Source organism: Salvelinus alpinus, chromosome 18 (assembly GCF_045679555.1).
Source record: "Salvelinus alpinus chromosome 18, SLU_Salpinus.1, whole genome shotgun sequence".
Classification (NCBI taxonomy): Eukaryota; Metazoa; Chordata; class Actinopteri; order Salmoniformes; family Salmonidae; genus Salvelinus; species Salvelinus alpinus.
Window position 1 is genome coordinate 45,186,162 of NC_092103.1, and position 902,500 is coordinate 46,088,661.

At 45.5% G+C, this 902,500-nt stretch overlaps 12 protein-coding genes across 25 annotated transcripts in view; 7 read left to right on the forward strand and 5 right to left on the reverse strand.

The window, feature by feature from the left end:
• The window catches only part of LOC139544403 (ras-specific guanine nucleotide-releasing factor RalGPS1), a 287,070-nt gene extending 202,831 nt beyond the window's left edge, over positions 1–84,239 (forward strand). For 2 of the 3 annotated variants that reach the window (XM_071351449.1, XM_071351450.1), the window contains 12 exons: positions 17,966–18,103; positions 26,335–26,428; positions 44,378–44,445; positions 68,506–68,635; positions 69,052–69,200; positions 71,906–71,954; positions 72,699–72,779; positions 75,312–75,417; positions 75,914–76,006; positions 76,450–76,555; positions 78,684–78,775; positions 79,013–84,239. In XM_071351449.1, coding sequence (XP_071207550.1) covers positions 17,966–18,103; positions 26,335–26,428; positions 44,378–44,445; positions 68,506–68,635; positions 69,052–69,200; positions 71,906–71,954; positions 72,699–72,779; positions 75,312–75,417; positions 75,914–76,006; positions 76,450–76,555; positions 78,684–78,775; positions 79,013–79,042 — 1,136 coding nt within the window. In that variant the 3' untranslated portion in view covers positions 79,043–84,239. The remainder of the gene's footprint in view (positions 1–17,965; positions 18,104–26,334; positions 26,429–44,377; positions 44,446–68,505; positions 68,636–69,051; positions 69,201–71,905; positions 71,955–72,698; positions 72,780–75,311; positions 75,418–75,913; positions 76,007–76,449; positions 76,556–78,683; positions 78,776–79,012) is intronic. The other variant, XM_071351451.1, reaches the window with a different exon arrangement.
• A 4,043-nt stretch (positions 84,240–88,282) lies between these two features.
• LOC139544396 (E3 ubiquitin-protein ligase rnf213-alpha-like) lies at positions 88,283–185,356 on the forward strand. The gene is made up of 68 exons (XM_071351435.1): positions 88,283–88,468; positions 95,682–96,242; positions 96,399–96,521; positions 96,696–96,859; positions 97,001–97,022; positions 104,534–104,670; positions 105,444–105,614; positions 107,431–107,615; positions 108,275–108,525; positions 108,726–108,985; positions 113,863–114,066; positions 114,397–114,589; positions 114,690–114,745; positions 114,836–114,989; positions 116,786–116,914; positions 117,504–117,602; positions 117,698–117,820; positions 118,602–118,776; positions 118,876–119,049; positions 119,394–119,546; positions 120,005–120,588; positions 122,019–122,178; positions 122,501–122,718; positions 122,823–122,960; positions 123,612–123,770; positions 124,013–125,285; positions 125,793–125,974; positions 126,963–127,118; positions 127,226–130,801; positions 130,885–131,009; positions 131,101–131,202; positions 131,323–131,447; positions 131,563–131,685; positions 133,264–133,322; positions 133,437–133,590; positions 133,691–133,832; positions 134,001–134,192; positions 135,905–136,035; positions 136,154–136,311; positions 138,194–138,400; positions 138,997–139,184; positions 139,734–139,854; positions 139,965–140,062; positions 140,567–140,721; positions 140,958–141,119; positions 141,205–141,307; positions 141,418–141,532; positions 148,312–148,525; positions 149,947–150,116; positions 150,552–150,674; positions 150,793–150,903; positions 151,003–151,245; positions 151,347–151,422; positions 151,703–151,737; positions 151,847–151,947; positions 158,648–158,804; positions 159,461–159,632; positions 160,986–161,074; positions 161,523–161,774; positions 162,663–162,795; positions 163,593–163,676; positions 164,389–164,569; positions 165,108–165,309; positions 165,631–165,708; positions 166,263–166,460; positions 169,914–170,003; positions 182,874–183,052; positions 183,472–185,356. The coding sequence occupies exons 2-68, from the start codon at positions 95,859–95,861 to the stop codon at positions 183,623–183,625; spliced, it is 15,105 nt and encodes a 5,034-aa protein (XP_071207536.1). The 5' UTR covers positions 88,283–88,468; positions 95,682–95,858; the 3' UTR covers positions 183,626–185,356.
• A 2,957-nt stretch (positions 185,357–188,313) lies between these two features.
• LOC139544397 (protein clarinet-like) lies at positions 188,314–196,064 on the forward strand. Its single transcript, XM_071351436.1, has 2 exons — positions 188,314–188,760; positions 191,482–196,064. The coding sequence occupies exons 1-2, from the start codon at positions 188,358–188,360 to the stop codon at positions 194,157–194,159; spliced, it is 3,081 nt and encodes a 1,026-aa protein (XP_071207537.1). The 5' UTR covers positions 188,314–188,357; the 3' UTR covers positions 194,160–196,064.
• A 38,540-nt stretch (positions 196,065–234,604) lies between these two features.
• On the forward strand, positions 234,605–397,149 carry LOC139544405 (protein Shroom3-like). 3 transcript variants are annotated; one of them, XR_011668863.1, is made up of 17 exons: positions 234,605–235,510; positions 258,921–259,075; positions 330,975–331,133; positions 358,586–358,717; positions 368,867–368,986; positions 369,271–370,011; positions 370,626–372,182; positions 372,315–373,005; positions 373,318–374,112; positions 378,792–378,874; positions 379,580–379,820; positions 380,063–380,631; positions 380,837–381,244; positions 387,641–387,746; positions 388,882–389,166; positions 394,783–396,811; positions 396,924–397,149. XR_011668863.1 is itself a non-coding variant. In XM_071351452.1 (16 exons), exons 1-16 carry the CDS (start codon positions 235,367–235,369, stop codon positions 395,149–395,151), a joined length of 6,555 nt encoding a protein of 2,184 aa, XP_071207553.1. In that variant the 5' UTR covers positions 234,605–235,366; the 3' UTR covers positions 395,152–397,149. The 3 variants fall into 3 exon arrangements, 2 of the variants coding, with proteins under 2 accessions (XP_071207553.1, XP_071207554.1); XM_071351452.1 differs by having other exon boundaries at positions 394,783–397,149; XM_071351453.1 differs by lacking the exons at positions 234,605–235,510; positions 258,921–259,075; positions 330,975–331,133 and adding an exon at positions 343,637–344,005 and having other exon boundaries at positions 394,783–397,149.
• LOC139544406 (coiled-coil domain-containing protein 15-like) lies at positions 381,396–391,623 on the reverse strand. Its single transcript, XM_071351454.1, has 3 exons — positions 391,516–391,623; positions 389,412–391,049; positions 381,396–387,677 (listed from the first exon to the last, which is right to left on the reverse strand). Exon 3 carries the CDS (start codon positions 386,683–386,685, stop codon positions 386,008–386,010), a length of 678 nt encoding a protein of 225 aa, XP_071207555.1. The 5' UTR covers positions 386,686–387,677; positions 389,412–391,049; positions 391,516–391,623; the 3' UTR covers positions 381,396–386,007.
• A 3,579-nt stretch (positions 397,150–400,728) lies between the features above and the next one.
• On the reverse strand, positions 400,729–403,185 carry LOC139543465 (ankyrin repeat domain-containing protein SOWAHB-like). The gene has a single exon (XM_071349564.1). It carries the CDS (start codon positions 403,183–403,185, stop codon positions 400,729–400,731), a length of 2,457 nt encoding a protein of 818 aa, XP_071205665.1.
• A 1,373-nt stretch (positions 403,186–404,558) lies between these two features.
• Positions 404,559–448,389, reverse strand: LOC139544407 (cyclin-I-like). Of its 7 annotated transcripts, XM_071351457.1 has the most exons (12): positions 447,954–448,389; positions 447,702–447,810; positions 441,680–441,811; positions 436,629–436,767; positions 433,701–434,621; positions 418,665–418,827; positions 415,973–416,107; positions 414,339–414,413; positions 413,083–413,223; positions 410,047–410,283; positions 407,692–408,015; positions 404,559–405,669 (listed from the first exon to the last, which is right to left on the reverse strand). In XM_071351457.1, exons 6-12 carry the CDS (start codon positions 418,782–418,784, stop codon positions 405,481–405,483), a joined length of 1,221 nt encoding a protein of 406 aa, XP_071207558.1. In that variant the 5' UTR covers positions 418,785–418,827; positions 433,701–434,621; positions 436,629–436,767; positions 441,680–441,811; positions 447,702–447,810; positions 447,954–448,389; the 3' UTR covers positions 404,559–405,480. The 7 variants fall into 7 exon arrangements, with proteins under 7 accessions (XP_071207558.1, XP_071207559.1, XP_071207557.1 ...); XM_071351458.1 differs by lacking the exon at positions 441,680–441,811; XM_071351456.1 differs by lacking the exons at positions 433,701–434,621; positions 436,629–436,767; positions 441,680–441,811; positions 447,702–447,810; positions 447,954–448,389 and adding an exon at positions 424,533–424,793.
• On the forward strand, positions 428,573–433,318 carry LOC139544408 (cyclin-G2-like). The gene is made up of 8 exons (XM_071351463.1): positions 428,573–428,709; positions 429,521–429,661; positions 429,843–429,983; positions 430,197–430,447; positions 430,739–430,817; positions 430,918–431,016; positions 431,386–431,588; positions 432,262–433,318. Exons 2-8 carry the CDS (start codon positions 429,557–429,559, stop codon positions 432,395–432,397), a joined length of 1,014 nt encoding a protein of 337 aa, XP_071207564.1. The 5' UTR covers positions 428,573–428,709; positions 429,521–429,556; the 3' UTR covers positions 432,398–433,318.
• A 4,438-nt stretch (positions 448,390–452,827) lies between the features above and the next one.
• On the forward strand, positions 452,828–498,837 carry LOC139544409 (phospholipid-transporting ATPase IC-like). The gene is made up of 28 exons (XM_071351464.1): positions 452,828–453,091; positions 467,193–467,373; positions 467,778–467,875; positions 470,717–470,830; positions 473,131–473,229; positions 473,772–473,833; positions 474,391–474,463; positions 474,667–474,737; positions 475,291–475,373; positions 476,194–476,352; positions 476,468–476,556; positions 478,221–478,411; positions 478,868–479,076; positions 479,351–479,394; positions 479,697–479,853; positions 480,197–480,385; positions 480,725–480,837; positions 481,105–481,269; positions 486,577–486,688; positions 487,874–487,949; positions 488,952–489,084; positions 489,819–490,107; positions 490,335–490,558; positions 491,196–491,279; positions 492,019–492,264; positions 492,509–492,647; positions 496,512–496,642; positions 496,920–498,837. The coding sequence occupies exons 2-28, from the start codon at positions 467,220–467,222 to the stop codon at positions 497,142–497,144; spliced, it is 3,729 nt and encodes a 1,242-aa protein (XP_071207565.1). The 5' UTR covers positions 452,828–453,091; positions 467,193–467,219; the 3' UTR covers positions 497,145–498,837.
• A 413-nt stretch (positions 498,838–499,250) lies between these two features.
• On the forward strand, positions 499,251–870,483 carry LOC139544398 (WD repeat-containing protein 7-like). 2 transcript variants are annotated; one of them, XM_071351437.1, is made up of 30 exons: positions 499,251–499,390; positions 515,368–515,539; positions 519,201–519,307; positions 521,603–521,681; positions 521,849–522,023; positions 523,557–523,633; positions 523,923–524,042; positions 524,306–524,451; positions 530,153–530,255; positions 538,518–538,665; positions 538,945–539,193; positions 540,921–541,141; positions 575,375–575,570; positions 594,794–595,008; positions 619,242–619,475; positions 620,367–620,660; positions 620,771–620,967; positions 633,600–633,691; positions 648,899–648,994; positions 651,491–651,609; positions 654,438–654,561; positions 677,407–677,523; positions 762,500–762,724; positions 803,103–803,289; positions 822,964–823,081; positions 823,496–823,645; positions 823,866–823,948; positions 826,410–826,509; positions 859,556–859,660; positions 865,505–870,483. In XM_071351437.1, the coding sequence occupies exons 2-30, from the start codon at positions 515,381–515,383 to the stop codon at positions 865,706–865,708; spliced, it is 4,440 nt and encodes a 1,479-aa protein (XP_071207538.1). In that variant the 5' UTR covers positions 499,251–499,390; positions 515,368–515,380; the 3' UTR covers positions 865,709–870,483. The 2 variants fall into 2 exon arrangements, with proteins under 2 accessions (XP_071207538.1, XP_071207539.1); XM_071351438.1 differs by lacking the exon at positions 648,899–648,994.
• On the reverse strand, positions 584,933–588,701 carry LOC139544399 (putative nuclease HARBI1). Of its 3 annotated transcripts, XM_071351441.1 has the most exons (11): positions 587,917–588,701; positions 587,653–587,829; positions 587,501–587,562; positions 587,332–587,418; positions 587,203–587,244; positions 586,961–587,134; positions 586,846–586,881; positions 586,193–586,747; positions 586,008–586,123; positions 585,800–585,911; positions 584,933–585,705 (listed from the first exon to the last, which is right to left on the reverse strand). In XM_071351441.1, exons 8-11 carry the CDS (start codon positions 586,662–586,664, stop codon positions 585,335–585,337), a joined length of 1,071 nt encoding a protein of 356 aa, XP_071207542.1. In that variant the 5' UTR covers positions 586,665–586,747; positions 586,846–586,881; positions 586,961–587,134; positions 587,203–587,244; positions 587,332–587,418; positions 587,501–587,562; positions 587,653–587,829; positions 587,917–588,701; the 3' UTR covers positions 584,933–585,334. The 3 variants fall into 3 exon arrangements, with proteins under 3 accessions (XP_071207542.1, XP_071207540.1, XP_071207541.1); XM_071351439.1 differs by having other exon boundaries at positions 586,961–587,244; XM_071351440.1 differs by having other exon boundaries at positions 586,193–587,244.
• A 15,795-nt stretch (positions 870,484–886,278) lies between the features above and the next one.
• On the reverse strand, positions 886,279–888,007 carry LOC139543466 (uncharacterized). The gene is made up of 2 exons (XM_071349565.1): positions 887,971–888,007; positions 886,279–887,042 (listed from the first exon to the last, which is right to left on the reverse strand). The coding sequence occupies exons 1-2, from the start codon at positions 888,005–888,007 to the stop codon at positions 886,279–886,281; spliced, it is 801 nt and encodes a 266-aa protein (XP_071205666.1).
• Positions 888,008–902,500: the final 14,493 nt, after the last annotated feature.

Here is a 902,500-nt window from a genome sequence, read left to right on the forward strand (position 1 = left end):
ACACATTGACTAGGTACTCATTGTATATAGCCTTGTTATTACCTGGTATCTCTACACATTGACTAGGTACTCATTGTATATAGCCTTGTTATTACCTGGTATCTCTACACATTGACTAGGTACTCATTGTATATAGCCTTGTTATTACCTGGTATCTCTACACATTGACTAGGTACTCATTGTATATAGCCTTGTTATTACCTGGTATCTCTACACATTGACTAGGTACTCATTGTATATAGCCTTGTTATTGTTTTTATTGTGTTTCTATTTTCTTACTTTTTAACTCTGCGTTGTTGGGAAAGGGCTCATAAGTAAACATTTCCCGATAAAGTCTACACCCGTTGTGTTCGGCGAATGTGACTTGATAACACAGTCACACCGTACATGAAGACAGACACACGTTGACTGGAGTGAACACACTCACAGGAGACATAACAAATGTTATTCCTTTGACGGCCATAAAAAATGACAGTGGATTATTTTATTTTATTTAACCTTTTATTTAACTAGGCAAGTCAGTTAAGAACAAATTCTTATTTACAATGACGGCCCTACCCCGTCCAAACCCGGACGACACTGGGGCCAATTGTGCGCCGCCCTATGGGACTCCCAATCACGGCCGGTTGTGATACAGCCTAGAATCGAACCAGGGTCTGTAGTGACACCTCTAGCGCTGAGATGCAGTGCCCTTAGACCGCTGCGCCACTCGAGGAGCCCGATGAAGCTGAGATGAAACCAAGGATAAACACCAATCGTCAGCACAACAGCAACAAAAAAAACACAACACTTGCATGGCCTCAAACACAAGCACACAAACACACAAACACATTCTCACAACCATGTGTTCTTACAGTTAGCTCATCCAGTTGAGAGCACGGATGCCTCTGCCTGTTTCCCCCCCTTTTCTCTTAAGTGGTAAATCTCTCTATTTAATACTGATTAGGTTTAAAGTTCTCTCTCCAGAATCCTTCCATGAGTAGGTCATGGTAAATGGTCATGTGGTGTCTCCCAGTGTGATTTTGAATATTCCTAAACGTGATAGATGGCTTTTAAAGGGGGTGGGAGGTGGAGGGGAGGTGGGGGATTGGGAAACATGCCTCCCACTCCACAGGGCTACAGGGCTCTGCACGTCATTATCATCTGGGACAAGTTACTGGCCTGGAGAGAAAGAGAGAGATATATATATATTAGCGGTAATCATAGTACAAATGATTGCCGTTGTCTTGGAGACCATCCCCTCAGGATGTCATTCTGATTCATCTGGATCATGATGTCATCATCGCGTTCCCTTGACTTCTGTTTTTGATCCAGATTAAGGTAGCATGTGTAAAGTTTTACTTGGACTTTATTCCTTTTTAAAGGTGATATGTAGTTTTTTTTGTTACCTGTTTTAGGTTTTGTTATCAGAATCCTTGCTACAGTATCACCATGATCAGCACTGCATCAACATGAAGGCGAATGTGGTAGTACAGTAGGGGCGTCGCCCACCCGTGTAGGGGCGGCGCTCACCCGCGTAGGGGCGCTGCTCACCCGCGTAGGGGCGCTGCTCACGCGCGTAGGGGCGGCGCTCACGCGCGTAGGGGCGGCGCTCACGCGCGTAGGGGCGGCGCTCACGCGCGTAGGGGCGGCGCTGCTCACCCGCGTAGGGGCGGCGCTGCTCACCCGCGTAGGGGCGGCGCTGCTCACCCGCGTAGGGGCGGCGCTGCTCACCCGCGTAGGGGCGCTGCTCACCCGCGTAGGGGCACTGCTCACCCGCGTAGGGGCTCCCTTTTGACCTCAATTTCAACTCTCTTGTCCTTTCTTTCTCCGATTACCTGGCCTACAACTCAACCTTTTCAACGACACTGCAGCATGTGATTTACACAGAAACACGTCCATTCACACTAGTGAAACAATGGTCCACACTCCACCTCCAGACAGAGACATCATTTGGTTTAGTTTGAAGAACCATCAACTACTGTACCAAATGTACGGAACCTTTTATTTCATCTGCCAGAGTAATGAACCGTAATCATTACCAGCACACAACTGTTAAGACTTGACTGTGAGCAATATGTCAGCCATTCGGTTGTATAATATATCGCTCTGTTTGTGATGTTTTATGTTTTAAGTACTTTCCCTGGCAGCTTTGAGTCTAGTCATGTGGTTATTTTAAAAAGAAAACATCACTTGACCAGAAACCTTTTTGTAAAAATGGAGACAGTAAGATCTCACTGTTCCTGGACCTGAACTATGTGACCTGAATGTGTTTTATTTCAAGGGGTGCCAGAAATCACTGTTCCTAGATGTGTGTTTCAGGTGCTGTTCATGAAGTTCGATTTTTAGGGTTAATTCTTGTCAATTATCCCTTCTTTTTGTCAATTAAGGTAGTCCAGGAACTGCCTGAAGATGTTGAAACCTCAGGCAAAATAGGGACCCGAGCTAGATTGACCCTAGCACTTTTCAAATCTACACCCCCAAACCATTCCTCTCATTTCTCCTGGTCTTTTTAGAACTGCGATGGGAGGAGGCCAGGTGAAAGTTAGTAATTACTCAATGGAACTCATCTTTCCAGATTCTATAGTCAATTATTTTTCCATGCACGCCTCCCCCTACTACTGGCTAACTTCTAGATTTGTCTTGCTTTTTGTTTTTTCAGGGCCGTTGAAGCTAAACAGACCATTTGTTGAAATGCAGGTTTGCTTGTTTTGTTTTTTGTTAAAGGGAATACGGGGTAAGGTCAGGAAAGGGGTTGGTTTTGAATTTGTAATTAGAAGAAAAAAAAATTAATTCCCTTTGCGAATGGTGAATATTATTCAGTTTTTCATTACGTATAATGCATTGTGTAGATGGTCAGCAGGCTGAGCTGGCGTAGCTATAAAGAAGAAAATAGTAATTTGAATCAAAACAATGTATCTCAACGTTCTGTTTGACACTAGCGTCTCATAAATGTGGAAAATCGACGTTGTCTGAAGTGAACTTCCTCCTTAGCTCTGTCTCATGCAGAAACTTTGCAGACGGGATATTTTACAGTCTGGCCACGTATACAAACTGAGCATGCTGCTTTCTGGGGACATTCGTCTACTATTCCATTTTGGTCATTTAGCAGACACCCTTATCCAGAACGACTTAGTCTGGGAATTCAACATCTTTTCTGTTTTTACGTTTTTATTCGACCTGAACTAACTTACCTTAGCAGGTGTAGAATAAATGCCTGGGCTGAATTTCTTTCTGGTCCTGACGAAAGAAAGAAATCAACTGTCGGTGAAAGTTCTCTTCTGCGCTGTTCAACCCATCCAGTAAATGTGAAGGAGGACTTAAGATGGAGTGTTGCGTTCTCAACATCTAAATGTGAAAGTCGTGTTACAGGCTCTCTATTCCATTTCACCCTGGGGAAAACCGGACTTATCCAGTTGTTTCTGACCCTGCTGAGTGTAGCTGACAACCGATATATAATGATGATGATTTCCACAACTTTCTCACTACCATACTGGGGGTTGTGATTTGGTCATGTATTTTTCTCCATTTTAGGACACTAGTGGTGTCAACACCAGCCCCCTGTGTTGAAGGCCTCAGGGTTAAGCCACACAGGAACGTCTGGGGCTTGTGTTGACCACCCATACTGCACCCTGGGATTTATTTGGTCCCCTGCAGTAAAATGAGCCTTGTCAACCCACTTTTAAGACATGCTTTTAAAACGATAATGTTTACAGGTGATATGCATTTACTGCCTTGAGTTTTAATTGTCCTTTCCTGTTGGGCGTTTGGTCTCACCAGCGGGCAGGGCAGGTCGCTACTCCAGTGACAGTGGGCAGGGCAGGTCACTACTCCTGTGACAGTGGACAGGGTACATTGTGTGATGTTAATATTGGACTCCATGAGTGTTAGCTGTGGTAATATCAGTCAGTGTTTAATATCAAAATGAGTTCCCCACTTGTTGTTGCAGCCTGATAGGCTACCATCATCATGTTCTCCCTGTGATTTACAACCTTTTAAAGCTGCACCATAAAACACATAGACTGTCAGGGGTTGGACTCCAGTGGGATGAAATGTAGTTTTGTCCTTGAAATACTCAATGGTCCCATATTCTCCTGAAGTCCTAAATGGACACCATGTTCCCTTTATAGTGCACTACTTTTGACCAGGGCCCATAGCGCTCTGGTCAAAAGTAGTGCATTAAAATAGGGAATAGGGTGCTATTTGGAATGCCTCCACCGTAGACATCATAGAACTCATAAGGGCGGTAGGTAGCCTAGTGGTTAGAGCGTTGGTCCACATACCGAATGGTGGCTAGTTCAAATCCCCGATCTGACGAGGTGAAATATCTGTCTGTGCTCCAGGGTCGCCGTCAATTGCTCCAACAGTTGCTGTTGATAATGTGTGACCCTGACCGTGACCCCACCCTCGGAGGGTGTCTCGGGGGGAGTTGGGATTTGCACAAAAAAAAAAACATTTCCAAAATCACAGCTGCACATGTGGTGTTGAAATCATTGTAGACTATTATTATTATCATAAATCATTGTATGCTCGTTTTCCAGTAACCCATGTTCCTAAATGTTATAAAATCTCACTTTGGTTTTCTTCGTCAGCTTCTTGGCTCACTGTATAGTAGATTACATCGCTGTATAGTAGATTACATCGCTGTATAGTAGATTACATCGCTGTATAGTAGATTACATCGCTGTATAGTAGATTATATCACTGTATAGTAGATTACATCGCTGTATAGTAGATTACATCGCTGTATAGTAGATTACATCACTGTATAGTAGATTACATCGCTGTATAGTAGATTACATCGCTGTATAGTAGATTACATCGCTGTATAGTAGATTACATCGCTGTATAGTAGATTACATCGCTGTATAGTAGATTACATCGCTGTATAGTAGATTACATCACTGTATAGTAGATTACATCGCTGTATAGTAGATTACATCGCTGTATAGTAGATTACATCGCTGTATAGTAGATTACATCACTGTATAGTAGATTACATCGCTGTATAGTAGATTACATCGCTGTATAGTAGATTACATCACTGTATAGTAGATTACATCGCTGTATAGTAGATTACATCGCTGTATAGTAGATTACATCGCTGTATAGTAGATTATATCGCTGTATAGTAGATTACATCGCTGTATAGTAGATTACATCGCTGTATAGTAGATTACATCACTGTATAGTAGATTACATGACTGTATAGTAGATTACATCGCTGTATAGTAGATTACATCGCTGTATAGTAGATTACATCGCTGTATAGTAGATTACATCACTGTATAGTAGATTACATCACTGTATAGTAGATTACATCACTGTATAGTAGATTACATCACTGTATAGTAGATTACATCGCTATATAGTAGATTACATCGCTGTATAGTAGATTACATCGCTGTATAGTAGATTACATCACTGTATAGTAGATTACATCGCTGTATAGTAGATTACATCACTGTATAGTAGATTACATCGCTATATAGTAGATTACATCGCTGTATAGTAGATTACATCGCTGTATAGTAGATTACATCGCTGTATAGTAGATTACATCGCTGTACATCGCTGTATAGTAGATTACATCGCTGTATAGTAGATTATATCACTGTATAGTAGATTACATCACTGTATAGTAGATTACATCACTGTATAGTAGATTACATCACTGTATAGTAGATTACATCACTGTATAGTAGATTACATCGCTATATAGTAGATTACATCGCTGTATAGTAGATTACATCGCTGTATAGTAGATTACATCACTGTATAGTAGATTACATCGCTGTATAGTAGATTACATCACTGTATAGTAGATTACATCGCTGTATAGTAGATTACATCGCTGTATAGTAGATTACATCACTGTATAGTAGATTACATCGCTATATAGTAGATTACATCGCTGTATAGTAGATTACATCGCTGTATAGTAGATTACATCGCTGTATAGTAGATTACATCGCTGTACATCGCTGTATAGTAGATTACATCGCTGTATAGTAGATTACATGACTGTATAGTAGATTACATCGCTGTATAGTAGATTACATCGCTGTATAGTAGATTACATCGCTGTATAGTAGATTACATCGCTGTATAGTAGATTACATCGCTGTATAGTAGATTACATGACTGTATAGTAGATTACATCGCTATATAGTAGATTACATCGCTGTATAGTAGATTACATCGCTGTATAGTAGATTACATCGCTGTATAGTAGATTACATCGCTGTATAGTAGATTACATCGCTGTATAGTAGATTATATAATTTTGTGTTTAAAGAGCAACTGAAGGCAATAAACAACTTATCTGGTAGAAAACATTCTATATGGCATCCATATTAGTAAAACATTATAGAATACAGTGTCAAAATTGACTACAAAGTGTAAATGGGATAATTTTGGTCTTAAATTCAGTCTCGTCCAAAACTGAGATTTGCGAGATACAGTAATTAGTTTAAAAAATGGTATGTCACAGAATGAAGGGTTACCGTAACAGTTTTCCTTGGGTTGGGTTTATTTCAATAATGCTAGTTAGGGACCATCAGTAAAGGACACAATGTACATGGGCTAGTTAGGGACCATCAGTAAAGGACACAATGTACATGGGCTAGTTAGGGACCATCAGTAAATTACACAATGTACATGGGCTAGTTAGGGACCATCAGTAAATTACACAATGTACATGGGCTAGTTAGGGACCATCAGTAAATTACACAATGTACATGGGCTAGTTAGGGACCATCAGTAAAAAGGACACAATGTACATGGGAAAATATTTGTAGATGTCAATACCTCCAAATTTCAATAACATAGCCCCTTTACATGGCAGATTTGGGCACTGTGATAAGTGGCTGTACAGTAACATACTATAAATGACGTCAGAGCTCAGGCTCTGCTAATTGGGCGACTTGCAAATGTTTTGTTGTCTGAGTGAGGGAAATGCTGTCAATTTTGTTAATGTATGTAATTTATCAGATACTCTCATCCAGAGAGACTTACAAGAGCAATTAGTGTTAAGTGCCTTGCTGAAGGGCACATCGGCAGATTGCACCTAATCGGTGGCTTGGGGATTCAAACCGCGACCTTTCGGTTACTGTCCCAACGTTCTTAACCACTAGGCTACCTGCTGTAAATTAAGAAGACTCGATGTAGTCCAAATGTGCACTTCACACTTCCATATCATAAAACTGATGGAATATATAGTTCAACGCTTATGATCACTATGGTTGTTGTACAGTTACCAGATGACATGGCGTCATACCCTGGGTCGTTATGAACAGAATGAGCCTGTTTGATGTACAGTTACCAGATGACATGGTGTCATACCCTGGGTCGTTCTGAACAGAATGAGCCTGTTTGATGTACAGTTACCAGATGACATGGTGTCATACCCTGGGTCGTTCTGAACAGAATGAGCCTGGTTGATGTACAGTTACCAGATGACATGGTGTCATACCCTGGGTCGTTCTGAACAGAATGAGCCTGTTTGATGTACAGTTACCAGATGACATGGCGTCATACCCTGGGTCGTTCTGAACAGAATGAGCCTGGTTGATGTACAGTTACCAGATGACATGGCGTCATACCCTGGGTCGTTCTGAACAGAATGAGCCTGTTTGATGTACAGTTACCAGATGACATGGTGTCATACCCTGGGTCGTTCTGAACAGAATGAGCCTGTTTGATGTACAGTTACCAGATGACATGGTGTCATACCCTGGGTCGTTCTGAACAGAAGGAGCCTGGTTGATGTACAGTTACCAGATGACATGGTGTCATACCCTGGGTCGTTCTGAACAGAATGAGCCTGGTTGATGTACAGTTACCAGATGACATGGTGTCATACCCTGGGTCGTTCTGAACAGAATGAGCCTGTTTGATGTACAGTTACCAGATGACATGGTGTCATACCCTGGGTCGTTCTGAAAAGAATGAGCCTGTTTGATGTACAGTTACCAGATGACATGGTGTCATACCCTGGGTCGTTCTGAACAGAATGAGCCTGGTTGATGTACAGTTACCAGATGACATGGCGTCATACCCTGGGTCGTTCTGAACAGAATGAGCCTGGTTGATGTATTGTGATAAATTCACTGTGGAACACGGCACCTGAATGCTCTCATGACCTCTTTCTATGCTCATCAAAATTACAATCTGTTTCTCTGAACTGCATTGTGAAAGCCTAACACTGTAACATCGTATTTCAGAACTTAGCTTGTCATGTTGGCAGCAGAACAAACTTTTAAAACGATGCCCACCTGACCCAGATTGTGATTTATAATGGGCCGTTCTGGGATTGAGTATAAACACCAGTAATTGTGTGATGACGGGGATGCAGAGTTGTGATCAAAACACCTGGACGTGTGCTTGCTGTAGCTCCTCAACGGCACAGCTAGGAGAGCTCAAATAACCACCTTATAGTTGAACAGTCTTCTTTGAGTCATATAAACTCATTGAAATGACTTAGGAACTGTGCCCACTTTGGAGAGGTGTGTGTCCACTTGGAAACACTAGTTTAGTCCTCTCACTCAAACCCTTGTCATTTGTCTTGTCTTATGTTGCACCTACCACACATTTATCATGTCCCAATGTATCCAGAGTATTTTCAGGTTTCATTATCGACAAATGTGGCAAAAAGTACAGTAAATGTAAAATGCACATAAAATCAACAGTGTAATGTTTAGATTCAGTCTTGTGTCAGGGTAACTGTTGTCGTCAACTTTGGTCTAATAATTTTTCCCATGATCGCCAAACTGTTCCCTACCATGCTTATGCATATGTATTTCATATTTCTTCTGTAAGAAACATTTAAATGTAGCCCTATCCATAATAGGCCAATTCCCACCAGTGTAAAGTATTAAAAACCTCTAACCAACTATAAATTGTAGAAATGCTTATGCAAATATTGAAAGCATTTAATGAGACAACTCAAAGATGTGCAAAATGAAAATATTGTTCCATTTACATTGTGTAATATATTGACGGTCCCTAACTATCCCGAGATAGGCTATCCAAAGTCAAGCGAACTTTGCCACGGTCGCACACCAGCCGGCTGAAGCTAATAGATGAAAGAAGTCGGCTAATACTAGTTAGCCTAGGTGACTTCAAGACAGAGTGAATGTAAAAACTCTTCCCACGTGCGAACACACACACACACACACACACACACACACACACACACACACACACACACACACACACACACACACACACACACACACACACACACACACACGAGTCACCCACATTAAACCATAGCCCCGAAGACAACTCTCGTTAGGCTTCAGCAATGACCGCTGCATTTGTTAATGAACAAGCTAAAACAAAACGAGGGCAAATCAGTAAGTTCAGCCCCCGCTTTAAGCTGCTCTGTCGTTCTCACCGTGAAGTGGTTGTTTTTCCACGTTAGCTGGGTTTGTTTTTTGCCTGTTGTCCATTTTTCTACGCATGGATTTTAGCATGCCACATTCTGAGCAGGTCTACATCCTCCCCAAAAGGGACGGCTAAGGTTTCAGGGCTGTAGCTCAAAGCAACCTTTGACCCCAGTCCCTGCTCAATACATCTCAATCTGCTCTCCTCTTCTCTTCTCATCACATTCGTCTGACGAGGTCGCCAACAGAGGTGACAAAGTCGCCAACAGACACTTTGCACATTTTGACACTAATCAAAAATGTCTTCTACTCCGCTTCGATGGTAGAGCCCCTGTTTAAACCAATTATGGGGGGGTATGGCAACATGTGGAATATATTGTTGGGGCAAATGAACCGCAGCTGCTGAAGTGGTCTAGTTATGTGTGTGTAGATGGGTGACGTCTCGTTTCTATACAAAATGTCTTCCAGAAAGGTTTGGAAAGATGATGCCAACCACCTCTCCTCCCTCTTTCCCCTGGGTCCTGGCCAAGTATCGGCCTGCTCCCCCAATCACCCTGAAAATACAACTGAACCATTCTCCTCTGTTCTCCTCCACTACTCTCTATACCTCCACTGACAGGCCCATTCTCCTCTGTTCTCCTCCACTACTCTCTATACCTCCACTGACAGGCCCATTATCCTCTGTTCTCCTCCACTACTCTCTATACCTCCACTGACAGGCCCATTCTCCTCTGTTCTCCTCCACTACTCTCTATACCTCCACTGACAGGCCCATTCTCCTCTGTTCTCCTCCACTACTCTCTATACCTCCACTGACAGGCCCGTTCTCCTCTGTTCTCCTCCACTACTCTCTATACCTCCACTGACAGGCCCATTCTCCTCTGTTCTCCTCCACTACTCTCTATACCTCCACTGACAGGCCCATTCTCCTCTGTTCTCCTCCACTACTCTCTATACCTCCACTGACAGGCCCGTTCTCCTTTGTTCTCCTCCACTACTCTCTATACCTCCACTGACAGGCCTGTTCTCCTCCACTACTCTCTATACCTCCACTGACAGGCCCATTCTCCTCTGTTCTCATCTACTACTCTCTATACCTCCACTGACAGGCCCATTCTCCTCTGTTCTCCTCCACTACTCTCTATACCTCCACTGACAGGCCCATTCTCCTCCACTACTCTCTATACCTCCACTGACAGGCCCATTCTCCTCTGTTCTCATCTACTACTCTCTATACCTCCACTGACAGGCCCATTCTCCTCTGTTCTCCTCCACTACTCTCTATACCTCCACTGACAGGCCCATTATCCTCTGTTCTCCTCCACTACTCTCTATACCTCCACTGACAGGCCCATTCTCCTCTGTTCTCCTCTACTACTCTCTATACCTCCACTGACAGGCCCGTTCTCCTCTGTTCTCCTCCACTACTCTCTATACCTCCACTGACAGACCCATTCTCCTCTGTTCTCCTCCACTACTCTCTATACCTCCACTGACAGGCCCATTCTCCTCTGTTCTCCTCCACTACTCTCTATACCTCCACTGACAGGCCCATTCTCCTCTGTTCTCCTCCACTACTCTCTATACCTCCACTGACAGGCCCATTCTCCTCTGTTCTCCTCCACTACTCTCTATACCTCCACTGACAGGCCCATTCTCCTCTGTTCTCCTCCACTACTCTCTATACCTCCACTGACAGGCCCGTTCTCCTCTGTTCTCCTCCACTACTCTCTATACCTCCACTGACAGGCCCATTCTCCTCTGTTCTCCTCTACTACTCTCTATACCTCCACTGACAGGCCCATTCTCCTCTGTTCTCCTCCACTACTCTCTATACCTCCACTGACAGGCCCATTCTCCTCCACTACTCTCTATACCTCCACTGACAGGCCCATTCTCCTCTGTTCTCCTCCACTACTCTCTATACCTCCACTGACAGGCCCATTCTCCTCTGTTCTCCTCCACTACTCTCTATACCTCCACTGACAGGCCCATTCTCCTCTGTTCTCCTCCACTACTCTCTATACCTCCACTGACAGGCCCATTCTCCTCTGTTCTCCTCCACTACTCTCTATACCTCCACTGACAGGCCCATTCTCCTCTGTTCTCCTCTACTACTCTCTATACCTCCACTGACAGGCCCATTCTCCTCTGTTCTCCTCCACTACTCTCTATACCCCCACTGACAGGCCCATTCTCCTCTGTTCTCCTCTACTACTCTCTATACCTCCACTGTCAGGCCCATTCTCCTCTGTTCTCCTCCACTACTCTCTATACCTCCACTGACAGGCCCGTTCTCCTCTGTTCTCATCCACTACTCTCTCCTCCTCCACTGACAGGCCCATTCTCCTCTGTTCTCCTCTACTACTCTCTATACCTCCACTGACAGGCCCATTCTCCTCTGTTCTCATCCACTACTCTCTCCTCCTCCACTGACAGGCCCATTCTCCTCTGTTCTCCTCTACTACTCTCTATACCTCCACTGACAGGCCCATTCTCCTCTGTTCTCCTCCACTACTCTCTATACCTCCACTGACAGGCCCATTCTCCTCTGTTCTCCTCCACTACTCTCTATACCTCCACTGACAGGCCCATTCTCCTCTGTTCTCCTCCACTACTCTCTATACCTCCACTGACAGGCCCATTCTCCTCTGTTCTCCTCCACTACTCTCTATACCTCCACTGACAGGCCCATTCTCCTCTGTTCTCCTCCACTACTCTCTATACCTCCACTGACAGGCCCATTCTCCTCTGTTCTCCTCCACTACTCTCTATACCTCCACTGACAGGCCCATTCTCCTCTGTTCTCCTCTACTACTCTCTATACCTCCACTGACAGGCCCATTCTCCTCTGTTCTCCTCCACTACTCTCTATACCCCCACTGACAGGCCCATTCTCCTCTGTTCTCCTCTACTACTCTCTATACCTCCACTGTCAGGCCCATTCTCCTCTGTTCTCCTCCACTACTCTCTATACCTCCACTGACAGGCCCGTTCTCCTCTGTTCTCATCCACTACTCTCTCCTCCTCCACTGACAGGCCCATTCTCCTCTGTTCTCCTCTACTACTCTCTATACCTCCACTGACAGGCCCATTCTCCTCTGTTCTCATCCACTACTCTCTCCTCCTCCACTGACAGGCCCATTCTCCTCTGTTCTCCTCTACTACTCTCTATACCTCCACTGACAGGCCCATTCTCCTCTGTTCTCCTCCACTACTCTCTATACCTCCACTGACAGGCCCATTCTCCTCTGTTCTCCTCCACTACTCTCTATACCTCCACTGACAGGCCCATTCTCCTCTGTTCTCCTCCACTACTCTCTATACCTCCACTGACAGGCCCATTCTCCTCTGTTCTCCTCCACTACTCTCTATACCTCCACTGACAGGCCCATTCTCCTCTGTTCTCCTCCACTACTCTCTATACCTCCACTGACAGGCCCATTCTCCTCTGTTCTCCTCCACTACTCTCTCCTCCTCCACTGACAGGCCCATTCTCCTCTGTTCTCATCCACTACTCTCTCCTCCTCCACTGACAGGCCCATTCTCCTCTGTTCTCCTCTACTACTCTCTATACCTCCACTGACAGGCCCATTCTCCTCTGTTCTCATCCACTACTCTCTCCTCCTCCACTGACAGGCCCATTCTCCTCTGTTCTCCTCTACTACTCTCTATACCTCCACTGACAGGCCCATTCTCCTCTGTTCTCCTCCACTACTCTCTATACCTCCACTGACAGGCCCATTCTCCTCTGTTCTCCTCCACTACTCTCTATACCTCCACTGACAGGCCCATTCTCCTCTGTTCTCCTCCACTACTCTCTATACCTCCACTGACAGGCCCATTCTCCTCTGTTCTCCTCCACTACTCTCTATACCTCCACTGACAGGCCCATTCTCCTCTGTTCTCCTCCACTACTCTCTATACCTCCACTGACAGGCCCATTCTCCTCTGTTCTCCTCCACTACTCTCTCCTCCTCCACTGACAGGCCCATTCTCCTCTGTTCTCATCCACTACTCTCTCCTCCTCCACTGACAGGCCCATTCTCCTCTGTTCTCATCCACTACTCTCTATACCTCCACTGACAGGCCCACAGTCTGACTCGAAAAACAATGGTCTTTTTTGCCTTGTTGTTCCTTCCAGAAAGATGTGGAAAGATGATTCCAACCCCCTTGCAATTTGAGGGACAACAAACAAAGACTCACCGGCTTCGCTGCCCACATGTAAACGCAGTGTGACAATGTATACACATGCCTTATGGGTGAAAGTAGATGGTTAGGATACAGAGTCGAATGGTAGGAAAAGTCTGACATCCATTCTATAAAAATGTCAGCAGATGTTTTTCCAGGTTGCGTTTCATGCGTGCCATGTTTTTCCTCTGCACAGAATAAGGGCAGGAAATGGGGAACAGTTCTTGCCGCTTCTCTGCTAGTTTTGACTGTTTGACACATTGCAGAGCATGGTGTGTTTTGACTGTTTGACACATTGCAGGGCATGGTGTGTTTTGCCTGTTTGACACATTGCAGAGCATGGTGTGTTTTGACTGTTTGACACATTGCAGGGCATGGTGTGTTTTGACTGTTTGACACATTGCAGAGCATGGTGTGTTTTGACTGTTTGACACATTGCAGGGCATGGTGTGTTTTGACTGTTTGACTTTCTGTGACACCATTTTTTTTTTCATTCAAACATATGAAGAGCATATTATATAAATAAATGTATAATGCCTTCAGAAAGTATTCACGCGCAGAGAGTGTACGGATATGCCCACTTTGTCATACGTCAGACTGAGAACTGGTGACAGTATGTGGAATACATTCGGCAAGGCAACCTACTAGTGTTCTGTTGTGGTTTAATGTTTAGAATTACCGTGTTAGAGAATAGAGGGGTGAAGAACTTTGCAGCATTTCGTGAGTGTAAAATCCTAGGCCTCCAGCCTGTAAAACAATAGCTGGCTGTACAGGAGGATTAAACAGGAGGATTGTGAGACAACACATGCTCAACAACAAAGACTAGGACAGCCTGAACTCCAACACAACAGTAAAACTCAGCATTGTGCTAAGAATCTCTCGTCTTAATTTCCTACCGCGTTGTATATACGATCAAACAGACATCTGTTCTGCTGTAGATTCACACACAGGCAGCATTCAGATCTGGGTTCTGTATCACTGTCTCTTTTATGAAACGGTTTCATCTTAAGACCTTTGTGCAAACTGTATATGTTTCCAAGATGCATGACAATCGTAGCGGCGGGAAAAAACAGACACGTCTGGAACAAAGAGTCTATAAGAACTAAAGGTTAACAACAGACACGTCTGGAACAAAGAGTCTATATGAACTAAAGGTTAACAACAGACACGTCTGGAACAAAGAGTCTATAAGAACTAAAGGTTAACAACAGACACGTCTGGAACAAAGAGTCTATATGAACTAAAGGTTAACAACAGATACGTCTGGAACAAAGAGTCTATATGAACTAAAGGTTAACAACAGACACGTCTGGAACAAAGAGTCTATAAGAACTAAAGGTTAACAACAGACACGTCTGGAACAAAGAGTCTATAAGAACTAAAGGTTAACAACAGACACGTCTGGAACAAAGAGTCTATAAGAACTAAAGGTTAACAACAGACTAATCTGGAACAAAGAGTCTATATGAACTAAAGGTTAACAACAGACACGTCTGGAACAAAGAGTCTATATGAACTAAAGGTTAACAACAGACACGTCTGGAACAAAGAGTCTATATGAACTAAAGGTTAACAACAGACACGTCTGGAACAAAGAGTCTATATGAACTAAAGGTTAACAACAGACACGTCTGGAACAAAGAGTCTATATGAACTAAAGGTTAACAACAGATACGTCTGGAACAAAGAGTCTATATGAACTAAAGGTTAACAACAGACACGTCTGGAACAAAGAGTCTATAAGAACTAAAGGTTAACAACAGACACGTCTGGAACAAAGAGTCTATAAGAACTAAAGGTTAACAACAGACACGTCTGGAACAAAGAGTCTATATGAACTAAAGGTTAACAACAGACACGTCTGGAACAAAGAGTCTATATGAACTAAAGGTTAACAACAGACACGTCTGGAACAAAGAGTCTATATGAACTAAAGGTTAACAACAGACACGTCTGGAACAAAGAGTCTATAAGAACTAAAGGTTAACAACAGATACGTCTGGAACAAAGAGCCTATATGAACTAAAGGTTAACAACAGACACGTCTGGAACAAAGAGTCTATAAGAACTAAAGGTTAACAACAGACACGTCTGGAACAAAGAGTCTATATGAACTAAAGGTTAACAACAGACTAATCTGGAACAAAGAGTCTATATGAACTAAAGGTTAACAACAGACACGTCTGGAACAAAGAGTCTATATGAACTAAAGGTTAACAACAGACACGTCTGGAACAAAGAGTCTATATGAACTAAAGGTTAACAACAGACACGTCTGGAACAAAGAGTCTATAAGAACTAAAGGTTAACAACAGATACGTCTGGAACAAAGAGTCTATAAGAACTAAAGGTTAACAACAGACACGTCTGGAACAAAGAGTCTATAAGAACTAAAGGTTAACAACAGACACGTCTGGAACAAAGAGTCTATAAGAACTAAAGGTTAACAACAGACACGTCTGGAACAAAGAGTCTATAAGAACTAAAGGTTAACAACAGACACGTCTGGAACAAAGAGTCTATAAGAACTAAAGGTTAACAACAGACACGTCTGGAACAAAGAGTCTATAAGAACTAAAGGTTAACAACAGACACGTCTGGAACAAAGAGTCTATATGAACTAAAGGTTAACAACAGACACGTCTGGAACAAAGAGTCTATATGAACTAAAGGTTGACAACAGACACGTCTGGAACAAAGAGCCTATATGAACTAAAGGTTAACAACAGACACGTCTGGAACAAAGAGTCTATATGAACTAAAGGTTAACAACAGACACGTCTGGAACAAAGAGTCTATAAGAACTAAAGGTTAACAACAGATACGTCTGGAACAAAGAGTCTATATGAACTAAAGGTTAACAACAGACACGTCTGGAACAAAGAGTCTATATGAACTAAAGGTTAACAACAGACACGTCTGGAACAAAGAGTCTATATGAACTAAAGGTTGACAACAGACACGTCTGGAACAAAGAGCCTATATGAACTAAAGGTATGTAAAGGTAGCCAACAGTCTCACAAGACTAAAGAGTACTGTACACAACAGTATGTGATGTCCACGGACAGCTTAAGATAGCCTGGTTAAAGCTCTGTGAGCACAGGGTTTCAGTCTGGTTCAACCAGGTTAAGATAGCCTGGTTAAAGCACTGAGCACAGCGTTTCAGTCTGGTTCAACCAGGTTAAGATAGCCTGGTTAAAGCACTGTGAGCACAGGGTTTCAGTCTGGTTCAACCAGGTTAAGATAGCCTGGTTAAAGCACTGAGCACAGCGTTTCAGTCTGGTTCAACCAGGTTAAGTTTAGGAGGAAAGTTGAATGGAAAACCAAGCAGCCGTACAACATAAGACTTTAGTGGAATAATGTGGTTTGAGCTGGACTAAGAGGAGTGACACGCCCCAGTAGTCAACACAGCTCCTCAATATGGTTGGGTGGTATGAAGATGTTCATACCGTTTCTGTACCATACCGGGTTATACGGTATTACCGAATGTGCACAGAAGGGGGCGCTATTTCATAATTGATTTATTTTTTATTATAAAATAAATATTCTTTATTGGTGCAGTTGTTAATTGTATTATGTGGATGGTATCAATTCACCCAGTCATTACAAAGATACCGGTGTCCTTCCTAACTCAGTTCCTGGAGAGGAAGGAAATCGCTCAGGGATTTCACCATGAGGCCAATGGTGATTTTTTTTTAAAAGCGGTTACAGAGTTTAATGGCTGTGATAGGAGAAATCGGAGGATGGATCAACAACATTGTAGTTACTCTACAATACTAACCTAATTTACCGAGTGAAAAGAAGGAACCCTGTACAGAATAACAAATATTAAAAAACATGCATCCTGTTTGCAATAAGGCATTAAAGTAATACTGCAAAAAAATGTGTCAAAGAAATTCACTTTGTCCTGAATACAAAGCGTTATGTTTGGGGCAAATCCAACACATCATATCACTGAGTACCACTCTTCATATTTTCAAGAATGGTGGTGGCTGGAGATTAATTCACATTTCAGCAGGACAATAACCTAAAACACAAGGCCAAATATACACTGGAGTTGCTTACCAAGACAACATTGAATATCCCTAAGTGGCCTAGTTACCGTTTTGACTTAAATCGGCTTGAAAATCTGTGGCAATACTTGAAAATGTCTGTCTAGCAATGATCAACAACCAACTTGACAGAGCTTGAAGAATTTTAAATATTGTACAATCCAGGTGTGCAAAGCTCTTAGACTTACCCAGAAAGACTCACAGCTGTAATCGCTGCCAAAGGTGATTCAAACATGTATGAATACTTATCTAACCAAGATACTGTATGTCTGTCACAATTAATATTAATGAAGCTGGGCACAGGATCTGACTAACTCCTTCCCTTCCTCTGGTCCCTCCCCTCTCCCCCTTCAGGCATCTACCTATTGGACATGATCTACATCGACTCGGCCTATCCGGCGTCGGATAGCATCATCGAGACCGAGCAGAGGACCAATCAGATGAACAATTTGCTGAGGGTGATCTCTGACCTGCAGATGTCCTGTAAATATGGTAAGAGTACAACATTTCCCTCATTTTTACAGACAAGTCAGCTTCGCCACGCAAAAATATATTGTTGTGCTCAACGGATGCCAGGTTAAGTAATACATGGTGAAAAGAAGGAAAGCCCGCTATATGGTATGTTAGATCAGTTATTCTATGCATGTTAGCAGCAGCAGAGGTGAAACCAACAGACTTGTTTCAGCGACAGAAGGCTATATAAACTCACCACAAAAAAGAAACGTCCTCTCACTATCAACTCTGTTTATAGTTCAGCAAACTTAAATATTTGTATGAACATAACAAGATTCGACAACCGAACCGTAAACTGAACAAGTGCCATGGACATGTGACTAAGATAAATTGAATAATGTGTCCCTGAACAAAGGGGGGTTCAAAATCAAAAGTAACAGTCAGTATCTGGTGTGGCCACCAGCTGCATTAAGTACTGCAGTGCATCTCCTCCTCATGGACTGCACCAGATTTGCCAGTTCTTGCTGTGAGATGTTACCCCACCCTTCCTCCAAGGCACCTGCAAGTTCCCGGACATTGCTGGGGGGAATGGCCCTAGCCCTCACCCTCTGATCCAACAGGTCCCAGACGTGCTCAGTGGGATTGAGATCCGGGCTCTTTGCTGGCCATGGCTAAACACTGACATTCCTGTCTTGCAGGAAATCACGCATAGAACGAGCAGTATGGCTGGTGGCATTGTCATGCTGGAGGGTCATGTCAGGATGAGCCTGCAGGAAGGGTACCACATGAGGGAGGAGGATGTCTACCCTGTAACGCACAGTGTTGAGATTGCCTGCAATGACAACAAGCTCAGTCCGATGATGCTGTTACACACCACCCCAGACCATGACGGACCCTCAACCTCCAAATCGATCCCGCTCCAGAGTACAGACCTCGGTGTAACGCTCATTAGTTTCGACAATAAATGCGAATCCGACCATCACCCCATGTGAGACAAAACCGCGACTCGTCAGTGAAGAGCACTTTTTGCCAGTCCCGTCTGGTCCAGCGACGGTGGGTTTGTGCCCATAGGCGACGTTGTTGCCGGTGATGTCTGGTGAGGACCTGCCTTACAACAGGCCTACAAGCCCTCAGTCCAGCCTCTCTCAGCCTATTGCGGACAGTCTGAGCATTGATGGAGGGATTGTGCGTTCCTGGTGTAACTAGGGCAGTTGTTGTTGCCATCCTGTACCTGTCCCGCAGGTGTGATGTTCGGATGTACCGATCCTGTGTAGGTGTTGTTACACGTGGTCTGCCACTGCGAGGACGATCAGCTGTCCGTCCTGTCTCCCTGTAGCGCTGTCTTCGGCATCTCACAGTACAGACATTGCAATTTATTGCCCTGGCCACATCTGCAGTCCTCGTGCCTCCTTGCACCATGCCTTGCATTCACGCAGATGAGCAGGGACCATGGGCATCTTTCTTTTGGTGTTTTTCAGAGTCAGTGGAAAGGCCTCTTTAGTGTCCTAAGTCTTAGGCGTCTCAGACCGTCGTGTCTTTGGCATCATTTAAAGTGAAGACTGTTATTTTATCAAAATCAATTCTCTGTTATTATTATTACGTGATTAAACTAATCATGTAAATGTAATTTAACTAGGAAGTCGAGGCACCAAGGATAATCTTCAGATTACAAAGTTATAATTTTCCTAATATAACTTTCAGATATTTTAATATCTGATCAATTAGTATTTTTATTAATGAATTATCCTTTACATCACGTCAGTCTCATTCCAAATGTCGTAAATTGTTGGTTATCTGCACGAACCCAGCCTTTACTATTTTTCTTTCGATGACGTGTGATCATGTCTGTGCTCACGGGGGCGGGCCAATGACTTAGTTCAACTTTAAAGGGAATTATAATTATCTCCCATTAAAGGTTTAATATTACATAATTTCACAAATTGTTTCATCTTTACTCATTCATTGTATACAATAATTAGATGCAAACCTCATAACGGAGGCACCTGTATAAACAGAGTTAGGGTAATGTGGCTGTTTTATCTTTCATGAGGTCACAAACATGAAACAAAACGGACCGGGTCGTAGATGGCTTCTCCACCGACCATTTACACATTCTCCAAAATATGGATATTTTTCCAGTCTCAAATTCTGTAATGTAGTAGAATTTGGCGGGAGTTCCTTTTGTTCTACTCTCTCTCCATACTGCATGAAAAGGGGGAGAGAATCTCCGCCAGGAATTTAGATAACAGAGCCTGGGTGTAGGAGAGAGTGAGAAGCTATGATCTATACCCAGAAAGGGCCACATCATGACAGGACATTGCAATTTATTGCCCTGGCCACGTCTGCAGTCCTCATGCCTCCTTGCAGCATGCCTAAGGCACATTCACGCAGATGAGCAGGGACCCTGGGCATCTTTCTTTTGGTGTTTTTCAGAGTCAGTAGAAAGGCTTCTTTAGTGTCCTAAGTTAAGCTGTTAGTGTCTTAATGACCGTTCCACAGGTGCATGTTCATTAATTGTTTATGGTTCATTGAACAAGCATGGGAAACAGTGTTTAAACCCTTTAAAATTAAGATCTGTGAAGTTATTTGGATTTTTACGAATTATCTTTGAAAGACGTCCTGAAAAAGGGACGTATCTTTTTTTGCTGTGTTTAGTATATACCAGTTAGTGAAGGGTTTCCTTATTGTCAGCTTCACCCCCTCAGCCACAATCACCCACAGACACCCTCAAATCTAAAATAATCTCTTATCGATTAAGGGTTTTTCAAACTACTGAGCCCAACTGAGGTAAACTGTACTGCACTGGCCTGGATGCATCCGCCGTAGTTGCTGGAAAGGACGTATCAGATCCAGCACAGTTTGATTCGGGTCAGCATAATAGTGTTAACACTAGAACCGCCAACTGCCACTGACGTTTGATTTTGTAAAGAAAAGAATCCTGAGTGCCGCAGCGGTCTAAGGCACTGCATCGCAGTGTTGTGGCATCACTACAGCCTGGGGTTCAATCCCGGCCGTGACCAGGAGTCCCATAGGGTGGCGCACAATTGGCCCAGCATCGTCCGTGTTAGGGGAGGGTTTGACCGGGGGGCTTTACTTGGCTCATCGCACTCTAGTGACTCCTTGTGGCGGGCCAGGCGCCTGCGGGCTGACTTCCGGTCATTAGTTGAACAGTGTTTCCTCTGACACATTGGTGCAGTTGGCTTCCGGGTTAAGCTTGCGGGTGCTAAAAAGAGCAGTTTGGCGGGTCATGTTTCGGAGGACGCATGACTCAACCTTCGCCTCCCGAGCCCATTGGGGAGTTGCAGTGATGAGACAAGATTGTAATCACAAAGTTGGGGAGAAAAACTGGGTTAAAATTACCCCCCAAAAATCTGTCCTGCTCCTTCCCTGCCTTTCCCTAAATGTTTGTATTTTACACATCTCATTTGTCAGATTTTTTTTATTACTAACTGAAAAGTATTTAGAGCCTTTTTACAGTTTTTTCCCGCACCCATTTCCAATTTAACACCGCCAAGACAATGTGCTGTAGTACGTTGGTACCCAGCCAGGCTCCAAGACAATGTGCTGTAGGACGTTGATACCCAGCCAGGCTTCAAGACAATGTGCTGTAGGACGTTGGTACCCAGCCAGGCTCCAAGACAATGTGCTGTAGGATGTTGGTACCCAGCCAGACTCCAAGACAATGTGCTGTAGGACGTTGGTACCCAGCCAGGCTCCGAGACAATGTGCTGTAGGATGTTGGTACCCAGCCAATGTGGCGCTAATGAGTCTCTCTCTCCTCACTGAATGAATGACAAATGGATGAATGGTGATAATTGTGCACATTACTTCACAAATTAATTCAAATTACTGAACTGAAAATATGGAGGGTGACGAGGTTGATTTAATTTTGAGACGCAATAGTGTAATGATGAGTTTGTTATGCCTATTTATAAGCAGCAAATAATTTGACTGCACACCTTTGTAAACAGAAGCTGTTATAGGACTGTTTGATTTACTATAACTCTATTACTAATCAAATGTATTGTAAGGGAAACGAAACTATGCTAAATGTTGCAATAGTCCTTTAGAATAACTAAACTACACCCAAACAACACCGAAACTACACTGAAACTACACCCAAACAACACCGAAACTACACCGAAACTACACCGAAACTACACCGAAACTACACTGAAACTACACCCAAACTACACCGAAACTACACTGAAACTACACCGAAACTACACCCAAACAACACCGAAACTACACCGAAACTACACCGAAACTACACCGAAACTACACTGAAACTACACCCAAACAACACCGAAACTACACTGAAACTACACCCAAACAACACCGAAACTACACTGAAACTACACCCAAACAACACCGAAACTACACTGAAACTACACCCAAACAACACCGAAACTACACTGAAACTACACCCAAACAACACCGAAACTACACTGAAACTACACCCAAACAACACCGAAACTACACTGAAACTACACCCAAACTACACCGAAACTACACTGAAACTACACCCAAACAACACCGAAACTACACCGAAACTAGAATAATGCAAAAGATCTCCTTGACTCTATACAGGGAAGCAAACAATGACAGCCCACTGAATGAATGACACATGGATGACAAACTACACCCTAACTAAACCAAAACGAACTTTACACATAATAAGAGATATAGACAATATATACAGTGGGGAGAACAAGTATTTGATACACTGCCGATTTTGCAGGTTTTCCTACTTACAAAGCATGTAGAGGTCTGTAATATTTATCATAGGTACACTTCAACTGTGAGACACGGAATCTAAAACAAAAATCCAGAAAATCACATTGTATGATTTTTAAGTAATTAATTTGCATTTTATTGCATGACATAAGTATTTGATACATCAGAAAAGCAGAACTTAATATTTGGTACAGAAACCTTTGTTTGCAATTACAGAGATCATACGTTTCCTGTAGTTCTTGACCAGGTTTGCACACACTGCAGCAGGGATTTTGGCCCACTCCTCCATACAGACCTTCTCCAGATCCTTCAGGTTTCGGGGCTGTCGCTGGGCAATACGGACTTTCAGCGCCCTCCAAAGATTTTCTATTGGGTTCAGGTCTGGAGACTGGCTAGGCCACTCCAGGACCTTGAGATGCTTCTTACTGAGCCACTCCTTAGTTTCCCTGGCTGTGTGTTTCGTGTCGTTGTCATGCTGGAAGACCCAGCCACGACCCATCTTCAATGCTCTTACTGAGGGAAGGAGGTCGTTGGCCAAGATCTCGCGATACATGGCCCCATCCATCCTCCCCTCAATACGGTGCAGTCGTCCTGTCCCCTTTGCAGAAAAGCATCCCCAAAGAATGATGTTTCCACCTCCATGCTTCACGGTTGGGATGGTGTTCTTGGGGTTGTACTCATCCTTCTTCTTCCTCCAAACACGTCGAGTGGAGTTTAGACCAAAAAGCTCAATTTTTGTCTCATCAGACCACATGACCTTCTCCCATTCTTCCTCTGGATCATCCAGATGGTCATTGGCAAACTTCAGACGGGCCTGGACATGCCCTGGCTTGAGCAGGGGGACCTTGCGTGCGCTGCAGTATTTTAATCCATGACGGCATAGTGTGTTACTAATGGTTTTCTTTGAGACTGTGGTCCCAGCTCTCTTCAGGTCATTGACCAGGTCCTGCCGTGTAGTTCTGGGCTGATCCCTCACCTTCCTCATGATCATTGATGCCCCACGAGGTGAGATCTTGCATGGAGCCCCAGACCGAGGATGATTGACCGTCATCTTGAACTTCTTCCATTTTCTAATAATTGCGCCAACAGTTGTTGCCTTCTCACCAAGCTGCTTGCCTATTGTCCTGTAGCCCATCCCAGCCTTGTGCAGGTCTACAATTTTATCCCTGATGTCCTTACACAGCTCTCTGGTCTTGGCCATTGTGGAGAGGTTGGAGTCTGTTTGATTGAGTGTGTGGACAGGTGTCTTTTATACAGGTAACGAGTTCAAACAGGTGCAGTTAATACAGGTAATGAGTGGAGAACAGGAGGGCTTCTTAAAGAAAAACTAACAGGTCTGTGAGAGCCGGAATTCTTACTGGTTGGAAGGTGATCAAATACTTATGTCTTGCAATAAAATGCAAATTAATTACTTAAAAATCATACAATGTGATTTTCTGGATTTTTGTTTTAGATTCCGTCTCTCACAGTTGAAGTGTACCTATGATAAAAATTACAGACCTCTACATGCTTTGTAAGTAGGAAAACCTGCAAAATCGGCAGTGTATCAAATACTTGTTCTCCCCACTGTATATATATATAGACAAGATTAAATTGACAATCTGGTGAGTGACAATATTAGGCCTAGCAGTTGTCAAATTGTACATGAGGAGATGGGCGGCATCTTGTAATTGACAGAGGCAGGGAAAGGAGCATCACTTTATCAAATCCTCCTTCAAAGTCAAATATTTAGATTTCTAAATAGTAGCTGAAAGAGCATGTTCTGCAGTTTCTATGACACTTACCTTTGTCAAATAACTCTCAAAATTCATGAAAACTGTGTGCAGTACAACCAATTTGTTTGTGGGGCTTGCTCGCACAAAGCGCCGACGATGTGTGATGACTGTGGACCCAAAAAGCGTAAAGAAAGACTAGATTTGATTAATTCGTGAAGACACTGGGTATAATAGCACAATGGTGTCTGATACAGTCAACAAATTACTTTTTATATCTTGTCATGAATATATTTCCACAAATATTTATTTATGATATTCATAATTTACAATTGTTTATGCACTGGTGCTTCTCTTTAGGAATACTGGAAATAATTTCACCTGCACACCTGACGGGTTATATTATCTTTTTAGTTTCTACTTTGTCAAAAGAAGCTGTAACTGGACTTTATTAGTTACTAGAACTCTCTTACTAATCAAATCTACAAGTAAAGTTGATCAAATGGACTACACTGTGATGTTTTTATCATAATAGAAACGAAACTAAGTTATAGGCCTACGCTTTTTCTGTGACTTTGTAGAATTATACAAAACATATCCTCGACTCTATGTAAACAAATAACTATTGTTATTTTTTTATATTGATATCTGATGCATATGCTAAAGGAACGCCCGGCAACTTTCTCAACATTCTCTAGAGGGTACTGATAGACCGAAAGGCCAGGCGCGGGTTCTAGTGTTAAACGATATGAATGTTCCCTCAAGCCTGTATGATGGTAGTCCTGCTGTCCTTGCATGTACATCATCTGTAGTTTGCCTGCTTTGAAGATACTTTTAGTTAGGCAACACTGGCAAGAGCAAGCACATGTTTACTCCTCATTTCTACATTGGAACTGCGGATCAGATCTCAGATCCAAGATGTCTCTTCTACTGCAACAAGACTGAGCTCATGAACCCTGAAAGTGTTGCAATAATGTTTATGAAAGCCCATCAAATCCTGGCCTGGCATAAGACTTTTACAGTGTATATGAAATGTTGTGCAGAGTAAAGAACAAGCACAGTGAAACGAAGGGCAGGTTATTAATTCCAGTTGTAGTTGGCCTCGCTGCCATGGCAGCATTGTTAGCGGAGTTGGTTTAAATAAAGTAAATCCCTCATCGACGCACACAGAGATGAGCGGCAAGGCCAATGCCAGCGAGGTTCCGAGAACTTCCCCAGGGCCCGAACAAGATGGCAACCGCATGGGGCTGAAATGCACACATGTACAACCTTAACTCCCTACGACAGCTGGTAACAGCATTAAAATGCAACAACCAAACCGCTCAGTGTTCGCCCCCAGAGCTTACACGTCATGTCTCTCACGTACTGCCGGCTAGGCGCTAGCCATTTGCTTCACTCGGACCAGACTTTGAGGAGAGAACGGGGGAAGGATTACCCAGACTTCTCAGATGTTAATTTGCGTTAGAAGTAGAGTGCTGCTGATTAGAGGAATTAGGAGACTGTTGCCGATGGGAGGGGTTAGGAGACTGTTGCCGATGGGAGGGGTTAGGAGACTGTTGCCGATGGGAGGGGTTAGGAGACTGTTGCCGATGGGAGGGGTTAGGAGACTGTTGCCGATGGGAGGGGTTAGGAGGAGATACTGCTATCCGTGTTGCAGTAAATGTAGCTCAACAAATAACACATAAGAGGAAGACAATGAAGTGTTCCAAACCGTCTCTCTCTCACTGTCTGTCTCTCTCTTGGTCTCTCTGGTCTTACTGTCTGTTTTTTGTCTTCCTGCTACCCTCTCTCCCTCCCCCATACCACTTCCCCCCTTCACAGATCACCTGGTGACCCTCCCCCACGTTCAGAAGTATTTAATGTCCGTGCGCTATATCGAGGAGCTTCAGAAGTTCGTAGAGGACGACAACTTCAAGTAAGTGGGAGTCCGCCCCCCCGTCACGCCCACCAACATACCTTTCTCACACACACACACACACACACACACACACACACGCGCGCGGGGGGGGGGCTGTGCATCATGACAGGGGAGCTCATTCCTCCAGTGGCTCTAATGAGTTCTTCAGGCAAGGTTGTAGATACAGAGTCTGCCTTGAGGGAGCGCGACCAAGCGTGGGCCCGGAAGCGCAGCACTTCTAACGGGGGCTTGATTTAAAGCCGGAGCCGGGCTCCATGAGCTCAACTGTGAAAGACATGCACTGCTGGGACTGACCGGGGGAGTCCCAAGATGGAATATTATGGATCGTTTCGTTTTGGAGCCAGTCTTTTTTTTGCGACTGAATTTTTCGGTGGTCGGCAGTCTGCTCGCTCAGAATTTGTTGTAATTATATCAACACAGTGTAACGTCAACGTGTCCTCCAGACATTTTAATTAGGCTAGTAAATATTAGGGCTAATAAAACCTGCTGGAAATTGTTTTCATTGATAACATTGGATTTACTTCGAGGGTTGCAGGATTAGGTTTATTTTCGTCATAAAATGAAAAGCCGTAACAAAAAGCATGTGGGATCTGAACTACTGAAGCCTATGTTAGCTGCTGCTTCTCTCTGTTTATCTTATATGCATAGTCACTTTATGCATAGTCACATAGTCACATTCATTTACATACTACCTCAATTGGGCCAGACCAACCAGTGCTCCCGCACATTGGCTAACTGGGCTATCTGCATTGTGTCCCACCAACCACCAACCACCACCCGCCAACTCCTCTTTTTACGCTACTGCTACTCTCTGTTCATCATATATGCATAGTCACTTTAACCATATCTACATGTACATACTACCTCAATAAGCCTGACTAACCGGTGTCTGTATATAGCCTTGCTACTGTTATTTTCAAATGTCTTTTTACTGTTTTATTTCTTTACTTACCCACACACACACCTTTTTTTTCGCACTATTGGTTAGAGCCTGTAAGTAAGCATTTCACTGTAAGGTCTACACCTGTTGTATTTGGCGCACGTGACAAATAAACTTTGATTTGATCTGTTACTACGTGAAGGACTGCAGTACAAGGGACAGTTTCATTGAAATTCTTACCACCATGAAGTGATCACTATGAACTATGAAGTCTTCATCTCCAAGTCCTTTATTAGGGTAGTATGGGACCATTGTTTGGTTTTTCAGAAGTGATGACATTAGTGTGTCCTGGGCAGAAGGAGTTGGCATGACCCAGTAATGATGACAAAGTGGTCTGAGAAGTAATCTAACCCCACACAACCAGGTTTCTAAATCAATATTCTGCTCCCTTTGTGTCCAGAACACTAACACTGTACTGTACAATAAAACTAGTGTCCAGATTATGAACACTGTACAATAAAACTAGTGTCCAGAATATGAACACTGTACAATAAAACTAGTGTCCAGATTATGAACACTGTACAATAAAACTAGTGTCCAGAATATGAACACTGTACAAATGAAACTAGTGTCCAGAATATGATCACTGTACAATAAAACTAGTGTCCAGAATATGAACACTGTACAATAAAACTAGTGTCCAGAATATGAACACTGTACAAATGAAACCAGTGTCCAGAATATGAACACTGTACAATAAAACTAGTGTCCAGAATATGAACACTGTACAAATGAAACTAGTGAACATTCACTGTGGTCTACTGCACTGTAGACAATCTAGCATGACAGTCTCTGTCTCACTCTCTGTTCTAGACGTCAAAGAGATGGAGAGGCCGCCGCTCCTCTCTATACAAAAGGGATGATTTAAAGGGGCAATCAGAAGTTTAAACGATAACACAGCATTTCCCCCCCACCCCTGTTTCTGTAAAAAGCTGTTGATGAGGCTGGAGAAACCACTCTCAAATTCATAGACAGAGCTATGGATGCAAGGACTGACCATACATGATATCAAAATTATAGTTTGAACCATGTTATGAGGCTACATAGTGTTTGTAATGTAGCAACTGCAGATGGCAGCTTTAAATGATTACAGCTCATTAGACTAGAGGACGGTGTTTAGATCCCCGGCATTAGTGATTAGCCAAGAGAAGATGTCCTCCGCCAGGGTGATGACAGCGTACGTTAACATTGGCGCCCGCCAGGCACAGCGCTCTCCCGCTACATTTGAGTTAAGTACGATATGTTTGTGGAGAAAATGTAAAGCACATGTCACGAAACGTTTTTTTTTTACTCCCAGCCGTGTTTTCTAGTAAAGATAAATATTATTGCGAGCATAAACCTCATCCCCGTGCCATAGAAAACAAGCGTAGTTCAACAGCTGTGTCATCTCACAGCTGTTGAAAAGAAAAGTCACCGTCAGAGCTCAGCCTCATATGCACTCCTGATGATGTGAGTTAAATATGAAGTCCGGCTTGCTTTGAGAGACTCTCTCTTGGTAGGTGTCTTTGAGCTGTAAAGGCCTTACATTCCTACTGTAACCAACCTGTCGTTGATAAGACTGATTAGAGCCCCCTGGAGCGTGTGGTAACACGTCTATCTCTATTGCCCTTAGGATGCCAAGTTCGATTCTCGCTCAAGAACCTTGCAATGGTACACCCGAAACGCCACAACACTTTGATATGGCCGCTAGGGTCTTTACAAAAGTAACATCTTATGTAATCGGATTGCTTTTTTGTTGTTGAGTAACTAGTAATGTAACGTGTTACTTTTTAAAACTGGGTAATATAAAAATAGTTACTTTGTGTACATGTGGGTCCGTGTACGTGCGGTCTAACCAGAACTGGCGGTTCGAGAGAAAGATTTTGAATGGAAAGATAGGATATCTGTACAGATGTTTGACTTGCAGTGTACACTGAGTGGACAAAACATTAGGAGAATCTTCCTAATATTGAGTTGCACCCCCTTTTGCCCTCAGAACAGACTTAATTCGTCAGAGCATGGACTCTACTAGGTTTTGTAAGCCTTCCATAGGGATGCTGGCCCATGTTGACTCCAATGCTTCCTGCATTATTATTATTATTATGTCAGTTGACTAACTAAAATTATTGTCTGCCTCCTCTGTCCTCTTTCATCAATGACCTGTTTTCGACCACTGGCCTGCCGTTGGCTGGATGTCCTTTGGGTGGTGGACCATTCTTAATACACACGGGAAACTGTTGAGCGAGAAATCCCCAGCAGCATTGCAGTGACACACTGTAAACGGTGCGCCTGGCACCTACTACCATACCCAGTTCAAAGGCACTTACATATCTTGTCTTGCCCATTCACCCTCGGAATTGCACACACACACACAATCCATGTCTCAATTTTCTCGAGGTTTAAAAATCCTTCTTTAACCTCTCTCCTCCCCTCCATCTACACTGACATCAATGTGACATCAATAAGGGATCATACCTTTCACCTGGTCAGTCTGTCATGGAAAGTGCAGGTGTTCCTAATGTTTTGTTCACTCAGTGTATTTGGCTAATTTAAGCACAGATGAAAAGAGAAACTAGTGAATGTATCGTGAAAGTAACGCAAAATAACATAACGAGTGTTATATAAGGCGTTACAATGCAAAGTAATATTGTAAATTAACACGTTACTTTTGTTAAATGTAACACTGGGCACAATGCACACGGACCCCAGCAGGTCTGTTGGCCTTCAGATTCTGAGAGCAGCTTGGACCCCAGCAGATCTGTTGGCCTTCAGATTCTGAGAGCAGCTTGGACCCCAGCAGATCTGTTGGCTTTCAGATTCTGAGAGCAGCTTGGACCCCAGCAGATCTGTTGGCCTTCAGATTCTGAGAGCAGCTTGGACCCCAGCAGATCTGTTGGCCTTCAGATTCTGAGGGCTGTTTCACATATCCTAACATGAGCTACTATTGCGGTGTCATGACAACCTTATATCTGTCTGTTTGCAATATGGACTCAATGAAAAACACATGGCAATAGTATTACTATTTTAATGTGAAGAGTATTTATTACCTACGGCTATGTTGTTCTTTTATCCATTTTTCTGTGTTGCAACTTTTGAAGGGTCTGTCGTTGAAATTACCACCAGGGACACCTGACGTCAATATTAAATGAATCATTCTTTATTATCAGCAAGCTGGAGAGGTTCCAACAAACGTAATGCACTATAGTACACGTCGGTCGGGAGCTCTGCCGGGGCAGTCCCGTTAGTTCTCTTATACACTGCTTACACAGACAAGTTATATTTGCATGATTTACATTTATTCATAATTAATTAATCATTAACTTTTGGTTCATGCATGTGACCGACCAATACCTCACGAGGCCTCTTTTCCTCAAGCTGAGACCTTGAAACTGAGATATCCCTTTCCGTTCTCAAAACAATGTTCTGGGCGTACTTCCAAATTGCTTATACTGATGGTGAGGATTCCTCCCAGGCATGATCAATCAGTCACTTGCATGAACCCAGTCGAATTGGTTATTAGAAAAGCACAAATATAAAATGTTCCTTCACAGGTCACTCAAATTATCGCATTTCAGAGCATCAAACTACTGCATTAAAACTGTTTTTTTCTCTGGAGAATGCAAGCTGTGGGTGTAGATTCTACAACACGTTTGCACACTTTTTTAGGAGCACGGCTCAAAATATACAACTATACTGAACATAAATATAAATGCAATATGTAGTGTTGGTCCAATTTTTCATGAGCTGAAATAAAAAATCCTCCAAATTTTCTATACGCACAAAAAAAAAAAAAAAATCAAATGTTGTGCACAAATGAGTTTACATCCCTGTTAGTGAGCATTTCTCCTTTGCCAAGATAATCCATCCACCTGACAGATGTGGCATATCAAGAAGCTAATTAAACAGCATGATCATTACACAGGTGCACCTTGTGCTGGGGACAATAAAAGGCCATTTTAAAATGTGCAGTTTTGTCACCCAACACAATGCCACAGATGTCTCAAGTTTTGAGGGAGCATGCAATTGGCATGCTAAAATGCAGAAATGTCCACCAGAGCTGTTGCCAGATAACTGAATGCTGCCTCCAACATCGTTTTAGAGAATTTGGCAGTACGTCCAACCGTCCTCACAACCGCAGACCATGTGTAACCACGCCAGCCCAGGACCTCCACATCTGGCTTCTTCACCTGCGGGATCATCTGAGACCAGCCACCCGGACAGCTAATGAAACTGAGGAGTATTTTTGTCTGTAATAAAGACTTTTTGTGGGGAAAAACGAATTCTGATTGACTGGGCCTGGGCCTGGCTCCCCAGCCAGGGTGGGCCTGGGAATGCATTGGGCCCACCCATTGCTGCACCCCTGCCAAGTTATATAAAATACATAGATTAGGGCCTAATGAGTTTATTTCAATTGACAGATGTCCTTATATGAACTGTAACTCAGTAAAATCATTGAAATTGTTACATATTACGTTTTATTTTTGTTCAGTATATAATGTTGATATTGTGGGGAAAGTCAGTCCTTGCATCCATGGCTCTATGAATTAGTGTTTTAACATTTTCCAGCCCAATCTCTCAGCTTTTTACAGAAACAGTGGCGGGATTTGGCTTTGTTATTGTTTAAAAAGCTGATTGCCCCTTTTGATGTATACGGTGCATATAGCTGTATTTTGCTGCAAGGAACACATCTGGTTCATGTTCTTTTTCCCAATGTTTTTTTTGCTGTGGTGCGCCGTGAACTTTTTATGTGTAGCAGAATATGTATTTTTTTTAATCAAAATATTTTGTTTCCCACAACCTTTTCCATGGTCTCCTGTGTACAGTACACAATATAAATCTTTCTATTGACCTGTTTTCCAATTATATGGTTATGACATGTTAATGTTTCTCAGCCTTCATGAGGTTATCATGGATAGAACCACAGCTCGAAGTGATATTACTGAAAACCAACATGGATAGAACCACAGCTCGAAGTGATATTACTGAAAACCCGCATGGATAGAACCACAGCTCGAAGCGCAGACAGCGCCAATATGACAAACCAACATGGATAGAACCACAGCTCGAAGTGATATTACTGAAAACCCGCATGGATAGAACCACAGCTCGAAGCGCAGGCAGCGCCAATATGACAAACCAACATGGATAGAACCACAGCTCGAAGCGCAGGCAGCGCCAATATGACAAACCAACATGGATAGAACCACAGCTCGAAGTGCCAATAAAACAAACATCAGAAGCCCAGTGGTACAAAACTTCAGGCCACTGTATGACGAGCAGTCGATCAGTAAAATAACACAGTGTCGGTAGCAGGCTTCACTGTTTGAACACCTTGTCGGTAGCAGGCTTCACCACTGTTTTAACACCTTGTCGGTAGCAGGCTTCACCACTGTTTTAACACCGTGTTAGTAGCAGGCTTCACCACTGTTTTAACACCGTGTTAGTAGCAGGCTTCACCACTGTTTTAACACCTTGTCGGTAGCAGGCTTCACCACTGTTTTAACACCGTGTTAGTAGCAGGCTTCACCACTGTTTTAACACCGTGTCGGTAGCAGGCTTCACCACTGTTTTAACACCGTGTTAGTAGCAGGCTTCACCACTGTTTTAACACCTTGTCGGTAGCAGGCTTCACCACTGTTTTAACACCGTGTCGGTAGCAGGCTTCACCACTGTTTTAACACCGTGTTAGTAGCAGGCTTCACCACTGTTTTAACACCGTGTCGGTAGCAGGCTTCACCACTGTTTTAACACCGTGTCGGTAGCAGGCTTCACCACTGTTTTAACACCGTGTTAGTAGCAGGCTTCACCACTGTTTTAACACCGTGTCGGTAGCAGGCTTCACTGTTTTAACACCGTGTCGGTTCAGGCTTCACCACTGTTTTAACACCGTGTTAGTAGCAGGCTTCACCACTGTTTTAACACCGTGTTAGTAGCAGGCTTCACCACTGTTTTAACACCGTGTCGGTAGCAGGCTTCACTGTTTTAACACCGTGTCGGTTCAGGCTTCACCACTGTTTTAACACCGTGTTAGTAGCAGGCTTCACCACTGTTTGAACACCGTGTCGGTAGCAGGCTTCACTGTTTTAACACCTTGTCGGTAGCAGGCTTCACTGTTTTAACACCGTGTTAGTAGCAGGCTTCACCACTGCTTTAACACCGTGTCGGTAGCAGGCTTCACCACTGTTTTAACACCGTGTCGGTAGCAGGCTTCACCACTGTTTTAAAGGGACTTCTATTTCTTTCACGGCTTCCTCTAACTCTGCCTCCGTAGCTGTTGGAAACACACACACCTGGTTCCCATATCCACCACTGCAGTACAGCTTGTCTATGTTTCTGTTAAGTGTGACCTGGGGAGGTTTCAGACACTCTCCTGGCGTGTGAGAGAGATGTTGGTGGAATTGGAACAGTGGATGAAGGGGGCCAGATAGAACGGGATGGCCCCATTCCAAAACATTGAGGGAGGGAGGGGAGGAGACCGGTGGGTTTGGGGGGGGGCGGCAGTTTCGTGGTGACGGTTGTGGTAACCATCCGGACCCGGTGGAGGGGGTTCCAATGTGGTAACCATAGTGACGGTTGTCTGCGATCCTCCAAGGTGAAGTGACCCCGACTCAGCCTCAAAGTCCCTTAGCAACCAGAGAGAGACAAGGAGTGCAAGAGAGAGCCCTTGACCTTTGTCCAGATGCCTTCATCCTTCCCTCAGCCTGCTGCTTTCCTCAGTACTGACCAACCTGGACCCTCCCTCCCTCTCTCCATCCCTCAGCCTGCTGCTTTCCTCAGTACTGACCAACCTGGACCCTCCCTCCCTCTCTCCATCCCTCAGCCTGCTGCTTTCCTCAGTACTGACCAACCTGGACCCTCCCACCCTCTCTCCATCCCTCAGCCTGCTGCTTTCCTCAGTACTGACCAACCTGGACCCTCCCTCCCTCTCTCCATCCCTCAGCCTGCTGCTTTCCTCAGTACTGACCAACCTGGACCCTCCCTCCCTCTCTCCATCCCTCAGCCTGCTGCTTTCCTCAGTACTGACCAACCTGGACCCTCCCTCCCTCTCTCCATCCCTCAGCCTGCTGCTTTCCTCAGTACTGACCAACCTGGACCCTCCCTCCCTCTCTCCATCCCGCAGCCTGCTGCTTTCCTCAGTACTGACCAACCTGGACCCTCCCTCCCTCTCTCCATCCCTCTCTCCCTTTCTTTCCATCCCTCCCTCCATCCCTCCCTCCCTCTGTCTGTTCTTTGAATGCATTTTAACTTTCCATCCTGAGGGAGAGAAAAAAGACTGTCTGGGTCTGCTTTCCTTTGGAAAGTTACAGTGGTCTGGTTCAGACTGTACCCAGGGCAGGTTACAGTGGTCTGGTTCAGACTGGACCCAGGGCTGGTTACAGTGGTCTGGTTCAGACTGGACCCAGGGCTGGTTACAGTGGTCTGGTTCAGACTGGACCCAGGGCAGGTTACAGTGGTCTGGTTCAGACTGGACCCAGGGCAGGTTACAGTGGTCTGGTTCAGACTGGACCCAGGGCTGGTTACAGTGGTCTGGTTCAGACTGGACCCAGGGCAGGTTACAGTGGTCTGGTTCAGACTGGACACAGGGCAGGTTACAGTGGTCTGGTTCAGACTGGACCCAGGGCAGGTTACAGTGGTCTGGTTCAGACTGGACCCAGGGCAGGTTACAGTGGTCTGGTTCAGACTGGACTCAGGGCAGGTTACAGTGGTCTGGTTCAGACTGGACCCAGGGCTGGTTACAGTGGTCTGGTTCAGACTGTGAAAATGAAAGAAAAACCCTTGAATGAGTAGGTTTGTCCAAAAATTTGATATTTCATTTATTTTTTATACATTTGCAAACATTTCTCAAAACCTGTTTTTACTTTGTCATTATGGGGAATTGTGTGTAGATTGAGGGGAGGAAATACTATTTGATCAATTTTAGAATAACATTTTGTAACGTAACAAAATGTGGAAAAAGTCAAGGGGCCTGAATATTTTCCCAACGCGTTGTTCGTCACAACTTTGTGAGCATTAACTATAATACAATGTTTTATGGAGGAGAATTCCTTTGAACTATTCGTCATGACCCACTTTCAAAAACAACCTGATTGAAATGATTTTATTTTCCAGAAGAGCTGGGTCCTACGGTAATACGCCCACGCCCGTGTTTAATTACATTACTGTGTGTTTGTGTTTGTGTGAATATGTGCTTTTGACAAAACTACATCCAGTGAGTTATGAGTTCTTCAGTCAGCCCAAAATACTTTTTGAAGATAGTTTTTGGGGTTAAACCTTGACAATACAGTAGTTAGTCTTTGTCTGTTGTTTAGTCTGTCAGTTGGTCTTTGTCTGTTATTTAGTCTGTCTGTCAGTTAGTCTTTGTCTGTTATTTAGTCTGTCAGTTGGTCTTTGTCTGTTATTTAGTCTGTCAGTTGGTCTTTGTCTGTTATTTAGTCTGTCTGTCAGTTAGTCTTTGTCTGTTATTTAGTCTGTCTGTCAGTTGGTCTTTGTCTTATTTAGTCTGTCTGTCAGTTAGTCTTTGTCTGTTATTTAGTCTGTCTGTCAGTTGGTCTTTGTCTGTTATTTAGTCTGTCTGTCAGTTAGTCTTTGTCTGTTATTTAGTCTGTCTGTCAGTTGGTCTTTGTCTGTTATTTAGTCTGTCTGTCAGTTAGTCTTTGTCTGTTGTTTAGTCTGTCAGTCAGTTGGTCTTTGTCTGTTATTTAGTCTGTCAGTTGGTCTTTGTCTGTTATTTAGTCTGTCAGTTGGTCTTTGTCTGTTATTTAGTCTGTCTGTTAGTCTTTGTCTGTTATTTAGTCTGTCAGTTGGTCTTTGTCTGTTATTTAGTCTGTCTGTCAGTTAGTCTTTGTCTGTTGTTTAGTCTGTCAGTCAGTTGGTCTTTGTCTGTTATTTAGTCTGTCAGTTAGTCTTTGTCTGTTATTTAGTCTGTCAGTTGGTCTTTGTCTGTTATTTAGTCTGTCAGTTAGTCTTTGTCTGTTATTTAGTCTGTCTGTCAGTTGGTCTTTGTCTGTTATTTAGTCTGTCAGTTAGTCTTTGTCTGTTATTTAGTCTGTCAGTTGGGGTTTGTCTGTTATTTAGTCTGTCAGTTAGTCTTTGTCTGTTATTTAGTCTGTCTGTCAGTTAGTCTTTGTCTGTTATTTAGTCTGTCAGTTGGTCTTTGTCTGTTATTTAGTCTGTCTGTCAGTTGGTCTTTGTCTGTTGTTTAGTCTGTCTGTCAGTTAGTCTTTGTCTGTTGTTTAGTCTGTCAGTTGGTCTTTGTCTGTTGTTTAGTCTGTCAGTTGGTCTTTGTCTGTTGTTTAGTCTGTCAGTTGGTCTTTGTCTGTTGTTTAGTCTGTCAGTTGGTCTTTGTCTGTTGTTTAGTCTGTCAGTTGGTCTTTGTCTGTTGTTTAGTCTGTCAGTTAGTCTTTGTCTGTTGTTTAGTCTGTCAGTTGGTCTTTGTCTGTTATTTAGTCTGTCAGTTAGTCTTTGTCTGCTGTTTAGTCTGTCAGTTAGTCTTTGTCTGTTGTTTAGTCTGTCAGTTGGTCTTTGTCTGTTGTTTAGTCTGTCAGTTGGTCTTTGTCTGTTGTTTAGTCTGTCTCTCAGTTGGTCTTTGTCTGTTATTTAGTCTGTCAGTTAGTCTTTGTCTGTTGTTTAGTCTGTCAGTTAGTCTTTGTCTGTTGTTTAGTCTGTCAGTTGGTCTTTGTCTGTTGTTTAGTCTGTCTCTCAGTTGGTCTTTGTCTGTTATTTAGTCTGTCAGTTAGTCTTTGTCTGTTATTTAGTCTGTCTGTCAGTTAGTCTTTGTCTGTTGTTTAGTCTGTCAGTTAGTCTTTGTCTGTTATTTAGTCTGTCTGTCAGTTAGTCTTTGTCTGTTATTTAGTCTGTCAGTTGGTCTTTGTCTGTTATTTAGTCTGTCTGTCAGTTGGTCTTTGTCTGTTATTTAGTCTGTCTCTCAGTTAGTCTTTGTCTGTTATTTAGTCTGTCAGTTGGTCTTTGTCTGTTATTTAGTCTGTCTGTCAGTTGGTCTTTGTCTGTTATTTAGTCTGTCTCTCAGTTAGTCTTTGTCTGTTATTTAGTCTGTCAGTTGGTCTTTGTCTGTTATTTAGTCTGTCAGTTGGTCTTTGTCTGTTATTTAGTCTGTCTCTCAGTTAGTCTTTGTCTGTTATTTAGTCTGTCTGTCAGTTAGTCTTTGTCTGTTATTTAGTCTGTCTGTCAGTTGGTCTTTGTCTGTTATTTAGTCTGTCTGTCAGTTAGTCTTTGTCTGTTATTTAGTCTGTCTGTCAGTTAGTCTTTGTCTGTTATTTAGTCTGTCTGTCAGTTGGTCTTTGTCTGTTATTTAGTCTGTCAGTCAGTTGGTCTTTGTCTGTTATTTAGTCTGTCAGTTGGTCTTTGTCTGTTATTTAGTCTGTCAGTTGGTCTTTGTCTGTTATTTAGTCTGTCTGTTAGTCTTTGTCTGTTATTTAGTCTGTCAGTTGGTCTTTGTCTGTTATTTAGTCTGTCTGTCAGTTAGTCTTTGTCTGTTGTTTAGTCTGTCAGTCAGTTGGTCTTTGTCTGTTATTTAGTCTGTCAGTTAGTCTTTGTCTGTTATTTAGTCTGTCAGTTGGTCTTTGTCTGTTATTTAGTCTGTCAGTTAGTCTTTGTCTGTTATTTAGTCTGTCTGTCAGTTGGTCTTTGTCTGTTATTTAGTCTGTCAGTTAGTCTTTGTCTGTTATTTAGTCTGTCAGTTGGTCTTTGTCTGTTATTTAGTCTGTCTGTCAGTTGGTCTTTGTCTGTTATTTAGTCTGTCTCTCAGTTAGTCTTTGTCTGTTATTTAGTCTGTCAGTTGGTCTTTGTCTGTTATTTAGTCTGTCAGTTGGTCTTTGTCTGTTATTTAGTCTGTCTCTCAGTTAGTCTTTGTCTGTTATTTAGTCTGTCTGTCAGTTAGTCTTTGTCTGTTATTTAGTCTGTCTGTCAGTTGGTCTTTGTCTGTTATTTAGTCTGTCTGTCAGTTAGTCTTTGTCTGTTATTTAGTCTGTCTGTCAGTTAGTCTTTGTCTGTTATTTAGTCTGTCTGTCAGTTGGTCTTTGTCTGTTATTTAGTCTGTCTGTCAGTTAGTCTTTGTCTGTTGTTTAGTCTGTCAGTCAGTTGGTCTTTGTCTGTTATTTAGTCTGTCAGTTGGTCTTTGTCTGTTATTTAGTCTGTCAGTTGGTCTTTGTCTGTTATTTAGTCTGTCTGTTAGTCTTTGTCTGTTATTTAGTCTGTCAGTTGGTCTTTGTCTGTTATTTAGTCTGTCTGTCAGTTAGTCTTTGTCTGTTGTTTAGTCTGTCAGTCAGTTGGTCTTTGTCTGTTATTTAGTCTGTCAGTTAGTCTTTGTCTGTTATTTAGTCTGTCAGTTGGTCTTTGTCTGTTATTTAGTCTGTCAGTTAGTCTTTGTCTGTTATTTAGTCTGTCTGTCAGTTGGTCTTTGTCTGTTATTTAGTCTGTCAGTTAGTCTTTGTCTGTTATTTAGTCTGTCAGTTGGGGTTTGTCTGTTATTTAGTCTGTCAGTTAGTCTTTGTCTGTTATTTAGTCTGTCTGTCAGTTAGTCTTTGTCTGTTATTTAGTCTGTCAGTTGGTCTTTGTCTGTTATTTAGTCTGTCTGTCAGTTGGTCTTTGTCTGTTGTTTAGTCTGTCTGTCAGTTAGTCTTTGTCTGTTGTTTAGTCTGTCAGTTGGTCTTTGTCTGTTGTTTAGTCTGTCAGTTGGTCTTTGTCTGTTGTTTAGTCTGTCAGTTGGTCTTTGTCTGTTGTTTAGTCTGTCAGTTGGTCTTTGTCTGTTGTTTAGTCTGTCAGTTGGTCTTTGTCTGTTGTTTAGTCTGTCAGTTGGTCTTTGTCTGTTGTTTAGTCTGTCAGTTAGTCTTTGTCTGTTGTTTAGTCTGTCAGTTGGTCTTTGTCTGTTATTTAGTCTGTCAGTTAGTCTTTGTCTGCTGTTTAGTCTGTCAGTTAGTCTTTGTCTGTTGTTTAGTCTGTCAGTTGGTCTTTGTCTGTTGTTTAGTCTGTCAGTTGGTCTTTGTCTGTTGTTTAGTCTGTCAGTTAGTCTTTGTCTGTTGTTTAGTCTGTCAGTTAGTCTTTGTCTGTTGTTTAGTCTGTCAGTTGGTCTTTGTCTGTTGTTTAGTCTGTCTCTCAGTTGGTCTTTGTCTGTTATTTAGTCTGTCAGTTAGTCTTTGTCTGTTATTTAGTCTGTCTGTCAGTTAGTCTTTGTCTGTTGTTTAGTCTGTCAGTTAGTCTTTGTCTGTTATTTAGTCTGTCTGTCAGTTAGTCTTTGTCTGTTATTTAGTCTGTCTGTCAGTTGGTCTTTGTCTGTTATTTAGTCTGTCTCTCAGTTAGTCTTTGTCTGTTATTTAGTCTGTCAGTTGGTCTTTGTCTGTTATTTAGTCTGTCTGTCAGTTGGTCTTTGTCTGTTATTTAGTCTGTCTCTCAGTTAGTCTTTGTCTGTTATTTAGTCTGTCAGTTGGTCTTTGTCTGTTATTTAGTCTGTCAGTTGGTCTTTGTCTGTTATTTAGTCTGTCTCTCAGTTAGTCTTTGTCTGTTATTTAGTCTGTCTGTCAGTTGGTCTTTGTCTGTTGTTTAGTCTGTCAGTTAGTCTGTGTCTGTTATTTAGTCTGTCAGTTGGTCTTTGTCTGTTATTTAGTCTGTCAGTTGGTCTTTGTCTGTTATTTAGTCTGTCTCTCAGTTAGTCTTTGTCTGTTATTTAGTCTGTCTCTCAGTTGGTCTTTGTCTGTTATTTAGTCTGTCTGTTAGTCTTTGTCTGTTATTTAGTCTATCAGTTAGTCTTTGTTATTTAGTCTGTCTGTCAGTTAGTCTGTCTGTCAGTTAGTCTAACTGACTGACAGACTGACAGACAAAGACTTTAGTTAGTTAGTGTTTGTCAGTTAGTGTTTGTCTGTCATTTAGTCTTTGTCTGTTATCAGCATGCTTTGTTTTGGTTTTATTTAATATATACAAATGCATTTGTTGTCAGAAATGTACTGTTTACTCCGGCAGAAACTGCATGGATAGTTTTGATATTTGTGTGATTTATAAAGCGCCAATCAGCAGTTGAAACGATAACAAAGCCCTCCCCGCCATTGTTCCGGGTTAAAAGCTGAGGGATGGGACCGGAGAAATGTCACCACTCTCAAATTCATGGATAGAGGTATGAATGCAAGGACTGACCATCCTTGAGATCAACATTTTAGTTTTAACAATGTTTTGACCCTATACGTTGTTTGTTTACATTTACTTGATAACAAGCTTATATTTTACCTTCTGATGGGGTACGACAGTTGAACTCATAAGTTATATTCTTCAAGAACCAATGGGTACGTACTGTATCATTTTAATTTATAAGCCCAAAAAAATGATTGTTCCTTTTTAAGAGCTGCTTTTTCAAACCTTCCTCATTTGAACCCGTGTTACTATTAGTTCTTCACTGAAATGTCCCTAACCAGGAATTCATCTGCACTAACAGTTATTTATCTGTATTTCTGGACCTATCAATATCAACACCATTCCAGGTTGGCAGAAACCAACTCAAAGAATGCATTTTGATCCGATTACAATGAGGACAGTAGTGATAATCTAGTAGAGTTGTAAACGTCAGATATGCGGTGGAAAGCTCTGAATTTAGTTTCCGGTGCACCCTTTGGCTAGGTCGGTGCGTTGTAACAGAAGAGCCTGTGGTGTCACCGCTCAACCACGGGTTGGCTACACGTGTTGTTATTTATACCCACGACATAGACTGACTGTCCATCTCGATATCTTCTGTCCGACAAACATCTGAGTTGTGCCCCTCAGGCCTTCCTATCAAGGTGTTTATGCTTTGCTTGCCATACGATCATCATTGAATTCCCTTGACATGTGCTTTTAGTTCTACCATTTACCCCTGTGGGGGAGCTTTTAGTTCAACCATTTACCCCTGTGAGGGAGTGTTTAGTTCTACCATTTACCCCTGTGAGGGAGTGTTTAGTTCTACCATTTACCCCTGTGGGGGAGTGTTTAGTTCTACCATTTACCCCTGTGAGGGAGTGTTTAGTTCTACCATTTACCCCTGTGGGGGAGCTTTTAGTTCTACCATTTACCCCTGTGAGGGAGTGTTTAGTTCTACCATTTACCCCTGTGAGGGAGTGTTTAGTTCTACCATTTACCCCTGTGAGGGAGTGTTTAGTTCTACCATTTACCCCTGTGAGGGAGCGTTTAGTTCTACCATTTACCCCTGTGAAGGAGCGTTTAGTTCTACCATTTACCCCTGTGAGGGAGTGTTTTGGGCTACCATTTACCCCTGTGAGGGAGCGTTTAGTTCTACCATTTACCCCTGTGGGGGAGCTTTTAGTTCTACCATTTACCCCTGTGGGGGAGCTTTTAGTTCTACCATTTACCCCTGTGAGGGAGTGTTTAGTTCTACCATTTACCCCTGTGAGGGAGTGTTTAGTTCTACCATTTACCCCTGTGAGGGAGTGTTTAGTTCTACCATTTACCCCTGTGAGGGAGCGTTTAGTTCTACCATTTACCCCTGTGAAGGAGCGTTTAGTTCTACCATTTACCCCTGTGAGGGAATGTTTTGGGCTACCATTTACCCCTGTGAGGGAGGGTTTAGTTCTACCATTTACCCCTGTGAGGGAGCGTTTAGTTCTACCATTTACCCCTGTGAGGGAGCGTTTAGTTCTACCATTTACCCCTGTGAGGGAGTGTTTAGTTCTGCCATTTACCCCTGTGAGGGAGTGTTTAGTTCTACCATTTACCCCTGTGAGGGAGCGTTTCGTTCTTCCATTTACCCCTGTGAGGGAGCGTTTAGCTCCAGCTATGACGAAGGGTAATGTATCTTGAACCACTGTGGAACATTTTGTAAATCGCCCGAAAGGGGAGTCAAAAGCAGCAATGTTTACGCCATTTCCCCTCTAGCTTTGTTATGCTGCTGTTACCTGTGATAGAACCCTAACATGGTCTAATGGCTCAGGAAGTCCTTTAAACACCTCCCAAGTGGATATATAGGATTGGTAGCAAATGATCTTCTGTATACCCACCGAGTGAACATGTTAACCCTCATACTACCGACCTGGGTCATTTTGACCCCAGAGTCATATTTTTAATTTTTATTATCATAGCCCAAAGGTGGTTTATTCAAATTGTTCATTACTTTGTCAATCAACTTCTTCACAAATCTAAATATTAGTATTGTGTTTCTGTATCAATATGGACTTAAAAAAAAAAAAAAATGCAAGTCCTTTGGCGTCATTTTAATAGCAGACAAAAACACCTAATTCCGCCTACAGTCATTTGATAAATAGGACCTTTATTTGAATCAAGGTTTCTCTGGAGACGTGATAACCTATCCATGCCACCCCAGGGTGGAGGGGAACCTGTATCAGTGCTGTTGACCAGTTAGACAGATCACCTGAAGAGGTGGCGCGTCTTATCTACTCGTCTATGGTTATAACTGGTTATAACTGGTTATCGCTGTGTACAAAATAAAAGATGACCTTACAGATATGCTTAGTTACAGTCAAAACCGCTCATAAAAGTCAGTCAGTGGTATGAATACTTGGTAGATTTATAATCCAGAAACCAGCTACCCTTAATGTATACATTGTGCTGTATTGGTGGGTATTCCCAGAAAAAAAATATTATTCTACAGGAAATATTATATAAATACCAGATTTCCTATAATGTCCTCCAATAATCTATATGTGCAACTTGTTATGGTATTTGTATTGCTATAACATTTGGTTTAAAGTGACTTTGAGGATTATTTGGGCATGATTTTTGAGCCATCCTGCCATAGACCCTACCAATCAAATCAAATCGACTTTTATTTGTCACATACACATGGTTAGCAGATGTTAATGCGAGTGTAGCGAAATGCTTGTGCTTCTAGTTCCGACCGTGCAGTAATATCTAACAAGTAATCTAACCTAACAATCCCATTGTTTCACTAGTGGGTTAAGTAAATAAAGAAAACTAAGCCATATTTTTGGTCATTGTCTCCCAGGATCAATGCATTGAATCACTTTTTGTGTATTTCAAATATTGCTGGAAATATGACCAAATTAGTATTTACTTCAAAATTCTAAAAACTAAATGATACTGTGTATTGTACTTTCTGCACATTAAAGTAAACATTTGTTTGTTTTACAGAATATGCTAATTAACAATAATTTTGCTAAATCGTTTTATTTATTTATATATCTCATGATGTTTTGATAAGAATCAAGTTTATATTCTTCTATGATTGTTGCTTTTTCCAATAGTTTCTTTTTGGGGTCAAAATGACCCCAGTTTTAGTATTTCATGTATGTAAAAATATGTTGGTAGTATGAAGATTAAGTACCCTCTGTGCGTCGTATATAAAATCAATTTCCAGAAGTGATAGGATCAACTTTTTTTGTTGAGGTCACTTGATCAAAACATTTAATTGAAGCGTCCCGTCACAGTTACAGGCTTCACATGTGGCAAAGAGGGTTTTCTTCTGACAGAGACACTACTTGTTTAGTTTTTTTATAGCAAACTCCAAACATTTCATTTGTTTTCAGATTTGTATAATAGAATAAAACACAAGCTTTGCTTTGACTTTTACCATCCATTTCCCCCTGGCAAGGATTTCTGTCACACGTATTAAATCAATACTCCTACTAAAAAGGGAGACATTGTTATCCATTGCTATGGGCTTATAAATAGGGCTCATTCAAAAGCTATGATATCACAAGCTATGATATCACAAGGTATGATATCACAAGCTATGATATCACAAGCTATGATATCACAAGCTATGATATCACAAGCTATGATATCACAAGGTATGATATCACAAGCTATGATTTCACAAGCTATGATTTCACAAGCTTTGATATCACAAGCTTTGATTTCACAAGCTATGATTTCTCAAGGTATGATTTCACAAGGTATGATTTCACAAGGTATGATTTCACACAGTATGATGTCACAAGGTATGATGTCACAAGCTATGATGTCACAAGGTATGGTGAGTGAGTCAAGCAGTGGATTTGAGGTATATGAATAGTGAGTGTCCTCCGGTTGCTGACCACATGGTTGTGTTGTTGCAGGCTTTCTCTGAAGATCGAACCTATGCACGGCTCCCCGCGCATGGCTTCATCCAAGGAAGACCTAGCAGGTAAGACCTGTGTGTGTGTATATCTGTGTTTGTGTGTCGTCCGTTGAAATACTATTGGGTTTTAGAGCCTTGTACGCACATTCCTTTCCTTCTGGCCAACCCTTCACGTCCCTTTCCTTCTGACCAACCTTTCACGTCCCTTTCCTTCTAGCCAACCTTTCACGTCCCCTTTCCTTCTAGCCAACCTTTCACGTCCCTTTCCTTCTGGCCAACCTTTCACGTCCCTTTCCTTCTAGCCAACCTTTCACGTCCCTTTCCTTCTGGCCAACCTTTCACGTCCCTTTCCTTCTGGCCAACCCTTCACGTCCCTTTCCTTCTAGCCAACCTTTCACGTCCCTTTCCTTCTGGCCAACCTTTCACGTCCCTTTCCTTCTGGCCAACCTTTCACGTCCCTTTCCTTCTAGCCAACCTTTCACGTCCCTTTCCTTCTGGCCAACCTTTCACGTCCCTTTCCTTCTGGCCAACCCTTCACGTCCCTTTCCTTCTAGCCAACCTTTCACGCCCCTTTCCTTCTGGCCAACCTTTCACGTCCCTTTCCTTCTGACCAACCCTTCACGTCCCTTTCCTTCTAGCCAACCTTTCACGTCCCTTTCCTTCTAGCCAACCTTTCACGTCCCTTTCCTTCTAGCCAACCCTTCACGTCCCTTTCCTTCTAGCCAACCTTTCACGCCCCTTTCCTTCTGGCCAACCTTTCACGTCCCTTTCCTTCTGACCAACCCTTCACGTCCCTTTCCTTCTAGCCAACCTTTCACGTCCCTTTCCTTCTGGCCAACCTTTCACGTCCCTTTCCTTCTGGCCAACCTTTCACGTCCCTTTCCTTCTGGCCAACCCTTCACGTCCCTTTCCTTCTGGCCAACCTTTCACGTCCCTTTCCTTCTAGCCAACCTTTCACGTCCCTTTCCTTCTGGCCAACCTTTCACGTCCCTTTCCTTCTGGCCAACCTTTCACGTCCCCTTTCCTTCTAGCCAACCTTTCACGTCCCTTTCCTTCTGGCCAACCCTTCACGTCCCTTTCCTTCTGGCCAACCTTTCACGTCCCTTTCCTTCTAGCCAACCTTTCACGTCCCTTTCCTTCTAGCCAACCTTTCACGTCCCTTTCCTTCTGGCCAACCTTTCACGTCCCCTTTCCTTCTAGCCAACCTTTCACGTCCCTTTCCTTCTAGCCAACCTTTCACGTCCCTTTCCTTCTAGCCAACCTTTCACGTCCCTTTCCTTCTAGCCAACCTTTCACGTCCCTTTCCTTCTAGCCAACCTTTCACGTCCCTTTCCTTCTAGCCAACCTTTCACGTCCCTTTCCTTCTGGCCAACCTTTCACGTCCCTTTCCTTCTAGCCAACCTTTCACATCCCTTTCCTTCTAGCCAACCTTTCACGTCCCCTTTCCTTCTAGCCAACCTTTCACGTCCCTTTCCTTCTAGCCAACCTTTCACGTCCCTTTCCTTCTAGCCAACCTTTCACGTCCCTTTCCTTCTAGCCAACCTTTCACGTCCCTTTCCTTCTAGCCAACCTTTCACGTCCCCTTTCCTTCTAGCCAACCTTTCACGTCCCCTTTCCTTCTAGCCAACCTTTCACGTCCCTTTCCTTCTGGCCAACCTTTCACGTCCCTTTCCTTCTGACCAACCCTTCACGTCCCTTTCCTTCTAGCCAACCTTTCACGTCCCTTTCCTTCTAGCCAACCTTTCACGTCCCTTTCCTTCTAGCCAACCTTTCACGTCCCTTTCCTTCTAGCCAACCTTTCACGTCCCTTTCCTTCTGGCCAACCTTTCACGTCCCTTTCCTTCTGACCAACCTTTCACGTCCCTTTCCTTCTGGCCAACCTTTCACGTCCCTTTCCTTCTAGCCAACCTTTCACGTCCCTTTCCTTCTAGCCAACCTTTCACGTCCCTTTCCTTCTAGCCAACCTTTCACGTCCCCTTTCCTTCTGGCCAACCTTTCACATCCCTTTCCTTCTGGCCAACCTTTCACGTCCCCTTTCCTTCTAGCCAACCTTTCACGTCCCCTTTCCTTCTGGCCAACCTTTCACGTCCCCTTTCCTTCTAGCCAACCTTTCACGTCCCCTTTCCTTCTAGCCAACCTTTCACGTCCCTTTCCTTCTAGCCAACCTTTCACGTCCCCTTTCCTTCTAGCCAACCTTTCACGTCCCTTTCCTTCTAGCCAACCTTTCACGTCCCTTTCCTTCTAGCCAACCTTTCACGTCCCCTTTCCTTCTAGCCAACCTTTCACATCCCTTTCCTTCTGGCCAACCTTTCACGTCCCTTTCCTTCTGGCCAACCTTTCACGTCCCTTTCCTTCTAGCCAACCTTTCACGTCCCTTTCCTTCTAGCCAACCTTTCACGTCCCTTTCCTTCTAGCCAACCTTTCACGTCCCTTTCCTTCTAGCCAACCTTTCACGTCCCTTTCCTTCTAGCCAACCTTTCACGTCCCTTTCCTTCTGGCCAACCTTTCACGTCCCTTTCCTTCTGGCCAACCTTTCACGTCCCTTTCCTTCTAGCCAACCTTTCACGTCCCTTTCCTTCTAGCCAACCTTTCACGTCCCTTTCCTTCTGGCCAACCTTTCACGTCCCTTTCCTTCTGGCCAACCTTTCACGTCCCTTTCCTTCTAGCCAACCTTTCACGTCCCTTTCCTTCTGGCCAACCTTTCACGTCCCTTTCCTTCTGGCCAACCTTTCACGTCCCTTTCCTTCTAGCCAACCTTTCACGTCCCTTTCCTTCTGGCCAACCTTTCACGTCCCTTTCCTTCTGACCAACCCTTCACGTCCCTTTCCTTCTAGCCAACCTTTCACGTCCCTTTCCTTCTAGCCAACCTTTCACGTCCCTTTCCTTCTAGCCAACCTTTCACGTCCCTTTCCTTCTAGCCAACCTTTCACGTCCCTTTCCTTCTAGCCAACCTTTCACGTCCCTTTCCTTCTGGCCAACCTTTCACGTCCCTTTCCTTCTAGCCAACCTTTCACGTCCCTTTCCTTCTAGCCAACCTTTCACGTCCCTTTCCTTCTAGCCAACCTTTCACGTCCCTTTCCTTCTAGCCAACCTTTCACGTCCCTTTCCTTCTAGCCAACCTTTCACGTCCCTTTCCTTCTAGCCAACCCTTCACGTCCCTTTCCTTCTAGCCAACCTTTCACGTCCCTTTCCTTCTAGCCAACCTTTCACGTCCCTTTCCTTCTAGCCAACCTTTCACGTCCCTTTCCTTCTAGCCAACCTTTCACGTCCCTTTCCTTCTAGCCAACCTTTCACGTCCCTTTCCTTCTGGCCAACCTTTCACGTCCCTTTCCTTCTAGCCAACCTTTCACGTCCCTTTCCTTCTAGCCAACCTTTCACATCCCTTTCCTTCTAGCCAACCTTTCACGTCCCTTTCCTTCTAGCCAACCTTTCACGTCCCTTTCCTTCTAGCCAACCTTTCACGTCCCCTTTCCTTCTAGCCAACCTTTCACGTCCCTTTCCTTCTAGCCAACCTTTCACGTCCCTTTCCTTCTAGCCAACCTTTCACGTCCCTTTCCTTCTAGCCAACCTTTCACGTCCCCTTTCCTTCTAGCCAACCTTTCACGTCCCTTTCCTTCTAGCCAACCTTTCACGTCCCTTTCCTTCTAGCCAACCTTTCACGTCCCTTTCCTTCTGGCCAACCTTTCACGTCCCTTTCCTTCTGGCCAACCTTTCACGTCCCTTTCCTTCTAGCCAACCTTTCACGTCCCCTTTCCTTCTGGCCAACCTTTCACGTCCCTTTCCTTCTGGCCAACCTTTCACGTCCCTTTCCTTCTGGCCAACCTTTCGGGAAGAATGCCTTGAAAAAGAAATGGAAAAAAAAGCAATGTTAAGCACCGAGCAAACTCAAAAGAATAAAGTTTCATTAACTTTCCCCATCCCATCTCAATACATTTGGGGTTGGCTGTGCCCTGCAGATGACCCTCAAACTATGAGTTGGGGGGGGGGGCGAGACCCTGTCCCAGCATGCAACGAGGTTTTCAGCTTGGCCCCACCTGAGTGTTTACGCCATGGCAGAATGAGATCACTGGCTACCAATCCCGGCAAACCTCTCAGGGTTGAGTTATTGCGGGGCCCTGGAGTGCCGGCGAGGGCCAGCCCTGGTTGAGTCATTCCATTTGGATTGGAGGGAGAAGGGAAACAAGCGCAGCACTGGCCTGGCTGCTCCAGAGTGGGCTGAAACAACACAAGCAGGCCCCCCCCCCCCCCCCACCTCCACGCCGACCCATTCAGAGCCTTCCTCTTTTTCTCTTTTCACTCTTTCTTGTACAACCTCTGTCTCTTGGCTTCTATCTCCGCCCCTCTGTTGTCTTTCCCACTGTACTCTGAGGTCATCTATAGAGAGTCAGGGTGTTACAACAATTAGCCCGCATGCTATCTGAGTTTAATCCACGTCAAGGGCAGCAGACAAAAAGAAGCAGTGATTTTGAAATGCTCCATGTGGACAGATGTTACAGGGAATGGGTTCCTTTACCTTGTTTTCCTGACCTTCCTTTACTTTCCTCTGTCTGTTGACCGGGAGAGTGTTAAGGGTGATGTAATGTGGTTGGAATTGCTCCAGAGGGATGTGGGTTGGAGGAATAGAGAGAGCACGGAATGGTGGGGGGGGGAAAAGAAAGGTTGCAGGGGGAGTGTGCGTGTGAGATGACTCTTCATTCACAGGGAGTAGACAGTGATTGCGTATAGGCTAAACAATGGCAACATTAAATCAATTGACGGCTTCCTTCTGTTATGAAGGCACGGTGTGTGTGTGTGTGTGTGTGTGTGTGTGTGTGTGTGTGTGTGTGTGTGTGTGTGTGTGTGTGTGTGTGTGTGTGTGTGTGTGTGTGTGTGTGTGTGTGTGTGTGTGTGTGTGTGTGTGTGTGTGCGCGCAGTACCGTGAAAAAGTATTTGCTCCCTTTCAGATGTTCACCCAAAACCTAATATTATATACATGGAACATTTTTTATTTATTTCACCTTTATTTAACCAGGTAGGCTAGTTGAGAACAAGTTCTCATTTGCAACTGCGACCTGGCCAAGATAAAGCATAGCAGTGTGAACAGACAACACAGAGTTACACATGGAGTAAACAATAAACAAGTCAATAACATGGTAGAAAAAAAAGAGAATCTATATACAATGTGTGCAAAAGGCATGAGGTAGGCAATAAATCGAATAATTACAATTTAGCAGATTAACACTGGAGTGATAAATCATCAGATGATCATGTGCAAGAAGAGATACTGGTGTGCAAAGAGCAGAAAAGTAAATAAATAAAAGCAGTATGGGGGGTGAGGTAGGTAAATTGGGTGGGTAGTTTACAGATGGACTATGTACAGCTGCAGCGATCGGTTAGCTGCTCGGATAGCAGATTTTTAAAGTTGTTGAGGGAGATAAAAGTCTCCAACTTCAGAGATTTTTGCAATTCGTTCCAGTTGCAGGCAGCAGAGAACTGGAAGGAAAGGCGTCCAAATGAGGTTTTGGCTTTAGGGATGATCAGTGAGATACACCTGCTGGAGCGCGTGCTGCGGGTGGGTGTAGCCATCGTGACCAGTGAACTGAGATAAGGCGGCACTTTACCTAGCATAGCCTTGTAGATGACCTGGAGCCAGTGGGTCTGACGACGAACATGTAGCGAGGGCCAGCCGACTAGGGCATACAGGTCGCAGTGGTGGGTCGTATAAGGTGCTTTAGTAACAAAACGAATGGCACTGTGATAAACTGCATCCAGTTTGCTGAGTAGAGTATTGGAAGCTATTTTGTAGATGACATCGCCGAAGTCGAGGATCGGTAGGATAGTCAGTTTTACTAGGGTAAGTTTGGCGGCGTGAGTGAAGGAGGCTTTGTTGCGGAATAGAAAGCCGATTCTTGATTTGATTTTGGATTGGAGATGTTTGATATGAGTCTGGAAGGAGAGTTTGCAGTCTAGCCAGACACCTAGGTACTTATAGATGTCCACATATTCTAGGTCGGAACCGTCCAGGGTGGTGATGCTAGTCGGGCGTGCGGGTGCAGGCAGCGAACGGTTGAAAAGCATGCATTTGGTTTTACTAGCGTTTAAGAGCAGTTGGAGGCCACGGAAGGAGTGTTGTATGGCATTGAAGCTCGTTTGGAGGTTAGATAGCACAGTGTCCAAGGAAGGGCCGGAAGTATATAGAATGGTGTCGTCTGCGTAGAGGTGGATCAGGGAATCGCCCGCAGCAAGAGCAACATCATTGATGTATACAGAGAAAAGAGTCGGCCCGAGAATTGAACCCTGTGGTACCCCCATAGAGACTGCCAGAGGACCGGACAACATGCCCTCCGATTTGACACACTGAACTCTGTCTGCAAAGTAGTTGGTGAACCAGGCAAGGCAGTCATTAGAAAAACCGAGGCTACTGAGTCTGCCGATAAGAATATGGTGATTGACAGAGTCGAAAGCCTTGGCCAGGTCGATGAAGACGGCTGCACAGTAATGTCTTTTATCGATGGCGGTTATGATATCGTTTAGTACCTTGAGCGTGGCTGAGGTGCACCCGTGACCGGCTCGGAAACCGGATTGCACAGCGGAGAAGGTACGGTGGGATTCGAGATGGTCAGTGATCTGTTTGTTGACTTGGCTTTCGAAGACCTTAGATAGGCAGGGCAGGATGGATATAGGTCTGTAACAGTTTGGGTCCAGGGTGTCTCCCCCTTTGAAGAGGGGGATGACCGCGGCAGCTTTCCAATCCTTGGGGATCTCAGATGATACGAAGGAGAGGTTGAACAGGCTGGTAATAGGGGGTGCGACAATGGCGGCGGACAGTTTCAGAAATAGGGGGTCCAGATTGTCAAGCCCAGCTGATTTGTATGGGTCCAGGTTTTCCAGCTCTTTCAGAACATCTGCTATCTGGATTTGGGTAAAGGAGAAGCTGGGGAGGCTTGGGCGAGTAGCAGCGGGGGGGGCGGGGCTGTTGGCCAAGGTTGGAGTCGCCAGGAGGAAGGCATGGCCAGCCATTGAGAAATGCTTGTTGAAGTCTTCGATTATCACGGATTTATCGGTGGTGACCGTGTTACCTAGCCTCAGTGCAGTGGGCAGCTGGGAGGAGGTGCTCTTGTTCTCCATGGACTTTACAGTATCCCAGAACTTTTTGGAGTTAGAGCTACAGGATGCAAATTTCTGCTTGAAAAAGCTGGCCTTTGCTTTCCTGACTGACTGCGTGTATTGGTTCCTGACTTCCCTGAACAGTTGCATATCGCGGGGGCTCTTCGATGCTATTGCAGTTCGCCACAGGATGTTTTTGTGCTGGTCGAGGGCAGTCAGGTCTGGAGTGAACCAAGGGCTATATCTGTTCTTGGTTCTGCATTTTTTGAACGGAGCATGCTTGTCTAATATGGTGAGGAAGTAACTTTTAAAGAATGACCAGGCATCCTCAACTGACGGGATGAGGTCAATATCCTTCCAGGGTACCCGGGCCAGGTCGATTAGAAAGGCCTGCTCGCAGAAGTGTTTTAGGGAGCGTTTGACAGTGATGAGGGGTGGTCGTTTGACCGCGGACCCGTGGCGGATACAGGCAATGAGGCAGTGATCGCTGAGATCTTGATTGAAGACAGCAGAGGTGTATTTGGAGGGCAGGTTGGTCAGGATAATGTCTATTAGGGTGCCCATGTTTACGGATTTAGGGTTGTACCTGGTGGGTTCCTTGATGATTTGTGTGAGATTGAGGGCATCAAGCTTGGATTGTAGGACTGCCGGGGTGTTAAGCATATCCCAGTTTAGGTCACCTAACAGAACAAACTCTGAAGCTAGATGGGGAGCGATCAATTCACAGATGGTGTCCAGGGCACAGCTGGGAGCTGAGGGGGGTCGGTAGCAGGCGGCAACAGTGAGAGACTTATTTCTGGAGAGATTAATTTTTAAAATTAGAAGTTCGAACTGTTTGGGCATAGACCTGGAAAGTATGACAGAACTTTGCAGGCTATCTCTGCAGTAGATTGCAACTCCTCCCCCTTTGGCAGTTCTATCTTGACGGAAAGTGTTATAGTTGGGTATGGAAATCCCAGAATTTTTGGTGGCCTTCCTAAGCCAGGATTCGGACACGGCAAGGACATCAGGGTTGGCAGAGTGTGCTAAAGCGGTGAGTAAGGCAAACTTAGGGAGGAGGCTTCTGATGTTGACATGCATGAGGCCAAGGCTTTTTCGATCACAGAAGTCAACAAATGAGGGTGACTGGGGACATGCAGGGCCTGGGTTTACCTCCACATCACCCGAACATGAGTAGACAAATAACACAACATTTTCATACTTTTTTTCATTTATTTAAAAAGCAAAGTTATGCAATAACCAATACTCAATAACTGGGTGTTCTACTTTTAGCTGTAACGACTCCAACCAAACGCTTCCTGTAGTTGTTGATCAGACACTCACGTCGCTGTGGAGGAATTTTGGCCCACTCTTCCATGCAGAACTGCTTTAACTCAGAAACATTTTTGTGGATTTTTGACCATGAACTGCTAATTTCAGGTCCTGCCACAACATCTCAATCAGGTTTAGATCTGGACTTTGACTAGGCCATTCCAGAACTTTATTTTCAGCCATTCTGATGTAGACTAGGATCTATTTAACCGGTCGTAAGCTGTTTTTTTTGTCACTCTTGGTGAACATAACTAAGAGGAAATGCATATCACATGTGGCGTTCCACAAGGTTCCATTTTGGGTCCGGTACTGTTCAGTTTATATATGTTTATATATACCCCTTGGCGGCGTTTTTAGAAAGCACAGCTTTGATTTTCACTGCTACGCAGACGATACTCAACTTTACATTTCTGTGTCAGCAGAGGATTTTAGCTCCACTGAGAAATTATTTGACTGTATTAGTGATTTTAAATACTTGGGATGGCTCACAACTTCCTCCAGCTAAATCAAGACAAGACTGAGGTACTTATTGTTGGAGCCAAAGCACAGAGAGAGAGAATTAGGCCTCACATTTTAATTCACGGGTAATAAAGATAAAACACCAGGTAAAAAAAACGAGCTGTTATTTCAGATTCTTAACTCAATTTCGAATCACACATTAGGAATGTGAACAAAATAGCTTTTTACCACCTGAGGAACATTGCCACGGTGCGGACATTTCTCTCTCAGGCTGATAGAATTCATTTTTAGATTCTTCTATTGGTTTATAAATCAACCCACGATTGTGCACCCCAATACATGTCAGGCATCCTTTTAAGTGATGTACTCAGTAGATTCCTCAGGTCCTCTGGCACTGGCCTTTTAACTATCCCAAAACCTAAGACCAAGAGACATGGAAAGGCAGCCTTTAGTTACTATGACCCCAGCCTCTGGAATAGCCTGCCAGAGAACCTGAGGGGGCCCAAAACTGTGGACATTTTTAAGAGATCTTTTATGTTTATTCCTGATTTAAATATTTCACTTTTTATTTTCATTGTTTTTATTAGGTTTTTTCCTGTGAAGCACATTGTGTTGTCCGTCTCTGAAATGTGCTATATAAATAAAGCTTGATGTGATGTGATTAGTGTGTTCTGGATCATTGTCTTGCTGCATGACCCAGCTGCTCTTCAGCTCACGGATGACTAGCCTGACATTCCCCTTTAGAATTCTCTGATACTGAGCAGAATCCATTATTGTGAGAGACGGATCAACAACAGCAGGAAGCGTTTGGTTGGAGCCATTGCAGCTACAAATGGCACAACCAGTTATTGAGTGTAAAGGGGGCAATTACTTTTTTGGGGTGTGGCATAACTTTGTTACTTTAATCATTTATTTAATTATCAACATTTTGTGTTATTTGTTCACTCAGGTTCCCTTTATCTAATATTATGTTTTGATTGAAGATCTGACCATATTCAGTGTCAGAAATACGCAAAAATAGAGAATATGAAAGGGTGAAAAGTTTGTGTGTGAGGGGGTATATGGTGGGGATATAAGGGGGCGTGTGTGTATGGGGGGGGGGGGGGGTGTATAGGGGGGTGTAGGGAATGTGTATGGGGGGGGGGGGGGGGGGGGTGTAGACGAGCTATATTGAAACAGGTGAGTCTATAAGGACTACATTCTGTCCTGGGATAATGGGCCCTTACCAGGACTACATTCTGTCCTGGGATAATGGGCCCTTATCAGGACTACATTCTGTCCTGGGATAATGGGCCCTTATCAGGACTACATTCGGTCCTGAGATAATGGGCCCTTACCAGGACTACATTCTGTCCTGGGATAATGGGCCCTTACCGGGACTGCATTCTGTCCTGGGATAATGGGCCCTTACCAGGACTACATTCTGTCCTGGGATAATGGGCCCTTATCAGGACTACATTCGGTCCTGAGATAATGGGCCCTTACCAGGACTACATTCTGTCCTGGGATAATGGGCCCTTATCAGGACTACATTCTGTCCTGGGATAATGGGCCTTTACCGGGACTACATTCTGTCCTGGGATAATGGGCCCTTACCAGGACTACATTCTGTCCTGAGATAATGGGCCTTTACCGGGACTACATTCTGTCCTGGGATAATGGGCCCTTACCAGGACTGCATTCTGTCCTGAGATAATGGGCCCTTACCAGAACTACATTCTGTCCTGGGATAATGGGCCCTTACCAGAACTACATTCTGTCCTGGGATAATGGGCCCTTACCAGGACTACATTCTGTCCTGGGATAATGGGCCCTTACCAGGACTACATTCTGTCCTGAGATAATGGGCCCTTACCAGAACTACATTCTGTCCTGGGATAATGGGCCCTTACCAGGACTACATTCTGTCCTGGGATAATGGGCCTTTACCGGGACTACATTCTGTCCTGGGATAATGGGCCCTTACCAGGACTGCATTCTGTCCTGGGATAATGGGCCCTTAGCAGAACTACATTCTGTCCTGGGATAATGGGCCCTTAGCAGGACTACATTCTGTCCTGGGATAATGGGCCCTTACCAGGAATACATTCTGTCCTGGGATAATGGGCCCTTGCCAGGAATACATTCTGTCCTGGGATAATGGGCCCTTACCAGGAATACATTCTGTCCTGGGATAATGGGCCCTTGCCAGGAATACATTCTGTCCTGGGATAATGGGCCCTTACCAGGACTACATTCTGTCCTGGGATAATGGGCCCTTACCAGGAATACATTCTGTCCTGGGATAATGGGCCCTTACCAGGAATACATTCTGTCCTGGGATAATGGGCCCTTACCAGGAATACATTCTGTCCTGGGATAATGGGCCCTTGCCAGGAATACATTCTGTCCTGGGATAATGGGCCCTTACCAGGACTACATTCTGTCCTGGGATAATGGGCCCTTACCAGGAATACATTCTGTCCTGGGATAATGGGCCCTTACCAGGAATACATTCTGTCCTGGGATAATGGGCCCTTACCAGGACTACATTCTGTCCTGGGATAATGGGCCCTTACCAGGACTACATTCTGTCCTGGGATAATGGGCCCTTACCAGGACTACATTCTGTCCTGGGATAATGGGCCCTTGCCAGTCTTCCCAAAGAGGAAAAAGAGGGCTAAAGGAATGGGGACAATGCATTATGGGTAGGGATAAGTATGGTACAGCATGCATTTAATACAAACAAAAGTAAAAGGGAATGTTTAAGTCAATGTCTAAAGTGTTTTATGTGGGAACTTTTACTATGTTTTATTCTATTTATATCAACTGATGGAAAAGTTTGAGAGGATTCAGAGAACGTTTGGTATGGAAGCATACTGAGGCTGTACACGTGCTGTAGAAATAGCCTTGTGTAATCCACAGTCGGTTAATTCCAGAGAATTCCGTATTATTTTTGAGTTGTATTATTACGTTTTATTTGCGCTCACTGTCACACAATGAACCCGGACGGGGACAGCCGATGGTGAGACATTTCCTTCTGCGCTCACTGTCACACAATGAACCCGGACGGGGACAGCCGATGGTGAGACATTTCCTTCTGCGCTCACTGTCACACAATGAACCCGGACGGGGACAGCCGATGGTGAGACATTTCCTTCTACGCTCATTAAGGAAACAGCTAAAAGTAGTCTAATAGCACTGTTGCCGTCACTCAGCGACCAGACCCCAGGAATGTAACAAAAGGGTATCTTTTTTTCCCTTGTCCCAGTGGTCTAATCTCAGCGGTCAGGGACCAAGTTATGGAGATGTATTTATCAGGGTTGCCACGGTAACCTGCAACTTCTGTTTTCTCCCTCTCTTTTTATTTTTTATTTTTTAGTTCTAACACATTTTTATTTTCATTACAAGGCCAGAAAGAAATGTGCAGGATATTCAGATTTTATAGCTTGATTACCACATCGACACAGACAAGTAGGAGCAACCGATGCTGTTGTTTCTGAACAGGACTGTAAGACTGTGGTAGCACACTGAACTCAAAGCCTATTCATTTTTGCTTAGGAAGCTAATGCAAGCCTTCAGATTTCAGGCAAGGTTAGTCATTATCACATAAGCAGCATGGTTCACTGAACAGACTCTGTAACATGAGTGAAAAGAAACACTGTGCCACAAAATCAAATAGTAACGTTACCATCTTGCCTTTGTAAAAAAAAAGCCGGACATTATGTATAGTATGTTGTTAAGCAGGCAAAACGCAGGAGGACTTGGAGAGCGTTTGTTACCTAAACCCTTTCCCCTATTGTTGACACCTTTTATAGATTACTGGAATTGTTTTGTGATATCGATATTCAAAAAAGGGGAAATTAATGAATTGCCAAAGGGACTGGAAACCATACCTGACAGGCAACGTGAAAAGATATAATCACGGATCAAGTGGCCGTGCCCCATCAATGAAGGGTTTCCCATCGAGGGAGAATGAGGATTTCCCATCGAGGAAAGGTTGGGGGATTTCCCATCGAGGAAAGGTTGGGGGGGGGTTCCCATCGAGCAAGGCTTGGGGGGGGTTCCCATCGAGGAAGCCACTAGGTGACATAAGAAGGAGCCATATGATAATTTCATGATGGTGGTAATACTAGCCATTCCCATCGGAAGTTTAGGGGGTTCCCATCGAGGAAGTTTAGGGGTTTCCCATCTAGGAAGTTTAGGAGTTTCCCATCGAGGAAAGCTTGTGGGTGTTCCCATCAAGGAAGTTTAGGGGGTTCCCTTCGAGGAAGTTTAGGGGGTTCCCTTCGAGGAAGTTTAGGTGGTTCCCATCGAGGAAGGGTTGGGGGGGTTCCCATCGAGGAAGTTTAGGGGGTTTCCCATCGAGGAAATTTAGGGGGTTCCCATCAAGGAAGTTTAGGGGTTTCCCATCGAGGAAGTTTAGGGGTTTCCCATCAAGGAAGTTTAGGGGGTTCCCATCGAGGAAGTTTAGGGGTTTCCCATCGAAGAAGGGTTGGGGGTTCCCATCGAGGAAGTTTAGGGGGTTCCCATCGAGGAAGTTTAGGGGGTTCCCATCGAGGAAGTTTAGGGGGTTCCCATCGAGAAAGTTTAGGGGTTTCCCATCGAGGAAGTTTAGGGGGTTCCCATCGAGGAAGTGTAGGCGTTTCCCATCGGAAGTTTAGGGGGTTCCCATCGAGGAAGTGTAGGGGTTTCCCCATCGAGGAAGTTTAGGGGTTTCCATCGAGGAAGTGTAGGGGGTTCCCATCGAGGAAGGCTTGGGGGGTTCCCATCGAGGAAGTTTAGGGGGTTCCCATCGAGGAAGGGTTGGGGGGGTTCCCATCGAGGAAGTTTAGGGGGTTCCCATCGAGGAAGGGTTGGGGGGGGTTCCCATCGAGGAAGTTTAGGGGTTTCCCATCGAGGAAGTTTAGAGGTTTCCCATCGAGGAAGTTTAGGGGTTTCCCATCGAGGAAGTTTAGAGGTTTCCCATCGAGGAAGTTTAGGGGGTTCCCATCGAGGAAGTGTAGGGGTTTCCCATCGAGGAAGTTTAGGGGTTTCCATCGAGGAAGTGTAGGGGTTTCCCATCGAGGAAGGCTTGGGGGGTTCCCATCGAGGAAGTTTAGGGGGTTCCCATCGAGGAAGGGTTGGGGGGGTTCCCATCGAGGAAGTTTAGGGGGTTCCCATCGAGGAAGGGTTGGGGGGGTTCCCATCGAGGAAGTTTAGGGGTTTCCCATCAAGGAAGTTTAGGGGTTTCCCATCGAGGAAGTTTAGAGGTTTCCCATCGAGGAAGTTTAGGGGTTTCCCATCGAGGAAGTTTAGGGGTTTCCCATCGAGGAAGTTTAGGGGGTTCCCATCGAGGAAGTTTAGGTTTTTCCCATCGAGGAAGTTTAGGGGGTTCCCATCGAGGAAGGGTTGGGGGGATTCCCATCGAGGAAGTTTAGGGGGTTCCCATCGAGGAAGGGTTGGGGGGATTCCCTTCGAGGAAGTTTAGGGGGTTCCCATCGAGGAAGGGTTGGGGGGATTCCCATCGAGGAAGTTTAGGGTTTTCCCATCGGAAGTTTAGGGGTTTCCCATCGAGGAAGGGTTGGGGGGATTCCCATCGAGGAAGTTTAGGGGTTTCCCATCGAGGAAGGGTTGGGGGGTTTCCCATCGAGGAAGTTTAGGGGTTTCCCATCGAGGAAGGGTTGGGGGGTTTCCCATCGAGGAAGTTTAGGGGTTTCCCATCGAGGAAGTTTAGGGGTTTCCCATCGAGGAAGTTTAGGGGATTCCCATCGAGGAAGTTTAGGGGTTTCCCATCGAGGAAGTTTAGGGTTTTCCCATCGAGGAAGGATTGGGGGGATTCCCATCGAGGAAGTTTAGGCGTTTCCCATCGAGGAAGTGTTGGGGTTTCCCATCGAGGAAGTTTAGGGGGTTCCCATCGGAAGTTTAGGGGTTTCCCATCGAGGAAGGGTTGGGGGGATTCCCATCAAGGAAGTTTAGGGGTTTCCCATCGAGGAAGTGTTGGGGTTTCCCATCGAGGAAGTGTTGGAGTTTCCCATCGGAAGGGTAGGGGAAGTTCCCATTGAGGAAGTTTAGGGGTTTCCCATCGAGGAAGTGTTGGAGTTTCCCATCGAGGAAGTTTAGGGGGTTCCCATCGGAAGTTTAGGGGTTTCCCATCGAGGAAGGGTTGGGGGGATTCCCATCAAGGAAGTTTAGGGGTTTCCCATCGAGGAAGTGTTGGAGTTTCCCATCGGAAGGGTAGGGGAAGTTCCCATTGAGGAAGTTTAGGGGTTTCCCATCGAGGAAGGGTTGGGGTGATTCCCATCGAGGAAGTTTAGGGGTTTCCCATCGAGGAAGGGTTCGGGGGTTCCCATCGAGGAAGTTTAGGGGTTTCCCATTGAGGAAGTGTTGGGGTTTCCCATTGAGGAAGTTTAGGGGTTTCCCATTGAGGAAGTGTTGGGGTTTCCCATCGAGGAATGGTTGGGGGGTTTCCCATCGAGGAAGTTTAGGGGTTTCCCATCGAGGAAGGGTTGGGGGGGTTCCCATCGAGGAAGTTTAGGGGTTTCCCATCGAGGAAGTTTAGGGGTTTCCCATCGGAAGGGTTGGGGGGGTTCCCATCGAGGAAGTTTAGGGGTTTCCCATCGAGGAAGTTTAGGGGTTTCCCATCGAGGAAGGGTTGGGGGGGTTCCCATCGAGGAAGTTTAGGGGTTTCCCATCGAGGAATTTTAGGGGTTTCCCATCGAGGAAGTTTAGGGGTTTCCCATCGAGGAAGAGTCGGGGGGGTTCCCATCGAGGAAGGTTTGGGGGGGTTCCCATCGAGGAAGGGTTGGGGGGGTTCCCATCAAGGAAGGGTTTCCTATCGAGCAAGGCTTTGGGGGCGGGGGGGGGTTCCCCATTGAGCAAGGGTTACGTGTTTCCTATCGAGGAAGCCACTAGGTGACATCAGAAGTAGCCATGTGATAATTTCATGATGGTGGTAATACTAGCCACCACATGGACTAGGGATGTATCCTCCACTGTCCCCTGATTTAGTTTGGAATTACATAACATGTCAGAGAAAGTCTCTGGTTCCTGGGCCAGTTCTCCATTTTGTCAACAAGCCCGATACACCAACAGCATACAAGCCCTGCACGCCCAGAGCCAATGGGATGAGGTATAGCGTTACTCAATCGCTCCGTACACAACAAGGGCAAAACAACATGACAGAATCCAGAAGAGACCGCTGCACGCACACACACACTCACAGGCTCAAAAACATATACTCACATTGGACAAAGTATCTCGTGATTATCCAAAATAACATGCAGCACACATTCTTGAAATGGTTTAAAACTAGCTTAATTTATATAATGCATGCCAGCTGTTACATGGCATGAAACCCACAGAACATCACATCTTCCTATCAGCAACAACTGTACACACACACACACACACACACACACACACACACACACACACACACACACACACACACACACACAGAGACAGCAACAACTGTACACACACACACACACACACACAGAGAGAGAGACTTGTACAAATACCTCTAAAACATGAGCGAACACACATGCTTTGAATATACCAAACAGACACTCACACAGAGTGTAATATATTGAACATTCTAGGGACTGGTCCAAACACAGAGGGTATTGTATTGAACACTCTACTAACTGGCCCTCACACAGAGGGTATTATATTGAACACTCTACTAACTGGCCCTCACACAGAGGGTATTATGTTGAACCCTCCACTAAATGGCCCTCACACAGTGTATTATGTTGAACACTCCACTAACTGGCCCTCACACAGTGTATTATGTTGAACCCTCCACTAAATGGCCCTCACACAGTGTATTATGTTGAACCCTCCACTAAATGGCCCTCACACAGTGTATTATGTTGAACACTCCACTAACTGGCCCTCACACAGTGTATTATGTTGAACACTCCACTAACTGGCACTCACACAGTGTATTATGTTGAACACTCCACTAAATGGCCCTCACACAGTGTATTATGTTGAACACTCCACTAACTGGCCCTCACACAGAGTATTATATTGAACACTCCACTAACTGGCCCTCACACAGAGTATTATGTTGAACCCTCCACTAAATGGCCCTCACACAGTGTATTATATTGAACACTCCACTAACTGGCCCTCACACAGTGTATTATGTTGACTACTCCACTAACTGGCCCTCACACAGTGTATTATGTTGAACACTCCACTAACTGGCCCTCACACAGAGTATTATATTGAACACTCCACTAACTGGCCCTCACACATTGTATTATGTTGAACACTCCACTAAATGGCCCTCACACAGTGTATTATATTGAACACTCCACTAACTGGCCCTCACACAGAGTATTATATTGAACACTCCACTAACTGGCCCTCACACAGTGTATTATATTGAACACTCTACTAACTGGCCCTCACACAGAGTGTATTATATTGAACACTCCACTAACTGGCCCTCACACAGAGTATTATATTGAACACTCCACTAACTGGCCCTCACACAGTGTATTATATTGAACACTCTACTAACTGGCCCTCACACACAGTGTATTATATTGAACACTCTACTAACTGGCCCTCACACAGTGTATTATGTTGAACACTCTACTAACTGGCCCTCACACAGAGGGTATTATATTGAACACTCCACTAATTGGCCCTCACACAGAGTGTATTATATTGGACACTCCACTAACTGGCCCTCACACAGTGTATTATATTGAACACTCCACTAACTGGCACTCACACAGTGTATTATGTTGAACACTCCACTAAATGGCCCTCACACAGTGTATTATGTTGAACACTCCACTAACTGGCCCTCACACAGAGTATTATATTGAACACTCCACTAACTGGCCCTCACACAGAGTATTATGTTGAACCCTCCACTAAATGGCCCTCACACAGTGTATTATATTGAACACTCCACTAACTGGCCCTCACACAGTGTATTATGTTGACTACTCCACTAACTGGCCCTCACACAGTGTATTATGTTGAACACTCCACTAACTGGCCCTCACACAGAGTATTATATTGAACACTCCACTAACTGGCCCTCACACAGTGTATTATGTTGAACACTCCACTAAATGGCCCTCACACAGTGTATTATATTGAACACTCCACTAACTGGCCCTCACACAGTGTATTATATTGAACACTCCACTAACTGGCCCTCACACAGTGTATTATATTGAACACTCTACTAACTGGCCCTCACACAGAGTGTATTATATTGAACACTCCACTAACTGGCCCTCACACAGAGTATTATATTGAACACTCCACTAACTGGCCCTCACACAGTGTATTATATTGAACACTCTACTAACTGGCCCTCACACACAGTGTATTATATTGAACACTCTACTAACTGGCCCTCACACAGTGTATTATGTTGAACACTCTACTAACTGGCCCTCACACAGAGGGTATTATATTGAACACTCCACTAATTGGCCCTCACACAGAGTGTATTATATTGGACACTCCACTAACTGGCCCTCACACAGTGTATTATATTGAACACTCTACTAACTGGCCCTCACACAGAGTGTATTATATTGACCACTCCACTAACTGGCACTCACACAGTGTATTATATTGAACACTACTAACTGGCCCTCACACAGTGTATTATGTTGAACACTCCACTAACTGGCCCTCACACAGTGTATTATATTGAACACTACTAACTGGCCCTCACACAGTGTATTATATTGAACACTATACTAACTGGCCCTCACACAGAGTGTATTATATTGAACACTCCACTAACTGGCCCTCACACAGAGTATTATATTGAACACTCCACTAACTGGCCCTCACACAGAGTATTATATTGAACACTCCACTAACTGGCCCTCACACAGTGTATTATATTGACCACTCCACTAACTGGCCCTCACACAGAGTATTATATTGAACACTCCACTAACTGGCCCTCACACAGTGTATTATATTGACCACTCCACTAACTGGCCCCCACACAGTGTATTATATTGACCACTCCACTAACTGGCCCTCACACAGTGTATTATATTGACCACTCCACTAACTGGCCCTCACACAGTGTATTATATTGAACACTCCACTAACTGGCCCTCACACAGTGTATTATGTTGAACACTCCACTAACTGGCCCCCACACAGTGTATTATATTGACCACTCCACTAACTGGCCCTCACACAGTGTATTATATTGACCACTCCACTAACTGGCCCTCACACAGTGTATTATGTTGAACACTCCACTAACTGGCCCTCACACAGTGTATTATGTTGAACACTCCACTAACTGGCCCTCACACAGTGTATTATATTGACCACTCCACTAACTGGCCCTCACACAGTGTATTATGTTGAACACTCCACTAACTGGCCCTCACACAGTGTATTATGTTGAACACTCCACTAACTGGCCCTCACACAGTGTATTATATTGACCACTCCACTAACTGGCCCTCACACAGAGTATTATGTTGAACACTCCACTAACTGGCCCTCTCACAGTGTATTATATTGAACACTCCACTAACTGGCCCTCACACAGTGTATTATGTTGAACACTCCACTAACTGGCCCTCACACAGTGTATTATATTGAACACTCCACTAACTGGCCCTCATTGTGTCTTCTACTTCCAGTGAACGTCCTCTAATAACAAACAGACATCGGACGTATTTGGAGACGAGAGACTCAGCCAAGGCCTAAGCACATGCCTCTCATTAACACGATTCTGCAGCCAGTTAGCCTCCACCACAAGGGGAAAACGTATGAGGGACACACGTGAAGTCCACATAGTCCCCTTGAGTCTGCCTAAAACCAGCTGACCGTCCAGACCGACTACGGTCCCCATGCGGCCACAGTAGAGTTTACGAGTTGAAGACGGAGCCGGGTACACGTGGCAAGGCATGCCTTCAGGATAACTTGTTAGACTGAGCGCTGCCCACACAGAAGCAGCTCTTCAAGTCTTAATTTGGGCAGTTGGAGGAAGTAGGAAGTAGATTGCTCCATTATGTGGAATCTGTATTTATTGTCGGATCCTTACTTTATGTACCGTAGGCTGCTACTTCTACAAGGGAATCTTTGCTTTGACCTGGTGTCCCTGATTTCATATAATTTCACAAAGCTTGCCTTGACTTTTTTCACAGTTTGTTACATTTCAGCCTTATTCTAAAATTGATTAATTTTTTACTTTTTTTATCCACAGCACTCTTCACACAATACCCCATAATGACAGTGAAAAAAGGGTTTTAGAGATTTTTGAAAATCTATAAAAAAAATATTTAAAAAAGATACCTTATTTACATAAGTATTCAGCCTCTTTGCTATGAGACTCAATATTTAGCTCAGGTGCATCCTGTTTCCATTGATCATCCTTGAGATGTTTCTACAACTTGATTGGAGTCCATCTGTGGTAAATTCAATTGATTGGACATGATTTGGAAAGACACACACCTGTCTATATAAGGTCCCACAGTTGACAGTGCATGTCAGAGCAAAAACCAAGCCGTGAGGTCGAAGGAATTGTACGTAGAGCTCCGAGACGACAGGTTTGTTCGAGGCATAGATCTGGTGAAGGGTACCAAAACATGTCTGCAGTATTTAAAGTCCCCAAGAACACATTGGCCTCCATCATTCTTAAATGGAAGATGTTTGGAACCACAAAGACTCTTCCTAGAGCTGGCCGCCTGGCCAAACTGAGCAATCGGGGGAGAAGTGCCTTGGTCAGGGAGATGACCAAGAACCTGATGGTCACTCTGACCGAGCTCCAGAGTTCCTCTGTGGAGATGGGAGAACCTTCCAGAAGGACAACCATCTCTGCAGCACTCTACCATAAAGGCCTGATTGGTGGAGTGACCAGACGGAAGCCACTCCTCAGTAAAAGGCACATGACAGCCCACTTGCACGTAAAGGACTCTGACCATGAGGAACACGATTCTCTGGTCTGATGAAACCAAGATTGAATTCTTTGCTCTGAAAGCCAAGCGTCACGTCTGGAGGAAACCTGGCACCATCCCTACGGTAAAGCATGGTGGTGGCAGCATCATGCTGTGGGGATGTTTTTCAGCGGCAGGGACTGGGAGACTAGTCAGGATCGAGGGAAAGATGAACAGAGCAAAGTACAGAGATCAAAGTACAGAGATCATTGATGAAAACCTACTCCAGAGCTCTCAGGACCTCAGAATGGGGTGAAGGTTCACCTTCAAACAGGACAACGACCCTAAGCACACAGCCAAGACAACGCAGGAGTGGCTTTGGGTCAAGTCTCTGAATGTCCTTGAGTCGCCCAGACATGATTCCAATCGAACATCTCAGGAGAGAGCTGAAAATAGCTGTGCAGCAACGCTCCCCATCCAACCTGACAGAGCTGGAGGGGATCTGCAGAGAAGAGTAGGAGACACTCATCTCTGTGTGGCCATACCCTTTTACTTGAAGTCTTACATTGGCCATAAGACCAGCAGGAGAATGGTATTGTCTATAGCAGGAGAGTAGTCTGTGTGTGTGGTTGTGGCTGATTTGAATGTATTCTACCGATTTGCAGGAACAGACTTCCAACATGAAAGACTAGATAAGTGGGGTACGTTAACGTGATTCACACTCGTTCAGACCGGTACCTGATTCACACTCGTTCAGACCGGTACCTGATTCACTCCCGTTCAGACCAGTACCTGATTCACACACTCGTTCAGACCAGTACCTGATTCACTCCCGTTCAGACCAGTACCTGATTCACACACTCGTTCAGACCAGTACCTGATTCACTCCCGTTCAGACCAGTACCTGATTCACACACTCGTTCAGACCAGTACCTGATTCACACACTCGTTCAGACCAGTACCTGATTCACACTCCCGTTCAGACCAGTACCTGATTCACACTCCCGTTCAGACCAGTACCTGATTCACACTCCCGTTCAGACCAGTACCTGATTCACACTCCCGTTCAGACCAGTACCTGATTCACACTCCCGTTCAGACCAGTACCTGATTCACACTGTCATTCAGACCAGTACCTGATTCACACACTCATTCAGACCAGTACCTAATTCACACTCGTTCAGACCAGTACCTGATTCACACACTCGTTCAGACCGGTACCTGATTCACTCCCGTTCAGACCAGTACCTGATTCACACACTCGTTCAGACCAGTACCTGATTCACACTCCCGTTCAGACCAGTACCTGATTCACACACTCGTTCAGACCAGTACCTGATTCACACTGTCGTTCAGACCAGTACCTAATTCACACTCGTTCAGACCAGTACCTGATTCACACACTCGTTCAGACCAGTACCTGATTCACACTCGTTCAGACCAGTACCTGATTCACACACTCGTTCAGACCAGTACCTGATTCACACACTCGTTCAGACCAGTACCTGATTCACACTGTCGTTCAGACCAGTACCTGATTCACACTCGTTCAGACCAGTACCTGATTCACACTGTCATTCAGACCAGTACCTGATTCACACTTGTTCAGACCAGTACCTGATTCACACTCGTTCAGACCAGTACCTGATTCACACTGTCGTTCAGACCAGTACCTAATTCACACTCGTTCAGACCAGTACCTGATTCACACTCGTTCAGACCAGTACCTGATTCACTCCTGTTCAGACCAGTACCTGATTCACTCCTGTTCAGACCAGTACCTGATTCACTCCTGTTCAGACTGCATCACACTGTGCTGGAGTTTATTCATTTGGCCCTAATACCAAGTTCAGCTGCAGGTACTTAGTCAAGACCAGTTAGCCTTTAAAAAGGAGATATAATGGGCCACACATGGAGAGCATTTAGCTCATTTAGCTGTGGGTCGGGAAGTATTTATTGACAAACAGAGCGTGGGATAGCAGGAAGGCTCTCATTTGTTGCTGCAGTTTGTTTACCATGGAATGTCATTAGAACCGGTAGGAGACGTAGCGAGATGAGATTTACCATGAAAACATCATTAGAACCGGTAGGAGACGTAGCAAGATGAGATTTACCATGAAAACATCATTAGAACCGGTAGGAGACGTAGCGAGATGAGACGCCCTCGACAGGCTGCATGGTGGTAAACCCAGAACCCTTCTCTACATGAACACGGGTCATTAACGTTTCCCTATGACAGCCTGTGTCTAGACCTCTTTACTCCTCCAGACAGACTGATTGGCCAGACATATATATGGCTCTGTGATTGGTCATTGTTTTTTCTCTCATCTTTGCGTGAGACGAATCAAGACCAAAGTGAGCCGTGAAGTCGACACTGACCCCTCAGAGTTTGGGGTCACTGAAAATCACAACAAATTGGAAGAAGTCCAGTCTTTTTTAAGGATGGTTTTTCGCTTCACTCATTGACTTTGAACCATGTTCTTGTAAATTTAAGTTCCAAACAGCATATATTGTTGGCCGTTTTATCGTCCTTGTTTTGTAAATGTAAAACAGGCTCAAGTATGTGTGTGGAGTTCTCTCCGACTGCAGTGCTGAGTTTAATCTGGTGATTTCATGACTAATTGAATGGCCCCTAGTGGGCTTTAGTGCGAAGCGCCACACAGAGGGGAAACGAGACTTGAGTCATAGGTTCCACTGGCAGAGAAAGCACATGGCAACACCACATGTCGTCGCCAAGCCCACAAAGTCCCAGCAAGAGTGAAAACGTGGATAGGCTCATTATACAGCTGTTATCATACATGCAGTACATGGAAGGATACTACACTCATCACATGTGGATAGAGGCTAATTAAAACAGCAAACAATGTCTACGTGCTCAAACTACAACCCACTGACCCCACCTAGTGGGCCGATTCTGAATAACGTCAATGGTCTCTGCTCAGCACACTGGACTACAGTAGTTCAATCTAAAGATACAGTCTTCAAAATGGTTTGCGTGCACCCACAGCCTTAGTCCTCTAGCACATACAGCCATCAATCATTTCATGAATGGAATTCATTTTCCAGGGTCAGAAGGTCAAATGGCAAGGGTTTCTGAGAATTGTTGTCTACTCTTTGAACTGAGAGCAGAGTCCCCAACAACCGGTTGTGTTATTGGTTTTTTTCTAAATAGAGGTGTTTCTGTCCCATGTCTCAGGTTCAGTGGGGGGGGGGGGGGGGGTATGGGATAGTGTTAGCTCGAGAACCATTCACTGTTTTTATCTCTGTGCGTATTAGCGGATAACAGCTGATTTGCCAAAAAAAGTGGGGCCAAGCTTTGTGCTTAATGACCAATGGTGGAGACTTGAGGGATTCTGACTTGTAAATACAACTGGGACTCATTTTTACTGATGGCCTCTCGTTTTGCTCCTCCTCTCAGGTCCGTCTGATGTGTCTGCCTCTGTGAGGTACAACTACCGGCGACCCACCTGTCCCGACGCCTCGGTGATGGTGCACATGCCCACCCCTCCACCCTCTCGCCACAGGAAGAGCCACAGCCTGGGCAACAAGTGAGTGTCTGTGTACCGTACTTGTGTTTCAGTTCACTGAATATAATAAGATATCACAGTACGTCTCCAATAGAGTGCAATGATTTGCCACATCACTACCATCTTTTCTCCTCTCTCTGTTACTCTCACTCTATCTCTCTCTCTCCCTCTGTTACTCTCTCTCTCTCCCTCTGTTACTCTCTCTCTCTCCCTCTGTTACTCTCTCCCTCTGTTACTCTCTCTCTCTCCCTCCCTCTGTTACTCTCTCTCTCTCTCCCTCTGTTACTCTCTCTCTCTCTCCCTCTGTTACTCTCCCTGTCTCTCTCCCTCTGTTACTCTCCCTCTCCCTCTGTTACTCTCTCTCTCCCTCTGTTACTCTCTCTCCCCTCTCTCTCCCTGACTCTCCTTCTCCCCTATATTGCTCCATCTCCCCTTAGTATGATGGCGTACGGCATGGTGGAGAGTAAGAGCGCCACATTCCCCATTGAGAAGCCACGCCACCTGCTGGATGACAGCTTCCTGGAGTCCCAGAGCCCAGCTCGAAATGACCCACACAGCATGGCCGTATCTAACGGCATGTCTTTAGGTACCCCCCCCCACCTCATACAACCTCAATACCACATGTTGAAAGATGTCCACAAAGCCTCACTTTTTAATTGCGCTTTTCTTGAAGTCTTGTCTGCAACATCTATTTTATGCCTCGATAGCAGGGTATGCAGTCACCGAGTTAAATCTATATTTCCACATTAAATTGTATTTCATGTTTTTGTCCTTACTTCAGCTTTTTCTTCTAGGCCCATCTTTTGTATTAAGTTTCCCTCGGGGGGGGGGGGGGGGGGAAATCTGATGCAAACTTTGTATTGATGCAAACACTTAGTTTAATATGATGATGGTTCACTCCAAAGTCGAAGTTTGTCCGACATTTCTCCAGAACTCAAAAGGAGTCTAATGGGTCTAAACAAGACCAAAACCAGTGGAAACAATAGACCTATGTCCGCTTTATAGAAATATGTGTGTTTATACCGCACAAGATCAAACACTACAGCAGAGTCACATGTGCATAATGATTACTAGTACCATCATGAGGCTCCTGAGTGGAGCAGCGGTTTAAGACACTGCATCTCAGTGGGCTCCCGAGTGGAGCAGCGGTCTAAGACACTGCATCTCAGTGAGCTCCCAAGTGGAGCAGCATCTCAGTGGGCTCCCGAGTGGAGCAGCGGTCTAAGACACTGCATCTCAGTTAGCTCCCGAGTGGAGCAGCGGTCTAAGACACTGCATCTCAGTGAGCTCCCGAGTGGAGCAGCGGTCTAAGACACTGCATCTCAGTGGGCTCCCGAGTGGAGCAGCGGTCTAAGACACTGCATCTCAGTGGGCTCCCGAGTGGAGCAGCGGTCTAAGGCACTGCATCTCAGTGGGCTCCCGAGTGGAGCAGCGGTCTAAGACACTGCATCTCAGTGGGCTCCCGAGTGGAGCAGCGGTCTAAGACACTGCATCTCAGTGAGCTCCCAAGTGGAGCAGCATCTCAGTGGGCTCCCGAGTGGAGCAGCGGTCTAAGACACTGCATCTCAGTTAGCTCCCGAGTGGAGCAGCGGTCTAAGACACTGCATCTCAGTGAGCTCCCGAGTGGAGCAGCGGTCTAAGACACTGCATCTCAGTGGGCTCCCGAGTGGAGCAGCGGTCTAAGACACTGCATCTCAGTGGGCTCCCGAGTGGAGCAGCGGTCTAAGGCACTGCATCTCAGTGGGCTCCCGAGTGGAGCAGCGGTCTAAGGCACTGCATCTCAGTGGGCTCCCGAGTGGAGCAGCGGTCTAAGGCACTGCATCTCAGTGGGCTCCCGAGTGGAGCAGCGGTCTAAGACACTGCATCTCAGTGGGCTCCCGAGTGGAGCAACGGTTTAAGACACTGCATCTCAGTGGGCTCCCGAGTGGAGCAGCGGTCTAAGGCACTGCATCTCAGTGGGCTCCCGAGTGGAGCAGCGGTCTAAGGCACTGCATCTCAGTGGGCTCCCGAGTGGAGCAGCGGTCTAAGACACTGCATCTCAGTGGGCTCCCGAGTGGAGCAGCGGTCTAAGGCACTGCATCTCAGTGGGCTCCCGAGTGGAGCAGCGGTCTAAGACACTGCATCTCAGTGGGCTCCCGAGTGGAGCAACGGTTTAAGACACTGCATCTCAGTGGGCTCCCGAGTGGAGCAGCGGTCTAAGACACTGCATCTCAGTGGGCTCCCGAGTGGAGCAGCGGTCTAAGACACTGCATCTCAGTGAGCTCCCGAGTGGAGCAGCGGTCTAAGACACTGCATCTCAGTGGGCTCCCGAGTGGAGCAGCGGTCTAAGGCACTGCATCTCAGTGGGCTCCCGAGTGGAGCAGCGGTCTAAGACACTGCATCTCAGTGGGCTCCCGAGTGGAGCAACGGTTTAAGACACTGCATCTCAGTGGGCTCCCGAGTGGAGCAGCGGTCTAAGGCACTGCATCTCAGTGAGCTCCCGAGTGGAGCAGCGGTCTAAGACACTGCATCTCAGTGGGCTCCCGAGTGGAGCAGCGGTCTAAGACACTGCATCTCAGTGGGCTCCCGAGTGGAGCAGCGGTCTAAGGCACTGCATCTCAGTGGGCTCCCGAGTGGAGCAGCGGTCTAAGACACTGCATCTCAGTGAGCTCCCGAGTGGAGCAGCATCTCAGTGGGCTCCCGAGTGGAGCAGCGGTCTAAGACACTGCATCTCAGTGGGCTCCCGAGTGGAGCAGCGGTCTAAGGAACTGCATCTCAGTGGGCTCCCGAGTGGAGCAGCGGTCTAAGGCACTACATCTCAGTGGGCTCCCGAGTGGAGCAACGGTCTAAGACACTGCATCTCAGTGAGCTCCCGAGTGGAGCAGCGGTCTAAGACACTGTATCTCAGTGGGCTCCCGAGTGGTGCCCACAGCGGTGCTGGCCATGCGGTCCCTACCGCGGTGCTGGCCATGCCGACCCTACCGCGGTGCTGGCCATGCCGACCCTACCGAGGTGCTGGCCATGTCGTCCCTACTGCTCTCTCACCATACAGGCTTCATCTTGCACCTGCTTCAGACGCTCCCCAATTTTTACTGTTTGCTCGGGTTCGTCATCAACCGTGTGTAGTTCACGGCAGTGAATGCGTAGTTCACGGCAGTGTGAACTCATCTGAAATTGTCTGACAAACATTGATTTTGGAGTGAACTTTCACTTTAAGCTGTGTAATGCTCAGAATTCGGGTATTGGGTACTCTGAGGTTGCCAGTTAGCAGTGTCTGTCCGTGACAGCAGTATTTCCCTGTCTCCTCTTTAGGCAGCAGTGAAAGCTCATTCGGCGAGGAACTCTCGCCAGGGATGGAAAGGTTGGTACCATCTGCCGTTTTCTTTAACGTGGCAACCCAACCCAGCGCTTAACCTTACCCGGTTTTTGTTTTATCACTTTGAAATGGGTCTCTATTTGCACACTATTAGTGAATGACATAGTCGTAGATAAGCAGAGATACTTACAATGTTTTGATTGGCTGTTTTGCGTAATACTTTCCGATTTTGAACTGTACCTCCTTGAATGATTTACTAATAGTGTTTACGTAGTCGCTCATGTTTATCATCTCAAAGGGATTACAAGCCTCATACTAACGTTTCACGCTGTTATGAAATTGTTGCAAATGAGTCTTTAAGCGTGTCAAATCGACCTCACTGAATAAAAGTCACTAAAGAACAATATCATTGCTCTAAAAGGTCCCAGCGTTGAGTGTCGACCAACGTTCTCATGTTATCTCGGTTTCCACGTCCGACAAGATGTGCAATTATTCTCAAACCCTATTTCTCATCTTTAATTCCAATCACTGAATGAATCAGACCTGGGTCAAATACACTGCACTTCATTTAGCTTGAAGTTTGTGCTATGGGGACTATTTAATTGGGTTCATTGCGCCGTAAAAATTAAATCAAGTGCTCCTCAAGTATTTTCCGTATTTGTCCCAGGTCTGGTTTAAACATCAGAACTATTACGTACACTTGTGAAAAAGGGGTTGGGGGTATTGTAAACCAAATAGCAGTGACCCTCCTGGCAACTCAGACTGACTGTTGACAATGTGCAAACACAGGGGACGCATGTATGCCACACTGGGTCCCAACTGGAAGGTCCCTCTACGTAATTCACCCCGGAGCCGCAGCTATGTTTACAGGTACAGTGGTGGTGGTGGTGGTGGTGGTGGTGGGGTCGGGTTATGTCACATGTTCTAGGGTCATAGGTCATTCATCTCTGGGAAAAGAAGGGTGAGGGTCACGCTGTCACCTCTTGTCACTGCATGCAGCGTCCGTCTCACTCAGTCTCTTCACACTGTTGGTGGAAGTTGCCCCTAACCCCTGGTCTACGGTCAGTCTCTTCACAGTTTTGGTGGGTTTAATGGTTAAAGGGGAAGTTCAGTATTTTACAATTTATTGTTAGATGGTTTCCTCACCTTGCTAGTAGTTTATGGGCCAGGAGAAACTGGAATCCATGGTTTGAGTTTAACTTTAAACAGCACAACAAACTTTGGCCACTGCTAGCTTAAAAATGTATGGGCGTGATAGGGCAATGTGGAGCATATTAAGAATGTAATGGTCAAATGTATGGGCGTGACAGGGATATGTGGAGCATATTAAGAATGTAATGGTCAATTGTATGGGCGTGACAGGGATATGTGGAGCATATTAAGAATGTAATGGCCAATTGTATGGGCGTGACAGGGATATGTGGAGCATATTAAGAATGTAATGGCCAATTGTATGGGCGTGACAGGGATATGTGGAGCATATTAAGAATGTAATGGCCAATTGTATGGGCGTGACAGGGATATGTGGAGCATATTAAGAATGTAATGGCCAATTGTATGGGCGTGACAGGGATATGTGGAGCATATTAAGAATGTAATGGCCAATTGTATGGGCGTGACAGGGATATGTGGAGCATATTAAGAATGTAATGGCCAATTGTATGGGCGTGACAGGGATATGTGGAGCATATTAAGAATGTAATGGCCAATTGTATGGGCGTGACAGGGATATGTGGAGCATATTAAGAATGTAATGGCCAATTGTATGGGCGTGACAGGGATATGTGGAGCATATTAAGAATGTAATGGCCAATTGTATGGGCGTGACAGGGATATGTGGAGCATATTAAGAAACTATTTTCCCTTTCTGTTTTTACATATTCCGTATGGTTTTAAGATGGCGCAGGCTAGAGTTTGTAGTGGCTGTTTAAAGAAAAACAAACTACGGATTACATTTTGTCTTTGCGCATAGACACATTTTAGGGTGAAGAACTATCACAGCGTTATATTGTAAAATCCTGAACTTCCCCTTTTAAGGTTGGGGTTTCAGGGGTTGTGGTTTGGGGAAGATGTAGTGAGCTTGGAGTAGGGGAAACTTCTACCCGGGGCATCCTTCCTTCTCTGTGTATCACGGTCACAGCCTTTTGAGTCCCTCGTCTCCACACTCCAGGGGTAAGGGACAAAGGACTTGGACAAATGCTACATAGTTCCTCGACTGTTTCTGATTTCCTTTACTTTGGGGCCCGTTTGACCCTGAGCTGTCTGTTTGTCTTCGGGGGGGGGGGGGGGGGTGTTTCACTGAGAATTTAAATGAGAACCATTGTGGCGAGAGGAATGTAAAGGATGCTTCTTCAGGGTTCTCGTGAAAATGTTCTACTGTAATTTATACATTATACCTGGGCCAAATCCTAACTTTTTACACATGTGCATACGTGCGATTCTTCCACTGATATCAACGCACACGGTTTTACACAAAACCTCGAAAAGGTATGCGCATATTATCTCAAGTTAGCTTTTGTCCCACTGTTCCAATGTCAACTCTCTGCTACAGAGGGATCAGAATGTGGTCTGAACGTGGTCAAGATCAGGCTAACGTTTATCGTCATCAGCTTGTCCCCTTTTGGTTGGCATGGCGATCCCATGCTTCACCCTCTTCCAGCTCCCTAGAAAGTCTGAATAGCTAAATCGCCTGTGAACAGTGGGCAAAATTGGTTTTATTACATCATTCCTGTTGTATACGGATTATATAAGGAAGGTGTCATTTTGGAACTTGTAAAACAACACGTCTTAAAGTCGTTATTTGGTTGTTATCCGACCAGATATCAAAAATATCAAGGCTTTCCCTGACGTCTTGATAATGTAACGAAGACATCTTGTCTTGATCTGGTTCCCTGACCACTCTGCAACCAGAAAACCCGTTTTTACAACATAACAATGACGTAATTATGACATTCCCGGTCTAATTTTGCCCGCCGGGTACCTACTGCTCTCCTGGTCTGGTTTATTAAGACTGAGGGTTTCAGATAGCCTTCCTTTGGTCATCCACCTTGTTCTACTCTTAGCTTTAGTGGAACTTAATTTTTTTTAAAGCATGCAAACCCCAATTGACATCTGTCACATCCCGTTATCACACAACACCATATCTGATCATTTTGAGGAGCTCTGCCAAAGAGACGAGCGGTGTCAGAGACCTATACCCTTTTCACACTATCATGTTCTGGTTATATGGTTCGTTCCAGAACAGTTCCAGCGACTATGGTGGATGCAAAACCGGGGCCGGCTCAGTACGGCTTGGCTTGGTTCGGTAGTGTGAAAAGGGTACTAGAGAAGCCACAGTCTCTTCTACTACTGTTCATACAACTTTGGTTTTGACCCCTTCCTCCATCCTCATCCCTCCCCCAGCCCCTCAGGTGCCAACCCGTGCCACGGGTGCAGCGAGGTGGGCAGTGTTACTATCGAGGGGCCCCTTCGGAGGAAGACCCTGCTGAAAGAGGGCCGAAAACCCAAGGTAAGGAGTGATGTGTCCACTCTCTGACTCCTGGTCCAAGGTAAGGATGGATGTGTCCTCTGTCTGACTCCTGGTCCAAGGTAAGGAGTGATGTGTCCACTCTCTGACTCCTGGTCCAAGGTAAGGATGGATGTGTCCTCTGTCTGACTCCTGGTCCAAGGTAAGGAGGGATGTGTCCACTGTCTGACTCCTGGTCCAAGGTAAGGAGGGATTTGTTCTCTGTCTGACTCCTGGTCCAAAGTAAGGAGGGATGTGTCCACTGTCTGACTCCTGGTCCAAGGTAAGGAGGGATGTGTTTTCTGTCTGACTCCTGGTACAAGTTGTTGTTTCTACAGTGTTTTCTTACCCACTCGCTCCTCCTTTTCTCTGTAATTGAACATTTTCTTACTGTTATACCATACTGTAGTGATCAAGGAACAAGTTGTTCATTGTAAGTTATTCTTATAGTCAAAACTGTCATGTTATATATATGTGTGTGTGTGTGTTTGTGCTCCAGTTGTCATCGTGGACACGCTTTTGGATCACTCTCTCTGGTTCGACGCTGACGTTCTACGGGGCCAAGGCCTTGAGGGCCTCCGAGAGGAAGCATGTGAGTGAGACCATTGGTGTATTCACTAGGAAGCAAACGAACAGGGAGAGACCAAGTTGAACTAGTCCAATAAGAAACTTCAGTTTTTGTTGCCCAACAGTTTTTCAGTTGCAAAATGTTTTGCTACGGGTGTGCACTAATGAATACACTCCTGAAGAACCTGTCTACTGCAGGTTTTTTCTCTCAACACAAACTAAATAGTGGTCCTAATAGTGACAATGTTCAGTTTACTAGAAAGAAATGTAGGGAAAACAATGTTCAGTTTACTAGAAAGAAATGTAGGGGAAACAATTGATGAGTAGCAAATAACTAAAAGTGGAGAAAGACATTTGGATCAACATCCAAACAAACGCCCGTCCTCTAGAGGCAGAAGGCTGTGTTGTTTTCATTACACACTTGCGATGCCGTTCATCTGATCCAGTGTGGTCACATCTTCCCTGCAGTACAAATCTTCAGCCTGTAAGAAGGTGTGTGTAACGGGCTGGATGGTGGTCCTGCCTGACGACCCGGCTAGACCGAACATCTTCCACCTCAACGACCCGGATAAAGGTGAGCCTTGGAGACAATTTTTTTGGAATGTTGTACAGGAGAAATTGTATTAGTATAAAATATATTTTCCCCCAAAAAAATTGGCAGCTCAGTATTTTGTATGATTTATTTTATACTTCTCTTTAACAAGGGATCCAATAATTCTGGATGTGACTGTATATTAATATATTTGTTGATCCCAGGACATATTGCTGGATGTCTGAGGCATATAAGGTTTGGTTTTCTAGCGCACATTAGCGAAAGGACACCTGTGTCAGAGGAGGAAGTGAAGCACACTGTCACTGCAAATGAACGGGGGTTGAACGTAAACACTTTTTTAAAAACGAGTCTCGAATCCAGACTTGTCTGTGAACATGAACTGTACAGTAGTTGTCCATGGTTTTTTGTCGGTATGGGCGAGGGTAAAGATAGTCCTAATGGTTGAGGTACTTTTATTTTGCTCACCAAACCAACATGATTTTTGTCACTCGGGACAACTTTCTCTTCAGTTGAGTTTTTTTTGCACCAGTAGCTAGGTTTCCATCCAATTGGCGACAGATTTTCATGTGAATATTCTAAAAATATACATTAAATAAAATGTGCATTTTCCCACCAGAGATGTTTCCATCAAATTGACTTGTTGCAGATAAATTACGTAGTGCACATGAAAATACCTTATGCGGGTAAAATCCTATGTACCGAAAACATATACAAGTTAAATGCATTTTCTTTTTCTTTTTTCTTTTTTTTATTTTTTAAAATGTTTTATCCCCTTTTCTCCCCAATTTTCGTGGTATCCAATCGCTAGTAATTACTATCTTGTCTCATCGCTACAACTCCCGTACGGGCTCGGGAGAGACGAAGGTCGAAAGCCATGCGTCCTCCGAAGCACAACCCAACCAAGCCGCACTGCTTCTTAACACAGCGCGCCTCCAACCCGGAAGCCAGCCGCACCAATGTGTCGGAGGAAACACCGTGTACCTGGCCCCCTTGGTTAGCGCGCACTGCGCCCGGCCCGCCACAGGAGTCGCTGGAGCGCGATGAGACAAGGATATCCCTACCGGCCAAACCCTCCTTAACCCGGATGACGCTAGGCCAATTGTGCGTCGCCCCACGGACCTCCCGGTCGCGGCCGGCTGCGACAGAGCCTGGGCGTGAACCCAGAGACTCTGGTGGCGCAGCTCTAGACCACTGCGCCACCCGGGATTGCATTTTCAACTCTACTGATGGTTTTCTCACAACAACAAAAGTGTTTTGTTATATTGCGAATGTGACCACTCTGGTAATGGTACGTGCTGTCTAGCTAACAGCTTGCAGATACAGTGCGGATATAGCTTGCATCAGGGACTCCCAAACTTTTTCACTCAGGGCCCCCCCCCCCCCTTCTTGCATTGGGGAACACCCCGTGCCTGCGCCCACCACGTCTTTTTCTATTGGCACATGACACAAACTGTTCACACCCCTCTTGTTGGTGGAGAGAAAATAGTTGCAGTTTTAAAGCAAATTTTCTTGCAATTCTTTACAAAATCTATGGACTAAAAAACCTAGCAAAAAAACCAAAACGTTAGCTGATATTGGCTAGTTGATCTGGACATTTCTGACAAGTTTTAAATAGCTCTCCTAAGGGGCAGGGTTTCACAAATTCGGTCCTGCATCGATCATCACGTCACCAGAATAAGACCCTGGATATGTATTGGAAAGGAGCATCAAGATCACTGCATTTTCACCACCCTGTGAAGTTCATAACTTATTTAATCTGTAGCCTAATAAACTGTATACTTTCCCAGTGGGAGGACCACACATGTCATTGCGTGACTTCAAATTTATTTCAATAATAATGGTTATTATATCAGTATTTGCGCATTAAAAGCGTTTCCACTGAGATTTCTCGCCTAATTAATTTTACAGACACAAAAAATATCCCACCTTGTCGAGCGTATTTTAATTTTGTCGACAAATGTTCCGTGTTCATCAGGCCTATCATGACATGTTTCATCTGACATGTACTTTACTCGCGTAAAAATGTTGGATGGAAACCTGGTAACTGCTGGAGGGGGGGTGCTATTCGGTCTGACCTTAATTAGCTCAAGCAAATGGTTAGGTTGTTTTAGGTCAAGCTCCAAAGCCCTCTTGTCTTGTTGCTTCACAGGTAATGTTTACAAGTTCCAGACGGGATCCAGATTCTCTGCGATCATCTGGCACAAAAACCTGGAGGAGGCTTGCAGGAGCTGTAGACCTCAGGTAGTAATGTTGTCTTTATAATCGATTGAATTGATTTCAATTATTTATTTATCTTGTAAATATATACACAGACACAACGTCAATTCAATGGTAGTACATGCATTTTTTTTTTAATGATTGATTTTTCTTTCAATCTCTTGGGGAAAATGTGCCATTTCATTCTGACCACAGCTGACCACACCTAATTCCTTCTTTCTTCATTAATGTACTTCATGTATTCTGCTTGTCCCTTACCAGATACCAACCAACCTAATGTCATTTGAGTAGTGGACAACCAGTCAGCTTGCCCAGTGGGGAGTTAGTGCCAAGCCCATTTCTATGAGAGTCTAACAAACTCTGATAAAATGGTGGAACGGAGGAATTGATTGGAATCCTAAGAAGTGAGGGGTGAGGAAGTGTGTCCTGTGTCCGATTCTACAGACTGGAGCAGATGCTCTTTACCACTGGACACACACACACAGCAGCGTTTTAGCCAAGGACTACATGCGATGTCTCTCTTTCCAGAGAAAGGAAAAACACATATTTAAGCCCTTTGTTTCGTGTCAAAGCTTTCTCGCTTGTCGTCGTTTGTTCTGCTGCTATAAACGTGTGAGCAAGCTCATATGTCTTTGGCCCATGTTGGGTTTTGCTTAGAAGAAAGGATTAAAAAAAAATACCTGTAAATGCACAAAGAAGACTGACAGTGTTAAGAGACTGTGAGAAGTAGGCTCGGGGACCAGTGACTTGGGCCCTTGGAGATCAGCACTGCCATTGCCCCCTTAACTATTTCAGCCAATGTTTCAGACCACTGTTGACTGGACACCTTGCAAAACACACGCTAGACTGATGCTCATCGTCGACCCTGGTCCTTGCAAAACACACGCTAGATTGATGCTCATCGTCCACCCTGGTCCTTGCATCATGCAGCCGGACTGATACTCATCGTCGACCCTGGTCCTTGCATCATGCAGCCGGACTGATGCTCATCGTCGACCCTGGTCCTTGCGTCATGCAGTGGACTTTACAGCAGAAGTCATGACTCTTTGAGTTTTCAAATAAGGGAGAAAGCACTTGGCTTTCTAAATAACTAGTTATTTAACATACAAAGGCTCAGCCAAACCTTAACCCCCCCCCCCCCCCCCCTGCTCTGTCAGACCATACTATTTATTATAGCCATACAAACAATGTCTGCCGATTTAAAGACCAATTTTTTTAAACTCCAAGTAGGTTGAGAAAGAAAAGTCTTTATTGGTTCGGATGAGATGACAAATGGTGATAGACTTTTCTACCAGTCAGAAATGAAACAAACACACAGAACATTTTTTTTATGTTGCACTTTTGTCATAACATTTTAAGTTTGATTCACAACTTTATTGTCCATCGAGGGGAAATGTATTTGGTCACTTGCAATGACATTCGTCATCATATAGAAAAGACATCACTGATTTTTGTTCCTCTTGTATACGAACCAGCTTGAAACTTCACTACCAGATAAAGGCCAGCTTAGAGAAGGGTCAAGAAGACACTAGATCAGCCAAGGGCTTCAGTTCTCTTGTGATATTAATCTGGTTGAGATTTCAGACAAGTCAGTGGGTTTCAGCACCATCAGTGAGTTAATTGTAAATATTTAAAAAATATATATATATTTTTGTATTTATTTTCTCTTTAGTTGTCAATGGGAAATGATAGCACGGTATGATTTCAAGGGGGACAGTTCACCCATATTACAAAATTACACCCTGTGAACAAGTTATGACAGCAATCCATGCTGTGGTTTAGTTTCCTTGGAACGGTTTCCACATGCTAACGATTTAGCAGTTGTGGCACAAATCCCATTCAAGTCATGGGACTGATATTAGCATTTTTAGCACATGATTTACAAATTATCCAAAAGTATCTAAAATTGTTTGTGAAGCTCAAAAAAAAGTAACTTATTCATGATTTGAAAATGATGCACAGAAAATGCTAATATCGGTCCAATGACGTGAATGGGATTTGTGCCACAACTGCTAAATCGTTAGCATGTGGAAACCGTTCCAAGGAAACTAAACCACAGCATTGATTGCTGTCCATAGACTGCTTACAGTGTAAGGAAGCCAATATACCATTTTGTAATTTGGGTGAACTATCCCTTTAAACGACCCACAGTAAGAATGTGGTAAGAGTGCACGACAGGGCTCCCGAGTGGCGCAGCAGTCTAAGTCACTGCATCTCAGTGCAAGAGGTGTCACTACAGTCCCTGGTTCAAATCCAGGCTGTATCACATCCGGCCGTGATTGGGAGTCCCATAGGGTGGCGCACAATTGGCCCAGCGTCGTTAGGGTTGGGGTAGGCCGTTATTGTAAATAAGAATTTGTTCTTAACTGACTTGCCTAGTTAAATATAAAGGTTAAATAAATAAATATAAATAAAACAATGAGCAGTGAGGACCTTACCCTAGGGCTTACACCAACAAACCCGGTTTCCTGTAATTGTGGGGAATTAAAAAAGGGATGTCGATGCCATAAATACAAGCCAAATGTGTTGCTTCAGAAGCACAACAAAGTTACAATTTAAAACATTATCTGTGTGTGGACTTATGTTTGTTTGGACATTTGAAACACATTAAGACATGATATCATATCATGTATGGCTGGAAAATAAGAACTCAAATTATTTAATGAATGAACTGATTTTATTGAAGCCATAGTCCCAAATGCATCCTCTATAAGTATGCTGAATGCCAATCATCTATGATGTGACAATCACAAGGGTGAGATTTTACCCGGGTCAAAACGGTTACCTGTGGTTTAACACACGTTTGGTACTAAAAATTAAGCATCTCTGTAAAAAGTGGTTAGGACATCAACCTTTAATTTGTATTTAAAGAAAATGTTTATTTTTCTGTATTAATTAGCACCCACCAAAGTGTGTATGACTGAGCCAATCAATGAGTTGTTTGAAATATATATAATGTATTGTTGTTTTTTTTAATGAAGGACTGCATTCTGAACAAAAGAGAGATACGGGTAACTGCCAAAATAAAGGAAACACCAACATAAAGTGTCTCAATAGGGGGTTGTGCCACCACGAGCCAGAACAGCTTCAATACGCCCTGGCATAGATTCTACAAGTGTCTGGAACTCTATTGGAGGGATGCGACGCCATTCTTCCACGGGAAATTCCACCATTTGGTGTTTTGTTGATGGTGGTGGAAAACGCTGTCTCAGACGCCACTCCAGAATCTCCCAGAAGTGTTCAATTGGGTTGAGATCTGGTGACTGAGACACACCCTCTTTCAACCCCCTGTTCTCCTTGGAGACCCCCTCTTTCAACCCCCTGTTCTCCTTGGAGACCCCCTCTTTCAACCCCCTGTTCTCCTTGGAGACACCCTCTTTCAAAGTCTTCTTCTAGCCATGGTAGCCAAAAATAATGGGCAACTGGGCATTTTTATATCCATGACCCTAAGCATGATGGGGAAACCCTGCTTTAAGGTAGGCAATGACTAACATGACAAGAGGAACTGATGATGCACTACCCAATTTTGACATGGTACCTTGTGCATTCTACTATTACGATTAACTCAGAAAACCACACCTGTTTGGAAGCACTAGAATACTTTGTATTCCTCATTTACTCAAGTGTTTCCTTTATTTTGGCAGTTACGTGTAGGTGTTTGGTGTAGTAGTAATGCCTCTATGCTATTGTGTTCCATAGTTCCACTTGAAATCTAAATCCCTTTCTTTTGAAACCAGAGAGTTAATTTAATGTTTGACTTAGAACTATCTGTGTAGTTGCTACAATTACCGTCCAAGTTTCAGATTTGTAATTGTTTCACGTGCATATTGAAATGTCCATAAATGTGAACGTTTATGTGCTTACACAAACTGAGTTACAATTGACTTGCATTGCTTTCACGGACTTACAGTTCTTATTCTGCCAGCTCAATGGAAAATACTTGTTTTATACTGTTGTCGTCATGAAGTTATCATATTGTACATGTCTGAAAGTTGCACATGTAATTTACTATTACTTTACATTGAAACATAGGCCAGTGAGGGATTTGGAGTTTGTGTGGCAATGATACAAATGTTTTGTAAAGCCGGTATATAACTTAAATTATTAGAAGATTATTCAAAAAGACAGATGTTCATTTTCATAAAGACTTTTGCAAAGTAGATTGGGATGTTTCGCTCTAGGTCCTCCTCCTCTCACACCTGTATCGGTGGACCAGAACTAAATTATGGGAGGGGGCACCCCAAATGAATGATTAGAGGGGTGGGGCGGCACCCCAGATGGATTAGAGGGAGAGGGGGGGGCACCCCAAATTAAGGTTTAGAGGGAGGGGGGGGGGGGCACCCAAAATGAAGGATTAGAGGGGGGGGCACCCCAAATGAAGGATTAGAGAGATGGGGCACCCCAAATGAAGGATTAGGATGGGGCACCCCAAATGAAGGATTAGGGTGGGGCACCCCAAATGAAGGATTAGGATGGGGCACCCCAAATGAAGGATTAGGGTGGGGCACCCCAAATGAAGGATTAGAGGGATGGGGCACCCCAAATGAAGGATTAGAGAGATGGGGCACCCCAAATGAAGGATTAGAGAGATGGGGCACCCCAAATGAAGGATTAGAGAGATGGGGCACCCCAAATGAAGGATTAGAGGGGGGGGGCACCCCAAATGAAGGATTAGAGGGATGGGGCACCCCAAATGAAGGATTAGGGTGGGGCACCCCAAATGAAGGATTAGAAATGTACATCTGTATTTGATTTCTTACTTGGTTTCAAACACCTGAACACCTGAAATGCTAAAACACATCACTGTTTCTCTGCGTGTGCAGAGGGTACTTGTTTTCTTCAGACAGAATTAGCTGTCAATAAAATCAATAGAATTTGACGGTTCGTTATATTGAAGCAGATTCAATACACATCCTCAATCATCAGTCAAATGGAACATGTGTGTGACATCCTGTTTGGCTGGCTCAATACCCAAAGTCTAGCCCCTGTTGAACTTGATGTAAAGCCTCTAAGGCTGGGGTTAACAGTTAGTTTAGCATGTATAGCTTACTTGCAGCATTCTCACATTACAAATATTACTGTAGCCTTTTCTCCTCAAATGTCAGATACATACCATTAAGCATACATGTATTTGTGTCATGTACATAATACCTTTTGAAGTCAGTTTTTTGGGGTTTACTATCATGTGTTGACGTTTTATTTAGTCTGCTTTCTTCTTTTGGTGATTTTCTTTTAATTTGATACTTGTATCGGCCAGATTTTCTGTTTTGTAAAAAAACGTAGATATGTAATATGGGACGTTGCATGTATTTTGTGTACAAAGTTTTCTGGTGTCTGTAGTGACTGTGAAAAATGACAACCACTCACTTGTATTGCCCTGTGAATATTTTGCTAAGTTATTTCTAACCTTGGCATTGATGTACGTTGCTGTATTTTTCAGCTTTAAACGTTGACACCAATCATGAATTAAAACCATTCTGGAAACTGAGCCGGCGATTTCTTAATGATGACAAAACCTTTTACACTAATTGTCTTTAGCACATTTTGCACTCGAAAAGAGCGTATTGATTAAACTGGAAATATTGACATGCGTTAAATACGAGTGTTTGTTTGTGTGGTTGGGTGCGTTTTCACATGAGTATAACGCTACAAGCTTGGCACACCTGTATTTGGGGAGTTTCTCCCATTCCTCTCTGCAGATCTTCTCAAGCTCTGTCAGGTTGGAGGGGAGCTTCACTGCACAGCTATGTTCAGGTCTCTCCAGATATGTTTGATCAGGTTCAAGTCCAGGCTCTGGCTGGGCCACTCAAGGACATTCAGAGACTTGTCCCGAAGCCACCGGCTGTGTGCTTAGGGTCGTTGTCCTGTTGGAAGGTGAATCTTTACCCCAGTCTGAGGTCCAGAGCAGATTTTCATCAAGAATCCCTCTGTACTTTGCATCTTTCCCTCGATTCTGACTAGTCTCCCAGTCTCTGCCGCTGAAAAACATCCCCACAACATGATGCTGCACCGTAGGGATGGTGCCAGGTTTCCTCCAGACGTGACGCTTGGCATTCAGGCCAAAGAGTTCAATCTTGGTTTCTGCTACCCCCTGCTAACTCAACCCTGCACTATAGACATGGAATCACTGGCCACTTCAATAATGGAACACTAGTCACTTTAATAATGTTTACGTACTGCTTTACTCATCTCATATGTATATACTGTATTCTATTTTACTGTATTTTAGTCAGTGCCACTGTAAAGGGTTGCGTCAATCGAATCTGGTATCAGGATAAAATGTGATTCATAGTCACTGAATATACTTTAAGTATTTTTATTTAACACAAGCGATAAATGGGAAATGCAATTTTCGTATATACGGGTTCACTGTATCACCACGCAGTGTAAAGCAGAGAACTGACTGAAATAGTACAGACATCTTCTTTTATACTGTGACAGAGGTAGTTCCAACTTTAGAGTTGGCCTGTCACAGTAGAGGCTTAGCGTGGTTTAAACTTGCTAGCCTATCGGTGGTGCCCAGGCTGGTCCCAGCCTCACAGCACACAGGATCCAGATATCCGGAAGTGTTTGTTGTGAAGTTTGAGCTGAGTTGTCGGTGGCTACACATTCCTCAGTTCCTGTTTTCTTGTTATTCAGCATTTTTCCATCTTGTCTCAACCTTGTGGTTTGCACAGTCGACACCCCAGATTAACAACAGCTTTTCTGCAGTCACCCTATGTTTTGTGATTAACATGTCCTATTTCTATAAGGAATATATTTTTGTTAAAAAGAGAACAAAACCATCCTTCACACCACTGGGACAGTACACGTCCTAATATTTATGTATTTCTTAATACCATTCTTTTATCTTTTAGTATGAATTGTTAGATATTACTGCACTGTTGGAGCTAGGAACATGTTACTACACCTGCAATAACATCTGCTAAATATGTGTATGTGACCAATACAATTTGATTTGATTTGATGAGGCGACCCAAGCAGGACACTTCATGCTGCGGAGTAAGTTTCACACATCCCCAAGCAGGACACTTCACGCTGAGGAGTAAGTTTCACACATCCCCAAGCAGGACACTTCAGGCCGAGGAGTAAGTTTCACACATCCCCAAGCAGGACACTTCACGCCGAGGAGTAAGTTTCACACATCACCAAGCAGGACACTTCACGCTGAGGAGTAAGTTTCACACATCCCCAAGCAGGACACTTCATGCTGAGGAGTAAGTTTCACACATCCCCAAGCAGGACACTTCACGCTGAGGAGTAAGTTTCACACATCCCCAAGCAGGACACTTCACGCTGAGGAGTAAGTTTCACACATCCCCAAGCAGGACACTTTACGCTGAGGAGTAAGTTTCACACATCCCCAAGCAGGACACTTCACGCTGAGGAGTAAGTTTCACACATCCCCAAGCAGGACACTTCATGCTGAGGAGTAAGTTCCACACATCCCCAAGCAGGACACTTCATGCTGAGGAGTAAGTTTCACACATCCCCAAGCAGGACACTTCATGCTGAGGAGTAAGTTTCACACATCCCCAAGCAGGACACTTCACGCTGAGGAGTAAGTTTCACACATCCCCAAGCAGGACACTTCACGCTGAGGAGTAAGTTTCACACATCCCCAAGCAGGACACTTCACGCTGAGGAGTAAGTTTCACACATCCCCAAGCAGGACACTTCATGCTGAGGAGTAAGTCTCACACATCCCCCACATTCACTAAAATAACATGGTCACTGCGGTAGAATGTTTATTTTGATTGGAGATTTTCTGCATTTATCAGAGTGTCATCAGGGTAGCCTGATTTCAGATGTGTCCATGTAAACAGGATTATTAGGGAAATTGTTCTATCCACAATAATCTCATTATTTTGTGCATGTAACTGTGCTCTCTGACTGTCCAAACATTTGTGTGTGTGTGTGTGTGTGTGTGTGTTCAGGCAGCGGTCATTTGCTGACATGGTTATGCTAGTTGTCATAGTAACAACGGGTGTATGCACAGTGGTGTAAACTGATTGGTGGTGATGCTGCTTCCAGTCACTCAGAAGTTATGTAGCAAGCTTAAGGTGACAACAATGCCTGCCATGGATGTTTCCCCAGTTGCTTTGAATGTGCTAAATCATAGTGCAAGAACACATTTAAAGCCTCAAAGGATAAGATGATTCAACTTTCAAAACGCGTCCATTTTGGCTAGTCGCGTCAGTCAACTAGCTAGCTAGGTGTCTGTTCAGCTTTCTAGTACATTCACTAATTTGTTTGTAAACAAGTAACACGCTGGTTAGCTAACCACATGTAATTGTCGAACTGTCAACCGAGTAGCTAGCCAGCAACGAAGGTATGCCAAATGACGGTCTAAAGACCACTTGAGGGCAAATAAGTCAGATTTCACCGTTCAGACACATGACCAGGAATCAGATTTGTATCTGACTTCAAACCACCTACGAAATTCCTTTTAAAATTCCTGTTATTTTTTTCAAAGATTTCTCACAAAAACAAGCATATACCAAGCCATTTATTTTCAAAGCCTTTTACATTTAATTCAGCTCGTGTCATGCTAATCTAGCTTTTTGGCAACCCGCGGAAACAACTTTGAAGACAACTGACCACAAAATGTAAAATCCTCAAAACAGCCTAGCAGGTAAGAGCGTTGGGCTAGTAACCAAAATGTCACTGGTTTGAATCCTCTTGCCGAATAAGTGAAAAAAAAATCGGTGCCCTTGAGCAGGGCATTTAACCATAATTGCTCCTGTAAATCACGCTGGATAAGTGCGTCTGCTAAATGACTACAATGTAAACCTGCTCTGCTGTCAACAGAGCTCTGTGCTTATTGTCCGATGTATTAGGCTACGAAATCCAACTTTTTGGATATAATATTAAATTATATGTTAAAGACCTCACTGACTGATTTAGAACATGAATAATCATCTTTCATAACAATAGGAAGTTAATATTCATCACCAAAGGGCATTTTCACCCACTCTGTACAGAGTCCATGGGCTAAAAACCTACAACCTGTTAGGCACCTGTAAATCATTAATATAAATAGGCAACTTTTGCTTCATCTCATTTCGAAAGAAAAACCATTTTCCAACACAAGACATAATGCTCTGAGTTGGATCATCTCAATGTGCACTGACTTGGCTCCTCTAGTTTGGAATGGTTGAAAAACGAAACCTTAGGCAACTAAATCTAGTGCACCTTTGGCATCTCACTGGGTGATGGGTGGATGCGAGCTTTGTTAATAGGTATTTTCTTAACTGCATTGTTGGTTAAGGACTTGTAAGTAAGCATTTCACTGTAAGGTCTACACATGTTGTATTCGGGTACATGTGACAAATAACATTTTATTTAATAAGAAGAATATGCATATCCTTGATTCAGGTCCTGAGCTACAGGCAGTTAGATTTGTGTATATCATTTTAGGCGAAAATTGGGGAAAAGAGGCGAATCCTTAAGAGGTTTTAATCACATTTCGAAAGTAAAACCATTTTCCAACACTTGACAATAACGCCCTGAGTCGCTTCATCTCATTTCGAAAGTTAAAGGATTTTCTTATCAACAGGACCTAAGAGGCGGAGGACACACTATTTTCCTTAGTAAGTGGTTCCTTCCATTTAGGCTACGGAGCAAAGATGTGCTACGTCAGTGGAGGAGAGAGTGTCGAGTGACACACCGTTTTATTTCATTTTAGCTGCCGGTGACAGGCGGGACTCGCAGGAGGTATGTGTGTTAATGAATTTGATCAAGCTATGTAGCTAATTTATTGCTTCTTGATGAAATAAATACGACTTTGTTTTGTTACTAGCCACCTAGTAATTTTCTGATGTTGGTTTCAGCTAGCCAGCTAGATAGGTTCCCGATCTCCCAACTAGATACCAAGCCATTTCAGGCAATCAATCAAGTTAGAGTAGCTTGTCTTCATTATTTTAGTGCTGGCAAGGTTGCTAGACTTTTAAATTGCTTAAATTAACGGGTTGTGATACTATATACCAATGTGGGAGCTAAACTCCGAAGGCAGGTAGCTTAGTAGTTAGAGCGTTGGGCCAGTAACAGAAAGGTTGCTGGATCGAATCCCTGAGCTGACAAGGTAAAAATGTGTCATTCTGCCCCCTGAACAAGGCAGTTAACCCACTGTTCCCCGGTAGGCCGTCATTGTAAATAAGAATTTGTTCTTAACTGACTTGCCTAGTTAAATGTATTTATCAAGTCTTCCCCCTCAAAGATAAATCCGACTATATAGGCTACATTTGTAAAAGTGGAAGCTAATAAAAGCAATGTTTTTGTGAAATATGCACCGCAATAGGCCTATGCGTCAGTGTTATTTTTACCATTTGATATTTACTCTTCCTTCCTTAACTTTGTCAATACCACCAACGTTATGTGACATGAACAATTGGAATGTGAAACTGAAAGTACTAGACCATTAAGGCACCTAGTTGATCATTCACAGCAAATAAAGTGCCTATAGAAAATCTACACCCCAGTTGAATTTCTTAACATTTTATTGTTACAACGTAGGATTAAAATTTGTTCAATTGTCTTTTTTTTTGTTGTCAATTGATCTCTACAAAAATACTCTGTCAAAGTGGAAGAAAAATATTAACCTTTTTTAAAGATTAATGAAAAATAAAATACTAATATACCTTGAATTAGATAAGTATTAACCCCACTGAGTCAATACATGTTAGAAAAACCTTTGGCCGTGGTTACAGCTGTGAGTCTTCTTGGCTAAATCTCAGATATTTGCACACCTGTATTGTGCACTATTTGCCCATTTATTCTTTTCACAATTATTCCTGCTCGGTTGGGGATCATGGCTAGACAGCCATTTTCTAATCTTGCCATATATTTTCAAGCAGATTTAAGTCGAAACTGTAACTGACCACTCAAGAAGATATACTGTTTCTTGGTAAGCAACTGGTTAGACTGTTCCAAGTTATCTAGAAGGGTGTGTGGCTGTAACTGTGTACTGTTTTGGCAGAGTGAAAGTACAAACGCTTCCCACATTCGAACATGCACACAGAAGACACACACAACAAAGCACATTCTTGTTCTCAGTCACATTTCGTAACCAGTTACATTGCTATAATAACCATTGTTTCTCTTTCAGTCAGTTCACTTGGTACAACACAGCTATGGGGGGAGTCGCGCCCTCGCTAACTCATCTGAATAACCTTTCAATCACGTCTGACCGTCTGAGGCCAATGAGACTGTGCCCCATGGGAGGCCCCGCCCTCCCACAGGTGATAGAATCGGGGTGCAGCCTCGCCAGAGTTGGGACTACAGTTGAAGTCAGGAAGTTTACGTACACTTAGGTTGGAGTCATTAAAACTCGCTTTTCAACCACTCCACACATTTCTTGTTAACAAACTATAGTTTTGGCAAGTCGGTTAGGACATCTACTTTGTTTATGACACAAGTCATTTTTCCAACAATTGTTTACAGACAGATTATTTCACTTATAATTCACTGTATCACAATTCCAGTGGGTCAAAAGTTTACATACACTAAGTTGACCACAGTATAAACAGCTTGGACAATTATGTCATGGCTTTAGAAGCTCTGATAGGCTAATTGACATAATTTGAGCCAATTGGAGGAGTACCTGTGGATGTATTTCAAGGCCTACTTTCAAACTCAGTGCCTCTTTGCTTGACATCATAGGAAAATAAAAAAAAATCAGCCAAGACCTCAGAAAAGAAATTGTACACCTCCACAAGCCTGGTTCATCCTTGGGAGCAATTTCCAAATGCCTGAAGGTACCACGTTCATCTGTACAAACAATAGTAAAGTATAAACACCATGGGACCACGTAGCCGCCATACCGCTCAGAAAGGAGACGCGTTCTGTCTCCTAGAGAAGAACGTACTTGGTGCGAAAAGTGCAAATCAATCCCAGAACAACAGCAAAGGACCTTGTGAAGATGCTGGAGGAAACGGGTACAAAAGTATCTATATCCACAGTAAAACAAGTCCTATATCGACATAACCTGAAAGGCCGATCAGCAAAGAAGAAGCCACTGCTCCAAAACCACCATAAGAAAAGCCAGACTACGGTTTGCAACTGCACATGGGGACAAAGATCGTACCTTTTGGAGAAATGTCCTCTGGTCTGATGAAACAAAAATAGAACTGTTTGGCCATAATGACCATCATTATGTTTGGGGGAAAAAGGGGGAGGCTTGAAGCCGAAGAGCACCATCCCAACCGTGAAGCACAGGGGTGGCAGCATCATGTTGTGGGGGTGCTTTGCTGCAGGAGGGACTCGTGCACTTCACAAAATAGATGGCATCATGAGGAAAGAAAATTATGTGGATATATTGAAGCAACATCAAGATATCAGTCAGGAAGTTAAAGCTTGGTCACAAATGGGTCTTCCAAATGGACAACGACCCAAAGCATACTTCCAAAGTTGTGGCAAAATCGCTTAAGGACAACAAAGTCAAGGTATTGAGTGGCCATCACAAAGCTCTGACCTCAATCCAATAGAACATTTGTGGGCAGAACTGAAAAAGCGTGTGCGAGCAAGGAGGCCTACAAACCTGACTCAGTTACACCAGCTCTGTCAGGAGAAATGGGCCAAAAGTCACCCAACTTACTGTGGGAAGCTTGTGGAAGGCTACTCAAAATGTTTAATCCAAGTTAAACAATTGAAAGGCAATGCTACCAAATACTAATTGAGTGTACCTCTGACCCACTGGAAATGTAAAGTAAGAAATAAAAGCTGAAATAAATCATTCTCTCCACTATTATTCTGACATTTCACATTCTTAGAATAAAGTGGTGATCCTAACTGACCTAAGACAGGGAAATTTTACTGATATTAAATTTCAGGAATTGTGAAACTGAATTTAAATGTATTTGGCTAAAGTGTATGTAAACTTCTGACTTCAACTGTATATGGTCAGACTACATGGAGTTAGTAGCCTCCCATCTTTGTGTCGAGTCAGCTGATGTTTCTGCTACCCTCTGCAGCATGGGGGATCCGCGTTCGGAGGACGACACGGTGGATTCTCAGACATTGATGTGGAGGAGAAGGATTTGGCACCAGGGCAGCCAAAAGCCTCCCGGCTATGGAGGTTGCAGGGGACACCCAGGGGGATAATGCGTCCTTCATTGGACGGTGTCACAGAGTGGCCGGTCATGTGGCCTGATCCCCTCCCGTTTGTAAGTCGCTCTGGATAAGAGCGTCTGCTAAATGACTTAAATGTAATGTAAATGTAACAGAGGGCGACCAGGTTCTGTGGGATCTTCCTGCCTCCTGTGCCTACCTTAGTCTGGCACGCCTGGCCTCTCTTCCCAGACATTGAAGACGAGCTGAAGGCAAGCTGTGACAAGCCTCGTTCAGGTCGACTATTCCTGGATGTGGAGGGAATGAAGGAAGCTTGTGCATGCACCCCCGGTGGAGGAAAAGCTGGCTAGCAACCTGCCCTCGTCGACAAATGGGAGTGGGGCTAATGCCAACTCCACTCTCCCTTCTGGGCAGTGTCACTTCTCAAGCTGCCCAGCTGGACAGATTGTACTGTGCTGAGGGACAAGTTCCCCAGTCGCTGAGCTCGGTCACCATGCTACAAGTCTATCACCGTGCGCGCACTCAGGAACAGCATGATCGCTACAGTAGTGGCCCAGCGCCATCTCTAGCTAACACTCTCTCTGAGATGTCGGAGGAGGACCAGCAGCTCTACCTGGGTGAGCCGATCTCTCCTGGTGGGTTATTTGGCGCGGCATTCTAGTCGCTGCAGTTACGTTTCGAAGCTAAGAAAAAGTAAGACGAGGCGTTGCAAGTCATCCTTCCGCGTAGGTCCTTTGCGTCCATCTGCAACGACTTTGGGCCCCTGGCACCTAGCTCGGGTAAGGTAGCTCGGGTAAGGTAGCTCGGGTAAGGTAGCTCGGGTAAGGTAGCTCGGGTAACCTAGCTCGGGGAACCTAGCTCGGGTAAGGTAGCTCGGGTAAGGTAGCTCGGGTAAGGTAGCTCGGGTAAGGTAGCTCGGGTAAGCTAGCTCGGGTAACCTAGCTCGGGTAACCTAGCTCGGGGGGTGTTGACACAGGGTTTGAGACACCTGTTGCGCCCTCCACTAAAGTTTACTGTGAAAACAGTGCATCACCATTGACTGGAGCCCCTTTGACTAGAACCCCTGTACCCAAGGGGGTCCGTGCTCCATATCTGCAGTCACGAAACCACAATGTATGTTGGAAGCATATCATATATCCACTGCAATAATGCCCCTTCTTTTACCCCTTAGTTCCACAGTGTTCAAGGAGTTCAACTGGTCTTGTCTTTTGTTTTTTTTTCAGTATTAAAGTAATACAATTAGTTCACCTCCATATTCAGACACGTTGTGTTAAGAGTGGTGAAGGTAAATAAACATTTAAAAAAGGGCAACTCGCCCATAAGGGGCCACCCCTCCCCTACAAATGGCTCTTTGCTGGGTGATCGTCGCCGATTCTGGACGTGACGTGCACTCACACTAGTCCCTTTAAGGTGTCTAGTTCGGCGGGTTATGGTCTCCGTAGGCGATTGATTGGTGGTAGCGGCGCCTAGGGAAACAAGCAGCGTTGAATACTCCTGTACTATTATTTCACGCACAGTTTAAATTATAAATTGTTTCTACAGAGGGTGTCTGTATTTAAAAGCCATCTGTCCTGTTTCCAGCCAGGTTACAGCGTTTTTCGCCAGTACCTAGGTCTGTTGGGTATGATAATCACCGTGGTAATGTTTTTTTCCCCTGGGTGTTTTTCAAATGCGTGCACTCCAGCGTTGGGTTCTAGCCAAGTTACCTGGACACGTCGCATCTAACCACCTAAACGGGGTGCTTCAGGTTTCACCTTCTTACCTACAGGCCCTGTCTCTGTGGCGAGACCCTCTGCTTCGTCACAGGGTGGTCCCATGGGCAGGACTGTATCAGGAGATATGATAACGTCATACGCACCCATCCAGTGAGGGGCGTAGTAGATCGATACGGGGATGTGGAGAGCTTACTCCATATATAATGCCTGATGGTGTTCTCGCTCTCAAACGACAAGGAGAGGGACTCTGTTCTCTCCCTCTCAATGTGGGCTTGTGGTGAATGCCACAAACTTTACTCAGTTCCTCCTCTGGGGCTGATTCAGCACTGGGTAGGGTGCGTCTGAAGGTCTTTAGTTCTTGTGGCTCCCTAATAGACCATGGCTTGCGGATATCACTCGCCTGGTTTGCGAAGATCCGTGGCTTCTCCCAATGCGCGGGGACGTATTGTCTCGAGCACACAGGGAGAGTTGGGTTCTATTGTGGACATTTTGATGTTCTACAGGAACTGTTAGGGCAGGGTCGTTCATTCTCCACTTTGAAAGTATTTATGCTTTACTGCCCCTGGTTTTAGCTTCGGCTTAGCACATTGGGTTTCTCCATGCAAGAGCCGTGCACTCTTCTGTACTCAGTTCGACCCTGGCGAGTCTAGGTGACGTTGCGTCCTAATGCAGACTATGTGCTGAAGTCCTACAGGTCTTTTAGCCTACCAGCTATTCCCATTTTGGCCCCTCTGTTGCGTCGGAGGCGCTAGTGTGACCAGCTTTTTGTCTGTATTGCTAGTCCAAACCGTGGTAGAGAGCTTTATAAGCAAACTCTCTTCCACAGGATTATGGAGGCTATCTTCTTGGCATGTAACAACGAGCGGCAGGGGTTACCTAGTGGTACACACCGTCGTGAGTGTCTTGTACGGGATTGAGTGTTAGTGATGGCTGTGTGGCAGCCAGTTGGGCATTGGCCCACACGTTTGAGGTTTTATCGCTTGGATGTCACTCGTCTCTCTGTGGCTTGCAGTGTTCTTACTGCAGGGACAGTAGAGCGTCGCTAGGCAGCGTGTCGTTATGCGCCATATCCAGGTCACCACATTTTATGCGGATTAGAGTGATGGGTGGTCTGCTGTGGACCGTTCTCAATTGCTATTCGCTGGCGTCAGCTTGTGTGGGGGGGGTGATTGTATCTATGTGTTGTACAAACTGAACTGACTGAAAGGGGACTTAAAGTTATGAATATAACTACTGTTCCCTGAAGGAAGGGAACGAGGTAAAACAAAGTAGAAGAACTTGGTCTTGGTAGGAGGAGCTCTGTTCTATCCATTTTCTCTTGTTTGGATTGGTCGCCTTTTTTTAGGGGAGGAGTGAAGTGAGCAGGGAATTTGTGTGAGGTAAGAAAAGTCCATGGTAAGATAAAATGGGCATAAAAAGGGTTTAAGTAATAAAGTAAAAGACCATAGAGTAGAATTTGTGTATTAAAACCCGGTTTGGATGGGCCTCCCGAGTGGCGCAGAGGGCTAAGGCACTGCATCAGTGCTTGAGGCATCACTACATACCCGGGTTTGATCCCATGCTGTGTCACAGCCGGCTGTGATCGGGAGACCCATGAGGCGGTTCACAATTGGCCCATCGTTGTCCGGGTTAGGGGAGGGTTAGGGATTTCCTGGGCCGGGCGCCTGCAAGATGACTTCGGTCGCCACCTGTACGGTGTTTCCTCCGACACATTGGTGCGGCTGGCTTCCGGGTTAAGCGAAGAAGTGTGTCAAGAAGCAGTGCTTGACAGCATCGTGTTTTGGAGGACGCATGGCTCTCGCCTTTGCTTCTCCTGAATCCGTACGGGAGTTGCAGCAATGGGACAAGACTAACTACCAATTGGAAATTGGGGCGGGAACTTTTCTTATTTTTTTTTAACGGTTTGGGGTAGGCTAGTAATGTTCAGTATGGTGGAGAGAGGAGTGTCCTTGAGGGAATGAGGCTGCACCCCTTGATTTTATCACCTTTTGAAGCGCAGTGTCTTTGTCCTTGTCCGGCGTGATTGAAAGGTTCTTCAGACAACTAGCAAGGGTTGCGACTCCCCCATAGTGTGTCGTACCTATTTCCTTCAGTGAACAGTAGTTGTAGTCATAACTTTACATGTTGTGTACTCTTATTTTCTGTAGCTCTATCAGATAAAAAAAGAGCCAGAGGACCAAAAGAAGAAACGTGGGAAAGAAGCCTGCATCTTTGGTTCTGATGAACCCTCGTAAACAGGATGAAACCGCTCAGCAACTTCATCATGTGTCTACGCTGCTTGATTAACTGATGAATTAGCCTGTACAGTCAGATCATCTTTAAACATGTCTGATAACATAAGTCCACAAACCTTAACAGAGGCCATGGCAGAGACACAGTTGACAGTGGAGCAAGGTGACAAGAACATTGGGCAGAGTAATGTTCTTCAATCGCCTACGAAACAGACATTCAAGTCAGCTCCAAATGGCACTACTGCCGTTATACCAGACTCAGGGGACAAGTTCTCCAGCTCCTCTCATCAGTCCCTTTCAGAGGAAGGAACAAAGATCGCTGGTCAAAAGGCTGATGCTAAAAAAACTAAAAGCAAGAAAAATATGGCAACATTGGACAAGAATGCTGAAGACCAGAATAGGCAACCCGACCTACAAGACCAGGACTCTGCACAGACTACTACTGTTGTTAAGGATATCTGTTTTGGTTCTCAAAAGGTATCGTAGCTTTTTTGATTTCAAGAGGATTTTGTTTGATCAAGTAAAAATATGTAATTTTCAGTTATATAGTGAGGGCCATCTGTGGCCGTTTTTGGTTTCTTGTTGAGGTTTTTGAGTGTTACATTTTTTTTATTTATTTACTTCACTGAACAGACCGAGACCATAGGTTCCAGTGTTGACCCACCGGAAGTGGAGCCTATGGAGATTGAGCAGTCTTCACCAACTAGTCCAGATTTTAAGATGGAACCAAAGGACAACACAATAGTTGGATCTGAGGTATCGTAGCTACTTGAATTTTTTTAAAGAGGATTTTGCTGTTTGAACAATTTTAAACTGATGGACCCAATACAATTTGTCATAAGAATTGGGGGATCTATTTTGGCCATTTTGTTTCATTTTGAGGGGCTGTTAAGTGTTAATGTGTATTACATGTTTTACTTTACTGAACAGACGGAGGGCGAAGGTGCCAGTGGTGACCGACACGTGGAGCCTATGGAGGTTGAGCAGTCTGCCCATGGGAAAGAAGATTCCTCCCTTTCACCAACTAGTCCAGATTTTAAGAGGGACAACACAAGTGATGCCTCTGAAAGTCCGGCTGGACCACCGCCAGAAAGGTATCCCAACATTTTCTTCTAGTCAGAAGTCACTCAATACTCATACTTATTTTTAAATGACCTTAACCAATACCAATTCCTGCTCACTTCATCTTAAGACAATATTCATCTGATTTTGTTTTTTCTTTGTTCCAATTCCAGCACAGCCATGGTTGGATCAGAGGTATCGTAGCTTCTTGATTTTTAACCCTTTACACTGGTACCCGTAGGCGGGTTGAAAATGGCAGATTTGGGCACTGATAGGCACCTAAATTGGATCGCAGTGGCTGCAGGGCCGTAACTAGGGTTTTAGTGCAGTCCGTAAGGATGCTGTGGACAGCCGATCTACAAAAAACACAGCCGATCTACCAAAAAACACAGTCGATCTATTAGCTGTACAATTGTAATGTTATACACCTGAAATGGGGGGAAATATGAGAAATGATCCACACTGACATGTAGCATCAGTAGCAAAACAAAAAATGTAGGACATTTTTTATAGCTGTATTGTTTGCATTTTAATGTCAGCCTATAGGGAAGATAGGTCCTGTGGAGGTGTTCATATTGAAACATACAATAGTTATATTTTAATGTCAGCCTATAGGGAAGATAGGTCCTGTGGAGGTGTTCATATTGATACATACAATAGTTATATTTTAATGTCAGCCTATAGGGAAGATAGGTCCTGTGGAGGTGTTCATATTGAAACATACAATAGTTATATTTTAATGTCAGCCTATAGGGAAGATAGGTCCTGTGGAGGTGTTCATATTGAAACATACAATAGTTATATTTTAATGTCAGCCTATAGGGAAGATAGGTCCTGTGGACGTGTTCATATTGAAACATACAATAGTTATATTTTAATGTCAGCCTATAGGGAAGATAGGTCCTGTGGACGTGTTCATATTGAAACATACAATAGTTATATTTTAATGTCAGCCTATAGGGAAGATAGGTCCTGTGGAGGTGTTCATATTGATACATACAATAGTTATATTTTAATGTCAGCCTATAGGGAAGATAGGTCCTGTGGAGGTGTTCATATTGAAACATACAATAGTTATATTTTAATGTCAGCCTATAGGGAAGATAGGTCCTGTGGACGTGTTCATATTGAAACATACAATAGTTATATTTTAATGTCAGCCTATAGGGAAGATAGGTCCTGTGGACGTGTTCATATTGAAACATACAATAGTTATATTTTAATGTCAGCCTATAGGGAAGATAGGTCCTGTGGACGTGTTCATATTGAAACATATTTTTTTAAGTTCCTAATTCCTTTGATAAGTATAGTACAGGTTATTTTAGGGGACCCCATATGGGTTCCTGACCCCATGTTTGGGAACCACTGTACAAACCTCTTTCTGCTTGCTTCCTCCCTCTCTCTGTCTCCTCTGCTTCCTCCTGCATGCATTGCAGCCTGCCAAAGCCTCACCACTGAGCTCCACTTCACTGTCTGTCTCCGTAGCAGAGCATGTGAGCGGAGTTGAGCGGTTGGAAATTCCGCTCATCGCTCATGGAGCTCGGGCGCTCCATGTCCTTTCCTGCTGCTCTGCTAAAAACCGCTCACTGCTTACAGGATCACAGGGGGGGAAACTGCAGCTCCAAATTCGTTCTATTCATTAAAATCGCAATTTAACCAACACCCATCTATTTTTGTTACTACCTGGACCTACCAATTGGTTTATATTTATTGAAACCAAACCATATGGATTTGAATGAAAAGTATTTGAAAAATAATGGAGAGGTGAATGTAAGAAGCGAACATAATTTCAAATAGGCTACATGTCATATTAAACAGCATATACAGTGTATTCGGAAAGTATTCAGACCCTTTGACTTTTTCCACATTTTGTTACGTTACATCCTTATTCTAAAATGAATTTAAATTTTATTTTAAAAATCCTCATCAATCTACACACCATAACTCATAATCACAAAGCAAAAACAGGTTTTTTGATTTTTTTACAATAAATAAGATGGGTTGGATGGGGAGCGTCGCTGCACAGCTATTTTCAGGTCTCTGCAGAGATGTTCGAGCGGGTTCAAGTCCGGGCTCTGGCCTGGCCACTCAAGGACATTCGGAGACTTGTGCATCCATCCTCCCAGTCTCTGCCGCTGAAAAACACTCCCACAACATGATGCTGTCACCACCATGCTTCACCGTAGGGATGGTGACAGGTTTCCTCCAGCCTTGACACTTGGCATTCAGGCCAAAGAGTTCAATCTTGGTTTCATCAGACCAGAGAATCTTGTTTCTCATGGTCAGAGTCCTTTAGATGCCTTTTGGCAAACTCTAAGCGGGCTGTCATGCTTTTTACTGAGGAGTGGCTTCCGTCTGGCCACTCTACCATAAAGGCCTGATTGGTGGAGTGCTGCAGAGATGGTTGTCCTTCTGGAAGGTTCTCCCATCTCCACAGAGAAACTCTGGAGCTCGGTCAGAGAGACCATTGGGTACTTGGTCACCTCCCTGACCCAAGGCCCTTCTCCACCGATTTCTCAGTTTGGCGGCCAGCTCTAGGTGAAGTCTTGGTGGTTCCAAACTTCTTCCATTTAATAATGATGGAGGCCACTGTGTTCTGGGGACCTTCAATGCTGCAGAAATGTTTTGGTACCCTTCCCCCAGGTCTCTGCCTCAACACAATCCTGTCTCGGAACTCTACGGACAATTCCTTCGATCTCATGGCTTGGTTTTTGCTCTGACATGCACTGTCAACTGTGGGACATTATATAGACAGGTGGGTGCCTTTCCAAATCATGTCCAGTCAATTGAATTTACCACAGGTGGACTCCAATCAAGTTGTAGAAACCTCTCAAGGATGATCAATGGAAACAGGATGCACCTGAACTCAATTTCAAGTCTCATAGCAAAGGGTCTGAATACTTATGTAAATAAATAATTTCTGTTCTTTATTTTTAATACATTTGCAAAAAATAAATAAGCTGTTATCACTTTCTCATGATGGCGTATTGTGTGTAGATTGAGGACAAATATTAATTTAATACATTTTAGAGAATGAGGCTGTAACGTAACTTGGAAAAGGGAAGGGGTCTGAATACTTTCCGAATGCACTCTAAATAGGTCAGGAGCCAAACAGGGAGCCTAAGATGGAACCGATAATGAATTATTTAGCTATATTATTTCAATTACTTCAAGGCTATAGCCTACAAAGAAATGCGTTGTGACAAATTTGCTAGTGTGACACAATAGGCTGGTAGGGACATAAAAACGCTCAGCATTTAAACAACATTTCATTGTATTGAATCATTATAGTTTATAAATTGTGCGTTTAGGCTGTGACTTACTTAGAATGAAATTCTTTTATTTTTATTTTTAAGAAACACGAGTTTGGTCATCTGTGGCTCATGTAATGGTGCCTGGAGAGCTGACCAGCTGACCATATCCTCTCCACACGTGTAGAGCCATTGGGGACGCTAGACACCCTTTTGGCCACTCCTGTCAGACAATAGTCTATGTGAAATAGTTAACAACATAATAAAGAAATAAGACGCTGATGAGATTGGTAACTACATAATATACTTATACCAACCTAATCTGTATATTTCTCAGAAGAATGTATCTTATTCAGGATTGCTCTGTCTTTGGCCAGCTTCTCCATGAACTCCTGGCAGGGGAGGTTGAAGTTTGTCTTCACAATAAGCATGGCCTTGATGGTAGGAACAGTGACCCTATTTCTTGCTGCTGTCCCATAGATCATTCATTAGGGAGAACACTCTCTCGACTGGTGCATTACTTCCAGGTAAGCACATGACAACAGACGCTAATCTAGCCAGGTTAGTGTGTGGGATGTCGTTCTCTTTGAAGTGGATAACTCCATCTCTGACTAAGCGGTGTCTCAGATGTTTTCCATTCTTCAAGCGATCCCCCCCTTTAGGAACTCTTGCAGGCCAGTAACCTCGTCACACAATGCATCCTCATTGATGGTCACATTGGGGCATTTATCCTGCAGTGTGGCTGCTGCCTTCTGGATCTCTTCATGCTGAGGTTGCCTTTTTAAAAGGAGACAATGTAAACTGTGTGCTTTCCCCATGCTTGCAAGTAGTTCACAGCCGTAGTGAAGAATGATTGGGATGTTTTGAGAAAGCTCTCTTTAGACATGGCTCCATTTTCCTCAAGCTCTCTCAGAAGTCCTCTGACCAAAACTGGAATGAAGTTGTCATCACGTCTTGCAGTCAATTTTGCCTCAACGTTTCTCAGAATTGCAGCGGACTCCACATCACAGTGGTCCTGGCCTCCAAGCATCTTGATCGTGTCAGTGAATACGGTCAAGTTTCCACGGACAAGTTCAGTCAGTGGATCTTCGAACATTGTTCACAGGACAACAGGGCATTTGTCTTCAGAAATAAAAAAGGATTTCAATTGCACATACATTTTCAGCACTCTTTCTAGAGCAGGGAGCATGGACAGCCAGCGAACATTGCTGTGTCTTAAAATGTTATGGTTCTCCTGGCCAACAAACTCACAAAAGCCCTTCAGTCTTTCTACTCTGACGGTGAAAATATGAACATATTCAAATATCTTTGTGAGCAGGTACTCAACATCATATCCAAAGCTGTTCTGGCCGTGTTATGAATGATGTGGGCAGGACAACCTAAGCCAATCACCTCCCGCTGCAGAGCATTTTTAACTTTGGTCTGGACATTGACCCTCCCCAGCCTCTTCAGTCCTCTAAAGTTGGTATTTGTTGTCGGCAGAGAATGTTTTCCAGGTTACATTTTTGGATGACCACCAGGACCTCAGCTGCAATCTCCTCTGCTGTTTCTCCATTCAATTCAACAAAATCAAGCAGTTTTGTTTCCACAGATGTGCTGCCATCATATATCTTACAATATCTGACTACTATTAGCAGCAGCTTTACATGTCCATGATTGGACGCATCAATGGACAGGGACACAAATTCAACCTGGTCTAGGTCCTGTGTTACCAAAGTAGTTGTCCATGGTGCTAACACGTTACTCACTGTGGCGTCACATTTTGTCCTAGCACATGTAAACTTTGTCTCACAAAGCTTCCGTGTCAGTTGTGCTGTGCAGTCCATAGATCTGTAATTATGATTGTGTCACATAGTGTGGTATGCAAAGACACCCTCCTGCACAGCTAAATCATATTCTTCTTGGGAAGGCTCTACCTTCTTGAAGAATGTGGTGACAGAGGGCACACCAACACAGCCAATCAGAGAGGCTTTATGCTTTTTCGTCTGCTGATCTTCTACCACTGCCGTTCTTCTCCGGCTGCCAATTGAAAGAGAGGAATTACAAAGGGTGCAGTGAACCATTCTATCGTCTTGACCTGAGCGTATAAATGGACATTCTCTCATCATGTTTTTCATAAAAAGCGCATTTCCGTTTCTTGGTAAGAGTCATTGTATCTCCTCTGTCTGTTCTTCTTCACTCTCCTTGTGTCACTCTTCTTACTCTCATAACTTTTTCTTCTCCTCCTCTTTTCTTCACTCATCTTCCTTTCCTTCTCTTCACCTTTCCACCTCACTCTTCTACACTCTCCTTGCTTCACTCTTTTTACTCCCTTCATTTTTCCTTCTCCTTCTCCTTCCTCTCCAATCTGTATTAATAAACGGCATACTATTAGATGAAATACTTTGGTTAACAGATTCCCATTGCTTGCCTAATTTTTGTATTTTATCTCAAAAACATTGTTTGGAATAATAAATTGGCAGGCTCTGTAACCATATCTTTACCTTTCCTCCTCTGTCTCCTTCACTCTTCTTCCTATCCAGTCTTCCTTCCTCTCCACTACTAATGTTATCCATGAACATTTCTAAATATATTTTCACACTACAATGCCAAACCATTAAAATTGTAATCTACAAAAATATTCTCAGAATTAATTGTGCATTAATTTAATATAATCATTTTCAGAATCGCCCGTCCACTGCATGTTTACATGTGAACATTTCTTAACCTAGCTACCATAACAGTAGCTAGCTAATTTAGTCTACATAGCTAACGTTAGCTAGCATAACCTATTTAAAACCTTATAGAGCAGATCATCTATCTAATATAATAAATTGTGACATAACATCACTAGCAATCTCAAACGATTGTAACCTGGCTTGAAAAGACGTTTGTGGTGATGTTGTTGATTCACCTGACACTTGCTAGCTTCTGGATGAGTTTTCTACAGCAGTTTTCTCCAAAACTATCACGAGCAAGTAGTTAGTAGAAGTATGGTGAATGAAGCTGCTATAGCGAGCAACCCCATCTGCTGGACAAAACAAGCGCAACGCGGTTGAGACGTCAACCGGTAGGCTCTGCTGCCCGGTCTTTCTTGCCAAGTAAAATATTTCACTTTGCGGTCTGTTTTTAACGCACAGTTAAAAACGGGGACATTTCTGGGGACAGCTCCAGCCGGGGACAGGCCACCAAAAACGGGGACGTCTGGTCACCCTAATCTATAAGCGACTATTTAATGGTCGACTTTGGGCGCGAAAAACGGCCCAACTCCTCGTCTTTCTGAACTTTTAAAGAGAAATGGGGTGTGCTTTTGGTGGTTCATCTGTTTCATTCTGGTCATGCGTCGTAGCTAGTTCGTTAGCTAATGGTTCTTTCAATACAACTGGGAACAAAAACAAAAATGAGGTCAAATCACAAGTTTCTTCAAGTGGAACTCAGATCTGGGAAATATCCAACGTCCGATTTCAGTGCGTTCAAGACAACTGGGAATTCTGGGGGAAAAATTACTCCGACTAGGAACATTTGTTTTGTTCGTTCATCCCAACTCAGAATTCCAAGTCGGGAACAGGGGCCTCTTTCTAGAGCTCTCCTCTTTCAGAGCTCTAGAAAGGGGGCCCTGTTCCCGACTTGGAATGTTTAAAATGTGTTTAAATGCAGGAAGTTAGCTGTTTGGAGGGGGTCCCACTTTCCACTTATGTGTTTTCAAAATACCCCTCCCTATAGCCTTCTCTATAGCCCTCTCTATCCGCCTCCAAATAGCCCTCCCCTAATTGTGTGATGACGGGGATGCAGAGTTGTGATCAAAACAACAGGAAGTGTGCTTGCTGTAGCTCCTCTACGGCACAGCTAGGAGAGCTCAAATAACCACCTTATAGTTGAACAGTCTTCTTTGAGTCATAAACTCATTGAAATGACTTAGGAACTGTGCCCACTTTGGAGACCTGTGTGTCCACTTGGAAACACTAGTTTAGTCCTCTCACTCAAACCCTTGTCATTTGTCTTGTCTTATGTTGCACCTACCACACATTTATCATGTCCCAATGTATTCAGAGTATTTTCAGGTTTCATAATCGACAAATGTGGCAAAAAGTTCATGTAAATGTAAAATGCACATAAAATCAACAGTGTAATGATTCAGTCTTGTCAGGTGAACTGTTGTTGTGTCCTTAACTTTGGTCTAATCATTTTCCCATAATCCACAAACTGTTCACTTTCAATTGCTACCATGCTACACATATGCTCTTCATATTTCTTCTGTAAGAAACATTTAAATTTAGCCCTATCCATATCATTATATATTATATATATATCCTATCCATATTGGCCAATTCCAATGAGTGTAAAGGGTTAAAAGGATTTGCTGTTTGAGCAATTGAAACTAATGAACCCAATAAAAGTTATGAGAGGTCTATTTGGTCATTTTCATTTGAGGGACAGTTAAGCGTTAACACGTGTTTTGTATGACTTGTTTAACAGACAGGCAGCATCCCCTCCAGTGTTGGCCTACAGGAGGATGCCATGGACGTCGAGCAGTCTGACCAAAGCAAAGGAGACACGAAAAGTGATGACTCTGGAACTATGGAAGAAAAGTATCCTTGTCCACCTCCAAAAAGGTATCCATTCCAAAACGTTCTGCTAAACAGATGTCATTCAGTGCTCATGGTTATTTAAATCCCCTTCCCCAATACAAATCCTGCATACCTGCATATGTTTAGACCAAGGCTCTCCAACCATCCTGTAGGTTTTTCACTCCAACGCAAATTTAGCACACCTGATTCTAATAATTAGCTGGTTGATAAGCTGAACCATGTTAGATCAAATCAAATGTTATTGGTCACATACACATGGTTAGCAAATGTTAATGTTAAAGTGTAGCGAAATGCTTGTGCTTCTAGTTCCAACCATGCAGTAATATCTAACAATTCCCCAACAACTACCTAATACACACAAACCTAAAGGGGTGAATGAAAATATGTACATATAAATATATGAGCGATGGCCGAGTGGCATAGGCAAGATGCAATAAAACACAGTATACACATACGATATGAGTAATATAAGATATGTAAACATTATTAAAGTGGCATTATTTAAAGTGGCATTGTTTTAAAGTGACTCGTGATCTATTCATTAAAGTGTCCAGTGATTGGGCCTCAGTGTTGGCAGCAGTCTCTCTGAGTTAGTGATGACTATTGAACAGTCTGGTTGGCCTTGAGATAGAAGCTGTTTTTCAAACTCTCAGTCCCAGCTTTAATGCACCTGTACCCCATTTTACAACTGGAGTTGGACCAAAACGTTACAGGAGGGTAGCGCTCCAGGAACAGGGTTGTAAGACCCCAGGTTTAGACAATACTCATCTGATTATTGTTGTTTGTTTTCATTTCAGGACAGCCACAGGGAATTCACAGGTGACGGCAAAAGAGAGACTTAAAATATATTTCCACGCAATCCTCTCAAAGGACTTCAATCTTGACCAGAATGAGGATCGCCTTTTCATATGGGCAGGGGAGGAAACGGGGAGCTGGGAATCCAATGCAGTTGAGCTAACCGTGACAAAGTGGGTTTGCTTCACGTGTGTGTCTACTGTATGTTCAACCGGGAATTTAGTGGTTTGTCCCATTTGTGTGTTGCCATAAAAAGTAATCCTATAAGTAATGTCATTCTACATAAAGAATGATGTAACACATCCTAACGTTATAACCCTTGTTATGTTTAAAGCCACAAACTAAATAGAAGTAGTCAGGTTTCCATTGACTCGAGTTTACTCCACACGCAATGTCGGCCCCCAACAAAAATATTTTTGACGTGTGTAATAGAAACGGCAGATGTAGGAGAAATCTTCTAAAGATCAACACAAATTTGATCTGTTCGACGGGTGGGTTTTTCTTTTGTCTTAACTTAATTTTCAGCAACACATTATGGTGTTTTTCAAATAAATGTTGATTGACGAATCATTTTTGAAGGTACAGCGGGGCAAGTGATGTCATCATGTAACTATAAAACAATCCGCTCCACATTAAATTCTAAAGGTTTACTGCTCGCAATTTTTTTTTTTTTTTATCTATATTTTTTTTTAGCTATAAAAATTATGTTTCTTTGCAGGACAACGATGCCTGAATTGCTCACCTTGCTTGGTGAAACTGTCTGGTTGCAAGTTTCACCATCCCAATTGTTTCAGATCTATAGGAGTGTACGTTTCACCATGGCACGAACGGGGCTAAAAGTTGGCACATGAGTATTGTTAGAATATGGCAAATATTATTAAATTCTATCCATGCTGGCTATTGCGGGCTACCTGAGACATGACAAATATAGGTCACAGCCTGCTCACCTATTTATTAAGGCTCAATTTGCTTAATTGGATAATGGAAACACTTTCAACCGCATCTTTGTTCGACATTCTAGGTTTTGGTGAAAATATTTTTATTTTTTAGGTGTGACTCATTACGTCCAGCTGTTTTTATCAACGCGACAGTTCGATGGGAACGCAGCGTGGCAATCCACTGGGCGGGCACAGACGTCAGCTCAACGTCTAGCTTTGATTTACATTCGGTTGAGTTGTCAACTAACGTGAATTCATTGGATTTAGGTTGAGTGAAATAGATCAAATTCCCTTAACATTGATGACTTTTTAGCAAATCCAATCCGTTTTCTACGTTGATTCAATGTCATCACATGGAATTTTTGTTGTTTTTGAAATGTGTTGATTCAACCAGTTTTTTCCCAGTGAGAAGCAAATCTATTATCTATGCAAACGTTCTAAATGTCGACAAAACAATCCCTGGACAAGTTCATGGAAACCTATTGAACTCGTATTTCTCCAACACTCGCTGCCTCGGGTCTGCGTTGAAACAGAGGCAACAGGGCGTTCAGTGTCGTTACTCCTGACCCGTGGACTGCCCTTTTGTCACGGCCGTTGAATGAAGAGGACCAAGGTACAGCGTGGTGAGCGTACATATTCCGTTTTATTAGGTGATGACGCCGACAAAACAATAAACAATACCAAACAACCGTGAAGCTTAAGGCTAAGTGCCACAAACAAAGTTAACCTCCCACAAAGACAGGTGGGGGAAAAAGGGCTACCTAAGTATGGTTCTCAATCAGAGACAACGATAGACAGCTGTCCCTGATTGAGAACCCTACCCGGCCAAAACATAGAAATACAAAAAACATAGAAAATAAAACATAGAATGCCCACCCCAAATCACACCCTGACCAAACCAAATAGAGACATAATAAAGGCTCTCTAAGGTCAGGGCGTGACACCTTTCTAGGGTAATCAGGGTGGCACATATCGGAAAATACATCAGTTTAATCAAATATGATTTTAAAGTTTTTTAATGTTTTTACATGTTTACTCACAATCTCTGCAGGGAACTGGGAGTACATGGATTGTTAGTTGAAGGAATCCTGGTCACTGACCAAGCTGTGTCCATACCATACCATTATCTTGTCTACAGTTCCAAAAAGGCAACGTATGAGTATGAGTACAGTGATTCTACACATCCCACCAGAAGAAGAACTCTTTCTGTAAAGACCAAACTACTCGATGAAGAAGGTAGGAGTTTTGTAGAATTTCTACAACTGTTTTTAATTGCAATGGATGCATTTAATTGGAACTCATGAGATGACAGCTTTTGGGTGATGCTCATCCCATTTTAGAACACTTTTTTTTAGCTTTGTCTTTATGGGGTATTGTGTGACGATTGATGAGGGAAAAACAAACAATTGAATCAATTTTAAAATAAGGTTGTAACATAACAAAATGTGGATAAAGTCAAGGGGTCTGAAAACTTTCCGAGTGCACTGTAGATTCAGCTTTGATCTGACTTTATTAAGCAAGCACCATTCTCCATTCATCACTGAACATCGCCAGAGTAGCCTGTTCTTTGGGCAGCTGAACAGGTAGAGCAGAGATTGTGCGTAAAGAACAAAATCCCACTCATACGCATAAGCTTCAGACTTTAAAAGAAAAATCTAAATCAACTATTTTAGGTCAAACTTGACTGTAAACCAAGTTGAAATTAGTTTTGAATCAAGTGCATAGTATTCCATTTTTTTATTTATTTTTAGCAACATATCAAATTATTTGTGCTGTCAAAATGTTTCTTTCCTGCTTTGCCAAGAACATCACATAAACCGGCTAAAGTGGCATCTTTTTTTTGTGTCCACTCCACCACACCCCTCCTCCACCCCTCCCCTCCTCCCCCACCACAGGGGCTTGGCATCAGTATGATGACATTATCTGTGCCTCGCCATCCAAGGATGTGTCCAAAAGAATAATCCAAGGCAGAGAAATCGCAGGGAAGATAATGCTTCAGACTATTTTTGAACTCCTTCACAGCTGGAATGACATTCAACTCAACTGTTTCATGAAACGACTGATTCAATTTGAACAGATTTACAGGAAACGGTCATTGTATGCAGGCACCAACAAGAATATGAAAAAACAAGAAACAAATAAAGATGTGAGTTATTTTTAAATAATTGTTAAATAAACATAATGGCATTCAGATAATGCATAGATGTGCGATAATGCATAGACGTTATGCCAAATTATTAATAGAAAAATATATGCTGTTTTACAGTGATTAAATAGATGAGAAAGAAATGCATTGCCGTTTACAAATGTCTTAAACAGTCTTCTAACATTCTGTTTTACTCCAAGGTTCAAAAGCTGCTGAAACAGTTCATTCTGGAGAGTGTGCTTCCTCAGCTGGTGAAGAAGGGAGAGGGAAAGAGTCCCACTATTCAGGACCAAATGAAGGCCGCTGTGATTGTACTGTATATGTGTAAACATTATGAGATCCAACTAGACAAAGCAGAAATCGCTGGTCTATGCTTTGCTCTCTGCCTGCCCAACCTGCCTAAAGACGAGTTCCTGCAGTATTGGACAGATTTTACACAACCCGTCGTACTTCTCAAAAAGTGAGTACATTGTTTTAACATTACAGTTTCTCAGCTATTGGCCGAAACCAAAGATGGGAGGCTTCACATACAATTCAATAACTCAGTGGTAGTTGCATTTCCCTACAGGTTATATAGAGGCGGACGGACCAGAAGGCTGTTGGTTTAATGCTGCATTCATAACCAAATGGAAAGGTGGTAATTACCAGTTGTTAAGTTGGATGCATTCACATGCTTTCAACTCATTGAGAAACACGACTCCAATCGAGTTGTAGAATCATCTCATCTCAAACATCTCAAGGATGATCAATGGAAACAGGAAGTACCTGAGCTCCATTTTCGAGTCTCATAGCAAAGGGTCTGAATACTGATGTAAATGTGATATTTAATTGTTTTATTTTATACATTTCCAAACGTTTCTAAAAACCATTTTTTCCTTTGTCATTATGGGGTATTCCAAATCAAAGTTTATTTGTGACGTGCGCCGAATACAACAGGTCTACACACCTTACAGTGAAATGCTTACTTACAGGCTCTAACCAATAGTGCAAAAAAGGTATTAGGTGAACAATAGGTAAGTAAAGAAATAAAAACAACAGTAAAAAGACAGTGAAAAATAACAGTAGTGAGGCTACATACAGACACTGGTTAGTCAGGCTGATTGAGGTAGTATGTACATGTAGATATGGTTAAAGTGACTATGCATATATGACAGTGGTTCTTAACCTTGTTGGAGGTACTGAACCCCACCAGTTTCATATCACCGAACCCTTCTTAATTGGAAAAATAAAATATGATTTTTTCAAATTCAAAACATAGGTATATATTTTACTGGTGCACAAAATGAACCGTGCATCAACATCAACACTGTGTGTTCAAAGAACAAAATCATCAAAACATGATTTTCACACAAAAACAAAAACATAATAATGAATATTTACTGCAAATCAGTGTGACTTCTGCTGTTGCCTTTCAGAGACCAGTTCAGAAATGCGCGGCTTCACCTTGGCAAGTGCCACTCTCATGTCATTTTCGCAACAAAGTCTGTTCCTTTTCTTCGTTTTTATGTCCAGCATCCTCGAAAAGGATTGCTCGCAAAGATATGTTGTAACAAACGGTATGAAAATCTCCAGAGCTTTCTTAGCAATAACAGGGTACGTTACCATTTGTTGACACCAAAACGTTGAAAGCGTTGTTGTTCTGAAGAGTTGCTGTTGAACCTGGCTCTGCTGAATTTCAATGATTTCATCGAGGTATTCATCATTGACATCTGTTGTCTCAACACTAAACGTGACCGGCTGTCTCACCCATGCTGGATATGACTCTCTTGTAGGGAAGTATCCGTCGAGAGACTTTGCAAGCTCATCTAAGTGCGTGGCAATTGCTTGCTTCAGTTCCGCGGGTACAGAAATGTCTCCGATTCCAGATACATCTTCGATCTTACTTACACAGTCGTCCAGCAGGGGAAAGTTTGCGAAGTTATCGTTCTCTGTTCGTCGTTTCCATAACGGTAGCTTTTTTTAAAAAGCCTTCAGGTTTTCCTCCGCTTCGATGATGTTGACTCCACTGCCCTGCATCTTTTGATTGAGATGATTGAGAGCTGCGAAGATATCAGCCATGTACGCTAAAATGAGAATGAACTCAGAATTTTTTAAGCAATCTGCATGACAATGTTGGTGCTCTTGCAAAAACAGGGCTAATTCCACACGCACGGCAAAAACACGATTCAGCACCTGTCCGCGGGATAACCACCAAACGTTAGAATGGTACAGAAGTACCTCGAATTCAGAGCCCATTTCCTTACACAGCTCACTGAAGATGCGGTGCCTCAGAGCACTAGTTCGCACATAGTTCACGCATTCCACTACAATTTTTTATTCTTCTGCCAGTTTTGGAGGCAAGGTTTTTGTTGCCAACGCATGCCTGTGCAGAATACAATGCGTAACAATGATGTGTGGTGCATCGGCTTTCACTAGCGCACCAAAACCAGACTTTCTTCCCAGCATGACTGGAGCGCCGTCTGAACAGACTGCAGAAACCATATCCCACGAAAGATTGTTGTCTTTGAAGAAGTCATCCACAAGTTTCTTCACATCGGCTGCCTTAGTTGTTGTTGTAAGAGGCTTACAAAATAAAAAATCTTCCTTTATCACGTCGTCTTTCACATAGCGCACCAAGCTGGCTTAGATTGGAAACGTCTGTGGTCTCGTCGAGTTGAAGGCTGAATTTTGCCGGGCTTGAAATCAGATCTGCAACTACTTGAGCCAAGATGTCTTTGCTCATGTCCTCTATTCTGTCGCTGATGGTGTCATTTGAAAGAGGAATTTGGGATAACTTAACTTCAGCCTCTTTTCCCAGCATGATATTCGCCATCTTCAACACAGCTGGTTTTATGAGTGTTTCACCAATGGTGTGTGGTTTGCCCTGCTTTGCGATCAGGTAAGCAACTTCGTACGATGCTGTGAGGATCGGTTTGTTGATGGGTACAAAGCCGAGAACAGGCAGAGTAGCCTTTTCATCGAATCTGGCTCTCTTCACCTTGAATTCAGCGAGCGTTGTGTTCTTGTATTCTCCATCTCCATGCAGCTTAAGGAAGTGTTCTCTTAGTTTTGCCGGTGCTAAACTAGAATTGCTCAACTTGGCATTGCAAATCATGCAGTTAGGACGCTGACTCCCATCACGTTCCGTTATACATGTGAATCCATATTGTACATATACGTAAGTATGAAGGGATTAAAATATTAAGAAAGAAATCACAAAACGTACCATCACGACAGTCACAAGTCGACTACTGAGCGCACCAAATTCCCTGCAGCACAGATAGGCCAAGCGATGTAGCGTGATCACCTGCAGCCAATGATGGCCAAGCGGGGCGTGTCATCACGAATCATATGAGTCGGATGTGTGTCTTGACCTCCGCCGAACCCCTGAGACTGACTCCCCGAACCCCTGGGGTTCGATCGAACCCAGGTTAAGAACCACTGATATATGATGAACAGAGAGTAGCAGTAGTGTAAAAGAGGGGTTGACGGGTGGTGGGTGGCGGGACACAATGCAGTGTGTAGATAGCAGTGTGGTGGGACACAATGCACTATTGTGTGTAGATTGATGAGGGGGAAAAAACGATTAAATCCATTTCTGAATAAGGCTACAAAATGTGGAACAAGTCAAGGGGTCTCATTACTTTCTGGGATGCTGGCCTTCTAGGCAGAGTTCTTCTGTCCATTGTCTGTGTTCTTTTGCCCATCTTAATCTTTTTATTGGCCAGTCTGAGATATGGCTTTTTCTTTGCAACTCTGCCTAGAAGGCCAGCATTCCGGAGTCGCCTCTTCACTGTTGACGTTGAGACTGGTGTTTTGCGGGTACTATTTAATGAAGCTGCCAGTTGAGGACTTGTGAGGCGTCTGTTTCTCAAACTAGACACTCTACTGTACTTGTCCTCCTGCTCATTTGTGCACCGGGGTCTCCCACTCCTCTTTCTATTCTGGTTAGAGCCGGTTTGCGCTGTTCTGTGAAGGGAGTAGTACACAGCATTGTACGAGATCTTCAGTTTCTTGGCAATTTCTCGCATGGAATAGCCTTCATTTCTCTGTGCCATTGGAACACAGGAGTGATGGTTGGTGATAATGGGCCTCTGTACGCCTATCTAGATATTCCATGAAAAAATCTGCCGTTTCCAGCTACAATAGTCATTTACAACATTAACAATGTCTACACTGTATTTCTGATCAATTTGATGTTTTAATGGACAATTTTATTATTTTTTCTTTCAAAAACAAGGACATTTCTAAGTGACCCCAAACTTTTGAACGTTAGTGTTTTATTTTTTAATTTTCCCTTTGATACTGGGGTTAGCGATTCAGGTCCAGGAGTGTCAGATATATTTGAGATATTTTCACAGTGAGAATCATGGGCGGAATAGCTGCCGGCGGCATGACAAGGTTTTGATGAATAAATAAGTTGAAGGTGTGATGAGGGCTTGACCACTCACTGACCAATCATAAGTTGTAAGTGTGATGAGGGCCTGACCACTCACTGACCAATCATAAGTTGTAGGTGTGATGAGAGCTTGACCACTCACTGACCAATCATAAGTTGTAAGTGTGATGAGGGCCTGACCACTCACTGACCAATCATAAGTTGTAGGTGTGATGAGAGCTTGACCACTCACTGACCAATCATAAGTTGTAGGTGTGATGAGGGCTTGACCACTCACTGACCAATCATAAGTTGTAGGTGTGATGAGGGCTTGACCACTCACTGACCAATCATATGTTGTAGGTGTGATGAGGGCTTGACCACTCACTGACCAATCATAAGTTGTAGGTGTGATGAGGGCTTGACCACTCACTGACCAATCATATGTTGTAGGTGTGATGAGGGCTTGACCACTCACTGACCAATCATAAGTTGTAGGTGTGATGAGGGCTTGACCACTCACTGACCAATCATATGTTGTAGGTGTGATGAGGGCTTGACCACTCACTGACCAATCATAAGTTGTAGGTGTGATGAGGGCTTGACCACTCACTGACCAATCATAAGTTGTAGGTGTGATGAGGGCCTGACCACTCACTGACCAATCAACGTTCCCTATTGTTCCCTATTGCTTAATACTGTTTAATACTGCTTGCCGTTGTATCAAAATGTGTAGATTATTGACAGTCTTTGATTGGCTGGAGGGTAAGCATTATTCTCGTCCTAGTCCAGTGTGAATTGATAGGCAAATTTTTAAATAGCATCATGCTAAATAGGTTTTGCGTGTTTCTAGTCCACATTGTTGTAATTGGCTTCAACATGTAGTCTAGGCATAAATGTCTTTACGTGTCACATAGACATTACTTCTCTCCTAAACAGATTGCCAGATCTGTTGTTGACATTACTTCTCTCCTAAACAGATTGCCAGAGCTGTTGGAGAAACTGATAGACATTGCGAAGGAGGAGGGGATTCTAGTGATTCCCATGCTCCATCTCCTCAAAGGTTCCTCAAAACCCTTTGAACCAATCCCTGTCACAATTACACCAAGTTGCAAGACTTGGGCAGGTCTGCAAAATACTTGGGCAGGTCTGCAAAAAGTGACCAACACCAGCAAGGACAGCAGGTACCATATTTCTCTCCCATTTTACGTAGGCAAATATTTGTGACTATCGGGGTTGGGGTCTGTTCCATTTCAATTCGGTGAATTCAGGCTGTAAACTGAAATTCTCATTTAAAAAAAAATCTCATATAAAAGCATTGAGGAAAATTTGAATTAGAATCTGTTTAGGCCTAGTGAATTCACTGAATTGAAATGGAATTAGCCCCAACCCTGGTGACTATATCACCAGATAAAAGTGAATCCTTTACTTAGCTTAGTTTAGTCCTCTTAAAAAAAACATTTTGGGGGGGTGGGGAACGTTGCTAATAACCCTTAAAACTCCTCCATTTTTAGAACAATGTTGAATCTCATTAAAGCCAATGGACATTTAGTGGAGATGGACAGACTAGCGAGCCGTTCCTGGATGTGTCTACTGACCGTAGACGATCTGGCAGAGTTCAGCTCTATCGTCAGAGTTGAGCTCCTGGACATGCTTGTTGTTTTTACTGTGAAGGCTCCCGTGAGTGTATCCAGCAGCAACAACAGGGTGAGTTAAAATCACTACTGTGAGTTGAAGACATTTGTATTGTACTAAGGTAACGCACCAAGAATGGTACTAACTTAAATGTTATTTTCATGCCTTACAGAATTTCACTGCCACTCTTTCACATATTCAAAAGCATCTTAAAGAGCAAAAGTACAGGTGATTGGACTTGTCTCATGAGTTTGTTTCAATATTGTCCGTTTTGTTTCTTTGATGACAGTTAAACTATACATATTTTTTTTTTTGCAGTTGTTTCAATGATGGTTATGGGAGTGAGTGCTTGGCAACAACAGTGGAACTGCTTAAGAAGATATGCAATGGAGGCCGATCCTCCAAATTCACAGCCGTCCCTGTAGACTGCGTGAGCTTGTTAGTCTCAGTATCAAACTTTTCCCAGTCCAAGGTATGTAGAAAGGATATTACTGTTACCATTATTTAATCAGGAAGGTTATGGAGAACACATTCTCTGTGACAAAAACAACCTGATGATCTGACCGTTCTCTTTCACAACAATATATAAAGCAATGCTGGCAATATACTGTCCGGTATTAGAATGATTTTGAACAATTCACTTGTTGAAGAACCTAATGTCAGGCAGTGTCCATGTTATGGTTACATGGCTGTGTGACACCGTATGTAATAATATCATTAAAAATATATATTATAAACTGGGTGGTTCCAGTCCTGAATGCTGATTGGCTGACAGTCGTGGTATATCAGACCATATACCACGGGTATGACAAAACATTTGTACTGCTCTAATTTATGTTGGTAACCCGTTTATAATAGCAATAAGGCACCTCGGGGATTTGCGATATATGGCCAGTATACCACGGCTAAGGGCTGTGTCCAGGCACTCTGCGCTGTGTTGTGCGTAAGAACAGCCCTTAGCCGTGGTATATTGGCCATATACCACACCCCTCAGGAGCTTATTGCTTAAATAAATACTAGGATATATCCTCAGCAGTCTTGACTCTGAGGTAATGGAACCAGTGTCTTTAAACCTAAACCATTGGCACCAGTGTCTTTAAAATCATACTAGTTCCTAGTATTAGACTTAATGGGATGTAGACTATGGCCGTGTCCGAATACTCATACTAGCCTTCTAAGGTATGGATTTTAGGTATGCGAAAACAGAAAGTTTTGTGTGCTTTAAATGCTAGGATGTCATATTCATTTCGGTTTTTCATCTAGTAGAATTCACTGCACACTATTGAGGATGACGATCGTCTTTTTCCAGATTCACATGTTTATCAACAGCTGATAATCAAATAATGAGATAAGGGGGACATGCTGTACCCAAAATGTACGAATGGTGGGAATCAACACAGTTCTGCATTAGATGAGGAATTCTCAGGATGCCAGTGTGTTATGTGTTGCTTACTGCATTCGTTTTTACTGAACAGTAAGTATGTACTGTAGTGTAATGTAGTAGTAGGCAAGACAGATTTCGGACCCAGCCGTTAGATTTCCTACTGCCAAACAATAATTACCAGACTTTATGTAGACTATAGATTAATAAATCAAATTCAAATCAAATTTATTTATATAGCCCTTCTTACATCAGCTGATATCTCAAAGTGCTGTACAGAAACCCAGCCTAAAACCCCAAATAGCAAGCAATGCAGGTGTAGAAGCACGGTGGCTAGGAAAAACTCCCTAGAAAGGCCAAAACCTCGGAAGAAACCTAGAGAGGAACCAGGCTATGAGGGGTGGCCAGTCCTCTTCTGGCTCTGCCGGGTGGAGATTATAACAGAACATGGCCAAGATGTTCAAATGTTCATAAATGACCAGCATGGTCAAATAATAATAATCACAGTAATAATAGATTTGGTTTGACATGTACTAGAAGCACGGGGGGGGGGGGGGCTTGTTCATGTAACCTGGTTGTCATATTTATTGGTGGCTTGTATACAAGGATACCATACAATCGATCAAATATCGAAATCTTAATCACATTTTCTTATCACTTTTTATAAACAAATGGATGTGATTTACTTGTTTTGAACTAATCCTTATGGGTTCTGTATTTCCTAAGAGTAAAATCCTAACCTGATATCTATGATCCCTCAGACGATTGTACGAGTCATGCAATCATTTTCAGAGATATATGTGATTTAAGATTTTAAAAAACTGTTCATTTTTCTAACTAAAACAAATTTAAAAAATTGTCATTTTGAAAATGTCATTTTTTTTAAGACATGTGACGTGGGAGAAGACGCTATCCGTTCAAAGAATCTGAGGCTGCTGTCCGAGTCGATCGACATCGTCAGATCCTGGATCAACACGACCTTCAAAGACAAGTTACGCGATACCTCAGAGATCAAGGTGAGGGAATTACTTAACTTTTTAATTGCACGTATTATGGGCCACGCATTTTTTAAGCTACATTTAAGCTACAATGTACATTTAAGCTACATTGTTAATGGGGTAACATTTTACTTGCATGCAGGTGTGTCCATGTTATGTTTACATGGCTGTGTTACATCGCATGTAATAATATCATTAAAAATAATATATTATAAACTGGGTGGTTCGAGCCCTGAATGCTGATAGGCTGTCAGCCGTGGTATATCAGACCATATACCACGGGTATGACCAAACATTGTATGCATGTATGAGCCTTTTATATTGTATTATAATAAGGATTACGTCTGTCTTTGTGGTAACATTTCAACTGACTCAAAACAGCTGCTATTTAAGTCAGGATTTCTCTTATAAGACATTATAAAGGGGTCATACATCACAAGTTTCATAATGTATCGTACATGCTAAATAAATATATAAATAAATAGTTCATGTCAGATTCATTAATGCCGTATGTTGTCTTATAGCAGTTTTTAAAATTTAATTTAAAAAGTATTATTGTACGTTAATTTGTTAACCACCTGCTCTCCTTATTGGTTATGATTCACAGATGTGGAATAGCATCATCTCTCTCAGTTTTGTAAATGTGGATTTCACCAAGAAATGGAGACAAACTTTCTGTACGGATTTAGAGGGCAAACTTAAACAGGTGTGGAACTGCTACAAAGAGCACTGATTTTAACTCTCTTATTATTATTTGTGTCCGGTGGAAATGTTTTTGATTTGTTAAAAACACGTTTTCAGATCTCCTCTCTGGATCAAATAGAGATATACTGCTCCAAGATGGAGGAACTGGATAACTGTCATCCTAATGTGACTTGTAGTATTGAGAAATGTGCTCTTGAAGCTGTCCCCTCGTTGTGCCAGGTATGAGTACTCCTCAAGTAGTCCAAATGGAAACTTTTTTAAATCCTCATATTTCCGCATCCACTTTTTAAATGAACAGGAAAAATGTGTTTAAGATGTTTGTTGGGGCCTAATGCTTACAGGAATACTTTTTGTTGGTAATAAATACAGGTAACTGCCAAAATAATGGAAACACTTGAGTAAATTAGGTTTTCTGGCGGCTCTGTTGTGGTGTGGAGTGCATTTTCCTGGCATGGTTTAGCTCCACTCAACCCCTTAGAGGTCAAGGTAAATGCCAATAAATACACAGTGATCATTTTCAGCCTATGGTGAATCATCTCTATCCTGACGGGAGTGGTCTCTTCCAGGATGACAACGCCCCCATCGACAGGGCACGAGGGGGTCAATGAATGGTTTGTTGAGCATGAAAACGATGTAAATCATATGCCATGGCCGTCTCAGTCTTCAGATCGCAACCCCAATTTAACACTTATGAGAGATTTTGAAGTGGGGCCTGAGACAGCGTTTTCCACCATCAAAACACCAAATTATGGAATTTCTCGAGGAAGAATGGTGTCACATCCCTCCAATAGAGTTCCAGACACTTGTAGAATCTATGCCGAGTGCTTTGAAGCTGTTCTGGTGGCTGGTGGCGGCCCAACACCCTATTAAACACTATGTTGGGGGGGTTCCTTTATTTTGGCAGTTACTTGAATGATTCAGCGTAGGCATATGCACGTGCTGCATTACAAATGGAAAACAATCTTGAACTAATGTAATTTTGAATGATTTTTTCTCACAGAGTAAATCAGAGGGGAAACTCTTTGAGCGGTTTCAGATTAACAGGAAGTTTGGGAAACTCATCACGGCCATAATCCAGAAAACCTGGCCAAGTGATAACCATGGAAACAAGGACGAGGTGGTCTTCCAACACCTCATGACTTGGACCGTAGCCAAGAATATATTTGAACTACATGGTACTTACACTTTTCTATTAAGCGTTGTGTAGCTCAAAACACTTCATCCATTCAAACACTTAAAATGTACCGTGTGTCGTTCTTTGCGTGTCGTTTTAGGTGCTGATGACAAGCTGATCGAGCAACTCTCTAAAGAGGCCACGGTCAAAATTACTGAAGCAATCTCATCCTTCAAAGTCATTTGTAACCGGCTGATCGACGGAAGCATCAAGATCAAACTGCTCAACGACATCTTAGGAAAGACAGATACTTTCACAGAGCTGATGGCGATAGGTAATGGAAGGTTGTGTGTTCTATCTGGGAGCGGCAGGTAGCCTAGTGGTTAGAGCGTTGGGCCAGTAACTGAAAGATTGCTGGATCGAATCCCCGAGCCGACAAGGTAAAAATGTGTCGTTCTGCCCCTGAACAAGGCAGTTAAACCCACTGTTCCCCGGTAGGCCGTCATTGTAAATAATAATTTATTCTTAACTGACTTGCCTAGTAAAATAAAGGTTAAATAAATAAATAAATATTTATTTTTAAGGCTTGTGATTGGCTCTGTTTTTCTGCTCATGAGGAAATGGGTAAGTTATAATGACATTAACGGCTGTGATATGCTTGTTTGGATCTCAATGCAGATTGTCTGTCTTTGAATGAGAAGTGCAAGAGCCGTGCCTCTGTGGAGACGCTCCTCAACCTGAGGTCTGAGGAGGCTAGAGCTGTCAGCCATGAGAAGGAGCTGGTGGACATCTTGCTCACCATGAGCCGCAAACTAAACGAACACATCACAGGTGTGTGTGTGTGTGTGTGTGGACGTGTTTAACTATTCTTGTGGGGACCAGAAGTCCCTACAAGAATAGTAAACAAAGTAAAAATTGACCAGCTGGGGACATTTTGTTAGTCCCCACAAGGTCAAATGCTATTTCTAGGGGGTTTAGGGTTAAGGTTAGAATTAGTGTTAGGGTTAGAATTAAGTTAAATATTAAGGTTAGGAGCTAGGGTTAGTTGTAGGGTTAGGTTTAGGGTTAGGATAAAGTTTAGGTTTTTGGGTTAGGGTTAAGGTTAGGGTTAGGGTAAGAGTACGGGTTAGGGTTAGGGGTTAGGGAAAATAGGATTTTGAATGGGACTGAATTGTATGTCCCCACAAGGTTAGCTGTACAAGACTGTGTGTGTGTGTGTGTGTGTGTGTGACTGGGAGAATCTGATTGTAATAGCAACATTTTGTACTGTTTTTATGTGCCATTTGCAGTTCATTTTGGGGACATGGAAGAGAGACAACTGACCAACATTGAGGACATGACCTTGGACCAGTTCATGAAGGTTCACCCGTTTGACCAGCCCTCCTCTGGAATGCATGGTGTGGTTACGTACTTTGATCTTGATCAGAGCATGCGAGAGATGGCAGATGTTTGGCACATGTTTGGAGACAGCCACATATTCAAGATGTTGTGGGAGAAACAGACCAAAGACTTTGCTTCTGAATTTGATTCCTTGGTAACACCAAAGGAGGTAACCAATGGTATTTTTAGACCTTGCTACACTAAATACAAGAATAACTACGAAGGCCTGAAGAATGGCAGTCTCAAGCTTAAAAAGGTTGATATCCTCTTCAATGACTACAAGGGCAAATATGAAAAGCTGGCAATGGATTTGGACATTATGTGCAGACTTAACAAGTCAGATAACAAACACTGGATCAAGGAAAGGGTCCAGCAGATTGAGCAGTACCATGGCCTTCACTTGGCTGTGAAGTCTGCTCAAGTTATTATGAAGGTCAAGGAGACCCTAAATCTTCAAGGCGACTTCAAGGCCCTACAGACACTGCTAGACATTGTAAGGAGCTGATTTCTGAATTTAAATTGTCTACATTTTTGTGAAAAACTCCCATTTTTTGTTTTTGCATGATTTTACTCAAAACCCATAGTGAAATAGATTTACTCCTAAGCGTGAAATAAGGGATAATCAACGAGGGCAGGGGGAGTCCTGGGTAAATAACCCTTGATGAGAAGCGCTCCCCGACACGCAGCGGAGGGGCTGACCTAGCGGGTTAGTTCCGCAGGACTCAACAGAGCTCTAAGTTATATAATGCGTACACCATGGCTGTTGCCACAGAAAACAATACTAACGCACACATTTGCCAGTAGAAAAGTATTCAATTTAAATAATTAATTGTCTCCTTACTCCCGAAGTGGCACTGCATCTCAGTGCAAGAGGCGTCACTGCAGTCCCTGGTTCAAATCCAGGCTGCATCACATTTGGCCGTGATTGAGAGTCCCATAGGGTGGCGCACAATTGGCCCAGCGACGTCTGGGTTTGGCCAGGGTAGGCGGTTACTGAAAATAAGAATTTGGTTCTTCACTAACTTGCCTAGTTGAATAAAGGTTAAATAATAAAAAAGATTCTGTGAACATCCACTGAAGCTAGCTAGCGAACTAGTTATCTAGGTTACAAAAACCTATTTTAACAATGCCAATTACGTTTTTGTTTATTAACTTTTGAAACAGCAGATCAGAGGGAACATGTGGTAATGTTTGACGTTCAGTTTCACCTCTTGGCAACATTGTAGTTGTCTAGACCGAGGTGATTTCATATGGCTCCTGGACCACAAACCAAATGTGGCAAAAAACATGACAGAGCTTGTCAAAAGTAAATGAATGCTAGCTAGCTAAATTCATCTGCCTCCTCTGTCCACATTGGTCTTGTATTTAAAATATTTGGTTTGTGTAGATAGCAAAGTCGTTTGTAGCTAACATTGATGCCAATGAATATAAAGTCAAATCAAATGTTATTGGTCACATACACATGGTTAGCAGATGTTAATGCGAGTGTAGCGAAATGCTTGTGCTTCTAGTTCCGACCATGCAGTAATAACCAACAAGTAATCTAACCTAACAATTTCACAATTAAGGTGGGTTTTGTGAATGGATATTGTACGTACATTATTTAGGTACTTTTTTTGGTTGGAATTTCTTCTTAGCTGTGGAATATAATTTTTTTTGCCGGGTGTTTATTTGATAATAATCAACACCGGCCAATCCTAATAGAATATTCCCGCCAAGCTGTGGGAAATGCACATTACTCAAATCAAGCTAGGATTAAGTGTGTATAAAGTGATCATTTTGACTTTTAATCTAACAGTTTGCTGCATTCACTTTTATTTAATTGCTTTTAGTAGTTGTACACCACGACATAAACCAGTGGTAACTGAACAACAATGGATCCAGGTACATTTCTCAGGTTTTCTTTTCTTCTTCTGTTCTCAGATGAGTACAGATTTGAATGAAGAGCACCTTGATCGGATTGACAACGACCTAATGCAGGCCAAGACAGATCTGGTGGACGTCACAGAGTCTCGCAGACTATGCCTCTTGGAACTTGGCCACGCAAAAGATTTTGTCATCTGGGTTAAAGAGGCCCTGAAAGGTAAAAGGGCTTAATGGTTAAACATTTTCGTTACTCTAATATAGAGTTTCCTAACGTGCGGCCATCTTGAACTAGGGTCACTGGATCCAAAGGGGTGACCGTTTTGGGGTTTTTGCCCTAGCACTACACAGTTGATTCAAATAATCAACTAATCATCGAGTTTTGATCATTTTGAATCAGCTGTTTAGTGCAAGAACAAACAAAAAAACGTGCACCGCTTGAGGTCCAGAGGACTGAGTTTAGGAAACGCTGCTTTAACACATAAAAATCTGTAAAATAAATCTGCATTGATTTATATATATATATATATATTTTTTTACAGATATCAATGAGCTGAAAGTGTTTGTTGACCTGGCCTCCATCTCTGCCGGGGAGAATGATCTTGATGTGGACCGTGTGGCCTGTTTCCACGACGCCGTTCACGGATACTCCTCACTGCTCTTCGAACTGAAGCAAGATTCCGGTTTTCAGACCGTTAAAGAGGTGATGAAGAAGCTCTGGAGAACATTGGATAATGATTGCAACCTCCCAAAAAAGCTGGTGAGATGAACATTTAACATAACATTTTTTTTTTTTTACGACCGTTTTAATAATCCGTTTTAAATTAAGCAGTCATTGTCCGACACTTCATTCTCTGTTTGAAGCATGACACAGCACGACACTTGGAGTGGTTGAAAACTGTGAAGGATTTCCACGGGTCTGTGGAGCTGTCCTCCATCTCCTTAGCAACCGCCATCAACAAAAAGGGCATCTACACCATCAGTGCACAGAACCAAAAGAAGGTAGACAATATTACCATGTAATATATACTGTATGGATAACATTTTCGTCAACAACAAAAAAAGATACAGATCTGCAATGTGATTTAGGTTCTATCTTAAAGAACGTGCGTGGAGGCCATTGCATGATGCCATTACCATGTGAAGTATTAGGAACTACCTGCTATCAGACGGGCAAAATGTTGTACCCCCTATATGTTGTAGTACCACAAGGGGTTCTAGTCCTGTAGACTGTTTTTTTGTGTAATTAAGTTTCACAGATAAGATGATATGCACAAATAAAATGCCCAACGGACCAATGAGCGTACATCTGACTTTCCCCTGAAGCGTAAAGAAACGTCCATTTTAAGAATGTTGTGTGAAAGTAACACGGATACATTATTCTGTGTTCATTCTGAAACATTAAAGGAATATTATGTGCATTTTTTATTTTTTATTAACATTGTTTAAATATCATAACAACTGGACAGATGTTGTGTTTTAAAGAAACCGGTCTTATGTAATGACCCACATCCTAATTAATGTGTCCACAATCTACTTACATGTTTTGGGAATGTTTAGAGAACACAAAACATTTAGTCAACATACCCAAGTTTTTCAAATCAATAAGAACTTTAAAATGTATCTCTGTGTGTTGCTTTATTCTCAATCAAGTTGAGTCTTGAGACTGCCCTGAAGTTACACATCTCTGAGGAACATGGTGAGGAACAGGAGATGCGTTCCTACTCACTGGAGGACCTGAGGGAGCTGCAGAACAAACTGATGCTCATGTCTGGCAAAGGGGACCAGTCTGAGGTGAACCACTTTTCAGAGGTAAATCTCTCAGTATTTCAAAATGTTTTCAGATACTACTTGAGTTTGAGTTTATTTTATTTTTACAGGGACAGTGCACTTTAATCAACGTTTCAGTAAAAGTGCCGGTTTTAGCCAGCCGGCTAATTTTCAACCGCAGTCCCTGGGCAGGTTATTTGTAATGTTGTTGTGCCTTAGTTTAACTACAAGGAACATTTGATATTTTCAGTTATAATTAAGCACTTTTGTGTTCATTTTCTTAGGTTTTTGCCAGTGTCCAGAGATTGGCTGTGGCATTCCTTGCCCTGTTTACAGCTGGGAACCCCCTGTTCCGGAACTGGAAAGCCAACATCAACTGTAGTTCACTCAGTGAGGAGGCTGACATCCTCATGGACTTTAACCTGGGCAGTGTTGTCAGTGTGATTACGGTGGAGGGCAACATCGTGGATCAGCTTCCGGAGCTGTGCAGGAAGCTGGAGAAGTGTCTGAAGTACTGGAATGACTTTATGGACAAACAGAGATCCCACCATTACTACCTGAACTACTACAATGCAGAGCAGATAGTCTACCTGTGCAGTAAGCTGACTCAGCAAAATGATTTTGAAGACCAAGTTCTCATGATGCTGTCGTTCGTCAAACCCAACTGCACAGCCTCTGATCTGAGACAGTCTCTCCATGCACTGCAAAGTGAGATCCTCACCATACAATCGGAGCAAAATGAGGAAATTGAATTTCATACCTTTGTTGAAGTGTCAAGCAGCAGAGAGAGAAGTCCAGATTTTATGGTGAAGTTGGGTGCTCTATCCGATAACCTGCCGAGTCTCATCGAACAAGAAATTGGCTCAGGAAAAGTTAATCTGATTTGGAATGCTTACATGAGAGACATGAAGAACTTTCTTCCAGACACTCTTGATGTCAGAAGCTTTGGACGATTTTTAGAAATATTGGCCAACAAAAAGGAATATAAATATTTGCCAAAAAAATGGAACGAAAAACCTATTCAAAGGGATCTGCCCAGGGGCCTAGCTATTGGGAGCCCAAACCTTATTGTTTGCCCTCACGACGAGATCCTGGCATCTTGCATCTCCGTTTACATGAGCAGTGAATGTCAGCCATTGCCTACGTATGATGAGGTGCTACTGTGTAACTCTACCACACCTTTTGAGCAAGTGGAGCTGTTCCTCAGACGCTGCCTCACCCCAGGCTACAGAGGACAGAAGATCTACACCATGCTCTACGGGGATCAGCTGAGTTATGAAGTGAGCTCCAAAACGGAGAGATTTTTCAAGAGTATCGCAATGCAGTGCCGGAAAGACTACAGGCTTGTGATCATCTGCAGTTTGGATCGAGAGCACACCTACCTTCCCTCAGCCTTCAGCCAGTACAGGTTACACATGGTACCCCAGGAACCCTTGGTCATGATTCAGCGTTACCTGAGCAGACACTATACAGTCCCAGCAGATCAGACCAGTGCTGCTGCTGTGTTCAAAGACCGACAGTTTGTTGGAGTTGTGTCGTCCGAAAGAGCAGGAGTTGGTCAGTATATTTTGTCGACATTTCCTGCCTGTAAATTAGTACAAATATGTAGATAATGTCTGCAGAAGTAAATCATGTATTGAAGTGACTTTAACCCAACGTCTAGCGACCTCATCAAGAGGTTTAGACGGTTAAGGTGTTGGCTTGGCAGTTGTTGGACCAGGGTTTAAGTCCCGGTTGGGACTACCCCCCCAGAATTTTGTTAAAAGTTTAATTTTCTGAACATCATTTGACACTAATAAGTAATACAAAAACAATTATTTCAAACACATCCCTTTACAGATGTTTGTTTTAGGGTTATGATAAAGTAAGGAACTAGTGCTAAGCTAGGTCAGATAGTTATAAGCTGTTTGGTTTTTTTTAACAACAAGGGAATTGAAACGGTCACTAAATTGCTACATGTTGCTCCTGAATATGTTTGTTTGACTAATTTGTCTTTATTTAAAATGCCTCACTCTTCAGCTTGTTTGGTTCCTCTCAATAATAACGTGTTGTTGACCCTTTCAGGTAAATCCCTTTATATCAAGAGGCTGTTTGAAAAACTGAAGGACGTCTTCATGAAGGCTACAGTGCTGAAATGCGTTCGCTTGATCAAGCCAACGGTTGATGAAAATGTCATTCTTCAGTCTCTTCTCAACAACCCTGGGAAGAAAGAGCTAACCATCTTCCATTTTGATGTCACATCTACGGTAATTATATTGGGGTGTATTTATTAAAGCTAGTTAGGTTTTCTCATGTGGGGGGGGGGGGAATTGTGCCTCTGAAATTGATTATTATAACATTATTGATTAACATTATTGATCATGTTTATTGCAGACAATAACACTTTTCCTAGTTATAATCTTCTTTTGAAAAAGCCGTTTACGTGCACCATTAAAATCAACAACCGCCAATATTCCTGTTTAAATGATGAACAGAATACCCCTAATAAATTCTGTAACCTAAGTCCACAGCAAATGAATCCCCGGTAGTGGTTCAACAGGCACCTGAGACTTTGCCTTGTAGGCTTTAGGAAATAATTTTCCTGGCGATTTCCCACAACAATCATTTGTGCGAATTACCTGCGAGCCTTTAGTTTTGAGCTATGATGTTTTCACATCAAACACTTACTTAATACAAACAGTGACTTGTAAAAGATGTTGAACTACAATAAATCGTACTTCCTGGACAGACAAAAGCTGAGCAACTGATAGGTAAGGAGTTTTGATGACCCTCTGAACTGCTGTACCGTGTGCTGAGCAGCAAGGCAAAACACACAATTGGTTGACTTGTCATTCTCACAGTTACTGGTCCTAATGGCCATGGCTGGCGCTGAATACGCTCTGTGTGAGGTCATGAGTCAACTACCGAAACTGTGGATTATGATTGGAGGATTTGGTAGGAATAGGCGTGACTCTCGCTCACACTTAAAAATCTTGATGCTTCATATATATCCGATTCGAGTTAAAATCGTTTCGGACGTCAATGTCCTTCATCTGATTGCAATAACATCTCAACCCGACACTATGATTATAGGACTTCACAACAAACATGAAAGTTTGTCTACAAAAATAATCGGAGTGAAATCAAAAACAACAGAAATGATTGATATGCTTGAATCTACTTTGAACTTAATTACATTTAGTCTTTTTTTGTAAATTCCTTTACCCTCATTGTTTTTAATGCAACGTTTAACAGGTACAGAAGGGTCTTGATGAATGTCTGTTTAAACTGCTGGTCCTGGGCTATTTGATGGACTCTGAGGGAAGGATGTGGAAATGCAGCAACAAGCAGTTGTATGTGATTGAGATTCTACAGTCTACTGTAAACCAGCACAGAAATGAACCAACACTGGTATGCTTTTTTTTAAAGACTATCCAATGTTAATTTGTTATCAGAGCCTGTAATCAATGTATATGTATTTCTTGATTTTCTTCATCACACTTCTCTTCTCTTTACAGAAAGCACCTGTCAACTTTACCTTCCCGGCTGTGTTCCCAAACGTCTTCTGCCGCCCACCCAATGAGATTCTAGAGCAGGAAATGAGGATGCAACAGGATCCCTCCATTACGAAGCCTGAAGACCCACTTATGGATGACCAGGAGTTCAAGAGTGACGCTTACCAACGACCATACCAATATCTGACACGATCTCATAATCACATCAACTTGGACAGTTTTATGTACAGTGGAGTTGAAGGGAGCCATGTCAAATGTCTCCAGTTGCTCCTTCTGTACTGTGGAATTAAGGACCCCTCGTGGGCGGAGTTGAGGAATTTCACATGGTTCCTTAACCTTCAGCTGCGAGACTGTGAAACGTCCGTCTTCTGCGATGCCTCTATCACCGGGGACACTCTTCAGGGATTCAAGAACTTTGTGGTGGACTTCATGATTCTGATGGCCAAAGATTTCGCTACTCCTTCACTCAGCATCTCTGACCAGAGCCCTGGGAAACAGCAGATAACCGGAATACGAGAGGAAGACTTGGCACCCTTCCGGATCAGAAAGAGATGGGAGTCAGAACCACATCCTTACATCTTCTTCAATGATGACCACATGTCAATGACCTTCATCGGCTTTCACCTTCGGCCCAATAAAGAAAACTGGGTAGACGCCATTGATCCATCCACAGGGAGTGTGATCAAAAGAAACATCATGACCAAAAAACTGTTTGACGGCCTGACGCTACAGAGAGTCCCTTTCAACATTGATTTCGATGAACTGTCGAGACAGGATAAAATCGAATGTATTTGCAATGTTATGGGAATCCAGCAGCATCTTGATCCTGATGAAACATATGAGCTTACGACTGACAATATATTGAAGATGCTGGCAATTCTCATGCGGTTCAGGTGCAGCATCCCTGTTGTGATCATGGGGGAGACGGGGTGTGGGAAAACGAGGCTCATCAACTTCCTCTGTGAACTACAGAAGAGAGCCGTGACCACTCAGAATATGAAGCTAGTCAAAGTGCACGGAGGAACTAGCTCAGACATGATCTACACCAATGTCAGAGAGGCGGAAGCCATTGCTCATCACAACAAACAAAGCTACGGCTTTGATTCTGTTCTCTTCTTTGATGAAGCCAACACAACAGACGCCCTCAGCAGTATTAAGGAGGTCATATGTGATCATACTGTAGAAGGAGAACCTTTGCGATCCCAATGTGGCTTGCAAATCATTGCTGCATGCAACCCTTACAGAAAACACACAGATGAGATGATTCACAGATTGGAGTCAGCTGGCCTAGGATACAGAGTCCGAGCTGAAGAGACAGATGAAAAGCTGGGGTCCATCCCTCTCCGCCAGTTGGTGTACCGAGTCCAGGCCTTGCCCCCGAGCATGATCCCTCTGGTGTGGGACTTCGGACAGCTCAATGATCACACTGAAAATATGTACATCAAGAAAATTGTCAAGAGGGTGGTTCAGACCAACACGATCAATGTGACATACGCAAGTTGGATCACGAATGTGCTGTCGGCTTCACAGAGGTACATGCGGAAAAGGAAAGATGAATGTAGCTTTGTAAGTCTCAGGGATGTGGAGCGTTGCATGCAAGCTTTTGTCTGGTTTTACAAAAACCATAAGATGCTACTTGCTGATCTGTGGGAGTTTGAGAGAAATCAAAATGCGGAGAGGCGTGAACAAATCCGAAGAGATCCAGTCTTGTGGTCTCTGGTGATGGCAGTGGGCGTGTGTTACCACGCCTGCTTGGAAAACAAAGAAGAGTACAGACAAACTATCTGCAAGTATCTCACTGGAATATACACCCCATTGAAGGTGATGCAGGAAATCTCACTCATGCAGGATCTTTTCCTGAGTGGAGTGCCGCTGGGGGAAACAATTGCACGAAACAATGCTCTGAAAGAGAACGTCTTCATGATTGTCATCTGCATTGAGCTAAGAATCCCTCTCTTCTTGGTAGGGAAACCTGGGAGTTCTAAATCGCTGTCTAAAACCTTGGTGGCAGACGCCATGCAGGGTCAAGCTGCACACTCTGACCTCTACAAAAGGCTGAAGCAGATTCACCTGGTGTCCTTCCAGTGCAGCCCTCACTCCACACCAGCGGGCATCATCAACACGTTCAAGCAATGTGCTCGTTTCCAGGAGGGAAAGAACCTGAAGGAGTACATATCTGTGGTGGTGCTGGATGAAATTGGATTGGCTGAGGACTCCCCCAAAATGCCCCTGAAAACCCTCCATCCTCTGCTAGAAGAGGGATGCATTGATGATGAGCCATTACCACACAAGAAGGTTGGATTCATTGCCATTTCCAACTGGGCTTTGGACCCCGCGAAGATGAACAGAGGGATCTTTGTTTCACGCGGTGACCCTGACGAGAAGGAGCTGATTGAGAGTGCGAAAGGCATATGCTCGTCTGACACAATGATTTTGGAGAAAGTCAGAGATTTCTTTCAACCCTTTGCCAGGGCCTTCCTGAACATCAGTCCAGAAAAAGGCAAAGGTTTCTTTGGTTTGCGTGACTACTACAGCTTAATCAAGATGCTTTTCGCAATTACCAAGGCCTCAGAGCAGATCCCTAGTGCAGAGAAGATTGTGGAGGCGGTACTGAGGAACTTCAGTGGAAGAGATGATGTGGACGCGGTCACAGTCTTCACCGAAACACTTAAGATCAATCCAAATCTGGAGAGGATCAGTGCCATTGAGCTTGTGAGACAAAACCTCTCAGCTCAGGAGGAAGACTGCCGCTATTTGCTGCTACTGACCAAAAACTACGCCGCTTTACAGATCCTCCAGCAGACCTTTTTCTCAGAGAGCTGCCAGCCTGAGATTATCTTTGGGTCCAGCTTCCCCAAGGACCAAGAGTACACCCAGATCTGCCGCAACATCAACCGAATCAAGATCTGCATGGAAACCGGTCGAACCGTCGTGCTCTTGAACTTGCAGAACCTCTACGAAAGTCTCTACGATGCTCTCAACCAATACTACGTCTGCTTAGGGGGACAAAAGTACGTTGACCTGGGACTGGGAACACATCGTGTCAAATGCAGAGTTCACAAAGACTTCAGGCTCATTGTCATTGAGGATAAAGAAGTGGTCTACAACCAGTTTCCAATCCCTCTCATCAACAGGCTTGAGAAACATTACCTGGATATCCATACTGTCCTCAGTAAAGAACAAAGGGAAATTGTTGCGGACTTGGAGAGATGGGTTGGGCAGTTTGTAGATCTTCAACAAAGCTCACCTGCACCACAGACCTACAAGTACCAACCTCCTGATGTTTTCATTGGCTTCCATGCGGACACGTGTGCCTCGGTGGTTCGTCAAGTGACAGAGAAACAGAGGGGAGACATGGACATCCCAGACCAACAAAGAAGAGTACTAGATGAGGCCAAACTCATCCTGGTGAACTGTGCCACTCCAGACTCTGTGGCTCGGCTGGACTGCACAGGACTCTCTAAAGTGGAGATCGACCATCTGACCAGGTTCTACTATGAAGAGAGAAAGCACAGCTCTTTGGCTGACTTTGTCTGTCACACACAACAGGTGGAGCAGAGCCCTTCCTGCTTCATAGAGGTAATTTAGTCGTAGTTGAATTCGAACAGTACATTTTACTTCTTATTTCTCCACCCCTTAATTTTATATCTTAACTTCCCCAGGTGACGACATTTTCCAGACTGTTGACAGAATCGGATATTGGACCGCTGAAGGAGGTGGTGCATAATGTAGAGCTCCTGTCACTACAGCAGTTTGACACAGAGCTCTCTTTCCGCAAGAAGATCAGGTTGACTTATTTTCAATGTTTTAGGTCTGTAAATCCTATATTTAGTGTTGGTTTTTTTCTCTAGTTAACATAGTTGTTTTTCCCCACCTAGGGAGTTTCTGACACCTGGAGATGCATCTAGCAACAAACTCCTCATTATTCAGTCAGATTTGGATGAAGCATCCCACAATGCAAGTGTCATTGCATCTGCAAAGTAAAGTCAATATAGTTTCATAAATATCTGCAAATAAATGAAAACTAGGGTCGATCTAATTTCATAAATATCTGTAAACTAAATGAGATACTGTCTGAGAAAATGTTTCGTTGTTTTCAGGTACTCTGCCATTAATGAAATCAACAAATCAAAACATGAGGAGATTGAAGGCAAGGTGTTTGTCTACTTCATCACCAAACTGTTAAGATTGGACAGCGGCACTTCCTTTGTTGGATTTCATGGAGGTGAGATGATCTTATCAATACCGTTTTAAAGCCTGTTGTGATAAAAAAAAATGCAATTTATAACATGGAATCAGAAAGTGTCAATAAAAGTCTATTGGTCATTTTCTACCAATAGGCCCCTGGAGGTCCGTTCACATTGATGACCTCAGAAGATCCAAAGATATTGTGTCAGATATCAGAGTCTTGCGGAACCTTGCCATCTGTCAACTGTTTGAGGAAAAGCAGGATCAGCCTCAAGGTAAAAAATAAAAAATAAAAAAAGAAGCTGTGTGTGATTATGTAAATGACCTGCTATGAAAATCCTTCTGACACTGAGTGTATGAGATTATTGTGGATAGTCAGATTAATATAATAGTTTGTCTATCCTGTTTAGATGGATACATCTGAAATCAGGCTACCTGATGACACTGATAAATGCAGAAAATCGTCAATCAAAATAAACGTTCTACCTCAGCGACTGTTATTCTTTGGGAAGCATATTTTATTCTGAGTTCGGACATGAAGTTTATATATGAAAACTACTTCTAAGACATACATTTTGTTGTTTCCGAGAACACACCACTCGCGCTATAGAGGGAGGCTCTCGGCTGGTGCTAGCACATGCGCAGATCAAATGCACCGCTGGAATGCAGATTTAAGGTGTTAATATGTCCTAATAGTTCTAAAGATTGCTCAGAAAACCAGGGCTTTTAATCAGCGTATGTTTACTTCGATTTTGACCTTTCACCGATTTTAAGATAAGCAGAGTTAAGGTTGTTCACATGACTGTTGCGTAATCTACCTACTGCCAATAGCAGTTTAATATCAAATGATTGGTGTGCATGTAAATGTACTCATTGACTCCTAAGGTGATGACCTGTTGCACCCTCTATACCAGGCTCAGATAATAACCATATTATGCTGGTCATCGCTGATCGTCTTGAATGTGTTGAATAACGATAAGGCCTTAATGGCCACACGTACTCTTTTTAAATGTATTTTCTCCCCAATTTCGTGGAATCCAATTGGTAGTTTACAGTCTTGTCCCATCGCTGCAACTCCCGTACGGACTCGGGAGAGGCGAAGGTCGAGAGCCGGGCGTCCTTCCGAAACACAACCCAGCCAGGCCGCACTGCTTCTTGACACAATGCCCGCTTAACCCGGAAGCCATCTGCACCAATGTGTCGGAGGAAACACCGTACACCTGGCGACCGTGTCAGTGTACATTCCGCCCGGCCTGCCACAGGAGTCGCTAGTGCACGATGGGATAAGAACATACCTGCTGGCCAAACCCTCCCCTAACCCGTGACGACACTGGGCCAATTGTGCGCCGCCCCATGGGTCTCCCAGTCTTGGCCGGCTGCGACAGAGCCTGGACTCGAACCAGGATCTCTAGCTAGCACTGCGATGCAGTCCTTTAGACCACTGCTCCACTCAGGAGGCCCAAGGCCACATGTACTCTTAAATCTCCACCCAGCACAGCCGGACGAGGACTGCCCCCACCCCCTCGGAGCCTGGTTCCTCTCTAGGTTTCTCTCTTAGGTTCCTGCCTTCTAGGGAGTTTTTCCTAGCCACTGTGCTTCTGCATCTGCATTGCTTGCTCTTTAGGGTTTTAGGCTGGGTATCTGGATAAGCACTTTGTGCTTTACAACTGTTGATGTAAAAAGGACTTCATAAAATAGATGTGATTGATGGAAATGCAGAGCGAAGTAGACAAAGTATAATTTCATGATCTCATCCCATGTCAGGAAGTACTAACTGAAATCTGTAAAACACTTCCCCTAAAAAAAAGTTTGTTTGACTTACAATTACAAAAACGTTCTTACATTTTGGGCAGGTTTGGATGACATATATACTGGGACAGATAAACATGACATGGAATGTGAAGGCCAAACCGTGAGTAATATCCAAATTCATCTGCAATTTGATCGACTGATCACGCACAAATATATTTAGTTTTTTTTTTTTTTAGCATTTTCATTTTCCTTGGGCTCTCTCTACCTTCCGCAGGGCTGGAAGGATGTCCTGGACACCACACTGTTGCTGCGTAGCTGTGTGCAGAGCGCCGTGGGCATGCTCAGAGACGAGATGGAGGGTGGGTTCCGTAACACCAGGAGAGTGGAGATCCTGCTGACTCTCCTGACCGACAACGAAGAAAAACAAGGTAGTAGAGCTGAGTAACAGTTATTCCGTTTAAAAAAAAAAAAAAAATAGTAATGCTATCCGTTCACATTTAATCCGACTGTTTCTAATTCACGTTTAAGGAACAGCTGGATTTCTGAGCATTCTTAAGAGACGTCTCCACTCCTTACTGGAAACTCGGGAAAAAAACACTAACTTAACAAAAAACTGGGTCATTAGTGAAGCGTCCAACATTGATGCCTTGCATGAGGGAGGGACATTTAGGTGAGTGAGCACTCTTCACCAATGAATTGAGAGACAAACCCTATCCATATGCTTGTGAAAGATGTCGAAATATTGACAGAATTTTTTTTTTTTTATCTAGATTTCAATAACACAATGTAGCTGTTTTACTCAGTGCCTTACTAAGCTAGTTTTGTGCTTTATTAACAGACAAACCCTATGGAAACGAGTTCAGACGGTGGTCATTCCACTTTTGGCACAGCTGGTCTCAGTCATTGACCGTGACGGTAATCTAGACCTCCTGCTGGACACCAACTCTGAAGAGCCAATTCAAACGTTGTGGTTAGACATCTTTGGGGACGATAAACTACTTGATGTTCCCTTTCCCTATTCCAGTTCCATGTTCCCTTTCCCTATTCCAGTGTGGACAACAAGTAAGTGGCCTCAGTGACGAGGAGCATTGTCTTCTGTATGGTCTTATTCATTGTGAAAATGTAACATGTTTTCTTTTTAATATATTTTTTTAATTGGACGATATATTAATCACGTACAGTTGTATGGTCTTCGTCTCGGCACCCAGAACCAAATCTTGTGAGAGCCTGCCTCTGCTACTTAGAAATGTTTATTTCGCTTATTCTAGATCTTCTATGCAGTATATTGGCTATTGACATTTGTTTACTCACCATGGCTGGTCTATAACCTAAATTAAAGGACAAGTTAGCTTTCTTTTCTTTCTTTTTTACCAAGTGTCACTTAGTTTTGAGAAACTTTGAGAAACTTAACCCACCAGCGATAGACTTCCTCAGGTTTATTTTGCAGTTTGGATAAAACATGAACAAAGGCTCCAGAAACACAGAAATACGTCCTTTTTAGAAACATCAAAGCTCTCAGTATCGTGACGCAGGTCTTTTAAACGTTGTATACATTAAATTGTGTCATTCCTAACTTTATCCGCATCGTTATATTCCATTTTGTTTTCCGTGTTTGAGCCATACACATGCCTTCTCGTTCCCATTGAGGTGATGGTAATTTGAGGTGATGGTAATATGGAAAATGTTGAATTGGAATTTGGTTTACTTTCTGAATTTAAATGGAATTGGAATCCCAACTCTCTGGAATGCATTAGCCTGGGTTCTATTCCTGCTATGTCTGAAACAGAATCAGACTGGCACCAAGGCTAGACGTCTCAGTGCCCCATTCTTAGGGTTCTTAATATCCAGAAATATTTAAGCGATTCCAAGAGTTGATTTCTGGATTTGGAAATCGATTCCAAGAGTTGATTCCTGGATTTGGAAATCGATTCCAAGAGTTGATTCCTGGATTTGGAAATCGATTCCAAGAGTTGATTCCTGGATTTGGAAATCGATTCCAAGAGTTGATTTCTGGATTTGGAAATCGATTCCAAGAGTTGATTTCTGGATTTGGAAATCGATTCCAAGAGTTGATTTCTGGATTTGGAAATCGATTCCAAGAGTTGATTTCTGGATTTGGAAATCGATTCCAAGAGTTGATTTCTGGATTTGGAAATCGATTCCAAGAGTTGATTTCTGGATTTGGAAATCGATTCCAAGAGTTGATTTCTGGATTTGGAAATCGATTCCAAGAGTTGATTTCTGGATTTGGAAATCGATTCCAAGAGTTGATTTCTGGATTTGGAAATCGATTCCAAGAGTTGATTTCTGGATTTGGAAATCGATTCCAAGAGTTGATTCCTGGATTTGGAAATCGATTCCAAGAGTTGATTCCATAGCAAAAGTGGTACAAAACACGTTCACACAAGTATAATAATATGTATTTGCTATTTATAGCTATTTAAAGCAATTTTAGAATGGAAAATATACATTTTTTACCTGAACCATGTGCCATTATCAAAATTGCACAAAACCAACAAAAAATAATAATACTCACAAAACCTGAAATTTGATGGAAAGTACCATTTTTAAAGTGGCAGGAATCGATTCTTGAAAAATAATCGATTCTTCATGAAGGAATCTATTCTGATTCCCACTACTGATAGGAATTGGGAATCGACAATTTTCTGGGGGAAATGACTCCCCTGCATTACATTTTTTTTAAATGTAATTCCATTGTAAATCAAACTCCCCTTGTCCCAGTGCTACGTCCAAGACCTTCCTGGTCCAGAATAACATCCCAATAGACAAGAATATCAGCTGCATCATGCCCTTCAGCTGGAGGATCAAGGACTACCTGAATGAGCTCTGGATTTATGCTCTTCAACATGAAGGTAGTAGCTTATCAGAACACATCTGCGGGGGGGGGGGGGGGGGGTCGTCGTCGTCATAGTGTAACCTATGCATTGCACTGTTAACAATTTCATTTTTGTTTCCCTAATTGTTTGACAGGCCAAAGTCAGAGGCAGTTGGAGGAGTTTTTTGGGAAGACTCCTCTGGGCCGCTACATTGCGATAGCGGACAATGAGATCCAGACAGAGCTTTTCCACAGATACCTGCAGGATTTCATTACCATGACCATGAATGTGACTTGTGAAGAGGACCTACAGGTTGGATTTCTCTTTGCACTTTCGCCATGATTCAGTGTTTCCCCTATGATTATTTTCAGCAGCGGTGGCAAAGTTAGCATAGAGCGAGGGGGTGGGACATTTTACAGTTTCTGCAATTCTACCAATTTTGTTATTGCTTATGCCGTGTTCTTATGCTATTTAAGTGACTCAAAAAATTATAACAAAATGAGTGGGGGCCCTGTGCATCTACTCATTCAATGATTTTTCTTTATTTTTACTATTTTCTACATTGTAGAATAATAGTGAAGACATTGAAACTATGAAATAACGCATATGGAATCATGTAGTAACCAAAAGAAAAGTGTTAAACAAATCAAAATATGTTTTATATTTGAGAATCTTCAAAGTAGCCATCCTTTGCCTTGATGACAGCTTTGCACATGCTTGGCATTCTCTCAACCAGCTTCACCTGGAATGCTTTTCCAACAGTCTTGAAGGAGTTCCCACATATGCGGAGAACTTGTTGGGTGCTTTTCATTCACTCTGCGGTACACCTCATCCCAAACCATCTCAATTTGGTTGAGGTCCGGTGAATGTGGAGGCCAGGTCATCTGATGCAGCACTCCATCACTCTCCTTCTTGGTCAAATAGCCCTTACACAGCCTGGAGGTGTGTTTTGGGTCATTGTCCTGTTGAAAAACAAATGATAGTCCCACTAAGCACAAACCAGATGGGATGGCGTAAGACTGCAGAATGCTGTGGTAGCCATGCTGGTTAAGTGTGCCTTGAATTCTAAATAAATCACAGACGGTGTCATCAGAAAAGCACCATCACACCACCACCTCCGTACTTGACGGTGTGAACCACACATGCAGAGATCATCCATTCACCTACTATGCGTCTCACAAAGACACAGCGGTTGGAACCAAAAATCTCAATTTTGGACCGGTCTAATGTCCATTGCTCGTGTTTCTTGGCCCAAGCAAGTAACTTCTTCTTATTGGTGTCCTTTAGTAGTGGTTTCTTTGCAGCAATTTGACCATGAAGGCCTGATTCACACAGTCTCCTTTGAACAGTTGATGTTGAGATGTGTCTGTTACTTGAACTCTGAAGCATTTATTTGGGCTGCAATCTGAGGCTGATAACTCGAATGAACTTATCCTCTGCAGCAGAAGTAACTCTGGGTCTTCCTTTCCTGTGCCGGTCCTCATGAGAGCCAGTTTCATTATGGCGCTTGATGGTTTTTGCGGCTGTACTTGAAGTTATTGACCTTCATGTCTTAAAGTAATGATGGACTGTAATTTCTCTTTGCTCATTTGAGCTGTTCTTGCCATAATATGGACTTGGTCTTTTACCAAATAGGGGCTATCTTCTGTATTCCACCCCTACCTTGTCACAACACACCTGATTGGCTAAAACGCATTAAGAAATTCCACAAATTAACTTTGAACAAGGCACACCTGTTAATTGAAATGCATTCCAGGTGACTACGTCATGAAGCTGGTTGAGAGAATGCCAAGAGTGTGCAAAGCTGTCATCAAGGCAAAGGGTGGCTACTTTGAAGAATCTCAAATATAAAATATATTTTGATTTGTTTACCCCTTTTTTTGGTTACTACATGATTCCATATGTGTTATTTCATACTTTTGATGTCTTCACTATTATTCTACAATGTAGAAAATTGTAAAACAAAAACAACAAAAAAACACTGGAATGAGGAGTTGTGTCCAAACTTTTGACTGGTACTGTATATCTATAATTTTTTCAAAGCTCATTCCAGGTTGTCAGAGGGATGTGTAATATCTTGAGGTGTGTGTGTGTGTGTGTGTGTGTGTGTGTGTGTGTGTGTGTGTGTGTGTGTGTGTGTGTGTGTGTGTGTGTGTGTGTGTGTGTGTGTGTGTGCGCGTACGCAACCATGCAGCTCCTTTGTGGCGCCTTGACCTGTTGTGTGAACGAGCTGCGACTAGGTCATGATGCTATGTGTACGGAGGTGGCCTCTCTGCCTTGGGTCCATGCTGCCTACAACCAGTTTAAGAACCGCCTACAGAACCTGTCCAGAATGATCAGCATCCCCCGAGTGGGTCAGGGCCTCCTGGCAAACACACACATCAGAGAGGGGATGGAGCTGGTGAGTATATACTAGGCTACTACATTCTCATGTAAAGGGAAAAAAAGCCCCAATTGATATTAATGCAAGTACGGTGAAAGTAAGGGGGGGGAGGGGGAAAGACTGTTTCTTTGCTTAGCCAACTCTTATTGTTAACGGTCACTGTTTGCATAAAGGACGTCAATAGTTGCTCAAATAATGTACATGATGCTGTGAGTTTATACAAGTATATCTAAAGGGTGTTTTTTCAGCATTATCCTCTATCCCTCACTATCTAAAGGGTTTTTCCAGCATTATCCTCTATCACTCATTATATCTAAAGGGTGTTTTTCAGCATTATCATCTATCCCTCACTATCTAAAGGTTGTTTGGCATTATCCTCTATCCCTCACTCTATCTAAAGGGTGGTTTACAGGATTATCCTCTATCCCTCACTCTATCTAAAGGGTGTTTTTCAGCATTATCCTCTATCCCTCACTCTATCTAAAGAGTGTTTTTCAGAATTATCCTCTATCAGTCGCTATATCTAAAGGGTGTTTTTCAGCATTATCCTCTATCCCTCACTCTATCTAAAGGGTGTTTTTCAGCATTATCCTCTATTCCTCACTGCTCGCCAGGTCCTGGACGTGTATGCAGCCTTGGCCTGTGTGGAACACCTGGAGCCCCAGGCTCTGGACACAGATGCCCAGCGGCTACACTGGCTCAGGCAGGTCAAGAGACTCCAGGTACCCATAGAGCTGGTCTGCTCTGAGGAGAGTCGTAGACACTATGGGGAGAGAAGCAAGGCCATGGTTTGCAGAGTCCAGTGAGTTCAACGGGATTAGAATAAGAATTAATAATTGTCCATCCGAAGATGTAAATTTCGGCATCCTTAGGCATCGCCTTACATAAATGACACAAACAACACATCATACCCGTTGTTACACGTTACAAACAGGATGGACGGCGAGGATGACACGCCAGACCTACTATACATTTGAAATACAATATTTATATTATTTAATATATTTATATTTAATCCCATAGGACGTTATGCTTTACACAAACATGTAAACCTGCCTTCTATTGCATTTACACTATCGAGCTAAGTAACTGTTAACTACTGTTCTGTACATGAATATATATATAGGTAACTGTTAACTACTGTTCTGTACATGAATATATATATAGGTAACTGTTAACTACTGTTCTGTACATGAATATATAGGTAACTGTCAACTACTGTTCTGTACATGAATATATAGGAAACTGTTAACTCTTGTTACATATATGGAAAAAGTCCCATTCCAGTACATGTACATACGATTCCTTAGTTGCTGCTACTACATGAGTGGTTGTTTTCTGGTTCCTGTAGGAGCAGATGGAATCGTATCTTTGTCCTGTCTCTATTTGTGGAGCACTTGTTGCTGGGCGTCGAGAAAGTGGACAAGAGGCTGAAGCCTTTCGTTTTGGCATCCGTACGACGGTTGTGCAACGTGAGATTCATCTTATCATCCTCTCTGTTATATTTAATATAATGTAGAGAAATTGCATAACATTAAAAAATATATATATATATTTTTAACTCTTTTTTTAATTAATCAAGGTACTGGAGAGGGATGCAGACGTTAAAATGAAGCAGGCGTTTGAGGAAGTGCTCAATATACTTAAGGCCTGCAGAGAAGAAGCAGTTGAAAACAGATGGTGGGGAAACTCATGTTTATATTTAAATCGTTAAGGTTACGTTTCAGCTTGTCAAATACTGTTTGATTTTACCACTGACAATTCTAAATGTAATTACCATAATGCCAATTATCACTCTAATATCCATGCAAACCACTGTGTGCTAGCGTCAGAGAAGCTTGAAAGTCAATGATTAATCAACCAGTCAGATGACTTCCTGTGTGTACTGTACAAGGTAGATTTAGACAGAAGTCTACGGGAGAGTGGAATGTTCTTAGTACATCTTAGTAATCGCGTGTTGAATCAATTCAATTGATTTTCAAGATTCTCTGTCGCTATTGGCAACACAGATATATATTGATAATGGGTGAGGGGCTATTGGTGACATCAGTAAGGTCATTCAGAATTGAAGTACCAATTCAAAACATTTTAAATGTCACTCTTCACACAACACGTACTTTCGGTTTATCCTGAAGTGAAATGGAAATTTGGACAACCCTGTCTTTTCATTGTTTTATTGTGCAGGAATGCCAAGCGGTTCAAGAAGAAGTGCAGTGCTTTCTTCATTGACCTGGTCTCTACGGTGTGCTTCAAGGACAACTCTCCGCCCTGTACGGCCATCATCCTCCACCTGTTGTCCTTCCTCACAGTGGAGGCTCAATCTAGTCCTATCATCAGAGGTACCCTCCTTCCAGCTGACGGATTGTCCCAGGCAAAAACAAGCCCCCTAAATTCTATGTGTTTTCGGATCTGAAAGAATGGGATAAGTGTAAACAATATGGCAAAAGTTCCACAAATTCCATCAGATCTTCAAACCCAGAAGGCCAATGGGGCTTTGTTTTTGGACAGGCCATTGTGTCCCTTCAGTGTTTGCAAATCTGATGTTTGTGTGTGTTTTTGTTTCCCTCTTGGCCAGGACATCGACAGATTCAGAGGCGCTCTCGCTTTGATCAGTCTGTGGACAACATCCAGTGGTTCATTGGATCGGTTTGGTTGTTATTCATCAAACTGCTTCACCTACTCTTCCACCTGCTGAACTTACTCATGGTGGAGGCTCAGTCTGCCCTCAATATCAGAGGTACCCTCCTGCTGTCTGACAGCTTGTATCAGCATGATATAGAAATGTGAGTTTTTGTATTTCTTACAACCGTTTTCTTTACCAGGACCTTTTCACAGACCAACCAAAGCAATCTCTCCCTTTGGTGTTGATGTGGACAATAGTCCAGTGGTTTGGTCAGTAGTGCTGAAACTCCTGCTCAAGTACAGGTAAGGTGCTGGTTGTCTACTCTTTATATCGTGGGGTTAAAAGTTTATCAAGATATCCGCCAAAAAAAAATGTTTTATTGAATTGTTTTTGTATGTTTTTTTCTTGGAAGCTTTGATGATGTCAAAGGCCACCTGCAGCAGCATCTGACACAAGTTGAGAAGAGTGATATCTTGGAGGAATCAAGAAAAACGGAACTTTATTCCTTATACATAAACTGCATGGAGGTATGAACACAATTTCACATTTAACTTTGCAATAGAAGTCAGCATTTATCTAATTGTGAATGTGAAGATTATTATGCACTGTTGATTAAAATGTTAGAGCCATTGATTAGGACACATGTTCCCAAACAGTGGATCGTGGGAACAACTGTTAAAAATCACTTTAAAAGGGGGCTGTACAGCAGTCTAATTTCTATATCAAATCATTCAGGGTAACAATGAGGTTACTTACAATAATTGTTATCAATTCAAAATGAGCAAAAAATAAACCACAATATAATTTTGGGGCAAATCATAATTTCTCAATTAAGCATTTTTCCAGGATGCTTGGGCATAATTGAATTATGGCATAATACACATCAGCTAATTATGAATTGCGTTCTGCGAATAGGAAAGTCAATAAAACAAACTACATAAAACATCTGGAGGAGCAATTCAATGTTAAACGTGACATTTCAGTGTAACGGTAGTTGGAAGGAGAGGAGCAAGGTGCAGCGTGGTATGTGTCCATATTTCTTTAATGAACACTGAAATAACAAAAATAATAAAGAGAACGACCGAAACAGTTCTGGCTGGTGCAGACACACAACACAGAAAACAACTACCCACAAACACAGGTGGGAAAAGGCTACCTAAGTATGGTTCTCAATCAGAGACAACGATTGACAGCTGCCTCTGATTGGGAACCATACCAGGCCAAACACACAAAAGGACAACATAGAACAAAACATAGAATACCCACCCCAACTCACGCCCCGACCAAACCAAAATAGAGACATAAACAAGGAACTAAGGTCAGGGCGTGACATTCAGGTCATCTGCGTTGTTTAAATACGGTCATAAATAAATAATACAATATTTTATATAGCGCTTTTCATTACTTTCAGAATCTCAAAGTCACTTTAGAAACCAAACTAATGTAGATATGTGGCAGTTCTTGGGCAATGGTATTCCACAGATTCAGATAATGCATATAAACAAATATGGCTATTTTAATTTAGTCATATTGGTGAGGTTCCTGCAATGTTAAACACTACTTCCGTATTGGATAGATTTGAGACCAATCAGATCTGTATCAGATCTCTGGAAATGAGAAAGTCGTTTTTACAACCACCAAGTCAATCTCTGTGATTGGTCAGGTTATTTACCAAGACCAGATGACGTCAACTGACCCTATGATAAAACCAAGAAGAAAATATACATCCTCAGACTGCTACTGTATGTGTTCCTATAGTATACACTGAATGACAAAACATTAACAACACCTTCCTAACATTGAGCTGCACCCCTTTTTGCCTTCAGAACAGCCTCAGTTCATCGGGGCATGGGCTCTACAAGGTGTTGAAAGCGTTCCACAGGGATGCTGGCCCATGTTGACTCCAATGCTTCCCACAGTTGTGTCAAGTTGGCTGGAGGTCCTTTGGGTGGTGGACCATTCTAGATACACACGGGGAAACTGTTGAGTGTGAAAAACCCAGCAGTGTTGCAATTCTTGACATTCTCAAACCGGTGCGCCTGGTACCTACTACCATAACCGGTTTAAAGGCACTTACATATTTTGTCTTGCCGATTCACTCTCTGAATGGCACACATACACAATCCATGTCTCAATTGTCTCCAGGCTTAAAAATATTTATTTTAACTGTCTCCTCCCCTTCATCTACACTGATTTGAAGTGGATTTAACAAGTGACATCAGGGATCATAGCTATCACCTGTTTTTATATATGTATACTGTATATATAGTATAGTTTAATATAGTACACTATATATACATAAAGGACACCCTTTCAAACAGTTGTGGAAAAAGTACCCAATTGTCATACTTGAGTAAAAGTAAAGATACCTTTTAAAAGAAAATGACTCAAGTAAAACTGAGTCACCTAGTAAAATACTACTTGAGTAAAAGTCTAAAAGTATTTCGTTTTAAATGTACTTAAGTATCAAAAGTAAATGTAATCGCTAAATTATACTTAACTATCAAAAGTATAAATAATTTCAAATTCCTTATATTAAGCAAACGAGACAGCCCAATTTTTTTTTTTTTTGTACATTTACTAATAGCCAGGGGCACACTTCAACACTCAAACATAATTTACAAAACAAAGCATTTGTGCTCATTGAGTCTGCCGGATCAGAGGCATTAGGGATGACCAGGGATGTTCTCTTGATAAGTGTGTGAATTAGACCATTTCTGTCCTGCTAAGCATTCAAAATCTAACTCGTACTTTTAGGTGTCTGGGAAAATGTAAGGAGTAAAAATAACATGTATTTTCATTAGGAATGTAGTGAAGTAAAAGTAAAACTAAAAATGTTGTCAAAAATGTAAATAGTAAAGTACAGATACCCCAAAAAAACAACTTAAGTGGTACTTTAAAGTATTTTTACTTAAGTACTTTACACCACTGCTTTCAAATGAGTGGTTTCGGCTATTACAGCCATTGCTGACAGGTGTATAAAATCGAGCACACAGCCATGCAATCTCCAGAGACAAACATTGGCTGTAGAATGGCCTTAGTGCAGAGCTCAGTGACTTTCAACGTGGCACTGTCATAGGATGCCACCTTTCCAACAAGTCAGTTCGTCAAATTTCTTCCCTGCTAGAGCTGCCCCGGTCAACTGTAAGTGCTGTTATTGTGAAGTGGAAACGTCTAGGAGCAACAATGGCCCTGACCTCAAAGCCCTGACCTCAAACCCATGAAACACCTTTGGGATGAATTGAAACGCAGACTGCGAGCATTTCAATTAGCAGGTGTTCCTTGTTAATTTGTGGAATTTCTTTCCTTCTTAATGCATTTGAGCCAATCAGTTGTGTTATGACAAGGTAGGGATGGTATACAGAAGATAGGCCTATTTGGTAAAAGTCCATATTATGGGAAAAACAACTGCTCAAATAAGCAAAGAGAAATGACAGTCCATAATTATTTTAAGACATGAAGGTCAGTCAATCCTGAACATTTCAAGAACTTTGAAAGTTTCTTCAAGTGCATTCGCAAAAAGTGAAGCCAAGTTAAATGTTATTTGTCTCATGTGCCGAATACAACAGGTGTAGTGACAAGCAGTTGTTGTGACAAGGTAGGGGTGGTATACAGAAGATATATATATATATATATATCTCTATGTAGGACTCCAAGTCAGTCCCCTCTCTATATACAGTATGTACAGTTGAAGTCGGAAGTTTACATACACTTAGGTTGGAGTCATTAAAACTCGTTTTTCAACCACTCCACAAATGTCTTGTTAACAAACTATAGTTTTGGCAAGTCAGTTAGGACATCTACTTTGTGCATGACACAAGTCATTTTTCCAACAATTGTTTACAGACAGATTATTTCACAATTCCAGTGGATCAGAAGTTTACATACACTAAGTTGACTGTGCCTTTAAACAGCTTGGAAAATTCCAGAAAATTATGTCATGGCTTTAAAAGCTTCTGATAGGCTAATTGACATCATTTGAGTCAATTGGAGGTGTACCTGTGGATGTATTTCAAGGCCTACCTTCAAACTCAGTGCCTCTTTGCTTGACATCATAGGAAAATCAAAAGAAATCAGCCAAGACCTCAGAAAAAAAATGTGGACCTCCACAAGTCTGGTTCATCCTTGGGAGCAATTTCCAAATGCCTGAAGGAACCACGTTCATCTGTACAAACAATAGTACGCAAGTATAAACACCATGGGACCACGCAGTCGTCATACCGCTCAGGATGGAGACGCGTTCTGTCTCCTAGAGATGAATGTACTTTGGTGTGAAAATCAATCACAGAACAACAGCAAAGGACCTTGTGAAGATGCTGGAAGAAACGGGTATAAAAGTATCTATATACACAGTAAAACGAGTCTTATATTGACATAACCTGAAAGGCCGCTCAGCAAGGAAGAAGCCACTGCTCCAAAATCGCCATTAAAAAGACAGACTACGGTTTGCAACTACACATGGGGACAAAGATTGTACTTTTTGGAGAAATGTCCTCTGATCTGATGAAACAAAAATAGAACTGTTTGGCCATAATGACCATCGTTATGTTTGGAGGAAAAAGGGGGAGGCTTGCAAGCTTAAGAACACCATCCCAACCGTGAAGGACGGGGGTGGCAGCATCATGTTGTGGGGGTGCTTTGCTGCAGGAGGGACTGGCGCATTTCACAAAATAGATGGCTTCATGAGAGGGAAAATGATGTGGATATATTGAAGCAACATCTCAAGACATCAGTCAAGAAGTTAAAGCTTGGTCGCAAATGGGTCTCCAAATGGACAATGACCACAAGCATACTTCCAAAGTTGTGGCAAAATGGCTTAAGGACAACAAAGGTAAGGTATTGGAGTGGCCATCACAAAGACCTGACCTCAATCCTATAGAAATTTGTGGGCAGATTTGAAAAAGCGTGTGCGAGCAAGGAGGCCCACAAACCTGACTGAGTTACACCACGTCTGTCAGGAGGAATGGGCAAAAATTCACCCAACTTATTGTGGGAAGCTTGTGGAAGGCTACCCAAAACGTTTGACCCAAGTTAAACTATTTGAAGGCAATGCTACCAAATACTAATTGAGTGTATGTACAGTCGTGGCCAAAGGTTTTGAGAATGACACAAATATCAATTTTCACAAAGTCTGCTGCCTCAGTTTGTATGATGGCAATTTGCATATACTCCAGAATGTTATGAAGAGTGATCAGATGAATTGCAATTAATTGCAAAGTCCCTCTTTGCCATGCAAATGAATTGAATCCCCCAAAAACATTTCCACTGCATTTCAGCCCTGCCACAAAAAGACCAGCTGACATCATGTCAGTGATTCTCTCGTTAACACAGGTGTGAGTGTTGACGAGGACAAGGCTGGAGATCACTCTGTCATGCTGATTGAGTTCGAATAACAGACCGGAAGCTTCAAAAGGAGGGTGGTGCTTGGAATCATTGTTCTTCCTCTGTCAAGCATGGTTACCTGCAAGGAAACACGTGCCGTCATCATTGCTTTGCACAAAAAGGGCTTCACAGGCAAGGATATAGCTGCCAGTAAGATTGCACCTAAATCAACCATTTATCGGATCATCAATAACTTCAAGGAGAGCGGTTCAATTGTTGTGAAGAAGGCTTCAGGGCGCCCCAGAAACTCCAGCAAGCGCCAAGATTGTCTCCTAAAGTTGATTCAGCTGCGGCATCGGGGCACCACCAGTACAGAGCTTGCTCAGGAATGGCAGCAGGCAGGTGTGAGTGCATCTGCACGCACAGTGAGGCAAAGACTTTTGGAGGATGGCCTGGTGTCAAGATGGGCAACAAAGAAGCCAATTCTCTCCCGGAAAAAGGGGGACAGACTGATATTCTGCAAAAGGTACAGGGATTGGACTGCTGAGGACTGGAGTCATTTTCTCTGAATCCCCTTTCCGATTGTTTGGGGCATCCGGAAAAAAGCTTGTCCGGAGAAGACAAGGTGAGCACTACCATCAGTCCTGTGTCATGCCAACATTTAAGCATCCTGAGACCATTCATGTGTGGGGTTGCTTCTCAGCCAAGGGAGTAGGTTCACTCACAATTTTGCCTAAGAACACAGCCATGAATAAAGAATGGTACCAACACATCCTCCGAGAGCAACTTCTCCCAACCATCCAGGAACAGTTTGGTGACGAACAATGCCTTTTCCTGCATGATGGAGCACCTTGCCTCAAGCCAAAAGTGATAACTAAGTGGCTCGTAGAACAAAACATCGATATTTTGGGTCCATGGCCAGGAAACTCCCCAAACCTTAATCCCATTGAGAACTTGTGGTCAATCCTCAAGAGGCGGGTGGACAAACAAAAACCCACAAATTCTGACACACTCCAAGCATTGATTATGCAAGAATGGGCTGCCATCAGTCAGGATGTGGCCCAGAAGTTAATTGACAGCATGCCAGGGCAGATTGCAGAGGTCTTGTAAAAGAAGGGTCAACAATGCAAATATTGACTCTTTGCATCAACTTCATGTAATTGTCAATAAAAGCCTTTGACACTTATGAAATGCTTGTAATTATATTTCAGTATTCCATAGTAACATCTGACAAAAATATCTAAAGACACTGAAGCAGTGAACTTTGTGGAAATTAATATTTGTGTCATTCTCAAAACTTTTGGCCACGACTGTAAACGTCTGACCCACTGGGAATGTGATGAAAGAAAATAAAACCTGTAATAAATCATTCTCTACTATTATCTTGATATTTCACATTCTTAAAATAAAGTGGTGATCTTAACTGACCTAAGACAGGGAAATTTTACTAGGATTAAATGTCAGGAATTGTGAAAAACTGAGTTTAAATGTATTTGGCTCAGGTGTATGTAAACTTCCGACTTCAACTGTATTTGGCTAAGGTGTATGTGAACTTCCGACTTCAACTGTAGGTAGTAGAGTAGCCCTTTGATTAGCTGTTCTGGAGTCTTATGGCTTGGGGGTAGAAGCTGTTAAGAAGCCTTTTGGTCCTAGACTTGGTGCTCCTGTACCGCTTGCTGTGCGGTAGCAGAGAGAACAGTCCATGACTCGGGTGGCCGGAGTCTTTTACAATTTTGATTCCTTTTGGGGCATTAATAGATTAATAGAAATGTATACACTTTGGATAAAAGTGTCTGTTAAATTGCGTATATTAACTGAAAATACCATACCCGTCATTGCCCAGGTTTTTTAGCTCATCGAGGGTCTGGAATAACGTCACCCATAGTGCATGGAATATGGAATAACGCATGGAGTAACGTCACCCATAGTGGCATAATCTGATTTATTTTACTGATATCATCTGATATCCCCATTGTTCCTCCAGGACTCCATGCATGAGAAGATGCAGTGTTGCACAACGGTGGAGCAGCAGGAGTGTCTACAGAATGAGAGCGCCTTCCTGAGTGACTTCCTGCGCTCAGGCGCTGCATCTAGACAGATGGCCACTATAGAGTGCTTCCAGCAGGTGGCCAGGATACGCATGTGTCTGGATATGGCTGGGAATCTGTTGGTAGACAAACAACAGTTGGGTGCCACAGGTACTTAATTCAATTTTTGCCCAAAATGATACATGACCATAGCGATTAATAACAAATACTGTGTATATAGTAGTTTTTTTTTTGTAACCAGTTATTCCAAAAGTTATTTATTGTCTCCAGGTTTAATGTCTACACTTGTTTATTAATGTATACATATATTACTGTCTACAGTATCAATTTATTTAAAATATATATTTTACATTCATTTAACTAGGCAAGTCAGTTAATTAAGAACAAATTATTATTTACAATGACGGCCTAGCAACACTGGGTTAACTGCCTTGTTCATGGGGCAGAACGACATATTTTTACCTTGTCAGCTCGGGGATACGATCCAGCAACCTTTCGGTTACTGGCCCAACGCTCTAACCACTAGGCTACCTGCCTCCCCCCTCTAACCACTAGGCTACCTGCCACCTCTACACTCTAACCACTAGGCTACCTGCCTCCTCTACACTCTAACCACTAGGCTACCTGCCACCTCTACACTCTAACCACTAGGCTACCTGCCACCTGCCACCTCTACACTCTAACCACTAGGCTACCTGCCACCTCTACACTCTAACCACTAGGCTACCTGCCACCTCTACACTCTAACCACTAGGCTACCTGCCTCCTCTACACTCTAACCACTAGGCTACCTGCCACCTCTACACTCTAACCACTAGGCTACCTGCCACCTCTACACTCTAGGCTACCTGCCGCCACAATCAATGACATGACCAGCATTCTTTCAGTCATTTCTGCTGCCCATGGTACCTTTTTGTCTCAACCTGCACGAACGTGAACTTATTTTATGATCTGTCCCTTGATGAGCCCTTGTCTACGTGTCACTCATAGATAAAGGTGGCACACAGATAAACGTCTAAAATAACTTAAGTAGAAATTCCTACGGTTTCCATAGATTTACCAAAATGACCTGGTAATTACCTACTTATTTCTAAAATCCTTGGGAATATAGGGTTATGCAACCCTATCTAGATTAAGTAAAAAACGGTCTATACTGTAAGTGCATCTGATGCAATCACATGCTCTACCCAATCTGTGTGAAATTTCACATGACAGAAGGTATTAACAATTTAATCATGAGAGGTTGGCTGGTACTTGGTGATCTATGCAAACAGTGAGGATTTACATCATTGATCTGGTTCATATTGTATTTTCATTCAGGCATTGGGTATCATTGATCTGGTTCATATAGTATTTTCATTCAGGCATTGGGTATCATTGATCTGGTTTATATAGTATTTTCATTCAGGCATTGGGCATCATTGATCTGGTTTATATAGTATTTTCATTCAGGCATTGGGCATCATTGACCTGCTTTATATAGTATTTTCATTCAGGCATTGGGTAAAATGTGCATATATTTTCAAGTAAGTTGCACTTTTTATTTTTTTAAACTTATTATGGTCCAACAGAGAGAGAATTCCTGACCAGCGTGGGAGAACTGTGTCAGCACAGTGGGAATGACTGGTATCGGGTCTACCTGATCCGTAAGATCTGCAACCAGCACGGAGTGGAGTATGTCCAACACTTCCTGACAGTGGCAGATATGCAGTGGCTGTTCCCACACGAGGTCCTGCAGAAGGTACTGGTTTGTATTCAGATGCGCCGTACTACTATGGCTGACCCTGTAAGAGAACACACGTCACCTCACCTCTCCGGTGTATGTGACAATATAAACGATCTACCTATAAGAAGATAAACTTCTACGTGCTTCTACACCTGCATTGCTTGCTGTTTAGGGGTTTTAGGCTGGGTTTCTGTACAGCACTTTGTGACATCAGCTGATGTAAGAAGGGCTATATAAATACATTTGATTTGATTTGATAAACCTTGTATGTAGCACTCAATTCATTTGATTATATAACACATTGTTCATGTGTAATTAACTGATTGCATTTCCAGAAAGCTTTTCCAGGTTTTCTGTGCTTTAAATAAAGGTTAAATACAATATATAAATACAATTTTAAAATGGTGGAGGGGAACTCATCTCATCCACATTCATTTCACTGTCTTTCAGAATCAAGATGGCAGCCAGATTGACCAGTATCTTGTGTGTGGAGGGGACTACAAGACTATCCGAGATGTGGTTGCCAAAGCAATACTGGAGGGCAAAATTAAGGAAATAGATCGTGCTTGTAAGGTATTGAAAGGCTCATAAGAGATAGCAAATTGAAGTCAGTGATTTTACGTGTTTGAATAATTTTTCTATTCTTTTTACAAAGCATAAGCATTATTTATTTGGTCCGGTATGTGTGTAGGGTTCTTCGTGTCCAAAAAATAAGAGGGCAATGTACCTGCTTTTGGCTCTGTTCAGAGAAGTCACCTGTCTCTATAGAGCAGCCAATCCCAACCTTCATCCTAACTCTGAGGTAAGAAGAGCCCATGGAGATAATACTGTAACAAAGTTCATCTCATATACGGCTTGTCTCTACATACAGCATCTTTTAATGTTCCGGTTTATTTCCTAGTTTTGTCAAGCACTGGTGGATTTCATCCAGGCCTCAAAGGTTCTTGCAAGCCAAAATGTGAAGGAATTCGCCCTGGACCTGGTAGCCAACCGGCTGGGTCCCCTGACTGTCCAGACTGGGGCCTCTGGTGCCCAGTGGGTTGTGGTGGAGCTGGCCATCCACTTGTCTGCAGTGCTGCTCTGTGGGAACCAGGGCCTACTGGGACCCCTCCAGCAGCTGGCGCTTTTCCCTGCTAACATGCAGGTGTGCCCCCCCCCCCCGTCTGCACCCTACAGTCAGCAGTGAACCTATTGTTCTTCAGCATAAATCACTCAATTAAATATATGTATTACTTTTAATAACAGAGAGCCTTCATACCCACCATGCCGGAGGATATGCTTGCAGTTGTACGCCAAGCCATTACAGGGATGACGTGGTACAGTAAGTATTGTTTCAGTCAATTAAAAAAATACTTTAAAAAGTAACTTCTATAACTAGAATGCAAAAAGTTATAATGGGTAAATGCCTGTTACAAAATTCAAAAGTCCCAGAGAAACAGAGTAACAAAATGACTATTTTGTTATTCATTAAACCTTTTATGCATTCTAGTTTTTTGTGTGTTTTTTTGTTCCATGAACCCATGAAGAACCCCCCCCCCCCCCCCCTTTATTTTTCCTTGCTAAAAATGATCCGTCATTGTGCTCACTTCTACACCCCACAGATTGTCCGAATGGTCACCCTTGCGCCATTGGTGAGGTATGTAGAATTGTGTTGATTCTGGGTTAAGAAGTGTGGCCTGTCATGACTCTAGTTACATTTCCTTCAATCATGTCCCACCTGCTCTCCTCTCTAACCCCCACCTCAGTGTGGCAGGCCCATGGAGACGAGCCGTTGTGTGGACTGTGGAGCTGAGATCGGAGGGCACAGACACAATCCTGTCACGGGCTTCACTACTGCTCGGATCCGGTAAGTGGGCAATTCTATACGAGATTGGCCCATAGATATTTATGATTTTTTTTTTTTTTTAAATGAAATGAAATCCATAGAAAGGTCCTTTGGAGGAAGGATGATTTTGAAATCTGTATCCAAAATGATTGTTGAAAATGAATTAATTATATATTTTTCCTGGTGATGGCTTGGAATTTGAAAGGTCTAAACTGCCCTATTAAACGTTTCAGCTGTCTTGATATCCTAGCAAGAAACCTTGTTGATACAGTAATGCTCCAAAAAACACATCTGCTCCAAAAGGACTCACTTAGAATAGAGAACCGTTTGTACACACTGGTTGATTTTTCATCAGCCCCAAACAAAACTACACAAATTACACAAGTATATACAAATAAGCAAACAGTATTTATACACAAATAATACATTATTTGATGAAATTGAAAGAAAAAAAATTTAACACTCAAATCTCAGGATATAAAATAATGTGATTTTCTTAAATTAATAATGTCAAAAAAATATATCATAATAACTCATGATCTACAGCTGTCCTTTAAGTGGACCACAACACATGAAATACTTAGGATGCTTAGTAAGTGACAACAAACAACAAATATTTAAAGATAACTTTATCCCATTACTGAACAACATGAAAGCAGATCCAATGAAATGGATCAATCTTCCCATAGATCTTAGTTAGAATAAACCTATTCAGAATGGCATGGCTCCCAAAGTTTTTATATTTGTAGGTAATACCAATTACCCCACCGAAGACATTCTTTAAAGTATACTTGGTCATGACAAACTTTATATGGGCAAATTAATATGAATAGGATATATTTTACACCTAAGTCAGAGGGTGATTTTAACCTTCCAGACTTAAATGCACTAAAGATAATAATAATAATTAATAATGTCAAAAATATATATAATAATAACTCATGATCTACAGCTGTCCTTTAAGTGGACCACAACACATGAATAAACACATGAATAAACCTATTCAGAATGGCATGGCTCCCAAAGTTTTTATATTTGTAGGTAATACCAATTACCCATACAATAAATTACATGGGTGGTAATGGTAATGATAGCAGTTTAATGATGGTAGTGGTGCATTACACCATACATTACATTCGACTATTGACTGTTACCATTTTATTGTTACTATTTTTATATTTAATTTTGTATTATTATTTACTGCCATTCTATATTATTGTTTGTCATTGTTTGTAATTTTATTACAATGTATATTGTATACATTGTTGCTTTGGCAATATTGACACAATGTTTTTCATGCCAATAAAGCAGCTTGAATTTAAAGAGGAACAATGGGTACATATTCAAGATGTGCATGCTCATCCCCAGAATCTTTTTACGTGTCTATTATCAAAAGATAAAGCTAACAACATGAATAACTTCATAGTTAAGAACACTATAACAATATAGAACACTATAACATTATATAACACTATAACAACATAGAACACTAAAACAATATAGAACACTACAACAATATAGAACACTATAACAATATAGAACAATATAACAATATAGAACACTACAACAATATAGAACACTACAACAATATAGAACACTACAACAATATGGAACACTATAACAATATAGAACACTACAACAATATGGAACACTATAACAATATAGAACACTACAACAATATAGAACACTACAACAATATAGAACACTACAACAATATAGAACACTACAACAATATAGAACACTATAACAATATAGAACACTATAACAATATAGAACACTATAACAATATAGAACAATATAACAATATGGAACACTATAACAATATAGAACAATATAACAATATGGAACAATATAACAATATGAAACACTATAACAATATGAAACACTATAACAATATGGAACACTATAACAATATGGAACACTATAACAATATGGAACACTATAACAATATGGAACACTATAACAAAATAGAACACTATAAAACAATATAACAATATAGAACACTATAACACTATAAAACAATATAACAATATAGAACACTATAACACTATAAAACAATATAACAATATAGAACACTATAACAATATAGAACACTACAACAATATGGAAGAAAATGAAAATGTATTCTACAAGAACCAATATCACTCGCTAAAAACAACAGTATGAAACAATCCTTGGATAGCTTTTCATGATTTTGTATTTAAATTGAACCTCTATTTAACTAGGCAAGTAAGTTAAGAACAAATTCTTATTTACAATGATGGCCTACCCTGGACAAACCCGGACGACGCTGAGCCAATTGTGCGCCACCCTATGGGACTCCCAATCACGGCCGGATGTGATACAGCCTGGATTCGAACCAGGATGTCTGTAGTGACGCCACAAGCACTGAGATGCAGTGCCTTAGACTTCTGTTCCACTTGAGCAGCCTAAAACACACTTGCTTCACACTTGCTTCAAGTCCACATGGAAAACTTAAGGTATAGCAACTGTAAATGACTTGGTAAGAGGAAATAAATGTCTTTCCAATAAATAATTCAAAAGCAATTTTAGACTGACCAATGTAGATATTTTCAAATACATGCAACTTACAAGTTTCATATCAAGACATTTCGATTTGAAATCTTTTGGACATCAGAGAAATCTTGAGGGAACCCTATTTGAGTCAAAAAATATATTTTCATATGATCGGTAAAATATAGAAAATCTTGCAGAGAGCCTATCCAACTGACTATCTCTTTAGAAAAAAATATAAACTACTGGAACCAAAACTTAAAAACAACTGATATTGGTACAAGATGGAGGGAATGTTGGAACATAACTAATGAAATTACAGTTATCGAAGATGTACGCTTTATCAAATCAAATTTTATTGGTCACATACACACGGTTAGCAGATGTTATTGCGAGTGTAGCGAAATGCTTGTGCAAAGTTTCCTAAGAACTAGAAGCGAGGCAGCCCTCTCTGTCGGCGCCATCTAATCCAGTATAAACTAATGTATAGAATTTATTACACGAGACAAAATTCACAAATTCAAAAGCACAACGACAGAGTCATGTCTTAAGTGTAAAACCAGCAATGACTCAATAATCCATGCCTTCTGGGAATGTTATAAAGTCCGGGAGTTGTGGGCGGAGTTGGAAAGTTGTCTCTCAGAAGTATTACAATGTACTATTCATCTGTATGTCTGCATATTTCAAGACCTGGCATATGAGGGAGTCAGTGAGATACCAATGAGTTGGACGATTCTTTTCTCATCAATCATCTTGAAAAAAGGGTACACTTAAAAACTGGAAATCAATCGGTCCTCCATCGTTAACACAATGGAAAGGCCAAATGCTTTATTATCTAATTGTTGAAAGTGAGTGGGTGATGGAGAGAAACAAAATGGTGCAGTTTGAGGCCATGTGGCGGAGAGTGATGTGGGCGCTGGAGATGGGAGTGTGAGCAGGTGGGTTTGGGCAGGGGTGATGTTATGGATGTTGGGTGTGCATATCTGTATGTGTATGTTTTGTATTGTGTATATATAGTTTTTTTCTCAAGGTGAAGGACCAAGAATGCACAATCACTTTCATTACATGTATCCATAATGGAAAGAAAATTGCCTTTATTAATGTGTACGCTCCAAATTCAAATGATCATACGTTTTTTGATTTTCTGAACAGCATATACTGCATGTTGGAATTAACGGAATTAAATCTTGTTATTGAGACAGACATTAATGCCATTTTAAACATGATGAATCTAATGAGACCTACTACAATCCACACGCAACCAAGGCTCTCCAGCCATATAGTCTCTGATTACAACCTCATTGATTCCTGACGAGTATATAATCCTAAAGAAAAAGAGTACACTTTCTACTCACAGGCAATCATTCTCACGAATCGATTTCATACTATTATCTACACCAAATTTGACATGCAGTGCCTTCGTTAAGTATTCAGACCCCTTGACTTTTCCACATTTTGTTACGTTACAGCCTTATTCTAAAATTGAATAAATAACAAGAAATCCTCAGCAATCTACACACAATACCCCATAGTGACATCACAATACCCCATAGTGATGAAGCACCTTATTTACATAAGTATTCAGACCCTTTGCTATGAGACTCAAAATGGAGCTCAGGTACTTCCTGTTTCATTTGATCATCCTTGAGATGTTTCTACAACTTGATTGGAGTCCACCTGTAGTAAATTCAATTGATTGGACATGATTTGGAAAGACACATACTGTACATAAGCTCCCACAGTTGACAGTGCATGTCAGAGCAAAAACCAAGCCATGAGGTTGAAGGAATTGTCCGTAGAGCTCCGAGAGGATTGTGTCGAGGCACAGATCTGGGGAAGGGTACCAAAACATTTCTGCAGCATTGAAGGCCCCAAGAAAAGAGTGGCCTCCATCATTCTTAAATGGAAGAAGTTTGGAACCACCAACACTCTTCCTAGAGCTGGCCGCCCGGCCAAACTGAGCAATCGGGGGAGAAGGGCCTCGGTCAGGAAGGTGACCAAGAACCCGATGGTCCCTCTGACAGAGCTCCAGAGTTCCTTTGTGGAGATGGGAGAACCTTCCAGAAGGACAACCATCTCTGCAGCACTCCACCAATCAGGCCTTTATGGTAGAGTGGCCAGACGGAAGCCACTCCTCAGTAAAAGGCACACGACAGCCCGCTTGGAGTTTGCCAAAAGTCGCCTAAAGACTCTCAGACCATGAGAAACAAGATTCTCTGGTATGATGAAACTAAGATTGAACTCTTTGGCCTGAATGCCAAGCGTCATGTCTGGAGGAAAGCTTCACCACCTACAGTGAAGCATGGTGGTGGCAGCATCATGCTGTGGGGATGTTTTTCAGCAGCAGGGACTGGGTGACTAGTCAGGATCGAGGGAAAGATGAACGGAGCAAAGTACAGAGATCCTTAATGAAAACCTGCTCCAGCGTGCTCAGGACCTCAGACTGGGGCGAAGGTTCACCTTTCAACAGGACAACGACCCTAAGCACACAGCCAAGACAAAGCAGAAGTGCCTTTATTAATGTATCCTTGAGTGACCCAGCCAGAGCCTGGACTTGAACCCGATCGAACATCTCTGGAGAGATCTGAAAATAGCTGTACAGCAACACTCCCAATTTAATTAATTTTAGAATAAGGCTGTAATGTAACAAAATGTGGAAAAAGTCCAGGTGTCTGAATACTTTCCAAATGCACTGTATCTACCTCTATCACTCCAGTATTCTGGCACATTTTAAATATGGTATTAGAACTGACCCTGTATAACTTCTTACTTTCTCGTGTTCTTATTTTAGTTTTTTGTGTTGTTTCTTGTTTTGTTCAACCTTATGTTAGTTTTAGTGCTACATTGATATTCATTACTGCATTGTTGGTTTTTGAGCTTGCAAGTTAGGCATTTCACTGTACTTGAGCAAGTGACATTAACAACTTGAAACTTAAGCCCCTCTTTTCTATATTTACAATTTAAGTCAGCTATGCTGGCCTAGGGTTTCCCAAGGCACTCAAAACTACCCAACCATCTAAATAGGGATTTATAAATAAATTACCTGCGCTCCCAAAAGGACTGATCTGTACAATATATAAACAACTTTTGGAAAGCTCATATTCTGAGCTAGCCATTAAAAAGTATGGTCTACAGATCTAATTTAATGTGAACAATCCTTTAACTGGAACAGAATATGAAAAATATGACCATGGCATCCCATAATCCAAACCATCAATTTATACTGTACACTGTACATTTTTTCACAGACTGTATTTAACACCAAGGAAACGTTTTACTATTAAATTGGCCCCAATTCCCAACTGTTCACTGTGTCCCCTAAAATCAGGTAGGCACATTCCTTCATATGATGTTGGAGTATCCTGCAGTTAAATGCTTCTGGAGCAAAGTTACAGAATTAATTTTGAAGTGCATGAATTGAAATATTCAATGTTTTGCATCTATTATGTTACTTAACAATGATAGCCCCTTGAATCTCTCAATCGATCAAAAAAACAAGGCTTTCGGGAAGGATTGCGGGCAGGTGGATGGGGACTGACAGAGGGAATGGATTGGGGTTATCTTTGTATGCATTTCATTTATTGTTTTTATTTTATTTATTTTTTTGTACTTGTAACCACCCTTCTGAGAATGACTAAAGAGTTGGTCACAAACATGTTTTTTAAATTAAAGTTAGAAAATGTGTAATATTTATGCACATGCTACAAAGCCAGTCTTAGTCTCATTTTAAAACTTACTTTGTGCTATGAATTATGAGTAGTATTTAGATTGAGAATACCATGTATTTACGTTCATTTATGGATAATAAAAAATTGGCTCTTTTTTACTTTTGAAGATATGCTGAATTTTATTCATAGAAATTGACATTATAGGGCAGGCTAATCACCATCATAACCAATCACAGTCCTCCTTTTAGGATTTAGCAAGTCACCAGCAGAGGGAGTTCCCTTTTTGAATCTAATTTCCCATTCACAATGTTGGTGGTTCTCACAGCACACTATAAAGTTTCAAATTACACTTTTAAATGACATTCAAAAATAAGTTTGGATACAGATTTCAAAGGTGTGCCGAACATCCTTCCCCTAAAGGACCTTTCATTTCAGGGAAACCCAAAACATCATAAATATCTATGTGATTTCCCAAGTGAGGCTTTTAATGAGTCACAGTACTGAAGAATGAAAACATTTTTTTCTTGTCTTTTCATAAGGGGTGACAGTACTGAGACTGGCCACGTCCTGGGAGACCCTGGGCGGAGGGACCACCCAGACATGCAGGACACAAAGAGCATGTCCTCTGCTCCTTTCAACCTGGTCCGGCTTCTCACCCACATAGCCATGCTACTAGGAGCCAGAAGTAACCCACAGGTACAACACAGCAAATCATACCAGAGGGACCTATGGATTTGTGTGATTTAAAGGGACAGTTCCCTCATATGTTTCCTTGAAAGCAGTCTATGGACAAGGAGAGACAGCAGATACTTTTTTCTCTCTCATTTCTGTCCATAGACTTCAATGAAGAAATTATCCCTGGCTTTAAGTTGATAGCCAGCAGATTTGTTTAGCTGTGACGTGACATTTTGCTTCTTACAGTACACTTACCTTAGTGGCAGGGGCCTGTTCAGAAACCCCTAGCTCTTTCCCGTAGTCCCGACCCTATTCAGTGGATAAGGAGCTAGTCCCGACCCTATTCAGTGGATAAGGAGCTAGTCCCTACCCTATTCAGTGGATAAGGAGCTAGTCCCTACCCTATTCAGTGGATAAGGAGCTAGTCCCTACCCTATTCAGTGGATAAGGAGCAAGGAGAAAGAGCTAGACCCTACCCTATTCAGTGGATAAGGAGCTAGACCCTACCCTATTCAGTGGATAAGGAGCTAGTCCCTACCCTATTCAGTGGATAAGGAGCTAGTCCCTACCCTATTCAGTGGATAAGGAGCTAGTCCCTACCCTATTCAGTGGATAAGGAGCTAGGAGAAGGAGTTGGTTCCTAGTGTCTTATCTCTGTCTTTCTTTGTCTTTGATAGGCCATTGCTGCTATCATCAAGCCCCAAGTCCCTGACCCCCCCAGTTTGTTCCTCATGGGTCACCTGCTGAAAGACATGGAACACGTGACTAGGTTTATAGGGAAGGGGAGAGATGACACAGTCAATGCCATCCACCTGATGATCAGTAGCCTACTGAAGCCTCAGCGTCGTGGTAAGGCCCAGTACAAATACATAAGAGACGTAACGGTTTTAAGGACTTTTAGAACTAAGTTTGTTTGATCTGAAAGGTCTAGTTTTAGAACGTCTCAAGTCGTAGGCTGCAGTTTCCGATATTCAACATGTCAAATCTTTAGCTAAAGTCTTGCGACGAGACAAATCGATTTAGCCCATCAGAGAATAGTGCGCTAAGGTTCTGTGTTCAGCCAAGCAGAGAGCTAGCCAAGCAGAGAGCTAGCCAAGCAGAGAGCTAGCCAAGCAGAGAGCTAGCCAAGCAGAGAGCTAGCCAAGCAGAGGGCTAGCTAGCTATTTTGCTGCACATAGCTAGTTTAGCTTGCTGATATTTATCTGACAAGTCACAAAGTATACCCTGTTTCTGAGAGCTCTATTTTCATGTCATCTGACCATAGTACCGCCTGGATATTGATAGATGGCATTGGAACTAGTGCTGTGGTCAGATGACATGAAAATAGAGCTCTTTGGCCACTCACACCAGTGTTGAAAAACGGAAGCATTTGCAGAAAAGTGCCTCATACCTACTGTAAAATATGGTGGTAGATATTTGATGTTATGGGGGCTATTTTGCTTCCACTGGTCCTGGGGCCCTTGTTAAGGTCAACGGCATCATGAACTGTACCACGTTAAAATGTATATGTTTTTATTGTCATTTACACCGGATAGGTGCAGGTGAAATGTGTTGTTTTACAAGGTCAGACATAGTAGCACAGTGCCCCAGGAGCAAATTAGGGTTAAGCTCCTTGATCAAGGGCACATTTTTCACCTTTCGGTTACTGGCCCAGCGCTCGAACCGCTAGGCTACCTGCTGCCATGACATTTTAGCCAAATCAACATTTTGCAATGACCATCTCCAGTCTCTGGGACTTGAGCCCCGTTGAAACCCTGTGGTTTATGGGGCAGCGAGGTCAGGAAAGGATATGAAGGATCTGGAGAGATTCTGTATGGAGGAACGGTCTAAAATCCCTTCCAATGTGTTCTGCAACTTCATACCGTTTTAGAAAAATGCTCAGTGTCAGGGGGGTGGGTGCTGGAGTATTGAAAACAGGGGTACCAATCCTTTTTACCCTTATCTTTTTTAGATTTGATTTTATTACTTTTTTTTTTTTTTAAATAAGCTTTTTCTTTGAGCAATTGTGTTAGTATAAAATATAATTTTCCCCGCAAAAAGAATGTGTATAATATAGCTTAGTATTTATTTTCTACAATCTTTTCTTGCTGATGTTTATTAAGGGACGGGATATTAGGTGAAGATGTGTCCGTTGGTTCTGTTCTTGTTGTCAGTGTTTGTACCTGGAATCAGATTATATACAGTTTAAACTTCTCTCCTCAGGTTGTGATGATAATCATCTCTCTACCAAAGAGGCCAGAAATGACTGGGAGATTACAGTCGGTAATGAAATAATCTCCCCTCAGCTGAAGGTAAAAAATAAAACATGATACCAGAAAAAAACACAGTTTTTACTGCCTTTTAATGATCTGACCATCTAGGACAATAAAACCTGAATATTTGCATACAGGTTTTGTTTGTCCTGAAAATCAATTGTTTCAACAATATTTTATATGCGTGTATAAACGACCTGTTGGTGTTTTATGTATATTTGTATACACCTAATATAAAATAGAACAGGCATTTGAATTTCACTGAATGCAATTAATTTTCCTTTAATTCAAATTCAAATTGCAATTCTATATCCTGTTTACTACTTCAATTCAAATTCAATACAATAATTACATTTTAATTCATGAGGCATTCTCAATTCAATTCTGAATTGAGCCCAACCCTGCTAGAAGTACCTAGGAGACACGTGTCAATTTGGAATTGTAGTTTAATTACCCCGCTGGCTGTCTCCTCCTATCACGTCTCCAGGACCTGGACCGGCGGCTGCAAGAGGTGAATGCCTTTATCAGGGACGACTCAAGGTTGTCCTCCAACCCTATCATGAGGGTGTTGTCTCCGGAGCCACGCCTGTTCCTGACCTCGCTGCCCCACAACTCCCAGATCCACAGCCCAGCGGTGTGGAACTGCAGGGAGAGGGTGTCCCTGCTCAGCCTCACCCGCATTGTGGAGCAGAATGACGGAGGAAACACATTGCCAGTGCTCTGGAGGTTCCTGCACAAGGTTAGAGGTTTATTTCAACTTTATTTAACTAGGCAAGTCAGTTAAAAACAAATTCTGATTTACAATGACGGCCTACCCCCCCCCGGCCAAATCCTCCTCTAACCCGGACGACACTTGGCCAATTGTGCGCCACCCTATGGGACTCCCGATCACGGCCGGGTTGTGTTACAGCCCGGATCGAATCCGGGTCTGTAGTGACGCCTCTAGCACTGCGATGCAGTGCCTTAGACTGATGCATCACTCGGGAGGCCCGGCTATGTTATGTCATTTAGAGCAAATGAACAATGAAATAAGGAAAAGCTTGCTCAGTGATGACAGATAAAAAGCCTTCCGAGTTTAAATGTGAACAGGCCTCATTTGTATTATTGGGCTCTGACTTTCTTTTCAATCGTAACCTTAGCTGCTCAGCATGTATAGACCTTATACGGTTTACCAGTCAGTAGTTCTATGCCTTGTGATTGGTTGCCTGCTGTCAGCAGATACTTTACTGAACCCTGTGATTGGTTGCCTGCTGTCAGCAGATACTTTACTGAACCCTGTGATTGGTTGCCTGCTGTCAGCAGATACTTTACTGAACCCTGTGATTGGTTGCCTACTGTCAGCAGATACTTTACTGAACCCTGTGATTGGTTGCCTGCTGTCAGCAGATATTTTACTGAACCCTGTGATTGGTTGCAGTCTGTCAGCAGATATTTTACTGAACCCTGTGATTGGTTGCAGTCTGTCAGCAGATACTTTACTGAACCCTGTGATTGGTTGCCTACTGTCAGCAGATATTTTACTGAACCCTGTGATTGGTTGCCTGCTGTCAGCAGATACTTTACTGAACCCTGTGATTGGTTGCATGCTGTCAGCAGATCTTTTACTGAACCCTGTGATTGGTTGCAGGAGGCAGAGCTGCGGTTGTTGAAGTTCATCACTGACATCCTGGAACTGCAGAGAAATCTGGTGAAGACGTGTCGGAACGTGACTGATCTGTCCCACGGCACCATTGCCAAATTCCTCCAGAGACAGGAATCAGGTACTATAAACACAGGTGTCAAACTCATTCCATGGAGGACCGAGTGTCTGCCCGGCTTTCACTTCTCGCTTGTACTTGATTGATCAATGAAGGTCACTGATGAGTTAGGAACTCCCCTCACCTGGTTGTCTAGCTCTTAATTGGACAACCTCACCTGGTTGTCTAGCTCTTAATTGGACACTAATTGAAAGGAAATAACAGAAACTAACAGACTGCCCTCCAGGATTGGAATGAGTGTGCTGTATCTTCTGATGCAGTATTTCCCAGTCCTAGTCCTTGGGACCCAAAGGGGTGCACCTATTTGGTTTGGCCCTGACACATCCTGATTCAACTTATCAAAGGCTTGAGGAGTTGAATGAGTTGTGTTAGTGCTAGGACTAAACCAAAACCACTAGGCTCCAAAGGACCAGGAAACACGGAATTAGTGGCATTGAGACAAATCTTAACTTTAGATGTTTGCGAATTACTCCTCTTCGTTTGCAAATATCCTATGTACATTATTTCAAAATCTACGTGAAAGTTTAAGTAAGCCAGGCTTATCAACTATTCTGTAAGCATTCCGTAAAACGTGTCATAAAATAATTGGAGGAGATTTAAGGCTGCATTCAATCCGTATCGCGGAAGATCTGCGCTACAATTTGAAGGTCCTATGCAAGTTTACAGTGAATGAAGTCTCCGCGACCACTGGAACATTGCCTTTAATTGTTAATCACGCTACTAGAGCAGATCTTCAGCACCACGGATTGAATAGAGGCCAAAGTTTGTAACTGGTTATGTCTTTGTCCATCTATCCACAGTTCCACTTAGAGCCTGGCATGAGAAACGGATCAACATCTTCCTGACAACATGGAATCAGCTTCGGGGCTCGCTGGCAACCAATGGTAATAGCACAGATAAAGTATCATATACCATTTGTGGTCTAATAAGCACAGATAAGGTATCATATACCATTTGTGGTCTAATAAGCACAGATAAAGTAGCATATACCATTTGGGTTCTAATAAGCACAGATACAGTATCATATACCATTTGAGGTCTAATAAGCACAGATAAAGTATCATATACCATTTGAGGTTCAATAGTGATCTGGTACCCCCTGTATATAGCCTCACTACTGTTATTTTATTGTTGCTCTTTAATTATTAGTTATTTTTATATTTTCTTTTTTAAATGTTATTTATATTTTACTTCAGTTTATTTTAGTAAATACTTAACACTTATTTTTCTTAAAACTTAATTGTTGGTTAAGGGCTTGTAAAGTAAGCATTTCACCTGTTGTATTCGGCCCTGGCCGTGCTAACAAATACAATTTGATTTGATATTTAATTACTCGCGCACACGCATTTTCAGTATATATTTGTTGACATTTTTTGTCAAACAACGGCAACCTTAAAATAAACAATGTGTTGGGCTCTCAGAGATCCTAGGGCACAACTTCCTAGTGAACCCAAGCATGTGAAATATTCCCACTTCCCACTCTCCTAAATATCTAAATAATTCAATGGCTCTGCTGCTGCTATACAGATGAAAAGCCAAATCGTGTTCCTGTGTTCCCATAACATCAGAAACCATGTGTTTTGTTTGGTTCTGTAGGAGAGATTAAGATCCCTGTTGAGTTCTGCCGGAAGGATCTGGACATGACCAGTGACTTCCAGGTCCTGTTGCCACGGCGTCACGGTCCTGGTCTCTGCTCCACAGCCCTGGTCAGCTACCTCATCGCCCTGCAGAACGAGCTGGTCTACTGTGTGGACAAGCACCTTGGAGAGGAGACTAGGTGGATGCGTGTTTACTTGGACTAATGTGGTGTGAAATAGGGGTCGGCAACATGCATGATTAAAAAAAATATTTATTTTTAAATCTCAAGTTTTTAGGTAAAAAAGACTAAAATCACCAGGAATTCAGCTAAGAATTTGTTTAATTTAGGAATTCTCTTCCCAAGTATTCCCACAAATATAAAAAGAGACATGACCGTGTCTCAATGTAATCAAGATATGAAATTATTGTTTTATTCAAATGCAATCTCTTATTGCACTTAGCGTTGGTCAATTTGGAGTGCACTAATTATTATAATTATGCTCCGTTCCCCCAACCATCCGCCTCGACAAAAATCGTCCTTACTACCCCTGATGTAGTCCCAGCACACATCCTGGCTTTATGTCAAGGAATATCTGTTTTGAAATATCCTAGTGTTGCATTTGAGTGAGGAAAATATATAGAGAGAAAACAGCACATTGAGACGGAAGCAGAAACGGTTGATTCCACAGCCCCGTCGTTTCAGGCCATTTTGTTGACTTCCATTTTTCGTTCCCCAGCTTTAAAGTGAGCCCGGCGGACCTAACGGACCTGCATGTGATCCAATATGATCTGGAGAGGGACCTGCTGCCGCTAATCCTGTCCAACTGTCAGTACAGCATGAAGCAAGGCAAGGAGACCCTGCACGAGTACGACCTGCCCAAGATCCAGCAGCAGATCCTCTCCCGCTTCTTGCAGGGCAGGCCCATCATCACCCTCAATGTGAGTGCCAATCGCTCAGTTGGTAGGAGCATGGTGCATCCAGCTCTAGTGTGGTGGGTTTGATTCCTGAATGGACGAGGTATACTGACAATATACTGTATGTTAACTGTAAGTCAGTTTGGATAGAAGGAATGTTAAATGACCATATGACCACCAGCGTTGGTGTCAATTCAATTCATTAATTTAAAAAAGTACCTAATATAGTATCTAATAGACACAATTAGCATTATTTGACATTTCAATTGGAATTCACCCCAACCTTGATGCCATAAGTATTTACTTTCATCAGCTATTCATGATGTCCGTTATTGGTTTCTACAGGGAATCCCAACACTGGTGAACAGACATGATCGAATTCATGAAATTATTCTGAAGGACATGAGAGGAAAGATTGAACAAGTAAGTTACGTTAAAATCTAAAAACAATATGTTAGCCCTGTCTTCTTCCCCCAAAACATTCACAAATGATGAATCACCATTTTCAGATGATTTTATTTATTTAAACTTTATTTAATAACTAGGCATGAACTTTATTTACTTGTTAATTACATTTTCTGCAGGTCTGAAGGAACCAGATAGACTTCAGTAATATGGTGATGGCTCCACGTAGCCACAAATACTGGATTTGGGGGGAGCCACTGTCATATTCTGTCTAGTTCTTTCAGATCTAAAAACACTGGGAAAGAGCTTGGGCTTTGTCCTCTCTGCTTTGGAGATAGGGAGGTTGACCTCTCTACTTTGGAGATAGGGAGGTTGACCTCTCTACTTTGGAGATAGGGAGGTTGACCTCTCTACTTTGGAGGTGGGGAGGTTGACCTCTCTACTTTGGAGATAGGGGGGTTGACCTCTCTACTTTGGAGATAGGGAGGTTGACCTCTCTACTTTGGCGATAGGGAGGTTGACCTCTACTTTGGAGATAGGGAGGTTGACCTCTCTCTGCTTTGTGTCTCTAGGTGCCTCTGCCCTCGCGGGCCCTGTCGACGCTAGTTGGGGAGCTGAAGTCGTACAATGAGGTGTGTGAGGCCCTCTCGACCGTGGAGGTGGCCCTGGGGTTCCTGGCTATGACCGGGGGAGAACCACACATGCAGCTGGGCAGCTACCTGGAGGAGGTGCTGCAGATGGGAGATCAAACAGCTCCACACATCCTAACGGTCAGCCTTGTGATTCTGGACTTTAACACTAGCTTCCATGTCAAGTCGTCTCCAATAGGCGCCGATCTTTCATAATAGCTAGGGCACGCTTTACATTTTACAAATTGACGTCTGTAATTAATGTGATTTCGTGTGCACGCAAGCTTGCCGCTCTGCTCATTTCACAACAGTCAAAGACACAAGTCTGTCCCTTTTATTATAAACGTAGCCAGTGAAATCAATCAATGAGTAAGATTTTTATTTTAAGAACAAATTCTTATTTACAATGACGGCCTACCAAAAGGCCTCCTGCGGGGACGGAGTCTGGGATTTTAAAAAAAGTTTTTTTTTTTTTATAATAATAATATATGACAAAACACACATCACCTTAAAATGAATTGTAAACAGAGTTGACCTTAAAATGAATTGTAAACAGAGTTGACCTTTAAAATGAATTGTAAACAGAGTTGACCTTAAAATGAATTGTAAACAGAGTTGACCTTAAAATGAATTGTAAACAGAGTTGACCTTAAAATGAATTGTAAACAGAGTTGACCTTAAAATGAATTGTAAACAGAGTTGACCTTAAAATGAATTGTAAACAGAGTTGACCTTAAAATGAATTGTAAACAGAGTTGACCTTAAAATGAATTGTAAACAGAGTTGACCTTAAAATGAATTGTAAACAGAGTTGACCTTAAAATGAATTGTAAACAGAGTTGACCTTAAAATGAATTGTAAACAGAGTTGACCTTAAAATGAATTGTAAACAGAGTTGACCTTAAAATGAATTGTAAACAGAGTTGACCTTAAAATGAATTGTAAACAGAGTTGACCTTAAAATGAATTGTAAACAGAGTTGACCTTAAAATGAATTGTAAACAGAGTTGACCTTAAAATGAATTGTAAACAGAGTTGACCTTAAAATGAATTGTAAACAGAGTTGACCTTAAAATGAATTGTAAACAGAGTTGACCTTAAAATGAATTGTAAACAGAGTTGACCTTAAAATGAATTGTAAACAGAGTTGACCTTAAAATGAATTGTAAACAGAGTTGACCTTAAAATGAATTGTAAACAGAGTTGACCTTAAAATGAATTGTAAACAGAGTTGACCTTAAAATGAATTGTAAACAGTTGACCTTAAAATGAGGTACAGATGTAAATGAATCACATCAGATACATAATATTCTTCAGACATGACTTTGTCAAGAAACAAAAATAACCCGGGCTTTATAATATTGGAGAAATGTTGGAGTTACGTGGGTAAAATGACGAGGGACATGTGGAAAATGCTGATTTAAAAAAAAAAAAAATCATCTGTTTAATATAACAGGCTTTTAATTCAATATTAATTTACATTTTCCACTTAAAATATCAAAGGCACGCAAAAGGCAATCTATTCGTGAAACAACACATTTATGTAATCATAAACATGTTATCATAAAAGGGTGAGGTGGGATGTCCACACCTCAAAACGGTACAAACTATATGCTCCAATACATGCCTTTCTCCAACAAACACCAGGGGTGTAGTCTGATCAGGGGTGTAGTCTGATCAGGGGTGTAGTCTGAGCCCGGGGGTGTAGTCTGAGCCCGGGGGTGTAGTCTGAGCCCGGGGTGTCGTCTGAGCCGGGGGTGTAGTCTGAGCCAGGGGGTGTAGTCTGAGCCAGGGGGTGTAGTCTGAGCCAGGGGGTGTAGTCTGAGCCAGGGGGTGTCGTCTGAGCCAGGGGGTGTCGTCTGAGCCGGGGGTGTAGTCTGAGCCCAGGGGGTGTAGTCTGAGCCGGGGGTGTCGTCTGAGCCGGGGGTGTCGTCTGAGCCAGGGGGTGTCGTCTGAGCCAGGGGGTGTAGTCTGAGCCAGGGGGTGTAGTCTGAGCCGGGGGTGTAGTCTGAGCCAGGGGGTGTAGTCTGAGCCAGGGGGTGTAGTCTGAGCCAGGGGGTGTAGTCTGAGCCGGGGGTGTAGTCTGAGCCGGGGGGTGTAGTCTGAGCCAGGGGGTGTCGTCTGAGCCAGGGGGTGTAGTCTGAGCCAGGGGGTGTCGTCTGAGCCAGGGGGTGTCGTCTGAGCCACGGGTGTCGTCTGAGCCGCGGGTGTCGTCTGAGCCACGGGGGGTGTCGTCTGAGCCGGGGGTGTCGTCTGAGCCGGGGGTGTCGTCTGAGCCAGGGGGTGTCGTCTGAGCCAGGGGGTGTAGTCTGAGCCCAGGGGGTGTAGTCTGAGCCCAGGGGGTGTAGTCTGAGCCACGGGTGTCGTCTGAGCCAGGGGGTGTAGTCTGAGCCAGGGGGTGTAGTCTGAGCCAGGGGGTGTAGTCTGAGCCAGGGGGTGTAGTCTGAGCCAGGGGGTGTAGTCTGAGCCAGGGGGTGTAGTCTGAGCCAGGGGGTGTAGTCTGAGCCAGGGGGTGTAGTCTGAGCCAGGGGGTGTAGTCTGAGCCGGGGGGTGTCGTCTGAGCCGGGGGGTGTCGTCTGAGCCGGGGGGTGTCGTCTGAGCCGGGGGGTGTAGTCTGAGCCGGGGGGTGTAGTCTGAGCCGGGGGGTGTAGTCTGAGCCGGGGGTGGTAGTCTGAGCCGGGGGTGGTAGTCTGAGCCGGGGGGTGTCGTCTGAGCCGGGGGGTGTCGTCTGAGCCGGGGGGTGTCGTCTGAGCCCAGGGGGTGTCGTCTGAGCCCAGGGGGTGTCGTCTGAGCCAGGGGGTGTCGTCTGAGCCAGGGGGTGTCGTCTGAGCCAGGGGGTGTCGTCTGAGCCAGGGGTGTAGTCTGAGCCAGGGGGTGTAGTCTGAGCCAGGGGGTGTAGTCTGAGCCAGGGGGTGTAGTCTGAGCCAGGGGGTGTAGTCTGATCAGGGGTGTAGTCTGAGCCAGGGGGTGTAGTCTGAGCCAGGGGGTGTAGTCTGAGCCAGGGGGTGTAGTCTGAGCCAGGGTGTGTCGTCTGAGCCAGGGGGTGTAGTCTGTAACCAGGGGGTGTAGTCTGAGCCGGGGGTGTAGTCTGAACCAGGGGTTTATTCAATATTGGTATCTCTGATGCGAGACCACTGAGAGTCAACTTGTTACCAATTATGTCATGTTTATACAAGAGATTTGCTCACCACTATTATAGATCTGAAAGGAAGCGATGTATAGTTATAGCCTTCTGATAGGCCAGAGGGAATTATTGTCATATTTCTGTGCACCTATCCAGTTAATTCATACACAAGTGCTTAGTTATTTAAAGCAGGGGTAGTTTGTGTGTAAGATGGAGGCGAACCTCAGGTGTTGTCGGCCCTGGGCAGATACTATCTGAAGCATGACTAACCTCAGGTCTTCTATTGTCCTCAGGCCCTGGGCAGATACTATCTGAAGCATGACTAACCTCAGGTCTTCTCCTATTGTCCTCAGGCCCTGGGCAGATACTATCTGAAGCATGACTAACCTCAGGTCTTCTTCTATTGTCCTCAGGCCCTGGGCAGATACTATCTGAAGCATGACTAACCTCAGGTCTTCTATTGTCCTCAGGCCCTGGGCAGATACTATCTGAAGCACTGTTTGGCACTGTGGCAGCTCCTGACATCACTCAAATCAGAAAACATGCTGTGGCTCAAGAGGGTAAGACACCTACTCAAATTGCTGGCTAGGGAGCCTTTTGGATGTTTTAATATGGTAAAATGTGCCACAGGGCCTCAAATGCGGTAGTCCGGCGCTGGGCATGGGTTAAAATCGAGGGTAGGGGAGAGAGCAAGCCTGCTACAGCTGTATTAGATGGGACTTGAAAATCGTCAACAACAATAAAATGTTCTATCATAGCGACCATATTTTTGGGAAGCCCAAATGATTCTGAGTTTGGGCATATAAAGTTTATATGTTAAAACTAGTTTCACACAATAAACTTCACATACTTTCCGATTTTTCCGAACTCACTTCCTTGTTTAGCCTAAATCACTTGCACTGCTCGTGCTTTGTGTTTTCCACAATGTAGAGGGGAGGTCCTATGGGTCATGCTAGATGGTGATGGACTGAGCGAGATCAGCCAATGAAATTCCAGTGGGAGTTTTTTCCCTCTCTTGCCATAGGTTCCATTCAAGTCCCTTTCTGAGGCGCTGTGAACGAGATTAACCCCTTACCCGCTTGGCACTTAAGCTATAAGAGGGCGCCTAAAGGTGCTTCCACGTTACAGAGCACAAGAGGGCATTGATCCAATGTGTGCTTGTGTCTATAATGGTATTGAGCGGAGAGCAAGAGGGCATTGATCCAATGTGTGCTTGTGTCTATAATGGTATTGAGCAGAGAGCAAGAGGGCATTGATCCAATGTGTGCTTGTGTCTATAATGGTATTGAGCAGAGAGCAAGAGGGCATTGATCCAATGTGTGCTTGTGTCTATAATGGTATTGAGCAGAGAGCAAGAGGGCATTGATCCAATGTGTGCTTGTGTCTGTAATGGTATTGAGCAGAGAGCAAGAGGGCATTGATCCAATGTGTGCTTGTGTCTATAATGGTATTGAGCAGAGAGCAAGAGGGCATTGATCCAATGTGTGCTTGTGTCTGTAATGGTATTGAGCAGAGAGCAAGAGGGCATTGATCCAATGTGTGCTTGTGTCTATAATGGTATTGAGCAGAGAGCAAGAGGGTATTGATCCAATGTGTGCTTGTGTCTGTAATGGTATTGAGCAGAGAGCAAGAGGGTATTGATCCAATGTGTGCTTGTGTCTGTAATGGTATTGAGCAGAGAGCAAGAGGGCATTGATCCAATGTGTGCTTGTGTCTGTAATGGTATTGAGCAGAGAGCAAGAGGGCATTGATCCAATGTGTGCTTGTGTCTGTAATGGTATTGAGCAGAGAGCAAGAGGGCATTGATCCAATGTGTGCTTGTGTCTATAATGGTATTGAGCAGAGAGCAAGAGGGTATTGATCCAATGTGTGCTTGTGTCTGTAATGGTATTGAGCAGAGAGCAAGAGGGTATTGATCCAATGTGTGCTTGTGTCTGTAATGGTATTGAGCAGAGAGCAAGAGGGCATTGATCCAATGTGTGCTTGTGTCTGTAATGGTATTGAGCAGAGAGCAAGAGGGTATTGATCCAATGTGTGCTTGTGTCTGTAATGGTATTGAGCAGAGAGCAAGAGGGTATTGATCCAATGTGTGCTTGTGTCTGTAATGGTATTGAGCAGAGAGCAAGAGGGCATTGATCCAATGTGTGCTTGTGTCTGTAATGGTATTGAGCAGAGAGCAAGAGGGTATTGATCCAATGTGTGCTTGTGTCTGTAATGGTATTGAGCAGAGAGCAAGAGGGTATTGATCCAATGTGTGCTTGTGTCTGTAATGGTATTGAGCAGAGAGCAAGAGGGTATTGATCCAATGTGTGCTTGTGTCTGTAATGGTATTGAGCAGAGAGCAAGAGGGTATTGATCCAATGTGTGCTTGTGTCTGTAATGGTATTGAGCAGAGAGCAAGAGGGTATTGATCCAATGTGTGCTTGTGTCTGTAATGGTATTGAGCAGAGAGCAAGAGGGCATTGATCCAATGTGTGCTTGTGTCTATAATGGTATTGAGCAGAGAGCAAGAGGGTATTGATCCAATGTGTGCTTGTGTCTGTAATGGTATTGAGCAGAGAGCAAGAGGGTATTGATCCAATGTGTGCTTGTGTCTGTAATGGTATTGAGCAGAGAGCAAGAGGGCATTGATCCAATGTGTGCTTGTGTCTGTAATGGTATTGAGCAGAGAGCAAGAGGGTATTGATCCAATGTGTGCTTGTGTCTGTAATGGTATTGAGCAGAGAGCAAGAGGGTATTGATCCAATGTGTGCTTGTGTCTGTAATGGTATTGAGCAGAGAGCAAGAGGGCATTGATCCAATGTGTGCTTGTGTCTGTAATGGTATTGAGCAGAGAGCAAGAGGGTATTGATCCAATGTGTGCTTGTGTCTGTAATGGTATTGAGCAGAGAGCAAGAGGGTATTGATCCAATGTGTGCTTGTGTCTGTAATGGTATTGAGCAGAGAGCAAGAGGGTATTGATCCAATGTGTGCTTGTGTCTGTAATGGTATTGAGCAGAGAGCAAGAGGGTATTGATCCAATGTGTGCTTGTGTCTGTAATGGTATTGAGCAGTAGGGCAAGAGGGTATTGATCCAATGTGTGCTTGTGTCTGTAATGGTATTGAGCAGAGAGCAAGAGGGTATTGATCCAATGTGTGCTTGTGTCTGTAATGGTATTGAGCAGAGAGCAAGAGGGTATTGATCCAATGTGTGCTTGTGTCTATAATGGTATTGAGCAGAGAGCAAGAGGGTATTGATCCAATGTGTGCTTGTGTCTATAATGGTATTGAGCAGAGAGCAAGAGGGCAGCAGGGAAGCGCTGACTTACTAACGCAGTGAAGAAGAATATATCATTTTGTTGTTGCTGCGCTTGGCTTTTCAGCACATAGAAGACGTAGTGTGGACATAGCATAAATGTAACTACTAGGGGTTGTCTCTCTCTCTCTTACCCTACCTGTTAGGGGTTGACTCTCTCTCTCTCTCTTACCCTACCTGTTAGGGGTTGACTCTCTCTCTTACCCTACCTGTTAGGGGTTGACTCTCTCTCTCTCTCTTACCCTACCTGTTAGGGGTTGACTCTCTCTCTCTCTCTTACCCTACCTGTTAGGGGTTGACTCTCTCTCTTACCCTACCTGTTAGGGGTTGACTCTCTCTCTCTCTCTTACCCTACCTGTTAGGGGTTGACTCTCTCTCTCTCTCTTACCCTACCTGTTAGGGGTTAACTCTCTCTCTCTCTCTTACCCTACCTGTTAGGGGTTGACTCTCTCTCTCTCTCTTACCCTACCTGTTAGGGGTTGACTCTCTCTCTTACCCTACCTGTTAGGGGTTGACTCTCTCTCTCTCTCTTACCCTACCTGTTAGGGGTTAACTCTCTCTCTCTCTTACCCTACCTGTTAGGGGTTGACTCTCTCTCTCTCTCTTACCCTACCTGTTAGGGGTTGACTCTCTCTCTCTCTCTTACCCTACCTGTTAGGGGTTAACTCTCTCTCTCTCTCTTACCCTACCTGTTAGGGGTTGACTCTCTCTCTCTCTCTTACCCTACCTGTTAGGGGTTGACTCTCTCTCTCTCTCTTACCCTACCTGTTAGGGGTTGACTCTCTCTCTCTCTCTTACCCTACCTGTTAGGGGTTGACTCTCTCTCTCTTACCCTACCTGTTAGGGGTTGACTCTCTCTCTCTCTCTTACCCTACCTGTTAGGGGTTGACTCTCTCTCTTACCCTACCTGTTAGGGGTTGACTCTCTCTCTCTCTCTTACCCTACCTGTTAGGGGTTGACTCTCTCTCTCTTACCCTACCTGTTAGGGGTTGATTCTCTCTCTCTCTCTTACCCTACCTGTTAGGGGTTAACTCTCTCTCTCTCTCTTACCCTACCTGTTAGGGGTTAACTCTCTCTCTCTTTCTTACCCTACCCGTTAGGGGTTAACTCTCTCTCTTACCCTACCTGTTAGGGGTTGACTCTCTCTCTCTCTCTTACCCTACCTGTTAGGGGTTGACTCTCTCTCTTACCCTACCTGTTAGGGGTTGACTCTCTCTCTCTCTCTTACCCTACCTGTTAGGGGTTGACTCTCTCTCTCTTACCCTACCTGTTAGGGGTTGACTCTCTCTCTCTCTCTTACCCTACCTGTTAGGGGTTAACTTTCGCTCTCTCTCTTACCCTACCTGTTAGGGGTTGACTCTCTCTCTCTCTCTTACCCTACCTGTTAGGGGTTGACTCTCTCTCTTACCCTACCTGTTAGGGGTTGACTCTCTCTCTCTCTCTTACCCTACCTGTTAGGGGTTGACTCTCTCTCTCTCTCTTACCCTACCTGTTAGGGGTTGACTCTCTCTCTCTCTCTTACCCTACCTGTTAGGGGTTGACTCTCTCTCTCTCTTACCCTACCTGTTAGGGGTTGACTCTCTCTCTCTCTCTCTCTCTCTCTCTTACCCTACCTGTTAGGGGTTGACTCTCTCTCTCTCTCTCTCTCTCTCTCTCTCTCTCTCTCTCTCTCTTACCCTACCTGTTAGGGGTTGACTCTCTCTCTCTCAATTCAATTCAATTTCAATTCAATTGACTTTATTGACATGGCAAGTTATTATTACTTACATTGTCAAAGTATACATATCGAAAAATTTAAATAAAATATATATGTATATATATACACAAAATATATATATATTTATATATAAATAAATGGTGGGACTAACAGTAATAATAATAGTAGTAGTGGACATGGGATTACCATTAATAACAGCTACAACAACAATATTAATCAGAACAACAATACATTAAAGCAACAGTAGTAGACCAGTGTCAACATGACTGAGAAGACACATGACCTGGTACGAAAGACAAAACAAAACTAAGCTAAATGGGAAATATTATCAACATTACTTTGCATTTTTCACTGGCTGTCCCTCAGGCTGTGGCAGGAGGACACATATTTGGCTGCCAAAACTGCACATTTTGGCTTTTCACCCAACAAATATTTGAATTTTTCTTCATCTTTTATAGTTTCAAATTCTTTGTATTGAATTATAATTTTGGGAAAGAAATATGCTCTTAGGTCTGAGTATTTGTCACAGTGTAGTAGGAAATGCACTTCTGTCTCTACCTCTCCCCTGGAGCAGAGTGAGCACAGCCTGTCCTCCCTGGGCAGCCAGGTTTGTCTGTGACGACCGGTCTCTATAGCCAGACTGTGCTCACTGAGTCTGTACCTAGTCAATGTTTTCCTCAGTTTTCTATCAGTCACAGTGGTCAGATAGTCTGCCACCATGTACTGTCTGTTTAGAGCCAAATAGCATTGAAGTTTACTTTGATTTTTTGTGGTGTCTTTCCAATAGGTTATATATTTTTCTTTTTGTTTTGTGATGATTTGGTTGGGCCAGATTTTCTGAGGGCTGTCCCGAGGCTCTATGGGGTTGGTTTGGGTTGGTGAACTGAGCCTCAGAACCAGCTGGCTGAGGGGACTCTTCTCTGGTTTCATCTCTTGACATTGTAGAGCTGTGTGATGGAATGTTTTAGGGTCACTTGTTTTTAGATGGTTGTAAAATTTGATGGCTCTTTTTTCTATTCGAATGAGGAGGGGATATTGGCCCAATTCTGCCCTACATGCGTTATTTGGAGTTTTTCTTTGTACTTGCAATACAGTCTTGCAAAACTCTGCATGCAATACTTCAATTGGATGTTTGTCCCATTTAGTAAATTCATTATTAGAGAGTGGACCCCATACTTCACTGCCATATAGAGCAATTGGTTCTATAACTGATTGAAAAATTTTGAGCCAGATTCTAATTGGAATTTCAATTTTGATGTTCCTTTTAATGGCATAGAATGCTCTTCTTGCTTTGTCTCTCAGCTCATTCACAGCCATGTGAAAGCTACCTGTGTTGCTGATATTTAGTCCTAGATATGTGTAGTTTTTGGTGTGTTCTAATAGAACTGTGTCCAAATAGAATTTATATTTGTCATCCTTATTTCCGGACCTTTTTTGGAATATCATTATATTTGTTTTTTTTAGGTTAACGGTCAGAGCCCAAGTCTGACAGAACCTGTGAAGATGATCTAGGTGTTGCTGTAACCCCTCTTTAGTGGGAGACAGCAGCACCAGGTCATCTGCGTACAGCAGACACTTGATTTCAGTGTTGTGTAGGGTGATACCAGGTGCTGTCGATTCTTCTAATGTTTTTGCCAATTCATTCATGTAGATGTTAAATAATGTTGGACTTATTGGGCAGCCCTGTTTCACTCCCCGCCCCTGAGAGAAGAAGTCTGTTTGCTTGTTGCCAATTTTAACCGCACATTTGTTTTTAGTGTACATTGATTTAATAAAATCATATGTTTTCCCTCCAATACCACTTTCTATTAGTTTATAAAAAAGACCTTCGTGCCAAATTGAATCAAATGCTTTCTTGAAATCTACGAAACACGAGTAGATTTTGCCTTTGTTTTGGTTAACTTGTTTATCAATTAGAGTGTGGAGGGTGTAAATGTGGTCTGTTGTACGATAATTTTTTAGAAATCCAATCTGGCTTCTGCTCAGGACGTTGTGTTCGTCAAGGAAATGATGTAGTCTGCTATTTATAATACTGCAGAGAATTTTCCCCAAGTTGCTGTTAACGCATATTCCTCTGTAATTATTTGGGTCAAATTTGTCTCCATTTTTATAGATTGGTGTGATCAGTCCCTGGTTCCAAATATCGGGGAAAATACCTGCAGTGAGGATAATGTTGAAGAGTTTGAGTATAGCCAATTTGAATTTGTGGTCTGTATATTTGATCATTTCATTTAAAATCCCATCAGCACCACAGGCCTTTTTGGGTTGGAGATTGCATATTTTTTCCAATAATTCTTCTTCTGTAATTGGGGTATCCACAGGATTCTGATAGTCTTTGACTGCTAATTCAAGGATTTGTAATTTTTCTTGTATATCTTTTTGTTCTGGGCTCTTTGTTATATTGCTGTAGAGGTTTGCAAAGTGATTTCTCCACATATCCCCATTTTGGATAGCCAACTCCTCATGATGAGGTTTGTTTAATTTATTCCAATTCTCCCAGAAGTGGTTTGATTCTATGGATTCCTCAATTCCATCCAGCTGATTTCTAATGTGCTGTTCCTTTTTTGTTCTTAGGGTGCGTTTGTATTGCTTCAGTGTTTCCCCATATTGAAGGCGTATATTTTTGTTGTCTGGTTCTCTGTGTTTTTGATTAGATATATTTCTCAATGACTTTCTTAGATTTTTGCAATCATTATCAAACCATTTTTCATTATCTGTTATTTTTGGTTTGCTCTTATGCTTCTTTAGATTAGCCAAGGAGGCTAATTTGTCAAATATAAAGTTTATGTTCCTAACGGCCAAATTTACACCTTCATTGCTGAAGGAGAATGTTAAGGCTAAAAAGTTGTCCAGGAGAGATTGTATTTTTTGGCTACTAATTGCTTTTTGGTAGATGTCTGTACTGTTTGCACTCCATCTATAGGCTTGTTTAGTACCATGTAATTTATTGGGCCATGATGCTTCATGGTTGGGTTCTGCTCTTCTCAGATACACTGTGATTTTACTGTGGTCTGAGAGAGGTGTTAGTGGGCTGACTGTGAAGGCTCTGAGAGACTCTGGGTTTAGGTCGGTGAGGAAGTAGTCTACAGTGCTGCTGCCAAGGGATGAGCTGTAGGTGTACCTACCAAAAGAGTCTCCTCTCAGCCTGCCATTGACTATGTACAGACCCAGTGTTCGACAGAGCCTCAGGAGCTGTAATCCATTTTTGTTTTTCACTTTGTCATAGTTGTTTCTGTGGGGGTATGTGGGGAGGGAAAGGTTATTGCTTCCTGGTAGGTGTTTATCCCCATGACTGTTAATAGTGTCTTGTTCTTCTGCTATTCTAGCATTCAGGTCTCCACAGACCAGTACGTTGCCTTGGGCCTGAAAGTGACTAATCTCTCCCTCTAGAATGGAGAAGCTCTCTTCGTTGAAGTAGGGTGACTCTGAGGGGGGAATGTATGTGGCACAGAGGAAGACGTTTTTATCTGTCAAGATAGCCTCCTTGTTGATTTTTAACCAGATAAAGAATTCTCCTGTTTTGATCAATTCGATTGAATTAATTAGTTCAGATTTATACCATATTAGCATTCCCCCTGAGTCTCTGCCCTGTTTGATTCCTTTTAATTTAGTGGATGGTATGATTATCTCCCTATAACCTAGTGGACAGCCAGTGGAAACATCACCTCTGCACCATGTTTCCTGTAGTACTAAAATATCAACATCATCAATTTCTTTCAGGAAGTCTGGGTTTCTGCTCTTTAGCCCAAAAGCAGAGGACTTCAATCCTTGTATATTCCAACATGCAACGTAAAAAGACTTCATAACTTTTTTTTTTCTCTTTTCTTTACCTTTCAAAATGAGACAAACACTCACAATCCAAGAAGAACCATTAAAATAGGATTTTTCAATTAAAGTAAACTCTTATTTTGCAAATGTGATTTGTTTATCATTTAAGATAGAATTTGTGTCATGCCACTTGGGTGGATGTAGTGTGAGAATGGTGGAGTTCTTGTGCTCATCTTACCATGACCCTCGGCCCATCACATGTGAGCATAGTAGACTCAGCATTTGTTTAATGTCACTCATTTGGTTGGTGGGGGCTGGGCCAGTTGCTCCTCTCACAGCCTGTGCGTAGCTCTGCCTGCTGGGCTGTGGCTCCTCCAGGTGTGGGTCTGCGGTGGAGAGGAGGGGGGTGGTAGGCCTCATCTGGGTGGCTCTGAAGCTGGGCTGGGGTGGTCTGTGCTGCGCTGGCTGTGGTGGGCATTGAGGTTGGTGGTGCTGTGGTCGTGGCTGGGGGGTCCAGGGTGCTGGTCCGGGATGTTGTCTCGGTGATCTCGGCGGGGTGGAGATTGCTCCGCTGTTCCTGGGTGGAGAGGTCGGGCTGCGGTTTAGAGCGACGTCCTTGAGAGTCTTGGCAAGGATGGGGACTGTCTCCCTGTACAGGTGAACATGGTCATAGAGACAGTCCAGATCGAGGGTGGGATGGTGGGCCAGGTGTACATTGGGTCGCAGGGCACAGTCCCGGGATAGGCTGGCGTTTATTCTTTGGATTGTGGCAGGGTGGAAGTCCCTCCTCTGTAGAAGGGTTGACACTATGATTCTTGAGTTGGGGAAGATTGCGGAGGCCTTCTCAATCACTCCCCGTAGTGAAGTCGCCACCCTCTCCTGCTGAGCACGCAGGTCGTTGCTTCCGGTATGTATGATTATGTGGCTTGGCGACCCGAGATGGTTCTTATCAAGCAGCTCCATGGCACTTTGCGTTGTTGGGCACCACACCTTTCTCGTTTTGTGTCTAGGGAAAAGTTTCTTCTCCTGAACATACTTCCCATTTGAGTCCATTAACAGGACGATGTCAGCCAGTGTTTCTTCTGGACTGGGGGGGGCAGAGGGGGGGCTGGTGGGTGTTGGAGCTGGGGTGTGGCTGGTCTGTGTGGGTGCCACTGTCAGTGGGAGGCTGTTCTGTGGGTTGGGGAGGAGGGGTGCAGCAACCAGGGCTGGGGAAGTCTGGCTGGTTGAGCTGGGCTCCTCTGCTGTGTGAGGGCAGGTCATAGGGTGGTGATCTATCTGCTCCTGCAGCCTGTCCTCTGCTCTCTTTCTCTCCTGCAGCTCCTCTCTTAGTGCGGTCAGCTCCTTATTGCTGCTCTGCCTGTCTTTTTGGAGCTCTCTCACCTCCTTTGTTAGATCAGCCAGCTCTCTCTTGAGTCCGTCTCTCTCTTGCTGAACCTCTTTCAGCTGTGTTGCAAGGCTGCTGTCCTGCTCTGTCCTCACCTTGGTTAGGAGCTCCTCTAAGGTGTGGTTGTCTGGTTGCTGTTTGCTCACGCTCTCCCTGAGCAGGACCACCTCCCCCTCCAGTTTGGTGAACTCATCCCTCATGGCAGCCATGGTGGTGAGGAGGGCCTGAGCCTGCTCTGCACTGAGGGGGTCGCTCTCCTCCTGGGGCGTGTCCTCCACTATGGTGGAAAGAGAGGTGCTGGATGTGCCTTTTTGGGTGGGGAGGGTAGGGGTGAGGGTGGAGTTTGTGTTGTGGGAGGGCATGTCACTGGTGGTGTCCTTCTCTCTCTCCGCTCTCTCCTTAATGGTCTGAAAGTCTGTTTCAAACAGCCTGATGTTACCTTGCACCATGACAGTCCCAGTCTTGTAGAGGTTGATTGTTATCATGGTGCTGTCAGGGTCGTCTGTCTCTTTGATTTTCAGCTTCCACCCATTACAGATTCCCTCTTTCTTTATGCATGGGTAGTGAGAGCAGACTGCTGAGCGCCATGCATTTGGCTGGTCAGTGAGGAAGATGAGATTACTCACGTCACCGTTTTTGTAGAGGTCTGCAAAAAGGGTTTCTGGCCTCTTCTCTAGTAGTTTCTGTTTGAAAGCTTTCCTCATTGTGTCATTTTTTACCTTTTTTGGGTAGAGAATGGATTCTGCACTGAGGGGGAGTGGGGACATGGTGTCTGTGCGCTCTGCTACTACCGCTACTGCTGCGCTGTTCTGCTGCCCCGTTGCCATGGCAACCGATTTGTTCGTCTGCTGTTCGCGCTACTTTCAAAAAACAGCAAATATAGTGAAAAATCCTCACACAAAAGACTGAAGATATGTTTACAGTTAGTCCGTGCTCCTTTTTGGTTTACTCACTCAGTTTGGTCGTTTGATGTAGTTGTATTAACTGACCTTGCTAGTTTTGTTCTAGTTCGTTTCTTATGGCTAGCTTGTTAGTCTGCTGGCTGGGTCTTTGTTGTGTAGCTAGCTAGCTAGACTCAAAACTTCTTAACTTGAGGCGCCAAGTTACTTTTTTTTCTATTCTGAATGTATAGAGTTGTTGTTCATCACTTCTTGTCTGGAATTCTTCTTCGATTAGAGTGTTTATCTCATTCTAAAAACCAAAAAAAATCAAATATATCAGGAGCTCATGTTGAGCATGACTCTCTCTCTCTCTCTCTCTACCTGTTAGGGGTTGACTCTCTCTCTCTCTCTTACCCTACCTGTTAGGGGTTGACTCTCTCTCTCTCTCTTACCCTACCTGTTAGGGGTTAACTCTCTCTCTCTCTCTTACCCTACCTGTTAGGGGTTGACTCTCTCTCTCTCTCTTACCCTACCTGTTAGGGGTTGACTCTCTCTCTCTCTCTTACCCTACCTGTTAGGGGTTGACTCTCTCTCTCTCTCTTACCCTACCTGTTAGGGGTTGACTCTCTCTCTCTCTCTTACCCTACCTGTTAGGGGTTGTCTCTCTCTCTCTTACCCTACCTGTTAGGGGTTAACTCTCTCTCTCTCTCTTACCCTACCTGTTAGGGGTTGACTCTCTCTCTTTCTCTTACCCTACCTGTTAGGGGTTGACTCTCTCTCTCTCTCTTACCCTACCTGTTAGGGGTTGACTCTCTCTCTCTCTCTTACCCTACCTGTTAGGGGTTGACTCTCTCTCTCTCTCTTACCCTACCTGTTAGGGGTTGACTCTCTCTCTCTCTTACCCTACCTGTTAGGGGTTGACTCTCTCTCTCTCTTACCCTACCTGTTAGGGGTTGACTCTCTCTCTCTCTTACCCTACCTGTTAGGGGTTGACTCTCTCTCTCTCTCTTACCCTACCTGTTAGGGGTTGACTCTCTCTCTCTCTCTTACCCTACCTGTTAGGGGTTGACTCTCTCTCTCTCTCTTACCCTACCTGTTAGGGGTTGACTCTCTCTCTCTCTCTCTCTCTCTCTCTCTTACCCTACCTGTTAGGGGTTGACTCTCTCTCTTACCCTACCTGTTAGGGGTTGACTCTCTCTCTTACCCTACCTGTTAGGGGTTGACTCTCTCTCTTACCCTACCTGTTAGGGGTTGACTCTCTCTCTCTCTTACCCTACCTGTTAGGGGTTGACTCTCTCTCTTACCCTACCTGTTAGGGGTTGACTCTCTCTCTCTCTCTCTTGCCCTACCTGTTAGGGGTTGACTCTCTCTCTCTCTCTTACCCTACCTGTTAGGGGTTGACTCTCTCTCTCTCTCTTACCCTACCTGTTAGGGGTTGACTCTCTCTCTCTCTCTCTCTTACCCTACCTGTTAGGGGTTGACTCTCTCTCTCTCTCTCTCTTACCCTACCTGTTAGGGGTTGACTCTCTCTCTCTCTCTCTCTTACCCTACCTGTTAGGGGTTGACTCTCTCTCTCTCTCTCTCTTACCCTACCTGTTAGGGGTTGACTCTCTCTCTCTCTCTTACCCTACCTGTTAGGGGTTAACTCTCTCTCTTACCCTACCTGTTAGGGGTTGACTCTCTCTCTCTCTCTTACCCTACCTGTTAGGGGTTGACTCTCTCTCTCTCTCTTACCCTACCTGTTAGGGGTTGACTCTCTCTCTCTCTCTTACCCTACCTGTTAGGGGTTGACTCTCTCTCTTACCCTACCTGTTGTGGTTGACTCTCTCTCTTACCCTACCTGTTAGGGGTTGACTCTCTCTCTCTCTTACCCTACCTGTTAGGGGTTGACTCTCTCTCTTACCCTACCTGTTAGGGGTTGATTCTCTCTCTCTCTCTCTTGCCCTACCTGTTAGGGGTTGACTCTCTCTCTCTCTCTTACCCTACCTGTTAGGGATTGACTCTCTCTCTCTCTCTTACCCTACCTGTTAGGGGTTGACTCTCTCTCTCTCTCTTACCCTACCTGTTAGGGGTTGACTCTCTCTCTCTCTCTCTCTTACCCTACCTGTTAGGGGTTGACTCTCTCTCTCTCTCTCTCTCTTACCCTACCTGTTAGGGGTTGACTCTCTCTCTCTCTCTCTCTTACCCTACCTGTTAGGGGTTGACTCTCTCTCTCTCTCTTACCCTACCTGTTAGGGGTTGACTCTCTCTCTCTTACCCTACCTGTTAGGGGTTGACTCTCTCTCTCTCTCTTACCCTACCTGTTAGGGGTTGACTCTCTCTCTCTCTCTTACCCTACCTGTTAGGGGTTGACTCTCTCTCTCTTGCCCTACCTGTCCTAAGGACCCATTTGAAGGGATCTCAGAAGAGTACAGGAAGGCCCTGGGAGAGGAGGAGTCCAGGCTCCTCACTGGGTTCTTTAATAAAACCGGCGCTGATTCCATCCTGCTGGAGATGCACGAGTTCCTGATACTGGTCCTGAAGGGTCTCCACGCATCTGACACCTACAGGCCTGACTGGGGGTAAGGCTACAGCCTGCAGGACACACACACACACACACACACACACACACACACACGTGTTAGTAAAGGCCCAACAAGCAAGGGGTTTGTACTTGCAATTTGTATAGAATGCTGAACATTAAAATGTTTCATGTGTAGCACTTAACCCTCTGGAAACGACGTCCACATGGACACATTTTAGCACAGTGGGGGGAAATGAATGAAGTGCAATGGGGAACTTATTTTCTACACAGATCATTGATGATCTTCCCTGATGTTTCCCTGAACTTCAAAATACCTTTCTGGTGCACTTCTTATCCCTTCAAAAGCAAAAAAATAATTTAAAAATAAAAATAAATAAATGTCCATCTTAACCAGTAAAAATCATTCAACTAGTTCTGTGAACCTCACATGTCCATTGTATTGCCTTTCTCTTCTAGTCTGAAAGACACACTGGTGGCCTACATGGAACGTAAGAACCTGGACATGCCACCTGATGTCGAGGAGTTCTTCCCTGAAGAGATCGAACTGTCTCAGTACATCGAAGCCTGGAAGTTCGCGGTGGCATTGAAACGGGAGAGAAGTCAGAGGTAGCTCCAACCTCTCACACTCAACGCTCATTGATTTAATATGCAATGGAGAAGAAGGAAAATAAACCCCGCAAATGTAAACACATCTGGGAGCCCCCTCGTCGTCAGTGAAGGAAGGTACAACGCTGGAGTTACTGTCTCCTAGCGGTCTAACCGGCTGCCTCCAGAACACATATACCTCTGCAACATGGGTTCCAATCCGGCACAATGATATCTCAGCAAAAAACTCTCTATACTATCTTTCCCACTGTCTCTCCTCTATCTAATAAAACGTATTTTTTTAAATGATTTAAAAAAAAAAAAAAGATATACCTTTTTTAAAAAGCTGCAGTTACTAGGAAAGGATAAGAGCAATAGCAAAGTGAAGTTGAATACCTGAATTTTGTTTCGCCGTAAGTTGGTTAGCTAGCCAGAGTTATGTTCGTTTATTTACAGCTATCGACCACTCGTACTCGCTTTTCTTCATGCCTCCAAAATGCTGAGACTCTAGTTATGTCAAGGTTCTGACAATGGAAGAAGAGATGATGGCATTCCAGGCCTTTTACATTTTTTGATTTTATGTTAAAAAAAAAAAAAAAGATTGGGGGAATAATTACTTTTATTAGATTTACTTTAACTTCAATTAAATGCAGGTTGGTTAGGCCTACTGTCATCATAGTTTCTGACACATCACTAGCTTTTAAATGTGTAATAAGTACATTAAACACAAGAATCGGGAACATTGTCAGTGAAGAGTTGTGAAAATATGTAGTAAAGAAAATGCATAGAGTTAGATAGAGGACTCATCTTTGTATTTGTGCCATTGTAGTGTCTGTAACAGAATGAGCAGTGCCATTGAGGCTATCTCCAATTTTTAAGTAGTCAATTTTCTTCTTTTTTTGTGTTTAAAAAAAAAATATATATATATATACAAATATTGGTGGTTTACTGGCACCAGCAGTGCTGAAGTCTTAAACTAAATTATGTGTGTTATTCCAGTTGACTATTTAAAAATTGTGGAAGCCTTAAATATCAATGCTAAAAAGGGTTATATCCATTTAGAGTCCTCTAACTTACTATGGTAAAATGTCAGCAACAAAACATATACCAGTTACACCTCCGACATCGCAATGATATGCTATGCAGTTTAATGTAGATCTGATTAAATCTAGATGATATGCTATGCAGTTTAATGTAGATCTGATTAAATCTAGATGATATGCTATGCAGTTTAATGTAGATCTGATTAAATCTAGATGATATGCTATGCAGTTTAATGTAGATCTGATTAAATCTAGATGATATGCTATGCAGTTTAATGTAGATCTGATTAAATCTAGATGATATGCTATGCAGTTTAATGTAGATCTGATTAAATCTAGATATGCTATGCAGTTTAATGTAGATCTGATTAAATCTAGATGATATGCTATGCAGTTTAATGTAGATCTGATTAAATCTAGATATGCTATGCAGTTTAATGTAGATCTGATTAAATCTAGATGATATGCTATGCAGTTTAATGTAGATCTGATTAAATCTAGATGATATGCTATGCAGTTTAATGTAGATCTGATTTAAATCTAGGCCCAAGTCTAGACTTGAAGTATAGTAAATTGTCAATTTGTTCATTTGGAAGTTATTTTATATTGCAGTTGGGCATTGATCATGAATCTCAAGGATGAAATTGGTTTGTGAAAAATGTTATTGTGCTTATTAAAACAATGATTGAAACAAAAAATAATTGTGCTATCGAGTGTGTGTGTGTGTGTGTGTGTGTGTGTGTGTGTGTGTGTGTGTGTGTGTTTTTTTTTGGGGGGGGGGGGATATTTTACTCCGTCACTAACATATGCCGCGTTCAAGTGCTATCGGGAACCTCAGAGTTAGAATTAACATAATTTATTTGCGTAGTGCCTCCTATTGATGGATTCTGGTACTTTCAAGTGGGGGAACTCAGAGCTCATGTTTCTACCACAAGTTTCTGTGTTGGAAATGTCACAGTCTCCTAGGTCTGACTAGCAGGTGAACACAGCATTAGACCCAGAGACCCATGAAGACCATAGGCCATCATCACTCCATAGTTGAGAACAACAATAAAAAAGATTAGCTTCACTGTCCTAATACAGACTATAAACTGGGTGGTTCGAGCCCTGAAGAGGACTGGCCACCCCTCATAGCCTGGTTCCTCTCTATGTTTCTTCCTAGGTTTTGGCCTTTCTAGGGAGTTTTTCCTAGCCACCGTGCTTCTACACCTGCATTGCTTGCTGTTTGGGGTTTTAGGCTGGGTTTCTGTACAGCACTTTGAGATCAGCTGATGTACGAAGGGCTATATAAATAAATTTGATTTGAATTTGATTTGAATGCTGATTTACTGACAGCCGTGGTATATCAGACCGTATACCACGGGTATGACAAAACATTACATTTTTACTGCTCTAATTACGTTGGTAACCAGTTTATAATAGCAATAAGGCACCTACGGGGGTTTGTGATATATGGCCAATATACCACGACTAAGGGCTGTATCCAGGTACTCCACGTTGTGTCGTGCTTAAAAATAACCCTTAGCCCGTAGTATATTGGCCATATACCACACCCCCTCATGCATTATGGCTTAATTGAGGGTTCGGTTTCAAAGTGGTATATAATGTGCAATTGGCCTTTCATTAAACAGCATATTTTGCCATACTTTCTTGTAACTGGGTTCTTTCTTGTAGGCCTTTTTGAAATTTGATTGATGGACGAATAGTTAATAATGAAAGCCCACAATTGTCAATGTTCCTGACATTCTGCTATGTAATATACTCTCCCCTTTTACCTGTGTTTTGGAATCAAGCTCACTTTATTTAAAAAAATAAATAAAAATGTAACCCTTATTTTACCAGGTAAGTTGACTGAGAACACACATATTTTGGAACTGCACAAATGTAAAACCATTCTCAAATAATATAATGAAATGTTATTTGTCACATGCTCCGAATACAACAGGTGTAGTAGACCTTACAGTGAATTGAGGATGTTGATTATGGTAACAAGTCTGCTTTTTAACAGAGGACCATGTCCCTGCCCTAAACATCAACAATGACGAATCAAGAGTAATCCGGATGTGCCAGAGAGTGATATATATCAAGCACAAAGCTACCACCAGTAAACAGAAACTCTTGTCTTTTTATCACATGATACTGACGCAACAAGTTAAGAGTGTAAAAGAATGCAGTTCAACAAATGAATAGACTGTTGCACTTATGACGCTTCGAACACACCGACAGAGAACTGCGCAAAATACCACGCAGCATAATCTGGATATGCATGCAACAAAAGTTCAACATTCACGTTCTGCTACCGTTTCTGTCAAGCCGTCGACACATACAGTTTGACGTATACGTTCGATAAATCGAACGTATGCACCACACAGAACGCACTGCAACTGTCGTCTGCAACGTTTCATTGGAAATGAATGTAATTCTGATGTACCAAAATGCATGAAACTCTCGATGTGATCGAAGCGTGAATGGCCTAATCTGATCAAGGACTTTCCGGTCAAGGATTTACTTCTTGATCAAACCATTTACATTTCAGTAGCCTAATAGTACATGAATTGTGGGATGTATGCCTTTATACCACTAGTTGGCAGCAAATATGTACTTTTCATTGACAACATCAGTCATTCTGAGGCTGGAAAGAAATTTATTCTGTTGAAATACATGGCCATGTCAAATAATAAGCTTCCAATCAAACTGGATTATTCAAAACCAATTCCCATACTACTCACACACTAATAAAGCCTTTTTACAGAATCAGACACCACCACTACACCTCATACAAGTACTTGGGAGTATGGCTAGACAGTACTCTGTCCTCTAGACTTGGTTTCCTCTATCGTAATCGCTCCTCTTTCACCCCAGCTGCCAAACTAACCCTGATTCAGAGGACCAGCCTACGTAAGTTATAGATCAGCAGGTAAGGGTGCTCTCGAGCGGCTAAATGTTCTTTACCATTCGGCCATCAGATTTGCCACCAATGCCCTTTATAGGACACATCACAGCACTCTGTACTCCTCTGTAAACTGGTCATCTCTGTATACCCGTCGCAATCACCTACTGGTTGATGCTTATTTATAAAACCCTCTTAGGCCTCACTCCCCCCCCATCTGAGATATCTACTGCAGCCCTCATCCTCCACATACAACACCCGTTCTGCCAGTCACATTCTGTTAAAAGTCCCCAAAACACACACATCCCTGGGTCGCTCATCTTTTCAGTTTTATGTAGTGTTGTCTCTCTTGTCGTGATGTGTGTTTTGTAATGTATTTTTTTTTTTTTTATCCCAGCCCCCTGTCCCCACAGGAGGTCATTTGCCAATTGCATTTGCCTTTTGGTAGGCCATCATTGTAAATAAGAATTTGTTCTTAACTGACTTGCCTAGTTAAATAAAAAAAACTCCAGCACCAGACACAACCATTACTAGGCCTACGTGTGAGCCAGTCTAAGATTGTTTTATTTTTAATCAGCAAAATGTGTATCACAAAGCATTAATTTCCATAGATCATAATCAATGCAGCACACAATCATTATGCAATTTATTATATTGTTGTCGGAGTCACGTTTTATCATTTGGTTTAAAACATAGGCTAACTGAGGAGCTGCTTTTATCTGAGTCTGCTTGATTCTTTCAACACCTTGTACCGTCACCGTGCATGCATACCGGGACCCAGTCAGCGTATTGGCAGTGGGCTCACTTGATTCCAGATCTGATATATGTGTGCGTGCCGCAACAAGAGGTCATTTGAACGCGGGTGGTGGAGAAACACACACAGCGCACGCTTGTTGGAACCCGCGTCCATAGCCGATATTCGCTCTTTCCTATCCGTGACAGAGGCTGCAAAAAAAATGACGATCAAGAAAAGTAAAACCGTCGTTTTTGAAAGACGTGCAGGGGATTTAACTGCGTTGTATTGTATGAATGATTGTATGATTGCAGTGGTGTTGGCTATTATTGCCATGATGTCTGTATGGGCTGCACTCATCATATACAGATATATACAGACAGAGAGAGGTAAAAGAAGAAGGAAGGTTGATGACGACACTATTTTGGAAACTGAAAAGGACGAAAATGAGACGAGAAACGAAGAAAAAATACTATCCTGTGTCGAGTCAACAGGTAAATCAACATTTATTAGTGTTCATTCTTCACTGATCGGTCCTAGGATTTTAATGAAGTCGAACGTGGCCCATATGCAGCATAATTGCCGCCTACGCTTGTTATGTTTTGCGCTATATCAGAGATCCGCCATGATAATAGAAAAGGAAGCCTACTACAGTCATGTCTACAAACACGTGTGCGCAGGTCTCCTTGAAGCCGTCAGCTGTGTGAGCGCGCAGGAGATTGGAAATATACATTGTTATATCAATGAAGCCCTTTGCTTAAGTGAAAAACAAATATCAGTTGTCTCTAACAAAATTCCCTAGTTTAATTGTCTGTATAATGCTTTAGATATTACAGTAGCTATTAGATATGTTTGCTGGGTCGGATAGGTTACTTTCTAGTTACCTGTCAGAAATTGTAATCAGTAAAGTAACTTTTCGTTTACACACACTCTAACGTAATGTGATTACTTGTTACTTTTGCATTACTTTCCCCTTAAAGAGGCAGACAAAAATAATCATAATGATCTCTGTATGGGGTCAATTTCACGCCATATGGTATTGAATTCAAAATAAAATAAATCGTGAACATGAAAAATAAAGTTGAGAATGTAAACATAGTTTCGAGGACGGGTGAAATAATGGATGTTGAAATTAAAACCAAACAATTGAAAGCAAAATGTATACAATTGTAAACAAAAATAAGACATCAAAAGCAAAACCCCAAAACTTGTAATCAAAGCGAGAGCAAAGCAAAACTCTATGACAAATTATTAAAATATTTGAAAACGAATGCAAACATCGTTTCCCGTTAAACTTTCCCAGCAACCAATCCTATTGAATACATTTTGCCTACGCTCTTGTCTGCATGTACTACATTTTGGTTACGCTACTCGTATCTTTGTTTTCACCGTCAGTCCTTTCGAGTGCGAGGTTTGGCATTATTTTTCCGTGAAGGGCGGGATTTAGAGGGAAGCGTAGACAACGAGTCTCCATTGGTCCGCTAGTTTGAGTGACGGTTCTATCATCAACAGAGTTATAGGCTACACTACAGCAAGGACCTGCATGCTGTTCATGATCAGGAAACCTCAGTTGATCATGTCATTTCAGATAATGTGACAGTAGCCTCACAATATCTCTCAATATGCCACCATTAATTTGATATTTGAGTGATTTATAAAATAAAAGTGAGCTATACCTGACAAGTATGAGTGGTTTAGGTTAATTTCCCATCCTTTGTGGGCTCTGTCTGTCAAGCAGCAGAAGGCCGCATTTGCCGATGTACAGTTAATGTTAGCTAGTAATGTTAACTTTGCTAGCTACTGGTAGAAACTTCAGTTAGCTAGTAATGTTAACTTTGCTAGTTACAGGTAGAAACTTCAGTTAGCTAGTAATGTTAACTTTGCTAGCTACAGGTAGAAACTTTGTACAGTTAGCTGGTAATGTTTACTTTGCTAGCTACTGGTAGAAACTTTGTACAGTTAGCTGGTAATGTTAACTTAGCTAGCTACTGATAGAAACTTTGTACAGTTAGCTGGTAATGTTAACTTTGCTAGCTACTGGTAGAAACTTCAGTTAGCTAGTAATGTTAACTTTGCTAGCTACTGGTAGAAACTTTGTACAGTTAGCTGGTAATGTTAACTTTGCTAGCTACTGGTAGAAACTTTGTACAGTTAGCTGGTAATGTTAACTTTGCTAGCTACTGGTAGAAACTTCAGTTAGCTAGTAATGTTAACTTTGCTAGCTACTGGTAGAAACTTTGTACAGTTAGCTGGTAATGTTAACTTTGCTAGCTACTGGTAGAAACTTTGTACAGTTAGCTGGTAATGTTAACTTTGCTAGCTACTGGTAGAAACTTTGTACAGTTAGCTAAACGTATAATGGTAGGTAGACCTAATGTACTTTTTATGTAGAACCCATTGAGGGGATCCCAACAACCAATGAAGGTGTAGACCTAGCGAATTTAGCTAGCATCCCCTTTTCAACATTTGTTTTTCCAGAGTGTTTAATCACGATTGCTGCTGACAGACATGATAGGCTACATTGATTGATGGATCACATCAAATTGGCTAGCTAGGTAACAGATCACGTCAATATGGCTAGTTAACAAGCTAACTTTCAGGGGATAAACTAGACGGCTATATCCAAATAGTGTTTGATTTGCTTTCCATCGATAGTGGCGGTGACAGTAGTCCGACTGACAACTTTACCAGGACGAGGACTTGGCCATGTCAAGCTCTTTCCAAAAGGGTCATGTCTGAAGAAGCAAGCTAAATGACACGTTGTTTGCTTAGCTAGCTAGCTACATCCAAAATGGATATGCTACCTTCACGTATCTGAAATTACATGATCAATTGGTGTTTTACTGATCATGAAAAGCATGCAGTTACTGTATAACTCTGATGATAGAGCTAAATGTGGAATAATATGATTAATATGAAATGTGTAGTTCTCACTAGGCTCTTAAAGAGGTGACGATTTTAAAACAAATTAGTTATAACATTTATTTAACAATCTCTTGAAAACGGCACATAGTTGTCAATGGTTTTAGCAGAGCTGGGGGTCTCCTTGCATCCCAGCAGCCAAATTGAAAGCTCTGCACCGTATTGTGACGTTTTATTGATAACGACCTATTAATTCCAATTAGACTGGTTTGGATTCCTCCTTGGAACTTTGAGGGTTTATGACATGGCCCATCCAGTAATTTAATAGGATCTCCAATGTGCTTATTTTCCAGAGGAGGGTGAAGAAGTGGCGCCAGAGACACTGGAGAGCTGGGATGGAGAGGAATGGAAGAGAGAGCCAATGGAATGGATTCCAACAACCAGTGAGAATGTAGAACCCTTTGAGGAGATCCCAACAATAACCAATGAGGATGTAGAACCCATTGAGGGGATCTCAGCAACAACCAATGAGGGTGTAAAACCCATTGAGGGGATCCCAACAACCAATGAGGGTGTAGAACCCATTGAGGGGATCCCGACAATAACCAATGAGGATGTAGAACCCATTGAGGGGATCTCATCAACAACCAATGAGGGTGTAGAACCCATTGAGGGGATCCCAACAACCAATGAGGGTGTAGAACCCATTGAGGGGATCCCGACAATAACCATTGATGATATAGAACCCATTAAACAGATCCGAGCACGGACCAATGAGGATCTACAACCCATTAGACGCATCCGAACACTAACCAATGAGGATCTAGAACCAATTAGACGGATCCGAACAGCAACCAATGAGGATCTACAACCCATTAGACGGGTCCGAACACTAACCAATGAGGATCTAGAACCAATTAGACGGATCCGAACAGCAACCAATGAGGATCTACAACCCATTAGACGGATCCGAACAACAACCAATGAGAGCGATGGTCCTTACACGTGGGAGTCATATGCTGAGTGGCAGATCGTTGAGGAGTTTCACCTCGGCTCTCAACCTCAAGAGCACTGTGAAGGCATATGTCAGCACTATGACGGCTTATGTCAGGTCTGTGGAGGCTTGTGTCATTGCAGTGAATGCTTATGTCAGTTCTACGAAGGCTTATGTCAGGACGACGCCGAGTCCCAGACTGACCTTACCGTGGATCAAGAGGAGCTGGCTTCTACCAGTCACTATTCCCTCAGTGACATAAACTATCAATCTGGACATGAGAAGGATACCGATGTGTATAACCAGGACGAGGAGGGTTTGAAGGAAGTTGAACTGAGTGACGATTGTCAATGTGAGAGCACAGAGGAGGAGTCCGAGGTAAACCATCCACATGCCTTTGCCATCAAGCCTCAGAGAGATCTGGAAGAGCTCAATGAAAATCTCCCTGACATGATATTGACTGACTCTGACCTTACAGAACCTGACCATGTGTGTTATACAGAGATACAGGAAGTAGAAGACCCCGATGATGACATGACCAGCCATGCTGTCTTTTCCAACGAGCCTCAGGAAGAGAGGCCGGAGATGACATTGACTGACACTGAACATGTGTCGGATAAAGAGCGAGAGGAAGTAGAATATCTGGATGATGATAGACACAGCCATGTTGCTTTTGCCAAAGTCCAGGAGAGTGAAAATCTCCCTGAGATGAGATTGACTGACACTGACCGGATAGAACCGGAACATGTGTATGAGGTGGAGAGAGAGGAAGTGGGAGTAGAATATCCAGATGAGGTAATCACTGAAGGTCCAGAACATCCCAGTGAAAACATCACTGAGATATTGAGTGACACTGACCTCCAACAACCTGGCAAATTATGTGAAGAAGAAATACAGGAAGTAGAATGTACAAGTGATTATATGGACAGCCAGGTTGCCTTTGTCAGGGACACTCAGGAACCAGAACATCCCAATGAATATCTACCTGACATGATATTGACTGACACTAAGACTGAAGAACTTGACCGTGTGTGTGATACAGAGATACAGGAAGTAGAATGCCCAGACGTTGAGGCAAACAATCATGTTACCTTTGACAATGAGCCTCAGGATGAAAATCTGGACTTGAGTGACACTGGCCATGTGTGTGATTCAGAGATACAGGAAGTAGAATACCCAGGCGCAGACATGACCAGCCATGTGCCATCGGTCTCTGAGAGGACAGTGGAAGACGATATGAAAGAAGCTATGGTAGAGGATCTTGACATGGAAGCTATGGTACAGGATCTTTGGAGGAAGGAATATGTCATTGACGGGTTGAGCCAGCCGACCGATGTTAGAGACACCCATGTGGCTGAGAGTAAAGGAGACATCGTTGATAATAACAGCAAGGACACACGTGTTGAGGAGGAGAAGAAAAGACAGAGTGATGAGACACGGATAGAGGAGAGTTATGAGAAAGTTGAAATTAACATAATGGAAGCCACGATGGACTATAATGAATGGATGACAGTCAGCGGCACAGAGGACAACAGTGACTCACCATGGGTGAGGATAAGCCACTCGTCCGTCGAATGCTCTGCTGCTGAGGCGGAGCATCATCCCACAGAAACGCATCACAATTCAGATGATCCAACCGCATTCAAGGAGGTCAAAGAAACAGGAACCAAACCTGTATCGCTAGATGGAGACCTGCGTAGGAATAAGAAGATGGCAGCTGTGCTTCCTATCAAACCCAATACTGTACGAGTGAGGTTCTGTGTTCACTACCGCACCCAGTCTCCCTGGCAGGAGCTGGCTGTGACAGGGAACCAGCAGGAGCTGGGGAGCTGGACGGGCTTCGTTCCGCTGGAGAGAGCCCAAGACGGGTTCTGGGCCAGCTGGGTCGTCCTCCCCGCGGAGAAGCAGGTGGAATGGAAGTTGGTGCTGGTGGAAGAAGGAGAGATTCTACGCTGGGAGGAGGGTGGTAATAGACACCTGGAGACAGGTTGGGGTGGTGGAGAGGTGTATCTCAACGAGTGGTGGGGCAGCCTCTGAGTGACAGGTTCCTACTGGGCACCAGCTGGTTGGAACAACGCTGTTGTACACAAAAAATATACACTGCTCAAAAAAATAAAGGGAACACTAAAATAACACATCCTAGATCTGAATGAATGGAATATTCTTATTAAATACTTTTTTCTTTACATAGTTGAATGGGCTGACAACAAAATCACACAAAAATTATCAATGGAAATCAAATTTATCAACCCATGGAGGTCTGGATTTGGAGTCACACTCAAAATTAAAGTGGAAAACCACACTACAGGCTGATCCAACTTTGATGTAATGTCCTTAAAACAAGTCAAAGTGAGGCTCAGTAGTGTGTGTTGCCTCCACGTGCCTGTATGACCTCCCTACAACGCCTGGGCATGCTCCTGATGAGGTGGCGGATGGTCTCCTGAGGGATCTCCTCCCAGACCTGGACTAAAGCATCCGCCAACTCCTGGACAGTCTGTGGTGCAACGTGGCGTTGGTGGATGGAGCGAGACATGATGTCCCAGATGTGCTCAATTGGATTCAGGTCTGGGGAACGGGCGGGCCAGTCCATAGCATCAATGCCTTCCTCTTGCAGGAACTGCTGACACACTCCAGCCACATGAGGTCTAGCATTGTCTTGCATTAGGAGGAACCCAGGGCCAACCGCACCAGCATATGGTCTCACAAGGGGTCTGAGGATCTCATCTCGGTACCTAATGGCAGTCAGGCTACCTCTGGCGAGCACATGGAAGGCTGTGCGGCCCCTCAAAGAAATGCCACCCCACACCATGACTGACCCACCGCCAAACCGGTCATGCTGGAGGATGTTGCAGGCAGCAGAACGTTCTCTACGGCGTCTCCAGACTCTGTCACGTCTGTCACATGTGCTCAGTGTGAACCTGCTTTCATCTGTGAAGAGCACAGGGCGCCAGTGGCGAATTTGCCAATCTTGGTGTTCTCTGGCAAATGCCAAACGTCCTGCACGGTGTTGGGCTGTAAGCACAACCCCCACCTGTGGACGTCGGGCCCTCATAACACCCTCATGGAGTCTGTTTCTGACCGTTTGAGCAGACACATGCACATTTGTGGCCTGCTGGAGGTCATTTTGCAGGGCTCTGGCAGTGCTCCTCCTTGCACAAATGCGGAGGTAGCGGTCCTGTTGCTGGGTTGTTGCCCTCCTACGGCCTCCTCCACGTCTCCTGATGTACTGGCCTGTCTCCTGGTAGCGCCTCCATGCTCTGGACACTACGCTGACAGATCGCATTGATGTGCCATCCTGGATGAGCTGCACTACCTGAGCCACTTGTGTGGGTTGTAGACTCCGTCTCATGCTACCACTAGAGTGAGAGCACCGCCAGCATTCAAAAGTGACCAAAACATCAGCCAGGAAGCATAGGAACTGAGAAGTGGTCTGTGGTCACCACCTGCAGAACCACTCCTTTATTGGGGGTGTCTTGCTAATTGCCTATAATTTCCACCTGTTGTCTATTCCATTTGCACAACAGCATGTGAAATGTATTGTCAATCAGTGTTGCTTCCTAAGTGTACAGTTTGATTTCACAGAAGCAGCCTCTGGGGCAGCCTCTGTGGGCAGCCTCTGTGGGCAGTGGGGCAGCCTCTGTGGGCAGTGGGGCAGCCTCTGGGGCATCCTCTGTGGGCAGTGGGAAGCCTCTGGGGCAGCCTCTGAGTGATAGATAGGGAGGGAATGGCACTACTATTACCATTTCCATACTAGCATACTATTTAGAAAGCATTACATTTTACATTTTAACATTTTACTGTCGCTAGGGGTCCTACATAGACATATATATATATAGATAGGGGACTGACTAGGAGTCCTACATAGAGATATGTATATAGATAGGGGACTGACTAGGGGTCCTACATACAGTGGGGAGAACAAGTATTTGATACACTGCCGATTTTGCCGATTTTCCTACTTACAAAGCATGTAGAGGTCTGTAATTTTTATCATAGGTACACTTCAACTGTGAGAGACGGAATCTAAAACAAAAATCCCGAAAATCACATTGTATGATTTTTAAGTAATTAATTAGCATTTTATTGCATGACATAAGTATTTGATACATCAGAAAAGCAGAACTTAATATTTGGTACAGAATCCTTTGTTTGCAATTACAGAGATCATACGTTTCCTGTAGTTCTTGACCAGGTTTGCACACACTGCAGCAGGGATTTTGGCCCACTCCTCCATACAGACCTTCTCCAAATCCTTCAGGTTTCGGGGCTGTCGCTGGGCAATACGGACTTTCAGCTCCCTCCAAAGATTTTCTATTGGGTTCAGGTCTGGAGACTGGCTAGGCCACTCCAGGACCTTGAGATACTTCTTACGGAGCCACTCCTTAGTTGCCCTGGCTGTGTGTTTCGGGTCGTTGTCATGCTGGAAGACCCAGCCACGACCCATCATCAATGCTCTTACTGAGGGAAGGAGGTTGTTGGCTAAGATCTCGCAATACATGGCCCCATCCATCCTCCCCTCAATACGGTGCAGTCGTCCTGTCCCCTTTGCAGAAAAGCATCCCCAAAGAATGATGTTTCCACCTCCATGCTTCACGGTTGGGATGGTGTTCTTGGGGTTGTACTCATCCTTCTTCTTCCTCCAAACACGGCGAGTGGAGTTTAGACCAAAAAGCTCTATTTTTGAATCATCAAACCACATGACCTTCTCCCATTCCTCCTCTGGATCATCCAGATGGTCATTGGCAAACTTCAGACGGGCCTGGACATGCGCCTGCTTGAGCAGGGGGACCTTGTGTGCGCTGCAGGATTTTAATCCATGACGGCGTAGTGTGTTACTAATGGTTTTCTTTGAGACTGTGGTCCCAGCTCTCTTCAGGTCATTGACCAGGTCCTGCCGTGTAGTTCTGGGCTGATCCCTCACCTTCCTCATGATCATTGATGCCCCACGAGGTGAGATCTTGCATGGAGCCCCAGACCGAGGGTGATTGACCATCATCTTGAACTTCTTCTATTTTCTTCTATTTTCTAATAATTGCGCCAACAGTTGTTGCCTTCTCACCAAGCTGCTTGCCTATTGTCCTGTAGCCCATCCCAGCCTTGTGCAGGTCTACAATTTTATCCCTGATGTCCTTACACAGCTCTCTGGTCTTGGCCATTGTGGAGAGGTTGGAGTCTGTTTGATTGAGTGTGTGGACAGGTGTCTTTTATACAGGTAACGAGTTCAAACAGGTGCAGTTAATACAGGTAATGAGTGGAGAACAGGAGGGCTTCTTAAAGAAAAACTAACAGGTCTGTGAGAGCCGGAATTCTTACTGGTTGGTAGGTGATCAAATACTTATGTCATGCAATAAAATGCAAATTAATTACTTAAAAATCATAGAATGTGATTTTCTGGATTTTTGTTTTAGATTCCGTCTCTCACAGTTGAAGTGTACCTATGATAAAAATTACAGACCTCTACATGCTTTGTAAGTAGGAAAACCTGCAAAATCGGCAGTGTATCAAATACTTGTTCTCCCCACTGTAGATGCATTCCCATTCTCTGTCATTTTTCTCTTAAAGAGTTCACTTCCCTACATGGATTCCAAAGGAAAAGGACTGATGTCAGATATCTAGTGGAAACTAGCACAGGCTTCTACCAATCCAAGGGCGGTAAAAGCACAAGTGTACACTTGGACAGAGGATAGGGAAGTGACAATGTATAATATACTGTCCATGTACCGTCTACGTAACGGCTACATACCATCTACGTACCGTCTATATACCGTCAATATAACTATTATGCAACTACGATTATACAACTACGATATTGTCAATGAATGATAATAATCTTGAAAATGAAAAATCCACCTTTATTCACTTTTGTTCAGTGGGGCACCTCCAGTGTCCCACTGTGGTATTACAGCAGTATTAGTGCTGTGACATTATAGCAGTAGTAATCACAGGTAGAATTATGTACTGTTATGTATTAACCAGTTTATGTGATGCTGAAATTTAAATATATATATATATTGAGTTATTTTTTGGGGAGGGGGGGGGGGATCTCTTTCATATCTGTACAAGCAGGACATGTATATCTGTTGAATGAACGTTGTCATGGTAAAAACCTAACCAGTATCATCTACACTAATAAGTCCCTTGGAACCTTTTGGTAATATGTTTATCAACAGGGTTTGTTCATCATAAATGTTGTTGTCTTTTTGTTTTCGTCGGTTTGACTTTGGTCGTTTTTTTCCCCTTCTATTTGCTTACATTTGATTTGATCACAATTAATCGTGTTGTTTTTGGTTCTCACTGAGTTTAAACCTTTTTTTGTAAAAAAAAAAAAAAAAAAAAGTTTGTTAAATATGACACTTAAATGTTGTTTAGGTGGAGTAGAGTTGTTATCTATTACCCAGTGAACATATTTTCTTGGAATGCAGTAGTCTTTTGGACTCATACTTACAGGTTAGACCTATATATTAGCTACTGCTGTCCTGTTAGTTCCAGGTTAGACCTATAGCTACTGCTGTCCTGTTAGTTCCAGGTTAGACCTATATATTAGCTACTGCTGTCCTGTTAGTTCCAGGTTAGACATATAGCTACTGCTGTCCTGTTAGTTCCTGGTTAGGTCTATAGCTACTGCTGTCCTGTTAGTTCCAGGTTAGACCTATAGCTACTGCTGTCCTGTTAGTTCCTGGTTAGGTCTATAGCTACTGCTGTCCTGTTAGTTCCAGGTTAGACCTATAGCTACTGCTGTCCTGTTAGTTCCAGGTTAGACATATAGCTACTGCTGTCCTGTTAGTTCCAGGTTAGACCTATAGCTACTGCTTTCTTGTTAGTTCCAGGTTAGACCTATATATTAGCTACTGCTGTCCTGTTAGTTCCAGGTTAGACCTATAGCTACTGCTGTCCTGTTAGTTCCAGGTTAGACCTATAGCTACTGCTGTCCTGTTAGTTCCAGGTTAGACCTGTAGCTACTGCTGTCCTGTTAGTTCCAGGTTAGATCTATAGCTACTGCTGTCCTGTTAGTTCCTGGTTAGACCTATAGCTAATGCTTTCTTGTTAGTTCCAGGTTAGACCTATATATTAGCTACTGTTGTCCTGTTAGTTCCAGGTTAGACCTATAGCTACTGCTGTCCTGTTAGTTCCTGGTTAGACCTATAGCTACTGCTGTCCTGTTAGTTCCAGGTTAGACCTATAGCTACTGCTGTCCTGTTAGTTCCAGGTTAGACCTATAGCTACTGCTGTCCTGTTAGTTCCAGGTTAGACCTATAGCTACTGCTGTTCTGTTAGTTGCAGGTTAGACCTATAGCTACTGCTGTCCTGTTAGTTCCAGGTTAGACCTATAGCTACTGCTGTGCTGTTAGTTGCAGGTTAGACCTATAGCTACTGCTGTCCTGTTAGTTCCAGGTTAGACCTATAGCTACTGCTGTCCTGTTAGTTGCAGGTTAGACCTATAGCTACTGCTGTCCTGTTAGTTCCTGGTTAGACCTATAGCTACTGCTGTCCTGTTAGTTCCAGGTTAGACCTATAGCTACTGCTGTCCTGTTAGTTCCAGGTTAGACCTATAGCTACTGCTGTCCTGTTAGTTCCTGGTTAGACCTATAGCTACTGCTGTCCTGTTAGTTCCAGTTTTAAATATACCTACGCCTGAATTGTTCAGTTTTCTCATTTTAAGCCTAGTTTCTGGGAGGGCCCTTGATGCTGTTTATAACAAACGGAGAGATGTCATGAGGGATGTATTATTTATGGGGCTTTAGAAGCTCTATTAATATATTCCTCTCAGAATGAACAGAATAAAAATTGTTACTTTACACCCTCCAATCTCAGATAGAAAATAGCTTGATTTAACTCTGATCAATGTGCTTGTCCTCTTATCTGTAACAGATGGTTTTATGCAAAATGTATGTTTACGGTTATGCAAAATGTATGTTTACGGTTATGCAAAATGTATGTTTACGGTTATGCAAAATGTATGTTTACGGTTATGCAAAAAAACGGTGAAGATGAGTCTGTTCAGATCTAACATAAACCTTACGTCTGTTGGCATTTTTCATTTGAAGCTTATTAGTGTGCCTATTATTGACTCAATTATTTTATTGTCCACAAGTGAACGTGACTCCAGTATTTAACGGATTCTCTCTCTCCTCTGAGATCTATGTGTTGAAGAGACGGAGAGGGAGACAGACAGAGAGAGAGAGAGAGAGCATGGAGTGTACTCTACACCAGTTCTGTTAATCATGTATATCAACTGCAGTGAATTGGCGTGTTGGATCATTATCAGCTAAAGCAGAGGGACTGAGATCACATGGGCTGAATATGGGTAGAATATCATGTTTGGTCAATGTAGTCCTCCTACTGGTATATTTTTGATGTGTCAAATTGTATGGTATGTAATCTGCAGGCTATAATGACTAAATTACATTTTGAGAAGGGTTTGTACATCAGAGCCTTAAGGCCTTTAGTAACAATGGATCTGTTCCCTGGGCCTTGTGGAACAGACCTGGGCCTTGTGGAACAGACCTGGGCCTTGTGGAACAGACCTGGGCTTGGGCCTTGTGGAACAGACCTGGGCCTGGGCCTTGTGGAACAGACCTGGGCCTGGGCCTTGTGGAACAGACCTGGGCCTAGTGGAACAGACCTGAGCCTTGTGGAACAGACCTGGGCCTAGTAGAATAGAAATGGTGTTCACATTTCTGTTGTAAACCCCCACATTGACTGGGACAGAGAGAGGGTTCAGGGGTCACCGTTACACCACGAGATAAGTCTGTCCATAGAGGTCAGGCAGAGGCACAGATAAGGTGATGAAAAGGTGACCTGGTGCCTATTGGGGTAGTTTGGAGACCCAGATGTTGCCGTCTCATCGGTGAGAAGAAGGTGATGCCCTACTTTAGAAACCTTGCAACACCAAAGTCGTGGGCTTCAATTCCGTCGGGATCACATTCTAAACTCAGCAAAAAAAGAAACGTCCCTTTTTCAGGACCCTGTATTTCAAAGATAATTTGTAACAATCCAAATAACTTCACAGATCTTCATTGTAAAGGGTTTAAACACTGTTTACCATGCTTGTTCAATGAACCATAACAATTAATGAACATGCACCTGTGGAACGGTCGTTAAGACACTAACAACTTACAGACGGTAGGCAATTAAGGTCACAGTTATGAAAACTTAGGACACTAAAGAGGCCTTTCTACTGACTGGAAAAACACCAAACGTAAAATGCCCAGGGTCCCTGCTCATCTGTGTGAATGTGCCTTAGGCATGCTGCAAGGAGGCATGAGGACTGCAGATGTGGCCAGGGCAATAAATTGCAATGTCCGTACTGTGAGACACCTAAGACAGCGCTACAGGGAGACAGGACGGACAGCTGATCGTCCTCGCAGTGGCAGACCAAGTGTAACAACACCTGCACAGGATCGGTACATCCGAACATCACACCTGCGGGGCAGGTACAGGATGGCAACAACAACTGCCCGAGTTACACCAGGAACGCACAATCCCTCCGTCAGTGCTCAGACTATCCGCAATAAGCTGAGAGGCTGGACTGAGGGCTTCTAAGCCTGTTGTAAGGCGGGTCCTCACCAGACATCACAAGCAACAACGTCGCCTATGGGCACAAACCCACCGTCGCTGGACCAGACAGGGCTGGCAAAAAGTGCTCTTCACTGACGAGTCACAGTTTTGTCTCACCAGGGGTGATGGTCGGATTCGCATTTATTGTCAAAGGAATGAGCGTTACACCGAGGCCTGTGCTCTGGAGCGGGATCGATTTGGAGGTGGAGGGTCCGTCCTGGTCTGAGGCAGTGTGTCACAGCATCATCGGACTGAGCTTGTTGTCATTGCAGGCAATCTCAACGCTGTGCGTTACAAGGAAGACATCCTCCTCCCTCATGTGGTACCTTTCCTGCAGGCTCATCCTGACATGACCCTCCAGCATGACAATGCCACCAGTCATACTGCTCGTTCTGTGCGTGATTTCCTGCAAAACAGAGCCCGGATCTCAATCCCATTGAGCACGTCTGGGACCTGTTGGATCAGAGGGCAATCCCCCCAGAAATGTCCGGGAACTTGAAGGTGCCTTGGTGGAAGAGTGGGGTAACATCTCACAGCAAGAACTGGCAAATCTGGTGGAGATGCACTGCAGTACTTAATGCAGCTGGTGGTCACACCAGATACTGACTGTTACTTTTGATTTTGACCCCCCCTTTGTTCAGGAACACATTATACCATTTCTGTTAGTCACATGTCTGTGGAACTTGTTCAGTTTATGTCTCAGTTGTTGAATCTTGTTATGTTCATACAAATATTTACACATGATACGTTTGCTGAAAATAAACGCAGTTGACAGTGAGAGGACGTTTCTTTTTTGCTGAGTTTATGTTTGCATTCGCTGTATACTCGTGGGCCAAGTGTATCGTAGAGTAACCGTGAGTCCATGACACTTGCAGCCCTTAGCAACGGAGGGGCTACCGTGGAAACGAGTCTCTGGACTTCTTTGGCTATGCATCGTCTTCATTTTGGTATATGTATTTGTTTCCTGGAGTAACATTTTATGTATTTTGAATTAAAAGACACGGTGAAGTACCGTCAAAGTACTTCATGCAGGACAAATCCTCATCTTTTGGTGTTAATGTGAAAATGAAAAGTGTATATGCTCTAATTTCCCCCTCAAGCGTCAGGACTTCACAGAGAGGCAAGTCTAGTTGCTCTAGGATCAGTGCTCACTTACTGCTAACACTGGGGTCTTATAACGCTGGGGTGTTAACACTGGGTTCTTATAATGCTGGGGTGTTAACACTGGAGTCTTATAATGCTGGGGTGTTAACACTGGGGTCTTATAATGCTGGGGTGTGGGGTGTTAACACTGGGGCCTTATAATGCTGGGGTGTTAACACTGGGTTCTTATAATGCTGGGGTGTTAACACTGGGATCTTATAATGCTGGGGTGTTAACACTGGGGTCTTATAATGCTGGGGTGTTAACACTGGGGTCTTATAATGCTGGGGTGTTAACACTGGGGTCTTATAATGCTGGGGTGTTAACGCTGGGGTCTTATAATGCTGGGGTGTTAACACTGGGATCTTATAATGCTGGGGTGTTAACACTGGGGTCTTATAATGCTGGGGTGTTAACACTGGGGTCTTATAATGCTGGGGTGTTAACACTGGGGTGTTAAGACTGTTAACGCTGGGGTCTTATAATGCTGGGGTGTTAACACTGGGGTCTTATAATGCTGGGGTGTTAACACTGGGGTGTTAAGACTGATAACACTGGGGTCTTATAATGCTGGGGTGTTAACACTGGGGTCTTATAACACTGGGGTCTTATAATGCTGGGGTCTTATAATGCTGGGGTGTTAACACTGGGGTCTTATAATGCTGGGGTGTTAACACTGGGGTCTTATAACGCTGGGGTGTTAACACTGGGGTCTTATAATGCTGGGGCCTTATAATGCTGGGGTGTTAACGCTGGGGCCTTATAACGCTGGGGTGTTAACACTGGGGCCTTAACGCTGAGTAACTGACTGGAGATATGGGCTGGACTAGAGCATGTGACCGTCACATGAGGATACAGTGAAACCCAGCTCATGTTCAGTCGGGGGGAACAGTAGCAATTTCTTAAAATTAAATGTAAAGCAAAAATTAGCTCTTATTGGACAAGTCCCTCCTGCTTTCTGTCAGTTTTTCTTCCATTTAGTACCTAATGAACATGATCCTGACTTTGATATCTGATATTCTTTCCCCACACATTGACTCACAGGTCACAAAGCAGAGGGTCTTTGTTTCCTACATGGACTGATAAACAGGCCAGTTACAGAGGGCCTCTGTTTCCTACATGGACTGATAAACAGGCCAGTTACAGAGGGTCTCTGTTTCCTACATGGACTGATAAACAGGCCAGTTACAGAGGGTCTCTGTTTCCTACATGGACTGATAAACAGGCCAGTGGCAGAGGGTCTCTGTTTCCTACATGGACTGATAAACAGGCCAGTGGCAGAGGGTCTCTGTTTCCTACATGGACTGATAAACAGGCCAGTGGCAGAGGGTCTCTGTTTCCTACATGGACTGATAAACAGGCCAGTGGCAGAGGGTCTCTGTTTCCTACATGGACTGATAAACAGGCCAGTGGCAGAGGGTCTCTGTTTCCTACATGGACTGATAAACAGGCCAGTGGCAGAGGGTCTCTGTTTCCTACATGGACTGATAAACAGGCCAGTGGCAGAGGGTCTCTGTTTCCTACATGGACTGATAAACAGGCCAGTGGCAGAGGGTCTCTGTTTCCTACATGGACTGATAAACAGGCCAGTGGCAGAGGGTCTCTGTTTCCTACATGGACTGATAAACAGGCCAGTGGCAGAGGGTCTCTGTTTCCTACATGGACTGATAAACAGGCCAGTGGCAGAGGGTCTCTGTTTCCTACATGGACTGATAAACAGGCCAGTGGCAGAGGGTCTCTGTTTCCTACATGGACTGATTGACAGGCCAGTTACAGAGGGTCTCTGTTTCCTACATGGACTGATAAACAGGCCAGTGGCAGAGGGTCTCTGTTTCCTACATGGACTGATAAACAGGCCAGTGGCAGAGGGTCTCTGTTTCCTACATGGACTGATAAACAGGCCAGTTACAGAGGGTCTCTGTTTCCTACATGGACTGATAAACAGGCCAGTGGCAGAGGGTCTCTGTTTCCTACATGGACTGATAAACAGGCCAGTGGCAGAGGGTCTCTGTTTCCTACATGGACTGATAAACAGGCCAGTGGCAGAGGGTCTCTGTTTCCTACATGGACTGATAAACAGGCCAGTTACAGAGGGTCTCTGTTTCCTACATGGACTGATAAACAGGCCAGTTACAGAGGGTCTCTGTTTCCTACATGGACTGATAAACAGGCCAGTGGCAGAGGGCCTCTGTTTCCTACATGGACTGATAAACAGGCCAGTGGCAGAGGGTCTCTGTTTCCTACATGGACTGATAAACAGGCCAGTGGCAGAGGGTCTCTGTTTCCTACATGGACTGATAAACAGGCCAGTGGCAGAGGGTCTCTGTTTCCTACATGGACTGATAAACAGGCCAGTGGCAGAGGGTCTCTGTTTCCTACATGGACTGATTGACAGGCCAGTGGCAGAGGGTCTCTGTTTCCTACATGGACTGATTGACAGGCCAGTGGCAGAGGGTCTCTGTTTCCTACATGGACTGATAAACAGGCCAGTGGCAGAGGGTCTCTGTTTCCTACATGGACTGATAAACAGGCCAGTTACAGAGGGCCTCTGTTTCCTACATGGACTGATAAACAGGCCAGTGGCAGAGGGTCTCTGTTTCCTACATGGACTGATAAACAGGCCAGTGGCAGAGGGTCTCTGTTTCCTACATGGACTGATAAACAGGCCAGTGGCAGAGGGTCTCTGTTTCCTACATGGACTGATAAACAGGCCAGTGGCAGAGGGTCTCTGTTTCCTACATGGACTGATAAACAGGCCAGTGGCAGAGGGTCTCTGTTTCCTACATGGACTGATAAACAGGCCAGTGGCAGAGGGTCTCTGTTTCCTACATGGACTGATAAACAGGCCAGTGGCAGAGGGTCTCTGTTTCCTACATGGACTGATAAACAGGCCAGTGGCAGAGGGTCTCTGTTTCCTACATGGACTGATAAACAGGCCAGTGGCAGAGGGTCTCTGTTTCCTACATGGACTGATAAACAGGCCAGTGGCAGAGGGTCTCTGTTTCCTACATGGACTGATAAACAGGCCAGTGGCAGAGGGTCTCTCTTTCCTACATGGACTGATTGACAGGCCAGTGGCAGAGGGTCTCTCTTTCCTACATGGACTGATTGACAGGCCAGTTACAGAGGGTCTCTGTTTCCTACATGGACTGATAAACAGGCCAGTGGCAGAGGGTCTCTGTTTCCTACATGGACTGATAAACAGGCCAGTTACAGAGGGTCTCTGTTTCCTACATGGACTGATAAACAGGCCAGTGGCAGAGGGTCTCTGTTTCCTACATGGACTGATAAACAGGCCAGTGGCAGAGGGTCTCTGTTTCCTACATGGACTGATAAACAGGCCAGTGGCAGAGGGTCTCTGTTTCCTACATGGACTGATAAACAGGCCAGTTACAGAGGGTCTCTGTTTCCTACATGGACTGATAAACAGGCCAGTGGCAGAGGGTCTCTGTTTCCTACATGGACTGATAAACAGGCCAGTGGCAGAGGGTCTCTGTTTCCTACATGGACTGATAAACAGGCCAGTTGCAGAGGGTCTCTGTTTCCTACATGGACTGATAAACAGGCCAGTGGCAGAGGGTCTCTGTTTCCTACATGGACTGATAAACAGGCCAGTTACAGAGGGCCTCTGTTTCCTACATGGACTGATAAACAGGCCAGTTACAGAGGGTCTCTGTTTCCTACATGGACTGATAAACAGGCCAGTTACAGAGGGTCTCTGTTTCCTACATGGACTGATAAACAGGCCAGTTACAGAGGGTCTTTGTTTCCTACATGGACTGATAAACAGGCCAGTTACAGAGGGTCTCTGTTTCCTACATGGACTGATAAACAGGCCAGTGGCAGAGGGTCTCTGTTTCCTACATGGACTGATAAACAGGCCAGTGGCAGAGGGTCTCTGTTTCCTACATGGACTGATAAACAGGCCAGTTACAGAGGGTCTCTGTTTCCTACATGGACTGATAAACAGGCCAGTTACAGAGGGTCTCTGTTTCCTACATGGACTGATAAACAGGCCAGTGGCAGAGGGTCTCTGTTTCCTACATGGACTGATAAACAGGCCAGTTGCAGAGGGTCTCTGTTTCCTACATGGACTGATAAACAGGCCAGTGGCAGAGGGTCTCTGTTTCCTACATGGACTGATTGACAGGCCAGTTACAGAGGGTCTCTGTTTCCTACATGGACTGATAAACAGGCCAGTGGCAGAGGGTCTCTGTTTCCTACATGGACTGATAAACAGGCCAGTGGCAGAGGGTCTCTGTTTCCTACATGGACTGATAAACAGGCCAGTGGCAGAGGGTCTCTGTTTCCTACATGGACTGATTGACAGGCCAGTGGCAGAGGGTCTCTGTTTCCTACATGGACTGATTGACAGGCCAGTGGCAGAGGGTCTCTGTTTCCTACATGGACTGATAAACAGGCCAGTGGCAGAGGGTCTCTGTTTCCTACATGGACTGATACACAGGCCAGTTACAGAGGGCCTCTGTTTCCTACATGGACTGATAAACAGGCCAGTGGCAGAGGGTCTCTGTTTCCTACATGGACTGATAAACAGGCCAGTGGCAGAGGGTCTCTGTTTCCTACATGGACTGATAAACAGGCCAGTGGCAGAGGGTCTCTGTTTCCTACATGGACTGATAAACAGGCCAGTGGCAGAGGGTCTCTGTTTCCTACATGGACTGATAAACAGGCCAGTGGCAGAGGGTCTCTGTTTCCTACATGGACTGATAAACAGGCCAGTGGCAGAGGGTCTCTGTTTCCTACATGGACTGATAAACAGGCCAGTGGCAGAGGGTCTCTGTTTCCTACATGGACTGATAAACAGGCCAGTGGCAGAGGGTCTCTGTTTCCTACATGGACTGATAAACAGGCCAGTGGCAGAGGGTCTCTGTTTCCTACATGGACTGATAAACAGGCCAGTGGCAGAGGGTCTCTGTTTCCTACATGGACTGATAAACAGGCCAGTGGCAGAGGGTCTCTCTTTCCTACATGGACTGATTGACAGGCCAGTGGCAGAGGGTCTCTCTTTCCTACATGGACTGATTGACAGGCCAGTTACAGAGGGTCTCTGTTTCCTACATGGACTGATAAACAGGCCAGTGGCAGAGGGTCTCTGTTTCCTACATGGACTGATAAACAGGCCAGTTACAGAGGGTCTCTGTTTCCTACATGGACTGATAAACAGGCCAGTGGCAGAGGGTCTCTGTTTCCTACATGGACTGATAAACAGGCCAGTGGCAGAGGGTCTCTGTTTCCTACATGGACTGATAAACAGGCCAGTGGCAGAGGGTCTCTGTTTCCTACATGGACTGATAAACAGGCCAGTTACAGAGGGTCTCTGTTTCCTACATGGACTGATAAACAGGCCAGTGGCAGAGGGTCTCTGTTTCCTACATGGACTGATAAACAGGCCAGTGGCAGAGGGTCTCTGTTTCCTACATGGACTGATAAACAGGCCAGTTGCAGAGGGTCTCTGTTTCCTACATGGACTGATAAACAGGCCAGTGGCAGAGGGTCTCTGTTTCCTACATGGACTGATAAACAGGCCAGTTACAGAGGGCCTCTGTTTCCTACATGGACTGATAAACAGGCCAGTTACAGAGGGTCTCTGTTTCCTACATGGACTGATAAACAGGCCAGTTACAGAGGGTCTCTGTTTCCTACATGGACTGATAAACAGGCCAGTTACAGAGGGTCTTTGTTTCCTACATGGACTGATAAACAGGCCAGTTACAGAGGGTCTCTGTTTCCTACATGGACTGATAAACAGGCCAGTGGCAGAGGGTCTCTGTTTCCTACATGGACTGATAAACAGGCCAGTGGCAGAGGGTCTCTGTTTCCTACATGGACTGATAAACAGGCCAGTTACAGAGGGTCTCTGTTTCCTACATGGACTGATAAACAGGCCAGTTACAGAGGGTCTCTGTTTCCTACATGGACTGATAAACAGGCCAGTTACAGAGGGTCTCTGTTTCCTACATGGACTGATAAACAGGCCAGTTACAGAGGGTCTCTGTTTCCTACATGGACTGATAAACAGGCCAGTTACAGAGGGTCTCTGTTTCCTACATGGACTGATAAACAGGCCAGTTACAGAGGGTCTCTGTTTCCTACATGGACTGATAAACAGGCCAGAACAGAACAGTGATCATCTCAAGAGCGTAATTGTGGTGTAGATATTAAGGGGGGCTAACAGTAGAGGTTTTAAAACATTTAAAAAATGCATTTCCTGCTCTTCTCTACAGTTTGACTTATTCCTCTCTTGAGGGGTATTCTAAAAACACAATATAAGTATAACCTTTTCTTGGTGGGGAGAAACAGCTAACTTCCTGCATTTCAACACATTTTGCCATGGGACAGAGTGAAAATGTGTAGTTTTATAATGCTATTCTACACATTTCGTCATGAGTCAGAGGCTTTTCTTTGCAGTTTTAAAGCTAGTCTCCTGCTACTCCACACATTTTGTCATGGAGCTGAGATAAAATGTTGCCGTTTTAAAGTAACTGTCCACTTTTAAAAGTTAATATTCTGTTAACTCATACTGAAAATAATATTGTTGACTCGTCCTATACTCGTGTTTGTGGCTAAAGCATAAATTGGAATGGGGAAAAAAACACCACAAACTTGTATCTCAAGCAGACTGTTTAAAAAAATGCTATTTCCTCATAGAGGATGATGTTTTGAACTTTAACATTAGGCATGTCACCATGTGACCCCTCTCACCATGTGACCCCTCTCACCATGCTGACCCCTTCTCACCATGTGACCCCTCTCACCATGTGACCCCTCTCACCATGCTGACCCCTCTCACCATGTGACCCCTCTCACCATGCTGACCCCTTCTCACCATGTGACCCATCTCACCATGCTGACCCCTCTCACCATGCTGACCCCTTCTCACCATGTGACCCCTCTCACCATGTGACCCCTCTCACCATGCTGACCCCTCTCACCATGTGACCCCTCTCACCATGCTGACCCCTTCTCACCATGCTGACCCCTCTCACCATGTGACCCCTCTCACCATGCTGACTCCTCTCACCATGTGACCCCTCTCACCATGTGACCCCTCTCACCATGCTGACCCCTCTCACCATGCTGACCCCTCTCACCATGCTGACCCCTCTCACCATGTGACCCCTCTCACCATGCTGACCCCTCTCACCATGCTGACCCCTCTCACCATGCTGACCCCTCTCACCATGTGACCCCTCTCACCATGCTGACCCCTCTCACCATGCTGACCCCTCTCACCATGTTGACCCCTCTCACCATGTGACCCCTCTCACCATGCTGACCCCTCTCACCATGCTGACCCCTCTCACCATGTGACCCCTCTCACCATGCTGACCCCTCTCACCATGCTGACCCCTCTCACCATGCTGACCCCTCTCACCATGCTGACCCCTCTCACCATGCTGACCCCTCTCACCATGTGACCCCTTCTCAGTTTGCAGTTTTTCCCAATTGTTTACACAGAACAATTGGAACTTGAAACACAATCACCGAAACCTGAAACTCATGTACCAAATCCCTTAACCAAGTCTGTAAAATTGCAAGCACAATTCCTGCTTTACACTCCGTTTTCAATTCTATATCACACTTTATGCAAAACATTAGGCACAACATTCAAAATTAAAATATATTTAGTCCCTTTGGAAAGCAACAGAAATCACAATGCCAAGCTCTATACACCAATTGGCAACACCCACTCCTCACAGGTGTAAACACTAGTTGCTGAATTGTTCACTTAGAAATCAGAGCTTCAGCGCTGTAAAAGGCCACAGATGAGCTCTCCTGTTCTGGAGGAAAATGGAGGTCAATGGTGAAGCAAGAGCTAGAGGTGAAGGAGTGAGAGGAAGATGAGGATGAGGAAGGACAGTTGTCTCAGATGAGATCAGGGCCACATCGGTTGACCACGTACTCAACCATGGATTGAGTATAAGGGAGGCTGGGCAGAGAGTTCAGCCCAACCTGAGCAGCTACACGGTTACATCTATCATCTGAACATTCAGAAATGACAACCGGTAAGTTACCTACCATCTACACTATGCTCTTTATGTATGTATACTGTAGTATACTGCGGTCTGACATATCAGCAGGCCTATGTTACTCAGTGATTGTTGGCCAATGTTACAGTAATGTCATTTCATATTGAAAGAAATTGATTATTTTAGCTTACTGTAACCAATCATATCATATTTGTGGATCTTCTGCAGAACTGAGAGACGACCAGGCCATGGTGGAAGACACCGGCTGTTCACACCAGAACAGGAGACGGCCAGGCCATGGTGGAAGACACCGGCTGTTCACACCAGAACAGGAGACGGCTATTGTGAACACGGTGGTGGCAAACAATACCATTAGACTACGAGAAATCCAGAACCACATAATTGCAGACAACACAATATTCAATAACGTTCCCCAGATGGGCTTGTCTACATTGGACCGTGTGTTACAGCGCAACCGGATCAGGATGAAACGGGTGTACAGGGTGCGAAACTCATAGAGGGTTAAAGAACAGCGCTAGGAATATGTGCTAGTAAGTACTATACTGTGAATTTACTATCATATCAGCACTGTATAGACACATTACGGTACTGTAATCCAGTGTATTGTGCCTCACCATATTGACTGCTCTCGGTCTATGTCACATATTGTCTTGTCTGTTTCAGAGAGTCGTGGAGCTGGATGCCGCTGCAATTCAGCACGTTTATATTTACATTGATGAGGCTGGCTTCAACCTTGCCAAAGGAAGGGGACGGGGACGGAACATTATTGGCCACCGTGTCACTGTGAATGTCCCTGGACAGCGTGGAGGGAATATCACAGTGTGCGCAGCCGTTAGCCAGCAAGGCGTTCTCCATCACCATGCCAACCTTGGTCCCTACAACACCGTCCTTCTCATCACATTCCTGGACACACTACGTGGCTTCCTCATTCCAGCCGAGCAGAGGGGTGGGACCAGAGCAGTCCAGGTATGTTGTCGTCTGATACAACGTGAGTTTCCACCGGGCTGTTCTGGTCCGCAACTGGTTCATCGACCACCCACTATTTATTGTTCTATACCTCCCACTATATTCCCCATTTCTTTCGGTGGTTGGATCCGTCACTCCAGAAGATTCTTTCCCCGCTGTTTAGCCAGGGAGAACATGGCTTGTCATGTAGATGAGGTGATGTGGCCAGACCAAAATAGGAGGCAGGATGCAGCCGAATGTCATTTTTCTTACATTTTGCAAGTTGTTGTTTTTTTGGACAGAAAACCCTTTATCTTACTGAAAGTTTTTCCCTGGTTTTCTCCTGTTGGGTTTGGAAAGTGTTACATACAAAACACAAGTGTTAAAAAAAATACTGCATTTTGGAAATAAATGACAATGTTTTTGTTACTGTAGTGCATTTGTGTGTGTATATTTGAGTAGGTATACATTACTGTAACAATCTTTTACAACCGGCTACAGTGTAACACCGAAAATGCAAAAGGCATAAACCTACAGATGGGATATTCATAGTAGTGTTTTGTGTTGAGCACATCAGTGTGTTGTTGGTTGGTAGACAGATATATTCATATAGATCTGTGTGTGTAAAACAGTTTGAATGCAGTGCTTACTTTTGCTAGAGATTTGTGGTTTTGGGAAAATGGGACAAAGATTCAGCAAATGTGTGTAAACTGTAATAAGGAGGAATTATGTTCTCTAGCACACAGTAGGAAGGATCTGCTAACCCTTGTAGGCTATCCAGAGTGGAAGCAAAGACCTAGAAAATGGACAGAACCCACAGATTCAGAAGTTAGAACGTATAGGTGCAGTATATATCTATGGACGTACCACTCTGCTATGAGGTAACTATCTGTCATTGTTAGAATAAACAATTCTCTGTGTACCTTGAAGCCTGTTTGCTGCCTCACTCTACTCTTTCCTCTCTCAATTCAATTCAAGGGGCTTTATTGGCATGGGAAACATGTGTTAACATTGCCAAAGCAAGTGAGGTGGATAATATACAAAAGTGAAATAAATTAACAGTAAACATTACACATACAGAAGTTCCAAAAAATAAAGACATTACAAATGTCATATTATGTATATATACAGTGTTTTAACGATGTACAAATGGTTAAAGTACACATGGGAAAATGAATAAGCATAAATCTCTCTCTCTCATACTATTAATAAAACATACCACTCCTCGTGCTGTCTGTGATTTCACTGTAGCTTCGACTGACCTTCAGTTGGGACAGTCTATAAAAAGTCCTAGTAAGGAAAGAATCCAGAACACAGAAATAGAATCACTAAAACAATTCCATTGGTTCCGTATTCCATTCCATATCAATGCCCTACATGTAATGCTATAATAGCCAGTTTTAGCAACAAGAAACAGTTTTAAGGCGCTAAATGTGATCAGAAATAGAGATCTGTGATTGTGAGAAGGACCTGGACCTGGCGCCAGCCTGGGAGACCCCTCTCTCGCTGTCTGTGACATCATCACTCCCAGACTGCATAGCTGCAGGGTCAGGGCCCCTTCTGCTGTTTCAGAGCACTGAGCTAAGCATGCTGGGAGAGTGCACTGACTCAAATAACACTACACTTATGTCCTGATATTTATGGGAACTTCTCCATGGATGATAGTGGGGAAAGTCAAGACACAGTCTGGAAGTAAACACAGAAATAAAATGTTTTATTTTATTGTATTTGGACATATACACTACATGACCAACAGTTTGTGGACACCTGCTCGTCCAACAGCTCATTCCAAAATTATGGGCATTAATATGGAGTTGGTCCCCCCTTTGCTGCTATAACAGCCTCCACTCGTCTGGGAAGGATTTCCACTAGATGTTGGAACATTACTGTGGGGATTTGCTTCCATTCAGCCAAAAGAGCATTAGTGAGGTACGGCACTGATGTTGGGCGATTAGGCCTGGCTCGCAGTCGGCTTTACAATTCATCCCAAAAGGTGTTTCATGGGTTTGAGGTCAGAGCTTTGTTCAGGCCAGTCAAGTTCTTCCACACTGATCTTGACAAACCATTTCCGTATGGACCTCACTTTGTGCATGGGGGCATTGTCATGTTGAAACAGGACCTGCCCCAAACTGCTGCCACAAAGTTGGAAGCACAGAATCGTCTAGAATGTCATTGTATGCTGTAGCGTTAAGATTTCCCTTCACTGGAACTAAGGGGCCTAGCCCAAACCATGAAAAACAGCCCCAGACCATTATTCCTCCACCAAACTGGGGTGTCCAGTTGATAGTCCCACTAAGCGCAAACCAGATGGGATGGCGTATCGCTGCAGAATGCTGTGGTAGCCATGCTGGTTAAGTGTGCCTTTGAATTCTAAATAAATCACTGACAGTGTCACCAGCGAAGCACCATCCCACCTCCTCCTCCATGCTTCACGGTGGGGACCACACTTACGGAGATCATCCATTCATCTACTCTGCCTCTCACAAAAACACAGCGGTTGGAAGCAAAAATCTCACATTTCAAAGATCAAAGTACAGATTTCCAACGGTCTAATGTCCATTGCTCGTGTTTCTTGGCCCAAGCAAGATCTCTTATTATTATTGGTTTCCTTCAGTAGTGGTTTCTTTGCAGCAATTTGACCATGAAGGCCTGATTCACACAGTTTCCTCTGAACAGTTGATGTTGAGATGTGTCTGTTACTTGAACTCTATGGAGCATTTATTTGGGCTGCAATCTGAGGTGTAGTTAAGTCTATTGAACGTATCCTCTGCGGCAGAGGTAACTCTGGGTCTTCCTTTCTCCTATGGTGGTCCTCATGAGAGCCAGTTTCATCATAGCGCTTGATGGTTTTTGCGACTGCACTTGAAGAAACGTTCAAGTACTTGAAATGTTCTGTATTGACTGACCTTCATGTCTTAAAGTAATGATGGACTGTTGTTTCTCTTTGCTTATTTGAGCTGTTCTTGCCTTAATATGGACTTGGACTTAAATAGGGCTATCTTCTGTATACCAGCCCTACTTTGTCACAACACAACTGATAGCAGTGGATTGATGCTAACACGTGGGTTGGCATGTGGAATTCAATAGGAATTCCTTTCCGTCTGCATTCAGCATTCCCAGGCCCTTGCTTGCATGAGATGTCTTTATGTAACTCAACATCGCCACCCTCTGGCCGTCACCGAGCAGAGGACAGACACTTCATGAGCTATGCATAGTAGAAAAGCGCAAAGCAGATTTACCCAAGCAAAGCATTAAAATTCTACCAAAATTCACCAAATTCACCACTCCCGATCCTTAACTACAATCAACTCTTCAATCAACTCGAGTTGCTCCTTAATCTGCTTTTTATTTTTCTGTATACCTCAATTCAGCTTTTAGCTACAAATGTGTAGAAGTGCAAATAAACCTTACTATAAATGTGTTAATAACATGCAGTATTTCAGGAAAACCATATTTTTGGAAAATGGTTCATTATCTTACTGTTATTTGATTTATTTTTCTCTTTTTTGAGGAAGTCTTGCAAAACATAGACATGCATACAATGCCTTCAGAAAATATTCACACCCCTTTACTTTTTTCCACATTTTGTTGTTTTAGCAACAAAAAAAATTAAATAACTGTTTTTGCTTTGTCATTATTGAGGTGTTGTGTGTAGATTGGTGAGGTGAAAAAACAATTTCATAATCAGTTTTAGAATAAGGCTGTAATGTAACAAAATGTGGAAAAAGTCAAGGGGTCTGAATACTTTCTGAATGCACTGTATAGCAGAACCCAGGATATGTAAAAAAAATAAAAAATCGTAAACCTTCCATCTGTCTGTTATTTAAACAGTACATCTGTACGGTCCATTCTTATATAAGATGTGTATTTTCTTCTCATGACCAGTCTTTCAACACACACTCACACACACTCACACACACTCACACACACTTACACTCACACACACTGTCACACACACACACACCCACACACACTAGCTCTGAATATGAAAACAAAGAAAACGGTACTTTTTGATGCTGGCTAATTCAGCCCAGCTGCAGTTAAGTCCACTGGCGGATTTACCATTAGGCAGAAGAGGCAATTTCCTCAGGCCTCACATCACCAAGGGGCCTCATGAGCTGGGCATAAAAAATAAATATATATATATATATATACAGTACCAGTCAAAAGTTTGGACACACCTACTTATTCAAGGGTTTTTCTTTATTTTTACTATTTTCTACATTGTAGAATAATCGTGAAGACATCAAAACTATGAAGAAATAACACGTGGGCTATACTCGGCCTTGTCTCAGGATGGTAAGTTGGTGGTTGAAGATATCCCTCTAGTGGTGTGGGGGCTGTGCTTTGGCAAAGTGGGTGGGGTTATATCCTTCCTGTTTGGCCCTGTCCGGGGGTATCATCGGATGGGGCCACAGTGTCTCCTGACCCCTCCTGTCTCAGCCTCCAGTATTTATGCTGCAGCAGTTTATCTGTCGGGGGGCTAGGGTCAGTTTGTTATATCTGGAGTACTTCTCCTGTCTTATCCGGTGTCCTGTGTGAATTTAAGTATGCTCTCTCTAATTCTCTCTTTCTCTCTTTCTTTCTCTCTCTCGGAGGACCTGAGCCCTAGGACCATGCCTCAGAACTACCTGGCATGATGACTCCTTGCTGTCCCCAGTCCACCTGGCCGTGCTGCTGCTCCAGTTTCAACTGTTCTTCCTGCGGCTATGGAACCCTTACCTGTTCACCGGACCTGCTACCTGTCCCAGACCTGCTGTTTTCAACTCTCTAGAGACCGCAGGAGCGGTAGAGATACTCTTAATGATCAGCTATGAAAAGCCAACTGACATTTACTCCTGAGGTGCTGACTTGCTGCACCCTCGACAACTACTGTGATTATTATTATTTGACCATGCTGGTCATTTATGAACATTTGAACATCTTGGCCATGTTCTGTTACAATCTCCACCCGGCACAGCCAGAAGAGGACTGGCCACCTCTCATAGCCTGGTTCCTCTCTAGGTTTCTTCCTAGGTTCTGGCCTTTCGTTTTTCCTAGCCACCGTGCTTCTACACCTGCATTGCTTGCTGTTTGGGGTTTTAGGCTGGGTTTCTGTACAGCACTTTGAGATATCAGCTGATGTAAGAAGGGCTATATAAATACATTTGATTTGATTTGATCATGTAGCAACCAAAAAAGTGTTAAACAAATCAAAATATATTTTATATTTGAGATTCTTCAAAGTAGCCGCCCTTTGCCTTGATGACAGCTGATTCTGCTTTACAATAGGTGTAGAGCCTAACTGGCATACAGTTAGGCTCGAGTCACTCTTTAGAATGGGGTTTTCCCGCTAATTGATTGTTATTTTGGAACATTCGAGCGTATAGCCTACTGCTGTGTGTGCATTGCTGCGCTTCTAATGTGATGAAATAGCCTAATTGTTTATTAACATTTTAAGCTAAACGTTCAGATTTGTTGAGTCATTCTCATTGCTTTAAAAATAATGTTTTAATGCTAGTGGTTGTATTAATTTGGGATTCATCACATCCCACAACTGTCCCTATTTCTCACACAGAATAGAATAGGTCAACTTTTGTACTGTGGGGGATAGTAGATTGACATAGGCTAGTACTTTTGCTGTTTTTTAAGCCTACTCATTTTATTGGCTAAAGAAAAGTAAATGTTGACATTTCTTCCAACATCTCTAAAATGCGCCTCAGAATTCGGTGTGTCTGTCTTCACTTATAGCCTGTGAGAAGGACCCGATCACGTGACGGGCATTAGCAAATAAGAATTGAGATATCTGAGAGAGCCATGTAGAGTGAGAGGTGCTTCGGAGCACGCAGCAGGGAGAAGATAATTATAATTGTTATATTCAGCCCAAGGGCACAACGGCCACTGGCCGCAAATGGCATGGATTTTTTTAGGCGGCGTTACTGCCACACAAAGGGGATGCCGACAGGGAAATTCGAGGCATTATCAAGTCCTTGTCAAATTGTGAATGAGAGACTGATGAAGTGTGTACAGCCTGCGCAAAAAAAAACAAAGCAGAGCTTGTGCCTTTCATGCGACTTTTTTCAAATCATCATTAGAGTCGCATCATGCAGCCTTAGAATGTATTACAAATCAAAACATTAAGCCCAATGTTTATATCACAACTAAAGTTATATAAATAACTCTAAATTAAGCATATAGGAGGACCTGTTTCTTTGTTAACCGCTCAACATAGAATACCTCCACACTCTCTCAAATAATTTGGAGAAAATATCCTTTCTATTTTACTCAGCAATGTTCAATTGTATTCTTCATACTATAAAATAATGCCACAGAATTCGAAGCAAAACTTGTCTGCTAAATGAACTAGTGTAGCCCACAGCCATATGGCATAGCCAGATCAGGGCCGAACATAAGACCACATTTTCTTCATATCATGTTTCTTTAGACCTAAAAATAATGGATTTATTGGGATGGTGTAGACTATATTACATGGATTTATTGTGACGGTGTAGAATATATTACAGGGATTTATTGTGATGGTGTAGACTATATTACATGGATTTATTGTGTCGGTGTAGACTATATTACATGGATTTATTGTGATGGTGTAGACTATATTACATAGATTTATTGTGACGGTGTAGACTATATTACATGGATTTATTGTGACGGTGTAGACTATATTACATGGATTTATTGTGACGGTGTAGGCTATATTACATGGATTTATTGTGACGGTGTAGACTATATTACATGGATTTATTGTGACGGTGTAGGTAGACTATATTACATGGATTTATTGTGACGGTGTAGGCAGACTATATTACATGGATTTATTGTGACGGTGTAGGCAGACTATATTACATGGATTTATTGTGACGGTGTAGGCAGACTATATTACATGGATTTATTGTGACGGTGTAGACTATATTACATGGATTCATTGTGATGGTGTAGACTATATTACAGGGATTTATTGTGATGGTGTAGACTATATTACATGGATTTATTGTGAAGGTGTAGACTATATTACATGGATTTATTGTGACGGTGTAGAATATATTACATGGATTTATTGTGACGGTGTAGACTATATTACATGGATTTATTGTGATGGTGTAGACTATATTACATGGATTTATTGTGATGGTGTAGACTATATTACATGGATTTATTGTGACGGTGTAGACTATATTACATGGATTTATTGTGACGGTGTAGACTATATTACATGGATTTACTGTGATGGTGTAGACTATATTACATGGATTTATTGTGACGGTGTAGGCTATATTACAGGGATTCATTGTGATGGTGTAGGTAGACTATATTACATGGATTTATTGTGATGGTGTAGACTATATTACATGGATTTATTGTGACGGTGTAGACTATATTACAGGGATTTATTGTGATGGTGTAGGTAGACTATATTACAGGGATTTATTGTGATGGTGTAGACTATATTACATGGATTTATTGTGATGGTGTAGACTATATTACATGGATTTATTGTGATGGTGTAGGTAGACTATATTACATGGATTTATTGTGATGGTGTAGACTATATTACATGGATTTATTGTGACGGTGTAGACTTTATTACAGGGATTTATTGTGATGGTGTAGGTAGACTATATTACATGGATTTATTGTGATGGTGTAGGCAGACTATATTACAGGGATTTATTGTGATGGTGTAGACTATATTACATGGATTTATTGTGACGGTGTAGGTAGACTATATTACAGGGATTTATTGTGATGGTGTAGACTATATTACAGGGATTTATAGTGAAGGTGTATACTATATTACAGGGATTTATTATATAATTGATTTTAAAATGTAGCTGTTGCAAAGGTCTGCATCAGACCTTGTAGGTCATGCGTGGAAGACAGGAGATGCTAAATGTGTTTATGTTAATTAACGGTCAATTTCCTTGAGACCGGCAGTTATTTGCTTGACAATCAGTAACAGTACTCGTCTTGCGTTGTGTACAATCAATCATCGACACGAACTCCAACTTGTAGCACCAGTCATGGAGATTATTCTCATAGAAACAGCACAAAATTGCACGGCTCACCATCCAACTCTGCACTCACGCACGCTGGTTTGGTGCTTGTTCACTGGGACGATTCTCCCTCGTAAGCAAGCTACGCAAACCAGCCAATAAGATGCCATGTTGAGTAGGTGAAGGCAAGACAAAAATAAAACCAAAAACCCATTGGCTTAAGTGGCAAGGGGAATCACCAATATAACCCTGTTACACACACACAGTTCTGTCACTCAGCCCTATCCAGTGGACATGATGCTCTCCCGGTTCTGCACTACCACCTCCTACAACACCCTGATGAGAAGCAATAAGCCTGGCACCATGACTCTATGTCTGCATATCTCTCTAACCCTGCTGTACCCGGCAGTACTGAGACAATAAGATTCTAGAACAGTTTTACACTATTTTAAAATGGAATGCTCAACAGTGATTATTTGATGTCTGTCTTGACCATCCTGACAGATGGTGTGGTTGATGGTACCTGCAGACCTGTTTGAGGGACAACTGGACAGAACATATCAAAATGTTTGGACCTCAACTGAGACCCTCCTCTCCTTCCCCATTCTTCAAGGAAAGCTCCTTCTTTACACTTCCTGTTTGGCATGCTGCTCTCAAGGTCTCTCTCTCTCTTGACATGTGGTATTACCTATAGATGACTCCTCGACACTGTCAAGTTGTTTGAATGGTTGTCCACATCAGGCTACTTACTTGTGTGAGCGGACCAAGTCATTTGGCGTCACTCTAAAGCGGAAAGGTGGAATAAACGAGTCAGGAGTAGGTTTTCTTGATTGAACAAAGTTCTCTATTGAGGGATTTCTTTCAACTCAAACACAATCAATGATGATCTCCCAAGGAAGACATAAATCTTCTTCTTTACACACGGAAAAGGAACACGAGACGAGTATCTTTAAACTATAACATAAATCACGGATTTGTCACAGTCTTAATGGTTCGTTCGTGGATAGCTCCCCTCTCGTGGTGGCCATCCCCCAGAAGGAGTTTGTCTTCTTCTTTTCGCCTTCCGAAAGGTACGTCTTCTCCTTTCTTTCTTTTCCCCTCCTCACTGCCGGTTCCCTCCTCTCCTCACTGCCGGTCCCCTCCTCTCCTCACTGTCGGTTCCATCCTCTCCTCACTGCCGGTTCCCTCCTCTCCTCACTGCCAGTTCCCTCCTCTCCTCACTGCCAGTTCCCTCCTCTCCTCACTGCCGGTCCCCTCCTCTCCTCACTGTCGGTTCCCTCCTCTCCTCACTGCCGGTTCCCTCCCCTCCTCACTGCCGGTTCCCTCCTCTCCTCACTGCCGGTTCCATCCTCTCCTCACTGCCGGTTCCCTCCTCTCCTCACTGCCGGTTCCCTCCTCTCCTCACTGCCGGTTCCCTCCTCTCCTCACTGCCGGTTCCCTCCCCTCCTCACTGCCGGTTCCCTCCCCTCCTCACTGCCGGTTCCATCCCCTCCTCACTGCCGGTTCCCCCCTCTCCTCACTGCCGGTTCCCTCCTCTCCTCACTGCCGGTTCCCTCCTCTCCTCACTGCCGGTTCCCTCCTCTCCTCACTGCCGGTTCCCTCCTCTCCTCACTGCCGGTTCCCCCCTCTCCTCACTGCCGGTCCCCTCCTCTCCTCACTGCCGGTCCCCTCCTCTCCTCACTGCCGGTCCCCTCCTCTCCTCACTGCCGGTCCCCTCCTCTCCTCACTGCCGGTCCCCTCCTCTCCTCACTGCCGGTTCCCTCCTCTCCTCACTGCCGGTTCCCTCCTCTCCTCACTGCCGGTTCCCACCTCTCTCTTGTAGGGGAAAGAGAATAAGTCATTTGTACCGTCAGCTGTGCTTAATTGTCTGTGATCACCTTGACTCACATGCCTGGCTGGGCTACTATCTGTGAGCCCAGCCTGCCCTCTGGTGGTCCTTCCACACTTGTTACCTGTGTTTAAATAGTGCGTTCCTCTCACAGAATTTTAATGATCTGCTCCATGTTCTCTCTCCTAGTCTCCAGGATAATTTGGGGAAGTTGCTTTGCTTGTAGGCACCCCCTCATTCTAAATTTAGCTCACTCTTGTCTAACTGTTCTTTGATTAAATCAGTTTAATTCCATGTAAAAATTTCCTTAGGAGTAGGGTTTTTACTGAAAGTTGAAAGATGGCACTTGTATGGAGGGATGTGGGGGGTGACAGAATGGATAGATGGGTGTAAATGAGTTTGGTTGAAGAAACTTCCCCTCCCCCTACTTCCCCTTCCTTCTCTTGATGAGTAATGAAAATGAATTGCTGCATTTTACCTGTGATCCAAAATGAAATAAAATGTAATATTTGATCAATTAAAAGGCAAAGACAATGAGATTTCATGACATTTACTTTGTCTTCATCATTCCCCTTGGCATCATTCACCATCCACTTCAGCTAGCCTGTTTTTAGGCCTGTTTTTAAATCACTTTGGATAAGGTGTCAAAACGTGGTACAGGCTGTATTAGTATCCTTATGTATGTGTTGGTACTGTGTGTACAATATGGTATCTTAGATCTGACACGGGTTGAAACAGAGCTGTTACGGTGACCGTATTACCACCACACTGGCAGTCAAATTCCAGGTGACCGCTGAGTCATGGTAACTAGGCTACTCCTACACTTTGCGCTGTAAATGAATGGCGCTGATGGTTGTTATTAGCCTACCAAACTTGCTAACGGCCCTCAAGTCACTAATGGCCTGGTACTCAGGGCTTTATTGTCCCTCCATCAGGTCCTAATGGCCTGGTACTCAAGGGCTCTATTGTCCCTCCATCAGGTCCTAACTGCCTGGTACTCAGGGCTCTATTGTCCCTCCATCAGGTCCTAATGGCCTGTTACTCAGCACTCTATTGTCCCTCCATCAGGTCCTAATGGCCTGGTACTCAGGGCTCTATTGTCCCTCCATCAGGACCTAATGGCCTGGTACTCAGGGCTCTATTGTCCCTCCATCAGGTTCTAATGGCCTGGTACTCAGGGCTCTATTGTCCCTCCATCAGGACCTAATGGCCTGGTACTCAGGGCTCTATTGTCCCTCCATCAGGTCCTAACTGGCTGGTACTCAGGGCTCTATTGTCCCTCCATCAGGTCCTAATGGCCTGGTACTCAGGGCTCAATTGTCCCTCCATCAGGTCCTAACTGCCTGGTACTCAGGGCTCTATTGTCCCTCCATCAGGTCCTAATGGCCTGGTACTCAGGGCTCAATTGTCCCTCCATCAGGTCCTAACTGCCTGGTACTCAGGGCTCTATTGTCCCTCCATCAGGTCCTAACTGCCTGGTACTCAAGGCTCTATTGTCCCTCCATCAGGTCCTAACTGCCTGGTACTCAGGGCTCTATTGGTTGAATTTGAATATCACCTGTGGCGCTGCAAGAGTCAGCTCCTCAAACAGCTTTTTGATGCATGGAATGAAATGTGTTCTTATAATCATGCAATCATGCAGTCATGCAATTGCATGTGAAAACAGAGTTTTGATCAGTGGTGTAAAGTACTTAAGTAAAAATATTTTAAAGTACAACTTAAGTAGTTTTTTGGGGTAGCTATACTTTAGTATTTATATTTTTGGCAACTTTTACTTTTACTTCACTACATTACTAAAGAAAATAATGTACTTTTTACTCTATACATTTTCCCAGACACCCAAAAGTACTCGTTACATTTTGAATGCTTAGCAGGACAGGAAAATCAATCAAATGTATTTATGGAGAGCTTTTTAAATCAGCAGATGTCACAAAGTACTGTACAGAAACCCAGCCTAAAACCCCAAACAGCAAGCAATGCAGATGTAGAAGCACAGTGGCTAGGAAAAGCGTCTCCATTCGTTATTCGAGTGCATGCAGATGACATGTCGTTTTCCCCTACCTTGTTCCTACAGGTGCATAACCTGCTGATAATGGCCCGTTCTATATCAAATTATTTCACACATATTATTTAGTAGTCAAGATTACAACGAGTATAGTCTGATGGGTGAGAATATTAGGCCCTGCACTGGTTGTGCTGAACAAGAAAGAGGACACCATGAATCCCATATATGTTTGGATCTCTAAGACATTCTAAGGTTTCTATCATAACTAAAGTTGCACAAATAACTCTCTATAATAAGCTTATATGACCCCTGGAACAGGGTTTGAGAGATCAGGCTTAACCTACAAAAGCCGAGTGAAACGTGTTCTTATAAGCCCAATCATTGCGCAATTGCTTGTGAAGAAAAACAAACAGAGTTTTGAATGGCCACTATTAAAAAGAGGAGGATCCCAGATTTATAAGGCTTCTTTATTTATTTATCAACGCCTAAAATAAACCACGTTAATCCGCTTTACAACCGTAGTAGGCTACCTGGGATATTAAAAACGTAACCGCACGAACCGCTTCCTCCATTCGCTATTAGCTTATATAGGCTACGGATGACATGTCTGTTGTTGAGGGTACCAAATCTTTGGGATCCTATTTAGGTTGCCATTTTCCATTTTGGTTTTGTGGGTTCTTGTCTATGTGTAGTTGCCTGTTTCAGCACTCGTTGTATAGCTTCACGGTTCGTTTTGTTATTTTGTTAGTTTTGTTTAGTGTTCATTCTTATAATAAAGAAGAATGTACGCATACCACGCTGCGCCTTGGTCTCCTCGTTACGACGAACGTGACAGACTCTACGTAATGAGCAAATCCTAGGACTCTACGTAAGAAACCATGAACAAATCCTAGGACTCTACGTAAGAAACAATGAGCTAATCCTAGGACTCTACCTAGAAACCATGAACAAATCCTAGGACTCTACGTAAGAAACAATGAGCTAATCCTAGGACTCTACCTAGAAACCATGAACTAATCCTAGGACTCTACCTAGAAACCATGAACAAATCCTAGGACTCTACGTAAGAAACCATGAACAAATCCTAGGACTCTACGTAAGAAACCATGAACAAATCCTAGGACTCTACGTAAGAAACCATGAACAAATCCTAGGACTCTACGTAAGAAACCATGAACAAATCCTAGGACTCTACGTAAGAAACAATGAGCTAATCCTAGGACTCTACGTAAGAAACAATGAACAAATCCTAGGACTCTACGTAAGAAACAATGAGCTAATCCTAGGACTCTACGTAAGAAACAATGAGCTAATCCTAGGACTCTACGTAAGAAACAATGAACAAATCCTAGGACCCTACGTAAGAAACAATGAGCTAATCCTAGGACCCTACGTAAGAAACAATGAGCTAATCCTAGGACTCTACGTAAGAAACAATGAGCTAATCCTAGGACTCTACGTAAGAAACAATGAGCTAATCCTAGGACTCTACGTAAGAAACAATGAACAAATCCTAGGACCCTACGTAAGAAACAATGAGCTAATCCTAGGACTCTACGTAAGAAACAATGAGCTAATCCTAGGACTCTACGTAAGAAACAATGAACAAATACTAGGACTCTACCTAGAAACCATGAACAAATCCTAGGACTCTATGTAAGAAACCATTAACAAATCCTAGGACCCTACGTAAGAAACATACATTTACATGATCATTTAACTTTGGGAACTCCACTCACATACCAATTCCACCCCTGGACTTTAGAACAATAACAAAATATGGAAGAGAAGCAGTGGTGCCAGAAAGGGGGTCCATCAGAGGTCATCTCACCTACCAAACATCCTGTAAGCCATCTTAAATATACACCACATAACCTTCCCTGCCACACACCCACGCACATGCACACAAACATACACAAACACACACACACACCCACGCACATGCACACAAACACACACAAACACACACACACACCCACGCACATGCACACAAACATACACAAACACACACACACACCCACGCACATGCACACAAACACACACAAACACACACACACACCAACGCACATGCACACAAACATACACAAACACACACACCCACGCACATGCACACAAACACACACACACACCCACGCACATGCACACAAACACACACAAACACACACACACACCCACGCACATGCACACAAACACACACAAACACACACACACACCCACGCACATGCACACAAACACACACAAACACACACACACCCACGCACATGCACACAAACACACACAAACACACACACACACCCACGCACATGCACACAAACATACACAAACACACACATGCCCCCCCCCCCTCCCCCTCCCCCAAACACACTTCAACATTGACTCCAGGGTCCATGGATAGAGGAACGTGTTGTTCAGACAGTGCGAGACCCTCCTACTTCAAAATCCAGCTACTCACAGTTAGGAAACATTCCTGACTGCATCGGGACCTGGTGACCTCATTCATCTGAACAGGAGCCAGGAGGACCTCTAACGGTGTTCATTATCAGTGGATGGAGATGAGTATTTATCGACACAGTTCATCAACACAACCACAGACACTTTCTATAGCATCTCCATGCTGACTTATTGCATCAATACAGTAACACTGACAAGCAAGACAGAGGCTATTTTGAGACACCGAGAGGGGTAGCAAGCCCTGTGTTGGTCTACCCAAGAATAATGTCATTATAATAGAGTGTAATTGTAGAATAGAATAGAAATTCTTTATTTTCTGTCAGACTGATTGGTTATCTACATCTCAGTGTGAGAGGTGAGGCAATTGGTTTATAGCTGATTCATTGCCTCCATTTCGACACAGTAACAAAGGAATGCAGATTAGTGTAAACACACTCCCTCTTAGTTAGAAACTGGTGCAACGTGTGTGATCTGTGAAAGCCTAACCACTTCGACACAGTATTTATTTTTCAACAGCACATCGCTTCGGGTTTACAACCGGCATAGCCAACCTGGTTGTCATGAAAACGAAACCCAGGAAAAGCGTCTCCATTCGCTATTCGAGTGCATACGGATGACATGTCGTTTTTTCCCCCCTACCTTGTTCCTACAGGTGCATACCCTGCTGATAATGGCGCATTCTAAATCAAATTATTTCACACATATTATTTAGTAGTCAAGATTACAACGAGTATAGTCTGATGGGTGAGAATATTAGGCCCTGCACTGGTTGTGCTGAACAAGAAAGAGGACACCATGAATCCCATATATGTTTGGATCTCTAAGACATTCTAAGGTTTCTATCATAACTTAAGTTGCACAAATAACTCTCTATAACAAGCATATGACCCATGGAACAGGGTTTGAGAGATCAGGCTTAACCTACAAAAGCCTAGTGAAACGTGTTCTTATAAGCCCAATCATTGCGCAATTGCTTGTGACAAAAACAAAGAGAGTTTTGAATGGCCACTATTAAAAAGAGGAGGATCCCAGATTTGAGGTGCTTCTTTATTTATTTATCAACTCCTAAAATAAACCAAGTTAATCCGCTTTACAACCGTAATAGGCTACCTGGGATATTAAAAACGTAACCGCAGGAACCGCTTCCTCCATTCGCTATTAGCTTGTATAGGCTACGGATGACATGTCTGTTGTTGGGGGGACCCAAATCTAAACTCATTTCACTCATACACTACATGACCAAAAGTATGTGGACACCTTCCCGTCGAACATCTCATTCCAAAATCATGGGTATTAATATGGAGTTGGTCCCCCCTTTCCTGCTATAATAGCCTCCACTCTTCTGGGCATTGACTCTACAAGGTGTTGAAAGCGTTCCACAGGGATACTGGCCCATATTGACTAAAATGCTTCCCACAGTTGTGTCAAGTTGGCTGGAGGTCCTTTGAGTGGTGGACCAGTCTTGATAGACACGGGAAACTGTGTTGAAAAACCCAGCAGCGTTGCAGTTCTTGACACAAACCGGTGCGCCTGGCACCTACTACCATACCCCATTTAAAGGCACTTAAATATTTTGTCTTTCCCATTCACCCTCTGAATGGCACACATACACAATCCATGTCTCAATTGTCTCAAGGCTTAAAAAATCCTTCTTTAACCTGTCTCCTCCCCTTCATCTACACTGATTGAAGTGAACATCAATAAGGGATCATAGCTTTCTCCTGTATTCTCCTGGTCAGTCTACGTCATGGGAAGAGCAGGTGTTCTTAATGTTTTGTATACTCAGTATATGTTTCTACTTTACAGACAAATATTTTCTTTATGTAGTTCTCAGAATCTGTAGTAGACAAACCAATTTAAAATCTCTAGGTTTTACAAAATGGTTTAGTAATTATCATAAGAGCAGTCAGATTAAGTAATAGTAAAAATGTATTTGAGCAAAAGAAAAGAGAATCATAACAAAAGTAATGTGACCATTGCGTTGTGAAAGGCAACTACTTCATACGAACATGTATTGCAATGTGAAACATGTATATCTAGATGAAACAATGATTTAAGTTTGGTGTAAAAAGTGACTGTATGATTTGGTGCAGTATTTAGTCCATTTAAAGTGTGCTTTACAGTTTTGAAACAATTGCCTTTTTGATGATCTGTTATGAAAGAGAAGCATTGGTACCAGAAAGGGTGGTAATCAGGGGTCCATCAGGGGTCATCTCATTACCAAACATCCTGTAAGCCATCTTAAATATACACCACATAACCTCCCCTGGCACCCCCATACCCCCCCCCCCTCCCACCTCCCCACACACACACACACACACACACATGCCCCCCCCCCCCCCCCCCCCCCAAACACACTTCAACATTGACTCCAGGGTCCATGGATAGAGGAACGTGTTGTTCAGACAGTGCGAGACCCTCCTACTTCAAAATCCAGCTACTCACAGTTAGGAAACATTCCTGACTGCATCGGGACCTGGTGACCTCATTCGTCTGAACAGGAGCCAGGAGGACCTCTAACGGTGTTCACTATCAGTGGATGGAGATTAGTATTTATCGACACAGTTCATCAACACAACCACAGACACTTTCAATAGCATCTCCATGCTGACTTATTGCATCAGTACAGTAACACTGACAAGCAAGACAGAGGCTATTTTGAGACACCGAGAGGGGTAGCAAGCCCTGTGTTGGTCTACCCAAGAATAATGTACTTATAATAGAGTGTAATTGTAGAATAGAATATAAATTCTTTATTTTCTGTCAGACTGATTGGTTATCTACATCTCAGTGTGAGAGGTGAGGCAATTGGTTTATAGCTGATTCATTACCTCCATTTCGACACAGTAACAAAGGAATGCAGATTAGTGTAAACACACTCCCTCTTAGTTGGAAACTGGTGCAACGTGTGTGATCTGTTGGTCATCTAACCAGTACACGTCCGACTGACATAAATAAGACAGGGATAACCTGAGGGAGAATTTGAGAAAACCTAATATGTAGTTGTTGTTGTTTATTTAAAGAGCTTTGGTAATGTCAGGTAAGGTGTCACATCTACCCAGACTACTCATTTAATACCAGCTCAGTTTAGTACTCTCAACAGGTGTCCTTACACTTATAAGGAAGCACATAACCTGGGCACGCTGGACACAGACGTCAATTCAACGTCTATTACACGTTGGTTTAACTTAATTTCAACGTGAAATAATGTGGAAACAACATAGATTCAACTAGTGTGTGCCCAGTGTAAAAAGACTGTTGGATTTAGTCATAGGTCTACACTTACCCCCACCCCCCTTCCCCAATACACCTGCAAATATTGGACTATAAATAGTTCCTTCCTGTATTCTACTGATGCTAAAATGTTTATTCTATTCTACTGCCATTTACTTCATGTTCATATTCTTATCTTGTATTATTTCTTATTGTTGTATTGTCGAGAAGGAACCTGCAACCTATCATGTACATAGGACTAATACAATTGAATAAAACTAAAACTAAATACAAAAGCGGTAATCTCATATTCTGTTATTCTCCCCTTGTTTTGAATTTCGATGACGCAATCAATAGACGTTTAGCCAAAACAAACACAATTACGGAATGATGGCGTGGGATGGATGCTGTGTTTGCGCTTCCAGTATGTGTGTCAGGATAGTTAAAAATACATTTCATGGTGTTGAATAAACTAAAGCACGTATGTAATTTGGTTTCTGTACGATCTCGACAGTTTGAATTTTTAAGAAGCGGGCCGGGTAGGCTACGGTTTCCACTAGTTACCACAATCACAAAGTCATAAATTGGCTATATTTAAAAAAATATATGAAAACAACAATTCGCTTTTTAGTGTTCATTTAAGGTTAGGGTTAGGCATAAGGTTAGCTGTGTGGTTAAGGTTAGGGTTAAGGTTAGATATAAAATTACATTTCAAGACGAGAAATTGTAGAAATAGGCGGGCCTTATGACTTTGTTGCTGTGGTAACTAGTGACGACCGTAGACTACTTTTCCTCAGCACATGCGCACTACCCTACTTCAATCATTGACTGAGAGGAGATTACCGTTCTCCTAGCAGCAGGATATTATGCTGGCGGGACGATCGAGTATTATTTTTTTTAAAATAAGAGTCCCACTGCAAAGACATGCTAAACTGGGAATTTAAATATATATTTTTACCTCCAGCGCAGTACAACTGTTTTGTTAATTTTACGTAATTTTTTAACACATAGTGTTTTATTTATTTCAGCATTTATTTTTGAAAGTTTATACAAATACTTGTATGATGAACGCGATTGTGTAGGCTATATTTAAAGAAATACACTTTTAATAAAATACAAATATATGTTATTGGATTTACTCAATAGCCTGCAAAACTTAAATGTGTCTCTTGTGCTTGGCAACAGGTTTAATACAGCTGACTCCTTACTCGACCCACTCCATTCACTGCAATACACGGTATATGGGATACTTATTGGCTTGTAGGGAGAACTTTTCTACCTGTCTCAGCTAAAGTGGGATGGGAAATACTCAGTAGGGTCTCTACTAACCAAATATGGTTCGTTTTGGAGGGGGACTGTGTCACAAGGCCTGCTGCTGGCTTTTCATTCTGCCCCCACATACTCTGTAATAGACTGTACATGGAACACATACTGGCGTGTAGTTATAGGCCTCTCTCTGTGTTGCTTTTCTATCCAGGTTAGCAGTGTACTGTAAAGACCAAGTACACCAATAACACAGACAAGATTGAAAGATAATGCATAACACAGAGATGTGGTGATTTTCAATCAAGGTCAGCAAAAGGCATTTTCTGTCGTTTTAAAATGGATTCCGTTGTAATTTTTCTTTCTAACTGATATAAAACATACTGTCGTATGCCATTGTGACAAAACGTATTGGCATTGCCCTCTAATAAGACTGCCTTTAGAGAATAAGCACACATAAACACCACAACTACTACCGTCTGACTGGTTTCTAAAATGGAGGTACCGATGAGAAAATTCAGAGTTTGGTGTCACATCCACTACAACCCCCATGCATTGCCAGATAGTGTAATGTCAGGTATTTCTGATGTGGAAGTAGTGTATGTTTTAATTCTCTTTCATACTGGCTTAAGGAATCCATCATTTTAAGATGTAATGCAAGTACTGCTACTAATTATATGTTGCATATTTATGGTTATAACTATCACATGCTCAAAACGCCACCAATTGTTCCCCGTTCCTCCGTTCCAAGCACATTTGGCATAACTTCTTTGCTGTCACAAAAACAAACTCTGAAATTCCTGACTCGCAAAAAAACAAAACACAGGGGACATCAACACAAATTGTTCCCTTCAGATGTGACTTCAAAAGATAATTGTACCCGTCAACTATTCAGTCATTGAACCACTTGTTGTCATTGCTTGACATTTTATAATCCTCTTTAGTAAGTGGAGATGGAAGAGTTTTTGGTTGTCTTTGGAATAAGACGTTTAGACCTAGATGAGTCATTCTTTGTCACTCTTGAGAGTACAGATGACTTTTGTCTTTCTGAAGAAAATGTAATACTTTTTTCCATTGTGTTTATTTCCCGTATGATACCAGAAAGAACACAGCTTGCTTCAGGAATTATTGGACCGTCTCTAAGGTAAACGCCCACACTCGATTTTGATACTCGAGTGCAGTCGATATACCAGCAGGACTTGGGCAAGAGTACCGGCACCTCAAATGTTATACAGCTTGAGCTCTTGTTCCTCTTGTAGAATATTAGCTATAAAGTATTGACGAGCTCCTGCACTTAAATGGAAACAGTACCCGGCACCCAAAATGAGTACCCGGTACCTATTGCAGTCCAAGTAAAGCACTGTATACCAGAGCTTGTCGTGTAGTGTGTTCGATTTTACCAATGGGTAATTATCTGAAAATGCTGCAATACTGGATCATTCTAAGTGGTGTATGTTATATATGAAGCAGGATAGATTAAAGCTCTTGGGTAAACAGCTCTTTGCCGGCCTGTCTACCTTCACAAGTAATGTCTTTGGAGAATGGATGACATTAAAAGCTCTTGGGTAAACAGCTCTTTGCCGGCCTGTCTACCTTCACAAGTAATGTCTTTGGAGAATGGATGACATTAAAGCTTGACTGTTGGAAGCTGTTGGCAATTTTTACAAATCTTGTTTTGTTGGGATGCTTGCAGTGAAAGAAATTCTTTGATGCCTCTTACTGAAATATGACTTGGTTCAACTATTTGTTTTTTTACTCTGACTATATATGGCTTTCTAGCACTGACTGCAATTTTGAGAGTATAAACTATGAATGTGGAGGAAATCATTGGTTAAGAAATTTGCAGGTAGCATTTCCTTAACAAAAGATTCTATAATGTCACGTATATATCGCTGTTTTGAAGCCTCTGATGAAGAAATGGTTTGGTAGTCTGTCCTGTTTTCACTGCGTCCAACTGTGAAATGACTTTGCTGAATTTCTGATTTGGACTCCTACTCTTTGCTTTAAGTAATATTTTGTGACATTCTTTGAAAGCGAATGTTTTCTTCATGAAACGTGAAGAAAAAAAAACAGGAAAGGCTTTACCCTCAAGATGATATGGGGGAAATAGTCACACGTTGGAATAACTCTTTTTTTTATTTTACATTTATTTAACAAGGCAAGTTAGTTAAGAACACATTTTTTTTTTTTTTTTAAATGTATCCCCTTTCTCCCCAATTTTCGTGGTATCCAATCGCTAGTAATTACTATCTTGTCTCATCGCTACAACTCCCGTACGGGCTCGGGAGAGACGAAGGTCGAAAGCCACGCGTCCTCCGAAGCACAACCCAACCAAGCCGCACTGCTTCTTAACACAGCGCGCCTCCAACCCGGAAGCCAGCCGCACCAATGTGTCGGAGGAAACACCGTGCACCTGGCCCCCTTGGTTAGCACGCACTGCGCCCGGCCCGCCACAGGAGTCGCTGGAGCGCGATGAGACAAGGATATCCCTACCGGCCAAACCCTCCCTAACCCGGACGACGCTAGCCCAATTGTGCGTCGCCCCACGGACCTCCCGGTCGCGGCCAGCTGCGACAGAGCCTGGGCGCGAACCCAGAGACTCTGGTGGCGCAGCTAGCACTGCGATGCAGTGCCCTAGACCACTGCGCCACCCGGGAGGCAAGAACACATTCTTATTTTTAGTGACGGCCTAGGAACAGTGGGTTAACTGCCTGTTCAGGGGCAGAACGACAGATTTGTACCTTGTCAGCTCGTGGATTTGAACTTGCAGCCTTTGCAGTTACTAGTCCAACGCACTAGGCTACCCTGCCGCCCCAGCCTCTCATTGCCAACTGGTAGAAGATCAATAAAGTGAGATTGGGGGGAGGGGGGGGAGGGGGTTACATTACAGCGGTGACTTTTGACCTTACGGGAGACACATAAAGTAGAAGAATATCTGGAGTGGTGTTCCAAATTGTTTGTCTTCTGATTACTGCTGCGTGTACGTGGAGCTTCTCCCTTTTCTAAACATTTGGTTGAAAATAATGTCGTGGGCACCTTTTATGTTTGGAAGTGGAACGCTAAACATTGTAATTTCTAATAAGACAAAAGGCCAAGTAATAATCACTTGTATTTGCTCACAAATTACAATTTGTCGAGATGGGCTATATGATCCATGAATCAGTCCAAGACCCAAGTTGAAGAGGACAACCTTAGGATTGATGGCGACCAAAGTGGGTTTAAGAAAATCGTTGGAAGGCTATGCATAATTGGGGTGCTAGAAACCTATAGCAACATGACATTCCTAGGATAAGATGGCTGGCCTTGGGTTGATTCAAATGCAGTGGTGTAAAGTACTTAAGTAAAAAATACTTTAAAGTACTGCTTAAGTCGTTTTTGGGGGGATATCTGAACTTTACTTTACTATTTATATTTCTGACAACTTTTACTTTTACTTCACTACATTCCTAAAGAAAATAATGTACTTTTTACTCCATACATTTTCCCAGACACCAACAAGTGTAGACCTTACAGTGAAACGCTTACTTACGAGCCCCTAACCAACAATGCAGTTTAAAAAAATACAGATAAGAATAAGAAATAAAAGTAACAAGTAGTTAATATGTACATGTAGGTAGAGTTATTAAAATGACTATGCATAGATGATAACAACAGAGAGTAGCAGTGGTGTAAAAGGGGGGGGGGGGGGGGGGGCAATGCAAATAGTCTGGGTAGCCATTTGATTAGATGTTCAGGAGTCTTATGGCTTTGGGGTAGAAGCTGTCTAGAAGCCTCTTGGACCTAGACTTGGCGCGCCGGTACTGCTTGACGTGCGGTAGCAGAGAGAACAGTCTATGACTAGTAGAGACCCTACTGGGTATTTCCCACCCCACTTTAGCTTGTTCGCACAATACAAGTGGCCATTGATTAAAATTCAATATCATTTGAATAAACTATCCACATAGCAATATTTAGAAAGTCGGACTTTTATTTAGAAGGTTCCTTCATTACCATATGAACGTGGCGTCCTCATTTGTGCTGCTGGCAGAACACTAGTGGCGAGGAGGGGGAGGCAAAACCTTATTTGCCGTTCTCCTTGCTGCAGTATAGTATCAAAACTTTGCATCTATGGAACTGGACTGGGGATGCTGAACCGCATCAAGGGGACAAGATTGATTCAAATGTTATCCTGTTGAATACTTCCATATTCTCAATCTATTGGGAATCAAGGTAGAACTTTTAGAGAAAGTAGGTGAATCAAGTGTCTGGTGCGCAACAAAAAAAAATTCTGACGGGGCAAATTGACCTGATCCCGCTGCAACCAGCTCGCCGAGGAGAGAAGAGCGCTCGCCTTTCTCCCAGCCCAGTGGATTGTAGCAAATTCTATTGTGATGCTAAAATGAACTCGTAAGAGGGAGAGAGGGCTGACCAACGATCAGAAGTGAAGCTATCCACGGGATATCTGCAAATCCATTTGAAGTAAACATGTTTTTTTCGTTTGTTCCATCCATTTAATGTTATGTTTGTGGAGCGTTTCATTTTCACCACTTGTTGTTGACTGTTGGAACGAAGTAAAATTGTTTCAACAGACAGACTGCGGCGAGAGAGAGAGAAGGCAAACCATGTTTCATTCGCTGACTAAGATTCGGTAGTGCTAGGAAATGATTTACCCTGTCTGTTAGGAGTGGACATGCCCCCCTCGGTATGCGCTGCAGAAAACTTTAATAAGAAAAGGAAAATATAACAAATCATTTATTCAATTTTTTTTTCGAAATCATTTCCCCTCTGCTGTGGGTCTGGTGGACTGATTAGGACCGAGCCACCAGGACCAAGCTACCTCGGCAGTGCTAGTGATTATGGATAGCAGTCTCCCCAGTTACAGCACAGTCATACACCGAGGAACGACGCTGTTTCTGGAGGCTCGACTCCTGGGTGGGGCGCCCTGGGGGTTTCAGCTCAAAGGAGGTCTTGAACATGGAGAAGAGTTGATCGTCTCGAAGGTAAGAAAGGTCTATGTCAGGTGCACCCCTAGCTGAGTTTACTTATATACATATGCATGGAAGATATCCATATTTCCGGGATCTAAACTAGAACTAGTGCACCCCCACTCCCCATCCACCCTTCCCCCCAAGTTGTTACTTTGTAATATCAGGTCTATGAACACAGCTGTCATAATTGGGGTGAAGTGAAAAGTCACCAAGGGCAACATTGTTACTACCCCCAGGCTAGGTGGAAGGAAGGACTGTGACTTTGTTACAGTGTTACAATGTGTCTGTTTACAGTGTCGTGTTACAATGTGTCTATTTCATAGAAGAGGAATTGAGCAATTTTGATTTCCTATTGTATTTGATCTGCAGTACATGTTGCGACAGACAAATCATGTCTAGAACTCATCCGCGTTCAGATGTTTTTCCGTGTGCCTCATCAAGAGTAGGTTTACAGTTAGTAGGAGCAGGGCTGCCAACTTTACAGTTAGTAGGAGCAGGGCTGCCAACTTTACAGTTAGTAGGAGCAGGGCTGCCAACTTTACAGTTAGTAGGAGCAGGGCTGCCAACTTTACAGTTAGTAGGAGCAGGGCTGCCAACTTTACAGTTAGTAGGAGCAGGGCTGCCAACTTTACAGTTAGTAGGAGCAGGGCTGCCAACTTTACAGTTAGTAGGAGCAGGGCTGCCAACTTTACAGTTAGTAGGAGCAGGGCTGCCAACTTTACAGTTAGTAGGAGCAGGGCTGCCAACTTTACAGTTAGTAGGAGCAGGGCTGCCAACTTTACAGTTAGTAGGAGCAGGGCTGCCAACTTTACAGTTAGTAGGAGCAGGGCTGCCAACTTTACAGTTAGTAGGAGCAGGGCTGCCAACTTTACAGTTAGTAGGAGCAGGGCTGCCAACTTTACAGTTAGTAGGAGCAGGGCTGCCAACTTTACAGTTAGTAGGAGCAGGGCTGCCAACTTTTGATGAAAGCTTGGAGTGAGATTTTGCCTAGAAGGGGGACTGTGGGTCCTCCCCCAATTAAAAAAAACTGTTTTAAAGCTAATTTCCTGCAATTCTATGTATTTTTACATGGCTTAGGCTTAGGACCAGGGAGGTGTGGGGGGGGGGTAGGCTTAGGACCAGGGAGGTGTGGGGGGGGGGTAGGCTTAGGACCAGGGAGATGTGGGGGGCTTAGGCTGAGGACCAGGGAAGGGGGGGGGGGGGGGGAACACAGGTCAGGTGTATTCAGAATGCAGAATGCTGAAATGAAGACTTTGTTACTTTGAGATTTTTGGGGAGGATGAAATTTAAAAGTATGCAAATATTTTTCTTAACATATTTTTTGAGATGGTTTGAAACTTTATTCAGACAGTAATGAAATTAGATGGGGAGACAGGCAAATGGCAGAAACAGTGAGAAGATTGGTTGGGAATGCTCTGCATAGGAAATACTAATATTAATGGTTGATGGCCGTGGGTAACCAAATATTAGATTGCAGTCTCCTTGTCCATTGACTGCTGTCAAGGTAAGGACACAAACATTTGTGTCACTCATCACCCATCACCCCTACTTGCTCATCTTCAGAGTGTTGATAGCGAGATAGTTCTGAACAGGGCTGTGGTGGTCATGGCTGCCAGTCTCACGGTGACTAATAATGAAGAATGATGAGCCTTTGTAACATCAACATTTTAAAAAAGTTGAATAAATCAATTGGATTTACAGCATCACAATAAATATATTATTTATTTCTTTTAGTTCTAAAGAAACATTCTGATATGGAGAAAATGTATTTCAGTAGAACAGAATATGAGTTGTCCTGCTGTATGTTATCTGGCTATGCTCCATGTTATAGACTGTAGGCTTGTTCATTTATCAGACTAGATACTGTATGTTATCTGGTTATGCTCCATGATATAGACTGTAGGCTTGTTCATTTATCAGACTAGATACTGTATGTTATCTGGTTATGCTCCATGATATAGACTGTAGGCTTGTTCATTTATCAGACTAGATACTGTATGTTATCTGGTTATGCTCCATGATATAGACTGTAGGCTTGTTCATTTATCAGACTAGATACTGTATGTTATCTGGCTATGATATAGACTGTAGACTTGTTCATTTATCAGACTAGATACTGTATGTTATCTGGCTATGATATAGACTGTAGACTTGTTCATTTATCAGACTAGATACTGTATGTTATCTGGCTATGATATAGACTGTAGACTTGTTCATTTATCAGACTAGATACTGTATGTTATCTGGCTATGATATAGACTGTAGACTTGTTCATTTATCAGACTAGATACTGTATGTTATCTGGCTATGCCTCATGTTATAGACTGTAGGCTTGTTCACCCTCGACAACTACTGTGATTATTATTATTTGACCATGCTGGTCATTTATGAACATTTGAACATCTTGGCCATGTTCTGTTTGTCACGCCCTGGCCTTATTATTCTTGGTTTTCTTTATTATTTTAGTTAGGTCAGGGTGTGACATGGGGAATGTTTGTGTTTTGTCTCGTTTTGGGTGGTTATATGGAAAAGGGGGTGTTGGGTTTAGTGTATGGGTTTGTGTTGAGTGAATGTTTCTAGGTATGTCTATGGTTGAGTGAATGTTTCTAGGTATGTCTATGGTTGAGTGAATGTTTCTAGGTATGTCTATGGCTGCCTGAGTGGTTCTCAATCAGAGACAGATGTCTTTCATTTGTCTCTGATTGGGAGCCATATTTTAGGCAGCCATAGGCATCATGTTTTTGTTGGGTCATTTTCTAGGTCTGTGTCTGTGTCTAGGTTGCATGTTTGCATTTTGTTCGGTTATAGCTTCACGGTCGTCTATTTGTTGTTTTGCTTCGTTCGTTCATCTCCTAAATAAAGAGAAGATGTATTTTTCACACGCTGCGCCTTGGTCCTCTCTCTCTCCCTTTGACGATCGTGACACTGTTATAATCTCCACCCGGCACAGCCAGAAGAGGACTGGCCACCCCTCATAGCCTGGTTCCTCTCTAGGTTTCTTCCTAGGTTTTGGCCTTTCTAGGGAGCTTTTCCTAGCCACCGTGCTTCTACACCTGCATTGCTTGCTGTTAGCCGGTTTTAGGCTGGGTTTCTCTACAGCACTTTGAGATATCAGCTGATGTAAGAAGGGCTATATAAATAAATTTGATTTGATTTAGCTGACAAGATAAGCTTATAAGTCCCATGACATTATTTTATATTATATGATTTTATAGTGAGAAGAATATAATTGAACTTAGCTGAGTAAAATAGAAAGGATATTTTCCCCATTCTGGAGCGAGTGTGCAGAAGAAGTGGTCATGTTGAGTGTAAAAGTGATCATTTGAAACAGGTTCTGTATGCTAGATTTATAGTTATTTGGCAACTTTAGTTGTGAATGATACAAACCTTAGAAATGTCTTAGAAATCAAAACATATATGAGCTGCGTGATGAGACTAGGAATTGATAGAAAATAATCAGTCTGCGTTCAAAATGTAAAAAATTATTACAAAACGAATAGTTCTAGTTCCGTATCTCAAATTGGATGGTGGCATATTGTTGTTCTGCCAAAGATATGCTCAGGTTGGATTGTTAGAAAAGTCACCAGCATTCAACCATCTTTCAGAGATTCAGTTGTAGAGAATCATGGGACGTGTAGTCCTTTATGCCTGGATGATGCTCGTAGTTGATTGATCATTTGAGAAAGTAGTAAAAAAAAAGCTTGAGCTCAGATCCTTGCCTTCTCTCATCAAGTGATCATATTTTCACCCATTTTACTATTCTCAATTTAATCTAGTCTTTACTAATACAGTACCAGTCAAAAGTTTGGACACACCTACTCATTCAAGGGTTTTTCTTTATTTGTACTATTTTCTACATTGTAGAATAATAGTGAAGACATCAAAACTATGAAAATAACAGATATGGAATCATGTAGTAACCAAAAAAAGTGGTAAACAAATCAAAATATATGTTATATTTGAGATTCTTCAAAGTAGCCACCCTTTGCCTTGATGACAGCTTTGCACAGTCTTGGCATTCTATCAACCAGCTTCTCTCAACCAGTCACCTGGAATGCATTTCAATTAACAGATGTGCCTTGTTAAAGGTTAATATGTTGAATTTCTTTCCTTAATGCATTTGAGCCAATCAGTTGTGCTGTGACAAGGTAGGGATGGTATACAGAAGATAACCCTATTTGGTAAAAGACTAAGTCCATATTATGGTAAGAACAGCTCAAATAAGCAAAGAGAAACAACAGTCCATCATTACTTTAAGACATGAAGGTCAGACAATATGGAACATTTCAAGAACTTGTTTCTTCAAGTGCAGTCGCAAAAACCATCAAGCGCTATGATTAAACGGGCTCTCATGAGGACCACCACAGGAAAGGAAGACCCAGAGTTACCTCTGCTACAGAGGATAAGTTCATTAGAATTACCAGCCTCAGAAATCGCAGCCCAAATAAATACTTCACAGTGTTCAAGTAACAGACACATCTCAACATCAACTGTTCAGGGGAGACTGTGTGAATCAGGCCTTCATGGTTGAATTTCTGCAAAGAAACCACTACTAAAGGACACCAATAAGAAGAAGAGATTTGCTTGGGCCAAGAAACATGAGCAATGGACATTAGACCGGTGGAAATGTGTCATTTGGTCTGATGAGTCCAAATTGGCGATTTTTGGTTTCAACCACTGTGTCTTTGTGAGACGCATAGTAGGTGAACGGATGATCTCTGCATGTGTGGTTCACATGTGTTATTTCATAGTGTTGACGTCTTCAATATTATTCTACAATGTAGAAAATTGTAAAATAAAGAAAAACCCTGGAATGAGTAGGTGTGTCCAAACTTTTGACTGGTACTGTATAGAAAAGTCGTTTATCAAGAGAACATCCCTCATCCCTACTGCCTCTGATCTGACACTCACTAAACACACATGCTTCTTTTGTAAATGGTGTTGGAGTGTGCCCCTGGCTATCCATTCATTTAACCCGTTGCTGACAGGTGTATAAAATCGAGCACACAGCCATGCAAGCTCCATAGACAAACATTGGCAGTAAATGGCCTTACTGAAGAACTCAGTGACTTTCAACGTAGCACCGTCATACGATGTCACGTTTCCATCAAGTCAGTTCGTCAAATTTCTGCCCTGCTAGAGCTGCCCCCGGTCAACTGTAAGTGCTGTTATGAAGTGGAAACGTCTAGGAGCAACAACGGCTCAGCCGTGAAGTGGTAGGCCACACAAGCTCACAGAGCGGGACCTGGCGAGTGCTGAAGCACGAAGCTCGTAAAAATCGTCTGTCCTCGGTTGCAACCCTCACTACTGAGTTCCAAACTGCCTCTGGAAGCAACGTCAGCACAATAACTGTTTTTCGGGCAGCTTCATGAAATGGGTTTCCACGGCCGAGCAGCCGCACACAAGACTAAGATCACCATGCGCAATGCCAAGCGTCGGCTGGAGTGGTTGGACTCTGGAGCAGTGGAAGCACGTTCTCTGGAGTGACAGCTCTGCTTTGTGGTTCTCACAAACACGTTCTCTGGAGTGACAGCTCTGCTTTGTGGTTCTCACAAACACGTTCTCTGGAGTGACAGCTCTGCTTTGTGGTTTTCACAAGCACGTTCTCTGGAGTGACAGCTCTGCTTTGGGGTTCTCACAAACACGTTCTCTGGAGTGACAGCTCTGCTTTGGGGTTCTCACAAACACGTTCTCTGGAGTGACAGCTCTGCTTTGGGGTTCTCACAAACACGTTCTCTGGAGTGACAGCTCTGCTTTGGGGTTCTCACAAGCACGTTCTCTGGAGTGACAGCTCTGCTTTGGGGTTTCCGCATAATACTCCTCTTCTTCTTCTCTCAGGAAGAAAACACTGATTTAGTCCTGCAATGTTACTGTGTGTTTGATGCAGCAGGAAGGATTATGTTTTTCTTCTTCTAATATGTTTAGTGCATAATTACATTACACTTCCTAGTACCTGTATTGATCACATCTTTACCAGTGCTGCAGAAATGTGTTTTAAAGCAGTATCCAAACCCATCAGATGCAGTGATCACAATGTAGAAGGCATATCTAGGAAAAACCCAAATTCCAAAGATTGGACCTTAAAATCGTTGTGAAAGCAATCGTACAAGAGATTTTGCGATGATTCCTATGTGGAAGATGTGAAAAATATTTTGTCGTTCTGATAATGTAATGAGGAACAGGCCCGACGTAGTACTTATGAAAATATGTTTAAGCATTTATGAAAGATAGTGTGTGGGGTGGAGGCAAAGGTCATTTCCGCTGGTCAAGAATAGTTAAGCACCTTTCAATGGTTCAAGCAGCCAATCCATCCACCTGTTACCGGCGCTCAGCAAACTATGGGGGAAAAAATCGCGTTTGACCAAATACAATGTAATTTTACAGAAAACAAATGGGCAACGGACTCTCAGCATGCTTTATAGGGAAGGGTACGCAACCTACCTGGCACTGAATCAAATGACTGATGATTGGCTGAAAGAAATGTATTATTAAGAAGAAGATTGTGGATGTGTTTTGTTCGACTTCAGTGCAGCTTAAGATATCATTGATCATTTAAAAAAAAATATATTTAACTTTTATTTAACTCATAACCTATTGCTGAAAAAAAAATGTAGGTGTTATGTATTTACATCCTCTGAGTTATCGTGGATTGAAAGTTGCCTATCTAATAGAACACAGAGGGGTTCTTTAATGGAAGCCTCTCTAATGCAAATTCGGTTGAGTGTGGTGTACCGCAGGGCAGCCGGCTAGGGCTATTATTGTTTTCTGTTTTTACTAACGACCTTCCACTAATCTTGAATATAGCCTGTGTGTGTCCATGTACGCTGATGACTCAACAGTAAACACACGGCGGCTACGACAGTAAAATGAAAACGCTCCGGTCAGTTTTAGAATGGGTAACTAGCAGTTTGGTTGGTGCTAAACGTGTGTATTATGCATTATGTAGTGTAGTGTATTATGTAGTATGTAGTGTATTGTGTAGTGTATTATGTAGTGAATTCTATTGTGTAGTGTATTATGTAGTGTGTAGTGTATTATGTAGTATGTAGTGTATTGTGTAGTGTATTATGTAGTGAATTCTATTGTGTAGTGTATTATGTAGTGTGTAGTGTATTATGAAGTATGTAGTGTATTGTGTAGTGTATTATGTAGTGTATTGTGTAGTATGTCGTGTAGTGTATTATGTAGTGTATTGTGTAGTGTATTATGAAGTATGTAGTGTATTATGTAGTGTATTGTGTAGTATGTCGTGTAGTTTATTATGTAGTATGTAGTGTAGTGTATTATGTATTATGTAGTGTGTGGTGTATTTTGTATTGTGCAGTGTATTGTGTAGTATGTCGTGTAGTTTATTGTGTAGTCTATTATGTATTATGTAGTGTGTGGTGTATTATGTACTATATAGTGTATTATGTAGTGTATTATGTACTGTGTATTGTGATGTGTAGTATATTGTGTAGTATGTAGTAGAGGTCGACCGATTTATGATTTTTTAACACCGATACTGATTATTGGAGGACCAAAAAAAGCCGATACCGATTAATCAGCCGATTTTTAAAATGTATTTGTAATAATGACAATTACAACAATACTGAATGAACACTTATTTTAACTTAATATAATACATCAATAAAATCAATTTAGCCTCAAATAAATAATGAAACATGTTCAATTTGGTTTAAATAATGCAAAAACAAAGTGTTGGAGAAGAAAGTAAAAGTGCAATATGTGCCATGTAAAAAAGCTAACGTTTAAGTTCCTTGCTCAGAACATGAGAACATATGAAAGCTGGTGGTTCCTTTTAACATGAGTCTTTAATATTCCCAGGTAAGAAGTTTTAGGTTGTAGTTATTATAGGAATTATAGGACTATTTCTCTCTATACGATTTGTATTTCATATACCTTTGACTATTGGATGTTCTTATAGGCACTTTAGTATTGCCAGTGTAACAGTATAGCTTCCGTCCCTCTCCTCGCCGCTACCTGGGCTCGAACCAGGAATAACTACTCCAAGTCTCAGAGCGAGTGACATTTGAAACGCTATTAGCGCGCACCCCGCTAACTAGCTAGCCATTTCACATCGGTTACACCAGCCTAATCTCGGGAGTTGATAGGCGTGTCTATGTATTGTGTAGTGTATTGTCTATGTATTGTCTATGTATTGTGTAGTGTATTGTCTATGTATTGTCTATGTATTGTGTATGTATTGTCTATGTATTGTCTATGTATTGTGTATGTATTGTGTATGTATTGTCTATGTATTGTCTATGTATTGTGTATGTATTGTCTATGTATTGTCTATGTATTGTCTATGTATTGTCTATGTATTGTGTAGTGTATTGTCTATGTATTGTCTATGTATTGTGTAGTGTATTGTGTATGTATTGTCTATGTATTGTCTATGTATTGTGTAGTGTATTGTGTATGTATTGTCTATGTATTGTCTATGTATTGTCTATGTATTGTCTATGTATTGTCTATGTATTGTGTAGTGTATTGTGTATGTATTGTCTATGTATTGTCTATGTATTGTCTATGTATTGTGTAGTGTATTGTCTATGTATTGTCTATGTATTGTCTATGTATTGTGTATGTATTGTCTATGTATTGTGTAGTGTATTGTGTAGTGTATTGTGTATGTATTGTCTATGTATTGTGTATGTATTGTGTAGTGTATTGTGTAGTGTATTGTCTATGTATTGTGTATGTATTGTCTATGTATTGTGTAGTGTATTGTGTAGTGTATTGTGTATGTATTGTGTAGTGTATTGTGTAGTGTATTGTCTATGTATTGTGTATGTATTGTCTATGTATTGTGTAGTGTATTGTGTAGTGTATTGTCTATGTATTGTCTATGTATTGTGTAGTGTATTGTCTATGTATTGTGTAGTGTATTATGTATTTTATTTATTCTATTTGTTAATTGGGGATCTTAATTAAATACTAAATCATGTTTATTTTAAATCTGGCATGAGAGGCTGCTACAGTATAACAGGTAGGTCTGGTGTAACAACAGTTACAATTCTGTTAGGCATCAAATCAAATTAAAATCAAATGTATTTATTTATAAAGCCCTTCTTACATCAGCTGATATCTCAAAGTGCTGTACAGAAACCCAGCCTAAAACCCCAAACAGCAAGCAATGCAGGTGTAGAAGCACGGTGGCTAGGAAAAACTCCCTAGAAAGGCCAAAACCTAGGAAGAAACCTAGAGAGGAACCAGGCTATGAGGGGTGGCCAGTCCTCTTCTGGCTGTGCCGGGTGGAGATTATAACAGAACATGGCCAAGATGTTCAAATGTTCATAAATGACCAGCATGGTCAAATAATAATAATCACAGTAGTTGTCAAGGGTACAACAGGTCAGCACCTCAGGAGTAAATGTCAGTTGGCATTTCATAGCCGATCATTAAGAGTATCTCTACCGCTCCTGCGGTCTCTAGAGAGTTGAAAGCGTGAAAGGATTACATAAAACTGCACTTTACACGGTGCCCTGCCTTTTTGTTTGGCATATGAGTATAGTTGGCCTACAAAGAGACAGCTCTGTCATGACTATGAGCTCCAGAGAGCGGTTAGGGATGGTCTGACATGTTTATATTGTGAATCGTCTCTGGTGTTGTAGTGCTGGTGGTGTCTGACCGTGAGGCAGTACGTCTGGAGCATGCAGCCTACTCTGGGAACTGAGGTAGGGTGCGGCCGTGGCGGGCTGGGAGAGGTGGGCGGGTGGGAGAAAGAGGAAGTGAAGAGTGGGGTGCGGCCGTGGCGGAACTCGTTGTGTGGCGGTGGTGAGGTAGCTTTAATGTTATTGACCGTGTCCTTTCAGCACTTCACACACTAAGCCGCTTTACTGCAGGAGGAGGGAGGGATGTGGGGCTGCAGGGTGCTGCCTCACCACTACCAGTCTCACCAGCAGCAGTACCAGTTCTACACAAAGACATGCTCCCACCGGTGGTCACACTGCAGAGACAGGACCAGAGACAGGACCAGAGACAGGACCAGAGACAGGACCAGAGACAGGACCAGAGACAGGACCAGAGACAGGACCAGAGACAGGACCAGAGACAGAACCAGAGACAGGACCAGAGACAGGACCAGAGACAGAACCAGAGACAGGACCAGAGACAGGACCAGAGAGCAGGACCAGAGACAGGACCAGAGACAGGACCAGAGACAGAACCAGAGACAGAACCAGAGACAGGACCAGAGACAGGACCAGAGACAGAACCAAAGACAGAATCAAAGACAGGACCAGAGACAGGACCAGAGACAGGACCAGAGACAGGACCAGAGACAGAACCAGAGACAGAACCAGAGACAGGACCAGAGACAGAACCAAAGACAGAACCAAAGACAGGACCAGAGACAGGACCAGAGACAGGACCAGAGACAGAACCAGAGACAGAACCAGAGACAGAACCAGAGAGCAGAACCAGAGACAGGACCAGAGACAGGACCAGAGACAGGACCAGAGACAGAACCAGAGACAGAACCAGAGACAGAACCAGAGACAGAACCAGAGACAGGACCAGAGACAGAACCAAAGACAGAACCAAAGACAGGACCAGAGACAGGACCAGAGACAGGACCAGAGACAGAACCAGAGACAGAACCAGAGACAGGACCAGAGACAGAACCAAAGACAGAACCAAAGACAGGACCAGAGACAGGACCAGAGACAGAACCAGAGACAGAACCAGAGACAGAACCAGAGACAGGACCAGAGACAGAACCAGAGACAGGACCAGAGACAGGACCAGAGACAGGACCAGAGACAGGACCAGAGACAGGACCAGAGACAGAACCAGAGAGCAGAACCAGAGATCAGGACCAGAGACAAAACCAGAGATCAGGACCAGAGACAGGACCAGAGACAGAACCAGAGATCAGGACCAGAGACAAAACCAGAGATCAGGACCAGAGACAGGACCAGAGACAGAACCAGAGACATGACCAGAGACAGAACCAGAGAGCAGAACCAGAGACAGAACCAGAGATCAGGACCAGAGACAAAACCAGAGACAAAACCAGAGACAGGACCAGAGACAGGACCAGAGACAGAACCAGAGAGCAGAACCAGAGACAGAACCAGAGATCAGGACCAGAGACAAAACCAGAGACAAAACCAGAGACAGGACCAGAGACAGGACCAGAGACAGAACCAGAGACAGAACCAGAGACAGGACCAGAGACAGGACCAGAGACAGGACCAGAGACAGGACCAGAGACAGGACCAGAGACAGAACCAGAGACAGAACCAGAGACAGGACCAGAGACAGGACCAGAGACAGAACCAGAGACAGAACCAGAGACAGGACCAGAGACAGGACCAGAGACAGGACCAGAGACAGGACCAGAGACAGGACCAGAGACAGAACCAGAGACAGGACCAGAGACAGGACCAGAGACAGGACCAGAGACAGGACCAGAGACAGGACCAGAGACAGAACCAGAGACAGGACCAGAGACAGGACCAGAGACAGAACCAGAGACAGGACCAGAGACAGGACCAGAGACAGGACCAGAGACAGGACCAGAGACAGGACCAGAGACAGAACCAGAGACAGGACCAGAGACAGGACCAGAGACAGGACCAGAGACAGGACCAGAGACAGGACCAGAGAGCAGAACCAGAGAACAGAACCAGAGATCAGGACCAGAGATCAGGACCAGAGACAGGACCAGAGACAGGACCAGAGACAGGACCAGAGACAGGACCAGAGACAGAACCAGAGACAGGACCAGAGACAGAACCAGAGACAGAACCAGAGAGCAGAACCAGAGAGCAGGACCAGAGACAGAACCAGAGAGCAGGACCAGAGACAGAACCAGCGACAGAACCAGCGACAGAACCAAAGACAGGACCAGAGACAGGACCAGAGAGCAGAACCAGAGACAGAACCAGAGATCAGGACCAGAGACAAGACCAGAGACAGGACCAGAGAGCAGGACCAGAGACAGAACCAGAGAGCAGAACCAGAGAGCAGGACCAGAGAGCAGGACCAGAGACAGAACCAGAGACAGAACCAGAGACAGAACCAGAGAGCAGAACCAGAGACAGAACCAGAGATCAGGACCAGAGATCAGGACCAGAGACAGAACCAGAGACAGGACCAGAGACAGGACCAGAGACAGAACCAGAGACAGGACCAGAGACAGGACCAGAGACAGGACCAGAGACAGAACCAGAGACAGAACCAGAGACAGAACCAGAGACAGAACCAGAGAGCAGAACCAGAGACAGAACCAGAGATCAGGACCAGAGACAAAACCAGAGAGCAGAACCAGAGACAGAACCAGAGACAGGACCAGAGACAGAACCAGAGACAGGACCAGAGAGCAGAACCAGAGACAGAACCAGAGACAGAACCAGAGAGCAGGACCAGAGACAGAACCAGAGAGCAGGACCAGCGACAGAACCAGCGACAGAACCAGCGACAGAACCAAAGACAGGACCAGAGACAGGACCATAACAGGACCAGAGACAGGACCAGAGACAGGACCAGAGACAGAACCAGAGACAGAACCAGAGACAGAACCAGAGACAGAACCAGAGAGCAGGACCAGAGACAGGACCAGAGACAGAACCATAACAGGACCAGAGACAGAACCAGAGACAGAACCAGAGACAGAACCAGAGAGCAGGACCAGAGACAGAACCAGAGACAGAACCAGAGACAGGACCAGAGACAGAACCAGAGACAGGACCAGAGACAGAACCAGAGACAGAACCAGAGACAGGACCAGAGACAGAACCAGAGACAGAACCAGAGACAGGACCAGAGACAGAACCAGACAGAACCAGAGACAGGACCAGAGACAGGACCAGAGACAGGACCAGAGACAGAACCAGAGACAGAACCAGAGACAGAACCAGAGAGCAGAACCAGAGACAGAACCAGAGACAGGACCAGAGACAGGACCAGAGACAGGACCAGAGACAGGACCAGAGACAGGACCAGAGACAGGACCAGAGACAGGACCAGAGAAAGAACCAGAGAGCAGAACCAGAGACAGGACCAGAGACAGGACCAGAGACAGGACCAGAGACAGAACCAGAGACAGAACCAGAGACAGAACCAGAGACAGAACCAGAGACAGAACCAGAGACAGAACCAGACAGAACCAGAGACAGGACCAGAGACAGGACCAGAGACAGGACCAGAGAGCAGAACCAGAGACAGAACCAGAGACAGAACCAGAGACAGAACCAGAGACAGGACCAGAGACAGGACCAGAGACAGGACCAGAGACAGGACCAGAGACAGAACCAGAGAGCAGAACCAGAGACAGGACCAGAGACAGGACCAGAGACAGAACCAGAGACAGGACCAGAGACAGGACCAGAGACAGGACCAGAGACAGGACCAGAGACAGAACCAGAGACAGAACCAGAGATCAGGACCAGAGACAGGACCAGAGAGCAGAACCAGAGACAGAACCAGAGACAGGACCAGAGACAGAGACAGAACCAGAGACAGGACCAGAGACAGAACCAGACAGAACCAGAAAGCAGGGCATGGTAGTCTGGTATAGGATAGGTCAGAGGCAGAACCAGAAAGCAGGGCATGGTAGTCTGGTGTAGGATAGGTCAGAGACAGAACCAGAGACAGAACCAGACAGAACCAGAGAGCAGGGCATGGTAGTCTGGTGTAGGATAGGTCAGAGACAGAACCAGAGAGCAGGGCATGGTAGTCTGGTGTAGAATAGGTCAGAGACAGAACCAGAGAGCAGGGCATGGTAGTCTGGTGTAGGATAGGTCAGAGACAGAACCAGAGAGCAGGGCATGGTAGTCTGGTTTAGAATAGGTCAGAGACAGAACCAGAGAGAAGGGCATGGTAGTCTGGTGTAGGATAGGTCAGAGACAGAACCAGAGAGCAGGGCATGGTAGTCTGGTGTAGGATAGGTCAGAGACATAACCAGAGAGCAGGGCATGGTAGTCTGGTGTAGAATAGGTCAGAGACAGGACCAGAGAGCAGGGCATGGTAGTCTGGTGTAGAATAGGTCAGAGACATAACCAGAGAGCAGGGCATGGTAGTCTGGTGTAGGATAGGTCAGAGACAAAACCAGAGACAGAACCAGACAGAACCAGAGACAGGACCAGAGACAGAGACAGAACCAGAGACAGGACCAGAGACAGAACCAGACAGAACCAGAAAGCAGGGCATGGTAGTCTGGTGTAGGATAGGTCAGAGGCAGAACCAGAGAGCAGGGCATGATAGTCTGGTGTAGGATAGGTCAGAGGCAGAACCAGAAAGCAGGGCATGATAGTCTGGTGTAGGATAGGTCAGAGACAGAACCAGAGAGCAGGGCATGGTAGTCTGGTGTAGGATAGGTCAGAGACAGGACCAGAGAGCAGGGCATGGTAGTCTGGTATAGGATAGGTCAGAGACAGAACCAGAGAGCAGGGCATGGTAGTCTGGTGTAGGATAGGTCAGAGACATAACCAGAGAGCAGGGCATGGTAGTCTGGTGTAGAATAGGTCAGAGACAGGACCAGAGAGCAGGGCATGATAGTCTGGTGTAGGATAGGTCAGAGACAGAACCAGAGAGCAGGGCATGGTAGTCTGGTGTAGGATAGGTCAGAGACAGAACCAGAGAGCAGGGCATGATAGTCTGGTGTAGGATAGGTCAGAGACAGAACCAGAGAGCAGGGCATGATAGTCTGGTGTAGGATAGGTCAGAGACAGAACCAGAGAGCAGGGCATGGTAGTCTGGTATAGGATAGGTCAGAGACAGGACCAGAGAGCAGGGCATGGTAGTCTGGTGTAGGATAGGTCAGAGACAGAACCAGAGACAGAACCAGAGACAGGACCAGAGAGCAGGGCATGATAGTCTGGTGTAGGATAGGTCAGAGACAGAACCAGAGAGCAGGGCATGGTAGTCTGGTGTAGGATAGGTCAGAGACAGGACCAGAGAGCAGGGCATGATAGTCTGGTGTAGGATAGGTCAGAGACAGAACCAGAGAGCAGGGCATGATAGTCTGGTATAGGATAGGTCAGAGACAGAACCAGAGAGCAGGGCATGATAGTCTGGTATAGGATAGGTCAGAGACAGAACCAGAGAGCAGGGCATGATAGTCTGGTGTAGAATAGGTCAGAGACAGAACCAGAGAGCAGGGCATGGTAGTCTGGTGTAGGATAGGTCAGAGACAGAACCAGAGAGCAGGGCATGATAGTCTGGTGTAGGATAGGTCAGAGACAGAACCAGAGAGCAGGGCATGATAGTCTGGTATAGGATAGGTCAGAGACAGAACCAGAGAGCAGGGCATGATAGTCTGGTGTAGGATAGGTCAGAGACAGAACCAGAGAGCAGGGCATGATAGTCTGGTATAGGATAGGTCAGAGACAGAACCAGAGAGCAGGGCATGATAGTCTGGTGTAGGATAGGTCAGAGACAGAACCAGAGACAGAACCAGACAGAACCAGAGAGCAGGGCATGATAGTCTGGTGTAGGATAGGTCAGAGACAGAACCAGAGACAGAACCAGAGACAGAACCAGACAGAACCAGAGAGCAGGGCATGGTAGTCTGGTGTAGGATAGGTCAGAGACAGAACCAGAGACAGAACCAGAGACAGAACCAGAGAGCATGATAGTCTGGTGTAGGATAGGTCAGAGACAGAACCAGAGACAGAACCAGACAGAACCAGAGAGCAGGGCATGATAGTCTGGTGTAGGATAGGTCAGAGACAGAACCAGAGACAGAACCAGAGACAGAACCAGACAGAACCAGAGAGCAGGGCATGATAGTCTGGTGTAGGATAGGTCAGAGACAGAACCAGAGAGCAGGGCATGGTAGTCTGGTGTAGGATAGGTCAGAGACAGAACCAGAGAGCAGGGCATGATAGTCTGGTTTAGGATAGGTCAGAGACAGAACCAGAGACAGAACCAGACAGAACCAGACAGAACCAGAGAGCAGGGCATGGTAGTCTGGTGTAGGATAGGTCAGAGGCAGAACCAGAGAGCAGGGCATGGTAGTCTGGTGTAGGATAGGTCAGAGACATAACCAGAGAGCAGGGCATGGTAGTCTGGTGTAGGATAGGTCAGAGACAGAACCAGAGACAGAACCAGAGACAGAACCAGAGACAGAACCAGACAGAACCAGAGAGCAGGGCATGGTAGTCTGGTGTAGGATAGGTCAGAGACAGAACCAGAGACAGAACCAGAGACAGAACCAGACAGAACCAGAGAGCAGGGCATGGTAGTCTGGTGTAGGATAGGTCAGAGACAGAACCAGAGACAGAACCAGACAGAACCAGAGAGCAGGGCATGGTAGTCTGGTGTAGGATAGGTCAGAGACAGAACCAGAGACAGAACCAGAGACAGAACCAGACAGAACCAGAGAGCAGGGCATGGTAGTCTGGTGTAGGATAGGTCAGAGACAGAACCAGAGAGCAGGGCATGATAGTCTGGTGTAGAATAGGTCAGAGACAGGACCAGAGAGCAGGGCATGGTAGTCTGGTATAGGATAGGTCAGAGACAGAACCAGAGAGCAGGGCATGGTAGTCTGGTGTAGGATAGGTCAGAGACAGAACCAGAAAGCAGGGCATGGTAGTCTGGTGTAGGATAGGTCAGAGACAGAACCAGAGACAGAACCAGACAGAACCAGAGAGCAGGGCATGATAGTCTGGTGTAGGATAGGTCAGAGACAGGACCAGAGAGCAGGGCATGGTAGTCTGGTGTAGGATAGGTCAGAGACAGAACCAGAGAGCAGGGCATGATAGTCTGGTATAGGATAGGTCAGAGACAGAACCAGAGAGCAGGGCATGGTAGTCTGGTGTAGAATAGGTCAGAGACAGAACCAGAGAGCAGGGCATGGTAGTCTGGTGTAGAATAGGTCAGAGACAGAACCAGAGAGCAGGGCATGGTAGTCTGGTGTAGAATAGGTCAGAGACAGGACCAGAGAGCAGGGCATGGTAGTCTGGTGTAGGATAGGTCAGAGACAGGACCAGAGACAGAACCAGACAGAACCAGAGAGCAGGGCATGATAGTCTGGTGTAGGATAGGTCAGAGACAGAACCAGAGACAGAACCAGAAAGCAGGGCATGATAGTCTGGTGTAGGATAGGTCAGAGATGGCTAGCTGTCTGCTGGTGATTGAATTACTGGATGTCCAGCTAGTGTGATGCTCATTGTTGGTAGGCTTGATTCAGCAGATTTGAACGTGCTAAGGCATCAACCTCCATCCAGGCTCCTTGCCTTTCTGTGCCTGCAGGCCCCCAGCTCTAGTCTGGTTAGTCTTTGTAGCTAACATTCCACTCCTTGCCATTTACCAAATGACAGGAGTGGAATGTAATAGCTGAACAGAGACAACAACAATAATAGAGGCCTATTATACAGGCCTATCCTGAGAATCTTTAGAAACCAGGCTATAATATCTATAGAGTATTTAGAAACCAGGCTATAATAGACAGGCCTATCCTGAGAATCTTTAGAAACCAGGCTATAATATCCTGAGAATCTTTAGAAACCAGGCTATAATAGACAGGCCTATCCTGAGAATCTTTAGAAACCAGGCTATAATATCCTGAGAATCTTTAGAAACCAGGCTATAATATCTATAGAGTATTTAGAAACCAGGCTATAATAGACAGGCCTATCCTGAGAATCTTTAGAAACCAGACTATAATATCTATAGAGTATTTATAAACCAGGCTATAATATCTATAGAATATTTAGAAACCAGGCTATAATATCTATAGAATATTTAGAAACCAGGCTATAATATCTATAGAATATTTAGAAACCAGGCTATAATATCTATAGAATATTTAGAAACCAGGCTACCCCAGCCCTTAAACAACCTCTTATAATGCCAGAGAGAGAGAGAACCTTTACATGCACAGTAATAATTTGATATTTAACTGTTTCACGGCAGTAGACTGAGTATGGCATTAGTCATGTACACACCTTACTCTGCTTATCTTAATCGGCGCATGGTCAAAATTGAAGTAAGCATACCGCTGATTAAAAAAACACCTGGTTTTCTGGGAAATCTTTAGAATTATTAGGACATATTAACACCTTATTCGGTGTTCCAACGGTGTAATTGATCTGAGTACGTGCCGAGCACCAGCCGAGCACCAGCCGAGAGCCTCCATCTTTAAAAAGTATGTATCTTAGAAATAGTTTTCACATTACAAACTGTACGTCCCAACTCAGAATCAAATATGCCCCCCCCCAACAAAAAAACATGTTCTATGTGGTCGATTGATAAATGCTGAAGAGTGCCATCAGGGAAGCCTGATTTCAGATGTGTCCATGTCAACAGGATTATTAAGGAAATCGTTTCTTCTTGAAAAACATGTTAACGTTTTAATCAAACTATTATATTAATCTGACTATCCACAATAATCACATTATTTTGTGCATGTAACTGTAGTCAGTGAGAGAGGGGTGGAGAGAGAGAGGGGTGGAGAGAGACAGGGATAGAGAGAGAGAAGGGGTGGAGAGAGAGAGGGGTGGAGAGAGAGAGGGGGTGGAGAGAGAGAGGGGGTGGAGAGAGAGAGGGGGTGGAGAGAGAGAGGGGGTGGAGAGAGAGAGGGGGTGGAGAGAGAGAGAGAGGGGTAGAGAGAGGGATGAGATAGACAGGGATGGAGAGAGAGAGGGATGGAGAGAGAGAGGGGGTGGAGAGAGAGAGGGGGTGGAGAGAGAGAGGGGGTGGAGAGAGAGAGAGAGGGGTAGAGAGAGGGATGAGATAGACAGGGATGGAGAGAGAGAGGGATGGAGAGAGAGAGGGATGGCGAGAGAGAGGGGGTGGAGCGAGAGAGGGGTGGAGAGAGAGGGGGGGCAGAGAGAAGGGGGGCAGAGAGATAGAGGGGCAGAGAGAGAATGAGAGTGATAAAAAGAGGAATGTCAGCATCTGAATTTGCACCAAGAACTCAGCTCGTCTGAATAGCAACACAAGGAGAGAGAGATTTAAATAAAGATAAATATATATATATACTCAATCAGAACACAGTGTTGACATAATACTGGTTTCTCATCAAACATTTCTAAGTTGTTATTTTAAGTGGTTGTTATTGAAGGCCCATATTGTTGACAGTATATTACCACTCAGAGATGCTGTCTCGCTGGCCTGTGACTTCTGGAAGAGGAGAGTTAAGGAAAGGTTCAGATTTGTTTTTTGGTTGCGTCCCAAATGGCACCCTTCTTCCCTATATAGTGCACAGTGCCATTTGGGACGAAGGCCAAGTTAATAGGTTCATTGTCAGAGCCTTCGTAGCCCATCTGTAGTTAAAGAGGTATTTTCAGACACTTTCAGACCAAGTTAAGCAACCCCCCCTCTCCCTGACTTTTCATTGGCTACAACTATTTACCACTAAGGAAGTGTAAAAAGATACGCCTGCTTTTCTGATTATTCAAAAATATTTCCTGTTTTTTGTTGTTCCATTCTGTCTGAGGGGCCAGCTCAGCCTTTAGAATACAGTACGTGTTACATGGCAGCTCCCAGTAAGGCTTGAATGGAGAGGCTCTACTTCTGTATGCCTTTGTCAAGACGGAGAAGAAAGTCCAAGGAGCCTGCGATGGTTGGTTTGCCCATTTATTCACCCCAAGTGGATGCACTGTATATTAGTTCTGTAATGTAGCCCAGAGGATGGCTATAAGGCCTGTATTGTAATACTGTGATACAGTTTTGGGAGGGAAATGTTCATGTTAAATGTTAATCTACACATTTCCCCTGGGGAATGGGTTTAATGTAACCCTGACCATGTCTATGTTTCCTTGGGGAATGGGTTTAATGTAACCCTGACCATGTCTATGTTTCCCTGGGGAATGGGTTTAATGTAACCCTGACCATGTCTATGTTTCCCTGGGGAATGGGTTTAATGTAACCCTGACCATGTCTATGTTTCCCTGGGGAATGGGTTTAATGTAACCCTGACCATGTCTATGTTTCCCTGGGGAATGGGTTTAATGTAACCCTGACCATGTTTATGTTTCCTTGGGGAATGGGTTTAATGTAACCCTGACCATGTCTATGTTTCCCTGGGGAATGGGTTTAATGTAACCCTGACCATGTTTATGTTTCCTTGGGGAATGGGTTTAATGTAACCCTGACCATGTCTATGTTTCCCTGGGGAATGGGTTTAATGTAACCCTGACCATGTCTATGTTTCCCTGGGGAATGGGTTTAATGTAACCCTGACCATGTCTATGTTTCCCTGGGGAATGGGTTTAATGTAACCCTGACCATGTCTATGTTTCCCTGGGGAATGGGTTTAATGTAACCCTGACCATGTCTATGTTTCCCTGGGGAATGGGTTTAATGTAACCCTGACCATGTCTATGTTTCCCTGGGGAATGGGTTTAATGTAACCCTGACCATGTCTATGTTTCCTTGGGGAATGGGTTTAATGTAACCCTGACCATGTCTATGTTTCCCTGGGGAATGGGTTTAATGTAACCCTGACCATGTTTATGTTTCCCTGGGGAATGGGTTTAACGTAACCCTGACCATGTCTATGTTTCCCTGGGGAATGGGTTTAATGTAACCCTGACCATGTCTATGTTTCCTTGGGGAATGGGTTTAACATAACCCCAACCACGTCTATGTTTCCCTGGGGAATGGGTTTAATGTAACCCCAACCACGTCTATGTTTCCCTGGGGAATGGGTTTAATGTAACCCCAACCACGTCTATGTTTCCCTGGGGAATGGGTTTAATGTAACCCTGACCATGTCTATGTTTCCCTGGGAAATGAGTTTAATGTAACCCTGACCATGTCTATGTTTCCCTGGGGAATGGGTTTAATGTAACCCTGACCATGTCTATGTTTCCCTGGGGAATAAGTTTAATGTAACCCTGACCATGTTTATGTTTCCCTGGGGAATGGGTTTAATGTAACCCTGACCATGTCTATGTTTCCCTGGGGAATAAGTTTAATGTAACCCTGACCATGTTTATGTTTCCCTGGGGAATGGGTTTAATGTAACCCTGACCACGTCTATGTTTCCCTGGGGAATGGGTTTAATGTAACCCCAACCACGTCTATGTTTCCCTGGGGAATGGGTTTAATGTAACCCCAACCACGTCTATGTTTCCCTGGGGAATGGGTTTAACATAACCCCAACCACGTCTATGTTTCCCTGGGGAATGGGTTTAATGTAACCCTAACCATGTCTATGTTTCCCTGGGGAATAAGTTTAATGTAACCCTGACCATGTCTATGATTCCCTGGGGAATGGGTTTAATGTAACCCTGACCATGTTTATAATTCCCTGGGGAATGAGTTTAACATTAACCCTGACCATGTTTATGATTCCCTGGGGAATGAGTTTAACATTAACCCCACCACGCTTCCGGTCACCAGCACTCCAGTCTTCAGATAAAGCATAATGGGTAGTAGGGCTGATCCCCACATTAGGGGACATAATAAGGGGTGACACTTCCTGGGCTTTGGTGTCATGTGCTACTGGAGAATGCACCAGCAGCACTCTGTCTTTACTAATACAACATACTGAAATGACTGGAGCATGTAAACTATTTGAAATGACTGGAGCATGTAAACTATTTGAAATGACTGGAGCATGTAAACTATTTGAAATGACTGGAGCATGTAAACTATTTGAAATGCCTTGTTCAGGGGCAGAATGACAGATTTTTACCTTGTCAGCTTGGGGATTCGATCTTGCAATTTTCCGTTACTAGTCCAACACTCTAACCACTAGGCTACCTGAAATGACTTGAGCATGTGAACTATCCTAAATGACTGGAGCATGTAAGTTATTTGAAATGACTGGAGCATTTAAGCCATCTGAAATCAATGACTTGAGCATGTACGCTTTCTGAAATGACTGGATCATGTAAACTATCCTAAATGACTGGAGCATGTAAACTATCCTAAATGACTGGATCATGTAAACTATCCTAAATGACTGGATCATGTAAACTATCCTAAATGACTGGAGCATGTAAACTATCCTAAATGACTCAATCATATAGACTATACTAAATGACTGGAGCATATAAGCGATCTGAAATTACTTGAGCATGTAAGTTATTTGAAATGACTGGAGCATGTAAGCCATCTGAAATCAATGACTTGAGCATGTACGCTTTCTGAAATGACTGGATCATGTAAACTATCCTAAATGACTGGACAGCCCACTGAGATGCAGTGCCTTAGACCGCTGCTCCACTCGGGAGCCCACTGAGATGCAGTGTCTTAGACCGCTGCTCCACTCGGGACCTCACTGAGATGCAGTGTCTTAAACCGCTGCTCCACTCGGGAGCCCACTGAGATGCAGTGTCTTAAACCGCTGCTCCACTCGGGAGCCCACTGAGATGCAGTGTCTTAGACCGCTGCTCCACTCGGGAGCCCACTGAGATGCAGTGTCTTAGACCGCTGCTCCACTCGGGAGCCCACTGAGATGCAGTGTCTTAGACCGCTGCTCCACTCGGGAGCTCACTGAGATGCAGTGTCTTAAACCGCTGCTCCACTCGGGAGCTCACTGAGATGCAGTGTCTTAGACCGCTGCTCCACTCGGGACCTCACTGAGATGCAGTGTCTTAAACCGCTGCTCCACTCGGGAGCCCACTGAGATGCAGTGTCTTAAACCGCTGCTCCACTCGGGAGCCCACTGAGATGCAGTGTCTTAGACCGCTGCTCCACTCGGGAGCCCACTGAGATGCAGTGTCTTAGACCGCTGCTCCACTCGGGAGCCCACTGAGATGCAGTGTCTTAGACCGCTGCTCCACTCGGGAGCTCACTGAGATGCAGTGTCTTAAACCGCTGCTCCACTCGGGAGCTCACTGAGATGCAGTGTCTTAGACCGCTGCTCCACTCGGGAGCCCACTGAGATGCAGTGTCTTAGACCGCTGCTCCACTCGGGAGCTCACTGAGATGCAGTGTCTTAAACCGCTGCTCCACTCGGGAGCCCACTGAGATGCAGTGTCTTAAACCGATGCTCCACTCGGGAGCCCACTGAGATGCAGTGTCTTAGACCGCTGCTCCACTCGGGAGCCCACTGAGATGCAGTGTCTTAGACCGCTGCTCCACTCGGGAGCCCACATGAGGAGTTCCTCTTGTAGGAGGATATGAGGGAGATAGTGATAGCTCTATAGGTCCAAACAGAGAGTTGTAGCTCTGAAGTCAGGTGTTAGGTTAGTGTGTTAGGTTAGTTTAGCCTTAGGTCAATGAAGACCTTCATGCTGTAACTGTACTAAACTCAGACTACACACTGAGATGTTGTGTGTGTGTGTGTGTGTGTGTGTGTGTGTGTGTGTGTGTGGGTGTGTGTGTGTGTGTGTGTGTGTGTGTCACTGCTTCCCCAAGTCTGGTGCGGAGTGGTCTGGTATCAGTATCCTAGATGTTTGTTATTCTGCCATGTCCTCCTCAACTCCTACATCTGCTCAACCCCCCACCTCCCTCTACTGATTTCTGTCATCTGAAACAGAGACGTATTCTTCTCTCCTCTTCAATCCAGGTTGAGGGAGGTGGGAAGGCGGACCTGTTGGAACACCCCCTGTTGCCAGGCGACCAGGTGGTTGTCATTAACGACGTGGAGCTCAGTGGATACAGGCAGGAAGCCATCTCATTGGTCAAAGGATCCTACAAGACTCTTCGACTCACTGTTCGCAGGTATGTTAATTAAAAACCCATCATACAATCACTTGTTCTCTCTCTCTCTCTCTCTCTCTCTCTCTCTCTCTCTCTCTCTCTCTCTCTCTCTCTCTCTCTCTCTCTCTCTCTCTCCTCTCAGTCTGTCACCATAGCCACTATCAAACTGCCGATTCAGATTTCATGTTTTTGGTGGTCTTGTTTTTATCCTGCAAATTACACGAGGTGGAGAGGTGTTGGTTTGGTCACACCAGGTAGAGAGGTGTTGGTTTAGTCACACCAGGTGGAGAGGTGTTGGTTTGGATACACCAGGTAGAGAGGTGTTGGTTTAGTCACACCAGGTGGAGAGGTGTTGGTTTAGTCACACCAGGTGGAGAGGTGTTGGTTTGGATACACCAGGTGGAGAGGTGTTGGTTTAGTCACACCAGGTAGAGAGGTGTTGGTTTAGTCACACCAGGTAGAGAGGTGTTGGTTTAGTCACACCAGGTGGAGAGGTGTTGGTTTAGTCACACCAGGTAGAGAGGTGTTGGTTTGGTCACACCAGGTAGAGAGGTGTTGGTTTGGTCACACCAGGTAGAGAGGTGTTGGTTTGGTCACACCAGGTGGAGAGGTGTTGGTTTAGTCACACCAGGTAGAGAGGTGTTGGTTTGGTCACACCAGGTAGAGAGGTGTTGGTTTAGTCACACCAGGTAGAGAGGTGTTGGTTTAGTCACACCAGGTAGAGAGGTGTTGGTTTAGTCACACCAGGTGGAGAGGTGTTGGTTTAGTCACACCAGGTAGAGAGGTGTTGGTTTGGTCACACCAGGTAGAGAGGTGTTGGTTTGGTCACACCAGGTAGAGAGGTGTTGGTTTGGTCACACCAGGTAGAGAGGTGTTGGTTTGGTCACACCAGGTGGAGATGTGTTGGTTTAGTCACACCAGGTGGAGAGGTGTTGGTTTATGTGGTGGCCATTTTACTAAATAACTAGTCATTATTATTTAGAAGTCAGTCAGTCTCAATTTACCCACAATACATTACGGTTTTCATGCTCTCGAACACGGCCAGTACCATATAACAGTACGGGTGGCTGCTATAGCAATCAATCCATCAATCAATCAATCCATCAATCAATCAATCCATCAATCAATCCATCAATCAATCAATCAAATGTATTTTATATAGCCCTTCTTACATCAGCTGACATCTCAAAGTTCTGTACAGAAACCCAGCCTAAAACCCCAAACAGCAAGCAATGCAGGTGTAGAAGCACAGTGGCTAGGAAAAACTCCCTAGAAAGGCCAGAACCTAGGAAGAAACCTAGAGAGGAACCAGACTCTGAGACATCACCCTCCTCACCCTCCCCAGTCTGATGTCTATAGTGACCTCACCCTCCTCACCCTCCCCAGTCTGATCTCTATAGTGACCTCACCCTCCTCACCCTCCCCACCCTCCTCACCCTCCCCAGTCTGATGTCTATAGTGACCTCACCCTCCTCACCCTCCCCAGTCTGATGTCTATAGTGACCTCACCCTCCTCACCCTCCCCACCCTCCTCACCCTCCCCACCCTCCCCAGTCTGATGTCTATAGTGACCTCACCCTCCTCACCCTCCCCAGTCTGATGTCTATAGTGACCTCACCCTCCTCACCCTCCCCAGTCTGATGTCTATAGTGACCTCACCCTCCTCACCCTCCCCAGTCTGATGTCTATAGTGACCTCACCCTCCCCACCCTCCCCAGTCTGATGTCTGTAGTGACCTCACCCTCCTCACCCTCCCCAGTCTGATGTCTATAGTGACCTCACCCTCCTCACCCTCCTCAGTCTGATGTCTATAGTGAACTCACCCTCCTCACCCTCCCCAGTCTGATGTGTGTGTGTGTGTGTGTGTGTGTGTGTGTGTGTGTGTGTGTGTGTGTGTGTGTGTGTGTGTGTGTGTGTGTGTGTGTGTGTGTGTGTGTGTGTGTGTGTGTGTGTGTGGTGGGATCATGGCTGAACCCCCCCTCCCCCCAGCTCTTTTGTTATCTCCATAACAGCAGCCCTGTGACATGCTGGACACGCTGTGGAGCGTGGGGGTGAAAGTAGTACTTCCTACTTGCTATGCTTCTGTACCCACTGGACTGGGCCAAGTCAACCAGCCTTAAGCCTTTCCTGCCTTCCCGAGCTTCAGAATAATCCATGAATATACGCAGCACACACTTCCTGGTTCACATGCAGACACTGACACTTTGTGTGTTAATATGTACGTCTGATCTTATCTTCTCACTACTGAATGAGCTGTGTGTTAATATGTACAATACTCTTTCATCCATATTCACAGTAGTAGAAGATCAAGGATTTAGGTTTGTTAAGGAAGCTATTTCTTAACATGCTAATGCTAACGAAAAGCTGCATGGAGTTTCAGCCAGGCAGTGATGTACTGCACTGTGTTTCCCCCAGGAGGCACACTCTATAGGAGTTCTCAGAGTGCTGTTAGAGAGAAAGAGAGAGAGAGAATAACCCTGTATGTTGTTAGAGAGAGAGAGAGAGTGAAGAACCTGTATGTTGTTAGAGAGAGAGAGAGAGAGAGAGAGAGAGTGAAGAACCTGTTTGTTGTTAGAGAGAGAGAGAAAGAGAGAGAGTGTGAATAACCCTGTATGTTGTTAGAGAGAGAGAGAGAGAGAATAACCCTGTATGTTGTTAGAGAGAGAGCCTGGAGTGAAGAGAGAAAGAGAGTCTGGAGTGAAGAGAGAGGGAGAGAGAGATAGAGAGAGAGCCTGGAGAGAAGAGAGAGTGCACATCGCTACAACACTGTATATAGACATAATATTATCTTGGTACTTCTGTGAGTGTAATGTTTTACTGTTCATTTTTATTGTTGATTTCAATTTTGTTTATTATCTACTTCACTTGCTTTGGCAATGTTAACATGTGTTTCCCATGCCAATAAAGCCCTTCAATTGAATTTAATTGATTGCCTGGAGAAGAGAGGGAAAGGGAGAGAGAGAGAAAGAGAGATACGGGAACTGAAGATGGTGAATCTGTGTTTAGCAGCCTCAGGCAGCTTTAAGGTACATGCTATGACCTCACTCTGGCTGGCTAGCTAGGGTCCGTCCAGCCAGCCAGCCAGCCAGCAAGTCAGTGTGCCTATAGCCTCGTCCTGTCTAAGTGGGGAGTGGGAACGACAAAGGCCAGGCAGGCAACCAAAGCATACCAGACACTCTGCCACCACTGCACACTGGCCAGGCTAGCCACACCACTAAAAGTAGTGCATTATATCGGGAATAGGTTGCCATTTCAGGCTGGATAGTCTGTCCCTATTGTCCCTGGCCCTGACTGAATGGATAGTCTGTCCCTATTGTCCCTGGCCCTGACTGAATGGATAGTCTGTCCCTATTGTCCCTGGCCCTGACTGAATGGATAGTCTGTCCCTATTGTCCCTGGCCCTGACTGAATGGATAGTCTGTCCCTATTGTCCCTGGCCCTGACTGAATGGATAGTCTGTCCCTATTGTCCCTGGCCCTGACTGAATAGATAGTCTACCCCAGGGGTGCCCAACAAGTCGATCGCGGAGTGCTTGCCAGTCGATCGCTGAGTGCTTGCCAGTGATCGCGGAGTGCTTGCCAGTCGATCGCTGAGTGCTTGCCAGTGATCGCGCAGGGCTTGCCAGTCGATCGCTCAGTGCTTGCCAGTCGATCGCTCAGTGCTTGCCAGTCGATCGCTCAGTGCTTGTCAGTCGATAGTGGAGTACTTGTCAGTCGATAGTGGAGTGTTTGCCAGTCGATAGTGGAGTGTTTGCCAGTCGATAGTGGAGTGCTTGCCAGTCGATAGTGGAGTGCTTGCCAGTCGATAGTGGAGTGCTTGCCAGTCGATAGTGGAGTACTTGCCAGTCGATAGTGGAGTGTTTGCCAGTCGATAGTGGAGTGTTTGCCAGTCGATAGTGGAGTGCTTGCCAGTCGATAGTGGAGTGCTTGCCAGTCGATAGTGGAGTGCTTGCCAGTCGATAGTGGAGTGCTTGTCAGTCGATAGTGGAGTGTTTGCCAGTCGATAGTGGAGTGCTTGCCAGTCGATAGTGGAGTGTTTGCCAGTCGATAGTGGAGTGCTTGCCAGTCGATAGTGGAGTGCTTGCCAGTCGATAGTGGAGTGTTTGCCAGTCGATCGCGGAGTGCTTGTCAGTCGATAGTGGAGTGTTTGTCAGTCGATAGTGGAGTGCCTGCCAGTCGATAGTGGAGTGCTTGTCAGTCGATAGTGGAGTGCTTGCCAGTCGATAGTGGAGTGCTTGTCAGTCGATAGTGGAGTGCTTGCCAGTCGATAGTGGAGTGCTTGTCAGTCGATAGTGGAGTGCTTGCCAGTCGATAGTGGAGTGCTTGTCAGTCGATAGTGGAGTGTTTGTCAGTCGATAGTGGAGTGTTTGCCAGTCGATAGTGGAGTGCTTGCCAGTCGATAGTGGAGTGTTTGCCAGTCGATAGTGGAGTGCTTGCCAGTCGATAGTGGAGTGCTTGTCAGTCGATAGTGGAGTGTTTGTCAGTCGATAGTGGAGTGCTTGCCAGTCGATAGTGGAGTGCTTGTCAGTCGATAGTGGAGTGCTTGTCAGTCGATAGTGGAGTGCTTGTCAGTCGATAGTGGAGTACTTGTCAGTCGATAGTGGAGTGTTTGTCAGTCGATAGTGGAGTGTTTGTCAGTCGATAGTGGAGTGCCTGCCAGTCGATAGTGGAGTGTTTGCCAGTCGATAGTGGAGTGCTTGTCAGTCGATAGTGGAGTGCTTGTCAGTCGATAGTGGAGTGCTTGTCAGTCGATAGTGGAGTACTTGTCAGTCGATAGTGGAGTGTTTGTCAGTCGATAGTGGAGTGTTTGTCAGTCGATAGTGGAGTGCCTGCCAGTCGATAGTGGAGTGCTTGCCAGTCGATAGTGGAGTGCTTGTCAGTCGATAGTGGAGTGCTTGTCAGTCGATAGTGGAGTGTTTGTCAGTCGATAGTGGAGTGTTTGTCAGTCGATAGTGGAGTACTTGTCAGTCGATAGTGGAGTGCTTGTCAGTCGATAGTGGAGTGCTTGTCAGTCGATAGTGGAGTGCTTGTCAGTCGATAGTGGAGTGCTTGTCAGTCGATAGTGGAGTGCTTGCCAGTCGATAGTGGAGTGCTTGTCAGTCGATAGTGGAGTGCTTGTCAGTCGATAGTGGAGTGTTTGTCAGTCGATAGTGGAGTGTTTGCCAGTCGATAGTGGAGTGCTTGCCAGTCGATAGTGGAGTGCTTGCCAGTCGATAGTGGAGTGCTTGTCAGTCGATAGTGGAGTGCTTGTCAGTCGATAGTGGAGTGTTTGTCAGTCGATAGTGGAGTGCTTGTCAGTCGATAGTGGAGTGCTTGTCAGTCGATAGTGGAGTGTTTGTCAGTCGATAGTGGAGTGCTTGTCAGTCGATAGTGGAGTGCTTGTCAGTCGATAGTGGAGTGTTTGTCAGTCGATAGTGGAGTGTTTGTCAGTCGATAGTGGAGTGCTTGTCAGTCGATAGTGGAGTGCTTGCCAGTCGATAGTGGAGTGTTTGCCAGTCGATAGTGGAGTACTTGCCAGTCGATAGTGGAGTGCTTGTCAGTCGATAGTGGAGTGTTTGTCAGTCGATAGTGGAGTGTTTGCCAGTCGATAGTGGAGTACTTGCCAGTCGATAGTGGAGTACTTGCCAGTCGATAGTGGAGTGCTTGTCAGTCGATAGTGGAGTGTTTGCCAGTCGATAGTGGAGTGCTTGTCAGTCGATAGTGGAGTGTTTGCCAGTCGATAGTGGAGTGTTTGCCAGTCGATAGTGGAGTGTTTGCCAGTCGATAGTGGAGTACTTGCCAGTCGATAGTGGAGTACTTGCCAGTCGATAGTGGAGTGCTTGTCAGTCGATAGTGGAGTGTTTGTCAGTCGATAGTGGAGTGCTTGCCAGTCGATAGTGGAGTGTTTGCCAGTCGATAGTGGAGTGTTTGCCAGTCGATAGTGGAGTGTTTGCCAGTCGATAGTGGAGTACTTGCCAGTCGATAGTGGAGTGTTTGTCAGTCGATAGTGGAGTGCTTGTCAGTCGATAGTGGAGTGCTTGTCAGTCGATAGTGGAGTGCTTGTCAGTCGATAGTGGAGTGCTTGCCAGTCGATAGTGGAGTGTTTGTCAGTCGATAGTGGAGTGCTTGTCAGTCGATAGTGGAGTGCTTGTCAGTCGATAGTGGAGTGTTTGCCAGTCGATAGTGGAGTGTTTGTCAGTCGATAGTGGAGTGTTTGTCAGTCGATAGTGGAGTGTTTGCCAGTCGATAGTGGAGTGTTTGTCAGTCGATAGTGGAGTGTTTGTCAGTCGATAGTGGAGTGTTTGTCAGTCGATAGTGGAGTGTTTGTCAGTCGATAGTGGAGTGTTTGTCAGTCGATAGTGGAGTGCTTGTCAGTCGATCCCGGACTTTCTTAGTTATCACTGCGTAATTCATCAGCAAGCTTTGTGCGGGAAGATGTTAAACATGAAAGAGGTGATGGATGTTCTGATGAAAATTGTGTGTTCTAATTCGAGCAAGAATCCTACAGTGGCTATTTCACTTAGAAGAGACTGAAGCGGGGCACACAGACCTGCTGCTGCACACGGATGTGCACTGGCTGAGCCGGGGGACATTTTTAGGGAGAATCAGTGAGTTGTTGCCTGAAATCAAGGACTTTCTCAAGGTCAAACATGCAGAATATGTACAACTAGAGGACACAGTGGCTCCTGGATTGATCTTTTCTCACTGACCTAATTTACATGCTTACTGAATTGAATGTAGAGCTGCAAGGAAAAGGCAAACATGTAATCGACATGATCAGCTCTGTGAAACACTTTTAAAATTCAAACTACAACTGCTCACGAGAAAGCTGCAACGTGAGGACCTGCACTTCTTTCAACACCTTCATTCAGAACCCGAACGTCAAGGGGTAAGGATACAGCACAGCTTGACAGTGGACGTTACGTGGGAGCAAGTCCAGAGCATCTCATCTGAGTTTGACAGTCGTTTCACTGACTTTTGCATCACTTGAGCCTATTTGCCACTTACATGTGCTTTCCGTTTGACATAGACATTAAATGTGGAAGTCATTAGCCTCCACAAAAATGGTATCAGTTTTTCAGTTGGACACAACTATAGCAGAAACTGAAATGTTCACCCTTCAAAATGACATTCAGCTGAAATCCAAGGCAACCACTGAGATGAAGGAAGAGTTCTGGGAGCTGCTAGATGAGAAGTTTCATAAGAAGATGTTCTCTCAACTTATCAGCCCTTTTTGGATCAACCTACCTCTGTGAGTCTGCATTGTCTCACATGAATATAATAAAGTCCTAGTACAGATCTAGTATGACGGATGACCACCTTGTGGCCTGCATGAGACTGACAACAAGCTGCGACAGCCCTGACTAGGAAAAACGACTTGCCTCCACCCACTGCCAAAAGTCACACTAAAAGGTAGGAAATTAAATGAGTTGCACCTATTTGTAGAAAACATGTTATTGGTCCACGTTATATTTGGGTATCAAATAGGATTCATAGCAGCAGGTCCATACTCAGTGGTGTGTTGTGTTCCATACAGTTTGTTGGTTGGTTTAGAGACTGGTAGATCTCATCAGGCTGGCAAATGAAAAAGTAGATCTCACGTCAAAGAAGGTTGGGTACACCTGGTCGACCCCCATTGTCCCCAGTCCTGACTGGCTGGATAGTCTGTCCCCGTTGTCCCCAGTCCTGACTGGCTGGATAGTCTGTCTTCATTGCCCCCAGTCCTGACTGGCTGGATAGTCTGTCCCCGTTGTCCCCAGTCCTGACTGGCTGGATAGTCTGTCTTCATTGCCCCCAGTCCTGACTGGCTGGATAGTCTGTCCCCGTTGTCCCCAGTCCTGACTGGCTGGATAGTCTGTCCCCGTTGTCCCCAGTCCTGACTGGCTGGATAGTCTGTCCCCGTTGTCCCCAGTCCTGACTGGCTGGATAGTCTGTCCCCGTTGTCCCCAGTCCTGACTGGCTGGATAGTCTGTCCCCGTTGTCCCCAGTCCAGACTGGCTGGATAGTCTGTCTTCATTGTCCCCAGTCCTGACTGGCTGGATAGTCTGTCTTCATTGTCCCCAGTCCTGACTGGCTGGATAGTCTGTCCCCGTTGTCCCCAGTCCTGACTGGCTGGATAGTCTGTCTTCATTGCCCCCTGTCCTGACTGGCTGGATAGTCTGTCCCCATTGTCCCCAGTCCTGACTGGCTGGATAGTCTGTCCCCGTTGTCCCCAGTCCTGACTGGCTGGATAGTCTGTCTTCATTGTCCCCAGTCCTGACTGGCTGGATAGTCTGTCCCCATTGTCCCCAGTCCTGACTGGCTGGATAGTCTGTCCCCATTGTCCCCAGTCCTGACTGGCTGGATAGTCTGTCTTCATTGTCCCCAGTCCTGACTGGCTGGATAGTCTGTCTTCATTGCCCCCTGTCCTGACTGGCTGGATAGTCTGTCTTCATTGCCCCCAGTCCTGACTGGCTGGATAGTCTGTCCCCGTTGTCCCCAGTCCTGACTGGCTGGATAGTCTGTCTTCATTGTCCCCAGTCCTGACTGGCTGGATAGTCTGTCTTCATTGCCCCCTGTCCTGACTGGCTGGATAGTCTGTCTTCATTGCCCCCAGTCCTGACTGGCTGGATAGTCTGTCCCCGTTGTCCCCAGTCCTGACTGGCTGGATAGTCTGTCTTCATTGTCCCCAGTCCTGACTGGCTGGATAGTCTGTCTTCATTGTCCCCAGTCCTGACTGGCTGGATAGTCTGTCTTCATTGCCCCCTGTCCTGACTGGCTGGATAGTCTGTCCCCATTGTCCCCAGTCCTGACTGGCTGGATAGTCTGTCCCCGTTGTCCCCAGTCCTGACTGGCTGGATAGTCTGTCTTCATTGTCCCCAGTCCTGACTGGCTGGATAGTCTGTCCCCATTGTCCCCAGTCCTGACTGGCTGGATAGTCTGTCCCCATTGTCCCCAGTCCTGACTGGCTGGATAGTCTGTCCCCATTGTCCCCAGTCCTGACTGGCTGGATAGTCTGTCTTCATTGTCCCCAGTCCTGACTGGCTGGATAGTCTGTCCCCGTTGTCCCCAGTCCTGACTGGCTGGATAGTCTGTCTTCATTGTCCCCAGTCCTGACTGGCTGGATAGTCTGTCCCCGTTGTCCCCAGTCCTGACTGGCTGGATAGTCTGTCTTCATTGCCCCCAGTCCTGACTGGCTGGATAGTCTGTCTTCATTGTCCCCAGTCCTGACTGGCTGGATAGTCTGTCTTCATTGTCCCCAGTCCTGACTGGCTGGATAGTCTGTCCCCGTTGTCCCCAGTCCTGACTGGCTGGATAGTCTGTCTTCATTGTCCCCAGTCCTGACTGGCTGGATAGTCTGTCTTCATTGTCCCCAGTCCTGACTGGCTGGATAGTCTGTCTTCATTGCCCCCAGTCCTGACTGGCTGGATAGTCTGTCTTCATTGTCCCCAGTCCTGACTGGCTGGATAGTCTGTCTTCATTGTCCCCAGTCCTGACTGGCTGGATAGTCTGTCCCCGTTGTCCCCAGTCCTGACTGGCTGGATAGTCTGTCTTCATTGTCCCCAGTCCTGACTGGCTGGATAGTCTGTCTTCATTGCCCCCAGTCCTGACTGGCTGGATAGTCTGTCTTCATTGTCCCCAGTCCTGACTGGCTGGATAGTCTGTCTTCATTGCCCCCAGTCCTGACTGGCTGGATAGTCTGTCCCCATTGTCCCCAGTCCTGACTGGCTGGATAGTCTGTCCCCATTGCCCCCAGTCCTGACTGGCTGGATAGTCTGTCTTCATTGCCCCCTGTCCTGACTGGCTGGATAGTCTGTCCCCATTGTCCCCAGTCCTGACTGGCTGGATAGTCTGTCCCCGTTGTCCCCAGTCCTGACTGGCTGGATAGTCTGTCTTCATTGCCCCCTGTCCTGACTGGCTGGATAGTCTGTCCCCATTGTCCCCTGGCAGGATACAAACAGAGCAGGCTTTTCTTCTTCCTAATAAAAGGCCATAATGGCAGCCATTGTCCCACACCTGGCTTTGTCTCTAACCCTGGACTACACTACACTGGGTCTGTAACCCTGGACTACACTACACTGGGTCTGTAACCCTGGACTACACTACACTGGGTCTGTAACCCTGGACTACACTACACTGCCTGACTGGCTGGGTGGCTGTAGAGTAAAGAGGTCTCTCTCTCTCTCTCTCTCTTACCCTCTCTCTTTCTCCCTCCCTCCCTCTCTCTCTCTCTCTCTCTCTCTCTTACCCTCTCTCTCACCCTCTCTCTCTCTCTCTCCCTCCCTCAACCTCTCTCTCTCTCTGAACCTTTCTCTTTCTCTCTCCCTTCCTTCCTCTCTCTATCAATTAAATTACATTCAAAGGGCTTTATTGGCATGGGAAACACATGTTAACATAGCCAAAGCAAGTAAACTAGATAATAAACAAAAGTGAAATAAACAATACAAATTAACAGGAAACATTACTCACAAAATTTCCAAAATAATAAAGACATTACAAATGTCATATTATTTGCAAATAGTTCTCTCTCTCTGTTACAGACTGAGAAGGGGAGGGGAGGGAGGAATCCACCCAGCAACAGAGGGTGGCAGGATGCTCATTTACATCGAAGTCCAGAGTCCATGATACGTTGGGAAGGAGAGGGAGAGCGAGAAAGAGACAGAGAGAGACAGAGAGACTGAGAAACTGACAGAGACTGAGAGAGAGAGACAGAGACACAGAGAGAGAGAGAGAGAGAGAGAGAGAGAGAGAGAGAGAGAGAGAGAGAGAGAGAGAGAGAGAGAGAGAGAGAGAGAGAGAGAGAGAGAGAGAGAGAGAGAGAGAGAGAGAGAGAGAGAGAGAGAGAGAGAGAGAGAGAGAGAGAGAGAGAGAGACAGAAGTTGCAGTAGAGAGGTTAGTCTAGTCAGGACAGTGTAGTGTTGGCTCTGTATTCCAGGAGGGTTCAGGTAACTACAGTACCACTGGGCAAACACCTGGACCATACGACACACTGACTGACTGATTGACTGACTGACTGCTGTACCGTAGGGTGTGCTGCTGCCTACCACTGTCTACCAGTCTACCACTGTCTACCAGTCTACCACTGTCTACCAGCCTACCACTGTCTACCAGCCTACCACTGTCTACCAGCCTACCACTGTCTACCAGCCTACCACTGTCTACCAGTCTACCACTGTCTACCAGCCTACCACTGTCTACCAGCCTACCACTGCCTACCACTGTCTACCAGTCTACCACTGTCTACCACCTACCACTGTCTACCAGCCTACCACTGTCTACCAGTCTACCACTGTCTACCAGCCTACCACTGCCTACCACTGTCTACCAGTCTACCACTGTCTACCAGCCTACTACTGTCTACCAGCCTACCACTGCCTACCTGCCTACCACTGCCTACCACTGTCTACCAGTCTACCAGCCTACCACTGCCTACCACTGTCTACCAGTCTACCACTGTCTACCAGTCTACCACTGTCTACCAGCCTACCACTGTCTACCAGTCTACCACTGTCTACCAGCCTACCACTGTCTACCAGCCTACCACTGTCTACCAGCCTACCACTGCCTACCACTGTCTACCAGTCTACCACTGTCTACCAGCCTACCACTGTCTACCAGTCTACCACTGTCTACCAGTCTACCACTGTCTACCAGCCTACCACTGCCTACCACTGCCTACCAGCCTACCACTGTCTACCAGCCTACCACTGTCTACCAGCCTACCACTGTCTACCAGCCTACCACTGTCTACCACTGTCTACCACTGCCTACCACTGTCTACCAGCCTACCACTGTCTACCAGCCTACCACTGTCTACCAGCATACCACTGCCTACCACTGTCTACCAGCCTACCACTGTCTACCAGCCTACCACTGTCTACCAGCCTACCACTGTCTACCACTGTCTACCAGCCTACCACTGTCTACCAGCCTACCGCTGTCTACCAGCCTACCACTGCCTACCAGGCTACCACTGCCTGCCTGGCTACCACTGTCTACCAGCCTACTACTGTCTACCACTGTCTACCAGCCTACCACTGTCTACCAGCCTACCACTGTCTAGCAGTCTACCGCTGTCTACCAGCTTACCACTGTCTACCAGTCTACCCCTGCTACCAGCCTACCACTGCCTACTGCTGTCTACCATCCTACCGCTGTCTACCAGCCTACCACTGCCTACCAGGCTACCACTGCCTGCCTGGCTACCACTGTCTACCAGCCTACTACTATCTACCACTGTCTACCAGCCTACCACTGTCTACCAGCCTACCACTGTCTACCACTGTCTACCAGCCTACCACTGTCTACCAGCCTACCACTGTCTACCACTGTCTACCAGCCTACCACTGTCTACCAGCCTACCACTGCCTACCACTGTCTACCAGCCTACCACTGTCTACCAGCCTACCACTGTCTACCACTGTCTACCACTGTCTACCAGCCTACCACTGTCTACCAGCCTACCACTGCCTACCACTGTCTACCAGCCTACCACTGTCTACCAGCCTACCACTGTCTACCAGCCTACCACTGTCTACCACTCTCTACCACTGTCTACTACTGTCTACCACTGTCTACTACTGTCTACCACTGTCTACTACTGTCTACCACTGTCTACCACTGCCTACCACTGTCTACCACTGCCTACTACTGTCTACCACTGTCTACCACTGTCTACCACTGCCTACCACTGTCTACTACTGTCTACCACTGTCTACTACTGTCTACCACTGTCTACTACTGTCTACCACTGTCTACCACTGTCTACCACTGTCTACCACTCTCTACCACTGTCTACCACTGTCTACCACTATCTACCACTGTCTACCACTCTCTACCACTGTCTACCACTCTCTACCACTGTCTACCACTGTCTACCACTCTCTACCACTGTCTACCACTGTCTACCACTGCCTAACACTGTCTACCACTGTCTACCAGTGTCTACTACTGTCTACCACTATCTACCACTATCTACCACTGTCTACTACTGTCTACCACTATCTACCACTGTCTACCAGTGTCTACTACTGTCTACCACTATCTACCACTATCTACCACTGTCTACCACTGTGGGATCAGAAGACTGAGGAGTAGTTGCACAATTTCAGACTTTGGACACAGCAGTTCTCTGGGAGGACTTGAGGGGAAGGGAGGGACGCGGACAAGAGGAGGCATGATAATTACCTAAGAACCGGAGTCATTCCAGGTTACTGATGCTGGAGTTAACAGTGAGTACAGGATTACAGGTGACTGATGCTGGAGTTAACAGTGAGTACAGGAGTACAGGTTACTGATGCTGGAGTTAACAGTGAGTACAGGATGACAGGTTACTGATGCTGGAGTTAACAGTGAGTACAGGATTACAGGTGACTGATGTTGGAGTTAACAGTGAGTACAGGAGTACAGGTTACTGATGCTGGAGTTAACAGTGAGTACAGGATTACAGGTTACTGATGCTGGAGTTAACAGTGAGTACAGGATTACAGGTTACTGATGCTGGAGTTAACAGTGAGTACAGGAGTACAGGTTACTGATGCTGGAGTTAACAGTGAGTACAGGATTACAGGTTACTGATGCTGGAGTTAATAGTGAGTACAGGAGTACAGGTTACTGATGCTGGAGTTAACAGTGAGTACAGGAGTACAGGTTACTGATGTTGGAGTTAACAGTGAGTACAGGAGTACAGGTTACTGATGCTGGAGTTAACAGTGAGTACAGGATTACAGGTTACTGATGCTGGAGTTAACAGTGAGTACAGGATTACAGGTTACTGATGTTGGAGTTAACAGTGAGTACAGGAGTACAGGTTACTGATGCTGGAGTTAACAGTGAGTACAGGATTACAGGTTACTGATGCTGGAGTTAACAGTGAGTACAGGATTACAGGTTACTGATGCTGGAGTTAACAGTGAGTACAGGAGTACAGGTTACTGATGCTGGAGTTAACAGTGAGTACAGGATGACAGGTTACTGATGCTGGAGTTAACAGTGAGTACAGGAGTACAGGTTACTGATGCTGGAGTTAACAGTGAGTACAGGATTACAGGTTACTGATGCTGGAGTTAACAGTGAGTACAGGATTACAGGTGACTGATGCTGGAGTTAACAGTGAGTACAGGAGTACAGGTTACTGATGTTGGAGTTAACAGTGAGTACAGGAGTACAGGTTACTGATGCTGGAGTTAACAGTGAGTACAGGATTACAGGTTACTGATGCTGGAGTTAACAGTGAGTACAGGATTACAGGTTACTGATGTTGGAGTTAACAGCGAGTACAGGAGTACAGGTTACTGATGCTGGAGTTAACAGTGAGTACAGGATTACAGGTTACTGATGCTGGAGTTAACAGTGAGTACAGGATTACAGGTTACTGATGCTGGAGTTAACAGTGAGTACAGGAGTACAGGTTACTGATGCTGGAGTTAACAGTGAGTACAGGATGACAGGTTACTGATGCTGGAGTTAACAGTGAGTACAGGAGTACAGGTTACTGATGCTGGAGTTAACAGTGAGTACAGGATTACAGGTTACTGATGCTGGAGTTAACAGTGAGTACAGGATTACAGGTGACTGATGCTGGAGTTAACAGTGAGTACAGGAGTACAGGTTACTGATGCTGGAGTTAACAGTGAGTACAGGATTACAGGTTACTGATGCTGGAGTTAACAGTGAGTACAGGAGTACAGGTTACTGATGCTGGAGTTAACAGTGAGTACAGGATTACAGGTTACTGATGTTGGAGTTAACAGTGAGTACAGGAGTACAGGTTACTGATGCTGGAGTTAACAGTGAGTACAGGAGTACAGGTTACTGATGCTGGAGTTAACAGTGAGTACAGGAGTACAGGTTACTGATGCTGGAGTTAACAGTGAGTACAGGAGTACAGGTTACTGATGCTGGAGTTAACAGTGAGTACAGGAGTACAGGTTACTGATGCTGGAGTTAACAGTGAGTACAGGAGTACAGGTTACTGATGCTGGAGTTAACAGTGAGTACAGGATTTCATGTATAATTGGTATTGGGACATCCTATCCCACCAGCCCATGCTAACCTGTTCAGCTGAGGGACACTGACTGAAAACAGATGAATGAGCCTGGAAGGAACCCAGATGGACCTCTAGTCGTGTACTTGTATTACTTGTATCTGTCCGTCAACTGTGATGTAACACAGCCATTATCAAGTCTGTTTGTCTGGTCTTCCTCCTGACCGATGGTGTCTCTCTCTGTGCTGTGGACTAGCTGAACGCGTTCTGAGGTGACAGGAAGAAGAAGTACTTTGGATATTGTAATTGTCCTATGCGGATAGGACTTGGGACTTGACTCTGGTCATTATTGGATGGAATAATCAGAGGATGGAGGAGAACACAGACATCAGTAGTGATTCTGACAGGTATGTGGAAGGCCTCTGTACAAACCTAACAGCAGATAGACCTACAGGTATGTGGATGGCCTGTATCTGTCTATCTGTACCTAAAAAGCTAGAGACAATTTTATTTTGTTAGCCAGCCGCACCAATGTGTCGGAGGAAACACCGTGCACCTGGCCCCCTTGGTTAGCGCGCACTGCGCCCGGCCCGCCACAGGAGTCGCTGGAGCGCGATGAGACAAGGATATCCCTACCGGCCAAACCCTCCCTAACCCGGACGACGCTAGGCCAATTGTGCGTCGCCCCACGGACCTCCCGGTCGCGGCCGGCTGCGACAGAGCCTGGGCGCGAACCCAGAGACTCTGGTGGCGCAGCTAGCACTGGACCACTGCGCCACCCGGGAGCCCCCCCCCCCCCCCCCTCTCTCTCTCCTCTTTCTCTCTCTCTCTCTCTCTCTCCTCTTTCTCTCTCTCTCTCTCTCTCTCTCCTCTTTCTCTCTCTCTCTCTCCTCTTTCTCTCTCTCTCTCTCTCCTCTTTCTCTCTCTCTCTCTCCTCTTTCTCTCTCTCTCTCTCCTCTTTCTCTCTCTCTCTCCTCTGTCTCTCTCTCTCTCTCATCTTTCTCTCTGCACACTGCGGTATTTCACTTAACAGATATGGGAGTTTATCAATGTTTGATTTGTTTTCAAATTCTTTGTGAGTCTGTGTAATCTGAGGTAAATATGTGTCTCTAATATGGTCATACATTTGGCAGGAGGTTAGGAAGTGTAGCTCAGTTTCCACCTCATTTTGTCTGCAGTGCACATAGCCTGTCTTCTCTCGAGAGCCAGGTCTGCCTACGGCGGCTTCTCAATAGCAAGGCTATGCTCACTGTCTGTACATACAGGACCAGTCAAAAGTTTAGACACGCCTACTCATTCAAAGGTTTTTCTTTATTTTTACTATTTTCTACATTGTAGAATAATAGTGAAGACATCAACACTATGAAATAACACATATGGAATCATGTAGTAACCAAAAACGTGTTAAACAAATCAAAATATATTTGAGATTTGAGATTTTTCAAAGTAGCCACCCTTTGCCTTGATGACAGCTTTGCACACTCTTGGCTTTCTCTCAAGCAGAAACCAAAGAGCTAACTCCAGTCACAGAGAGCAGAGAGGGCTAACTCCAGTCACAGAGAGCAGAGAGAGCTAACTCCAGTCACAGAGAGCAGAGAGGGCTAACTCCAGTCACAGAGAGCAGAGAGGGCTAACTCCAGTCACAGAGAGCAGAGAGGGCTAACTCCAGTCACAGAGAGCAGAGAGAGCTAACTCCAGTCACAGAGAGCAGAGAGGGCTAACTCCAGTCACAGAGAGCAGAGAGGGCTAACTCCAGTCACAGAGAGTAGAGAGGGCTAACTCCAGTCACAGAGAGCAGAGAGGGCTAACTCCAGTCACAGAGAGTAGAGAGGGCTAACTCCAGTCACAGAGAGCAGAGAGGGCTAACTCCAGTCACAGAGAGCAGAGAAGGCTAACTCCAGTCACAGAGAGTAGAGAGGGCTAACTCCAGTCACAGAGAGCAGAGAGGGCTAACTCCAGTCACAGAGAGCAGAGAGGGCTAACTCCAGTCACAGAGAGCAGAGAGGGCTAACTCCAGTCACAGAGAGCAGAGAGGGCTAACTCCAGTCACAGAGAGCAGAGAGGGCTAACTCCAGTCACAGAGAGTAGAGAGGGCTAACTCCAGTCACAGAGAGCAGAGAGGGCTAACTCCAGTCACAGAGAGCAGAGAGGGCTAACTCCAGTCACAGAGAGCAGAGAGAGCTAACTCCAGTCACAGAGAGCAGAGAGGGCTAACTCCAGTCACAGAGAGCAGAGAGGGCTAACTCCAGTCACAGAGAGTAGAGAGGGCTAACTCCAGTCACAGAGAGCAGAGAGGGCTAACTCCAGTCACAGAGAGCAGAGAGGGCTAACTCCAGTCACAGAGAGTAGAGAGGGCTAACTCCAGTCACAGAGAGCAGAGAGGGCTAACTCCAGTCACAGAGAGCAGAGAAGGCTAACTCCAGTCACAGAGAGTAGAGAGGGCTAACTCCAGTCACAGAGAGCAGAGAGGGCTAACTCCAGTCACAGAGAGCAGAGAGGGCTAACTCCAGTCACAGAGAGCAGAGAGGGCTAACTCCAGTCACAGAGAGCAGAGAGGGCTAACTCCAGTCACAGAGAGCAGAGAGGGCTAACTCCAGTCACAGAGAGCAGAGAGGGCTAACTCCAGTCACAGAGAGTAGAGAGGGCTAACTCCAGTCACAGAGAGCAGAGAGGGCTAACTCCAGTCACAGAGAGCAGAGAGAGCTAACTCCAGTCACAGAGAGCAGAGAGGGATAACTCCAGTCACAGAGAGAATAGGGAGCTAACTGCTAACTCCCTCCAGTCCAATGTGACAGTCTGGAATGCTGTAAATATTTAACAATGCCTTGTAAGACTGCTGCTGAGGTGCCAGATGTCTCCTCCTATCACCTGACAGGACAGTGAGTGCCGTTAGCACCAATTCAACCCGGCTCAACTTGACAGACACTCCTATTCGTTTAGGATCAACTGTTAATATGTAACCTGTGCAAGATGCCAACTGTTATTCAATATACTTGATTGTTGCTGTCGAGAGTTGCATAGTAGGTGGCAACAAAGCAGGTTTTTAAAGTATGTCTTGTTCCTTTGATGGCAACTCACATGGCAAACAATGACTTCACATATGTCTCCTGCTCATTTAGAAATCATCAGCTGTCTGGTACTGAAGATTTAATGAGACATGGTGCAGCCTGCACAGCGTAGGAAGGGGACAGTTGACTGCACACCTGTAATGTTCTTTATTCCTAGACTCTTAGAGAAAAGACTCTCCTAGACTCTTATACGTCACCCTGGCCTTTGATTATGTCACCCTGACCTTTGATTATGTCACCCTGGCCTTTGATTATGTCACCCTGGCCTTTGATTATGTCACCCTGGCCTTTGATTATGTCACCCTGACCTTTGATTATGTCACCCTGGCCTTTGATTATGTCACCCTGGCCTTTGATTATGTCACCCTGACCTTTGATTATGTCACCCTGGCCTTTGATTATGTCACCCTGGCCTTTGATTATGTCACCCTGGCCTTTGATTATGTCACCCTGACCTTTGATTATGTCACCCTGGCCTTTGATTATGTCACCCTGGCCTTTGATTATGTCACCCTGGCCTTTGATTATGTCACCCTGGCCTTTGATTATGTCACCCTGACCTTTGATTATACGTCACCCTGACCTTTGATTATAGAACCTAAAAGGGTTCTTCAACTGTCCCCATAGGAGAACCCTTTTTGGTTCCAGGTAGAACACGTTTGGGTTCCACATAGAACCCTCTGAGGAAAAGGTTCTACATGGATCCCAAAAGGGTTCTAACAAAAAAAGTAGTGAGGCTATATACAGTAGCGAGGCTATATACAGTAGAGAGGCTATATACAGTAGTGAGGCTATATACAGTAGCGAGGCTATATACAGTAGCGAGGCTATATACAGTAGCGATGCTATATACAGTAGCGAGGCTATATACAGTAGCGAGGCTATATACAGTAGTGAGGCTATATACAGTAGAGAGGCTATATACAGTAGCGAGGCTACATACAGTAGAGAGGCTACATACAGTAGCGAGGCTATATACAGTAGCGGGGCTATATACAGTAGCGAGGCTACATACAGTAGCGAGGCTATATAGAGTAGCGAGGCTACATACAGTAGAGAGGCTATATACAGTAGCGAGGCTATATACAGTAATGAGGCTACATACAGTAGCGAGGCTATATACAGTAGCGAGGCTATATACAGTAGTGAGGCTACATACAGTAGAGAGGCTATATACAGTAGAGAGGCTATATACAGTAGCGAGGCTATATACAGTAGAGAGGCTATATACAGTAGCGAGGCTATATACAGTAGCGAGGCTATATACAGTAGAGAGGCTATATACAGTAGAGAGGCTATATACAGTAGCGATGCTATATACAGTAGCGAGGCTACATACAGTAGCGATGCTATATACAGTAGCGAGGCTACATACAGTAGCGAGGCTACATACAGTAGCGAGGCTATATACAGTAGTGAGGCTACATACAGTAGCGAGGCTATATACAGTAGCGAGGCTATATACAGTAGCGAGGCTATATACAGTAGTGAGGCTACATACAGTAGAGAGGTTATATACAGTAGAGAGGCTATATACAGTAGCGAGGCTATATACAGTAGAGAGGCTATATACAGTAGAGAGGCTATATACAGTAGCGAGGCTATATACAGTAGAGAGGCTATATACAGTAGAGAGGCTATATACAGTAGCGAGGCTATATACAGTAGAGAGGCTATATACAGTAGAGAGGCTATATACAGTAGAGAGGCTATATACAGTAGAGAGGCTACATACAGTAGCGAGGCTACATACAGTAGCGATGCTATATACAGTAGCGAGGCTACATACAGTAGCGAGGCTACATACAGTAGCGAGGCTATATACAGTAGCGAGGCTATATACAGTAGCGAGGCTACATACAGAAGAGAGGCTATATACAGTAGAGAGGCTATATACAGTAGCGAGGCTATATACAGTAGAGAGGCTATATACAGTAGAGAGGCTATATACAGTAGCGAGGCTATATACAGTAGAGAGGCTATATACAGTAGAGAGGCTATATACAGTAGAGAGGCTATATACAGTAGAGAGGCTATATACAGTAGCGAGGCTATATACAGTAGAGAGGCTATATACAGTAGAGAGGCTATATACAGTAGCGAGGCTATATACAGTAGAGAGGCTATATACAGTAGCGAGGCTATATACAGGCACCGGTTTGTCGGGCTGATTGAGGTAGTATGTACTGTCATGGCAAACGTTTTGAGAATGACACAAATTATTAATTTTCACAGTCTGCTGCTTCAGTGTCTTTAGATATTTTTGTCAGATGTTACTATGGAATACTGAAGTATAATTACAAGCATTTCATACGTGTCAAAGGCTTTCATTGACAATTACATGAAGTTGATGCAAAGAGTCAATATTTGCAGTGTTGAGCGTTCTTTTTCAAGACCTCTGCAATCCGCCCTGGCATGCTGTCAATTAACTTCTGGGCCACATCCTGACTGACGACAGCCCATTCTTGCGTAATCAATGCTTGGAGTTTGTCAGAACTTATGGGGTTATGTTTGGCCACCCGCCTCTTGAGGATTGACCACAAGTTCTCAAGTGGATTAAGGTCTGGGGAGTTTCCTGGTCATGGACCCAAACTATCGATACATTCGGCCTCTTGCGAATTGAAGGAAAATGATCAAACACAGAGAGACAAAAGATAAATTATTTTATTATTGGGAGGAAGCCTGGCTTCCCTTGGCATCCATGAATACACCTCACTCTACTCAAGTCACTTCCTGATATGTGTTTAATGGGCTATCGGTGTGTGTGTGTGTGTTTGTGTGAGATGCTGTTAGTTTTGGGCCAGGTGCAGAATGGTGCAGACAGGTGCTGCCCGGCTCTTCAGTTTCAGCTTAAACAAAAGACCTGCCATGACGTGTGTTTGAGACTCGCTCCACCTTCCATGACTACTTCACACCTGCAGTTCCAAACAGCTCTCTGATCAGTTACCTGTGATCTCACCTGAACAATGATTTAACAAGCTAAAGGTTATATGATCTCATGCTGTGTTGGTCCTGTGACGACGATGTGTGTGATTCACGTGGACAGAGTAGAGATAGATAGATAGATATTATTTATCTAAGTGTCATACACCTACCAGTCCCACGCCCACATGGGCGTACGGGACACTACAGAACAAAATAACATTTTATCATTTATACGCATACAATGATCATGGCCAGTCCATCTACCATCTACCATCTACCATCTACCATCTACCATCTACCATCTACCATCTAGCCCCACTACACAACCATCTACCATCTAGCCCCACTACACAACCATCTACCATCTACCCCACTACACAACCATCTACCATCTAGCCCCACTACACAACCATCTACCATCTACCATCTAGCCCCACTACACAACCATCTACCATCTAGCCCCACTACACAACCATCTAACATCTAGCCCCACTACACAACCATCTACCATCTAGCCCCACTACACAACCATCTACCATCTACCATCTAGCCCCACTAGACAACCATCTACCATCTACCATCTAGCCCCACTACACAACCATCTACCATCTACCATCTAGCCCTACTACACAACCATCTACCATCTACCATCTAGCCCTACTACACAACCATCTACCATCTAGCCCCACTACACAACCATCTACCATCTACCATCTAGCCCCACTACACAACCATCTACCATCTAGCCCCACTACACAACCATCTACCATCTAGCCCCACTACACAACCATCTACCATCTAGCCCCACTACACAACCATCTACCATCTACCATCTAGCCCCACTACACAACCATCTACCATCTAGCCCTACTACACAACCATCTACCATCTAGCCCCACTACACAACCATCTACCATCTAGCCCCACTACACAACCATCTAACATCTAGCCCCACTACACAACCATCTACCATCTAGCCCCACTACACAACCATCTACCATCTAGCCCCACTACACAACCATCTACCATCTAGCCCCACTACACAACCATCTACCATCTACCATCTAGCCCCACTACACAACCATCTACCATCTACCCAACTACACAACCATCTACCATCTAGCCCCACTACACAACCATCTACCATCTACCATCTAGCCCCACTACACAACCATCTACCATCTAGCCCTACTACACAACCATCTACCATCTACCATCTAGCCCCACTACACAACCATCTACCATCTAGCCCCACTACACAACCATCTAACATCTAGCCCCACTACACAACCATCTACCATCTAGCCCCACTACACAACCATCTACCATCTACCATCTAGCCCCACTACACAACCATCTACCATCTAGCCCCACTACACAACCATCTACCATCTAGCCCCACTACACAACCATCTACCATCTACCCAACTACACAACCATCTACCATCTAGCCCCACTACACAACCATCTACCATCTAGCCCCACTACACAACCATCTACCATCTACCCAACTACACAACCATCTACCATCTAGCCCCACTACACAACCATCTACCATCTAGCCCCACTACACAACCATCTACCATCTAGCCCCACTACACAACCATCTACCATCTACCCAACTACACAACCATCTACCATCTAGCCCCACTACACAACCATCTACCATCTAGCCCCACTACACAACCATCTACCATCTACCCAACTACACAACCATCTACCATCTACCATCTAGCCCCACTACACAACCATCTACCATCTAGCCCCATTACACAACCATCTACCATCTAGCCCCACAACACAACCATCTACCATCTAGCCCCACTACACAACCATCTACCATCTACCATCTAGCCCCACTACACAACCATCTACCATCTAGCCCCACTACACAACCATCTACCATCTACCATCTAGCCCCACTACACAACCATCTACCATCTAGCCCTACTACACAACCATCTACCATCTAGCCCCACTACACTACCATCTACCATCTAGCCCCACTACACAACCATCTACCATCTACCATCTAGCCCCATTACACAACCATCTACCATCTAGCCCCACTACACAACCATCTACCATCTACCATCTAGCCCCACTACACAACCATCTACCATCTACCATCTAGCCCCACTACACAACCATCTACCATCTAGCCCCACTACACAACCATCTACCATCTAGCCCCACTACACAACCATCTACCATCTACCATCTAGCCCCACTACACAACCATCTACCATCTAGCCCCACTACACAACCATCTACCATCTAGCCCCACTACACAACCATCTACCATCTAGCCCCACTACACAACCATCTACCATCTAGCCCCACTATACAACCATCTACCATCTAGCCCCACTACACAACCATTTACCATCTAGCCCCACTACACAACCATCTACCATCTAGCCCCACTACACAACCATCTACCATCTACCATCTAGCCCCACTACACAACCATCTACCATCTAGCCCCACTACACAACCATCTACCATCTACCCAACTACACAACCATCTACCATCTACCATCTAGCCCCACTACACAACCATCTACCATCTAGCCCCATTACACAACCATCTACCATCTAGCCCCACAACACAACCATCTACCATCTAGCCCCACTACACAACCATCTACCATCTACCATCTAGCCCCACTACACAACCATCTACCATCTAGCCCCACTACACAACCATCTACCATCTACCATCTAGCCCCACTACACAACCATCTACCATCTAGCCCTACTACACAACCATCTACCATCTAGCCCCACTACACTACCATCTACCATCTAGCCCCACTACACAACCATCTACCATCTACCATCTAGCCCCATTACACAACCATCTACCATCTAGCCCCACTACACAACCATCTACCATCTACCATCTAGCCCCACTACACAACCATCTACCATCTACCATCTAGCCCCACTACACAACCATCTACCATCTAGCCCCACTACACAACCATCTACCATCTAGCCCCACTACACAACCATCTACCATCTACCATCTAGCCCCACTACACAACCATCTACCATCTAGCCCCACTACACAACCATCTACCATCTAGCCCCACTACACAACCATCTACCATCTAGCCCCACTACACAACCATCTACCATCTAGCCCCACTATACAACCATCTACCATCTAGCCCCACTACACAACCATCTACCATCTAGCCCCACTACACAACCATCTACCATCTAGCCCCACTACACAACCATCTACCATCTAGCCCCACTATACAACCATCTACCATCTAGCCCCACTACACAACCATCTACCATCTAGCCCCACTACACAACCATCTAACATCTAACCCCACTACACAACCATCTACCATCTAGCCCCACTACACAACCATCTACCATCTAGCCCCACTACACAACCATCTACCATCTACCATCTAGCCCCACTACACAACCATCTACCATCTAGCCCCACTACACAACCATCTACCATCTAGCCCCACTACACAACCATCTACCATCTAGCCCCACTACACAACCATCTACCATCTAGCCCCACTATACAACCATCTACCATCTAGCCCCACTATACAACCATCTACCATCTACCATCTAGCCCCACTACACAACCATCTACCATCTACCATCTAGCCCCACTACACAACCATCTACCATCTACCATCTAGCCCCACTACACAACCATCTACCATCTAGCCCCACTACACAACCATCTACCATCTAGCCCCACTACACAACCATCTACCATCTAGCCCTACTACACAACCATCTACCATCTAGCCCCACTACACTACCATCTACCATCTAGCCCCACTACACAACCATCTACCATCTATCATCTAGCCCCATTACACAACCATCTACCATCTAGCCCCACTACACAACCATCTACCATCTACCATCTAGCCCCACTACACAACCATCTACCATCTACCATCTAGCCCCACTACACAACCATCTACCATCTAGCCCCACTACACAACCATCTACCATCTAGCCCCACTACACAACCATCTACCATCTACCATCTAGCCCCACTACACAACCATCTACCATCTAGCCCCACTACACAACCATCTACCATCTAGCCCCACTACACAACCATCTACCATCTAGCCCCACTACACAACCATCTACCATCTAGCCCCACTATACAACCATCTACCATCTAGCCCCACTACACAACCATCTACCATCTAGCCCCACTACACAACCATCTACCATCTAGCCCCACTACACAACCATCTACCATCTAGCCCCACTATACAACCATCTACCATCTAGCCCCACTACACAACCATCTACCATCTAGCCCCACTACACAACCATCTAACATCTAACCCCACTACACAACCATCTACCATCTAGCCCCACTACACAACCATCTACCATCTAGCCCCACTACACAACCATCTACCATCTACCATCTAGCCCCACTACACAACCATCTACCATCTAGCCCCACTACACAACCATCTACCATCTAGCCCCACTACACAACCATCTACCATCTAGCCCCACTACACAACCATCTACCATCTAGCCCCACTATACAACCATCTACCATCTAGCCCCACTACACAACCATCTACCATCTACCATCTAGCCCCACTACACAACCATCTACCATCTACCATCTAGCCCCACTACACAACCATCTACCATCTACCATCTAGCCCCACTACACAACCATCTACCATCTAGCCCCACTACACAACCATCTACCATCTAGCCCCACTATACAACCATCTACCATCTAGCCCCACTACACAACCATCTACCATCTAGCCCCACTACACAACCATCTACCATCTACCATCTAGCCCCACTACACAACCATCTACCATCTAGCCCCACTACACAACCATCTACCATCTACCATCTAGCCCCACTACACAACCATCTACCATCTAGCCCCACTACACAACCATCTACCATCTAGCCCCACTACACAACCATCTACCATCTACCATCTAGCCCCACTACACAACCATCTACCATCTAGCCCCACTACACAACCATCTACCATCTAGCCCCACTACACAACCATCTACCATCTACCATCTAGCCCCACTACACAACCATCTACCATCTAGCCCCACTACACAACCATCTACCATCTAGCCCCACTACACAACCATCTACCATCTACCATCTAGCCCCACTACACAACCATCTACCATCTAGCCCCACTACACAACCATCTACCATCTAGCCCCACTACACAACCATCTACCATCTAGCCCCACTACACAACCTCGTCCTCCGCCAGGCTTTGTGACCAAACTGAGCAATCTCAAACACGCACTGTCTGAAACAAAATTCAAGCCTCTGCTCGTCGCGTACCCAGAATATTTTTAACTTTTAATTTTTAACCTTTCATTAAACTAGGCAAGTCAGTTAAGACCAAATTCTTATTTACACTGATGTCCCACCCCGGCCAAACCCTCCCCTAATCCTTCAGGGTTATCTCCAACGTGTCTCAGATCACCGTACAGAGGGTAATAAATCACTACATGGATTTAGTTTTCCATTTCCCCAAGATCACACGGTAGATAAATGATCTCCTCTTCAGGCACTCTGTTAAATCTACCCGTCTACCTGTTCCGAAACACAAGTTGTGTGTACTTCTCTGCACACCTTTCTGTCTGAAATGAACAATCTGGCTTTTCTCTTGATTTCTCTCTGATCTCCGTTGATTACACCATAAAGTAACAATATTCAAAATATTCTGGAGGTTATCTCCGGTCTTGCCGAGGACAAAACATGTCATCAGTATACAACAAGATGCCCAGGAAATATATCCACAACTTTAACACCTAGTTTAGCATGTTTACTTTTATAGGGCTAAACCATTAGCATATAGTGTAAATGTAGTGGTTGAGAGTACATCTCCATCCTTTACACGGTAATGGGTTTGGAAACCAGCCAGTCCTGAGGACATTGACCCAAACACAGACCAACTGGAGCCAGATAAAGACCTCTGAAGTGAAGGCATCGTAGAATCTTCCATCAAGTCTCATTTTAATTAGTCTAAAAGCAAGGAAGTATCTATTCACCCAATCAAAAGCCTTTTTGAAAAATCTATAAAACAGGCAAAAGTTGGTTATTTCTCTTGAATTCTGGCCCGTACCACTGTAGAGACAGTATAGATATGGTCTGTATACACTCAGGCTATGCCGAAAGCCATTCTGTTCATCAGCAAGCTGACCAGACTGTTCTAGATGGTAGGAGAGCCTGTTATTTAGAATGCAAGAATACAATTTACATACAGTGCTAATGAGATTTATCCCTCAATAGTTCAATGGGATTTTAGGGTCATTTTTGTAGGATTTGGGGATAGGCTTGATTATAGATGCCATACATATGGAATAATGCCATTCTTAAAACAAGCCTGGAAGAGTTGAAATAGTATTTGGAACAATTTAGGTGACTTCAAAACTTCATTAGACAAATCATCAATTCCTGTAGTTTTTGGGGGGTTTAGCACGCTCAACCAGCATTCTGACCTCTTCTAGGGTAAGACTGGCATTCAGATACTGGTTAGGGGAGTAGGACTCCCTCTGCATTCAGATACTGATTAGAGGAGTAGGACTCCCTCTACATTCAGATACTGGTTAGGGGAGTAGGACTCCCTCTGCATTCAGATACTGATTAGAGGAGTAGGACTCCCTCTACATTCAGATACTGGTTAGGGGAGTAGGACTCCCTCTGCATTCAGATACTGATTAGAGGAGTAGGACTCCCTCTACATTCAGATACTGGTTAGGGGAGTAGGACTCCCTCTGTATTCAGATACTGGTTAGGGGAGTAGGACTCCCTCTGTATTCAGATACTAGTTAGGGGAGTAGGACTCCCTCTGCATTCAGATACTGATTAGAGGAGTAGGACTCCCTCTACATTCAGATACTGGTTAGGGGAGTAGGACTCCCTCTGCATTCAGATACTGATTAGAGGAGTAGGACTCCCTCTGCATTCAGATACTGGTTAGGGGAGTAGGACTCCCTCTGCATTCAGATACTGGTTAGGGGAGTAGGACTCCCTCTACATTCAGATACTGGTTAGGGGAGTAGGACTCCCTCTGCATTCAGATACTGGTTAGGGGAGTAGGACTCCCTCTGCATTCAGATACTGGTTAGGGGAGTAGGACTCCCTCTGCATTCAGATACTGGTTAGGGGAGTAGGACTCCCTCTGTATTCAGATACTGGTTAGGGGAGTAGGACTCCCTCTGCATTCAGATACTGGTTAGGGGAGTATGACTCCCTCTGCATTCAGATACTGGTTAGGGGAGTAGGACTCCCTCTGCATTCAGATACTGGTTAGGGGAGTAGGACTCCCTCTGCATTCAGATACTGGTTAGGGGAGTAGGACTCCCTCTGCATTCAGATACTGGTTAGGGGAGTAGGACTCCCTCTGCATTCAGATACTAGTTAGGGGAGTAGGACTCCCTCTGCATTCAGATACTGGTTAGGGGAGTAGGACTCCCTCTGCATTCAGATACTGGTTAGGGGAGTAGGACTCCCTCTGCATTCAGATACTGGTTAGGGGAGTAGGACTCCCTCTGCATTCAGATACTAGTTAGGGGAGTAGGACTCCCTCTGCATTCAGATACTGGTTAGGGGAGTAGGACTCCCTCTGCATTCAGATACTGGTTAGGGGAGTAGGACTCCCTCTGCATTCAGATACTGGTTAGGGGAGTAGGACTCCCTCTACATTCAGATACTGGTTAGGGGAGTAGGACTCCCTCTGTATTCAGATACTGGTTAGGGGAGTAGGACTCCCTCTGTATTCAGATACTAGTTAGGGGAGTAGGACTCCCTCTGCATTCAGATACTGATTAGAGGAGTAGGACTCCCTCTACATTCAGATACTGGTTAGGGGAGTAGGACTCCCTCTGCATTCAGATACTGATTAGAGGAGTAGGACTCCCTCTGCATTCAGATACTGGTTAGGGGAGTAGGACTCCCTCTGTATTCAGATACTGGTTAGGGGAGTAGGACTCCCTCTGCATTCAGATACTGGTTAGGGGAGTAGGACTCCCTCTGCATTCAGATACTGGTTAGGGGAGTAGGACTCCCTCTGCATTCAGATACTGGTTAGGGGAGTAGGACTCCCTCTGCATTCAGATACTGGTTAGGGGAGTAGGACTCCCTCTGCATTCAGATACTGGTTAGGGGAGTAGGACTCCCTCTGCATTCAGATACTGGTTAGGGGAGTAGGACTCCCTCTGCATTCAGATACTGGTTAGGGGAGTAGGACTCCCTCTACATTCAGATACTGGTTAGGGGAGTAGGACTCCCTCTGTATTCAGATACTGGTTAGGGGAGTAGGACTCCCTCTGTATTCAGATACTAGTTAGGGGAGTAGGACTCCCTCTGCATTCAGATACTGATTAGAGGAGTAGGACTCCCTCTACATTCAGATACTGGTTAGGGGAGTAGGACTCCCTCTGCATTCAGATACTGATTAGAGGAGTAGGACTCCCTCTGCATTCAGATACTGGTTAGGGGAGTAGGACTCCCTCTGTATTCAGATACTGGTTAGGGGAGTAGGACTCCCTCTGCATTCAGATACTGGTTAGGGGAGTAGGACTCCCTCTGCATTCAGATACTGGTTAGGGGAGTAGGACTCCCTCTGTATTCAGATACTGGTTAGGGGAGTAGGACTCCCTCTGCATTCAGATACTGGTTAGGGGAGTATGACTCCCTCTGCATTCAGATACTGGTTAGGGGAGTAGGACTCCCTCTGCATTCAGATACTGGTTAGGGGAGTAGGACTCCCTCTGTATTCAGATACTGGTTAGGGGAGTATGACTCCCTCTGCATTCAGATACTGGTTAGGGGAGTAGGACTCCCTCTACATTCAGATACTGGTTAGGGGAGTAGGACTCCCTCTGTATTCAGATACTGGTTAGGGGAGTAGGACTCCCTCTGTATTCAGATACTAGTTAGGGGAGTAGGACTCCCTCTGCATTCAGATACTGGTTAGGGGAGTAGGACTCCCTCTACATTCAGATACTGGTTAGGGGAGTAGGACTCCCTCTACATTCAGATACTGGTTAGGGGAGTAGGACTCCCTCTGTATTCAGATACTGGTTAGGGGAGTAGGACTCCCTCTGTATTCAGATACTAGTTAGGGGAGTAGGACTCCCTCTGCATTCAGATACTGGTTAGGGGAGTAGGACTCCCTCTACATTCAGATACTGGTTAGGGGAGTAGGACTCCCTCTGCATTCAGATACTGGTTAGGGGAGTAGGACTCCCTCTACATTCAGATACTGGTTAGGGGAGTAGGACTCCCTCTGTATTCAGATACTGGTTAGGGGAGTAGGACTCCCTCTGTATTCAGATACTGGTTAGGGGAGTAGGACTCCCTCTGTATTCAGATACTGGTTAGGGGAGTAGGACTCCCTCTGCATTCAGATACTGGTTAGGGGAGTAGGACTCCCTCTGCATTCAGATACTGGTTAGGGGAGTATGACTCCCTCTGCATTCAGATACTGGTTAGGGGAGTAGGACTCCCTCTGCATTCAGATACTGGTTAGGGGAGTAGGACTCCCTCTGCATTCAGATACTGGTTAGGGGAGTAGGACTCCCTCTACATTCAGATACTGGTTAGGGGAGTAGGACTCCCTCTGTATTCAGATACTGGTTAGGGGAGTAGGACTCCCTCTGTATTCAGATACTAGTTAGGGGAGTAGGACTCCCTCTGCATTCAGATACTGATTAGAGGAGTAGGACTCCCTCTACATTCAGATACTGGTTAGGGGAGTAGGACTCCCTCTGCATTCAGATACTGATTAGATGAGTAGGACTCCCTCTGCATTCAGATACTGGTTAGGGGAGTAGGACTCCCTCTGTATTCAGATACTGGTTAGGGGAGTAGGACTCCCTCTGCATTCAGATACTGGTTAGGGGAGTAGGACTCCCTCTGCATTCAGATACTGGTTAGGGGAGTAGGACTCCCTCTGTATTCAGATACTGGTTAGGGGAGTAGGACTCCCTCTGCATTCAGATACTGGTTAGGGGAGTATGACTCCCTCTGCATTCAGATACTGGTTAGGGGAGTAGGACTCCCTCTGCATTCAGATACTGGTTAGGGGAGTAGGACTCCCTCTGTATTCAGATACTGGTTAGGGGAGTATGACTCCCTCTGCATTCAGATACTGGTTAGGGGAGTAGGACTCCCTCTACATTCAGATACTGGTTAGGGGAGTAGGACTCCCTCTACATTCAGATACTGGTTAGGGGAGTAGGACTCCCTCTGTATTCAGATACTGGTTAGGGGAGTAGGACTCCCTCTGTATTCAGATACTAGTTAGGGGAGTAGGACTCCCTCTGCATTCAGATACTGGTTAGGGGAGTAGGACTCCCTCTACATTCAGATACTGGTTAGGGGAGTAGGACTCCCTCTGCATTCAGATACTGGTTAGGGGAGTAGGACTCCCTCTACATTCAGATACTGGTTAGGGGAGTAGGACTCCCTCTGTATTCAGATACTGGTTAGGGGAGTAGGACTCCCTCTGTATTCAGATACTGGTTAGGGGAGTAGGACTCCCTCTGTATTCAGATACTGGTTAGGGGAGTAGGACTCCCTCTGCATTCAGATACTGGTTAGGGGAGTAGGACTCCCTCTGCATTCAGATACTGGTTAGGGGAGTAGGACTCCCTCTGCATTCAGATACTGGTTAGGGGAGTAGGACTCCCTCTACATTCAGATACTGGTTAGGGGAGTAGGACTCCCTCTGTATTCAGATACTGGTTAGGGGAGTAGGACTCCCTCTGTATTCAGATACTGGTTAGGGGAGTAGGACTCCCTCTGTATTCAGATACTGGTTAGGGGAGTAGGACTCCCTCTGCATTCAGATACTGGTTAGGGGAGTAGGACTCCCTCTGCATTCAGATACTGGTTAGGGGAGTATGACTCCCTCTGCATTCAGATACTGGTTAGGGGAGTAGGACTCCCTCTGCATTCAGATACTGGTTAGGGGAGTAGGACTCCCTCTGCATTCAGATACTGGTTAGGGGAGTAGGACTCCCTCTACATTCAGATACTGGTTAGGGGAGTAGGACTCCCTCTGTATTCAGATACTGGTTAGGGGAGTAGGACTCCCTCTGTATTCAGATACTAGTTAGGGGAGTAGGACTCCCTCTGTATTCAGATACTGGTTAGGGGAGTAGGACTCCCTCTGTATTCAGATACTAGTTAGGGGAGTAGGACTCCCTCTGCATTCAGATACTGATTAGGGGAGTAGGACTCCCTCTACATTCAGATACTGGTTAGGGGAGTAGGACTCCCTCTGTATTCAGATACTGGTTAGGGGAGTAGGACTCCCTCTACATTCAGATACTGATTAGGGGAGTAGGACTCCCTCTACATTCAGATACTGGTTAGGGGAGTAGGACTCCCTCTGTATTCAGATACTGGTTAGGGGAGTAGGACTCCCTCTGTATTCAGATACTGGTTAGGGGAGTAGGACTCCCTCTGCATTCAGATACTGGTTAGGGGAGTAGGACTCCCTCTGCATTCAGATACTGATTAGAGGAGTAGGACTCCCTCTGCATTCAGATACTGATTAGAGGAGTAGGACTCCCTCTACATTCAGATACTGGTTAGGGGAGTAGGACTCCCTCTGCATTCAGATACTGGTTAGGGGAGTATGACTCCCTCTGCATTCAGATACTGGTTAGGGGAGTAGGACTCCCTCTGCATTCAGATACTGGTTAGGGGAGTAGGACTCCCTCTACATTCAGATACTGGTTAGGGGAGTAGGACTCCCTCTGTATTCAGATACTGGTTAGGGGAGTAGGACTCCCTCTGTATTCAGATACTGGTTAGGGGAGTAGGACTCCCTCTACATTCAGATACTGGTTAGGGGAGTAGGACTCCCTCTGTATTCAGATACTGGTTAGGGGAGTAGGACTCCCTCTGCATTCAGATACTGGTTAGGGGAGTAGGACTCCCTCTGTATTCAGATACTGGTTAGGGGAGTAGGACTCCCTCTGTATTCAGATACTGGTTAGGGGAGTAGGACTCCCTCTGCATTCAGATACTGGTTAGGGGAGTAGGACTCCCTCAGTATTCAGATACTGGTTAGGGGAGTAGGACTCCCTCTACATTCAGATACTGGTTAGGGGAGTAGGACTCCCTCTGTATTCAGATACTGGTTAGGGGAGTAGGACTCCCTCTACATTCAGATACTGGTTAGGGGAGTAGGACTCCCTCTGTATTCAGATACTGGTTAGGGGAGTAGGACTCCCTCTGTATTCAGATACTGGTTAGGGGAGTAGGACTCCCTCTACATTCAGATTCTGGTTAGGGGAGTAGGACTCCCTCTGTATTCAGATACTGGTTAGGGGAGTAGGACTCCCTCTGCATTCAGATACTGGTTAGGGGAGTAGGACTCCCTCTGTATTCAGATACTGGTTAGGGGAGTAGGACTCCCTCTGTATTCAGATACTGGTTAGGGGAGTAGGACTCCCTCTGCATTCAGATACTGGTTAGGGGAGTAGGACTCCCTCTGTATTCAGATACTGGTTAGGGGAGTAGGACTCCCTCTACATTCAGATACTGGTTAGGGGAGTAGGACTCCCTCTGCATTCAGATACTGGTTAGGGGAGTAGGACTCCCTCTACATTCAGATACTGGTTAGGGGAGTAGGACTCCCTCTACATTCAGATACTGGTTAGGGGAGTAGGACTCCCTCTACATTCAGATACTGGTTAGGGGAGTAGGACTCCCTCTGTATTCAGATACTGGTTAGGGGAGTAGGACTCCCTCTGTATTCAGATACTGGTTAGGGGAGTAGGACTCCCTCTGCATTCAGATACTGGTTAGGGGAGTAGGACTCCCTCAGTATTCAGATACTGGTTAGGGGAGTAGGACTCCCTCTACATTCAGATACTGGTTAGGGGAGTAGGACTCCCTCTGTATTCAGATACTGGTTAGGGGAGTAGGACTCCCTCTACATTCAGATACTGGTTAGGGGAGTAGGACTCCCTCTGTATTCAGATACTGGTTAGGGGAGTAGGACTCCCTCTGTATTCAGATACTGGTTAGGGGAGTAGGACTCCCTCTACATTCAGATTCTGGTTAGGGGAGTAGGACTCCCTCTGTATTCAGATACTGGTTAGGGGAGTAGGACTCCCTCTGCATTCAGATACTGGTTAGGGGAGTAGGACTCCCTCTGTATTCAGATACTGGTTAGGGGAGTAGGACTCCCTCTGTATTCAGATACTGGTTAGGGGAGTAGGACTCCCTCTGCATTCAGATACTGGTTAGGGGAGTAGGACTCCCTCTGTATTCAGATACTGGTTAGGGGAGTAGGACTCCCTCTACATTCAGATACTGGTTAGGGGAGTAGGACTCCCTCTGCATTCAGATACTGGTTAGGGGAGTAGGACTCCCTCTACATTCAGATACTGGTTAGGGGAGTAGGACTCCCTCTACATTCAGATACTGGTTAGGGGAGTAGGACTCCCTCTACATTCAGATACTGGTTAGGGGAGTAGGACTCCCTCTGTATTCAGATACTGGTTAGGGGAGTAGGACTCCCTCTGTATTCAGATACTGGTTAGGGGAGTAGGACTCCCTCTACATTCAGATACTGGTTAGGGGAGTAGGACTCCCTCTGCATTCAGATACTGGTTAGGGGAGTAGGACTCCCTCTGTATTCAGATACTGGTTAGGGGAGTAGGACTCCCTCTGCATTCAGATACTGGTTAGGGGAGTAGGACTCCCTCTACATTTCCTCCTCCAACACATTTTTACAAGAACATGTTTGTTAATAAAAATTAAAAATCAAACGTTAAAGGGCTGTTAACGCCTGAAAATAGAAGTGTAAAATCTCTTTCCCATTTCCCCTTAACAATATCAGTTTCATAGTGTCGTTCTCCATTTTCCAATGCAATTTCCATTCAACTTGTTTATCTCGCTCCCAAACTGTTGTGGGTTGTTAGTCTGTAGCTGCTCCAGTTGTACTATAACATCATCAGACCTGTATTGTGCTTCCTGTTGATATCTCTTCTTTAGTCCCTCATCAAGACAGAATCCACCCCATGACTTGACAGAATTAAGAAATGCATTATTGTTTTGTTATTGCATTGTATTGCATTGCATTGTATGTTATTTTCAATTGTTTGGTCACTGTATGTTGAGTGTCTCAGGAACACCTCATCACTGTGACAACTACTTTTCAGCTTCTATTTCAAATATCCAAACCTCCCTGTTCTGTTGTTAACTTAGCAGACGTTTTCCTGCTAAGCAAACCTCCCTGTTCCGTTGTTAACGTAGCAGACGTTTTCCTGCTTAACAAACCTCCCTGTTCCGTTGTTAATTTAGCAGATAGAAAAATAGAGAAAGAATGTTAGCTGAGTGACTAAAGAGACTGTGGAGATCTTGCTCTCTGATAGGCTAGGTGGAAGTTTCACCATATTTCTTATACCAACCAAATCCCCTCAGATCTGCACAAGTGCATGGGGTGTAGGACTTAATGGTTGATTTGGGATCTTTTCTCCCTCACTCTCTTGGTCCCGCCCATCTTTTGTTTCTTCTGCTCTAACTTCCTCCCATCCTCTGCCACTGTCCTTCTAATTTAGACATATTGTTAAAACCTGTCAGTCTATGGAGCTGTTTTGATCTAACACCTATTAGACAGAATTCCCTGGCTGGTGCTACAGTAGCAGTGAGAGGCCAGAGGAGAGGCCAGAGGAGAGGCCAGAGGAGAGGCCAGAGGAGAGAGCAGAGGAGAGGGCAGAGGAGAGGGCAGAGGAGAGGCCAGAGGAGAGGCCAGAGGAGAGGCCAGAGGAGAGGCCAGATGAGAGGCCAGAGGAGAGGCCAGAGGAGAGGCCAGAGGAGAGGCCAGAGGAGAGGCCAGATGAGAGGGCAGAGGAGAGGGTAGAGGAGAGGGCAGAGGAGAGGTAAGAGGAGAGGCCAGAGGAGAGGCCAGAGGAGAGGCCAGATGAGAGGGCAGAGGAGAGGGCAGAGGAGAGGGCAGAGGAGAGGGTAGAGGAGAGGCCAGAGGAGAGGCCAGAGGAGAGGCCAGAGGAGAGGCCAGATGAGAGGGCAGAGGAGAGGGTAGAGGAGAGGGCAGAGGAGAGGTAAGAGGAGAGGGCAGAGGAGAGGCCAGAGGAGAGGCCAGAGGAGAGGCCAGAGGAGAGGCCAGATGAGAGGGCAGAGGAGAGGGTAGAGGAGAGGGCAGAGGAGAGGTAAGAGGAGAGGCCAGAGGAGAGGCCAGAGGAGAGGGCAGAGGAGAGGGTAGAGGAGAGGCCAGAGGAGAGGCCAGAGGAGAGGCCAGAGGAGAGGCCAGAGGAGAGGGCAGAGGAGAGAGCAGAGGAGAGAGCAGAGGAGAGAGCAGAGGAGAGGTAAGAGGAGAGGCCAGAGGAGAGGGCAGAGGAGAGGGCAGAGGAGAGGGCAGAGGAGAGGGTAGAGGAGAGGGTAGAGGAGAGGCCAGAGGAGAGGCCAGAGGAGAGGCCAGAGGAGAGGCCAGAGGAGAGGGCAGAGGAGAGGCCAGAGGAGAGGCCAGAGCTTCAGGGTTATGTCTGTGTTCTTCTGTTCCACAGACCAGGGGCTGTATTTATACAAGTTGCACCAAAACATGGATGTGCCAGTTTTTCAAGCAAAAATGTGGCATTTATAAAAACTGAACTTGGTGTGAGAGTGCATATCCTCCCGCAAACGTTATACCATGCGTACACACAGTTTATAACCAAATCAAACGTTATACCATGTGTACACACAGTTTATAACCAAATCAAACGTTATACCATGCGTACACACAATTTATAATCAAATCAAACGTTATACCATGTGTACACACAGTTTATAATCAAATCAAATCAAACTTTATACCATGCGTACACACAGTTTATAATCAAATCAAATCAAACTTTATACCATGCGTACACACAGTTTATAATCAAATCAAATCAAACTTTATACCATGCGTACACACAGTTTCTAATCAAATCAAATCAAACGTTATACCATGCGTACACACAGTTTATAACCAAATCAAATCAAACGTTATACCATGCGTACACACCGTTTCTAATCAAATCAAATCAAACTTTATACCATGCGTATAAAGTGGCCAAAGTATTGCGTTGAAGGCAACAGTAGCCCGGTGCAGGAATATATGATGACGCTCTTATTCAGAACAAAAAAAACAGGTAGCTAAATATAATAACAGGTAGCTAAATATAATAACAGGTAGCTAAATATAATAACAGATAGCTAAATATAATAACAGATAGCTAAATATAATAACAGATAGCTAAATATAATAACAGATAGCTAAATATAATAACAGATAGCTAAATATAATAACAGATAGCTAAATACTTATGTCATGCAATAAAATGCAAAGTAATTACTTAAAAATCATACAATGTGATTTTCTGGATTTTTGTTTTAGACTCCGTCTCTCACAGTTGAAGTGTACCTATGATAAAAAATTACAGACCTCTACATGCTTTGTAAGTAGGAAAACCTGCAAAATCGTCAGTGTATCAAATACTTGTTCTCCCCACTGTACATTACTTTGAGTAGACATTGTTTCAGAATTCGCAGGGCAGTGCGAATTTATTTAGGTTTTGTGGGAAGAAAATAAATGGCAACCATTATTGAATTTAAATGATCTGTTTACAGGTCCACATTGTTGTTGTCTTTCAGCAAATGTCACTGCAAAAGACAACACTCTGCCAACACCTCCAAAGTCATTCGATAAAGTTCACTGTTGCTATTTCCTTCCGATAGCCTACTGTCTTAGTCTAATTCCAAGCAATTAAGGGTGTAATTGTCACCATAAAAGGTGACATAAAGGGCATGAATCATAATGCTTGTTCACACGCATACAGTTAACCCACTGTTCCCCTGAACAAGACAGTTAACCCACTGTTCCCCTGAACAAGGCAGTTAACCCACTGTTCCCCTGAACAAGGCAGTTAACCCACTGTTCCCCTGAACAAGGCAGTTAACCCACTGTTCCCCTGAACAAGGCAGTTAACCCACTGTTCCCCTGAACAAGGCAGTTATAACCCACTGTTCCCCTGAACAAGGCAGTTAACCCACTGTTCCCCTGAACAAGGCAGTTAACCCACTGTTCCCCTGAACAAGGCAGTTATAACCCACTGTTCCCCTGAACAAGGCAGTTAACCCACTGTTCCCCTGAACAAGGCAGTTAACCCACTGTTCCCCTGAACAAGGCAGTTAACCCACTGTTCCCCTGAGCAAGGCAGTTAACCCACTGTTCCCCTGAGCAAGGCAGTTAACCCACTGTTCCCCTGAACAAGGCAGTTAACCCACTGTTCCCCTGAACAAGGCAGTTAACCCACTGTTCCCCTGAACAAGGCAGTTAACCCACTGTTCCCCTGAACAAGGCCGTTAACCCACTGTTCCCCTGAACAAGGCCGTTAACCCACTGTTCCCCTGAACAAGGCAGTTAACCCACTGTTCCCCTGAGCAAGGCAGTTAACCCACTGTTCCCCTGAACAAGGCAGTTAACCCACTGTTCCCCTGAACAAGGCAGTTAACCCACTGTTCCCCTGAGCAAGGCAGTTAACCCACTGTTCCCCTGAGCAAGGCAGTTAACCCACTGTTCCCCTGAACAAGGCCGTTAACCCACTGTTCCCCTGAACAAGGCCGTTAACCCACTGTTCCCCTGAACAAGGCAGTTAACCCACTGTTCCCCTGAGCAAGGCAGTTAACCCACTGTTCCCCTGAACAAGGCAGTTAACCCACTGTTCCCCTGAACAAGGCAGTTAACCCACTGTTCCCCTGAGCAAGGCAGTTAACCCACTGTTCCCCTGAGCAAGGCAGTTAACCCACTGTTCCCCTGAGCAAGGCAGTTAACCCACTGTTCCCCTGAACAAGACAGTTAACCCACTGTTCCCCTGAACAAGGCAGTTAACCCACTGTTCCCCTGAGCAAGGGAGTTAACCCACTGTTCCCCTGAACAAGACAGTTAACCCACTGTTCCCCTGAACAAGGCAGTTAACCCACTGTTCCCCAGGCGCCGAAGACGTGAATGTCTGATTCAGAGGGGTTGGGTTAAATGCGGAAGACACATTTCAGTTGAAGGCATTCAGTTGTACAACTGACTAGGTATCCCCCTTTCCCTTCCCCTCCCCCTTTCCCCTCCCCCTTTCCCTTATAAGGGGAAACATGCATATGTATGATGTGCGCCGTATGTATAAATCGGAATATTTTATTGTGTGCTCAGTGTTCAGAAATGGAGGTGGAGGAGGAGGAGGAGGTGGATGAGGAGGAGGTGGAGGAGGAGGAGGAGGAGGAGGAGGAGGTGGATGAGGAGGAGGAAGAGGAAGAGGAGGTGGATGAGGAGGAGGTGGATGAGGAGGAGGAGGAGGAGGTGTTGGAGGAGGAGGAGGAGGAGGTGTTGGAGGAGGAGGAGGAGGAGGAGGAGGAGGAGGAGGAGGAGGACGAGTAGAATCTGTTCTGAGACATCGCATCAATAGGCTCCATCGATTTAGCCCTGCGGAGCATGTGATTGGTTGGGAGGAGGGCAGTAATTTGAACTGCCTATCAGTCTAGAGGCTGCTGAAGCCTGGTGTGTGCGTGTGTGTGTGCGTGCGTGTGTGCGTGTGCATGTTAATGTGTGTGTGTGCGTGTGTGTGTGTGTGTTTGTTTTGTATGTGAGACGTGACTCTCCTAGTTCTACATGGTGGAATCAGTCTCTCGTCTTTGTTGTATAGAGAGGTAGTTAGTTGCTGCTGTACTGTATGTGCAGCGTGTGTGTGTGTGTGTGTGCGTGCGCGCGTGCGTGCGTGTGTGTGTGCGTGCGTGTGTGTGTGTGTGTGTGTGTGCGCGCGTGCGTGCGTGTGTGTGTGCGTGCGTGTGTGTGTGTGTGTGTGCGTGCGTGCGTGCGTGCGTGCGTGTGTGTGTGTGTGTGTGTTGAGGACTACAGAAGCATTAGAGTTATTTTGGATCAGAACTAAACTGGAGTTGTTTGATCTGGGGGAGGGAAGTGGTGGGGGGGGGGGGGGGGGGGGGGTTAGATGAAAAGAGTGTTTTTTTTCTCCAGATCTTTCTAGAAAGTGCCTGAAGTCAAAGAGCAACCACTTCACTTCAAAGAGAACTTCTGAGATCAACTATATTTTCTTTGCACGTGAGTCACGTGACTTTTGGGGACATTGTTTTGAATAGCTTTTGTTCACCATTCCATTTCGGTCCCCGTATGTAAATGTCCAGGTGCAGTGCTTGTATTGTGACTAGTTTTCCAACCAGGAAGTAGATCATCCTTTTAGATATCAGATGATGAGCTCATCCTTTAGAACATATCTTTAGTGTTTTATGTGGCGTGGCCTGCCATTGATCTGCTTTATTCAGCGCTGGAAGTGTTACGATGATCATATAAAATAACTGAATATTCGTAGCAGGTTAGGAGAATTAGGTTAAGGTTAGGAAAAGGGATAGGGTTAGCTAAAATGCTAACAATTTTCCCCGCGACGCCACTTCATTTGACATAAATAGTATCCCGTCTAGCCATAACCCAGAAGCAGGCCTTTCTGTCTTGTGAGATACTGTAGACATCGTCAATAACTAACAGAGGAAACTAATGTTCCCGAAACACATTTACTTGAACAACAGCCTGGTAAAAGTCTGGTAAAAACTAGAAAGAAAAGAATGACTGTTTGTGCTATTTGTGCCGTCATTCTGTTACCAAACACATTGTTCTTCAAGTTACATTTCCCAGTAGAAAAGGTTCAAAGTAGAACATATGCGTAGACTTGTATGTTTTGTTTAACTTTGCAATCATTGGTTTTTGTTTGACATACATTTGAAAGGGAAAAAAATCAGAGTCTCAGCATTACTCTTGTTATATCGTGGAATTGCCCATAACCATCCACATCCACCCACATTGTCTCAATTACTTTCCCCAAAACGTTTGGAGCCTCTTAGAGTCTCCTGGCTGACGTTGGTTGGCTGATGCCCCCCCTGAGAACCTCCAGGAATGCCAACCAGGGCCCTGGGTTTGTGTGTGTGGGGGCGGGGGGGCCTGATCCTAGATCGGCACTCCTACTCTGAGACGCTTTCTGCAGGACCCTGGCTGTGATTCCTGGACCTGTGGGGGCTGGGCTCTGGGCCTCGGGCCAAGGCAGCTGCGGTGTGATCCAGCTTAGAGCTGTTCATTTACCTCTAGTCCTGTGTTAAGCCTGTGTTAAGAACAGGAGGTGTAGGCTAATCACTGCTGAGTGCAGTAGGAGGGGCAGCCAGTAGCTAGCTACACTGACGGGCCGTAACACCAGCCCCCTACTGACCACTCTTTGTGGGCCCAGGTGAGTCTTGCTATCAGAATGTCAATGCTAAGGAGGGAGAGGGAGAGGGGAGAGGGAGAGGGAGAGGGAAAGGGAGCGGGAGAGGGAGAGGGAGAGGGAGAGGGGAGAGGGAGAGAGAGGGAGGGATAGGGGAGAGGGAGAAGAGAGGGAGAAGAGAGAGAGAAGAGAGAGAGAAGAGAGGGAGAAGAGAGGGAGAGGGGAGAAGGAGAGGGAGAGGGGAGGGAGAGGGAGAAGAGAGGGAGAAGAGAGGGAGAAGAGAGAGAGAAGAGAGGGAGAGGAGAGGGGAGAGGGAGAGGGAGGGGAGAGGGGAGAGGGGGAGAAGAGAGGGAGAAGAGAGAGAGAAGAGAGGGAGAAGAGAGGGAGAGGGGAGAAGAAGAGAGGGAGAAGAGAGAGAGAAGAGAGGGAGAGGGGAGAGGAGAGAGGAGGGAGAAGAGAGAGAGAAGAGAGGGAGAGGGGAGAGGGGGAGAAGAAGAGAGGGAGAAGAGAGGGAGAAGAGAGAGAGAAGAGAGGGAGAAGAGAGGGAGAGGGGAGAAGGAGAGGGAGAGGGAGGGGAGAGGGAGAGGGGAGAGGGAGAAGAGAGGGAGAAGAGAGAGAGAAGAGAGGGAGAAGAGAGGGAGAGGGGAGAGGGGGAGAAGAAGAGAGGGAGAAGAGAGGGAGAAGAGAGGGAGAGAGGAGAGGAGAGAGAGAGAGAGAGAGAGAGAGAGAGAGAGAGAGAGAGAGAGAGAGAGAGAGAGAGAGAGAGAGAGAGAGAGAGAGAATAAAGCCCCTTGAATTGAATTGAATTGAATTGAGAGAGAGAGAGAGAAGGGTAAAACAGGCTTTGTCGTGTAGCCAATGTTTTCGCATTATGTTTTACCCAACAGGTGTTATCACTACTATCCTTTAGGCAATATCCTTTTTGCTTTTGGTAGAGATGACATTTGGTAACGGTGTGAGTTATTTTTTGATTTATGAGAAGTGTCATATGGAATGTGCGTTATTAGTTTTTAGTCTCTGATAAGTTATTGTCTCTCTGTCGTCATACGGCATCTCACTGACTGTTGTATTCCATTCCATCAGCTGAAGGAATCTCACTCTCTCACAATCTCACACTCTCACAGTCTCACTTTCACTCTCTCACACTCTCACTCTCTCACACTCTCACTTTCACTCTCTCACTCTTACACTCTCACTTTCTCGCTTTCACTCTCTCACACTCTCACACTCTCACTTTCACTCTCACACTCTCACACTCTCACTTTCACTCTCTCACTCTCTCACACTCTCACTCTTTCACTCTCGCACTCGCACTCTCGCACTCTCACACTCTCGCTCTCTCACTCTCTCACACTCTCACTCTCTCACTCTCTCACTCTCTCACTCTCTCACTCTCTCACTCTCTCACTCTCTCACTCTCTCACTCTCTCACACGCTCACTCTTTCACTCTCGCACTCTCACTCTTTCACTCTCGCACTCGCACTCTCGCTATCTCACTCTCTCACTCTCTCACTCTCTCAGTGCATGAGGGTTTCTCCCCAGGAGTATGTGTTTTGGATTTTGAGAATGTGAGCGTTCAAACGTATCATCCAATACTTTGTATACTTCAGTCCAGAAGTGATTGAGGACTGGGCCGGACGATAGTATGTGGGTGTGATTAGCCCTGCTCTCCCCACAGTTATGCCAGCAACTTGGCGTGATGTCACAGTTACCCAGCAACTTGGTGTGATGACACGGTTACCCAGCAACTTGGTGTGATTGTCACAGTTACCCAACAACTTGGCGTGATGTCACAGTTACCCAGCAACTTTGTGTGACGTCACGGTTACCCAGCAACTTGGTGTGATGTCAGTTACCCAGCAACTTGGTGTGATGTCACAGTGACCCAGCAACTTGGTGTGATGTCACAGTGACCCAGCAACTTGGTGTGATGTCACGGTTCTATTTGATTGTATTATAGGAGTAATGAAAAATCTTGACTGTTTTGCTGCTTTAATCCCCGGTCCCGATCCTTTCTGGCTCTCAGCCTGTTGAGGAGGAACCCGCCTGGGTTCAAGTACTATTTCAAATCTTTCAAATACTTTGAGTGTTTCCTTTCGCCTGACTTAAGCGCCACTGTGCCAGCCGCCAGGTGGACAATGTTTTATTTTCTATTGGTACTATTGCAACAGGCAAGTTCAATCAAGATAAAGTGTATTTGAAAAGAATTTCAAATATTATTTGAACCCAGGTCTGGGAGAAGCATTTCAGTGCAATGGCGTTTCTCTTTGATTTCTGTTTTTACATTCCAGTTACATTCCAGTTACAAGTTCAACTGGTTTGTGTTTGAAGCGTGTGTGTTAAACAGAATTGATCACTTTAGTTGAGTCACATATTCTATTCTCAGCAGCGTTCCATAACTATGCTACCCGATCATGTGTTCTATTCATCATCGCTTTGTTTGGCCTCTATTCCTTTTGTAATTCATTATGAGAAGTCATTGAATATGTCAACGAACTGGGCGTGTGGAGATTTGCTTTAAAATATCAGTAACAGGTACACACATCATTTGTTTGCCTGCTTCATTTAGCCAATGCTACATACTACTTTATAAGCATCAATGCTACATACTATTTCTACAGCTATTTCCATGTTAAAGGGCCCACAAGCACCAACGTTTAAAGTTCATAGGAGCATGTTAGCATGTGTGTCAAATGAGTCTTAATGTTTTGGCAAAATTAAGTCATATTTAAAAATGTTAAACCCTTTTCCATCGTAAAAAAAAAATTGGAATAAGCCTTAAAGGGCTTTGATTCCTGGTCAAACAGATGGAAACGGGGTCTTAGACAACATCTCCCAGAAATCTAATTCTATTGGTCACATAAACATATTTAGCAGATGTTATGGTGGGTGTAGCAAAACTGATGTGTTACTAGCTCCAACAGCGTAATAGTGTCTAACAATTCAAAACAATACACACAAATCTCAAAGTAAAATAATGGAATTAAGAAATATATAAATATTAGGACGAGCAATGTTGGAGTGGCATTGACTAGAATACAGTAGAATATAATACAGTATATACATATGAAATGACTAAAACAGTACGTAAACATGATTAAAGTGACCAGTGTTCCATTATTAAAGTGACCAGTGTTCCATTATTAAAGTGACCCGTGTTCCATGCCTATGTGCATAGGGACAGCAGGTGCAGGGTTGAGTAACCGGGTGTTAGCCGGCTAGTGACATTGACTAAGTTCAGCGCAGGCTACTGGTTGGAGGATGCCTAGTGATGGCTGTTTAACAGTCTGATGGCCTTGAGATAGAAGACGTTTTTCAGTCTCTCAGTCCCCACTTTGATGCACCTGTACTGACCTCGCCTTCTGGATGATAGTGGGGTGAACAGGCCGTGGCTCGGGTGGTTGATGTCCTGGATGATCTTTTTGGCTTTACCTCAGTTAAGACTTTAACTTAGTCAGATGCTGGTGAGGAGAGAAAGGGCGTTTACCTCAGTTAGATGCTGGTGAGGAAAGGGCTTTAATCCCAGTTAGATGCTGGTGAGGAGAGAAGGGCTTTACCTCAGTTAGATGCTGGTGAGGAGAGAAGGGCTTTACCTCAGTCAGATGCTGGTGAGGAGAGAAGGGCTTTACCTCAGTTAGATGCTGGTGAGGAGAGAAGGGCTTTACCTCAGTTAGATGCTGGTGAGGAGAGAAGGGCTTTACCTCAGTTAGATGCTGGTGAGGAGAGAAAGGCCTTACCTCAGTTAGATGCTGGTGAGGAGAGAAGGGCTTTACCTCAGTCAGATGCTGGTGAGGAGAGAAGGGCTTTACCTCAGTTAGATGCTGGTGAGGAGAGAAAGGGCTTTACCTCAGTTAGATGATGGTGAGGAGAGAAGGGCTTTACCTCAGTTAGATGCTGGTGAGGAGAGAAGGGCTTTACCTCAGTTAGATGCTGGTGATGAGAGAAAGGGCTTTCCCTCAGTTAGATGCTGGTGAGGAGAGAAAGGGCTTTACCTCAGTTAGATGCTGGTGAGGAGAGAAGGGCTTTACCTCAGTTAGATGCTGGTGAGGAGAGAAAGGGCTTTACCTCAGTTAGATGCTGGTGAGGAGAGAAAGGGCTTTACCTCAGTTAGATGCTGGTGAGGAGAGAAAGGGCTTTCCCTCAGTTAGATGCTGGTGAGGAGAGAAGGGCTTTACCTCAGTTAGATGCTGGTGAGGAGAGAAAGGGCTTTACCTCAGTTAGATGCTGGTGAGGAGAGAAAGGGCTTTACCTCAGTTAGATGCTGGTGAGGAGAGAAGGGCTTTACCTCAGTTAGATGCTGGTGAGGAGAGAAGGGCTTTACCTCAGTTAGATGCTGGTGAGGAAAGAAAGGGCTTTACCTCAGTTAGATGCTGGTGAGGAGAGAAGGGCTTTACCTCAGTTAGATGCTGGTGAGGAAAGAAAGGGCTTTACCTCAGTTAGATGCTGGTGAGGAGAGAAGGGCTTTACCTCAGTTAGATGCTGGTGAGGAGAGAAAGGGCTTTACCAAAGACAGTACAGTATAAGGTTCAGTAACTCTGTGGCTTTACCTCAGAATGTGTCGGAAATATGAGTGCTGCTAGTGCTAACGAGAACGTTGATTTGGTGCCAAAGAAAAGCACATCTTCGGTGGTATAGCAGTATTTCAGCACATCTTCGGTGGTATAGCAGTATTTCAGCACATCTTCGGTGGTATAGCAGTATTTCAGCACATCTTCGGTGGTATGGCAGTATTTCAGTACATCTTCAGTGGTACGGCAGTATTTCAGCACATCTTCAGTGGCATGGCAGTATTTCAGCACATCTTCGGTGGTATAGCAGTATTTCAGTACATCTTCAGTGGTACGGCAGTATTTCAGCACATCTTCAGTGGCATGGCAGTATTTCAGCACATCTTCGGTGGTATAGCAGTATTTCAGTACATCTTCAGTGGTACGGCAGTATTTCAGCACATCTTCAGTGGTACGGCAGTATTTCAGCACATCTTCAGTGGTACGGCAGTATTTCACCTCGTCTTCAGTGGTATGGCAGTATTTCAGCTCATCTTCAGTGGTATGGCAGTATTTCACCTCATCTTCAGTGGTATGGCAGTATTTCAGCACATCTTCAGTGGCATGGCAGTATTTCAGCACATCTTCGGTGGTATAGCAGTATTTCAGTACATCTTCAGTGGTACGGCAGTATTTCAGCACATCTTCAGTGGTACGGCAGTATTTCAGCACATCTTCAGTGGTACGGCAGTATTTCAGCACATCTTCAGTGGTATGGCAGTATTTCAGCACATCTTCAGTGGTATGGCAGTATTTCAGCACATCTTCAGTGGTATGGCAGTATTTCAGCGCATCTTCAGTGGTATGGCAGTATTTCAGTACATCTTTAGTGGTATGGCAGTATTTCAGCACATCTTCGGCGGTATGGCAGTATTTCAGCACATCTTCAGTGGTATGGCAGTATTTCAGCACATCTTCAGTGGCATGGCAGTATTTCAGCACATCTTCAGTGGTATGGCAGTATTTCAGCTCATCTTCAGTGGTATGGCAGTATTTCAGTACATCTTCAGTGGTATGGCAGTATTTCAGCAGTATTTCAGCACATCTTCAGTGGTATGGCAGTATTTCAGCACATCTTCAGTGGTGTGGCAGTATTTCATCTTCAGTGGTATGGCAGTATTTCAGCACATCTTCAGTGGTATGGCAGTATTTCAGCACATCTTCAGTGGCATGGCAGTATTTCAGCACATCTTCAGTGGTATGGCAGTATTTCAGTACATCTTCAGTGGTATGGCAGTATTTCAGCACATCTTCAGTGGTATGGCAGTATTTCAGCGCATCTTCAGTGGTACAGTGGCATGGCAGTATTTCAGCACATCTTCAGTGGTACGGCAGTATTTCAGCACATCTTCAGTGGTACAGTGGCATGGCAGTATTTCAGTACATCTTCAGTGGTATGGCAGTATTTCAGCACATCTTCGGTGGCATGGCAGTATTTCAGCACATCTTCGGTGGTTTGGCAGTATTTCAGTGCATCTTCAGTGGTACGGCAGTATTTCAGTACATCTTCAGTGGCATGGCAGTATTTCAGCACATCTTCAGTGGTATGGCAGTATTTCAGCACATCTTCAGTGGTATGGCAGTATTTCAGCACATCTTCAGTGGTATGGCAATATTTCAGCACATCTTCAGTGGTATGGCAGTATTTCAGCACTTCTTCAGTGGCATGGCAGTATTTCAGCGCATCTTCAGTGGTACGGCAGTATTTCAGCTCATCTTCAGTGGTATGGCAGTATTTCAGCTCATCTTCAGTGGTACGGCAGTATTTCAGTACATCTTCAGTGGTATGGCAGTATTTCAGCAGTATTTCAGCACATCTTCAGTGGTATGGCAGTATTTCAGCTCATCTTCAGTGGTATGGCAGTATTTCAGCGCATCTTCAGTGGTATGGCAGTATTTCAGCACATCTTCAGTGGTATGGCAGTATTTCAGCACTTCTTCAGTGGCATGGCAGTATTTCAGCACATCTTCAGTGGTATGGCAGTATTTCAGCGCATCTTCAGTGGCATGGCAGTATTTCAGTACATCTTCAGTGGTATGGCAGTATTTCAGCGCATCTTCAGTGGTATGGCAGTATTTCAGCACGTCTTCGGTGGTATGGCAGTATTTCAGTACATCTTCAGTGGCATGGCAGTATTTCAGTACATCTTCGGTGGCATGGCAGTATTTCAGTACATCTTCGGTGGCAGGGCAGTATTTCAGCACGTCTTCAGTGGTATGGCAGTATTTCAGCGCATCTTCAGTGGTATGGCAGTATTTCAGCACATCTTCAGTGGTATGGCAGTATTTCAGCACTTCTTCAGTGGCATGGCAGTATTTCAGCACATCTTCAGTGGTATGGCAGTATTTCAGCGCATCTTCAGTGGCATGGCAGTATTTCAGTACATCTTCAGTGGTATGGCAGTATTTCAGCGCATCTTCAGTGGTATGGCAGTATTTCAGCACGTCTTCGGTAGTATGGCAGTATTTCAGTACATCTTCAGTGGCATGGCAGTATTTCAGTACATCTTCGGTGGCATGGCAGTATTTCAGTACATCTTCGGTGGCATGGCAGTATTTCAGCACGTCTTCAGTGGTATGGCAGTATTTCAGCACATCTCCAGTGGTATGGCAGTATTTCAGCTCATCTTCAGTGGCATGGCAGTATTTCAGCACATCTTCAGTGGTATGGCAGTATTTCAGCGCATCTTCGGTGGCATGGCAGTATTTCAGCACATCTTCGGTGGTTTGGCAGTATTTCAGTGCATCTTCAGTGGTACGGCAGTATTTCAGTACATCTTCAGTGGCATGGCAGTATTTCAGCACATCTTCAGTGGTACGGCAGTATTTCAGCACATCTTCAGTGGTATGGCAGTATTTCAGCACATCTTCAGTGGTATGGCAGTATTTCAGCACATCTTCAGTGGTATGGCAGTATTTCAGCACATCTTCAGTGGTATGGCAATATTTCAGCACATCTTCAGTGGTATGGCAGTATTTCACCTCATCTTCAGTGGTATGGCAGTATTTCAGCTCATCTTCAGTGGCATGGCAGTATTTCAGCACATCTTCAGTGGTATGGCAGTATTTCAGCGCATCTTCGGTGGCATGGCAGTATTTCAGCACATCTTCGGTGGTTTGGCAGTATTTCAGTGCATCTTCAGTGGTACGGCAGTATTTCAGTACATCTTCAGTGGCATGGCAGTATTTCAGCACATCTTCAGTGGTACGGCAGTATTTCAGCACATCTTCAGTGGTATGGCAGTATTTCAGCACATCTTCAGTGGTATGGCAGTATTTCAGCACATCTTCAGTGGTATGGCAGTATTTCAGCACATCTTCAGTGGTATGGCAATATTTCAGCACATCTTCAGTGGTATGGCAGTATTTCACCTCATCTTCAGTGGTATGGCAGTATTTCAGCACATCTTCAGTGGTATGGCAGTATTTCAGCGCATCTTCAGTGGTATGGCAGTATTTCAGTACATCTTTAGTGGTATGGCAGTATTTCAGCACATCTTCGGCGGTATGGCAGTATTTCAGCACATCTTCAGTGGTATGGCAGTATTTCAGCACATCTTCAGTGGCATGGCAGTATTTCAGCACATCTTCAGTGGTATGGCAGTATTTCAGCGCATCTTCAGTGGTATGGCAGTATTTCAGCGCATCTCCAGTGGTATGGCAGTATTTCAGCACATCTTCAGTGGTATGGCAGTATTTCAGCGCATCTTCAGTGGTATGGCAGTATTTCAGCGCATCTTCGGTGGTATGGCAGTATTTCAGCACATCTTCAGTGGTATGGCAGTATTTCAGCTCATCTTCAGTGGTATGGCAGTATTTCAGCACATATTCAGTGGTATGGCAGTATTTCAGCACATCTTCAGTGGAATGGCAGTATTTCAGCACATCTTCAGTGGTATGGCAGTATTTCAGCGCATCTCCAGTGGTATGGCAGTATTTCAGCACATCTTCAGTGGTATGGCAGTATTTCAGCGCATCTTCAGTGGTATGGCAGTATTTCAGCGCATCTTCGGTGGTATGGCAGTATTTCAGCACATCTTCGGTGGTATGGCAGTATTTCAGCTCATCTTCAGTGGTATGGCAGTATTTCAGCACATATTCAGTGGTATGGCAGTATTTCAGCACATCTTCAGTGGAATGGCAGTATTTCAGCACATCTTCAGTGGTATGGCAGTATTTCAGCACATCTTCAGTGGTATGGCAGTATTTCAGCACATCTTCAGTGGTATGGCAGTATTTCAGCTCATCTTCAGTGGTATGGCAGTATTTCAGTACATCTTCAGTGGTATGGCAGTATTTCAGCACATCTTCAGTGGTATGGCAGTATTTCACCTCATCTTCAGTGGTATGGCAGTATTTCAGCACATCTTCAGTGGCATGGCAGTATTTCAGCACATCTTCGGTGGTATAGCAGTATTTCAGTACATCTTCAGTGGTACGGCAGTATTTCAGCACATCTTCAGTGGTACGGCAGTATTTCAGCACATCTTCAGTGGTACGGCAGTATTTCAGCACATCTTCAGTGGTATGGCAGTATTTCAGCACATCTTCAGTGGTATGGCAGTATTTCAGCACATCTTCAGTGGTATGGCAGTATTTCAGCGCATCTTCAGTGGTATGGCAGTATTTCAGTACATCTTTAGTGGTATGGCAGTATTTCAGCACATCTTCGGCGGTATGGCAGTATTTCAGCACATCTTCAGTGGTATGGCAGTATTTCAGCACATCTTCAGTGGCATGGCAGTATTTCAGCACATCTTCAGTGGTATGGCAGTATTTCAGCTCATCTTCAGTGGTATGGCAGTATTTCAGCACATCTTCAGTGGTATGGCAGTATTTCAGCAGTATTTCAGCACATCTTCAGTGGTATGGCAGTATTTCAGCACATCTTCAGTGGTGTGGCAGTATTTCAGCACGTCTTCAGTGGTATGGCAGTATTTCAACACATCTTCAGTGGTATGGCAGTATTTCAGCACATCTTCAGTGGCATGGCAGTATTTCAGCACATCTTCAGTGGTATGGCAGTATTTCAGTACATCTTCAGTGGTATGGCAGTATTTCAGCACATCTTCAGTGGTATGGCAGTATTTCAGCGCATCTTCAGTGGTACAGTGGCATGGCAGTATTTCAGCACATCTTCAGTGGTACGGCAGTATTTCAGCACATCTTCAGTGGTACAGTGGCATGGCAGTATTTCAGTACATCTTCAGTGGTATGGCAGTATTTCAGCACATCTTCGGTGGCATGGCAGTATTTCAGCACATCTTCGGTGGTTTGGCAGTATTTCAGTGCATCTTCAGTGGTACGGCAGTATTTCAGTACATCTTCAGTGGCATGGCAGTATTTCAGCACATCTTCAGTGGTATGGCAGTATTTCAGCACATCTTCAGTGGTATGGCAGTATTTCAGCACATCTTCAGTGGTATGGCAATATTTCAGCACATCTTCAGTGGTATGGCAGTATTTCAGCACTTCTTCAGTGGCATGGCAGTATTTCAGCGCATCTTCAGTGGTACGGCAGTATTTCAGCTCATCTTCAGTGGTATGGCAGTATTTCAGCTCATCTTCAGTGGTACGGCAGTATTTCAGTACATCTTCAGTGGTATGGCAGTATTTCAGCAGTATTTCAGCACATCTTCAGTGGTATGGCAGTATTTCAGCTCATCTTCAGTGGTATGGCAGTATTTCAGCGCATCTTCAGTGGTATGGCAGTATTTCAGCACATCTTCAGTGGTATGGCAGTATTTCAGCACTTCTTCAGTGGCATGGCAGTATTTCAGCACATCTTCAGTGGTATGGCAGTATTTCAGCGCATCTTCAGTGGCATGGCAGTATTTCAGTACATCTTCAGTGGTATGGCAGTATTTCAGCGCATCTTCAGTGGTATGGCAGTATTTCAGCACGTCTTCGGTGGTATGGCAGTATTTCAGTACATCTTCAGTGGCATGGCAGTATTTCAGTACATCTTCGGTGGCATGGCAGTATTTCAGTACATCTTCGGTGGCAGGGCAGTATTTCAGCACGTCTTCAGTGGTATGGCAGTATTTCAGCGCATCTTCAGTGGTATGGCAGTATTTCAGCACATCTTCAGTGGTATGGCAGTATTTCAGCACTTCTTCAGTGGCATGGCAGTATTTCAGCACATCTTCAGTGGTATGGCAGTATTTCAGCGCATCTTCAGTGGCATGGCAGTATTTCAGTACATCTTCAGTGGTATGGCAGTATTTCAGCGCATCTTCAGTGGTATGGCAGTATTTCAGCACGTCTTCGGTAGTATGGCAGTATTTCAGTACATCTTCAGTGGCATGGCAGTATTTCAGTACATCTTCGGTGGCATGGCAGTATTTCAGTACATCTTCGGTGGCATGGCAGTATTTCAGCACGTCTTCAGTGGTATGGCAGTATTTCAGCACATCTCCAGTGGTATGGCAGTATTTCAGCTCATCTTCAGTGGCATGGCAGTATTTCAGCACATCTTCAGTGGTATGGCAGTATTTCAGCGCATCTTCGGTGGCATGGCAGTATTTCAGCACATCTTCGGTGGTTTGGCAGTATTTCAGTGCATCTTCAGTGGTACGGCAGTATTTCAGTACATCTTCAGTGGCATGGCAGTATTTCAGCACATCTTCAGTGGTACGGCAGTATTTCAGCACATCTTCAGTGGTATGGCAGTATTTCAGCACATCTTCAGTGGTATGGCAGTATTTCAGCACATCTTCAGTGGTATGGCAGTATTTCAGCACATCTTCAGTGGTATGGCAATATTTCAGCACATCTTCAGTGGTATGGCAGTATTTCACCTCATCTTCAGTGGCATGGCAGTATTTCAGCTCATCTTCAGTGGCATGGCAGTATTTCAGCACATCTTCAGTGGTATGGCAGTATTTCAGCGCATCTTCGGTGGCATGGCAGTATTTCAGCACATCTTCGGTGGTTTGGCAGTATTTCAGTGCATCTTCAGTGGTACGGCAGTATTTCAGTACATCTTCAGTGGCATGGCAGTATTTCAGCACATCTTCAGTGGTACGGCAGTATTTCAGCACATCTTCAGTGGTATGGCAGTATTTCAGCACATCTTCAGTGGTATGGCAGTATTTCAGCACATCTTCAGTGGTATGGCAGTATTTCAGCACATCTTCAGTGGTATGGCAATATTTCAGCACATCTTCAGTGGTATGGCAGTATTTCACCTCATCTTCAGTGGTATGGCAGTATTTCAGCACATCTTCAGTGGTATGGCAGTATTTCAGCGCATCTTCAGCGGTATGGCAGTATTTCAGTACATCTTTAGTGGTATGGCAGTATTTCAGCACATCTTCGGCGGTATGGCAGTATTTCAGCACATCTTCAGTGGTATGGCAGTATTTCAGCACATCTTCAGTGGCATGGCAGTATTTCAGCACATCTTCAGTGGTATGGCAGTATTTCAGCGCATCTTCAGTGGTATGGCAGTATTTCAGCGCATCTCCAGTGGTATGGCAGTATTTCAGCACATCTTCAGTGGTATGGCAGTATTTCAGCGCATCTTCAGTGGTATGGCAGTATTTCAGCGCATCTTCGGTGGTATGGCAGTATTTCAGCACATCTTCAGTGGTATGGCAGTATTTCAGCTCATCTTCAGTGGTATGGCAGTATTTCAGCACATATTCAGTGGTATGGCAGTATTTCAGCACATCTTCAGTGGAATGGCAGTATTTCAGCACATCTTCAGTGGTATGGCAGTATTTCAGCGCATCTCCAGTGGTATGGCAGTATTTCAGCACATCTTCAGTGGTATGGCAGTATTTCAGCGCATCTTCAGTGGTATGGCAGTATTTCAGCGCATCTTCGGTGGTATGGCAGTATTTCAGCACATCTTCGGTGGTATGGCAGTATTTCAGCTCATCTTCAGTGGTATGGCAGTATTTCAGCACATATTCAGTGGTATGGCAGTATTTCAGCACATCTTCAGTGGAATGGCAGTATTTCAGCACATCTTCAGTGGTATGGCAGTATTTCAGCACATCTTCAGTGGTATGGCAGTATTTCAGCACATCTTCAGTGGTATGGCAGTATTTCAGCTCATCTTCAGTGGTATGGCAGTATTTCAGTACATCTTCAGTGGTATGGCAGTATTTCAGCAGTATTTCAGCACATCTTCAGTGGTATGGCAGTATTTCAGCACATCTTCAGTGGTGTGGCAGTATTTCAGCACATCTTCAGTGGTATGGCAGTATTTCAGCACATCTTCAGTGGTATGGCAGTATTTCAGCACATCTTCAGTGGCATGGCAGTATTTCAGCACATCTTCAGTGGTATGGCAGTATTTCAGTACATCTTCAGTGGTATGGCAGTATTTCAGCTCATCTTCAGTGGTATGGCAGTATTTCAGCACATATTCAGTGGTATGGCAGTATTTCAGCACATCTTCAGTGGTATGGCAGTATTTCAGCACATCTTCAGTGGTATGGCAGTATTTCAGCACATCTTCAGTGGTATGGCAGTATTTCAGCACATCTTCAGTGGTATGGCAGTATTTCAGCTCATCTTCAGTGGTATGGCAGTATTTCAGTACATCTTCAGTGGTATGGCAGTATTTCAGCAGTATTTCAGCACATCTTCAGTGGTATGGCAGTATTTCAGCACATCTTCAGTGGTGTGGCAGTATTTCAGCACATCTTCAGTGGTATGGCAGTATTTCAGCACATCTTCAGTGGTATGGCAGTATTTCAGCACATCTTCAGTGGCATGGCAGTATTTCAGCACATCTTCAGTGGTATGGCAGTATTTCAGCACATCTTCAGTGGTATGGCAGTATTTCAGCACATCTTCAGTGGTATGGCAGTATTTCAGCGCATCTTCAGTGGTACAGTGGCATGGCAGTATTTCAGCACATCTTCAGTGGTACGGCAGTATTTCAGCACATCTTCAGTGGTACAGTGGCATGGCAGTATTTCAGTACATCTTCAGTGGTATGGCAGTATTTCAGCACATCTTCGGTGGCATGGCAGTATTTCAGCACATCTTCGGTGGTTTGGCAGTATTTCAGTGCATCTTCAGTGGTACGGCAGTATTTCAGTACATCTTCAGTGGCATGGCAGTATTTCAGCACATCTTCAGTGGTACGGCAGTATTTCAGCACATCTTCAGTGGTATGGCAGTATTTCAGCACATCTTCAGTGGTATGGCAGTATTTCAGCACATCTTCAGTGGTATGGCAGTATTTCAGCACATCTTCAGTGGTATGGCAATATTTCAGCACATCTTCAGTGGTATGGCAGTATTTCAGCACTTCTTCAGTGGCATGGCAGTATTTCAGCGCATCTTCAGTGGTACGGCAGTATTTCAGCTCATCTTCAGTGGTATGGCAGTATTTCAGCTCATCTTCAGTGGTACGGCAGTATTTCAGTACATCTTCAGTGGTATGGCAGTATTTCAGCAGTATTTCAGCACATCTTCAGTGGTATGGCAGTATTTCAGCTCATCTTCAGTGGTATGGCAGTATTTCACCTCATCTTCAGTGGTATGGCAGTATTTCAGCACATCTTCAGTGGTATGGCAGTATTTCAGCACTTCTTCAGTGGTATGGCAGTATTTCAGCACATCTTCAGTGGTATGGCAGTATTTCAGCGCATCTTCAGTGGCATGGCAGTATTTCAGTACATCTTCAGTGGTATGGCAGTATTTCAGCGCATCTTCAGTGGTATGGCAGTATTTCAGCACGTCTTCGGTGGTATGGCAGTATTTCAGTACATCTTCAGTGGCATGGCAGTATTTCAGTACATCTTCGGTGGCATGGCAGTATTTCAGTACATCTTCGGTGGCAGGGCAGTATTTCAGCACGTCTTCAGTGGTATGGCAGTATTTCAGCGCATCTTCAGTGGTATGGCAGTATTTCAGCACATCTTCAGTGGTATGGCAGTATTTCAGCACTTCTTCAGTGGCATGGCAGTATTTCAGCACATCTTCAGTGGTATGGCAGTATTTCAGCGCATCTTCAGTGGCATGGCAGTATTTCAGTACATCTTCAGTGGCATGGCAGTATTTCAGCACATCTTCAGTGGTACGGCAGTATTTCAGCACATCTTCAGTGGTATGGCAGTATTTCAGCACATCTTCAGTGGTATGGCAGTATTTCAGCACATCTTCAGTGGTATGGCAGTATTTCAGCACATCTTCAGTGGTATGGCAATATTTCAGCACATCTTCAGTGGTATGGCAGTATTTCAGCACTTCTTCAGTGGCATGGCAGTATTTCAGCGCATCTTCAGTGGTACGGCAGTATTTCAGCTCATCTTCAGTGGTATGGCAGTATTTCAGCTCATCTTCAGTGGTACGGCAGTATTTCAGTACATCTTCAGTGGTATGGCAGTATTTCAGCAGTATTTCAGCACATCTTCAGTGGTATGGCAGTATTTCAGCTCATCTTCAGTGGTATGGCAGTATTTCAGCACATCTTCAGTGGTATGGCAGTATTTCAGCACATCTTTAGTGGTATGGCAGTATTTCAGCACTTCTTCAGTGACATGGCAGTATTTCAGCACATCTTCAGTGGTATGGCAGTATTTCAGCGCATCTTCAGTGGCATGGCAGTATTTCAGTACATCTTCAGTGGTATGGCAGTATTTCAGCGCATCTTCAGTGGTATGGCAGTATTTCAGCACGTCTTCGGTGGTATGGCAGTATTTCAGTACATGTTCAGTGGCATGGCAGTATTTCAGTACATCTTCGGTGGCATGGCAGTATTTCAGTACATCTTCGGTGGCAGGGCAGTATTTCAGCACGTCTTCAGTGGTATGGCAGTATTTCAGCGCATCTTCAGTGGTATGGCAGTATTTCAGCACATCTTCAGTGGTATGGCAGTATTTCAGCACTTCTTCAGTGGCATGGCAGTATTTCAGCACATCTTCAGTGGTATGGCAGTATTTCAGCGCATCTTCAGTGGCATGGCAGTATTTCAGTACATCTTCAGTGGTATGGCAGTATTTCAGCACGTCTTCGGTAGTATGGCAGTATTTCAGTACATCTTCAGTGGCATGGCAGTATTTCAGTACATCTTCGGTGGCATGGCAGTATTTCAGTACATCTTCGGTGGCATGGCAGTATTTCAGCACGTCTTCAGTGGTATGGCAGTATTTCAGCACATCTCCAGTGGTATGGCAGTATTTCAGCTCATCTTCAGTGGCATGGCAGTATTTCAGCACATCTTCAGTGGTATGGCAGTATTTCAGCGCATCTTCGGTGGTATGGCAGTATTTCAGCGCATCTTCAGTGGCATGGTAGTATTTCAGTACATCTTCAGTGGTATGGCAGTATTTCAGCGCATCTTCAGTGGTATGGCAGTATTTCAGCACGTCTTCGGTAGTATGGCAGTATTTCAGTACATCTTCAGTGGCATGGCAGTATTTCAGTACATCTTCGGTGGCATGGCAGTATTTCAGTACATCTTCGGTGGCATGGCAGTATTTCAGCACGTCTTCAGTGGTATGGCAGTATTTCAGCACATCTCCAGTGGTATGGCAGTATTTCAGCTCATCTTCAGTGGCATGGCAGTATTTCAGCACATCTTCAGTGGTATGGCAGTATTTCAGTACATCTTCAGTGGTATGACAGTATTTCAGTACATCTTCAGTGGCATGGCAGTATTTCAGCACATCTTCAGTGGCATGGCAGTATATTCAGTGGTATGGCAGTATTTCAGCACATCTTCAGTGGTATGGCAGTATTTCAGCACATCTTCAGTGGTATGGCAGTATTTCAGCAGTATTTCAGCACACCTTCAGTGGTATGGCAGTATTTCAGCACATCTTCCGTGGCATGGCAGTATATTCAGTGGTATTGCAGTATTTCAGCACATCTTCAGTGGCATGGCAGTATTTCAGCACATCTTCCGTGGTATGGCAGTATTTCAGCACATCTTCAGTGGTATGGCAGTATTTCAGCACATCTTCAGTGGTATGGCAGTATATTCAGTGGCATGGCAGTATTTCAGCACATCTTCAGTGGTATGGCAGTATATTCAGTGGCATGGCAGTATTTCAGCACATCTTCAGTGGCATGGCAGTATATTCAGTGGTATGGCAGTATTTCAGCACATCTTCGGTGGTATGGCAGTATTTCAGTACATCTTCAGTGGTATGGCAGTATTTCAGTACATCTTCAGTGGTATGACAGTATTTCAGTACATCTTCAGTGGCATGGCAGTATTTCAGCACATCTTCAGTGGCATGGCAGTATATTCAGTGGTATGGCAGTATTTCAGCACATCTTCAGTGGTATGGCAGTATTTCAGTACATCTTCAGTGGTATGGCAGTATTTCAGTACATCTTCAGTGGTATGACAGTATTTCAGTACATCTTCAGTGGCATGGCAGTATTTCAGCACATCTTCAGTGGCATGGCAGTATATTCAGTGGTATGGCAGTATTTCAGCACATCTTCAGTGGTATGGCAGTATTTCAGCACATCTTCAGTGGTATGGCAGTATTTCAGCAGTATTTCAGCACACCTTCAGTGGTATGGCAGTATTTCAGCACATCTTCCGTGGCATGGCAGTATATTCAGTGGTATTGCAGTATTTCAGCACATCTTCAGTGGCATGGCAGTATTTCAGCACATCTTCCGTGGTATGGCAGTATTTCAGCACATCTTCAGTGGTATGGCAGTATTTCAGCACTTCTTCAGTGGCATGGCAGTATTTCAGCACATCTTCAGTGGTATGGCAGTATTTCAGCGCATCTTCAGTGGCATGGCAGTATTTCAGTACATCTTCAGTGGTATGGCAGTATTTCAGCACGTCTTCGGTAGTATGGCAGTATTTCAGTACATCTTCAGTGGCATGGCAGTATTTCAGTACATCTTCGGTGGCATGGCAGTATTTCAGTACATCTTCGGTGGCATGGCAGTATTTCAGCACGTCTTCAGTGGTATGGCAGTATTTCAGCACATCTCCAGTGGTATGGCAGTATTTCAGCTCATCTTCAGTGGCATGGCAGTATTTCAGCACATCTTCAGTGGTATGGCAGTATTTCAGCGCATCTTCGGTGGTATGGCAGTATTTCAGCGCATCTTCAGTGGCATGGCAGTATTTCAGTACATCTTCAGTGGTATGGCAGTATTTCAGCGCATCTTCAGTGGTATGGCAGTATTTCAGCACGTCTTCGGTAGTATGGCAGTATTTCAGTACATCTTCAGTGGCATGGCAGTATTTCAGTACATCTTCGGTGGCATGGCAGTATTTCAGTACATCTTCGGTGGCATGGCAGTATATCAGCACGTCTTCAGTGGTATGGCAGTATTTCAGCACATCTCCAGTGGTATGGCAGTATTTCAGCTCATCTTCAGTGGCATGGCAGTATTTCAGCACATCTTCAGTGGTATGGCAGTATTTCAGTACATCTTCAGTGGTATGACAGTATTTCAGTACATCTTCAGTGGCATGGCAGTATTTCAGCACATCTTCAGTGGCATGGCAGTATATTCAGTGGTATGGCAGTATTTCAGCACATCTTCAGTGGTATGGCAGTATTTCAGCACATCTTCAGTGGTATGGCAGTATTTCAGCAGTATTTCAGCACACCTTCAGTGGTATGGCAGTATTTCAGCACATCTTCCGTGGCATGGCAGTATATTCAGTGGTATTGCAGTATTTCAGCACATCTTCAGTGGCATGGCAGTATTTCAGCACATCTTCCGTGGTATGGCAGTATTTCAGCACATCTTCAGTGGTATGGCAGTATTTCAGCACATCTTCAGTGGTATGGCAGTATTTCAGCACATCTTCAGTGGTATGGCAGTATATTCAGTGGCATGGCAGTATTTCAGCACATCTTCAGTGGTATGGCAGTATATTCAGTGGCATGGCAGTATTTCAGCACATCTTCAGTGGCATGGCAGTATATTCAGTGGTATGGCAGTATTTCAGCACATCTTCGGTGGTATGGCAGTATTTCAGTACATCTTCAGTGGTATGGCAGTATTTCAGTACATCTTCAGTGGTATGACAGTATTTCAGTACATCTTCAGTGGCATGGCAGTATTTCAGCACATCTTCAGTGGCATGGCAGTATATTCAGTGGTATGGCAGTATTTCAGCACATCTTCAGTGGTATGGCAGTATTTCAGTACATCTTCAGTGGTATGGCAGTATTTCAGTACATCTTCAGTGGTATGACAGTATTTCAGTACATCTTCAGTGGCATGGCAGTATTTCAGCACATCTTCAGTGGCATGGCAGTATATTCAGTGGTATGGCAGTATTTCAGCACATCTTCAGTGGTATGGCAGTATTTCAGCACATCTTCAGTGGTATGGCAGTATTTCAGCAGTATTTCAGCACACCTTCAGTGGTATGGCAGTATTTCAGCACATCTTCCGTGGCATGGCAGTATATTCAGTGGTATTGCAGTATTTCAGCACATCTTCAGTGGCATGGCAGTATTTCAGCACATCTTCCGTGGTATGGCAGTATTTCAGCACATCTTCAGTGGTATGGCAGTATTTCAGCACTTCTTCAGTGGCATGGCAGTATTTCAGCACATCTTCAGTGGTATGGCAGTATTTCAGCGCATCTTCAGTGGCATGGCAGTATTTCAGTGCATCTTCAGTGGTATGGCAGTATTTCAGCACGTCTTCGGTAGTATGGCAGTATTTCAGTACATCTTCAGTGGCATGGCAGTATTTCAGTACATCTTCGGTGGCATGGCAGTATTTCAGTACATCTTCGGTGGCATGGCAGTATTTCAGCACGTCTTCAGTGGTATGGCAGTATTTCAGCACATCTCCAGTGGTATGGCAGTATTTCAGCTCATCTTCAGTGGCATGGCAGTATTTCAGCACATCTTCAGTGGTATGGCAGTATTTCAGCGCATCTTCGGTGGTATGGCAGTATTTCAGCGCATCTTCAGTGGCATGGCAGTATTTCAGTACATCTTCAGTGGTATGGCAGTATTTCAGCGCATCTTCAGTGGTATGGCAGTATTTCAGCACGTCTTCGGTAGTATGGCAGTATTTCAGTACATCTTCAGTGGCATGGCAGTATTTCAGTACATCTTCGGTGGCATGGCAGTATTTCAGTACATCTTCGGTGGCATGGCAGTATATCAGCACGTCTTCAGTGGTATGGCAGTATTTCAGCACATCTCCAGTGGTATGGCAGTATTTCAGCTCATCTTCAGTGGCATGGCAGTATTTCAGCACATCTTCAGTGGTATGGCAGTATTTCAGTACATCTTCAGTGGTATGACAGTATTTCAGTACATCTTCAGTGGCATGGCAGTATTTCAGCACATCTTCAGTGGCATGGCAGTATATTCAGTGGTATGGCAGTATTTCAGCACATCTTCAGTGGTATGGCAGTATTTCAGCACATCTTCAGTGGTATGGCAGTATTTCAGCAGTATTTCAGCACACCTTCAGTGGTATGGCAGTATTTCAGCACATCTTCCGTGGCATGGCAGTATATTCAGTGGTATTGCAGTATTTCAGCACATCTTCAGTGGCATGGCAGTATTTCAGCACATCTTCCATGGTATGGCAGTATTTCAGCACATCTTCAGTGGTATGGCAGTATTTCAGCACATCTTCAGTGGTATGGCAGTATTTCAGTACATCTTCGGTGGCATGGCAGTATTTCAGCACGTCTTCAGTGGTATGGCAGTATTTCAGCACATCTCCAGTGGTATGGCAGTATTTCAGCTCATCTTCAGTGGCATGGCAGTATTTCAGCACATCTTCAGTGGTATGGCAGTATTTCAGCGCATCTTCGGTGGTATGGCAGTATTTCAGCGCATCTTCAGTGGCATGGCAGTATTTCAGTACATCTTCAGTGGTATGGCAGTATTTCAGCGCATCTTCAGTGGTATGGCAGTATTTCAGCACGTCTTCGGTAGTATGGCAGTATTTCAGTACATCTTCAGTGGCATGGCAGTATTTCAGTACATCTTCGGTGGCATGGCAGTATTTCAGTACATCTTCGGTGGCATGGCAGTATATCAGCACGTCTTCAGTGGTATGGCAGTATTTCAGCACATCTCCAGTGGTATGGCAGTATTTCAGCTCATCTTCAGTGGCATGGCAGTATTTCAGCACATCTTCAGTGGTATGGCAGTATTTCAGTACATCTTCAGTGGTATGACAGTATTTCAGTACATCTTCAGTGGCATGGCAGTATTTCAGCACATCTTCAGTGGCATGGCAGTATATTCAGTGGTATGGCAGTATTTCAGCACATCTTCAGTGGTATGGCAGTATTTCAGCACATCTTCAGTGGTATGGCAGTATTTCAGCAGTATTTCAGCACACCTTCAGTGGTATGGCAGTATTTCAGCACATCTTCCGTGGCATGGCAGTATATTCAGTGGTATTGCAGTATTTCAGCACATCTTCAGTGGCATGGCAGTATTTCAGCACATCTTCCATGGTATGGCAGTATTTCAGCACATCTTCAGTGGTATGGCAGTATTTCAGCACATCTTCAGTGGTATGGCAGTATTTCAGCACATCTTCAGTGGTATGGCAGTATATTCAGTGGCATGGCAGTATTTCAGCACATCTTCAGTGGTATGGCAGTATATTCAGTGGCATGGCAGTATTTCAGCAAATCTTCAGTGGCATGGCAGTATATTCAGTGGTATGGCAGTATTTCAGCACATCTTCGGTGGTATGGCAGTATTTCAGTACATCTTCAGTGGTATGGCAGTATTTCAGTACATCTTCAGTGGTATGACAGTATTTCAGTACATCTTCAGTGGCATGGCAGTATTTCAGCACATCTTCAGTGGCATGGCAGTATATTCAGTGGTATGGCAGTATTTCAGCACATCTTCAGTGGTATGGCAGTATTTCAGTACATCTTCAGTGGTATGGCAGTATTTCAGTACATCTTCAGTGGTATGACAGTATTTCAGTACATCTTCAGTGGCATGGCAGTATTTCAGCACATCTTCAGTGGCATGGCAGTATATTCAGTGGTATGGCAGTATTTCAGCACATCTTCAGTGGTATGGCAGTATTTCAGCACATCTTCAGTGGTATGGCAGTATTTCAGCAGTATTTCAGCACACCTTCAGTGGTATGGCAGTATTTCAGCACATCTTCCGTGGCATGGCAGTATATTCAGTGGTATTGCAGTATTTCAGCACATCTTCAGTGGCATGGCAGTATTTCAGCACATCTTCCGTGGTATGGCAGTATTTCAGCACATCTTCAGTGGTATGGCAGTATTTCAGCACATCTTCAGTGGTATGGCAGTATTTCAGCACATCTTCAGTGGTATGGCAGTATATTCAGTGGCATGGCAGTATTTCAGCACATCTTCAGTGGTATGGCAGTATATTCAGTGGCATGGCAGTATTTCAGCACATCTTCAGTGGCATGGCAGTATATTCAGTGGTATGGCAGTATTTCAGCACATCTTCGGTGGTATGGCAGTATTTCAGCTACAGGCAAACCGATATCAACCAAATGCAAGTGTTGTGAAAAAGGTGCCTCAGAGTTGTGGTAACGACAAGAGGCAACACAACACATGTATTCAATCATTTGAAGAATAAACACCCCCTACTTTACGAGGATTGCGTTCAGCCACAACCAGCCACCTACGTTAAATGGGCGTTGATTGCCAATGTGTTTTCAAGTGTAACGCCATACCAAAAAAAAAACACCGAGGCTATCACCTATCACCTATCGCCTGTCACCTATCACCTATCGCCTGTCACCTATCACCTATCGCCTATCGCCTATCGCCTATCGCCTGTCGCCTATCGCCTGTCGCCTGTCGCCTGTCACCTGTCACCTGTCACCAATCACCTATCACCTATCGCCTGTCACATAGGCCGTCATTGTAACTAAGAATTTGTTCTTAAACTGACTTGCCAAGTTAAATAAACGTAAAATAAAATAAATAAATAAACATAGCCAAAGACATGCTTTCTATTGACACAGTCAGCAAAGACGGCTTCAAGAGGATGATAAACAAGCTGGACAGGAGATGCCAGATTCCATTTCGGCACATATTTCTCCCAAGTTGTCGTTCCAACACGATAACAAAATGAAGGGAGAAGATGGAAACATGTCGTGTTGAATGACTGGACCAGACTTCCATGTTTTGGGACACGGGCTGCACCTTAAAATCGGTAGGCTACACGTTACATGTTTTCTTTTTAAGGCACTTTGACTTCATCATTTCAATTCTAATAACGATTGAGCCGACCTACTAATACGTAATTACACAACCATCAGCTTCCTATTCCATCAGCTTCCAATTCCATCAGCTTCCTATTCCATCTGCAGCCTATGGTAGCCTGAATACATCATTCACTCAGGTTATTTAAGAACTCATAATGGTAAAATAGGAAATAGTAACTCAAAATGTGATTAATTAATTCATATGTATATTCATAATTAATATAGTACACTATATTTTGATGATTACGTTAAAATGGTATGTTTGTTAATATTAATATGTATCATTAGGTAGGTCTAATGTTCATATCATCATATGTAGCCTATAACAATGTTGGACAATATTAGTTTCATTCCGTTTAGTATTCAGTTACAAGTGATGTTCTCTACCCTGACAGTATATATTCATTCATATGATCTTATTTTAGAAGTGATGTTTTCTACCCAGACGCTTGTTTTAACTAAGTCTGATGGAATTACCAAGTTTTCAGCCAAGTGTCACAACTCATAATTGCAATATCTGCCCCCCCCCCAAAATGCAATTAGATATTTTGTCCAGATTGTGCAGCCCTACCCCATAGGGCCATCACCCCACCAGTCTGATGTGGGGGGGGGGGGGGGGGGTGTGACGTCACCTACCATAGGGGCGCGTGGTTGCTCTGTCATTATGGATACCACCCAGGTTGTCCTGTCGTCAGGGCGGGTTGGCATGTGAGGAATGTGAAGGGAACACTTGAACTGAAGGTTAGAGAGGCGCATCTCTCCCACTGCAGAGCCGCACCCCCCCCCCCCCCCTTTAACTCCTGTGGTCTGGTTTTAATTAGACTCGTTTAAATATGTAAATATGATGAGAGACAGTCACAGGGAGATTGAACAAACACAACTCTTCTTCAGAGAACATTGACTTTTCTTTTCAAGGAACAAAATACTCTAAAATGTCACATAACAGGAAAATCTGGAAATGTTTAATTTGTTTCCCCATTAATTGTCTGTCAGCCCTGGCCTAGTTTATATAGCAGCCATCCACCTGAGGAGAGGTGTGAACAGTGAGTAGTGATGATGAGGGAGAGGTGTGAACAGTGAGTAGTGATGATGAGGGAGAGGTGTGAACAGTGAGTAGTGATGATGAGGGATAGTGGTGTGAACAGTGAGTAGTGATGATGAGGGAGAGGGGTGTGAACAGTGAGTAGTGATGATGAGGGAGAGGTGTGAACAGTGAGTAGTGATGATGAGGGAGAGGGGTGTGAACAGTGAGTAGTGATGATGAGGGAGAGGTGTGGACAGTGAGTAGTGATGATGAGGGAGAGGTGTGAACAGTGAGTAGTGATGATGAGGGAGAGGTGTGAACAGTGAGTAGTGATGATGAGGGAGAGGTGTGAACAGTGAGTAGTGATTATGAGGGAGAGGTGTGAACAGTGAGTAGTGATGATGAGGGAGAGGTGTGAACAGTGAGTAGTGATGATGAGGGAGATGTGTGAACAGTGAGGGAGAGGTGTGAACAGTGAGTAGTGATGATGAGGGAGAGGCGTGGACAGTGAGGGAGAGGTGTGAACAGTGAGTAGTGATTATGAGGGAGAGGTGTGAACAGTGAGTAGTGATGATGAGGGAGAGGTGTGAACAGTGTGTAGTGATGATGAGGGAGAGGTGTGAACAGTGAGTAGTGATGATGAGGGAGAGGTGTGAACAGTGAGTAGTGATGATGAGGGAGAGGTGTGAACAGTGAGTAGTGATGATGAGGGAGAGGTGTTAACAGTGAGTAGTGATGATGAGGGAGAGGTGTGAACAGGGAGTAGTGATGATGAGGGAGAGGTGTGAACAGGGAGTAGTGATGATGAGGGAGAGGTGTGAACAGTGAGTAGTGATGATGAGGGAGAGGTGTGAACAGTGAGTAGTGATTATAAGGGAGAGGTGTGAATAGTGAGTAGTGATGATGAGGGAGAGGTGTGAACAGTGAGTAGTGATGATGAGGGAGAGGTGTGAACAGTGAGTAGTGATTATAAGAGAGAGGTGTGAATAGTGAGTAGTGATGATGAGGGAGAGGTGTGAACAGTGAGTAGTGATGATGAGGGAGAGGTGTGAACAGTGAGTAGTGATGATGAGGGAGAGGTGTGAACAGGGAGTAGTGATGATGAGGGAGAGGGGTGTGAACAGTGAGTAGTGATGATGAGGGAGAGGTGTGGACAGTGAGTAGTGATGATGAGGGAGAGGTGTGAACAGTGAGTAGTGATGATGAGGGAGAGGTGTGAACAGTGAGTAGTGATGATGAGGGAGAGGTGTGAACAGTGAGTAGTGATTATGAGGGAGAGGTGTGAACAGTGAGTAGTGATGATGAGGGAGAGGTGTGAACAGTGAGTAGTGATGATGAGGGAGATGTGTGAACAGTGAGGGAGAGGTGTGAACAGTGAGTAGTGATGATGAGGGAGAGGCGTGGACAGTGAGGGAGAGGTGTGAACAGTGAGTAGTGATTATGAGGGAGAGGTGTGAACAGTGAGTAGTGATGATGAGGGAGAGGTGTGAACAGTGTGTAGTGATGATGAGGGAGAGGTGTGAACAGTGAGTAGTGATGATGAGGGAGAGGTGTGAACAGTGAGTAGTGATGATGAGGGAGAGGTGTGAACAGTGAGTAGTGATTATAAGAGAGAGGTGTGAATAGTGAGTAGTGATGATGAGGGAGAGGTGTGAACAGTGAGTAGTGATGATGAGGGAGAGGGGTGTGAACAGTGAGTAGTGATGATGAGGGAGAGGTGTGGACAGTGAGTAGTGATGATGAGGGAGAGGTGTGAACAGTGAGTAGTGATGATGAGGGAGAGGTGTGAACAGTGAGTAGTGATGATGAGGGAGAGGTGTGAACAGTGAGTAGTGATTATGAGGGAGAGGTGTGAACAGTGAGTAGTGATGATGAGGGAGAGGTGTGAACAGTGAGTAGTGATGATGAGGGAGATGTGTGAACAGTGAGGGAGAGGTGTGAACAGTGAGTAGTGATGATGAGGGAGAGGCGTGGACAGTGAGGGAGAGGTGTGAACAGTGAGTAGTGATTATGAGGGAGAGGTGTGAACAGTGAGTAGTGATGATGAGGGAGAGGTGTGAACAGTGTGTAGTGATGATGAGGGAGAGGTGTGAACAGTGAGTAGTGATGATGAGGGAGAGGTGTGAACAGTGAGTAGTGATGATGAGGGAGAGGTGTGAACAGTGAGTAGTGATGATGAGGGAGAGGTGTTAACAGTGAGTAGTGATGATGAGGGAGAGGTGTGAACAGGGAGTAGTGATGATGAGGGAGAGGTGTGAACAGTGAGTAGTGATGATGAGGGAGAGGTGTGAACAGTGAGTAGTGATTATAAGGGAGAGGTGTGAATAGTGAGTAGTGATGATGAGGGAGAGGTGTGAACAGTGAGTAGTGATGATGAGGGAGAGGTGTGAACAGTGAGTAGTGATTATAAGGGAGAGGTGTGAATAGTGAGTAGTGATGATGAGGGAGAGGTGTGAACAGTGAGTAGTGACACCCCTCTCCCCCTGCCCATTCACTTTCAGTCTAAGCAGGTCAGTTGTGTTTAAGAGTGACACCACGCCCTCCCCCCTGCCTTTTACTTTCAGTCTAAGCAGGTCAGTTGTGTTTAAGAGTGACACCACGCCCTCCCCCCTGCCTTTTACTTTCAGTCTAAGCAGGTCAGTTGTGTTTAAGAGTGACACCACGCCCTCCCCCCTGCCTTTTACTTTCAGTCTAAGCAGGTCAGTTGTGTTTAAGAGTGACACCACGCCCTCCCCCCTGCCTTTTACTTTCAGTCTAAGCAGGTCAGTTGTGTTTAAGAGTGACACCACGCCCTCCCCCCTGCCTTTTACTTTCAGTCTAAGCAGGTCAGTTGTGTTTAAGAGTGACACCACGCCCTCCCCCCTGCCTTTTACTTTCAGTCTAAGCAGGTCAGTTGTGTTTAAGAGTGACACCACGCCCTCCCCCCTGCCTTTTACTTTCAGTCTAAGCAGGTCAGTTGTGTTTAAGAGTGACACCACGCCCTCCCCCCTGCCTTTTACTTTCAGTCTAAGCAGGTCAGTTGTGTTTAAGAGTGACACCACGCCCTCCCCCCTGCCTTTTACTTTCAGTCTAAGCAGGTCAGTTGTGTTTAAGAGTGACACCACGCCCTCCCCCCTGCCTTTTACTTTCAGTCTAAGCAGGTCAGTTGTGTTTAAGAGTGACACCACGCCCTCCCCCCTGCCTTTTACTTTCAGTCTAAGCAGGTCAGTTGTGTTTAAGAGTGACACCACGCCCTCCCCCCTGCCTTTTACTTTCAGTCTAAGCAGGTCAGTTGTGTTTAAGAGTGACACCACGCCCTCCCCCCTGCCTTTTACTTTCAGTCTAAGCAGGTCAGTTGTGTTTAAGAGTGACACCACGCCCTCCCCCCTGCCCATTCACTTTCAGTCTAAGCAGGTCAGTTGTGTTTAAGAGTGACACCACGCCCTCCCCCCTGCCTTTTACTTTCAGTCTAAGCAGGTCAGTTGTGTTTAAGAGTGACACCACGCCCTCCCCCCTGCCCATTCACTTTCAGTCTAAGCAGGTCAGTTGTGTTTAAGAGTGACACCACGCCCTCCCCCCTGCCCATTCACTTTCAGTCTAAGCAGGTCAGTTGTGTTTAAGAGTGACACCACGCCCTCCCCCCTGCCCATTCACTTTCAGTCTAAGCAGGTCAGTTGTGTTTAAGAGTGACACCACGCCCTCCCCCCTGCCTTTTACTTTCAGTCTAAGCAGGTCAGTTGTGTTTAAGAGTGACACCACGCCCTCCCCCCTGCCTTTTACTTTCAGTCTAAGCAGGTCAGTTGTGTTTAAGAGTGACACCACGCCCTCCCCCCTGCCTTTTACTTTCAGTCTAAGCAGGTCAGTTGTGTTTAAGAGTGACACCACGCCCTCCCCCCTGCCTTTTACTTTCAGTCTAAGCAGGTCAGTTGTGTTTAAGAGTGACACCACGCCCTCCCCCCTGCCTTTTACTTTCAGTCTAAGCAGGTCAGTTGTGTTTAAGAGTGACACCACGCCCTCCCCCCTGCCTTTTACTTTCAGTCTAAGCAGGTCAGTTGTGTTTAAGAGTGACACCACGCCCTCCCCCCTGCCTTTTACTTTCAGTCTAAGCAGGTCAGTTGTGTTTAAGAGTGACACCACGCCCTCCCCCCTGCCTTTTACTTTCAGTCTAAGCAGGTCAGTTGTGTTTAAGAGTGACACCACGCCCTCCCCCCTGCCTTTTACTTTCAGTCTAAGCAGGTCAGTTGTGTTTAAGAGTGACACCACGCCCTCCCCCCTGCCTTTTACTTTCAGTCTAAGCAGGTCAGTTGTGTTTAAGAGTGACACCACGCCCTCCCCCCTGCCTTTTACTTTCAGTCTAAGCAGGTCAGTTGTGTTTAAGAGTGACACCACGCCCTCCCCCCTGCCTTTTACTTTCAGTCTAAGCAGGTCAGTTGTGTTTAAGAGTGACACCACGCCCTCCCCCCTGCCTTTTACTTTCAGTCTAAGCAGGTCAGTTGTGTTTAAGAGTGACACCACGCCCTCCCCCCTGCCTTTTACTTTCAGTCTAAGCAGGTCAGTTGTGTTTAAGAGTGACACCACGCCCTCCCCCCTGCCTTTTACTTTCAGTCTAAGCAGGTCAGTTGTGTTTAAGAGTGACACCACGCCCTCCCCCCTGCCTTTTACTTTCAGTCTAAGCAGGTCAGTTGTGTTTAAGAGTGACACCACGCCCTCCCCCCTGCCTTTTACTTTCAGTCTAAGCAGGTCAGTTGTGTTTAAGAGTGACACCACGCCCTCCCCCCTGCCTTTTACTTTCAGTCTAAGCAGGTCAGTTGTGTTTAAGAGTGACACCACGCCCTCCCCCCTGCCCATTCACTTTCAGTCTAAGCAGGTCAGTTGTGTTTAAGAGTGACACCACGCCCTCCCCCCTGCCCATTCACTTTCAGTCTAAGCAGGTCAGTTGTGTTTAAGAGTGACACCACGCCCTCCCCCCTGCCTTTTACTTTCAGTCTAAGCAGGTCAGTTGTGTTTAAGAGTGACACCACGCCCTCCCCCCTGCCTTTTACTTTCAGTCTAAGCAGGTCAGTTGTGTTTAAGAGTGACACCACGCCCTCCCCCCTGCCTTTTACTTTCAGTCTAAGCAGGTCAGTTGTGTTTAAGAGTGACACCACGCCCTCCCCCCTGCCTTTTACTTTCAGTCTAAGCAGGTCAGTTGTGTTTAAGAGTGACACCACGCCCTCCCCCCTGCCTTTTACTTTCAGTCTAAGGAATTTAGTTCAGTTGGGTTTACTGGCTTTTGTTTTTCTGTTTTCTGAACGAGAGAGCAGTAGTCTATACAGTTTGGAGAACAAGTATTTGAAACACTGCCGATTTTGCAGGTTTTCCTACTTACAAAGCATGTAGAGGTCTGTCATTTTTATCATAGGTACACTTCAACTGTGAGAGTGACGGAATCTAAAACAAAAATCCAGAAAATCACATTGTATGATTTTTAAGTAATTAATTAGAATTTGTGGACTTTTCCATGTGAATATTAAAATCACCAAAAATTAGAATATTATCTGCTATGACTACAAAGTCCGATAGGAATTCAGGGAACTCAGTGAGGAACGCTGTATATGGCCCAGGAGGCCTGTAAACAGTAGCTATAAAAAGTGATTGAGTAGGCTGCATAGATATCATGACTAGAAGCTCAAAAGACGAAAACATATTTTTTTTGTGTGTAAATTGAAATTTGCTATCGTAAATGTTAGCAACACCTCTGCCTTTGCGGGATGCACGGGGGATATGGTCACTAGTGTAACCAGGAGGTGAGGCCTCATTTAACACAGTCAATTCATCAGGCTTAAGCCATGTTTCAGTCAGGCCAATCACATCAAGATTATGATCAGTGATTAGTTCATTGACTATAACTGCCTTTGAAGTGAGGGATCTAACATTAAGTAGCCCTATTTTATGATGTGAGGTATCACGATCTCTTTCAATAATGGCAGGAATGGAGGAGGTCTTTATCCTAGTGAGATTGCTAAGGCGAACACCGCCATGTTTAGTTTTGCCCAACCTAGGTCGAGGCACAGATGTCAATGTATTTAGAAGGTACTCTAAATGTAACTAGATTGCTTACAATTTGTGATGAGTGTGTCGTTGCAGAAATAAATACGCCTACGCTAAAAAATAGATATCTATTTTTTCCTTTACGGAAGCAGTTGAAAGATCTATGCACGACTCTGATTATGAGTCATATCCTTCCTCACTACATTATTTGCACTCCCAGTCCTTATCTGTCCAATAAGAAGCAACCAACACATTTATTTCTTTCTTCCCAGCACTCCCAGTCCTTATCTGTCCAATAACCAGGAAATCTCAGAAGAGTTTTTTGTTTCCTCAAACAGGTCCCATCTGAGTCAAAGGTGCAACGATCAAGAGCCTTCATAGCCGTATATAAAATTTATGAAAAAAACTGAAGGTGTTATTTCACATATGCTGTTTTACAGAAACCTATGACCTGGGCTGGTCTAGTGGGTTACTGCCGCTGCCTTTCAGACCAGGACACAATTGGTTTGAATCTGAGCTCTTCCAACACTTCCTACAGTCCTGTTCATTACCACTGTCCAATAAACAGGAAAAGGAGCAGTGGCTTTTTGCCAGTCAAGTGACTAAACCTAAACATGGATCAGCTCGTGCTTTCTGGTATGATACTCCTACAGCATGTTGAGAGTCTGGCTTGGTACGTTGCCAACTACTAGATCCCACATTATAGCCTCGCCACCACAGGTTGTTTTAAGTAGGAAGGTGCTCAGGTCTCCACAGACATCACAAACCAACTGTCAAAACCGCTTCACTCTGTTTGTTTGGAAAAACGTACTAGCTGTTGACGCTTGGTTAGTGTGGTGTGGGAAAATGTGTGGAAATGGTGAACCACATCGTAAATAGTTGTCTCCTAGTTGCTTTCTCACCATGACAAGAGCCGTGCTTCCCTTGCTGACTGTTCTGTCCCTGGTTCTCCTCTATAGGGAGTCCTTCCCAGGCCCCTGCTGTGATGAACCCACCCCTCTGACACTACCTTCCATCGCCCCTCCCTCGGACCACCTCACCCCCCCCTCCAGCCACGGACCCCCCAAGGAGACCCGTGGAGGATGTTCTGGAGGAGTTAAACTACGCATCAAGAACAGGTCAGTCCTGGTCCAGTCTCTGTATGCCTCTATGGGCCAGTTTCCTGGTCACAGATAGTATTTTTTGATTCTCCTTGACTGTCTAGTTTTTATTTTGGTGATTGTTAGTTCTCAAAGATGATCTTATTTAAAATATATATATAGCTACATTATCTTTCCTACATACTTTATATCTGGTTTTAGTCGTATAAGTTTACACAAATGCTTTACCATCCAGAATTTAATTTAATTTTTAATTTATATTTTTTTGTACTTTTACCCCTTTTTCTCCCCAATTTTGTGATATCCAGTTGGTAGTTAGTCTTGCACTCCTTCTTGGCAATTTCTCGCATGGAATAGCCTTCATTTCTCAGAACAAGAATAGACTGCAGAGTTTCAGAAGAAAGTTATTTGTTTCTGTCCATTTTGAGCCTGTAATCAAACACACAAATGCTGATGCTCCAGATACTCAACTAGTCTAAAGAAGGTCAGTTTTATTGCTTCTTTAATGAGCACAACAGTTTTCAGCTGTGCTAACATAATTGCAAAGGGGTTTTCTAATGATCAATTAGCCTTTTAAAATGATAAACTTGGATTAGCTAACACAATGTGCCATTGGAACACAGGAGTGATGGTTGCTGATATTGGGCCTCTGTACGCCTATGTAGATATTCCATTCAAAATCATCCGTTTCCAGCTATAATAGTCATTTACAACATTAACAATGTCTACACTGTATTTCTGATAAATTTGGTGTTATTTTAGTGGACAAAAAATGTGCTTTTCTTTCAAAAACAAGGACATTTCAAAGTGACCCAAACTTTTGACCGGTAGTGTAGATATCTACACAGTACCAGTCAAAAGTTTGAACATGCATCTACTCATTCGAGGGTTTTCCTTTATTTCTACTATTTTCTACTTTGTAGAATAATAGTGAAGGCATCAAAACTATGAAATAACACATATGGAATCATGTAGTAACCAAAAAAGTGTTAAACAAATCAAAATATATTTTATATTTGAGATTCTTCAAAGTAGCCACCCTTTGCCTTAATGACAGCTTTGATTAAATTTTTATGAAATTTAAACCTGTTTTTGATTTGTCATTATGGGGTGTTGTGTGTAGACTGCTGAGGATGTTTATTTGTTTAATCCATTTTAGAATAAGGCTGTAACGTAACAAAATGTTGAAAAAGTCAAGGGGTCTGAATACTTTCAGAAGGCACTGTATATGGGGAAAGAGAGAGAGATATGGGGAGAGAGGGAGAGATATGGGGAGAGAGAGAGGGGGAGAGGGAGAGAGAGAGAGAGAGAGAGAGAGAGAGAGAGAGAGAGAGAGAGAGAGAGATGGGGAGAGTGAAATGGGGAGAGTGAAATGGGGAGAGTGAAATGGGGAGAGTGAAATATCAAGACAAACCGAGAAAAAGAGATTTAGAGAGAAAAAAAATGAGAGAAAGAGGTAAAAAGGTTAAAAAGTCAGATATTTATAGCTCTCGGCAACACTCATGAGGGAGAAGTTATTATGTCACGAGGGAGAAGGTATTATGTCACGAGGGAGAAGTCATTATGTCACGGGGGAGAAGTTATTATGTCACGAGGGAGAAGTTATTATGTCACGAGGGAGAAGTCATTATGTCACGAGGGAGAAGGTATTATGTCACGAGGGAGAAGTTATTATGTCACGAGGGAGAAGGTATTATGTCACGAGGGAGAAGTCATTATGTCACGAGGGAGAAGTCATTATGTCACGAGGGAGAAGGTATTATGTCACGAGGGAGAAGTCATTATGTCACGAGGGAGAAGGTATTATGTCACGAGGGAGAAGTCATTATGTCACGGGGGAGAAGTTATTATGTCACGAGGGAGAAGTTATTATGTCACGAGGGAGAAGTCATTATGTCACGAGGGAGAAGGTATTATGTCACGAGGGAGAAGTCATTATGTCACGGGGGAGAAGTTATTATGTCACGAGGGAGAAGTTATTATGTCACGAGGGAGAAGTCATTATGTCACGAGGGAGAAGGTATTATGTCACGAGGGAGAAGTCATTATGTCACGGGGGAGAAGTTATTATGTCACGAGGGAGAAGTTATTATGTCACGAGGGAGAAGTCATTATGTCACGAGGGAGAAGGTATTATGTCACGAGGGAGAAGTTATTATGTCACGAGGGAGAAGGTATTATGTCACGAGGGAGAAGTCATTATGTCACGAGGGAGAAGTCATTATGTCACGAGGGAGAAGGTATTATGTCACGAGGGAGAAGGTATTATGATCATTTAATTTTTGTATTTGTTTGCCGTTTAGTCCTGGAAGCTTCTCAGGCTCCGTCTTGTCACTGTGAACATAGACGTACCTGGCCGGCACGCCAGAATAGGTGTGGACAAATGTATTTAAGTGCCTGTTTGGGTATGCTCTGGTCAGTTGGGTTTTGGTAATCATTAGAGGAGGCTGTATCACAGCCTGGTAGACCACACCTGTGTCTTGTTGGTAAAGACAGGTTTTGCCTGCTTATTTTTTTTGGGGGGGGGACTTTTGAAGACTAACCATTTAAAGTCATAATTTTGTTAAATCTTCACCATCACCAGTGCTGTGTAGTTCAAACCAACCACCCGTTACACCTCTGTCTGCCTCCTGCAAAATGTTGTGTCCCTAGGGCTGCTATAAGGTCCCTATTTTACAAGTTAGCGTAGCTTAGGACTCCATATCACTGATGTGTTTGACTACTGGAGTTAGCGTAGCTTAGGACTCCATATCATTACTGTGTTTGACTACTGGAGTTAGCGTAGCTTAGGACTCCATATCATTACTGTGTTTGACTACTGGAGTTAGCGTAGCTTAGGACTCCATATCACTGATGTGTTTGACTACTGGAGTTAGCGTAGCTTAGGACTCCATATCACTGATGTGTTTGACTACTGTAGTTAGCGTAGCTTAGGACTCCATATCGTTACTGTGTTTGACTACTGGAGTTAGCGTAGCTTAGGACTCCATATCACTGATGTGTTTGACTACTGGAGTTAGCGTAGCTTAGGACTCCATATCGTTACTGTGTTTGACTACTGGAGTTAGCGTAGCTTAGGACTCCATATCACTGATGTGTTTGACTACTGTAGTTAGCGTAGCTTAGGACTCCATATCGTTACTGTGTTTGACTACTGGAGTTAGCGTAGCTTAGGACTCCATATCACTGATGTGTTTGACTACTGGAGTTAGCGTAGCTTAGGACTCCATATCGTTACTGTGTTTGACTACTGGAGTTAGCATAGCTTAGGACTCCATATCGTTACTGTGTTTGACTACTGGAGTTAGCGTAGCTTAGGACTCCATATCGTTACTGTGTTTGACTACTGGAGTTAGCGTAGCTTAGGACTCCATATCGTTACTGTGTTTGACTACTGGAGTTAGCGTAGCTTAGGGCTCCATATCGTTACTGTGTTTGACTACTGGAGTTAGCGTAGCTTAGGACTCCATATCGTTACTGTGTTTGACTACTGGAGTTAGCGTAGCTTAGGACTCCATATCGTTACTGTGTTTGACTACTGGAGTTAGCGTAGCTTAGGGCTCCATATCACTGATGTGTTTGACTACTGGAGTTAGCATAGCTTAGGACTCCATATCGTTACTGTGTTTGACTACTGGAGTTAGCGTAGCTTAGGGCTCCATATCGTTACTGTGTTTGACTACTGGAGTTAGCGTAGTTTAGGACTCCATATCACTGATGTGTTTGACTACTGGAGTTAGCGTAGCTTGGGATTCCTGCTGCTTTCCTCTGTAGAGAAGAGAGATGACATCCATCCTAGCATCTTCATATCTCGTATCTCATCAAAACAAAACACCTCACTGCTGCTCCTACCCAGTTTCCATTCTCCTCCATCCTCATCACAACACAACAGTTTCCATTCTCCTCTATCGTCATCACAACAGAACAGTCTCCATTCTCCTCCATCCTCCTCATCACATGAGAACAGTTTCCATTCTCCTCTATCCTCATCACAACAGAACAGAACAGTTTCTATTCTCCTCTATCATTTACATTTACATTTACATTTAAGTCATTTAGCAGACGCTCTTATCCAGAGCGACTTACAAATTGGTGCATTCACCTTATGATATCCAGTGGAACAAGCACTTTACAATAGTGCATCTAACTCTTTTAAGGGGGGGGGGGGGGGGGTTAGAAGGATTACTTTCTCCTCTCCTAGGTATTCCTTAAAGAGGTGGGGTTTCAGGTGTCTCCGGAAGGTGGTGATTGACTCCGCTGACCTGGCGTCGTGAGGGAGTTTGTTCCACCATTGGGGTGCCAGAGCAGCGAACAGTTTTGACTGGGCTGAGCGGGACCTGTACTTCCTCAGAGGTAGGGAGGCGAGCAGGCCAGAGGTGGATGAACGCAGTGCCCTTGTTTGGGTGTAGGGCCTGATCAGAGCCTGAAGGTACGGAGGTGCCGTTCCCCTCACAGCTCCGTAGGCAAGCACCATGGTCTTGTAGCGGATGCGAGCTTCAACTGGAAGCCAGTGGAGAGAGCGGAGGAGCGGGGTGACGGGGTCATCACAACAGAACCGTTTCCATTCTCCTCCATCCTCATCACAACAGAACAGTTTCCATTCTCCTCCATCCTCATCACAACAGAACAGTTTCCATTCTCCTCCATCCTCATCACAACAGAACAGTTTCCATTCTCCTCCATCCTCATCACAACAGAACAGTTTCCATTCTCCTCTATCCTCATCACAACAGAACAATTTCCATTCTCCTCCATCCTCATCACAACAGAACAGTTTCCATTCTCCTCTATCCTCATCACAACAGAACAGTTTCCATTCTCCTCTATCCTCATCACAACAGAACAATTTTAAGAGTTCTTCTGTGCATAAATAAAAGCAGAGCGCTGTGCAAACATGCAGAAAGTCTATAAATACGACCTCAGAACCAGATCAGTCGTTGAGTTTCATCCTAATATGGCTGTCTCGTGAAGTTGATTTCACGTGACGTAGTGGAGTGGAGCGCCGGCCGTTTCAGTTGATTCCGTTTCAGTGGAATGTTCAAAGTGAACAGAATGATTCAGCAACGTTCTAGACGTTCTGTATCTTTGCTGTTGTCTCTCTGTGTGTCCTCTGTTCCCTATATAGTGCACTGTTTTTGACCAGAGCCCTATGGGTCCTGGTCAAAAAAAATGGTGCACTTTAAAGGAAACGGGATCGCATTGGGGATACAGACACTGATAAATAGATGGATGTTATTGGAGGACTTTGTGGAGGCATTGCCATGGAGACCGCCTGTAATACCATGGCACCGTAGTTTCACTGTGTACACAACACTACCACCCAGATCTCTCTGTGTATACCTAGGCTAGGGCCTCGCTGTGTTACGGCTCTGCAGTGCACAGTATGTAGAGTGAAAAAAAAGGACTTACTAAGAATTTAGAAGCTTTGGCTTCTGTGTAAACTGGCCCTTTTACTGTGGGAGCAGAGCAGACTGGTTGAACCTTAGTTTCTCAATCTACTGTATGTCAGACGGCAGTTTGAACTTAGAACCCAGTTGCTATGGGTGACCTTTGTTATCTTAAATGGGATATTCTAGAGTTTACTGAAGATTCTCTCTCTCAGAATGTAAACAGTTCTAGAATCGTAAATCTTTATTGAAATATTGAATGCAGACAAGCGTTACACTGAATGTACAAAACATTAGGAACACCTTCCTAATATTCAGTTGCATCCCCTTTTGCCCTCAGAACAGCCTAAATTCGCCGGGCCATTGGACTACAAGGTGTCAAAAGCGTTCCACAGGGATGCTGGCCCATGTTGACTCCAATGCCTCCCACAGTTGTGTCAAGTTGACTGGGTGTCCTTTGGATGGTGGACCATTGTTGATACACACGGGTAACTGTTGAGTGTGAAAAACCCAGCAGAGTTGCAATTCTTGACACACACAAACCGGTGCACCTGGCACCTACTACCATAACCGGTTTAAAGGCACTTACATATTTTGTCTTGCCCATTCACCCTCTGAATGGCACACATACACAATCCATGTCTCAAGGCTTAAAACTCCTTCTTTAACCTGTCTCCTCCCCTTTATCTACACTGATTGAAGTGGATTTAACAGGTGACATCAATAAGGGGTCATAGTTTTCACCTGGTCAGTCTGTCATGGAAAGATGTTCCTAATGTTATGTCCACTCAGTGTATTTATCCAATGGATCTATCAGATAATATAGTATAATTATCCCTTGTGATCAGTCTGAGGTTAGGCCCATAGATGTAGAACAATATATGTGGTATATCTTTATGGTTATAGATATAGAACTATATACAGTGGGGAGAGGAAGTATTTGATACACTGCCGATTTTGCAGGTTTTCCTACTTACAAAGCATGTAGAGGTCTGTAATTTTTTATCATAGGTACACTTCAACTGTGAGAGTGACGGAATCTAAAACAAAAATCCAGAAAATCACATTGTATGATTTTTTTTTTTTTTTTGTTTTTTTTTAAATTAAATGTTATCCCATTTTCTCCCCAATTTTCGTGGTATCCAATCGCTAGTAATTACTATCTTGTCTCATCGCTACAACTCCCGTACGGGCTCGGGAGAGACGAAGGTCGAAAGCCATGCGTCCTCCAAAGCCGCACTGCTTCTTAACACAGCGCGCCTCCAACCCGGAAGCCAGCCGCACCAATGTGTCGGAGGAAACACCGTGTACCTGGCCACCTTGGTTAGCGCGCACTGCGCCCGGCCCGCCACAGGAGTCGCTGGAGCGTGATGAGACAAGGATATCCCTACCGGCCAAACCCTCCCTAACCCGGACGACGCTATGCCAATTGTGCGTCACCCCACGGACCTGAGCCTGGGCGCGAACCCAGAGACTCTGGTGGCACAGCTAGCACTGGACCACTGCGCCACCTGGGAGCCCCCTCATTGTATGATTTTTAAAACTAACAGGTCTGTGAGAGCCGGAATTCTTACTGGTTGGTAGGTGATCAAATACTTTTGGCATGCAATAAAATGCAAATTAATTACTTAAAAATCATACAATGTGATTTTTGTTTTAGATTCCGTCTCTCACAGTTGAAGTGTACCTATGATAAAAATTACAGACCTCTACATGCTTTGTAAGTAGGAAAACCTGCAAAATCGGCATTGTATCAAATACTTGTTCTCCCCACTGTAGTTAGTCAGGATATTAGAAGGTTATTATGTATTACAACCAAGCATTGTAAAGAGTGCTAGACTCTGGTCCCAAGATGTCGCTGCTGCCTCCCCGTAGGGCCAGTGGAGCTCATCTCATGGTCACGACGTCAGTTTGGTATCCCATCAGCCCCTTTGTGCCAGCCTGTTATCAGATAGTTCTAAGCAGAGGGCCATGCTCTGATAGAGACGGGGGGGCAAGGGGGGCCAGAGATAGAGCTGTACAGCCTGGGCCAGGGGTTTAGAGGGACCGGAATGGCGGTTGGGCAGGGGGAAGGAACAGGGGCTTAGGCAGGAAGTGGGCCATTGGGCCCTCAGGGGACAAATACACACACGTCCTTCGTCCCTCCCTGATGTCCCTCCCTGCTCTGTTGTCTGTTCTCTCTCTGAGACATGGGCTCACAGAGTTCCCTTAACTCTCTCTCGCTCTTTCTCTCTCTCTTTCTCTCGCTATCTCCTCCTCTTGCCTCCCACACTTGCCTCCTCCTCCTGGTCTGGTACAGTGTTGACCTGCTCCTCCTCCTGGTCTGGTACAGTGTTGACCTGCTCCTCCTCTCCTCCTCCTCCTCCTCCTCCTGGTCTGGTCAGACAGTACAGTGTTGACCTGCTCCTCCTCTCCTCCTGGTCTGGTCAGACAGTACAGTGTTGACCTGCTCCTCCTCCTCCTCCTGGTCTGGTCAGACAGTACAGTGTTGACCTGCTCCTCCTCTCCTCCTCCTCCTCCTCCTGGTCTGGTCAGACAGTACAGTGTTGACCTGCTCCTCCTCTCCTCCTGGTCTGGTCAGACAGTACAGTGTTGACCTGCTCGTCCTCTCCTCCTCTCCTCCTGGTCTGGTACAGTGTTGAGATGCTACTCTTCCTCTGACCTGTCCTCTCTTTCCTCCACCATCCATCTAATTTCTCTCCAATTTCAGTTTCCTCTCAGATCAAAAGATCATTCAGGAAGACTGTTCGTTCCCACAGAGCAGATAAGGTTTCTGTTCCGAGACACACCCTGTGTGTCTGTCTCTCTGTGACTCTCCATGGCCTGCCCACAGATCCCAGAGAACAGCCTTTCAATGGGGGGGATGATGATGTTGAGAAAGAAACCAGCCCTAAGATGTTTCTGTTTCTCTGAAAGTGTGTCTCAAATGGTATTCTATGACCTATATAGTAGTCCACTACTACCAGAGCCCTCTAAGCCCAGGTCAAAGGTAGTGGACTATATATGTAATAGGGTTCCATTTGGTCCTCAGGCCTCCTCTGTCCTCTGCCTCTCTGACAGCCTAGGATTCCATTTGGGCCTCAGGCCTCCTCTGTCCTCTGCCTCTCTGACAGCCTAGGATTCCATTTGGGCCTCAGGCCTCCTCTGTCCTCTGTCCTCTCTGACAGCCTAGGGTTCCATTTGGTCCTCCTGTCTGTCCTCTGCCTCTCTGACAGCCCCTCTTCTCTCTCTTTTTTTTCTCTCCACACTCCGGACGTGAAATTCCCAAAGGTTGGGTTTCATGGGAGTGTCGGCAGGAGAATCTGAGGGATTGTGGGACACCACGGACACCCGTCCCTTTGTGGAAGGTTGAATTGGGTGACATGGCTGTTCAGTAGCTTTGTTACACATTTCAGTTCCTATTCTCAGGCCCTGTGGCTACTAGAGGTGTGTGTGTGTGTGTGTGTGTGTGTGTGTGTGTGTGTGTGTGTGTGTGTGTGTGTGTGTGTGTGTGTGTGTGTGTGTGTGTGTGTGTGTGTGTGTGTGTGTGTGTGTGTGTGTGTGTGTGTGTGTGTGTGTGTGTGTGGGTAGGTATGTGCGTGTGTGTGTGTGTGTGTGTGTGTGTGTGTGTGTGTGTGCGTGTCATCTAATCGGCTACTTCACAAACAGAGATCCAATCCTTCCCTAGGGCTGTTACGGTGACCGTATCACGAGTCATGGCGGCAGTCAAATTCCACGTAACCGTTTAGTCACGGTAATTAGTCTTCTCCAAGCTCTGATGCTGCTGCTGCTGGTCATTAGTAGCCTACCAAAGGTGTTATCTGCCTGGTACTCAGCACTCTATTGTCCCTCTAATAACTCTGACATCAATGCAAATGTAATGAAAATCTAATCAAACACTTCATGAGCTCATGTTGCGCAACATTTCTATGCAATTGCGAGAGAAAACAGCTTTGATGGCCTCTATTAAAAAGCGGAGGGTCCCATCAGCATTCTATAGGCTAGGCCTGCTATATTTATGTCTCAACTTTCCTAATATTAAACACATTGCTTGTCTTTACAACAGGAGTAGAGCCTAGCTGGATAGAATGAAAATGAACCACAGGAAAAGTGTTCTCCGTTCACTATTTAAGTGCACAGATGACATGTATTTTATTTACTGTTTCGATACAGGTGCGTGATAGTGGTCCATTCTAAATCAAAACTAATTTCACAAATATATTAGTTAGTATATATAAAGACAAGATTAAGTCAAGAATAGTCTGATTGGTGACAATATTAGCCTATCACTTGTGAATTATATATTATCACTTGTGAATGATGCCCAGCTTGTGTGCAGTAAGGCAAGAAACCTCGCATGCCTTTTTTTTGCGACTTTTTCAAATTATAGTCGCACACCTCATGTAGCCTAGCCCACAGTCCTATATGTTTTAATAAGGTTAGTATCACACCTCATGTAGCCTAGCCCATAGTCCTATATGTTTTAATAAGGTAAGTATCACACCTCATGTAGCCTAGCCCATAGTCCTATATGTTTTAATAAGGTTAGTATCACACCTCATGTAGCCTAGCCCATAGTCCTATAGGTTTTAATAAGGTTTGTATCACACCTCATGTAGCCTAGCCCATAGTCCTATATGTTTTGATAAGGTTATTATCACACCTCATGTAGCCTAGCCCATAGTCCTATATGTTTTAATAAGGTTAGTATCACACCTCATGTAGCCTAGCCCATAGTCCTATAGGTTTTAATAAGGTTTGTATCACACCTCATGTAGCCTAGCCCATAGTCCTATATGTTTTAATAAGGTTAGTATCACACCTCATGTAGCCTAGCCCATAGTCCTATAGGTTTTAATAATAAGGTTTGTATCACAGCTAAAGTGGCCAAATAAATTCTTAAAATGAAGCACATTAATCTGCTTTACAACGGGGTTTAAAGCCTAACTGGCATACATACGTGGAACATTCATGTTTACAGCCTACTGCCGTGTGCACATCGCTGCGCTTATAATGTGAAGAAATGGCCTAATAGTTGATCAACATTTTAAGCTAAATGTTCTCGTCTAGTTGCGTCAGGCTCATTGCTTTAAAACTTTTTTATTTTTTTGATGCTAGTGGTTGTATTAATTTGGGATCTATCGCCACTGGACAGGCTATGCTTGAATATTTATTTCTCACACAGAATAGAATAGGTCAACTCTTGTACTGCGGGGGATAGTAGATTGACGTAGGCTCGTGCTTTTGCTGTTCGTTAGGCCTGCGGATCTTGTTGGCTGACGAAAAGTAAACGTGGACAGTTCTTTCAATGTGTGCCTCATGCAATCATGCAGCCTAAATGAAAACAAAACATACAGCCCAACATTTGTATCACAACTAAAGTTACATAAATAACTGTAAATTAAGCAGGTTTGTTTGTTAACAGCTCAACACAGAATAGCCGCATGCGCACACACCCTCAAATAGTTTGGAGAAAAAAATATCCTTTCTATTTTATTCAGCTTTGTTCAATTGTATTCTTCATACTATAAAATAAAATATTAAATAATGCCACGGAATTCGAAGCAAATCCTGTCTGCTAAATGAACTGGGAGTGTACCCCACAGCCGTATGGCATAGCCAGATCAGGACCTGCTAAATGAACTAGTGTAGCCCACAGCCATATGGCATAGCCAGATCAGGACCTGCTAAATGAACTAGTGTAGCCCACAGCCATATGGCATAGCCAGATCAGGACCTGCTAAATGAACTAGTGTAGCCCACAGCCGTATGGCATAGCCAGATCAGGACCTGCTAAATGAACTAGTGTAGCCCACAGCCGTATGGCATAGCCAGATCAGGACCTGCTAAATGAACTAGTGTAGCCCACAGCCGTATGGCATAGCCAGATCAGGACCTGCTAAATGAACTAGTGTAGCCCACAGCCGTATGGCATAGCCAGATCAGGACCTGCTAAATGAACTAGTGTAGCCCACAGCCGTATGGCATAGCCAGATCAGGACCTGCTAAATGAACTAGTGTAGCCCACAGCCGTATGGCATAGCCAGATCAGGACCTGCTAAATGAACTAGTGTAGCCCACAGCCGTATGGCATAGCCAGATCAGGACCTGCTAAATGAACTAGTGTAGCCCACAGCCGTATGGCATAGCCAGATCAGGACCTGCTAAATGAACTAGTGTAGCCCACAGCCGTATGGCATAGCCAGATCAGGACCTGCTAAATGAACTAGTGTAGCCCACAGCCGTATGGCATAGCCAGATCAGGACCTGCTAAATGAACTAGTGTAGCCCACAGCCGTATGGCATAGCCAGATCAGGACCTAACATAAAGACAACTCAGAGTATGCTATTCTGTTTCTTCTTATACTGCTGTTTGATTTGACATGAAACTAGACTAGAGGTTTAATCCCAGTGCTGAGCTAGTGTGTAGCAGCTAATTCTTGTATGACACGTGTTTGTAGAATGTTCAAGTCCCCTGTTGACTGAGGTGAATGAAGATACAGCAAGGTGATCATGGGCTGGAGTCAGTTTAACTTGTTTTTTTGCTGTTCTCCAAATAGCATTTTAGAGTTTTAAACTGTGTAGAAATGCAGTAAATGAACTTCAATTTGATAAAAAACAAATCTAGGGCTCTTGTCTAAAGTAGTGCACTGGTAAAGGCAATAGGGTGTCATTTTGGACGCAGCCAGAATTGGAGAAGAGAAGAGGAGAGATGGGGCCATAGAGAGTGTCTTTGTTCTGTTCTGTGAATGTGTGACCACATGTTATCATGTGTTCTGTTTCCCCTCCCAGCGTTCAAATTCATTTCTGGGCCTTGGACATTCAATAAGGACTCCGTCTGACTCTCTCTCTCCCTTTCCCCTTTCTCTCCATCGCTCTCTGTTTCTCTGTGTCTCTCTCTCCCTCTGACCTACTCTCTCTCTTCCTTACCATCCCCCTCTCTCTCTCTCTCTCTCTCTCCCTCCCTCTCTCTCTCTCTCTCTCCCTCCCTCTCTCTCTCGCTCTCTCTCTCTCTGTCCAACTCCATCTCTCTCTCTCTCTCTCTCTCTCTCTCTCTCTCTCTCTCTCTCCCTACCTCTGTCTCTCTCTCTCTCTCTCCCTCCCTCTCTCTCTCTCTCTCTCTGTTAGTTCCCAGTGCCCCTGTACTGTGCATCGCAGGGCAGGATGTTTATTTCATGCTTTATCATACGTTAGCGAGGTAATGACGTTTAATTGCGTGTTCGTTTAACGACCTCCGACGCTAACCCTCCTTCGCTAGCCTATCACGCCAGCCTCTGCCCACCAACTGGCATTTTGGAGTTTGGCATTAAGCGGTAGCGTTAGAGGACGAAGCAGGGTATCAGGCCGTACCATGGAGCTGCTTGGGGCCTTTTACAGGAGGAAGCTCCGGAGGAAACAGAAAGGCCTGGGGACAGAGACAGGGGGGCTGGGGCGGTCAGACAGGGCGCTGTGCAAGTCCCCTTCTGAGACCAGTGTTAACCACCTGGCCACTGGACTCATCTCCAAGGTTCTACGCTTCACCAGGTAACACGGGGAGTTTTGGTTGGGTTTAGGGTAACAGAAACTGGGAGTTGGGCTTAGTATTAAAGTTAACTTGACTCCACTTTGCAACTTGGACTTGACTTAAGTCTTGACCCGTTCTAATTGGACCTTCTGACTCGAATAAGAGTGACTTGGTCCCACCTAGGGTAACATCCTGGAGGTAGGCTGGGCCGGCTCCAGGCATAAGCGGTCGCTGAGAATAGTAGAATACACAAGGTGGAAGTTCGAAATGTGGTTGTACATCATCAGTTTTTCTCTTGTTATGTCAGTCACTGACAGTCACTCCATTAGCCATGTCAGCTAACATGTTTTAGATTGGTAAACTAGTCTAGCCAGCTATCTAAACGTGTAGTAATCATAGTCGAGTACCCGACCGTTCACGCAGGGCACATTCCGTCAGGACCACAATTTTGATTTTGTTAGTGACTCTCACTCAGATATCATTAACATGGCGTAAGTCATATCAAAATGTGTACAATTGCAGGAAATTCACTTTAAAATCGATGTATTTCTCTCTGTCGTCAAAATGTTTAGGCCGCGAGGTGGGGAGCCCACAACCAAATCTAGCTTAGGGACCCCTGGTGGGAGGGTTAGTACCAGGGTAACATACTGGGAGGGTTAGTACCAGGGTAACATACTGGGAAGGGTTAGTACCAGGGTAACATACTGGGGGGGTTAGTACCAGGGTAACATACTGGGAGGTGGGAGGGTTAGTACTAGGGTAACATACTGGGAGGGTTAGTACCAGGGTAACATACTGGGAGGGTTAGTACCAGGGTAACATACTGGGGGGGTTAGTACTAGGGCAACATACTGGGAGGGTTAGTACCAGGGTAACATACTGGGAGGGTTAGTAATAGGGTAACATACTGGGAGGGTTAGTACTAGGGTAACATACTGGGAGGGTTAGTACTAGGGTAACATACTGGGAGGGTTAGTACCAGGGTAACATACTGGGTGGGTTAGTACCAGGGTAACATATTGGGAGGTGGGAGGGTTAGTACCAGGGTAACATACTGGGAGGGTTAGTACTAGGGTAACATACTGGGAGGGTTAGTACCAGGGTAACATACTGGGAGGGTTAGTACCAGGGTAACATACTGGGAGGGTTAGTACCAGGGCAACATACTGGGAGGGTTAGTACCAGGGTAACATACTGGGAGGGTTAGTACCAGGGTAACATACTGGGAGGGTTAGTACCAGGGTAACATACTGGGAGGGTTAGTACCAGGGTAACATACTGGGAGGGTTAGTACCAGGGTAACATACTGGGAGGGTTAGTACCAGGGTAACATACTGGGAGGGTTAGTACCAGGGTAACATACTGGGAGGGTTAGTACCAGGGTAACATACTGGGAGGGTTAGTACCAGGGTAACATACTGGGAGGGTTAGTACCAGGGTAACATACTGGGAGGGTTAGTACCAGGGTAACATACTGGGAGGGTTAGTACCAGGGTAACATACTGGGAGGGTTAGTACCAGGGTAACATACTGGGAGGGTTAGTACCAGGGTAACATACTGGGAGGGTTAGTACCAGGGTAACATACTGGGAGGGTTAGTACCAGGGTAACATACTGGGAGGGTTAGTACCAGGGTAACATACTGGGAGGGTTAGTACCAGGGTAACATACTGGGAGGGTTAGTACCAGGGTAACATACTGGGAGGGTTAGTACCAGGGTAACATACTGGGAGGGTTAGTACCAGGGTAACATACTGGGAGGTGGGAGGGTTAGTACCAGGGTAACATACTGGGAGGGTTAGTACCAGGGTAACATACTGGGAGGGTTAGTACCAGGGCAACATACTGGGAGGGTTAGTACTAGGGTAACATACTGGGAGGGTTAGTACTAGGGTAACATACTGGGAGGGTTAGTACCAGGGTAACATATTGGGAGGGTTAGTACCAGGGTAACATACTGGGAGGGTTAGTACTAGGGTAACATACTGGGAGGGTTAGTACTAGGGTAACATACTGGGAGGGTTAGTACCAGGGTAACATACTGGGAGGGTTAGTACCAGGGTAACATACTGGGAGGGTTAGTACTAGGGTAACATACTGGGAGGGTTAGTACTAGGGTAACATACTGGGAGGGTTAGTACTAGGGTAACATACTGGGAGGGTTAGTACCAGGGTAACATACTGGGAGGGTTAGTACTAGGGTAACATACTGGGAGGGTTAGTACCAGGGTAACATACTGGGAGGGTTAGTACTAGGGTAACATACTGGGAGGGTTAGTACCAGGGTAACATACTGGGAGGTGGGAGGGTTAGTACTAGGGTAACATACTGGGAGGGTTAGTACTAGGGTAACATACTGGGAGGGTTAGTACCAGGGTAACATACTGGGAGGGTTAGTACTAGGGTAACATACTGGGAGGGTTAGTACCAGGGTAACATACTGGGAGGGTTAGTACTAGGGTAACATACTGGGAGGGTTAGTACCAGGGTAACATACTGGGAGGTGGGAGGGTTAGTACCAGGGTAACATACTGGGAGGGTTAGTACTAGGGTAACATACTGGGAGGGTTAGTACTAGGGTAACATACTGGGAGGTGGTAGGGTTAGTACCAGGGTAACATACTGGGAGGGTTAGTACTAGGGTAACATACTGGGAGGGTTAGTACCAGGGTAACATACTGGGAGGGTTAGTACTAGGGTAACATACTGGGACTGCAGTTGGAGGTTTCACCTGCTCTGTAGTCTGTGGTCTGTCTGTCCCACAGCTCGTCTTCTAATGAGACTGGTTTATTGGGACACAGGATTCAAATAGAATGTGTTGTATTTCCAGGTTGTGGATTGGATTCCATACTCAGGCGTGGTGTGGGAAGGGACTTTCTGCAGTTTTAGAATTTTTGTTAATGTTGATCAATGTGTCTGTTATGTACCTAAATCATTTTGTTAAGTAAAGTTGGATAAATGTTCCCCCAAAAAATGCTGGAATGTTGTAGAAATATGTGTTACGTGATGAATCACTATGGGGGTGTAAACAATGGCTGCTTTCATGTTTCTCTAGCTGGACGAAGGTGAAGATAGCATCGTTTCCTGTTTATATTCCACACTAAGTGTTGTGGGTTTTTGGGAGCAAGACGATCTTCTGAAATATGATGGCTGCTTGTTAGACAGCTAGTAGGAAGAATAGCATAGCTGAGAAGAGCTGTTGTTTCCAAACAGGAGAGGTTGGAGAGCTTGAATCCAAGGAATTGTCTTGATTTTTCTGGATGTGGGAGTTAGGGACCGCCTGGTGTGTACTCTGCTTAAATCAGACTACTGTGAAAGCTTGGTTGTGAAGCGGCAGTGTTGATAGCTAGGCCTCCAGTGCTTCTGGTGAGAAGAGAGGACAAGGGGGGGGGGGGGGGGGGGGGGGGTAGAGCCAGGGAGAGGGGGAGTCACACCGCTGTCCTGGCTGTCAACACAGTGATAGCATGCAGCTGGACTCTCCTGTGGCTCAGGGCCATCCCAGCCTGCAGTAGGCCTCACCATCCCAGCCTGCAGTAGGCCTCACCATCCCAGCCTGCAGTAGGCCTCACCATCCCAGCCTGCAGTAGGCCTCACCATCCCAGCCTGCAGTAGGCCTCACCATCCCAGCTGGCAGTAGGCCTCACCATCCCAGCTGGCAGTAGGCCTCACCATCCCAGCCTGCAGTAGGCCTCACCATCCCAGCTGGCAGTAGGCCTCACCATCCCAGCCTGCAGTAGGCCTCACCATCCCAGCCTGCAGTAGGCCTCACCATCCCAGCCTGCAGTAGGCCTCACCATCCCAGCCTGCAGTAGGCCTCACCATCCCAGCCTGCAGTAGGCCTCACCATCCCAGCCTGCGGTTGGCCTCACCATCCCAGCCTGCAGTAGGCCTCACCATCCCAACCTGCAGTAGACCTCACCATCCCAACCTGCAGTAGGCCTCACCATCCCATCCTGCAGTAGGCCTCACCATCCGAGCCTGCATTAGGCCTCACCATCCCAGCCTGCAGTAGGCCTCACCATCCCAGCCTGCAGTAGGCCCAGCTCCAGCCTGCAGTAGGCCTCACCATCCCAGCCTGCAGTATGCCTCACCATCCCAGCCTGCAGTAGGCCTCACCATCCCAGCCTGCAGTAGGCCTCACCATCCCAGCCTGCAGTAGGCCCAGCTCCAGCCTGCAGTAGGCCCAGTTCCAGCCTGCAGTAGGCCCAGCTCCAGCCTGCAGTAGGCCCAGCTCCGGCCTGTTTGGACGGGGTGAGGCATGGGCCATCTCAGTCCTCTGTTATGTTTTTTTTGACACAAGATGTCCCCTCACAGGATAAATAAAGCTTCAGTAGGATCACTACTGTTATCCCTTCCTCCTCTCACAAAGGTTCTGTATATCCAATAGTGTTCAATATCAGGGTTGAAACCGGATGTCTTGACAAAACATACTCCCAGCAGTAGCACTCAATGTACTATGCAAGCTGCGTGTGGTGTAGGCAGCTCATTGGATAAAGGGTGTATGGGTATTGGTGTAGGCAGCTCATTAGATAAAGGGTGCATGGGTATTGGTGTAGGCAGCTCATTGGATAAAGGGTGTATTGGTGTAGGCAGCTCATTGGATAAAGGGTGTATTGGTGTAGGCAGCTCATTGGATAAAGGGTGTATTGGTGTAGGCAGGTCATTGGATAAAGGGTGTATTGGTGTAGGCAGCTCATTGGATAAAGGGTGTATTGGTGTAGGCAGCTCATTGGATAAAGGGTGTATTGGTGTAGGCAGCTCATTGGATAAAGGGTGTATTGGTGTAGGCAGGTCATTGGATAAAGGGTGTATTGGTGTAGGCAGCTCATTGGATAAAGGGTGTATTGGTGTAGGCGGCTCATTGGATAAAGGGTGTATGGGTATTGGTGTAGGCAGGTCATTGGATAAAGGGTGTATGGGTATTTCCCTGTTAAGGGATCAAAGGCCTTCTGGGAACCAGTCAAATGTGGTTCATACAAGAGCTGTTTCTGGTTGCCATGGTTAATCTCAAACAAGAATTCACTTCTCAAAGATTCTGTTTCACTGTTGCATCCCGGTTGCTGTTATAAGTTATTGCGTTTGTGTTGTAGCACAAAGTAGCAGTCTGGTAATCTGTCGTGAGAAGTGGCTATAAAAACAGCAACAGCTCAGGGCTTCTGTTGAAGAAGATAACAGCTTGGGTTGGAAACAATACGATAACTTCTTCATGATGCGTCCTTGTACAGTGACCAACAAACCCCACCCACCGGCTGATGTTGAGTTGGCCATTCATTAGCATTCACTGCAGACCTGGGTTCAAATGCTATTTGAAATCATTTCCAATACCTTAGCTGGCCATGATTACGCTTGCCTGGTGCGATGGAACCAATAGAATAGTCGCAATAGTGCAGACTAGTAACCCCTGTCCATCGGGGGACTCCAGACAGGCTAGTAACCCCTGTCCATCGGGGGACTCCAGACAGGCTAGTAACCCCTGTCCATCGGGGGACTCCAGACAGGCTAGTAACCCCTGTCCATCGGGGGACTCCAGACAGGCTAGTAACCCCTGTCCATCGGGGGACTCCAGACAGACTAGTAACCCCTGTCCATCGGGGGACTCCAGACAGGCTAGTAACCCCTGTCCAGTGGGGGACTCCAGACAGACTAGTAACCCCTGTCCATCGGGGGACTCCAGACAGGCTAGTAACCCCTGTCCATCGGGGGTCTCCAGACAGACTAGTAACCCCTGTCCATCGGGGGACTCCAGACAGACTAGTAACCCCTGTCCATCGGGGGTCTCCAGACAGACTAGTAACCCCTGTCCATCGGGGGACTCCAGACAGACTAGTAACCCCTGTCCATCGGGGGACTCCAGACAGGCTAGTAACCCCTGTCCATCGGGGGTCTCCAGACAGACTAGTAACCCCTGTCCATCGGGGGACTCCAGACAGACTAGTAACCCCTGTCCATCGGGGGTCTCCAGACAGACTAGTAACCCCTGTCCATCGGGGGACTCCAGACAGACTAGTAACCCCTGTCCATCGGGGGACTCCAGACAGGCTAGTAACCCCTGTCCAGTGGGGGACTCCAGACAGACTAGTAACCCCTGTCCATCGGGGGACTCCAGACAGGCTAGTAACCCCTGTCCATCGGGGGACTCCAGACAGACTAGTAACCCCTGTCCATCGGGGGACTCCAGACAGACTAGTAACCCCTGTCCATCGGGGGACTCCAGACAGACTAGTAACCCCTGTCCATCGGGGGACTCCAGACAGACTAGTAACCCCTGTCCATCGGGGGACTCCAGACAGACTAGTAACCCCTGTCCATCGGGGGACTCCAGACAGACTAGTAACCCCTGTCCAGTGGGGGACTCCAGACAGACTAGTAACCCCTGTCCATCGGGGGACTCCAGACAGACTAGTAACCCCTGTCCATCGGGGGACTCCAGACAGACTAGTAACCCCTGTCCATCGGGGGACTCCAGACAGACTAGTAACCCCTGTCCATCGGGGGACTCCAGACAGACTAGTAACCCCTGTCCATCGGGGGACTCCAGACAGGCTAGTAACCCCTGTCCATCGGGGGACTCCAGACAGACTAGTAACCCCTGTCCATCGGGGGACTCCAGACAGACTAGTAACCCCTGTCCATCGGGGGACTCCAGACAGACTAGTAACCCCTGTCCATCGGGGGACTCCAGACAGACTAGTAACCCCTGTCCATCGGGGGACTCCAGACAGACTAGTAACCCCTGTCCATCGGGGGACTCCAGACAGACTAGTAACCCCTGTCCATCGGGGGACTCCAGACAGACTAGTAACCCCTGTCCATCGGGGGACTCCAGACAGACTAGTAACCCCTGTCCATCGGGGGACTCCAGACAGACTAGTAACCCCTGTCCAGTGGGGGACTCCAGACAGACTAGTAACCCCTGTCCAGTGGGGGACTCCAGACAGACTAGTAACCCCTGTCCAGTGGGGGACTCCAGACAGACTAGTAACCCCTGTCCATCGGGGGACTCCAGACAGACTAGTAACCCCTGTCCATCGGGGGACTCCAGACAGACTAGTAACCCCTGTCCATCGGGGGACTCCAGACAGACTAGTAACCCCTGTCCAGTGGGGGACTCCAGACAGACTAGTAACCCCTGTCCATCGGGGGACTCCAGACAGACTAGTAACCCCTGTCCATCGGGGGACTCCAGACAGACTAGTAACCCCTGTCCAGTGGGGGACTCCAGACAGACTAGTAACCCCTGTCCATCGGGGGACTCCAGACAGACTAGTAACCCCTGTCCATCGGGGGACTCCAGACAGACTAGTAACCCCTGTCCATCGGGGGTCTCCAGACAGACTAGTAACCCCTGTCCAGTGGGGGACTCCAGACAGACTAGTAACCCCTGTCCAGTGGGGGACTCCAGACAGACTAGTAACCCCTGTCCATCGGGGGACTCCAGACAGACTAGTAACCCCTGTCCATCGGGGGACTCCAGACAGACTAGTAACCCCTGTCCATCGGGGGACTCCAGACAGACTAGTAACCCCTGTCCATCGGGGGACTCCAGACAGACTAGTAACCCCTGTCCATCGGGGGACTCCAGACAGACTAGTAACCCCTGTCCATCGGGGGACTCCAGACAGACTAGTAACCCCTGTCCATCGGGGGTCTCCAGACAGACTAGTAACCCCTGTCCAGTGGGGGACTCCAGACAGACTAGTAACCCCTGTCCATCGGGGGTCTCCAGACAGACTAGTAACCCCTGTCCAGTGGGGGACTCCAGACAGACTAGTAACCCCTGTCCATCGGGGGACTCCAGACAGACTAGTAACCCCTGTCCATCGGGGGTCTCCAGACAGACTAGTAACCCCTGTCCATCGGGGGTCTCCAGACAGACTAGTAACCCCTGTCCATCGGGGGACTCCAGACAGACTAGTAACCCCTGTCCATCGGGGGACTCCAGACAGACTAGTAACCCCTGTCCATCGGGGGTCTCCAGACAGACTAGTAACCCCTGTCCATCGGGGGACTCCAGACAGGCTAGTAACCCCTGTCCATCGGGGGACTCCAGACAGACTAGTAACCCCTGTCCATCGGGGGTCTCCAGACAGGCTAGTAACCCCTGTCCATCGGGGGACTCCAGACAGACTAGTAACCCCTGTCCATCGGGGGTCTCCAGACAGGCTAGTAACCCCTGTCCATCGGGGGACTCCAGACAGACTAGTAACCCCTGTCCATCGGGGGTCTCCAGACAGGCTAGTAACCCCTGTCCATCGGGGGACTCCAGACAGACTAGTAACCCCTGTCCATCGGGGGTCTCCAGACAGACTAGTAACCCCTGTCCATCGGGGGACTCCAGACAGACTAGTAACCCCTGTCCATCGGGGGTCTCCAGACAGGCTAGTAACCCCTGTCCATCGGGGGACTCCAGACAGACTAGTAACCCCTGTCCATCGGGGGACTCCAGACAGACTAGTAACCCCTGTCCAGTGGGGGACTCCAGACAGACTAGTAACCCCTGTCCATCGGGGGACTCCAGACAGACTAGTAACCCCTGTCCAGTGGGGGACTCCAGACAGACTAGTAACCCCTGTCCATCGGGGGACACCAGACAGACTAGTAACTCCTGTCCATCGGGGGACTCCAGACAGACTAGTAACCCCTGTCCATCGGGGGACTCCAGACAGACTAGTAACTCCTGTCCATCGGGGGACTCCAGACAGACTAGTAACCCCTGTCCATCGGGGGACTCCAGACAGACTAGTAACCCCTGTCCAGTGGGGGACTCCAGACAGACTAGTAACCCCTGTCCAGTGGGGGACTCCAGACAGACTAGTAACCCCTGTCCAGTGGGGGACTCCAGACAGACTAGTAACCCCTGTCCAGTGGGGGACTCCAGACAGACTAGTAACCCCTGTCCATCGGGGGACTCCAGACACACTAGTAACCCCTGTCCAGTGGGGGACTCCAGACAGACTAGTAACCCCTGTCCATCGGGGGACTCCAGACAGACTAGTAACCCCTGTCCATCGGGGGACTCCAGACAGACTAGTAACCCCTGTCCATCGGGGGACTCCAGACAGACTAGTAACCCCTGTCCATCGGGGGACTCCAGACAGACTAGTAACCCCTGTCCATCGGGGGACTCCAGACAGACTAGTAACCCCTGTCCAGTGGGGGACTCCAGACAGACTAGTAACCCCTGTCCAGTGGGGGACTCCAGACAGACTAGTAACCCCTGTCCAGTGGGGGACTCCAGACAGACTAGTAACCCCTGTCCATCGGGGGACTCCAGACAGACTAGTAACCCCTGTCCATCGGGGGACTCCAGACAGACTAGTAACCCCTGTCCATCGGGGGACTCCAGACAGACTAGTACCCCTGTCCAGTGGGGGACTCCAGACAGACTAGTAACCCCTGTCCATCGGGGGACTCCAGACAGACTAGTAACCCCTGTCTATCGGGGGACTCCAGACAGACTAGTAACCCCTGTCCAGTGGGGGACTCCAGACAGACTAGTAACCCCTGTCCATCGGGGGACTCCAGACAGACTAGTAACCCCTGTCCATCGGGGGACTCCAGACAGACTAGTAACCCCTGTCCATCGGGGGTCTCCAGACAGACTAGTAACCCCTGTCCAGTGGGGGACTCCAGACAGACTAGTAACCCCTGTCCAGTGGGGGACTCCAGACAGACTAGTAACCCCTGTCCATCGGGGGACTCCAGACAGACTAGTAACCCCTGTCCATCGGGGGACTCCAGACAGACTAGTAACCCCTGTCCATCGGGGGACTCCAGACAGACTAGTAACCCCTGTCCATCGGGGGACTCCAGACAGACTAGTAACCCCTGTCCATCGGGGGACTCCAGACAGACTAGTAACCCCTGTCCATCGGGGGACTCCAGACAGACTAGTAACCCCTGTCCATCGGGGGTCTCCAGACAGACTAGTAACCCCTGTCCAGTGGGGGACTCCAGACAGACTAGTAACCCCTGTCCATCGGGGGTCTCCAGACAGACTAGTAACCCCTGTCCAGTGGGGGACTCCAGACAGACTAGTAACCCCTGTCCATCGGGGGACTCCAGACAGACTAGTAACCCCTGTCCATCGGGGGTCTCCAGACAGACTAGTAACCCCTGTCCATCGGGGGTCTCCAGACAGACTAGTAACCCCTGTCCATCGGGGGACTCCAGACAGACTAGTAACCCCTGTCCATCGGGGGACTCCAGACAGACTAGTAACCCCTGTCCATCGGGGGACTCCAGACAGACTAGTAACCCCTGTCCATCGGGGGACTCCAGACAGACTAGTAACCCCTGTCCATCGGGGGACTCCAGACAGACTAGTAACCCCTGTCCATCGGGGGACTCCAGACAGGCTAGTAACCCCTGTCCATCGGGGGTCTCCAGACAGACTAGTAACCCCTGTCCAGTGGGGGACTCCAGACAGACTAGTAACCCCTGTCCATCGGGGGTCTCCAGACAGACTAGTAACCCCTGTCCAGTGGGGGACTCCAGACAGACTAGTAACCCCTGTCCATCGGGGGACTCCAGACAGACTAGTAACCCCTGTCCATCGGGGGTCTCCAGACAGACTAGTAACCCCTGTCCATCGGGGGTCTCCAGACAGACTAGTAACCCCTGTCCATCGGGGGACTCCAGACAGACTAGTAACCCCTGTCCATCGGGGGACTCCAGACAGACTAGTAACCCCTGTCCATCGGGGGACTCCAGACAGACTAGTAACCCCTGTCCATCGGGGGACTCCAGACAGACTAGTAACCCCTGTCCATCGGGGGACTCCAGACAGACTAGTAACCCCTGTCCATCGGGGGACTCCAGACAGGCTAGTAACCCCTGTCCATCGGGGGACTCCAGACAGACTAGTAACCCCTGTCCATCGGGGGACTCCAGACAGACTAGTAACCCCTGTCCATCGGGGGACTCCAGACAGACTAGTAACCCCTGTCCATCGGGGGACTCCAGACAGACTAGTAACCCCTGTCCATCGGGGGACTCCAGACAGGCTAGTAACCCCTGTCCATCGGGGGACTCCAGACAGACTAGTAACCCCTGTCCAGCGGGGGACTCCAGACAGACTAGTAACCCCTGTCCATCGGGGGTCTCCAGACAGACTAGTAACCCCTGTCCATCGGGGGACTCCAGACAGGCTAGTAACCCCTGTCCATCGGGGGACTCCAGACAGACTAGTAACCCCTGTCCATCGGGGGTCTCCAGACAGGCTAGTAACCCCTGTCCATCGGGGGACTCCAGACAGACTAGTAACCCCTGTCCATCGGGGGTCTCCAGACAGGCTAGTAACCCCTGTCCATCGGGGGACTCCAGACAGACTAGTAACCCCTGTCCATCGGGGGTCTCCAGACAGGCTAGTAACCCCTGTCCATCGGGGGACTCCAGACAGACTAGTAACCCCTGTCCATCGGGGGTCTCCAGACAGACTAGTAACCCCTGTCCATCGGGGGACCCCAGACAGACTAGTAACCCCTGTCCATCGGGGGTCTCCAGACAGGCTAGTAACCCCTGTCCATCGGGGGACTCCAGACAGACTAGTAACCCCTGTCCATCGGGGGACTCCAGACAGACTAGTAACCCCTGTCCAGTGGGGGACTCCAGACAGACTAGTAACCCCTGTCCATCGGGGGACTCCAGACAGACTAGTAACCCCTGTCCAGTGGGGGACTCCAGACAGACTAGTAACCCCTGTCCATCGGGGGACACCAGACAGACTAGTAACTCCTGTCCATCGGGGGACTCCAGACAGACTAGTAACCCCTGTCCATCGGGGGACACCAGACAGACTAGTAACTCCTGTCCATCGGGGGACTCCAGACAGACTAGTAACCCCTGTCCATCGGGGGACTCCAGACAGACTAGTAACCCCTGTCCAGTGGGGGACTCCAGACAGACTAGTAACCCCTGTCCAGTGGGGGACTCCAGACAGACTAGTAACCCCTGTCCAGTGGGGGACTCCAGACAGACTAGTAACCCCTGTCCAGTGGGGGACTCCAGACAGACTAGTAACCCCTGTCCATCGGGGGACTCCAGACACACTAGTAACCCCTGTCCAGTGGGGGACTCCAGACAGACTAGTAACCCCTGTCCATCGGGGGACTCCAGACAGACTAGTAACCCCTGTCCATCGGGGGACTCCAGACAGACTAGTAACCCCTGTCCATCGGGGGTCTCCAGACAGGCTAGTAACCCCTGTCCATCGGGGGACTCCAGACAGACTAGTAACCCCTGTCCATCGGGGGACTCCAGACAGACTAGTAACCCCTGTCCATCGGGGGACTCCAGACAGACTAGTAACCCCTGTCCATCGGGGGACTCCAGACAGACTAGTAACCCCTGTCCAGTGGGGGACTCCAGACAGACTAGTAACCCCTGTCCAGTGGGGGACTCCAGACAGACTAGTAACCCCTGTCCATCGGGGGACTCCAGACAGACTAGTAACCCCTGTCCATCGGGGGACTCCAGACAGACTAGTAACCCCTGTCCATCGGGGGACTCCAGACACACTAGTAACCCCTGTCCAGTGGGGGACTCCAGACAGACTAGTAACCCCTGTCCAGTGGGGGACTCCAGACAGACTAGTAACCCCTGTCCAGTGGGGGACTCCAGACAGACTAGTAACCCCTGTCCAGTGGGGGACTCCAGACAGACTAGTAACCCCTGTCCATCGGGGGACTCCAGACAGACTAGTAACCCCTGTCCATCGGGGGACTCCAGACAGACTAGTAACCCCTGTCCAGTGGGGGACTCCAGACAGACTAGTAACCCCTGTCCATCGGGGGACTCCAGACAGACTAGTAACCCCTGTCCATCGGGGGACTCCAGACAGACTAGTAACCCCTGTCCATCGGGGGACTCCAGACACACTAGTAGAAAAAACGCTTAAAATATTTTAAAGATTTCAAATGATATTCGAGCCCAGGTCTGATTCGCAGGCAGCGTTCACAGCTGTAATGAATCATCAACAAATTGTCATAAACCCTCTGAGGCGTTGCGATGCGATCTGATTTGACTAACTACGTTAATATGTTGATTCGCTCAACACTGTGATTCCCTCTGTGCTTCCCTCCAAACACCTAATGTCTTCCAGTTTGTAGCTTCCATAACAATACATAAGCCTTGACAGTGATTAGACTATAGCAGAGCCATGCATGGAAGGACAATATGGGGCTCTGGGCTGTACACCATTATGTGTATTATTAGATATAAAGACTTTATGTAACACAGACTCTTTTTTCTGTGTTTAGTTTTGGCCCATAGATACAGCCATACATAAGGCTTTGTGTTATTAGTCATACATAAGGCTTTGCATTATCAATCATAGGATAAGGTTTAGCGTTTTCAGCCATAAATAATGCTTTACGTTATCAGCCATAGATAAGGCTTTGCATTATCGGTCATCAATAAACCTATTTGGATTCCTATTTGACTCAGCCATGCCTCCTTGCCCGTCCAACATTTCCTCATCTTCCACCCCCTCTAATGTGACTATCTCCGATGCTCCTCCCTCTTTTCCACCTGCCCCGCTACAAAGTTTCTCCCTGCAGGTGGTCACTGAGTCCCAGGTGCTAAACGAGCTCCTTAAACTTGACCTCAAAAAAACATCTGGGTCAGATGGTTTAGACCCTTTCTTCTTTAAGGTTGCTGCCCCTGTCATCACCAAGCCTATCTCTGAACTTTTTAACCTGTCTCTCCTCTCCTTAACCTGTCTCTCCAAGCAATGGGATGTTCCCATTGCTTGGAAGGCAGCCAAGGTGCGTCCTTTATTTAATGGCGGAGATCAAGCTGATCCTAACTGTTATAGGCCTATTTCTATTTTGCCCTGTTTATCAAAAATGTTGGAAAAACTTGTCAATAATCAACTGACTGGCTTTCTTGATGTCTATAGTATTCTCTCTGGTATGCAGTCTGGTTCCGCTCAGGTTATGGATGTGTCACTGCAACCTTAAACGTCCTAAATTATGTCACCATTACTCTTGATTCTAAGCAATGTGCTGCTATTTTTATTGACTTGGCCAAAGCTTTTGATACGGTAGACCATTCTATTCTTGTGGGCCGGCTAAGGAGTATTGGTGTCTCTGAGGGGTCTTTGGCCTGGTTTGCTAACTACCCCTCTCAAAGAGTGCAGTGTATAAAGTCAGAACATCTGCTGTCTCAGCCACTGCCTGTCACCAAGGGAGTACCCCAAGGCTCGATCCTAGGCCCCACGCTCTTCTCAATTTCTTCTAGGGGTTTGAACGTTTAGTTGAAGGATCTCCCAGCAGCCTAAAATACATTTGTATGATTACTGGTACATATTTGTTGTTTGTTGTTATGGAAATCAGGAGAGTGTGTACTGCGTTCCTTATTGTTGGTCTGTGTCATATTGTTCTGTTTTTGTTGTTATGCTATGTGTGTGTGTGTGCATGCCTGTGTTCGCGTGTGTGACTGAGTTCATGTGTGTGACTTAGCATGCATAGTCCTCTCCCTCTATCTGAGCTGTCTCCCTCCTCAGACGCAGCGAGCCCGTCTCCACACCTCACTTTCTGTTCTGTCCTACAGACACAGCGAGCCCGTCTCCACACCTCACTTTCTGTTCTGTTCTACAGACGCAGCGAGCCCGTCCCCAGACCTCACTCGTGGCACTCCACCAAACTAGGCGAGGGCCAGCCAGACCCCAGCATGGTGCAGATATCCCAGGGCACCATAGACCCTCCCTGGCATCACACATACAACTCCAGGTTAGTCAATCAATCAAGTAATAAAGCAATCAATAAATCAAATATATTTATAAAGCTATTTTTTTAACAGTTGTCATAAAGTGTGTTCTAATTCAATCCAAGGCAATAAGAAACATATTGTTAAATTAATATAGTACAAAGTCATTGTTTATACAGCTATTTCCATTGAGAGGTGTCTGTCCCAAACCCTGACTCCTAAACTACATGTTATTTATACTGAGAGGTGTCTGTCCCAAACCCTGACTCCTAAACTACATGTTATTTATACTGAGAGGTGTCTGTCCCAAACCCTGACTCCTAAACTACATGTTATTTATACTGAGAGGTGTCTGTCCCAAACCCTGACTCCTAAACTACATGTTATTTATACAGAGAGGTGTCTGTCCCAAACCCTGACTCCTAAACTACATGTTATTTATACTGAGAGGTGTCTGTCCCAAACCCTGACTCCTAAACTACATGTTATTTCGATTGAGAGGTGCCTGTCCCAAACCCTGACTCCTAAACTACATGTTATTTCGATTGAGAGGTGCCTGTCCCAAACCCTGACTCCTAAACTACATGTTATTTATACTGAGAGGTGTCTGTCCCAAACCCTGACTCCTAAACTACATGTTATTTATACTGAGAGGTGTCTGTCCCAAACCCTGACGCCTAAACTACATGTTATTTATACTGAGAGGTGTCTGTCCCAAACCCTGACTACTAAACTACATGGTATTTATACTGAGAGGTGTCTGTCCCAAACCCTGACTACTAAACTACATGTTATTTATACTGAGAGGTGTCTGTCCCAAACCCTGACTCCTAAACTACATGTTATTTATACTGAGAGGTGTCTGTCCCAAACCCTGACTCCTAAACTACATGTTATTTATACTGAGAGGTGTCTGTCCCAAACCCTGACTCCTAAACTACATGTTATTTATACTGAGAGGTGTCTGTCCCAAACCCTGACTCCTAAACTACATGTTATTTATACTGAGAGGTGTCTGTCCCAAACCCTGACTCCTAAACTACATGTTATTTATACTGAGAGGTGTCTGTCCCAAACCCTGACTCCTAAACGTCATGTTATTTATACTGAGAGGTGTCTGTCCCAAACCCTGACTCCTAAACTTCATGTTATTTATACAGAGAGGTGTCTGTCCCAAACCCTGACTCCTAAACTTCATGTTATTTATACAGAGAGGTGTCTGTTTTTAACACTATTATTTCAATAGAAAATATTGAGTTGTTCTATTTACATTAAAATATACTTATCAGATTAGTAGTTTTGTTTATTTTAAATTTCTCAAAAGAATGCTGTCCCACCTTTTGATGCCTCTACCGAAACACAATACAATGAATGTGCCTTAAGCCACACCCCTACTAATATCACCAGGTGATGAGACTGTAGAATGTGTCTTAAGCCACACCCCTACTAATATCACCAGGTGATGAGACTGTAGAATGTGTCTTAAGCCACACCCCTACTAATATCACCAGGTGATGAGACTGTAGAATGTGTCTTAAGCCACACCCCTACTAATATCACCAGGTGATGAGACTGTAGAATGTGTCTTAAGCCACACCCCTACTAATATCACCAGGTGATGAGACTGTAGAATGTGCCTTAAGCCACACCCCTACTAATATCACCAGGTGATGAGACTGTTGATTGTGTCTTAAGCCACACCCCTACTAATATCACCAGGTGATGAGACTGTAGAATGTGTCTTAAGCCACACCCCTCCTAATATCACCAGGTGATGAGACTGTAGAATGTGTCTTAAGCCACACCCCTACTAATATCACCAGGTGATGAGACTGTAGAATGTGCCTTAAGCCACACCCCTACTAATATCACCAGGTAATGAGACTGTAGAATGTGCCTTAAGCCACACCCCTACTAATATCACCAGGTGATGAGACTGTAGAATGTGTCTTAAGCCACACCCCTACTAATATCACCAGGTGATGAGACTGTAGAATGTGTCTTAAGCCACACCCCTACTAATATCACCAGGTGATGAGACTGTAGAATGTGTCTTAAGCCACACCCCTACTAATATCACCAGGTGATGGGACTGTAGAATGTGTCTTAAGCCACACCCCTACTAATATCACCAGGTGATGGGACTGTAGAATGTGTCTTAAGCCACACCCCTACTAATATCACCAGGTGATGGGATAGCACCTCTCTCCATCATGGCCACACGGTGAGTAGCCTGTTTGCAAATATTGTGGACAAAATTTGTGAGTAAGTTGGTAAATCTTCATGTATTTTTAAGAAGTGTCGCTACCGAACATCTAATGTATCAAGAAATATGTAAAGTATGGTTAAGGGACTAAAATATATTTTTGCTGGGATGTACATCTGTCCCCATTCAAAAGATAGCCAGCCATATGCTAGCTATGGGGATTCTTTAAAGTCTTTAAATTTGTCCAAACCGAAACGGTCACAACTGAAACCATAGAGATATATAGAGGTCTCATCTTTGTATCTGTGCCATTATGGCATCATTATGGCAGTGCCATTGAGGCTATTTCCATTTTAACATTGCATGTGCCATGCTCTAACAACTGAGCTACAGAGGACCACCATGTGGGTAGTGGACAAGTGCATAGTTCAGGAAAAAGGTTTAGAGTATTGAGATGCATAGTTAGTAAGGGGCTCCAACCCTCTAAGAGACCAAACATTGACTTATATTTGCCCAAAACATAGACGTCTATAATATACTGTACTGTACTCTACTGGACCCTACTGTACTGTACTGTCCTCTACTCTACTGTACTGTCCTCTACTGTACTCTACTCTACTGTACTCTACTGTACTCTACTCTACTGTACTGCACTCTACTGTACTGTACTCTACTGGACCCTACTGTACTGTACTGTCCTCTACTCTACTCTACTGTACTCTACTCTACTCTACTGGACCCTACTGTACTGTACTGTCCTCTACTCTACTGTAATCTACTGCACTCTACTGTACTGTGCTCTACTGTACTCTACTATACTCTACTGTACTCTACTCTACTGTATTCTACTCTACTGCACTCTACTCTACTCTACTGTACTGTACTCTACTGTACTCTACTGTACTCTACTGTACTCTACTCTACTCTGCTGTACTGCACTCTACTGTGCTGTACTGTACTCTACTCTACGGTACTCTACTCTACGGTACTCTACTCTACTGTACTGTACTCTACTCTACTGTACTCTACTCTACTGTACTGTACTCTACTCTACTGTACTCTACTGTACTGTACTGTACTCTACTGTACTCTACTCTACTGTGCTCTAGTTTATTCCACTTGAGTTTCTTACAGTTGAAGAAAGGGCCCATGGATCTAGTGGTCTTTAAATTGTCATGGTCTCAACTCACTGGGTCTGGATCTTGGGACCAATGTCCTGGTAGAAATGTTGGTCTTGGCTCCTGGATATTACCTTCGACTTTTGGTTTACAAACCATAGGCAACCCGATTTGAAGAAGACAAGGCTCTCTGGTCATTGGTTGATCACTCCCAACCCTTAGGAATCCCCACACAGTTGACAACTTTTAAATGGTGGAAGACCTCAATGGCAATGTCTATACTAAAATGAGTTATATCCACCTAGAGTCCTCTATTTATCTGTTTGATCGATACTTGACACCAAAACGCCTGTTATTTTGCCTAAATAAAGATGTGATCATTTAAACATCTAACAACATAAATAATTAGATGCGTACGCAATTCAATCAATCAACAAGTTTCAGATTCATACAATCAATATGGAACATGTTACAGAACAATATACTTTTTCTCTAGATTCAATTTAAAGTTTTTTTTGAAAATCATGTTTTTACTATTTTGTTAATTTGGAATGAAAGTTACCAAGTCTAGAATTAATCTGTAATCGAAGGTTAATCAGAATGATCCATACTGTGCACGGTTCCCCCTTCGCTGCTGCTTTTTCACTATCTTGCAGTAGTGACAAATATAGTGGGATCAAATCAAATCAAATTGTATTTGTCAAATGCGCCGAATACAACAGGTGTTACATTGAAATGCTGACGTACAAGCCTTTAACCAACAATGCAGTTTTAAGAAAATAACAACAACAAAAAAAAGTAAGACAAGAATAACAAATAATTAAATAGCAGCAGTAAATAACAATAGCAGGGCTTTATATAGGGTGTTACGGTACAGAGTCAATGTGGAGGCTATATACAGGTGGTACCGGTACAGAGTCAATGTGGAGGCTATATACAGTGGGTACCGGTACAGAGTCAATGTGGAGGCTATATACAGGGGGTACCGGTACAGAGTCAATGTGGAGGCTATTTACAGGGGGTACTGGTACAGAGTCAATGTGGAGGCTATATACAGGGTGTTACAGTACAGAGTCAATGTGGAGGCTATATACAGGGGGTACCGGTACAGAGTCAATGTGGAGGCTATATACAGTGGGTACCGGTACAGAGTCAATGTGGAGGCTATATACAGGGGGGTACCGGTACAGAGTCAATGTGGAGGCTATTTACAGGGGGTACCGGTACAGAGTCAATGTGGAGGCTATATACAGGGGGTACCGGTACAGAGTCAATGTGGAGGCTATATACAGGGGGTACCGGTACAGAGTCAATGTGGAGGCTATATACAGGGGGTACCGGTACAGAGTCAATGTGGAGGCTATATACAGGGGGTACCGGTACATAGTCAATGTGGAGGCTATATACAGGGGGTACCGGTACAGAGTCAATGTGGAGGCTATATACAGGGGGTACCGGTACAGAGTCAATGTGGAGGCTATATACAGGGGGTACCGGTACAGAGTCAATGTGGAGGCTATATACAGGGTGTTACGGTACAGAGTCAATGTGGAGGCTATATACAGGGTGTTACGGTACAGAGTCAATGTGGAGGCTATATACAGGGGGTACCGGTACAGAGTCAATGTGGAGGCTATATACAGTGGGTACCGGTACAGAGTCAATGTGGAGGCTATATACAGGGGGGTACCGGTACAGAGTCAATGTGGAGGCTATTTACAGGGGGTACCGGTACAGAGTCAATGTGGAGGCTATATACAGGAGGTACCGGTACAGAGTCAATGTGGAGGCTATATACAGGGGGTACCGGTACAGAGTCAATGTGGAGGCTATATACAGAGGGTACCGGTACAGAGTCAATGTGGAGGCTATATACAGGGTGTTACGGTACAGAGTTAATGTGGAGGCTATATACAGGGGGTACCGGTACAGAGTCAATGTGGAGGCTATATACAGGGGATACCGTTACAGAGTCAATATGGAGGCTATATACAGGGGTACCGGTACAGAGTCAATGTGGAGGCTATATACAGGGTGTTACGGTACAGAGTAAATGTGGAGGCTATATACAGGGGGTACCGGTACAGAGTCAATATGGAGGCTATATACAGGGTGTTACGGTACAGAGTCAATGTGGAGGCTATATACAGGGTGTTACGGTACAGAGTCAATGTGGAGGCTTTTTACAGGGGGTACCGGTACAGAGTCAATGTGGAGGCTATATACAGGGTGTTACGGTACCGAGTCAATGTGGAGGCTATATACAGGGTGTTACGGTACAGAGTCAATGTGGAGGCTATATACAGGGTGTTACGGTACAGAGTCAATGTGGAGGCTATATACAGTGGGTACCGGTACAGAGTCAATGTGGAGGCTATATACAGGGGGTACCGGTACAGAGTCAATGTGGAGGCTATATACAGGGGGGTACCGGTACAGAGTCAATGTGGAGGCTATATACAGGGGGTACCGGTACAGAGTCAATGTGGAGGCTATATACAGGAGGTACTGGTACAGAGTCAATGTGGAGGCTATATACAGGGGGTACCGGTACAGAGTCAATGTGGAGGCTATATACAGGGGGGTACCGGTACAGAGTCAATGTGGAGGCTATATACAGGGGGGTACCGGTACAGAGTCAATGTGGAGGCTATATACAGGGGGTACCGGTACATAGTCAATGTGGAGGCTATATACAGGGGGTACCGGTACAGAGTCAATGTGGAGACTATATACAGGGGGTACCGGTACAGAGTCAATGTGGAGGCTATATACAGGGGGTACCGGTACAGAGTCAATGTGGAGGCTATATACAGGGGGTACCGGTACAGAGTCAATGTGGAGGCTATATACAGGGGGTACCGGTACAGAGTCAATGTGGAGGCTATATACAGTGGGTACCGGTACAGAGTCAATGTGGAGGCTATATACAGGGGGTACCGGTACAGAGTCAATGTGGAGGCTATTTACAGGGGGTACCGGTACAGAGTCAATGTGGAGGCTATATACAGGGGGTACCGGTACAGAGTCAATGTGGAGGCTATATACAGGGGGTACCGGTACAGAGTCAATGTGGAGGCTATATACAGGGGGTACCGGTACAGAGTCAATGTGGAGGCTATATACAGGGGGTACCGGTACATAGTCAATGTGGAGGCTATATACAGGGGGTACCGGTACAGAGTCAATGTGGAGGCTATATACAGGGGTACCGGTACAGAGTCAATGTGGAGGCTATATACAGGAGGTACTGGTACAGAGTCAATATGGAGGCTATATACAGGGTGTTACGGTACAGAGTCAATGTGGAGGCTATATACAGGGTGTTACGGTACAGAGTCAATGTGGAGGCTTTTTACAGGGGGTACCGGTACAGAGTCAATGTGGAGGCTATATACAGGGTGTTACGGTACCGAGTCAATGTGGAGGCTATATACAGGGTGTTACGGTACAGAGTCAATGTGGAGGCTATATACAGGGTGTTACGGTACAGAGTCAATGTGGAGGCTATATACAGTGGGTACCGGTACAGAGTCAATGTGGAGGCTATATACAGGGGGGTACCGGTACAGAGTCAATGTGGAGGCTATATACAGGGGGGTACCGGTACAGAGTCAATGTGGAGGCTATATACAGGGGGTACCGGTACAGAGTCAATGTGGAGGCTATATACAGGAGGTACTGGTACAGAGTCAATGTGGAGGCTATATACAGGGGGTACCGGTACAGAGTCAATGTGGAGGCTATATACAGGGGGGTACCGGTACAGAGTCAATGTGGAGGCTATATACAGGGGGGTACCGGTACAGAGTCAATGTGGAGGCTATATACAGGGGGTACCGGTACAGAGTCAATGTGGAGGCTATATACAGGGGGTACCGGTACAGAGTCAATGTGGAGGCTATATACAGGGGGGTACCGGTAATTGACACCGGATGGTCGGGAAGTCAGTAGTGCCATTTAATTTAAAGTAGTGCCTATATAGGGAATAGGGTGCCATTTAATTTAAAGTAGTGCCTATATAGGGAATAGGATCCCATTTGGAATATATCCTACCACTCTCCTGGTGCTCAGTTTAACTCAGCTGTTTTTCTCAGAGAACGGTAGTATATTATTTTAGACTGAGACACATAAAAATGACGTTTGAGCCAACTGCCTGTAATGTAGATGTGGACAGAACAGCTTGTTTACATGTTATTGGGGTTTAGTCAATGAGGCGCTATCACTCAGTGATGTTAGATAAGAAAGGAACAAACACACACACACACACATAAAAAGATAGGGGAGGTGGGTATTGACGTCATCTTTCAACTACAGAGGGACATTCCTGATGACACCTCACCTCTACCGTTCCCATGACAACTCTGACTCCTACTCAGAGCGTCTTGGCTCGTCCAATGCGGTTGCAGTGTTATTTGCAGAGAGAGAGAGAGAGAGAGAGAGAGAGAGAGAGAGAGAGAGAGAGAGAGAGAGAGAGAGAGAGAGAGAGAGAGAGAGAGAGAGAGAGAGAGAGAGAGAGAGAGAGAGAGAGAGAGAGAGAGAGAGAGAGAGAGAGAGAGAGAGAGAGAGAGAGAGAGAGAGAGAGAGAGAGAGAGAGAGAGAGAGAGAGAGAGAGAGAGAGAGAGAGAGAGAGAGAGAGAGAGAGAGAGAGAGAGAGAGAGAGAGAGAGAGAGACATATTGCAGCCTCTCCAGTTCTGAGAGTAATGCAGGAGAGGGAGTTGCAACAGTGTTGCTCATGGATGAGGGAACGTTGCTATGAGAGGGATTGTGCTGATCCCAGAGCTGTGACGACCTCATCACATTCATCACACTCATTACATTCATCACACTCATCACATTCATCAACCTCATCACATTCATTACTGCTGCAGAAATACCAACCAACACTGGGTCTCCACCATCCCCCAACACACAGACATGTAGACTACACACAGACATGCAGACTACACACAGACATGTAGACTACACACACATACATGTAGACTACACACAGACATGCAGACTACACACAGACATGTAGACTACACACACATACATGTAGACTACACACAGACATGCAGACTACACACAGACTACACACAGACATGCAGACTACACACAGACTACACACAGGCATGCAGACTACACACAGACATGTAGACTACACACAGACATGCAGACTACACACAGACATGCAGACTACACACAGACATGCAGACTACACACAGACATGCAGACTACACACAGACATGCACACTACACACAGACATGCAGACTACACACAGACATGCAGACTACACACAGACATGCAGACTACACACAGACATGCAGACTACACACAGACTACACACAGACATGCAGACTACACACAGACATGTAGACTACACACAGACATGTAGACTACACACACAGACATGTAGACTACACACAGTGACCTGTCCCTAGCCAGTAGTAGTGTACTATGTAGGGAATATGGGCCCTGGTCAGTAGTAGTGTACTATGTAGGGAATATGGGCCCTGGTCCGTAGTAGTGTACTATGTAGGGAATATGGGCCCTGGTCAGTTGTGGGTGTACTATGTAGGGAATATGGGCCCTGGTCCGTAGTAGTGTACTATGTAGGGAATATGGGCCCTGGTCCGTAGTAGTGTACTATGTAGGGAATATGGGCCCTGGTCCGTAGTAGTGTACTATGTAGGGAATATGGGCCCTGGTCCGTAGTAGTGTACTATGTAGGGAATGTGGGCCCTGGTCCGTAGTAGTGTACTATGTAGGGAATATGGGCCCTGGTCCGTAGTAGTGTACTATGTAGGGAATATGGGCCCTGGTCCGTAGTAGTGTACTATGTAGGGAATATGGGCCCTGGTCCGTAGTAGTGTACTATGTAGGGAATATGGGCCCTGGTCCGTAGTAGTGTACTATGTAGGGAATATGGGCCCTGGTCCGTAGTAGTGTACTATGTAGGGAATATGGGACCTGGTCAGTAGTAGTGTACTATGTAGGGAATATGGGCCCTGGTCAGTAGTAGTGTACTATGTAGGGAATGTGGTGGCATTTGGGACGTGGAACCAGTCTCTCTGATGTCATGTCTCTCCGAGTGGTTAATGATGAATTCTTCGAAGACCCATGACAATGAGATTTACTAGCACAGGAATGATATGTACTAGCAGAGTAATGATATTTACTAGCACAGTAATGATATGTACTAGCACAGGAATGAGATTTAATAGCACAGGAATGAGATTTACTAGCACAGGAATGAGATTTACTAGCACAGGAATGAGATTTAATAGCACAGGAATGAGATTTAATAGCACATTAATGATATGTATTAGCACAGTAATGATATGTACTAGCATAGTAATGATATGTACTGGCACAGTAATGATATGTATTAGCATAGTAATGATATGTATTAGCATAGTAATGATATGTACTAGCACAGTAATGATATGTATTAGCATAGTAATGATATGTACTAGCATAGTAATGATATGTACTAGCACAGTAATGATATGTATTGGCATAGTAATGATATGTATTAGCACTGTAATGATATGTATTAGCATAGTAATGGTATGTATTAGCATAGTAATGATATGTATTAGCACAGTAATGATATGTACTGGCACAGTAATGATATGTATTAGCATAGTAATGATATGTACTAGCACAGTAATGAGATCTCTCAAGGTTGTGCTATGACGTGGTCTTTACAGTCCATAGTGATGATCATGGTTTCCAAACAACCAGAAACCTATGAATGGTAGAAATTTTATCCGGTAACTCTTTGGTTACGAGTCTATTGCTGACTTCTCTAAATTATTTGAAATGTAACTCTCTCTCTTTCCATCTCTCTCCTCTGCTCAGTGCGTCCACTACAGACCTGTCGGGTTACGACCCAGGTTACCTGAGGAAGAGTCCAGACCAGTACAGTTCTAGAGGAAGTATGGAGAGCCTTGGGGAGCACCACAGCCACCCCGCCTACAGGTGCTGCTCTTGTTAATATGGCCTTTTTATCCTCAATCATTTTCAATGTGGGTAATGCTGTCTGTCTCCGGTGGAGCAGCCTGCTACCTTTAATATCTAATCAAATCATTCAATCAAGTAAGGATCAAATAACTACTCTCCACTCCCCTTCCCTTCCCTTCCCTCCCCTCTCCTCTCCTCTCCTCTCCTCTCCTCTCCTCTCCTCTCCACTTCTCTCTCCTCTCCTCTCCACTTCTCTCTCTCCTCTCCCTCTCCCTCGCTCTCCTCTCCTCTCCTCTCTCCAGTTCTTCCTGCCACCAGCTGTCTGCCTCCAAGTCTTCCAACAGTATGGACCACCTTCACAGCAAGAGAGACTCAGCCTACTCCTCCTTCTCTACCAGCTCCAGTATCCCAGAGTACCTAGCGGCCGCTCCGACCTTTAGTAAGGAGAGGTCATACTCCATGGAGACAGTTCCACAGAGGGGTGGGGTTAGCGGAGGAGGGGGAGGGGCCGTGTCGGAGGGCATGCAGCATGCTGACATCCGATACGTCCGTACGGTCTACGACCCCCAGCAGGGAGGTGCCCAAGAGCACGAGGTCAGCTCCGCTGCGTTGCTACGCAACCACGAGGCCGGCAGGGTGGGTTCTCGTAGTGGGGGCAAGGCCTCCTGTCACCGCGGCAGCAGTAGCTGTAGTAACAGCAGTGGCGGAAGCAACGGCGGTAATAACCATGGTAATAACCCCAAACGACACAGCGTTGGGCCGATCTGGGGCCAGTCTCAGTCCGCCGGCTGCAGTTCCTATGAAAGCCTGAAGGGGGCGCCGCCTCCTCCCATGCGGAGTGACAGCTACGCGGCGATCAGGCACCACGAAAGGCCCAATTCCTGGTCCAGCCTGGAGCAGACTCGCTCCCTTAGGGCTCTCCACAAGGGGTCCACCTCCTCCTGGCACCACTCCTCTGGGTCCGTGGCCTCCGGCTCGGGGAAGGGCTCCTACGGGGCCGAGGGCCAGCTCCACACCGTCATAGAGAAGAGTCCTGAGAGCAGGTATTTAGTCTATTCTATTGTATTCATTGGCTTCTGCGGAAGGAGTTAGAAGCTGTGTTTTTTTAACCTGACATTAGTGCTCTGTCTACATGTAGACATCACTGAGATGCACTGTCAACTGTGGGACCTTATATAGACATCTGTGTGCCTTTCCAAATCATATCCAATCAATTGAATTTACCACAGCTCAGTCAAGTTGTAGAAACATCTCAAGGATGATCAATGGAAACAGGATGCACCTGAGCTCCATTTAGAGTCTCATAGCAAACAGTCTGAATACTTATGCAAATAAGTATTTGCTGTTTTTCCTTTTTTTTTTAAATAGATTTTCCAACATTTTTAAAACCTGTTTTAGCTTTGTCATTATGGGGTATTGTGTGTAGATTGATGAGGGGGGGAATTATTTAATCAATTTTAGAATAACGCTGTAATGTAACAAAATGTGGAATAAGTCAGGGGTCTGAATACTTTCCCGAATTGCACTGTACTTTGTATCCCTCATTTACTCAAGTGTTTCTATTATTTTGTCAGGTACCTGTTCCGTTGTTGCTGTATGTTGTGTTTGTTCCAGTTTCTCCTTGTTGAATGAATAAAGCTTCTTCCTCTTCTTCTAGCCCCACCATCAAGCCCAAACAGGGCGTGGGTCAGGTCCCCCAGCCCCCTCAGCCCCAGAATACATCTGGCCGCCTCATGTCGCCCCAGGGCATCTACCCCGTGCCCCCTCCGGAGACCCACTATGCACAGATGCCCACCAGCAACCCCAGCAGTGTGTACCCAGGCCTGGCCAGGGAGAGCAGTCTGAGCAGACAGAGAGATCTCCAGGCGTTAGGGCTGGGGATCAGTGTGGATACAGGCCTGGCCAGGGAGAGCAGTCTGAGCAGACAGAGAGATCTCCAGGCGTTAGGGCTGGGGATCAGTGTGGATACAGGCCTGGCCAGGGAGAGCAGTCTGAGCAGACAGAGAGAGCTCCAGGCGTTAGGGCTGGGGATCAGTGTGGATACAGGGATTGAGGTATCTGTAGAGAACGGATACCAAAGCAACACTTTCAACTCCTATGTCACCTGTTCCAACCAGCCTCAGCATCATGACTTAGCTCAGCCTCCAACCATACAGCCAGCCCAGCCTGTTAACAGAGGGGGTGACAGAGGACATGAGGAGACCCAAACCAAACTGGGTCTCTACACGTCTTATTTGAAGGGGGAGGGACAGACCGTCTCCCGAAGGCAGAGCCAGCAGGGTCATGGACAGGGTCAGGTGTACAGACCCTCCTCAGCCCAGTCCATAGGTCAGGAGAGGAGAGACCCGTACACTCCAGTCCAGCCGCAGAGAGAGAGGGTACCCAGGTATTCCCAGGGCTCAGAGAGTTACACTGAGAAGCATCAACAGGGACAGGTCAGACACACTGAACACAGCCATCCAGACCCTCAGCCTCCTACTACCATGCCCACTAAGATATCCAAGGGCCACGTTCCTCAGGGGATCAGGATTAGCAGTACCCCAGCCCAGGGGCCTGATCATCGGGTCAACAACCAGAGGTCCAGGTCCCCCCTCCGGCACTACAGCGACCCCAGTCCACCCCACCACCAGAAGAACCAGAGGGGACCAGAGCACCCCCTGACCCGGCTAGAGAATGCCCTAGCGGAGGTCCAGCGCTGTGCCAGTCCAGAGAGCTCCGCTAGGAGTCAGAGCAGCCACCAGAGGAGCCCGTCTGTCCTGGAGAAGGTAAACCGGTTCGAGCGCCAAGAGCAGAGGAAGCAGAGGAGTCATAGCATCAATGCCAGCCACACCAACCTGGGACCCTCCTCCTCCTCCTCCCGTCCAACTCAGCCTCAGCACAAGCACCATGAGAGGGCCATGAGCTATGGTGCTGGTATGGATGACCTGCGTAACATGCTGGAGAGAAGCAACAGCCCCAGCAGCCCCTGCAGAACACAGAGCTCCTCCTCTAGCTCACATCATGGGAAAAGTACGGTGGCCCACAAGGGTCATCATTACGCAGAGCGGCAGAGGCCAGGGAGTTGTGACCAGGCCAAGCCCCAGAGCTCCAGGGACCCCCACCACCAGCCTAACCCCCTGGACCCTCACCCTGGCTCGGCCCTACAGAGGAGTATGAGCACCTTCCAACTGGGTAGCCAGGAGGGCCAGGAGGAGAACGGCCATGACAGGGACAGGTAACTGCTCTAATGTACCTAAATGTGAATTATATCTGTTCAGTTTATTGTGGTCAGAACCATTTGACCAGGTCTACTTCCTGGTACATGTTAATGTGCGTGGCTAATAAAAAGTGATTGTGATTCTGACAGAGAGTTCCATTGGAGGGATGACCTGCAGGACCTACTGGGGACCATCCAGGACACATCCTTTAACCGGGCCTACAGGGACAGTATCAAGGACGCCCAGTCCAAGGTGCTCCGATCCACCTCCTTTAGACGCAGGGACCTGGGAATCAGCTCCAGCTCTAACCAGAGCTCCAACAACCCACCTCCTGGTGTCAACAACAACCCACTTCCTGGTGTCAACAACAACGCCCCTCCTGGTGTCAACAACAACGCCCCTCCCGTCCCCGCTAAGCACTTATCCTTGGAGAGGAAGGCAATGGCCCCCAAGACCGGTCCCAAACCCTCCATTGTCACCACCACTGTACCAGCCTCCGCCCCAGCCACTTCTCTGTCCCCTCACACCCCCAAAGAGAGGCACACGATCACCACCCCAGACCCAGTCCCAGCCCCAACCACCTCTCCCTCCCCTCACACCCCCAAAGAGAGGCACACGATCACCACCCCAGACCCAGTCCCAGCCCCAACCACCTCTCCCTCCCCTCACACCCCCAGAGAGAGGCACCTTGTCACCCCCAATCCCGAGATGTTCAACCCCCCAGAGCTCCCCAGTGTCCCAGCCTTGGGCCCACCAGTCCCGGCCCGAATTGGTGGGCGTAAGAGGCTCACCATGGAGCAGAAGAAGAGATCGTACTCCGAGCCAGAGAACATGCACGAGGTAGGTGAACGTATCCAGGATGCCATCTCCTGCTGTTTTGTCTTGGAACAAAGTACTTAAAGGTAGACTCAGCGAGATGGCATTGCAACAATACACCACCGCCGATATTGAGATGAGCGCAATCACAGTCACACAGATGATCTGTGCATGGATGTGCTTTGCACTGCTACAGTGTGGTTTAGTCTCAGGCTTTAACGCTCTTAGTTGTTGTGGAAATTGACCCACTATGCGTTTACTTCATGCAACGTCACCTTGCTACCTTACTGCCTCTCCATTCAGGGGAGCTGCACTGACTCTGTGCCTATCTTCTAGGTGGGGTTAGAGTCTGACCCGAGGAGGAGTGCCCAGCACCACCAGATCCTGTTCCCAGGCACAGAGACCAGCGTGGCAGACCGCAGGAGGATGTTTGAGGTGGCAACCAGTCGCAGCCTGAGCTCCAGCTCTCAGGATCCCCAGGCCCTCCAGGGCTCCCAGGCTGGTCTAGCCGTCTCCCGGCCGGAGCTCTGGCAACTGCAGCAGGATGCCCTGGCTGACTACATGGAGAGGAAGAGAGGCTGGAGGACAGACAGGGACAGGTCCGAGGGGAGACGGCATCGTCACCGGCCTCACAGTGCTTACCTCCAGCCCTTCACAGACACCCAGAGTGTCTCTTCCACCTCCACCACCAGCCTAGCCTCTCTCCAGGAGCTGTTTGGCCCAGACAGCAGCCTCTCTGGTGAGGAGAGGCTCTGCTCCACCCTGCCTCCCGGTCTGCAGCTCCAGGGCAGTGTATACCCAGGCAGGGTGACTGCACCACACATCCATGCCCAGGTCCCCACCTCAGTCTCCACCTCCCACCAATACCCCACTGGATTTGGATCCAACAGGCCTCTGGAGGGAGTGCCAGCACCAGCACCAGTACCAGCACCAGCACCAGCACCAGCACCAGCCAAGGCCTACGAGGCTTTCCGGAGCCAGCGAGGCGATGGGTCCTTTGAAAGAGCGACTCCAGCCCGGAGCTCTGGGAAGTCGGCCTCAGCGGAGGATCTTCTAGAGCACTCGGAGGAGAGGCCTGCACCACAGCACTTCAGATCCCGCTCCTCGCCCTCTGTAGAGAGGCTCAACCAGGTACACTCTCTATCTTTTAGATTTTTTTTTGTGAATGAAATGTTACTCTGGTACAAGACCAAAATAGAAGCACCATGCGATTCAGTTCCATAAAAACAGGTGACTTTAGGTCTAGTTTTAGCTGTATATCTCAGGTTAGATGGTATATTAACTAGCCTGGTCCCAGATCTCTTTGTGTTGTCTTTAGTTTTTTTAAGGGGTAGATATTGCAGATAGATTGTAGCTTCTATCAATGTAATTGTCGGCATCATTTCCAATCCCCCATATATGTTTTTACAAATATATATATAAACTCAGCAAAAAAAGAAATGTCCTCTCACTGTCAACTGCGTTTATTATTATTTTTTTAATTTTATCCCCTTTTCTCCCCAATTTCGTGGTATCCAATTGTTAGTAGTTACTAACTCATCGCAGTCTCATCGCTACAACTCCCGTACGGGCTCGGGAGAGACGAAGGTCGAAAGCCACGCGTCCTTCGAAACACAACCCAACCAAGCCGCACTGCTTCTTAACACAGCGCGCCTCCAACCCGGAAGCCAGCCGCACCAATGTGTCGGAGGAAACACCGTGCACCTAGCTACCTTGGTTAGCGCAAACAGGAGTCGCTGGTGCGCGATGAGACAAGGATATTCCGACCGGCCAAACCCTCCCAAACACAGACGACGCTAGGCCAATTGTGCGTCGCCCCACGGACCTCCCGGGCGCGGCCGGCTGCGACAGAGCCTGGGCGCGAACCCAGAGTCTCTGGTGGCACAGCTAGCGCTGCGATGCATTGCCCTAGACCACTGCGCCACCCGGGAGGCCCTAACTGCGTTTATTTTCAGCAAACTTAACTTGTGTAAATATTTGTATGAACATAAGAGACATAAACTGAACAAGTTCCACAGGCATGTGACTAACAGACATGGAATAATGTGTCCCTGAACAAAGGGGTAACAGTCAGTATCTGGTGTGGCCACCAGCTGCATTAAGTACTGCAGTGCATCTCCTCCTCATGGACTGCACCAGATTTGCCAGTTCTTGCTGTGAGATGTTACCGCACTCTTCCACCAAGGCACCTGCAAGTTCCCGGACATTTCTGGGGGTAATGGGCCTAGCCTTCACCGTCCGATCCAACAGGTACCAGACTTGCTCAATGGGATTGAGATCCGGGCTCTTAGTGGGCCATGGCAGAACACAGACATTCCTATCTTGCAGGAAATCACACACAGAACGAGCAGTATGGCTGGTGGCATTGTCATGCTGGACGGTCATGTCAGGATGAGCCTGCAGGAAGGGTACCACATGAGGGAGGAGGATGTCTTCCCTGTAACGCACAGCGTTGAGATTGCCTGCAATGACAACAAGCTCAGTCCGATGATGCTGTGACACACCGCCCCAGACCATGACGGACCCTCCACCTCCAAATCGATCCCGCTCCAGAGTACAGGCCTCGGTGTAACGCTCATTCCTTCGACGATAAACGCGAATCCGACCATAGGTTTCAGTCACAGATGACGGCTCCAATAAGCCCCAAATGCATAGCCGCGAGAAGATGTTGGTGGGTGGAGGCGCTAAAATGTGTAGCATGCTCTACAGACACTCTATGGGTCCGCTAATACAGGACTAGTAAAGGGTTAGTACTACTCTAATACAGGACTAGTAAAGGGGTTAGTACTACTCTAATACAGGACTAGTAAAGGGTTAGTACTACTCTAATACAGGACTAGTAAAGGGTTAGTACTACTCTAATACAGGACTAGTAAAGGGTTAGTACTACTCTAATACAGGACTAGTAAAGGGTTAGTACTACTCTAATACAGGACTAGTAAAGGGTTAGTACTACTCTAATACAGGACTAGTAAAGGGTTAGTACTACTCTAATACAGGACTAGTAAAGGGTTAGTACTACTCTAATACAGGACTAGTAAAGGGTTAGTACTACTCTAATACAGGACTAGTAAAGGGTTAGTACTACTCTAATACAGAACTAGTAAAGGGTTAGTACTACTCTAATACAGGACTAGTAAAGGGTTAGTACTACTCTAATACAGGACTAGTAAAGGGTTAGTACTACTCTAATACAGGACTAGTAAAGGTTTAGGGTTAGTACTACTCTAATACAGGACTAGTAAAGGGTTAGTACTACTCTAATACAGGACTAGTAAAGGATTAGTACTACTCTAATACAGGACTAGTAAAGGGTTAGTACTACTCTAATACAGGACTAGTAAAGGGTTAGTACTACTCTAATACAGGACTAGTAAAGGTTTAGGGTTAGTACTACTCTAATATAGGACTAGTAAAGGGTTAGTACTACTCTAATACAGGACTAGTAAAGGATTAGTACTACTCTAATACAGGACTAGTAAAGGGTTAGTACTACTCTAATACAGGACTAGTAAAGGATTAGTACTACTCTAATACAGGACTAGTAAAGGGTTAGTACTACTCTAATACAGGACTAGTAAAGGGTTAGTACTACTCTAATACAGGACTAGTAAAGGGTTAGTACTACTTTAATACAGGACTAGTAAAGGGTTAGTACTACTCTAATACAGGACTAGTAAAGGGTTAGTACTACTCTAATACAGGACTAGTAAAGGGTTAGTACTACTCTAATACAGGACTAGTAAAGGGTTAGTACTACTCTAATACAGGACTAGTAAAGGGTTAGTACTACTCTAATACAGGACTAGTAAAGGGTTAGTACTACTCTAATACAGGACTAGTAAAGGGTTAGTACTACTCTAATACAGGACTAGTAAAGGGTTAGTACTACTCTAATACAGGACTAGTAAAGGGTTAGTACTACTCTAATACAGGACTAGTAAAGGGTTAGTACTACTCTAATACAGAACTAGTAAAGGGTTAGTACTACTTTAATACAGAACTAGTAAAGGGTTAGGGTTAGTACTACTCTAATACAGGACTAGTAAAGGGTTAGTACTACTCTAATACAGGACTAGTAAAGGGTTAGTACTACTCTAATACAGGACTAGTAAAGGGTTAGTACTACTCTAATACAGGACTAGTAAAGGATTAGTACTACTCTAATACAGGACTAGTAAAGGGTTAGTACTACTCTAATACAGGACTAGTAAAGGGTTAGTACTACTCTAATACAGGACTAGTAAAGGGTTAGTACTACTCTAATACAGGACTAGTAAAGGGTTAGTACTACTCTAAAACAGGACTAGTAAAGGGTTAGTACTACTCTAATACAGGACTAGTAAAGGGTTAGTACTACTCTAATACAGGACTAGTAAAGGGTTAGTACTACTCTAATACAGGACTAATAAAGGCCTAGTGCACTACTTGTTGTGAAAATGTTTATTACATTTTTTGTGATTCATATATTTTTGAAATGTTTTTCAGGGGGGTGCTCCAGCATCCTCAGCACCCCTACTTCCTGTGGCTATGCCCCCTACTTCCTGTCGCTATGCCCCTATGGTGAACGAGGGGCTTGTAGAATCATGATTATTTCAAGTTTTTTAGTTCATCGTTCGCCGGAAGGGGGTTCTGCATGCTCCAGGCATTACTGACTCAAATGAACGAAATGAAAGATTTATTATTTTGACTGAACGAGTCGGAAAGATCTGAGTCAGTATAAGAGCGATCGTCAATAACACAATGAGTTTTCATAAGTTGCTGTTCTGCCATGATTAGTGCACCGAGTTCTGCAGCAGCTGACTGCGTTAGCTAATGCTAATGCTACGACGTTATCACATCGATCAAATGTTACAAAGTACCAAGCCACACCAGTGCCAGCTGTCGAAGCCAATTTCTGAGAACAGACCTAGAACTTTGGTGCAGTAAAACTTTATCAGAAAGCTGGCTGGCGGACAAAATCTGGAGATGAGTTCCACGCTCCTGGCAACTGAGTGTCGTGTTAGGATGACGCCATCTGACGGAAGACAATGGTAGTGTATGTAGCGACTCTCTCGCTCTGAGTGCTTACAGACTTACTGACGATCTCACTGCACATACCAATCCGGAGAAACACACACACACACACACACACACACACACACACACACACACACACACACACACACACACACACACACACACACACACACAGCACCAGCGTGGAGACATAATCCCACTATGAATCATCCTCTCTAACATTGCTACAGTATAAACCCACCGTGACTCCATCGCCAGGGGAAGTATACCCCCCTGAATATTTATACTCAACGTAAACACTAATAATCATAAAATGTCCGTCCAAATATCATCCTATTCCCTATCTAGTGCACTACTTTGGACCAGAGACTGCTGTTTTCCAATCCTACTGTGGGTGGGTTTTTCCTAAATAAATCAATATCCATAACTTCTGTGTCAGCCTGAATCACTCTGGAATGTTATGGTTTACCTCATCCTCCTCTCACAAAGTAACCATCTCTCTCTCGCTCTCTTTTTCTCTCGCTCGCTCTCTCTCTACCCATCCCCCACCCCCATCTCTCTCTCTCTCTCGCTCTTTTTCTCTCGCTCGCTCGCTCTCTCTCTACCCATCCCCCACCCCCATCGCTCTCTCTCGCTCGCTCTCTCTCTACCCATCCCCCACCCCCATCGCTCTCTCTCTCTCTCCCTCGCTCTCTTTTTCTCTCTACCCCCCCGACCCCCCCCCCCATCGCCCTCTCTCCCTCTCTGCCTCCGCCCTCTCTCTTTCTCTCTCCATCCCTCTCTCCTTTCAGGACTTCGTGACAGGAGGAGATCTGAGGATGTTTCCGGACTTTTCTAATGAACCCCAGCTGTTCACACACAATGACAACAACAGGTTTGTTTCCATAGAGACAGAACCTTTTGTGTACACCCCAATCGGAACCCTATTCCCTATATAGTGCACTCCTTATGACCAGGACCCATAGAGCTCAGGGCCCATTGAACTCTGGTCAAAAAGTAGTGCACTACATAGGAAATAGGATGCTATTGGCCATTAGCAGAAGAAAAAAAGTCTCTCTGGATAAGAGCGTCTGCTAAATGACTCACATGTAAACAAATGTACATTTGGGACTCACGCCGTCTGTGCGTCTGTCAAATTCATTACATATACAACGGGGAAATAACCAACAGTACTCCTCACATACTTGTCTTAGTAGTTAAGGCCAAAGTGTTTTCCACTTTAGTCATCCCATAGTTTCTGATGATCTCTCACATTTTTCCTCTCAAAGAACTACGTTGATGATGGGAACTGAGAAAAGTTTTTTTTAATTTTTGAAACATGCAGCAGACTTTTTAAGGTAATAGCCCCTGGTCAGCGCCTTACTTGGTCAGTGTTCTACTGTTCTGTTCGCTGCTATTTTAGAGCAGGATTGTCCTGGTTGGTGCAGAATTCCTGGCATTTAGTAGGGAAAACCCCCTGGCAAACATGGATGAAAAATGGCATGCCAGGGATGGATGTGATTGGAAAGAAGGGTAGAAGCTCATACTCAACAGTCTTGTGTGTGTGTGTGTGTGTGTGTGTGTGTTAATTTCTTTCCAGGTCCATGGACAAGCAGCGTTCAAAGCGTCCCGTCTCAGCCTCCCAGTCCCAGTATGTGGCCACCCACTACCTGCTGAATCAGGGTCCTTCCCAAAGCAACACCCCTGTGATGAGGAGAGAGAGGCAGAGGAACCCCGATCGTCAGCGGGCCCTTAGTACATCCGGCCTGGCTGCCTCTGTAGGTCTACCCTGCCCCTTCTCCTCCCCAGGCACCAGCCCCAGCACTAGCCTTGACTGGCAGGTATGTCTATCTGTCTGTCTGGCTGTCTGTCCGACTGAATGTCCTGTGATGCATTTTGTATCTAAGTTTTTGTGTTGCCTTTATTTAACCAGGTAAATAATTGAGAACACATTCTCTTTGACAGTAATGACCTGGCCAAAATAGAGTTTGGCTTGTGATGTATTCTAGATGTCAGGAAGGCCTATGTTGTTACCAGACACATTTCCCCTCAGGGATAATGAAGTATTCATGAATTTATTCAGGTCAGTGAGAGGTTAGGCCAGGGAAACCTGGATGCCATCGCCTTCCCCTGCCTGTCGCAGGTTGAGGCTCCCAGAGCCATGTCCCCAGAGACCAGGCAGAGCCCCACAGCACATCAGAACCAGAACCAGAATCTGCAGACCAGGACCAGACTGGCCTCATCAGACACCAGCACTTCAGAGGAGACCCTGAAAGACTTCCCCATAGAGAGTCCGGCTACCGTACCAAAGACCATCCTACCTAAGACCTCTCCAACCCCACCTCCTCCTAAAACCTCTTCCAGACCACACCCCCTGCTCTCCCTCCGCATCTCAGAGTCCAACCTGCAGGAGACCCCGCCCTTACACATAGCCCCGCCCACACAGGTAGTCCCTCCAATAGTCTCCTTACAGGACTATGACGAGGTGTTCCTCCAGGAGCTGGCCCCTCCCTCCCCTCCTCCTCCCCCGCTCCCCATCAGGGAGACGGACATCACAGAGGACTTCCCTCCTCCTCCTCCCCTTCTCCTCCTCCCCTCCTGCTCACCCCCAGACAGAGAGGAGCATCATCCTGAGCTACAGCACTTCAACAGGTACAACATGCTGTCACCGCCACACATTACTACTGCACAATATAACAACGTTTTTTTCCACTATTCTAATGTGCATAGACAAAGAGACACTGACAAGATCAACATAACACCTGATATAATGCAACAATGTTGAAATGTTCAATCTTTTAGAAAATTGTCTCCTCATCATTACTGCCATGTGTACCGTCTGTTTCTGTCCATGCAGCTGTGAGTTCGTGGAGGCTGTGTGTCCAGAGAGAAGACCATCTATCTCCTCCCCTTCCCCTCAGACAGTCCCCCCCTCTATCCCCCAGCCTGAGACCCCGACCCACCAGACCCCCATCGACCCCAGCAGCAGTATCCCAGATCCCCAGCAGGGGCCTAGCGGTAAGGAAAGCCTGGGGTTAGAGTACCATCTCCTGGCCAGGAGGGAGAGGTCTGCTGGGGAGCTGAGGGTGGAAGCCCTGGTCAGACAGCTGGTGTCCCGGGGGGATAAGACCCTGAGCCCGATGGTGGACACCTGGCCCGGGGGCGGACGGACCAGCACTATGGACCTGATGGAAGAGATCTTCCCCGCTGGGGGAGGGAGGTTGCCGTGGCAACGCCGTAGGAGCAGCACCTGGCTGGAGGACAGGTGAGAGGGGGAGGAGACAAGGGAAGAGGGGACGGGAGGGGAGGAGGAGAGAGGTGGGGTGAGGTCTGGTTATCCAGCGGGACTAAGGAAGTATGTGTACGTGTGTGTTTGTGTGTGCATGTGCTTGGTGTGTGTGTGTGTGTATGTGTGTTTTATTCCTGTTATGTAACTTAATGATAGGCTAGACTATATGATCAGGGTTCATTAACAACAGGTATGCTATAACAGAGGGCCTTTGTTGAGTCTGATTACATTATGGCTCAGTTTATTGCTTGACGTCACAAAACAACTCTTAGGGTTTCAGAATAGATCATTAGTCTAAGTTGTGAAATTAGATTACATACAGTAAGAGCAGCTAAGTAAGCAAGTTTCCTTTAGGCTGGTGTTTTTATGTGATGTGAGGCTTAATGATTATACTATTCAAAACAAAAAAACGAAGTTTTAAGTGAGTATAGGCATTGGTCTGAAGCTGAAAAATAAAGGAAATTCACATGAGCACCACAATGCCTACTGCACCCATGCTCTACCAAGGTTTTCCAGCACCCAGCGTTGACCTACTACAGTAGCTATGTTGGTATTGTACTTCACTGTGTATGTAGGTTCCTTAGGATTCAAACCTTCTCAAACAGCCTGATTCATGCTCATAGAGGAGGTGCTTCCACAATAATGTGATTTATACCACATACAAGTTAAAGTATTGGATTCTTCACAAAATATAAATTGTATAATGTTATCCCAATCCTCTTCAATGGCTGTGTGAAGTTGCTGGATATTGGTGGGAACTGGAACACGCTGTCATACACGTCAATCCAGGGCATCCCAAACATGCTCAGTGGGGTGACATATCTGGTGAATATGCAGGCCATGGAAGAACTTGGACATTTTCAGCTTCCAGGAATTGTGTACAGATCCTTGAGACATGGGGCCGTGCATGATCATGCTGAAACATAAGGTGATGTCGGCAGATGAATGGCACGACAATGGGCCTCAGGATCTCGTCACGGTATCGCTGAGCATTGAATATTTGCCATCGATAAAATGCAATTGTGTTTGTTGTCTGTAGCTTATGCCTGCCCCATACCATAACCCCACCACCATGGAGTACTCTGTTCACAACGTTGACATCAGCAAACTGCTCGCCCACACGTCTACCATCTGCCCGGTACAGTTGAAACCGGGATTCATCCGTGAAGAGCACACTTCTCCAGGGTGCCAGTGGGCATGAAGGTGAGCATTTGCCAACTGAAATCGGTTACGACGCCGAACTGCAGTCAGGTCAAGACCCTGGTGAGGACAACGAGCACATAGAGGAGCCTCCCTGAGACGGTTTCTGACAGTTTGTGCAGAAATTCTTCAGTTGTGCAAACCCACAGTTTCATCACCTGTCCGGGGTGGCTGGTCTCAAACGGTCCCGCAGGTGTAGAAGCCGGATGTGGAGGTCATGAGCTGGCATGGTTACATGTGGTCTGTGGGTGTGAGGACGATTGGACGTACTTCAAAATTCTCTAAAACGATGTTGGAGGTGGCTTAAGGTAGAGAAATTAACATTCAATTATCTGGCAACAGCTCTGGTGGACATTGCTCGAGGCAGCATGCCAGTTGAACGCTCCCTCAAAACTTGAGACATCTGTGGCATTGTGTTGTGTGACAAAACTGCACATTTTGGAGTGGCCTTTTACCCAATCTCCCGGGTGGCGCAGTGGTCTAGGGCACTGCATCGCAGTGCTAGCTGCGCCACCAGAGTCTCTGGGTTCACGCCCAGGCTCTGTCGCAGCCGGCCGCAACCGGGAGGTCCGTGGGGCGACGCACAATTGGCATAGCGTCGACCGGGTTAGGGAGGGTTTGGCCGGTAGGGATATCCTTGTCTCAGTATGTAAAAATGTAATAAAATGTATGCACTCTACTGTAAGTCGCTCTGGATAAGAGCGTCTGCTAAATGACTAAAAATGTAAATGTAAAAATGTAAAATTGTCCCCAGGTGCACCTGTGTAATGATCATGCTGTTTAATGAGCTTCTTGATATGCCACACCTGTCAGGTGGATGTATTATCTTGGCAAAGGAAAAATGCTCACTAACAAGGATTTAAACAAATTTGTGCACCAAATTTGAGAGAAATAAGCTTTTTGTGTGTATGGAACATTTCTGGTATCTTTTATTTCAGCTCAGGAAACATGGGACCAACATTTTACATGTTGCGTTTATATTTTTGTTCAGTATAGTCTGAAGTACAAGACCAACATAGCTACTGTAGTAGGTCAACGCTGGGTGCTGGAAAACCTTGGTAAAAGGTGAGTTATCACTAAATATAACATTTACAACCAAATGTACATTTATCAGATGTAGACAACTTTATAAATACAATTCAGGGATGGCCACAATTGCTCTTGACAAGATACAGGTTTATACAGGCTTTTTTTTAAAGCCCAGTTCTACCACACCTGATTCTACTATTCATGGTCTCGAACAGCTGAGGTCTTGATGAACGGCTGAGGTCTTGATGAACAGCTGAGGTCTTGATGAACGGCTGAGGTCTTGATGAACGGCTGAGGTCTTGATGAACGGCTGAGGTCTCGATGAACGGCTGAGGTCTCGATGAACGGCTGAGGTCTCGATGAACGGCTGAGGTCTCGATGAACGGCTGAGGTCTCGATGAACGGCTGAGGTCTCGATGAACGGCTGAGGTCTCGATGAACGGCTGAGGTCTCGATGAACGGCTGAGGTCTCGATGAACGGCTGAGGTCTCGATGAACGGCTGAGGTCTCGATGAACGGCTGAGGTCTCGATGAACGGCTGAGGTCTCGATGAACGGCTGAGGTCTCGATGAACGGCTGAGGTCTCGATGAACGGCTGAGGTCTCGATGAACGGCTGAGGTCTCGATGAACGGCTGAGGTCTCGATGAACGGCTGAGGTCTCGATGAACAGCTGAGGCCTCGATGAACAGCTGAGGTCTTGATGAACAGCGGAGGTCTTGATGAACAGCGGAGGTCTTGATGAACAGCGGAGGCCTTGATGAACAGCTGAGGTCTTGATGAACAGCTGAGGCCTTGATGAACAGTAGTAGAATCAGGTGTGGTAGCATTGGGATTTAACAGAAGAAAACATGCATAACCCTGTGGATTGTCAAGAGCAATTTTAGTAACTCCTGATGCAAATACTGCTGAGAAACACCTGTGAAATACAAAGTCATTAAACAAGTGTAAAACACTCTTAAGAAAAATTAAATGTCAACTTTGGATCTCAGTAACGGACGGATGGCTCATGACAAGAGACGGGAGAGTGTGTTGTGTACCTCCCAAATTGATTTGCACATTTTCATCGAGATTTTAATTGAACATTGAGCTCCAATCAATGCCTATATATTATAGGGCCTATCACCCCCACAATACTCTCTGGTCATGAACAAGGGAAAGGATATCATATCTCACATGATTTTCTAGGTGAAATTGCTATGCGTCTTTTAAAGTGAACCTGTTTGTTTTTTTATCATGAACATATTGTTTTGGAGAGAGGGAGAGTTCCAACATACAGGATAACAGTGACGCCTGAGAACTGCTGAGATCCTGTCTGTAGTGTAGAACTCTCTCCCCATGTTGGAGTCAGACCACGTTTCAGATCATGTCATACAGACTGGGTCTGTGGAAGCTGAACACCACTGGCCTCTACTGACACATGTAACGTACAGTGAGTCTGGCTTGGTTAAAGAGTGGCACCACTGGCCTATACTGACACATGTAACGTACAGTGAGTCTGGCTTGGTTAAAGAGTGGCACCACTGGCCTCTACTGACACATGTAACGTACAGTGAGTCTGACTTGGTTAAAGAGTGGCACCACTGGCCTCTACTGACACATGTAGCGTACAGTGAGTCTGGCTTGGTTAAAGAGTGGCACCACTGGCCTCTACTGACACATGTAGCGTACAGTGAGTCTGGCTTGGTTAAAGAGTGGCACCACTGGCCTCTACTGACACATGTAACGTACAGTGAGTCTGGCTTGGTTAAAGAGTGGCAACACTGCCCTCTACTGACATGGTTTAATATTGAAGGTCGAAGAACAAAATGTCCTTCCTTTTTCTGTGGTAAAGAAGTCTCAGATCCTATACTATAATGTATTAAATACAATACTACTATTATTTGGCCAGAAAGGCAATTATTGTTTACAAAGAAACAGATGCACAATGATATTCTTGACATTCTCAGTTAGGTTTTAGGATAATGAATGTATGGAAGACATGTTGTGAACTTGTATCAAAAACCATGTTTCAATATTAAATGTATTATATTAAAGTAGGTTCCGTGGTGTCACAGTAGGTTCCGTGGTGTCACAGTAGGTTCCGTGGTGTCACAGTAGGTTCCGTGGTGTCACAGTAGGTTCCGTGGTGTCACAGTAGGTTCCGTGGTGTCACAGTTCCAACCGTTCTATTCTCTGAGGAGGATCAGGTTGATTTAAGTTTGACCCGATTCTACGGTGGAATGTTCTTCTTTTCTTAACATGCTCTTTCTGCCTGTCTGTGTCTGTCCTGCAAAATAGGCCAGTCATGAAGCCAAACCAGTCAGAGCTTATTCCTTATAGCAGGGTGGTGTGTGTGTGTGTGTGTGTGTGTGTGTGTGTGTGTGTGTGTGTGTGTGTGTGTGTGTGTGTGTGTGTGTGTGTGTGTGTGTGTGTGTGTGTACACCTGCATGTACGCGCTTGAGTGAGTTTCAACCAAATAACACACACACCTGAAATACCATAATAATTGTTTTGGCATCTCACACACTATTCAACAGACTAGTGCTTCCTGCTTGTTGAGTACTGCATGCTGCTTGTTGAGTACTGCCTGCTGCTTGTTGAGTACTGCCTGCTGCTGGTTGAGTACTGCCTGCTGCTTGTTGAGTACTGCATGCTGCTTGTTGAGTACTGCATGCTGCTTGTTGAGTACTGCATACTGCTTGTTGAGTACTGCATGCTGCTTGTTGAGTACTGCATGCTGCTTGTTGAGTACTGCCTGCTGCTTGTTGAGTACTGCCTGCTGCTTGTTGAGTACTGCCTGCTGCTTGTTGAGTACCGCCTGCTGCTTGTTGAGTACCGCCTGCTGCTTGTTGAGTACCGCCTGCTGCTTGTTGAGTACCGCCTGCTGCTTGTTGAGTACTGCATGCTGCTTATTGAGTACTGCATGCTGCTTGTTGAGTACTGCATGCTGCTTGTTGAGTACTGCATGCTGCTTGTTGAGTACTGCATGCTGCTTATTGCTGCTTACTGCATGCTGCTTGTTGAGTACTGCATGCTGCTTGTTGAGTACTGCATGCTGCTTGTTGAGTACTGCATGCTGCTTATTGAGTACTGCATGCTGCTTGTTGAGTACTGCATGCTGCTTGTTGAGTACTGCATGCTGCTTGTTGAGTACTGCATGCTGCTTGTTGAGTACTGCATGCTGCATGCTGCTTATTGAGTACTGCATGCTGCTTGTTGCTGCTTACTGCATGCTGCTTGTTGAGTACTGCATGCTGCTTATTGAGTACTGCATGCTGCTTATTGAGTACTGCATGCTGCTTGTTGAGTACTGCATGCTGCTTGTTGAATACTGCATGCTGCTTATTGAGTACTGCATGCTGCTTGTTGCTGCTTACTGCATGCTGCTTGTTGAGTACTGCATGCTGCTTATTGAGTACTGCATGCTGCTTGTTGAGTACTGCATGCTGCTTGTTGAGTACTGCATGCTGCTTGTTGAGTACTGCATGCTGCTTGTTGCGTACTATTGCAACGCAATGCTACAAGGCAAACATTTAATTGGAAATAAATGTAATTCTGGTGTACCAAAATGTAATGACGCTGTCGGTGTGATTGAAGCGTTACTACTCACTGCTTGTTGCTCACTGCTTGTTGCTCACTGCTTGTTGCTCACTGCTTATTGCTCACTGCTTGTTGCTCACTGCTTATTGCTCACTTCTTATTGCTCACTGCTTGTTGCTTACTGCTTGTAAGTGTACTGCTTGTTGCTTATTGTCTACTGCTTGTAAGTGTACTGCGTGTTGCTTATTGTCTACTGCTTGTAAGCGTACTGCTTGTAAGTGTACTGCTTGTTGCTTATTGTCTACTGCTTGTAAGTGTACTGCGTGTTGCTTATTGTCTACTGCTTGTAAGTGTACTGCGTGTTGCTTATTGTCTACTGCTTGTAAGTGTACTGCTTGTTGCTTATTGTCTACTGCTTGTAAGTGTACTGCTTGTTGGTTATTGTCTACTGCTTGTAAGTGTACTGCTTGTTGTTTATTGCATACTGTTTATTGCGTACTTCTTACTGTTTCCTGCTTATTCTGCAGTATATGTCAGTCGGGAGTTTCAGGGTCTAATGTGTCAGTGTATTCACGTGGTAGTAATGTCAACTACTGCTCACTCTCTTGTCTCTTTTCTTGTAGAAGTCAAGATGGCGTCTGTTCTACAGGACCTAGTCTGCTGCAGAAAACAGAGGAGGGAAGAGGAACACAACTGGATGAGGAGGAAGCAGACCTCAATCTAGAAAAGGTCTGAACTTTAATACTTAAGACATTCATCTTTAAATTAACTGACTGATATAACATCCATCTCAATTAAAAGGAACATTGAAGACGAAAAAAATGCCCATCCAACCTACGGTCCTCATGATTAGACCATTCAGGAGATGTACGTATCTCTGGGTAAAGAGGAGAGGTAGACCATTCAGGAGATGTACGTATCTCTGGGTAAAGAGGAGAGGTAGACCATTCAGATGATGTACGTATCTCTGGGTAAAGAGGAGAGGTAGACCATTCAGATGATGTACGTATCTCTGGGTAAAGAGGAGAGGTAGACCATTCAGGAGATGTACGTATCTCTGGGTAAAGAGGAGAGGTAGACCATTCAGGAGATGTACGTATCTCTGGGTAAAGAGGAGAGGTAGACCATTCAGGAGATGTACGTATCTCTGGGTAAAGAGGAGAGGTAGACCATTCAGATGTACGTATCTCTGGGTAAAGAGCAGAGGTAGACCATTCAGATGTACGTATCTCTGGGTAAAGAGGAGAGGTAGACCATTCAGATGATGTACGTATCTCTGGGTAAAGAGGAGAGGTAGACCATTCAGGAGATGTACGTATCTCTGGGTAAAGAGGAGAGGTAGACCATTCAGATGATGTACGTATCTCTGGGTAAAGAGGAGAGGTAGACCATTCAGATGTACGTATCTCTGGGTAAAGAGGAGAGGTAGACCATTCAGATGTACGTATCTCTGGGTAAAGAGGAGAGGTAGACCATTCAGGAGATGTACGTATCTCTGGGTAAAGAGGAGAGGTAGACCATTCAGGAGATGTGCGTATCTCTGGGTAAAGAGGAGAGGTAGACCATTCAGGAGATGTACGTATCTCTGGGTAAAGAGGAGAGGTAGACCATTCAGGAGATGTACGTATCTCTGGGTAAAGAGGGGAGGTAGACCATTCAGATGTACGTATCTCTGGGTAAAGAGGAGAGGTAGACCATTCAGGAGATGTACGTATCTCTGGGTAAAGAGGAGAGGTAGACCATTCAGGAGATGTACGTATCTCTGGGTAAAGAGGAGAGGTAGACCAATCAGAGACTATTATGCTAACAATCGACATACATATACATTGTCAGTGCTAACTTCGCCTCTCCTCCCATCCACTAGGTGGAGCTAGTCCAGGCTCTGACCCTTAGCGTTGCCTCACTCCGAGAGGAGAGAGAAGTTCTGGGTGAGGAGCAGAGGAGGTTCCGGGCCCTAGGGGGCCACATGGAGAGCCTGGTCCAGGAGCGCTGTAAGCCCAACGAGAAGGAGAAGTACAGGATGTTCATCGGGGACCTGGATAAGATAGTCAACTTGTTGATGTCTCTGTGTGGCCGGCTGGCCCGGGTCCATAACGCTCTCTATGCCCTGGACAGAGAGGAGGAGACAGAGGACAGCGCAGAGGAGAGGGTGAGATATTAAACATCTACAACACGGGGCAAATTCTTTTCAGCTACGACCGGAAGTAATATTCTGTAGCAGGTTAGGAGAGCATTTTCCCTAACCCTTTTCTTAACCTTAACCGAATTCTCCTAATAACCTGCTACAATAAAAGTCACTTCCGGTCGTAGCTGTATCGAAGTGCTGTGTAAAGAGTGTTTCTCTCTCTGCAGCACAGAGCAGGAAATTAAACTAAGCTGAACACTGCAACTTACCTTCATAACATCTCAGGAGTCTTTGTTTTAGTCACATGTACAGTATCAGCCTGAGGCTAGCTCCTTTGTTTCAGTCCCATCTATCAGCCTGTGGCTGGCTTCTTTGTTTCAGTCCCATCTATCAGCCTGAGGCTGGCTCCTTTGTTTCAGTCCCATCTATCAGCCTGAGGCTGGCTCCTTTGTTTCAGTCCCATCTATCAGCCTGAGGCTGGCTTCTTTGTTTCAGTCCCATCTATCAGCCTGAGGCTAGCTCCTTTGTTTCAGTCCCATCTATCAGCCTGTGGCTGGCTCCTTTGTTTCAGTCCCATCTATCAGCCTGTGGCTGGCTTCTTTGTTTCAGTCCCATCTATCAGCCTGAGGCTGGCTCCTTTGTTTCAGTCCCATCTATCAGCCTGAGGCTGGCTCCTTTGTTTCAGTCCCATCTATCAGCCTGAGGCTGGCTCCTTTGTTTCAGTCCCATCTATCAGCCTGAGGCTGGCTCCTTTGTTTCAGTCCCATCTATCAGCCTGAGGCTGGCTCCTTTCTTTCAGTCCCATCTATCAGCCTGAGGCTGGCTCCTTTGTTTCAGTCCCATCTATCAGCCTGAGGCTAGCTCCTTTGTTTCAGTCCCATCTATCAGCCTGAGGCTGGCTCCTTTGTTTCAGTCCCATCTATCAGCCTGAGGCTGGCTCCTTTGTTTCAGTCCCATCTATCAGCCTGAGGCTGGCTCCTTTGTTTCAGTCCCATCTATCAGCCTGAGGCTGGCTCCTTTGTTTCAGTCCCATCTATCAGCCTGAGGCTGGCTCCTTTGTTTCAGTCCCATCTATCAGCCTGAGGCTAGCTCCTTTGTTTCAGTCCCATCTATCAGCCTGAGGCTAGCTCCTTTGTTTCAGTCCCATCTATCAGCCTGAGGCTAGCTCCTTTGTTTCAGTCCCATCTATCAGCCTGTGGCTGGCTCCTTTGCTTGGATGCTGAGTGTTAAGGATACGTGACATCATGGACACTCTCGGATGGAATCGGATGCCCAGGCCAGATTAATCGAACCCCCACAATGACGCTGTATGCAGCCATAGTGGGGGTTCAAGCTAGGACTGTGTATACAGACTTTATTGAATAGTTTAATTATTTACATTTGTGTAGAGGTTTCTATCACAATTTAAAATGTACTAATTTAGTCATCTATTGGACTCCATAATGAAAACTATGTATACAATATACTGTAAGCAGCCATGCCGGGGTTCAAGCTTAATAAAATTGTATTTAGTAATTTACAGCTTAATCTAAATGTATTTTGCAATTAACAGTTCCTAGGACTGTGTAAGGACAACATAGCACATGGCTACTTAGTTATGCATTGTTTACATTTTAAGGGGTGTGTTCTTGCTCATTGTCCCGCCTCCCACTTATTCCTTATTTGGCAAAACTCTCCCTTTAGCCCCCCTTCCTCGACAGAGAAGATTGAGCAGGTTCTATCAGGGAAGGTGCTTCCAGCTCACAAGAACCTCTTTCACGTCCTATTTATGCTCACAAGCGGTCCTCGTTCAAGTCCGCTGGTGCAGTACTGCTTTTGTCCACCAGATGGGGCTCCACACACAGAGAACTGGGGTCAGAGGGCTGATAAACCCCACGAGGAAAACATCATGCCAGAAAGTAAACAGTCTGTTGACAACAGATAGATATTATGAATTTGTCACGTTTGACATCAAAACATTTCTACAATTTAGAATAAATGACATACCATGTTCAAATACAACAAACATGTTCCCAGACTGAGAAGACAAAAGTTGAAAGCAGACAACTGACAAGACTCCAAAATGGAGGAAAGTGAAGCAGTTTTCATAAAAATGGGTTGCACTTTACATTACAGCAGCACATAATAAAGTATTGGTGAGAATAACATATGGTTGGTAACAAGTTATAGTTAGCCACTCAGTCTCACAATGAAGTCCAACCGAACGTGTTTTAGCTAGTCAGAAAGTAGCCTATTGGCTCCGGTACACAGCGAAAAAGGCTTGAGATGCAAAGCTAATTTTGGCATTTAAAACAGCTGTAGTGACAACCAAATAACGTTAGTTACCACACAGGTATTTGATAAAGCCAGAGAAATGTACCTACTCCTGCTTACCTTTCGCAAAGATGTACCTTTTAAGGGTCTGGTTCTGGTAGTCCAGTCGTTCAAATGAGCTGTCATCAAATGGCAGATGGCTCAATGTCAACGTATACTTGAGGCGCCCTATCACTAGTCTGGTCGTCACAAAGTCAGAATTATGACTAAACCCCGCCCATTTCTACAATGTATCTTATTAAAATGTAATTTTAATACTAAACTTAACCCTAAATTTATCCACACTGTAAACCTTATGTCTAACCCTAACCTTAAATTATTATTTTTAGCACATTTTTACTTTGCGGCTGTGGAATCTGACTTTTTGGCTGTGGAATCTGACTTTGCGGCTGTGGAATCTGACTTTGTGGCTGTGGAATCTGACTTTGTGGCTGTGGAATCTGACTTTGCGGCTGTGGAATCTGACTTTGTGGCTGTGGAATCTGACTTTGTGACTGTAGAATCTGACTTTGCGGCTGTGAAATCTGACTTTGTGGCTGTGGAAGCTAGCGGAAACCCACTGGGTCTGGCTCAATGATCTGGCTACACATTACTCCAAATCATGTGAGTCGCGTCTAGGTTACCACAGATTATTCATTATATTGGCCAGATACTCTAGTGGCCGTTCTAACAATTAAAATAAATGTCTTAAAAAAATGGAAGGCAGTCGGCAGGCAAGATCTGGTGGGACCATTCTAGCCAATGAGAGGGCAGATACGAGTGTGATAACAGGCACACCTCTGATATAAAGTGATACAATGGCAACGCTAGCTATTCTTGGAATGTGAAAGGCCTAAATTGGTCTATTAAACGTTGCAGCTGTCTCGATATCCTACCAAGAAACCATATTGATATGGCAATGTTCCAAGAAACACAGCTATTGAATATGAATCAGGGGAATAAAGGGCATTGGATAACATGAATAAAGGGCATTGGATAACATGAATAAAGGGCATTGGATAACATGAATAAAGGGCATTGGATAACATGAATAAAGGGCATTGGATAACATGAATAAAGGGCATTGGATAACATGAATAAAGGGCATTGGATAACATGAATAAAGGGCATTGGATAACATGAATAAAGGGCATTGGATAACATGAATAAAGGGCATTGGATAACATGAATAAAGGGCATTGGATAACATGAATAAAGGGCATTGGATAACATGAATAAAGGGCATTGGATAACATGAATAAAGGGCATTGGATAACATGAATAAAGGGCATTGGATAACATGAATAAAGGGCATTGGATAACATGAATAAAGGGCATTGGATAACATGAATAAAGGGCATTGGATAACATGAATAAAGGGCATTGGATAACATGAATAAAGGGCATTGGATAACATGAATAAAGGGCATTGGATAACGTGAATAAAGGGCATTGGATAACATGAATAAGGGGCATTGGATAACATGAATAAAGGGCATTGGATAACATGAATAAGGGGCATTGGATAACATGAATAAAGGGCATTGGATAACATGAATAAAGGGCATTGGATAACATGAATAAAGGGCATTGGATAACATGAATAAATGGCATTGGATAACATGAATAAAGGGCATTGGATAACATGAATAAAGGGCATTGGATAACATGAATAAAGGGCATTGGATAACATGAATAAAGGGCATTGGATAACATGAATAAAGGGCATTGGATAACATGAATAAAGGGCATTGGATAACATGAATAAGGGGCATTGGATAACATGAATAAAGGGCATTGGATAACATGAATAAAGGGCATTGGATAACATGAATAAATGGCATTGGATAACATGAATAAAGGGCATTGGATAACATGAATAAAGGGCATTGGATAACATGAATAAAGGGCATTGGATAACATGAATAAAGGGCATTGGATAACATGAATAAAGGGCATTGGATAACATGAATAAAGGGCATTGGATAACATGAATAAAGGGCATTGGATAACATGAATAAAGGGCATTGGATAACATGAATAAAGGGCATTGGATAACATGAATAAAGGCAAAACACCTAGTTGTGAATGGTATTGCCCTTGAGGTCTATTTAAAATGTTGGAACCAATTAGGTCCACTGTTAGTTGAGATGATTAACACAGACATTTTCAATGGCTAAAAAGTAAGGACGCCACCCAGTGTTTTCAGCACCAGGATGCCTTTAATAATCTATAAATCCTCTATCAATAATATACTGAACAAAAATATAAACACAACATGCAACAATATCAATGATTTTACTGAGTTACAGTTCATATAAGAGAATCAATCAATCAATTAAAATAAATAAACATGAATGGACACGGGCGCAGCCATGGATAGGCTTGGGAGGGCATGGGTCCACTCACTGGGGAGCCAGGCCCAGCCACTAGGGAGCCAGGCCCAGCCACTGGGGAGCCAGGCCCAGCCAGTGGGGAGCCAGGCCCAGTCACTGGGGAGCCAGGCCCAGCCACTGGGGAGCCAGGCCCATCCACTGGTGAGCCAGGCCCATCCACTGGGGAGCAAGGCCCAGCCACTGGGGAGCCAGGCACAGCCACAGCCACTGGGGAGCCAGCCACAGCCACTAGGGAGCCAGGCCCAGCCAGTCAGAATTAGTTTTCCCCCACAAAAGGGCTTTATTACAGACAGAAATACTCCTCAATTTCATCACCTGTCCGTGTGGCTGGTCTCAGACGTTCCCGCAGGTGAAGAATCCGGATGTGGAGGTTCTGGGTTGGCGTGGTTACACGTGTTCTCTAAAACTACGTTGGAGGCGGCTTATGGTAGAGAAATGAATATTCAATTATCTGGCAACAGCTCTGGCGGACATTCCTGCAGTCAGCATGTAAATTGCACGCTCTCTCAAAACTTGAGACATCTGTGGCATTGTGTTGTGTGACTAAACTGCACATTTTAGCGTGGCCTTGTATTGTCCCCAGCACAAGGTGCACCTGCGTAATGATCATGCTGTTTAATCAGCTTCTTGATATGCCACACCTGTCAGGTGAATGGATTATCTTGGCAAAGGAGAAATGTTCACTAACAGGGATGGAAACAAATTTGTGCACAACATTTGAGAGAAATAAGCTTTTTGTGTGTATGGAACATTTCTGGGATCTTTTATTTCAGCTCATGAAACATGGAACCAACATTTTACATGTTGCGTTTATATTTCTGTTCAGTATAGTATGAATCCTCTGTCTCCCCAGGATGTCTTTAATAATCTATATATCTCTGTTAACTCAGGAGTCCTTACAGCAGAAAGCACCAGGATGTCTTTAATAATCTATATATCTCTGTTAACTCAGGAGTCCTTACAGCAGAAGCGCCACCAGCTGTGTAGCCAGCACGAGGATGCCAGGGAGCTGAAGGAGAATCTGGATCGTCGGGAGCGTGTGGTCCTGGACATCCTGGGTGGGTACCTGACCGGGCCGCAGCTAAGAGACTACCAGCATTACGTCTGTATGAAGCCTGCCCTCCTGATCCGACAGAGACACCTGGACGAGCTCATCAAGCAGGGAGACGAGCAGCTCGACAGGCTGATAGAGAGTATCTCTCCTGGGGACCACCAGGCCCAACTCTGCTGCTCCTCCAACCCAGGGTTAGGCCTCAGGGATCCCAGCCCTAACCTTGGTCCTACCCATACTGTCCGCTCCACCACTGTAACATCACTGTGACCCCTGTAAACGCCAACAATAACAGTCCCGGTCACTACCAGGGAACACGATACAGCAGCTGTGTCTCTGGCGCAATGGGTGAAGACTACATACAACACTATATGACTGGTGAAGACTACATACAACACTATATGACTGGTGAATGAGACTACATACAACACTATATGACTGGTGAATGAGACTACATACAATACTATATGACTGGTGAATGAGACTACATACAACACTATATGACGGGTGAATGAGACGACATACAACACTATATGACTGGTGAATGAGACGACATACAACCCTATATGACTGGTGAATGAGACTACATACAACACTATATGACTGGTGAATGAGACTACATACAACACTATATGACGGGTGAATGAGACGACATACAACCCTATATGACTGGTGAATGAGACGACATACAACCCTATATGACTGGTGAACGACACTACATACAACAGATGAAGAAGAGACAGAATCCCTCTCCCCATATAGAGATGAACCGTAGAGAAAGGGACTTCATGTGAAGGATGTCACCTGTCTGTCCCCTTGTTGCGTACAGACAGACAGACTATGAGAAGTGACCATGATGGATATGTTCTTGTGCCTCTTATCATATTTCTGCCTTCTCTGTTCCTCCAGCTTCTTCACATATCTCTGTTGCGACTGCGCCACTCTTTGGTCGATTCAATACACGGTTGAAGTGCCTAGTGTAATTCATACGAACAGATTGACAGTTTTGAGTGTAACGGTAGTGGATGTACAACTGCCTGTCAAGACATTTTATTCACCGTATATATATATATATGTATGTATATATATGTATCAGTTGAAATATTACTACTGCCTTTACACATCACTACAGCTGAGAACTTTGTTTTGGCAGATTAACTACTGATTGGTCAGAATCACAGAACTAGAATGACTTGTATTTCTCATTCTGTTCCTATTGGTCAGGAGGAACCAGACCTGAAATAGGCCTGTTTTCTTCAGCAACACAATAGCACGCTCTGACACACATGAATATGTAGCCACAATCTAAGGCAATTTTTTTTTTTTTTTTTTACTTCAAATACTTATATTTCAGACTCAGAAATGATAGCTAATGAGAAAAAAAAGCTACCATGACATTGACAGCAAACGCAATAATTATTTATATTATTAAAAATAAATGGTATGTATTATGTAAGTGGCTGTGCTTTTTAATATGTAGATGGTGGGAAAAAAAACATTTTATATATTTTTTCAACTGAAAGAATTATGATGGAATGAGGCAAGTTTACAGTGGGTGTTCTAACTGACCTCTGGTCACATGGTCTTCCTCTGATACACGGCGACGTGCTTCATGATGACGAGGCTTCTAGGAAGTAGATAGATGTTACTTAGGAATGTTGTTGCCCAGTGAGTACATGCATACTGTGGGTGGAGCTATCTCACGGGCCGTGGTATCACTTCGTAGGATATCTGGGTAAAAAAATAGAGAAGGATGGTACTGTCAGTTCACGTGTGACATGCCTACTATTTAAACATCGTCTGACGACTCCTGTGTGACTTGCTTGTTTCACCTCCCCCCAAAAAATGTACTATGCCAATTGATATTGTTGTATCCTTTTGAGAAACACCTTTTAAACATTTACAGATTATCCTAATTTATCCTAATCAGGCACATATTCATGAATATACTGTATCAGGCACATATTCATGAATATACTGTATCAGGCACATATTCATGAATATACTGTATCAGGCACATATTCATGAATATACTGTATCAGGCACATATTCATGAATATACTGTATCAGGCACATATTCGTAAATATTTTCAACAATAATGGTGCCATCCATATTTATCTCCATAGTGTTTTCTGTGACATCACTTAACAGATTTGACAGTTGCTGTAATCAAATTCCATGTATTAATCTTTCTTTATGACACGTAGGAGGGGGAGGCCGATTAGAAAACAGATCCTCGTTTACAAAATAAATATATTTTTAAAGAGCCTTTGTGACAATTTTACTTTGACTATCTATTCTATAACGTCTCGACTCGTCAGCCATATTGTATCTTAGCATGTTATTGATGAGATGAGATCAACTTTATTGTCCCTGAAGGAAAATGTTTGCCTGGTCCCAGATCTGTTGTCTCCTTCTATAGCCTGGTCCCAGATCTGTTGTCTCCTCCTATATCCTGGTCCCAGATCTGTTGTCTCCTCCTATAGCCTGGTCCCAGATCAGTTGTCTCTTTCTATAGACTGGTCCCAGATCAGTTGTCTCCTTCTATAGACTGGTCCCAGATCAGTTGTCTCCTTCTATAGACTGGTCCCAGATCAGTTGTCTCCTTCTATAGACTGGTCCCAGATCAGTTGTCTCCTTCTATAGACTGCTCCTAGATCTGTTTGTGCTCTTGCCAACTCCATTTCAACCTAAACGTTACAGTGACAAGGAGTCGGCATGACAACACAAACAGACTGGGGAAATGTGTGTTGGACATTCAAGTCCCACTGCAACATGGTGCTACTGGTCTAAGGACTGTCCAAGTGAACTATTTGGCCTCAGGAGAGCACACCAGTAGGTGTTGTTACATGATAGCATGACAGTGTCAGAGTATTACCAGGCCTCTGGTAACAGCCTCACCCTTCCACTGTTAATTATCTTCTGCACTACACAGCATGTTGTTGAATTACAGGTTAATGAGGAAAAGGTTGAAATAGACATGCTTCTTTATCAGAAATGCCCACAACTATAGCAGTTAATATACAATTACATGTTTTTATTCATACAGAAAGATAAAGCTGTAGTCAGACAGGCAATATTACATAACTGAAATTCACCAAGTTATACAACCACAGAAACGCAGGCTTGAAAACCCTGCAAAACACAGCACTCTCCCCATACACACTCTTCCAGTGACAAGACTCAACATGCAGACGGTTCCATGTACACAAACATACTGTATTCAAGTTATGACTCACCTTGAGAGTATTACAGTTAGACTTAGATAGTGCCAATGTGGCTTGCAAAACTATTTCGTTTGAAGTTGTATAAGTCAACTTTAAAGTTTGAGTTAAGTTAGATAAAAGTTTAAAAAGGAGGCCAGTCTCAATGTGCCCTCACCGAACCTATTCTCCCGATAAGGGCCTGCGTCCTATTCCCTTTATAGTGGACTACTTTTGACCAGTGCCCACTGGGTTCTGGTCAAAAGTAGTGCACTATGTAGGGAATAGGGTGCCATTTGGGGCACAAGGAAGGCGTCGTCCTGGTAGCAGCATGACAGCAACACAAAGGACACGTTTTCCTCGACATGCCTCATCAAGTCCCACACAGTGGCCCTAGCCCGGCCCGGCAGCTCACACAGCACAGCCTTTCATAGACACCTCTCCACCGTTTACATAGCAAAAATTAGTTATTGTTCTTTTTTTACATCCGTTATTAGACAGTGGCAACGCGGAACACTCGTTTAAACCCACACATTTCCTAGAGGGACGGCTTTAGGCAGAACACAACAGTATCGTATCACATGCAAAACGATATGACAACAATAACGTCTAATGTAACTGGCCCCAGCTTGGCCCCTCAAGTTGAAATGGTCTACAACCTCCACTGACTAGACATCCAGAGCTCCAGTCTGGAGGGGTGACGAAGGAGAGGGGCCCCCGATTTGAAGCCTCCCCTGGTCCCTTGTATACCTCCAGCCCTCCAGAGACGTAGCTGGCACGTAGAATTGTTCATCATGTCTGTTTTACATCCACTGTATGAATCCAGCACCTGAAGAGCCTTTGTCTTGCATCCAAAAGGGCATCGTGTTCCCTATATATAGTGGACTACTTTTGACCAGAGCAGTGCGATACATAGGGAATATGCTGCTATTTGAATCAGAACCTCTGTTAACCCGCTCTCTGCAACTTAATGTTCAACACAGGTTAACATTTCACTTGGATCGATTATATTAGTGTTGGAAACAAAACAAATGAAAATGATAATAAGAGAGGTTAAAAAGGCTCAACGCAGCTGTTTCTATAGACACGTTAAATCATTTCTGGGTAACAATGAAGTACCTTAACGTATTTTACTTGTTTTTATGTTGTTTAAATGTATCTTTAACGCTGCATTGTCAGAAAAGTATCTTTAAGTAAGCATTTCACTGTTAGTCTACATCTGTTTACGAAGCATGTGACAAATAACAGATTTATAATAGATTTCCATTAAAAAGGGGAAAAAGTTTTTTTTTAGCAACAAAATAACATTTGGTAGGAGTGTCTGGGAGTGGTCTGAGTGGGGAGGGGGGAACTGAAAACTAGCTGTTATTGGCAGAGATGTTTGGAACTCTTGATATTGGCCTATTAACCAATTTAAAACATGGTGATGTCACCATGGAAAGCCGAAACTCCCGCCCACCTGCTGATTAGAAGATCCTGAGTATAATGTATTTTCAACCAGCAACTATCAGGAAATAACACTGCTTTAAAAAATAAAAAAAATAAAAAAACACTTTTACAGAGTTAGTTTCATCAGCTGTTGTACAATATTATATAAAACACAGGGGGAAAAAACTGAATTTTGACTGCACTGGGTCTTTAAAGAAATGACTTTAAAGTGACATTAAATGAATAGCATTTTGGATTGTTTTAGTACTTCAGGACATCTGCATCTGGAAACATGAGTGCATATAGAGAGAAAACAGCTTGTGTGATTCAACGTTGTGGTGTCAATATAATAACGCAAAAATGGTTAATGAACCTTGTAAAACACCTGTGCATTATAAACCACACTCAACCTTTGGGGATTTAAACTAGTGAACAGTTGGCATCATATTCAACCTGGTGCAAGGGAGGATTCTTTTCCTTTAGTCAGATGATGTAATATACATTGCTACTCTGACAGGCCTTTGAACAAACAAAACCACATTCCAATGTCAGGTAATCACCTGAAACATGAAACTGCTGAAGCACTTAACTGACTTTTGTTGGAGAGAAGACATTTTGAAAAGGTTCTTCTCTGGTCATTAAAAAAAACCACTAGACTGGAAGCCATTTCCCCAGTTGCAAACAAACAAAAAGGTTCTTCTCTGGTCATTAAAAAAAAAAACACTAGACTGGAAGCCATTTCCCCAGTTGCAAACAAACAAAAAGGTTCTTCTCTGGTCATTAAAAAACAAAACACTAGAATGGAAGCTATTTCCCCAGTAGCAAACAAACAAGGGTCTCGCCACAATAAACACAACTGCAAAGCAATTATACTGAAATATGATAACGTAATACAATCTCTTTATAACTCCGACCTCACAGAACTGATTCTATTGCTTTTGTTTTCACACGTGATACAGTTATTAACGTCTGTCATATCCATTCATAATACATTAATTTAGACAGCTCAATAACACAATCCCTACCCCCTTATTCAATTATTTGGTCAAAAAGAAAATATATTTAAAAAAATGAATGGATTAACATTTGCAATAACAAAGAAAGCAAATCCGATTTTAAGTGGCAAATCAAAGTTGTGAAAAACCCACACAAGCCTAGTTAGTAAGTGGCTGGTGCCATTAGAATAGAGGTCATAGCGGAACAGACACACTATTGTCACACTAAAGAGTCGGACGACCGCGAACCTTCCCGTCCTGGGAACTTCATTAGAGTCTTATTCAGGAACGCAGCTATAGACGTGGACCTCTTCACCGCGGCTGAGCCCGAGGATGTCACCGGCCTTGTTGTGGGTCTCTCTCCTGTGGACTGGGATGAGGAGCTACCCTCGGTGGAGGTCAAGCACTGAGGGGTCCCTAGCATCTCTAGAAGGTCCATTGGGCCGGTGCGACTGAGGTACTGCCAGGCCTTCTTACCACTAGTATCCCTGAGGGCCACGTTGGCGCTGAACTTACGAACCAGAAGCCGGATCATCTTGTTGTTCCCGTGGATGGCAGCCAGGTGAAGAGGCGTGTAGCCACAGGTAGTCTTCACATCCACGTCCAGTTTAATCCCGGCTTTGTTGACTCCGTACCAGAGTGTGTTGAGGACCCGGTGGTCTCCATGTTTAGCGATCCAGTGCAGGATGGTATAACCAGTGATGAAGTCTCTCTTGGTGAGGAGGCTGGGTTCATCTCTGAACAGGGTGTAAATGTCAGCCCAGAATCCAGCTGCACCCTTCACCAGCCAGTCATGCTCCTTGGGCTCCAGGGGTACCAGGTCGTGCCGGTGGAAGTAGGAACTGTCATGGCCACTGTTTAAGCTCTTGTTACTGGAGGCCCCAGATCGCATCTCCCCCCTCAGGTCTCTGTAGCTGGGTGTACGTGAGGTGGGGTGGGAGAAGGAGTGGCTGATGCTGAGGTTGGAGGAGAGGAGCTGGAGACGGTTGTGGCGTGCCGAGACGCCATCCCCCGGAAACCGTTGGTCCAAGTCGGCTCCGAGACTACGACACATGCGGCTGCGGAGCTGGGTGCTGATTCGCTGGACGGCGGGTCGGAGAAAGGGTTCGGGAATAGAGGTGGACTCGTTGGACTCTGACCCGTCATCGTCATGGAGATAACCTGTGGAATGGTGCCACGACGATGATATGTCCACCTCGTTGTCGTCAAGGTAACCGGTGGAGTGATGGTGAGGCCGGGGGGCTCGCTTCTCGGCGCAGTGCATCTGAGAGAGCTGCTCACCCGAGAGAACCTGGTAGTTGAGGGCTTCATAGCTGGCCCACTCATCTCTACGGGAACCCTGGGGCCACTCATCCCTGGAGTCCAGTGATGGGGCAAGGAGGAGGCTGCTGTGGCTGTGACGGGAGGAGAGGCCGGAGTCAGCCTGCTGGTGGTACTGCTCTGAGTAACCAGAAGACCTACCACTAGCAGCAGCAGGGGTGTGGTACTGGTAATCCAGGGTTAGGCAGCATTGGGGAGGCTGGGGCTTGACCCCGGACTGGGGAACAGCAGCTCTACTCTCCTCCGGATACTGGCTGTGAATGTCAGGGATAGGGACTGGGTCAGGGACTCCATCTTGTTTTGGTCTGGGCTGCTGTGAGATGCTATGGTGGAGGTGAAGACTGCCATCCAGGTTGCCATTGCTCCTTGTCACCTGGGGGTCAGGGGTCAGGTGAGCAGCAGCAGGCCTGTAACCATCAGATAAACAAGGAAAGGAGCTGGCATGCTCTAGAGTGGTGAGCAGTGGCCATCTTGTAGCTGCAGAGGCTCCTCCGTGGTCAGCTTCAGAAGTCTTCCTCTTTGGCTGTACTGCATTCTGTTGCACCTGTGCTAGGTGAGGCTGATGTGCCGGAGGTTTCACCTCTGTGTATAGGAACTCAGGGGGCGGATAGGACCTCTTGGGTTCTATTGACTGCTTGCCAAGTGTGTAACCACCCATGTAAATGCCTTTGTGATTCAGTTCTGGGACTGAAAGAGGGAGAGTCACGGGTTCTTTATCCCATTTTGCTTCTATGCTCTGACCACTCCCATCTTCTGACCCCTTTGATATTGCTGCATTGTAAGATGGGCGGAACGGTGCCTCTCTGTTGCTGGATGCAGGAGGTAGCGCATGGTCTGTCACATATGGCGAGGAGCTTTGGATAGGCTTTTCGAAGTTGATTGTACTTTTCACATTGTTTTTGTTTACAATTCCAGCCGAGGACAATATATTTTCTGTGAGTTGGATGGTGTTGCCCGGTGGAACGTGGAACTTCTGATGTGTGACGGGCAAGTGCGTCTCGATCAATTCCTTCTGACCTCTCTCCTGGTTTCTGTTTACCGGATCTCTCGGTGAGCGGTCTTGTGGCGCAGGTTGTTGTCCGGTGGGGAGTTTTGGGGAATGGGATCTGGCGGTGATATCTCCTCCAGCAACATGGCCCAGAAATTTCTTCCTCAATACAACGTATCTAACTCCCTCCTCCGTTTTCACCACAGCCACGGAGTTAATAAACGTTTTAAACAGTTCCCGATTGTGCGTCTGGTTCTCGTGGTCCTTTACAAACGCATTGAAGTGCGCCAACAATTCAGCGTTCTTCACTTTTCCACCGTTGCACCGGAGAAAGTACAGCACCGAATCCTGAGTAAAATCGGTGGCCATTCCGTCTGTTTGCTCCAAGCCCGATGGAGTGTCAGATGGGTTTTTTTCTGCGCCAGTGACAATTATACTCCGCCCCATCCGAACATTTGCAACTCCACCTGCATACCTGGGGCGTATTCATTAACCCGATTCTGTTGCAAAACGTTTCTTAAACGGAAGCAAACGGAACGAAACCGGGCGGGACCTACCTGCATTTGTCCAATATAAAATGTCGTTTTGCTCGGTTTGCTTCTGTTTGGTTCTTAAACTGTAAACGTTTACGTTTTGCAACAGAAACGGCTTAGCCTACCCCAAACGGAAAACGCAAACAATAGTATTTATTGGAGAAATTCAGTTAGGCCCCCCTCCGTTTCGTTTGCTTCCTTTGGTTCTTAAACGGTAAACAGTTTCCGTAATGAATACACCCATGGTTTGGTTCTTAAATGGTAATTCATTGCAGAAACAGTTTACAGTTTAAGAAGCAAACAGAGCAAAATTAGATTTTAAATTGGCCAAATGCAGGTAGGTCCCTCCCCATTTCGTTAAGAAACGTTTAGCAAAAAAATTGGCCTAATAAACCCCTGGGAACTAGGCAACGTGCATATGTTGTACTGCTGATGGTTTTGTGGCTTCCATTACAGCTCCATCTAGTTGTCGCGCCGGGGATAACCGTTGTTGACAACTAGCATGTTTTATTTATTTAACCTTTAACAAGGCAAGTAAATTAAGAACACATTCTTATTAATAATAACGGCCTACTCCGGCCAAACCCTAACCTGGACGACGCTGGGCCAATTGTGCGCTGCCCTTATAGGACTCCCAATCACGGTCGGTTGTGATACAGCCTGGAATCGAACCAGGGTCTGTAGTGACGCCTCTAGCACTGAGATGCAGTGCCTAAGACCGCTGCGCCACTCGGAGCCCATTTTAGCTAAACCTTTGTCCTCTTAACCTTCCAAATTAACTGTTCTAACCTGCTGTGTAAACAAACCACCAGTTCCGACAAACCATCAGCATAACCACACAGCAATGTGATGTCACATAAATTAACCTACCTAAAATAACGCTACGTTGCAGTTTAGAAACGTGGAAAACGTTTAAAATCATAGCCTACAGCATTTGTTGGCTGGTCGCATTCAATCCTTTCATTGCTGTAATCTTATATCAACTTTTAAGATATCCTGGTGTCCCATTCTCTACCAATTGAGTACATTAACTTAGTCGCTCTAGAATCCGCGTTGCCTCCCACCATTTTCAAACGCTCCGTCTGTTGCCTTGGGTCTGGTTTTCAAAACTAAATGTAGCCAATGAAGAAAATGCACATCGTATGTCCAGCAATATGCGGAATGACAGAATGAAGCCACTTTGATACACAGTAACATGATAAAGACAGATTATTTCACTTGTTTTTATTGGTGCCACAAGTTGTCAGCAGTACATCGGCAGTTACCAGCACCCCAGAGCAAGAGCCTTTTGGCAAATAACAAACAAAAAACAGCATGTTGTTTCTGAACAGCAAAGATAATCTGAAATGTCACCCTATTCCCCCCCCCCCATAGACCTATAATAAAAAGTAGTGCACTATGTAGGGTATAGGGTGCCACTTCGGACAAATCCCTCTTTTTAACAAAGCTGTTTATCTTAAAACATATTGCTTCATTGGGTAAATTGATTCACTTATGCATCATCAGTAATGACAGTAGCTTGTAACGTTCATTCTTTGGTTAAACTACTACAGCACACTGTGACGGGACAAAGACAGGAACGTTATGGAAAGAGGATATTTAGATTATTAAAACGTAATAAGCCCTTAGAAACAACCATTCAGTACTTCAGGTTAACATAGTTCTACACGCTTTTACAGTCAAACTCTAAAGTGACATGTTTTGTGAGGGGTTAAAGACAACATGCTGAGAATGAGTTTTTTTCCTCAGGAAATAGAGGAAGGTAAAGAAAATAAATATACTGATTGAAACTTAGATTAGTTAGGGTCAACAACAGAAATAAGATGACACAACCTTACATTAGAGAAATATCATCACAGAGACTCACAGGGAGAAGTAGTAATTTGACCTCTTTTTTGAAGGACAAGATTATTCCTTTATCTATATCATTATATTATATATTTTTTTATCATTTTATATTTGTGCTCAACAAATAGTTATGAAATAGCATATTTTTTGGGTGACTTTTTTTGTGCTCAATCGAGGCCTGGGGTTGGTGGATAAATGCCATGACAGATTGAATACTGAGACGTATTTTCCTTGCAGCTCAGGTAGAGAGGAAGAGAAGGCCTTGGTTTCATCCTCTTCTTCTCTATGAGACACCGACGGGTTGGAGAGGGGGGCAGGGGGAGGTGTGGCCATCCCGCCTGACCAACAGGACAGGACTCTCCTCTAGAGGCTCCTCCCCCGTTAGCGCCGTCCCTTCCGGAGCGCCCCCGTTCTCTTCGTTGTAGAGTCGTTTGATCCCCTCGTAGAATTCGTCGACCTCCATCTCCTCCACCTTAATAATAATATTATTTGTAAGCACATAATACAATACATTATATCACTTATAATATAATACATTACATTTGTATAGAGCTTTTCATAGTCATCTCAAAGCTCTACTACAATAACATAATACCATAAACACAATATGCTTTCATAATCAAGGCAAGTCAAATAGCAATAGTATACAGTGCATTCGGAAAGTATTCAGACCCCCTCAACTTTATCCACATTTTGTTATGTTACAGCCTTTATTCTAAAATGGATTAAATCTAAAACATGTTCCTCAATCTACACACAATACCCCATAATGACATCACAATACCCCATAGTGACATCACAATAGCCCATAATGACATCACAATACCCCATAGTGACATCACAATACCCCATAATGATAAAGCAAAAACACGTTTTTAGAAATGCATTAAAATAAAAACAGAAATACCTTATTTGCATAAGTATTCAGACTCTAAATTCAGACTCTAAATGGAGCTCAGGTACATCCTGTTTCCATTGATCATCCTTGAGATGTTTCTACAACTTGATTGGAGTCCACCTGTGGTCAATTCAATTGATTGGACATGATTTGGAAAGGCACTCGCCTGTCTATATAAGGTCACACAGTTGACAGTGCATGTCAGAGCAAAAACCAAGCCATGAGGTGGAAGGACTGGGGAACATACCAAAAAAGGTCTGCAGTATTGAAGGTCCCCAAGAACACAGTGGCCTCCATCATTCTTAAATGGAAGATGTTTGGAACCACCAAGACTCTTCCTAGAGCTGGACGCCCGGCCAAACTGAGCAATCGGGGGAGATGGGCCTTGGTCAGGGACTCTGACAGAGCTCCAGAGTTCCTCTGTGGAGATGGGAGAACCTTCCAGAAGGACAGCACTCTGCCAATCAGGGCTTTATGGTAGAGTGGCCAGACGGATGCCACTCCTCAGGATTTTTATTTAACTAGGCAAGTCAGTGAAAAACTAATTCTTATTTATAATGACGGCCTACCCCGGCCAAACCCTAACCCAGACAACGCTGGGCCAATTGTGCGCTGCCCTATGGGACTCCCAATCATGGCCGGTTGTGATACAGCCTGGAATCGAATCTGGGTTTGTAGTGACGCCTCTAGCACTGCGCCACTCTAGCACTGCGCCACGCTGCGCCACTTGGGGAGCCCAAAAGGAACATGAAAGCCCGCTTGATGTATTCCAAAAAGGCACCTAAAGGACTCTCAGACAATGAGAAACAAGATTCTCTGGTCTAATGAAACCAAGATTGAGCTCTTTGATCTGAATGCCAAGCATGGTGTTGGCAGCATCATGCTGTGTGGTTGTTTTTCAGCGGCAGGGACTGGTAGACTAGTCAGGATCGAGGCAAAGATGAACAGAGCAAAGTACAGAGATCCTTGATGAAAACAGGCTCCAGAGCGCTCAGGACCTCAGACCGGGGCGAAGGTTCACCTTCCAACAGGACAACGGCCCTAAGCACACAGCCAAGACAAGGCAGAAGTGGCTTGGGGACAAGTCTCCGAATGAACTTGAGTGTCCCAGCCAGAACCCGGATTTGAACCCGATCGAACATCTCTGGAGAGACCTGAAAATAGCTGTGCAGCAACGCTCCCCATCCAACCTGACAGAGCTTGAGAGGATCTGCAGAGAAGAATGGGAGAAACTCCCCAAATACAGGTGTGCCAAGCTTGTAGCATCATACCCAAGAAGACTGGAAGCTGTAATCACTGCCAAAGGTGCTTCAACAAAGTACTGATTAAAGGGTTTGAATACTTACGTAAATGCGATTTCATATTTTTATTTTATACATTTGCAAAAAAAAAAAAAAGTTTTTTTGCTTTGTCATTATAGGATATTGTGTGTAGATTGATGAGGGGAAAAAACTATTTAATACGTTTTAGAATAAGGCTGTAACGTAACATAATGTGGAAACAATCAAGGGGTCTGAATACTTCCTAAATGCTCTGTATCTAGGTAAGTGTTAAAAAAATACTTTACTCCGGTTGATGAAGCAGCCAAGCTCTCACCTTGCGCTTGGCTGACTGCTTGCAGCGCAGGGAGACTTGGTGGGAGTGGTGGTTGGGTTTGGCTGGTCCATGGACCTGGAGCAGGGTGGTAGAGGAGACCCAGGAGAGGCTCCTGTCCCTAGGGGCCGTGAATGGCGCCGGTGGGTCTGTGTCCGGGGAGGGGAGCGTGGTGTTGGACTCTCTTCCCCGGGTGCAGGGGTCCGGGTCCAGACTGTGGTGTAGGGACTGGTAGATGTACACAGTGTTGGGAGGCAGGGAAGCTTCCTGTGTGGACAGGTGACGTGACACCAGCTCTCGACATCGGATCAGCTGAGAACTGTCAATCTATGGGTGGGAGATAAATGAAAGTCTTGATTATAATTATGTTAATAGCTAGGTTTCCATCCAATTGGTGACAGATCTTCAGGCGAATATTCTAAAATCCACATTAAAATATGCGCATTTCCCATCGATTATCATGTCACCAGAATTAATATTTATTGTAAAGGAGCATTAAACTCAAAGTGCATTTTCACAACCCTGTGAAGTTCATAACTTATTTAAATCTGTAGCCTAATAAACTGCATGGTTTCCCGAGTCCTAGTGGGAGGACCACACGCCATATCATGGCGTGACTCCATGTTTACTTCGATATGATGGTTATTATATTAAATATTTGCACATAAGGGCGTTTCCACCACATAATTCATTTTACCGACACAAAAAGAACCCACCATGTCAAACGAACAAATTATCTGTCGGCATTTATAAAATTGTACCGAAACGGCCCATTTCCATCACAACTGTTGTGACTTAAAAACAAATATATATTATACAGTAATGACTTTACATAACTGTGGATGGAAATGTGGTTAGAGTCAAAATACAGGCTGACTATATTATGCAACCAATGAACGGCAACGGTCGCGAGAGGCATCCTGATAATACCACAGATTTTTTAATTTTTTTTTATAAATAAGTGTGATTCAATACGTGGGAGGGACTACAACATCCATGTTATCCCCTGTATTTGCTCTGGGTTTTAGTGAACAGGTCATACGAGAACGAGAGATGGCTTATTCCACAACAGCAGAAAATAGTTTTGTCATCTCAGAATGTTCTGGCAATTCTCACACAGGAACGTCATTGGGAGGAAGGATGTTTGAGACATGCTTTTTTACATTCGTATCACAAACCATTTTTGAGAAAATCATGATGAAAGTGGCAATTTTAAGCCCTTTTAGACCCACGGAGTGTACAAAACATTAAGAACACCTTCCTAATATTGAGTTGCACCCCTTTTTGCCTTCAGAACAGCCTCAGTTCATCGGGGCATGGGACTCTATAAGGTGTCAAAAGCGTTCCACAGGGATGCTGGCCCATGTTGACGCCAATGCTTCCCACAGTTGTGTCAAGTTGGCTGGATGTCCTTTGGGTGGTGGACCATTCTTGATACACACAGGAAACTGTTGAGTGTGAAAAACTCATTGCATTGCAGTTCTTGACACACTCAAACCGGTGCGCCTGGTACCTACTACCATAACCGGTTTAAAGGCACTTACATATTTTGTCTTGTCCATTCACCCTCTGGCACACATACACAATCCATGTCTCAAATTGTCTCAAGGCTTAAAAATCCTTCTTTAACCCGTCTCCTCACCTTCATCTACACTGATTGAAGTGGATTTATCAGGTGACATCAATAAGGGATCATCGCTTTCACCTGGTCAGTCTGTCGTAGAAAGAGCAGGTGTTCCTAATGTTTTGTACACTCAGTGTGTTTATGCTTCCTGTTAGACCTTACGATCTGTGATACATCGTGAAGTAATAATACTCCTTATAGCGTACTCTAACTTATTAATATAAATATGTTTAATGTTGAATATCTCAAAATAACCCTTTTTTGATTTCGCATATTTTTTTGGGGTCAGTTTCATCAAACATCACATTTCCCGGAGTGGGTTCTCTGGTACTTTTAATGGTATAACATAAAAATGTACATTATATGTCATTAACCAATCACAGACATCCTTTAGGATTGCACATTCAGTAAATCACCAGCAGAGGGAGTTCCTTTTGAATCAATTTCCCCATTCCCTGAGTTGGTGTGGTTCATTAAATATATCAGAACTTCAGAATTAGCAGAGAGCCCACACTGGAAATTGTATTTAATTGTTGAGTATATTGATTAAAACAATATGGTGTTAAAAATCAAAAGAGTAGTTGAGATATTTATATTAATATGTTTAATGTTGAATAAATGAATGTAAAACATTGTATAGTGAACATGTAGTACCTGTGCTTTCCTGAGCAGGAGGATAGTGAGAGTTTAGTACCTGTGTTTTCCTGAGGAGGAGGATAGTGAGCGTTTAGTACCTGTGCTTTCCTGAGCAGGTTGATCGTGAGAGCCAGCCAGTCAGGGCAGATATTCTCCAGCTCCAGCGTGATGAGGGCCAGCGCCAGCATGACTCCCCGGGAGAGGGGCTGTAGCAGGGCGCTGTCGGCCAGGCAGTAGTGCAGCTGCTGCGTCAACACTGACAGGTGCTGCGACGGGTTACACCCCACCAGACCCACCATGAACCGTGGCTTGCAGGACAGCACCATGGCATGGAACTGAAGGGAAACAACAGCCAGTTAGTTAGCGGTCAAAGTTTTTTCACTAAACTGTTGTACATAGGGCTGTGGCGGCGGCTGTTTTACCTCCACACCGGCAGTCATGAGTCATGACCGCAGACAAATGCCACGTGACCGTTGAGTCATGGTAACCTCCTTTTTTTTTTTTTTTTTTAGAATTTTATCCCCTTTTCTCCCCAATTTTCGTGGTATCCAATCGCTAGTAATTACTATCTTGTCTCATCGCTACAACTCCCGTACGGGCTCGGGAGAGACGAAGGTCGAAAGTCATGCGTCCTCCGAAGCACAACCCAACCAAGCCGCACTGCTTCTTAACACAGCGCGCCTCCAACCCGGAAGCCAGCCGCACCAATGTGTCGGAGGAAACACCGTGCACCCGCCCCCCTCAGTTAGCGCGCACTGCGCCCGGCCCGCCACAGGAGTCGCTGGAGCGCGATGAGACAAGGATATCCCTACCGGCCAAACCCTCCCTAACCCGGACGACGCTAAGCCAATTGTGCGTCGCCCCACGGACCTCCCGGTCGCGGCCGGCTGCGACAGAGCCTGGGCGCGAACCCAGACTCTGGTGGCGCAGCATAGCACTGCGATGCAGTGCTCTAGACCACTGCGCCACCCGGGAGGCCCATGGTAACCTCCTTTTAAATCACTCTGGACATGTGTTAGTAGTACCCAGCTTGTCAAACAACCACCAGGTCCTAATGGCCTGGTACTCATGGCTCTATTCTCCCTCCATCAGGTCCTAATGGCCTGCTACTCAGGCTCTATTGTCCCTCCATCAGGTCCTCATGGCCTGGTATTCAGGGCTCTATTGTCCCTCCATCAGGTCCTAATGGCCTGGTACTCAGGGCTCCATTGTCCCTCCATCAGGTCCTAATGACCTGGTACTCAGGGCTCTATTGTCCCTCCATCAGGTCCTAATGGCCTGGTACTCAGGGCTCTATTGTCCCTCCATCAGGTCCTAATGGCCTGGTACTCATGGCTCTATTGTCCCTCCATCAGGTCCTAATGACCTGGTACTCATGGCTCTATTCTCCCTCCATCAGGTCCTAATGGCCTGCTACTCAGGGCTCTATTGTCCCTCCATCAGGTCCTAATGGCCTGGTACTCAAGGCTCTATTGTCCCTCCATCAGGTCCTAATGGCCTGGTACTCCGTGCTCTATTGTCCCTCCATCAGGTCCTAATGGCCTGGTACTCAAGGCTCTATTGTCCCTCCATCAGGTCCTAATGGCCTGGTACTCCGTGCTCTATTGTTCCTCCATCAGGTCCTAATGGCCTGGTACTCAGGGCTCTATTGTCCCTCCATCAGGTCCTAATGGCCTGGTACTCAGTGCTCTATTGTCCCTCCATCAGGTCCTAATGGCCTGGTACTCAGGGCTCTATTGTCCCTCCATCAGGTCCTAATGGCCTGGTACTCCGTGCTCTATTGTTCCTCCATCAGGTCCTAATGGCCTGGTACTCAGGGCTCTATTGTCCCTCCATCAGGTCCTAATGGCCTGGTACTCAGTGCTCTATTGTCCCTCCATCAGGTCCTAATGGCCTGGTACTCAGGGCTCTATTCTCCCTCTGACATCAATACAAATTTTATCGAAAATAAACACTAGCCCCATCTTACTTTTAAAACTCACGTCACTGTGATGAACAATTTGAACAAAGAAGTTCAACAACACTCATACACATTTCAGAGCTTATGCATATTCACAAGCTTATGCATATTTATAAACGCAAGCAAAAAAAAAAAAACTTTATTAAAATTATGATTGTGCCGTTATACAATACATAGCCTACCGCATATTACACATGGCAGAAAAACATAAAACAAAAATGATTTAAGATGTCTTTGGTACATAATTGGTCTAGCCTATACTCCAAAATTAAACACATTTGAGTAATTGCCTTTCAGTGGGGACTGTATTATTATGCATGGGCTGTTGGACTGTTTACGCTCCAATATGTCTATCCATGAGTCTGGGAGAAAACTTACAGCCTTAAGACGGTGCAGTTGGTTCATTGATTGTGCAGGGCGGTTTACAGTTAACCTAAAATTATAGTGCATTTGAATAGCCTAGCAATAGGGAATAGTTTTTACATTTGCATACTTAATTACGTGACACATGACCTTAAGCTATACAGAATATCTCACCACTACTTCAAGCCTCTAGCGGTGGTTCTGTCTAGGACACTACTTCAAGCCTCTAGCGGTGGTTCTGTCTAGGACACTACTTCAAGCCTCTAGCGGTGGTTCTGTCTAGGACACTACTTCAAGCCCCTAGCGGTGGTTCTGTCTAGGACACTACTTCAAGCCTCTAGCGGTGGTTCTGTCTAGGACACTACTTCAAGCCTCTAGGGGTGGTTCTGTCTAGGACACTACTTCAAGCCCCTAGCGGTGGTTCTGTCTAGGACACTACTTCAAGCCCCTAGCGGTGGTTCTGTCTAGGACACTACTTCAAGCCCCTAGCGGTGGTTCTGTCTAGGACACTACTTCAAGCCCCTAGCGGTGGTTCTGTCTAGGACACTACTTCAAGCCTCTAGCGGTGGTTCTGTCTAGGACACTACTTCAAGCCTCTAGCGGTGGTTCTGTCTAGGACACTACTTCAAGCCTCTAGCGGTGGTTCTGTCTAGGACACTACTTCAAGCCTCTAGTGGCGGTTCTGTCTAGGACACTACTTCAAGCCTCTAGCGGTGGTTCTGTCTAGGACACTACTTCAAGCCTCTAGCGGTGGTTCTGTCTAGGACATTAGGACAGGACTATGAACGTGGTGACGGAACCCAATACTCACAATGTGTAGAAATTCCAGCGGTGTGGCAGCGTGCAGGTCCCAGTTCAGTTTATCCAGAATGATCCTCTCCATTCTTAGTATCTCTGATGGGGAGCAGCCACATCTGCTGCTGCTGGCCAAGTCACACAGCAACGGCACACGCTGCACACACACACACACACACACACACACACACACACACACACACACACACACACACACACACACACACACACACACACACACACACACACACACACACACACACACACACACACACACACACACACACACACACACACACACACACACACACACACACACACACACCTTTGGGTTAGTTGGGTTCAAAACAACAGCAAACAAGCAGAAAGGCAGCCCACCAACTCTGCCCACCAACTCTTTCCACTCTGCCCACCAACCCTTTCCACTCTGCCCACCAACTCTGCCCACCAACCCTTTCCACTCTGCCCACCAACTCTGCCCACCAACCCTTTCCACTCTGCCCACCAACCATTTCCACTCTGCCCACCAACCCTTTCCACTCTGCCCACCAACCCTTTCCACTCTGCCCACCAACCATTTCCACTCTGCCCACCAACCCTTTCCACTCTGCCCACCAACCCTGCCCACCAACCATTTCCACTCTGCCCACCAACCATTTCCACCAACCCTGCCCACCAACCCTTTCCACTCTGCCCACCAACCCTTTCCACTCTGCCCACCAACCCTTTCCACTCTGCCCACCAACCATTTCCACTCTGCCCACCAACCCTTTCCACTCTGCCCACCAACCCTTTCCACTCTGCCCACCAACCATTTCCACTCTGCCCACCAACCCTTTCCACTCTGCCCACCAACCCTGCCCACCAACCATTTCCACTCTGCCCACCAACCATTTCCACCAACCCTGCCCACCAACCCTTTCCACTCTGCCCACCAACCCTTTCCACTCTGCCCACCAACCCTTTCCACTCTGCCCACCAACCATTTCCACTCTGCCCACCAACCATTTCCACTCTGCCCACCAACCCTTTCCACTCTGCCGGTGTAGTATGTAATGGTTATGTATTCACTAAGGAGACTGATGGTGTAGTATGTAATGGTTATGTATTCACTAAGGAGACTGATGGTGTCGTAGGTAATGGTTATGTATTCACTAAGGAGACTGATGGTGTCGTATGTAATGGTTATGTATTCACTAAGGAGACTGATGGTGTAGTGTGTAATGGTTATGTATTCACTAAGGAAGGACTGGTGGTATCGTATGTAATCACCTCGTCCTCCTCGCTGGTTTTGGCAGCCAGGAAGTAACAGGCGATGGCGATGCAGCGGAGGTACTTTGGACGGGCCTGAGTAGAGAGAGAGACTGGGTCAGGAGGACTACGTGATGCCACTAGTACTCATTGTCTAAACTCAGAACCCTGGGTTCCAAATGTTCCCTGTTCAGACAACAGATTAGAGCCAATACTTTATACTAGACATCTACCATCCCCCCACCACTATCAGATTAGAGCCATAAAGGAGACTAGACATCTACCACCCCACTACCACTATCAGATTAGAGCCATAAGGGAGACTAGACATCTACCACCCCACTACCACTATCAGATTAGAGCCATAAGGGAGACTAGACATCTACCATCCCCCTACCACTATCAGATTAGAGCCATAAGGGAGACTAGACATCTACCACCCCCCTACCACTATCAGATTAGAGCCATAAGGGAGACTAGACATCTACCACCCCACTACCACTATCAGATTAGAGCCATAAGGGAGACTAGACATCTACCACCCCACTACCACTATCAGATTAGAGCCATAAGGGAGACTAGACATCTACCACCTCACTACCACTATCAGATTAGAGCCATAAAGGAGACTAGACATCTACCACCCCACTACCACTATCAGATTAGAGCCATAAGGGAGACTAGACATCTACCACCCCACTACCACTATCAGATTAGAGCCATAGTAGAGACTAGACATCTACCACCCCACTACCACTATCAGATTAGAGCCATAAAGGAGACTAGATATCTACCACCCACTACCACTATCAGATTAGAGCCATAAGGGAGACTAGACATCTACCATCCACTACCACTATCAGATTAGAGCCATAAGGGAGACTAGACATCTACCACCCCACTACCACCAGATTGGGGGGGGGGGACGACAACAACGTAGCCTGCGTTTTTGTCCCCCCACTTTGGTTCTGAAATCACCATCACCCACTAATTAACTTGTCCTTTTTGTAAATTAAATGTTTGAGCTAGTAATGTATAGAAGGTAAAGTGGAATATGAGAAAATAATTTTAGTGAAGGGGGGGGGATTCATAATCAATAGTTACATATCTGGATATTATTTTAAATGATATATAGTATCGTTTTGACAATATCGTAATATTATTTTTTTTGCGCTAGTTGGCTGTGCCTGCACAAAAACTCCAGTATTTTTCCTTCATAGCTTGTTCTCACATCTTTTAAAAATAGTGAGCCAACATGTTTCCAGCACTTTTATTTCCATGACGGATCAAAAAACTCATGGCTCTTGTCTCTCTGTAGGAGAAATATTTTATTTTAAATGTTATTTGACCTTTATTTAACTAGGCAAGTTAGTTAAGAACAAATTATTATTTACAACATATGGTGAGCAATATGTTTGAAACATTGAATCACAAAAGTGTCAAATCGCAATACAAATAGAATCGTGACAATCGCAATACATATCGGCACCTACGTATCGTGATAATATCGTATCGTATCGTGATACTATCGTATCGTGAGGTCCCTGGTGATTCCCAGCCCTAATGGCTAATACAATGTTTATTGTCCATTGTTACTTATGAAAAAGGTTTCAGTACTTCATCTAGATGACATTAAAAACCCATTGGCACCTTACCTTTATAGTGCCTAAAAACCTGTCCAAAATACTGATGGCTAGGGAGAGGGTCTCTGGATATAGCTTGGTGTCATTGTGGAGGTTAATGAGCCAGCACACAGCCTCATCACGCTGGGCAGGGGAGATGTCTGTATCCTAGGGAACAACAGAAGCAGAGGGGTCAGTTAAAAAAAAATCACAGGACACATCGCAGGTTAGTTGCTGAGGAGACATAGCATGAGCGTCAGTAAACAGTGCTTCACATTCGGAGAAAATGAACTAAAACAATTACAATTAGGCTATAGTATCAATGCACAACCGTATTAAAACCACTCACTTATATAACTTACAAAAGTCTCAACCAAAGTCAAAATCATAGGCTTGATTAAACTACAGGAACAATATATAAATTAGAGAAAGCACATGAATGTCAATGAAAGAAACAAATGCTGCTAACATCTCTGTTAAAAGTATGTTGGTCCCTTGACAACAAAGTAAATGAGAATGTTAAGACCAGGACACAACTGACCTTCTGAACCGACGTGCTTAAAGGAGCCTGTATTCTAGCTTCGGTATGCTGCTAGGAGAAGTGAACGTCTGTGCCTTGCATAAATCCCTTAAAGGGATACTTCTGGATTTTGGCCCTTTACTTACTTCCCCAGAGTCAGATGAATTTGTGGATACCATTTGTATGTCTCTATGCCCTGATTGCACGCTTATAGGTATCTGCTAGCATGCTAGAAAATACCTAGCATGCTAGAAGATACCCATAGTCTTCCAGTCATTGCGGTAGCGCTAGTTAGCAAATGCGGTAGCGCTAGTTAGCAAATGCGGTAGCGCTAGTTAGCAAATGCGGTAGCGCTAGTTAGCAACTTCCTTCAAACTGCTCGCAGGGATATAAAAATGGTATCCACAAATTAATCTGACTCTGGGGAAGTAGATAAATGGCCTCATTGCCAAAATCATAGGTCTTAGTCGCACAATTTTCCATCTACACTGAAAATAAATATGAAGCAACATGTAAAGTGTTGGTCCCAAGTTTCATGAGCTGAAATAAAATAATTTTCCATATGCACAAAAAGCTTTTTTCTCTCAAATTTTGGGCACAAATTTGTTTACATACCTGTTAGCGAGCATTTCTCCTTTGCCAAGATGTCAAGAAGCTGATTAACAGCATGATCATTACACAGGTGCACCTTGTGCCGGGGACAATAAAAGGCCACTAAAATGTGCAATTTTGTCATAAACACACTGCCACAGATCTCAAGTTGAGGGAGCGTGTAATTGGCATGCTGACTGCAGGAATGTCTACCAGAACTGTTGCCAGAGAATTGAATGTTCATTTCTACCATGGGTATAAAATTGCATTTTATAGATGCACAGATATGCACAGATACTGTGACGAGATCCTGAGGCTCATTGTGAGACCTATTAATTAGTAGTCAGCGAGCAAAACAACCAATCTACCAGGACCCCCTGTTATTGTCTTGACATGCTTGAATTGGCTTTACTGCACTCTGTTTTTTGGGACAGGCTGTGCCCGTTACTGTAGAGGCCAGATGAGGAAGGTCAGAGTCCTCTATGTTGGAAAAAGGCTCAATATCAGGCTCTGGTGGCATTGGCAGTAACAGCTTATCTTAACTGAGGAGGTTTTAGAAACAGACTGTGTCTGGTTCGTTGGACTAATAACTAGGGGAGAAGTGAAAGCATGAACCTCCGCCACAGCAGGTGCTTTAGTCAATGCCCCTTTGCACTCACAAATGAAAGCAAATGCATTCTCCCCATAACTCTGACCTCAGGTGATATAGATAGCTGTACCAAGGAAATAATTTCCCCACCTCCATGGTCTAACATTGGCAGCAGTTAGCCTAGCGGTTACAGGCAAGCCAGCAAAAATAAAATACCTGTATGTATGCGTGTCTTTCGAAGGGGTTGGGTTAAAAGTGGAAGCCAAATTTCAGTTGGACCTTGGGTGCAATTGACCAATACAGTCATTTTAATGACCTGCTGCTTTCTCTTTCATATTGACAACAGTATGTTGTTATGTGTTGTGGGACTCATCTGACTGCCGGGAGATGGCTTTTTGGGCACATACACCTTCCACATCAGGGCTTTAAATGCACAGATACCAAGACGAGATCCTGAGGCCCATTGTGAGACCTATTTTTTTTTTTAAATTTAAAAAAAGCTATCTTTGACCAACAGATGCATATCTGTATTCTCAGTCATGTGAAATCCATAGATTAGGGGCTAATGAATTTATTTCAATTGACTGATTTCCTCATATGAACTGTAACTATTATTATTAGTTATTTTTTAACCTTTATTTAAACTAGGCAAGTCAGTTAAGAACAACTTCTTATTTACAATGATGCCCTAAGATGTTTGGTGCAGAATTTCTCAAGTGAAAGAATGTAAACGAAAACGAGTCGTCTCTTGTTGAATGACAACAAACACTTCATTGAATAATCCTTACTGTTGACCAATCACCGACTAAGAGGCGTAGATTTCGGCTACCAAACTTCGACTTGCTTCAAATGTTGTGTTTTGTGTACACAAAACAGCTGCGTGTCTTTCGAAGGGGTTGGGTTAAAAGTGGAAGCCAAATTTCAGTTGGAACTTGGGTGCAATTGACCAATACAGTAATTTTAATGACCTGCTGCTTTCTCTTTCATATTGACAACAGTATGTTGTTATGTGTTGTGGGACTCACCTGACTGCCGGGAGATGGCTTTTTGGGCACGTACACCTTCCACATCAGGGCTTCCCTAGAGGCGGCCTTTTCCAGAAGAAAAGACAGCCTCTGGCTTTCCAAGGGTTCGGCAAACTTCATATTCACCCTTGGATACGCCTCCCTCCTCACTGGATACAGCTACCTGTAAATGGCAGCCAAACACACAGAAGAGAACGTGTTTTATCATCAGTCAGTGGAGTCACAGAGTTGGGTCTGGGAGTTCATTATCATAATCTGACACGACTAGCCTCCAGTTTAGTGGAAAAAGGGCTTTTACAAATATGCATTGACTAGAACAACACAAACAAGAAGTATCACACACACTAACAAAGTTTTTTTTTTACAACATAGCTAGCATATGTTTTACAAGATGTTCATGAATAGTATTACGTGTAGTGAACATTAGCGTGAGCAACAATGGTAGAATCGGTGCTTCGCCTTTACAATAAAATCACCCCAATTTAAACTGTTTTAAAACGTGTATTTTTTCATATATAGATACCCATGCGTTTTAATAAAAATCAACTATACATGTATCGCGCTTGTCTGATTCTTTAAGAGCACCGTTTGATGAAATAAGACACAAATGACTCAAGAGAGATCCAGAGATCAAGATAGCCAGAAGGAAAAAACCTTAACCTGTCCCGATCCTCCTCCTGCTGGCTTTCACAGATTCTGCCGTTACTCTCCTGAAGTTGCCAGTAAGAGGCTACAGGAGGAGTCGGCAACTTTTCTCATGCAGAATGCAAATGTATCTTACCATTTCTACCGATCTGGGTTCCAGTTATTGTTTTTATATGTAAATTTTTCGTAGAACAGTTTAATTTAATTTCTAATAACATCTTCGTATCTCAAAATTATTATCATGTGGTTAATCAAATTTTATCTAAATGATAAACCTTACAAGTAACTTCTATTGCCAATTATTATTATTTAAAAAAAATGTAACCTCTATTTAAACTTGGCAAGTCAGTTAAGAACAAATTCTTATTTACAGTGACGGCTTACCCCGGACGATGCTGGGCCTTATTGTGCGCAGCCCTACTGGACTCTCAAACACAGCCGGCTGTGATACAGCCTGGATTCAAAACCGGGACTGTAGTGACGCCTCTTGCACTGAGATGTAGTGCCTTAGACCGCTGCGCCAATCGGGAGCCCATTGCAACTATGTACAAATAGCCTATATAGGTAAACCAAAAAATTGCAGCATGCAGGTAGAAAATATTCTGATAAAAATAAATAGCATATAAATCACATTGGCTAAGCATGGCCTGCCTGTCTGCAAAGAACTTGAAACATTGTATCAACTTGAGTCTGGCCAAAAGCAGGCACTAACAAATTTGCAACATTGGATAAAATATTCTGGGCCAGTCAGAGTTTAATCAGATAGGCCTATTTTAATGACATTTCCATTGGATCAGAGCAGGACATTTGTCCCTTTCACGCCGAGTGGTTATTAAAAAGGGAGAGACCTGTAAAGATGTTAATTTATTTAAATCCATTGAAGAACTATTATCATTATCAATGAATGTAAAAACAGACATTGTTTACTCGTTGTTTGAGGCGAAGCAAATGTTACCTTTGAGAAGCTCCACAGGTCATTAGTGGTGGTGCGTTAAGACAATCAGAAATACTATCAGAAACCCCAAATGGGCAAATTTATATACCTACAATTGCATGCAGGCAAAGTAGCCTATAGTTCTATTTCTATGCATCCTTACTCAACATTGACAGGAGCGCTCCAAACAAAAGACAATGACTAAACTGACAAAAACTCATAAAATCGAATGAAATAAACCAAAAACGTGTTTCTCACTAGTGTAGCATAGGTTTGTCGCGCTCTGTAAACAATGTGTCCACTCCCGACAATGAGAACAGTAAAAGACTGGAATAATAATGTATTGAATATATTACCAGCCATTACCGTAACCAAACAAACATTATAGATTAGAAATGATAGGAATGAACTACTGGCGATATATGTAAATGGGGAATTGAGACACTAACAAATCAAACGTTATGAAACAATGAATGTGCACAGATTGGCAGGAGAGAGCACATTCTGGAGAGAGAAGTGAATTATGGGTCTTAACCACAATCCCTTTCTTCTTCTTCTCGTCCCTACGGCCTCCGCAATGGATTAGATCACCTGAGATGGGTGCCAATGAGACAGGTGTCTGTCTCGTGTGCCACAAAAAACAAAACAAAAATCTACCGCTCGACCCCCCCCCCCCTCCCAAAAAAGTTATTGGTTGACCAACAGCATAACGACAAAACGATCGTCTAATTACGGTCAGCCCTGCAATACTCATAGAGTAGGTTGACTGGTGAGCTTATTGTTGGTAATTTCACAGTGGTTTCTGAGTCCCGCAATAAGCGCTACGACATCACGATTTGTGAGAACTCTTCAGGGTTGTGTTCTGGGAGTGTCACTGAGTAGGCTGATATACCCCATTTAATAGACCCAAGATGCATAGGTAAGGCCCAAGATGCACTGGTAAGGCCCTCCATTGTGATATAAGCATGCCCCTAATGCAATCCTGAAGTCTGTACATCTACAGATCATTACTTTTGTGTCAAATTAACAAATTATTGTAATTTGTTTAATTTATATATCACATTTCAACCTTGTTTAGTATCATCTAGTCCAATTGTGGTACAATTCCACAATTTTTACTGTTTGCATCAGTTTCAAATGGGGGATTTTTTTATATTATTTTGAAGGCTAACCGCAGATTCAACGATTGTTGCTCACGCTAGTGTCTAACACAACACATTGGTAATTGTAGCTACACCATTTTAAATCGCATATCTGCCAAAATATTTTGCTGTGCGACCTGAATGGTTTTTTAGTTGGGAGCACCAATGCTCCTAAAAATAAAATAAAAAGAACACACCCCCAGCTGATAATTGTTGCAATGATTACGGATCATCATACTGCAGCCTCTGAGTGGCATGGAGAATACACAGAGCAGATTCAGGATTGTCATGCTTGAACCATTAATTACAAAGAAATCGGACTGTTACCTCATATTTTTCCATTGTGCTCAAGTTCGTGTGCTTCTACATTTTTTTAAACCAAAGGCGCGCGCTCACATGTTCCTTGTAAAACGTTTTGCGTAGAGCACTGCGTTTTGTGAACGTTTGGTCACCTGATTTACTGACGCTGCTCACCACCAAATACGCTCATTCATTGATCGAGATAAAGATCGTTTTATATTCACCAAAACCCATTTAAAATTGTAAAAAAACAACTAATTGGTTGTCACAGAAACAAAACTAGATATGGTTTATTCTATAAATGTCTAGCATACTTTTACAACCTTTGTTTTGAGGAAAAATTGCATTTTGACTTGTTAGAAATATATAAAATGCCATTTAAAGCAGTATAAATCAATATCTAATTCTCCGTTTGTCACAGAAACATCAAACTTGGTATGATTCATTCTATAAATGTTTAGCATACTTTTACATTTGTTTTGTGGAAAAATTACGGTTTTGACTTGATAGAAATACATAACATCTATAAAATGCCATTTAAAACTATATAAAATCAATAACGTTTTCACTGATTGTCTCAGAAAAAAGTGAAAACGCATTTATTTGCAATAACTTTAAAGAAATGTTAATATACAACAAATTGCACTTGAAATTAAGTAAGACCATGTTTACATAAAGTTGCACAATGTTTACGATCTTAAATTGTATGCCAAATCAACGTTTGCATTTTTTGTGCAGCAGTTCCACATTTTAAAGCAGTTACAAGGCACAACAGTCATTTATACGTCTCTAATTGAACAGCAGAGGCCCCTTCCAATCATTTATTTTGGCTTTGTTGAAGTCCTTTGTCATCCCCAGACAAGCTGAATGGTACCATCTCTGGCACACAGAGCATTCTATCTGCAGTATTTAAAACATAAAAACAGGCTCATGGTTTATTTACATGTAAATTACAGTTGTGGATTACCCAAATTATGATACATGCTTTTGCAATTAGGAGACATTTTCGAAATTGAATTAGATTTTTGTTCAAATCGCTAAATTGACTTTAAAGCGACATGCATTTGACCACAACCCTGACAGAAGCACACATAACTGGGGTGTTAATCATCATTGATTATTCAGGCAATATAAATCGTATAGTAATAAAAAGGTGTACATTTGCTAAAAAAACATATGCGTTGATAAAAAAAAAAGGTATCCCACATCAATGTAGTAATATCAAACATTACAATAATGTCAGTCTTTGAAATTGAAATCAGTTTAAATTGTCACTTGTGCCAGATACAACGTGTACCTATTACAGCGAATTTCTGTCATAGTATGTATCTAGTATCTCTCATCAAATAGAGTAACGATAGAGCATTAGAACAAGGATAACCCTGATTACAAAAAAGTAAAGGATGGATGAAACTACATGAGTTTTCATAGCCTACTGTTATATTACACAAAGACAAACCCAGTCGGTCAGATGACCATTTTTCTCTGGATGATGCAAAGCACACATTGTGCAGTCTTGCGTCGCATTGAAGACTGGCAGAAAAAAGAAAAGAAAAATACCACATTTTTTAATGCTTTGTTGACACATTTAAAGACGCTTTCTGGAACACATAGAGCTTCCCCTCACAGTTGCATACTACATTGTTCTCTCGATCTGTGCTTTGCCACCTTCCCACAACCTGTAGCAAAGGGTTATCCACCCTCTGGTATCTTTCAATACCCATGCTAATATATTTATTATCTCCACTGTGAAATGTCCATGTTGCTTGGTTGTCTTGGTCCTCTTGATCCATCCACCGGTCTTCTTTGTTAGTCAAGCCTGACCCCTTCATCCTGTAGTTTTTTCCTGTAATCTAATATGCCTGAAAATGCAGAATTTTCTGCCAGGCCCCTTCTAATAGGGTACAACAGACTCATTAGAACTTTGACCACACGCCTTCTAGATGGACTACATGCCCCCTATCAAATCAAAACAGGATTTTCCCCCCTCAAAACAATAGGTTGTAAAAGTATGCTAGACATTTATAGAATAAGTCATACCTAGTTTGATGTTTCTGTGACATATAATTAGTTATTGATTTATACAGCTTTAAAAATTGCAGTTATTGATTTATTCAGCTTTAAAATTGCATTTCAAACATGTTATGTATTTCCATCAAATCAAAACTGGATTTTTATTCAAAACAAAGGTTGTTAAAGTATGCTAGACATTTATAGAATAAACCATATCTATTTTTATGTTTCTGTGACAATCAATTAATTAGTTATTGATTTTTACCATTTTAAAATGGATTTCGGCGAATGTCTGTTGAATGTCCGAATATAAAACCAACTTAACCTTGGTCATTCATTGATCCCAAATAGTGAATCACTCGCCTTCAATGACAACAGTGATGAGGCATTATCTCGTCTCGAGAATTTAGCAAGCCAGAAGCGTTAGTTTACTAGTTATATAGAAAACCGACATATCTAGCCATCTTTCACCCGTATAGTAAGACGTATGACCATCTAGGCTAATAGTACGGTGTGCAACATAAACTAGATAACACTAGCTAGTTATGCTAACGTAACAAACTCGATAATACTAGCTAGTTATGCTAACGTTTGTAAGACAGTTACAGTAGCTGACGTATTAGCTAGTTAGCAAGCTACCGACCTAACGAGAACAGAAGCAAACACTCTCCGATTGTAAACGTTAGCTAGCTAATAAAGCAACGTTTCATTAATAGGCAACGTCTATTATCCAATATATCGTTTTGATGAATACATGAGGTTATGGCTAGAAAGAGCTAGCTATTTTACATATATAACTACTTTATGCTAGTTAGCTAGCTATGATTAGCTTACCTCCCCTGCAAAGCTGTGGGAATCACAGTTTGACTTGGAAATCATCCGGTCCATTAAATTGAGGTAAAACAAAGGAGGTAAATAGGGTCTTGAGTTACTCCATCTTCGATTCCATGTTGTGTTTTATTTTGTGGAGAAATGGGGGTCTTCCAAATGAAATGTATATCAAAAAAAATTGAACGGAATAGACATAGGTCTACACATCCGAAAAGGGCTGTGGACTCTTGAGAAAGAGAAATCGCCCCCCTTCCTCTTCTTCTTCGATGAGGTTTAACGGCGGTTGGCATCCAATAAATGTTGCATTACCGCCACCTACTAGACTGGAATTGATTGAAAATGTAAATAAATATAACAAATACCCTACCATCTAACACTACACTCACACAAAATAATACATACATACATACTACTCCAGTATTTAAATAAATGTAGTCCTACTTCAGGCCAACAGCCTGAAAGGATGTGACACCACCACTTAACACACCCCGTAATGCTTCTTACGTCAAGTCTCGCACACCCAAATTCCTCTCTTCAGCTGCCACCACAACTATTTTCTGCGATTTACATTTCATCCCTGCAGTACAGTTGATAACCATTGATATAAATGCCAAAAATCAAATATATCACTTGTTGGCCTATCCATCTGTACTGGTACATATCTACTACTCACACCACTCCTCTCAGGATCCCTCTCCCTTGACCCATCTTCCTCTACTTTCTTCACTGCCTCAGCATATGACAACTTCTGTACTACTATAACCCTGGACACATCAACCTGCCTCTCTCGCAAGGAACATTTCTGATCCCCAGCCCCACAAACAATTATCACAAGACCACTTCTGGTTACCCTCACCGATTCCACAGCACCCAACTGTTTTCACCCACCCTGAAACCACAAATGGATCAGCCAAAAGGCAAGGGTCCATTTTTCCCTTCACCTCAACTGTCAGACTCATCTTTATCCTGATCCTCGGTGCAAACCTCGGGCTCTGCGAACTTCACACCTACCACCTCCGATACTTCGCCCTCATTCATTTCCATTTCTCCTCCTATTTTCAACTCACTCTGCTTACATTTTATACCACTCTTCTTTAACAAACCATCTCCCTTTTTTGCCCGATTCAAGCTCACCCTCTTCTTCCCTCTAAGACCTCCTCTGTCTCTCTTTTCCCCTATATTCCTCCTCCGTATTCCAAGTATAAGTCTCCTTATGATAATACTGCACTTCTCCGGACATACATCTTGGTTCTTGTCTTGTCAAGGGACGCCATTTAACCGGCTGTCACCACAATCTCCGTGCAATCAGCACGAACCCCTTGTGATGTAGCGCTCAACAGTGCACCCCACTTGTAAAGCAGCTGCTTCGCCTTTATGTTCTACTTTTTCAATAGCTACGCAACGCTTTTCCATTTCAATTCGCTTCCAGCCTCTCACCCACTCTTCTTCTTTTTCTTGCAGGTGGCATCCAATGCTGCATTTCCGCTCCCAACTGGATTATAATATAAATCCATTATATTTTGTGATACAAAATGAGAAAAGGGGAAAAACTAAAACAAATAACTAATATAAAAAAATATAAAAACTTCCTAACAAATAACCCTACACTCATTAAAAACCCACTATGCCAACGACCTGGGAGGACGGGACACCACCACTCAATACAGCCTATAACTCTTCTGTAGTCAATACACCCTGTAACTTTTCTGTAGTCAAATCTCGTATACTCCCGAGTATACTCAAGCCCCTCGAATGTCGCAGCGGTCTAAGACACTGCATCTCAGTGCTAGAGGCGTCACTACAGACCCTGGTTCGATTCCAGGCTGTATCACATCCGGCCGTGATTGGGAGTCCCATAGGGCGGAGCACAATTGGTCCAGCGTCGTCCGGATTAGGGTTTGGCCGGGGTAGGCCGTCATTGAAAATATGAATTTGTTCTGAACTGACTTGCCTAGTTAAAAAAAATATATAATTCTCTGCAGCTTCCACCACGTCTATTGTCTGTGATGTACGTTCCATTTCTGCAGTACAATTGATAACCATTGCTATGAATGCTAAGAAGCCAACCTTACTGAAGCATATCACTCGTTGGCCTATCCATCTGTGATGACACAGATCTACTACTCACATGGATTCCTCCTCCTCTACTACCCATCCTCCTCTACTTTCTTCACTGCCTCAGCATACGACACCTTCTGCACTACTCTGACTCTAGCCACCTCAACCTGCGTCTCTCGCACCGGACAGTTTCGATCACCAGCAACATGGGCACCCCTACAGTTGACTAACAACTTTATCCTCCGAAACTACACAATCCTATGTCCCATTGCCCTCCTGCACAATTCCCACATCTTCGAATCTCCCTCCTACACACTGCTGCAATATGACCATAAAATGTGGCACCTGAAACACTGCAGTGGATTTGGCACAAAAGCTGCTCTAACAGGATAACTAACATGAATTTGTCGGGTAAAGATCGACTCAAAAAGGCCTGTTAGTGACTGAAGTTTCACCGCCGGGTCTGCATCGTGCCAAACGGCGGAAGTCACAAACACCAGGAATCTTAAACTTCAATTGCTTCACCTCTACAACAACCGCTACCCCAGAAATCCCTCCTTTAAAAATGGTGCCCAGATCCTAAGAGCAAAGCAAGAAACAGATCTTGACCCGCCCACCCTCAAACAGCTAGTGTTGAAAATGAATATTGTATCAATAGTTGGGATACATTTTCTACTTTAGTGTTGTATTATGGTTACTTATAAAGACATGATAGATTTCAGTTATGACATCACGTTTGTTTTTCCCCCATTGTATTCGATGTGTGGTAGGAATATTTTTCTATTGGGAATGAATCCTACCATAATATGTTATGTAATATGTTTAGTTTACCCATTGCCAGCCACAACGACTGATGACAAATATTTGTATAAATAAACCACTGTGATAATTCTGTGGGTAGTACACAAAGACACAGATTGTGGGCGGCAGGTAGTCTAGTGGTTCGAGCGCTGGGCCAGTAACCGAAAGGTTGCTGAATCGAATCCCCGAGCTGACAAGGTAAAAAATAATAATCAGTCCTTCTGCAAGGCAGTTCCCACGGACCCCGAAGACATGGATGTTGATTAAGGCAGCCCCCCCCCCCTCCCCCTCTCTGATTGAGGGGTTGGGTTAAACGCGTAAGGCACATTTCAGTTGAAGGCATTCAGTTGTACAACTGACGAGGTGTCCCCCTTTCCCTAATATACAACTGACGAGGTGTCCCCCTTTCCCTAATATACAACTGACGAGGTGTCCCCCTTTCCCTAATATACAACTGACGAGGTGTCCTCCTTTCCCTAATATACAACTGACGAGGTGTCCCCCTTTCCCTAATATACAACTGACGAGGTGTCCCCCTTTCCCTAATATACAAATAAAAGACATGGTGTACTTGTGCTTTCTTCTTGACAATAATCATAAAAGTGGAAAATAATTTACTGCCAATGCATGTATACCTCTGTCCTTTGAATGATTGAGTTTGATTTATAAAACAAGGTTATTGTGTGTTCTGTGCAGGAACAGAAATAAATGATTTCCAATTGTCTTGACTATAACACTATTCTCATAAATTCCCCTAGTCAGCACTGAACCAATGTCCAAATATTCTGTTGACAATTGGACCAGAAAAACAATCTGGTAGTTAAATTGTTTATGACCTATGTACAATCTGAGTTAATTATTTCAAATCACTCGTCAGTAAAAGGGTTTGTTCAGGCATCCAATAGAACTGAAGAATTTTGGGCGGACTATTTGAACGGGCAAAAAAGGAGAAAGATGATTGGTCCGTGGAATTGTCAGTATCGAGCTGGTCTAGAACACAGCATACTAAACTCGTTTTTTGAACCATAAGAAACGTTTAACAAACGTTAAATAATACAGCATTGATTTGTGTAGGACTACCATCTCTTGAATTTAATATTTAAAATCAATACTTTATAGTAGTAAACCACAGAGGAGGCAGACCTTTCTCGATAAATCAAGCCAAGATGGATACCGTACGTGATTGGCTGCCATGGCATTGACGTCAGTTTCTGGGTGGGGAAACTCTCAACAACAAAAAGAAAGGCTAGCGACGGTAAAGAGGAACAACAAACAGAAGAGATTGGGACCGTAGAAAATGTCGATATAACTAACATTACAGGTAATTATATACAGTTTTAACATTGCAGATGCAAGGAAATTGAATAAATGAGGTAATTGTAAATATTACTGGTGTTGTAAAACCTTATTTTTTATCCATTCCAGTCAAATAAATTGCTTCCTGGAGGATTAACGTATTTTTTTTTTTATATCAAGTTTATGATTTTAAAACTATAATAATCCGTTTGGTCTTGCCTTTCATGCTTGTCGATGAAATTGGCATCTTACTTCGACTGATTTTTAGTTACCGTTAGCTAGCTAACGTTACAGTATCTTTGTCCTTGTCTTTATTTATCGTCTCTGTGTAACGCTGTCGTTGATTCGCACAGCTCTTCGCTCAACCGATTTTTTTTTTTTTTTTTTTTTTTTTTATATACTCGAAATCAAGTTGGCTTTTAAATCACCACCCTAGTAGCTGCAACCCGTTTTTAAATCAGACAAATTTGATGGAGTTAACGTCAAGTTCTATGAAAAAAAATCCAACGATTACCAGCTAATGCACTGCTTCCTAGGCAAGAACAAGAATCCGACCCCCTTCCCCCGCTCGTCGACGATTTGAAGCATAGCTAATGGATTCAAGCTTGTTTTTTATGTAAATGTCTGAGTATCTCACGACATTTGTGATCATATTTACGACTTTACACTGGAAAAATACCAATTAGATTCGTTTTGTGTTCTGATTAAGTAGGCGTTAACCTAAGAAATCTGACACCGAATCCCAGCTGAGGCCAGGGTTGGGCAAACCTTGACCGGGTGAACAAATGTAGGGCGGACAAACATTTACTAACATTACACTCCGTCTTGTTTTACAGTAAAAGAAATTCAGATTGCTGTAACCGAATCCAGACATGGAAGCTGTGAGACTTATGAGGGAGCTGATAGCCAATTTTGAACAGGAGAGTTATTATCTTCCGAAGGAAACAGGACTCCGCTTAATCGAATCGACTGGAGAGGTAGTCTGCAGTACAGTAGCTAAATATAAATATTGTTCACGTGATCGATATGAATCCCTAAACATTATGGTGAAACAAAATGGTCCATAAACACCTTACACTAATACACACTAAATGACTAAATTCTTACTGTGGCATACTGTAAGGAAATAATATTTTATCTTGATCTTATTAATTACAGAATGACAGCAGGGCTATATCAGCTAAATGTCGGGACACCAAAGTGGAGGATCTCTGGAGCCTGACTAGTTTCTTTGGGTACAGTACACAGACTTTCGTTCTGGCAGTCAACCTGTTGGATCGATTCCTGGCCATGATGAAGGTAAGATGAAGACCCAATCAAGAGCACATTTAGTAATTTCAACGTACTCTAATGCTAATTAGCAACATTAGGTTGACGTGTTCTCCATTTCTTTTGATGACAAAGCAATAATGTGCTTTAGACAAACTACAAATAAAAAGGGAGTTTCAGTCAGTAATAATAGCCTGTCCCTATTTCCACTAATTCCAAGCTATTGTGTGTGTCTCTCTTTAGGTCCAACCCAAACATCTAGCCTGCATCGGCATCAGCTGCCTCCACATCGCAGCCAAAGCAGTCGAAGAGGAGTGTAACGTGTCTTCCACCAATGAACTTATTCGTATCAGCCAGTGCAAGTTTACGGTCTCGGACCTCACTCGCATGGAGAAGATAATTTCAGAGAAACTCAACTTCCAACTCAAAACCATCACAGCCTTAACGTTTTTGCACCTATACCACGGAATCACAAGCGCCCATACCTCAGACCTGTAAGAACCCATTATAAAAATATATTACAATTCACCTAGCAATCAACCCCATTTGCAAGATGGTAATAGTGTGACATAATTCACTTGGACAACTAGACATGTACTTATTAGTCCTGACTGAAAGTAGGACTCCTGACTGAAAGTAGGACGGATGGTTTTAACTATTCTCACTGGACATGATCAAATAGCATGTGTCCATTCCACCATAACAAACTCAATTATGTAACAGATAGCCTTAACACCTTGTTTTCACACCCAGATTGGTTCTTATAAGTATTTTAACCTTTACAGGAAGGAGGCCCTGAACCTCGACACACTAGAGGTCCAGCTCAAAGCCTGTCTCTGCCGGATCGCGTTCTCCAAAGCTAAAGTAACGATTTACCCCAGAGAGTCCATAAGATGTTACATATTACAGGAGACCTCTTGGCAGCTGCAGTCTAATTTGATGCATTTTGTCTCTTCTCTTCCAGCCGTCAGTCTTGGCCCTGTCACTCTTCACTCAGGAGATTGAAGCCATGCAGTCTGTTGATATGTTAGAAATAGCACATCATGTTCAGAGACATCTCAAGGTAAACACATTATACACTTATTAGAAAATCCTTGAAGCTTTATCACATAGCAATGATGTAATCCTTTGTTTAACACAGTAACCTTATGTTAACTGTCAAATTTACACACAAAAGAAACCTATTTCTCCCTGGAACCATCTCTGAATATTGTATACCCTACAACACTAGTCCAAAAGGTTTCATATGACAACTGGCACGGTTATGGAAAGACATTTTTTTTTTTAAAGGGCCCTTTCACATTCCCCGGGCCTCAAGTTCCCGGCCGCTATCCTTTTACAACGCCTGGAATCGATCCCAAAGGTTTCTGCTGACCCAGTCAATTATGTAACCTGGTGTTCAACGTTATGATGCCCTGGTCGTCTTTTACAGATCACTGACGTTGAGCTGCTACACTGGAGGGGGCTAGTGGCCAAGTGTATGTCCGACTACTCTTCTCCTGAATGTAGCAAACCTAACAATAAGAAGCTTGTCTGGGTCGTGTCGAGAAGGACAGCTCAGAACCTTCACACCAGCTCCTACAGCGTCCCTGAACTGCCAACCATTCCTGAGAACTGCTGGGATCAGAGTGAAAGGTATACAGGAATATGTCTCTGTAGAGGAAGAGAAACGATGTGAATCAAAAACGTTCTACTGTTCTAGAAAATTTGCATTCTGTTAGAAGGCAGTCAAACAAGTCTACTATATGACAACGGGGAAGAACTCTGGAGATTTCCCTACTTCTGTTATTCAGGGGATTTTCCAGCCACACACACACACAATTAAGCCCCACCCCTCCCGTTCTCTCCAGTGTTTTGTTCAGAGTTTGACCACTCCTCCTGCCTGGTTTCTGTTGTTACAGAAGATATTATTCCCATGACTTGTTCATACCATCAGCCACGTCATAGCCCTACCGGTTGCGTCATTTAGCCTAGCCTATCAGAGGAGGCCCATCCTCGGCTCGCTAACTAACCCACATACTTAATGTCTGAGTGTTAAGTGACTTCTGTCACGTCCTACTCCTACCTAGCAACAATAGTTCCCATAACTGCTCAACCACAACATTACACAACCAGTTAAACCTCCACATAAGACTTTGGGATGGGTCTTGTAGTCAAACAATAGCAGTTACATCTCCACATCAGACTTGGGATGGGTCTTGTAGTCAAATCAATAATAAAAAGGATACAATTACATTGACAACAGGATGAAAGATGAACTAAGGAATATTGTGAATTTTAACGTTTTTTCTTCCTCTTGTTCTTCCAGTGAAGACTCATGTGAAGACATGAGTTCGGGGGAGGAGAGCCTGAGTAGTTCCCTGGGCTCTGACGCGGAGGGGCCTTACTTCCCTCTAAACTTCCTCTGCCACAGACCCCACAACAAATACCACCATACCTCCTAGACCAAAGCCCTCTGAGGGAGCCACAGTGCCTGGGTTACATAACCACCTTTTCTAATGCAGCGTCATGTTCATTTAATTCAAAAACGTAGCTAAAAGTTTTGCAACAGTTAACGAGAGGTCATCGGGTACGTTCAGGTTTGTCCCTCCCTGTGACGGCCTATTTTGTTCATAGTGAATACGAACCAGAAAATGGCTTCTCTATATACCGTAGTAATGTTTTTGTTAGCCTTCTATAGGGCTACCACAGTGTGGCTCATTACAGAAAACCAATCAATATACAGCATATGTTTTAAGCTAAAAAAAACAAACAGAAATGTGAGAAAGTTTGCACAATCCTGAAGACAGGCAGCTAAATAAAAATTGTGGTGTGGCGCATGTTTGGATTTGTCTCACATTCCAGCCACTTTGTATATCTGTCCCAAATGGCACCCTCTATAGTGCACTACGTTTGACCAGAGCCCTGTGTGTCCTGGTCAGAAGTAGTGCACTAGATAGGGAATAGGGTGCCATTTGGGCAACCCATCTCTGAAGCGGCTGGATTTGTCTCGCATTAACCTGGTAAACGTACTTTGCCCTGTTTCTGTTAACGAGTGTTATTGTTGAGTTATGTTGACTGGTGGCCAGGCTGGTTAGCGTTAAACTGTAAAACGCCAATGTCTGATTATTAAGAGTGTGTGTTTGACTATGATCTTGTTAAACTTTAAATGTGCCAATTTGTTGGCTGTAGGTTCTTAAATTATTTGGATTGTATGTATGTGAGGAAGAACATAATGTATGATAAGAAAACTTGTAAAGAAATGTACAAAAAAATGTAAATGTATAAAATGTACAAAAAGCATTATGAATAGTACCTTTGTAGATATTAACTTATTTTTTTGCCTGTGAGCTATGACAAAACATTAAAATACTATTTTGAAATTACTATTTAGTCTTTTCTTAATGTTGCCTATCAGAAATAGTACATTTATGATTTAGTTAGGTTACACCTGTATTGGCCTAGTCTATATGAACCCAACGACTAGCGAAAAGGACCCCCTGGGGCAGTAGATTTTCTTGACAAAAGAAATAAAGCGACGCTTTAGCATTTCCAGTGAATTCTCCTGAAACTGAAGCCACTTCAGTTCTGGCACATGAACTGTTGGTCAACCAAACCATTCTACTTCAGTCAAGAGAAAACAATATTGAACACAAGATGATTCATTTAGTAAAGCTAGCTCTTGATTTCTAGACAATTCAGTCCTGGCACAAACGAAAACCCACACATGAAATCACCCAACCAAACCAAAAGTGAAAGAGAACTTGCCATAGTTTCATCCATCATCTGGTTTGAAAAGGAACAGTTTGAGGTGAAGCTGCATCCACCAATACTGAGATCAGAGACCCGTGTCAGACTTCTTCCGTTTAGGTTGTGAGGAGGTTAGGAAGGAGAGTTCCTCTGTGAGGCAGAGATGGGGACAATAGCTGCTCTCATTGAGGCCTCCACAGGTTCCTGAGATCCCAAAAAATAAAATAATCCTGAGGCCTCTTCTAGGCTACCACCACCGTTCTCAAAATGACCGCTGAGGTAAGAGTCCAAACCTACCGTTGTCAAGGGCGTTAAACTACTAACAGTGTAGGGTTTGGAACTAGTTAACTGCTAGTGTAAAAAGGGACTGGGGGGGGTTGTGAACTACTACTACTGAGTGGCCTGTCAGAGTCGTCTCCTACCGGGCTGTTGCTGGTAGTGGGCTGGGGGAGGAAACTACTAAACTAAGTTCCCTATGATGTATAGTGGGCTGGGATGGACAACTACCAAACTTCCCCAGTGGTGTAATGGGCTGCGACTACTGAACTCCTATGAAGTGTAGTGGGCTGCGAGTTCCTGGTCTGTTTCTGTGGTGTAGGTGTGGTAACCCTCGGTGTCCCCGGGTCAGACGGCGCATCCCACTGGGTGTAGTAGCAGCTTGTGGCCAAATGGTCTCTGTCGACCAACCGGAGAGAGGCGCTCTGTCGACCAACCGGAGAGAGAGGGGCGCTCTGTCGACCAACCGGAGAGAGAGGGGCGCTCTGTCGACCAACCGGAGAGAGAGGGGCGCTCTGTCGACCAACCGGAGAGAGAGGGGCGCTCTGTCGACCAACCGGAGAGAGAGGGGCGCTCTGTCGACCAACCGGAGAGAGAGAGGCGCTCTGTCTGGGTCTGATTGGTGAAACTGTCTGATAGATGTATCGACCTGTTTGTCTCCACCTTCAAATCAAAATCAGAAGTTTTAATTTATATTTTGGTCATTTAACAGACACTTTTTAACCACAGAGACTTAGTCAGTGTATTCAACTAGGGTGTACAAGACTATCACATATCAGTCACGGCAAGTAGAAAACATTCCTCAGTAAGCAGTGATCAGCTAAATAATCATCTTCATTTCCCCCCAAATTGGGACATTTGTAGTGCAGTCTGGGTAAGAAAGACGGAGAAAGAAAGGAAATTAATTTACGTTAAAATGAAAACCTAAATGTAGGAACAGATAATTAAAATCCCATTTTAGTTGTGCTAAATGAGAATTAAAACTAAAGTACATGTCACATACACTGGATAGGTGCAGTGTAATGTGTTGTTTTACAGGGTCAGCCATAGTAGTATGATAGGTGTTGTTTTACAGGGTCAGCCATAGTAGTATGATAGGTGTTGTTTTACAGGGTCAGCCATAGTAGTATGATAGGTGTTGTTTTACAGGGTCAGCCATAGTAGTATGATAGGTGTTGTTTTACAGGGTCAGCCATAGTAGTATGATAGGTGTTGTTTTACAGGGTCAGTCATAGTAGTATGATAGGTGTTGTTTTACAGGGTCAGTCATAGTAGTATGATAGGTGTTGTTTTACAGGGTCAGTCATAGTAGTATGATAGGTGTTGTTTTACAGGGTCAGTCATAGTAGTATGATAGGTGTTGTTTTACAGGGTCAGTCATAGTAGTATGATAGGTGTTGTTTTACAGGGTCAGCCATAGTAGTATGATAGGTGTTGTTTTACAGGGTCAGTCATAGTAGTATGATAGGTGTTGTTTTACAGGGTCAGTCAGTAGTACAACGCCACTGGAGCACATTAGGGTTGTGTCTTGCTCAAGGGCAGATCGACATATTTAAAACATAACATCCATTGGGACAAGTGAACAATAACATCCCATAAACAGCCATTCTTTGGGAACAATGTGTTGCTTCCAGCCTCTCGTCTGTAAGGTGCATTTGGAAAGTATTCAGACCCCTTCACTTTTTCCACATTTTATTACGTTAAAGCCTTAATTCTAAAATGTCTTAAAACCATTTCCTAGTCAATCTATGCACAAAAACCCATTAATGACAAACTGATAACAGGTGTATAAAGTTTAGCAAATTTATACAAAATGAAAAACAGAAGTACCGTATTTACGTTAGTATTCAGACCCTTTGCTATGAGATTTGAAATTGTGCACATGTGCATCCTGTTTCCATTGGGGATGTTTTTCAGCAGTAGGGACTGGGACACTAGTCAGGATCAAGGCAAAGATGAACGGAGCAAAGTACAGAGATCCTTGATGAAAACCTGCTTCAGTGCACTCAGGACCTCAGACTGGGGTGAAGGTTTACCTTCCAACAGGACAACGACCCTAAGTACACAGCCAAGACAAGGCAGAAGTGGCTTCGGGACAAGAGTGGCCCAGCCAGAGCCCGGACTTGAAACCGATCTAACATCTCTGGAGAGACCTGAAAATAGCTGTGCAGCAACGCTCCCCATCCAACCTGACAGAGCTTGAGAGGATCTGCAGAGAAGAATGGGAGAAACTCCCCAAATACAGGTGTGCCAAGCTTGTAGCGTCACACCCAAGAAGACTGGAAGCTGTAATCGCTGCCAAAGGTGCTTCAACAAAGTACTGAGTAAAGGGTATGAATACTTATGTAAATGTGATATTTTAGCTTTGTCATTATGGGGGTATTTTTATGTCATTGTGGGGTATTGTGATGTCATTATGGGGTATTGTGATGTCATTATGGGGTATTGTGATGTCATTAGGAGGTATTGTGTGGAGATTGATGAGGAAAAAAACAATTTAATCAATTTTAGAATAAGTCTGTAAGGTAACTAAATGTGGAAAAAGTCCAGGGGTCTGAATACTTCCTGAATGCACTATATGTGTGGGGGTGGCTGTACTGGATCGTTAATGGATATTAACAACTCATCTCTTAGACAAATGTACAATAACACACCAACTCCTGTCCTTACCAGCAGCAGACGTGGCTAGTCTGTTCTGGGTGTGGTGCAGTCTATGAGGGAGTTAGACAGGCAGGTGTCCAAGGCGGTCTCTGGGGCTGAGCAGGGCCAAAAGGTGGGCCTCTGGTGACGCAGCCTTTCTCCCTACCACCTGGAGAACCAGACATTACAGAAAGACAGACATCGCATCAGCATTTACGGCAGTGAGACAACAGTGTTTATCATCACAGTGAAACAGACAGCCCTGGGTTCAAATAGTATTTGTTTTCTAATTTAACAATTTACACAATATAAAAACGTAACAACGTCAACGATTTTACTGAGTTACTGTTCATATAAAAAGGAAAATAAGTCAACTGAAATAAATTCATGAGGCTCTAATCTATGGATTTCACATGACTGGGAATACAGATATACATGCACCAGAAACCAGTCAGTATCTGGTGGGACCACCATTTGCCTCATTCAGCACGACATCTCCTTCACATAGAGTTGATCAGGCTGTTGAGTGGGACAACATTCCACAGGCCACAATCCTCTTCAAATGGCTGTGTTTAGTTACTGGATATTTTGGCGGGAACTGGAATATGCTGTCATACACATTGATCCAGGGCATCCCAAACATGCTCAATGGGTGACATGGCCTGCATACTCACCAAACATGGAAGAACTGGGACATTTTCAGCTTCCAGGAATTGTGTTCAGATCCTTGCGACATGGGGCCGTGCGTTATCATGCTGAAACATGGGGTGATGGCAGCGAATGAATGGTACAACAATGGGTCTCAGGATCTCGTTACGGTATCTCTGTGCATTCAAACTGCTAAATCAATACAACGCAATTGTGTTCGTTGTCTGTAGCTTATACCTGCCAATAACCCCACCGCCACCATGGGGAACTCTGTTCACAACGTTGACATCAGCAAACGACTCGCCCACACGACGCCATACACGCTGGCTGCCATCTGCCCGGTACAGTTGAAACCGGGATTCATCCGTGAAGAGCACACTTCTCCAGGGTGCCAGTGGCCATCGAAGGATGATCATTTGCCCACTGAATTCAGTTACGACAGCGAACTGCAGTCAGGTCAAGACCCTGGTGAGGACGACGAGCACACAGATGAACTTCCCTGAGACCGTTTTTGACAGTTGGTGCAGAAATTCTTTGGATGTTCAAACCCAGTCATTAGCTGTCCGGGTGTCTGGTGTCAGACGATCCCACAGGTGAAGAAGCCGGATGTGGAGGTCGTGGTTACACATGGTATGCGATTGTGAGACTGGTTGGACTTAAGGCCACATTCTCTAAAACGAGATGGGTAGAGAAATGAACATGAAATTCTCTGGCAACAGCTCTGGTGGACATTCCTGCAGTCAGCATGTAAATTGCACTCCCTAAAAACTTGTGACATCGTGCTGTGTGACTAAACTGCACATTCTAGAGTGGCCTTTTATTGTCCCCAGCACAAGGTGCACCTGTGTAATGATCATGGCTGTTTAAATCAGCTTCTTGATATGCCACACCTGTCAGGTGAATGGATTATCTTGGCAAAGGAGAAATGCCCACTGACAGGGATGTAAACAAACTTGTTCACAATGAGAGAAATAAGCTTTTTGTGTGTACAGAACCTGTCTGGAATCTTATTTCAGCTCGTGAAACATGGAAACAACACTTTACATTTTGCGCTTATATTTTTGTTGTTGTTCAGTGTTACACCATTTGAACACAGGTTCTGCAGTAAGACTGGTTTCTCAGCAATGGCCTTAGGGACATGATTCACTCAAAACACAGACAAACCCATTGAATTCAAAATGAATGCACCACACCAGAGTACTGTAGCAGCATCACTTCCTGAGATCTGAGAGCGCAACCAAGTGAGGGGAGTTATTTACTAATTAGTGACCTTAATTCATTAAATCAAGTACAAGCGAGGAGCTTAAACCTGCAGACACTCAGCCCTAACGTGGAATGAGTTTGACACGTGCCGTAGAGCCTTCTCCCTCTAGAACGGACGATATGCATCTAGCGATCAGTCACAAAGCGAGCGATGACAGGGGGACACTGCTGGTTTGTCAGTCCGCCGTCTGTCCCGCCTCTCAGTACTCGTGTTATTTTGGTAGGAGAGCATAATGCTTCTTAAAATCGTCTCCTGTGAGTGAATTTACACAACCCATGTATAACGTAACGAGTTGAAATACACTTCATTAATGTTGTGGCCCAGTCATATTTTCTTTCCCGTGTTTTGAATCAAATCAAATGTTATTTGTGGCATGCGGGCAAATACAACAGGTGTAGAACAGTGAAATGCTTACTTAACTGCACTGTTAGTTAAGGGCTTGTAAGTAAATAAAGTTAAGAAAACATTTACTAAATAAACTAAAGTAAAACATTTAATAAAAACAATGAGGCTATATATGGGGGGTACAGGTAAGTAGAGTTATTTTGTACATGTAGGTAGGGGTGAAGTGACTATGCATCGATAACAAACAGCGAGTAGCAGCAGTGTAAAAGGGGGGGGGGGGGACTATGTAAATAGTCCGGGTGGCCACTTGATTAATTGTTCAGCAGTCTTATGGCTTGGGCGTAGAAGCTGTTAAGGAGTCTTTCGGCTTAGTTTATAAAAGGTGTAGAAGTGACTAAAAAGTCACCCTCCTATATCCCTTTGCCATTCATAAATCAACGTAGGTATATGACCATGTATCTCATCGGAAAACAAATAAACCAAACATCAAATCAAATCAAATTTATATAGCCCTTCGTACATCAGCTGATATCTCAAAGTGCTGTACAGAAACCCAGCCTAAAACCCCAAACAGCAAGCAATGCAGGTGTAGAAGCACGGTGGCTAGGAAAAACTCCCTAGAAAGGCCAAAACCTAGGAAGAAACCTAAAGAGGAACCAGGCTATGAGGGGTGGCCAGTCCTCTTCTGGCTGTGCCGGGTGGAGATTATAACAGAACATGGCCAAGATGTTCAAATGTTCATAAATGACCAGCATGGTCAAATAATAATAATCACAGAAGTTATCGAGGGTGCAGCAAGTCAGCACCTCAGGAGTAAATGTCAATACAAACATCTTGTTTGGTTTGTCCAAGGATTCGAAGCCCATGTTGAGACTTGCCAGTGTTCGCTAAAAACGACTCATCCAGCCTAGTGATTGGTCGTCGCTAACGAACAGTTCTTTTTGTACGGATCTTTTTAGGTGAACGGAAAACGAATCTCTTCGGTGAACGAGACGTTCATTTGGCTCCTTCATTTGCATACCGGTAAGGCTTCTCCTGCTTTGGCGATTATCTGTAGATAAATTATGAAAACATTCGATGAAGATGTTTAATCATCACTGCAGACACAATAGCGGAGAGAGATTCTGGTCCAAAAATAATAAATATATTGAAGGTTATAAAAGTTAATTTCATGATACTTGTAATGATATTATTAACAATATTGATATAGGCCTACTGATTTGATTAAAGCGTCGACAATGGGTCAATCAACAGGTGTTTTGTGTGTAGAAAAGGCCATGTTTAACACCTGCTTCATTCGACCCGCTGGTCCTCATGGCCTCCTGACTTTATAGAAAAGCAGGGCTGTAAAATCTGCTGGCATTTTTAAAACCCATTGTTCCTCAATTCAATACCAGTTCTCAACAGGGAATCCATGTTTACTAGACATCACCTATTTCCTCTTTTTTTCTTAGGTTGCCACAATAAATTAAATTGAAAAGAGAAGGCTAGTTTCTGACTATATTACTGATCTATCACCTTTCCTAAAAATCCCATCCACAGTGATTGACAGGTCTTAAAACCTACCAACTATGACTCACAAAACATCCTGCCCCCTCCCCTGACAATCCCACCCACAGTGATTGGTTGTGTATTTCAGATGGAACCGGGGCAACAGAACGTACCAGATGGAACCGGGGCAACAGAACGTACCAGATGGAACCGGGGAAACAGAACGTACCAGATGGAACCGGGGCAACAGAACGTACCAGATGGAACCGGGGCAACAGAACGTACCAGATGGAACCGGGGCAACAGAACGTACCAGATGGAACCGGGGCAACAGAACGTACCAGATGGAACCGGGGCAACAGAACGTACCAGATGGAACCGGGGCAACAGAACGTACCAGATGGAACCGGGGCAACAGAACGCACCAGATGGAACCGGGGCAACAGAACGCACCAGATGGAACCGGGGCAACAGAACGCACCAGATGGAACCGGGGCAACAGAACGCACCAGATGGAACCGGGGCAATAGAACGTACCAGATGGAACCGGGGCAACAGAACGTACCAGATGGAACCGGGGCAACAGAACGTACCAGATGCCACAAATGGAGCTCATTCAGTTAAAACACACCCATCGGACCTTCCACTGCTCCGTAGTCCCCGGCCGGCTACTCCTCCTACCTGGGCCGGCTACTCCTCCTACCTGGGCCGGCTACTCCTCCTACCTGGGCCGGCTACTCCTCCTACCTGGGCCGGCTACTCCTCCTACCTGGGCCGGCTACTCCTCCTACCTGGGCCGGCTACTCCTCCTACCTGGGCCGGCTACTCCTCCTACCTGGGCCGGCTACTCCTCCTACCTGGGCCGGCTACTCCTCCTACCTGGGCCGGCTACTCCTCCTACCTGGGCCGGCTACTCCTCCTACCTGGGCAGGCTACTCCTCCTACCTGGGCAGGCTACTCCTCCTACCTGGGCAGGCTACTCCTCCTACCTGGGCAGGCTACTCCTCCTACCCGGCCGGCTACTCCATGTACTTACATAAAAAACCCTTAGGCATAAAAACAGACAGATACGTTCCATCACTGTGAGGTGAACAAGGTGACAGGCAGACACGCTGTCAAGATGAATTCATCAAGGTGACTTTAACACTATGCTGTTGGACCACAGGGCTCTGGTCAGAACACTATATAGGGAACAGGGTTTCATTTGGGACACAGCCTAGTCGATGGACGTCTCCAAACTACACCAGCTGAAGGACAAGCGTGTATCCGTTAAAAATCAGCAGTGAACCGAATGATTTGGGCCTCTACAAAATGTAATTACAAAGTTGTGTACCTGTGTGGTGACGAGGTGCTGGAAAAAGGCGCGGACGTCGCTCAGGTCATCGGACAGGATGACCCTCTCCACTCGGCACAGTCCGAGGTTTTGTCTGATACGAAACAGTGTGTGACAACAACGGTCTTTGGTCTGTAAAGATAGAGACATAAAAGCATAAAGCACAACAGACTAACATCTACCATAGTCCCTCCACTAAGATCTATCAGCCATGTTGTTCTATTTCCAAATGTAAACACGTACGAGTTGAGCAGATATGGCTAAGTTAAAACGTTTTGTTTTGTCAAATCAGCCAGACAACACAGTTACAAAAAACCAAAAACCAACAAGTACCTATGGAGTGGCTTTACGGTCTTAAATGACCCTGATATATCAGTGAGCTCCACACCTGTCCAGTCAGCACACAACATCACCCTGGGGTGGCCAGAGAAGTCAAACCATCTCCACGACGACAACGTTGTCCAGGTTACCGTCCTCCTGACGGAACTTGTGCAAACTAAAACATGACAATATGGGAAACACCTACAGTACTACTTGCGGAGAGATATGGTGTCCCGATTCTCTACCCCTCTCCTGACGTGGGAACTCTACCATGGATTTAAAAACAGTGGAAACTCACTGAAAGCTTCATCCCAATTCACCAACGTTCTCCTGCAGTGTGCCCTTGTCTTGCATACCCCCTGTCATGGATTTAACAATGGTGGAAACCCACTCCTGTTACTCTTTGCTTGCAACAATCCAAGATTTTAAATCCATGAAGGGGAGTGCACACTGAGGGAGAGGGTTAGTGGAGAAGGGTAAATAATTGGGGCAGGGCCATAAGTTTAGTGACCGGTATCTTAACCTTAACCTCTTACCCTTTCTCCACTGTCCATAGATGGACAGTGACAGTGGAGCTGCCTACCACAAACTCTCCCTGCACATGACCTAAAAGACAAGCCGTTTACACGCTGGTTTACATTAGAGTCTGTAGCAGGGTTGGGGTCAATTCCAGTCAATTCAGGAAGTACACTGAAATTCAAATTCTGAATTTCCCTCATTGAAAAGCCTTGAAGAGACTTGGCGATTGGAATTTAAGTGTACTTCCTGAATTGAAATAGAATTGTCCCACCTCTGGGCTGGAGGAGAAACACTACTTATTCACGAATACAACTGTGGTGACTGTAAAAACTATTCCTAAAATCAGAGTTACATACGCAGAGAAAACCTATCACAATATGAAAGAATCATAGATACAAAACAGACTAGCTTTCTAGAGCAGTTATCTGCTCATACTGTGGAGCGTCAGGTCCAGAAAAAACTTTAATCACCAGAAATTCACAGCCTAGAGGCCTACGGCGACGAGCCAGAACGCCCTAGAGGCCAAAACAGAAACTACTGGCGTAACCCCTCACGCTAGACTACTGGCGTAACCCCTCACGCTAGACTACTGGCGTAACCCCTCACGCTAGACTACTGGCGTAACCCCTCACGCTAGACTACTGGCGTAACCCCTCACGCTAGACTACTGGCGTAACCCCTCACACTAGACTACTGTGATCACATCTCTCTATTGTGGCACCAATGTGAGGGGTTAAGGCTTGCAATTTTTTTTGTAATTTCTTTTACTGTTTTTGGATATTGATTAGCGATTGTCAAGGACCCACAAAACCCAATTCCAAAATGGAGTTTTTAGTTCAGATGATGTGTTTGCTAAATGTGATCTATAGGCTACGAGACCTTTGTAAGCTGTTTATTGATTGTGGGGTTTGAATAGTGTGAGGAGACAATATATCTGGTGAGAATCACAACACAAGGTACAAATTCTATTCTAGCTCTTAAAGGGCCAGGTGCCCATCTTGGGTGTACAATTTTCAATTATAGCATTATTTATTCTGCAGTTATTATATTACTATTAATTCTGTTACCAATCAAAAATGTACATGTTTATAGTATCTTCTGATTGCATTTCGTTGAAATATGAGAAATAATAATTGTAATCTATTTGCTTCCAAAATGTAAGTAGGCATCTCTAGCTGTCCTCTTAACACACTGAATGTATTTTTATTTATTTATTCATTCTTTATTTAACCAGGCAAGTCAGTTAAGAACAAAATCCTATTTACAATGACAGCCTACCAAAAGGCAAAAGACTTCCTGCGGGAACGGGGGCCTGGGATTAAAAATAAATACAATATAAATATAGAACACACACACACACACATCACAACGAGAGACAACACAACATGGTAGCAACACAACATGACAACAACATGGTAGCAACACAACAACAACATGGTAGCAACACAACAACAACATGGTAGCAGCACAACATGACAACAACATGGTAGCAGCACAAAACATGGTACAAACATTATTGGGCACAGACAACACCACAAAGGTCAAGAAGGTAGAGACAATAATGCATGACGTGAAGCAGCTACAACTGTCAGTAAGAGTGTCCATGATTGAGTCTTTGAATGAAGAGAGTTTGAGTGTTTTTTGCAGCTCGTTCCAGTCGCTAGCTACAGCAAGCTGAAAAGACGAGCGACCCAGGGATGTGTGTGCTTTGGAGGCCTTTAACAGAATGTGACTGGCAGAACGGGTGTTTTATGTGGAGGATGAGGGCTGCAGTAGATAGCTCAGGGGGGAGTGAGGCCTAAGAGGGTTTAATAAATAAGCATCAAACAGTGTGTCTTGTGACGGGTATTCAGAGATGACCAGTTTACAGAGGAGTATAGAGTGACATGATGTGTCCTATAAGGTGCATTGGTGGCAAATCCAAACCAAGCCATCTGATTGAATGGCTTGTCCTGCACCCAGAGTACATGTTGGAAAAATATCTTGGTTCCCTTCTAAACATAGCAATGTGAATGCAAAGAGGACTAGCTAGGTAGCCTAGTGGTTAGAGCGTTGGACTAGTAACCGAAAGGTTGCAAGATCGAATCCCCGAGCTGACAAGGTACAAATCTGTCGTTCTGCCCCTGAACAAGGCAGCTAACCCACTGTTCCCTGGTAGGCCGTCATTGTAAATAAGAATTTGTTCTTAATTGACTTGCCTAGTTAAATAAAAGTAAAACATTTAAAAAAGAATTTTTACTGGCAAGAGTCATTCAAATAATTCTTTAGCTTCTTTTTTTTTTACACCCCAGTTCACTTTAAAAGAGGTCTGAGATCGGTTATTTTTAAAGGAGGACTATACTTGAAAACACCCCTTAATTTAAGCAAAACACATCATGACCAGTTCAATACAGGAAGTAGACTGAAATTTCAAATACATTTAATTCCAGGAAGTAAACGGATTTGTAACAGATCCCAACCCATGTCACAATTAGGATACCGCGTTGTAAATACAACGCAAGCACGGATGATGCTATTGTGCTTTACATTCATCCTGCTGAAGGCCAACAACGGTCATCTGTCTGATTGTACCATTGAGCTGGAATTAGAGGCTTGTGGCTCACATCAAAACATGGAGGGTTTCCTCCATGGAACTCCAGCACCACCCTGTGGAAGTCTGAGGTACTGCGTTATAGGTTTGAACTAGTTAATGGAATTTAAATGCCAGTTTCTGAATAAAAGTTGCTGCAACGCAGCAATAATCTAAGAAAATCATGTCGCAAGTTAACAAAAAACAACAAACATTGCAGTTCAAATTTAATTGATAAGCTGGTTGTGCAGAGTCTGTCGTCAGACCTCATTGTAGGGGAAAAGGGCAGCCTGTCAGTAAGGCAATTCCAAGACAAAACAAATGAAATTGTTCACGTCACATGCTTCGTAAAAAGGTATAGACCAACAGTGAAATGCTTACATACGGGCCCTTCCCAACAAGACACATAAAAAGAGGATGTATTAACACCTACTAATAAATACACAATGAGTAACGATAACTTGGCTATATACATGGGGTACCAGTACCGAGTATTCTATATTTTCTATATTATAAAAGTTTGTGTAGCTTGCTCTCTGCAAAAAGCTAGTTAGTTGGTCTACACAAGCTGCAAATGTGTAAAAATTGTGTTAGCCCTTAATGCTAATCACATGCTAGCAAACCCTTGCTCTAATACAGCCTGGTACCAGTGGAGGACTATATCAGCATCATTTGTGTAACAGCTTAATCAAAATCAGAAAGGAAAAGGCAAAGAAAAATAAGAAATCTTTGAACGTAACCATTTGAATCTAATTAGAGTCCCATGGGAAACACAGACTAACATTTTGGTTCCTACACCAAATCACAACCATCTCCTCCCTTACTTTTAAATGAATTGTCATGACAAAACTAAAATAAATAGCATTTTACCAAATAGCATTTTATCGATGGATATTTGAATGCACAAAGGTAACGTGACCCTTAGGTCCATTTTTTAAATTTATCTGTGACCAACAGGTGTACATCTGTATTCCCAGTCATGTGAAATCCATAGATAAGTGCCTAATGAATTTATTTCAATTGACCGATTTCCTCATACAAAAACCAATGAAATTGTTGCATGTTACGTTTATATTTTTGTTTAGTATAGTTTCAGGGAGAATGCGATGTTCACAGCCTCTATTTCTGAAACTAGGCATGATGGTTGATGTGGAAAGCCTCGTAGAGAGAGCAGTGTCTCAGCTTGGACAAGGCCTACAACGGTTCCTCACTATGTACTTTCAGTACATCAGTGTTAACGAGGCTAGGCCTAGTGGTTAGAGTGTTGGACTTGTAACCGAAAGGTTGCAAGTTCAAATCCCCGAGTTGACAAGGTACAAATCTGCCATTCTGCCCCTGAACAGGCAGTTAACCCACTGTTCCTAGGCCGTCATTGAAAATAATAATTTGTTGTTAACCGACTTGCCTAGTTAAATAAAAGGTTAAAACATTTTTTATATAAAAAATAATAAAAAACGAAGCGCTCCATCTGTCATGTTAATGGAATTCCTTTCACTTCTCAATTATTATAATATTTTTTTTTAATTAAAACTGGTGGTCAAACTTCATTGCAGTGACATTTCTGGCCCACACTCAGCACTGAAACAATAGCCATCAGGACAACCACCCTTCTCTTCCCCTGTCCAAAGTGGAAGTTTCCGCCAAGTATATGACTCACTGTTCAAGAATCATCCTTGTAGTTATACTGGTCGAAGTTATGCTTATATATATAAAAAAAAAGGACAAGTCATTGAAATATAAATAACTTAACACGAGAGCCAAAGACGTGTGTGTGTTGTTCACAGTTCAAAAACCAGTAAGTAAAAACGTTCTAACATGCTCTGTAATGTCCAAAGGATCTGAGAGAGCTGTTGACCATTTGCTGGAGAAAGAAACTAAAATAAAAATCACAAGCAAAAGCTAAAAGTTAAAATGATTAGTAAGATGCACACGAGTAAATCATAATGAGAACGTTTACATCCAGACTAATAAATTCGATATTTAACCGTTTTATAGCAATAGGCCGAGTATCATTGTACCTAAACTGTATGTGTAAACATGTATACGCAGGGCCCAGCTGTAAAGGAGACCTTGGTCTCGGTCTGTGTTCCTTGTTGAAATAAAGGTAGAATAATAATGGCATTAGTCATGTTAACACCTTAATCCGTTTCATCTTAATCGGGTTAGGTCATAATCTAAGCATACGCCAAATAAAACAGTTTTCTGTGTTATCTTTTAGGTCACAAACACGGCTTTAATCAGAGTTAGTTCTGCGCATGTAGTAACACTGGCAGCGCGAGTTTCCTTTGCGCGAATGAAGTGATTTCGGAAAAACTTTATGCATCTTAGTTTAACCATACAAACGTCATCAAATAGTAATAACAAAAATAACATGGTCTCTGTAGTATAACGTTTATTTTGATTGGCGATTTTCTGCATTGATCAAAGACTGATTCCATGTAAAACAGAATTATTGGGGAAATCGTTATTGCAAAGTATGTAAACATTTAAATCTTACTTTTTTTCTCTCCGACTATTCACAATAAAAGTAGTATTGTTTGCATGTAACCGTATACACTGTCTATCAAACCTTATCAACAACAGGGATTAGAGAAGAATGACAGGCCACATTACCTCTTTTTGGTGTCGATGGGGTGCTATTGGTTCCACTAGCTCCCATGGCTCTCCCTTCACTTGGGTGTTGAGATTCATACTTCACCTCCTTTGGTCGACTACCACCGTGCTAAACATCAACGCCAGTTAAAATAGCAACGAATTGACATGTTTAAAATAACATTATTAAAATCAAGATCGTCCATGCATTATCCAGCCAGCCATGAGGCCAGCTGTGCTAGAAAATTCATTACCATCGACGTCACAACTCACCTCATGAAGAACAACGTTAACTTCAACACTTGACCATACGAACCCCAGCCTGCGACGTTAAGACAAAGTTGAACTGGGTTGCCCAGAGTTAAAATAAACCGGGTAAAACGTTGTTTAAATGTGTAATCCATGCCCGAAAGAAATCGCAACGCATCGGCCCAACAACCACGTCGCATGACAGTTCTGGACATGTACACCATGTGGCTAAGCTAGCTTCCACCAGTTACCTAACTAAACCTAGCTAGTAGTAAAATAACTACGTCTCTGCTCTCATTAGCCCTCTTTAAAATGTGCCATGTCCACGCCAAAACGATACAAAATAAAGAAAAGTCCAGAAAATCCTAAAATGCGCACTGTTTAAAAGATCGAGGGATATTGATGGGACACGTTCAGCGCCACTCCAACTGGGCGAAAAGCGTTTCACTGGGCACAGGATCAGGTGCGGTCTTCCTTCTTCTTCGATGGGGTTTAAACAGCAGTTGGCATCCAATGTTAATGGTGCATTACCGCCGCCAGCTGGACCGGGTATTGATTAATAAGAAACAACAAAAAACATTGCGGGAAAAGGGGAAAGCGACATAATACAAAATTAAACACGTCAACTGACAAAACCCACCACACTTCTTCAATCACAGTCCACTCCAAAATACATCCCTACACAGGCTCAGGGGCCTGTTATGGCAGAACATTCGGCTGTGAAATCCCAAAAAGACCCCAAAAAAACGTTCAGTTGCATTTTATATTTATTATGGATCCCCATTGGCCTGAGGTCCAGCAAAATGAAGGCAGTTTATACATAAAAAAAAAAAAAAAAAAACATTACATTCACAGATTTCACAAGACACTATGTGCCCTCAGGCCCCAACTCCACCACTGCCACATAGCTACAGTACTAAATCCATGTGTATAGTGCGTATGTTATCGTGTGTATGTGTCTGTGCCTATGTTTGTGTTGCTTCACAGTCCCCACTGTTCCATAAGGTGTATTTTTTACCTGTTTTTTTTAAATCACATTTTACTGCTTGCAACAGTTACTTGATGTGGAATAGAGTTCCATGTTGTCATGGGTCTATGTAGTACTGTGCGCCTCCCATAGTCTGTTCTGGACTTTGGGACTGTGTAGAGACCTCTTGTGGCATGTCTTGTCAGGTATGCATGGGTGTCTGAGCTGTTTTTCTTTTTTACATTTTATTTCACCTTTATTTAACCAGGTCGGCTAGTTGAGAACAAGTTCTTATTTACAACTGCGACCTGGCCAAGATAAAGCAAAGCAGTGTGACACAGACAACAACACAGTTACACATGGAGTAAACAATAAACAAGTCAATGACACAGTAGAAAAAAGAAAGTCTATGTACAGTGTGTGCAAAAGGCATGAAGAGGTAGGCAATAAATAGGCCATAGTAGCGAAGAATGACAATTTAGCACATTAACACTGGAGCGATAAATGAGCAGATGATGATGTGCAAGTAGAGATACTGGTGTGCAAAAGAGCAGAAAAGTAAATAAAAACAGTATGGGGATGAGGTAGGTAGATTGGGTGGGCTATTTACAGATGGACTATGTACAGCCGCAGTGATCGGTTAGCTGCTGTGCGCCAGTAGTTCAAACAGACAGCTCGGTGCATTCAACATCCTCTCATATATACAAGTAGTGATAAAGTCAATCTCTCCTCCACTTTGAGCCAGGAGAGATTACCATGCATATTATTAATATTAGCTCTCTGTTGTGATTCCAATTTTCTTAAGACTTCTTCCCCGCTTGCGCTGTAGTTTATGACCATTGCAATGAATGATAGAACGTCCATGTAACATTTCACTATCCCTCGGTTGATGAGAAACCTTTACTGGTCGTGGTGGCTCTACTACTACTACCATTGTGTCTTAGCCGCCAGTTGTTCCTTCCACTTTTCTCACCGCCTCCGGATAGGAGACAGGCTGGACACTCCTTACCCTTGGGACCTCATTCTCCTGGACACTCCTTACCCTTGGCACCTCATTCTCCTGGACACTCCTTACCCTTGGCACCTCATTCTCCTGGACACTCCTTACCCTTGGCACCTCATTCTCCTGGACACTCCTTACCCTTGGCACCTCATTCTCCTGGACACTCCTTACCCTTGGCACCTCATTCTCCTGGACACTCCTTACCCTTGGCACCTCATTCTCCTGGACACTCCTTACCCTTGGCACCTCATTCTCCTGGACACTCCTTACCCTTGGCACCTCATTCTCCTGGACACTCCTTACCCTTGGGACCTCATTCTCCTGGACACTCCTTACCCTTGGCACCTCATTCTCCTGGACACTCCTTACCCTTGGCACCTCATTCTCCTGGACACTCCTTACCTGTGGCACCTCATTTTCCTGGACACTCCTTACCACCTAATTTTCCTGGACACTCCTCACCCTTGGCACCTCATTTTCCTGGACACTCCTCACCCTTGGCACCTCATTTTCCTGGACACTCCTTATGTAACAGTATAACTTTACGTCCGTCCCCTCGCCCCAGGCGCGAACCAGGGACCCTCTGCACACATCAACAACAGTCACCCACGAAGCATCGTTACCCATCGCTCCACAAAAGCCACGGCACTTGCAGAGCAAGGGGAACCACTACTTCAAGTCTCAGAGCAAGTGTCGTCACCGACTGAAAGGCTGCTAGCGCGCACCACCGCTACCTAGCTAGCCATTTCACATCGGTTACATTTACCACCTCATTTTCCTGGACACTCCTTACCCTTACCACCTCATTTCCTTCACCTAACAGGACACTCCAGGAATTTGGGCGCATGTTCACCTCCACAGTTAAAGTGTTTCACTTCATCTGCATACGACACTCTTCCCCTTTGCACACACTTGACACATTAACACATTTTTTACATTTATGAAAAAACTGAAGGGGCTTGTGCTCAAAATCTCTTACATGGTTTTCATAAATTCTAACTTTGATTTTTTTTTTTAACTACGCAAGTCACTTAAGAATTTCTTATTTATAATGACGGCCTACATGAGAAGGGAGAGACTAAATCAAATAACAGTAGCATGGATTAAGTTAAATTATTTTCTCCATCCACCATACAGGTCAGTCGACCTGTAATATCCTCTGCCTTTATTCCTTGCGCCACTCCAGAAATAGGCGCCCTGCTACGAAAATCCATACGGGAAACATTCCACTCCGATATCTTTTTGTCTTAAAACACGCTTCTTCTGCTTTTTATTTTATTTTACGAGGCAACAAAGTTAAGAACAAATTCTTATTTACAATAACGGCCTACCCGGGTCAAACCCTAACGACGCTGGGCCAATTGTGCGCCGCCCTATGGGACTCCCACTCACGGCCGGTTGTGATACAGCCAGGAATCGAACTAGGGTCTGTAGTGAAGCCTCTAGCACTGAGATGCATTGCCTAAGACCGATGCGCCACTCGAGAGCTCGCAGACACACAACACAATATAAATAAGACCACTTCTTGTGACTCATCGACTCCACACTTTCCTCCAAAACATTCCAGATTTTCCTCGAGACGTTAAACGGATTCCCAAGTAACATTGATCCAAAACCCTCACTCGGACTTGAAACGAGTCTAGTGGTTTCCTTTTCCCGTCACGGTAGCCCACGCATTCTCACTTCAAACAATCCTTTTCCCGTCACGGTAGCCCACGCATTCTCACTTCAAACAAACCTCCGTTTCCGCCATCTTCTCCGCACCGATACCCAACACATCAGGTGCGGCCGACCACACCATTGGTCGAAAATAGCAAACGTCATTGGAGTGACGGGTATTTTGGCCAATGAGATCTGCGTATCTGCATAACAAAAGAATGTAACACAAGGGACTATTTTACATTGAGGGGATTCTATTAATCTGGCAGGGGCGCCCGGTAAGGCGTGTTTGCACCGGGTGAAAATGTATTGTATTCGTTTTGGAACCGGGCTACCTCCCGGGCATGAGCCAAGTACCCCGTTCAAACTCACAGCGAAGTTGGCTCAAAACTAAAGTGACGTAATTAAGCATGTGGAGTAATGAGTAGAACTTTGTGTTTTCACGTGCAAAAGTGATTGCCTTCCCAATGAAAACCAATTAGAAAATTCAAACGTCTATTTTATGGAAAATATATTTATGTTTTTGGACGAGGCACAATATTCATGTTCACAACATGACCGTGCGGCGCACATTAATCTTTGATTTGAGAAGTGCACGCTCACCCATTTTCACCGTTCACCTCGCGGGCCATAGACCGGTGTCCCACGGCCCAGCATAATCGAGTCCGCCCATTATGTCAGATATCCGTCGGGAAAAAGTTAGGAAATGCCACTTGCCCTAAAATCCTAATTTAATCAGTATAAGTATCCCTCACAGTACAATTGAACTGAAGGGAGTGAGAGTAAACGTAGGCCTGGTAGACCAGGGTTTCCCAAACTCGGTTCTGGAGCCACCAGGTGTTGGTTATTTAAATCAGCAGTGTAGCGCTAGGGCAAAAACAAAGGCCGACTACAAACGGTTGGAATGATGGTTGTATGTAGGCTAAAATAAAATAAATGGAGGATAATTTGATGACTGTATTCTTAAAAACATACTGATACATTTGCCTAATAGCAAATTAACTGTAAGATCATGACATTTAATTTTTTTTTCTTAAATAACAGGACAACTTTACAATAAAACTGTTTATACATTAATGTAGCTCATTTAATTCTGAGTTGTCTAGACGTAAGCTTTTATTTATGAATATAAAGCAGTTCATGCCACTGATTTATTACGTTTGATTATGAATTGGATTACACCTTTACCTTTTTAGTCACGTGCGTATCAATCAACAGGCTGGTTAGTGGGTTAGGATATATTTTAATTTCACCCGAACGTGTTGCGAGATGACGTAAACATATGTTATTGTCGTTTGTTTTAATGAAACCGCGGGCGTTTTTTTGAGTTTTATTCAAAACACATCTTGTCAAACCAGTTTGTCAAGTTTCAGGTAAACTAGGTAGCCATTACGCAGGTAAAAGGAGTGAACAGAAACCAACGTTCGCCTACACTGTTGTTTGTGGCGAGGACAGAGCAAACATGGTACAGTAACCAGAAACTACAAGACCAAACTGGTGAGAAATTATAGACATACAAGGAATAGCCTACTGGTGAGTAGTTTTATTATCTGCCTCCAAATGTATTAATTTTCAAGGATTTTAGACAGAGAGTAGACCGTAGTAATGTTCACACGTTGTCCTTTCCTCCCCTCTGTCATAATCTCAATCTATAATTGAACACGTCATATGTCGATTGTCGGATTGTCTTTGCACGAAATCTAATCTAACTCATCTAACCACTTGATTCAATCTGTGCCGTTTAATTTAATCGTTAAAGCGTGATTGAAACTTCAAAGCAATATTCGCGGAAAATGCGTTCATGTTATTAAACACTGCATGTGTCGGCTCAATCGGGAATTAGCTTACCTTTACATTTGAAGCGCACTATAACGCTGAATTTAGACAACAAGGTTTGAATTTAGCCCTAATTAAATCTATCTGATATATATAATCATGTTTATCACAAATTGGAAATACAGACCCGTATGAGAATTCCAGACCAGTATAAGAATTCCAGACTTTTTAAAATGTTTTTCTGTGTAGTTGTATAGAACTTTTACTTATTTTACACTTTGATTGTTTGAAAACAAATCATTATAATTCCCTCAATGTGCTATTGAAACTTAGTAGTAGCAGTCTTGATAGACTCTTCCTGGAGATTTATATAGTGTCTCCAACACAATCTATTATTGCTTCTGGGAGGGGAAGGCTCTCACTCTTTTCGTCTGAGATAGCACACACATTCCACAGGAGGACTGAGTGGGCTTGATCAATATGCTTGAGTTTAGGCAGTCTTAAACCTTGTTCACACTGCACGCCTTAAAGATGCACTATGCAAAAATCCATCCGTCATTTCCTGGTTGCTAAAATTCGAATAGTATGCCTAATTTCAGTTTGTGACGAAAAACAAGAAAATATAATGTAGAGCATCATTGTACCAATTAAACCGCTGTGAAATATCTTTTACATAACCGTTTAACGATTTATTTTTTTGTTTTTAGCTGTTTGAAGCTAGTGTACAAAACTGAAAGTTAGACTCAAAAACTTGAGAATGGGAAGAATAGAAATATAGCACATAGAACAGCTCTATCAATTCTTAGACTGGCTTTAAATGAGAATGACATATCTGTAACTCACATTTCTATGTGAGTTTGGTCAGGTTCTACAAAAAGTGACATTGCAGCTTTAATGCTCAAATGTTTCTCAAATCAGTTTTTGAATACAGACTGTCCAAACAGCAAGTGACAATCAGATTTGTGTGTGTCCAGACATCAGTCATTTGCCCGACATGGCTACGTTAGTTGTCATAGTAACGACGGTTGTGTATTTTGTATTTTTATAAGGGATCCCAATTAGCTGCTGCCAAGGCAGAAGCTACTCTTCCTGGGGTCCAAACACACAAAAATAAAGTCTAAACGGTACATAATATAACATTGACACACCACTGTGGTATAGGCTGATTGGTGGTTCTCGTGCTTTCTATCACTCAGAATTAAAGGTGACAACAATGATGTCACGGACGTTTCCCAGTTGATCTGAATGTTCTAAATCATACCATAAACTGGGTGGTTCGAACCCTAATGCTGATTGGCTGAAAGCTGTGGTGTCTCAGACTGTATACAACGGGTATGACAAAACATGTATTTTTACTGTTCTAATTATGTTGGTAACCAGTTTATAATATGTATAACGCACCTCTGGGGTTTGTGGTATATGGCCAATATACCACGGCTAAGAGCTGTATCCAGGCACTCCGTACTGTGTCGTGCTTAAGAACAGCCCTTAGCCATGGTATATTGGCCATATACCACACCCCCTCGTGCCTTATTGCTTAAGTGTAATAACACTTTTAAAGCCTCAACGGATAAGATGATTCAACTTTCAAAACAAGTCCATTTTGGCTAGTCACGTCAGTCAACTAGCTAGCTAGGTAGCTGTTTAGCTAGGACATTTACTAATTTATTTGTAAACAACTAACAACTCGTTAGCTACCACATGTTATTGTCAAACTGTCAACATAGTAGATAGCAAGTAAAACTTGGCCAAATATATACACGAGGGCAAATAAATCAGATTTGAGACACAAGCTGCATAGCCAGACTGCAGGAAAAAGAACAGATTTGAATCTGAAATGCAAAAAAATATAATTTGAGTCACTTCAAACTGCCAGTGTGAACAAGGCTGGAGACGCTGTGTAGCTCAGCGGTCCCCAGTTCCATTCAGCCGTGGGCCGATTTATTTTGTATTTTTGTCCTTGATCGGCTGGTCGGAGGGCTTTACATAGTTATAAATCACTTGATCGGCTGGTCGGAGGGCTTTACATAGTTATAAATCACTTGATCGGCTGGTCGGGGGGCTTTACATAGTTATAAATCATTTGATAGGATGGTCGGGGGGCTTTACATAGTTATAAATCACTTGTACACTGCAAATTGACTGCAAGAATCCCAAACCGATATAGTTTTTGACGGAATCATTTAAAACCTTTTTTTACATTGGGATACGATCACATATGCCTGTAATTATGCGTGGAAATATTTGGGAACAGATATCCAAAATTATTATTCTAATTTTTTTTTGTGCCTCAGAGCTTGAGGGGGGTGTGTGCAAATAAAATAATTTGGGCTGTTTATTGGGGAACCCTGATGTAATGTGTCAGTCTCCACCTTGTTCCCCTGTGACTCACGGTCCAGTTTCAGGCATCACCACCCCGTAGGTCTATGTTCAAATCAAATCAAGTTTATTTTATATAGCCCTTCGTACATCAGCTAATATCTCGAAGTGCTGTACAGAAACCCAGCCTAAAACCCCAAACAGCAAGCAATGCAGGTGTAGAAGCACGGTGGCTAGGAAAAACTCCCTAGAAAGGCCAAAACCTAGGAAGAAACCTAGAGAGGAACCAGGCTATGAGGGGTGGCCAGTCCTCTTCTGGCTGTGCCGGGTGGAGATACGGATTATTTCAACACGGATTAGTGTTCCTCTGATAAACGGGGATGATGTTACATGTGATGGATTGACCCGTTCGAACGCTGACAGTATAATTTGCTGCCTGAGAGTCGATGCACTTCCTGATTGCGTTCCACGTGGGTTGGTTGACTTTGTGAATGCCGCCCCGGCCGTGGCTTCCCCAAGCAGGATGTAGGGTTTACGCGGTTGACGGGAATAGGAGCAGACCTGTTTAAAACACACTCACTGGTCGAAACCCTGATGAAGACGAGGTGACAGAGATGTGTATTTAGGTGTAACTCTGTGTTAACAGCAACCTTATAACCTTCCCTCTTGTTTCACCGTGTCACTCTTGTCGTCTGATGTCAGTGTACTTACTTCTTCTTCCTCTTCTATACTCTTACTGTTATTGATTTTTATAGGGCTCTGGTCAAAAGTAGTGCACTATATAGGGAATAGAGCTCTGGTCAAAAGTAGTGCACTATATAGGGAATAGGGCTCTGGTCAAAAGTAGTGCACTATATAGGGAATAGGGCTCTGGTCAAAAGTAGTGCACTATATAGGGAATAGGGCTCTGGTCAACAGTAGTGCACTATATAGGGAATAGGGTTCCATTTGGGATATGAAGTATTCTAAACTATGTAAATTGAGTGTCCTCAACCACCATTGTAGATGCCTCTCAGTCCTCAGGCAGTGACGTGTAGGAGCTGCTCCTTATGGAAATAAATGTTCCTTGAAAGGTTGACTTTTGAATCCCTGACTTGAAAGGCAAATGTTGTGAGTTCGTCTCTTCCTCAGTCACTCTGTTTTCCTTATTGCCGCCTTTGATATCCTGGTGTGTACTGCAGCTGTCAGACTGATCCCAAGTTACCTTCTATTGTCGTAGTAGTAGTATTTTATTGTGATCCCAATTAGCCACCGCAAAGTCAGGTGGATGTCAGGTAGTTTTCTTTTTGTAGTTATATGATCATATGCTAGATGGACCTTGTATGACTTTGCATAAAACTGTAAACATGGCTCATCTATCATTTGCATCCTCTTGTTTTGGAATTTCCATTAGAATATCCAAGGTGGCACACGTGCTCGTTCAAGTCACTCTTCCGTATGCTTCTCAAATATATATGATCTGATCCCCCCCCCCTCCCCCCCACCCCCCTGTTGAGCCAGACAGTCATTAACTGTTACAGTAGTTAATAATATTAACCTGATGGGGAGCCTGCTGTGAATCTCCCAGCAGTGGATGTGCTGATTTGGGGTCAGTTGGTAGGTTGAGAGCAGTGTGTTATTAGGGTCAGCCTAGTTAACAGCTGATTTGTGGTCAGTTGGTAGGTAGAGAGCAGTGTGTTATTAGGGTCAGCTTAGTTAACAGCTGATTTGGGGTCAGTTGGTAGGTAGAGAGCAGTGTGTTTCTTATTAGGGTATGCCTAGTTAACAGCTGATTTGGGGTCAGTTGGTAGGTAGAGAGCAGTGTGTTATTAGGGTCAGCCTAGTTAACAGCTGATTTGGGGTCAGTTGGTAGGTAGAGAGCAGTGTGTTATTAGGGTCAGCCTAGTTAACAGCTGATTTTGTGATCTCCCCCGACCTCACCACACCCCTCTTCACCTCAGGGGACCATTGGCCGTGAGGAGAAGGACGGTCAGGCTGTAATAAATATTGAGATTGGGGTGGAAAGCCTTAGTGAATTCCTTGTCTCAGGTTACAAGCCAGGCAGCGAGGCAGGCAGGTGGTGTGTTTGGTTCCTTTTGAAAGGTGTTCTGAATGGCTGTTGTCTCTGTTTCCCCTCTTCCGTGTTGTTGCTATCGATGGGTTGGTTGTTTAGCAACAACACCGACTTGTGCCCAACTATGGGCCGGAACAGACCGTGATTGGCTTAGATTGTTGACAACATGTAAACTATATTTAGTCTCCAATGTTTTATTGAAAACATCAATACATTTGCATAATGAGCACTTGTCTCTACAATACAGTGCCTTTGGAATGTATTCAGACCCCTTGACTTTTTCCACATTTAGTTACGTTACAGCCTTATTCTAAAATGGATTAAATAAAACAATTTCCTCCGCAATCTGCACACAATACCCCGTAATGACAAAGCGAAAACAGTTTTTGGAAATGTTTGCAAATTTATTTAAAAAACAGATACCTTATTGACATAAGTATTCAGACCCTTTGCTAGGAGATTCTAAATGTCGCTCAGGTGCTTCCTGTTTCCATTGATCATCCTTGAGATGTTTCTACAACTTGACTGGAGTCCACCGGTGGTCAATTCTATAGATTGGACATGATTGGTGGTGCCAGAATATCAACCTATCCCTCAACGTAACCAAGACTAAGGAGATCATTGTGGACTACAGGAAAAGGAGAACCGAGCACGCCCCCATTCTCATCGACTGGGTTGTAGTGGAGCAGGTTGAGAGCTTCAAATTCCTTGGTGTCCACATCAACAACAAACTAGAATGGTCCAAGCACACCATAACAGTCGTGAAGAGGGCACGACAAAGCCTATTCCCCGTCTTCAAACTAAAAAGATTTGGCATGGGTCCTGACATCCTCAAAAGGTTCTACAGCTGCAACATCGAGAGCATCCTGACCGGTTGCATCACTGCCTGGTACGGCAACTGATTGGCCTCCAACCGCAAGGCACTACAGAGGGTAGTGCGTACGGCCCAGTACATCACTGGGGCCAAGCTGCCTGCCATCCAGGACCTCTACACCAGGCGGTGTCAGAGGAAGGTCCTAAAAATTGTCAAAGACCCCAGCCACCCCAGTCATAGACTGTTCTCTCTACTACCGCATGGCAAGCGGTACCGGAGTGCCAAGTCTAGGACAAAAAGGCTTCTCAACAGTTTTTACCCCCAAGCCATAAGACTCCTGAACAGGTAACCAAATGGTTACCTGGGCTATTTGCAACCCCTCTTTTTACGCTGCTGCTACTCTCTGTTTATCATATAATATTTGCCAAGTCACTTTAAACTATACATTCATGTACATACTACCTCAATTGGCTCGACCAACCACTGCTCCCGCACATTGGCTAACCAGGCTATCTGCATTTTGTATGGAAACTATCATTTAGAGAACAAAACGTTAATTCTTTCAGTGCAATACGGAACCGTTCCGTATTTTATCTAACGAGTGGCATCCATAAGTCTAAATATTGCTGTTACATTGAACAACGTTCAATGTTATGTCATAATTATGTAAAATTCTGGCAAATTAATTACGGTCTTTATTAGGAAGAAATGGTCTTCACCCAGTTCAACGAGCCAGGCGGCCCAAACTGCTGCATATATACCCTGACTCTGCTTGCACAGAACGCAAGAGAAGTGACACAACTTCCCTACTTAATATTGCCTGCTAACATGATTTTTTTTTTCATTAAATATGCAGGTTTAAAAAAATATACTTGTGAATTGATTTTAAGAAAGGCATTGATGGTTAGGTACATTGGTGCAACGACAGTGCATTTTTCGCGAATGAATAAATAATAAATCATCACCCGTTTGGCGAAGTAGGCTGTGATTCGATGATAAATTAACAGGCACCGCATTGATTATTTGCAACGCAGGTCAAGCTAGTTAAACTAGTAATATCATCAACCATGTGTAGTTAACTAGTGATTATGTTAAGATTGATTGTTTCTTATAAGTTTAATGCTAGATAGCAACTTACCTTGGCTCCTTGCTGCACTCGTGTAACAGGTGGTCAGCCTGCCACGCAGTCTCCTCGTGGAATGCAATGTAATCGGTGGCCAAAAATGCCGATTACCGATTGTTATGAACACTTGAAATCGGCCCTAATTAATCGGCCATTCCGATTAATCGGTCGACCCCTAGTCCAGAATCACAAGTCTCAGACTTATTCCCCATTGAAGAGTGCACATTGTTTTGTCAGCTAACCTACTAACGGAACGAATTGCAAAAATCACTGAAGCTAGAGACCCATATCTCCCTCACTAACTTTAAGCACCAGCTGTCAGAGCAGCTTACCGATCACTGCACATGTACACAGCCCATCTGTAAATAGCCCACCCAACTACCTCATCTCCATATTGTTATTTTTTTTCTTCTTCTTTGCACCCCAGTATCTCTACTTGCACATTCATCTTCTGCACATCTATCACTCCAGTGTTCATTGCTAAATTGTAATTATTTCGCCACTATGGCCTATTTATTGCCTTACCTCCCTAATCTTACCTCATTTGCACACACTGTATATAGATTTTTCTATTGTGTTATTGACTGTACGTTTGTTTATTCCATGTGTAACTCTGTGTTGTTGTTTGTGTCGCACTGCTTTGCTTTATCTTGGCCAGGTCGCAGTTGTAAATGAGAACTTGTTCTCAACTGGCCTACCTGGTTAAATAAAGGTGAAATAAAATGAAAACCTGTTAGATATTACTGCATTGTCGGAACTAGAAGCACAAGCATTTTGCTACACTCACATTAACATCTGCTAGCCATGTGTGTATGTGACCTTTAGACACTAAAACCTGTTGGTCGACTTTTGAGGCCTCCAGACCCTGCAACGTCTAAAAACAACCTCCAGGGATTTTTCTGTTGATAGGTGATATCCCAAGTATAAATACAGTAATGTACACCCACCGAAGACTAAAGAAAATTATGTTTTGAGCAAAATTGTGTTTTATTTTAGACACAACTGCAAAAACTTTCAGGAGTAGGGAATTGGTCAGATGGGAATTTGTCATGTCGTTGGCCGAACCCTTTTGCTTGAGGAACAATAGAGGACAAAAGAGGAAAGCCCTATTGAAAGCCCTTCTGTTGAGATGTGCCTTTTGTTAAGTAAATCGGGTGTTAAAGGAGACGAGTGCCATTTTCAGAGGAGGACAGTGACTGCAACTCTGTGTGCTCGAATGGATACCATCCACATTTCATGTTAATCTGGGGACTGTTTCCCTGATACAGATAAAAGTCCTGGACTAAAAAGCGATTTCCAACGGAAGATCTTCATTTGAACATGCCGTTTTAATCCAAGACTAGGTTTAATCTGTGTCCAGGAAACCATCCCATAGTTAAATAAAGGTTAAAGAAAACTAAAAATTAGAAAATAGTCCATTCCAAGTCATTAATCAGAGAGTTTGTGTCAGTGGGTCTAGAAGAAGAATTGCCTTCCTCGATCTTGATTGTCCCCATTTGAGCGTAGAAAGGATGGGGCCCTCGAGCTGATTTACTACTATTTTAAAAAAAGAAAAAAAAGAAATCTATATTATGCCCATTTACATGAGGCCTTTTGATTTGAGGCCTGAGGCAATTGCCTCTTCTGACTAATGTTAAGTCCTGCACTGCATATATTTGCTTGTCAAAGGTATGCATATTGACATTTTAAAGTCTGGGGCAAACAAACGGGATCACAATGCTCATGATGTTATCACACTACTGTACACACAGTCAATTCACCAAGTTAAACACTTGGATGTCGCCTTACATTTGTCATGTGTTATAATGTGATGGACACACCCCTAATACAGTTGTTCGCCTACACTACATCAGCCACGTTACAAGGCCTAGGATACGTTGCTCAATGAAAATAAGAATTTGTTCTTACATTTATTTAACTAGGCAAGTCAGTAAAAAAATAAAAATAAATGGCTCCTCTCCACAAGCATTCTGGGTTGTTTTTCTATTCAGGAACTTGTTCTCTCTCAAATCACAGGATGGTCATAGTCTTTATCTGGTGAGGTGAATTATCCTCGTAGTCAAAATTGGACCAGTTTGTGATGATTCTGATCATCAAGTTAGCGGATTTTGAGCAGATCTGTGTAGTGAATGTTTTTCTAATGGGTTCTTGGAAAAAATGTAGGTTTATTTGTTTTATATATATTTTTTACAATTCGAGAGAGCTGCAAATAATTGTCTCACGTGTTTTTTTTTTTTAATTGTCTTTGATCTGATCGGATACACAGCCTTAGTCTGGGGTTAGCCTATTTAACTGCTTTTGGTAATTACTAAAGGGCCCAAAACGCTCATCAATCATTAACTCCTTGTCTAGAGGCTAAAAGATCTTGGTGCCAAGAAGCTTACAAGCGAACACTGAGTAGTTACAGACCTTTTGACCATTTAAGGACTAACAGAAGACTAGTTATAATATAACAGGACATTAAGGACTAACAGAAGACTAGTTATAATATAACAGGACATTAATAAGAACTGACTATGGATCCTGGATGCTGATTGGACGAGTAGCGGTCCAAGCTGTTCTCTATTGGCCATCACAGATGCACCTATAGACCTTTTTGTGGAACGTAAACAATAAACTCATTTAGAACGCACGGCACCGTTCTATATCCGGCTAGCTAGCTGCGCCAGACAACTCAACATGTCAAGTTGTACGTCCACAAGCAGAAAAGTCAACTAAGTCTGCTTGTAAAGATGGAAAAGCAGGGCGACGTGGCCTAGTCAGTGTATGGAGAAGTCTGACGCAGAGCTACACAGCCAGACACTTCAGAGGAGGTGGGGTACTTGGCCTGGATAGTGGCGAGAAGCAACTGGCCGGACAGGTGGAGGCTACATTGTCTGCTGCACACCTCCTTGTATGACAGGCAGAGACGGTGGGACAAATTTGTATATTTATCTGCTTCTAATTTCAGAAATGTGCTTATCTGGTCAAATAGGCCTAGGCTTGCAGCTTCTCTTCAGTCATAAATTGTTGCCCTAGAAGACAAATAAATGATAAAGGCTAATACATTATATATTTAAGCAATAAGGAACGAGGGGGTGTGGTATATGGCCAATATACCATGTGTAAGGGCTGTTCTAAAGCACGACACAGTGTGGAGTGCCTGGATACATTCCTTAGCCATGGTATATTGGCCATATACCACAAACCCCCGTAGGTGCCTTATTGCTATTATAAACTGGTTACCAACGTAAATTAGAACAGTAAAAATACATGTTTTGTCATTCCCGTAGTATACAGTCTGATATACCACGGCTGTCATGCAATCAGCATTTAGAGCTCGAACCACCCAGTTTATAAAAATAAATAGGTACTCACCAAAATAAATAGCTACTCACCAAAACAAATATCTTAAATGATAGAAGGAACTAGTCAATCATCTAGCTGACATGTATAAAGATTTTTCTTTCAATGTTTCTCCTCCTCTAAACTGTGCCGCCTAAATATTATCCCCTTGCAAAAAAATCCATCTGATTTTTAAAAAGCAGTGAAAACTAAAATCATGTTTCTGATTTAATAATTCACATCAACCTTGATGCATATTTTTCAGATACTGAAATAAATAAATCTTATTGTTATTGTTCCACTCCTTTTTTCCAGAGACATCAATAACATTTTGTGTATCATTGTACTTCAAGGACTACTTATTTCTGCAATAGTTGTATTTTAATATTCGACTATACGTGACATGTTGTAGGCCAGTCAGTGTCCAGATTTCAGTTAATATTCCATTTAAACCCATCTCAAGTTTTAAAGGTATCATTTCAGCTCTCTCATTTCAGCTCTCTCATTTGTTGGCCAAGTGAACATGTTATAACACGATATATTAGTCTTTCCCAATATCATAACCTTTCGCAATAAACAAGTCATTCACTAAAAAGATTTCAAGTAGACATCGTAATAAATGACCTCAGTTCATTTGTTCTGAAGATACAGGATAGTTTACATGGCACAATGAAATAGTAGGCGTACAGTAATGGCAGTGTAGAACAATACAAGCCATATGTGTACAGTGGTGAAATAGAGGCAAGGGGTGTGGTTGTAGAGAAGTGGAGAGTCATCTTGTGACAAGAACATGGAGACATTCGATACTTTTATTGTCCATTTGGTTAGAACAGAAATGTGTTTTCCTGCTTCTCCCAACACCTTGCAGTGCAGCAACCCCTGGGTGGAGAGCCATTGTGAGGGATCTGGTCTAGTAGTCTAGCCCAGTGCCTTGCTCAAGAGCACAATGGCAGGAGATGGTACATGGGAGCCTTCCAGCTGCCAGTTCAGTTCCATACCCATTGTTGTGTTGTCCTGGGCTTGAACCATTGTAGACATAGCACCACACCCATGCATGCATTGGTTCTGTATTAGCCTAGCTCAGAGCAGTGTTTCCTGGTCAGTGGTTCTGTAGTAGCCTAGCTCAGATAGCAGTGTTTCCGGGTCATTGGTTCTGTAGTAGTCTAGCTCAGAGCAGTGGTTCTGTAGTAGTCTAGCTCAGATAGCAGTGTTTCCGGGTCATTGGTTCTGTAGTAGCCTAGCTCAGAGCAGTGCTTCTGTAGTAGCCTAGCTCAGAGCAGTGGTTCTGTAGTAGCCTAGCTCCGAGCAGTGTTTCCGGGTCATTGGTTCTGTAGTAGTCTAGCTCAGAGCAGTGGTTCTGTAGTAGCCTAGCTCCGAGCAGTGTTTCCGGGTCATTGGTTCTGTAGTAGTCTAGCTCAGAGCAGTGTTTCCGGGTCATTGGTTCTGTAGTAGTCTAGCTCAGATAGCAGTGTTTCCGGGTCATTGGTTCTGTAGTAGTCTAGCTCAGAGAGCAGTGTTTCCGGGTCATTGGTTCTGTAGTAGTCTAGCCCAGAGCAGTGTTTCTGGGTCATTGGTTCTGTAGTAGCCTAGCTCAGAGCAGTGTTTCCTGGTCATTGGTTCTGTAGTAGTCTAGCTCAGAGCAGTGTTTCTGGGTCATTGGTTCTGTAGTAGCCTTTTGTGTATCATTGTACTTTTACAATGCTCCTAGCTCAGAGCAGTGTTTCCTGGTCATTGGTTCTGTAGTAGTCTAGCTCAGAGCAGTATTTCTGGGTCATTGGTTCTGTAGTAGTCTAGCTCAGAGCAGTGTTTCCTGGTCATTGGTTCTGTAGTAGTCTAGCTCAGATAGCAGTGTTTCCTGGTCATTGGTTCTGTAGTAGTCTAGCTCAGAGCAGTGTTTCCTGGTCATTGGTTCTGTAGTAGTCTAGCTCAGATGTCAGTGGTTCTGTAGTAGTCTAGCTCAGAGCAGTGTTTCTGGGTCATTGGTTCTGTAGTAGTCTAGCTCAGAGCAGTGTTTCTGGGTCATTGGTTCTGTAGTAGCCTAGCTCAGAGCAGTGTTTCCTGGTCATTGGTTCTGTAGTAGTCTAGCTCAGAGCAGTGGTTCTGTAGTAGTCTAGCTCAGATAGCAGTGTTTCCGGGTCATTGGTTCTGTAGTAGCCTAGCTCAGAGCAGTGCTTCTGTAGTAGCCTAGCTCAGAGCAGTGGTTCTGTAGTAGCCTAGCTCCGAGCAGTGTTTCCGGGTCATTGGTTCTGTAGTAGTCTAGCTCAGAGCAGTGGTTCTGTAGTAGCCTAGCTCCGAGCAGTGTTTCCGGGTCATTGGTTCTGTAGTAGTCTAGCTCAGAGCAGTGTTTCCGGGTCATTGGTTCTGTAGTAGTCTAGCTCAGATAGCAGTGTTTCCGGGTCATTGGTTCTGTAGTAGTCTAGCTCAGAGAGCAGTGTTTCCGGGTCATTGGTTCTGTAGTAGTCTAGCTCAGAGCAGTGTTTCTGGGTCATTGGTTCTGTAGTAGCCTAGCTCAGAGCAGTGTTTCCTGGTCATTGGTTCTGTAGTAGTCTAGCTCAGAGCAGTGTTTCTGGGTCATTGGTTCTGTAGTAGCCTTTTGTGTATCATTGTACTTTTACAATGCTCCTAGCTCAGAGCAGTGTTTCCTGGTCATTGGTTCTGTAGTAGTCTAGCTCAGAGCAGTATTTCTGGGTCATTGGTTCTGTAGTAGTCTAGCTCAGAGCAGTGTTTCCTGGTCATTGGTTCTGTAGTAGTCTAGCTCAGATAGCAGTGTTTCCTGGTCATTGGTTCTGTAGTAGTCTAGCTCAGAGCAGTGTTTCCTGGTCATTGGTTCTGTAGTAGTCTAGCTCAGATGTCAGTGGTTCTGTAGTAGTCTAGCTCAGAGCAGTGTTTCTGGGTCATTGGTTCTGTAGTAGTCTAGCTCAGAGCAGTGTTTCCTGGTCACAAAGTGGTGCACATTTTAGTTTTTGCCTTAACACTGCACATCTGATTTTTAAATCATCAAAGCTTGATACGTTGATAATCTGAATCAGCTTTGTAGTGTCAGGACAAAAAGAAGGTGTACCCCTTTGACTACCCAGGACCAGGATTGAGAAATAGGTTGGAGAGCCTTACCAGCAGCTGGTAAGGTTGCTGGTTTGAGCCCTGGGCCGGGCAACGCCAAATAATTCCTTGTCTAACACCAAGTGGTTAAAAGACCTTGGTGCCAAGAGGCTAACCCTGAGTTAACTTATTAGATACACCCGTCTAGTACCAGGTCAGGCCTCCAGAACATCCGGAATTCTTTGGGGCGTGTTAACGTAGCTCAATTGGCATCAAGGGACCTAACGTGTGCCCTGAAAACATTTCCCTACACCACAAGCCGGTACCGTTTGACACCAGGCAGGATGGGGCCATGATCTCATGCTGCTTACGCCAAATCCTGACTCTGCCATCAGCGTGACGCAACAACTACAATTGTCCAGTGTAGGTGATGGCGTGTCCACTAGAGCGTCTTCTTCTTGTTTTTAGCTGATAGGAGTGGAACCCGGTGTGGTCGTCAGCTGCAATAGCCCATCCCTGATAAGGACAGATGAGTTGTGGCTTCCGAGATGCCATTCTGCACACCACTGTTGTACTGCGCTGTTATTTGCCTGTTTGTAGCCGGGCCTGTTAGCGTGCACGATTCTTCTCCTTCTCCTTCCACCTCTCTCATCAACAAGCTGTTTTCACCCACAGGACAGCCACTGACTGGATGTTTTTGTTTGTCACCATTCTCTGTAAACCCTAGACACTGTCGTGTGTGTGTGTGTGTGTGTGTGTGTGTGTGTGTGTGTGTGTGTGTGTGTGTGTGTGTGTGTGTGTGTGTGTGTGTGTGTGTGTGTGTGTGTGTGTGTGTGTGTGTGTGTGTGTGTGTGTGTGTGTGTGTGTGTGTGTGTGTGTGTGTGTGTGTGTGTGTGTGTGTGTGTGTGTGTGTGTGTAAAGCCCAGGAGGCATGCTGTTTCTGAGATGCAGTTAATTTATGAACTCAAAGTAGCCGTCTGACGATGGCTGTTATTTGCTATATGGCCGACAGCGGGCGCTTCCAGACAACACTGGTGGATTGTCATACTCCTTCGTTGACCATATCCACATGACCTTATATTCTCTCTCACCACAATTAGACAACATATTCGTTTCTGTTTTTGCAAAGACTGTTAAAGGGAAATTAAACAATGGTAAAACAAAAAATCTCTCTCCACCCCCCCAGTGAGCGACCTCCAGACGTCTCATTACCATGAGTCGGGAGCGATCAGACTCCCAGGGGTCACTGGGCCCTGACGATGAGGTCATGCCGTACAGTGACGACGAGACGGATGATGAGTTGGACCCCGGCTCAGACGAGGAGGGGCCCCCGGGGGGGCCACAGCCTGAAGAGATCAAGAGCCCCGGTGAGAGACTGGGAATAGACACTAGAGAAGAGCTGCAGTACACACACACACACACACACAGCCACACAAACACCTCTTCCATTAGACAATCTGAGAACATACCCTTGTGATGCGACCTTTTTTTGATTTGTTTTGACTGTCTGTTGTTCTGTTTCCAGAGTGTGACTGTTTGTTTCCAAAGTGTCTGACACTCTGTTGGTCTGTTTCCTGAGTGTCTGTTTCCAGAGTCTGACTGTCTGTTGGTTTGTTTCCAAAGTGTCTGACTGTCTGTTGGTCTGTTTCCTGAGTGTCTGTTTCCAGAGTCTGACTGTCTGTTGGTCTGTTTCCTGAGTGTCTGTTTCCAGAGTCTGACTGTCTGTTGGTTTGTTTCCAAAGTGTCTGACTGTCTGTTGGTCTGTTTCCAGAGTCTGGTTGGAATGTCAAAGCGAACGACAGCGCCTACTGTAACCTGCCAGAGTTTCAGAAAAAATACCTTTTGTGTCTCAAGAAGAGCAAGTACGCAGTAAGTCACCTCTCTCCCAGTTCCACCATTTAGAAATCACATTATTCCACCCCCCCCAACTGCTGATTCAGACATGGGTCGTGTTCATTAGGCCAATGGAAAAACACGTGTTGCTTATGGGTCGTGTTCATGAGGCAAATGGAAAAACACGTGTTGCTTATTGGAGAAGTTCAGACATAGTAGCTGACCGTTTTGTGCCTAATGAACACAGCCTTCATCTCATCTTTTTCTATCTAAATATTTACTGACAACAGCAGGTTGTGTCGGAGTAATGCCAGCTGCTGGTAGGTAGGACGACACAACCTTTTAAAAGGTAGAAACTGAGGCAGAAACTCAGTCCTGTTCATGTGCTTTGGTGGTTTTACGTTGTGGACAGGCTAAATACAATCGACCTATGCAATGGCTCAACACAAGGTGTTGTTTAACATCACGATTTCCTCCTTTTTGGATCACCTCATACACTACTTTTTTTCATTCCAATGTTGTCATTTTTGACGCCGTATCGGGTACAGTGCGTCACGGACGGTGAGGTAATTCTACTTCCTCTTCACTCTGCTGATACGTGTGTCTCATAGGCTGGCCATTTCCTGTACTGCCTGGACCATATTCAAAGTGAAGGTTCTTATAATACACAGACTTTGGGTTGAAAATAACCAGTTATTTATCAGTGACTGGGCAGACTGTACCAGGACAGGACTCCGGGTTAGTCTGTGGTTGGTCCTGTTTATCAAATCAAAGTTTATTTGTCACGTGCGCCAAATACAACAGGTGTAGAACTTAGAGTGAAATGCTTACTTAGAAGCCTCTTTAAGTAAAAAATGGGTATTAGGTAAACAATAGATAAGTAAATAAATAAAATAACAGTAGTGAGGCTATCTACAGGTGGTACCGGTACAGAGTCGATGTGCGGGGGCCCCGGTTAGTCGGGCTTATTGAGGTAATATGAATGTGTAGTTAAAGTGACTATGCATAGACGATAAACAGAGAGTAGTAGTAGCAGCAGCGTAGAAGAGGGGTTAGCGGGGAGGGGGTTTGAGGGGGTGGCGGGACACAATGCAAATAGTCTGGGAAGCCATTTGATTACCTGTTTATTACCTGTTCTGTGGTGATCCAACTTCCTCTTTTGGGTTTATTTACTTGTTAGTCACCAGGGACGTTACGATATTATCACAATACGTAGGTGTCGATACGATGTGTATTGAAATTCGATATTACGATTCAATGTTCCATATGTTCACCATATGTCTGCAGCAGAGGGGGATGAGAGCCATGAGAAAATGCTGGAAACATGTTGGCTCACTATTTAAAAAGATTGAGAACAAGCTATGAAGGAAGAGCATTTGACATTGTCAAAAATAATATAGCGATTTTATATCGTTAAAACATTATCCTGATATGTAAAATTTTGTATTTAAAAATAAAATAATCTCTATTAGTCACCATTTAGAATAGTCTCCTGTTCCCACACTCTCGTGCATACTCCCAAGTGTCGATCGTCAGAAAGTCATCCTGACGTACACAGAGACGTGATAAATGGTTCCCATGAGTTCATCTGACTCTGGGTAAATTGAAAAAAAAATATATATATATATATATATATATATTGTTTCTTTAAGCTCCACTCTTAAGACCACTCCTATCCTTTTAATGGTATTTAGCCTTGCTAATGTTTTATTTACATACCCTTGGTTAAAGACTATACTCTTAAGGTCAACTGACAATGACTTTACTTTAGTATCATGTTTAACTCCAATGAAATAGTCCATATGAAAAGTCTTACATTGAGTCCTACTCTTCAACCTGTTACTTAGGTGTTGTAGACGCAGGGTAGCATCCAAAATGGCACCCTATTCCCCTATATACACTAAACTACCTATGGGCCCTGGTCTAAAGTAGTGCATTACCCCTATGGGCCCTGGTCAAAAGTACTGCGCTACCCTATGGGCCCTGGTCAAAAGTAGTGCGCTACCCTATGGGCCCTGGTCAAAAGTAGTGCACTACCCCTATGGGCCCTGGTCTAAAGTAGTGCACTACCCTTATGGGCCCTGGTCAAAAGTAGTGCACTACCCCTATGGGCCCTGGTCAAAAGTAGTGCACTATATAGGGAATGGGATGCCAATTGGGACTGGAGTGGACACACTTATTTGTTTTGTCGGATCATTTGCCTCCTTCTCTCAATACTGTGGCTGCAGTTTGTGTATGTAAATGATCCCTCGGCCTACCAGCAGCACTGCAAGCTCCATTTAGTTTGACTGAGAGAGATTGAGAAGGTGTTGGGAAGATGAGGGAGAGAGAGAGAGACTGAGAAGGTGTTGGGAAGATGAGGGAGAGAGAGAGAGACTGAGAAGGTGTTGGAGAGAGAGAGAGACTGAGAAGGTGTTGGGAAGATGAGAGACTGAGAAGGTGTTGGTAAGATGAGGGAGAGAGAGAGAGACTGAGAAGGTGTTGGGAAGAAGAGGGAGAGAGAGATACAGAAACTCTGAGTGTGTCGAGTTCCACTCTTTGCCATTCCTTGTTATTGCCAAATGTCAGGCCATGCCATTTGGCACATGACATGGAGTGGATTAGTTTAAGAAACTGGTACCAAGGCTAACTGCCTTCCATTTTTTTTACATATATATTTTTTTCATTGTTAGAGTGGCCACTCGAGTGTTTGGTCCTGTGTTCATACATGATAACTGAAATTTGTTAGCCATGTGATATCTCAATTGGTACGAGAGGGGGACGGGTTGGAGGGGGGCAGAGCGGCGCTGCATCATTCATGGGGGGGGGGGGTGTCATGTTTACTGTTGCCCTGTTTTGACCATGTTTGTGTACTTGTCCTCCTTGTATTGTTTGTAGGGGAATGGAATCAAGACGTACAAATATAACGCCTTGACGTTCATCCCACTGAATCTGTTCGAGCAGTTCAAACGAGTTGCCAACCTGTACTTTCTGGCCCTGCTCATCTTACAGGTAAGTCTGCTGTGTTACATTCAACTTACTGATTTACGAGTATCTTCAGTGGTAGAACGTGGAGTTCCACTTGTAGATACGAGTCTTATGTCAGACATCCCAACTTATACTACACTATGGAAGGAAGGAGTGCGATTGGCTTGTTTTATTGCGAGCAGTTTAAATGAATTTACATAAATGTAAAATGTGATGTAAATACTGACACATCATTATATGAACATACAGGACCCTGGCCTGAGCAGTGAGTGATGAAGCGTTATTGGACAGCAGAAACCCGGGCCCGGCTCCATGAGGGGGGGTAAAGGGGGTTTAGCCCCCTCAGTTCAAACTTTCACCCCCATAGTTTTACTTTTGTCTGTATATTAACAAAACATTTTTTAATAAAAAATTTAAAAAACAGTTAAAATTGAGTGAAAGTTTGGCACAAAAATACTGTGTATCTGCGCTGTGTTAGCGCAATGGACAGAGCGCACTACGGTGTGTGTCGGGAGGGAATGCAAAAGCCATTAAGGCGGTTAGGTATGACTCCTTTGGGTTCCCATAAAAAACGAGGAAGAGAAACAGGGTGCGACATCATCAAGTGTGAAGTCATTTGTGCACAGTCGCAGTGGCACTGACACACGAGATCCAAGCCAACGGGCAATGTTACGCAATTACAAATCTTCAGCAGTACCACAGTACTGTAGTCCAGCAGGACAGAGGAGAAGAGACTGAGTGTGAAATACTGTTCAGCGCGTTGGATGCTGTTATCGGTGAAATGTCCGAAGGATTCAGCGAAGCAGCAGCCAACTGGTGGCAGCCCCTTGACCCTTGACCCGGAGAGCCATGACTTTCTTCTACATGTGAAAAATGGGGAAACATCTAAGCAAAACAGATTTGATGAAAGCTGAGTTTAGTGTTATTTAGCAGGCTGAAATCGCCCACTCTGGCTCCAATGAGGAGAAATGTAACCCTCCTGATATCCTGCAACAATTCTCTGGGCCTCTCTCCGGTATGCCGACCGTGCTTACTGGGCGTCCACAGCTACATGCGAGAACTAATTCTCCACTTTGACAAACGTGTCCAGTCAGCACTGAAGAAACATGCTACACCTGAGGAAAGCTCAATTAATCCAACTGTCATTTTGAGGGGAATTTTACAATAAGATTTCGGGGGAGAATGGAATGATCGTTTACTCAGGAAGCTACAACTCGTGTGACTGAAATCTGGACACTGACTGGCCTATAACATATCACATATATTAATATATCAATATTAAATACAACTATTTCAGAAATAAGTATGTCTTGCAGTACGATGATACACCAAATGTTATTTTTGTCTCTGGAAAAGGAGTGGAATAATACGTTACGTTTTTTATTTATTTCAGTATCTGAAAAATATGCATCAAGGTTGAAGTGAATTATTATCAGAAACATGGATTTGAGTTTTCACAGATTTTTATCTGAAAATGTTTGCAAGGGGAGAATATTTAGACTACACAGTTAGCAAAGGGTCTGAATACTTATGTAAATAAGGTATTTTTGTTTTAATACATTCCTAAAAAAACAAACAATTTTTGCTTTGTCATTGTGGGGTATTGTGTTTAGATTGATATGGGGCGGGGGGGGGGGATAATTGAATCCATTTTAGAATGAGGTTGTAATGTAACAAAATGAGGAGAAAGTCATGGGATCTGAATACTGTCCGAAGGGGGGGGCGGGGGGTGTGTGTGTGTGTCTTGTATTATATATTCATTACCAAAACGGCCTAGCTGTAGGGCGCTGTCCATTGCACTGATGCAGAGCAGCAGAGACATGCTACAGAGTTCAAAAGCACTCAATGGTCTCTGCATTTTGAACTTTAGTTTATTGTGGTATATAGTGTGCTTTATATTAGCAGAACTCAATATAATTCCAATGCAAGAACCCCCCCCCCCCAACAAAAATGTAGCCCCCCCTGCTCACTGATTTCAACTGGCCCCTTAGTCACTTCATCCTGGTACCGGTTCCACAGGTCAGGATGGAACAATAGACTATAAATGGTTGTACTTTCCTATCTTCCCCCATCATCAGATTAATTCCTGTGATCACTGCTGCCTTGAATCCTCTGAACATGTTTGATTGAATGATGAAGTAATAGGTTCTGTGATATTAATTTGTTAACAATGTTTTTATTTCCTTTTAATATGTTGTTATTATTATTATTTTTCCTTTCCTCTCAACAGATTACCAGATTGGATTAGACGTTAGATTGAATGTTAAAGTAACAGACTCTGATATTAATAATACACTCTTGTGGTTATTCCTCTCTCTCACCAGATTATTCCTGAGATCACCACGTTGCCTTGGTACACGACCTTAGTGCCTTTAGTTCTGGTGCTGGGAATCACAGCCATCAAAGACCTAGTGGATGATCTGGTGAGTGACTCATCCATTTCTCGCTGCTGGCTACATCAATTCTTCACCCTTCTCCCAAAGTCTTGGCGCCGAAACGGGGTGTCCTATAGATCAGTAGTTCCCAACATTTTCCTTTCCGGGGAGCACCAAAAAAAAAAGTCAAAAGCTCTTGAGGACCAGCTTTCGCAGAGTCGCGGAATTCTTTAACATAAAATATTTTAGCGGTCAAATTTAGAATCAATGTTCTCAGTGAATGTAACAGATTAAAGGCATTTTATTACAGATGGATGTTTGTTCAACACTTTTCATTGTATAAAGTCATTTACAATTGTTTATAACCTCCATTATTGTCCCAATTTATTTTTGGAGAATATATAGTTTTATATAATAATTTGCGGACCACCTGCAACTAAAAAAAAGGCCTCTTTAAAAAATATATATTTAATCCCCCCCCCCCCCCCCATTGTCATGTGCAGTACACTCCATTTTGTTGTGAAGAGCTCACTGTGGTCCATTAATCTAATGCTGAACCCTGGCTGGTGTTTTCCCTCCCTGTCTTACAGGCCCGCCACAGGATGGACAAGGAGATCAACAACAGGAAGTGTGATGTCCTCCTGGATGGCAGGTAATGAGGACTATGAACCATAGACATGGTTAGATATGTACTTGGAAATGACCCTGCAGTGACATTGAGGGCTTTCGCCATTTTGAAGTAGTCAACTGGGTGGGACTTCCTATAGGTTAAGGAACGTCACATGATTCCATCCAGGTCATCAGGAGGGATCAGCCAATGAATTATACTTATGCGCCAACATTCTATAACTGCAGGTGGCAGTAAATTGCCGTCCTTGGCTTTATACCTGTTCAAACAACAGCCTCCAGGTGGCAGTATGCACCCTGTCTGTTTGTTTACCAACTCGTAGACGTAGTAAAAGAAGAAGCTCTGACACCATAATGGGACAGATGCAAAGAGGAGTCGTCTATGTTGTGAACATAGAAACTAGAACAGTACTGTGTTGTGTATCTGTGGGTCTGGATCTCCATAGTGCAACTGCGTACCTTTTTCACATCTTACATTGGTTATTGTATTGTCTGTGCTATGCATCAACAAGGAAAAACTTCATGTTTTGAATATGACAAAGAATGGGGGGGGGAAATGACTGAAACTTTTTCTAAACCCAGGTTTCAAGAGTCTAAGTGGATGAATATCCATGTCGGTGATGTGGTTCGGTTGAAGAAAAATGCTCACATCCCGGTAATGTCATTTATTTGTTCTTCCACTTGGTTCCTTTAAAAAAATATATATATATATATATATATATATACTTTCGAAACAATTCTGAAGTTTCTGAATTTACATATTATTGATTCGATTTAATTGAAACCAACCAGCCATTTTATAATTCAGTTCAAAACATTTTATTTGACCATTTGCTCTTTATTTTTACTATTTTTTAGGCCGACATTCTGTTGTTGTCCAGTTCAAACCCCAACAGTCTTTGTTATGTGGAAACCGCCGAGCTTGATGGGTAAGATGTCCTCTATTACAACTAAATGTATTGGCCTTCCTGTCCCAAATGGCATCCTATGTGCCCTAGTCAAAAGTAGTGCACTTCAAGTCTTATTGGCCCTGGTCAAAAGTAGTGCACCGTATAGGGAATAGGGTTCCATTTGGGACACCGTCCAGGTCTTCAAACCTTGTTGTGTAAATCTGACATTTCATAATGGGGTTGTCAATAACTGTTCCTTGATAACAGGAGAAAGTACATTAACAGAACGTGCCTTTGTGTAAACATAAAAATGATGTGCTGAAGTTGGATTTAAAAAGGGTTTGCTGAGACTTGTTGTCAGTCTGTTTTAAGCCTGTTGATTTAGATTGATAACCTTTTTGTTAATCAAACAATACTATCAAAAGGCTAGCATGGTTTACTTTCTTTAATGTACAGATGCTCCCTAGCCTGAGTGCCAGTCTGTTTGAGCTATAATGCCAACTAACAGAGACCAGATCTGGGACTAAGATAGATGTTCCCAGCATACTGTAGAAGTCCACTGGAAAATGAAAGGACGTTAATTGTTTTGCAGGGAAACCAACCTGAAGTTCAAGATGGGTCTGAAAATAACAGACGAGAGACTGCAGGAGGAGCACCAGCTGGCACAGTTTGACGGTAACATACTGCTGTACTGTAACTAGGGAAAATACATGTAGAGTATCGCAATATTATTTTACAGAGCGTGTACTGATGAGAGTGGAATCCTGAGAGTGGGAGAGAAAGTGGGTCCACTTTTCTCTTTTAGTGTCTTCCAGATGTATTTGCAGTCGTAAACTATGGGGCAGGTATTGTTTGTCAAAGATATCCTGTCTAGCTGTGCAGCTAGCTAGACTCTGCCAGGTCATGGTTTCCTTCACCACCCCCCCCCAGCTATGATGGTGTGAGCATAGAAATAGAATGAGTAGAAAGGACTGGCAACGCCTCATCATAACAAGTTGAAACTCATTCTGATACTGTTCCCCCATATATCCTTGATAGTGTGGTCACTGTTCCCTTGTTCCCCCTCATACAGCCAGGATAGTGTGGTCACTGTTCCCTTGTTCCCTCGTACAGCCAGGATAGTGTGGCCAGGATAGTGTGGTCACTGTTCCCTTATACAGCCATGATAGTGTGGTCACTTCCCTTGTTCCCTCATACAGCCAGGATAGTGTGGTCACTGTTCCCTTGTTCCCCGTCATACAGCCAGGAGAGTGTGTTGTCACTGTTGTCTTGTTTCTCCGTACAGCCATGATAGTGTGTTGTCACTGTTGTCTTGTTTCTCCGTACAGCCATGATAGTGTGTTGTCACTTGTCTTGTTTCTCCGTACAGCCATGATAGTGTGTTGTCACTGTTGTCTTGTTTCTCCGTACAGCCAGGATAGTGTGTTGTCACTGTTGTCTTGTTTCTCCGTACAGCCAGGATAGTGTGTTGTCACTGTCTTGTTTCTCCGTACAGCCATGATAGTGTGTGAGGAGCCTAACAACCGTCTGGATAAGTTCACGGGGACCATGCGTTGGAGGAAAGACCGATTCCCTCTTGATCTGGACAATATGATGCTGAGAGGATGCAGGATCAGAAACACTGACGAGTGTCACGGACTGGTCATCTTCGCAGGTAAGAACACGCTTTTCGGGAATCAATGAACACACACCAACGGCCACGGTCATTGCCTTGGACTTAATCTCATCCGAACCCTTTGCTCTTCTGTTTGTTCACCGTTCTGGTTTAGGCGCTGACACTAAAATCATGAGGAATGGGGGCAAGACCAGGTTCAAGAGGACTAAAATTGATGAGCTGATGAACTACATGGTGTATAGTGTGAGTGGTTCACTCTCTCATCCCCTCGCAATATTTCAGCCTGTATGAAATGAAGTCTCTTAACAGCCTTCAGAAAGCATTCGTACTCCATGGCTTATTCTACATTTTATTGTTACAGCCTGAATTCAAAATGGATTCATTTAATTGCTCACCCATCTACACACAATAGCCCATAATGACAAAGTAATGTTTTTACAAATGTATTGAAAATTAAATACAGATTTCAAATTTTCCTTAAGTATTTACACCCCTAAGTCAAAACATGTTAGAATCACCTTTGGCAGCGATTACAGCTGTGAGTCTCTAACAGCTTTTCACACCTGGATTGTGCAATATTAACACATTTTTAAAATTCTTCAAGCTCTGTCAAGTTGGTTATCAATCATTGCTAGACAGCCATTTTTTCAGTCTTGCCATAGATTTTCAAGTGGATTTGTCCAAACTGTAACTCGCCACTCAGGAATATTCACTTTTTATTAGTAAGCAACTTCAGTGTATATTTGGCCTTGTGTTTTAGGTTATTGTCCTGCTGGAAGGTGAATTTGTCTCCCAGTGTCTGTGGGAAAGCAGACTGAACCAGGTTTTCCTCTAGGATTTTGCCTGAGCATAGCTCTATTCTGTTTCTTTCGACCCTAAAAAACTCCCTAATCCTTACTGATGACAAGCATACCCATAACATGATGCAGCCACCACCATGCTTAAAAATAAGATGAGTGGTACTCAGTGATGTTGTTGGTTTTGCCCCAGACATAACACTTTGTATTGCATTATTACTTTAGTGTCTTGTTGCAAATAGGATGCATGTTTTGGAATATTTTTTTTCTGTACAGGCTTTCTCCTTTTCACTCTGTCAATTAGGTTAGTATTGTGGAGGAGCTATAATTGTGTTGATCCATTCTCCGTGTTCTCCTATCACAGCCATTAAATTCTATAACTGTTTTAAAAGCACCATTGGCCTCATGGGGGCATCCCTGAGAGGTTTCCTTCCTCTCTTGCAACTGAGTTAGGAAGGAAGCCTGTATCTTTGTAGTGACTGGGTTAATTGATACACCATCCAAAGTGTAATTAATAACTTCACCAGGCTCAAAGGGATATTCAATGTCTACTTTATTTATGTTTACCCATCTACCAATAGGTGCCCTTTGCAAGGCATTGAAAAACCTCCCTGGTCTTTGTGTTTGAATCTGTGTTTGAAATTCACTGCTGGACTGAGGGACCTTACAGATAATTGTATATGTGTGTGTTACAGAGATGAGGTAGTCATTCAAAAATCATGTTAAACACTATTATTTCACACATAGTGAGTCCATGCAACTTATTATGTGACTTGAAAAGCAAAGTGTATGCTTGCCATAACAAAGGGCTTCAATACTTATTGACTCAAGACATTTCAGCTTTTAATTTTTAATTAATTTGTTAACATTTCTAAAAGCATAATTCCACAACATTATGTTTGGGTATTGTGTGTAGGCCAGTGACACAATCTCAATTGAATAAATGTTTTATTCGGGCTGTAACACAACAAAAAATGTGGAGTCAGTCAAGGGGGTGTGAATACTCTCTGAAGGCTCTCTACATGTTTGATGATGGCTTGTGAGAATAGAGATACAGTGGGAGAACTCCATCCAAAAATCTCATCCCTTCCTCCCTCTTCCCTCCGCCAGATCTTTGTAATCCTGATCCTGTTGTGTGCTGGCCTGGCCATCGGGAACTCCTTCTGGTACGAGGAGGTAGGCAGCAGGGCCTGGTATCTGAAAGATGGCAAGGACCAGACTGCTTCTTACAGAGGTTTCCTCAGCTTCTGGGGGTACATCATCGTGCTCAACACCATGGTTCCCATCTCGCTCTACGTCAGGTGAGTCGTCTCAAAACCCAGGCGAGCTCGCACTCGTACCCTCTATTAGCCACCATCTCAGAAGAGATGGTTGTGTCAGGATCAGAATGGTCATATATCCAAGTTCCAATTATCCTAACACACAGACATCAGTTTACCCGAGGCTGATATCAGCAACCCAGAATCTCACCTCTGACCAGCTGTGTTTTCATCTGTTAGCAGAGACTAACCTGATGGAGAAGTAGAACAATGAATATCTCTTGATCCGACTAAGATTTGAAGTGTGTATTTACTATCTCTACCTTCCACTTCCACAGTCTTTATTATATTTTTATTACAGCTGTTTAATGTCCTAGTTCCAGTCATCCTATTTTAACACACAGATAATGTGTTTTTGATGGGGGGGAAAAAAAGTCATCCTGGATAATTTCTCCTAACCTGACTGTCATGATGCTATTTCCTCTACTCCCTGTCCAGTGTGGAAGTGATTCGTTTGGGCCAGTCCAAGTTCATCAACTGGGACCTTCAGATGTACTACCAGGAGAAAGACACGCCAGCCAAGGCCCGTACCACCACCCTCAACGAACAACTGGGTCAGATCGAGTACGTCTTCTCGGACAAGACCGGTACCCTCACGCAGAACATCATGGCCTTCAAGAAGTGCACCATCGCCGGACGCACCTTCGGTTAGACAAATGCCCTTTCGCTTCTGACACCATGTATTGATAAGGAGAAGAGCAGAACATCTTCAGGAAGATACAAATTGATAGGTTGTACAGAGCATTATGGGTACTGCAGGAAATCATCCTACACTTATATCCTGGCTTGGATGGACATTCTGGTTCACTGCATTTGTGTTAGACATGACAAAAATGATGTAAAGATGTTGTGAAGACGCCTGCATCATGACGTGTTACACGACTAAGTATAACAACTAACCAATACTTTTCATTTTGCCAGGCGACCCCACCACTGCCGAAGGAGTGACTCTGAATCGTGGAAAGGTCAGGTTTACCATTCTAGTCACATTGTCACTGTGTGAAGGGGCTATTTCTGCTACTCAAAATACTTAACATTTTAACATCTGTTGCGAGAAGATTACATTAAAATAAAACTATCAGGGTCAGTTTCCCGGACTCGGATCAAGCATAGTCCCAGACTAAAAAGTGTGTTCAATGGAGATTCCCATTTTGAAAGTGTTGATATTTAAGGACCTTAGGCTTAATCTGGGTCCAGGAAACCGGCCTTCCAAGTTTATCTGTAGCATTGTGTTGATGGTCATTTTCTTCCTCTCGGTACTTCACAGCCAGTGGATTTCAGCTGGAACAAGCATGCAGACAGCAAGTTTGAATACTTGGATCATTCCCTGGTGGCCTGCATCCGGTCCAAGAAGGACCAAGACGCGCTGGAGTTCTTCAAGCTGCTGTCTCTGTGTCACACTGTCATGGTGGAGCAGAAAGAAGGTGAGCATTAGACAACCTGCATTCTAAGTGATGCTAGAGGTCGAAGTTCAGAAATCACAGATTTTATACAAAATGACCTGGTATCCTGGACACCTAATAAAGCCTGGTTCTGAACTAAAAGAAAACATACTCCATGGAGAATTTATTGAAAATCCTTCTTAGTCTAGGATCGATCTTTATTTGTGTCTGGGGGAAGCGGACCAATATTTATTTAACAGGAACATACATAAACCGGGAGTCTTAGTTTAGCATATGACAGACATTGATGAATAGTCTATAATACAGGTGTAACATAACCTCTGACCCCAGAGTTGATGTGCGTCTGTTGTCCTCAAACCCTCAGATGAGTTGGTGTACCAGGCAGCCTCTCCTGACGAGGGAGCTCTGGTGACGGCTGCCAGGAACTTTGGTTTTGTGTTCCTGTCCCGTACCCAGGACACCATCACCATCAGCGAGATGGACCAGGAAATGACCTACGAGGTGTTGGCCCTGCTCGACTTTAACAGCGACCGCAAACGCATGTCCATCATCCGTGAGTGATCGTTTTTAAGTCTGCGACCCCTGTGACTTTTCTAGGGTTGTTTTAAAGCTCTGGATATTTTGGAGTTCCCAGGTTTGTTGGAATTCCTAGTTGGAGAATTCCCTCCCTGTTTTATTCCTGATGATTTTTTGGAAATCCTCCAGCTGGCCTGGATTTTTGGGGAACTTTGGGAAAGCTGGAATTTTGGGAAAGCTGGAATTTTGTAAAATTAGCTGTTTCACTGGGACCATCTCCCTAATATGCTGTCTTCTCTCTCTCTCTCTCTTTCTCTCACCCACTCTCTCACTCTCACTCTCTCTCTCACCCACTCTCACTCTCACACACACACAGTGAGGTTCCCTGATGGCCGGATCCGTTTGTACTGTAAAGGAGCAGACACGGTCATCTACGAACGCCTCTCTCCTAACTCTAGACACAAGGAAGTGACCCAGACTGCTCTGGACGTGAGTCAACCATATCTGTTCTGAGGTGTTTTTTAATATGGCAGGTGTGCCAAACTCCTTTTTGTTCAGGGGCCACATTCTGACGTCATAGTTTGAGATTTCTGCTGTATGATTTTGAGTCTATGTGAAGTAGTAGTGGCCTTAAGTTTGACGTGTGGTTGAACTCTGGACATTGTGGTCACGTAACAAATTAAACTTGAACTCAAATAGTTTCTGAAAAATAGATGATGCATGTTTTTCATTTAAGTATTTCCTCTTCCATTGTAGATCTTTGCCAACCAGACTCTCCGGACCCTGTGTTTGTGTTATAAGGATATCAGTAAGCAGGAGTTTGACGCCTGGGCTAAGAAGCACAAGGAGGCCAGTGTTGCTATGGGCAACAGGGAGGCTGCTCTAGATCGAGTGTATGAACAAATTGAGAACAACTTCATGGTAGGACACACTCCAAATACTTCAATCAATCAAGTCACTTCTACATTGTAGAAGGCTGGCATTTGGGTCCGGATCATTAAGATATACAGTGAGGGAAAAAAGTATTTGATCCCCTGCTGATTTTGTACGTTTGCCCACTGACAAAGAAATGATCAGTCTATAATTTTAATGGTAGGTTTATTTGAACAGTGAGAGACAGAATAACAACAAAAAAATCCAGAAAAACGCATGTCAAAAACGTTATAAATTGATTTGCATTTTAATAAGGGAAATAAGTATTTGACCCCCTCTCAATCAGAAAGATTTCTGGCTCCCAGGTGTCTTTCATACAGGTAACGAGCTGAGATTAGGAGCACACTCTTAAAGGGAGTGCTCCTAATCTCAGTTTATTACCTGTATAAAAGACACCTGTCCACAGAAGCAATCAATCAATCAGATTCCAAACTCTCCACCATGGCCAAGACCAAAGAGCTCTCCAAGGATGTCAGGGACAAGATTGTAGATCTACACAAGGCTGGAATGGGCTACAAGACCATTGCCAAGCAGCTTGGTGAGAAGGTGACAACAGTTGGTGCGATTATTCGCAAATGGAAGAAACACAAAAGAACTGTCAAACTCCCTTGGCCTAGGGCTCCATGCAAGATCTCACCTCGTGGAGTTGCAATGATCATGAGAATGGTGAGGAATCAGCCCAGAACTACACAGGAGGATCTTGTCAATGATCTCAAGGCAGCTGGGACCATAGTCACGAAGAAAACAATTGGTAACACACTACGCCGTGAAGGACTGAAATCCTGCAGCGCCCGCAAGGTCCCCCTGCTCAAGAAAGCACATATACATGCCCGTCTGAAGTTTGCCAATGAACATCTGAATGATTCAGAGGACAACTGGGTGAACGTGTTGTGGTCAGATGAGACCAAAATGGAGTTCTTTGGCATCAACTCAACTTGCCGTGTTTGGAGGAGGAGGAATGCTGCCTATGACCCCAAGAAACCATCCCCACCGTCAAACATGGCGGTGGAAACATTATGCTTTGGGGGTGTTTTTCTGCTAAGGGGACAGGACAACTTCACCGCATCAAAGGGACGATGGACGGGGCCATGTACCGTCAAATCTTGGGTGAAAACCTCCTTCCCTCAGCCAGGGTATTGAAAATGGGTCGTGGATGGGTATTCCAGCATGACAATGACCCAAAACACACGGCCAAGGCAACAAAGGAGTGGCTCAAGAAAAAGCACATTAAGGTCCTGGAGTGGCCTAGCCAGTCTCCAGACCTTAATCCCATAGAAAATCTGTGGAGGGAGCTGAAGGTTCGAGTTGCCAAACGTCAGTCTCGAAACCTTAATGACTTGAAGAAGATCTGCAAAGAGGAGTGGGACAAAATCTCTCCTGAGATGTGTGCAAACCTGGTGGCCAACTACAAGCAACATCTGACCTCTGTGATTGCCAACAAGGGTTTTGCCACCAAGTACTAAGTCATGTTTTGCAGAGGGGTCAAATACTTATTTCCCTCATTAAAATGCAAATCAATTTATAAAATTTTTGACATGCGTTTTTCTGGATTTTTTTGTTGATATTCTGTCTCTCACTGTTCAAATAAACCTACCATTAAAATTACAGACTGATAATTTCTTTGTCAGTGGGCAAACGTACAAAATCAGCAGGGGATCAAATACTTTTTTCCCTCACTGTAGTAATAAGATCAGTCTTTACGTAAACAGTTTTTTTAAACTGTTCTTTTACCAGGTAAGTTGCCTGAACACATTCTCATTTACAGCAACGACCTGGGGAATAGTTTGTATTTGTGTTTGTTACGGATCCCCATTAGTTCCTACCAAGGCAGCAGCTACTCTTCCTGGGGTTTATTACGGATCCCCATTAGTTCCTACCAAGGCAGCAGCTACTCTTCCTGGGGTTTATTACGGATCCTCATTAGTTCCTGTCAAGGCAGCAGCTACTCTTCCTGGGGTTTATTACGGATCCTCATTAGTTCCTGTCAAGGCAGCAGCTACTCTTCCTGGGGTTTATTATGGATCCCCATTAGTTCCTGCCAAGGCAGCAGCTACTCTTCCTGGGGTTTATTACGGATCCCCATTAGTTCTTACCAAGGCAGCAGCTACTCTTCCTGGGGTTTATTACGGATCCCCATTAGTTCCTACCAAGGCAGCAGCTACTCTTCCTGGGGTTTATTATGGATCCCCATTAGTTCTTACCAAGGCAGCAGCTACTCTTCCTGGGGTTTATTATGGATCTCCATTAGTTCCTACCAAGGCAGCAGCTACTCTTCCTGGGGGTTTATTATGGATCCCCATTAGTTGCTGCCAAGGCAGCAGCTACTCTTCCTGGGGTCCAAACACACCAAATCATCCACATTACATATTAAACAACAGATAAAACAGTGAACTATGTTTGTACTGAGTAAACTAAAGATAACAGTACATCATATAACATCCCTACACCGCCACATATCCACAACACAAAATGTGAAATACAACTATCACAATGTGTGCATATGTATGTGTCTGTACCTTTTGTGTGTGTGTCTCTTCACAGTCCCCGTTGTTCCATACGGTGTATTTTTACCTGTTTAAAAAAAAAATCTAATTCTACTGTTTGCATCAGTTACCTGATGTGGAATAGAGTTCCATGTAGTCATGGCTCTATGTAGTACTGTGCGCCTCCCATAGTCTGTTCTGGACTTGGGGACTGTGATGAAGAGACCTCTTGTGGCATGTCTTGTTTTTAATTATTATTATTTTTTAAACCTTTATTTAACTAGTAAAGTCAGTTAAGAACAAATCGTTATTTACATTGACTGCATACCCCGGCCAAACCCGGACGACACTGGAACAATTGTGTGCTGCCCTTATGGGACTCCTAATCAGGGCCACTTGTGGGGTATGCGTGGGTGTCCGAGCTGTGTGCTAGTATTTTAAACAGACAGCTCGGTACATTCCGCTTGTCAACACCTCTTACAAAAACAAGTAGTGATGAAGTCAATCTCTCTTCCACTTTGAGCCAGGAGAGATTGATATGCATGTTAATGTTTGCTCTCTGTGTACATCCAAGGGATAGCTGTGCTTCCCTGTTCTGAGCCAATTGCAATTTCCCTAAATCCTTTTTTTGTGGCACCTGATCACATGACTGAACAGTAGTCAAGGTGTGACAAAACTAGGGCCTGTAGGACCTGCCTTGTTGATAGTGTTGTTAAGAAGGCAGAGCATCGCTGTATAATAGACAGTCTTCTCCCCATCTCAGCTACTACTGTATAAATATGTTTTGATCATGACAGTTTACAGTCTAGGGTTACTCCGAGTAGTTTAGTCACCTCAACTTGCTCAATGTCCACATTATTCATTACGAGACGTAGTTGAGGTTTAGGGCTTACTGAGTGATTTGCACAAAATACAATGCTTTTAGTTTTGGAAATATTTAGGACTAACTTATTCCCTCCCATCCATTCTGAAACTACCTGTAGCTCTTTGTTAAGAGTTGCAGTCATTTCAGTCGCTGTGGTAGCTGACATGTATAGTGTTGAGTCATCCGCATACATAGACACACTGGCTTTACTCAAAGCCTGTGGCATGTCGTTAGTAAAAAGCAAGGGTCTTAAACAGCTACCCTGGGGAATTCCTGCTTCTACCTGGATTATGTTTGAGGCTTCTATTTTTTTAACTTTTTTAAAATCACCTTTATTTAACCAGGTTGGCTAGTTGAGAACAAGTTCTCATTTGCAACTGCGGCCTGGCCAAGATAAAGCATAGCAATTCGACACATACAACAACATACCTGCTGGAGCGCGTGCTACGAGTGGGTGCTGCTATGGTGACCAGTGAGCTGAGATAAGGCAGGGCTTTATTGAAGAACCCTCTGTGTTCTATTAGACAAGTAACTCTTTATCCACAATATAGCAGGGGCTGTAAAGCCATAACACATGTTTTTCCAGCAGCAGACTGATTGATAATGTCAGAAGCCGCACTGAAGTTGAACAAGACAGCCCCCACAATAATTTTATCATCAATTTCTCTCAGCCAATCATCAGGCATTTGTGTAAGTGCTGTGCTTGTTGAATGTCCTTCCCTATAAGCGTGCTGAATTTGTTGACTAAGGGTTGGTAACAGGCTGATTGGTCAGCTATTTGAGCCAGTAAAGGGGGCTTTACTGTTCTTGGGTAGCGGAATGACTTTAGCTTCCCTCCAGGCCTGAGGGCACACACTTTCTAGAAGGCTTAGATTGAAGATATGGCTAATAGGAGTAGCAATATTGTCTGCTATTATCCTCAGTAATTTTCCATCTAGATTGTCAGACCCCGATGGCTTTTCACCTTTTCTACACTGGCTTTATGGAATTCAAAGTACAATTATTGTCTTTTTATAATTTGATCCGTGTGTAGTGTCAGTGTTTGTTGCCGGCATGTCATTCCTAAGTTTGTTTATCTTGCCAATGGAAAAAGTCATTAAAGTAGTTGGCAATGTTAGTGGGTTTTGTGATGAATTCTTCAATTCCTCATCAAACCAAGAGGATTGAACAATTTTTACAGTAATTTTCTTCATGGGTGCAGTCTTAATGGAATAAGCAATTTCATAAATGTGTCAAGTGTCTGGTTGCTCCTCATTACACACCACGGACCAACCAATATTCTTCACATCAACAACATAGGAATCACTACAAAACTTATTGTATGTCCTCTTATACACTATATTAGGCCCAGCCTTTGGAACTTTGGTTTTCCTAGATATGGCTGCTATATTGTGATCACTACATCCTATGGATTTGGATACTGCTTTAAAGCAAATTTCTGCAGCATTAGTAAAGATGTGATATATACATGTTGATGATTTCATTCCTGTACTGTTTGTAACTACCCTGGTACAGTAGGTTGACTGACAACCTGAACCAGGTTGCAGGCACTAGTCACAGTTTGAAGCTTTCTCTTGAGTGGGCATCCTGATGAAAGCCAGGCAATATTTAAATCACCCAGAAAATATACTCCTCTGTTGATATCACATACATTATCAAGCATTTCACACATATTATCCAGATACTGTTAGCACTTGGTGGTCAATAGCAGCTTCCCACAAGAATTGGCTTTACAGGAGAGAGTGGGGATGAATGAGCCAATTAGAAGCTGGGGATGATTCGGTGGCCATGAAGGTATGAGGGCCAGATTGTAAATGTAATCAGGACACCAGGGTTTAACACCCTTTTATCTTGTGTTACCAAATAAATCTGACTCTTGCTTTTATTAAAGCCGCCAACATTCTGCTCTGGAAAAGTCACCCGGTTTGCTTTATGTCCTTTCGGCAGATGATCGGAGCGACTGCCATCGAGGACAAGCTACAGGACGGGGTTCCTGAGACCATCGCCAAGCTGGCAAAGGCTCACATCAAGATCTGGGTTCTCACTGGAGATAAGAAAGGTATGAGAGAAGAAAGTCAAGACAGATGTGTTCAGATCAAGACAGATGTGTTCATCATGGCGGTCAGCCTTCGTCTGGAATGTTCATCTCTCGATCTAACCAGGGACTGGGTTACAGTAGGATTCCATCCCTGTTCCCTATTTAACACACGGCTTTTAACCAGGGCCTTAGTAGTGCACTTCTGTACAGTATAGGGAATATGGTGCCACTTAGGATGCAGTCCATGTTTACAATGTGTTACTGTTGATTTAAAACCATGTTTACCTCCCAACAATGTGTTACAGTTGATTTAAAACCATGTTTACCTCCCAACAATGTGTTACAGTTGATTTAAAACCATGTTTACCTCCCAACAATGTGTTACTGTTGATTTTAAAACCATCTTTACCTCCCAACAATGTGTTACTGTTGATTTTAAAACCATGTTTACCTCCCAACAATGTGTTACTGTTGATTTTTAAAACCATGTTTACCTCCCAACAATGTGTTAGTGTTGATTTAAAACCATGTTTACCTCCCAACAATGTGTTAGTGTTGATTTAAAACCATGTTTACCTCCCAACAATGTGTTACTGTTGATTTAAAGCCATGTTTACCTCCCAACAATGTGTTACTGTTGATTTAAAACCCTGTTTACCTCCCAACAATGTGTTACTGTTGATTTAAAACCCTGTTTACCTCCCAACAATGTGTTACTGTTGATTTAAAACCCTGTTTACCTCCCAACAATGTGTTACTGTTGATTTAAAACCCTGTTTACCTCCCAACAATGTGTTACTGTTGATTTAAAACCCTGTTTACCTCCCAACAATGTGTTACTGTTGATTTAAAACCCTGTTTACCTCCCAACAATGTGTTACTGTTGATTTAAAACCCTGTTTACCTCCCAACAATGTGTTACTGTTGATTTAAAACCACGTTTACCTCCCAACAATGTGTTACTGTTGATTTTAAAACCACGTTTACCTCCCAACAATGTGTTACTGTTGATTTTAAAACCACGTTTACCTCCCAACAATGTGTTACTGTTGATTTTAAAACCACGTTTACCTCCCAACAATGTGTTACTGTTGATTAACAACTGAGATAACATCTTGAGCTGCTACTTCACCGAGTTTGCCTCTTGATGGATTAAATGTGTATTGATGACATTAACATTTTCTTCAACATTTCCTTCCCTTGCAGAAACGGCTGAGAACATTGGCTATTCCTGTGAGCTGCTTACCGATGACATGCAGATCCACTATGGAGATGATATCAAGTAGGTTTAAGATAGAGGAGAAGTGTAGGTCTATGGGCCCCAGTGCTTGATGTGAGTCATCTGTGTGTAGCTGTGTTGCTGGAAAGGCTAGGCTACTGCTGGAAAGGCTAGGCTACTGCTGGAAAGGCTAGGCTACTGCTGGAAAGGCTAGGCTACTGCTGGAAAGGCTAGGCTACTGCTGGAAAGGCTAGGCTACTGCTGGAAAGGCTAGGCTACTGCTGGAAAGGCTAGGCTGCTGTACATTTAACATTACATTTACATTTAAGTCATTTAGCAGACGCTCTTATCCAGAGCGACTTACAAATTGGAAAGTTCATACATATTCATCCTGGTCCCCCCGTGGGGAATGAACCCACAACCCTGGCGTTGCAAGCGCCATGCTCTACCAACTGAGCTACACGGGACTACGTGTAGCCTGTAAAGGCTAGGCTGCTGCTGGAAAGGCTAGGCTGCTGCTGGAAAGGCTAGGCTGCTGCTGGAAAGGCTGCTGCTGGAAAGGCTAGGCTGCTGCTGGAAAGGCTAGGCTGCTGCTGGAAAGGCTAGGCTGCTGCTGGAAAGGCTAGGCTGCTGCTGGAAAGGCTAGGCTACTGCTGGAAAGGCTAGGCTACTGCTGGAAAGGCTACTGCTGGAAAGGCTAGGCTGGAAAGGCTACTGCTGGAAAGGCTACTGCTGGAAAGGCTAGGCTACTGCTGGAAAGGCTAGGCTACTGCTGTAAAGACTAGGCTACTGCTGTAAAGACTAGGCTACTGCTGTAAAGACTAGGCTACTGCTGTAAAGACTAGGCTACTGCTGGAAAGACTACTGCTGGAAAGACTACTGCTGGAAAGACTACTGCTGGAAAGACTACTGCTGGAAAGACTACTGCTGGAAAGACTAGGTTACTGCTGGAAAGACTAGGCTACTGCTGTATTTGCAGAGTGAAGTTATGATAATACACTGTTACAGAGATTGTAGTAGAGTGTAAGATGTAGTTCTGATGTGTGACGGTCTTGTGTGTGATAGTGAGAAGCTGCGAATCAGACAGGCAAACCGGAGGGACCAGCCGCCTGCGTCCGGTCGAACCAGGAAGAAGGTGCCAGATCCGTTCTTCCCCGAGCCTGGCAAGAACGCACTCATCATCACCGGAGGCTGGCTGGTGAGTGGAGACTACTACTAGTTACTGTTGCTGCTCATGTAACAGTATAACTTTAGTACGTCCCCTCGCCCATACCCGGGCTCGAACCAGGGACCCTCTGCACACATCAACAACAATCACCCACGAAGCGTCGTTACCCATCGCTCCACAAAGGCCGCGGCTCTTGCAGAGCAAGGGGAAACCCTACATATTGGTTTCAGAGCAAGTGACGTAACTGATTGAAACGCTACTAGCGCGTACCCGCTAACTAGCTAGCCATTTCACATCCGTTACACTCACCCCCCTTTCAACCTCCTCCTTTTCCGCAGCAACCAGTGATCCGGGTCACGGCACCAATGTAACAGTATAACTTTAGTACGTCCCCTCGCCCCGACACGGGCGCGAACCAGGGACCCTCTGCACACATCAACAACGGTCGCCCACGAAGCATCGTTACCCATCGCTCCACAAAGGCCACGGCTCTTGCAGAGCAAGGGGAAACCCTACATATTGGTTTCAGAGCAAGTGACGTAACTGATTGAAACGCTACTAGCGCGTACCCGCTAACTAGCTAGCCATTTCACATCCGTTACACTCAACATGAAATGATCATTAAAGGTGTACACTTGACTCAGCCTGATATTTACATAGAATTTTTTTTATTTAATTGTTTTGTGAGGGTTTTTCTTTTGTGAACAAAAGTATATTTTTCTTCTAAAGACTAAATAGGCATGTCTGTCCGTGTCTCTCCACAGAACGAGATTTTATACGAGAAAAAGAAGAAACGTCGTCGCCTTCGCTTGAAGCGTCTCGGAAAGAGACCCGTCTCCGCCACGCCCCAGGACTCCACCCAGCCAATCGACGACTGGGAGAAGGAGAGTCGTCAGGTGGACTTTGTGAACATGGCGTGCGAGTGCGAGGCGGTCATCTGCTGTCGTGTCACGCCCAAACAGAAGGCCAACGTGGTCAGCCTGGTGAAGAAGTATAAGAAGGCCGTCACGCTGTCCATCGGCGACGGAGCCAACGACGTCAACATGATCAAGAGTACGGGAGGATATTCATTTCATTTTACTGTTAAATTATTCATTATTTGTTAGCAGTTTGTTATAGCTGAATTGTAGTTTTCACCACAAAGCCTTTTGTAGCTTAGTGTTATGTGATATCTACTCCCCCTTTGCGAACTCCTCACCTCTTCAGCTGTTGGAGACAAATTCTCTGTTTTTGTTTCACTTTCTCCCCCTCCCCCCACCTCTCTCTCTCTCTCTCTCCAGCTGCAGACATCGGTGTGGGTATATCTGGTCAAGAGGGCATGCAGGCGGTGATGTCCAGTGACTATGCCTTCGCTCAGTTCCGCTACCTGGAGCGTCTCCTGCTGGTCCACGGCCGCTGGTCCTACATCCGCATGTGCAAGTTCCTCCGCTACTTCTTCTTCAAGAACTTTGCCTTCACCCTGGTCCACTTCTGGTACTCCTTCTTCAATGGGTTCTCAGCTCAGGTGAGGGAATGTTCTAGAGGTAGGGTGTGTCTCAACTGGTACCCTATTCCCTATATAGTGCACTACTTTTGACCAGAGCCCGATTCCCTAAGTAGTGCACTACTTTTGACCAGAGCCCTATTCCTTAAATAGTGCACTACTTTTGACCAGAGCACTATTCCTTAAATAGTGCACTACTTTTGACCAGAGCCCTATTCCCCAAATAGTGCACTACTTTTGACCACAGTCCGAGGGTGCCATTTAGGGCACCACCTGTCTAAACTGCATTTTCAACGACCACTTATCTAGACTGACTTCAAAACTCCCAAATTACTTTGGTACCATATACTATGGTACAGATGATTGATCCTAAATGTGGACATGTATTTGATGATAGAGGGGCGGCAGGTAGCTTAGTGGTTAGAGCGTTGGGCCAGTAACTGAAAGGTTGCTGGATCGAATCCCCGAGCTGGACAAGGTAAAAATGTGTCATTCTGCCTCTAAACAAGGCAGTTAACCCACTGTTCCCCGGTAGGCCGTCATTGTAAATAAGAATTTGTTCTTAACTGACTTGCCTAGTTAAATAAAGGTTAAATAAAATCTAAAAATAGAGGACTAAGCTATTGTGTTGATATATGACTTTATGATACTACTCCAGGTTGCCTATGAAGATTGGTTCATCACCTTGTACAATGTGATGTACAGCTCTCTTCCTGTCCTGCTGGTTGGCTTGTTGGATCAGGTAAGCAATTATAGGAGATACATGTAGAATGTTTGTCATTTCTGAAAATGTCCATAATATATCCAAATCTAAATGTATTTGTCACATGTGCTTCGTAAACAACAGTAAAATAGTTACTTATGGGACCTTGCCAACAATGCAGAGAGAAAGAAAATTGAGAAATGATACTGTAGAAAAGTACTAACACAATGAGTAATGATAACTTGGCTATTCACACGGGGCATCAGTTGTCAGGTCCCCTTCAAATGCCAGCTGGACAAGCTGGGCTTTTTATAGAGGTAACAGGCTCTGTGTTCACTGTTTTTTAATGATGAACATTGAATGAAAACTCCCTCCATTTTGTTTTATCACTCTTGTCTTATTCCGATCATATGACACGTCAATGTTAAGCTAATACAGTGGTTCCCAAACTTGGGGTCGGGATACTGTGTGGGATCCCCCTGGGCCCATTGAGAAAATATTTCAGCTGAATATTAAACAAATGATCTTCAAATGGGTACAGAATACAACCGCTTAGTGCCAACAAAGGATCTCTTAAATTAATAAAATGTGCTTTCATCTCATTATGTGTTGGGACAGCCTGCGGGACCTAAAATTTTGTGAATATGAACACGCAGCCTTAACAAGCCTTGTCCAAGTGGAGTCCCTTGCATTTAAAGTGTCAATTTGGGATAATGTGCAGTACAAGTTTGGGAAGCCCTGAGCTAACATGAAATTTCTATTTCCTGTTTCTTTGAAGGATGTGAATGACAAGCTGAGCAGAAAGTTTCCCAAGTTATACCTCCCTGGTCAGCAGGGGGCGCTGTTTAACTACAAGAACTTCTTCATCAGTCTGTTCCACGGCATCTTCACCTCTCTGGTGGTCTTCTTCATCCCATACGGGGCCTTCCTCCAGACCATGGGGCAGGACGGAGAGGCACCGTCAGACTACCAGTCCCTCGCTGTGGTCATGGCCTCTTCTCTCATCTTCACCGTCAACCTGCAGGTAGCTGACTTGTTCCTCAATGGATTTATTGATTGGTGGATTGATTATGTTTATTGTCCTTCAAAAAGGGAAATTCATTCCACAGCTCACATGTAGACACAAGAAACAAACTCTGGTGCGTTTTCAGAAATCTGTTGAGTTAAAAAAAAAAAAAAATACAGGCCTATTTATACAGCAAGTGCTGATTCCTCCTACAGTGTTGGAATAGATGATGTAACTTCCTGTCTCTCATACTCTCTCCCAGATATCTCTGGAGACGTCATACTGGACCTTTGTGAACTGCTTCGCCGTCCTCTGCAGTATAGCCATATACTTTGGGATCATGTTTGATATCCACAGTGCAGGAATCCACGTTATCTTCCCTTCAACCTTCACCTTCACCGGTGAGTTCTGCCTCTTCAGATCTGGGTCCTGTTCATACGGATGAAAACAGACTAAAAACCGGGAGAGACTACCTGGACGTTGTATGCCCTAATGAATACTAACCTGGGTCGTGTTCATTCGGCCACACGGACGATAGCAAAACGTTTCACAATGGAGAATGAATGTTTCTTATTGGACAAGTTTAGGTAGTACCTCCCTAATTCTGTCAGTTAGAAAACTTCCGGCGCCGAAAAGAGATGGCCGCCTCGCTTCGCGTTCCTTGGAAAATATGCAGTATTTTGTTTTTTTATGTGTTATTTCTTACATCGGTACCCCAGGTAATCTTAGGTTTCATTACATACAGTCGGGAGGAACTACTGAATATACGATTAACGTCAACTCAACATCGTTCCTACCAGGAATATGACTTTCCCGAAACGGATCCAGTGGTTTGCCTTCCACCCAATACAATGGATCTGATCCCAGCCGGCGACCCTGTGCGACGCCGTAAAAGGGGCAAACGAGGCGGTCTCGTGGTCAGGCTTCGGAGACGGGCACATCGCGCTCCACTCCCTAGCATACTACTCGCCAATGTCCAGTCTCTTGACAATAAGGTTGATGAAATCCGAGCACGGGTAGCATTCCAGAGAGACATCAGGGATTGCAACGTGCTCTGCTTCACGGAAACATGGCTAACTCAAGGGACGCTAACGGAGTCGGTGCAGCCAGCTGGTTTCTTCATGCATCGCGCCGACAGAAACAAACATCTTTCCGGTAAGAAGAGGGGCGGGGGGGTATGCCTTATGATTAACGAGACGTGGTGTGATCATCATAACAACACACAGGAACTCAAGTCATTCTGTTCACCTGATCTAGAACTCCTCACAATCAAATGTCGACCGCATTATCTACCAAGGGAATTCTCTTCAATCATAATCACAGCCGTATATATTCCCCCCAAAGCAGACACATCGATGGCCCTGAACGAACTTTATCTGACTCTTTGTAAACTGGAAACCACACACCCTGAGGCTGCATTCATCGTAGCTGGGGATTTTAACAAGGCTAATCTAAAAACAAAACTCCCTAAATTCTATCAGCATATCGATTGTGCTACCAGGGCTGGAAAAACCCTAGATCATTGTTATACTAATTTCCGCGACGCATATAAGGCCCTCCCCCGCCCCCCTTTCGGAAAAGCTGACCACGACTCCATTTTGTTGATTCCAGCCTACAAACAGAAACTAAAACAACAAGCTCCCGCGCTCAGGTCTGTTCAACGCTGGTCCGACCAATCTGAATCCACGCTTCAAGACTGCTTCGATCACGCGGATTGGAATATGTTCCGCATTGCGTCCAACAACAATATTGACGAATATGCTGATTCGGTGAGCGAGTTCATTAGGAAGTGCATTGACGATGTCGTACCCACAGCAACGATTAAAACATTCCCAAACCAGAAACCGTGGATTGACGGCAGCATTCGCGTGAAACTGAAAGCGCGAACCACTGCTTTTAACCAGGGCAAGGTGACCGGAAGCATGACCGAATACAAACAGTGTAGCTATTCTCTCCGCAAGGCAATCAAACAGGCTAAGTCCCAGTACAGAGACAAAATCGAGTCGCAATTCAACAGCTCAGACACAAGAGGTATGTGGCAGGGTCTACAGTCAATCACGGATTACAAAAAGAAAACCAGCCCCGTCGCGGACCAGGATGTCTTGCTCCCAGACAGGCTAAACAACTTTTTTGCCCGCTTTGAGGACAATACAGTGCCACTGACACGGCCCCCTACCAAAACCTGCGGGCTCTCCTTCACTGCAGCCGAGGTGAGTAAAACATTTAAACGTGTTAACCCTCGCAAGGCTGCAGGCCCAGACGGCATTCCCAGCCGCGTCCTCAGAGCATGCGCAGACCAGCTGGCTGGTGTGTTTACGGACATATTCAATCAATCCTTATCCCAGTCTGCTGTTCCCACATGCTTCAAGAGGGCCACCATTGTTCCTGTTCCCAAGAAAGCTAAGGTAACTGAGCTAAGCGACTACCGCCCCGTAGCACTCACTTCCGTCATCATGAAGTGCTTTGAGAGACTAGTCAAGGACCATATCACCTCCACCCTACCGGACACCCTAGACCCACTCCAATTTGCTTACCGACCCAATAGGTCCACAGACGACGCAATCGCAACCACACTGCACACTGCCCTAACCCATCTGGACAAGAGGAATACCCATGTGAGAATGCTGTTCATCGATTACAGCTCAGCATTTAACACCATAGTACCCTCCAAACTCGTCATCAACCCCGCCCTGTGCAACTGGGTCCTGGACTTCCTGACGGGCCGCCCCCAGGTGGTGAGGGTAGGTAACAACATCTCCACCCCGCTGATCCTCAACACTGGGGCCCCACAAGGGTGCGTTCTGAGCCCTCTCCTGTACTCCCTGTTCACCCACGACTGCGTGGCCATGCACGCCTCCAACTCAATCATCAAGTTTGCGGATGACACTACAGTGGTAGGCTTGATTACCAACAACGACGAGACGGCCTACAGGGAGGAGGTGAGGGCCCTCGGAGTGTGGTGTCAGGAAAATAACCTCACACTCAACGTCAACAAAACAAAGGAGATGATTGTGGACTTCAGGAAACAGCAGAGGGAGCACCCCCCTATCCACATCGACGGGTCAGTAGTGGAGAAGGTGGAAAGTTTTAAGTTCCTCGGTGTACACATCACGGACAAACTGAATTGGTCCACCCACACAGACAGCGTTGTGAAGAAGGCGCAGCAGCGCCTCTTCAACCTCAGGAGGCTGAAGAAATTCGGCTTGTCACCAAAAGCACTCACAAACTTCTACAGATGCACAATCGAGAGCATCCTGTCGGGCTGTATCACCGCCTGGTACGGCAACTGCTCCGCCCACAACCGTAAGGCTCTCCAGAGGGTAGTGAGGTCTGCAGAACGCACCACCGGGGGCAAACTACCTGCCCTCCAGGACACCTACACCACCCGATGTCACAGGAAGGCCATAAAGATCATCAAGGACAACAACCACCCAAGCCACTGCCTGTTCACCCCGCTATCATCCAGAAGGCGAGGTCAGTACAGGTGCATCAAAGCAGGGACCGAGAGACTGAAAAACAGCTTCTATCTCAAGGCCATCAGACTGTTAAACAGCCACCACTAACATTTAGCGGCCGCTGCCAACATACTGACTCAACTCCAGCCACTTTAAAAATGGGAATTGATGGAAATTATGTAAAAATGTACCACTAGCCACTTTAAACAATGCCACTTAATATAATGTTTACATACCCTACATTACCCATCTCATATGTATATACTGTACTCTATATCATCTACTGCATCTTGCCATCTTTATGTAATACATGTACCACTAGCCACTTTAAACTATGCCACTTTATGTTTACATACCCTACAGTACTCATCTCATATGTATATACCGTACTCTATACCATCTACTGCATCTTGCCATGCCGTTCTGTACCACCACTCATTCATATATCTTTATGTACATATTCTTTATCCCTTTACACTTGTGTGTGTGTATAAGGTAGTAGTTGTGGAATTGTTAGGTTAGATTACTTGTTGGTTATTACTGCATTGTCGGAACTAGAAGCACAAGCATTTCGCTACACTCGCATTAACATCTGCTAACCATGTGTATGTGACTAATAAAATTTGATTTGATTTGATTTGAACTTGTCCAATAAGAAACATTCATTCTCCATTGTGAAACGTTTTCCAGTTTGCACCTTATGAACATGACCCTGGCCATGTGGCTCTTGTCACAGATGGTTGACGATGATGAGTAATTACTGTGCTTTTGTAACCCAGCGTATGTGTTGATTTTTCTGTGTTTTGTCAGGTGTAGCCCCTAACGCGCTCAGACAGCCCTATCTGTGGCTGACCATCATCCTGACTGTGGGGATCAGCCTGCTTCCTGTCATCTTCATTCAGTTCCTCTGCAAAACAATATGGCCGTCCGTTGGAGACAACGTAAGGCCTAGCTACTACTAACCCGAAAAATGACTTTACTCATGTCTTGATATCTGTAATATTTTGGCATGACATGGCTGTGATATGTCCATGGTACGGTTCGTTGCCTCTGCAATATTGTGAGAGATCTGTGGATTTTGGGGGCGTTCGAAATGGAGCACAAAATCTGTCAAACTACATCCTGTTTGAAGTTCTCTTGAATAAAACCCATCACACATCCATATTTTAAACTGGTTTATGAAAGATTTGATGAATATTTGTTTCCCCGCCGCCGCAGGTCCAGAGGAACAGGAAGAAGTATGAGGCGGAGGAAGAGGAGAAGAAGAAACCTGCTCCGTTCCAGCGCGACAGACGCTCCCGCCGCTCGGCCTACGCCTTTTCTCACTCACGGGGTTACGCCGACCTCATCGCGTCAGGCCGCAGCATCCGACGACGGCCTGCTGTAGCTCGCCCCGACCCAAGGGACAGTATTACAGAGGTCCCCCAGGCCAGTAACATATGAGGGGGACTCACCGGCCTGGCACTAGACTGGTCCCAGATCTGTTTGTGCGGTCTTGTCTACTCATAGAATTGCATATGGAATGAATAGGTATAGAATGTATAGATGTAAAATTACACGATCTCTATGGTGACAATGACCAGAGGAGTTGGCAGGACAACACAAACAGATCTGGGATCAGGCTAGCCTGTCCCTATGCATCTGGAACTGAGAACATACCGCTGGGCCTCATTTCAGACCATGGTCTGAATCTATGCAAAGACTCTAACCATCCAAAAGCTCACAGAAGCGCTACTATTGGGGTTAATGTTATACGGTTTATTGTGTAAACAAAAAACAATGTTTTAATCTCCAGGATTTTTAAAAGTCTTATTTTTTTTGTTCTCCTCACCTGGATGGTTGGAGCATAGCTTGTCGTCATTGGGTACTCCTGACATACCTTGGCCTGTATTCATGAAGCCTCAAAGGTTAGAGTGCTGATCTAGGACCAGCCCCCCCCCCCTGTACATGTGATCTTATTCATATGATCAAAAAGGGAAAATGTATGTTTGAGGAGCACTTTGTGATTACGGGCCATGGAGTATTTGGTTATGTTTCCTATCATGGTGTAAGTAATGCTATCTATTGCAAGGATTGCACTTCCTCTGGATCTTGGGAGTTTGCCTTTAAAAGAAAAAAAAAAAACGGTCTTAATTTAATATATTGTGAATATTATTGTTGGTTTGGATTTTAATTTACTGGATCAGTTTTTAAATGCGTACTTGCAGTCAGAAGGGTGTCATAATCAATCATTTATATTTTATTAATGCAAAAAGAATATCAGTTTTTTATTTTTTTTGTCGGCTTGTAAGGAAGCTCATAAGTGGTGGATCCTAACTAGATTATACATATATTTTTTTTAACAGCTTTTATTTTATGGCGTCTTTACTGCTGTAAATCATTTGACATACTTCATATGGATGTATGTAGTTGTTTACATCAACCCCTAAAGAACCCTGCTGCACCTCTGGACATGCTAGCTGTTGTTATACTTGAGCCAAATCACCCCCATTTTCAAATCAAAACTGGATGCTAGTAGCACCTAGTATTCTGAGATGCTAGTAGTCAGCCATAACTCTCATTTTAATCAATGAAGTATGAATGGCTTTGATGATTTGCCATTTTTAATGCTGTCTTTCTATTGACATTTTAAATCCATTTTTATATATTCGGACCGTAGAAATAGAATGAACTATTCTAAAATAGAAATCATTCTAGTTCTGTGTCACCGTCTCAGTCTACAAGGATGCGGGCATTTGCATTGAGACTCAGCCATGGTTATTTGCCAAATACACCATTTTCCCTTTTTATATATCAGCCTTGTATCAATATGGCCCGTCAACTGAAACAATACTCTGCGGTGTGTGTCACAAATAGCACTTCAATCCCTATATAGTGCACTACGTTGGACCAGGGCTCTGGTAGAAAGTAGTGCACTATATAGGGATTAAAGTGCCATTTGGGACAGTGCTGGTTATTCTGTTACATACTTGTTTCTCTGTGTATAAAGTACCATATCTACGCAAACCTTTTAAAATAGTTAGTCCATTTGGTATACAGCAACAGATCCATTGGACCCCTTATCACTACCGTTTTAAAAATGTGTTTTTAGCATATGTAAAAAATGACTTTGAATAAAAACTACCGATACAGAGAATCTGCTTTCCTTGTCTACAAATTGTAGGGGGAAAAAGTTAAAGGTTTCTGCCTAGAAGCAGTCACTGTTTTGCTGTTCTCCATGTTGTCTAAGTTTGATATGTCAAATTGTAATTGTCACATGCGCCGAATACAACAGGTGTTGTAGACCTTACAGTGAAATGCTTACAAGCCCCAAAGACATTATTGTTAGGTGGAGAAGCCTACTCCACCCACACACCATACACGTTTTTTGAGTTTTATACAGCACCAACTCTAACCCCAGCAGTGGGACATGTGCTCCACCTGTAGTCCTGGAACTGAGTTGATTACCATTATAAATATCCACTTGCCACAACCAAGATGGTTGCCAGCGCAAGACGTTATTGTTTACGGCAGTAATATCGATTAACGGCAACGCCAAACGCTGTCCCGTAATCAGCTGACTAGAGAGGATTTGCAGAACCTGAGTGTAGTAATCAAGACGAGTTAGAATACTGATGACCTACACTGACCGAGTATTTCATCAATACTGTTCCCAACAAAAGTTAATGGTGCAGTAGAACCTGTCATAGGTAAGTGTTTAAACGTATTTGTCAATTTAAGCTTTCTTTTTAACCAGGAAGTGGCGACTTATAGGTGCTTTAATGTCAGCTAGCTAAGCTATCACCTGCTAGCGAAGCGAACGGTTTTGCCAAGGTATGCAATATAGTGAATAATACTGTACTGTCTTTTGTTACACGACGTTTTACTTACACTGGCATACTTAGATATCATAGCTAGCTATGGTAGTCTCTCAACGTATAATGTGCTAGCTAGCTCATAAGTGTCAACCCATCATTAGCTGGCTAATATCATTATCTCGCAACGATTTGCAACCAAAGTCTGTAATAATCGATAACCTAGTTACATGATAGAGAGACGATTGAGCAGTTTCTTTGTGATAAACAAGTCTGAGTTTATTTCATGCACCCAAACCTTTGAACAGGCATGCTGTTTGGTTGTTTGAGGATCATCCATTGAATGATTTTGCGCAAGATCTTCTGTAATGTCGTCTGCACGCAGTTCACGGTAGACTGACTACATCCATTACATTTCCCTACACTTGAAGTACCCTTTATTGCAGTTTTAATTTTTTTATCTCAGGGTGTTTCAGAAGAGTATTGTGGATTCACTTGTTCTCTGTGTTTGGAAAGATAGGCTAGTAATGAGTGGGCGTTCCGGGTAAGCTACTTGGCATGGTGTCATCGTTCAGGCTTTGTAGCTAGCTAGCTACCGCACTGTTAACCAGGCTGCCAGTTGGCATTGTTGGACCCTATAAAGTCAAATTTACGCAATTCAACAATATTGAAAAAGGTATTGAATTTAATAGGGAATCCACTAAATGTATTAAACTCTGTCAAATTAATACATTTATCATAAGAGAAGAACAGAATAGATAAGTGTTACCTGCGACTTTCTTTACAGACAAGAATAATATCCCGTCTGCCGAGGCTAGTATGTGCGATGCGCGCATTTACAACTTTGTTTAGCCGTTAGCGGTGATGCTAATGAAAAATCTACTGGTATATGGAAAGGCTTTTTCTCAATTAAATGTTAACTACAAAGTAGACTGTTAACGTTATTTATTTTGCAAACTCTACCATCATATGCGCGCTACAAAAACACCACCAAGCAACCGCTAGTAGGTCCACACTGGAATTAAAGGGTAGGCCTAACTACACCCCAAAATCAAGTGGTTTAAGCATTGTTGTGGACTTAGAACATCCAATGTAGTTGTTAAAAATAAAAAAAACAGTAACACGGGAAAAAACGAAATGGAATCAGGCATAAAAATAAAACTGGTTTTTATAGGGCCCTATCAGGAAAGAGTAGAGTGGTTATGGTATCCTCTTTCATTGTGCAAAGTAAGCTACCTGATACTGGACTAGTCATGCTATTCTTTAAAAAAAACAAGCTTACTTGCATTGGTACCTTTTAATGCCAATCCATTGCAAACACAATTATCAACTTATTAGTTGTCAAAATCAAATTGTATTTGTCACATGCCGAATACAACCTTACCGTGAAATGCTTACTTTACAAGCCCTTAACCAACAGTGCAGTTCAAGAAATAGTTGAGAAAATATTTACTAAATAAAAAGTAACACAGATTTACATAACAATAACGAGGCTATATTCAGGGGGCACTGGTACCGAGGAAATGTGCGGGGGTAGAGGTTAGTGTAGGTAATTTGTACATGTAGGTAGGGGTGAAGGGACTATGCATAGATGATAAACAGCGAGTAGCAGCAGTGTAAAAACAAATGGAGGGTGGGGAGGTCAATGTAAATAGTCCAGGTGGCCATTTTGATGAATTGTTAAGCAGTATTATAGCTTGGCAGTAGCAGCTGTTAAGGAGCCTTTTGGCCCTCGACTTGGTGCTCCGGTACCGCTTGCCGTGCGGTAGCAAAGAGATCACTCTATGACTTGGGTGACTGGAGTCATTGACAATTCTTTGGGCCTTCCTCTGACGCTGCCTGGTGTAGAGGTCCTGGATGGCAGGCAGCTTAGCCCCAGTGATGTACTGGGCCGTACGCACTGCCCTCTGTAGCGCCTTTCAGTTGAAGGCCGAGCAGTTGCCATACCAGGCAGTGATACAACCAGTCAGGATTATTTTTAAAATAAATTGTCCCCTTTTCTCCCCCAATTTTCGTGGTATCCAATCGCTAGTAATTACTATCTTGTCTCATCACTACAACTCCCGTACGGGCTCGGGAGAGACGAAGGTCGAAAGCCACGTGTCCTCCGAAGCACAACCCAACCAAGCCGCACTGCTTCTTAACACAGCGCGCCTCCAACCCGGAAGCCAGCCGCACCAATGTGTCGGAGGAAACACCGTGCACCTGGACCCCTTAGCGCTGCGCCCGGCCCGCCACAGGAGTCGCTGGAGCACGATGAGACAAGGATATCCCTACCGGCCAAACCCTCCCTAACCCGGACGACGCTAGCCCAATTGTTGCGTCGCCCCACGGACCTCCCGGTCGCGGCCGGCTGCGACAGAGCCTGGGCGCGAACCCAGAGACTCTGGTGGCGCAGCTAGCACTGCGATGCAGTGCCCTAGACCACTGCGCCCCCCGGGAGGCCAGCTGTAGAACCTTTTGAGGATCTGAGGACCCACGCGAAATCGTTTCCGTCTCCTGAGGGGGGGAAAAGGTGTTGTCGTGCCCTCTTGATGACTGTCTCGGTATGTTTGGACCATAATAGTTTGTTGGTGATGGGGACACCAAGGAACTTGAAACTCTCGACCCGCTCCACTACAGCCCCGTCGACGTAAACTGGAGCTTGTTCGGCTCTCCTTTTCCTGTAGTCCACGATCAGCTCCTTTGTCTTGCTCACATTGAGGGAGAGGTTGTTCTCCTGGCACTACACTGCCAGGTCTCTGACCTCCCTATAAGCTGTCTCATCGTTGTCGGTGATCAGGCCTACCACTGTTGTGTCGTCAGAAAACTTATTGATGGTGTTGGAGTCGTGCTTGGCCACGCAGTCGTGGGTGAACAGGGAGTACAGGAGGGAACTAAGCACGCACCCCTGAGGGGAACCGGTGTTGAGGATCTGCTTGGCAGATGTGTTGTTGCCTACCCTTACCACCTGGGGGTGGCCCATCAGGAAGTCCAGGATCCAGTTGCAGAGGAAAGTGTTTGATCCCAGGGTCCTTAGCTTTGTGGACACTATAGTGTTGAACGCTGAGCTGTAGTCGATGAATAGCTTTCTCACATAGGGGTTCCTTGGAGTTTTATTTATTTTACCTTTTATTTAACTAGGCGAGTCAGTTAAGAACAAATTCCTTTTTTCAATGACGGCCTAGGAACAGTGGGTTAACTGCCTTGTTCAGGGGCAGAACGACAGATTTTTACCTTGTCAGCTCGGGAATCGAATTTGCAACCTTCCAGTTACTAGTCCAACGCTCTAACCACTAGGCTACCTGCCACCCCTCCACTCTAACCACTAGGCTACCTGCCACCCCGTGCAATCGAGATTGCGTCATCTGTGGCTCTGTTGAGGTGATATGCAAATAGGAGTCGGTCTATGGTATCCGGGATGATAGTATTGATGTGAGCCATGACCAGCCTTTCAAACCACTTCATGGCTACCGACGTGAGTGCTACATGACAGTAGTCATTTAGGCAGGTTACCTTTGTGTTCTTGGGCCCAGGGACTATGGTGGTCTGCTTGAAACATGTTGGTATTACAGACTCAGTCAGGGAGAGGTTGAAAATGTCAGTGTAGACACTTGCCAATTGGTCCGCACATGCTCCGAGTACACACCCTGATAATCCGTCTGTCCCCGCTGCTTGTGAATGTTGACCTGTTTTAAAGGTCTTGCTAACATCGGCTGTGGAGAGCATGATCACACAGTCGACCGGAACAGCTGGTGCTCTTATGCATGCTTCAGTGTTGCTTGCCTCGACGTGAGCATAACATGCATTTTTCTCGTATGGTAGGCTTGTGTCACTGGGCAGCTTGCGGCTGGGTGTCCCTTTGTAGTCTAATAGTTTGCAAGCCCTGCCACATCTGACTAACGTCAGAGCCGGTGTAGGATTCAATCTTAGTCCTGTATTGATGCTTTGCCTGTTTGATGGTTCATTTGAGAGCATAGCAGGATTTCTAATAAGCGGGGTATGTACGTACGGCCACTGTGGGGACGACGTCCACAATGCACTTATTGATGAAGCTGGTGACTGAGGTGGTATACTTCTCAATGCCATTGAATGAATAACGGAACATATTCCAGTCTGTGCTAGCAAAACAGTCCTGTGGCGTAGCATCCATGTCATCGGACCACTTCCGTATTGATTGAGTCACTGGTACTTCCTGCTTAAATATTTGCTTGTAAGCAGGAATCAGGAGGTTAGAATTATGGTCAGCTTTGCCAAATGGACAGCGAGGGGGTGCTTTGTATGTGTCTCTGTGTGTGGAGTAAAGGTGGTCTAGGATTTTCTTTTTCTGGTTGGACATGTGACATGCTGGTAGAAATGAGGTAAAACGGATTTAAATGTCCCTGCATTAAAGTCCCCGGCCACTAGGAGCGCCACTTCTGGATGAGCATTTTCGTTGAGTGTGGTCTTAGTGCCAGCATCGTTTTTTTAAATTTTATTTATTTATTTAACCTTTATTTAACCAGGTAGGCAAATTGAGAACACGTTCTCATTTACAATTGCGACCTGGCCAAGATAAAGCAAAGCAGTTCGACACATACAACAACACATAGTTACACATGGAGTAAAACAAACATATAGTCAATAATACAGTGAAAAAAAATAAGTCTATATACAATGTGAGCAAGTGAGGTGAGATAAGGGAGGTGAAGGCAAACAAATATAGGTATAAATAAATAAAAATATAAAAGGCCATGGAGGCGAAGTGAGTACAACACAGCAAGTAAAATAAAAACTAAAAAAACACTGGAATGGTTGGTTTGCAGTGGAAGAAAGTGCAAAGTAGAGACAGAAATAATGGGGTGCAAAGGAGCAAAATAAATTAATAAATAAATACAGTAGGTAAAGAGGTAGTTGTTTGGGCTAAATTGTAGATGGGTTATGTACAGGTGCAGTAATCTATGAGCTGCTCTGACAGCTGGTGCTTAAAGCTAGTGAGGGAGATAGGTGTTTCCAGTTTCAGAGATTTTTGTAGTTCGTTCCAGTCATTGGCAGCAGAGAACTGGAAGGAGAGGCGTCCAAAGGAAGAATTGGTTTTGGGGGTGACTAGAGAGATATACCTGCTGGAGCGCGTGCTACAGGTAGGTGCTGCTATGGTGACCAGCGAGCTGAGATAAGGGGGGACTTTACCTAGCAGGGTCTTGTAGATGACCTGGAACCAGTGGGTTTGGCGACGAGTATGAAGCGAGGGCCAGCCAACGAGAGTGTACAGGTCGCAGTGGTGGGTAGTATATGGGGCTTTGGTGACAAAACGGATGGCACTGTGATAGACTGCATCCAATTTATTGAGTAGGGTTTTGGAGGCTATTTTGTAAATGACATCACCGAAGTCGAGGATTGGTAGGATGGTCAGTTTTACAAGGGTATGTTTGGCAGCATGAGTAAAGGATGCTTTGTTGCGGAATAGGAAGCCAATTCTAGATTTGACTTTGGATTGGAGATGTTTGATGTGAGTCTGGAAGGAGAGTTTACAGTCTAACCAGACACCTAGGTATTTGTAGTTGTCCACATATTCTAAGTCAGAGCCGTCCAAAGTAGTGATGTTGGACAGGCGGGCAGGAGCAGGCAGCGATCGGTTGAAGAGCATGCATTTGGTTTTACTTGTATTTAAGAGCAGTTGGAGGCCACGGAAGGAGAGTTGTATGGCATTGAAGCTCGCCTGGAGGGTTGTTAACACAGTGTCAAAAGAAGGGCCAGAAGTATACAGAATAGTGTCGTCTGCGTAGAGGTGGATCAGAGAATCACCAGCAGCAAGAGCGACATCATTGATGTAAACAGAGAAGAGAGTCGGTCCAAGAATTGAACCCTGTGGCACCCCCATAGAGACTGCCAGAGGCCCGGACAACAGACCCTCCGATTTGACACACTGAACTCGATCAGAGAAGTAGTTGGTGAACCAGGCGAGGCAATCATTAGAGAAACCAAGGCTGTCGAGTCTGCCAATGAGGATGTGGTGATTGACAGAGTCAAAGGCCTTGGCCAGGTCAATGAATACGGCTGCACAGTATTGTTTCCTATCGATGGCGGTTACGATATCGTTTATGACCTTGAGCGTGGCTGAGGTGCACCCATGACCAGCTCTGAAACCAGATTGCATAGCGGAGAAGGTGTGGTGGGATTCGAAATGGTCGGTAATCTGTTTGTTGACTTGGCTTTCGAAGACCTTAGAAAGGCAGGGTAGGATAGATATAGGTCTGCAGCAGTTAGGGTCAAGGGTGTCCCCCCCTTTGAAGAGGGGGATAACCGCAGCTGCTTTCCAATCTTTGGGGATCTCAGACGACACGAAAGAGAGGTTGAAGAGGCTAGTAATAGGGGTGGCAACAATTTCAGCAGATAGTTTTAGAAAGAAAGGGTCCAGATTATCTAGCCCGGCTGATTTGTAAGGGTCCAGATTTTGCAGCTCATTTAGAACATCAGCTGACTGTATTTGGGAGAAAGAGAAATGGGGGAGGCTTGGGCGAGTAGCAGAGGGGAGGGCAGTGCTGTTGTCCGGGGTAGGGGTAGCCAGGTGGAAAGCATGGCCAGCCGTAGAAAAATGCTTATTGAAATTCTCAATTATAGTGGATTTGTCGGTGGTGACAGTGTTTCCTATCTTCAGAGCGGTTGGAAGCTGGGAGGAGGTGTTCTTATTCTCCATGGACTTTACGGTGTCCCAGAACTTTTTTGAATTTGTGTTGCAGGAAGCAAATTTCTGCTTGAAAAAGCTAGCCTTGGCTGTTCTAACTGCCTGTGTATATTGGTTTCTGGCTTCCCTGAAAAGTTGCATATCACGGGGGCTGTTCGATGCTAATGCAGAACGCCATAGGATGTTTTTCTGTTGGTTAAGGGCAGTCAGGTCAGGAGAGAACCAAGGGCTATATCTGTTCCTGGTTCTAAATTTCTTGAATGGGGCATGCTTATTCAAGATGGTGAGGAAGGCATTTTTAAAAAATGACCAGGCATCCTCTACTGACGGGATGAGATCAATATCCTTCCAGGATACCCCGGCCAGGTCGATTAGAAAGGCCTGCTCGCTGAAGTGTTTCAGGGAGCGTTTGACAGTGATGAGTGGAGGTCGTTTGACCGCTGACCCATTACGGATGCAGGCAATGAGGCAGTGATCGCTGAGATCTTGGTTGAAAACAGCAGAGGTGTATTTGGAGGGCAAGTTTGTTAGGATGATATCTATGAGGGTACCCGTGTTTACGGAATTGGGGTGGTACCTGGTAGGTTCATTGATAATTTGTGTGAGATTGAGGGCATCAAGCTTAGATTGTAGGGTGGCTGGGGTGTTGAGCATGTTCAAATTTAGGTCGCCTAGCAGCACGAGCTCTGAAGATAGATGGGGGGCAATCAGTTCACATATAGTGTCCAGAGCACAGCTGGGGGCAGAGGGTGGTCTATAGCAGGCGGCAACGGTGAGAGACTTGTTTTTAGAGAGGTGGATTTTTAAAAGTAGAAGTTCAAATAGTTTGGGAACAGACCTGGATAGTATAACAGAACTCTGCAGGCAGTCTTTGCAGTAGATTGCAACACCGCCCCCTTTGGCCGTTCTATCTTGTCTGAAAATCTTGTAATTGGGGATGAAAATGTCTGAATTTTTGGTGGTCTTTCTAAGCCAGGATTCAGACACGGCTAAAACATCCGGGTTGGCAGAGTGTGCTAAAGCAGTGAACAAAACAAACTTAGGGAGGAGGCTTCTAATGTTAACATGCATGAAGCCAAGGCTATTACGGTTACAGAAGTCATCAAAAGAGAGCGCCTGGGGAATAGGAGTGGAGCCAGGTACTGCAGGGCCTGGATTCACCTCTACATCACCAGAGGAACAGAGGAGGAGTAGGATAAGGGTACGGCTAAAAGCTATGAGAATTGGTCGCCTAGAGCTACTAGAGCAGAGAGTAAAAGGAGGTTTCTGGGGGCGATAAAATAGTTTAAAGGAATAATGTACAGACAAAGGTATGGTAGGATGTGAATACAGTGGAGGTAAACCTAGGTATTGAGTGATGATGAGAGAGATATTGTCTCTAGAAACATCATTGAAACCAGGTGATGTCATCGCATATGTGGGTGGTGGAACTGAGAGGTTGGATATGGTATAGAGAGCAGGGCTAGAATCTCTACAGTGAAATAAGCCAATAAACACTAACCAGAACAGCAATGGACAAGGCATATTTACATTAAGGAGAGGCATGCTAATCGAGTGATCAATAAGGGTCCAGTGAGTAGAGGTTGGTTGGGGTCGTGGCGATCCAGACAGCTGGCCGGGTATATGGCTATCGGTAGCAGCATAGGATGGAGGTCTGTTTGTAGATACCTCGTGCGTTTCCGTCGGTAGGTTAGTGGGGTTCCGTGTAGTGGGGTTCCGTGTGGTAGAGGGGATCAATCCAAATTGGCGAAATAGATATAGTGACCCAAGGAAAAAAATAAAATAAATAAATAATAATAATAGTTGTCCGATATACTTGTTCAAATAGCAGCCGATAAGACAGCTAACGATTAGCGGGCCTCAGATGAGCGTTCAGGTAACGTCGGGACGGAGGTGCCAGTTGGATAAATCCCTCGGGCAGATAACGTCGGCAGTCAGTCGTGAAGGCCCGGTGGGGTTCCGTATCTGCAGCAGCAACAAAAGAAACGGGTCCGGATGGTAATGGAACTCCTCAGCTGGCTAGCTCCAGAATGATTTGAGTTTGCTCCGGGGTCGACGTAAGCCAATAGTCACACGGTTTGCAGCTAGCTAGCTGCGAAATCAAGGTGCAAGTGTCCAGAGCCTGCGGCTGGAATCCGGGGAAACTGAGAGAAAAAGAGTCCCGGAATGCTCCGGTCCGAGTCGCGTTGCACAAAAGTGCCGGTAGATTATCGAGCTAAAGGAATAGCTGATGACCACTAAACGTGGGCAGCTGAAACACCAACGCTAGCCAGCAAACCGGCTAATTTCGGGGCAGCTACAGATTAGCTTCTGGCTAGCTATCGGAGTAGCTTCTGGTTAGCTTTCAGGCTAGCTTCTGAATTAGCCCCTGGCTAGCTTCCACGATGGATTTTCAGATTGAGGTAAATAATACTTTTTGTAATTGGTGAAGCGGGTTGCAGGAAAGCTTTTGCAGGAAAGCTTTTGCAGGAAGCTTTTGTAGTTGAGTTCTTGGATAATAAAATAAATAAAAGATATGCGAAGAAAGGTGTAAATATATATATATACAGGACACGACAAATACGGAACAGAAAAAGACGTCTGAACTGCTAAGCCACCTTGGTTTGTGGTTGTACAGTTGAAGTCGGAAGTTTACATACACCTCAGCCAAATACAACTAAACTCAGTTTTTCACAATTCCTGACATTTAATCCTAGTCAAAATTCTCTGTTTTAGGTCAGTTAGGATTACCACTTTATTTTAAGAATGTGAAATGTCAGAATAATAGTAGAGAAAATGATTTATTTCAGCATTTATTTCCTTCATCACGTTCCCAGTGGGTCAGAAGTTTACATACACTCAATTGGTATTTGGTAGCATTGCCTTTAAATTGTTGAACTTGGGTCAAACTTGTAAGGTAGCCTTCCACAAGCTTTTCACAATAAATTGGGTGATTTTGGGCCCATTCCTCCTGACAGAGCTGGTGTAACTGAGTCAGGTTTGTAGGCCTCCTTGCTCGCACACGCTTTTTCAGTTCTGCCAACAAATGTTCTATAGGATTGAGGTCAGGGCTTTGTGATGGCCACTCCAATACCTTGACTTTGTTGTCCTTAGGCCATTTTGCCACATCTTTGGAAGTATGCTTGGGGTCATTGTCCATTTGGAAGACCCATTTGCGACCAAGCTTCAACTTCCTGACTGATGTCTTGAGATGTTGCTTCAATACATCCACATCATCTGTTACCACTATGGCCAAACAGTTATATTTTTATTTCATCAGATCAGAGGACATTTCTTCAAAAAGTACAATCTTTGTCCCCATGTGCAGTTGCAAACCGTAGTCTGGCTTTTTTATGGCAATTTTGGAGCAGTGGCTTCTTCCTTGCTGAGCGGCCTTTCAGGTTATGTCGATATAGGACTCGTTTTACTGTGGATATAGATACTTTTGTACCTGTTTCCTGCAGCTTCTTCACAAGGTCCTTTGCTGTTGTTCTGTGATTGATTTGCACTTTTCACACCAAAGAACGTTCATCTCTAGGAGACAGAACGCCTCCTTCCTGAGCGGTGTGATGGCTGCGTGGTCCCATGGTGTTTATACTTGCTTACTATTGTTTGTACAGATGAACGTGGTACCTTCAGGCGTTGCTCCCAAGGATGAACCAGACTTGTGGAGGGCTCCAAATTTTTTTTCTGAGGTCCTGGCTAATTTCTTTTGATTTTCCCATGATGTCAAGCAAAGAGGCACTGAGTTTGAAAGTAGGCCTTGAAATATATCCACAGGTACACCTCTGTTGGGTTTGACATTTTGAACATTGAGATATTAAATAAATGATAGAGAATAGAATCAAAGGAAAAAAGACTGGGCCTTTGTAGGAAGACAGATAGCTGTGGAATGTGTTGGGGGATGGGAGTAGAGCACCGTGTTGATACAGGAAAGACAGCTTTGTGGACTAGAGGTCAGGAGGTGAGGTCAGTTCCCCTTAAGGGAGTAATCAGGGTTTAGTATCTGGTTACCTTCTTCCTGCTGATCTTAAAATGTAAGGATTGGAAAGAGGGAGTGTCTTAACTTCTTACGGCTGAAATCCCGTTAACGGGATCGATTTTACAACAGCCAGTGAAAGTGCAGGGCGCCAAATTCAAACAGATCTCATAATTAGAATTGGAGTATTAAATGGAGTAAAATGGAGTATTACCTCAAGCATTTTATTAACTGCAAAACCACTCATGTCATCTATAGACTGGAATGTCCACAGTGCAAGGTGTTCTACATTGGACGGACAAAGAGACGCCTTCAAGATCGCTTGGCGGAACACAAGTACGCCATACGGGTAGGCAATGAAGACTACCCCATGGCAAGGCACTACAAGTCCTTACACCATGGTAACCCTGCCTCCCTACAAGCTATGGGTATTGATCATGTTCCGGCCTCTATTAGAAAAGGGGACCGTCTTAAACAGTTAAACCAAAGGGAAAGTTTTTGGATTTACAAACTACAGGCCACTAAGTACCCTGGTTTAAATGAAGATATGGATTTCTCACCCTTCCTGTAGGGTCGTGATGGGTCCATTTGCTGTCATCTAGTGGACATTTTGCTTAATTGCCCTCTAGCTATGTTTGGACTGTTGTTCATGTTTTGCTGTGGTCTGGAGTACTGTGGAATATATTGCTTTCTTGTTCTGGACACTTCTCCCAGTCATGGTTAGGGTTGGAACTGCCTCTCTGGGTGTTCTGATGCTTCTAGTTTGGAGTTGTATGCTCATGATAACATAGCTACAGTATTTCACCTTTTCATGTGTATATTATTGCTTACTAGGTGTGTCCAATTTGGTAACCACTCCCTCTTCTAATTAGGGCTAATTGGAAAAGCCTTTCAAAAGAGGACATTGTATTCTCTTTTTTCTGTACTCCCTGACGAAGGCCATGCAGCCGAAACGCGTCGGTTTTTAAACAACTTTGTTTCTATTGAACATGCCATACTAATAAAGGCATTTTAATTAATTATATGAAGAGTGCCTTGGTCCTCCTTTCTTTTTGATGACCAATTTACACCTTTTACCAAAGAGCACCTTCTATCTACCAAAATATACTATAGTGTACCTTAGTAGCGCTTCCCTTCCTCCTCTTTCTAAAGAGGCACTGAGTTTGAAAGTAGGCCTTGAAATATATCCACAGGTACACCTCTGTTGGGTTTGACATTTTGAACATTGAGATATTAAATAAATGATAGAGAATAGAATCAAAGGAAAAAAGACTGGGCCTTTGTAGGAAGACAGATAGCTGTGGAATGTGTTGGGGGATGGGAGTAGAGCACCGTGTTGATACAGGAAAGACAGCTTTGTGGACTAGAGGTCAGGAGGTGAGGTCAGTTCCCCTTAAGGGAGTAATCAGGGTTTAGTATCTGGTTACCTTCTTCCTGCTGATCTTAAAATGTAAGGATTGGAAAGAGGGAGTGTCTTAACTTCTTACGGCTGAAATCCCGTTAACGGGATCGATTTTACAACAGCCAGTGAAAGTGCAGGGCGCCAAATTCAAACAGATCTCATAATTAGAATTCCTCAAACATACAAGTATTATACACCATTTTAAAGAAACTTGTTAATCCCACCACAGTGTCCGATTTCAAAAAGGCTTTATGATGAAAGCATACCATGCGATTATGTTAGGTCAGCACCTAGTCACAGAAAAACACAGCCATTTTTCCAGCCAAAGAGAGGAGTCACAAAAAGCAGAAATAGAGATAAAATGAATCACCTACCTTTGATGATCTTCATCAGATGACACTCATAGGACTTCATGTTACACAATACATGTATGTTTTGTTCGATAAAGTTCATATTTATATCCTAAAATCTGTTTACATTGGTGCGTTATGTTCAGTAATGTTTTGCTTCCAAAACATCTGGTGATTTTGCAGAGAGCCACATCAATTTACGGAAATACTCATAAATGTTTATGAAAATACAAGTGTTATACATGGAATTAAAGATGTACTTAATGCAACCGCTGTGTCAGATTTCAAAAAAGCTTTACAGAAAAAGCACACCATGCAATAATCTGAGTACAGCACTGAGAGACCAAAAGAAGCCATACAGACACCCGCCATGTTGTGGAGTCAACAGAAGTCAGAAATAGCATTATAAATATTCACTTACCTTTGATGATCTTCATCGGAATGCACTCCCAGGAATCCCAGTTCCACAATAAATGTTTGTTTTGTTCGCTAAAGTCCATAATTTGTCCAAATCCCTCTTTTTTTGTTAGCGTGTTTAGTTCCCAAATTCACGAGCCGCAGGCACTTAGTTCAGACGACAGTTCCATTACAGTCCGTAGAAACATGTCAAACGATGTGTTGAATCAATCTTTAGGATGTTTTTATCATAAATCTTCAATAATATTCCAACCGGACAATTCCTTTGTCTTTAGAAATGAAAAGGAACAGAGCTCGTGCTCACGGCCACACGCGAGACTTAACTCATGGCATTCTGCCAGACACCTGACTCAAACAGCTCTTATTCGCTCCCCCTTCACAGAAGCCTGAAACAAGGTTCTAAAGACTGTTGACATCTAGTGGAAGCCTTAGGAAGTGCAATCGGACCACATTTTACACTATCTTGGATAGGCAAAGACTTAACCTTCAAACCTCAGATTTCCCACTTCCTGGTTGGATTTCTTTCTCAGGTTTTTGCCTGCCATATGAGTTCTGTTATACTCACAGACATCATTTAAACAGTTTTAGAAACTTCAGAGTGTTTTCTATCCTAATCTACTAATAATATGCATATCTTAGCTTCTGGGCATGAGTAGCAGGCAGTTTACTCTGGGCACCTTATTCATCCAAGCTACTCAATACTGCCCCCCAGCCATAAGAAGTTATTAAGTAGGATGGAGAGAATTTTTTTGCTGTCTAATGACAGCTGCACAGAACCTTTGGGAATAATTAAACTTGGTTAAGCTTCTCAAGTGTCCGTGAGTTATTTACTCTGAAAAATAAGAACCTAACACCTCCAATTGACTCAGGCTAATTTACATTATTTATCAGAAGCTTCTAAAGCCATGACATCATTTTCTGGTATTTTCCAAGCTGTTTAAAGGCACAGTCAACTTAGTGTATGTAAACTTCTGACCCACTGGAATTGTGATACAGTGAAATAATCTGTCCTTAAACAATTGTTTGGAAAAATGACTTGACATGCGTGTATGTAAACTTCCGACTTCAACTGTATATAGACGGCTACGAATAATCTAGATGAGTACTCTCTCTTGGTAGGTAGTGTGGTCTACAGCTTATCGTGAGGTACTCTACCTAGGCTTCTTGAGAGGCTCGTCCTGTGCCTGGGCCTGATGTTGTTGCTATAGGTGATGAAATGGAAGATGATGATGCCTGTTGCAACCTGCCAGCCTGCCGCCTCAGTCCTCCCACTGCTCTGTCCTCCTCACCTATTATCGATGCGGCTGCGTGTTGTGTAATCTAACCTATCCGCATTGAAAGAAACCAAAAAAAGTATCACGACACAAAGTGTGCTCACACAAAACCAATAACAATAGGTTACAAAATTACGCAGTTCACACTCCTGCCCTGTTCATTTCGCCATGTCACAGAGGGCACATGATGTTCTGTACGTCACACAGGTTGTGTGTCCTAAATCCCAGCCTATTCCCACTCCAAAGCACTATGTGGTTCTATGGATCGCCCTCACTTCACATGACTCGATGTCCTACTGTTGTGGACACGCAGCCTGATATCAATTGATTTCACTCTGAAAGCCTGTGGGGAGAGATTGGTGGTAGACTTTGAAAGTCAAACCAGTGTGTCACCGTCTAGTACTAGTTTGTTGGACTGAAAACAGAGGTAGTTTTGGCACTTGGGAAGCGTTACCCCTGTATTATCTAAAATGAAGCTGATGCAACTTGGGAAGATAAAAGTGATGTTTCGCAGGCTGAGGTCTGCTCTGACTGAGACGACTCATGATTGTATCATAAGGTATTGTACTGCCGATTTTTAAACTTGGACGCTGAATGACACTTGATTTAGGCCTAGCCTCTGTATTTTCAGTTTTATAGAATAATGTAGATATGTCCTTAATTCCTAGCCAACATTTTATGGCTTTAAAAATAAAAAATTGTGGCTAGACTATTAGGAATTATTTTCACATTTTCTAGAAATTATTCGGCAGCTTGTTTTTGAAGGATGTTGACCAGTAGACATTTTGCAGTAATATTTGTTGTAATAGTTTAGGCTGTTGTTACTTTGTTCAGTACCGTTTAACATGTCATGGGCTATTTTTACAGTTCTGCTTTTATTTCAACAACAGTTTGATCTTTACATTTTAATCTGGATATTGTGCTTTCTAGATTACTTGTAGTTTTTTGTTGTTGTCTGTCTGTAATTTTTTGTAATGACTTGGTGCTGCCTATCTTGGCCAGGACGCTCTTGAAAAATAGATTTTAAATCTCAATGAGCCCTTCCTGGTTAAATAAAGGTTAAATAAAATAAAATAAAACATTTGGGACTTGGAAATAGCTCAATATGACTAATGTGTGAGAGCTATGTTACTACTGGGCAGTAATGTTCAATAGGTGAATGATTGTGTGACACACACATAAAACAGATGGCAATTCATTTATTTTCAAGAGCCTATTTTAACTATTGTAACTCTTGACTGAATTTTGAATGTAATTTATAGGTTTTCAGGCAGGTCATGACCTACGACCTACGACCTGAGTTGGTTCTGCTTTTCTGTGTTACGCCTTGGTAATGGTCTCTGTCTGTCGTTGGGAGAAAATTCCTGTATTGCGTAGCTTTCCTAAAACACCCGAGTCCACTGGTATCCCTGTCACTATATTATGACTGTGAGTGTCGCAATAGTCCTTAATGTTTATGTAATTACCACAAACTATTGACCATAGTGTAACTCTGTGTTTGTGTCGGAACTGCTTTGCTTTATCTTGGTCAGAGGTCGCGATTTGTAAATGAGAACTTGTTCTCAACTTGCCTACCTGGTTAAATAAAGGTTAAATAAATAAATCGATTTGTGAAGAGGTTATTGGAAAGTGTGGAATTGATCTGAAAAAACTCTAACATGCCAGACAACTCTCAACCTAATGGTACGTCGCCCACGATAAAGTCTATGGTCTGCCCTTCAATAATGATCACTTGACCTCAATGCCGCCTTGTGTAGTGCCCTCCCACCAATGTTATCACCAATGTTTGTCAGCTCCTTAACCATCTCCCTCTCTCTCCTTTCTACAGGTCAACAGAGAAAATGTCAGGAAACAGCCTGGTTTTACCCATAGTGCTGTGGGGCCGGACGGCGCCCACTCACTGCATCTCCAGCCTGCTGGTCATGGATGACCTCACCACCATCATCACCGGCTGCCACGATGGACAGATCTGCATCTGGGACATGACCCCTGACCTTGAGGTAAGCCTGACATGAACTTTGACCTCCAAACATGCGTTTTGGTACTCGTTCTGGTTAAACATGGACTCATCATCAGGGTTGTCTTCAGTGTGGTGTGATGTAGCAAAATGTTTTGAATCTGCGTACGAATTTTTGTTTTTTGTTTCTGTTCATGTAGTCCAGGGATTGGCAACATGTGGTTCAGGGCTGCAAAGTTTTTTGGGAGATTTTTAGTTTTTGGTCAAAAAAAGATTGTAATATGACCAGGGTTTAATGTAGGAAATCTGTTCAAGTTATTCCCACAAATAAATAAATAAATAAACGTGATGCAGTCTCAATGTAATCAAGGGATGAAGTGAAACCTGTGTCCTTATCAGGGCGTTTCTTTAGCAAAATAACTGCGAATGAACAAAATGGTCAGTTGTCAACACCATATTAAGGTGTGGGGACATTCATTGTATGAAAATAATAAACAAGCAATATTATTTAGCTCTAGCGTATAGCATCATCTGTCCGTCAACAACTCATCTGTGGGAACGTGACGGCTCTCAACAGCAGAAAGAGCTGGCCCCTACTATCCGAGAGATTGTTTGTGAGGAGATTATCTGCCCTCGACATGCAATTTAAACGGGTAAATGATTCACTCGCATTGCTCACTTCTGAAGTTGGATGCCTATTCAACTGAAGCGGAGAGTCTGGAGAACACAGCCAATGATTATAGAGGGGCGACTCCATCACCTGGAAACAGCGTGAGCTAAACTAGAAGATAGAATCAATCACCCAAAAAAGGAGAGATCGCTTGCAAATCATTCCCGTAAATTCAATGTGCGTGTCTCAGGACTTGAAACTGGTGTGGAGGCGGCCAACCCAACTTCCTTCATTAGTAATATTTTCTATAAACTGTTCAGGCGGGAGAAGCTGGGTCCTATGTCGCTAATTAACATTACGCACCGCGCAGGTCCTCTCCAGGATGGGTCTCGCTCACAGGAGGCTGGTGTCACCTTAATTGGGGAGGACGGGCTCATAATAATGGCTGGCGCGTATAAATGGAACGGTATCGAAGTGATAAACGCACGGAAACCACATGTTTTGATACCATTCCATTCCAGCCATTATTGTGTGCTCACACTCCTCTCACCAGCCTCCTGTGGTCTCGCTGTATGATTGTACGAATCCACAGCGAATTGTTCGCCTTGCAACGGAATCGGGGGCTCCTGACCTACGCTGAGAAGAGGATCAGTATAAACCCAGATCTGACTGTTGAAACAACAGAAAGGTGGCCTACACTGAGTGGAGATCCCAGCTACGCGAGCTAAATCTTGAGATGAGGCTTCATCCACCCGGGCAAAACTCATCTTGACCTTTTTCAGAACACAACACACGTTTTCCAATGCCATGGAGGCTCAAGACTTCTTGGAGAATTGCATCAAACCCAAACACACAAGGGGAACGAGTGGACAGATGGAATCCCAATATGACTTGCTCAATATTCCGCGGTGTTCTATCCATGCACGTCACGCAGCCTAGCATATGGCGGCTGTATGCTGCCCTCAGCATAAGAAGATGATTAGGACACCCCCCCCAAGTGGATACAGGAACACTATTGCTGAGCATTGGACTGTTAATATTATTATATTGCCTATGGAACAGGAGGACATTAACACACTGATGACACCATGCCAATTAAGGAACAATGGACAATATTGAGGTGTCAATAGGACTGGGGCAGATGCACGATTTGAGAGCATCCTGTCGGGCTGTATCACCGCCTGGTACGGCAATTGCACCGCCCCTTATCCACAGGGCTCTCCAGAGGGTAGTGAGGTTTGCCCAACGCATCACCGGGTGGCAAATTACCTGCCCTCCAGGACACCTACAGCACCCGATGTCACAGGGAGGCCAAAAAGATCATCAAGGACATCAACCACCCGAGCCACTGCCTGTTCACCCCGCTATCATCCAGAATGTGAGGTCAGTACAGGTTCATCAAAGCTGGGACCGAGAAGCTGTTTTTCAGTGTCTATCTCAAGGCCATCAGACTGTTAACACAACTGTTCATAAAGGTTCATTTGGTGGAGATGTGAATACAGCACAAATTTTGCCTTTATTAAAAACAAGGTAAGGAGCCACCCATTCATTCACTATCACCCACTATCTTTGATAAACACAGATATTAAACTGTTTTACAAAATGTTATCTTCCCGTCTCGAGACTTAATTACCCAAATTGCTCCAAACGGTTTTGTTAAACTTTATTCTCGGTCATTCCGAGTGGCGTAGCGGTCTAAGGCATGCGGTGCTAGAGGCGTCACTACAGACCCGGGTTCGATCCCGGGCTGTATCACAACCGGCTTTGATCGGGAGTCAAAGTGCGCCGCACAATTGGCCCAGCGGCGTCCGGGTTATGGGAGGTTTTGGCCGAGTGGGCTTTACTTGGCTCACCGCGCTCTAGCGACTCCTTGTGGTGGGCCAGGCACCTGCAGGCTGACCAAGGTAGTCAGTTGAATGTTTCCTCCCACACATTGGTGCGGCTTGCTTCCGGGTTAAGTGGGCTGGTGTTAAGAAGCGCGGTTTGGCAGGTCATGTTTTGGAGGACGCCTGACTCGACCTTTGCCTCCTGAACCCGTTGGGGAGTTGCAGCGATGAGACAATCGAAATTGGGGAGAAAAAGGGGTAAAACACAAAGGAAAATATATAATAATACTTTATCCTTGGTTAACCTCTGTCGCCTATTACACATCTTAGATGCTTCATACAGCCTTGGGCTGTTTTCTCTCGCCATGCAGAAAACCGTTTTGATAGACTAGAATGGTCATATCTCTGGTCTGTATTGGAACATGTGGGACTTGGCTCCAATTTCATTCATATGATTAAAATACGATATGCTAATCCCTCAGCCATAGTAATTAGAGGAAATAACTGTTCTGCTCTGTTCACAATCACTAGAAGCCCAGGTAATCTACTGATCACTAAATCTCATTATACATAAACATGATATTTTACTATATCAAGACAATGTATCTGTCAGTCGCTTATACATTGAAGATCATAGATAAATTATAAAATGAATCTAACTAAATCAGCCTTACTGCTTCCCCGATGGGGGCCTAGGGGTTTATGTTTTAGAAACTTACATTTAAATGAATAATGTACTTGTAACCCCCCCCCCCCTAGCCCCTCCCCCCAAACATAAAATTACTAAACAAATAAACACTTTTGGGCTTAGTTTTGGTCAATTTGCGGTGTACAAATTATTTGTATTTTCCGGCCACCAGACCATTCACACTCAACATAAAATCGGCCCGTGGCTGAATCTAGTTGCCTAGCCCTGATGTAGGCCTAGCCCTGATGTAGGCCTAGCCCTGATGTAGGCCTAGCCCTGATGTAGGCCTAGCCCTGATGTAGGCCTAGCCCTGATGTAGGCCTAGCCCTGATGTAGGCCTAGCCCTGATGTAGGCCTAGCCCTGATGTAGGCCTAGCCCTGATGTAGGCCTAGCCCTGATGTAGGCCTAGCCCTGATGTATGAGTGGCCTCTGTGATGTTGTTACTTTGTTAATTCGCAGGTATAAGAGGAACTTAATGTGAAAGTGAAACAGCGGTGTTCCTCAGTGTGACTCTGTCCTGTGGGTGGCCTATGGGTTGAGTGTTTTACCTGACTGTCCTGTCTCCTGTGCTGTTCTCAGATCAGTCCCAGGGCCATGTTGTTCGGTCACACAGCCTCCATCACCTGCCTGTCTAAAGCCAGCCCCTGCAGTGACAAGCAGTACATCGTCAGCGCCTCAGAGAGTGGGTGAGTAGTGAATACAGTAGGCCACAGGGAGCCAATCAGTTGTGTTGTGACAAGGTAGGGGTGGTATACAGAAGAGAGACCTATTTGATAAAAGACCAAGTCCATATTATGGCAAGAACAACTCCAATAAGCAAAGAGAAACGACAGTCCATCGTTACTTTAAGACATGGTCAGTCAGTCAATACGGAACATTTCAAGAACTTTGAAAGTATCTTCAAGTGCATTCACAAAAACCATCAAGCACTATGATGAAACTGGCTCTCATGAGTACGGTACCACAGCCTCAGAAATTGCAGCTCAAATAAATGTTTCACAGAGTTCAAGTAACAGACACATCTCAACATTAACTATTCAGAGGAGACTGCATGAATCAGGCCTTCATGGTCAAATTGCTGCAAAGAAACCACTACTAAAGGACACCAATAAGAAGAAGAGACTTGCTTGGGGCAAGAAACACGAGCAATGGACATTAGACCGGTTGGGATCTGTCACCGCTGTGTCTTTGTGAGACGCAGAGTAGGTGAACGGATGATCTCCACATGTGTGGTTCCCACCGTGAAGCATGGAGGAGGAGGTGTGGGGGTACTTTGCTGGTGACACTGTCAGTGATTTATTTAGAATTCAAGGCACACTTAACCTGCATGGCTACCACAGCATTCTGCAGCGATATGCCATCTGGTTTGCGCTTAGTGGGATTATCATTTGTTTTTCAACTAGACAATGACCCAACACACCTCCAGGCTGTGTAAGGTCTATTTGAACAAGAAGGAGAGTGATGGAGTGCTGCATCAGATGACCTGGCCTCCACAATTACCTGACCTCAACCCAATTGAGATGGTTTGGGATGAGTTGGACCGCAGAGTGAAGGAAAAGCAGCCAACAAGTGCTCAGCATATGTAGGAACTCCTTCAAGACTGTTGGAAAAGCATTCCAGGTGAAGCTGGTTGAGAGGATGCAAAGCTGTCATCAAGGCAAAGGGTGGCTACTTTGAAGAATCTCAAATAGAAAATATATTTTGATTTGTTTAACACTTTTTTTTGGTTACTACGTGATTCCTTATGTGTTGTTACACTACATGACTAAAAGCATGTGGACACCTGCTCATAGAACATCTCATTCCAAAATGTTGGCCATTTTAATATGGAGTTCGTCCCTTGTTTGCTGCTATAAAAGCCTCCACTCCTCTGGGAAGGCTTTCCACAAGAAGTTGTAACATTCCTGCAGGGAGTGTTAGTGAGGTCGGGCACTGATTTTGGGCGATAAGGCTTGGCTCGCAGTCAGCGTTCCAATTCATCCCAACGGGTTGAGGTCAGGGCTCAATCAAGTTCTTCCACACCGGTCTTGACAAACCATTTCTGTATGGACCTCACTTTGTGCACGGGGGGCATTGTCATGCTGAAACGGGAAAGGGCCTTCCCCAAAATGTTGCCTCGAAGTTGGAAGCACAGAATGTCATTGTATGCTGTAGCGTTAAGATTTCCCTTCACTGAAACTGAGGCCTAGCCCAAACCATGAAAAACAGCCCCAGACCATTACTCCTCCTCCACCAAACTTTACAGTTGGCACTATGCATTGTGGCAGGTAAGCGTTCTCCTGGCTTCTGCCAAACCCAGATTCGTCTGTCGGACTGCCAGATGGTGAAGTGTGATTCATCCCTCCAGAGAACGCGTTTCCACTGCTCCACTATCTAATGGCAGCGAGTTTAACACCACTCCAGCCGACGCTTTGCGCATGGTGATCTTAGGCTTGTGTGAGGCTGCTCAGCCATGGAAACCCACTTCCTGAAGCGCTCGCCAAACAGTTGTTGCGTTGACGTTGCTTCCAGAGGCAGTTTGGAGCTCGGTAGTGAGGGTTACAGTTGAGGGACAGACGATTTTTACTCGCGGCGCTCTTCAGCACTCGGCGGCCCCGTTCTGTGAGATTGTGTGGCCTACCACTTTTTGGTTGAGCCGTTGTTGCTCCTAGACGTTTCCACTTCACAATAAAAACATTTATAGTTGACCGGGGCAGCTCGAGCAGGGCAGATATTTGACAAATTGACTTGTTGGAAAGGTGTCATCCTATGACGGTGCCACGTTGAAAGTCCCTGAGCTCTTCAGTACGGGGCCATTCTACCACCAATGTTTGTCTATGGGAGATTGCATGGTAGTGTGCTCGATTTTTATACACCTGTCAGCAACGGGTGTGGCTGAAATAGCCGAATCCACTAATTTGAAGGGGTGTCCACATGCTTTTGTGTGTCTGGTGGTAGTGATTGCTCTAATGTAGTCTATTCACCATCTGCTTTGTGTGCAGGGAGATGTGCCTGTGGGATGTCAACGATGGACGCTGTATAGAGTTCACTAAGCTGGCCTGCGCTCACACAGGGATCCAGGTAACGTATATGACCCTAACTTTTCTCACCACACGTCTGTAGTCCATGGCGCTTTTTCATGTCTGCTGTCTTTGATTCCTCGGTTTGAGGAGGAAGTGAGGAAAGAACTGGAACTGAGGAAACACCGATTGAGACAGAATCTAATCCCGCTCTTCTCTTCTCTCTAGTTCTATCAGTTCACCATCGGTACGCAGCGTGAGGGTCGTCTGCTGTGTAACGGACATTACCCAGAGATCCTAGTGGTGGACGCCACCAGCCTGGAGGTCCTCTACTCCCTCGTCTCTAAGATCTCTCCTGATTGGATCAGCTCCATGAGTATCATACACTCACATCGCACACAAGGTAGCCTACTTCACGCTATGCTATACAATACTATCCTATATTATGCTCTGCTATACAATACTATCCTATATTATGCTATGTTATACTATGCATCATACGCACACCACACACACAAGGTCAGTCAACCATAGGGTTCCAAAATTTCAGAAGCTTTACCAGGTTTTTCAAAAATCCAATTTGGATGATTCCCAGAATCAGTAGGGAATAAGCAGGGAGGGAATCCTCCCAAATGTGATTTTTTGAAAATGTAACTGAACTTTGCACCCCTAGTCCTCCAGCACGGCTTACATCAGCCACTCTGTCTGCCGTCGAGGAACAGTCCACTATCGCTTCTAAAACTTGATTAGATAGACCTCTGACCATGGTGACGGTGTTCAATCGTCATGGTCTGTATTTGCCATGGTAACGTTGTTCAACCGTCATGGTCTGTATTTGCCATGGTAACGTTGTTCAACCGTCATGGTCTGTATTTGCCATGGTAACGTTGTTCAACCGTCATGGTCTGTATTTGCCATGGTAACGTTGTTCAACCGTCATGGTCTGTATTTGCCATGGTAACGTTGTTCAACCGTCATGGTCTGTATTTGCCATGGTAACGTTGTTCAATCGTCATGGTCTGTATTTGCCATGGTAACGTTGTTCAACCGTCATGGTCTGTATTTGCCATGGTAACGTTGGTCAACCGTCATGGTCTGTATTTGCCATGGTAACGTTGTTCAACCGTCATGGTCTGTATTTGCCATGGTAACGTTGTTCAACCGTCATGGTCTGTATTTGCCATGGTAACGTTGGTCAACCGTCATGGTCTGTATTCGCCATGGTAACGTTGGTCAACCGTCATGGTCTGTATTTGCCATGGTAACGTTGGTCAACCGTCATGGTCTGTATTTGCCATGGTAACGTTGGTCAACCGTCATGGTCTGTATTTGCCATGGTAACGTTGGTCAACCGTCATGGTCTGTATTTGCCATGGTAACGTTGGTCAACCGTCATGGTCTGTATTTGCCATGGTAACGTTGGTCAACCGTCATGGTCTGTATTTGCCATGGTAACGTTGTTCAACCGTCATGGTCTGTATTTGCCATGGTAACGTTGTTCAACCGTCATGGTCTGTATGTCTGTATTGAGCCATTGATAGTTGATGCAAACTGTAAACGCCTGCCTAAAACGTATCGGTCTGTGCTTTGCATAGTCACACAATTCTTGCTTTTGTAAAAACCCTTTATTAAACAATTTATAGCCACTGTTAGACTGACACTATGCCTGTGTGTGTGTGTGTCCTCATCATAATGTGTGTGTGTGTGTGTGTCCTCATCATAATGTGTGTGTGTGTGTCCTCATCATAATGTGTGTGTGTGTGTCCTCATCATAATGTGTGTGTGTGTGTGTGTCCTCATCATAATGTGTGTGTCCTCATCATAATGTGTGTGTTCTCATCATAGTGTGTGTGTGTCCTCATCATAATGTGTGTGTGTGTGTGTCCTCATCATAATGTGTGTGTGTCCTCATCATAATGTGTGATTATCCTTTCAGAAGACACAGTGGTAGCAGTATCAGTCACTGGGATACTGAAGGTGTGGATCATCACACAGGATGTCAGCAGGATGCAGGTAGAGTGGGACCGAGGCACATCAGCCTCTACTAGATGTTGTGGTGACCATGCTGTTAGCTACCACACAATACTCATATTAACCAGGATTCGTTCCAGCTAATGACTGTTGGGACTAATTAGAGTAACTGGGACACATGCAGACAATTCAAATGTCTTTTACGGTTCCCAGGAACATTAGCGGTCGCTAAGTGGGATGGAAATGAATAATGAATTTGAGTCACCTCTAAGTGTGTGTTCCTCTTCCTGTTCCTCTTCCTGTTCCTGTTCCTCTTCCTGTTTCTCACCAGGATCTGGATCCTGTGTTTGAGGAGGAGTCTAAGCCCATCTACTGTGGGGGCTGTCAGAGCATCTCTTTCTGCACCTTCACACAGCTCTCTCTGCTGGTGGTCTGCTCCAAGTACTGGAGGGTAGGTGGCTAGAGCTCATGCTCCCTGGGTCTCTCCCTCACTGCCCTGGTTGAAACATTAATAGAATCACACTGTAGACCTAGCCCCCTTAGATTAGGTCTGATTCTAGATCTGTTTATGCTGTGTTGTGGTTGTTGTCAAGACGACACAAACAGATCTGGCATCAGGCTACAGTAGCGCGTAGCTTTGTGTTTGAGTCTTTGGCATGGGGGTTGCAACAACTCTTCATCTTGGACTAATGTATCCTGAAATGTTTGTGTCAGGTGTTTGATGCAGGGGACTATTCCTTGCTGTGCTCGGTGCCCAGTGAGAACGACCAGTCCTGGACCGGAGGAGACTTCATCGCCGCTGACAAGATTATCATCTGGACCGAGGACGGATGCTCCTACATCTACAAGCTCCCCGCCAGGTGAGGAACAACATCACCTGTATAGGAGACATGTGTTATGTTAGCCTGTTAGCCTGTTAGCCTGTTAGGCTGTTAGCCTGTTAGGCTGTTAGCCTGTTAGGCTGTTAGCTTGTTAGGCTGTTAGCTTGTTAGGCTGTTAGCTTGTTAGGCTGTTAGCTTGTTAGGCTGTTAGCTTGTTAGGCTGTTAGCTTGTTAGGCTGTTAGCTTGTTAGGCTGTTAGCTTGTTAGGCTGTTAGCTTGTTAGGCTGTTATCATGGTGTCTGTTATGTTGTCTGTTATACTCGTTGTACCCTTCTACATCTTCTACTCACCTGACAACTATGAATGAATGTAATATATATATATTTTTTTAAATGCACAGTGCAATTATCACGAATATATTATTTCCCATGTTATATCCTAACTAGACAATAGGCTATAAAGGCCTGTGGAAAGTTGTGTAATGTAACTAAAACCAGGGAGGATGAACCAAACTAGACTCATTTGGTGAATTTGCGATGTATGTACGTTAAGACATTTGAGATACAGTTTACTAAGAGATACAGAGCATTCGGAAAGAAATTCAGACGCCTTCCCTTTCTCCACATTTTGTTACGTTACAGCCTTATTCTAAAATGGACAAAATACTTATTTTTTTTTGTCATCAATCTACACACAATACCCATAATGACAAAGCGAGGACAGTTTTTTTTCAGTTTTTATTTTTTCAACAAAACAGAAATACCTTATATACAGTGGGGAGAACAAGTATTTGATACACTGCCGATTTTGCAGGTTTTCCTACTTACAAAGCATGTAGAGGTCTGTAATTTTTATCATAGGTACACTTCAACTGTGAGAGACGGAATCTAAAACAAAAATCCAGAAAATCACATTGTATGATTTTTAAATAATTAATTTGCATTTTATTGCATGACATAAGTATTTGATCACCTACCAACCAGTAAGAATTCCGGCTCTCACAGACCTGTTAGTTTTTCTTTAAGAAGCCCTCCTGTTCTCCACTCATTACCTGTATTAACTGCACCTGTTTGAACTCGTTACCTGTATAAAAGACACCTGTCCACACACTCAATCAAACAGATTCCAACCTCTCCACAATGGCCAAGACCAGAGAGCTGTGTAAGGACATCAGGGATAAAATTGTAGACCTGCACAAGGCTGGGATGGGCTACAGGACAATAGGCAAGCAGCTTGGTGAGAAGGAAACAACTGTTGGCGCAATTATTAGAAAATGGAAGAAGTTCAAGATGACGGTCAATCACCCTCGGTCTGGGGCTCCATGCAAGATTTTACCTCGTGGGGCATCAATGATCATGAGGAAGGTGAGGGATCAGCCCAGAACTACACGGCAGGACCTGGTCAATGACCTGAAGAGAGCTGGGACCACAGTCTCAAAGAAAACCATTAGTAACACACTACGCCGTCATGGATTAAAATCCTGCAGCGCACGCAAGGTCCCCCTGCTTAAGCCAGTGCATGTCCAGGCCTGTCTGAAGTTTGCCAATGACCATCTGGATGATCCAGAGGAGGAATGGGAGAAGGTCATGTGGTCTGATGAGACAAAAATAGAGCTTTTTGGTCTAACTCCACTCGCCGTGTTTGGAGGAAGAAGAAGTATGAGTACAACCCCAAGAACACCATCCCAACCGTGAAGCATGGAGGTGGAAACATCATTCTTTGGGGATGCTTTTCTGCAAAGGGGACAGGACGACTGCACCGTATTGAGGGGAGGATGGATGGGGCCATGTATCGCGAGATCTTGGCCAACAACCTCCTTCCCTCAGTAAGAGCATTGAAGATGGGTCGTGGCTGGGTCTTCCAGCATGACAACGACACGAAGCACACAGCCATGGCAACTAAGGAGTGGCTCCGTAAGAAGCATCTCAAGGTCCTGGAGTGGCCTAGCCAGTCTCCAGACCTGAACCCAATAGGAAATCTTTGGAGGGAGCTGAAACTCCGTATTGCCCAGCGACAGCCCCGAAACCTGAAGGATCTGGAGAAGATCTGTAGGGAGGAGTGGGCCAAAATCCCTGCTGCAGTGTGTGCAAACCTGGTCAAGAACTACAGGAAACGTATGATCTCTGTAATTGCAAACAAAGGTTTCTGTACCAAATATTAAGTTCTGCTTTTCTGATGTATCAAATACTTATGTCATGCAATAAAATGCAAATTAATTACTTAAAAATCATACAATGTGATTTTCTGGATTTTTGTTTTAGATTCCGTCTCTCATAGTTGAAGTGTACCTATGATAAAAATTACAGACCTCTACATGCTTTGTAAGTAGGAAAACCTGCAAAATCGGCAGTGTATCAAATACTTGTTCTCCCCACTGTACATACACTACCGTTCAAAAGTTTTGAGTCATTTAGAAATGTCCTTGTATTTGAAAGAAAAAAAAAGAAAAAAATCATTTTTAAAATAACATGACATTTATCAGAGGCGTCTGCTTCTCAAACTAGTCACTAATGTACTTGTCCTCTTGCTCAGTTGTGCACTGAGGCCTCCCACTCTTTCTATTGGTTAGAGCTGGTTAGAGCTAGTTTGCGCTGTTCTGTGAAGGGAGCGTTGTACAAGATCTTCAGTTTCTTGGCAATTTCTCACATGGAATAGCCTTCATTTCTCAGAACAGGAATAGACTGATGAGTTTGAGAAGGAAGTGCATTGTCTCTGGCCATTTGGAGCCTGTAAACGAACCCACAAATGCTGATGCTCCAAATTCTCAACTAGTCTAAAGAAGGCCAGTTTTATTGCTTCTTTAATCAGGACAGCAGTTTTCAGCTGTGCTAACATAAAGGGTTTTCATACGATCAATTAGACTTTTAAAATTATTAACTTAACACAACGTGCCATTGGAACACAGGAGTGATGGTTGCTGATAATGGGCCTCTGTACGCCTATGTAGATATTCCATAAAATAGTTTACCGTTTCCAGCTACAATAGTCATTTACAACATTAACAATGTCTACACTATATTTCTGATACAGTTGATGTTATTTTAATGGACAAAAAATGTGCTTTTTCTTTCAAAAACAAGAATTTCTAAGTGACCCTAAACTTTTGAAAGGTGGTGTTAAGTATTCAGACCCTTTGCTATGAGACTCGATGTTGAGATCAGGTGCATCCTGTTTCCATTGATGATCCTTGAGATGTTTCTACCACCACCTGTGGTAAATTCAATAGTTTGGACATGATTATTTTGGAAAAGAAACACACCTGTCTATATAAGTTCCCACAGTTGACAGTGCATGTCAGAGAGAGAAAACAAGCCATGAGGTTGAAGGAATTGTCTGTAGCGCTCCGAGACAGGTTTGTTAGAGGCATAGATCTGGGGAAGGGTAACAAAAAATGTCTGCAGTATTGAAGATCCCCAAGAACACAGTGGCCTCCATCATTGTTGAATGGAAGATGTTTGGAACCACCAAGACTCTTCCTAGAGCTGGCCGCCCGGCTAAACTGAGTGATCGGGGGAGAAGGGCCTTGGTCAGGGAGGTGACCAGAACCTGATGGTCACTCTGACAGAGCTCCAGAGTTCCTCTGTGGAGAACGTTGTCCTTCTGGAGGTTCTCCCATCTCCACCAATCAGGCCTTTATGGTAGAGTGGCCAGACAGAAGCCACTCTTCAGTAAAAGGCACTTGGCAGCCCGCTTGGAGTTTGCCAAAAGGCACCTAAAGACTCTCAGACAATGAGAAACAATATTCTCTGGTCTGATGAATCCAAGATTGAACTCTCTTCCCTGAATGCCACGCGTCACGTCTGGAGGAAACATGGCACCATCCCTACGGTGAAGCATGGTGTTGGCAGCGGCAGGGACTGAGAGACTAGTCGAGGGGAAAGATGAACGGAGCAAAGGACAGAGAGCCTTGATGAAAACCTGTTCCAGAGCGCTCAGGACCTCAGACTGGGGTGACGGTTTACCTTCCAACAGGACAACGACCCTAAACACACAGCCAAGACAATGCAGAAGTGGCTTCAGGACAAGTCTCGGAATGTCCTTGAGTGGCCCAGCCATAGCCCGGACTTGAACCCAATCGAAAATCTCTGGAGAGACCTGAAAATAGCTGTTCAGCGACACTCCCCATCCAACCTGACAGAGCTTGAGAGGATCTGCAAAGAAGAATGGGAGAAACTCCCCAAATACAGGTGTGCCAAGCTTGTAGTGTCATACCCAAGAAGACTCGAGGCTGCAATCACTGACAAAGTGCTTAAACAATGTACTGAGTAAAGGGTCTGAATACTTCTTTAATTGTGATATTTCACTTTTAGGTTTTTATTAAATTAGCAAACATTTCCAAAATCCTGCTTTTGCTTTGTCATTGTGTGTAGATTGATGAGGGTGGGGGGCGATTTAATCCATTTTAGAGTAAGCCTGTAATGTAACAAAATGTGGATTAAGTTATAGGGTCTGAATACTTTCCGAATGCACTCTATACTCGGTTCTTTGTGCCTGCCTCTCTTCTCCCCCGCGCTGGCTCGCCAGCTCTTTATCTGCGCTAATGATACCAGCGTGTGTTAAGTCTTCCGTCTGTTGCCTGTAGAATATCCTATAAATTGACGACAGGCCCGGGTTTCCTGAAGTTGCAAGACATTGCAAGCTAAGAAATTGCGAGATTAAACTTTTTATTAATACCGATGGATAGGCCTAGTGCACGATCCTGCCTGTCTGCCTGGTGGCCGACCTGCCTTTATTGGTGCCCCTCTCTCTCCGTTCCTTGCTAGCTTGCTATGAAAGATGCGTGTGTCTCGGGAGTACAACTAATCGGTCTCCTCTGTTCCCAAAATACTGAATCTTAGGAGTCGAGTCGTCAATTCCTAGTGGAATCGACTCTTGACACAGAATTGTGAGTCAACACCGGTAGTAGACGTGCAAGGACTCATGTCATCAATTATTTTGGAGTCCACTCTCCACCACTACGTCATCGTCGTTAACAATTGTAAAAATGGCATAGAAAGGAAAGCGACAGCAGTTCCTATATGGAATTGCGGTCCAGTGATGGTAGTACAGGTGCGATGCTTCATCATCTGAAAGGGACGTAAACCCGAACCATTGCTGGCAGCAGCACAGCTGCATTGTGGTTCTTTTATGAACTTATCGTTTTGTGCAGTTTAGAACGTTAAGTCAATTTATCACATTACTATTGACTCCCACCCTTGATTTTGATTGGTGCCTAAAGATGATACACAGTATTGCCGTCAGCTATGATACATGCGTGGAAAGGAACTAGTTTCCCAGGAAGCAATAGACAATTTTCAACTATATTCATGTTTGTGGAAACTTTGAACATAAGAGTTATATGTAAGAGTACCTGAACTAAACCAAGTTTTACTTCACTTCCTCTTCTATTGGATTGTGTGCGTCTGGTAAGTGGCTCTGAAAATCTTTTTGATATTTACCACTATGGTTTTCACTTGAGACTAGCGGTTAGTTAGTTGTAGTTGGTTTGGTTTAGCAGGGAAACCACTAGTCAGAAAGGCTGTTCCTCTTCTATGTGCCAATCCATAAGAAACCATTCTGAGGTGGATTTCCCTGTTAGGTTTAGTTTGTTTTACAGGTTTGTGTGTTTTACAGTTGGATTAGTTAGTTCTAGTTTAGTTGATTTGTCGGCGGTGAGAGAAATAACTAAACTGGGCTGACCTCTGTTCCTTTCTCTCTCCCCCTCCCTCTCTCCCTCCCTCTCCCCCTCCCTCTCTCCCAGCTGTCTGCCTGCCAGTGAACACTTTCGTACTGATGTAGGAAAGACTGCCGAAGGGTCCATCCCACCTCTGGTGTACAGCATCGCGGACCGCGCAGACAAACAGGTTACTCCTCTCCATCCATCACTCTAACACACACACGCACACACACAATCACTCACTCTCAGTGAAGAGCTTTCTGGTTTCAAGACAGAAATAAGATCTGTTTTGAAGTAATGAATTACTTTTTGTTACAACACAACCCTGTCCACCTCCATGCTCTCTCTCATGTTGAAGAGAGTCAACAGCACTGCTAGGGTCAGTCCTTTAACTTGGTAACGGACTGTCTTTTGTTGTTTGTCAATGTCTTTGTTTTGTCTTTTAGGGTGCCAGTCTGTTAGCCCGGGGTGCCAGTCTGTTAGCCCGGGGTGCCAGTCTGTTAGCCCGGGGTGCCAGTCTGTTAGCCCGGGGTGCCAGTCTGTTAGCCCGGGGTGCCAGTCTGTTAGCCCGGGGTGCCAGTCTGTTAGCCCGGGGTGCCAGTCTGTTAGCCCGGGGTGCCAGTCTGTTAGCCCGGGGTGCCAGTCTGTTAGCCCGGGGTGCCAGTCTGTTAGCCCGGGGTGCCAGTCTGTTAGCCCGGGGTGCCAGTCTGTTTTTGCTTTCTCGCCAAATGTGACAATGAGTGGCGAGGAGTTGGCAAGAATGGCACAAACAGATCTGGGATCAGGCTAGTGTTGTGTGTACTGTATTTAATTTAGGATGTACATAGTCTACATATTCATTTCCTGTCTGCCTTTCTGTTGTTTTTCTTCTTATTGTTTTACTCTTTGTCTGTCTGTCTGTCTTATTACCCCCCCCCCCCCCCCCACCCCAATGGGCCTTGGCCCTGATCGGAGGGCGTGTACTCCTCAGACTGAGGAGTCTGGTGAGGGGGTAGACATGGTGGTGCTGTGCCACCCTGCCAGCGGAGTAGACTTGGAGCTCTACACCCCAGAGCTGCTATTCCACCAGCAGCCTCTAGAGGCACCAGTAAGCTGCAGTGTACAGCAGGAGAGAGGCACACACTGGCTCTGTCCAGCAGGGGGAGCCCTCAGCTCTCAGTCACAGATTCAGCACATCCACTCAATGTTCAGAGATGAAGCATGCAGACCGGGGATAGGAAGATGTATGTTGGTGTAATGTTATGGGGCAATTACCGATAACAACATTTAGTGCCCCATGTATAGTATACTAGTGATTTGATCAATACCATATTTGATGTTGATTAAAAGTAGACACAGCGATATGACGTAGCTGCAGAACGTAATCAGCGTTGTGGGGCAATTTCCGCAACAACTACGAGCTTTGAAGCACGAGGATCAACTTCTCCCCTATTTTGGTCCCGTGACTAACCGTGTGAAGCCAACCCGTGCACATGCTCAGATACTGTGTGAGAGTACAGTCTTGCATCTTGCTCATCTCAATGTCTGCGTTGCTTCTCGTGGGCAATGTCATTTCGCTGAGTCTATTTTCAAATTGGTATCCAAAATTGTTACTAATATAGTCTTTGATCTGTATTATCTTGATGGAGACATGCCTGATAATCGATCTGTAATACATTGATCTGAATTCCGATTGACTCGCATGCTTTGGTTTATGATATATCAGCCAATCAAAATCAAATCTCCAAAGCCCCTTTTTATTTAGTATGCTGAACAGCAATTGGATGCCTGACCTTGTGACGTGTGCACCTCTACGATGCTGTCTTTCTGATTGGCCAGTTCTCTCAACTCACTCTGGCTCACCTGATTCCATGCTCCTCCCACTAAAATCTCAAAATCATCAATCTCATCTTGGTCTTCACACTGGTGCAGATGCATGCCAAGTCCCTAAACTGCTTTCCCTCTGGAAATCAGATCAAGACTTAGATAATGACATATGATACATTGATAACAGGTAGACCCAGTGGAAGAAGAGTGGAAACCATTCTTAGGTTCTTGTGTGTTTTTTCCCCCCTTTCTATTCTCTAGTCATTCTCCAACACTCCAGTGCCTTTGTCTTAAATATATTTTTTAATATTTTGGATTGAGTTAATCTTTCACATCAATCTTTGATTCGTTTTCTCTGTCTTCTCTCGTGTGTGTTCTCGTGTGTGTGTGTGCTTCTGTGTGACCCGATGGGCGTGGCACTTTGACTTTTTTGTAGGCTATTTGTGAGTCAACTTGTCTATAATTAGATACATGCAGCTTCTCTGTCATTACTTATTGCCCTAAAAGACTAAATAAACCCTAAATAAAGCTCACCAAAAAAGATGTCGTACATCGATAGAATTAATTTCTCAATTGAGTTGACACAGGTAAAGGTTTCTCTTTCATTTCTGCTTCTTTCACACAGAAAATAAGTTTAGGGACCGGGGATAAAAAACATGAACTCAACCACAACAAAAAAAACTGGAACATTTCCAAGTTCGACTGGTTTTAAGGGAGTTAAAATTTGAAAACAAGATGTTTCTGATAAGATTTCAGTTCGGCTTGCATGCATATTTATTGTGGTTGAAATATTATCAGCTCTGACGATGCTGATAAAGATAGCACCTCCCTGACCACGCAGTCATTCTCTCAAGATGCTGAAATAAATAATATTTCTCCACTCGTGTTCCCGAGTCACAATTTGACTGCTTAATTCTGCAGGAGTTAACATTATGTGAGGGGTTATAGTTAACATTATATGAGGCTATGTGAGGGGTTATAGTTAACATTATATGAGGCTATGTGAGGGGTTATAGTTAACATTATATGAGGCTATGTGAGGGGTTATAGTTAACATTATATGAGGCTATGTGAGGGGTTATAGTTAACATTATATGAGGCTATGTGAGGGGTTACAGACCATCAGTCAGTGTCCAGATCTCAGACTACTGTTCCATTTAACCCATCTGAACAGTAGCCTTCAGTTCCCTTCAAATCAAATTGTATTGGTCACATACACCTATTTAGCAGATGTTATTGTGGGTACAGTGAAATGCTTGTGTTATTAGCTCCAACAGTGTAGCAGTATCTAACAATTCACAACCATACACACATCTAAAAGTAAAATAATGGAATTAAGAAATATATAAATATTAGGATGAGCAATGTAGGTATATACATATGAGATGAGTAAAGCAGTATATACACATGATTAATGTTACTAGTTTTACATAATTAAAGTGGCCAGTGATTCCATGTCTATGTATATGGGGCAGCAGCCTCTAAGGTGCAGGGTTGAGTAACATTATTAAAGTGGCCAGTGATTCCATGTCTATGTATATAGGGCAGCAGCCTCTAAGGTGCAGGGTTGAGTAACATTATTAAAGTGGCCAGTGATTCCATGTCTATGTATATAGGGCAGCAGCCTCTAAGGTGCAGGGCTGAGTAACATTATTAAAGTGACCAGTGATTCCATGTCTATGTATATAGGGCAGCGGCCTCTAAGGTGCAGGGCTGAGTAACCGGATGCTAGCTGGCTAGTTGGCTATTTAACAGTGATGGCCTTGAGATCGAAGCTGTTTTTCAGTCTCTCGGTCCCAGCTTTGATGAACCTGTACTGACCTCGCCTTCTGGATGGAAGCGGGGTGAACAGGCAGTGGCTCGGATGGTTATTGTCCTTGATTATCTTTTTGGCTCTCCTGTGACATCGGGTGCTGTAGGTGTCCTGGAGTGCTGGCACTGTGTCCCCAGTGATGCATTGGGAAGAACGCACCACCCTCTGGAGAGCCCTGCTGTTGCAGGCACTGCAATTGTGCATCTGTTAAAGTTTGAGGGTCTTAGCTGAATTTCTTCAGCCTCCTGAGGTTGAAGAGGCACTGTTGCGCCTTCATCACACTGTCTGTGTGGGTGGACCATTTCAGATTTGTCAGTGATGTGTACGCCGAGGAACTCGAAGCTTTCCACCTTCTCCACTGCGTCAATGTGGATGGGGGCGTGCTCCCTCTGCTGTTTTCCTGGCACCACTCCGCCAGGACCCTAACCACCTCCGTCGGCTCTCGTCATTGTTGGTAATCAGGACTTCTATGCTTGTGTCATCTGCAAAATCTATGATTGAGTTGGAGGCCATGCGGTCATGGGTGAACAGGGGGCTGTGCACTCAACCCCCGTGGGGCCCCTGTGTTGAGGATCAGTGAAGTGAAGGTGTTGTTTCCTACCTTCACCACCTGGGGGGGCCCGTCAGGAAGTCCAGGACCCAGTTGCACAGGGCGGGGTGATAGTAATTTAGTTCAGTTACCTTTGCTTTCTTGGGTACAGGAACAATGGTGGACATCTTGAAGCAAGTGGGGACAGCACCCTGGGATTGGGAGCGATTTAAATACGTCCGTAAACATTCCAGCCAGCTGGTCTGCACATGCTCTGAGGACGCGGCTAGGGATGCCGTCTGGGCCTGCAGCCTTGCGAGGTTTAAAACGCTGAAATGTCTTACTCATGTCGGCCAAGGCGAACGAGAGAGAATGAGAGAGTTTGGTTGCAAGTGTAACATGCATGATACTCTGAGCCCCGGGTTTCAGAGTATCAACCAACATCTTGAGCCAAGGGCAGACACTAGTTTTGAAGTTCGCAGGCGGGACTACCGCATCACTTGACCGTGACCAACTCATGTCCGCTGGCTACACAAGCAGTGCCGCGTTCAAATCATCTGGGAAGTCTTAAATCTCCGACTTCAGTGCGTTCGTGACAACTGGAAACTCGAGGTCAAATCATGACGTCAGTGATCTTCAGGTCGGAAAGAGTTTCCCGACTCGGAATTCCAAGTTGGATGACCTCAACTTTTTTGGGGGGTTTGTCTTCTCTCATTCGGAGCTCGTTCCCAGTTGTCTTGAACGCACTGAAGTCGGAAGTTGGAGACTTAGAGTTTCCAGTTGTTTTGAACTCGGCATTAAGCCTTCCCCAAACCACTCGGAATGAATGTTTCAAAAATAGACATTCATCCATGAGTCAAAGAGCAGTGGGCCGGATTCGAACCATGTCGATTCTGGCATTTATATATGTTAAGGTTACCAATCATTTATTCTACCTATTGATTGCCTTCAACATATAATAAAACAATTGATATTTAAAAAATAAAAAAATAAAATGAAAAATACATCTACCACTTAAAAAATGTCAATTTATTATAATTCACATAAGAATTCAGCAGAGAAATGCTGTAGCCTCAACAACAACAAAAGCCTCCAAGTAGCCTACATATAAACTCAGCAAAAAAAATATATATATATTTGTATGAACATAACAAGTTTCAACAACTGAGACATAAACTGAACAAGTTCCACAGACGTGACTAACAGAAATTGAATAATGTGTCCCTGAACAAAAAGGGGGGGGCGAAATCAAAAGTAACAGTCAGTATCTGGTGTGGCCACCAGCTGCATTAAGTACTGCAGTGCATCTCCTCCTCATGGACTGTACCAGATTTGCCAGTTCTTGCTGTGAGATGTTACCCCACTCTTCCACCAAGGCACCTTCAAGTTCCTGGACATTTCTGGGGGGATGTCCCTAGCCCTCACCCTCTGATCCAACAGGTCCCAGACGTGCTCAATGGGATTGAGATCCGGGCTCTTCTCGGGCCGTGGCAGAACACTGACATTCCTGTCTTGCAGGAAATCACGCACATAACGAGCAGTATGGCTGGTGGCATTGTCATGCTGTAGGGTCATGTCAGGATGAGCCTGCAGGAAGGGTACCACATGAGGGAGGAGGATGTCTTCCTTGTAACGCACAGCGTTGAGATTGCCTGCAATGACAACAAGCTCATTCCGATGATGCTGTGACACACCGCCCCAGACCATGACAGACCCTCCACCTTCAAATCGATCCCGCTCCGGAGTACAGGCCTCGGTGTAACGCTCATCCCTTCAACGATAAACGCGAATCCGACCTTCACCCCTGGTGAGACAAAACCGTGACTCGTCAGTGAAGAGCACTTTTTGCCAGCCCTGTCTGGTCCAGTGATGGTGGGTTTGTGCCCATAGGTGACGTTGTTGCTTGTGATGTCTGGTGAGGACCCGCCTTAGAAGCCCTCAGTCCAGCCTCTCAGCTTATTGCGGACAGTCTGAGCACTGATGGAGGGATTGTGCATTCCTGGTGTAACTCGGGCAGTTGTTGATGCCATCCTGTACCTGTCTCGCAGGTGTGATGTTCGGATGTACCGATCCTGTGCAGGTTTTGTTACACGTGGACTGCCACTGTCAGTCCTGTCTCCCTGTAGCGCTGTCTTAGGCGTCTCACAGTACAGACATTGCAATTTATTGCCTTGGCCACATCTGCAGTCCTCATGCCTCCTTGCAGCATACCTAAGGCACGTTCACGCAGATGAGCCTGGACCCTGGGCATCTTTCTTTTTCGTGTTTTTCAGAGTCAGTAGAAAGGCCTCTTTAGTGTCCTAAATTTTCATAACTGTGACCTTAATTGCCTTCTGTAAGTTGTTAGTGTCTTAACGACCGTTCCACAGGTGCATGTTAATTAATTGTTTATGGTTCATTGAACAAGCATGGGAAATGGTGTTTAAACCCTTTACAATGAAGATCTGTGAACATATTTAGTTTAATTTTCTTTGAAAGAAAGGGTCCTGAAAAAGGGACATTTCTTTTTTTGCTGAGTTTATTTCTGCATTGTATACAAACACCGTTACAAGCTGCCACCTGGTGGCCATTCTAAACATATTCTTCTGATATTCAAATCTTCCTGCTGCAGGATGGATTATTTTCCTCCTGCGACGAACCAGGTCAATTTAAGATCCGACTTCTGTATATACATAAGCCTGTCAACCTACACAGATTTGACATATGGTAAACAGTAAGGAACTTCGTACATGCTACGTTTATTGTTCAGTCCGCTGATTTCCATGCTAATAAACTTCCGATGTACCTTTTTTAGTTTATTTTATATTCGGGCAATGATCAAGGTTCTTTTTTACGAGGTCCTTCATTTAACTATCACTTCTACCTTGTTTCCCAGACAGTGTCAAGTCAATTGACTGTAGTCTGAGCATCTACCTCAACATCTAGCAACCTCATATTAGGCGACCTCATGTCAGGTGACTGACTACCTGACAACCTGGCCACAGAGTGTCTCCTCCATTAGACATTAGAGGGATCCGGTTCCATCCCATCTTTTTCTGTTACCGTGACAATCACGTTAACTAGGACTTCCTGGAAATGGGGTCAGCGGGCAGGTTTCCAGGTCGTTAGGTTGGTTACCACTGTGCCTTTTTTCTACTGCAGTCAGGAACACAATTATAGCAGTGTAAATAGGTCAAATGAAAGATCAAAGTTTACGTCCCAAATGGCGCACACTTCCCTACGTAGTGCACTGCTTTATACCAGAGCCCTATGGCACCATATTCCCTACATGGTGCACTACTTTAGACGAGAGCCCTATGGCTCCCTACGTAGTGCACTACTTTAGGCCAGAGCCATATGGCACCCTATTCCCTACGTAGTGCACTACTTTAGACCAGAGCCCTATGGCACCCTATTCCCTACGTAGTGCACTACTTTAGACCAGAGCCATATGGCACCCTATTCCCTACATGGTGCACTACTTTTGACCAGGGTGCAATTAGTTTTACCGGGCAAAGGGTCAGTTAGTGAAGGACCATTAACCAGCATGCATAACTATCGATATTCAGTCCTACTAGATCTGTTAGGTAGGCAAACACAAAAAACAGATCCCGAATTTTCAGAAGTCTCTTTTTTTTTGTTCATGGCACCAGTGTTCTGCCTCAACAATTTATTGTGTCTCGCTAGCTGGTTTGTATCCAGATGATTCAGTGCTTTGCTGTCCAGAGAACTGAGTTAGGGGATATTTTAGTATGGGGGGGGGTTGATCCCTGCATGTACTGTAGGTAACCCTGTTGGTAGTTGAGTAAGCAGTCCCTTCTTCCTGCTTGGCATCCTCTTAATATCACAGTGGTGTTTTTACAGTGCTAAACGTTAACGGCACATCACAATGCTCCCATGGCATGAGATCATGTCCCCTTGCAACGCCGGCTTCCCCTTCTTGTACACAGCAGAATATAATATTCTGGAGTTATTTTTTAGATCCATGGTACAACAAGACTACGGTACGCTGTCCTGCTTTCATTTTCACCATTTACTATCCTTTAATACAATCCCTGTAGTTGTTATGAAATAATTGTTATCGTTAGGACTAGGACAAGACCATTTATCTCACAGCACAAATAATGGTATTGGCATGGATATAGGACGGTGTAGGTGGTTCCTGTATGTATGTATGTTACATGGTACTGTGCTTTGCCAGAGACAGTAATGTCCTGCCGTAGATATGACCCTGAACACAGAGATATACAAACATGATACTAGTGTTCACATTCTAGAACACTATTTTCCCTCTAACTAACGTTCTATGTTCCGTGTTCCAGCTGCTCATCTGTCCCCCGGTGACACGGTTCTTCTACGGCCGTCGGGAGCCCTTCCACAAGCTGCTGGTCCAGGGAGATTCAGCCGGACGCCTCACCCTCTGGAGCATCCCAGACACCTCGCCCCTGCAGCCCCTCTCCACCGCAGCAGGTACCGTTTAGTCCACTGGGTGGCGGAAGTGTCCCAAGTCTGTAGGGATGCTGCGGGTGAGAATTAGATGGCTGTTATGCCATCAGCTGGCAAAAACCAGTGAAATCAATCCCTTCCAGTGCAGGGCATGTGTAGTACATTCCTTATGGTTCATCTTCATGACTATGCAATGCCACTAAGCAAAGGCCCTTCTCTGGTGTAAGTCAGGTTGGATAGATGTGTCTGTTTTGGGTCTATACATAGTTAATACTGTTGTTCTCTACTTCCCTGTTTCTCCAGAGCTCCAGGTGTCCTCCACCATCTCCCTCCAGGAGGCCTTTGATAAGCTGGCTCCCCCGTCGGCGGGCATCATAGACCAGCTGAGTGTGACGCCCGGGTCGGAGGAGCCCATCAAGGTGACGGCCAGCGTCTACATCCCCTCCCAGGGCAGGCTGGTGTGTGGCAGAGAGGACGGAAGCATTATCCTGGTGCCCGCCACGCAGACCGCCATCGTACAGCTGCTGCAGGGAGAACACATGCTGCGTAGAGGTGAGGGAGGGGGGTCAGGGGAGAGTGGGAGGGAGGGGGGGTCAGGGGAGAGTGGGAGGGAGGGGGGGGGTCAGGTGGGAGGGGGGGTCAGAGGAGGGTGAGGGGGGGGGTCAGAGGAGTGTGAGGGAGGGGGGGAGGGAGGGGGGTCAGGGGAGAGTGGGAGGGAGGGGGTGTCAGGGGAGAGTGGGAGGGGGGCTCAGGGGAGGGTGGGAGGGTGGGGGGGGTTCAGGGGAGAGTGGGAGGGAGTGGGTGTCAAGGGAGAGTGGGAGGGGGGGTTCAGGGTATAGTGGTAGGGGGGGTTCAGGGTAGAGTGGGTGAGGGAGGGGGGGTCAGGGGAGAGTGGGAGGGAGGGGGGGTCAGGGGAGAGTGGGAGGGAGGGGGGGTCAGGGGAGAGTGGGAGGGGGGGGGGGTTCAGGGGAGAGTGGGAGGGGGGGGGTTCAGGGGAGAGTGGGAGGGGGGGGGGGTTCGTGGGAGGGGGGGGTCAGGGGAGAGTGGGAGGGAGGGGGGGGTCAGGGGAGAGTGGGAGGGAAGGGGGGTCAGGGGAGAGTGGGAGGGAGGGGGGGTTCAGGGTAGAGTGAGGGAGGGGGGGTCAGGGGAGATTGTGGGTGAGGGAGGGGGGTCAGGGGAGTGTGGGAGGGAGGGGGAGTCAGGAGAGTGTGGGTGGGGGAGGGGAGGTCACGGGACAGTGGGTGAGGGAGGGGGGTTCAGGGGAAAGTGGGGGTCAGGGGAGAGTGGGTGAGGGAGGGGGAAAGTGTGGGTGAGGGAGGGGGGGTTGGGAGAGTGTGGGAGGGGGATGGGGAAGGGAAAAAGCAAAGGGGATACCTAAAACTGTTGTACATAGGGCTGTGGCGGCGGCTGTTTTACCGCTACACCGGCAGTCATGAGTCATGACCGCAGACAAATTCCACGTGACCGTTGAGTCATGGTAACCTCCTTTTAATCACTCTGGACATGTGTTAGTAGTACCCAGCTTGTCAAACAACCATCAGGTCCTAATGGCCTGGTACTCAGGGCTCTATTGTCTATTGTCCCTCCATTTTCTTGTGAAAAACATTTTTACTGTCTTATGTTCCCAAACAGATTTTAACTTGGTTTCCCAAATAATTTCACTGGGTCGCTGCAGGAACTAGGTTGGGAGAGTCCATGGCATACGGAGTTTGGGGTGGGAATATCACTTGTCACGCAGCAAAATGACCAGAGTAACCTACTCACCATGAGTTGAAAAACGTCCCGTTGGGAAAATGGCCTCCAGGAAAATGGCCTCCATTCCCTATTTCAGTTCATACAGATTACTGGTGTTTCTTCCCATCCCTTTGTTCCTGCCCGTTGATAAATTCTGAATCAAAACTAATTTTACATATTTGTAAAGATTAAATTGAGAATAGTGTGATGGGTGAAAATATGATCACCTGCTGAGAGAACAGTTTGTGCAGCCTGAGGCGAGGAACGGAGCGCAATATATTTGATTTGCTACTTTCTCAAATAATCAATAGCCTGTAGTCGTATCCTGCAGCCCATATATCTTGTGATTTCTAAGGTTTGTATCATCAGGGTCTAGAGTATTGGATGGAGGGGGGGTGTGTGTGTGTGATTGTTTTACCACTGATTGTATCTCTGGATAAGAGCACGTACAACATTATAAAAAGGTCTTCTCTCGTTCCCAGGCTGGCCCCCTCACCGCACCCTGAGGGTTAGTGACTGTTACTATCTCCTCTCTCTCTCTATAGGTTGGCCCCCTCACCGCACCCTGCGTGGTCACCGTAACAAAGTGACGTGCCTGCTGTACCCTCACCAGGTGTCCCCTCGCTACGACCAGCGCTCCCTGGTCTCCGGCGGCGTGGACTTCAGCGTTATCGTCTGGGACATCTTCACGGGAGAGATGAAGCACGTCTTCTGTGTCCACGGGGGAGAGATCACACAGATCCTGGTCCCGCCTGAGAACTGCAGCGTGAGTACAGTGTACACATATAGAAGTAAAGGGAATTTGGTTTTGAAATTCCCTCCCCAGCCCTCACTCTTTCATCAGTGCATTTCTTTGTGGGTGTGGTACTGTAATGAAAATATGAATGGGTTTTCAAACATAAAATACTACCCCCTTTTTTTTAACCTTTCTCGCCCCGGGGTTCCGCTAGCGGAACACCCACAACATTCCGCTGCCTTCGCAGAGCGCGAAATTCAAAAGATATGTTTTAGAAATATTTAACTTCCACACATTAACAAGTCCAATACTGCAAATGAAAGATAAACATCTTGTGAATCTAGCCAACATGTCCGATTTTTTAAAATGTTTTACAGCGAAAACACAATATATATTTGTGTTAGCTCACCACAATAGCCAAACACACAACGCTATTTATCCACCGTATAGGTAGCTTTCAAAAAACCGACAAAATATAGATATAATTAGTCACTAACCAAGAAACAACTTCATCAGATGACAGTCTTATAACATGTTACACAATACATTTATGTTTTGTTCGAAAAATGTGTATATTTGAGGTATAAATCATAGTTTTACATTGCAGCTACAATCACAAATAGCATCGAAGCAGCCAGACTAATTACAGAGAGCAACGTGAAATACCTAAATACTCATCATAAAACATTTATGAAAAATACATGGTGTACAGCAAATGAAAGATAAACATCTTGTGAATCCAGACAATATTTCCGATTTTTGATGTGTTTTACAGCGAAAACACAATATAGCATTATATTAGCTTACCACAATAGCCAAACACACAACCACATTCATTCACCGCAAAGATAGCATTCGCAAAAACCAGCAATAAATATAAAATAAATCACTAACCTTGACCAACTTCATCAGATGACAGTCTTATAACATCATGTTACACAAAACATTTATGTTTTGTTCGAAAATTTGCATATTTAGAGCTGAAAACCTTGGTTATACATTGTGAAAATGTAGCAACTTTTTCCCAGAATGTCCGGATATATTTCTGACACTCACCTAATCTGACCAAATAACTCATCATAAACTTTACTAAAAATACATGTTGGATAGCAAATGAAAGATACACTAGTTCTTAACTTCTCTAGGATAGGGTGCAGAGTTTTCACTTAGGGAAAAATAGCGTGCGCAATTTCAACTTCGTGCTACTCATCCCCAGAATATAAGATATGCATATAATTAGTAGATTTGGATAGAAAACACTCTGAAGTTTCTAAAACTGTTTGAATCATATCTGTAAGTATAACAGAACTTATATAGCAGTCAAAACCCTGAGGACTAACTTTTTTATTGTTCAGTTCCTCTATGTTCAATGGATTGTGTTGGGCAAACCAGAATTCTAATCAGTAAATGCGCAGTTTCTACTGCTTCCACTGGATGTCGCCATTGTATGGAAAATGGTTAAGGTTTTTTCTTAGTGAGGTGAAAAAGATATTGACCCGGAAGTGGAGTGACGTCGTTTGTTTATGTTTGAGATTTGGGCAAGACATGAAATGTTCCGTGAGTTTGTTGATATCCTGTATTGAAAACAGATTGACCTGTCTTCAATTTGATCGATTATTAACGTTTACAAATACCTTAAGCTGTATTACAAAAGTACTTTGAAATGTTTTGGCAAAGTTTAGAGGTAATTTTTTTTAGATATTGTGTCGTGATTTTGCTCAAATTGAACGCTGTTTTTCCTGGTACAACGGCGCCAAATACATGGACAATTTGGATATATATGGACGGAATTAATCGAACTAAAGGACCACTTGTGATGTTTATGGGACATATTGGAGTGCCAACAAAAGAATCTCATAAAAGGTAATGCGTTTTTTATATTTTATTTCTGCGTTTTGAGTAGCGCCGGCATGGTTGAAATATGCTTCTCTCTCTTTGTTTACTATGGTGTATCCTCAGATAATAGCATCGTTTGCTTTCGCCGAAAAGCCTTTTTGAAATCTGACATGTTGGCTGGATTCACAACGAGTGTAGCTTTAATTTGATATCTTATATGTGTGATTTAATCAAGTTTAATTTTATATAATTTTTTTGAATTTGGCGCTCTACATTTTGACATGGCTGTTGGGACGCAAGCGTCCCATCTATCCCAGAGAGGTTTTAATGCAACCGCCGTGTTAGATTTTTTAAATTAACTTTACCATGACAAACAGCTTACGTTATAGCGAGACAGCGCCCGCAAAAAGTGCGGAGAATAGGACTAAACATTTTCCGCAGAAATACGAAATAACATCATAAATTGTTCTTACTTTTGATGAGCTTCCATCAGAATCTTGTACAAGGAGTCCTTTGTCCAGAATAAATCGTTGTTTGGTTTTAGAATGTCCTTCTCTCCTGTCGAATTAGCAACCTTAGCTAGCCATGTGGGGCGTCCTCTCGACGCATAGAACGGAAAACTCCAAAAAGACCCATTAAACGTTAAATAAACTGATGAAACTCGGTTGAAAAAAAACTACTTTATGATGTTTTTCTAATATGTATCAAATAAAAACAAAGCCGGAGATATTAGCCGTCTATACCGAACGCTTTTCAGAAGCCAATGCTGATGTCCTTCCCGCGCCTAGGTAGAGCAAGGAAATTGTGGTCACGTCATTCCAAGAGCTCTTGTTCGACCTCAGATCAAGCTAGACACCCCATTCCACCTTCCACTGCCTGTTGACATCTAGTGGAAGGCGTATGCAGTGCATGCAAATCCATAGAAATTAGACAATTGAATAGGCAGGCCCCGGAACAGAACATCGTTTTCAGATTTCTCACTTCCTATCTGGAAGTTTGCTGCAAAATGAGTTCTGTTTAACTCACAGATATAATTCAAACAGTTTTAGAAACTTGAGTGTTTTCTATCCAATAGTAATAATAATATGCATATTGTACGATCTAGAATAGAGTACAAGGCCGTTTCATTTGGGCACGATTTTTTGCCAAAGTGAAAATAGCGCACCTACACACTAACAGGTTAAATGACTGTAGTGGATTTTCCAGCGTAGAGAGGCGAGGCCTCAGAGTGATCGTTGATTCTAGTCGTTGGTTCTATGCTTTATCTTGACCAGAGGTCGCAGTTGTAAATGAGAACTTGTTCTCAACTAGCCTACCTGGTTAAATAAAGGTGAAATAAAAAAATAAAAATAGTCCTCTGATCTCACTCAATGCTGCCTCCTGCTTCTTCTTAAGAAACGTGGAGAGGCCTGACACACACACACACACACCAACGCACAACCTCCATCCATCCATCCATCCATCCCTCAGCGGCCAAGTATTCTCTTCTATCCTCTCTGTGTCTGTCTCTGTCTGAATGACAGGTACCAAATTGGTGTCCATTACATGAGACTGGTCCACACTGTAAGTAAAGGTGTCTATTCTGCTCTTAATGACCTGTTTAGTTATGCAGCTACTTTACAGCATGTCGATACTTAAGGAGCTGGACATTTAATTGATACGTGAGAGAGCAAGAGAGCGAGGCTGGCGGGATCCATAATCCCTGTTGGGGAGGTGCCTGTCTGGACGGCTCTTCGTCCTCCTTAGTACATCCAAGCTGATTGGTTCATAAAGATGACCCTGAACAGCAGTCTTCTCCAGAGCGTTGTTAAAGGCTCTCTGTATTTCACCCATACACTTCCCACTCTGTCTAGCCCTGCTCTTGGCCCTGGATACACACTCTCTAGTCCTTGTACAGTACACTAGCCTTGATGTGTGCTAGCTGGATGTAGCGTGGCGAGGTGAGGAGTGGTGAGGTGTGTGTTAGCTGGATACAGTATAACCCTGGTGAGGTGTGTGTTAGCTGGATACAGTATAACCCTGGTGAGGTGTGTGTTAGCTGGATACAGTATAACCCTGGTGAGGTGTGTGTTAGCTGGTTACATTATAACCCTGGTGAGGTGTGTGTTAGCTGGTTACATTATAACCCTGGTGAGGTGTGTGTTAGCTGGATACAGTATAACCCTGGTGAGGTGTGTGTTAGCTGGATACAGTATAACCCTGGTGAGGTGTGTGTTAGCTGGATACAGTATAACCCTGGTGAGGTGTGTGTTAGCTGGATACAGTATAACCCTGGTGAGGTGTGTGTTAGCTGGTTACATTATAACCCTGGTGAGGTGTGTGTTAGCTGGTTACATTATAACCCTGGTGAGGTGTGTGTTAGCTGGATACAGTATAACCCTGGTGAGGTGTGTGTTAGCTGGATACAGTATAACCCTGGTGAGGTGTGTGTTAGCTGGATACAGTATAACCCTGGTGAGGTGTGTGTTAGCTGGTTACATTATAACCCTGGTGAGGTGTGTGTTAGCTGGATACAGTATAACCCTGGTGAGGTGTGTGTTAGCTGGTTACATTATAACCCTGGTGAGGTGTGTGTTAGCTGGATACAGTATAACCCTGGTGAGGTGTGTGTTAGCTGGATACAGTATAACCCTGGTGAGGTGTGTGTTAGCTGGTTACATTATAACCCTGGTGAGGTGTGTGTTAGCTGGATACAGTATAACCCTGGTGAGGTGTGTGTTAGCTGGATACAGTATAACCCTGGTGAGGTGTGTGTTAGCTGGATACAGTATAACCCTGGTGAGGTGTGTGTTAGCTGGATACAGTATAACCCTGGTGAGGTGTGTGTTAGCTGGATACAGTATAACCCTGGTGAGGTGTGTGCTAGCTGGATACAGTATAACCCTGGTGAGGTGTGTGTTAGCTGGATACATTATAACCCTGGTGAGGTGTGTGTTAGCTGGATACAGTATAACCCTGGTGAGGTGTGTGTTAGCTGGTTACAGTATAACCCTGGTGAGGTGTGTGTTAGCTGGATACAGTATAACCCTGGTGAGGTGTGTGTTAGCTGGATACAGTATAACCCTGGTGAGGTGTGTGTTAGCTGGATACAGTATAACCCTGGTGAGGTGTGTGTTAGCTGGTTACATTATAACCCTGGTGAGGTGTGTGTTAGCTGGATACAGTATAACCCTGGTGAGGTGTGTGTTAGCTGGTTACATTATAACCCTGGTGAGGTGTGTGTTAGCTGGTTACATTATAACCCTGGTGAGGTGTGTGTTAGCTGGATACAGTATAACCCTGGTGAGGTGTGTGTTAGCTGGATACAGTATAACCCTGGTGAGGTGTGTGTTAGCTGGATACAGTATAACCCTGGTGAGGTGTGTGTTAGCTGGATACAGTATAACCCTGGTGAGGTGTGTGTTAGCTGGATACAGTATAACCCTGGTGAGGTGTGTGTTAGCTGGTTACATTATAACCCTGGTGAGGTGTGTGTTAGCTGGATACAGTATAACCCTGGTGAGGTGTGTGTTAGCTGGATACAGTATAACCCTGGTGAGGTGTGTGTTAGCTGGATACAGTATAACCCTGGTGAGGTGTGTGTTAGCTGGATACAGTATAACCCTGGTGAGGTGTGTGTTAGCTGGATACAGTATAACCCTGGTGAGGTGTGTGTTAGCTGGATACAGTATAACCCTGGTGAGGTGTGTGTTAGCTGGATACAGTATAACCCTGGTGAGGTGTGTGTTAGCTGGATACAGTATAACCCTGGTGAGGTGTGTGTTAGCTGGATACAGTATAACCCTGGTGAGGTGTGTGTTAGCTGGATACAGTATAACCCTGGTGAGGTGTGTGTTAGCTGGATACAGTATAACCCTGGTGAGGTGTGTGTTAGCTGGATACAGTATAACCCTGGTGAGGTGTGTGTTAGCTGGATACAGTATAACCCTGGTGAGGTGTGTGTTAGCTGGATACAGTATAACCCTGGTGAGGTGTGTGTTAGCTGGATACAGTATAACCCTGGTGAGGTGTGTGTTAGCTGGATACATTATAACCCTGGTGAGGTGTGTGTTAGCTGGATACAGTATAACCCTGGTGAGGTGTGTGTTAGCTGGATACAGTATAACCCTGGTGAGGTGTGTGTTAGCTGGATACAGTATAACCCTGGTGAGGTGTGTGTTAGCTGGATACATTATAACCCTGGTGAGGTGTGTGTTAGCTGGTTACATTATAACCCTGGTGAGGTGTGTGTTAGCTGGATACAGTATAACCCTGGTGAGGTGTGTGTTAGCTGGATACAGTATAACCCTGGTGAGGTGTGTGTTAGCTGGATACATTATAACCCTGGTGAGGTGTGTGTTAGCTGGATACAGTATAACCCTGGTGAGGTGTGTGTTAGCTGGATACAGTATAACCCTGGTGAGGTGTGTGTTAGCTGGATACAGTATAACCCTGGTGAGGTGTGTGTTAGCTGGATACAGTATAACCCTGGTGAGGTGTGTGTTAGCTGGATACAGTATAACCCTGGTGAGGTGTGTGTTAGCTGGATACAGTATAACCCTGGTGAGGTGTGTGTTAGCTGGATACAGTATAACCCTGGTGAGGTGTGTGTTAGCTGGATACAGTATAACCCTGGTGAGGTGTGTGTTAGCTGGATACAGTATAACCCTGGTGAGGTGTGTGTTAGCTGGATACAGTATAACCCTGGTGAGGTGTGTGTTAGCTGGATACAGTATAACCCTGGTGAGGTGTGTGTTAGCTGGATACAGTATAACCCTGGTGAGGTGTGTGTTAGCTGGATACAGTATAACCCTGGTGAGGTGTGTGTTAGCTGGATACAGTATAACCCTGGTGAGGTGTGTGTTAGCTGGATACAGTATAACCCTGGTGAGGTGTGTGTTAGCTGGATACAGTATAACCCTGGTGAGGTGTGTGTTAGCTGGTTACATTATAACCCTGGTGAGGTGTGTGTTAGCTGGTTACAGTATAACCCTGGTGAGGTGTGTGTTAGCTGGATACAGTATAACCCTGGTGAGGTGTGTGTTAGCTGGATACAGTATAACCCTGGTGAGGTGTGTGTTAGCTGGATACAGTATAACCCTGGTGAGGTGTGTGTTAGCTGGATACAGTATAACCCTGGTGAGGTGTGTGTTAGCTGGATACAGTATAACCCTGGTGAGGTGTGTGTTAGCTGGATACAGTATAACCCTGGTGAGGTGTGTGTTAGCTGGATACAGTATAACCCTGGTGAGGTGTGTGTTAGCTGGATACAGTATAACCCTGGTGAGGTGTGTGTTAGCTGGTTACAGTATAACCCTGGTGAGGTGTGTGTTAGCTGGATACAGTATAACCCTGGTGAGGTGTGTGTTAGCTGGTTACAGTATAACCCTGGTGAGGTGTGTGTTAGCTGGATACAGTATAACCCTGGTGAGGTGTGTGTTAGCTGGATACAGTATAACCCTGGTGAGGTGTGTGTTAGCTGGATACAGTATAACCCTGGTGAGGTGTGTGTTAGCTGGATGCAGTATAACCCTGGTGAGGTGTGTGTTAGCTGGATACAGTATAACCCTGGTGAGGTGTGTGTTAGCTGGATACAGTATAACCCTGGTGAGGTGTGTGTTAGCTGGATACAGTATAACCCTGGTGAGGTGTGTGTTAGCTGGATACAGTATAACCCTGGTGAGGTGTGTGTTAGCTGGATACAGTATAACCCTGGTGAGGTGTGTGTTAGCTGGATACAGTATAACCCTGGTGAGGTGTGTGTTAGCTGGATACAGTATAACCCTGGTGAGGTGTGTGTTAGCTGGTTACAGTATAACCCTGGTGAGGTGTGTGTTAGCTGGATACAGTATAACCCTGGTGAGGTGTGTGTTAGCTGGATACAGTATAACCCTGGTGAGGTGTGTGTTAGCTGGATACAGTATAACCCTGGTGAGGTGTGTGTTAGCTGGATACAGTATAACCCTGGTGAGGTGTGTGTTAGCTGGATACAGTATAACCCTGGTGAGGTGTGTGTTAGCTGGATACAGTATAACCCTGGTGAGGTGTGTGTTAGCTGGATACAGTATAACCCTGGTGAGGTGTGTGTTAGCTGGTTACAGTATAACCCTGGTGAGGTGTGTGTTAGCTGGATACAGTATAACCCTGGTGAGGTGTGTGTTAGCTGGATACAGTATAACCCTGGTGAGGTGTGTGTTAGCTGGTTACATTATAACCCTGGTGAGGTGTGTGTTAGCTGGATACAGTATAACCCTGGTGAGGTGTGTGTTAGCTGGATACAGTATAACCCTGGTGAGGTGTGTGTTAGCTGGATACAGTATAACCCTGGTGAGGTGTGTGTTAGCTGGTTACAGTATAACCCTGGTGAGGTGTGTGTTAGCTGGATACAGTATAACCCTGGTGAGGTGTGTGTTAGCTGGATACATTATAACCCTGGTGAGGTGTGTGTTAGCTGGATACAGTATAACCCTGGTGAGGTGTGTGTTAGCTGGATACAGTATAACCCTGGTGAGGTGTGTGTTAGCTGGATACAGTATAACCCTGGTGAGGTGTGTGTTAGCTGGATACAGTATAACCCTGGTGAGGTGTGTGTTAGCTGGATACAGTATAACCCTGGTGAGGTGTGTGTTAGCTGGATACAGTATAACCCTGGTGAGGTGTGTGTTAGCTGGATACAGTATAACCCTGGTGAGGTGTGTGTTAGCTGGATACAGTATAACCCTGGTGAGGTGTGTGTTAGCTGGATACAGTATAACCCTGGTGAGGTGTGTGTTAGCTGGATACAGTATAACCCTGGTGAGGTGTGTGTTAGCTGGATACAGTATAACCCTGGTGAGGTGTGTGTTAGCTGGATACAGTATAACCCTGGTGAGGTGTGTGTTAGCTGGTTACATTATAACCCTGGTGAGGTGTGTGTTAGCTGGATACAGTATAACCCTGGTGAGGTGTGTGTTAGCTGGATACAGTATAACCCTGGTGAGGTGTGTGTTAGCTGGATACAGTATAACCCTGGTGAGGTGTGTGTTAGCTGGATACAGTATAACCCTGGTGAGGTGTGTGTTAGCTGGATACAGTATAACCCTGGTGAGGTGTGTGTTAGCTGGATACAGTATAACCCTGGTGAGGTGTGTGTTAGCTGGATACAGTATAACCCTGGTGAGGTGTGTGTTAGCTGGTTACAGTATAACCCTGGTGAGGTGTGTGTTAGCTGGTTACAGTATAACCCTGGTGAGGTGTGTGTTAGCTGGATACAGTATAACCCTGGTGAGGTGTGTGTTAGCTGGATACAGTATAACCCTGGTGAGGTGTGTGTTAGCTGGATACAGTATAACCCTGGTGAGGTGTGTGTTAGCTGGATACAGTATAACCCTGGTGAGGTGTGTGTTAGCTGGTTACAGTATAACCCTGGTGAGGTGTGTGTTAGCTGGATACAGTATAACCCTGGTGAGGTGTGTGTTAGCTGGATACAGTATAACCCTGGTGAGGTGTGTGTTAGCTGGATACAGTATAACCCTGGTGAGGTGTGTGTTAGCTGGATACAGTATAACCCTGGTGAGGTGTGTGTTAGCTGGTTACAGTATAACCCTGGTGAGGTGTGTGTTAGCTGGATACAGTATAACCCTGGTGAGGTGTGTGTTAGCTGGTTACAGTATAACCCTGGTGAGGTGTGTGTTAGCTGGATACAGTATAACCCTGGTGAGGTGTGTGTTAGCTGGATACAGTATAACCCTGGTGAGGTGTGTGTTAGCTGGATACAGTATAACCCTGGTGAGGTGTGTGTTAGCTGGATACAGTATAACCCTGGTGAGGTGTGTGTTAGCTGGATACAGTATAACCCTGGTGAGGTGTGTGTTAGCTGGATACAGTATAACCCTGGTGAGGTGTGTGTTAGCTGGATACAGTATAACCCTGGTGAGGTGTGTGTTAGCTGGATACAGTATAACCCTGGTGAGGTGTGTGTTAGCTGGATACAGTATAACCCTGGTGAGGTGTGTGTTAGCTGGATACAGTATAACCCTGGTGAGGTGTGTGTTAGCTGGATACAGTATAACCCTGGTGAGGTGTGTGTTAGCTGGATACAGTATAACCCTGGTGAGGTGTGTGTTAGCTGGTTACAGTATAACCCTGGTGAGGTGTGTGTTAGCTGGATACAGTATAACCCTGGTGAGGTGTGTGTTAGCTGGATACAGTATAACCCTGGTGAGGTGTGTGTTAGCTGGATACAGTATAACCCTGGTGAGGTGTGTGTTAGCTGGATACAGTATAACCCTGGTGAGGTGTGTGTTAGCTGGATACAGTATAACCCTGGTGAGGTGTGTGTTAGCTGGTTACATTATAACCCTGGTGAGGTGTGTGTTAGCTGGATACAGTATAACCCTGGTGAGGTGTGTGTTAGCTGGATACAGTATAACCCTGGTGAGGTGTGTGTTAGCTGGATACAGTATAACCCTGGTGAGGTGTGTGTTAGCTGGATACAGTATAACCCTGGTGAGGTGTGTGTTAGCTGGATACAGTATAACCCTGGTGAGGTGTGTGTTAGCTGGATACAGTATAACCCTGGTGAGGTGTGTGTTAGCTGGATACAGTATAACCCTGGTGAGGTGTGTGTTAGCTGGATACAGTATAACCCTGGTGAGGTGTGTGTTAGCTGGATACAGTATAACCCTGGTGAGGTGTGTGTTAGCTGGATACAGTATAACCCTGGTGAGGTGTGTGTTAGCTGGATACAGTATAACCCTGGTGAGGTGTGTGTTAGCTGGATACAGTATAACCCTGGTGAGGTGTGTGTTAGCTGGATACAGTATAACCCTGGTGAGGTGTGTGTTAGCTGGATACAGTATAACCCTGGTGAGGTGTGTGTTAGCTGGATACAGTATAACCCTGGTGAGGTGTGTGTTAGCTGGATACAGTATAACCCTGGTGAGGTGTGTGTTAGCTGGATACAGTATAACCCTGGTGAGGTGTGTGTTAGCTGGATACAGTATAACCCTGGTGAGGTGTGTGTTAGCTGGATACAGTATAACCCTGGTGAGGTGTGTGTTAGCTGGATACAGTATAACCCTGGTGAGGTGTGTGTTAGCTGGATACAGTATAACCCTGGTGAGGTGTGTGTTAGCTGGATACAGTATAACCCTGGTGAGGTGTGTGTTAGCTGGATACATTATAACCCTGGTGAGGTGTGTGTTAGCTGGATACAGTATAACCCTGGTGAGGTGTGTGTTAGCTGGATACAGTATAACCCTGGTGAGGTGTGTGTTAGCTGGATACAGTATAACCCTGGTGAGGTGTGTGTTAGCTGGATACAGTATAACCCTGGTGAGGTGTGTGTTAGCTGGATACAGTATAACCCTGGTGAGGTGTGTGTTAGCTGGATACAGTATAACCCTGGTGAGGTGTGTGTTAGCTGGATACAGTATAACCCTGGTGAGGTGTGTGTTAGCTGGATACAGTATAACCCTGGTGAGGTGTGTGTTAGCTGGATACAGTATAACCCTGGTGAGGTGTGTGTTAGCTGGATACAGTATAACCCTGGTGAGGTGTGTGTTAGCTGGATACAGTATAACCCTGGTGAGGTGTGTGTTAGCTGGATACAGTATAACCCTGGTGAGGTGTGTGTTAGCTGGATACAGTATAACCCTGGTGAGGTGTGTGTTAGCTGGTTACATTATAACCCTGGTGAGGTGTGTGTTAGCTGGATACAGTATAACCCTGGTGAGGTGTGTGTTAGCTGGATACAGTATAACCCTGGTGAGGTGTGTGTTAGCTGGATACAGTATAACCCTGGTGAGGTGTGTGTTAGCTGGTTACAGTATAACCCTGGTGAGGTGTGTGTTAGCTGGATACAGTATAACCCTGGTGAGGTGTGTGTTAGCTGGTTACAGTATAACCCTGGTGAGGTGTGTGTTAGCTGGATACAGTATAACCCTGGTGAGGTGTGTGTTAGCTGGATACATTATAACCCTGGTGAGGTGTGTGTTAGCTGGATACAGTATAACCCTGGTGAGGTGTGTGTTAGCTGGATACAGTATAACCCTGGTGAGGTGTGTGTTAGCTGGATACAGTATAACCCTGGTGAGGTGTGTGTTAGCTGGATACAGTATAACCCTGGTGAGGTGTGTGTTAGCTGGATACAGTATAACCCTGGTGAGGTGTGTGTTAGCTGGATACAGTATAACCCTGGTGAGGTGTGTGTTAGCTGGATACAGTATAACCCTGGTGAGGTGTGTGTTAGCTGGATACAGTATAACCCTGGTGAGGTGTGTGTTAGCTGGATACAGTATAACCCTGGTGAGGTGTGTGTTAGCTGGATACAGTATAACCCTGGTGAGGTGTGTGTTAGCTGGATACAGTATAACCCTGGTGAGGTGTGTGTTAGCTGGATACAGTATAACCCTGGTGAGGTGTGTGTTAGCTGGTTACATTATAACCCTGGTGAGGTGTGTGTTAGCTGGATACAGTATAACCCTGGTGAGGTGTGTGTTAGCTGGATACAGTATAACCCTGGTGAGGTGTGTGTTAGCTGGATACAGTATAACCCTGGTGAGGTGTGTGTTAGCTGGATACAGTATAACCCTGGTGAGGTGTGTGTTAGCTGGATACAGTATAACCCTGGTGAGGTGTGTGTTAGCTGGATACAGTATAACCCTGGTGAGGTGTGTGTTAGCTGGATACAGTATAACCCTGGTGAGGTGTGTGTTAGCTGGTTACAGTATAACCCTGGTGAGGTGTGTGTTAGCTGGATACAGTATAACCCTGGTGAGGTGTGTGTTAGCTGGATACAGTATAACCCTGGTGAGGTGTGTGTTAGCTGGATACAGTATAACCCTGGTGAGGTGTGTGTTAGCTGGATACAGTATAACCCTGGTGAGGTGTGTGTTAGCTGGTTACAGTATAACCCTGGTGAGGTGTGTGTTAGCTGGATACAGTATAACCCTGGTGAGGTGTGTGTTAGCTGGATACAGTATAACCCTGGTGAGGTGTGTGTTAGCTGGATACAGTATAACCCTGGTGAGGTGTGTGTTAGCTGGATACAGTATAACCCTGGTGAGGTGTGTGTTAGCTGGTTACAGTATAACCCTGGTGAGGTGTGTGTTAGCTGGATACAGTATAACCCTGGTGAGGTGTGTGTTAGCTGGTTACAGTATAACCCTGGTGAGGTGTGTGTTAGCTGGATACAGTATAACCCTGGTGAGGTGTGTGTTAGCTGGATACAGTATAACCCTGGTGAGGTGTGTGTTAGCTGGATACAGTATAACCCTGGTGAGGTGTGTGTTAGCTGGATACATTATAACCCTGGTGAGGTGTGTGTTAGCTGGATACAGTATAACCCTGGTGAGGTGTGTGTTAGCTGGATACAGTATAACCCTGGTGAGGTGTGTGTTAGCTGGATACAGTATAACCCTGGTGAGGTGTGTGTTAGCTGGATACAGTATAACCCTGGTGAGGTGTGTGTTAGCTGGATACAGTATAACCCTGGTGAGGTGTGTGTTAGCTGGATACAGTATAACCCTGGTGAGGTGTGTGTTAGCTGGATACAGTATAACCCTGGTGAGGTGTGTGTTAGCTGGATACAGTATAACCCTGGTGAGGTGTGTGTTAGCTGGTTACATTATAACCCTGGTGAGGTGTGTGTTAGCTGGATACAGTATAACCCTGGTGAGGTGTGTGTTAGCTGGATACAGTATAACCCTGGTGAGGTGTGTGTTAGCTGGATACAGTATAACCCTGGTGAGGTGTGTGTTAGCTGGATACAGTATAACCCTGGTGAGGTGTGTGTTAGCTGGATACAGTATAACCCTGGTGAGGTGTGTGTTAGCTGGATACAGTATAACCCTGGTGAGGTGTGTGTTAGCTGGATACAGTATAACCCTGGTGAGGTGTGTGTTAGCTGGATACAGTATAACCCTGGTGAGGTGTGTGTTAGCTGGATACAGTATAACCCTGGTGAGGTGTGTGTTAGCTGGATACAGTATAACCCTGGTGAGGTGTGTGTTAGCTGGATACAGTATAACCCTGGTGAGGTGTGTGTTAGCTGGATACAGTATAACCCTGGTGAGGTGTGTGTTAGCTGGATACAGTATAACCCTGGTGAGGTGTGTGTTAGCTGGATACAGTATAACCCTGGTGAGGTGTGTGTTAGCTGGATACAGTATAACCCTGGTGAGGTGTGTGTTAGCTGGATACAGTATAACCCTGGTGAGGTGTGTGTTAGCTGGATACAGTATAACCCTGGTGAGGTGTGTGTTAGCTGGATACAGTATAACCCTGGTGAGGTGTGTGTTAGCTGGATACAGTATAACCCTGGTGAGGTGTGTGTTAGCTGGATACAGTATAACCCTGGTGAGGTGTGTGTTAGCTGGATACAGTATAACCCTGGTGAGGTGTGTGTTAGCTGGATACAGTATAACCCTGGTGAGGTGTGTGTTAGCTGGATACAGTATAACCCTGGTGAGGTGTGTGTTAGCTGGATACAGTATAACCCTGGTGAGGTGTGTGTTAGCTGGATACAGTATAACCCTGGTGAGGTGTGTGTTAGCTGGATACAGTATAACCCTGGTGAGGTGTGTGTTAGCTGGATACAGTATAACCCTGGTGAGGTGTGTGTTAGCTGGATACAGTATAACCCTGGTGAGGTGTGTGTTAGCTGGATACAGTATAACCCTGGTGAGGTGTGTGTTAGCTGGATACAGTATAACCCTGGTGAGGTGTGTGTTAGCTGGATACAGTATAACCCTGGTGAGGTGTGTGTTAGCTGGATACAGTATAACCCTGGTGAGGTGTGTGTTAGCTGGATACAGTATAACCCTGGTGAGGTGTGTGTTAGCTGGATACAGTATAACCCTGGTGAGGTGTGTGTTAGCTGGATACAGTATAACCCTGGTGAGGTGTGTGTTAGCTGGATACAGTATAACCCTGGTGAGGTGTGTGTTAGCTGGATACAGTATAACCCTGGTGAGGTGTGTGTTAGCTGGATACAGTATAACCCTGGTGAGGTGTGTGTTAGCTGGATACAGTATAACCCTGGTGAGGTGTGTGTTAGCTGGATACAGTATAACCCTGGTGAGGTGTGTGTTAGCTGGATACAGTATAACCCTGGTGAGGTGTGTGTTAGCTGGTTACAGTATAACCCTGGTGAGGTGTGTGTTAGCTGGATACAGTATAACCCTGGTGAGGTGTGTGTTAGCTGGATACAGTATAACCCTGGTGAGGTGTGTGTTAGCTGGATACAGTATAACCCTGGTGAGGTGTGTGTTAGCTGGATACAGTATAACCCTGGTGAGGTGTGTGTTAGCTGGTTACAGTATAACCCTGGTGAGGTGTGTGTTAGCTGGATACAGTATAACCCTGGTGAGGTGTGTGTTAGCTGGATACAGTATAACCCTGGTGAGGTGTGTGTTAGCTGGATACAGTATAACCCTGGTGAGGTGTGTGTTAGCTGGATACAGTATAACCCTGGTGAGGTGTGTGTTAGCTGGATACAGTATAACCCTGGTGAGGTGTGTGTTAGCTGGATACAGTATAACCCTGGTGAGGTGTGTGTTAGCTGGATACAGTATAACCCTGGTGAGGTGTGTGTTAGCTGGATACAGTATAACCCTGGTGAGGTGTGTGTTAGCTGGATACAGTATAACCCTGGTGAGGTGTGTGTTAGCTGGATACAGTATAACCCTGGTGAGGTGTGTGTTAGCTGGATACAGTATAACCCTGGTGAGGTGTGTGTTAGCTGGTTACAGTATAACCCTGGTGAGGTGTGTGTTAGCTGGATACAGTATAACCCTGGTGAGGTGTGTGTTAGCTGGATACAGTATAACCCTGGTGAGGTGTGTGTTAGCTGGATACAGTATAACCCTGGTGAGGTGTGTGTTAGCTGGATACAGTATAACCCTGGTGAGGTGTGTGTTAGCTGGATACAGTATAACCCTGGTGAGGTGTGTGTTAGCTGGATACAGTATAACCCTGGTGAGGTGTGTGTTAGCTGGATACAGTATAACCCTGGTGAGGTGTGTGTTAGCTGGATACAGTATAACCCTGGTGAGGTGTGTGTTAGCTGGATACAGTATAACCCTGGTGAGGTGTGTGTTAGCTGGATACAGTATAACCCTGGTGAGGTGTGTGTTAGCTGGTTACAGTATAACCCTGGTCAGGTGTGTGTTAGCTGGATACAGTATAACCCTGGTGAGGTGTGTGTTAGCTGGATACAGTATAACCCTGGTGAGGTGTGTGTTAGCTGGATACAGTATAACCCTGGTGAGGTGTGTGTTAGCTGGATACAGTATAACCCTGGTGAGGTGTGTGTTAGCTGGATACAGTATAACCCTGGTGAGGTGTGTGTTAGCTGGATACAGTATAACCCTGGTGAGGTGTGTGTTAGCTGGATACAGTATAACCCTGGTGAGGTGTGTGTTAGCTGGATACAGTATAACCCTGGTGAGGTGTGTGTTAGCTGGATACAGTATAACCCTGGTGAGGTGTGTGTTAGCTGGATACAGTATAACCCTGGTGAGGTGTGTGTTAGCTGGATACAGTATAACCCTGGTGAGGTGTGTGTTAGCTGGTTACAGTATAACCCTGGCGAGGTGTGTGTTAGCTGGATACATTATAACCCTGGCGAGGTGTGTGTTAGCTGGATACAGTATAACCCTGGTGAGGTGTGTGTTAGCTGGATACAGTATAACCCTGGTGAGGTGTGTGTTAGCTGGATACAGTATAACCCTGGTGAGGTGTGTGTTAGCTGGATACAGTATAACCCTGGTGAGGTGTGTGTTAGCTGGATACAGTATAACCCTGGTGAGGTGTGTGTTAGCTGGATACAGTATAACCCTGGTGAGGTGTGTGTTAGCTGGATACAGTATAACCCTGGTGAGGTGTGTGTTAGCTGGATACAGTATAACCCTGGTGAGGTGTGTGTTAGCTGGATACAGTATAACCCTGGCGAGGTGTGGAGCCTGAGTGATATGTCATTTCTTTTTTTTGGATCCGATTCCAATTTTAAAGTGGACATATTCACTGACAACCAAATACTGTCTACCGATGGGTGTATTTTTATAGCTGGAATTCAATTTAAAAAAAACATCTTTATAGATTGTGTTTAATACTGCCTACTAAGATACTGAAAAATCTGATTTCTTACATTTTGACGAAAGAACATTCACGTAAGCACCACGTAATATTTAGGAGCACCCAGAAAGACAATATGTTTTTGAATGGAAAAACTCTACTGAAAGGATGATACACTGCACTCATTCCAGGAAAAAACGTTCCTCTGAAGACATATTTTCAATGTGTTGGTATTTAGCTGTGTTTTCATGGATTTTTGTAGGGCTGTAGCCATTGAATTCTCATAGTTGTCACTTCAAAGGAAAGACATCCATTGCAAGATTCACAGCTGTCACAACGTTGCCTATCGCCCCCGAGCGTTGCCTCTGTGAACGGTCCTTGCTATCCGGGATCCCACTGAAGTTGACATTTTAAAATGGCTACGGTAAGAGTTGAGGTTTCGAGTTGGGTAAGGGTTGAGGTTTCGAGTGTCGGGTAAGGGTTGAGGTTTCGAGTGTCGGGTAAGGGTTGAGGTTTCGAGTGTCGGGTAAGGGTTGAGGTTTTGAGTGTCGGGTAAGGTTTGAGGTTTCGAGTTGGGTAAGGGTTGAGGTTTCGAGTTGGGTAAGGGTTGAGGTTTTCGAGTTGGGTAAGGCTTGAGGGTCGGGTAAGGGGTCGGGTACGGGTTGAGGTGTCGGGTCGGGTTGAGGTGTCGGGTCGGGTACGGGTTGAGGGGTCGGGTACGGGTTGAGGTGTCGGGTACGGGTTGAGGTGTCGGGTACGGGTTGAGGTGTCGGGTACGGGTTGAGGTGTCGGGTCGGGTACGGGTTGAGGTGTCGGGTACGGGTTGAGGTGTCGGGTACGGGTTGAGGTGTCGGGTACGGGTTGAGGTGTCGGGTACGGGTTGAGGTGTCGGGTACGGGTTGAGGTGTCGGGTACGGGTTGAGGTGTCGGGTACGGGTTGAGGTGTCGGGTGCGGGTTGAGGTGTCGGGTGCGGGTTGAGGTGTCGGGTACGGGTTGAGGTGTCGGGTACGGGTTGAGGTGTCGGGTCGGGTACGGGTTGAGGTGTCGGGTACGGGTTGAGGTGTCGGGTACGGGTTGAGGTGTCGGGTACGGGTTGAGGTGTCGGGTACGGTACGGGTTGAGGTGTCGGGTACGGTACGGGTTGAGGTGTCGGGTACGGTACGGGTTGAGGTGTCGGGTACGGGTACGGGTTGAGGTGTCGGGTACGGGTACGGGTTGAGGTGTCGGGTACGGGTTGAGGTGTCGAGTCGGGTACGGGTTGAGGTTTAGTGTAGCGATGTCGCAAAGATTCCGGAATGCACTGACCCGCGGTGAACGGCATCAAGTACACTCACACAGCTAGTTAGCTGGATAGATGTGGGTGGTGAATCTTGAATTTGGTCCAGTCCCTGACAAGCAACAGCCCATACATGAATGCTGTATAGATGCGTTGGCTGATAGTGTCCAGTCTTGCTGTAGAGTGCCAAGGCAAGATGGCTCTCCAGGCTAACCTCTCTTGGCTAACCTCTCCGGGCTAACCTCTCCGGGCTAACCTCTCCGGGCTAACCTCTCCGGGCTAACCTCTCCGGGCTAACCTCTCCGGGCTAACCTCTCCGGGCTAAGCTCTCCGGGCTAACCTCTCCGGGCTAACCTCTCCAGGACAAATAATGAAATGCAAGCAGAACGGCTAGTTTCCTCAAGCGTTTTCTCTGCATCTTACATCGCTCCTTGTTCGGTGGATTGAAAAAGCTGATACAAATACGTCGGTAAACGGATATTATCGGTCAACCGATAAATCGGTCAGGCTCTCTAGCCTGGTGTGGCGTGTGTGGGGTGGATGGGTAATTGCCCTGCAGCTGTGGCAGCAGCCGGTGGCGGCAGGAGGGATGACCGTGATGAAGAGTGATGTGTCCTTGTAGTCCTGACATCCACCTCTCTCCTTCCCTCCTCACCCCCTCTCCTTCCCTCCCCTCCTCACCCCCTCTCCTCCCCTCCTCACCACCTCCTTCCCTCCTCACCCCCTCCTCCTTCCCTCTCATCTCTCATCTCTCATGGTCAAGGTTTCCTCTACCACTACATCAACACTCAGAACATTGCCTGTCAGCTCTCATCACCATTTAGTCTGCTTTCAGTTCCTCTCCCTCCCTCCGTCTCTCCCTACCTCCCTCCCTCCGTCTCTCCCTACCTCCCTCCCTCCGTCTCTCCCTACCTCCCTCCCTCCGTCTCTCCCTACCTCCCTCCCTCCGTCTCTCTCTACCTCCCTCCCTCCGTCTCTCCCTACCTCTCTCCCTACCTCCCTCCCTCCGTCTCGCCCTACCTCCCTCCCTCCGTCTCGTAGGTAGGGGTAAAGGATAGATAATAGACAGTAGCAGCAGTATACTGTAGGTATGGGTAAAGGATAGATAATAGACAGTAGCAGCAGTATACTGTAGGTAGGGGTAAAGGATAGATAATCGACTAACAGCAGTATACTGTAGGTAGGGGTACGGTGACTAGACAACAGGATAGATAATAGACAGTAACAGCAGTATACTGTAGGTAGGGGTAAAGGATAGATAATAGACAGTAACAGCAGTATACTGTAGGTAGGGGTAAAGGATAGACAGTAACAGCAGTATACTGTAGGTAGGGGTAAAGGATCGATAATAGACAGTAACAGCAGTATACTGTAGGTATGGGTAAAGGATCGATAATAGACAGTAACAGCAGTATACTGTAGGTATGGGTAAAGGATAGATAATAGACAGTAGCAGCAGTATACTGTAGGTATGGGTAAAGGATAGATAATAGACAGTAGCAGCAGTATACTGTAGGTAGGGGTAAAGGATAGATAATCGACTAACAGCAGTATACTGTAGGTAGGGGTACGGTGACTAGACAACAGGATAGATAATAGACAGTAACAGCAGTATACTGTAGGTAGGGGTAAAGGATAGATAATAGACAGTAACAGCAGTATACTGTAGGTAGTATGTCCAAGGTGGCTTAGCAGTTCAGACGTCTTTTTCTGTTCCGTATTGTCGTGTCCTGTATATATATATATTTACACCTTTCTTCGCATATCTTTTATCTATTTTATTATCCAAGAACTCAACTACAAAAGCTTTCCTGCAAAAGCTTTCCTGCAACCCGCTTCACCAATTACAAAAAGTATTATTTACCTCAATCTGAAAATCCATCGTGGAAGCTAGCCAGGGGCTAATTCAGAAGCTAGCCTGAAAGCTAACCAGAAGCTACTCCGATAGCTAGCCAGAAGCTAATCTGTAGCTGCCCCGAAATTAGCCGGTTTGCTGGCTAGCGTTGGTGTTTCAGCTGCCCACGTTTAGTGGTCATCAGCTATTCCTTTAGCTCGATAATCTACCGGCACTTTTGTGCAACGCGACTCGGACCGGAGCATTCCGGGACTCTTTTTCTCTCAGTTTCCCCGGATTCCAGCCGCAGGCTCTGGACACTTGCACCTTGATTTCGCAGCTAGCTAGCTGCAAACCGTGTGACTATTGGCTTACATCGACCCCGGAGCAAACTCAAATCACTCTGGAGCTAGCCAGCTGAGGAGTTCCATCACCATCCGGACCCGTTTCTTTTGTTGCTGCTGCAGATACGGAACCCCACCGGGCCTTCACGACTGACTGCCGCGACTGACTGCCGACGTTATCTGCCCGAGGGATTTATCCAACTGGCACCTCCGTCCCGACGTTACCTGAACGCTCATCTGAGGCCCGCTAATCGTTAGCTGTCTTATCGGCTGCTATTTGAACAAGTATATCGGACAACTATTATTATTATTATTATTTATTTATTTTATTTTTTCCTTGGGTCACTATATCTATTTTGCCAATTTGGATTGATCCCCTCTACCACACGGAACCCCACTACACGGAACCCCACTAACCTACCGACGGAAACGCACGAGGTATCTACAAACAGACCTCCATCCTATGCTGCTACCGATAGCCATATACCCGGCCAGCTGTTTGGATCGCCACGACCCCAACCAACCTCTACTCACTGGACCCTTATTGATCACTCGATTAGCATGCCTCTCCTTAATGTAAATATGCCTTGTCCATTGCTGTTCTGGTTAGTGTTTATTGGCTTATTTCACTGTAGAGATTCTAGCCCTGCTCTCTATACCATATCCAACCTCTCAGTTCCACCACCCACATATGCGATGACATCACCTGGTTTCAATGATGTTTCTAGAGACAATATCTCTCTCATCATCACTCAATACCTAGGTTTACCTCCACTGTATTCACATCCTACCATACCTTTGTCTGTACATTATTCCTTTAAACTATTTTATCGCCCCCAGAAACTTCCTTTTACTCTCTGCTCTAGTAGCTCTAGGCGACCAATTCTCATAGCTTTTAGCCGTACCCTTATCCTACTCCTCCTCTGTTCCTCTGGTGATGTAGAGGTGAATCCAGGCCCTGCAGTACCTGGCTCCACTCCTATTCCCCAGGCGCTCTCTTTTGATGACTTCTGTAACCGTAATAGCCTTGGCTTCATGCATGTTAACATTAGAAGCCTCCTCCCTAAGTTTGTTTTGTTCACTGCTTTAGCACACTCTACCAACCCGGATGTTTTAGCCGTGTCTGAATCCTGGCTTAGAAAGACCACCAAAAATTCAGACATTTTCATCCCCAATTACAAGATTTTCAGACAAGATAGAACGGCCAAAGGGGGCGGTGTTGCAATCTACTGCAAAGACTGCCTGCAGAGTTCTGTTATACTATCCAGGTCTGTTCCCAAACAATTTGAACTTCTACTTTTAAAAATCCACCTCTCTAAAAACAAGTCTCTCACCGTTGCCGCCTGCTATAGACCACCCTCTGCCCCCAGCTGTGCTCTGGACACTATATGTGAACTGATTGCCCCCCATCTATCTTCAGAGCTCGTGCTGCTAGGCGACCTAAATTTGAACATGCTCAACACCCCAGCCACCCTACAATCTAAGCTTGATGCCCTCAATCTCACACAAATTATCAATGAACCTACCAGGTACCACCCCAATTCCGTAAACACGGGTACCCTCATAGATATCATCCTAACAAACTTGCCCTCCAAATACACCTCTGCTGTTTTCAACCAAGATCTCAGCGATCACTGCCTCATTGCCTGCATCCGTAATGGGTCAGCGGTCAAACGACCTCCACTCATCACTGTCAAACGCTCCCTGAAACACTTCAGCGAGCAGGCCTTTCTAATCGACCTGGCCGGGGTATCCTGGAAGGATATTGATCTCATCCCGTCAGTAGAGGATGCCTGGTCATTTAAAAAAAATGCCTTCCTCACCATCTTGAATAAGCATGCCCCATTCAAGAAATTTAGAACCAGGAACAGATATAGCCCTTGGTTCTCTCCTGACCTGACTGCCCTTAACCAACAGAAAAACATCCTATGGCGTTCTGCATTAGCATCGAACAGCCCCCGTGATATGCAACTTTTCAGGGAAGCCAGAAACCAATATACACAGGCAGTTAGAACAGCCAAGGCTAGCTTTTTCAAGCAGAAATTTGCTTCCTGCAACACAAATTCAAAAAAGTTCTGGGACACCGTAAAGTCCATGGAGAATAAGAACACCTCCTCCCAGCTTCCAACCGCTCTGAAGATAGGAAACACTGTCACCACCGACAAATCCACTATAATTGAGAATTTCAATAAGCATTTTTCTACGGCTGGCCATGCTTTCCACCTGGCTACCCCTACCCCGGACAACAGCACTGCCCTCCCCTCTGCTACTCGCCCAAGCCTTCCCCATTTCTCTTTCTCCCAAATACAGTCAGCTGATGTTCTAAATGAGCTGCAAAATCTGGACCCTTACAAATCAGCCGGGCTAGATAATCTGGACCCTTTCTTTCTAAAACTATCTGCTGAAATTGTTGCCACCCCTATTACTAGCCTCTTCAACCTCTATTTCGTGTCGTCTGAGATCCCCAAAGATTGGAAAGCAGCTGCGGTTATCCCCCTCTTCAAAGGGGGGGACACCCTTGACCCTAACTGCTACAGACCTATATCTATCCTACCCTGCCTTTCTAAGGTCTTCGAAAGCCAAGTCAACAAACAGATTACCGACCATTTCGAATCCCACCACACCTTCTCCGCTATGCAATCTGGTTTCAGAGCTGGTCATGGGTGCACCTCAGCCACGCTCAAGGTCATAAACGATATCGTAACCGCCATCGATAGGAAACAATACTGTGCAGCCGTATTCATTGACCTGGCCAAGGCCTTTGACTCTGTCAATCACCACATCCTCATTGGCAGACTCGACAGCCTTGGTTTCTCTAATGATTGCCTCGCCTGGTTCACCAACTACTTCTCTGATCGAGTTCAGTGTGTCAAATCGGAGGGTCTGTTGTCCGGGCCTCTGGCAGTCTCTATGGGGGTGCCACAGGGTTCAATTCTTGGACCGACTCTCTTCTCTGTTTACATCAATGATGTCGCTCTTGCTGCTGGTGATTCTCTGATCCACCTCTACGCAGACGACACTATTCTGTATACTTCTGGCCCTTCTTTTGACACTGTGTTAACAACCCTCCAGGCGAGCTTCAATGCCATACAACTCTCCTTCCGTGGCCTCCAACTGCTCTTAAATACAAGTAAAACCAAATGCATGCTCTTCAACCGATCGCTGCCTGCTCCTGCCCGCCTGTCCAACATCACTACTTTGGACGGCTCTGACTTAGAATATGTGGACAACTACAAATACCTAGGTGTCTGGTTAGACTGTAAACTCTCCTTCCAGACTCACATCAAACATCTCCAATCCAAAGTCAAATCTAGAATTGGCTTCCTATTCCGCAACAAAGCATCCTTTACTCATGCTGCCAAACATACCCTTGTAAAACTGACCATCCTACCAATCCTCGACTTCGGTGATGTCATTTACAAAATAGCCTCCAAAACCCTACTCAATAAATTGGATGCAGTCTATCACAGTGCCATCCGTTTTGTCACCAAAGCCCCATATACTACCCACCACTGCGACCTGTACACTCTCGTTGGCTGGCCCTCGCTTCATACTCGTCGCCAAACCCACTGGTTCCAGGTCATCTACAAGACCCTGCTAGGTAAAGTCCCCCCTTATCTCAGCTCGCTGGTCACCATAGCAGCACCTACCTGTAGCACGCGCTCCAGCAGGTATATCTCTCTAGTCACCCCCAAAACCAATTCTTCCTTTGGACGCCTCTCCTTCCAGTTCTCTGCTGCCAATGACTGGAACGAACTACAAAAATCTCTGAAACTGGAAACACCTATCTCCCTCACTAGCTTTAAGCACCAGCTGTCAGAGCAGCTCATAGATTACTGCACCTGTACATAACCCATCTACAATTTAGCCCAAACAACTACCTCTTTACCTACTGTATTTATTTATTAATTTATTTTACTCCTTTGCACCCCATTATTTCTGTCTCTACTTTGCACTTTCTTCCACTGCAAACCAACCATTCCAGTGTTTTTTTTTTGTTTTTATTTTACTTGCTGTGTTGTACTCACTTCGCCTACATGGCCTTTTATATTTTTATTTATTTATACATATATTTGTTTGCCTTCACCTCCCTTATCTCACCTCACTTGCTCACATTGTATATAGACTTATTTTTTTTCACTGTATTATTGACTATATGTTTGTTTTACTCCATGTGTAACTATGTGTTGTTGTATGTGTCGAACTGCTTTGTTTTATCTTGGCCAGGTCGCAATTGTAAATGAGAACGTGTTCTCAATTTGCCTACCTGGTTAAATAAAGGTTAAATAAAAATAAAATAAATAAATAGACAGTAACAGCAGTATACTGTAGGTAGGGGTAAAGGATCGATAATAGACAGTAACAGCAGTATACTGTAGGTAGGGATAAAGTGATTAGACAACAGGATAGATAATAGACAGTAACATCAGTATACTGTAGGTAGGGGTAGATATGTACATGTAGGTAGGGATAAAGTGGTTAGACAACAGGGATAGACAGTAACATCAGTGTGTGTGTGAAGAGCCAGTTCAACAGAGTTAATGCAACAAATAGATAATTGCAGGTAGTCTGGGTAGCCATTTTGATTGTGGTCAAATGCCAAGCAGTTGCCATACCCAAGCGGTGATGCAGCCAGTCAAGATTCTGTTGAACTTTTTGAGGATCTGAGGGCCCGTGCCAAATCTTTTCAATCTCCTGAGGGGGTTGGTGTGTTTGGACCATTTCTAGTTTGTTGGTGATGTGGACACCAAGGAACTTGAAGCTCTCGACCCGCTCCACTATAGCCCCGTCGATGTGAATGGTGGCCTTTTCGACCCACCTTTTCCTGTAGTCCATAATCATCTCCTTTGTCTTGCTGACGTTGAGGGAGAGGTTGTTGTCCTGGCCCTGACCTCCTCCCAATAGGATGTCTCATCATTGTTGGTAATCAGGCCTTCCACTGTTGTCATCAGCAAACTTAATGATGGTGTTGGAGTCGTGCGCGGCCACACAGTCGTGGGTGAGCAGGGAGTACAGGAGGGGACTGAGCACGCACCCCTGAGGGGCCCCAGTGTTGAGGATCAGCGTGTCAGATGTGTTGTCTACCCTCACCACCTGGGGGCGGCCCGTCAGGAAGTCCAGGATCCAGTTGCAGAGGGAGGTGTTTAGCTTCCTTAGCTTAGTGATGAGCTTTGAGGACACTATGGTGTTGAACGCTGAGCTGTAGTCAATGAACAACATTCTCACATAGGTGTGAAAGGGCAGTGAGGAGTGCAGTAGAGATTACGTCATCTGTTGGGACGGTAAGCCAATTGGAGAGGGTCCAGGGTGTCTGGGATGATGGTGTTGATGTGATCCATGACCAGCCATTTAGATAGGTTACCTTGGTGTTCTTGGGCACAGGGACTCAGGTGGTCTGCTAGGGGACTCTGGTGGTCTGCTAGGGGACTCTGGTGGTCTGCTAGGGGACAGGTGGTCTGCTTACTGTTATTGTACCATGCACCTGTTGTACCGGAGTGTGTTTCTGTGTCCCTGTGTGTTTCTGTGTCCCTGTGTGTTTCTGTGTCCCTGTGTGTTTCTGTGTCCCTGTGTGTTTCTGTGTGTCCCTGTGTGTCCCTGTGTGTCCCTGTGTGTCCCTGTGTGTCCCTGTGTGTCCCTGTGTGTCGCTGTGTGTCGCTGTGTGTCGCTGTGTGTCGCTGTGTGTCGCTGTGTGTCGCTGTGTGTCGCTGTGTGTCGCTGTGTACTGTAATAACCTCCAGCCAGGTTGTATAGTGTTTTTCACTGTGTGAGGCAGTATTTCATGATGTGCTGTGGGGCGGTCGGTCTGTCTCTGTGTCTGTCTCTGTGTCTGTCTCTGTGTCTGTCTGTCTGTCTGTCTGTCACGCCCAACTTGTGTGAGTGTAATGTTTACTGTTCATTGTTATTGTTTATTTCACTTTCATCAGTTAACTATTGCCGGATGACTTGAAAAATTAAAAACCTTGTCAAGTTTTTCTCCCCGGCAACAACTCCACTACCCTGAAATGTCAGTCATTTAAAGGTCCCCCTGTCCAGTTGATATGGGGAGAAAAGGGCCTTGCTCTTAGATCATTGGTTAATGACATTACTTATCAAAATGGAGCAGGGCATTTCATTGTTGTAACCATGGAAATGGAGTTTGTGTTCTGTTCTATTGTCATTGACACCATTGAAGGGTCAGACAGTACTGTTTCAACTATTCATTCATTAGGCCTTTCTAAATGTCATGACGTATGCCGTTTTTGTCCATCGTCTGCAACAATACCTTTTTATGTTCAGTATTTTGTTGCTTAATTATGTTAGTGTTTATCCGTCTCTTGCTTCCACAAAGAAACAATAGATATGACATTATACAAATGTTGTATTCCCTTGATACCACAACCTGCCTCTGGTCTGGGCCTGATTACGGTACGACACCTCTCTGGTCTGGGCCTGATTACTGTACCACACCTCTCTGGTCTGGGCCTGATTACTGTACCACACCTCTCTGGTCTGGGCCTGATTACTGTACCACACCTCTCTGGTCTGGGCCTGATTACGGTACCACACCTCTCTGGTCTGGGCCTGATTACGGTACCACACCTCTCTGGTCTGGGCCTGATTACGGTACCACACCTCTCTGGTCTGGGCCTGATTTACTGTACGACAACGCAATTCAATTCAAGGGGCTTTATTGGCATGGGAAACATATGTTAACATTGTCAAAGCAAGTAAACTAGAAAATAAACAAAAGTGAAATAAACAATAATAATGAACAGTAAACTTTACACTCACAGCAGTTCCAAAAGAATAAAGACATTTCAAATGTCATATTATGGCTATATACAGTGTTGTAACAATGTGCAAATAGTTAAAGTACATTAGGGAAAATAAATAAACATAAATATCGGTTGTATTTACAGTGGTGTTTGTTCTTCACTGGTTGACCTTTTCTTGTGGCAACAGGTCACAAATCTTGCTGCTGTCATGGCACACTGTGGTATTTCAACCAGTAGATATGGGAGTTTATCAAAATTGGGTTTGTTTTCTAATTCTTTGTGGATCTGTGTAATCTGAGGTAAATATGTGTCTCTAATATGGTCATACATTTAGCAGGAGGTTAGGAAGTGCAGCTCAGTTTCCACCTCATTTTGTGGGCAGTGTGCACATAGCCTGTCTTCTCTTGAGAGCCAGGTCTGCCTACGGCGGCTTTCTCAATAGCAAGGCTATGCTTACTGAGTCTGTACATAGTCAAAGCTTTCCTTAAGTTTGGGTCAGTCACAGTGGTCAGGTATTCTGCCGCTGTGTACTCTCTGTTTAGGGCCAAATAGCATTCTAGTTTGCTCTGTTTTTTGTTAATTCTTTCCAATGTGTCATTTCTAATCCAAGATGGCGTAGCAGTCGGACGTGTTTTTGTCTTGTCCCGCGTAAATAGTACTCGTATTTTTCGTATGCATTTCGTATATATTTTAATTTCACTTTCCATTTAGGAACTGAATATACATTATATACAACTGAATATACATTCCGCCTCACCCAATGTGGTACGGATCTGCTATTTTTTTTATACTTTAGAACCTTAACCCCAATCAGAAGCTAGCCAGATAACTAGCTAGTAGTCAGTTAGCCACTGCTGCGGTCTTCACCCTTAACTCGGACACCAGCCAGCTTCAGCTCGGGCCAATACCTGCCAGTCTGCAAGCGCGATATCAACCCAGAGCATATAGGACTGCTTTTTCTCTACCACATCACCGGATTTTTTTCTACTTCATCACCGGATTTCAGCCGCAGGCTCTGGACATTTGCACCTTGATTTCGCAGCTAGCTAGCTGCAAACCGTGTGACTATTGGCTTACGTCAATCCCGGAGCAAACTTAAATTATTCCGGAGCTAGCCAGCTGAGGAGTTCCATCAGCCATTCCTGGGATACAGTCACCTATCCGGACCCGTTTTTTTTTTTGTGTGTGTTTTTTTGCTGCAGATACGGAGCCCCACCGGGCCTTCACGACTGACTGCCGACGTTATCTGCCCGAGGGAGTTATCCAACTGGCACCTCCGTCGCAACGTTACCTGAACGCTCATCTGGGGCCCGCTAATCGTTAGCTGTCTTATCGGCTGCTATCTGAATAAGTATATCGGACAATTTTTTTCTTGGGTCACTATATCTATTTTGCCAATTGGATTGATCCCCTCTTCCACACGGAACCCCACTAATCTACCGACGGAAACGGACGAGGTGTCTAAAAAAAAAAAGACCTCCATCCTATGCTATCTTGCTACCGATAGCCATCTACCCGGCCAGCTGTCTGGATCGCCGTGCCCCCAACCAACCTCTACTCACTGGACCCTTATTGATCACTCGATTAAGCATGCCTCTCCTTAATGTAAATATGCCTTGTCTATTGCTGTTCTGGTTAGTGTTTACTGGCTTATTTCACTGTAAAGCCTCTAGCCCTGCTCACTATACCATATCCAACCTTTCAGTTCCACCACCCACATATGCGATGACATCACCTGGTTTCAATGATGTTTCTAGAGACAATATCTCTCTCATCATCACTCAATACCTAGGTTTACCTCCACTGTATTCACATCCTACCATACCTTTGTCTGTACATTATTCCTTGAAGCTATTTTATCGCCCCCAGAAACGTCCTTTTACTCTCTGTTCTAGACGTTCTAGACGACCAATTCTCATAGCTTTTAGCCATACCCTTATCCTACTCCTCCTCTGTTCCTCTGGTGATGTAGAGGTGAATCCAGGCCCTGCAGTACCTAGCTCCACTCCTTTTCCCCAGGCGCTCTCTTTTGATGACTTCTGTAACCGTAATAGCCTTGGTTTCATGCATGTTAACATTAGAAGCCTCCTCCCTAAGTTTGTTTTGTTCACTGCTTTAGCACACTCTGCCAACCCGGATGTTTTAGCCGTGTCTGAATCCTGGCTTAGAAAGACCACCAAAAATTCTGACATTTTCATCCCCAACTACAAGATTTTCAGACAAGATAGAACGGCCAAAGGGGGCGGTGTTGCAATCTACTGCAAAGATTGCCTGCAGAGTTCTGTTTTACTATCCAGGTCTGTTCCCAAACAATTTGAACTTCTACTTTTAAAAATCCACCTCTCTAAAAACAAGTCTCTCACCGTTGCCGCCTGCTATAGACCACCCTCTGCCCCCAGCTGTGCTCTGGACACCATATGTGAACTGATTGCCCCCCATCTATCTTCAGAGCTCGTGCTGCTAGGCGACCTAAATTAGAACATGCTTAACACCCCAGGCATCCTACAATCTAAGCTTGATGCCCTCAATCTCACACAAATTATCAATGAACCTACCAGGTACCACCCCAATTCCGTAAACACTGGTACCCTCATAGATATCATTTTAACCAACTTGCCCTCCAAATACACCTCTGCTGTTTTCAACCAAGATCTCAGCGATCACTGCCTCATTGCCTGCATCCGTAATGGGTCAGCGGTCAAACGACCTCCACTCATCACTGTCAAACGCTCCCTGAAACACTTCAGCGAGCAGGCCTTTCTAATCGACCTGGCCGAGGTATCCTGGAAGGATATTGATCTCATCCCGTCAGTAGAGGATGCCTGGATATTCTTTTTAAATGCCTTCCTCACCATCTTGAATAAGCATGCCCCATTCAAGAAATTTAGAACCAGGAACAGATATAGCCCTTGGTTCTCTCCTGACCTGACTGCCCTTAACCAACAGAAAAACATCCTATGGCGTTCTGCATTAGCATCGAACTGCCCCCGTGATATGCAACTTTTCAGGGAAGCTAGAAACCAATATACACAGGCAGTTAGAAAAGCCAAGGCTAGCTTTTTCAAGCAGAAATTTGCTTCCTGCAACACAAATTCAAAAAAGTTCTGGGACACTAAAGTCCATGGAGAATAAGAACACCTCCTCCCAGCTTCCAACTGCACTGAAGATAGGAAACACTGTCACCACCGACAAATCCACTATAATTGAGAATTTCAATAAGCATTTTTCTACGGCTGGCCATGCTTTCCACCTGGCTACCCCTACCCCGGTCAACAGCACTGCCCTCCCCTCTGCTACTCGCCCAAGCCTTCCCCATTTCTCTTTCTCCCAAATACAGTCAGCTGATGTTCTGAAAGAGCTGCAAAATCTGGACCCTTACAAATCAGCCGGGCTAGATAATCTGGACCCTTTCTTTCTAAAACTATCTGCTGAAATTGTTGCCACCCCTATTACTAGCCTTTTCAACCTCTCTTTCGTGTCGTCTGAGATTCCCAAAGATTGGAAAGCAGCTGCGGTTATCCCCCTCTTCAAAGGGGGGGACACTCTTGACCCTAACAGCTACAGACCTATATCTATCCTACCTTGCCTTTCTAAGGTCTTCGAAAGCCAAGTCAACAAACAGATTACCGACCATTTCGAATCCCACCATACCTTCTCCTCTATGCAATCTGGTTTCAGAGCTGGTCATGGGTGCACCTCAGCCACGCTCAAGGTCATAAACGATATCTTAACCGCCATCGATAGGAAACAGTACTGTGCAGCCGTATTCATTGACCTGGCCAAGGCTTTTGACTCTGTCAATCACCACATCCTCATCGGCAGACTCGACAGCCTTGGTTTCTCTAATGATTGCCTCGCCTGGTTCACCAACTACTTCTCTGATCGAGTTCAGTGTGTCAAATCGGAGGGTCTGTTGTCCGGGCCTCTGGCAGTCTCTATGGGGGTGCCACAGGGTTCAATTCTTGGACCGACTCTCTTCTCTGTATACATCAATGATGTCGCTCTTGCTGCTGGTGATTCTCTGATCCACCTCTACGCAGACGACACTATTCTGTATACTTCTGGCCCTTCTTTTGACACTGTGTTAACAACCCTCCAGGCGAGCTTCAATGCCGTACAGCTCTCCTTCCGTGGCCTCCAATTGCTCTTAAATACAAGTAAAACTAAATGCATGCTCTTCAACCGATCGCTGCCTGCACCTGCCCGCCTGTCCAACATCACTACTCTGGACGGCTCTGACTTAGAATATGTGGACAACTACAAATACCTAGGTGTCTGGTTAGACTGTAAACTCTCCTTCCAGACTCACATCAAACATCTCCAATCCAAAGTTAAATCTAGAATTGGCTTCCTATTCCGCAACAAAGCATCCTTCACTCATGCTGCCAAACATACCCTTGTAAAACTGACCATCCTACCAATCCTCGACTTCGGTGATGTCATTTACAAAATAGCCTCCAAAACCCTACTCAATAAATTGGATGCATTCTATCACAGTGCCATCCGTTTTGTCACCAAAGCCCCATATACTACCCACCACTGCGACCTGTACACTCTCGTTGGCTGGCCCTCGCTTCATACTCGTCGCCAAACCCACTGGCTCCAGGTCATCTACAAGACCCTGCTAGGTAAAGTCCCCCCTTATCTCAGCTCGCTGGTCACCATAGCAGCACCTACCTGTAGCACGCGCTCCAGCAGGTATATCTCTCTGGTCACCCCCAAAACCAATTCTTCCTTTGGCCGCCTCTCCTTCCAGTTCTCTGCTGCCAATGACTGGAACGAACTACAAAAATCCCTGAAACTGGAAACACTTATCTCCCTCACTAGCTTTAAGCACCAGCTGTCAGAGCAGCTCATAGATTACTGCACCTGTACATAGCCCATCTATAATTTAGCCCAAACAACTACCTCTTTACCTACTGTATTTATTTATTTATTTTGCTCCTTTGCACCCCATTATTTCTATCTCTACTTTACACTTTCTTCCACTGCAAATCAACCATTCCAGTGTTTTTTTAACTTGCTATATTGTATTTACTTCGCCACCATGGCCTTTTTTATATTTTTATTTATTTATATACAGTGAGGGAAAAAAGTATTTGATCCCCTGCTGATTTTGTACGTTTACCCACTGACAAAGAATTGATCAGTCTATACTTTTAATGGTAGGTTTATTTGAACAGTGAGAGACAGAATAACCACAAAAATATCCAGAAAAACGCATGTCAAAAATGTTATAAATTGATTTGCATTTTAATGAGGGAAATAAGTATTTGACCCCCTCTCAATCAGAAAGATTTCTGGCTCCCAGGTGTCTTTCATACAGGTAACGAGCTGAGATTAGGAGCACACTGTTAAAGGGAGTGCTCCTAATCTCAGTTTGTTACCTGTATAAAAGACACCTGTCCACAGAAGCAATCAATCAATCAGATTCCAAACTCTCCACCATGGCCAAGACCAAAGAGCTCTCCAAGGATGTCAGGGACAAGATTGTAGATCTACACAAGGCTGGAATGGGCTACAAGACCATTGCCAAGCAGCTTGGTGAGAAGGTGACAACAGTTGGTGCGATTATTCGCAAATGGAAGAAACACAAAATAACTGTCAAACTCCCTCGGCCTGGGACTCCATGCAAGATCTCACCTCGTGGAGTTGCAATGATCATGAGAACGGTGAGGAATCAGCCCAGAACTACACAGGAGGATCTTGTCAATGATCTCAAGGCAGCTGGGACCATAGTCACCAAGAAAACAATTGGTAACACACTACGCCGTGAAGGACTGAAATCCTGCAGCGTCCGCAAGGTCCCCCTGCTCAAGAAAGCACATATACATGCCCGTCTGAAGTTTGCCAATGAACATCTGAATGATTCAGAGGACAACTGGGTGAACGTGTTGTGGTCAGATGAGACCAAAATGGAGTTCTTTGGCATCAACTCAACTTGCCGTGTTTGGAGGAGGAGGAATGCTGCCTATGACCCCAAGAAACCATCCTCACTGTCAAACATGGAGGTGGAAACATTATGCTTTGGGGGTGTTTTTCTGCTAAGGGGACAGGACAACTTCACCGCATCAAAGGGACGATGGACAGGGCCATGTACCGTCAAATCTTGGGTGAAAACCTCCTTCCCTCAGCCAGGGTATTGAAAATGTGTCGTGGATGGGTATTCCAGCACGACAATGACCCAAAACACACGGCCAAGGCAACAAAGGAGTGGCTCAAGAAAAAGCACATTAAGGTCCTGGAGTGGCCTAGCCAGTCTCCAGACCTTAATCCCATAGAAAATCTGTGGAGGGAGCTGAAGGTTCGAGTTGCCAAATGTCAGCCTCGAAACCTTAATGACTTGAAGAAGATCTGCAAAGAGGAGTGGGACAAAATCCCTCCTGAGATGTGTGCAAACCTGGTGGCCAACTACAAGAAACATCTGACCTCTGTGATTGCCAACAAGGGTTTTGCCACCAAGTACTAAGTAATGTTTTGCAGAGGGGGTCAAATACTTATTTCCCTCATTAAAATGCAAATCAATTTATAACATTTTTGACATGCGTTTTTCTGGATATTTTTGTTGATATTCTGTCTCTCACTGTTCAAATAAACCTACCATTAAAATTACAGACTGATCATTTCTTTGTCAGTGGGCAAACGTACAAAATCAGCAGGGGATCAAATACTTTTTTCCCTCACTGTATATATTTTATATATTTTGTTTGCCTTCATCTCCTTTATCTCACCTCACTTGCTCACATTGTATATAGACTTATTTTTCACTGTATTATTGACTGTATGTTTGTTTTACTCCATGTGTAACTATGTGTTGTTGTATGTGTCGAACTGCTTTGCTTTATCTTGGCCAGGTCGCAATTGTAAATGAGAACGTGTTCTCAATTTGCCTACCTGGTTAAATAAAGGTGGAATAAAAATAAATAAATAAAAGTAATTATCTTTTTGTTTTCTCATGATTTGGTTGGGTCTAATTTTGTTGCTGTCCTGTAGCTCTGTGGGGTCTGTTTGTGTTAGAGCCCCAGGACCAGCTTGTTTAGGGGACTCTTCTCCAGGTTCATCTCTCTGTAGGTGATGGCTTTGTTATGGAAGGTTTGGGAATCGCTTCCTTTTAGGTGGTTGAAGAATTGAACAACTCTTTTCTGGATTTTGATAATTAGTTCTCTCTCTCCTCTCGACAGAATCGTGTTCAGCACTGTGTGTGCTCTGTGGCCAGTGACCACTCGGTGGGTCTGCTCAGCCTGCGGGAGAGGAAGTGCATCATGCTGGCGTCTCGACACCTCTTCCCCATCCAGGTCATCAAGTGGCGCCCCTGTGATGACTACCTGGTGGTGGGCTGCTGTGATGGATCAGTGTATGTGTGGCAGATGGACACAGGTGAGACACACACACACACACACACACGCGCGCGCATACACGCATCCAAAAGAGAGAGACGCGCGCACACACAGGTGAGACGGAGAGTGACACACACACACACACACACCTTTGCGACAGAGCGATACGCATACAGGTACACACACACACGCAAAAGAGAGACGCGCACACACACAGGTGAGACGGAGAGTGACACACACACACACATACCGTTGCGACAGAGCGACACGCATACAGGCACACACTTGAACACTATTAAAATAGGGTGATGTGTTACATTGCAGAGGGTTTATTCATTGTAACCATGATTAATGAGATAATGGGAGTTTTGTTTGCGTCTATTTTCTTATTTTTGTCATTAATGAACTTCTGTAATGAAATATCTGTTTATAATCTAACAACCTTTGCTGTAGTTTGATAATGGAACGGTGCTGAAGGCATGATATCAAGCTTTATTACACTTTGCTAATGTTTTTTCTTCCAACTGTGCACTATTTGTTTGCTGAGGACTTTGTTTGTTCTGCCTGCATTTATAAGAGTACATGGCCATTTAAGGCCAGATCGTTCTTCAAGATGTTCAAATGTTCGTAGATGACCAACAGGGTCAAATAATAATCAATGGTTGTCGAGGGTACAACAGGTCCAGTACCTCAGGAGTAAATGTCAGTTGGCTTTTCATAGTATTATAAAATGCAAATTAATTACTTAAAAATCATACAATGTGATTTTCAGGATTTTTTTTTTTAGATTCCGTCTCTCACAGTTGAAGTGTACCTATGATAAAAATTACAGACCTCTACATGCTTTGTAAAGTAGGCAAATCTGCAAAATCGGCAGTGTTTCAAATACTTGTTCTCCCCACTCTATATATTAGGACGAGCAATTTTTTTTAACCTTTATTTAACTAGGCAAATCAGTTAAGAACAAATTCTTATTTTCAATGACGGCCTACCGGGGAACGGTGGGTTAACTGCCTTGTTCAGGGGGCAGAACAACAGATTTTGACCTTGTCAGCTCAGGGTTTCAATCTTGCAACCTTCCGGTTACTAGTCCAACGCTCTAACCACTACGCTACCTTCCGCAATGTCGGAGTGGCTAAATTACAGTAGAATAGAATACAGTGTATACGGTGCCTTCGGAAAGTATTCAGACCCCTTGACTTTTCCACATTTTGTTACGTTAGTCTTATTCTAAAATGTATTATATAAATAAAAATAAATCCTCAGCAATCTACACACAATACCCCATAGTGACATCACAATACCCCATAGTGACATCACAATACCCCATAATGTCAAAATGAGAACAGGTTTTTAGAAATGTAGACATTTTGAAATACCATATTTACGTAAGTATTCAGACCCTTTGCTATGAGACTTGAAATTGAGCTCAGGTGCATCCTGTTTCCATTGATCATCAAGAGTCCACCTGTGGTAAATTCAATTGATTGGACATGATTTAGAAGTCTCTGAATGTCCTTGAGTGGCCCAGCCAGAGCCTGGACTTGAATTCGATCGAGCATCTCTGGAGAGACCTGAAAAAAGCTTTGCAGCGATGCTCCCCTTCTAACCTGACAGGGCTTGAGAGCATCTGCAGAGAAGAATGGGAGAAATTCCCCAAATTCAGGTGTGCCATGCTTGTAGCGTCATACCCAAGAAGACTCGAGGCTGTAATCGCTGCCAAAGGTTCTTCAACAAAGAACTGAGTAAAGGGTCTGAATACTTATGCAAATGTGATATTTACTTTTTTTATTTTGTATAAATTAGCACAAATTTCAAAAATCCTGTTTTCTTTGTCATTATGGTGTTCTGTGTGCAGAATGATGAGGAAAAACTATTTCATACATTTTAGAATAAGGCTGTAACCGAACAATGTGGGAAAAAGTCAAGGGGTCTGAATACTTTCCCGAATGGCACTGTACATATGACATGAGTAAAGCAGTATGTAAACATTATTAAAGTGACCAGTGATTCCATGTCTATGTATGTAGGGTTGAGTAACTGAGTGGTAGCCGGCTAGTGATGGCTATTTAAGTCTGATGGCCTTGAGATGGAAGCTGTTTTTTCCCATCTCTCAGTCCCAGCATTGATGCACCTGTACTGACCTTGCCTTCTGGATGACAGTGGGGTGAACAGGCCGTGACATTGGGTGGTGTAGGTGTCCTGGAGGGCTGACAGTGTGCCACCCGGTGATGCGTTGGGAAGACCGCACCACCCTCTGGAGAGCCCTGTGGTTCTGGGCAGTGCAGTCGCCGTACCAGGCGGTGATACATCCAGACATGATGCTCTCAATTGTGCATCTGTAAAAGTGTGTGAGGGTCTTAGGGGCCAAGGATAATTTCTTCAGCCTCCTGGGGTTGAAGAGGCGCTGTTGTGCCTTCTTCACCACGCTGTCTGTGTGGGTGGACCATTTCAGTTTGTCAGTGATGTGTACACCGAGGAACTTGAAGCTTTCCACCTTTTCCACCGCGTTCCTGTCGATCCTGTCGATGTGGATATGGGGGCTGCTTCCTCTGCTGTTTCTTGAAGTCCACGATCATCTCTTTTGTTTTGTTGACATTGAGTGAGAGGTTATTTTCCTGACACCACATTCCGAGGGCCCTCACCTCCTCCCTATAGGCTGTCTCGTCGTTGTTGGTAATCAAGCCCACTACTGTTGTGTCGTCTGCGAACTTGATGATTGAGTTGGAGGCGTGTATGGCCACGCAGTTGTGGGTGAACAGGGAGTACAGGAGATGTTGTTTCCGAACTTCACCACCTGGGGGCGGCCCATCAGGAAGTCCAGGACCCAGTTGCACAGGGCGGTGTTCAGACCCAGGGCCCCGAGCTTAATGATGAGCTTGGAGGGTACTATGGTGTTGAATTCTGAGCTATAGTCAATGAACAGCATTTTTACATAGGTATTCCTCTTGTCCAGATGGGATAGAGCAGTGTGCATTGCAATGGCGATTATATCGTCTTTGGATCTATTAGGGTGGTAAGCAAATTGAAGTGGGTCTAGGTTGTCAGGTGGAGGGGATGTGATCCTTGACTAGTCTCTCAAAGCACTTCCGAAGTGAGTGCTACGGGGCGATAGTAATTTAGTTCAGTTACCTTTGCTTTCTTGGTTACAGGAACAATGGTGGACATCTTGAAGCAAGTGGGGACAGCAGACTGGGATAGGGAGAGATTGAATATGTCCGTAAACACTCCAGCCAGCTGGTCTGCGCATACTCCGATGACGTGGCTAGGAATGCCGGCCTTGCTAGGGTTAAACCACTTAAATGTCTTACTCATATCGGCCATGGAGAACGAGAGCCCACAGTCCTTTGGAGCGGGCCACGTCGGTGGCAGTGTTATACTCAAAGCGGGCGAAGAAGGTGTTTAGTTTGTGTGGGAGCAAGACGTCGGTGTCCGTGACGTCGCTGGTTTTCCCTTTGTAATCCGTGATAGTCCGCAACTCCACTTTGTCTCTGTTTCGCCTGTTTGATTGCCTTATGGAGGGAATAACTACACTGCTTGTTTTCTGCCATATTCCCAGTCACCTTGCCATAGGTCAAATGCGGTGGTTCGTGCTTTCAGTTTAAAGTGAATGTTGCCATCTATCCACGGTTTATGGTTTGGGTAGGTTTTAATAGTCACTGTGGGAACAACATCCCCTATACCCTTCCTGATGAACTCGGTCATCGTGTCTGTGTATACGTCAATGTTATTATCCGAGGCTACCCGGAACATATCCCAGTCCACGTGATCAAATCAATCTTGAAGCATGGATTCCGATTGGTCAGTCCAGCATTGAATAGACCTTAGCACGGCTACTTCTTTTTTGAGTTTCTGCCTATAAGGAGGGAGGAGCAAAATGGAGTCGTGATCTGATTTGCCGGAAGGAAGTGAGGGAAGGGCCTTGTAGGATAGAAGTGGGCAAGTGTTTTCCCAGCGCGTGTACTACAGTCAATGTGTTAGAATTTCGGTAGCATCTTTCAAAAATTAGCTTTGTTAATATCCCCAGCAACAATAAATGCGGCCTCAGGATATGTGGTTTCCAGTTTGGTATTGGCTTGTGGGAGAATATACACAGCTGTGACTATAACAAGACAGTTCTCTTGGGAGGTAATACGATTTGATTTTTTTTTTATGAGGTATTCTAGGTAGGGTGAACAAAAGGACTTGAGTTTCTGTATGTTATCACAATCACACCCTGAGTGGTTAATCATGAAACATACCTCACCACCTTTCTTCTTCCCGGAGAGTTATTTTCCTATCTGTGCGATGTACTGAGAACCCAGCTGGCTGTATGGACAGGGACATTATATTCGGAGGGAAACACTCGGTCACGGAATCATATGTTACAGTCCCTGATGTCTCTCTGGAAGCGGATCCTCGCCCTGAGGTCATCTACCTTATTGTCCAGAGACTGAACATTAGCGAGTAATATACTCTGAAGCGGTGGATGGTTTGCACGCCTCCTGAGTCGGACTAGAAGTCCACTCCGAATACTTCTTCTCGGCCGGTGGCGTCTTGGAGCAGCCTATGGGATAAGTTCAATTTCTCTGGGGGGTATAAACAAAGGATCCAATTTGAGAAAGTTGAATTCCTGGTTGTAATGCAGGTGAGTTACCGCCGCTCTGATATCCAAAAGTTAATTCTGAGGCAGAGAATCCCAGTGGAGTGAACTGAGCCGCAGAGACAGCAAGGGTGGTTTTGTAACTCCAGTGCCTTGCCGTTCACCTTGGCACCACTGGGCCAGACTACACTCAATCTACTGAGAGAAGACGTAAACGTTCAGTAAAGTCTGATTCTTTCACATGGATCGGCAGACCATTCCATAAAAAGCCCCGCCTCCAGCTATTTGCTTAGAAATTCTAGGAACAATAACGAGGCCTGCGTCTTGTGATTGTAGTGTTACGTGTAGGTATGTAAGGCTAGACCAAATCGGAAAGATAGGTAGGAGCAAGCCCATGTAATGCTTTGTAGGTTAGCAATAAAACCTTGAAATCAGCCCTAGCCTTAACAGGAAGCCAGTGTAGAGAGGCTAGCACAGGAGTAATACAATATATATTTTTGGTTCTAGTCAAGATTCTATCAGCTGTTTTTAGCTGAAGTGTGTTTAGTACATTATCTGGGTAGCCGGAGAGTAGAGCATTGCAGTAATCTATTCTTAACATGACAAAAGCATGGATTCGTTTTTTCTGCTTCATATTTAGACAAAAGTTTCAGATTTTTGCAATGTTACGAAGATGTTAAAAAGCTTGTCTTAAGATTCATTTTTATGTTTGTGAAAAGAGGGATCAGGATCGAAAGTAATGCCAAGGTCCTTCACTGTTTTATTTGAAATGACTGTACAACCAGAGATTCATTGTTAGATCAAACAGTAGATCTCTTTGTTTCTTGCGACCTAGAACTAGCATCTCTGTTTTGTCCGAGTTTAAAAGTAAAACATTATCCGCCATCCACCTCCTTATGTCTGAAACACAGGCTTCCAGGGTAGGCAATTTTGGGGCTTCACCATGTTTTCATCGAAATTTACAGCTGTGTGTCGTCAGCATAGCAGTGAAAGTTGTCATTGTGTTTCCCGAATGACATCACCAAGAGGTAGCATTTTATTGTGAAAACATTAATGGTCCTAAAACGGAACCTTGAGGAACACTGGAACTTGCCATTGATTTGTCAGAGAACAAACCATCCACAGAGACGAACTGATATCTTTCCCACAGATAAGATCGAAACCAGGCAAGAACTTGTCTGCGTAGTTGTTTTAATAACCAAAGTCATTGAGGTGTAGTAGGCTACTAAGTGAGCGAGAGGCTGATACGTTGTCTAGGTGGAGGTGTTAGATAAGACGCCACTCATGGGCAGATTGGTTTAATACAATTTTCTTGTTTTCTCACTGGTGGTGTCCCAAAGGGCACCCTATTCCCTACTTTGGCACCCTATTCCCTACTTTGGCACCCTATTCCCTACTTTGGCACCCTATTCCCTACTTTGGCATCCTATTCCCTACTGTGGCACCCTATTCCCTACTTTTAACCAGTGCCCATAGGGAACTACATAGGGAATAGTGTTCCATTTGGGATGAAAACACTGTGTGGTGATTACTAGAAACCAGTAGGGTCCATATGTTCATTCTGTTTCTGTACCATACCGGGGGTCTACGGTATTACAGGAAGTCATTTAAAAAAAAAAAAAAAAAATGTATTAAGCAACACAAATCATTATCCAGGAGGGCATTGAATGACTCTGCTGTAACCACAGACATTGTTCATTGTTCTTTCTGACTTGCCATCTAGAAAACCAAATGCATAGCTGGAGCCTTGCGATGGATATCATTTAATTTTGTCTTCCAATAGTTAACGTAGAATAATATTATTATAGTTATAAGCAGTCGATGTTACCCCGTGTGCCTGATGTGAGGAAGGAAGAAGAAGCTTGTCACCCATTTAGACAGTGAGTCTCTTCTGTCCCTCCTCCCGACGACGACGACCAGCTAAAAACTACCAGGGTAGCTCCAACCTTGTGTTCTTCCCCTCACTTGACGATGTTTTTGCTCAGTGAAGATCACACACCCTTTCCAGGATGAATAATAGATTGTCTCGAGCATTCGTTTCTTCCGTCCTGCCCCCCTCGTCCCCCCCCCGTCCCCCGTCCCGTCCTTATATACGAAGCCGCGTGTTTAGCGTTGTAAAGCAACGCAGCACTCTCTCTTAAAACGTTAGACAGATTTTAAACTCCCTCTCACAGCAATGGAAGTAAAGATGATGGCTGAGAAGGAAGTGGAGGAGGGAGGAGAGTGTAGGAGGGAAGTCGAGCACTTACAAAACATCTCCCTAAATGTGGAGTCTCTCCCTGCCCGTTACTGCATTAGCTAGGCACATTAGTGTGTTTATGTCTGCTCTTTAAGCTGGTTATGTCTCGTTGTGCTGAGTAGGACAGAAGAACGTACAGTAGCAAACCTTGTCTACTCACAGGGCTGGGGAGCAGAAGGGCCGTGGCTGTAAGGTGTGTGTGTGTGTGTGTTAGACATGCGGGGGTAGCCTAAGTAATGATCCCTGAGGTTTGTCTGGAACCACTTGATAGGAGCTGAAGGAGTGAGGGAAACAGCCTCTCCATTTATAGAGTCATTATATTACTGATGGACAGCTACATTTCCTCTCTCCTCTGTTCAGTGCTTTTCCCATAGAGATAAATGATTTATCTTCTATGGGTCCCCCCCCCCCCCCCCCCAGCTCTAATGGAATAGAACTCACTTTCTTAAAGGGACATTTTTACCATTCATTCATTTCCAGCACCCTCCCAACATCAACATAATGTGAAAATGTTTCGTGAAAAATGTTTTGTAGTAAAAAAATATATATATATATTGATTGTGTCCAATGACATCATTGGTGTGCATCAAGTGATTTTTAACCAATTATGAGTAGGAATTGCCGACTAGTTGGTTGATGTCATTGGAAACACTCATCTTCCTCACTCATCTTCCTCATCTTCCTCTCTTTTTTACTACAACATATAGAAATGTGACCTTTTCACATGTTGATGTTTAAGGTGGTGCTGTAGATTATGTTTTTATTAATAAAAGTATTTTTAATTTTTATTTAACTAGGCAAGTCAGTTAAAGAATAAATTCTTATTTACGACGACGGCCTCCCAAAAGGCCTCCTGCGGGGACGGGGGCCTATGATTAAAAATAAAAAATAAATACAATGTAAATATAGGACAACACACACATCAACAGCACATAGAGAGACCTAAGACAACACAACATGAATATGAAGTTAAACGTTTTGGGGAATTTCCCTTTTAAGGACAAGATGAACCATCATCAGATCCACTTACAGTGACTACAACATGATATAACACATCTCTGGCATCATTATCACAACCCATACAATCACGCTGGTTTCAGATGCAGAATGCTGGAGACTAGTTATAAACCAGTAGGGCTGGGAATTGCCAAAGGACCTCACAATATTATATCAATACTTATGTGCCGATACAACGATATGTATTGCAATCACGGGTTTGGAACCGGGTTCAGGGAACAGAACCGGAATATTATGACATTTCAGCCGCATCTTGCGCAATAGGCTACACTTGTCTGTACATAACGCATGTAAACAACTAGTTTACCTGCTCTATCCGCACTGATTGGTGTAAACAACTAGTTTACCTGCTCTATCCGCACTGATTGGTGTAAACAACTAGTTTACCTGCTCTATCCGCACTGATTGGTGTCAACAACTAGTTTACCTGCTCTATCCACACTGATTGGTGTCAACAACTAGTTTACCTGCTCTATCCACACTGATTGGTGTCAACAACTAGTTTACCTGCTCTATCCACACTGATTGGTGTAAACAACTAGTTTACCTGCTCTATCCCCACTGATTGGTGGAAACAACTAGTTTACCTGCTCTATCCCCACTGATTGGTGGAAACAACTAGTTTACCTGCTCTATCCACACTGATTGGTGTAAACAACTAGTTTACCTGCTCTATCCTCACTGATTGGTGTAAACAACTAGTTTACCTGCTCTATCCGCACTGATTGGTGTAAACAACTAGTTTACCTGCTCTATCCACACTGATTGGTGTAAACAACTAGTTTACCTGCTCTATCCACACTGATTGGTGTAAACAACTAGTTTACCTGGGGCCTGTTGCACAAAACTAGGATAAGGGATTAAGCCAGGATATCTTGGTGATCCTGGCTCAATTGATCCGTAATCCGGTTGCACTAAAGATGGATAGGGGGCAGGAGGATATGTTATGGTATAAATTACCATGGAGATTTATTCTGTGGAGCTAGCCTGCTCCAGACCAGGCTAAATTCCAGGATCTATTTAATCTCATCCCTAATGTCAGTCAGCAGTCACCACAAATGGAAACCAATAGTTATTTCACTGCTCACTATACATTGTTATCACATATAACTAGACCCACTGTTATTATTTAAACGTTTGTGATCATTAATTTCAATGATTTTGGATAAAAAATGATTTTTAGATGATGTTGCTATCATTAGATAATTTACAGTTTCCCATAGACTATAAGGCTATATATAAAATGATAGAATATTAGGGCCACAGAGGGGAAAAAAACACAAGTCATAATATTGTAACCAGTTGTTTTAAAGGAGGACAGTTGTTAAAATGACAGATGTGGGGCATTTCGTGAAATTGTACTTCAGTATGGTTTCATAAACAAAGACATGCTGATGTGCCAGAATATTAAGTATCACATTGTCATAAGTATCAAAACTGTAAAAACAATATGTAGCTTTTCTGCAGAAAGAACCAGCCTCATAAATTTATAAATTTATGACTTTATCCTTTTTCTTCAGTGTGGCCCTAGTACTCTGTCATATAAACAAATACACATTCCATATGAATATAAAAACACAATGTGTAACATTATGTTCCTTTATTGAATAAGGACAAAACAAAGCAGGTAAACCATCAGCTCCTTTCGAAACTGAAGTCACAGTGACTCTACAAGATGGAAAGCACAGAATCCAAGCATATTATACAAAATGATACATACACATTCAAAGGTCTGTATATAACACACCCTGCATGTCTGCACACTAAAATAAATGCAGGACAAATCCATACACATCAACTGAACAGACAAATGAATGGATGCAGTAGCCTCCCTGCAGCCTTGTATTACACACAGTATACCGCACAAACATCATAAGAGGCCAAATTCGTCAAAAAACGAACCCAAAAAAACCCAAATTCCTCTGCCACCGCAGGACATATTTAACCAAAATTGAAAGCACACATACTAACTAAAATAATTCAACACATATTGGTCCCTCAGCAGCCGACCACTGTCGTCATCAGGGAAGATTGCCGGATTGTCCCAGTCCATGGCTGGTGGCACTCTGGGGGCCCTCTCCTTCCTCAGGCAGGCCACATTGTGGAGGACAGCACAAGCCACAGTAATATCACATGCCCTAACAGGGCTGACCCTTAATTTGTGAAGGCAGTGAAAGCGTGCCTTCAGGAGGCCAAAGGTCATTTCAACTCTGGCCCTGGTCCTGGCATGGGCATGGTTGTAGGCCTGCTGTGCTTCCTGGGGGTCTGTGAAAGGTGTCAGGAGAAAAGGCTGGCAGCCATACCCCCTGTCTCCCAGCAACACACCAGAGAATTCACCTGTCAACACAAAATCTCATCATTACTACCTCATAAACACAGTGATATTCTTGACACAGCCATGATGGTTATAAATAGGGGTTGTGTGGCTTACCTTGTGATAGGCACTGATAGATTTCAGAGGCCCGAAAGATTCTGGAGTCATGGACTGAGCCAGGCCATTTTGCCACAACATTGCTGATCACACAGTCAGCATTGCAGACCATCTGAAATCATAAGATGAGGAATATTACACCAATCAATGCACATCACTGGCAATGCAGAGTGTTCGTCAATGGACAATATCAAAAAGTTATGTTCACCTGAACATTAATGCTGTGAAAGGATTTCCTATTCACAAAATCGGCCTCATGGGCACCTGAGGGGGCTTTTATCCTTATGTGTGTGCAGTCCACTGCACCAATGACATTGGGGAAACCTGTCACACAAAGTAATGAGTATCCTACTATGTGTTAACAGTTGTCCTGTAATTTGTAGATCCTCTTACCTGCAATCCTATAGAACTCCTCTTTGATGTCACAGAGTCTTCTGTGGCCAGGGAAGGAGATGAAGACATCTGCTAATGCTTTGATAGCCAGACACACACTCCTTATTGTGCGGCAAATTGTGGCCTTGTTCAGCTGTTCTGCATCCCCCACTGAGTACAGGAAGGCTCCACTAGCAAAAAAGCGCAAGGCCACACAAACCATTTGCTCCACACTCAGTGCATGGCTCCGTGCAGTGCGGTGCTTAATCCTGGGACCCAGTAGTCTGCATAGATACCTGATGCCATCTGCAGAAAACCTGTATCTTTCATATAGATGGTCATCAGGGAAGGCCAGTGGGTCCAACCGGTCCCTGAAGACCCTTTCTCGCCTGAAGGCTCTCCTCAGCACAAGTGCTTCTTCATCCACCACATCTCGCACGAATGGGCATGCCATTGTCAGAGCAGAAAGGAACACACAATTTTGGGCCTTCATATAGGCTAGTGGCCACACCTGGTGCTGGGGGGGTGGGCAAAAGAGGGCGATGCCTTATAACGATGACTTGGTTGTACTGATTGCTGGGAAAATAAAAAAAACCTTAGAAAGATGCCACCGTCCTGTGTGCTCACAATAAGAGCTCATATGTCATGGCTCACTTGACTTTACGAGAATATACCTAATTTTTATTTTGAGCTGTGTCATCTTCTTGGAGCTGGGGGAGGAAAGAAAAATAATGATTAATACATTTGTGTTACAGTTAGCATACAGTGTACATTGAAGGCATATCTCACCTCCCTCTCAAGTTTTTTTATTTCAAGGTCCAGTTTCCTAATTGTCCTCTTTTTTATTTCGGACTCCAGTGCAAGATTTTCCATCTTTTTCTTCTTGTACTGAATGTCTATGTCTGCCAGTTCTATTTGGCGCCGGAGGTGGTTGCCATACAACTTTCTGATAGCTTGTGAGCTCTGTGAACACAATACAATTAGCGCAGCTGGAATTTGGCAGGATGTGGTGTCCTTTTATTAATACGCACTATGTTGCCAGGCTGGTTTTCCCACTGTATAGCATCTGGGTCCTGTAAAAGAAATTAGATTTTTTGATTTTGATGAGGACTCCTCACCATTGTAGAGTAAATAGTACTTTCACAGTCTTAACATGATACCTCATGCCTTCTGGAATCCAGAGAGATGGTCTCCTCCTCATCATCGTCTCCATCATGTGCTGTTGCTGCTGCACTGGGGCCTTCACCCTATCACATTTAATCGGATTCATATTGAAGCTAGTAGACAAGACATGCCAGGCCTACAGTATGCCTTTGATGGAGTACTCACTGGATCAGCATCGTCTGGTGCTTGTGCTGGTGGCTCTAACAGGAACACAGTGCTGCCAGACACTGCAAGGCAATAGGTAAACCAAAGTCAGACAGTCCAAATTGATTCAATATGAATGTGGTTGTATCCCATGTAGAGATGGAAGGACATACCTTGAATGAAGCGGGTGGCATCTTGGGAGGAACCTATGCTCGTCTCTTTCCCCCCAGGGATCCCCTCTAAGACGGGCCTGCCTTTATTTAGCTCCAAGGCCATGTCCTCTGCTGGGGTAAGGTCAGCCTTTGGTGACCCACCACCCGTGCCTTGTCTGTGGGTATTCTTTTTCACTGCTAAAACAGTACAGACAATGTGTGAGCAGGCACCTTCTGGGTACAATATATGCTTGTGCTTTGTTAAATATTAGTCAGGGACCATACCATTCTGCAGAATGTTCTTGTATTTGATTTTGACCTGCTGCCATGTCCGTTTTGGCCCGTTCATGTTTAATCTACACACACACACACACACACACACACACACACACACACACACACACACACACACACACACACACACACACACATTTAATGGAGTCACACTGCAAAAAATTACTTGGTATTTTTGTCTTGTTTTCAGTAAAAATATCAAAAAATTTATCATAGCTTTATACAGTGTGATGGAGTTACTTTACACAATTTCACTCATATCTGCAGTGCATTTCAATTAAAAATTTAACCGTTTCATAATTACAGTACAACTGCATTTTTGGAGATGTGAATTAAATATTTGAATTGTAATTGTGATGTTTCAGCGGAGCGGTGAGTGTGTAATTGTGCACTACTTACGCATTCAGGCGGTCTGCAATACTTTGCCACGCTTTTTCTCTTTGCTTTATCACTGTGGCGGTGTTGCCTTTCTTCTTAATTATATCTTTTACCTCCTCGTATGCCTCCATGAGGATTTGTGCTTCCGACGGGGAAAAGTACGCGGCTCTAGTTGCCATGGTAAATCAGTTAATCTGTGATCTGTGGCGGGGTCTATTTGAGTGAGCCGTGAGCGCGCACCTATCCAGGATTGGTTTCACCTGGCTTAATGAATCCGTGTCTGCTCATCCTGGCTTGGTCTTTGTGCAACCAATTAAGCCTGGACGCACATGTTTTGGCTTCATTGAGCTCAGCTGAGTCATTTATCCCGGATGTCTTAATTCTACTTTTGTGCAACAGGCCCCTGCTCTATCCTCACTGATTGGTGTAAACAACTAGTTTACCTGCTCTATCCACACTGATTGGCGTAAACAACTAGTTTACCTGCTCTATCCACACTGATTGGCGTAAACAACTAGTTTACCTGCTCTATCCACACTGATTGGCGTAAACAACTAGTTTACCTGCTCTATCCACACTGATTGGCGTAAACAACTAGTTTACCTGCTCTATCCACACTGATTGGTGTAAACAACTAGTTTACCTGCTCTATCCACACTGATTGGCGTAAACAACTAGTTTACCTGCTCTATCCACACTGATTGGCGTAAACAACTAGTTTACCTGCTCTATCCACACTGATTGGCGTAAACAACTAGTTTACCTGCTCTATCCACACTGATTGGCGTAAACGACTAGTTTACCTGCTCTATCCACACTGATTGGCGTAAACGACTAGTTTACCTGCTCTATCCACACTGATTGGCGTAAACGACTAGTTTACCTGCTCTATCCACACTGATTGGCGTAAACGACTAGTTTACCTGCTCTATCCACACTGATTGGCCTAAACGACTAGTTTACCTGCTCTATCCACACTGATTGGCCTAAACGACTAGTTTACCTGCTCTATCCACACTGATTGGTGTAAACGACTAGTTTACCTGCTCTATCCACACTGATTGGCGTAAACAACTAGTTTACCTGCTCTATCCACACTGATTGGCGTAAACAACTAGTTTACCTGCTCTATCCACACTGATTGGCGTAAACAACTAGTTTACCTGCTCTATCCACACTGATTGGCGTAAACGACTAGTTTACCTGCTCTATCCACACTGATTGGCGTAAACGACTAGTTTACCTGCTCTATCCACACTGATTGGCGTAAACGACTAGTTTACCTGCTCTATCCACACTGATTGGCGTAAACGACTAGTTTACCTGCTCTATCCACACTGATTGGCGTAAACGACTAGTTTACCTGCTCTATCCACACTGATTGGCCTAAACGACTAGTTTACCTGCTCTATCCACACTGATTGGCCTAAACGACTAGTTTACCTGCTCTATCCACACTGATTGGCGTAAACGACTAGTTTACCTGCTCTATCCACACTGATTGGCGTAAACGACTAGTTTACCTGCTCTATCCACACTGATTGGCGTAAACGACTAGTTTACCTGCTCTATCCACACTGATTGGCGTAAACGACTAGTTTACCTGCTCTATCCACACTGATTGGCGTAAACGACTAGTTTACCTGCTCTATCCACACTGATTGGCGTAAACGACTAGTTTACCTGCTCTATCCCCACTGATTGGCGTAAACGACTAGTTTACCTGCTCTATCCCCACTGATTGGCGTAAACGACTAGTTTACCTGCTCTATCCCCACTGATTGGCGTAAACGACTAGTTTACCTGCTCTATCCCCACTGATTGGCGTAAACGACTAGTTTACCTGCTCTATCCCCACTGATTGGCGTAAACGACTAGTTTACCTGCTCTATCCCCACTGATTGGCGTAAACGACTAGTTTACCTGCTCTATCCCCACTGATTGGCGTAAACGACTAGTTTACCTGCTCTATCCCCACTGATTGGCGTAAACGACTAGTTTACCTGCTCTATCCCCACTGATTGGCGTAAACGACTAGTTTACCTGCTCTATCCCCACTGATTGGCGTAAACGACTAGTTTACCTGCTCTATCCCCACTGATTGGCGTAAACGACTAGTTTACCTGCTCTATCCCCACTGATTGGCGTAAACGACTAGTTTACCTGCTCTATCCCCACTGATTGGCGTAAACGACTAGTTTACCTGCTCTATCCCCACTGATTGGCGTAAACGACTAGTTTACCTGCTCTATCCCCACTGATTGGCGTAAACGACTAGTTTACCTGCTCTATCCCCACTGATTGGCGTAAACGACTAGTTTACCTGCTCTATCCCCACTGATTGGCGTAAACGACTAGTTTACCTGCTCTATCCCCACTGATTGGCGTCAACGACTAGTTTACCTGCTCTATCCCCACTGATTGGCGTCAACGACTAGTTTACCTGCTCTATCCCCACTGATTGGCGTCAACGACTAGTTTACCTGCTCTATCCCCACTGATTGGCGTCAACGACTAGTTTACCTGCTCTATCCCCACTGATTGGCGTCAACGACTAGTTTACCTGCTCTATCCCCACTGATTGGCGTCAACGACTAGTTTACCTGCTCTATCCCCACTGATTGGCGTCAACGACTAGTTTACCTGCTCTATCCCCACTGATTGGCGTCAACGACTAGTTTACCTGCTCTATCCCCACTGATTGGCGTCAACGACTAGTTTACCTGCTCTATCCCCACTGATTGGCGTCAACGACTAGTTTACCTGCTCTATCCCCACTGATTGGCGTCAACGACTAGTTTACCTGCTCTATCCCCACTGATTGGCGTCAACGACTAGTTTACCTGCTCTATCCCCACTGATTGGCGTCAACGACTAGTTTACCTGCTCTATCCCCACTGATTGGCGTCAACGACTAGTTTACCTGCTCTATCCCCACTGATTGGCGTCAACGACTAGTTTACCTGCTCTATCCCCACTGATTGGCGTCAACGACTAGTTTACCTGCTCTATCCCCACTGATTGGCGTCAACGACTAGTTTACCTGCTCTATCCCCACTGATTGGCGTCAACGACTAGTTTACCTGCTCTATCCCCACTGATTGGCGTCAACGACTAGTTTACCTGCTCTATCCCCACTGATTGGCGTCAACGACTAGTTTACCTGCTCTATCCCCACTGATTGGCGTCAACGACTAGTTTACCTGCTCTATCCCCACTGATTGGCGTCAACGACTAGTTTACCTGCTCTATCCCCACTGATTGGCGTCAACGACTAGTTTACCTGCTCTATCCCCACTGATTGGCGTCAACGACTAGTTTACCTGCTCTATCCCCACTGATTGGCGTCAACGACTAGTTTACCTGCTCTATCCCCACTGATTGGCGTCAACGACTAGTTTACCTGCTCTATCCCCACTGATTGGCGTCAACGACTAGTTTACCTGCTCTATCCCCACTGATTGGCGTCAACGACTAGTTTACCTGCTCTATCCCCACTGATTGGCGTCAACGACTAGTTTACCTGCTCTATCCCCACTGATTGGCGTCAACGACTAGTTTACCTGCTCTATCCCCACTGATTGGCGTCAACGACTAGTTTACCTGCTCTATCCCCACTGATTGGCGTCAACGACTAGTTTACCTGCTCTATCCCCACTGATTGGCGTCAACGACTAGTTTACCTGCTCTATCCCCACTGATTGGCGTCAACGACTAGTTTACCTGCTCTATCCCCACTGATTGGCGTCAACGACTAGTTTACCTGCTCTATCCCCACTGATTGGCGTCAACGACTAGTTTACCTGCTCTATCCCCACTGATTGGCGTCAACGACTAGTTTACCTGCTCTATCCCCACTGATTGGCGTCAACGACTAGTTTACCTGCTCTATCCCCACTGATTGGCGTCAACGACTAGTTTACCTGCTCTATCCCCACTGATTGGCGTCAACGACTAGTTTACCTGCTCTATCCCCACTGATTGGCGTCAACGACTAGTTTACCTGCTCTATCCCCACTGATTGGCGTCAACGACTAGTTTACCTGCTCTATCCCCACTGATTGGCGTCAACGACTAGTTTACCTGCTCTATCCCCACTGATTGGCGGAAACGACTAGTTTACCTGCTCTATCCGCACTGATTGGCGGAAACGACTAGTTTACCTGCTCTATCCCCACTGATTGGCGTAAACGACTAGTTTACCTGCTCTATCCCCACTGATTGGCGTAAACGACTAGTTCACCTGCTCTATCCCCACTGATTGGCGGAAACGACTAGTTCACCTGCTCTATCCCCACTGATTGGCGGAAACGACTAGTTCACCTGCTCTATCCCCACTGATTGGCGGAAACGACTAGTTCACCTGCTCTATCCCCACTGATTGGCGGAAACGACTAGTTCACCTGCTCTATCCGCACTGATTGGCGGAAACGACTAGTTCACCTGCTCTATCCGCACTGATTGGCGTCAACGACTAGTTCACCTGCTCTATCCGCACTGATTGGCGTCAACGACTAGTTCACCTGCTCTATCCGCACTGATTGGCGTCAACGACTAGTTCACCTGCTCTATCCGCACTGATTGGCGTCAACGACTAGTTCACCTGCTCTATCCGCACTGATTGGCGTCAACGACTAGTTCACCTGCTCTATCCCCACTGATTGGCGTCAACGACTAGTTTACCTGCTCTATCCCCACTGATTGGCGTAAACGACTAGTTTACCTGCTCTATCCCCACTGATTGGCGTAAACGACTAGTTTACCTGCTCTATCCCCACTGATTGGCGTAAACGACTAGTTTACCTGCTCTATCCGCACTGATTGGCGTAAACGACTAGTTTACCTGCTCTATCCGCACTGATTGGCGTAAACGACTAGTTTACCTGCTCTATCCGCACTGATTGGCGTAAACGACTAGTTTACCTGCTCTATCCGCACTGATTGGCGTAAACGACTAGTTTACCTGCTCTATCCGCACTGATTGGCGTAAACGACTAGTTTACCTGCTCTATCCGCACTGATTGGCGTAAACGACTAGTTTACCTGCTCTATCCGCACTGATTGGCGTAAACGACTAGTTTACCTGCTCTATCCGCACTGATTGGCGTAAACGACTAGTTTACCTGCTCTATCCGCACTGATTGGCGTAAACGACTAGTTTACCTGCTCTATCCGCACTGATTGGCGTAAACGACTAGTTTACCTGCTCTATCCCCACTGATTGGCGTAAACGACTAGTTTACCTGCTCTATCCCCACTGATTGGCGTAAACGACTAGTTTACCTGCTCTATCCCCACTGAATGGCGTAAACGACTAGTTTACCTGCTCTATCCCCACTGATTGGCGTAAACGACTAGTTTACCTGCTCTATCCCCACTGATTGGCGTAAACGACTAGTTTACCTGCTCTATCCCCACTGATTGGCGTAAACGACTAGTTTACCTGCTCTATCCCCACTGATTGGCGTAAACGACTAGTTTACCTGCTCTATCCACACTGATTGGCGTAAACGACTAGTTTACCTGCTCTATCCACACTGATTGGCGTAAACGACTAGTTTACCTGCTCTATCCCCACTGAATGGCGTAAACGACTAGTTTACCTGCTCTATCCCCACTGAATGGCGTAAACGACTAGTTGACCTGCTCTATCCCCACTGATTGGCGTAAACGACTAGTTGACCTGCTCTATCCCCACTGATTGGCGTAAACGACTAGTTGACCTGCTCTATCCCCACTGATTGGCGTAAACGACTAGTTGACCTGCTCTATCCCCACTGATTGGCGTAAACGACTAGTTGACCTGCTCTATCCCCACTGATTGGCGTAAACGACTAGTTGACCTGCTCTATCCCCACTGATTGGCGTAAACGACTAGTTCACCTGCTCTATCCCCACTGATTGGCGTAAACGACTAGTTGACCTGCTCTATCCCCACTGATTGGCGTAAACGACTAGTTGACCTGCTCTATCCCCACTGATTGGCGTAAACGACTAGTTGACCTGCTCTATCCCCACTGATTGGCGTAAACGACTAGTTGACCTGCTCTATCCCCACTGATTGGCGTAAACGACTAGTTGACCTGCTCTATCCCCACTGATTGGCGTAAACGACTAGTTGACCTGCTCTATCCCCACTGATTGGCGTAAACGACTAGTTGACCTGCTCTATCCGCACTGATTGGTGAACTAATGTAATGAGATAAATGTACACAAACGGTTGATTTCACAGGTTATTAAAAGGAACAGAAAGGAACGATATAATAAGAAATGTTCATGCCTTTCTCTGACACCGCTGAGTATACACTGAGTGTTCAAAACATTGAAAACAACTTCCTCGTGTTTCAGAGGATGCTTTGCTCTCGACCTTCGTCCTCTCCCGAGACTGTACGGATGGGGCAAAACTGTAACTACTAACCCTCTCTCTCTCTCTCTCTCCCCCCCTCGCTCTCTATCTCTCTTTCCCCCCCTCGCTCGCTCTCTCTCTCAGGTGCGTTGGACCGGTGTGTGATGGGCATCACGGCTGTAGAGATCCTGAATGCGTGTGATGAGGTGGTGCCAGCCGCTGTGGACTCTCTAAGCCACCCTGCGGTCAACCTGAAACAGGCCATGACACGACGCAGCCTGGCCGCGCTCAAGAACATGGCCACGCACAAACTGCAGACCCTGGCTACCAACCTACTGGCCGCAGACAACGCAGACAAGGTCAGTTGTAACCCAAAACCCCGGACCCTGGCTACCAATCTATTAGCAGACGAGGTTAGCTTATGCCATTGTTCATAATGTTTGTGACTATCTATGACACAGTTATATCTTATGTAGCTGTTATAAAGGCTACATAGGGGAATAGTTGAACCCTTATTATTTTAAACCTTAACATGAGCCCTGTATACTGTATGTAGGGGTGCTTCTCGAAGACCTCATCCGGGGTCAAAGGTTAGAAAGCAATGAGCTCAGTCTGGTGTACTGGTCCCTTTTGTAATTGCTGTGTTTCAAACCCTGATCAGCACTTCATCACTGGAGATGTGTTCTCCATCGCAATGCAACAAACACACACACACACACACACACACACACACACACACACACACACACACACACACATCACTGTCTCTCTGCCAATAGTCATCCAGGATGTTTCACTTCACTTCAGGAGGGGAAGAAGAAGGAAAGAGTCCCCGAGCTTTGAGTAGAATCTTCATAGAACAATCAACCTCCCTGAACTGTGGTTGTGTCTGTCACCCTCTGTGCTGGGATGCAGAGCGCAGCAGAAGGGGCTCTTCTGCCTAAAGGGAAGCACTTAGTGGCCATTTTGAAAACCAGTCTGATTTTTGAAAAGCATAAAGGCTACATTGCAGTGGCATGAACAGGTCAAATAGCAGGAGCCAGGCAGCCAGCCAGCCAGGCACTGCGTTCTAAGATGTTGCTGGAGAGAATAGATGAAGAGGAAGATAGTGAGTGTGGTTCTAGTAGACAATTATACAGGGAAACACTCCACCTGGTCCTTCTCCCTCTCCTGTTCTTCCTCCCTCTTCCTCCTGCTCTTCCTCCTCCTCCTTCCTCCTCTTCATCGCTCTTCTCCTCTTCCTCCCGCTCCTCTTCCTCCCTCTCCTCCAGCTCCTTTCCCTCCCTCTCCTCCCCCTCTTCCTCCCTCTCGCCTCTTCCTGCACGGAGGTGGTGTGTGTGCGGTGAAGAGTGTTTTCCAGCCCAGCGGCCTGCAGGGACCAGGGCTTAGTTAAAGTGGAGCCTGGGCTCTTTGTGTTGTGGGCTTGGGGGTGTTGGGATTGAGGCATGGCTCTGGATACTACCAGGGGAGAAGATGGAATGAGAGGTAATCCTCACTCCCTCCTGTCCTAGTTTCTCTCATCTCACTCCATCTTCTCCCTGAGATTCACACCTCTGCCTCAGCCTGCCAGGAGGGTTAGAGGGATGGACCTCTAGCTAGATAACACTAGATGTGTGTGTGTTTATAGCACCAGCTAGCTGACACTAGAAGTGTCCAATGTGGCTTACTTGCAGTTGGTACGAGTGTGGCTCAATTGGTGCGAAGTGTGCCTCTGACTCAGTTGGTGTGAAGTGGTTCCTCTATGACTCAGTTGGTGTGAAGTGGTTCCTCTATGACTCAGTTGGTGTGAAGTGGTTCCTCTATGACTCAGTTGGTGCGAAGTGGTTCCTCTATGACTCAGTTGGTGCGAAGTGGTTCCTCTATGACTCAGTTGGTGCGAAGTGGTTCCTCTATGACTCAGTTGGTGCGAAGTGGTTCCTCTATGACTCAGTTGGTGCGAAGTGGTTCCTCTATGACTCAGTTGGTGCGAAGTGGTTCCTCTATGACTCAGTTGGTGCGAAGTGGTTCCTCTATGGCTCAGTTGGTGCGAAGTGGTTCCTCTATGACTCAGTTGGTGCGAAGTGGTTCCTCTATGACTCAGTTGGTGCGAAGTGGTTCCTCTATGACTCAGTTGGTGCGAAGTGGTTCCTCTATGACTCAGTTGGTGCGAAGTGGTTCCTCTATGGCTCAGTTGGTGCGAAGTGGTTCCTCTATGACTCAGTTGGTGCGAAGTGGTTCCTCTATGACTCAGTTGGTGCGAAGTGGTTCCTCTATGACTCAGTTGGTGTGAGTGAGGATTTGTACAAGTGGTTTCAATTTCTGGAGGCATTATCTACACATTAAAATGCATGTTCTCCGTTCTGTACGTTTATTAGTATAAAAGCGTGGTGTAGTATGTACAGTTGAAGTCAGAAGTTTACATACACTTAGGTTGGAGTCATTAACTCATTTTTCAACCACTCCACAAATGTTTTTAACAAACTATAGTTTTGGCAAGTCGGTTAGGACATCTGCTTTGTGCATGACACAAGTAATTTTCCCAACAATTGTTTACAGACGGATTATTTCACTTATAATTCACTGTGTCACAATTCCAGTGGGTCAGAAGTTTACTGTGAAGTTTACCAAGTTGACTGTGCCTTTAAACAGCTTGGAAAATTCCAGAAAATTGTCATGGCTTTAGAAGCTTCTGATAAGCTAATTGACATAAATTGAGTCAATTGGAGGTGTACCTGTGGATGTATTTCAAGGCCTACCTTCAAACTCAGTGCGTCTTTGCTTGACATCATGTGAAAATCAAAAGAAATCAGCCAAGACCTAAAATAATTGTAGACCTCCACAAGTCTGGTTCATACTTGGGAGCAATTTCCAAACGCCTGAAGGTACCACGTTCATCTGTACAAACAATAGTACGCACGTATAAACACCATGGGACCACGCAGCCGTCATACCGCTCAGGAAGGAGACGCATTCTGTCTCCTAGAGATGAACGTACTTTGGTGTGTAAAGTGCAAATCAATCCCAGAACAATAGCAAAGGACCTTGTGAAGATGCTGGAGGAAACCGGTACCAAAGTATCTATATCCACAGTAAAACGAGTCCTATATTGACATAACCTGAAAGGCCACTCGGCAAGGAAGAAGCCAATGCTCCAAAACCGCCATAAAAAAGCAAGACTACGGTTTGCAACTGCACATGGGGACAAAGATCGTACTTTTTGGAGAAATGTCCTCTGGTCTGATGAAACAAAAATACAACTGTTTGACCATAATGACCATCGTTATGCTTGGAGGAAAAAGGGGGAGGCTGGCAAGACGAAGAACACCATCCCAAACGTGTAGCACAGGGGTGGCAGCATCATGTTGCGTGGGTGCTTTGCTGCAGGAGGGACTGGTGCACTTCACAGAATAGATGGCATCATGAGGCAGGAAAATGATGTGGATATATTGAAGCAACATTTCAAGACATCAGTCAGGAAGTTAAAGCTTGGTTGCAAATGGGTCTTCCAAATGGACAATGACCCCAAGCATACTTCCAAAGTTGTGGCAAAATGGCTTAAGGACAACAAAGTCAAGGTATTGGAGTGGCCATCACAAAGCCCTGACCTCAATCCTATAGAATATTTGTTGGCTGAACTGAAATGGTGTGTACGAGCAAGGAGGCCTACAAACCTGACTCAGTTACACCAGCTCTGTCAGTAGGAATGGGCCAAAATTCACTCAACTTATTGTTGGAAGCTTGTGGAAGGCTACCTGCAACATTTGACCCAAGTTCTTATGGCTGCAGGGGCAGTATTGAGTAGCTTGGATGAAAGGTGCACAGAGATGCCCAAAGTAAACTGCCTGCTCCTCAGTCCCAGTTGCTAATATATGCATATTATTATTAGTATTGGATAGAAAACACTCTGAAGTTTCTAAAACTGTTTGAATTATGTCTGTGAGTATAACAGAACTCATATGGCAGGCAAAAACCTGAGAAGAAATCCAACCAGGAAGTGAAAAATCTGAGGTTGGTCGATTTTCAACCTATCGCCTATTGAAAACACAGTAGGATATTGATCTGGTTGCACTTCCTACGGCTTCCACTAGATGTAAACAGTCTGTAGAACCTCGAATGAAGCTTCTACTGTGATGTGGGACCAGATGAGAGGGAAATGAGTCGGTGGTCTGGCAGAGTGCCAAGTCCTGGTCATGCGCATTCCACATGATAGGGACTTCCGTTCCATTACTTCTATAGACACAGAGGAATTCTCCGGTTGGAACGTTATTGAATATTTATGATAACATCCTAAAGATTGATTCTATACTTAGTTTGACAAGTTTATTCGACCTGTAATATAAATTTTTGAAGTTTTCGTCCGACGTTATGCGGGACCTGCACGAGCGTTTGGATTTGTGTACTAAACGCGCGAACAAAAGTAGCTACTTGGACATAAATTATGGACATTACCGAACAAAACGAACATTTCTTGTGGGAGTCCTGGGAGTGCATTCCGACGAAGATCAGCAAAGTTAAGTGAAGATTTATAATGCTTTTTATGAGTTGTGTTGACTGCACAATTTGTCGGGTAACCGTATGGCTTCCTTATGTGGCTGAACGCTGTTCTCAGATTGAATATTGTGCTTTTGCCGTAAAGATTTTTGAAATCTGACACAGCGGTTGCATTAAGAACAATTGTATCTTTAATTCTATGTAAAACATGTATCTTTCATCAAAGTTTATGATGAGTATTTATGTTATTTGACGTGGCTCTCTGCAATTTCTCCGGATATTTTGGAGGCATTTCTGAACATGGCGCCAATGTCAACGGAGGTTTTTGGATATAAATATGAACTTAATCGAACAAAACATACATGTATTGTGTAACATGAAGTCCTATGAGTGTCATCTGATGAAGATCATCAAAGGTTAGTGATTAATCTTATCTCTATTTCTGCCTATTGTGACTCCTGTCTTTGGCTGGAAAAATGGCTGTGTTTTTCTGTGATTTTGCGGTGACCTAACATAATCGTTTGTGGTGCTTTCGCTGTAAAGCCTATTTGAAATCGGACACTTTGGTGGGATTAACAATAAGATTACCTCTAAAATGGTATAAGATACATGTATGTTTGAGGAATTTTAATTATGAGATTTCTGTTTTTTTTTTATTTGGCGCCCTGCACTTTCACTGGCTGTCATATCATCCCGTTACCGGGATTGCAGCCATAAGAAGTTAAACAATTTACCAAATACTAATTGAGTGTATGTGAACTTCTGACCCACTGGGAACGTGATTATTCTGACATTTCACATTCTTAAAATAAAGTGGTGATCCTAACTGAGCTAAAACTGACTTTTTACTAGGATTAAATGTCAGTAATTGTGAAAAACTGAGTTTAATTGTATTAGGCTAAGGTGTATGTAGACTTCTGACTACAGCTGTATCTGAAACAGATCATTAAAGGTTTCCCTGCCTGTCATGGCTGGTCATAGAAAGACGACATCGTGTGCTTTTCCTCTCCCTCTGTTGTTTCTCTTCCTGCTGGTCTGTAGTAGCTGAATCGCAACCAGGCCGGATGTGCTCCTCTCTGATGAGCTGTGTGTGTGTGTGTGTGTTTGGTCTGAGAGCCCAGTAGCTCGTTAAGACTATCAAGCAGCAGAGGAATGTTAGGGAGGAAGGATGACCTTAAAGGAAGAACATAGCAGGCTGCCAGGAGAGAGTTGTATGGAGCCTGTCTGTCTCCCTTCTCTCTGCCGGTCTGTCTGTCTCTCTGCCGGTCTGTCTGTCTCTCTGCCGGTCTGTCTGTCTCTCTGCCGGTCTGTCTGTCTCTCTGCCGGTCTGTCTGTCTCTCTGCCGGTCTGTCTGTACAGAGCTTGTGTCTCCCCTTCCGTACGCATGCCTCTGTACAAAGCCTGTCTGTCTGTGTCTCCGTCCGTCTGCCTGTCTGTCTGTACAGAGCAGGGATGGGCGATTTGTGGTCGGGGGGGGGGCTACAAAAAAATCTGAACTCATCATGAGAGGTCACAGTGGCTCGCCTGTCTGCATACCCACATCCGTACCCACATCCGTAACCACATCCGTATCCTCACATGCAGTCAGATCTGGGCCAAAGATGCGTTTTGAAAGAACATTTAGCAATTTTCTCACAAATTTCCAGCAATTTTACACATTTTTGTCATGGGGCAGAGATTAATGTTTGCAGTTTTGAATATGATAACTGATTGAGAGTGTCTAACAACATCAATGTGGGCCCAACGGTCAGTAATTTGACCATGATTACTACAAGTTTAGACAGCTGGCTAATTTACCAATCAGCTGACATGAAATAACAAGAGAGACTGGGGATGCACAACCACATTTCTAAATGACACCTGGTGTATTGTCCTGTTCTAACTGTCATCATTCTAAATGACACCTGGTGTATTGTCCTGTTCTAACTGTCATCATTCTAAATGACACCTGGTGTATTGTCCTGTTCTAACTGTCATCATTCTAAATGACACCTGGTGTATTGTCCTGTTCTAACTGTCATCATTCTAAATGACACCTGGTGTATTGTCCTGTTCTAACTGTCAACATTCTAAATGACACCTGGTGTATTGTCCTGTTCTAACTGTCATCATTCTAAATGACACCTGGTGTATTGTCCTGTTCTAACTGTCATCATTCTAAATGACACCTGGTGTATTGTCCTGTTCTAACTGTCATCATTGTAAATATCACCTGGTGTATTGTACTGTTCTAACTGTCAACATTCTAAATGACACCTGGTGTATTGTCCTGTTCTAACTGTCATCATTCTAAATGACACCTGGTGTATTGTCCTGTTCTAACTGTCATCATTCTAAATGACACCTGGTGTATTGTACTGTTCTAACTGTCAACATTCTAAATGACACCTGGTGTATTGTCCTGTTCTAACTGTCATCATTCTAAATGACACCTGGTGTATTGTCCTGTTCTAACTGTCATCATTCTAAATGACACCTGGTGTATTGTCCTGTTCTAACTGTCATCATTGTAAATATCACCTGGTGTATTGTACTGTCATCATTCTAAATGACACCTGGTGTATTGTACTGTCATCATTGTAAATGACACCTGGTGTATTGTACTGTCATCATTCTAAATGACACCTGGTGTATTGTACTGTCATCATTCTAAATGACACCTGGTGTATTGTACTGTCATCATTCTAAATGACACCTGGTGTATTGTCCTGTTCTAACTGTCATCATTCTAAATGACACCTGGTGTATTGTCCTGTTCTAACTGTCATCATTGTAAATATCACCTGGTGTATTGTACTGTCATCATTCTAAATGACACCTGGTGTATTGTACTGTCATCATTGTAAATGACACCTGGTGTATTGTACTGTCATCATTCTAAATGACACCTGGTGTATTGTACTGTCATCATTCTAAATGACACCTGGTGTATTGTACTGTCATCATTCTAAATGACACCTGGTGTATTGTACTGTCATCGTTCTAAATGACACCTGGTGTATTGTGCTGTTCTAACTGTCATCATTCTAAATGACACCTGGTGTATTGTACTGTAGACCCTGGACAAAGAGAAGATCCCCCCCCCCCCCCCCCACACCACTGTCTGCCGCTAGACCAAGACCTTCCCCTAATTACTCTGATCCTACGGCCTGTTGTGTGTGTAGCCATCCTCCCCGACCAACACTGTCTTCCCATCACTAAGGAAGAGGGACTTGGTTGTCAGGAGTGTGTGTGTATGTACAGTGTGAATGGGTCGCTGTGTCACAACCTGGCTCTTAGATGGTGACAAGCAAGGAAGTCCACACGTTGGCAGTTAAGGAGTAACAAAGATATTTATTAAATAACTGGTGAAGTATAAAACTATTAAGGAAAACTAACCTGTGAAGTGTGAAAGTAGGGGTGTAATGGAGGTGCATGGATGAAGGTGTTCTAATTCCTAATCAAAAAACATAATCAACCAGATCACACAACATAATGGTTTTTGTGGAGGAGTAGAGGGGAGACTGTAGAGAGGGGAGACTGTAGAGAGGGGAGACTGTAGAGAGGGGAGACTGTAGAGAGGGGAGACTGTAGAGAGGGGAGACTGTAGAGAGGGGAGACTGTAGAGAGGGGAGACTGTAGAGAGGGGAGACTGTAGAGAGGGGAGACTGTAGAGAGGGGAGACTGTAGAGAGGGGAGACTGTAGAGAGGGGAGACTGTAGAGAGGGGAGACTGTAGAGAGGGGAGACTGTAGAGAGGGGAGACTGTAGAGAGGGGAGACTGTAGAGAGGGGAGACTGTAGAGAGGGGAGACTGTAGAGAGGGGAGACTGTAGAGAGGGGAGATAGAAACTTATCTCCTAGTTGATCCCAAACCCAGGTGCAACTTATCACCTTAATGACCCAATCAGCTCCACCTGTCCCCAATCTACAAATAGAGGAAGACAGTGAAGGTGGTAGGGAGAGAGTAACAACAGACACGGTATCTTTCCTTTGTCCAGGTGGTGAAGATCACAGAGTGTTTTCTGAATCTAAAACTCTTCCTCCTCCTCCTCCTCCACTTTAGTGGTCATCACTAGGTGGTATTATTGCTATAGCTTGGTCTCCTGTTCTCTGTAACAGCCCATAATAACACAGGTCTCCACATAAAGGCAGGCAGCAGTTCAAGTGCAATTTGTGTGTACTGGCTCCTTCCCTCGTCATAACGGTTGTCTTGGACTTGGTCCCAGAGGGCACCCTGTTCCCTACACAGTGCACTACTTCCTACCAGAGGCCCTGGTCAGTAGGGTGCCATTTGGGACACATGCTAAGTGTCTTGACTGGAGATCAAATGGTCCGAGCCGGGAATCCAAAGAGCCCCCCCCCCCAGGCCAGCTGCTGTCTTTCTATAATGTCCCATCATTTCCTCTGACACAATAATTCTACCTCCACCCTGGGGGCTGTGATACCTGCTGTCAATACGAACCATTATTCCCTCTACAACACACACTAGCCAGCCCACAACAACAGGCCCTGATGCAGCAGCCACTAGCCAGCCCACAACAGGCCCTGATGCAGCAGCCACTAGCCAGCCCACAACAACAGGCCCTGATGCAGCAGCCTCTAGCCAGCCCACAACAACAGGCCCTGATGCAGCAGCCTCTAGCCAGCCCACAACAACAGGCCCTGATGCAGCAGCCACTAGCCAGCCCACAACAACAGGCCCTGATGCCGCAGCCTCTAGCCAGCCCACAACAACAGGCCCTGATGCAGCAGCCTCTAGCCAGCCCACAACAACGTGCCCTGATGCAGCAGCCTCTAGCCAGCCCACAACAACGGGCCCTGATGCAGCAGCCTCTAGCCAGCCCACAACAACAGGCCCTGATGCAGCAGCCTCTAGCCAGCCCACAACAACGGGCCCTGATGCAGCAGCCTCTAGCCAGCCCATAACAACAGGCCCTGATGCAGCAGCCTCTAGCCAGCCCACAACAACGGGCCCTGATGCAGCAGCCACTAGCCAGCCCACAAAAACGGGCCCTGATGCAGCAGCCACTAGCCAACCCACAACAACGGGCCCTGATGCAGCAGCCTCTAGCCAGCCCACAACAACAGGCCCTGATGCAGCAGCCTCTAGCCAGCCCACAACAACGGGCCCTGATGCAGTAGCCACTAGCCAGCCCACAACAACAGGCCCTGATGCAGCAGCCACTAGCCAGCCCACAGCCACTAGCCAGCCCACAACAACAGGCCCTGATGCAGCAGCCACTAGCCAGCCCACAACAACAGGCCCTGATGCAGCAGCCTCTAGCCAGCCCACAACAACAGGCCCTGATGCAGCAGCCTCTAGCCAGCCCATAACAACGGGCCCTGATGCAGCAGCCTCTAGCCAGCCCACAACAACGGGCCCTGATGCAGCAGCCTCTAGCCAGCCCACAACAACAGGCCCTGATGCAGCAGCCTCTAGCCAGCCCACAACAACAGGCCCTGATGCAGCAGCCACTAGCCAGTCCACAACAACAGGCCCTGATGCAGCAGCCTCTAGCCAGCCCACAACAACAGGCCCTGATGCAGCAGCCACTAGCCAGCCCACAACAACAGGCCCTGATGCAGCAGCCTCTAGCCAGTCCACAACAACAGGCCCTGATGCAGCAGCCACTAGCCAGCCCACAACAACAGGCCCTGATGCAGCAGCCACTAGCCAGCCCACAACAACATACCCTGATGCAGCAGCCTCTAGCCAGCCCACAACAACGGGCCCTGATGCAGCAGCCACTAGCCAGCCCACAACAACAGGCCCTGATGCAGCAGCCTCTAGCCAGCCCACAACGGGCCCTGATGCAGCAGCCACTAGCCAGCCCACAACAACAGGCCCTGATGCAGCAGCCTCTAGCCAGCCCACAACAACGAGCCCTGATGCAGCAGCCACTAGCCAGCCCACAACAACGGGCCCTGATGCAGCAGCCACTAGCCAGCCCACAACAACGGGCCCTGATGCAGCAGCCTCTAGCCAGCCCACAACAACAGGCCCTGATGCAGCAGCCTCTAGCCAGCCCACAACAACAGGCCCTGATGCAGCAGCCTCTAGCCAGCCCACAACAACAGGCCCTGATGCAGCAGCCTCTAGCCAGCCCACCTAGCCACCCACTGGGGTAACTGCCTTCCAATCAACCTGCTGGCCTCCACTTTGGTGCCACCATTACACCCCCACTGCCTCCCTGCAAAACCACTTTTATTTGTGTGTGTGTGTGTGTGTGTGTGTGTGTGTGTGTGTGTGTGTGTGTGTGTGTGTGTGTGTGTGTGTGTGTGTGTGTGTGTGTGTGTGTGTGTGTGTGTGTGTGTGTGTGTGTGTGTGTGTGTGTGTGCACGCGCGCCGTGGTCAGTTTGTTTGTGTTAGGGTTCTTGAGTGTCTAAACATGTGCCTTTTTTAAAAGTGTATTTGTGAGTCCTGACCCTTTGGTGTGTTGATGTTGTGGAGGTGTGTGTGTTGATGTTGTGGAGGTGTGTGTGTTGATGTTGTGGAGGTGTGTGTGTTGATGTTGTGGAGGTGTGTGTGTTGATGTTGTGGAGGTGTGTGTGTTGATGTTGTGGAGGTGTGTGTGTTGATGTTGTGGAGGTGTGTGTGTGTGTGTGTTGATGTTGTGGAGGTGTGTGTGTGTGTGTGTTGATGGTGTGTGTGTGTGTGTGTTGATGTTGTGGAGGTGTGTGTGTTGATGTTGTTGTGGAGGTGTGTGTGTGTGTGTGTTGATGTTGTTGTGGAGGTGTGTGTGTGTGTGTGTTGATGTTGTTGTGGAGGTGTGTGTGTGTTGATGTTGTTGTGGAGGTGTGTGTGTGTGTGTGTGTTGATGTTGTGGAGGTGTGTGTGTTGTTGTGGAGGTGTGTGTGTTGTTTTGTGGAGGCCGGTTGGTAACAGAGTAGCTCTTGAGGCATATTGATTTTGTAATGTCTCCCTGAATGCTCTTAGTCAAGGTTCAACAAAGTTTTCACTGAGTTGATTTGTCCAAGTCCGGGGCTGTTAACACCAGAACCATTAGCAGCCCGGCGTCATCAAACAGCATCCTAATAATACACTGGAGATCGACAAGATGGAAGGCTTTTACTGTCATGTGAAGGACTATAATTCCCACCTTTTTGTGTGTCGCTTTTCCCCCTTTTGACCCAGCTAGTGTCAGTGAAAATCACCCCACGTACAGTGGGGAGAACAAGTATTTGATACACTGCCGATTTTGCAGGTTTTCCTACTTACAAAGCATGTAGAGGTCTGTAATTTTTATCATAGGTACACTTCAACTGTGAGAGACGGAATCTAAAACAAAAATCCTGAAAATCACATTGTATGATTTTTAAGTAATTAATTAGCATTTTATTGCATGACATAAGTATTTGATACATCAGAAAAGCAGAACTTAATATTTAGTACAGAAACTTTTGTTTGCAATTACAGAGATCATACATTTCCTGTAGTTCTTGACCAGGTTTGCACGCACTGCAGCAGGGATTTTGGCCCACTCCTCCATACAGACCTTCTCCAGATCCTTCACGTTTCGGGGCTGTCGCTGGGCAATACGGACTTTCAGCTCCCTTCAAAAATGTTCTATTGGGTTCAGGTCTGGAGACTGGCTAGGCCACTCCAGGACCTTGAGATGCTTCTTACGGAGCCACTCCTTAGTTACCATGGCTGTGTGTTTCAGGTCGTTGTCATGCTGGAAGACCCAGCCACGACCCATCTTCAATGCTCTTACTGAGGGAAGGAGGTTGTTGGCCAAGATCTCACGATACATGGCCCCATCCATCCTCCCCTCAATACGGTGCAGTCGTCCTGTCCCCTTTGCAGAAAAGCATCCCCAAAGAATGATGTTTCCACCTCCGTGCTTCACGGTTGGGATGGTGTTCTTGGGGTTGTACTCATCCTTCTTCTTCCTCCAAACACGGCGAGTGGAGTTTAGACCAAAAAGCTCTATTTTTGTCTCATCAGACCACATGACCTTCTCCCATTCCTCCTCTGGATCATCCAGATGGTCATTGGCAAACTTCAGACGGGCCTGGACATGCGCTGGCTTGAGCAGGGGGACCTTATGTGCGCTGCAGGATTTTAATCCATGACGGCGTAGTGTGTTACTAATGGTTTTCTTTGAGGCTGTGGTCCCAGCTCTCTTCAGGTCATTGACCAGGTCCTGCCATGTAGTTCTGGGCTGATCCCTCACCTTCCTCATGATCATTGATGCCCCACGAGGTGAGATCTTGCATGGAGCCCCAGACCGAGGGTGATTGACCGTCATCTTGAACTTCTTCCATTTTCTAATAATTGCGCCAACAGTTGTTGCCTTCTCACCAAGCTGCTTGCCTATTGTCCTGTAGCACATCCCAGCCTTGTGCAGGTCTACAATTTTATCCCTGATGTCCTTACACAGCTCTCTGGTCTTGGCCATTGTGGAGAGGTTGGAGTCTGTTTGATTGAGTGTGTGGACAGGTGTCTTTTATACAGGTAACAAGTTCAAACAGGTGCAGTTAATACAGGTAATGAGTGGAGAACAGGAGGGCTTCTTAAAGAAAAACTAACAGGTCTGTGAGAGCCGGAATTCTTACTGGTTGGTAGGTGATCAAATACTTATGTCATGCAATAAAATGCTAATTAATTACTTAAAAATCATACAATGTGATAATCAGGATTTTTGTTTTATATTCCGTCTCTCACAGTTTAAGTGTACCTATGATAAAAATTACAGACCTCTACATGCTTTGTAAGTAGGAAAACCTGCAAAATCGGCAGTGTATCAAATACTTGTTCTCCCCACTGTATGTGGGGGTTACGGTGTGGGGGGTTATTGATCCTTTATCATATAGACAGCAAATCCAATTTTGTTTGTCACATACACATGTTTAGCAGATGTTAATGCAAGTGTAGCAAAATGCTTGTGCTTCTAGTTCTGACCATGCAGTAATATCTAACAAGTAATCTAACCTAACAATTTCACAACAACTACCTTATACACACAAGTGTAAAGGAATTAATAAGAATTATACATATATGGATGAGCGATGGCCGTGCGGCATAGGCAAGATGGTATAGAGTACATTATATACATGTGAGATGAGTAATGTAAGATATGTAAACATTATTAAAGTGGCATTGTTTTAAAGTGACTAGTGATCCATTTATTAAAGTGTCCAGTGATTGGGTCTCAATATAGGCAGCAGCCTCTCTGAGTTAATGATGGCTTTTTAACAGTCTGATGTCCTTGAGATAGAAGCTGCTTTTCAGTCTCTTGGTCCCAGCATTGATACACTTGTACTGACCTCGCCTTCTGGATGATAGCGGGGTGAACAGGCCGTGGCGCAGGTGTTTTCTTTGGGGCCTTCCTGTGACATCGGGTGCTGTAGGTGTGATGCGTTTTGCAGACCGCGCCACCCTCTGGAGAGCCTTGCGGTTGTGGGCCGTACCAGCCCGACAGGATGCTCTCGATTGTGGGCGGCAGGTAGCCTAGTGGTTAGAGCGTTGGACTCATAACCGAAAGGTTGCTAGATCGAATCCCCGAGCTGGTTGTTCAAATCTGCCGTTCTGCCCCTGAACAAGGCAGTTAACCCACTGTTCTTAGGCTGTCATTGTAAATGAGAATTTGTTCTTAACTGACTTGCCTAGTTAAATAAAGGTAAAAATAAAATAAAAATTGCACCTGTAAAAGTTTGTCAGGGTTTTAGGTGACAAGCCAAATTTCTTCAGCCTTCTGAGGTTGAAGAGGCGCTGTTGCGCCTTCACCACACTGTCTGTGTGAATGGACCATTTCAGTTTGTCTGTGATGTGTACGCCCAGGAACTTAAAACGTTCCACCTTCTCCACTGCTGTCCCTTCGATGTGGTTAGGGGCGTGTTCCCTCTGTTGTTTCCTGAAGTCCACGATCATCTCCTTTGTATTGTTGACGTTGAGTGAGAGGTTATTTTCCTGACACCACACTCCGAGGGCCCTCACCTCCTCCCTGTAGGCTGTCTCGTCGTTGTTGATAATCAAGCCCACTACTGTTGTGACGTCTGCATAGACACTTCCTCTATAGCTTCTGGGTCTTTCTCTCTCCCTGCCTGCTGTTTTCACTCCTCTGGTCTGGAGAGGAGAGGACGAGAGGTGAGGGGTCTTGTGGGACAATGACCTTTCAATAGCCTGGGTCTTTGTTTACAGCTCAGGAGCCCTTTCCCTCCTCTCCCCTCCGCCCGTTCACACCGCTCTCCTCCCCTCCACCCGTTCACACCGCTCTCCTCCCCTCCACCCGTTCACACCGCTCTCCTCCCCTCCACCCGTTCACACCGCTCTCCTCCCCTCCACCCGTTCACACCGCTCTCCTCTCCTCCCCTCCGCCCGTTCACACCGCTCTCCTCCGCCCGTTCACACCGCTCTCCTCTCCTCCGCCCGTTCACACCGCTCTCCTCTCCTCCGCCCGTTCACACCGCTCTCCTCCCCTCCGCCCGTTCACACCGCTCTCCTCCCCTCCGCCCGTTCACACCGCTCTCTGCCCGTTCACACCGCTCTCCACCCGTTCACACCGCTCTCCTCTCCTCCCCTCCGCCTGTTCACACCGTTCTCCTCCGCCCGTTCACACCGCTCTCCGCCCGTTCACACCGCTCTCCTCCCCTCCGCCCGTTCGCACCGCTCTCCTCCCCTCCGCCCGTTCGCACCGCTCTCCTCCCCTCCTCCCGTTCGCACCGCTCTCCTCCCCTCCGCCCGTTCGCACCGCACTCCTCCCCTCCGCCCGTTCGCACCGCTCTCCTCCGCTCCGCCCGTTCGCACCGCTCTCCTCCGCTCCGCCCGTTCGCACCGCTCTCCTCCCCTCCGCCCGTTCGCACCGCTCTCCTCCCCTCCGCCCGTTCGCACCGCTCTCCTCTCCTCCCCTCTGCCCGTTCGCACCGCTCTCCTCCCCTCCGCCCGTTCACACCGCTCTCCTCTCCTCCCCTCTGCCCGTTCACACCGCTCTCCTCCCCTCCGCCCGTTCGCACCGCTCTCCTCCCCTCCGCCCGTTCGCACCGCTCTCCTCCCCTCCGCCCGTTCGCACCGCTCTCCTCCCCTCCGCCCGTTCGCACCGCTCTCCTCCCCTCCGCCCGTTCGCACCGCTCTCCTCTCCTCCCCTCTGCCCGTTCACACCGCTCTCCTCCCCTCCGCCCGTTCGCACCGCTCTCCTCCGCTCCGCCCGTTCGCACCGCTCTCCTCCGCTCCGCCCGTTCGCACCGCTCTCCTCCCCTCCGCCCGTTCGCACCGCTCTCCTCCCCTCCGCCCGTTCGCACCGCTCTCCTCCCCTCCGCCCGTTCGCACCGCTCTCCTCTCCTCCCCTCTGCCCGTTCGCACCGCTCTCCTCCCCTCCGCCCGTTCACACCGCTCTCCTCTCCTCCCCTCCGCCCGTTCACACCGCTCTCCTCTCCTCCCCTCTGCCCGTTCACACCGCTCTCCTCCCCTCCGCCCGTTCACACCGCTCTCCTCTCCTCCCCTCTGCCCGTTCACACCGCTCTCCTCTCCTCCCATCTGCCCGTTCACACCGCTCTCCCATCTGCCCGTTCACACCGCTCTCCCATCTGCCCGTTCACACCGCTCTCCTCCCCTCCGTCCGTTCGCACCGCTCTCCTCTCCTCCCCTCTGCCCGTTCACACCGCTCTCCTCCCCTCCGCCCGTTCGCACCGCTCTCCTCTCCTCCCCTCTGCCCGTTCACACCGCTCTCCTCCCATCTGCCCGTTCACACCGCTCTCCTCCCCTCCGCCCGTTCACACCGCTCTCCTCCCCTCCGCCCGTTCACACCGCTCTCCTCCCCTCCGCCCTTTCGTACCGCTCTCCTCCTTTCCGCCCGTTCGCACCGTTCTCCTCTCCTCCGCCCGTTCGCACCGCTCTCCTCTCCTCCCCTCTGCCCGTTCACACCGCTCTCCTCCCCTCCGCCCGTTCGCACCGCTCTCCTCCGCTCCGCCCGTTCACACCGCTCTCCTCTCCTCCCCTCCGCCCGTTCACACCGCTCTCCTCCCCTCCCCTCCGCCCGTTCACACCGCTCTCCTCCCCTCCCCTCCGCCCGTTCACACCGCTCTCCTCCCCTCCGCCCGTTCACACCGCTCTCCTCCCCTCCGCCCGTTCACACCGCTCTCCTCCCCTCCGCCCGTTCACACTGCTCTCCTCTCCTCCCCTCCGCCCGTTCACACCGCTCTCCTCTCCTCCCCTCCGCCCGTTCACACCGCTCTCCTCCCCTCCCCCCCGCCCATTCACCCCGCTCTCCTCCCCTCCGCCCGTTCACACCGCTCTCCTCTCCTCCCCTCCGCCCGTTCACACCGCTCTCCTCTCCTCCCCTCCGCCCGTTCACACCGGTCTCCTCCCCTCCGCCCGTTCACACCGCTCTCCTCCCCTCCGCCCGTTCACACCGCTCTCCTCCCCTCCGCCCGTTCACACCGCTCTCCTCTCCTCCCCTCCGCCCGTTCACACCGCTCTCCTCCCCTCCGCCCGTTCACACCGCTCTCCTCCCCTCCGCCCGTTCACACCGCTCTCCTCTCCTCCCCTCCGCCCGTTCACACCGCTCTCCTCTCCTCCCCTCCGCCCGTTCACACCGCTCTCCTCTCCTCCCCTCCGCCCGTTCACACCGCTCTCCTCCCCTCCGCACGTTCACACCGCTCTCCTCCCCTCCGCCCGTTCACACCGCTCTCCTCTCCTCCGCCCGTTCACACCGCTCTCCTCCCCTCCGCCCGTTCACACCGCTCTCCTCCCCTCCGCCCGTTCACACCCCTCTCCTCCCCTCCCCTCCCCTCTGCCCGTTCACACCGCTCTCCTCTCCTCCCCTCCGCCCGTTCACACAGCCCGTTCACACCGCTCTCCTCTCCTCCCCTCCGCCCGTTCACACCGCTCTCCTCCGCCCGTTCACACCGCTCTCCTCTCCTGTGGGTACGCTGTGACTGTTCAAATGGTCAATATGATTGTATATTTCATTATGAGGGTTGGGGTCAAATCTATTTAAATGCTGTCCATTTTTCAGCAAGTAAACTGAAATTCCAATTTTTCTCTTTGAAAATGATCTACTATGATAATGCACTATACCAATCTTCCTCTCTATATTCTTTGACTGCTCTCTTTATCAGCCAGTCAGATGGGTTGGTTGCTATGCAGACTCTCCAGTCCACTGGCTCTATATGTAGTCCAGGGGGAGAGTTTAATAGAAGTGATATGAAATGCTCCCTGCTCCTTCCCTGGCATTTCAGGCGCACTGGCTCTGTGATTCTGTGATTGAATTATCTGTTGTTATTCTGGTGACTGTCCTAGCTCCGCTCTGCTCTCCTGTGTGTCTGTCCTCTCCTAGCTCCACTCTGCTCTCCTCTGTGTCTGTCCTCTCCTAGCTCCGCTCTGCTGTCCTGTGTGTCTGTCCTCTCCTAGCTCCACTCTGCTCTCCTGTGTGTGTCCTCTCCTAGCTCCACTCTGCTCTCCTGTGTGTCTGTCCTCTCCTAGCTCCACTCTGCTCTCTCCTGTGTGTCTGTCCTCTCCTAGCTCCACTCTGCTCTCTCCTGTGTGTCTGTCCTCTCCTAGCTCCACTCTGCTCTCCTGTGTGTCTGTCCTCTCCTAGCTCCACTCTGCTCTCCTGTGTGTCTGTCCTCTCCTAGCTCCACTCTGCTCTCCTCTGTGTCTGTCCTCTCCTAGCTCCACTCTGCTCTCCTCTGTGTCTGTCCTCTCCTAGCTCCACTCTGCTCTCCTCTGTGTCTGTCCTCTCCTAGCTCCACTCTGCTCTCCTGTGTGTCTGTCCTCTCCTAGCTCCACTCTGCTCTCCTGTGTGTCTGTCCTCTCCTAGCTCCACTCTGCTCTCCTGTGTGTCTGTCCTCTCCTAGCTCCACTCTGCTCTCCTGTGTGTCTGTCCTCTCCTAGCTCCACTCTGCTCTCCTGTGTGTCTGTCCTCTCCTAGCTCCACTCTGCTCTCCTCTGTGTCTGTCCTATCCTAGCTCCACTCTGCTCTCCTGTGTGTCTGTCCTCTCCTAGCTCCACTCTGCTCTCCTGTGTGTCTGTCCTCTCCTAGCTCCACTCTGCTCTCCTGCGTGTCTGTCCTCTCCTAGCTCCGCTCTGCTCTCCTGTGTGTCTGTCCTCTCCTAGCTCCACTCTGCTCTCCTAGCTCCACTCTGCTCTCCTGCGTGTATGTCCTCTCCTAGCTCCACTCTGCTCTCCTGTGTGTCTGTCCTCTCCTAGCTCCACTCTCCTCTCCTAGCTCCACTCTGCTCTCCTGTGTGTCTGTCCTCTCCTAGCTCCACTCTGCTCTCCTGCGTGTATGTCCTCTCCTAGCTCCACTCTGCTCTCCTGTGTGTCTGTCCTCTCCTAGCTCCACTCTGTCCTCTCCTAGCTCCACTCTGTCCTCTCCTAGCTCCACTCTGCTCTCCTGTGTGTCTGTCCTCTCCTAGCTCCACTCTGCTCTCCTGTGTCTGTCCTCTCCTAGCTCCACTCTGCTCTCCTGTGTCTGTCCTCTCCTAGCTCCACTCTGCTCTCCTGTGTGTCTGTCCTCTCCTAGCTCCACTCTGCTCTCCTGTGTGTCTGTCCTCTCCTAGCTCCACTCTGCTCTCCTGTGTGTCTGTCCTCTCCTAGCTCCACTCTGCTCTCCTGTGTGCGTGTCCTCTCCTAGCTCCACTCTGCTGTCCTGTGTGTCTGTCCTCTCCTAGCTCCACTCTGCTCTCCTGTGTGTCTGTCCTCTCCTAGCCCCACTCTGTCCTCTCCTGTGTCTGTCCTCTCCTAGCTCCACTCTGCTCTCCTGTGTGCCTGTCCTCTCCTAGCTCCACTCTGCTCTCCTGTGTGTCTGTCCTCTCCTAGCTCCACTCTGCTCTCCTGTGTGTCTGTCCTCTCCTAGCTCCACTCTCCTCTCCTAGCTCCACTCTGCTCTCCTGTGTGTCTGTCCTCTCCTAGCTCCACTCTGCTCTCCTGCGTGTATGTCCTCTCCTAGCTCCACTCTGCTCTCCTGTGTGTCTGTCCTCTCCTAGCTCCACTCTGTCCTCTCCTAGCTCCACTCTGTCCTCTCCTAGCTCCACTCTGCTCTCCTGTGTGTCTGTCCTCTCCTAGCTCCACTCTGCTCTCCTGTGTCTGTCCTCTCCTAGCTCCACTCTGCTCTCCTGTGTCTGTCCTCTCCTAGCTCCACTCTGCTCTCCTGTGTGTCTGTCCTCTCCTAGCTCCACTCTGCTCTCCTGTGTGTCTGTCCTCTCCTAGCTCCACTCTGCTCTCCTGTGTGTCTGTCCTCTCCTAGCTCCACTCTGCTCTCCTGTGTGCGTGTCCTCTCCTAGCTCCACTCTGCTGTCCTGTGTGTCTGTCCTCTCCTAGCTCCACTCTCCTCTCCTAGCTCCACTCTGTCCTCTCCTAGCTCCACTCTGTCCTCTCCTAGCTCCACTCTGTCCTCTCCTAGCTCCACTCTCCTCTCCTGTGTGCCTGTCCTCTCCTAGCTCCACTCTGCTCTCCTGTGTGTATGTCCTCTCCTAGCTCCACTCTGCTCTCCTGTGTGCGTGTCCTCTCCTAGCTCCACTCTGCTGTCCTGTGTGTCTGTCCTCTCCTAGCTCCACTCTGCTCTCCTGTGTGCGTGTCGTCTCCTAGCTCCACTCTGTCGTCTCCTAGCTCCACTCTGTCCTCTCCTAGCTCCACTCTGTCCTCTCCTAGCTCCACTCTGTCCTCTCCTAGCTCCACTCTGTCCTCTCCTAGCTCCACTCTGTCCTCTCCTAGCTCCACTCTCCTCTCCTAGCTCCACTCTGCTCTCCTGTGTGCCTGTCCTCTCCTAGCTCCACTCTGCTCTCCTGTGTGTCTGTCCTCTCCTAGCTCCACTCTGCTCTCCTGTGTGCGTGTCCCCTCCGCTCCCCTATCGCTCCAATGTGATTTGGGAATGAGGTCTGGTTCCCTTGTGGTCTCAGATGTTAGAGATGCACCTGATTCCACACAGCGAGCTACCATATATCTGCTACCATCATATCTGCTACCATCATACCCAACTCCGTTCCTCTCTAGCCCAACCCCGTTCCTCTCTAGCCCAACCCCGTTCCTCTCTAGCCCAACCCCGTTCCTCTCTAGCCCAACCCCGTTCCTCTCTCCAGCCCAGCCCCGTTCCTCTCTCCAGCCCAGCCCCGTTCCTCTCTCCAGCCCAGCCCCGTTCCTCTCTCCAGCCCAGCCCCGTTCCTCTCTCCAGCCCAGCCCCGTTCCTCTCTCCAGCCCAGCCCCGTTCCCCTCTCCAGCCCAGCCCCGTTCCTCCCACCATTCCTCCCGTCATCTCGTCAGGCCGTTAGTAAAGACATTGGAAAAGATGGCTGTCATAAGAGCATGTTTTTTTTCTTCTATGTCCTAGAGGTGTGTGTGTGCGTGTGTGTGGATGGCGGGGCGATATAAATGAATGCCTGCAGCTATGATAGAAGGAATGGATGGAGGACAGGGGGGGTGTTTTCTGCTCATCTTCTCGAGTCCGTCTGCAGCCTAGTTGTGTCCTGAGGGAGGGAGGGAGGGAGGGAGGGAGGGAGGGAGGGAGGGGAAGATGGGGCTGGGGGGAGGGGTCCCTTTGTCTTGTGGTTTTGGCAGTCGTTATCCTGTAGAGGGCAGCCTTCCTCCATCAGAAGAACACCACTGGCTGGGAGAAATCTGTCATCATCAATGAGAGGTTGAAAGAGCTCATTCATTAAGCCACACTGATCAGAGCCCATCAGTACTGCTGCTGCGGGACACATTGAGTTCTGAACATATCTCCATGTCTAAGGGTATGTGTGCAACTTCTCTGCTGTGTGTGTGTGTGTGTGTGTGTGTGTGTGTGTGTGTGTGTGTGTGTGTGTGTGTGTGTGTGTGTGTGTGTGTGTGTGTGTGTGTGTGTGTGTGTGTGTGTGTGTGTGTGTGTGTGTGTGTGTGTGTGTGTGTGTGTGTGTGTGTGTGTGTGTCACAGGTGCAGGTGCAATGGTTCACCATCAGTCAGGACACTATAAAGGCTAATTACTGAACAGGGAAGCCGTGAACTGGGCTGGGGCTTCTCTCTCTCACACACACACACACACACACACACACACACACACACACACACACACACTGGCGTCTCACGGCTCGTTACAGAGTGTGACTCGGAGCCTGGAGAAGTAGACATCTGTCGAACAACTGAGCCGACACAGTCTGTGGCTTTGATTCGCTGTTCCCTCATCAAACAGACAGACCAGGCTGATGGCTCCAATCCCAGACAGACCAGGTTGATGGCTCCAATCCCAGACAGACCAGGCTGATGGCTCCAATCCCAGACAGACCAGGCTGATGGCGCCAATCCCAGACAGACCATGCTGATGGCTCCAATCCCAGACAGACCATGCTGATGGCTCCAATCCCAGACAGACCAGGCTGATGGCTCCAATCCCAGACAGACCAGGCCGATGGCTCCAATCCCAGACAGACCAGGCCGATGGCTCCAATCCCAGACAGACCAGGCCGATGGCTCCAATCCCAGACAGACCAGGCCGATGGCTCCAATCCCAGACAGACCAGGCCGATGGCTCCAGTCCCAGACAGACCAGGCCGATGGCTCCAGTCCCAGACAGACCAGGCCGATGGCTCCAATCCCAGACAGACCAGGCCGATGGCTCCAATCCCAGACAGACCAGGCCGATGGCTCCAATCCCAGACAGACCAGGCCGATGGCTCCAATCCCAGACAGACCAGGCCGATGGCTCCAATCCCAGACAGACCAGGCCGATGGCTCCAATCCCAGACAGACCAGGCCGATGGCTCCAATCCCAGACAGACCAGGCCGATGGCTCCAATCCCAGACAGACAAAGGAGCTGAACTGTACCTATCCTCACGCCGCTGCGCTTCTCTCTGCTGGTGTGTGTGTTAGACATTCATCAGAGAGAAGAGACTCCTGTCAGACAGGGGCCTTGTTATAACTTGTAATAATGACTTATAACACACACCATGTTGACTTCTCTTTAAAATCAACTCTAATTATGGAATTTGCTACTCATTCAAAAATAGTTTAGGAGTACTGGTCATACACCATGTATATCACAATCATACTATGTGCTATTGTTCAAGTCCCATTGTTTGTTCATGTCCCATAACAACCCACTGTGTAATTGTTGGTTCAAGTCCCATAACAAACCAATGTCGCCTTTGGTATATTGTGCGTTCTGGTTTTGTAACTTTTCACTGAGATGCTGGTGTAAAGTACTTGGTTTTGTGTCCTCGTCCTGAAGCCGATAGAGGTCCAGCCAGAAAACGCTGTTAGGCCTCCCTCCCTCCCTCCCTCCCTCCCTCCCTCCCTCCCTCCCTCCCTCCCTCCCTCCCTCCCTCCCTCCCTCCCTCCCTCCCTCATCCTTTCTCCTCTACGCCTGACCTTGTTCTGCTCTGTGATCACTGAGACACACACAGCAGTGCCCATTGAAGCTGTTTAACTGCCATTGAGCACAGTGACAATGCTGACCCTCAGTGTGCTAATTGTTAGAGATAGACCTTACTCTATTGTCTGAGCCCTCCCTCCCTCCCGGACAGAGCAGATGCAGGATAGGGGGGGAGGGGTTGGAGGGCTTGGGGACCTAACAGCAGCTTCTCTCTATAGCGCTCTTTCTCGCTCTTCTCTCTCTCTCTCCTCTTCCTCTCTCTTTCAAGCCTCTTTCTCGCTTTTCTCTCTCTCTCTCTCTCCTCTTCCTCTCTTTCAATCCTCTCTTTCTCGCTCTTCTCTCTCTCTCTCCTCTCTTCCTCTCTCTTTCAATCCTCTCTTTCTCGCTCTTCTCCCTCCTCTCTCCTCTTCCTCTCTCTTTCAAACCTCTCTCTTGCTCTCCTCTTTCTCTCCTCTCTATCCTCTCTCTCTCCTTATCCTCTCGTTCTTTCTCTCTCTCGCCTTCTCTCGTTCTTTCTCTCCCTCTCCTCTTGGAAGAAAGTAAACTAATGTTGTGAGGGCCTAGTCCATTCATTGTAGACCTTGTTTGTTTCTATGTAAACATCCTTTCCTGTGCAAAGAGTGTTGTAGTGCAGGGGCCTTTCAAATTGAATTACAATTGAATAGGGATTAGCATGTTTGTAAATGAGACTTGCCGTGGTTAGAAAACAGAATGAGATTCTGTGGAAAAAAAGCTTGGGGACGAAATATACCATGTTGTTAACACAGTGACTAAACCTGGGATCTAAATCTTTGCTCCTGAATCCAGACACAGTGAAATGGAAGGGAAACACGGTGATTGAGATTGATGGACTGTCATTCAGAGTTTATATATACAGTGAACTCCTAAAAGTATTGGGACAGTGTCACAGAGTTTACCAACAGACATCCATATTGTTCTCAGTATCAACACAGTTTAACAACAGACATCCATATTGTTCTCAGTATCAACACAGTTTAACAACAGACATCCATATTGTTCTCAGTATCAACACAGTTTAACAACAGACATCCATATTGTTCTCAGTATCAACACAGAGTGTGAGACAAACGGCTATATTTCTGTCTTCTTTAACGTGTTATAAACTCAGTCAAGTAGGGTGTTCAGAGGGTGCAACTACAGGGAGCTCCTAAAAGTATTGGGACACAGTGACACATGTTGATGTTTTGGCTCTGTACTCCCAGTGCTTTGGATTTGAAATGATGGCATGACTATGAGGTTAAAGTGCAGACTGTCAGCTTTAATTTTAGGGTATTTTCATTCATATCGGATGAACCGTTTAGAAATTACACCACTTTTTGTACATAGTCCCACCATTTTAGGGGACCAAAACTATTGGGACAAATTCACTTATGTGTATTAAATTAGTAAAAAGTGAAGTATCTAGTTTTATATGCCTAGCACGAAATTATTACATCAGGTTTGTGACTCCACAAATTAGTTGGATGCTTTTGCAGTTTGTTCTGGTTGTTTCAGATTATTTTGTGCCCAATAGAAATGAATGGTAAATAATGTATCGTGTCATTTTGGAGTCACTTTTATTGTAAATAACGATAGGATATGTTTCTACACACTTCTACATTAATGTGGATGCTACCATGGTTACGGATAATACTGAATGAATCATGAATAATGATGAACGTTAAACGCATTATATCATATATAAATATCATACTCCCAAGACATGCTAACCTCCCCTGTTGTTACAATGGTGAGACGATAGCATGTCTTGGTGGTTATGCTATTTGTGCGTCTGTTACTTTCTCACTCATTATTCAGGATTCATTCAGGATTCTCCGTCTTCGTTTCTTTTCCAGGGTAACCTGCAGAAGTACTCCAACAACAGTCTGGTGGTGCAGGCCATGAAGACCAATCTGACAGACCCTGACATGCATGTCCTGTTCTTCGACGTGGAGTCGGTGATCATCCAGCTGCTGACGGAGGAGGCCCAGCGGCCCAACCCCACCCTGGTCTCCCCTGAGACCCTCCAGAAGGCCCAGGGAGCAGCCGACAAGGGAGGGTCCTTCCTCGCCAACAAGATCTTCAAACAGGTGAAGGAGGGATGGATAGTTGGTCCTGCTGGGTTGGGACTGGGATGACTACCTATATAGTGCTATAATGCTAGCTCTGGCTAAATGGGGACTAGGGTGCCACGCTAGCTCTGGCTAAATGGGGACTAGGGTGCCATGCTAGCTCTGGCTAAATGGGGACTAGGGTGCCACGCTAGCTCTGGGTAAATGGGGACGAGGGTGCCACGCTAGCTCTGGCTAAATGGGGACGAGGGTGCCACGCTATCTCTGGCTAAATGGGGACTAGGGTGCCACGCTAGCTCTGGGTAAATGGGGACGAGTGTGCCACGCTAGCTCTGGCTAAATGGGGACGAGGGTGCCACGCTATCTCTGGCTAAATGGGGACTAGGGTGCTACGCTAGCTCTGGCTAAATGGGGACGAGTGTGCCACGCTAGCTCTGGCTAAATGGGGACGAGGGTGCCACGCTATCTCTGGATAAATGGGGACTAGGGTGCTACGCTATCTCTGGCTAAATGGGGACTAGGGTGCCACGCTAGCTCTGGCTAAATGGGGACTAGGGTGCCATGCTAGCTCTGGCTAAATGGGGACTATGGTGCCATGCTAGCTCTGGCTAAATGGGGACTAGGGTGCCATGCTAGCTCTGGCTAAATGGGGACTAGGGTGCCATGCTAGCTCTGGCTAAATGGGGACAAGGGTGCCTCCTTATTACAGATATTATTCACATTATTCACTTATACAATTACTTTACCTTTTGTGCCTTGTACCTTTTATGAGAATCTGACTGTATAACATTTCCTTGGACAATAATCTAGTTGAAATACTTCTCATAAAAACTGCGCACAATAAGCCCCACCATGATTATTTCTGTTGTTTTTATTACTGACTGGCGGCCATTTTGTCATGTCCAACAGGTGAAGGAGACAATGAAGGAGACCATTAAGGAGCACCTCCTGGATGAAGACGAGGAGGAAGAGGAGGAGATGAGGAGACGTGAGGAGAAGTCTAAGTCACTGTCTCTGTTGGAATATAACCTGACTATGGACACGGCCAAACTGTTCATGTCCTGTCTCCACGCCTGGGGTCTCAACGGACCACTGGACGAGGTGTGTCTGAGCAGACTGGGCATGCTCAAACCCCACTGCCCCATCTCCTTCGGTCTCATATCGCGTGGAGGACATATGTCTCTCATGCTGCCCACCTTCAAGGTAAGATTTAAATTTTTACTATTTAAGTATTTTCCAAATATATATATAATATAAATATTAGCTGCTAGTTTTTTTTTAGAATTGATATGTAACTCTTCTGTACTAATTAGGAGTCCCTGCTGCGTCAGATGGCCCTGTCCACGGGCAGGAAGTTGTCCCTGTCAGAGATGGTGGGTAAAGGGACGTACGGAGTGTCCCGGGCCGTGACTACCCAGCACCTGCTCTCTGTCATCTCATTGGCTAACACCCTGATGGGCATGACCAATGCCACCTTCGTGGGAGAACACATGAAGAAGACACCCGTCAGGTACGCAGCTTTGTCACACGGGCCCCCGACACCTGGCTCAGGGGGGATATTTCATTAAAGGGGCAATCAGCAGTAGAAGAGATGACAAAGTAGACTCCCCCGCCCCTGTTTCGGTAAACAGCTGAGGGATGAGGCTGGAGAAATGTAACCACTCTCTCCAATTCCTAGACAGAGCTGTGGATGCATGGACTGACCATCCATGACATCACAATGATAGTTTGAACCATGTTTTGAGGCTATATAGTTTAAGATTTTCTTTGTTTACCAACATTGGAGTAAAACAAGTTTATATTTGGGTTCTGATGGACTGTGACAGTTGAACCTAGCTCATGAGGGAAGTTATATTCTTCAAGGATCAATGGGTACATATCATTCATTTAAATCCAAAATACATGTAACAATGGCTGATTGTCCCTTTAAAAGATGTGCACACACACACACACACACACACACACACACACACACACACACACACACACACACACACACACGCAGGCAGGCATAGACTCGTAAGACATTACCGCATCACCGATTCTACTACAGCAGCATAATTGTTTTTAAAGTATACTTTGTAACACATTACATATTCCACCAACAAGATAATACTAAACAAAACACAGCACAGTAGAACCCTGCTCGACGTGTATGTATGTAGGTAGAACCCTGCTCCACATGTATGTAGGTAGAACCCTGCTCCACGTGTATGTATGTAGGTAGAACCCCGCTCCACGTGTATGTATGTATGTAGGTAGAACCCTGCTCGACATGTATGTAGGTAGAACCCTGCTCGACGTGTATGTATGTAGGTAGAACCCTGCTCAACGTGTATGTATGTAGGTAGAACCCTGCTCAACGTGTATGTATGTAGGTAGAACCCTGCTCAACGTGTATGTATGTAGGTAGAACCCTGCTCCACGTGTATGTATGTAGGTATAACCCTGCTCAACGTCTATGTATGTAGGTAGAACCCTGCTCAACGTCTATGTATGTAGGTAGAACCCTGCTCGACATGTATGTATGTAGGTAGAACCCTGTTCGACATGTATGTAGGTAGGTAGAACCGTGCTCGACGTGTATGTAGGTAGAACCGTGCTCGACGTGTATGTAGGTAGAACCGTGCTCGACGTGTATGTAGGTAGAACCCTGCTCAACGTGTATGTAGGTAGAACCCTGCTCAACGTGTATGTAGGTAGAACCCTGCTCAACGTGTATGTATGTAGGTAGAACCCTGCTCGACGTGTATGTATATAGGTAGAACCCTGCTCGACGTGTATGTATGTAGGTAGAACCCTGCTCGACGTGTATGTATGTAGGTAGAACCCTGCTCGACGTGTATGTATGTAGGTAGAACCCTGCTCAACGTGTATGTAGGTAGAACCCTGCTCAACGTGTATGTATGTAGGTAGAACCCTGCTCGACGTGTATGTATGTAGGTAGAACCCTGCTCGACGTGTATGTATGTAGGTAGAACCCTGCTCAACGTGTATGTAGGTAGAACCCTGCTCAACGTGTATGTATGTAGGTAGAACCCTGCTCGACGTGTATGTATGTAGGTAGAACCCTGCTCGACGTGTATGTATGTAGGTAGAACCCTGCTCGACGTGTATGTATGTATGTAGGTAGAACCCTGCTCGACGTGTATGTATGTAGGTAGAACCCTGCTCAATGTGTATGTAGGTAGAACCCTGCTCAACGTGTAAGTATGTAGGTAGAACCCTGCTCGACGTGTATGTATGTAGGTAGAACCCTGATCAACGTGTATGTATGTAGGAAGAACCCTGCTCCACGTGTATGTATGTAGGTAGAACCCTGCTCGATGTGTATGTAGGTAGGTAGAACCCTGCTCAACGTGTATGTAGGTAGGTAGAACCCTGCTCCACGTGTATGTAGGTAGGTAGAACCCTGCTCCACGTGTATGTATGTAGGTAGAACCCTGCTCCACGTGTATGTATGTAGGTAGAACCCTGCTCCACGTGTATGTATGTAGGTAGAACCCTGCTCCACGTCTATGTATGTAGGTAGAACCCTGCTCCACGTGTATGTATGTAGGTAGAACCCTGCTCAACGTCTATGTATGTATGTAGGTAGGTAGAACCCTGCTCCACGTGTATGTAGGTAGGTAGAACCCTGCTCCACGTGTATGTATGTAGGTAGAACCCTGCTCAACGTCTATGTATGTATGTAGGAAGAACCCTGCTCCACGTGTATGTAGGTAGGTAGAACCCTGCTCCACGTGTATGTATGTAGGTAGAACCCTGCTCGACGTGTATGTATGTAGGTAGAACCCTGCTCGACGTGTATGTATGTATGTAGGTAGAACCCTGCTCGACGTGTATGTATGTAGGTAGAACCCTGCTCAATGTGTATGTAGGTAGAACCCTGCTCAATGTGTAAGTATGTAGGTAGAACCCTGCTCCACGTGTATGTATGTAGGTAGAACCCTGATCCACGTGTATGTATGTAGGTAGAACCCTGCTCAACGTGTATGTAGGTAGGTAGAACCCTGCTCAACGTGTATGTATGTAGGTAGAACCCTGCTCGACGTGTATGTAGGTAGGTAGAACCCTGCTCGACGTGTATGTATGTAGGTAGAACCCTGCTCAATGTGTATGTAGGTAGAACCCTGCTCAATGTGTAAGTATGTAGGTAGAACCCTGCTCCACGTGTATGTATGTAGGTAGAACCCTGCTCCACGTGTATGTATGTAGGTAGAACTCTGCTCAACGTGTATGTAGGTAGGTAGAACCCTGCTCAACGTGTATGTAGGTAGGTAGAACCCTGCTCAACGTGTATGTATGTAGGTAGAACCCTGCTCCACGTGTATGTATGTAGGTAGAACCCTGCTCAACGTGTATGTAGGTAGGTAGAACCCTGCTCAATGTGTATGTATGTAGGTAGAACCCTGCTCAATATGTATGTATGTAGGTAGAACCCTGCTCCACGTGTATGTAGGTAGGGTAGAACCCTGCTCCACGTGTATGTATGTAGGTAGAACCCTGCTCCACGTGTATGTATGTAGGTAGAACCCTGCTCAACGTCTATGTATGTATTTAGGTAGAACCCTGCTCGAAGTGTATGTATGTAGGTAGAACCTTGCTCGACGTGGTATGTAGGTAGGACCCTGCTCCACGTGTATGTAGGTAGAACCCTGCTCCACGTGTATGTATTTAGGTAGAACCCTGCTCAATGTGTATGTAGGTAGAACCCTGCTCCACGTGTATGTATGTAGGTAGAACCCTGCTCCACGTGTATGTATGTAGGTAGAACCCTGCTCCACGTGTATGTATGTAGGTAGAACCCTGCTCCACGTGTATGTATGTAGGTAGAACCCTGCTCAATGTGTATGTAGGTAGAACCCTGCTCAACGTGTATGTAGGTAGGTAGAACCCTGCTCCACGTGTATGTAGGTAGGTAGAACCCTGCTCCACGTGTATGTATGTAGGTAGGTAGAACCCTGCTCCACGTTTATGTATGTAGGTAGGTAGAACCCTGCTCCACGTGTATGTATGTAGGTAGGTAGAACCCTGCTCCACGTGTATGTAGGTAGGTAGAACCCTGCTCGACTTGTATGTAAGTAGGTAGAACCCTGCTCGACGTATATAGGTAGAACCCTGCTCTACGTCTATGTAGGTAGAACCCTGCTCAACTTGTATGTAGGTAGGTAGAACCCTGCTCAACGTGTATGTATGTAGGTAGAACCCCGCTCAACGTGTATGTATGTAGGTAGAGCCCCGCTCCACGTGTATGTATGTATGTAGAACCCTGCTCGACGTGTATGTAGGTAGAACCCTGCTCGACGTGTATGTAGGTAGAACCCTGCTCGACTTGTATGTAGGTAGGTAAAACCCTGCTCAACGTGTATGTATGTAGGTAGAACCGTGCTCAATGTGTATGTATGCAGGTAGAACCCTGCTCGACGTCTATGTATGTAGGTAGAACCCTGCTCGACATGTATGTATGTAGGTATAACCCTGCTCGACATGTATGTAGGTAGGTAGAACCCTGCTCGATGTGGTATGTAGGTAGAACCCTGCTCGACATGTATGTAGGTAGGTAGAACCGTGCTCGACGTGGTATGTAGGTAGAACCCTGCTCAACGTGTATGTATGTAGGTAGAACCCTGCACAATTTGTATGTAATTAGGAAGAACCCTGCTCCACGTGTATGTATGTAGGTAGAACCCTGCTCCACGTTTATGTATGTAGGTAGGTAGAACCCTGCTCCACGTGTATGTATGTAGGTAGGTAGAACCCTGCTCCACGTGTATGTAGGTAGGTAGAACCCTGCTCGACTTGTATGTAAGTAGGTAGAACCCTGCTCGACGTATATAGGTAGAACCCTGCTCTACGTCTATGTAGGTAGAACCCTGCTCAACTTGTATGTAGGTAGGTAGAACCCTGCTCAACGTGTATGTATGTAGGTAGAACCCCGCTCAACGTGTATGTATGTAGGTAGAGCCCCGCTCCACGTGTATGTATGTATGTAGAACCCTGCTCGACGTGTATGTAGGTAGAACCCTGCTCGACGTGTATGTAGGTAGAACCCTGCTCGACTTGTATGTAGGTAGGTAAAACCCTGCTCAACGTGTATGTATGTAGGTAGAACCGTGCTCAATGTGTATGTATGCAGGTAGAACCCTGCTCGACGTCTATGTATGTAGGTAGAACCCTGCTCGACATGTATGTATGTAGGTATAACCCTGCTCGACATGTAGGTAGAACCCTGCTCGACATGTATGTAGGTAGGTAGAACCCTGCTCGATGTGGTATGTAGGTAGAACCCTGCTCGACATGTATGTAGGTAGGTAGAACCGTGCTCGACGTGGTATGTAGGTAGAACCCTGCTCAACGTGTATGTATGTAGGTAGAACCCTGCACAATTTGTATGTAATTAGGAAGAACCCTGCTCCACGTGTATGTATGTAGGTAGAACCCTGCTCCACGTGTATGTATGTAGGTAGAACCCTGCTCCACGTGTATGTATGTAGGTAGAACCCTGCTCCACGTGTATGTATGTAGGTAGAACCCTGCTCCACGTGTATGTATGTAGGTAGAACCCCGCTCCACGTGTATGTATGTAGGTAGAACCCTGCTCGACGTGTATGTATGTAGGTAGAACCCTGCTGTAGTACCCCCATGTCCTGTGGGCCCCTGGCCCTGTGATTACCTGTCCTCAGTCTGTAGTACCACCAGGCCCAATGTCCGCTGTGGGCCCCTGGCCCTGTGATTACCTGTCCTCAGTCTGTAGTACCACCAGGCCCCATGTCCTCTGTGGGCCCCTGGCCCTGTGATTACCTGTCCTCAGTCTGTAGTACCACCAGGCCCCATGTCCGCTGTGGGCCCCTGGCCTGGTGTGGCGTTGCTGAAACTGGGGATGATTGCCTGGTTTGTATTGAGCTGTTGTTCAGCCATAGTTTACTATTTGTACAGTGAGCCGCGAGCAGAGACAGGGGCAGAGAGGTGGTCTGATTGTTAGAGCTTCCTCCTCTTGGTCTCGTAGGGAAGCTGAATGATTTAACAACATCCTGTTGCTGAAATGCCAGAAAGATGATGACAATTTCATGAAGTCTGTTGACGGCCCGGCCCAGGTGCCCCTTGATGTGTTTGTATTCTTTTCTTACATAAAACGGGGGGGCAGGCGAACGGACAGACATGGGTCATAGAAAAAGAAGGGAGTACAGATGGACGGACAGACCTCTTCTCATCCTGTCTTCTAGCCATACAGATGCTCCAAGACAGTCCTCCATAGTTCAAAACTACTAAAATGTGGCCATCTTAGATTTATGACGGTGTTCTAGAATAAATGTCTTCTTGGCTAGTTTACAATTAAGAAGAATCTCCAGAAAGCCCATTTAAACAATGCGTTAACCTCCCAGCCGGGACCTAATGCGTTAACCCCCAGCCGGGTCTTAATGCGTTAACCCCCAGCCGGGTCCTAATGCGTTAACCCCCCAGCCGGGTCCCAATGCGTTAACCCCCCAGCCGGGTCCCAATGCGTTAACCCCCCAGCCGGGTCCCAATGCGTTAACCCCCCAGCCGGGACCCAATGCGTTAACCCCCAGCCGGGTCCTAATGCGTTAACCCCCAGCCGGGTCCTAACGCGTTAACCCCCCAGCCGGGTCCCAATGCGTTAACCCCCCAGCCGGGTCCCAATGCGTTAACCCCCCCAGCCGGGTCCTAATGCGTTAACCCCCCAGCCGGGTCCCAATGCGTTAACCCCCCAGCCGGGTCCCAATGCGTTAACCCCCCAGCCGGGTCCCAATGCGTTAACCCCCCCAGCCGGGTCCCAATGCGTTAACCCCCCAGCCGGGACCCAATGCGTTAACCCCCCAGCCGGGACCCAATGCGTTAACCCCCCAGCCGGGACCCAATGCGTTAACCCCCCAGCCGGGTCCTAATGCGTTAACCCCCCAGGCGGGTCCTAATGCGTTAACCCCCCAGCCGGGTCAACACATGTCTCATGTAAAAGAGGAGCTTTAACAACCCTCTGACATGTATTACATTAAGTTGTGCATCAGTAGACCTAGTACATATATCAGTAGGCCTAGTACATATATCAGTAGGCCTAGTACATATATCAGTAGGCCTAGTACGTATATCAGTAGGCCTAGTACGTATATCAGTAGGCCTAGTACGTATATCAGTAGGCCTAGTACGTATATCAGTAGGCCTAGTACGTATATCAGTAGGCCTAGTACATATCTCAGTAGGCCTAGTACATATATCAGTAGGCCTAGTACATATATCAGTAGACCTAGTACATATATCAGTAGGCCTAGTACATATATCAGTAGACCTAGTACATATATCAGTAGGCCTAGTACATATATCAGTAGACCTAGTACATATATCAGTAGGCCTGGTACATATATCAGTAGGCCTAGTACGTATATCAGTAGACCTAGTACGTATATCAGTAGGCCTAGTACGTATATCAGTAGGCCTAGTACATATATCTCAGTAGACCTAGTACATATATCTCAGTAGGCCTAGTACATATATCTCAGTAGGCCTAGTACATATATCTCAGTAGGCCTAGTACATATATCTCAGTAGGCCTAGTACATATATCTCAGTAGACCTAGTACATATATCTCAGTAGGCCTAGTACATATATCTCAGTAGGCCTAGTACATATATCTCAGTAGGCCTAGTACATATATCTCAGTAGACCTAGTACATATATCTCAGTAGGCCTAGTACATATATCTCAGTAGGCCTAGTACATATATCTCAGTAGGCCTAGTACATATATCTCAGTAGGCCTAGTACATATATCTCAGTAGACCTAGTACGTATATCTCAGTAGGCCTAGTACGTATATCTCAGTAGGCCTAGTACATATATCTCAGTAGGCCTAGTACATATATCTCAGTAGGCCTAGTACATATATCTCAGTAGGCCTAGTACATATATCTCAGTAGACCTAGTACTTATATCTCAGTAGGCCTAGTACGTATATCTCAGTAGGCCTAGTACGTATATCTCAGTAGGCTTTATTTTAAGAATGTGAAATGTCAGAATAATAGAGTGATTTATTTAAGCTTTTATTTCTTTCATCACATTCCCAGTGGGTCAGAAGTTTACATACACTCAATTAGTATTTGGTAGCATTGCCTTTAAATTGTTTAACTTGGGTCAGTCATTTCGGGTAGCCTTCCACAAGCTTCCTACAATAAGTTGGGTGAATTTTGGCCCATTCCTCCTGACAGAGCTGGTGTAACTGAGTCAGGTTTGTAGGCCTCCTTGCTCGCACACGCTTTTTCAGTTCTGCCCACAAATGTTTTGTAGGATTGAGGTCAGGGCTTTGTGATGGCCACTCCAATACCTTGACTTTGTTGTCCTTAAGCCATTTTGCCACAACTTTGGAAGTATGCTTGGGGTCATTGTCCATTTGGAAGACCCATTTGCGACCAAGCTTTAACTTCCTGACTGATGTCTTGAGATGTTGCTTCAATATATCCACATAATTTTCCTGCCTCATGAAGCCATCTATTTTGTGAAGTGCACCAGTCCCTCCTGCAGCAAAGCACCCCCACAACATGATGCTGCCACCCTCGAACTTCACGGTTGGGATGGTGTTCTTCGGCTTGCAAGCTTCCCCCTTTTTCCTCCAAACATAACGATGGTCATTATGGCCAAACAGTTGTATTTTTGTTTCATCAGACCAGAGGACATTTCTCCAAAAAGTACGATCTTTGTCCCCATGTGCAGTTGCAAACCGTAGTCTTGCTTTTTTATGGCGGTTTTGGAGCAGTGACTTCTTCCTTGCTGAGTGGCCTTTCAGGTTATGTCGATATAAGACTAGATTTACTGTGGATATAGATACTTTGCTACCGGTTTCCTCCAGCAAGGTCCTTTGTTGTTGTTCTGGGATTGATTTGCACTTTTCGCACCAAAGTACGTTCATCTCTAGGAGACAACGTGTCTCCTTCCTGAACGGTATGACGGCTGCGTGGTCCCATGGTGTTTATACTTGCGTACTATTGTTTGTACAGATGAACGTGGTACCTTCAGGCATTTGGAAATTGCTCCCAAGTATGAACCAGACTTGTGGAGGTCTACAATTATTTTTCTGAGGTCTTGGCTGATTTCATTTGATTTTCCCATGATGTCAAGCAACGAGGCACTGAGTTTGAAGGTAGACCTTGAAATACATCCACAGGTACACCTCCAATTGGCTAATTGACATCATTTGAGTCAATCAGAAGTTTCTAAAGCCATGACTGCTAATAGCAGTAAGGACTGTCTGTTGTTCCGTGTAGTGAATCTGTTATCCAATGCGTTTGTATGGGCTAATAGCAGTAAGGACTCTCTGTTGTTCCGTGTAGTGAATCTGTTATCCAATGCGTTTGTATGGGCTAATAGCAGTAAGGACTCTCTGTTGTTCCATGTAGTGAATCTGTTATCCAATGCGTTTGTATGGGCTAATAGCAGTAAGGACTCTCTGTTGTTCCATGTAGTGAATCTGTTATCCAATGCGTTTGTATGGGCTAATAGCAGTAAGGACTCTCTGTTGTTCCATGTAGTGAATCTGTTATCCAATGCGTTTGTATGGGCTAATAGCAGCCCAATTTTTTTTCTTTCATCAAATCATTTTTTCATATTTTTTTTTAAATACTTCAACTTAACAGTCATAATCAAATCGCTAAATGACCCTTGGTATGACCTTCTTAAAACAATTCCATATAGGTTAGTAGAACCTCCGCTCCCCTGGTTTAGGCAGGGCTTAGACTATTAAGGGTTAAACACATTTTTTTGGCCAAGGGATCCGTGGAATAAGTTTAGAGGGTGTAATATAATACAACGTAATTTTATTAATCTGTAAATATGTTTTTAACCCTGGGCAAAATGAGTCTGCGAGGCTCACAGCGATATTGGTATTCAAAGAACTCCACCAATTCAATGCATCTTGTATTCCCTAAATTTTTTTCATAATTTTTTTTGATGCATAAATGTATTTTAAGCTTTAAAACTGCAAAGTTTTCTCTCTGCCTTCATGGAGAAAGGTGTAGAATTGCAGGGTATTAGCTTTAAGGCTGCAACAACAACAAAAATCTCTCTGTAATGACACATTTTGTAGAATTGCTGGAAATTACAGTAGCTTGAAAACGGCAACATTTTATTCCCGATGCCAAGAGGCGAGCCTTTTAAAATGGTCTTTCCCAGGGACAGATTTGGTTCGTCCGGCCATGCGCTGCCGACATCATAAGTAAAACTCCTTGTTTGCTATTTTCATCTCACTTGAGCTTGTCTGATTACGAGGGGGTCCCTGATGAATTTCTTAACAATAAAGGTGTCCCTGGACACAAAACAGTTAGGGAACCCCTGGCCTAAACAACAACAGTAATTGTGTAAAGGCAGGGATGCAGGGCGGTGTTAAAACAAGAACAGTAATTGTGTAAAGGCAGGGATGCAGGGCGGTGTTAAAACAACTACAGTAATTGTGTAAAGGCAGGGATGCAGGGCGGTGTGCAAAACAACTACAAGTGTGCTTGCTCTTGTTCCTCAACGACACAGCGAAGAGAACAAAACAAATAAAAAAAAATAAAAAAATTATAGTTGAAGACTCTGGTTTGACAGCTGTGTTCACTTGGAAACGCCAGTTAGACCTCTCACTCAAAGCCCTTGTCGTTGTCTTATGTTGCACCTATCCCAAATTCTAATATTCTTATCATGTTACTGATTGTAATTCAGAGTATTTTTAGTGTTCATTATCAACAAATGCGGCTGACAAGTACAGTAAAATCAACATGAAATCAACAGTGTAATGTTTAGATTCAGTCGCGTGTCAGGTCGAATTGTCCTCAACTATTTAGCCTAATCATTTCCCCATAATCTCCAAACTGTTCCATTTTGAATTGCTACCATGGTTACGCATATGCTTTCCATATTGGCCAATCCCCAGGAGTTTAAGGGGTTAACAGGTCAGCTTTTGCTGCACTTTCCACCCTATTAGTGTGTGTGTTTCCTGTATCTAGTGTTTACACTGGGTAAGATGCTCAGTGTTAAAGAGGAGTGCTTTTCCCTTGTTGCATCCCAAATTGAATCCTATTCCCTACGTAGTGCACTAAATAGGGAATAGGGTGCCATTTGGGATGCTTGCATAGCTGTGTCTATCTGTCTGGAGTGTGATAAACAGTGGATGGGCCCTAAATTAAATTAATGCTCTGGGGTAGAGGGTATTGTACAGCTCTCTCTTAGCAAATCATTGAACAAGCCTCTAATACAGACTGGGACAATAGGCCCTGATCACTCTAAAGGGTTTCTATCCTGTTTCTATGCAGACTCCCAACTAGCTGAGTAAATGTGTCCGTGCCTTCGTGATGAATAGGAATTCAGGCTTCGGGTAGGTCAGATAGATTACCGTTGGCTGTCTACTACATCTAGCCTAGCCTCAGAGGCTTATGGAGAAGAGTCATCTGGGATCAAACTTTAACGGTGATGAAATGGATCAATTTAAATAAAGATCCAAAGTCTAAACAAAAAATATATACTTTAGTATTGACGCTACAGTTCTCTGTGATAAGATGTTGTTGACAGTTTTACTGTCATGATATTTTATAGGGACCCACCCACCGTGGACGTAGGAGTCACATTGCTGGACCTAACTGGGGTAGATGGGACTGAACGAAGGACCTAACTGAGGTGGAGGGGACTGAACGAAGGACCTAACTGGGGTGGAGGGGACTGAACGAAGGACCCAACTGGGGTGGAGGGGACTGAACGAAGGACCCAACTGGGGTGGAGGGGACTGAACGAAGGACCCAACTGGGGTGGAGGGGACTGAACGAAGGACCCAACTGGGGTGGAGGGGACTGAACGAAGGACCCAACTGGGGTGGAGGGGACTGAACGAAGGACCCAACTGGGGTGGAGGGGACTGAACGAAGGACCCAACTGGGGTGGAGGGGACTGAACGAAGGACCCAACTGGGGTGGAGGGGACTGAACGAAGGACCCAACTGGGGTGGAGGGGACTGAACGAAGGACCCAACTGGGGTGGAGGGGACTGAACGAAGGACCTAACTGGGGTGGAGGGGACTGAACGAAGGACCCAACTGGGGTGGAGGGGACTGAACGAAGGACCTAACTGGGGTGGAGGGGACTGAACGAAGGACCTAACTGGGGTGGAGGGGACTGAACGAAGGACCTAACTGGGGTGGAGGGGACTGAACGAAGGACCCAACTGGGGTGGAGGGGACTCAACGAAGGGTCACATCACTCTTTTTCTCCAGACTTAGTAAAGGCCACAGACTTCTCTCTCTGAAGGTCTGTAACATTTAGTAAAAGCCACAGACTTCTCTTTCTGGCTAAACTTCTTTCTCACTAACTTTACTCTGTCTTCACTCTCCTGAGAGAATAACTCGTTTTGTCAGATACGTTTCCCTCCAGACCAGGATTTGTAACATCACAGGATCACAGGCAGCCTAGTTAGTGTCAGATCCCACTTACAGCACATGTAGTCTACTTTTAGCGAAGCTTTAGCTAACGAGAGAGAAACTGTTCACCTCTTCATTGTCTTCATTAGTCCCAATGCAACAGGTGCAGTCAGCAGAATGGAACACTTAGCCCGGGGCTTTTTTAAAGAGGGGGAGTAGCGTGGGCTTGTGAGGAGCTGTGAAGATCACACGTGAAGGTCTAGGAAGCCTGTTAACACAGCCTCTGATCTTTATATGTGTTACGGTGTATTCGGCCCTGGTGATTTAGTCAGGATGGGTGGGAGACCCTGGTGGGAGGAGAACTGCAGGTGTTCGAAGGTAATAATGATGGGGTCACCTTCCCTTTAACATTGTGGACCGAGAGGGAAGAAGAGAAAAAGCCTTTGGTCCTTTCAACTACGAGATAGAACAGAACACGTCTGAACCTGTAGCTAGCCTGAATAAAAAGGGGAATTGGAGAGTGTTTGTATAGTGATGATTCGTTGTTCATAACCTCTCCCTGACCACACAAACACACACACACACACACATATATATATACACACACGCATACACACACGCGCACGCACACACCACACACACACACACCCCTCTCATACTACTAAGCTTGTCTTTTCTACACAGTACATGGACACAATTCAAGCTTCTCTGTCTGCTAAATATTTGATGGTATCTTTGTGTTCTATTCTCCAGGCCTCCTAGACCCGGGACCCCTGAGACCCCCAAAAAGACGGCAGTACCCCCCCAGGTGTCTAGTCCGGCCGTGCAGGGACAGATCAAACAAGGTAACTACAAAAGGCTGTTTTCCCTCGGGGCGGTGCTAGGAGAACCACTGATGTACAGGGCAGGCAGCAGGCGGCAGGCACTGTGAGCCTCAAATCTAGGAGAGATCTACTCCTGGCCTTTACGACTTAGTGTGAGTCCCTAATGGACCCTATTCCCTATATAGTGCACTACACTGGTCAAAAGTTGTTTACTATATAGGGACTAGTTTTGGGCTCTGGTCAGAAGTAGTGCACTATATAGGGATTAGAATGTCATTTGAGACTAATCCCTAGAATACCTCATATAGTCATTCTCCACAGGAGTAAACTAAGCTGTCACTGACAGTCTACAATATCAAATTGTATTTGTCCAATGCCCCGAATACAACATGTGTAAACCTTACAGTGAAATGCTTACTTACAAGCCCTTAACCAACAATGCAGTTCAAGAAATAGAGTTGAAAAAACTATTTACCAAATAATAAACAGAATTTTAAAAAATAATTAAAAGTAACATAATAAAATAACAATAACGAGGCTTTATACATGGGGGTACCGAGTCAGTGTGATGGGGTACAGGCTGGTAGGGGTAATGTGTACATGTAGGTAGGGGTGAAGTGACTGCATAGATAATAAACAGCGAGTAGCAGCAGTGTATAAAACAAATGAATGGTGGGTGTGGTTGATGTAATATATACGTTTACTGCGCAGCTCACCTGTTACACTACAGGATTGGAGTCAATTCAGGAAGTTAGCTGACATTTCTATTCAATCATTGAGAAAGAAAATACCCATCCACTTTCAATGATTTCTCAAAAACTGTAAAGGATAAATAAATGATGTGCATTTTTTTAATTTCCTGAATTTCCTGACATCAATTCGATTTGACCCCAGCCCTGGTGTTTGATACCCAGCCCTGGTGTTTGATACCCAGCCCTGGTGTTTGATACCCAGCCCTGGTGTTTGATACCCAGCCCTGGTGTTTGATACCCAGCCCTGGTGTTTGATACCCAGCCCTGGTGTTTGATACCCAGCCCTGGTGTTTGATACCCAGCCCTGGTGTTTGATACCCAGCCCTGGTGTTTGATACCCAGCCCTGGTGTTTGATACCCCAGCCCTGGCGTTTGATACCCAGCCCTGGCGTTTGATACCCAGCCCTGGCGTTTGATACCCCAGCCCTGGCGTTTGATACCCCAGCCCTGGCGTTTGATACCCCAGCCCTGGCGTTTGAGACCCCAGCCCTGGCGTTTGATACCCCAGCCCTGGCGTTTGATACCCCAGCCCTGGCGTTTGATACCCAGCCCTGGCGTTTGACACCCCAGCCCTGGCGTTTGACACCCCAGCCCTGGCGTTTGATACCCAGCCCTGGCGTTTGATACCCAGCCCTGGCGTTTGATACCCCAGCCCTGGCGTTTGATACCCCAGCCCTGGCGTTTGATACCCCAGCCCTGGCGTTTGATACCCCAGCCCTGGCGTTTGATACCCCAGCCCTGGCGTTTGATACCCCAGCCCTGGCGTTTGATACCCCAGCCCTGGCGTTTGATACCCCAGCCCTGGCGTTTGATACCCCAGCCCTGGCGTTTGATACCCCAGCCCTGGCGTTTGATACCCCAGCCCTGGCGTTTGATACCCCAGCCCTGGCGTTTGATACCCCAGCCCTGGCGTTTGATACCCCAGCCCCGGCGTTTGATACCCCAGCCCTGGTGTTTGATACCCAGCCCTGGTCTACAACACAACAGTTCTGTCTGTCTCACTGCTGTCTGTCTGGCCTTGTCCCTGACTCATACCAGTCAAGGGTTGTTCAGTATCTATAAAGGTCAGAGATGGGCAACTGGCCCTTTTGTAGGCCCGTGGATCAGGGGGGAGAACTTAGTCGGGGTCTCAACTTACTGTTAGAATAGTAGATTACAAAAGGTACAATTTGGTATTGTGGTTGTGCATCAGCTGTTTTTCTCTTCTCTTGCCAGCTGTCTGAACTTGTAGTAATCATGGTCAAATTACAGACCGGGGGGCCCAACATTGATTTTGTTAGTCACTCTCACTTAGATATCATATTAAAAACGGCACATATTTCTCTCCACCCCATGGCAAAATGAGTAGAATTGCAGGAAATGGGTTCTAAAATTGCTAAATCTTCTCTCCAACCCCATGGCAAAATGAGTAGAATTGCAGGAAGTGGGTTCTAAAATTGCTAAATCTTCTCTCCCACCCCATGGCAAAATGAGTAGAATTGCAGAATTACTTAGGTCCTCCAAAAGGCTAGTGCTGACTCTGACTGCATGTGTGGGCGTATGTATCTGGATAGCAGACCCACAAGTCTCTGCAGCCGTTCATGATGTGTTCAGAGAGATTTCACCATCATAGTTGCCCATCCCTGAGCTAGGTGATATCCAGGTCAGTTTGGGTGGTGTGTCCATATATGGAATAATATTATACCCCATGGACTATGGATCAGACGATGTATTAATAGCATATATTAAACACATTGGATACTCTCAATTAATAAAAAAGGAAGATAAACCGGAAATAAAATGATTTGTTCTTGCACGCACATATTTTAATATTATCTAGTTATCTAATTATTTATACTTTTCTGTTATTCTTATTTTTTTTTTTTAAATGTACTATGTTAAAGATGCACTATGCAGAAATCGTTCCGCCGTTTCCTGGTTTGCTAAAATTCTAATAGTTTACTTAATTTCAGATTGTGACAACATGCAACAAGTATAGTGTAGAGAATCATTGTACCATCTAAACCACTGTGAAATATATTTTACATGATCAGAAATGTGTTTTGAAGCTGGTGTATAAAACTGAAGTAAAAGACGCAAAAACTAAACTTAAGAACGGGAAACATAGAAATACAACCTATCTACCACTTCTTAGACTTGCTTTCAATGTGAATGACAGATCTATAACACACATTTCTATGTGAATGCGGTCGCTTCGCCCCAAAAAGGTTACATACTGCAGCTTTAATTGTCGGAACTTAGTATTGTATGTGGTTTGGACTAATCATGACTCGTCTTTTGTTGTTGTATCATAATTAAATGTAGAAATTAAAGTATAGTGATTATGTATGAACAACATTATTAACTAACGACGACCCCGCTAACCTTCAACTGTGTTATGGGGGGGATCTGTCAACACACACACACCTACGTATGTACTGGTCTCCATGCAGATGGCACAAAGGCCAGTTGAACAAACAACAACGCCCCCTTCCACACACACACACACACACACACACACACACACACACACACACACACACACACACACACACACACACACACACACACACACACACACACACACACACACACGCCCCCCCCCCCCCCCCATTTGCTGGGGCCGTTGTTACACCATATTCTAATTGAGAGGCAGCGTCCTGTAGTGACCTGCTAAATGGCTGTGTCATCCTCCCGTTGTTCAGACCCTCTGGCCGTAAGGACCCTCTGCTCATCAGGCTAACAGTTTCTGACTTTTCACCCCTAAACCAGTCAGTTAACTGGGCATCACTTCACAACGTAATGTGAGTTAAAACGCTGACCTGTGTTTATCCAAAGATCACTTGTGTATTTTACTGTCTGCACCTCGTGCTATTTTTAGTACTGCCTTGGTATTGATTACTGCCTTGTTATTGATTATTGCCTTGGTATTGATTATTGCGTTGGTATTGATTACTGCGTTGGTATTGATTACTGCCTTGGTATTGATTACTGCCTTGGTATTGTGGCTCAGTTGGTAGAGCATGGCGCTTGCAACGCCAGGGTTGTGGGTTCATTCCCCACGGGGGGACCAGGATGAATATGTATGAACTTTCCAATTTGTAAGTCGCTCTGGATAAGAGCGTCTGCTAAATGACTTAAATGTAAATGTAAATGTATTGATTATTGCGTTGGTATTGATTACTGCATTGGTATTGATTACTGCCTTGGTATTGATTATTGCGTTGGTATTGATTACTGCCTTGGTATTGATTACTGCGTTGGTATTGATTATTGCGTTGGTATTGATTATTGCCTTGGTATTGATTACTGCGTTGGTATTGATTACTGCCATGGTATTGATTACTGCCATGGTATTGATTACTGCCATGGTATTGATTAATGCGTTGGTATTGATTAATGCCTTGGTATTGATTACTGCCTTGGTATTGATTACTGCCTTGGTATTGATTACTGCCTTGGTATTGATTAAAGCTATCAAGAAATGCATTTCACTGTACCTTTGCACGTGACATTAAAAACCTCAGACTTGATATCATTTAACAAAACAAACATAATAAAAATATAGACAATGCCAAAATGTAACGTGTGTATATATTTTTTTGCACAAGGGCCGTTTGTTTTATTACACAGAATCAGAGGATGTTTCTTCGTGGCTGTCTCCGATACGGTGCCTATCATTAGTATTCACCCCCCATTTTATTGTGATCCAAAGTGGGATTCAACTATATATTATAATTTTTTTTAATCTACACAAAATACACTAATGTAAAATAATACAAAAATATGAATATTAATGAAAAATACATTTCTTACTTACCTTGATTAAATAAGTATTCAACCCCTTGAGTCAATACATGTTAGAATCACCTTTGGCAGCTATTACAGCTGTGAGTCTTTCTGGGTAAATCTCCAAGATGGCACCGTACTGAATGGCCACCGTTTTGCAAGCGCCGACCCAACTTTGCTATTTTGTGATACTTTTGTAATTTATTTTTACTATGTTTAATCTAAATGTATCCACTATTATTTCTTACAACCGACAAGAACTGTTGAATATCAAAATGGCAGTTACTTACCCCAATTCCAGCATCTACTTCGACTACTTCTACTTCGACTCATCTGTCCTGGGCTCTTTCTGTAATTTCAACGCATTTTTCGGGCTCCCGAAAAGGAACGGTTAGAGAAAAGAGAGGGGGGATCCAGTCACTTGATAATAAGATGAATGACCTCCAGTCGCGTATTCGCGACCAACGGGACTCTCGGGACTGCAATCTTTTTAGCTTTTCTGAAACATGGCTCTCGGGACAAGATACGCCTATCCATAGCACGCCTATCCAGCTCGTTGGATTCTCCATTCAACAGGCGGACAGGACAGTGGAGTTGGGGACATCGAGGAGGGGGAAGGGGTTTGCCTCTTCATCAACTCCAACCGGTGTGCTAATTCCCCACTGTTCACCCATCTTGGAATACCTGATGGTCAAATGCTGACCCTTTAACCTCTTCAGCTGTTATCGTGACTCCTGTGTGTATACATTACACCTCGGGATAAGAAAAGAATAACAAGATGGCGCTTAATGAGCTGTACAAGGATATGAACAAGATGGTTAACTTACACCCAGAGGCTGCTTTTCTGCTTGCTGGCCACTAGGGGGCGACCACTGCTATTCTACCCACAAGCAAGTGTACAAGGCCCTCCCTCGTCCACCATTCGGCAAAAAATTCCGTACTCTTGCTTCCTGTTTACAAGCAGAAGCTGAAAAAGGAAGTACCCCCAATTCGCTCTGAGACATGGTCACCAGAATCAGGGTATGCTGCAGGACTGCATTGCTAGTGCTGTTTGGAATACGTTTTGAGACTCTGCCGGTAACATTGATGAGCTAACCACCTCCGTCACCGGCTTCATTAGAAAATGCATCAGCGACGTTGTTCCCACGGGGAAGATTCGCTGCTTCCCCAAACAAAAGCCCTGGATTAACACAGAGGTTGGCGCTAAACTAAAGAGCAGGGCTACCGCACGCAGAGATATCGTAGAAAACCCTGATGCTACGGCCGAAGACAGGAATAAGTACAAGAAGGCCCGCTATGGACCTCCGCAGAGTCATCAAACGAGAAAAATGACAATATCGGAATACGGTGGAACCATACTACAGAGGCTCCGACGCCCGGTGCATGTGGCAGGGGTTACAGTCCATTACGGATGTGGCAGGGGCTACAGTCCATTACGGATGTGGCAGGGGTTACAGTCCATTACGGATGTGGCAGGGGTTACAGTCCATTACGGATGTGGCAGGGGTTACAGTCCATTACGGATGTGGCAGGGGTTACAGTCCATTACGGATGTGGCAGGGGCTACAGTCCATTACGGATGTGGCAGGGGCTACAGTCCATTACGGATGTGGCAGGGGTTACAGTCCATTACGGATGTGGCAGGGGTTACAGTCCATTACGGATGTGGCAGGGGTTACAGTCCATTACGGATGTGGCAGGGGTTACAGTCCATTACGGATGTGGCAGGGGCTACAGTCCATTACGGATGTGGCAGGGGCTACAGTCCATTACGGATGTGGCAGGGGTTACAGTCCATTACGGATGTGGCAGGGGTTACAGTCCATTACGGATGTGGCAGGGGTTACAGTCCATTACGGATGTGGCAGGGGTTACAGTCCATTACGGATGTGGCAGGGGTTACAGTCCATTACGGATTTCAAAGGAAGACCCATCTGTTGTCTGCCCAACGATGCCGCTCTACCGGACTAACTCAATTCATGTTATGCACGTTTTGACAACATCGAACCGGGTGTGAGGGCCGTCACTCTCCGAGGCCAACGCGAGAAGGGTCTTTAATTAGGTCAACACTTACAAGACCGCGCCCCCCGACGGTATTCCAGGCCGCGTTCTCAGAGCATACGCAGAGAAGCTGGCAGGCATATTCACGGTCATTTTCAACCTCTCCTTGTCCCAGTCTGTAATCCCAACATGTTTTAAGATGACCACAATCATCCCTGTTCCTAAGAACTCTAAGGCTTTGTGCCACAATGACTACCACCCTGTACCACTCACGCATGTAATCATGAAGTGCTTTGAGAGGCTGATTATGGCACACGCTAACTCCACAATCCCAGACACCCTAGACCCACTCCAATGAGCATACCAGCCCCAACAGATCCATAGTCGACGCAATCTCAATTGCTCTCCACACTGCCCTCACCCACCTAGATAAGCTGAACTCCTATGTGAGAATGCTGTTCATTGACTAGAGCGAAGCGTTCAACACCATTGTCCCCTACAAGCACATCACCAAGCTTAGGACTCTGGGTCTGAACACCTCCCTGTTCAACTGGATCCTGACGGCCGACCCCAGGTGGTGAGGGTCGGCAACATCACCTCCACCACGCTGACCCTTAACACAGGGGTCCCTCAGGGGTGTGTGCTTAGTCCCCTCCTGTACTCCCTGTTCACCCACGACTGTGTGGCCACGCACAACTTCAACACCATTGTCAAGTTCGCTCACGATACGAAGGCGGTCACTGGTGACCATGAGGCAGCCTACAGGGAGGAGGTCAGTGACCTGCCAGTGTGGTGCCGGAGCAACAACCTCTTCTTAAAGTCAAGACCAAGGAGCTGGAAACAAACGGGGGGGCGAGGACGCCGGCGGCAGTGGAGCTTGTAAACAGCTTTAAGTTACTTTGTGTCCAAGTCACTAAAGACTTAAAATGGTCCAAACACACACACACACAGCCGTGAAGAAAACGCGACAGCACCCCTTCCCCCTCAGGTGGTTGAAAAAGTTTCGCAATGGCCCTCAAATCTTGAAAAGATTCTACAGCTGTACCATCGAGAGCATCTTGACTGGCTGCATCACTGCTTGGTATGGCAAATGCACCGCCCTCGATCACATAGCGCTACAGAGGGGGATACAGACAGCCCAGTACATCACTGGGGCCGAGCTCCCTGCCATCCAGGGCCTCTATATCAGAGGGTGGTGTGGACAGCCCAGTACATCACTGGGGCCGAGCTCCCTGCCATCCAGGGCCTCTATATCAGAGGGTGGTGTGGACAGCCCAGTACATCACTGGGGCCGAGCTCCCTGCCATCCAGGGCCTCTATATCAGAGGGTGGTGGGGACAGCCCAGTACATCACTGGGGTCGAGCTCCCTGCCATCCAGGGCCTCTATATCAGAGGGTGGTGTGGACAGCCCAGTACATCACTGGGGCCGAGCTCCCTGCCATCCAGGGCCTCTATATCAGAGGGTTGTGTGGACAGCCCAGTACATCACTGGGGCCGAGCTCCCTGCCATCCAGGGCCTCTATATCAGAGGGTGGTGGGGACAGCCCAGTACATCACTGGGGCCGAGCTCCCTGCCATCCAGGGCCTCTATATCAGAGGGTGGTGTGGACAGCCCAGTACATCACTGGGGCCGAGCTCCCTGCCATCCAGGGCCTCTATATCAGAGGGTGGTGTGGACAGCCCAGTACATCACTGGGGCCGAGCTCCCTGCCATCCAGGGCCTCTATATCAGAGGGTGGTGTGGACAGCCCAGTACATCACTGGGGCCGAGCTCCCTGCCATCCAGGGCCTCTATATCAGAGGGTGGTGTGGACAGCCCAGTACATCACTGGGGCCGAGCTCCCTGCCATCCAGGGCCGCTATATCAGGCAGCGTGAAAAGAAGGCCTGGAAAAGATCCCAACCACCTGAGCCATAGACTATTTTCTCTGCTGCCGCACGGCAAGAGGTACCGGTGCATCAAGTCTGACACCAACCTCCATCACTCCAATATCCATGTCCCCTTCCCCCTATACATATCTACCTCCATCACTCCAGTATCCCTGTCCCCTATACATATCTACCTCCATCACTCCAGTATCCCTGTCCCCTTCCCCCTATACATATCTACCTCCATCACTCCAGTATCCCTGTCCCCTTCCCCCTATACATATCTACCTCTATCACTCCAGTACCCCTGTCTCCTTCCCCCTATACATATCTACCTCCATCACTCTAGTATCCCTGTCCCCTTCCCCCTATACATATCTACCTCTATCACTCCAGTACCCCTGTCTCCTTCCCCCTATACATATCTACCTCCATCACTCTAGTATCCCTGTCTCCTTCCCCCTATACATATCTACCTCCATCACTCCAGTATCCCTGTCCCCTTCCCCCTATACATATCTACCTCCATCACTCTAGTATCCCTGTCCCCTTCCCCCTATACATATCTACCTCTATCACTCCAGTACCCCTGTCTCCTTCCCCCTATACATATCTACCTCCATCACTCTAGTATCCCTGTCCCCTTCCCCCTATACATATCTACCTCTATCACTCCAGTACCCCTGTCTCCTTCCCCCTATACATATCTACCTCCATCACTCCAGTATCCCTGTCCCCTTCCCCCTATACATATCTACCTCTATCACTCCAGTACCCCTGTCTCCTTCCCCCTATACATATCTACCTCCATCACTCCAGTATCCCTGTCCCCTATACATATCTACCTCCATCACTCCAGTATCCCTGTCCCCTATACATATCTACCTCCATCACTCCAGTATCCCTGTCCCCTATACATATCTACCTCCATCACTCCAGTATCCCTGTTCCCTATACATATCTACCTTCATCACTCGTGTCCCTGTCCCCTTCCCCCTATACATATCTACCTCCATCACTCCAGTATCCCTGTCCCCTTCCCCCTATACATATCTACCTCTATCACTCCAGTACCCCTGTCTCCTTCCCCCTATACATATCTACCTCCATCACTCCAGTATCCCTGTCCCCTTCCCCCTATACATATCTACCTCCATCACTCCAGTATCCCTGTCCCCTATACATATCTACCTGGTATTGGATCTGACTCTTTAACGTTTCCTGAATATAGTCTGCTTACTTACTTACTTTATTGTGTATTTCATATTCTTATTTCTCGTGTTGTTTACTAGTATTACATTGTTCTTGATTATTGCATTGTTGGGTTTTGAGTTTTCAATAAAGGTATTTCACTGTACTTGGACATCTGAACTCCACCTATCTTGTAGATTTGGCCTTGTGTTATAGGTTATTGTCCTGCTGAACGGCACCTATCGTGTAGATTTGGCCTTGTGTTATAGGTTATTGTCCTGCTGAACGGCACCTATCGTGTAGATTTGGCCTTGTGTTATAGGTTATTGTCCTGCTGAACGGCACCTATCGTGTAGATTTGGCCTTGTGTTATAGGTTATTGTCCTGCTGAACGGCACCTATCGTGTAGATTTGGCCTTGTGTTATAGGTTATTGTCCTGCTGAAAGGTGATTTCCTCTCCGTCTCTGGTGTAAAGCAGAAGGAAGCAGGTCTTCCTCTTGGGTTTTCCCTATGCTTAGGTCCATCCCGTTTCTTTTTATCCTGAAAAAGTCCCCAGTCTTTGCCTTCGACAAGCATACCCATACCATGATGCAGCCACCACCATGCTTGAAAATAAGGAGGCAGTTACTCAGTGATGTGTTGCGTTTAGTCCAAAAAGTTTATTCCTTTTGATTTAAAAAAATATATATTATTACTTTAGTGCCTTGTTGCATACAGGATGCATGTTTTGGAATATGTTTGTATATATTTATATTCTGTATATTTATATTCTTCTTTTCACTATTGTCATTTACGTCAGTGTTGTGGAGTCACGACAATGTTGTTGATCCATCCTCAGTTTTCTCCCATCACAGCCAAACTGAACTGTAGCTGTTTTAAAAATCACCAATAGCGTCATGGTAACATCCCTGAGCAGTTTCCTTCCCGTCCTGCAGCTCAGTTCAGAAGGACGACTGCGTCTTTGTGTCTGGGTGGTTTTAATACAGCATCGTTATTATCTGGTCCGTGCTTAAAGAGAGATTCAATGTCGGATTTTGTTATTGTTACCCATCTACCAATCACTGCCCTTCTTTATGAGGCGTTTGAAACACTTCCTGGTCTTTTGTAGTTGAATCTGTGCTTGAAATTCAATATTTGACTGAGGGACCTTACAGATGTATGTACGGGAGACCGAGGAAGAGGAGTAGTCATTCAAAAATCATGTCAACCCCTATTATTTAACACAAAGTCCATTTAACTTAGGTTTTTTTGTTCAGCCAAACTAATTTCGGCTTGCCTTAACAAAGGGCGTGAATACTTATGCACCGACTTTTTAAGTTATTTAATTGTTAATCATTTGTAAAAAGGTATTACATTTCTTTACTTTGACATTATCTAGTATTTTGTATAGATCAATGACACAAAAAAAAATCACATCTATTTCAATCCCGCTTTATAACACCACATAATGTGAAGAGATAATGATACCCACTATATATAGTGGCGATTGATTCTCAATGGTTGTTTTGGTTTTGAGGAGATAACGAAAGTTACTCAAAGCGTGGAGAGGGTTTTCTTCTTCTCTCGTTTCCTGCTCTATTCATCTGAAAGCGTTCGGTGAAAACTGTTCCCCCGGTTGTGTCATTAAGTGTTCTTTAATGGAGTCGTTCTTTTAAATCTGGTGCCAAGATTAAAGGCATATAGGCCACGTTCCAAATGGTACCCGATTCCCTATAATTGTAACTATAAATACAAAAGTAGTGCACTAGAAAAGGAATAGCGTGCAATTTGGAACACTTTGTAAGTGTTTTGGAACAGCATGGTGAGCGCCGTAGCAACTTGTTAAAAGAGAGGGATTTGGAGAACCTAATGCTTTCTCAGGCTGTCACACAGCCATTAAGGAACATGAAGGGCTTGGAGAGAGAGAGAGAGAGAGAGGGAGGGAGGGGGAGAGGAGAGGGAGAGAGAGGGAGAATCCACGATCACGTCTCTCGTCTGTTATTATGGGAACGGCAGTTGGACTGGAGAAAGACTTATACTGCTTAATAGGATTTATTCTTAAACGGCTTTATTCGCGCACGGCAACAACATCAAAAATAACATTCAATATGCGTTTCTGCAATGCCTTTTAATTTTAATTACATGCATCCATATATACATTTATTGCATTACTGTGTTTTTGACTTCATCCTGAGAAGCCAGGTACCTGGTTTGATTTAAAAAGGGGGGGAATGTGATAAGATTTACAGCTAACCCACTAGGTAAAACTGGTTGACCAACTGACAAGGTCTTTTCACATTAAACTACATGTAAGACAATTAGTATAATTTGTATCAGTTACTTCCATAATTGACTTTGACAATCTTAATTCTTTGGTTTCTATGGCAATGTCACATGGTCATTTTTCCCCCTGTATTATATTTTGTATTAAATTCTCCTCCCACACTGCTCTGACAACCTGCTATCAGTCTGCCAGCCTCTCTCCTCCTTCTTTCCCTCATCTCTCTCTCTCCTCCTCTCCCTCTCCTCCTCTCCCTCTCCTCCTCCTGGTGTCATTCACTGTCTGCATGGCTTGAGGTTTCTCTCTGCCTGGGAGTGCCTGCTCACCAAAGGCCTTCACCCATCTCTTGGGCCCCCAGCCCTCACCCCTCACTGGCCCCCAGCCTTCACCCCTCACTGGCCCCCAGCCCTCACCCCACTCTTGGGCCCCCAGCCCTCACCCCACTCTTGGGCCCCCAGCCCTCACCCCTCTCTTGGGCCCCCAGCCCTCACCCCTCTCTTGGGCCCCCAGCCCTCACCCCTCTCTTGGGCCCCCAGCCTTCACCCCTCACTGGCCCCCAGCCTTCACCCCTCTCTTGGGCCCCCAGCCCTCACCCCACTCTTGGGCCCCCAGCCCTCACCCCTCTCTTGGGCCCCCAGCCCTCACCCCTCTCTTGGGCCCCCAGCCCTCACCCCTCTCTTGGGCCCCCAGCCCTCACCCCTCTCTTGGGCCCCCAGCCCTCACCCCTCTCTTGGGCCCCCAGCCCTCACCCCTCTCTTGGGCCCCCAGCCCTCACCCCTCTCTTGGGCCCCCAGCCCTCACCCCTCTCTTGGGCCCCCAGCCCTCACCCCTCTCTTGGGCCCCCAGCCCTCACCCCACTCTTGGGCCCCCAGCCCTCACCCCTCTCTTGGGCCCCCAGCCCTCACCCCTCTCTTGGGCCCCCAGCCCTCACCCCACTCTTGGGCCCCCAGCCCTCACCCCTCTCTTGGGCCCCCAGCCCTCACCCCTCTCTTGGGCCCCCAGCCCTCACCCCACTCTTGGGCCCCCAGCCCTCACCCCTCTCTTGGACCCCCCCAGCCCTCACCCCTCTCTTGGGCCCCCAGCCCTCACCCCTCTCTTGGACCCCCCCAGCCCTCACCCCTCTCTTGGGCCCCCAGCCCTCACCCCTCTCTTGGACCCCCCCAGCCCTCACCCCTCTCTTGGACCCCCCCAGCCCTCACCCCTCTCTTGACCCCCCCCCCCCCAGCCCTCACCCCTCTCTTGACCCCCCCCCCCAGCCCTCACCCCTCTCTTGACCCCCCCCCCCCAGCCCTCACCCCTCTCTCGCACTCACCTTCCTCCGCTCTGCTCCTCTCTAGGGATAATTCAGTGGGGAAACCACAGAGCCAGGTGGGACTCCCAAGTCACACATGACACGTTTGTGCCACCACCCATCTTCCTAGTTGATATAACATAGCCTAAACCCATCCTCCTAACTCGCCGGGTTTGAAAACAAAACACGTTTTTTCCCACTGAACTCTCCCACGTGTGTGTGTGTGTGTGTGTGTGTGTGTGTGTGTGTGTATATATATGACGTGTGTCTGACAATACAAATGTCTTTTGGAAACGTCTGTTCTGTTTCTCTTCTGATTTACTTTATTGTTTCTCTTGTCTCTCAATCTGGGGATTTAAAACGTTACAACACATACAGTACCAGTCAAAGGTTTGGACACACCTACTCATTCAAGGTTTTTTCTTTATTTTTACTATATTCTATATTGTATAATAATAGTGAAGACAGCAAAACTATGAAATAACACATATGGAATCGTGTAGTAACTAAAAAAGTGTTAAACAAATCAAAATATATTTCATATTTGAGATTATTCAATGTAGTCACCCTTTACCTTGATGACAGCTTTGCACCCTCTTTGAATTCTCTCAACCAGCTTCATAACGTAGTCACCTGGAATGCATTTCAATTAGAACTTTGAAAGTTTCTTCAAGTGCATTCACAAAAACCATCAAGCGTTATGAGGAAACTGGCTCTCATGAGGACCACCACAGGAAAGGAAAACCCAGAGTTACCTCTGCTGCAGAGGATAAGTTCATTAGAGTTACCAGCCTCAGAAATTGCAGGCCAAATAAATGCTTCACAGAGTTCAAGTAACAGACACATCTCAACATCAACTGTTCAGAGGAGACTGCGTGAATCAGGTCTTCATGGTCAAATTGCTGCAAAGAAACCACTACTAAAGGACACCAATAAGAAGATGACGCTTGGGCCAAAGAACACGAGCAATGGACATTAGACCGGTGGAAATTTGTCCTTTGGTCTGATGAGTCCAAATTTGAGATTTTTGGTTCCAACCGCCGTGCCTTTGTGAGACGCAGAGTAGGTGAGCGGATGTTCTCTGCATGTGTAGTTTCCACCGTGAAGCATGGAGGAGATGGTGTGGGTGTTTTGCTGGTGTCACTGTCAGTGATTTATTTAGAATTCAAGGCACACTTAACCAGCATGGCAACCACAGCATTCTGCAGCAATATGCCAGTCCCACTAAGCCCAGACCAGATGGGATATCATTTGTTTTTCAACACAACAATGACCCAAAACACACCTCCAGGTTGTGTAAGGGCTATTTGACCAAGAAGGAGAGTTATGGAGTGCTGCATCAGATGACCTGGCCTCCACAATCACCCGACCTCAACCCAATTGAGATGATTTGGGATGAGTCGGACAGCAGAGTGAAGGAAAAGCAGCCAACAAGTACTCAGCATATGTGGGAACTCATTCAAGACTGTTGGAAAAACATTCCAGGTGAAGCTGGTTGAGAGAATGCCAAGAGTGTGCAAAGCTGTCATCAAGGCAAAGGGTGGCTTTTTGACACTTTTTAGTTACTACATGATTCCATATGGGATATTTCATAGTTTTGATGTCTTCACTATTATTATGCAATGTAGAAAATATAAAGAAAAATCCTTTAATGAGTAGGTGTGACCGAACTTTTGACTGGTACTGTGTATACTTGATATTGTCACAAAGTAATGTATTATGTTTTGTTTAAAAAAAATATGGCATTTGTTTTATAAAACACAACATTTAGATGATACAAGACATAAATAATTACATGTTTTTGGGCTTAAGTAAGTTATGGTTTCAAATGCTCAAAGCTAGCTGTGTAATAATTCGTTTTTTTTTTAAACAATTCACCTTTAAAATGAAATTGACTGCAACTAAATGTTTTTTTGGTTGATATTTACATCAATTTGCTAGAAAAGCTTCTGAAATCTTTTAACTCCCAAACTCTGTGGTTCTCTGTTTGCTTCATGTCTCTTTTACTAACGGCTTGTTTCTGCTGTTCTCCTGAAAACTGTGGAGTCTTTTTTTCTTTTTCCCCTCTCGACTGATCTTTCATTTCCTCTGCAAGCCGCTGCTGTTGCTGCTTCTACCAGTACTACCACTCCTGGCACTGGGGCTTTTCCCCCAGGTCCTGCTGCTTTCCATTGTCCCTCAGTCAACGAAGGTACAACCAACCCCTTGACAACATTGCCCTCTAACTATATACTCTCTCTATCTTCATCTTTCTTTCTCTCTCAATTTCAATTCTCTCTGTTTCTCTCTCCCCCTCCACCCTCATCTGCCATGCGCTCATCTTCCCCTAGGTCGTGTGTTGTTCAGTCTTGTCTGTTCTGGTCCGTGTCTTTTGTTCCTGGTGATTGTTTCAAGTCTGTCAGTCTTTCCTTTACAGGACCTATATTCACAAAGCGTCTTGAGTTTTTTTTTTTTTTTTTTCTGCCTTTTTTGTAAATCCTAATGAATAAGGCAACTGGATGCTTTGTGAATACGGTTCCAGATGTCACTGTGTATGTACTGTGTTGTGCATGCTCGTTCCGCCTGGGAGAGAACACTACCAGAGGACACAACATCAACACCTCACGCTGAGTCACAGGGACCCGCTTGGATTTTTTCTTCTCTCTTTTATGCAGTGCTGAATTTCAAGTTGTATTTTTCAGCTGGATTCATAGTAGCATTTTTCCAGGTGTATTTTTTTAATTTTTTTAATGATCTAAACAATTTAGATTTTATTTTATTTTTTTAAATAGGAAAACTAAAATGTGGCTTTCGTTTTCTCCTTTAATCACAAGAGAACAAAGATTTTCAAGTTAATTCAATAGATTCACAGAAACATATACTTTCAGGATAAATAACATTTTTAAAAGGATCTGTAACATTGTCTCTGTCGATTCTAAAAAGGCAAGTTCACTGATATTCGCAGTGCAACAGATTGTTGCCTTGGTCTCCTTAGTGGCCATTTATTCTTTACCAAAAGGCAGATCCGATGATATATTGGCAAATTATTAAACAATTGTTTGTTGCAATTTGTAAAAAAAAATAAAAATCTCTGTTGTAATTATTTTTCGAAGCCTTTGATTAATTAAATAATAAATTATTAGTTTTTACAAAGATGGTGACACAGATGCCCCTGACATTTTGTTGAATTCTGTAGTGAGTAAATACAGTTCCTAAAGATAGTATTCAGACCCCTTATTCTATGTTACAGCCTGAATTCAAAATGGATTTCATTGAAATTGTTTTTTACCCCATAATGACAATGAAAACATGTTTTTAGAAATATCGATTTTACATAAGTATTCATACCCCTGAGTCCAATATCAGCACTTTTGGTGGCAACTAAAAAGACTCTGGCTGGACGGCCAGCTCTAGGCAAGAGTCTGGGTAATTCCATATTATTTCCCAATGATGGCGACCTCTGTGCTCTTGGAAACTTTGTTTTATACCCTTCCCCAGATATATGCCTCATCACAATTCTATCTCCGGACAGTTCCTTGGACTTCATGGTATAGATTCTGCTCTGACATGAACGGTCAACTGTGGGACCTTTATATAGGCAGGAGTGTTTCTTTCTAAATCATGTCCAAACCATTACATTTGCCACAAATGGGCTCCAATCAAGTTGTAGCGACATCTCATGGATGCTCAAAGGGAATTTAGATGCACCTGAGCTGAATATGGAGTGTCACAGCAAAAGGGGTGTGAAATACTTACGACATTTCTGTATTTCATTTTCAATTAAGTTTAGAAATGTTTGCAAATATGTTTTCACTTTGTCATTATAGGGGTATTGTGTGTGTGTGTAGTAAGGTGAGAGAGAAAAAATCTATTTAATCCATGTTGAATTCAGGCTGTAACACAACATGTGGAGGAAATCAAGCACTATCAGTACTTTGTGAAGGCAGTGGAAATAGTGTTTTATTAGCGTTATACATAATACAACCAAACTCAAATGAAGGTAAGTACTTATTGTATGGGGCAGCATTGGATACTACCATACGATGTTCATATACAAATACATGCTGTATGCTGTGCATCCCCCAAAATCGGCAAGATGTAATCCCCAAACCCATATATTTATATGATATATGTGAATAGGATGCATACCATTGTTCGATTATTAAATACTCTCTTCTGCATTCATATGTTATTTTGATAACATTCGAATTGTCCACAAGCTCCTGTTGCTTCCTTGCTGTTGGTTCACATGACTGTCTGAAGGTTGTAGGATATTCCGAATATTGTCTTTATTTTATGCGCCCGTGAACGGTTGTTTGGATGTGATAGTATGTGTGTACGGGTGTGAACGAGAGTGAATATTTGGTGTGCCTGTCTACTACCCTAGGTCACTGTGTTGCTCTGTGACTGCTGTCCTAACCCCTGCCCCTAGATCACGTTGTTGCTCTGTGACTGCTGTCCTAACCCCTGCCCCTAGATCACGTTGTTGCTCTGTGACTGCTGTTATAACCCCTGCCCCTAGATCACTGTGTTGCTCTGTGACTGCTGTTATAACCCATGCCCCTAGGTCACTGTGTTGCTCTGTGACTGCTGTCCTAACCCCTGCCCCTAGGTCACGTTGTTGCTCTGTGACTGCTGTTATAACCCCTGCCCCTAGATCACTGTGTTGCTCTGTGTGACCTTGCGGCTGCTGTTTTAACCCCTGCAGGTTGGAGCCAGCTGGCTGCTATGCACTGTGTGATGCTGCCTGACCTGCTGGGCCTGGACAAGTTCAGACCACCTCTACTGGAGATGTTGGCACGCCGCTGGCAGGACCGCTGTCTGGAGGTAATACACTGCAGACTGCTGTCTGTAGGTAATACACTGCACTGGCAGGACCACTGTCTGTAGGTAATACACTGCACTGGCAGGACTGCTGTCTGTAGGTAATACACTGCACTGGCAGGACCGCTGTCTGTAGGTAATACACTGCACTGGCAGGACCACTGTCTGTAGGTAATACACTGCACTGGCAGGACTGCTGTCTGTAGGTAATACACTGCACTGGCAGGACCGCTGTCTGTAGGTAATACACTGCACTGGCAGGACCGCTCTCTGTAGGTAATACACTGCACTGGCAGGACTGCTGTCTGTAGGTAATACACTGCACTGGCAGGACCGCTGTCTGTAGGTAATACACTGCACTGGCAGGACTGCTGTCTGTAGGTAATACACTGCACTGGCAGGACTGCTGTCTGGAGGTAATACACTGCACTGTCAGGACCGCTGTCTGTAGGTAATACACTGCACTGTCAGGACTGCTGTCTGTAGGTAATACACTGCACTGTCAGGACTGCTGTCTGGAGGTAATACACTGCACTGGCAGGACTGCTGTATGTAGGTAATACACTGCACTGTCAGGACCGCTGTCTGGAGGTAATACACTGCACTGTCAGGACTGCTGTCTGTAGGTAATACACTGCACTGTCAGGACTGCTGTCTGGAGGTAATACACTGCACTGGCAGGACTGCTGTATGTAGGTAATACACTGCACTGTCAGGACCGCTGTCTGTAGGTAATACACTGCACTGTCAGGACTGCTGTCTGTAGGTAATACACTGCACTGTCAGGACCGCTGTCTGTAGGTAATACACTGCACTGTCAGGACTGTTGTCTGTAGGTAATACACTGCACTGTCAGGACTGCTGTCTGTAGGTAATACACTGCACTGGCAGGAGGTAATACACTGCACTGGCAGGACTGCTGTCTGTAGGTAATACACTGCACTGGCAGGACTGCTGTCTGGAGGTAATACACTGCACTGTCAGGACTGCTGTATGTAGGTAATACACTGCACTGTCAGGACTGCTGTCTGGAGGTAATACACTGCACTGGCAGGACTGCTGTATGTAGGTAATACACTGCACTGTCAGGACCGCTGTCTGGAGGTAATACACTGCACTGTCAGGACTGCTGTCTGTAGGTAATACACTGCACTGTCAGGACTGCTGTCTGGAGGTAATACACTGCACTGGCAGGACTGCTGTATGTAGGTAATACACTGCACTGTCAGGACCGCTGTCTGTAGGTAATACACTGCACTGTCAGGACTGCTGTCTGTAGGTAATACACTGCACTGTCAGGACCGCTGTCTGTAGGTAATACACTGCACTGTCAGGACTGTTGTCTGTAGGTAATACACTGCACTGTCAGGACTGCTGTCTGTAGGTAATACACTGCACTGGCAGGAGGTAATACACTGCACTGGCAGGACTGCTGTCTGTAGGTAATACACTGCACTGGCAGGACTGCTGTCTGGAGGTAATACACTGCACTGTCAGGACTGCTGTATGTAGGTAATACACTGCACTGGCAGGACCGTTCACTATATTCCCTCTCCATCCTCTCCCGTTCACTCTATTCCCTCTCCCTCCTCTCCCGTTCACTCTATTCCCTCTCCAGCCTCTCCCGTTCACTCTATTCCTTCTCCCTCCTCTCCCGTTCACTCTATTCCCTCTCCCTCCTCTCCCGTTCACTCTATTCCCTCTATCCCTCCTCTCCCGTTCACTCTATTCCCTCTATCCCTCCTCTCCCGTTCACTCTATTCCCTCTATCCCTCCTCTCCCGTTCACTCTATTCCCTCTATCCCTCCTCTCCCGTTCACTCTATTCCCTCTCCATCCTCTCCCGTTCACTCTATTCCCTCTCCCTCCTCTCCCGTTCACTCTATTCCCTCTATCCCTCCTCTCCCGTTCACTCTATTCCCTCTCCAGCCTCTCCCGTTCACTCTATTCCCTCTCCCTCCTCTCCCGTTCACTCTATTCCCTCTCCCTCCTCTCCCGTTCACTCTATTCCCTCTCCATCCTCTCCCGTTCACTATATTCCCTCTCCATCCTCTTCCGTTCACTATATTCCCTCTCCCTCCTTTCCCGTTCACTATATTCCCTCTCCATCCTCTCCCGTTCACTATATTCCCTCTCCATCCTCTCCCGTTCACTATATTCCCTCTCCATCCTCTCCCGTTCACTCTATTCCCTCTCCATCCTCTCCCGTTCACTCTATTCCCTCTCCATCCTCTCCCGTTCACTATATTCCCTCTCCATCCTCTCCCGTTCACTCTATTCCCTCTCTCCCTCCTCTCCCGTTCACTATATTCCCTCTCCATCCTCTCCCGTTCACTCTATTCCCTCTCCATCCTCTCCCGTTCACTATATTCCCTCTCCAGCCTCTCCCGTTCACTCTATTCCCTCTCTCCCTCCTCTCCCGTTCACTCTATTCCCTCTATCCCTCCTCTCCCGTTCACTATATTCCCTCTCCCTCCTTTCCCGTTCACTCTATTCCCTCTCCCTCACATACGTTAAACCTTCCTGTGTTGCTCCGTTGGTAGAGCGTGGACCTAGCAGACTCCAAGGGTTGTCGGTGCGATTCCTGATGGGGCCGCCCATTTGAAAAATGTCTGCACACATTTACATTTTTAAGGCGATTTGGATAAAAGTGTCTGCTAAATGACATATATGCTTTTATTAGCTTCCAGGTTCATAACCTGTGTTTTATTAGCTTCCATAACCTGTGCGTGTCTGTCCACCAGCGTACGCACTGTGAGACTGGATTAGTACCTGTTGGGATGTCTCTGTTGTCAGCTCCTGATGTTAATATCCTGGGTCTTTCTCCACTAGGTGAGAGAGGCGGCGCAGGCCCTGCTTCTGGCTGAGCTGCGGAGGATTGGTCAGTCAGGCAGGAAGGACACCATCGACCTGTGGGCCCCATACCTGCCCCAGTACGTGGATCAAGTCAGCTCACGTATGTCTACGCCGCTGTGTGTGTGTGTCTTTTTTGTGCCTGCGTACAGACTTTTGAGAGCGATGGTCTTTTGAGCCGGGTGTTGTATGCAGGGATACAGTCTGTAACATCAGTGTGGGCAGTCAGAATATGAATGTGACTATCGCCAACCTCAGTCAGAGCTGCCCTTCCTTTTATCTGTTTTTAATGTGTTCTCAGTTCTTTACGACACCGTCAAACAACACCGTTATCTCCTAGTTGCTCTGCGTCCGTCAGAACAAAACGTTGTGGCATAGAGGGGTTGTGTGTTGTCTTTATTATGAACAACGAAGAACTGAAGAAAATGTACTAGAACACGGAACGAAAGAATGGATTGCGAGCGGCTGATCGAAGCCTTCGAATTGAGCTTCTGTGGTACGGCGTGGGCGTTGAGACGGGAAGAGGGATGTGTGTGTGTGTGTGTGTGGGGAGAGGGACTTGTGTTTCTTTACACACATCTCCTGTATTGATCACACAGGTCAGATGTTATTGATACTGGGCAGAATCAAGAGAAGCCAGGCTTCACAGCGTCACCGCTTCCCTGACGTAACACTGTATGGGACAAACACACACAATGCATGGGAAGGCAGTGTGTGGGAGTGTCACAGTGCTGTTTTGAAAGTGGACTAACTGTGTTATTGAGCTGCTGATCCACTGTGGTGTTTTGAAAGTGGACTAACTGTGTTATTGAGCTGCTGATCCACTGTGGTGTTTTGAAAGTGGACTAACTGTGTTGTTGAGCTGCTGATCCACTGTGGTGTTTTGAAAGTGGACTAACTGTGTTATTGAGCTGCTGATCCACTGTGGTGTTTTGAAAGTGGACTAACTGTGTTGTTGAGCTGCTGATCCACTGTGGTGTTTTGAAAGTGGACTAACTGTGTTATTGAGCTGCTGATCCACTGTGGTGTTTTGAAAGTGGACTAACTGTGTTATTGAGCTGCTGATCCACTGTGGTGTTTTGAAAGTGGACTAACTGTGTTATTGAGCTGCTGATCCACTGTGGTGTTTTGAAAGTGGACTAACTGTGTTATTGAGCTGCTGATCCACTGTGGTGTTTTGAAAGTGGACTAACTGTGTTATTGAGCTGCTGATCCACTGTGGTGTTTTGAAAGTGGACTAACTGTGTTATTGAGCTGCTGATCCATCCCCTGATAGAGGTGAATATCTTGTTGAGGCGTGTGTGTGTGTGTGTCTGCTATGCGATGTGTGTGTGTGTCTGCTATGCGATGTGTGTGTGTGTCTGCTATGCGATGTGAGGGTGTGTGTGTGTGTCTGCTATGCGATGTGAGGGTGTGTGTGTGTGTGTGTGTGTGTGTGTCTGCTATGTGATGTGAGTGGCCATGCCTCTCAAAGCATTAACCAATTAGCCCCATCCCAGCCTTTAGCCTGACCCTACTATCAGGGTTTATTTACTGGCTAAATACATTAGACAAGGTAATGAGGCTATCCCAGACAGCCAGCCATTCAGCCAGCCAGACAGCCAGCCAACCCATCACATAGAGATCTGTTCTCACATCTAAAACACAGCTGTGGAAGAACCCATCACCACTGCTGTGGAAGAACCCATCACATAGAGATCTGTTCTCACATCTAAAACACAGCTGTGGAAGAACCCATCACCACTGCTGTGGAAGAACCCATCACATAGAGATCTGTTCTCACATCTAAAACACAGCTGTGGAAGAACCCATCACCACTGCTGTGGAAGAACCCATCACATAGAGATCTGTTCTCACATCTAAAACACAGCTGTGGAAGAACCCATCACCACTGCTGTGGAAGAGCCCATCACATAGAGATCTGTTCTCACATCTAAAACACAGCTGTGGATGAACCCATCACCACTGCTGTGGAAGAACCCATCACATAGAGATATGTTCTCACATCTAAAACACAGCTGTGGAAGAGCCCATCACATAGAGATCTGTTCTCACTATATAATATATAGTGCACTACTTTAATACTACAGTGGGGCAAAAAAGTATTTAGTCAGCCACCCATTGTGCAAGTCCTCCCACTTAAAAAGATGAGAGAGGCCTGTAATTTTCATCATAGGTACACTTCAACTATGACAGACAAAATGAGAAAAACAAATCCAGAAAATCACATTGTAGGATTTTTAATGAATTTATTTGCAAATGATGGTGGAAAATAAGTATTCAGCAGTTCAAGTATTCAGACCCCCTTTGATTTACATATTGTTACGTTACAGCCTTGTTCTAAAAATGAATTCAATCGCTTTTTCCCCCTCATCAATCTACACTCGATACCCCATAATGACAAAGCAAAAACAGGTTTTTATAAATGTTTGGAAATGTATTAAATAAAATAAAAAATGTAGTATCACGTTTCATATGTTTTCAGACCTTTTACTCAGTACTTTGTTGTAACACCTTTGGTAGCGATTAGAGCATCCAGTCTTCTTGGGTATGATGCTACAGCTTGAGACACCTGTATTTGGGGAGTTTCTCCCATTCCTCTCTGCAGATCTTCTCAAGCTCTGTCACTTTGGATGGGGAGCTTCACTGCACAGCTATGTTCAGGTCTCTCCAGATATGTTCGATCTGGTTCAAGTCCGGGCTCGGGAGAGATGAAGGTCGAGAGCCATGCGTCCTCCGAAACACAACCCAACCAAGTTGCACAGCTAGCACTGCGATGCAGTTCCTTAGACCACTGCGCCACCCGGGAGGCTGACCATCGGGTTCTTGGTCACCTCCCTGTCCAAGGCCCGTCTCCCCCGATTGCTCAGTTTGGCATGGTGGCCAACTCTAGGGAAGAGTCTTGGTGGTTCCAAACTTCTTCCATTTAAGAATGATGGAGGCCACTGTGTTCTTGGGGACCTTCAATGCTGTAGAAATGTTTTGGTACCCTTCCCCAGATCTGTGCTTCGACACAATCCTGCCTCGGAGCTCTACAGACAATTCCTTCGACCTCATGATTTGGTTTTTGCTTTGACATGCACTGTCAACTGTGTGACCTTTATATAGACAGGTGTGTGTTTTTCCAAATCATGTCCGATCAATTGAATTTACCACAGGTGGACTCCAATCAAGTTGTAGAAACATCTCAAGGATGATCAATGGAAACAGGATGCACCTGAGCTCAATTTAGAGTATTTGTGATGTACTTAGGGGGTATTGTGATGTCACTATGGGGTATTGTGATGTCATTATGGGGCATTGTGATGTCATTATGGGGCATTGTGTGTAGATTGCTAAGGATATTGTTTTATTTAATACATTTTAGAATAAGACTGTAACGTAATTAAATGTGGAAAAGTCAAGGGGTCTGAATACTTTCTGAAGGCACTGTATTTGTGACTTTCAGAAATAGAGACATGGAGGCTGAAGTTAGAAACAGCTTTTGTCTGCCTGCCTGCCTCCCGAGCTGAATAATTAATGCCGAGTGGAACCCCCCCAGGGAGGCATCCTCCTCTTCCCTCCATCCCTCTCTACATTTCTCCATCCGTCCATCCCTCTCTACATTTCTCCATCCGTCCATCCATCTCTACATTTCTCCATCCCTCTCTACATTTCTCCATCCCTTTCTACATTTCTCCATCCGTCCATCCCTCTCTACATTTCTCCATCCCTCTCTACATTTCTCCATCCCTCTCTACATTTCTCCATCCCTCTCTACATTTCTCCATCCCTCTACATTTCTCCATCCGTCCATCCCTCTACATTTCTCCATCCGTCCATCCCTCTCTACATTTCTCCATCCCTCTACATTTCTCCGTCCGTCCATCCCTCTACATTTCTCCATCCGTCTATCCCTGTCTACATTTCTCCGTCCAGCCCACAGAGGATATCCTTATCCCCAACATCCACCCTGATTCTCCTCTGATGTGTGGTCCTGGAAGAGAGAGGGATTGTGCCATGTACACAACAGTGGAGCCACCAGGCCACACTGACGGGACAGACACGGGTGGCTCTGGGGAACAGCTGCCATGGCAACGGACCCTTGCTGCTCAGTCTAGTGTTACCACGGGGAGGGAGAGATGGTGCAAGAGAGGGAGGGAGGGTGGGAGAGACACAGAGCGAGAGAGTTAACTTTTGTTTATTTATTTCACTTGCTTTGGCAATGTAAACATGTTTCACATGCCAATAAAGCCCCTTAAATTGAATTGAGATTGAATTGAGAGAGCTGTGGTGGCTGACCTCGGCAGGGCAACAAGGCGGCAGGGGTCAGTGAATCTGATGTCTTTTCGTTTTCCTCTGCAGCGCTCAGCGCTCCTCTCTCTGCCTCCCAAAGTCCTGTGGGACAGGTCTCTGGACTCTCTGCCTCCCCAAAACGCTCTAGGATGGGTCTCATGTCTCTCTGCCTCCATTAGTGCTGTGGGACAGGTCTCTGGAGTCTCTGCCTCTCAAACTCTCTGGGACAGGTCTCTGGACTCTCCGCCTCCCCAAAACGCTCTGGGACAGGTACCTGGACTCTCTGCCTCCCCAAAACGCTCTGGGACAGGTCCCTGGACTCTCTGCCTCCCCAAAACGCTCTGGGACAGGTCTCTGGACTGGGACAGGTCTCTGGACTCTCTGCCTCCCCAAAGCGCTCTGGGACAGGTCTCTGGACTCTCTGCCTCCCCAAAGCGCTCTGGGAAGGGTCTCTTGTCCCTCTGCCTGCCCTGCTACATGGCTGTTGGCCTGGCAGCATGTATACAGGGGTTTGGTCCAGGCAGGGAGAATGTGACAGACCCCATGTAGACCAGGGTTAGAATTGACTCACAACACATTACCATTCTAATCCTGCTAGCTGTATGTACGCTACCATTCTAATCCAGCTAGCTGTACGTACGCTACCATTCTAATCCAGCTAGCTGTATGTACGCTACCATTCTAATCCAGCTAGCTGTATGTACGCTACCATTCTAATCCAGCTAGCTGTATGTACGCTACCATTCTAATCCAGCTAGCTGTACGTACGCTACCATTCTAATCCAGCTAGCTGTACGTACGCTACCATTCTAATCCAGCTAGCTGTATGTACGCTACCATTCTAATCCAGCTAGCTGTATGTACGCTACCATTCTAATCCAGCTAGCTGTATGTACGCTACCATTCTAATCCAGCTAGCTGTATGTACGCTACCATTCTAATCCAGCTAGCTGTATGTACGCTACCATTCTAATCCAGCTAGCTGTATGTACGCTACCATTCTAATCCAGCTAGCTGTATGTACGCTACCATTCTAATCCAGCTAGCTGTACGTACGCTACCATTCTAATCCAGCTAGCTGTACGTACGCTACCATTCTAATCCAGCTAGCTGTATGTATATATTTGCTTGGTGCAGGGACTCCAGGCTTTCATTTGAAAAAGCACCACTGGACCTACAGTACTATGCCCATAAGTGTTGGCTAGCTAGATGTCCTACCTGCTGTTAATTCTCCTCTCGTAAACTTCAGACTTCCTCTGCACTTAAGCAGATCTTTTACAGTGGAAAGGTCACTGATGCACAATGGTGTACACAAGCGCCCATGCTGAGACACACACACACAAGGCCATGCTGAGGTAGGAGAGCCTAACTAAGGCAATGAATAAGTGACCTTTTACAGGGAGGTAAATTTACAAGAGTATAACATGGAAACCAGTTTATTCCTATGAGGAGTATGTTGTTGATATGTCTTGGAAAACATAGCCATTGAATTACTTGTTATTATTGGAGAAATGTTAACCGAAAGGTTAACGGTGAGTCCTCTCTTTTATGTATTTTTATCCAGTTAATTTCTGAGAATTGTATTATATGTACACTATGTGACCAAAAGTATGTGGACATCTGCTTGTCAAACATCTCATTTCAAAATGATGGGCATTAATATGGAGTTGGTCCCCTCCCTTTGCTGCTTTAACAGCCTCCACTCTTCTGGGAAGGCTTTCCACTAGATGTTGGAACATTGCTGCTATAACAGCCTCCACTCTTCAGGGAAGGCTTTCCACTAGATGTTGGAACATTGCTGCTATAACAGCCTTCACTCTTCTGGGAAGGCTTTCCACTAGATGTTGGAACATTGCTGCTGTAACAGCCTCCACTCTTCTGGGAAGGCTTTCCACTAGATGTTGGAACATTGCTGCTATAACAGCCTCCACTCTTCTGGGAAGGCTTTCCACTAGATGTTGGAACATTGCTGCTATAACAGCCTCCACTCTTCAGGGAAGGCTTTCCCCTAGATGTTGGAACATTGCTGCTATAACAGCCTTCACTCTTCTGGGAAGGCTTTCCACTAGATGTTGGAACATTGCTGCTGTAACAGCCTCCACTCTTCTGGGAAGGCTTTCCACTAGATGTTGGAACATTGCTGCTATAACAGCCTCCACTCTTCTGGGAAGGCTTTCCACTAGATGTTGGAACATTGCTGCTATAACAGCCTCCACTCTTCTGGGAAGGTTTTCCACTAGATGTTGGAACATTGCTGCTATAACAGCCTCCACTCTTCTGGGAAGGCTTTCCACTAGATGTTGGAACATTGCTGCTATAACAGCCTCCACTCTTCTGGGAAGGCTTTCCACTAGATGTTGGAACATTGCTGCTATAACAGCCTCCACTCTTCTGGGAAGGCTTTCCACTAGATGCTGGAACATTGCTGCTATAACAGCCTCCACTCTTCTGGGAAGGCTTTCCACTAGATGTTGGAACATTGCTGCTATAACAGCCTCCACTCTTCTGGGAAGGCTTTCCACTAGATGTTGGAACATTGCTGCTATAACAGCCTCCACTCTTCTGGGAAGGCTTTCCACTAGATGTTGGAACATTGCTGCTATAACAGCCTCCACTCTTCTGGGAAGGCTTTCCACTAGATGATGGAACATTGCTGCTATAACAGCCTCCACTCTTCTGGGAAGGCTTTCCACTAGATAATGGAACATTGCTGCTATAACAGCCTCCACTCTTCTGGGAAGGCTTTCCACTAGATGCTGGAACATTGCTGCTGGGACTTGCTTCCATTCAGCCAAAATGAGCATTAGTGAGGTCGGGAACAATGATGTTGGAGCGATTAGTCCTGGCTCACAGTCGGCGTTCCAATTCATCCCAAATGTGTTCGATGGGGTGGAGGTCAGGGCTCTGTGCAGGCCAGTCAAGTTCTTCCACTCCAATCTCGGTAAACCATTTCTGTATGGACCTCGCTTTGTGCACTGGGGCATTGTCATGCTGAAACAGGAAAGGGCCTTCCCCAAACTGTTGCCACAATGTTGGAAGCACAGAATCGTCTAGAATGTCATTGTATGCTGTAGCGTTAAGAATTCCTTTCACTGGAACTAAGGGTAGGCTGGACAATAGATCGAGTCAAAATTCACCCAAGGCCGAAAAACGGCTTAAAGAACGTTGGCTAAACTGGAACACTAGCGAGAGCCAATAGCAAATGAATGCAATGGAACGTTCTCAGAGCAAGTTTTGACTGAAGTGCAGCTTAGAATAATGGCACCAAAACATGTATCCCTTTTTTTATTTTACCGCAACAATCTGTTCGTCGGACGAAACTGAAAAATAACAACTTGTGTAGAAAGTCAACATCCTCACCTCAATGGTGCCAAGTGTGTTAATGTCTGCGTAACGAGGAAGTAGGAAATAAATGGAAACTTCTGACTATTTCTGTCCGAGCGTTTGATGACAACGCGATATACACTAGTCTCTGTCTGTAGTGGTGTTTACTGAAACATCCAGTACAGTACTTGGTGAATGTGAGTAACAGTATGTCTTCTCTGTTGACATTAGCTTCAGGGTTGGGGTCAATTCCACATTCATTTCTATCTCCCTCTAAATTATATTTAATTAAAATTCCAGGTCAGTCTTTGATTTAAGAGATTATTAAATTCCTCTGAATTCCAATGTTAGGTAAATTCCCCAAATTAAATTCCCTTTTCAATATTTTTGGTATTTGTTGTTTTATTTCGGATCCCCATGAGCTGTTGCTATAGCAGCTGCTTCTCTTCCTGGGTTCCACGCAGAACATGAAACAAGAGACAATACAGAACATAAATATACCAGAACAGCCCGTGGACAGAACTACATAGAATATTATCCCCAACAATTCCACAAATTCCAGTTTGAATTTAATTCCCTCTGGTTTTGAGGCTGATCATGTCACTGTTGAGACAGTTTGAAATTATATATGCATTAATTATATTAACTGGGAAATGTAAAAATATTAAATTCCATGATAATGTTTTTACAATTCCATTTAAATTACAATAAAACAAATCCAAAGTGTCTAATTCCATAACATGAAGATGTTTTAAATTCTAATTTAATTCTGTGTAAATTCTCCACTTCCATAAATTGTAATTGACCCCAATCATTATTATCTTAACCATCCAGTATACAGCTTGGTGTGTTATTAAACCAGTCCTCTCTGTTACTGCAGGGCCCAGTATACAGCTTGGTGTGTTATTAAACCAGTCCTCTCTGTTACTGCAGGGCCCAGTATACAGCTTGGTGTGTTATTAAACCAGTCCTCTCTGTTACTGCAGGGCCCAGTATACAGCTTGGTGTGTTATTAAACCAGTCCTCTCTGTTACTGCAGGGCCCAGTATACAGCTTAGTGTGTTATTAAACCAGTCCTCTCTGTTACTGCAGGGCCCAGTATACAGCTTGGTGTGTTATTAAACCAGTCCTCTCTGTTCCTGAAGGGCCCAGTATACAGCTTGGTGTGTTATTAAACCAGTCCTCTCTGTTACTGCAGGGCCCAGTATACAGCTTAGTGTGTTATTAAACCAGTCCTCTCTGTTACTGCAGAGCCCAGTATACAGCTTGGTGTGTTATTAAACCAGTCCTCTCTGTTCCTGAAGGGCCCAGTATACAGCTTGGTGTGTTATTAAACCAGTCCTCTCTGTTACTGCAGGGCCCAGTATACAGCTTGGTGTGTTATTAAACCAGTCCTCTCTGTTCCTGAAGGGCCCAGTATACAGCTTAGTGTGTTATTAAACCAGTCCTCTCTGTTACTGCAGGGCCCAGTATACAGCTTGGTGTGTTATTAAACCAGTCCTCTCTGTTACTGCAGGGCCCAGTATACAGCTTGGTGTGTTATTAAACCAGTCCTCTCTGTTCCTGAAGGGCCCAGTATACAGCTTAGTGTGTTATTAACCCCCTACAGTCGATGTCCGCGCCCGTGCAGAAATCTAATTGCCCCATGATCTCTCTGCTCTGCTCAAGGCCACTGGTGTAGTGTTATCAGCAGATTACTATGACGGCTCCCTCTACCCGGGCTCCCTCTACCCGGGCTCCCTCTACCCGGGCTCCCTCTACCCGGGCTCCCTCTACCCGGGCTCCCTCTACCTATCCACTGGAGGGAGGGAGAAATGGGTAGCTAGACATGCTTCCTGGATGAATTTATCTGGGATAGCCACTAACACATTGTCATGATTAGATAGAGAGCATTCGGAAAGTATTCAGACCCTTTGACCTTTTCCTCGTTATGTTACAACCTTATTCTAAAATGGATTAAATAAATGTTTTTCTTCATCAATCTACACACAATACCCCATAATGACATCACAATACCCCATAATGACATCACAATACCCCATAATGACATCACAATACCCCATAATGACAAAGTGACAAAAGGCAACAACAAAAAATTGTGTGCAAATGTATTTCAAAATAATAACTTCTTTATTTACATAAGTATTCAGACTGTTTGTTATGAGACTCTAAATTGAGCTCAGGTGCTTCCTGTTTCCATTGATCATCCTTGAGATGTTTCTACAACTTGATTAGAGTCCACATGTGGTAAATTCAATTGATTGGACATGATTTGGAAAGACACACACCTGTCTATATAAGGTCCCACAGTTGACAGTGCATGTCAGAGCAAAAACCAAGCCGTGAGGTCGAAGGAATTGTCTGTAGAGCTCCTAGACAGGGTTGTGTCGAGGCTCAGATCTCTGCAGCATTGAAGGTCCCCAAAAACACATTGTCCTCCATTATTCTTAAATGGAAGAAGTTTGGAACCGCCAAGAGTCTTCCTAGAGCTGGCCGCCCGGCCACACTAAGAAATCGGGGGAGAAGGACCTTGTTCAGGGAGGTGACCAAGAACCCGATGGTCACTCTGACAGAGCTCCAGAGTTACTCTGTGGAGATGGTTGTCCTTCTGGAAGGTTCTCCCATCTCTGCAGCACTCCACCAATCAGACCTTTATGGTAGTGGCCAGACAGAAGCCACTAATCAGTATAACAAGATTCTCTGGTCTGATGAAACCAAGATTGAACTCATTGGCCTGAATGCCAATCGTCAAGTCTGGAGGAAACCTGGCACCATCCCTACAGTGAAGCATGGTGGTGGCAGCATCATACTGTGGGGATGTTTTTCAGTGGTAGGGACTGGGAGACTAGTCAGGATCGAGGGACTCCTCTCCGCTTGATCAGAGCAGAGTTATTAAAACTGTGGACCCTCTCCTATTTCCTAAATCGTTAGTTGGGGGGGGGTCAGAATCTGGGGCTTTCATCCTGACGCGCAAGTATTTACATCGACCTGAAGTCTGTCAGGTGTCTGTGTTTCTCTGTGTCTCTGAGAGTACGGTTCCCTCCCTCCTAGAGAGCCGTCTTCAGACGCCAGCTAAACGTTCCCACGCTGCTCAGACAGCATCCCTCCATGGCTTCCTGCTGTACCAGGAAGTGGTAAAAGTGGATGCCATTTAGAGCTGGGTCATACGTCCCAAATGGTACCCTATTCCCTATGTAGTGCACTACTATAGTCCAGAGCCCTATTCCCTATAGTGCACTACTATAGACCAGAGCCCTAATCCCTATGTAGTGCACTACTATAGTCCAGAGCCCTATTCCCTATATAGTGCCCTACTATAGACCAGAGCCCTATTCCCTATGTAGTGCCCTACTATAGACCAGAGCCCTATTCCCTATGTAGTGCACTACTTTTGACCAGAGCCCTATTCCCTATGTAGTGCACTACTATAGTCCAGAGCCCTATTCCCTATATAGTGGTACTACTATAGTCCAGAGCCCTATTCCCTATGTAGTGCCCTACTTTAGACCAGAGCCCTATTCCCTATATAGTGCCCTACTTTAGACCAGAGCCCTATTCCCTATATAGTGCACTACTTTAGACCAGAGCCCTATTCCCTATATAGTGCACTACTTTAGACCAGAGCCCTATTCCCTATATAGTGCACTACTATAGTCCAGGGCCATATTCCCTATATAGTGCCCTACTTTAGACCAGAGCCCTATTCCCTATGTAGTGCACTACTTTAGACCAGAGCCCTATATGGGCCACAGGGGAGGACTGTTAAGTGGAGGCAGGTAATAAAGGAAGCTGTCAATTATAGTCTGGAGATGTTGCTGCTTCCTCTAACTACACTGGAAGTGTGTGTGTGTGTGTGTGTGTGTGTGTGTGTGTGTGTGTGTGTGTGTGTTACAATGGGAGGATGAGCTGCTGCATTCAGAAAGCCTCCACATGGAAACAAACACTGGCTGACTGAAACCCCCACAGATGTACCCTCTGCTACTGACTGAAACCCCCACAGATGTACCCTCTGCTACTGACTGAAACCCCCACAGATGTACCCTCTGCCACTGACTGAAACCCCCACAGATGTACCCTCTGCTACTGACTGAAACCCCCACAGATGTACCCTCTGCTACTGACTGAAACCCCCACAGATGTTCCCTCTGCTACTGACTGAAACCCCCACAGATGTACCCTCTGCTACTGACTGAAACCCCCACAGATGTTCCCTCTGCTACTGACTGAAACCCCCACAGATGTCCCCTCTGCTACTGACTGAAACCCCCACAGATGTTCCCTCTGCTACTGACTGAAACCCCCACAGATGTACCCTCTTCAAAACATGACACACTGCTTTCTTTATTTCATCTCTCTCCCTGTCTCTCCCTGTCTCTCCCTGTCTCTCCCTGTCTCTCCCTGTCTCTCCCTGTCTCTCTCTCTGTCTCTCTCGCTCTCTCTGTCTCTCTCTCTCTCTCTCTCTCTCTCTCTCTCTCTCTCTCTCTCTCTCTCTCTCTCTCTCTCTCTCTCTGTCTCTCTGTCTCTCTCTCTGTCTCTCTGTCTGTCTCTCTCTCTCTCTCTCTGTCTCTCTGTCTCTCTCTCTGTCTGTCTCTCTGTCTCTCTCTCTGTCTCTGTCTCTCTCTCTGTCTCTCTCTCTGTCTCTCTCTCTGTCTTTTTCTTCTCCTCCTCCTTTTTTTATGATTATTTTTTTATTGTGTGTGTGTTGATGGGTGTGAGAGAACCGACAGCCTGTCTGTGTAATACCACTGGGGATCTGGGCCTGGATCGATAAGCATGGTGCTGGGGGAATTAATGTGTCTCTGTGTGAGAGAGAGAGGGAGCGTACACATCATATGTGTGTATCCATTGTTTAGCTAAAAAGATATTTCTAAAATTATCATCCAGCTCTTTGTTAAATAGAAAAACCAGAAGATATCTCTTCTATTCTCTCTTCTCTCCTCTTCTCTTTCCTCTCCTCTCTTTCCTCTCCTCTCTCTCTCCTCTTCTGTATTATCTCCTCTCTTCTTCTGTCTTCTTCTGTCTTCTCCTCTCCTCTCCTCTTTTGTCTCCTCTCTTCTTCTGTCTTCTCTCTTCTGTCTTCTCTTCTTCTGTCTTCTCTCTTCTTCTGTCTTCTCTCTTCTTCTGTCTTCTCTCTTCTTCTGTCTTCTCTCTTCTTCTGTCTTCTCTCTTCTTCTGTCTTCTCTCTTCTTCTGTCTTCTCTCTTCTTCTGTCTTCTCTCCTCTTCTGTCTTCTCTCCTCTTCTGTCTCCTCTCCTCCAGTGTAAAATCATCCTGTAGTCCTAGCAGGTGTGTAGGGAGGCCTGCTGTCTGAGGTCTCTGTGACGGGTGGAATCTTTCCACTCCTCTCAATGATGTATAGGCCTCTCCCACGAGACGCAGGGGAAGCCAGTTTATTGCCTTCAAACGCACCGCAGCCGAGACAAAGACCAACGTTGGTTTGACTGAACAGCCCAGCGATGCGATTTCATCTTCAAGTAACTGATGCCGAGTGATAGTCATTTTTCCAAGCGTGTGATAGGGAGGGGAGGGGGGGGGGGGAGTCATAATGGAAAATAAATAACAAATAATTGTGGTATTGCTTTTGAAAAATGAGCCCTCGGATGAAAGCCTAGCAGAAATCTCCTGTATGAGCCTGTGTGACGGCGATGATGTCCGTCTACTGCGGTATGTGACGGCGATGACGTCCGTCTACTGCGGTATGTGACGGCGATGACGTCCGTCTACTGCGGTATGTGACGGCGATGATGTCCGTCTACTGCGGTATGTGACGGCGATGATGTCCGTCTACTGCGGTATGTGACGGCGATGACGTCCGTCTACTGCGGTATGTGACGGCGATGACGTCCGTCTACTGCGGTATGTGACGGCGATGATGTCCGTCTACTGCGGTATGTGACGGCGATGATGTCCGTCTACTGCGGTATGTGACGGCGATGACGTCCGTCTACTGCGGTATGTGACGGCGATGACGTCCGTCTACTGCGGTATGTGACGGCGATGACGTCCGTCTACTGCGGTATGTGACGGCGATGATGTCCGTCTACTGCGGTATGTGACGGCGATGATGTCCGTCTACTGCGGTATGTGACGGCGATGACGTCAGTCTACTGCGGTATGTGACGGCGATGATGTCCGTCTACTGCGGTATGTGACGGCGATGACGTCAGGCGGTCTACGACGATGGGAAACCAGATCAGGCTGCAGTTACATATTTAGGATCTTTATCACCATTTTGTTCTGGATAATTTTCCTGAGCTTCATGACTTACATAAAAATCCACTGAAAACCCTCAGTAACACACGGTTATGTTAAGTTATTGCACTTTTTCATGTAGCCTAGTTTCGTCCAGCTAATAGCCTAACCACCGATCAAGAAACATTATGGACTAAACATTCAAATCCTGCTGCTACGGGAATATTATGCTGCGATAATACTGGTCAAATTAAGATCCCGTACATCTGTAATTATCATCAGATCATTTCTTGGTAACAAAACACTTTACCTTTCCTAAATGTAAATGTTATATTTGATATTATAAGGTGTCATTACTCTGTTTTAACCCACAGTCAGATGGAGGTGTGTCCGCTCCTCCATTTTAATCCGGTCAGATGGAGGTGAGGTCAGTCTTGTGTCCACTCCTCCATTTAAAAGGCCATACTGGTGATTGTGGTTTGTGTCTCACTTGAACGCTCTGAATCTGGGGATCATCTCAATTGAATCCCACTTCCTCTGACTGCAGCCCTCCTGCTTATGTTTACATTGTCAAAGCAAGTGAAATAGACGTGAAGTAAACAAGTGAAATAGACTGGAAATGAACAAGTGAAATAGACTTGAAATTAACAAGTGAAATAGCCTTGAAATTAACAAGTGAAATAGACAGGAAGTAAACAAGTGAAATAGACAGGAAGTAAACAAGTGAAATAGACTGGAAATGAACAAGTGAAATAGACTTGAAATTAACAAGTGAAATAGACTTGAAATTAACAAGTGAAATAGCCTTGAAGAGGCCTCACAGTAGGCCTCTCCTCTGCCCTCACAGTAGGCCTTTCCTCTGGCCTCACTGTAGGCCTTTCCTCTGGCCTCACTGTAGGCCTCCTCTCTCTGGCCTCACAGTAGGCCTCTCCTTTGGCCTCACAGTAGGCCTCTCCTTTGGCCTCACAGTAGGCCTCCTCTCTGGCCTCACCTCTCTGGCCTCTCAGTAGGCCTCACCTCTGGCCTCTCAGTAGGCCTCACCTCTGGCCTCAGTAGGCCTCCTCTCTGGCCTCACAGTAGGCCTCTCCTCTGGCCTCTCAGTAGGCCTCACCTCTGGCCTCAGTAGGCCTCTCCTCTGGCCTCACAGTAGGCCTCTCATCCCAGCTGCCCGGCCAGTGAGTGGAGCACGGCTTACGTCAGTTCCCACCTGAGTCGCATCCAGCCTTTTGACCCGCTGCTCTGTAGCGCTGAAAGGCAGGGGGAATTGGAATATGCTGACGGCTGAACAAAAAGCTGCTGAGCACCAGAGGACTGAGACCTGGCTGGCTGAACTGGAGCACTGGAGAATTCTAATCTACCCACACGGACGGACGGACAAAGAGAGTTTCTGTGCCCGAGCACCTGCCCCTTTGCCCTCCCACTTGTCAAGTGCCCTTTTGGGTGGTGGTATATACAGTACCAGTCAAACGTTTTAGAACACCTACTCATTCAAGGGTTTTTCTTTCTTTTTTTACTATTTCAAACATTGTAGAATAGTAATGGAGACGTCAAGACAATGAAATAGCACATATGGAATCATGTAGTAACCAAAAAAGTGTTAAACAAATCAGAATATATTTGATATTCTTGAAATTAGCTACCCTTTTGCCTTGATGACAGCTTTGCACACTCTTGGCATTCTCTCAACCAGTTTCATGAGGTAGTCACCTGGAAGGCATTTCAATTAACAGGTGCCCCTTGTTAAAAGTTAATTTGTGTAATTTTTCCTTCTGAATGCGTTTGAGCCAATCAGTTGTGTTGTAACAAAGGTAGGGATGGTATACAGAAGATAGCCCCTATTTGGTAAAATACTAAGTCCATATTATGGCAAGAACAGCTCAAATGAGCAAAGAGAAACAACAGTCCATCATTACTTTAAGACATGAAGGTCAGTCAATCCGGAACATTTCAAGTACTTTGAAAGTTTCTTCAAGTGCAGTCCCAAAAACCATCAAGCGCTATGATGAAACTGGCTCTTATGAGGACCGCCACAGGAAAGTAAGACCCAGAGTTACCTCTGCTGTAGAGGATAAGTTCATTCGAGTTACCAGCCTCAGAAATTTCAGCTCAAATAAATGTTTCACAGAGTTCAAGTAGCAGACACATCTCAACATCAACTGTTCAGTGTGAATCAGGCCTTCATGGTCGAATTGCTGCAAAGAAACCACTACTAAAGGACACCAATAAGAAGATGAGACTTGCTTGTGCCAAGAAACACGAGCAATGGACATTAGACCGACGGAAATCTGTCCTTTGGTCTGATGAGTACAAATTTGAGAGATTTGGTTCCAACCGCTGTGTCTTTGTGAGACGCAGAGTAGATGAAGGGATCTTTCTGCATGTGTGGTTCCCACAGTGAAGCACGGAGGAGGAGGTGTTGGTCCCACCATGAAGCATGGAGGAGGAGGTGTGATGGTGCTTTGCTGGTGACACTGTCAGTGATTTATTTAGAATTCAAGTCACACTTAACCAGCATGGCTGCCACAGCTTTCTGCAGCGATACGCCATCCCATCTGGTTTGCACTTAGTGGGACTATCATTTGTTTTTCAACAGGACAATGACCCAAACACACCTTTGGGTTGTATAAGGGCTATTTGACCAAGAAGAAGAGTGATGGAGTGCTGCATCAGATGACCTGGCCTCCACAATCACCCGGCCTCAACCCAATTGAGATGGTTTGGGATGAGTTGGACCGCAGAGTGAAGGAAAAGCAGCCAACAAGTGCTCAGCATATGTGGGAACTCCTTCAAGACTGTTGGAAAAGCATTCCATGTGAAGCTGGTTGAGAGAATGCCAAGAGTGTGCAAAGCTGCCGTCAAGGCAAAAGGGGGGCTACTTTGAATAATATATTTTAATTTGTTTAACACTTTCTTGGTTGCTACATGATTCCATATGTGTTATTTCATAGTTTTGATGTCTTCACTGTTATTCTACAATGTAGGAAATAGTAAAAATAAAGAAAAACCCTTTAATGAGTAGGTGTGTCCAAACTTTTGACTGGTACTGTGTATATATATATATGTATATATATGGAGGTAACCACCACATATCTGGACACCTCTCCTTGTACAGTAGCCCTATTATAAATAATAGAAACAGTCCTGACAAAATACTGAACAAAAATGGGAAGGAGTTAGAGCATCTCTGTCGAGCCTTAGGCCTGTACATCCTTAATGATAGAATCAGAGGGGACTCTTTTAGGTCGGTTTACTTTCTGCTCAGCTCTTGGGACAAGTGTAGTCGATTATGTCATCGCTGACATGGACCCCTCCATCACTGTCAGACCACAGTCAGATTAACGTGTTTCTGAACAAATTAACCAGCAATAAGGATTTTTTTTATCTGCCCAATAAATAGTACAAACTGAACCAATCGTACAGATGGGCTCCAAACATATTTATTATGGATCCTCATTAGCTGCTGCCAAGGCAAAACCTCCTCATCCTGGGGTCTGGCAAAATGAAGGCAGTGCAGAGAAATTCACTGAAACATTCAACTCAAATGATGAACTCTGTTCAGGTCATCAATAACTCCCAAAACCATTAGAGGAGCTATCCATTCGGCTAATAGAGACATTTAATATATAGTATATTCCAAAAAGTAACATCAAAAGCAAATCTGAGAAAACCAACATCAAAAGCAAATCTGAGAAAACCAAAGAAACGCAACAATCCGAAACAAGAAAACAGAAAGTAAAAATAAATAAATAATAATTTGTTTGGTTACCAATGTAAAACTATTGTAAAACACCTGAGACAAACGTCAAATGAAAAACACATAAGCAGCAAAATAACCCAGAGCTCCGATATGAAAACTTTCAAACTCAAACAGTAGAATCAGACACTGAAACGCAATAAATTGAATTATACCAATAAGACGTTTGATGACATTTTTAAACGCAATTGACCAAAATCACACGTTCTGCGACGTGTGAAACTAACAAAGCCACAAGAATTACACGATTTGAGGAATTTATACAACTTATTTTGATTATCTATGCAACGATCTGGATCTCCCGGGTGGCGCAGTGGTCTAGGGCACTGCATCGCAGTGCTAGCTGCGCCACCAGAGTCTCTGGGTTCGCGCCCAGGCTCTGTCGCAGCCGGCCGCAACCGGGAGGTCCGTGGGGCGACGCACAATTGGCATAGCGTCGTCCGGGTTAAGGAGGGTTTGGCCGGTAGGGATATCCTTGTCTCAGTATGTAAAAATGTAATAAAATGTATGCACTCTACTGTAAGTCGCTCTGGATAAGAGCGTCTGCTAAATGACTAAAATGTATAAAAAAAATATAAATGTAACGATATCCCATTTAAAAAGTCTTACAACATAGACATTTAAGAAACATGTAACATCCTTGAATCAGTCATTAAAAAACAACCAAAATCCATTACATTACCCCAGTAACCCAACAAGAACTACTGAACAATAATATAAACGCAATATGCAACAATTACAAAGATTTAACTGAGTTTACAGTTCATAGAAGGAAATCAGTCAATTGAAATGAATTCATTAGGCCCTAATCTATGGATTTCACATGACTGGGAATACAGATATGCATCTGATCACCTTAAAAAAAAAGAAAATGGGGTGCGTGGGTCAGAAATCCAGTCAGTATCTGGTGTGACCAACATTTGCCTCATGCAGTGTGACATCTCCTTCACATAGAGCTGATCAGGCTGTTGATTGTGGAATGTTGTCCCACTCCTCTTCAAATGTGTGAAGTTGTGTGAAGTTGCTGGATATTGGCGGAAACTGGACCATACTGTCGTACACGTCGATCCAGAGCATCACAAACTGATCAATGGGTGACATGTCTGGTGAGTATGCAGGCCATGGAAGAACTGGGACATTTTCAACTTCCAGGAATTGCGTACAGATCCTTGCGACATGGGGCTGTGCGTTATCATGCTGAAACATGAGGCGATGGTGGCTGATCCCTCTCTCTCCCCTACTTTGTTTCTTTCTTTGGGAGGGCCCAGCTGGCCCCTGGGGCCTGGTTCAGCAGGAGGAAGGGAGGATGGATGGATGAATGACCAGGTGATTAAAATCCAACACAGGCGAGCCTCCTTGGAGAATGCTGACGGTCACTGGAGCAGCGGGTTTGTTTCATTAATCTGGTCGTGCTCCCTTGCCCCCTAACCCCCCCTCAACCCCAGGGAGGCCTGAGTGACACAGGAGGTAGGCAAGGGTTTGCACTTTTGGGACAGTTCCATTGCTCGAGGCCGGACAAGCTCAATCAAGCACAGCCAAAGTATTTGAACTTCACTCAGATGAAAGAATGGATTAGGTCCAGACTAGATTCCAAGGTTGTAGAGGAAGATGGGCGGGAGGTAGAGGAAGATGGGCGGGAGGTAGAGATGAGGGTCAGAGGGGGGCATGGTTGGACGGGCCGGTCCCACTCCAGGGGTTAACAAGGACGGTCCCACTTCAGGGGTTAATAAGGCCGGTCCCACTTCAGGGGTTAACAAGGCCGGTCCCGCTCCAGGGGTTAACAAGGCCGGTCCCACTCCAGGGGTTAACAAGGCCAGTCCCACTCCAGGGGTTAACAAGGCCAGTCCCACTCCAGGGGTTAACAAGGCCAGTCCCACTCCAGGGGTTAACAAGGCCGGTCCCGGCCGGTCCCACTCAAGGGGTTAACAAGGCCGGTCCCACTCCAGGGGTTAACAAGGCCGGTCCCACTCCAGGGGTTAACAAGGCCGGTCCCACTCCAGGGGTTAACAAGGCCGGTCCCACTCCAGGGGTTAACAAGGCCGGTCCCACTCCAGGGGTTAACAAGGCCAGTCCCGCTCCAGGGGTTAACAAGGCCAGTCCCACTCCAGGGGTTAACAAGGCCGGTCCCACTCCAGGGGTTAACAAGGCCGGTCCCACTCCAGGGGTTAACAAGGCCAGTCCCGCTCCAGGGGTTAACAAGGCCAGTCCCACTCCAGGGGTTAACAAGGCCAAGTGGAAGCCATGTGTCACAGCTGACACCGGCCATTTGACCTTGGAGGAGGTAGAGCAGGATCTCTATTCAGCCTGCCTGAAGTGAGTGGAGTGATGGCCTCTAGTCTATATCCTCCACACTGTCCTGTTTATGGCCATCCCCCCATCACTGTGCCATCCCCCCCCCCCCCCCCCCGTCACTGTGCCATGGTTACCCCCCAGTAGATCTAGCTACTAGTGGAATAAATAAACCATTTCTCTTGAAATATGTCAGTGGTGAATGGGAGAGGGGAGTGAATGGGAGAGGAGAGAGGGGAGTGAATGGGAGAGGAGAGAGGGGAGTGAATGGGAGAGGAGAGAGGAGGGGAGAGGAGAAAAGAGAGGGAGTGAATGGGAGAGGGGAGAGGAGAGGGGAGTGAATGGGAGAGGGGAGTGAATGGGAGAGGAGAGGGAAGTGAATGGGAGAGGAGAGGGGAGGGGAGAGGAGAAAAGAGAGGGAGTGAATGGGAGAGGGGAGAGGGGAGTGAATGGGAGAGGGGAGAGGGGAGTGAATGGGAGAGGGGAGTGGAGGAGAGAGGGGAGTGAATGGGGAGGTTAATTGAACCATAAAGGAACGTGTTCTCAGGGAGCCTGGAATGAATCATTCTGAAACCCCCCCTCCACACACACACACACACACACACACACACACACACACACACACACACTCCCTCACTTCATCAAATGTAATTGGAGGAAAGTTGTCGATATGGCAACGAAAGTGCCTGCTCATCGAGCAGGAGGCAGCAGACGTCTGTATGTCTTGCTGTGGTTTCAGGAGGCCCGTTGTGTGTGTTGCTGTAGTGTTGTGGTTTCAGGAGGCCCGTTGTGTGTTCTGTCCCTGTTACAGCGTGTTCATTAGGACACGCCTTAGTAAAACATGTTAGAAGTTGGATGCAACCCAACATTGTACAAGTTCAGGTAGTACCTTCCCAGTTCAGACGGGTTTTCTACAGTTTGTGCCTCTAGTGAATAGAACCGCTTGTCTCTGATCTGCTAACAAGTGCTGAACAGCTACGTCTGCTCTGTGCCACTAAGAGACTAGAGGAGAGGAGGAGGAGAAAGAGATGAGGAGCAGAGAGAGGAGCAGGAGCATGAAGAGGAAGAGGAGCAGAGCGAGGAGGAGGAAGAGGAGAGAGAGGATGAGGAAGAGGAGCAGAGAGAAGGAGAGGAGCAGAGAGAGATGAAGAAGAGGAGGAAAAGGAGCAGAGAGAGGAAGAGGAGGAGCAGAGAGAGGAGGAAAGGGAGGAGCAGAGAGAGATGAAGGAGAGGAGGAAGAGGAGCAGAGAGAGGAGGAGGAGAGGGGCATTAAGCTTCATTAATTAGCGCTAGCAGAGATTAGCTCGTTCACCTTTAAGCACCATTGATTAATTGTCCTGATCTTAATGAAAAACTTATTAAAATAGGTAATTCCAGGATAAGGGCTAAATGAAGCAGCTGAATAAATAGGTGTAATGGTAAGGGGTTAATGATGTGACCGTAATGTTGCTTCCCTCCTCAATAAGGTCTGATGAGATGCTTAACAAAGGAACCAGGAGAAATTAGTGACATTAATTGTAGCATGAAGGAGGTTAGGGGGATGTGTGTGTCTGTCTGAATTTCTTAGTTTCTGACTGTGTCACCCAGAACGGTCGGGGTAGTGTCCAGAACGGTCGGGGTAGTGTCCAGAACGGTCGCGGTAGTGTCCAGAACGGTCCGGGTAGTGTCCAGAACGGTCGCGGTAGTGGTGTCCAGAACGGTCGCGGTAGTGGTGTCCAGAACGGTCGCGGTAGTGGTGTCCAGAACGGTCGCGGTAGTGTCCAGAACGGTCGGGGTAGTGTCCAGAACGGTCGCGGTAGTAGTGTCCAGAACGGTCGCGGTAGTGTCCAGAACGGTCGCGGTAGTGTCCAGAACGGTCGCGGTAGTGTCCAGAACGGTCGCGGTAGTAGTGTCCAGAACGGTCGCGGTAGTAGTGTCCGGAACGGTCGCGGTAGTAGTGTCCGGAACGGTCGCGGTAGTAGTGTCCGGAACGGTCGTGGTAGTAGTGTCCGGAACGGTCGCGGTAGTAGTGTCCGGAACGGTCGCGGTAGTAGTGTCCGGAACGGTCGCGGTAGTAGGGTCCGGAACGGTCGCGGTAGTAGTGTCCGGAACGGTCGCGGTGTCCGGAACGGTCGCGGTGTCCGGAACGGTCGCGGTGTCCGGAACGGTCGCGGTGTCCGGAACGGTCGCGGTGTCCGGAACGGTCGCGGTGTCCGGAACGGTCGCGGTAGTGTCCGGAACGGTCGCGGTAGTGTCCGGAACGGTCGCGGTAGTAGTGTCCGGAACGGTCGCGGTAGTAGTGTCCGGAACGGTCGCGGTAGTAGTGTCCGGAACGGTCGCGGTAGTAGTGTCCGGAACGGTCGCGGTAGTAGTGTCCGGAACGGTCGCGGTAGTAGTGTCCGGAACGGTCGCGGTAGTAGTGTCCGGAACGGTCGCGGTGGTGTGGCTCAACGGACTTCTCCACATATTATGACGAGGATATTTTTCTCAAATGACAATAGTTTTCAGTTGAACATTTATTTTCAATCTATTAACATCATCCAGCCAATCACACTATATTGATCACATTTCTATATAGACATAATGTGTTATTTAGTCTTTACAGTGAACATCCACTGAGTCTACCCATTGGAGAATTGGGTCTTCTCTGAATCTAAAAAATATATGAAGTTGAAACTAATAGGCAAACAATGGTTGTTGAACAGTCTTCTTTATTTTTTAGATTTTAAAACTTTTTTATTTTATTTACCCCCTTTTTTCTCCCCAATTTCATGGTATCCAATTGTTAGTAATTACTATCTTGTCTCATCGCTACAACTCCCGTACGGGCTCGGGAGAGACGAAGGTCGAAAGCCATGCGTCCTCCGAAACACAACCCAACCAAGCCGCACTGCTTCTTAACACAGCGCGCCTCCAACCCGGAAGCCAGCCGCACCAATGTGTTGGAGGAAACACCGTGCACCTGGCGACCTTGGTTAGCGCGCACTACGCCCGGCCCGCCACAGGAGTCGCTGGTGCGCAATGAGACAAGGATATCCCGACCGGCCAAACCCTCCCTAACCCGGACGACGCTAGGCCAATTGTGCGTCGCCCCACAGTCTTCTTGATGTGTGTTTGTTTCTTTGTGTTTGTACAGCGGGAACCTCCGCTGACCCCGCCGTGCCGCCCCCACCCCTTCCTGAAACTCTTCCTGTGGAAACACAGCTCCCCACTGCCGAAGAGATGGAAGTCACGGACGATGACATCATAGCAGGTAGGAAAACACCTGGACGCACACACACTACCTTGTAGACTGTTGTCTATAGGACTCCAAGCTCTTACCTGGACACACACACTACCTTTACTTGTAGACTGGTTTTAATTTATTTAACCTTTATTTAACCAGGCAAGTCAGTTAAGAACACATTCTTGTTTACAATGACAGCCTACCAAAAGGCAAAAGACCTCCTACGGGGGCCTGGGATTAAAAATAAATACAATATAAATATAGGACAACACACACATCACAACAAGAGAGACAACACAACACTACTTAGAGAGATACCTCTTACTTACTACTTAAAGACAACACATCATGGTAGCAGCACAACATGGTAGCAACACAACATGGTAGCAACACAACATGGTAGCAACACAACATGGTAGCAACACATCGTGGTAGCAACACATCGTGGTAGCAACACATCGTGGTAGCAACACATCATGGTAGCAACACAACATGGTAGCAACACAACATGGTAGCAACACAACATGGTAGCAGCACAACATGGTAGCAACACAACATGGTAGCAGCACGGCATGGAAGAAACCAACACGGCATGGAAGAAACCAACACGGCATGGAAGAAACCAACACGGCATGGAAGAAACCAACACGGCATGGAAGAAACCAACACGGCATGGAAGAAACCAACACGGCATGGTAGCAACCAACACGGCATGGTAGCAACCAACACGACATGGTAGCAACCAACACGACATGGTAGAAACCAACACGCCATGGTAGCAACACATGTCAACATGGTAGCAACACAACATGCCAACATGGTAGTAACACAACATGCCAACATGGTAGTAACACAACATGGTAGCAACACAACATGCCAACAACAAAACATGCCAACATGGTAGCAACACAACATGCCAACATGGTAGAAACACAACATGGTAGCAACACAACATGCCACCATGGTAGCAACACAACATCGTAGCAACCCAACATGGTAGCAACACAACATGGTAGCAACACAACATGCCAACATGGTAGCAACACAACATGCCAACATGGTAGCAAACAACATGCCAACATGGTAGCAACACAACATGGTAGCAACACACCATGCCAACATGGTAGCAACACAACAGGCCAACATGGTAGCAACACAACATGGTAGCAACACAACATGGTAGCAACACAACATGGTAGCAACACAACATGGTAGCAACACAACATGCCAACATGGTAGCAACACAACATGCCAACATGGTAGCAACACAACATGCCAACATGGTGGCAACACAACACGCCAACATGGTAGCAACACAACACGGCAACATGGTAGCAACACAACACGGCAACATGGTAGCAACACAACACGGCAACATGGTAGCAACACGGCAACATGGTAGCAACACAACACGGCAACATGGCAACACAACACGGCAACATGGCAACACAACACGGCAACATGGCAACACAACACGGCAACATGGCAACACAACACGGCAACACAACACGGCAACATGGCAACACAACACGGCAACATGGCAACACAACACGGCAACATGGCAACACAACACGCCAACATGGCAGCAACACAACACGCCAACATGGTAGCAACACAACACGGCAACATGGCAACATGGTAGCAACACAACATGGTAGCAACACAACGACAACGCGGTTGCAACACATGACGACAACGCGGTTGCAACACATGACGACAACGCGGTTGCAACACATGACGACAACGCGGTTGCAACACATGACGACAACGCGCTAGCAACACATGCCGACAACACGCTGGCAACACATGCCGACAACACGCTGGCAACACATGCCGACAACACGCTGGCAACACATGCCGACAACACGCTGGCAACACATGCCGACAACACGCTGGCAACACATGCCGACAACACGCTGGCAACACATGCCGACAACACGCTGGCAACACATGCCGACAACACGCCGGCAACACATGCCGACAACACGCCGGCAACACATGCCGACAACACGCCGGCAACACATGCCGACAACACGCCGACAACACATGCCGACAACACGCCGACAACACGCTGGCAACACATGCCGACAACACGCTGGCAACACATGCCGACAACACGCTGGCAACACATGCCGACAACACGCTGGCAACACATGCCGACAACACGCTGGCAACACATGCCGACAACACGCTGGCAACACATGCCGACAACACGCTGGCAACACATGCCGACAACACGCTGGCAACACATGCCAACAACACGCTGGCAACACATGCCAACAACACGCTGGCAACACATGACAACAACACGGCGGTAACACATGACAACAACACGGCGGTAACACAACATGGTAGCAGCACTAAACATGGTACAAACATTATTGGGCACAGACAACAACACAAAGGGCAAGAAGGTAGAGACAACAATACATCACGCAAAGCAGCCACAACTGCCATGATTGAGTTTTTGAATGAAGAGATGTAGATAAAACTGTCCAGTTTGAGTGTTTGTTGCAGCTCGTTCCACCGGTAGTGGTGAGTTGGGAGAGGCCGGTAGTGGTGAGTTAGAGAGAGGAGTCCAGCAGATAGCCTAGCCACGCTGAGAGAGAGAGAGAGGGGAGTCCAGCAGATAGCCTAGCCACGCTGAGAGAGAGAGAGAGGGGAGTCCAGCAGATAGCCTAGCCACGCTGAGAGAGAGAGAGAGAGGGGAGTCCAGCAGATAGCCTAGCCACGCTGAGAGAGAGAGACAGGGGAGTCCAGCAGATAGCCTAGCCACGCTGAGAGAGAGAGAGAGGGGAGTCCAGCAGATAGCCTAGCCACGCTGAGAGAGAGAGAGAGGGGAGTCCAGCAGATAGCCTAGCCACGCTGAGAGAGAGAGAGAGGGGAGTCCAGCAGATAGCCTAGCCACGCTGAGAGAGAGAGAGAGGGGAGTCCAGCAGATAGCCTAGCCACGCTGAGAGAGAGAGAGAGGGGAGTCCAGCAGATAGCCTAGCCACGCTGAGAGAGAGAGAGAGGGGAGTCCAGCAGATAGCCTAGCCACGCTGAGAGAGAGAGAGAGGGGAGTCCAGCAGATAGCCTAGCCACGCTGAGAGAGAGAGAGAGGGGAGTCCAGCAGATAGCCTAGCCACGCTGAGAGAGAGAGAGAGGGGAGTCCAGCAGATAGCCTAGCCACGCTGAGAGAGAGAGAGAGAGAGGGGAGTCCAGCAGATAGCCTAGCCACGCTGAGAGAGAGAGAGAGGGGAGTCCAGCAGATAGCCTAGCCACGCTGAGAGAGAGAGAGAGGGGAGTCCAGCAGATAGCCTAGCCACGCTGAGCGAGAGAGGGGAGTCCAGCAGATAGCGTAGCCACGCTGAGCGAGAGAGGGGAGTCCAGCAGATAGCCTAGCCACGCTGAGTGAGAGAGGGGAGTCCAGCAGATAGCCTAGCCACGCTGAGTGAGAGAGGGGAGTCCAGCAGATAGCCTAGCCACGCAGAGAGAGAGAGAGGGGAGTCCAGCAGATAGCCTAGCCACGCTGAGAGAGAGAGAGAGGGGAGTCCAGCAGATAGCCTAGCCACGCTGAGAGAGAGAGAGAGGGGAGTCCAGCAGATAGCCTAGCCACGCTGAGAGAGAGAGAGAGAGGGGAGTCCAGCAGATAGCCTAGCCACGCTGAGAGAGAGAGACAGGGGAGTCCAGCAGATAGCCTAGCCACGCTGAGAGAGAGAGAGAGGGGAGTCCAGCAGATAGCCTAGCCACGCTGAGAGAGAGAGAGAGGGGAGTCCAGCAGATAGCCTAGCCACGCTGAGAGAGAGAGAGAGGGGAGTCCAGCAGATAGCCTAGCCACGCTGAGAGAGAGAGAGAGGGGAGTCCAGCAGATAGCCTAGCCACGCTGAGAGAGAGAGAGAGGGGAGTCCAGCAGATAGCCTAGCCACGCTGAGAGAGAGAGAGAGGGGAGTCCAGCAGATAGCCTAGCCACGCTGAGAGAGAGAGAGAGGGGAGTCCAGCAGATAGCCTAGCCACGCTGAGAGAGAGAGACAGGGGAGTCCAGCAGATAGCCTAGCCACGCTGAGAGAGAGAGAGAGGGGAGTCCAGCAGATAGCCTAGCCACGCTGAGAGAGAGAGAGAGAGGGGAGTCCAGCAGATAGCCTAGCCACGCTGAGAGAGAGAGAGAGGGGAGTCCAGCAGATAGCCTAGCCACGCTGAGAGAGAGAGAGAGGGGAGTCCAGCAGATAGCCTAGCCACGCTGAGAGAGAGAGAGAGGGGAGTCCAGCAGATAGCCTAGCCACGCTGAGAGAGAGAGAGAGGGGAGTCCAGCAGATAGCCTAGCCACGCTGAGAGAGAGAGAGAGGGGAGTCCAGCAGATAGCCTAGCCACGCTGAGAGAGAGAGAGAGGGGAGTCCAGCAGATAGCCTAGCCACGCTGAGAGAGAGAGAGAGGGGAGTCCAGCAGATAGCCTAGCCACGCTGAGAGAGAGAGAGAGGGGAGTCCAGCAGATAGCCTAGCCACGCTGAGAGAGAGAGAGAGGGGAGTCCAGCAGATAGCCTAGCCACGCTGAGAGAGAGAGAGAGGGGAGTCCAGCAGATAGCCTAGCCACGCTGAGAGAGAGAGAGAGAGAGGGGAGTCCAGCAGATAGCCTAGCCACGCTGAGAGAGAGAGAGAGGGGAGTCCAGCAGATAGCCTAGCCACGCTGAGAGAGAGAGAGAGGGGAGTCCAGCAGATAGCCTAGCCACGCTGAGCGAGAGAGAGAGGGGAGTCCAGCAGATAGCCTAGCCACGCTGAGCGAGAGAGGGGAGTCCAGCAGATAGCGTAGCCACGCTGAGCGAGAGAGGGGAGTCCAGCAGATAGCCTAGCCACGCTGAGTGAGAGAGGGGAGTCAAGCAGATAGCCTAGCCACGCTGAGTGAGAGAGGGGAGTCCAGCAGATAGCCTAGCCACGCTGAGTGAGAGAGGGGAGTCCAGCAGATAGCCTAGCCACGCAGAGAGAGAGAGAGGGGAGTCCAGCAGATAGCCTAGCCACGCAGAGAGAGAGGGGAGTCCAGCAGATAGCCTAGCCACGCAGAGAGAGAGAGGAGTCCAGCAGATAGCCTAGCCACGCTGAGAGAGAGAGGAGTCCAGCAGATAGCCTAGCCACGCTGAGCGAGAGAGAGGAGTCCAGCAGATAGCCTAGCCACGCTGAGAGAGAGAGGAGTCCAGCAGATAGCCTAGCCACGCAGAGAGAGAGGGGAGTCCAGCAGATAGCCTAGCCACGCAGAGAGAGAGGGGAGTCCAGCAGATAGCCTAGCCACGCAGAGAGAGAGAGGAGTCCAGCAGATAGCCTAGCCACGCTGAGAGAGAGAGGAGTCCAGCAGATAGCCTAGCCACGCTGAGCGAGAGAGGGGAGTCCAGCAGATAGCCTAGCCACGCTGAGAGAGAGAGGAGTCCAGCAGATAGCCTAGCCACGCTGAGAGAGAGAGGAGTCCAGCAGATAGCCTAGCCACGCTGAGAGAGAGAGGAGTCCAGCAGATAGCCTAGCCACGCTGAGAGAGAGAGGAGTCCAGCAGATAGCCTAGCCACGCTGAGAGAGAGAGGAGTCCAGCAGATAGCCTAGCCACGCTGAGAGAGAGAGGAGTCCAGCAGATAGCCTAGCCACGCTGAGAGAGAGAGGAGTCCAGCAGATAGCCTAGCCACGCTGAGAGAGAGAGAGGAGTCCAGCAGATAGCCTAGCCACGCTGAGAGAGAGAGAGAGAGAGAGGGGAGTCCAGCAGATAGCCTAGCCACGCTGAGAGAGAGAGAGAGGGGAGTCCAGCAGATAGCCTAGCCACGCTGAGAGAGAGAGAGAGAGGGGAGTCCAGCAGATAGCCTAGCCACGCTGAGAGAGAGAGACAGGGGAGTCCAGCAGATAGCCTAGCCACGCTGAGAGAGAGAGAGAGGGGAGTCCAGCAGATAGCCTAGCCACGCTGAGAGAGAGAGAGAGGGGAGTCCAGCAGATAGCCTAGCCACGCTGAGAGAGAGAGAGAGGGGAGTCCAGCAGATAGCCTAGCCACGCTGAGAGAGAGAGAGAGGGGAGTCCAGCAGATAGCCTAGCCACGCTGAGAGAGAGAGAGAGGGGAGTCCAGCAGATAGCCTAGCCACGCTGAGAGAGAGAGAGAGGGGAGTCCAGCAGATAGCCTAGCCACGCTGAGAGAGAGAGAGGGGAGTCCAGCAGATAGCCTAGCCACGCTGAGAGAGAGAGAGAGAGGGGAGTCCAGCAGATAGCCTAGCCACGCTGAGAGAGAGAGAGAGGGGAGTCCAGCAGATAGCCTAGCCACGCTGAGAGAGAGAGAGAGGGGAGTCCAGCAGATAGCCTAGCCACGCTGAGAGAGAGAGAGAGGGGAGTCCAGCAGATAGCCTAGCCACGCTGAGAGAGAGAGAGAGGGGAGTCCAGCAGATAGCCTAGCCACGCTGAGAGAGAGAGAGAGGGGAGTCCAGCAGATAGCCTAGCCACGCTGAGAGAGAGAGAGAGGGGAGTCCAGCAGATAGCCTAGCCACGCTGAGCGAGAGAGAGAGGGGAGTCCAGCAGATAGCCTAGCCACGCTGAGTGAGAGAGGGGAGTCCAGCAGATAGCCTAGCCACGCTGAGTGAGAGAGGGGAGTCCAGCAGATAGCCTAGCCACGCAGAGAGAGAGAGAGGGGAGTCCAGCAGATAGCCTAGCCACGCAGAGAGAGAGGGGAGTCCAGCAGATAGCCTAGCCACGCAGAGAGAGAGAGGAGTCCAGCAGATAGCCTAGCCACGCTGAGAGAGAGAGGAGTCCAGCAGATAGCCTAGCCACGCTGAGAGAGAGAGGAGTCCAGCAGATAGCCTAGCCACGCTGAGCGAGAGAGAGGAGTCCAGCAGATAGCCTAGCCACGCTGAGAGAGAGAGGAGTCCAGCAGATAGCCTAGCCACGCAGAGAGAGAGGGGAGTCCAGCAGATAGCCTAGCCACGCAGAGAGAGAGGGGAGTCCAGCAGATAGCCTAGCCACGCAGAGAGAGAGGGGAGTCCAGCAGATAGCCTAGCCACGCAGAGAGAGAGGGGAGTCCAGCAGATAGCCTAGCCACGCAGAGAGAGAGAGAGGAGTCCAGCAGATAGCCTAGCCACGCTGAGAGAGAGAGGAGTCCAGCAGATAGCCTAGCCACGCTGAGCGAGAGAGGGGAGTCCAGCAGATAGCCTAGCCACGCTGAGAGAGAGAGGAGTCCAGCAGATAGCCTAGCCACGCTGAGAGAGAGAGGAGTCCAGCAGATAGCCTAGCCACGCTGAGAGAGAGAGGAGTCCAGCAGATAGCCTAGCCACGCTGAGAGAGAGAGGAGTCCAGCAGATAGCCTAGCCACGCTGAGAGAGAGAGGAGTCCAGCAGATAGCCTAGCCACGCTGAGAGAGAGAGGAGTCCAGCAGATAGCCTAGCCACGCTGAGAGAGAGAGGAGTCCAGCAGATAGCCTAGCCACGCTGAGAGAGAGAGGAGTCCAGCAGATAGCCTAGCCACGCTGAGAGAGAGAGAGAGAGAGAGGGGAGTCCAGCAGATAGCCTAGCCACGCTGAGAGAGAGAGACAGGGGAGTCCAGCAGATAGCCTAGCCACGCTGAGAGAGAGAGAGAGGGGAGTCCAGCAGATAGCCTAGCCACGCTGAGAGAGAGAGAGAGGGGAGTCCAGCAGATAGCCTAGCCACGCTGAGAGAGAGAGAGAGGGGAGTCCAGCAGATAGCCTAGCCACGCTGAGAGAGAGAGAGAGGGGAGTCCAGCAGATAGCCTAGCCACGCTGAGAGAGAGAGAGAGGGGAGTCCAGCAGATAGCCTAGCCACGCTGAGAGAGAGAGAGGGGAGTCCAGCAGATAGCCTAGCCACGCTGAGAGAGAGAGAGAGAGGGGAGTCCAGCAGATAGCCTAGCCACGCTGAGAGAGAGAGAGAGGGGAGTCCAGCAGATAGCCTAGCCACGCTGAGAGAGAGAGAGAGGGGAGTCCAGCAGATAGCCTAGCCACGCTGAGAGAGAGAGAGAGGGGAGTCCAGCAGATAGCCTAGCCACGCTGAGAGAGAGAGAGAGGGGAGTCCAGCAGATAGCCTAGCCACGCTGAGAGAGAGAGAGAGGGGAGTCCAGCAGATAGCCTAGCCACGCTGAGCGAGAGAGGGGAGTCCAGCAGATAGCCTAGCCACGCTGAGCGAGAGAGGGGAGTCCAGCAGATAGCCTAGCCACGCTGAGTGAGAGAGGGGAGTCCAGCAGATAGCCTAGCCACGCTGAGTGAGAGAGGGGAGTCCAGCAGATAGCCTAGCCACGCAGAGAGAGAGAGAGGGGAGTCCAGCAGATAGCCTAGCCACGCAGAGAGAGAGGGGAGTCCAGCAGATAGCCTAGCCACGCAGAGAGAGAGAGGAGTCCAGCAGATAGCCTAGCCACGCTGAGAGAGAGAGGAGTCCAGCAGATAGCCTAGCCACGCTGAGAGAGAGAGGAGTCCAGCAGATAGCCTAGCCACGCTGAGCGAGAGAGAGGAGTCCAGCAGATAGCCTAGCCACGCTGAGAGAGAGAGGAGTCCAGCAGATAGCCTAGCCACGCAGAGAGAGAGGGGAGTCCAGCAGATAGCCTAGCCACGCAGAGAGAGAGGGGAGTCCAGCAGATAGCCTAGCCACGCAGAGAGAGAGGGGAGTCCAGCAGATAGCCTAGCCACGCAGAGAGAGAGGGGAGTCCAGCAGATAGCCTAGCCACGCAGAGAGAGAGAGAGGAGTCCAGCAGATAGCCTAGCCACGCTGAGAGAGAGAGGAGTCCAGCAGATAGCCTAGCCACGCTGAGCGAGAGAGGGGAGTCCAGCAGATAGCCTAGCCACGCTGAGAGAGAGAGGAGTCCAGCAGATAGCCTAGCCACGCTGAGAGAGAGAGGAGTCCAGCAGATAGCCTAGCCACGCTGAGAGAGAGAGGAGTCCAGCAGATAGCCTAGCCACGCTGAGAGAGAGAGGAGTCCAGCAGATAGCCTAGCCACGCTGAGAGAGAGAGGAGTCCAGCAGATAGCCTAGCCACGCTGAGAGAGAGAGGAGTCCAGCAGATAGCCTAGCCACGCTGAGAGAGAGAGGAGTCCAGCAGATAGCCTAGCCACGCTGAGAGAGAGAGGAGTCCAGCAGATAGCCTAGCCACGCTGAGAGAGAGAGGAGTCCAGCAGATAGCCTAGCCACGCTGAGAGAGAGAGAGAGAGAGAGGGGAGTCCAGCAGATAGCCTAGCCACGCTGAGAGAGAGAGACAGGGGAGTCCAGCAGATAGCCTAGCCACGCTGAGAGAGAGAGAGAGGGGAGTCCAGCAGATAGCCTAGCCACGCTGAGAGAGAGAGAGAGGGGAGTCCAGCAGATAGCCTAGCCACGCTGAGAGAGAGAGAGAGGGGAGTCCAGCAGATAGCCTAGCCACGCTGAGAGAGAGAGAGAGAGAGGGGAGTCCAGCAGATAGCCTAGCCACGCTGAGAGAGAGAGAGAGGGGAGTCCAGCAGATAGCCTAGCCACGCTGAGAGAGAGAGAGAGGGGAGTCCAGCAGATAGCCTAGCCACGCTGAGAGAGAGAGAGAGGGGAGTCCAGCAGATAGCCTAGCCACGCTGAGCGAGAGAGAGAGGGGAGTCCAGCAGATAGCCTAGCCACGCTGAGCGAGAGAGGGGAGTCCAGCAGATAGCCTAGCCACGCTGAGCGAGAGAGGGGAGTCCAGCAGATAGCCTAGCCACGCTGAGTGAGAGAGGGGAGTCCAGCAGATAGCCTAGCCACGCAGAGAGAGAGAGAGGGGAGTCCAGCACATAGCCTAGCCACGCAGAGAGAGAGGGGAGTCCAGCAGATAGCCTAGCCACGCAGATAGAGAGGGGAGTCCAGCAGATAGCCTAGCCACGCAGAGAGAGAGAGGAGTCCAGCAGATAGCCTAGCCACGCTGAGAGAGAGAGGAGTCCAGCAGATAGCCTAGCCACGCTGAGCGAGAGAGGGGAGTCCAGCAGATAGCCTAGCCACGCTGAGAGAGAGAGGAGTCCAGCAGATAGCCTAGCCACGCTGAGAGAGAGAGAGAGGGGAGTCCAGCAGATAGCCTAGCCACGCTGAGAGAGAGAGAGAGGGGAGTCCAGCAGATAGCCTAGCCACGCTGAGAGAGAGAGAGAGGGGAGTCCAGCAGATAGCCTAGCCACGCTGAGAGAGAGAGAGAGGGGAGTCCAGCAGATAGCCTAGCCACGCTGAGAGAGAGAGAGAGGGGAGTCCAGCAGATAGCCTAGCCACGCTGAGCGAGAGAGGGGAGTCCAGCAGATAGCGTAGCCACGCTGAGCGAGAGAGGGGAGTCCAGCAGATAGCCTAGCCACGCTGAGCGAGAGAGGGGAGTCCAGCAGATAGCCTAGCCACGCTGAGCGAGAGAGGGGAGTCCAGCAGATAGCCTAGCCACGCAGAGAGAGAGAGAGGGGAGTCCAGCAGATAGCCTAGCCACGCAGAGAGAGAGGGGAGTCCAGCAGATAGCCTAGCCACGCAGAGAGAGAGAGGAGTCCAGCAGATAGCCTAGCCACGCTGAGAGAGAGAGGAGTCCAGCAGATAGCCTAGCCACGCTGAGCGAGAGAGAGGAGTCCAGCAGATAGCCTAGCCACGCTGAGAGAGAGGGGAGTCCAGCAGATAGCCTAGCCACGCAGAGAGAGAGGGGAGTCCAGCAGATAGCCTAGCCACGCAGAGAGAGAGGGGAGTCCAGCAGATAGCCTAGCCACGCAGAGAGAGAGAGGAGTCCAGCAGATAGCCTAGCCACGCTGAGAGAGAGAGGAGTCCAGCAGATAGCCTAGCCACGCTGAGCGAGAGAGGGGAGTCCAGCAGATAGCCTAGCCACGCTGAGAGAGAGAGGAGTCCAGCAGATAGCCTAGCCACGCTGAGAGAGAGAGGAGTCCAGCAGATAGCCTAGCCACGCTGAGAGAGAGAGGAGTCCAGCAGATAGCCTAGCCACGCTGAGAGAGAGAGGAGTCCAGCAGATAGCCTAGCCACGCTGAGAGAGAGAGAGAGAGAGAGGGGAGTCCAGCAGATAGCCTAGCCACGCTGAGAGAGAGAGAGAGGGGAGTCCAGCAGATAGCCTAGCCACGCTGAGAGAGAGAGAGAGAGAGAGGGGAGTCCAGCAGATAGCCTAGCCACGCTGAGAGAGAGAGAGAGGGGAGTCCAGCAGATAGCCTAGCCACGCTGAGAGAGAGAGAGAGGGGAGTCCAGCAGATAGCCTAGCCACGCTGAGAGAGAGAGAGAGAGAGGGGAGTCCAGCAGATAGCCTAGCCACGCTGAGAGAGAGAGAGAGGGGAGTCCAGCAGATAGCCTAGCCACGCTGAGAGAGAGAGAGAGGGGAGTCCAGCAGATAGCCTAGCCACGCTGAGAGAGAGAGAGAGGGGAGTCCAGCAGATAGCCTAGCCACGCTGAGCGAGAGAGGGGAGTCCAGCAGATAGCCTAGCCACGCTGAGTGAGAGAGGGGAGTCCAGCAGATAGCCTAGCCACGCTGAGTGAGAGAGGGGAGTCCAGCAGATAGCCTAGCCACGCAGAGAGAGAGAGAGGGGAGTCCAGCACATAGCCTAGCCACGCAGAGAGAGAGGGGAGTCCAGCAGATAGCCTAGCCACGCAGATAGAGAGGGGAGTCCAGCACATAGCCTAGCCACGCAGAGAGAGAGGGGAGTCCAGCAGATAGCCTAGCCACGCAGATAGAGAGGGGAGTCCAGCAGATAGCCTAGCCACGCAGAGAGAGAGAGGAGTCCAGCAGATAGCCTAGCCACGCTGAGAGAGAGAGGAGTCCAGCAGATAGCCTAGCCACGCTGAGCGAGAGAGGGGAGTCCAGCAGATAGCCTAGCCACGCTGAGAGAGAGAGGAGTCCAGCAGATAGCCTAGCCACGCAGAGAGAGAGGGGAGTCCAGCAGATAGCCTAGCCACGCAGAGAGAGAGGGGAGTCCAGCAGATAGCCTAGCCACGCAGAGAGAGAGAGGAGTCCAGCAGATAGCCTAGCCACGCTGAGAGAGAGAGGAGTCCAGCAGATAGCCTAGCCACGCTGAGCGAGAGAGGGGAGTCCAGCAGATAGCCTAGCCACGCTGAGAGAGAGAGGAGTCCAGCAGATAGCCTAGCCACGCTGAGAGAGAGAGGAGTCCAGCAGATAGCCTAGCCACGCTGAGCGAGAGAGGGGAGTCCAGCAGATAGCCTAGCCACGCTGAGAGAGAGAGGAGTCCAGCAGATAGCCTAGCCACGCTGAGAGAGAGAGGAGTCCAGCAGATAGCCTAGCCACGCTGAGAGAGAGAGGAGTCCAGCAGATAGCCTAGCCACGCTGAGAGAGAGAGGAGTCCAGCAGATAGCCTAGCCACGCTGAGAGAGAGGGGAGTCCAGCAGATAGCCTAGCCACGCTGAGAGAGAGGGGAGTCCAGCAGATAGCCTAGCCACGCAGAGAGAGGAGTCCAGCAGATAGCCTAGCCACGCTGAGAGAGAGGAGTCCAGCAGATAGCCTAGCCACGCTGAGAGAGAGAGGAGTCCAGCAGATAGCCTAGCCACGCTGAGAGAGAGAGGAGTCCAGCAGATAGCCTAGCCACGCTGAGAGAGAGGGGAGTCCAGCAGATAGCCTAGCCACGCTGAGAGAGAGGGGAGTCCAGCAGATAGCCTAGCCACGCAGAGAGAGGAGTCCAGCAGATAGCCTAGCCACGCTGAGAGAGAGGAGTCCAGCAGATAGCCTAGCCACGCTGAGAGAGAGAGGAGTCCAGCAGATAGCCTAGCCACGCTGAGAGAGAGGGGAGTCCAGCAGATAGCCTAGCCACGCTGAGAGAGAGGAGTCCAGCAGATAGCCTAGCCACGCTGAGAGAGAGGGGAGTCCAGCAGATAGCCTAGCCACGCTGAGAGAGAGGAGTCCAGCAGATAGCCTAGCCACGCTGAGAGAGAGGAGTCCAGCAGATAGCCTAGCCACGCTGAGAGAGAGGAGTCCAGCAGATAGCCTAGCCACGCTGAGAGAGGCGCAGCCTATTTGCCGATTTAACAAATATTGACACGTCTTGTGTTATACAGTGTGGAGGAAGAACATCTCCCTCCCTCTCTCTGTTTTACACACTGGTCAGTTTATAGAGATCCTGAGAGTAATTAGTTGGCTTGTGAACCAGCCACTTGTCACTTCATTACTCTGTGAAGTTTCAGTTCGACCCGTCACGGGTTGGATTGGACTATGGATTATCAGGCACTTGATAGCAGCCTTTAAACAACATGCTGTGTCCCACATGGCTCCCTAATCCCTATGTAGTGCACTACTTTTGACATGTCTGTGTTGCCGACGGGATCTTCCAATCTCTGTCTGTCGTCACCCGCCTGTTCTCATGAGAGCACTAATTGGAGGCATTGACACACACACACACACACACACACACACACACTTTCACCTGACTGAAGACAGTCAAGCTGCCAGGCGTGGACTAATGTGAAAAATGTGTTAGCTCACTAGGAATGGGCTCCTAGTAGGTACTGCATCTACAGTCCCTGGTTCGATTCCTGTATCACATCCTCCAGTACAGAACCAGACGGTAGCAGGGGGAATCATCCCTCCAGACCACCATACTGCTACGGTACAGAACCAGACGGTAGCAGGAGGAATCATCCCTCCAGACCACAGAACCAGACGGTAGCAGGAGGAATCATCCCTCCAGACCACCATACTGCTACGGTACAGAACCAGACGGTAGCAGGAGGAATCATCCCTCCAGACCAACATACTGCTACAGTACAGAACCAGACGGTAGCAGGAGGAATCATCCCTCCAGACCACCATACTGCTACAGTACAGAACCAGACGGTAGCAGGAGGAATCATCCCTCCAGACCACAGAACCAGACGGTAGCAGGAGGAATCGCCCTCCAGACCACAGAACCAGACGGTAGCAGGAGGAATCATCCCTCCAGACCACAGAACCAGACGGTAGCAGGAGGAATCATCCCTCCAGACCACAGAACCAGACGGTAGCAGGAGGAATCATCCCTCCAGACCACCATACTGCTACGGTACAGAACCAGACGGTAGCAGGAGGAATCATCCCTCCAGACCACAGAACCAGACGGTAGCAGGAGGAATCATCCCTCCAGACCACAGAACCAGACGGTAGCAGGAGGAATCATCCCTCCAGACCACAGAACCAGACGGTAGCAGGAGGAATCATCCCTCCAGACCAACATACTGCTACAGTACAGAACCAGACGGTAGCAGGAGGAATCATCCTTCCAGACCAACATACTGCTACAGTACAGAACCAGACGGTAGCAGGAGGAATCATCCCTCCAGACCACCATACTGCTACAGTACAGAACCAGACGGTAGCAGGAGGAATCATCCCTCCAGACCAACATACTGCTACAGTACAGAACCAGACGGTAGCAGGAGGAATCATCCCTCCAGACCAACATACTGCTACAGTACAGAACCAGACGGTAGCAGGAGGAATCATCCCTCCAGACCAACATACTGCTACAGTACAGAACCAGACGGTAGCAGGAGGAATCATTCCTCCAGACCAACATACTGCTACGGTACAGAACCAGACGGTAGCAGGAGGAATCATCCCTCCAGACCAACATACTGCTACAGTACAGAACCAGACGGTAGCAGGAGGAATCATCCCTCCAGACCACCATACTGCTACAGTACAGAACCAGACGGTAGCAGGAGGAATCATCCCTCCAGACCAACATACTGCTACAGTACAGAACCAGACGGTAGCAGGAGGAATCATCCCTCCAGACCAACATACTGCTACAGTACAGAACCAGACGGTAGCAGGAGGAATCATCCCTCCAGACCACCATACTGCTACAGTACAGAACCAGACGGTAGCAGGAGGAATCATCCCTCCAGACCACCATACTGCTACAGTACAGAACCAGACGGTAGCAGGAGGAATCATCCCTCCAGACCACCATACTGCTACAGTACAGAACCAGACGGTAGCAGGAGGAATCATCCCTCCAGACCACCATACTGCTACAGTACAGAACCAGACGGTAGCAGGAGGAATCTCTCTCTTCACTGTCTGGCAAACGTGTGTGTCTCTCTGGTTTACTTTGCGTATGGAAATCTGAAAGGCCGTTCAGGGTAAATACTCTGTTCTGTTCTTTAAATATGATCAGAGTTATTCTATTCATGACTTAGGTTCCTCCTTTGAGGTGTGTGTGTGTGTGTGTGTGTGCGTGCGTTGCTCTAACGAAACCAATCCCAGTAAATAGATATGGTGAATATTGTCTCACAGTGCCACGAACTCTACCAGCTTGCCCTGTTTCTCAATATTTACACAGTTTGTTCTGTAAATAAGTAATGCGTGACTTTAGCTTTAAAGATCTGGGATTTGGCTTGATATCGAAACGGCATCAAGGCTGTTAACTGTTGTGAAACTGACTAAATGGGTTTTTTTAAGTGCTGAGAGAGAGAGACTTCTACAATAGCTTGCAACCCTCCCCAAGCCCGTCTTTGTTTTAGTTATCCGGCAAACAGATGTAATACCGCCGTAAGAAATGGACAAACACTTTGTCAATATGTGAAAAATGAGAGCAGAAAAATGATAAATTGTCAAGCATGTCTGGGGATATTGACTGGTCTGCAGCAAGCCAACCCGCCAGCTCGGCCCGGCCTAAGAGCGTATTTTGGTTTTCAATAACGTCGAGCCATGCAGTGATTGCTCACAATGCTATGCTCGCTTACTGATTTACTCCCTTTGTGCAGCGTTAACACCCGGCTGTGTGTGAGATAACACAGCTCTGAGACTCAACTTACAGAAATTCCATACAAAAATATTTTGTTTTGAGATCGATGGCTGGGACCTCTCGGTGATCTGATTGCTGGGACCTCTCTGATTGCTGGGACCTCTCTGTGATCTGGTTGCTGGGACCTCTCTGTGATCTGGTTGCTGGGACCTCTCTGTGATCTGGTTGCTGGGACCTCTCTGTGATCTGGTTGCTGGGACCTCTCGGTGATCTGGTTGCTGGTACCTCTCGGTGATCTGGTTGCTGGTACCTCTCGGTGATCTGGTTGCTGGGACCTCTCGGTGATCTGGTTGCTGGTACCTCTCGGTGATCTGGTTGCTGGGACCTCTCGGTGGTCTGGTTGCTGGTACCTCTCGGTGGTCTGGTTGCTGGTACCTCTCGGTGGTCTGGTTGCTGGTACCTCTCGGTGATCTGGTTGCTGGTACCTCTCGGTGATCTGGTTGCTGGTACCTCTCGGTGATCTGGTTGCTGGTACCTCTCGGTGATCTGGTTGCTGGTACCTCTCTGTGATCTGGTTGCTGGGACCTCTCTGTGATCTGGTTGCTGGGACCTCTCGGTGATCTGGTTGCTGGGACCTCTCGGTGATCTGGTTGCTGGGACCTCTCTGTGATCTGATTGCTGGGACCTCTCGGTGGTCTGGTTGTTGGGACCTCTCTGTGATCTGATTGCCGGGACCTCTCTGTGATCTGGTTGCCGGGACCTCTCTGTGATCTGGTTGCCGGGACCTCTCTGTGGTCTGATTGTTGGGACCTCTCTGTGATCTGATTGCCGGGACCTCTCGGTGATCTGGTTGCCGGGACCTCTCGGTGATCTGGTTGCCGGGACCTCTCTGTGGTCTGATTGCCGGGACCTCTCTGTGGTCTGATTGCCGGGACCTCTCTGTGATCTGGTTGCTGGGACGGCCCACGGCTGAATCTAGTTGATGATCCTTGGCCTGTGTGCGCGCGTGTGTGTGTGTACAGGGATGCTCTCTCTCCCTGCGTCCCCCTAACCCCTAACCCTTCCTCTCTCCTCCCCTCTCCTTCCCCTTTGCTCTCCTCCTCGCCCCATCTCTCTCTTCCCCATCTCTCTCTTCCCCTTCTCTCTCTTCCCCATCTCTCTCCTCCCGTCTCTCTCCTCCCGTCTCTCTCCTCCCTTCTCTCTCCTCCCTTCTCTCTCCTCCCCTTCCTCTCTCCTCCCCTTCCTCTCTCCTCCCCTTCCTCTCTCCTCCCCTCCCCTTCCTCTCCTCTCCTCCCCTCTCTTCTCCCCTTCCTGTCTCTCTCCATGCCATACCTTTCATCTCCTCCACTACCAACCAAGCTGCCAGCCATGATGAGGTGCATACTGCGTACACACACACACACACACACACACACACACACACACACACACACACACACACACACACACACACACACACACACACACACATACACTACCAGCATGCTACATGCCCCTACAATACACTGGTTTTCTAATAGCCTTATTACATAATGGACCCACTGCTCAGGATGGAGGAGGAGAGAAAATGTACATTATAGATGAGGGGATCAAAGCACACAGTGATATTGATTGTTGCTATGGTTTTACTTCCCAACCAATCAGAGAAACATGTCAACAAATGTAAGACGTCAGCTGTGTTGTGTGGAAGGGTGTTGCGGTGTTGGAGATGCTTCGTTAATCCAGGACTAGATTTGAGAAACTGTTGTAGGGAAATTAGATTCATATTAGGGTCCTTTGAGATGGATGGATAGATAGGTAGATATGTAGATAGGATGTAGATATGGGGGTATCTAGATGGGTAGATAGGTAGATAGGATGTAGATATGGTGGTATCTAGATAGGTAGATAGGATGTAGATATGGTGGTATCTAGATAGGTAGATAGGATGTAAATATGGTGGTATCTAGATGGATAGATAGGTAGGATGTAGATATGGTGGTATATAGATGGGTAGATAGGTAGATAGGATGTAGATATGGTGGTATCTAGATGGGTAGATAGGATGTAGATATGGTGGTATCTAGATGGATAGATAGGATGTAGATATGGTGGTATCTAGATGGGTAGATAGGATGTAGATATGGTGGTATCTAGATGGATAGATAGGATGTAGATATGGTGGTATCTAGATGGGTAGATAGGATGTAAATATGGTGGTATCTAGATGGGTAGATAGGTAGATAGGATGTAGATATGGCGGTATCTAGATAGGTAGATAGGATGTAAATATGGTGGTATCTAGATAGGTAGATAGGATGTAAATATGGTGGTATCTAGATAGGTAGATAGGATGTAGATATGGTGGTATCTAGATGGATAGATAGGTCGATAGGATGTAGATATGGTGGTATCTAGATGGGTAGATGGGTAGGATGTAGATATGGTGGTATCTAGATGGATAGATAGGTAGGTAGGATGTAGATATGGTGGTATCTAGATGGGTAGATAGGTAGATAGGATGTAGATATGGTGGTATCTAGATGGGTAGATAGGATGTAAATATGGTGATATCTAGATGGGTAGATAGGATGTAGATATGGTGGTATCTAGATGGATAGATAGGATGTAAATATGGTGATATCTAGATAGGTAGATAGGATGTAGATATGGTGGTATCTAGATGGGTAGATAGGATGTAGATATGGTGGTATCTAGATAGGTCGATAGGATGTAAATATGGTGGTATCTAGATAGGTAGATAGGATGTAGATATGGTGGTATCTAGATGGGTAGATAGGATGTAAATATGGTGGTATCTAGATGGGTAGATAGGATGTAGATATGGTGGTATCTAGATAGGTAGATAGGATGTAAATATGGTGGTATCTAGATAGGTAGATAGGATGTAGATATGGTGGTATCTAGATGGGTAGATAGGTAGATAGGATGTAGATATGGTGGTATCTAGATGGGTAGATAGGATGTAGATATGGTGGTATCTAGATGGGTAGATAGGATGTAGATATGGTGGTATCTAGATAGGTAGATAGGATGTAAATATGGTGGTATCTAGATGGGTAGATAGGTAGATAGGATGTAGATATGGTGGTATATAGATGGGTAGATAGGATGTATATATGGTGGTATCTAGATGGGTAGATAGGTAGATAGGATGTATATATGGTGTTATCTAGATGGGTAGATAGGTAGATAGGATGTATATATGGTGGTATCTAGATGGGTAGATAGGTAGATAGGATGTATATATGGTGGTATCTAGATAGATAGATAGGATGTAGATATGGTGGTATCTAGATAGGTAGATAGGATGTAGATATGGTGGTATCTAGATAGGTAGATAGGATGTAGATATGGTGGTATCTAGATAGGTAGATAGGATGTAAATATGGTGGTATCTAGATGGATAGATAGGTAGATAGGATGTAGATATGGTGGTATATAGATGGGTAGATAGGTAGATAGGATGTAGATATGGTGGTATCTAGATGGGTAGATAGGATGTAGATATGGTGGTATCTAGATGGATAGATAGGATGTAGATATGGTGGTATCTAGATGGATAGATAGGATGTAGGTATGGTGGTATCTAGATGGGTAGATAGGATGTAAATATGGTGGTATCTAGATGGGTAGATAGGTAGATAGGATGTAGATATGGTGGTATCTAGATAGGTAGATAGGATGTAAATATGGTGGTATCTAGATAGGTAGATAGGATGTAAATATGGTGGTATCTAGATAGGTAGATAGGATGTAGATATGGTGGTATCTAGATGGATAGATAGGTCGATAGGATGTAGATATGGTGGTATCTAGATGGGTAGATGGGTAGGATGTAGATATGGTGGTATCTAGATGGATAGATAGGTAGGTAGGATGTAAATATGGGGGTATCTAGATAGGTAGATAGGATGTAGATATGGTGGTATCTAGATGGGTAGATAGGATGTAAATATGGTGATATCTAGATGGGTAGATAGGATGTAGATATGGTGGTATCTAGATGGGTAGATAGGATGTAGATATGGTGGTATCTAGATGGATAGATAGGATGTAAATATGGTGATATCTAGATAGGTAGATAGGATGTAGATATGGTGGTATCTAGATGGGTAGATAGGATGTAGATATGGTGGTATCTAGATAGGTCGATAGGATGTAAATATGGTGGTATCTAGATAGGTAGATAGGATGTAGATATGGTGGTATCTAGATGGATAGATAGGATGTAGATATGGTGGTATCTAGATGGGTAGATAGGATGTAAATATGGTGGTATCTAGATGGGTAGATAGGATGTAGATATGGTGGTATCTAGATGGGTAGATAGGATGTAAATATGGTGGTATCTAGATGGGTAGATAGGTAGGTAGGATGTAGATATGGTGGTATCTAGATGGATAGATAGGTAGGTAGGATGTAGATATGGTGGTATCTAGATAGGTAGGTAGGATGTAAATATGGTGGTATCTAGATAGGTAGATAGGATGTAAATATGGTGGTATCTAGATAGGTAGATAGGATGTAGATATGGTGGTATCTAGATGGGTAGATAGGTAGATAGGATGTAGATATGGTGGTATCTAGATGGGTAGATAGGTAGATAGGATGTAGATATGGTGGTATCTAGATGGGTAGATAGGATGTAGATATGGTGGTATCTAGATGGGTAGATAGGATGTAGATATGGTGGTATCTAGATGGGTAGATAGGTAGATAGGATGTATATATGGTGGTATCTAGATGGGTAGATAGGTAGATAGGATGTATATATGGTGGTATCTAGATGGGTAGATAGGTAGATAGGATGTATATATGGTGGTATCTAGATAGGTAGATAGGATGTAGATATGGTGGTATCTAGATGGATAGATAGGATGTAAATATGGTGGTATCTAGATGGATAGATAAATAGATAGGATGTATATATGGTGGTATCTAGATGGATAGATAGGATGTAGATATGGTGGTATCTAGATGGGTAGATAGGTAGATAGGATGTATATATGGTGTTATCTAGATGGGTAGATAGGTAGATAGGATGTATATATGGTGGTATCTAGATGGGTAGATAGGTAGATAGGATGTATATATGGTGGTATCTAGATAGGTAGATAGGATGTAGATATGGTGGTATCTAGATAGGTAGATAGGATGTAGATATGGTGGTATCTAGATAGGTAGATAGGATGTAGATATGGTGGTATCTAGATAGGTAGATAGGATGTAAATATGGTGGTATCTAGATGGATAGATAGGTAGATAGGATGTAGATATGGTGGTATATAGATGGGTAGATAGGTAGATAGGATGTAGATATGGTGGTATCTAGATGGGTAGATAGGATGTAGATATGGTGGTATCTAGATGGATAGATAGAATGTAGATATGGTGGTATCTAGATGGATAGATAGGATGTAGATATGGTGGTATCTAGATGGGTAGATAGGATGTAAATATGGTGGTATCTAGATGGGTAGATAGGTAGATAGGATGTAGATATGGTGGTATCTAGATAGGTAGATAGGATGTAGATATGGTGGTATCTAGATGGATAGATAGGTCGATAGGATGTAGATATGGTGGTATCTAGATGGGTAGATGGGTAGGATGTAGATATGGTGGTATCTAGATGGATAGATAGGTAGGTAGGATGTAAATATGGGGGTATCTAGATAGGTAGATAGGATGTAGATATGGTGGTATCTAGATGGGTAGATAGGATGTAAATATGGTGATATCTAGATGGGTAGATAGGATGTAGATATGGTGGTATCTAGATGGGTAGATAGGATGTAAATATGGTGGTATCTAGATGGGTAGATAGGATGTAGATATGGTGGTATCTAGATGGATAGATAGGATGTAAATATGGTGATATCTAGATAGGTAGATAGGATGTAGATATGGTGGTATCTAGATGGGTAGATAGGATGTAAATATGGTGGTATCTAGATGGGTAGATAGGATGTATATATGGTGGTATCTAGATAGGTAGATAGGATGTAGATATGGTGGTATCTAGATGGGTAGATAGGATGTAAATATGGTGGTATCTAGATGGGTAGATAGGTAGGTAGGATGTAGATATGGTGGTATCTAGATGGATAGATAGGTAGGTAGGATGTAGATATGGTGGTATCTAGATAGGTAGGTAGGATGTAAATATGGTGGTATCTAGATAGGTAGATAGGATGTAGATATGGTGGTATCTAGATGGGTAGATAGGTAGATAGGATGTAGATATGGTGGTATCTAGATGGGTAGATAGGATGTAGATATGGTGGTATCTAGATGGGTAGATAGGTAGATAGGATGTATATATGGTGGTATCTAGATGGGTAGATAGGTAGATAGGATGTATATATGGTGGTATCTAGATGGGTAGATAGGTAGATAGGATGTATATATGGTGGTATCTAGATAGGTAGATAGGATGTAGATATGGTGGTATCTAGATAGGTAGATAGGATGTAGATATGGTGGTATCTAGATGGATAGATAGGATGTAAATATGGTGGTATCTAGATAGGTAGATAGGATGTAGATATGGTGGTATCTAGATGGATAGATAGGATGTAAATATGGTGGTATCTAGATAGGTAGATAGGATGTAGATATGGTGGTATCTAGATAGGTAGATAGGATGTAGATATGGTGGTATCTAGATGGATAGATAGGATGTAAATATGGTGGTATCTAGATGGATAGATAAATAGATAGGATGTATATATCGTGGTATCTAGATGGATAGATAGGATGTAGATATGGTGGTATCTAGATAGGATGTAAATATGGTGGTATCTAGATGGATAGGTAGGATGTAGATATGGTGGTATCTAGATGGATAGATAGGTAGATAGGATGTAGATGTGGTGGTATCTAGATGGGTAGATAGGTAGATAGGATGTAGATATGGTGGTATCTAGATGGGTAGATAGGTAGATATGGTGGTATCTAGATGGGTAGATAGGTAGATAGGTAGATAGGATGTAGATATGGTGGTATCTAGATGGGTAGATAGGTAGATAGGTAGATAGGATGTAGATATGGTGGTATCTAGATGGATAGATAGGATGTAGATATGGTGGTATCTAGATGGGTAGATATGGTGGTATCTAGATGGATAGATAGGATGTAGATATGGTGGTATCTAGATAGGATGTAAATATGGTGGTATCTAGATGGGTAGATAGGATGTAGATATGGTGGTATCTAGATGGGTAGATAGGATGTAGATATGGTGGTATCTAGATGGATAGATAGGATGTAGGTATGGTGGTATCTAGATAGGATGTAAATATGGTGGTATCTAGATAGGTAGATAAGATGTAAATATGGTGGTATCTAGATGGGTAGATAGGTAGATAAGATGTAAATATGGTGGTATCTAGATGGGTAGATATGGTGGTATCTAGATGGGTAGATATGTAAATATGGTGGTATCTAGATGGGTAGATAGGTAGATAGGATGTAGATATGGTGGTATCTAGATGGATAGATAGGTAGATAAGATGTAAATATGGTGGTATCTAGATAGGTAGATAAGATGTAAATATCGTGGTATCTAGATGGTGGCTGTTAACGGTTTGGGAATGTAAAGGGGTGAGGTCTGTCTTGTCGCTCCTGGCTGGCTGGTCTATAGGCACGTCTGTCTGAGGGATTTGAGTGTCACATCCACTCCTCTCTCCTCCCTTCTCCTCTCATCTCTCTTCTCCTCTCTTCCCTTCTCCTCTCTTCCCTTCTCCTCTCTTCCCTTCTCCTCTCTTCCCTTCTCCTCTCTTCTCCTCTCTTCTCTCCTCTCCTCTCTTCCCTTCTCCTCTCTTCCCTTCTCTTATCATCTTCCTTCTCCTCTCTTCTCCTGTCCCTTCTCTTATCCTTTCCCTTCTCCTCTCTTCTCCTCTTCCTTCTCCTCTCTCCCCCTTCTCATCCCTCTCTGTCATCTATGAGGGCAGCTGTGGAGCTTGTTTCTCCTTCACATCTGCCATTTGAGGAGGAAAAGAGAAAGCAGAGAGAAGGGCACTTTGTGTGTGTGTGTGTGAGAGAGAGAGAGGTAGAGCTCCAGCAGTTTAAAGGGCATCAGCTTCGACTCTGGGTAAAGACGGTCCTCTCCAGGACTGCAAAGCCTCCCGCGCCTCTCCTCGCACCTCCTCTGCACCCTCCCCCCCTGTCTCCCCTGTGCTTCCCCATGTCTCGCTGCGTCTCCCCACTACTCCCCACGTCTCCTCTTCTTTCATCTCTAATCCGTAAAGCCTCACACGTTTATTTCTCCTCCTCTCATTCCCACACTCCTCAGCCTGCCTCCCTCCTCCCTCCTGCTGTCCACATCAGATTAACTCTCAGCTGACGTATGTTCTCTTTCTCACCACCACGTTGTTCTTTAGTAGTATTTTAATCAGTGGAACGCTTCTTAACGACACGTATTCTAAACAAGACGTACATGTGACTTACGACCGTTCTCATACTCTCTAGTTACAGTGGTTCCCAACCTTTTTCGGTTACTGTACCACCGGAGTACCTCTGCGGGTGCCCCCTCATGTTCATGTTATCAGGAAGCCTATGGTCTCATGAGACTTCTCAAGTACCCTCTGTGGATAGGCCACGTACCCCCAGGGACCCGAGTCCCCCCCCCCCCCCCCCCCAGGGATCCGAATCGTCCCCCCCCAGGGATCTGAATCGTCCCCCCCGGGGATCCAAGTCGTCCGTCCCCCAGGGACCCGAGTACACATTAGAACATCAGAACACATTATCCTCTCCTAGCCTATCACATTAGACCAGGTTCCTCTCCTAGACTGTCACATTAGACCAGGTTCCTCTCCTAGCCTGTCACATTAGACCAGGTTCCTCTCCTAGCCTGTCACATTAGACCAGGTTCCTCTCCTAGCCTGTCACAGTAGACCAGGTACCTCTCCTAGCCTGTCACAGTAGACCAGGTACCTCTCCTAGCCTGTCACATTAGACCAGGTTCCTCTCCTAGCCTGTCACAGTAGACCAGGTTCCTCTCCTAGCCTGTCACAGTAGACCAGGTTCCTCTCCTAGCCTGTCACAGTAGACCAGGTTCCTCTCCTAGCCTGTCACAGTAGACCAGGTTCCTCTCCTAGCCTGTCACAGTAGACCAGGTTCCTCTCCTAGCCTGTCACATTAGACCAGGTTCCTCTCCTAGCCTGTCACATTAGACCAGGTTCCTCTCCTAGCCTGTCACATTAGACCAGGTTCCTCTCCTAGCCTGTCACAGTAGACCAGGTTCCTCTCCTAGCCTGTCACGTTAGACCAGGTTCCTCTCCTAGCCTGTCACGTTAGACCAGGTTCCCCTCCTAGCCTGTCACATTAGACCAGGTTCCTCTCCTAGCCTGTCACAGTAGACCAGGTTCCTCTCCTAGCCTGTCACGTTAGACCAGGTTCCCCTCCTAGCCTGTCACGTTAGACCAGGTTCCCCTCCTAGCCTGTCACGTTAGACCAGGTTCCCCTCCTAGCCTGTCACGTTAGACCAGGTTCCTCTCCTAGCCTGTCACGTTAGACCAGGTTCCCCTCCTAGCCTGTCACGTTAGACCAGGTTCCCCTCCTAGCCTGTCACGTTAGACCAGGTTCCCCTCCTAGCCTGTCACGTTAGACCAGGTTCCCCTCCTAGCCTGTCACGTTAGACCAGGTTCCCCTCCTAGCCTGTCACGTTAGACCAGGTTCAATCAATCAATCAATCAATTTTATTTTATATAGCCCTTCGTACATCAGCTAATATCTCGAAGTGCTGTACAGACACCCAGCCTAAAACCCCAAACAGCTAGTAATGCAGGTGTAGAAGCACGGTGGCTAGGAAAAACTCCCTAGAAAGGCCAAAACCTAGGAAGAAACCTAGAGAGGAACCAGGCTATGAGGGGTGGCCAGTCCTCTTCTGGCTGTGCCGGGTGGAGATTATAACAGAACTATGCCAAGATGTTCAAAAATGTTCATAAGTGACAAGCATGATCAAATAATAATCATGAATAATTTTCAGTTGGCTTTTCATAGCCGATCATCAAGAGTTGAAAAACAACAGGTCTGGGACAGGTGGCGGTTCCATAACCGCAGGCAGAACAGCTGAAACTGGAATAGCAGCAAGGCCAGGCGGACTGGGGACAGCAAGGAGTCACCACGGGCGGCAGTCCCGACGCATGGTCCTAGGGCCCAGGTCCTCCGAGAGAAAGAAAGAGAGAAGGAGAAAATTAGAGAGAGCCAAGATTTTCAAAATGTTCATAACTGACAAGCATGGTCAAATAATAATCAGGAATAAATCTGTTGGCTTTTCATAGCCGATCATTAAGAGTTGAAAACAGCAGGTCTGGGACAGGTAGGGGTTCCATAACCAGGTTCCTCTCCTAGCCTGTCACAGTAGACCAGGTTCCTCTCCTAGCCTGTCACGTTAGACCACGTTCCTCTCCTAGCCTGTCACGTTAGACCAGGTTCCTCTCCTAGCCTGTCACATTAGACCAGGTTCTTCTCCTAGCCTGTAACATCAGACCAGGTTCCTCTCCTAGCCTGTCACAGTAGACCAGGTGCCTCTCCTAGCCTGTCACAGTAGACCAGGTGCCTCTCCTAGCCTGTCACAGTAGACCAGGTTCTTCTCCTAGCCTGTCACATTAGACCAGGTTCCTCTCCTAGCCTGTCACAGTAGACCAGGTACCTCTCCTAGCCTGTCACATTAGACCAGGTTCCCCTCCTAGCCTGTCACGTTAGACCAGGTTCCCCTCCTAGCCTGTCACGTTAGACCAGGTTCCTCTCCTAGCCTGTCACATTAGACCAGGTTCTTCTCCTAGCCTGTCACATTAGACCAGGTTCCTCTCCTAGCCTGTCACAGTAGACCAGGTACCTCTCCTAGCCTGTCACATTAGACCAGGTTCCCCTCCTAGCCTGTCACGTTAGACCAGGTTCCTCTCCTAGCCTGTCACGGTAGACCAGGTACCTCTCCTAGCCTGTCACATTAGACCAGGTTCCTCTCCTAGACTGTCACATTAGACCAGGTTCCCCTCCTAGCCTGTAACATCAGACCAGGTTCCTCTCCTAGCCTGTCACAGTAGACCAGGTTCCTCTCCTAGCCTGTCACAGTAGACCAGGTTCCTCTCCTAGCCTGTCACAGTAGACCAGGTTCCTCTCCTAGCCTGTCACAGTAGACCAGATTCCTCTCCTAGCCTGTCACAGTAGACCAGATTCCTCTCCTAGCCTGTCACGTTAGACCAGGTTCCTCTCCTAGCCTGTCACATTAGACCAGGTTCCTCTCCTAGTCTGTCACAGTAGACCAGGTTCCTCTCCTAGCCTGTCACGTTAGACCAGGTTCCCCTCCTAGCCTGTCACGTTAGACCAGGTTCCTCTCCTAGCCTGTCACATTAGACCAGGTTCCTCTCCTAGCCTGTCACAGTAGACCAGGTCCCTCTCCTAGCCTGTCACATTAGACCAGGTTCCTCTCCTAGCCTGTCACATTAGACCAGGTTCCTCTCCTAGCCTGTACCATCAGACCAGGTTCCTCTCCTAGCCTGTCACAGTAGACCAGGTTCCTCTCCTAGCCTGTCACAGTAGACCAGGTTCCTCTCCTAGCCTGTCACAGTAGACCAGGTTCCTCTCCTAGCCTGTCACAGTAGACCAGGTTCCTCTCCTAGCCTGTCACATTAGACCAGGTTCCTCTCCTAGCCTGTCACATTAGACCAGGTTCCTCTCCTAGCCTGTCACATTAGACCAGGTTCCTCTCCTAGCCTGTCACATTAGACCAGGTTCCTCTCCTAGCCTGTCACAGTAGACCAGGTTCCTCTCCTAGCCTGTCACAGTAGACCAGGTTCCTCTCCTAGCCTGTCACAGTAGACCAGGTTCCTCTCCTAGCCTGTCACAGTAGACCAGGTTCCTCTCCTAGCCTGTCACAGTAGACCAGGTTCCTCTCCTAGCCTGTCACGTTAGACCAGGTTCCTCTCCTAGCCTGTCACGTTAGACCAGGTTCCTCTCCTAGCCTATCACAGTAGACCAGGTTCCTCTCCTAGCCTGTCACGTTAGACCAGGTTCTTCTCCTAGCCTGTCACGTTAGACCAGGTTCCTCTCCTAGCCTGTCACGTTAGACCAGGTTCCTCTCCTAGCCTGTCACAGTAGACCAGGTTCCTCTCCCTCTCCTAGCCTGTCACAGTAGACCAGGTTCCCCTCCTAGCCTGTCACAGTAGACCAGGTTCCTCTCCTAGCCTGTCACAGTAGACCAGGTTCCTCTCCTAGCCTGTCACAGTAGACCAGGTTCCTCTCCTAGCCTGTCACGTTAGACCAGGTTCCTCTCCTAGCCTGTCACAGTAGACCAGGTTCCTCTCCCTCTCCTAGCCTGTCACAGTAGACCAGGTTCCCCTCCTAGCCTGTCACATTAGACCAGGTTCCTCTCCTAGCCTGTACCATCAGACCAGGTACCTCTCCTAGCCTGTCACAGTAGACCAGGTTCCTCTCCTAGCCTGTCACAGTAGACCAGGTTCCTCTCCTAGCCTGTCACATTAGACCAGGTTCCTCTCCTAGCCTGTCACATTAGACCAGGTTCCTCTCCTAGCCTGTCACATTAGACCAGGTTCCTCTCCTAGCCTGTCACATTAGACCAGGTTCCTCTCCTAGCCTGTCACAGTAGACCAGGTTCCTCTCCTAGCCTTTTACATTAGACCAGGTTCCTCTCCTAGCCTGTCACATTAGACCAGGTTCCTCTCCTAGCCTGTCACATTAGACCAGGTTCCTCTCCTAGCCTGTCACAGTAGACCAGGTTCCTCTCCTAGCCTGTCACATTAGACCAGGTTCCTCTCCTAGCCTGTCACAGTAGACCAGGTTCCTCTCCTAGCCTGTCACAGTAGACCAGGTTCCTCTCCTAGCCTGTCACAGTAGACCAGGTTCCTCTCCTAGCCTGTCACAGTAGACCAGGTTCCTCTCCTAGCCTGTCACAGTAGACCAGGTTCCTCTCCTAGCCTGTCACGTTAGACCAGGTTCCTCTCCTAGCCTATCACAGTAGACCAGGTTCCTCTCCTAGCCTGTCACGTTAGACCAGGTTCTTCTCCTAGCCTGTCACGTTAGACCAGGTTCCTCTCCTAGCCTGTCACGTTAGACCAGGTTCCTCTCCTAGCCTGTCACGTTAGACCAGGTTCCTCTCCTAGCCTGTCACGTTAGACCAGGTTCCTCTCCTAGCCTGTCACGTTAGACCAGGCTCCTCTCCTAGCCTGTCACAGTAGACCAGGTTCCTCTCCTAGCCTGTCACAGTAGACCAGGTTCCTCTCCTAGCCTGTCACGTTAGACCAGGTTCCTCTCCTAGCCTGTCACAGTAGACCAGGTTCCTCTCCTAGCCTGTCACAGTAGACCAGGTTCCCCTCCTAGCCTGTCACAGTAGACCAGGTTCCCCTCCTAGCCTGTCACAGTAGACCAGGTTCCTCTCCTAGCCTGTCACAGTAGACCAGGTTCCTCTCCTAGCCTGTCACGTTAGACCAGGTTCCTCTCCTAGCCTGTCACAGTAGACCAGGTTCCTCTCCCTCTCCTAGCCTGTCACAGTAGACCAGGTTCCCCTCCTAGCCTGTCACAGTAGACCAGGTTCCTCTCCTAGCCTGTCACAGTAGACCAGGTTCCTCTCCTAGCCTGTCACGTTAGACCAGGTTCCTCTCCTAGCCTGTCACAGTAGACCAGGTTCCTCTACCTCTCCTAGCCTGTCACAGTAGACCAGGTTCCTCTCCTAGCCTGTCACGTTAGACCAGGTTCCTCTCCTAGCCTGTCACAGTAGACCAGGTTCCTCTCCCTCTCCTAGCCTGTCACAGTAGACCAGGTTCCTCTCCTAGCCTGTCACGTTAGACCAGGTTCCCCTCCTAGCCTGTCACATTAGACTAGATGCCTCTCCCTCTCTGCATCTGTAGGTGTCAGTTAATGAGGGACAGAGGACTGTCAAATCAGACTGGGGGTCCTTTCTGCAGCAGCCGGCCAGAGAGGGTTAGAGGTCAACCTGCCGTCACCTCTGATGTCATTAAGGCCGCGTGATTGGTTTAGCTGAAATGCTACCCTCTGCCTCTAATCTAATAGAACGCCCTCATAGGAGAAGCTCAGGGAGGTCATTTAGATGATATTCCTGCTCAAGATAACAGTCCAGTATACATGGACATATAGATGCTTCATCACATACAGACGCTTGATAGTATATTACTTATTGGCCAGAACAGTATGCTTTTATACTGCTGCAGAGATTATATCCTATAATTCAAACACTTTTGTTTGTTATGCATTTATAAATTGGGAGTGTGGAGTTTCGATGGTCACACACACACGGCTGAGTATTCTGATCAATGACTCCCGGTGTAATCTATACACAGGGGATAGAGAGAGATGAGGGCAAGGAGAAGGAGGGTTCACAGGGAATAGACTGAGGAGAAGGAGGGTTCTCAGGGAATAGACTGAGGAGAAGGAGGGTTCTCAGGGAATAGACTGAGGAGAAGGAGGGTTCTCAGGGAATAGACTGAGGAGAAGGAGGGTTCACAGGGGATAGACTGAGGAGAGGAGGGTTCACAGGGGATAGACTGAGGAGAGGAGGGTTCACAGGGGATAGACTGAGGAGAGGAGGGTTCACAGGGGATAGACTGAGGAGAGGAGGGTTCACAGGGGATAGACTGAGGAGAGGAGGGTTCACAGGGGATAGACTGAGGAGAGGAGGGTTCACAGGGGATAGACTGAGGAGAGGAGGGTTCACAGGGGATAGACTGAGGAGAGGAGGGTTCACAGGGGATAGACTGAGGAGAGGAGGGTTCACAGGGGATAGACTGAGGAGAGGAGGGTTCACAGGGGATAGACTGAGGAGAGGAGGGTTCACAGGGGATAGACTGAGGAGAAGGAGGGTTCACAGGGGATAGACTGAGGAGAGGAGGGTTCACAGGGGATAGACTGAGGAGAGGAGGGTTCACAGGGGATAGACTGAGGAGAAGGAGGGTTCACAGGGGATAGACTGAGGAGAGGAGGGTTCACAGGGGATAGACTGAGGAGAGGAGGGTTCACAGGGGATAGACTGAGGAGAGGAGGGTTCACAGGGGATAGACTGAGGAGAGGAGGGTTCACAGGGGATAGACTGAGGAGAGGAGGGTTCACAGGGGATAGACTGAGGAGAAGGAGGGTTCACAGGGGATAGACTGAGGAGAGGAGGGTTCACAGGGGATAGACTGAGGAGAGGAGGGTTCACAGGGGATAGACTGAGGAGAAGGAGGGTTCACAGGGGATAGACTGAGGAGAGGAGGGTTCACAGGGGATAGACTGAGGAGAGGAGGGTTCACAGGGGATAGACTGAGGAGAGGAGGGTTCACAGGGGATAGACTGAGGAGAGGAGGGTTCACAGGGGATAGACTGAGGAGAGGAGGGTTCACAGGGGATAGACTGAGGAGAGGAGGGTTCACAGGGGATAGACTGAGGAGAGGAGGGTTCACAGGGGATAGACTGAGGAGAGGAGGGTTCACAGGGGATAGACTGAGGAGAGGAGGGTTCACAGGGGATAGACTGAGGAGAAGGAGGGTTCACAGGGGATAGACAGGAGAGGAGGGTTCACAGCGCTTGGGGTGTCCTTGGTCCTGTGCCTTTGTCTCTGAGAGCTATGACATCACAGTTCAGAGTGCATCACCCCTGTCACAGCCTGTCCACTCCGTCCCTCCCCCTTCAGCATCTCCTCACCCCTTTCTTTCTCCATCTTCTCTCCTCCATCCATATCCCCCTTTCTCTCCATCTTGTCTCTCTTCACTCAGAGAGGAGAGGAGGGGGGGGGAGAGGCTGCCAGAGGAGAGGGAGGGAGGAAGGAGAGGAGAGGGGGGGGAAGGAGAGGAAAGGAGGCAGTAGTCTCTGAACACATGGAGTCTAAAAAATAGCTTTTGGTCTGTATTAATCTATTGGTGTTTGTCCCTCCTTTCCATTTGTCTCGGAGCGTTTATCTTGTTTTGAAACCTGCAGCTCTCATCATCTCTCCGTTCTTCTACCTACCCTCTTCTATTTCTTCCCTCCCTCTCTCTCTCTCTCCTTTCTCTCCTCACTGTAATTGCACTCAGATCACCAGGTCAAAGGTCACAGTGGACAGTGGAGCAATCTTCAGGGAGGGGGGAGGGGGAGGAGTAGGGTAGATCAAGCTGAAGAGATGCATAACCCTGGAGGAGGGAGGAGAGAGGGGGAGGAGTAGGGTAGATCAAGCTGAAGAGATGCATAACCCTGGAGGAGGGAGGAGAGAGAGGGGGAGGAGTAGGGTAGATCAAGCTGAAGAGATGCATAACCCTGGAGGAGGGAGGAGAGAGGGGGAGGAGTAGGGTAGATCAAGCTGAAGAGATGCATAACCCTGGAGGAGGGGGGAGAGAGGGGGAGGAGTAGGGTAGATCAAGCTGAAGAGATGCATAACCCTGGAGGAGGGAGGAGAGAGAGGGGGAGGAGTAGGGTAGATCAAGCTGAAGAGATGCATAACCCTGGAGGAGGGGGGAGAGAGAGGGGGAGGAGTAGGGTAGATCAAGCTGAAGAGATGCATAACCCTGGAGGAGGGAGGAGAGAGGGGGAGGAGTAGGGTAGATCAAGCTGAAGAGATGCATAACCCTGGAGGAGGGGGGAGAGAGGGGGAGGAGTAGGGTAGATCAAGCTGAAGAGATGCATAACCCTGGAGGAGGGGGCGAGAGGGAGGGGGCAGAGGGAGCGAGAGGGAGGCAGAGGTAGAGGGGAGAGAGTGAAAAAGAGGGAGAGAGAGAAAAAATATGGACGGAGGGATAGAGAGGGGCCAATCTGTCAGAGAGCTGTCTCTGTGAGCGGTCACGTGGCGGGTTCACCTCTGACCTCTGACTGGCCACACGCTCTCTCTCTGTCTACCCTAAGCCCTGCCCCTCCTGCCTTGCCCGATGTTCTTCTCCCTTCTCCAGAGTGGTTAACTGCAACACAGTGACCCCCATGCTGAGTATTCAGCCTCTCTCCCTCCCTCCATGTTGAGATGTTAACCATGCTGTCATTACACGGAGAGGAGAGGAGAGGAGAGGAGAGGAGAGGAGAGGAGAGGAGAGGAGAGGAGCCACCACACCACTGTAACATGATCTGACCCCCTGTCTTCAGCAGGGCTGATGCTAGCTGTCTGCCAGGGCCTACCTTATGGCTGTCAGAGCAGAGGGTGGCTCTGTCTGTCTGTCTGCCAGGGCCTTCCTTATGGCTGTCAGAGCAGAGGGTGGCTCTGTCTGTCTGTCTGTCTGTCTGCCAGGGCCTTCCTTATGGCTGTCAGAGCAGAGGGTGGCTCTGTCTGTCTGTCTGTCTGTCTGCCAGGGCCTTCCTTATGGCTGTCAGAGCAGAGGGTGGCTCTGTCTGTCTGTCTGTCTGTCTGTCTGTCTGTCTGTCTGTCTGTCTACCAGGGCCTTCCTTATGGCTGTCAGAGCAGAGGGTGGCTCTGTCTGTCTGTCTGTCTGTCTACCAGGGCCTTCCTTATGGCTGTCAGAGCAGAGGGTGGCTGTCTGTCTGTCTGTCTGTTTGCCTGCCTGCCTGCGCAGTTATTTCAGTGACTGTATGTATTACTGTGTATTACTATATATGTATGTAAGTTCATTCAGAACAAATTGTAATTTACAATGACGTCCTGGCCAGTGATGACTGGGCGTGATGACATCCTTCAGTCAACCAGCCCCTCATCCTGTCCACTTGTTCCGGGTTGTCCAATGGGGATCCTCGTGTATCAGTCATATACTGTAGGGAGGGAGAGGAGACCCTGCCCTTTCGGAGGGGTGAGGAGATGTGACCTATAAAGGAGGTCTGTGGAAGGAGAGAGATTTCCTGTTCCTCTCCTCCAGCCGTGAGGGGGGTGAACATCCCCGAGGATGACACTGGTCTTTCTCTCCCCCCTCATCTGTCCCACGGTTGGATGGGCTGGCCAGTGACACGTGCAGGTGGGGGGTGTGGAGGGGGGTGATGCCTGTGCGAAGGTCGTGGTGAGTGTGATGCGTTCTGGGAAGAGGTGTGTGTGTGTGGCGCTGTGTCCGAACCCCAGCAGGGTTTATGGGTGTGCGTCGCTAAGACAAAGAGTTGTCCTTGGGGGACCTGGGCTCGTCCCGTAAATCCCTGAGTTAATAAAAGACAATAATAAAAGGGAAATAAACCCCCTTTCATCTCACTCACTCCTCTCTGTCTCACTCACTCACTCACTCCTCTCTCTTTCTCTCTCTCTCTCTCTTTCTCTCTCTGGCTCACTCACTCACACCTTGACTGTCTGCTCTGAGGCCGTGTCACTCTGTGTTGACAAGTCGTATGCCAGGCCAACTCCTCTGAAGGTGCTCAGAGTATTCAGTAGAACATGGAATCAGGAAGAAGATATTGGAAGTGACCGCGGACAATTTGATTTACAACACTAGTATTACTCTATGTTTATATAAACAAGTATATAAAGTGATTGACTTTCATACAGTAACAGGTCTGAATGGTGACACTACAGCAGGATGCTCCTTATCTCTATTCTCCTCTCTCGCTCTCCTCTCCTATTCTCGCTCTCCTCTCCTATTCTCGCTCTCCTCTCCTATTCTCGCTCTCCTCTCCTATTCTCGCTCTCGCTTCTACTATTCTCGCTCTCCTATTCTCCGCTTCTCTCTCTCGCTCTCCTCTCTCTCCTCTCTCTTCTCTCCTCTCTCTCCTCTCTTCTCTCCTCTCTCTTCTCTCTTCTCTTTCGTCTCTCCTCTCTTCTCTCTCTCTCTGTAGCATATGTCTGTATTAGTGCTGCTGTTGAGACTAGAGCAGGTTAACACTGATTAGGAGATCTTATACTTGTTCAATTAAATAATGTCAATTAACACGAATTTATATGGGTTCTTCTGTCTTTAGTGGCAGGTGACCTTTATATGGGTTCTCCTATCTTCTGTCTCTAGTGTCAGGTGACCTTTATATGGGTTCTCCTGTCTTCTGTCTCTAGGGCCAGGTGACCTTTATATGGGTTCTCCTATCTTCTGTCTCTAGTGGCAGGTGACCTTTATATGGGTTCTCCTATCTTCTGTCTCTAGTGTCAGGTGACCTTTATATGGGTTCTCCTATCTTCTGTCTCTAGTCGCAGGTGACCTTTATATGGGTTCTCCTATCTTCTGTCTCTAGTGTCAGGTGACCTTTATATGGGTTCTCCTGTCTTCTGTCTCTAGGGGCAGGTGACCTTTATATGGGTTCTCCTATCTTCTGTCTCTAGTGACAGGTGACCTTTATATGGGTTCTCCTGTCTTCTGTCTCTAGGGGCAGGTGACCTTTATATGGGTTCTCCTATCTTCTGTCTCTAGGGGCAGGTGACCTTTTATATGGGTTCTCCTGTCTTCTGTCTCTAGTGGCAGGTGACCTTTATATGGGTTCTCCTATCTTCTGTTTTTTGTGGCAGGTGACCTTTATATGGGTTCTCCTATCTTCTGTCTCTTGTGGCAGGTGACCTTTATATGGGTTCTCCTATCTTCTGTCTCTAGGGGTAGGTGACCTTTTATATGGGTTCTCCTATCTTCTGTCTCTAGTGTCAGGTGACCTTTATATGGGTTCTCCTATCTTCTGTCTAGGGGCAGGTGACCTTTTATATGGGTTCTCCTGTCTTCTGTCTCTAGTGGCAGGTGACCTTTATATGGGTTCTCCTATCTTCTGTTTTTTGTGGCAGGTGACCTTTATATGGGTTCTCCTATCTTCTGTCTCTTGTGGCAGGTGACCTTTATATGGGTTCTCCTATCTTCTGTCTCTAGGGGTAGGTGACCTTTTATATGGGTTCTCCTATCTTCTGTCTCTAGTGTCAGGTGACCTTTATATGGGTTCTCCTATCTTCTGTCTCTTGTGGCAGGTGACCTTTATATGGGTTCTCCTATCTTCTGTCTCTAGTGGCAGGTGACCTTTGTGTTACTGCAGGTGTCTTAGAGAACAGCTGTGATCTCGTCTCTGTATTTCACTCCTTGGATCTGTTTATGATGAGGTGTGGACGTTCCACGCTGCAGGTAGGATACAAAGCCTCTCCGAGAGTGAGCTGATGTTGTGATCTATAGTGGAGTAGTGGTCTGTAGTGTAGTGGTCTGCAGTGTAGTGGTCTGCAGCGTAGTGGTCTGTAGTGTAGTGGTCTGCAGTGTAGTGGTCTGTAGTGTAGTGGTCTGCAGCGTAGTGGTCTGCAGTGTAGTGGTCTGTAGTGTAGTGGTCTGCAGTGTAGTGGTCTGCAGTGTAGTGGTCTGCAGTGTAGTAGTCTGCAGTGTAGTGGTCTGCAGTGTAGTGGTCTGCAGTGTAGTGGTCTGCAGTGTAGTGGTCTGCAGCGTGGTGGTCTGCAGCGTAGTGGTCTGTAGCGTAGTGGTCTGCAGTGTAGTGGTCTGCAGTGTAGTGGTCTGCAGTGTAGTGGTCTGCCGTGTAGTGGTCTGCAGTGTAGTGGTCTGCAGTGTAGTGGTCTGTAGTGTAGTGGTCTGCAGTGTAGTGGTCTGCAGTGTAGTGGTCTGCCGTGTAGTGGTCTGCCGTGTAGTGGTCTGACGTGTAGTGGTCTGCCGTGTAGTGGTCTGCCGTGTAGTGGTCTGCCGTGTAGTGGTCTGCCGTGTAGTGGTCTGCCGTGTAGTGGTCTGCCGTGTAGTGGTCTGCCGTGTAGTGGTCTGCCGTGTAGTGGTCTGCCGTGTAGTGGTCTGCCGTGTAGTGGTCTGCCGTGTAGTGGTCTGCCGTGTAGTGGTCTGCCGTGTAGTGGTCTGCCGTGTAGTGGTCTGCCGTGTAGTGGTCTGCAGTGTAGTGGTCTGACGTGTAGTGGTCTGACGTGTAGTGGTCTGCCGTGTAGTGGTCTGCAGCGTAGTGGTCTGCAGCGTAGTGGTCTGCAGCGTAGTGGTCTGCAGCGTAGTGGTCTGCAGCGTAGTGGTCTGACGTGTAGTGGTCTGCAGCGTAGTGGTCTGACGTGTAGTGGTCTGACGTGTAGTGGTCTGCAGTGTAGTGGTCTGACGTGTAGTGGTCTGACGTGTAGTGGTCTGCAGTGTAGTGGTCTGACGTGTAGTGGTCTGCAGTGTAGTGGTATGTAGCGTAGTGGTCTGCCGTGTAGTGGTCTGCAGTGTAGTGGTCTGCAGTGTAGTGGTCTGACGTGTAGTGGTCTGCAGTGTAGTGGTCTGCCGTGTAGTGGTCTGCCGTGTAGTGGTCTGCAGTGTAGTGGTCTGCCGTGTAGTGGTCTGCCGTGTAGTGGTCTGCCGTGTAGTGGTCTGCCGTGTAGTGGTCTGCCGTGTAGTGGTCTGCCGTGTAGTGGTCTGCCGTGTAGTGGTCTGCCGTGTAGTGGTCTGCCGTGTAGTGGTCTGCCGTGTAGTGGTCTGCCGTGTAGTGGTCTGTAGTGTAGTGGTCTGCCGCGTAGTGGTCAGTGGTCTGCAGCGTAGTGGTCTGACGTGTAGTGGTCTGTAATGTAGTGGTCTGCCGCGTAGTGGTCAGTGGTCTGCAGCGTAGTGGTCAGTGGTCTGCAGCGTAGTGGTCTGTAGTGGACTCCACCGAGCTGATGTAGTGATATAGCGCCGTCCTCCTACTTCCTCCCTCCAACATCATCCTCCCTCCTCCTCATCCCTCCCTCCTCCTCATCCATTCAGTACCTCCTCCCTCCATCCTCCCTCCTCCTCCTCCCTCCATCCTCCTCCTCCCTCCCTCCTCCTCATCCATTCAGTACCTCCTCCCTCCATCCTCCCTCCCTCCTCCCTCCTCCTCCTCCCTCCATCCTCCTCATCCATTCAGTACCTCCTCCCTCCCTCCATCCTCCCTCCTCCTCCTCCTCCCTCCCTCCTCCTCCTCCCTCCCTCCTCCTCCTCCCTCCCTCCTCCTCCTCCCTCCCTCCTCCTCATCCATTCAGTACCTCCTCCCTCCATCCTCCCTCCTCATCCCTCCATCCTCCTCCTCCATTCAGTACCCCCTCCCTCCATCCTCCTCCCCTCTATCACCTCCTCCCTCCTCCCCTCTATCACCACCTCCCTCCCTCATCCTCCTCCTCCCCTCTATCACCTCCTCCTCCTCACTATCACCTCCTCCCTCCATCCTCCTCCTCACTCTATCACCTCCTCCCTCCCTCCATCCTCCTCCTTCCTCTATCACCTCCATCCTCCTCATCCCCTCTATCACCTCCTCCCTCCCTCCATCCGCCTCCATCCTCCCTCCCTCCATCCTCCTCCCCTCTATCCTCCCTCCATCCTCCCTCCCTCCATCCTCCTCCTCCCCTCTATCACCTCCTCCCTCCTCCCTCCCTCCTCCCTCCCTCCATCCTCCCTCCCTCCATCCTCCTCATCCCCTCTATCACCTCCTCCCTCCCTCCATCCTCCTCCATCCTCCCTCCCTCCATCCTCCTCCCCTCTATCCTCCCTATATCCTCCTCCCCTCTATCCTCCCTCCATCCTCCTCCTCCTCCATCCTCCTCCTCCCCTCTATCACCTCCTCCCTCCCTCCCTCCATCCTCCTCATCCCCTCTATCACCTCCTCCTCCCCTCCATCCTCCTCCTCCCCTCTATCACCTCCTCCTGGGCAGCCAGGTGACCACAGCATGGTCATGGTTCTTTTGTGTTGAGATACCTTTCAACCTCTCTCTCCCTCCCTCCCTCCTCTCCATCCACCCCTCCACTGGCTGTGTGTGTGTGTGTGATTGTGTAGAGTGTGCAGGTAGAGTAGCAGCCAGGGCAGGTAACAGGCCCACTTCCTCAAGCTAATCCCTTTCACAGCAGCATATCCGGCTTTGCCCTGCTGCGCACCAGAAAGATTCACTGTGGCACACACACACACACACACACACACACACACACACACACACACACACACACGACAAATAAAAGGGACAGTTCAGATATATCTTGTATTGAGTGTTTTTCAGCATAGAGGACCGTCGTCGATGGCTAGTTTCCTGAACATGCCCAGGAAGTGTTATCTTTTTGTGGAAACCGTCAGGAAATGAACTGCAATGCAGAGTTCAATTTCTCAAGTACACTATATATACAAAAGTATGTTTACAACGCTTCAAATGAGTTGATTCGGCTATTTCAGCCACACCCGTTGCTGACAGGTGTATAAAATTGAGCGCACAGCCATGCAATCTCCAGAGACAAACATTGGTAGTAGAATGGCCCGTACTGAAGAGCTCAATGACTTTCAACATGGCACCGTCATACAATACCACCTTTCCAACAAGTCAGTTTGTCAAATTTCTGCCCTGCTAGAGCTGCCCCCGGTCAACTGTAAGTGCTCTTATTGTGAAGTGGAAACAACTAGGAGCAACAACGGCTCAGCTGCGAAGTGGTAGGCCACACAAGCTCACAGAACGGGACCTGGAGAGTGCTGAAGCACGTAGCGCGTAAAAATCATCTGTCCTCGGTTGCAACCCTCACTACCGAGTTCCAAACTGCCTCTGGAAGCAACATCAGCACAAGAACTGTTCTTCGGCAGCTTCATGTAATGGATTTCCACGGCAGAGCAGCCGTACACGAGCCTAAGATCACCTTGCGTAATGCCAAGCGGCGGCTGGAGTGGTATAAAGTTAGCCGCCATTGGACTCTGGAGCAGTGGAAACGCATTCTCTGGAGTGATGAATCACGCTTCACCATCTGGCAGTCCGACGGATGCCAGGAGAACCCGACCTGCCCAAATGCATAGTGCCAACTGTAAAGTTTGGTGGAGGAATAATGGTCTGTGGCTGTTTTTCATGGTTCGGCCTAGGCCCCTTAGTTCCAGTGAAGGGAAATCTTAACGCTACAGCATACAATGACATTCTAGACAATTCTGTGCTACTAATTTTGTTGCAACAGTTGTGGGCAGGTCCTGTTTCAGCATGACAATGCTCCTGTGCACAAAGCAAGGTCCATTCAGAAATGGTTTGTCGAGATCGGTGTGGAAGAACTTGATTGGCCTGAACAGAGGCCTAACCTTAACCCCATCGGATACCTTTGGGATGAATTGGAGAGGAGGGAGGGACCATTATTATGGCCATGATTTTGGAATGAGATGTTAAGACGAGCAGGTGTCCACATACTTTTGGTCCTGCAGTGTATATATTTGTACTGATGCTAAGGATATCTATTAAATATATAATATTCCGTTCCGTGCCGTCTCTTAAATTCAAATAAAATGGGCAGTTGATGAATTGAAGGATATTGATTTCATTGATTTGACCTGTAATTTGAAGTGAGGAGTCTTTAGTACCATGTCAAGTAAAATGGTTGAGTCTTTCCTGCTGTGATCTGTGTTCATGAAGCTAAACGTGTTTCAGTTCAGTTTCCTCCACAAGGATTATTACGGTCTTTGTCTCAACCGATCTGTCAGATTTTGACAGTAATAAATACAGGCTAGCTGCTCTTCAGGTTGTGGGTTCAATTCACATACAAAATCACATACAAAATCACATACAAAATCACATACACACACAAAATCACGTACACATACAAAATCACATGCATATACAAAATCACATACAAAAACACATACAAAATCACATACATATACAAAATCACATACACATACAAAATCACATACAAAATCGCATGCACATACAAAATCGCATGCACATACAAAATCGCATGCACATACACAATCACATGCATATACAAAATCACATACGAAACCACATACACATACAAAATCACATACATATACAAAATCAAATACACATGCAAATGCACATATAAAATCACATAGACATACAAAATACATTGCATATACAAAATCACATACAAAACCACATACACATACAAAATCACATACAAAACCACATACATATTCAAATACACATGCAAATGCACATACAAAATCACATTGACATACAAAATCACATGCATATACAAAATCACATGCATATACAAAATCACATACAAAATCGCATACAAAATCGCATGCACATACAAAATCGCATGCACATACACAATCGCATGCACATACAAAATCACATACGAAACCACATACACATACAAAATCAAATACACATGCAAATGCACATATAAAATCACATAGACATACAAAATACATTGCATATACAAAATCACATACAAAACCACATACACATACAAAATCACATACAAAACCACATACAAATTCAAATACACATGCAAATGCACATACAAAATCACATACACATACAAAATCACATACACATACAAAATCACATTGACATACAAAATCACATGCATATACAAAATCACATACAAAATCACATGCATATACAAAATCACATGCATATACAAAATCACATACAAAACCACATGCATATACAAAATCACATGCATATACAAAATCACATACACATACAAAATCACATACAACATCACATGCATATACAAAATCACATACAACATAAAATGCATATACAAAATCACATACAAAATCACATGCATATACAAAATCACATGCATATACAAAATCACATGTATATAGAAAATCACATACAAAACCACATACAAAATCACATACACATACAAAACCACATGCACATACAAAACCACATACAAAATCACATGCACATACAAAATCACATGCACATACAAAATCACATGCACATACACAATCGCATGCATATACACAATCGCATGCATATACACAATCGCATGCATATACACAATCGCATGCATATACACAATCACATGCATATACACAATCACATGCATATACACAATCACATGCATATACACAATCACATGCATATACAAAATCACATACAAAATCACATACACATACAAAATCACATACATATACAAAATCAAATGAACATACAAAATCACATAGACATACAAAATCACATACAAAAGCACATACACATACAAAATCACATACAAAATCACATACACATACAAAATCACATACATATACAAAATCAAATGAACATACAAAATCACATAGACATACAAAATCACATACAAAATCACATACAAAATCACATACAAAACCACATACAGAGAGACTGGAGAGGAGATGGGAGGACACTGGGGGAGAGGGCAGGGGAGGAGACTGGGGGAGAGGGCAGGGGAGGAGACTGGGGGAGAGGGCAGGGGAGGAGACTGGGGGAGAGGGCAGGGGAGGACACTGGGGGAGAGGGCAGGGGAGGACACTGGGGGAGAGGGCAGGGGAGGACACTGGGGGAGAGGGCAGGGGAGGACACTGGGGGAGAGGGCAGGGGAGGACACTGGGGGAGAGGGCAGGGGAGGACACTGGGGGAGAGGGCAGGGGAGGAGACTGGGGGAGAGGGCAGGGGAGGAGACTGGGGGAGAGGGCAGGGGAGGAGACTGGGGGAGAGGGCAGGGGAGGAGACTGGGGGAGAGGGCAGGGGAGGACACTGGGGGAGAGGGCAGGGGAGGACACTGGGGGAGAGGGCAGGGGAGGACACTGGGGGAGAGGGCAGGGGAGGAGACTGGGGGAGAGGGCAGGGGAGGAGACTGGGGGAGAGGGCAGGGGAGGAGACTGGGGGAGAGGGCAGGGGAGGTGAAGGATAGAGGGAGCATGACAGTAGCAGAAGTAGGACCTCTGTTGCCCAATAACCTGAGAGAGTGAGGATGTTATTGTGTCCCAAATGCTCCCCTAGTCCCGATATAGTGCACTCCTTTAGACCAGAGCCCTAGTCTCGATATAGTGCACTATACCATACCAGAGCCCAGAGGCTATATAGGGAATAGAGTGCCGTTTGGGACGTAACCTGTGTGTGTTGCTGCTCGTCTCTGGTTTCCTATCCTGGATTGGGGCATGGCTCCGGTGATTAAACCCTCATTAAAACGTCTTTGATCAGAGGGCTGGCTGTTTTTTTGGTGAGGTCACGCGAGCGACGTCAATAAGAGCTAACGGTGACCTGACAAGCCCTCCCCAGCCCCCACTTGGCCCCCTATAGCTCCCCCTAGCCCGGCCCCGGCCTAAGCCCCTTAAACTGATCCCAGCGGGAACCACGTTGGGTGGGTGATTTTATGCCGCTGGGTAGGCCCCGCTGTGGCGTTGTAGAGCCCAGACAGATGGTTCTCAACTGGGGTTGAACTCCCCTGGAACCCTTTGCCTTGTGTTGGAACCCTTTGCCTTGTGTTGGAACCCTTTGCCTTGTGTTGGAACCCTTTGCCTTGTGTTGGAACCCTTTGCCTTGTGTTGGAACCCTTTGCCTTGTGTTGGAACCCTTTGCCTTGTGTTGGAACCCTTTGCCTCGTGTTGGAACCCTTTGCCTCGTGTTGGAACCCTTTGCCTCGTGTTGGAACCCTTTGCCTCGTGTTGGAACCCTTTGCCTCGTGTTGGAACCCTTTGCCTCGTGTTGGAACCCTTTGCCTTGTGTTGGTGTTCCAGGGGAGTTGTGGAGCCTGCTGGATGGAGGTTAGGGTTCAACTTTATTTAAAGATGTACGGTGCAGAAATCACTCCGCCATTTCCTGGTTGCTAAAAATTCGAATAGTTCGGCTACTTTCAGTTTATGTGACAAAACAAGCAAGTATTGTGTAGAGAATCATTGTACCATCTAAACCAAAATTAAATATATTTTCCATAAGCAACAATTATTTTTCTTCCAGCTGTTTTGAAGCTGGTGTATAAAACCGAAGATTAAAAGACGCAAAAACAAAACTTAAGAAGGGGAATAAGAATGGTTTCAATAAGGATGACAGATCTATAACTGGGGTGCTCTGGGAGTAATGGGGGTTTTGGGGTGGCGTGGGGGAGGGGGGGACTGGGGGTGCCTGCTGCTACCGTGGGGGGGGGGGGGGGCGCTAAATTGTTTCCAGCTGAAAAGGTTGCAGATAAACAGTTTGAACAATGGTACAGAGTGCCACAGAGAGACACGTCCTGCTTGGAGGCAGGCGGCTACAATCAGCCCCAACCGGGGAGGTAGGCCGCCTGCCTAGCTGCCTGTATTCATCCGTTGCACCTGTTCTTGCCCCAGCCCCATACAGCACACAGTCCAGCGTTAGAGAATGGCACAGGGATGAAAAGAGGGGGGAGCCTCCATTCAAAGGACTCATTAAGGCTTTAGTTGTGCACACACACTCTCTCCCCCTCTCTCCTTCCACACACACGTCCTTTACACACTTCTCTGTCTCCGTCCTTTACACACTTCTCTGTCTCCCTGCCTTTCTTCCGCCCTCTCTCCTTCCACACACACTTCTCTGTCTCTCTGCCTTTATCCCTCCCTCAATTCCCTCCCTTCAAATCCTTTCTTACAAAGAAATGTTACTTAAGTTTGATAATTACTGTCTAAAGCCGCCCAAGAGGTGTAAGCACACCTCGTTTTTTTTGTCCCATTAAATGGTGGTGTAGGCCTCGTGTTTTGACTACTTTAGAGAGATGGAGAAAACAGGTTTCTCTCTCTCTCACTCACTCAGTGTTTGTTCCTCACTGGTTGCCCTTTTCTTGTGGCAACAGGTCACACATCTTGCTGCTGTGATGGCACACTGTGGTATTTCATCAAGTAGATACGGGAGTTTCTTTTGGTTTGTTTGTTTGTCAATTAGGGTGTGCAGGGTGAATACGTGGTCTGTCGTACGGTAATTTGGTAAAAAAAACATTTGACATTTGCTCATTACTCTGTCTCTCTCTCCTCCCCAGTGAGTGGTTGAATGGAGAGGAATGGCAGGCAGCATTTGGAGCCGGTTTGGTTGGTAACTGGTTTTTATTTGGTTGGTGTCTGGTTGGTGTTTGCTGGGGCTTGGTTGGTGTTTGGTTTGTGCCTGATTGGGGTTTGGTTTGTGCCTGGTTGGGGTTTGGTTGTTGCCTGGTTGGGGTTTAGTTGGTGCCTGGTTGGGGTTTGGTTGGTGCCTGGTTGGGGTTTGGTTGGTGCCTGGTTGGGGTTTGGTTGGTGCCTGGTTGGGGTTTGGTTGGTGCCTGGTTGGGGTTTGGTTGGTGCCTGGTTGGGGTTTGGTTGGTGCCTGGTTGGGGTTTGGTTGGTGCCTGGTTGGGGTTTGGTTGTTGCCTGGTTGGGGTTTAGTTGTTGCCTGATTGGGGTTTGGTTGGTGCCTGGTTGGGGTTTGGTTCGTGCCTGGTTGGGGTTTGGTTGGTGCCTGGTTGGGGTTTGGTTGGTGCCTGGTTGGGGTTTGGTTGGTGCCTGGTTGGGGTTTGGTTGGTGCCTGGTTGGGGTTTGGTTGGTGCCTGGTTGGTGCCTGGTTGGGGTTTGGTTGATGCCTGGTTGGTGCCTGGTTGGTGCCTGGTTGGTGCCTGGTTGGTGCCTGGTTGGGGTTTGGTTGATGCCTGGTTGGTGCCTGGTTGGTGCCTGGTTGGGGTTTGAATCCAACAGCTGTCAAGCCAACTGCTCTCTGTTGTCTTCTCTTGGCTTTCCAGACTTCTTGTCAATACTTCTGATGCTCTGCTATTCATTGACTCATGCATAAATACGTCATGTGTTTCTGTCTAGGGGCTATACAGGGTGTGTCCCAAGTGGCACACCATAGGTCTCTGGTTAAAGTAGTGTACTATATAGGGAATAGGGTGCCATAGGGCCCTGGTCTAAAGTAGTGCACTATATAGGGAATAGGGTGCCATTTGGGGGGACACCTTCTGTGCTCTTCATTGACTCATGAATATGTGTTATTTCATCTGTGTTTCTGTAGTGTATTTCTTTTTTAAATTTCACCTTTATTTAACCAGGTTGGAAAGTTGAGAACAAGTTCTCATTTACAACTGCGACCTGGCCAAGATAAAGCAAAGCAGTTCGACAAGAACAACAACACAGAGTTACACATGGAATACAGTCAATAATACAGTAGAAAAATAAGTCTATATACAATGTGAGCAAATGAGTTAGGATAAGGGAGGTGAAGGCAAAAAAAAAGCCATAGTGGCAAAGTAAATACAATATAGCAAGTAAAACACTGGAATGGTAGATTTGCAGTGGAAGAATGTGCAAAGTAGAGATAGAAATAATGGGGTGCAAAGGAGCAAAATAAATAAATACAGTAGGGGAAGAGGTAGTTGTTTGGGCTAAATTATAGATGGGCTATATACAGGTGCAGTAATCTATGAGCTGCTCTGACAGCTGGTGCTTAAAGCTTGTGAGGGAGATAAGTGTTTCCAGTTTCAGAGATTTTTGTAGTTCGTTCCAGTCATTGGCAGCAGAGAACTGGAAGGAAAGGCGACCAAGGGAGGTTTTGGGGATGACCAGAGAGATATACCTGTTGGAGCGCGTGCTACAGGTGGGTGCTGCTATGGTGACCAGCGAGCTGAGATAAGGGGGGACTTTGCCTAGCAGGGTCTTGGAGATGACCTGGAGCCAGTGGGTTTGGCGACGAGTATGAAGCGAGGGCCAGCCAACGAGAACGTACAGGTCGCAGTGGTGGGTAGTATATGGGGCTTTGGTGACAAAACGGATGGCACTGTGATAGACTGCATCCAATTTATTGAGTAGGGTATTGGAGGCTATTTTGTAAATGACATCACCGAGGTCGAGGATCGGTAGGATGGTCAGTTTTACGATGGTATTTTTGGCAGCATGAGTGAAGGATGCTTTGTTGCGAAATAGGAAGCCGATTCTAGATATAACTTTGGATTGGAGATTGGAGATCCACATATTCTAAGTCAGAACCATCCAGAGTAGTGATGCTGGATGGGCCGGCAGGTGTGGGCAGTGATCGGTTGAGTAGCATGCATTTAGTTTTACTTGTATTTAAGAGCAGTTGGAGGCCACGGAAGGAGAGTTGTATGGCATTGAAGTATACTATACTAGATGTAATATTGTAGATGTAATATTGTAGTATACGATACTAGATGTAATATTGTAGTATACGATACTAGATGTAATATTGTAGTATACTATACTAGATGTAATATTGTAGTATACTATACTAGATGTAATATTGTAGTATACTATACTAGATGTAATATTGTAGTATACTATAGTGGATGTAATATTGTAGATGTAATATTGTAGTATACTATACTAGATGTAATATTGTAGTATACTATAGCAGATGTAATATTGTTGTATACTATACTAGATGCAATATTGTAGTATACTATACTAGATGCAATATTGTAGTATACGATACTAGATGTAATATTGTGGTGTACTATAGTGGATGTAATATTGTAGATGTAATATTGTAGTATACTATAGTGAATGCACTATTGTAGTATACGATACTAGATGTAATATTGTAGTATACTATAGTATATGTAATATTGTAGTATACTATAGCAGATGTAATATTGTAGTATACTATAGTAGATGCAATACTGTAGTATACTATACTAGATGCAATGTTGTAGTATACTATACTAGATGCTATGTTGTAGTATACTAGCTGCAATATTGTAGTATACTACAGCAGATGAAATATTGTAGTATACTATAGCAGATGTAATAGTGTAGTATACTATACTAGATGTAATATTGTAGTATACTATAGTAGATGCAATATTGTAGTATACTATACCAGATGCAATATTGTAGTATACTACACTAGATGCAATATTGTAGTATACTATACTAGATGCAATATTGTAGTATACTATACTAGATGTAATATTGTAGTATACTATAGTAGATGTAATATTGTTGTATACTGTAGTAGATGTAATATTGTTGTATACTGTAGTAGATGTAGTGTAATATTGTAGTATACTATAGTAGATGTAATATTGGTGTATACTGTAGTAGATGTAATATTGCTGTATACTGTAGTAGATGTAGTATTGTTGTATACTGTAGTAGATGTAGTATTGTTGTATACTGTAGTAGATGTAGTATTGTTGTATACTGTAGTAGATGTAGTGTAATATTGTAGTATACTATAGTAGATGTATTATTGTAGTACACCATTGTAGAGGTAATATTGTAGTGTACTATACTATATGTACTATTGTAGTCTCAAGGCACCCTATTCCCTACATGTTCCCCTGGTTAAAGTAGTGCACTAAATCCAGAATAGGGAGCCATTTTGAATGCTCACTCATGTAAAAACATGTTTCAATGAATCTTGATGTTTAGAAACCTCTTTTGTGAATGGGGACCTGGCAGATAGGTGCTGCTGCTAGCATGGTCTGGTTGATGACATTTGACCTCTGCGTAAACAGGGACGGGGAAAAATAGCCAAGTGTGGAGTATGAACAAGTTGTTTATTGATTAGATGTGTATTGATTTACGGAATGGCTCCCTTTTCTCTGCCAAGCCATTGAATTGCTTCAGGAAGCTCACGCACAAACACACGCACAAACACACGCACAAACACACGCACAAACACACGCACAAACACACGCACAAACACACACACAAACACACAATCACATCAAATTTTATTTGTCACTTGCTTGGTAAACAACTGGTGTAGACTAACAGTGAAATGCTTACTGACGGTTCCCTCCTAACAATGCAGAGAGAAAGAAAGTAGAGAAATATTTTTTTTAAATCCACAATGAGTAACAGTAACTTGGCTGTATACACTGGGATATCAGTACTGAGTCAATGATAACTTGGCTATATACACTGGGATATCAGTACCGAGTCGATGGTAACTTGGCTATATACACTGGGATATCAGTACAGAGTCGATGATAACTTGGCTATATACACTGGGATATCAGTACCGAGTCGATGGTAACTTGGCTATATACACTGGGATATCAGTACCGAGTCGATGATAACTTGGCTATATACACTGGGATATCAGTACCGAGTCGATGGTAACTTGGCTATATACGCTGGGATATCAGTACAGAGTCGATGGTAACTTGGCTATATACACTGGGATATCAGTACCAAGTCGCTCAATCACACTCTCTCTGTCTCTCTCTCAATTCAATTCAATTCAAGGGGCTTTATTGGCATGGGAAACATGTGTTAACATTGCCAAAGCAAGTGAGGTAGATAATATACAAAAGTGAAATAAACAATAAAAATTAACAGTAAACATTACACATACAGAAGTTTCAAAGCAATAAAGACATTACAAATGTCATATTATATATATATATACAGTGTTGTAGCAATGTATAAATGGTTAAAGCACACAAGTTAAAATAAATAAACATAAATATGGGTTGTATTTACAATGGTGTTTGTTCTTCACTGGTTGCCCTTTTCTTGTGGCAACAGGTCACAAATCTTGCTGCTGTGATGGCACACTGTGGAATTTCACCCAGTAGATATGGGAGTTTATCAAAATTGGATTTGTTTTCGAATTCTTTGTGGATCTGTGTGATCTGAGGGAAATATGTGTCTCTAATATGGTCATACATTGGGCAGGAGGTTAGGAAGTGCAGCTCAGTTTCCACCTCATTTTGTGGGCAGTGAGCACATAGCCTGTCTTCTCTTGAGAGCCATGTCTGCCTACGGCGGCCTTTCTCAATAGCAAGGCTATGCTCACTGAGTCTGTACATAGTCAAAGCTTTCCTTAAGTTTGGGTCAGTCACAGTGGTCAGGTATTCTGCCACTGTGTACTCTCTGTTTAGGGCCAAATAGCATTCTAGTTTGCTCTGTTTGTTTGTTAATTCTTTCCAATGTGTCAAGTAATTATCTTTTTGTTTTCTCATGATTTGGTTGGGTCTAATTGTGCTGTTGTCCTGGGGCTCTGTGGGGTGTGTTTGTGAACAGAGCCCCAGGACCAGCTTGCTTAGGGGACTCTTCTCCAGGTTCATCTCTCTGTAGGTGATTGCTTTGTTATGGAAGGTTTGGGAATCGCTTCCTTTTAGGTGGTTGTAGAATTTAACGGCTCTTTTCTGGATTTTGATAATTAGTGGGTATCGGCCTAATTCTGCTCTGCATGCATTATTTGGTGTTCTACGTTGTACACGGAGGATATTTTTGCAGAATTCTGCATGCAGAGTCTCAATTTGGTGTTTGTCCCATTTTGTGAAATCTTGGTTGGTGAGCGGACCCCAGACCTCACAACCATAAAGGGCAATGGGCTCTATGACTGATTCAAGTATTTTTAGCCAGATCCTAAATGGTATGTTGAAATTTATGTTCCTTTTGATGGCATAGAATGCCCTTCTTGCCTTGTCTCTCAGATCGTTCACAGCTTTGTGGAAGTTACCTGTGGTGCTGAGGTTTAGGCCGAGGTATGTATAGTTTTTTGTGTGCTCTAGGGCAACGGTGTCTAGATGGAATTTGTGGTCCTGGCGACTGGACCTTTTTTGGAACACCATTATTTTGGTCTTACTGAGATTTACTGTCAGGGCCCAGGTCTCTCTCTGTCTGTCTCTCTCTCTGTGTCTCTCTCTCTGTGTCTCTCTCTCTCTCTGTGTCTCTCTCTCTCTCTGTGTCTCTCTCTCTCTCTGTGTCTCTCTCTCTCTGTGTCTCTCTCTCTCTCTGTGTCTCTCTCTCTATCTGTGTCTCTCTCTCTGTCTGTCTCTCTCTCTCTGTGTCTGTCTCTCTCTCTGTCTGTCTCTCTGTCTCTGTGTCTCTCTCTCTCTCTGTGTGTCTCTCTCTCTATCTGTGTCTCTCTCTCTATCTGTGTCTCTCTCTCTATCTCTCTGTCTGTCTCTGTGTCTCTGTCTGTCTGTCTCTCTCTCTGTGTCTCTGTCTCTGTGTCTCTCTATGTCTCTCTCTCTATCTCTGTGTCTGTGTGTCTCTCTCTCTGTCTCTGTGTGTCTCTCTCTCTGTGTCTCTCTCTGTCTCTCTCTCTGTGTGTCTCTCTCTCTGTGTCTCTCTCTCTCTCTCACACACACACACACAAAGAGCTGAAATTAGATATAGAAATTGATTAAAGAAGTGAAGACATGAGGCAGTAACAGTTAATTTACAGGAGGAGAGGAGGAGGAGGAGGAGCAGGAGCAGGAGGAGGAGGCTTTGTTTTGTTTGTACCGGGGACCCAGAGACACTGACTACATCCCAACTGACACCCTGTCCCCTTTATAGTGCACTACTTTAGACCAGAGCCCTGTCCCCTTTATAGTGCACTACTTTAGACCAGAGCCCTGTCCCCTTTATAGTGCACTACTTTAGACCAGAGCCCTGTCCCCTTTATAGTGCACTACTTTAGACCAGAGCCCTGTCCCCTTTATAGTGCACTACTTTAGACCAGAGCCCCCTTTATAGTGCACTACTTTAGACCAGAGCCCTGTCCCCTTTATAGTGCACTACTTTAGACCAGAGCCCTGTCCCCTTTATAGTGCACTACTTTAGACCAGAGCCCCCTTTATAGTGCACTACTTTAGACCAGAGCCCTGTCCCCTTTATAGTGCACTACTTTAGACCAGAGCCCTGTCCCCTTTATAGTGCACTACTTTTGATGAGATCCCATAGGACACAATAAAGGGAATAGGGTTGAATTTGGGCCACCGTTGCATCAGCAGAAGAGAGGGAGCAGGGCTTCAGATATGTGACGACCTCAGCCAGGCGCTTTGTATTTCTTCGTTTACTAAAGAGACGGTACCCCCTTGTATATAGCCTGTTCAGTGGTGGTGGTCACGGCAAGTTCCTTTGAGGAAGTATGTTGTCACCTTGACCTCTTGTCACGCATATACCCATTAAAAGGCTGTTTTCATCATCTGTGTTGGTAATATGACTTCAGGCATTAGTGTCTTTTAAGTGCAAATTAAATTAACATGGTGTTAGAGCAGAACTAATGTATTGACTGGATCAAATTCAATGTATTTATTTTTCTTTAAAAAAAAATCAAAAATGGTAAATATTTTCGAGTTATGCTGTTAGATGGTCCTTATATCACTGTGACCAGCAGTGGGCGCTGGTGTTACTGCAGACCTCATCTCACACTGGTGTCAATGCAGACCTCATCTCTCACTGGTGTCAATGCAGACCTCATCTCACACTGGTGTCAATGCAGACCTCATCTCTCACTGGTGTCAATGCAGACCTCATCTCACACTGGTGTCAATGCAGACCTCATCTCTCACTGGTGTCAATGCAGACCTCATCTCTCACTGGTGTCAATGCAGACCTCATCTCACACTGGTGTTAATGCAGACCTAATCTCACACTGGTGTTAATGCAGACCTCTTCTCACACTGGTGTCAATGCAGACCTCATCTCTCACTGGTGTCAATGCAGACCTCATCTCACACTGGTGTTAATGCAGACCTCATCTCTCACTGGTGTTAATGCAGACCTCATCTATCACTGGTGTCAATGCAGACATCTCACCTCTCACTGGTGTCAATGCAGACCTCATCTCTCACTGGTGTTAATACAGACCTCATCTCACACTGGTGTCAATGCAGACCTCATCTCACACTGGTGTCAATGCAGACCTCATCTCACACTGGTGTCAATGCAGACCTCATCTCACACTGGTGTCAATGCAGACCTCATCTCACACTGGTGTCAATGCAGACCTCATCTCTCACTGGTGTCAATGCAGACCTCATCTCTCACTGGTGTCAATGCAGACCTCATCTCTCACTGGTGTCAATGCAGACCTCATCTCACACTGGTGTCAATGCAGACCTCATCTCACACTGGTGTCAATGCAGACCTCATCTCACACTGGTGTCAATGCAGACCTCATCTCTCACTGGTGTCAATGCAGACCTCATCTCTCACTGGTGTCAATGCAGACCTCATCTCTCACTGGTGTCAATGCAGACCTCATCTCTCACTGGTGTCAATCCAGACCTCATCTCTCACTGGTGTCAATGCAGACCTCATCTCTCACTGGTGTCAATGCAGACCTCATCTCTCACTGGTGTCAATCCAGACCTCATCTCACACTAGTGTCAATCCAGACCTCATCTCACACTGGTGTCAATCCAGACCTCATCTCACACTGGTGTCAATGCAGACCTCATCTCACACTGGTGTCAATCCAGACCTCATCTCACACTGGTGTCAATCCAGACCTCATCTCTCACTGGTGTCAATCCAGACCTCATCTCTCACTGGTGTCAATCCAGACCTCATCTCTCACTGGTGTCAATGCAGACCTCATCTCTCACTGGTGTCAATCCAGACCTCATCTCTCACTGGTGTCAATCCAGACCTCATCTCACACTGGTGTCAATCCAGACCTCATCTCACACTGGTGTTTCCTTTTGTGTATTGTTCTGTAGATTTGATTCTGATGTTAGTTCTGATTCAATTGATTTCGATAAGCCATTGTTTTCTCTCTGAGAGACACAGATCCCAGGTAAATCCTCCAGTAATCAGTCTTGTTTTACATTTTTTGATTCATTTTAATCCTCTTAAATGATACTGTGGGATAGATGTGTTGGTGTGTTAAATGGTGCTGGCTCTGCCTCCAAGGTTCCTTGACAATGTTTTACTACATCACCACTCTACTCTGGCTGAAAGGCATCTGTCTACAGCACCCTGCCAGGCTCTCTCTCTCTCTCTCTCTCGCTCTCTCTCTCTCGCTCTCTCTCGCTCTCTCTCGCTCTCTCTCGCTCTCTCTCGCTCTCTCTCGCTCTCTCTCTCGCTCTCGCTCGCTCTCACACACTACATTTTGTAATAAATTAAATTGGGTATTATTGTTTTCTGTGCATTAACTTACTGCTTAGATTCTGATAGTGCTTCGTTTTTAAGGTAGAGTCCATTTTGTTCCATTGAATGGTGATCCATGCTTTTTTTGGGGGGGCCAGATTTGTTGCTTTTTTGTTGCTTTCCAATACAAGGTTGTTAAAGCTCAGATCCACATGGTGGATTGTTTTTAAGGGTTAGTCTTATTTTATGGTGGTTGGCTTGGCTGCAGCTGGATAGATTTCCTCTAGTGGTGTGGCTGAGTGGGCAGATGGCTAGCCGTGGTTGTTATTTAAGTCTAACCCTAGACTAGGTGTTTGGTTAATATTGACTTCATCCTCTAACAGGGCTGCTGTGTCTCCTCTGGCCCCTAGAAACAGGCCAGATAGAGACAGAGGCCAGCTATCCTTGTTCTACTACAGAGAAGAGTCTCCTGATATCCCTGTTCTACTGCAGAGACAAGTCTCCTGATATCCCTGTTCTACTACAGAGAAGAGTCTCCTGATATCCCTGTTCTACTACAGAGACAAGTCTCCTGATATCCCTGTTCTACTACAGAGAAGAGTCTCCTGATATCCCTGTTCTACTACAGAGAAGAGTCTCCTGATATCCCTGTTCTACTGCAGAGAAGAGTCTCCTGTTATCCCTGTTCTACTGCAGAGAAGAGTCTCCTGATATCCCTGTTCTACTGCAGAGAAGAGTCTCCTGGTATCCCTGTTCTACTACAGAGAAGAGTCTCCTGGTATCCCTGTTCTACTGCAGAGAAGAGTCTCCTGATATCCCTGTTCTACTGCAGAGTAGAGTCTCCTGATATCCCTGTTCTACTACAGAGAAGAGTCTCCTTTGTTCCCTGTTCTACTACAGAGAAGAACTCCTTTGTTCCCTGTTCTACTGCAGAGAAGAGTCTCCTGATATCCCTGTTCTACTACAGAGTAGAGTCTCCTTTGTTCCCTGTTCTACTGCAGAGAAGAGTCTCCTGATATCCCTGTTCTACTGCAGAGTAGAGTCTCCTTTGTTCCCTGTTCTACTGCAGAGAAGAGTCTCCTGATATCCCTGTTCTACTACAGGGAAGAGTCTCCTGATATCCCTGTTCTACTACAGAGAAGAGTCTCCTTTGTTCCCTGTTCTACTGCAGATAAGAGTCTCCTTTGTTCCCTGTTCTACTGCAGAGAAGTCTCCTTTGTTCCCTCTATCAATTTCTTCCATCTTCTGTTCCGTGGTTCTCAGTTCTTTTTTTTTTTAATCACTCTCTTTAATAATGAATGATGTCATTGGTTCAGCAGTCCGAACCAGGCGCTAGATTTTACAGCACAGTTCTTCACTTCTACATGCTGGCTCTATAGATAGCAGACAATGTATTGAAGCATCATTGTGATGCGCGGTGTGTTTGTAACCTTGGGTGTAAATTGGATTGGATGTGTCTATTGACTGGTGAGACTATGGGTCTAAAAGTTTGAACAAAGATGAACCAAAATACTACATTTATTGCTTGAACCTTAAAATATCTTGATAGTGACACGCTGAAGACTCTGGCAGGTGCGTTAGTTCATTGTCACTTTGATTATGCTGCACATCCTGGTTCACCAGCAGTCCCAAACATCTAGTCTAGTGTCACTTTGATTATGCTACACATCCTGGTTCCCCAGCAGTCCCAAACATCTAGTCTAGTGTCACTTTGATTATGCTGCACATCCTGGTTCACCAGCAGTCCCAAACATCTAGTCTAGTGTCACTTTGATTATGCTGCACATCCTGGTTCACCAGCAGTCCCAAACATCTAGTCTAGTGCCACTGATTATGCTGCACATCCTGGTTCACCAGCAGTCCCAAACATCTAGTCTAGTGTCACTTTGATTATGCTGCACATCCTGGTTCACCAGCAGTCCCAAACATCTAGTCTAGTGCCACTGATTATGCTGCACATCCTGGTTCACCAGCAGTCCCAAACATCTAGTCTAGTGTCACTTTGATTATGCTGCACATCATGGTTCACCGGCAGTCCCAAACATCTAGTCTAGTGTCACTTTGATTATGCTGCACATCCTGGTTCACCAGCAGTCCCAAACATCTAGTCTAGTGTCACTTTGATTATGCTGCACATCCTGGTTCACCAGCAGTCCCAAACATCTAGTCTAGTGTCACTTTGATTATGCTGCACATCCTGGTTCACCAGCAGTCCCAAACATCTAGTCTAGTGTCACTTTGATTATGCTGCACATCCTGGTTCACCAGCAGTCCCAAACATCTAGTCTAGTGTCACTGATTATGCTGCACATCCTGGTTCACCAGCAGTCCCAAACATCTAGTCTAGTGTCACTGATTATGCTGCACATCCTGGTTCACCAGCAGTCCCAAACATCTAGTCTAGTGTCACTTTGATTATGATGCACATCCTGGTTCACCAACAGTCCCAAACATCTAGTCTAGTGTCACTTTGATTATGCTGCACATCCTGGTTCACCAGCAGCCCCAAACATCTAGTCTAGTGTCACTTTGATTATGCTGCACATCCTGGTTCACCAGCAGCCCCAAACATCTAGTCTAGTGTCACTTTGATTATGCTGCACATCCTGGTTCACCAGCAGCCCCAAACATCTAGTCTAGTGTCACTTTGATTATGCTGCACATCCTGGTTCACCAGCAGCCCCAAACATCTAGTCTAGTGTCACTTTGATTATGCTACACATCCTGGTTCCCCAGCAGTCCCAAACATCTAGTCTAGTGTCACTTTGATTATGCTGCACATCCTGGTTCACCAGCAGTCCCAAACATCTAGTCTAGTGTCACTTTGATTATGCTGCACATCCTGGTTCACCAGCAGCCCCAAACATCTAGTCTAGTGTCACTTTGATTATGCTACACATCCTGGTTCCCCAGCAGTCCCAAACATCTAGTCTAGTGTCACTTTGATTATGCTACACATCCTGGTTCCCCAGCAGTCCCAAACATCTAGTCTAGTGTCACTTTGATTATGCTGCACATCCTGGTTCACCAGCAGCACCAAACATCTAGTCTAGTGTCACTTTGATTATGCTGCACATCCTGGTTCACCAGCAGTCCCAAACATCTAGTCTAGTGTCACTTTGATTATGCTGCACATCCTGGTTCACCAGCAGCACCAAACATCTAGTCTAGTGTCACTTTGATTATGCTGCACATCCTGGTTCACCAGCAGTCCCAAACATCCAATGAATAAGCTACAGACCAGCCAAAAACAAGCTTCTGAAAATGTTACTTCAACTCTGTCCTCGTACTCATGGAGCGTTTTAATCAAATCAAACGTATTTATAAATCCCTTCTTGCATCAGCTGAATTCTCAAAGTGCTGTACAGAAACCCAGCCTAAAACCCCCAAAACAGCAAGCAATGCAGGTGTAGAAGCACGGTGTCTAGGAAAAACTCCCTAGAAAGGCCAAGGAACCTAGGAAGAAACCTAGAGAGGAACCAGGCTATGAGGGGTGGCCAGTCCTCTTCTGGCTGTGCCGGGTGGAGATTATAACAGAACCAAGATGTTCATAGATGACCATCAGGGTCAAATAATAATAATCATCACAGTGGTTGTCGAGGATGCAACAGGTCAGCACCTCCAGGAGTGTAAATGTCAGTTGGCTTTTCATAGCCGATCAGCTAGGCCCGGCTATCTCATGGTCTGGTCCATCAAATGATTACTGACTCAGCCCTCAGGGTACCTAGATAATTATTTAACTTACAAATAGAGATGTCCACTAATACATCACCGGAGCCCAGTGACTCTGATATATTGCCTTGTTTTAAATGTAAGAGTCTATTCTGATAAGAACACCGTTTTATATACAGGCGTTGTTGAGTGGAACAAACCAGCACAGCGACTCAAAGTCATGCCGGCCATCACTTCAAAGAATGTCTTTAGCTGGCTAATGATTGAGCTACAGGTGATGTGTCATGTCTGTGTTTAACGGCTCTAGTCCCCTCAAATTCAACTCTGGACCTGGAAGCCATTTCTACTGCTTCTTTTCATTGTTCCCCCTCTAATCAGGGGCTGATTTAGACCTGGGACACCAGGTGGGTGATTCCCCTCTAATCAGGGGCTGATTTAGACCTGGGACACCAGGTGGGTGATTCCCCTCTAATCAGGGGCTGATTTAGACCTGGGACACCAGGTGGGTGATTCCCCTCTAATCAGGGGCTGATTTAGACCTGGGACACCAGGTGGGTGATTCCCCATCTAATCAGGGGCTGATTTAGACCTGGGACACCAGGTGGGTGATTCCCCATCTAATCAGGGGCTGATTTAGATCTGGGACACCAGGTGGGCGATTCCCCCTCTAATCAGGGGCTGATTTAGACCTGGGACACCAGGTGGGCGATTCCCCCTCTAATCAGGGCCTGATTTAGACCTGGGACACCAGGTGGGCGATTCCCCCTCTAATCAGGGCCTGATTTAGACCTGGGACACCAGGTGGACGATTCCCCCTCTAATCAGGGGCTGATTTAGACCTGGGACACCAGGTGGGCGATTCCCCCTCTAATCAGGGGCTGATTTAGACCTGGGACACCAGGTGGGCGATTCCCCCTCTAATCAGGGGCTGATTTAGACCTGGGACACCAGGTTGGCGATTCCCCCTCTAATCAGGGGCTGATTTAGACCTGGGACACCAGGTGGGTGATTCCCCCTCTAACCAGGGGCTGATTTAGACCTGGGACACCAGGTGGGTGATTCCCCCTCTAACCAGGGGCTGATTTAGACCTGGGACACCAGGTGGGTGATTCCCCCTCTAATCAGGGGCTGATTTAGACCTGGGACACCAGGTGGGTGATTCCCCTCTAATCAGGGGCTGATTTAGACCTGGGACACCAGGTGGGTGATTCCCCCTCTAATCAGGGGCTGATTTAGACCTGGGACACCAGGTGGGTGATTCCCCCTCTAATCAGGGGGAGGGAAAATGGCTAATTGGGCCCAATTTGGACATTTTCACTTAGGGGTGTACTCACTTTTGTTGCCAGCGGTTTAGACATTAATCGCTGTGTGTTGAGTTATTTTGAGGGGACAGCAAATTTACACTGTTATACAAGCTGTACACTCACTACTTTACATTGTAGCAAAGTGTCATTTCTTCAGTGTTGTCACATGAAAAGATATACTCAAATATAAAAATAAAATAAATGTGAGGGGTGTCCTCACGTTTGTGATATACTCTATATCTATATATATATATCTCTCTCTCTATATATATATATATATCTATCTATCTAATCTATTTCTATATCTATCTATATATATCTATTTATATCTATCTATCTATCTATCTTACTGTTGTGTAAAAAGGTTTTCTCGTACCCCATTCTCTCTGATCTGACATGCCTGTGGAGCTTATTGTACATTCAGTGTCCATGTTTAAATTCATACTGTTATGTTAGTGTCCTGGATGAGTGTAATGCGATGTATGTTCCTACAGCCTGTAAATCATGCTGTTTTAAAGGGTGCACGGGTTCTTATTAAGGTGGCTTGGCTAAATCCCCCATGGTGGTGGAAGGAAGCCTCAACACACACTGCTACTGGTTACTTATTATCATGTTTAAAGACACAATCTGAAATGATTTATGTGTTATACATGTACTCGGACCTATATCCTACAGTAGAGTACATATGGAATATACCAGTATCCCATTATAGCTCTATTAAAGCTATACTCTAATTAGATGTTTTCTCTGGACCCGTATGTCTTTTGGAATTGACTTAATTTAATGTAGTGCTGATAGTGAGGCAGTGGAGGCTTGGTATGAGAGCTAAATATCTGCCTCTCCTGAGTATTGAGCTCTATGGATACATCCCAATGGCAGCCTTATTCCCTACAAAAGGGCACTACTTTTGACCGGACGCCTATAGGCCCCGGTTCAAAAGTAGTGCACTATATAGTGGACGGGGGTAACATTTGACACGTAACCTACACGTAGGAGAACACCTTTTTAGAACTTGTTTTGGTTCCAGGTAGAACTATTTTGTGTTCCATTTAGAACCCTCTGTGGAAAGGGTTCTTCCTGGAACCCAACGAGGTTCTTCCTGGAACCCAACGAGGTTCTTCCTGGAACCCAACGAGGTTCTTCCTGGAACCCAAAGAGGTTCTTCCTGGAACCCATAGAGGTTCTTCCTGGAACCCATAGAGGTTCTTCCTGGAACCCAAAGAGGTTCTTCCTGGAACCCACCGGGGTTCTCCCCCTGGAACCCAACGGGGTTCTCCCTGGAACCCAAAGAGGTTCTCCCTGGAACCCAAAGAGGTTCTCCCTGGAACCCAAAGAGGTTTTCCCTGGAACCCAAAGAGGTTTTCCCTGGAACCCAAAGAGGTTTTCCCTGGAACCCAAAGAGGTTTTCCCTGGAACCCAAAGGGGTTTTCCCTGGAACCCAAAGGGGTTTTCCCTGGAACCCAAAGGGGTTTTCCCTGGAACCCAAAGGGGTTTTCCCTGGAACCCAAAGGGGTTTTCCCTGGAACCCAAAGGGGTTTTCCCTGGAACCCAAAGGGGTTTTCCCTGGAACCCAACGGGGTTCTCCCTGGAACCCAACGGGGTTCAACGGGGTTTTCCCTGGAACCCAACGAGGTTCTTCCTGGAACCCAACGGGGGGGTTCTCCCTGGAACCCAACGGGGGGGTTCTCCCTGGAACCCAACGGGGGGGTTCTCCCTGGAACCCAACGGGGTTATCCAATGGGGACAGCCGAAGATTTATTTTTGGTTCTAGATAGCACCGTTGGTCTCCCATCTATCTCTCTATCAAAAATCAAAGTCTATACAGTGTGTTTGTCCCCTCCCGCTATAGAGTGTGTGTGTGACGGAGTACTCTCTCTGTCACGCGCCATCCCTGGTTCTACTCGTGATAAACAGATTTACTGGGACTCAATAGGTCTTGTGCCTTCTCTAATGGCTGTCCTCTCTAAATGCTGTCCTCTTGCAATTAAATGAATTATATATTTTATTTTTCCCTTGACCTCCCTCCTTTTTTGTATTTTTTTTTACATATTGTTTTTCTCAGGTCGGTCTGTGAGGGTGCAGCCGCCCTTTCACCACCTTTAACTGGATTCACAGTGATTCAAAATGAACTTAAAAGTCTTGTTTGCTGACAGCTTAAAGCTTAATTGACTGGAAGCCAAATAGAGTGTGTTAGGTATTCAGCGGCAGGGCCGATTGATAAAGCCATGTGTTAACAGGGCCCTGTTGAGTGACGACGGCCTACCCCCCCCCCCCCCCCCCCCCCCAGTATTCAGGACACAGCTCTGTGGAGCGAGGCCCCCCCCCCCCCCCCTCCACAGCTTTGTGGAGCCCTTCATCACACTGTGGTGGCTGAGCCAAGCTGGAGCAGGGGGCTGGGATGGAGGCGGGGCAGGGGAGAGGTAGGACTGGCAGGCCACCTGCTATCGAGCTGCAACTGCTCACCTGGCAGGAGGAAGGCCTAGCTCTGGAAGGCCTGGCGCTGGCAGGCCGGGGCAGAGCAGCTGTACCAGGTCGAGACTGGACCAGTACCCTCCTATCCGTTCCATACCCTCAGTAGAGGAGGTCATTGTAATTACATTGTATTACCATCAGTAAATATCAGTGGGATCAGTAAATATCAGTAGAATCAGTAAATATCAGTAAGAATCAGTAAATATCAGTAAGAATCAGTAAATATCAGTTAGGATCAATAAATATCAGTAGGATCAGTCAATATCAGTGGGATCAGTCAATATCAGTGGGATCAGTCAATATCAGTAGAATCCCTAAATATCAGTGGGATCAGTAAATATCAGTGAAATCAGTAAATATCAGTGAAATCAGTAGATATCAGTGGAATCAGTAGATATCAGTGGAATCAGTAGATATCAGTGGAATCAGTAGATATCAGTGGGATCAGTAGATATCAGTGGGATCAGTAAATATCAGTAGGATCAGTAAATATCAGTGAAATCAGTAAATATCAGTGGAATCAGTAGATATCAGTGGAATCAGTAAATATCAGTAGGATCAGTAAATATCAGTAGGATCAGTAAATATCAGTAGGATCAGTAAATATCAGTGGTATCAGTAAATATCGGCCTGCTCTGCCTGGCCCTCTGCTCCCACTCCCAGGAAATAGAGAGATTCAATACTCAGACGACTAGAAGACAAGAGGAGAGAATGTTTTTGTTTTTTTCCCCCTAATTGAATGAGCTGTGTGATGGCCTCACAGTGGACAAGATCAAAGTGTATTCTGCTAATTACCACAACACCCTCCGCCCTCGCCAGCGCTCTCCCCCCTCTCTCCTTCCATTATTCCCTCCCCGCTATTTCCTTCTCCCTCCTCCTCTCTCTCTGTCAGCTGTGTAGTCACTCTAATGACAGGGTCGGTATTGATCCTAACAGCAGCTCTCTTTCTCTCAGAAGAGACGATCTTGTGATCTGGATCGTTCTAGAGCCAGCCACTGGTATTCCCATTCGTTCTAGAGCCATCAGCCAGCTGTTGGTATTCCCACTCGTTCTAGAGCCATCAGCCAGCTGTTGGTATTCCCATTCGTTCTAGAGCCATCAGCCAGCCACTGGTATTCCCATTCGTTCTAGAGCCATCAGCCAGCCGCTGGTATTCCCATTCGTTCTAGAGCCATCAGCCAGCCACGGGTATTCCCATTCGTTCTAGAGCCATCAGCCAGCCGCTGGTATTCCCACTCGTTCTAGAGCCATCAGCCAGCCACGGGTATTCCCATTCGTTCTAGAGCCATCAGCCAGCCACTTGTATTCCCATTCGTTCTAGAGCCATCAGCCAGCCGCTGGTATTCCCACTCGTTCTAGAGCCAGCCACTGGTATTCCCATTCGTTCTAGAGCCATCAGCCAGCCGCTGGTATTCCCACTCGTTCTAGAGCCATCAGCCAGCCACGGGTATTCCCACTCGTTCTAGAGCCATCAGCCAGCCACGGGTATTCCCATTCGTTCTAGAGCCAGCCGTTGGTGTTCTCATTCGTTCTAGAGCCATCAGCCAGCTGTTGGTATTCCCAATTGTTCTAGAGCCATCAGCCAGCTGTTGGTATTCCCAATTGTTCTAGAGCCATCAGCCAGCCACTGGTATTCCCATTCGTTCTAGAGCCATCAGCCAGCTGTTGGTATTCCCACTCGTTCTAGAGCCATCAGCCAGCCGCTGGTATTCCCATTCGTTCTAGAGCCATCAGCCAGCTGTTGGTATTCCCACAACCCATTTGGCTTTAGTACAATGTGCGTGGATGTGTGCTTACATTAGAGCTGGGAAAATTATCATACCTATCGCAGACATTTTGCTGATATAATTCATAACAGTAAGTAGCCTATACTAGAGATGTGAAGTTTGAAAATAGCGATTTGGTTTTTTCCGTATCGCCCAGCTCTAGCGTACATCAGGGATTTGGTTTGTCCGTATCGCCCAGCTCTAGCGTGCATCAGGGATTTGGTTTGTCCGTATCGCCCAGCTCTAGCGTACATCAGGGATTTGGTTTGTCCGTATCGCCCAGCTCTAGCGTACATCAGGGATTTGGTTTGTCCGTATCGCCCAGCTCTAGCGTACATCAGGGATTTGGTTTGTCCGTATCGCCCAGCTCTAGCGTGCATCAGGGATTTGGTTTGTCCGTATCGCCCAGCTCTAGCGTACATCAGGGATTTGGTTTGTCCGTATCGCCCAGCTCTAGCGTACATCAGGGATTTGGTTTGTCCGTATCGTGACTGGGGGGGGGAGCAGAGTGGTGTGACTGGGGGGGAAGCAGAGTGGTGTGACTGGGGGGGGGGAAGCAGAGTGGTGTGACTGGGGGGGGGAAGCAGAGTGGTGTGACTGGGGGGGGAAGCAGAGTGGTGTGACTGGGGGTGGGGGAGTAGAGTGGTGTGACTGGGGGAAGCAGAGTGGTGTGACTGGGGGGGGAAGCAGAGTGGTGTGACTGGGGGGGGAAGCAGAGTGGTGTGACTGGGGGGGGAAGCAGAGTGGTGTGACTGGGGGGGGAAGCAGAGTGGTGTGACTGGGGGGGGAGCAGAGTGGTGTGACTGGGGGGGGGGGAGCAGAGTGGTGAGACTGGGGGGGGGGGGGGGGGCAGAGTGGTGAAACTGGGGGGGGGGGGGGGGCAGAGTGGTGTGACTGGGGGGGTGAAGCAGAGTGGTGTGACTGGGGGGGGAGCAGAGTGGTGTGACTGGGGGGGGGAAGCAGAGTGGTGTGACTGGGGGGGAAGCAGAGTGAGGGAATAGGATTGGAACCAAGAAAAAAATGATTATTTCCCTTTGGGGGGGCGGCTCATTGTAACATTTGAAGACCTTGAAATCCCTTATGGAATTTAAAGGTGTAATGGGGAACGGAGGGAGGGGGGTGGGGGTACATGCTGTCCATCCGCCCTTGTTCTCGTCCCCTGTAGTCCTCCCCCAGATTCCTTAATTGAGGCTCTCTCTCTCCTGGATGCAGTATATCTGAAGATAGTATATCTGAAGATAGTATATCTGAAGATAGTGTATCTGAAGACAGTGTATCTGAAGTATATCTGAAGACAGTATATCTGAAGTATATCTGAAGATAGTATATCTGAAGTATATCTGAAGATAGTATATCTGAAGACAGTATATCTGAAGTTAGTATATCTGAAGATAGTATATCTGAAGTATATCTGAAGACAGTATATCTGAAGTATATCTGAAGTATATCTGAAGACAGTATATCTGAAGACAGTATATCTGAAGACAGTATATCTGAAGACAGTATATCTGAAGATAGTATATCTGAAGTATATCTGAAGATAGTATATCTGAAGTATATCTGAAGATAGTATATCTGAAGATAGTATATCTGAAGTGTTTCTTAAGACAGTATATCTGAAGTATATCTGAAGATAGTATATCTGAAGTATATCTGAAGTATATCTGAAGATAGTATATCTGAAGTATATCTGAAGATAGTATATCTGAAGTATATCTGAAGATAGTATATCTGAAGATAGTATATCTGAAGTATATCTGAAGATAGTATATCTGAAGTGTTTCTTAAGACAGTATATCTGAAGATAGTATATCTGAAGTATATCTGAAGATAGTATATCTGAAGTATATCTGAAGTATATCTGAAGTATATCTGAAGATAGTATATCTGAAGATAGTATATCTGAAGTATATCTGAAGATAGTATATCTGAAGTATATCTGAAGATAGTATATCTGAAGTATATCTGAAGATAGTATATCTGAAGTATATCTGAAGATAGTATATCTGAAGTATATCTGAAGATAGTATATCTGAAGATAGTATATCTGAAGTATATCTGAAGATAGTATATCTGAAGATAGTATATCTGAAGTATATCTGAAGACAGTATATCTGAAGACAGTATATCTGAAGACAGTATATCTGAAGATAGTATATCTGAAGATAGTATATCTGAAGACAGTATATCTGAAGACAGTATATCTGAAGACAGTATATCTGAAGTAAATCTGAAGATAGTATATCTGAAGACAGTATATCTGAAGACAGTATATCTGAAGTATATCTGAAGATAGTATATCTGAAGTATATCTGAAGACAGTATATCTGAAGACAGTATATCTGAAGATAGTATATCTGAAGACAGTATATCTGAAGATAGTATATCTGAAGTATATCTGAAGACAGTATATCTGAAGTATATCTGAAGATGGGTGAATGCTTTATTCTGTGTCTATCTAAAACTGGTGAAATAGATGTAATCTTCCCAGTACAGGACTGTGTAAGGACAGTCCAGGTGTAGGAGTTGCCCAGGTGTAGGAGTTGCCCAGGTGTAGGAGTTGCCCAGGTGTAGGAGTTGCCCAGGTGTAGGAGTTGCCCAGGTGTAGGAGTTGCCCAGGTGTAGGAGTTGCCCAGGTGTAGGAGTTGTGTAGGAGTTGTCTAGGTGTAGGAGTTGTGTAGGAGTTGTCTAGGTGTAGGAGTTGTGTAGGAGTTGTCTAGGTGTAGGAGTTGTGTAGGAGTTGTCTAGGTGTAGGAGTTGTCTAGGTGTAGGAGTTGTCTAGGTGTAGGAGTTGTCTAGGTGTAGGAGTTGTCTAGGTGTAGGAGTTGTCTAGGTGTAGGAGTTGTCTAGGTGTAGGAGTTGTCTAGGTGTAGGAGTTGTCTAGGTGTAGGAGTTGTCTAGGTGTAGGAGTTGTCCAGGTGTAGGAGTTTCCTCCTGCATCCTCAAACTTTTTTCTCACAGGTTGTCTATTAACATTTACTGTGCATGTTCTGTACTCTGAACGACGTTCTTTTGTCTTAACTTTTAAACAACCAAACATTTTCTTTTCATGCCGTGTTGGCATTTATTGAATTATTTTATTGTTGTTTTGTTCAGTTTTTATTATATTTTCTTTTTCACACACACAAATTCCCCCGGGCTTCATATTGATTCCCCTCACACAATCCCTGGCCATCACGTTTTTACCTGTCTGCTTATCCACGGTCAATGTCGGCCCATACTGACCGCGGGAGAGGAGACGGCACCATGGGCGGTGGCTCGACTGAACATCACAAACTGGACTGGTGATGGGTTACAGTGTTTAAGGTGCTGTACTGAACAGGCCGGTTTCCCGGACCCAGACCAAGGCTCTAATACTGGACTATAATGCACTTTCAGTGGAGATTTTCCATTGAGAGTTTAAAAAAAATTATATCCTGTATTTGGCTCAATCTGCGTGTGGGAAACCTATGTGCCTGTACTACAGGTCTGTCCAGGGTACTGTCCATCCCCAACGTTAGTGTTAGAATGGAATAACTAGATTTTTCCCCCAGAAGACACTTCAGTATGTCAAGGTTGGGGTCAATCCCATTTCAATTCAGTCAATTCAGGAAGTTAACTGAAATTCCAATGTTCAAACGATGGTTATTAGTAGTCTGGAATGGAATGTCATCAGGACTGTTCAGAGGAGTTGATCGCTGTCTATTAAAAGGGGCTGCAGTGTCTTCCCTCGCTGTGTCACAAATGGCACCCTATTCCCTTTCTAGTGCACTACTTTTGACCAGGGCCCATAGGGATGTAGAGGGAATAGGGTGCCATTTCGGACCCCTTGTCTCTCTAGTCTTTGTTCCAGCACGTGGGGAGCGTTTAAAAGGGTGCACTCAGAGGTAACAATTAGTTCAGGCACAAAGGTTCCAGCGCCGGCTTCCTTTTGTTGTCCCCCATCTCTCCTAAAGGGTTAGTCTCTGTCCCCCATCTCTCCTAAAGGGTTAGTCCCTGTCCCCATCTCTCCTAAAGGGTTAGTCCCTATCCCCCATCTCTCCTAAAGGGTTAGTCCCTGTCCCCCATCTCTCCTAAAGGGTTAGTCTCTGTCCCCCATCTCTCCTAAAGGGTTAGTCTCTGTCCCCCATCTCTCCTAAAGGGTTAGTCTCTGTCCCCATCTCTACTAAAGGGTTAGTCCCTGTCCCCCATCTCTCCTAAAGGGTTAGTCCCTGTCCCCATCTCTCCTAAAGGGTTAGTCCCTGTCCCCATCTCTCCTAAAGGGTTAGTCCCTGTCCCCCATCTCTCCTAAAGGGTTAGTCCCTGTCCCCATCTCTCCTAAAGGGTTAGTCCCTGTCCCCCTGTCCCCGTCTCTCCTAAAGGGTTAGTCCCTGTCCCCATCTCTCCTAAAGGGTTAGTCCCTGCCTCCCTGTCCCCAATATGTAACCAGACATTAAGGGGGGGATATTATTCATAAATCGTGAGATAGTTAGACACACAAATACAATACCCACAAGACCTTCCCTATTACTGTAATGGTGAGACGTTAGCATGTCTTGGTGGGTGTGTGATATTAGTGCGTCTATTATTATTATCTCACTCATCATTATTCACGATTCATTCAAGATTATCTGTTACCGTGGTAGCATCCACATTAATGTAGAAGTGTGTAGAAACATATCCTATCGTTATTTAAAATAAAAGTGACTCAATACATTATTTACCATTCATTTCTATTGGGCACAAAATAATCTGAAACAACCAAAACAAACTGCAAAAGCATCCAACTAATGTGTGGAGTCACAAACCTGATGTAATAATTGCGTTCTATGAATATAGAACCAGATACTTCACTTTTTACTAATTTAATACATAAGTGAATTTGTCCCAATACTTTTGGTCCCCTAAAATGGTGGGACTATATACAACAAGTGGTGTAATTTCTAAACGGTTCATCCGATATGGATGAAAATACCCTAAAAGTAAAGCTGACAGTCTGCACTTTAACCTCATAGTCATGCCATCATTTCAAATCCAAAGCACTGGGAGTACAGAGCCAAAACATCAACATGTGTCACTGTGTCCCAATACTTTTAGGAGCTCCCTGTAGTTGCACCCTCTGAACACCCTACTTGACTGAGTTTATAACACGTTAAAGAAGACAGAAATATAGCCGTTTGTCTCACACTCTGTGTTGATACTGAGAACAATATCGATGTCTGTTGGTAAACTCTGTGTTGATACTGAGAACAATATCGATGTCTGTTGGTAAACACTTCCTGGTATAACTGTAGCTCTACCTGTTGGTAACCTCTTCCTGGTATAACTGTAGCTCTACCTGTTGGTAAACTCTTCCTGGTATAACTGTAGCTCTACCTGTTGGTAACCTCTTCCTGGTATAACTGTAGCTCTACCTGTTGGTAAACTCTTCCTGGTATAACTGTAGCTCTACCTGTTGGTAAACACTTCCTGGTATAACTGTAGCTCTACCTGTTGGTAACCTCTTCCTGGTATAACTGTAGCTCTACCTGTTGGTAAACTCTTCCTGGTATAACTGTAGCTCTACCTGTTGGTAAACTCTTCCTGGTATAACTGTAGCTCTACCTGTTGGTAACCTCTTCCTGGTATAACTGTAGCTCTACCTGTTGGTAAACTCTTCCTGGTATAACTGTAGCTCTACCTGTTGGTAAACTCTTCCTGGTATAACTGTAGCTCTACCTGTTGGTAACCTCTTCCTGGTATAACTGTAGCTCTACCTGTTGGTAAACTCTTCCTGGTATAACTGTAGCTCTACCTGTTGGTAACCTCTTCCTGGTATAACTGTAGTTCTACCTGTTGGTAAACTCTTCCTGGTATAACTGTAGCTCTACCTGTTGGTAAACTCTTCCTGGTATAACTGTAGCTCTACCTGTTGGTAAACTCTTCCTGGTATAACTGTAGCTCTACCTGTTGGTAACCTCTTCCTGGTATAACTGTAGCTCTACCTGTTGGTAAACTCTTCCTGGTATAACTGTAGCTCTACCTGTTGGTAAACTCTTCCTGGTATAACTGTAGCTCTACCTGTTGGTAAACTCTTCCTGGTATAACTGTAGCTCTACCTGTTGGTAAACTCTTCCTGGTATAACTGTAGCTCTACCTGTTGGTAAACTCTTCCTGGTATAACTGTAGCTCTACCTGTTGGTAACCTCTTCCTGGTATAACTGTAGCTCTACCTGTTGGTAAACTCTTCCTGGTATAACTGTAGCTCTACCTGTTGGTAAACTCTTCCTGGTATAACTGTAGCTCTACCTGTTGGTAAACTCTTCCTGGTACAACTGTAGCTCTACCTGTTGGTAACCTCTTCCTGGTATAACTGTAGCTCTACCTGTTGGTAAACTCTTCCTGGTATAACTGTAGCTCTACCTGTTGCTGCCTCTTTTAATTCATGCTTTCCTCTGTTCTCTTCTGAATTGAATTTCAACACATAGTTCAGCTCAGGCCGATCCCATCTCTCTCTTTTTTCTTCAGAAGATAAAGAGTGGTGGAGAGCAACAACAAAACAAACAAAAAAACATGGTTGTCCATCCTTTTTATTTTATTAAGTTACATTTTAAAACCAGGGAGCAGCAAATGGGAGTTAGATACAATGTCATTAAAATGGATCTCTATGTATTAAATGTATAGGATCAATACAGTTTAAAAAAAATCTTCGCTCTGCTCAAAAAGCTGATATTGCTTGTGAAATAATATGTCTTACTATATACTATGCTGGGATGTATAGATACCTCATTTTTTGTAAAAGTTTTTAACCACAAGAAAACAAACAGTTTGAGCTCAGAAATGGCTGGATTTTTATGTAGGCTCGTTGATTCATTTTTTTTTTTTACATCATAATAAAAACGTCTTATAAAACATATTGTAATTATAGTTTCATTATAATGATAGTAGTTACACTAAACATATTGTAATTATAGTTTCATTATAATGATAGTAGTTACACTAAACATATTGTAATTATAGTTTCATTATAATGATAGTAGTTACACTAAACATATTTTATGTGACTTTAGGATTGGCTCTCTGCCACTCCCTAACCAGTTTACAGGGAACAAATAGGCTTTGGCTGCCCAGATAGACAGAAAGGCAGACGCAGGTTCGGGGGGTACGGCGGTGCGGGGGATATGGGGGATACGGCGGATACGGTGGTGCGGGGGATACGGGGGGTACGGGGGGTACGGGGGATACGGGGGTACGGGGGTACGGAGGGTACGGGGGTACGGCGGTACGGGGGGTACGGCGGTACGGGGGATACGGCGGTGCGGGGGGTACGGGGGATACGGCGGTGCGGGGGATACGGCGGGTACCGGGGATACGGCGGTACGGGGGGTACGGGGGATATGGCGGTGCGGGGGATACGGGGGGTACGGCGGTACGGGGTTACAGCGGTGCGGGGGGTACGGGGGATACGGCGGTGCGGGGGATACGGCGGGTACGGGGGATACGGCGGTGCGGCGGGTACGGCGGATACGGCGGTGCGGGGGATACGGCGGTGCGGGGGACAGGTTTATTTGGTTTCACCTTGATTGGAGCAGAGCCGTAGTGTCTACATTGGGATTTGCTTTCCCCCTGCTGTACAGGGATTTAACACACCCGGTCTAGAGGACAGGTCTAGACAGGCCGCGGTAGGTCTAGAGGACGGGACGCGGTAGGTCTAGAGGACGGGCCGCGGTAGGTCTAGAGGACGGGCCGCGGTAGGTCTAGAGGACGGGCCGCGGTAGGTCTAGAGGACGGGCCGCGGTAGGTCTAGAGGACGGGCCGCGGTAGGTCTAGAGGACGGGCCGCGGTAGGTCTAGAGGACGGGCCGCGGTAGGTCTAGAGGACGAGCCGCGGTAGTTCTAGAGGACGGGACGCGGTAGGTCTAGAGGACGGGACGCGGTAGGTCTAGAGGACGGGACGCGGTAGGGTACATTCTGTGTCTGTGTGTTATGGAGGGGGGTTGTACAGTGTGTGTGTTTCAGGGTGGGTGTATCGGTGTGCTTTGGACTACTGATACTAGTCCTGACTTTATATTGGTATTGGACCACTGAGGAGTCTAGTCCTGACTTTATATTGGTATTGGACCACTGAGGAGTCTAGTCCTGACTTCATATTGGTGTTGGACCACTGAGGAGTCTAGTCCTGACTTCATATTGGTGTTGGACCACTGAGGAGTCTAGTCCTGACTTCATATTGGTGTTGGACCACTGAGTCTGGTCCTGACTTCATATTGGTGTTGGACCACTGAGTCTGGTCCTGACTTCATGGTTTAGGATGGAAACACATATTTCTTAGGCTCTTCTAGTCTGTATAGGTACACTGGTATTATATTGAGGAATTCACAACTTTGAGCCTCTGAAACAGTTTTTTTTAAATACATATAACTTAACAATTTGTTGTATTGTATTGGTTGATGCTAGTCATGCGTCCCGACTGTACGTTGTTACGTCCATTTTTAATGAGAGTCCCTGTACTGTTAACCTGGGAGAGTCCCTCACTGAGTCACCCAGTCCCTGTACTGTTAACCTGGGAGAGTCCCTCACTGATTCACCCAGTCCCTGTACTGTTAACCTATGATAGTGTTTACTTCTCTTCAGTGTCTCCGTATCCAAGATATTGATTGAAACATACAGCCTAGAGCTGCCTCACATACAGCCTAGAGCTGCCTCACATACAACCTAGAGCTGCCTCACATACAACCTAGAGCTGCCTCACATACAACCTAGAGCTGCCTCACATACAACCCAGCCCCGCCCCACATGCAGCCCAGAGCCGCCCCACATGCGGCCCAGAGCCGCCCCACATGCGGCCCAGAGCCGCCCCACATGCGGCCCAGAGCCGCCCCACATGCGGCCCAGAGCCGCCCCACATGCGGCATAGAGCCGCCCCACATGCGGCATAGAGCCGCCCCACATACGGCCCAGAGCCGCCCCACATGCGGCATAGAGCCGCCCCACATACGGCCCAGAGCCGCCCCACATGCGGCCCAGAGCCGCCCCACATGCGGCATAGAGCCGCCCCACACTCGGCCTAGAACTGGGTTATAGCTCTCTATTATTTATGCTGGCTTTGGGAAACGTAGGTCATTCTTACTTATGATAGTTTTAGTATCGTTTTATAATGCCAAGATGAAACAAACATATACAGACTCTAATGTATCCTCTTGACCTGTTGACTATAAATTATTTTGATTAAAATCCTGATCACTACGATTTTCTTATATTTAGTTATTCTTCTTGTTGCCGTATATGAAACAGTGTGGCAGATGATTTAAATAGTCTATTGTTTTTAAGAGAGAACTGAAGCCACATGTCTGTCTTCAGGCTATGACAGGAGGAAGGATGTCCTCAGGCTATGACAGGAGGAAGGATGTCTCTTCAGGCTATGAAAGGAGGAAGGATGTCTCTTCAGGCTATGACAGAAGGAAGGATGTCTCTTCAGGCTATGACAGAAGGAAGGATGTCTCTTCAGGCTATGACAGGAGGAAGGATGTCTCTTCAGGCTATGACAGGAGGAAGGATGTCTCTTCAGGCTATGACAGGAGAAAGGATGTCTCTTCAGGCTATGACAGGAGAAAGGATGTCTCTTCAGGCTATGACAGGAGAAAGGATGTCTCTTCAGGCTATGACAGGAGGAAGGATGTCTCTTCAGGCTATGAGAGGAGGAAGGATGTCTCTTCAGGCTATGAAAGGAGGAAGGAGATGTTGGGGGCATGGTGTTCTTTCTCTCCCTCCTCCTCATCAGTCTTTACCTTCTCTCCTCTCTTTCCTTCCTCTCTCTAGCTCTCTCACAGTAGTTTTTTGTGATTATTAATTTGTGAGGTGTTATTGGGTGATCAACTGTCTTATCAGGAGAATGGATGTGTGTGTCAGTTGTTGGCTATGATTAAACACCAACTCTGCAGAGAGGAGCGAGAGAGAGTGAGGAGGGAAAGAGAGTGAGGAGAGGAAGGGGAGAGTGAGAGGGTAGAGAGAGAGAGAGAGCGAGAGAGGCAGAACAATCCTCTGAATGAATGAAACTGCAGAGGGAGGGATTTCTGCTGCGTTCTATGGTTTTCTTTTCTCTCTATGCCTCTCTCTCTGCCTCTCTCTCTCTGCCTCTCCACCTTGTCTTAAAGAGAGCACTCAGATGAGTGCCTCAGAGTGATCTCTGAACTTCAGTGTGTGTCTGACAGACAAAGAGAGAACAAAGAGAACAGATGAGCTGGAAACTGCAGTATGAGTTTAGGATCGTGCAGGGTCTCAGTGTAATTAGTAGGGTAGTGCAGGGTCTCAGTGTAATTAGTAGGGTAGTGCAGGGTCTCGGTGTAATTAGTAGGATAGTGCAGGGTCTCAGTGTAATTAGTAGGATAGTGCAGGGTCTCAGTGTAATTAGTAGGGTAGTGCAGGGTCTCAGTGTAATTAGTAGGGTAGTGCAGGGTCTCAGTGTAATTAGTAGGGTAGTGCAGGGTCTCAGTGTAATTAGTAGGGTAGTGCAGGGTCTCAGTGTAATTAGTAGGGTAGTGCAGGGTCTGTGTAATTAGTAGGGTAGTGCAGGGTCTCGGTGTAATTAGTAGGGTAGTGCAGGGTCTCAGTGTAATTAGTAGGGTAGTGCAGGGTCTCAGTGTAATTAGTAGGGTAGTGCAGGGTCTCAGTGTAATTAGTAGGATAGTGCAGGGTCTCAGTGTAATTAGTAGGGTAGTGCAGGGTCTCAGTGTAATTAGTAGGGTAGTGCAGGGTCTCAGTGTAATTAGTAGGATAGTGCAGGGTCTCAGTGTAATTAGTAGGATAGTGCAGGGTCTCAGTGTAATTAGTAGGATAGTGCAGGGTCTCAGTGTAATTAGTAGGATAGTGCAGGGTCTCAGTGTAATTAGTAGGATAGTGCAGGGTCTCAGTGTAATTAGTAGGATAGTGCAGGGTCTCAGTACTGTCTACTGGACACACGTGCTTCAAGGCTAAGTTGAACAATACTCACCGAGAGTTGAGGTTTGATATTAATATGATCAACAAGAATAGTTCTGGTCCGGGCCTCCCGAGTGGCGCAGCGGTCTAAGGCACTGCATCTCAGTGCTAGAGGCGTCACTACAGACCCTGGTTCGATCCTGGGCTGTATCACAACAGCCCGTGATTGGGAGTCCCATAGGGCGGCGCACAATTGGCCCGGCGTCATCCGGGTTAGGGGAGGGTTTGGCCGGGGGGAGCTTTACTTGGCTCATCGCACTCTAGCGACTCCTTGTGGCGGTTCGGGCTCCTGCAGGCTGACCTCGGTCGTCGATTGAACAACGTTTCCTCCGACACATTGGTGCAGATGGCTTCCTGATTCAGTGTGCGGGTGATAAGAAGCGCGGTTTGGTGGGTCATGTTTCGGAGGACGCATGACTCAACCTTCGCCTCCCGAGCCATTGGGGAGTTGCAGCAACGAGACAAGATCGTGATCACGAAGTTGGGGAGAAAAAGGGGATAAAAGAAATTATAAAATAAAAAATGTTTTGGTTTAAACAAAATACTTTTGGCTTTCAAAATGCAATTTTTGCTGAGGTTGTAATGTGTAGTGTTGGTGGTTTAGTGTGTGTGCAGGTCTGTGGGCGGACAGACTGTGCTATAGCTAGAGGTCACCTAGAGGTCAATTCACCTGCCTCTGTGTTTCTGCTCTAGCCACGGTGTGTGTGTGTGTGTGTGTGTGTGTGTGTGTGTGTGTGTGTGTGTGTGTGTGTGTGTGTGTTCTAGCCAAGGGGTTTAGGAGGGAGGTCAATTCACCTGTCTCTGTATTTCTGTTCTAGCCACAGTACCTGTGTGTGTAGGAGGGAGATCAATTCACCTGCCTCTGTGTATTTCTGTTCTAGCCACGGTACCTGTGTGTGTGTGTGTGTAGGAGGGACGTCAGCTTTAGATCAACCTGTTCTCTGGCCTGGAAGTGGGGGTCGGGGGGGAGTGGCTTGGGGGGGGGGGGGGGAGTCATGATCTCTATAGGTTAAAGGTCACCATAAGCGGTGGTGGTGGTGAGACACCTGTAATAAAGTAAGCTGGGGATGTATTGTGCCATACCATAAAGTAGTATGGACTGATTGAAGCTCAGTGTTTTGTAGTGACGCCTCTAGCACTGAGATGCTTCGAACTTAACCGTGCCTTTAATTCATTTCATTATGCTCGTTCTATTTGCCTGAGTGCAAATTCTCTCAAGACGATCATTCAGAAATATCATCCCAAGCCTGAGTTGGTCTTGCATTGATAATATGTGTTCCAAGTGGCTCCGTATATAGTGCACTATGGGCCCTGGTCAAAACTAGTGCACTATGGGCCCTGGTCAAAACTAGTGCACTATGGGCCCTGGTCAAAACTAGTGCACTATGGGCCCTGGTCAAAACTAGTGCACTATGGGCCATGGTCAAAGATAGTGCACTATGGGCCCTGGTCAAAACTAGTGCACTATGGGCCCTGGTCAAAGATAGTGCACTATGGGCCATAGTCAAAGATAGTGCACTATGGGCCCTGGTCAAAACGAGTGCACTATGGGCCATGGTCAAAACTAGTGCACTATGGGCCATGGTCAAAACTAGTGCACTATGGGCCATGGTCAAAACTAGTGCACTATGGGCCTTGGTCAAAGATAGTGCACTATGGGCCCTGGTCAAAGATAGTGCACTATGGGCCCTGATCAAAACTAGTGCACTATGGGCCCTGGTCAAAACTAGTGCACTATGGGCCCTGGTCAAAGATAGTGCACTATGGGCCATAGTCAAAGATAGTGCACTATGGGCCCTGGTCAAAACGAGTGCACTATGGGCCCTGGTCAAAACTAGTGCACTATGGGCCCTGGTCAAAACTAGTGCACTATGGGCCCTGGTCAAAACTAGTGCACTATGGGCCATGGTCAAAGATAGTGCACTATGGGCCCTGGTCAAAGATAGTGCACTATGGGCCCTGGTCAAAGATAGTGCACTATGGGCCCTGGTCAAAGATAGTGCACTATGGGCCCTGGTCAAAACTAGTGCACTATGGGCCCTGGTCAAAACTAATGCACTATGGGCCCTGGTCAAAACTAGTGCACTATGGGCCATGGTCAAAACTAGTGCACTATGGGCCTTGGTCAAAACTAGTGCACTATGGGCCCTGTTCAAATCTAGTGCTCTATGGGCCCTGGTCAAAACTAGTGCACTATGGGCCCTGGTCAAAACTAGTGCACTATGGGCCCTGGTCAAAACTAGTGCACTATGGGCCCTGGTCAAAACTAGTGCACTATGGGCCCTGGTCAAAACTAGTGCACTATGGGCCCTGGTCAAAACTAGTGCACTATGGGCCCTGGTCAAAACGAGTGCACTATGGGCCATGGTCAAAACTAGTGCACTATGGGCCATGGTCAAAGATAGTGCACTATGGGCCCTGGTCAAAGATAGTGCACTATGGGCCCTGGTCAAAGATAGTGCACTATGGGCCCTGGTCAAAACTAGTGCACTATGGGCCCTGGTCAAAACTAGTGCACTATGGGCCATGGTCAAAGATAGTGCACTATGGGCCCTGGTCAAAGATAGTGCACTATGGGCCCTGGTCAAAGATAGTGCACTATGGGCCCTGGTCAAAACTAGTGCACTATGGGCCCTGGTCAAAACTAGTGCACTATGGGCCCTGGTCAAAACTAGTGCACTATGGGCCCTGGTCAAAACTAGTGCACTATGGGCCCTGGTCAAAACTAGTGCACTATGGGCCATGGTCAAAACTAGTGCACTATGGGCCCTGGTCAAAACTAGTGCACTATGGGCCCTGGTCAAAGATAGTGCACTATGGGCCCTGGTCAAAGATAGTGCACTATGGGCCCTGGTCAAAACTAGTGCACTATGGGCCCTGGTCAAAACTAATGCACTATGGGCCCTGGTCAAAACTAGTGCACTATGGGCCCTGGTCAAAGATAGTGCACTATGGGCCCTGGTCAAAGATAGTGCACTATGGGCCCTGGTCAAAGATAGTGCCCTATGGGCCCTGGTCAAAACTAGTGCACTATGGGCCCTGGTCAAAACTAGTGCACTATGGGCCCTGGTCAAAACTAGTGCACTATGGGCCCTGGTCAAAACTAGTGCACTATGGGCCCTGGTCAAAACTAGTGCACTATGGGCCCTGGTCAAAACTAGTGCACTATGGGCCCTGGTCAAAACTAGTGCACTATGGGCCCTGGTCAAAACTAGTGCACTATGGGCCCTGGTCAAAACTAGTGCACTATGGGCCCTGGTCAAAACTAGTGCACTATGGGCCCTGGTCAAAACTAGTGCACTATGGGCCCTGGTCAAAACTAGTGCACTATGGGCCCTGGTCAAAACTAGTGCACTATGGGCCCTGGTCAAAACTAGTGCACTATGGGCCCTGGCCAAAACTAGTGCACTATGGGCCCTGGCCAAAGATAGTGCACTATGGGCCCTGGTCAAAGATAGTGCACTATGGGCCCTGGTCAAAGATAGTGCACTATGGGCCCTGGTCAAAGATAGTGCACTATGGGCCCTGGTCAAAGATAGTGCACTATGGGCCCTGGTCAAAGATAGTGCACTATGGGCCCTGGTCAAAGATAGTGCACTATGGGCCCTGGTCAAAGATAGTGCACTATGGGCCCTGGTCAAAGATAGTGCACTGTGGGCCCTGGTCAAAGATAGTGCACTGTGGGCCCTGGTCAAAACTAGTGCACTGTGGGCCCTGGTCAAAACTAGTGCACTGTGGGCCCTGGTCAAAACTAGTGCACTGTGGGCCCTGGTCAAAACTAGTGCACTGTGGGCCCTGGTCAAAACTAGTGCACTGTGGGCCCTGGTCAAAACTAGTGCACTATCTCCATCCCTGTACCTCCCCAAGGGCATGTCAGTCAGCCAGTCATCAGTATGGATTGACTTGTTGTTTTTTGTGTTGCACAGTCACACGACTACAAGCAGCAACTCATTCGGCAGCTACCAACACAGGGAATAGTGAGGTGCTGGACAGAGGAGGCAGACTCAATGCTGCATGACTGTTTTGAGAGTACTGATTGGAATATGTTCGAAGAATCATTCAGCTAGGACTCATCCATCAACATTGAGGAATATACATCGTCAGTCACAGGCTTCGTTAGGAAATGTGTTGTTGATGTTGCACCCACAATAACAATCCGGGCATACCCCAACCAAAAACCCTGGACAAAAGGAGATAGCCGTACCATGCTGAGAGCCCGTACTGTAGCATTCAACGTCAGCAGAACGAACCCCGATGACTCACAACGTGAGTGACACACAACGTGTACAAGGCAAGCAAAAAGACAATACAGACTCAAACTTTAATTGATGTTCAACAATCAGACTTGAATCGCATGTGGCAAGGACTACAGACTATGACAAACTACAAAGGCAAATCCAGCTGTGTGGTGCCCACCAAAGCATCCCTCCCAGACGAGTTCAACACATTGTATGCTCGCTTCGAGGCAGACAACACCGAGCCATCCAGGAGGACTCTCGCTGCTCTGGATGACCAGATGCTTTCTCTCTCCGAGGCTGACGAGAGGAAAAACTCTCAAAAGAAGTGAGTACTCACAAAGCCGCCGTCCCAAATGGCATCCCTGTCCATGTCCTCAGTGTGTGCTTACCAGATTGGCGGGCGTCTTCTCTGACATCTTCAACCTGTCCCCAGGCTGTAGTCCCCACCTGCTTTTGAGGAGACCACCATTTTCCCAGTGCCCAAGAAAAACAAGGTGACATCCCCAAATGACTATCGCCCAGTCTCGCTCACCTCGGTCATCATGAAGTGCTTCGAGGAGACTGGTCATGGCCCACATGCCAGGCACACTGGACCAACTCAAATTAGCCTACCGCTCCAACAAATCCACGGAAGATGCCATTTTCATCGCTATTCACACGGCCGTAACACATCTGGACAAGAGGTACACCTATGTGAGAATGCTTTTCATTGACTACAGTTCAGCATTCAACACGATTGTTTCCTCCATGTTCGACACCAAGCTCAGAGCAGTGGGTCTGGACACCACCCTCTGCAACTTGATCTTGGACTTCCTGACGGGCAGACTACAGGCTGTGACGATTGGCTACAACACCTCTTCCACACTAATTCTTAATTCAGGTGCCCCCCAGGGGTGTGTCCTTAGCCCTCTGCTGTACTCCCTGTTCACCCACGACTGTGTGGCTTTGCACGACACCAACTCATCAAGTTTGCTGATGACACCACGGTTGTAGGCCTGATATCCAACAACGACATGTCAGCCTATAGGGAGGAGGTAAGTTAACTGGCGTTGTGGTGCCAGGACAACAACCTCTCCTTCAACATCAGCAAAACAAAAGAGTTGATTGTTGACTTCAGAAAGCAGAGGGAGCATGCCCAGATCCACATCAACAGCGTCTCTACTTCCTAAGGTGGCTGAAGAAATGTGGCATGCCGCCCCAGGTCCTCTCCAAATACTACCACCGCACCTTCGAGAGTGTCCTAACCAGTTGCATCACGGCCTGGTTCGGAATTTTCTTCGTCAACGACTGCAAGGTCCTCCAGCAGGTGTTGAAGATGGCCCAGTACATCACTGGGATCGGGCTTCCAACCATCCGTGACATCTACTCAAATCAGTACCTGACGAAGGCACAAAGCATCGTCAAGGACTCCACAAACCCCCGCCAACGAGCTGTTCACTCCCTTACCGTCGGGCAGACGGTATCACGAGCATGAGGTCTGATACCAACAGGCTCAGAGACCGTTTTTATTTACAAGCCATCAGACTGCTGAACACTTGAAGTGGACTGACCATCTGCTCTGATTCTCTGCACCTTAGCGCACATCACTACCGCTGCCACCAGGCTCTTATTATACTGCTCGATTTATACACTTGTGCCTTCCTGTATACTATTTATGCTAAAATATTTATACTATTTTACTCCCGTTTTACTTAATGTTCATTTTCCTAAATTGTATCATTTCGTATTGTTGTTGCATTGTCGAGAAGGAACCTGCAAGTAAGCATGTCATTGGACGATGTATGCCGTGCATATGACTAATAAAACTTGAAACTGGAATGCACCTTTATGATGTCACAATGAAACCAACCGTGTCGCAGCTGTGTGTTTTTCCTCTGTAAATTCTGTTTGAAGAAAATCAAGCAACTCTCTTCGGTTATCGTTTGGGCTAATACGCTAATTGTTCCTAGCGATGGTTCCTGAAACTACCTTAGACTTCCTTCAAACTGAACGCAGAGACATAATGGTATCCAGGAGTTCATCTGACTCTGGTTAAGTATTTAATTTCCAAAATGTTGCTCTATCCCTTTAATATGTCTCAGCTGATATGATAGTCACTTTACTGCTCTGAGTATCTGTTGTCAATAGGTGGAGAGTTGACTCTCTGAGAGCTGTCACTGGTTGCCATTAGTAGCCTGTACATTTAGCCTAGCTGTAAGCAAGCATACATGATACCTACGTTTTGGCAAGAGCCTGCCGCCCGCCACTCTCCCTTCCCTATCCCCAGACTCGGCCCCAGCCCTATACCAACCCTCCACCCTTCCCCAGCCCCATATCCCATTCCCCAGCCCTCCCTTACCCCCTGCGCTGTACCCTAGCTCAGCCCTGCCTCCCCCCTCCCTCTCCCTCTCCCCAGCCCTATACCAACCCTCCACCCTTCCCCAGCCCTATACCCCAGCCCCATATCCCATTCCCCAGCCCTCCCTTACCCCAGCGCTGTACCCTAGCTCAGCCCTGCCTCCCCTCCTCCTCAGCCCCGTCCCTCCCCTCTCCCCAGCCCTGTCCTATTGATCAGGCCCCCTGCGCGTGGGTCCCCCCTGCTCCAGCAGCTGCCTCATTGGCCTCTCTCAGCGCCTGCTCCAGCGCATTAGAATAGAAATCCATAACCGGGCCTGTGCTCACCCAAGCAGTGGAACAAACCAAATGAAATGCTATAAAGCAATCTCAGCCACCGGGAGCCGCTACCCATTCATCCTGATCTCAGAATGTCACGCCAGCTCACCATCTCTCTCCTTCTCTTTCTCCTTCTCTCTCTCCTTCTCTCACCATCTCTCTCCTTCTCTCTCTTTCTCTCTCCTTCTCTCTCTCCTTCTCTCTCCTTCTCTCTCCTTCTCTCTCCTTCTCTCTCCTTCTATGTCTCCTTCTCTCTCCTTCTTTCTCTCCTTCTCTCACCATCTCTCTCCTCTCTCCTTCTCTCTCTCCTTCTCTCTCTCCTTCTCTCTCTCCTTCTCTCTCTCCTTCTCTCTCTCCATCTCTCTCTCCTTCTCTCTCTCCTTCTCTCACCATCTCTCTCTCCTTCTCTTTCCTTCTGTCTCTCTCTCTCTCCTCCACAACCCCCCCGGCCTTCCTCCATTCCCTCTCCTCCACAACCCTCCCTCCTTCCTCCCCCCCACTCTCCTTCCTCTCTCTCTGTCCCCTCCCTTCCCCCTCTGAAAGATTAGATTGGTGGGGGGGGGGGTTAGCTGACCGGTCTGGAGAGGTCAGGTGACCAAACGGTCAGCCCTGCAGCTTAAAACACAGTCAGGCCTGGCCCTTTGTTCCAACACACATACAGTATGCAACCCATGTGCACACACACACACCCACTAGTGATGTCATAACCCGTAGTCCCCGCGGTTATATCTGCAGAGCGGTGTGGGGTTAGGGTCATAAAATATTGTATGGACTATTTTATGTGTGATGATTGTGAGGCGCTATACACGTTTGACAGTCACAAGACGGGGACTTTAAAATGACACATCCAGGGAACTGAAGGCTACTGTTCAGATGGGTTTAAATGGAACAGTAGTCTGAGATCTGGACACTGACTGATGGTCTATAACCCCTCACATAGCCTCATATAATGTTAACTATAACCCCTCACATAGCCTCATATAATGTTAACTATAACCCCTCACATAGCCTCATATTATGTTAACTATAACCCCTCACATAGCCTCATATAATGTTAACTATAACCCCTCACATAGCCTCATATTATGTTAACTATAACCCCTCACATAGCCTCATATAATGTTAACTATAACCCCTCACATAGCCTCATATAATGTTAACTATAACCCCTTACATAGCCTCATATAATGTTAACTATAACCCCTCACATAGCCTCATATAATGTTAACTATAACCCCTCACATAGCCTCATAATAATGTTAACTATAGATCTACCTATTGCATTTTCTCCCCGGTCCCTAAATGTATTTGCTGTGCGAATGAAAGATAATATTTTACCGACGTCAACCGTATAGAAGAATTCATTCTATCGATTTATGACATTCGAGTGAGCAAAATGTTTTGCATCTAGGGAAACAAGTAATGACAGAAGACAAGCTGTATTGTATTGTATTATAGACAAGTTGACTAACTAATAGCCTACTGAATGTCCCAAATGTTCATAGGCCTGTCTTTAAAAAAAGTTCCTCCGGCCTTCTCTGACTGTACTATATTCTCTGACTGTACTATATTCTCTGACTGTACTATATTCTCTGACTGTACTATATTCTCTGACTGTACTATATTCTCTGACTGTACTATATTGTCTGACTGTACTATATTCTCTGACTACTAATAGTACTATATTAGCGGGTTAGGGTCGAGCGTGGGCCTCAGATTTACACTTTATCACATATTGTCGGGCGGTTGCGGATGGGTTATTAGCAATTGCTGGCAGGTGCGGATGAACAAACAGCAGGTCTGATGTTGGGGCGGGGTTGTATGAGTAAAGCAGGAGGGGGGGGGCTCCTGGGTTACAAGCCCCAAAAGGACAATAGCCCAGCGCTCCCCTCACTTCCGAAACAAGGCCCGTCTTCACCCCTCGTATTTAGTAGAGAACCCAGGTCATTAGTGGAGGCCCTGCAGGCAGGCTGCATGTGATCAGTGTCCTCTAGACACACACACACAGACGTCGACCCGTAGACCCCGTTCTTTGAACGTGACTCTGACCTGGCCGTGGGGGGGGGGGCAGAGGGGCGGGGCGGAGGAACAAATGGGTCCTGGTCAGGACAATGGATGTGTGACAGCCCTATTCAGTTCTAGCTACCCTCAATTCAGCTGTGTGTTACTAGCAGCTAACTACCCTCCATTCAGCTGTGTGTTACTAGCAGCTAACTACCCTCCATTCAGCTGTGTTACTAGCAGCTAACTACCCTCCATTCAGCTGTGTGTTACTAGCAGCTAACTACCCTCCATTCAGCTGTGTGTTACTAGCAGCTAACTACCCTCCATTCAGCTGTGTGTTACTAGCAGCTAACTACCCTCCATTCAGCTGTGTTACTAGCAGCTAACTACCCTCCATTCAGCTGTGTTACTAGCAGCTAACTACCCTCCATTCAGCTGTGTGTTACTAGCAGCTAACTACCCTCCATTCAGCTGTGTGTTACTAGCAGCTAACTACCCTCCATTCAGCTGTGTGTTACTAGCAGCTAACTACCCTCCATTCAGCTGTGTTTGTAACAGCTAACTACCCTCCATTCAGCTGTGTTACTAGCAGCTAACTACCCTCCATTCAGCTGTGTGTTACTAGCAGCTAACTACCCTCCATTCAGCTGTGTTACTAGCAGCTAACTACCCTCTATTCAGCTGTGTTTGTAACAGCTAACTACCCTCCATTCAGCTGTGTTACTAGCAGCTAACTACCCTCCATTCAGCTGTGTTACTAGCAGCTAACTACCCTTCATTCAGCTGTGTGTTACTAGCAGCTAACTACCCTCCATGCAGCTGTGTGTTACTAGCAGCTAACTACCCTCCATTCAGCTGTGTGTTACTAGCAGCTAACTACCCTCCATTCAGCTGTGTGTTACTAGCAGCTAACTACCCTCCATTCAGCTGTGTGTTACTAGCAGCTAACTACCCTCCATTCAGCTGTGTTTGTAACAGCTAGCTACCCTCCATTCAGCTGGGTGTTACTAGCAGCTAACTACCCTCCATTCAGCTGTGTGTTACTAGCAGCTAACTACCCTCCATTCAGCTGTGTGTTTGTAACAGCTAGCTACCCTCCATTCAGGTGAATGGGCAAGACAAAAGATTGAAGTGCCTTTGAACGGGGTATAGGTGCCAGTCTGTGTCAAGAACTGCAAGCATCCCCGTGGGCCGCTCTCAGCACTTTGTGGAGACCATGCCCCGACGAATTGAAGCTGTTCTGAGGACAAAAGGGGATATATATATATATATATATTTATATATAAGTTTTGGGGGGTTACTATATATATATATATATATATATATTACTATGAAATAACACATATGGAGTCATTTAGTAACCAAAAAAGTGTTAAACAAATCAAAATCTATTTTAGATTCTTAGTAAAAAAAAATATTAACTCTTGAATGAGTAGGTATGTCCAACCGTTTGACTTGTACTGTGTGTAAACACAGATACTCTATATAATGGTGTGTTTGGACAATAGTTATATAGGATGAGCCATGATTAGAATACAGTATATACAGTGCCTTCGGAAAGTATTCAGACCCTTTGACCTTTTCCACATTTTGTTACGTTACAGCCTTTTCCCCTCGTTAATCTACACACAATACCCCATAATGACAAAGTAAAAAGAGTTTTTTAGAAATGTTTGCAAATGTATAAAATAAATGAATAACTGAAATATTTAATTTACATAAGTATTCAGACCTTTTACTCAGTACTTTGTTGAAGCACCTTTGGCAGCGATTACAGCCTCGAGTCTTCTTGGGTATGACAATACAAGCATGGCACACCTGTATTTGGGAAGTTTCTCACATTCTTTTCTGCAGATCCTCTCAAGCTCTGTCAGGTTGGATGGGAGCATCGCTGCACAGTTTTTTAAAGTCTCTCCAGATATGTTTGATCGGGTTCAAGTCCGGGCTTTGGCTGGGACACTCAAGGAGATTCAGAGTCTTGTCCCAAAGCCACTTCTGCGTTGTCTTGGCTGTGTGCTTAGGGTCGTTGTCCTGTTGAAAGGTGAACCTTCTCCCCAGTCTGAGGTCCTGAGTTCTCTGAAGCAGGTTTTCATCAAGGATCTCTCTGTACTTTGCTCCGTTCATCTTTCCCTCGATCCTGACTAGTCTCCAAGTCCCTGCTGCTGAAAAACATCCCCACAACATGATGCCACCACCATGCTTCACCATCATGCTTCACCATAGGGATGGTGCCAGGTTTCCTCTAGACGTTACGCTTGGCATTCAGGCCAAAGAGTTCAGTCTTGGTTTCATCAGACCAAATAGTCATGTGTATTCTGGTACTATGCAGCTGCTACTGAATGGTTATGGTAGCATTGGGATTGCTCTAACCCTACCCTCTCTTTCTCCTCTGAAGTTAGGCTTAACACCATAGAGACAATGCTAACACTTGATCTCTCCCTCTGTCTCTCTATCCCTCCCCTCTCTCCCTGCCTTCCTCCCAATCAATTTAAGGGCTTTATTGGCATAGGAAACACATTATTATGTGACCCTGCTGGTCATCTATGAACATTTGAACATCTTGGTTCTGTTATAATCTCCACCCGGCACAGCCAGAAGAGGACTGGCCACCCCTCATAGCCTGGTTCCTCTCTAGGTTTCTTCCTAGGTTTTGGCCTTTCTAGGGAGTTTTTCCCTAGCCACCGTGCTTCTACACCTGCATTGCTTGCTGTTTTGGGGTTTTAGGCTGGGTTTCTGTACAGCACTTTGAGATATCAGCTGATGTAAGAAGGGCTTTATAAATACATCTGATTGATTGATGTTAACATTGCCAAAGAAAGTGAAATAGATCATAAAAAATTAACACTAATCATTACACTCACAAAACAATCCAAATGAATAGAGACATTTCAGATGTCATATTATGTCTATATACAGTGTTGTAACAATAATAGTTAAAGTACAAAAGAGAAAATAAATATGGGTTCTATTTACAATGGTGTTTGTTCTTCACTGGTTGCCCTTTTCTTGTGGCAACAGGTCACACATCTTGCTGCTGTGATGTCACACTGTGGTATTTCACCCAGTAGATATGGCTGTTTATCATTACCAGTTGTTAGTATTGTCACCTGATGCTTTAGACTACCTCTCACTGTGATCTTCTTCTCCAGGCTGTCTGTCCAACCTGCCTCCCAACACCAAGAAGATCTGTAACTCGTACGAGGAGCGTCGTAAACAGGCCACCGCCATCGTCCTGCTGGGAGTCATCGGGGCGGAGTTCGGGGCGGAGCTGGAACCCCCTAAGCTGCCGTCTCGTGCCCGGACCAGTGGACAGGCTCCAGAAGGTTTCGGACTGACTACTGGAGGATCCAACTACTCTCTGGCCAGACACACCTGTGAGTGGATACGTCACCGTGCCCTCTTTCTCTCTCTGTGCTCGGGCACACGTGAGTCTCTCTGTCTCCATAGCCGTCCTTCTATCTCTGTCTCCATAGCCGTCCTTCTATCTCTGTCTCCATATCCGTCCTTCTATCTCTGTCTCCATATCCGTCCTTCTATCTCTGTCTCCATATCCGTCCTTCTATCTCTGTCTCCATATCCGTCCTTCTATCTCTGTCTCCATATCCGTCCTATCTCTGTCTCTCTGTCTCTCTCTCTCTCTCTCTCTCGCCTGCGAGTGGCTGCTTTCTCTCTACAGTATATGTTGTTCTGAGAATATGAGTGGTTATATATCAGAGTAGAGTACTTGGTGACGTTGTGAAGTCAGAGCTTTCAAGAGTTTTAGCCTCGATAGGAATGAATAAGTGACTTATACCATTTTCACACTATTGTGGATGAAATCACACCGTTATGAAACTAAAATACACAATCACTCACTCACTCACACTGACACTCACTCACTCACACTGACAATCACTCACTCACACTGACACTCACTCACTGACACTGACACTCACTCACTGACACTCACTCACTGACACTCACTCACTGACACTCACACTGACACTCACACTGACACTCACTCACTGACACTCACACTGACACTCACTCACTCTCACTGACACTCACTCACTCACTCACACTGACACTCACTCACTCACTCACACTGACACTCACTCACTCACACTGACACTCACTCACTCACACTGACACTCACTCACACTGACACTCACTCACTCACACTGACACTCACTCACTCACTCACACTCACACTGACACTCACTCACTCACACTGACCCTCACTCACTCACACTGACCCTCACTCACTCACACTGACACTCACTCACTCACTCACGCTGATTGTGTTGGAGTGAAGAGCAGGGAAGGCCACATTAATAATCTACCAGGTAGCTAGCTCTCCCTATGGTGTGGCTCTGCGGGTCTCCCCTTCTACCTCTCATTGCCTGGGGTCTCATTTATTCATATTGTTGAAAGTTGAAGTCCCTCTCACCTGCCTGCGTTAGTTAGTTCACCACTCTCACCTGCCTGCGTTAGTTAGTTCACCACTCTCACCTGCCTGCGTTAGTTAGTTCACCACTCTCACCTGCCTGCGTTAGTTAGTTCACCTGTCTCACCTGCCTGCGTTAGTTAGTTCACCACTCTCACCTGCTTGCGTTAGTTAGTTCACCTGTCTCACCTGCCTGCGTTAGTTAGTTCACCACTCTCACCTGCCTGCGTTAGTTAGTTCACCACTCTCACCTGCCTGCGTTAGTTAGTTCACCACTCTCACCTGTATGCGTTAGTTAGTTCACTACTCTCACCTGCCTCCACACCATTCCACATAAAGAACAGTTGAGCCCCGTTGCATCTGTGTTCACAGAGAGGGAAAACATGATGCAGTCAATGCAGAGTTCCCCATTCAGAGCAGAGCCCAGGCTGTCACTCTGCAGAGAGAGAGAGAGCAGACCTACTGAATGGAATGCAGAGTTCCTCATTCAGAGCAGAGCCCAGGCTGTCACTCTGCAGAGAGAGAGAGAGCAGACCTACTGAATGGAATGCAGAGTTCCTCATTCAGAGCAGAGCCCAGGCTGTCACTCTGCAGAGAGAGAGAGAGCAGACCTACTGAATGGAATGCAGAGTTCCCCATTCAGAGCAGAGCCCAGGCTGTCACTCTGCAGAGAGAGAGAGCAGACCTACTGAATGGAATGCAGAGTTCCCCATTCAGAGCAGAGCCCAGGCTGTCACTCTGCAGAGAGAGAGAGAGCAGACCTACTGAATGGAATGCAGAGTTCCCCATTCAGAGCAGAGCCCAGGCTGTCACCCTGCAGAGAGAGAGAGAGCAGACCTACTGAATGGAATGAATGAATGCTTGATTTGTCGGGCTGCTCCTGACTTGGTGAGTCAACAGTGCCTTGGTTAGAAACACCCACAAAGGGAGAGGCAGGCAGGGAGCCTCCTGGTCTCAAGGATGCTTACATTCCTCCTGGCTGTCTGGAGAGAGAGGAAGGTGAGAGAGAGAGGAGGGGAGGGGGGATAGGGAGGAGGGGAGAGAGAGCGGGGGAGGAGGAGGAGGAGAGAGAGAGCGGGGGAAGGGGGGGAAGAGGGCGAGAGAGAACGAGGGAGGAGGGGGGGGAGTAGAGAGAGGAGGGGGAGAGCGAGAGGGGTGGGGGAATAGAGAGGGGTGGGGGGATAGAGAGAGGGGGATGGAGAGAGAGGGGGGGTAGAGAGGGAGGGGAGAGAGAGGGGATGGGGAATAGAGAGAGAGAGAGGGGAAGGGGGGATAGAGAGAGAATACAGGGCATATTGGAATGCAAACATTGCCACCACTTTGATCCTCTGAGCTGTCAATCAAACCGGAGAAAAAACAGAGTCGGGAAGAAGAGGGTGAAGGGGATGGTATGTGAATACTGATGTCTCTATGGAAGTGGAATGGCTGTGTTGTTGTGCTAACTCCATGGTAAAATAATGTGGAGAAGGACTGCTTAGTAAAAGTATTAAAAAATATATATATATCATTTTTTATCTCTGTTTAGTGAGAATATGCATTTGGTTTGAAGCCGATAAATAAAGGAAATTCACATGAGCACCACAATATCTATTCCACCCATGCTCTACCAAGGTTTTCTAGCACCCAGCGTTGACCTACTACAATAGCTATGTTGGTATTGTACTTCACTGTGTAGGCAGGTTGTTTACGATTCAAACCTTCCCAAACAGCCTGATTCATTCTCATAGAGGAGGTGCTTCCACAGTAATGTGATTTATACCACAGACAAGTTAATGTATTGGATTCTTCACACACCACAGAAAGACATTGTCCCATTGTGCTACCTTTTCATGCTTTTACCCTTACAAGACCATCAGGCTCGATTGAGCTGTTTTGTCTTGTAATAATGTGGTGCATGCCTGTATTTCCTTAAACCTCGTATTTTAGCAATACATCATAATAAAATCCTATGTTGGTCAGTAGGTGCCTAACAGTTATGTGATGTGGTGGCCACAGTAGAGACTGTCTACCTTCCTGATTTCTGTAACTGTTGGCTTACCTGTGTAATATTGACATAAGGTTAGCTTACCTGTGTAATATGGACATAAGGTTAGCTTACCTGTGTAATATGGACATAAGGTTAGCTTACCTGTGTAATATGGACATAAGACTAGCTTACCTGTGTAATATGGACATAAGGTTAGCTTACCTGTGTAATATGGACATAAGACTAGCTTACCTGTGTAATATGGACATAAGACTAGCTTACCTGTGTAATATGGACATAAGACTAGCTTACCTGTGTAATATGGACATAAGGTTAGCTTACCTGTGTAATATGGACATAAGACTAGCTTACCTGTGTAATATGGACATAAGACTAGCTTACCTGTGTAATATGGACATAAGACTAGCTTACCTGTGTAATATGGACATAAGGTTAGCTTACCTGTGTAATATGGACATAAGACTAGCTTACCTGTGTAATATGGACATAAGACTAGCTTACCTGTGTAATATGGACATAAGACTAGCTTACCTGTGTAATATGGACATAAGACTAGCTTACCTGTGTAATATGGACATAAGACTAGCTTACCTGTGTAACATGGACATAAGGTTAGCTTACCTGTGTAATATGGACATAAGGTTAGCTTACCTGTGTAATATGGACATAAGACTAGCTTACCTGTGTAATATGGACATAAGGTTAGCTTACCTGTGTAATATGGACATAAGACTAGCTTACCTGTGTAATATGGACATAAGGTTAGCTTACCTGTGTAATATGGACATAAGGTTAGCTTACCTGTGTAATATGGACATAAGGTTAGCTTACCTGTGTAATATGGACATAAGGTTAGCTTACCTGTGTAATATGGACATAAGGTTAGCTTACCTGTGTAATATGGACATAAGGTTAGCTTACCTGTGTAATATGGACATAAGGTTAGCTTACCTGTGTAATATGGACATAAGGTTAGCTTACCTGTGTAATATTGACATAAGACTAGCTTACCTGTGTAATATGGACATAAGGTTAGCTTACCTGTGTAATATGGACATAAGGTTAGCTTACCTGTGTAATATGGACATAAGACTAGCTTACCTGTGTAATATGGACATAAGACTAGCTTACCTGTGTAATATGGACATAAGACTAGCTTACCTGTGTAATATGGACATAAGGTTAGCTTACCTGTGTAATATGGACATAAGACTAGCTTACCTGTGTAATATGGACATAAGGTTAGCTTACCTGTGTAATATGGACATAAGGTTAGCTTACCTGTGTAATATGGACATAAGGTTAGCTTACCTGTGTAATATGGACATAAGGTTAGCTTACCTGTGTAATATGGACATAAGACTAGCTTACCTGTGTAATATGGACATAAGGTTAGCTTACCTGTGTAATATGGACATAAGGTTAGCTTACCTGTGTAATATGGACATAAGGTTAGCTTACCTGTGTAATATGGACATAAGGTTAGCTTACCTGTGTAATATGGACATAAGGTTAGCTTACCTGTGTAATATGGACATAAGGTTAGCTTACCTGTGTAATATGGACATAAGGTTAGCTTACCTGTGTAATATGGACATAAGGTTAGCTTACCTGTGTAATATGGACATAAGACTAGCTTACCTGTGTAATATGGACATAAGGTTAGCTTACCTGTGTAATATGGACATAAGGTTAGCTTACCTGTGTAATATGGACATAAGGTTAGCTTACCTGTGTAATATGGACATAAGGTTAGCTTACCTGTGTAATATGGACATAAGGTTAGCTTACCTGTGTAATAGAACTGCCCCTACTGACTTTCAGGCTATGCCCCCCCCCCCCCAAAAAAAACTTGCCATCCCAACCCTCCCACTTACCACTGACTTCTCTGGTAAATACTCTGTTAAGGGGGAAATGATGCTTGATACGATTGTGATTTGTTGTCGTCTCTTAAGGTTAAATGCGTCTCTGGATAAAAGCGTCTACTAATTTGACTAACATGTCAATGACACGTTACACGGTACCTCTCCCATGCATCACACTGGCACAGCACAGCCATTACCACACACACACACACAGGTATGTTTCTAGTTATTAACAAGATCATAATCGTCTTGGACACGTAAAAAGTTTGTCCTAAAGGAGAATATATTTCTGAAGAGACCACGCACAGCCAGATTGCTCAAGATTGACATCAAATTGTATTGGTCACATATACACATGAAATTGGACATTTGTCCATGGCCCCTGAGGACATCGGGAAATGGCTTCAAACCTGCCACTAGGGGCAAATCAAATCCAAAATCAAATTAAATTGTGTTGGTCACATACACATGGTTAGCAGATGTTAATGCGAGTGTAGTGAAATGCTTGTGCTTCTAGTTCCGACAATGCAGTAATAACCAACGAGTAATCTAACCTAACAATTCCACAACTACTACCTTATACACACACGTGTAAAGGGATAAAGAATATGTACATAAAGATATATGAATGAGTGATGGTACAGAACGGCATAGGCAAGATGCAGTAGATGGTATAGAGTACAGTATATACATATGAGATGAGTAATGTAGGGTATGTAAACATAAAGTGGCATAGTTTAAAGTGGCTAGTGATACATGTATTACATAAAGATGGCAAGATGCAGTAGATGATATAGAGTACCGTATATACATATGAGATGAGTAATGTAGGGTATGAACCGTGAACACTATTACCATCAAGTAGGCTTGGGTTTTTTTAGGGTGTTGTGGACGGACGTAACCCCATGACTCTGGTACCGAAGGTCTCGTGTTAAATCCCAGTGGTAGAAAATATCTGTGCAGCGACGTTCCCCATCCAACCTGACAGATCATGAGAGGATGTACATTATACCAAACCTTAACGTAACCATTCGGCGTGAATACCTAAACAGTCATGTTTTAACCCTATCCAAAAACCTTAACCTTTTTAACGTTAAAATTTAGATCAACTTTGAAATGTGACTTTTGAATTAAAGTGCAAACTTAAAACGTATAACACTGCGAGAGCGGAGTTGTACCACATCCCTTCATACAGACAGATAGAGACCTATAGTCCCAGCCACTCCACCGGTCCTTGGTCTCCAAACCCAATAATCAATAATAAGTCCTCCAGTCTCCGTGGTGATGGCGTGCTGGGGAGGAGTCTGCCATAGATTATTAATGTGATTGGCTCTGTGTGTACTCATCTAGGCTCCGACCCACAATCCTCTGTGTGTGCTGCATCCCGAATCGCACCCCTATCCCCTTTGTAGTGCACTATATAAGGGAATAGGGTTCCATTTTAGGATGCACTCGGAGTAGAAGATCTGTACTGCGCCCCGGCCAATATCCCGTCTAACAGCAGAACAATATATATTTCTGATCCCCCCCCCCCCCCCCGGGGGGGCAGAGCCTTTATCAAGTGTGTACGGTAATATCTTTCTACATCATTGGAACTGTGTGACCAGCAACTAAGCAAAACACCATGGCGTAAAGAGAAGGGAACAAAGAGAGGGTTGTGATGATGCTGGTCCTTCTATATAGACTGAGTAGTGTACTAAACATTAAGAACACCTTCCTAATATTGAGTTGCACCCACCCCCACCACCAACCCCAAAAGGTGTTGAAAGCGTTCCACAGGGATGCTGGCCCATGTTGACTCCAATTCTTCCCACAGTTGTGGTCAAGTTGGCTGGATGTCCCTTTATGGTGGTGGACCGTTCTTGATACACACGGGAAACTGGTGCGTCTGGCACCTACTACTATACCTCGCTACAAAAACACTTTGAACAAATGTACCAGACCAACAACCAACTCAGTACATACAACGAAGCTCTCCGTCCTAACAAAGGAACACTGGCTTTTCAAGCTGCAAAATGAGTCGGTAATTGCAGATAGCTGTATCCCCTAACGAGAGGGTGGTGTCAGAGCGCCAATTAGTGATGGACCGACCAATCAGCTGCTTTGGAATCCAGGAAGCCATCCTGAAATACAGACATACAAACACATATAAACCCCCCACAACAACACAGAAACAGGGGTACGTAACAATCGTTGTATGAGCACTACATGCCGTCACCTTGTTGATTTCTCTGATTCTTTACTTGGTGCCTTTTAAAGGTGCAATCTGCAATAGTTATGACGGTTCAACGATTATGTCAGTTAATGGTATTTACAAAAAAAAGCGGGGCTGCTGTTTTGGCTGGGGGAAAAAGCTAGCTGACCATATTTAGTAGACTGATCGATTGTTTGGTCAACAAAGCTTTCTTTGGTTGAGCAGTCATTTGTTTTCCCAGAAGACACCGGTCTGATTGTCGCTGGTCTTGGGGATGGCACAGTACAACACTCAAAATCATGTGATAATGAAATCGTACATGATGAATACAGAGCATTCGGAAAGTATTCAGACCCCTTGACTTTTTCCACATTTTGTTACGTTACACAGCCTTAATTCTAAAATTGATTAAATAAAATAAAAATCCTCAGCAATCTAAACACATTACTCTATAAATAACAAAATAACAAAGCAAAAGTTACTAGAAATGTTTGCAAATGTATTAAAAAATAAAACACAGAAATACTTGCCATCACACAGCATACGAGAGATTCATGCTTTGAAATGTAATGAAGCGTTTTTAGTTTAAAAAATTAAATATCAAAGGGAGCTTTGAATAACTAGCCTAAACAATAAATAAATCGTAATTCACGAATGCATTACAAACTGTTCTTAGTCTGCTGTAATAAAAGGCGTTAGATATATATATATATACAGTGGGGAGAACAAGTATTTGATACACTGCCGATTTTGAAGGTTTTCCTACTTACAAAGCATGTAGAGGTCTGTAATTTTTATCATAGGTACACTTCAACTGTGAGAGACGGAATCTAAAACAAAAATCCAGAAAATCACATTGTATGATTTTTAAGTAATTAATTTGCATTTTATTGCATGACATAAGTATTTGATACATCAGAAAAGCAGAACTTAATATTTGGTACAGAAACCTTTGTTTGCAATTACAAAGATCATACGTTTCCTGTAGTTATTGACCAGGTTTGCACACACTGCAGCAGGGATTTTGGCCCACTCCTCCATACATACCATCTCCAGATCCTTCAGGTTTCGGGGCTGTCGCTGGGCAATACGGACGTTCAGCTCCCTCCAAAGATTTTCTATTGGGTTCAGGTCTGGAGACTGGCTAGGCCACTCCAGGACCTTGAGATGCTTCTTACGGAGCCACTCCTTAGTTGCCCTGGCTGTGTGTTTCGGGTCGTTGTCATGCTGGAAGATCCAGCCACGACCCATCTTCAATGCTCTTACTGAGGGAAGGAGGTTTTTGGCCAAGATCTCGCGATACATGGCCCCATCCATCCTCCCCTCAATACGGTGCAGTCGTCCTGTCCCCTTTGCAGAAAAGCATCCCCAAAGAATGATGTTTCCACCTCCATGCTTCACGGTTGGGATGGTGTTCTTGGGGTTGTACTCAACCTTCTTCTTCCTCCAAACACGGCGAGTGGAGTTTAGACCAAAAAGCTCTATTTTTGTCTCATCAGACCACATGACCTTCTCCCATTCCTCCTCTGGATCATCCAGATGGTCATTGGCAAACTTCAGACGGGCCTGGACATGCACTGGCTTGAGCAGGGGGACCTTGCGTGCGCTGCAGGATTTCAATCCATGACAGCGTAGTGTGTTACTAATGGTTTTCTTTGAGACTGTGGTCCCAGCTCTCTTCAGGTCATTGACCAGGTCCTGCCGTGTAGTTCTGGGCTGATCCCTCACCTTCCTTATGATCATTGATGCCCCACGAGGTGAGATCTTGCATGGAGCCCCAGACCGAGGGTGATTGACCGTCATCTTGAACTTCTTCCATTTTCTAATAATTGCGCCAACAGTTGTTGCCTTCTCACCAAGCTGCTTGCCTATTGTCCTGTAGCCCATCCCAGCCTTGTGCAGGTCTACAATTTTATCCCTGATGTCCTTACACAGCTCTCTGGTCTTGGCCATTGTGGAGAGGTTGGAGTCTGTTTGATTGAGTGGGTGGACAGGTGTCTTTTATACAGGTAACGAGTTCAAACAGGTGCAGTTAATACAGGTAATGAGTGGAGAACAGGAGGGCTTCTTAAAGAAAAACTAACAGGTCTGTGAGAGCCGGAATTCTTACTGGTTGGTAGGTGATCAAATACTTATGTCATGCAATAAAATGCAAATTAATTATTTAAAAATCATACAATATGATTTTCTGGATTTTTGTTTTAGATTCCGTCTCTCACAGTTGAAGTGTACCTATGATAAAAATTACAGACCTCTACATGCTTTGTAAGTAGGAAAACCTGCAAAATCGGCAGTGTATCAAATACTTGTTCTCCCCACTGTATATATATATTGTTTGTGTTAGAACAGACTCTCTGGTTCACTTCTTTATTTAGTGTTGTTTACGCTGTTCCAGATTGTCAGAGAGATTTATAATATTGTAATCTAATAGCCCATGTTTGGAGCACATAATACTCACACAACGCTTGTTCCTATAGAGGATGGATGAGAAGCAATGATGTCATAATTATCTATTCTTTATCTGTATCTCCAGTAGTTTCCACAACTAAGTTAAATGTCTTCCACACGTCTGACTTCCCCTTTCCCTCCTGGACAACCAGTAAACATTTTCTCGTTTTTCAGTGTCTTTTTCACGTCCTCCACATCCATTTTTGCTGTCAGGTGTTTCGGTGTTTGTTATAACCAATTAATGTGCTTATGATGGGCTATTGTTCAGGTCCTATTGGTCACATGCATGGAGACGCTGACATGTTTCACGTAAAGAGAGCTAGGGTTGAGGAAATAAGGAATGAGGAAATAAGGAATGTGTTTTTTTTCTAGACATATTAGGGAGTTATGTAACAGAACTTTTCAGTCAGAAACAAATAAGAAAACTAAAATGGCTGAAATGATGTCACAGCTTCAGCATGGACAGAGCAGGACGACTCTCGGTCGACCCAAGATAAAAAAAAAAGATAAAAAAATCCCCCGTCGAGGTGACAGCCCTAGTGGTTTTAGATAGCGGAGATTGAAATGGTTTTGGAAAATAACTATTAGCTCCGTTGGGAGAAATATTTCTAAACATTGTTGTGACCATCAACTGAAGACATTGATTGCAGTTATCTCATGAATAATTGAAGCTGTTGTAATAATGTTGTATTAGATCATATAGGAGCGGAGTGTTTTGACGTTTTAGGCTTTTCACTTCACTGTTAAATGACAGTCATCTACTTGAAGCAGCCCTACTCTGCTCACCATCTAAAATACACAGGAACTTATGGAGAAAGACAGCTTGTGAATTGTCTCTGGTTACAATGATGACGCTGTCTCTCCAACAGATCTATGGAACACACACACACACACACACACACACACACACACACACACACGCAGGTCTGTGCTATGATGAGGTACTGGCAGGGATGAATTGCCTTAGACAAGCCTGAGCCAGAGGCCAAGAATTATCCATCAGGCTAACAAGGACGTACTGGGTTGGAGGGAGAAACTCCTGTCTCTCGTTCTCTCTGTCTCGGTCTCTCTGTCTGTCTCTCTCTCTCTCTGTCTCTCTCTCGGTCTCTCTCTGCTGTCTATCACTAGCTAACAGGAGACTGCTTTCTATCACTAGCTAACAGGAGACTGCTATCTATCACTAGCTAACAGGAGACTGCTATCTATCACTAGCTAACAGGAGACTGCTATCTATCACTAGCTAACAGGAGACTGCTATCTATCACTAGCTAACAGGAGACTGCTATCTATCACTAGCTAACAGGAGACTGCTATCTATCACTAGCTAACAGCAGACTGCTATCTATCACTATCTAACAGCAGACTACTATCTATCACTAGCTAACAGGAGACTACTATCTATCACTAGCTAACAGGAGACTACTATCTATCACTAGCTAACAGGAGACTGCTATCTGTCACTAGCTAACAGCAGACTGCTATCTATCACTAGCTAACAGGAGACTGCTTTCTATCACTAGCTAACAGGAGACTGCTATCTATCACTAGCTAACAGGAGACTGCTATCTATCACTAGCTAACAGCAGACTGCTATCTATCACTAGCTAACAGGAGACTGCTATCTATCACTAGCTAACAGCAGACTGCTATCTATCACTAGCTAACAGGAGACTGCTAACAGGAGACTGCTATCTATCACTGGCTAACAGGAGAATGCTATCTATCACTAGCTAACAGCAGACTGCTATCTATCACTAGCTAACAGCAGACTGCTATCTATCACTAGCTAACAGCAGACTGCTATCTATCACTAGCTAACATCAGACTGCTATCTATCACTAGCTAACAGGAGACTGCTATCTATCACTAGCTAACAGGAGACTGCTATCTATCACTAGCGAACAGCAGACTGCTATCTATCACTAGCTAACAGCAGACTGCTATCTATCACTAGCTAACAGGAGACTGCTATCTATCACTAGCTAACAGGAGACTGCTATCTATCACTAGCTAATAGGAGACTGCTATCTATCACTAGCTAACAGGAGACTGCTTTCTATCACTAGCTAACAGGAGACTGCTATCTATCACTAGCTAACAGGAGACTGCTATCTATCACTAGCTAACAGCAGACTGCTATCTATCACTAGCTAACAGCAGACTGCTATATATCACTAGCTAACAGCAGACTGCTATCTATCACTAGCTAACAGCAGACTGCTATCTATCACTAGCTAACAGCAGACTGCTATCTATCACTAGCTAACAGGAGACTGCTATCTATCACTAGCTAACAGGAGACTGCTATCTATCACTAGCTAACAGCAGACTGCTATCTATCACTATCTAACAGCAGACTACTATCTATCACTAGCTAACAGGAGACTACTATCTATCACTAGCTAACAGGAGACTACTATCTATCACTAGCTAACAGGAGACTGCTATCTGTCACTAGCTAACAGCAGACTGCTATCTATCACTAGCTAACAGGAGACTGCTTTCTATCACTAGCTAACAGGAGACTGCTATCTATCACTAGCTAACAGGAGACTGCTATCTATCACTAGCTAACAGCAGACTGCTATCTATCACTAGCTAACAGGAGACTGCTATCTATCACTAGCTAACAGCAGACTGCTATCTATCACTAGCTAACAGGAGACTGCTAACAGGAGACTGCTATCTATCACTGGCTAACAGGAGAATGCTATCTATCACTAGCTAACAGCAGACTGCTATCTATCACTAGCTAACAGCAGACTGCTATCTATCACTAGCTAACAGCAGACTGCTATCTATCACTAGCTAACATCAGACTGCTATCTATCACTAGCTAACAGGAGACTGCTATCTATCACTAGCTAACAGGAGACTGCTATCTATCACTAGCGAACAGCAGACTGCTATCTATCACTAGCTAACAGCAGACTGCTATCTATCACTAGCTAACAGGAGACTGCTATCTATCACTAGCTAACAGGAGACTGCTATCTATCACTAGCTAATAGGAGACTGCTATCTATCACTAGCTAACAGGAGACTGCTTTCTATCACTAGCTAACAGGAGACTGCTATCTATCACTAGCTAACAGGAGACTGCTATCTATCACTAGCTAACAGCAGACTGCTATCTATCACTAGCTAACAGCAGACTGCTATATATCACTAGCTAACAGCAGACTGCTATCTATCACTAGCTAACAGCAGACTGCTATCTATCACTAGCTAACAGCAGACTGCTATCTATCACTAGCTAACAGGAGACTGCTATCTATCACTAGCTAACAGCAGACTGCTATCTATCACTAGCTAACAGCAGACTGCTATCTATCACTAGCTAACAGGAGAATGCTATCTATCACTAGCTAACAGGAGACTACTATCTATCACTAGCGAACAGCAGACTGCTATCTATCACTAGCTAACAGGAGACTGCTATCTATCACTAGCTAACAGCAGACTGCTATCTGTCACTAGCTAACAGTAGACTGCTATCTGTCACTAGCTAACAGTAGACTGCTATCTGTCACTAGCTAACAGGAGACTACTATCTATCACTAGCTAACAGGAGACTGCTATCTATCACTAGCTAACAGCAGACTGCTATCTATCACTAGCTAACAGCAGACTGCTATCTATCACTAGCTAACAGCAGACTGCTATCTATCACTAGCTAACAGCACACACACACTGTGGTCTGAAGTAAAGATATTTCACACACTCTGAGATTTCTTGTTTTGTAGAGCTGAGAGGACAGTAGGTGTCCTGTCTCTCTCTGTCCTGTCTGAGCCTCTGTCTCTCTCGCGCTCTCTGTTTCTCTTGCGCTCTCTGTCTCTCTGTCTCTCTCGCGTTCTCTGTCTCTCTCTCGCGTTCTCTGTCTCTCTCTCGCGTTCTCTGTCTCTCTCTCGCGTTCTCTGTCTCTCTCTCGCGTTCTCTGTCTCTCTCTCGCGTTCTCTGTCTCTCTCTCGCGTTCTCTGTCTCTCTCTCGCGTTCTCTGTCTCTCTCTCGCGTTCTCTGTCTCTCTCTCGCGCTCTCTGTCTCTCTCTCGCGTTCTCTGTCTCTCTCTCGCGCTCTCTGTCTCTCTCTCGCGCTCTCTGTCTCTCTCTCTCGCGCTCTCTGTCTCTCTCTCTCTCTCTCTGTCTCTCTCTCTATGTCTCTCTGTCTCTCTCTCTCTATGTCTCTCTGTCTCTCTCGCGCTCTCTGTCTCGCGCTCTCTGTCTCTGTCTCTCTCGCTCTCTGTCTCTTGCTGTCCCCATACCTCTGTCTGTCTCTCGCTCTCTGTCTCTCGCTCGCTGTCCCCGTACCTCTGTCTCACTCTGTCTCTCGCTCTCTCATCGCTGTCTCTGTCTGCCAGACGGTTGGTTGAGGATTGCAACCTTTTGGCTAAGTGTATTCATGTTATATAATAACAACTCTGCTCCATACGACCAGTTGTAGAGAGAGGAGGGCAAGCTAGAGGTCAGACATGGAGTACATTCTGTGTCTACTCCTACTAATGCTGTGAAATATACTAAACATATTATAATAAAAACCTTTAACAAGATGTAGTCCTTAAGGTTATGATATTGTATTTGAATAAACCTTCTGTATTTAGTTTCCTGTGTTTCTACCATAAGGTCATTCAATACAGAGTCTTGTCTTTGAGAGTTCAGACTATAGAATGACATCTAGAATGTAGGGCTGGGACGATATCGGGGGATACTGCTTAGTATCGTGGCAATGAAACATAACACAAAGTGGATTTAACTTCTTTTCGGACAACAGCTGAAATGCTGTAAACAGACAGACATTATGTCGTGATCCAGAGTCATATGTATTTATTTTCCAACGTATACACACAATATTTGACGTAGAGCAGGTATAAAGGACCAACGAGTTCGGTCTGCTTTGTGTTCTATGTTCGACATGCAGAAAATATGTTGATACTCGTCACAGCCCAACAAGAATATCTTCTGACTCTGTATTGAATGTGTATGAAAGGTATCCTTGGATACCGGAGGAGGGCTCTATTGTTTGTTGCTGTGGTTACGGTACTGCTGTCTGTCTCCTGATGTTTTGTCAGTCCTGTCTGTTGAAGGCCATCCCTCTCTCTCTGATTCTAGCTCTTTTCTTCTCTACATCTGTATGTTCGAGGGTCAGGTGTCTCTCTTCTCTCTCTCTCTCTTCCCCCATGTGGCCTGAGACGCCCTGCCAGACCCTTTCAATTAGTACATTACCCGGGGCAGTCCCTCTGCACACACCGCACACACACACACACCACACACACACGCACACACTGCGCACACACACACACACATACAAACCACATTTCAGTGTCTGCGGGAAATCTGAGCTCTCGTAATTTTGATGTAAACAATTCCAGAAAATGCTCAGCCATCAGTTGAGGTTGATAATGTCTGTAAAACATTTTCTGGAATTGTTTTATTTGGTCCGCCTGAGCAAATTGTATTTTATTTTTAAATGTTTTATTGTTGGACATTAAAATAGTGTAAAAACACCAGGAAATCATCTCAGAATGATTTACATTTTGTAAATCTGTTCCAAAGTATTTCCACGCAGAATATGTGATCATATACAAATGTAAGCAAGGTTTGAAATGATTCTGTTTTAGTCAAATACTATATCTGTTTGGGCATCTTGCGGTCAATTTGCAGTCTAAAAATGATCTGTAATTATGTTCCGTCCCCCTGATCATTCGCTCAAGAAAGAATCAGTTGAATCTAGTTGATGATCCCTGGTCTACAGTAACAGTGGAGCCTCCAGGCAGCCCTCCAGTAACAGAGGAGCCTCCAGGCAGCCCTCCAGTAACGGAGGAGCCTCCAGTAACGGAGGAGCCTCCAGGCAGCCCTCCAGTAACAGAGGAGCCTCCAGGCAGCCCTCCAGTAACAGAGGAGCCTCCAGGTAGCCCTCCAGTAACAGAGGAGCCTCCAGGCAGCCCTCCGGTAACGGAGGAGCTTCCGGGCAGCCCTCCAGTAACAGAGGAGCCTCCAGGTAGCCCTCCAGTAACAGAGGAGCCTCCGGGCAGCCCTCCGGTAACGGAGGAGCCTCCGGGCAGCCCTCCGGTAACGGAGGAGCCTCCAGGCAGCCCTCCGGTAACGGAGGAGCCTCCAGGCAGCCCTCCGGTAACGGAGGAGCCTCCAGGCAGCCCTCCGGTAACGGAGGAGCCTCCAGGCAGCCCTCCGGTAACGGAGGAGCCTCCAGGCAGCCCTCCGGTAACGGAGGAGCCTCCAGGCAGCCCTCCGGTAACGGAGGGGCCTCCAGGCAGCCCTCCGGTAACGGAGGAGCCTCCAGGCAGCCCTCTAGTAACGGAGGAGCCTCCAGGCAGCCCTCTAGTAACGGAGGAGTCTCCAGGTGTACGGCGTGGTTGTTTGAGGGGCCCCCCAGGTGACAGGACAGTATGTTGTGTGTGTGTGGTGTTAGAGAACAGTGTGTGGGCTCCCTGGTCTCTTAGTGATGATGTAAGTGCAGCTAGTGTGTGACTACAAACATCCCAGTCTGTCTTTGTAGTGTGTCATGCAGTGTGTGTGTGTGTGAGAGAGCGAGAGAGAGCATTGTAGCGTGTGTGCCAGCGAGCCTGTGGGGGCTTCCATCCTATGCCCTGCGGCCCCAGTTCCCCTGACCTGGTGAGGGGGTTCAGACAGTGGGCTGGGCTGCATGGGCCAGGGACTCTTCACCGGCCGTTTCAACCAGGCTCCTCTAAGGTGAATAGCCAGGGGCTGTGTCAGGGGATTGGACCTCCCTCCTGCAGTGCAGCCTCGGGCCCCGAGCGAGGCGGGGTGAGGTGTGGGCCCCTCAAAGCTCATCTCGGCCTCTGTGCTCAGGCCCTCTCTATGCCTGGCTTGGTCTGTGTCTTTGTGCTGCCTGATGGGGTTTAAAAGGTGCTGGACACACACACACACACACACACACACTGGGCAGTGGCTCCAACACCTTCCATTATTCATGGTGGAGGAGAGGGAAGAGGTGAGGAGCTGAAAGCTGCCGGGGGGAGGGTGAGAGAGAGAGAGAGAGGCCCCTGGCTGGCTGGCCTGATAGAGGATGATTAGCATGTTCCCGGGCCCTCCCTCCTGACCCAGCCTTGGAGGGGTCTGGTTCTGGTTGTTGGCCTTGGACGGTACCTCAGCAATGCCCTCCCCCTCCACTAGTCTGGCTCTGGGACCTCCTCCCTGCCCCCTTGGCAGCAATAATTGATCCCCCAGTGTAGAGCACCTTCTCAATTATGGGCGATGTCAGAGGCTGATACTGATTACTGTTATAGCCAGGGTCCAGATTACTGTTACAGCCAGGGCCCAGATTACTGTTACAGCCAGGGCCCAGATTACTGTTACAGCCAGGGTCCAGATTACTGTTACAGCCAGGGCCCAGATTACTGTTACAGCCAGGGCCCAGATTACTGTTACAGCCAGGGCCCAGATTACTGTTACAGCCAGGGCCCAGATTACTGTTACAGCCAGGGCCCAGATTACTGTTACAGCCAGGGCCCAGATTACTGTTACAGTCAGGGCCCAGATTACTGTTACAGCCAGGGCCCAGATTACTGTTACAGCCAGGGCCCAGTCACCATTTTCCATAGGTTTATCTTTCTCATTTATTTTTCTCTCTCTCGTTTTCTTCTCTTTCCCCCTCTCTCACTCCTATAATTTCTCTCTGAGATAGAGCAAAAATATCCTCGGTGTGCAACGTAAAACACCAGATAATGCATGCAGAGCAGAATTAGGCCGATACCTGCTAATTCTACAACCACCTAAAAGGAAGTAATTCCCAAACCTTCCATAACAAAGCCATCACCTACAGAGAGATGAACCTGGAGGAGAGTCCCCCTAAGCAAGCTGGTCCTGGGGCTTTGTTCACAAACACATACAGAGCCCCAGGACAGCAACACAATTAGACCCAAGCAAATCATGAGAAAACAAAAAGATAATTCACTTGACACAAATTGGAATGAATTAACAAAAAAACAGCAAACTATAATGCTATTTGGCCCTAAACAGAGACAAGACAGTGGTAGAATACCTGACCAATGTGACTGACCCAAACTTGAGGAAAGCTTTGACTATGTACAGACTCAGTGAGCATAGCTATTGAGAAAGGCCGCCGTAGGCAGACCTGGCTCTCAAGAGAAGACAGGCTATGTGCACACTGCCCACAAAATGAGGTGGAAACTGAGCTGCACTTCCTAACCTCCTGCTAAATGTATGACCATATTAGACACACATATTTCCCTCAGATTATACAGATCCGCAAAGAATTCGAAAACAAACCTGATTTTGATAAACTCCCATTTCTACTGGGAGTGTTCCATCACAGCAGCAAGATTTGTGACCTGTTGCCGCAAGAAAAGGGCAACCAGGGAAGAACAAACACCATTGTAAATACAACCCATATTTATGTTTATTTATTTATGTTGATGTATTTTCCCTTTTGTACTTTGGTATTTTGGTATTTTATTAGGATCCCCATTAACTGTTGCAAAAGCAGCAGCTACTCTTCCTGGGGTTCCACACTAAACATGAAACACAATACAGAATGACATAATACAGAACATCATTAGACAAGAACAGCTCAAGGACAGAACTACATACATTTTTAAAGGCACAGGTAGCCTCCATATCAATGTATACACACAAACTATCCAGGTCAAATAGCCTCCATATCAATACATACACACAAACTATCCAGGTCAAATAGGGGAGATGCGTTGTGTCGCGAGGTGTTGCTTTATCAGTTTTTTAAAACCAGGTTTGCTGTTTATCTGAGCAATATGAGATGGAAGGAAGTTCCATGCAATAAGGGCTCTATATAATACTGTACGTTTTCTTTAATTTGTTCTGGATTTGGGGACTGTGAAAAGACCCCTGGTGGCATGTCTGGTGGGGTAACTGTGTGTCACAGAGCTGAGATAAGAAAACTAGAGCCTGCAGGACTTGCTTTTTAGAGTAGTGTCCAAAAAGCAGAGCATCTCTTTATTACGGACAGACCTCTCCCCATTCTTAACAACAATTGAATATATATGTTTTGACCATGATCGTTTAAAATCTAAGGTATCACCACGTAATTTAGTCTCCTCAACTTGTTCAACAGCCACACCATTCATTACCAGATTCAGTTGAGGTCTAGAACTTAAGGAATGATTTGTACCAAATACAATGCTCTTAGTTTTAGACATGTTCAGAACCAGGTTATTACTGGCCACCCATTCCAAAACAGACTGCAACTTTTTGTTATGGGTTTCAGTGACTTCCTTAGCTGTGGTTGCTGATGCGAATATGGTTGAATCATCAGCATATATGGACACACGTGTTTTGTTTAATGCCAGTGGCAGGTCATTGGTAAAAAATAGAAAAGAGTAGAGGGCTTAGAGAGCTGCCCTGCGGTACACCACACGTTACATGTTTAACATTAGAGAAGCCTCCATTGAAGAAAACCCTTTGAGTTCTATTAGATAGATAGCTCTGAATCCACGATATGGCAGAGGTTGAATGGCCATAACACATACGTTTCTCAACAACAGGTTATGGTCCATAACATCAAAGGCTGCACTGAAATCTAACATTACAGATCCCATATTCTTCTTATCAATTTCTTTCAACCAATCATAATTTGTGTCAGTGCAGTACATGTCTAGTGCCCTTCTCTATAAGCATGCTGAGCGTCTGTTGTTAATATGTTTACAGATTACAGATTAATTTGTTTAGCATTGTATTTGGTCAAACAATTGTTTCCAACAGTTTGCTAAGAGCTGGCAGCAAGCTGATAGGTCTGCTGTTAGAACCAGTAAAGGCCGCTTTACCACTCTTGGGTAGCGGAATGACTTTGGCTTTCCTCCAGGCCTGAGGACAAAGACTTTCCTCTGGGCTCAGATTAAAGATATGACAGATAGGAGTGGCTATAGAGTCAGCTAACATCCTCAGTAGCTTTCCAACTAAGTTGTCAATGCCAGGAGGTTTGTCATTTTTGATCGTTAACAATCATTTTTCCACCTCTCCCACACCAACTTAACAAAATTCAAACTTGCACTGCTTTTCTTTTCATTATTAGTTTTTTTGTGCATGAATATAATTGCTTACTGTATGTCGTGGGCATTTCCTGCCTAAGTTTGCCCACTTTGCCAATGAAATAATCATTAATATAATTGTCAACATCAAATGGTTTTGTGATGAATAAGCCATCTGATTCGATGAAAGATGGAGTTGAATTTGTCTTTCTGCCCATAATTTCATTTGAAGTACAGTAATCCCTCGTTTATCGCGGGGGTTACGTTCCGAAAATGACCCGCGATAAGTGAAATCCGCGAAATAGAAAACTTCTTTTTTTTTTACAATTAGCAACTATTACATGTATACAAATACAGTGACTCACGTGTAGGCCGTTTCACTGCTCTTCAGACTGGGCCGCTGCATCCTGACTGCGCTCTGCAGTGTTCTCTTCTTCTGAAGCCCGCGGTGCAGGTGTGTTTGTTCGGGAGAAGAGCATAGTGATAGGCAGCTGTTGTCGCTCTTTTTTCTTCTTTGCAAAAAGATCCTTGTACACCGACATGCCACCATCGATTACGTTGGAGAACTGTAATGAACGGCTCATCAAAGGGTCCCATTCCTCAGCTACTCGCTTAAGTTCAGTGGCCATTCGCACCATGGTTGCTAAGCGACCAAGCGTTAGTCCTTCCTTCCTTCCTGGCCAACTTAATGTAAATTTGCCAAGCTGTTTTATGTACGTACACATAACTGCACGAGACGACAAAATGATAGCACAATTCGTAGCATGTTTTGATACAAGAAGCGGGAGTGAGTTTTTAGCGAATCAGAATGCAGAGCACAATGCACCAAAAAAAAATAAAAAATGCATTATGAAAATCCGCGAAATAGCGAATCCGCGATAAGTGAACCGCGAAGTGGCGAGGGATCACTGTATTCTAAAGTTTTTTTCCATCATTCTTTATATCATTGATCTTGGCTTCATAGTCAAGTTTCTTCTTCTTTTTGTTGAGTTCAGTCACATCATTTCTCAATTTGCAGTAAGTCAGATGTGCAGCCAGACTTATTAGCCACTCCTTTTGCCCCGTCTCTTTCAGCCATACAATTTTTCATTTCCTCATCAATCCATGGAGCCTTCACAGTTCTAACAGTCAGTTGGTGTGTGTGTGTGCTGCGGAGTTGAGGCTACGAACCCATAGGCTTGGCTCTCTCATCCCTTCTAGGATTCTGGGAGGGAGGGTGGACTGAGTCTGTCGTAGGGGATGTAAGCAATGTCCTCAGCTTTCATGGCTGGGATCAGTTCTTTCCTCTTCTGGCGCACAGCTTCAGAATAGTCCTCATTGAGGAAGATATACGTTCCTCTCAAGTTCTTGGCTCTTTCCAGAACAGCTACATTGTCTTTGAACCTCAGGAACTTGACCACTATCGAACTGGGCTTGTCACCTGGGCCTGTCACCTGGGCCTGTCACCTGGGCCTATCACCTGGGCCTATCACCTGGGCCGGTGGTGGGTTTTCCAAGCCTGTGGGCGCGCTCCACCTCAATCTTACTGTGGTCCATCTTCAATTTCTCAGAGATCATTACCCTCACTTTGTCTTCCGACTCCATCCAGGTCTCATGTGGAGATTCTGCAATTCCGTCCACAACCATGTTGTGTCGCCTTGATTGTCCCTTGTCTGATTATTCTGTCATTGTTATCATGGATTCACACACAGAACTGATGTCCTCTCTCAATGACTTACAGATTGCTGTCATCTTGCCGTTCTCCTGTTTCAACTCATTGAGCTGACCCTGGGAGAACTGCAGACTGTTCTTCAGGTCCTGGACCTCTCTGGTCAGGTCGTCCATTCTTTTATTAGTAGAATCCACCAGTATTGTTCTTCAGGTCCTGGACCTCTCTGTTCTCCTGTTTCAACTCGTCGAGCTGACCCTGGGAGAACTGCAAACTGTTCCTCAGGTCCTGGACCTCTCTGTTCTCCTGTTTCAACTCGTCGAGCTGACCCTGGGAGAACTGCAAACTGTTCTTCAGGTCCTGGACCTCTCTGGTCTCCTGTTTCAACTCGTCGAGCTGACCCTGGGAGAACTGCAAACTGTTCTTCAGGTCCTGGACCTCTCTGGTCAGGTCGTCCATTCTTTTATTAGTAGAATCCACCAGTATTGTTCTTCAGGTCCTGGACCTCTCTGTTCTCCTGTTTCAACTCGTCGAGCTGACCCTGGGAGAACTGCAAACTGTTCCTCAGGTCCTGGACCTCTCTGTTCTCCTGTTTCAACTCGTCGAGCTGACCCTGGGAGAACTGCAAACTGTTCTTCAGGTCCTGGACCTCTCTGGTCTCCTGTTTCAACTCGTCGAGCTGACCCTGGGAGAACTGCAAACTGTTCTTCAGGTCCTGGACCTCTCTGGTCAGGTCGTCCATTCTTTTATTAGTAGAATCCACCAGTATTGTTCTTCAGGTCCTGGACCTCTCTGGTCAGGTCGTCCATTCTTTTATTAGTAGAATCCACCAGTATTGTTCTTCAGGTCCTGGACCTCTCTGGTCAGGTCGTCCATTCTTTTATTAGTAGAATCCACAAGTATTTGGACAAAACACTTCAAACTATCTTCTTGCTGTTGTAACAACTGCTTAGTGTCTCTTTTTGTTCATTTAAAAGATCCTTCACGTGTGATAGAGAGACACCACTGGCACGGTCCTCAACGGTACCCTCGCCGGCTTTGGCCTTTGTCATGGTCGCTAGCAACGCATGTTAGGCTGTTACTCCTCGCAGTTCCAGACAGGGCAGGTCACGGGGAAAATTGAAAACAACAAACAGCAGTGATCTAGCCACAAACCAGGGACAATCTGCGGTCCCAGCCACAATGGCCAACCGCGTCGCAGGCTGCGTTCAACAACACCTCGCTAGCTTGATGTCCAGCTAGATGTCCAGCTAGGCTAGCTGCGACGCCAAATAGCTCCTCAGACCCGTCCTTGGTCGGCAGGATCACTGGAAAGATACAAGCAGTCCCAGCAACTGATGCCAACTGTGTCGTGGGAACCAACATAAGAAGCTAGGTAGCTACCGAGAACTATACTTTAAAACAACAAACTATTTGCACATCGTTACGACACTGTATATAGACATATGACATTTGAAATGTCTATTCCTTTGGAACTTTTAGGAGTGTAATTCATTTTTTATTGTTTATTTCACTTTTGTTTATTATCTACTTCACTTGCTTTGGCAATGTAAACATATGTTTCCCATGCCAATAAAGCCCTTTAAATTAAATTGAGAGAGAAAGAGAGAGTATTTGGATCAAGGATGTGAGAGGGTTGGACACTGTCACAACACGTCTGAATTCATACTGTATTATTCCTACTATAGTCGCTGGGTTATTTGAACAGGGAAACGTATTGACACATTAAATAAGCAGTCACCAGATGTGTCACACCATACATAGTGTGTAATACTCAGGCTAGTTTTCAACACATGGCTGCCTACCGACCTGTAGGGTTTGTGGTGCACTTGGTCTTAACAACCTCAAGTCGCAGAGCAAGATTCCCTTCCTTACCTTTTCAATTTACCCTCTCTCTCTTACTTTTTCCTCAAAAGCGAGTTTCATCCCGTCCCCCTCCCCCCTTCTCATCGTCTTCCTCTCTCCTCCCAGTAGCCAACATTGATTTGGCCTTCACTTTTGATCAGAGCTCTACGGTAGCTGAGGAAAGAAGTGGAGCTGGAGGAGTTGGCCGTGCTGCCGCTCGCGCTGTCCTGAAAAATACATTACAGACACAAGACTTTACAATTTACATATACAAACATGTAGTGTGTGTGTGTGTGTGTGTGTGTGTGTGTGTGTGTGTGTGTGTGTGTGTGTGTGTGTGTGTGTGTGTGTGTGTGTGTGTGTGTGTGTGTGTGTGTGTGTGTGTGTGTGGGCATCTATCAGTTACACATACTGTACATGTCAGTACATACACACCACAGGTAGGTCAGGTGGGATGGACACACACAGCATTGACCAGGTGGAATGGGATGAGCTAGACTCTGACTGCGTCCCAAATGGTACCCTATTCCCTATATAGTGCACTACTTTAGACCAGAGCCCTATTCCCTATATAGTGCACTACTTTAGACCAGAGCCCTATTCCCTATATAGTGCACTACTTTAGACCAGAGCCCTATTCCCTATGTAGTGCACTACTTTAGACCAGAGCCCTATTCCCTATATAGTGCACTACTTTAGACCAGAGCCCTATTCCCTATATAGTGCACTACTTTAGACCAGAGCCCTATTCCCTATATAGTGCACTACTTTAGACCAGAGCCCTATTCCCTATGTAGTGCACTACTTTAGACCAGAGCCCTATTCCCTATGTAGTGCACTACTTTAGACCAGAGCCCTATTCCCTATATAGTGCACTACTTTAGACCAGAGCCCTATTCCCTATATAGTGCACTACTTTAGACCAGAGCCCTATTCCCTATATAGTGCACTACTTTAGACCAGAGCCCTATTCCCTATGTAGTGCACTACTTTAGACCAGAGCCCTATTCCCTATGTAGTGCACTACTTTAGACGAGAGCCCTATTCCCTATATAGTGCACTACTTTAGACCAGAGCCCTATTCCCTATATAGTGCACTACTTTAGACCAGAGCCCTATTCCCTATATAGTGCACTACTTTAGACCAGAGCCCTATTCCCTATATAGTGCACTACTTTAGACCAGAGCCCTATTCCCTATGTAGTGCACTACTTTAGACCAGAGCCCTATTCCCTATGTAGTGCACTACTTTAGACGAGAGCCCTATTCCCTATATAGTGCACTACTTTAGACCAGAGCCTTATTCCCTATGTAGTGCACTACTTTAGACCAGAGCCCTATTCCCTATATAGTGCACTACTTTAGTCCAGAGCCCTATTCCCTATATAGTGCACTAATTTAGACCAGAGCCCTATTCCCTATGTAGTGCACTACTTTAGTCCAGAGCCCTATTCCCTATATAGTGCACTAATTTAGACCAGAGCCCTATTCCCTATGTAGTGCACTACTTTATACCTGAGCCCATTTGGGATGAAGCCTCTATTTGCGTAGCACAGCCCACCAAAGATCTGATCTCCTGGTTAAAAAAAACCAGGCAGCTGTCTCAGGCAATGTAACAGCTGGCAGGAGGACCGATCAGAGGAGAGGATGAGGAGGGGTTGCTCTAGTGGGGGGTGGGGGTCTGGAGGGGGTCTAGTGGAGGGTGGGGGTCTGGAGGGGGTCTAGTGTGGGTCTGGAGGGGGTCTAGTGTGGGGTGGGGGCCTAGTGGGGGTCTGGAGAGGGTCTAGTGTGGGGTGGGGGTCTGGAGGGGGTCTGGTCTAGAGGGGCTCTAGAAGGGGGTGGGGGTCTAGTGTGTGTCTAGAGGGGGTCTAGTGTGGGGTGGGGGTGTCAATTGTGTCCGAGACTCCATTTGCTGTAGTACTGCCTGTGTTAGAGGTACAATGTTGTCCTATAGCGATCTCTACAGTGTAGGCAGAGGTTGGTTTCACTCTCCCGTTATAGTGTCCATGACTGTGTTAGCCTGTTTCTGTACTCTTGTTAGAGCAGAGTGTCTGGTATTACCTTGTGGAGAGCAGAGGTACTCTGTAGGTCGGACAGTGTGTCAGAGAACCTCATCTTCCTTCTCCTCCTTCTCCCCCTCCTCCTCCCCCCTCTTCTCTTCCTTCTTCTCCCCCTTCCCCTTCTCCCCTTCCCCCCTCTCCCCTTCTCATCCTCTCCACCTTCTCCTCTTTCTCCCCCTTCTCCTTCTCGTCTCTTTCTCCTCCTTCTTTCTCCCCTTCTCCCTTTCTCATCCTCTCCCCTTCTTGTTCTCCCCCTTCTCCCTTTCTCATCCTCTCCCCTTCTTGTTCTCTCCCTTCTCCCTTTCTCATCCTCTCCCCTTCGTGTTCTCCCCTTTCTCATCCTCTCCCCTTCGTGTTCTCCCCCTTCTCCCTTTCTCATCCTCTCCCCTTCGTGTTCTCCCCCTTCTCCCTTTCTCATCCTCTCCCCTTCGTGTTCTCCCCCTTCTCCCTTTCTCATCCTCTCCCCTTCGTGTTCTCCCCCTTCTCCCTTTCTCATCCTCTCCCCTTCTTGTTCTCCCCCTTCTCCTTCTCCCCCATCTCTTTCTCCTCCTCTACCACCTCCTCTTACTTCCTGTCTCTAATTAGCTGTTACCGGGACGATTCTAATGTGACATGTTTATTGCTTAACTAACAACTCATTAGCTTAGCTGTTGTTTTGTCAATATTAATTCATTCAACGCTTAAACAAAGATGTCTGCTCTGAGAAACGGACTCGTCCTGTCCTGGACGCTGGATGGATTCTGGGAGAAGGTTAAGAGATCCTGTTGGACGTGGTAATTGTCCCTATGAGAGGCCTGACGGGACAGATCCTGTTGGACGTGGTTATTGTCCCTATGAGAGGCCTGACGGGACAGCTCCTGTTGGACGTGGTTATTGTCCCTATGAGAGGCCTGACGGGCCAGATCCTGTTGGACGTGGTTATTGTCCCTATGAGAGGCCTGACGGGCCAGATCCTGTTGGACGTGGTTATTGTCCCTATGAGAGGCCTGACGGGCCAGATCTTGTTGGACGTGTTTATTGTCCCTATGAGAGGCCTGACGGGACAGATCCTGTTGGACGTGGTTATTGTCCATATGAGAGGCCTGACGGGCTGTCCATCGAGCCCACCTCCTGTCTGTCTGAGAGTGTGTTGCTCTCTGGGTCTGTTGAAGCGGATAGATAGATGGATGAGGCCCATCACTAAGGACATCACTAATACTGTGGTGTGAGCCGAGTGGCGCCTCACTAGCCTGTCGGTAGGTGTTTAGACATGCTTTGTGTTGACCGTGGCCGTGGGTGTGACTGACACATGATTGCTGTGAACTCCAGTGCTAGCAGAATCAATACCACCATCACTCCCTTCATGATGACCCCTTTCTTACACACACACACACACACACACACACACACGTACACTACATGACCAACAGTATGTGGACACCTGGTCGTCGAACATCTCATTTCAAAATGATGGGCATTAATATGGAGTTGGTTCCCCCTTTGTTGCTCTAACAGCCTCCACTCTTCTGGGAAGGCTTTCCACTAGATGTTGGAACATTGCTGATGGGACTTGCTTCCATTCAGCCACGAGCGTTAGTGAGGTTGGGCGCACTGATGTTTGGCGATTAGGCCTGGCTCGTAGTCGCCGTTCCAATTCATCCCAAAGGTATTTGATGGGGTTGAGTTCAGGACCCTGTGCAGGCCAGTCAAGTTCTTCCACTCCAGTCTCGACAAACGACTTCTGTATGGGCCTTACTTTGTGCACGGAGGCATTGTCATGCTGAAACAGGAAAGGGCTTTCCTAAAACGAAGCACAGAATTGTCTAGTATGCTGTAGTGTTAAGATTTCCCTTCACTGGAACTAAGGGGCCCGAACCATGAAGAACAGCCCCAGACCATTATTCCTCCTCCACCAAACTTTACAGTTGGCACTATGCATTGGGGCAGGTAGCGTTCTCCTGGCATCCGCCAAACCCAGATTCGTCTGTCGGACTGCCAGATGGTGAAGCGTGATTCATGACTTCAGAGTCCAATGGCGGCGAGTTTAACACCACTCCAGCCGACGACTTGGCATTGCACATGGTGATCTTAGGCTTGTATGAGGCTGCTCTGCCATGGAAACCCATTTCATGAAGCTCCAGAAGAACAGTTCTTGTGCTGACGTTGCTTCCAGAGGCAGTTTGGAACTCTGTAGTGAGGGTTGCAACCGAGGACAGACTATGTTTACCTGCTACACGCTCCAGCACTCGGCGGTCCCGTTCTGTGAGCTTGTGTGGCCTACCACTTGGCGGCTGAGCTGTTGTTGGTATGTGACGAATGGCCGAGACCTATATAGCAGTACTGTTCATTACATTCGAAAAGTATTCAGACCCCTTGAAATTTTCCAAATGTTGTTACGTTACAGCCTTATACCTCAAAAATCTACACACAATACCCCATAATGACATCACAATACCCCATAATGACATCACAATACCCCATAATGACATCACAATACCCCATAATGACATCACAATACCCCATAATGACATCACAATACCCCATAATGACATCACAATACCCCATAATGACATCACAATACCCCATAATGACATCACAATACCCCATAATGACAAAGTGAAAACTGATTTGTAGAATTTTTTGCAAATGTATAAAAAAAATAAAATAAAGATACCTTATTTGCATAAGTATTCTGACCCTTTGCTATGAGACTTTAAATTGAGCTCAGGTGCATCCTGTTTCTATTGATCATCCTTCAGAGCAAAAACCAAGCCATGAGGTCGAAGTAATTGTCCGTAGAGCTCCGAGACAGGATTGTGTCGAGGCACAGTTCTGGGGAAGGGTACCAAAAATATTCTGCAACATTGAAGGTCCCCAAGAACACAGTGGCCTCCATAATTCTTAAATGGAAGAAGTTTGGAACCACCAAGACTCTTCCTAGAGCTGGCCGCCCGGCCAGACTAAGCAATCGGGGGAGAAGGGTCTTGGTCAGGGAGGTGACCAAGAACCCGATGGTCACTCTGACAGAGCTCCAGAGTTACTCTGTGAAGATGGGAGAACCTTCCAGAAGGACATACATCTCTTCAGCACTCCACCAATCAGGCCTTTATGGTAGAGTGGCCAGACGGAAGCAAAGTACAGAGAGATCCTTGATGAAAACCTGCTCCAGAGCACTCAGGACATCAGACTGGGGTGAAGGTTCACCTTCCGACAGGACAACGACCCTAAGCACACAGCCAAGACAACGCAGGAGTGGCTTCGGGACAAGTCTCTGAATGTCCTTGAGTGGCCCAGCCAGAGCCCGGACTTGAACCCGATGGAACATCTCTGGAGAGACCTGAAAGTAGCTGTGCAGCTCACCATCCAACCTGACAAAGCTTGAAAGGATCTGCAGAGAAGAATGTGAGAAACTTCCCAAATACAGGTGTGCCAAGCTTGTAGCGTCACACCCAAGAAGACTTGATGCTGTAATCGCTGCCAAAGGTGCTTCAACAAAGTACTGAGTAAAGGGTCTGAATACTTATGTAAATATAATCTTTTGTAAACATTTCTGAAAACCTGTTTTTGCTTTGTCAATATGGGGTATTGTGTGTAGATAGATGTTAAACTTTTAAATAAATTTTCGAGTAAGGCTGTAACGTAACAAAATGTGGAAATAGTCAGGTGGTTCTGAATACTTCCCGACTGTATCGTATCCAACGACCCATTGGTCAAGACGAGACGAATAACATTTGTCCAGGAAGTAAGAGCAGTATTATATTAAATGAACTATGCCCTTATAGCATTCATCAATACGTCAACCCAGTTGATTTCTCTCTCCTTCTCCCTGACCTTCTATAAACCACAAAAGTAACAAAATGAAGTCTAGACACATTATGCTGTGGATGTATTTCAATGCCTACCTTTCAAGCTCAGTGCCTATTTGCTTGAAATCAGCCAAGACCTCAAAAAAAATTGTAGACCTCCACAAGTCTGGTTCATCCTTGGGAGCAATTTCCAAACTCCTGAAGGTACCACGTTCATCTGTACAAACAACAGTACGCAAGTATAAACACCATGGGACCACGCAGCCGTCATACCGCTCAGGAAGGAGACTCGTTCGGTCTCCTAGAGATAAACGTACTTTGGTGCGAAAGTGCAAATCAATCCCAGAACAATAGCAAAGGACCTTGTGAAGATGCTGGAGGAAACAGGTACAAAAGTATCTATATCCACAGTAAAAAAAAGTCCTATATCGACATAACCTGAAAGGCCACTCAGCAAGGAAGAAGCCACTGCTCCAAAACCGCCATAAAAAAAGCAAGATTACGGTTTGCAGCTGCACATGGGGACAAAGATCGTACTTTTTGGAGAAATGTCCTCTGGTCTGACGAAACAAAAATAGAACGGTTTGGCCATAATGACCATCGTTATGTTTGGAGGAAAAAGGGGAAGGCTTGAAGCCGAAGAGCACCATCCCAACCGTGAAGCACGGGGGTGGCAGCATCATGTTGTGGGGGTGCTTTGCTGGAGGAGGGACTGGTGCACTTCACAAAATAGATGGCATCATGAGGCAGGAAAATTGGGTGGATATATTGAAGCAACATCTCAAGACATCAGTCAGGAAGTTAAAGCTTGGTCGCAAATGGGTCTTCCAAAAGGACAATGACCCCAATCATACTTCCAAAGTTGTGGCAAAATGGCCTAAGGACAACAAAGTCAAGGTATTGGAGTGGCCATCACAAAGCCCTGACCTCAATCCTATAGAACATTTGGGGGCAGTACTGAAAAAAGCGTGTGCGAGCAAGGAGGCCTACAAACCTGTCTCAGTTCACCAGCTCTGTCAGGAGGAATGGGCCAAAAAGCGATTCCAAAACCTTCCATAACACAGCCATCACCTACAGAGATCAACGTGGAAAAGATTCCCCTAAGCAAGCTGGTCTTGGGGCTCTGTACACAAACACACCCCACAGAGCCCCAGGACAGCAACACAATTAGACCCAACCAAATCATGAGAAAACAAATAGAAAATTACTTGACACATTGGAAAGAATTAACAAAAAAACAAAAAATCAGTTCAAACTAGAATGCTATTTGTCCCTAAACAGAGAGTACACAGTGGCAGAATACCTGACCAATGTGACTGACCCAAACTTAAGGAAAGCTTTGACTATGTACAGACTCAGTCAGCATTGCTATTGAGAAAGGCCGCCGTAGGCAGACCTGGCTCTCAAGAGAAGACAGGCTATGTGCACACTGCCCACAAAATGAGGTGGAAACTGAGCTGCACTTCCTAACCTCCTGCCAAATGTATGACAATATTAGAGACACACAGATTACACAGACCCACAAAGAATTTGAAAACAAACCCGATTTTGATAAACTCCCATATCTACTGGGTGAAATTCCACAGTGTGACATCACAGCAGCAAGATGTGTGACCTGTTGCCACAAGAAAAGGGCAACCAGTGAAGAACAAACACCATTGTAAATAGAACCCATATTTATGTTTATTTATTTTCCCTTTTGTACTTTAACTATTTGCACATAATATGACATTTGAAATGTCTTTCAAAATGTGAGTGTAATGTTTACTGTTAATTATTTTATTTTTTACACTTTTCTTTATTATCTAGTTCACTTGCTTCCATGCCAATAAAGCCCTTAAATTAAATTGAGATAAAGAGAGAGAGCGCTGTTAGGAACCTGTCATTATATTCACAACAAGACGTCTCCCCTCGACTAGCACCAATCCATCTCAGTGAGGGGGGGTTTGGTGTGTCTATGTCTATGTGTCTGAGAGACTGGCTGTTGCAAATAGCCACGCGGCAATATCACAACATTTGACTGGAGCACAGTGCTCACAGGGAGTGATAACAGCACTTTCCTCCTGAATGCAGCTGAATCACAGCATCCTTGTGGTTTTGATAATGGTGCCCATTTTATAACAATCTATTCTACTGTCTGTGTGCTCTTTGGTGTGCGTGTTCCAGGCCGAGAGACGGACAGAGACCGAGACGGACAGGCAGATAGGGTGAAAAGTGATCCATTGTAACAGTGTGGTGTTTTATGTATGATTCTATATATCTAGGATACGTCATTATGATTCTATATATCTAGGATACGTATCTAGGATACGTCGTTATGATTCTGTATATCTAGGATACGTCGTTATGATTCTGTATATCTAGGATACGTCGTTATGATTCTGTATATCTAGGATACGTCGTTATGATTCTGTATATCTAGGATACGTCGTTATGATTCTGTATATCTAGGATACGTCGTTATGATTCTGTATATCTAGGATACGTCGTTATGATTCTGTATATCTAGGATACGTCGTTATGATTCTGTATATCTAGGATACGTCATTATGTCCCTCCATTGTTCTTCCAGCCCTCCCTCCCTCCCTCCCTCCCTCCCTCCCTCCATCGTTCTTCCATCCCTCCCTCCCTCCCTCCCTCCATCGTTCTTCCCTCCCTCCCTCCCTCCCTCCCTCCCTCCCTCCCTCCCTCCATCGTTCTTCCATCCCTCCCTCCCTCCCTCCCTCCCTCCCTCCCTCCCTCCCTCCCTCCCTCCATCGTTCTTCCCTCCCTCCCTCCCTCCCTCCCTCCCTCCATCGTTCTTCCATCCCTCCCTCCCTCCCTCCCTCGTTCTTCCAGCCCTCCCCCCTCCCTCCCTCCATCGTTCTTCCCTCCCTCCCTCCCTCCCTCCCTCCCTCCATTGTTCTTCCAGCCCTCCCTCCCTCCCTCCATTGTTCTTCCAGCCCTCCCTCCCTCCCTCCATCGTTCTTTCCTCCCTCCCGCCCTCCCTCCATCGTTCTTTCCTCCCTCCCGCCCTCCCTCCATCGTTTTTTCCTCCCTCCCGCCCTCCCTCCCTCCCTCCATCGTTCTTCCAGCCCTCCCTCCCTCCCTCGTTCTTTCCTCCCTCCCTCCCTCCCTCCCTCGTTCTTTCCTCCCTCCAGCCCTCCCTCGTTCTTCCAGCCCTCCCCCCTCCCTCCATCGTTCTTCCAGCCCTCCCTCCATCGTTCTTCCAGCCCTCCCTCCCTCCATCGTTCTTCCAGCCCTCCCTCCCTCCATCGTTCTTCCATCCCTCCCTCCCTCCCTCCATCGTTCTTTCCTCCCTCCCTCCCTCCATCGTTCTTTCCTCCCTCCCTCCCTCCATCGTTCTTTCCTCCCTCCCGCCCTCCCTCCATCGTTCTTTCCTCCCTCCCGCCCTCCCTCCATCGTTCTTTCCTCCCTCCCGCCCTCCCTCCATCGTTCTTTCCTCCCTCCCGCCCTCCCTCGTTCTTCCAGCCCTCCCCCCTCCCTCCATCGTTCTTCCAGCCCTCCCCCCTCCCTCCATCGTTCTTCCAGCCCTCCATCGCTCTTCCAGCCCTCCCTCCCTCCCTCCATCGTTCTTCCAGCCCTCCCTCCCTCCAGCCCTCTCGCTCGCTCTCTCTCCCTCCCTCCATCTTGCCTTCTCTCTCTTTCTCGCTCGCTCTCTCTCCCTCCCTCCATCTTGCCTTCTTTCTCTCTCTCTTTCTCTCTCTCCCTCCATCTTGCCTTCTCGCTCTCTCTCTTTATCTATCTATCTATCTATCTATCTCTCTATATACTTGGAGGTGTTCCACCACTCATAGAGCAATCTGTTCATAGTACATCTAACAGACAGCGAGACTTACAGACACACACACACACACACACCCACCCAGCCAGACAAACAGACACCCACTTAGCCAGACAGACTTAAAAACGTGAACACATTGAAAAGGAAAGTAATTCAGAGTCATTAGACTTATGTTCAATGGATAACAATTCAATTCAATTGACTTTATTGACATGGCAAGTTATTATTACTTACATTGTCAAAGTATACATATCGAAAAATTTAAATAAAATATATATGTATATATATACACAAAATATATATATATTTATATATAAATAAATGGTGGGATTAACAGCAATAATAATAGTAGTAGTGGACATGGGATTACCATTAATAACAGCTACAACAACAATATTAATCAGAACAACAATACATTAAAGCAACAGTAGTAGACCAGTGTCAACATGACTGAGAAGACACATGACCTGGTACGAAAGACAAAACAAAACTAAGCTAAATGGGAAATATTATCAACATTACTTTACATTTTTCACTGGCTGTCCCTCAGGCTGTGGCAGGAGGACACATATTTGGCTGCCAAAACTGCACATTTTGGCTTTTCACCCAATAAATATTTGAATTTTTCTTCATCTTTTATAGTTTCAAATTCTTTGTATTGAATTATAATTTTGGGAAAGAAATATGCTCTTAGGTCTGAGTATTTGTCACAGTGTAGTAGGAAATGCACTTCTGTCTCTACCTCTCCCCTGGAGCAGAGTGAGGTGGGGTATTGGGGTATCCACAGGATTCTGATAGTCTTTGACTGCTAATTCAAGGATTTGTAATTTTTCTTGTATATCTTTTTGTTCTGGGCTCTTTGTTATATTGCTGTAGAGGTTTGCAAAGTGATTTCTCCACATATCCCCATTTTGGATAGCCAACTCCTCATGATGAGGTTTGTTTAATTTATTCCAATTCTCCCAGAAGTGGTTTGATTCTATGGATTCCTCAATTCCATCCAGCTGATTTCTAATGTGCTGTTCCTTTTTTGTTCTTAGGGTGCGTTTGTATTGCTTCAGTGTTTCCCCATATTGAAGGCGTATATTTTTGTTGTCTGGTTCTCTGTGTTTTTGATTAGATATATTTCTCAATGACTTTCTTAGATTTTTGCAATCATTATCAAACCATTTTTCATTATCTGTTATTTTTGGTTTGCTCTTATGCTTCTTTAGATTAGCCAAGGAGGCTAATTTGTCAAATATAAAGTTTATGTTCCTAACGGCCAAATTTACACCTTCATTGCTGAAGGAGAATGTTAAGGCTAAAAAGTTGTCCAGGAGAGATTGTATTTTTTGGCTACTAATTGCTTTTTGGTAGATGTCTGTACTGTTTGCACTCCATCTATAGGCTTGTTTAGTACCATGTAATTTATTGGGCCATGATGCTTCATGGTTGGGTTCTGCTCTTCTCAGATACACTGTGATTTTACTGTGGTCTGAGAGAGGTGTTAGTGGGCTGACTGTGAAGGCTCTGAGAGACTCTGGGTTTAGGTCGGTGAGGAAGTAGTCTACAGTGCTGCTGCCAAGGGATGAGCTGTAGGTGTACCTACCAAAAGAGTCTCCTCTCAGCCTGCCATTGACTATGTACAGACCCAGTGTTCGACAGAGCCTCAGGAGCTGTAATCCATTTTTGTTTTTCACTTTGTCATAGTTGTTTCTGTGGGGGTATGTGGGGAGGGAAAGGTTATTGCTTCCTGGTAGGTGTTTATCCCCATGACTGTTAATAGTGTCTTGTTCTTCTGCTATTCTAGCATTAACAATCTACACGTCACAATTCATGCAAACAGAACAAGACAGCCAGCCTGCCAGCCAGCCATTCAAAGGCTGTTCTGTTTCACCTACACCTATTATTGTCAACAGATAATATATTCATATAGCATTATAATAACATTATAAACCTGCTCTCGTCATCTGTCTCTGCCAAGATCTTTCAATCAGATCTATCTATTCACATTCCACACAGCGTTTAACCAATCAGGGGGGGGGTCGCTAGCTGCTTCTGGTCTCTTAATGGTCAGTCTGGCCCTTTCTCTCAAATGCCAGGTCATGTTTGAGTTGACCTCTGTGGAGGAGACAGTCCCTCCCGCTCTCCTCCCTCTCTCATCCCTCTGCAGCTCAGTGTGCTAATGCTGCTGAGGTGTGTGTGCGTACGTACCAGTGGTCAATGAGTCAGTCCTCCTCCAGTCCCTGTCAATACTCAGCTCTACTGTCCAGTCTGTCGCCATTGTTGCCAATTAAATGACGCTGACAGTATTTCTGGTAGAGAGACACTGCATTTTACAGTGCTGTTGACAGTCAGAGAGGATGTGACATAGTGCTGTTGAGTCAGATAGGATGTGACGTGCTGTTGACAGTCAGATAGGATGTGACATAGTGCTGTTGACAGTCAGATAGGATGTGGCATAGTGCTGTTGAGTCAGATAGGATGTGACATAGTGCTGTTGACAGTCAGAGAGGATGTGACATAGTGCTAATGACAGTCAGAGAGGATGTGACATAGTGCTGTTGACGGTCAAAGAGGATGTGACATAGTGCTGTTGACAGTCAGGTAGGATGTGACATAGTGCTGTTGACAGTCAGGTAGGATGTGACATAGTGCTGTTGACAGTCAGAGAGGATGTGACATAGTGCTGTTGAGTCAGATAGGATCTGACATAGTACTGTTGACAGTCAGAGAGGATCTGACCTAGTGCTGTTGACAGTCAGAGAGGATCTGACATAGTGCTGTTGACAGTCAGAGAGGATGTGACATAGTGCTGTTGACAGTCAGGTAGGATGTGACATAGTGCTGTTGACAGTCAGGTAGGATGTGACATAGTGCTGTTGACAGTCAGAGAGGATGTGACATAGTGCTGTTGACAGTTAGAGAGGATGTGACACAGTGATGTTGAAGGTCAGAGAGGATGTGACATAGTGCTGTTGACAGTCAGGTAGGATGTGACATAGTGCTGTTGACAGTCAGAGAGGATGTGACATAGTGCTGTTGACAGTCAGGTAGGATGTGACATAGTGCTGTTGACAGTCAGGTAGGATGTGACATAGTGCTGTTGACAGTCAGAGAGGATGTGACATAGTGCTGTTGACAGTCAGAGAGGATGTGACATAGTGCTGTTGACAGTCAGAGAGGATGTGACATAGTGCTGTTGAGTCAGATAGGATGTGACATAGTGCTGTTGACAGTCAGAGAGGATGTGACATAGTGACGTTGACGGTCAGAGAGGATGTGACATAGTGCTGTTGACAGTCAGGTAGGATGTGACATAGTGCTGTTGACGGTCAGAGAGGATGTGACATAGTGCTGTTGACGGTCAGAGAGGATGTGACATAGTGCTGTTGACAGTCAGGTAGGATGTGACATAGTGCTGTTGACAGTCAGATAGGATGTGACATAGTGCTGTTGAGTCAGATAGGATCTGACATAGTGCTGCTGACAGTCAGAGAGGATGTGACATAGTGCTGTTGACAGTCAGAGAGGATGTGACATAGTGCGGTTGACAGTCAGGTAGGATGTGACATAGTGCGGTTGACAGTCAGAGAGGATGTGACAGTGCTGTTGACAGTCAGAGAGGATGTGACATAGTGCTGTTGACAGTCAGAGAGGATGTGACATAGTGCTGTTGACAGTCAGATAGGATGTGATATGACACAATGATGTTGACAGTCAGATAGGATGTTGACAGATTCTGACATAGTGCTGTTGACAGTCAGGTAGGATGTGACATAGTGCTGTTGACAGTCAGGTAGGATGTGACAGTGCTGTTGACAGTCAGGTAGGATGTGACATAGTGCTGTTGGCAGTCAGAGAGGATGTGACATAGTGCTGTTGACAGTCAGGTAGGATGTGACATAGTGCTGTTGACAGTCAGAGAGGATGTGACATAGTGCTGTTGACAGTCAGAGAGGATGTGACATAGTGCTGTTGAGTCAGATAGGATGTGACATAGTGCTGTTGAGTCAGATAGGATCTGACATAGTGCTGTTGACAGTCAGAGAGGATGTGACATAGTGCTGTTGACAGTCAGAGAGGATGTGACATAGTGCTGTTGACAGTCAGAGAGGATGTGACATAGTGCTGTTGAGTCAGATAGGATGTGACATAGTGCTGTTGACAGTCAGAGAGGATGTGACATAGTGACGTTGACGGTCAGAGAGGATGTGACATAGTGCTGTTGACAGTCAGGTAGGATGTGACATAGTGCTGTTGACAGTCAGGTAGGATGTGACATAGTGCTGTTGACGGTCAGAGAGGATGTGACATAGTGCTGTTGACGGTCAGAGAGGATGTGACATAGTGCTGTTGACAGTCAGGTAGGATGTGACATAGTGCTGTTGACAGTCAGATAGGATGTGACATAGTGCTGTTGAGTCAGATAGGATCTGACATAGTGCTGCTGACAGTCAGATAGGATGTGACATAGTGCTGTTGGCAGTCAGAGAGGATGTGACATAGTGATGTTGACAGTCAGATAGGATGTGACATAGTGCTGTTGACAGTCAGATAGGATGTGATATGACACAATGATGTTGACAGTCAGATAGGATGTTGACAGATTCTGACATAGTGCTGTTGACAGTCAGGTAGGATGTGACATAGTGCTGTTGACAGTCAGGTAGGATGTGACATAGTACTGTTGACAGTCAGGTAGGATCTGACATAGTGCTGTTGACAGTCAGGTAGGATCTGACATAGTGCTGTTGACAGTCAGAGGATGTGACATAGTGCTGTTGGCAGTCAGAGAAGATGTGACATAGTGCTGTTGACAGTCAGATAGGATGTGACATAGTGCTGTTGACAGTCAGATAGGATGTGACATAGTGCTGTTGACAGTCAGATAGGATGTGACATAGTGATGTTGACAGTCAGAGAGGATGTGACAGTGCTGTTGACAGTCAGAGAGGATGTGACAGTGCTGTTGACAGTCAGAGAGGATGTGACAGTGCGGTTGACAGTCAGGTAGGATGTGACATAGTGCTGTTGACAGTCAGAGAGGATGTGACATAGTGATGTTGACAGTCAGATAGGATGTGACATAGTGCTGTTGACGGATATGATGTGACATAGTGATGTTGACAGTCAGATAGGATGTGACATAGTGCTAGTTATAACATGACTGTCTCCTCTCACACCACTAGTTATAATATGACTGTCTCCCCTCACACCACTAGTTATAATATGACTGTCTCCTCTCACACCACTAGTTATAATATGACTGTCTCCTCTCACACCACTAGTTATAATATGACTGTCTCCCCTCACACCACTAGTTATAATATGACTGTCTCCCCTCACACCACTAGTTATAATATGACTGTCTCCCCTCACACCACTAGTTATAATATGACTGTCTCCCCTCACACCACTAGTTATAATATGACTGTCTCCCCTCACACCACTAGTTATAATATGACTGTCTCCCCTCACACCACTAGTTATAATATGACTGTCTCCTCTCACACCACTAGTTATAATATGACTGTCTCCCCTCACACCACTAGTTATAATATGACTGTCTCCCCTCACACCACTAGTTATAATATGACTGTCTCCTCTCACACCACTAGTTATAATATGACTGTCTCCTCTCACACCACTAGTTATAATATGACTGTCTCCCCTCACACCACTAGTTATAATATGACTGTCTCCCCTCACACCACTAGTTATAATATGACTGTCTCCTCTCACACCACTAGTTATAATATGACTGTCTCCTCTCACACCACTAGTTATAATATGACTGTCTCCCCTCACACCACTAGTTATAATATGACTGTCTCCTCTCACACCACTAGTTATAATATGACTGTCTCCCCTCACACCACTAGTTATAATATGACTGTCTCCCCTCACACCACTAGTTATAATATGACTGTCTCCCCTCACACCACTAGTTATAATATGACTGTCTCCCCTCACACCACTAGTTATAATATGACTGTCTCCTCTCACACCACTAGTTATAATATGACTGTCTCCCCTCACACCACTAGTTATAATATGACTGTCTCCTCTCACACCACTAGTTATAATATGACTGTCTCCTCTCACACCACTAGTTATAATATGACTGTCTCCCCTCACACCACTAGTTATAATATGACTGTCTCCCCTCACACCACTAGTTATAATATGACTGTCTCCCCTCACACCACTAGTTATAATATGACTGTCTCCCCTCACACCACTAGTTATAATATGACTGTCTCCCCTCACACCACTAGTTATAATATGACTGTCTCCCCTCACACCACTAGTTATAATATGACTGTCTCCTCTCACACCACTAGTTATAATATGACTGTCTCCTCTCACACCACTAGTTATAATATGACTGTCTCCCCTCACACCACTAGTTATAATATGACTGTCTCCCCTCACACCACTAGTTATAATATGACTGTCTCCCCTCACACCACTAGTTATAATATGACTGTCTCCCCTCACACCACTAGTTATAATATGACTGTCTCCCCTCACACGTTATGTTGGTCAGACAGACCTGGCCTCTCAGAGGAGAAACAAGGCTTTTGGACAGTAGGAGACACTTTGATCAATATGGTGTACTGAACACACACACACACACACCACCAATTCACCTGTCAAGCCCTACGATTAAACTCCAACATACTCTCTGTCTGTTGACAGATTAAACTCCAACATACTCTCTGTCTGTTGACAGATTAAACTCCAACATACTCTCTGTCTGTTGACAGATTAAACTCCAACATACTCCCTGTCTGTTGACAGATTAAACTCCAACATACTCTCTGTCTGTTGACAGATTAAACTCCAACATACTCTCTGTCTGTTGACAGATTAAACTCCAACATACTCTCTGTCTGTTGACAGATTAAACTCCAACATACTCTCTGTCTGTTGACAGATTAAACTCCAACATACTCTCTGTTGACAGATTCTGACAGCTGTTGACCTTGACAACAACAACACAAGGAAAACACACCAAAAAGAGTATATTAATTAACCACTGTAATGTAATATGCTGTTGTTGCTGTTTGTTCTTAGTTGTTTTTGTTAGTGTTGTTGACTGTTTATTGTTGTTGACTGTTTGTTGTTGACTGTTGACTGTTTATTGTTGACTGTTGTTTATTGTTGTTGTTGACTGTTGTTTATTGTTGTCGTTGTTGACTGTTGGTTATTATTGTTGTTGACTGTTGGTTATTGTTGTTGTTGTTGACTGTTTATTGTTGTTGTTGACTGTTTATTGTTGTTGGCTGTTTATTGTTATTGTTGTTGACTGTTGTTTATTGTTGTCGTTGTTGACTGTTGGTTATTGTTGTCGTTGTTGACTGTTGGTTATTATTGTTGTTGTTGACTGTTGGTTGTTGTTGTTGACTGTTTATTGTTGTTGTTGACTGTTTATTGTTGTTGGCTGTTGTTTATTGTTATTGTTGTTGACTGTTGTTTATTGTTGTTGTTGACTGTTGTTTATTGTTGTCGTTGTTGACTGTTGTTTATTGTTGTTGTTGTTGACTGTTGTTTATTGTTGTTGTTGTTGACTGTTGTTTATTGTTGTTGTTGTTGACTGTTGTTTATTGTTATTGTTGTTGACTGTTGTTTATTGTTGTTGTTGTTGACTGTTGTTTATTGTTGTTGTTGTTGACTGTTGTTTATTGTTGTTGTTGTTGACTGTTGTTGTTTTGACTCCTCCAGGTAAGGCCCTGACGTTCCTCCTCCTGCAGCCCCCCAGCCCCAAGATGCCCCCCCACAGCACCATCCGCCGTACAGCCATAGACCTGATTGGTCGAGGCTTCACCGTGTGGGAGCCTTATATGGATGTGTCCGCTGTTCTCATGGGGCTACTGGAGCTGTGTGCTGACGCAGAGAAACAGCTGGCCAAGTGAGTGGAGAGTACACACACACACACACACACACACAGAGAGACACACACACACACACACAGAGACACACACACAGAGAGAGACACACACACACAGAGACACACACACACACACACACACACAGAGACACACAGAGAGAGACACACACACACACAGAGAGAGACACACACACAGAGAGAGACACACACACACACACAGAGAGAGACACACACACACAGAGAGAGAGAGACACACACACACAGAGACACACAGAGAGAGACACACACACACACACAGAGCGAGACACACACACACACAGAGAGAGAGAGAGAGACACACACAGAGAGAGAGAGACACACACACACAGAGACACACACACACACACAGAGAGTACACACACACACAGAGAGACACACACACACACACACACACAGAGACACAGCTGGCCAAGTGAGTGGAGAGTACACACACACACACACACACACACACACACACAGAGACACAGCTGGCCAAGTGAGTGGAGAGTACACACACACACACACACACAGAGACACACACACACACACACAGAGAGACACAGATATACACACACACAGATGACACACACACACACACACAGAGAGACACACACACAGAGAGAGAGACACACACAGAGAAACACAGACATACATACACACACAGAGACACACACACACACACACACACAGAGACACACACACACACAGAGACCCACACACACACACACACACACATACACACACAGAGAGACACAGACATACACACACACACAGAGACAGACACACACAGAGAGACACAGACACACACACACACAGAGACACACACACACACACAGAGACACACACACACACAGAGACACACACACACACACACACACACACACACACACACCCTGGTCCACTCTCTCCCTTCCAAGATGTCCGCCCGACAAACACCGCACAGCACAGCAGGACGGGCTGACTGCCTGCACAGTGTCTGACACACTGAATGATGAAACCACGGCTGTAATGTGATTGGGCAGCTTTAATATGATGTAATGATGTCTGCCTTGCTGGATGACAGGCGAGGCGGGGAGGAGACCTTTCTGTGTAGAGTAGAACATATCTGTCTGATTACCTAACCCACACACACACAGCCCCTAACCTACCCCTCACAGCCCCTCAAACAAGGTTACCCCCGGCAGCGAGACAACCAATGAAAAATACTACCAACATCAGATTATGCAATTAAGATGAAACCCTATCTTAACAAATTTATTTTGAGTATAAATATGTCTGTCTTTTTTTTGTGTTGCGTGTGCTAATACGGTTAGCCCAAAATGGCAGTCATTTTTCAGGGTTTATTAGCTAACGTAGAGAGAGGAGAAGAGAGGCTGATGCACACACACACAGGGAGAGAGAGAGCAAAGGACAGCGAGAGAGAGAGAGAGCAAAGGACAGCGAGAGAGAGCGAGAGCAAAGGACAGCGATAGAGAGAGCAAAGGACAGCGATAGAGAGAGAGAGCAAAGGACAGCGAGAGAGAGAGAGAGAGAGAGAGCAAAGGACAGCGATAGAGAGAGAGAGAGAGCAAAGGACAGCGAGAGAGAGAGAGCAAAGGACAGCGATAGAGAGAGAGAGAGAGCAAAGGACAGCGAGAGAGAGAGAGCAAAGGACAGCGAGAGAGAGAGAGAGCAAAGGACAGCGAGAGAGAGAGAGCAAAGGACAGCGAGAGAGAGAGAGCAAAGGACAGCGAGAGAGAGAGCAAAGGACAGCGAGAGAGAGAGCAAAGGACAGCTAGAGAGAGAGCAAAGGACAGCGAGAGAGAGAGAGAGCAAAGGACAGCGAGAGAGAGAGAGCAAAGGACAGCGAGAGAGAGAGAGCAAAGGACAGCGAGAGAGAGAGAGCAAAGGACAGCGAGAGAGAGAGAGCAAAGGACAGCGAGAGAGAGAGAGCAAAGGACAGCGAGAGAGAGAGAGCAAAGGACAGCGAGAGAGAGAGAGCAAAGGACAGCGAGAGAGAGAGAGCAAAGGACAGCGAGAGAGAGAGAGCAAAGGACAGCGAGAGAGAGAGAGCAAAGGACAGCGAGAGAGAGAGAGCAAAGGACAGAGAGAGAGCAAAGGACAGAGAGAGAAAAGGACAGAGAGAGAGAAAAGGACAGAGAGAGAGAGAGAGAGAGAGAGAGAGAGAGAGAGAGAGAGAGAGAGAGAGAGAGAGAGAGAGAGAGAGAGAGAGAGAGAGAGAGAGAGAGAGAGAGAGAGAGAGAGAGAGAGAGAGAGAGCAAAGGACAGAGAGAGAGAGCAAAGGACAGAGAGAGAGAGAAAGCAAAGGACGTACGTGAGTGCTACGGGGTCGGTAGTCATTTAGGCAGGTTACCTTTGTGTTCTTGGGCACAGGGACTATGGTGGTCTGCTTGAAACATGTTGATATTACAGACTCAATCAGGGACATGTTGAAAATGTCAGTGAAGACACCTGCCAGTTGGTCAGCACATGCCCGGAGCACACGTCCTGGTAATCCGTCTGGCCCCGCAGCCTTGTGTATGTTGACCTTTAAAGGTCTTACACACGTCGGCTACGGAGAGCGTGATCACACAGTCGTCCGGAACAGCTGATGCTCTCATGCATGCCTCAGTGTTGCTTGCCTCAAAGCGAGTATAGAAGTAACTTAGCTCGTCTGGTAGGCTCATGTCACTGGGCAGCTCTCGGCTGTGCTTCCCTTTGTAGTCTGTAATAGTTTGCAAGCCCTGCAACATCCGACGAGCGTCGGAGCCGGTGTAGTATGATTCAATCTTAGCCCTGTATTGACGCTTTGCCTGTTTGATGGTTCGTCGCAGGGCATAGCGGGATTTCTTGTAAGCTTCCGGGTTAGAGTCCCGCACCTTGAAAGCGGCAGCAAACTATTACAGCTCTACCCTTTAGCTCAATGCGAATGTTGCCTGTAATCCATGGTTTCTGGTTGGGGTATGTACGTATGAAACGTGTCGGGGGGGGGGTGTTGAAACGTGTCGGGGGGGGGGGTGTTGAAACGTGTCGGGGGGGGGGGGGGGGGGGGTGTTGAAAGGTGTCGGGGGGGGGGGGGGGGTTGAAACGTGTCGGGGGGGTGGTGTTGAAACGTGTCGGGGGGGTGTTGAAACGTGTCGGGGGGGTGGTGTTGAAACGTGTCGGGGGGGTGGTGTTGAAACGTGTCGGGGGGGGGGGGGGGTGAAACGTGTCGGGGGGGTGGTGTTGAAACGTGTCGGGGGGGTGTTGAAACGTGTCGGGGGGTGGTGTTGAAACGTGTCGGGGGGGTGTTGAAACGTGTCGGGGGGGTGGTGTTGAAACGTGTCGGGGGGGTGTTGAAACGTGTCGGGGGGGTGTTGAAACGTGTCGGGGGGGTGGTGTTGAAACGTGTCGGGGGGGTGTTGAAACGTGTCGGGGGGGTGTTGAAACGTGTGTCTCTCTCTCTCTCTCGCCATAACGCCTCCATGTGTCTCTCTCTCGCTGTGTCGCTCTCTCGCTATGTCGCTCTCTCGCTGTGTCGTTCTCTCGCTGTGTCGTTCTCTCGCTGTGTCGTTCTCTCGCTGTGTCGTTCTCTCGCTGTGTCGCTCTCTCGCTGTATCGCTCTCTCGCTGTGTCGCTCTCTCGCTGTATCGCTCTCTCGCTGTGTCGCTCTCTCGCTGTGTCGCTCTCTCGCTGTGTCGCTCTCTCGCTGTGTCGCTCTCTCGCTGTGTCGCTCTCTCGCTGTATCGCTCTCTCGCTGTATCGCTCTCTCGCTGTGTCGCTCTCTCGCTGTATCGCTCTCTCGCTGTGTCTCTCTCTCTCGTTGTGTCTCTCTCTCTCTCTCGCTGTGTCTCTCTCTCTCTCTCTATCTCGCTGTGTCTCTCTCTCTCTCTCTCTCTCTCTCTCTCTCTCGCTGTGTCTCTCTCTCTCTCTCTCGCTGTGTCTCTCTCTCTCTCTCTCGCTGTCTCTCTCTCTCTCTCTCGCTGTCTCTCTCTCTCTCTCTCGCTGTCTCTCTCTCTCTCTCTCGCTGTGTCTCTCTCTCTCTCTCTGTGTCTCTCTCTCTCTCTCTCTCTCTCTCTCGCTGTGTCTCTCTCTCTCTCTCGCTGTGTCTCTCTCTCTCTCGCTGTGTCTCTCTCTCTCTCTCGCTGTGTCTCTCTCTCTCTCGCTGTGTCTCTCTCTCTCTCGCTGTGTCTCTCTCTCTCTGTGTCTCTCTCTCTCTCTCTGTGTCTCTCTCTCTCGCTATGTCTCTCTCGCTATGTCCTTCTCTCTCGCTATGTCTCTCTTACCGTAACACCTCCCTCCTCTGTATAGAAGATGGGCTGGCTGGGCTCTTACCATAACGCCTCCCTCCTCTGTATAGAAGATGGGCTGGCTGGGCTCTTACCGTAACGCCTCCCTCCCTCCTCTGTATAGAAGATGGGCTGTCTGGGCTCTTACCGTAACGCCTCCCTCCCTCCTCTGTATAGAAGATGGGCTGGCTGGGCTCTTACCGTAACGCTTCCCTCCCTCCTCTGTATAGAAGATGGGCTGGCTGGGCTCTTACCGTAACGCCTCCCTCCTCTGTATAGAAGATGGGCTGGCTGGGCTCTTACCGTAACGCCTCCCTCCCTCCTCTGTATAGAAGATGGGCTGTCTGGGCTCTTACCGTAACGCCTCCCTCCCTCGGTACTGTACGGGAGCTGGGCTGTCTGGGCTCTTACCGTAACGCCTCCCTCCCTCCTCTGTATAGAAGATGAGCTGTCTGGGCTCTTACCGTAACGCCTACCTCCCTCCTCTGTATAGAAGATGGGCTGTCTGGGCTCTTACTGTAACGCCTCCCTCCCTCGGTACTGTACGGGAGCTGGGCTGCTGTCCTGGCCAATACATTACGAAGGCATTGATCAGGTATTGGCAGGAGGATCGGCCTGATGCTGACGGAGCCATCGAAGTCCGCCTGTCTGTCTGTTCATTTACAACCAATAAATCACGCTGATACATCGGGGTGTGTGTGTGTCTATGTCCTATTAAGTAACACATTTGGAATCATGAAGTAAATTCGGGAAGAAAAAGTATATTTTATATTTTAGTTTCTTCAAAGTTTTGCCTTGATGGCAGATTTGCACTGTCTTGGCGTTCTCTCATCGAAATAAATCACTGACAAGTGTCACCAGCAAAGCACCATCCCACCTCCTCCTCCATGCTTCATGGTGGGACCCACACCTCCTCCTCCATGCTTCACGGTGGGACCAACACCTCCTCCTCCATGCTTCACGTTGGGACCAACACCACCTCCTCCATGCTTCACGTCGGACCAACACCTCCTCCTCCATGCTTCACGGTGGAACCAACACCACCTCCTCCATGCTTCACGTTGGGACCAACACCTCCTCCTCCATGCTTCACGGTGGGACCAACACCACCTCCTCCATGCTTCACGTTGGGACCAACACCACCTCCTCCATGCTTCACGGTGGGAACCACACTTGCGCAGATAATCCGTTCACTTAATCTACGTCTCACAAAGACACGGCGGTTGGAACCAAAAGTCTCCAATTTGGACTCATCAGACCAAAAGGACAGATTTCCACCGGTCTAATGTCCATTGCTCATGTTTCTTGTCCCAAGCCAGTCTCTTCTTATTATTGGTGTCCTTTAGTAGTGGTTTCTTTGCAGCAATTCAACCATTGAGGCTTGATTCACAACCATGAAGGCCTGAACAGTTGATGTTGAGATGTGTCTGTTACTTGAACTCTCCGAAGCATTTATTTGGGCTGCAATTTCTGAGGCTGGTAACTCTAATGAACTTATTATCCCCTGCAGCAGAGGTAACTCTGGGTCTTCCGTTCACTGTGGCGGTTCTCATGAGAGCCAGTTTCATCATAGAGCATGATGGTTTTTGCGACTGCACTTGAAGAAACTTTCAAAGTACTTGAAATTTTCCGCATTGACTGACTTTCATGTCTTAAAGTAATGATGGACTGTCATTTCTCTTTGCTCATTTGAGCTGCTCTTGCCATAATATGGACTTGGTCTTTTACCAAATAGGGTTATCTTCTGTATACCACCCCTACCTTGTCACAACACAACTGATTGGCTCAAATGCATTAAGAAGGAAAAATTACACAAATTAACTTGTAACAAGGCACACCTGTTAATTGAAATGCATTCCAGGTGACTACCTCATGAAACTGGTTGAGAGAATGCCAAGAGTGTGCAAAGCTGTCATCAAGGCAAATGATGGCTACTTTGAAGATTTTCAAATATGAAATATATTTTGATTTGTTTAACACTTTTTTTGGTTACTACATGATTCCATATGTGTTATTTCATAGTTTTGATGTTATTCTACAATGTAGAAAATAGTAAAAAATTAAGAAAAATCCTGGAATGGGTAGATGTGTTAACTTTTGACAGGTACTGTATATCAACCTATCAGGTGTTTAATTATTATTTGAGCAGCCATATAGGTACACCTTACAGTGTGTGTATTTATTGTATGTTGTTTTGCTGTAGTCATGAAGCCAGCCTCTGATGCTTTGTCCTGCTATCTCCCACTACCTCTCTAGGCACTCATCAGGCAGAGCTGGGTAGAGCTGGGTAGAGCTGGGTAGGGCTGGGCGGAGCTGGGCAGGGCTGGGTAGAGCTGGGCAGGGTAGAGCTGGGCTGGGTAGGGCTGGGCTGGGTAGAGCTGGGCTGGGTAGTGCTGGGTAGAGCTGGGCTGGGTAGGGCTGGGTAGAGCTGGGCTGGGTAGGGCTGGGTAGAGCTGGGTAGGGCTGGACTGGGTAGGGCTGGGTAGGGCTGGACTGGACTGGGTTGAGCTGGGTAGGGCTGGGTTGAGCTGGGTAGGGCTGGGCTGGGTAAAGCTGGGCTGGGTAGAGCTGGGTAGGGCTGGACTGGGTTGAGCTGGGTAGGGCTGGGTAGAGCTGGGCTGGGCTGGGCAGGGCTGGGCTCGCACATTAATTTCCTATTCTAAAACACAAGTATAGGTGGCACTGTGGCAAAGCATATGGTCTGAACACCTCTCTCTCGCTCTCTCTCTGTCAGTCTCTCTCTGTTTCTCTCTCTCTTTTTCCTCCCCCAGCCATTTATGCTTTAATTATTAGACCGTCATGTTGAGCTGAAACACTAGGGCTGGCTAGATCAATTGTGTGTGAGGCACTGTGTCAGTCTAACGCCTGGTACCGCTGCTACACAGGCTAACAGTCTAATGCCTGGTACAGCTGCTACACAGGCTAACAGTCTAACGCCTGGTACCGCTGCTACACAGGCTAACAGTTTAACGCCTGGTACAGCTGCTACACAGGCTAACAGTTTAACGCCTGGTACCGCTGCTACACAGGCTAACAGTTTAATGCCTGGTACCGCTGCTACACAGGCTAACAGTCTAATGCCTGGTACAGCTGCTACACAGGCTAACAGTCTAACGCCTGGTACCGCTGCTACACAGGCTAACAGTCTAACGCCTTGTACCGCTGCTACACAGGCTAACAGTTTAACGCCTGGTACCGCTGCTACACAGGCTAACAGTTTAATGCCTGGTACCGCTGCTACACAGGCTAACAGTCTAATGCCTGGTACAGCTGCTACACAGGCTAACAGTCTAACGCCTTGTACCGCTGCTACACAGGCTAACAGTCTAATGCCTGGTACCGCTGCTACACAGGCTAACAGTTTAACGCCTGGTACCGCTGCTACACAGGCTAACAGTTTAACGCCTGGTACCGCTGCTACACAGGCTAACAGTTTAACGCCTGGTACCGCTGCTACACAGGCTAACAGTTTAACGCCTGGTACAGCTGCTACACAGGCTAACAGTCTAACGCCTGGTACCGCTGCTACACAGGCTAACAGTCTAATGCCTGGTACAGCTGCTACACAGGCTAACAGTCTAATGCCTGGTACCGCTGCTACACAGGCTAACAGTCTAATGCCTGGTACCGCTGCTACACAGGCTAACAGTCTAATGCCTGGTACAGCTGCTACACAGGCTAACAGTCTAACGCCTGGTACCGCTGCTACACAGGCTAACAGTCTAATGCCTGGTACCGCTGCTACACAGGCTAACAGTCTAATGCCTGGTACAGCTGCTACACAGGCTAACAGTTTAACGCCTGGTACCGCTGCTACACAGGCTAACAGTCTAATGCCTGGTACCGCTGCTACACAGGCTAACAGTCTAATGCCTGGTACAGCTGCTACACAGGCTAACAGTTTAACGCCTGGTACCGCTGCTACACAGGCTAACAGTTTAACGCCTGGTACCGCTGCTACACAGGCTAACAGTCTAATGCCTGGTACAGCTGCTACACAGGCTAACAGTCTAATGCCTGGTACAGCTGCTACACAGGCTAACAGTCTAATGCCTGGTACCGCTGCTACACAGGCTAACAGTCTAATGCCTGGTACACAGCTAACAGTTTAACGCCTAGTACACAGGCTAACAGTCTAATGCCTGGTACAGCTGCTACACAGGCTAACAGTTTAACGCCTGGTACACAGGCTAACAGTTTAACGCCTGGTACACAAGCTAACAGTTTAACGCCTGGTACACAGGCTAACAGTTTAACGCCTGGTACCGCTGCTAACAGTTTAACGCATGGTACACAGGCTAACAGTATAACGCCTGGTACACAGGCTAACAGTTTAACGCCTGGTACACAGGCTAACAGTTTAACGCCTGGTACACAGGCTAACAGTTTAACGCCTGGTACACAGGCTAACAGTTTAACGCCTGGTACACAGGCTAACAGTTTAACGCCTGGTACCGCTGCTAACAGTTTAACGCCTGGCACACAGGCTAACAGTATAACGCCTGGCACACAGGCTAACAGTTTAACGCCTGGTACACAGGCTAACAGTTTAACGCCTGGTACACAGGTTAACAGTTTAACGCCTGGTACACAGGCTAACAGTTTAACGCCTGCTACACAGGCTAACAGTTTAACGCCTGCTACACAGGCTAACAGTTTAACGCCTGCTACACAGGCTAACAGTTTAACGCCTGCTACACAGGCTAACAGTTTAACGCCTGGTACACAGGCTAACAGTTTAACGCCTGCTACACAGGCTAACAGTTTAACGCCTGCTACACAGGCTAACAGTTTAACGCCTGCTACACAGGCTAACAGTTTAACGCCTGCTACACAGGCTAACAGTTTAACGCCTGCTACACAGGCTAACAGTTTAACGCCTGGTACACAGGCTAACAGTTTAACGGCTGGTACCGCTGCTTTCTAAATCTAATTTTACTGCTTCCATGAGTTACTTGATGTGGAATAGAGTTCCATGTAGTCATGGCTCTATGTAGTACTGTGTGCCTCCCATAGTCTGTTCTGGACTTGGGGACTGTGAAGAGACCTCTTGTGGCATGTCTTGTGGGGTATGCATGGATGTCTGAGCTGTGTGCCAGTAGTTCACACCGACAGCTCGGTGCATTCAACATGTCAATACCTCTCATAAATACAAGTAGTGGTGAAGTCAATCTCTCATCCACTTTGAGCCAGAAGAGATTGACATGGATATTATTAATCTTAGCTCTCTGTGTACATCCACATCCACTTGACCACTCGACTGAACAGTAGTCCAGGTGTGACTAAACTAGGGCCTGTAGGACCGGCCTTGTTAATAGTGTTGTTAAGAAGGCAGAGCATCGCTTTATTATAGACAGACTTCTCCCCATCTTAGCTACTACTGCATCAATATGTTTTGACCATGACAGTTTACAATCCAGGGTTACTCCAAGCAGTTTAGTCTCCTCAATTTCCACATTATTCATTACAAGATTTGGTTGAGGTTCAGTGAATGATTTGTCCCAAATAAAATGCTTTTAGTTTTTTTATTTTATTTTATTTATCACTAACTTATTTCTTGCCGTCCATTCTGAAACTAACTGCAGCTCTTTGTTAAGAGTTGCAGTCATTTCAGTCGCTGTAGTAGCTGACATGTATAGTGTTGAGTCGTCCTCATACGTAGACACACTGACTTTACTCAAAGCATGTCATTGTCGTTAGTAAAGATTGGTCAAAGTTAGGGGCCTAGACAGCTGCCCTGGGGAATTCCTGATTCTACCTGGATTATGTTGGAGAGGATTCCGTTAAAGAACACCTTCTGTGTTCTGTTAGACAGGTAACTCTTTATCCACATTATAGAAAGGGGTGTAAAGCCGTAACACATACGTTTTTCCAGCAGCAGACTATGATCGATAATGTCAAAAGCCGCACTGAAGTCTAACAAGCCCCCACAATCATTTTTATCATTTCTCTCAGCCAATCATCAGTCATTTGTGTAAGTGCTGTGCTTGTTGAATGTCCTTCCCTATAAGCGTGCTGAAAGTCTGTCGACAATTTGTTTACTGTAAAATAGCATTGTATCTGGTCACACAATTTTTCCCAAAAGTTTACTAAGGGTTGGTAACAGGCTGATTGGTCGGCTATTTGAGCCAGTAAAGGGGGCTTTACTGTTCTTTGTTGCGGAATTAATTTTGCTTCCCTCCAGAGGCATGCTGGGAAGGGCACACACTTTCTAGTAGTTTATGTTGAAGATATGGCAAATGGAAGTGGCAATATCTTCCGCTATTATCCTCACTTTACGGATTTCAAAATTACAACGCTTGTCTTTCATAATTTGGTCAGATATACTTGGATGTGTAGTGTCAGCGTTAGATGTCATGCCTAAGTTTGCTAATCTTGCCAATGAAAAAAATAATTGAAGTAGTTGTCAATATCAGTGGGTTTTGTGATGAATGAGCCATCTGATTCAATGAATGAAGGAGCTGAGTTTGCCTTTTTTCCCAAAATGTAATTTAAGGTGCTCCAAAGCTTTCTGCTATCATTCTTTATATAATTTATTTTTGTTTATTTTTATTCAGTTCAGTCACATGATTTCTCAGTTTGCAGTACGTTTGACAATCGGTTGTGCTGACAAACTTATTTGCCATACCTTTTACCTCATCCCTCTCAACCGTAATAATTTTAAATTCCTCATCAATCCAAGGGGATTTAACCGTTTTTACAGTCATTTTCTTAATGGGTGCAGTCTTATTAGTAACTGGAATAAGCAATTTCATAAATGTGTCAAGTGCAGCGTCTGGTTACTCCTCATTACACACCACGAACCAACAAATATTATTTACATCAACAACATAAGAATCACTACAAAACTTATTGTATGACCACTTATACACTATTCTGCCCTACCAAGCCAAAAGACAGTAACTGCTCATAGCATGGAACTGAGAAAAACGGCTTTTATTTACCTTGATTTCACAGTAACTTTATGCCTTTACTGCTAACATGACCCCCAATTTCTCCAAAACACAATACAATAGCGGCAGGATACTTGTCCACATGATTAAGCATGTATTTAATGTAGCAAAAAATGACATTAACTCATTTTCGACCAAATGAGCAGTTACTGTTTTTTTGCTGTGTAGGGCAGTATATTAGGCCCAGCCTTTGGAACGTTGGTTTTCCTAGATATGGCTACGATATTGTGATCACTACATCGGATGGATTTGGATACTGCTTTAAAGCAAATGTTGAATTCAAATGTTTAGAGAAAGATGTAACTAATACACGTGCATTATCTACAATTTAGCTGTAAGCCCTCTCTGTTAAAATAGTACGATACAGTCACTACGTCATCTACAATTTAGCAGCAAGCCCTCTCTGTTAAAATAGTACGATACAGTCAATACGTCATCTACAATTTAGCTGTGAGGAAACACTTTACTTTGTATATCCATATTTAGCAACGCCTTCATAACTTGAAAAATCATTGTATTTTTTAAATCCTGTCCAACACTGATTTATGATCTGTTTTTTATTTTCAAGGTAACCACTACAATACAGTATTAACACGTCATATTCACTTGACACGTTTACGTGTTATTATATCACAATATCACGCGTGTGTGTATGTGAAACCTTCTGGCAATGTAATAGGTAATAGGCGTGTAAAAGAGATTTGAACAATTCTATAAACCCGATGTAATTCTCTCTCTGTGTCCTGTTGTTGTTGTAGCAGATGAACATGGTAGTGTGCTGTAGTTCTCATATTGTGGTGTTACATCTTACTGTGTTTGCGAGTCGTCTATTTCACAAGAGACACCGCCCTTAGTTACAGACACAGTAGTAGATCTATGTATCAAGGTAGGAATAGAATTTAGCGTTTTATAGAGAGTAACATATATATATATATAAAGCAGAATTATTCATATTCTCCGTGGAGAATCAGGTCAATAATGAAATCCTATTGGATATCACAGGGCCTACACCAGACTGGGGAGAGAGAGAGATATGAAATCCTATTGGATATCACAGGGCCTACACCCCACTGGACAGAGAGAGAGAGATATGAAATCCTATTGGATATCACAGGGCCTACACCCCACTGGACAGAGAGAGAGAGAGATATGAAATCCTATTGGATATCACAGGGCCTACACCCCACTGGACAGAGAGAGAGAGATATGAAATCCTATTGGATATCACAGGGCCTACACCCCACTGGACAGAGAGAGAGATATGAAATCCTATTGGATATCACAGGGCCTACACCCCACTGGACAGAGAGAGAGCGATATGAAATCCTATTGGATATCACATGGCCTACACCCCACTGGACAGAGAGAGAGAGATATGAAATCCTATTGGATATCACAGGGCCTACACCCCACTGGACAGAGAGAGAGAGATATGAAATCCTATTGGATATCACAGGGCCTACACCCCACTGGACAGAGAGAGAGAGATATGAAATCCTATTGGATATCACAGGGCCTACACCCCACTGGACAGAGAGAGAGATATTAAATCCTATTGGATATCACAGGGCCTACACCCCACTGGACAGAGAGAGAGATATTAAATCCTATTGGATATCACAGGGCCTACACCCCACTGGACAGAGAGAGATGACATCCTATTGGATATCACAGGGCCTACACCCCACTGGACAGAGAGAGAGATATGAAATCCTATTGGTTATCACATGGCCTACACCCCACTGGACAGAGAGAGAGAGATATGAAATCCTATTGGATATCACATGGCCTACACCCCACTGGACAGAGAGAGAGATATGAAATCCTATTGGTTATCACATGGCCTACACCCCACTGGACAGAGAGAGAGAGATATGAAATCCTATTGGATATCACAGGGCCTACACCCGAATGGACAGAGAGAGATGACATCCTATTGGATATCACAGGGCCTACACCCCACTGGACAGAGAGAGAGAGATATGAAATCCTATTGGATATCACAGGGCCTACACCCCACTGGACAGAGAGAGAGAGATATGAAATCCTATTGGATATCACAGGGCCTACACCCGAATGGACAGAGAGAGAGAGAAAGATATGAAATCCTATTGGATATCACAGAGCCTACACCCCACTGGACAGAGAGAGAGAGAGAGATATGAAATCCTATTGGATATCACAGGGCCTACACCCGAATAGACAGAAAGAGAGATATGTGAGGAGAAATACAGCATTACACACACTACACCTACACACACACACGTCCGGTCTGCTCATTAGTCAGGATTGGGTAGCTGCCTATGGTGGCAGATTGACACGGGCAGCATTTTCTGGGTTAAACTGACCCACTGACACACCTCCAACAACAACAACACATAAAACTTCACATAATTCTGCCCCAAAAAACATTGACAATTATTCTCAACCATATGGCATGTGTTTATTTTTAATATTTTTAGGTGAGCACTAATGGCACCCTGTGGTAAGCAGTGCCCACTTTGTCAAAGGAAAAAGGGACACGAAATCCGTATCCTGTCCATTCCCAGCATGCCTCTCCAGGGTGCTGTTGGAGGGACGCGTCGCTGCTGCGCTCCACTAACATTCCCTCAAAATAATATCATCTGACATAAATCATGTAGCAGATACAGGATATGGGAGAAAGAGAATGTGGCCTTTTCTGCAGCCTTCAGGCTGGAGATAAAATGGATGACAATGTAATGAGACTGACACTTTTCTTTTCTTTTTACATCATGAAGGTTTCTCCAATCAAATAGCCTAACCTGAATGGTGGCCAATCAAATAGCCTAACTTGAATGGTGGCCAATCAAATAGCCTAACCTGAATGGTGGCCAATCAAATATAGTCAAGCCTGCAAAAAAAATGTTATGTTAACAAACAACATATCTTAAAAACAGGACAGGTCAAAGTAAAATGGACGATATGGAATGGACAATCAGTCTACTCACAATTGCTGTCCAGGTTGTTTCACCCCATTGTCATGATCAGTGGTTTTAAGTTTGCGTCCGTCAATTTTTGACAAGCTGATCATAACAACAACAAAAAAGTGTTTGAGAGCCGTGCGTGCTGCGAAACACGAACCCGCCAAGCCGCGCTGCTTCTTGACACACCGCTCGCTTAACCCGGAAGCCAGCCGCACCAATGTGTCGGAGGAAACACCGTACAGCTGGCGACCGAAGCCAGCCTGCACTGCGCCCCACTCTCCACAAGGAGTCGCTAGACCTCCCTGCCGGCCAAACCCCTCCCTTAACCCGGACGACGCTGGGCCGTTGTGTGCTGCCTCATTGGTCTCCCGGCTGCGACACAGCCCGGGATCAAACCCGGACCTGTAGTGACACCTCTAGCATTGATCGGTACCTCAGACCGCTGCGCCACTCTGGAGGTCTTCTCAACTTGAATTCAGAACCAAAAATGTGCCTGATTTCAACATCTGAAAAATACACATTTTCAACGTCTGGATAATAAGTATTTTTAACTTTCATTCAGAACCGAAAAAATGAACTTGATTTCAATGTCCTGGAAAATATGTATTTTAAACATCCGGAAAATAGGTCTTTTCACCCTTCATAGGGTTCCCTAAACTTGAACCTAATTTACATCAGAAAGGAGTCCATATATGCGCACGCTTGACTGGCTCTGTCTTTGAACTGACTATATTGACCAACGGATGGATGGTTCTCTAACAAAGGGAATGGCTGCTAGTCAGGTTCATGTAAATTACTCATCTCTCCAATAATAAGTAATAAATAATCCCTTTTACATCAGGAAAGATCTGAGCACTTTTTTTTCACGGTGAAACGTATAACCCCCCCCCCCCCCCCAAAAAAAATACCTTTTACATTTTCAACTCTGAACTTTGTCCAACAGATGATTTTTTTATTTTATTGTGTGTGTGTCTGTTTGAGATAAAGAGATAGAAATAAAGAGTACAGATATAGGTTGTTTTTGTATTATTTGTGGGTTGAGTGTGTTCACTATTATATAGAATAGCCTCTCCTGTCAACCTAGGGCGGAAAGCAAATCATTTTGAATGAATAAAAAAAGTCTGAGATTATAGTTATAAAAATGTTAGATGTCATTTATATTAAAAACCTCTCTATGTTCGTCATTAATGTAATAGTTAACCAGATACCGTTTGAAATATACCTGCAGACCATATAGAATGTTCTACAACAGCTGGGCTATGGTATTGATGGCTAATATCAATCAATCTTTTCAATTTACATATTGATGTGTGTGTGTGTGTGTGATTCTGAATGTGTGACAGGAGAGAGAAAAGCGAGAATGAAAAGCTCAAAAGAAAAAAAGCATTTTTCCCCCCCGTATTTTAGTTGGAATTGACCTCGTTTTTGAAAATGATTTTAAAAAATGACTGAAGAAATTAAACGTATATGTGTGATGTATTTAAATCATTTTTATTAATAAATATCCCCCCGTGTTTTAAGAACGTAAGATAACATCAGATATGTTGACTTATTTTACTATTATAGAGTACGTCATTTTACCCGTCTGTTTTCCTTGAGAGGGAATTTGTTCAACATATAAAAGAATATGATTGTTCATTAATATATTGAAGGAAAATAAAAATAGTGTGGCTGTTTCATGATTAGATCAATATATTCACTAAAACATTTCACACACGCACATTTTAATAGCCAGTGAAAGCTAGAAGTGAAAAACCAATGTCTCAGAACACATTTTTGGATTTGTTAAAAAAAAATAAAAAAAATGTTATTTATTGAACTTCTATTATTTAAAATACGTCCTTATTGCCTGCGGGGATTACAGTAGGTGGCGTTCAATGTAGAGCAAACATCTCAAACGTTCAGAATATTTTACTTTATTTGTTAAGGCGAAGATTTAACTACTAAATTATGTTGAGGCTGCAGTGTGTGTAATGTGCAGTGTGTGTAATGTGCAGTGTGTGTAGTGTGCAGTGTGTGTAATGTGCAGAGTGTGTAATGTGCAGAGTGTGTAATGTGCAGTGTGTGTAGTGTGCAGAGTGTGTAATGTGCAGTGTGTGTAATGTGCAGTGTGTGTTGTGTGCAGTGTGTGTAATGTGCAGTGTGTGTAGTGTGCAGTGTGTGTAGTGTGCAGTGTGTGTTGTGTGCAGAGTGTGTAATGTGCAGTGTGTGTAGTGTGCAGTGTGTGTAGTGTGCAGTGTGTGTAGTGTGCAGTGTGTGTAATGTGCAGTGTGTGTTGTGTGCAGTGTGTGTAATGTGCAGTGTGTGTAGTGTGCAGTGTGTGTAGTGTGCAGTGTGTGTTGTGTGCAGAGTGTGTAATGTGCAGTGTGTGCAGTGTGTGTAGTGTGCAGTGTGTGTAATGTGCAGTGTGTGTAGTGTGCAGTGTGTGTAGTGTGCAGTGTGTGTAGTGTGCAGTGTGTGTAATGTGCAGTGTGTGTTGTGTGCAGTGTGTGTTGTGTGCAGAGTGTGTTGTGTGCAGAGTGTGTAATGTGCAGTGTGTGTAGTGTGCAGTGTGTGTAGTGTGCAGTGTGTGTAATGTGTAGTGTGCAGTGTGTGTGTAGTGTGCAGTGTGTGGTGTGTGCAGTGTGTGTAATGTGCAGTGTGTGTAATGTGCAGTGTGTGTAGTGTGCAGTGTGTGTAATGTGCAGTGTGTGTTGTGTGCAGTGTGTGTTGTGTGCAGTGTGTGTAGTGTGCAGTGTGTGTAGTGTGCAGTGTGTGTAATGTGCAGTGTGTGTGTAGTGTGTGGTGTGTGCAGTGTGTGTAGTGTGCAGTGTGTGTTGTGGACAAGTATGTAGACGCCATTTCAAATGAGTGGATTCTCGCTATTTCAGCCACACCCGTTGCTGACAGGTGTATAAAAATCGAGCACACGGCCATGCAATCTCCATAGACAAACATTGGTAGTAGAATGGCCCGTACTGAAGAGCTCAGTGACTTTCAACGTGGCGCCGTCATAGGATGCCACTTTGTGAAGTGGAAACGTCTAGAAGTAACGTCTCAGCAGAGAAGTGGTAGGCCACACAAACTCACAGAACGGGACCGCTGAGTGCTGAAGCACGTAAAAATTGCCTGTCCTCGGTTTCAACACTCACTACCGAGTTCCAAACTGCCTCTGGAAGCAACGTCAGCACAAGAACTGTTTGTCGGGAGCTTCATGAAATGGGTTTCCATGGCCGAGCAGCCTCACACAAGCCTAAGATCACCATGCGCAATGCCAAGCGGCGGCTGGGGTTGTGTATAGCTCGCCGCGATTGGACTCTGGAGCAGTGGAAACGCATTCTCTGGAGTCATGAATCACACTTCACCATCTTGCAGTCTGACGGACGAATCTGGGTTTGGCGGATGCCAGGAGAACGCTACCTGTCCCAATGCATAGTGCCAACTGTAAAGTTTGGTGGAGGATGAATAATGGTCTGGGGCTGTTTTTCATGGTTTGTGCTAGGCCTCGTAGTTCCAGTGAAGGGAAATCTTAACGCTACAGCATACAATGACATTCTAGACAATTCTGTGTGGAAGAACTTGACTGGCCTGCGCAGTGCCCTGATCACACACCATCAAACACCTTTGGGATGAATTGGAACGCCGACTGTGAGCCGGGCCTAATCACCCAACATCAGTGCCCAACCTCACTAATGCTCTTGTGGCTGAAGGGAAGCAAGTCCCCACAGCAATGTTCCAACATCTAGTGGAAAGCCTTCCCAGAAGAGTGGAGGCTGTTAGAGCAACAAAGGGGGAACCAACTCCATATTAATGCCCATGATTTTGGAATGAGATGTTCGACGAGCCCATACTTTTGGTCATGTAGTGTATTTCCTGAGACTTCTTATATCTCCTAAATATAGGACAGACACTTCAAAACCTTATTCCTCGTCATTTGCCATTAATGAATGTGTTATTCAATGCTTTTCTATGGGCTATTGTAGTAAAAGCTAAATGCAATATTTTATCAAATTAATATATATATATATATTTTTTTTTTAATATATATACCTGCAAGGAGTCCTAAAATTCAAAATTAAACAGCTAAATGATCCCTGGTATGACGTTTTTAAAACAATTCCGTATGTTCGCTGTCGTGTGTACAACCGTGGTTCTTGTTGTGCCGTGTTCATCACGAGGAGAAAACGTAACTGGCAGTATCCCCACTGGTCCAGTGGAAGACCATCATAAACTACAGACGAAACGGTGTCTTAGCATGCTGTTATTGCCCTGTCTCTTATGATATGCGTCTGTTGTCTATGGGTTGTTTAACCTTGTGCTGTTTGACCATGAGTCCAGGCCACAGTCGGCCTGCTGAGGGGAACACTAGTGCACTGGGCCGTGTGTTGATGGGAGGGGGGGGGGGGGATGGGTTGGGGAGTGAGGCCTTGGCTGAGGCCGGTTCAGGCCTGGAGGGGGGGACTGGGCGGATGGGGAAGGGCTGGGGACGTGTGTGATGTGAGGACGGGGGTTGGGGCCGGTGCCGTGTCTGATGTGGGGGGGGGGGGGGACGAGGACATGGGGCCGGTGCTGGAGGCCCTTTAGCTGCATGGCTAAAGAACAGTGCAGCGTAGCCTTCACAATAAGCCCAGCCTTTGAAGTGGTTCACCCCTCTGCTCCCCTTCCTCCCACTGCCCCTAACCCCCTCCTAATGCATATTCACTCGGTCCACCGCTCAGATGATTTGTTAACAAGGGGCCCACTCGCTCTCCATTTCAGACAGATGCCACAACTATTCCCAATTTCCGAGGTTAGCTAGTGGCAGGGGCCCGTGTGGCAGGCAGCGGCCTTTGCGTGCTACGCTGCCTGACTGACGGACGCTGAGCCACCCTGAGAAGGGCCTAATTACGGTGCATTGTGAGAGTCCATTATGCCAGTGCAGTGTGAGTGATCCCATTGACCTTGGCCTGACATTATAAGCTGTGGCTAATCTGTTTACTATGTACTTCTAACGCCTCCTTTTTTCCCTCCCTCTCTCTCTCTCTACCTCCCTCTACCTCTCTCTCTCTACCTCCCTCCCTCTCTCTATCTACCTCCTCTCTCTCTCTCTCTCTCTCTCTCTCTCTCTATCTCTCTCTCTCTCTCTCTCTCTCTCTCTACCTCCCTCTCTCTCTCTCTACCTCCCTCTCTCCCTCTCTACCTCCCTCTCTCTCTCTCTACCTCCCTCCCTCTTTCTACCTCCATTTCTCTCTAACTCACTCTTTCTCTCTACCTCACTCTTTCTCTCCCTTCCTCCCTCCCTCTTTCACTCTCTCTCTCTACCTCCCTCCCTCTTTCTCTCTACCTCACTCTTTCCCTTCCTCCCTCCCTCTTTCTATCCTCCCTCCCTCTTTCTTCTCCGGCTCTCACCCTCTGACTCTCTCTCTCCCTCTCCGGCTCTCACCCTCTGACTCTCTCTCTCTCTCCCCCTCCGGCTTTTGCCCTCCCTCTCCCTCCGGCTCTCTTTCCCTCACTCTCTTACCCTCCCTCTCTCTCTCACTCCCTCTCTCTCTCACCCTCGGGCTGCCTGGTTAGCATCACAATGGGCCTGCCCCTTAACCCAGCAGCCGACTCGGCCCGCTCAGCACGCCACGCTCTATCTCTCATCGCCACCGCCAGACCTCCGGCCTTCATCACAACCATCGCCAGAGAGGTGAGACCTGACCTCCATGTCGTCTCCCCTGTACCTCTGTTACTCTACATGCCCTTTCTGCTTTCACACGCCACCCTGCCCTTCCTTTCGCCCTTCTCCTTCCTTTCCTCCCTCCCCCCTTCACCCCCTAACCCCTCACCCTTACCCTACTACCCTACCCCTAAACCCTAACCTCTTCCCCTAACCTCTTCCTCCTAACCTCTTTTCCCCTAACCTCTTCCCCTTACCCCTAAAGCCTCTTCCCCCTAACCTCTTCCCCCTACCCCTAAAGCCTCTTCCCCCTAACCTCTTCCCCCTACCCCTAACCTCTTTCCTTACCCCTAACCTTTTCCCCCTAACCTCTCCCCCTACCCCTAACCCCTAACCCCTACCCCCTACCCTCCTTAACTCAGTGTTGTGTATCCTGTATGTTAGGTCCACAGACACACAGCCATGCAGGCTAACTCCCAGTCGCAGCAGAATGTCCACACCACCTCTCTGGGCCGGGCTAAGACAGAGATCATCAGGGTTATAGATATCCTCATTGAGAAGATGCCGACTGACGTCGTGGACCTGCTGGTCGAGGTACGACTTGCAGTCCAAGACCTGGGCTCTCCATGTTACAACAAACACGCTTTAACTTTATTTTACTTTACATCCTGAAATCTAGCTAATTAGTTTAGAATTAATGGCAGCACCTTGAGAAAAATGTTTTATTTTGTTTAGTAGCTCTATTTTGAGGTGATAGGATGAGGTATGGACACGTGGTTATTTCTGGGTATTTCTCTCTCCTTCCTTCCTCTAGGTGATGGACATCATCATGTACTGCATCGAAGGCTCTCTGGTGAAGAAGAAAGGGCTGAATGAGTGTTTCCCTGCTATCTGCAAGTGAGTATTCATGTCCTCGTCCCCGGTCCTCGTCCCCTGTCCTCGTTCCCCTGTCCTCGTTCCCTGTCCTCGTTCCCCTGTCCTCGTTCCCCTGTCCTCGTTCCCCTGTCCTCGTTCCCCTGTCCTCGTTCCCCTGTCCTCGTTCCCCTGTCCTCGTTCCCCTGTCCTCGTTCCCCTGTCCTCGTTCCCCTGTCCTCGTTCCCCTGTCCTCGTTCCCCTGTCCTCGTTCCCCTGTCCTCGTTCCCCTGTCCTCGTTCCCTGTCCTCGTTCCCTGTCCTCGTTCCCTGTCCTCGTTCCCTGTCCTCGTTCCCTGTCCTCGTTCCCTGTCCTCGTTCCCTGTCCTCGTTCCCTGTCCTCGTTCCCTGTCCTCGTTCCATGTCCTCGTTCCATGTCCTCGTTCCCTGTCCTCGTTCCCTGTCCTCCTTCCCTGTCCTGGTTCCCTGTCCTCGTTCCCTGTCCTCTGCTGCGTACTGTCATAGACATATCATTGATGCTTAATCCTAGGTGATGCAATGCATTGTACAACATGAAGGACCTTCTGTAAGGTACTTCGCGGGCAGGTAGCCTACTGGTTAGAGCATTGGCCCGGTAACCGAAAGGTTGCTAGATCGAATCCCTGAGCTGACAAGGTACAAATCTGTCGTTCTGCCCCTGAACAAGGCAGTTAACCCACTGTTCCTAGGCCGTCATTGAAAATAAGAATTTGTCCTTAACTGACTTGCCGAGTTAAATAAAGGTTAAATAAAGGTTAAATAAAGGTTAAATAAAGGTTAAATAAAAAAAGAATAAACATCACAGGTATGTCTTCTGGAGTACATTGCTGCTGTAATAGAGAGACTAGTTTTTCCTTTTTAATTCTGATATTTCTAATAGTAGGAAAATGCCAAACTGAAATGGTCAGCTAAATATAAACCTTCATGGAGAAATGGCAAATGCTCCATGACAGAAGGCAGCCATGACAGAAGGCGGCCATGACAGAAGGCGGCCATGACAGAAGGCGGCCATGACAGAAGGCGGCCATGACAGAAGGCGGTCATGACAGAAGGCGGTCATGGCAGAAGGCGGTCATGGCAGAAGGCGGCCATGGCAGAAGGCGGCCATGGCAGAAGGCGGCCATGGCAGAAGGCGGCCATGGCAGAAGGCGGCCATGGCAGAAGGCGGCCATGGCAGAAGGCGGCCATGGCAGAAGGCGGCCATGGCAGAAGGCGGCCATGGCAGAAGGCGGCCATGACAGAAGGCGGCCATGACAGAAGGCGGCCATGGCAGAAAGCGGCCATGGCAGAAAGCGGCCATGGCAGAAGGCGGTCATGACAGAAGGCGGTCATGGCAGAAGGCGGCCATGGCAGAAGGCGGCCATGGCAGAAGGCGGCCATGGCAGAAGGCGGCCATGACAGAAGGCGGCCATGGCAGAAGGCGGTCATGACAGAAGGCGGAAGGCAGCCGTGACAGAAGGCGGCCATGACAGAAGGCGGCCATGACAGAAGGCGGTCATGACAGAAGGCGGTCATGGCAGAAGGCGGTCATGGCAGAAGGCGGCCATGGCAGAAGGCGGCCATGGCAGAAGGCGGCCATGGCAGAAGGCGGCCATGGCAGAAGGCGGCCATGGCAGAAGGCGGCCATGGCAGAAGGCGGCCATGGCAGAAGGCGGCCATGGCAGAAGGCGGCCATGGCAGAAGGCGGCCATGACAGAAGGCGGCCATGGCAGAAGGCGGCCATGGCAGAAAGCGGCCATGGCAGAAGGCGGTCATGACAGAAGGCGGTCATGGCAGAAGGCGGCCATGGCAGAAGGCGGCCATGGCAGAAGGCGGCCATGGCAGAAGGCGGCCATGACAGAAGGCGGCCATGGCAGAAGGCGGTCATGACAGAAGGCGGAAGGCAGCCGTGACAGAAGGCGGCCGTGACAGAAGGCGGCCGTGACAGAAGGCAGCCGTGACAGAAGGCAGCCGTGGCAGAAGGCAGCCGTGACAGAAGGCAGCCGTGACAGAAGGCGGCCGTGGCAGAAGGCGGCCGTGACAGAAGGCGGCCGTGACAGAAGGCAGCCGTGACAGAAGGCAGAAGGCGGCCGTGGCAGAAGGCGGCCGTGGCAGAAGGCAGAAGGCGGCCGTGGCAGAAGGCGGCCGTGGCAGAAGGCGGCCATGACTAAATCACAGCTTTCAACCGCCATTTTACATCCTCTCCTCCACGCGGCCATTTTGAGTTTAGTAACAGAACAGTGAATGGTTAGTGGCGTTAGTGATGGTCTCGCTCTAACCTCTGTAACGATGTACTGTTAGTGTGATACCAACAAGACCTCAGAGAGAGTCGTTGCCCCCTCATTTACTTTTAATGTTGATTAAGGGGAAAGGGTTCGACCCCTTGTGGGTTTGTAGGGGTCAAGGGTCAACCCACAGGTGACGGTGGACGATGCCGTGTGATGAATGAGCCCTGACCTCTGTGTGTTCTGTGTTTCGATTCTGTTCAGGTTCTACATGGTGGGATACTGCGACCGGAGTCACCGTATTGCCGTGGGGGCCCGCCAGGGTTCAGTAGCCCTTTACGATGTCCGCACGGGCAAGTGCCAGGTAAACACACACACACACACACACACACACACACACACACACACACACACACACACACACACACACACCACTACCCTGTGCCTGGGCACCGAGGGGCGGGGGGTGAATCAATGTAAGATAAGAGGGCGATGACTACACTAGCAGACCAGCTGAGTGTTCCTGGAGAGGCCTGATTACCTAGCAGACCAGCAGAGTGTTCCTGGAGAGGCCTGATTACCTAGCAGGCCAGCAGAGTGTTCCTGGAGAGGCCTGATTACCTAGCAGACCAACAGAGTGTTCCTGGAGAGGCCTGATTACCTAGCAGACCAGCAGAGTGTTCCTGGAGAGGCCTGATTACCTAGCAGACCAGCAGAGTGTTCCTGGAGAGGCCTGATTACCTAGCAGACCAGCAGAGTGTTCCTGGAGAGGCCTGATTACCTACCAGACCAGCAGAGTGTTCCTGGAGAGGCCTGATTACCTAGCAGACCAGCAGAGTGTTCCTGGAGAGGCCTGATTACCTAGCAGACCAGCAGTGTGTTCCTGGAGAGGCCTGATTACCTAGCAGACCAATAGAGAGTCCTTGTTCCTGGAGAGGCCTGATTATTTTACAACAATACACACAAATCTAAAGTAAAGGATTGGAATTAAGAATATATAAATCCGTGGGGATCCGTGGGGCGACGCACAATTGGCATAGCGTCGTCCGGGTTAGGGAGGGTTTGGCCGGTAGGGAGGGTTTGGCCGGTAGGGATATCCTTGTCTCAGTATGTAAAAATGTAATAAAAATGTATGCACTCTACTGTAAGTCGCTCTGGATAAGAGCGTCTGCTCTTGGCCGGTAGGGATATCCTTGTCTCAGTATGTAAAAAATGTAATAAAATGTATGCACTCTACTGTAAGTCGCTCTGGATAAGAGCGTCTGCTAAATGTCTAAAATGTAAATGTAAATGTAATAAATATTTTGACGAGCAATGTCGGAGCGGCATAGACTAAAATACAGTAGAATAGAATACAGTAAATGCATATGAGATGAGTAAAGCTAAATATGTGAACATTATTGAAGTGACTTGTGTCAAGTCTATGTATATAGGGCAGCAGCCTCTAAGGAGCTAGTGATGGCTATTTAACAGTCTGATGGCCTTGAGATAGATGCTGTTTTTCAATCTCTCGGTCCCAGCTTTGATGCACCTGTACTGACCTCGCCTTCTGGATGATAGCGGGGTGAACAGGCCGTAGCTCGGGTGGTTGTTGTCCTTGATGATCTTTTTGGCCTTCCTGTGGCATCGGGTGCTGTAGGTGTCCTGGAGGGCAGGTAGTTTGCCCCCGGTGATGCGTTGGGAAGACCACCCTCTGGGTGAACCCTGCAGTTTCGGGCGGTGTAGTTGCTGGACAAGGCGGTGATACAGCCCGACAGGATGTTCTCAAATGTGCATCTGTAAAAGTTTGTGAGGGTTTCAGGTGCCAAGCCAAATTTCTTCAGCCTCCTGAGGTTGAAGAGGCGCTGTTGCGCCCTCTTCACCACACTGTTTGTGTGGGTGGACCATTTCAGATTTGTCAGTGATGTGTACGCCGAGGAACTTGAAGCTTTCCACCTTTTCCACCTTGTGCGGGTTAACACGCTTAAATGTCTTACTCACGTCGGTCACGGAGAACGAGAGCTCACAGTCCTTGGTAGCGGGCAGCGTCGGTGGATTCGGAAAGTCTTCAGACCCCTTGACTTTTTTCACATTATGTTACGTTACAGCCTAATTCTAAAATGGATCAAATCATTTTTTTGCCGTCATCAATCTACACACAATACCCCATAATGACATCACAATACCCCATAATGACATCACAATACCCCATAATGACATCACAATACCCCATAATGACAAAGCAAAACAGGTTTTTAGACATTTTTGCAAATGTAAAAATAAATAAAAAATATCACATTTAAATATGTATTCAGACCATTTACTCAGTACTTTGTTGAAGCACCTTTGGCAGCGATTACAACCTCGATTCTTCTTGGGTTTGACGCTACAAGCTTGGCACACCTGTATTTGGGGAGTTTATCCCATTCTTCTCTGCAGATCCTCAAGCTCTGTCACGGTTGGATGGGTTCATCAGACCAGAACATTTTGTTTTTCAGGGTCCTTTATGTGCCTTTTGGCAATCTCCAAGCAGGCTGTCAATTGCCTTTTACTAAGGAGTGGCTTCCGTCTGGCCAGTCTACCATAAAGTCCTGATTGGTGGAGTGCTGTAGAGATGGTTATCCATCTCCACAGAGGAACTCTAGAGCTCTGTCAGAGTGACTATCGGGTTCTTGGTCACCTCCCTGACCAAGGCCCTTTTCCCCCGATTGCTCAGTTTGGCCGGGCGGCCAGTTCTAGGAAGAGTCTTGGTGGTTCCAAACATCTTCCATTGAAGAATGACGGAGGCCACTGTGTTCTTGGGGACCTTCAATACTGCAGACCTTTTTTGGTACACTTCCCCAGATTGAGTCCTTCGACCTCATGGCTTGGTTTTTGCTCTGACATGCACTGTCAACTGTGGGACCTTATATAGACAGGTGTGTGCCTTTCCAAATCATGTCCAATCAATTGAATTTACCACAGGTGGTCTCAAATCAAGTTGTAGAAACATCTCAAGGATGATCAATGGAAACAGGAAGCAACTGAGCTCAATTTTGAGTCCCATAGCAAAGGGTCTGAATACTTATGTAAATAAGCTATTTCCGTTTTTAATAAATGTGCAAACATTTCTAAAGACTGTTTTTGCTTTGTCATTATGGGCTATTGTGATGTCATTATGGGGTATTGTGATGTCATTATGGGGTATTGTGATGTCATTATGGGGTATTGTGTGTAGATTGATAAAGACATTTCAAATGTCATATTATGTGCAAATAGTTAAAGTACAAAAGGGAAAACATAAATATAGGTTGTGTTTACAATGGTATTTGTTCTTCACTGGTTGCCCTTTTCTTGTGGCAACAGGTCACACATCTTGCTGCTGTGATGGAACACTGTGGTATTTCACCCAGTAGATATGGGAGTTTATCAAAATCGGGTTTGTTTTCTAATTCTTTGTGGGTCTGTGTAATCTGAGAGAAATATGTGTGTCTAATATGGTCATACATTTAGCAGGAGGTTAGGAAGTGCAGCTCAGTTTCCACCTCATTTTGTGGGCAGTGAGCACATAGCCTGTCTTCTCTTGAGAGCCATGTCTGCCTACGGCGGCCTTTCTCAATAGCAAGGCTAAGCTCACTGAGTCTGTACATAGTCAAAGCTTTCCTTAAGTTTGGGTCAGTCACAGTGGTCAGGTATTCTGCCACTGTGTACTCTCTGTTTAGGGCCAAATAGCATTCTAGTTTGCTCTGTTTTTTGTTAATTCTTTCCAATGTGTCAAGTGAATTATCTTTTTGTTTTCTCATGATTTGCTTGGGTCTAATTGTGTTGCTGTCCTGTGGCTCTGTGGGGTCTGTTTGTGAACAGAGCCCCAGGACCAGCTTGCTTAGGGGACTCTTCTCCAGGTTCATCTCTCTGTAGGTGATGGCTTTGTTATGGAAGGTTTGGGAATCACTTCCTTTTAGTGGATTTTGATCATTAGCCGCTATGGGCCTAATTCTCTCGCTCTCTCTCAATTCAATTCAAGGGCTTTATTGGCATGTGATTTTGCTGTGATCTGATAGGGGTGTCAGTGGGCTGACTGTGAATGCTCTGTCGCTCTATGTCGCTTTCGCTCCTCTCTCTGTCTCTCTCTCTCTCTCTCTCTGGCTCTCTCTCTTTGGCTCTCTCTCTCTCTCTCTCTCTCTCTCTCTCTCTCTCTCTCTCTCTCTCTCTCTCTCTCTCTCTCTCTCTCTCTCTCTCTCTCTCTCTCTCTCTCTCTCTCTCTCTCCTTCTACCTTCTTCCTCCATCCCCTTCTCTCTCTCTGGCTCTCTCTCTCTCTCTCTCTCTCTCTCTCTCTCTCTCTCTCTCTCTCTCTCTCCTTCTACCTTCTTCCTCCATCCCCTCTCTCTCTCTCTCTCTCTCTCTCTCTCTCTCTCTCTCTCTCTCTCTCTCTCTCTCTCTCTGGCTCTCTCTCTCTTTCTCTCTCTCTCCTCACCCCAGAAACATGAGCTTTCATCTCTGGAGACTAGTGATCCTCCAGCTCCCACTGAGCCTCCACAGACAGTGACATGCTTCCCAAATGGCACCCTATTCCCTATATAGTGCACTTTGTTTTGACCACATTCCGATGGCCCCTGGTGAAAAGTAGCCCACTACGTAGGGAGTAGGGTGCCATTTGGAAAGCATCCAGTCTGAAGTGTCTCTGTAGTAATCACCCTCACAGTGGGGATATACAGGACTCTGCTAGGGTTTTAGTGAAAAATACACACACACACACACTTACATTCTGTAAGTATACACTCATACACACACACATCAGATCCTTCCTTTAAACGAGTGGAGACCAGAGGTGTCGCCCTTAAGTCCAGGTTTAGGGTTTATTTACAGGTATTACACAGAAGGTTACACACACACACACACACACCATATTTATAGTTCATCTCCTCTCTGGCCTCTAGTGCCCTTGGTCTTGCCCGACATCATAAAGCATCTTACCCAGCTGTCTTTCTGTTTCCTTTAACTCTCCTCTCCCAAATCTTCCCAGTGTGTTCCCCTGTTGTCCTCTACCTCCTCAGGGTGGTTCAGAGCAGAGAGAATCGGGTGTTAACATCACATGGGTTCTATCTACAGTACGTGAGACGTTTCAGTAGGAAACTGCAGGAAAATAGGGTTTTTTATTTTGTCTGTTTTTGTTGTTGTTGGTGTTAACGTCATAAAGTCCGTTTAGCGTGATGTTTTCTAATGTCACAGCCTTCATACTGCAGATTAATAGGAGATGGCTTAATAGTGAATAAGTATGGATTTAACACCTTTTAAAAAGGACAATGTGGCGTGAGTTGGTGGCAGACAGACACAAGTAGGGTAGGTTTATGGCAGAAGGAGTGACCAATTGTCAATCTCACATTGAAACACTTTAATTATTATATCTTCAAAAAATACATTTAGGAAATAGTTTGTATATTTTTAATGATTTATCAATAGATTTATATTTGATTTGTTTAATTTAATAAGAGCGACACGTAGGCAACAACACGGTGTCTGTTATCTGATTGATATTTAACCACTGTGATGGCAGAGAGGGTCTGTTGTAATTGGTATGTTATTGATCTACTGAGCAACACAAACCGCTTGAGTCCAAAAGCCCGAGGAAGCTATTTATTTTTAATACAATGGTGCCCCATGCTCACCGTCCATCAAGTAGCTATTTGTGTGTGTGTGTGTGTGTGTGTGTGTGTGTGTGTGTGTGTGTGTGTGTGTGTGTGTGTGTGTGTGTGTGTGTGTGTGTGTGTGTGTGTGTGTGTGTGTGTAGAGGAGAGAGCCTGAGAGATTTGTTATGGAGCACTCTTTCAGCGTGACTTCTCCCTCTGATCCTGTGTCGTCACTGTCAGCGTGACTTCTCCCTCTGATCCTGTGTCGTCACTGTCAGCGTGACTTCTACCTTTGGTTTGAATGGTCATTGATTAGAGGTCTAGCACTGTAGAGATAACAGTCAATTACCCTCTATCCCTCCGCTCCTCTATCCCTCCGCTCCTCTATCCCTCCGCTCCTCTATCCCTCCGCTCCTCTATCCCTCCGCTCCTCTATCCCTCCGCTCCTCTATCCCTCTGCTCCTCTATCCCTCCGCTCCTCTATCCCTCCGCTCCTCTATCCCCCCGCTCCTCTATCCCTCCGCTCCTCTATCCCTCCGCTCCTCTATCCCTCCACTCCTCTATCCCTCCACCCCTCTATCCCTCCGCCCCTCTATCCCTCCGCTCCTCTATCCCTCCCCTCCTCTATCCCTCCGCTCCTCCATCCCTCCTTCCCTCTATCCCTCTGCTCCTCTATCCCTCTGCTCCTCCATCCCTCTGCTCCTCTATCCCTCTGCTCCTCCATCCCTCTATCCCTCCGCTCCTCTATCCCTCCATCCCTCTATCCCTCCGCTCCTCTATCCCTCCGCTCCTCTATCCCTCTGCTCCTCCATCCCTCTATCCCTCCGCTCCTCTATCCCTCCATCCCTCTATCCCTCCGCTCCTCTATCCCTCCATCCCTCTATCCCTCCGCTCCTCTATCCCTCCGCTCCTCTATCCCTCTGCTCCTCCATCCCTCTATCCCTCCGCTCCTCTATCCCTCCATCCCTCTATCCCTCCGCTCCTCTATCCCTCCATCCCTCTATCCCTCCGCTCCTCTATCCCTCCGCTCCTCTATCCCTCTGCTCCTCCATCCCTCTATCCCTCCGCTCCTCTATCCCCCCCGCTCCTCTATCCCTCCACTCCTCTATCCCTCCGCTCCTCTATCCCTCCGCTCCTCTATCCCCCCGCTCCTCTATCCCTCCGCTCCTCTATCCCTCCCCTCCTCTATCCCTCCCCTCCTCTATCCCTCCGCTCCTCTATCCCTCCGCTCCTCTATCCCCCCGCTCCTCTATCCCCCCGCTCCTCTATCCCTCCGCTCCTCTATCCCTCCACCCCTCTATCCCTCCACCCCTCTATCCCTCCACCCCTCTATCCCTCCGCTCCTCTATCCCTCCCCTCCTCTATCCCTCCGCTCCTCCATCCCTCCGCTCCTCTATCCCTCCGCTCCTCTATCCCTCCGCTCCTCTATCCCTCCATCCCTCTATCCCTCCGCTCCTCTATCCCTCTGCTCCTCCATCCCTCTATCCCTCCATCCCTCTATCCCTCCGCTCCTCTATCCCTCCATCCCTCTATCCCTCCGCTCCTCTATCCCTCCGCTCCTCTATCCCTCCGCTCCTCTATCCCTCCATCCCTCTATCTCTCCTTCCCTCCATCCCTCTATCTCTCCTTCCCTCCATCCCTCTATCTCTCCTTCCCTCTCTCCCCCACCACTAACAGAGAGTCAGAAGAGGAGGGTTTAAAACAAGGTGTTTACCTGGCAGATGGACCAGCCCGCTGTGTTTGTGTGCTGTTGTGTTTATTGAACATTGGAAACGCATCGCCTTGTTTCCCCACAGCTATTTGTAAATATTGGACCCCCCCCCCCTCCTCCCCATACACAACAACACACACGCCCCCCCCCCACCGATACAACGCTGTGCTCTGCAGACAGTAGCATCCTGGTGGACAACATGCCGATGTTTGCAGTCGAAAGGATTTTGTCGTAGAGGACAGAACTTTTTCCTCCCTTCTCTTCTTCCCTCTCTTCCCGGCGTGTTTAAACAACGGCGTGTTTTTATAAAATGGATTCATCTCTGAAAGCTCTTCACCAAGGACACGGTATTGTACTGAAACACCTTCCCTCAAAATGGAGGGGAGAACCCACCCTGGTGATAAAAAATAATACAACTCCCCTCTAAGCCTGTTTTGTGTTTCGTGCGCCGAACCGATAGCGAGGAGGAAATAAAAAGGGGACATTTTTGGGTCGTTTTTTTTTGTTGTAATATTGACGGCGTTTTGTGGTAAATGGAGCGGGGTCAGTGTCCTTTCCTTGGCCGTATCGATTCGCCCTTCAGCTGTTGGCGGCTGGGCGCGAGGAGAGGGGAGGGGAGGGGAGAGGAGAGTAGGGAGAGAAGACTGGGGGGAGGCGAAGCGAAGCAGCGACTCTGCTGTTGATAATCCACACGATGTCTCTGGGAGTGTTATTGACTCTGCTGCAGCTACTGGCTGTGGTGCTCCCTTATTCACCACGTCGCCATGACAATCAGGATGAAACACAGGATGGCAAAGCGCAGTGGTGCCTGCCTGCTGCAGATTCAGCCTCTCTCTCTCTCCCTCTCTGTCTCTTTCTGTCTCTCTCTCTCTCTCTCTCCCTCTCTGTCTCTGTCTGTCTCTCTCTCTCTCCCTCTCTGTCTCTGTCTGTCTCTCTCTGTCTCTCTCTCTCTCTCTCTGTCTCTGTCTGTCTCTGTCTGTCTCTCTCTCTCTCTGTTTCTCTCTCTGTCTCTGTCTCTTTCCCTTCCTCCTCTTGTGTGATTTGGCAGCATAGAGAGATTTAGAACGATTCAGAAAATAAAATTGTGGTCAAATAAATCCAAATGCACTTATAAGTGTTAAATGTTACCGTTGGGGCGTTGCTATTGGATAAGAATGACATACTGTGTATTCAGGAAGTATTCAGACCCCTGGACTTCCACATTTTGTTACGTTACAGCATAATTCTAAAATGTAATAAATTGTTTTTTACCCTCATCAATCTGCACACAATACCCCATAATGACAAAGCAAAAACATGGTTTTAGAAATGTTTGCTAATTTATTCAAAATAAAAACTGAAATATCACATTTACATAATTATTCAGACCCTTTATTCAGTACTTTGTTGAAGCACCTTTGGCAGCAATTACAGCCTCCAGTCTTCTTGGGTATGATGCTACAAGCTTGGCACACCTGTATTTGGGGAGTTCCTCCCATTCTTCTCTGCAGATCCTCTCAAGCTCTGTCACGTTGGATGGGGAGTGTTGCTGCACAGCTATTTTCAGGTCTCTCCAGAGATGTTCGATCGGATTCAAGTCCAGGCTCTGGCTGGGCCACTCAAGGACATTCAGAGACTTGTCCCGAAGCCACTCCTGCGTTGTCTTGGCTGTGTGCTTAGGGTCGTTGTCCTGTTGGGAGGTTAACCGTGGCACCAGTCTGAGGTCCTGAGCGCTCTGGAGCAGGTTTTCATTAAGGATCTCTCTGTACTTTGCTCTGTTCATCTTTCCCTCAATCCTGACTAGTCTCCCAGTCCCTGCCACTGAAAAACATCCCCACAGCATGATGCTACCACCATGCTTCACCGTAGGGATGATGCCAGGTTTCCTCCAGACGTGACGATTAGTATTCGTGCGTGAGTACGGCATGATGTAATACAATACAGACCATTCACACAGAGGAGAGGAGGGGGAGGAGAGATGTGGAGGGGGAGGAGGAGGAGGAGGAGGAGGAGAGAGGGCCCAGTACCGCCACTGCGTTGACATTGGTTACCTGGGTCCTTGACGATGGCCGGCTGTTGTATTTAGTTACCTGGGTCCTTGACGATGGCCGGCTGTTGTATTTGGTTACCTGGGTCCTTGACGATGGCCGGCTGTTGTATTTGGTTACCTGGGTCCTTGACGATGGTCGGCTGTTGTAATTGGTTACCTGGGTCCTTGACGATAGCCGGCTGTTGTAATTGGTTACCTGGATCCTTGACGATGGCTGGCTGTTGTAATTGGTTACCTGGGTCCTTGACGATGGCCGGCTGTTGTAATTGGTTACCTGGGTCCTTGACGATGGCCGGCCGTTTACTGTCCCGTGTCTGTAATTACCGTTTACCGGCCCGTGTCTGTCATTGCCGTTTACTGTCCCGTGTCTGTAATTACTGTTTACTGTCCCGTGTCTGTAGTTACCGTTTACTGCCCCGTGTCTGTAATTGCCGTTTACTGTCCCGTGTCTGTCATTGCCGTTTACCGTCCCGTGTCTGTCATTGCCGTTTACTGTCCCGTGTCTGTAGTTACCGTTTACTGTCCGGTGTCTGTCATTGCCGTTTACTGACCCGTGTCTGTAATTACCGTTTACCGTCACGTGTCTGTAATTACCGTTTACTGTCCCGTGTCTGTAATTACTGTTTACTGTCATGCATCTGTAATTACTGTTTACTATCCCGTGTCTGTAATTACTGTTTACTGTCCTGTGTCTGTGACGGTGTCTCGAGCCACGGACAACAGTATTGTAGCCAGTCAGAGCCACTGCAGAACCACTGACTACAGTACCCAGAGTTCACAGGAAACTCCATCCATCTGTCCATAGAAACAGAACTAGTGATTGTAGTTCTGTCAGTCTCTTTCTGTGTGTGTACAGACACACAGTTACCTAGGAATCTAGGACAAAATTGATTGATAGATTGAGTTGTTTACAGTACTTAGGATCAAATGATTCTCACCTTACTGTCTAGGTATTTAAGTCAGTTATCACTGGTGTATATTTATATATATTTATTTTTATTTAAACTAGACAAGTCAGTAAAGAACAAATTCTTATTTACAATGACGGCCTACACCGGCCAAACCCGGACGACGCTGGGCCAATTGTGCGCCGCCCTATGAGACTCCCGTATCACGGCCGGTTGTGATACAGCCAGGAATCGTCCCTGTCTCTCCTCCCTGTCTCTCCTCCTTGTCTTTCCTCCCTGTCTCTCCTCCCTGTCTCTCCTCCCTGTATGTGTAACAGCAGATCTGACCAGTTACTAATGGGTATACAGGAACTCCTTCCTCCTCTGTTGTAGTCGTCCAGAGAGAGGAGAGGAGAGAGAGGAGAGGATGGTCAGAGGAGAAAGAGGAGAGGATGGTCAGAGAGGAGAGAGGATGGTCAGAGAGGAGAGAGGATGGTCAGAGAGGAGAAAGGATGGTCAGAGAGGAGAAAGGATGGTCAGAGAGGAGAGGATGGTCAGAGAGGAGAGGATGGTCAGAGAGGAGAGAGAGGAGAGGATGGTCAGAGAGGAGAGGATGGTCAGAGAGGAGAGGATGGTCAGAGAGGAGAGAGAGGAGAGGATGGTCAGAGAGGGGAGAGAGGAGAGGATGGTCAGAGAGGGGAGAGGATGGTCAGAGAGGGGAGAGGATGGTCAGAGAGGGGAGAGAGGAGAGGATGGTCAGAGAGGGGAGAGGATGGTCAGAGGGGAGAGGATGGTCAGAGAGGATGGTCAGAGAGGAGAGAGGGGAGAGGATGGTCAGAGAGGATGGTCAGAGAGGAGAGAGGATGGTCAGAGAGGAGAGAGGGGAGAGGATGGTCAGAGAGGATGGTCAGAGGAGAGAGGATGGTCAGAGAGGAGAGAGGGGAGAGGATGGTCAGAGAGGAGAGAGGATGGTCAGAGAGGAGAGAGGATGGTCAGAGAGGAGAGAGGATGGTCAGAGAGGAGAGAGGATGGTCAGAGAGGAGAGAGGATGGTCAGAGAGGAGAGGATGGTCAGAGAGGAGAGAGGATGGTCAGAGAGGATGGTCAGAGAGGATGGTCAGAGAGGAGAGAGAGGAGAGGATGGTCAGAGAGGAGAGAGGATGGTCAGAGAGGAGAAAGAGGAGAGGATGGTCAGAGAGGAGAGAGGATGGTCAGAGAGGAGAGAGGATGGTCAGAGAGGAGAGAGGATGGTCAGAGAGGAGAGAGGATGGTCAGAGAGGAGAGAGGATGGTCAGAGAGGAGAGAGGATGGTCAGAGAGGAGAGAGGATGGTCAGAGAGGATGGTCAGAGAGGAGAGAGGATGATCAGAGAGGAGAGAGGATGGTCAGAGAGGAGAGAGGATGGTCAGAGAGGAGAGAGGATGGTCAGAGAGGGGAGAGGATGGTCAGAGAGGGGAGAGGATGGTCAGAGAGGGGAGAGGATGGTCAGAGAGGGGAGAGGATGGTCAGAGAGGGGAGAGGATGGTCAGAGAGGAGAGGATGGTCAGAGAGGAGAGAGGGGAGAGGATGGTCAGAGAGGAGAGAGGATGTCAGAGAGGAGAGAGGATGGTCAGAGAGGAGAGAGGATGGTCAGAGAGGAGAGAGGATGGTCAGAGAGGAGAGGATGGTCAGAGAGGGGAGGATGGTCAGAGAGGAGAGATCTCTGTTATCAATGCTCTCCTCTCGGTTTCCCAGGTCCCTTGACACCTGACTGGGGAAATAAGGTGGTCAGCTCTTTAAATGGTTTTTCTGTGGCTCACTGATTCCTGATAGACAGATTGATCAGATTTGCGACGGAGTGTGGACCTGTAAGATCCCAGACCATTTCTACCTCCTACCTAACCTTGCGTCACAGACATGTATTTAAAAAAACACATGGAACCCTGAACTAAGTGATATATTGGAAGTTGTCAGTATTTGTTTTGTGTGGGACGGTCAAGTGTTAAAACCCTCACTTCCTGGAGTATGATCTCAACGTCATGACAACCAGACTGTCTCTCTCCAGACTTGGCATCTCGATTTTGTCTTCTGTTTTTGGGGATAATTTCTTCAGTCTGGGTTTCTGTCTGTCTTTGCCCCAGTATGGACGTGAAGTGGGATTTTCCCAAAGGGGATGAAATTAAATGATTAGAATTGAATAGTTTCTCAAATTTTAGGGGAAGTTTATTTATCTCTGTGAGTGGCTTGATCTAGCCCTAATCTAATCCTAATCTAATCCTAATACTAATCTAGTCCAAATCCCCAAAATGTTCGGATGGCATGTAAGAGGGTTTATTGTGTTACTCACACTGTTGATATTGTCCCCTGAGCTACCGAGAGGATTGAGGTGCTGGCTGAGGAACAGGGCTGACAAACATCGCATCGATTTAATCCAAATCAACACAGGAATTACCCCAAATTAAGATCATAGCTCAGAATGATACTTATGACAGTTTTATTACGTTTCTGTCACCCAATCCTATAATGATGAACGAACACACACGGTCAGTTTATCTATGTTGTATTAATTAATTATTAATTAATTATTATTAATTAATTATGTCTCCAGTTAAGGTGGTCTATAGTTGATTATGTATCAGGTAAAGGTGTAACACAGCAGGTGTGACCACAGGGTTATAGTTGATTATGTATCAGGTAAAGGTGTAACACAGCAGGTGTGACCACAGGGCTATAGTTGATTATGTATCAGGTAAAGGTGTAACACAGCAGGTGTGACCACAGGGTTATAGTTAATTATGTATCAGGTAAAGGTGTAACACAGCAGGTGTGACCACAGGGTTATAGTTGATTATGTATCAGGTAAAGGTGTAACACAGCAGGTGTGACCACAGGGCTATAGTTGATTATGTATCAGGTAAAGGTGTAACACAGCAGTTGTGACCACAGGGTTATAGTTGATTATGTATCAGGTAAAGGTGTAACACAGCAGGTGTGACCACAGGGTTATAGTTGATTATGTATCAGGTAAAGGTGTAACACAGCAGGTGTGACCACAGGGTTATAGTTAATTATGTATCAGGTAAAGGTGTAACACAGCAGGTGTGACCACAGGGTTATAGTTAATTATGTATCAGGTAAAGGTGTAACACAGCAGGTGTGACCACAGGGTTATAGTTAATTATGTATCAGGTAAAGGTGAAACACAGCAGGTGTGACCACAGGGTTATAGTTAATTATGTATCAGGTAAAGGTGTAACACAGCAGGTGTGACCACAGGGTTATAGTTGATTATGTATCAGGTAAAGGTGTAACACAGCAGGTGTGACCACAGGGTTATAGTTGATTATGTATCAGGTAAAGGTGTAACACAGCAGGTGTGACCACAGGGTTATAGTTGATTATGTATCAGGTAAAGGTGTAACACAGCAGGTGTGACCACAGGGTTATAGTTAATTATGTATCAGGTAAAGGTGTAACACAGCAGGTGTGACCATAGGGTTATAGTTGGTTATATATCAGGTAAAGGTGTAACACAGAAGGTGTGACCACAGGGCTATAGTTGATTATGTATCAGGTAAAGGTGTAACACAGCAGGTGTGACCACAGGGTTATAGTTGGTTATGTATCAGGTAAAGGTGTAACACAGCAGGTGTGACCACAGGGCTATAGTTGATTATTTATCAGGTAAAGGTGTAACACAGCAGGTGTGACCACAGGGTTATAGTTGGTTATGTATCAGGTAAAGGTGTAACACAGCAGGTGTGACCACAGGGCTATAGTTGATTATTTATCAGGTAAAGGTGTAACACAGCAGGTGTGACCACAGGGTTATAGTTGATTATGTATCAGGTAAAGGTGCAACACAGCAGGTGTGATCACAGGGTTATAGTTGATTATGTATCAGGTGAAGGTGTAACACAGCAGGTGTGACCACAGGGCTATAGTTGATTATGTATCAGGTAAAGGTGTAACACAGCAGGTGTGACCACAGGGTTATAGTTGATTATGTATCAGGTAAAGGTGTAACACAGCAGGTGTGACCACAGGGTTATAGTTGGTTATGTATCAGGTAAAGGTGTAACACAGCAGGTGTGACCACAGGGCTATAGTTGATTATTTATCAGGTAAAGGTGTAACACAGCAGGTGTGACCACAGGGTTATAGTTAATTATGTATCAGGTAAAGGTGCAACACAGCAGGTGTGATCACAGGGTTATAGTTGATTATGTATCAGGTGAAGGTGTAACACAGCAGGTGTGACCACAGGGCTATAGTTGATTATGTATCAGGTAAAGGTGTAACACAGCAGGTGTGACCACAGGGTTATAGTTGATTATGTATGGCCGGCTGTTGTATTTAGTTACCTGGGTCCTTGACGATGGCCGGCTGTTGTATTTGGTTACCTGGGTCCTTGACGATGGCCGGCTGTTGTATTTGGTTACCTGGGTCCTTGACGATGGTCGGCTGTTGTAATTGGTTACCTGGGTCCTTGACGATAGCCGGCTGTTGTAATTGGTTACCTGGATCCTTGACGATGGCTGGCTGTTGTAATTGGTTACCTGGGTCCTTGACGATGGCCGGCTGTTGTAATTGGTTACCTGGGTCCTTGACGATGGCCGGCCGTTTACTGTCCCGTGTCTGTAATTACCGTTTACCGGCCCGTGTCTGTCATTGCCGTTTACTGTCCCGTGTCTGTAATTACTGTTTACTGTCCCGTGTCTGTAGTTACCGTTTACTGCCCCGTGTCTGTAATTGCCGTTTACTGTCCCGTGTCTGTCATTGCCGTTTACCGTCCCGTGTCTGTCATTGCCGTTTACTGTCCCGTGTCTGTAGTTACCGTTTACTGTCCGGTGTCTGTCATTGCCGTTTACTGACCCGTGTCTGTAATTACCGTTTACCGTCACGTGTCTGTAATTACCGTTTACTGTCCCGTGTCTGTAATTACTGTTTACTGTCATGCATCTGTAATTACTGTTTACTATCCCGTGTCTGTAATTACTGTTTACTGTCCTGTGTCTGTGACGGTGTCTCGAGCCACGGACAACAGTATTGTAGCCAGTCAGAGCCACTGCAGAACCACTGACTACAGTACCCAGAGTTCACAGGAAACTCCATCCATCTGTCCATAGAAACAGAACTAGTGATTGTAGTTCTGTCAGTCTCTTTCTGTGTGTGTACAGACACACAGTTACCTAGGAATCTAGGACAAAATTGATTGATAGATTGAGTTGTTTACAGTACTTAGGATCAAATGATTCTCACCTTACTGTCTAGGTATTTAAGTCAGTTATCACTGGTGTATATTTATATATATTTATTTTTATTTAAACTAGACAAGTCAGTAAAGAACAAATTCTTATTTACAATGACGGCCTACACCGGCCAAACCCGGACGACGCTGGGCCAATTGTGCGCCGCCCTATGAGACTCCCGTATCACGGCCGGTTGTGATACAGCCAGGAATCGTCCCTGTCTCTCCTCCCTGTCTCTCCTCCTTGTCTTTCCTCCCTGTCTCTCCTCCCTGTCTCTCCTCCCTGTATGTGTAACAGCAGATCTGACCAGTTACTAATGGGTATACAGGAACTCCTTCCTCCTCTGTTGTAGTCGTCCAGAGAGAGGAGAGGAGAGAGAGGAGAGGATGGTCAGAGGAGAAAGAGGAGAGGATGGTCAGAGAGGAGAGAGGATGGTCAGAGAGGAGAGAGGATGGTCAGAGAGGAGAAAGGATGGTCAGAGAGGAGAAAGGATGGTCAGAGAGGAGAGGATGGTCAGAGAGGAGAGGATGGTCAGAGAGGAGAGAGAGGAGAGGATGGTCAGAGAGGAGAGGATGGTCAGAGAGGAGAGGATGGTCAGAGAGGAGAGAGAGGAGAGGATGGTCAGAGAGGGGAGAGAGGAGAGGATGGTCAGAGAGGGGAGAGGATGGTCAGAGAGGGGAGAGGATGGTCAGAGAGGGGAGAGAGGAGAGGATGGTCAGAGAGGGGAGAGGATGGTCAGAGGGGAGAGGATGGTCAGAGAGGATGGTCAGAGAGGAGAGAGGGGAGAGGATGGTCAGAGAGGATGGTCAGAGAGGAGAGAGGATGGTCAGAGAGGAGAGAGGGGAGAGGATGGTCAGAGAGGATGGTCAGAGGAGAGAGGATGGTCAGAGAGGAGAGAGGGGAGAGGATGGTCAGAGAGGAGAGAGGATGGTCAGAGAGGAGAGAGGATGGTCAGAGAGGAGAGAGGATGGTCAGAGAGGAGAGAGGATGGTCAGAGAGGAGAGAGGATGGTCAGAGAGGAGAGGATGGTCAGAGAGGAGAGAGGATGGTCAGAGAGGATGGTCAGAGAGGATGGTCAGAGAGGAGAGAGAGGAGAGGATGGTCAGAGAGGAGAGAGGATGGTCAGAGAGGAGAAAGAGGAGAGGATGGTCAGAGAGGAGAGAGGATGGTCAGAGAGGAGAGAGGATGGTCAGAGAGGAGAGAGGATGGTCAGAGAGGAGAGAGGATGGTCAGAGAGGAGAGAGGATGGTCAGAGAGGATGGTCAGAGAGGAGAGAGGATGATCAGAGAGGAGAGAGGATGGTCAGAGAGGAGAGAGGATGGTCAGAGAGGAGAGAGGATGGTCAGAGAGGGGAGAGGATGGTCAGAGAGGGGAGAGGATGGTCAGAGAGGGGAGAGGATGGTCAGAGAGGGGAGAGGATGGTCAGAGAGGGGAGAGGATGGTCAGAGAGGAGAGGATGGTCAGAGAGGAGAGAGGGGAGAGGATGGTCAGAGAGGAGAGAGGATGGTCAGAGAGGAGAGAGGATGGTCAGAGAGGAGAGAGGATGGTCAGAGAGGAGAGAGGATGGTCAGAGAGGAGAGGATGGTCAGAGAGGGGAGGATGGTCAGAGAGGAGAGATCTCTGTTATCAATGCTCTCCTCTCGGTTTCCCAGGTCCCTTGACACCTGACTGGGGAAATAAGGTGGTCAGCTCTTTAAATGGTTTTTCTGTGGCTCACTGATTCCTGATAGACAGATTGATCAGATTTGCGACGGAGTGTGGACCTGTAAGATCCCAGACCATTTCTACCTCCTACCTAACCTTGCGTCACAGACATGTATTTAAAAAAACACATGGAACCCTGAACTAAGTGATATATTGGAAGTTGTCAGTATTTGTTTTGTGTGGGACGGTCAAGTGTTAAAACCCTCACTTCCTGGAGTATGATCTCAACGTCATGACAACCAGACTGTCTCTCTCCAGACTTGGCATCTCGATTTTGTCTTCTGTTTTTGGGGATAATTTCTTCAGTCTGGGTTTCTGTCTGTCTTTGCCCCAGTATGGACGTGAAGTGGGATTTTCCCAAAGGGGATGAAATTAAATGATTAGAATTGAATAGTTTCTCAAATTTTAGGGGAAGTTTATTTATCTCTGTGAGTGGCTTGATCTAGCCCTAATCTAATCCTAATCTAATCCTAATACTAATCTAGTCCAAATCCCCAAAATGTTCGGATGGCATGTAAGAGGGTTTATTGTGTTACTCACACTGTTGATATTGTCCCCTGAGCTACCGAGAGGATTGAGGTGCTGGCTGAGGAACAGGGCTGACAAACATCGCATCGATTTAATCCAAATCAACACAGGAATTACCCCAAATTAAGATCATAGCTCAGAATGATACTTATGACAGTTTTATTACGTTTCTGTCACCCAATCCTATAATGATGAACGAACACACACGGTCAGTTTATCTATGTTGTATTAATTAATTATTAATTAATTATTATTAATTAATTATATTTCCAGTTAAGGTGGTCTATAGTTGATTATGTATCAGGTAAAGGTGTATCACAGCAGGTGTGACCACAGGGTTATAGTTGATTATGTATCAGGTAAAGGTGTAACACAGCAGGTGTGACCACAGGGCTATAGTTGATTATGTATCAGGTAAAGGTGTAACACAGCAGGTGTGACCACAGGGTTATAGTTAATTATGTATCAGGTAAAGGTGTAACACAGCAGGTGTGACCACAGGGTTATAGTTGATTATGTATCAGGTAAAGGTGTAACACAGCAGGTGTGACCACAGGGCTATAGTTGATTATGTATCAGGTAAAGGTGTAACACAGCAGTTGTGACCACAGGGTTATAGTTGATTATGTATCAGGTAAAGGTGTAACACAGCAGGTGTGACCACAGGGTTATAGTTGATTATGTATCAGGTAAAGGTGTAACACAGCAGGTGTGACCACAGGGTTATAGTTAATTATGTATCAGGTAAAGGTGTAACACAGCAGGTGTGACCACAGGGTTATAGTTAATTATGTATCAGGTAAAGGTGTAACACAGCAGGTGTGACCACAGGGTTATAGTTAATTATGTATCAGGTAAAGGTGAAACACAGCAGGTGTGACCACAGGGTTATAGTTAATTATGTATCAGGTAAAGGTGTAACACAGCAGGTGTGACCACAGGGTTATAGTTGATTATGTATCAGGTAAAGGTGTAACACAGCAGGTGTGACCACAGGGTTATAGTTGATTATGTATCAGGTAAAGGTGTAACACAGCAGGTGTGACCACAGGGTTATAGTTGATTATGTATCAGGTAAAGGTGTAACACAGCAGGTGTGACCACAGGGTTATAGTTAATTATGTATCAGGTAAAGGTGTAACACAGCAGGTGTGACCATAGGGTTATAGTTGGTTATATATCAGGTAAAGGTGTAACACAGAAGGTGTGACCACAGGGCTATAGTTGATTATGTATCAGGTAAAGGTGTAACACAGCAGGTGTGACCACAGGGTTATAGTTGGTTATGTATCAGGTAAAGGTGTAACACAGCAGGTGTGACCACAGGGCTATAGTTGATTATTTATCAGGTAAAGGTGTAACACAGCAGGTGTGACCACAGGGTTATAGTTGGTTATGTATCAGGTAAAGGTGTAACACAGCAGGTGTGACCACAGGGCTATAGTTGATTATTTATCAGGTAAAGGTGTAACACAGCAGGTGTGACCACAGGGTTATAGTTGATTATGTATCAGGTAAAGGTGCAACACAGCAGGTGTGATCACAGGGTTATAGTTGATTATGTATCAGGTGAAGGTGTAACACAGCAGGTGTGACCACAGGGCTATAGTTGATTATGTATCAGGTAAAGGTGTAACACAGCAGGTGTGACCACAGGGTTATAGTTGATTATGTATCAGGTAAAGGTGTAACACAGCAGGTGTGACCACAGGGTTATAGTTGGTTATGTATCAGGTAAAGGTGTAACACAGCAGGTGTGACCACAGGGCTATAGTTGATTATTTATCAGGTAAAGGTGTAACACAGCAGGTGTGACCACAGGGTTATAGTTAATTATGTATCAGGTAAAGGTGCAACACAGCAGGTGTGATCACAGGGTTATAGTTGATTATGTATCAGGTGAAGGTGTAACACAGCAGGTGTGACCACAGGGCTATAGTTGATTATGTATCAGGTAAAGGTGTAACACAGCAGGTGTGACCACAGGGTTATAGTTGATTATGTATGGCCGGCTGTTGTATTTAGTTACCTGGGTCCTTGACGATGGCCGGCTGTTGTATTTGGTTACCTGGGTCCTTGACGATGGCCGGCTGTTGTATTTGGTTACCTGGGTCCTTGACGATGGTCGGCTGTTGTAATTGGTTACCTGGGTCCTTGACGATAGCCGGCTGTTGTAATTGGTTACCTGGATCCTTGACGATGGCTGGCTGTTGTAATTGGTTACCTGGGTCCTTGACGATGGCCGGCTGTTGTAATTGGTTACCTGGGTCCTTGACGATGGCCGGCCGTTTACTGTCCCGTGTCTGTAATTACCGTTTACCGGCCCGTGTCTGTCATTGCCGTTTACTGTCCCGTGTCTGTAATTACTGTTTACTGTCCCGTGTCTGTAGTTACCGTTTACTGCCCCGTGTCTGTAATTGCCGTTTACTGTCCCGTGTCTGTCATTGCCGTTTACCGTCCCGTGTCTGTCATTGCCGTTTACTGTCCCGTGTCTGTAGTTACCGTTTACTGTCCGGTGTCTGTCATTGCCGTTTACTGACCCGTGTCTGTAATTACCGTTTACCGTCACGTGTCTGTAATTACCGTTTACTGTCCCGTGTCTGTAATTACTGTTTACTGTCATGCATCTGTAATTACTGTTTACTATCCCGTGTCTGTAATTACTGTTTACTGTCCTGTGTCTGTGACGGTGTCTCGAGCCACGGACAACAGTATTGTAGCCAGTCAGAGCCACTGCAGAACCACTGACTACAGTACCCAGAGTTCACAGGAAACTCCATCCATCTGTCCATAGAAACAGAACTAGTGATTGTAGTTCTGTCAGTCTCTTTCTGTGTGTGTACAGACACACAGTTACCTAGGAATCTAGGACAAAATTGATTGATAGATTGAGTTGTTTACAGTACTTAGGATCAAATGATTCTCACCTTACTGTCTAGGTATTTAAGTCAGTTATCACTGGTGTATATTTATATATATTTATTTTTATTTAAACTAGACAAGTCAGTAAAGAACAAATTCTTATTTACAATGACGGCCTACACCGGCCAAACCCGGACGACGCTGGGCCAATTGTGCGCCGCCCTATGAGACTCCCGTATCACGGCCGGTTGTGATACAGCCAGGAATCGTCCCTGTCTCTCCTCCCTGTCTCTCCTCCTTGTCTCTCCTCCTTGTCTTTCCTCCCTGTCTCTCCTCCCTGTCTCTCCTCCCTGTATGTGTAACAGCAGATCTGACCAGTTACTAATGGGTATACAGGAACTCCTTCCTCCTCTGTTGTAGTCGTCCAGAGAGAGGAGAGGAGAGAGAGGAGAGGATGGTCAGAGGAGAAAGAGGAGAGGATGGTCAGAGAGGAGAGAGGATGGTCAGAGAGGAGAGAGGATGGTCAGAGAGGAGAAAGGATGGTCAGAGAGGAGAAAGGATGGTCAGAGAGGAGAGGATGGTCAGAGAGGAGAGGATGGTCAGAGAGGAGAGAGAGGAGAGGATGGTCAGAGAGGAGAGGATGGTCAGAGAGGAGAGGATGGTCAGAGAGGAGAGAGAGGAGAGGATGGTCAGAGAGGGGAGAGAGGAGAGGATGGTCAGAGAGGGGAGAGGATGGTCAGAGAGGGGAGAGGATGGTCAGAGAGGGGAGAGAGGAGAGGATGGTCAGAGAGGGGAGAGGATGGTCAGAGGGGAGAGGATGGTCAGAGAGGATGGTCAGAGAGGAGAGAGGGGAGAGGATGGTCAGAGAGGATGGTCAGAGAGGAGAGAGGATGGTCAGAGAGGAGAGAGGGGAGAGGATGGTCAGAGAGGATGGTCAGAGGAGAGAGGATGGTCAGAGAGGAGAGAGGGGAGAGGATGGTCAGAGAGGAGAGAGGATGGTCAGAGAGGAGAGAGGATGGTCAGAGAGGAGAGAGGATGGTCAGAGAGGAGAGAGGATGGTCAGAGAGGAGAGAGGATGGTCAGAGAGGAGAGAGGATGGTCAGAGAGGAGAGGATGGTCAGAGAGGAGAGAGGATGGTCAGAGAGGATGGTCAGAGAGGATGGTCAGAGAGGAGAGAGAGGAGAGGATGGTCAGAGAGGAGAGAGGATGGTCAGAGAGGAGAAAGAGGAGAGGATGGTCAGAGAGGAGAGAGGATGGTCAGAGAGGAGAGAGGATGGTCAGAGAGGAGAGAGGATGGTCAGAGAGGAGAGAGGATGGTCAGAGAGGAGAGAGGATGGTCAGAGAGGAGAGAGGATGGTCAGAGAGGAGAGAGGATGGTCAGAGAGGATGGTCAGAGAGGAGAGAGGATGATCAGAGAGGAGAGAGGATGGTCAGAGAGGAGAGAGGATGGTCAGAGAGGAGAGAGGATGGTCAGAGAGGGGAGAGGATGGTCAGAGAGGGGAGAGGATGGTCAGAGAGGGGAGAGGATGGTCAGAGAGGGGAGAGGATGGTCAGAGAGGGGAGAGGATGGTCAGAGAGGAGAGGATGGTCAGAGAGGAGAGAGGGGAGAGGATGGTCAGAGAGGAGAGAGGATGGTCAGAGAGGAGAGAGGATGGTCAGAGAGGAGAGAGGATGGTCAGAGAGGAGAGAGGATGGTCAGAGAGGAGAGGATGGTCAGAGAGGGGAGGATGGTCAGAGAGGAGAGATCTCTGTTATCAATGCTCTCCTCTCGGTTTCCCAGGTCCCTTGACACCTGACTGGGGAAATAAGGTGGTCAGCTCTTTAAATGGTTTTTCTGTGGCTCACTGATTCCTGATAGACAGATTGATCAGATTTGCGACGGAGTGTGGACCTGTAAGATCCCAGACCATTTCTACCTCCTACCTAACCTTGCGTCACAGACATGTATTTAAAAAAACACATGGAACCCTGAACTAAGTGATATATTGGAAGTTGTCAGTATTTGTTTTGTGTGGGACGGTCAAGTGTTAAAACCCTCACTTCCTGGAGTATGATCTCAACGTCATGACAACCAGACTGTCTCTCTCCAGACTTGGCATCTCGATTTTGTCTTCTGTTTTTGGGGATAATTTCTTCAGTCTGGGTTTCTGTCTGTCTTTGCCCCAGTATGGACGTGAAGTGGGATTTTCCCAAAGGGGATGAAATTAAATGATTAGAATTGAATAGTTTCTCAAATTTTAGGGGAAGTTTATTTATCTCTGTGAGTGGCTTGATCTAGCCCTAATCTAATCCTAATCTAATCCTAATACTAATCTAGTCCAAATCCCCAAAATGTTCGGATGGCATGTAAGAGGGTTTATTGTGTTACTCACACTGTTGATATTGTCCCCTGAGCTACCGAGAGGATTGAGGTGCTGGCTGAGGAACAGGGCTGACAAACATCGCATCGATTTAATCCAAATCAACACAGGAATTACCCCAAATTAAGATCATAGCTCAGAATGATACTTATGACAGTTTTATTACGTTTCTGTCACCCAATCCTATAATGATGAACGAACACACACGGTCAGTTTATCTATGTTGTATTAATTAATTATTAATTAATTATTATTAATTAATTATGTCTCCAGTTAAGGTGGTCTATAGTTGATTATGTATCAGGTAAAGGTGTAACACAGCAGGTGTGACCACAGGGTTATAGTTGATTATGTATCAGGTAAAGGTGTAACACAGCAGGTGTGACCACAGGGCTATAGTTGATTATGTATCAGGTAAAGGTGTAACACAGCAGGTGTGACCACAGGGTTATAGTTAATTATGTATCAGGTAAAGGTGTAACACAGCAGGTGTGACCACAGGGTTATAGTTGATTATGTATCAGGTAAAGGTGTAACACAGCAGGTGTGACCACAGGGCTATAGTTGATTATGTATCAGGTAAAGGTGTAACACAGCAGTTGTGACCACAGGGTTATAGTTGATTATGTATCAGGTAAAGGTGTAACACAGCAGGTGTGACCACAGGGTTATAGTTGATTATGTATCAGGTAAAGGTGTAACACAGCAGGTGTGACCACAGGGTTATAGTTAATTATGTATCAGGTAAAGGTGTAACACAGCAGGTGTGACCACAGGGTTATAGTTAATTATGTATCAGGTAAAGGTGTAACACAGCAGGTGTGACCACAGGGTTATAGTTAATTATGTATCAGGTAAAGGTGAAACACAGCAGGTGTGACCACAGGGTTATAGTTAATTATGTATCAGGTAAAGGTGTAACACAGCAGGTGTGACCACAGGGTTATAGTTGATTATGTATCAGGTAAAGGTGTAACACAGCAGGTGTGACCACAGGGTTATAGTTGATTATGTATCAGGTAAAGGTGTAACACAGCAGGTGTGACCACAGGGTTATAGTTGATTATGTATCAGGTAAAGGTGTAACACAGCAGGTGTGACCACAGGGTTATAGTTAATTATGTATCAGGTAAAGGTGTAACACAGCAGGTGTGACCATAGGGTTATAGTTGGTTATATATCAGGTAAAGGTGTAACACAGAAGGTGTGACCACAGGGCTATAGTTGATTATGTATCAGGTAAAGGTGTAACACAGCAGGTGTGACCACAGGGTTATAGTTGGTTATGTATCAGGTAAAGGTGTAACACAGCAGGTGTGACCACAGGGCTATAGTTGATTATTTATCAGGTAAAGGTGTAACACAGCAGGTGTGACCACAGGGTTATAGTTGGTTATGTATCAGGTAAAGGTGTAACACAGCAGGTGTGACCACAGGGCTATAGTTGATTATTTATCAGGTAAAGGTGTAACACAGCAGGTGTGACCACAGGGTTATAGTTGATTATGTATCAGGTAAAGGTGCAACACAGCAGGTGTGATCACAGGGTTATAGTTGATTATGTATCAGGTGAAGGTGTAACACAGCAGGTGTGACCACAGGGCTATAGTTGATTATGTATCAGGTAAAGGTGTAACACAGCAGGTGTGACCACAGGGTTATAGTTGATTATGTATCAGGTAAAGGTGTAACACAGCAGGTGTGACCACAGGGTTATAGTTGGTTATGTATCAGGTAAAGGTGTAACACAGCAGGTGTGACCACAGGGCTATAGTTGATTATTTATCAGGTAAAGGTGTAACACAGCAGGTGTGACCACAGGGTTATAGTTAATTATGTATCAGGTAAAGGTGCAACACAGCAGGTGTGATCACAGGGTTATAGTTGATTATGTATCAGGTGAAGGTGTAACACAGCAGGTGTGACCACAGGGCTATAGTTGATTATGTATCAGGTAAAGGTGTAACACAGCAGGTGTGACCACAGGGTTATAGTTGATTATGTATCAGGTAAAGGTGTAACACAGCAGGTGTGACCACAGGGTTATAGTTGATTATATATCAGGTAAAGGTGTAACACAGCAGGTGTGACCACAGGGTTATAGTTGATTATGTATCAGGTAAAGGTGTAACACAGCAGGTGTGACCACAGGGTTATAGTTGATTATGTATCAGGTAAAGGTGTAACACAGCAGGTGTGATCACAGGTTTATAGTTGATTATGTATCAGGTAAAGGTGTAACACAGCAGGTGTGACCACAGGGTTATAGTTGATTATGTATCAGGTAAAGGTGTAACACAGCAGGTGTGACCACAGGGTTATAGTTGATTATGTATCAGGTAAAGGTGTAACACAGCAGGTGTGACCACAGGGCTATAGTTGATTATGTATCAGGTAAAGGTGTAACACAGCAGGTGTGACCACAAGGTTATAGTTGATTATGTATCAGGTAAAGGTGTAACACAGCAGGTGTGACCAAAAGGTTATAGTTGATTATGTATCAGGTAAAGGTGTAACACAGCAGGTGTGACCACAGGGTTATAGTTGATTATGTATCAGGTAAAGGTGTAACACAGCGGGTGTGACCACAGGGTTATAGTTGATTATGTATCAGGTAAAGGTGTAACACAGCAGGTGTGACCACAGGGTTATAGTTAATTATGTATCAGGTAAAGGTGTAACACAGCAGGTGTGACCACAGGGTTATAGTTGGTGTCTGTTGGACTATAGTGTGTTTTATGACACAGTTGTAGATCTCAGTCATCTCCCCTACAGTGATCTGCAGGGGGCTAGGGATATGTAGTGCACCCTGGGTACTCTACTGACCAGCAGACTGACCCATGGGCATGACAGAGGAGAGAGCCGTGTTATCCTGTCAAGCTGTTGTAGTGCACCCTGGGTACTCTGCTGATGCTCATTGAAATCAAATAGTAGTTCTCTACCCTCCCAAATCAAAACCAACACAGTTCAGAAAACACCTGCTACCCAGTCGAATTTTAGAAAATGGGGAAATGGCGTTTGACTCGAAGAGAAAATCGATATGCTGGGAGACACAGTAAACAGCAGCTAAATAATTAAAGAGAAAATATGTGTACAGCTGGATAAGAGCAGAAAACACACTGACACACACACACACACACACACACACACACACACACACACACACACACACACACACACACAGGTGGATATTATACATTTACCAAAAAAGCTGTTTTTAGGAGCAGAAGATCAATAAGGGTCTACTTCCAGACTTCAGAAATCAACAGACTTTATATGTAATACAAAATAAGGGTCTCACACCCAGTATTTAGAGAGATTATAGAAACAGTATTTAGAGATTATAGTAACAGTATTTAGAGAGAGATTATAGTAACAGTATTTAGAGAGAGATTATAGTAACAGTATTTAGAGAGAGATTATAGTAACAGTATTTAGAGAGAGATTATAGTAACAGTATTTAGTGAGATTATAGTAACAGTATTTAGAGATTATAGTAACAGTATTTAGAGATTATAGTAACAGTTTTTAGAGATTATAGTAACAGTATTTAGAGAGAGATTATAGTAACAGTATTTAGAGATTATAGTAACAGTATTTAGAGATTATAGTAACAGTATTTAGAGAGAGATTATAGTAACAGTATTTAGAGATTATAGTAACAGTATTTAGAGATTATAGTAACAGTATTTAGAGATTATAGTAACAGTATTTAGAGATTATAGTAACAGTATTTAGAGATTATAGTAACAGTATTTAGAGATTATGGTAACAGTATTTAGAGATTATGGTAACAGTATTTAGAGATTATAGTAACAGTATTTAGAGATTATGGTAACAGTATTTAGAGATTATAGTAACAGTATTTAGAGAGAGATTATAGTAACAGTATTTAGAGAGAGATTATAGTAACAGTATTTAGAGAGAGATTATAGTAACAGTTTTTAGAGATTATAGTAACAGTTTTTAGAGATTATAGTAACAGTTTTTAGAGATTATAGTAACAGTATTTAGAGAGAGATTATAGTAACAGTATTTAGAGAGAGATTATAGTAACAGTATTTAGAGATTATAGTAACAGTATTTAGTGAGATTATAGTAACAGTATTTAGAGATTATAGTAACAGTATTTAGAGATTATAGTAACAGTATTTAGAGATTATAGTAACAGTATTTAGTGAGATTATAGTAACAGTATTTAGAGAGAGATTATAGTAACAGTATTTAGAGATTATAGTAACAGTATTTGGAGATTATAGTAACAGTTTTTAGAGAGAGATTATAGTAACAGTTTTTAGAGAGAGATTATAGTAACAGTTTTTAGAGAGAGATTATAGTAACAGTATTTAGAGATTATAGTAACAGTATTTAGAGATTATAGTAACAGTTTTTAGAGAGAGATTATAGTAACAGTTTTTAGAGAGAGATTATAATAACAGTTTTTAGAGATTATAGTAACATTACACCATAAACTGCTACATCACTTTATTTACAAGGAAACTGCGCTACTTAGTCAATGACGTGTCCGTGTGTCCGTGCGTCTGTGTGTCCGTGTGTACGCTCCGTGATTTAAAGCAATCAATTACAAGTGGCAAGGAATTTGTTTCAATCAGGCCTGAATTGTACTCTGTGTCTGCTGTGATGTAGTGTGTCTGTGATGTAGTGTGTCTGTGTGTCTGTGATGTAGTGTGTCTGTGTCTGTGCGTCCGTGTGTCTGCTGCGATGTAGCTGTAGACTGTTACTATTGTGTGTTCATGGACGGTAAAATACAGATTTGTGTTGTTGTGGGGAAGGGGCTAAAGTGTCATGGTGACGGGGAGTAAATCCCTCCTCTCCCAGATGGAGATTAGCCCTCTACCTGGGGAGAACCCCTGACTCTTGTCCTCTCCTAGTCTCTGAGAGCTGGTCATGCTGCTCTCTCTATATATATATTACCAGATCCAAAGCCCCTCTCTTCATCACAGGGGCCCAGGCCGGGCTGGTGGATGAACTGAAGAGCCCCTCTCTTCATCACAGGGGCCCAGGCCGGGCTGGTGGATGAACTGAAGAGCCCCTCTCTTCATCACAGGGGCCCAGGCCGGGCTGGTGGATGAACTGAAGAGCCCCTCTCTTCATCACAGGGGCCCAGGCCGGGCTGGTGGATGAACTGAAGAGCCCCTCTCTTCATCACAGGGGCCCAGGCCGGGCTGGTGGATGAACTGAAGAGCCCCTCTCTTCATCACAGGGGCCCAGGCCGGGCTGGTGGATGAACTGAAGAGCCCCTCTCTTCATCACAGGGGCCCAGGCCGGGCTGGTGGATGAACTGAAGAGCCCCTCTCTTCATCACAGGGGCCCAGGCCGGGCTGGTGGATGAACTGAAGAGCCCCTCTCTTCATCACAGGGGCCCAGGCCGGGCTGGTGGATGAACTGAAGAGCCCCTCTCTTCATCACAGGGGCCCAGGCCGGGCTGGTGGATGAACTGAAGAGCCCCTCTCTTCATCACAGGGGCCCAGGCCGGGCTGGTGGCTGAACTGAAGAGGTGTTGTGGCTGAAAAGATCTCTTGCTCTCTGTACACAGCTTGACGCCAGCTGATAGCCCTGGAGAGGAGAGGGGGGGGGGGTAGTAGGGAGGGGGCAATAAGAGGAGAGGGGGTGGTAGAGGAGAGGGGGTGGTAGAGGAGAGGGGGTGGTAGAGGAGAGGGGGGGTAGAGGAGAGGTTAGAGGGGATAGAGGGTAGAGGGGATAGAGGAGGGGGTAGAGGGGATAGATGAGAGGGGATAGAGGAGAGGGTAGAGGGGATAGAGGAGAGGGTAGAGGGGATAGAGGAGAGGGTAGAGGGGATAGAGGAGGGGGTAGAGGGGATAGAGGAGAGGGTAGAGGGGATAGAGGAGAGGGTAGAGGGGATAGAGGAGAGGGTAGAGGGGATAGAGGAGGGGATAGAGGGGATAGAGGAGAGGGTAGAGGGGATAGAGGAGAGGGTAGAGGGGATAGAGGAGAGGGTAGAGGGGATAGAGGAGAGGGTAGAGGGGATAGAGGAGAGGGTAGAGGGGATAGAGGAGAGGGGATAGCGGAGAGGTTAGAGGAGATAGAGGAGAGGGTAGAGGGGATAGAGGAGAGGTTAGAGGGGATAGAGGAGAGGAGAGGGTAGAGGGGATAGAGGAGAGGGGATAGAGGAGAGGGGATAGAGGAGAGGGTAGAGGGGCTAGAGGAGAGGGTAGAGGGGATAGAGGTTAGAGGCGATAGAGGAGAGGGGATAGAGGTTAGAGGGGATAGAGGTTAGAGGCGATAGAGGAGAGGGTAGAGGGGATAGAGGAGAGGGGGGGGCGATAGAGGAGAGGGGGGGGGGGCGATAGAGAGGTTAGAGGGGATAGAGGAGAGGTTAGAGGGGATAGAGGAGAGGTTAGAGGAGGGGGGCGAGAGGGTAGAGGGGATTGAGAGGGGGTTGGTAGAGGGGATAGAGGGGGGGGGGGGTAGTAGGGAGGGGGCAATAAGAGGAGAGGGGGTGGTAGAGGAGAGGGGGTGGTAGAGGAGAGGGGGTGGTAGAGGAGAGGGGGGGTAGAGGAGAGGTTAGAGGGGATAGAGGTTAGAGGCGATAGAGGAGAGGGGATAGAGGAGAGGGTAGAGGGGATAGAGGAGGGGGTAGAGGGGATAGATGAGAGGGGATAGAGGAGAGGGTAGAGGGGATAGAGGAGAGGGTAGAGGGGATAGAGGAGAGGGTAGAGGGGATAGAGGAGGGGGTAGAGGGGATAGAGGAGAGGGTAGAGGGGATAGAGGAGAGGGTAGAGGGGATAGATGAGAGGGTAGAGGGGATAGAGGAGGGGATAGAGGGGATAGAGGAGAGGGTAGAGGGGATAGAGGAGAGGGTAGAGGGGATAGAGGAGAGGGTAGAGGGGATAGAGGAGAGGGGATAGAGGAGAGGGGATAGAGGAGAGGTTAGAGGAGATAGAGGAGAGGGTAGAGGGGATAGAGGAGAGGTTAGAGGGGATAGAGGAGAGGGTAGAGGGGATAGAGGAGAGGGGATAGAGGAGAGGGGATAGAGGAGAGGGTAGAGGGGCTAGAGGAGAGGGTAGAGGGGATAGAGGTTAGAGGCGATAGAGGAGAGGGGATAGAGGTTAGAGGGGATAGAGGTTAGAGGGGATAGAGGTTAGTGGGGATAGAGGTTAGAGGCGATAGAGGAGAGGGTAGAGGGGATAGAGGAGAGGGGGGGGCGATAGAGAGGTTAGAGGGGATAGAGGAGAGGTTAGAGGGGATAGAGGAGAGGTTAGAGGAGGGGGGCGAGAGGGTAGAGGGGATTGAGAGGGGGTTGGTAGAGGGGATAGAGGAGAGGGAGGGCGATAGAGTAGAGGGAGGAGAGGAGAGGGTAGAGGGAAAGGGGGATACCTAGTCAGTTGTACAACTGAATGCATTCAACTGAAATGTGTCTTCTGCATTTAACCCAACCCCTCTGAATCAGAGAGGTGTGGGGGGGGGGGGCTGCATTAATCGACATCCACGTCATCGGCGCCCGGGGAACATTGGGTTAACTACCTTGCTAGGGCAGAACGACAGATTTTTACTGAGTCAGCTCGGGGATTCAAGCCAGCAACCTTTCGGTTACTGGCCCGACGCTCCTACCCACCGAGACGAGAGGTGTCCCACTTTCTGGTCTGCTGTGCTGTGTGTTTACTAGTGCTGTGAATGGCTGGTGTCTGTCGCTCTGTTAAGACCTGATTCTAGATCAGCAGATAAGACACCTGGTCTATTTTAACCAATTGGCTGCTGAAGTGGTCACCTCCTGCAGTGAGCTGTGAACCCAGAGCAGTGGTTGACGAGGGTAGCACAATTCCACAAAAGTCCTAGCCTCAGCGGCCACGATGGTGGAACAAGCAACACAAGTCACAAGTTTTCCAGAAATCCAGTTGTGTTGAACATTCCCAGAAGGGGGAGGGGTTCATTCATAAAGTATTCAGACCCCTTGAGTTTTTCCACATTTTAGTTACCTTCCAGCCTTATTCTAAAATTGATGAAACCATTTTTTACCACATCAATCTACACACATTACCCTGTCATGACATCACAATACCGTGTCATGACATCACATTACCCCGTCATGACATCACAATACCCCGTAATGACATCACATTACCCCGTCATGACATCACATTACCCCGTCATGACATCACAATACCCCATAATGATAAATCGAAAACAGGTTTTTAGACATTTTAGCAAATTTATTAAATTTTTTTTTATAATGAAACACCTTATTTGCATAAGTATTCAGACTGTTTGCTATGAGACTAGATATTGAGCTCAGGTGCATCCTGTTTCCATTGATCATCCTTGAGATGTTTCTACAACTTGATTGGAGTCCACCTGTGGTCAATTCAATTGATTGGACATGATTTGGAAAGGCACACACCTGTCTATAGAAGGTCCCACAGTTGACAGTGCATGTCAGAGCAAAAACCAAGCCATGAAGTGAAAGGAATTGTCCGTAGAGCTCCGAGACAGGATTGTGTTGAGGCACAGATCTGAGGAAGGGTACCAAAAACTTTCTGCAGCGTTGACAGTCCCCAAGAACACAGTGGACTCCATCATTCTTAAATGGAAGAAGTTTGGAACCACCAAGACTCTTCCTAGAGCTGGACGCCCAGCCAAACTGAGCAATCGGGGGAGAAGTGCCTTGGTCAGGGAGGTGACCATGAAACTGATGGTCACTCTAACAGAGCTCCAGAGATCCTCTGTGGAGATGGGAGAACCGTCCAGAAGGACAACCATCTCTGCAGCACTCCACCAGTCATATTGAAGAGTGCAGGGCTCAGATTGCAACCCTGGCGAAGGCCCCGCCCCTGGTTAAAGACTTCTGTTATTTTCTTGCCAATTTTAATGCTGTACGTATTGCCAGTATACATTGATTTAATTATGTCACATGTTTTACCCCCTACACCACTTTCAAGAACTTTGTAGAACAGTCCTGTAGAACAGTCCTGTATGCCAAATAGAATCAAATGCTTTTTGGAAGCCAATTTTACATTTGATACATTTTGGTATTATTTTGGGGGACGTGTGAAAATGATCGGTCGTGCGATGTTTTGGTATAAATCCAAATTGGCTGTTAAGGAAGTTTAAAACTCTCATTTATAATACTATAGAAAACCTTCCCCGGGTTACTGTTCACACAAATTCCTCTGTAATTGTTAGGGTGAAATTTGGTTGTTATGAGTCCTTGATTCCAGATATCAGGGAAATAATCTACACTCAGGATCAAATTAAACAGTTTTAGTATAGCCAATATACAATTTTGCGCTAGTGAGTTTGAGCATCTCATTGAGGATGCCATCAGGTCTGCATGCTTTTTTAAATTTGAGGGCCTGAAGTTTCTTATAGAGCTCCTGGTCAGTAATTTAGTCGGATGGATTTTAATTGTGCTTTATATCTTTTTCTTATCCATAAAACATGAATTTGACGTTGTTCTGCATTTGCATCAAGTGTTGTGTTTTAAAATCGGTTGTCCATATGTCACCATTTTGGTTCCCTAATTCATCTAGTTTCAATTTTTTTTAAATTTTTCCGGTTTTGCCAGAAGTTGTTTGTGTTTATGGACTCCTCAATTAGTGTCAGCTGCTTGCTGTTGTTTGCTGCCTCTCCATCTCTCTTCCTCCCTCTCTCTCTCTCTCTCTCTCTCTCTCTCTGTTTCACTCTCTCTCTTCCTCCCTCTCTCTCTCTCTCTCTCTCTCTCTCTCTGTGTTTCTCTCTCTCTCGTCCTCCCTCTCTCTCTCTGTGTTTCTCTCTCCCCCCCCCTCTCTCTCTCTCTCTGTTTCTCTCTCTCTCTCTCTCTCTCTCTCCCTCTTTCTCTCTGTGTTTCTCTCTTTCTTTCTCCATCTTTCCAGCTCTCAATCCTTCTCTCTCAGTTCAAAAGGCTTTATTGGCATGGGAAACATATGTTTACATTACCAAAGCAAAAGGAATAGACAATTAACAAGGGAAACATTAGTGAACATTACACTCACAATAGTTTTAAAAGAATGTAGACATTTCAAATGTTATATTATTGTCTATGTACGGTGTTGTAACACTGTGCAAGTAGTTGAAGTGTGAAAGGGAAGATAAATAAACAGATAAATATAGGTTGTATTTACAATGTTGTTTGTGCTCCACTGGTTGCCCTTTTTGTCATGGCAACGAGCCACACATCTTGCTGCTGCTGTGACTGCACACTGCGGTATTTCACCTAACAGATATGGGAGTTTATCAATGTTTGAATTGTTTTCAGATTCTTTGTGGGTCTGTGGGAAATATGTCTCTCTAATATGGTAATACATTTATCTGTCTCTCTCGCTTTCGCTCGCTCTCTCTCTCTCCATCTCTCTCTCTCTCCATCTGTCTCTCTCTCTCCATCTCTCTCTCTCCATCTCTCTCTCTCGTTCTCTCTCTCTCTCGTTCTCTCTCGTTCTCTCTCTCTCTCGTTCTCTCTCTCTCTCTCTCTCTCTCTCTCTCTCTCTCTCTCTCTCTCTCTCTCTCTCTCTCTCTCTCGCTCTCTCGCTCTCTCTCAGAACATCCATGGTCATAAGGGTCCCATCACAGCGGTGTCGTTTGCTCCTGACGGGAGGTACCTGGCCACCTACTCTAACGCGGACAGCCACATCTCCTTCTGGCAGGTTTGTACTCACACACACACACACACACCACGCACAAACATGCACACTCACTCACACACACACACTCACCATTCCTAGAAGATAGCTGATATTGCATAGTGGAGGGAAGCATGAAGCGTTAATGGCCCCCAGTGAGAGGTAGTCTAGTCCTGCTCCCAGCCTGTCCTGTCTCCTGTCCCGTCTCCTGTCCCGTCTCATGTCTCGTCTCCAGCACACACACCACATCCCAGCCCGGCTGTCTCCTGTCCTGTTCCCAGCAGCAGTAGCACAGAGGAGAGGAGGGACTGTAAAACCCCTGACGCTGCCAAGTCTCTGTCTCCTATCACTAATGACTGTAAATATAAACCACAGGTCCCTGCCTGCCTTCCTGCGGGACGTACAGCTAGCCGCCTACATTGGTAATGAGCTAGGAGACGGTCCGGGGTTTAGGTCTGGGTCTCTCTCTCCTAGACACGCTGCCAGCCTGGGGTCTGGGTCTCTCTCTCCTAGACACGCTGCCAGCCTGGGGTTTAGGTCTGAGTCTCTCTCTCCTAGACACGCTGCCAGTCTGGGGTTTAGGTCTGGGTCTCTCTCTCCTAGACACGCTGCCAGCCTGGGGTTTAGGTCTGGGTCTCTCTCTCCTAGACACGCTGCCAGCCTGGGGTTTAGGTCTGGGTCTCTCTCTCCTAGACACGCTGCCAGCCTGGGGTTTAGGTCTGAGTCTCTCTCTCCTAGACATGCTGCCAGTCTGGGTCTCTCTCTCCTAGACACGCTGCCAGTCTGGGGTTTAGGTCTGGGTCTCTCTCCTAGACACGCTGCCAGTCTGGGGTTTAGGTCTGGGTCTCTCTCCTAGACACGCTGCCAGTCTGGGGTTTAGGTCTGTCTCTCTCTCTCCTAGACACGCTGCCAGTCTGGGGTTTAGGTCTGAGTCTCTCTTTCCTAGACACGCTGCCAGTCTGGGTCTCTCTCTCCTAGACACGCTGCCAGCCTGGGGTTTAGGTCTGAGTCTCTCTCTCCTAGACACGCTGCCAGCCTGGGGTTTAGGTCTGGGTCTCTCTCTCCTAGACACGCTGCCAGTCTGGGGTTTAGGTCTGGGTCTCTCTCTCCTAGACACGCTGCCAGCCTGGGGTTTAGGTCTGAGTCTCTCTCTCCTAGACACGCTGTCAGCCTGGGGTCTGGGTCTCTCTCTCCTAGACACGCTGCCAGCCTGGGGTTTAGGTCTGGGTCTCTCCTAGACACGCTGCCAGCCTGGGGTTTAGGTCTGAGTCTCTCTCTCCTAGACACGCTGTCAGCCTGGGGTCTGGGTCTCTCTCTCCTAGACACGCTGCCAGTCTGGGGTTTAGGTCTGAGTCTCTCTCTCCTAGACACGCTGCCAGCCTGGGGTTTAGGTCTGGGTCTCTCTCTCCTAGACACGCTGCCAGCCTGGGGTTTAGGTCTGAGTCTCTCTCTCCTAGACACGCTGCCAGTCTGGGGTTTAGGTCTGGGTCTCTCTCTCCTAGACACGCTGCCAGTCTGGGGTTTAGGTCTGGGTCTCTCTCTCCTAGACACGCTGCCAGTCTGGGGTTTAGGTCTGAGTCTCTCTCTCCTAGACACGCTGCCAGTCTGGGGTTTAGGTCTGGGTCTCTCTCTCCTAGACACGCTGCCAGCCTGGGGTTTAGGTCTGAGTCTCTCTCTCCTAGACACGCTGCCAGCCTGGGGTTTAGGTCTGGGTCTCTCTCTCCTAGACACGCTGCCAGCCTGGGGTTTAGGTCTGAGGCTGGGGCAAACTGATGTCTTCTCCCTTCTCAACTCCGCTCCGTGTCTGCCTGTACTCACTGAGGGACGGATAGGGTTGCTCCAGTTTTAACTCTCATCCCCAAGTCACAACATTTCTTCACATTTGGATCAATGACTTTTCTGTTTTTCCCACAAATCAAACTGCACTCTGGGCTTTGGGGTGGGGTGGGGGGGTTTAAATGTGTTTCTAGATGGGGAGGGAGGTTTAAATGTGTATCTTGGTGGGGAGGGAGGTTTAAATGTGTATCTTGATGGGGAGGGAGGTTTAAATGTGTTTCTAGATGTGTATCTTGATGGGGAGGGAGGTTTAAATGTGTTTCTAGATGTGTATCTTGATGGGGAGGGAGGTTTAAATGTGTATATTGATGGGGAGGGAGGTTTAAATGTGTTTCTAGATGTGTATCTTGATGGGGAGGAGGTTTAAATGTGTTTCTAGATGTGTGTCTTGATGGGGAGGGAGGTTTAAATGTGTTTCTAGAAGTGTATCTTGATGGAGAGGGAGGTTTAAATGTTTTTCTAGATGTGTATCTTGATGGGGAGGAGGTTTAAATGTGTTTCTAGAAGTGTATATTGATGGGGAGGGAGGTTTAAATGTGTTTCTAGAAGTGTATCTTGATGGGGAGGGAGGTTTAAATGTGTATCTTGATGGGAGGGAGATTTAAATGTGTTTCTAGAAGTGTATCTTGGTGGGGAGGGAGGTTTAAATGTGTATCTTGATGGGGAGGGAGGTTTAAATGTGTTTCTTGATGGGGAGGGAGGTTTAAATGTGTTTCTAGATGTGTATATTGATGGGGAGGGAGGTTTAAATGTGTATATTGATGGGGAGGGAGGTTTAAATGTGTTTCTAGAAGTGTATCTTGATGGGGAGGGAGGTTTAAATGTGTATCTTGATGGGGTGGGGGGGTTTAAATGTGTTTCTAGATGTGTATCTTGATGGGGAGGGAGGTTTAAATGTGTTTCTAGAAGTGTATCTTGATGGGGAGGGAGGTTTAAATGTGTATCTTGATGGGAGGGAGGTTTAAATGTGTTTCTAGAAGTGTATATTGGTGGGGAGGGAGGTTTAAATGTGTTTCTTGATGGGGAGGGAGGTTTAAATGTGTTTCTAGAAGTGTGTCTTGATGGGGAGGGAGGTTTAAATGTGTTTCTAGATGTGTATCTTGATGGGGAGGGAGGTTTAAATGTGTATCTTGATGGGGTGGGGGGGTTTAAATGTGTTTCTAGATGTGTATCTTGATGGGGTGGGGGGGTTTAAATGTGTTTCTAGAAGTGTATCTTGATGGGGAGGGAGGTTTAAATGTGTATCTTGATGGGGTGGGGGGGTTTAAATGTGTTTCTAGATGTGTATCTTGATGGGAAGGGAGGTTTAAATGTGTTTCTAGAAGTGTATCTTGATGGGGAGGGAGGTTTAAATGTGTATCTTGATGGGGTGGGGAGGTTTAAATGTGTTTCTAGAAGTGTATCTTGATGGGGAGGGAGGTTTAAATGTGTATCTTGATGGGAGGGAGGTTTAAATGTGTTTCTAGAAGTGTATATTGGTGGGGAGGGAGGTTTAAATGTGTATATTGATGGGGAGGGAGGTTTAAATGTGTTTCTAGATGTGTATATTGATGGGGAGGGAGGTTTAAATGTGTATATTGATGGGGAGGGAGGTTTAAATGTGTTTCTAGAAGTGTATATTGGTGGGGAGGGAGGTTTAAATGTGTATCTTGATGGGGTGGGGGGGTTTAAATGTGTTTCTAGATGTGTATCTTGATGGGAAGGGAGGTTTAAATGTGTTTCTAGAAGTGTATCTTGATGGGGAGGGAGGTTTAAATGTGTATCTTGATGGGGTGGGGGGGTTTAAATGTGTTTCTAGAAGTGTATATTGGTGGGGAGGAGGTTTAAATGTGTATCTTGATGGGGAGGGAGGTTTAAATGTGTTTCTAGAAGTGTATATTGATGGGGAGGGAGGTTTAAATGTGTATCTTGATGGGGTGGGGGGGTTTAAATGTGTTTCTAGAAGTGTATCTTGATGGGGAGGGAGGTTTAAATGTGTATCTTGATGGGGTGGGGGGGTTTAAATGTGTTTCTAGAAGTGTATCTTGGTGGGGAGGGAGGTTTAAATGTGTATCTTGATGGGAGGAAGATTTAAATGTGTTTCTAGAAGTGTATCTTGATGGGGAGGGAGGTTTAAATGTGTTTCTAGATGTGTATCTTGATGGGGAGGGAGGTTTAAATGTGTATCTTGATGGGGTGGGGGGGTTTAAATGTGTTTCTAGATGTGTATCTTGATGGGAAGGGAGGTTTAAATGTGTTTCTAGAAGTGTGTCTTGATGGGGAGGGAGGTTTAAATGTGTATCTTGATGGGGTGGGGGGGTTTAAATGTGTTTCTAGAAGTGTATCTTGATGGGGAGGGAGGTTTAAATGTGTATCTTGATGGGGTGGGGGGGTTTAAATGTGTTTCTAGAAGTGTATCTTGATGGGGAGGGAGGTTTAAATGTGTATCTTGATGGGGTGGGGGGGTTTAAAAGTGTTTCTAGAAGTGTATATTGGTGGGGAGGGAGGTTTAAATGTGTATCTTGATGGGGTGGGGGGGTTTAAATGTGTTTCTAGAAGTGTATCTTGATGGGGAGGGAGGTTTAAATGTGTATCTTGATGGGGTGGGGGGGTTTAAATGTGTTTCTAGAAGTGTATCTTGATGGGGAGGGAGGTTTAAATGTGTATCTTGATGGGGTGGGGGGGTTTAAATGTGTTTCTAGAAGTGTATCTTGATGGGGAGGGAGGTTTAAATGTGTATCTTGATGGGGTGGGGGGGTTTAAATGTGTTTCTAGAAGTGTATATTGATGGGGAGGGAGGTTTAAATGTGTATATTGATGGGGAGGGAGGTTTAAATGTGTATCTTGATGGGAGGGAGATTTAAATGTGTTTCTAGAAGTGTATATTGGTGGGGAGGGAGGTTTAAATGTGTTTCTAGAAGTGTATATTGGTGAGGAGGGAGGTTTAAAGTAGCATATTTTCTTTATCACCGATATCTGTCCCCTACATTGACTTTCACAAGTTATCATGCTATGTGGACTTCCTGTAAGTCCTAGAATAGATAAAGGATTGACCTCTTTTGTATGATAGTGTTTTATGTTCTGTTGAAGTATAGCTACATCTACTCAGTGTCCAAACATAATCCCTGCCGTCCTCTCTTCTCCCTCCCTGCTGTCCTCTCTTCTCCCTCCCTGCTGTCCTCTCTTCTCCCTCCCTGCTGTGTTCTGGTGGGGAGTGAGCTGGCACCATAAGGTGCAGGCATCAGCATCCTAGAGGCTATGTCCTGCTGTTTTGCCCTTGAGAACCCTAAACTCCTCCAGGGCCGTGAGAACCCTAAACTCCTCCAGGGCCTTGAGGAACCCTAAACTCCTCCAGGGCCTTGAGAACCCTAAACTCCTCCAGGGCCTTGAGGAACCCTAAACTCCTCCAGGGCCTTGAGAACCCTAAACTCCTCCAGGGCCTTGAGAACCCTAAACTCCTCCAGGGCCTTGAGAACCCTAAACTCCTCCAGGGCCTTGAGAACCCTAAACTCCTCCAGGGCCTTGAGGAACCCTAAACTCCTCCAGGGCCGTGAGAACCCTAAACTCCTCCAGGGCCTTGAGGAACCCTAAACTCCTCCAGGGCCGTGAGAACCCTAAACTCCTCCAGGGCCGTGAGAACCCTAAACTCCTCCAGGGCCGTGAGAACCCTAAACTCCTCCAGGGCCTTGAGAACCCTAAACTCCTCCAGGGCCTTGAGAACCCTAAACTCCTCCAGGGCCGTGAGAACCCTAAACTCCTCCAGGGCCTTGAGAACCCTAAACTCCTCCAGGGCCTTGAGAACCCTAAACTCCTCCAGGGCCTTGAGAACCCTAAACTCCTCCAGGGCCTTGAGAACCCTAAACTCCTCCAGGGCCGTGAGAACCCTAAACTCCTCCAGGGCCGTGAGAACCCTAAACTCCTCCAGGGCCTTGAGAACCCTAAACTCCTCCAGGGCCGATCATGTAAAAAGAGGAATTCTGTTCTCTCCAAGAAAATGGAAAATAAAATATTAAATATTTTTGTTGTTGTTCTTGCTTCCTCTCCTCTCTCCAGATGAATACGTCTCTGCTGGGCAGTATTGGCATGTTGAACTCTACCCCCCAGCTGAAGTGCATCAAGACCTACCAGGTCCCCCCGGTGCAGCCTGCCTCCCCTGGCTCTCAGAACGCCCTGAAGCTGGCCCGCCTTATCTGGACCTCCAACCGGAACGTCATCCTCATGGCCCACGATGGCAAGGAGCACCGCTTCATGGTCTGAGGGGGGTCAGGGGACGAGGTCACTTGGGGTTAGAGGTTAAACGGTCACCACCAGGGGGGGGGGGGGGGGGGTCAACTAACTAACCACAACCAGGAAGTGATTGAGATGAAAAAGGCTGTGCATCTATCGTTTACATTGATTACTATTACTGCTGTTTCATTGTCCTGTTGTTTACACTGTTGTCCATTTTAATTCCTCCACTTGATCTAATTGTTGTTGTTCCTCTCCTCCCCAGACATTTCCTCTCCTCTGTTATTTAAAGTGAAACACCACTAGTGTTGCTGTCTAGTCTGTCTTGGTCTTTTCAAAGCCCTTGGTGTGCTGATTCGGCTTCTAGATGTAAACTTTACACCTTTAATAAATTGTTGTGCGTGTGATGGAGAGGTCAGGTGTGGACCTGCACTGAGAGGTGTCAGGTGTAAAAAGTGTGTTTGGGGTTACGCATTTTGTCTTAACTGCACCAAGCATCTGAGCCGTGTGTTAAATAGGACACCCTCCTTTGCTCACCTCTACGGCAACTGACGATGTACACCTTTAAACACGAACACTTTACCAAGCCATTCTACCCTCCCGAATGTTTATATTACACCCCAAAGAGAGGGAAGACGTGTTTTAAAAACGTATCACTATTAGGTCCGAGAGGAAGATCATATCATATGAAGAATATATCACTATAAAGGCTTTATCATTGTTGCTGCTTGTTTTACTACGTACCTCTGTCTGTTTATTAGCTGTTGGATACTGACTAGAATAATGTGGCAGGCTAAGATACTCGTATTAATATGTACATTGAGCCAAGGAGTCCTATAGGACGGCCACGACGTAGCAAAGAAAAAAACCTTCGCCCTGATCCTCTTATTGCAGATATACTAGGTTCTGAGAGTACGTACAAGATACTAGGTTCTGAGAGTATATACAGATACTAGGTTCTGAGAGTATATACAGATACTAGGTTGTGAGAGTATATATAGATACTACTGTAGTTTCTGAGAGTATGGATATATTTTAGAGAGACTTTACATTGACTATATATCCCTGGAATGTGTGCAGATGCTATTATTTTCTTCTTGCTATAAACCCCTGGCCCGGCAGCAGGCTGCGAGTGTTTTTAGGGTCCCTGTGAGTGTTTTTAGGGTCCCTGTGAGTTCTCTGCTCTGCTGCTGCTCTGCCGGCACTGCCTGCTCCGCTTTTCTCCACCTCATCTCCGCTGCTGTCAAGTTCCTTTCATTAGCCGTGTAAAAGCTTCTAACGCCAGAGAACACCTGCAAGCCCAAGCGTGTCAAAGCTTTTCACAAGTTCTCTCCGCACAAAAAAAGTACCCCCCCCACAATCTTGTCAGACTGCTTTTGATGGTCTTGACTTGACTTCCCTCCAACCTTGGAAGATCTTAATCTCTTTTCTCCACTGCCCACTGTAATAGCTTCAGAAAATGTGTTTTTTGGCAGTTTCTCTGAGAAAGAAAAACAAACATTGCGATGGAAAGAGTCAAGTAGAGAAAAGTAAGTGAGAAAGACCCTAGAGGCAGGATTTCATCTCATTTTTCTTCCAGGCTGCCTTAAATTATGTTTTTGTAATTCTTTTGAATGAGATGAACGGAACATTGTAGTATCAGTGGGTCTAACACACAACCTTGAGGAACTCCTTTTGTTATAGTACGTCTGTTTTAAAAACAGAGCTGATACTGCTCTCAGCACCGGAGCGTTTGTCTGAGGTGTCGAAAGACTTCATACATTGGCTGGTAACTAACCTGTTAGAGTGACAGACATGTAAAATACCGGTCAAATGTTTTACAACACCTCACTCATTCAAAGGTTTTTCTTATTTTTTTTTACTATTTTCTGCATTGTAGAATAATGGTGAAGACATTAAAACTATGAAATAACACATATGGAATCATGTAATAACCCAAAAAAGTATTAAACAAATCAGAATATATTTTATATTTGAGATTCTAAAAATATCCCCCCTTTGCCTCGATGACAGCTTTGCACACACTTGGCATTCTCTCAACCAGCTTCACCTGGAATGCTTTTTCAACAGTCTTGAAGGAGTTCCCACATATGCTGAGCACTTGTTGGCTGCTTTTCCTTCACTCTGCGGTCCGACTCATCCCAAACCTTCTCAATTTGTTTGAGGTCGGGGGATTGTTGAGGCCAGGTCATCTGATGCAGCACTCAATCACTCTCCTTGGTAAACTAGCTCTTACACAGCCTGGAGGTGTGTTGATAGTCCCACCAAACCAGATGGGATGGCGTATCGCTGCAGAATGCTGTGGTAGCCATGCTGGTTAAGTGGGCCTTGAATTCTAAATAAATCAAATCTCCAATTTGGACTCCAGACCAAAGGACAGATTTCCACTGGTCTAATGTCCATTGCTCATGTTTCTTGGCCCAAGCAAGTCTCTTCTTCTTATTGGTGTCCTTCGGTAGTGGTTTCTTTGCAGCAATTCGACCATGAAGGCCTGATTCACGCAGTCTCCTCTGAACAGTTGATGTTGAGATGTGTCTTTCACTTGAACTCCGTGAAGCATTTATTTGGGCTTCAATTTCTGTGGCTGTTAACTCTAATAAACTTATCCCCTGCAGCAGAGGTAACTCTGGGTCTTCCGTTCACTGTGGCGGTTCTCATGAGAGCCTGTTTCATCATAGTGCTTGATGGTTTTTGCGACTGCACTTGAAGAATCTTCTGTATACCCCCCTACCTTGTCACAACACAACTGATTGGCTCAAACGCATTAAGAAGGAAAGAAATTCCACAAATTAACTTTGAAGAAGGCACACCTGTTAATTGAAAATGCATTCCAGGTGACTACCTCATGAAGCTGGTTGAGAGAATGCCAAGAGTGTGCAAAGCTGTCATCAAGCCAAAGGGTGACTATTTGAAAAATCTTTTTTTGGTTACTACATGATTCCATATGTGTTATTTTATAGTTTTGATGTCTTCACTATTATTCTACAATGTAGAAAATAGTCCAAATAAAGACAAACTCTTGAATGAGTGAGGTGTTGTAAAACCTTTGACCGGTAGTGTTTTGAAACACATTCCCTCTCTAGATTACTGGAGACGTATGGAACACTTGGCTCTGCTGTGATTGGCTGCGGTTCAGGTGTCGTGTGAAGTTGTCCCTAGAAGGCTAATCTTGGGTCAGTTTTGCATTTTCCGTTACTTAATGGTTACGGTTGGAAGAGGGAAAGCTGATGGTGGAGCTGAGTTTCCTAATGTACCTCCTGTGTTCAGGAGGACTGTTCCTTTAATGGTCTTCCTCTCTGGAGGCTGCTAGCTACGTACTTGCCATGGCTAATGAATTCCCACCAATACACTGTTAGTGTACATGGAGCACTGTCTGTCACGGTGTGTGTATTGGAGAGCAGGACTTAGGGTATATCTCTATAGAGAAGGTCGTGAGGCTTCCTTCCCTCTCTCTTCCTCTTCCTCCCTCCCTTCCTACCTCCTCCTTCCTCCCCTCCTTGAGCCACAGCCAGTCTCTGTCATTAGGCTGAACCACAGAGACAGACAGAGCCCAGCCCCAAGCCTGGCTCCAGCCTCAGCAGCATGGAGTACACCAGGCAGACTGTAAACAGCGTTCAGTGGGGATAGCTGCTGGGCTGCCTGTCTGTCTCTGTCTGTCTGTCTGTCTGTCTGCTGCACCCTCACTTCCTGAGCAGTAGGAGAGAACTATTCCCACCTGGTCCTGTGGATATCACGGAGCCTTCTGGAATCTAGCTTGTCTTTGTGTTTCAGGTTGACGGACGCAAAGATGTTTTACGTGTTCCTTTAATAAAGAGGACCAAGTAGTTTGGTGTTTTGACTTTTTTTTTTTGCTTGGCTGAAATGTTTCTCCAATATAGATGTTTAAAAGCTGAAACTAAAGTTTGACACGTGAAGGTTATGCAATGTTACTCCTCAGAACTTGATGAAGATGAAATGTAGCTTCCTGCAGATTTTCTTTCCTAAATGTCAACACATTCTGTGATATTTCTCCCTGCTTGCAGGAATGCTATTTTTACAATCCAATTCTTTATTTTTCATTAATAAATTCTATATCTCTTTTCATTCTTCTGTATCACCGGACAAGAGATTTCAGTTCTGCTATAGCTCAACTGCAGCTAGGACCAATACAGATCTACCCTACCTCTCTCTCTCTCCTCTCTCCTCTCTCACACTCCCTCGCTCCTCTCTCCTCTCCTCGCTCCTCTCTCCTCTCACACTCCCTCTCTCCTCTCTCACACTCCCTCGCTCCTCTCTCCTCTCCTCGCTCCTCTCTCCTCTCTCACACTCCCTCTCTCCTCTCTCCTCTCTCACACTCCCTCGCTCCGTGCTGAAACACAAACTGGCAGCACTCCTGCCGTTGCTTTAAGTATCCTATTGATCTGTCAGCTGCCCTTCTCTTAAATAGACAGACATAAAAGAACTTCAATGTCAGTTTATTTGATAGGCTTAACATTATCTAGTGTGTTGCCAGTGTGATGATGATGATGATGGCAATGGTGGTAGTGGTGATGAAGATCATGATGGTGGTGGTGATGACGATGGGGGTGATGAAGGTGATGATGATATTGATCTAGCTTCCCTACTGTCTCTATGTTGTAGTTTGGCTCTGAAGGTGCTCTGTGACTGTACCTGTAACTGTGGTGTACCTGCCGTGCATATGTGCTTTCGATCGTTCACCTAATAATATATTATATTGATGAAGACGTACTGTAATGTCCTGTGTTTAAAAACGATCTATTGTGTTTGACTTCTGTGTTCAATAAAAATTATATGTCTGACAGTGACTAGGCTTTTGTGTGAGTGACTCAAGTTGATTCACGTTGAATGTTGATTCATATTGATTCAGACCGGTATCGCATGATTACACAGTGACTAGGCTTTTGTGTGAGTGACTCAAGTTGATTCATGTTGAATGTTGATTCACATTGATTCAGACCGGTATGATTACACAGTACACACATATATATATATATACAGTGGGGAGAACAAGTATTTGATACACTGCCGATTTTGCAGGTTTTCCTACTTACAAAGCATGTAGAGGTCTGTAATTTTTATCATAGGTACACTTCAACTGTGAGAGACGGAATCTAAAACAAAAATCCAGAAAATCACATTGTATGATTTTTAAATAATTAATTTGCATTTTATTGCATGACATAAGTATTTGATCACCTACCAACCAGTAAGAATTCCGGCTCTCACAGACCTGTTAGTTTTTCTTTAAGAAGCCCTCCTGTTCTCCACTCATTACCTGTATTAACTGCACCTGTTTGAACTCGTTACCTGTATAAAAGACACCTGTCCACACACAATCAAACAGATTCCAACCTCTCCACAATGGCCAAGACCAGAGAGCTGTGTAAGGACATCAGGGATAAAATTGTAGACCTGCACAAGGCTGGGATGGGCTACAGGACAATAGGCAAGCAGCTTGGTGAGAAGGAAACAACTGTTGGCGCAATTATTAGAAAATGGAAGAAGTTCAAGATGACGGTCAATCACCCTCGGTCTGGGGCTCCATGCAAGATTTCACCTCGTGGGGCATCAATGATCATGAGGAAGGTGAGGGATCAGCCCAGAACTACACGGCAGGACCTGGTCAATGACCTGAAGAGAGCTGGGACCACAGTCTCAAAGAAAACCATTAGTAACACACTACGCCGTCATGGATTAAAATCCTGCAGCGCACGCAAGGTCCCCCTGCTTAAGCCAGTGCATGTCCAGGCCTGTCTGAAGTTTGCCAATGACCATCTGGATGATCCAGAGGAGGAATGGGAGAAGGTCATGTGGTCTGATGAGACAAAAATAGAGCTTTTTGGTCTAACTCCACTCGCCGTGTTTGGAGGAAGAAGAAGTATGAGTACAACCCCAAGAACACCATCCCAACCGTGAAGCATGGAGGTGGAAACATCATTCTTTGGGGATGCTTTTCTGCAAAGGGGACAGGACGACTGCACCGTATTGAGGGGAGGATGGATGGGGCCATGTATCGCGAGATCTTGGCCAACAACCTCCTTCCCTCAGTAAGAGCATTGAAGATGGGTCGTGGCTGGGTCTTCCAGCATGACAACGACACGAAGCACACAGCCATGGCAACTAAGGAGTGGCTCCGTAAGAAGCATCTCAAGGTCCTGGAGTGGCCTAGCCAGTCTCCAGACCTGAACCCAATAGAAAATCTTTGGAGGGAGCTGAAAGTCCGTATTGCCCAGCGACAGCCCCGAAACCTGAAGGATCTGGAGAAGATCTGTAGGGAGGAGTGGGCCAAAATCCCTGCTGCAGTGTGTGCAAACCTAGTCAAGAACTACAGGAAACGTATGATCTCTGTAATTGCAAACAAAGGTTTCTGTACCAAATATTAAGTTCTGCTTTTCTGATGTATCAAATACTTATGTCATGCAATAAAATGCAAATTAATTACTTAAAAATCATACAATGTGATTTTCTGGATTTTTGTTTTAGATTCCGTCTCTCATAGTTGAAGTGTACCTATGATAATAATTACAGACCTCTACATGCTTTGTAAGTAGGAAAACCTGCAAAATCGGCAGTGTATCAAATACTTGTTCTCCCCACTGTATATACAGTGCATCTGAAATGGCACCCTATTCCCTATGGGGGCTCTGGTTAAAAGTAGTGCACTATATAGGGTGCCATTTGAGATGCAAGATGGTCTGGAGGAGTATTGTATTAAAACGCTTGTTATATATCCGTGTATAGTTATTATCCTCTCAGAAGTGTAGATGGAGAGCTCCTTAGCAGTGACTGATGGAGGGAGGGATGGAGAGACGGAGGGCGCTGAAAGGGACAGTCCTGTAGGAATGGAGAGACAGAGGGAGGGATGGAGAGACAGAGGGAGGTGAAAGGGACAGTCCTGTAGGAATGGAGAGACGGAGGGAGGGATGGAGGGAGATGAAAGGGACAGTCCTGTAGGGATGGAGAGACGGAGGGAGGGATGGAGGGAGATGAAAGGGACAGTCCTGTAGGGATGGAGAGACAGAGGGAGGGATGGAGAGAGATGAAAGGGACAGTCCTGTAGGGATGGAGAGACGGAGGGAGGGATGGAGGGAGATGAAAGGGACAGTCCTGTAGGAATGGAGAGACGGAGGGAGGGATGGAGGGAGATGAAAGGGACAGTCCTGTAGGGATGGAGAGACGGAGGGAGGGATGGAGGGAGATGAAAGGGACAGTCCTGTAGGGATGGAGAGACGGAGGGAGGGATGGAGGGAGATGAAAGGGACAGTCCTGTAGGGATGGAGAGACGGAGGGAGGGATGGAGGGAGATGAAAGGGACAGTCCTGTAGGAATGGAGAGACGGAGGGAGGGATGGAGGGAGATGAAAGGGACAGTCCTGTAGGGATGGAGAGACGGAGGGAGGGATGGAGGGAGATGAAAGGGACAGTCCTGTAGGGATGGAGAGACGGAGGGAGGGATGGAGGGAGATGAAAGGGACAGTCCTGTAGGGATGGAGAGACAGAGGGAGGGATAGAGGGAGGTGAAAGGGACAGTCCTGTAGGAATGGAGAGACGGAGGGAGGGATGGAGGGAGATGAAAGGGACAGTCCTGTAGGGATGGAGAGACGGAGGGAGGGATGGAGGGAGATGAAAGGGACAGTCCTGTAGGGATGGAGAGACAGAGGGAGGGATGGAGAGAGATGAAAGGGACAGTCCTGTAGGGATGGAGAGACGGAGGGAGGGATGGAGGGAGATGAAAGGGACAGTCCTGTAGGAATGGAGAGACGGAGGGAGGGATGGAGGGAGATGAAAGGGACAGTCCTGTAGGGATGGAGAGACGGAGGGAGGGATGGAGGGAGATGAAAGGGACAGTCCTGTAGGGATGGAGAGACGGAGGGAGGGATGGAGGGAGATGAAAGGGACAGTCCTGTAGGGATGGAGAGACGGAGGGAGGGATGGAGGGAGATGAAAGGGACAGTCCTGTAGGAATGGAGAGACGGAGGGAGGGAGGGATGGAGGGAGATGAAAGGGACAGTCCTGTAGGGATGGAGAGACGGAGGGAGGGATGGAGGGAGATGAAAGGGACAGTCCTGTAGGGATGGAGAGACGGAGGGAGGGATGGAGGGAGATGAAAGGGACAGTCCTGTAGGGATGGAGAGACAGAGGGAGGGATGGAGAGAGATGAAAGGGACAATCCTGTAGGAATGGAGAGACGGATGGAGGGAGGACCTAATCTGCCCCTCTGTAATCGAACAGTTGAAGTAATTACTCACCTCAGTCTTTATTCTCTAGTGTGTGTGTGTGTGTGTGTGTGTGTGTGTGTGTGTGTGTGTGTGTGTGCGTGCACGCTGTCTCTCCCAGCTCAGAAAGGTTGACCTTAAACCAGATAATTAGACCACGCAGAAGCCTGTTCCTCGAAGACCCATCTCTAGTCTACGCTACTGAACACGCACACACACACACACACACACACACACACACCTGTCTGTCGGGTTTGTTTGAATAGTCATGAGGATTCTGAATGTTTTAAGGAGAATTTCTAATCATATTGAACTTGACTTTATTATTGATTTCCCCAATCATTACGAACGACAAATTATTTATTAACTGAAAATTATTATTAGTGACTAATTACTTATTAACGGACTTAACTGAAATGATATGTGTGCTTTAAAACAGCCAAATTTAATTAGTGGCAGGAGGCTGATCTGAATAATGAAGTGTAATTGAAATTAAATATAAAATAAATTGTTTTATAAAGTAGTGTGGGAGTGTTATTTGTCTTTTAGCCAGGAAGTCCGTTTGAGGTCAAAATACCTATTTAACAAGGGAAACCTGGCCTGCATATTTAAACATTTAAAATAGTTAACTAGGCAAGTCAATTAAGAACAAATTCATATTTACAATGACGGCCTACCGGGGAACAGTGCCTTGTTCAGGGGCAGAACGACAGATTTTTACCTTGTCCAGCTCGGGGATTCGATCTAGCAACCTTTCGGTTACTGGCCCAACGCTCTAACCACTAGGCTACCTGCCGCCCCGTGTCCAGCACTACCTGCCGCCCCGTGTCCAGCACTACCTGAGTGAAACATGGCAGCCATTTTGTGCCGTAGCTCCCCGCCACATCTATAAGGCTGGAGGTGAGAGGTAGTTAATGAGTCCAGTTTCCAGCTGTGATGTATTGTTCCATAACCTAGTCTAGTGTTACAGTTAAACCCCCGGGTAACCTAGTCTAGTGTTACAGTTAAACCCCCGGGTAACCTAGTCTAGTGTTACAGTTAAACCCCCGGGTAACCTAGTCTAGTGTTACAGTTAAACCCCTGGGTAACCTAGTCTAGTGTTACAGTTAAACCCCTGGGTAACCTAGTCTAGTGTTAGTTAAACCCCTGGGTAACCTAGTCTAGTGTTAGTTAAACCCCTGGGTAACCTAGTCTAGTGTTACAGTTAAACCCCTGGGTAACCTAGTCTAGTGTTACAGTTAAACCCCTGGGTAACCTAGTCTAGTGTTACAGTTAAACCCCTGGGTAACCTAGTCTAGTGTTAGTTAAACCCCTGGGTAACCTAGTCTAGTGTTAGTTAAACCCCTGGGTAACCTAGTCTAGTGTTACAGTTAAACCCCTGGGTAACCTAGTCTAGTGTTAGTTAAACCCCTGGGTAACCTAGTCTAGTGTTACAGTTAAACCCCTGGGTAACCTAGTCTAGTGTTACAGTTAAACCCCTGGGTAACCTAGTCTAGTGTTACAGTTAAACCCCTGGGTAACCTAGTCTAGTGTTAGTTAAACCCCTGGGTAACCTAGTCTAGTGTTAGTTAAACCCCTGGGTAACCTAGTCTAGTGTTACAGTTAAACCCCTGGGTAACCTAGTCTAGTGTTAGTTAAACCCCTGGGTAACCTAGTCTAGTGTTACAGTTAAACCCCTGGGTAACCTAGTCTAGTGTTAGTTAAACCCCTGGGTAACCTAGTCTAGTGTTAGTTAAACCCCTGGGTAACCTAGTCTAGTGTTACAGTTAAACCCCTGGGTAACCTAGTCTAGTGTTACAGTTAAACCCCTGGGTAACCTAGTCTAGTGTTACAGTTAAACCCCTGGGTAACCTAGTCTAGTGTTAGTTAAACCCCTGGGTAACCTAGTCTAGTGTTACAGTTAAACCCCTGGGTAACCTAGTCTAGTGTTACAGTTAAACCCCTGGGTAACCTAGTCTAGTGTTACAGTTAAACCCCTGGGTAACCTAGTCTAGTGTTAGTTAAACCCCTGGGTAACCTAGTCTAGTGTTACAGTTAAACCCCTGGGTAACCTAGTCTAGTGTTACAGTTAAACCCCTGGGTAACCTAGTCTAGTGTTACAGTTAAACCCCCGGGTAACCTAGCCTAGTGTTACAGTTAAACCCCTGGGTAATCTAGTCTAGTATTAGTTAAACCCCCGGGTAACCTAGTCTAGTGTTACAGTTAAACCCCTGGGTAACCTAGTCTAGTGTTACAGTTAAACCCCCGGGTAACCTAGTCTAGTGTTAGTTAAACCCCTGGGTAACCTAGTCTAGTGTTAGTTAAACCCCTGGGTAAACTAGTCTAGTGTTAGTTAAACCCCTGGGTAACCTAGTCTAGTATTAGTTAAACCCCTGGGTAACCTAGTCTAGTGTTAGTTAAACCCCTTCCGTCTGAACTCTCACCCCGGCCAGCCCCTCTTCTCCCAGACACCAGAGCTGCAGGCCAATACCTCCCAGACACCAGAGCTGCAGGCCAATACCTCCCAGACACCAGAGCTGCAGGCCAATACCTCCCAGACACCAGAGCTGCAGGCCAATACCTCCCAGACACCAGAGCTGCAGGCCGATACCTCCCAGACACCAGAGCTGCAGGCCAATACCTCCCAGACACCAGAGCTGCTGGCCAATACCTCCCAGACACCAGAGCTGCAGGCCAATACCTCCCAGACACCAGAGCTGCAGGCCAATACCTCCCAGACACCAGAGCTGCAGGCCAATACCTCCCAGACACCAGAGCTGCTGGCCAATACCTCCCAGACACCAGAGCTGCTGGCCAATACCTCCCAGACACCAGAGCTGCAGGCCAATACCTCCCAGACACCAGCGCTGCAGGCCAATACCTCCCAGACACCAGAGCAGCTGGCCAATACCTCCCAGACACCAGAGCTGCTGGCCAATACCTCCCAGACACCAGAGCTGCAGGCCAATACCTCCCAGACACCAGAGCTGCAGGCCAATACCTCCCAGACACCAGAGCTGCAGGCCAATACCTCCCAGACACCAGAGCTGCTGGCCAATACCTCCCAGACACCAGAGCTGCAGGCCAATACCTCCCAGACACCAGCGCTGCAGGCCAATACCTCCCAGACACCAGAGCTGCAGGCCAATACCTCCCAGACACCAGAGCTGCTGGCCAATACCTCCCAGACACCAGAGCTGCAGGCCAATACCTCCCAGACACCAGAGCTGCTGGCCAATACCTCCCAGACACCAGAGCTGCTGGCCAATACCTCCCAGACACCAGAGCTGCAGGCCAATACCTCCCAGACACCAGAGCTGCAGGCCAATACCTCCCAGACACCAGCGATGCAGGCCAATACCTCCCAGACACCAGAGCAGCAGGCCAATACCTCCCAGATAGATGACCTGCTCCCTAACAAGAGGAGGACACACTGACAAAGACTAGAACACAGGAATACAACTAAGGAAACAAGGAGAGGTAAGGTAGAAGAGAGGAGAGGGAGAGGGAAGAGGAGAGGTAAGGTAGACGAGAGGTAGAAAGATAGGAGTGGTAGATAAAAAGAGGAGGAGAGAGGTTGTAGGTAAAGAGAGAGGAGAAGAGGGGTTGTAGGTAAAGAGAGAGGAGGAGAGGGGTTGTAGGTAAAGAGAGAGGAGGAGATGGGTTGTAGGTAAAAGAGAGAGGAGGAGATGGGTTGTAGGTAAAAGAGAGAGGAGGAGAGGGGTTGTAGGTAAAGAGAGAGGAGGAGAGGGGTTGTAGGTAAAGAGAGAGGAGGAGATGGGTTGTAGGTAAAAGAGAGAGGAGGAGAGGGGTTGTAGGTAAAGAGAGAGGAGGAGAGGGGTTGTAGGTAAAGAGAGAGGAGGAGAAGGGTTGTAGGTAAAAGAGAGAGGAGGAGAGGGGTTGTAGGTAAAGAGAGAGGAGGAGATGGGTTGTAGGTAAAAGAGAGAGGAGGAGAGGGGTTGTAGGTAAAGAGAGAGGAGGAGAGGGGTTGTAGGTAAAAGAGAGAGGAGGAGAGAGGTTGTAGGTAAAGAGAGAGGAGGAGAGGGGTTGTAGGTAAAAGAGAGAGGAGGAGAGGGGTTGTAGGTAAAAGAGAGAGGAGGAGATGGGTTGTAGGTAAAAGAGAGAGGAAAGGGGTTGTAGGTAAAGAGAGAGGAGGAGAGGGGTTGTAGGTAAAAGAGAGAAGGAGAGGGGTTGTAGGTAAAGAGAGAGGAGGAGAGGGGTTGTAGGTAAAGAGAGAGGAGGAGAGAGGTTGTAGGTAAAAGAGAGAGGAGGAGAGAGGTTGTAGGTAAAGAGAGAGGAGGAGAGAGGTTGTAGGTAAAAGAGAGAGGAGGAGAGGGGTTGTAGGTAAAGAGAGAGGAGAGAGGTTGTAGGTAAAAGAGAGAGGAGGAGAGAGGTTGTAGGTAAAGAGAGAGGAGGAGAGGGGTTGTAGGTAAAAGAGAGAGGAGAGGGGTTGTAGGTAAAAGAGAGAGGAGGAGAGGGGTTGTAGGTAAAAGAGAGAGGAGGAGAGGGGTTGTAGGTAAAAGAGAGAGGAGGAGAGGGGTTGTAGGTAAAGAGAGAGGAGGAGAGGGGTTGTAGGTAAAGAGAGAGGAGGAGAGGGGTTGTAGGTAAAGAGAGAGGAGGAGAGAGGTTGTAGGTAAAAGAGAGAGGAGGAGAGGGGTTGTAGGTAAAGAGAGAGGAGGAGAGAGGTTGTAGGTAAAGAGAGAGGATGAGAGAGGTTGTAGGTAAAGAGAGAGGAGGAGAGGGGTTGTAGGTAAAAGAGAGAGGAGGAGAGAGGTTGTAGGTAAAGAGAGAGGAGGAGAGGGGTTGTAGGTAAAGAGAGAGGAGGAGAGGGGTTGTAGGTAAAAGAGAGAGGAGGAGAGGGGTTGTAGGTAAAGAGAGAGGAGGAGAGGGGTTGTAGGTAAAGAGAGAGGAGGAGAGGGGTTGTAGGTAAAGAGAGAGGAGGAGAGGGGTTGTAGGTAAAGAGAGAGGAGGAGAGAGGTTGTAGGTAAAGAGAGAGGAGGAGAGGGGTTGTAGGTAAAGAGAGAGGAGAGGGGTTGTAGGTAAAGAGAGAGGAGGAGAGGGGTTGTAGGTAAAAGAGAGAGGAGGAGAGGGGCTGTAGGTAAAGAGAGAGAGGCTGCTACTTCAAGGTGGTATAGGATGAGCCAGGGGAAGAGACACTCGATAATACAATACGAAAAGGTCAGCTGCAGAGCCAGGGAACAGCAAGGAATCACGTCAAACAGTACAACCAGTGTGCATTATTATGGGATGTGAGGAAGTAACTGCATGTTCTTTGCCTCCTGTTTTATTCCAAATCAATCAATGATTGGTACTTCTGTGTCAGACAGACAAAGTAATGTTGGATTACATCACATTGTATTTGTGCAAACTAATATTTACATGTAATTCTTATTCCCCTGATACATTTCAGGGAGTAATTGAGGGAGTGAGTATTCAAGTGAGTGAATCCCTGAATAAAATGAAATAAATAAATGGGACTAGTAATGAAACCACTGCAACCCAAACTAACATTGTGAATTTCTCTTCAGTGCCACCGTAGGAATAAAGCCCATGTATTCACTGCTATCAGTTAGTGCAAAGTGAACCTGGTCATTTGTTACCTTTTAGATATTGGAGAGTATTGTTCTGTTCGCAATTCATTATAACATCCTGTTCATCTGTAGGGCCTTCTCCTCTCTCTCTGTCTCCCATCTCTCTCTGTCTCCTCTCTCTCTGTCTCCCATCTCTCTTTCTTCCCTCTCACTGTCTCCTCTCTCTCTGTCTCCCATCTCTATCTGTCTCCTCTCTCTCTGTCTCCTCTCTCTCTCTCTCTCTGTCTCCCATCTCTCTCTGTCTTCTCTCTCTCTGTCTCCTCTCTCTGTCTCCCCTCTCTCTGTCTCCTTTCTCTCTGTCTCCTCTCTCTGTCTCCCCTCCTCTCTCTCGCTCTGTCTCCTCTCCTCTCTCTGTCTCCTCTCCTCTCTCTGTCTCCTCTCCTCGCTCTGTCTCCTCTCCGACTCCTCTTTCTCTGTCTGTCTCTTCTCTCTGTATCTCTCTCTCTCTCTCTCTCGCTCTGTCTCCTCTCTCTCCTCTCCCCGCTCTGTCTCCTCTCTCTGTCTCTTCTTTGTCTGTCTCCTCTCTGACTCCTCTTTCTCGCTCTGTCTCGTCTCTCTGTATCTCTCTCTCTCTCTCTCTGTCTCCACTTTCTCTTCTCTCCGACTCCTGTCTCTCTCTCTCTCCCCTCTCTCTGTCTCTTCTCTCTGTCTCTCTCTCTCTCTCTCTGTCAGCTTTCTTTCTCTCTTCTCCCTCTGGTTGAATCAACATTGTTTCCCAATGGGAGCTTCTCTCTTCTCTCTTTCTCCCCTCTCTCCTTTCTCTCTCTCTCTTCTCTCTTTCTCCCCTCTCTCCTTTCTCTCTCTCTATCTGTCTTTCTCCCCTCTCTCCTTTCTCTCTCTCTCTTCTCCCCCCCCCCTCTCTCTATTAAATTAAACTAAATTCAAAGGGCTTTATTGGCATGAGAAACATATGTTTACATTGCCAAAGCAAGTGAAATAGATAATAAACAAAAGTGAAACAAACAATAAAAAATGAACATTTAAAATGTCATTATGTATATATACAGTGTTGTAACAATGTGCAAATAGTTAAAGTACAAAAGGGAAAATAAATAAACATAAATATGGGTTGTATTTACAATGGTGTTTGTTCTTCACTGGTTGCCCTTTTCTTGTGGCAACAGGTCACACATCTTGCTGCTGTGATGGAACACTGTAGTATTTCACCCAGTAGATATGGGAGTTTATCAAAATCGGGTTTGTTTTCTAATTCTTTGTGGGTCTGTGTAATCTGAGAGAAATATGTGTGTCTAATATGGTCATACATTTAGCAGGAGGTTAGGAAGTGCAGCTCAGTTTCCACCTCATTTTGTGGGCAGTGTGCACATAGCCTGTCTTCTCTTGAGAGCCAGGTCTGCCTACGGAGACCTTTCTCAATAGCAAAGCTATGCTCAGTGAGTCTGTACATAGTCAAAGCTTTCCTTAAGTTTGGGTCAGTCACATTGGTCAGGTATTCTGCCACTGTGTACTCTCTGTTTAGGGACAAATAGCATTCTAGTTTGCTCAGTTTTTCCAATGTGTGAAATAATTATATTTTTGTTTTCTCATGATTTGGTTGGGTCTAATTGTGTTGCTGTCCTGGGTCTCTGTGGGGTGTGTTTGTGTTTGTGAACAGAGCCCTAGGACCAGCTTGCTTAGGGGACTCTTCTCTAGGTTCATCTCTCTGTAGGTGATGGCTTTGTTATGGAAGGTTTGGGAATCGCTTCCTTTTAGGTGGTTGTAGAATTTAACGTCTCTTTTCTGGATTTTGATAATTAGCGGGTATCGGCCTAATTCTGCTCTGCATGCATTATTTGGTGTTTTACGTTGTACACGGAGGATATTTTTAGCAGAATTATGCATGCACAGTCTCAATGTGGTGTTTGTCCCAATGTGAATTCTTGGTTGGTGAGCAGATCCCAGACCTCACAACTATAAAGGGCAAATGATTAAAGTAATTTTTGCCAGATTCTAATAGGTGTGTCGAATTTTATATTCCTTTAGATGGCATAGAAGGACCTTCTTGCCTTGTCTCTCAGATCGTTCACAGCTTTGTAGAAGTTACATTTGGCGCTGATGTTTAGGCCGAGGTATGTAGCGTTTTGTCGTTGCTCTAGGACAGTGGTTCGCAAACTTTTTATAGTCCCGTACCCCTTCAAACATTCAACCTCCAGCTGTACCCCCTCTAGCACCAGGGTCAGCTGTACCCCCTCTAGCACCAGGGTCAGCTGTACCCCCTCTAGCCCCAGGGTCAGTTGTACCCCCTCTAGCACCAGGGTCAGCTGTACCCCCTCTAGCACCAGGGTCAGCTGTACCCCCTCTAGCTCCAGGGTCAGCTGTACCCCCTCTAGCACCTGGGTCAGCTGTACCCCCTCTAGCACCAGGGTCAGCTGTACCCCCTCTAGCACCAGGGTCAGCTGTACCCCCTCTAGCACCAGGGTCAGCTGTACCCCCTCTAGCACCAGGGTCAGCTGTACCCCCTCTAGCACCAGGGTCAGCTGTACCCCCTCTAGCTCCAGGGTCAGCTGTACCCCCTCTAGCACCTGGGTCAGCTGTACCCCCTCTAGCACCAGGGTCAGCTGTACCCCCTCTAGCACCAGGGTCAGCTGTACCCCCTCTAGCACCAGGGTCAGCTGTACCCCCTCTAGCACCAGGGTCAGCTGTACCCCCTCTAGCACCAGGGTCAGCTGTACCCCCTCTAGCACCTGGGTCAGCTGTACCCCCTCTAGCACCAGGGTCAGCTGTACCCCCTCTAGCACCAGGGTCAGCTGTACCCCCTCTAGCACCAGGGTCAGCTGTACCCCCTCTAGCACCAGGGTCAGCGTACCCCTTCTAGCACCAGGGTCAGCTGTACCCCCTCTAGCACCAGGGTCAGCTGTACCCCCTCTAGCTCCAGGGTCAGCTGTACCCCCTCTAGCACCAGAGTCAGCTGTACCCCCTCTAGCACCAGGGTCAGCTGTACCCCCTCTAGCACCAGGGTCAGCTGTACCCCCTCTAGCTCCAGGGTCAGCTGTACCCCCTCTAGCACCGGGGTCAGCTGTACCCCCTCTAGCACCGGGGTCAGCTGTACCCCCTCTAGCACCGGGGTCAGCTGTACCCCCTCTAGCACCAGGGTCAGCTGTACCCCCTCTAGCTCCAGGGTCAGCTGTACCCCCTCTAGCACCAGGGTCAGCTGTACCCCCTCTAGCTCCAGGGTCAGCTGTACCCCCTCTAGCACCAGGGTCAGCTGTACCCCCTCTAGCACCAGGGTCAGCTGTACCCCCTCTAGCACCAGGGTCAGCTGTACCCCCTCTAGCACCAGGGTCAGCTGTACCCCCTCTAGCACCAGGGTCAGCTGTACCCCCTCTAGCTCCAGGGTCATCTGTACCCCCTCTAGCACCAGGGTCAGCTGTACCCCCTCTAGCACCAGGGTCAGCTGTACCCCCTCTAGCACCAGGGTCAGCTGTACCCCCTCTAGCACCTGGGTCAGCTGTACCCCCTCTAGCACCAGGGTCAGCACACTCCAGCTGTACCCCCTCTAGCACCAGGGTCAGCACACTCCAGCTGTACCCCCTCTAGCACCAGGGTCAGCACACTCCAGCTGTACCCCCTCTAGCACCTGGGTCAGCGCACTCTCAAATGTTGTTTTTTGCCATCATTGTAAGCCTGCCACACACACACACTATACAATACATTTTTAAACATAAGAATGATTGTGAGTTTTTGTCACAACCCGTCTCGTGGGAAGTGACAAAGAGCTCTTATAAGACCAGGGCACAAATAATAATATAATAATCAATAATGTTGCTCTTTATTTAGACATCTTACATATAAAACCTTATTTGGTCATCAAAAATAGTGAATAACTCACCACAGGTTAATGAGAAGGGTGTGCTTGAAAGGATGCACATAACTCTGCAATGTTTGGTTGTATTGAAGAGAGTCTCAGTCTTAAATCATTTTCCACACACAGTCTGTGCCTGTATTTAGTTTTCATGCTAGTGAGGGCCGAGAATCCACTCTCACATAGGTACGTGGTTGCAAAGGGCATCAGTGTCTTAACAGCATGATTTGCCAAGGCTGGATACTCTGAGCACAGCCCTATCCAGAAATCTGGCAGTGGCTTCTGATTAAATTCAATTTTCACAGAACCGCTTGTTGCGATTTTGATGAGGCTCTCTTGTTCAGATATCGGTAAGTGGACTGGAGGCAGGGCATGAATGGGATAACGAATCAAGTTGTTTGTGTCGTCTGTTTCGGGAAAGTACCTAAGTAATTGCTCACCCTACTCACTCAGATGCTTCGCTATATCACATTTGACATTGTCCGTAAGCTTGAGTTCATTTGCACACAGAAAATCATACAATGATGGAAAGACCTGTGTGTTGTCCTTGTTAATGCAGACAGAGAAGAGCTCCAACTTCTTAATCATAGCCTCAGTTTTGTCCCACACATTGAATATAGTTGCGGAGAGTCCCAGTAATCCTAGATTCAGATCATTCAGGTGAGAAAAAACATCACCCAGATAGGCCAGTCGTGTGAGAAACTCGGCATCATGCAAGCGGTCAGACAAGTGAAAATGATGGTCAGTAAAGAAAACTTTAATCTCGTCTCTCAATTCAAAAAACGTGTCAATACTTTGCCCCTTGGTAACCAGCGCACTTCTGTAAGCATTACATGGTCGCTGCCCATATCATTGCATAATTCAGAAAATACACGAGAGTTCAGGGGCCTTGCTTTAACCAAGTTAACCATTTTCACTGTAGTGTCCAAAACGTCTTTCAAGCTGTCAGGCATTCCCTTGGCAGCAAGAGCCTCTCGGTGGATGCTGCAGTGTACCCAAGTGGCGTCGGGAGCAACTGCTTGCACGCGCATTACCACTCCACTATGTCTCCCTGTCATGGCTTTTGTGCCATCAGTACAGATACCAACACATCTTGACCACCAAAGTCCATTTGATGTCAAAAAGCTGCCCAGTACTTTAAATATATACTCTCATGTTGTCCTTCCAGTGGTTTGCAGAAGAGGATGTCTTCCTTAATTGACCCCCATGAACGTAGCGGACATATACCAGGAGCTGTGGCAGGCCCGCCACCTCTGTTGACTCATCCAGCTGTAATAGAATTCACTGGCTTGTATGCGAAGCAGTAATTGTTTCAAAACATGTCATGTCACTGATGCGTCGTGAAACAGTGTTGTTTGATGAAGGCATTGTCTGTATAGTTTTTTGGGCCTTTTCCCCCAGCATTGTCCCAGTCATATCCACGGCAGCAGGAATAATTAAGTCCTCCACAAAAGTATGGGGCTTGCCTGTCCTAGCCACTCGGTAGCTCGCCATATAAGACGCTTCTAGCCCCTTCTTATTCATGGTATCTGTCGTCTTAATTCTCATTTAAAAAACTTCCGTGGCTTATTTTTCAAATTGGCATGTTTTGTTTCTAAATGTCTGAGCAAGTGTTTCTTTGAGTTGTGATATAATACTTTTGCACATATAACACACTGTGGCTGAGGAAAGGCACGACTCCCAATATAAGTTAACCCCAAATCAATGTAGTTCTCATCATATTTACACCTCTTCGATGGTCCAACGTCCCTGTCTGTTGTTCGGTGCTTTCCTGGGTAAGGGGGCAGTAGCTCTTCGACTGCATCAGATTCACAACTGTCAGTGTCCATGCTAGCTGGGCTAACAACAATGTAGAATTACTGATGCCGGCATTGGATGTGCTCGTGAAAGCAGAACAACTTGTGTCGTCAACAGGTGAAGGTGTAGTACTACCAGTAGAGCTGGTATGTGTCTCTATGGACACGGGCCTTAATTTTCTTTATCCATTTTCGAGCAAACGGAATGAGCAGCAGCTACTTTTGGCTACATATGGACCGTTAGTGGAATTTATGGTATTCTTTAATAGTTGATTCTAAGATTTGTATTTGATCATGTATATGTTTTTGCTGTTTGTTCTTTGTTCTTTGTTATAGAGCCAAAAAGATTGGAGAAGTGGTTTACCCATAAATCTCTGTTTTGGATAGATAGCTGTTGTTGTTTGTTTAGTGTTTTTCCAATTTTCTATGGATTCTTCAATTACTTTGAGCTGATTTCTGACGTGCTGTTCCTTCTTTTCCCGTTGTGTATTTCTGTATTGTTTTAGTGATTCACCATAGTGAAGGCGTAGACTCAGGCTTTCTGGGTCTCAATTTCTCCATTTCTTTCTTAGGTTTTTCATAATAAAAAAAAAAAATTGTTGTTAATTTTCTTAGGTTGTCTGCTTGAAATGTTTTGATTTGATAGGGAAGCTGAGGTGAAATATACTGTTTAGGTTTTCTACTGCCAAGTTTACACCTTCACTATTACAGTGAAATGTTTTGTCCAGGAAGTTGTCTAGCAGGGATTCTAATTTGTCGTTCACCAATTGTTTTCTTGTGGGTTTCTACACTACTTTCCTTCCATCTATAGCGTTTCTTAATATGTAAGATACCGTTAAGAGTCCCCTCCAAGCCTACCATTGACTATGTACAGACCCAGCGTGCGACAGAGCTGCAGGAGTTGTGACCTGTTTTTGTTGGTTTTCTTATAGTTGTGTCTAGGGGGGCATATGGGGGAGGGAATGCTGTCACCTCCAGGCAGGTGTTTGTCCCCCTGTGTGCTGAGTGTCAGGTTTTTGTCCAATTCTGGCATTTAGGTCGCCACAGACTAGTACATGTCCCTGGGCCTGGAAATAGTTGATCTCTCTCTTTCTCTCTCTCTGTCGCTCATGATTGGAATACCTCCCAAAATCAATTGCTTTTACAGCACAGAACAGGAGCAGGGGGAGGAGGAGGGGGAACAGGAGGAGGGGGAGGAGAGGACAACAAGGCAGTGGTCAGTCAGCGTACCCAGTGGTCGGAGGGGTGGAGGACAGGAGGGTCGGAGGACAGGAGGGTCGGAGGACAGGAGGGTCGGAGGACTGGAGGGATGGAGGACTGGAGGGATGGAGGGGTGGAGGGTTGGAGGACTGGAGGGTCGGAGGGTTGGCGGGATGGAGGGTCGGAGGACAGGAGGGTTGGAGGACTGGAGGGTCGGAGGGGTGGAGGGATGGAGGACTGGAGGGTCGGAGGACAGGAGGGTTGGAGGACTGGAGGGTCGGAGGGGTGGAGGGTCGGAGGGGTGGAGGGTCGGAGGACAGGAGGGTTGGAGGACTGGTGGGTTGGAGGACTGGTGGGTTGGAGGGGTGGAGGGATGGAGGACTGGAGGGTTGGTGGGGTGGAGGGATGGAGGACTGGAGGGTTGGTGGGGTGGAGGGTTGGTGGGGTGGAGGGATGGAGGACTGGAGGGCTGGAGTCCTGGAGGGTTGGAGGACTGGAGGGTTGGAGGATTGGAAGGCTGGAGGATTGGAGGGCTGGAGGGATGGGGAGTTAGAGGGATGGAGGACTGGAGGGTTGGTGGGATGGAGGGATGGGGAGTTGGAGGGATGGAGGGTCGGAGGACTGGAGGGTCGGAGGACTGGAGGGTTGGAGGACTGGAGGGTTGGAGGGCTGGAGGGTTGGAGGACTGGAGGGTCGGAGGACTGGAGGACTGGAGGGTTGGAGGGGTGGAGGGATGGAGGACTGGAGGGGTGGAGGGTCGGAGGGATGGAGGGGTGGAGGACTGGCGGGATGGGGGGTTGGAGGGATGGAGGACTGGAGGGTCGGAGGGTTGGAGGGTTGAGGGATGGAGGGCTGGAGGGTTGGTGGGGTGGAGGGTTGGTGGGGTGGAGGGATGGAGGACTGGAGGGTTGGTGGGTTGGAGGGTTGGTGGGGTGGAGGGCTGGAGGACTGGAGGGCTGGAGGGATGGGGAGTTGGAGGGTTGGAGGATTGGAGGGCTGGAGGATTGGAGGGGTGGAGGACTGGAGGGTTGGTGGGTTGGAGGGTTGGTGGGGTGGAGGGATGGGTGGTTGGAGGGCTGGAGAGATGGTGTGCTGGAGGGTTAGAGGACTGGAGGGTTGGAGGGATGGAGGGCTGGAGGGCTGGAGGGATGGAGGGATGGAGGGTTGGAGGGATAGAGGGCTGTAGGGATGGAGGGCTGGAGGACTGGATGGCTGGAGGGTTGGAGGGATAGGGGATGGAGGGATGGGGGATGGAGGGATGGAGGGATGGAGGGATGGGGGATGGAGGGCTGGAGGATGGAGGGATGGAGGGATGGGGGATGGAGGGATGGAGGGTTGGAGGGTTGGTGGGGTGGAGGGATGGAGGACTGGAGGACTGGAGGGATGGGGGATGGAGGGCTGGAGGGATGGAGGATGGGGGGATGGAGGGATGGAGGATGGGGGACTGGAGGGATGGGGGGATGGAGGGATGGAGGGTTGGAGGGATGGAGGGATGGGGGGATGGAGGACTGGAGGACTGGAGGGTTGGAGGGATGGAGGGCTGGCCTCGGCCTGAGCTGCTTTTAAAGCCTCAATCAGTGATGCCTCCTAAATGCCACCCTCTTCCCCATGGGCAGTGGTCAAAAGTAGTGCACTATAGAAAAGGGTGTAATTTAGGACGCAGCCTCGGGAGGGAGCCGCTTTAGATGATATCTCAAGGTGATAGTGACCTTTGACCCAGAAGGAGTCCAGGTTTCTAGCCGCCATTTATCATGTGGCTGCCTCCACAGCCAGCTCTCTCCAGTTTAAAGTCAAACATTACTTATTGATTTTATTGACCATGTGCTGCAATCTGCTGTGAAACCCCAGATATTACATCCTATATCCACCTACAGCCTCTCTCTAGGCTCTACCTCTCTCTCTAGGCTCTACCTCTCTCTCTGGACTCTACCTCTCTCTAGACTCTACCTCTCTCTAGGCTCTACCTCTCTCTCTGGACTCTACCTCTCTCTCTGGACTCTACCTCTCTCTAGACTCTACCTCTCTCTGGACTCTACCTCTCTCTACATTCTACCTCTCTCTGGACTCTACCTCTCTCTAGACTCTACCTCTCTCTGGACTCTACCTCTCTCTACATTCTACCTCTCTCTGGACTCTACCTCTCTCTAGACTCTACCTCTCTCTACATTCTACCTCTATCTGGACTCAACCTCTCTCTAGACTCTACCTCTCTCTGGACTATACCTCTCTCTAGACTCTACCTCTCTCTAGACTCTACCTCTCTCTGGACTCTACCTCTCTCTAGACTCTATCTCTCTCTAGACTCTACCTCTCTCTGGACTCTACCTCTCTCTAGACTCTACCTCTCTCTGGACTCTACCTCTCTCTGGACTCTACCTCTTTCTGGACTCTACCTCTCTCTGGACTCTACCTCTCTAGACTCTACCTCTCTCTGGACTCTACCTCTCTCTGGACTCTACCTCTCTCTAGACTCTACCTCTCTCTGGACTCTACCTCTCTCTAGACTCTACCTCTCTCTAGACTCTACCTCTCTCTCTAGACTCTACCTCTCTCTCTAGACTCTACCTCTCTCTCTAGACTACCTCTCTCTAGACTCTACCTCTCTCTAGACTACCTCTCTCTAGACTCTACCTCTCTCTAGACTCTACCTCTCTATCTAGACTCTACCTCTCTATCTAGACTCTACCTCTCTATCTAGACTCTACCTCTCTCTAGACTCTACCTCTCTCTAGACTCTACCTCTATCTAGACTCTACCTCTCTCTAGACTCTACCTCTCTCTAGACTCTACCTCTCTCTCTAGACTCTACCTCTCTCTCTAGACTCTACCTCTCTCTCTAGACTCTACCTCTCTCTAGACTACCTCTCTCTAGACTCTACCTCTCTCTAGACTCTACTTCTATCTAGACTCTACCTCTCTCTAGACTCTACCTCTATCTAGACTCTACCTCTCTCTCTAGACTCTACCTCTCTCTAGACTCTACCTCTCTCTAGACTCTACCTCTCTCTAGACTACCTCTCTCTAGACTCTACCTCTCTCTAGACTCTACTTCTATCTAGACTCTACCTCTCTCTAGACTCTACCTCTCTCTCTAGACTCTACCTCTCTCTAGACTACCTCTCTCTAGACTCTACCTCTCTCTAGACTCTACTTCTATCTAGACTCTACCTCTCTCTAGACTCTACCTCTATCTAGACTCTACCTCTCTCTAGACTCTACCTCTCTCTAGACTCTACCTCTCTCTAGACTCTACCTCTCTCTCTAGACTCTACCTCTCTCTCTAGACTCTACCTCTCTCTCTAGACTCTACCTCTCTCTAGACTACCTCTCTCTAGACTCTACCTCTCTCTAGACTACCTCTCTCTAGACTCTACCTCTCTATCTAGACTCTACCTCTCTATCTAGACTCTACCTCTCTCTAGACTCTACCTCTCTCTAGACTCTACCTCTATCTAGACTCTACCTCTCTCTAGACTCTACCTCTATCTAGACTCTACCTCTCTCTCTAGACTCTACCTCTCTCTCTAGACTCTACCTCTCTCTAGACTCTACCTCTCTCTAGACTACCTCTCTCTAGACTCTACCTCTCTCTAGACTCTACCTCTCTCTAGACTCTACCTCTCTCTCTAGACTCTACCTCTCTCTAGACTCTACCTCTCTCTAGACTCTACCTCTATCTAGACTCTACCTCTCTCTCTCTAGACTCTACCTCTCTCTAGACTCTACCTCAATCTACCTCTCTCTCTACCTCTCTCTCTAGACTCTACCTCTCTCTAGACTCTACCTCTCTCTACATTCTACCTCTCTCTAGACTCTACCTCAATCTACCTCTCTCTAGACTCTACCGCGTCCGTGCGTGCGTGCTTGTTTGTTTGGTTGTTTGTTTGTTTGTTTTTGTTGGTTGGTTGTGAGGAGTTCGGAAGGGAGGGGCGAGATATTCTAGCCCTAGCAGCCATCTTTTCTCATATATGATTTTTGCCATGCTGAAATAAATCACTGACCATGCACACACACAGCAGCACAGGAGAGAGATAATGAAAAAGGGAGTTAGAGAGAGATAATGAAAAAGAGAGATAGAGGAGACTGGAGAGAAGGAAACACAATTCAGTAGAACAGAGTGTTACTACCACCTAACAGACAGTTACTACCACCTAACAGACAGTTACTACCACCTAACAGACAGTTACTACCACCTAACAGACAGTTACTACCACCTAACAGACAGTTACTACCACCTAACAGACAGTTACTGCCACCTAACAGACAGTTACTACCACCTAACAGACAGTTACTACCACCTAACAGACAGTTACTACCACCTAACAGACAGTTACTACCACCTAACAGACAGTTACTACCACCTAACAGACAGTTACTGTCACCTAACAGACAGTTACTACCACCCAACAGACAGTTACTGCCACCCAACAGACAGTTACTAGTTACTGCCACCTAACAGACAGTTACTACCACCTAACAGACAGTTACTACCACCTAACAGACAGTTACTACCACCTAACAGACAGTTACTGTCACCCAACAGACAGTTACTACCACCTAACAGACAGTTACTACCACCCAACAGACAGTTACTACCACCCAACAGACAGTTACTACCACCTAACAGACAGTTACTACCACCTAACAGACAGTTACTACCACCCAACAGACAGTTACTACCACCCAACAGACAGTTACTACCACCCAACAGACAGTTACTACCACCTAACAGACAGTTACTACCACCTAACAGACAGTTACTACCACCTAACAGACAGTTACTACCACCTAACAGACAGTTACTACCACCTAACAGACAGTTACTACCATCTAACAGACAGTTACTACCACCTAACAGACAGTTACTACCACCTAACAGACAGTTACTACCACCTAACAGACAGTTACTACCACCTAACAGACAGTTACTACCACCTAACAGACAGTTACTACCACCTAACAGACAGTTACTGCCACCCAACAGACAGTTACTACCACCCAACAGACAGTTACTACCACCTAACAGACAGTTACTACCACCTAACAGACAGTTACTGCCACCTAACAGACAGTTACTACCACCCAACAGACAGTTACTACCACCCAACAGACAGTTACTACCACCTAACAGACAGTTACTACCACCTAACAGACAGTTACTGCCACCTAACAGACAGTTACTACCACCCAACAGACAGTTACTACCACCCAACAGACAGTTACTACCACCTAACAGACAGTTACTACCACCTAACAGACAGTTACTACCACCCAACAGACAGTTACTACCACCTAACAGACAGTTACTGCCACCTAACAGACAGTTACTACCACCCAACAGACAGTTACTACCACCCAACAGACAGTTACTACCACCTAACAGACAGTTACTGCCACCTAACAGACAGTTACTACCACCTAACAGACAGTTACTACCACCTAACAGACAGTTACTGCCACCTAACAGACAGTTACTACCACCTAACAGACAGTTACTACCACCCAACAGACAGTTACTACCACCCAACAGACAGTTACTACCACCTAACAGACAGTTACTACCACCTAACAGACAGTTACTACCACCTAACAGACAGTTACTACCACCCAACAGACAGTTACTACCACCCAACAGACAGTTACTGCCACCTAACAGACAGTTACTACCACCTAACAGACAGTTACTGCCACCTAACAGACAGTTACTGCCACCTAACAGACAGTTACTACCACCTAACAGACAGTTACTACCACCTAACAGACAGTTACTAAATCAAATCAAATCAAATTTTATTTGTCACATACACATGGTTAGCAGATGTTAATGCGAGTGTAGCGAAATGCTTGTGCTTCTAGTTCCGACAATGCAGTAATAACCAACAAGTAAGTGCCACCTAACAGACAGTTACTGCCACCTAACAGACAGTTACTGCCACCTAACAGACAGTTACTAGTTACTACCACCTAACAGACAGTTACTACCACCTAACAGACAGTTACTACCACCTAACAGACAGTTACTACCACCTAACAGACAGTTACTACCACCTAACAGACAGTTACTGCCACCTAACAGACAGTTACTACCACCTAACAGACAGTTACTGCCACCTAACAGACAGTTACTACCACCTAACAGACAGTTACTGCCACCTAACAGACAGTTACTGCCACCTAACAGACAGTTACTACCACCTAACAGACAGTTACTACCACCTAACAGACAGTTACTAAATCAAATCAAATCAAATTTTATTTGTCACATACACATGGTTAGCAGATGTTAATGCGAGTGTAGCGAAATGCTTGTGCTTCTAGTTCCGACAATGCAGTAATAACCAACAAGTAAGTGCCACCTAACAGACAGTTACTGCCACCTAACAGACAGTTACTGCCACCTAACAGACAGTTACTAGTTACTACCACCTAACAGACAGTTACTACCACCCAACAGACAGTTACTACCACCCAACAGACAGTTACTACCACCTAACAGACAGTTACTACCACCTAACAGACAGTTACTACCACCTAACAGACAGTTACTACCACCCAACAGACAGTTACTACCACCCAACAGACAGTTACTACCACCTAACAGACAGTTACTACCACCTAACAGACAGTTACTACCACCTAACAGACACCTAACAGACAGTTACTGCCACCTAACAGACAGTTACTGCCACCTAACAGACAGTTACTACCACCTAACAGACAGTTACTACCACCTAACAGACAGTTACTAAATCAAATCAAATCAAATTTTATTTGTCACATACACATGGTTAGCAGATGTTAATGCGAGTGTAGCGAAATGCTTGTGCTTCTAGTTCCGACAATGCAGTAATAACCAACAAGTAAGTGCCACCTAACAGACAGTTACTGCCACCTAACAGACAGTTACTGCCACCTAACAGACAGTTACTGCCACCTAACAGACAGTTACTAGTTACTACCACCTAACAGACAGTTACTACCACCTAACAGACAGTTACTACCACCTAACAGACAGTTACTACCACCTAACAGACAGTTACTACCACCTAACAGACAGTTACTGCCACCTAACAGACAGTTACTACCACCTAACAGACAGTTACTGCCACCTAACAGACAGTTACTACCACCTAACAGACAGTTACTGCCACCTAACAGACAGTTACTGCCACCTAACAGACAGTTACTACCACCTAACAGACAGTTACTACCACCTAACAGACAGTTACTAAATCAAATCAAATCAAATTTTATTTGTCACATACACATGGTTAGCAGATGTTAATGCGAGTGTAGCGAAATGCTTGTGCTTCTAGTTCCGACAATGCAGTAATAACCAACAAGTAAGTGCCACCTAACAGACAGTTACTGCCACCTAACAGACAGTTACTGCCACCTAACAGACAGTTACTAGTTACTACCACCTAACAGACAGTTACTACCACCTAACAGACAGTTACTACCACCTAACAGACAGTTACTACCACCTAACAGACAGTTACTGCCACCTAACAGACAGTTACTACCACCTAACAGACAGTTACTGCCACCTAACAGACAGTTACTACCACCTAACAGACAGTTACTGCCACCTAACAGACAGTTACTGCCACCTAACAGACAGTTACTACCACCTAACAGACAGTTACTACCACCTAACAGACAGTTACTAAATCAAATCAAATCAAATTTTATTTGTCACATACACATGGTTAGCAGATGTTAATGCGAGTGTAGCGAAATGCTTGTGCTTCTAGTTCCGACAATGCAGTAATAACCAACAAGTAAGTGCCACCTAACAGACAGTTACTGCCACCTAACAGACAGTTACTGCCACCTAACAGACAGTTACTAGTTACTACCACCTAACAGACAGTTACTACCACCCAACAGACAGTTACTACCACCCAACAGACAGTTACTACCACCTAACAGACAGTTACTACCACCTAACAGACAGTTACTACCACCTAACAGACAGTTACTACCACCCAACAGACAGTTACTACCACCCAACAGACAGTTACTACCACCTAACAGACAGTTACTACCACCTAACAGACAGTTACTACCACCTAACAGACACCTAACAGACAGTTACTGCCACCTAACAGACAGTTACTGCCACCTAACAGACAGTTACTACCACCTAACAGACAGTTACTACCACCTAACAGACAGTTACTAAATCAAATCAAATCAAATTTTATTTGTCACATACACATGGTTAGCAGATGTTAATGCGAGTGTAGCGAAATGCTTGTGCTTCTAGTTCCGACAATGCAGTAATAACCAACAAGTAAGTGCCACCTAACAGACAGTTACTGCCACCTAACAGACAGTTACTGCCACCTAACAGACAGTTACTGCCACCTAACAGACAGTTACTAGTTACTACCACCTAACAGACAGTTACTACCACCTAACAGACAGTTACTACCACCTAACAGACAGTTACTACCACCTAACAGACAGTTACTACCACCTAACAGACAGTTACTGCCACCTAACAGACAGTTACTACCACCTAACAGACAGTTACTGCCACCTAACAGACAGTTACTACCACCTAACAGACAGTTACTGCCACCTAACAGACAGTTACTGCCACCTAACAGACAGTTACTACCACCTAACAGACAGTTACTACCACCTAACAGACAGTTACTAAATCAAATCAAATCAAATTTTATTTGTCACATACACATGGTTAGCAGATGTTAATGCGAGTGTAGCGAAATGCTTGTGCTTCTAGTTCCGACAATGCAGTAATAACCAACAAGTAAGTGCCACCTAACAGACAGTTACTGCCACCTAACAGACAGTTACTGCCACCTAACAGACAGTTACTAGTTACTACCACCTAACAGACAGTTACTACCACCTAACAGACAGTTACTACCACCTAACAGACAGTTACTACCACCTAACAGACAGTTACTACCACCTAACAGACAGTTACTGCCACCTAACAGACAGTTACTACCACCTAACAGACAGTTACTGCCACCTAACAGACAGTTACTACCACCTAACAGACAGTTACTGCCACCTAACAGACAGTTACTGCCACCTAACAGACAGTTACTACCACCTAACAGACAGTTACTACCACCTAACAGACAGTTACTAAATCAAATCAAATCAAATTTTATTTGTCACATACACATGGTTAGCAGATGTTAATGCGAGTGTAGCGAAATGCTTGTGCTTCTAGTTCCGACAATGCAGTAATAACCAACAAGTAAGTGCCACCTAACAGACAGTTACTGCCACCTAACAGACAGTTACTGCCACCTAACAGACAGTTACTAGTTACTACCACCTAACAGACAGTTACTACCACCCAACAGACAGTTACTACCACCCAACAGACAGTTACTACCACCTAACAGACAGTTACTACCACCTAACAGACAGTTACTACCACCTAACAGACAGTTACTACCACCCAACAGACAGTTACTACCACCCAACAGACAGTTACTACCACCTAACAGACAGTTACTACCACCTAACAGACAGTTACTACCACCTAACAGACACCTAACAGACAGTTACTGCCACCTAACAGACAGTTACTGCCACCTAACAGACAGTTACTACCACCTAACAGACAGTTACTACCACCTAACAGACAGTTACTAAATCAAATCAAATCAAATTTTATTTGTCACATACACATGGTTAGCAGATGTTAATGCGAGTGTAGCGAAATGCTTGTGCTTCTAGTTCCGACAATGCAGTAATAACCAACAAGTAAGTGCCACCTAACAGACAGTTACTGCCACCTAACAGACAGTTACTGCCACCTAACAGACAGTTACTGCCACCTAACAGACAGTTACTAGTTACTACCACCTAACAGACAGTTACTACCACCTAACAGACAGTTACTACCACCTAACAGACAGTTACTACCACCTAACAGACAGTTACTACCACCTAACAGACAGTTACTGCCACCTAACAGACAGTTACTACCACCTAACAGACAGTTACTGCCACCTAACAGACAGTTACTACCACCTAACAGACAGTTACTGCCACCTAACAGACAGTTACTGCCACCTAACAGACAGTTACTACCACCTAACAGACAGTTACTACCACCTAACAGACAGTTACTAAATCAAATCAAATCAAATTTTATTTGTCACATACACATGGTTAGCAGATGTTAATGCGAGTGTAGCGAAATGCTTGTGCTTCTAGTTCCGACAATGCAGTAATAACCAACAAGTAAGTGCCACCTAACAGACAGTTACTGCCACCTAACAGACAGTTACTGCCACCTAACAGACAGTTACTAGTTACTACCACCTAACAGACAGTTACTACCACCTAACAGACAGTTACTACCACCTAACAGACAGTTACTACCACCTAACAGACAGTTACTACCACCTAACAGACAGTTACTACCACCTAACAGACAGTTACTACCACCTAACAGACAGTTACTACCACCTAACAGACAGTTACTAAATCAAATCAAATCAAATTTTATTTGTCACATACACATGGTTAGCAGATGTTAATGCGAGTGTAGCGAAATGCTTGTGCTTCTAGTTCCGACAATGCAGTAATAACCAACAAGTAAGTGCCACCTAACAGACAGTTACTGCCACCTAACAGACAGTTACTGCCACCTAACAGACAGTTACTAGTTACTACCACCTAACAGACAGTTACTACCACCCAACAGACAGTTACTACCACCCAACAGACAGTTACTACCACCTAACAGACAGTTACTACCACCTAACAGACAGTTACTACCACCTAACAGACAGTTACTACCACCCAACAGACAGTTACTACCACCCAACAGACAGTTACTACCACCTAACAGACAGTTACTACCACCTAACAGACAGTTACTACCACCTAACAGACACCTAACAGACAGTTACTGCCACCTAACAGACAGTTACTGCCACCTAACAGACAGTTACTACCACCTAACAGACAGTTACTACCACCTAACAGACAGTTACTAAATCAAATCAAATCAAATTTTATTTGTCACATACACATGGTTAGCAGATGTTAATGCGAGTGTAGCGAAATGCTTGTGCTTCTAGTTCCGACAATGCAGTAATAACCAACAAGTAAGTGCCACCTAACAGACAGTTACTGCCACCTAACAGACAGTTACTGCCACCTAACAGACAGTTACTGCCACCTAACAGACAGTTACTAGTTACTACCACCTAACAGACAGTTACTACCACCTAACAGACAGTTACTACCACCTAACAGACAGTTACTACCACCTAACAGACAGTTACTACCACCTAACAGACAGTTACTGCCACCTAACAGACAGTTACTACCACCTAACAGACAGTTACTGCCACCTAACAGACAGTTACTACCACCTAACAGACAGTTACTGCCACCTAACAGACAGTTACTGCCACCTAACAGACAGTTACTACCACCTAACAGACAGTTACTACCACCTAACAGACAGTTACTAAATCAAATCAAATCAAATTTTATTTGTCACATACACATGGTTAGCAGATGTTAATGCGAGTGTAGCGAAATGCTTGTGCTTCTAGTTCCGACAATGCAGTAATAACCAACAAGTAAGTGCCACCTAACAGACAGTTACTGCCACCTAACAGACAGTTACTGCCACCTAACAGACAGTTACTAGTTACTACCACCTAACAGACAGTTACTACCACCTAACAGACAGTTACTACCACCTAACAGACAGTTACTACCACCTAACAGACAGTTACTACCACCTAACAGACAGTTACTGCCACCTAACAGACAGTTACTACCACCTAACAGACAGTTACTGCCACCTAACAGACAGTTACTACCACCTAACAGACAGTTACTGCCACCTAACAGACAGTTACTGCCACCTAACAGACAGTTACTACCACCTAACAGACAGTTACTACCACCTAACAGACAGTTACTAAATCAAATCAAATCAAATTTTATTTGTCACATACACATGGTTAGCAGATGTTAATGCGAGTGTAGCGAAATGCTTGTGCTTCTAGTTCCGACAATGCAGTAATAACCAACAAGTAAGTGCCACCTAACAGACAGTTACTGCCACCTAACAGACAGTTACTGCCACCTAACAGACAGTTACTAGTTACTACCACCTAACAGACAGTTACTACCACCCAACAGACAGTTACTACCACCCAACAGACAGTTACTACCACCTAACAGACAGTTACTACCACCTAACAGACAGTTACTACCACCTAACAGACAGTTACTACCACCCAACAGACAGTTACTACCACCCAACAGACAGTTACTACCACCTAACAGACAGTTACTACCACCTAACAGACAGTTACTACCACCTAACAGACACCTAACAGACAGTTACTGCCACCTAACAGACAGTTACTGCCACCTAACAGACAGTTACTACCACCTAACAGACAGTTACTACCACCTAACAGACAGTTACTAAATCAAATCAAATCAAATTTTATTTGTCACATACACATGGTTAGCAGATGTTAATGCGAGTGTAGCGAAATGCTTGTGCTTCTAGTTCCGACAATGCAGTAATAACCAACAAGTAAGTGCCACCTAACAGACAGTTACTGCCACCTAACAGACAGTTACTGCCACCTAACAGACAGTTACTGCCACCTAACAGACAGTTACTAGTTACTACCACCTAACAGACAGTTACTACCACCTAACAGACAGTTACTACCACCTAACAGACAGTTACTACCACCTAACAGACAGTTACTACCACCTAACAGACAGTTACTGCCACCTAACAGACAGTTACTACCACCTAACAGACAGTTACTGCCACCTAACAGACAGTTACTACCACCTAACAGACAGTTACTGCCACCTAACAGACAGTTACTGCCACCTAACAGACAGTTACTACCACCTAACAGACAGTTACTACCACCTAACAGACAGTTACTAAATCAAATCAAATCAAATTTTATTTGTCACATACACATGGTTAGCAGATGTTAATGCGAGTGTAGCGAAATGCTTGTGCTTCTAGTTCCGACAATGCAGTAATAACCAACAAGTAAGTGCCACCTAACAGACAGTTACTGCCACCTAACAGACAGTTACTGCCACCTAACAGACAGTTACTAGTTACTACCACCTAACAGACAGTTACTACCACCTAACAGACAGTTACTACCACCTAACAGACAGTTACTACCACCTAACAGACAGTTACTACCACCTAACAGACAGTTACTACCACCTAACAGACAGTTACTGCCACCTAACAGACAGTTACTACCACCTAACAGACAGTTACTACCACCTAACAGACAGTTACTACCACCTAACAGACAGTTACTACCACCCAACAGACAGTTACTACCACCTAACAGACAGTTACTACCACCTAACAGACAGTTACTACCACCTAACAGACAGTTACTGCCACCTAACAGACAGTTACTACCACCCAACAGACAGTTACTAGTTACTACCACCTAACAGACAGTTACTACCACCTAACAGACAGTTACTACCACCTAACAGACAGTTACTACCACCTAACAGACAGTTACTACCACCTAACAGACAGTTACTACCACCCAACAGACAGTTACTAGTTACTACCACCTAACAGACAGTTACTACCACCCAACAGACAGTTACTAGTTACTACCACCTAACAGACAGTTACTACCACCTAACAGACAGTTACTGCCACCTAACAGACAGTTACTACCACCTAACAGACAGTTACTACCACCTAACAGACAGTTACTGCCACCTAACAGACAGTTACTGCCACCTAACAGACAGTTACTGCCACCTAACAGACAGTTACTAGTTACTACCACCCAACAGACAGTTACTGCCACCCAACAGACAGTTACTACCACCTAACAGACAGTTACTACCACCTAACAGACAGTTACTGCCACCCAACAGACAGTTACTACCACCTAACAGACAGTTACTACCACCTAACAGACAGTTACTACCACCTAACAGACAGTTACTACCACCTAACAGACAGTTACTGCCACCTAACAGACAGTTACTGCCACCTAACAGACAGTTACTAGTTACTACCACCCAACAGACAGTTACTACCACCTAACAGACAGTTACTACCACCTAACAGACAGTTACTACCACCCAACAGACAGTTACTACCACCTAACAGACAGTTACTAGTTACTACCACCTAACAGACAGTTACTACCACCCAACAGACAGTTACTACCACCTAACAGACAGTTACTACCACCTAACAGACAGTTACTACCACCTAACAGACAGTTACTGCCACCTAACAGACAGTTACTGCCACCTAACAGACAGTTACTACCACCTAACAGACAGTGGCCAGATTGCACCTTAACTCTTCTCAGTATGCATGTTTGATGATGCCTATGGGAATGGTAAGGGAAAAGGGGATACCTAGTCAGCACATTTCTGAATGCATTTAACCAAAATGTTTGGGATCCGATTTCTCTACAGTAACAGATGTGTTTCGCCATAATCTAAATGCAGAGCCATGTATTTAGAATAAAATTAAATGTAATTACGGTTAATAAATACAATCGCATTTTTCAAAAATTATTATGGATTTGTTTTTATGGATTTTTTGAATTATTGTCAAAAGCACCGTTTTAATCAGGTACAGAACACCTCTAATATATAGCAGTATTATGTGTCAAACATCATTTGATGAATACTAGATATTAGACTTACCTAAAACTCAATAGAAACATGGTCCAATCTATTCTATTGTGCACATTTTGTGTAAGAATGTGTAAGAATTAATTATATTAATTTTTATTGACAGTAAAGGCCTATCACAAACCAAAGTAATTACCAGGTGCATGGTCATGTTGATGGGATTTCTTGCTGTTCGGTTTTAAAGAAATCCTTTGTTCCCCCGTTTGAGGTTGAGAGAGCCGCAGCCCGGGGGAGCAGAGGAGAGCAGGTTGGTTTGTTTAAACCTGACAGATGTTAGCCCTGCCGTGTTTTAAGACATGTCTTTTAATCCTATTTTGCCTGTGAAGGGACCTTTAAAGATGTGAATACGCAACGGAAAATAGTAAACGTCTGGAGAGTGGCAGCTTGCCTTTTTTAATGTCCGCTATGACAGTAGTCTTCAACACTTCAAACCGTAAAATAAAAACACAAGCTGAATTTGAGCTGAATGTGTGACCAACTGCTTGACATTTTTGTCATAAGTTGATAAGTTTTAATTCACTATTCATGGTCTATTTCCTTGACAAAAGATGTGATAATATTTATTTACAAATGTTTAATAATCCAATTATTTATATTATTATTTAGTATATTATCATACCATATTAATATATCTTTTTTATTAATATACTATTATTACATATATTTACTATATATAATAGTGTTGAACAAATTCAATATTTAGTAATCATAGTTAATATTTATTGAATAAACCACTTCCTGTTTTGTGAATAGTTTCCTTCTTATATTGTTTGCAACTTGTAAAAAACGGTTTCATAGTTTGATCCTTATATTTGACTTTGAAATGTTTATTTTAATGAATATATAATTATCAAATTTATCCTCTGAGAATTATTTCAATACTATACCATTTACAAATGTGTTTATTCATTTTACTGTAGAATTATTTCTTCAAGACTTGTCTTTAGAGTTATTTTAAAATATTATATTACAGTAATAACTTCATTCTATATTACAGTAATAACTCATTATATATTACAGTAATAACGCCATTCTAAATGACAGTAATACATACATTCTATATTACAGTAATAACTCCATTCTATATTACAGTAATAACGCCATTATAAATTACAGTAATAACTCCATTCTATATTACAGTAATAACTCCATTCTATATTACAGTAATAACTCCATTCTATATTACAGTAATAACTCCATTCTATATTATAGTAATAACTTAATTCTATATCACAGTAATAACTACATTCTCTATTACAGTAATAACTCCATTCTAAATCAAAATAGAATGAAAGAGGTCTTCAGCTTTAATTACTTTAATTTAGAATTAATTATTACTGTAATACGGAATGTAGTTATTACTGTAATATGGAATGTAGTTATTACTGTAATATAGAATTAAGTTATTACTGTAATACAGAATGTAGTTATTACTGTAATATAGAATGTAGTTATTCTGTATTACAGTAATAACTCAATTCTAAATAACAGTAATAACTCAATTCTAAATGAAAATAGAATGAAAGAGGTCTT

Bases quoted from the DNA above. Each gene is read 5' to 3' on its own strand.
- LOC139544405 (XM_071351452.1), top strand. From the start codon at position 235,367: ATGGATAGCAGTCTCCCCAGTTACAGCACAGTCATACACCGAGGAACG. The intron at 235,511-258,920 runs GTAAGAAAGGTC...TCTTCAATCCAG, and splicing joins AAGAGTTGATCGTCTCGAAG to GTTGAGGGAGGTGGGAAGGC. The intron at 380,632-380,836 runs GTACAACATGCT...CTGTCCATGCAG, and splicing joins GAGCTACAGCACTTCAACAG to CTGTGAGTTCGTGGAGGCTG.
- LOC139543465 (XM_071349564.1), bottom strand. From the start codon at position 403,185: ATGGCCACCGATTTTACTCAGGATTCGGTGCTGTACTTTCTCCGGTGC.
- LOC139544409 (XM_071351464.1), top strand. From the start codon at position 467,220: ATGAGTCGGGAGCGATCAGACTCCCAGGGGTCACTGGGCCCTGACGAT. The intron at 475,374-476,193 runs GTAACATACTGC...TTCTCCGTACAG, and splicing joins CCAGCTGGCACAGTTTGACG to CCATGATAGTGTGTGAGGAG. The intron at 479,077-479,350 runs GTTAGACAAATG...TCATTTTGCCAG, and splicing joins CATCGCCGGACGCACCTTCG to GCGACCCCACCACTGCCGAA.
- LOC139544408 (XM_071351463.1), top strand. From the start codon at position 429,557: ATGGAAGCTGTGAGACTTATGAGGGAGCTGATAGCCAATTTTGAACAG. The intron at 430,818-430,917 runs GTAACGATTTAC...CTTCTCTTCCAG, and splicing joins TCGCGTTCTCCAAAGCTAAA to CCGTCAGTCTTGGCCCTGTC. The intron at 431,589-432,261 runs GTATACAGGAAT...TTGTTCTTCCAG, and splicing joins TGCTGGGATCAGAGTGAAAG to TGAAGACTCATGTGAAGACA.
- LOC139544398 (XM_071351437.1), top strand. From the start codon at position 515,381: ATGTCAGGAAACAGCCTGGTTTTACCCATAGTGCTGTGGGGCCGGACG. The intron at 519,308-521,602 runs GTGAGTAGTGAA...CTTTGTGTGCAG, and splicing joins GTCAGCGCCTCAGAGAGTGG to GGAGATGTGCCTGTGGGATG. The intron at 619,476-620,366 runs GTGAAGGAGGGA...CATGTCCAACAG, and splicing joins CCAACAAGATCTTCAAACAG to GTGAAGGAGACAATGAAGGA.
- LOC139544399 (XM_071351441.1), bottom strand. From the start codon at position 586,664: ATGAAGGCCCAAAATTGTGTGTTCCTTTCTGCTCTGACAATGGCATGC. The intron at 586,124-586,192 runs GTAAGAGGATCT...TTTGTGTGACAG, and splicing joins GGAGTTCTATAGGATTGCAG to GTTTCCCCAATGTCATTGGT. The intron at 585,912-586,007 runs GTGAACATAACT...TTATGATTTCAG, and splicing joins TTCACAGCATTAATGTTCAG to ATGGTCTGCAATGCTGACTG.
- LOC139544406 (XM_071351454.1), bottom strand. From the start codon at position 386,685: ATGCAGTACTCAATAAGCAGCATGCAGCATGCAGTACTCAACAAGCAG.
- LOC139544396 (XM_071351435.1), top strand. From the start codon at position 95,859: ATGTCTGATAACATAAGTCCACAAACCTTAACAGAGGCCATGGCAGAG. The intron at 114,067-114,396 runs GTACCATATTTC...CTCCATTTTTAG, and splicing joins AACACCAGCAAGGACAGCAG to AACAATGTTGAATCTCATTA. The intron at 151,246-151,346 runs GTGTGCCCCCCC...TTTTAATAACAG, and splicing joins TTTTCCCTGCTAACATGCAG to AGAGCCTTCATACCCACCAT.
- LOC139544407 (XM_071351458.1), bottom strand. From the start codon at position 418,784: ATGAAGTTTGCCGAACCCTTGGAAAGCCAGAGGCTGTCTTTTCTTCTG. The intron at 414,414-415,972 runs GTAAGGTGCCAA...CTCTCTACTCAG, and splicing joins GGTTTTTAGGCACTATAAAG to GCCCGTCCAAAGTACCTCCG. The intron at 413,224-414,338 runs GTGATTACATAC...GTGTGTGTGCAG, and splicing joins AAACCAGCGAGGAGGACGAG to CGTGTGCCGTTGCTGTGTGA.
- LOC139544397 (XM_071351436.1), top strand. From the start codon at position 188,358: ATGTGTGCGTGCCGCAACAAGAGGTCATTTGAACGCGGGTGGTGGAGA. The intron at 188,761-191,481 runs GTAAATCAACAT...CTTATTTTCCAG, and splicing joins ATCCTGTGTCGAGTCAACAG to AGGAGGGTGAAGAAGTGGCG.
- LOC139543466 (XM_071349565.1), bottom strand. From the start codon at position 888,007: ATGGCGGCTAGAAACCTGGACTCCTTCTGGGTCAAAG. The intron at 887,043-887,970 runs GTCACTATCACC...CCATCCCGCCAG, and splicing joins GGACTCCTTCTGGGTCAAAG to TCCTCCACCCCTCCATCCCT.